Source organism: Drosophila kikkawai, chromosome 3L, assembly GCF_030179895.1.
Source record: "Drosophila kikkawai strain 14028-0561.14 chromosome 3L, DkikHiC1v2, whole genome shotgun sequence".
Lineage (NCBI taxonomy): Eukaryota > Metazoa > Arthropoda > Insecta > Diptera > Drosophilidae > Drosophila > Drosophila kikkawai.
The window spans coordinates 26,924,859-28,015,239 of record NC_091730.1 but is presented as its reverse complement, the minus strand read 5'-3'; the positions used below and the strand labels follow the sequence as shown (position 1 = coordinate 28,015,239).

Below are 1,090,381 nucleotides of genomic sequence, written 5' to 3'. Positions count from 1 at the left end.
TAGCTCTGATATTAAACATTCCTGCATCAACCCCTTTAACTCTAAAATACTGGAAATAGGCATATCAAGGCCTGTTAGAATTTTAAACGAAGAAACTTTTGTACTTCTGGGCTCAGTGATATTAATCGTCTGTTGTACCTTGTCAACCTGCATCCTGAACTCTTCTCACTCAGTTTAGATAACATTGGAACCACTATCTTGTGCATGCGCTCCACCTGTCCATTACCTCTGGGAACTCCTGTCGCAATTAGCAAGTGCTGTATTTTCTCTGTTTCGCAATACTCCTTAAACAAGTGTAAAGTGAAAGCAGCTCCTCGATCCGATACGATCCTGTACGGGTTACCAAAAATGACTGACTGACGCTCCAAGCAACTCAAAACTTCTTCAACTCCAGTACTTCGTGTAGGATATAACCATACGTACTTAGAATAGGCATTCACTATAACGAGAATGTGATTATAGCCCATTTTAGTCAACTCCATCGGGCCAACATGGTCTATATGGTACGTAACCAACGGCTTGTCACCTTTATCGATTGGTGTAAGGAACCCTTCTTGCCTACCAGCTTTGGAATTCACTAAGATACACTCGACACAGCTCTCAACGATTCGTGCTATTTTCACTTTAGCCTTCTGAATGTAATACGACTTTTCGACCAACTCCTGAGTCTTTTTTGAAGAAAAGTGACCTTGCTTATGCGCATTTCGAATTATCTCGTCTTCCATAAGCGATGGCACTACTAGCAACTCCTTATTCTGATCCTTGAATAAAATTCCGTTGGATATATAAAAATCTTCATACCGTTTTGTCTCAAAAACACTCTTCACTGCCCTTGTCCATTCATCTGTTTGCTGTGCTTTTCTTAAGCGATGTATTAAGCTATCCTCTACAACAAAACAATACACCCTGCTCAACGCATCCACATGTCTCATCTTGCTATCTGACGAAGTCAACGATTTCTTAGTCGAAGTCTTGCAAGTACATTGCCCAATGCGAAACTCTAAGCGGAATCTTTTTCTTCTTCATAGTCATGGCAAAAGCGTTGCAGTCTGTGACATTTTTGAATCTTTTCCCGATAACGTAAACTCGCCACTTCATCAAAGCTCCAATAACTGGAAGAAGTTCAAGTTCATACGTCTTTGGTCTTTGGTCTTTCGACTCATGTAGAAAATTGGGTGCCACAAACTATCTTCTCTGCCTTTCTGAAGTAATACGGCTCCAAATCCGAATTTTAAAGTGTCGGTATGAATTTCCGTTTGAAGTGAAGGGTCATACAGTTTTAGAACGGACCCACTGTTTAACGCAGCCTTTAATTTTTCAAAAGCTTCTACTTGTATTTCTTTAAACTTGTTGAATCAGTTGAGACTAAATTTGTATTTTGTAGTAGAGTGTAAGGGCGAAGGCGGGAGCATAATAAAGCTCTCTATCGCTCTTTGCGAATTCGCCCCGTCTTCGCCCCCTTCGTTTAAGCTAGGCTCTAAGCATAGAACTATGTGAAGAAGAATTATAATCGAAAATTGAAGTAAAATCGAATACACGCATCTATTTTCGTTCTCGTTGTTCGCCTAACAAATTAAAAATTATTTCTTGCCACCAAGTTCTCGGTGTTGTTAAATTCTAATAAACTAATTAGAAATTCCAAAACTCAAACTTTTTCCATACGCAACAAATCAGACAATGGCTTTGCAATACCTGCGTAGTTTTCTACGAACCTTCGAAAATACTACGTCAATCCTAAAAATCGTTGTATTCTCTTTTTATCACGAGGAATCGGAAAATCAGCCACCGCTCTAGTTTTCTCCTCACCTGGTTTGATTGTACCATTTTCTACAATCTATACAAGGAAATGTACTCTCTTCTTGAATAACTGACACTTGCTCCAATTTATACGCAAACCGTTCTCTTCTGCCACTTTCAAAACTCGCCCTAACTTCTGCACGCCCTGTTCTACATTCTTGCTAGCAATGATCACATCATCCATGTACACTACTGCATAGTCGTTTTTTATCAAATCCCGTAGGACAGCCATTATAAACCTGGTAAACACTGCTGGAGAATTTGTGATACCGAAAGGTACAAACATGAACTCGTACTGCCCACTCATGGTAACAAACCAAGTGTACTTCTGAGATTCTGGTGACACAGAAACATGAAAGAATTCATTTGTCAAATCCAGTGCTGTGAAAATCTCTCCACCTTGCAGTTTCTCATTCAATTTGCGGTAGTCGCAGCACAAACGCCTCTTACCATTCTTCTTGTCTTGTCTTCTTGTCAACTGGCGAAGCAAACTCTAACGTACTTGGTTTACTTATACCTTCCTTAAGCCATTCTTCGACCTGACCATCAACTATCTTTTGATCGCAATAGGCCAAACGCCTCGGATGTTTATATACTGGCAATTCATCTGTCAACAAAATCTTCATTTCCATTGGCGAACTTTTATTCCTCTTCGGATTGTAATTCTTCACCAACAACTCTACTTCTGCAGCGACACCTAAATGATCCAATTCCAACCCTAACCCTTAACATGCAAAGACTATCAAATTCATTCATTAACTGCATGCCGGAACTCTCTGTTATCTTGGCCTTGTCTTATTGGATGCACTGCACTCTTTTCGAAAACACAGTTCCTTTCTTCGTGACCATCATGTCGACATTCTCCAAAATTGTTGTCCCTAAAATTGCATCGCACTTAATATCTTCATCTGGAATTACGTGGAATTCAATCTACATTTCAATGCCGTCGATACTGACTGGCGCTTTGAGACTGCCGAAAGTCAGCACCTGACTTTCCCCAATTCCTGTCAAAACTCTTTGCCTGCCCATCAAACTGCCTACGCCTACGCCAAGTTTTAAAAATACACGCCTACGCATTAGGCAAATCTCTGATCCTGTATGGGTAAGCCCTTTAAATTCAATATTTGAGCAAAAAACAGATTTCAGCTCAAGATCGCAAGCAACTGGTTCACGAGCTTGCTTTGGCATTACTTTCTCTGCTTGAACCACATTTGTTCCCTCCTCAGTTTTGTCTTCAGCCTCTGCTCCGCAATGCGCTGTCCTGGCCGATTACATTTGTAACATTTCTCTTCCACTGGACAATTTTCGTATGTGACGAATCTCCACACCTGAAACATTTCCTCACAGAATCCGTTGTCTTTTTTTTAATGAATTCAATTCCTGCCTTACCGCTCTAAGAAGTGTCTGACTTATATGCGCTTCTTGCTTTTTGGGTTGCTTTAAACTGCCTGTTTCTACCCTGATACAACATTGATTTATTTGACCTTGCAGCTGGAATTCCTTCCACGAACTACTCAATCAGACTTTCATCCTCCAAACGTATAGGTTTAGCTATCTCCATTAAGGCATAGAGATACTCCTGCAAGGATTCTCCCTTATACTGACGACGTTATCTCAACCTGCGATGAATCTCGGCTGTAGGTATCTTCACTCCAAACTCCTGCAACAGCGCTGACTTTAAACTTTCCCAGTCATTAATGTCTCTCTGGGTACGCACAAACATTTTTGCTGCTCCACTCAGTAATTGTTTTGCATAAACAAACTGCTGCAGTGGAGTCCATTCTACGGTAGCCGCACAATCTTCTAACTCTTCAATCCACAAACTTATATTGGGAACACGTACGCCTGAAAACTGAGAAACACTTCCTTCGACGTCTTTCAAAGTAAACCATGATCTAGACTGACCCTGCACTTCTTGGCCATGCTGTCTACCTGCCCTGTTGGGGTTATTAATCGGTGTAGAAGATGTTGACTTAAACTCAGCGGCCTCACCCTCATCTATCAACCCATAATGAGTTAGCAATCGTTGTTGTAGTTCAGCTTTCAATCCGTTTGTATTCAACTGCAGCTCTGACAACTTCCGTCTCAATTCTTCCACTCGCAATGCCAAGATCTCGCTTTCCTCCATTTTATCAATGTAACCTGCTGAAAATTACAGTTAATATGATGACAAAGTGTTTTAACTCTAATTTCTTTTGATAAAATTGTAAACAATAGCAATAGTAAATTTGCACTGATGCACCAGACTGTATTTCAAAACCTGTGGCAACCCTGTTTCGGTCTGCGTCTCTTGCTGTCTCGCTTCTTTCTGTGTATACCGCTCTTGGTAGCGATCTTCTTCGTCTTCTGCGCACAGCAACCAGCGACTATGCTATGCCTCCAATTGGAATCTGCTTTGCCTGCTAGCAAAACCACGTGCCTTAGCTCTGGCCAACAAGGTTAGGCTCGCACGCACTGACGGTGCTCTGCTGCTCCCGTCTGTAGAGGTTTACGCCGATGGTTAAAGGCATCAGCGGCGTCGTAGAGGTCTAAATGACTCGGCGGCGGCGGCGTAGTAGTCAGAAAGAACCGGCGGCGGCGGCGTAGTGGTCAGAAAGAACCGGCGGCGGCGGCGGTAGCTGAGCCGTCAAATTTGTCGTCGGCCGGCGGTGTATAGAATTTTTTCAAAATCAGTATTTTTAGATGTATAGAGGTAACAATAAAATTAACATAAAGTGGGTAAATTTAATAAGTAGGGTAAGGTGGGGTAAAGCCGACCTAGTAAATGGTTTTGGCTATAAAATGCTTATTTTACATCGGATCAAGTCGTTATATATACCAAATTAAAGGTTAGACCTTTGCGCAACTTTCTATGCATAGCATTTTATTCATACCTTTGAAAAGTTTTGAGATACAAGCGTTTTACGAAAAAGTTCATTTTTGCTATGTTCAAAAATGATGGGGTAAACCCGACCGCCTATGTTTTTGGTTGATTTAGTACAGATATAACCTAAATATAGGTTTTGCAATGATATATCAATCAAAGTTATGTTATATAATTGTAATAAAAGATAATAGAATTAAAAAAATGAAAATAGCAAAATAATTAATCAGTATCATCTGATTCGCTGCTCAAATAGCTTGCTGGCGTTTTTTGGTTCGAGTTGAACGTCTGGTTGGCTGCGATGTTGATGGTTTTTGTGTGATTGTTGTTTTTTTGGCTTTTTTTGCGGCAGGATTTACCCCACTATTTAGAGGTCGGATTTGCCCCACGACGTAATTTTTCATAAAAACGCAATTAAAAAAGAAATTATGAAAAAAAATGAACCAAACTTATATGCACTTTGTAGGACTTTATTCAGAGAATCTAAATCCACTTACCTTTTCATGCGATAACTTTGACAAAAAGAAATATCCTGCAGTTAATTATGCACAAAAATGAAAGTCAAAATTGTGAAAACAAACTTGTCGTCGTTTGACCATCTCAATGTTGTCTAATAAAATGGTGTCATACCACCATTTTCATTGTTTTCGATGCTCTACACGACAACACTAATATTATTTTGCGTAGTGCTTCCGATTTTCGAAAACAGAGGGAGGTCGGGTTTACCCACACTGTCGGCTTTACCCCACCTTACCCTAAATGAAAAAAAAAAAAAATTAAAATTAAGTAACAAATAAAAATAAAAATATTCCTTGACTTGAAGAAGTTTCATTCAGTATGCGTAAAAACGCGTTTAATTTACAAGCTAAGGGGTGGTAAGGGTGCGCCAATCTAAGGCAAAGTCAGCAGGGCAACTGTTGATGAATATTCCTTGGCTCAAATGGAACACCAAGTCGACTCGCAGGTGAATATCGGTCTGATAGACACCACCTTCTCCTCGGAGAAGGTCCTCCGCGTGGAACCTCATGGAAACGTACTACGGTACGGCCAATGCAAGCGGCACCTCCTCCTCTGACTCCCAATCCCTACCAAGACATGGGCAAGTCTTGAAACTGCCTCCCCTCAAGACTATAAGGTTCGCAGCTGAGGGGTCCAACCAGCTGTGTTCGAACGGAACCTTCCCAGAGCCGGGCAACCCTGGGTCGGAACGAGCCTTGCCGTGGCTTAGGGGCGAAGCCACGGTCGACCTTACTTCAACGCCCCAAACCCCTCGGGCCCGCCGCGCTCGTCCTGCCGAGAAACGCGGGCGTTTATTAACATGAATTCGACCAAAAAATCCGCTTCGGACCTTGTGGGGGAGGTAAAACCCCAACAACCATCGACGGAGAGTGAATTGGGCGAGGAGGAGCTACTGCGCTCAGATGATGAGACTCTGGCTCCGTCCATTTCAGAGGGAAGTGCAAAGACCAGCACACCTCAAGCGACACAACCAACGACAAGTCAAGCCAAGTCAAGCCAAAGCGACGGGCGAACACGGGAAGACAAAACCGTGGACCAACCAGCAACGAAAGGCGCAAGCAAGCAAGGCCCATTTCATCCTCGCCGAAATAGCAAGGAATGAAAAGGAGGGCAAAGCCGATCCGCGCGACCTAGCAGACAAAGCCAGGTACCTCGCAGTGATCGAGGAATACGAGCTATACGAAAAGGAGCACCCAGAAGTGCTTTTGCCTCCCTAAACGATGCGCAACCGCTCACAAGAGGTGAGCGAGAGTGCTCCGAAGAGAGCCAAGGACACAAAGGGCGCACCGAGACCGACCACTTTTGTCAAGCCGGCGAAAAAGTTCAGTGAGGTGGCCCGAGATAGCCTCGCTATAGCACTTGTTGATGAGCTCAACGACGATTGGCGCCTTCTGATGGAGAAATGGGAGGAGGTCGAGACCCAGTTGGCAAAGATGGTAACAAAAAAGATACTGACCGAGCCATCGGTACGGTCACCCTCCTTTGACTCCTCGGCAATGGTTAGAGGTAATCAGGTGCGACGGTGAGTTCTCGTAGGACTTCCTGGCGGACTGCATTGCCAGACTAGGCAACGCATGGAAGGGGATAAGCATAAAGCTGGTCCCCTCCAGGGACATCCCAAGGAGACCCAGAGCATTTGGTTACCCAAGGGGCTGCCTAGCCATGAAAGGGTGCTCAAGACTCTGCGAGCGATGAACAAGAAAGTCGATATGAAGGACTGGGCCATCCTCAAAGCGGAAGGGGAAAAGAAGTCCAGTCAGCCATACCTGTTCCTGATAAACCAGCGCTGCCTAGAACAGCCTAAGGCAGCAGACAATAAAGTGCGGTACGGCATCAGGAAGGCTAACGTAAAGATCTTCCTAGATGAACCGGACGATATTCTGGAAGACGAAGTCGAGGACCCCAATAAGCTGCTGGACGATTTGGCAATCGACGACAGCACCCCCAACACCACTCCGATCTAATGCCAACGGTCGTTCAGATAAACCTGAAGCGCAGCTCCCACGCTTCAGCTAATCTGGCGGTCCTTATCCGGGAGAAGGACATCGACATCGGCCTTATAGAAGAGCCATGGACAAGGGACGGACGAATCTCTGGCATGGCCATAAAAGGATACACAACATTTTACACAAACTCGATAGGTAGGCCGAGGGCGGGTATAATCATTAAAAAAAAACCTTAATGCTCTTCTCTACCCCAATCTCAGCCGGTGGCCGGTGATCTCAGATTCAAGGCGGCGGATGGGACAGCCATACTAATAGCCTCTGGATATATGGCCCACGACAAACCTGCACCACCTGAAGCGTTCAATAGGGTGATGCAGTGGGCCGAGGAGACTAAGACGACGCTCATCCTCGGGTGCGATGCCAACGCAAGGCACACACTGTGGGGAAGTAAGGAGACAAACAAAACGGGTGAGTCTCTTTTCGATAGTATTATATGTCGTGACGTCACCATTTGTAACAAGGGAAACACGCCCACCTTCATCTTTCCAACTACGAAAGGATTTCAGGGCAGGGAAGAAGTCATAGATATAACCCTCCAAATGGAGCATAGCGATTATAAGGTAAGAAATTTGAGAGTCTCTACACAAGACTCGTTTTCAAACCACAGGTACATATTCTTCAAAATCGTGATGCCGATATGTGAAACGGCGCCGAAGCGAAACCCTCGATCCACCCCGGAAGGAATAGATAAGGAAGTCGAGGACTTCACAAATATTCTGAACAAAGCCTACAAAGAGTCATGCAGACTAACATACTCTAAGAAGACATACCCACCATGGTGGAACAAAAAGCTATGCGACAGAGAACGGCAACCTCTTTTGACAACTCTATTCACACTCGTCAAAATTTTGGTGCCGGTGCTTCTTACCACCGGCAAATAAAGTAAACGAGTCGCACATACATAAACTTGCAAGAGTATAACGGGTGGCATGTCTACCAAGCACCCGATTACGTTTTCAGCGATTGTTTTTATGCATTTTACACCCGGTGCTTTTCGTTGCTCGGTGCCGGTGGCACTCACACACATAACTAAACGTTCCTTAACTTAATTTTTTTACTTTGTGTCCACGACGATATGAATATTTCCGAATTTTAAGAACAGAACAAATGAAAAAGAAGAAGAAATTAAACAAAAAAATGTAATGAAATTATAAGAACTAAAATATCAAATTGAAACTGAAAGGGAATATAGACTGAACTATGTACCATATGTATGTTATTATTTTTGGTTTATTAAAAGAACAAGAAATCAGGAAATGTATACTGTATTTTTAATTTACTTTAATGTATTTTGGTTGTAGCAGGTTGCAAAAGGAATCACAAAAATGAACGAGAGCATCTAGTCACCAGGTGTTGATTTTGGCTCGAGTATTGTGTTCTCGCTCTTACTCACTTCTCTTTCGAGCATTTCTCGCTCAACTTCAACACACTAACCGAATCAAAATAAGATTCGCAGACGAACTACGCTTGTGTGCACAAATATACGAGAATTATTGTCGTTTACTCGCACCCTATTCTCGTTGCCGAAAAATAACTCGGGTGTCAAAAATACTCGGTGTTTATCCGGTGGTCCGGTTGATCCGGTGGTTTGCTGCCGCTCTCTGCTATGCGAGCTCAGAAAGAAAGTTCGAAAAGCCAAGTTACGGAACTGACAGCCGCACAGTACCGCCTCTCGAACAATTAGCGTTGCAAAAATCGAAAAAGTCATGTTCGCAAAAACGATTTTACCCATATTTATTCGACAGAAAATTTCCCAAGGATTCGGAATCTGCAAAAAAATCTATTTTAAGATTATTTTTGTAGAAGATATGAACATTCAAAGTTTAACTTTTTTTCGTTTTTTGCATCATACCAAAAAAATAGGTAAATTGGTCGACTTTCAGGTAATATTACACAAAAACCATAAAACCAATGGTCATGGTTTTTACTTTAAATGATAGATACATTCATAAACTGTTAATTAACTCAAAAAAACGGCACATTGGTTTGGGCTTGTACAGGTAAATCGCTACCTGCCAGGTGTCCATTTTTTCACCTTTTTCTGCAACGACATAAACCAAAACTACTCAGAGTTAAATATACCAAAATACCGACACAATTTCATACATTCCAAGAAATATACTAACTGTAGCGCGTGGCGGTTACACTTTAAATTAATTTTTTTTTTTTTAAGTTTTTAAATTATTTTTATTTGAGCAAATACATAAAAATAAACATAAAAAGTAAATAAAAAATATTTTTTAAAAATTGTTTTCATTGAAAAAAAAATTTTTTCACTTTGATACCCTTTAAAAAGGTGCATTTGTGGGCGTGGTACATTATGCAGTACATATATACATTTTAAAACAATTATCTGTCCAATGCCGTTTAAATTATTCGATTACCTTATTTGGTTCAAAAGATGTGATTTTAGCAACGCTAAATGAGAAAAGGCACTGTGAGCCGTACAAAGCAATACACAAAGAATACAAAAGGGCAATCTACGTAGCCAAGAAGGAATCTTGGAGTTACTGTGAATCGCTTGAAGGAATCAAAGACACGGCGAGGCTAAGCAAAACCGCAGCGAGAGGGCACACAAGCCTCACGCTCATAAACAAACGGGGCAATAAGTACGTCGGCTGAAGAGTCACTGAAAATCCTGCTGAATACGCACTTCCCAGGAAACCAAAAAGAAGAACCCAAAATACTGGAAAGCCAGGGGGCAGTCCAGCAGCTACAAGTAGAAGAGATCATCACCATGGAAAGAATCCATTGGGCGATAGATTCCTTCGACAAATACAAAAGCCCGGGTCCAGACGGAGTAATACCAGCAATGCTACAAACAACAAGAGCAAGCACGGGAAAATGGCTGCAAGCAATCTTCCAGGCATGCATTAAAACAGCACACATACCACTTCCATGGAAGGAAGCGAGGGTAGTCTTCATACCAAAACCAGGAAGAAGGGGATACATCCAAGCCAAGGATTATAGGCCGATAAGCCTTACCTCTTTTCTAATGAAAACACTGGAATGGATCATTGATATCCACATCAGAGAAAGAACGGAGAAAAAACTTTCCAATGCGCAACATGCGTACAGGAAAGGCCGATCCACTGAAACAGCACTACACGAGGTAGTGCGATACATAGAAAAGGCTCTAATTTTCAAAAACTACGCCATGGCCACCTTCCTGAACATAGAAGGAGCCTTTAATAACGTCAATGCGGATTCCATCCTGAGCTCCCTCAACGGTATAGGAGTATAAGGAGGAATCAGGGCATGGATTGGCGCAATGCTGACGAGCAGGAGGATAACAGCCGAACTGAGTGGCACTCATCACACAAGATTTGTGAAGAGGGGCACACCTCAAGGGGGAGTCCTGTCCCCACTGCTCTGGCTGATAAACATGGACGACATACTAAGAACATTAAATAGCGAAGGAGTAAAAGTGGTAGCATAAGCAGACGACGTAGTCCTGCTCACTTCAGGACCATTCCCCGACGTCATCAGCGAACTAATGACAAGGGCACTCACGAAACTCAATGCATGGGCAAAAGCCTGAGGATTGGGCATAAATCCAAGTAAAATGGAACTGGAAATGGAAATGGAATGCTCTTCACTAGGAGAACTAAAGACCCCAGCTTCACAAAGCCAAAGATAGATGGCATAGAACTAGAGATATCACAGCAGGCAAAGTATCTGGGAGTGATACTGGATGCGAAACTCTTATGGAAACAAAACATCAACGAGAGAGTCAAGAATGCAAGCATAGCATTCTATTCCTCCAGGAAGATGTTCGGAAAGAACTGGGGCATCCACCCCAGGATAATAATATGGCTTTACACAGCGGTGGTAAGACCCATACTCACATACAGAGTACTAGTATGGTGGCCAGCATTAACTAGGGCATACAACGTCTAGAAACTAACAAGGATACAGAGATCGGCATGTGCAGGAGCCACGGGAGCACTGAGATTGAGATCATGCCCCGCAGCGGCGCTGAACGCCATCCTGAACATAATACCGATAGAGCATTTCATCAGGAACACTGCAGCACAAAGTGCGGTACGACTAAAGGCTAGTCAAAGCTGGAAAGACTACCACACCGGACACTGCAGGATTCTGAACGAGATAAACTATCGGACGACAGTAGACACTGACTACATGACAACCGAACTGCGATTCGGTAACACATACACCACTATATACCCTACAAGGTAAGACTGGAAGAGAGGGAGAGTAACCGAACCGGATGAAGTATCACTCTACACCGACGGCTCAAAGATGAGCGGCGGGGTAGGGGCCGGAATCTTCGTCGAAAGCTGGAAGGTGGAAGAGTCAGCGACGGTTTTCCAGGCGGAGGTTCTCGCGATACTGAAAGCTGCCGAACTTTCGCTAGACCGAGGCCTCCGGAATACCAAGGTGAGGATATACTCACATAGCCAGGCGGCGATCGAATCCCTCGCACAAGCACGGACGACTTCAAAACTAGTGGCCAAATGTAAAGGGGCACTAAACAGACTTGCAGAAGACAACAGGGTACAAATAACCTGGGTACCCGGACACAATGACATAGAGGGAAACGAGAAAGCCGACGAGCTGGCCAGAAAAGGGTCAGAAGAACACTCAGTAACAACAGATATCCAGATCTCCCTGAACTCGGTCCAGACGGAAATTCATGACCATTTCAAACAATTAGCCAGCAAGGAATGGTCGACGAAGGCAGAGCATAGAAGATCGAAACTATGCTGGTCAAAATTCAATAGGAAGCGAACCGCAGAACTGATCTCCAAGAGCAAAAAGGACATCAAGAGGGTAACGGCAACCATCACCGGCCAATAGGCACGCAAGCCTGTACGATGGGTCTACCCTACAACCAACAATGCAGAAGCTGAAAGTAACCAAGCGAGCAGGAGACACCAAAGCATCTGTTGTGCCACTGCCCGGCACTCAACAAACAAAGAGCCCGACACTTCGGAAAACACCAACTCGAGTCACTAGGGGAAGTTTTAAGGCAGCCAGTAGCGGCCATCCTAGCTTACCTGAATGACACGGGCTGGTACAAAGAAGGGCGCAGACAACAGCAAATCGAGGGTGTGGACCAAAACGGAGCTCAGTTCTAATTGGAGGCGGCCAGGGCGGCCTCACCACTTTTACCTAGCTACCTGGATACAAGTGCTATTTTGATTTTACGATCTTGTTATCGAAATCTAATATTTTTGTTTTCGACTTGGCGAGTCCAAACTTTGAACGTGGAAACGTGACAATTGGGTGATGGCTTAAGTCATAAATGTTTAGTCTACTTGGAGGGACTGTCTGGAGTTTCAGATTGCATCCTTTGTGGAGCCTGGGCTTATTCCACTAGGGTTTATTCCACTGGCCTTGGCTTTGGGATTCATGTAGCCGTCTGGTTGCTATCTGGTGTGTACTGGATAAACTATGGGAGGTAAAGGGTGTATTGGGCAAGTGTGGTTGTGTTTACAGGGTATTACAATAATGTGTGTTTGTGTACGGACTTATGTATGTGAAATAAGTAGGCTTAGTCAGAGTCCGTGGGACTATGGGTATGTCACTCCCCAATCTTTGAATGTTGCCTGTCCTCAGGTACTTAAATTTGTTTCTTCAGGTTTAGTATATTTTACAATGAGTTTCTTAGGTATATTTTTAAACTTATAAACTAAATACAGGATTAAACAGGCTATTGTGATTACAAATGTTGTCAGGCAGATAATTTGAAGTGTAGTGTAGTATTTTACGTGGCCATTTATTAATTCTTTTGTTTCTAAGTAGACTAGCGGTTCTATCTTGGTAACGTTGTTATTTATATAAATTGTCTGCGTAAAATCTGCAAAACTATTGAAAATAATAAATTCGTCAATTCGGATAGTAGATTTTCTGATTTTAATCATGATATTGCCTGTTATTTATACCTGACTATTTGTACAATCTTGGTTTACAATGGTTTGTGGGAGATTCCATGTGATTAAAATGTTCGGTTCAATATAATTTAGTTGGAAGTTTTTCTGCGTTTTGGTATATTTGCATTCAGTTGTTTCCTGTTTAATACCTATGATGCATTTATCGAAAACGATTTGCCCTGTATGTTTATTGTGAATCTTATCCTCGTTAATATAAAACTTATCAAACATGTGTTCCGTCAGGATATACTTATGTTCATCGGGATATGGGATAATTTCGAACACAGGCACCTTCGTAATTTCATTGGGAATGTGAGAAATAATCGGAATTTCATTTGTGTCGGTTTTCAGCCAGGTTGTTGTTTTAATTTTTAGGATTTTCTCGGAATTTACTTGCTTTAAATAATTGTGTTTAAGTAATTTTGGATTAAAAATACCTAATCTCGTGGACTGCATGCCCAGTTTTGCATGTTCAATATATTCCGTGAACTGTTGAATATTGAACATTAGGATTGCTAAATGTTGATCTTTCTCTTTATCTTCCTTGAGCTTCTTAATAATGTCAATGCCGCTGTTTATAACCTTAATGATCATATTCAGATCATGATTTTGGGCCGAATTTTCTGACAAATTATTAATACGTTCTTGTAGCTCGTCCTTGTCATTCTGGTCTTATGTGCCGAATAAATACTTGTACGCCGTACCCACTATATTAAGAGACCTCGTTTGTTCCGCCTAATAATTGTTAAACCGTTAATTTCCCTCTTTAATTTTTCAATTAAATATTGTATCTTATCCTGCAGATACAATAGGAAACTCTATCGCTTCTTCTAATAGGTTATCGAATATTAGCATAGTCCTCGTCAGGTTTATACTTAAATAATGATACTCGTAATTTACCGGGATGTCCATGTTTCCTGTCTAAAAGACCAAATATCCATTTCTGGCACTTATCGGGTTTACTTCTATATTACTTCCCTGGACCATATGAATCATTGGGATCATGCATAATAGCAGAATTGGAAGTATCGGCAACCGTCTACATTTCTTTGTCGGGCCTGGAAGTATCGTATTTGCTTTTATTAAATTTCTTTTGTCTTTTAAATTTAGACTTATAATGTAATAAACGATCTTCCTGTTTCCAAGGAATATCAGCTGACCGGTATAGACAAGCGCGTTTGTTTTGCCTGAGTTTTGTTAATAGGGGGCTAATAGGATTTTGACCCGCTCTAGCGTCCAACCTAAGTACGTTAATGGGTTACTAGTTCATTACATAAATATTTGAAATTTCAATCATCTGTTTTCGGCGCAATACTGGAAATGTTCGATAAGAAGTATTGGAAAATTTGTGCATATATCAGGTGCTTTGCCCGTACCAATTTAAAGATTTTCACGTTATAACTTTTCAAAATGTTTTTGCACATATTGGCGAAATAAAGAGACGACAGTTATTAAGCATTCAGCGCAACAATCAACACTTGAGAAACAATGCTGCGATTTTGGATTTGCCAGATCGACAGTGAGTCACCATTAATCGCAATTGTAAAAAACTGAAAGCTACATTTGTAAGACTTGCAGATTTGTAGAATCCTACCGGGTAAACAAGGAACTGTTCACATTTCTTGTAGATCAAATTGGACCTTACCTAGGGAAGCCCCTCATTTCTCATGTGACACAGGTTGCGGTAGTGCTTCGCTTCCTTGCAACCGGGTCTTACCAATTGGGGGTGCAAAGGACCATGATGTCAACATAGGAAGAAGCACATTCTCTAAAATACTGCATAGAGTGATAGGATCGTTAGAAAACTTGTGCTCCGAAAACATATCAAATTAAATAAAAATATCAAAACAGTTCAAAATAATGAATCTAAGGATTACTTTTTGGAATAGTTTTTTCTTCCTAATATAATTGCATGCGTAGATGGGACACATGTTAAAATTGTAAAACCAGTTGTTTTTAAATCGGAAAGGATACTTTAGCATTAATGCAATGGTGGTAAGTCTGTACCATTATTACCTATTATTTAAATAAAATAGCAATATTTGTGGGTTTTTTTAAGGTATGCAACTATAATATGGAGATTCTTGCCATTGATGCTACACGTCCCGGAGCATGCCATGATTCTTTCATTTGGAACAATAGCAATACGAGAGAATTTTTCTCTAGGACGAATAATTCGTTTGTACTTTTCTGGTTATACGTTTCTGGTTATAATGCCTTTTAATGGCTTCCAATTTCTCCCTTTCTATGCTTAGAATAGCAGCATTATGTTCTGCCATCATTTGGTTTTGGGCTCGCATAGTCGAATTCAGCTCGCCCAGGGACTTCACGACGCGCTCCATTATTTTCATTTGGCTGGAGCAAGCCTCATCCAAAGAAAATTGTTGCGTCTTCCCAATTTTGTTTGGCGGAGATTCTTTTGTTGGACTGGAATCCACGGGACGCTTTTGCGAGCTTCTTCCGTGGCCTCCGTTTTGATCGGCTCTTCCGGTCCGAAAGACCTAGCACCGTCAATCCCATCTACCATCCGGAATAAGCCGCAGAGAACGGAAATTTTGGTTTCCATATCTGTTAGGGGCATTTGGTTAAATGGAATACCACCTGTAGCAATAGACTCTTTTTTTATTATGGGCCAGCTTCTTTTCATGGAGGTTTTCCAGTCTGCCCAAGCCTTTAAGGTAATATTGTGAGTTTCAATGTGAACTTCTCAAAAGAATCCTACCTTTTTCCATCCACCAACATGTTTTATTGGTGGACCTGCAGCGCTTAAATCACTTGCCAGTTGCACCCATTTGGCATCTACCGCCTCTCGCCACTTGGCAATATCTTTATTGATTTCCATGAAAAGGATAAAAACTTCATCCTGTGCTTGATTTTTATGCTTTCTCCTAATAGAAATTGTTAATTAAATAAAGTTTTGAGCGTTATTTGTACTTACATTGTTAAGGGCTGCTAAAGGACACGGAGCAGACCAATGACCTACTGCTATGCGAAGCGTCACACCTCAAAACGGGGAAGTTTGTCTCCAAATTAAAAAACTGCACGTTAATAAAGCACCAGGATTTGACGGAATCGATAATAGAGTTGCCAAAGCTCTACCCAAAAAGGGCATATTATTCCTTGTGCTCCTGTTCAACTCCATGTTACGTATTTACCACTTCCCCACACAATGGAAGTGCGCAGTGATATCGATGTTACCTAAGCCAGGCAAACCGGAGAACCTTGTTACGTCTTACCGGCCAATAAGCTGGCTGCCAACATTCTCTAAAATATTCGAGAGAATATTTCTTAGCAGAATGATGGCAGTAAGAAGTGTTCAGGATGCCATTCCAGATCACCAGTTTGGCTTCCGGAATCACCATGGAACGCCAGAACAGGCTCATAGAGTAACGCAGCATATCTTAGATGCTTTTGAAAACGGTCAGTACAGCTCTGCTATCTTCCTTGACGTAAAGGAAGCCTTCGATAGAGTGTGGCACAATGGTTTGCTTTTTAAGCTAAAAACACTCCTACCAACTGCTCAATATCTCCTTCTGAAATCGTACCTGCTGGAGCGAAAATTCATGGTTGATGTGAGAGGTGAAAGATCATCCATTAGAAGCAGTCGAGCTGGAGTACCGCAAGGGAGTGTTTTGGGTCCTGTGTTATACACCCTTTACACCTCTGACTTGCCCAATCCCAGAGCACCGGGGACACTTCTTGCAACGTATGCTGATGACACAGCCTTTATCGCAAACTCAGCGTGTCGAATCGAGGCTTCTAGAAAAACGCAAAGCTTTTTGGATACATATAGCGAGTGGACGAAGAGGTGGAACATATCCATAAATGGAAATAAATCGCAACACTGCAATTTTTCCCTGAGACACAAAATCCTCCCTAGGGTCAAATTTCAGGACACGCTAATTCCTCAATCTCCTCAGGCCCAATACCTGGGATTGATCTTGGATAAGCGGCTCACGTGGAGGCAACACACCACCAAAATAGCAGCAGCATGCCGTGGAAAACTCAGAAAGCTAAACTGGATGCTAAAGTCCACCAGCAAGCTGAGCCTCAGCAACAAAGTGCTGCTATACAAAGCAATAGTTGTTCCTGCTATGACGTTGACCTGCTAACGTTATGAAAGTGCAAAGGGTCCAAAACTGGGCGCTGCGCACTATCACAAATGCACCCTGGTTTGCTAGGAATGCAGACATCGCTAACGACCTCAAAATGCTACCAGTGAGGGAGCAGATCAACAGGCACTCAAGTCGTTACAATGAACGGCTTCTGGCCCACACCAGCCACCTAGCGGCATCATTGGCCATCCCCATGTCCAGACGAAGACTGAAGAGACGACATCCAGGTGACCTTTGGTTAAGAGGGAGGCAAAGAGCCCGAGTCCTACACCAATAACTGAAATGCCTTTGTAAATTATAAATTGTTGTTTACCGTTTCCATGTTATGTTTGTTGTTAGTGTTAGTCCCTACGTTTTATAATCATTGATTTGGTTGATTAACGTATAATTAAATTTGAACTTATATAAAAAAAAAAAAAATCTACTTTGGACCCATTTGTAACTGACAGCTGCAAGTCATAGTCTAATGACACAAAACAAACAACACAAAAAGAATACAAACGTTGGGCCCCAATAAGTAAAAGACACACGTATTACAAGGTATTTTGTCTCGCTCAATGCAAATTAGGGATCTATTTGGCCCCATGCATAGAATATTTAAAGGAGCTTGTGAGAAGCTATTTAAACTGAGAAAAGAAGCTTACATTTCAGTTTTGCTGCAGATTTCGATTCCGTTGTCAGTGTAGCCATATCAGATTCTCCAACCCATCTTGTTTCCTCAAAAATTCTCGATTTTATACTTAATGAATAACAAGAAAGGAAGCTAACTTCGACACGCCGAAGTTTGTATACCCTTGCAGATTGGTTTTGATGTTTATATTATAGATTTAAATACTGAATACACTCACAAAACAGTTTCATTACATTTTACCTACACTTATTATGTTTACAGTTTGACAGTTACAGTTTTACATTCCCAGCTTTACATTTTCTCTAAATTTACCGATCGTTTATATGGCAGCTGTATGATATAGTTGTCCGATTTTCATAAAATTTTTACCAAAATTCTGAAATAATAAAAAATGGCCATATCCCAAAAATTTTGAAAAACAGCCAAGTTATAATTTTTTTTCTAAAAATTTATTGAACATTTGTATGGCAGCTTTATGATATAGTCGTCCGATCCGGCCCGTTCCGACATATATAGCAGTGAGAGTATATGCAAAGTTTCATTTAGATAGCTTTAAAACTGTGGGACTAGTTTGCGTAGAAACGGACAGGGGGACAGACGGACATGGCTAGATCGACTCGGCTGTAGATGCTGATCAAGAATATATATACTTTATAGGGTCGGAAAGGTGTCCTTCACTGCGTTGCAAACTTCTGACTGAAATTATAATACCCTGCAAGCATCAATAGCCGAGTCGATCTAGCCATGTCCGTCTTTCCGTCCGTCCGTCCGTTCGTCTGTCCATTTCTACGCAAACTAGTCCCTCAGTTTTAAAGTTATCTGAATGATATTTTGCGTGTAGTCTTCTATATACTTTTACTGCTATATATATGTCGGAACGGGCCAGATCGGTAGACTATATCATATATGTAGGTGCCATACAAATGTTCGATCAATTTTAAGAAAAAAAATTATAACTTGGCTGTTTTTCAACATTTTTGAGATATGGTATTTTATATTATTTCAGACTTTCGGTTTTAATTTTATGAAAATCGGACGACTATATCTTATAGCTGTCATAGGAACGATAAAAAATTATATTTTCCTTGTTTTTCCACGTATTTTCATCTACTTTGAGATATAAGCTTTACTTATTATTGTAGAATTTTGGTATAAATTTCATAAAAATCGGACAACTATATCTTATAGCTGCCATAGAAGCGATCGGTAAATGTATAAAATATGTAAAGCTGGGAATGTAAAACTGTAACTGTCAAACTGTAAACATAATAAGTATAGGTAAAATGTAATGAAACTCTGTTTTGTGAGTGTTTTCAGCATTTAAATGTATAATATAAACATCAAAACCAATCTGCAAGGAATTACAAACTTCGGCGTGCCGAAGTTAGCTTCCTTTCTTGTTGAAAACAATATCAATCAAGTGGCCAATTTTATTGGATGTGCCCTTTTTGCTGCATTTTCATTACTTTTTCTAGCATCTCAGGTGGTATAGCGATGATTTCTGCACGAATATTAGCTATGATCTCGTCTATGGTTTGAGGCTTGCTGACGTAAACAAATATATCCATAAGAAGACGTCCGTAGGTGTAAAATCCTGCTGAATACGCACTTCCCAGGAAACCAAAAAGAAGAACCCAAAATACTGGAAAGCCAGGGGGCAGACCAGCAGTTACAAGTAGAAGAGATCATCACCATGGAATGAATCCATTGGGCGATAGATTCCTTCGACAAATACAAAAGCCCGAGTCCAGACGGAGTAATACCAGCAATGCTACAAACAACAAGAGCAAGCACGGGAAAATGGCTGCAAGCAATCTTCCAGGCATGCATTAAAACAGCACACATACCACTTCCATGGAAGGAAGCGAAAATACCAAAACCAGGAAGAAGGGGACACATCCAAGCCAAGGATTAAAGGCCGATAAGCCTTACCTCTTTTCTAATGAAAACACTGGAACGGATCATTGATATCCACATCAGAGAAAGAACGGAGAAAAACCTTTCCAATGAGCAACATGCGTACAGGAAAGGCCGATCCACTGAAACAGCACTACACGAGGTAGTGCGATACATAGAAAAGGCTCTACTTTTCAAAAACTACGCCATGGCCACCTTCCTGAACATAAAAGGAGCCTTTAATAACGTCAATGCGGATTCCATCCTGAGCTCCCTCAACGGTATAGGAGTAGAAGGAGGAATCAGGGCATGGTTTGGCGCAATGCTGACGAGCAGGAGGATAACAGCCGAACTGAATGGCACTCATCACACAAGTGGCACACCTCAGGGGGGAGTCCTGTCCCCACTGCTCTGGCTGATAAACATAGACGACATACTAAGAACACTAAATAGCGAAGGAGTAAAAGTGGTAGCATACGCAGACGACGTAGTCCTACTCACTTCAGGACCATTCCCCGACGTCATCAGCGAACTAATGACAAGGGCACTCACGAAACTCAATGCATGGGCAAAAGCCTGCGGATTGGGCATAAATCCAAGTAAAACGGAACTAATGCTCTTCACTAGGAGAACTAAGGTCCCCAGCTTCACAAAGCTTAAGATAGATGGCATAGAACTAGAGATATCACAGCAGGCAAAGTATCTGGAAGTGATACTGGATGCGAAACTGTCATGGAAACAAAACATCAACGAGAGAGTCAAGAAAGCAAGCATAGCATTCTATTCCTGCAGGAAGATGTTCGGAAAGAACTGGGGCATCCACCCCAGGATAATAAAATGGCTTTACACAGCGGTTGTTCGACCCACACCGGGCACTGCAGGATTCTGAACGAGATAAACTATCGGACGACAGTAGACATAGACTACATGACAACCGAACTGCGATTCGGTAACACATACGCCACTATATACCCTACAAGGTAAGAGTGGAAGAGAGGGAGAGTAACCGAACCGGATGAAGTATCACTCTACACCGACGGCTCAAAGATGAGCGGCGGAGTAGGGGCCGGAATCTACGCCGAGAGCTGGAAGGTGGAGAAATACTTCCACCTCCCAGAGTCAGCGACGGTTTTCCAGGCGGAGGTTCTCGCGATACTGAAAGCTGCCGAACTTTCGCTAGACCGAGGCCTCCTGAATACCAAGGTGAGGAAATACTCAGATAGCCAGGCGGCGATCAAATCCCTCGCACAAGCACGGACGACTTCAAAACTAGTGGCCAAATGTAAAGGGGCACTAAACAGACTTGCAGAAGACAACAGGGTACAAATAGCCTGGATACCCGGACACAATGACATAGACGGAAACGAGAAAGCAGACGAGCTGGCCAGAAAAGGGTCAGAAAAACACTCAGCAACAACAGACATACAGATCTCCCTGAACTCAGTCCAGACGGAAATTCATGACCATTTCAAACAATTAGCCAGCAAGGAATGGTCAACGAAGGCAGAGCACAGAAGATCGAAACTATGCTGGCCAGAATTCAATAGGAAGGGAACCGCAGAACTAATCTCCAAGAGCAAAAAGGACATCAGGACACCACTGGTCAATAGGCACGCAAGCTTGTAAGATGGGTCTACCCTACAACCCACAATGCAGAAGCTGCAAGGAACCAAGCGAGCAGGAGACACCAAAGCATCTGTTGTGCCACTGCCCGGCACTCAACAAACAAAGAGCCCGACACTTCGGAGCACACCAACTCGAGTCACTAGGGGAAGTTTGAAGGCATCCTAGCTTACCTGAATGACACTGGCTGGTACTAAGTAGGGCGGAGACAACAGCATATCTAGTGTGGACCAAAACGGAGCTCAGCTCTAATTGGAGGCGGCCAGGGCGGCCTCACCACTTTTACCTACCTTTTACCTAAAAGCTAATACTTTTCCCTAGACATTATTAAAGTTCAGTTTTCAATTCAGTTCATTTTTATTTCTTCAATTTGTAAATTTAAGTTAAACTTTCTTTGCAAGTGTCGTAATTGTCGCGGCGGCGGCGCGTCAAATAAGGCAAAAATCGGCGGCGGCGGCGCACAGTAGCGCCTTTTCTCATTTTACTTTGCAAAAATCATAACTTTTGAACAAAACAAGATACTACACAATTTAAACGCCATTTGACAGGTAATTGTTGTAAAATTTACATAGGTTCTGAAAAATGTGCCACGCCTACTTACTCGGCTTTTTATAGGGTGTCAAAGTGAAAAAATATTTTTTTTCCAATAAAGGCAATTTTTTAAAAATATTTTTTATTTAATTTTTTATCTTTGTTTTTATGGATTTGCTCAGATAAAAATAATTTGAAAACTAAAAAAAAAATTTTTTTATATCAAAGAGTAACCGCTACGCGCTGCAGTTAGTATATTTTTTGGTTAGTATGAAGCTGAGTCGATATTTTGGTATATTTAACCCTGAGTAGTTTTAGTTTATGCTGTTGCATTTCCGGGGACGCAGCTCGACGCAGCAGATGTAAGTTGATTTTGGTCCAGAATAGATCCACAAAGGTCGTAGTTATAGTGTGTATAGTGGCTCAGCCCATCCAAAAAAGATATAGACTACTTTAACCAGAAAAAAGTGAAAAAAATGGACACCTGGCAGGTAGCGATTTACCTGTGCAAGCCCTAACCCAATTCCCATTTTTTTGGATTGGGTTACAGTTCATGAATTTGTCTATTATTTAAAGCAAAAATCATGGCGATAGGTAATATAGTTTTTGTGTAATATTACCTGAAAGTCAACCAATTTTCCCTTTTTTTTCTTATGATGCAAAAATGGAAACAAAGTTCAACTTTGAATGCTCATATCTTCTAAAAAAAAAATCCGAAAATTGATTTTACAGCAGATTCTGAATCCATGGGAAATTTCCTGCCGAATAAGTATGGTTAAAATCGTTTTTGCGACAACGACTTTTTCGATTTTTGCAACGGCTTTTGTTCGAGAGGCGCTACTGTGCGGCGGCGTGGCGCGGCGGCGTATATGTCTACCTGTCTTCACCTTCTCGTCTGCTCCGCTGCTTGTCCATCTTCAGATCTTAAGCTTAATCTGTTTCTGCTCTTCGTGTTCCAGCCCTGGCAAACACATTCTTGCCTGCACGAACCGCTAACGCCACAAGCTCCAATGCCTTGTTCGTTCTCGTCCGCCTGATTTCCCTCCAGCCTGATCCGCTGCTCTTTAACTTCCCAGCCTGCTACGCTACTGCTCCGCAACTGTACCGCTGCCTCTCCGATGTTAAACTCAATTAGAATCGCCTAGCCATCCACGACTGCCTCCAATTCTATGTTCTAATCCTGGCCAACACGTTCTTGTCCGCACGAACCGCTAACGCCACCAGCTCCAATGTCTTGTTCGCTCTCCCTCGTTTACTGCCTGATCCGCTGCTCCTTAATTCGTTGAATCTCCATCCGTTGGTCATCGCTGCTTCTGTCTTATTCGCCCATGTGTGTGTGTCTTTTCGCCTCCTGATTAAATTCTTTTCCGCTTCTTTCGCTGTCTCTGCCACTGAAAACTCCAAATAAATGAGAAGTCTTCATCTGCTGAGTTTTTGTAAGAAACTGATTTTATTCCATTCAAACCCTAGCTTATATAGCTAACATGAGAATGTACATTGTAGATCTTAGTTTTAGACCCACGCATCGGACAGTTCCCGATCGTGAGAAATATTCTATGTGCGATGAGGGTGCACATGTCAACCCGATCGTACATATCTTAAACAAACCCAGACCGCTCACAGGAGGTCATATTTCGGGTTACTTGTTACATAGGCTCAAGTGGCGGTTTCAAATAGCTATGCACACAAGTGCTAGACAGTGCACTGTGGCCGGGACTTAATCGCTAACAGATGCGTTCTTATTTATAACCGTGTTCATTTTTGAACATTCTGCCAAGGGCCAGCAAGGTGTGGGTGTATATTTAAATTAGTTGCAATTAAAAATAAGTGGACTGTATTTTTTTTGTTTAACTCGATATAATTCATTTTGCAACTAATATTTTACAACGCCTCTGTATCATGGCTTAATAAACAATTACAATTTCATTTTAATTTTTAATTCATGTTCCTGTGTGAACATTCTGCTAAGGGCCAGCAAGCTGTAGAATTTTAGCTTATCAATTTCTCAAACAAATACAATACAATTCAAAACGATTTTTTACGAATTACAAATTTTAAGATTTTGTTTACGGACATCGAAAGCATCAGCTTGTAATTGCCTGCTTACGGAATTATAATAATTTTTTATTATTTTTAGCGGAGTGCCTTTAGTACTCCCAGATACCTCCAAAGTGAGGTCCTGCCGGCGGAATAGGTGGAATAAAATGCCACTCAATTCCTTCTTTTAGTGGCCTTTGCCAACTTTCTAGCTGCGCCTACAAATTTTGTTCCGCTTATCGGAATAATTAGTAGCGCATTTTCCTTTTCTTGCGACAAACCTTCTGAATGCTGCTGTAGTCAGTGTGGGATGCGTTGAGGTGCCGCCTGAATCCTCGCTGCTGCTGTCGTCACTGCTGCTGTCGTCGCTGCCGCCTGTGTCGTCGCTGCCGCCTGTGTCGTCGCTGCCGCCTGTGTCGTCGCTGCGGCTGTAGTGGTTGTTGCAGACTTATTTGTAGTTGCTGCCGTGAGTTCGCCCCTCCTTCTCCTTATTCTCCGTCAAGGGCTGGGTAACTTCCACACAAAATTTGTTTATATTTTGTCGTTTACTCGACAATAAAAAATTTTTCATTTTTATTCTCTTAAAAAACCAACTGTTTAGGAGTGGGGTGGCTGGTAAATCCTCCGCAAAAGGATCAATAAAAGTTTATCCCACGAAGCAGAAAAACGCAGAAAAAAGGTCCAGAAATTCGGGGGTCGAAAAATGACATCGGCGGAGTGCCCGTAGCATACATATATTTTCGCATTCAATTTGGAACAAAACTTAGCTTAGCCTAAGGGCCCGCTGCCGGCCGAGAAGCCCAGCTTAACGGCGCGAGAGCGGGAGAGCGGGAGAACAGTGAACTAGAGCGGCGTAGCCGTCCCTAGAAGCTAGCGATCGGGAACACGGGAGCGTGCGATCGGTAATACCGAGGAGCGGAGAGCGGGCGAGCGTTGCTAAGCTGGGAGCGCTTAAGCTTTTGGACGCTCGGTGGCCAGAGGGGGAGCAGGGGCCTCCTGGCGTAAACATTCTCCCCCCCCTTGCAATCACTCGGGTTGCAATAAACCCGTACAGGACGATGGTATGGAGGGGCGTCAGAGCGCCGCGTAGATCGTTGATGCTGGAGCGACGAGGAGCGATGAAGGACGGATGAGTGCCAAGGAGAGGCGGATGATTGCCATGGAGAGGCGGGAGCTTGTCGCAAGGAGCTTGCTGAACAAGGCGGAGGCGTCGAATGCCGTGACCAGGACGCATCACTGTGCGCTAGAAGACGTCGAACTTTCCGTAGCGGCCGAACGTTGGCAAACTCGGCAATGGTAGGACTAAGAACCTCGAGTACGTCTGCCTTCCAGAGCGATCGCGGTGTGTGGAAATGAAGCCCTCGTATGTGATCTGGATGAAAGAAGATGACATGGAGATGAGTGATGGTCAAGTAAATGCGAACTAGAAGTATGGGGGTGACCGATGCTGCGAGCGGAGTGGATGCTCTGGACGGTCATGCGGATGCAGGAGAGTGTGGTGGTGCTGATTGCACGTCTTGCATCGGTCACCGCTGCGGCAGGTTCCCTCGGAATGTTCGTGGGCCAAACAGTTGGAACAATAGCGGTGGTCGAGAACCGCTCGGAGCCTCTTCTCAGCGCAGAGGTTGAGGAACTGTTGGCACTTCCGGAGCGGATGGTTCCCTTGGCAGACTCGGCATTGGTAGGATAAAATACCTCGGGAACGCCTGCTCTTGCTGTCGTCGTACGGAACCCAGTAATTGGAGGAATCGGCAGAAGTGGTCACTCGGGTGGAGAACGAGGAAACCCTTTGGATGGGTGCAGGTCGAGGACTAGATGGAGCGGAGGGTCTTGGAACGGTAGCCGCCGGGTTGTCGCGGTGCAGCAGAGTATGATGCCGGCTGTGACACGTAAAGCAGGAATGGGCACTAGTACAGTCCCGTTGCTGGTGCCCTCGCGAAAAACAATTCAAGCAGAGTTGCTTTCTTCGGATGAAGTCTGTCCGCTCATTGACATTCATGTCTAGGAAAAGCGGACATATACGGATAGGGTGGTCTTCTCTGGAACATAGATTACACCTTCTCGGTGTTGGAGCCACCCTAGCTTCGTATGAATTGAGCCTGCGCACCGGGGGATTGGAATTTGCTGACCTTGGCGGAAAATGCCCAGAGCCGCTAGGCCTGACGTCGTCGATGGCCTCCAAAGTGCGATGGCGCTCAGTCAGAAATGCGTCCAATTCCTTCCAGGTTGGAATTTCGGCTTTATTGCGAATTGATTGCTCCCACAAGGAAAGCGTAATCTGGGGAAGCTTCGAGGAGACCATATACACAAGAAGGCAGTCCCACGCCTCGACTTCAATGGAGGACATTTGTAACGCGGTCAAACAGCTTTGAATTGTGCCTTGGAGCTCTTTTAGAGCGACTCCGGATTCTTGAGGAACAGCCTGGATGTTAAAAAGAATCTTTAACTGACTGTTGAATAACAAGCGCTTATTTTCGAAGCGGTCGGAAAGGCTGCTCCATGCTGAGACGAAACCCTCGTTGGTCAGAGGGGCCTTTGAAACGATGGCATGAGCATCGCCGCTTGTCTTCGAAAGTAGGTGGAATAACCTCTCCACAGGCGTAAGTCGGGAATTATTAATGTAAATCGCCGTGAAGAGGTCCCGGAAGGTGGGCCACCGAAGATAATCGCCTGTGAAGACCTCGGTGTCCACTGGTGGCAATCGACAACCCATGGACGGGGGTGTGGGCGCAGGGGCGGAAGCCTGAATGGACTGGGAGGCGGCCTTGTCGATAATTTCCTGCAGCTGTACAAGACATCTCGAATATACGGAGTAGCACTCACTGTACTTGGATTCAAGCTCAGTGGCAGTGGCTGTACTGTCGGAGGACACGGAAAGAAGATCGGAGCAGCTTTCATAGCTTTTCTCCACCTTGTCCCACAGGGCACGGATTTGGTCCCGATGGACTCTGCACATGGCAGGGGAAAATCTCTCCGTGTCAGGAGCGCTCGGAATGTGAATGTTAGCTTCGAATTGGCTAACACGGGCTGTCGTCGAAATGAACTTTCGCAGGGCGATGTCTAGGGCATTTTGAGCCATTTTGGAAACCGACTGAGTGAGTCTTGGCGAAGGAACGGGACCAGAATCGACGGACTTGTCGCTTTTTGCCCTTGGGTTGGCAGTGGCTTTTTGTTGTTTCCCGTAGACAAACTCAATTTGGGACTCGGCGGATCAGCGGTTGTCGACTGACCTGAGCGAAGGATGCCTGATTCGAAGTGGAAAGCAGAGTCGGGAACCAGAACGTAGACCGTACTGTCCGTGATCGTGGTGAAGTAGGAAGCAGAGATGTCTATATTGGAAAATTAATTTATTAATTATAATCCGTGATAACAAAAATTATTAATTAATTATTAATGTCGGAAATAATTAATGTGAATTATTTAAGTATTTGCACGTAATTAATACGGAGCCGGAAAGGCGGAATTAAAAATAAACCTTGGCTTTGACTTGGGAAAAACTCACTGGGCTATACCGTCGGCAAAGCAGTGCATAAGTGAGGCTCAGGAGAGAGAACAAAAACGTAACCCAAAGAACCGCGACAAAAACAACACGTCTGCTGGGCGGTTGTGCAGATTTGGAGAAATAAACACTTGCACTTGAATATTTAATCTTGGTTATTTTGTTTGTTATTGTTTGGTTGTAATTTAATTCCTGTATGGACGGGCAGCGAATATAAATACATATGTATGTATGTAGTTTGATAGGCATGCAGAATATGTATGGATGAGTTGTCTTTATTTTGGACAGTGGAAACCCGATAACCGGACTGTGGTTGGAAGGGCGTACGAAAAGTATTGGAGGCAGAAAATATATTTTGTACAGTGGAAACCCGATAACTGGACTGGAGTTGTGAGGGCGTACGAAAATATTGGAGGCCGAAAATATATTTATATATTGGCATAAGTACAGTAGAGCGTCGAGAAGTGGACTGTATTATTTGAAGTTGAAGGAATTGTGTTCAAGAAAATATCGAGGCGGCGGGAAACACACAGTGACCGAATATACATATGAGAATAAAATCTCGGGTAGGGGGCCGAATTCGGCAACACGAAATATTCACTGTAGAATTTTCACTGCCGCGGCGCTCGACTTGAATCACACGTTCACTTATTTTATTATTATAATTTTTTTTTTTATATATTGTTCGGCTGAAGGTTGAGGATGTCAATTACCACTCTAAGTAAGTGACCAACCAACTCGCGGAGTAATGCGCGCCGATTTACATACGTATGTATGTCCGTATGTCAAGACCGTTTTATTCGTTGATGTACGGCCGAATATAGGGACGTATGTGTGTATGTACGGAGAAATGTACGACGGGCCGAAGAAGTGGAGTAAAAAGCGGCGATAATTATGCCGTTGCAGAACGAAGTGCAGGCAAATGGAAGTGGAGAAAATTGGCTTTGGAAATGATTTTTAAGTTGTCTAATTGCCGTGGTGTCGGAAATCTCGGACGAGGAGTTGACAAAAAATCGTCCGCAGGTTGAGCGAAATTTAAATTTCGAACAACTGTTGACGACCGGCAATTAGAGACGGGCGGAAACTTTTTACTTATCTTTTCTGCGGCGGCACCACCAAAGCTGCTGGGAAAAAAGGATTCCAGGACGATATCCCTATCCGGCTCGAAGGACCATGTTTAGGAGTGGGGTGGCTGGTAAATCCTCCGCAAAAGGATCAATAAAAGTTTATCCCACGAAGCAGAAAAACGCAGAAAAAAGGTCCAGAAATTCGGGGGTCGAAAAATGACATCGGCGGAGTGCCCGTAGCATACATATATTTTCGCATTCAATTTGGAACAAAACTTAGCTTAGCCTAAGGGCCCGCTGCCGGCCGAGAAGCCCAGCTTAACGGCGCGAGAGCGGGAGAGCGGGAGAACAGTGAACTACAGCGGCGTAGCCGTCCCTAGAAGCTAGCGATCGGGAACACGGGAGCGTGCGATCGGTAATACCGAGGAGCGGAGAGCGGGCGAGCGTTGCTAAGCTGGGAGCGCTTAAGCTTTTGGACGCTCGGTGGCCAGAGGGGGAGCAGGGGCCTCCTGGCGTAAACACCAACCAATGGAGGTGGAACAATTTTTTGTTTTTTTTTTTTAACAAAAAGGACTCTTTTTTATCCTTTTGCTTTTGGCAATTTCAAATGCCACAAAATAATTTTATTTATTATTTTCCAATTTAATGCACTTTTCTTTCCTTAGCACATTCACTACTGATGTTTTCTTTTATTTTTTTCAAAAAAAGGCCTCAGTACGCCTCCAAACCATATATTTCAATGGTACTGATGTTTTTTTTTTTTTTCATAAAAAGGCCTCAGTACGCCTCCAAACCATATATTTCAATGGTATTACAGCAACCTTTAGCTATGTCAAGCCTAAATGGTGCTTCAATTTAAACATAAAAGACTCTTTTGTGTCTTTTTGTTTTATAATATTATTCTCTGTTCCTTACCACGGGTGGGGGGAAACAAGAGATCTTTATTTTTGCAGCCTTAATCTTTTAAGGTGCTGGTTTAAAACTCTGAACCTCTTACCACAGGGGGGAAAGTTGCAGAGCGGTCGAAGGACCAAAATGAAAGAGCTCCAAAATAAATAAGAAGTCTTCATCTGCTGAGTTTTTGTAAGAAACTGATTTTATTCCATTCAAACCCTAGCTTATATAGCTAACATGAGAATGTACATTGTAGATCTTAGTTTTAGACCAACGCATCGGACAGTTCCCGATCGTGAGAAATATTCTATGTGCGATAAGGGTGCACATGTCAACCCGATCGTACATATCTTAAACAAACCCAGACCGCTCACAGGAGGTCATATTTCGGGTTACTTGTTACATAGGCTCAAGTGGCGGTTTCAAATAGCTATGCACACAAGTGCTAGACAGTGCACTGTGGCCGGGACTTAATCGCTAACAGATGCGTTCTTATTTATAACCGTGTTCATGTTTGAACAGTCACTATATGACCAGTTTTCGTTCCTTTTCCAAAACTCTTGACCAGTTTTAAACTTGCAATTTCATCAAACCCCGTTCCAAACAATATTTAGTTAGTCATACTATACATATTTTCCTTGTGTGAAATATACGATTTAAGGTCCAAGTTGTCGAATGGTGGGCAATATCCCGGTTGAGCCCCCAAAAATGCAGTGTCCTCTTTCAGTAAAGTTGTAACACCGCCTTTAAATTAGGATATTTTTTATTTCATTCGACTTTTAACTGGTAACTTAATTTTACAAAACATATATTGGTGCTTATTCGAAATCGTGTGCGATCGAAGCGAGATTCTGGCGGCGACTGCTTAACGAATAGTTGCCAGAGCTTAACACTGCAATCGAATATTCTTTCTAGTATTTTAAAGAAGGGAACCAGAAACTAGTAGGTGAGACCGCTCCTGGTGACTCTGGCCACTCCATCAACACTACCGGATCCCACATAGATTTTTTGAATATTTAACCTTTTTGACCAAAATAAATCGATTCTTAATTGTCCAATTGCAAACTGCAAGGGTATAAAAACCTCGGTGTGCCGAAGCATCCACTTCTGTCTTAGTATATTTCTGTTTTGGGTATCGAATTACGGATTGAAACATTATAATTATTTTTTCTGTATAGTTTGTATCAATTGTGACTGTAATTTCTTCTTTATTATCGAGTATATTGATTTATTTTAATTTTGGACAAAGGCTTCGAATATCATCAGCAAGTCAATACCCTGATAGGTCAAGCCACGCATATCAGTGCACAGCATATTGATAGTGTACTCGAATATTATTGATCTACTCCCTGAACTTATTAAGGTACTTCAAATGACTCTCACTTAAACGGTGAAAGCTTGGAAGTTTAGATAAAACCTAGCGACGGCCTTCGATAGCTGCTCCAGTTGGGGTCTAGGAATAATTTAAAAGGTTTTTGTAGGTAATCAGCTGATTACATTATGTGCTTTATTTCTCGAGTTCAGAATTGAGAGTGGCATCAAGGGCTAGTGGCTCAAAGCAGCCATGTACATGACAATGTCTATGCTGATATATAAATTAGTATTTTCATATATATGTCGGGGATGGGGGGTCAATGTTGTCGGCCATTGTCGTTTCCTTAAATGTTGTACCAAGCGCAGTGAGTCGCAATGACTGAGTAGTCCGTCCGCTTTCCCTTTCTCTACTTTCCTCGTCCTTCTCTACTCGTCATTGCGCCACACTCGGTAGGGAATACTCTCTTCATCCCCACCACGCTCTTTCTTAATAAGTTCTCTTCCTATTCTCTCGTTGTTACTTATTTTACTCTTCATTTATTTCCATATTCGATACACTTGGAGACTTACAAATAGTGATTACATCTAACATTTCAGGGTAATCTCCGACATATAAAATAATGAATGTCGAACTGCCGTCGGCAAACGCAAGCTTCACCTCGCAGTTGTACATGAACACAGGGGGGGTGGACGTCAGGTCCACTGTTGGCCGCTGGCCGGCTGGCCGTAGATTTCTCAATGATGAATTAGGAAGATTATGTTGGATGGGTAACTGCCCTCCTTTACCCACTGGCCTATGGACTCAGACAGGTGTTGAATAATAAGGTTTAACGACAGATTGTCGGAGTTGAGTTTATGAGCAGTGGCTCTTTATTCAATAAATGTCAAATCAGAACTGAATATAAAGAATAAACTTATAGCTAAGAAAGCTCACAGCGGTCACGCAAATATGCAGTGTTTGCCGTCTGTGCACGAGCATCTGGCCCATTGCTGGATCAGCAGTTTGGCCGGAGCGTTATTGTAACGTTGACTATGGTCAACGACTCTGGTCTGTTGTTTGTATAGTCAGGCAATACCCTGCAGTACCAGAATTGCTTTCCTGTCCGATTTCTGGCGGCATGTTCGAAAAACCAAAATAAATTACATCGGCCTCATTTAGCAAAGTTCGAAACAAAATAGCCGGTAAAAATTCGACCTAGATTCGGCCTTTGCCGAGTGTTTCGCGAAGTTCGAACTTTAAATTTGTTATTGTATTTGATCTGCGTTAGGAGCTGCGGTTGCGCGAATTCGTAAATTAGAGAGAAATTGAGATGGAGGGAAGGGAGGAAAGAAAATTTGTGTCAAAAACAAAGGGTATTGCACCGATGCCAGAAGGCCTTTTTTAAAATACGTTGGAATATTTATAAATATTTAAGGGGGGACATCTGAGTAACTGGCAAAAAAAAAAGCCGATTTTCAAGAATTTTTTTTTGGCCAAATGAAAAAGCAAATCGAAAAATTTTTTAGTAGGTTTGATAATATTATATGTGAAGTACAAAATACATTTTTTTGGAATAAATCGAAAACAAGATGGCGGCTGTGCAGCATTTCTTCGTAGGCCCTATTTTTTTGAAAGGGGTCCATGGCCGGAAACCTAACGTCCTTAATTTTTGATCTAGAACAAAAAATCAAATTTTGTTAGATTCTATATCTCAACCGCTATCGACACACGTAGGATTTTTTCGATATTTTGATTTTTAGCAAAATGGTGAATGATTAAAAAAAATTTTCAATTTTCATGAGAAAAAAACCTCACAAAATGGTTGATAAAAAAAAAGTAAGCAAAAAAAAAAAAAAAATCCTACGTGTGTCGATAGCCATAGGTATTTTGAATATACTGTCAAAATTTCAGATCGATCGGTTAAGATTTGTTCGAGTTAGGTTTCCGGCCAACTCAAAAAAAGTGGTTTTGAGATAAACGCGTTTAAAGTTTTAAAATCGTATATGATTACATGTGAGAAATGGAAAATTTCGACACTTAGAAACTTTTGCCGGACTCTATCTTTTGATATGTTATTTTTAAGACCCTAAAGTATTTTTTAAGCAAAAAAAAAATTTTTCGATTTTTAAAAAAAGTTACTGAGATGTCCCCCCTTAAGATTATTAGTAGGTAAAAGTGGTGAGGTTACCGTACTTGGTAACCTCCAATTAGAGCTGGGCTCCGTTTTGGTCCACACCCTCATTTTGGTGGTAGTCAGAGCGTCCTCTCAGTACCATCCGTGTCATTCAGGTAGGCTAGGATGGCAGTTACTGACTGCCTTCCCTCTTCTGAGAAGAGCTGTTGATCTCCGAATTCACGCGCCCTAATATGTGTCGGACAGTGACACAGTTGGTGTTCCGGTGTCTCCTGCTCGCTCATTCCTTTACAGCTTCTGCAGTGTGAATCGCAGGGCAGACCCATCTTATAGGCGTGCGTGCCTATAGGCCAGTGGCCGGTGATGGCTCTCTTTATCCTCCTGATATCGTCTTTGCTTTTGGAATTGAGTCCTGCTCTCCGACTCTTGTTATAATCTGACCAGCTTAGTTTCGATCTCTTCTGCTCTTTCTACATTGCCCATTTTTTGCTGGCTATGCGTTTGAAATGGTCTTGAATATCCGATTGGAATGAGCTCAGCCAAACTAGAATATCTGCTGTATCTAAGCTTTCCTCTGACCCTTTCCTGGCCAGCTCGTCACCTTCTTCTTTTTCGAGGATGTTGTTGTGTCCGGGTACCCAGGCTATTTGTACTCTATTGTGTTCTGCGAGTTTGTTTAGTTCCTTTTTGCATTTGGCCACTAGTGTGATTTGATGGCCGCTTGGCTGTCTAAGTATATCTTTACCTTGGTATTCCGTAGGTCTCGCATTAGTGAGAGTTCAACTGCATTCAGTATTGCGAAAAACTCCGCCTGGAAGACCGACGCTGATACTGGGAGGGCGAAGGACTCTTCTACTTCCCAGTTCTTGTCGAAGATCCCGGTCCCTATTCCGCAGCTCATTCTTGAGCCATCGTTATAAAGATACCTCATCTGGTTCGGGTACACTCCCTCTGCTCCAATTTTCCCTTTTAGGGTGTATAGTGCTATATGCTTTGCCGAATCGCAGTTCGGTTGTCATATAATCTGTGTTTTCTGTTACCCTATAGTTTATCTCGTCTAGGATTCAACAGTGCCCAGACCATGATCTCAATGCTCCCGTCGCACCTGCCCATACCGGTCTTTGTATTCTTGTGAGTTTCTGAATGTTGTAGGCCCTAGTAAGTGTGGCCACCATGCCACTGCTCCGTATGTGGGAATGGGTCTTACAACTGCTGTATAGAGCCAAATTATTATCTTGGGGTAAGTGCCCAGTTTTTCCCGACCATCTTCCTGTAGGAGTAGAATGCTAAACTCGCTTTCTTGACTCTTTAGGGGATGCTTTGTTTCCATGACAGCTTCGCATCCAGTATCACTCCTAGATACTTTGCCTACTGTGAAGGTTCCAGCTCTATGCCATATATCTGGGGCTTTTTGAATATGGGGATCTTTTTTCTTCTTGTAAAGAGAATAAGTTCCGTTTTATCTGGGTTGATACCCAATCTGCAGACTTTGGCCCATGAATTGAGTTTGGTAACCGCCCTTGTCATTAAGTCGCTGATGACGTCGGGAAATGGATGTGTCCACCCCTTCCTGGTTTTGGTATAAAGACTACTCTACTTATTTAAGCTTGCTTGCACCCATTATTCATGCATGTTTTTGTCGTCTGCAGCATTGCTGATATGATTCTGTCCGGTCCCGGACTTTTATAATTGGCGAATGAATCTACCCGCCCAATTGATTCTTTCCATGGTGACGATATCTTTAACTTGTATCCATTGGTCCGGACCGGATGACTTAGATAGTAACTTGTCAGTTACCATCTCCGCCAGCCTGGTCTCGACCTCCTCCCATTTCTTCGACAGAAGGCGCCCAGCAAGACTGTCTCTAGGCACCTTACTGAACTTCTTCGCCAGCCTGAGGAACGATGTAGGGCTCGGGGCTCCCTTGGCTCACTCACCTCGTACGAGCGGTTGCTTCCGGATGCTTCTTCTCGTAGCGTTCGTACTCTTCAACCCCTGCCTGAAAACGCACCTTGTCTGCTAAGTCGCGCGGTTCAGCTTTGTCCTCCTTACAATTTCTCGCGATCTTTGCAAAAATAAAATGGGCCTTGCTGGGCTGCGCCTACCTTTGTAGACTGGTCAACGGCTTTGGCTTTCCGTCTTCCCTGGCAATCTTGGCGCGGCTCGCCTCGGTTTTGCTTGAGGATGTTTGTATCGCTAGGGAGTGCTCAACTTCAAATTCTCATCCGAGTTAGACGGAGGTAGTGTCTCGTCATCCGAACGCAGTAGCTCATCTTCATCCAATACGGATTGACTGGGTTTTGAGTGGGGTTTTCCCTCCGCCATGAGGTCCAAATCGGATATGTTATTGTTGGCTATGTTCATAAACGCCCGCGTTGCTGACACTCTCGAGAATTTTCGGTCTTCGGTTTTGACTTACTTATTTTTATTCTCTTTGCATTTTGAGTTGACTGCTCCTGCACTCAAAAGTGTTTTGGGTATTAGTTTAATTCGCGTAAAAATTAATACTATAATAAGGTAAGTGGAAGTTATTAGCATTAAATTAATAAATTAAATTGCAAATATGAAGTTAAACATGGATGATACTTCACCCTAGACGGTATAATTGAGATTTACGGACTTTTTTTTGCGAAGTTAATACGGATTTTCGGGGTTTTTCATTCAGTTTAAGATGGTATGTATATGTTTGTGCAAAGTACTGTAGCTTACAATTTGATTTGAAAATATATATTAATTTACAGAAAGCATTAGTTCATTGTAGGACCCAGCAGCCGGTAGAGGAGGACCATGACACGCACCTATGTATATTTAATTATGTAGAAATATATTTAATGTACTATAATGCTACAAAAAAGTTAATACCTTATAAATATAGGTTATCAATAAATAGAATAAATAACTTCAAAGTTTTACTAGGAGAAGGAGATGGGGACTAAAAAAAAACTCAGAAATTCCTGGCAAATTCTGCTCCGATTTTCTCCTGCAATTGCTGGAATTGCAATTCCGGCGGAATTCCCATATTATTCTTGGCGAAATCCTGCGAATTTTCTGCTGAATTTATTTCGAAATTCCGGTCGGCTTTCGAAACTAGGAATGTTCTGAAGGAATTCCTTAAGAATACCGACAGCACTTCCTATGGAATTCCGCCGGAACAACGTACGGAGTTCCGGTGGAACTTCGAATTCCTGATGCAACTCATGCCCTGAACAAATTCTGTCCGAAAGTTCGGGAGATTTCCTTCCTTGCGGTGGCCAGAAAATCCTCCGCAAAAGGATCAGTACAAAATTTATCCCACGAAGAAGAAAACGCAGAAATTCGGGAGTCGAAATGACAATGGCTGGAGCGCCCGTAGCAAACATATATTAATGTTCGTTTGGGTACTAATCTTAGCTTAGTCTAAGGGGCCGCTGCCGACCGAGAAACGCCGCTTAACAGCGCGAGAGCGGAAGAGCTGTAATTGGAGCGGAGTAGCCGTCTCTAAGCTCGACTATCTGCGAGCGACGATCGGGAACACGGGAGCGTGCGATTGGGAATACCGAGGAGCGGAGAGCGGGCGAGCGTGGCTAAGCTGGGAGCGCTTTAGCTTCTGGAAGCTCGGTGGGCAGAGGGGGGGACAGGGGCCCCCTGCCGTGAACATTCTCCCCCCCCCCCCCTTGCAATCACTCGGGTTGCAATAAACCCGTGCACTACTCTGGTGTAGGACGTTGATGGCGGAGCGGCGACTAGGGCGAACGCCACCGGCGTAGTAACGGCAGCGATGAGAGGCGAATGAGTGCCATGGAGAGGCGGATGATTGCCTTGGAGGGCCGGGACCCTGTCGCAGGGAGCGATAATTAGGACTGAGCGCTAGAACACGTCGAACTTTCCGTAGCGGATGAACTTCGTCAGACTCGGAAACGGTAGGACGAAATACCTCGGGTACGTCTGCTTCCAGAGCGATCTGATCTGGATGAAAGAAGATGACATGGAGAGGAGTTATAGTCAATAATGTGCGAACTAGAAGTATAGGGGTGACCGATGCTGCGAGCGGAGTGGATGCTCTGGACGGTCATGCGGATGCAGGAGAGTGTGGTGGTGCTGATTGCACGTCTTGCATCGGTCACCGCTGCGGCAGATTCCCTCGGTTCCCAAACAGTTGGAACAATAGCGGTGGTCGAGAACCGCACGGAGCCTCTTCTCAGCGCTGAGTTTGAGGAACTGTGGGCATTTCCGGAACAGGTGGATTCCGCTGCAGACTCGGCAACGGTAGGACTGCGTACCTCGGGTCCGTCTACTTTTCAGGACAGCAACACAGACACGCCGCTCGTGGCTGCTGTAGACACTGGGCCTGTGACAACCCATCCGAAGATCGTCTCTTGGGCCAGGAGAGAGCCGAAGATGTTATTTTTGAAACCGCCCAGAAGCACAGACGGTAGCATGTCAGCTCCTATTAGGACGTCGATTTCAGAGCTCTCGAAGAACAAGGGATCTGCTAAACGTAGATCAGGATACTCATTTAGGAGATCTCTCGAAACTGCGTATGAAGGAAGTTTTCCGGCTAATTGAGGAAGAACGTAAGCAGTAGATTCTAGCTGCAGCCCGGGTCTGGAAGGAGCGCGAATTGAAAATTTGCAGAGCTTTGTGGCTTGAGCGGCAACTGTCCCATTGAGACCGGAAACTTGGGTATAAGCTGGCTGGGATGGAATTTTTACGAGATTGAAAAACCTCTCATTAATAAAGGTTGCTTCGGAACCTGAATCGATTAGAGCTCGCGCTTGGAAGTTGCGGCCAAGATGGCAGATATCAATAATCGCCGTGCCGAGCAGGGCAGCTTTGGATCCGGACGCAAAACAGGCTTGCACATTTGAGTGGTCGTCGGAACTGCAGCGCTTCTTGCAATGGGTCTAGATGGACTAGAACGGTAGTCGTAGGATTGTCGCGGTGCAGCAGAGTATGATGCCGGCTGTGGCACGTAAAGCAGGAATGGGCACTAGTACAGTCCCGTTACTGATGCCCTCGCGAAAAACAATTTAAGCAGAGTTGCTTTCTTCTGACGGAATCTGTCCGCTCATTGACATTCATGTCCAGGAAAAGCGGACATATACGGATACTGTGGCCTTCTCTGGAACATAAATTACACCTTCCCGGTATTGGAGCCAACCTAGATTAATATGAATGAAGCCTACGCACCGGTGGATTGGCATTTGCTTACCTTGGCCTCCAACGTGCGATGGCGCTCGGTCAGAAATGCGTCCAACTCATTCCAGGTTGGAATTTCGGCATTGTTGTCGATGGATTGCTCCCACATGGAAGTGGTTTTGGGAAGTTTTATGGAAACCATGTATACCAGGAGACAATCCCAGGTTTCGACCTGGATGGAGGATAACGATATCTGGATGGTGCCTTGCAGCTCTTTCAGAGCGGCTCCTGACTCTTGGGGGACTGCCGGAGGGTTGAATAGAATTTTCAACTGGCTATTGACGAGCAACCGCCGATTTTCGAACCGGTCGGTGAGGCTTTGCCAGGCAGAGATGAACCCTTCCTTTGTGATGGGAGCTTTCGACACAATGGCATATGCATCGCCACTTGTTTTTGACAACAGGTGGAACAGCTTTTCCATCGGTGTGAGACGCGATATGGATATAGATCGCAGTAAAAAGGTCTCGGAACGTTGGCCACCGAAGATAGTCCCCAGTGAAGACTTCGGTGTCCACTGGTGGCAAACGAGAACCCGTAGGGGGGTGGTTGACTATTGGCGGAAGCCTGTGTGGATTGGGAGGCGGCCTTGTCAATTACGTCCTGAAGCTGGACCACACACTTCGAATACACAGAATAGCAGTAATTATACTTCGATTCTAGCACTGATGCAGTGGTCGTAGTGTCGTCTTCTTAAGGGCAATCTTGTACAATCTTGCGGAGTTGAGCGCGGAGGCGGGCGCGGAGGTGCGGATCGGGACCTGTCCAAACAGATTGACGGGAGCGGACGTGGCTTCTTGTCGTCACCTATGGGCATTCTCGGACTCACAGATGGTCTCAAAAATGCGCTCGGCACGATCTGAGTCGCTAGCAAGTTAATCGTCGCCCAAACGCACGAATTACGAAGAAACGCCAGTGGAAACAGCACCAGCCAAAAAGAGTGTCAGCGGCAAGCGAAGGTAACCAAAAACGAGTCCTCAGCGGAGAAGTTCGGCCACGAAGCACAAATGAATGAATGGGAAAAAAAACCACAGCGAATGCTGCTGCAGGCCGTAGGATGCCTTATGCGGAGATACCCTTTCCTTTTTTTGAAAGCTTGGATTGTTTATATTTTTATATGTCTTTTTCGAATTATTTGTAAATATAGGACCTGGACTCTGGACTTTAGGAACCAATTGTATACTTCTATATATATATTCCGTGGCTCGGACGTGGAGCTTGTATAAATTGGAAAATTAATTTATGATTTATATTTTGTAATAACAAAAAAATGAATTAATTATTAATGTGAATTATTTAAATATTTGCACGTAATTATTACGTAGCCGGAAAGGCGGAATTAAAAATAAGCCTTGGCTTTGTCTCGGAAAAAAACTCACTGGGTTATGCCGTCGGCAAAGCAGTGCATTAGTGAGGCGCCTATGAGAGACAAAAGGCAAAGAAAACGAAACAACAACAACAACAGCACGGCTGTTGCGACGGTTAGCGCGGGAATCCGAAAACAACCATAACCGGTAAAACACAGCATAAGTGAAGACCTCAGGGGAGAGAAGAAAACGGAAACCAAAGAACAGTAACAATAAAAACACGTCTGCTGCGGCGGTTGAGTGGATTTGGAGAAATAAACACTTGCGGTCCCACCCGTGTCAATTTTTTATCTTGGTTATTTTTATACCCTTGCAGGGTATTATAATTTCAGTCAGAAGTTTGCAACGCAGTGAAGGAGACGTTTCCGACCCTATAAAGTATATATATTCTTGATCAGCATCAACAGCCGAGTTGATCTAGCCATGTCCGTCTGTCCGTCTGTCTGTCTGTCTGTCTGTCTGTCTGTCTGTCTGTCCGTCTGTCCGTCTGTCTGTTTCTACGCAAACTAGTCCCTTAGTTTTAAAGCTATCTGAATGAAACTTTGCATATAGTCTTCTATATACTCTCACTGCTATATATGTCGGAACGGGCCGGATCGGACGACTATATCATATAGCTGCCATACAAATGTGCGATAAATTTTTAGAAAAATTATTATAACTTTGCTGTTTTTAAACATTTTTGCAAAATTTTTAAGATATGGCCATTTTATATTATTTCAAAATTTTGGTAAAAATTTTATGAAAATCGGACGACTATATGATAAAATTTTTTTCCAAAACAAACATTCACTTTTGATACATACTGAATCCAAAAATAATTTTTTTTTTGAAAAAAAAAAATTTGGGCACTAGAGGGTTAAGTGATATATATTCCTGGGGAGCTGTTTCTGGGGCTTCTCTAGCTATAGAAAAATGTAAAATACTTCATATTTGTCGTAAGCACAGATGTTCCCTCCCTGATATAGACTTGAAAAATAATAGAATAGAAAATGTAACAAATCTAACCATTTTAGGCATAACTTTTGACACCAAACTGCTCTTCAATGTACATTGTATCAAACTGAGAAAACAACTCGAGATTAGATTTAATATTATAAAATTTTTATCATCGAAATACACTACGATTCACATAAACACACTTATAGGAATAACTCGGGCACTGATGCTCTCTAAAATTGATTACGGCCTTCCAGTCTACGGTTGGTGTGCAAAATCCTACTTGGACAAGTTGCAGGCTCCATACCATGGCGCAATCCGACGAGCTATAAACGCCTTTCCCACTTCTCCCACTGCATGCATATTAGCCGAGTCTGGCTTACCGAGCATTCAGTCCCGGAGGGAAGAAATGACTATGCAGCTCATTTCCAAAATACACTCAACAGATAACCTCCTGTTATGGAAAGAGTACACAGCAATCTTCAAGCAAAAGCGAAGATACAAATGCACTTCTGCGCTAAGGCGATGTGCAAACTACACAACCCAACTTGGCTTAGCTCTGCCCAAGCCAAGTACAATGTCTAATCCACCAGCATATTGGGATTGTAATAAGCCCAATGTGAATCTTGAGATGTATAATTCCTGTAAACAGAATACCACCAGAGCTGAATTCCAGACTCGCTTTCTATCTGTACAAGAAAAACTTGGTTCAAAATCATGCCTCAGACGGATCAAAAACAGATCTCGCTACAATCTTTGCCGTTGTCGATTGCAACGGTAAAATGATCTCAGGAGGAATGCTGCCTTCTTACAACTCCATCTTTACTGCTGAAGCCTTCGCCATACTACAAGCTTGCCTCTTCGCCACCAAACAAACCGGACGCTTTGTTATCTGTACAGATAGCCTTTCATCTTTATCATCTCTACGGAACTGGGGTAACACCGATCCCACAATCCAAAAGATACGAAAGCTAACAACCACAAATTCAAACAAACCCTTTTATGGGTCCCCAGTCACCAAGGAATAAATGGCAACGAACTAGCAGATCGTGCCGCACAGGACATAAGACTCCAACCGTCTTTTCTTTTCACTCCATTTAACAACAAAGACGTAAAAAACAGTATCCATCTTCACCTTAAGGACAATCAAATTTTGGAACGCGGCAGATACGACCACCGATATTTCTCCATCAACACCACCTTCTCAAAAATTTCCTTGCCTGTCTACTTCGGTAAGCAGGCCTGTTCAACATTCATCCGCCTACGCATTGTACACACTTGTGCGACACACCAACACATTCTCACAGGAGCACCACGGCCGTCTTGCCTTTGTGGCGAACGGCTTGAAATCGACCATCTGCTTGACTCCTGCCGTCTTTTAAAGGGCGTCAGGACTTCCATTTTTGGGCAAAGGAAACCTTCAGAAACATTAAAAATAGTATCACCAGAAAACATAATGAATATTTACAAATTTATCATCAAAAACAAATTGAAAATTTAATTCCTTCTTATAAATCTCGAGTCGTAGGCCTTAGCAGCTAGTACTCATTAATTAATGCATTAGGTTTAGTATTGTATACTAGATTTAATTTTATTAAAATAAAACAAATAAATACATATGTAATTGGATAAGCATGCAAAATATATATGGATGAGTTGTCTTTATTTTGTACAGTGGAAACCCGATAACGGAACTGCTGAGGGCGTACAAAAAATATTTTGGAGGCAGAAAATACAGTGGGGAGCAAAAATGATTCCACGATCAACGTTTTCATGTTTGAGCGCACATAAAAATTAAACGAATAAAGTAAATGACAAAAACTTTTTTTTTATTGAACACCTTGTTTATTGTTTACAATTAGGCATACGTAGCAAAATTGTAGATGAAGAAATTAAATTATTATAATTAAAAAACCAAATCAAGCGGCATGTACTCAGTTTTGCACCATTGAAGAAAAAATACAAAATAAATTCATTATTAATATTTTGTTCAGAGAAACTTATTTTCTTTGACTTTTTTATACGTTTTGGCATACTCTCAACTAGTTTTTCTACAATTCCTTTCGTAATATTATTCCACTCTAAGTGTACATGCCCCCAAAGAACGTCCAAGTTGGATGGGCTTGATTGGTACTGCCCGAGCCGTCGCTTTATGATTGACAATGGGTTTTCAATCGGATTGAGGTCGGGACTTTGCGCTGGCCCCTCCATCATCCTAAAATTTTGGTTTCCGAGCCATTTTTAAACTATTTTCGCTGTGTGCTTGGGATCCCCACCTAGCTGAAAAGTGATTTCCGGCTCTGGGTTCACACACTGGTCAAGAAAATTAGGAGGATGGGTTTGCAAAATGTTCAAATAATCATCCTTTCTCATAATCCCTTCATTTTTGAGCAACTGTCCAACGTGAAACAGCCCCATGCCATTATGTTGCCGCCTCCATGTTTCACTGTTTGCTTCACATGATGCCTTTGAAACTTGTCTCCAGGTCTCCGCCAACAATATTGTTTTCCATCCGACTGAAAACGATTAAACTTAGATTCTTCCGACCAGATAATACGTTTCCAGTCTTCTGTTGTCCAGTTCTTGTGTTCCTTAGCGAATTTTACCCGAGCCTTAACCTTTTTCTCGGATAAAGCTGGTTAGTTTTTTTTCATTGCTGGCTCGTAACCAATCCTACCTAGCGCTCTTCTAGCTATCCATCGTCTTACGCCTTTACTTATTTCAGTATAAGCTTATTTTGGCGTTAAAAGTCTATTTTTTCTTATTTTAGACATCATAAGTCGAGCGTCAGCATCTGTTAAAAGGCGCGGTGACCATTCAACTTCCTTTAAGGACAAACATTGTGTCTTTTCTGCAACATATTTATTAATTTTTAGCTTCTCATCAATAGTGCGTGTCGAACACCCACTTTTAGTCAGGGAAACAATAATATTTTTTTTATCATAAGACAGCTTCTTAATTTTTCAAGAAATCGTTACCGACTAGGTTACAAATGCAACAAACAACTATAAACTTGGGGAAGAGAGTGATTTTCTGAATTCTGACAAATAATAATAAATGCAAAAGGCATTTAACAATAAATCTGCAGGTCAATTGCTGATAAAATAAGTAAGAACAGCAAAAATATGAACGAATACCGGATGGTGCAAAACTGAGTACATGCCGCTTGATTTGGTTTTTTAATTATAATAATTTAATTTCTTCATCTACAATTTTGCTACGTATGCCTAATTGTAAACAATAAATAAGGTGTTCAATAAAAAAAAAGTTTTTGTCATTTACTTTATTCGTTTAATTTTTATGTGCGCTCAAACATGAAAACGTTGATCGTGGAATCATTTTTGCTCCCCACTGTATATTTATATATGGGCATGCAGAGCGGGTTTGTGTGGGGGCATGTGTTGGATGCTTCGCTTTGTGGTACAGTGGAAACACGATAAGTGGACTGTATGTGGAATTTGGCATATACAAGTGTGGAGGCAAACGATTATCGTTATATGGGCCTGTGAACCTTGCGTGGAGAAATAAAACAAATGGCACACAAAAAAAATATATATATATTGACAACGGCGGATTTTTCGGCGAACAGGGGAACTTCCGAAACAAGTGCACACTGGTTTCCGGATATAAATTGAGCCTTTTTGTTTTATTTATTTTATTTTTCTCTAGACAATTTCACTTTTGTTCGACGGAGGTTGTTTGTTTGTTTGCGGAGACGGACTTGCACGGAATATGTATATGCATAAGTTGTCACACATATGTACATATGTGGATGCACATATGTATGCCTTGACCGTTGGCAAATGCACTATGTGGAATTTGACCCGTTTATGTGGCCAATATTAATTAATTTTTTAAATTAACAAGATTTTTCACTTCAGGTTTCTTGTCTAATGATAATTATGACTATAGGAAGGTATTTTAGAAAAGTGGGCGTGTTAACGCCGCCCTGCGCCCACAGAAGTTGGAAAAAAGCGAAAATTTAAAGCAATTAATAAAGTTATAGACTCCAATTTTGGAACACAGCATATTATAAATGTGTCCTGCAAATTTGGTCCAGATCGCATTATAAATATAGAAGTTATTCAATAAGACACATTTTTTTAGTGTTTTTGTTCTATTCGAATAACGCAAAAAATCGCAAAAAGTGCACAATGAGCTTACTAGTTCTGAGTTCAGAATTGACTACTCTACAACTTGAAATTTGTTTTTAAACTCTTTGGAAAGTTCAACTTTCTTTCCAAAAATAACAAGGGAACATCACTTGCTAAATACACAAATTGTTAAAAAACTACGAACGAAACACGCAACATATTAGTATCAACACATAGTACTAACCTGAAGAATCAATATTCATTTTGAATTTCATTATTTATTGATTTCTTGCCTGAGACATTCCAATTTGAAATTGCACCTCAAAGTTAATATTTATGACAGCACGTGTTGTTCGCTTGAAATAGCTGACTTTAAATGCTGTTATCTTAACACTAACTGTTAACTGTTAAGTTAACATTTTAGGTATGTAACATAGCATTTTGATCATTTCTTAACATGGTAGCGTTGAAAAAACAGAAATTTGCGAACTCGCGAAAAATGAGTTTTGGCCACAGAAACGTGTCAAATTCCACATAGTGAAATGGAACGGAGAAACGAAAGAAAAACGGCAAGCTATATGGCGATGCAGAACGAAGTGCAGGCAAATAGATGTGGAGAAAATCGGATTTGGAATAGATTTTTACGTTGTCTAATTGCCGTGGTGTCTGAAAACTCGGACTAGGAGTTGACAAAAATCGTACGCAGGTTTAGCGAAATATAAATTTCTGACAACTATTGACGACCGGAAAATTCGGGGGTTGAAATGTTACGATGGCTGTAGTGCCCGTTGTATATATTTGACATTCGTTTTTGTACTGACTAAGCTTAGCCTAAGGGCCCGCTGCCGACCGGGAAGCCCAGCTTAACAGCGCGAGAGCGGGAGAACCGGGAAAACCGTGAATTGGAGCGGCGTAACCGTCCCTAGAAGCGAGCGACGATCGGGAACACGGGTGCGTGAGTTATGTAGTCGAAGCTCTATCTCTCTCTTCGCCTACATTTAACAGTGAGAGCTTTTCTTCTCGATCTAGATCACTAAAGCTCTCTCGACTATTAAAAAGATAAAAAGGAGTCACAACCAAGTTGAACGTGAACTAAGCAACTACAAAGAGTTTAATAAATGAAGTTATACCAGCTAAAATCATTCAAATGTGTTCTAATTCACTTAAATGTTAACCGAAATACAGTAACAAAACTGGCGCAGTCGACGGAGTAACCAAAAACATTGAAATACCCACTTATGTGCGGTATTGAGCGAATTTGTGCTCGTATGTAATCCCATACATACATACCTACCTCGTGCAAAAGACACATCCCAGCAGACAAAAACTCCGTAAAAAATATTAAAAACTGAAGTTTTGCGGATCGCAGGCGGACAAAACGTCCGATTTTAGGCTCAAGATCGGTAGCAAAGTAAATCACTTGTCCCGGGGTTTGTGGCAGCAAAACCTCTCATTTTCGGAGCACGAACTAATAGCGTTTGCCGACGCTGTGGCGAGACCGGAAACAGTACCGATAGCAACCCCTTTACGATACCCGAAAAAGGATCGTTTGCTGACCTGTGGCAATACCGCAGGAAGTACTGTTTGCGGACCTTTTGACGATGCGTTTCAAATACATTTTTAATATCTATTTCCAACTACATTTTTTTAGAATTTCGGGTTTTTTAAATGTAAATAAAACATACATTTATTTATGTTTATCATTATTTATTATATATCATTATTTAACTTAAAAAATAAACATTTTACTTAAGATTTGTTCATTTCCTTAAAACTAATAATACTTAATACTAATACAAACCGTCCTGTGCATTCTGCTTTTGTGTCGCTCTATCGAAATCTGCGTCCTCCAACGCAAATTTGTTTATGAAAGCGGCTGTAAAAATATAAATTATTATAAGTATATAAGTATTAAAAAATATACGAAAAATATACATACCTTTGACGGATGACGTAATAATCATCTCTCGAATGGACATTTTGGACTCTGTCCCAAACCAGGACCATTGGAGCGCCACTTCGTCGGAAATTAAGTCTCGCCAGCATAAATAAATATAAATCTAGTCAATATTAGTTGATTAGTAAGAGATTGTACACATTAATCAATTTAAATTTAACACTTACCGTTGAAAACACGTGCGTCTTGTAAAAAACTGTTCACTCACGTCCGCACAACTCGCCGGTCAAAAGGAAAAGAGTCGCAACGGGAAAAATTCCGCAAACCTAAAGAGTTAAAAGATAATGCAATAATATTTGCCTCTCGCTCATTTGCAGCGAAATAACAAAAAACAGGCAAGCGACAAAAGAAGTAAGGAGAAGAACCGTTCATCGAGTTCTAGAAATTTCGTTGACGACAAGATTTTTAACGCGTGCAGTGCGTTTTAGTGTCCGTTAGCGGGACATTTGCGGCATTTGCACGGGTCCCAGTGTTCGCCCGTTTCAGTATCCGTTTTCGGCTCAGGTTTCGACAATTAGGAAAACCTATTGCGGTAAGTCCGCTATTTGGCCGCCCACTGTACGTTTCATATTCACGAGCAACGCCACACGGTTTGCTTTTCGTCCGTTTGCGCGTCCGTTTTTGAGCATTCCCCGAACCTAATGCGGAAACTCCGATTCTTTGTTCGCATTTAATATTTTTAGCGGACATTTCTCGGATCCATCCGCACCGAGACCGCTCTTTGCCTGCTGGGATACCCTCTGAAGAGACACGTTTTGTCAAAACATACCGGCTATGACAAGGAGATTCGCAAAAGTGTGTACAGAAAAACAAAAACCAACCAAGCGTTTTTGTGCATCGGATATTTGCTGCATTTCGTACAACTTCGTGTTTAACCTGGAAGCATATTGTACATTTTCTATGCAGCGTGCCGGCACCCAGCAGGCAAAGAGCGGTCTCGGTGCGGATGGATCTGAGAAATGTCCGCTAAAAATATTAAATTCGAACAAAGAATCGGAGTTTCCGCATTAGGTTCGGGGAATGCTCAAAAATGGACGCGCAAACGGACGAAAAGCAAACCGTGTGGCGTTGCTCGTGAATATGCCGAAAACGTATTTCTAACGGACACTAAAACGTACAGTGGACGGATAAATAGCGGACTTACCGCAATAGGTTTGCCTAATTGTCGAAACCTGAGCCGAAAACGGATACTGAAACGGGCGAACACTGGGACCCGTGCAAATGCCGCAAATGTCCCGCTAACGGACACTAAAACGGACTGCACGCGTTAAAAATCTTGTCGTCAACGAAATTTCTAGAACTCGATGAACGGTTCTTCTCCTTCCTTTTTTTGTCGCTTGCCTGTTTTTTGTTATTTCGCTGCAAATGAGCGAGAGGCAAATATTATTGCATCATCTTTTAACTCTTTTGGTTTGTGGAATTTTTCCCGTTGCGACTCTTTTCCTTTTGACCGGCGAGTTGTGCGAACGTGAGTGAACAGTTTTTTACAAGAAGCACGTGTTTTCAACGGTAAGTGTTAAATTGATTAATATGTACAATCTCTTACTAATGAACTAATATTGACTAGATTTATATTTATTTATGCTGGCGAGACTTAATTTCCAACGAAGTGGCGCGCCAAGGGTCCTGGTTTGGGACAGAGTCCAAAATGTCCATTCGAGAGATGCTTATTACGTCATCCGTCAAAGGTATGTATATTTTTCGTATATTTTTTAATACTTATATACTTATAATAATTTATATTTTTACAGCCGCTTTCATAAACAAATTTGCGTTGGAGGACGCAGATTTCGATAGAGCGACACAAAAGCAGAATGCACAGGACGGTTTGTATTAGTATTAAGTATTATTAGTTTTAAGGAAATGAACAAATCTTAAGTAAAATGTTTATTTTTTAAGTTAAATAATGATAAATAATAAATAATGATAAACATAAATAAATGTATGTTTTATTTACATTTAAAAAACCCGAAATTGGAATGGAAATAGATATTAAAAATGTATCTGAAACGCATCGTCAAAAGGTCCGCAAACAGTACTTCCTGCGGTATTGCCACAGGTCAGCAAACGATCCTTTTTCGGGTATCGTAAAGGGGTTGCTATCGGTACTGTTTCCGGTCTCGCCACAGCGTCCGCAAACGCTATTAGTTCGTGTTCCGAAAATGAGAGGTTTTGGTGCCACAAAACCCAGGACAGGTAATTTACTTTGCTACCGATCTTGAGCCTAAAATCGGACGTTTTGTCCGCCTGCGGTCCGCAAAACTTCAGTTTTTAATATTTTTTACGGAGTTTTTGTCTGCTGGGCACTCATCTCTGTATGTATATGTGAATGTGTGTCTAAACCAGCGATGGGCGCGCAGTGGCTCAATTTGCTCACGCTGCTCAAACCGTTATCTTTTTTCGGAGGCGCCAGCATGTCGCACAATTGCAGACGCACAAGTGCAGTGCTCGCGACCAGCGAACCGTGAAGATTTACAAAAACAACCACACTGACCTTTGGCGCAGGTAGCGAGCCCATCGCCGCGATCCCGAGTTTGCAACAACAAAACACAAGCGACCCGAACTCGCACATCGTCCCAAAAACAAGAACAATTTTAAAGGAAACTGTGCGGCTAGCGTTGACTTCTGCACTAAAGAAAAAAGTTTGGATTTCTTTTGCAGTCGTTTTTCTTAGGCGGACATTAATGCACGTAAAAATGGCTGAAGATATTGATCTACTCAAAAAGTTTTTGTCAGTGTATTTTCTCGGCTCGCACATTCTGTGTGTCGCGTGGGTGCGACGGTTCGCAACGCTGGGGGTTGTTGTTGTTTTTTTTTTTTTCAGCGAGCTGCTGCTCAAACCGTTAGATCTCGTGCCCATCGCTGGTCTAAACCAACAATTGCCCACACATACCAGCATCTCGGAGCGAACTTATTCTGTTCAGAATTGGTTCGATTACAAGTTCAGAAGAACCATTGGCATCGATTAACGACGAGAACTATCAGAACTAGTTATAAAGAACTCAACCGATAACTTTGCTTTAATAGCGATTGCAAACGAGTTTACCTCAACGTTTGGGGACATTCTTAAGGATGCCCACCAAATTCACGAGTACAAAGGAGACAACTCAAGGGCTCTATCATCATTTATTCGTGAAGTGGAGATGACTCTTGAGTTATTACCTGCCACATCTACCGCAAGAGTCTACGTCTTTCGCCGCATCATCCTCAACAAAATCCAAGGCGAAGCTCTACATGTTGTGAGAACCATCGAGAATGCAGAGCCATCTTGGGATGACGTGAAGACGATTCTTATTCGAAATTTTGGCGTAAAGGAGTCTTATAATCAACTTTGCAAAGAAGCGTTGATGCTAAGTAACAAAAACGACATTACTGAATATTTTAAATCTTTGAGAAGTATAATGTGTAAGATTAATGAAAAATATGAATATGATAATGTAAAGCATTCTGAGTTCAGTCCCAAAAATGTTGAAGAAGCTATACTAAGAACATTCTTAAAAAATATCGATGTAAATTTAGCTTCAGTCGTAATAAATAGATTTGTAAAAAGTTTAAGAGAAGCTTTCGATTTATTAGAAACCGAAGGTCTTATTAGAACTCAAAATCAAAACTATCAATATTAAAATAATAATACAAATTATCAAAGAGACCGATCTTACAAATCAAATTATAATAACCAAAATCAGAATGCAAGAAACAATAACAATTTCCAAAATGTAAAAGCTAATTCAGGAAACTTTCGATCAGGAACACAAAATTTAAATTCAAATCAGAACTGTACAAGTCAACAAAGCCATATTTCAAAAATGGAAATCTATCATGTCGAAGTAGATAAAAATAATTGTTGCCAATTTGAAAATGATAATCAAGATCAAGACTTTACTTCTGAATTAATGTCTGAGCAAAATAACTGTTCTTCCCATACAAATTTTCATATAATTGCCTCGAAAAATCACTTCCCTTGATCAAGTTAACTTTAAACAATGAAATAATCACAGCCTTGATTGATACCGGTTCAACAACTTCCATGTTAGATAAAAATAAATTGGTACAATATCCTCGAAGAACTTTGTGTCATCCAATATCATTTTCATCTTTAAATTCAAAATCGCTAATAACGCAAGAGATTATTTTATTATTATTTTTTTTTTTTATTTATTTATTTATTTATTGAAGATTTCTTCCTAATTATAACGGATTTGCCTCTTGAATTTAAAGAAGATGCCACAATGAGTTGGAAATTGACAACATTTCATAACAAATCGTTTGATGCGATAATAGGGCAAAACATTCTTAAGCCATTAAATGCAGTTATTGATTTTCACCAAAATACCATTACAATTAATAATAATAATATTCCATTTCATAATAGTTCACCATACTCTGATGAGGTAAATCAAATTGAACCAATCAATTTAGATAATAGTATACAGAAAATTGTTTTCAATGATTTAAATCAAGAGGAAAACACCAACCACTTAAGTGGCTGCTAATTAAATATAACGGAAAAGAACTTAATGAAGTACTTTATAGTTGGCTTGTCAAGCTTAGCGAATTTAATATAAATGTATCATACATTAAAGTAAAGGACAACCAGGTAGCTGAGTTTTTAAGTCGAATAAGTAACGACGAAATTTGTGCTCTAAATACAGCTGAATCTTATAGCTCTTTAGAAAACAATGTTGATGACTCTAGTACACAACATTCACAGGCCGAAGACTTTGTGGACACAACTATTTTAGGTAATTTGGAAACAGTCGTTAAAAGATTGAAAATACAAATCATTCTAACAGATAAAAAAACTATGGAGTTCGAATATAAGAATAAAAATAAGAAAATTTATTTAAATTTAAATGATCTCGAAAATGGAATGGAAGAAATTTTGAAGAATCATATCATAAAAGGCAAAGTAGGAATATTCAGTGAATATAACGATCATCAATACAATAAATTTCAAAACAAAATTATACAAATTTTCGAAGGCAATAAAAATGTAAAATTTGTAAAATGCTCATTTCACGCAAAAGACATTGAAAACGAAGAAGACGTGTATAAAGAAATTGAACGATTCCATAAATTTGATACTGGTCATTCGGGTATAAATTTAAAGAGTGGTAACACTGGGCAGCGGCAGGCACACACTTGCAGTGTGGCCAGAGTTTGTGGAACCCAAAAACACCACAACGAAAAGCGACAAGAGATAGCAGCGTCAGAAGGAAGTTGGTCACACTTGAAGTCGTCGATCGTGAGAAGTTGCAGCAGAAAGTCGTAAAATAAGTCGTCGCAGTTACTCACAATTAAACATAATTTTCTATCATTGTTAATAATAATATAACTAAACATACTTTTAATAATAAATACTCTACATAAATGAAAATTACCAAAGCTTAAAAAAAATATTTACTTCCCAAAACTTCAACACTACATTCAAAAGTATATCAACAATTGTGACATCTGTAATCGATGTAAATATGATAGGAACCCAGTAAAAGAAAAATTCAAATACACAGAAACACCAAACGATATAAAAAAATTGTTCATATGGATATCTATACAAATTCTAAATGTAATTTTCTAACGTTTATCGACAGATTTTTAAAATCTTGAGGATCGTAATAATCAAACTATAATAGAAACAAGAAAGGAAGGTAACTTCGGCACGCCGAAGTTTGTATACCCTTGCAGATTGGTTTTGATGTTTATATTATAAATTATAATGCCGAAAACAGACACTAAACGGAGTTTCATAACATTTTACCTACACTTATTATGTTTACAGTTTGACAGTTTCAGCTTTGCATTCCCAGCTTTACATATTATATACATTTACTGATCGCTTCTATGGCAGCTATATGATATAGTTGCCCGATTTTTATGAAATTTATACCAAAATTCTAGAATAATAAAAAAAAAAATTACATCTCAGAGTAAATAAAAATGCGTTGAAAAACAACGAATCTATAATTTGTTTCCTATTAATTTCCCGACTGTTCCTATGGCAGCTATATTATATAGTCGTCATAAAATTTTTACCAAAATTCTGAAATAATATAAAATGGCCATATCTAAAAAATGGTGCAAATGGTACAGCAAAGTTATAATTTTTATTCTACAAATTAATCGAACATTTGTATGGCAGCTATATGATATAGTGGTCCGTTCCGACATATATAGCAGTGAGAGTATATAGAAGACTATATGCAAAATTTCATTTAGATAGCTTCAAAACTGAGGGACTAGTTTGCGTAGAAACAGACAGACGGACAGACAGACAGACGGACAGACGGACATGGCTAGATCGACTCGGCTGTTGATGCTGATCAAGAATATATATAGTTTATAGGGTCGGAAACGTCTCCTTCACTGCGTTGCAAACTTCTGACTGAAATTATAATACCCTGCAAGGGTATAAAAATACGCTCGTACAACTCCCAAAGAGGAAACTTTGAAAAATTAATAACCGACAATGAATTTAATAGTATAAATATAAAAGAATACTTAAGAAATGAGAATATAGAAGTTCATTTTGTGAAACCGAACAGTCACACTGGCAATGCAGACGTTGAACGATTTCATAATACTCTAACCGAAAAGATAAGAATCATATACCTTGAAAACAAAGATCTATCAATAAAAGATAAAGTTAGCAAAGCTATATAATATTATAATAACAGCTATCACTCAGCAATACAAAATACGCCAATGAATGTTGAATATGGAAATTGTGACAAAAAAATTATTTATAATAATATTCTAAAATATAAGAAACATTACATTACATTTTTAAATAAAAAAAGAGAAAATTTTGAAGAAACTAGAAATGAAGGATATATAAAAAACTATAAGTCCTTAAGACACAAAAATGAACCGAAATATAGAAAATTTAATTTAAATAATGTACATAGCTCCAACATTAAAAGAAAGAAGAAATATCAGACTGCAAATGTAACATAATTTACCATAATTAATTCCCTAACACATATGTATACAAACGAATTGTAAAACCCAAGATAGTCCTAATTTAAGCGATGGGGAAGTTATGTAGTCAAAGCTCTATCTCTCTCTTTGCCTACATTCAACAGTGAGAGCTTTTCTTCTCGATCTAGATCACTAAAGCTCTCTCGACTATTAAAAAGCTAAAAAGGAGTCAGAACCAAGTTGAACGTGAGCGAAGCAACTACAAAGAGTTTAATAAATGAAGTTATACCAGCTAAAATCATTCAAATGTGTTCTAATTCAACTAAATGTTAACCGAAATGCGGTAACAAAACTCGTGCGATCGGAAATTCCGAGGAGCGGAGAGCGGGCGAGCGTTGCTAAGCTGGGAGCGCTTGAGCTTTTGGACGCTCGGTGGGCACGCCTAAGCTAAGGATTTTTATACCCTTGCAGGGTATTATAATTTCAGTCAGAAGTTTGCAACGCACTGTATATTTTGGTAAAAATTTTATGAAAATCGGACGACTATATGATATAGCTGCCATAGCAACGGTCGAGAAATAAATAGGAAAAAAATTATAGTTTCGTTGTTTTTCAACGTATGCTTATCTACTCTGAGATATAAGCTTTTTTTATTATTCTAGAATTATGGTATAAATTTCATAAAAATGGGACAACTATATCATATAGCTGCCATATAAACCGATCGGTAGATGTAGAGAAAATGTAAAACTGGGAATGTAAAACTGTAACTGTCAAACTGTAAACATAATAAGTGTAGGTAAAATGTAATGAAACTCTGTTTTGTGAGTGTTTTCAGCATTTAAATCTATAATATAAACATCAAAACCAATCTGCAAGGGTATACAAACTTCGGCGTGCCGAAGTTACCTTCCTTTCTTGTTTCTATTATAGTTTGATTATTACGATTATTACGGTAAGCCGAAAATTGGAACTCGGGCAACGGAACCTATATAGGGAGGCAGGAGACAGAAAGAGGGAAAGATTAGCGGGATGTCAGCCGGCGCGGTAACGTTGGGGCTCTAGTGATTTAAAAAAGGAAAAAAATAGAAAACGTGAGGGAAGTGGCGCGAAGAAAAAAAAAAGCTCTATCTCTCTCTTTGCCTACATTCAACAGTGAGAGCTTTTCTTCTCGATCTAGATCACTAAAGCTCTCTCGACTATTAAAAAGCTAAAAAGGAGTCAGAACCAAGTTGAACGTGAGCGAAGCAACTACAAAGAGTTTAATAAATGAAGTTATACCAGCTAAAATCATTCAAATGTGTTCTAATTCAACTAAATGTTAACCGAAATGCGGTAACAAAACTCGTGCGATCGGAAATTCCGAGGAGCGGAGAGCGGGCGAGCGTTGCTAAGCTGGGAGCGCTTGAGCTTTTGGACGCTCGGTGGGCACGCCTCCTGGCGTGAACACATATGTTAAAAGTTTTTTAAAGGTATTAAAGTTATTTTTTATAATATATATGAATTTATTTATATATTTTACAGCTAAGGATTTTTATACCCTTGCAGGGTATTATAATTTCAGTCAGAAGTTTGCAACGCACTGTATATTTTGGTAAAAATTTTATGAAAATCGGACGACTATATGATATAGCTGCTATAGGAACGATCGAGAAATAAATAGGAAAAAAAATTATAGCTTCGTTGTTTTTCAGCGTATGTTTATCTACTCTGAGATATAAGCTTTTTTTATTATTTTAGAATTATGGTATAAATTTCATAAAAATCGGACAACTATATCATATAGCTGCCATAGAAGCGATCGGTAGATGTAGAGAAAATGTAAGGCTGGGAATGTAAAACTGTAACCGTCAAACTTGTTACGGAACTGCTTCTCGCCAGGGCAATGCCGGGCTAGCTCAGAGTGGCCCAGGGCGGGTTCGACCCGATGCCCGCAGTCCGCACAATCGAATACCGACAAAATATCGGACGTCTCGACTAACACCATCACTAACAAAACTCACATCACTACGTTAAAAATGTAAACAACGATTTGGACGACAATTTGGACGAATTGGTGGCTTAGCTGTGAACGCCACGACGCACCCTCCCATCCAGTGATGCCTCCTGGTCATCTCGGGGCATCACCCATTCTCCGGCGGACCGGAGTCTATTCCAGGCGGTCTGGCGACCGACTCATCCCCCCCAGGTAATAAGGCTTATTCCATGTTCATTGTTCTTTTAATACTTTATAATGATCGTTTTAGATTTACTTGTACATGGCAGGGTACGTGCCTCCCAATCCCTCACCGTGGTCGCGACCCTAGCCAGAGATGCGCTCGCGCCAAGGCTGCCGCCAAAGGATCAAAAGAAGTGGCCAAGGAGAAATGGCCAACGACACACCGGCCAACAAATTACTTTAAGTACCCCTTTCCTACCTCGGGTCCCTACTGGAGCTCCAAAAGAAACCACAAGGGTGGGTCACTCGAAAATTCCTCCTTCTTTTCACCCTAAGAATTTTCAATCCGCAGCACTTGTGTTGCACAAACCCCGGACACAAGGCACGAATACGCGGAGAAAAAGGTACGGCGACAAGTGACACAGAATACAACAAAAACAGATAACTTAAATATTATTATTTTATTTTTTTATATATTTCCGGCGACTGAGAACGATGGCCAGAATGGGGCAGACGAAGCCCAGGATTGGTGACTAGCGGAATTCGGCCAGGACTAGCAGCAAAACATGTAGGCCCTACAAGCGGCATGAATCCTCCGACCACTTAGGTTAGGGCCGGCCGATTTTGGGATTGGAACGGACTCACCGCTGTCCTCCAGTTTCCGTCGGTTGCTCCCGATTTCGCCTGATGGCGGCTTGTGCTGGCGGCCGCTGGCGCCCAAGAGTGCGGGGACCGGATGCTCGTGCAGGTGTTCCTGGGAATGAGGGGCTCGCCCAGACCAAACTCCACCGAACGCTCGGAGACGTGAATGCACCAACACAGGGAAACAAAAAAAAAAAAACCCGTGGCCCGTGCTATTCGTCACGGCCACGCTGTAAGGAAAAACATATATCCTTTTTAATAATGACTATAGATTTTTTTTTCTTCGCGCCACTTCCCTCACGTTTTCTATTTTTTTCCTTTTTTAAATCACTAGAGCCCCAACGTTACCGCGCCGGCTGACATCCCGCTAATCTTTCCCTCTTTCTGTCTCCTGCCTCCCTATATAGGTTCCGTTGCCCGAGTTCCAATTTTCGGCTTACCGTAATAATCGTAATAATCAAACTATAATAGAAACAAGAAAGGAAGGTAACTTCGGCACGCCGAAGTTTGTATACCCTTGCAGATTGGTTTTGATGTTTATATTATAGATTTAAATGCTGAAAACACTCACAAAACAGAGTTTCATTACATTTTACCTACACTTATTATGTTTACAGTTTGACAGTTTCAGCTTTGCATTCCCAGCTTTACATATTATATACATTTACTGATCGCTTCTATGGCAGCTATATGATATAGTTGCCCGATTTTTATGAAATTTATACCAAAATTCTAGAATAATAAAAAAAAAATTACATCTCAGAGTAAATAAAAATGCGTTGAAAAACAACGAGGCTATAATTTGTTTCCTATTAATTTCCCGACTGTTCCTATGGCAGCTATATTATATAGTCGTCATAAAATTTTTACCAAAATTCTGAAATAATATAAAATGGCCATATCTAAAAAATGGTGCAAATGGTACAGCAAAGTTATAATTTTTATTCTACAAATTAATCGAACATTTGTATGGCAGCTATATGATATAGTGGTCCGATCCAGCCCGTTCCGACATATATAGCAGTGAGAGTATATAGAAGACTATATGCAAAGTTTCATTTAGATAGCTTCAAAACTGAGGGACTACTTTGCGTAGAAACAGACAGACGGACAGACAGACAGACGGACATGGCTAGATCGACTCGGCTGTTGATGCTGATCAAGAATATATATAGTTTATAGGGTCGGAAACGTCTCCTTCACTGCGTTGCAAACTTCTGACTGAAATTATAATACCCTGCAAGGGTATAAAAATACGCTCGTACAACTCCCAAAGAGGAAACTTTGAAAAATTAATAACCGACAATGAATTTAATAGTATAAATATAAAAGAATACTTAAGAAATGAGAATATAGAAGTTCATTTTGTGAAACCGAACAGTCACACTGGCAATGCAGACGTTGAACGATTTCATAATACTCTAACCGAAAAGATAAGAATCATATACCTTGAAAACAAAGATCTATCAATAAAAGATAAAGTTAGCAAAGCTATAGAATATTATAATAACAGCTATCACTCAGCAATACAAAATACGCCAATGAATGTTGAATATGGAAATTGTGACAAAAAAATTATTTATAATAATATTCTAAAATATAAGAAACATTACATTACATTTTTAAATAAAAAAAGAGAAAATTTTGAAGAAACTAGAAATGAAGGATATATAAAAAACTATAAGTCCTTAAGACACAAAAATGAACCGAAATATAGAAAATTTAATTTAAATAATGTACATAGCTCCAGCATTAAAAGAAAGAAGAAATATCAGACTGCAAATGTAACATAATTTACCATAATCAATTCCCTAACACATATGTATACAAACGAATTGTAAAACCCAAGATAGTCCTAATTTAAGCGATGGGGAAGTTATGTAGTCAAAGCTCTATCTCTCTCTTTGCCTACATTCAACAGTGAGAGCTTTTCTTCTCGATCTAGATCACTAAAGCTCTCTCGACTATTAAAAAGCTAAAAAGGAGTCAGAACCAAGTTGAACGTGAGCGAAGCAACTACAAAGAGTTTAATAAATGAAGTTATACCAGCTAAAATCATTCAAATGTGTTCTAATTCAACTAAATGTTAACCGAAATGCGGTAACAAAACTCGTGCGATCGGAAATTCCGAGGAGCGGAGAGCGGGCGAGCGTTGCTAAGCTGGGAGCGCTTGAGCTTTTGGACGCTCGGTGGGCACGCCTAAGCTAAGGATTTTTATACCCTTGCAGGGTATTATAATTTCAGTCAGAAGTTTGCAACGCACTGTATATTTTGGTAAAAATTTTATGAAAATCGGACGACTATATGATATAGCTGCTATAGGAACGATCGAGAAATAAATAGGAAAAAAAATTATAGCTTCGTTGTTTTTCAGCGTATGTTTATCTACTCTGAGATATAAGCTTTTTTTATTATTTTAGAATTATGGTATAAATTTCATAAAAATCGGACAACTATATCATATAGCTGCCATAGAAGCGATCGGTAGATGTAGAGAAAATGTAAGGCTGGGAATGTAAAACTGTAACCGTCAAACTTGTTACGGAACTGCTTCTCGCCAGGGCAATGCCGGGCTAGCTCAGAGTGGCCCAGGGCGGGTTCGACCCGATGCCCGCAGTCCGCACAATCGAATACCGACAAAATATCGGACGCCTCGACTAACACCATCACTAACAAAACTCACATCACTACGTTAAAAATGTAAACAAAGATTTGGACGACAATTTGGACGAATTGGTGGCTTAGCTGTGAACGCCACGACGCACCCTCCCATCCAGTGATGCCTCCTGGTCATCTCGGGGCATCACCCATTCTCCGGCGGACCGGAGTCTATTCCAGGCGGTCTGGCGACCGACTCATCCCCCCCAGGTAATAAGGCTTATTCCATGTTCATTGTTCTTTTAATACTTTATAATGATCGTTTTAGATTTACTTGTACATGGCAGGGTACGTGCCTCCCAATCCCTCACCGTGGTCGCGACCCTAGCCAGAGATGCGCTCGCGCCAAGGCTGCCGCCAAAGGATCAAAAGAAGTGGCCAAGGAGAAATGGCCAACGACACACCGGCCGACAAATTACTTTAAGTACCCCTTTCCTACCTCGGGTCCCTACTGGAGCTCCAAAAGAAACCACAAGGGTGGGTCACTCGAAAATTCCTCCTTCTTTTCACCCTAAGAATTTTCAATCCGCAGCACTTGTGTTGCACAAATCCCGGACACAAGGCACGAATACGCGGAGAAAAAGGTACGGCGACAAGTGACACAGAATACAACAAAAACAGATAACTTAAATATTATTATTTTATTTTTTTATATATTTCCGGCGACTGAGAACGATGGCCAGAATGGGGCAGACGAAGCCCAGGATTGGTGACTAGCGGAATTCGGCCAGGACTAGCAGCAAAAAATGTAGGCCCTACAAGCGGCATGAATCCTCCGACCACTTAGGTTAGGGCCGGCCGATTTTGGGATTGGAACGGACTCACCGCTGTCCTCCAGTTTCCGTCGGTTGCTCCCGATTTCGCCTGATGGCGGCTTGTGCTGGCGGCCGCTGGCGCCCAAGAGTGCGGGGACCGGATGCTCGTGCAGGTGTTCCTGGGAATGAGGGGCTCGCCCAGACCAAACTCCACCGAACGCTCGGAGACGTGAATGCACCAACACAGGGAAACAAAAAAAAAAAAAACCCGTGGCCCGTGCTATTCGTCACGGCCACGCTGTAAGGAAAAACATATATCCTTTTTAATAATGACTATAGATTTTTTTTTCTTCGCGCCACTTCCCTCACGTTTTCTATTTTTTTCCTTTTTTAAATCACTAGAGCCCCAACGTTACCGCGCCGGCTGACATCCCGCTAATCTTTCCCTCTTTCTGTCTCCTGCCTCCCTATATAGGTTCCGTTGCCCGAGTTCCAATTTTCGGCTTACCGTAATCTTGGGCGCTCAGTGCAACGGCCTAGTGCAAAGGGTAAAAACCCTTTCTCTTACTTTTGATATTCCCGGTTCGCTCACCAGTCCCTGCCTCCCCCTGTTCCTACCGACCCTACCTCTATCGATATATCGATAGCCCTCCAGCCCATTCCGATTGAAAATGCAACACCACCCAAGGATTTGGAGAGATGCTACTGGATTCCGGCGGCTCGACAAGATCATTGGGAGCATTTGGATCAGGATCTTGATCGCAGTTCCGTACGGTGCCCAACGCGGGACCCACGCTTTACGGGAAGTCTTAGACATCTTTTGGTTTCTTTTCGTCCTGGCATACTTTTTGTTTGTTTCTTTGTTCCCTTCCAGTTCAGATGCGAATGTCCTTGGCGTGATAGATGCCCAAACTTCGGCCCTGCAGATCCTCCAGCTCGTACGCATTGTTGCGTACGGCCTTCACCACTCTGGCCTTTAAAAACTTTTTGGCAAACTTTGCATTAAATTGCTTTCCGAAGTCGCTGAGGACAAAGTTCCGGCGATACACTTCTTGTCCCGGCTTCGCGGTGAAGACTCTGGCCCTCTGGTCGTATCGCTGGCGACTGTGGTCATATGCGGTCTCCAGACTCTTGCGCACCTTCTCCTGTACCACCCGGAGCTTGTCAGCCGTCGGCATTCCGGCCATTTCATGGTCACACATCGACTGCAGCTTCCTTGCCAGTCTGTAGCTGGACCCATGCAGGAACATGTGATGCCCGAACACTGTGAAAAACGGCGCCTCGCCTGTCGCTGCATGGACTGCATTCCTGATGGCCACCTCAATCTCCGGAAGGTATGCATCCCACTCCCGATGGTCACTCTCCAGGAACCCTCGGATCGCTGCCAGGACACTCCGGTTGACCCGTTCCGCTGCGTTGCTCTGTGGGGAGTAAATCGGGGTCTTCAGATGCCGGATCCCGAAGCTCTCCATCGCCTCCTCGAAGATCTTCGAGGTGAACTGCCGACCGTTATCAGAGTGCACCACCTCCGGCACTCCAAACTTGTAGAAGACCTCCGTAATGAGGAAATCTACTACGTTCGAAGCGGTTGCGTCTCTCATCGCCTTGAGGAATGTGTATTTGGAGAAGTGGTCAACTACGATGAAGATCCAGGCGTGTCCCTTCTTCGACCTCGGATATTTGCCAAGGAAGTCGACGTACAGCTTCTGGAACGGCCGCTCCGTCTGTACCCGCTCTCCGATCCCCACCATCATCCGGTGGTTCGGGGCCTTCGACTCCTGGCTGCTCCTGGTTGTCCTCATCCTTCTGGAACAGAACCGCTCCAACCCCGATGTGAGAAGCGTCGCACTGGATGAAGAAGTGCCGCTTGAAATCGGCGTGGACTAGTACAGGCGCTGTTGTTAGAGCCATCTTCAGGGCTTCGACCGCCAGCTGCGCCTCCGGACTCAGAGAAAACTTCGTGTTCCCGGTCTTCTTGAGCGCCTCGGTGAGCGGTGCTGCCAGCGTTGCGAAGTTCCTGACGAAGCGCCGATACCATCCAGCCGTGCCCAAAAAGGCTCGTACCTCCTTCATAGTCCTCGGCTCTGGCATCCTACGGATCGCAGCCACCCTTCCTGGATCCATTCGCAGACGACCTCCACCTACGATGAAGCCTAGGTAAGTCAACGACTTGAAACAGAATTTAGACTTGCTAAGCCCAATCGTTAATCCTGCTTCTCTTAGGCATTCGGCGACTCGTCGTAGGTAGCGGAAGTGCGTCTCGATGTCCGGTGCCAGGATGAGCAGGTCGTCCAAGTAGACGAAGACGTTGGACCGGATTTCTGCTGGGATTACTCTGTCCATGAGTCTCACCAGCCGCTGCGCCGCATTGCAGAGTCCGAACGGCATCACTCGGAACTGGTACAGGGGCCGACCAGGAACCGTGAACGCTGTCAACTCCTTGCTTTTCTCGTCCAGTTCGATCTGCCAAAACGCGAATTTTAAGTCCACGCTGGAGATGTAGTGCGTCTGATCGATTCTGGACAGGATTCCATCGATACTAGGCAAGGGGTAAGCATCCTTGACGGTCACCTCGTTCAGCTTCCTGGCATCCAAGCAGAACCTGTCCTTTCCAGGCTTCGACACCACCGTCGTCCGGTTACTCCATGGGCTCATGCTCTCCTCGATGACTCCCAGCGCCAGCATCTTGTCGACCTCGTCCTCGACCACCTTCTGCTTCGCCGGAGACATCGGATAGGGCCGATCCTTAAAAACCTTCGCGCCTTCCACCAGCTCTATGGAATGCTTCTCCAGGCTCGTGGTTCCTAAGCCATCCTTCTCAAAGGTGAGGAACATCCGCTTGATATCCTCCAGCTTCCGGGACTCCGCCTCGGATAGGGACCAGGATTCGGGATCGGCCTTCTCCTCGTCATCGTCTTCTTGGTCGGCGTAGTGTTCCATTTCCCTGGCGTGGATTTCTTCGGCCTTCATCACGCTGTTTGTCGGTACTTCTCCCACTACGGCCGGAGCCAAGCCAAACGCTCGCCAAAAGTCGACTCCGAGATATGCCGGCTGCTCAAGGTAAGGGCAAAGATAGAAAAGAATATTCTCTACCCTCCCTTTGTATTCCACAGGTAGCTTTAATCGTCCGATGATCGACCGATCCTCGCCTGCGGCCGTACGCACCATCGAGAAATATCTCTGGACCGGCACCCCCAACGCCTCCACCAGTTCCCTGCCGCCTTTGCCGAGCAGACTGACACTCGCACCGGTGTCCAATAGACCCGTCAGCTGCTGGCCTAAAATGGTTATCCCGGCGAAGGGCCTGGGATCGGAGATGCCGCCCCGCTGCACTGCTGCGACGACTTCTCTTCGCTTTTCCCTACGCTTTCGAAACCGCTCTCTGGCCTTCCGAACCGTTCGGGATACCTGGCGCATTCCGCACAGCTGGTGTTGTTTAAAAATTCTATTTCTAGCTTCTAAATACCTCCGCATGCGCTCCTCATAGGGTAAGTACCTTAATATATTTTTATTATTATGATTACTAATTATTTCCTTCCTTGCAGGCTCCCCTACATCGCGGGTTTCAGTCCTGGACGAGTTCCTCCCGCTCTCGCATCGCCCAGCCGACCGTTTCCCGCACAATTCGGGCATTTTGGGGCAACAGTATCGGCCTTTCCACATCGGAAGCAGAACACCTTTCGCAGCTCCTGCTCGCAATCGCGGAATCCATGGTCCAACGCTCCGCAGTTCCAGCATCCCGCTCGGAATGGATTCCGTGGCCTCTCCCGGACTTCCTCGACCTCAGGCGGGTGCTCCTCCTCGTCTGGTTCCGGTCCAGCCACCTCGCTAACCCTGTTCCGTTCTCCTGCCGGATAGCGCGTCGCTGGAGGAGGGAACGGTGTACGGCTCCGCCGTCCAAAGCTGCGCTCGACCTCGATGCTCTCCTGCCGCAACTCATCAACGGTGAGCAGCTCCATCGCGTAAACGAACCGCGCTATTCCCTCTCGCAGCCCCTTCTTCATCACCTTTACCAAATGCCGCTCTGGCATTGGCTTTTTCAGGCGTGCCGCAAGGGTCTGCATGGCGTGCAGGTAGTCGTCGACGGTCTCTCCTGGTTGCTGCTCCCGTTGCAACAGCAGGTGCATCCTCTGGTGCTCCGTTTCGTGGCTCTGGAACCTGTCCAGCAGCGCCCGACGCAACTGGCCCCAACTGTCCAGCCTGTGCTGCTGAACGTGGACCCAGTACCACTCCAACGCCCGGCCCGTCAGCAAGGCGTGGAAGTTACGCAGAACTTCAGTCCACGGGCAACGAGTTTGGCGTTGGAGGTACTCCAGACGAAACACGAATCCTTCGACGTGGTTCCTCTCGTCCTCGCCGCTGAACGTGATGTTCCACCGGTCCACTCGGGCGTACTGGGAACTGCCTCCCGCGTCCCAGTTGGCGTACGCCCGCTCGTCCCGGAACTCTCCGGCTCGGCGATCCTCCACGCGCCAGCTCCTGCCTCCGCCGTCATCCCGCGGCCTCTCTTCCGCCTCAGTGGACCATCCTGGGCTGCTGCTGGTCAACTCCAATGGATCCGGCGCCCTCCTTGGCGGCTTCGGTGGCACACGTGGCGGTGTCCTTGCCGCTTGCCCACTGGCCGTTTGTTGGCTTCGCGGTATGGCTCCACGAGCGCCCTGGGGTCCCTCCGTCGGTCGTCCCCTCGGAAACGGCTGCTGTGGTCGTGCTTCTGGGAACGGTTGCTGTCGTGGTGCTTCTGGAAACGGCTCCTGTTCCTGCTGGGCTGGTGTCCTCAGCGGCTCCTGTGGGTGAGTAACTGCCGGCCTCAGCACCTGATTCATTAGCTGCATCATTTCTAGGAAGCCCGCCCGCAGCTCTTCTCGCAACCCTTGACATATTCCCGCCTCTTGGGACTTGCGGTATGTCTCCGCTGCCTGTGCCAGTGCGAGGTTCACCGCCGACTGGATCGTCGAGTCTACTGGTGGATCCTGAAAATGTACCGCCTTCGGAGCGGAATCCATTTGCAACAGCTGGTCAGCTGCTGCCCCGATCGCCTCGAACTCCAGCAACTTCCCCTGGTTCGGCTCCTCTGGCTGTTCTGCTGCCCGTCGTCGCGGTGGCGTCCTCGACAACCCCACTGAAATCCGCGGCGGCGCGTACCCCACAGCACCTTCCGCGTCCGTGGACCACACTTCCTCTTCCTGGGCTGAAGGACCCTTCGACCTAAGCTAATACGTGTTTGCGTTTTCCTCTGCCATTCATTATTCCTAAACACCTAACAAATTTATGACGACACTTACACAAATATCTAAACAAACCCCAAAAAAAAACGATTCATAAACACCTAACACCGAATAAATAAATATATATGGTAAAACTAAATAAATAATTGTGCAATAAATAAATAAATAATTAATAACGATAATAATGATATAAATAAATAAATAAAACCAGATAAATAAATAAATAAATAACAAAAAAAAAATAAATAAATAAATAACCAAAAAATAAATAAATAAATAAATAACAGAAAATAAACAAATAATTCAATAAATAATCAACTACCACAATTAATATTTAAATTTCCATATATAATATGTACTCAGTTCACTGATGTTTCCTTTCTTTCTAAATTTCAGGGGGAGATGGAGCCGATCAACCGCCGGTGGACTCCGTGCCAGATTTCCTGCGTCTTACAACTGCCCAAGTCGTCCCTACTCCGGCCGCTCGTCAACTGGACTAACTTTCAGCTGAGCTGAAAGTCGCCAGTTAAGGACATCGGCCTTCGCAGCATCCCGTAGGATTTTCCTTAGCGAACGCGACCTGCGGTTCACCTTGTGGTGGTCGTGCAGCGCGCAGTAAATACTACGGGTCACGGTACCACCTCCAAGGCAATCCCACAAGCCGCCCTCACCAGGAAAACCCAAGGATCTGCACAAAAGATTACGTTAACATGAAAACAAAGGACTCTACGTTAATACATCCATACATTTATAAATAAATAACATGAACCCTATCTACTATATCACAGCTTTTATTGTATCACAGCGTATCGCGTGCTTCTTGCACGGGTCTGTGCCCAAGGGATGCAGATCCGGCGTCTTACGCCCGGATGCCACCACCTCTGCACAGCAAAACAGCTGCGAGCTGTGACTGGGAGCAATTGTCCGCTTTTCTGCGGCACAAGCCTCCCGTCCTGACCAAGAACAACAGAAAACGATAAACAAAAAAAAATGCCTCCGCCTGGACCACCAGTCTCCATGTCCCCGGTGCAATTGCAGGCCGTAATATAGGCCTCGCAAGCCACCGTTTGTGGAGGCTGGATAGTCCAGGACGTGGCTGGACAAGACGTCCTCATCCCGATGATATATATATATATTTTTTTTTTTTTTTAATTGGGCGCCATATTGTTACGGAACTGCTTCTCGCCAGGGCAATGCCGGGCTAGCTCAGAGTGGCCCAGGGCGGGTTCGACCCGATGCCCGCAGTCCGCACAATCGAATACCGACAAAATATCGGACGTCTCGACTAACACCATCACTAACAAAACTCACATCACTACGTTAAAAATGTAAACAAAGATTTGGACGACAATTTGGACGAATTGGTGGCTTAGCTGTGAACGCCACGACGCACCCTCCCATCCAGTGATGCCTCCTGGTCATCTCGGGGCATCACCCATTCTCCGGCGGACCGGAGTCTGTTCCAGGCGGTCTGGCGATCGACTCATCCCCCCCAGGTAATAAGGCTTATTCCATGTTCATTGTTCTTTTAATATTTTATAATGATCGTTTTAGATTTACTTGTACATGGCAGGGTACGTGCCTCCCAATCCCTCACCGTGGTCGCGACCCTAGCCAGAGATGCGCTCGCGCCAAGGCTGCCGCCAAAGGATCAAAAGAAGTGGCCAAGGAGAAATGGCCAACGACACACCGGCCAACAAATTACTTTAAGTACCCCTTTCCTACCTCGGGTCCCTACTGGAGCTCCAAAAGAAACCACAAGGGTGGGTCACTCGAAAATTCCTCCTTCTTTTCACCCTAAGAATTTTCAATCCGCAGCACTTGTGTTGCACAAATCCCGGACACAAGGCACGAATACGCGGAGAAAAAGGTACGGCGACAAGTGACACAGAATACAACAAAAACAGATAACTTAAATATTATTATTTTATTTTTTTATATATTTCCGGCGACTGAGAACGATGGCCAGAATGGGGCAGACGAAGCCCAGGATTGGTGACTAGCGGAATTCGGCCAGGACTAGCAGCAAAAAATGTAGGCCCTACAAGCGGCATGAATCCTCCGACCACTTAGGTTAGGGCCGGCCGATTTTGGGATTGGAACGGACTCACCGCTGTCCTCCAGTTTCCGTCGGTTGCTCCCGATTTCGCCTGATGGCGGCTTGTGCTGGCGGCCGCTGGCGCCCAAGAGTGCGGGGACCGGATGCTCGTCCAGGTGTTCCTGGGAATGAGGGGCTCGCCCAGACCAAACTCCACCGAACGCTCGGAGACGTGAATGCACCAACACAGGGAAACAAAAAAAAAAAACCCCGTGGCCCGTGCTATTCGTCACGGCCACGCTGTAAGGAAAAACATATATCCTTTTTAATAATGACTATAGATTTTTTTTTCTTCGCGCCACTTCCCTCACGTTTTCTATTTTTTTCCTTTTTTAAATCACTAGAGCCCCAACGTTACCGCGCCGGCTGACATCCCGCTAATCTTTCCCTCTTTCTGTCTCCTGCCTCCCTATATAGGTTCCGTTGCCCGAGTTCCAATTTTCGGCTTACCGTAATCTTGGGCGCTCAGTGCAACGGCCTAGTGCAAAGGGTAAAAACCCTTTCTCTTACTTTTGATATTCCCGGTTCGCTCACCAGTCCCTGCCTCTCCCTGTTCCTACCGACCCTACCTCTATCGATATATCGATAGCCCTCCAGCCCATTCCGATTGAAAATGCAACAAACTGTAAACATAATCAGGCCTGCTCCTGTAATCGAAAACGGCAAGAATTTTTCGTTTTCGTTCTTGAAAACGAGAAATTGGGGCTCCGGTAATCGAAATCGAAAGATTTTTTCGATTTGAAAAACGGGCACCTTTTTCTGGCCGGAATGAAAAGTAAATGGCTTTTTTTATATGAAATCAGATCTTATTTACAAAAGGAAAAAAATAGTTTACTCAGTGGTCTATAGATGTTTATTCAACACCACCATAAGATCATTCTGGCAGGTAGTTATTTTATAAAAAATTTATTTCTGACCCCACCTCAGATTTGACAACAAAATTTTTGCCGTGTTCAACCAGTTTTCTCGGTTTGGCGATAGGTCGATAAGTTCACCGCAAAAAGTTATCGCCAAGGTTGCCATATTGTTGGTGGAAGGAAACATTCAGTTAAAAATACTTATAAAATATAAATGAATACATTAATAACTTTAAAGGACCGCCAAAATGGTTGTTTATAAATAATGCTATTTAATTTTATTACTTAAATGGTCCAAATTAACCAAATAATTATTTGAGACCACCGGAATTAAAACTGCGAAAAGTGTGGCAGCATCTTAGGTGCCTAGATTTGCTTAACTCTACCATTTTTTTGCCTTTTTCTGGCTTAGAAAAAGGGCAATTGTAAATATAATAGGCAGTACTTTACGTTGTTTGCTTATTACGAACAACACAAGTTAGCTGCTTGAGCAGTGAGAAACGATGAGAAAACGAAACATTCCGATAGCAGAAATTTGCCGAAAACTTGAGCAGCTAAAAACGAAAACGGTTCGTTTTCGACCAAAACGAAATCGAAAAAATTTTACGATTACCGGAGCAGGCCTGAATAAGTCTAGGTAAAATGTAATGAAACTCTGTTTTGTGTGTTTTAAGCATTTAATTTTATAATATAAATATCAAAACCAATCTGCAAGGGTTTGTATTTCGGCGTGCCGAAGTTAGCTTCCTTTCTTGTTAAGTATAAAAATTGTATTTATTTAACAAATTAAGAATAACATGCAATCATGTAACTCGGTAAGTTGCTGCAGGGGCCCTTGACAAGTATAAAAATTATTATTATAATTACAAATATAAAAATTGGAAAAAAAATTTTTTTTTGTAAATCAAAACGAATTGTTATATAAATATATTTTGTTGTACCTATGTATAACCGCAGTAAATATTATAAATAAAGACTTAAATTTAACTTTTTATTTTTTATATTGAAAATGGTTTTTTAATATATATGTCGGCGAGTTGGTTGCTAAGTGCAAATTTGGAAAGCTTGTTGCTATGGCAACAGAATTATTCGGCATGCTCAGGTATTGGTAGCCTGTAGGTGTCGCTGGCGCGCAGGCGCAATGACAGTTGAGTCGGTAACAGGAAAAGGACAGTAGACTGTCTGTTACTGAGTGAGGTCTGTTCGTCTGTCGCAACAATAGGAAAGAGTGAGAGAGACAGCTAGAGATTGTCTAGGATTGACGTTTGAGTGAAAAGTAAGAAAATGTGAAAAGGCTAAAGAAAAAGTGACGTGATGACAGATACGTTTTGAGTGCGCAGGCGGACAGAACTCGCTGGCTCGACTACGGTTAAATTAAATAACGGTTATCTCCGACATATACATTTTTTTATTGTTTTTTTTTTCCTTAATTGGGACTAAATTTAAATTATAGTTGCCCTTGCAGGGTTATATAATTTTACTCACAAGTTTGCAACGCAGTGTTCTAGACATTTCCGACACTATAACGTATATACTTGTATATTCTTGAGTCCCTGTTAGAGTATTTGGATGGGCAGAGAGATTTTCCTTGTAGGGCGCTTTTTGTTTTTCTATTTCATTCTTAACTGCGAGAATGCCAATATCCTTGTGAATGTTTTCATTGCAAATATACCATGGTGCCACACTGATAGTTCTCAGGATTTTTGATTGGGCGCACTGTATGATGTATAGATGGGTACTGCTCGCGTTCCCCAAGCCTGGGAGCCATACGTCCAGATTGGCTTTAATTTAGAGTTGTTTATGGGCGTTTATGAGCCAGTGGAGGCTGCTGGCTATTGGTTTTAGATGAAGTTTCTTGCATTCAATATGTCTTAGCTATGTTAGGCGTCTGTCCAGGCGGACGCCCAGGTACGTTACCACGTTGACTTCGAGGATCTGCATGCTGTTTGGAGCGGAGGGCATGTTTGTCTGTTGAGAGTGAACGTTATGTGCTTACACTTTTGTTCATTTGCCTTTCCGGTGCTCAATGTTAAAATTGAATCCCTGGAGCTGCAGAGACCACCTAGCCAGGCGTCCCGATAGGTCCTTCATGGACATCAACCACTTCAGGCTGGCGTGATCAGTGATGCAGGTGAACGGCATCCCTTCCACATACGGACGGAACTTCCGGATCGCCAGGAGCGCTGCCAGGCACTCTTTCTCGGTGACGGTGTAATTCACCTGGTGCTTGTTCATCTTCGCCGAGAAGAAGGCTATCGGCTGCTCCTGGTTGTCCTCATCCTTCTGGAACAGAACCGCTCCAACCCCGATGTGAGAAGCGTCGCACTGGATGAAGAAGTGCCGCTTGAAATCGGCGTGGACTAGTACAGGCGCTGTTGTTAGAGCCATCTTCAGGGCTTCGACCGCCAGCTGCGCCTCCGGACTCAGAGAAAACTTCGTGTTCCCGGTCTTCTTGAGCGCCTCGGTGAGCGGTGCTGCCAGCGTTGCGAAGTTCCTGACGAAGCGCCGATACCATCCAGCCGTGCCCAAAAAGGCTCGTACCTCCTTCATAGTCCTCGGCTCTGGCATCCTACGGATCGCAGCCACCCTTCCTGGATCCATTCGCAGACGACCTCCACCTACGATGAAGCCTAGGTAAGTCAACGACTTGAAACAGAATTTAGACTTGCTAAGCCCAATCGTTAATCCTGCTTCTCTTAGGCATTCGGCGACTCGTCGTAGGTAGCGGAAGTGCGTCTCGATGTCCGGTGCCAGGATGAGCAGGTCGTCCAAGTAGACGAAGACGTTGGACCGGATTTCTGCTGGGATTACTCTGTCCATGAGTCTCACCAGCCGCTGCGCCGCATTGCAGAGTCCGAACGGCATCACTCGGAACTGGTACAGGGGCCGACCAGGAACCGTGAACGCTGTCAACTCCTTGCTTTTCTCGTCCAGTTCGATCTGCCAAAACGCGAATTTTAAGTCCACGCTGGAGATGTAGTGCGTCTGATCGATTCTGGACAGGATTCCATCGATACTAGGCAAGGGGTAAGCATCCTTGACGGTCACCTCGTTCAGCTTCCTGGCATCCAAGCAGAACCTGTCCTTTCCAGGCTTCGACACCACCGTCGTCCGGTTACTCCATGGGCTCATGCTCTCCTCGATGACTCCCAGCGCCAGCATCTTGTCGACCTCGTCCTCGACCACCTTCTGCTTCGCCGGAGACATCGGATAGGGCCGATCCTTAAAAACCTTCGCGCCTTCCACCAGCTCTATGGAATGCTTCTCCAGGCTCGTGGTTCCTAAGCCATCCTTCTCAAAGGTGAGGAACATCCGCTTGATATCCTCCAGCTTCCGGGACTCCGCCTCGAATAGGGACCAGGATTCGGGATCGGCCTTCTCCTCGTCATCGTCTTCTTGGTCGGCGTAGTGTTCCATTTCCCTGGCGTGGATTTCTTCGGCCTTCATCACGCTGTTTGTCGGTACTTCTCCCACTACGGCCGGAGCCAAGCCAAACGCTCGCCAAAAGTCGACTCCGAGATATGCCGGCTGCTCAAGGTAAGGGCAAAGATAGAAAAGAATATTCTCTACCCTCCCTTTGTATTCCACAGGTAGCTTTAATCGTCCGATGATCGACCGATCCTCGCCTGCGGCCGTACGCACCACCGAGAAATATCTCTGGACCGGCACCCCCAACGCCTCCACCAGTTCCCTGCCGCCTTTGCCGAGCAGACTGACACTCGCACCGGTGTCCAATAGACCCGTCAGCTGCTGGCCTAAAATGGTTATCCCGGCGAAGGGCCTGGGATCGGAGATGCCGCCCCGCTGCACTGCTGCGACGACTTCTCTTCGCTTTTCCCTACGCTTTCGAAACCGCTCTCTGGCCTTCCGAACCGTTCGGGATACCTGGCACATTCCGCACAGCTGGTGTTGTTTAAAAATTCTATTTCTAGCTTCTAAATACCTCCGCATGCGCTCCTCATAGGGTAAGTACCTTAATATATTTTTATTATTATGATTACTAATTATATCCTTCCTTGCAGGCTCCCCTACATCGCGGGTTTCAGTCCTGGACGAGTTCCTCCCGCTCTCGCATCGCCCAGCCGACCGTTTCCCGCACAATTCGGGCATTTTGGGGCAACAGTATCGGCCTTTCCACATCGGAAGCAGAACACCTTTCGCAGCTCCTGCTCGCAATCGCGGAATCCATGGTCCAACGCTCCGCAGTTCCAGCATCCCGCTCGGAATGGATTCCGTGGCCTCTCCCGGACTTCCTCGACCTCAGGCGGGTGCTCCTCCTCGTCAGGTTCCGGTCCAGCCACTCTCTCTCTCTCTCTCGCAGCCCCTTCTTCATCACCTTTACCAAATGCCGCTCTGGCATTGGCTTTTTCAGGCGTGCCGCAAGGGTCTGCATGGCGTGCAGGTAGTCGTCGACGGTCTCTCCTGGTTGCTGCTCCCGTTGCAACAGCAGGTGCATCCTCTGGTGCTCCGTTTCGTGGCTCTGGAACCTGTCCAGCAGCGCCCGACGCAACTGGCCCCAACTGTCCAGCCTGTGCTGCTGAACGTGGACCCAGTACCACTCCAACGCCCGGCCCGTCAGCAAGGCGTGGAAGTTACGCAGAACTTCAGTCCACGGGCAACGAGTTTGGCGTTGGAGGTACTCCAGACGAAACACGAATCCTTCGACGTGGTTCCTCTCGTCCTCGCCGCTGAACGTGATGTTCCACCGGTCCACTCGGGCGTAATGGGAACTGCCTCCCGCGTCCCAGTTGGCGTACGCCCGGTCGTCCCGGAACTCTCCGGCTCGGCGATCCTCCACGCGCCAGCTCCTGCCTCCGCCGTCATCCCGCGGCCTCTCTTCCGCCTCAGTGGACCATCCTGGGCTGCTGCTGGTCAACTCCAATGGATCCGGCGCCCTCCTTGGCGGCTTCGGTGGCACACGTGGCGGTGTCCTTGCCGCTTGCCCACTGGCCGTTTGTTGGCTTCGCGGTATGGCTCCACGAGCGCCCTGGGGTCCCTCCGTCGGTCGTCCCCTCGGAAACGGCTGCTGTGGTCGTGCTTCTGGGAACGGTTGCTGTCGTGGTGCTTCTGGAAACGGCTCCTGTTCCTGCTGGGCTGGTGTCCTCAGCGGCTCCTGTGGGTGAGTAACTGCCGGCCTCAGCACCTGATTCATTAGCTGCATCATTTCTAGGAAGCCCGCCCGCAGCTCTTCTCGCAACCCTTGACATATTCCCGCCTCTTGGGACTTGCGGTATGTCTCCGCTGCCTGTGCCAGTGCGAGGTTCACCGCCGACTGGATCGTCGAGTCTACTGGTGGATCCTGAAAATGTACCGCCTTCGGAGCGGAATCCATTTGCAACAGCTGGTCAGCTGCTGCCCCGATCGCCTCGAACTCCAGCAACTTCCCCTGGTTCGGCTCCTCTGGCTGTTCTGCTGCCCGTCGTCGCGGTGGCGTCCTCGACAACTCCACTGAAATCCGCGGCGGCGCGTACCCCACAGCACCTTCCGCGTCCGTGGACCACACTTCCTCTTCCTGGGCTGAAGGACCCTTCGACCTAAGCTAATACGTGTTTGCGTTTTCCTCTGCCATTCATTATTCCTAAACACCTAACAAATTTATGACGACACTTACACAAATATCTAAACAAACCCCAAAAAAAAAACGATTCATAAACACCTAACACCGAATAAATAAATATATATGGTAAAACTAAATAAATAATTGTGCAATAAATAAATAAATAATTAATAACGATAATAATGATATAAATAAATAAATAAAACAAGATAAATAAATAAATAAATAACAAAAAAAAAAAAAAATAAATAAATAACCAAAAAATAAATAAATAAATAAATAACAGAAAATAAACAAATAATTCAATAAATAATCAACCACAATTAATATTTAAATTTCCATATATAATATGTACTCAGTTCACTGATGTTTCCTTTCTTTCTAAATTTCAGGGGGAGATGGAGCCGATCAACCGCCGGTGGACTCCGTGCCAGATTTCCTGCGTCTTACAACTGCCCAAGTCGTCCCTACTCCGGCCGCTCGTCAACTGGACTAACTTTCAGCTGAGCTGAAAGTCGCCAGTTAAGGACATCGGCCTTCGCAGCATCCCGTAGGATTTTCCTTAGCGAACGCGACCTGCGGTTCGTGCAGCGCAGTAAATACTACGGGTCACGGTACCACCTCCAAGGCAATCCCACAAGCCGCCCTCACCAGGAAAACCCAAGGATCTGCACAAAAGATTACGTTAACATGAAAACAAAGGACTCTACGTTAATACATCCATACATTTATAAATAAATAACATGAACCCTATCTACTATATCACAGCTTTTATTGTATCACAGCGTATCGCGTGCTTCTTGCACGGGTCTGTGCCCAAGGGATGCAGATCCGGCGTCTTACGCCCGGATGCCACCACCTCTGCACAGCAAAACAGCTGCGAGCTGTGACTGGGAGCAATTGTCCGCTTTTCTGCGGCACAAGCCTCCCGTCCTGACCAAGAACAACAGAAAACGATAAACAAAAAAAATGCCTCCGCCTGGACCACCAGTCTCCATGTCCCCGGTGCAATTGCAGGCCGTAATATAGGCCTCGCAAGCCACCGTTTGTGAAGGCTGGATAGTCCAGGACGTGGCTGGACAAGACGTCCTCATCCCGATGATATATATATATATTTTTTTTTTTTTAATTGGGCGCCATATTGTTACGGAACTGCTTCTCGCCAGGGCAATGCCGGGCTAGCTCAGAGTGGCCCAGGGCGGGTTCGACCCGATGCCCGCAGTCCGCACAATCGAATACCGACAAAATATCGGACGTCTCGACTAACACCATCACTAACAAAACTCACATCACTACGTTAAAAATGTAAACAAAGATTTGGACGACAATTTGGACGAATTGGTGGCTTAGCTGTGAACGCCACGACGCACCCTCCCATCCAGTGATGCCTCCTGGTCATCTCGGGGCATCACCCATTCTCCGGCGGACCGGAGTCTATTCCAGGCGGTCTGGCGATCGACTCATCCCCCCCAGGTAATAAGGCTTATTCCATGTTCATTGTTCTTTTAATACTTTATAATGATCGTTTTAGATTTACTTGTACGTTGCAGGGTACGTGCCTCCCAATCCCTCACCGTGGTCGCGACCCTAGCCAGAGATGCGCTCGCGCCAAGGCTGCCGCCAAAGGATCAAAAGAAGTGGCCAAGGAGAAATGGCCAACGACACACCGGCCAAAAAATTACTTTAAGTACCCCTTTCCTACCTCGGGTCCCTACTGGAGCTCCAAAAGAAACCACAAGGGTGGGTCACTCGAAAATTCCTCCTTCTTTTCACCCTAAGAATTTTCAATCCGCAGCACTTGTGTTGCACAAATCCCGGACACAAGGCACGAATACGCGGAGAAAAAGGTACGGCGACAAGTGACACAGAATACAACAAAAACAGATAACTTAAATATTATTATTTTATTTTTTTATATATTTCCGGCGACTGAGAACGATGGCCAGAATGGGGCAGACGAAGCCCAGGATTGGTGACTAGCGGAATTCGGCCAGGACTAGCAGCAAAAAATGTAGGCCCTACAAGCGGCATGAATCCTCCGACCACTTAGGTTAGGGCCGACCGATTTTGGGATTGGAACGGACTCACCGCTGTCCTCCAGTTTCCGTCGGTTGCTCCCGATTTCGCCTGATGGCGGCTTGTGCTGGCGGCCGCTGGCGCCCAAGAGTGCGGGGACCGGATGCTCGTGCAGGTGTTCCTGGGAATGAGGGGCTCGCCCAGACCAAACTCCACCGAACGCTCGGAGACGTGAATGCACCAACACAGGGAAACAAAAAAAAAAAAAACCCGTGGCCCGTGCTATTCGTCACGGCCACGCTGTAAGGAAAAACATATATCGTTTTTAATAATGACTATAGATTTTTTTTTCTTCGCGCCACTTCCCTCACTATTTTCTATATTTTCCTTTTTTAAATCAATAGAGCCCCAACGTTACCGCGCCGGCTGACATCCCGCTAATCTTTCCCTCTTTCTGTCTCCTGCCTCCCTATATAGGTTCCGTTGCCCGAGTTCCAATTTTCGGCTTACCGTAATCTTGGGCGCTCAGTGCAACGGCCTAGTGCAAAGGGTAAAAACCCTTTCTCTTACTTTTGATATTCCCGGTTCGCTCACCAGTCCCTGCCTCCCCCTGTTCCTACCGACCCTACCTCTATCGATATATCGATAGCCCTCCAGCCCATTCCGATTGAAAATGCAACAAACTGTAAACATAATCAGGCCTGCTCCTGTAATCGAAAACGGCAAGAATTTTTCGTTTTCGTTCTTGAAAACGAGAAATTGGTGCTCCGGTAATCGAAATCGAAAGATTTTTGCGATTTGAAAAACGGGCACCTTTTTCTGGCCGGAATGAAAAGTAAATGGCTTTTTTTATATGAAATCAGATCTTATTTACAAAAGGAAAAAAATAGTTTACTCAGTGGTCTATAGATGTTTATTCAACACCACCATAAGATCATTCTGGCAGGTAGTTATTTTATAAAAAATTTATTTCTGACCCCACCTCAGATTTGACAACAACATTTTTGCCGTGTTCAACCAGTTTTCTCGGTTTGGCGATAGGTCGATAAGTTCACCGCAAAAAGTTATCGCCAAGGTTGCCATATTGTTGGTGGAAGGAAACATTCAGTTAAAAATACTTATAAAATATAAATGAATACATTAATAACTTTAAAGGACCGCCAAAATGGTTGTTTATAAATAATGCTATTTAATTTTATTACTTAAATGGTCCAAATTAACCAAATAATTATTTGAGACCACCGGAATTAAAACTGCGAAAAGTGTGGCAGCATCTTAGGTGCCTAGATTTGCTTAACTCTACCATTTTTTTGCCTTTTTCTGGCTTAGAAAAAGGGCAATTGTAAATATAATAGGCAGTACTTTACGTTGTTTGCTTATTACGAACAACACAAGATAGCTGCTTGAGCAGTGAGAAACGATGAGAAAACGAAACATTCCGATAGCAGAAATTTGCCGAAAACTTGAGCAGCTAAAAACGAAAACGGTTCGTTTTCGACCAAAACGAAATCGAAAAAATTTTACGATTACCGGAGCAGGCCTGAATAAGTCTAGGTAAAATGTAATGAAACTCTGTTTTGTGTGTTTTAAGCATTTAATTTTATAATATAAATATCAAAACCAATCTGCAAGGGTTTGTATTTCGGCGTGCCGAAGTTAGCTTCCTTTCTTGTTAAGTATAAAAATTGTATTTATTTAACAAATTAAGAATAACATGCAATCATGTAACTCGGTAAGTTGCTGCAGGGGCCCTTGACAAGTATAAAAATTATTATTATAATTACAAATATAAAAATTGGAAAAAAAATTTTTGTTTTGTAAATCAAAACGAATTGTTATATAAATATATTTTGTTGTACCTACACAGAAAAAAAAATCCGGGATAAAGTCGCCAAAATCAATCCCAAGTGGGCATGATTTCGAGCTAAGGTCGGATTTTCTTAATATAAGAACGAACATACTTAATTTTCTCAATCTCTAAAATTCTTGATTCAATCCCGCTAACCTTAAAAATTTCAATCCCAATTTTTCTTAATTTAATCTCAAACATTCTTAAATTTTAATTTAAAAATTTAAATTTAAATTTAATTAAAAAAAAAAAAAAAATTTTTTCCTCGACTTAGTCCCCGAAATTCTTAATTATTTTAATCCCAAAAATCCTTGATTTAATCCCTCTAAAGTTCTTAGTGAGAAGTGAAAGAGAAGTTTTTATTTAAATCTGTAATTATAAAGCTACAAATGGTTATTAAATTAATTATAGTAATGTATAAATCTTATTAAAAGCCACTTAAACTCACTTTTCCTAGTTCCCGGTCGGGATTCGAACCCATGTCTCAGAAATCACAGACCGTCCGCTTACCAACTGGGCCACTGAGTCAAATCAAAAGCTAATGTCGGGAACGCGAATACATACAGTTTCAAGGAAAGAGCAAAAATGTTATATCTCTCTCTGAGCTAAAAATAGATTTGCTGCTCTCACCAAATTTTTAAGAATATTTAGGCTTAATTCAAGAATGTTTGGGCTTATTATGCCTCTATAATCCCAAAATGAGATTAATTCAAGAATTCTTACGCTCATTTTGTCATTTTAATCCCGAAACGCGATTGATTCAAGAATTTTTAGGCTTAATTGGTAATTTTAATCCCGAAACGGGATTGATTCAAGAATTTTAAGGCTTAATTTGTCATTTAATCCCGAAACGGGATGGATTCAAGAATTTTTAGGCTTAATTTGTCATTTAATCCCGAAACGGGATTAACTCGACTGTCTAACCCCGAATCGTACTTAAAAATTTTAATCCACCACATCGAAAAAATCAAGAAAAATATTCTTGATTTTTTCGTTCTACCATTTTTTCTGTGTATGTATAACCGCAGTAAATATTATAAATAAAGACTTAAATTTAACTTTTTATTTTTTATATTGAAAATGGTTTTTTAATATATATGTCGGCGAGTTGGTTGCTAAGTGCAAATTTGGAAAGCTTGTTGCTATGGCAACAGAATTATTCGACATGCTCAGGTATTGGTAGCCTGTAGGTGTCGCTGGCGCGCAGGCGCAATGACAGTTGAGTCGGTAACAGGAAAAGGACAGTAGACTGTCTGTTACTGAGTGAGGTCTGTTCGTCTGTCGCAACAATAGGAAAGAGTGAGAGAGACAGCTAGAGATTGTCTAGGATTGACGTTTGAGTGAAAAGTAAGAAAATGTGAAAAGGCTAAAGAAAAAGTGACGTGATGACAGATACGTTTTGAGTGCGCAGGCGGACAGAACTCGCTGGCTCGACTACGGTTAAATTAAATAACGGTTATCTCCGACATATACATTTTTTTATTGTTTTTTTTTTCCTTAATTGGGACTAAATTTAAATTATAGTTCCCCTGCAGGGTTATATAATTTTACTCACAAGTTTGCAACGCAGTGTTCTAGACATTTCCGACACTATAACGTATATACTTGTATATTCTTGAGTCCCTGTTAGAGTATTTGGATGGGCAGAGAGATTTTCCTTGTAGGGCGCTTTTTGTTTTTCTATTTCATTCTTAACTGCGAGAATGCCAATATCCTTGTGAATGTTTTCATTGCAAATATACCATGGTGCCACACTGATAGTTCTCAGGATTTTTGATTGGGCGCACTGTATGATGTATAGATGGGTACTGCTCGCGTTCCCCAAACCTGGGAGCCATACGTCCATATTGGCTTTAATTTAGAGTTGTTTATGGGCGTTTATGAGCCAGTGGAGGCTGCTGGCTATTGGTTTTAGATGAAGTTTCTTGCATTCAATATGTCTTAGCTATGTTAGGCGTCTGTCCAGGCGGACGCCCAGGTACGTTACCACGTTGACTTCGAGGATCTGCATGCTGTTTGGAGCGGAGGGCATGTTTGTCTGTTGAGAGTGAACGTTATGTGCTTACACTTTTGTTCATTTATTTTGATACGCCAGTCAGATAGCCACTTCTCGACGACCTTGAGGATCGCAGTGTCGTCGGCGAAAGTGGATAATGTTAGCTGGTCGCTTGTGGGTATATCCGCTGTGTATAGGATAAATAGGGTAGGCCCAAGTGCCTACCTTTGATTGAATAGGTGCCAGATGAAGTTGCGTTGCACCTCACTGCGAAGACTCTGTTGTATAGATACGACTCCAGTAATTTATGCGTGTAATTGTGTTTTAATTTTGTGTGCTTGAAAAACATCGAGAAGTATCGGGCTGCAATATTCTCGATGCTCGAAGGCTGTGCGAATTTCTAATGTTATTCTGTTATTCTATTACTTGCTCGTTAGTTCCGTGCTTTTCTCTGAAGCCAAATTGATGAGCTGGGATAATGCTGTGATCTCCCAGATCAGGAATTATGCGCATTAGGAGGCTTGGACAAGCCTCGGGCGTTCAATTATCATTTTTTGAGTTATTAGGTCATCGCCGGGTGCCTTTTTCGGATTCAGTTTCCTGATGACCTTCGTGATCTCTTTCGGACGCAATGATGCTGGAGTAGATTACGTTTCGGATTGGATTTGCGGAATTCAAATGGATGTGCAGCAGGGTTTGGCTGGAAAACGCCCTGGAGATCTGAGCAAAAGTTGTGGCTCTGGCTTTGTCGCTGCGGGCCCAGTAACAAGATGACTTTCTTATCGGGGTGACGGTTTCAGTCGGAGAGCTTAGATTTGGGTGAGCCCTCCATAAAGGATGCTTTTTGCTGGTTGGCGAGAGTTTCTCAATATACATTAATTGTGCATTTTTGGCATCTTGCTTCAGGGCGCGGCTTAGTTTTCGTGTGGCTTCGTTTAGACGTTGAGCATGGCGATCTATTGGTTTGCCACGCCCGTCGCAGACGCCTCTTTTCTTAGATAAGCTGTTCAATTTGCTTGTTCGTGTTGAGATCCTGGTTGCTGTCACGAGTAACTCTTCCAGAGCGGAGGTGGAACAGTCGATGTCCGCTTTAGTATTGAGCTGGGGGGGCTAGCTCAATGTGGGAACTCACATACATTTTGTATTTCATCCAATTGGTTCTGTGCGTCAGCCTGTAGGGGCGATCCGTAGTTTCTAGGCTTTGAAACAGGGTTATCAACAGCGGCGAGTGATCTGAAGAAAGGTCCGGAAGGGCCATGGCGTTTATTAAGTTGCCTGGGATGTTTTTTGTCACCGCGAAGCCAATTAGATCAAGTATGTTTCTGGGGTCTGCTGGCCAATATGTGGGGCTACCAGGAAGCACGTAGTCCAGTTTATTTCTCACATTGATGAGAGCGTTATACAGTTGTCTTCCCTTGGGGGTCACGAGGCGGGATCCCCAATGCGTATGCTTGGCGTTGTAGTATCCTGCAGCTATGAAGCGATCTCCAAGAGAATTGTAAAAAGCCATGAATTGGGCTTCAGAGATTGTAAAGCGAGGTGGGCAGTAGAAAGCAGCAATGCAAAGGTTGCCGTTACCTGATTGCACTTTTATGAACGCTTGTAAGTAATTATGGTAGCTTGCAAGTAATTTGTAGCAAACCTTTGGTGGAAGTGGTGTTTGATGCGTTCTCTGATAAGGATGCCGGTCCCGCCGTGGGCTTTACCATCTGGATGATCTGTGCGGTGGAAGGTATAACCTCTTATATGAAAGTTGTATCTGTGTGTGAGGTGCGTTTCAACCAGTAGCATGGCGTCGATGTGGTTTACATTTAGAAATTGGGTTAGTTCAAGTTTATGCCGTGAGACGCCGTTGGCATTCCACGTGGATATACGTATTTTGGACATTGATTATTTCGACTGTTGTGCTACAAGCAACTGTTTCACCATATTCTGATTCTGGAGAAGCGTTTGCATGGTCGTTTTCATAAATGACATGAGTTCCATCATACTTTGTTTCATGGTCACCATCATAGATTCCAAGTTGTTTTGTGGCTGCCCTGGGGCCTGCTGAGCGTTTACTGAGTTTGAGGGTAGTGAACTTTGCATACCTGTTCGTAGAGCTTCGGCGTAGGAAATGCCCGTGGGGGCATTTAGCGGACCAAAAGAGGATCTTTGCTGCTTTGGCAAAAAATACATCTGGAGTAGTCTTTGAATTATATTTTGGTATAGCACAGGCGGCAAGATCTCATCTGACAATGTTAAGAAAACTCTACGAAAATGCCCGGACTCATACAGACATCATGATCTTAGCTAATTCTGTCAAGAAAAACGGAAACTATTGCGCACGGATAATTAAATGCCCGGATACACAGGCGGCATTGTCGGAGATAACACTGGTGGTTTAAATTATGGCAAACGCGCCCGGAGTACTCGTGGACAGTGACTTCGCATCTAATCCTGCTGAAAAACTCTACGAACATGCCCGGATACGCAAAGTCAGCACGATCGCAGCTAACAATGCAATGGCAACTACGAAAATGCCCGGAAACACACAGACTGAATAAGGACTGAAGGCCTTTTCGTAGCTGGCCTTTTCTTGTGCACTTGGGTTTTCTTGGTTTTTTCCTGTGCAAAATCTCTTTAAGCTTCGCTGGCGCGGTTTCCTTTTTAAAGTCCCGGAATTCAGTGTGACTGTCGCTCTGGTTCATTGTTGCAATTTTAGCTTATTTCAAGCTAGATTTAGCATATTTTAAAATGAAATAGCTTGAAAATGCATATATATGTCGGAGAAGGATTATTTTCGGGGTCTGCCATATTTGATAGCACAGTCAGTCCCGATCGCGCCAAGAGCCAAATTCAAAAATGTGTCCTCAATTCACAATTCCACGGCTTTTATACTCTTGCCACTCTTCGATTCTCTGTCCCTTTCTCTCTTGGGCGACCGGGCCTCACTCAACGGTTATGCCACTCTTTTAGAGAGCCGGCAATGCCGTCGCGCTACGAGAATAGCAGCAAGGAATTCCCAGAACCCCTGTCTTACCAGGAACCAATGTCGCAGCTGCGCATGCTCAGCGACAACCAAAAGTGAGCGCCAAATATATTTAGCGTTCATGGAATTCAAATTATTCTGAGATCTGCGACACGGCATTCCTGACCTGCACACGTCCTCGTGTATGCGTGGTTTTAACCCAATGTTTACGCCAGGGAGCCCCTGCTCCCCTTCTGGCCACCGAGCGTCCAAAAGCTTAAGCGCTCCCAGCTTAGCAACGCTCGCCCGCTCTCCGCTCCTCGGTATTACCGATCGCACGCTCCGTGTTCCCGATCGTCGCTCGCTTCTAGGGACGGCTACGCCGCTCTAGTTCACGGTTCTCCCGCTCTCTCGCCGTTAAGCTGGGCTTCTCGGCCGGCAGCGGGCCCTTAGGCTAAGCTAAGTTTAGTTCCAATACGACTGTCAATAAATGCATGCAAAGGGCGCTCCATGCCAACGTCATTTTTCGACCCCCTAATTTCTGGACTTTTTTCTGCGTTTCTTCTTCGTGGGACGGAGTTTTCTACTGATCCTTTTGCGGAGGATGTCCTAGCCACCCCACTCCTAAACATGGTCCTTCGAGCCGGATAAGGATATCCTTTTCTCCCAGCAGCTTTGGTGGTGCCGCCGCAGAAAAGATAAGTAAAAAGTGTCCTCCCGTCTCTAAGTGCCGGTCGTTAATAGTTGTCCGAAATTTAAATTTCGGTCAACCTACGTACGATTTTTTGTGTCAACTCCCGATCCGAGTTTTCCGACACAACGGCAGTTTGAAGGAAAAATCCATTTCTCCCTTATTCCATCGCCCAGTTTTTTCAATCCGTCTCCGTTTTGTGTGATCGCCATATTGCCTGCCGTTTTTTTGTTCTTTCGCTTCTCCGCTCCACTCGCCAACGGTCAAGGCATATGTACATCAACATACATACCTACATACGTGTGATAACTTATGCACATACATTTTCCGTGCAAGTCCGTCTCCTCCGAAATACAGTGAAATTGTGTAGTGAAATAAATAACTCAAATTAAGTAAATAAAACAAAAGGGCTCAATTAATATACGCCGGTGTCAACATATATATTTTTGTTGTGTGCCATTTGTTTATTTTTCTCCACGCAAGGTTCACAGGCCTTCACAGATTTATCTGCCAAATTCCAAAATACAGTCCACTCTTCGTGTTCCCACTGTACCATAAGGCGAAACATCCAACACATACCCCCACACAAACCCGTTCTGATTGCCCATATGTAAATATTTTCTGCCTCAAATATATATTTTTGTACGTCGCTGCAGTTCCCGATATCGGTGTTCCATTGTGCAAATAACCATACATATATTTTTGCAGGCGTATCCAACTCCATACATATGTCATTATATTTTTCTGTCCGCCCATACAGGAATTAAATTACAATAAAACCAACAAACGAAAATAACCGAAATAAGAAACTCAAGTGCAAGTGTTTATTTCTCCAAGATCCGCACAACCGCCCCAGCAGACGTGTTGTTGTTGTGTTTTTGTGTTCCGCCTTGTTCTCGCTCCTGAACTCTTCGCTTATACGGTGTTTTGCCGACGGCAAAACCAAACTGCGATTTACGGTTAGTTTCGGATTCCCGCGCTGACCGCCGCATCAGCCGTTGTTGTTTCGGTTTTCTGTGCCTTTATCTCTCGTAAGCGCCTCGCTTGCGCACTGCTTTGCCGACGGCATAATACAGTGAGGTTTCCACGTCATCGCCAAGGGTTATTTTTTTAATTCAGCCTTTTCGGCGCCGTGGTAATTACGTGTCGATAATTAAATACTTCTTATCCATTATTTCCGACACTAAAAATTAATTTTTTTTTTTCTCTTTATCACGGAATATAATTAATAAAGAAAGTTTCCAATTCATACATACAAGCTCCACGTCCGACCCACGGAATATACATATATAAATATACAATTGGCTCCTAATATCCAGAGCCCGGGTCCGACATTCAGCACTAATTCGGCCAGCAGCAGCAATCGCTGCAATCGCTTCCCATCCATCATTTGTGTTTCGTGGCCGGACTTCTCTGCTGAGGATTTGCTCCTGTTTTCTCTTCGCTTGCCGCTGACATTTTTTTTTTTGTCGCTGGTGCTGTGTCCACTGGCGTTACGCGAACCAGAGTTGAGTCGTCTTTCCTTCGCAATTCGTGTGTATTTCTTGGGCGACAAGTAACGTTGTTAGCGACCCAGATTGTGCCGAGCGCATTAATGTGACCGTCTGTGAGTCCGAGAATGCCCACAGGTGACGACAAGAAGCTCCGTGTGCTCCCGTCAATCCGTTTGGAGAGATCCCGATCCGCATCTCCGCGCCCGTCTCCGCGCTCAACTCCTCTAAGGTCGAAGGCAGCCATTGCCATTCCAAGGGCAAAAAGCGACAATTCAGTGAACCTTTGCCCCGGTCCAGCGCCAAAGGTTACTCGATCCGTGTCCAAGATGGCTCAAAAGGCGATAGATATTGCCCTCAAGAAATTTATTGCCACAACAGACCGTGTTAGCCACTTCGGGGCTAGCCTGCACACTCCGGCTGCCCCTGACACGGACAGATTGCCCCCTGGCATGTGCCAAATCCACCGGGACCAAATTCGGGCCCTGTGGGAAAAGGTGGAGAAAAGCTATGAAAGCTGCTCCGACCTCCTTGCCGAATCCGACGACCCTCCGACCGTTGCATCAGAGCTAGAATCGAAGTATAGTTACTGCTATTCTGTGTTCTCGAAGTGTGTGTTTCAGCTGCAGGACGGAATTGACAGGGCCGCCTTCCAACCCACACAGGCTTCCGCCAGTAGTCAACCACCCCCTTCTACGGGTTGTCGTTTGCCACCAGTGGACACAGAAGTCTTCACTGGGGACTATATTCGGTGGCCAACGTTCCGAGACCTTTTAGTCAACAGTCAGTTGAAGATTCTTTTTAACATCCAGGCTGTTCCTCAAGAATCCGGAGTCGCTCTAAAGGAGCTCCAAGGCACAATTCAAGGTTGTTTGACCGCGTTACAAATGTCCTCCATTGAAGTCGGGGCGTGGGACTGCCTTCTTGTGTATATGGTCTCCGCGAAGCTTCCCAAGATTACGCTTTCCTTGTGGGAGCAATCAATTCACAATAAGTCCGAAATTCCAACCTGGCGTGAGTTGAACGCGTTTCTGACCGAGCGCCATCGCACTTTGGAGGCCATCGACGACGTCAGGCCTAGCGGCTCTGGGCATTTTCCGCCAAGGTCAGCAAATGCCAATCCACCGGTGCGCAGGCTCAATTCGTACGAAGCTAGGGTGGTTCCAACACCGAGAAGGTGTAATCTATGTTCCAGAGAAGACCACCCTATCCGTATATGTCCGCGTTTCCTAGACATGAATGTCAATGAGCGGACAGACTTCATCCGAAGAAAGCAACTCTGCTTGAATTGTTTTTCGCGAGGGCACCAGCAACGGGACTGTACTTTACGTGCCACAACCGGCATCATACTCTGCTGCACCGCGACAACCCTGCGGCTACCGTTTCAAGACCCTCCGCTCCATCTAGTCCACCCGCACCCATTGCGAGAAGCGCTGCAGCCTCCGACGACCACTCTAATGTGCAAGTCTGCTTTGCGTCAGGATCAAAGGCTGTCCTGCTCGGTACGGCGATTATTGACATCTGCCATCTTGGCCGCACCTTCCAAGCGCGAGCCCTGATCGATTCAGGTTCTGAAGCGACCTTTATTACTGAGAGGCTTCTCAATATCGTAAAACTTCCATCCCAGCCAACGCAGACCCAAGTTTCCGGTCTCAACGCTCAAGCCACAAAGCTCTGCAAATTTTCAATTCGCGCTCCCTCCAGACCCGGGCTGCAGTTACAAACGACAGCTTATGTTCTTCCTCAACTCGCTGGAAAACTTCCCTCATATCCAGTTCCGAGAGATTTCCTAAAGCAGCTTCCTGATCTCCCCTTAGCGGATCCAGCGTTCTTCGAGAGTTCTGATATCGACGTCCTAATTGGAGCTGACATACTTCCGTCTGTGCTTCTGGGCGGTTCCAAAAATAACATCTTCGGCTCTCTCCTGGCCCAAGAGACGATCTTCGGGTGGGTTCTCACAGGCCCAATGTCTACAATCGCTACAGGCGGCGTGTCTGTCTTCTCGACACGAATTTCCGTTTCGTCAAAAAGTTCACCGGAAAAATTCCTTGCCGCTCGCAGTGCTGCTGGCCTGGAGAGCAGACGTACCCGAGGTACGCAGTCCTACCGTTGCCGAGTCTGCAGCGGATTCCACCCGCTCCGGAAATGCCAACAGTTCCTGAAACTCTGCGCTGAGAAGAGGCTCCGTGCGGTTCTCGACCACCGCTATTGTTCTAACTGTTTGGCCCACGAACATTCCGAGGGAACCTGCCGCAGCGGTGACCGATGCAAGACGTCCAGAGCATCCACTCCGCTCGCAGCATCGGTCACCCCCATACTTATAATTCGCATTTACTTGACCATCACTCATCTCCATGTCATTTTCTTTCATCCAGATCACATACGAAGGCTTCATTTCTATACACCGCGATCGCTCTGGAAAGCAGACGTACCCGAGGGACGTAATCCTACCGTAGCCGAGTCTGCCAGCGTTCGTCCGCTACGGAAAGTTCGACGTCTTCTAGCGCACAGTGATGCGTCCTGGTCACGGCATTCGACGCCTCCGCCTTGTTCAGCAAGCTCCTTGCGACAAGCTCCCGCCTCTCCATGGCAATCATCCGCCTCTCTTTGGCACTCATCCGTCCTTCATCGCTCCAGCATCAACGATCTACGCGGCGCTCTGACGCCTCTCCATTCCATCGTCCTGTACGGGTTTATTGCAACCCGAGTGATTGCAAGGGGGGGGAGAATGTTTACGCCAGGAGGCCCCTGCTCCCCCTCTGGCCACCGAGCGTCCAAAAGCTTAAGCGCTCCCAGCTTAGCAACGCTCGCCCGGTCTCCGCTCCTCGGTATTACCGATCGCACGCTCCGTGTTCCCGATCGTCGCTCGCTTCTAGGGACGGCTACGCCGCTCTAGTTCACGGTTCTCCCGCTCTCCCGCTCTCTCGCCGTTAAGCTGGGCTTCTCGGCCGGCAGCGGGCCCTTAGGCTAAGCTAAGTTTAGTTCCAATACGACTGTCAATAAATGCATGCAAAGGGCGCTCCATGCCAACGTCATTTTTCGACCCCCTAATTTCTGGACTTTTTTCTGCGTTTCTTCTTCGTGGGACGGAGTTTTCTACTGATCCTTTTGCGGAGGATGTCCTAGCCACCCCAATCCTAAACACCCAATATTCTTTTAACTCATTTATTGTCATAATCTTTCCATCTAAATAATCCAATTATCTCGTAAACTTGCAACCTATAAAAGATATTCTTGTTATATCTCAACAACATTTTCGTAATTTCTCTTTATTTATAATTGGACACCAACTTGTCCTTCTGACTCCCGCCATGCATTCACACAGAATCATGGTGCAGTCTTACCCAACATTTCTTGCCAGGAATCCACACAGGATTTACACATGCGCTCCCGCCATGCATTCACACAGAATCATGGTGCAGTCTTACCCAACATTTCTTGCCAGGAATCCACACAGGATTTACACATGCGCTCCCGCCATGCATTCACACAGAATCATGGTGCAGCCTTACCCAACATTTCTTCATCAATTTATACTCTCAGGCTCTCGCTGCACACATTGCAACGCTCACACGCACCTCTTGCGTCGTGGCCTCTCTGGACCCACATAGCCTTAAAATGATTCCACCTACGAGTGCCTCAGTCGGCGATCTCTCGCATTCATTCCTACGAGTGCCTCAGACGGCGATCTCTCACATTCATCTGCATCTACCTCAACAGGCATCGCACGCAACTGCTCGTGGGCATACTTATACTATCGCTTGCTTGTTAACGACTTTAGCATATATCGATCTCCCTCTAAAACTTCAGTTATTTCAAAAGGCCCCTTAAATTTTGGATCTAGTTTCGTTTTATTCTTCTTTTCATTTCTAATCAATACATAGTCACCAACCTGGTGCTCTACAATTGTTGCTTTGTTCTCATCAAATCTTGTTTTATCATATAGTGCGTTCCGATCAATATTTTCTACAACTTGCTCTCTAATCTTGTCCCTACGTATTACCTCCTCTTCTTCTGTAATAGACAACAACACAAATGGCCAACCTTCTCTGCCGATCATTAACTCCAAAGGACTTACTTTGGTGATGCGGTTAATTGTACTGTTAATGGCTAACTTAACTTCTAAAAGCGCATCCTGCCAGGGACCCTGACTCGTCTCGACCACTGTTAGCATATTTTTAAGCGTACTCAATTCGCGCTCGACTTGACTTTCCCTCGACTTGGCTTTCGCTTGGCTTGCACTGGTGAGAATCAAAAAAAGGTCAATTTTCTGGGAGGCAAAGCTCGCGGAATCCTGAACTGGCAAAAGATCTACCCTGGTCGGCAATCACAAGCATTGGCAAATCAAACAACAAGACAACAGATTTCATGACTCTCGCACAGTTTTCCGTGTTTAAGCTCAAAGTGTGGTGCAAATATGTAAACTTGGTAAAAGCATCTACTATAATACTTGATTACATACGGTTTTATCTATTCTGTGCGACAAAATGGCACCATATCCAATCAAACTTCCATCTGTATGCAACTCAACAGAGTGTTCGATTGAAGATGGTCAACACTGGAGAACTAATTAAAATTTCTATTATTTTCTGTTTTAGTTGTTCATGCTCATTTTTTCAGGCAAGTTCCTTAGATTTTTGAGAAATTAATAAAAATAATGGTTTAGTAGCTCTGAGAATTTTGGCACAAATTGCCGAAAATAAGAAGCCAATCAGATAAACTGCCTTAACTGTGACACCGTCTGTAGTGGTGGTAGTTCCACAAGTGCTTTTATTTTACGACTATTTGGTCGGATTTTTCCTGCACTAATTTTATAGCCTAAGTAAATTATTTATTAAGTATGGGATGTACTTTTGTTAAAGAAAAAAACCATCTTCCATTAAGATTTGAAGAACTAGATCTAATCTTTCCGTTGCCTGATCTTTCGTTTCTACAGCTTTCAAAACGTCATCAATGTAATCAATAACGAAGGTATGAGCTAAAGGTCCCAATGCATTAATTATTGCGCGTTGAAACACAGATAGCGCGTTCTTTAACCCAAATGGCATTGCGAGAAATTCAAACTATCCCTCGGGAGTTACAAATGCGGTACGTTCGACAGGATCCGGGTGAATGGGAATTTGATAAAAGCCACTAGCCATATCTAAGCAAGAAAAGGAACTAGCAAACGGTGAACTACTAGGGCGTATAACATTTGCGGACAATAATTCGTTAATCATTTGTCTAACATTAGCATTTTTCCCTAAGTCTATTTCACTTAATTGTATCAAACTCAATTAGATCTTTATTAAAATTAAAACGATTTTCCAGTTTTGATTCACATGATAGCACTTGTACCGTTTTGGGCTTGTAAATAACAAATTTATTTGCTTTAATTACAACTTCGAATCCTTCACTTAAAATATCTCATCCAATAAGAATATCAACCCTCATAAATGTATCCATAATAACGTGAAACGATATTTCAAGAAAATGTTCGTTTTTATTAACATTACAAATTATCTGCACTGTGCTCCATACCAGTTCGTTTCCGATACTCTTTCTTTTACAAGAGAACACTCAGCGACTGAATCAAAACAAAATGGAACAGACTCACCAAATTATTTTAAAGCTTCCTTTGGTTCTATGACCACCAAGTTAACTCGTTTGTCAATCTCGACTTCCTTGAGATTATAGCGATTCCTTGGGCATTCCGAAGCATAATGCCCAAGCTCCCCACATTTGTAGCATGTCCTGTTGTTGACTGTGCGTTGTTGTTGTCCTGAAGTAGAGGTGGTTAGATGTCTTTCGTCCGTTCGCCTTTTGTGACAATCTGCAATCTGATGGCCAAGACGCCCACAGTGATGACACTTCACTAGAGATGGCAGCTTCATTTTCTTCCTTTCGACTTCGTTTACAAAGGATTCGTTGCGTTTCGAATACGCATGCGCCTTTAATTGTTGCTGCAGATCATTTCGGTTTTTTACAGCGCCCGTAAACATTGACTTTAAAAGCCGAGCATCCAAGTTGGAAAGGTGCGTCAAAACGATGGACATTAGCGACGTCACCAGGCGGCTGCCATATTCGGGTAAATTCTCTCCTGGATTTGGATCAAAGTCGCCGCCGGAGTTTCGACACCAACAAATCGTTGTACGAACAATTCCTGGAATTGCGGCCAGGTCATGCCGCTAAAGCAGATTTGCGCCAACCACTGCGAAGCACTTCCTTGCATAGCTTTGCTGAGAGCCATAACAAGTGAACTCCCTATAAGCATGCTTTCATCAAAAATGAATGCAACTGTATTACACCACGCACTTGCATCAGCGCCCGCACTGTCAGGGTCAAATTTCGGCAATGTAATGGAGTTTGATTTCACTTCCGCTAATGGCACTCGCGGTGTATTGATTGATTTCACAAGTTCCAACAAGGCACGATTTTGTGCTTCTAATGCAGCAATAGCACTTTCACTGTCCTGTGGCAGGGCCGATCCCACTTCTGATGTCGGAGAAGGAGTATTTTCGGGGTCTGCCATATTCGATAGCACAGTCAGTCCCGATCGCGCCAAGAGCAAAATTCAAACATGTGTCCTCACTTCACAATACCACGGCTTTTATACTCTTGCCACTCATCGATTCTCTGTCCCTTTCTCTTGGGCGACCGGGCCTCACTCAACGGTTATGCCACTCTTTTAGAGAGCTGGCAATGCCGTCGCGCTACGAGTATAGCAGCAAGGAATTCCCAGAATCCCTGTCTTACTAGGAACCAATGTCGCAGCTGCGCATGCTCAGCGACCAACCAAAAGTGAGCGCCAAATATATTTAGCGTTCATGGAATTCAAATTATTCTGAGATCTGCGACATATATATATAGATATATATATGGTTAATTTGGCCCATTTAAGTAATCACATTAAATAGCATTAAATATAAACAACCATTTTGGCAGTCCTTTAAAGTTTTTAATGTATTCATTTATATTTTATAAGTATTTTTAACTGGCTGTTTCGTTCCACCAACAATATGGCAACTTTGGCGAAATTTTTTGCGGTGAACTTATCGACCTATCGCCAAACCGAGAAAACTGGTTGAACACGGCAAAAATTTTGTTGTCAAATCTGAGGTGGGGTCAGAAATAAATTTTTTTTAAAATAACTACCTGCCAGAATGACCTTGTGGTGGTGTGGAATAAACATCAATAGACCACTGAGTAAACTATTTTTTTCCTTTTGTACATAAGATCTGATTTCATATAAAAAAAGCCATTTACTTTTCATTCCGGGCAGAAAAAGGTGCCCGTTTTTCAAATCGAAAAAATGTTTCGATTTCGATTACCGGAGCACCAATTTCTCGTTTTCAAAAACGAAAACGGAAAATTCTTGCCGTTTTCGATTACCGGAGCAGGCCTGATTAATCCAGATTTTTCGTTAAAATTTTTTGAAAATCGGACCACTATATCTTATAGCTGCCATAGGAACGATAGGGAAAGTAATAGAAAGAATTATAACTTCGTTGTTTTTCAACGTATTTTCATCTACTTTGAGACATGAGCTTTTAGTATTATTTCAGAATTTTGGTAACAATATTATGAAAATCTGACAACTATATCATATAGCTGCCATAGAAGCGATCCGTAGATGTAGAGAAAATGTAAAGCTGGGAATGTATAACTGTAACTATCAAACTGTAAACATAATAAGTATAGGTAAAATGTTATGAAACTCTGTTTAGTGTCTGTTTTCGGCTTTATAATTTATAATATAAATATAAAAACCAATATGCAAGGGTATACAAACTTCGGCGTGCCGAAGTTAGCTTCCTTGTTGTTGTTTTCTTTTATATATTTATGGTGTTTATGGCCTCAAGCACGCCTTACGAATTTTTCGTTTTTTTTAATTTGTAAGCTACCTTTAGTTTTTTCTAACTACAAGGTGGTTGTTGAGAAATAGATAGGTCATTTTCATTGCTTCTTTACTTGTTCTTAATTTCATATAATTGCACCTAGTTAATTGCGCATCACTGTATTGTTTACTTTATGAAAGCTTAAAGCTCACACGCATAGCCGAAAATGCAGCTTTTGTCTATGTATTAGCGCATCACACGATCTTTGCATTTTTGTTCTTTTCTGCACGCTGTTCTTCGCCAGTTCTATTGCTTCTGTATGCTTGACTTACTTAAAACTTACAAAACTAGGAAATACATAATACAGTCCACTCATTCACCGCCATACAAATTTTGGTCCGGATGGTAACCGGATACCCGCGTTTATTTGTGAGTTTTCTTCGCGCATAAAAAGAGACACATTTTCGCCATGAATTCGATCATGCATCGGACAATTCAACAACGTGGTGCCTGTAAGGAGCAACTAACTCGCACCCTGAACAGCGCCACGGACTTTGCACAGAGATGTGATTGTGTGCAGACATTGCAACATAAACGGGAGCGTTTAGTTGCTACTTTCAACCACTTCATGGAGCTCTCCGATGTCTTAGTGGCATTCAACCTGGAGGAGGGGTACGAGGACCCTGGTTTGGATATACCGGAATACGAAGAGAAGTTCTACAGTGCCCACGCTATTTTTAGTAAAGCCATAAAAGAAATGGGAGGTCAAGATTACGGCCAAGACCAGTCTAACCTTTTGCTCTTAAGTACAGTGGAACGTTTATTTGAGGGACAGAATCAGCTTTTGGAACAAATTCATACCTCTTCGGGTGCAACTGATTTAAGGTTCGAGAAAATTCGGATTCCCACATTTTCTGGTAAATATGAAGACTGGAGCCAGTTTAGCGATTTATTTTTGAGCTCAGTGAATAACAACGAGAAGCTTTCTAAGTGCCAAAAATTCCATTACCTGAAATCTTATCTGGATGGTGAAGCTCTGTCGTTAATTAAACATATCGCCGTTTGTAACGATAATTACCAAGATGCATGGGAGAAATTGGAAAATCGTTATAATAAAAAATCGCTTATTGCTCGATCTTTTGTGCAGAATTTTCTGTCGCTGCCAACCGCTAATAATATCGCTGAGTTACGCAAAATTGTGGATTCTGCCGACGAATGTATACGAGGCCTACACGCGTTTAACTGTGACAGCCGCGATGTATGGCTAATTCATATTCTGCTATCAAAGTTAGGTTCTGAAATCAAGCAAGCTTGGGCTAACTGTAGTATGTCGTCCAAGGAAGACGTCACCATATATGATTTATTCACTTTTCTTTTCGCTCATTGTGATACTTTGGAGTTTTGTCAGGATTTACACGCATTGCAGCCGTCAAGACCAGCCCAGAGTAGACGCCGCCAAGTCGCCTATCACGCAAGTGGATCAAATCAACCTTCCCGCGAGTGTATATATTGTCAAGGACAGCACAATATATATTCATGTACTGAATTCAAAGCCTTGAATGTCGGAAGCCGCCGCACCTTTGTCAGGGATACTAAGTTATGCTTCAATTGCCTAAGTAGATCGCATCAAGTTACGGATTGTAATTCTTCAAACACTTGTCGTCTGTGCAACGCAAGACATCATACCCTAGTACATCCGGAGGAGTCAAGATCGATTCCTTTGGCTTCCGCCCAGATGCCCAGATGAAACTCCTTCCTTTGATCATGCTGCTGACATGAATACAGCCGCTATCAGCCATCATACTGTGGAGAGGGCTAACAATCAAGCCCTACTGCCAACCATTCTGACCAATGTTATTGACGCATGTGGCAACACCACCTCATGTAGGTTGTTGCTCGCTACTGGATCAACAATAACCATGGTATCCGAGTCCTTTATCCAAAGGATCGGAATTTCTCGCACGCATGTTCGCATTTCGGTAGTTGGTTTAGGTGCTAGCCCGGCTGGCGTGAGCCGAGGTCGCGCTACCTTCACCCTGCTTTCAAGGACCACTACTGCATCAGTGGAGGTCACCGGTTTAATTATGAGTTCTCTGACTTCTCTGCTTCCAGCTCAGCAGGTCAAGTCCAGCTCTTCTATATGGAACGAGATTCGCCGCCTACCGTTAGCTGACCCGACGTTTGGAGCTCCTGGAAAAATCGACGTAATCTTAGGCGCTGATCAGCTGTGGAACATATACACTGGACATCGCCGAGAGTTTTGTATCGCACTACATACTAAATTTGGTTGGGTAATTACAGGCAGTTATACTGATTGCAACGAAGCATCTACGCAAGCCCAAGTACACCACGCGTACGAAGACTTGGACTCCTTGGTCCGATCATTCATGGACATGGAACAAGTGCATCCGACCAAAGCAACTATTGATGCTAGTGATCCTGCAGAACAACATTTCCTTAAAACGCATGCATGTACAGAAGTTGGTGTCTACATTGTTCAGTACCCATTTAAGGAGCCCATCATGCCAATTGGATCTACGTTGCCACAAGCTTTAAATCGCTTCGCCGCATTAGAAAGGAAATTTCGAAAATTCCCCGCACTCAAACAACAATATGTTGATTTCATGGAGGATTACCTGAGAAGAGGACACATGGAATTGATACCTGCAGCCGCCGCTGGTGAGGATCCAGCACGCTATAATTATTTGGCACACCATGCAGTGTTTAAGCCAGATAGCACTACCACACGTTGCCGAGTCGTATTTGATGGCTCAGGAAAGGACTCCAAGGGTCATTCGCTTAACTCCCGACTGCACATAGGCCCACCTATTCAACGGGATCTGCTTGGAGTAGGCCTTCGCTTCCGTCAGCATCGTTTCGTCTTTTGCGCTGATATCGAGAAGATGTTTAGAGGGATCTTGGTAGCAGACGAACATACGCATTATCAACGAATCGTTTGGAGAAAGGAGGAAACCGCCACGCTGGATCATTATCGATTGCTGACAGTCACATATGGATTAGCTTCATCGCCGTTTATAGCTGTTCGAGTTCTGAAACAGTTCGCCACCGACTATGCCGGAATGTATCCGAACGCTGCTGTCGTTCTTAATAGAGACGCTTACGTTGATGATATTCCTACGGGATGCGACAAGGTTGAGGATCTCATTGCACTCAAAGATGAGCTGATTCTGCTTCTGAGTGAAGCTCACTTCAAACTTCGAAAATGGAGTTCAAACTTTTGCGGCTTATTAAAGTCTTTGCCAAAGGAGATTTGTGAGTATCCACCAAACGCTTTAGAGAACGACAGCCCTTTTCGATTTGTTAAAGTTCTGGGAGTATGTTAGGAACCTAAAACTGACTATATCTCTTTCAAACGCACTTTGCTATCGGAGCTAGCCAAGATTTACGATCCGCTGGGTTTGCTTCCGCTCACCACTGTTTTTCTAAAGATTCTATTTCAAGATAGTTGACTCAGCTCTGTCGAATGGAGTGAGGTATTACACCCCCATTTATGTACCCGATGGCAACAATTCGTATCTGAAATGCATTTATTGGAAACTGGTCGAGTTCCTCGCTACATTTCAACACCAAGTCAAGCAATTGAGCTGCACGGATTTGCGGATGCTTCATCTCAGGCATATGCGGCCGTCATCTATAGTCGTTTCAAAGTCAACGCTGAATACGCAGTCAACTTGATAATGGCCAAAACTCGAGTCGCACCTATTAAGCCCATATCCATTCCTCGACTTGAGTTAAACGCAGCACATTTGCTTTCTAAATTGATTTCCCTGGTCAAGCAATCATTAACTATTCCTATTTCCAGAATCAATTGTTGGTCAGACTCCGAAATAGTCCTGCATTGGCTATCATCTCCTCCTCGGACATGGAACACATATGTTTGCAATCGCACTGCTAAGATTTTAGAAGTTTGTCCAAGAAGCTGCTGGCAACATATTCAAAGTGACGATAATCCTGCAGATTGCGCTTCCCGAGGTATATTGCCAAAGGACCTCGTCGATCATCAAATCTGGTGGAATGGACCAGCTTGGCTATCTCAGTCACGTGCAGCTTGGCCACCCACTAAGGCTAAGTTTGCTTTGTCGACAGAAGAAGAGGCATGCTTGGAGGTAAAGGCCGAACGCAAAGTTAATCTACATATTTCCGACGACGGAAATTCGCTCAACTGTATGATCAACAAAATCTCCTCATGGTCTCGCTTACTGAGGATACTCAGCTACTGCTTTCGCTTCGTTCATCGTTTTCGTGGAAGGACTCCACTCCAACCGTTCCTAGCAGCGTGGGAGCTACAATATGCACGATCCAGGATATTTGCGCACGTTCAGAAAGAGTTCTTTAGCATGGAATACATTCAGTTGAGCACCGGGCAACAATTATCAAAGAAGTCCAAGTTAATCCGCTACACGCCCTTCTTAGACAAGCAGGGAATAATGCGTTTTGGTGGTCGCATAGACAATTCTCTGGCTAATTATGACGCAAAACATCCCATAATTCTGCCTAAGGAATCTCCAATAGCCGCTACACTAATTCTATATCAACACTCTGCCTTGCTACACGCTGGTGTCGAATACACCTTTCATAGTTTACGACAACGATATTGGATTCTAGGAGCTAGAAATCTCGTCCGCAAAACTGTATTTAATTGCCGAACTTGCTTGCGGGTGGATCTCGCAGGATCCGCACTGTGTGCACGTATACCCTTGATTCGGATCTCGCAGGATCACAGAGCTTTGTCAGAGAATTTTACTTTATTAGGGTAAGGTGGGGTAAAGCCGACAGTGTGGGTAAACCCGACCTCCCTCTGTTTTCGAAAATCGGAAGCACTACGCAAAATAATATTAGTGTTGTCGTGTAGAGCATCGAAAACAATGTAAATGGTGGTATGACAGCATTTTATTAGTCAACATTGAGATGGTCAAACGACAACAAGTTTGTTTTCACAATTTTGAATTTCATTTTTGTGCATAATTAACTGCAGGATATTTCTTTTTGTCAAAGTTATCGCATGAAAAGGTAAGTGGATTTAGATTCTTTGAATAAAGTCCTACAAAGTGCATATAAGTTTGGTTCATTTTTTTTCATAATTTCTTTTTTAATTGCGTTTTTATGAAAAATTACGTGGTGGGGCAAATCCGACCTCTAAATAGTGGGGTAAATCCTGCCGCAAAAAATCCAAAAAAAACAACAATCACACCAAAACCATCAACATCGCAGCCAATCAAACGTTCAACTCGAACCAAAAAACGCCAGCAAGCTATTTGAGCAGCGAATCAGATGATATTGATGAATTATTTTGCTATTTTAATTTTTTTAATTCTATTATCTTTTATTATCATTATATAACATAACATTGATTGATTTATCATTGCAAAACCTATATTTAGGTTATATCTGTACTAAATCAACCAAAAACATAGGCGGTCGGGTTTACCCCATCATTTTTGAACATAGCAAAAATGAACTTTTTCGTAAAACGCTTGTATCTCAAAACTTTTCAAAGGTATGAATAAAATGCTATGCTATAGAAAGTTGCGCAAAAGTCTAACCTTTAATTTGGTATATATAACGACTTGATCCGATGTAAAATAAGCATTTTATAGCCAAAACCATTTACTAGGTCGGCTTTACCCCACCTTACCCTATATCTTATTGGTGTTTTATTATATTTATTCCAATCTTATTGTTTATTCGTTAGTATTGATTTATCCTTATTATTTGTATTTATTATTTTAGTTATTCGATTTCGATTTATTATCTTCGGTATTTTATTCGTTTCCAGTATTTTTTTCGGCGATCGATTATTATTTATTCTTTTAGTATTTATTCTTCGATTATTATTTATTCGATTTTAAGTATTTATGTCTGCGATTATTATTTATCCGTTTATTTTATTTTATTCAAATAAAATTATTCCTGGATTTATTTTATTATTGGTTTATTATTCTGTCTGGATTTATTTAATTATTGTTATATTTGAGTTTATTTAATTTTTATTATATTTTGGCTTATTTAATTTTTATTATTTCGGGTTATGATTTGGATTATTTATTTATTTGAATCCTTATTATTTTATAATTTTTATTATGTTCTCGGCGGCAGGATTCTTTGAGGGTTCGCGGGTGTCCTCGACGTGGTTGAAGGATTTTGAAAATCTTCCCGATGTGTGAAAGGATACGACGATGAGTGTGTTGAGTTGATTTCAAAGGGTGTAAACGGCGAGCGATGTGTATTCGACGAGGTGGTTCTGCGATGTGTATTCAATGAGCTGATCTTCCGAAGTGTGTCCCGCCTAGCGAGGGTCCCCCGTATATATTAATGCTTAAGCTAGCCGACGCTGCTGCCGCGGGCAGAGCAGAACTGGAGATGTGTGTGGGCCACGTGTGTGTGTGCTTGCTCGAAGCGTCCCTCTGCCGGCGTTGACGCTGGCAGTGACGTTGACTACGATTTCTGGCGTAACTGTACCGCTTATTTTGGCGACGATGCGTATGCACCAATGGAAATTTACCATGCGTTTTTTTCTATTCCCTTTTCTCCTGTACTTTTGCAGATTTTTGCCGGCGACCGTACGTCGCGACACGCGGGACGAAAATTTCTTACACTCGCAAAAACGAATGTGCGCTGGTCGAAAAATATGTTTATAAAATATATTTCCTGACATTAAATTTTCTATATCGTCCTTTAGAAAACTAAATTTCCCTGTTTTTGCCTTCGCGAAAAATTTATATTTATATATTTTCCTACTAAAAATTTCTGTTTTCGGCCAATGGGGCTTTAATCCACTGAGAAAAATTATCCTAGCTGTCCTGACCGGTCCCTGTTCGGGCGCCATCTGTAAGGATGTGTCTTAGGCCGGGGTAAACCTCAGCGGCCCAGGATTCCTCTCCAGAAATATTTATATTTTAGAGACGGCCAGAACATGGACGCCGAATTTTTAATGAATTTTCTAGGCAAATAACAGCAGCGAAAGGGGCTCGTTTTCGAGGGGGGAAAATCTGGCTTCGGGAGAAATGGGAATCTTGGACGGTCACCCTGGCGATGGCCAGGTGCTCCTCCGTTTCCGGCGCCCGCTCGGTTGCCCAGCAGCGGCGACTCTTTCGATCGGCAAAATCTCCGCCGCCCGGGATGACCCAGCGGCGATGGCGGGCAAAATGCAGATCGAAAGGGGAAAGGGAGAGGGAAAGGGGAATTCTTAGAACGCGCGATCACCCTGGCGGTGGCCAGGTGCTCCTCCGTTTCCTGCGCTCGCCCGGTTGCCCAGCAGCGGCGACTCTTCCGATCGGCAAAATCTCCGCCGCCCGGGATGACCCAGCGGCGATGGCGGGCAAAATGCAGATCGGAAGGGAAAAGGAAGGGGAAAGGGAAAAACACGTGCCGGCGGCGATGAACTCGTAGCTCGGGAAAACCCAGCAGCCCCGATGCCCACGCCAGATCTGTGCCCGGGAGTACCCAGTGGCGACAAATCCCGCTCCCGTCCCGCTGCTCTGGCCCGGAGCTTGCCCAGCGGCCACGCGAAGTTGGTGCGGGAGAACCCAGCCACCAACTCGGCGAGTGAGTGAGCGGGAGGGGAACACTTTGGCGCGCGTCACGGAAAGGAATGACTTTTAACAACGCGGAGTTTCATGCGGGTGCGAGGGAGAAAGCGATAGGTTTTTCTGACTTCAGTTTCGGTGCTTTATTTTATTACTTAATTATTATGTCTACATTTTTATAATCTACGACTGCCGTCCCTAACCTGGCCCTACGCCACACTCCAAGAATCTACCCTGACATGGCGCTCGGCCGGCTCACCCGCTGTTATCGGTGGGCTGGGACACGTGTCCGGCAGCCGGGTATGATTTAACACTCGCGGGTCCTTTTGAACTTAGCCGTTGGCTTTGATTGTTTCGAGTCGCGGGGACTAATTTCGATCGCGTTCGCAGCTGCCAGAGAAGTGATCGCGGTCGCAGCTTGCAAAGCCCTTGTCGCCTCGTCTCTGCCAAAAATGTCCGGGCAGCGCAGCTTTCGGCCGTCGGCTTTGTTATTGTTTTTGTTTACGTTTTGATCGCGTTGTTTATGTTTTGGCCGGCATGTAAATAAACACGACCAAAACGTAAACACGCACGATCGTCAGAGGGGAAATGTCGCTGCCTCTGCCGCTGTTCGCGTCGGCAGCGGAGAGAGGAAATGTCTTCAGCGCGGTCGCTACAGTCCGTCTTGGAAAAATGTATACGCCTGTGCGTTGCGGTCTTAATCTAAATCTAATTTGGCCCTTCTTGGGCAAATTAACTTTGGGCTTCATGCCCGCTTAAATGTACAGTTGTGTGTGTGAGTGTGAGAGTGTGTGTGTTATGGCTAATCCTAACTTACTAATTGCTAAACTTAACTATAAACTTAACTAATATTTACATTATTTACAAAATAGGGTTTTGTGACTTCGTCACAGTAGTTAAACCTATTCAGATGAGCCAAAAAAAATGCATCCATTTTTGTTTTTGAAAATAATAAAAATAATATAACAACAAAACCTACAAGACACTATTTTTATTATTTCACAAAAGACAGATTTCTTTATACAAATAAATGTATTTCGATCAAATCGGAGGGCTTGTTGCAGAGATACACCGTTTCAAACTTAAAAGAAAAGTCAAACCTATTCAGTTGAGCGGCACTGTATGTGTTTTATTTGTTTTAAATGCTGGCACTACCTATTTAAGGATATATAAGAAATTCTTTGCGACAGCACCATGTACCAAGAGTGACCAAAGGAAATTACTCCAAAATCACTTTAAAGTGACAAATATCATCATGTTTTTACCGATACGGTTTCCTTAACCCCCAGTGCATTCCATTACATAATTAAAACATTTGTTTTTTTAGGATTTTGGTGCCAGATTGGTGTCGAAATAGACTAATACTTATAAATTTTCCTGTGAGCTGTGTTTCGGTTCCCAAATTAGATGCAAGATATGTGTAACAAATGTAGTGTGAATTAGGTGCGCCCTATGTTGCAGGATCACATATTAAGAGGTCAAGTAGTATCAAAATAGCTATTTATAAGCAAACATAACAGCAAGGATCGTCTAAAATATGCATAGAAGGTTATAATTCACTCAATTTTCTTTTGGAATGATTTTATACTTGCATATAAGTAAAAATTAACCAATGTAGTTTTGAATGGACTAAAATTTGTCCTGTGGTGACTGAATTCCTGCCTGTAAAACAAGCACCTCAAAGCTTTTGTAAAGCATGGTGGATTCATTCCATTGTTGGGCCTGTATGGCGTCAATTGGCGTGACGAAACAAATTTTTTTTAAATAACAAGTAAATGGCAATATGTTAACTTAAAAATTAAAGACAAATTTGCTAAAATTGGCAGAAAAACTGCGCTTACGGGATCGTTTTGGGTACTAGCAGACTAAGATCACATGTCCGAGCACATGTGAGGGCGTGGCTGGTGGAAATATATTTTAGACTAAAATAAATAATACTAATAACATTATGAATTTAAATGCTGGAAACACACACAAAACAAAGTTTCATTACATTTTACCTATACCCTTTATGTTTACAGTTTGACAGTTACAGTTTTACATTCCCAGCTTTACATTTTCTCTACATTTACCGATCGTTTATATGGCAGCTATATGTTATAGTCGTCCGATTTTCATAAAATTTTTACCAAAATTTTGGAATAATATAAAATGGCTCTATCTAAAAAATGATGCAAAAATATTGAAAGAAAGCCAAGTTATAATTTGTTTTCTAAAAATTTATCGAACATTTGTATGGCAGCTATATGATATAGTGGTCCGATCTGACATGTTCCGATATATATAGCAGAGAGAGTATATAGAAGACTATATGCAAAGTTTCATTTAGATAGCTTTAAAACTGAGGGACTAGTTTGCGTAGAAACAGACAGACGGACGGACGGAAAGACGGACATGGCTAGATCGACTCAGCTGTGCTGATCAATAATATATCGACGCATTTTCGCGAAAGTATCGTATGTCGAAAAATCCAATTTTACAAGAGAAGCTTTTTTGTGCTTTAATCTCTTAGGAAGCACTATAGAAAAGACAAAATTGAAACTTAATTTTTATCGGAACTATAGGGTTTTCAGTTATAATATTTCACAGGGTAGTGAGACATTAGGTGCCTAACAATTTTGCATTAAAATCTCAATTTCGAAAGAAAGCGACATACGATACTTTCGCAAAAATGCGTCGATATATACTTTATAGGGTCGGAAGGGTCTCCTTCACTGCGTTGCAAACTTCTGACTGAAATTATAATACCCTGCAAGGGTATAAAAAAACAAAAAAAAAAACAAACGGCAAGGAGACAAAAGGCGCGAAGCCAAAAAAATAAACCCCCAAAGGGAATTAAAAACAAGCACGGAGCTTTAAATTACGCGCACAAGAAGGGCCGAAAGAGGAAAGGTGTTTCCAATAAATAGGCAGCAGATGGAGGAACGTAAGAACAGGTTATATAGATAAAACTACCTGGAAATGGTAGTTTTACACAGATAAATTCAATACCTGTGAGATCGTCAATTTGAACCAGGTCCCACCTCGCTGGGAAAGACGGTCCAATCTATAAGTTGTGTACTTACTCGGAAAATTTTCGGAGCTGAGAATCTCCAGCTTTTACCAGGTCTCGGTAAACACAATCACCTGGGATGCAAACGAAAAACTATCAGAATACAATTTAGAGAGCTTGCTGCGTAAGCCTCTAGTATTCTGATAGGAATGTAGATGGGAGGTATTTAGTTTTTTGGCACAGCCGTTACGCCAGCGGTCGCTGTGGTTTGTGCCGGCCTTGAAGGTAGTTTTTTCTTTATTTTTACCTCGTACTCCTTGACTACAGCGTCCTCGGGCCAGAAGTCAAAAAGATCGAGGGAGACACTTATCTTAAACTATTAGATGTCTCTGGGGTATGAAAAATATAATTTTTTCCACTTTCACATTTTTTGCTTGTTTTTTGCTCAGTATATGAGCTAGTACATCTTCCGATGCGAGGTCAGGGGCAAGCCGAGAAACAAATATTGTTTTTAATGGTGGAATAGCGGTGAGGGTCTTTGGTAAGCCAGTGGTCCGGCCTTTTTTTGCCCTGTGGGATAGCTGCGATTTTTTTGAAGTCTGCGGGGTCTGAGATTGAGACACGGCAGCGGACTCAACTGATAAAACTTGTGCAGCTGCTGCCATTACTATCCCGGCACATTCGATTGCCGAATCTTTAGCCGTTCCCGATCTCAACACCATTGGAGTTGGTGTCGGGGGCTGGGCCGAGGGAGTGTGCCAAATCTTTGGTTGCTGGGGATAGCCCAGTTGCAGCCGACCAGAAGCAGATTTTTTGCGCTTTGGTGACTCACTTAACAGCTTCATCCCGTTTAATTGAGCGTCCAGCGCTGTGAACAGGTCATTCGCTTTGCGAAAATTGACCCTAAGTTCACTAAATCCACTTCTGGTTAGCCGCATAAAGGATAACATTTCCTTCTTAACCTCTCGACAGGTATGACAACAATAGCACAAGCCATTTTTGGCAGAAATTGCGTCTGCGATACGGCCCGTTAAGTCTAGACACTTAGCGTGAACAACCGCATCGCAAGGCCAGCAGTAAAGGCTGGGCTGATCTGCCAAAACCTCTTTTTGGCAGCCTTTAATTTCGCAGATAAAATTTGACACCATTTTCACAAACCTTCAACCACGGTGCACAGATAAGCGGTGCCGAAAAAAACAAGAGAGCGGGAGAGTAGGCGTGGGAGAGCGGAGAACAGACGAAAGCTTAGAACCGCGTGAGTGCAGCTATAAGCAACTAAAACGGGACAGCACAAAAGGGGACAAGAAAACGCAAAACAATCAAGTGATTAATAAAAAATATAAATATTAATTAAACACTGAAAGCCACATGCACATGCACTCGCGTAGGGAAACGGCAAAGTTACGAATTGTATTTTAACAAAATAAATCTGGACCCCGGTGGTTTTAAATGCAAAACAACACAAAAGATCGGAGCGAAAAACAAAAACACGACCGTTCGCTATGAAAGTCAAAAGCTAGGTTAAATGTAGATATACCATTTTATAATTAAAGCTATTCAAAGCATGTCAGCAATTGAACTGCCAGAAGATCGCCCCGTATCATATTTTCTAACTCCGCGACCTGCCGGTTGAGCTTACGTTCGTCCGCTCTCATTACAGTACCTATTAGCCTGCGAGCACCAGATTACTGTTTATTAAGAGCACTTAAAAAGTTATTGAGGAAAATGGGAAAAATGTAAAACAACTAAGAAGGAAATTAGAAACTAAGAAGAAATTAGAGAAAATTTAGAAATTGAAGAAGAAATAATTAAGGAAAATCGACCAAATTTAGAACAAGTTAGACAAGAAACAGAAGAAAATCAAATAAAGTCTTAGTTAAGAAACGAAACCTACTACAATTTGAAAAGAAAGCTAAATTCTGAATATAGAGAAGGTGACTATGTTATGGTAAAGAGTTTTAATAGTACCGCAGGAGTTAGTAGAAAGTTAATACCCAAAAGCAAAGGACCGTACATTATCGAAAAAGTCTTAAGAAATTATAGACTTTTGCTAAATATATCGATGGTTTTCAATTATCTCGAAATTCATACCAAAGCGTTTGGGGCACTAATATAATTCGGCATTGGATGAAAGATGATAATAAATCCATATAGATAATATAAAAAAATTAAATTAAAAAAAAAGAGAAAATTAATGATATAAATATAGAAAAATATAAAAACTGAGTTAAAAAATAAATTATAGATAATATATATATTATTAACTAATTCTAAAACATATTTTATTAGCCGAGATAGTGGGCTATCTTATGGTCAGGACGGTCGATTTTTAAGCAGACCAATTACGATAATTAAGATCTGGTCACACTATTCGCTGAGCTACGCTCTCTGAGAGAGCAGGTTACTCTCTCTCTCTCTCTCTCAGAGAGCGCCGCTGCTGGGTTTCTGGGTTGAAAAGTGAGCTGCCTTCGTGCAGCACGATCACTGTCATTCGAGCGAACGAAAAGTATAGACGTGCCGTGTAAAGAAAAACTAAAGAATAAAGAAGTTATAAAGAAAACATCCTGTCACATTATTTAATGTGTTTGCTGCCAAAAATACTCCATCTGAACCCCTTCCCGAGGGTGCCGACTGGGCAATGGGCACTGAATTAGCCGGAACACGGGTAATGCATCGCTGCTTGCCCCGTCCGCGATAGTACAGTGTCTAGCAAAGGCTACGATTCAATTCCTTCTGCCCTAAAGAGCCGAACCGTAGCCATGGCTGGAGGTGGCTGGCGGACGGCATAGAACGCAAGTGGGCGGTACCCCTGAAAAATAAACCATTCTGAAGAGTTTAAATGATGAAACCATGGCTGGGATGTCAGCCCAAACGTCGGTGGAAGGGGTGACCGCTACCACCGGCGGGCACGCGGGGGAGCAATCCTCTCTGCGTGTCGCCAGCGGTTACACCTCTGATGTGACGGGAGCAGGTCATGTCAGTTGCAACGCTACTGCCGAAAAAATTACGAAGGGGAAGTTAAGCCGCTCACGTTCCATAGTCGATACAGACTCGGACCTTGAGAGCGTGCAGCTCTCCAAATAGAAGGATGAAAGCCTTCTCCACACACCGAAACCAGGCACCAGCTCCCAGCGCAGGGACGGGCCAAAACGGTCAAGCGAGGGAATGAAGGCCAAGGCGCTGTAGAATGCTGCCCTCCGCATCCAGGATCGGCTCCAGGAAAAAGCCGCCCCAGAGAAGGTAAAGCTTGCCTGGGAGCAGCAGATCAGCAAAAGAAATATATGTTAAAGAAACAAGAACAGACCTGTAAAAAGTGTTAAACATAAGGTAAGAAAACAAGTATGAAATAATTAATAAAGATAAAGAATCAAGAAACTTCCTGTCAATATCTTATTTCAGTATTTACTTTTTAATTTACCAACCACATACAAATAAGTAGTAACAAATATTTGTCTTTTCAACTAGATGAAGCGCATGGCAATTAATATTAATTAATAAAATAAAATGTCTAAGAGTCTAACCTGATTTAGAGATCCTTGTTGTGGAGTTGCTTGATATTTCTCCCATTTAGCCATAACATCGCACACATTTTCTTCCGATAAAAGACTTCTTTCTGAATTTCCAATTACTTCGTAAATTGCATATCCCTTAGAGTTATCTTGTAGTCCAATATTTTTTTTTATAATTTCCATAACATCACTTGCTGAAGAACTCGGTTGAAATTCAATTGAATAATAACGACCATCCATAAAGTAAAATTTGGAATAACAAGGTCTCCGGTTAGTTGTACATAAAATTTCATCACTACTTGGTGTCCACTGCCGTCTTCTTGTTCCTTGGGTTCTAAAAAAACACTTTTAAGCGAAAGACATTATTATTACTTAATCACTCTTTAGAAGTTAAAAAAATATATATTTTTAAGTGTGTATTTATTTATTTTAAAAGTGCTAAAATATTGTTTTTTAACAACATTTGTGCGCAACAGAATACAAATTAAATTCACAATCCGAGCTCAAGAATGGAAGATAATTAAGGCTCCGACTTATATACTAGTGCGAGTAGTCAAAGATTTTTTGTAAAGTTTATTTAAGATAGCTCCAAAAATAGGTATAGAATAAGCCGTCTGTATTTAACCTATACATTCGAGTTTCATCACCCGCCCGTTCTCACATCACCAGCAGCTACGCACACACACACACTCACCAGAAGAGCGACGAAATATTCACCACAAAAAGTGGTCACGTGACCTTGCGCCGCGTAGGAGCGAGCGAGATAGCACACGATCGTGCATACAAGCAACTCCCGAAAATTGGCACGCGCCCAAAAGAAATAGCGAGAGGAGGCAAGGACAAAAACTTCGAGAGGCCGAAAAACGGAGCAGCGAAAACTTAGCAAAGCGCGTGACAACTTCACTTTCTGTGACGTGGTCGACTAGAAAAGAAGTGCGATTTTCGTGTGGGAGAAGGCGTTCGCCACTCCACGTGCCGGAGTGAAAAAACCTCAGACGAACACGAAGATTATTTTGGCCCAAGAATACCAAGCGAGGAGACGCGCCACAGCCCAACAGCGGCATCGAGACGCGACGCAGACCAGCAACGGAGATCGCGCCACCAAACCCCCAGCCGTCGATTGGCGCGGGACGCAGGAGGAAACCAGGAGACAAGAAGCAGAGTGTGCCGGCCCAGGACCAGCGGCGGTGCACCCCCAAAGGATTCACATGTGTGTGTGCATGAGGGTGAGACGGGTGAGTGTAAGAAGTGAAACCGCATTTTGGCCAGCGAGCGTATCACGTGCACAGGGAAATATCTCAAAGGCCTCGATGCGGTTTCACCTAGGAGTAGGCTCGAAATTGTAACTTGTAACCCTAACCTTTTTAACCATGAACACTGAAAGAAACGCCTGAAATACAAATGAAAACCAAAACAATGCAAAGTAATTAAATAAAATATTTCCTAAGAATATGAACATAAGGCTACAAACATAGTGCACGCTGAGACGAAGCTGAAAATTAAGACGAAGCTGAAGACGAATTGCTTGCGATGCGAGTAAGCTAATAGGTTGCATAGTGGAAGACGAATTTGTTGCGATTTTGTGATGTTAGTCGCTATGGATTTCTCATCAACATCCAATTCCTTTGAAATATCATTCCAATTCTGGTCCACAATATGCCTATTGTAGTATAGTTTATTCTGCTGGTCCCATAAACATTGTTTTTTAAAAACGGCTGCAATTAATTCATCATTTATTATAGACATTTATACAAAACATGTGCTTCAGGAAAATCGCAAGTCACAAGTAAATTGCAGTGTTGCCAAATGAAAATTTGGCTCTCCCCCTATCTCAAAAAGTTGAAATTTTCCCCTAAAAATTCCAGTTTTTCCCCTAAAATGTAAAAAAAAAGAAGAAGAACAACTCAAAATAGCAAGCGATCCGTCTTTAAAAACAGTACTGCTCCGTTTGAAGCTGATCGCTTGCGTTTCCTCTTCATCTTCGTCTTCGTCTCAGCGCGCACTATGTTTTCGGGCGAGCGAATTCATATGAATTGTTCTGCACTGTTTTTCGTCTTCAGCTTCGTCTTCATTTTCAGCTTCGTCTCAGCGCGCACTATGTTTGTAGCCTAAATCCTTCGCCATGTTTTCTCTGCGTATATAATTCGGGAAATATTTTTATGGAAAAATCCCACATATTGTCTTCCACTTCTAGCCCCATTAGAAAACTCGAACCCGTCTACACTGGGAGAAATAAGTCAAGTTCAGCCATAAAAATAAAAATGCTAAAATAAATACTTCTCGGCTATTTCAACGCACACATAAAAAATATCAAAGCTTGTCGCGCATAAATATATGTATTTCGAAATCCGATACTTGTTCAGGGCCAGGCTCAGCCGGCCGCATACGGCAGAACGGCAGCGAGTGCTGACGGAGGCACATCCGATGCCTCGATTTTAGCCTTAAGATTTTGCCTTAGGAAAAGGTGTCCCCATAATCGATCCACTCTCTCGGTCTCCTCGGTCAAGAGCCAGACCCAATATGCGTTACCGCTGACCCTTTTCGCTCTTCTGCAAATACCGAATCAATTACTTTTTTTTGCTCAGTATCCCGGTGGCTGACACTCTCCATCTCACATCAGCCCACCGTTTCGTCAAAAACCTTTTTGTCCCTGATCTTTATAAATTTGTAAAGAGTCGTGACTGAGTATATCCCAGCCGTCGAAACTACCTTACAGAACGGCGCCCGAACAGGTACATGGGGTTTACAAATACAAATTCTAGACGACCTAAATATGGCCTAAAGACCCATCTGGGTATATTGAGTTAGATGAAATTTCGGTTCAGCCACTTAGAAGCGAAATTTTCAAGTCGGAACGTTAGGAGAGTCATATATCGAGGAACACAAAATCTAGGGCATAGAGGATCGCAGATTTTTGGAAAAGAAAGATCGTGATTCAACGAGCACAAGAAAACAAAAAACGAAAGTTGAAGAAAGTAAAAAGCAGATAACCAGAAAGCTTGCAAATTCTAAAACAAATATAATAATGAATGTACCGAAAAGAATCTGCACACTTTCAATTGTGAAAAGCTCTCAGTGGGAGCATTCGATCATGCCATGCGGTGCACCGTTAGAAAGCTCTATTAATTCTGCGTTGTTTGCATGTTCTCTTTTCACTATTTGTTTTGCACATTTCGCAATGCCTCGTATTGAAGAACACGTCCGTCAAAAAATTGTGCACAATTACTGCACAGAAAACGGTGTTTCGTACCGAAACTTAGCCAAACGCTATAAAGTAAGCGTTAATAGTGTTAAGAATATTATTATCAAATTTGGGAAGACATGTTCTCTAAAAGATTTGCCAAAAACTGTCAGAAAAAAAGGTCCAAGGGATGCCAGCGTCGATAAGAAGGTGCTAGCTTTAATTGAGAAAAATGCCACGACGTCAGTTCGAGATTTGGCCAAAAAAGCGCGAACGAGTGTAAGTATGGTGCAGCGCATGAAACAACGGCATGGCCTAAAGACTTATAAAAAAAAAAAAGTGCCAAAAAAAAGTTTGCGCCAACAAGAAGTCGGCAAAACGAGAGTACGCAAGCTTTATGATCGCTTGCTCACTGATGCAGTGGAATGCGTCGTAATGGACGACGAAACATATGTAAAATTGGACTCAAAAACATTACCAGGCCCCCAATTTTACACAAAAGCCAAAGGTGAAACAACTAGCGACTCGGTCACCAAAATAGAATTGGACAAATTTGGGGAGAAAGTCCTGATATGGCAGGCAATTTGCACATGTGGCCTAAAAACCAGCCCATTTTTCACAAATGGCACAATAAACGCAGAGGTTTACCAAAAAGAGTGCATTAAAAAACGTTTAATACCGTTTTATAGAAAGCACAACGTGTCGACAATATTTTGGCCAGACTTAGTGTCAGCGCACTATGCCCGGTCAACATTGGCGCTCCTTGAGGCGGAGAACATCAAGTTTGTTTCAAAAGAGGAGAACCCACCAAATTGCCCAGAGCTGTGTCCCATTGAGAGATATTGGGCCATCGTTAAGCGAAATTTAATAAAAAATGGTAGTCTCTCCCAAAATAACAAAGAAATGAAAAAAAACTGGATGCGTGCAGCCGGCAAGGTCACCAAGGAGGGTGTGCAGAACCTGATGAGAGGAGTTAAGCGAAAAATTCGCTTAAAAATAAGAAGTTAATTTTTTTTAATTCTGTTTATAAAAATTGAAAGTTTAAGTTTTGCTATAAAAAGAACAAAAAGAAAAATTGAAATCGAATCAAAAACATGAAAGTTATAGTAGAAAGAAAGTGTGCAGTTTCTTTTCGGTACATTCCTTATTCAACAAGAAAGGAAGCTAACTTCGGCACGCCGAAGTTTGTATACCCTTGCAGATTGGTTTTCATATTTATATTATAAATTATAATGCCGAAAACAGACACTAAACAGAGTTTCATAACATTTTACCTATACTTATTATGTTTACAGTTTGACAGTGTGACGCCTCTATTCCTTCGGCGCACAACCTCCCATGTAAAATAAGCTCTAGATATTAAGTATATAAATAATCCCCTTATATTATAGCTATGTTGTAAGCATACATATTAAGACGGCACTGAAGCCACTGTAAATATTAAAACTTTCTTTGGCACTGGAGCCTTAAGCGACACAAACTCAAAGTATATTGATAGTAAGAATAGTTAGTTTAAAAACAATAAGCTAAGTTAGGCACCTCAGAGGTCGCCGAACCGGGTAAATTATCGACTAATCGAACTAGCCGAACCAGATCAGTTCTCGGTGAACCGGTTCGAACCACCGGTTCACTCAAAAGCTATGACAGCTCGCGTCTACCGCCATTCGATCTCTTCCGCTGAAAACTTTGTACCGAGGCAGACGTGCCCATCGCCGCGTCTCCACGATCAAGTCCGCATCCGAGTGCACCGTGTTCTTTGCCCACGAACGCGACGAACACACCCACACCGCGACATCAGCTACAAGAGCCCCCGCATCCACGTGCCGAATCCTTTGCCAGGCAACGCACGCGATCTGCCGCCGCACGCCCGCAGACACGTGGGCTAGATTTGTAAGTTGCAGGATTGATTTCTGTAAGGCAGTAGTAGGACTCACACTTACACTCAGCGTCATATCTCTGCGTACAGGGCAAATATTTTTAAACTTGTCACTTTGACAGGTAAAATCTTAGGCTAGACGTGATATAAAAACATTATGATTTTTGTTACGGATAGTCGTAGCAATTACCTTCATATTCCATATTTTAGAAAATTTTTATCTTCTTTGGTACCCCTATAATTCGTATTTCGCCAAAACCCTCTAAAATAACATGCTTTCAAAAGTTTGCGTACAGCTGAATATAGTTGCATTTATTGGTAAGTTAGTAGTCCGATTTGAATTGCATTATCAAGATAGGCAAAGATGCAACTGTCAAACGATTTGTCAATGCATTTTTAATTATGGACGGCAAAGGAAAGCAAATTCAAGACTCCGAAAGGAAAATCATCTTAAAATTGCATTTGGAAGGAAAAAGCTATAGAGATATTGGCGGAATCTTAGGTCGCGCACACTCTTCAGTGCAGAGAGTCATAAGTAATTATATTTCGACCGGTTCTATACTTCCCAAGCTCCGAGAAGGCCGCCCATGTCGATTAACAAAAAGGGAAAAAAGGAAAGTAGTTTTCATGGTCCAAAACAATCCGAAATTGACTTCCAGAGAAGTGCAGCAAGAGGTGGAAAGTCGGTTTTCTAAAACCGTTTCGTACTCGACTATCCGAAGAATTATAAAAAATTCCGGATTTATGAGCTGCGTGGCCAGAAAGAAGCCCTACATTTCCAAAACAAATCGAGAGAAACGAATTCAATTTGCAAAGGACCATATTTCCAAGCCTCCAGAGTTCTGGAAGTCTGTGATTTTTTCCGATGAAAGCAAGTTTTGCATATTTGGTATAAAAGGAAAAAAGTTAATCTGGCGCAAGAGCGGAGAAGCCCTTAAAAAGCAGAATTTACTTCCAACTGTAAAACATGGAGGAGGTGGAATAATGATATGGGGTTGTATGGCAGCTAACGGCGTTGGAAATCTGCACTTCATCGATGGTATTATGGACCAGAAGATATATATCCAACTGTTAAAGGATAATTTGGTCCAAAGTGCAACCAAACTGCGGCTCCAGAACAAGTTTATCTTTCAACAAGATAACGATCCCAAGCATACAGCTCAAAATATCAAGCTCTGGTTGCTGTATAACGTGAAAAATCAACTGAAAACACCGCCACAGTCTCCAGACCTGAACCCCATCGAGCACCTGTGGGATTTATTGGAACGCAGAATTAGGCAGCACTCAATTACATCCAAAGCAATGCTAAAAACCATATTGCAGCAGGAATGGGACCAAATAGCCGAAGCTGAGACTGAGAAGTTGGTTAATTCTATGCCAAGACGTCTCGCCGAAGTCCTAAAACGGAAAGGTTATCCAACCTCATATTAAATTGCGATAAAATGGTCAATAAATGCAACTATATTCAGCTGTACGCAAACTTTTGAAAGCATGTTATTTTAGAGGGTTTTGGCGAAACACGAATTATAGGGGTACCAAAGAAGATAAAAATTTTCTAAAATATGGAATATGAAGGTAATTGCTACGACTATTCGTAACAAAAATCATAATGTTTTTATATCACGTCTAGCCTAAGATTTTATCTGTCAAAGTGACAAGTTTAAAAATATTTGCCCTGTACGCAGAGATATGACGCTGAGTGTAGACAAAATATAAAACAATAACCCAGCAGACAAAAACTTCGTGAAAAATATTAGAAACGGAAGTTTTGCGGATCCCAGGCGGACAAAACGTCCGATTTAGGCTCAAGAACGATAAGACAGTAAATTACCTGTCCTGGGGTTTGTGGCAGCAAAAGCTATCATTTTCGGAATCCGAATAAGATTTCGATTGCGGACCTTATACTATGCAGCCGTTTGCCCGTCCGTTTTTGAGCATTTAGCGAAACTAATGCGGAAAATCAGAATCTTTGTTCGTCTTTAATATTTTTAGCGGACATTTTTCGGCTCCATCCGCACTAAGTCCGCTGTTTGTCTGCTGGGAAACTAACAGTCGAACCCACCCGTAGTAGTATTTCCCTAGTAGTATTGGTCACGGTTTTCAGGTTCCTCCGGTCTCTGTCCCGCTGGCGACCCAAATACTGCGTTTCGGAATTTCCATTCGCACGTGTTTTGCGACCATCCAGTCTCCTTTCAATCCTTTCCCGTGCCCACGGCCGCAGCGTCACGCCAGCACAGGTCCATTCCGTGCACAGCGTGCCGCCGTGACTGGAGGACACCTGCTCCTCTGCCCTCGCCAAGCTAGGAATCCTTTCCCGTGCCCACGGCCGCAGCGTCACGCCAGCACAGGTTCATTCCGTGCACAGCGAGCCGCCGTGACTGGAGGACACCTGCTCCTCTGCCCTCGCCCAGCTAGGAATCCTTCCCCGTGCCCACGGCCGCAGCGTCACGCCAGCACAGGTTCATTCCGTGCACAGCGAGCCGCCGTGACTGGAGGACACCTCCTCCTCTGCCCTCGCCCAGTTAGGAGTCCTTTCCCGTGCCCACGGCCGCAGCGTCACGCCAGCACAGGTTCATTCCGTGCACAGTGCGCCGCCGCGACTGGAGTACTCAGCTTAGGAATCCTCTGTCGTAACTGCAGTCGTAGCGTCACGCCAACACCGGCTCCTCCGTGTACAGCGCGCTTCCGCGACTGGAGTACACCTACTCCTCCGCTCACGCCCAGCTTAGGAACCCTCTGTGGTACCTACAGCCGCAGCGCCACGTCAGCACAGGCTCATTCCGTGCTCAACGTTTCGCCGCGACTGGAGGACACGTGCTCCTCTGCCCTCGCCCCGCTAGGGACGAGCCGTAGCCGCAGCGCCACACCAGCGCTGGTTTCCCACGCACCGTGCACCGCCGCGACTACGAGTGCATCCGCTCCCGTATCCACTCCTAGATTAGGAACTCTTCGACACACGCTGCCGTCACGCCCGCACTGGCCATTCCGCGCACCTTGCGTCACCACGGTGACAAGTGAAACTCTGCCTAGCCGACCCGTAGCTAGCCTCCGCGCCCAACCGGAGTTAGCTAACGTGTGACGCTGCGCGCACAAAGTAGAGATAAAAATAGTAGAATAAATAAGAATATAATATGTAAGCAAAAATGAAGTAAAGAAACCAAATGAAACATGAAGTAATAGGCAATAAGAACACAAATGTGAACAGAAAAAGGAAAAAGAAAACCAAAAGAAAATGAAGTAAAGAAACCAAAAGAAACATGAAGTGAAATGTGAACAGAAAACAAAAGAAATGAAGTGGCTGCAATAAACACAAAAAACAAGGGAACATGAGGTGTTTCAATCGAGCAAACGCGAGGAAGGAGGAAAAGGGAAGACACACGCGAATTTAAATCAAAAGCGCGCGCGCGCACGATCAGCGAACGGCCACACTGGCTATACGACGGCCGGGCACACTATCGGAGCAAAAACCGACCAGGGAGCTGGCCACACTAGGGCCTCGCCGAGCCCTATATAAAGCGGGCCACGGCACTGGAGCAGTCACTCAGCCGCTGATTGCGATCGTAATCACCCAAGCAGCCAAGTCACTTTTCGGGAACCAGGTAAATCCAGGTTCCGCCCAATACATAGTAGTTAGTCGTAGTCCTCCCCGCTAACCCCCCTCCCTCCTCCTTGCTGACTTCAGGGTCCAAATCTCTGCTGACTTTAGGGTCCACCTCTGCTGACTTTAGGGTCCAAATCGTTGCCGACTTTAGGGTCCACCTCTCTGCTGACTTTAGGGTCCAAATCTCTGCTGACTTTAGGGTCCAAATCTCTGCCGACTTTAGGGTCCACCTCTCTGCTGACTTTAGGGTCCAAATCTCTGCTGACTTTAGGGTCCAAATCTCTGCCGACTTTAGGGTCCACCTCTCTGCTGACTTTAGGGTCCAAATCTCGGCTGACTTTAGGGTCCAAATCTCTGCCGACTTTAGGGTCCACCTCTCTGCTGACTTTAGGGTCCAATTCTCCGGGCAGACTTTCGAGTCCCAAACCGCACTTCTCCGGCAGACTTTCGAGTCCCAAACCACACTTCTCCGGGCAGACTTTCGAGTCCCAAACAACACTTCTCCAGGCAGACTTTCGAGTCCCAAACAACAACTTCTCCGGCAGACTTTCGAGTCCCAAACCACACTTCTCCTGGCAGACTTTCGAGTCCCAAACCACACTTCTCCGGCAGACTTTCGAGTCCCAAACCACACTTCTCCTGGCAGACTTTCGAGTCCCAAACCACACTTCTCCGGCAGACTTTCGAGTCCCAAACCACACTTCTCCAGGCAGACTTTCGAGTCCCAAACAACAACTTCTCCGGGCAGACTTGCGAGTCCCAAACCACACTTCTCCTGGCCGACTTTCGAGTCCCAAGCCACACTTCTCCTGGCAGACTTTCGAGTCCCAAACCACACTTCTCCTGGCAGAATTCCGAGACCAAGACAACAACTTCTCCGTGCAGATTTTCTTCCACCCTCCGAGCCGACTGGCGAACCCACGCGACGGACGGCATACGGACCTGCGCGGCCAACAACCACCCGCCACCCCGAACAGAGCCAACCTCTCTCTTCTCCCTCTTCCCCAGGCACAAGCTGCAGCTGACGGTATCCAGAAGCGAGAGGACCCACCCAGACGCGAGAAGCCTACGCCCACCGTCACCCGGGGTTCACGGACACGATCTTTTCCGTCGGCCGAGCCATCCTGTGGGTCACCAGCACAGCCGAAATCCTGATCAATTTACCTCCCCTTCCGTCAATAAACCGTACTCTTACTCTTTACTGTATTTCCCTCTCGAGTTCTCCCTGGGGGGGGCAAACGGATCGGGGAAAATCTCTTACAGCAACCACGCCTGAACCAAATAAATATATCTGCACAGACCCTGGACGTCCCGCTGACTACCCGTGGACGACAGGACGTTACAGATTGGCGCCCGAACAGGTTGAAGTGGTTGTAAGTAAAATATCCGATACCGTGGGAGTAATGTCGAGCTGGGTATACCTTGCATCGAAGAGTGAGCTAACGGAGTACGCGGAAGAATTTGGGCTAAACATCGCAGGAAAGAGCGAGGATCTAAGGCGGTTACTAGCGGCTTTCGTTAAGAGAACGGATCACACGGAGACAACGGTACTGAGACTCACAGAACTTGCGGAAAAGTACAGGAAGGAGAAAAGTCCGGCTAGAAGCTCAACACCGGCGATCGTGGTGACAAACGGAGAAGAGCGGAGCACCGAGGAACAACCAACAATGAGTGCAGCGGCAAGGGTCAGAGCGGGTAAAGAAGGAGAGCAAAAGACCGACCACCGAGGAACGGTTACGGCTAAAATGGAGGAGGTCAAAGAAAGGAAAGGAGAACGGAGAATGGAGACAGATATTGTGGACCGAGTAAGAGGTTGGGGCATCCGGTACCAAGGAACAACGAACCCGCTGGAGTTCCTGAGCAAGATGGAACAATGGGCAGATGGGTACGGGATACAGAAGGACCAGCTAATACAGACCATGCCATTTATACTGGAGGGGATCGCGTACGACTGGTGGAACACCGCACCGGCCAGGATAACAACATGGCAGCAACTGACATCAGAACTGCTGGAACATTTCCTACCGCCGAGATACGGAGAACAACTGGAGATCCAGATAGTGCAACTGAAACAGCGGGAAACAGAGCCAGTAAGAGAGTACGCGATGAGTCTGAGGAAACTGATGCGGTTCACAAAACTAACGGAGGAGGAGAAACTCGACCGGGTGTACAAGAACTGCAGAAGCAAAATAAAGCTGTATACGCGGAGAACGGGGTTCAACACCCTGACAGAGTTCCTCAGGCTGGCGGAGGAAGTGGAGGAGATCGAGGCGGCAGAAAACCTCACACAACAACTCCAACAGCCATACCAGCTCAGCCCGGACATATGCATGCGCTGCGGAGGAACCGGGCACGCAGCGAGAACATGCACGAATCCGCCAAGATTGTTCTGTTGGGTCTGCGGGAGAAACGACACCCGGACAACAGAATGCTGCAGATCTGGATCGGGAAACGACAGAGGCCTGAGCAGATGAAGCTGGCGGCTCAGGCGACAAGAAATCCAGCTATAGAGGACGACCTAAGCTGTGACGGGTTTCAGATCATAGCACGAATCGGAATCGGGAGAGGAACGGCACGCGGAGTGGTCGATACGGGGGCATCAAGAAGTGCGATCAGCAAAAACATGTACCAGGATCTAAGGGACCACGGAAGATGGTGGGGTACACGAGAGGAGATCACACTCGCCAACGGAGCCCGACAAAGAGCCATAGGGAACTTCACAGCAAAGGTTAGCTTCGGAGGAAGAGCGTTCACGATAACGTTCATGATTTTGAAGAACGTGTCTGGAGGAATACTATTGGGTATGGACTTTCTGGCAGGAGCGAACAGCATGCTGAGGTGCGGCAATCTAGAGTTGGACCTGGTATCGGCCATGGACGGAACACCGACAAGGGAGGAAAAGGATACGATGGCAGAGAAGGCAGGAGAACCGTCAGAAGAGGAAGTGCAGCAGTTCCTGAACAAGAACAGGCAAGTATTCGAGGACATGAAGGGGGTAAGCAACGTGACCGAACACAAAATATACCTGAACGACGACAGACCGATCAAGCAGCGATACTACCCGCGAAATCCCAAGCAACAGGCAGTCATCGACGAACAGGTAGACGAACTGCTGGCTCTGGGGTTAATAGAACGATCGAGGAGTCCGTATAGCGCACCAGTCGTGTTGGTAAGGAAAAAGAATAACGAATGGAGGATGTGCATCGATTACAGACAGCTGAATGAGAAAACAGAGAAGGATGCATACCCGGTACCGCGAATGAACTTCATCCTGGACCAATTAAGGGAGGCAAAATTTATAAGCACCATAGACCTGAAGTCAGGATATTGGCAAATCCCGATGGAACAAGGAAGCAGGCAATACACTGCATTCACGGTTCCAGGACGATGGCTGTTCCAATCGACGGTAATGCCATTTGGGCTAACCACCGCCCCGGCAACGTTCCAGCGGGCGTTAGACACAATAATTGCGCCAGAGATGGAACCGTTCGCGTTCGCGTACCTAGATGATATTATTGTGATAGGCCGGACTAAGAGGGAGCATCTTGAAAAGCTCCAGGAAATATTCCGAAGGCTGCAACAAGCGAACTTGAGAATAAATCCGGACAAGTGCCATTTTTTCCAAAAAGAACTAAAATACTTGGGACATGTGGTAAGCGAGCACGGGATCCGGACAGACCCGGAGAAGGTAGCAGCAATTCGGGACTTACCGACACCAAAAAACACAAAGGAAGTACACAGTTTTTTGGGAATGGCGTCGTGGTACCGGAGATTTATCCCGAACTTCACGGAGCAAGCAGGAGCACTGCAGGAGCTTACAAGGAAGGGCCAAAAATTCGAATGGAACCAAAACCATCAGAACTCGTTCGAACAGCTGAAGGAAAGCCTGATGCGGCCTCCGGTACTGGCGTGCCCGGACTTCACGAAGCGGTTTAAACTGCAGACCGATGCCAGCGACTTCGGAGTGGGGGCAGTACTTACGCAAGACACAGAGGACGGCGAACATGTAATCTCCTTCGCAAGTAGGAAACTGAGCAAGGTAGAAAGAAAATATAGCGCAACGGAGAAGGAGTGTTTGGCGATCCACTGGGGCATATAGAAGTACAAGATGTATCTGGAGGGCTACCCGTTCACGGTAGTAACGGACCATATGGCACTCAAGTGGCTAAACTCAATAAAGAGCCCCTCAGGAAGGATAGCAAGATGGGCGCTAGGTCTGCAACCGTACCAGTTTGACATACAGTACAGGAAGGGGAAGCTAAACGTGGTGGCGGATACATTATCAAGAGCACCGCCGATAGAGCTGAAGACAGTAAACCAGGTGGCAAGCTGGGTGGAACGGAAGCGAGACGAGGTGGAAAAAGGGCAAGGCGACACTGACTTTTACATAGAAGGTGATCAGCTCTACAAACTCAATCAAAACCGGAGGGATCAGCAGCCATGGAAATTATGCATACCCGAAGACCAAGTACACCACATACTGACGGAAAACCACTGCACGCCAGCAGCCGGGCATCTGGGGGTGTACAAGACAAAGCGGCGAATACGTAACCGATACTTCTGGCCAGGTATGGCAAAAGATGTGGAGGAATTCATCAGTAAGTGTGATAGCTGCCAACGATACAAAGTATCGCAACAAAAAAGCGCAGGGAAAATGCTGACAAGAATAGCAGAGGCGCCATGGGAAACGATGTGCGTGGACTTCGTCGGGCCGCTACCACGGACAACCCATGGAAACACAATACTAGTGGTAATAGTGGACAAGTTCTCCAAATGGGTGGAGCTAGCAGCGATTCGGCAGGCGACAGCAGAAGCATTCTTGAAAATCTTCCGCGAGCGAGTAATAGCACGAGTCGGCGCGCCAAAAATCCTAATCTCCGACAACGGAGTGCAATTCACGGGACGCAAAACTAGAAACGCGATGGAGAAGTGGGGAATACGGCAGCAGTTTACCGCACCCTACACGCCACAGGAAAATCCGACGGAGCGAACAAACAGGACGATTAAAACAATGATAGCACAGATGACGGGATCGGAACAAACGAAGTGGGACGAACACATCCCGGAACTGATGCTACCATTCAACAGTAGCACGTCGGAATCGACGAAGTATAGCCCGGCACAGTTAGTTTTTGGAAAGGAGCTAAGGTTACCGGATATGACTTTCGATAAGGTAACGAATGGCTCAGGAATAAAGGAAGAGAGCATATCGGCAAGATGGAGGCGCATGGAGGACGCGCGGAAAGAAGCAACTGGAAGCATGGGGAAAGCGGCGAAGCAACAGAAGCGGCACTATGACTTGCGAAAGCGGGAATGGAAGGCAAGGATCGGGGAATGGGTTTGGTGTAGGACGCATCAGCTCTCAAACGCGGTGAACAAGTTCAACGCGAAACTGGCACCACGGTATGACGGACCCTGGAAAATAGTAGGGTTTATATCCCCAGTGATATTGTCACTAAGGGACCCGAAAACCCGGAAAACGAAACGGGCATATATCGGGGATGTTAAGCCTCAGAAAGGGGCAGAGACAGCGCAGGTGGCAGAGAGAAGTAAAGAGAGCGATAGGGCAGATAAGCAGAGTCAGGAACCGATAACAGGCAAAGACCACAACCTAACCCAACGACCCGAACGTAACGTTACCCAACACTATAACAACGTAGGTCGTAGCCTAACACTAGAAAACAAGCTAATCAGCTGGCCAAAAGCTAACAAGGATTCTTTCGGTATCTTTCCAGCAGAAACGATGCACCGTTTTCAAGCGAGCGCCAAAAAATTCAAGGAGAACCTCGACAAGGCGGCACGCGGGGCTCCACGAACGCAGCTGATCGAGCCGAACGTGGCACCGGGGACAGTGAGGAAGCGGACGGCACCAGCCAGGATGGGCAGCAAGAACGCGCAGGCACCGGAGAGTGGGGGCGAACCACTTGCTGGGCCGCCGACGGCACCCGTTCGCCCACAGCCCCAAGGAGCAGAACCACACGGAGGTACCTGGATGCAGCAGTGGGCAGCAACAACAACAACGACTCGCTGGATGGGCGATGGCACCCGCCAATCAGTGCCGAGTCGTACAGGCACACGCACACGAGTCGTGTGACGCTGTGCGCACAAAGTTAAGGAATAATAGTATAAGTAATAATAAAATATAAGCAAAACTGAAAAGGAAACAAAAGAAAATGAAGTAGCGGAACCAAAAAGAAAACAAAAAGAAATATGAAGTAATAATAGTCAATAAGAACACAAATGTAAACGAAACTGAAAAGAAAAGGAAAAGAAATGAAGTAGCTGCACCAACTAAAAAACAATAAACACAAAAGAACGGAAATATGAAGTATTTCAATCGAACAAACTCGAAGAAAGGGGAAAAAGAAGACACACGCGAATTTAAATCAAAAGCGCGCACGAACGACGAACGGCCACACTGGCTGTACGACAGCTGGGCACACTATCGGAGGCCAAGAACCGGCAAGGGAGCTGGCTACACTAGGACCTCGCCGAGCCCTATATAAAGCGGGCCACGGCACTGGAGAAATCACTCAGCCGCTGATTGCGATCGTAATCACCCAAGCAGCCAAGTCACTTTTTCTGGAACCAGGTAAACCCAGGTTCCAATCAATACATTGTAGTTAGTCGTAGTCTTCCCCGCTAACCCCCTCCCTCCTCATTGCCGACTTTCGAGTCCAAGAGTTGCCGACTTTCGAGTCCAATTTCTGCCGACTTTCGGGTCCAATCTCTGCCGACTTTAGGGTCCAATCTCTGCCGACTTTAGGGTCCAATCTCTGCCGACTTTAGGGTCCATCTCTGCCGACTTTCGGGTCCATCTCTGCCGACTTTCTAGTCCAACAACAACTTCTCTTTATGCCCATATGATACACTAATGCAGTTTTCATTAATTAGCTACTTCATTAGAACCTTGAAAGAGACCACTATATGTGTAATTTTGTGTAATTTGGCTTGAATTTTGCTTGGATTATTTTGGTAATACGACAACGGTCACACCGACCGTAAAAGGTAAACAAAACAAACGGCCGCCATTCGAGGCGTATTACTATGAATTTCTGAATTCCTCGTCGAAGTATTCTTGCATAAATAAATGCAGAATCCTTTAAATTTATGTTTTTAACCTATAAGGCTTAAATTTTTTTTAATTATTACCAAAAAAAATTTTTAAATTAATTTTACAGCGTAAGAACCTTGCCCTCGCAAAACATATTATTTTTCCTAATTTTCTAATATTTTTTCAGTTCAAAAAACCAGCGAAATGATATAAAAATAAAATTCTCATTGTGAGACCATACTGTCAATGAACTGGCTAATACATTTTTCAATTACAATTTTCTTCATTAAACCCGTATTTTGTTATCGAGTATCTGGTATATTTTATGTAGATCTATCGATTATCGCGGCAATGAAGTAGCTAATGCATTATTCTAATGCATTAGAGCGCCATATAGTCGTCTTGCTCGCACTTGTGTAAAGCGCTATAGCGCTGTCAAATCTTTAATGAAGTCTCTAATTAATGCGGCAGTGTCATGCCAGTATTACCGACTTCCGAGTCCAACCCAACTTCTCCGTGCCGACTTTCGAGTCCAACAACTTCTCCTAGCAGACTTTCGAGTCCCACAGCAACATCTCTGAGCTGACTTGCGAGTCCAACAGTTAGACCGCTCCGGGCCGACTGTCGAGCCCCTTTTCCATCCTCCGAGCAGACTGGCGAACCCAAGCAACGGGCGGCATACGGACCTGCGCGCCCAACAACAACCATCCGCCGCAGCCCCGATTGGAGCCAACATCTTCTCTTCTCCCTCTTCCCCAGGCACAAGCTGCAGCCGGCGACATCCAGACAAGAGAAGACCCACCCAGACGCGAGAAGCCCACACCCACCGTCACCCGGGAGTCACGGATCTGATCTTTGCCGTCGCCCCGAGCCATCAGTTGGTCACCAGCGCAGCCCAAATCCTGATCAATTTACCTGACTGTAATATTCCGTCAATAAACCGTACCCTCTCGAGTTCTCCCTGGGGGGTAAACGGATCGGGGAAAATCTTTACAGCAACCACGCCTGAACCAAATTAAGATATCTGCACAGACCCTGGACGTCCCGCGGACTACCCGTGGACGACAGGACGTTACACCGTGGAAGAACCGCACAAACGCAACGGTCCTGTGCAATGCACAAATTGCCAGCAGTATGGACATACAAGGACATACTGCACCCTTCCGTCAGTCAGCGTAGTCTGTGGAGACTTCCACAATTCCGCACACTGCCCTGCGAACAAAGAAGACCCAAAAACGAAAAAATGCGGAAACTGTGGGGGAAATCACACAGCTAACTACAGAGGCTGCGTGGTCTACAAGGAGCTGAAGAGTCGCATGCGACGAGCAACAGCTACACGCCAACAAAATACACAAAATGTGTATTATAATTCAAAAACTACTCCAGATGTATTCTTTGCCAAAGCAGCCAGATCCTCTTTTCGTCCGCTAAATGCCCCCACGGGCATCTCCTACGCTGAAGCTCTACGAGCAGGTATGCAAAATCCTCCCCCCTCAAACTCGGTAAACGCTCAGCAGGCCCCAGGGCAGTCACAAAACAACCTGGAATCCATGAAGGTGACCATGCAACAAAGTATGATGGAACTCATGTCATTTATGAAAACGACCATGCAAACGCTTGTCCAGAATCAGAATATGGTGATACAGTTGCTTGTAGCACAACAGTCGAAATAATCAATGTCTAATCTACGTATATCCACGTTGAATGCCAACGGCGTCTCACGGCATAAACTTGAACTAACACAATTCCTAAATGAAAACCACATCGACTGCTACTGGTTGAAACGCACCTCACAAGCAGATACAACTTTCATATAAGAGGTTATACCTTCCACCGCACAGATCATCCAGATGGTAAAGCCCACGGCGGGACCGGCATCCTTATCAGAGAACGTATCAAACACCATTTTCACCAAAGGTTTGCAACAAATTTCTTGCAAGCTACGTCCATAAAAGTGCAGTCAGGTAACGGCAACCTTTGCATTGCTGCTGTCTACTGCCCACCACGCTTTACAATCTCTGAAGGTCAATTCATGGATTTTTACAACTCTCTTGGAGATCGATTTATAGCTGCAGGAGGTTGCAACTCCAAGCATACGCCTCGTGACCCCCAAGGGAAGACAACTGTATAACGCTCTCATCAATGTGAGAAATAAGCTGGACTACGTTTCCCCTGGTAGCCCCACATATTGGCCAGCAGACCCCAGAAAGATATCTGATCTAATTGACTTTGCGTTGACAAAAAACATCCCATGCAATCTAATAAACGCCAAGGCCCTTCCGGACCTTTCTTCAGATCACTCGCCGCTGTTGATAACCCTCCTTCAAAGCCCAGAAACTACGGATCGCCCTCACAGGCTGACGTCGCACAGAACAAATTGGATGAAATACAAAAAGTATGTGAGTTCCCACCTAGAGCTAGCCCCCAGCTCAATACTTAAGCCAACATCGGCTCCACCACCTCCGCTCTGGAAGAGGTACTTGTGACTGCAGCCAGGATCTCACCACAACAGAAGATGTGCAAAAAATCAAATTCAAAACGAACCAGCAGATTGAACAGCTTATCCAAGAAAAGAGGCGTCTGCGACGGGCGTGGCAAACCAATAGATCGCCACACTCAAAGCAACGTCTAAATGAAGCAACACGCAAACTAAGCCGGGCCCTGAAGCAAGATGCCGAAAATGCACAATTAAGATATATTGAAAAACTCTCGCCAACCAGCACAAAGCATCCCTTATGGAGAGCTCACCCAAATTTAAGCTCACCGGCTGAAACCATCACCCCGATAAGAAAGTCATCTGGTTGCAGGGCCCGCAGCGACAAAGACAGAGCCGAAACTTTTGCCTCACATCTCCAGGGCGTTTTCCAGCCGAACCCTGCTGCAAATCCATTTGAACTACCGCAAATCCAAACTGAAACGGAATCTACTCCAGCATCATTTCGTCCGAACGAGATCGCGAAGGTCATCAGGGAACTGAAGCCGAAAAAGGCTCCCGGCGATGACTTAATAACTCAAAAAATGATAACTGAACTTCCGAATTGTGCTATTGAGGTCATCTGCAAAATCTTCAATGGGATCATAAGTCTCGGCCATTACCCAACAAAATGGAAAAAATCTATAATTATAATGATACCGAAGCCCGGAAAAGACCACACGATTCCGTCATCTTACCGACCAATAAGTTTACTATCATGCGTGTCGAAGTTATTTGAAAAATACCTACTAAAGCGCATAATTCCTTATTTGGGAGCTCACAACATCATCCCAGCTCATCAATTTGGCTTCAGAGAAAAGCATCAGAAATTCGCAAAGCCTTCGAGCATAGAAAATATTGCAGCGCAATATTTCTAGATGTTTCTCAAGCATTCGACCGCGTCTGGCTCAATGGCCTCATGCACAAAATTAAAACACTCTTGCCGGCATACACACACAAATTACTTGAGTCGTATCTCTACAACAGAGTCTTCGCAGTGAGGTGCAACGCAACAACATCCGGCACCTAATCAATCGAAGCTGGAGTCCCACAAGGAAGCGCACTTGGGCCTACCCTATTTGTCCTATATACAGCAGATATCCCCACAAGCGACCAGCTAACACTATCCACTTTCGCTGACGACACTGCGATCCTCAGCCGTTCCAGATGCCCAGTCCGGGCAACAACCCAGCTCGCCAACCACCTCAAGGTAGTCGAGAAGTGGCTATCTGATTGGCGTATTGAAATAAATGAACAAAAGTGTAAGCACATAACGTTCACTCTAAACAGACAAACATGCCCTTCGCTCTATCTGAACAGCACGCAGATCCCTGAAGTCAAACGTAACGTACCTGGGCGTCCACCTGGACAGACGCCTAACATGGCGAAGACACATTGAATGAAAGAAAATTCATCTAAAACTAAAAGCCAGCAGCCTCCACTGGCTCATAAACTCCCGATCGCCCATGTGTCTGGACTACAAGGTCCTGCTCTACAACTCCACACTGAAGCCAATATGGACGTATGGCTCCCAGCTCTGGGGGAACGCGTGCAGCACCAATCTAGACATCATACATCCTGCCCAATCAAAAATTCTGAGAACTATCACTGGGGCACCATGGTATATTCGCAACGAACACATCCACAGGGATCTCGGCAATCCTGCAGTTAAGAACGAAATAGAAAAACAAAAAGCGTCGTACAAGGAAAAACTCTCCGCTCACCCAAATCCTCTAGCAAGGGACTTGATACGAGTTTCCAGAAGAAGCCGTCTACTACGTAACCCAGCCATAATTAGTCAGGGCCATTTACCCTGTACCAGTCTCATGACTGCTAGTTAGGTAGTATTGTAAGATTTGATACACTTATTGTTAGTCTCATAAATGAGAAGATTCAATAAATAAAAGCAAAGCCCAAAAAATAATAATAAACGCATATCGAAAGGCCCAACGCATGTCTCTCAATCGAAAGTGGTATCGAGTCGTTTTTTCGGACGGAAAAAATGTTAACCTTGAGGTATAACCTCAAGGATTTAACTTTTATTTCCATGATTTGCGTAAAGAGGAACACATTCTTAAAAAAATACGCAGTCGAGAAGTTGCTGTAATGGTATGGGGAGCGATTTCCTACTACGGCACACTCCAACTGCAATTCTTAACATCAGGAATGAATGCAACAGCATATAAAGGAGCTCTAGAGAAAGCCCTTCCTAAGGTAATAAACTAATTTGGAAGCCTGGAATGGAAGTTTCAGCAAGACAATGCCCCAAAAAACACGGCTAGGATCATAAAATCTTGGCTTGGGCGAGTAAGGTGGCCTTATACTCGCCCAACTTAAATATAATCGAAAATGTTTCGGGATGGTTAGAAAGAAAGGTCCATCCAAGCGGCCTGGTCAATAATTTCCCTGGACTACCTTAAGAGTTTGTACGACCCTTTACCCAGCAGGATATTTGAAGTCATCCATAACCGTGGTGGACCCACTCATTACTAATTAAAAAACAATATGTCAAGAAAGCTTCTAATTCATTAATTACATTATAAATATAACCAAACCTTAGAACTTAAACTTCGGCTTGACTTGGATTTAGAATATCTCGGATCTAGCTTGAAGCTGAATTGGATAGAAAGCCCAATTTCAATTTGAATTTTATTTGGATCTGAATTGGGATCTGGTCTAACTGGGGCTAAATTTAACTTAGCTTAAATTTTGACTTGAACTGGGTTTGAATCTAGGTCTAGGTCGAAGTCTAAACCTGAGTGAAATTTAATCTTATTTAAATCTAGATTTGAACTCCGTTCGTATTTTGATTTAAATTGATTTAGGGTCGGTTTAAATCTAAACCTCCTATTCGATCTGAATTTTGATTGGGATCTGAATTGAATTGGGATTTGATTTAATTTATCTTGCATACCTAAATAAGGGTCTGAATTTGGGATCTTAAGTAAAATCAGACCTAGATTTAAACCTTGAGATTTTAAGTGGGTTTGATCTAGATTTAAATTGTCTTAACCTGGATTTAGATCGTATCAAAACTTGAAACAAGAATTGAGTTAGACCGATATTTGACCCGATTGTCAAGTTTGAGCTTGAGTTGGGTGTAAGTTGCGGCTAGTACCATAGACAAAAATAACGCAGAAAACAACTGGAAGCCATGCTACACGGTCCCAATTAGCATTCCGCAGTTGGCTCTAGCGGACCTGAGAGCACAAAACCGCGGATCCCGCCGTTATCCAACCCCTCCGCTGAGGCGGCGCCAGTCGAAAAGGAGCTCTGGGGTCCAAGAAGGAGCGGTATATCTTCCATCAGGCATTCGCTGGGGGAAATCCAGGTACGACGAGACCCATACACTAGCGGTAGCGAGAGCTGAGTAGGAGCTGATGCGGGACTTCCAGGGACTTAAGCAGAAAGTCCAACATTCGGTCCCGGCTAGCGCGCAGGAGACGCCCCGGTGTCAGCGCCGCCGAAGGTGCATCTGCCGGTATTCGTCTTCGTCGACATAAACGAGTAGCAGGCAACTCCGAAATAAGCTGGAACGCGGTGTACCCTGACAGGAAGGCCGAAGACCCCAATTGGCAAAAGGTCGAAGCTAATGCCCCAGCGCTAGTTGAGAAGCTAGGAGCAATGCTGGACGAAATGATCGCGAAGTTTACGGACACTAAGAGGAACAACAAGATAGTAGTAAGTCACGTCACGCAGGGGACGATCGATTTGATGCAAGCTAGGAAGAAGCTACAGCTCGAAATCATTGCCGAACTGACTGAAGGCCACAGGAAGGGATCCACCACGTGTGCAAGGCAGCAGGCCACCCCCACGCTGGCTACCATGAACCCTAGCGATGCGCCCGAAAGCAGACCGGGAAGTGCGGCATGACAGCAGGTCAAGGCAAAACCCAGACCTAAGAACATATAAGTCAAAGCTGCGAGCAGCGATAACAATGGGAGCCGTGCACCCCACCTTGCAATGCCCAGGAAGCAGCGCGCCGACGCCACCATAATCAAATGTAGTGAAGGAACATACGCAGACATGCTCAAAATTGTCAAAACTGAGCCCTCCCTACAGGGATAATGTGCAAGGATTGCGGAGGACAGGGAATGGCTGACTCCTCTTAAGGATGCAGAGGTGGTGGTTATGCAGGAGACGGTTTAAGTGGAGCTCCGTGACCTGGACGACATGACCTGCGCGGAGGAGGTCACCATGGGCCTGTTTGCGGGAGAAGAGTGCGACATCCCACGAGACGCAGCTCCTAGGATGCGAAAAGCGTTCGGCGTAACGCAAATAGCGACGGTCAACCTCAGACCCGAGAATGAGCATAGGTTGCTCGAGAAGGGTAGAGTCTGGATCGAATGCCGCATCCAGAGGAAACGGAGCCAAAACGATGCTACAAATGTATGGGCTTCGGACACACCCCGGCAAGATGCCGAGCCTCCGACGCAATAGCTAAAGCCACACAGGGGTCATGCTTCAAATGTGGTGGCACGGGCCACAAGCACAATACGTGCCAAAACAAGCCCAAGTGCAACCTATCAAAGAGTATAGAATTATATAGGGCGGACATCTCATACAAAAAAAAAGTGTCGTATGGCGGGTTCCAGCTGTAGAACCCGCATTTTCCCCGTGGAACCCGCAGGGCTCGATTCTACTTCGAATCTGGGCACCCCGAGGCCTGCTTGCCGGTTGGTCTAGTGGCTAAGGCATCCGACTTTAGGGTGGCAGTGCATGGGTTCAAATTCTGGTTAGAATTAAGGTTTTTTGTCTTTTTTTGTTTGTTTTTTTTTTTCTTTAGAAGAAACTTTTGTATTCCATTTTAGTGTTACCAGGATGTGTTTGACAAATAAAAACAAATCTAGAACACGATTTGTGGGTATTTATAGGTGTTTTTAAAATATTACATGTTGTATGAATTTGTTTTCGTTTTATGTTTTTAATTTTTTGTTTTTATTTTTAATTATTGTGTTAGATTAATGTTTTAAATTAAAAACAGTCGAATAAACTGATAATTTAATATAATTACATATATTTTAAATGTTTCTATTTTATAAGCACATAGCAAAGAAAAATTTTATTTTTTTTAAAGTTCTTAAGTTTCAAAATTTTTTTAAATAATGTAATAAGTAAAAAAAATATGAATTATTAATAACAAAAAAACACGATACTATAAAACCGTCATTGTCAGGGATTGATCCACTCATCTAAATTGCCGACCAACGCGTTAACCGGCACGACCATAGGACCGATTAAAAGTGAAAATATGAATTTCAAAAAGCCTTTTGATTCTCGCCCTACCAAAGCCAAAATGAAATTTCGTCTCAAAATGTGTTTCCGCGTTCACGCACACATACACACAAAACTCACTTACACTTATGCATTGTGTGCGTAATAAACGAAATTTAAAAATAGAACAAGCAAATCATTCGCCGTTTTCCCTCGCCGACAAGCGTAAAGCATGCAAAGCATGCCAGATGCGCTCTCTATATAGTTCTATACTCTTTGATCCTATGCACCCGAGGCAGAGCACGCTACAATAAGTAGGACCTGCCCAGAATACCAGAAGGCCTTCAAGTACATGCAGAATGGTTCAGTTTCTCCAGCTTAACCTAAACCACTGCAGAGCACCCTAAGACTGTCGCAGACGGCTATCGAGCAGAGAATTGACATCGCCATACTGAGCGAACCCTACAAGGCAAAACCAGAAGGAGTATGGCAATAAAGAGCGGCGGGGCAGCCATATGGAGTTGTGGACAGCGCCCGAGCCATCTATCGCAGAGAGCTTCGAGACCTGGCTAGGCCAGGGCCAAGTGCCAGGTGACTACCATATACAGCTGCTACCTTCCGCCAAGTATGCACATAGATGCATTCAAGGATGTAATCCAGGAGATTGCCCAGGGGACGATCCCCGGTAATAATTGCCGGGGACTTCAACGGGTGGTCCACCGCGTGGGGGAGCACGGTAACAACGCAGAGGGGAACCGCCCTACTAGATGCCCTGGCAACCCTGGATGCCTGCCTCCTCAACGATGGAGGCAAATGTACATACAGTAAGGCAGGTCAATTATCGACCTAACCTTCGCCAGCCCGGAGCTCACTCGGAACATCTACTGGGAAGTCACTGATCTGCTCTCCTACACTGCCTGGCGGGCCTACCCAACTGGCAATCTACCTACAAGGTAGGCACCCTATATGTCGAGGTGCTTTTAGCAAGCATGGATGGTAATACCATTTTTAGGTACGCAAACACCTACGCGAATGAGGTATCTGCGAGGATCACGACAGCTTACGATGCGGCAATGGAGAGCTCGACTGGAGGGCATGGAAGGCGACCAGTCCCCTGGTGGAACCAAGAGATAGCCACAGCCAGGAGAGAGTGCATCCCTGCGACGTCAACGAAGCCTTGGACGCCCCATGCAGGAGCTATTTGAGTCTCGCTACAGGGAAAGGAAAAAAGCCCTAAAGGTTGCCATTAGAGCAAGCAAGAGAGAGTGCTTTCAGCAGCTGTGCGACGAAGCGATAATCTCCACCCTCTTCCCTGCCCAGCCGCCTCTAATGACACCCAGGATGGCTGCGGGCGAAGCTATTCTCACCAGCGAGGAGGAAGTCGCGGTGCGCGGTGGCCAGTAGCAAAATATCCAAAGCCCCGGGACCAGATGGATGGCACTGCACGCTATAATCAGGGCAAACACGAGCCTATTCACCGAGCTGCAAAACAACTGCATCGGCGAACGTACCAAGAGTCTGGAAGCAGCAAAGGATCGTGCTTATCCCGAAGCCAGGTAAACAGAATGACGATCCTTCCTTATACCGGCCCCTCTGTATGCTTAACACATTGGGGAAGATTTTTGAGCGCATCATTTGCAGCAGACTGGAGAGAGAAATCGAAGAACTCGGAGCACTCTCGGGCCGCCAGCATGGGTTCCGAGAAAAGAGAAGCGCAATCGACGCAATCCGTGAAGTGACCCAACTTGCAGCAAATGCGATCGAAAGCACACGATGGCAGTGTATGCACCCTCGACGTCAAAAGCGCATTCAAGTCAGCAAACTGGAGCCTAGTCCTGCAGGCATTGCAGCGCGTCGGCATATCTGGATACCTGATTAAGCTAATAGCCGACTATTTAAAAGACCGAGTTCTTTTATATAAATCGTATGACGGCAACCAACAGCACCATGTCACAGGCTCAGTGATTAAGCCTATCTTGAGGAACGTCATGTATGACGGGGTTCTCAGGCTCCCATTTCCCTCTGGCTGCGCGGTAATGGGGTTCATGATGACATCCCCGGCCCCAAGCAGCATAGCAGGCGACTGATAGCAACAGTGGTGACCTCGACCATCCTGTATGCCGCGCCAATATGGGCTGAAGCCATGAAGACCGCAGGACTGGAAACTCAGGCAGCAGAACCCAACGAAGCGACACTATCGCACGTTGCATAACGTGTGCGGCCAGGATCATCACAAGCTGTTGCACCTTTCTGAGCAGCCACTGGATCCGCGCCAGCCGAGTCAGTATGGGCGACGGTGACGGGGTGCCCGGCCCCGGAATTCTTTAGCCGCTCCTCGGCCCTCGTTGATCAGTGCACGGAACTCTTCCCAGTTCGCCGGCTACCCTTTGGTTTGAAGAATGCTGCCAGCATCTTCCAAAGAACCATCGACGACATACTCCGGAAACAGGTTGGCAAATTTTGCTATGTCTATGTTGATGTTGTCATCGTTTTTTCAGAAGACAAAAACGCCCACATACGGCACGTGGATTGGCCTGCACGACGCCAACATGAGGGTGTCAACGCAAAAATCGTGTTTGTTTAAAAAAAGCGTTAGCTTTTTAGGCTTTATCGTTACAAACAATGGTGCCACAACAGACCCAGAAAAAATCAAGGCCATTCAGGAATTCCCCGAACCCAAAAATGTACCGATGCTTCATCAAAGATTTTGCATCAATAGCTAGGCCCATCTCTGATATTCTTAAAGGAGAGCATGGGAGTGTCAGTAGGCACAGATCCTAAAATATTCAGGTGCAATTTAGCGAGCAGCAACGGATTGCTTTCCAAAAGTTGCGTAACATTCTGGCTTCAGAGGATGTCATCCTCAGCTATCCTGATTACAAGAAGGCATTCGATCTAACGACGGATGCCTCGGCATTTGGCATTGGCGCGGTACCATCCCAGGAGGGAAGACCCATTACCATGATATCTAGGGCCCTAAAGGGCACTAGCGAAATTACGCCGTTACTTATATGCAGTAAAAGATATAAATATGCACCAACCGTTGACATTCGCAGTATCGGAATCCAATCAGAATGCGAAAATGAAACGATGAAAAGCTCGCATCGACGAGTCCGGCGCCAAAATGTTTTATAAGCCCGGTAAAGAGAATCTTGTCGCGGATGCCCTCTCCAGACAGCAACTTAACGTTGTGGAGGCGGAAAAAGCTTACTCGTGTGCGGCCACTATTCACAGCGACGTGTCGCTCACACACACCATCGAAACCACGGATAAGCCTTTGAATTGCTTTCAGAACCAGATAATTCTAGAGGAAGCACACTTTCCGTCTAAACGCAGCTTCGTGCTCTTTGGAAAAGAGAGGCGGATATTATAGTCCCCAAAGGCGTAAATGCGATCTGCACACGCTGGCGCAATGATACAGAACGAATTGGACCTACATTTCCCAGCCACCAAGTTCTGGCACTGCAAGAACCATGGCACAGATATTTTCACAGTCGCTGAGAGACGAGAAGTCCACACCACTGAGATCTGCACAGTAGAGCTGTAAAAAAATCGATTCTCAGCGAATCGATTTCTTAGAACATAAAATCGATTAAATCGAAAACAAAACCATTTTACTTCAAGGAAATTCAGGGAAAAACCAAAACATAAATTAATTTACATAAACATTCATAAAACAATAAACTAAAAATGTATTCATAATAAATCAAATAAATTTTTCTGGCCATAACCAGTGATTAATTAATTTTGATTTTTTATTTTCTGAAAATATTTTGTTTCTTATTTTATGAACCTTTATTTTAAATAAAATTATTTATTTTAAATAAAATTATTTATTTTAAATTAAATTATTTAAACCCTTTATTTTAAATAAAATAACTTATTTTAAACAAGAAAGGATGCTAACTTCGGCACGCCGAAGTTTGTATACCCTTGCAGATTGGTTTTCATATTTATATTATAAATTATAATGCCGAAACCAGACACTAAACAGAATTTCATAACATTTTACCTATACTTACTATGTTTACAGTTTGACAGTTACAGTTATACATTCCCAGCTTTACATTTTCTCTACATCTACAGATCGCTTCTATGGCAGCTATAAGATATAGTGGTCCGATTTTCATAAAATTTTTACCAAAATTCTGAAATAATATAAAATGGCTATATCTCAAAAATGATGCAAAAATATTGAAAACAGTCAAGTTATGATTTTTTTTCTAAAAATTTATAGATTTATTTATGGCAGCTATATGATATAATCGTCCGATCCGGCCCGTTCCGACATATATAGCAGTGAGAGTATATAGAAGACTATATGCAAAGTTTCATTCAGATAGCTTTAAAACTGAGGGACTAGTTTGCGTAAAAACAGACAGACGGACAGACGCACAGACGGACAGACGGACAGACAGACGGACGGACAGACGGACATGGCTAGATCGGCTCGGCTGTTGATGCTGATCAAGAATATATATACTTTATAGGGTCGGAAAGGTCTCCTTCACTGCGTTGCAAACTTCTGACTGAAACTATAATACCCTGCAAGGGTATAATAACCAAAAATAAATAAATAAATAACCAAAAATAAATAAATAAATAACAAAAAATAAATATTTAAATAAAAGGAAGCAAAATAAATAATTCAATGAATATTTAACTTTCCATATATAAATATATAACCAGTCAACTAATTTTTCTTTCCTTCTTACTTCTTAGGGGAGATGGACCGGATCACCCGCCGGTGGACTCCGCGCCAGATGTTCTGCGTCTCCAATTCCTTCTTGTCGTCTCTACTCCGGCCGCTCGTCAACTGAACTAACTTTCAGCTGTGCTGAAAGTCGCCAGTTAAGGACTTCGGCCTTCGCAGCATCCCGTAGGATTTTCCTTGGCGAACGCGGCTTGAGGTTCACCCTGTGGCGTGGTCGTGCAACGCGCAGTGAATCCTGCGGGTCACGACTCCCACCTCCAAGACGATCCCAAAAGCCACCCTCACCAGGAAAACCCAAGGATCCGCACAAAATTACGTTAACAAAACAAAAATTACCAGACTTTACGTTAATAAACAAAAAATTTAACATGTATCCCTATCAATTATATCACAGCTTTTAATTTATCACAGCGTATCGCGTGCTTCCTGCACGGGTCTGTGCCCGAGGGATGCAAATCCGTCGTCCTACGCCCGGATGCCACCACCTCTGCACAGCAAAACAGCTGCGAGCTGTGACTAGGAGCAATTGTCCGCTCTCCTGCGGCACAAGCCTCCCGTCTAGACAAAAACCAAAAGAAAACGATAAACAAAAAATGCCTCCGCCTGGACCACCAGTCTCCATGTCTCTGGTGCAATTGCAGGCCGTAATATAGGCCTCGCAAGCCACCCTTCGTGGAGGCTGGATAGCCCAGGACGTGACTGGACAAGTCGTCCTCATCCCGATGAAATTTTTTTTTTTTTTTTTTTTAGATTTGGGCGCCATATTGTTACGGAACTGCATATTCCCTGGGCAATGCCGGACTAGCTCAGTGGATGCCCAGGGGGGGGGGGGGGGGGGGGGGGGGGGGGGGGGGGGGGGGTAGGAACCTATGCCCGCAGTCCGCACAACGAAACACCGATTAATCGGACGTCTCAAAAAAAATCCTCACTAACAAATAACACATCTCTAACAAATAAAAGTAAACAAACCAAAAATGACGACTTTTGTGGAATGGTGGCATAGATGGAGTCGCCACAACGCTCCCGCCCAACCTGTGGTGCCTCCGGTGTGTCTAGGGGCACCACCCATCTCCGGTGGACCGGAGTCTAATCCAGGCGGCTTGACGGCCGGCCCATCTCCCCAGGTAACTACTTTTTACTCACTGTTCATCGTGTTTGCTTTTAATACTTTATAAATTTTAGGTACTTAAGGCTAACATTGGCAGAGTACAATTCCCGGCGAAACGTCACCCTAGCCCGGGATGCGCTCGCGCCAAGACTGCGGCAGCGGAGAAGAAGCGGTGGTCCGCTTAAGGAAAAAGCCACAAACTGGCTGGAGTGGTACTCTAGATTCCCTTATTTCCTACCTACTATCCCTGCTGGAGCTCCAAGAGAAATAAAGGGGATGGGTAAGTATGCTTTCAGTGAATATCCACATCTTCTAAGCCGTTCCTTAATTTTGCAGAACTCGTGTTGCACAAATCCCTGAACCAAGTTAAGAGACGCGGAGAAACAAGCACACGGAACCAATTAGCGTAATACAAATAAATTAGCCTAACAAAAAAACAACAGCACAATAATTAATTTATTCTATTCTAGCAACTAGAAGGCACTATCAGCGACCCGCAATGGCTTCGGTGGGATGAACGGCCAGAAATCGCGGCAATTGATGGCGACGGCAAGCCCGAGGAAAGTAGGGACCGTCGGAGCCACGGCCACGTCGTTTTGGTGAAGGGCAGAGCCAATCAATGTCCCAAGTATTGGTATCACCTGCCGGTTCCGGACGGCTCTTAACGGAACGGACTCACCGGATTCCTGTTTGGCTTGCCGGATGGCTCCGTTCCCGGCTGCTACAAGCTCGTTGGAAATGTTTTTTCGTCCCTCTCCTCCAGAAACATCCGCCCAAGAACGTTGGCGGCGGGTAAGCTGTGCAATATAATCCCGTAAATTTCCAATAAAAATGGCCGTGGCCAGCGATTCATTCACTGCCACGCTGAAATTAAACGTTTACTTAATAAAACGCTTTTAAAACTTTTCACTTTCACCCACGTTCTTCAGGTAATTCCTTGCCGCCCAGGAGATTAGCTGCTTTTACGCCGACTTTCCGTTGCTACTGCCGGCTTCCATGTTGCCTAACCCTCCCTATATAGGCTTCGGTCTGTCCCCCGAGTTCAGACCTAGTAACCGTTCTTTTTTCGGTGCAACGGCCGAGGCCAAGGGTAAAAACCCTTTCTCTTAATTCCCTTAACCTAAGCCCGTTACCTATTCCCGGTTCGCTCTTTTGAATCCCTGCCCCCCCGATCTATCGATAGTCCTCCAGCCCATTCCGATTGAAAATGCAACAGTTATTTTCGTAGTTGGTAAGTCTCTGCAGTCCTTCATTCACAAACTTTACTACATCATTTAATTTATGAAGTTGAATTGAATTTTCTGCAATTAGATCTATTTTTTTGTAAATTTTTACCCTATCATTTTCATCAAGTGTGCCAAAAAAATATTTAAAAGATGAACCTATTATGTCAAATAGCCCACGTTTCTGCCTATTTTGCCTATTTTGCTGATGAATAGTTATACCATTCAATTCTTTCAATACTTTATTGTACAAATATTTCATTCTAGGCGAATCTGTGACTTTGTTACCAAAAGATTTAGTGATGATATTGATTTCCGTTAAATTAATTCTTAGACAGTGATGTTCATACACTACCGGTATTTGGATTGGAATGCTTGAGAAGAGTAAATAGCCAATGTCGGAATCTTGGTTGGTTATTTGAATTTGTTGAGTGTGGCCCGTGGTGAATAATAGAAACAACATCATTATATGCAGGGTTCCTGTGGAAGTTTAACGGCATTAGTTTTTTTTTGTTTCTTAAATTGTGTTTTGTAGTATTGGATTTCCGTTTCGATTAGTAATTTTGTAATGGTCTTCGTCTATTTTTTCTACATTTTTATTTTCGTTTGTTTTGTAGCATCGACCTATTTTTGTTAGCATTCGTAATTGTTGTTTTTAGCTAAAGCCGAGTCTTTGATTTTTATAAAATTGAAGCCGGATATGACTACAAGTCTGCAATTACAAATGCCATTTTTATTTTCTATAAATATCTATCACATCTATATATAAATCTATCTATCTATATATAAATATCTATCACAAATTTGTCTCGACAATGTTCAGGGTTGGGTGTGATTTTAAAAGCCATTTTGGTATTTCTGTGTTCTGTTTTAGTCAAATTGCATATGTTGCATTCGTTTATTCTGAATTAATAGTTGGCTATTTGTGTAACGATTCACGAAGGCCTTGGTGGTCAATAAAGGTAAAAAGGACGCACGCGCAATTATCCGGCTGCTTCTTGTCGGGTACGTGGGGGTGGTGGTCTTGTCCTTCTACCTTAGCCTCTGTTCATTCCTTAAATAGTCACAATGAATATACTTTGCGTGCAGCGACAAAATTCACGAGATTTGGGGCGAAAATCAACTACGACACAGCAGAAAAATATAGGGTATACATCCTGTTCAACCTTTCGGGTGATCCTCAGATGACGTTGAGGTCACAGTTCGCCCTCCCTGCCATGGCCATCATTTCCCGAGCATAAAGCAAAATATTTACAGATGGCCCCTTTTGATTACTAACGGACAATCACGAGGGAGTTTCCCTAGCCATAGGCAACTCGAAGAATTTTCACCACATTATAAACGTTTATTCCTTAAAATGCTAAACAAAGTTCCGTACAGCTAAAATATAAACTAACAATATAGATATGATATTTGCCGGGCATGCGGCCGTATAAATTAAATGTGATGAACCAAAATAGATGGCATAAAAAAAATATTTATCTTTGTGGTTTGGAAGAAAAGGCCTTAATACGTACACAAACTCATGGAAATGGATCAAAACTTTTACCAATGCAAAAATAGCGAGTGTGAAGAGTACTAAAAGTTTCGACGGAGGAGATTCAGAATTAAAAGCAATATAAATCTTTTAGTTTAAACTTCGATCTTCATTTGCCAACGGCGCACAAGGGTTAAAGGGAGCGCGAAAACAAGGGAGAGGGAGCGAATTCACTTTCGATTTTATTGTTGGCCTTGAACTTGAAATATTATTTGTCGACCACCTGTTCAGTGGCCATCAAACTGCTCCTGCGAGGCAAATTGCCGTTCCAAGTCCAACTGTTTCACCATCTGCCCTTGAACTTGAAATTTAACTTTCCCTCTCACTTATCCTCTCCAATGCCTTTAAGACCCCCTACGATCACAACCGCGACGGACAGTGGGACAAATTTAGCAAACCAAGTATATTTGGCTACCTTTCAATATTTAAAAAAAAACAATTTTCACTCTCACCGGAATTCCGGGTTCCCTCGACGAAAGTGCTTCCGTGGAGTTCTGCACCTGTTGGGAGATCACAAAAAATATTTTTTTTTCACTAAAATGCGGCTCTTGGCCCACTGTACGGCTTATGCATTCCGCCGTTGCACCAAAAGAAAAATTTAAAGGAAAAACTACTAAGCCAACATGGCGGCTCTCCTTCGTCTCGCCTTTCCCACTCACTTCTCACTTTTTTTCTGATTCCTTTTGCCTTCTTTGACCCTTTTTCTTCTTTTTGTTCTGGTCCTTTCCACTCACAAGGAATCTACTCTGATTTTACCACAAACAAAAAAAACTAATAAAAAACTCTGCGCAGACGGCTTTTGGAGCGTTTTCCCGTCTCTTTCTTCCTTTGAACACGACCGGACCACCCGCAATTCCCGCGCAGATTCAGTACCGCTGCTCGCGCCCGATGATTTTCGGCGTAAGCCAGAGACTGTTCCTCTCTCCGTTCTCCGTATTCCCCTTCGCTGCGTTGAAACGTTGGAACTTGATCGACATCTGTTTAGCGGCGATTTCGATGGATTTGAGAAAGAGAGCTTTCGCCGCACTTCGCTGAGAGTTATTTTTATACCCTTGCAGGGTATTATAATTTCAGTCAGAAGTTTGCAACGCAGTGAAGGAGACCTTTCCGACCCTATAAAGTATATATATTCTTGATCAGCATCAACAGCCGAGTCGATCTAGCCATGTCCGTCTGTCCGTCTGTCCGCCTGTCCGTCTGTCTGTTTCTACGCAAACTAGTCCCTCAGTTTTAAAGCTATCTGAATGAAACTTTGCATATAGTCTTCTATATGCTCTCACTGCTATATATGTCGGAACGGGCCGGATCGGACGACTATATCATATAGCTCCCATACAAATGATCGATAAATTTTTAGAAAAAAAAATTATAACTTGGCTGTTTATCAACATTTTGGCACCATTTTTTAGATATGGCCATTTTATATTATTTCAGAATTTTGGTAAAAGAAAATCGGACGACTATATCTTATAGCTGCCATAGGAACGATCGGGAAATTAATAGAAAAAACATTATAACTTCGTTGTTTTTCAACGTATTTTCATCTACTTTAAGTTATAAGCTTTTTTTATTATTCTAGAATTTTAGTATAAGTTTTATAAAAATCGGACAACTATATCATATAGCTGCCATAGAAGCGATCGGTAAATGTATAAAATATGTAAAGCTGGGAATGTAAAACTGTAACTGTCAAACTGTAAACATAATAAGTATAGGTAAAATGTAATGAAACTCTGTTTTGTGAGTGTTTTCAGCATTTAAATCTATAATATAAACATCGAAACCAATCTGCAAGGGTATACAAACTTCGGCGTGCCGAAGTTAGCTTCCTTTCTTGTTTTTATTTAATTTCTGCCACCTAACAGCTGCTTCGAAGTGCGGAAATAAAGCGGAAATTCAAAACTCTGTCGAAAGCTGGGAAAACCAAAAGAAAACCCGAGGAGAAATTTTCAACGTTGCGGGAACTTTTCTGGTCGCCGCCACAGCCAATTGGATTTTTCTTTGCCGCCGCCGAAACTGGGCTCCACTTTCGTTGCCCACTTCTTTCGCTGGATATTAGGCGCCAAACCTAATGCAAACACAAAAATTCCATTGCACCACCGCCAGATTTTAGGGACTTTTCTTTTGTCGCTTACCCAGAAGTGGATTCAGCGCCGTTTGGTAAAATTATATTTTTTTTTGGCTTTTTCCAGCCCCTTGTTCTCTCTTTTCCTCCCCACTGTGCTGCAGTCCTCCGATGATGCTCCCGCGCTGACCGCTTTCTTTGGCTGCCAAATTGCCATTCCTTCTCTCCGGATAACCCTCGGCCCTTCTGCAAACTGTCAGATGCCTCTTTCTCTTTAAGGGCTGCACCTCAACCTCCCTCTTATACTCCTTCATTTGGCGCAAAGCCCCATATGTAGATGGCGCCACCGTCTATCTGCCTGCCGCAAGCGCTACATTTGGGAAGTATTGATTTTCTTTAAATAATTTCGTCATTTTCTGTATACCTGGATGTAAAAGCTTTTCATGTGATTTTAGTATAATTTCTTTGAATTCGGCATATGAACAAACATTTTTTAATAGGTAGAGGCTGCGAACTACTTTAGTGTAAGTGGTATTAATAATTTCTCGGTGTGCTCTTTGAATAGTTTCAAAATCTACATCGCTCTCAATACAAATAGTAATGTTTCTATGAATAAAATGATCAAGTAAAATTTGTTTGACCTTTTCGAGTGTCATTACATTATATTGAATTGTGGTAATGGAGTTATTGAATATTGTTGAATTCTCTACTTTATTTTTTTCGGATTTTCGGAAAATGATTTGTTTTTTGAAATAGTTTATTGGTTTTTCTGTCAGATGAATAAGGTTTCTATTGTCTTCTTCTGCACTATGTTGAGTAACTTCACTATGATGATTTTCTTCAATTTTAACTCTTGATAATGCATCTGCAACTGAATTTTCCTTCCCTTTAATACAGTCGATTTTGAATTGGTATTCGTTTAATTTGGCTCTCCAGCTTTGTAACTTTGCATTTGGTTCTTTTAAGGTATGCAGCCATCTAAGAGGTTGATGGTCACGAGCAATGAGAAAATGTCGTCCTTGTAAATAATGTCGAAAAGTTTTAGTGGCCCCAACTATGGCGAGTAATTCCTTTTCGATAGTACTGTAATTTCATTCATGTTCATTAAGTGTTCTGCTAATAAAGGATATTGGATGATTATTTTGAGAAAGCACGGCCCCAAGGGCTAAATTACTGGCATCTGTGGTTAAAGTGAATTTTTTTTCGAAATCGGGTAATTGGAGAATGGGTTCACTAATTATTAGAGCTTTAAGTTTTTTGAATGCTTCTATGTAATCGAGATTTTGTGTATCTATCTTTGCTCCTTTTTTTAAATATTTGGTCATTGGTTTTGCTATGTCTGCGTAGTTTGGGATAAATTTACGATAATAATCGGTTAATCCAAGGAAAGCTCTGATCTCTTTTACTTTAGTAGGAGTTGGATATGAAACTATGGCTTTAACTTTAAGGGGATTTGGTTTTATGCCGTTAGGGGTTACAATGTGGCCAAGAAAGCTGGCTTCCTTTTTTAGGAATTCACATTTGTCTAACTGCAACTTTAAATTAGCTTCCGCAAGTTTGGAAAAAACTAATTGTAAAGAATTTAAGTGCTCGGTAAGGGATGTGGAAAAAACTATGATGTCGTCTAAATAGACTAAACAGTGTTTATTGAGCAACGGTCGAAGGATATTATTCATACACCTCTGAAAAGTAGCGGGTGTATTTCTAAGGCCAAATGGCATTCGAAGGTATTCGTCATGACCACTTTTGGTGGAAAATGCAGTTTTAGATAGTGATTCAGAGTCCATTTCTATTTGATGGAATCCCTTTGCCAAATCGATGGTTGTAAAATATTGGCATTTTCCTAATTTACCTAGGATTTCGTCCATGTTTGCTATTGGATATCGGTCGGGAATAGTTATTTCATTGAGCTTCCTATAGTCAATTACTACTCTATATTTAATTTTACCAGAAGCATCTATTTTTTTGGGTACTACCCAAGTAGGACTATTGTATGGAGAATTACTTTCCCTAATTAATCCCTGATTAAGCATCTCTTGCACTTGACTTTCGGCTTCAATTTCGTGCGTTTGAGCTAGTGGGTACTGTTTTGAATAAATTGGGGAATTATGTGTTGTATTTAATACGTGTTTAATGGTATTTGTAAATGTTAGACTGTCTCCTTCTTCATACTAAAGATTTTTGAATTTGTTTAATAAACTCTTCAACCGTAAAATTTCCTCATGATTCAGGTGATTTAATCGAAACAATCCAAAATCTATTTTTTTATTTCTTGAGCTGAAGTTTTAATTTGTTCTGGTATCTTTTGGATATAAAAGTTTTGGGGTTTTCCTAATTTTGAAGTAATTAATTTGTATGTTTTATCAAAAAGAGTAACTGTGCTATTTTTGTAATTTATTATTGATTGTGCTTTTTGCAACAAATTTCTGCCAATCAGTATATCGTAATTATTAGAAAAACTGTGTGCATAAAATGGTTCATTTGTTTTAAAAATACTATTGCTGGGTAACATAATTAAGTTGTTCAATGTAATGGGACCATTTGATGTCAAAACTTCACATTTAATATTTTTAATGGGAAGAAAGAATATATTTTTATTGTTCATATTTATTGTGGATCCTGTGTCTATAAGGCATTTGTATGTGCAACCTTTGAATGCTATTTCTATGAATTGGTGTTGTCCGGGGCTGTTAACTGAAAATTTTCATTTGATTCTGAGCTATTTTGATATTGTTCATCTTTATTTTTAATAGATTGTACCTGTTGTTGCTCTTCATTAATCAACCCATGGCATTGATTGTGGTCATAGTACTGTTGTTCATAAAAATTAGGTTGTATTTCTTCGTATTCGTGCGCGTCTTGAAATCTCAATTCGTCAATAGACATTTTGGTTAGATCACTGTCCGATGGTCTTAGACGTTTGGTAACCGGGAAGCTAGTATTTTTAGATGTGGAGGGTTGTTGGACTTGAGGATATGTATTTCCCATAAAATATGCTGTTTGAGGATTTTGGGTTTTATTGGAATATTGTGGGAAAGGAGTTTTGTGAGTAGTTGGCTGTGGGTTCATGTATTGGTTGGGTCCGAAATTATTTGGAACGTACCACATAGCTTGGTTGTTAGGCATTTGTGAATGAATGCATGTGTTGGTTAAAATTAGATTGGAATGGTTGAGAATATTGTGGGTAACTTGGTCGATATTGGGTTTGGGTATTTGTATTGAACTTGTATGATTTTGAATTTTGATTAGAGTTTGCATTTTTATTACGGTTATCTGGATTTTTATTCAATTCAAATTTAATGTGTTCTTCATATATTCCCTCATTTTGTGCTATAGTTATTAGCGATCTTAAGTCTTGAATATCATGATGAACCAAAATAGTAAATAATTGTATTGGTAATTTACTGATCAGTATTTTAATGGAATCTTTAATAGCCTGAACATAGATAAGAAAATCTGGTTCGTTACCTTCCAGATGCAATTTTGAAATCACTAGTTGTCGTCGTCTCTCGGCTTCTTCGCAGAACCTAATTAATTCGCTTGTTGAACCTAATTATTTTTTATTTTATTCTTAACTGTTAGTTGCCTTTGGACTTATTGTTGTTTTATTTTATTTTTATTTCTTCCACTTTGTTGGACAACCGAATTGGAATTATAATCCAAGTTGAAGGGTTTGTAGCGTAATTTTATTCGAGAACTGAATTATAAAATTTAATTTATTTTTCACTCGAGGTTCTTTTTTCGGATACTTTTAGTATCCTACCCGACTGCGCCAGTAAAATATTTATTAATTAAGTCGAACTAATGTCCCGTCAGTTGACTAAGGACAACGCTAAGGAGAATAAATGCACACACAAGTTTAGGTTTAGGTGTCTATTGATTTGATCTCAGCTTAAGACTAATTTCTTGTTACAAAAATATTTCTTGAGGTGCTCTTTGTTTACAAAGAGATCTTGGGATATTGGTTGTACATAATGTGGGAACGAGATTGCCCGCTTGGGATGTTGAATATGTAATTTAATAGTATGAGTGTCATCCATGGAGGGCACTTAGTGATTCTAAGAATTATTGTTTTGTTATAGAAGAGCGGCATCGCTTGCTCTGGATGTAGATTGCTTGCAGGTGTTCAGCGTGGGATCGCCTACGCTGCATATTTTTATTTATTTGAACAAGGTTGAATATGTGAATATGTCACTATATACCATATATTACGGATTTATTTATGGGTAGAATCGGACTCGTAATAATTATTTTTGTGGAAAATTTTATTTTTTCCTTTGGAATTTAAAACGGAAAAATGCAATTTAATTCAATAATTCCGGTCAGCAGCGAATAATATACGGTCACTGTAATGCGGATATGGAAGCGCACTTGGATTTCTAATTCGTTAGTTGGAATTTTAACATAAAATAATTTACAAATTATTTTATTTATCTGGACTTATGTGATTGACCGGTGCTGTATTTTGGAACCAATACGAGTGTGTGCCTATTTGTGCACTTCCCGTATGCAAGTGCAAAAGAGCGGAGATAAGGAGAGGCGTAAAAATTGCCAAATATCGGAGCGTCTTCTTGCAGACGATTATATATTGTAACGAAAGCCGCTCACCAGAGCTTTCGATCCTCAAGCCAGTTAGCAAAGCGAGCAGCTGCGCGATACTGAGATTTGAACACGGATCTCAAAACGAGCTAAGCTGCGCAATCCCGAGAATCTGACAGCCAGGATGCCTGGTCTCTCTGATTCTTCTCTTGTTCTTCGCCCGACTTCCTGATAAACAACACGCCGATTTTTGGGTTTAAATAAATCAAGTACGAAATACACCCGAAATACTCGTATTATCATTGCGAGGCTTCGACGGGGCAATTGGCACAGCTGAGTTCTTGGCAGCCACACCTTCAAATAAAAGTTCCGCTCGGCTTTCCGTAGTGATCTCGGCCGGCACCCCCTATCCGCGGCCGAGATTCGTTACATTGGGGTCAGGTGTGGGGACCATAGGGTTTGCGAAAACCCTGACCTACGAAAATGCCGAAGAACTCCGCTCGCCACCGCCGTCAAACCTCCCCTGAAGGGCATAACCAGCAAGAACCGCGGGATGATGCCGCTGCGCTGGACGCCGTGGCTTCCTTCCGGCTGCTCGAGCGAAAAATGGAGGAACTGGATCAGTCGTTTAACCTAAAGCTGGAGAAGAAGTTCGAGCAGATGTGGGCGACTTTCGAGAGGACTATGCTGGGCGACCGCTCCGGAAACAACGGAGCACAGCCCGCGCGCAGTCGTGACTGAGCTGTGCAAGCAGGGAGCGACCTGCATTCCGCCAGCACCCCGCGCTTTGAGGAGGCAGCCAACGCGGACTCTGGACAGGCGCGGCCGGTGTATTCCCGAAGGATGGACTCCGGGCCTGAAGCGGCGCCAACTCCTGCGCCGCCGCCAGTATGCGACCTAACCTCACATTGGGGAATTCTCGAGGTGTCGGGCGCGGAGCTGCCACCCACCTTCGACTGCACCCGTCCCTGGCCGGAGTTTCAGCGCCTGCTGAACGACATGGCCGAGGAGTACCATTGGTCAGAAAGGAAGAAGTGCAGGAAATTGTACACGTGTCTTCGGGGGCGTGCCCAGCGTTTTCACGCCACCCTCCCCGAAGCCACCCTCCGCTCGTATGAGGCCATAGCGGCTGCTATGCGCGAGTATTTCGCGGTCAGTAAGCCTTCCACAATCGCATGCAGGGACCGCGAGAGTCGCTCGAGGACTTCGCCCTGGAGCTGGAACGCCTGGGCAGATGCGTGCTCGGCGAGTTGCCGGCTGCGACGTACAATAGCATCATAGTGCAGCGCTTCATCGACGGGATCCGAGAGACCGGATATCAAGTCCCGATCATCAGCAGTAATCCGCGCTCGCTGACAGACGCCCTCGACATGGCCTGCCGCATCGACGCCCAGTGCCGACGACGCTCAACCGCTGCCGTGGACCCAGACGATCCTGTTGGCGCACCCCGGAGAGTAAACCCCTTCCGGAATGCCGTGCCGTCCTCGGGAAACTAGCTGCCGTCAACCTCTCGGGCGGAGGTTAACAGCCAACACCGACAGCCCCAGCGAGCGTGTGCTTACGCCCGACATTCCGCGCCGGCGGCCAAACAACCGCCGCACACCTCCAGCTCGCCCTCAATTCCGGATTACTGGAGCGGGTCCCCACCCCTGCGACCCTGCGCCACCCCTCGAAGCGAAGCCGCCGCCCACCGAGCAACCTGGTGCCCGACAGAGTCTTCCTCCCAGTCGAGTCGAAGCCGTCCTGGCCCCCTTGCTCTCGCCGCCGCCGCTCGAGCAGAGTGCCCAGCAGCCACAGGACCTTGAGATCGCCGCAGCTCCGAACGCCTCGCAGCACCTCGACGAGAAGCCGCCGCCAACCGAGCAACCGGGCGCCCGACACAGTCTTCCTCCCAGTGGAGTCGAAGCCGTCCTGGCCCCCTTGTTCTCACAGCCACCGCCCTAAGACAGTGCCGATTCGTCCCAGAGTTAGAGTTTGCCGCGATCCGGGATGCCGCCACAGTGCCCCGACCGAGTCGGGCGGCCTTTCGAGCACCACCACCCAAGAAGCTGCCGGAACGGGAACCCCTGCAAGGGAAGTGCCGTTCGCCAGCGCACATCCGTTCCAGGAGCCGCCGTCCATCGAGATCGCCTCTGGACCGCCGCCCTCCGCAAATAGTGAGATCCGAACTGCCGCCGCCGCCGAGTCCTACGGGACCACACCGCCGCCGCTTGCAGAAGGAGAGGAATCGGACGTGCACCCAGTGGACTCCGCCTTGAGCCGATTATTCGCCGAATACTCATCCGGAGACCCACCGCCAATCCCCGTAACTACGGGAAAACAACGGGAGACTGGAAATCCTAAAGCTGAACGTTGCGGGATTCAGTCTCCGCCCGCCCAAGCTACGTGTACCTGTCGTACCGTGGGTGGCCCTCACTTACACTGCTTAATCTTTTTACAGAAGCAGCCTTTACGCCTGATCATCGACACCGGGGCCGCCGTCTCCCTACTAAATGCTAGGGATTTGCAAAAACGACTGCCGACCACCCCGTGCCGAGTGACACTTCAGGGACCATCAGCGGAACAATTCGCGGCCACCGCTCGAGTGAACGCCAGACTCGAAATTGCTGGAAGGCCGGTTACCCACGAGTTCTTGCTGGTGGAGGGCAGCACTCCTAGCCATCTGGGCATGGACTTTCTGCTGCGATACAAAGTAACCGTCGATCTGAAAGACCTTCAGCTGCGGTTTCCGTGGGGATATATGCCGCTATATGCCCCGAATACACAGCAGCGAAATACGTTTGATTCGGCTGCACCCACCAGTATCCTGCCATATAGCGACACCCACTTAACAGTTCGATGCACGTCTGAAGAACAGCACTCCTAGCCATCTGGGCATGGACTTTCTGCTGCGATACAAAGTAACCGTCGATCTGAAAGACCTTCAGCTGCGGTTTCTGTGGGGATATCTGCCGCTATATGCCCCGAATACACAGCAGCGAAATTCGTTTGATTCGGCTGCACCCACCAGTATCCTGCCATATAGCGACACCCACTTAACAGTTCGATGCACGTCTGAAGAACAGCTGCCGTTGACCCTGTTAGAACGTGCCTCGCAGCGCCCCGAACCGAAGCCGCCGCCCGAGGAGAGCGCGACCCGAACTGCCGCCGCCGCCGAGTCTTACGAGACCACGCCGCCGCCGCATGCAGAAGGAGAAGAATCGGACGTGCGCGATAATGAGTTTTTAACACGGATCTCAAAACGAGCTAAGCTGCGCAATCCCGAGAATCTGACAGCCAGGATGCCTGGTCTCTCTGATTCTCCTCTTGTTCTTCGCCCGACTTCCTGAAAAACAACACGCCGATTTTTGGGTTAAAATAAATCAAGTACGAAATACACCCGAAATACTCGTGTTATCATTGCGAGGCTTCGACGGGGCAATTGGCGCAGCTGAGTTCTTGGCAGCCACACCTTCAAATAAAAGTTCCGCTCGGCTTTCCGTAGTGATCTCGGCCGGCACCCCCTATCCGCGGCCGAGATTCGTTACAGTATTTATGTACATATATTATATATTTAATTAGGTGAAGCTCAGGAGAGTGAGAGTAAATAAATTAAATATACAAGCAAAGTTGGTAATTGTAATATATATGGTATGGATGTGTCTTGGGCCGGGGTGAACCTCAGCGGCCCAGGATTCCTCTCCAGAAATATTTATAATTTTTAGAGACGGCCAGAACATGGACGCCGAATATTTTTATTGATTCTCTAGGGGCAAAAATGGTAGCGGAAAGGGCTCGTTTGAAATGGGCAAACCTGACTTCGGGAAATGAGAATCTTGGACGCGGTCAGCATGGCGATGGCCAGGTGCTTCTCCGTTTTCCCGCGCCCGGTCGGTTGCCCAGCAGCAGCGACTCTTTCGACCGGCAAAATCTCCGCCGCCCGGCGTGACCCAGCGGCGATGGCGGGAAAAATGCAGATCGGAAAGGGAAAGAGTGGAGAAAGGGAACTTTGGAGCACGAGCCGGCGGCGATGAGCACGTGGCTCGGGAAAAACCCAGCAGCCCAATGCCCACGCTCAGATCTGCGCCCGGGAGAACCCAGCGGCGACAAATCCCGCTTCCGTCCCGCCGCTACTCTGGCCCGGATCTTGCCCAGCGGCCACGCGAATTTGGTGCGGGAGAGCCCAGTCACCAGCTAGGCGAGCGAGTAAGCGGGAGGGGAACGATTTTGGCGCGTGTCACAATAAGGGATGATTTTGGCTACGCGGAGTTCTATGCGGGTGCGAGGGAGAAAGACGATCGAATTTCTGGCTTCATTTGCTGCGCTTCATTTTAATTGCTACATAATTTAAACTACTACCACTGTCCCTAAACTGGCCCTACGCCACACTCCAGATTTCTGACCCCGACATTTGGCTCTTGGCCGGCTCACCCGTTTTTGCCGGCGCGCGTCAGGCCGAATCCTTTTTTTGGCGCGGCGCCTTGACGATCCTGTCCGCTGTCGGTGGGCTGAAACCCGTGTCCAGCGGCCAGGGTATTCTTGAGCACTCGCGTGTCCTTTGGGACTTGTCGACTTTGAACTTATTCCCGCGTGTCCTTTTAGACTTAGTTGCCTGCGTCGGGAGAGTTGCGTATTGATCACTTTCGAAGTTGCCAGGGAAGTGAAGTTCGTCAAGTTCGGGCAGAGCCCTCGTGGCCTAATTCTACCCAGAATTGGCGGGCAGCGCTGCTTTTGATCGTCGGCTTTTGTCTTCGTCTCTGTTTTCGTGTCGATCGTGTTTGTTTACGTCCGGGAGGGGAAATGTCGCTGCGTGTCCGCTTCGGCATCCTCTGTCGCTGTCGCGGGCTCGGCTCACATCAGCAGCAGAGAGGGGAAATGCCTTCAGCGCGACCGCGACTGTCTTGGCGCGGGCCAACTTCTCTGCCGTTGGTATAGGTCGCGGTTCCTACAGTCGTTTCCAGAAAAGCGTGTACACATACTCGTTGCTGTCTTTGTTCGTTGTAATTTGGCCCTTCATGGGCAAAGTAATTTTGGCTTCGTGCCACTAGTGTAGTATACAGTTGTGTATGTGTGGTGTGTGTGTTGTGTGTGTTTTTATATATATACGTTTATTATTTATTAACTACACTTAACAAATACTATAGAACAAACTAGGCATTGACGGGGCCAAGGGCCCGCATTGTGCGGTACGGCCGCAAAGCAATGCTTCGCACAATAGAAGGCCGCTCAGCCAGTCCGCTCGTTTCGTACTCTCTCCAGCGACCTGGGGGATTTCATCAGCTTAGCTGAGAATTCCGCCACCGCATCCCACGTCCTTTGGTTCGACAGCATCAACGGCACCAGCGTGTCTACCCTGATCGCTGACTCCGCTTCCGCCTCCAGCTCGTCCCTCTCCTCGTCGAATCGGCGGCATTCGAAGAAGACGTGTCGCGCATCCTCGATTATCCCGGATCCGCACTCCGGGCATCCATCCTCCGTGTCATGGCCAAACCTTTTCAAATAGCTGCGGAAGCAGCCATGCCCGCTCAGCACCTGGGTTAGGTAAAAGTCTACCTCCCCGTGCTTCCGCTCCATCCAGGCCTCGATGTTGGGGATGAGCCTATGCGTCCATCGTCCCTTGGGCGAGGCATCCCACCTGGCCTGCCAGCTCCCATAGCTCCTTGCCCTGGCCACGCTTTTCAGCTCGGCAGTCGTGGCTCTTTCGGGTCCTTGTTGGCTGTGCAACACAGCGCGAATGTCCGACTTCTCGCGGACCAACTCCTTCAGTGGGACTAGGCCGGCTAGCATCATCACCGCGTCGTCCGAAATCGTACGGAAGGCGCTCGCCACTCGGATGGCACAGAGTCTATATGTTGACTCGACTCCCCGCATGAAAGACTTCTTCTTCGCCGCCTCAGCCCACACCGGCGCCGCATAGAGCAGTTGGGAGGTGACGACGCTTACCAGCAGCCTTCTGGCGTTCTGTTTGGGTCCTCGTGCATTTGGCAACATCCGCGCGAGTGCTCCTGCTGTCCCACTGGCCTTCTTCTGGGCGTACTGGAGATGCTCCTTGAAGCAAAGCCTGGTGTCGAGGAGAACTCCAAGGTACTTCACAGCCCTCTGCGACTCGATCACGGCTCCGCCAACCTGGATCTCGGCCGTTTCCACCTTTTTCCGGCTCGAAATAAGGACCACCTCCGTCTTGTGCGCCGCTAGCTCCAGACCAGCGCTCGAGAGCCACGATTCGATCGCCTTGATCGCAGCATTCGCCTTAATCTCTGCAGCCGTGCGCTCCTTCGCAACTACCACCACCGCTACGTCGTCGGCGAAGCCTACGATAGTGGTGTCGCTGGGCATAGGGAGTCGTAGAACCCCATCGTACATGGTATTCCAGAGCAGGGGTCCCAACACGGAGCCCTGAGGGACTCGGGCTGAGACTTCGTATACTCTGGAACCCACATCCGTGTCCACAATGAGCACCCTCTGGCTGAAATAGCTCCTAGCTATCTCCAGTAGGTACCCTGGGATGTTCAGCGCAGCGAGGGACTCCAGCGTCCGGTTCCAGTCGGCAGTGTTGAAGGCGTTCCTTACGTCCAGCGTGACTACCAAGCAGTAATTTTTGGAGCCGCCTTTCCACTTTGTTCCTGCGATCGCCGTTTCCGATATCTCCTTCACCATCTCGATCGCGTCCAGCGTTGACCTCCCCTTTCTAAAGCCAAACTGGCCAGGAGAGAGGCCCCCTGCCCTCTCGATGGCGGCATTCAGCCTTGCTGCTATCACCTTCTCGAACACCTTGCCAGTGGTGTCGATAAGGCAGATAGGCCTGTAGGAGGGGCTCCCCTCGGGAACAGTGCCTGCACTATGGAGTCCAGGGCTTCCGGGTCCGAAGGTGCCGTGCTGCCTGCTTTCAGCCCTTTGACCACCAATCTGTAGGCACCGCCCCAGGGATCGTTTTCCGCCTCGTCGCAGAGCCGCAGAAAGCACTCTCTCTTTGCTTCCCTTATGGCTTCGCAGCACTCGACCAGTCGAGAGGAGCCACGTGCCCGGGTCATTTGCCTCCGAGCATGGAGGCACTTTGACCGGAAATCGGCTATCTCGTCGCTCCACCAGAATGTTGGCCTTTGATTCCTCCGACATGTCCCTCTCAGCCGCATGCTCTGGTCGCAGGCGTGCTCCAGGGCTGCTGCGATCTGGTTTGCAGCCTCGTTGGCTTCACCCAGCGCCTCGGCTGACATGCCGTCCAGCGCGTTGGCGAATGCCTGGGTGCGCAGCGTGTCCGGCCGGTAGGCTTTCCTGGGCCGCAGCAGTGTGCGGGTGGTCCCCTCCGGCGCACCCACGGTGCATAGGATCGCCTCGTGGTCGCTCCCGGTGTAAGCATCGCTGACCCCCCAGCTGGCGTCATGGGAAATTGCGCTGCTCACAAAGGTCAGGTCGATTATTGAGGCGACTCCTGCTGTGGCAAACGTGTGCCTCATCCCGTCGTTGAGGAGGACTACGTCCGTCGAGGCAAATGCCTCCAGCACCGCGCGTCCCCTGGCGTTAGTGGAGACGGATCCCCACTCGAGGGCCCAGGCATTGAAATCGCCTCCGACTACAACCTTGGCCCTGCCACGCATGTCGCTGCATAGGTTGTCCAGGATCCTGCTGAATGCATCCAGCGGGAGACTGGGGGCCAAGTAGCAGCTGTAAATGCAAAAGCCGCTGACTTCCGCCCGCACAAACCCATCGGCTGAAAGGATGTTGGACATCCGCCGCTGTCCGTCGCCACAGAGCCAAAGGGCCGCCTTGCCGGAGCAGGTTGCCGTTCTTGGTGCGCCGAACCTTTGAGACACAGGCGCCCAGGTCCGACAACTGCTTGTCGTCCCTCGTGGTCACCATGGCTAGTACCTCGCTGTAAGACTTGCCGTTTGCTTGCACGATGACAGCGTCGGGTCGTCCACGGCGCGCTGCCCTCTGCTTCTTGGCAACTACCCTTCATTCACCGGTGGGCTTTGCGGGGTTCTCGAGGATCCGGGTGGCGGTGTGTGCCTCCGCGGGCTCAGAGTGGGCTCCTTGAGTCTTTTTTCGGGGCTTCCTGGGCCCCTTCTCGCTTCCCTGCTGCGTTGCGCCGGCTGGTTTAGGGGCAGGCTCAGGCGCGCGTAGTTCCGGCCAGTTTGGCTGACTAAGCCTACGCCAGGGCTCTGTTTGGGCTGTAGCCTCCTTCTTCCCGACGGTTGCTGTCTGCTGCTCCTTGTCGGCGCTGCGTGTGCTCTGGGCGCATTTTGGGCACAGACTGGTCCCGACATCGCACTCCTGCCTTTCTTTGGTACCCGCGGCTGCCGCTCTGCTCGCCGCCAGAATGCTCGCATGTAGCGCCTTCATTTTGGCAAACAGCTCCCTCGTGGAGACGGTGATGTGGCGCGTCGTCTTATCCATCATCTTCGTGGAGACTTCCTGCAGCAGCTTTCCCAGCTCCTGGAGATCCTGCAGGCTGGCTGCCTCCTCTGACGCCCTGCTCTTCTTGGCCGGCGTAGTTCTTTGCGAGCTGGTCGGGCTCGCAGGATCCCGCGTCCTCTTGGGGGGCGGCGTAGAGCTTGACCCAGGGCTCCGCCCATCTTCTAGGGGTTCCAGCACTATGGGCGTTCGGGAGACCTTGCCGCTCCTCCTGAAGGCCTCTGCTTCATCCCCTTCCCTCTCTTGGCGGGGCGTCCTCGCTAGAGTCGAGCCGCACGCAAAGGGATCTTCATCATTCTCCATGGCCGGCTTGTCGGTCCGCGCAGGGCTCCCACGCTGACCAAGGATTTCCCCTTGGCTATGCGACGGGGGTTATACCGCCCCTTCTCGATCCCCGACGTCCCTTGCTCGGGACACCGCTTGCGCGGGGGATCGGATTTTGGTCGGCTCCGTGACCTTTTCCCAGCCGACTGCGCAGCCGTGCACGGCCTCAGGGAAATAAACTTTGTTTATTAAAATAAGTAAACAAACAATTTATTTATGCGCGCCAATGTTTTTTAAAAAGATAATAGGACGGGAAAGCTTAGCAACGCGCGTTTTCCAACACTGGTAATGCTTGTGCTGTTAAGCGCGGCTGTAAGAAGCTCCACCACTGGCGTTTAACAACACTGGGATCTTAGAGCGATCAGCTGTGTTTACGTTTGGAAAGAAAACGCGGGGAAAAGCGGCTTGTGGAAGGTGTGAGGAAGAAAGTAAAGTGAGAGCGGACAGGCGTTTGTGCGGAGAAGAGGCGAGAAGTCACGGGGAGGCCTTACCTCGGGTCCCTCTTGTGGGTCAAGTGGCCAGGTTGGTTTAGCAACCGGGGAAGACTGCGGGGGCCGACCCAGGAGCAGTACCAGGTACGTACCAGGGTACTAGGAGCCTCGCACTACGCTTTGGATACTTTTCAGGCTAGATACACGACGGCACCGACCGAAGAAAGGATTATCAGACGGAGCGCGGTCAGAAACACAACCTCAACGTTCACTGGTATTTGTATTACATCTGTGTTGTGTGTGTTGTGTGTGCTGTGTGTACGCGTGCTTAAGGGGGTTTCCTGAATTAGGAGGCAAAAAAAATCGATTTTTTTTATTGCTTAAATCGATAGATAAACTATCTAAGAATATACCACAAAAATTTCAGAAGCCAATTCGAAATATTTTCGAAGATACAGAGATGAAAGCAAAGGAGCGCCGAGTAGGTTTGCAGGCGCTTGGCGAACTTTGAAGCGCGTTTTCTCCACTTTTATTTTTACGATTCTTTCGAATTGGCGGGATAGATAACAAAAAAACTTATTGACCGATTGAAACGAATAAAGGCTTATTCTCTTTAGAATTAAATTCTCTTCTAAATGAACGCCAATTCGAAAGAATCGTCGGAGACGAGTTCATAGACTGCGCCCAGGGGGCTGGAAGGAGCCGTAGCCTGCGGCTCTTCTCTGGTGCGTCCCTCGTGAGACGGGTCATTCGGCATGAAGCCTTCGGGGACCTCCATGACTGCTTGGTCCAGGGTACCGAACAGGTCGCCCAGGGTGTCCTCCACCAGGTGGTCGAAGTTGAACCAGTCGTCCTGCAGGGAGGCGACTTGGTCCCATGTGTCCTCGGCGTTGGCAGCGGGTGTGTGATCTCCGGGTGGAGCCTCACGTCGTCGGGGCGGAGTTAGATTGACCCGAAGGGGTCCGAAGCGGTTGTCTGGTGGCACCTCCTCCTCGTCATTGTCATCGGGATGGACAACTTCCGGAGGGAGTGCCGGCGGCCCGATATGGCCGGTGCGCAGGGGTGCCCAGGGCGACATGCCCCTTGAAGTTGGCGGACGTAGTCTGGGATGGTCGTCCGGGTGTACTTCCTCCTTGTCATTGCCATTGGGATGGGCAACTTCCGGAGGGAGTGCCTGCGGCCCGATGTATCCGGTGCGCAGGGGTGCCAGGAGCGGCATGCCCCTTGAAGACGGTGGACAAAGTCCGGTGTGGCCGTCCGGGTGGACCTCCTCCTCGTCGTCGCCATGGTGGGCGACTTCCGGAGGGAGTCGTTGTAGCCCGATGGGGCTGGTGTGTAGGGGCGCCAAGGGCGGCATGCCCCGTGGAGATGGTGGGCGGAGCCCGATGCGGTCGTCCCGGTTCACCCCCTCCTCGTCATCGCCATTGTTGTGGGCGACTTCCAGAAAGGGGGGTCGTGGCCCAATGAGGCTGATGTGTAGGGGCGCCAAGGGCGGCATGCCCCTTGTAGAGGACTGACGGGGCCCGGAGCGGTCGTCCGGGTTCGCTTCCTCCTTGTCTTCGTCATTGATGACGATCACCTCGATGGGCGTTTGTCGCTGTCGGAGGGAGCCGATGCCTAGGGAGGCGAGGTTGCCTCTGGGGAGGGGCTGGCGTAGCCCGGCTCCGTGGAGTCCTTGCAGAAGGTTATCAGCGGCGCCGTGCATCCAGTTGGTGCCCTCTGGTGACGGGACAGCGGTCAATGGGCGGCCGTGCTCGTCCATGTTCTCGATAGGCTTGTTGATGCCTCTGGAGCGGCAGGAATCTGACGAGAACATGTCAGTCGTGTGCGTCGTCGTGCCTCTTGGTAGGCTGGCTGAGGACTGCGGCTGTAAGGACAGATGAGATTGTATTAGTGGGTTGCCCTGGGCCCTACCTAACGGAGTGGGCTAGGGTTGCCTGGCTACGGCTACGGAAGAGACACATGTTCACCCCACTAGGGGGTTCGGGACGTTGGACAGGCGCGCCTGTCAACAAGTGGCCCCTGCGAAACATGGTCATCTCCCCCTACATGGGCGCTCGTCGCTAGTGTTGGCGGCGCGGGATGGGTCAACTGTGCCGTGCGTCCTTGGCAGCTGGTTGCGCATCCAGGATGGTGGGTTCCGGCTTCGGTGTCGGCGTCATCTTCGTGGTGATACGGTGGTCTCCACGTTCTCCGGCGCAGGTTGTAGTGCCGACTCTGCTCGGCGGCCGCGCGATCAGCGTTGTTTCGGACGACGTCAAAAATGTTCCGGAGTTGCTCACTTCGCTCTGTCGGGGTGACCTCTGGGGTGCCTCGTCCTGGTGTGACCTCGTCATACAAGGTCCTCGGCAGTCGCGGTTCTCGGCAATCGCGGTTCTCGGCCTTGTACCAAGAATGCTGGGCTGAATCCGGTAGTGTCAGATACACTACTGTTTATGGCCAGCGATATCTCTGGCAGAAGTTGATCCCATTCGTTCTGCTGACCTCCATCCAAGTACTGGGCGATTATCGTCTTGATCGTCCGGTTTGCCCTTTCAGTGGGATTCTGCCTCGGAGTGTAGGGCGCCGTGTGCTGCAGTTCCATTCCCAGGGACTGGCAGAACTTCTGGAACGAGCGACCCGTAAACTGTGTACCGTTGTCGCAGACAAACTTCCGGGGAACACCGAATCGGCTCGAGATCCGCTCTCTGAAGGCTCGCTCCAGATGAGTCGCGGTAGCTTTTCGCAGTGGCACAAGCTCTACCCACTTGCTGAAGGCGTCCCAGAATACCAGAAGCCCTGTTTTGACCGCGGAAGTGGGCCGACGAAATCTGCACAGAGGATGTGAAACGGTTCCTCGACCTGTCGAGTAAACATCTGACCCGCAAGTTTATCTTGGCTCACCTTGTATCGCTGACAAGTGGGACAACGGCGAACGTACCGAGCCACTTCGCGGAACAGTCCAGGCCAGTAATAGCGCTGGGCCACGCGAGTGCTGGTTTTCCGGACTCCTAGGTGACCGGCGGTGGGGTGATCGTGGCATTCTTCTAGTACTCGCTGGCGATAGTCTGACCCGTACTGGCGTGTACTCTTCCTCCTCAGGTCAGAGTCCAATTCGACGATATAATTGACCATTCTCTTCTCGGTAATCCGGGAACTTTGCTGGTTCAGCCCGAATCCTCTGGAGCATCCTCGTGATCCGTTTACAGTTGACTTCTTGTACCTGCGCTTGCTGCACTACGGACAGCGGTTGGCGAGAAAGGGCATCGGCCACTAAGTTCCGGTAGTGGACATCATACTGATATTGTTGTAACTCCAGTTCCCAACGGGCAATCCTGCCTGTTGGATTGTCGATGGAGTTCAATCACTTTAAGGAGTGGTGATCTGTGAGGACCAGACGATGGCAAAACACTCCTTCTCAGTCACCGAGTACGCTATCACTCTCTCGTTTCCCTCGATGGTCTGCGTGAGTACGGCTCCGATTCCGTACTCGCTGGCGTCGGTCTGTAGCACAAACTTCTCCCCTTCTTCTTGGCCGTGTCCAAGGCGCGTTGAAACGTGGCGGGGGCGTAGTGAAGACCGAAAGGCATGACTCGCCAATGATACAACCCTCTACCGGGAACGGTAAATGCCGTGCACTCCCGACTGTCCGGGCCCACGGGGATTTGCCAATACCCGTTCTTGAGGTCCAACGTCGAGATGAACTTCGCGTTCCGGAGTCGTTCTAAGATCTGATAGATCCGCGGAAGCGGATATGCGTCCGGCACGGAGTTCTCATTGAGTTGGCGATAGTCCACGCACATGCGGACTACGCCATTCTTCTTGGCCGCGATTACGATAGGCGCGCTGTGCGGGCTTTTGGAGGGTTCAATGCGTCCGTCTCGGAGGAGTTCATCGATCTGCTCGTCAATGACGGCCCTCATGGCCGGATTCCTTGGAAAGTCCCGCTGTTTAAGGGGTCGATCGGTGCGCATGAAGATGCGATGCTCCGCGATGTGTTATACCCCTGAAAGAGCATCGAACTTAGCCAGTTCCTGGTCCAGGAACTGCTTCACCCAAGGTTTGAGGTAGTCCTGAGTCTCGGATTACTCTGTCTGGGATTAGACTTGATCCTTTGTGGGATGACTCACCGAATTGACAGTTCCGCATAGGGGCGGGCTCTGCTCCGGCGTTTCCTCGACGTGATCCTGGAAGCGGACACGTTTCGTGGAGACACGGAAAGGATTCCGTTGCGCGGCTGTGGTGTCTGCCACGGGGAAAGCCTGTCTCCAACAGGGTGGCTGGTTCTCCGTCGCTGGTGAAGCTGTGTCTCGAAACTGTGCTCTAGGCGAGGTACTTGGCTGTTCTTCGGGTTCGGAGCGTGGCTCCCTTGATTGCCCTCGATGGGTAGAGCATAGCTCTCCCTGGGCTGTTGTCTGTGGCTTTTCGGCGCGGGTGGAGTGTCACTCCGCTGCCGTCCTTCGCTGGTCAGAGCATGGCTCTGCATGGTGTGCCGTTGGTGGCTCCGAGTGGTTGGAGCGTGGCTCCGTTAATGTGCTTCGCTGTTCAGAGCGTGGCTCTGAGTGGTGTGCCGTTGGTGGCTCTTCGTGGTTGGAGCGTGGCTCCCTCGTCGTTCTTCGCTGGTCAGAGCGTGGCTCTCTTCGCTGGTCAGAGCGTGGCTCTGTCGTTGGTCTCCACTGGTCAGAGCGTGGCTCTGTTGTTGGTCTTCGCTGGTCAGAGCGTGGCTCTTCTGTCCTGGCCGGGGCGTTCCGTGTTCCCGCAGCCCAGGGTGGCTTGGTGTGATCGTTCGGTTGTAGTCGGAGGGTCTGCCCGCCGCATAGCAGGGTTGCTCCGATCCCGCAGAGGAAATTCATTCCTAAGAGTATGTCGTCCAGTGCGTCCGACATCACGAGGAGAATGGTATTTGCCGCTAGAGCTCTGGTCAGCTCCCGGCATTTTCCGTCGGCGAGTTTTTCCTGGGTACGGATGTCCCGTGTGTTCCTCCCGTTGTCTAGCATTTGGGCCAGACCTTCGCTAATGAAGCTATGTGTAGCTCCGGTGTCCAGGGTAGCTGTAAACCGTCGCCCCTCCATGTGGATGATAGCGCGGATGCGTCCCTGGTACTGATGGAGAGTGTCTCCTTTTGGCTTCGTGGGTACGGAGGGTTCCGCGGGTGATTTCCTGACTCCTGTGGCCTGGCGTTGAGTCGGGATCCGGTTCTCGGGCGTTCGCCCGCCTTGGCTGCGTGTCTCCTCGTAGTTGGTCACGAGGTGCGTTAACTCGGTCAGCGTACGGAAATCGTGCCTCCGTGTATAGAGTTGATATTCCGTCAGCATGTTCTCATAAATCCTCTCCAGTTCCTTGTCCGAGGAGAATCCTGCCCGGCGCATATGCAAACGAATGTCGATAAGGTTGTGACGGTTAGGTCATTCCTCGGGGCTCAAGGATGGCCAGGGTTCGTCTCAGAAATTTATTTGCTGTCTGAGGTGGTTGCTGAAAGAGATGCCGACGCGGTCCCAGAGTAGAACGCCGAGAAATATGCCGTAACTATAATTATCTGTTTATTGCCTCCAACATTACAAGTGTTAAAAAGATTGGGTTTAGTCTGCTGCCGCGGGTAGTCGCTCTGGAACGCCGCACTTCAGGGTCCGGTACATCCTTCCCGCTCGGGTCGACAGTGTCGGTGAAACGCCGATGCGCAGATGCTCCTCAGATCTCCTAGAGTGAGAATAACTGGTGGAGGCCCTCAGGTCTGCCAGTTAGTGGAATAACTTGTTAGCGGAGACCCTGAGATCTTCCAGTTAGCGAGCAGATTTGTGGAGTCCCTAAGGTCTTCCAATCTTTAGAAGTTTGAAAAGGCCCTAAGGTCTTTTAAGATGGAGAAGTTTGTAGAGGCCCTAAGGTCTTCTAATATGAGAAGTTTGTAGAGGCCCTAAGGTCTTCTAAGATAAGAAGTTTGTAGAGGCCCTAAGGTCTTCTAAGATAAGAAATTTGTAGAGGCCCTAAGGTCTTCTAAGATGAGAAGTTTGTAGAGGCCCTAAGGTCTTCTAAGTTTGTAGAGGCCCTAAGGTCTTCTAAGTTGGTAGAGGCCCTAAGGTCTTCCAAAAGAGAGAAGTTGTTAGAGGCCCTAAGGTCTTCTAAAAGAGAGAAGTTTTTAGAGGCCCTAAGGTCTTCTAAGTTTGAGACGTGCACGGAGGCCCTAAGGTCTACCGAGATATATACTTATATGGAGGCCATTAGGTCTTCCAATATTGAGACGTACAGAGAGGCCCTAAGGTCTTCCACAAGTTATAGACGTAAGATATGGTCGGGGTCCGACTATGGGTTACCGCTTACCAATATACCTTACTTAACCGTGCTCCTTGGGTGACTCCTTGCTGCTGGCTTCCCCTTAGCTCCTGGTGGAGGACTTGGCCGATCGCTGGCCGAAAACTGAATGCCTCCCAAGGGCTGGAGCTCGCCTTATATAGGGCTCCGGTGCGGCCGAGTGTGACCGACGCGCCCGGAGAAATTTGCCATTAAGAGTGTGGCCAGATCCTCATTTGGGCCAGTGTGACCCTTTGCGCCTGATCGTGGCGCGCGCGCATTTAATTCAAATCTATTCCATATATTCATAGTTTCCTATTGTATAATCCATTATCATCCTTATTTTATATTTTATATATATCTTTGTGCGCGTCTGCGCGTCACAAGGTATTCTTTGACTGGTTCGTTGGGCTTCTGGAAATGCGTCCTTATCTCATCCTCCAACCCCTGATAATATCGCGGTGGCAAAAAGAAATCGAGGAATTCTCGGCGAACCTCGACCCAACTTTCGGCACAGCCGGTCAGCAGCACCACCAGGGCTTGAGCCAGATACCTCCGGTCGATCCGGAAGGTATCGGCACGCTCCTCGATGTGCTCTATGAACCCAAGTGGATCCGTCGTTCCATCGAACGAAAGGCCCCACTTCGTCATCCTGTCGATCAGGATTGCTCCCAAGCCGGCGTCGCTAGGGTGATTCGCGGATAGCGAAGGTTCTTCCGCCTTCGGGCGTCGCCCTGCGGCTGGTGACTTACTACGTGGTAGAAAAAGCGAAGGTGGTACCAACGATGCCGACGTTGTCGGATCTGGCGATATGAGGGACGGGTCCAGCGGTATGGGCGACTTCAATTCGCCAGTGGGTGCGTTCCCGAACCGGCGTTCCAGTATATCGAATCGCTCCTGGATTTCCTCGGAATTGCTAGGCTGCCGCGAAAATGCTATAAGGCGAGCGCGTTGCTCGTCCACAGTGCTGCTTCGTTCGAGTCCGAACTCGCCGAGGATGGCTTCTAGCTCCATCTTTTTACGATAACTTATTATCATTAGATTCTTCCTTCAAAGTGAACGGACGTGTTTTTTTCTTGGGCTCCCGATTTGTGTAGAAATTGTCTAAAACCTCCGGGGTTTATTAACATTTCATATTTTGTCTTTCTAATAATTCCCGTTCACTTCGCGTGTGCATGCTACTTGTCTATTTTATGCTATTTAAATCAATTTAAATTGCATTTTAGTTTGGGCTGCTGCGGTTGCTATGCATTTTGCTCTTTTAGCATTCCCTTTTGTACCTTTAGCGTTTGTTGTTGTTTGCGTTGCCGCGACAGCTATAAACGGGTCTACTCAGTGCTTATCTCACGCTCTCCCGCTCTTTGCCCCCCCGCTTTTCTAGTGCCGCTGCATTTAATCCCTTGCGCCCTCTCTTAAATAGTGAAGGTACAGTGGTAAGTCCTTATAATGTCCCTTAATATGGTCTGCTTCGCTAAAAATTGTAAGAAAAATATTACTTACGGCGAACTCACCATCACCTGTTGGCTGTGTGACAACATAGTACATGCCAAGTGCATTGGCGTTGTTGCACGGACAGTAGATGACGTGGCCAAAAATATCGGCGTACGTTACTGCTGCGAGGCCTGCCGCGAGGTGGAAAGGGAAATGATGTCTTTTATGCGGCAAACCAAGGGTGGTTTTAAAGAGCTATTATTGAGTTTCCGCAAAACTCAAGATATGCTCTTGGCGCTGGATACTCAATTTAATAGCCTCAAGCTATTAAATGAGTCTCCTAGGCGCAAAAAAACCGCAACTGGTGTGCAGCATCTAGGCGGATCCCAGCCACCAGTCATAGGTTCTAAACAGCAGCCTCCCTCGATTCTGCCCCCGACCCCAGGACAAATTCCAAGAGTCCTGAGATCAAGTGCTAAAAAAGATTCGGTATTCGAATGTGTCGCGGGTGAGACCGTGCCCCCGGTGTTACCCATTTCCGTTTTGTCCCCTGGGGGGTCCCAACTGTTGTCCTCTCAGAGCCCTAATCCAAGTCCCTGCCAGGGTATCAGGCCCGGACTACCGGCCGAAAGTGGTATGGTGGGTCAGTCTGCCGTGCCAAAACCCATTACGGCAATTCCACCAACAAAACAGTTAATTGTTTCGCGGCTTTCCCCTGATCAGACATCGGAAGATGTCATAGCTTTTATCCAAGGCAAAGTATGGTAAAAGTCGATAGAGAAAAAATTAAGGTGGAAAATTTTAAATTTTCTTACCCTAGGAACATTTTGTCTTTCAAGATAAATGTTCCTGACGAAGTCTTTGGCACTCTATGCTCTGCCCAAAGCTGGCCACAGTATGTGGTTGTCAAAGAGTTTGAAGGTACGAAAAAGAAAAAGCGGCCTGTAGGAATTACTCTTCCTAGGCCAGATTTGCCCAATGCTCCTTCTACGTCGTTCAATTCCGTCCCAAAAAACTAACCAGTTCCCTTTGTATTTCCTATCAGAATGCAAGAGGCTTACGCAATAAGCTTCCTAAATTGTATTCCGACAGCGTCGCATTTGCTTCCCAAGTTATTGTGTTCACAGAAACCTGGTTAAAGCCGGAGATTCTGAGCTCCGAAGTTTTTCCAGCTGCGTTCACAGTATACCGGCTAGATCGGCCTATCAGACGTGGGGGAGGTGTCCTTATAGCGGTCGACTCCACTCTCATGTCCGAATTTCCATTCCATTTCTGTTACATGTTCCTACATTCCTCCATTGTCGGAACTTCCTATTTATTGGAACCATCTTTCCGCCATTCAGTTGGTCTCCAAAAGACTTTCGGATAGGGACCATTTAGTAGTTCTTGGTGATTTTAACATCCCAGGGGCTTTTTGGTCCCTAGATAATTCCACTAACACACACAAAAAAACCGCAACTGGTGTGCAGCATCTAGGCGGATTCCAGCCACCAGTCATAGGTTCTAAACAGCAGCCTCCCTCGATTCTGCCCCCGACCCCAGGACAAATTCCAAGAGTCCTGAGATCAAGTACTAAAAAAGATTCGGTATCCGAATGTGTCGCGGGTGAGACCGTGCCCCCGGTGTTACCCATTTCCGTTTTGTCCCCTGGGGGGTCCCAACTGTTGTCCTCTCAGAGCCCTAATCCAAGTCCCTGCCAGGGTATCAGGCCCGGACTACCGGCCGAAAGTGGTATGGTGGGTCAGCCTGCCGTGCCAAAACCCCTTACGGCAATTCCACCAACAAAACAGTTAATTGTTTCGCGGCTTTCCCCTGATCAGACATCGGAAGATGTCATAGCTTTTATCCAAGGCAAAGTATGGTAAAAGTCGATAGAGAAAAAATTAAGGTGGAAAATTTTAAATTTTCTTACCCTAGGAACATTTTGTCTTCCATGATAAATGTTCCTGACGAAGTCTTTGGCACTCTATACTCTGCCCAAAGCTGGCCACAGTATGTGGTTGTCAAAGAGTTTGAAGGTACGAAAAAGAAAAAGCGGCCTGTAGGAATTACTCTTCCTAGGCCAGATTTGCCCAATGCTCCTTCTACGTCGTTCAATTCCGTCCCAAAAAACTAACCAGTTCCCTTTGTATTTCCTATCAGAATGCAAGAGGCTTACGCAATACATCATGATTTTATTGCTGGCTTGTTTGACATTTCGCTGTCCCAAGTCAATCATGTTCGAAATTCCTTAGACCGCTTGCTTGATCTTTTTTTTGTCTCAGATCCGGAAAGAGTTAGTTTAGCTAGGGTGGCGCCCCTGACGCAACCCGAAGATCCCTATCATCCCACTTTTGATGTGAATATCGACATGGGGACTGTTTCACGGAATAAATCTGACAGTCCAGCCCAAGAAGTCTTCTGCTATAGCAAGACGGATTTCGTACGGCTGAATAATTTCATAATTAATTACAACTGGTCCGATCTATACACATGCACTGACATGGCGGAAGCCGTGGGTATTTTTTATCGTGTTATGAATTCATTTTTTATTGACTGTGTTCCGTTATACTGTCCGTCTACATCAAACAAGCCTCCTTGGTTTACCAAAGAGTTGACCCGCCTCAAAAATAGAAAATCAAATCTATATGCTAAATATCAACGTACCGGTTCTCCGATTGTCCTATCTAGTTATTTATCAGCTCGATCCACTTTTACTGTTTATAACGCGCAGTGCTACAATAATTATTTGACTCGTTGCAGGTCCCAGTTCTCTGAGGACCCAAAACAGTTTTATAATTTTGTTAAATCTAAACGTAAATCCATTACTCGTCCGTCCTCGCTCTCTGTTCAAACATGAACACGGTTATAGATAAGAAGCATCTGTTAGCGATTAAGTCCCAGCAGCAGAGCTCTGCCGCAGCACTGGTATGTGCATATCTATCTATTAATACAACCGCCACTTGAGCCTATGTAACAAGTAACCCGAAATATGACCTCCTGTGAGCGGTCTGGGTTTGTTTAAGATATGTACGATCGGGTTGACATGTGCACCCTTATCGTACTTAAAATATTTCTCACGATCGGGAACTGTCCGATGCGTGGGTCTAGAACTAAAATCTAAATGTACATTCTCATGTTAGCTATATAAGCTAGGGTTTGAATGAAATAAAATCAGTTTCTTACAAAAACTCAACGAATGAAGACTTCTCATTTATTTGGGGTCTTTCACTCTCTTTTGGTAATTCAATAGCAGATAATGATCAGGCAATAGCCGATCTTTTTGCTCAGTTTTTTGAAACCACTTACTCCAACTCAATAGACCCAAATCAGGCTTATCCTTACATAATCCCCAAATCGAACCAAATCTTCAGTCCTACCTTAAACGAAAGCTCTCTTCTTATAGATCTTCATCGTGTTAAGCCAGTTTTTTTACCAGGTCCCGACGGAATACCAGGCTGTGTGCTTAGGAATTGTGCCGAAGCCCTGTGCAATCCACTTCTCAAATTGTTTACCTTATCCTTAGAAACCTCCCACTTTCCCCTTATTTGGAAGGAATCATTCGTTATTCCTCTCCACAAAAAAGGTAGCAAATTGGATGCCAACAATTACAGAGGTATCTCTAAGTTGTCGGCCATCCCTAAACTGTTCGAAAATGTTATTACTCCTCATTTGCAGCACCTGTGTAGGTCAATTATTTCTCCATGTCATCATGGTTTTATTAGGCGAAGATGAATTACAACGAATCTGTTGGAGCTTACTTCCTTTATTATAAAGGGATACCGAAATAACTTTCAGACAGATGTAATCTATACTGATTTCAGTAAAGCATTTGACTCTGTTAACCATTCTCTTCTTGTTTGGAAACTCGATTTAATGGGATTTCCGACTGATCTTCTTAATTGGATCTCAGGGTATCTAAATGGCAGGACGCAAAAGGTCCTTTTCAAAAAAAAACTATCTAATGTTCTTAGGGTTACATCTGGCGTCCCGCAAGGGAGTCATTTGGGTCCCCTACTACTTACATTATCTATCAACGATCTGCCCGAAGTTTTGACCAACTCCAGAGTACTTATGTATGCTGATGACGTCAAGCTTTGTGTGCAATATAACGATGCTACTTGCCAATCAGACTTACAGACAGATCTTAACAATTTTCAAACATGGTGCCGCGTGATTTTATTAAACTTAAATGGCTCTAAGTGCAAGCTAATGACATTCTCCCGCGTCACTCCTAAGCCTGCAACTTATACGCTAAACGGCTGCTCTTTGGAAAAAATTAATATAGTTGATGATTTAGGTGTCCGTCGGAATCCTAAACTCGACATTATTGATCATATTTCGTGCATGGTGAATAAAGCCAGGGGTGTGCTTGGTTTCATTAAACGGTGGTCGAAGGAATTCAATGACCCCTACGTTACGAAAACGTTATATACTTCACTTGTTCGTCCTTTCTTAGAATATGGATCCTGCGTTTGGAGCCCTCAGTATGGCGTCCATAGTAAACGCATAGAATCGGTTCAAAAGAACTTCTTACTTTTCGCTTTACGCGGTGAAAACCCCAAAATAAATGAGAAGTCTTCATCTGCTGAGTTTTTGTAAGAAACTGATTTTATTTGATTCAAACCCTAGCTTATATAGCTAACATGAGAATGTACATTGTAGATCTTAGTTCTAGACCCACGCATCGGAAAGTTCCCGATCGCGAGAAATATTCTAAGCGCAATAAGGCTGCACATGTCAACCCGATCGTAGATATCCTAAACAAACCCAGACCGCTCGCAGGAGGTCATATTTCGGGTTACTTGTTACACAGGCTCAAGTGGCACTTGTATTAATAGATAGATATGCACATACAAGTGCTGCGGCAGGGCTCTGCTGCTGGGACTTAATCGCTAACAGATGCTTCTTATCTATAACCGTGTTCATGTTTGAACATTCTGCCAAGGGCCAGCAAGGTGTGGGTGTACATTTAAATTAGTTGCAATTAAAAATAAGTGGACTGTATTTATTTATTCGATATTATTAATTTAGCAACTAATATTTTACAACGCCTCTGTATCATGGCTTAATAAACAATTACAATTTCATTTTAATTTTTAATTCATGTTCCTGTGTGAACATTCTGCTAAGGGCCAGCAAGCTGTAGAATTTTAGGTTATCAACTTCTCAAAAAATACAATACAATTCAAAATGATTTTTTTACGAATTACAAATTTTAAGATTTTGTGTACGGACATCGAAAGCATCAGCTTGTAATTGCCTGCTTACGAAATTATAATCATTTTTTATTATTATTAGCGGAGTGCCCTTAGTACTCCCAGATACCTCCAAAGTGAGGTCCTGCCGGCGGAATAGGTGGAATAAAATGCCACTCAATTCCTTCTTTTAATGGCCTTTGCCAAGTTTCTAGCTGCGCCTACAAAATTTGTTCCGTTTATCGGAATAAATAGTAGCGCATTTTCCTGTTCTTGCGACAAACCTTCTGAATGCTGCTGTAGTCAGTGTGGGATGCGTTGAGGTGCCGCCTGAATCCTCGCTGCTGCTGTCCTCGCTGCTGCTGTCGTCGCTGCCGCCTTGTCGTCGCTGCGGCTGTAGTGGTTGTTGCAGACTTATTTGTAGTTGCTGCCGTGCGTTCGTCCCTCCTTCTCCTTATTCTCCGTCAAGGGCTGGGTAACTTCCACACAAAATTTGTTTATATTTTGTCGATTACTCGACAATAAAAAAATTTTTCATTTTTATTCTCTTAAAAAACCAACCAATGGAGGTGGAAAAAAATTTGTTGTTTTTTTTTTTTTAAAAGGACTCTTTTTTTTTCCTTTTGCTTTTGGCAATTTAAAATACCACACAATAATTTTATTTATTATTTTCCAATTTAATGCATTTTTTTTTTTTCCTAGCACATTCACTACTGATGTTTTTTTATATTTTTTTTTCATAAAAAGGCCTCAGTACGCCTCCAAACCATATATTTCAATGGTACTGATGTTTTTTTATATTTTTTTCATAAAAAGGTCTCAGTACGCCTCCAAACCATATATTTCAATGGTATTACAGCAACCTTTAGCTAAGTCAAGCCTAAATGGTGCTTCAATTTAAACATAAAAGACTCTTTTGTGCCTTTTTGTTTTATAATATTATTCTCTGTTCCTTACCACGGGTGGGGGGAAACAAGAGATCTTTATTTTTGCAGCCTTAATCTTTTAAGGTGCTGGTTTAAAACTCTGAACCTCTGAACCAGGGGGGAAAGTTGCAGAGCGGTCGAAGGACCAAAATGTCGAGAGAGGCTGTACATGAAACAAGCGTCTGACGTCTTTGATCGAGCGGCCAAAGTACCACAAAATGTCAGAGAGGCTGTAAAAAAAAGAAACACGCGTCTGACGTGGTTGAGATGATAAAACAAACTCTAAGGACCAAAACCGAGCCTCTGAACCTCTTACCACAGGGGGGAAGGTTGCAGAGCGCTCGAAGGACCAAAATGTCGAGAGAGGCTGTACATGAAACGAGCGTCTGACATTGGCTTATATAGCTAACATGAGAATGTACATTGTAGATCTTAGTTCTAGACCCACGCATCGGACAGTTCCCGATCGCGAGAAATATTCTAAGCGCAATAAGGCTGCACATGTCAACCCGATCGTAGATATCCTAAACAAACCCAGACCGCTCGCAGGAGGTCATATTTCGGGTTACTTGTTACACAGGCTCAAGTGGCATTTGTATTAATAGATAGATATGCACATACAAGTGCTGCGGCAGGGCTCTGCTGCTGGGACTTAATCGCTAACAGATGCTTCTTATCTATAACCGTGTTCATGTTTGAACACGCGGTTTAAACTGGGATGCAAACCAGAGGTTACCGTCTTATTCTAGTAGACTCTTACTAATTAACTTACCCTCCTTATCCAATCGTAGAACCATGCTAGGTATTACATTCTTTGTTGCATTCGGGCGGTAATCGATAGCCGCAGGCGAAACAAATATCGTCTGGGATGCGCACCGAGGATAGGTTGGCAGGGCCAGGAAGAGGGGAAGTGGATCGCATCTCGAGCGCCTCATGAGATCCACACCGAGAGGGGAAGTGTGGGAGGTATGTGCCGATCGCGAGAGAGGCTAGCTACACGCACACCAAGGCACCAAAGAGTACTGGCCTTGGAAGCGGTTCTCGACCCCGGGAGAGAGAGGCGAGAAAAGTGGGTGAAGGAATTGGTGGGAACCGAGCCTATATAGGGCAAGGTGACCGATGATGGCGACCAGTAGGAAAAACGGAGCCGAAATTAAACCTAAAATCTTTCAAACCGAAGAAAACCGAAGAAAACCGCAAAAACCGGGAAAACCGAAAAATAGTGACGGGAAGGTGAAGAAAATTAATATACATATATATATTTCGGACGGGAGTGCGGAAAAAAACTAAGAACTAAAAAAAAAAAAGGAGGATAAACGGAGCCGGGAAGCCACGAGGGTGACCAGGAGCCGGTCACGGGAAACCAAAAGAAGAAAAGAAGGGAAACAGCCAGGAAGAAAAAAAAGTGAGTCCGATCCAAAGGGAATCTGCATTAAAATAAACCAAGACACGTTCACAGGGTCCTGTGCCTTCTGGAGGCGAAAATTCTGGGCGGGAGTAAATAGGAAAAAAGAAAAAATCGGCCCCAACCCCAAAGTCGGACGGGTCCCGAAAACTGGACCTCCAAGGCCGAGGTGCCACCGTCCCAGCCGGGACAAAAGAGGGAATGAAGCCCAAAAAAATCCACGGCCGGATAAGATTAGTTAATTTATTTATTTACGCAAGAAAATTAGGCTAAATTATTTATTTATTCATTTCCGCCATATTTATTTATTTATTTAATTTATTCAATTCTATTTATTTATTTATTTATTAAATTTAAATCGATGTTATTTATTCTAAAGTGCCCGTGCTAATTTATTTTGTTTATTTGTTTGTCGGTGCGTAAGAAAAATTTGTATGTGAATACATTAAATACACTTATTTGGCAATATAAAACGCCATAGTTAAAAAGCACCAAAACGCCGAATACATGAAAAATGAAAAGCACGTAAAATTAAACCGAAGGCACCTAAATAACAATTATCAATTACATCCACCAACATGAACTAAAAGACATCCGTGAACATAAACAATTACAGAAAATTTAACATAAATTAAAGTTTAAACCAAGAGCAGAGAGAGAGATCTTTGATGCGGCGAAGGCCGGTTTGTAGTGTAGGGGTATAATTGTGAAGATAAACAATTTTGGAAGTCCCGTCTCAGTCCCTTCATCTATTTTGGAGCTCCAAGTAGGTAGGATGTAGCTGAAATGAACGAGGGTACATTTGAATAATTATATACATTGATATACATTTATACCTGTGCAAAAAATCGTTGTTCGCTGCTCCACTGTCTTCATCGTCGTTTGTTCAATTTCCATATTTTCTGGTATTGTTTTGCCCATGTGATGTTCTGAAAAGAAGAAATAAAAGTTTGTTAATTAGTTATATGTCAAAATCAAATATGTATGATTATCTAGGAAATTAAAAGTGTTTATAACGATGAGTTGCTAAGCGTTTCCGATTGGGGGGGAAAAAGATGACTAGACCGTAGTCAGGAGTAGGCCGGCGAAGTCCGCCTGCCAAGGGGAGATCCGCAGAAGATGAGAGTCCGGATCTCTGGAAGGGAGGGGCGTCCAGGGCGATTCCAGCCAAGCCCAAGCCTACACTCCGAGATGGGAGAAGAGAAAGATGAAGTAAGCCGGCAGTAATTGTTGTAGAGTAATGTAGTTTGTTTACCTTTCTTGTCGGTCCTTGTTTTTTTTTTTATTTGTTTTGCGGATTCCAGATCAGCTGGGATTTATGGTGCGACCTGCGGGCGAATGGGGAGAAATCCCCCTGAGAGGAGAGACTGGCTAGCCGGCCTTGCCCCATCAAAAAAACTCAGGTCGTAACATAATGGCGCCCAAACATCAAAAGGTAGCGAGGTGGCGAGCGTCCTTCCGAGAAGGACAATCGCACCTACAATGCTATTGATGAGAGAAAAAAAAAAAATCTTCCAGCCGAGGGCTGAAATCCAGGTGGTCCGGCTGTCCAGGTTGGAAAGCGATGCGATGGCTTATGTCGGCGGTTCTGAATGCCGTGCATAATAGCTCGCAGCAAGAAAACCTGAGCGGCTGGAAGAGAAAAAAACCACAAAGTAATTGTCCAAATAATAAGTTTTGTTTTTGTCGAGAAACTCACCTAAAAATGGGGATTCTTCCAGAGGAGAGGGATGGCACTAGCGGCGAAATACGTCAGCTAGGAGGCTCCTTTTCGTTGCCTTGTGGACGCGGGAGGATCTCCAAACAATGGATGAAGATGCAATAGGCTCCTGCCGGTTGCGACGCGGATGTGTGCGAGGAAATGACTGTTCTCCGGGTGGCCCATGGGGACACAGGGTTCACCATGCGATGCATCCGGAACGGCCAAAGGACTCGCAAACACATCCGCGGCACAATTGGACAGGAAGCCAACAAAGAAGTGAGCGCCCTCGATGCCCTATCTTCCGAGCAGAAGATAGTGGATCCGACGGAGCTCGCTGGAAGTAGCAATCGATCTCGGAGTAGGCAAGAGACGCGAAAAAGCAGGAGGCAGTTGGCTCCGGCATGGCATCATTTTTTTTCCCCCCTTTGTTGTCCAGATAGAGTTGTTTTTGTTGTGGTACGTCTAGAAGAAAATAAAAAAAAAAAGAGTGGCGATAGGAACAGTGTAGGTGAATGGTCCAACCATACAACTTGCGGTCTAGAGCTGGGAACATGACCACTAGAACTCCCCCGAAGGATGGTCAGCAGGGCCGAGAGGAGGAAGGCGCAGTAGGAGGCGCAGCAGGCGGTGCAGCAGGCTATGCAGCAGTCGGTGCAGCAGGCTATGCAGCAGGCGATGCAGCAGGGGACAGCTGGGAGTTGTCTCCCCCACGCCGCGGAATTCCGAGCGAGATCGCATCCTCGGTGAATGCAGCTGTGGCCCAGGCATACGAGACGCACCGGGCGGCGGCATCGGATAGCATCAGCCGGACGCTCCAGGAGGAGATTCGAAGCGGGCTCCTGGAGATGATGGCAATGATCAACCAAGTGATCCAGCCGTTAAAGGAGACGACAGCCGCAGTCCAGACGCTGCAGCAGCAGGCGGGTCGTGTTGACGTCGAAGCCGATGGCGGGTACGGAGCATCTAGACGCCAGGAGGTAGGAAGCGCCACGGGAGCGTATCCACGATCCAAGCGAGAGGAAGACGTGGCGAGCAATTCACCGCCTAAACCACCTAGGGTGCACAGCGGCCAAGCGCATTGGGACGTCGGCGCCGGATGGTTGCAAGGCGAACAGCAGCAGCAGCAGACAACCGGCGGGCAGCGATGCCGAAATCAGACGGGGGATGACGACCGAAGGTATAGCTCAGAGGGTCTCCGGGGCCCTGAAAGAAGAGAGGAGACGGTGAGAGGTGTGCGGATCGAGAAGTGAGAGATCTTCTTCGACGGCGACCCGAACAAGCTCGCCGTAGAAGACTTCGTCTTCAGGGTGGAATACCTACAACGGCAGTCTCGGTGTTCCTGGGACCAGGTGCTGGGTAACTTTTATCAGCTGATGCGAGGCCAGGCCGCCGAATGGTATTGGCAGCACGTAAAGGAAAATCCGCCGCAGACCTGGGACGACCTTAAGGAGAGCCTGGTGGCCAGATTCCGTGGCATAGGTGGCGAGTTCGAGCGGCGGCGAGCGCTCCAGGACCGACGGCAACAGCAGGGCGAATCGGTGGAAGAGTACTTCCGAGCGATGCGGCGGCTGGGTAACCGACTGATGGCACCCATACCTGAGTCAGAGATGGTCCGAATCGTCAAAAAGGGACTTACCGCAGACATTGCGAGATTCGTGTATGCCCTGAGGGTATACAGCGTGGAGCAGCTGCGCGAGGAATGCCTGGAGGTGGAAGAGGCCTTCATGAAGCGGGAGGTCAGACCCACCTATCGCGGGCCATCCAAGTTCCAGCCAAGCGGACGCCAGGTTGAAGAGGTGGCGGTCGACGGACCCGAGGTCGAAGCGGGAATTGAGGATCCGATCGTCAAGGAGGTTGCCAGGCCGAGATTGACCTGCTGGAACTGCGGCCAGACCGACCACGGTTTCCGCGATTGCCCGTCGCCAGAGCGGAAGATTTTCTGCTACCGATGCGGGAAACCGGAGGTAGTCACCCCGAACTGCCCGGTATGCGCGGGAAACGCGAGGGCGAGCGCAGGGAAGGTGGGAGACCCGCGCTCGAGATTCAGGCCCAACCGCAACTAATGAAGTCGCGGACCACAACTATAAGTTTACCTAGAAATACAGATGTAGTCGTTAGGAAAACAAATATGATAACCAATAAGTTAAGGTATTTACCAGCGGAGGAGCGGATGCAGCGGTACCTCGAGGCCCGCAACCGCATATTTAACAATCACCAGCTAGATGGGATGCGAACCGTCAGCCGGAGGCTCCTGAAGGCAGAGACACCAGACTCGACGAGCCGTGGTGGAAGCCGTGCGTCGAGGAATGGGAAGCGATCCCCGAGTTTTTGCCGAGGTCCTCATCCAGGGCAAACGAGTGACCGGTTTGCTGGACACAGGCGCGTCCGTCAACGTCCTCGGGAGAGGCAGCCGTGAGTTGCTGGAGCAGATTGGCGTGAGGATGGAGAAGTACGTGTCCATAGTGAAGACCGCTGCGGGAGAAGATAGGTCGATTATTGGACGAGTACATGTGCCGGTACAGTTTAAGGGAGTGGAGAAGGTGCTCACCTTCTACGTGTGCCCGTATTTGGAGCAGGCCATGTACCTCGGGATCGACTTTTGGAGGCGATTCGCATTGGCATCGGCCATTCTCGGAGAGATGACAGTACAAAATCCAGAGGCAAACGTTTCGGAGCTCTGGGACGCAACGAATCCGTGGCTCGACGGGAAAGCCATCAAGGAGTCGGTGATTAGGGTTGTCGAAATATTTAAAAATATCGTATCGATGATTTTTTTTTTTTTTTTTTATATATCAAAATGATATTTGATATATCAAAAAAAAAATATCGATTTATCAAATATTTTTGATATTTTTGTTTTATTATTATTTTTTTTTAAATTTCAATAACCACTAAACATTAACTCACATACGATCTTAAATTATATTTTTAGATTTTTATTTTATATTTATTACTAAATGAAAGAAAACTATATTTATTTTTACTTTCTTTTGCTTTTATTTATATTAAAATCAAATCAGAACAAAAATTTATCTTATATGAAAGATAATAAAAACATGCTTAAATAATAATAAAGCAAACGTTTTCATTATACCCTTGCAGGGTATTATAATTTCAGTCAGAAGTTTTCCAACGCAAGAAAGGAGACCTTTCCGACCCTATAAAGTATATATATTCTTGATCAGCATCAACAGCCGAGTCGATCGAGCAATGTCCGTCTGTCCGTCCGTCTGTCCGTTTCTACGCAAACTAGTCCCTCAGTTTAAAAGCTATCTGAATGAAACTCCGCATAAAGTCTTCTATATACTCGAAACGGGCCGGATCGGACGACTATATCATATAGCTGCCATACAAATGTTCGATAAATTTTTAGAAAAAAAATTCTAACCTGACTGTTTTTCAACATTTTTGCATCATTTTTTAAATATGTCCATTTTATAATATTTCAGAATTTTGGTATGTTTTATGAAAACAACTTCGTTGTTTTTCAACGTTTTTTCATCTACTCTGAGATATAGGCTTATTTTATTATTTCAGAATTTTGGTATACATTTTATGAAAATCGGACAACTGCCATATATCTGCCATAGAAACGATCAGTAGACGTAGAGAAAATGTAAAGCTGGGAATGCAAAACTGTAACTGTCAAACAGTAAACATAATAAGTGTAGGTAAAATGTAATGAACTATACAAACTTCGGCGTGCCGAAGTTAGCTTCCTTTCTTGTTTTAGGTTCAGTTTCACTTTTTCCGCCGAACTAAGGCTTTAACAGTATCTTATATGAAAGATAACAAAAACATGTTTTCTTTCCTTGTCCCGATAAAAAGTGTAACCGCCTTAAACATCAAAAAATATCTCAAAAAAATATCGATAAAATATGATAATTTTTCAAAAAAAAATATCACGATAAAAATATTTATTTTTTCGCAAAAAATATCGATATATTGATATTTTGATATATTTTCGACATCCCTATCGGTGATCGAGGAATGGGACCTGAAACAGGAAGAAAAGGAACGGTTAGAAGCGGTGAAGAAGGAGTTCCTAGCGTTTGAGGACTTGGACTGGGAAGGACATCGGTGAAGAAGCACCGAATCCAACTCATGGAAGGCGCAGAACCCTTCAAGGACCGGCATTACCCTCTGTCGCCAGCGATGCAGGAGATCGTATGGGCTGAGGTCGATAAGATGTTGGAACTAGGTGTGATCGAGGTCAGCGAAAGTCCGTGGAGTAACCGCACGACGGTGGTGCGAAGGCCGGACAAGAACCGGTTCTGTCTGGAGTAGACTTCTGCATGAGTGTACTCATTTGTAGCATAACAGATCTGTACAGTAGTGTAGAGTTCTTAAAATACTGCACCCAATCCTTTCTGTACAGTATACTCTATAGGCCAGAAGTAGATAGCACAACATTTTTAGTGTGCCCACTTTGCGTGAGTGCAGTATATGGTTGTACCCTTCGGGAGTGAGTACTATATTTGACATTTTTTTCACAGCTGTACAGCTTGTTAGTTGTCAGTGTACAACTGTGCAGATGAGTTCAGCATTTTTTAATAAAATCAAAAATGGATTGCAAAGAAAACGACGCTCGTGAAATGAACTCACAAGATAATGTAAGTTTTCGTCATAATATTTATGTTTTGTAACAATGTATATGTGTTGTTTTATATGTTTGTGATTGTCTTTTGTATGTTTATTTAGTGCCAGAGCCCCAGGCAAAAACAGTGATTGTTAAATATATGTATGTATTTGTATGTTCATTTGTAGTATAAATATCAGCTCCCGCGAGCAGTGCAGCATCGGAAAGGGCATTTTCTGTTGCCAAAAATTTAATTTGCGAAAAACGTTCAAAAATTGCCACCACTGAAGACATGGTAAATAAAATAATGTTTCTCCATTCGAATATTAATAATTTAAATGTAAATTCTTTAATAAAATAAAATTCTTTATAAGAAATACATAGTACACAAGAGAACTCTATATGTGTGCATGTACCAGTCATGAAGTTTCACTCACTGTACAATAAGTCAACTGCACACCAAAACACTGTACACTGCCTGACTACTGCACACCATTTTTGCTGTACTCATAAACAGCTGTACAACTATGGAATGAGTGAGAACACTGTCTGTCAAAACAGAGAATACTACCCTACTCACTCACATCCAAGTATACTGTGCAGTAAAAAGTGTGTTCCCGTTTCTAGAATAAGTGATTCATTTGTCGTTTTGGATGCATTCATGCAGAAGTCTAGTCTGGACGCGCGGAAGCTGAACCAGTTGACCGTGAAGGACGCGTACCCGCTGCCCAGCATCGAGGGAATCCTATCCAGAATAGAGCAGACCCACTTCATCTCGAGTGTCGACCTGAAATTCGCCTTCTGGCAGGTGGAACTGGACCCAGAGAGCCGCCCTTACACGGCATTTACGGTAGCGGGAAGGCCACTGTACCAGTTCGCGATGATGCCGTTCGGGCTGTGCAACGCGGCGCAGCGGCTTTGCCGGCTCATGGATCAGGTGATTCCCGCGCAGCTGAGGTCAAACGTGTTCGTCTAACTAGACGATCTGCTGATCATCACGCCGGACTTCGACACGCACATGAAGTACCTCAGTTTGGTGGCGGAATGTCTGAGGAAGGCAAATTTGACGATAGGGTTGAAAAAGTCAAAGTTTTGCTTCAAGACGCTAAAGTACCTGGGGTTCATTATCGGCGGAGGGACACTCCGAGATGGGAGAAGAGAAAGATGAAGTAAGCCGGCAGTAATTGTTGTAGATTAATGTAGTTTGTTTACCTTTCTTGTCGGTCCTTGTTTTTTTTTTATTTGTTTTGCGGATTCCAGATCAGCTGGGATTTATGGTGCGACCTGCGGGCGAATGGGGAGAAATCCCCCTGAGAGGAGAGACTGGCTAGCCGGCCTTGCCACATCAAAAAAACTCAGGTCGTAACATCTTATACAACTTAATCCGTGGTGACGTGGAAAGTACTGACTTGCTCGGTCAGCTAAATTTTCACGTACCAATACGAAACACTAGATCCTTTTTACCATTAGTTTTGCCCCACTGTAGAACATCCTTTGAACTGCATGAACCCTTTAGAGTCCTCTGTGCAAATTATAACGATTTGTACACAATAATATCTAACGTTGATAGCCTCCCAAAACTAAAAACTTCAATCTTAACCTACTTACGCATGCAAGCAACCAATCCGGCAGTACGCCAGTAATAGTCTCCCCGCATCCTTTTTTTTAAGTCCTTCGCGTTTACTAATTGCTAACAGAACAAGCACGTGCTTGGTGTCGCAAGTTCCACTTGATATGTACTGTACATAGTGCATCAACGTCTTGCAATGCCAATAAGGTATACTCGACCTCACAACCCTTAGACAACGGCATACCCCAAGGTTCACCCTTGTCGGTTATCCTGTTTGTTATAGCCTATAACAAGTTAAACCAAATAATAGCCAAACAAAAGAATTGTCAATTCACCGCCTATGCAGGCGACTACACTATAATATACAAGCTTATTAAACAAATAACTAATCTCAACTTAAATCCACTATTTAGGGAAATCCTTATATGGTGTGACTACTCAGGAGCCAAACTCTCAGACACCAAATGTAAACATTTGCATGTATGCAGGAAAAGAAACTGCAACTTTGCCTTCCACCCATCTAATATAACACTACAGGATGTAGACACCTTAAAAATCCTAGGAATAACAATTAATAAGAAATACAAATGATACAATCACATTGAAAACTTAACTTTACAACTATCAAAAAGACTTAACATAATAAAATGCCTAACCAGTAACAAGTTTGAATGCAATGTTACCACTATCCTTTATGTGGTAAAAGCAATATTGATGTCCAAAATCGAATTTGGAATACATTTATATGGCAATGCCCCCAAGTCCTCCCTAAACAAAATTAAAAGTTTATACCACACAGCTATCCGACATACCTTCTCAGCTTTTCGTACAACACCAATAAACAATTTATTACTTGAAGCAAACATAAGACCCTTGGAATTTAGAGCATTACACGCCACCCAAAAAAACTTTAAAATAATTTTAAATTCTAAACACTCACCTATCGAAAAAAATTTATAAAAGTCTAACTAAAACCAAGAAGATTCCAAAAATCCCCTCCTTCCTCTTTTTTACTATTAAAATCTGGAACCAACTCAACATAACATTGACCCCCATAACTACCAAGAAAGAAAAAAATACCACACTGGCTTGGCAGCCAAACAATCACTAATACCTCTTTAAATTCAACCAACAAAACAAACACAACCCCGATCGCCTATAAAACAAAATTTTAAAGAAATCGTTAATCAAATGAAAAACCGTAAATATCTTTATACCGACGTTTCAAAATCACCAAAAGGCGTATCATATAGCGTCACCACAGATTATGAAATAATTCTGCACAAACTACTCCCTGAATTCTCTTCCATTTTCACAGCGGAAATTGCAGCAATCCTTGCCGCATGCATATACGCCAAACAAGAGAGAGGAAAATACGTTATATGCACTGACTCCCTCTCCTCCTTAAAAGCAATTAACAACACCAACAACCAAAACTATTACACAAGCGAAATACGAAACATAGTAGGCAAATACAAAATTGACAAACTGACTTTGGATACCCGGACACTGCGGTATAAAAGGTAATGACCTTGCAGACACAACAGCTAAAAACACCCACAACTTCCCTCTTATCACAGAATGCAATTACAACCCATCAGATGTAAGCAAATACATCAGTCAAAACTTACAAACTCTAGACTACACAACACTTACAAAAGCATCCCCTTACTGGAAATTAATCTGCCACGAAAAGCTACCCTTGAGATAGCAAAAAACACATCACGGACAGACTTAAAACAATTCAGCAGAATCAGACTCGGACACACCAACTTAACCCACAACTACGTCCTTAACAAATTCCCACCAACCCTCTGCCCCAACTGCAACTTACCCCTTACTATTTGTCACATTTTTATAGATTGCCCTCTCTACGATAATGAAATAATCAACCACCTTGATAATACAATAGAGAAAATAACTTCCTACAAAAACTTAAATAAAACAATAGACTTCCTAAAAGCCACAAACCTGTACCACCTAATTTATTATCATACCCACCCTTAACTTCTACTCAATACCTATATTTATATAATTATACTACAACTTAAACCTTTGAATCAGAACAAAATCTTGTAAATAATCATTTTAAATCCCAACTCAAATAAGCTTAAGGCATTAGTTGCTATAGCTTTAACCATTAAGCTAAGCGCGAATTTTTAATTTTCGTTTAGCTGTTAAATAAATAAATAAAAATAAATCTACATGAAAAGGGCTGCAGGGACTACGGAGTGGTAAATTTGCCGGTTGGAGAGTAGCAAGAGAGTGGGAGCCAAGAAGAAACGAGGAGCCAGCGAGCGGGAGCGAGAGCCAGCAAGTGCTGGCCGCTTACACTGCCGCTCAGAAACTCGCGCCGTTCTGGCGTGAACATAAAGAATTACTTACAATAGTTGTGAATCAAATCTCGGAGGCACAAATAAAATCTACATTAGGTTAGGTTAGGTTAATCCGGACGGCCCTCGAGGGGCCACACATAAGCCAATATGGCCCATAGCTATCCGGGGAAATTCCTGGAAGGACCTAGAGACTATTTATGCAGGTTTCGAGATCCTTGAATATCAAGGTGTTTTTTGCAAAGGCAAGGAGTTCGCATGGCTTTCCAAGGTTTCGGTTGCCTCGGATTCATCCCATTTCCGGCATTTGGCGTTGTCGGTAATTCCCAGCTTGACTGCATATGCAGCAGACAGGCAGTGACCAGTTAGAACATTCTGCAGTTTTTCCGCGGAAGATGCAGCACGTAGTGGGTGAGTTTCTCGTTGTGCTCTTTACACATGATTTTTGATATTCTCCAGGTTGCGGAATTACTCCTCAACCTGATTTTTGCGCTTGCGTCAGCCCGTCTCTCCAGCTCGCTTTGGAGCGTTCTTAGGGTGACAGGAACGTTTTCTGCTCTTTCACTCGCCAATCCGACGCCTTCCTTTGCAAGTTCGTCCGCGGTCTCGTTACCGTGCCTTGGTGGCTGGGAACAGAGTAGATCCTCACTGACTTAGTCGTGCTTAGGCTATTTAGTGACTCCCTGCTTGCCAGTACATTTTTGGAACTGACCGCTGATTATTGCATTGATCTTATCGCCGGTTGACTGTCTACGAACAAATTTACCGACTCATGTGGACGGTTTATGCTCTGCGCAAGCTCTGCTGCTTTCCTGATGGCGAATACTTCCGCCTGGAATATACTGCAGTAGCTTGGTAGATTATACGACAGCCTCATATAAGGGTCTGAACAGTATATGCCCGCTCCAACTCCTCCATTCATCTTGGAGCCGTCGGTGTATATATTGCGGTATTGAGCATGGTCCTGGGCTGACATCCAGTTATTTGGTCCCATGAATACTGTTGTGCTTACATCCGGGCACGTTCTGGGTATCATGTAGTCAGATGTACTGCGCATGTCTCGACCAATTGAACTGTGCCCCAATCCTTGTAGCTACCAGTTTCCTGATGAAACCAGACGTCGTGCCGCCTTTCTTGATGTCAGTTGCGCTTCGATATCTAGGGGATATATACCGATTATGGTTTCGAGTGCTTTAGTGGGGGTCGCTGATATGCAGAGCAGTGCCTGCCGCTGGGTTCTCTCCATAAGCTTATTATTCGTTTTCTTCTCCGTGGCTTGCCACCAGACTAAGACTCCATACAGCAGAGTCGGACGCACCACCGATATGTAGACCCAATGCATTAGAGAGGGTGAGAGGCCCCATGAGCTGCTAAGCATCTTCTTGGATGCATATAGCGCCTTTTTGGTGGCCTTTTTTACCCTCTCTACTACATTGGCATTCCACGTCAGCTTGTTGTCAAGTACAATGCAGAGGTATTTAACTTGTGTTTTAGGGGTCAGCCTGGTTTTGTTAATTTTCGGGGGGATCCATTACGGCACCTTGTATCTCTTGGTGAAGAGAATAAGGTCCGTCTTATCCGCATTGATATTGAGTCCTACCTTCTCCGCCCACTCACATATCTCCCTGAGTGTTGTTTCCATGATCGAGCTGAGGGTCGATGGACAGACTCCCGTGATAATTATGCTTATGTCATCCGCATAAGCTGTTATCTTTGGTGCTTCCTCTCTAATCTCTTGATTAGATTGTCTACCACCAGATTCTATAAGAGGGGCGACAGAACCCCACCTTGCGGCGTGCCTCTGTGCGCTCCCCTCCCTATGGAAGTGGTGCTCCAATCTGATTGTACCCGCCGGCAACTTAGAAGATTTTTTATCCACAAGTTTATAGCGGGGGACGTTTTGGTCGCTTCTAGGCGATCCATTATTGCGTCCGTGCTAACGTTGTTGAATGCCCCGAATATGTAAATGAACACTCCAAGTGCATATTCATTATTGTTTAGGGCTCTCTCAATGGTGGCTACCAACGAATGTAGTGCCGTCTCCACTGATTTCCCCTTCGTGTAGGCTGGTTGGTCGACAGTTGTCTCCCTGCATCGTTCCTGATGTATAGGTCCAGCAGCTTTTCCAGCGTTTTAAGTAAAAATAAGGTGAGGCTTATCGGTCTGTAATCCTTGGGGCTCACGGGGCTGCACTTTCCTGCTTTGGCCAGGAGGACAATCCGAGAGGTCCTCCATTGGATAGAGATATAGCCCGTGCTTAAACAAGCTGTATATATTGCGTCGAGCCATGGGGTTATCACTTTCTTGGTCACCTGCAGCATGGCTGTGAATATTCCATCTAGTCCTGGTGCTTTTATCCTCGCAAAGGAGTCTATAGCCCAGTGGATTCTACTAGAGGATATTTGAGCTTTTGTGACATGCTCTTCTCCAGTTGGTAGGTCCTGGTGCTTATTCGCATCGCGTACCTCAGTGCATCCTGGGAAATGCGCATGCATTAGTGCTGTTAGGGCCTCTTCGCTGCCCTCAGTCCACTGTCCGTCCTCGCGTTTAAGCTGACTCTGTACGGTTGGCTGCTTCAATAGCAGCTTCCGGAGTCTAGCCGTTTCCGGGGCAGTCTCTATATTGAAGCAGAAGTTACTTCATGAGTTTCTCTGCGCCTTGCGTATTTCCTTCTTGTAGTCCCTTAGTAGGACTTTGTATTCCTCATTGATGATATCATCTTTCGCCTGCTTGGCGATTTTGAAGAATTTTTTGAGTTTGTTGCGTCGGAGTGAAAGGTCCTTATTCCACCAGGGTGGCCTTATCCTTTATCTCGTGTCCGATATAGGGCATGATGCGTGGTACGCATCCAGCAGTTCTTTGGAGAGGGTCTCTAGGGACTTTTCTTTGTCTTCCGCGGATTCTACTATGCCCGGAGAGATCGCGAGCTGTGTCGCGATAGTCACCTTGAACTTTCCCCAGTTAGTATTCCGGGGGTTCCTAAAGACTGAATGTTTTGGAGAGTGTTTGAATGCGTATTGGAACCGTATGTACTTATGATCTGAGAAGGATGGTCTCTCACCGACTCTCCATTCTGATACCAAAGTACCTTGTCCCCTTACAAGAGTAAGATCTTGCACGTTTGAGGAGGTGGGACCTACAAAGGTGTGTTCGTTTGCTATACTCAGGTTGGTTGAGAGTATAAAGTCTAAGAGTGACTTACCTCTGTCGTTTATTTCGGGGCTCCCCCATACGCAGTGGTGCGCGTTGGCGTCTGCACCCACGAGCAGTTGCTGGTCCCTCGGGGCTGGCTTCTACCAAGCTCATGAGTTCTTCTGGTGGGGCCCTCCTGTCGTGTGCCATGCAGGAGGAAGCTACCAAAAGGAGCTTTTTCCCGCTCTCTAGCATCACCACGGTCAGGTCATCAGAGCTGTAATGAGACATAAGGTTAGCGTGTAGACCCTTTCGTACAAGTACGGCGGTTCTATTCCTGCTTACCGTTGGTAGATGGAGCAAATTGTAATTTGCGGACTTCAGTCCGGCGATGGCATTGCCTGAGGCGATCCATATCTCCTGGACCAAAGCTATGTCGGCGGATCCTTGCTCCATGGCTATGAGGAGTTCCGCCGACGCGACCTTGCTCTTATGGAGGTTGAGCTGCAGCACCCTGAGTGTCATGGGTACTGGGTTTACCTCCATACGACGGGTCCGCATCCACGATGGTTTCCAGACCTAGGTCCTTCTCCACCACATCTGCCTTCAGCGTGTGAGCATCCTTATCCCCGGGGTGGCGCTTTTTGAGACGCAGGTATACGCTACCCATGCCCCACGCCATCTTCCCGTATCGGGGATAAAGGATGTCCTCTGCCGCTTGCGTCAGCCATTTTCTCGTCAGGTCATCCATGCACTTTTGGATTTTGACCCCATTTAGCCACCCAGCGCCATCGAAGGTGGGCATGGGAGCTTCTGGATCATCCTCCATCCGTGCGTACAATGACTCAACGAGCCTCGCATGCACCATCTTCCAATGCACCTAGGTCATTTTGCCGGCTTCATCGCTTCTGTCAATGGGGGCCACGATCAAGTACCGTATGGTCACCTCACTGACTTTTACGGTTTTTTTGGGCTTTTTCACCATTTGCCTCCTTAGGCCCGCGTTGCCGCTTGCTCCCCGGGGCGTCCATAGAGGCGCTGTCGGCTAAGCGTTGCCTTTTGTTGGGGATCGTATCCTCCACCTTGTTGGCGAATCCGCCAATCGATCTCATGTGGGGGAGTTCGGCGAAGTGAAGCCTCCCCTCAACGATTTTCTCCTCAGCCCAGGTAAGCTTTGCCTTCTCCTCTGGGGATAGGGCGGCTACATTGGAGTCAAACAAAATAATCAATGACAAATATGCATTCCTTTATAACAGTTTAATTAATTTCTGGAGGCAGTGTGATCACGCTACTAGGCTCCTCCCGTAAGCGCTTTCCTTTTCTCCCTCTCACACCAGACTTCCAGTCCAAAGAGCTTCCAATCGGCTCTCCCTAGCTTTAGTTTCTTTTGTATTGTTTAGTACCGATTTACTCCTCCTACGATTAAATAAACATCCCGACGCACGTCGCGCAAAAACCCGAAAGTCTACGTGTTTTCTTATCGAGTTCATTTTAGGTTAAAGCCGCCTACAAACACTAAGATTCATCATTCAATCATTCACCACACCTCTCCAGTGATGCCAATTTGTCCTTTTTCCGGACAGATCTGTCCTGTTTTTAACGCTTCATCCGGAAAAAATTGAAAATCATCCGCATACCTGAAATCTGTCCTGTTCAGTCGCTGCAATATATGTATAATTCATAATCATAACATTACATAATCTGTAATTCGTCAGTCACAGATTCTGTAGATTCTGCTGACGACGATGAAGTGGAATGGAGCAATAGCCTCATTCTGCATATACCATTACAACCTACATTATTCTTGCACATCAACATTTGTAACCAGAAGCATATTCGTTTTCCGCATGCACTAGCAACCTACATTATTCTTTATCATTAATATTCGTAAATACAAGCACATTTGTTAGCTATAAATATCGTTAAGTTTGAATCAATAAAGTCAGTAATCATCTGCAATTCAAAGAGATCTTTACTCCTCCAAGTGCAGTCCACCTAGTTCAAGTGCTGGGTGCGACACAAACAAGGCAATTAGTTTATGTGCTATTTTGCCAGGCATCAAAGCCTACTCACACTATCAAACACTCATACAAACATTTTGGTGACCCCGACAGTTCACGTCCTGCCGACAATTCACGTCCTGACGTCCTGCCGACAATTCACGTCCTGACGACAATTCACGTCCTGACGACAATTCACATCCTAACGATCAAATCCTAAGGACAATTCAGGTCCTGACGATCAAGTCCTAAGGAAAATTCAAGTCCCACGAGTCAAGTTCCCCAACTCTTGGAACAATCCTGGGCATCCATTGAAATAATCCTTCCACTAGAACTCAGAGTCTAGTGTGTTCTCCAAGTTAATTGAACAAGTGCTAATTTTTTAGACCACAAACGGTTGCGAAACGGAGCGTATCCAGCTTAAAAGCGAATAAAACACTCCCAACGGGTCAAGAATATAGCATTTTTCAACATGACTAGCATGGAGGAGCGAGCAGCCACAGAGGCGTTAGACTTGCAGGAAGAGATCAGTCAAGAGATCTCAAAACTGATCCGCAATTTCAAGAAAGATTCTGCGGAGAGGAAACAAAACCCAACATACTTTCAATCTAAGTTGGCCGCAATCGATGAAGCGTGGAATCGATTTGCGGAAAATGACCGTAATGTTCTGGAGAAATATAGAACCTCGGAATATCTAAATTTTTACAAAGTGACTCATGCGACAAGTATCGAAGCGCCATAACTGACGCAATGGCTCAAACTACGAGCCATGCCCAAGGAAACGCAGACGCTGCAAGCATACAGCAGCCTGTGGGCAAACTCATGTCGGCATGTCGCCGACAAAGAGCCATATCAGACTCTATCCATCGGGCTCTGAAAGAATTTTCAGAGACTGGAAAAACCATTACAAGTGATTTGATAAAATCACTATGGTCACAAGTTCAGGAGATCCACTTCGCTGTTCATGAAGAACACGAAGACCCGGTCAGGGGAGGATACGACATGCAGTCATTTCTCCGACTGGAAAGGGATATCCAAAAGGTGTTAGGGGCAAAAACTAATGCATCGAGCAATGAAGATGTACACTTGCCCAGAGTTAGCATCCCCAAATTCGATGGGGATCTACTCAAATGGACGCAGTTTTTTGATTTATTCAAATGCATGGTCCATGACACCAACATGCCGACAGTACGGAAAATGTGGTATCTAAAAACCACCGTAACTGGAGAGGCAGAGAGATTGATAAGACACATCGATCTAAAAGAAGAAAATTACGCAAGCGCATGGGGCATATTGGTTGATGAATACAACAATCCCCGACACGTAGCCGACACGATTCTTAATCGGCTCTTGCAACACCACACAAATAGTGACGATCCGAAATCACTGAAAGAGTTGTATATAACAACTATCGAGTCCCTGGCATCATTAAGGGGACTAGGAATCGATGTATCCAGCTGGGATACAATATTGATTGCTATCATCAAGCAAAAATTGGATATTACTAATAGAGCCTTGTACAAACAGTCGTTGGATAGTTCTCGACAACTGCAAGGTCTCGACACAATACTTAACTTCCTCGACCAGAGAATTCGCGTACTGGGAACAGGAAAAAGAAGTCAACAAGCAAAAAGGGATCAGAAGGGGCCAACATGCACTTCTGCCAGCGCTGGAAAATTACCAAGCTGCCCATTTTGCAAACGGAATCATTGGCTATACAAATGTGATGACTTCCGTAATAAACCAATACCCGAACGACTCAATTGGGTACAAAAACAACGAATGTGTGTCAACTGCTTCAGCAGCGACCACAAGGCAAAGGAATGCCGAGGCCGTTTGTGTTTTAAATGCGATAAAAAACACCATACACTGCTGCATCTTGAAACGTCATCAGGTGCAGCAACTGAACCACAATCACCTTCTGTAGGGGCAGCAAGTAACAAGAGTTACAATCTGCTGGCCACAGTCAAGGTATCAGTAAAAGCAAGCAATGGTCAGGTGGCCACTTTCAGAGCTCTGCTTGATTCAGGATCACAAATAAACTTGATCTCTGAACGAATGGCTTCAAAGCTATCATTAAGGCTCCACGGTACTTCATTACGTATCGAAGGTATTGGAGGCAATCCTAAGACTAGTCGAGCTAGAGTGAATGTGCAAATAAAATCAATGCATAACGACTTTACTCAGCAAGTCGAGGCTTTTGTGTTACCACACATTATAGCCGATCAACCGGCTCATCAGCTAGATCCAACAAATCTACGACTCCCTCAAAACATCGCTCTGGCAGATGCAAACTTTGATAAGCCAGGAAAAATTGACATGCTTATCGGAGCTGAGCACTACTATTCGTTACTACTGCCAAACCAGATGATGTTAAAACCAGGCGGCCCGGTCCAACAGAATACTAAACTTGGTTGGATTGTCGCCGGAAAAGTATCTGCAGAAAACAGCCAAGCAGCAATTTGCGCGCCTGTAACCACAGAGGACCAAATCGACACGCTTTTGGAACGTTTCTGGACTTTGGAGAACCTAGAAACGGAAGAGAAACCAAAATCACCGATAGAAGCTTATTGCGAAAGACACTTCCTAGGAAATCTCCAATTCGCAGCAAATGGAAGGTTCATAGTAAAGCTGCCCTTTTCGGAGCAATCATCAACCCTGGGGGCATCGCAGAAAACTGCAACTAACAGGTTTCTGGCACTAGAGCGCAGAACATCACCTGAAGTCTGGAAGGGTTACGTAGAGTTTATGGACGAGTATGAAAGCCTTGGACACATGAAAGAAGTGCCTCCCACAAGAATACCTACGGATCACTACTTTATTCCGCACCACTGTGTGCTAAAACCCGAAAGCAGCACTACAAAACTACGGGTAGTGTTCGATGCTTCCTGCAAGACCACCAGCAACAAGTCGTTAAATGATATTTTGTATGCTGGACCCACCGTACAGAGCGAATTGTTTGCAATTTTGCTACGTTTCCGCACTCACAAGTACGTGTTCACAGCCGATATAGAGAAAATGTATCGCCAGGTATGGATACATCCTGATAATCAATTTTATCAATTAATCGTCTGGCGAAAGAATCCATCAGACGAACTCAAGTATTATCGACTTAAAACCGTAACATACGGTACAACATCAGCTCCATTCCTAGCTACAAAATGCTTGGATTACTTGGCTGAGAAAACCAAAAAGAATTTACCGCTTGGAGCAGCCGTGCTCAAGCATGATTTTTATGTTGACGACTGTCTCACAGGAGCAAATAGCATCCCAGAAGCAGTTCAGATTCAACAAGAGCTAAACAAAATACTGCTACCATCCGGATTCAAGCTCCGAAAGTGGTGCTCCAACAATGACGAAGTTCTTGCACAAATTCCAAAGGAAGACATAGTCAACCACGTCAAATTAGACGAAACCCTTCAACACTACAGTGTGAAAACATTGGGTTTGATCTGGGTACCAAATAAGGATCAGCTATGTGGGCGATCCCAAAAAAGTGAAGCGTCAACCATCACCAAACGAGTGGTGAGCTCGGAGGCATCACAAATTTTCGATCCACTAGGACTATTCGCTCCTGTTGTGGTAAAGGCTAAGATATTCATGCAAAGCCTGTGGGAGCTGAAGATGGGCTGGGACGACGTGCTTCCTCAACTGCTGCAAACTGAGTGGAAAAATTATCGTGCTGATCTACAAGCATTGAACAATTTGCAAATTCCACGGCACATCTTTGACGGAAAGGTGCCCATTAATCAGGAAATTCACACGTTTGTCGATGTGTCAGAGCGGGCATACGGAGCAGCAATCTATGTCCGAGCCACATATAAGAACAATCAAGTGTCTGTTCGGCTACTGTGATCAAAGTCAAGAGTAGCGCCGACAGCAAAAGAGACGCTGCCTCGCCTGGAACTATGCGCCGCAGTATTGGGAGCAGAGCTAACCCACAGGGTGAGGAAGGATTTACGCATACCAAACGATAAGGTACCTGGATACTTATGGTCAGATTCGACTGTGGTGCTGTCCTGGATAAACGCATCAGCATCATCATATCACACGTTTGTGGCAAATCGAATCGCAAAAATCCAAGCTGTTTCAGACCAATCTCAGTGGCGTCACGTGTCATCAGCTAACAATCCAGCAGATGTACTATCAAGAGGAATTGCCGCCAGCAGGTTAGCAGAACACAATCTATGGCTATATGGACCTCTATTTCTACATGGCTCTCGCGACAAGTGGGCTCAGGTACCAACTACCACCCCCAGCGATCTAGAACGCAGGCTCAATCACATAAGCTTGCCAACATGTCAAAATGAAATTGGCAGTGTACTCTACAAATGCAACCACAGCAACTCCTTCAATAAGCTACAACGTATTGTAGCATATATGATGCGGTTCTGTATCAAGAAAAACAGATCACCCGCAACTACATTGTGTGTCGGTGAGTTAACCAATGCAAGGACCATCATCCTGCGGACTATCCAGCAAATTGATTTTAGTGCTGAATACAAACAACTCCGGATCCACAAAACGGTGGACAAAAAGAGCTCGATTGTCTCCCTATGTCCTATAATCGGAAACGACGGACTGATCAGAGTCGGAGGTAGATTAGAAGAATCTAGCCTTCCATATAACGCGAAGCATCAAATTTTGCTTCCATACAACGATCCACTTGTGAAAATGCTACTGCGAGAGATGCATGAAGAGAACATGCATTGCGGGGCTCAAGCTCTAAGAGCCATTGCCAGGCAACAATATTGGATTCTCAATGATAAAACAATGGCAAGAAGCATAATTCACAGCTGTGTCAGATGTACAAAGGCACGGCCCAAGTTGATGCAACAAATCATGGGCAACTTACCAGCTGACCGAGTAACACAAGCTCGGCCATTCTTTAACTCTGGTGTTGACTACTGTGGACCGATTTGGATTCATCACAAACTACGTGGAAAAAGACCTGATAAGGCATACATTGCAGTCTTCTGCTGTTTTGCGACAAAGGCAGTTCATCTGGAGTTAGTAAGTGACTTGACAACAGATGCGTTTTTAGCTGCTCTTCGACGATTTTTGGGTCGACGCGGAAAATGCCAGACTATTCACTGTGACAACGCAACAAACTTTGTCGGGGCCAACAATCAATTGAAGGCCTTAGAGGAAGCAATATTCACCGACAAGGCTCAAGAACAGATTATAAACCATTGCAATAAAAAGCAAGTGGAGTTTAAGTTCATACCGCCCCGAGCACCATCGTTTGGCGGGCTTTGGGAAGCTGCGGTGAAGTCTGCGAAGCGGCTGCTAGTATCAGTCACAGCCACAGCTTCATTAACATTTGAGGAGCTTAACACCGTAATCGTGGAAGTCGAAGCAATCCTCAATTCCCGACCACTGACACCAATGTCATCTGATCCAACAGATACATCAGCTCTGACTCCTGGCCATTTTTTGATTGGTGAACCGTTAACCGCCGCTCCCGATGCAAATCTAGTCTCACCAGGGAAAACGTTGGTGAAAAGATGGGAGTTAGTGTCCAGATTAAAGCAAATGTTCTGGGACCAATGGTCTATGGAGTATCTACAAGAGCTTCAGATGCGCAACAAGTAGAAAACCGCGTCACAAAACGTGAAGGAGGGACTACTTGTGCTAGTCAAGGAAGACAACGTGCCTGTGATGAGTTGGCCAATGGGACGAATAGTGAAGACATATCCCGGTAAGGACGACCATGTCCGAGTAGTAGATGTAAAGACTGCATCTGGGATCTTCAAACGGTCAGTAACTCGTCTCGCGCCACTGTTAAAAGAAGAAACAGCCATCAAACGTCCGCACAGTTCCATCGAGGATACAACGTCAAAGGATGAGATGCCAACACAGAGGAGAAAGGTGTCACCGCCGATCCTTCCAACACTGCTGGCAATGTTACTCATTCTGCCACTAGCGATGGGACAACAGACAAAGGTCACGCATTTCACAAATCAGCCAGGTCTATTCTATGAAAGAATCGGGACCTCTAGAATGGCAATTTCAGATTGGACCATCATCGTATACTACGACTTGCAACCCTACTGGAGTGATATGAGAATATTAGCGGCCGGGATAACTGAACTCAAACACAAGTGTTCAGAATTACAAAACGTCAATGCATGTAACTCTATACATGCACACTTTCAACACGTACATGCCGAATTACAAGCCGGAAATGAGCTTATTAACCACTCACGGCAGCGAAGATCACCGCTAGATATAGTCGGTAATGTGGCGAACTCATTATTTGGCGTGCTGGATTCCAAATATGCTGAAGATATGTCCAAGGTCATAAACGATGTCAAATCAAACGAGGACGTACTAATGATGCTATTGAAGAACCAAACATCAATCTTGGATTCCACTATAAATGTGGTAAGGAAAAGCAATTCAGCTACCAACGACCGCATACGAAACATAGAACAACAAATAGATGCTCTCACCAGAGAACGCGGAAAATATCAAGGCAACTATCTGCAACAAGCATTCATGATCCTGACAGCCCAGCTCACTCTACTGGCAAATGGAATGCAGCGAATGCAAAACGAGATAACCAACGTTCTTACCGACATTCGCCACCGAACAATTAGCCCCATGCTAGTTTCTCCCCAACAATTAAGGGATCAACTTGATCAGATTAGGGAGCACATCCCACCGGATCAACAGCTGCCAGTCTCTTCAAATGACGTAATACAACTCTATCGAATCATGCATGCCGAGGGAACAACAACCACTGACCATGTTATCTTCAAAATAACGCTGCCATTAGTATCCACAGCGCAGCAAGAAGTTTTCAGCGTCATCCCCATCCCTGCATGGAAGGCAGGAAGCTGGCATGAATTCAAGCTCAAAACAAGGATCATAACTGTCAATGCCCATAGAGATCAATTCATGGGACTAACTACTGACGAGTTTGATCAATGTCTACAATTGCCAAAGGATGAACACATATGCGTCAATCATCAAGCTACGTTTAGCGTAGATAATCGATGTGAATTTCAGTTGTTCAATAACAAGACTGAAACGGAATGTGAGACTGCTAAATCGAAGTCCGATTTAATATGGTCAGCAACACATCAACGAAACAGATGGATGTTTGCAACCCACAGTCCGATCGAACTGCAGGCGGTGTGCACGGGAGTTCCCTCCACAGTACAAATGGAAGGAACAGGCTTACTATCACTCGCCGCAGGTTGCACGGCACGCAACTCAAAAATCAGCGTTAGTACATTTAGCACAAGCCGCAGCGAGACAAAAGCAGCATATGTTCGTTTTGGCAACATCACCAAGATAAACATAGAAGAGACACCGAAACCAGGCGTAGAATCGACGACCAAGACAGCCGACGCCGAATTACGCGAATTAGATGCCCTACAACAACAACTGGCCAAACTAAAGGATGCGAAGTACGAAAATCAAGTCAGCATTGTACACCATCATCAAGTAGTCGCCTATGTGGCACTATCAATATCAATACTACTGATCGTGACCCTGAGTCTACGATATCGACGAGGCAACTGGAGAACACCACAATGCGGCCCCAATCCCCGGACAACAAGTGACCAGCCAGCACCCGAACCTACCCCACGGAGTTTTTCGTTCGACATTACTGAAGGTTGAACACCCGTTCAACGGCCGGGAGAATGTTCAGTCGCTGCAATATATGTATAATTCATAATCATAACATTACATAATCTGTAATTCGTCAGTCACAGCACTCTCATATGCAGCCAAAATAAAGTATAGATTACCAGGTCAAGCGCATATGTAGATTCTGCTGACGACGATGAAGTGGAATGGAGCAATAGCCTCATTCTGCATATACCATTACAACCTACATTATTCTTGCACATCAACATTTGTAACCAGAAGCATATTCGTTTCCGCATGCACTAGCAACCTACATTATTCTTTATCATTAATATTCGTAAATACAAGCACATTTGTTAGCTATAAATATCGTTAAGTTTGAATCAATAAAGTCAGTAATCATCTGCAATTCAAAGAGATCTTTACTCCTCCAAGTGCAGTCCACCTAGTTCAAGTGCTGGGTGCGACACAAACAAGGCAATTAGTTTATGTGCTATTTTGCCAGGCATCAAAGCCTACTCACACTATCAAACACTCATACAAACATGTCCTTTTTTTAGATTTTTCATCCGGAAATCTGTCCTTTTTTTGTAAATCTAATATTAATTCTTTTTTTTCTAAAATAGTTGCTTTCGCGCTCCAATTTTAATGTATTATTAGCTGTAAAATATGAAACAGGTGGCAGCTGCCATACTTAGATCGATAGTTTGGTAAAAAAAATCATCGAAAAACAACTCTATTTACGGTTTACTTGAAAATACTTCAACATTTTGGTCAGAAGTGAAGCGGTATCGGGATTCTGCAGGCAACCCCTATGAGGACCTGGTGAATTTTGCTCTCAGCCTGCTTTCATTGCCATGGTCAAATGCTGAAGTAGAGAGAGTTTTTAGCCAAGTAAACTTGGTGAAAACCAAAATTAGGAACCGATTAGAGGTGGATACATTAAATGCCATTTTGGCAATCAGGTAAATATATATATATTTTCAAAAATTTACCACTTATAAATTCATGTACATACATGTATTCTTTCTTCAGATTCGGATTGCGTCACCATAAGTTATGCTGTCATAATTATAACTTGCCTGAGAAGTACCTCCAATTAATTGGCTACATATGAGGACAGCAATGATGATGACGGGAAAATAATAGAAGATGCCTTAAAACTATTATCTTAATAATAAATAATAATAATAGTGAAAACAAACTTTTTGTCCTTTTTTTCTATCCTTTTTTAAATATTTTCATCCTTTTTTTCCTGTTTTTTTTCTCAATCTGTCCTTTTTTTCGAAAACATTTTCTCCGCTTAAAAAAATCATGCAGATGCTTAAGGGGGGGGTAAGGTTAATTCGGTGCAAAAAAGGCCACTTTTCAAAAAGTTATTGTGGCGGAATGGCTAACGTTAGCTTAATGAATTAAATACCATATAATAACACAACATTTGAATAATTTTTAATAAATTTTGTATTGAAAAATATTTAGAGGTAGAGAAGTTATAGGGAATCTCCCGAGTCGCCTCCAAAAAAAGTTGTTTTGCGGTGTACATCCTAACAGTCCACAGGATCATCCGATATAAAAAAAATTATACCTCATTCGTTAAAGGATAAGTGTCCCGAGGTATTCACGAAGAGTTTTTATTTTTAAAATTTTTTCCCTATTTTTTATCAAAATTTGAAGTCAAAATCCCGATTTTTGACAAAAAAATTAAGTTAATTTGTTAAATAAAAAATATAAGAAAATTAAAAATTAAAAAAACTCCACGTGAATACCTGTAGAATTATCCAAAGAAGTTATGTTCCAAATTTCAAACCGATTGGTTCAGTAGATTTTGAGTTATCGTGTACACCGATTTTCAAAATGGCATTTTTCAGGAGAGCGCTTTAAACTTTGCGATTCTCATGCATTGAACACCAACCGACCTTCGTTCAACTCCGCATAACTTTGTTAATATTCCTATGATCGATGTAAAACTTGGACATAATATTCTTAAGATGTTGAACTTTCAAAATAAAAAATAAAAAAAAATTTACGAAAAAAAAAATTAAATACCTTACCCCCCCCTTAAGGGGTTATCCGGGTTTTAAAGCACTAAAAAATGCATATTTTCGTGGATTTTTTTAAAAGATCATATGACAATTTTATAAATTTCATTTATGGTAAAATAAAATATAAGGTTTGAACTATACTGTGTAAAAATTTGAACAAAAAATATTAAAAAATGAGGCGTTGAGGCAGGCTTGAAGCACTAACCATACAACATATAGACTGGTCATTTCATACAACGAAAATGGACACAAAAATTTCCTAACATGCGGTCCCATGTTAACTGTTTGCTGTTAGCGACAGACCGTCTGTTAGATTTTAGCTGTTAGCGTCCCGTCCCATGTTAGCTGTCAGCTGTTAGCGTCAGGCCTTTACATGTATGCGTGTTCATGCATTCACGTACACGGGTGCATGTGTGCGATCGTTTCATTTCGGGCCAGCAAGAATATTTGGTCTTTTGCTACTTTTCACGCTAGGTACCCTAACAATATGGGCATATTCGCTATTGGGTTAATGATAAAAATAAGAATGTTATATGTTATAATATATTTCTTAATGTTTCAGCATTCATTTCATATTTGTTTACAATTCAAATTAGTGGCAGCAGTGAAGTGTGTTGCATATATGTACATATATATTCGAATGAATAAAATTTCATCTACTGAGATAGGAACAGGGCATATTGCAGTCGGTGTCACTGTAAACAGAGACGGGCACGAGATATAACGGTTTGGGTAGCAGCTCGGCCAAAAAAAAAAAAAACAACAACAACCCCCAGCGTCTCGACGCGTTGCAGCACACAGAATGTGCAAGCGATCGCGAGCACCGACTGCAATATGCCCTGTTCCTATCTCAGTAGATGAAATTTTATTCATTCGAATATATATGTACATATATGCAACACACTTCACTGCTGCCACTAATTTGAATTGTAAACAAATATGAAATGAATGCTGAAACATTAAGAAATATATTATAACATATAACATTCTTATTTTTATCATTAACCCAATAGCGAATATGCCCATATTGTTAGGGTACCTAGCGTGAAAAGTAGCAAAAGACCAAATATTCTTGCTGGCCCGAAATGAAACGATCGCACACATGCACCCGTGTACGTGAATGCATGAACACGCATACATGTAAAGGCCTGACGCTAACAGCTGACAGCTAACATGGGACGGGACGCTAACAGCTAAAATCTAACAGACGGTCTGTCGCTAACAGCAAACAGTTAACATGGGACCGCATGTTAGGAAATTTTTGTGTCCATTTTCGTTGTATGAAATGACCAGTCTATATGTTGTATGGTTAGTGCTTGAAGTTAACCCCACAAGAAATTATGTCCTTGCGGTAGGCAAGATATCTCTGTCAATGTTTATAGGAAATCAAAAAAACAAAGTTTTTCTGTTAGTGTATGTGTCTGGCTTGTCTTTGAACGAAGGATTTTTTTTTTTAATTAAAAATTGAATTTTTGGTAGCGCTTTTTTAAAAAAGTGTTATATTTCACGTCATTTTTGGCCATATTTTGGCTTATAAAATGAGTTGTAATTGAAGATATAAAAAGTCCTTCGTTCAACGACAACAAAAACATGTCTAGAAGAAGTGTGCAAAAGCAGAAGTCGATCGGTGCAATAGTTTTCGAGATATCGTGACTACCGACTTCAAAAAAGTGGTTTCGAGAAAAACGCCGCAAAAGTTCGAATTGCCAGTTTTGACTCATACGACGCGGTGGTCTTTAAATTTCTCCCATTCCTACATCGACTTGATCGACTTGAAATTTTGGGACAACATTCCTGACACTTTGTACTATTATATAAATAAGTTTAAAAAAAAATGCATTTATTGAAGTCTCAAAACCCGGATAACCCCTTAAGCTTTTTCGCTTCATCGTTTATTTAGTGAGTGCATAAATCTTTCGTCAGCTGCTCGTTTAGATTTTAGCAGGATTCAGTTGAATCAAGCTTACCTCGGATTTAGATTTCGAAACCATAATAACCTTTATACCGGGACTATTTTTCATTTTAGTTTGACCATGATTAGGATAGCTTAGGATAGATAGGGAATATGAATTCTTTATTCTTTTTACTTATTAATTATGACTTAAGTACCATTTTTAATGAAATATATGTAAATCCAGAGGTAACGTCTCATTGAAGTAATGCTTCTGCATATATTAGCTGTCATTTCTTTCAGCTTCCACCTACATTCCATTTTCTGTGTGGGCTTAACGCGAAAAAAGACAGGTTATACTTGTGTCAGGATAAATATTTTTATTGTTAAATAGTTGTTACACTTTATAGATTCGTGAGATAAGGGCTAAGATTATTTCATTGCTTTCGATACTGCAGAATATTCCCGTATAAGCGTTGCGATATGAAAGGCCTGCAATTGAATAAAATATTTCAAAAATATTAAAAAAAGGTAACATCAACAACACGAAGTAGTTATAACAAATTGTGTTTCTTAATATATTCCAGTGATAAGTCCAAGAGTGTTATATCTTAACTATAATTTTTAAGACCCACAGAAAAAAAACAGCCAAGCTCAGATACATAGGTAGCATTTAGATACGCACTACATGAGAGCTCTCATCTTTGGTGCTTTGCTACGATAATATAATTTAAGAACGGGAAGAAAAAACTGTACTACGATAAAAAAAATAGTGTTCTAATTTAAAAAATTGTATCTAAAAAGTTTATTAATCTCTCCTTAGAAGCCGAGTTGTCAAGCAGTTTTTACAATATATATTGCTAATTGGAAGTGCCTTGTAATTATATATTGAATGAAGATTGTAGGCGCATTATACATAGAGAACTTCATCCGAATTATAATAACTTTATGTCTTATTTCTTACAAATGTCATCAAAATTTTAGTTTTTAATCCTTTTTTTCTTGATTTTTTTTTTTATTTTCTGACTTTTTGTTTTTGATTAAATTTTTTGAATTAAAAAAATTTTTAATTTTGTAAATTTGTTTTCTGCTAAACACTCAGTCTCCCTTCCAAGAGAATGGTCGTTTTTATACCCTTGCAGGGTATTATAATTTCAGTCAGAAGTTTGCAGCGCAGTAAAGGAGACGTTTCCGACCCTATAAAGTATATATACTCTTGATCAGCATCAACAGCCGATTTGATCTAGCCATGTCCGTCTGTCCGTCCGTTCGTCCGTCCGTCTGTCCGTTTCTACGCAAACTAGTCCCTCAGTTTTAAAGCTATCTCAATGAAACTTTGCACATAGTCTTCTATATGCTCTCACTGCTATATATCAGAACGGGCCGGATCGGATGACTATATCATATAGCTCCCATACAAATGTTTGATAAATTTTTAGAAAAAAAATTATAACTTGGCTGTTTTTCAATATTTTTGCATCATTTTTGAGACATAGCCATTTTATAATATTCCAGAATTTTGGTAAAAATTTTATGAAAATCGGACGACTATATCTTATAGCTGCCATAGGAACGATCGGCAAATGAATAGAAAAAAAGGCATAGCGACATAAGTCTCCGCGCGGAGTTATGTCACTTTAAAACGACATAGCTCCGCGCGGAGATATGTCGTTTCTAGTTCGGCGGATATATGTCGTTTCTAGTTCGGCGGAGATATGTCGTTTTAAAGCGACATAACTCCGCGCAAAAATACAGCGACGAACTTAATTTTTGGCACAGTTGGCATGTCTGACTTTGGCACCCATTTTTCTCCATTAAACATAGCAATATTTATATTAAACAATTTTTATTTAAATATATTAATCAATTTCCAACTAAATGAACTTAATTTTATCCTTGTATATCATTCCAATAATTTATAAAAATTAAAAAACTAAAAAAACTGTCACATTTCCCTGAACAAAATTGTTGGCACACCGAACTAGTGATGCTGAAAACATGGATGCATCGAGCAGCAAGGTTTTTTATAGCGATGTTTCTGATGTTTTTCGATGTTTTTGTTGATATCGATGTTAACCGATGCATCGAGGTTTGACGAAACATCGGTCTCTGATTCAACAATATTTAATATTTATTTATGAGTCTATGGATAAATGGTCCTATGGATAACATCTTACAAATTTTTGCCTATTTCATAATTTCAAATAAAATGAAAGAGTCCTATGAAAGCATCAATATTGATATCATTTTTAATTATGTCATTTCATATCTAAAAAATAAGAACAAAATATATAATTACTACGGTAGCTTGTTTGCAGTTTTTACTCACAAAAAAGATAATAGAAATAAGCTCTTGTAATTTATTACAAAATTCATCGGTGCATCGAACATCGATGTTATTTTTAGCGCTATTTTCCGATGTTTTTCGATGATTTTTTTTTGATACCGATGTTAAGTTATACATCGACGCACAGTAGCGCCTCTCGAACAATTAGCGTTGCAAAAATCGAAAAAGTCATGTTCGCAAAAACGATTTTAACCATACTTATTCGACAGGAAATTTAACAAGGATTCAGAATCTGCAATAAAATCAATTTTAAGATTTTTTTTGTAGAAGTTATGAGCATTTAAAGTTGAACTTTGTTTCGTTTTTTGCATCATACAAAAAAAATGTGTAAATTGGTCGACTTTCAGGTAATATTACAAAAAAACCATAAAACCAATGGTCATGGTTTTAACTTTAAATGATAGATACATTCATAAACTATTAAAGAACCTAAAAAAACGACACTTTGGTTTGGGCTTCTACAGGTAAATCGCTACCTGCCAGGTGTCCATTTTTTTCACCTTTTTCTGCCTAAAGTAGTCTATATCTTTTGACGCCAATGCCGGCCACTGACTACACTATAACTACAAGTTCCGTGGATCTTTCCTGGATCAGAATTAACTTTCATCGGCTGCGTCGAGCTGCGTCTGCGGAAATGCAACGCAAAAAACCAAAACAACTCAGGGTAAAATATACCAAAATACCGACACAATTTCATACATTTCAAGAAATATACTAACTGTAGCGCGTGGCGGTTACACTTCAAATTAAAAAAAAAAAAAATTGTTTCAGTTTTCAAATTATTTTTATTTGAGCAAATACATAAAAATAAACATAAAAAATTAAATAAAAATTTTTGTTTAAAAATTGTTTTCATTGAAAAAAAATTATTTTTTCACTTTGATACCCTTTAAAAAGGCGTATTTGTGGGCGTGGTACTTTATGCAGTACATATATATATTTTACAACAATTACTTGTCCAATGCCGTTTAAATTATTCGATTACCTTATTTGGTTCAAAAGATATGATTTTTGCAACGCTAAATGAGAAAAGGCGCTACTGTGCGACGGTCTATTTTGAAAACATGGACGGGCATTGACATCGATGTTTTTTGTCAAACTTGCAACCGAACCGGTTTTTAGTATACATCATTTTAGTAAAATGAGCTACTTTGGCTTAAAAAATAGACACTTCGACGATTTTAAGTTAAAATTTTATCAACAAACATATTCTAAATAAAGATAACAAAGCTTTCCAGAAGTAAAAAGTTAACAGGTCGATAACATTTTTAGAAAATAATTCACTATTTGCCATGTGTGCCAATAATTTTGTTCAGGGAAATGTAGCGGTTTTTTTAAATTTAAAATTTGTATAAATTAATGGAATGATATACAAAAATAAAATTAAGTTCATTTAGTTGGAAATTTATCAAAATATTTAAATCAAATTTGATTCAAGTAAATATTTCTATGTTAAATGAAGAAAAACGGTGCCAAAAATTAAGTTCGCCACTGTATGTCGTTAGTAGTTTGACGGAGATTTGTCGCTTACAAACGACATAACTCCGCGGAGATATGACGCTTTTTTTCTGGCGGAGATATGTCGCATGAAAACGACATAACTCCGCTCGGAGAAAAGCGACATAAGTCCGCCCGAAAAATGTACCGGGCGGAGATATGTCGTCGGACTTATGTCGCTATGCCGGAAAAAACTTATAACTTCGTTGTTTTTCAACATATTCTTATCTACTTTTAAATATAAGCTTCTGTTATTATTTCAGATTTTTGTTTAAAATTTTATGAAAATCGGACAACTATATCATATAGCTGCCATATAAACGATCGGTAAATGTAGAGAAAATGTAAAGCTGGGAATGTAAAACTGTAACTTTCAAACTGTAAACATAATAAATATAGGTAAAATGTAATGCAAGGGTATACAAACTTCGGTGTGCCGAAGTTAGCTTCCTTTCTTGTTTTTCCTTCGTTTTGGGTAAAATTTTGTAATAAAACCACCGGAGTTTATTTAAACCTCCTATTTTGTATATTTAAAAGATCTCGTTTACTTCGCGTGTGCATGCAGCTTTTCTGTTTAGTATTTGAATTAATAAAAATTTCACAATTTCGTTTCTGTAGTAATATCCGCGGCCTTCCCCTGCTCAAATGTCGGAATATGTTATCGCATATATCCGATGAAAAACCAGAGCCAAATAAAAAAAAAAACTGGCCGGTTGGAAAATTTTCCCAAAGGGCAGATCAGACTACTGTGGCCACCGAAGTTTTTCCAGCTGTGTTCTCATTATATGGGTATATATGTATATGACCTATTAGATATGGGGGTAGGTCATCTTAAATCCTTTTGAAAATATCATTAGTCCGCATTTGTTGTATAGAACAGTTATTTCTCCATGTCAAGTTTTGAAACGAAGATCAATAACAACTAATCTTTTGGAGATCACTTATTAAACTTGCTTACATAATAACTTTTAAATAGATTTAATCTATACTGATTTCAGTAAAGCAATTGACACTGATAACCATTGTCTTCTTCTTAGAAAACTCGACTCAATGAGATTTCCGGTTGATCGTTTTTGTTGAATTTCATGTTATCTGAATGGCAGGATGCAAAAGGTCCTCTTAAAAAGTATATTTTCTAAAGTTCACAGGGTTACCTCTGGTATCCCGCAAGGAAGCCAATTGCGTCCCTTATCATTAAATTTTTTTTTTTTAGTTTTGACTAACTCCAGAGAACTGATAACGTCAAAATTTTCTTGCAGTGTAAATACGTTTCTTGCTAGTCGAACTTACAAACAGTTTCAGTTTTTAACAAGAAAGAAAGCTAACTTTGGCCAGCCAAAGTTTGTATACCCTTGCAGGTAACAATTAAAATATACCATAACTAAGCCAAAAATGCATTAATTTCGATTCGGAAAGCAGTTTTGTGTTAGTTTTTATTAATTTAAAAAACTGCATACCAAATTTAAAATTTTAAGAAATCAAAATTTTTGGCCATTTTTGCTTATCAAATTTCGCAAAAATGGCCAAAAAATCGATTTCTTCCGGACATGTCTAGAAAGATTCGCATGTTAATGCTGATCAAGAATATATATGGTTTATGGGGTCGAAAATGATTGATGAGTGAAGGCACTTAGAAAAATATTATTTTGTATTTTAAAATCTGATTTTTATACCCTTGCAGGTTATTACGTTTCCGACCCTATAAAGTATATATATTCTTGATCAGCATCAACAGCCGAGTCGATCTAGCCATGTCCGTCTGTCCGTCTGTCTGTCTGTCCGTCTGTCTGTTTCTACGCAAACTAGTCCCTCAGTTTTAAAGCTATCTGAATGAAACTTTACACATAGTCTTCTATATACTCTCACTGCTATATATGTCGGATCGGACGACTATATCATATAGCTGCCATGCAAATGTTTGATAAATTTTTGGAAAAAAAATTATAACTTGGAGGTTTTTCAACAGTTTTGCATCAATTTTGGGATATGGCCATTTTATAATCCTTCAGAATTTTGGTAAAAATTTTATGAGATATAAGCTTATTTTATTATTTTAGAATTTTCGTATAAATTTTATGAAAATCGGACAACTATATCATATAGCTGCCATACAAGCGATTGATAAATGTATGGAAAATGTAAAGCTGGGAATGTAAAACTGTAACTGTCAAACTGCAAACAAAATAAGTACATTTTAATTAATAATATAAATATCAAAACCATTCTGCAAGGGTATACAAACTTCGGTGTGCCGAAGTTAGCTTCCTTTCTTGTTTATATTAAAAAACTTCTTGATTGTTTTGCTAGCTCCGGCATGCCGTTGCAGATTGGTTTTGATGTTTGTATTATAGATTATAATACTGACAAGACTCACAAAACAGAGTTTCATTACTTTTTTCCTATACTTATTATGTTTACAGTTTGACAGTTACAGTTTTACATTCCCAGCTTTAAATTTTCTCTACATTTACCGATCGTTTATATGACAGCTGTATGATATAGTTGTCCGATTTTCATAAAATTGTTACCAAAATTCAGAAATAATATAAAATGGCCATATCTAAAAATTTATGCAAAAATGTTTAAAAACAGCAAAGTTATAAATTTTTTTCTAAAAATGTATCGAACATTTGTATGGCAGCTATTTGATATAATCGTCCGATCCGGCCCGTTCCGACATATATAGTAGTGAGAGTATATAGAAGACTATATGCAAAGTTTCATTCAGATAGCTTTAAAACTGAGGGACTAGTTTGCGTAGAAACAGACAGACGGACAGACGGACATGGCTAGATCGACTCGGCTGTTGATGCCGATCAAGAATATATATACTTTATAGGGTCGGAAACCTCTCCTTTACTACGTTGCAAACTTCTGACTGAAATTATAATACCCTGCTGGGGTATAAAAATGGCGCTGCGTTAACCTGATAAACTTAAACAGCTCTAAATGCAAGCTAATGACATTCTCTCGCGTCGTAACCTACCTTACTCCTTATACGCTGAGGTATTGCTTTTTCGAAATAATTACAATAGTTAATGACTTAGGCTTCCACCTGGATCCTAAACTTGTGTTTATCGATCATATTTCGTGCATGGTAAATGAATCACGGGGTGTGCATGGATTTATCAATGGGTGGTTGAAGGAAATCAATGACCCCTTAGCTACAAAATGCTGAAATACTTTCAGCCTATCTTAGAATGTTAGTTTGAAGCCCTCAGAATGGCAACCACAGTAAACACATCGAATCGGTTCAAACAAATTTTTACTTTTCGTTTTCTCTATCCCTTATCCCTTATATCTTTAGTGTTGAGCCCTCTAGAGTCTATAATGATTTGTACTGAATAACAGCAATCGTTGACGGCCATTATAAATTAAAAACCTTAGTCCCCTAACCCACTTACTACGCATGCAAATGTTTTTTGTGTATTAAGAGATTCGAATAGCACTATAACTCTTTAATTTCTTATATTATTTTTTTTTTACGTTTCCATGGCTTATCACTGTGTCTCATTAGATCAGTGTTATATTTTATTCTAATAGTGTACTGAGATACTATTATTGTTTAGGCGTTAAATAGTGGTTCACTTCAATATTGGTGTTAGATTATTCTCTGAGGGAGGTCCAAAGGATAAATCCTGACAAGTCTGCGCCATATCCAGCATTGCATTAACCTTCTTGGAACCACATCAGAGTGGGTCATTATTTTAGTAGCAATTCAGCTTCAAAAACCGGTGGAAGTCTTTAAGAATACATTTGGTTACTCGGCGCAGATGGTCAAAACTACCGTGCTTCATCTGGAATGCAAACTGGTAAGATGGGAGCGCTTATTTGACTAGAAGTGTAACCAGCCTGAAAATGTTTCAGTACTTTGCCGATGGCCGACAGGACTATTATAGGAATGTGAAATCAGAGGTTACTTTTGTGCAAAACGGGCTACTTAAAAAAAAAAAATGATGTCAAAACTATACCATATCATACCACAACATTTAAACTAAATCTTCTCAATTTTGTATTAAAAAATGTTAAGAGGTTTGCGGTGTACATCCTAACTGTCCACAAAAACATCCGATTAAAAAAACAATAACGCATTGGTTAAAAGATAAGTGTCCCAGGGTATTCACGTGGCGTTTTTATTTAAAACAATTTCCCACTTTCTTATCAAAATTTAAAGTCACAACCCCCTAGTTTTGTTAAAAGAATTAAGTTAATTTTAAAAATGCACAATATGACAAAATTTCAAGGTCGTGATTTTCCGGAGACCGCTTTCAATTTTGTGATACTCATAATTCAACACAAAACACTCTCCGTTTAAACTACCCATAACTTCGTTAATTTTGCTATAATTGATGAAAAACACAATTTTATTTAAAATATTGAACCTTTATAATAAAAAAAATTCTTGTGAACTTTTGAGGTGATGTAACATAACTTTAAAACGTTTTTTTTTCTTAATAATCTTTACGGCATATTAAAATTATGTTCTTGTACGTAAGACCTTTTACAATTTCCCGAAACCGGATTCGAGTTTAGCGCATCAGAAACCTTCGAAAAGTATATTGCGGCTCTTAGATTTGTATACCCTTGCATGGTATTATAATTTCAGTCAGAAGTTTGCAACGCAGTGAAGAAGACGTTTCCGACTCTATAAAGTATGTATATATATTCTTGATCAGCATCAACAGCCGAGTCGAGATAGCCATGTCCGTCTATCCGTCTGTCCGTCCGTCTATCTGTCCGTTTTTACGCAAACTAGTCCCTCAGTTTTAAAGCTATTTGAATGAAACTTTGCATATAGGCTTTTATTATAAATTATAAATAAAAAATATAAAATATAAATATAAAAGTTTTATATACTCTCACTGCTATAAATGTCGGAACGGGCCGGATCGGACGACTATATTATATAGGTCGATACATTTTTAGAAAAAAAATTATAACTTGGCTGTTTTTCAACATTTGCTCAATTTTTTAGATATGGCCATTTTATATTATTTCAGAATTCCGATACAAATTTTATGAAACTCGGACGACTATCCTATCTCTGATTGCTCTGCTTACTGATTCAAACTGATTTGTTGGTACCGGTATGATGATCGAAACTGATTGTGCAGAAAAAGAACGATCAAGTCCAACGATTCAAAAGAGCTCAGGCTTCACTCATGTTGCGCCTGATTTGATTGTGAATGATGCAATCAGATCGAGAATTGCCTTGCGAAATGAGTGAAATTTTTTAAAGTACATATGTACATATATAAACATTTAAGTGTTTTAAAGGAAACAAGGTGTGATGCAAAGAATTAAGTGATACAAATGACTTCATTTATTTCTTCATAATTTACTCTGTGAGGAGTCGTTTGACTCCCCACAAATAAGCACCAGACAACAACAACAGCGGCCAGCGCCAGCGGCCAAGCAACAACAACCACAGTTGCCGAGAAATGGTAGTTGGATCTGGTAGTATGTCCTCTACGTCGACGTGCTCCCCGTAAGTTGCGCCAATTTCAACAAAAAACATTACTAGTTTAACAAAACCAGAACCGCGGACTGTTGAAAATGGCCGACAGTCTTCTGTTATCCAATTTGCGCATTGTTCAATGGCCTCGATTTTGTCCAACGGAGAAACAGTTTTTAAACTTTGTGATAGTTTTATGTTTTTGCAGCAGCTGTGCCTATTTAAATTTGAGGTTTGGCTTGCGCTGTACTTCAACACGTTGCAACAAGTACGGCAGAAAACGAATTCTTTTAATTGTTGTCCGGCTTTATTATTTCTGTCAGAATGTTCCAAATAAAACTTCGTCCCTTGCGCTGGCCAGATAAGGTATAGTTTCCATTTTTTACGCTGTCAGCAACGCTCTCTGTCGATTCCATAATTATTTTATTTAGGCAACAGATTAAACTGCAAGTAGTTATGCACGTACATCCGAGACTCTGCTAAATTTCGTCAGACTTTACCGAACCACTCGGTATGAGCAAATCAAAACCGGTGTGACCGAACGGTATGATTGCGATCGGCCTGAATGCAAGCAGCAGTCTCGATCATTCTTTGTTGCTCATACAGCGCGTACGATCAAACAAAATCATTCCCAACCAAGACAAGAGTGATCGGAACTGAATGTTCGCTTCGATCATGCTCGCTAACGATCATTCAATTTTGTTGATGCAAAGTTTTGCGTCACAAAAAATCCGAGTCAATGATCGGGTGATCGAAAAAATGTTGATCGTTGCAGCTCTCTGGATTGTAAGGATGTGTCTAGGGTCGGGGCAAAACCTCAGCGGACCAGATTTCCTCTCCAGAAATATTTATAGTTTTAAAGACGGCCAAGACTTGGATGCCCGAATATTTTAACTTTATCTTGAGGCAGGAAAATGGCAGTGGAAGGGGCTTGCACGAGATTAGTGAATCTGGCTTCGCGAAAAATGGATCTTGGACAGGTAATCCAGAGTTGACCGGTTGCTTTCCCGTTCTCCACGCCCGCTCGGTTGCCCAGTAGCGGCGTCACCTTCTGGCCGGCAGAATCTCCCTCCGCCCGGCGTTACCCAGCGGCGATAAGGGAAACTGTAGGTCAAAAAGGGGGGAAGGGGGAGCTTTGGAGCGCGCTCTGACGCTGGCGGACACGTGGCTCGGGAGGCCCAGCAGCCAAATGCCCACGCCGGATCTGCGCCCGGGAAAACCCAGCGGCGGTAAATCCCCGCTCCCGTCCCGCCCCTACTCTTGCCCGGATTTTTACTTAGCGGCCACGCGGAATTGGTGTGGCTAACCCAGCCAGCACCTTGGCGAGGGAGTTAGCGGGAGTGGAGGGCTATGTGAAGCGTTCCTCGCGAGGGAGGGATGAATGATACATGCGGATTTGTGCTAGTTCGAGGGAAAGCGAAGACGTCGACTTGGCTTTTAATTGTGTTCTTTATTTCATTATTACTAGCTACGGTATAAAACAACGGAATTTGGCCCTAACTAAACCCTACGCCACACTCCAGAATCCTACCCAGACATGGCCCTTGGCTGGTTCACCCGTATCGCTGGCGCGCGTCCGGCTTAAACCGTGCCGTTGCGCAGCGCCTGGATGAGGTCGAGGTGGGCTTGGACACATGTCCGGCGGCCAGTATATGTATGTCACTTGAGGTACCACGTGTCCTTCTCGGACTTTTCTTCCGCGTCGGAAAAGATGTGTATTGATCGCGCCCGCTGTTTCCAGAGAATTAATTTTTGCCAAGTTCTGGCACTGGCAGAGCATTAGTGGCCTAGTTCTGCCCAGAATTTGGCAGCGCTGCTTTGATCCTTAGCTTCCCTCTTCGTCTTTGTCGCCGTCTCTCTTCGCCTGCAGTGTAAGCTCGTATCTGCTCGGGCTCTGCTGAGCTTAAGCGTAGCGCCCCTTCGGTAGCGCCCTCTCTATGACGGCCTCTGCCGGCGTCGATCGGTACGCTTGCATAGCGTTCATTGGCGGCCGGGAGGTCGTGCGTCGTGCGTCTCTCCCTCTCTTGCTCTGCTGAGCTTCTGGCGCTGCGCGGCCGCTTCGGCATCTTTTGTCGCTGCTTTTGGCCTGGCTTTCATCGACGGCGGAAAGGGAAAATGCGTCGAGCGTTTCTCCGTCTCCTTTTGGCCTCTGTGGGAGCGGCTGTTTTGGCGCCTGTCAAGCTTCTCTGACGTTTTGTCGTTGCGGTAGGTCGCGGTCCCTACAGTCGTCTCCCCTTCAATATATATGTACACCTAATCGTTGTTCTGTTTTTCGTATGTATATTTGTATGGCCCTTCGTGGGCAAAGTAAAATTTGGCTTCGTCCGTTAGTGTCTTTTTTTTATATTCATTTATTAGAATCTAGACTTAACGATTACTGTACAATAACCACATACATATGTACTACGTTGGCGGGGCAAAGGGCCCGCATTGTGCGGTACGGCCGCAAAGCAATGCTTCGCACAATGGAAGGCCGCTCAGTCAGTCCGCTCGTTCCTCCCTCTCTCCAGCGACCTGAGGGATTTCATCAGCTTAGCTGAGAATTCCGCCACCGCATCCCACGTCCTTTGGTTCGACAGCATCAACGGCACCAGCGTGTCAACACTGATCGCTGACCCCGCTACCGCCTCCAGCTCGTCCCTCTTCTCTTCAAATCGGCGACATTCGATGAAGGCGTGTCCCGCATCTTCGATTATCCTTGATCCGCACTCCAGGCATCCGTCTTCCGTGTCGTGGCCGAACATTTTCAGATAGCTGCGGAAGCCCACCCAGCACCTTTTTTAGGTAAAAATCTACCTCCCCATGCTTCCGTCCATCGTCCCTTAGGCGCGGCATCGCACCTGGCCTGCCAGTTCCCATTGCTCCTCTCCGTGGCCGCGCCTTTTAGCTCGGCAGTCGTGGATCTGTTGGGTCCTTGCTGGCTGTGCAACGCAGCGCGAATGTCCGCCTTTTCGCGGACCAACTCCTTCAGTGGGACTAGGCCGGCTAGCATCATCACCGCGTCGTCCGAAATCGTACGGAAGGCGCTCGCCACTCGGATGGCACAAAGTCTATATGTTGACTCAACTGCCCGCATAAAGGACTTTTTGTTTGCCACCTCAGCCCACACCGGCGCCGCATACAGCAGTTGGGAGGCGACAATGCCTACCAGCAGCCTTCTGATGTTCTGCTTGGGTCCTCGTGTGTTTAGCTGCATCCGGGCGAGTGCTCCTGCTGTCCCACTGGCCTTCTTCTGGTCGTACTGGAGGTGCTCTTTGAAGCATAGCCTGGTGTCGAGGAGAACACCAAGGTACTTCACTGCCCTCTGCGACTCGATCACGGCTCCGCCAACCTGAATCTCTGCCGTTTCCACCTTTTCTGGCTCAAAATAAGAACCGCCTCCGTCTTGAAACGCGATAGCCAGCTTCAGGGCCCTGTTGGGTACTGCGTCCGGCCAAGGCGCCTTCTTGGGGCGAACGCTCATTCCCGTCCGGATCACCTCGTCCTCGGAGACCTCACAGTCGACGTTGACACTCCGTTCGAACTTCGCCTCAAACGCCTGAATTCTCTTCAGGTGCGTTCTGGCCGCTGTGCCGTAAATCACCACTCCATATCGCTAAGTCGGAGCTAGCAGGGACTGGTAGAGGTCTTACATTTAAGACTAAGCTAACCAGCTTAGGCGTCTGGCAGTTTTGTGCAGCTTAGCCCTAGTCGCCTTGATGTGTGAGTTGAACGTCAGCCTCTTGTCCAGAACCAGTCCCAGATAGGTGTGCTCTATGTGTTGTGGCAAGAGCTGACCACATGGGCACGTGCCTCTCCTCAGGGTGTATGTGACCACCGCACACTTGTCTTTTTTTTTTTTTTTTTTTTTTTTTTTTTATTTAACAGATATAAGTATAATACATAAGTAGTAGAGTAAGAAAGAGAAATGTCCGCTCCCGCGGGACTGCCGCAAAGCTATACTTCACGGGGCGGCTGGCGGTCAGTTGCCGCTCTTCAGGGCTCCGCTCTTCCGGTTTCCTTCAGGTGTCTTCAGTGCGTCGGATCTGCTCCCGGCGTCTCATCTCTCGCATCACGGTGGCTGCCATTTCCGCAACCGCATCCCAATTGGAGGGCATCTCTAGCATACATCTGATTAGATTTTCTGGTGTAAGGCGACGATTCGTGGCTGCTTCCAGCGCAGCTCGTTCTGCCGAGAATAGAGGGCACGCGAAAAAGACATGCTCCGCATCCTCGATAACTGCGCTACCGCAGTAGTCGCAGTATGGATTGGCTTCGTGCTTGAACCTGTGCAGGTAAGCCTTAAAGCATCCATGGCCAGTTATGATCTGCGTGGTGTGAAAATCCAACTGCCCAGTGCGACGCTGGATCCAGGGTACCAGGTCAGGGATGAGCCGATGGGTCCATCGGCCTGTGCTCGCGTTGTCCCATCTCACTTGCCACCGTGCGATAGTGTCACTCCGTTGGGTTCTGCTGCCTGAGTTTCCGGTCCTTCGCTCTTCTGCCAGAAGTTCGATCGGTACGGTTCCCGATACCACTAGCGCCGCCTCTTCCGAGACCGTGCAAAAGCAACTGGAAATTCGCAGTGCACAACGTCTGTAAACAGACTTGCATTGCCGGCTGTAGCTAACGGTCTTCATGGCTTCAGCCCATATAGGCGCGGCATACAGGATGGTCGAGGTCACCACTGTCGCTATCAGTCGCCTGCTGTGCTGCTTGGGGCCACGGTTGTTGGCCATCATCCTCGAAATGGCAGCAGTAGCTTTGGATGCCTTGGCCGCAGCATATTCCAGATGGGTCTTGAAGTTCAGCCTGTGGTCGATCATTACTCCCAGGTACTTGATCACCGGGGTGGACTCAATGGTAGTCGAGCCGACCCTGAAGCTCACCTTCTCTACTATTTTTCTGCTGCTTATGAGCACTGCTTCCGTTTTGTGCTCGGCCAGCGAGAGCCCGTTGTCTGCGAGCCAGGACATCAGTATGTCGATGGCGCGGCTGCATTTTGTAGAGACTTCGGTTAGGTGCTTCTCCACCGTGACCAGTGCGATGTCGTCAGCGAACCCCACTACCGCGCAGCCAGGTAGTAATGGGAGCCTGAGAACCCCGTCATACATGACGTTCCACAGGATAGGCCCAAGAACTGAGCCTTGCGGTACGCCTCCTGTGACTTGGTGCTGTTGGTGGCTGGCATCAGATTCATATAGGAGCACTCGGTCTTTGAAATAGTCGGCTATTAACTTAATCAGGTATCCAGATATGCCAGCGCGCTGCAATGCCTGCAGGACTAGGCTCCAGTTTGCCGAATTAAATGCATTTTTGACGTCGAGGGTACATACAAGGCAGTATTGCTTAGTGCCACCCTGACATCTTTCGCCTTCGATCGCATTTGCTGCAAGCTGGGTCACTTCTCGGATCGCGTCGATTGTGCTTCTCTTCTTTCGGAACCCATGCTGGTGGCCCGAGAGTGCTCCGCGTTCCTCGATTTCTCTCTCCAGTCTGCTGCAGATGATGCGCCCAAATATCTTCCCCAATGTGTTTAGCATACAGAGGGGTCGGTATGAGGAAGGATCGTCGTTCAGTTTACCAGGCTTCGGGATAAGCACAAGTCTTTGCTGCTTCCAAACTCTCGGGAAGGTACGCTCGCCGATGCACTTGTTGTACAGCTCTGTGAATAGGCTCGTATTTGCTCTGATTACGGCGTGCAGTGCCGCGTTTGGGATGCCATCTGGTCCCGGGGCCTTGGATATTTTGCTACTGGCCACCGCGCTCATGACTTCCTCTTCGCTGATGGTGATAGCTTCGCTCGCCGCTATACTGGGTGGCATTAGGGGCGGCTGTGCAGGGAAGAGGGTGGAGATTATCGCTCCAAGCTGCTCCTAAACTGTTGGGGTCGGCTGTCTGTTGAGCTTACCCATGACGAGCTTGTAGGCAGATCCAAAAGGTTCCTGGTCCGCTTCGTCGCACAGCTGCTGGAAGCACTCCCGCTTGCTTGCTCTAATGGCCACCTTTAAGGCTTTTTTCCTTTCCCTGTAGCGAGCCTCAAATAGCTCCTGCATGGGCCGTCCACGGCTTCGTTGGCACCTGCGCCTCGCAGAGATGCACTCTTTCCTGGCTGTGGCTATCTCTTGGTTCCACCAGGGGACTGGTCGCCTTCCTTGTCCTCTAGTCGAGCTCTCCATTGCCGCATCGCAAGCTGTCTTGATCCTCGCAGATACCTCGTCTGCGCAAGTGTTTGCGTCGCCAGAAATGGTATTGCCATCCATGTTTTCTAGGAGTTCCTCGACATTTAGAGTGCCTACTTTGTAGGCAGGTTGCCGATTCGGAAGGCTCGGCAGGGAGTGACTCGTCTTTATCACTATCGCTGCGTGGTCGCTGTAGGTGAGGAGGTCAGTGACTGCCCAGTAGACGTTCCTAGTGAGCTCCGGGCTGGCGAAGGTTAGGTCGATAATTGATTCTCGGCCTGCCTTGCTGTATGTGCATTTGCCTCCGTCGTTGAGAAGGCAGACATCCAGGGTCGCCAGGGCATCTAGTAAGGCGGTTCCCCTCTGAGTTGTTGCCGTGCTCCCCCACGTGGTGGACCACGCGTTGAAGTCCCCGGCAATTATTACCGGGGATCGTCCCCGAGCGTCTTTTGCAATCTCCTGGTTTACATCCCTGAATGCATCTATGTGCATACTTGGCGGAAGGTAGCAGCTGTATATTGTAGTCGCCTGGCACTTGGCCCTGGCGTAGCCAGGTCTCGAAGCTCTCTGCGATAGGTGTTCCGGAGGCTGTCCACAGCTCCAGATGGCAGCCCCGCCATCCGCGCTTTGCTGCCATACTCCTTCTGGTTTTGCCTTGTAGGGTTCACTCAGTATGGCGATGTCGATTCTCTGCTCGATCGCCGTCTGCGACAGTAAGTCTTGCGCTGCTCTGCAGTGGTTTAGGTTAAGCTGGAGAAACTTAACCATTCTGCATATCCTTGGCGGCTCTCTGGTATTCTGGGCAGGTCCTGCTTATTGTAGCGTGCTCTGCCTCCTTCGCATGCTTGCCTCCTCGGGTGCATAGGATGCACTTGGGCTTGTTTTGGCACGTGTTGTGCTTGTGGCCCATGCCACCACATTTGAAGCATGACTCCTGTGTGGCTTTAGCTGTTGCGTCGGAGGCTCGGCATCGTGCCGAGGTGTGTCCGAAGCCCATGCATTTGTAGCATCGCTTTGGCTCAGTTTTTTCTCGGATACGGCATACGACCCATCCTATCCGGATTCTGCCCTTTTCAAGCAACCTCCGCGCATGCTCGGGTCTGAGGTTGACCGTCGCTATTTGCGTTCCGCCGAACCCTTTTCTCATCCTGGGTGAGGCGTCTCGTGGTATGTCGCGCTCTTCTCCCGCAAACAGGGCCATGGTGACCTCCTCCGCGCTGGTCATGTCGTCTAGGTCGCGGATCTCCACTTGGACCGTCTCCTGCATAACCGCCACCTCTGCTTTACCGGAGATGGAGTCTTTAGGGCTGCTTGCAGCTGCTGCGTGGATGGGTCCAGGGTTTTCTGCATTCTTAGGAGGAGTCCACCGTTCGCTGTCCTCCGCAATCCTTGCACATTGTCCTTGAGTCCCTGTAGAGAGGGCTCAGTTTTGACAATCTTGAGCATGTCTGCGTATGTTCCTGCGCTACATTTGATTATAATTGCGTCGGCGCGCTGCTTCCTGGGCATTGCAGGGTGAGTTGCACGGCTCCCATTGTTATCGCCGCTCGTAGCTTTGACTTCTGCATTCTTAGGTCTGGGTTTAGCCTTGACCTGCTGCCATACCGCATTTCGCGGTCTGTTTTCAGGCACAGCACTAAGGTTCATGGTAGCCAGCGTGGGGGTGGTCTGCTGGCTTGCACTCGTAGTGGATCCCTTGATGTGGCCGTCAGCGAGTGCGGCAATGATTTCGAGCTGCAGCTTCTTCATAGCTTGCATTGAATCGATCGTCCCCTGCGTGACGTGCCGTACTACCTTCTTGTTGTTGCTCTTAGTGTCGGTAAACTTTGCAATCATTTCGTCGAGCATTGCTCCTAGCTTCTCGACTAGCGCTGGGGCATTAGCTTCGACCTTTTGCCTCTTGTGGGCTTCGGCCTGCTTCCCGTCAGGGCTTACCGCGTCCCAGCTTCGCTTCGGGGTTGCCTGCTCTTCGATTATGTCGCCAAAGCATAAAACCGGCAGATGCACTTTCGGCGGCGCTGACACCGGGTGGATATCCGGCGCGCTGGCCGGAGGCGAGTGCTGTACCTTCTGCTTGAGTCGCTGGAAGTCCCGCATCAGCTCCTGCTCAGCTCTCATTACTGCTAATGCCTGGGTCTCGTCGTCCCGGCCTGATCGCAGCTTCTCCTCACTCATCGCACCTGCTCCTAGCGGGGTCCCCTCGGTGCGCGGGGATTTCCCCCTGCGAATGCCTGATGGGAGTTATACCGCTCCTTCTCGGTTCCCAGAGCCCCTTTTGGTTGGCGCCGCCTCAGCGGGGTCCCGGGTCCCGGGGCCTTGGATATTTTGCTACTGGCCACCGCGCTCATGACTTCCTCTTCGCTGATGGTGATAGCTTCGCTCGCCGCTATACTGGGTGGCATTAGGGGCGGCTGTGCAGGGAAGAGGGTGGAGATTATCGCTCCAAGCTGCTCCTAAACTGTTGGGGTCGGCTGTCTGTTGAGCTTACCCATGACGAGCTTGTAGGCAGATCCAAAAGGTTCCTGGTCCGCTTCGTCGCACAGCTGCTGGAAGCACTCCCGCTTGCTTGCTCTAATGGCCACCTTTAAGGCTTTTTTCCTTTCCCTGTAGCGAGCCTCAAATAGCTCCTGCATGGGCCGTCCACGGCTTCGTTGGCACCTGCGCCTCGCAGAGATGCACTCTTTCCTGGCTGTGGCTATCTCTTGGTTCCACCAGGGGACTGGTCGCCTTCCTTGTCCTCTAGTCGAGCTCTCCATTGCCGCATCGCAAGCTGTCTTGATCCTCGCAGATACCTCGTCTGCGCAAGTGTTTGCGTCGCCAGAAATGGTATTGCCATCCATGTTTTCTAGGAGTTCCTCGACATTTAGAGTGCCTACTTTGTAGGCAGGTTGCCGATTCGGAAGGCTCGGCAGGGAGTGACTCGTCTTTATCACTATCGCTGCGTGGTCGCTGTAGGTGAGGAGGTCAGTGACTGCCCAGTAGACGTTCCTAGTGAGCTCCGGGCTGGCGAAGGTTAGGTCGATAATTGATTCTCGGCCTGCCTTGCTGTATGTGCATTTGCCTCCGTCGTTGAGAAGGCAGACATCCAGGGTCGCCAGGGCATCTAGTAAGGCGGTTCCCCTCTGAGTTGTTGCCGTGCTCCCCCACGTGGTGGACCACGCGTTGAAGTCCCCGGCAATTATTACCGGGGATCGTCCCCGAGCGTCTTTTGCAATCTCCTGGTTTACATCCTTGAATGCATCTATGTGCATACTTGGCGGAAGGTAGCAGCTGTATATTGTAGTCGCCTGGCACTTGGCCCTGGCGTTATGCCTGATGGGAGTTATACCGCTCCTTCTCGGTTCCCAGAGCCCCTTTTGGTTGGCGCCGCCTCAGCGGGGGGGTTGGAAAATGGCGAGATCCTTGGCCTTGTGCTCTTAGCCCCACCGGAGCCAACTGCGGAATGTGGATGACAATTCCTAAGCCCTAATTTAAACACAAATCCGAGCTTGATTTAAACCTTGGATCCAAATCAAATCAAGTCTTAAATTTAGATTTAAATTTGAATTCAAATCCAAACCCAAACCTAAACCCAAAGTCAAACCTAAACTCAAATTCAAACTTAAAATTCAAAATTCAAAACTCGAAATTCAAAAATTCAAAATTTATAATTTAAAATTCAAAAATTCGAAATTTAAAACCCAATTTTAATTTTTAAATTTTAAATTTTAAATTTTAAATTTTAAATTTTAAATTTTAAATTTTAAATTTTAAATTTTAAATTTTAAATTTTAAATTTTAAATTTTAAATTTTAAATTTTAAATTTTAAATTTAAAATTTAAAATTTAAAATTTAAAATTTAAAATTTTAAATTTTAAATTTTTAAATTTTGAATTTTGAATTTTGGGTTTTAAATTTCGAATTTTTGAATTTTAAATTATAAATTTTGAATTTTTGAATTTCGAGTTTTGAATTTTGATTTTTAAGTTTGAATTTAAATTTAAAATTTAAAATTTAAAATTTAAAATTTAAAATTTTAAATTTTAAATTTAAAATTTAAAATTTAAAATTTAAAATTTAAAATTTAAAATTTAAAATTTAAAATTTAAAATTTAAAATTTAAAATTTAAAATTTAAAATTTAAAATTTAAAATTTAAAATTTAAAATTTAAAATTTAAAATTTAAAATTTAAAATTTAAAATTATTAAATTTTTATTAAATTTTAAATTTTAAATTTTAAATTTAAATTCAAACTTAAAAATCAAAATTCAAAACTCGAAATTCAAAAATTCAAAATTTATAATTTAAAATTCAAAGATTCGAAATTTAAAACCCAAAATTCAAAATTCAAAATTTAAAAATTTAAAATTTAAAATTTTAAATTTTAAATTTTAAATTTAAAATTTAAAATTTAAAATTTAAAATTTAGCCTCCGGAACACCTATCGCAGAGAGCTTCGAGACCTGGCTACGCCAGGGCCAAGTGCCAGGCGACTACAATATACAGCTGCTACCTTCCGCCAAGTATGCACATAGATGCATTCAGGGATGTAAACCAGGAGATTGCAAAAGACGCTCGGGGACGATCCCCGGTAATAATTGCCTTAAAATTTAAAATTTAAAATTTAAAATTGCAGTTCCTACTGCATCGAAGAATCACCGTGGAAGAACCTCACAAACGCAACGGTCCTGTGCAATGCACAAATTGCCAGGAGTATGGTCATACAAGGACATACTGCACCCTTCGGTCAGTCTGCGTAGTCTGTGGAGACTTCCACAACTCCGCACACTGCCCTGCGAACAAAGAAGACCCCAACACGAAAAAATGTGGAAACTGCGGAGGAAACCATACAGCTAACTACAGAGGCTGTGAGGTCTACAAGGAGCTGAAGAGTCGCATGCGAAGGGCGACAGCTACACGCCAACAAAATACACAAAATGTGTATTTTAATTCAAAAACTACTCCAGATGTATTTTTTGCCAAAGCAGCCAGATCTTCTTTTGGTCCGCTAAATGCCCCCACGGGCATCTCCTACGCCGAAGCTCTACGGACAGGTATGCAAAATCCACTCCCCTCAAACTCAGTAAATGCTCAGCAGGCCCCAGAGCAGCCACGAAACAACATGGAATCCATGATGGTGACCATGCAACAAAGCATGATGGAACTCATGTCATTTATGAAAACGACCATGCAAACGCTCGTCCAGAATCAGAATATGGTGATACAGCTGCTCGTAGCACAACAGTCAAAATAATCAATGTCCAATCTACGTATATCCACGTGGAATGCCAATGGCGTCTCACGGCATAAACTTGAACTAGCACAATTTCTAAACGAAAACCACATCGACGCCATGCTACTGGTTGAAACGCACCTCACAAGCAGATACAACTTTCATATAAGAGGTTATACCTTCTACCGCACAGATCATCCAGATGGTAAAGCCCACGGCGGGACCGGCATCCTTATCAGAGAACGCATCAAACACCACTTCCACCAAAGGTTTGCAACAAATTACTTGCAAGCTACGTCCATTAAAGTGCAGTCAGGTAACGGCAACCTTTGCATTGCTGCTGTCTACTGCCCACCTCGCTTTACAATCTCTGAAGGCCAATTTATGGACTTTTACAACTCTCTTGGAGATCGTTTCATAGCTGCAGGATACTACAACGCCAAGCACACGCATTGGGGATCCCGCCTCGTGACCCCCAAGGGAAGACAACTGTATAACGCTCTCATCAATGTGAGAAATAAACTGGACTACGTTTCCCCTGGTAGCCCCACCTATTGGCCAGCAGACCCCAGAAAGATACCTGATCTAATTGACTTTGCGGTGACAAAAAACATCCCACGCAATCTAATAAACGCCAAGGCCCTTCCGGACCTTTCTTCAGATCACTCACCGCTATTGATAACCCTCCTTCAAAGCCCAGAAACTACGGATCGCTCTCACAGGTTGACGTCGCACAGAACAAATTGGATGAAATACAAAAAGTATGTGAGTTCCCACATAGAGCTAGCCCCCCAGCTCAATACTGAAGCCGACATCGACTCCACCACCTCCGCTCTGGAAGAGGTACTTGTGACTGCAGCCAGGATCTCAACACCACAACAGAAGGATGTGCAAAAAATCAAATTTAAAACGAACCTGCAGATTGAACAGCTTATCCAAGAAAAGAGGCGTCTGCGACGGGCGTGGCAAACCAATAGATCGCCATGCTCAAAGCAACGTCTAAATGAAGCCACACGCAAACTAAGCCGGGCCCTGAAGCAAGATGCCGAAAAAGCACAATTAAGATATATTGAAAAACTCTCGCCAACCAGCACAAAGCATCCCTTATGGAGAGCTCACCCAAACTTAAGCTCTCCGACTGAAACCATTACCCCGATTAGAAAATCATCTGGTTGTTGGGCCCGCAGCGACAAAGACAGAGCCGAAACTTTTGCCTCACACCTCCAGGGCGTTTTCCAGCCGAACCCTGCAGCACATCCATTTGAACTACCGCAAAACCAAACTGAAACGGAATCTACTCCAACATCATTTCGTCCGAACGAGATCACGAAGGTCATCAGGGAACTGAAGCCGAAAAAGGCTCCCGGCGATGACCAAATAACTCAAAAAATGATAATTGAACTTCCGAATTGTGCTATTGAGGTCATCTGTAAAATCTTCAATGGGATCATAAGTCTCGGCCACTACCCAACTAAATGGAAAAAATCTATAATTATAATGATACCGAAGCCCGGAAAAGACCACACGATTCCATCATCCTACCGACCAATAAGTCTACTATCTTGCTTGTCCAAGTTATTTGAAAAATGCCTACTAAAGCGCATAATTCCTTATCTGGGAGCTCACAACATCATCCCAGCTCATCAATTTGGCTTCAGAGAAAAACATGGAACTATAGAGCAAGTTAACAGAATAACATCAGAAATTCGCACAGCCTTCGAGCATCGAGAATATTGCAGTGCAATATTTCTAGACGTTTCTCAAGCATTCGACCGCGTCTGGCTCAATGGCCTCATGCACAAAATTAAAACACTCTTACCGGCATACACACACAAATTACTTGAGTCGTATCTCTACAACAGAGTCTTCGCAGTGAGGTGCAACGCAACAACATCCGGCACCTATTCAATCGAAGCTGGAGTCCCACAAGGAAGTGCACTTGGGCCTACCCTATTTGTTCAATACACAGCGGATATCCCCACAAGCGACCAGCTAACATTATCCACTTTCGCTGATGACACTGCGATCCTCAGCCGTTCCAGATGCCCAGTCCGTGCAACAGCCCAGCTCGCCAACCACCTCAAGGTAGTCGAGAAGTGGCTATCTGATTGGCGTATTAAAATAAATGAACAAAAGTGTAAGCACATAACGTTCACCCTCAACAGACAAACATGCCCCCCGCTCTACCTGAACAGCACACTGATCCCCGAAGTCAACGTGGTAACGTACCTGGGCGTCCACCTGGACAGACGCCTAACATGGCGAAGACATATTGAATGCAAGAAACTTCATCTAAAACTAAAAGCCAGCAGCCTCCACTGGCTCATAAACTCCCGATCGCCCCTGTGTCTGGACTACAAGGTCCTGCTCTACAACTCCACACTAAAGCCAATATGGACGTATGGCTCCCAGCTCTGGGGGAACGCGTGCAGTACCAATCTAGACATCATACAGCGCGCCCAATCAAAAATCCTGAGAACTATCACTGGGGCACCATGGTATATTCGCAACGAAAACATCCACAGGGATCTCGGCATTCCTGCAGTTAAGAACGAAATAGAAAAACAAAAAGCGTCCTACAAGGAAAAACTCTCCACCCATCCAAATCCTTTAGCAAGGGACTTGATAAAAGTTTCCAGAAGAAGCCGCCTACTACGTAACGACCATCCAACCCAGCCATAATTATTCAGGGCCATTTACTCTGTACCAGTCTCATGACTGCTAGTTAGGTAGTATTGTAAGATTTGATACACTTATTGTTAGTCTCATAAATGAGAAGATTCAATAAATAAAAGCAAAGCCTAAAAAAAAAAAAAAAAAAAAAAAAGGCTTACTTGCACCGGTTTAAGCATGAGGTCTTTACTGAGGACTCGGAGCATGCCTTTTTTGTATGCCCACTATTCTCGGCGAAACGAGCTACGCTGGAAGCAGCCATGAACCGCCGCCTGACACCCGACAACTTAGTCGGCTGCATGATGGAGACCCCCTCCAAATAGGATGCGGTTGCTGAAATGGCACAGTGCCACAGACAGACTTGAGATACTCCTGAAGAAGTATGAGAACTGGGCCTGTAGATGGAACGTGACCATCAACACAGACAAGTGTGCGAGCAGACAAATTCCCGCCATAGCCAGAACTTAAATTTAGATTTGGATTTGGATTTGAATTTGGATCTGAATTTGAACTTGAATTTGAATTTGGATTTTAAATTTTGAATTCTGAATTTTGAGTTTTGAATTTGGATTTTGAATTTTAAATTTTATATTTCAAATTTTGAATTTTAGATTTTAAATTTTGAATTTTGAATTTTGAATTTTGAATTTTGAATTTTGAATTTTGAATTTTAAATTTTAAATTTTGAATTTTGAATTTTAGGTTTTAAACTTTGAAAATTTAAAATTTAAAATTTAAAATTTAAAATTTAAAATTTAAAATTTAAAATTTAAAATTTAAAATTTAAAATTTAAAATTTAAAATTTAAAATTCAAAATTCAAAATTAAAAATTAAAAATTAAATTAAATTTTAAATTTTAAATTTTAAATTTTAAATTTTAAATTTTAAATTTTAAATTTTGAATTTTAAATTTTAAATTTTAAATTTTAAATTTTAAATTNTAAATTTTAAATTTTAAATTTTAAATTTTAAATTTTAAATTTTAAATTTTAAATTTTAAATTTTAGATTTTGAATTTTGAATTTTAAATTTTAAATTTTAAATTTTAAATTTTAAATTTTAAATTTTAAATTTTAAATTTTAAATTTTAAATTTAAATTTTCAAAGTTTAAAACCTAAAATTCAAAATTCAAAATTTAAAATTTAAAATTCAAAATTCAAAATTCAAAATTCAAAATTCAAAATTCAAAATTCAAAATTCAAAATTCAAAATTCAAAATTTAAAATCTAAAATTCAAAATTTGAAATATAAAATTTAAAATTCAAAATCCAAATTCAAAACTCAAAATTCAGAATTCAAAATTTAAAATCCAAATTCAAATTCAAGTTCAAATTCAGATCCAAATTCAAATCCAAATCCAAATCTAAATTTAAGTTCTGGCTATGGCGGGAATTTGTCTGCTCGCACACTTGTCTGTGTTGATGGTCACGTTCCATCTACAGGCCCAGTTCTCATACTTCTTCAGGAGTATCTCAAGTCTGTCTGTGGCACTGTGCCATTTCAGCAACCGCATCCTATTTGGAGGGGGTCTCCATCATGCAGCCGACTAAGTTGTCGGGTGTCAGGCGGCGGTTCATGGCTGCTTCCAGCGTAGCTCGTTTCGCCGAGAATAGTGGGCATACAAAAAAGGCATGCTCCGAGTCCTCAGTAAAGACCTCATGCTTAAACCGGTGCAAGTAAGCCTTTTTTTTTTTTTTTTTTTTTAGGCTTTGCTTTTATTTATTGAATCTTCTCATTTATGAGACTAACAATAAGTGTATCAAATCTTACAATACTACCTAACTAGCAGTCATGAGACTGGTACAGAGTAAATGGCCCTGAATAATTATGGCTGGGTTGGATGGTCGTTACGTAGTAGGCGGCTTCTTCTGGAAACTTTTATCAAGTCCCTTGCTAAAGGATTTGGATGGGTGGAGAGTTTTTCCTTGTAGGACGCTTTTTGTTTTTCTATTTCGTTCTTAACTGCAGGAATGCCGAGATCCCTGTGGATGTTTTCGTTGCGAATATACCATGGTGCCCCAGTGATAGTTCTCAGGATTTTTGATTGGGCGCGCTGTATGATGTCTAGATTGGTACTGCACGCGTTCCCCCAGAGCTGGGAGCCATACGTCCATATTGGCTTTAGTGTGGAGTTGTAGAGCAGGACCTTGTAGTCCAGACACAGGGGCGATCGGGAGTTTATGAGCCAGTGGAGGCTGCTGGCTTTTAGTTTTAGATGAAGTTTCTTGCATTCAATATGTCTTCGCCATGTTAGGCGTCTGTCCAGGTGGACGCCCAGGTACGTTACCACGTTGACTTCGGGGATCAGTGTGCTGTTCAGGTAGAGCGGGGGGCATGTTTGTCTGTTGAGGGTGAACGTTATGTGCTTACACTTTTGTTCATTTATTTTAATACGCCAATCAGATAGCCACTTCTCGACTACCTTGAGGTGGTTGGCGAGCTGGGCTGTTGCACGGACTGGGCATCTGGAACGGCTGAGGATCGCAGTGTCATCAGCGAAAGTGGATAATGTTAGCTGGTCGCTTGTGGGGATATCCGCTGTGTATAGAACAAATAGGGTAGGCCCAAGTGCACTTCCTTGTGGGACTCCAGCTTCGATTGAATAGGTGCCGGATGTTGTTGCGTTGCACCTCACTGCGAAGACTCTGTTGTAGAGATACGACTCAAGTAATTTGTGTGTGTATGCCGGTAAGAGTGTTTTAATTTTGTGCATGAGGCCATTGAGCCAGACGCGGTCGAATGCTTGAGAAACGTCTAGAAATATTGCACTGCAATATTCTCGATGCTCGAAGGCTGTGCGAATTTCTGATGTTATTCTGTTAACTTGCTCTATAGTTCCATGTTTTTCTCTGAAGCCAAATTGATGAGCTGGGATGATGTTGTGAGCTCCCAGATAAGGAATTATGCGCTTTAGTAGGCATTTTTCAAATAACTTGGACAAGCAAGATAGTAGACTTATTGGTCGGTAGGATGATGGAATCGTGTGGTCTTTTCCGGGCTTCGGTATCATTATAATTATAGATTTTTTCCATTTAGTTGGGTAGTGGCCGAGACTTATGATCCCATTGAAGATTTTACAGATGACCTCAATAGCACAATTCGGAAGTTCAATTATCATTTTTTGAGTTATTTGGTCATCGCCGGGAGCCTTTTTCGGCTTCAGTTCCCTGATGACCTTCGTGATCTCGTTCGGACGAAATGATGTTGGAGTAGATTCCGTTTCAGTTTGGTTTTGCGGTAGTTCAAATGGATGTGCTGCAGGGTTCGGCTGGAAAACGCCCTGGAGGTGTGAGGCAAAAGTTTCGGCTCTGTCTTTGTCGCTGCGGGCCCAACAACCAGATGATTTTCTAATCGGGGTAATGGTTTCAGTCGGAGAGCTTAAGTTTGGGTGAGCTCTCCATAAGGGATGCTTTGTGCTGGTTGGCGAGAGTTTTTCAATATATCTTAATTGTGCTTTTTCGGCATCTTGCTTCAGGGCCCGGCTTAGTTTGCGTGTGGCTTCATTTAGACGTTGCTTTGAGCATGGCGATCTATTGGTTTGCCACGCCCGTCGCAGACGCCTCTTTTCTTGGATAAGCTGTTCAATCTGCAGGTTCGTTTTAAATTTGATTTTTTGCACATCCTTCTGTTGTGGTGTTGAGATCCTGGCTGCAGTCACAAGTACCTCTTCCAGAGCGGAGGTGGTGGAGTCGATGTCGGCTTCAGTATTGAGCTGGGGGGCTAGCTCTATGTGGGAACTCACATACTTTTTGTATTTCATCCAATTTGTTCTGTGCGACGTCAACCTGTGAGAGCGATCCGTAGTTTCTGGGCTTTGAAGGAGGGTTATCAATAGCGGTGAGTGATCTGAAGAAAGGTCCGGAAGGGCCTTGGCGTTTATTAGATTGCGTGGGATGTTTTTTGTCACCGCAAAGTCAATTAGATCAGGTATCTTTCTGGGGTCTGCTGGCCAATAGGTGGGGCTACCAGGGGAAACGTAGTCCAGTTTATTTCTCACATTGATGAGAGCGTTATACAGTTGTCTTCCCTTGGGGGTCACGAGGCGGGATCCCCAATGCGTGTGCTTGGCGTTGTAGTATCCTGCAGCTATGAAACGATCTCCAAGAGAGTTGTAAAAGTCCATAAATTGGCCTTCAGAGATTGTAAAGCGAGGTGGGCAGTAGACAGCAGCAATGCAAAGGTTGCCGTTACCTGACTGCACTTTAATGGACGTAGCTTGCAAGTAATTTGTTGCAAACCTTTGGTGGAAGTGGTGTTTGATGCGTTCTCTGATAAGGATGCCGGTCCCGCCGTGGGCTTTACCATCTGGATGATCTGTGCGGTAGAAGGTATAACCTCTTATATGAAAGTTGTATCTGCTTGTGAGGTGCGTTTCAACCAGTAGCATGGCGTCGATGTGGTTTTCGTTTAGAAATTGTGCTAGTTCAAGTTTATGCCGTGAGACGCCATTGGCATTCCACGTGGATATACGTAGATTGGACATTGATTATTTTGACTGTTGTGCTACGAGCAGCTGTATCACCATATTCTGATTCTGGACGAGCGTTTGCATGGTCGTTTTCATAAATGACATGAGTTCCATCATGCTTTGTTGCATGGTCACCATCATGGATTCCATGTTGTTTCGTGGCTGCTCTGGGGCCTGCTGAGCATTTACTGAGTTTGAGGGGAGTGGATTTTGCATACCTGTCCGTAGAGCTTCGGCGTAGGAGATGCCCGTGGGGGCATTTAGCGGACCAAAAGAAGATCTGGCTGCTTTGGCAAAAAATACATCTGGAGTAGTTTTTGAATTAAAATACACATTTTGTGTATTTTGTTGGCGTGTAGCTGTCGCCCTTCGCATGCGACTCTTCAGCTCCTTGTAGACCTCACAGCCTCTGTAGTTAGCTGTATGGTTTCCTCCGCAGTTTCCACATTTTTTCGTGTTGGGGTCTTCTTTGTTCGCAGGGCAGTGTGCGGAGTTGTGGAAGTCTCCACAGACTACGCAGACTGACCGAAGGGTGCAGTATGTCCTTGTATGACCATACTCCTGGCAATTTGTGCATTGCACAGGACCGTTGCGTTTGTGAGGTTCTTCCACGGTGATTCTTCGATGCAGTAGGAACTGCAACTTGTAGATCGGGTGAACTTCATTCTTCTTTAGGGCTTTACTGTCTGGCTCAAGTTCGACTTTGAAAAGAGGTTGCGGCTTTTTGTTTTTGTTGATAATGTTGCTAACATTCTTGGCAAAGAAACCCTTGCCTTTTAGGGCTTCTAGTATCTCGGAGGGGGCGACATCTGGTTCAATTCCTTTCAGCACTACTTGCAGTCCCTTGCTGCTTTTTAGTTGGTAGGTGTAAAAGCTCTTTTTTGCTTCCTGCAGGTAGTTAGACACAGCTCGAAAGTGTTCTTCTGTTTTGGTTTGAACTTTGGTTTCGCAGATGTTCCCTTTAATAATTGGAACAACATGAAAGTTTCCGTCCCCGACCACCGCAACAATTTTGTTGACCAGGGCGTTTGAACTTTTCTCCCTTATATATATAGGTGGGGGCTTTGGCTGTTTTTGAGTCTCCTGCTCCAGCTCTGCATCATTATTCTCACCAGCTGCTAGCGGAGAAAATTTGTTGGTGTTGTTTGGGTCGTAGCTTTTGGTGACACGGTTGATCTTAGGCTTGTTACCAACCGTGTTATGGGGGCTAAGCTTACGCTTGATTTGGATGTAGCGATCCATGCCAGTCTGTATGGCCGGAACCGCTTGTTGCTTATCGGAGCTCACGGTTTTTGTTACCATTGTATTTTGCGCTGCGGCCGTTGGCACCGATTTCGCAATATTGGTATTTGGTTTAGTTGTTGCTGTTGCTTTTGATGCGTTTGCAGAAATTGCAGCTCTGCTTGTTGTTGGTGCGTCTTCCATAGAAGCCGCTGGTGGTGGGGTTTGGCATTGGGAGCTCCAAGATGTAGGAGCTGGAATAAGTAGGGCGGGAGAGCAAGAGCGCGCTCTCGTGCCGTCGGCGGTCAGTAGAGCCGGGTTGGGCTTGGTAGACGTTTTTTCTGCTTCGATATCGCGAGTTGAGAAGTAAGAGAAAACACCGTTTCTTTGGTTTACAGAGGTTCTACGCTCATTCTTTTGATCGCCGCTCATTATTTTGAGCTTGTTACGCGTGGCACCATATAAATGAACTTTGCAGCTCAAAAACACGTCTCACGCACTAGTGTCCGTATGTCATACGCACTGTAGGGCTTGGCCTAGCTGACAGTACGTAGTTTAGAGTTCCGAATTTACTTTTTCACCATGAAAAAACACTTCGAGAATAAACCCCGCGTAGCGGTCGTCCGTAAGCACGTCTGCACTCGATGAAGGTCGAATGCGAATGGAAGCCTTGAAGCCTTGATGATCTGCGTAGTGTAGAAATCCAACTGACCATGTCGTCTCTGAGCCTGTAAGCCCACCGGCCTGTCCTCGTGCTGTTCCATCTATACTGCCACCGAGCCATGTTGCTGCTTCTCTGAATTCTGCTACCCGAATTCCCAGTCCTGCGCTCGTCTGCCAGTAGGCCTATTGGGATTGCTCCAGATACCACCAATGCAGCTTCTTCTGACACCGTGCAGAAGCAGCTCGAGATGCGTAAATCACAGCGTCTGTAGATACCCTTACACTGCCGGCTGTAGCTAGCAGTTCTCATAGCTTCCGCTCAAATCGAGGTCACCACTGTAGCTATTGGTCGTCTGCTGTGCTGCTTGGGGCCACGAGTGTTGGCCATCATTCTCGAGATAGCAGCGGTGGACTTGGATGCCTTGGCCGCTGCGTACTCCAGGTGGCTCTACAAATTTAGCCTATGATCGATCATGACTCCAAGGTACTTATTCGCCGAACTGGACTCGACGTTTGTCGAGCCGACCCGGAAAATGACCTTCTCTACGGTCTTTCTGCTGCTTATGAGCACTTCTTCCGTTTTGTGTTCGGCGAGCGAGAGACCGTTGTCTTTCAGCCAAGACATCATTATGTCGATCCCGAGGCTGCATATAACGGAGACATCGGACAGGTGCTTCTCCACCGTGACCAGCGCTATATCGTCGGCGAACCCTACTACGGCGCAGCCATCAGGTGGTGGAAGTCTCAGGATCCCGTCATACATGACATTCCACAGTATTGGCCCAAGAACAGAGCTCTGGGGTACACCTCCTGTCACGTGGTGTGCCTGGTTGCCGTCATCGGATGTGTACAGAAGGACGCGATCCTTAAAGTAGTCCGCTATCAGGAGGGTGAGGTTCCCTGATATGCCGCCGCGTTGGAGTGCCTGCAGAACTAAGCTCCAGTTTGCTGAGTTAAAGGCGTTTTTGACGTCTAGGGTGCAGACCAGGCAGTATTGCTTGGTGCCTCCCTGCCATCATTCTACTTCAATCGCGTTTGCTGTTATTAGCGTTACCTCGCGTATCGCGTCGATCGTGCTCCGCTTCTTTCTGAAACCGTGCTGCTGGTTCGATAGGGCTCCGCGCTCTTCAATTTCTCTCTCCAACTTGTTGCAGATGATGCGTTGAGTTGAGTGTTGAGCATGTAAAGGGGCGATATGAGGACAGGTCGTCGTTTATCTTGCCTGGCTAAGGGATGAACACTAGTCTCTGCTGTTTCCACGCTCTTGGAAAAGTGCGCTTAGCAATGTATCTGTTGTATGCATATGCAAATAGGCTTGGGTAAGCCTTCTTATGGCATGCAGTGCAGCGTTGGGAATGTCAAATTTAAAATTTAAAATTTAAAATTTAAAATTTAAAATTTAAAATTTAAAATTTAAAATTTAAAATTTAAAATTTAAAATTTAAAATTTAAAATTTAAAATTTAAAATTTAAAATTTAAAATTTAAAATTTAAAATTTAAAATTTAAAATTTAAAATTTAAAATTTAAAATTTAAAATTTAAAATTTAAAATTTAAAATTTAAAATTTAAAATTTAAAATTTAAAATTTAAAATTTAAAATTTAAAATTTAAAATTTAAAATTTAAAATTTAAAATTTAAAATTTAAAATTTAAAATTTAAAATTTAAAATTTAAAATTTAAAATTTAAAATTTAAAATTTAAAATTTAAAATTTAAAATTTAAAATTTAAAATTTAAAATTTAAAATTTAAAATTTAAAATTTAAAATTCAAAATTCAAAATTTTAAATTTAAAATTTAAAATCCAAAATTTAAAATTTTAAATCTAAAATTTAAAATTCAAAATTCAAAATCTAAAATTTAAAATTCGTAATTCAAAACCTAGAATTCAAAATTTATAATTTAAAATTCAAAGTTTAAAACCTAAAATTCAAAATTCAAAATTTAAAATTTAAAATTTAAAATTCAAAATTCAAAATTCAAAATTCAAAATTCAAAATCTAAAATTCAAAATTTAAAATATAAAATTTAAAATTCAAAATCCAAATTCAAAACTCAAAATTCAGAATTCAAAATTTAAAATCCAAATTCAAATTCAAGTTCAAATTCAGATCCAAATTCAAATCCAAATCCAAATCTAAATTTAAGTTCTGGCTATGGCGGGAATTTGTCTGCTCGCACACTTGTCTGTGTTGATGGTCACGTTCCATCTACAGGCCCAGTTCTCATACTTCTTCAGGAGTATCTGAAGTCTGTCTGTGGCACTGTGCCATTTCAGCAACCGCATCCTATTTGGAGGGGGTCTCCATCATGCAGCCGACTAAGTTGTCGGGTGTCAGGCGGCGGTTCATGGCTGCTTCCAGCGTAGCTCGTTTCGCCGAGAATAGTGGGCATACAAAAAAGGCATGCTCCGAGTCCTCAGTAAAGACCTCATGCTTAAACCGGTGCAAGTAAGCCTTGAAGCCTTGATGATCTGCGTAGTGTAGAAATCCAACTGACCATGTCGTCTCTGAGCCTGTAAGCCCACCGGCCTGTCCTCGTGCTGTTCCATCTATACTGCCACCGAGCCATGTTGCTGCTTCTCTGAATTCTGCTACCCGAATTCCCAGTCCTGCGCTCGTCTGCCAGTAGGCCTATTGGGATTGCTCCAGATACCACCAATGCAGCTTCTTCTGACACCGTGCAGAAGCAGCTCGAGATGCGTAAATCACAGCGTCTGTAGATACCCTTACACTGCCGGCTGTAGCTAGCAGTTCTCATAGCTTCCGCTCAAATCGAGGTCACCACTGTAGCTATTGGTCGTCTGCTGTGCTGCTTGGGGCCACGAGTGTTGGCCATCATTCTCGAGATAGCAGCGGTGGACTTGGATGCCTTGGCCGCTGCGTACTCCAGGTGGCTCTACAAATTTAGCCTATGATCGATCATGACTCCAAGGTACTTATTCGCCGGACTGGACTCGACGTTTGTCGAGCCGACCCGGAAAATGACCTTCTCTACGGTCTTTCTGCTGCTTATGAGCACTTCTTCCGTTTTGTGTTCGGCGAGCGAGAGACCGTTGTCTTTCAGCCAAGACATCATTATGTCGATCCCGAGGCTGCATATAACGGAGACATCGGACAGGTGCTTCTCCACCGTGACCAGCGCTATATCGTCGGCGAACCCTACTACGGCGCAGCCATCAGGTGGTGGAAGTCTCAGGATCCCGTCATACATGACATTCCACAGTATTGGCCCAAGAACAGAGCTCTGGGGTACACCTCCTGTCACGTGGTGTGCCTGGTTGCCGTCATCGGATGTGTACAGAAGGACGCGATCCTTAAAGTAGTCCGCTATCAGGAGGGTGAGGTTCCCTGATATGCCGCCGCGTTGGAGTGCCTGCAGAACTAAGCTCCAGTTTGCTGAGTTAAAGGCGTTTTTGACGTCTAGGGTGCAGACCAGGCAGTATTGCTTGGTGCCTCCCTGCCATCATTCTACTTCAATCGCGTTTGCTGTTATTAGCGTTACCTCGCGTATCGCGTCGATCGTGCTCCGCTTCTTTCTGAAACCGTGCTGCTGGTTCGATAGGGCTCCGCGCTCTTCAATTTCTCTCTCCAACTTGTTGCAGATGATGCGTTGAGTTGAGTGTTGAGCATGTAAAGGGGCGATATGAGGACAGGTCGTCGTTTATCTTGCCTGGCTAAGGGATGAACACTAGTCTCTGCTGTTTCCACGCTCTTGGAAAAGTGCGCTTAGCAATGTATCTGTTGTATGCATATGCAAATAGGCTTGGGTAAGCCTTCTTATGGCATGCAGTGCAGCGTTGGGAATGTCAAATTTAAAATTTAAAATTTAAAATTTAAAATTTAAAATTTAAAATTTAAAATTTAAAATTTAAAATTTAAAATTTAAAATTTAAAATTAATTTTTAATTTTAATTTAATTTAATTTTTAAAATTTAAAATTTAAAATTTAAAATTTAATATTTAAAATTTAAAATTTAAAATTTAAAATTTAAAATTTAAAATTTAAAATTCAAAATTCAAAATTTTAAATTTAAAATTTAAAATCCAAAATTTAAAATTTTAAATCTAAAATTTAAAATTCAAAATTCAAAATCTAAAATTTAAAATTCGTAATTCAAAACCTAGAATTCAAAATTTATAATTTAAAATTCAAAGTTTAAAACCTAAAATTCAAAATTCAAAATTTAAAATTTAAAATTTAAAATTCAAAATTCAAAATTCAAAATTCAAAATTCAAAATTTAAAATCTAAAATTCAAAATTTAAAATATAAAATTTAAAATTCAAAATCCAAATTCAAAACTCAAAATTCAGAATTCAAAATTTAAAATCCAAATTCAAATTCAAGTTCAAATTCAGATCCAAATTCAAATCCAAATCCAAATCTAAATTTAAGTTCTGGCTATGGCGGGAATTTGTCTGCTCGCACACTTGTCTGTGTTGATGGTCACGTTCCATCTACAGGCCCAGTTCTCATACTTCTTCAGGAGTATCTGAAGTCTGTCTGTGGCACTGTGCCATTTCAGCAACCGCATCCTATTTGGAGGGGGTCTCCATCATGCAGCCGACTAAGTTGTCGGGTGTCAGGCGGCGGTTCATGGCTGCTTCCAGCGTAGCTCGTTTCGCCGAGAATAGTGGGCATACAAAAAAGGCATGCTCCGAGTCCTCAGTAAAGACCTCATGCTTAAACCGGTGCAAGTAAGCCTTGAAGCCTTGATGATCTGCGTAGTGTAGAAATCCAACTGACCATGTCGTCTCTGAGCCTGTAAGCCCACCGGCCTGTCCTCGTGCTGTTCCATCTATACTGCCACCGAGCCATGTTGCTGCTTCTCTGAATTCTGCTACCCGAATTCCCAGTCCTGCGCTCGTCTGCCAGTAGGCCTATTGGGATTGCTCCAGATACCACCAATGCAGCTTCTTCTGACACCGTGCAGAAGCAGCTCGAGATGCGTAAATCACAGCGTCTGTAGATACCCTTACACTGCCGGCTGTAGCTAGCAGTTCTCATAGCTTCCGCTCAAATCGAGGTCACCACTGTAGCTATTGGTCGTCTGCTGTGCTGCTTGGGGCCACGAGTGTTGGCCATCATTCTCGAGATAGCAGCGGTGGACTTGGATGCCTTGGCCGCTGCGTACTCCAGGTGGCTCTACAAATTTAGCCTATGATCGATCATGACTCCAACGTACTTATTCGCCGGACTGGACTCGACGTTTGTCGAGCCGACCCGGAAAATGACCTTCTCTACGGTCTTTCTGCTGCTTATGAGCACTTCTTCCGTTTTGTGTTCGGCGAGCGAGAGACCGTTGTCTTTCAGCCAAGACATCATTATGTCGATCCCGAGGCTGCATATAACGGAGACATCGGACAGGTGCTTCTCCACCGTGACCAGCGCTATATCGTCGGCGAACCCTACTACGGCGCAGCCATCAGGTGGTGGAAGTCTCAGGATCCCGTCATACATGACATTCCACAGTATTGGCCCAAGAACAGAGCTCTGGGGTACACCTCCTGTCACGTGGTGTGCCTGGTTGCCGTCATCGGATGTGTACAGAAGGACGCGATCCTTAAAGTAGTCCGCTATCAGGAGGGTGAGGTTCCCTGATATGCCGCCGCGTTGGAGTGCCTGCAGAACTAAGCTCCAGTTTGCTGAGTTAAAGGCGTTTTTGACGTCTAGGGTGCAGACCAGGCAGTATTGCTTGGTGCCTCCCTGCCATCATTCTACTTCAATCGCGTTTGCTGTTATTAGCGTTACCTCGCGTATCGCGTCGATCGTGCTCCGCTTCTTTCTGAAACCGTGCTGCTGGTTCGATAGGGCTCCGCGCTCTTCAATTTCTCTCTCCAACTTGTTGCAGATGATGCGTTGAGTTGAGTGTTGAGCATGTAAAGGGGCGATATGAGGACAGGTCGTCGTTTATCTTGCCTGGCTAAGGGATGATCACTAGTCTCTGCTGTTTCCACGCTCTTGGAAAAGTGCGCTTAGCAATGTATCTGTTGTATGCATATGCAAATAGGCTTGGGTAAGCCTTCTTATGGCATGCAGTGCAGCGTTGGGAATGTCATCTGATCCCGGGGCTGGCCTTGCTGCTGGCCAATGCGCACAGTATTTCCTCCTCGCCAATGAAGGTCGCTTCGCTCGCAGCTATGCTAGGCAGCACGAGAGGCGGGTGCGTCAGGAACAGCGTGGAGATTATAGCTCCAAGTTGTTCCAGAGAGGTTGGAGTCGGTGGCCTGTAGAGTTTGCCCATAACTAGCTCGTAGGCCGAGCCGAATGGCTCCTGGTCTGCTGCATCGCACAGCTCTTGGAAACACTTGCTCTTACTCGTCTTAATAACGATCTTGAGGGCTTATTTCTTCTCCTTATAGCGCTCCTGGCGACGGCTATCTCATGGTTCCACCAAGGGACTGGTCTCCTTCCATTTCCTTCAGTGGAGCTCGCCATGGCGGCATCACAAACAGCCTTGATTCTCGCAGATATTCTGTCGGCGCAAGTGTTGGCGTCACCTGTGATGGCGTTGCCATCCATACTACTTAGGAGTGTCTCTGCGTTAAGGGTGTGTACTCTGTACGCAGGTTGCCGGTTAGATGGGCCCTGCTTACTGTGCGTCGTCTGGGTGATTATAGCTGCGTGGTCGCTGTATGTGAGCAAGTCCGTGACCTTTCAGTGGCTAATCCGGCAGAGCTCCAGGCTGGCGAACGTCAGGTCAATGAATCACTCTCTGCGTGCCTTGCTGTAGATGCATCTTATTCCATCGTTGAGAAGACAAACGTCCAATGTGGCCAGGGCATCCAGAAGGATGGTTCCCCGATGAGTCGTTCTCGAGCTCCCCCAGGCGGTGGATCTTCCACGGGCATCTCGGAAGATCTCCTGCACAATGTCTCTGAAGGCATCTATATGCAAGCTCGGGGCTAGGTAGCAGATGTAAATAGTGGTTGCTTGGACCTTGGCCCTTGCATAGCCAGGTCTCGACGCCCTCTGCGATAGGTGTCCGGGGGACTGCCCGCAGCTCCATATGGCTGCACCGCTATCCGCACTCTGTTGCCATAATCCATCTGCTTTTGACTTGTACGGTTCGCTCAGTACAGCAATGTCAATTTTCTCCTCGAAAACCGTCTGTGACAGCAGATCTTGGGCAGCTCTGCTATGGTTTAAGTTAAGTTGTAGAAACTTAACCGATATGCATGTTAGAGGTGGCCTTTGGGTACTCAGGGCAGATCCTGCTCAGAGTGGCATTAGCAGCTTCACCCGCGGGTTTGCCACCTCTGGGGCATAGGATACAACTGGGCTCGGCTTGGCACGTGTAATGCTTGTGGGCTGCTTCCCCGCATCTAAAGCAGGAATTTTGTGTGGCTTTGGCTACTGAGTCTGAGGCCCTGCATATCGTCGAAGTATGCCCAAAGCCCATGCATTTCAGCTTGGTCTTCTGTCTGATGCGACAGACGACCCATCCGATTCGGATTTTGCCCTTCTCGAGCAGCCTCCGCGCATGGTCAGGTCTGAGGCTGACTGTTGCTGCTTGCGTCGCAATCCTTTTCGGCGAACAGAGCCATGGTGACTTCTTCGCCGCTTGTCATCTCGTCCAGGTCAAGGATCTCCACTTGGACAGTTTCCTGTATAACCGCCACCTCTGCATTGTCAGGTATGGCCGTCCTGAGTGCTGCCTGTAGCTGCTGTGTGGACAGGTCCTGAGGCTTCTGCATTCTCAGGAGGAGTCCAACATTAGCAGTTCTTCGCAGGCCTTGAACATTATCTTTGAGTCCCTGGAGGGCTCAGTTTTGACCAGCTTCAGCATATCCGCGTATGAACCTTCGCTGCATTTCATTAAGATAGGGTCGGTGCTCTGCTTCCTGGGCATAACAGCGTTTGGTCCGCGAATCCCTTTGAGTTCGCTGCTCTCCGGTCTCGGTTGGAGATTCAAGGGTTTAGGTTTGGTCCTGACCTGTTGCCATGCCGAATTTCCAGACCCAGTGGTGCAAACTGCTTTGGGGATCGTGGCTGTCAGCGTGGGAGTGGTCTGCTGGCCAACGCTCGAGGTAGAGCCCTTGATGTGGCCATCGGCCAGCGCGGCACTGAAGTCGACCTGCAGCTTTTTCATCGCCAGCATGGAATTAATTGTCCCCAAGCATCTTCCCAAACTTTTCAGCTAGTGCTGGTGCGCTAGTGTTCACACTCTGCTACTTGTGCGCTCCTGACTAGTTCATTTTAGGGCTCAGAGCATTCCAGCTTCTTTTTGGAGTAGCTGTTTCCTCCTTAGTCTCGCCGAAAACAAACATGGGTCCCTGCACTTTTGGGGGTGCCGACACCGGGTGCTTGTCTGCCATGTTCGCTGGAGGCGAGCGTTGCACGTTCTGCTTGTTGCGCTGGAAGTTTCGCAGCAATTCCTCCTCTGCTCTGATAAAGTCGAGTTCCTTGGCCTTCTGCTCTTTTCCCCACTGGAGCCATCTGCGGAATATTAACTGGGGCAGCATGGGTTGGCTTTCCAGTTATTTGGAGGTTTTTTTTATTTTTTAAATTAGGTTTTAAGCCTCGCTACCACCCAGAAACCGAACTCTGGATCAGGCTCCAAATTTAAGTTGAACTTGACTGAATTCAACTTAAATCTTGATTCAGATTGAAATTCAAATTCAAACTCAGGCCTTTAAGCTCAAGTTTAATCAAATTAAAAGTTTAGAGTGAGTAATCTAAGCCAATATTCAATCCTAGAATCAAACCCAGATACCAATTAACTAACTCTGAATTCAAGTTTTGAATTTAAAAACTAAATCTAAACCACTCTTCAAAGCTAAACTCAAGCTTAACTTTAAGCCCAATTTAAATTAGTTTATCTAAGACCCCTGTTTAAAAACTAGCCCAAATCTGACCAGGGTTCAAAATTTAAAAATTTAAACTACCTTAAATTCAAATTCTAGATTAACTTTATAAATTCAATGAGTTTAGGTTAAAGTTTAAATTTTAATTTCGAGAGTCAGATCAAGGCTATGCCCAAAACTTAGACTCAGACCTAGCTTAAGCCCAAGGTTAAGAAAAAAAAATTTTAAAGTTTAAAAATAGAAAATTTTAAAAAACTAACTAAAAAGTATAAAAAGTATGAAATTAAAAAAATTTAACTAACTACTAAGACTTTCTGTAAAAATAAGAATAAAAATTATAAAATAAAACCTTCAGTTGGTTCCAGAATCTAAATTTAAATTTTAATCTAAAAAAACCAGAGCTTTGATCCAGATTCAAATTAATGCTTAGGTGGGAAAACTTTACAACTGGCGTTTTCCAGCACTGAACGAGTGCGAAAGCTCGCTGCGCCTGCGTTGCCCAACACTGTGATCAGCTGATCTTGTTGTGTTTCCCCGTGAGGAAAAATGCGAGGGAAAAATGTGGCTTGTGGAAACTAAACTATTCCAGTGCATGAGAGTGTGCGGCGTTCGCGAGAAATAGAGACTCTCGCTGGACGGGAGAGAGTCCCCCCCTCGCCCTCGAGTTCCTGTGGTGATCCCAAGTGACCTAGATTCGGGGAGCCCGGATAGCCTGTCGGGACCGATTCTGGTACGTACCTCACACAAGGTGTCTCACTATGCCGTAATGCCACTTTACAGGGCCTTTCTGGCTGATTGCACTGATTTTATTCTTGAGCTCGGAAAAACACGACTAGTCACTGTGAGTAAGCACACAGGTGCGTTCCGATCTCAAGTGCAGCGGGCGTCGTGCGTAAAGATATTGTAGAGCGTGGAGCCAAGCACGCTTCCTTGCGGGACACCGGCGAGTATCCTCCTGGTTGTAGACTCTTTTGCCAGACTCTGGTGCCAGACTCTGTTAAAAGACTCTGTTGACAAGCAATCCCTGAAAATTGGCACGCGCCCAAAGGAAAGAACGAGAGGAAGCGAGGACAGAAGCTTCCAGAAGCCAAAATGAAAACCACGAGAAACTTCGCAAAGAGAAGTTTAAATCAGTTTTCGAGGAGAGTTTCTAAGACGAGGAGTTTCTGAGACGTGATTGGCTTGCGCAAAAGGAGATTTTTGTGTGGAAGAAGGCGTTTGCCAGTCCACGTGCAGTAGTAAAATAAAAACCGGAGAAGCACGCGGACTTTTGCCAAGAGACACCACCTAGGAGACTCGCCGCAACAACAAGGCGAAACGAGAGCCACCACGCCACCGAAGAGCCAGCCGTCGATTGACGCTGGAAGCCAGGAGACCAGGAGGAGGGTTTTTCCACTCCGGCACGTGGAGTGGCAAACGCCTTCTCCCGCACCAGAACTTGCACTTCTTCTCTAGTCGGCCACGTCACAGAAAGTGAATTTGCACGCGCTTTCAGAAGTTTTCTCGACTTTTCTGAAGTTGCTTTTCTGCACGATCGTGTGCTCTCTCGCTCGCTCTTACGCGGCGCTCGGTCACGTGACCACATTTCGTGGTGAATATTTCGTTGCTGCGCTGGTGTGTGTGTGTCCGTGTTGTCGCTGGTGATGTGAGAACGGGCGGGTGATGGGAAAATAACTATCGTAAGGCTGGCTTAAATATCTACTGGCTTATTCATATTTATATTTTAATATTTATTTGTGGGGAGTCGGTTGACTCGTCACAACCCACCATATCCACCTCATGCTCTTTTAAAACCTAAGGTCTTGGATTTGGTGAGGTCGAAAAGAGCCTTGCATCGCAGATTCATGCGGTCGCAAAATCCGGCCGACAAAAGAGCATATCGTCGCGCTGAGGACGATCTAAAGGAGTTGCTGCATAAGACGAAAAACGATTATTTCTCAGATCTACTATGCAATGCAGACCCCACAAAACCGTATGGATTTAACCTCTGGAAAGCAGCAAGGCAGCCCCCACGCAGAATCCCTATAAAGCGTGCTGACAACAATTGGTGCAGATCGGATGCAGAAATTTCTCTGACTTTTGCCGACGAACTGGAAGGTCGATTTCAGGCATTTGACCATGTTAAGAGTGAGGACGTGGAAGCAACTCTGGTTTTTCTTAATACTTCCTGCCCAGATGTAGAGCCCATTCGTCATGTAAGTCCGGAAGGAGTTTGTCTCCAAGGGATTTGACGGAATCGATGATAGAGTTGCGAAGGCTCTGCCCAAAAAGGGAATATTATTCCTTGTGCTCCTGTTCAACTCCATGTTACGTATCTACCACTTCCCCACATAATGGAAGTGCGCAGTGATATCGATGATACCAAAGCCAGGCAAACCGGAGAACCTTGTTGCGTCTAACCGGCCAATAAGCTTGCTGCCAACATTCCCTAAAATTTTTGAAAGAATATTTCTTAGCAGAATGATGGCAGTAAGAAGTGTTCAGGATGCCATTCCAGATCACCAGTTTGCCTTTCGGAATCACCATGGAACCCCAGAACTCAACGAGTAACGCAGCATATCTTATATGCTTTCGAAAACGGTCAGTACAGCTCTGCTAACTTGCTTTTTAAGCTAGAAACACTCCTACCAGCTGCTCAATATCTCCTTCTGAAATCGTACCTGTTGGAGCGAAAATTCATGGTTGATGTGAGAGGTGAAAGATCATCCATTAGAAGCAGTCGAGCTGGAGTACCGCAAGGTACTGTTTTGGGTCCAGTGTTATACACCCTTTACACCTCTGACTTGCCTAATCCCAGAGAACCGGGGACACTCCTTGCAACGTATGCTGATGACACAGCCTTTATCGCAAACTCAGCGTGTCGAATCGAGGCTTTTGGGACAAATATAGCGAGTGGAAAAAGAGATGGAACATATCCATAATTGAAAATAAGTCGCAACACTACAATTTTTCCTTCAGACACAAATTCTCCCTAGGGTTAAACTTCAGGACACGCTAATTCCTCAATCCCCTCAGGCCCAATACATGGGATTCGTCCTGGATAAGCGGCTCACGTGGAGGCAACACACCACCAAAATAGCAGCAGCATGCCGTGGAAAACTCAGAAAGCTAAACTAGATGCTAAAGCCCACAAGCAAGCTGAGCCTCAGCAAACAAAGTGCTGCTCTACAAATCAATAGTTGTCCCTGCTATGATCTATTGCATCCAGATATGGGGTACTGCGTCCGACTCTAACGTCATGAAAGTGCAAAGGGTTCAAAACAGGGCGCTGCGCACGGTCACAAATGCACCCTGGTTTGCTAGGACTGCTGACATCGCTAACGACCTTCAAATGCCAACATTGAGGGAGCAGATCAACAGGCACTCAAGTCGATACACCAACCAACTAGCGGCATCATTGGCCATCCCCATGACCAGACGAAGACTGAAGAGACGCCATCCAGGTGACCTTTGGTTAAGAGGGAGGCAAAGAACGCGAGTCCTACACCAATATCTAAAATGTCTTTGTAAATTATAAATTGTTGTTTATCGTTTGCTGTTAAGTATCCTTGATATGTTTGTAGCTAGTGTTAGTCCCTACGTTTTATAATCATTGATTTGGTTGATTATACGTTAATCAATAAATATGAACTTATATATATAAAAAAAAGCTTATATGAAATCATTATTAAAGATGATAAACATGGTATATTCAAATATAAATAGTATCAAATGTTCTTACCTGAGAAGTACTTAATATCACTTTCGATTGTTTCTTTTCCGTTCCAGTGAAAATCATTAAGGAATTTAAATTGGGCGAAAATGATATTATGGATTCGTAGTCGTGAGTACACAAAATATTTCTTGAACGATGCTCTAGTAGATGAATACCTTTTTGATCGATTGCTAACCACAGCAGCCGGGGCCAGTTTGAAGTAAAACTTTGCTGTAATTAAAAAAAATTGTTTTTCCTTTTTCAATAAAACTAGAGTTATACATATTTAAAAACTAATTAGGCACAAAGGCTTTAGAAGTTAAAAACACCTGAGAATAGGAGATGAGAATGAGAATATGGATTATGGGTATCACGCCGTGCGGAATCGCCGCTAGGCATTGCTTTCCCGGCGAGGGGACCCATACTCCGTCTGCTCCTTCTGCCTACGCTGCCGGGCCCTAAGTGCCTTCATCACACTCACGCCACCAGGTTTCTCCGCTGATCGATAACCAGTGAGGCAGTGGCAGCTCCAGTTCCTGCCTCTCGAAGCCGAATCGTGGCACTTATAAGGGATGTGGAGCGCGTCCTCCACGATGCCAGATGCCGATGCCGGGCACCAGTCCTTCATCTCATGTCTAAAGCGCTTCGACAAGGGCGCAAGGGCCAACAACAAGGTATAAGGCTGAGGGCAAGAGACGCTGCCGACAAAGCCAAATTCGACGTGTAGATCGCGTGAAGTGAGAGCGCACCCAAAAGGGCTAGGGACATCCAAGGAAAGATCAGAGCGACACAATTCGACAGCAGGCGAAAAAGTTTAGTAAGTTAGCCAGAGACAGTCCTGCTATGGAGCTGGTTGATGAGCTCAATGACGACGGGCGCCTGCTGACAGAGAAGTGGGAGGAGACAGAGGCAAAGTTAACAGGTTGGTTGCTTTGCCGGCAGACCTATCCCCTCTTTCAACTTTTTGGATATGGTCAGGGGGCACCAGAAAATTAGGTACAACGACAGATTTTCAAAGAAGAATGTGTTGCTAAGATTCGCAACACGTGGGATGGCCATACGATAAGGTTGGTCCCCGCCAGGGAGATTTCGAGATGACTTAGAGCTCGCATCTGGTTACCAACGAGTCAATCGAACCATGAAAGAGTTTTCAAAAGTCTATGGGAGAAAAATAAAGCCACTCATGCAGGGGACTCCTCCTAATAAATAACAACTGGTTGTGGCAACTGGAGAATACTGGCTAAAGAAGTCGGTATGATTCAGGAAGGCCGAGATCTGTGTAGCCGAACAAGATGAGATCATAGATGAGGTGGAGTCGGCTCGAAGAAGTTGACGCCTGATTCATCCAAACTTACCTTGAAGACGACGTTTTAATTTAGAATACAGCCAATTTTTATACCCTGGCAGGGTATTATAATTTCAGTCAGAAGTTTGCAACGCAGTGAAGGAGACCTTTCCGACCCTATAAAGTATATATATTCTTGATCAGCATCAACAGCCGAGTCGATCTAGCCATGTCCGTCTGTCCGTCTGTCTGTCTGTCCGTCTGTCCGTCTGTGCGTCTGTCCGTCTGTCTGTTTTTACGCAAACTAGTCCCTCAGTTTTAAAGCTATCTGAATGAAACTTTGCATATAGTCTTCTATATACTCTCACTGCTATATATGTCGGAACGGGCCGGATCGGACGATTATATCATATAGCTGCCATAAATAAATCTATAAATTTTTAGAAAAAAAATCATAACTTGACTGTTTTCAATATTTTTGCATCATTTTTGAGATATAGCCATTTTATATTATTTCAGAATTTTGGTAAAAATTTTATGAAAATCGGACCACTATATCTTATAGCTGCCATAGAAGCGATCTGTAGATGTAGAGAAAATGTAAAGCTGGGAATGAATAACTGTAACTGTCAAACTGTAAACATAGTAAGTATAGGTAAAATGTTATGAAATTCTGTTTAGTGTCTGGTTTCGGCATTATAATTTATAATATAAATATGAAAACCAATCTGCAAGGGTATACAAACTTCGGCGTGCCGAAGTTAGCATCCTTTCTTGTTTAAAATAAGTTATTTTATTTAAAATAAAGGGTTTAAATAATTTAATTTAAAATAAATAATTTTATTTAAAATAAATAATTTTATTTAAAATAAAGGTTCATAAAATAAGAAACAAAATATTTTCAGAAAATAAAAAATCAAAATTAATTAATCACTGGTTATGGCCAGAAAAATTTATTTGATTTATTATGAATACATTTTTAGTTTATTGTTTTATGAATGTTTATGTAAATTAATTTATGTTTTGGTTTTTCCCTGAATTTCCTTGAAGTAAAATGGTTTTGTTTTCGATTTAATCGATTTTATGTTCTAAGAAATCGATTCGCTGAGAATCGATTTTTTTACAGCTCTACTGTGCAGATCTCAGTGGTGTGGACTTCTCGTCTCTCAGCGACTGTGAAAATATCTGTGCCATGGTTCTTGCAGTGCCAGAACTTGGTGGCTGGGAAATGTAGGTCCAATTCGTTCTGTATCATTGCGCCAGCGTGTGCAGATCGCATTTACGCCTTTGGGGACTATAATATCCGCCTCTCTTTTCCAAAGAGCACGAAGCTGCGTTTAGACGGAAAGTGTGCTTCCTCTAGAATTATCTGGTTCTGAAAGCAATTCAAAGGCTTATCCGTGGTTTCGATGGTGTGTGTGAGCGACACGTCGCTGTGAATAGTGGCCGCACACGAGTAAGCTTTTTCCGCCTCCACAACGTTAAGTTGCTGTCTGGAGAGGGCATCCGCGACAAGATTCTCTTTACCGGGCTTATAAAACATTTTGGCGCCGGACTCGTCGATGCGAGCTTTTCATCGTTTCATTTTCGCATTCTGATTGGATTCCGATACTGCGAATGTCAACGGTTGGTGCATATTTATATCTTTTACTGCATATAAGTAACGGCGTAATTTCGCTAGTGCCCTTTAGGGCCCTAGATATCATGGTAATGGGTCTTCCCTCCTGGGATGGTACCGCGCCAATGCCAAATGCCGAGGCATATGTCGTTAGATCGAATGCCTTCTTGTAATCAGGATAGCTGAGGATGACATCCTCTGAAGCCAGAATGTTACGCAACTTTTGGAAAGCAATCCGTTGCTGCTCGCTAAATTGCACCTGAATATTTTAGGATCTGTGCCTACTGACACTCCCATGCTCTCCTTTAAGAATATCAGAGATGGGCCTAGCTATTGATGCAAAATCTTTGATGAAGCATCGGTACATTTTTGGGTTCGGGGAATTCCTGAATGGCCTTGATTTTTTCTGGGTCTGTTGTGGCACCATTGTTTGTAACGATAAAGCCTAAAAAGCTAACGCTTTTTTTAAACAAACACGATTTTTGCGTTGACACCCTCATGTTGGCGTCGTGCAGGCCAATCCACGTGCCGTATGTGGGCGTTTTTGTCTTCTGAAAAAACGATGACAACATCAACATAGACATAGCAAAATTTGCCAACCTGTTTCCGGAGTATGTCGTCGATGGTTCTTTGGAAGATGCTGGCAGCATTCTTCAAACCAAAGGGTAGCCGGCGAACTGGGAAGAGTTCCGTGCACTGATCAACGAGGGCCGAGGAGCGGCTAAAGAATTCCGGGGCCGGGCACCCCGTCACCGTCGCCCATACTGACTCGGCTGGCGCGGATCCAGTGGCTGCTCAGAAAGGTGCAACAGCTTGTGATGATCCTGGCCGCACACGTTATGCAACGTGCGATAGTGTCGCTTCGTTGGGTTCTGCTGCCTGAGTTTCCAGTCCTGCGGTCTTCATGGCTTCAGCCCATATTGGCGCGGCATACAGGATGGTCGAGGTCACCACTGTTGCTATCAGTCGCCTGCTATGCTGCTTGGGGCCGGGGATGTCATCATGAACCCCATTACCGCGCAGCCAGAGGGAAATGGGAGCCTGAGAACCCCGTCATACATGACGTTCCTCAAGATAGGCTTAATCACTGAGCCTGTGACATGGTGCTGTTGGTTGCCGTCATACGATTTATATAAAAGAACTCGGTCTTTTAAATAGTCGGCTATTAGCTTAATCAGGTATCCAGATATGCCGACGCGCTGCAATGCCTGCAGGACTAGGCTCCAGTTTGCTGACTTGAATGCGCTTTTGACGTCGAGGGTGCATACACTGCCATCGTGTGCTTTCGATCGCATTTGCTGCAAGTTGGGTCACTTCACGGATTGCGTCGATTGCGCTTCTCTTTTCTCGGAACCCATGCTGGCGGCCCGAGAGTGCTCCGAGTTCTTCGATTTCTCTCTCCAGTCTGCTGCAAATGATGCGCTCAAAAATCTTCCCCAATGTGTTAAGCATACAGAGGGGCCGGTATAAGGAAGGATCGTCATTCTGTTTACCTGGCTTCGGGATAAGCACGATCCTTTGCTGCTTCCAGACTCTTGGGAAGGTACGTTCGCCGATGCAGTTGTTTTGCAGCTCGGTGAATAGGCTCGTGTTTGCCCTGATTATAGCGTGCAGTGCCATCCATCTGGTTCCGGGGCTTTGGATATTTTGCTACTGGCCACCGCGCACCGCGACTTCCTCCTCGCTGGTGAGAATAGCTTCGCCCGCAGCCATCCTGGGTGTCATTAGAGGCGGCTGGGCAGGGAAGAGGGTGGAGATTATCGCTTCGTCGCACAGCTGCTGAAAGCACTCTCTCTTGCTTGCTCTAATGGCAACCTTTAGGGCTTTTTTCCTTTCCCTGTAGCGAGACTCAAATAGCTCCTGCATGGGGCGTCCAAGGCTTCGTTGACGTCGCAGGGATGCACTCTCTCCTGGCTGTGGCTATCTCTTGGTTCCACCAGGGGACTGGTCGCCTTCCATGCCCTCCAGTCGAGCTCTCCATTGCCGCATCGTAAGCTGTCGTGATCCTCGCAGATACCTCATTCGCGTAGGTGTTTGCGTACCTAAAAATGGTATTACCATCCATGCTTGCTAAAAGCACCTCGACATATAGGGTGCCTACCTTGTAGGTAGATTGCCAGTTGGGTAGGCCCGCCAGGCAGTGTAGGAGAGCAGATCAGTGACTTCCCAGTAGATGTTCCGAGTGAGCTCCGGGCTGGCGAAGGTTAGGTCGATAATTGACCTGCCTTACTGTATGTACATTTGCCTCCATCGTTGAGGAGGCAGGCATCCAGGGTTGCCAGGGCATCTAGTAGGGCGGTTCCCCTCTGCGTTGTTACCGTGCTCCCCCACGCGGTGGACCACCCGTTGAAGTCCCCGGCAATTATTACCGGGGATCGTCCCCGAGCGTCTTGGGCAATCTCCTGGATTACATCCTTGAATGCATCTATGTGCATACTTGGCGGAAGGTAGCAGCTGTATATGGTAGTCACCTGGCACTTGGCCCTGGCCTAGCCAGGTCTCGAAGCTCTCTGCGATAGATGGCTCGGGCGCTGTCCACAACTCCATATGGCTGCCCCGCCGCTCTTTATTGCCATACTCCTTCTGGTTTTGCCTTGTAGGGTTCGCTCAGTATGGCGATGTCAATTCTCTGCTCGATAGCCGTCTGCGACAGTCTTAGGGTGCTCTGCAGTGGTTTAGGTTAAGCTGGAGAAACTGAACCATTCTGCATGTACTTGAAGGCCTTCTGGTATTCTGGGCAGGTCCTACTTATTGTAGCGTGCTCTGCCTCGGGTGCATAGGATCAAAGAGTATAGAACTATATAGAGAGCGCATCTGGCATGCTTTGCATGCTTTACGCTTGTCGGCGAGGGAAAACGGCGAATGATTTGCTTGTTCTATTTTTAAATTTCGTTTATTACGCACACAATGCATAAGTGTAAGTGAGTTTTGTGTGTATGTGTGCGTGAACGCGGAAACACATTTTGAGACGAAATTTCATTTTGGCTTTGGTAGGGCGAGAATCAAAAGGCTTTTTGAAATTCATATTTTCACTTTTAATCGGTCCTATGGTCGTGCCGGTTAACGCGTTGGTCGGCAATTTAGATGAGTGGATCAATCCCTGACAATGACGGTTTTATAGTATCGTGTTTTTTTGTTATTAATAATTCATATTTTTTTTACTTATTACATTATTTAAAAAAATGTTGAAACTTAAGAACTTTAAAAAAAATAAAATTTTTCTTTGCTATGTGCTTATAAAATAGAAACATTTAAAATATATGTAATTATATTAAATTATCAGTTTATTCGACTGTTTTTAATTTAAAACATTAATCTAACACAATAATTAAAAATAAAAACAAAAAATTAAAAACATAAAACGAAAACAAATTCATACAACATGTAATATTTTAAAAACACCTATAAATACCCACAAATCGTGTTCTAGATTTGTTTTTATTTGTCAAACACATCCTGGTAACACTAAAATGGAATACAAAAGTTTCTTCTAAAGAAAAAAAAACAAACAAAAAAAAGACAAAAAACCTTAATTCTAACCAGAATTTGAACCCATGCACTGCCACCCTAAAGTCGGATGCCTTAGCCACTAGACCAACCGGCAAGCAGGCCTCGGGGTGCCCAGATTCGAAGTAGAATCGAGCCCTGCGGGTTCCACGGGGAAAATGCGGGTTCTACAGCTGGAACCCGCCATACGACACTTTTTTTTGTATGAGATGTCCGCCCTATATAATTCTATACTCTTTGATAGGTTGCACTTGGGCTTGTTTTGGCACGTATTGTGCTTGTGGCCCGTGCCACCACATTTGAAGCATGACCCCTGTGTGGCTTTAGCTATTGCGTCGGAGGCTCGGCATCTTGCCGGGGTGTGTCCGAAGCCCATACATTTGTAGCATCGTTTTGGCTCCGTTTCCTCTGGATGCGGCATTCGATCCAGACTCTACCCTTCTCGAGCAACCTATGCTCATTCTCGGGTCTGAGGTTGACCGTCGCTATTTGCGTTACGCCGAACGCTTTTCGCATCCTAGGAGCTGCGTCTCGTGGGATGTCGCACTCTTCTCCCGCAAACAGGCCCATGGTGACCTCCTCCGCGCAGGTCATGTCGTCCAGGTCACGGAGCTCCACTTAAACCGTCTCCTGCATAACCACCACCTCTGCATCCTTAAGAGGAGTCAGCCATTCCCTGTCCTCCGCAATCCTTGCACATTATCCCTGTAGGGAGGGCTCAGTTTTGACAATTTTGAGCATGTCTGCGTATGTTCCTTCACTACATTTGATTATGGTGGCGTCGGCGCGCTGCTTCCTGGGCATTGCAAGGTGGGGTGCACGGCTCCCATTGTTATCGCTGCTCGCAGCTTTGACTTATATGTTCTTAGGTCTGGGTTTTGCCTTGACCTGCTGTCATGCCGCACTTCCCGGTCTGCTTTCGGGCGCATCGCTAGGGTTCATGGTAGCCAGCGTGGGGGTGGCCTGCTGCCTTGCACACGTGGTGGATCCCTTCCTGTGGCCTTCAGTCAGTTCGGCAATGATTTCGAGCTGTAGCTTCTTCCTAGCTTGCATCAAATCGATCGTCCCCTGCGTGACGTGACTTACTACTATCTTGTTGTTCCTCTTAGTGTCCGTAAACTTCGCGATCATTTCGTCCAGCATTGCTCCTAGCTTCTCAACTAGCGCTGGGGCATTAGCTTCGACCTTTTGCCAATTGGGGTCTTCGGCCTTCCTGTCAGGGTACACCGCGTTCCAGCTTATTTCGGAGTTGCCTGCTACTCGTTTATGTCGACGAAGACGAATACCGGCAGATGCACCTTCGGCGGCGCTGACACCGGGGCGTCTCCTGCGCGCTAGCCGGGACCGAATGTTGGACTTTCTGCTTAAGTCCCTGGAAGTCCCGCATCAGCTCCTACTCAGCTCTCGCTACCGCTAGTGTATGGGTCTCGTCGTACCTGGATTTCCCCCAGCGAATGCCTGATGGAAGATATACCGCTCCTTCTTGGACCCCAGAGCTCCTTTTCGACTGGCGCCGCCTCAGCGGAGGGGTTGGATAACGGCGGGATCCGCGGTTTTGTGCTCTCAGGTCCGCTAGAGCCAACTGCGGAATGCTAATTGGGACCGTGTAGCATGGCTTCCAGTTGTTTTCTGCGTTATTTTTGTCTATGGTACTAGCCGCAACTTACACCCAACTCAAGCTCAAACTTGACAATCGGGTCAAATATCGGTCTAACTCAATTCTTGTTTCAAGTTTTGATACGATCTAAATCCAGGTTAAGACAATTTAAATCTAGATCAAACCCACTTAAAATCTCAAGGTTTAAATCTAGGTCTGATTTTACTTAAGATCCCAAATTCAGACCCTTATTTAGGTATGCAAGATAAATTAAATCAAATCCCAATTCAATTCAGATCCCAATCAAAATTCAGATCGAATAGGAGGTTTAGATTTAAACCGACCCTAAATCAATTTAAATCAAAATACGAACGGAGTTCAAATCTAGATTTAAATAAGATTAAATTTCACTCAGGTTTAGACTTCGACCTAGACCTAGATTCAAACCCAGTTCAAGTCAAAATTTAAGCTAAGTTAAATTTAGCCCCAGTTAGACCAGATCCCAATTCAGATCCAAATAAAATTCAAATTGAAATTGGGCTTTCTATCCAATTCAGCTTCAAGCTAGATCCGAGATATTCTAAATCCAAGTCAAGCCGAAGTTTAAGTTCTAAGGTTTGGTTATATTTATAATGTAATTAATGAATTAGAAGCTTTCTTGACATATTGTTTTTTAATTAGTAATGAGTGGGTCCACCACGGTTATGGATGACTTCAAATATCCTGCTGGGTAAAGGGTCGTACAAACTCTTAAGGTAGTCCAGGGAAATTATTGACCAGGCCGCTTGGATGGACCTTTCTTTCTAACCATCCCGAAACATTTTCGATTATATTTAAGTTGGGCGAGTATAAGGCCACCTTACTCGCCCAAGCCAAGATTTTATGATCCTAGCCGTGTTTTTTGGGGCATTGTCTTGCTGAAACTTCCATTCCAGGCTTCCAAATTAGTTTATTACCTCAGGAAGGGCTTTCTCTAGAGCTCCTTTATATGCTGTTGCATTCATTCCTGATGTTAAGAATTGCAGTTGGAGTGTGCCGTAGTAGGAAATCGCTCCCCATACCATTACAGCAACTTCTCGACTGCGTATTTTTTTAAGAATGTGTTCCTCTTTACGCAAATCATGGAAATAAAAGTTAAATCCTTGAGGTTATACCTCAAGGTTAACATTTTTTCCGTCCGAAAAAACGACTCGATACCACTTTCGATTGAGAGACATGCGTTGGGCCTTTCGATATGCGTTTATTATTATTTTTTGGGCTTTGCTTTTATTTATTGAATCTTCTCATTTATGAGACTAACAATAAGTGTATCAAATCTTACAATACTACCTAACTAGCAGTCATGAGACTGGTACAGGGTAAATGGCCCTGACTAATTATGGCTGGGTTACGTAGTAGACGGCTTCTTCTGGAAACTCGTATCAAGTCCCTTGCTAGAGGATTTGGGTGAGCGGAGAGTTTTTCCTTGTACGACGCTTTTTGTTTTTCTATTTCGTTCTTAACTGCAGGATTGCCGAGATCCCTGTGGATGTGTTCGTTGCGAATATACCATGGTGCCCCAGTGATAGTTCTCAGAATTTTTGATTGGGCAGGATGTATGATGTCTAGATTGGTGCTGCACGCGTTCCCCCAGAGCTGGGAGCCATACGTCCATATTGGCTTCAGTGTGGAGTTGTAGAGCAGGACCTTGTAGTCCAGACACATGGGCGATCGGGAGCTTATGAGCCAGTGGAGGCTGCTGGCTTTTAGTTTTAGATGAATTTTCTTTCATTCAATGTGTCTTCGCCATGTTAGGCGTCTGTCCAGGTGGACGCCCAGGTACGTTACCACGTTGACTTCAGGGATCTGCGTGCTGTTCAGATAGAGCGAAGGGCATGTTTGTCTGTTTAGAGTGAACGTTATGTGCTTACACTTTTGTTCATTTATTTCAATACGCCAATCAGATAGCCACTTCTCGACTACCTTGAGGTGGTTGGCGAGCTGGGTTGTTGCCCGGACTGGGCATCTGGAACGGCTGAGGATCGCAGTGTCGTCAGCGAAAGTGGATAGTGTTAGCTGGTCGCTTGTGGGGATATCTGCTGTATATAGGACAAATAGGGTAGGCCCAAGTGCGCTTCCTTGTGGGACTCCAGCTTCGATTGATTAGGTGCCGGATGTTGTTGCGTTGCACCTCACTGCGAAGACTCTGTTGTAGAGATACGACTCAAGTAATTTGTGTGTGTATGCCGGCAAGAGTGTTTTAATTTTGTGCATGAGGCCATTGAGCCAGACGCGGTCGAATGCTTGAGAAACATCTAGAAATATTGCGCTGCAATATTTTCTATGCTCGAAGGCTTTGCGAATTTCTGATGCTTTTCTCTGAAGCCAAATTGATGAGCTGGGATGATGTTGTGAGCTCCCAAATAAGGAATTATGCGCTTTAGTAGGTATTTTTCAAATAACTTCAACACGCATGATAGTAAACTTATTGGTCGGTAAGATGACGGAATCGTGTGGTCTTTTCCGGGCTTCGGTATCATTATAATTATAGATTTTTTCCATTTTGTTGGGTAATGGCCGAGACTTATGATCCCATTGAAGATTTTGCAGATGACCTCAATAGCACAATTCGGAAGTTCAGTTATCATTTTTTGAGTTATTAAGTCATCGCCGGGAGCCTTTTTCGGCTTCAGTTCCCTGATGACCTTCGCGATCTCGTTCGGACGAAATGATGCTGGAGTAGATTCCGTTTCAGTTTGGATTTGCGGTAGTTCAAATGGATTTGCAGCAGGGTTCGGCTGGAAAACGCCCTGGAGATGTGAGGCAAAAGTTTCGGCTCTGTCTTTGTCGCTGCGGGCCCAGCAACCAGATGACTTTCTTATCGGGTGACGGTTTCAGTCGGTGAGCTTAAATTTGGGTGAGCTCTCCATAAGGGATGCTTTGTGCTGGTTGGCGAGAGTTTCTCAATATATCAATATATCTTAATTGTGCATTTTCGGCATCTTGCTTTAGGGCCCACGCCCGTCGCAGACGCCACTTTTCTTGGATAAGCTGTTCAGTCTGCTGGTTCGTTTTGAATTTGATTTTTTGCACATCCTTCTGTTGTGGTGTTGAGATCCTGGCTGCAGTCACAAGTACCTCTTCCAGAGTGGAGGTGGAGGAGTCGATGTCGGCTTCAGTATTGAGCTGGGGGCTAGCTCAATGTGGGAACTCACATACTTTTTGTATCCAATTTGTTCTGTGCGACGTCAGCCTGTAGGGGCGATCCGTAATTTCTGGGCTTTGAAGGAGGGTTATCAACACAGGCGAGTGATCTGAAGAAAGGTCCGGAAGTTATTAAATTGCGTGGGATGATTTTTGTCGCCGCAAAGTCAATTAGATCAGGTATCTTTCTGGGGTCTGCTGCCCAATAGGTGGGGCTACAAGGGGAAACGTAGTCCAGTTTATTTCTCACATTGATGAGAGCGTTATACAGTTGCCTTCCCTTGGGGGTCACGAGGCGGGATCCCCAATGCGTGTGCTTGGCGTTGTAATCTCCTGCAGCTATGAAATGATCTCCAAGAGAGTTGTAAAAGTCCATGAATTGGCCTTCAGAGATTGTAAAGCGAGGTGGGCAGTAGACAGCAGCAATGCAAAGGTTGCCGTTACCTGACTGCACTTTAATGGACGTAGCTTGCAAGTAATTTGTTGCAAACCTTTGGTGAAAGTGGTGTTTGAAGCGTTCTCTGATGAGGATGCCAGTCCCGCCGTGGGCTTTACCATCTGGATGATCTGTGCGGTGGAAGGTATAACCTCTTATATGAAAGTTGCATCTGCTTGTGAGGTGCGTTTCAACCAGTAGCATGGCGTCGATGTGGTTTACATTTAGAAATTGGGTTAGTTCAAGTTTATGCCGTGAGACGCCGTTGGCATTCCACGTGGATATACGTAGATTGGACATTGATTATTTTGACTGTTGTGCTACAAGCAGCTGTATCACCATATTCTGATTCTGAACAAGCGTTTGCATGGTCGTTTTCATAAATGACATGAGTTCCATCATACTTTGTTGCATGGTCACCATCATGGATTCCAGGTTGTTTTGTGGCTGCCCTGGGGCCTGCTGAGCATTTACTGAGTTTGAGGGGAGTGGATTTTGCATACCTGTCCGTAGAGCTTCGGCGTAGGAGATGCCCGTGGGGGCATTTAGCGGACCAAAAGAGGATCTGGCTGCTTTGGCAAAAAATACTTCTGGAGTAGTTTTTGAATTATAATACACATTTTGTGTATTTTGTTGGCGTGTAGCTGTTGCTCGTCGCATGCGACTCTTCAGCTCCTTGTGGACCACGCAGCCTCTGTAGTTAGCTGTGTGATTTCCTCCACAGTTTCCGCATTTTTTCCTTTTTGGGTCTTCTTTGTTCGCAGGGCAGTGTGCGGAATTGTGGAAGTCTCCACAGACTGCACAGACTGACCGAAGGGTGCAGTATGTCCTTGTATGGCAATTTGTGCATTGCACAGGACCGTTGCGTTTGTGCGGTTCTTCCACGGTGATTCTTCGATGCAATAGGAACTGCAACTTGTAGATCGGGTGAACTTCATTCTTCTTCAGGGTTTTACGTTCTGGCTCCAGTTCGACTTTGAAAAGTGGTTGCGGCTTTTTGTTTTTATTTATAATGTTGCTGACATTCTTGGCAAGGAAACCCTTGCCTTTCAGGGCTTCCACTATCTCAGAGGGGGCGACGTCTGGTTCAATTCCTTTTAACACGACTTACAGTCCCATGCTGCTTTTTAGTTGGTAGGTGTAAAATTTCTTTTTGGATTCTTCCAGGTATTTAGACACAGCCCGGAAGTGTTCTTCTGTTTTGGTTTGAATCTTTGTTTCGCAAATTCCGTCCCCGACCAGCGCAACAATTTTGTTGACCAGGGCGTTTGAGCTTTTCTCCCTAATATAAATGGGTGGGGGCTTTGGCTGTTTTTGAGTCTCCTGCTCCGGCTCTGCTTGGTTATTATCACCAGCTGCTAGCGGAGAAAATCTGTTGGAGTTGTTTGGGTCGTAGCTTTTTTTACACGGTTGATCTTAGGTTTGTTACCAACCGTGTTATGTGTGCTAAGCTTACGCTTAATTTGGATGTAGAGATCCATGCCAGTCTGTATGGCCGGAACCGCTTGTTGCTTATCGGAGCTCACGGATTTTGCTACCATTAAATTTGGCGCTGCGGCCGTTGGCACCGATTTTGCAATATTGGTCGTTGGTTTAGTTCTTTTTGTTGCTTTTGCTGCGTTTGCAAGAATTGCAGCTCTACTTGTTGTTGGTGCGTCTTCCATCGAAGCTGGTGGTGGTGGGGTTTGGCATTGATAGCTCCAAGATGTAGGAGTTGGAGTGAGTAGGGCGGGTGAGCAAGAGCGCGCTCTCTTGCCATCGGCGGTCAGTAGAGCCGGGTTGGGCTTTGTAGACGTTTTTTCTGCTTCGATATCGCGAGTTGAGAAGTAAGAGAAACAAACGTTTCTTTGGTTTACAGAGGTTCTACGCTCATTCTTCTGATGGCTGCTCATTATTTTGAGCTTGACGCGTGGCACCATATAAATGAACTTTGCAGCTCAAAAACACGTCTCACGCACTAGTGTCCGTATGTCATACGCACTGTAGGGCTTGGCCTAACTATCAGTACGTAGTTTGGAGTTCCGAATTTACTTTTTTACCATGAAAAACACTACAAGAGTAAACCCCGCGTAGCGGTCGTCCGTAGGCAAGTCTGCACCGGTTCGAACCACCGGTTCACTCAAAAGCTATGACAGCTCGCGTCTTCCGGAATTCGCTCTCTTCCGTGGAAAACTTTGTACCGAGCAGACGTGCCCATCGCCGCGTCTCCGCGACCAAGTCGGAAATCAAAGTGCATCGTGTCCTCGTTGACGACCGCGACGTACGCGACCACGCAGGGACATCGGCTACAAGAGCCCACGCATTCGCGCAGATAAATCTTTGCCAGACAACGACCGCGATCGGCAGCCCCACGCCCGCAGACACGTGGGCTAGATTCGTAAGTTGCAGGAGTCAATTCTGTAAGGCAGTAGTAGGACTCACCCTTAGATAAAAAAACATAAAACAATAAACTAACAATTGAACCTACCCGTAGTAGTATTTCCTTGGTAGTATTGGTCACGGTTTTCAGGTTCCCCGATCTCTGTCCCGCTGACGACCCCAAAAATACTGCGTTTCGGCATTTCCATTCGCACGTGTTTTACGGCCATCCAACCTCCCACCGATCCTCTCCCGTGCCGACAGCCGCAGCGTCACGTCAGCACAGGCTCTTTCCGTGCCCGGCGTGCCGCCGCGACTGGAGGACACCTGCTCCTCCGCCCCCGCGCCGCTAGGAATCCTCTCCCGTGCTCCCAGCCGCAGCGCCACGTCAGCACAGGCTCTTTCCGTGACCAGCGTGCCGCCGCGACTGGAGGACACCTGCTCCTTCGCCCCGCGCCGCTAGGAATCCTCTCCCGTGCCCACAGCCGCAGCGTCACGTCAGCACAGGCTCTTTACGTGCCCAGCGTGCCGCCGCGACTGGAGGACACCTGCTCCTCTGCCCCACGCCGCTAGGAATCCTCTCCCGTGCTCCCAGCCGCAGCGTCACGTCAGCACAGGCTCTTTCCGTGCCCAGCGTGCCGCCGCGACTGGAGGACACCTGCTCCTCTGCCCCGCGCCGCTAGGAATACTCTCCCGTGCTCCCAGCCGCAGCGTCACGTCAGCACAGGCTCTTTCCGTGCCCAGCGTGCCGCCGCGACTGGAGGACACCTGCTCCTCTGCCCCACGCCACGCTAGGAATCCTCTCCCGTGCTCCCAGCCGCAGCGTCACGTCAGCACAGGCTCTTTCCGTGCCCAGCGTGCCGCCGCGACTGGAGGACACCTGCTTCTCTGCCCCGCGCCGCTTGGAATCCTCTCCCGTGCTCCCCGCCGCAGCGTCACGCTAGCGCAGGTCCATTCCGTGCATAGCGTGCCGCTGCGACAGGAGGACACCTGCTCCTCCACCCACGCCCAGCGTAGGAATCCTCTGCCGTGACTACAGTCGTAGCGTCACGCCAGCACCGGCTCTTCCGTGCACAGCGCGCCGCCGCGACTGGAGTACACATACTCCTCCGTCCACGCCCAGCGTAGGAACCCTCTGTCAACCTGCAGCCGCAGCGTCACGCCAGCACCGGCTCCTTCCGTGCTCAGCGTGCCGTCGCGACTGAAGGACACGTGCTCCTCTGCCCTCGCCCCACTAGGGACCCCTTCTGGTGCCCGTAGCCGCAGCGCCACACCCCAGCGCTGGTTTCCCACGCACCGTGCACCGCCGCGACTACGAGTGCATCCGCACCCATATCCACTCCTAGATTAGGGACACTCCGACACACGCTGCCGCCAGGCCTGCCTTGGCCATCCCACGCACCGTGCATCACCACGGTGACCAGTGAAACTCTGCCTGGTCGACCCGTAGCTAGCCTCCGTGCCCAACCGGAGTTAGTTAACGCCTCTCTGACGCCCTGGCCATTTCCCCGACCCACGTCGCCTGAATTCTGGGCGAGATCAAGCTAATTCCGCCAGGAGTCCGCCGGAGTTGCCACTCCGCGCACCGGCAAAAGCAGTATAAACAAGCAGTAGGCGCAAGCAGTGCCTAAAGCAGTTCGCGACGAGCAGCTTTCTGTCAGGGACCGACCGATCAAGCAGATCGACGAGTCGATAAAAGCAGCGCGGCGACCGGCCATTGACAAGCAGCGCGTGTGCCCCGCCTGCTCCTGGGGCATCTAGTGACCACATCGTCCGGCATCCACCTTGCCGACCCTCGCTGATCGGAATTTAGTGCGCGCAAATTCGCAACCCGGGTCCCATACGCTGTTATAATAATTTCCTACAAATATTTCCGTCCCCTCTAAATAAATTTCTTGAAGAGGATCCCTGGTCACGACTGGGATCTATCCCGGCCGGAGAGATTCGTTACAAGTGGCGCCCGAACAGGGACGGGATTGGGTTAAAAACGAGGAAAAATAACACCTATATAACAGCCGTGTGGCCCCGGGCCGAAGCCGGAAAATAACTTCCATCGAATTCCGCGAGTGAAAATCCACCGAAAAGTGCCCGTGACCGCGAAATTAAAACCGCCTCGCCCAGTAACCGCGACAAGCGACAACCGTGTCCACCAGTAGCCGCGTCCAGGAGCCCACGAGCTCATCCGCGCCTCCGCCAAGTCAACGCGAACGAGTGTTTGTGCCAACAGACGTGCCCCAGCGGCCTAGACTACCTGATCCAACAAACACACGAGAAGACAGCCAAACGGGAGCAATGGAAACCATAGATACGGACCAGAAACCTGCCGGTGAGTTCGTTCCACGTTTACTTAAAAACCCTGGGGTCTCCTCGCGGTGGATCTATTCCCGCCCGAAGGCCGAGTTATTAGCAATCGCGGAAGAATTTGGGTTCTCTGCCGACGGGGTCGTCGATGACCTACGGCGGAGCTTCGTCACATTAATCAAAGAATCCGAGCAACCACAGGAAGTGTGGACTCGACTCGCCGACTTGGAGCGTCGATATACCACTCGGGGCCCGAGCCCTGGGCCTCAGGGAGAAGAGCGGCCGGGACCCAGTGGCCTCTCCACGAGTAAAAATGTAAATTCTGGACGCCCACGTAGCGCCCCTGGTTCCACTACTCCCGTTCCTCTAACTAGCTTCGTTGCTACCACTCCCAGCTTCACTGTCACCGCCCCAAGCCTCGCCGTCGCCGACCCTCCTACTTTCACTACCCCTCGAGAAACCTACTCTGAGCCGAGCTACGACCGGCCTCGTCGCGACTTTGTGTGCGTCCCAGAGCAGATCCGCAAATAGGGTCTACAATTTGATGGGTACTCCGACCCATTGGCCTTCATCGAACAGGTCGAAAGTCGGGCCTTGTCCTATGGAATCGACCTAGGACTCCTTCCTCGAGCCATGGCGGAACTGCTGACGAGCAGGGCCGACAAGTGGTTTCAAACCAGCCGCCTCCAAGAGGCTGATTGGGTTACATTCCGACGGGAATTCCTCGAGTTTTTCCTCCCGCCCAGGTACCTCCAGCTCTTGGACGACCGAATCCGGAGTCGCGAGCAGCTAGGAGAAGAAACTTTTAAAGATTACATGCTCGACCTTCGCGTTCTCATGCGCCACGCGGGCTATAACGAGACTCAGGAGCTCGACCGCCTGTACGAGAATATCGCACCCGACTATCAGATGTACATTCGGCGCAGCGAGTTCCAAACAATTGGGGATCTGGCCCAACTGGCAACCGAATTCGAAGCCGTCAGGCGACGCAGCCTAGGGCGATCCCAAGCAATGTCAACGCCTCCGAGTAGCCCCTCCTTCCGTCCGCCTCCCCACAGTGGGGGTCAAACATTTTCTCCCGGGTGCACCAGATCAAACGACGTTCCGCGGACGCCAGGCCAGGTACGGTCGCCCGCGCCCGTGCGAGTAAACCGGGTAGCGACACCAGATCGCCGCATCAACGTGCAGGATGCGTGCCGAAATTGCGGGGATTCCGGGCATTTCAGCCGCGAATGCCGGAACCCTCGGCTATACTTTTGCTGGGACTGCGGACGACGCGATGTTCGCACCGTCGAGTGCTGCCGCCGACCCCAGCCGGGAAACGGAGCGGGTCCCCACGACCGGCGGAGTCCGTTGGGGACCAATCCCGCAACGAACACCTTGTAAACGCGCCGCTAAGAATCGAGAGAGGGAGGATCGCCGCAGAAGTCGAGATCGGTGGCCATCTACGCCTGGCAACCATCGACACTGGCGCTTCGAAGAGCTTCATCAGCCAGGAAGTCGCCAACCTAGTTGGCCAACGACACCAGTTTCAGGAGATCCGCACCCAAATTAACTTGGCCGATACCTCGCGAGTCAAGGTTCGACAACTCCTGCGCGCCGATATCACCCTCGCTCGGAAGACCATCCAGGTGCCCCTCTTCGTCATGCCGGCCATGTTGGAACCCCTGATCCTGGGCATGGATTTCCTGGCCACGATCGGCACCACCATCCAGTGTGGGACGGCCAAACTCATCCTGTCGAGACGACAGCCGGAAGAGCGGGACATGAGGCCACCCAGAGAAGCGAGACGCAGCATACATACAACGGACGCCACGGACTCTCGAACCACCGAACCACCCAGCCCACGGGGCCCAGCCGGATCCGAGCTGAGCGAGGAAGCACCGCCTGCTCGCCAGGAAGAGCACCGCCTGGGCATCGCCGACCATTTCACGGAGATACACGGGAATACTAACGCCGGAGAACAACACGAGATACACGGGAATACTAACCCCGGAGAACAACACGAGATACACGGGAATACTAACGCCGGAGAACAACACGAGATACACGGGAATGCTAACGACGGAGAGCACCACGAGATACACGGGAATACTAACGCCGGAGAGCAATACAACAAACACACAGAGACACACGGGAGCCCCAACGTGGGCACACAAGGAAGACACACAGAGACACACGACAGCCCCAACGCGGGCACACATGGAAGACACACAGAGACACACGAGAGCCCCAACGCGGGCACGCAAGGAAAACATACAGAGACACACGGGCGCCCGAGCACAGGAGCCGCTGAGAGTAATCTTATGAATCAACACGAGAGTGTAAACACCGAGGACGAGCACACAGAGGCACACATTGACATACACCCCGAGACGCCTGAGGAGAATCTTGAGGGCCCCGAGGGGACCAACGCGGGAACACCCGAGCGTTACCGCCTCGAGACTCAGGAGCCCACCAACGAGGAACAAGACCCTCGTATCCAAGCGTTCTTACGCGAGCAGCTGGTCCAGTTCGAGGGAATGACCGGAGTGGCCAATATCGCCGAGCATAGGATTACCATGCGAGACGATCGGCCCATCAAGCAGCGGTATTTCCCGAAGAACCAAGCTATGCAGAAGATCATCGACGAGCAGGTGGACGCCCTCCTTGACCAGCATTGCATCGAGCCATCGCGCAGTCCGCACAGCGCTCCCTTGGTCCTGGTCAGGAAAAAGACTGGACAATGGCGCATGTGCGTAGATTATCGCCAGCTAAATGCCAAGTCGATCCCCGATGCGTATCCACTACCTCGTATCAACCATATCCTTGAGCGGCTTCGAAATGCAAGGTATATTTCCACCCTGGATTTACGCAATGGTTATTGGCAGATTCCAATGGAAGCAGGCAGTCGGGCGTGTACCGCCTTCACGGTCCCTGGCCGCGGCCTTTTCCAGTGGCGGGTCATGCCTTTTGGGCTCCATTCGGCTCCAGCCACCTTCCAGCGAGCGCTCGACAGCGTGATTGGGCCAGATTTGGACCCCCATGCCTTCGCCTATCTCGACGACATAATTGTCATCGGCGCCAGCCTCGAAGAGCACATGGAAAATCTGCGGAGAGTCTTCAAGCGCCTCAGGAGGGCGAACTTGCGGATAAACCAAGACAAATGCTCTTTCTTCAAACGAAAGCTGGTTTATCTCGGCCACGTCATTAGCAACCATGGCATTCACACGGACCCTGAAAAGGTAGCCGCCGTGCGGAACCTAAGTCCACCCACGAGCCTGCGAGAATTACGCCGATGCCTAGGCATGGCCTCATGGTATAGGAGGTTCGTATCGAACTTCGAGTCTGTCGTTCAGCCCATGACGAACTTGCTGCGCAAAAACCAGCGGTGGAAGTGGGAACAAGAACAACAGAAAGCCTTCGAGCTCCTCAAAAGTCTACTAACGGATGCTCCGGTGCTGGCATGTCCAGACTTTTCCGTCAAGATGACGCTCCAGACCGACGCGAGTAACTATGGACTCGGAGGCGTGCTGACGCAGGAAATAGAAGGACAAGAACGGGTCATCGCATACGTGAGTCGGAAGCTAGACGCTGCCGAACTCAACTACTCTCCTACGGAAAAGGAATGCCTAGCCATCGTCTGGGGAATTCGCAAGCTCCGATGCTATCTCGAGGGCTATCGCTTCGACGTGATCACAGACAACTTGGCCCTGAAATGGCTAGATCAAATTGAGAAACCGACTGGAAGGATCGCCCGGTGGGCCTTAGAACTTCAACAGTACCAGTACGATGTCCACTATCGCCGCGGGAAATATAACGTGGTCGCCGATGCATTATCCCGGCATCCACTGGAGCACCTACAACGACTAGTGCCAGACGAACGCTTGTGCAAATGGCTAAAAAGGAAACTGGCGGATGTTCAGGATGATCCCCAGAGATTTCCCGACTATCGAAAACGGAGAGCTGTACCGACACCTCGGACACCGCCCAGACGACCAGGATTATATCCCCTGGAAGCTCTGCGTTGCAACTGAGCATCGAGCGCGGATTCTCCAGGAATGCCACGACGCGCCCACGGCAGGCCACCTGGGCACACGGAAGACGATTCTGCGGATCTCACAAAAATATTACTGGCCCGGAATGTTCCGCGACGTGAAACAATACGTCCGTCAATGCGTCCTCTGCCAGAAATATAAAGCAGAGCAAAAGGCACAAGCAGGAAGGATGCTGACGAGACAGGTCGATGAACACTTTGGCATCGTATGTGCAGATTTCGTGGGACCACTACCGCGCTCCAAGGCAGGAAACACAATGCTGCTGGTCTTCTTCGATAGTTTCACCAAGTGGGTGGAACTAGTCCCATTACGAAAAGCCACCACCACCACGCTGATACAGGCGTTCCGCGAAAGGATCATTGGGAGGTTTGGAGCTCCAAAGAAACTGGTGTGCGACAATGGCACCGAATTCACCAGCAAGGCCTTCAGAGGATTCCTTAAGGAGATGGGCGTAGAACTCCAATACACGGCCCCCTATTGTCCACGCGAGAACCCCACGGAGCGAGCGAACCGCACAGTCAAGACCATGATCTCTCAGTACGTCGGCAGCGATCAGAATACGTGGGATCAGCTGATACCTGAGCTGAGCCTCGCCATCAATACCAGCGTTTCGGAGACCACAGGGTTCAGCCCCGCCTTCCTGCTACAGGCGCGTGAGCCGCGGTTACCAGGCTCATGGAATGATCAAGTGACACCGGGGACAGGCGTCGCTCCGGAGACCCCTGCCGACCGAGCTGGACGACTGAAGGAAATTTTCCAGATCGTCCAAACAAACATCCAGAAGGACAGCCGCGACCAAGGACGGCAGTACGACCTCAGGCGTCGAGCACCCACCATCGGTTCCCTGGTCGTCGTGCGCCAACATCACCTATCCAAAGCAGTGGACGGGTTCGCTGCCAAACTCGCGCCCAAGTTCGACGGGCCATACAAAGTGGTCGCCCTTCCGCCCCCAAACATAGCCCGAATCCGCTTGCCCGGGAAACGAAAGGGCCGCCTTGTCAATATCGCCGACTTAAAAGAGTTCCATTCTTCTCTTCCCACAGGTGGTGCAGACACTGACGACGACGCCATGTCGGAGGACAACGCCGGCGTTCAACCCGGGTCCGACAAGCCACGGTCACCCGACCACGATATCAGCGAGGGGTGAATTTAAGTAACCAACTAGGTTCCCTTTAACCCTAAGACCATTGTTAGCAATTAGATTAACATTAGAACGTTTGCCTACTACTGCCCGTTAGGACATTAACATTTAAGTATCAGTTAGCTTAAGTTTGGATAGTTCTCTTTCTCCCATAGACGTATCTACGTGCGTGCCACTGACCAACCAGGATGGAGCCCATCATAATAGACACCAGCGACGAGGAGACCACGGCTCCCAATGGAGCCTACGACAGGCCTGCGACCCCCCGAGATCCCCGGATGCGCCCTGGCACATATTACGCCGGCAGACCCACAAGAGCCTGCCCAACCGGGATCCGACAGACTCGAGGCCCTACCCGAGCCCCGTCGCCCCCGATGCGGCCAACTACGTCCAGAGCGCCACCGCGCCGGGCCACGCCGCGCCTGATGTCCGAGTCTTCGGACGAGTCTCCCCCAACATCGCCACCACGGCGCGCCGCGCCACCAACGCCTCCACGACCCTCGGGCCGCTCGATCTCCCCGTTCTACACGGACAGGACTGGGCGCAGGATCCCATGCTCCGAGGCTCTGCCGACGGGACCCTATCACGGTTCTCACAACCCGGACGCGCCGGGTCACTCCCGATGGTTCTACAACCCAGGCCCGCCAAATCCGGACGCGCCGGGTCACTCCCGATGGTTCTACAACCCAGGCCCGCCAAATCCGGACGCGCCGGGTCACACCCGATGGTTCCACAACCCGCACCCCGCTCCAGGATACCCAGACCCGACCGCTGCTGCCCCACCACCTGAAGGGCGTTACAGTCCGTGCAGCCCTCGCCAGCAGGACCCTGAGCCAGACGAGGACGACGAGGAGGAAGGCTCTCGAACCCCCAGTCCGGCTGCCTCGGCACGCGACGAGGACTACGTGCTGGAAGATGTCACTGACAGCGATGCCACACCTCCGTACCCCGGATACCACGGGGAGGAAGCCAGTGAGCAGGACGATGACGACGCTCAAACGATCAGCAGCGACAGCGAGCCCGACGATGGTGCCCCCTCGGCGGCACACTACCAATGACAGGAGAGGAACGGTGCGGCTTCTGGCGGGGATCGTGGATCCAGCTGATCCACACCCGCTATACCTCCATCCTCATCGAGGCCCCCTTCCGGCCGACTCCCGACCCGATCGTCACCTTTCCCCCGTCACCGAAGAGGCTATGTATAATGGCCCCGGACGAGAACTGGGAAGTGGACATGGAGAACACACCCGAGGTCCGCCCGCCGTCCCCAGCACTGGGGGAGGATGCGGCCCCACCCATCTTCCCCGGCGACCGGGCAGGTGACAACGCCCCACTGGCGTCAACGAGCAAACAAGCGCTCCACCAGACATATGACAACGCCCCACTGGCGTCAACGAGCAAACAAGCGCTCCACACCACCAACCAAACATACGACGACGCACCACTGGCGTCCACAAGCCAACAAGCGCTCCGCATCATCAGCGACCAGATCTACGACGACGCACCACTAGCATCCTCAAGCCAAGGCTCGATCCCCACCGCCAACGAGACCACCGATCAGGGATACCAGCCCACAGGAAGGCTATGCAGTGGGAGTCTGAGTCCAGTGATAGCGAAACAGAGACGGGACAGAAGTTCCGCCGCAAGGAGACGCAACCCCGACCTCCGCCGGATGTCGCCGCGCCAAGCCGCCGATCCTCGACTCATCGCCGTGTGATATCCACCGAGGAGAATATGCCGCCCAATGCTGGTGAGACCAACCGCCGAACATCAACCCACAGCAGCGCCACGATCAACGAGGAGGTCACTCCACCGGCCACCCCACGTGTAGGCCCCGGAGATCGCGGGTTCGACCTCTCTCCAGGCACGCTGGACGTGCTGATGGAGGAGCTCGAGCCGGGAGTAGAAGGTCTTCTACAGGACTTCATCCCAGACTGGGACCCGAGTGCACTTCCGACAGCGCCACGCTTCGCTTGCCCAGCCCCGGCCACCACCGCCGACGAGGTCCCACCTCCAGCGCCGCGCTTCGCTTGCCCAGTCCCTGCGGCCACCACCGCCGACGAGGTCCCACCTCCAGCGCCACGCTTCGCTCGCCCAGCCCCGGCCACCACCGCCGACGAGGTCCCACCTTCAGCGCCGCGCTTCGCTTGCCCAGTCCCTGCGGCCACCACCGCCGACGAGGTCCCACCTCCAGCGCCGCGCTTCGCTCGCCCAGCCCCGGCCACCACCGCCGACGAGGTCCCACCTCCAGCGCCGCGCTTCCCTCGCCAAGTCCCTGCGGATGACTTTACCACCGACGACCCAGTGCCTGAGCGAGTCGCCATACCAGCCGCGTGGTGGACCAATACTCACGACCAACGAGTCCCACTGGCGGTCTGGCAGGAGATAGAGCGCCGGAGCTATGCCGCACGTTACTGCCGTCAGCGCTTCCGCGTCCGCACGCCGGAAGGCCCCTACCAAATTACGATGAAGACGTCAGGAGAGGTCCAAATCCGTTTCGGCCCGGCGGAGTAAGTAGGGAGTGTGACGCCTCTATTCCTCGGCGCACAACCTCTCATATAAACTAAGTTATAGACATTAAGTATATATAAATACTTCCCCCCATATTATAGCTATATTATAAGCATACATCTTAAGACGGCACTGAAGCCACGTTCAATCATTAAATCTTTTAGTTGGCACTGGAGCCGGCAGCCCCACGCCCGCAGACACGTGGGCTAGATTCGTAAGTTGCAGGAGTCAATTCTGTAAGGCAGTAGTAGGACTCACCCTTAGATAAAAAACATAAAACAATAAACTAACAATTGAACCTACCCGTAGTAGTATTTCCTTGGTAGTATTGGTCACGGTTTTCAGGTTCCCCGATCTCTGTCCCGCTGACGGCCCCAAAAATACTGCGTTTCGGCATTTCCATTCGCACGTGTTTTACGGCCATCCAACCTCCCATCGATCCTCTCCCGTGCCGACAGCCGCAGCGTCACGTCAGCACAGGCTCCTTCCGTGCCCAGCGTGCCGCCGCGACTGGAGGACACCTGCTCCTCCGCCCCCGCCACGCTAGGAATCTTTTCACCGACACTGTCGACCCGAGCGGGAAGGATGTACCTGACCCTGAAGTGCGGCGTTCCAGAGCGACTACCCGCGGCAGCAGACTAAATCCAATCTTTTTAACAGATTTAATATTCGAGGCAATAAACATATAATTATAGTAATGGCATATTCCTTGGCGTTCTACCCTGGGACCGGGTCGGCCTCTCTTTCAGCAACCACCTCAGACCACAAATAAATTTCTGAGACGAACCCTGGCCATCCTTGAGCCACCGGAATGATCAACCGTCACAGGGTCTACACGCTAACCTTATGTCTCATTACAGCTCTGATGATCTGACCGTGGTGATGCTAGAGAGCGGGAAAAAGCGCCTTTTGGTAGCTTCCTGCTACATGGCACACGACAGGACGGCCCCACCAGAAGAACATGAGCTTGGTAGAAGTCAGCCCGAAGGACCAGCAACTGCGTATGGGGGGAGCCCCGAAATAAACGACAGAGGTAAGTCACTCATAGACTTTATACTCTCAACCAACCTGAGTATAGCAAACGTGGGGAGGAGCACACCTTTGTAGGTCCCACTTCCTCAAACGTGCAAGATCTTACTCTTGTAAGGGGACAAGGTACTTTGGTATCAGAATGGAGAGTCCTTGAGAGACCATCCTTCTCAGATCATAAGTACATACGGTTCCAATACGCATTCGAACACTCTCCAAAACAATCAGTCTTCAAAAACCCCCGGAATACTAACTGGGGAAAGTTCAAGGAGACTATCGCGACACGGCTCGCGATCTCTCCGGGCATAGTAGAATCCGCGGAAGACATAGAAAAGTCCCTAGAGACCCTCTCCAAAGAACTGCTGAATGCGTACCACGCATCATGCCCTATATCGGCCTCACCTCATTCCTACTTAAAACGCTGGAAAAGCTGCTGGACCTATACATCAGGAACGATTTAGGGAGACAACTGTCGACCAACCAGCACGCCTACACGAAGGGGAAATCAGTGGAGACGGCACTACATTCGTTGGTAGCCACCATTGAGAGAGCCCTAAACAATAAGGAAAATGCACTTGGAGTGTTCGTGGACATATCCGGGGCATTCAACAACGTTAGCACGGACGCAATAATGGATCACCAAGAAGCGACCAAAACGTCCCCCGCTATCAACTTGTGGATAAGAAATCTTCTAAGTTACCGGCGGGTACAATCAGATTGGGGCACCGCTTCCATAGTGAGAAGAGCGCAGAGAGGCACGCTGCAAGGTGGGGTTCTGTCGCCCCTCCTATAGAATCTGGTGGTAGACGATCTAATCAAGAGATTCGAGAGGAAGCACCAAAGATAACAGCTTATGCGGATGACATAAGCATAATTATCACGGGAGTCTGTCCATCGACCCTCAGCTCGATCATGGAAACAACACTCAGGGAGATATGTGAATGGACGGAGAAGGTAGGACTCAATATCAATGCGGATAAGACGGACCTTATTCTCTTCACCAAGAGATACAAGGTGCCGCAATGGATCCCCCCGAAAATTAACAAAACCAGGCTGACCCCGAAAACACAAGTCAAATACCTCGGCATTGTACTTGACAACAAGCTGACGTGGAAGGCCAATGTAGTAGAGAGGGTAAAAAAGGCCACCATAGCGCTATATGCATCCAAGATGTTCAGACCCTGAAATGAGGCTCTCGTATAATCTTGCGCAGAGCATAAACCGTCCACATGAGTCTGTAAATTTGTTCGTAGACAGTCAAGCGGCGATAAGATCCATACAATCATCAGCGGTCAGTTCCAAAAATGCACAGGCTATCTAGTGACTCCCTGCTTGCCAGTATATTTTTGGAACTGACCGCTGATGATTGCATGGATCTTATCGCCGATTGACAGTCTAGGAACAAATTGACCGGCTCATGTAGACGGCTTATGATCTGCGCAAGCTCTACTGCTTTCCTGATGGCGAATATTTCCTCCTGGAATCTTCTGGCTTGGTAGCTTATACGACAGTCTTATTTCAGGTCTGAACAGTATATGCCTGCTCCTACTCCTCCATCCATCTTGGAGCCGTCGGTGTATTGAGGTATTGAGCATGGTCCTGGTTGACCTCAGCGGCCCTGATATACAGAGCAGTACCTGAAGCTGGGTTCTCTCCATAAGCTTATAATACGTTTTCTCTCCATGGCTTGCCACCACACTAAGACTCCATACAGCAGAATCGGACGCACCACCGATATATAGACCCAATGCATTAGAGTCAGTGAGAGGCCCCATGTGCTGCTAATCATCTTCTTTGATTCATATAGCGGTGTGGCGGCCTTTTTCACCCTCTCTACTACATTTCACGTCAGCTTGTTGTCAAGTACAATGCCGAGGTATTTGACTTGTGTTTTCGGGGCCTGGTTTTGTTAATTTTTGGGGAGGAGATCCATTGCAGCACCCTGTATCATCCGCATAAGCTGTTATCTTTGGTGCATTCCTCTCGAATCTCTTGATTAGGTCGTCTACCACCAGATTCCATAGGAGGGGCGACAGAACTCCATCTTGCGGCGTGCCTCTGTTCGCTCCTCTCACCATGGAAGCGGTGCCCCAATCTGATTGTACCCGCCAGCAACTTAGAAGATTCTTTATCCACAAGTTGATAGCGGGGGATGAGTTGGTCGCTTCTAGGCGATTCATTATTGCGTCCGTGCTAACGTTGTTGAATGCCCCGGATATGTCCACGAACACTCCAAGTGCATTTTCCTTATTGTTTAGGGCTCTCTCAATGGTGGCTACCAACGAATGTAGTGCCGTCTCCACTGATTTCCCCTTCGTGTAGGCGTGCTGGTTGGTCGACAGTTGTCTCCCTAAATCGTTCCTGATGTATAGGTCCAGCAGCTTTTCCAGCGTTTTAAGTAGGAATGAGGTGAGGCCGATATAGGGCATGATGCGTGGTACGCATTCAGCAGTTCTTTGGAGAGGGTCTCTAGGGACTTTTCTATGTCTTCCGCGGATTCTACTATGCCCGGAGAGATCGCGACCCGTGTCGCGATAGTCTCCTTGAACTTTCCCCAGTTAGTATTCCGGGGGTTCTTGAAGACTGATTGTTTTGGAGAGTGTTCGAATGCGTATTGGAACCGTATGTACTTATGATCTGAGAAGGATGGTCTCTCAAGGACTCTCCATTCTGATACCAAAGTACCTTGTCCCCTTACAAGAGTAAGATCTTGCACGTTTGAGGAAGTGGGACCTACAAAGGTGTGTTCCTCCCCACGTTTGCTATACTCAGGCTGGTTGAGAGTATAAAGTCTATGAGTGACTTACCTCTGTCGTTTATTTCGGGGCTCCCCCCATACGCAGTTGCTGGTCCTTCGGGCTGGCTTCTACCAAGCTCATGTTCTTCTGGTGGGGCCGTCCTGTCGTGTGCCATGTAGCAGGAAGCTACCAAAAGGCGCTTTTTCCCGCTCTCTAGCATCACCACGATCAGATCATCAGAGCTGTAATGAGACATAAGGTTAGCGTGTAGACCCTGTGACGGTTGATCATTCCGGTGGCTCAAGGATGGCCAGGGTTCGTCTCAGAAATTTATTTGTGGTCTGAGGTGGTTGCTGAAAGAGAGGCCGACACGGTCCCAGGGTAGAACGCCAAGGAATATGCCATTACTATAATTATATGTTTATTGCCTCGAATATTAAATCTGTTAAAAAGATTGGATTTAGTCTGCTGCCGCGGGTAGTCGCTCTGGAACGCCGCACTTCAGGGTCAGGTACATCCTTCCCGCTCGGGTCGACAGTGTCGGTGAAACGCCGATGCGCGGATGCCCCTCAGATCTCCTAGAGTGAGAATAACTGGGGGAGGCCCTCAGCTCTACCAGTTAGTGGAATAACTTGTTAGCGGTGACCCTGAGATCTTCCAGTTAGCGAGCAGATTTGTGGAGTCCCTAAGGTATTCCAATCTTGAGAAGTTTGTGGAGACCCTGAGGTCTTCCAAAAATAGAGAGGCCCTAAGGTCTTCTAAGATTGAGAATTTTGTAGAGGCCCTGAGGTCTTCTAAGATTGAGAAGTATGGGGAGGCCCTAAGGTCTTCCAAGTTCGAGAAGTTTGGGGAGGCCCTAAGGTCTTCCAAGTTCGGGAAGTTTGTAGAGGCCCTAAGGTCTTCTAAAAGAGAGAAGTTTGTAGAGGTCCTAAGGTCTTCTAACAATAGAGAAGTGTGTAGAGGCCCTAAGGTCTTCTAGGATGGAAAAGTTTTGTAGAGGCTCTAGTGTCTTCTAAGATTGAGAAGTTTTTAGAGGCCCTAAGGTCTTCTAAGATTGAGAAGTTTGTAGAGGCCCTAACGTCTTCTAAAAGAGAGAAGTTTTTAGAGGCCCTATGGTCTTCTAAGATTGAGACGTGCACGGCGGCACTAAGGTCTACCGAGGTATAGAGAGACTTATAAAGAGGCCCTGAGGTCATCCAATATTGAGACGTGCACGGAGGCCCTAAGGTCTACCTAGATATTGTAACGAATCTCTCCGGCCGGGATAGATCCCAGTAGTGACCAGGGATCCTCTTCAAAAAATTTATTTAGAGGGGACGGAAATATTTGTAGGAAATTATTATAACAGCGTATGGGACCCGGGTTGCGAATTTGCGCGCACTAAATTCCGATCATCGAGGGTCGGCAAGGTGGATGCCGGACGATGTGGTCACTAGATGCCCCAGGAGCAGGCGGGGCACACGCGCTGCTTGTCAATGGCCGGTCGCCGCGCTGCTTTTATCGACTCGTTGATCTGCTTGATCGGTCGGTCCCTGACAGAAAGCTGCTCGTCGCGAACTGCTTTAGACACTGCTTGCGCCTACTGCTTGTTTATACTGCTTTTGCCGGTGCGCGGAGTGGCAACTACGGCGGACTCCTGGCGGAATTAGCTTGATCTCGCCCAGAATTCAGGCGACGTGGGTCGGGGAAATGGCCAGGGCGTCAGAGAGGCGTTAACTAACTCCGGTTGGGCACGGAGGCTAGCTACGGGTCGACCAGGCAGAGTTTCACTGGTCACCGTGGTGATGCACGGTGCGTGGGATGGCCAAGGCAAGCCTGGCGGCAGCGTGTGTCGGAGTGTCCCTAATCTAGGAGTGGATATGGGTGCGGATGCACTCGTAGTCGCGGCGGTGCACGGTGCGTGGGAAACCAGCGCTGGGGTGTGGCGCTGCGGCTACGGGCACCAGAAGGGGTCAGTGAGGATCTACTGGGTTCCCAGCCACGAAGGCATAGACGGTAACGAAACCGCGGACGAACTTTCAAAGGAAGGCGTCGGACTGGCAAGTGAAAGAGCAGAAAACGTCCCTATCTCCCTAAGAACGCTCCAAAGCGAGCTAGAGTGACGGGCTGACGCAAGCGCAAAAAGCAGGTGAAGGAGTAATTCTGCAACCTGCATAATATCAAAAATCATGTGCAAAGAGCACAACGAGAAACTCACCCACTACGTGCTGCATCTTCCGCGGAAGGACTGCAGAATGTTAGTGGGTATTCTTACAGGTCACTGCCTGTCTGCTGCACATACAGTCAAGCTGGGTATTACCGACAACGCCAAATGCCGGAAATGTGATGAATCCGAGGCAATCGAAACCTTGGAGCATCTCATTTGCAAATGTGCGGCCCTAACGAGGGCAAGAATGAGATACCTAGGCTCTCCAGTTCTGTCATCGCTAGAAGATGCCTCCAGGAGGAAGCCAGACGAACTCCTTGCCTTTGCGAAAAACACCTTGATATTCAAGGATCTCGAAACCCGCATAAACAGTCTCTATGTCCAACCAGGAGATTCCCCGGATAGCTATGGGCCATATTGGCCTATGTGTGGCCCTTCGAGGGCCGTCCGGTCTAACCTAACCTAACCTAACCTTTGTGTGGGCTTGTACAGGTAAATTGCTACCTGCCAGGTGTCCAATATTTTCCCTTTTTTCTGGCTAAAGTAGTCTATAACTTCTGAAGCTGCCCAGAGCCAGCAACTACACTATGACTACGCACTGCGTGTATCTTTTCTGAATCAGAATTCGTTTAGATCGGCTGCGTCCAGCTGCGACTCTGGCATTGCGAAGCCAAAAACCGAAACAACTGAGGGTAAAATATAAAAAAATACCGACACAATTTCATACAAACTAAAGAAAAAATACTAACTGTAGCACTCACGGATTTGTGGCGGTTACATTTAGAATTAAAAAAAAATTTAATTTTTTTCTTTTCAGTTTTCAAATTTTTTTTATTTAAGCAAATACATTAATATAAAGATATTAAATTAAATAAAATATATTTTTTTTAAATTGTCTTCATTGAAAAAAATATTTTTTCACTTTGATACCCTTTAAAAAGGCGAATGAGTGGGCGTGGCAAATTTTCCAATACATTTGTAAATTTTACAACAATTGGCTGTCAAATGGCGTTTAAATTATTTTTTATCTTTTTTGGTTCAAAAGTTATTATTTTTGCAACGTAAAATGAGAAAAGACGCTACTGTGCGACGATGCTAAAAGTTTTTATTAAATTTTTGTCTTGCGCTAAGTGATTCTTTCAGTCTTAGTATAATTATAGTATATAAAAAAAATATTTTACTTACCATAACATCAAAAATAGTAGCACGATGAAGAGGCCAACTATGTATTAAATTGAGAAAGGCTTTCTTCGCTTCAGCTGGTAACATCCCTTTAAGACTCTGATGATGCATAGCCACAGCATCATGTGGAATATTTGGTACAAATCTGGGTGGTAAGCAATGGCTTGCTACCGCCCTGTAATCATTTAGGATTTCACTACAGTCGCCAAGCTCTAATTGGCCTTGTAGAGCAGTTAACATAATTGCTTCCATTTCAGTTATTGGATACCTTTCACTACGCAAATTATGTAAAACTTGATGATATAAAAGTTCCTTTTCAACTATATCATCCATATTCATATAATTGTCAACAAATAAATGTTTCTTAAATAGGAAAACATATTGATTCTGACGAGCATTTCCGGTATTATTGTGCTGAAAAAAATGAATTATATTGGTTTCAGTTAGTGTTCCTTAATTTAACTTGTTTTCTCGATATGATAGATAATAGATAAATACTAAATTAGCTGATCGTAAAGCAGACAGTTTGTACTGTGATATAAAGCGCATAACAGCTGTTTTCTGCTGAGCCAGATTTTACAGGGTATTTGTCAATATTTTCTTTGACATTAGCCTGTACTAAATGTACCCACGAAATTTTAACAGGAAGGATAGAAACCACACGTTAAAAAATAATGGAAATAGTTTATGCTTTCGTAATTGGTTATAATAATAATAATAAAACAAGAAAGGAAGCTATCTTCGGCACGCCGAAGTTTGTATACCCTTGCAATTTGAAATTGAATCATTAATAATCAATCCATTTTGGTTAAATTAATAGAAAATTATAAAAGTTGTATATATATACATAGCAAATAATAATTTGGTTTTGATAAAAATGAAAAAAGAACGTTTAATCGCATAAATACAGTGGCACCAAGCTTATTTCATTAAAATAAATTAAAAAATTAAATAAATAGAAAAAATGTGAAAATTCTCACTTTCAAGCTTATTTCGTGCAAATATTTTAAAAACGAAAAACAGCAATTTTAGACTTTAAAATCGAAATTTTTGTTCTATATTCCTTTTGTTAAGTAAGAGTCAATACATACAGTGCCGCTCAACTGAATAGGTTTGAAAAATAGTTCTCACATTTTTCACTCTCCCTTTATTCCAACTGAATGGTTTGCTATTATTTCTTTTTATTTTGAACCTTTATTTGTTTACGCACTGTATGCAAGAAAAAATTAACGGGACAAATGCAACGGATATTCAGAATTTTACTTTTAACGTAAAATTCGCAAAATGCGTGCTCTATTCTTGGCTCATCTGAATAGGTTTAACTCTTTAGACTTTGCATTTTGTTTGATTGCGTGACAGAAAAGAAGTAAACTTTTTTGTATTGCAAAATTTAAGTCATTTTTCATCAGTTTTTTGTAAAATGGGCTGCAGAAAACCTTTAACCGATTTTGAAAAGGGTCGCATAAAAGGTTATATTGAATCTGGCTTAAAACACCATGAAATACCCTAAAAAATAGGTCGAAGTCAAAACGTTTTGAGTAATTTTCTTCGTAATGAAGCAGACTATGGAAAAAAATAAAAGAAGGAAAAAAATATGCAACCACAGCATCGGAGAGGCGACTTATCCTGCGAACTGCCTCAAATTCCCACCTTTCGGCTGGTAAAATAAGGGAAGAATGCGGTGTAAGTGCTAGTGTGGCTACGGTAAAACGAATTATTTGAAGAGCAGAACACCTGAAGAGATTGAAAATAAAAAAAAAAACACCTCTCAATGATGCTCGTAAGGAAGCACGCCTTCAGTTTGCTCGGGAACACATGACGTGGAAGAAGGAGTGGAAGACTGTAGTCTTCTCCGACGAAAAGAAGGTAATCCTCGATGAATCAGACGACTATAACTACTATTTTCACGATATTAGAAAAGAAGAGTGTTTTTTAAGTCGTCATGACACATGTGCAGGTGGAGTAATGGTATGGGGAGCCCTATCTTTTTATAGAACATGCTATCTCCAGTTTGTCACCTCGCAAATGAACGCAAATCTTTACATAACTGTGCTCCAAACGGCTTTTCCCCAGTTTTTAGAGACGTTTGGTCATATTCCATGGACGTATCACCATGAAAACGCTCCCATCCATACCGCTCGGGTTGTAAAGCAGTGGATTAAGGACCAAAATGTCAAATTGCTCGAGTGGACACCTTACTCTCCTGACATTAACATCATGGATAACATTTGGGGACTTTTGTCTCGGGGAGTATACGAAGGAGGAAGACAATTTAGTGACTCTGGAGCCCTAGTTGATGCAATTAAAAAAGCATGGTCAACAATTTTACTAAATAAAATCGAAAAATACTACGATTCTTTACCAAGCCGTATGTTTGAAATAATTAAGAACAAGGGTGGGCAGACTAAATATTAAATATTGCTAAAACAGTGTCTTTTATTACTTCAATTACCTAGTGCCTTCAAATTTTGTTTAATACATGTAAATTTAATAAATTTAGTAGTGTAAGGATGTGTCTTAGGCCGGGGTAAACCTCAGCGGCCCAGGATTCCTCTCCAGAAATATTTATATTTTAGAGACGGCCAGAACATGGACGCCGAATTTTTAATGAATTTTCTAGGCAAATAACAGCAGCGAAAGGGGCTCGTTTTCGAGGGGGGAAAATCTGGCTTCGGGAGAAATGGGAATCTTGGACGGTCACCCTGGCGATGGCCAGGTGCTCCTCCGTTTCCGGCGCCCGCTCGGTTGCCCAGCAGCGGCGACTCTTTCGATCGGCAAAATCTCCGCCGCCCGGGATGACCCAGCGGCGATGGCGGGCAAAATGCAGATCAAAAGGGGAAAGGGAGAGGGAAAGGGAAAAACACGTGCCGGCGGCGATGAACTCGTAGCTCGGGAAAACCCAGCAGCCCCGATGCCCACGCCAGATCTGTGCCCGGGAGTACCCAGCGGCGACAAATCCCGCTCCCGTCCCGCTGCTCTGGCCCGGAGCTTGCCCAGCGGCCACGCGAAGTTGGTGCGGGAGAACCCAGCCACCAACTCGGCGAGTGAGTGAGCGGGAGGGGAACACTTTGGCGCGCGTCACGGAAAGGAATGACTTTTAACAACGCGGAGTTTCATGCGGGTGCGAGGGAGAAAGCGATAGGTTTTTCTGACTTCAGTTTCGGTGCTTTATTTTATTACTTAATTATTATGTCTACATTTTTATAATCTACGACTGCCGTCCCTAACCTGGCCCTACGCCACACTCCAAGAATCTACCCTGACATGGCGCTCGGCCGGCTCACCCGCTGTTATCGGTGGGCTGGGACACGTGTCCGGCAGCCGGGTATGATTTAACACTCGCGGGTCCTTTTGGACTTAGCCGTTGGCTTTGATTGTTTCGAGTCGCGGGGACTAATTTCGATCGCGTTCGCAGCTGCCAGAGAAGTGATCGCGGTCGCAGCTTGCAAAGCCCTTGTCGCCTCGTCTCTGCCAAAAATGTCCGGGCAGCGCAGCTTTCGGCCGTCGGCTTTGTTATTGTTTTTGTTTACGTTTTGATCGCGTTGTTTATGTTTTGGTCGGCATGTAAATAAACACGACCAAAACGTAAACACGCACGATCGTCGGAGGGGAAATGTCGCTGCCTCTGCCGCTGTTCGCGTCGGCAGCGGAGAGGGGAAATGTCTTCAACGCGGTCGCTACAGTCCGTCTTGGAAAAATGTATACGCCTGTGCGTTGCGGTCTTAATCTAAATCTAATTTGGCCCTTCTTGGGCAAATTAACTTTGGGCTTCATGCCCGCTTAAATGTACAGTTGTGTGTGTGAGTGTGTGAGTGTGTGTTATGGCTAATCCTAACTTACTAATTGCTAAACTTAACTATAAACTTAACTAATATTTACATTATTTACAAAATAGGGTTTTGTGACTTCGTCACACTCCACCCTATCTTCGGGAGGGATGGAGTTTGACGATTACCTTCCCACTTCGGTTTATCTGGACGCGGAAGCGTTGACTCGCCTCCTCCTCCAGGATCCGGGTCGTCCGTCGCCTTGGTATCGCCAGCCGCCCGTGTATCCGGCGAAGCAGGGCTGCCGGCAGCGTGTCGTTTGGTGTGGTCCACTCCGCCGGGGCAGGTACCCAGCGGGGAGGATTGAGGGCTCCCTCGTCGGTGTCCAACGACTCATCGGACGAGCTGGACGGACTGTCCGCCCAGGGCGCGCTCCGACGTCGTGCTCGGCGGCGTGGCGTCGCTGGTGGTGGATTGTCGGCTGGTCGTGGGTTGTTGGCTGGTGGTGTGTTGTCGGCTGGTGACTGGGCCATCTGCGGGATGCCGAGCTCCTCGCTGAGGTCCTCCGCTCTTCGGCGCGCCTCTTCTGCGGCCAGCTCCGCAATGGTGGGCAGGCGGGGTCGCGGATCGCGGCTGGAGGTCACCGCGGCGCATCGGGCGGTGATGTGAGGACCGGCGTAGAGACCTGGGCCAAATATCTCCTCGTACGAGGGCGGAGGAGGTCGGCTGCGACTGGTAGTGGCTGGGGCCCAGCTTTGTAGCGGCGAAGGTCCAGCGTGCGTGGTGTTGGGTGGAGTCCAGCATGGGGGCGGCGATCACGGGGCGTTGGACCAGCCACTGTCCTGGCTAGTCTCGTCCTCGTCGGCCGAGATGGTTGACGCTGTGTTGTTGCCGCTTCCCCAGTCGAATACGTCCACCGGTATCTCCCCGAAGCATTCGATCAGGGCGGCTTCTACTTCGCCCATGTACGGCGGGGCCCGGTTGTCGCTTGGGACCGGCCGTGGGCGGCGTCTCCTGCGGATATCGCTGCTTTCTTCCGCGGTGGGATCATAAATAATGGTCGCGTCGCTGTCGTCGCCGTCATCGCCAGTTGGGTCGTAGTGACGAGGTGTGTGGTTGTCGCGGCCCTCGTCGTCGGAGACCAGATCGTACGCCGCGCCCAGAGGTCCGGAAGCAGCGACCGGCTGCGGCTCTTCTCTGGGGGCTTCCCTGTGGGATGGGCCACATTGGTTGAGGCCCATGACTGCCTCGTCCAGGGTGTCGAAGGCGTCGAACAGGTCGCCCAGGGTGTCCTCCACCAGGTGGCCAAAATTGAACCAGTCGTCTGGCAGGGAGACGGCTTGATTCTGGGCGTCCTCGGCGTCGGCGGAGGGTGCACGATCTCCGGGTGGAGCATCGCGTCGTCGGGGCGGAGTCAGATTGACCCGAAGGGGTCCGAAGCGATCGTCGCGTGGCACCTCCTCCCCGTCATTGCCGTTGAGAGGGGCAACTTCCGGAGGGGGCGCCGGCGGCCCGATGTGGCCGGTGCGCAGGGGTGCCAGGAGCGGCATGCCCCTTGAGAGTGGGAGACGAAGTCCTGTGTGGTCGTCCAGGTGGGCGCCTCCTCTTCGTCATCGCCGCAGAGGGCGACTTCTGGAGGGAGTCGTTGGGGCCCAATGGGGCCGATGTGCCTGAGCACTAGGGGCGGCATTCCCCTCGCAGATGATGGCCGTAGTTCGGCGTGGTCATCCGCGTTCACCCCCTCCTCGTCATCGCCACGGTGGTGGGCGACTTCCAGAGGGAGTGGTCGTGGCCCGCTGGGGCTGGTGTGCAGAGGCGCCAAAGATGGCATACCCCTGGTAGAGGGTTGACGAGGCCCAGAGCGGTCGCTCGGGTCAGCTTCCTCTGCATCATCGTCGTCGGCGAGGATCACCGCCATGGGCATCTGTCGCTGCCGGAGGGAGCCGATGCCGAGGGAGGTGAGATTTCCCCCGGGGAGGGGCTGGCGAGATCTGGGCCCGGGGAGCGCCTGTAGAAGGCCCTCGATTGCGCCGTGCATCCAATGGGAGGCATCTGGTGGCGGAGCAGGGGTCATTGGGCGCCCAAGTTCGTCCATGCTTTTGGCTGGCGTCGGTGTTTGCGGAAATCTGGGGAGCGCGTGGCTCGTCGTGCCTTGTGGTAGGCGGGCTGAAGGCGGTTGCTGTAAGGACAGATGAGATGTGTATGTCGGAGATAACCGTTATTTAATTTAACCGTAGTCGAGCAGCGAGTTCTGTCCGCCTGCGCACTCAAAACGTATCTGTCCTCACGTCACTTTTTCTTTAGCCTTTTCACATTTTCTTACTTTTCACTCAAACGTCAATCCTAGACAATCTCTAGCTGTCTCTCTCACTCTTTCCTATTGTTGCGACAGACGAACAGACCTCACTCAGTAACCTTTTCCTGTTACCGACTCAACTGTCATTGCGCCTGCGCGCCAGCGACACCTACAGGCTACCAATACCTGAGCATGCCGAATAATTCTGTTGCCATAGCAACAAGCTTTCCAAATTTGCACTTAGCAACCAACTCGCCGACATGTATTAGTGTGTTGCCCTGGGCCCTACCTAATGGAGTGGGCTAGGACTGGCTACGGCTACGGCTTTTTGGGAAGAGACGCATGTTCACCCCACTAGGGGGTTCGGGACGTTGGACAGGCGCGCCTGTCAACAAGTGGCCCCTGTGAAACATGGTCGCCTTCCCTACATGGGTGCTCGTCGCTAGTGTTGGCGGTGCGGGATGGGTCCCCTGCGCCGTGCGGTCTTGGCTGCTGGCCGTGTGTCCAGAGTGGTGTCAATGGCATCTTCGATCGTGGTGTCTTCGGCGTCGGTGTCTTCCCGGTGGGTTCCGGCTTCGGTGTCTGCCTCATCCTCGTGGTGGTACGGCTTCAGTTGGTTCAGGCTGGCGGTCCGCCGGCGTCGACTTCCTGGCATGTGCAGTTGCACGATGTTCGGCGATGGGAACTTCGCTACCCTGAAGGGTCCTTCGCAGCAAGCTTTGCGGCAAAGCCCTCGGCCGCGTTGGATAAGGCGTGTCGACGTACCAGTACCATGGATCCAACTGGTGGTCTCCATGTCCTCCGGCGTAGGTTGTAGTGACGGCTCTGCTCGGCGGCGGCGCGGTCAGCGTTGTTTCGGACGACGTCGAAAATGTTCCGGAGTTGTTCGCTTCGCTCTGTCGGGGAAACCTCTGGGGTGCCTCGTCCGGGGGTAACTTCGTCGTACAACGTCTTCGGGAGTCGCGGTTCTCGGCCTTGTACCAAGAATGCTGGGCTGAATCCGGTAGTGTCCGAGACACTACTATTTATGGCCAAAGATATCTCCGGTAGGAGTTGATCCCACTCGTTCTGCTGGCCTCCATCCAAGTATTGGGCGATAATCGTCTTGATCGTTCGATTTCCTCTTTCCGTGGGATTCTGCCTCGGAGTGTAGGGCGCCGTGTGCTGCAGCTCCATTCCGAGGGACTGGCAGAACTTCTGGAATGAGCGGCCGGTGAACTGCGTACCGTTGTCGCAGACAAAGGTTCGGGGAACACCGAATCGGCTCAATATCCGCTCTCTGAAGGCTCGTTCCAGATGTGTGGCGGTAGCTTTGCGGAGTGGTACCAGTTCCACCCACTTGCTGAAGACGTCCAGAAATACTAGCAGCATCGTGTTGCCCTGTTTCGACCGCGGGAGTGGGCCGACGAAATCTGCGCAAAGGATGTGGAACGGTTCCTTGACCTGTCGAGTATACATTTGACCTGCAGGTTTTTCTTGGCTCACCTTATATCGCTGACAAGTGGGACAACGGCGAACGTACCGAGCCACCTCGCGGAACAATCCAGGCCAGTAATAGCGCTGGGCCACGCGAGTGCTGGTTTTCCGGACTCCTAGATGACCGGCAGTGGGGTGATCGTGGCACTCTTCTAGTACTCGCTGGCGATAGTCTGACCCTACGCACAGCTTCCAGGGCGTGTACTCCTCCTCCTCAGGTCGGAGTCCAAGGCGACGATATAGCTGGCCATTCTCCTCTCGGTAATCCGGAAACTTCGCTGGTTCGGTCCGAATCCTCTGGAGCATCCTCGTGATCCACTTACAGTTGACTCCTTGTACCTCCGCTTGCTGCACTATGGGCAGCGGTTGGCGAGAAAGGGCATCGGCCACTAAGTTCTGGGCCCCCTTCCGGTAATGGACGTCATACTGGTATTGTTGCAACTCCAATGCCCAACGGGCAATCCTGCCTGTTGGATTGTCGATGGAGTTCAACCACTTCAAGGAGTGGTGATCTGTGAGGACTTCGAAGCGGTATCCCTCGATGTAACACCGCATCTTCCGAATCGCCCAGACGATGGCGAGACACTCCTTCTCAGTCACTGAGTAGTTCCTCTCAGCAGTGTTGAGCCGGCGGCTGGCGTACGCTATCACCCTCTCGTTTCCCTCGATGGTCTGTGTGAGTACGGCTCCGATTCCGTAATCGCTGGCGTCAGTTTGTAGCACAAACTTCTCTGCAAAATCTGGGCAAGCTAGAATAGGGGCTTCGGTCAGCAGCGTCTTCAGCTCCTGGAAGGCCTTGTCCTGTCTTTGGGTCCATTCCCACTTGTGGCCCTTCTTCAGCAGCGATGTCATGGGTGCCACAACATCGGCGAAGTTCGGCACGAAGCGGCGGTACCAGGAAGCGATTCCCAGGCAACTGCGTAGCTCCTTTAAGTTCGTCGGCGGCGCGAGTCCACGGATCGCAGCGACCTTGTCCGGATCCGTGTGGATTCCGGCTTCGCTAATTACATGGCCCAAGTACACGATGCGGCACTGGAAGAAGTGGCACTTCCCTCTGTTGAGGCGCAGGTTTGCGCAGCGGAGACGTCTGAAAACTTCTCCAAGATTGGCGACATGCTCCTCTAGTGTGGAGCCGATGACAATAATGTCATCCAGATATGCAAACGCATGGGGTTCCATATCCGGACCGATGACCGTCTGTAAGGCGCGTTGAAACGTGGCGGGAGCGGAGTGAAGTCCGAAGGGCATGACTCTCCAATGAAACAACCCTCTTCCGGGAACGGTAAACGCCGTGCACTCCCGGCTGTCCGGGGCCACTGGGATTTGCCAATACCCATTTTTGAGGTCCAACGTCGAGATGAATTTCGCGTTCCGGAGTCGCTCCAAGATTTGATGGATCCTCGGAAGCGGATACGCGTCCGGCACGGAGTTCTCGTTGAGTTGGCGATAGTCAACGCACATGCGGACTTCGCCATTCTTCTTGGCCGCGATTACGATAGGCGCGCTATGCGGGCTTTTGGAAGGTTCAATGCGTCCGTCTCGCAGGAGTTCATTGATTTGCTTGTCAATGACGGCCCTCATGGCTGGATTCCTTGGAAAGTACCGCTGTTTAAGGGGTCGATCGGTGCGCATGAAGATGCGATGCTCTGCGATGTGTGATACCCCTGAAAGAGTATCAAATTTGGCCAGTTCCTGGCCCAGGAACTCCTTCACCCAAGGCTCGGGGTAATCCTGCGTCTCGGGCTCCTCTGTCTGGAAAGAGACCTGATCCTCTGTGGAATGACTCACCGAATTGACGGTTCCGCATAGGGGCGGGCTCGGCTCCGGCGTTTCCTCGACGTGATCCTGGAAGCGGACACGTTTGGTGGAGGTACGGAAAGGTTTCCGTTGCGCGGCTGTGGCATCTGCCACGGGCAAAGCCTGTCTCCAACAGGGCGGCTGGTTCTCCGTCGCTGGTGATGCTGTGTCTCGAAACTGTGCTCGAGGTGAGGTGCTTGGCTGGTCGTCGAGTTCGGAGCATGGCTCCCTTGGCTGCCCTCGATGGGTAGAGCGTGGCTCTCTTTGGGCTGTCGTCGGTGGCTTCTCGGCGTGGGTGGAGTGTGACTCCGGTGCCGTGCTTCGCTGATCAGAGTGTGACTCTGCATGATGTGCCCTTGGTGGCTCTTCGGATGTGGAGCGTGGTTCCGTCGATATGCTTCGCTGTTCAGAGCGTGGCTCTGAGTGGTGGGCCGTTGGCGGCTCTTCGTGGTTGGAGTGTGACTCCGTTGATGTACTTCGCTGGGCAGAGCGTGGCTCTGCGGGCTGGTCCCGTGGGTTGGAGCGTGGCTCCCTTCGCTGGTCAGAGCATGGCTCTGTTATTGGTCTTCGCTGGTCAGAGCGTGGCTCTGTTTTTGGTCTTCGCTGGTCAGAGCGTGGCTCTGTTGTTGGTCTTCGCTGGTCAGAGCGTGGCTCTGTTGTTGGTCTTCGCTGGTCAGAGCGTGGCTCTGTTGTCCTGGCCGGGGCGTTCTGTGTTACCGCAGCCCAGGGTGGCTTGCTGTGGTCGTTCGGTTGGAGGCGGAGGGTCTGCTATTGGCTTCGGGGATACGAAGGGTTCCTCGGGTGATTCCCGGTCACACGAGGCCCTTGCCCGTTTCCCGACGGTGGCTGTCGGCAACAGTCAATCGTCCTGCGTCCTCGTTGGCCGCAATCCCAGCAGAATAGGATCCGTGGATTCCTGCATTCGGCTTCGAAGTGCCCGGATTGGCCACAATTCCGGCAGGCGTCGCGAACGTTGACGGCTTCTGGTCGTGGTGCCACCGCGCTCTGGCTGGTGCAAGCGTTCCGGCTAAGGGAACCGTTGAGGGCGTTGCCTGAAGAGGGCGCCTGTTGAGCTCGTCGAGTGGGCATCCTGTCTCCGTCTGCTGCGTAGCTGGCTCCTGTGGCCTGGCGTTGAGTCGGGATCCGGTTCTCGAGCGTTCTTCCGCCTCGGCTGCGTGTCTCCTCGTAGTTGGTCACGAGGTGCGTTAGCTCGGTCAGCGTACGGAAATCCTGCCTCCGGGTATAGAGTTGATACTCCGGCAGCATATTTTCGTAGATCCTCTCCAGCTCCTTGTCCGATGAGAATCCGGCCCGGCGCATCTGCAAGCGAATGTCGATAAGGTAGTCCTTGAATGGCTCGTTGGGCTTCTGAAAGTGCATCCTTATCTCATCCTCCAGCCGCTGATAGTATCGCGGTGGCAGGAAGAAGTCAAGGAACTCTCGGCGGACCTCGGTCCAGCTGGCTTGTTGGAGTCCGCTCGTGCGGAACCAACTTTCGGCTCGGCCGGCCAGCAGCACCACCAGGGCTTGGGCCAGATATCTCCGGTCGATCCGGCAGGTATCGGCACGCTCCTCGATGTGCTCTATAAATCCAAGAGGATCCGTCGTTCCCTCGAACGAAAGGCCCCACTTGGTCATCCTGTCGATCAGGATTGCTCCCAAGCCGGCTTCACTCGGGGAATGCGCAAATCGCGCAGGCTTCTCCGCCTTCGGGCGTCGCCCGGTGGCTGGTGACGTACTGGGTGGTAAGAAAAGCGAAGGTGGTATCAATGATGCCGACGTGGCCGGTTCCGGCGAGATGAGAGACGGGTCCAGCGGTATGGGCGACTTCAATTCGCCAGTGGGTGCGTTCCCGAACCGGCGTTCCAGTTCGTCGAGTCGATCCTGGATTTCCTCGGAATTGTTAGGCTGCCGCGAGAATGCTATGAGCCGCGCACGTTGCTCATCTACCGTGCCGCTTCGGTCGAGTCCGAACTCGCCGAGGATGGTTTCTAATTCCATCTTTTTGCGGTAGCTTATCCACGTGACGCCCATGGTTCGCAGGATTCGCGGGGAACAAGGATCAGAAATAACAATGGGTCTCGAGAGAGTGAAAGACGGCAGGATACCGGTGGCAACGACTGGATTCTATATCGCCGGACTTGACGTCGCCGGTGGGTGCGTTCCCGAACCGGCGTTCCAGTTCCTCGAGTCGATCCTGGATTTCCTTGGAATTGCTTGGCTGCCGCGCAAATGCTATGAGCCGCGCGCGTTGCTCGTCCACCGTGCCGCTTCGGTCGAGTTCGAACTCGCCTAGGATGGTTTCTAGCTCCATCTTTTTGCGATAACTTATCCAAGTGACGCCCATGGTTCACAGGATACGCGGAGAGAAAAGGATCAGAGATAACGGGTCTCGAGAGAGTGGAAACGGCGGGATACGACTGGATTCTTTATTGCTGGACACGAGTTTGCGGGTGGATCTCGCAGGATCCGCACTGTGTGCACGTATACCCTTGATTCGGATCTCGCAGGATCACAGAGCTTTGTCAGAGAATTTTACTTTATTAGGGTAAGGTGGGGTAAAGCCGACAGTGTGGGTAAACCCGACCTCCCTCTGTTTTCGAAAATCGGAAGCACTACGCAAAATAATATTAGTGTTGTCGTGTAGAGCATCGAAAACAATGTAAATGGTGGTATGACAGCATTTTATTAGTCAACATTGAGATGGTCAAACGACAACAAGTTTGTTTTCACAATTTTGAATTTCATTTTTGTGCATAATTAACTGCAGGATATTTCTTTTTGTCAAAGTTATCGCATGAAAAGGTAAGTGGATTTAGATTCTTTGAATAAAGTCCTACAAAGTGCATATAAGTTTGGTTCATTTTTTTTCATAATTTCTTTTTTAATTGCGTTTTTATGAAAAATTACGTGGTGGGGCAAATCCGACCTCTAAATAGTGGGGTAAATCCTGCCGCAAAAAATCCAAAAAAAACAACAATCACACCAAAACCATCAACATCGCAGCCAATCAAACGTTCAACTCGAACCAAAAAACGCCAGCAAGCTATTTGAGCAGCGAATCAGATGATATTGATGAATTATTTTGCTATTTTAATTTTTTTAATTCTATTATCTTTTATTATCATTATATAACATAACATTGATTGATTTATCATTGCAAAACCTATATTTAGGTTATATCTGTACTAAATCAACCAAAAACATAGGCGGTCGGGTTTACCCCATCATTTTTGAACATAGCAAAAATGAACTTTTTCGTAAAACGCTTGTATCTCAAAACTTTTCAAAGGTATGAATAAAATGCTATGCTATAGAAAGTTGCGCAAAAGTCTAACCTTTAATTTGGTATATATAACGACTTGATCCGATGTAAAATAAGCATTTTATAGCCAAAACCATTTACTAGGTCGGCTTTACCCCACCTTACCCTATATCTTATTGGTGTTTTATTATATTTATTCCAATCTTATTGTTTATTCGTTAGTATTGATTTATCCTTATTATTTGTATTTATTATTTTAGTTATTCGATTTCGATTTATTATCTTCGGTATTTTATTCGTTTCCAGTATTTTTTTCGGCGATCGATTATTATTTATTCTTTTAGTATTTATTCTTCGATTATTATTTATTCGATTTTAAGTATTTATGTCTGCGATTATTATTTATCCGTTTATTTTATTTTATTCAAATAAAATTATTCCTGGATTTATTTTATTATTGGTTTATTATTCTGTCTGGATTTATTTAATTATTGTTATATTTGAGTTTATTTAATTTTTATTATATTTTGGCTTATTTAATTTTTATTATTTCGGGTTATGATTTGGATTATTTATTTATTTGAATCCTTATTATTTTATAATTTTTATTATGTTCTCGGCGGCAGGATTCTTTGAGGGTTCGCGGGTGTCCTCGACGTGGTTGAAGGATTTTGAAAATCTTCCCGATGTGTGAAAGGATACGACGATGAGTGTGTTGAGTTGATTTCAAAGGGTGTAAACGGCGAGCGATGTGTATTCGACGAGGTGGTTCTGCGATGTGTATTCAATGAGCTGATCTTCCGAAGTGTGTCCCGCCTAGCGAGGGTCCCCCGTATATATTAATGCTTAAGCTAGCCGACGCTGCTGCCGCGGGCAGAGCAGAACTGGAGATGTGTGTGGGCCACGTGTGTGTGTGCTTGCTCGAAGCGTCCCTCTGCCGGCGTTGACGCTGGCAGTGACGTTGACTACGATTTCTGGCGTAACTGTACCGCTTATTTTGGCGACGATGCGTATGCACCAATGGAAATTTACCATGCGTTTTTTTCTATTCCCTTTTCTCCTGTACTTTTGCAGATTTTTGCCGGCGACCGTACGTCGCGACACGCGGGACGAAAATTTCTTACACTCGCAAAAACGAATGTGCGCTGGTCGAAAAATATGTTTATAAAATATATTTCCTGACATTAAATTTTCTATATCGTCCTTTAGAAAACTAAATTTCCCTGTTTTTGCCTTCGCGAAAAATGTATATTTATATATTTTCCTACTAAAAATTTCTGTTTTCGGCCAATGGGGCTTTAATCCACTGAGAAAAATTATCCTAGCTGTCCTGACCGGTCCCTGTTCGGGCGCCATCTGTAAGGATGTGTCTTAGGCCGGGGTAAACCTCAGCGGCCCAGGATTCCTCTCCAGAAATATTTATATTTTAGAGACGGCCAGAACATGGACGCCGAATTTTTAATGAATTTTCTAGGCAAATAACAGCAGCGAAAGGGGCTCGTTTTCGAGGGGGGAAAATCTGGCTTCGGGAGAAATGGGAATCTTGGACGGTCACCCTGGCGATGGCCAGGTGCTCCTCCGTTTCCGGCGCCCGCTCGGTTGCCCAGCAGCGGCGACTCTTTCGATCGGCAAAATCTCCGCCGCCCGGGATGACCCAGCGGCGATGGCGGGCAAAATGCAGATCGAAAGGGGAAAGGGAGAGGGAAAGGGGAATTCTTAGAACGCGCGATCACCCTGGCGGTGGCCAGGTGCTCCTCCGTTTCCTGCGCTCGCCCGGTTGCCCAGCAGCGGCGACTCTTCCGATCGGCAAAATCTCCGCCGCCCGGGATGACCCAGCGGCGATGGCGGGCAAAATGCAGATCGGAAGGGAAAAGGAAGGGGAAAGGGAAAAACACGTGCCGGCGGCGATGAACTCGTAGCTCGGGAAAACCCAGCAGCCCCGATGCCCACGCCAGATCTGTGCCCGGGAGTACCCAGCGGCGACAAATCCCGCTCCCGTCCCGCTGCTCTGGCCCGGAGCTTGCCCAGCGGCCACGCGAAGTTGGTGCGGGAGAACCCAGCCACCAACTCGGCGAGTGAGTGAGCGGGAGGGGAACACTTTGGCGCGCGTCACGGAAAGGAATGACTTTTAACAACGCGGAGTTTCATGCGGGTGCGAGGGAGAAAGCGATAGGTTTTTCTGACTTCAGTTTCGGTGCTTTATTTTATTACTTAATTATTATGTCTACATTTTTATAATCTACGACTGCCGTCCCTAACCTGGCCCTACGCCACACTCCAAGAATCTACCCTGACATGGCGCTCGGCCGGCTCACCCGCTGTTATCGGTGGGCTGGGACACGTGTCCGGCAGCCGGGTATGATTTAACACTCGCGGGTCCTTTTGAACTTAGCCGTTGGCTTTGATTGTTTCGAGTCGCGGGGACTAATTTCGATCGCGTTCGCAGCTGCCAGAGAAGTGATCGCGGTCGCAGCTTGCAAAGCCCTTGTCGCCTCGTCTCTGCCAAAAATGTCCGGGCAGCGCAGCTTTCGGCCGTCGGCTTTGTTATTGTTTTTGTTTACGTTTTGATCGCGTTGTTTATGTTTTGGCCGGCATGTAAATAAACACGACCAAAACGTAAACACGCACGATCGTCGGAGGGGAAATGTCGCTGCCTCTGCCGCTGTTCGCGTCGGCAGCGGAGAGAGGAAATGTCTTCAGCGCGGTCGCTACAGTCCGTCTTGGAAAAATGTATACGCCTGTGCGTTGCGGTCTTAATCTAAATCTAATTTGGCCCTTCTTGGGCAAATTAACTTTGGGCTTCATGCCCGCTTAAATGTACAGTTGTGTGTGTGAGTGTGAGAGTGTGTGTGTTATGGCTAATCCTAACTTACTAATTGCTAAACTTAACTATAAACTTAACTAATATTTACATTATTTACAAAATAGGGTTTTGTGACTTCGTCACAGTAGTTAAACCTATTCAGATGAGCCAAAAAAAATGCATCCATTTTTGTTTTTGAAAATAATAAAAATAATATAACAACAAAACCTACAAGACACTATTTTTATTATTTCACAAAAGACAGATTTCTTTATACAAATAAATGTATTTCGATCAAATCGGAGGGCTTGTTGCAGAGATACACCGTTTCAAACTTAAAAGAAAAGTCAAACCTATTCAGTTGAGCGGCACTGTATGTGTTTTATTTGTTTTAAATGCTGGCACTACCTATTTAAGGATATATAAGAAATTCTTTGCGACAGCACCATGTACCAAGAGTGACCAAAGGAAATTACTCCAAAATCACTTTAAAGTGACAAATATCATCATGTTTTTACCGATACGGTTTCCTTAACCCCCAGTGCATTCCATTACATAATTAAAACATTTGTTTTTTTAGGATTTTGGTGCCAGATTGGTGTCGAAATAGACTAATACTTATAAATTTTCCTGTGAGCTGTGTTTCGGTTCCCAAATTAGATGCAAGATATGTGTAACAAATGTAGTGTGAATTAGGTGCGCCCTATGTTGCAGGATCACATATTAAGAGGTCAAGTGGTATCAAAATAGCTATTTATAAGCAAACATAACAGCAAGGATCGTCTAAAATATGCATAGAAGGTTATAATTCACTCAATTTTCTTTTGGAATGATTTTATACTTGCATATAAGTAAAAATTAACCAATGTAGTTTTGAATGGACTAAAATTTGTCCTGTGGTGACTGAATTCCTGCCTGTAAAACAAGCACCTCAAAGCTTTTGTAAAGCATGGTGGATTCATTCCATTGTTGGGCCTGTATGGCGTCAATTGGCGTGACGAAACAAATTTTTTTTAAATAACAAGTAAATGGCAATATGTTAACTTAAAAATTAAAGACAAATTTGCTAAAATTGGCAGAAAAACTGCGCTTACGGGATCGTTTTGGGTACTAGCAGACTAAGATCACATGTCCGAGCACATGTGAGGGCGTGGCTGGTGGAAATATATTTTAGACTAAAATAAATAATACTAATAACATTATGAATTTAAATGCTGGAAACACACACAAAACAAAGTTTCATTACATTTTACCTATACCCTTTATGTTTACAGTTTGACAGTTACAGTTTTACATTCCCAGCTTTACATTTTCTCTACATTTACCGATCGTTTATATGGCAGCTATATGTTATAGTCGTCCGATTTTCATAAAATTTTTACCAAAATTTTGGAATAATATAAAATGGCTCTATCTAAAAAATGATGCAAAAATATTGAAAGAAAGCCAAGTTATAATTTGTTTTCTAAAAATTTATCGAACATTTGTATGGCAGCTATATGATATAGTGGTCCGATCTGACATGTTCCGATATATATAGCAGAGAGAGTATATAGAAGACTATATGCAAAGTTTCATTTAGATAGCTTTAAAACTGAGGGACTAGTTTGCGTAGAAACAGACAGACGGACGGACGGAAAGACGGACATGGCTAGATCGACTCAGCTGTGCTGATCAATAATATATCGACGCATTTTCGCGAAAGTATCGTATGTCGAAAAATCCAATTTTACAGGAGAAGCTTTTTTGTGCTTTAATCTCTTAGGAAGCACTATAGAAAAGACAAAATTGAAACTTAATTTTTATCGGAACTATAGGGTTTTCAGTTATAATATTTCACAGGGTAGTGAGACATTAGGTGCCTAACAATTTTGCATTAAAATCTCAATTTCGAAAGAAAGCGACATACGATACTTTCGCAAAAATGCGTCGATATATACTTTATAGGGTCGGAAGGGTCTCCTTCACTGCGTTGCAAACTTCTGACTGAAATTATAATACCCTGCAAGGGTATAAAAAAACAAAAAAAAAAACAAACGGCAAGGAGACAAAAGGCGCGAAGCCAAAAAAATAAACCCCCAAAGGGAATTAAAAACAAGCACGGAGCTTTAAATTACGCGCACAAGAAGGGCCGAAGGAGGAAAGGTGTTTCCAATAAATAGGCAGCAGATGGAGGAACGTAAGAACAGGTTATATAGATAAAACTACCTGGAAATGGTAGTTTTACACAGATAAATTCAATACCTGTGAGATCGTCAATTTGAACCAGGTCCCACCTCGCTGGGAAAGACGGTCCAATCTATAAGTTGTGTACTTACTCGGAAAATTTTCGGAGCTGAGAATCTCCAGCTTTTACCAGGTCTCGGTAAACACAATCACCTGGGATGCAAACGAAAAACTATCAGAATACAATTTAGAGAGCTTGCTGCGTAAGCCTCTAGTATTCTGATAGGAAAGTAGATGGGAGGTATTTAGTTTTTTGGCACAGCCGTTACGCCAGCGGTCGCTGTGGTTTGTGCCGGCCTTGAAGGTAGTTTTTTCTTTATTTTTACCTCGTACTCCTTGACTACAGCGTCCTCGGGCCAGAAGTCAAAAAGATCGAGGGAGACACTTATCTTAAACTATTAGATGTCTCTGGGGTATGAAAAATATAATTTTTTCCACTTTCACATTTTTTGCTTGTTTTTTGCTCAGTATATGAGCTAGTACATCTTCCGATGCGAGGTCAGGGGCAAGCCGAGAAACAAATATTGTTTTTAATGGTGGAATAGCGGTGAGGGTCTTTGGTAAGCCAGTGGTCCGGCCTTTTTTTGCCCTGTGGGATAGCTGCGATTTTTTTGAAGTCTGCGGGGTCTGAGATTGAGACACGGCAGCGGACTCAACTGATAAAACTTGTGCAGCTGCTGCCATTACTATCCCGGCACATTCGATTGCCGAATCTTTAGCCGTTCCCGATCTCAACACCATTGGAGTTGGTGTCGGGGGCTGGGCCGAGGGAGTGTGCCAAATCTTTGGTTGCTGGGGATAGCCCAGTTGCAGCCGACCAGAAGCAGATTTTTTGCGCTTTGGTGACTCACTTAACAGCTTCATCCCGTTTAATTGAGCGTCCAGCGCTGTGAACAGGTCATTCGCTTTGCGAAAATTGACCCTAAGTTCACTAAATCCACTTCTGGTTAGCCGCATAAAGGATAACATTTCCTTCTTAACCTCTCGACAGGTATGACAACAATAGCACAAGCCATTTTTGGCAGAAATTGCGTCTCCGATACGGCCCGTTAAGTCTAGACACTTAGCGTGAACAACCGCATCGCAAGGCCAGCAGTAAAGGCTGGGCTGATCTGCCAAAACCTCTTTTTGGCAGCCTTTAATTTCGCAGATAAAATTTGACACCATTTTCACAAACCTTCAACCACGGTGCACAGATAAGCGGTGCCGAAAAAAACAAGAGAGCGGGAGAGTAGGCGTGGGAGAGCGGAGAACAGACGAAAGCTTAGAACCGCGTGAGTGCAGCTATAAGCAACTAAAACGGGACAGCACAAAAGGGGACAAGAAAACGCAAAACAATCAAGTGATTAATAAAAAATATAAATATTAATTAAACACTGAAAGCCACATGCACATGCACTCGCGTAGGGAAACGGCAAAGTTACGAATTGTATTTTAACAAAATAAATCTGGACCCCGGTGGTTTTAAATGCAAAACAACACAAAAGATCGGAGCGAAAAACAAAAACACGACCGTTCGCTATGAAAGTCAAAAGCTAGGTTAAATGTAGATATACCATTTTATAATTAAAGCTATTCAAAGCATGTCAGCAATTGAACTGCCAGAAGATCGCCCCGTATCATATTTTCTAACTCCGCGACCTGCCGGTTGAGCTTACGTTCGTCCGCTCTCATTACAGTACCTATTAGCCTGCGAGCACCAGATTACTGTTTATTAAGAGCACTTAAAAAGTTATTGAGGAAAATGGGAAAAATGTAAAACAACTAAGAAGGAAATTAGAAACTAAGAAGAAATTAGAGAAAATTTAGAAATTGAAGAAGAAATAATTAAGGAAAATCGACCAAATTTAGAACAAGTTAGACAAGAAACAGAAGAAAATCAAATAAAGTCTTAGTTAAGAAACGAAACCTACTACAATTTGAAAAGAAAGCTAAATTCTGAATATAGAGAAGGTGACTATGTTATGGTAAAGAGTTTTAATAGTACCGCAGGAGTTAGTAGAAAGTTAATACCCAAAAGCAAAGGACCGTACATTATCGAAAAAGTCTTAAGAAATTATAGACTTTTGCTAAATATATCGATGGTTTTCAATTATCTCGAAATTCATACCAAAGCGTTTGGGGCACTAATATAATTCGGCATTGGATGAAAGATGATAATAAATCCATATAGATAATATAAAAAAATTAAATTAAAAAAAAAGAGAAAATTAATGATATAAATATAGAAAAATATAAAAACTGAGTTAAAAAATAAATTATAGATAATATATATATTATTAACTAATTCTAAAACATATTTTATTAGCCGAGATAGTGGGCTATCTTATGGTCAGGACGGTCGATTTTTAAGCAGACCAATTACGATAATTAAGATCTGGTCACACTATTCGCTGAGCTACGCTCTCTGAGAGAGCAGGTTACTCTCTCTCTCTCTCTCTCAGAGAGCGCCGCTGCTGGGTTTCTGGGTTGAAAAGTGAGCTGCCTTCGTGCAGCACGATCACTGTCATTCGAGCGAACGAAAAGTATAGACGTGCCGTGTAAAGAAAAACTAAAGAATAAAGAAGTTATAAAGAAAACATCCTGTCACATTATTTAATGTGTTTGCTGCCAAAAATACTCCATCTGAACCCCTTCCCGAGGGTGCCGACTGGGCAATGGGCACTGAATTAGCCGGAACACGGGTAATGCATCGCTGCTTGCCCCGTCCGCGATAGTACAGTGTCTAGCAAAGGCTACGATTCAATTCCTTCTGCCCTAAAGAGCCGAACCGTAGCCATGGCTGGAGGTGGCTGGCGGACGGCATAGAACGCAAGTGGGCGGTACCCCTGAAAAATAAACCATTCTGAAGAGTTTAAATGATGAAACCATGGCTGGGATGTCAGCCCAAACGTCGGTGGAAGGGGTGACCGCTACCACCGGCGGGCACGCGGGGGAGCAATCCTCTCTGCGTGTCGCCAGCGGTTACACCTCTGATGTGACGGGAGCAGGTCATGTCAGTTGCAACGCTACTGCCGAAAAAATTACGAAGGGGAAGTTAAGCCGCTCACGTTCCATAGTCGATACAGACTCGGACCTTGAGAGCGTGCAGCTCTCCAAATAGAAGGATGAAAGCCTTCTCCACACACCGAAACCAGGCACCAGCTCCCAGCGCAGGGACGGGCCAAAACGGTCAAGCGAGGGAATGAAGGCCAAGGCGCTGTAGAATGCTGCCCTCCGCATCCAGGATCGGCTCCAGGAAAAAGCCGCCCCAGAGAAGGTAAAGCTTGCCTGGGAGCAGCAGATCAGCAAAAGAAATATATGTTAAAGAAACAAGAACAGACCTGTAAAAAGTGTTAAACATAAGGTAAGAAAACAAGTATGAAATAATTAATAAAGATAAAGAATCAAGAAACTTCCTGTCAATATCTTATTTCAGTATTTACTTTTTAATTTACCAACCACATACAAATAAGTAGTAACAAATATTTGTCTTTTCAACTAGATGAAGCGCATGGCAATTAATATTAATTAATAAAATAAAATGTCTAAGAGTCTAACCTGATTTAGAGATCCTTGTTGTGGAGTTGCTTGATATTTCTCCCATTTAGCCATAACATCGCACACATTTTCTTCCGATAAAAGACTTCTTTCTGAATTTCCAATTACTTCGTAAATTGCATATCCCTTAGAGTTATCTTGTAGTCCAATATTTTTTTTTATAATTTCCATAACATCACTTGCTGAAGAACTCGGTTGAAATTCAATTGAATAATAACGACCATCCATAAAGTAAAATTTGGAATAACAAGGTCTCCGGTTAGTTGTACATAAAATTTCATCACTACTTGGTGTCCACTGCCGTCTTCTTGTTCCTTGGGTTCTAAAAAAACACTTTTAAGCGAAAGACATTATTATTACTTAATCACTCTTTAGAAGTTAAAAAAATATATATTTTTAAGTGTGTATTTATTTATTTTAAAAGTGCTAAAATATTGTTTTTTAACAACATTTGTGCGCAACAGAATACAAATTAAATTCACAATCCGAGCTCAAGAATGGAAGATAATTAAGGCTCCGACTTATATACTAGTGCGAGTAGTCAAAGATTTTTTGTAAAGTTTATTTAAGATAGCTCCAAAAATAGGTATAGAATAAGCCGTCTGTATTTAACCTATACATTCGAGTTTCATCACCCGCCCGTTCTCACATCACCAGCAGCTACGCACACACACACACTCACCAGAAGAGCGACGAAATATTCACCACAAAAAGTGGTCACGTGACCTTGCGCCGCGTAGGAGCGAGCGAGATAGCACACGATCGTGCATACAAGCAACTCCCGAAAATTGGCACGCGCCCAAAAGAAATAGCGAGAGGAGGCAAGGACAAAAACTTCGAGAGGCCGAAAAACGGAGCAGCGAAAACTTAGCAAAGCGCGTGACAACTTCACTTTCTGTGACGTGGTCGACTAGAAAAGAAGTGCGATTTTCGTGTGGGAGAAGGCGTTCGCCACTCCACGTGCCGGAGTGAAAAAACCTCAGACGAACACGAAGATTATTTTGGCCCAAGAATACCAAGCGAGGAGACGCGCCACAGCCCAACAGCGGCATCGAGACGCGACGCAGACCAGCAACGGAGATCGCGCCACCAAACCCCCAGCCGTCGATTGGCGCGGGACGCAGGAGGAAACCAGGAGACAAGAAGCAGAGTGTGCCGGCCCAGGACCAGCGGCGGTGCACCCCCAAAGGATTCACATGTGTGTGTGCATGAGGGTGAGACGGGTGAGTGTAAGAAGTGAAACCGCATTTTGGCCAGCGAGCGTATCACGTGCACAGGGAAATATCTCAAAGGCCTCGATGCGGTTTCACCTAGGAGTAGGCTCGAAATTGTAACTTGTAACCCTAACCTTTTTAACCATGAACACTGAAAGAAACGCCTGAAATACAAATGAAAACCAAAACAATGCAAAGTAATTAAATAAAATATTTCCTAAGAATATGAACATAAGGCTACAAACATAGTGCACGCTGAGACGAAGCTGAAAATTAAGACGAAGCTGAAGACGAATTGCTTGCGATGCGAGTAAGCTAATAGGTTGCATAGTGGAAGACGAATTTGTTGCGATTTTGTGATGTTAGTCGCTATGGATTTCTCATCAACATCCAATTCCTTTGAAATATCATTCCAATTCTGGTCCACAATATGCCTATTGTAGTATAGTTTATTCTGCTGGTCCCATAAACATTGTTTTTTAAAAACGGCTGCAATTAATTCATCATTTATTATAGACATTTATACAAAACATGTGCTTCAGGAAAATCGCAAGTCACAAGTAAATTGCAGTGTTGCCAAATGAAAATTTGGCTCTCCCCCTATCTCAAAAAGTTGAAATTTTCCCCTAAAAATTCCAGTTTTTCCCCTAAAATGTAAAAAAAAAGAAGAAGAACAACTCAAAATAGCAAGCGATCCGTCTTTAAAAACAGTACTGCTCCGTTTGAAGCTGATCGCTTGCGTTTCCTCTTCATCTTCGTCTTCGTCTCAGCGCGCACTATGTTTTCGGGCGAGCGAATTCATATGAATTGTTCTGCACTGTTTTTCGTCTTCAGCTTCGTCTTCATTTTCAGCTTCGTCTCAGCGCGCACTATGTTTGTAGCCTAAATCCTTCGCCATGTTTTCTCTGCGTATATAATTCGGGAAATATTTTTATGGAAAAATCCCACATATTGTCTTCCACTTCTAGCCCCATTAGAAAACTCGAACCCGTCTACACTGGGAGAAATAAGTCAAGTTCAGCCATAAAAATAAAAATGCTAAAATAAATACTTCTCGGCTATTTCAACGCACACATAAAAAATATCAAAGCTTGTCGCGCATAAATATATGTATTTCGAAATCCGATACTTGTTCAGGGCCAGGCTCAGCCGGCCGCATACGGCAGAACGGCAGCGAGTGCTGACGGAGGCACATCCGATGCCTCGATTTTAGCCTTAAGATTTTGCCTTAGGAAAAGGTGTCCCCATAATCGATCCACTCTCTCGGTCTCCTCGGTCAAGAGCCAGACCCAATATGCGTTACCGCTGACCCTTTTCGCTCTTCTGCAAATACCGAATCAATTACTTTTTTTTGCTCAGTATCCCGGTGGCTGACACTCTCCATCTCACATCAGCCCACCGTTTCGTCAAAAACCTTTTTGTCCCTGATCTTTATAAATTTGTAAAGAGTCGTGACTGAGTATATCCCAGCCGTCGAAACTACCTTACAGAACGGCGCCCGAACAGGTACATGGGGTTTACAAATACAAATTCTAGACGACCTAAATATGGCCTAAAGACCCATCTGGGTATATTGAGTTAGATGAAATTTCGGTTCAGCCACTTAGAAGCGAAATTTTCAAGTCGGAACGTTAGGAGAGTCATATATCGAGGAACACAAAATCTAGGGCATAGAGGATCGCAGATTTTTGGAAAAGAAAGATCGTGATTCAACGAGCACAAGAAAACAAAAAACGAAAGTTGAAGAAAGTAAAAAGCAGATAACCAGAAAGCTTGCAAATTCTAAAACAAATATAATAATGAATGTACCGAAAAGAATCTGCACACTTTCAATTGTGAAAAGCTCTCAGTGGGAGCATTCGATCATGCCATGCGGTGCACCGTTAGAAAGCTCTATTAATTCTGCGTTGTTTGCATGTTCTCTTTTCACTATTTGTTTTGCACATTTCGCAATGCCTCGTATTGAAGAACACGTCCGTCAAAAAATTGTGCACAATTACTGCACAGAAAACGGTGTTTCGTACCGAAACTTAGCCAAACGCTATAAAGTAAGCGTTAATAGTGTTAAGAATATTATTATCAAATTTGGGAAGACATGTTCTCTAAAAGATTTGCCAAAAACTGTCAGAAAAAAAGGTCCAAGGGATGCCAGCGTCGATAAGAAGGTGCTAGCTTTAATTGAGAAAAATGCCACGACGTCAGTTCGAGATTTGGCCAAAAAAGCGCGAACGAGTGTAAGTATGGTGCAGCGCATGAAACAACGGCATGGCCTAAAGACTTATAAAAAAAAAAAAGTGCCAAAAAAAAGTTTGCGCCAACAAGAAGTCGGCAAAACGAGAGTACGCAAGCTTTATGATCGCTTGCTCACTGATGCAGTGGAATGCGTCGTAATGGACGACGAAACATATGTAAAATTGGACTCAAAAACATTACCAGGCCCCCAATTTTACACAAAAGCCAAAGGTGAAACAACTAGCGACTCGGTCACCAAAATAGAATTGGACAAATTTGGGGAGAAAGTCCTGATATGGCAGGCAATTTGCACATGTGGCCTAAAAACCAGCCCATTTTTCACAAATGGCACAATAAACGCAGAGGTTTACCAAAAAGAGTGCATTAAAAAACGTTTAATACCGTTTTATAGAAAGCACAACGTGTCGACAATATTTTGGCCAGACTTAGTGTCAGCGCACTATGCCCGGTCAACATTGGCGCTCCTTGAGGCGGAGAACATCAAGTTTGTTTCAAAAGAGGAGAACCCACCAAATTGCCCAGAGCTGCGTCCCATTGAGAGATATTGGGCCATCGTTAAGCGAAATTTAATAAAAAATGGTAGTCTCTCCCAAAATAACAAAGAAATGAAAAAAAACTGGATGCGTGCAGCCGGCAAGGTCACCAAGGAGGGTGTGCAGAACCTGATGAGAGGAGTTAAGCGAAAAATTCGCTTAAAAATAAGAAGTTAATTTTTTTTTAATTCTGTTTATAAAAATTGAAAGTTTAAGTTTTGCTATAAAAAGAACAAAAAGAAAAATTGAAATCGAATCAAAAACATGAAAGTTATAGTAGAAAGAAAGTGTGCAGTTTCTTTTCGGTACATTCCTTATTCAACAAGAAAGGAAGCTAACTTCGGCACGCCGAAGTTTGTATACCCTTGCAGATTGGTTTTCATATTTATATTATAAATTATAATGCCGAAAACAGACACTAAACAGAGTTTCATAACATTTTACCTATACTTATTATGTTTACAGTTTGACAGTGTGACGCCTCTATTCCTTCGGCGCACAACCTCCCATGTAAAATAAGCTCTAGATATTAAGTATATAAATAATCCCCTTATATTATAGCTATGTTGTAAGCATACATATTAAGACGGCACTGAAGCCACTGTAAATATTAAAGCTTTCTTTGGCACTGGAGCCTTAAGCGACACAAACTCAAAGTATATTGATAGTAAGAATAGTTAGTTTAAAAACAATAAGCTAAGTTAGGCACCTCAGAGGTCGCCGAACCGGGTAAATTATCGACTAATCGAACTAGCCGAACCAGATCAGTTCTCGGTGAACCGGTTCGAACCACCGGTTCACTCAAAAGCTATGACAGCTCGCGTCTACCGCCATTCGATCTCTTCCGCTGAAAACTTTGTACCGAGGCAGACGTGCCCATCGCCGCGTCTCCACGATCAAGTCCGCATCCGAGTGCACCGTGTTCTTTGCCCACGAACGCGACGAACACACCCACACCGCGACATCAGCTACAAGAGCCCCCGCATCCACGTGCCGAATCCTTTGCCAGGCAACGCACGCGATCTGCCGCCGCACGCCCGCAGACACGTGGGCTAGATTTGTAAGTTGCAGGATTGATTTCTGTAAGGCAGTAGTAGGACTCACACTTACACTCAGCGTCATATCTCTGCGTACAGGGCAAATATTTTTAAACTTGTCACTTTGACAGGTAAAATCTTAGGCTAGACGTGATATAAAAACATTATGATTTTTGTTACGGATAGTCGTAGCAATTACCTTCATATTCCATATTTTAGAAAATTTTTATCTTCTTTGGTACCCCTATAATTCGTATTTCGCCAAAACCCTCTAAAATAACATGCTTTCAAAAGTTTGCGTACAGCTGAATATAGTTGCATTTATTGGTAAGTTAGTAGTCCGATTTGAATTGCATTATCAAGATAGGCAAAGATGCAACTGTCAAACGATTTGTCAATGCATTTTTAATTATGGACGGCAAAGGAAAGCAAATTCAAGACTCCGAAAGGAAAATCATCTTAAAATTGCATTTGGAAGGAAAAAGCTATAGAGATATTGGCGGAATCTTAGGTCGCGCACACTCTTCAGTGCAGAGAGTCATAAGTAATTATATTTCGACCGGTTCTATACTTCCCAAGCTCCGAGAAGGCCGCCCATGTCGATTAACAAAAAGGGAAAAAAGGAAAGTAGTTTTCATGGTCCAAAACAATCCGAAATTGACTTCCAGAGAAGTGCAGCAAGAGGTGGAAAGTCGGTTTTCTAAAACCGTTTCGTACTCGACTATCCGAAGAATTATAAAAAATTCCGGATTTATGAGCTGCGTGGCCAGAAAGAAGCCCTACATTTCCAAAACAAATCGAGAGAAACGAATTCAATTTGCAAAGGACCATATTTCCAAGCCTCCAGAGTTCTGGAAGTCTGTGATTTTTTCCGATGAAAGCAAGTTTTGCATATTTGGTATAAAAGGAAAAAAGTTAATCTGGCGCAAGAGCGGAGAAGCCCTTAAAAAGCAGAATTTACTTCCAACTGTAAAACATGGAGGAGGTGGAATAATGATATGGGGTTGTATGGCAGCTAACGGCGTTGGAAATCTGCACTTCATCGATGGTATTATGGACCATAAGATATATATCCAACTGTTAAAGGATAATTTGGTCCAAAGTGCAACCAAACTGCGGCTCCAGAACAAGTTTATCTTTCAACAAGATAACGATCCCAAGCATACAGCTCAAAATATCAAGCTCTGGTTGCTGTATAACGTGAAAAATCAACTGAAAACACCGCCACAGTCTCCAGACCTGAACCCCATCGAGCACCTGTGGGATTTATTGGAACGCAGAATTAGGCAGCACTCAATTACATCCAAAGCAATGCTAAAAACCATATTGCAGCAGGAATGGGACCAAATAGCCGAAGCTGAGACTGAGAAGTTGGTTAATTCTATGCCAAGACGTCTCGCCGAAGTCCTAAAACGGAAAGGTTATCCAACCTCATATTAAATTGCGATAAAATGGTCAATAAATGCAACTATATTCAGCTGTACGCAAACTTTTGAAAGCATGTTATTTTAGAGGGTTTTGGCGAAACACGAATTATAGGGGTACCAAAGAAGATAAAAATTTTCTAAAATATGGAATATGAAGGTAATTGCTACGACTATTCGTAACAAAAATCATAATGTTTTTATATCACGTCTAGCCTAAGATTTTATCTGTCAAAGTGACAAGTTTAAAAATATTTGCCCTGTACGCAGAGATATGACGCTGAGTGTAGACAAAATATAAAACAATAACCCAGCAGACAAAAACTTCGTGAAAAATATTAGAAACGGAAGTTTTGCGGATCCCAGGCGGACAAAACGTCCGATTTAGGCTCAAGAACGATAAGACAGTAAATTACCTGTCCTGGGGTTTGTGGCAGCAAAAGCTATCATTTTCGGAATCCGAATAAGATTTCGATTGCGGATCTTATACTATGCAGCCGTTTGCCCGTCCGTTTTTGAGCATTTAGCGAAACTAATGCGGAAAATCAGAATCTTTGTTCGTCTTTAATATTTTTAGCGGACATTTTTCGGCTCCATCCGCACTAAGTCCGCTGTTTGTCTGCTGGGAAACTAACAGTCGAACCCACCCGTAGTAGTATTTCCCTAGTAGTATTGGTCACGGTTTTCAGGTTCCTCCGGTCTCTGTCCCGCTGGCGACCCAAATACTGCGTTTCGGAATTTCCATTCGCACGTGTTTTGCGACCATCCAGTCTCCTTTCAATCCTTTCCCGTGCCCACGGCCGCAGCGTCACGCCAGCACAGGTCCATTCCGTGCACAGCGTGCCGCCGTGACTGGAGGACACCTGCTCCTCTGCCCTCGCCAAGCTAGGAATCCTTTCCCGTGCCCACGGCCGCAGCGTCACGCCAGCACAGGTTCATTCCGTGCACAGCGTGCCGCCGTGACTGGAGGACACCTGCTCCTCTGCCCTCGCCCAGCTAGGAATCCTTCCCCGTGCCCACGGCCGCAGCGTCACGCCAGCACAGGTTCATTCCGTGCACAGCGAGCCGCCGTGACTGGAGGACACCTCCTCCTCTGCCCTCGCCCAGTTAGGAGTCCTTTCCCGTGCCCACGGCCGCAGCGTCACGCCAGCACAGGTTCATTCCGTGCACAGTGCGCCGCCGCGACTGGAGTACTCAGCTTAGGAATCCTCTGTCGTAACTGCAGTCGTAGCGTCACGCCAACACCGGCTCCTCCGTGTACAGCGCGCTTCCGCGACTGGAGTACACCTACTCCTCCGCTCACGCCCAGCTTAGGAACCCTCTGTGGTACCTACAGCCGCAGCGCCACGTCAGCACAGGCTCATTCCGTGCTCAACGTTTCGCCGCGACTGGAGGACACGTGCTCCTCTGCCCTCGCCCCGCTAGGGACGAGCCGTAGCCGCAGCGCCACACCAGCGCTGGTTTCCCACGCACCGTGCACCGCCGCGACTACGAGTGCATCCGCTCCCGTATCCACTCCTAGATTAGGAACTCTTCGACACACGCTGCCGTCACGCCCGCACTGGCCATTCCGCGCACCTTGCGTCACCACGGTGACAAGTGAAACTCTGCTTAGCCGACCCGTAGCTAGCCTCCGCGCCCAACCGGAGTTAGCTAACGTGTGACGCTGCGCGCACAAAGTAGAGATAAAAATAGTAGAATAAATAAGAATATAATATGTAAGCAAAAATGAAGTAAAGAAACCAAATGAAACATGAAGTAATAGGCAATAAGAACACAAATGTGAACAGAAAAAGGAAAAAGAAAACCAAAAGAAAATGAAGTAAAGAAACCAAAAGAAACATGAAGTGAAATGTGAACAGAAAACAAAAGAAATGAAGTGGCTGCAATAAACACAAAAAACAAGGGAACATGAGGTGTTTCAATCGAGCAAACGCGAGGAAGGAGGAAAAGGGAAGACACACGCGAATTTAAATCAAAAGCGCGCGCGCGCACGATCAGCGAACGGCCACACTGGCTATACGACGGCCGGGCACACTATCGGAGGCAAAAACCGACCAGGGAGCTGGCCACACTAGGGCCTCGCCGAGCCCTATATAAAGCGGGCCACGGCACTGGAGCAGTCACTCAGCCGCTGATTGCGATCGTAATCACCCAAGCAGCCAAGTCACTTTTCGGGAACCAGGTAAATCCAGGTTCCGCCCAATACATAGTAGTTAGTCGTAGTCCTCCCCGCTAACCCCCCTCCCTCCTCCTTGCTGACTTCAGGGTCCAAATCTCTGCTGACTTTAGGGTCCAAATCTCTGCTGACTTTAGGGTCCAAATCTCTGCCGACTTTAGGGTCCACCTCTCTGCTGACTTTAGGGTCCAAATCTCTGCTGACTTTAGGGTCCAAATCTCTGCCGACTTTAGGGTCCACCTCTCTGCTGACTTTAGGGTCCAAATCTCGGCTGACTTTAGGGTCCAAATCTCTGCCGACTTTAGGGTCCACCTCTCTGCTGACTTTAGGGTCCAATTCTCCGGGCAGACTTTCGAGTCCCAAACCGCACTTCTCCGGCAGACTTTCGAGTCCCAAACCACACTTCTCCGGGCAGACTTTCGAGTCCCAAACAACACTTCTCCAGGCAGACTTTCGAGTCCCAAACAACAACTTCTCCGGCAGACTTTCGAGTCCCAAACCACACTTCTCCTGGCAGACTTTCGAGTCCCAAACCACACTTCTCCGGCAGACTTTCGAGTCCCAAACCACACTTCTCCTGGCAGACTTTCGAGTCCCAAACCACACTTCTCCGGCAGACTTTCGAGTCCCAAACCACACTTCTCCAGGCAGACTTTCGAGTCCCAAACAACAACTTCTCCGGGCAGACTTGCGAGTCCCAAACCACACTTCTCCTGGCCGACTTTCGAGTCCCAAACCACACTTCTCCTGGCAGACTTTCGAGTCCCAAACCACACTTCTCCTGGCAGAATTCCGAGGCCAAGACAACAACTTCTCCGTGCAGATTTTCTTCCACCCTCCGAGCCGACTGGCGAACCAACGCGACGGACGGCATACGGACCTGCGCGGCCAACAACCACCCGCCACCCCGAACAGAGCCAACCTCTCTCTTCTCCCTCTTCCCCAGGCACAAGCTGCAGCTGACGGCATCCAGAAGCGAGAGGACCCACCCAGACGCGTGAAGCCTACGCCCACCGTCACCCGGGGTTCACGGACACGATCTTTTCCGTCGGCCGAGCCATCCTGTGGGTCACCAGCACAGCCGAAATCCTGATCAATTTACCTCCCTGTAACATTCCGTCAATAAACCGTACTCTTACTCTTTACTGTATTTCCCTCTCGAGTTCTCCCTGGGGGGGCAAACGGATCGGGGAAAATCTCTTACAGCAACCACGCCTGAACCAAATAAATATATCTGCACAGACCCTGGACGTCCCGCTGACTACCCGTGGACGACAGGACGTTACAAACGCCTCTCTGACCCCCTGGCCATTCCCCCCGACCCACGTCGCCCGAATTCTGGGCGAGATCAAGCAAATTCCGCCAGGAGTCCGCCGGAGTTGCCACTCCGCGCATCCGCGAAAGCAGTACACACAAGCAGTGGGCGCAAGCAGTGCCTAAAAGCAGTTTGCGACGAGCAGCTTTTGTCAGGGACTGACCGATCAAGCAGATCGACGAGTCGATAAAAGCAGCGCGGCGGCCAGCCATTGACCAGCAGCGCGTATGCCCCGCCTGCTCCTGGGGCATCTAGTGACCACATCGTCCGGCATCCACCTTGCCGACCCTCGACAATCGGAATTTAGTGCGCGTAAGTTCGCAACCCGGGTCCCATACGCTGTTATAATAATTTCCTACAAATATTTCCGTCCCCTCAAAACAAATTTCTTGAAGAGGATCCCTGGTCACGACTGGGATCTATCCCGGCCGGAGAGATTCGTTACAACAGTTACAGTTATACATTCCCAGCTTAACATTTTCTCTACATCTACGGATCGCTTCTATGGCAGCTATATGATATAGTTGTCCGATTTTCATAAAATGTATACCAAAATTCTATAATAATAAGCAAAGCTCATGTCTCAGAGTAGATGAAAATACGTTGAAAAACAACGAAGTTATAATTTTTTCTATTACTTTCCCTATCGTTCCTATGGCAGCTGTAAGATATAGTCGTCCGATTTTCATCAAAATTTATACCAAAATTTTGAAATAATACCAGAAGCTCAAGTGTCAAAGTAGATTAAAATACGTTGAAAAACAACGAAGTTATAATTTTTTTCGATTAATTTCCCGATCGCTCCTATGGCAGCTATAAGATATAGTGGTCTGATTTTCATAAAATTTTTACCAAAATTCTGGAATAATATAAAATGGCTATATCTCAAAAATGATGGAATAATATTGAAAAACAGCCAAGTTATAATTTTTTTCCAAAAATTTATCGAACATTTGTATGGCAGCTATATGATATAGTCGTCCGATCCGGCCCGTTCCGACATATATAGCAGTGAGAGTATATAGAAGACTATATGCAAAGTTTCATTCAGATAGCTTTAAAACTGAGGGACTAGTTTGCGTAGAAACGGACAGACGGACAGACTGACGGACAGACGGGCAGACGGACATGGCTAGATCGACTCGGCTTTTGATGCTGATCGAGAATATTTATACTTAATAGGGTCGGAAACGTCTCCTTCACTGCGTTGCAAACGTCTGACTGAAATTATAATACCCTGCAAGGGTATAAAAAATACTATAATAAAGATTAACGTAAGAGGGTTATCAACCCATCTCACATTTAGCAGGGGACTTTAACTCAAGAGCTCAAGAATGGGGTATGCCATCAACTGACTCTCGAGGCTGTAGAGTCCTAAATATGGCCTCAAGAATCGGGATGCTAACAGCAAAGGTAGGTGCAATGCAAACATTCAATCGAGTAGGGAACGTGGGCACAATCCCCGACATAAGACAAGTGACAGAAAACTGCGCGCACAAAATCGCCGACTGGAAAGTTCTCGATAACTACAACGGAAGTGACCATAGCTATATTACGTTTAACGTCAATCGACTGGACAAAGCAAGGCTGATAAAAGAAATTGACGCAAGGCTGAACCAACAGAGAGGCGGTAATATAGCCAGCAACAATATGACAACCATAAGGCAGGCTTGCAACGCCGCAATGCCTAAAATGGGCAGACAAGGACAAGAGCGTACTGGTGGACCCAAGAGATAAAAGCTCTCAGAGAAACGTGTATAAAAAACAGACGCCGCCTTACGAGAGCTAGACGGATAGGGATCTTTACAGAAGAAGAATTCAAGAAATCCAAGAAGGATTTAAATATTGCCATCCGAAAAAGCAAAACGGAGAAATGGAAACGCCTCTGCAACGATATCAATAGTGACCCATGGGGGCTCGGATATAAAATCGTGATGAAGAAGCTCAGAACAAGAAATCCAACACCGGAACTAGAAGAAGAGCAAATGGACCAAATAGTCAAAACACTATTTCCCGCCCATACAAATAGCATAGCCAATAGCCGAACACCAGATCGAGCTCTTCACTGAGGACGAGCTACTAAAAGCGGCAAAAACCTTAAAAAGGAAGAAGGCCCCAGGGCCCGAAAACATTCCAGCAGAAGTCCTAACAGCGATCGCGGAGAACCGACCCCATATCCTATTGGATATGTATAACGAGTGCATTACCCGCGGGAAATTCCTAGATATTTTGAAGGTGCAATGGTTGGTCCTGATAAGCAAGAGCAAGGGAGACCCCCTAACCCCGTCAGCTTATCGACCATTATGCATGCTTAACACAACCGGGAAGCTACTAGAAAAATTGGTCAAGCCACGACTAGCAGCAGCGATCGAAAGAGGAGGGGGTCTTTCCCCAAGGCAGTATGGGTTTATACCAGGAAGATCGACAATTGGAGCAATCGAAGAAGTCGTGAACCAAGCTCTCAGCAGCCAACAGGGCAACAACTTCTTCTGGACGTTAAAAACGCCTTCAACAGCGTTAGGTGGGACAACATAATTGATGCTCTGAAAAGACGATTCCAAATCCCAGGATACCTGATGCGTATAATACAGGACTATCTCTACCGACGACTACTGTATCAAACAAAAGCAGGGGAGAAATGCATACAGATAACTTCAGGAGCCGCACAAGGATCAATACTTGGACCAGAGCTATGGAACATCAGCTATCACGAAATTTTCCACCTAGACATCCCAGAGGACACGACTATCGTGGGATAAGCAGACGACATAGTCGCAGTCATTACAGCGCGCAATACCGAGTATGCACAACGCAAGCTGACGCAAGTAATGATACGTGTAAAAAGATGGCTGAACTCACACGATCTAAAACTTGCGGATGAAAAAACGGAGCTATTATTAGCTACCAGGAGAAGGATCCCCCTAGAAATAGATATGAGAGTAGGGGAAAACGTTATAAGGACGCAGAAGGTCATAAAGTACCTAGGAGTAAAACTCAAAACTAACATTTAGTGCACACATACAAGGGGCGAAGAAAATAGCGACCGAGACTACAAAGGCGCTTAGCTGACTCATGGCCAACGTGGGCGGCCCATTACCATCAATAGGAAAGCTTCTAATGGAGATAAACCACGCAATCATGCTGTACGGATGCGAGATCTGGGCAGGAACCCTTGAGACAGCCTGCAGGACAAAACCTCTACAGGAGGTGCAAAGAACGATGGCTCTATGAATCGCGAGCGCGTATCGAACGGTATCCGGCCCTGCTGCGCTAGTAGTCGCAGGCTCGATACCAATCGACCTTTTAGCCAAAGCGCGAAGAAAGATATACGAAAGACGACAAGATGGAGACACGACAAAGGCACTAATCCAGCGGACCAGAGAGGAAACCCTCCGACAATGGCAGGAAAGATGGACAGCAGAAGGGAGAGGCAAACCCCACATACTCTTTTTTGCGACGGCAAATGGGAAGATGCGTGAGGCATTCCCCCTCCTCAACCCCAAAAAAAAAAATAATATTATTATTATTAGTGAATCGATCCCTTCTGTTTAGTATCCAGCACCGTTTGATTTACGAAAACGCAATAATAGCTCTTTAAATCCGAAAGAGAGAAAGGAGGAGAGAGAGCAGGAGAGGAGTAAGCAAGCTAAGAAACTCTTAGCAAACGTCGCGACGGCTCAAACAGAGGCAAAGCACACAAAGCTCAAAAAGAAGTACAAAACCAACAAAGGCTGCACAAACCATGATACAATTATAATTCTATCATGGCACAAACTATGTTGTCAAATTTATATACAATTAATAGCAAAACAGATATCCTGTACATATGTAATATAAAACATGGCCTTATAAAAGTTTAAAGCGGAATCAAACAGCTCTACTGGCTCAGTACTTACGTGTTCAGCAAACCTTGCGTATTTACCCTCCTCGGATAAATAATCACTAGCGCATCGTTTTAAATGAGCAATTAGGTACTTTCGGATAGATTTCATGGATGGCAGAATAATACTGCATACAACAGATAAAAGTGCCCAATTTTTTAAATTTATTCTTGAATTAACATCTGGATGATCCGTTGTCTGCTTGATTAACTGAAGATAAAGTTCATTTAACAAAGACTCTTTTTTCATACATTTCTCCAATATGGATTGTACTATTGGAATATGTTCATCCTCAGCCCGTTTTATTGTTTCGCCTGTAAATAAAACGAAAATTGGGGGTTAATAAGGTGAAACGACATCCTGAAATTTAAAAAAACATATTAATTCTTTTTATTATTTAAATTAAATGTTTTAATTTGGTAATCTGTCGGTTTCGATACAAATTAAATGCTTTGTTTAGGTGCCCATTAGGATCAATATAAAAACGGTATCAAAAGTATGCATATTTCTTGTTTGCGGGGACACCTCCCGCCCAAGGAGAACGCGGGAAAAATAAAAAACAACAACAAAATTAGATTAGAGCACTAGGAGCTAATTTTGAACGTATTTAATTATTTAAAGTTCTAGATGTTAGTCAAGGAACGTGGAAATTGAGCCGCCCTACCAGGTAGGGGCTCTCAACATCATTGATAATTAGGTTATCAAGAAATACGACACCAAGCATCCTTCTACGGTTAGCTAGGGAGGGTAAGTTATTTAATAGAAGTCTATTAGAATAAGACTGAAGTCTCAAGTCAGAATCTCAGGGTAGGCCACGGAGGGCGAAAAGTAAAAAGTTATTTTCAACAGATTCAATTCAAGGTAATATGGACCCCAAAGGACTCCAGATTCATGAACCATACTCCAATATATGGCGAACTAATGAATTTGTTTTCCGAACTTCGACAAAATACGTAATATCCCTAATTAATCATGGCAGCTTAAACTGGCCATTGGGCGATCACACGAAATTAAAATGTAGTTGCCATATAGCATCAGCTGTAGAAGGTGCAAGGAACCAGTGGAACAGTTGACGCCAGAGCAGATGCTAGGTCACTACGCAGCATTAAACAATAGCAGAAGCGTCTTTTCGGGGCTGACCATCTAGAATCACTGGGACAAGTAGAAAAGCTCAATATTGCAGCTATCTTTATTTATCTTAATGCTTCAGGATGGTACTGAAAAAGACACAGTCATAAACAAAAGAAAACAACACACAAAAAGAAAGAAGAAAAAACAAGGCTGTGGACCAATATGGAGCCTATCTCTAATTAGAGACTGAAAAAAGAGCTCCACCACTTTAACCTACATGGTTGCGTTATCAGAATAACATGATCACTCATTAGTGATGGGTCAGTAATCAAGTGGGTCCTGATGAACACTTAAGATACATTACGCCGTCGTATAAATGATCGGATGGGACCCCATAAGAGTCTAATATAGTTGTGTCTTGTCTCCCTTCTTTAAAGGTGGTAAGGCTTAAATTAGAGCCTAAAAGTAGAGCTGAGCAAAACCAGTTTAGGCAGAAATTATGTAAGGTTAGGTTTTGACGTTCGGCAGCTTCAAGGCGCAGGTAAATATGGACGGCATAGAAATGTGGACTGAAATTCACGTGATTCCAGACGAGAACATGAAATTGTATGCAATTTGACACAATAATTAAATAAAAAGTGATGGTCAAAACTGGAACTGGATAGGCGTTTAGCCTATTGTGGTAAAAAAGAAGTGAATGATCGGGTGCAGAAATGGCTTAAGGAAGGAATAATCAAGCCAATTACCCCGGAGTCTGCTTCTCCAGTTGTTTTGGTGGACAAACAGAATGGGAAGAAGCGTTTGGGCTGCGATTACAGTAAGATTAATGAAAAAATAGTCAAAAGTAATTTCCCAACAAGTTCCCATGGAAAAACTTTAACCCTCTCATGGCCGAATTAAAATGGGCGTGGTTACATTTCGGAGCGGTGGATTCAAATTACGCAACATCATCTGGTTATGTGGTTATCATGCCGTATCATGCCAGAGAGTTTAAAAGCTCCTTTGGATAATTTACTACATCATCGGGATTTGTTATGGAATCAACGGATTTGTTTGATACGAAATCGCCAGTAATTTTTGATTGAATGGTGACATTCAGGGCGTGAACGTCATTATTCTTTGCGGCAAGAATTGCTCGTTGATTTACCCAAACATAATTCTGATCTCACTTATATTGGGAAAACATTTTCAATAAGAGCTAATTTCTCAATTAGCTCTACAAATCGGCAAAAGTCCTTGGTAAGAGTAATTAATCCAGATGTAACAATTCTTTGGGAAATTGTGCAGCACTTTGATCATTTTGAAGTTAAACTGTCATTTTAGTAGTAAGCGATAATGTTTTTATGTTATTCTATAAAGGTGGTGCCTTCAGGCAAGCATTCAAATCATCTGCAGGCGTTCCACGGGGAATTACTGGCAACGTCTGCCTGAAATCACCTGACAACAGCCGCTTCCGTTGCATAAACAATTTTCCCATTGCACTGGATCGGGGAATATTGCATATTGGATAATCAATTGTGTTTAAATTAAGTGGCAACTTAAACCCAACCTTAAACCTAAGAATTTACGATATTTACGTTACGAAACCATTAAATTAAGTTTGTTTATTTTTACATATTTCCAAGGTTAAGATACTCTCTCATAAACTCGTGAAATATGTCTTTTAACTCGAGATTATTTGCAAGTCTGCGCTCCAACGAAAGAAATCTGAGTCTTGCCGTTTCGAAGGATAAGCCTAGAACACTTGGATTTGTCTTAAATGACAGCTTCACCTCAAAACGACCTGACGAAAGCCTTTCTACTGTGTTGTCTGCTGTATAAACAGCCTTCGATCTCTCTGGGACTTAATCCAGTTCCCAAAATCGTTCCACCAGTCAGTCGAGAGAACTTATACTTTCACTGACAGTAACGCTGCCTCGATGAGCGTTGAGTGTACTTCCCCGACACACTCCATCCTAATAATGTTTTCTGAATGGAAGGATGTTCGGAACTCAACTTTATTTGGCCTACGCTTAGAATTTCGAAAAAGGATTCTGCGCCAATCAGCAAGTCCACTTTTGCGGGCACTTTTCTGAAAACGAGGGTCTGCCAATTAAAAGTTTGCTGTAATTTTCCATTGGGCATAATTGACTTCATAATCGGGCTGATTAGATGAAATTGACCTTAACACCCAAAAATTGGTCGCGAAACTATGAGCATTGACGCGAGAGTGAATTGACGTGTGAACCTTGAGCCGCACTACCGAATCGTTCTTCCCGACCGTAGTGATATTCAAATATGACTCCTCCCTATGTAACCGCAAGAGTTTTGCTAAATCTTCGGCCATAGAGTTTATTTGCGACCCCGAATCTAAAAGAGCTCATGCTAATTGAATCTGTCCGAATCTATCCCGCACCTTAACGACGGCAGTGGCAAGAATCACTTGGTCGCTAATTCCGACATGAGATGAGTGGGCTTGATTTGAATGATCAAACGCTACAGGTAACAACTGTGATTGCACTTGAGGACCTGATCCCAAAGCTACTGGTTGCTGCTCTACCCCATATCTGTGAAGAAGTGTGTTATGAGGCTTTGAGCAAACGAGACACTTTGTTGCTTTGCATTTTTTAACTGGATGAACTGGGTCTAGCCAATTTATGCCGATTGTGTTTAGTGAAATCAAAACGTTGAATCACGGATAGAGCCATGAAGGCTTAACAACTACCTAAATTATGATTCGTCGCTGAGCAATACTGATAATTTGAATCAGGTTTGTGATCTGTTTTTGTGCATGAGAATGACGATTTTGAGTATTCCTTATTCGAACCTTGGCTAGGCTTCCCTTTACTTTTGGTTGATTCATCAGCAGCTAAATGCTGGTATCACTGATTCAACTGAAACGCACAATCAGACCATGTTGGCAACTTATTATAATCTAGCTGCTCCTAAAATCGGAATTCTGTCGTGTGATCTACCTTGGACATAGCTGTAAGAATAAAAATTGCGTTTTTGATCTCCTGTTCACTACCCAACGACTGCAATTATGCATACAGAGCCGATATTTCATCAACAAGAGACCTCAAGCCTGATGCAGAGGGTCTCGATACCTGTCGTAGACGTTTTTCAAACTAGCTAATGCTTCCTCAAAATTTAACTCCAAAACTTGAAACGCCTTTACAGTTCCTAATACATCACCTGTTAGACATGTAAGCAAATGGTTGAACTTTTCTATATTTGTTAGAGATGGGTGGTTATGAACTAAACTCTCAAAAAGACATACATTTTTTGTAGTCGAATGTTTTTCACTAAGCTTGGGCAGATTCATTTTTTATAGTTGAGATGAATGACGATACCCACTGAAATCCCCTTGACTAAGTCTCCGAGGTTCGACTTCTCCCATTGCAGAGCGATACAATGCCTTTGTAATAATACACGCATCCTCAACCGACGCTGTCAAATATCCATTAGTTTTTTATACCCTTGCAGGGTATTATAATTTCAGTCAGAAGTGTGCAACGCAGTGAAGCAGACCTTTCCGACCCTATAAAGTATATATATTCTTGATCAGCATCAACAGCCGAGTCGATCTAGCCATGTCCGTCTGCCCGTCTGTCCGTCAGTCTGTCCGTCTGTCCGTTTCTACGCAAACTAGTCCCTCAGTTTTAAAGCTATCTGAATGAAACTTTGCATATAGTCTTCTATATACTCTCACTGCTATATATGTCGGAACGGGCCGGATCGGACGACTATATCATATAGCTCCCATACAAATGATCGATAAATTTTTAGAAAAAAATTATAACTTGGCTGTTTATCTACATTTATGCACCATTTTTTAGATATCGCCATTTTATATTATTTCAGAAAAATAATGAAAATCATGAAAATCGGACGACTATATCTTATAGCTGCCATAGGAACGATCGGGAAATTAATAGGAAAAAAACTATAACTTCGTTGTTTTTCAACGTTTTTTCATCTACTGCGGGATATAAGCTTATTTTATTATACTAGAATTTTGGTATAAATTTCATAAAAATCAGACAACTATATCATATAGCTGCCATATAAACGATCGGTATATGTAGAGAAAATGTAAAGCTGGGAATGCAAAACTGTAACTGTCAAACTGTACATATAATAAGTATTGGTAAAATGTAATGAAATAATATCTGCAAGGGTATACAAACTTCGGTGTGCAGAAGTTAGCTTCCTTTCTTGTTATTTTGTTTATTTGGATGTTTTATATGTGGGTTTTATGGTAATTGGTTTTCCAATACACAAAGTGTCAAGAATTATAACCAGATAATTGCACAAATACACACGTAAAGTGGAGTGCTTCCAAGTTTTAATTTTTGGCATTGAATACTGTTCGTTGGGCATGATTTCCAGCACTTTCCTTTTTCCAATTTTGTTCCACTCCGAATCCAAGGTTCGCCGAGTTCCGCCAGCTAGGTTTTTTTGCATAATATAAAAAAAAAAAACGGAACAAGTGCCGAGACGACAAAAATTCACTACAAGAATTCGGGCACAGTTCAAATCGTCGTGACATGAGCAGAACATCTGACTACATAATACGCAGAACATGACCGGATGTAAACACAACAGTATTCATGGGACCAAAAGAGTGGAAGTTGGGCCAGGACCATGCTCAATACCTCAATATATACACCGACGGCTCCAAGATGAATGGAGGAGTTGGAGCGGGCATACACTGTTCAGATCCTGAAATGAGGCTGTCGTGTAAGTATTCCAGGCGGAAGTATTCGCCATCAGGAAAGCAGCAGAGCTTGCGCAGATCATAAACCGTCTACATGAGGCGGGCAATTTGTTCGTAGACAGTCAAGCGGCGATAAGATCCATGCAATCATCAGCGGTCAGTTCCAAAAATATACTTGCAAGCAGGGAGTCACTAGATAGCCTGAGCAATACAAAGTCAGTGAGGATTTACTGGGTTCCCAGCCACCAAGGCATAGGCGGTAACAAGTCTGACTGGCGAGTGAACGAGCAAAAAACTTTCCTGTCTCCCTAAGAACGCTCTAAAGCGAGCTGGAGAGACGGGGCTGACGCACGGTCATTCCGCAACCTGCAGTATATCGAAAACCATGTGCAAAGAGCACAACGAGAAACTCACTCACTACGTGCTGCATCTTCCGCGGAAGGAAAGCGTGGTCCCACGAGGGCCGTCCGGATTAATCTAACCTAACCTAACCTAACCATGTCTGATAGGTCGATCTAGCCGGTATATTTGGAACATAGCTGGAACAACTTCGGAGCTCAGAATCTCCGGCTTTAGCCAGGTTTCTGTGATAAGCAAATGAGACACTATCAGAATAGAATTTAGGAAGCTTACTCGTAAGCCCAGCTGATTCTGATTACTTTAAAGGATGAAGTATCTCTAGCATAGGTAAATTTTAATTTTTCCGCCTTACTTTTTATTTTCGAGTTCATCGAATGTTAAAAGGGGAGTAGTAATTTTTTTGTAACGGGATTCGGTCATGTTTGTGGCTTTTTGAAATATTTCTGGATTGTATTTTTGGGAGTTGTTTTGGGTAGTTATTAGGAAGGAAAAAGGTTTTTCAGAAGTCGATGATTCTGTCTGTCGTGGAAGGGTATCTGTATTGTTTGTCTATGGAGAGTCATGGGAGAGGATTAGTTTTGTTGCAAGCTTCTTTTTCTTAGATTTTATATGTGGGTGTTTTAGTTGTAACGTCGGTTTATTGTAAGGCCGATAATTTTTTATCTGTGATTGTGATGTTGATGGAGCCTGTAATTTTATTTGCTCTGCAACCTATTTTCCGACATATGTTGAGAAGGAGCACCATTACCTGATTTAATTAAAAATGGTTATAAGGTTGAGTTGGAGGTTGTAATTTTAGTTAAGTTGTATCAATTTAATTTCTATTGGAAGGAAGGTTTTGTTGGTTAAAGAGTTGACTAATAGAAGACCCTTGAGAGATGTGGTTACCGAAAAATAGATGTTTGAGAGTGAGTTCCGTTTTTTTAATCATTACTTTTTTTTTGTTTTAAGATTAGGTAACATACTTATTTTATCACCACTCTTTCTGTTGGTGTCAGTTGTCAGAAACCCCTGCACAGTCGATTGAAATTATCGATATATGCTTTTTTAGAGACAACGAACCAGTTGACTGTTGACTGCCTTGAAGAGACTTCAATCATTTGCAACCGAATTGGTTTTTATAAAGGAGTTTGTTGGTTCTAAGAAGCCTTTGCGCTACAACTTTGTATGGGACTTTAGCTATGCAAAATTGAAGGTAGGAGTTGGGGTTGGTTTGGTGTTTATTGGGTTTGAGGATACGTAGCACCAGGCTAACTATATATATGTATGTTAACGATGTGATTAAATTAAGATTAAGATTAATCTTTAATTTAATCCCAAAAGCTCTGGTTTACGCATGGTAGTCTCACGGTTACTCTACCTTTGAGGATTATTAAGGCACGAAAGTGTATTTATCGTGTGAGGCTCGCACTGGAATACGATTGCTCACAGTAGAGTAAGAATAAAAAACAATTGTGACGATTTGCCTTCAGATCTCCTAGAGTGAGAACAGCTTGTGGAGACCTTAAGGTCTACCAGTTAGCAGAGACCCTGAGATCTTCCAGTTAGTGGAGACCCTGAGATCTTCCAGTTACCGGGGAGGGTTAGAAGAGGCCCTGAGGTCTTCCAAGTAATAAGAAGTGGGTAGAGGCCCTAAGATCTTCCAACAAATGGAGAAATGTGTAGAGGCCCTAAGGTCTTCCAACAAATAGAGAAATGTGTAGAGGCCCTAAAGTCATTCAAGATCGAGAAGTTTGTGGAGGCCACAAGGTCTTCAAAGATCGAGACGTATACAGAAGCCCTAAGGTCTACTAATATATCGACACTTATACGGAGGCGCTAAGGTCTACCGAGATATAGAGACGTACGTAGAGGCCCTAAGTTCTTTCAAGAAACATAGACGTAAGATATGGTCGGGGTCCGACTATTATCATCCTTATTCTATATCTTACGTATATATTTGTGCGCGTCTGCGCGTCACACAATGTTAAAATAAAAATCATCTTACCACAATCTGAGAAGTGGGATAAATTAAAAAAAAAAATACGGATTTAAACGGATATACAGTCGCTCAATTAAAGAAGTGGCTTGCTATGTTGGATATGCCTACTCAAGAGTGTAATGCCGAAGATTATCATCGCATGACATAGTTGGCGGTAGCCAGCAAGACGACGCTACAAACGTGGAAATCATATTTGCGTCACGTATTCCAATCAGAGTGGTGAGACAGTTCCAACACTCTTAATGTCAGCAATGGAGACGAGTATTGAAAATTTTGAAACATATGCCAGGATCTGGATAACTCAGATCTAAAATGTTGCAAAGATGTCCAAGCTAGCTGTGCATTGATAAGCTAAATGGTAAAGCACAACTCTGACTAGCAGAGAAGCTGCTCAAGCAATTCGAATTGGTATTTGGCAAGCAGAAGCACGAAGCCAATTTTAAGAACGTCAGTGACAAGTCGCCGAGAAATTCGCCAGCTATTTCGAAGATAAGATGATGGTTGCAAAAGCAGCTATGTAACCCATAGGCAGACTGCCCCATAGAGAAAGAGTGCAGGCGAAAACAACTACGTAAGGCGAATAAAATTTTTTTTTTTTCTGATATAGATCTCCAATCATTACAGCGTCACTCATAGACCTTGGAAGTCCGACTTCATTTATGTAGAAATATTTAATACCAAATTTACCACTCTTGAACCGGTAATTAATTGCTATTTTGGGATAAATTAAAAACAAATTGTATTTTTTGCAGGGACCGTAAATAATGAATATTGTCGCTATTTTTAAATGAATAAATCAATCACTTCCAATCAATATAGAACAAGCTTGACTAGCACATTTTTATCCTTTAAGGATACACTATGAATATCCTTGATGATTTTTAATTTTAATTGTTATATTTATTCTTCTATTGTTAAACATTATTTTTGAGCAAAAAAAAATAAAAATCACAAATAATCATTATGCTTGAGCAAAAAAAATAAAACTCAAAAATAATGATTATTCGTGATTTTTATTTTTTTTGTTCAAAATAAAACTCACCTAATATTAAATAATTGCAACAAACACAGGTAAAATACATTTTGTTGTTGTTGTTGTCAATTGTTGCTCTAGGGTCCCTTTATAAGGACATAGGACAATATTGGAAATATCCTTAAAGGATTAAAAGTTCTTGCTTGGTGAGTTTTATTTTGAACAAAATAAATAAAAATCACGAATAATCATTATTTTTGAGTTATATTTTTTTTGTTCAAGCTTAATGATTATTTGTGATTTTTACTTTTTTTGCTCAAAAATAATTATTAGTCTTGATTTAAAAAATTAAAAATCGATAGGTAATCATTACAAAGTAATTTTTAAAATAGTCCTTATAATGATTACGGTCCCTGATTTTTTGTATTAAAAGGATCAATAAAATCTTATTTCTAGTTTAAATAAGTCATGAGTCATATTATATATTTTATATACAAGGTGCGTTCCAAAGTAAACAGGACTTTTAAAAATTAGACAGAACAAATAGTTTTTTCGGCAAAATAAATTTATTTTATTCAAAATAGTCTCCTTCTGCTTTAATACAGAGTTTTGCACGGTCCAAAAGCATGTCGAACGAGTGTTTTAGCTCGTTGCCCGGTATGGCCGCCAGTATGCCGGTGCAAGCCCTTTGAATGGCCTGTACGTCTGCATAACGCTTTCCTTTCACCGGCAAATGCATTTTTCCGAAAAGGTAGAAGTCGCACGGTGCCATATCAGGTGAATACGGGGAGTGGTTGATGGTTAAAATGTGATTTTTCGTCAAATAGTCGGACACAAGCGGAGCAATTTTTGGACGTTAGTCAATTTATGCGGAACAAACCGTGCACACACCTTTTGTAAGGCCAAATGTTCGGTCAAAATGCGATAAATCGATGTTTTGGAGATGTTCAATTCTATTTCCATATATTTCAATGATGATTTCGGCTGATTTTTTATGAATTCTCGCACAATTTCGATGGATTTTTCGGTGATCACGGATTTTGGTTGGTCCACATGTTCATCGTCATTTATGTCCTCATTACCACTTTGAAAACGTTGAAACCCCTCGTGCACTCTGCCACGGGATAGGCAATCGTCGCCATAAATTTGTTTTATCAATTGAAACGTTTCGGGAAAAGTTTTACCAATTTTAAAACATTAAGGCTCTTTGTTCGAAGCTCATTTTCGCACCGATGACAAAAACATACTGACACTTAAAACGCAATAACCTCACTTCCAATAGATGAAATGTCATGAAATTTGTACTGGAAGTCGATAAAGGATAGCAGATTCTAACGCACCAGTTGACACATAGATGGCGCCACTAGAGGGTGCTAGATTAAAAAAGTCCTGTTTACTTTGGAACGCACCTTGTATATATAGAGCTTATAATCGGTTACTACGAATAAATTGAAAACTGATGGAAGTAAAAATTAAATAATTAAATCAAAATTAAGTGGTTGTGGTAGTATTGCTATAACCACAACAAATGCAGAATTAGACAAATTTAGTAGAAAGGAAGATGAAACACTTAGGTTCTTAGTAGGCCGGAAGATAAAACAGTTAGTAGACACGAAGATGAAACAATTCGTAAATAGAGGATGTTTTTCAGTGGAGCAAAATTAAGGGTATAAGGGATCTAGTATTTCTAGTCGGTAAGAGAATATTAAGCTGACCCAGCAAGTCAGCACTTTCCACGTCACCGCGAATTAGGTTATAAATGAATGCATGCTTCTACGATTATATAAATAGGGTAAGTTAATTGGTAGAAGTCTACTAGATACTTCAGTAACCTCTGGTATGCATCCCAGTTTAAACCGCGTTAAGCGAAAAGTAAAAAGTTCTATGTACTATGTACTAAGTACTATGAACGCCATACTGAGGGCTCCAAAAGCAAGATCCATATTCTAAGATAGGACGAACAAGTGAAGTGTATAGGTATTTGTAACATAGCGGTCATTAGCAGGTATAATTAGCAGGTTTCTGAACGACACTGACCGGCAACAGCGTCCTTATATTGCATGCTTTTCTTTAAATCATATAAAATCTTGAATATAAATTAAAAAAAAATAATAATAAATAAATAATAATAAAAGTAAATCAATAAATCAAACAAGGGTAGGTGTGAGACTTACGACTTACCAGAAGTTCCAAGTCCAGAATATGTTAATATAGAATAAAAAATTTGTACCATAACGGCCTCATCTTGGTCACAAAGTGTACTTAAACAGAATGGTATTTGCAGTTTACTAAACGCCCAAAATGAATGGGAAAACCCCTTATATGTTTCACCATGGTCTTGAAGGTTAGCACCCTGTTCTGTTCTCAATTTTTCTACACGGTGTTTGGATAGACGTCTAAGAGTATTTTTCAAAAATCCACCTAACTCTTGGGGCTTTTTAACTATATTCATATCCACTAATTGGCGTCTGCAGGTAACAACATTTTGATACAATCTTAATCTGTCTTCATTGGTTGTTCTTTTAATTTTTTTTGAACACTCCGCAATGTTTAATATCCAATTTGATAAAGCGGGGTAATACGAGATAATTAAAGATCCAATTTCATTTTTTTGTGATGTTTCAAAAACAAAACATTTTTGTGTATCAATCAGAGGTGTCCTTTCAGAGTAATGCTTGTTGAGCTGATGCATATTTCGATTTAGTGATATAGTAATAAAACTGTCGCTGGGGTCTAGCATAATGGATTCAATATCTATGTACTTAAATTGGTGAATAATAAATTTATCTTCTGGTTGAATAAACATTATTCCATCACAATGAACTGCCAGAATTATGTTATTAACGAAATTCCAATAGCCTTTGTATGTTACTGCATACATCGTTGTGCCATAAAGAGGATACTGCATTACACAACTTAAATATAAAACTTTAGCTGTTAATTCTTTTCTGGATGATCCGTATTGTCGGTGGGCTTGTGCTAAAATTGGTATCCAAAATTGTTGCTCTCTTGTTTTTGATATTCTACTTGGTAAGAAGCTATTGATATCCGAATAATATTCTGGTTTTGGCTGATTAGATGGATCTCCTAATGCTACTTGAGCTTGCAAGCCTGCTAGTTGAAGAGCTACTTTCTCACTGACCGGGAATTCGTCTTTCTAAAAAAAACAGATACAGAATACTTTTAAGTATGCATGATAACTTTAACTTTTTTGCATTATTATTTAAAACAAGAAAGTAGCTAGCTTTCGGCACGCCGAATTTTGTATACCTTTGCGAATTGGAATTGAAAAAATAGAATGACCAAAAGGATATATAATAAAAGATATAAAATAATTTGTTTTGATAAATTTTCAAAAATATTATTTTTATATCGTATAAAATAACTATATTCTGGATTTAAAATTTGTAATTTAAAATATATTTTTTTTAATTTCATTTTCGCAACCAAATCATTAGACCCCTTGCTAACTATTGCTAATTTTCTTTGTATTATAATTTACCTTTAATCTAAGCTAGGACCCGTTGGGAATCCTAAGCGTCGATGCGAAGGCAAAAGCAAACCTCGAAAATCGGCAATAATTTGTTTTTTTTTTTTTTGAACCAGTTCTTTGGCCAAAAACAACAAAAAGAACTGGATCATTTCATTGGCGCCAGTATAACAAAAAGAGCTTCTAAATACACAAATAACACCACGATCACAAATGCACCCTGGTTTGCTAGAAATGCAGACATCGCTAATGAACTCAAAATGCTAACAGTTGTGACGGTCTGTCTGTCCTCGGGAAGCTTAGCGGGACGTTCAAGTTCCATTTCAGGAATTATTTGGTTCAGGCGTGGTTGCTGTAAGAGATTCCGACCCAGTCCCAGAGTAGAACGCTTGACAATTATGTCGTAAAAATGTATCTTAATGTTTATTGATCTAAAAGGTACAATTCTCAATAATTTCATGCCGGGTCTCAATTCTGGGGTACGCCGTGGTTCCGATTCGTTCTCCTTGTCCCGATTGCGGCTGTCCGGTAGGCCGATAGTTCCGCCAGAAGATGGGTTATTTGGACTCGAAAGTCACCCACAAGCTAATGCGTTCGGACTCGAAAGTCATCCACGAGAGAATGCGTTCGGACTCGAACAGAACAGAACCAAGTTGTTGTCCGACTCGAAAGTCAGCTCAGTGAGTTGTTATCGGACTCGGGGAGGTTAACTCGACCCAATCGCAGTCGGCTGCTAAGTAGTTTCTCCAGCGCCGAGGCCTGCTTTATATAGGCCCTGGCTGGGCTTCAGTGTGGCCAGAGTCTTGTGCGGGAGTTGCCCGAACGGTGTTGCCAGCCTCCGTTCGGTCCAGTGTGACCCTCGCGATCGCGATCATTGGCGCGCGCGTCTTCAATTCAAAGTTATTCATAATGTTGCCAATCCATTTTCCTATATCGCTAGTTGTTTCTATTAGTTCTTAATATATATTTGTGCGCGTATACGCGTCACACAGTGAGGAAGCAGATCAACAGGCACTGAAGTCGAAACAATGAAAGTCTCAAATGAATGAATGTCTTAGATGTCTTGGCAAATTAAAAATTGTTATTTTTTATTGCTGTTTTGTATGCTTGTTACGTTTGTTGCTAGTGTTAGTCCCTACGTTTTGAATTCATTGATTTGGTTGATTAACGTATAAATAAATATCGAAATATATTTTAAAAAAAGGCTGCTGCGGTTGCTTTGCATTTTTTGGCATTTCCTTTTGTGCTTTCACCGTTTGTTGTTGTTTGCGCTGTCGCGACAGCAAGAAATGGTTATAGTTATTTGCTTAAGGGGTTATATACAGTTGTACCGCGCAAAAATATGAAGTTTTGTCGATTTTTTTTTTGACACCATAAAGAATATTTATTAAAAATGTTTTACCGGCGTTGTTCAGTACATCTTTCTGGGTAATTATTAAAATTTTTTTTATTAATTTATTTTTTTTTTTAAATATTAACTATGTTATGACCCTACAAGGTCCTGCGTGTGCAGCCATCGGCTTGGGCCATGCCTCGGCAAGCTCCCTCTCAGGCATCGGTTCTTGGCCCGGCCCACTGACACACGTAACAGATATAATTTAATTTTGAACATCCCGCCCTAGACGAAGACGAGACATTGCACAACACTAACACTTGCACAAGTTCGAAACTGGACGAAACATTTCTTAACGACACATACCTTCTAAACGGTCAGACTCCTTTGAGACTCCTGGATGTTGTGGAGCTCATCTGCCTTGCCCTCCCATCCTTTGCAGGCTGCTGGCAGAAATTATATATGCAGCTGCCCCTATTATGCTTCACACAATCACCTCACGCCATGGATCCCCTCCTCCTTCCCAGAAAAAAAGGACTACTCCATATTCATATTTTAGACCTTACTTTTAATTACAATAATTAATTTTACAAAAAAAAGTACAATTGGTCTCTGTTGAACCGCCAAACTATTTTTTTTCCGGTATGTATCCTTTTTTTTTGCAATACGAATAAAACGTTATAATTTTCCTCGACATCAACAAAAATTCTCGACCTACCCGTTTGAGCGCTCAGAAGGGGAACGAACTTTCGAGGGGAAGCCGGTACAGAAACCACTGAACAGAAAATTAGAAATTCACACAAAAAAAAATAAGTTGGGGCACAACCAGAAAATTTAACCAAAAAATATGAATAAAATATGTATATACAATAAATGAGGAACAACTATGACCAAACAAATAAATAAATAAATAAATAACTAAATAAATAAATAACTAACTAAATAAACAAATGAATAAATAACTAAATAAATAAATAATAAAAATTAAAACGATAAATATATAAATAAGGAGATTAAATAGAATAACAAAAAAAATAAATATAAAACAAAATAAAAAAAAATCGTACTAAAGCCTTTGGTGGCTCCCGTTGCCGCCTCGTTGCAGGCGTGTCGGTCTTCAAGTAGGCGGTACTGTGCCGGCGAGGTTACGACCAGAGTCGCGGGAAAAATTACGCCCTTATGTGCAGTTCGGGTGGCCAGCAATGACCCAAGGGATCGACAATTTGGCGCAGTCCAAAAAAAATTATGCGGCACCAGGATGTTATGTGGCCATACCGCAATAGGTACCGCTAGTTCCAAAAATACTCGGCCACCAAGACCACTATTCCCGCCAGTATATGCATAAAAATATGCGGGGATCAAAAAATTAGGCTCCCGTACAAAAAAAAAAATTTCGCCAGTCCCGGATCTTGGCCTGGCGCTCTTTCTTTGTAACCTGGTCCTGGTCGGCTTCTATATTTAAAAAAAGATTTTCTTTATCCTCTTCTATTTGTCCTGCCTGGTCCCTGACCACTCACCTCGAGGGTTCGCCGATCCAGCTTCCCAGGTTGTTGTTGTCTCCAAAAAAATTAGCACTGCTCCACTTAATTATTATTCTTCAATTGGTCTTAACATATATAGTTTTTTTTTTTTTTTTTTATATTTTTCTCTAAGGCCACTTCACAACTTCTAAAATCTTTGCACCGCCGAACTGTCCCGCGCTCGATCGAATTTCTTTCTCTCCGGATTCCAAAACCAACGGAGGCAGCGACAGCCGACAACACGCCATTCGAACTCGAACTCCGTTAGGTTTCTTTTTTTCGAGTTCTCTTTCATCGAGTGAATGAACCCACTACCCTAAATGGCCTCAGTTGGCAGTCCTATTCCCAGTGCTACCCATTCCCACCTATCGATACCAGTGACCTCCGATCACCGATATGTCCGTCGGACACAACACCACACTGACAATGGTCGACATAAACAAAAACAAAGAAACATTGGCAGTGAAAAATGTCCGAATTCCGGCTATTGCCAAAGAACAGGAAACCTGACGAGCCAGATTAGCGCAGGACCTTGGGATTTACAAGCGCCCAACGCGGGAGACCTCCCACGACCCTGAATCCACGATCCGATGCCCTCATCGCTTTGGCCAACATTACCTCCACGTTACCATTCCGAGCAAGTGATTCCGTGCGTTTAAGATGCCAGATTTATTCTCTTCTTCTCTTCCAGGTCCTCATCGTTGGTCGTAGACCCCATTCCGTGTAGGGAACAATTCACCTTCCGCGTGTCCTTTATTGCTTTAGGTCCTTCACATGGAACACCCCTGCCAACTTGCCATTCATGTCCTCCACCTCATACATGTGGTTGCCTATGGGTCTTCGAATCCGGCATTTCAGGAATTTCCTGGCAAATTTCGCGTTAAAACACTTCCCGAAATCACTCAATACGTGATTTCGCCTAAACGCTTCTTGTCCGGGGCGGAAAGCTACCTCACGTGTCCGGCGATTGAAAAACCTTGCACTATTCTCGTGTGCCTCATGCAAGTTATTCCTTATCGTGTCCCTTATCAGCGCCATCCTCTCTCCTGCCCCCAGGCCCTCCAGCTCGTTGTCCCCCAACGCCTGTAACCTCCGAGCCAGCTGATAATCAGCTCCGTTGGTGAACATATTCTGCCCAAACAAGGCGAAGTACGGCGTTACTCCTGTCGCTTGGTGCACTGAGCTTCTCAAGGCCGCCTCGATCTCCGGAAGATACAAATCCCGATGATCCTCCTCCAAGTACGCCCGGATTGCATTGAGCACCGACTGGTTCACCCGTTCGGCTGCATTCGACTGAGGAGAGTATACCGCCGTTCTCAAGTGCTTAATCCTTTACTGCTCGACCATCTCCCGGAACCGCTTCGCTACGAACTGCTTTCCGTTGTCGGAATGTATAATCTCCGGCACTCCAAACGTGTGGAATATTGTTTTGGTCAAGAACTTGACGACTTCCACCGTGGTCGCCTCCTTCATTGCCTTGAGGAACACAAACTTCGAGAAGTGGTCTACCACAATAAAAATGTAGGCGTGACCCTTCCTAGACCGAGGATATTTTCCCAGAAAGTCGATGTAAATCTTTTGGAACGGCCGATACGTTACCGTTTCTGTTCCTAGCCCCGGCTTTGGCCCTCCATACAACGGTTTGGACTCCTTGCATACCTGGCAGTCGCGAACGAATCCCCGTACCTGAGACACCATGCCCGGCCAATGGAACCATTGCCGCAGGCGATGTAGCGTTTTGGCCATCCCTCCATGAGCCTTTGTCAGCGGCGCGTGTGCTTGTTCTATCAATGTGCTGGTCAGCGACGCTGGGATCCACAGCTTCCAGCGGTTCTCCTCCAGCTCAGGTTCGCTGTTGGACATGGTCCGTTTAAATACGAAACCATCCACCACTTTGATATCTGGCCGTTTCTCCTTTTCCGCTTCGACCACGTCACGTAGCTCGCGATATTCCTCCGACTCAAGCTCCACGGTCTGGAATCCCAGCATCCAGTCGTCACTTAGGTCTTCCACCGATTCCACCATCCTAGATAGGGTGTCCGCCACTACGTTCTCTGACCCTTTCCGATGCTGTATACAAAAGTCGTAGGCCTGTAATTTCAACGACCATCTCGCAAGTCTCCCACTTAAATCCTTCAGCGACATTAACCACTTTAAGCTCGAGTGATCCGTAATCATCGTAAATGGCATGAGCTCTATGTACGGTCGGAATCGCTGTATAGCTAATACGGCCGCCAAGCATTCCTTTCCGTCACGCTGTAGTTACGCTGACACTGATTCAGCTTCTGAGACATAAATGCTATAGGTCGTTCGCTGCCGTCATCTTCCTCCTGGAACAACACTGCTCCGACTCCGGAATCCGATGCATCGCACTGCACATAAAATCTCTTGGAGAAGTCCGGATGGGCTAATACCGGCGCAGCCATTAATGCACTCTTTAGGGCTTTGATCGCTTCCTCCGCCTCCGCTGTCATCTTGAATTTCTGGCCCTTTTTCAAAGTATCCGTCAGCGGCGCTGCGAGGTCTGCAAAGTTCCGGATAAACCTCCGGTACCAACCCGCCGTGCCTAAGAAGCTCCTCACTTCCCTCGTGCTCTTGGGAAATCCTAGATTCTGAATGGCTTCGACCTTCTTGGGATCAGTTCGAAGAACTCCGCCGCCTATAATAAAACCCAGATATCTAAGCTCTTTAAAGCAGAAGTGAGACTTCTTTAACCCGATGGTCAATCCCGCTTCCCTCAAGAGTCCTGCCACTTCCTGGAGTGTCTCTATGTGTTCCTCAAACGTTGGGAACACCACCAGCAAGTCGTCCAGGTACATAAATACCTTTTCTCGCAACCTCTGGGGAATCACCTTATCCATGAGGCGGCACAGGCGTTGAGCAGCATTTGTCAACCCGAATGGCATGGTGACGAAATGATACAACGGCGTCCTGGAACCGTAAACGCCGTATACCTTCTGCTCTTTTCCTCTAGCTCTATCTGCCAGAACGCGTGTTTCAGGTCTACGCTCGATATGTACCTTGTAGTATTTACCCGGCTCAGGATTCCTTCGATACTTTGTTGAGGATAAGCGTCTTTTATCGTCACTTGGTTTAGCTTCCTAGCGTCTAGACAAAGGCGATTCTTCCCCGGCTTCCTCACAAGCGTTATGGTATTACTCCATGAGCTGTCGCTTTCTTCAATCACACCTAAGCGAAGCATTTCGTCTACTTCCTCATAGATAAGAGATTGTACTGCTGGTGATACCGGGTAGTGGCGATCTTTCACTGGGACTGCTCCTTCAACCAGATCTATCGTGTGCTTCATCCTAGTAGTTCTTCCCAGGCCATTGGCTTCAAAGGTAAAGAAGGAGTCACGGATCTCTTGTAACTTCTGCTGTTGGTCTTCGGTCAGTTCGTGTGGCTCTGGTTCCCCTTTAGCTTCCATTTGCAGGTCTGTATTGGCTTGGATCGATTCTATCCCAAACACCTCGGGTGCTATCCGGAAACTCTTCCAAAAATCTACGCCCAGATATAGTTCCTGCTCGAGGGATGGGCACAAAAACAGGTTCTTTTTGTACTCTACCGGCACCGACACTTTTCCCAGGATCTGCTGTGTTGCCCCATTGGCTGTTCGAACACTGGCGAAGTACGGCTTCCAGGTGATGTCCAGCGTTTCCAAAAGCTCTCTACAACCTTTGCCAAGTAAGCTGACCGATGCTCCTGAGTCTAAAAGACCACGTACCGTCTTTCCAAGGATGCTCACGACCGCATACGGGCGTGGATCTATATTCTTCCTCTGGTCTCGAACAGAATTCACCGACTGCTGTACCCTGCCTCGTTCCTGTTTCCTTTTCTTGAATCGATCCCTGGCTTTTTGTATCCTTTTTGTTGTCATGGTCATACCTGCAAGCTGATTTTCACCGAATATTCGTTGACGAGCCTCTTTATACCTTCGAACTCGCTCACTCAGGGTCAGGAACATCCGATCTGGTCCCCGCACCATCGGCTTCGCGCTCTCTTCCCTATTGCTGCTTAATTGGTCCGGGATCTCCTCTCTGGGTCTCTCACGGAACGCGGCTCGCCCGTCCCCACTACGTTCCGCAAGGCGTTTCCCTGCCTACAGTTAGGGCATTTGGGCGTAACGGTATTTGCCAATCCGCATTTATAGCAGAAAAGCTTCCGCTGCACCGCCTCACATTCCATATAAACATGCCCACTTTGTTGACAATTCCAGCATATCAGCAACTTTTTAGGTGCTCCGCTTGATATCGCCTCTACCGATCCTTCTGTCCCCTCAGTAGATTCCTGGATTTCCTGATCGCAGCCTCGGATTTCCTCCACTCTGCTCGTATCGGGTAGATCCACTGTCTCATCGGGCTGTGAAATATTCCTCCAGAGATTCTCCCGAGCGCTGCTTCCTCTCGGCGATATCCTGGATCCGGTCATAATTGCTTCTATTGTCACAATAGCGCCGTTGCAATGCCGCCTTAAGGTCTTCCCAGGTCCTCGGAGGTTTGGTTCTGATTTGCAGCCAGTACCACTCAGATGCTTCCTCGGTGAGCAATCGGTGAAAATCCCGTAATAGGTCTGGCCATTGCACTCCATAGTGCTCCTGTAGATGTTCCACCCTGAACAAGAAGTCCTCAGCGCTCATGGAGCCGTGGCTGCCGGCAAACTGAAACCCCCACTTGTCCAGTGGAACATAATGCCTTGGCCGAGTCCATTGCCTGTGCTCTCCCGAAAATCTGGTTCCCGGTCCTCTCCCGGACAGACTGCCGTTTGGATTTGCCGAGGCGCGATATTCGTCTCGTTGCTGCCCTTCAAATCTCACTCTCGGGTGTTACGGAGTTCCCGAGGCTCTCTTATCAAAAGAGCGGTGATCCCAGCGATCTCTCATAGACCCGTTCTGGACCCCAAATGGGTTGCCTCCTGTCACCTGTGGGTTCACCCAACGGTTTCCTTGTCCGGTCCACGTTTGGCTTTCACCTCTTCCATTTGCCACTCGAGGTGGCAGTACATCCGTTGTCGGTTGACCGGGGTGGTGATCCCTTCTGGCTCCCTCACTCTGTCCTTCGGAATGGGGTTGTCTTCCTGCTGCTTCGCCTCCTGGACCCTCTTCCATATTCGGTGCCTTGCTACCAGCCTCTTTACTCCCAGTTGTTCCAACCGGTCGCTGTGTTGCCGTCGATGAACCAGAGGACTTGGATGTTTCTGAACTTCCGTCCCTTAGATCCAATCGCTTCATTATTTCGGCGAATCCCGTCTGCATGCATTGGTCGATCCTCACGTCGATGAGGCGTTTGCAAATCCACCCTCATCTGCTCCTGCGATGTCTGGATCACCGATTGCAATTCCCTCCTATTGAACGAGCCATATGCTTCGGCGTTTTCCTGACTGTATTGTTCCTGTATTGGGTCTAGGATAATGTGGGAATGTACGTTGTACGGAGTGGAGGCCTGATCGAGATTCAGAGTTCTTGGGATTGCGCCCCTTCGCTGTGCCCCCGATAGATCCCTGCCCCTTGCACCTTCCAACATTTGTGACTCCTCCTCTTCACCTCTATGCCGTTCTTCTTCGCCCTGCATTGTGGACATTATTGGTCCACCTATATACCCTCGACGTGAAATGTCTGGAACCAATCAAATGCTACGCTAACTGCTTGGCTAAGGAACGATAATTTGGTGACAACAAACAAACACAAACACTACAAAAAAAATGTTTTAAAACTCGTCTACAATGACAATTTGGCGAGAATCCACCCAAATGTTTTGTTGTATTCAATATATATGCATCTGGAAGGAAGAAGTTCACCCGGCGTTTGGTGTTGTGTGTTCGATATTTATTTCTGACCATTTAACAACAAGTATGTATATATACGGACAACAAAAAACACTTATTTGGCACAGTCGACTATACGAAACCTCACTAGCAATGACGTTTGATAGTCAAGTTGCCAAATACAAAAACCAAAACATAACTAATCATCCTCTCTTCTTCCCACAGGTGCAAATGGACACGTACAAATTGGAGCAGATGCAACTCTCTCACACATCGGAGCAGAGGTCACCGTCCTTCGCCTGGACGCAGCGCAAGGTCACCGAATATTGCGCCCTGGGTCGCCGGACATTGTCGTGTCTCACCACCCGGGAAAAAGGAGGAACCAGTTACATTTTTTTAAGTTAATATTTTACCCCTTTGTATTACTTTGATCTACATTAAACCCCCTTTTTAATTCTAATTTTCCTGCTTTCACTTCTTTAGTCTTAGTCCGTTATTTGAGTCCGATGTCTATGCCAACTTTTCGCAAACAGATCCTTCTATCTGGTCAGTGTCGAACTTGGCCTTCTCCTTCTCCGGTCGCTATATGTCCTTGCATCTTAGCTAGCCATAGTCGCCGGATTTCCTTTTCCTCGTTTCTGTCCGATATTTATCCTAATTTTAATTACTAACTAACTAAAGGCTATATCACAGATTAATATCACAATTTTGGGACTTTTGTCAGTCAGCTTGCGCAAATCAATTTATTTGGCTCAACCGCATAATTGATGACTTCAAGTCTGCTTCTAGAAGCCCCGTTTTAGGACATTAATCCGCCACCTTTCTTTGCTCTCTAACTTTGTTGTTTATAGAATCAGATATTCAGTCTAGCCACCCTGCTAGAATTCTCTGATCCTACAAACCACGAAGTTTTGCATGTCCTTTTGTGGAGGACTTAGTGCTGCTTTCTATTGGGCGCCATTTCTGTTATGACCCTACAAGGTCCTGCGTGTGCAGCCATCGGCTTGGGCCATGCCTCGGCTAGCTCCCTCTCAGGCATCGGTTCTTGGCCCGGCCCACTGACACACGTAACAGATATAATTTAATTTTGAACATCCCGCCCTAGACGAAGACGAGACATTGCACAACACTAACACTTGCACAAGTTCGAAACTGGACGAAACATTTCTTAACGACACATACCTTCTAAACGGTCAGACTCCTTTGAGACTCCTGGATGTTGTGGAGCTCATCTGCCTTGCCCTCCCATCCTTTGCAGGCTGCTGGCAGAAATTATATATGCAGCTGCCCCTATTATGCTTCACACAATCACCTCACGCCATGGATCCCCTCCTCCTTCCCAGAAAAAAAGGACTACTCCATATTCATATTTTAGACCTTACTTTTAATTACAATAATTAATTTTACAAAAAAAAGTACAATTGGTCTCTGTTGAACCGCCAAACTATTTTTTTTCCGGTATGTATCCTTTTTTTTGCAATACGAATAAAACGTTATAATTTTCCTCGACATCAACAAAAATTCTCGACCTACCCGTTTGAGCGCTCAGAAGGGGGACGAACTTTCGAGGGGAAGCCGGTACAGAAACCACTGAACAGAAAATTAGAAATTCACACAAAAAAAAAATAAGTTGGGGCACAACCAGAAAATTTAACCAAAAAATATGAATAAAATATGTATATACAATAAATGAGGAACAACTATGACCAAACAAATAAATAAATAAATAAATAAATAAATAAATAAATAAATAAATAACTAAATAAATAAATAACTAACTAAATAAACAAATGAATAAATAAATAAATAACTAAATAAATAAATAAATAAATAATAAAAATTAAAACGATAAATATTTAAATAAGGAGATTAAATAGAATAACAAAAAAAATAAATATAAAACAAAATAAAAAAAAATCGGACTGAAGCCTTTGGTGGCTCCCGTTGCCGCCTCGTTGCAGGCGTGTCGGTCTTCAAGTAGGCGGTACTGTGCCGGCGAGGTTACGACCAGAGTCGCGGGAAAAATTACGCCCTTATGTGCAGTTCGGGTGGCCAGCAAAGGCCCAAGGGATCGACAATTTGGCGCAGTCCAAAAAAAATTATGCGGCACCAGGATGTTATGTGGCCATACCGCAATAGGTACCGCCAGTTCCAAAAATACTCGGCCACCAAGACCACTATTCCCGCCAGTATATGCATAAAAATATGCGGGGATCAAAAAATTAGGCTCCCGTACAAAAAAAAATTTAGCCAGTCCCGGATCTTGGCCTGGCGCTCTTTCTTTATAACCTGGTCCTGGTCGGCTTCTATATTTAAAAAAAAATTTTCTTTATCCTCTTCTATTTGTCCTGCCTGGTCCCTGACCACTCACCTCGAGGGTTCGCCGATCCAGCTTCCCAGGTTGTTGTTGTCTCCAAAAAAATTAGCACTGCTCCACTTAATTGTTATTCTTCAATTGGTCTTAACATATATAGTTTTTTTTTTTTTTTTTATATATTTCTCTAAGGCCACTTCACAACTTTTAAAATCTTTGCACCGCCGAACTGTCCCGCGCTCGATCGAATTTCTTTCTCTCCGAATTCCAAAACCAACGGAGGCAGCGACAGCCGACAACACGCCATTCGAACTCGAACTCCGTTAGGTTTCTTTTTTTCGAGTTCTCTTTCATCGGGTGAATGAACCCACTACCCTAAATGGCCTCAGTTGGCAGTCCTATTCCCAGTGCTACCCATTCCCACCTATCGATACCAGTGACCTCCGATCACCGATATGTCCGTCGGACACAACAACTAATAAAAAAGTTATGGCCGAATTCAAATACCCTCTTTTTCCGATAGTGACTTGCGGTGGACATCATATCCCGAGAACGGTTCATCAGAAATCAAAAATTCAAAAAAATTTCGTTAGTATATTGTATTGTCTAGTCCGTGAACGAAGGATTTGTAAAAATTTTGATTAAAAAAAAAATGGCGACGATTTTAACAAAAATTGTCCTTTTTAAGGGGTAAAATTTTCCGTTTTTATGCTCTAAAAAAGGAAGTTTTCAAAAAAATTGAAAATCCTTTGTTCACGGACTAGTTTTTGTGTTAATAAATAAGTGGTCAAAATTTGGTGTCGATCGGATTAATAGTTTGTTAGTAATCGTGTCCACCGCAAAGGTACTTTCGAAAAAAACGAGATAATCGCGTTTAAAGTTTCAAGTTTGTTCCGGCCGACGTGCAGGTCGTGCGCTATAAATAGCTACAACTTCGGTTCTAATGGTCCGATCGTTATGAATTTTTGTGAGAGTATTCTCAACATTATATACTTTAAGAATATGCAATAAAAAAAATAAAAAAAATCGATTTTTTCGACTATCACAACTCTGTTATCAAAAGAGCGGTGATCCCAGCGATCTCTCATAGACCCGTTCTGGACCCCAAATGGGTTGCCTCCTGTCACCTGTGGGTTCACCCAACGGTTTCCTTGTCCGGTCCACGTTTGGCTTTCACCTCTTCCATTTGCCACTCGAGGTGGCAGTACATCCGTTGTCGGCTGACCGGGGTGGTGATCCCTTCTGGCTCCCTCACTCTGTCCTTCGGAATGGGGTTATCTTCCTGCTGCTTCGCCTCCTGGACCCTCTTCCATATTCGGTGCCTTGCTACCAGCCTCTTTACTCCCAGTTGTTCCAACCGCTCGCTGTGTTGCCGTCGATGAACCAGAGGACTTGGATGTTTCTGAACTTCCGTCCCTTAGATCCAATCGCTTCATTATTTCGGCGAATCCCGTCTGCATGCATTGGTCGATCCTCACGTCGATGAGGCGTTGCAAATCCACCCTCATCTGCTCCTGCGATGTCTGGATCACCGATTGCAGTTCCCTCCTATTGAACGAGCCATATGCTTCGGCGTTTTCCTGACTGTATTGTTCCTGTATTGGGTCTAGGATAATGTGGGAATGTACGTTGTACGGAGTGGAGGCCTGATCGAGATTCAGAGTTCTTGGGATTGCGCCCCTTCGCTGTGCCCCCGATAGATCCCTGCCCCTTGCACCTTCCAACATTTGTGACTCCTCCTCTTCACCTCTATGCCGTTCTTCTTCGCCCTGCATTGTGGACATTATTGGTCCACCCATATACCCTCGACGTGAAATGTCTGGAACCAATCAAATGCTACGCTAACTGCTTGGCTAAGGAACGATCATTTGGTGAAAACAAACAAACACAAACACTACAAAAAAAATGTTTTAAAACTCGTCTACAATGACAATTTGGCGAGAATCCACCCAAATGTTTTGTTGTATTCAATATATATGCATCTGGAAGGAAGAAGTTCACCCGGCGTTTGGTGTTGTGTGTTCGATATTTATTTCTGACCATTTAACAACAAGTATGTATATATACGGACAACAAAAAACACTTATTTGGCACAGTCGACTATACGAAACCTCACTAGCAATGACGTTTGATAGTCAAGTTGCCAAATACAAAAACCAAAACATAACTAATCATCCTCTCTTCTTCCCACAGGTGCAAATGGACACGTACAAATTGGAGCAGATGCAACTCTCTCACACATCGGAGCAGAGGTCACCGTCCTTCGCCTGGACGCAGCGCAAGGTCACCGAATATTGCGCCCTGGGTCGCCGGACGTTGTCGTGTCTCACCACCCGGGAAAAAGGAGGAACCAGTTACATTTTTTTAAGTTAATATTTTGCCCCTTTGTATTACTTTGATCTACATTAAACCCCCTTTTTAATTCTAATTTTCCTGCTTTCACTTCTTTAGTCTTAGTCCGTTATTTGTGTCCGATGTCTATGCCAACTTTTCGCAAACTGATCCTTCTATCTGGTCAGTGTCGAACTTGGCCTTCTCCTTCTCCGGTCGCTATATGTCCTTGCATCTTAGCTAGCCATAGTCGCCGGATTTCCTTTTCCTCGTTTCTGTCCGATATTTATCCTAATTTTAATTACTAACTAACTAAAGGCTATATCACAGATTAATATCACAATTTTGGGACTTTTGTCAGTCAGCTTGCGCAAATCAATTTATTTGGCTCAACCGCATAATTGATGACTTCAAGTCTGCTTCTAGAAGCCCCGTTTTAGGACATTAATCCGCCACCTTTCTTTGCTCTCTAACTTTGTTGTTTATAGAATCAAGTATTCAGTCTAGCCACCCTGCTAGAATTCTCTGATTCTACAAACCACGAAGTTTTGCATGTCCTTTTGTGGAGGACTTAGTGCTGCTTTCTATTGGGCGCCATTTCTGTTATGACCCTACAAGGTCCTGCGTGTGCAGCCATCGGCTTGGGCCATGCCTCGGCTAGCTCCCTCTCAGGCATCGGTTCTTGGCCCGGCCCACTGACACACGTAACAGATATAATTTAATTTTGAACATCCCGCCCTAGACGAAGACGAGACATTGCACAACACTAACACTTGCACAAGTTCGAAACTGGACGAAACATTTCTTAACGACACATACCTTCTAAACGGTCAGACTCCTTTGAGACTCCTGGATGTTGTGGAGCTCATCTGCCTTGCCCTCCCATCCTTTGCAGGCTGCTGGCAGAAATTATATATGCAGCTGCCCCTATTATGCTTCACACAATCACCTCACGCCATGGATCCCCTCCTCCTTCCCAGAAAAAAAGGACTACTCCATATTCATATTTTAGACCTTACTTTTAATTACAATCATTAATTTTACAAAAAAAAGTACAATTGGTCTCTGTTGAACCGCCAAACTATTTTTTTTCCGGTATGTATCCTTTTTTTTTGCAATACGAATAAAACGTTATAATTTTCCTCGACATCAACAAAAATTCTCGACCTACCCGTTTGAGCGCTCAGAAGGGGGACGAACTTTCGAGGGGAAGCCCGTACAGAAACCACGGAACAGAAAATTAGAAATTCACACAAAAAAAAATAAGTTGGGGCACAACCAGAAAATTTAACCAAAAAATATGAATAAAATATGTATATACAATAAATGAGGAACAACTATGACCAAACAAATAAATAAATAAATAAATAAATAAATAACTAAATAAATAAATAACTAACTAAATAAACAAATGAATAAATAAATAAATAACTAAATAAATAAATAAATAAATAATAAAAATTAAAACGATAAATATATAAATAAGGAGATTAAATAGAATAACAAAAAAAATAAATATAGGTAAAACAAAATAAAAAAAAATCGGACTGAAGCCTTTGGTGGCTCCCGTTGCCGCCTCGTTGCAGGCGTGTCGGTCTTCAAGTAGGCGGTACTGTGCCGGCGAGGTTACGACCAGAGTCGCGGGAAAAATTACGCCCTTATGTGCAGTTCGGGTGGCCAGCAAAGGCCCAAGGGATCGACAATTTGGCGCAGTCCAAAAAAAATTATGCGGCACCAGGATGTTATGTGGCCATACCGCAATAGGTACCGCCAGTTCCAAAAATACTCGGCCACCAAGACCACTATTCCCGCCAGTATATGCATAAAAATATGCGGGGATCAAAAAATTAGGCTCCCGTACAAAAAAAAAATTTCGCCAGTCCCGGATCTTGGCCTGGCGCTCTTTCTTTATAACCTGGTCCTGGTCGGCTTCTATATTTAAAAAAAGATTTTCTTTATCCTCTTCTATTTGTCCTGCCTGGTCTCTGACCACTCACCTCGAGGGTTCGCCGATCCAGCTTCCCAGGTTGTTGTTGTCTCCAAAAAAATTAGCACTGCTCCACTTAATTATTATTCTTCAATTGGTCTTAACATATATAGTTTTTTTTTTTTTTTTATATTTTTCTCTAAGGCCACTTCACAACTTTTAAAATCTTTGCACCGCCGAACTGTCCCGCGCTCGATCGAATTTCTTTCTCTCCGGATTCCAAAACCAACGGAGGCAGCGACAGCCGACAACACGCCATTCGAACTCGAACTCCGTTAGGTTTCTTTTTTTCGAGTTCTCTTTCATCGGGTGAATGAACCCACTACCCTAAATGGCCTTAGTTGGCAGTCCTATTCCCAGTGCTACCCATTCCCACCTATCGATACCAGTGACCTCCGATCACCGATATGTCCGTCGGACACAACAACTAATAAAAAAGTTATGGCCGAATTCAAATACCCTCTTTTTCCGATAGTGACTTGCGGTGGACATCATATCCCGAGAACGGTTCATCAGAAATCAAAAATTCAAAAAAATTTCGTTAGTATATTGTATTGTCTAGTCCGTGAACGAAGGATTTGTAAAAATTTTGATTTAAAAAAAAAATGGCGACGATTTTAACAAAAAATGTCCTTTTTAAGGGGTAAAATTTTCCGTTTTTATGCTCTAAAAAGTTTTCAAAAAAATTGAAAATCCTTTGTTCACGGACTAGTTTTTGTGTTAATAAATAAGTGGTCAAAATTTGGTGTCGATCGGATTAATAGTTTGTTAGTAATCGTGTCCACCGCAAAGGTACTTTCGAAAAAAAACGAGATAATCGCGTTTAAAGTTTCAAGTTTGTTCCGGCCGACGTGCAGGTCGTGCGCTATAAATAGCTACAACTTCGGTTCTAATGGTCCGATCGTTATGAACTTTTGTGAGAGTATTCTCAACATTATATACTTTAAGAATATGCAATAAAAAAATAAAAAAAATCGATTTTTTCGACTATCACAACTGTATATAACCCCTTAAACGGTCTTAAAGAGCTGTAATTGAGTTTAAAAAAAAACTGAAGATATGATCTTGGCGCTGGACACTCAATTTAATAGCCTCAAGCTCAATCCTGAGATCGAGTGCTAGAAAAGATCCGGTATCCAAATGTGTCGTGGGTGAGGCCGTGCCCCCGGAGTTGCCCATATCCGTTTTGTCCCCAAGTGCCAACAGTTGTCTTCGTAGAGCCCCATTCCAGTTCCCTGCCAGGGTGTCAGGCCCGGACTACCGGCCGAAATTGGTATTGCGAATAATCAGCCTGCCTTTCCAAAACTCCTTATGGCAATACCACCAACGAGACAGTTAGTTGTTTCGCTGCTTTCCCCTGATCAAACATCGGAAGATGTTATAGCTTTTATCCTAAGCACAACAAAAGCCGAAAAAAAAATTAATGTGGAAAAACATCCTAATTAATAACTTTCGAGGAGTGCAACGATGTTGAATTCCTTTGCGTGAAGCTACTAGTTAATGGTAGTTCCATTTTTATTACATGTTCCTACATTCCTCCATTGTCGGAACTTCCTATTTATTGGAACCATATTGCAGACCATCTTTTCAGATGGTCTCTAAAATATTTTCAGATAGGAACCACTTAGTAGCTCTTGGTGATTTTAATATCCCAGGGGCTATTTGGTCTCTAGATAATTCCACTAATACACTTCTTGCCACAACACATCACAAAAAATGTGGTTTACCAAAGAGCCCTTCAATGAAACGGGTAATTTGCTGAAGGTGGCGAAACGGAGTTCCCTGGACTTACTAGTAGTTTATAAATAGTTGAAAAAAAATATCTTAGTTGTCTTTCGTTTTTTTGTTACTTTAATCTTTGACTTGCTTCCTTTAGCATTCTGTCTTTGGTACATTTAGTGGCGATTTTGTGCTAGTATAAATCGACGGTAGCCATTTTAAAATCAGGGCGGTAATATTCCCCCAACAAAAACGGAGTTTATGAGTTTATTTTGGGTCTGATGCTATGTTCAGCACGACTATATTTTTTTTAAGAAAGGACCATAATGTCGGTTTTTTTTTTTTTTGTTACAAACCTACCATCTATGTATCTGCTTTTGACCACGAAAGCTATTTCGTTGCGAATAGTGTGAAGAATAGAACAGGTACAAATTTCGGCTAGGTACATTTTTCCTGTTGGGTATTTCGAAAAAGCAAGTTCTTCGCCAATATGAATTTAGATTACAGTACTTTAAATACTCGTTTATTATATAAGTAGAAGCTTCGAATCTGAAAAGGATTTAAATATCTAACTCGACCGTCTTTGCCACAGCATTTCTTGTCACCGTGCCGACTTTTCGTATCTAAGGCCGCGAGCACACTGGCGGCGGAAAGCGGAGCTGACGGCTGATTTGATAAGCGAGCGTATTCGCGAAGAGCTTATCAGCGAGGTGAGCTTTTTGTAGCCACGCACAGAAAGCTTAAGCTGACCCTGAATTGTTATGAGAAAATTAGAGTTTTTCAAGTAATATGCCGTAAAAAAAACTTCAACATCTTAAAATATTAGCTCATGCGATGTTCCTATTTATCCAGATCATAATGGCATTTCAATTTTCGAAATCAGACCAACCAGTTCGCGAAATTGTTGTTGACATTGTACCTTTTTTTTAGTGTACTGGGGCAACCTGTATCTCGGAAAGTTGACAAAATGTTTACTTTAAAAATATAAAAAAAAAAACAATTAGTTCACTTAATAACTGGTAAAATATTTAAATTTCAAAGAACAGTCCAAAAAATCAGCTCGCGTCAGCTGCTAAGAAAATCAAACATGTTTGGTTGATCAAACAGAGCGGAGCGAAGCTGAAGGCTGATAAGCTCAGCTCCGTTTTCAGTGTTGCCGCTTTCATACAACCAGTGCGTTTGTTTCAGAGAGCGGAAAATATTGCTTATCAAATCAGCCGTTAGCTCCTGTTTCAGCCGCCAGTGTGCTCACGGCCCGTTCACTATTTCATCGAGGTTTGGTTTTATAATAAACTTCGTAGCCACCTCTGCACGGCACATTTCCGGCATTTGGCGTTGTCGGTATTACCACTAACTATACAACATATAGTCTAGTCATTTCATACAACGAAAATGGACTCAAAAATTTCTTAGCGACAGGCCCCCCCTAAACTGTTTGCTGTTAGCGACAGGCCCCCTGTTAGATTTTAGCTATTAGCGACGGGCCTCCTGTTAGCTGTTAGCGACAGGCCTTTACATGTATGCGTATTCATGCATACACGTCCACGGGTGCATGTATGCGATCGTTTTATTTCGGCTCAGCAAGAATATTTGGTCTTTTGCGATTTTTTATACTAGGTACCCTAACAATATGGGCATATTCACTATTGGGTTAATGGTAAAAATAAGAATGTTATATGTTATGATATATTTCTTAATGTTTCAGCATACATTTCATATTTGTTTACAAATTCAAATCACTGGCAGCAGTGATTTGCATATATATTTAAATAAAATAAATAAAAATAAATAAATAAATAAAAAATGAAGATTTGTATATTGTTCCATTTACCTTTACAAAAAAAAAAAAACAAGAAAGGAAGCTAACTTCGGCACGCCGAAGTTTGTATACCCTTGCAGATTGGTTTTGATATTTATATTATAAATTTAAATGCTTAAAACACACACAAAACAGAGTTTCATTACATTTTACCTAGACTTATTATGTTTACAGTTTGACGGTTACAGTTTTACATTCCCAGCCTTACATTTTCTCTACATCTACCGATCGCTTCTATGGCAGCTATATGATATAGTTGTCCGATTTTTATGAAATTTATACCATAATTCTAGAATAATAAAAAAAAGCTTATATCTCAGAGTAGATAAACATACGTTGAAAAACAACGAAGCTATAATTTTTTTCCTATTTATTTCTCGATCGTTCCTTGGCAGCTATATCATATAGTCGTCCGATTTTCATAAAATTTTTACCAAAATTCTATAATAATATAAAATGGCCATATCTAAAAAATTGTGCAAAAATATTGAAAAACAGCTAATTTATAATTTTTTTTCTAAAAATGTATCGAACATTTGTATGGCAGCTATATGATATAGTCGCCCGATCCGGCCCGTTCCGATATATATAGCAGTGAGAGTATATAGAAGACTATATGCAAAGTTTTATTCAGATAGCTTTAAAACTGAGGGAATAGTTTGCGTAGAAGCAGACAGACAGACAGACGGACAGACGGACAGACAGACAGACAGACAGACAGACAGACAGACAGACAGACAGACGGACATGGCTAGACTCGGCTGTTGATGCTGATCAAGAATATATATACTTTATAGGGTCGGAAACGTCTCCTTCACTGCGTTGCAAACTTCTGACTGAAATTATAATACCCTGCAAGGGTATAAATATATATATATATATATATATATATATATATATATATATATATATATATTCGAATACATACAAATGAATGGTGATGGTGCCTGCATACCCATTAGTCGGTAGGGTATGCAGGCACTATCCGCTCGCAGAACAACAATAACCGTGTACGTGAATGCATGAACACGAATACTGTGACGCCTCTACCCAAAGAGGCGCACAAACATTGAATTAGAACTAAGAAATAAAACATAAGTCGGCACTGGAGCCATACTACTAGAAAACTAAGCACCATTATCATATTCCCATTGCATTATAGGCTAAGAGTTAGAGTAGGTCGGCACTGGAGCCGTGTAGATGTTTTGATAAATTAAAATTATGTCGGCACTGAAGCCTCACCCGTATCAGATTAGTGGCATCCATAATTTAAAAATAGACAAATCGAAACCAAAAGCTAAGTTCGGCACCCGAGAACCCGCCGAACCGGTAGAATAATAATAATAATAATAATAGTTCGGATCGCGGCGAACTGGTTCGAACCGAAAGTTCACGAAAGCTATGACAGCTCGTTTTTTCCGGGACTCAATTTCCTCCGCTTGCGACTTTCATCTCGGTCAGACGTGCCTAACACCGCGCTCCGTGATTAACCTTGACAACACACCAGTGATCGCGCCGCTTGTACGAGGACTTGAGCTAACGACGACAAACTTTGACTGAGAGTACATCCACTCCTCTGCCCATGCCCAGATTAGGAATCCCTTCCGTGCCCGCAGCCTTAGCGTCACGCCAGCACTGGCTTTTGCGTGCACAGCGCGCCGCCGCGACTGTGAGTGCGCCCACTCCACTGTCCACGCCCGGCGTAGGAATCCTTCTGCACCAGCCGCCGCAGCGACCCGCCCGCACTGGCTTTCCGTGCACGGCGCGCCGCAGTATGCCAGAGTAGTCGGCGGCAGTTAGATAGCGGCAAGCAGAGAGCGAGCGGCGCCAGAATCCTGATCACGCGGTCGACCAGGCCGACTACCGTAAGCTATCCGGCTCTCAACCACAACGGTAGGGGTGCGCAAAATCGCGTCCCGGGACCCCATACGCCTTTTATAATAACTTCCTACTAGTATTCCCGTCCCCTCTATATAAATTTCCTGGTCACGACTGGGAACTATCCCGGCCGGAGAGATTCGTTACAGGTGGTGCCCGAACAGGGACGGGATAGGGTTAAAAACCAGGAAAAAATAAAACCTATATAACAGACGTTTGGCCCCGGGCCGAAGCCAGAAATTAACTTCAACCGAATTCAGCGAACGAAAATCCGCCGAAAAGTGCCCGCGATCGCGAAATTTAATCGCACCGCCCAGTAACCGCGACAAGCGACAAACGTGTCCAACAGTTGCCGCGTCCGAGAGCCCACATTAGTGCAAGAAGAACAATTGACTCACACAAAGTGCACCAGCGGCCACGCCATCCAGATACAACGACCATTCAAGAGGACAACCATGCAGTACTAAAAGAAGCCATGAATCCCGACCAGAAAAATGCAGGTGAGTTCGTTCCACGTTTAATTAAGGATCCTGGGGTCTCCTCGCGGTGGAATTCGGTGGCCGAATTACAAGCCTTCGCTGAGGAATTTTGTTTCTCTCCCGACGAGGTCGTTGACGACCTACGGCGGAACTTTGTCGCCCTGATCAAGGTTTCGGTTGCCTCGGACTTTCGGTAATACCCAGCTTGACTGCAGGTGCAGCAGAGAGGCAGTGACCTGTTAAAATACCCACTAACATTCTAATCCGTCCGCGGTCTCGTTACCATCTATGCCTTAGTGGCTGGGAAACCTGTAGATCCTCACTGACTTAGTCGTGCTGAGGCTATCTAGTGACTAACTGCTTGCCAGTATATTTTTGGAACTGACCGCTGATGATTGCATGGATCTTATCGCCGATTGACAGTCTAGGAACAAATTGACCGGCTCATGTAGACGGCTTATGATCTGCGCAAGCTCTACTGCTTTCCTGATGGCGAATATTTCCTCCTGGAATCTTCTGGCTTGGTAGCTTATACGACAGTCTTATTTCAGGTCTGAACAGTATATGCCTGCTCCTACTCCTCCATCCATCTTGGAGCCGTCGGTGTATTGAGGTATTGAGCATGGTCCTGGTTGACCTCAGCGGCCCTGATATACAGAGCAGTACCTGAAGCTGGGTTCTCTCCATAAGCTTATAATACGTTTTCTCTCCATGGCTTGCCACCACACTAAGACTCCATACAGCAGAATCGGACGCACCACCGATATATAGACCCAATGCATTAGAGTCAGTGAGAGGCCCCATGTGCTGCTAATCATCTTCTTTGATTCATATAGCGGTGTGGCGGCCTTTTTCACCCTCTCTACTACATTTCACGTCAGCTTGTTGTCAAGTACAATGCCGAGGTATTTGACTTGTGTTTTCGGGGCCTGGTTTTGTTAATTTTTGGGGAGGAGATCCATTGCAGCACCCTGTATCATCCGCATAAGCTGTTATCTTTGGTGCATTCCGCTCGAATCTCTTGATTAGGTCGTCTACCACCAGATTCCATAGGAGGGGCGACAGAACTCCATCTTGCGGCGTGCCTTCGCTCCTCTCACCATGGAAGCGGTGCCCCAATCTGATTGTACCCGCCAGCAACTTAGAAGATTCTTTATCCACAAGTTGATAGCGGGGGATGAGTTGGTCGCTTCTAGGCGATCCATTATTGCGTCCGTGCTAACGTTGTTGAATGCCCCGGATATGTCCACGAACACTCCAAGTGCATATTCCTTATTGTTTAGGGCTCTCTCAATGGTGGCTACCAACGAATGTAGTGCCGTCTCCACTGATTTCCCCTTCGTGTAGGCGTGCTGGTTGGTCGACAGTTGTCTCCCTACATCGTTCCTGATGTATAGGTCCAGCAGCTTTTCCAGCGTTTTAAGTAGGAATGAGGTGAGGCTTATCGGTCTGTAATCCTTGGGGCTCATGTGGCTGCACCTTCCTGCTTTGGGCAGGAAGACAATCCGAAAGGTCTTCCATTGGATAGGGATATAGCCCGTGCTTAAACAAGCTGTATATATTGCGTCGAGCCATGGGGTTATCACTTTCTTGGTCACCTGCAGCATGGCTGTGAATATTCCATCTAGTCCTGGTACTTTTATCCTCGCAAAGGAGTCTATAGCCCAGTGGTTTGAGGTGACTTTGTATGGTTGGCTGCTTCGATAGCAGCTTCCGGAGTCTAGCCGTTTCCGGGGCAGTCTCTATATTGGAGCAGAAGTTTCTCCACGAGTTTCTCTGCGCCTTGCGTATTTCCTTCTTGTAGTCCCTAAGTAGAACTATGTATTGCTCGTTGATGATATCATCTTTCGCCTGCTTGGCGATTTTGAAGAATTCTTTGACTTTGTTGCGTCGGAGTGAAAGGTCCTTATTCCACCAGGGTGGCCTGGTCCTCTTTCACGTGTCCGATATAGGGCATGATGCGTGGTACGCATCCATCAGTTCTTTGGATAGGCTCTCTAGGGACTTTTCTATGTCTTCCGCGGATTATACTATGCCCGGAGAGATCGCGAGCCGTGTCGCGATAGTCTCCTTGAACTTTCCCCAGTTAGTATTCCGGGGGTTTCTGAAGATTGATTGTTTCGGAGAGTGTTCGAATGCGTATTGGAACCGTATGTACTTATGATCTGAGAAGGATGGTCTCTCAAGGACTCTCCATTCTGATACCAAAGTACCTTTTCCCCTTACAAGAGTAAGAGCTTTTGAAATGAAAAAAAAAACGGGGTTATAATCAGTATAGATGTTATTCTCGTGTGACAGTCGGCAATAATTTTGTAATTTTTTTTGACAAAATAGCGGCCATTCAAGAAAAAAAATTCAATTTCGGGTTTTTTTTTGTAGTTTAGTGTAAAAAAAAAAAGTATAAATTTTTTTAAAATTATAATCTCCTGTCACCTGAAAATAGTGACAATTCTGCGTCGATTCCACTTTGTTTTATGAAAATCGGTTCAGTTGAACTGGAGATATCATGGCCGCCAGTTTGAAAAACGTGGTTTCGAGATTAACGCGTTTGAAGTTTGAAAATAACTAATTTTGCGAAGACCTTACTTCACAAAAAAGGCTGTATCTCATCTTCTAAAGTATTTTGAATTTCTAAAAATCCATATTCTCAACTGCACAATCTATAAATAAATGCAAAAAAAAAAAAAAGTTGCTCAATGAGAAGACCCCCTTAACCCTAGACGGTCATGCTTCGTCGATTCGACGACGCAAAATCACAAAAGTTCGAAAAATGAAAAAAAGGTCGTTTTTTATTCTTAGTTTTTAAGTATATTCTTAATATAAGAATTAATTATTATTTCTAATTTTGAACAGTTAAAATGATGAATTAAACGATGTTAAATTTTTTTTTACAATATTTATTTGTTTTTTAACAATTATACTTATTTTAAAATTGGCGTCGTCGATTCGACGAAGCATAACCTTAACGTAGGAAAAATAAGCATGACCGTCTAGGGTTAAACTTATAATCTATTATAATATTATTACTAACATTCTTTGATAGAAAGGGGGTATATTTAATATTTGTTTATTTTATATATGCCGGGTGGGCAGCTCCCGGATAGTGACCCTCCGGAGTCTTCTTCTTCCTCTTGAGTTGACTTTCGAGTCCAACAATAACTTCTCTGAGCACACTTTCGAGTCCAAACGCATTCTCCCGTGGATGACTTTCAAGTTCGAACGCATTCTCTCGTGAATGACTTTCGAGTCCGATCGCATTCGCTTTTGGGTCCAAATAACCCATCTTTTGTCGGAACTATCGGCATATTCCCTATTGAGAATCGACTGGGTCGGAATCACTTACAGCAACCACACCTGAACCAAATTAATTCCTGAAACGGACCCTGGACGACCCGCGAGCTACCCGAGAACAGACAGACCGTCACAATCTCATACTTTATGTACGTCGACAATGTGCTCGCAGGGGCTCACACTCAGCAGTTGGCAGTTTTAGCCATTAAAGAGCTTCGGCGGGCTCTCGAGAGTGCCGGCTTTCCACTGCGCAAGTGGACCTTAAACAAAATGAGACTCCTACTAGAGATACCAAAGGAATACTTGGTTAGTGCAGACTTCCTTGAGCTGGAATATGTCAGCACCGCAAAAACTCTTGGGATCCGTTGGCAAGCTACATATGATAGTTTTATTTTTTATTCCGATGGGGAATCCCCTGCAAACTGCCTACACCCAACGAGAGGTTTTATCTCAGATAGCCAAGCTTTTCGACCCGGCAGGATGGTTATCGCTTTTCGTAATCGAAGCCAAGATTTTCATGCGGGAAATTTGGCTACGCAAGCTGGCCTGGGATCAGCCACTCCCCACCGACCTCGTAACCAAGTGGCAAGAGTTCTTAAACGGGTATCCAACCCTGAGGGAAATTCGGATTCCGAGATAGGTGCCTGTTCATCCAACAGCCAAATTGGGCCAAATTGTATGGGACTGCCATTTTCGTCCGAGTCGAAACGACTGACGGCTGTTGTGCCCATTTGCTGTCAGACCAGTCAGGTCCATATCCATACCCCGCTTGGAATTGCGGTGCTGCTCACTGAACTAGCAGCATCAGTAATTTCCGAATTGCCTCCTAATGTTTATGAGATTTTTACTGGACCGACTCTGCGATAGTTTTGCATGGCTAGGTATGCCAGCATGCACCTGGACGACATTCGTGGCCAACAAGGTCGCAAAGATCGAACAACGGACCAAGAAAAGCAAATAGGGACATGTACAATCCAGCTAATCTGGGGCGTCTCACCCCAAGAGCTTAAGGACAGCACACTTTGGTGGAACGGACCGGCTTGGTTGCCACTCAAGCAGGAGCAGAATCTGAGAGAATTATTGTTTCGTCCGGAAACCGAGCAGTTGATATCCTGGAGCGTTTTTCAACCTTCGACAGGGCTTTGCGGGTTCTAACTTACGTTTTTCGTCGAATATAAGGCCTTTAACAACAAGCTGAAAATTCCACAATTTCGGAACTATATCCCTTTCTCGACAGAAAGGGGTCTTGAGGGCAAGCGACCTCCTATCATCATCCCAGTGCGGTGTAGGTTCGCGAAACTACATGTCCTGTTTACCCATCGTATATTCTTGCATGGGGGGAATCAGTTAATGGTGCGACTAATCCGTTGGAAATTCTGGATTCGTAAGCTTCAAAGGTTGGTGAAACAAGCAATTCACTCGTGACGAGTTTGGATCATCCACAAGAAGAACCTGCAGAAGTAGTTGATTGGGAATTTGCACCGTCCGAGATCCACTTTCTCCAGGCCATTCATTCATACGGACATGGATTTCGCGGGACCATTTGAAATCAAGAGTTATGTCGCTTTCTCCCGTTTTTCCGCTCGCCGTGGGTGTCCACAACACGTCTACTCTGACAACGGGAAAACGTTTGTCAGAACCTTAACGTCCTTATCCAGATTCTTCATGGAATCGACAAGGACAATGATTCTCTCCAAACATAGTCTTCAGATCTTGGCCTGACATTTCAACCCTCCTGGCGCACCTCATATTGGAGGGCTATGGGAGGCGGGTGTGAGAAGCTTTAAGTCTCATCTCTACAAGCATACAGCCGCAGGAAAGTTTACCTTCGAAGAACTTGCTACCCTCCCTGCGAAAATTGAGGCCTGTTTAAACTCCAGACCTATTTCGCCAATGTCCGAAGATCCCACTGACCTTGTGGCTCTTAGCCCCGGGTATTTTCTAATCGGTGGGCCACTTCTTGCGGTATCTGAGCCTGTGATTGAAAAAAATCCTATTTCCGTAATCAATTGGTGGCACAGATTAAAGGCCCTGCATCAACAGTTCTGTGTGCGTTGGAAGGAGGAATATCTGAAAGAGCTCCACAAAAGGAGAAAATGGAAATTACCATCGCGAAATCTCCAGGCGGGATACGTGGTTGTGATCAAAGAAAAGAGCTTGCCATCCAAAGAATGGCGGCTTGGGCGTATCAAATTGGGCTGTCCTGGCGTAGACGGCAAGGTCAGAGTAGCAGACGCTCTCACATCACGAGGCGTCATCCAACGACCAGTGGCGAAGATGGTTCTTCTCCCAATGGACGGCCCCAGTGACCGTAGTCTTTCCAAGTGTAATTTACTAGTCCTAAGTCCTTGTGTCATCCAACGTCGTTTTTCCGTCCACGTGTCTTGATCATCCATAATACTTCATTTTCATATTCCGCATATACAATGTCTCCAACGACCCATCAAAATGCTCGTCGCTCATCAGGAAGCCATGTGTACAGATGTCGAGTCTGCAGGGGAGTCCACGCACTGGGGAGTTGCCAGCGTTTTCTTTAACTGCCTGCTGTGAAGCGGCTCCGCGCAGTGCTGATCAACAAGTACTGCGCAAACTGTCTGGCCCACGAGCATTCCCTCATGTCGCAGTACAGCCAGGTGTCACATCTGCAAGGAGCCTCACCACACGCTTCTGCACATCCACACTGGGCAGCCGCGCTCTTCGCGACCTCGCCAAAGCGCTAGCCACTTTCGGCTCCTCGGCCTCAGAGTCAGCCACAGCAGGCGTCTTCATCCGATCTGTATCGCCATCCCGCAGCACATCTACGGGCCCGTCGTGCACGCCTATCCTGGCTCGCACGAATGTTAGCATCTGCCCGACCGCGTCCGTGCTAATCGGATCCGACTATAAGCGTTTTGATGTCCGAGCCTTGATGGATCCGTGCTGTCCTGTGAGTCGCATCCACATATCCTATGTTAAGGCCATCACGGGATTTGGCAACCAATCAGAATGTAACTTTGGCGGATGACCGATGGTTCTACCCATCTCTAGTGTCGGTTGTGCTTGAGGCCGATGTATATGCTAACCTGATGCTACGGAGTATCCTCGCGGGTCAGGACGGTTTGCCGATGGCACAGAACACGACGCTGGGATGGATCCTTTCCGGACGTTGCTCCCTCTCGTAGATTAAAAGTATTCCTCTTGCGAGGGGGGAGAATTTTCATGCTGAACAAAGGGGGGTCAGCAATATCACTATATACGAAATGTAGCTCTTACACGGTTCCGAGGCGGGCACGAAGTCGCCATAATTTTTATAGCCTTGCAGGGTATTATAATTTCAGTCAGAAGTTTGCAACGCAGTGAAGGAGACGTTTCCGACCCTATAAAGTATATATATTCTTGATCAGCATCAACAGCCGAGTCGATCTAGCCATGTCCGTCTGTCCGTCTGTCTGTTTCTACGCAAACTAGTCCCTCAGTTTTGAAGCTATCTGAATGAAACTTTGCATATTGTCTTCTATATTCTCTCACTGCTATATATGTCGGAACGGGCCGGATCGGACGACTATATCATATAGCTGCCATACAAATGCTCGATATATTTTTAGAAAAAAAATTATAACTTTGCTGTTTTTCAACATTTTTGCACCATTTTTTAGATATGGCCATTTTATATAATTTCAGAATTTTGGTAAAAATTTTATGAAAATCGGACGACAATATGATATAGCTGCCATAGGAACGATCGGGAAATTAATAGAAATAAAATTATAGCTTTATTGTTTTTCAACGCATTTTTATTAACTCTAAGATATAAGCTTTTTTTATTTTTCTAGAATTTTGGTATAAATTTATTAAAATCGAACAGCTATATCTTATAGCTGCCATAGAAGCGATCGGTAAATGTATAAAATATATAAAGCTGGGAATGTAAAACTGTAACTGTCAAACTGTAAACATAATAAGTATTGGTAAAATGTAATGAAACTCTGTTTTGTGATTGTTTTCAGCATTTAAATCTATAATATAAACATCAAAACCAATCTGCAAGGGTATACAAACTTCGGCGTGCCGAAGTTGGCTTCCTTTCTTGTTGTGTAATAACTTTACTCCAAATAAAACCCCGAAACAAGAAGACGAATCGAGCTCCATCTCCAAGTCAACCAATTATTTATCTACTTTTCTTTTATGGGAAATTGGGACACCAGCTGACCAGGCCCCGACATCGATTGTTACATTTTTTATATTATTATGACATATATATATACAAATTTGTATATTATTTATATATTGTTGTTTGGGAACGAGACACCCTGTATTGGGTTTCGCGCTCTTTGTTTTGATCGCCGCTGCCGGCGGCCTTATCAGCGGTCGCTAAGCGAGCAGCGCATCGCTGCACATGCGCGCGAGCTTCTGCCCAGTAATTTTCCATTCATTTCTAACTCCTAACTGTAACTTGTTTACGTCTTCGACTAGCATAATCGAATGACGTGCATAGCCAAAGCTTAGTCAGTCACATTTTTGCTCTCAATGCAATCTAACGCAGCGCGGTCGACAATATTAAATGTAATTGTTCGGAAATAAATAAAATTATATTAAACAGTATACACTAGGGCGGATTCATTTATAAACATTCTAAAAAACTGGTCCTTCGAGCCGGATCCACCAATACTGTTTATTTTCGGCCAATTAATTTAATAATTGAGGTTTTTGTCAACGGTGATCTATAGATTCCAAAATCGTATAGAGTCGTTATCTTTTCGCGATCGCCATGCGGGGTGTGATTCAACAACGGGGCTTTTGTAAAAGCCAAATCACACGCGCGCATAATAATGCCCTCAAATTTGTGGATGACATTCAATCAGTGGACACAATTGTGGTGCGCCTGACGCAAATTCAAGACAATTATTTGCGGTTTGTGCGACATTCGGAAGAGCTGTACGCCTTCCAATCGGAGTCGGATTGGGAGAATCCGGACGAAGATTTTGATGCCTATGAGGAGAAACATTACGCTACACACGCCATTCTAAGCAACACTCTGGAGGAGTTACGGCGTGATCAGACGTCGAACAATATTTTGGCCACTGTGCAACCAGCAGATGCGCTCCAGAGGAGCCATGTGGATTTCCAGTTCGAGCGAATCAAACTCCCAACCTTTGCCGGGAATTTTGAGGACTGGAAACATTTTTCGGATATGTTTACGGACTCGATTGCTTCCAATTCGAGCCTAACGGATTGTCAACGATTTCATTATCTCAAATCGTATCTATCCGGAGACGCGCTCAATTTAGTCAAACATATTCCTGTGACTAATGAGAACTATCGGGAAGCATGGGATCGGCTTGAGCAGCGATATAACAAACAATCGCTAATTATCCGATCATTCCTCAACAGTTTCATGACCCTTCCCAGTGCTACGTCTACAAATCTCAGCACAGTGCGGAAACTGGCCGATGGCGCAGACGAAGTTATTCGTGGTTTGCGAGCCCTTGACTGCGAAGAGAGGGATCCTTGGCTAATCTTCATCCTATTGTCAAAATTGGATACCGATACTTGCCAAGCTTGGGCGCAGTGCGTAGACTCCGAGGGAAAAGGTGTGACCATCAACCAATTTCTTAAATTTCTCACCTCTTGCTGCGATACTTTGGAGGCTTTTCACTTAGTTCGACCAACCCAAGCTCGACGCGCAGCCACAACGCACCACGCAGATACGCATCCTAGACGAGAAGAACCCAAATGCACATCGTGCCAGCAAACTCATCAACTGTTCAAGTGTCCTCAGTTCAACGGACTCGACATCGCAGCTCGCCGGGAGTTTCTCAAGACGAAAAAGCTATGTTTCAATTGCCTCAGCCCAAGTCACATGGCGGGTAACTGTACATCGAGACATACTTGTCGGATTTGTCGCCGCAAGCATCACACCCTGGTTCACCCTGGCTCGGCGCAGCCAACTCAAAATGGTAACTACTTGGAGAGAGCCCGTACGGACAGCCGCGATCATCCATCAACTTCACAAGCGGCATCTACGATCGGCCAGAATCAACCGCCTGGTCAAGAGATTCATCTATCAGGGAGTTTACCTCCCACGGAAAATAACTTCACGCATCATACGCTGGAGAATATTTCAGCTGCAGGTTCGCAGACTCTGTTGCCAACCATCCTTGCAGACGTCGTCGACGCCTGGGGAAATGCTACAACCTGCAGGCTGCTCTTGGACACTGGGTCCACAATCACCTTGGCGTCGGAATCATTTGTCCAGCGAATAGGCGTACGTCGAACGCACGCCCGGATTTCTGTACTCGGTCTCGCAGCCAACAGCGCTGGCGTTACCCGAGGACGCGCACATATCAAGCTGCGCTCTCGTCATTCGGACCAAACTGTCGAACTGGTCTCGTTTATTCTCAATTCGCTGACATCATCACTCCTGGCCCAGGCTATTGACACCTCATCTTCTACGTGGAAGCAAATCTGCGAGCTTCCTTTGGCAGATCCCACATTCTGCACGCCAGGATCCATCGATGTCATCGTTGGATCAGATCAACTCTGGTCTCTTTATACTGGAGAACAGAAATGCTTTGGTAACGACTCTCCTATCGCTCTGAATACTGTTTTTGGTTGGATTATTGCAGGCTCTTACAATGCATGCGATGATCACCTGACTTCAGCCGTTACTCATCACACGGACCTCGACACGATGGTTCGCTCTTTCATGGAGATGGATAATATACATCCTAGCCAGGCTCTTTTGGACGCCAACGATCCAAGAGAGCGTCATTTTGCTGCCACCCACACGCGCTTGGAGAACGGGGTTTACCCCTTCAAGGAGCATGCGCCGCCTGTTGATTCAACTTTACCGCAGGCCATCAATCGCTTCCACTCGCTGGAACGCAAGTTTCGTCGATCTCCAGACTTGAAGCAGCAGTACGAAGCATTTCTGGACGACTACTTGCGACGTGGTCATATGGAACAGCTGACATCGGCTCAAATGGATGAGTCCCCAGAAACCTGCTTCTATCTGCCGCACCACGCTGTCATCAAACTGGACAGTCTGACTACGAAATGTCGCGTAGTTTTCGATGGATCGGGAAAGGACAGCTCTGGAGTGTCTCTCAATGATCGACTTCAAATTGGCCCACCCATTCAACGAGATCTTCTCGGCGTTTGTTTACGTTTCCGGCAGCACCCATATGTTTTCTGCGCGGATATCGAGAAGATGTTCCGAGGAATTCAAGTCTTCAAGCCGCACACCAATTATCAGCGCATTGTTTGGCGCAAGAACGAGAATGAACCACTGCTTCATTTTCGCCTGTTGACGGTCACCTACGGATTGGCGCCGTCACCATTTCTGGCTGTTCGAGTTCTTAAGCAACTAGCTGAGGATCACCGCCACGAGTTCCTCGCAGCAGCCCACGCGCTTCTACACGACGCTTATGTAGATGACATCCCAACGGGGTGCAACTCATTCGAAGAGCTCATGATTCTTAAAAACGAGCTGATTCAACTGTTGGATAAGGCGCAATTCAAACTACGAAAATGGAGTTCCAACAGTTGGCGTCTTCTAAAATCATTGCCAGAAGAGGACCGATGCTATGAGCCTATCCAGCTCCTCGACAAATCAGCTGCGGATTCACCAATCAAAATTCTTGGCATCCAATGGAATCCCGGAAAGGACGTCATGTACCTCAATATCAAGGAGTGCGATCCGACCATTTCTCCGACGAAAAGGGAACTCTTGTCGCAGCTATCAAGAATCTATGACCCGCTTGGATTGGTAGCGCCAGTCACAGTTCTACTCAAGCTCATCTTCCAAGAAAGCTGGACAAGTGTTCTGCAATGGGATGACCCGATTCCTGAAACTCTACGCTCGCGCTGGAAGGCCTTGGTGGAGGACTTGCCGACACTTACGCAATGTCAAGTACCACGATACATTGCGTCACCATTCCAAGACGTTCAACTACACGGATTCGCCGACGCATCCGCGCAAGCCTACGGTGCGGTTGTATACGCTCGAGTAGCATATGGAGGCAGTTTTCAAATCACCCTAGTTGCTGCCAAAACCCGTGTAGCCCCGATCAAGCCTGTTTCGATCCCACGTCTGGAACTGAATGCTGCTTTACTTCTTTCTCGATTGCTCTCGATTGTCAAAGCCTCACTAACGATTCCTATTTTCAGCACGAGCTGCTGGACAGATTCAGAAATTGTGCTACACTGGCTTTCAGCTCCCCCACGAAACTGGAACACATACGTCTGCAACCGAACGGCTGAGATCCTGAACGACTTTCCTCGCAGCTGCTGGAATCATGTTCGCACAGAGGACAACCCTGCCGACTGTGCTTCTCGAGGACTTCATCCGTCCAAGCTTCTGGAGCATCGACTGTGGTGGAAGGGTCCATCATGGCTGGCCACACCGCCCTCTGATTGGCCACCGTCTACAAGCAAGTTCAGCGTATCTTCAAATCTCGATGTCAACACCGAAGAGGGATCTGTCAAGCCCACAACTCTACATAACTTTCCATATGAAAATATCTACGAGTTACTCATCCACAAATTCTCAACCTGGACGCGTCTGCTAAGGGTATCTAGCTACTGTTATCGCTTTATTCACACTCTTCGATCTCGTCATAGGAATCCGGCACCATTCCTTACATCCGAAGAGTTGCAGGCCGCACGATGCCGACTCATCCGACACGTGCAAAAAATTTCTTTGCCAGAGAATATGCGCAGCTAGAGAATCGACGCCCGCTTAATGCTAAATCGCATTTAATTCGGTTCTCCCCATTTCTGGACGATCATGGAATTATGCGAGTCGGTGGAAGAATCGACAACTCTACACTCAACTTCAACGCCAAGCATCCAATCCTAATACCAAAGGATTCACCACTAGCTGGACTCCTAGTTCGACATTTTCACGTTTCACCCGTTTATCCCGAAAAATGAAATATTGACTTTAACATGCTGTAAAAAATATAAAAAGCGGTTTTCAACAACCGTTTTAGTTCAAATAGAAGAGAATTTAATTCTAAAGAGAATAAGCCTTTATTCGTTTCAATCGGTCAATAAGTTTTTTTGTTATCTTTCCCGCCAATTCGAAAGAATCGTAAAAATTAAAAGTGAGAAAACGGGCCTCAAAGTTCGCCAAGCGCCTGCAAACCTACCCGGCGCTCCTTTGCTTTCATCTCTGTATCTTCGAAAATACTTCGAATTGGCTTCTGAAATTTTTGTGGTATATTCTTAGATAGTTTATCTATCGATTTAAGTAATAAAAAAAAAATCGATTTTTTTTGCCTCCTAATTCAGGAAACCCCCTTAAATGTAATTGTTCGGAAATAAATAAAATTATATTAAACAGTATACACTAGGGCGGATTCATTTATAAACAATTGTATTACATAAAAAATGAAATATGAAGGCATTCAAACAATAGAAAATGTAAGCAAACTGAAATCAAAACAAACAAGCGCCATTGATATGCACTTTTATACAAATAAAATCTATATTTGAGATCAGCAGCACAAAATATAAAAATTAAATATTTACGCACACATACGCGCTTGCGTGTTCTTGGTTTACTCATACAATCAAGCGCATTCTATTTTTGGATTTTTACGCTCTCAACTTTGTGAGAGCGGTAAAGCGTGATTGTCGTTGCCATCAAAAATGAAGTTTCATATTGCAAAACGAATGGGCGTTACGTATCTTTAAGAATTGGAATGTCTTTGGTTTGGGTGTTATTTTTAAACGCGTTTCTGATGAAACCAACAAACTCGAGGAGATTTGTAGACGTTGATCTCAGTTTTATAAAGCCGTGCTGGGAGGGGCACATTATTGAGGTACATTGGTGCTGAAGCTGAGTAGTAATTAAAAATTTGAATAATTCTATTCTATAGTGTTCAATATTAGATTAACTGCCTTTTTTGTGAAAGGGACAAACGAATGCTGAAGTGATGACTGAAATTTGAATATGAACGAGCGCCTAAATATCTCAAATGGTCGACTTAGAAACCAGTTTTACTTTACTTCTTAAAAAGTCGGAATTTCTAATCCTAATTCTCCAAGGGAGGAGCTTATGGGCAACATTTGGTATTGGGATTACGCACTCTAATGCAGTTTTCATTAATCAGATACTTTATTAGGACCTTGATAGAGACAACTATGTATGTATATGTGTTATTTTGTTTTCTAGGATTGCTTGGGTAACACGACTACGGTCACACCGATCGAAAAAAGGTAAACAATAAAAACGGCTGCCATTAGCGGAGTATAACTTTGAATTTCTGAATTCCTTGTCGAAGTTTTCATGCATAAATGAATTCGAAAACCTTACAATTTTAGCTTTTTTACCTATAATGACTAAAACTTAGCTTAATTATTACCACAAAAATTTATTTAAATTCCACCGAAAACCTTTTTTTTCTAATCTTCTTATATTTTTTTCAGTTCAGAAACCAGCAGTTCCCAGCTTTACATTTTCTTTACATCTATCGATCGCCTCTATGGTTTTCCGATTTCCATAAAATGTATACAAAAACTCTAAAATAATAACAAAAACTCATATCTCAGAGTAGATAAAAATACGTTGAAAAACAACGAAGTTAAAAATTTTTTTCTATTAATTTCTCGATCTGTTCTATGGCAGCATTAAGTTATTGTCGTCCGATTTTCATAAAATTAAATCCGAAATTCTGAAATATTATAAAATGGCCTTATCTCAAAAATGATGCAAAAATGTTGAAAAACAGCCAAGTTATAATTTTTTTCTAAAAATTTATCGAACATTTGTATGGCAGCTCTATGATATAGTCGTTCGATCCGGCCCGTTCCGACATATATAGCAGTGAGAGTATATAGAAGACTATATGCAAAGTTTCATTCGGATAGCTTTAAAACTGAGGGACTAGTTTGCGTAGAAACAGACAGACGGACGGACGGAAAGACGGACATGGCTAGATTGACTCGGCTGTTGTAGGGTCGGAAAGGTCTCCTTTACTGCGTTGCAAACTTCTGCCTGAAATTATAATACCCTGCAAGGGTATAATAAAATTGTCATTTCAAGACTGCTTTGAGTCTCGCCCTCTAATGACTGGCTAATACACTTTTCAATTTTCAATCGGTCCAAATCTGGTTATAGTGTATTTTATGTAGATCTATCGATTTTCGCGGCAATTAATTAGCTAATGAATTATTCTAATGCATTAAAGTGCCATATAGTCATCTTGCTCGCACTTGTGTCAAATCTTTACTGAACTCTCTAGTTAATGCGCTAATGTCATAATAGTATTAGGGAAATGAAGGGACATACATGTTAAAAGCATAGTGTCATAGAAACGCTTAACGATGTTTAAGAGATCATCTGTTGAGTTGAAGTCAGACGTAGGCTTTGCAAAGTCAGAGACAAAGATGAGATGACGTTTGTTGAGGTGGGAATAAAAACATTAGAACTAGGTAAGGGTATCCAAAAAATGGAGGGAATTATGAATATCTTGAATAAAGGATAAATGCTGTATATATATCAGTGTCGGACCTGGATGGAATATACGATCATGAAACATAGATATAAAAATCGTTAACCTGGATACGAACCGCCACAAACTTTAAAGTGCAATTAGTGTCCATTTTTAAGAACACCACTTTAGAGCATAAACTGCAGTAAGCATCTCATCCGCTCCAATATTTATGGCTTGCTCTAAACAATATCTTTTCGCGTTCTGCTGAAATACATCTATATGTTTCTTCTTCTCTATTCTACTTCTTCTACACAGTCTAACATTTATAGGTATATATAGTATTTTTACTTTGCGAGACAATAAGTGTATCAAATCTTACAATAATTACTAACTAGCAGTCATATGGTACAGAGTAAATGACCCTGACTAATTGTCATTACGTATTAGACGGTTTCTGCTGGAAACCCGAATCAAGTCCCGTTCTATAGGCAGAGGGTTTTTCCCTGTAGGACACTTTTTTTTATTTCATTCTTTACTGCAAGAATGCCAAGATCCCTGTGCATGTTTTGATTGCGAATATACAATGGCAGGGGGTAAGAAGCCAGGTTAATTGCCTAATATTTGAAATTTGCACGGCTTTCAAAAACAGGCAGTATTTCAATATCCTATTTCTATACGTAGCGCTAGTATTTAACCGCGCCTGAATTGTCGGTCTGGTATATGAAATCAAAACCATCTTAATGGAGTACACCCCCAAGTTTTTAAGTTGTACCTCAGACACAGAATCTTCACCGTGATATGTAAAAAAATTTTTCATATTAATTTCTGGACCTATAAAACAATAATAATCGGTAAAAATTAAAATCAAAATTATAGAACAATAGGAAGTAAACGTGTGTCGAAGTAGAAAAAGGTAAGTTTTTATACCCTGTGAAGACACATTTTTTTTGCACTCACATTTTCACATTCTCTTATAATTATGTACATAGTTAGGATTAAGTAAATAGTTTAAGTTCACAATCAATAGTTTTTAAGTCTATATACTGCTGTAGTTTTTAAGAGACAAAAACCTGAAGTTAAATAATTTAAGTTAGCCCTAAGTGGCAACCCAAAACTATCGAATAAGTCAGGAGAATAGTTGAATTTCCCGCCGAAGCCATGACACCAACCACGATCACGCCATGGAAAATACCAAGAAGAAATCCCCGATAAAATCCCACAGGGGAGGTTTCTTGGGAACGAGACCAACAGCCACACTGACTTCCGGGACTTGAATTTTTGTGCGCGGCGAGAGAAGTTCGGAGTTTTGGAAAAGCGGAGAAAACGACGGAGAAAAGAAACCAAGTCCAAGATTCAACCGACGCGTGGCCAGGAAGTGGAAGCAACCAACCGACGAGACACAGAAACACTGGCTTCGGCAAGCAGGGTGAGCATAAAGAGTGCGACAGAGACAGATAGGGATTAGAAAGGAAAAGTCCAGAAAATAAAAGTAACTCGGAATCAAAGTGTTAGAATTATTTGTGCAAGTGACAAGCCTCGATCGTGCCGTCTATGAGTATTCCGGGCAGTTGCGCAGTAGTTAGGGCTGGCCGTAAGAAATCCGATTTTGCCGTCTGCGAGTATTCCGGGCATTTTCGTAGTAGGAGTTGCTTGCCAGAAATAGCCGCGACAGTGCCGTCTGCGAGTATTCCGGGCATTTGCGCAGTAGTTAGGGCTGGCCGTAATACCTCCGATTTTGCTGTCTGCGAGTATTCCGGGCATTTTCGTAGTAGGAGTTGCTTGCCAGAAATAGCCGCGACAGTGCCGTCTGCGAGTATTCCGGGCATTTGCGCATTAGTTAGGGCTGGCAGTATTACCTCCGATTTTGCTATCTGTGAGTATTCCGGGCATTTTCGAAGTAGGTTTTGCTTGCCAGAATTAGCCGCGACTGTGCCGTCTGCGAGAATTTCGGGCATTTGCACATTAGTTAGGGCTGCCAGTGTTACCTCCGATTTTGCTGTCCGTGAGTATTCCGGGCATTTTCGTAGTAGGTTTCGCTGGTCAGAACTAGCTGCGACAGTGCCGTCAGCGAGTATTCCGGGCCTGTGACAATATTTGTGACCACCAGTATTACCTCCGTTAATGCCGACCGTGAGTACTACGGGCATTTTCGTAGAAGGATTTCTGGACAGGAATGGCAGCGACAGCGCCGGCCGTGAGTATTTCGGGCACTCGCGTAAAGTTTGTACCACCAGGGCTAGCTACGATGGTGTCAGAGCGTAGCCATACATAGGCGTTATAGATTCTCATTTTCATATGTATATATTTTCTTCCATAAGCGTCCGTCGCGGCATAGCCAACGGTACGCGACTCGGTCGCCCTAGTAAGAGTTTTCCCCAAATGTAATATTATGAAACCCCTCCTCAAAGATAAACAAATTTATCTGATGAGGCGGACTGAGACGCCGACCCCAGCAAAACGCATCATTACAGATTGGCGCCCGAGCAGGGACTAGTTGAGGAAATTGAGGGGAAAAATTCCAACCATCGTGGCCTGAAGAACCACTAGATCATTTTATTCTCCACCACTGGGATGGAATTTCTGTCAAGGGGAAAATACACTGAGAAAAATTCTGGGAGAAATTTTGTTGAAAGTTTCGAGAATACACTGAGAGAAAATTTCGAATGCATTGAGAGAAACGTTAAATTGGAAAGTTCGGAATCAACAAGAGAAATATTTTATTTCTCTTTATTTCCGAAAACACGAAAAGAATTTTTAATGGGGAAAATACTAACAAAAGTAGTAGTAATAGTAGTAACAGTAGTGGCAAACAGGGCTCTACCTAACCTCTGAGATCGCACGCTCGTAATACCCATAGTAAGCAGAGAACCACGAGCGGGAATCGGACCCGAACAAAAACCGACGAGAAGCAACGTGATCGCGCCGCCATCGGGTATATAACAACGAGAACCCATCGCAATCGGGACAGTCGTTCGTGAGAGCTCAAGCAGTCAACATCGGTCAAGACCAGCAAACAACAAGAACAAATTTTTTTATCGTGAGCATCGTGCAAAACAAGTACAGTCGTTCGTCGCCGAAGAATAAAACCGCGTGCATTGTGCAATTAAAAATCGTGAACCACGTGCACCATACAGATAAAAAGTAATTAATTAAACATTCGCGGCTGGCATTTCAAACGAAAAACAACACAGTAGTCCGTGGTCATCGAAACAATATTTGAGAAAATTTTTTTTTGTGCCATCGTCGAGAATCTAAACGTCACGTGATCCGAACCGCGTGTATACCCTCAAGTAATGGGTGTCAAGTGGATCTCATATCGTCGGAAACAGGAACTCGAGACCCTGACCGCCGCGTTCCGTTTAAGTAGCGTTGGAACCGTCGAAGAATTACGCCAACGACTCGTCGAATTTTCGAAGCGGGAGGATCTGTCGCCAGAAACGCAAGAACAATTGGCGAAAATGGAAGCGGCATACGGGAATGCCGTTACTCCCGACCAAAAATCGCCGCTTGCCGTCATGGTTGAACCCACGAGCGAAAAAGTATCGGGCGACTGCAGGAGTCACACCCTCCAGCTACCACGGACCAATTCGGCTCCTAATTTGGTGTCGCTGCTACAAGCAGACCTACTCCGATTTATGGAACACATTGAAGAAAGAGCAGCCACGTATCAGGTCGATCTAAGGGCCCTACCCCAGGCAATGCCAGTGCTCCTAGCCGGAAGGGCAGAGAGCTGGTTCCGAACGAGCAGACTGCAGGGCACGACATGGAAAACTTTTAAGAAGGAGTTTCTGGAATTTTTCTTATCACCACGGTACTTCCAAAGGCTGGAAGATCAGATACGGACGCATACACAGAGACCAGATGAGCTGTTCAAATTCTACTTGATCGATCTCCGCATACTCATGCAACGAGCGGGATACACCATGGCGCAAGAACTGGAGCGCGTGTACGAAAATATGTTGCCTGAGTACCAATTGTACACACGGCGTCAGGATTTTCACACGCTAGCCGAGCTGACACAGCTAGTAGTAAACTTCGAGATCATAAGAAGTCAAGGAAACCAAATGGGTAGTCAGGAGCGCGAAGGATTTAATGCACTCCACCGAGGAACTACAGTTGGTCCGATAGGTGTACGAACACCCTCAAACCCGGAGGGGCCGAACGGACCAGGTGCCGAGATACAGCATGGGACCATAATGCCGGAATCAGAGGCCCCGATCAACGCGCTCAACGCCTGCAGGAACTGTGGGAAGAGTGGCCATTTCCAAAGGGAATGCCGACAGCCGCAAGTTTTATTCGGCTGGGACTGCGGCAGACGTGGTCTCCGCACAGTGGAATGCTGCCGCAGATCGGGAAACGGCTACGGGCCTCGAGCAGCTTCCCCAAGCCAGTAAGCCAAGTTTTAAGACTAAAGCAGGGCAGGATCCAGGCGCAGGTCCGCATCAAAGGAAACACGTTTAAGGCCACCCTGGATACAGGAGCCACCCGAAGTTTCATTAGCGAACAGCGGGCGGCGCAGATCGGACGTGGGAGAGATTGGCGAGAGATTCGCACCCGGATCCGATTGGCGGATGGATCCCATCGAGACCTCACCAGGGCCCTTGTAGTAACCATTCACCTGGGCCAACAGCAAGTAAAACTGTTCTTACTAGTGATGCCCACGGTGCTAGATGACATACTACTGGGAATCGACAAGGCCATCATTAGCTGCGGAGGAGAACACTTGCAATTGGATTCGAGGGCGGAATTAACCTGCGAGGAACAAAACAATCCGGAGATTTCAGCGAGGAACGACGCACCGAACGAGGAGTGCGTGGCTGCTCCTTCTGGAATCCTGCGAAGCAACGAGGAAAATCCGGAAATTTCAGCGAGGAACGACGCACCGAACGAGGAGTGCGTGGCTGCTCCTTCTGGAATCCAGCGAAGCAACGAGGAAAACCCGGAAATTTCAGCGAGAAACGAAGCACCGAACGAGGAGTGCGTGGCTGCTCCTTCTGGAATCCTGCGAAGCCACGAGAAAAATCCGGAAATTTCAGCGAGGAACGACGCACCGAACGAGGAGTGCGTGGCTGCTCCTTCTGGAATCCAGCGAAGCAACGAGGAAAACTGTTCTTACTAGTGATGCCCACGGTGCTAGATGAATCGACAAGGCCATCATTAGCTGCGGAGGAGAACACTTGCAATTGGATTCGAAGGCGGAATTAACCTGTGAGGAACAAAACAATCCGGAAATTTCAGCGAGGAACGACGCACCGAACGAGGAGTGCGCGGCTGCTCCTTCTGGAATCCTGCGAAGCATCGAGGAAAACCCGGAGATGTCGGCGAGGAACGACGCACCGAACGAGGAGTGCGTGGCTGATTCCCCCGAAATATCCAGGAGCAACGAGGACACAAAGGAGACCCCCACAGTCAAACACAGACGACCGAATCGTGCCAGACGGAACCGAAACCGACACGGAGACCCGATGGTAAGGGAGGCCCAACTTAGCTGGACTTCGGCCTTGCCTACCAGCAGCCAGACCGCTCGGCAACACAATCCTTTCCGACAAGGACCAGAGGCACCTCTACCAACCAGGAAAGTCCGGTTCCGAGAACCAAATGTGGAAAGCGAAGACGGCGTTAGGCCTGACGAATCAACATCAACGGACCTCCGAAGGGAGGAAAGCCTAGCCAGCATCGACACCAACACGAGTTTGACAGCGGCACCGGACACCATGGATCCGAGGGTGAGTGCTTTTCTGCAGACCGAATTAGATAAATTTGACCATCTGGCGGGCACTTCTAATATCGCGGAACATCAATCGTTATGAGGGATGATAAGCCCATTAAGCAGCGATATTACCCGAAAAATCCAGCAATGCAAACGGTAGATGAACTTTTGCGGGATGGACGGATCGAGCCATCAAAAAGCCCTCATAGTGCACCAATAATACTAGTCGGGAAAAAGACAGGCGATATCCGAATGTGCGTGGATTATCGGCAACTGAACGCGCGATCAGTCCCCGACGCGTACCCCCTACCCAGAATTCATCACATTCTGGAATGCTTACGGAACGCGCGGTTCATTTCCACTCTCGACCTTAAGAGTGGATACTGGCAAATTCCGGTCGCGCCTGCCAGTCGGGAATACACCGCTTTTACCGTCCCGGGACGAGGCCTCTTCCATTGGAAAGTGATGCCATTCGGGTTACATTCAGCCCCCGCGACGTTTCAAAGAGCTCCCGATAGCGTCATAGGTCCGGAGTTAGAACCTTCAGCCTTCGCGTACTTAGATGACATCATTGTTATCGGCACGACTCTCGACGAACACATCGAAAACCTGCGCGAAGTATTTAGGCGACTCCGGCAAGCTAATCTGAAGCTCAACCGAGACAAATGTAGTTTCTTTCAGCGGAGTCTAAAATACCTGGGTCACGTGATAAGCGAGTCAGGGATCCACACTGACCCTGAAAAGATCGCCGCGATTCGCGAACTACAACCGCCTACGAATTTCCGTGAATTACGACGCTGCCTCGGTGTCGCGTCGTGGTACCGCCGTTTCGTCCCGAACTTTGCAGCCATCGTAGAGCCGATATCCACACTCCTCCGGAAAGGTAGGAAATGGAGTTGGGACACGGAACAGGAGCTTTCGAGACTCTGAAAACCCGACTCACCGAAGCCCCAGTACTTGCGTGCCCCGACTTTACGCAGAAATTTTCCCTGCAAACCGTCGCTAGCGATCACGGGTTAGGAGCAGTCCTACTACAAAGCATCGACGGGGTAGAACGAGTCATAGCTTATGCCAGTCGACGATTAACCCGAGCCGAGGAAAATTACTCAGTAACAGAAAAGGAGTGCCTCGCGATCGTATGGGCCATTCGCAAAATGCGTTGCTTCCTGGAAGGGTATCGGTTCGAAGTCGTGACGGACCACCTGGCTCTAAAATGGCAAAACTCAATCGATAACCCAACCGGACGAATCGCCAGATGGGCACTCGAACTACAACAATATCAGTTCGACGTTCAATATCGACGAGGGAAATTCAACATAGTAGCCGACGCCCTTTCTCGTCAGCCCTTAGACACAGTACAACAAGCCAAAGTAGAGTCATCCCAATGCAAATGGGTGCGCAAGATGATACTTCAAGTGACTCAGGAACCGGGAAATTTCCCAGACTACCGGATCGAAGGAGGCCAGCTGTACCGGATGACGGGGAATACACCCCAGGAGGAAGACCAGGTTCCGTGGAAGCTATGCGTTGGCCAGGAGTACCGCCAAGGAGTCCTACAGGAGTGCCACGATCATCCGACAGCTGGACATCTCGGGACACGGAAAACCGGCAAGCGCGTAGCGCAAAAGTATTACTGGCCAGGACTTTTCAGGGAAGTCACAAAGTACGTACGACGGTGCCCCACCTGCCAAAAATACAAGGTAAGCCAACTTAAACCCGCCGGCCAGATGTTAACACGCCAAGTCGAAGAACCATTCAGCGTAGTATGTGCGGACTTCATGGGCCCATTTCCACGTTCTCGTCATGGAAATACCATGTTACTGGTATTTTTGGACGCATTCACCAAATGGGTAGAATTAGTCCCACTCCGGAAAGCGACAACACCTCATCTGGAACGATCGTTCCGGAATCGGATTCTGAGTCGCTTTGGCGTTCCACATACATTCGTATGTGACAACGGTACCCAGTTCACCAGCCGGTCGTTTAAAACGTTCTGCAAAAACCTTGGGATGGAACTTCAGCACACAGCTCCCCAAAGTGGCAACCCAAAACTATCAGGAGAATAGTTGAATTTCCCGCCGAAGTCAGGACACCAACCACGATCACGCCATGGAAAATACCAAGAAGAAATCCCCGATAAAATCCCACAGAGAAGTTTGGAGTTTTGGAAAAGCGGAGAAAACGACGGAGAAAAGAAACCAAGTCCAAGATTCAACCGACGCGTGGCCAGGAAGTGGAAGCAACCAACCGACGAGACACAGAAACACTGGCTTCGGCAAGCAGGGTGAGCATAAAGAGTACGATAGGGACAGATAGGGATTAGAAAGGAAAAGTCCAGAAAATAAAAGTAAAAGTAACTCGGAATCAAAGTGCTAGAATTATTTGTGCAAGTGCCAAGCCTCGATCGTGCCGTCTGTGAGTATTCCGGGCATGTGCGCAGTAGTTTTCTCGACAGGATCAGTCGCGCCGGTGCCGTCTGCGAGTATTCCGGGCACATGCGCAGTAGTTTTCTCGACAAAATTAGCCGCGACAGTGCCGTCTGCGATTATTCCGGGCATTTGCGTAGTAGTTAGGGCTGGCCGTAATACCTCCGATTTTGCTGTCTGTGAGTATTCCGGGCATTTTCGTAGTAGGATTTGCGTGCCAGAAATAGCCGCGACAGTGCCGTCTGCGAGTATTCCGGGCACATGCGCAGTAGTTTTGTCGACAAAATTAGCCGCGACAGTGCCGTCTGCGAGTATTCCGGGCATTTGCGCAGTAGTTAGGGCTGGCCGTAATACCTCCGATTTTGCTGTCTATGAGTATTCCGGGCATTTTCGTAGTAGGTTTCGCTTGCCAGAATTAGCCGCGACTGTGCCGTCTGCGAGAATTTCGGGCATTTGCACATTAGTTAGGGCTGCCAGTGTTACCTCCGATTTTGCTGTCCGTGAGTATTCCGGGCATTTTCGTAGTAGGTCTCGCTGGTCAGAACTAGCTGCGACAGTGCCGTCAGCGAGTATTCCGGGCCTGTGACAATATTTGTGACCACCAGTATTACCTCCGTTAATGCCGACCGTGAGTACTCCGGGCATTTTCGTAGAAGGATTTCTGGGCAGGATTGGCCGCGACAGCGCCGGCCGTGAGTATTTCGGGCACACGCCTAAAGTTTGTACCACCAGGGCTAGCTACGATAGTGTCAGAGCGTAGCCATACATAGGCGTTATAGATTCTCATATTCATATATATTTTCTTCCATAAGCGTCCGTCGCGGCAGAGTCAACGGTACGCGACTCGGTCGCCCTAGTAAGAGTTTTCCCCAAATATAATATTATGAAACCCCTCCTCAACTGTCTCAAAGATAAACAAATTTATCTGATGAGGACTCTGGGTGGACTGAGACGCCGACCCCAGCAAAACACATCCTTACAACCCTTTAAGGATATTATAATTTCAATCAGAAGTTTGCAACGCAGTGAAGGAGACATTTCCGACCCTATAAAGTATATATATTCTTCAGCAGCATCAACAGCCGAGTCTATCTAGACATGTCCGTCTGTCCACCTGTCCCGTGTCTACGCAGACTAGTCTCTCAGTTTTAAAGCTATCTGAATGAAACTTTGCATATAATCTGCTGAATACTCTTAATCTATTATATAAAAATAAGTCGAGTTTTCTGCGGGGATCAATTAACTCCAGAACGCACGAACCGGTTTTGCATTCGTTGGAAAGGTCTCGGAATTTGTGATTTTATGCAGTAAAGAAAATTCAGGAAAAATTGCAACAGAAAGCGGGAAAATCATTTTTGCATAAAGCGCCAACACTGACACATAGCATGTCATAATTCTTTACTCAGTTGATTTTATGACAAATCGAAATTGTGTTTCATTTGGAGTAAAATAAGTTATTCGTTTCATATCAGTGCAATTGGAAACCAGCATTTGTATTTAGGGTGGTAAGTTGAACTGTGTCAATTATGTGGATTAGAGGTTAAATTAACCGCTCTGCCTATAGTCGAAAATGCCTATAGCACGACGTGCGAACATCGGTCTCCGCGCAAGGCATGCAATCCAGCAACAAGTGCATTCACAGAACTTAAGCGAGGAAAGACGAAATGCAAGAAGAGAATATGACCGATTAAGACGACGCGTGAGCACACGAAGATCATTGGCATCATACAATCGCTTGGCATTTCAATATGATCCCTCTGCAAACTACAGAGATGATAGAAAATTAGATATTGGACCTATGACGACTATATGCCGATATTGCAATGCGTTAAAGTTTAAAAGAGAAACTGCTGGATTGTGCTGCGCAAGTGGAAAAGTCAAACTGGATCCATTACTTACACCACCACAGCCACTAAAAGCATTGTTCGATGGAAGTGATCCAGATTCCAGCCATTTTCTTCAACACATCCTTGAATATAATAACTGCTTTCGCATGACTTCCTTTGGAGCTAATATCATTCGAGAAGGCGGCTTCATGCCGACTTGCAAGGTAAAAGTTACCATCACTTAGACAAACAAAAAGAATTGCAACATAATAACAACATATACTCTACGGACTACACCATCACACGATTCTTCAACAAATGATTGTTTGCAATTACAGATACAAGGGCAAATATATCATTTGCATGGTTCATTGGTGCCAACAACAGAGGAACCGCATCAATTTCTGCAAATATATTTCATTTCGTCGATGGTGGATCAGCTGAATGTGCGTTGCAACATTCAGGGAACAGGACACTTAAAGAGACGAATTATTGAACAGTTGCAAGCATTTTTTCACGCTAATAATGCTGTGGTATATGTTCAAATCGGCATTGGAACGAATGCCATCTGATACGCACAAATTTATCATAAGAGCGGATTGCACCCCAGCAGGTGAACATGTGCGAAGATTCAATGCACCCACCGTTAATGATGTTGCTGCAATTATTGTTGGCGATCCAACTAAATCGCGAGACATTGTGGTTCAGCGAAGAAGCAATATCATGCATCGAGTAAACGAGACACACCGTTTGTACGATGCGTTACAATATCCATTCATTTATTGGCAAGGGCAAGAAGGATACGACATCACGTTGAAGATGGTCGATCCAATTACAGGTACAATATTCTACTAATTATTTAAATTATTGTTATTGGTTTCAATTAACAATTCATTTAATTGTGCATTTTCAGGCGTATCAATGAATAAAAAAATAAGCGCAATGAGTTACTATGCGTATCGTATGATGATTCGTACAAATGAGGAGAATGTCATTCTAAAGTGCCGTCGGCTGTTTCAGCAATTCGCTGTCGACATGTATGTCAAAGTCGAGACCGAACGTTTAGCGTTCATCCGATTCAATCAGGCAAAGTTACGATCTCAGGACTATATACACTTGCGTGATGCTATTCATTCAGATGGTGATGTTCAGAATATTGGACGTCTGACGATTCTTCCATCATCTTATATCGGAAGCCCACGTCACATGCATGAATACGCTCAAGACGCTATGACGTACGTGCGAAATTATGGAACTCCAGATTTATTTATTACGTTTACATGCAATCCGAAGTGGACGGAAATTGAACGTGAGTTGGAATCGGGCCAAAAACCGCAGGATCGCCATGACATAATCGCCAGAGTATTTCACCAAAAACTCAAGGTTATGATGGATGTGCTTACTAAGTATCGAGTTTTTGGTGACACACGTTGTTATATGTACTCGGTGGAATGGCAGAAGCGTGGACTACCGCATGCTCATATCCTAATTTGGTTGCTTAACAAATTACATTCAAATGAAGTGGATGACAAAATATCAGCTGAAATTCCTGATCCAGTCACTGATCCCCATCTATACGACATTGTGACGACACAGATGGTGCATGGACCCTGCGGTGCATTAAATCCATTATCACCTTGCATGGCTGATGGAAAATGCACAAAAACGATATCCGCGACCGTTAGTTACTGCAACAGTCACAGGGAACGATGGATATCCAGTTTATCGTCGGCGTTCAAAAGAGGAAAATGGTCGAACTATTATAGTTAAAGTTCAAAATCAAGAGATTGAGATCGGAAATGAATTTATTGTACCATATTGCCCGCTGCTATCACGAATTTTCGAAACACATGCAAATGTTGAGAGTTGTCATTCGGCCAAATCAATCAAATATTTGTGCAAGTACGTCACAAAAGGCAGCGACATGGCTGTGTTTGGTATCGCGTCGGAAAATGCGAATGACGAAATCAGCAACTTCCAAATGGGCAGATACGTCAGTACTAATGAAGCACTGTGGCGATTATTGTCATTTCAAATTCATGAAAGATATCCCACAGTTGTACATTTAGAAGTGCATTTGGAAAATGGCCAAAGAGTTTACTTCACTGAGGCTAATGCGGCACAACGAGCTGAGAGACCACCATCGACCACATTGACTAGCTTCTTTGAAATGTGTGAAACAGATCCATTCGCAGCGACGCTGATGTACATTGAAATGCCCAAGTATTTCACTTGGAATCAATCATCAAAGAAATTCCAACGTCGAAAACAAGGAACCCCAGTTCCAGATTGGCCACAGGTGTTTTCCACTGATGCACTAGGTCGCATTTATACTGTGCATCCAAGAAATGATGAATGTTTTTATTTGCGAATGCTGTTGATAAATATACGTGGACCACTCGAGGTTCCCAACAGTTGTCCTCTCAGAGCCCCAGATCCCTACCAGGGTATCAGGCCCGGACTACCGGCCGAAATTGGTAAGGCGGATAATCAGCCTGCCTTGAAAAAACCCCTTATGGCAATACCACCAACGAGACAGTTTCATCTTTCAAAATATATGTTCCTGAGGAATTCTTTGACAAACTATGCTCTGACCAAAACTGACCAAATCATGTGATTGTCAATGAATTCGAAGCAAAGAAAGAGAAAAAAAGGACAGTTGGAATTACTCTTCCTAGGCCCGATTTGACCAATGCGCCTTCTACGTCTTCCAATTGAGTCCCAAAAAACTAACAAACTTCCTTGGTATCTCCTATCAAAATGCTAGACTTTCGCAGTAAGCTTCCTAAATTGTATTATAATAGTGTCACATTTGCTTCCCAAGTGTTGTGTTTACAGAAACCTGGTTAAAGCCGGAGATTCTGAGCTCCGAAGTTTTTAAAGCTCTGTTCACAGTATACCGGCTAGATCGGACTATATTCCTCCATTGTCGGAACTTCCTATTTGTTGAAACCATATTTCCGCTATTCAGTTGGTTTTTAAAAGAAGTTCGGGTAGGGACAACTTAATTAGTAGTTATTGGTGATTTTAGCATCCCAGGGGCTATTTGGTCTCTAGATAATTCCATTAACAAAAAATATGGTTTACCAAAGAGCACCTCAATTAAACGGATAATTTGCCGAAGGTGGCGTAACGGAGTTCGCCGGGCTTACTAGTGCTATATACATATGTATGTCGGACGAATATATCATATAGCTGCCATATAAACCCGATTAAACTTTCATTTTTTAAATGTATCAGAACCAAATTATTATATGATATGTATAAATATACAACTTTTATAAATTTCCTTTTTTTTGGTTTTATTAATTTGACCAGAATGGATCGATTCTTTATTTATTTATTTATTTTTTTTATCCAATTGCAAACTGAAAGGGTATACACACTTCGGCGTGCCGAAGTTAGCTTCCCTTCTTGTTTTCTATTAATTTAACCAGAATGGATCAATTCCCATTGCAATTTGCAAAAGTATACAAATGTCGGTTTGCAGAAGTTAGCTTCCTTTCTTGTCCTTTTTAATTGCACATATTCCGATCTTTTTTTGACAGTTTGTTATATCATTGTCGTCCGATTAGACTAGTGAGAATAGTCAAGAGACTATCTGCAAAATGTTTTATTCAGAAAGCTCCAAAACTGAGCGACTGGTTTGCTTAGAACGGGCGAAGAGACAGACAGATGGATATGACCAGATTGACTCACGATAAACAAACGATACAGTTACAACTGCAACACAACCTCCCTCATACAAATTGTAAACTCTATCCTCATCTCAAAAATTGATTACTGCCTACCTATATACGGGAAAGCTCCCACCACCATCTTAAACTGCCTTAAATCGACCCAAAACTCTGCTATAAGAGCAGCCCTCGGGGCCTTTAGAACAACTCCAATTTATAACCTGCTAATTGAAGCTAAAATTAATACACTAGAAAACAAATGTAAACTTTTAACAAGCAAGCTCGGAACAAAACTTATTCTCTCTCATAACTCCCCAATAGGCAAACTATCCAAATCCATAGCCAAAACAAAAAAAAACTACAGATACCCTAGCACATTAGACAGAACCATCGACTCCTGCAAATCATTTTCCCTTCCATTCTCTCCCGCCAAATTCTACACGTCAAAAAAATACAATCCGGGAATAATTCTTAAAGCCACAAACACCTCCCTTTCCCTATACAACAAAAACACAACTTCACCTATAACATACCACCAGCTCTTCCACTCTATTAAAAACTCCCTACACGATCACAAATTCATTTACACAGACGGCTCAAAAACAAATGACACTGTAAGCTACAGTGTAACCAACAATACTGACATAATCAAATATGGCCTCCTTCCCCAGTACTCCTCTGTAATCTCTAGTGAGTTAATTGCAATCCATGAAGCTATAAAAATTTGCTCTGGTTCACCCGGCAAATATGCTATATGTTCGGACTCCCTTTCCTCAATCAAATCCATTTCAAACATAAACAATTACTCTTACTACCCTAATACAATAAGATCACTTATTACCAAACTCTTTCCCAAAATCAGACTAATTTGGATCCCTAGCCACATAGGTATACAAGGCAATGAGAGAGCAGACACAGCAGCTAAAGAAACACACAAATACCCTCTAATATTTACAGACAACTTCAACACCAAAGACATCACACAACTCCTTAAAAAACACTATACCGATAAACTGAACAGTCTTCAAGCACAAACTACCCAATGGTACAAACAGATCTTACTAAACACCCCAGCAAACTTCTCTTTCAAAACCACAAACCTCAACCGACAACAACAAATTATAATAAATAGACTACGACTAGGACACACACAACTCACAAACGCCCATTATATGAATAGATCCCTAACAAGTATCTGTCCCTTTTGCAACACCTCAGCGATAGACATCCAACACATTTTAATAGACTGCACTGCACTTTCACATGTTAGAACAATTTGCTTTTCCAATGATAACCCAATCCATCTCCTTGCGAATCCAACAGCAGCAAACTCAAATAAAATTATATACTTTCTACACAAAATGAATCTCATACATAAAATTTAATTATAACATATTCCACACACATATCTTTGTTAATACACTGTAGAGCGGAAGGCCTCGGTAGCCATTGCTCATTAACCTTTGTTAACTTTTAGTTTATAACTATTAGTTAGCATTAAATAAATAAATAAAAATAAAATATTTTGTATTTGTACAACAAAATTTGAATAAAAGTTGAAGAACCAGGAGCCGGAATGTACATACTTTGCCAAAGATTTTTAAAGCACATTTTGGGTACTGTAACTTCAAAAAAATTTTTTAAAGATTGGTACGGCATCTCCAATTAATTTTCTTGCCCTTTAAAGTCAGTTTTTAAAATTTTGAATCATAATTGGTTTCTAAGATATCATCTGTTGAGTATATATCGATATTTTTTAAATTTGCTAAACTCACAAAATACAAACGCTCGACATATCAGACGATATCAAAAGAACCAAGAACAAACTAAGAATACAAGAAATAATGTTGTTTCAAATTAAATGTATAAAGTATTTTTTAGCACTTACCTTAACAACACTGTACACTGCTTGCGAATATAGCATGCTTATTTCAACAGGATCTTGGGATAGTTCACGAGTTGATTTAAACAATCTTTTTTTAAAAACAAATCGATTTTCTCCAGGTGTTGATCCATTGGAAAATCTTTTTAAGGCGTCACTTGTCGCTTGTTTGAGTTCCCACGCGGAAATTATATCATACAAATAATCAAAACTCTTTATGTGTTCTTCTCCATCGGGACGAGACTGATAAATTGCCCATCCATCAGTGTTACTTAAGTTTAGTTTGGCGGCCAGTTTCTGTACGGCATCCGCTGCAGTATCAGTCGGATGAACATCTATTGCTTTTGTACGTGCATCCAAAAAGAAAAACCTACATACAATAGTTCCAAGACGTCGCATAGCCTGAAAAATAAAATGCATAAAAAATTTTATAATAATAAGTCTATATATATAAAAGAAAGTCGTGTCAGTTACACGACTCATAACTCAAGAACGGCAGAACAGATTGGAACAGGAGACGGATATACAATTTTTTTTTCAGGAAAAATTGCAACAGAAAAGCGGAAAAATCGCATACAGCGCCATCCCTGATACATAGCATGCTCAGTTTTTTTCATTTGACAGATCCAAATTGTGTTCAATTGTGTGTAATTTTGAAAAAAGTAAAAAAAAAAAAGTTATTCGTTTTCTTACAGTTCAATTGGAAACCAGCATTTGTTTTTAAGGTGGTAAGTTGAACTGTGTAAATGAGGTGGATTTGAGGTTTAATTAACCGCTCTGCCTATAGTCCAAAAAGCCTAGAGCACGGCCTTCGAAAATTGGCCGCCGCACAAGGCATGCAAGCCAGTGTATAATGAAACTGTTATGGTACGGCTGTGGAGTGTCTTCGGGTTCAGCCTCGGCTGGAAAGGGAATCGGGTTTTCGTGCACTATACTGCGCTCTGCGCTCAGCTCGCCGGTATTGGGGTTGGGGTCCTTCCTATCCCTATAATTTCCTTTTGCTCACCAGTCATATATAAAAAGATAAGTGCACTTGACTGAAACTACGCTAAAATGACTATAAACAAATAAAAGAATTGTGTAAGACTGTATCCCCAAACGGTGTAAACGATGACCGAGAACTTGGTGAACGTTGTCCTTTGGGAGTGATCGAGATGTTATGATCACTCGTTCCTCTATACAAGTTATAAACTCACGGGTATTTTAAAAAATATATTATTTCGGACACTTGGTCCGGTTTTATTGAACAAAATAATCGAACTAAATTATGTTTACAATTTATGGTGTATTTATACCCCTAACTTAGTCGCTGCCTCTGCCGACGTCGGTGCTTTGCACTTGTCTTTGCTGCACTGGGAAGTGGGGCAGACGCTGCGGTCAGCACTTACTGGGGGCTATCGACCTAAGCCGGGAAGTTGCCCTTGCACTTTTATTGGCTTGTGCAAGGCCGGATGCGCGTGTCAACTTCATTTGTGAATTCGTTTGCGAATTCGTTTGTAGTTAACTTACACTCCCTACCTTTGGAAATGTGTGGAACCTGATTTACATTTCGAGAGCCCTTTCGGTGTTCTATACGGAAATCAAAACCTTGTTATTGGATAGCCCATCGGGCAAGTCTTCCTGACAAATCTTTTTGTCTCATGAGCCACTGAAGTGCGGCATGGTCCGTAATTACCAAGAAGTCGACCCTCGATGTACGCACGAAACTTTTTGATTCCCTTTATAACAGCCAAACATTCTATTTCTGTAACGGAATAATTCCTTTGTGCTTTGGATAACTTGCATGACATGTATCCAATTGGCAATTCGACTCCTTCCTCATTTCGCTGTGTGAGAACGCAACCCAAGCCGAATGAACTAGCATCACACAACAAAACGAATGGCTTCGAGAAATTTGGTATTACCAAGATGGGAGCGGTTGTCAATCTCCGTTTCAATTCCTCAAAGGCGGTTTTTGCAGCGTTATCCCAAACTAAAGAAGTCTTATTCTTCTTAATCATCTCCGTCAGCGGATAACTAACCGTGGCATAATTATCTACAAATCTCCTATACCAACCGGATAAGCCTAAGAATCGACGTAGTTGTTTCACTGTTGTTGAGAGCGGAGACTCATTGATAGCCTGAATCTTAGACGGATCGGTCTTGATCTGTCCGACAGAAATCAAAAATCCAAGATATTTAATTTCTCTCATGCAGAACTTAGATTTTTATACCCTTGCAGGGTATTATAATTTCAGTCAGAAGTTTGCAACGCAGTGAAGGAGACGTTTCCGACCCTATAAAGTATATATATTCTTGATCAGCATCAACAGCCGAGTCGATCTAGCCATGTCCGTCTGTCCGTCTGTCCGTCTGTCCGTCCGTCTGTCCGTCCGTCTGTCCGTTTCTACGCAAACTAGTCCCTCAGTTTTAAAGCTATCTGAATGAAACTTTGCATGTAGTCTTCTATATACTCTCACTGCTATATATGTCGGAACGGGCCGGATCGGACGACTATATCATATAGCTGCCATACAAATGTTCGATAAATTTAAAAAAAAAAAATTTTAACTTGGCTGTTTTTCAATATTATTCCATCATTTTTGAGATATAGCCTTTTTATATTATTCCAGAATTTTGGTAAAAATTTTATGAAAATCGGACCACTATATCTTATAGCTGCCATAGGAACGATCGGGAAATTAATCAAAAAAATTATAACTTCGTTGTTTTTCAACGTATTTTAATCTACTTTGAAACATGAGCTTCTGGTATTATTTCAAAATTTTGGTAAAAATTTTATGAAAATCGGACGACTATATCTTATAGCTGCCATAGGAACGATAGGGAAAGTAATAGAAAAAAATTATAACTTCGTTGTTTTTCAACGTATTTTCATCTACTCTGAGATATGAGCTTTACTTATTATTATAGAATTGTGGTATACATTTTATGAAAGTCGGACAACTATATCATATAGCAGCCATAGAAGCGATCCGCAGATGTAGAGAAAATGTAAAGCTGGGAATGTATAACTGTAACTGTCAAACTGTAAACATAATAAGTATAGGTAAAATGGTATGTAACTCAGTTTAGTGTCTGTTTTCGGCATTATAATTTATGACATAAATATTAAAACCAATCTGCAAGGGTATACAAACTTCGGCGTGCCGAAGTTAGCTTCCTTTCTTGTTCTAGATTAATTGTGATATTGGCCTTCCTTAAACAGAGTGCTATTTCTTGCAGGAGTACCAAGTGCGAATCAAAATCGTCTGATAAGACTAATAAGTCATCGAGATCACATTTTCTTTTGACTTTCATAGCGAACGGTCGTGTTTTTGTTTTGCGCTCCGAATTTTTTGTGTTTCTTAGACATTTAAAACCACCGGGGCTCTGTTTATATTGTTAAACTAAAATTTTTTAACTTTGCCGTTCTGCTACGCGAGTGCATGTGCATGTGTCTTTAAGTGTTTAATTAATATATATATCTAATTAATTCACTTTTAGTTTTTGCGTTTTCTTATCCCCTCTTTGTGTTGTCCCGTTTATTTGCTCCTAGCGGCACTTAGGCGGCTCAAACTTTCGTGTTTCTCTTCTCACCCACGCTTACGCTCCCGCTCTCTTGTTTTTTTTTCGGTACTGCTTATCAGCGCACAGTGGTTAAAGGTTTGTGAAAATGGTTTCAAATTTTATTTGCGATATTAAAGGCTGCCAAAAAGAGGTTTTGGCAGATCAGCCCAGCCTTCACTGCTGGCTTTGCGATGCGGTCGTTCACGCCAAGTGTCTAAGCTTAACGGGCCGTATCGCTGACGCAATTTCTGCCAAAAATGGCTTGCGCTTTTGTTGCCATGCCTGTCGTGAGGTGGAGAAGGATATGTTATCCTTCATGCGGCAAACCAAAAGTGGATTTAGTGAACTTAGGGTCAATTTTCGTAAAACAAACGACCTGTTCACAGAGCTGGACGCTCAATTTAGCGGCATGAAGCTGTTAAGCGAGTCGCCAAAGCGAAAAAAATCTGCTGCTGGTCGGCTGCAATTGGGGGAACCCCAACCACCAAAGATTTGGCACACTCCCTCGGCACAGCCCCCGACACCGACACCAACTCCAATGGTGTTAAGATCGGGAACGGCTAAAGATTCGGCATTCGAAGGTGCCGGGGCAGAAATGGCAGCAGCTCCGCCAGTGTTAACAGTTGAGTCCGCTGCGGGGTCTCAATCTCTGACTCCGCAGACTTAAAAAAAAATCTCAGCTATCCCAAAGGGCAAAAATAGGGCTGAACCACTAGCAGAAGTCGGTAGTGCTGCGTTACCAAAGACCCTTACCGCTATTCCACCATTAAAAACAATATTTGTTTCCCGGCTTGCCCCTGATCTCGCATCGGAAGATGTACTAGCTCATATACTGAGCAAAAAACAAGCAAAAAATGTGAAAGTGGAAAAAATTATATTTTTCATACCCCAGAGACATCTAATAGTTTAAGATAAGTGTCTCCCTCGATCTTTTTGACTTCTGGCCCGAGGACGCTGTAGTCAAGGAGTACGAGGTAAAAATAAAGAAAAAACTACCTTCAAGGCCGGCACAAACCACAGCGACCGCTGGCGTAACGGCTGTGCCAAAAAACTAAATACCTCCCTCCTACTTTCCTATCAGAATACTAGAGGCTTACGCAGCAAGCCAAAAATGATATCTCATCTTTCAAGATAAGTGTCTCCCTCGATCTTTTTGTCACAATTTGTTCTGGTGACTTCTGGCCCGAGCACGCTGTAGTCAAGGAGTACGAGGTAAAGATAAAGAAAAAACGGCCTTCACGGCCGGCACAAACCACAGTGACTGCGGGCGTCACGGCAGTGCCAAAAAAAATAAATAAATACCTCCCTCCTACTTTCCTATCAGAATACTAGAGGCTTTCGCAGCAAGCTCTCTAAATTATATTCTGATAGTTTTTCGTTTGCATCCCAGGTGATTGTGTTTACCGAAACCTGGTTAAAGCCGGAGATTCTCAGCTCCGAAATTTTTCCGGGTAAGTACACAACTTATAGATTGGACCGTCTTTCCCAGCGAGGTGGTGGAATTTTAATTGCCGTTGACTCCACCCTTATTTCCGAACTGGTTCAAATTGCCGATCTCACAGGTATTGAATTCATCTGTCTAAAACTATAATTTCCAGGTAGTTTTATCTATATAACTTGTTCTTACGTTCCTTCATCTGCTGAAGAGCCTATTTATTGGAAACACCTTTCGGCGATTCAGGCTGTTTCCAACATGCTTACAGATAGAGACCAACTAATAACTCTAGGAGACTTCAATATACCTGGAGCTTGTTGGTCATCAGATGGTACGCATAATGTCCTCCAAACTGCGGCACAGCATGACCTCATAGATCGTTTGCTTGACATTTCGTTGTCCCAAGTTAACCATGTCTTAAATTCTTTAAATCGCCTACTAGATCTGTATTTCGTCTCTGATCCTGTAGGTGTAAACTTAACAAGAGTCGATCCATTGACGCTTCCCGAAGACCCTTACCATCCTACTTTCGAAGTGACCATCGATTTGGGGACTGTCGTAAAGATCAAACCTGATTTGAGTTGCTCAGCGACTAAAGTTCGCTGCTTTCGTAAAGCAAATTTTCAAAGGCTAGATATCTTGATTTCTCAATTTAATTGGTCTGAACTTTACAGGTGTACTGACATGGCGTCCGCCGTGGATATTTTTTACAGTGCCATGAATTCGTTCTTTGCATTGTGTGTTCCTTTAGGCTATCCGTCGGTTTCTAGTAAACCACCTTGGTTCACCAAAGAGCTGACACGCCTAAAAAACGTTAAGTCTAGGCTTTATAATCGCTATAAACGCACCGGATCTCCTACTGTTCATTTAAGATATCTTAGTGCTGGGTCGAATTTCACCGTGCTTACCGCGCAATGTTATAAAAGTTATTTAACTCGTTGTGGGGTTCAGTTCACGCAGGACCCGAAACAGTTTTATAACTTTGTTAACACTAAGCGAAAACCCAATTTACATCCTTCATCGCTTTCGTTCAAGAACGCTACAGCAAACTCTGATCAGGCCATCGCCGATCTCTTTGCCGAGTTTTTCAAAACTACGTATTGTTCCTCAAATAGCTTAGATCAGACTTACTCTTTTGATTTGCCCAAGTCGAACCTAATTTTCAGTCCTATTTTAACCGAAAGCTCCCTTAGTTCGGATCTTCATCGTGTAAAACCAGTTAACTCACCGGGTCCCGATGGAATACCAGGCTGCGTGCTCAGGTATTGTGCAGGAGCTCTGTGCAATCCCCTTCTGAAATTGTTTACCTTATCTTTAGAAACCTCAGAATTTCCCCTTATTTGGAAGGAATCATTTATCATTCCTCTCCACAAAAAAGGTAGCAAATCGGACGCCAGCAACTATAGAGGAATCTCTAAGTTGTCGGCAATTCCAAAGCTTTTCGAGAATGTAATTACTCCCCACTTGCAGCATTTATGCAGATCCGTAATTTCACCATGTCAGCATGGTTTTATGAGGCGAAGATCGACCACTACAAATCTCCTGGAACTCACCTCTTTCGTTATAAGAGGTTTCCAACGTAACTTTCAAACCGACGTGATTTACACAGACTTCAGTAAAGCTTTTGACTCGGTTAATCACTCTCTTCTTGTAAGGAAGCTTGACTTAATCGGGTTTTCTGTCGGTCTTCTTAAATGGATTCTGAGCTATTTGAGTGACAGAACTCAAAAGGTTCTGTTTAAAAATGCTCTATCCAAATTCCTCAGAGTCACTTCTGGCGTCCCACAGGGTAGCCACCTCGGCCCGCTGCTATTTACATTGTTTATCAATGACCTCCCGCTGGTTCAAACGAATTCTAGAGTACTTATGTACGCTGATGACGTTAAGCTATGCTTGCCAATCAGATCTGCAATCGGATCTAAATAACTTTCAAGCATGGTGTCGTGCTAATTTATTACATCTCAATAGCTCTAAATGCAAGCTGATGACATTTTCACGTGTCACTCCCCAGTTTGCCACTTATATGCTAAATGATTGCGCTCTTGAAAGAATATCTCTTGTTGATGATTTAGGCGTTCGCTTAGACCCTAAACTTTCGTTCTCTGAACATATTTCGCGCATGGTTAATAAAGCCAAGAGCATGCTCGGTTTTATTAAGAGGTGGTCGAAGGAATTCGATTCCCCTTATATAACGAAGACCCTTTTTACTTCGTTAGTTCGCCCTATATTGGAGTATGGTTCATGCGTCTGGAGTCCTCAATTCGGAATCCATATTAACCGTATCTGTACAAAAGAACTTTTTACTTTTCGCCCTCCGTGGCGTACCTTGGGATGCTGATGAGAGGCTACCGTCCTATTCAAGTAGACTCCTATTAATTAACTTACCCTCCCTAGCTAACCGTAGAACGATGCTTGGTGTCGTATTCCTTCATAACCTAAGAAACGGTGTTGTTGAGAGGCCCTTTCTTTTAGGGGAGCTTAACTTCCACGTTCCCCGACTAACATCTAGAACCCTTATCCCTTTAGTAGTAAGCGGGAGTTTGAAGTACATGAACCCTTTAGGGTTTTATGTATGGATTACAACCGCCTCTCTGACATTATAATTCGTAGCGATAACCCTTCTATATTAAAAACTTTAATACTTGTAGAGTTAGCTCGTAGTGTAGCACCGTAGTCTAATTTTGCATGCGTTTTTACTTTTTATTTTACCTATTTATTTATTTTTGCATGACTTGTAGTAGATATCTCGTAGAGTAGCACTAATTTTGCATGCGTTTTTATTTTTTATATTTTGTTTATTTATTTATTTATATGGTTATTTATTTTTATTATAATTTCATTATTTTGCATGCGTTTTTATTTATTTATATATTTATAGTTTATTATATTTATATTATATTATATTTTGTACTCTCCTTAAGTTTCCTCGTTCATTTCGTCTTTCCTTCTAACGCGTCTATCTAGTTCGCGATTCGTGCCGTACGTCACACGGCTCCGCCCCTCGGTCGGTTGGGCGGGAGGTGGAAGCGGGACCCCGCGCGAAAAAAAAAGAGTCCGAATGGCATGACCTTATATTGGTAAAGAGGACGGTTAGGGACAGTAAATGCTGTATACTGACGCGACTTCTCATCTAATGTTATTTGCCAAAAAGCATGTTTCATGTCAAGATCAGTTATAAAACGTGCAGGAGGTAACCGACTCAGGATACCGTCAATTTGAGGTAATGGTTACGCATCCTTCCTGGTATGTTTATTGACTTCGCGGGAATCCAAACATAATCGGACCTTACTTCCCTTTTGAACAATAACACAATTACTGCTCCAAGGACTACTAGAAGGTTCTATTATCTCGGCGAACATAACTTTCTCCCGTGCAGGTGAGATCGGCCAGTGCCTTTGCTTAACTGCTTTAGCGTCACTGACGTCTATCGAGTGAGAAATGAGATTAGTTCGCCCCAGGCCTTCCTTTTTCATAAGAGGGAAAAATATCAATTACGCTTTTCAACTTACATAGCTCACTACTGGAAAGTTTGTACAATTTTGGTGATTCTATATCTTCCTCAGCAGGTCCAACGTCTAGTTCAGCAATGTTTTCCTCAAGCTTGTCTGCTAGTTTGAATTTCCTAAAGAAATCTATTCCCAGATAAACTTCTTGATTCAAGTCGGGTATAATGAAAAAGTCTATGTTTTCGGTAATGTTCCGATATGTCAGGGTACATGTTAAGATTCCTTTTACAGGACAAAGGTTGCCGCTAGCGGTTTTAACTTTCCCTGAACACTTACGAGTTTGTGGGTGGCTACCTACACAACTAAAAGTGGCTCCTGAGTCTAACAAAGCATTGTACATTGATGACCACGGAGGTGTAAAACCGATCATCCCTTTTCCCCTGTACTGATGAAATCAATAGTCTACGAGTAGAAACTATATTCTTCCAAAAGTTCCTTAGGCGAAGAGTAGATCTTCTAGGCTTAACAGCTTTAATCATATTGCTTAAATCTCCGAATATTCTATTTCTAATTTTCATGTAACTTGACATCCTTTCATGAAAAGGTACAAACGAAGTTTTGACGTTTTTGGATTCGGGATGAAGTGTCTTAGTCTGGTGGTTTTCTTTGTCTGTTTGGTGTTCGGATGTACCTACTGTGGACTGGTTGACACATCCTTGGATCGGTTTTCCGAAGGATTGCATTTCGAGCAATTCGGTTTATACCTATATAATTTTTGGTGCCACACCCATAGCAAAATATGGTCTTAATATCCAAGCAATCGTCCCAACGGTGACCTACTTTATCACAATTCCAACAAGTCATTTTGCCACGATAGATGCGAGTCTCCGACACAATCCAATTTCAGAAATATTACGTCGATATGCGAATGGAGTCTTAGCTGAATTCTGGCGAACTTCGTTATAGAATTTTTCGTGCTTCTTTACTTCGGCTAACAATTTCTTAACCGAGACAATGATTAACTGAAGTAACTCTAGTCGAAGGGAACTTTTTGAATTGTCTATCAACAGCTTAACCAAGTCCGGTTCGGGTAGAGACCTCACTAGTCTATTTACTAGTTCTTCCATACTAACTTGATATGAATCGAAAGATTCATTCTCTCCTTGCTTACGTTTAGACATTCTTCTCCATAAGTCAACATCATCTTCTGCATCATCATATTTGTCCCAATCACTTGTCCTTCCAGATAACAGTAAGTGCAAATGATCGCATACTAACTGAAAATTGTTACCTAAAGTTCGAGCAGTCAATGACCGAACTCGATAGATAAACTCAGCAGCCGATGGACTTTCCTTACTACCATCGAACATAAGTTTCCAATCATGAATAACTTGTCCAACCTTATTTGAAGAAATATTAACTGACGACCTCTGTATCGAGTTTCTCAATTCATTATCCGGTAAGGCTGTGATAGCCTGATCATTAGGTGCGGAACGAAGCCTTGCACCGCTCTCTTCGCTACTAGCTTGCCTCCCCAATTGACTTTGCTGGATATGCAAGGTCGCATTGATGTGTTCTGTAAGCTTCTCCAACAGAGATCTTTGTTGAGACCCTACGACTGATTTAATTACGTTAATAATTTCCTGTTTATCCATACTATTGGATGGTTCTTGAATTCGTCTAGATGTCTCTAACGGTTCGATCCCGTTTCTTTGCATGGATCTAGTAGTTACGCCCTGTATTGCATTAATACCTCGGCCTCGGCCTCTGCCTCTTCTGGATTCGGTTCCTTCTACTGAGAGTCATTCTCCGTTTGAATCTCCCGCCTCTGAAGGTAATTTTCCTACAGCTGCGCGTTCAGACTGCTCTGCATCCAACGATTCGGTCTGTAGATCTACATTATCGATCGTAAGTAGTTCTGTAGTACAGAGAGCGCGACAAGTAGGACAAGCAGGAGAGCTTCTAAGCCAATTTGTCAAGCAAGCATGGTGGAAGGAATGTTTACATGGGGTTGTTGCAACCAACTGGCTTACACCAAGTCACTTTCCTCGCTACAAAAAAAACTATAAATCGCTATGATTTATTGGGTTATACTAGTCGAATCTCAAAGATTAACTCTACGATCGTATCCAGGTATAAAGCAATAACTCTAATTGGTTACTTGTTAACTGTCCTGATCTGGCGAGGTCAATCAATCCAAATTATTGAATTGCAATTGCTCTTTCCTTCACTCAGATGCCTGAACTACCTAACAAAAACGTTTGAAGGAGTGTGTGAGGTCTTCCGGGGTAGTTCTCACCATGTTTATTTTAACCCTCTAGTGCCCAAATTTTTTTTTTCAAAAAAAAAAATTATTTTTGGATTCAGTTTACTTTTGCTCGGATCGAGTTTTATACGACTAAAACCTTGGACCGCATGAAGGCAGTTCTGGGAAGATAGGCCAACAAAAAATTAGGCAAACAATTTTTTTTTTTTTAAATGTTTATTATAAATGTCATTGAGACTGTCAGCAACACAGTACAATTTTTTGTTCTAATTTTTTTCGAATTTTAAAAAAAAGTTTTTACATGTTGTATTTCCTAGAAAATAATTATTTTGTCCGATTTGCGCAAATTTTCAACTTCAAATGAATACAGCAGCTTGCGCTAGCTCTAGTATGTATTCCAAACGCAACGAACTTAATTTTTGGACTTTCCTGAATTAGAAAAAACGGAAAACCGCGTGAAAAGGAATGAAAATAATAAAATAACGGTGTTTTTAACATTGCCCGTCTAGAGGCGGTCTTGGGCACTAGAGGGTTAAGTGAAGACTCCTATTCCTCCAGCTGACTTTCACTTATCCTCTCATACTGCCAAACTACAATTGAAAAGGGTTATTAACAGAGCTAATACGTAGAGTATTAGGACGAGTCCTTCGTCCTTGACAGATCCTCGTCGTGGCCTCACACGTTGGGCGCCATTTTTATAATGAAACTGTTCTGGTACGGCTGTGGAGTGTCTTCGGGTTCAGCCTCAGCTGGAATCGGGGTTTCGTGCACTATACTGCGCTCTGCGCTCAGCTCGCCGGTATTAGGGTCGGGGTCCTTTCTATCCCTATAATTTCCTTTTGCTCACCAGTCATATATAAAAAGATAAGTGCACTTGACTGAAACTACGCTAAAATGACTATAAACAAACAAAAGAATTGCGTAAGACTGTATCCCCAAACGGTGTAAACGATGACCGAGAACTTGGTGAACGTTGTCCTTTGGGAGTAATCGAGATGTTATGATCACTCGTTCCTCTATACCCTCCCTACCTTTGAAAATGTGTGGAACCTGATTTACATTCCCCCTAAAATAAAGCAATTAACGCATTACTCTTGATATTTCAATGGCATTATGTACTAGGACAGTTCTTATTTATTTACAAAATCATATCGTCTTATTCATATCAATATATATCAAACAAAATTACTAAAGTCTCCATATCGGTCGCTATTAAATTCTATATCATGATTTTTAAACTGATAAGCTCTTTTTAAACGCGATCGTCTCTTAATATATACATTGGTTTACAATTTAGGGTTTATTTAATCGCTAACAAAAATTAATATCAATCATTTTATTCAGAAATACGAAATCAAACGATTACTCTCGAAATACTCTCTTTCTTTCACGTTCTTCATCTGAGGCACCCTGTATCCGCGACCTAGCTGTACTCACGCGATTGTCGTAGGTCAGTTTTCCTTTTCTTCTATTACCCAGCGTGTTCTTCCTTCTCTGTATGTTTCTCTTCCCGATGGATATACACGTTTGTGCGCCGGTACACTGAATAAAACTCGTGGCGAAGTGCAGTTAGCGGTCCCAATCGCATTGCCTATGCATACGTATATGCATATGTATGCACGTAGCGAAATGCCTATGCCGCGGGTGTGTGTGTATGTAGGTGTACACACCGCGTGGCGTGACTGTACTTAGGCGAGCGAAGGGAACCAATAGTACCTTGAATATGGGGAAAAACTAGAGGTCAGTTGCTGCCTAAACAAGCACTTTTCTGGGTTTTAGTTACCTTGTTCTGAATATTGTTCAAATTAATATATATTTTTTCCGACGATCCCAGAGCTGCGGTTTTCGCACTCTCTCGCTCCTTCGACGCACTCTCAACACGCTCAGCCACTGACCTATCTCAACCCTCGTATTCGATTAATGTTTGTTCTAGAATACACTTTTTGTTGGTCTGAGAAGGTTTTATAATTGTTTAAACACTGCACGTGGGTTTTTAGTGCACGTTCTCGCTGGATTTAGAGCAATTACGTCTGTCGCCTCGGAGTGGAAAAATTTGAATGATCGCGTGGTCGCTGAAAATTTTGCCAAGGCGCACGTCGAGCAAGCTTTAACGGGACCTTTCCAGGCAAAGAATGCGAAAGGGACCACTAGATTTGTACGAGCTTTCTGTTAACCGCAGTATGCCGAAGAGTGGTTTTGTTTGTGTTCGAACAGAATTTAATAATTTGTATAAATGTTAACTTCTGTTCCCTTTCTGGTACACTGGCCACTACAAGTGTTAGTGTATTTAGAGAACTTAAGCAAGGCAAGACAAAATATAGTAAGGAAATATGACCGATTGAGACAACGCGTGAGTACATCATTGGCATCATATAATCGCTTGGCTTTCCTATATGATCGCACTGCGAACTACAGTGATACTGAAAATCTAGATATTGGACCTATGACGACTATATGCCGATATTGCAATGCGTTAAAGTTCAAAAGAGAAACGGTTGGATTGTGCTGCGCAAATGAAAAAGTCAAATTGGATCCATTGGATCCACCACAGTCACTGAATCCATTGTTCGATAGAAATGATACAGACTCCAGCCATTTTATTCAACACATCCTTGAATACAATAACTGCCTTCGCATGACTTCCTTTGGAGCTAATACCATTTGAGAAGGCGGCTTCATGCCGACATGCAAGGTAAAAGATACTACAGACATAACCAATCACTTACACAAACACAATGAACTGGAACACATAACAACAACATATATACCACACACTACACCATCACACGATTCTTTAACAAATGATTGTTTGCAATTAGAGATACAAGGACAAATATATCATTTGCATGGTTCAAAGGTGCCAACTAGGGTTGTTGATAATATATCAAAATATCAATATATCGATATTTTTTGTCTGAAAATGATATATTTATATCGTGAAATTTTTTTGCCCTAATATCGAAATCACGATATTTTCTTTTGATATTTTTATACCCTTGCAGGGTATTATAATTTCAGTCAGAAGTTTGCAACGCAGTGAAGGAGACCTTTCCGACCCTATAAAGTATATATATTCTTGATCAGCATCAACAGCCGAGTCGATCTAGCCATGTCCGTCTGTCCGTCTGTCCATCTGTCCGTCTGTCTGTTTCTACGCAAACTTGTCCCTCAGTTTTAAAGCTATCTGAATGAAACTTTGCATATAGTCTTCTATATGCTCTCACTGCTATATATGTCGGAACGGGCCGGATCGGACGACTATATCATATAGCTGCAATACAAATGTTCGATATATTTTTAGAAAAAAAATTATTACTTTGCTGTTTTTCAACATTTTTGCACCACTTTTTAGATATGGCCACTCTATATTATTTCAGAATTTTGGTAAAAATTTTATGAAAATCGGACGACTATATCTTATAGCTGCCATAGGAACGATCGGGAAATTAATCGAAAAAAAATTATAACTTCGTTGTTTTTCAACGTATTTTCATCTACTTTAAGTTATAAGCTTTTTTTATTATTCTAGAATTTTGGTATAAATTTTATAAAAATCGGACAACTATATCATATAGCTGCCATAGAAGCGATCGGTAAATGTATAAAATATGTAAAGCTGGGAATGTAAAACTGTAACTGTCAAACTGTAAACATAATAAGTATAGGTAAAATGTAATGAAACTCTGTTTTGTGAGTGTTTTCAGCATTTAAATCTATAATATAAACATCGAAACCAATCTGCAAGGGTATAAAAACTTCGGCGTACCGAAGTTAGCTTCCTTTCTTGTTTGATATTTTTTCTTTCGATGGAAAAAGGAAACTTCTTTAAAAAAAAAAGAATATGAATGTAAAATCTAATTACATAAACATAACAAACGGCACAGCGAAGTGGAAGCTTTGCGAAAAAGTGATTAGGACGAGTGGAAATTGGTCAAACTTGTCGTCGCACTTGCGAAATAAACATGCAGAAACTTGCCGGTTTTTTTATTTAGAGTATTCCCTTAACTGTTGAATCCCAGAATCTTTGAAAATTCAAGAAAAATTGTCAACAGTTAAAGGAATCCCCCAATTGTGCAGAAAAACCATGTTTTTTTATTTAACAAAAAAATATCAAAAATATCAAATATATCGATTTTTTTTTTGATATTTTAAATATTATTATCATCTCTTCCCAAAAAAAAAAATATCATCGATACGATATTTTTTTCAAATTTCGACAACCCTAGTGCCAACACCAGATAAACCGCATCAATCTCTGGATATATATTTCATTTCGTCGATGGTGGATCAGCTGAATGTGCGGTGCACGACGAGTTATTTAACATTTACAAGAATTTAAGAGCGAATGCCATCGGATACGGACAAATCTATATAGAGCAATTGTTATGTTACTAGAAATTTTCTTTAAAGATCAGAATAAACTAATTCGATTGATTAAAACTATCAAATCGTCATAAAAGCCAATAAAGTACCATTAGGTGAACATGCTGGTAGATTCAACGCAATGCATTAAACTGCCAGACAATTTTTACCCTGTTCATCAGGATAAAAATAAATTGATTCAGAGTCAATTTCTGGACATACAGAATAATAAGTTGAATTATAACTGGCTTAGTCATCGGGCGGTTTTGGCAGCCAAAAATGTTGATGATGACGAAATTAACTTCCAGATACAACAGTTGTTACCATGCAATTTGATTTCTTTTAAATCAACCGATACTGTTGTTAAGAAAAATGAATGTGTACATTTTCCAACTAAATTTTTAAAATTTACTAGATATACCTGGAATGCCACCACATAATCTTCGATAATTAGAACAAAATTAAAAAAAAAAATTTTAACAAAATGGCGGCCATTCAAAAAAAATTTAGATTTCGGGCTTTTTTTTTGTAGTTTAGAGTAAAAAAAAAATAGTATATGTCGGCGAGTTGGTTGCTAAGTGCAAATTTGGAAAGCTTGTTGCTATGGCAACAGAATTATTCGGCATGCTCAGGTATTGGTAGCCTGTAGGTGTCGCTGGCGCGCAGGCGCAATGACAGTTGAGTCGGTAACAGGAAAAGGTTACTGAGTGAGGTCTGTTCGTCTGTCGCAACAATAGGAAAGAGTGAGAGAGACAGCAAGAGATTGTCTAGGATTGACGTTTGAGTGAAAATTGAGAAAATGTGAAAAGGCTAAAGGAAAAGTGACGTGAGGACAGATACGTTTGGAGTGCGCAGGCGGACAGAACTCGCTGCTCGACTACGGTTAAATTAAATAACGGGTATCTCCGACATCAGAAGTTGGATTCACCATAGCCTCGCGGGCATTCTGATAAAGTGATTTTCGGTCGATATTAAATTCAGTAGCGCATCGAAAGCTTGGTGCGAGACACCGGAGTCGTGATAGGCAGTCAAATGCACTGGTTGCGTGTTGAGCCGGACGGTTGCAAGTGTCATCATTGTCGGCCAGAAAATTTGGGGAAGAATGGAAGACAACAACAACAGCACACTGGCGGAACTGCGGCTGAAGTGCGGAGAGCTGGAGTGACGCACTTCAGGCGTGATAACGGTGGTCACATTGCATCTGTGTGCACGAGATGGGTATCAGCGGCTGCGAGCGGCAGCGGCAGCTGCATGTAGAAGCGAGTTGATTTGTGTGATTCAACAGTGACAGTATCGGGTGAGCCCTTTCCAATTATTCTTTGATTTGGGAGCTGAATTGGCTAAAAGATGGGAATAGAGATGTGTTTGATTGCAGTGTTGTTTGCCCATCTGCCTTCCCATTGGCGAGCCCTGTGCTACGATAGGTTGTGCTTAGACTATCGGAAGCAATATTCGAAAATGGTTTCGGACAGTGGCCTTTGCCGCTTATGTCAGACCCTGTGAAGGAAAAATGTTTCTGTTGAAAAATAATTAATTAAAAAAATTACAAGTTGCCGTCTGTTTGGTCTGCCGTGCCGTTTGGTTTGTAGAGTGCATCTTCTACCTTCATCATGCAATTGTTAAGGCGTTTGGAATTTATCATGATTATTTGCGATAGTTTACATAGATGGCGTGTTAATCATGGCAAACTCGGAAGAAAAGGCTTTCCGAAGGCTGAAGGTTGTATTAAATGTGTTGACTTTACCAGGGTTGCCATTTAACGATACCAAATGTGGGTTTCTTGAACCTACTACGCAGTATCTGAGCTATGAGGTGTGCGGTGGAGAAATCAGACCCAATTCCTAGAAAATCCTTACGTTAAAGGTCCGTCCTTTTAATCGGTGCAATTAAGAGACCGTCGTAAGACCATTTATTGAATTGGTGTCGTATTTTCCAAAAAGTTTGCCTCGATTTTCTCAGATCATGAGACATATTCTTCGGCTTCAAGTATCTTTAAGTGAAATGACGATATTCAGAAATTGGAACGAACGTTTTTAATATTATTACAAGTGAGCCTGTAATCGTTATTTGTTCGTTCGCAGCATCCGATAAAATTTGAAACAGATATAAGCTCTTGTGGATATATTGGTAGAATTATGTGTCTTGATATCTATCTCTATATGAATTGGAAATATTGGTTGGCGTGCAATTATTCTGATATTTTTGGCATTATTTCATTCAGATGAGAGTTTTTAGTCTATACTTATTGCAAATGTAATCATTTCAAAAAAAATTATCTGAACATTGATGGACATACTTGAAATCGTATGATTTTAAAATAGAGTAGAGGAAGAGAAAGCGCAAGGCAAATGTAGAATTCTTTTTATGTGCAGAATTCACGTGATTGATTTCAACTCCGATAAATAAAAATAAAGTGACGGAAAAACGTGTGAACTTGGAATAGAAATCTCAAATGAATGACTGATCAACATCAGGATTCAGAATTTATTGATATAGTTTATAAACAACTGAAGATAATTGAAATTAAATTGAGTTACGAAGAGGAGTATTGAAGTATACAGAGAGGTGTGAGGCAATGTTATCTGCCAGTAGTGTCCCTTAAATTTGGTTGATTATTAATCAAGGTTATAAATCCGTTATGTATTTTGGTGGAAAAAAAATAGACTCAGCGAGATTTATCAATATTGTTGGAAATGACTATGTTTAAAGATTGTTGAAGGTTGTATCATGTGTAAAGTTTTAAAGTAGTCATCTGGCTGGATACCAGGACCGCAGAGGTGATGGCAAGATGCTCTTGGCGGGGTGCAACTTGCGCCGAACTGCACAGTTAGTAGTGCAACCAATGCAAGCCCTTAAGAGATGCCAATCGGACCCACCCTTTGGGCTTGATACCACCATATGACACAGAGAACAGTATAAAGAAAGATAAATTTAAAGTTACGTTATGCTGGTTCGGAAGAGCACTAATTTTGATAAGGCAAGATTAATTTAAAATGAAAATGGAAAATATGTTAAGAATGAGAAAGAAAAGAGAAAGAAATGAAGATGGAAAATGAAAATGAAGATCGGCACCAAACAGAGTTTATAGAAAAGCTTGATGGTGGCTGATATGTTTTGAGATATCTGTCAAGTAAGCGAACTTTTATAAGTATGCGCATGAGTTTTTGAGGGCATAGCCAAATAGACAAAATAAGCAATGACGTTGATTGATTAAAGATTAAAGTTGATTAAAGATTTAGACGACTCAAGTGGAGATGCGTCTGATTCCCATGTGGGGAATGATGATATGGATGGCACGGTTGATGCCTTGGAATCCCAAGAGGGGATATAAAGACCCCACCATAACAGAAGGAATTGTTATGGCGGGGGTCAGTGGAGACCGCACCATAACAGAAGGAATTGTTATGGCGGGGGTCAGTGGAGACCGCACCATAACAGAAGGAATTGTCATGACGGGGGTCAGTATGTGGGTGTAAAAGCAAATACACCAGTTGATAAAGCTATGTAATTAGAGAAGTCTGAATTGTAAATTATGATTAAAAAGAAGATGTAATTTGTTATGTTATCATGAAACCAAGATGCTTATTTTGTCTAAATGCCTCAATACTTATGTTTAGAAAATTAATAAAATGATGAAATGTTTGTTGACAATAACATGTAACGAGTACCGAAATTTGAGAATACTGTGATTTAAAGTTAACACACGAGGACGTGTGATTTGTCAGGAAGGCCGTGTCGGATCACATGAAACAGGGCCTACTTTATTCCTATGGTCAGAATATGTGAAGCGGAGCCTTTTGAAATATGAAGAGAGCTTGTACTCTATAGGTTCGAAAGATTATCCTGCAAAACTAACATTTGAAGATGTTGGGTTTGTGCGGAAGAGAGCTTGTACTCTATGGTTTCGAAAGGTTATCCCGCCAAACTAACATTTGAAGACACTAGAAGTGTAAGCGAGAGATCGCCGACTGAGGCACTCGTTGGTGGAATCAAATTGTTGGCTATGAGGGTCCAGAGAGACCGTGGCGCAAGAGGTGCGTGTAAGCGTTGCAAAGTGTGCAGCAAGAGCCTGTATAAATTGATGAAGAGATGTTGAGTAAGAGTTGTGGTACGAGTAGAGAAAGAAGATACAGATTGGGTACGAGAAGAGAATGAAGTGGCGAGAAGAAATAAAAGTAAAGCTTATTTGACATGAATAAAACAGATAAAATGAAATGTTAAGTTGAGACCAAAGAGAGAAACAAGAGAGAATGATAAATGAAAATGACAGTTATGTTTAGAGCTATTAGAAGACACGTCACGCGAGGACGCGTGAAATGTCAGGATGGCCGTGTCGGCGAGTTGGTTGCTAAGTGCAAATTTGGAAAGCTTGTTGCTATGGCAACAGAATTATTCGGCATGCTCAGGTATTGGTAGCCTGTAGGTGTCGCTGGCGCGCAGGCGCAATGACAGTTGAGTCGGTAACAGGAAAAGGTTACTGAGTGAGGTCTGTTCGTCTGTCGCAACAATAGGAAAGAGTGAGAGAGACAGCTAGAGATTGTCTGGGATTGACGTTTGAGTGAAAAGTAAGAAAATGTGAAAAGGCTAAAGGAAAAGTGACGTGAGGACAGATACGTTTTGAGTGCGCAGGCGGACAGAACTCGCTGCTCGACTACGGTTAAATTAAATAACGGTTATCTCCGACATCAGAAGTGGGATTCACCATAGCCTCGCGGGCATTCTGATAAAGTGATTTTCGGTCGATATTAAATTCAGTAGCGCATCGAAAGCTTGGTGCGAGACACCGGAGTCGTGATAGGCAGTCAAATGCACTGGTTGCGTGTTGAGCCGGACGGTTGCAAGTGTCATCATTGTCGGCCAGAAAATTTGGGGAAGAATGGAAGACAACAACAACAGCACACTGGCGGAACTGCGGCTGAAGTGCGGAGAGCTGGAGTGACGCACTTCAGGCGTGATAACGGTGGTCACATTGCATCTGTGTGCACGAGATGGGTATCAGCGGCTGCGAGCGGCAGCGGCAGCTGCATGTAGAAGCGAGTTGATTTGTGTGATTCAACAGTGACAGTATCGGGTGAGCCCTTTCCAAATATTCTTTGATTTGGGAGCTGAATTGGCTAAAAGATGGGAATAGAGATGTGTTTGATTGCAGTGTTGTTTGCCCATCTGCCTTCCCATTGGCGAGCCCTGTGCTACGATAGGTTGTGCTTAGACTATCGGAAGCAATATTCGAAAATGGTTTCGGACAGTGGCCTTTGCCGCTTATGTCAGACCCTGTGAAGGAAAAATGTTTCTGTTGAAAAATAATTAATTAAAAAAATTACGAGTTGCCGTCTGTTTGGTCTGCCGTGCCGTTTGGTTTGTAGAGTGCATCTTCTACCTTCATCATGCAATTGTTAAGGCGTTTGGAATTTATCATGATTATTTGCGATAGTTTACATAGATGACGTGTTAATCATGGCAAACTCGGAAGAAAAGGCTTTCCGAAGGCTGAAGGTTGTATTAAATGTGTTGACTTTACCAGGGTTGCCATTTAACGATACCAAATGTGGGTTTCTTGAACCTACTACGCAGTATCTGAGCTATGAGGTGTGCGGTGGAGAAATCAGACCCAATTCCTAGAAAATCCTTACGTTAAAGGTCCGTCCTTTTAATCGGTGCAATTAAGAGACCGCCGTAAGACCATTTATTGAATTGGTGTCTTATTTTCCAAAAAGGTTTGCCTCGATTTTTTCAGATCATGAGACATATTCTTCGGCTTCAAGTATCTTTAAGTGAAATGACGATATTCAGAAATTGGAACGAACGTTTTTAATATTATTACAAGTGAGCCTGTAATCGTTATTTGTTCGTTCGCAGCATCCGATAAAATTTGAAACAGATATAAGCTCTTGTGGATATATTGGTAGAATTATGTGTCTTGATATCTATCTCTATATGAATTGGAAATATTGGTTGGCGTGCAATTATTCTGATATTTTTGGCATTATTTCATTCAGATGAGAGTTTTTAGTCTATACTTATTGCAAATGTAATCATTTCAAAAAAAATTATCTGAACATTGATGGACATACTTGAAATCGTATGATTTTAAAATAGAGTAGAGGAAGAGAAAGCGCAAGGCAAATGTAGAATTCTTTTTATGTGCAGAATTCACGTGATTGATTTCAACTCCGATAAATAAAAATAAAGTGACGGAAAAACGTGTGAACTTGGAATAGAAATCTCAAATGAATGACTGATCAACATCAGGATTCAGAATTTATTGATATAGTTTATAAACAACTGAAGATAATTGAAATTAAATTGAGTTACGAAGAGGAGTATTGAAGTATACAGAGAGGTGTGAGGCAATGTTATCTGCCAGTAGTGTCCCTTAAATTTGGTTGATTATTAATCAAGGTTATAAATCCGTTATGTATTTGGGTGGAAAAAAATAGACTCAGCAAGATTTATCAATATTGTTGGAAATGACTATGTTTAAAGATTGTTGAAGGTTGTATCATGTGTAAAGTTTTAAAGTAGTCATCTGGCTGGATACCAGGACCGCAGAGGTGATGGCAAGATGCTCTTGGCGGGGTGCAACTTGCGCCGAACTGCACAGTTAGTAGTGCAACCAATGCAAGCCCTTAAGAGATGCCAATCGGACCCACCCTTTGGGCTTGATACCACCATATGACACAGAGAACAGTATAAAGAAAGATAAATTTAAAGTTACGTTATGCTGGTTCGGAAGAGCACTAATTTTGATAAGGCAAGATTAATTTAAAATGAAAATGGAAAATATGTTAAGAATGAGAAAGAAAAGAGAAAGAAATGAAGATGGAAAATGAAAATGAAGATCGGCACCAAACAGAGTTTATAGAAAAGCTTGATGGTGGCTGATATGTTTTGAGATATCTGTCAAGTAAGCGAACTTTTATAAGTATGCGCATGAGTTTTTGAGGGCATAGCCAAATAGACAAAATAAGCAATGACGTTGATTGATTAAAGATTAAAGTTGATTAAAGATTTAGACGACTCAAGTGGAGATGCGTCTGATTCCCATGTGGGGAATGATGATATGGATGGCACGGTTGATGCCTTGGAATCCCAAGAGGGGATATAAAGACCCCACCATAACAGAAGGAATTGTTATGGCGGGGGTCAGTGGAGACCGCACCATAACAGAAGGAATTGTTATGGCGGGGGTCAGTGGAGACCGCACCATAACAGAAGGAATTGTCATGACGGGGGTCAGTATGTGGGTGTAAAAGGAAATACACCAGTTGATAAAGCTATGTAATTAGAGAAGTCTGAATTGTAAATTATGATTAAAAAGAAAGTAATTTGTTATGTTATCATGAAACCAAGATGCTTATTTTGTCTAAATGCCTCAATACTTATGTTTAGAAAATTAATAAAATGATGAAATGTTTGTTGACAATAACATGTAACGAGTATTTGAGAATACTGTGATTTAAAGTTAACACACGAGGACGTGTGATTTGTCAGGAAGGCCGTGTCGGATCACATGAAACAGGGCCTACTTTATTCCTATGGTCAGAATATGTGAAGCGGAGCCTTTTGAAATATGAAGAGAGCTTGTACTCTATAGGTTCGAAAGATTATCCTGCAAAACTAACATTTGAAGATGTTGGGTTTGTGCGGAAGAGAGCTTGTACTCTATGGTTTCGAAAGGTTATCCCGCCAAACTAACATTTGAAGACACAGAAGTGTAAGCGAGAGATCGCCGACTGAGGCACTCGTTGGTGGAATCATTTATAAGGCTATGAGGGTCCAGAGAGACCGTGACGCAAGAGGTGCGTGTAAGCGTTGCAAAGTGTGCAGCAAGAGCCTGTATAAATTGATGAAGAGATGTTGAGTAAGAGTTGTGGTACGAGTAGAGAAAGAAGATACAGATTGGGTACGAGAAGTGAAGGAAGTGGCGAGAAGAAATAAAAGTAAAGCTTATTTGACATGAATAAAACAGATAAAATGAAATGTTAAGTTGAGACCAAAGAGAGAAACAAGAGAGAATGATAAATGAAAATGACAGTTATGTTTAGAGCTATTAGAAGACACGTCACGCGAGGACGCGTGAAATGTCAGGATGGCCGTGTCGGCGAGTTGGTTGCTAAGTGCAAATTTGGAAAGCTTGTTGCTATGGCAACATAATTATTCGGCATGCTCAGGTATTGGTAGCCTGTAGGTGTCGCTGGCGCGCAGGCGCAATGACAGTTGAGTCGGTAACAGGAAAAGGTTACTGAGTGAGGTCTGTTCGTCTGTCGCAACAATAGGAAAGAGTGAGAGAGACAGCTAGAGATTGTCTAGGATTGACGTTTGAGTGAAAAGTAAGAAAATGTGAAAAGGCTAAAGGAAAAGTGACGTGAGGACAGATACGTTTTGAGTGCGCAGGCGGACAGAACTCGCTGCTCGACTACGGTTAAATTAAATAACGGTTATCTCCGACATATACATTTTTTTTAAATTATAATCTCCTGTCACCTGAGAATGATTCCACTTTGTCTCATGAAAATCGGTTCAGTTGAACTGGAGATATCATGGCCGCCAGTTCGAAAAACGTGGTTTCGAGATAAACGCGTTTGAAGTTTGAAAATAGCTCATTTTGGGAAGACCTTGCTTCACAAAAAAGGCTGTATCTTCTAAAGTATTTCGAATTTCTAAAAATCCTAGTGGGGACATATACACAACATCCCAAGCTATAAATAAATGCAAAAAAAAATCGAAAAAAAAATGCCCAATGAGAAGACCCCCTTAAACAATTTGACAACGGGATTACATAGTGTTTCGGCACAATACCTGAGCACACAACCAGGGACTCCGTCGGGACCTGGTAAAACAAACTGGCTTAACATGATGAAGACTGAAAATTTGGTTCGATTTGGGGATGATGTAAGAATAAGTCTGATTTGAGTCTATTAAGTTGGAGTAAGTAGTTTGAAAAAACTGGGCAAATAGATCATTATCTGCTGTTGTATTTTCAAAAGAGAGCGAGGAAGGAATAATAATGGGTTTACGTTTAGTCTTAGCAAAATTATAAAACTGTTTTGGGTCCTCAGAAAACTGGGACCTGCAACGAGTCAAATAATTATTGTAACGCTACGCGTTATGCACGGTAAAAGTTGACCAAGCTGATAAATAGCTTGATAGGAGGACAGTTAGAGAACCGGTGCGTTTAAATTTAGCATATAGATTTGATTTTTTATTTTTGAGGCGGGTCAACTCATTGGTAAACGAAGGAGGCTTATATGATGTTGACGGATAGTATAACAGAACACATTCAGTAAAAACTGAATTCATAGCACTGTAAAAAATATCCACGGCTTTCTCCATGTCGCGAGTGCATGTGCATGTGGCTTTCAGTGTTTAATTAATATATATGTAGAGTTTGTATTAAGTAGTTTATTTAAATATATTAAGTAAGGCTGAGATGGGTTATAATAAGTGTGGAATAACATAAACTTATAGCAACTTCTGTGATTTAACAACTGTAGGCGACTTTAGCAACTTCGACAACTGATATTTAACTTCATACGACTTTAGTAGCTTTCTTAACAATTTAATGAAATAACTCCGGAAACACGACTGCTCCTTACGACTTCTCTCAGCGACTGACTCTCTTCTCCTCTCGTCACTCTGCAACTCTCCCTCTTGGACTCGCTGCTCTCATGATCGGCTGATTGCCATTCGCAACGACGCAAAATGTGTACTCGCTGCCAGACTGTACCTCAACACCTTACACTCGGCCCTCCTGCTCATCTTCATCTGACCCAGATGAAGCCAACTCGTCGTCGTTATCGGCTATAAACCTCCATAGCTTCATGTTATCGCAGCTGGTACTTGTTAAGTTTGGCCCTTCGACTTGGGCTGCTTTTCGAACGTCGTACCGGCCATTTCGCTTTATTTGGACGACTTCGTACGGTCCTAAATACGGACTAGCCAGCTTTCTTCCTGCGACAAATTGAGTCCTCTTGATTGCGACGAGATCACCCAACCTGTAGATATGAGCACGCTTGCGCTTTTTGTCGTAGTTTCGCTTATATACCTGCTGGGCCTCTTCGATGTTCTTTTTGGCTTCGTCTCGCATTTGTTGTCGCTCGAGATTAAACTGAGAAACAAACTCTTCATTCAGAATCTCTTGTAGACGCTCTTCTGCCTGGCTGTACATTTTTGTGCCAAACAATAGCTCAAATGGCGACAGTTTTGTTGAGGAGTTTACATGTGAGTTAATGGCCTTTTGCACCTGAGGCACATATTTGAACCACTTGCTAGGTTCTTCTGCGGATATTTTGGCAATGACAGCAAGAATCGATCTGTTAATACGCTCGACTTGGCCGTTTCCACGAGCTACTCCTGTAGTAGAGCAAATGTGTTCCACTTTGTTGGTATTCAGCCACTCATCAAACGCTTCCGATGTAAAGGCCGAACCACGATCGCTGACAACTCGCTTTGGAAATCCAAAAACATTCGACCATTCATTGAATCTCCTGATGACCTCTTCCTGCCCTGTCGTTTTCGTCGGGTAGAGCCACACAAACTTGGCGAAGCCATCCACAATTGCCAGTATATATTTGTACTGCTTCGATGTGGCGTCCATTGGTCCCAAGTGGTCGATATGTACGGTGTGCAACGGCATATCTCCTTTGGCAATGCAGTGTAAGAGCCCTTCTTGCTTTCCCAGCTTCTTACTGTAAATAATGCATTTAATACAGTTGGCTATAAACTCTGTTACCTTCCGCTCCAGGTGGGGGATCCAAAACTGCTGCTTTACGGAATGAACCGTTTTTTGAACTGCAAAGTGGCCGGCTTCGTGCGATTCTCGAATGACATCTCTTTCCATTGATTTCGGCACAACTATTAGATCGTTGCCTTCAACTGTTCGGTATAGAATATCGCCTTTCATCTTGAAGTTTTGGTATGGACGATCCTGGAGAATGACCAGAATTGCTTTGATGAAGTCATCATTCTGCTGTGCGTTCTTGATGCGTGCTGCAACTTCCGATGCTACGATCCAAACCGACTCAGGATGGCGGCTCAGGTGATCCACGTGCTTCATCTTGTCTCCTGGCTTGTGGACGACATCGCAGCTGAAATCCTGTAGATACATAACGTAAGCTGCAACTTCCCTCGGAATATCGTCTTTTCTGGTCGTGTCCTTGAACGCTGAGCAATCCGTGACAAGCTTGAAGTGAATTCCCATGAGGTAATGCCGAAATTTTTTGAGCGCCAAATAAATCGCCTTCGCCTCTAAAATGTAGCTATGTCTTTCGGCCTCTGAAGGTGACGTCTTCTTACTCCAGAAATAGACTGGGTGCAGTTGACCATCAAATATCTGCAGAAGAACTGCCCCAAATCCGTCCTTACATGCATCCGTGTGCAGCTCAGTGTATGCCGTTCTCGAGTATATGTGTAGGACCGGTTCGCTGGTCAAAATTCTCTTGAGCTCCTGAAGTGATTCCAATTCTGCATTTCCGATTTGGAATTCGACGTCCTTCCTGAGGAGATTAGTCAATGGTCGGGCAATATTTGCGTAACCTGGAATGAATTTTCTGAAGAAACCAGTTAAACCGAGAAATGACTGCACCGCTCGTATATTTTTCGGCGTTTTAAATCTGTTTACTGCTGATGTTTTTTCTTCGCCTGGCCATATCTTTCCATTTTCCACAGTATGTCCCAGAAAATTTATACGGGATTGCATAAAGCTACATTTCTTCCATTTGATCTTCAGTCCAAACTGCATGGCTGTCTCTAGTACGCGTCTGGTTTTCCCCATGCATTCGTCAGCTGTGGATGCATATACAATAATATCATCCATATACAACTGCATCACATCATCGTTGATCAGATCTTGAAATATGTGGTTGACAAATCTGATAAATGCAGCCGGCGAATTCTTAAAACCGAATGGAGTTCTGTTAAATTCATAGAGCCCTTCTTTTGTTACAAACGCAGTTAGCGGCTTGCTAGTCTCTTCCACAGCCACGTGGAAAAACCCATTCTCCAGATCCAGAGTTGAAAAAAATGCTGCCTCTTGTAGCTTTTCCAATACCTCCTCTATAAGAGGTACAGGAAAACGATCCGCCAATACCATGCTGTTAAGTTTCCTGTAGTCAATGCAGACTCGAAGGGTACCGTCTTTCTTCTTCACTACCACCACTCTGCTGGCTACGTTTGATGCTGACTTTCGTATTATTCCTTGGGCCAACCATTCATCGATTTGTTTCTTAACGGCCTCTGCTTCGTTCGCACCCAGACGAGATGGTGACTGGTGAAATGGTTTTATTACGCCATCCGGGGTTATCTTCAGTTCGATTGGACACTGCTTTGAAGGTTTTGATGGCATCCGCTGTACTTCTTCGATAAGTTTTGTCACAGCTTCTTCATGCTGGCTGGAAACAGTAAACAAATTAGATGCTTCTACAATATTGTAAACATCGGAGCCAAACCCATCTGCTTCCTTTTGATCAGCTCTCAAACCTGTCAACTTAAAGCCATTGTCGTCGCAGCAAAATTTAAACTTTTTAGTAAAGTCATGTCCTAGCAGAGCTCCACAATCCATCACGTCATCGGGCACAACCAAAAACTTTTGTTGTGTGAGTAACTGGTCTGCAACAACGTCAGCGGTAAAAAACCCAATTGGCTTGGTTTTCTTCTGGCCCAGACCACTTAACAAAGACGCACTTTTATAAATCTCAATGTTTTCAATTTTTTCAGCAATATTCTTGGTGACAAGCGATACGTCCGATCCTGTATCGATCAAGCAATCAATTTCGATTCCATTTACAGAGATCAACTTAAAACGACTTTGGTCGACAACCTTACGAACACTTGGCTCTACAACCGGACAATTTTTGGCAATATGACCGTTTTCATTGCATTTGAAGCACTTCGTTGGAGACGGACAATCTTTGATTTTATGCTCTGCTGAACCACACTTGAAACAAAATTCCTTTCTCTTCTGTTGTTCAAAAGGTGATGCACTCCGCTTGCTCCATGAATTGCGCGGCTTATCGTCCAGCTGCATTATAATATCATACTGCTCTCTGAGTGATTTGTACGTCTTGCACGAATAAAGTATAGCCTTATACTCGTTTTTAACATCAACCAGCCCGTTGACAATGTACTGTAGCACCGCTGCTTCCTCTACATTTCCTGCCGCTGCCATCTGACGTAATTCTAGTATGTACTCATGGAAGGTCTCGCTCTTCCTTTTCTTCCTGCTTTGCAACTGGCGATGTACGTCGGCACTGTTGGTGCTGCAAGCGAACTCGTCGATCAGTACTCTCTTTAGCTCTTGATAATCGCTCACACACACTGACTGCAAAAACAATTTGGCCGCGCCCGTCATTTTGCCTCTGGCTTGTACATACATTTGTTTCAGCGTGAGATCGTATGCATCTGCATTTTTTTCAAATATATCAAACCACTGCTGCACTAATTGACCGTCAAAATCGTTGACCACTTTCTCAAAATTATCAATTTGAGGCTTAGCGCGATTATTTTGTTGTTCGTCAACTTGAATTTTTAATGACAGCAACTGCAATATGTTGTCGATTTTATTCTGCATGTCTGAAACTTCCAGTACGTTCTTTTCTTCTTTCTCTACCACTGTATTGTTCTGTTCATCTTCGACGTCTTCTAATTCCTGTGTTCCTTTTCTATTTCTTGCCGGGGTTCGACGCGTCATTTTGGGACAGTTCTGTGTCTATATCCGCGTCCAAATACCGAATACCGAACACCAAATTTAACTGCGCAGTTTCTTTGTTTTTGTTCGATCGTGTCTCTTCACCAATCTCTTTAATGCGCAGTTTCTTTATTCTTGTTCAATCTTGTCTGTTCACCTATAACTTTAATGCGCAGTTTCTTTGTGTTAAATGAATTTCACAACTCCTGTTCTTCTTTCTTTAAGGCATTCACTTAATTAGTTTAACTCTGTTCATTACGTTTTCCGACACTTAATTGGTTATCTCAGACCCGGCACGAGCCCCCAAATGTAGAGTTTGTATTAAGTAGTTTATTTAAATATATTAAGTAAGGCTGAGATGGGTTATAATAAGTGTGGAATAACATAAACTTATAGCAACTTCTGTGATTTAACAACTGTAGGCGACTTTAGCAACTTCGACAACTGATATTTAACTTCATACGACTTTAGTAGCTTTCTTAACAATTTAATGAAATAACTCCGGAAACACGACTGCTCCTTACGACTTCTCTCAGCGACTGACTCTCTTCTCCTCTCGTCACTCTGCAACTCTCCCTCTTGGACTCGCTGCTCTCATGATCGGCTGATTGCCATTCGCAACGACGCAAAATGTGTACTCGCTGCCAGACTGTACCTCAACACCTTACATATATATTATTAATCACCTTTAGTTTTTGTGTTTTTGCGTTTTCTTATCCCCTCTTTGTGTTGTCCCGTTTATTTGCTTCTAGCAGCAGCACTTCACCGGCTCCAAAGCGTTCGTGTTTCTCTTCTCTCCCACGCTTACGCTCCCGCTCTCTTGTTTTTTTTTTCGGTACTGCTTATTTGCGCACCGTCGTTAAAGGTTAGTGAAAATGGTTTCAAATATCATTTGTGATATTAAAGGCTACCAAAAGGAGGTTTTGGCAGATCAGCCCGGCCTTTACTGCTGGCTTTGCGATGCGGTCGTTCACGCTAAATGTCTAGGCTTAACGGGCCGTATCGCTGACGCAATTTCTGCCAAAAATGGCTTGCGCTTTTGTTGCCATGCCTGTCGTGAGGTGGAGAAGGATATGTTATCCTTCATGCGGCAAACCAAAAGTGGATTTAGTGAACTTAGGGTCAATTTTCGTAAAACAAACGACCTGTTCACAGAGCTGGACGCTCAATTTAGCGGCATGAAGCTATTAAGCGAGTCGCCAAAGCGAAAAAAATCTGCTGCTGGTCGGCTGCAATTGGGCGAACCCCAGCCACCAAAGATTTGGCACACTCCCTCGGCACAGCCCCCGACTCTGACACCAACTCCAATGGTGTTGAGATCGGGAACGGCTAAAGATTCGGCATTCGAAGGAGCCGGGGCAGTAATGGCAGCAGATCCGCCAGTGTTATTAGTTGAGTCCGCTGCGGGGTCTCAATCTCTGACACCGCAGACTTTAAAAAAAATCTCAGCTATCCCAAAGGGCAAAAATAGGGCTGAACCACTTGCAGAAGTCGGTAATGCTGCGTTACCAAAGACCATCACCGCTATTCCACCACTAAAAACAATATTTGTTTCTCGGCTTGCCCCTGATCTCGCATCGGAAGATGTACTAGCTCATATACTAAGCAAAATACAAGCCAAAAATGTTAAAGTGGAAAAATTCAAATTCTCATACCCCACATTTTCGGTGGGTTTATATGAGAGACTAGTAAGCCCGGCGAATTCCGTTACGCCACCTTCGGCAAATTATCCGTTTAATTGAAGTGCTCTTTGGTAAACCACATTTTTTGTGATGTGTTGTGGTTAATGGAATTATCTAGGGACCAAATAGCCCCCGGGATGTTGAAATCATCAAGTGGTCCCTATCCGGAAGTCTTTTAGATACCAACTGAATAGCGGAAAGATGGTTTCATTAAATAGAAAGTTCCGACAATGCACACTGGTCCCAAAGTCCAAAATTTGTGCAAGAATCCAATTTTTTTTTTTAAGAGTTGGGCGAAAACAATATTTTATTGCGATAGAGTAATATTCAGGGCAATTGAAAATAATAGAGTTTCAATTGAAATTGCATCCCTGCGATCGCTGGCAGCCCTGGAAATCAGCTAATCGTTTACCGCAAACTTTGGCATTGCTTTCTCGCGAAATTAATGCAAAGTTTGAAAACAAATTGTGTAAAATCTAATATCTCGATTGCTATAATTCAAAATGGATGATAATTGTGCAGGTATGTGAAATATTATGTAATATTGCAATATTTGTTATATGTGTAATTTCTTTATTAATATGTGTTTTTGTGATGTTATGTGTTTTAACAATTCTAACCTAACTTTTGTCGTGTTCCGTGGAATAAAGGTATATAGTATTTAATCGTATTTAAGAAACTATTGATACAGATGTTATCTTTAACATATACATTTTTTTATTAAACTAATTTTTTTTGCCCGTTTTTGCCCGATTCCATGAAATATTGTTTTTTGACAGACAACATCGATTTGAGCTATGCTGAAATGGTAGAGGTTTGGCTGGCAAATGGTCGTGAAAATAAAAGTATTTATGATTTTGTGCTGCAGCATATTATTAAAACAGTAAAGGAACATATAAAGAACCCCATAGACAATAAAATAGCAAACTTTGTTGCTGCATTAAAAACACGGTTAAACAATTGTAAGCGGGATGTTTAAAGACTTAAGAAGAAGCATGAAAATTGGCTCGCATTCCGTTTCAAAATCAAATTATTACCATCTGATTTTATGGAAGTGGCCCCCAAAAATGCAGGACGCCCACGACTAAACTATGATGCAGGAAGTTGCCGATTAAAGCAAAGATTAGCTGCCGATCTTTCATCTAAAAATAATAACGACGTTAATCTTCTTGCTCATGCAGCAAACTTGGCTGCAAAAAAGGCGCGATTGACCGTTGAGGAAGTATCTTCCAAAGCAGAGCCTGTACCTTTCACTCCAGAAGAAGCCTTAGACTTTTTAATTGAAAACGGCTTTACAAAAAAACAGTATATGAGCATAAGGCTGCAAAGTAAATGCTGGAATTGCGACATTTATCCGAGCTACAAAAAAATTATCGCTGCAAAAGATAAGTGCAGGCCTAAAGGAATAAATATTACGGAGTCTGTCGCTTCTGTTTCACTACAAAACATGCTTAATCACACTGTCGAACGTATATTACAATTACAAAAAGACATATTTGACGTTTATCCAAATATTTGTAATATGAAATTAATTGCCAGTTATGGATTTGACGGTTCAACTGGCCAAAGTTTGTACAAACAATATTTTGAAGATTGTATACCAGATACATTTGATGATTTGATGATGCACATGATGATGGAGATGACTTGGACACAACTGAATTTACTAATGACTATTCTTTTGATTTAGATGTAGAAAATGATTAATTTAATAAATATATGTGATAAAAAAATAAATAAAATTAGCCGAAAACTTTCCTCATTTTCTATTTTAGTTATTTTTTCATTTTAAATATTTATTTTCTGATAAGAAACTAAAATCTAAGCCATGTAAAACTGAAAGCAATATCAATTGACAAACGGACGTATGAGTAATTTTGTTGTTTATAAGGGGAGGTAAGGAAGGCGTGGCCCGATCGCAAACAATTTTTGCACAGGCTTTTTATATCCAACAACCATTAACTGTACCAAGTTTCAAGCGTATATCTCCATTTTTCTAATTACTGCACAAATTTTGGACTTTAGGACCAGTGTGCAATGGAGGAATGTAGGAACATGTCTGATATGCCGATCTAGCCGGTATACTGTGAACACAGCTTGAAAAACTTCGGAGCACAGAATCTCCGCCTTTAACCAGGTTTCTGTAAACACAATACTTGGGAAGCAAATGTGACACTCTTAGAGTGCAATTTAGGAAGCTTACTGCGTAAGCCTCTAGCATTCTGATAGGAGATACCAAGGAAGACGTAGAGGGCGCATTGGTCAAATCGGGCCTAGGAAGAGTAATTCCAACTGTCCTTTTTTTCGCTTTCTTTGCTTCGAATTCCTTGACAATCACATGCTTTGGTTAGATTTGGACAGAGCATAGTTTGTCAAAGAATTCCTCAGGAACATTTATTTTGAAAGATGAAACTGTCTCGTTGGTGGTATTGCCAGAAGGGATTTTTTCAAGGCAGGCTGATTATCCGCCTTATTTCGGCCGGTAGTCCGGGCCTTACACCCTGGTAGGGAACTGGGGCTCTGAGAGGACAACTTTTTGGGACCCCTCTCCCGAGACACATTCGGATACGGATCTATAGGCAGAGTGGTTAATTTAATCTCAAGTCCACATAATTTACACAGTTCAACTTACCACCTTTTCTGTTGCAATTTTTCTTGAAAAAACCGCTGAAATATATGAGGTTAATTCCGTAAAAGCTTAGTGTCCTAAGCTTGCCTCAAATGTTAAAAATTCCCTATTTCAGATGCACCATTTCTTTAATTTAACCTCAAGTACACATAATTTACACAGTTCAACTTACCACCTTAAAGACAAAAGCTGGTTTCCAATTGCACTGATAGGAAACGAATAACTTATATTTCACAAAATTGAACTGTTCGGAGCAGACCGCCAGCACCCAGTCACGCGCGCATAGGTGTACCACTGCACCTGCAGCGCTCTTTTGTTTTCTCTTTCTACTCTTTTTTATCTAGCTAAAGCTGTCGCGTTTTCTATCAGCCAAACTACATTTGTTATCTCATAAACATGTATATATTTTGAAGCCAAGCTTTTACATACACAGTCTGCAGCTCCGAGTAAAGAGACACGGAAATTAAAACACGGCTTATACTAAAATCCTATCGTGCGTTTTCATTATAAACTAAAGGGTGGCAAATTCGTTGTCTTCCCCACAAACAGAACACAATTTGGATTTGTTTCATAAAATAAACTGAGTAGAGAATTATGGCATGCTATGTATCAGTGATGGCGTTTTATGCAAAAATGACTCCCGCTTTTCTGTTGCAATTTTTCCTAAATTTTTTCTTTACTGTAAAAATCACAAATTCCGAGACCTTTCCAACGAAACCGTGGAAATCGGTTCGTGCGTTCTGGAGTAATAGGATCCGGGCAGAAAACCCGACCTCTTTTTATATAATAGATTAACATCATTTTATCTGCAAAAATCGGGGGTTAGACTTCCAATATTGATAACAAATTGTGAAAAAAAATTTTAACAAAAAAACGGCACATGAGTACCTTGGGCCACTTATCCTTTAACGAATGCAATACTTTTTTTGATATCGGATGTTTTTGTGTGAACTGAGGAGATTCGCTGTTACTCGTAGGCCTCAGTTTTAAAGCTGTCTGAATAAAACTTTGCATATAGTCAACATTTTTGCACCATTTTTGACATATGGCATTTTTATTATTATTTGAGATTTTCTTTTTTTTTTTTTTAAATTTTATGAAAATCGGACGACTATATCTTATAGCTGCCATACGAACAATCGGAAAATTAATACAAAAAAATTCTAATTTCGTTGTTTTTCTCGAGCAAGCTCAGCCTTGGCAACAAAATGTTGCTATTTAAGTCAATTGTTGTGCCTTCGATGACTTACTGCATCCAATTGTGGGGCATGGCTTCTGACTCGAACGTCATGAAGGTGCAAAGAGTCCAAAACCGGGCGCTGCGCTTGATTGCTAATGCCCCCTGGTACGTTAGAAATAAAGCCTTGGCAAGTGACCTCCACATTCCCTCTATCAGGGAGCAGATCAACCGGCATTCAAGTCGGTATAACGAACGTCTCACTGCTCACACCAATCGCCTAGCGGCTTCATTGGCCAACACGTCAGTCAGAAGAAGGCTCAAACGTAGACATCCCGCCGATCTCTGGACAAGAGGAAGACATACCTCGCGAGTATTAAAGCAGTAACTAGCTTTTTCCACTTGTCATTAAAAATTTGTTAATTTGTTTCCGTTTCTGTTAAGTGCCATGTTATTGTTTTGTTCATATTTATAACCAACGTTTTATAGCCATTAGGTTGGTTGATCAACGTTAATAAAATCTTGTTTAATGTTATGCCAAAAAAAAAAAAAAAAAAAAAAAAAAAAAAAAAAACGTTGTTTTTCAACGTATTTTCTTCTACTCTGAGATATAAGCTTGATTTATTATTTCAGAATTTTGGTATACATTTTACAAACAAATCGGACAACTATATCATATAGCTGCCATAGAAACGATCGATAGATGTAAAGAAAATGTAAAACTGGGAATGTAACAGACAAACTCTAAACATAATAATAATAGGTCAAATTTTATCAAACTCTGTTTTGTTTGTGTTGTCAGCATTTAAATCTATAATATAAACATCAAAACCAATCTGCAGGGGTATACAAACTATCGCTTGCCTGACTGACGAGACAAGCCGCCATCGTCGCAAGCAACTGAGACCCGCCTGGTCCAAAGTGCTGGTGTTGCGTCGAGGGGCCCTTTTGTCAGCAGTTGTCCGAGAGTCAGCTCCTCTCCGTAGCTTGGGTATTGGCTAAGAGCTCCTAGAGGCCGCAAATCCTCGATCCCGACAAGGACTGTCCCCAGCTCTTTCGCGTTTTGGAGCCCTGCCCTTCGCTCGTAGGAGTAGGTGCTTGGCAATTTTGATACCTGCCTCCCATAGTTCGCCCATGTGCGGAGCCCGAGGAGGTGTGAACGCAAACTGGCATCCGCTTCATGAAGCGAATTCGCGAATCACATCTGCCTGCTCCTCGATCCGTTCGCGAAGTGCCTGGAAGTGACGACTCGGGTCTATCAGCAGGCAGACGTGATTCGCGGATTCGCATCAAGAAGCGGATGCTAATTCGCGTTCACCCGGGGCGCCATGAATTTTAAAATGAACTTATAAGACTAAAAAGCCCAGAACTTGGTGGCAAGAAGTATTTTTTTTTTTTTACATATGCGATCACGAAGTCGGAAGACAAATGAAACCCTCCATATGATCTCAATTTTTCGACAAAGTTCAATTTTAAACGATAGTACTTAAAGACTAGATTAACGAGTATTGGCGTAGGCAGGGAGAATTCGCAAAGAGCGAGAGAGATCTTTATAATACTCATCCCTTCGCCCTAAACTAACTTAGACTAGACTTCATATAAATTGACACAAAAAACAATAAAAACCTATATTTAACCAACACAGGAAACAATATGTTGAAAATTCTGTGAGGTTAAAAAAACGCATTCCCTCGACCAACCGAAACTGTCAGATTAAAAAGCCGTATAAATTAAAAATAGGGATGGATTTGACCATGATGGAATTATACAAGGTAGTTGGGGCCAAATGGTTCGGGTTTTAGGGCTTATTTTGACAGCTCGTGCCTATTCATAGAGTCATTCAAACTTTCAGGCAATACCCGTCTCACACACACTTTGATAGCCGAACTAGGGCTTATTTTTTCCGACGAGACTACCTTGTATAATTCTATCGTGGATTTGACATATGCTATTAAAAACGAACAAATACAAAATATTACTTTTGTTCGAATTAAAACTTACCGCCACTTCGACACTAGAAGGTGGATATATCCGAGTTGAAACCTTGGTACTTTTGCAATTATCAAAACACCATTGTGCATATTGTTTCAATTTTCCGTCTAAATTATTCATATTACTTTTTAGAAATGAAACAAAGTATCTGAAATAAGAACAATTTATGTAATCAATTAAAATATTTTATTTCATGTATAAAGTAATGTTTCAGGTAGTTATCGACAACACAAGAAGATTTTAAATATGGAGATTTTTATAAGTCGCAACTCCCAAAATAATATAAATTTTTAGCAGGGACCGTAATCATGATAAGTAATATTATCGATTTTTAATTTTTTAAATCAAGACTAATAATTATTTTTGAGCAAAAAAAGTAAAAATCACAAATAATTATTAAGCTTGAGCAAAAAAAATAAAACTCAAAAATAATGATTATTCGTGATTTTTATTTTTTTGTTCAAAATAAAACTCACCAAGCAAGAACTTTTGATCCTTTAAGGATATTTCCAATATTGTCCTTATATGTCCTTATAAAAGGACCCTAGAGCAACAATTGACAACAACAACAAGAAAATGTATTTTACCTGTGTTTGTTGCAATTATTTAATATAAGGTGAGTTTTATTTTGAACAAAAAAAAATAAAAATCACGAATAATCATTATTTTTGAGTTTTATTTATTTTGCTCAAGCATAATGATTATTTGTGATTTTTACTTTTTTTGCTCAAAAATAATGTTTAACAATAGAAGAATAAATATAACAATTAACAATTAAAAATCATCAAGGATATTCATAGTGTATCCTTAAAGGATAAAAACGCGCTAGTCATGCTTGTTCTATGTTGATTGGAAGTGATTGATTTATTCATTTAAAAATAGCGACAATAATCATTATTTACGGTCCCTGATTTTTATACCCTTGCAGAGTATCATAATTTCAGTCAGAAGTTTGCAACGCAGTGAAGGAGACGTTTCCGACCCTATAAAGTATATATATTCTTGATCAGCATCAATAGCCGAGTCGATCTAGCCATGTCCGTCTGTCCGTCCGTCTGTCCGTCCGTCTGTCCGTTTCTACGCAAACTAGTCCCTCAGTTTTAAAGCTATCTGAACGAAACTTTGCATATAGTCTTCTATATGCTCTCACTGCTATATATGTCGGAACGGGCCGGATCGGACGACTATATCATATAGCTGCCATACAAATGTTCGATAAATTTTTAGAACTTTATAATAACTTTTCAATATTATTCATTTTTGAGATATAGCCATTTTATATTATTCCAGAATTTTGGTAAAAATTTTATGAAAATCGCACCACTATATTTTATAGCTGCCATAAGAACGATCGGGAAATTAATCGAAAAAATTATAACTTCGTTTTTTTCAACGTATTTTAATGTACTTTGACACATGAGCTTTTGGTATTATTTCAAAATTTTGGTTTAAATTTTGTGAAAATCGGACGACTATATCTTATAGCTGCCATAGGAACGATAGGAAAAGTAATAGAAAAAATTATAACTTCGTTGTTTTTCAACGTATTTTTATTTACTCTGAGATAAAAGCTTTTTTTTATTATTCTATAATTTTTGTATAAATTTCATAAAAATCGGACAACTATATCTTATAGCTGCCATAGAAGCGATCGGTAAAGCCTAGTACTCTGACGAGAAAAACCCGATGTCTAAATTAGACAGCGGAATCGCTGTTTATTTCGCTACCGAGGTAGTGTGACCAAAAAAAGTTAAGGAAAAGCCTGAAACGCCATGAAAATGTACTTTTTATGGCGTTTAAGGATTTCCTTGGGTCACACTGGACAGCTGTTTGTAAACAAATATTCAAAAAAAATATTAAAAATATTAATAAATATGGCATTAAAATGTCCTTTGTGGGTTAAATTCCATATTATGGGCTTCCCCTTGACAGCCCCTATCAATGCTACTTTTTTCCTCCAACTTTCCCTCCATTAGGGGTGTCTAAATAAATCAAATGAATTATTTAGACAGCGCGATATCAGCTGTTTACTATCTTGATCTGGCAGCGCCATTCAATTTTCGCAGGGTTCATTTTCGTCGTCAGAGTACCAAAAAAAACGACGTGTCTAAAAGTTCTTCTTCTTTTTTTTTCGACACCGTTTTTTTTTATATGGAGTTTGGCCGCTGTCTAAATTTATACAGCGGTTTTTTCTCGTCAGAGTACTAGGCTTAAATGTATAAAATATGTAAAGCTGGGAATGTAAAACTGTAACTGTCAAACTGTAAACATAATCAGGCCTGCTCCGGTAATCGTAAAATTTTTTCGATTTCGTTTTGGGCGAAAACGAACCGTTTTCGTTTTTAGCTGCTCCGGTTTTCGGCAAATTTCTGCTATCGGAGTGTTTCGTTTTCTAATCGTTTCTCACTGCTCAAGCAGCTAACTTGTGTTGTTCGTAATAAGCAAACAACGTAAAGTACTGCCTATTATATTTACAATTGCCCTTTTTCTAAGCCAGAAAAAGGCAAAAAATGGTCGATTTAAGCAAATCTAGGCACCTCAGGTGCTGCCACACTTTTCACAGTTTTAATTCCGGTGATCTCAAATAATTATTTGGTTAATTTGAACTATTTAAGTAGTAAAATTAAATAGCATTATTTATAAACAACCATTTTGGCGGTCCTTTAAAGTTATTACTGTATTCATTTATATTTTATAAGTATTTTTAACTGAATGTTTCGTTCCACCAACAATATGGCAACCTTGGCGATATCTTTTTGCGGTGTACTTATCGACCTATCGCCAAACCGAGAAAACTGGTTGAACACGGCAAAAATTTTGTTGTCAAATCTGAGGTGGGATCAGAAATAAATTTTTTAAAAAATAACTACGTGCCAGAATGATCTTGTGGTGGTGTGGAATAAACATCAATAGACCACTGAGTAAACTATTTTTTTCTTTTTGTAAATAATATCTGATTTCATATATAAAAATGCATTTACTTTTCATTCCGGCCAGAAAAAGGTGCCCGTTTTTCAAATCGAAAAAATCTTTCGATTTCGATTACCGGAGCACCAATTTCTCGTTTTCAAAAACGAAAACGAAAAATTCTTGCCGTTTTCGATTACCGGAGCAGGCCTGAATAAGTATAGATAAAATGTAATGAAACTTTGTTTTGTGAGTGTTTTCAGCATTTAAATCTATAATATAAACCAATCTGCAAGGGTATACAAACTTTGGCGTGCCGAAGTTAGCTTCCTTTCTTGTTAGGACTTGGATTTGTAAAATCCTAAGTATTGGTTCTCTCTTAAAAGCGATGCTATAATATTAGCGAGTATGTCGAGTGTACCCCGGCTGCGCAAGAGAGTGTGAAGAGAATGGGAGTTTGGAAAAGTATGAACGTTCTCGTTGAACGGACGGTCGCCATTAAAAATGAAAACCGCTGAAAATACTAACTCACCTATAGTACCCATGACACTCAGGGTGCTGCAGCTCAACCTCCATAAGTGCAAGGTCGCGTCGGCGGAACTCCTCATAGCCATGGAGCAAGGATCCGCCGACATAGCTTTCGTCCAGGAGCCTTGGATCGCCTCAGGCAATGCCATCGCCGGACTGAAGTCCGCAAATTACAATAGAACCGCCGTACTTGTACGGAAGGGTCTACACGCTAACCTTATGTCTCATTACAGCTCTGATGACCTGACCGTGGTGATGCTAGAGAGCGGGAAAAAGCTCCTTTTGGTAGCTTCCTCCTGCATGGCACACGACAGGAGGGCCCCACCAGAAGAACTCATGAGCTTGGTAGAAGCCAGCCCGAAGGACCAGCAACTGCTCGTGGGTGCAGACGCCAACGCGCACCACTGCGTATGGGGGAGCCCCGATATAAACGACAGAGGTGAGTCCCTCTTAGACTTTATACTCTCAACCAACCTGAGTATAGCAAACGTGGGGGAGGAACACACCTATGTAGGTCCCACCTCCTCAAACGTGCTAGATCTTACTCTTGTAAGGGGACAAGGTACTTTGGTATCAGAATGGAGAGTCCTTGAGAGACCATCCTTCTCAGATCATAAGTACATACGGTTCCAATACGCATTCGAACACTCTCCAAAACAATCAGTCTTCAGGAACCCCCGGAATACTAACTGGGGAAAATTCAAGGAGACTATCGCGACACGGCTCGCGATCTCTCCGGGCATAGTAGAATCCGCGGAAGACATAGAAAAATCCCTAGAGACCCTTACCAAAGAACTGCTGGATGCGTACCACGCATCATCATCCTATATCGGACACGAGAAAGAGGACCAGGCCACCCTGGTGGAATAAGGACCTTTCACTCCAACGCAACAAACTCAAAGAATTCTTCAAAATCGCCAACCAGGCGAAAGATGACATCATCAATGAGGAATACAAAGTCCTACTAAGGGACTACAAGAAGGAAATACGCAAGGCGCAGAGAAACTCATGGAGAAACTTCTGCCCCGGAAACGGCTAGACTCCGGAAGCTGCTATCGAAGCAGCCAACCATACAGAGTCAGCTCAAACGCGACGACGGACAGTGGACTGAGGGCAGCGAAGAGGCCCTAACAGCACTAATGCACGCGCATTTCCCAGGATGCACTGAGGTACCCGATGCAAATAAGCACCAGGACCTAGCAACTGGAGTAGAGCATCTCCCAAAAGATCTAATATCCCCTGGTAGAATCCACTGGGCTATAGACTCCTTTGCGAGGATTAAAGCACCAGGACTAGGTGGAATATTCCCAGCCATGCTGCAGTTGACCAAGGAGGTGATCACTCCATGGCTCTACGCAATATATACAGCTTGTTTAAGCACGGGCTATATCCCTATCCAATGGAGGACCTCTCGGATTGCCTTCCTGCCCAAAGCAGGAAAGTGCAGCCACGTGAGCCCCAAGGATTACAGACCGATAAGCCTCACCTCATTCCTACTTAAAACTCTGGAAAAGCTGCTGGACCTATACATCAGGAACGACGTCGGGAGACAACTGTCGACCAACCAGCACGCCTACACCATGGGGAAATCAGTGGAGACGGCACTACATTCGTTGGTAGCCACCATTGAGAGAGCCCTAAACAATAAGGAGTATGCACTTGGAGTGCTCGTGGACATATCCGGGGCATTCAACAACGTTAGCACGGACGCAATAATGGATCGCCTAGAAGCGACCAACTCGTCCCCCGCTATCAACTTGTGGATAAGAAATCTTCTAAGTTGCCGGCGGATACAATCAGATTGGGGCACCGCTTCCATGGTGAGAGGAGCGCACAGAGGCACGCCGCAAGGTGGGGTTCTGTCGCCCCTATGGAATCTGATGGTAGACGACCTAATCGAGAGATTCGAGAGGAAAGCACCAAAGATAACAGCTTATGCGGATGACATAAGCATAATTACCACGGGAGTCTGTCCATCGACCCTCAGCTCGATCATGGAAACAACACTCAGGGAGATAAGTGAGTGGGCGGAGAAGGTAGGACTCAATATCAATGCGGATAAGACGGACCTTATTCTCTTCACCAAGAGATACAAGGTGCCGCAATGGATCCCCCCGAAAATTAACAAAACCAGGCTGACCCCGAAAACACAAGTCAAATACCTCGGCATTGTACTTGACAGCAAGCTGACGTGGAAGGCCAATGTAGTAGAGAGGGTAAAAAAGGCCACCATAGCGCTATATGCATCCAAGATGATGCTTAGCACCACATGGGGCCTCTCACCCGCTCTAATGCATTGGGTCTACATATCGGTGGTGCGTCCGACTCTGCTGTATGGAGTCTTAGTGTGGTGGCAAGCCATGGAGAAGAAAACGTATAATAAGCTTACGGTGAGAACCCAGCCGCAGGCACTGCTCTGCATATCAGGGGCGCTGAGGTATATATCCCCTAGATATCGAAGCGCAACTGACAGCAGGAAAGGCGGCACAACGTCTGGTTACATCAGGAAACTGGTCGCTACAAGGTTTCGGGCACAGTTCAATTGGTCGAGACATGCGCAGTACATCTGACTACATGATACCCAGAAAGTGCCCGGATGTAAACACAACAGTATTCATGGGACCAAATGACTGGAAGTCAAGCCAGGACCATGCTCAATACCGCAATATATACACCGACGGCTTCAAGATGGAAGGAAGAGTTGGAGCGGGCATATACTGTTCAGACCCTTAAATGAGGCTGTCGTATAAGCTACCAAGCTACTGCAGTATATTCCAGGCGGAAGTATTCGCCATCAGGAAAGCAGCAGAGTTTGCGCAGAGCATAAACCGTCCACATGAGGCTGTCAATTTGTTCGTAGACAGTCAAGCGGCGATAAGATCCATGCAATCATCAGCGGTCAGTTCCAAAAATGTACTGGCAAGCAGGGAGTCACTAGATAGCCTAAGCACGACTAAGTCAGTGAGGATCTACGGTTTCCCAGCCACCAAGGCATAGACGGTAACGCAACCGCGGACGAACTTGCAAAGGAAGGCGTTGGACTGGCGAGTGAAAGAACAGAAAACGTCCCTATCTCCCTAAGAACGCTCCAAAGAGAGCTAGAGAGACGGACTGACGCAAGCGCAAAAAGCAGGTGGAGGAGTAATTCCGCAACCTGCAGAATATCAAAAACATGTGCAAAGAGCACAACGAGAAACTCACTTACTACGTGCTGCATCTTCCTCGGAAGGACTGCAGAATGTTAGTGGGTATTCTTACAGTCACTGCCTGTCTGCTGCACATGCAGTCAAGCTGAGTATTACCGACAACGCCAAATGCCGGAAATGTGATGAATCCGAGGCAATCGAAACCTTGGAGCATCTCATTTGCAAATGCCCGGTCCTAACGAGGGAAAGAATGAGATATCTAGGCTCTCCAGTTCTGGCATCGCTAGAAGATGCCTCCAGGCAGAAGCCAGGCGAACTCCTTGCCTTTGCGAAAAACACCCTGATATTCAAGGATCTCGAAGCCCGCATAAACAGTCTCTAGGTCCATCCAGGAGTTTCCCCTGATAGCTATGGGCCATATTGGCCTATGTGTGGCCCCTCGAGGGCCGTCCGGTCTTTATTTTATATTATAAATATATTTTAATATTTCCTGACCTACCATCATAGCTATAGATATAACTTTTCGGAAGATACATACAGAACAAATTGTAAACAGTTGAGAAGTTGAGTTTTAGAGCCTAGTACTCTGACGACGAAAATCCGGTGTAACATGTGTTACAGCGACCGAACTCCATATAAAAAAAAACGGTGTGAAAAAAGGAAGAAGAAGAAATTTGTGCCTCCAAGATTTTGCCGGTACTCTAACGACGAAATTATGGCTATCAAATTGAATGGCGTTGCCAGATCAAAATAGTAAACAGTTGATCTCGGGGTGTAAAAATAATTCATTTGATTTATTTTTACACCCCAAACATGGAGCGAAAATTGAAAGAGAAATATAATTGTCGGACCGAAAAATTTTCGGGCCGCAAGGATAAAGTGAAGTTAATAAGTGCGGTCAGGGCGAAGCTCATAATATGGGATTTGACCCACAAGGGGCATTTTAATGCCATATTCCTAAATAATGCCTGGGAGGCTGTTGCCGCGGAGTTACAGAAAGACGGTAAGTAATTAATATTAAATCAAATTGTTACTAAAATCTAAGTCTAAATCGTTGCGGGCCAGCATGCGCTACCACCAGAAGATCTCCAGAGAAAAAAACCAAGTGGAAGTGCTGGAGGGTCTGTTGTTCCCGGTCCGAAGGCGAATGACGATTATGATTGGGACTTTGCGTCAGAAATGACTTTTTTGCCGAACCTCTCGGACAAAAGGCGGTAAGTTTGGGTCAAGCTTCCAAATTTGTAATAATTTTAAATGCATAAATACACAGAACGACCACGCTACCAAAACCACCAGAGGCGTCAACGTCTTCCGAAATTTTCGACGACCGAGAACTAATGTTTGCTGAGTACCTCGACGAAAGTCAACCGAGCAGCTCATTCGACCAGAGCGTGTTCGAGGAGCAAGAGCTACAGCTGCAGAATGGAATAGAGGACATGGAGAAGGAGAGTTCCAGCTCATATTCCTATGTGAGTAGGGAATCCGACTAATTTTAAATTATAATAATTAATTGTAACTATTTTTGATAGAAGCCATAAACTAATAAGCGCAAGACTGCGGCGGCTGAGAGCTGTGTCCTAACACAGAAATTTACGGAGTACGATGACTTGCAGAAGACCACAGTATCGCAGACGACAAACGATCGGTCGTTGGTTACCTACTGGGCCGAAATAATGAAAGAGCTGCCACAAGAACTGAAAGATGAAGCGTGTAACCAAATTGCTGTGGAATTTGAAAAAAAAAAAAGAGCAAAAAACTATGAATAAATTTACTACATATTTATTTATTTTCTTTTTTTTAATTATTTAAAATGCCTGCATAATCGTCTTGCCATTGAACAGATCCCATATCTGAATTAACATATTTTTTTGTTTTTTGACAGCTGTTCAGTATTACCCTTTTCATGGCGTTTCAGGCTTTTCCTTAATATTTTTGGTCACACTAGCTCGGTAGCCAAATAAAGAGCGATTTTGCTATCACACGTGTTACACCGGATTTTCGTCGTCAGAGTACTAGGCTTAGGCCTATAACAAATATAGAATTTTTGATAAATACTACAGTGTGCCATATAACAGTCTAAGGCAGTTTTAATTATTTAGAGGCTTTAGTAGAACTTTGAACCTTGTGTCGTTTTGGTTGATTTTGTTTTTGTATTACGGTAACCTCGGGTAAAAAAAAAGAAGTGACATTCTGTTTTTATTTTATGTAATGCGAACGTTCGGTTTTAGATTCTGTGACCCGCGACACATACGCTCTCTGATTAGCAAACTAGCGCATACGTATGTTAGTGAAATAAAAAGAAGAGCAAGCTTCTAATTGTAAAATTCGCCATTTCTTAACAATGTACAGTCACGGACAAAAGTCTACGTACGACCCTTTTTTTTTGGTTTTACCCACTCCTATAGATTTGACAAGAAAAGTAATGATGCCGTCTTCTTTTAAATGCTATTACTTTACAACAACTAAAATTTTATTCAGTCACCGACTATCTCTCTTCGAGTGCGGACGTCAGTGCCTATTCTACGATCAGTGGTCTCTATTCCCAATTCCTTTTTCTAGCCATTCTTTTTTATACCCTTGCAGGGTATTATAATTTCAGTCAGAAGTTTGCAACGCAGTGAAGGAGACGTTTCCGACCCTATAAAGTATATATATTCTTGATCAGCATCAACAGCCGAGTCGATCTAGCCATGTCCGTCTGTCCGTCTGTCCGTCTGTCCGTCTGTCCGTCTGTCCGTCTGTCCACCTGTCCGTTTCTACGCAAACTAGTCCCTCAGTTTTAAAGCTATCTGAATGAAACTTTGCACATAGTCTTCTATATACTCTCACTGCTATATATGTCGGAACGGGCCGGATCGGACGACTATATCATATAGCTGCCATACAAATGATCGATAAATTTTTAGAAAAAAACTTATAACTTGGATGTTTTTTAACATTTTTGCACCATTTTTGAGATATCGCCATTTTATATTATTTCTGAATTTTGGTAAAAATTTCACGAAAATCGGACGACTATATCTTATAGCTGCCATAGGAACGATCGGGAAATTAATAGGAAAAAAAATGATAACTTCGTTGTTTTTCAACGTATTTTCATCTACTCTGAGATATAAGCTTATTTTATTATTTTAGAATTTTGGTATAAATTTCATAAAAAACGGACAACTATATCATATAGCTGCCATAGAAACGATCGGTAGATGTAGAGAAAATGTAAGGCTGGGAATGTAAAACTGTAACTGTCAAACTGTAAACATAATAAGTATAGGTAAAATGTAATGAAATGATATCTGCAAGGGTATACAAACTTCGGCGTGCCGAAGTTAGCTTCCTTTCTTGTTTTTTATTCATTCGCGCCAGTGTTGCCAGTTTAGCTTAATGTAAGCTAGTTCTAGCATATTTGAAACAGGAAAAGCTTGTAAAATTTGCATTTAAGCCTAGTACTCTGACGAGAAAAAACCGCTGTATAAATTTAGACAGCGGCCAAACTCCATATAAAAAAAACGGTGTCGAAAAAAAAAGAAGAAGAACTTTTAGACACGTCGTTTTTTTTCGGTACTCTGACGACGAAAATGAAGCCTGCGAAAATTGAATGGCGTTGCCAGATCAAGATAGTAAACAGCTGATATCGCGCTGTCTAAATAATTCATTTGATTTATTTAGACACCCCTAATGGAGGGAAAGTTGAAGGAAAAAGGTGGCATTGATAGGGGCTGTCAAGGGGAAGCCCATAATATGGAATTTAACCCACAAAGGACATTTTAATGCCATATTTATTAATATTTTTAATATTTTTTTTGAATATTTGTTTACAAACAGCTGTCCAGTGTGACCAAGGAAAATCCTTAAACGCCATAAAAAGTACATTTTCATGGAATTTCCTTAATTTTTATGGTCACACTAGCTCGGTAGCGAAATAAACAGCGATTCTGCTGTCTAATTTAGACAGCGGGTTTTTCTCGTCAGAGTACTACGCTTTAGCTTATAGCTTTAAATATAGCTTATTTTAAAATTCATCTAGCATATTCTAGCTTTAAATATATTTACGACATCAAAGGTTTGTTTTGTAAGAAAAAAATACTTTATGGCATGAAAATACCGGAGCTTGTTCATATAATTTCGTATGATCGTGAATTAATTTCTAATTGATAGTGTCATCGAAGATCTATATGTTGTCTGAAGTGTTACCACCAATCATGTGGAGTGAGAAATGTTGCCATAAGTACACCTTGCCTGAAAAATACTTTATGCTTATAGTAATATATATTTTCAATATTTCAATTTTTGAGATATGGCCAAATTATATTATTTCAGATTTTCGGGCTTTTACGAGCTTATTTAATTATTTCAGAATTTTGGTATACATTTTATGAAAATCAGAAAACTATATCATATAGCTGCAATAGAAGCGATCGGTAGATGTAGAGAAAATGTTAAGCTGGGAATGTAAAACTGTAACTGTCAAACTGTAAACATAATAAGTATAAGTAAAATGTTATGAAACTTTGTTTTGTGTGTGTTTTCAGCATTTCTTTATTCTATATATAAATATACAACTTTTAAATATTTTATTTTTTTGTTAATTATTTAACGCGAATGGCTCGATTCTTAATGATCCAATTGCAATCTGCAAGGGTATACAAACTTCGGTGTGCCGAAGTTAGCTTCCTTTCTTGTTTTTTTTTAATTTTAGCTTATTCTAGCTTATTTTTTTCAAAAAACTAGCTTATATGGGCGCTATATCAGCTATATGATATAGTTGTCTGATTTTCATAAAATGTATACCAAAATTCTGAAATAATTAAATAAGCTCGTATCTGAGAGTAGATGAAAATACGTTGAAAAACAACAAAATTATATATTTTTTTTATTAATTTCCCGATCATTCCTATGGCAGCTATAAGTAATAGTCGTCCGATTTTCATAAAATTAAAACCGAAAATCTGAAATAATATAATTTGGCCATATCTCAAAAATTGAAATATTGAAAATATATATTACTGTTGTAAAAGGCCTCCCAGGTATTATCTCAAATTAATAATAAAACAGTAGGGGTTGGTTTAAATGTCTTTTAATATACTTTCTTTTAACCACACAACTTGTCCGTTCTATGTTCGAAACAAAAAGGGAAGAAGCAAGAGAGAATCGATACAGATCGGCACACTTTTAGTGTTACCAGAATTCGTTTTGTTATGAATCTTTTGCATATAAAAATACAAAGTTAGTATTTTATTCCTATAATTACTATAAGCATAAAGTATTTTTCAGGCAAGGTGTACGTATGGCAACATTTCTCACTCCAAATGATTGGTGGTAACACTTCAGACAACATATAGATCTTCGATGACACTATCAATCAGAAATTAATTCACGATCATACGAAATTATATGAACAAGCTCCGGTATTTTCATGCCGTAAAGTATTTTTTTCTTACAAAACAAACCTTTGATGTCTTAAATATATTTAAAGCTAGAATATGCTAGATGAATTTTAAAATAAGCTATATTTCAAGCTATAAGCTAAATGCAAATTTTACAAGCTTTTCCAGTTTCAAATATGCTAGAACTAGCTTACATTAAGCTAAACTGGCAACACTACCAGCGGTAGAACCCGCATTTTCCCCGTGGAACCCGCAAGGCTCGATTCTAGTTCGAACCTGGGCACCCCGAGGCCTGCTTGCCGGTTGGTCTACTGGCTAAGGCATCCGACTGCCACCCTGAAGTGCATGGGTTCAAATCCTTGTTAGACTTAGAATGAAAAAATTTTTGTTTGTTTTTTTTTTCCTTTAGAAGAAAGAAGAAACTTTTGTATTCCATTTTAGTGTTACCTGGTTGTGTTTGACAAATAAAACCAAATCTAGACAACGATTTGTGGGTATTTGGAGGTGTTTTTAAAATATTACATAATTTGTTTTCGTTTTATGTTTTGAATTATTGTGTTAGATTAATGTTTTAAATTAAATACAGTCGAATAAACTGATAATAAAACATTTTTATAAATATTTTAAATGTTTTGATTTTATAAGCCCATAGGCGAAGAAATATTTTTCTTTAATATAAGTTCTTAAGATTGAAAAATTTTTTAAATAATGTTATACATAAAATAATACAAAAAAATATGAATTATTAATAACGGAATAACACATTACTACAAACACCGTCATTGCCAGGGGTCGATCCACTCACTAATATTGCCGACCAACCTTTTAACCAGCACGACCACAGGACCGATCAAATCTGTGGTGCACAAACACCAATATGAATTTGAAAGCCTTTTGATTCTCGTCCCAGCAAAGCCAAATATGAAATTTCGTCTCAAAATGTGTTGCCGCCCTGCAGTACCACATTTCATCAATAGGCCTTTTCATCAACAATTCATCAACGCGCCGACTGCGACGCCGACAGAATCGACGCTCTGCCGACTGCTACTTGAACCCGAACTCCCTTCGGGTCCGATTCGTCGGTGCACGTCAACAGAAAAACAAAAACAATTTGCATGGGCTTCGTTTCTATTGATGATTCATCAACAATTCATCAACAATTCATCGATGATCCATCAACAATTCATCGATGAATCATCAACAATTCATCAACATTTCATCAGCCTTTCATCAGTAATTCATCAACAATTCATCGATGAAATGATGATGAATTGTTGATGAATTGTTGTTGATGAATGCCTATGACATGCCCATGTTAAATTCATCAACAGTTTGTATGGCAATTCATCGATGAATCAGCAACAACACGCTTCGGCTATTGATGAAACGTTGATGAAGGGTACTGCAGGGATGCCAGATGCGCTCTCTATATAGTTCTATACTCTTTGGTATAGGTCCCCTTCAGTTCCATTCCTCCCGGATTCCCCAAGGATTCCTCCGGGCACCGGGATATGTTCACACGGAATCCCGCGGGACCGCCCATACAACGCGGCGAGGAACTTTCATACATAGGGTACTCCCAGCGAGGATCTCGAAAATCCCTCAGGAATCCGCACCAATCCCCCGGGACAGTCCCCGGGAATTTCGAACTCGAGGCGGGCATCGTCAAGGAAACCTGCGGGAATCTTGGAGGAATCCCGCGGGATTCGCTAGCGGAATACGCCAGGAATCCCAGATGAAAACCTATAGAAAATTCCTGAAAAATCCCCCCCTTCCTAGTAAAAATCCGATGTAATTATTCCTTATTTATTTGGATTGTAAATTTTTATTTATGTTCACTTTTTCTGGTAGCATTACATATTTCTGCATAATTTTACAAGCCTTTTGCAGTAGCCGAGCGTAGGTACAATTTGTTTCGGTTCTTTTTTTATTTATTTATTTATTCGCCAACGGATAGACTCCTTATCTGGCTACGTAAGTCTTAAATTTAAATTAATCCTAAGTTACATTTCGAGCTAAGTATAAATATAATTGACTTTTGACCAAGTCTCTGGGGGAGGTTGGGTCCAACCGCATGTTGGGTGGGTAACTTGTTAAAATATAATAAAAATATAATAAAGCCCTAGTTATTGGCTCATTAAGGGCAAAATTGGTTCTACAAAACGGAGTAGAAAAAGGTTCCAGTGATCTTAACTGCCTACCGGGAACACAAAAGTTTACAAGGCTTATGCCCATATGATACACTAATGCAGTTTTCATTAATTAGCTACTTCATTAGAACCTTGAAAGAGACCACTATATGTGTAATTTTCTGTAATTTGGCTTGAATTTTGCTTGGATTATTTTGGTAATACGACTACGGTCACACCGACCGTAAAAGGTAAACAAAAAAAAACGGCCGCCATTCGAGGCGTATTACTATGAATTTCTGAATTCCTCGTCGAAGTATTCTTGCATAAATAAATGCAGAATCCTTTAAATTTATGTTTTTAACGTATAATACTTAAATTTTTTTTAATTATTACCAAAATGTTTAAATTAATTTTACAGCGTAAGAACCTTGCCCTCGCAAAACATATTATTTTTCCTAATTTTCTAATATTTTTTCAGTTCAAAAAACCAGCGAAATGATATAAAAATAAAATTCTCATTGTGAGACCATACTGTCAATGAGCTGGCTAATACATTTTTCAATTACAATTTTCTTCATTAAACCCGTATTTTGTTATCGAGTATCTAGTATATAATATGTAGATCTATCGATTATCGCGTCAATGAAGTAGCTAATGCATTATTCTAATGCATTAGAGCGCAATATAGTCGTCTTGCTCGCACTTGTGTAAAACGCTATAGCGCTGTCAAATCTTTAATGAAGTCTCTAATTAATGCGGCAGTGTCATGCCAGTATTAGTAAAGCGGGGCAATCAATTTTTCCAGAAATAAGATCAAAAATTATTATAATTGCTGACACTGCTCTTCTATCTTCTAATGAAGCTAAATGCACTAGTCGGCATTTAGCGGAATAAAAAGGAGCGGGATCGTGGAAATGATGGGAGCAAAGGGCGAAGGATAGAAATTTTTTCTGTATGCGCTCCAGTCGGTTTGTGTGTATGGCTCCCGAAGGGTTCCATATAAAGGAGGCATACTCCACCTTGGACCTAACAAAAGTAAAAAATAGGCTGAGTTTGGTGTAAGGGTCTGAAAATTGAACCGCATTTCGCCGTATAAAGCCATACATTGCATATGCTTTGGGAATAATATAATTAATATGCTCAATAAAAAGAAATTTGGCATCAAACATTAAGCCTAGTACTCTGACGAGAAAAATCCGCTGTATAAATTTAGACAGCGGCCAAACTCCATATAAAAAAAACGGTGTCGAAAAAAGAAGAAGAAGAACTTTTAGCCTCGTCGTTTTTTTCGGTACTCTGACGACGAAAATGAAGCCTGCGAAAATTGAATGGCGTTGCCAGATCAAGATAGTAAACAGCTGATATCGCGCTGTCTAAATAATTCATTTGATTTATTTAGACACCCCTAATGGAGGGAAAGTTGAAGGGAAAAGGTGGCATTGATAGGGGCTGTCAAGGGGAAGCCCATAATATGGAATTTAACCCACAAAGGACATTTTAATGCCTTATTTATTAATATTTTTAATATTTTTTTTGAATATTTGTTTACAAACAGCTGTCCAGTGTGACCAAGGAAAATCCTTAAACGCCATAAAAAGTACATTTTCATGGAATTTCCTTAATTTTTTTGGTCACACTAGCTCGGTAGCGAAATAAACAGCGATTCTGCTGTCTAATTTAGACAGCGGGTTTTTCTCGTCAGAGTACTACGCTTTAGCTTATAGCTTTAAATATAGCTTATTTTAAAATTCATCTAGCATAATCTAGCTTTAAATATATTTACGACATCAAAGGTTTGTTTTGTAAGAAAAAAATACTTTATGGCATGAAAATACCGGAGCTTGTTCATATAATTTCGTATGATCGTGAATTAATTTCTAATTGATAGTGTCATCGAAGATCTATATGTTGTCTGAAGTGTTACCACCAATCATTTGGAGTGAGAAATGTTGCCATAAGTACACCTTGCCTGAAAAATACTTTATGCTTATAGTAATATATATTTTCAATATTTCAATTTTTGAGATATGGCCAAATTATATTATTTCAGATTTTCGGGCTTTTACGAGCTTATTTAATTATTTCAGAATTTTGGTATACATTTTATGAAAATCAGACAACTATATCATATAGCTGCAATAGAAGCGATCGGTAGATGTAGAGAAAATGTTAAGCTGGGAATGTAAAACTGTAACTGTCAAACTGTAAACATAATAAGTATAAGTAAAATGTTATGAAACTTTGTTTTGTGTGTGTTTTCAGCATTTCTTTATTCTATATATAAATATACAACTTTTAAATATTTTATTTTTTTGTTAATTATTTAACGCGAATATCTCGATTCTTAAGCCTAGTACTCTGACGAGAAAAACCCGCTGTATAAATTTAGACAGCGGCCAAACTCCATATAAAAAAAACGGTGTCGAAAAAAAAGAAGAACTTTTAGACACGTCGTTTTTTTCGGTACTCTGACGACGAAAATGAAGCCTGCGAAAATTGAATGGCGTTGCCAGATCAAGATAGTAAACAGCTGATATCGCGCTGTCTAAATAATTCATTTGATTTATTTAGACACCCCTAATGGAGGGAAAGTTGAAGGGAAAAGGTGGCATTGATAGGGGCTGTCAAGGGGAAGCCCATAATATGGAATTTAACCCACAAAGGACATTTTAGTGCCATATTTTTTACTATTTGTAATATTTTTTTGAATATTTTTTTACAAGCAGCTGTCCAGTGTGACCTAAGAAAATCCTTAAACGCCATAGAAAGTAAATTTTCATGGCATTTCAGGATTTTCCTTAATTTGTTTTGGTCACACTAGCTCGGTAGCAAAATAAACAGCGATTCCGCTGTCTATTTTAGACAGCAGGTTTTTCTCGTCAGAGTACTAGGCTTTAAACCCAAATCTAAGGCTTCAGTTCTGCAGGGCAGCACACTCGATTATATTGAATAGGAAAACATAGAGTTATTAAGGGGGTCTTCTCATTCAAAAGCCGTTTTTTGGACCCTTTTTAAAAAAATTCTTACTTGAAAACGCAAAGAATAATTGAAAACTTTTTTTATTTATTGTATTCAAAAATGTTCAAAGTAACTAAAAAAGTTGTTCTTGCCTCGATACGAGGGTTGTTCAAGGAGTAATGAGACTTCAAACTTGGTGGTCGAAAAAAAAGGTGTCGTCCTGGCGGCCACGATTCAGGGTCTCCAAAGCGTCCGAAATGAAAAATAAGAACGGGGTTATATTCATAGATGTCATATTCGGGTGACGGAACAGATTTTTTAAAAAATTTTTTTAAACAAAATGGCGGCTATTTAAAAAAAATTTCGATTTCGGGCTTTTTTTTTGTAGTTTAGTGTAAAAAAAAAAATATTAAAAAAAATTTTTTAAAAATCTGTTCCGTCACCCGAGAATGGTGACAATTCTGTGTCGATTCCACTTTGTTTCATAAAAATCGGTTCAGTTGAACTGGAGATATCATGGCCGCCAGTTCGAAAAACGTGGTTTCGAGATAAACGCGTTTGAAGTTTGAAAAAAGCTCATTTTGCGAAGACCTTGCTTCACAAAAAAGGCTGTATCTTCTAAAGTATTTCGAATTTCTAAAAATCCTCTTGGGGACATATACAGACCATCCCAAGCTATGAATAAATGCAAAAAAAAAATCGAAAAAAAAGTTGCCCAATGAGAAGACCCCCTTAAGCCGTTTGCTGTAAGTAACAGTGAAGCATTTAGCAAGGTTCAAAGGCAGCTTATTACAAGAACATCAATTCCCAACTCTATACAAATTCTCCTGCAGCTTAGCACAATCAAGAGCTGAATTCACTGATTTGAATATTTTTAAATCATCAGCAAACATAAGAAATTCAGCATTTTTAAAGCATGACCCTATATCGTTAATGAACAGGATGAAAAGAAATGGGCCCAAGGCACTCCCCTGAGGAAGGCCAGAAGTCGCAATATACGGATCCGAGGAATGACCATTACATGCCACTCTATACCTGCGGCCATTAAGATAGGAACTTAACCAGGTCAACATAGATGAGTTAAAGCCCATTTTTTTTTAGCTTAGCTAATAGCACCTTATGGCTCACTTTATCAAACGCTTTAGCAAAATCCGTGTATATAACATCCACTTGGTTGTGACTCAAGAAGGCATTAGTGCAGAAATGGTGGAATACAGCAAGGTTTGTGGTAGTCGACCTTCCAGGCATAAAACCATGCTGATTGGGGCTAATGGTATTACCAACAAGAAAGGCGAGCTGTTTAGCCACAATTCGCTCAAACATCTTGGAGACATTGCTATGCTTTGAAATTGGCCTGTAGTTTGAGACTATAGTTTTAGCACCCGACTTAAGGATGGGGGTAACTAGTGCCAGCTTCCATCTCTGAATAAATACTCCACTAATGAGAGATTTATTAAAAATAATTTGAAGAGGCTCATCCAGAGCGCCAATACAATTTTTTTAAATAAAAGGTGAGAGGCCATCACAATCGAATTTTTCCGAGTCATTGAAGGTTGCCGCTGCGAGGTGACAGTCAGATTCGGAGACCTGCAGGCACCCAATGTTTGAGCTCGAAGCAATGGAACGCAGCATTGCATCATCGCTCCATAGAGAAATTGGCTCAAAGTTTGAGGCAAAGTATTTGGCAAAAAGATTTGCCCCTTCAAGATCAGACGATGCAATTGAGCCATTGTAAAACATACGAGAAGGAATAGAGGAAGTTGCTTTTTTTGAATTAAGTGCCAAAATGATTTCGGGTTATTAATTAAATTTCGTTCCACATCTGCTATATATTGATTATATAGGAATTTATTTAGGAATTCAAATTCGCGCTTGTGCTGCCTGTATCTTTCAAAATCTGAAGAGTTACCATTTTCAATAAAACGTTTATAAAATGTATTCCCAAGGTTCTTGTATTTTTTTAGACCTGGCGTATACCAGGGCAGTTTATAAGAACTGTGGAACCTTTTTCTCGCATGTCTATTAATGATGATTGAAATATATGAGAGAAAGTTATCATAGCAAGTGTCCAAATTAACATGCGAAAGGACCTCCACCCAATTAATATTTGCGATATCATTCCGAAGTAAATTTAAATTGCTAGCATTAATATACATGGAATATGTTGGTGAATTACTTGGAGAGAATATATACGTAGATATTGATAATAATAAAGGCTGGTGGTGAACATCACAATCCGAAAGAGGATTATTACTAGACGCTAAGTTCAAGTGTAAGTCCTGACTCACGAAAACTAAGTCTAGAAGCCTATTTAATTTGTTAAATACATGATTAATTTGGACCAATCCCATACTGAAGAGATCGTCAATCACCAAAATTTCATGCGGCAGATGCAGGTTACTGGGAACCATTACTTGAGAGTCCACATCATGCACCCACACCAACGAAGAGAGGTTGAAGTCGCCAAAGACACAGATGAACTGCGAATCCTCCAGATCATTGCTAATGCGGGTGATATTATCCACATGGGCCTTATAAAGTTCGAATGCGCTGCATGGCGGTATATATGAAACCACCAGAAAAATAGTTTCCAAAGGTCCAGCAAGAGACACGCAAAGTTGATCCAGAATAGAGTCCTCATTCCAAAGCCGGATAGATGTGCAACACAGACTTCGCCGAACCGCTATAAGGACGCCTCCACCTCTAGAGCACAGTGTTTTCGAAGCATCTCGATCCTTTCGGAATACTTGGTATAAATTGGGGTCGAAGAATTCATTGTCGAAGAAATCCATATTAAGCCAAGTTTCAACTAATAGGAACTAGCGGCCTAGCTGGGGAATTTCCACTCGAATGCAAAGAAAAGAAGACGAAAAGAACTGCAGTCGCACGAAAGTTTTATTGCGCTGGCGCAGCCAGCAGTTCCAAAGGTTAATCGACTACTCTCTTTACACAAGCAGCGTCCGAATTGCCTCGCTATGAAAGCTATGCGTTTCGGCTATTCAGCTCGGCTGAGTGCAAAACGATAAGCTTTTTGTTTTACATTGTTTACGTTTTAGTTCTATTTTTTCTTCATGTAAATTTCAACAACAATATAATAATAATCTACTGCTCCAACATTCCGGCCCCGTTGAAGGCCTCCGGCGCTTTAACCTCCTCGTTAGGAGCGCTGTTTATTGGCAGCAATGCCAACTTATGGATGGCGCGCTCCTGACGTCTGGATTTGTGCTACACGCACTTTACCGTCCGCGCCGACTGTTGTTGCCACCACGCGCCCTGTGAGCCACCGTTGTGGGGGCGAGTTGTCCTCGAGTACGAGCACCAAGCGTCCGACCTCCAAATCGCTGCATCCGGTGCTCCACTTGTTGCGCTGCTGCAGGCTGACGAGGTAGTCCTTGGACCAACCGTCCCAAAACTGCTGCTTGAGAGCGGACAGCATTCGCCACCGCCTCAAGTACTCGCATCCGGCCTTGCTGGAGGTTACGACTGTGTCGGACTCTTGCGGCAGCGAAAGAAGAGCCTGACCGATCAGCAGGTGTCCTGGTGTCAGCGCCTCTCCATCGTTGGGATCGTTGCCAGGCGATGCGATTGGTCGAGAATTGAGCAGCGCCTCTACCTCGACCAGGTGGGTGCTCAACTCGTCGGCCGTTAGCTTGGCGATGCCGAACCCTCTCAGCAGTCGATGTTTGGCGGACTTGACGGCTGCCTCCCACAGTCCTCCGAAGTGTGGTGACCTCGGCGGTATGAAATACCACTCGACGCCTCTCTGAGCCGCGTACCCTCTCAGCTGATCCTCGCTGTGGTAAACGCTGCGTTCAGCTCCTGCAGCACGTTGCTCGCTCCTACGAAATTCGTGGCGTTGTCGCTGTACACCTTCTTCGGCAGCCCTCTCTTCCCGACGAACCTTTTGAAAACAGATAAAAAATTGTCAGTGGATAGGTCTATCACAAGCTCAAGGTGAACAGCATTTGACGAGAAACACACGAAGATGGCCACATAAGTCTTAATCGGGGGTTTACCGCGGATCTTCAATGATACATAAAATGGACCGCAGAAGTCTACCCCACAAACCAAAAAGGGGCGAGCCATTTTGACCCTATCAGCGGGTAAATTACCCATTATCTGGTCCATTAGCACTGGTTTGTACCTAAAACAGTGTACGCAGCTACGGACAATTTTAGTGCATGCTCCTCGAGCATTGATAAGCCATATCTGCTGTCTCAAGAGCGATACCAAAACCTTGACACCAGCATGGTAATGAGTCCGATGTAAGTTGCGAATATACAACGAAACAAACTCTGACTTCGATGGCAGTAACAACGGAAATTTGGCATCATACGGAATTGGCGCGTTTAATACTCATCCCCCAACCCAAATTAGTTGAAACTTCACACCATCTATTTCGCTGGAGTGTATGAACGGATGTGGACTCAAACTTTCAGATTTCTCTATCTTAACATATTCTGACTCGAATTCAACTCTTTGCAGGACTTGGACCATCCTAAGAAACGACAGCTTCAGTTCGTTGGCCGAAATAACAACATCGCGTTGACTTTTCTTCCCTTGATTTACGTATGCCATGATCCGCATTAATTTATTAAATGACGAACATCGTCCAACAAGTTCCATAAAGACATTTGGTTGGTTTTTTGTGACGGAACATACTGCTACGCTTTTTTTATTCTCGGTCAACTGTAACTCCTGTGATACGTCAACCTGATGAGAACTAGGCCACTCGTCTGGATTTCGCAGTAAGAATTCAGGTCCATTTTCCCATAGAGTGCGCTTCAAACCCTCTATATCTGTTCCACGTGACACTAAGTCAGCCGGATTCTCTTCTGTAGGCACATGACGCCAGACTATATTCTCTGAGAGTTCTTGGATTTCAGCAACTCTATTCGCGACAAATGTTGTTAAAGTAGACGGATCCCTCTTTAACCAGTATAGAGTGACTTGGGTGTCCGACCAAAAATTAACGCTCTCCAACTCTATCTTGTGTAGCAACGGAGATACTTGAGTCCATAGCTTGGCCAGCAAATGCGCTGCACATAATTCGAGCCTTGGAATTGATTTGGTTTTTAGCGGGGACACTCGTGTTTTAGCGGTTAGCAGTCTCGATAACCTATTTGTCCCAGCCACCGTGCGAACATAAATGCAACAGCCGTAGGCGTCGCTCGATGCGTCAGCAAATCCGTGGATTTGAACAGCGTCATAGGCCGACAGACAGATATATCGAGGAATGGATATCTTGTCAATTTCTGATAAATTCTGCTTAAATTCGTTCCAACTTGTATGCAATTTCAAAGGAACTGATTCATCCCAATCTAGTTTTTGTCGCCAAAGCTCCTGAAGCTAGATTTTTGCTCTTGTGATCAACGGACACAATAGCCCCAAGGGGTCAAACAAACGAGCTGTGACGGACAAAATGTTGCGTTTCGTGGGAGGTAAGGATTGAAACGAATCCTCCAAACTATAATGAAATGCGTCATTCTGAGGGTTCCACCTCATTCCAAGCGTCTTAACGGACTCAGAGGTGTTAAATATAAGTGATTTTTCTGGTCCCTGGTTAGTCATTAAACTTGGATGATTTGTTGCCTATTTGGCTAGATGGAAACCCCCTAACTCCAAAACCTCAGTGACTTCCTTGCGAATCACTTCCAACTCGTCCAAACTGTTCGCTCCTGTGAGCATACAACGAATGGCTAAGAATGGAGCTGAGGCTGTCCCATAAGTGACAGTGTTTAGGCGAAAGGTTTGGAGAGCTTGAGTCGATTTTTTCCTCCACAAAATGAGTTGGAAATTTCGGTCATCGTTGGCAACGTTAACTTGCCTATACATCTTTGAAATATCTGCTGTCAAGGCATATTCGTTCAATCTAAATCATGCCAAAGTAGCGTAAAGCTTCCTCTGAATAGTTGCACCCACCATTAGAGTTTCATTTAATGAGATCGAGGTTGACGTTTTACTTGACGCATCAAAAACAACTCGCAACTTTGTGGTGCTACTATCAGGTCTCAGGACACATTGATGTGGAATATAGTAGTGTTGTCCTGGAGGAGGCGTTGGAAGCCGTGACATATGCCCAAGGTTAAGATACTCTCTCATAAACTCGTGATACATGTCTTGCAACTCGCAGTTATTCGCAAGTCTTCGCTCCAACGAAAGAAATCTGCGTATTGCCGTTTCGAAGGATAAGCCTAGAACACTTGGATTTGTCTTAAATGGCAGACTCACCTCAAAACGACCTGAGGAAAGTATTTTTACTGTGTGCTCGAAATGCTTCTCACAAGCAACTTGTTCAGCTGTGTAAACAGCCTTCGATCTCTCAGGGACTTGTTCCAACTCCCAAAATCGTTCCACCAGAGAGTCGAGAGAACTTATATTGTCACTGACAGTGACGCTGGAACCCAATTTTATTTGGCCTACGCTTAGAAGTTCAAAAAAGGATTCTGCGCCAATCAGTAAGTCCACTTTTGCGGGCTTGTGAAAACGAGGGTCTGCCAATTCAATGTTTGCTGGAATTTTCCATTGGGCATAATTGACCTCATAGCCAGGTTGATATGATGAAATTGACCTTAACACCCAAAAATCGGTTGCGAAACTATGAGCATTGACGCGAGAGTGAATTGACGTGTGAACCTTGAGCCGCACTACCGAATCGTTCTTCCCGACCGTAGTGATATTCAAATATGACTCCTCCCTATGTAACCGCAAGAGTTTTGCTAAATCTTCGGCCATAAAGTTTATTTGCGACCCCGAATCTAAAAGAGCTCGTGCTAATTGAAACTGTCCGAATCTATCCCGCACCTTAACGACGGCAGTGGCAAGAATCACTTGGTCGCTAATTCCGACATGACATGAGTGGGCTTGATTTGAATGATCAAACGCTACAGGTAACAACTGTGATTGCACTTGAGGACCTGATCCCGAAGCTACAGGTTGCTGCTCTACCCCCTATCTGTGAAGAAGTGTGTTATGAGGCTTAGAGCAGACGCGACACTTTGTTGATTTGCATTTTTTAACTGGATGACCAGGATTTAAACAATTTATGCACAGCCGATTATGTTTCGTAAAATCAAAACGCTGAATCACGGACAGAGCCATAAAGGCTTGGCAACTACCTAAATTATGATTCGTCGCTGAGCAATATTGACATTTCGAATCTGGTTTGTGATCTGCTTTTGTGCATGAGAATGACGATTTTGAGTATTCCTTATTCGAACCTTAGCTAGGCTTCCCTTTACTTTTTGTTGATTCCTCAGCAGCTAAATGCTGGTATCGCCGATTCAACTGAAACGCACAATCACACCATGTGGGCAACTTATTGTAGCTAGATCCTAGATCCTAGATCCTCAAATCGGGATTTTGTCGTGTGATCTACCTTGGACATAGCTATGTGAGAAAAAATTGCATTATTGATCTCCGGTGCACTACCCAACGACTGCAATGGTGCATACAGAGCCGATATTTCATCAACAAGAGACCTCAAGCCTGATGCAGGGGGTTTCGATACCTGGGGAAGGTCAAACAACTGAGAAATCGTGTCGAAGAAAATCAAACATTTATTGTCGTACACGTTTTTCAAGCTTGCCAATGCTTTCTCATAATTTAACTCGGAAATTTGAAACGCCTTTACTGTTCCTAATGCATCACCTGTTAGACATGTAAGCAAATGGTTGAACTTTTCTACCTTTGTAAGGGATGGATCGTTCTGAACTAAACTCTCGAATAGACTTATAAAATTTTTGTAGTCTAAATGTTTTCCACTAAACTTCGGCAGATTCATTTTTGGTAATTTTTGGTAATGACGATAACCACTGAAATCCCCTTGACTAATTCTCTGAGGTTCAACTTCCTACCATTGCGGAGCGATACAATGCCTTTGTAATAATACATGCATCCTCAACCGACGCTGTCAGATAATTTTCTGGGTATAGTATATCAATGTCTGCCTGGATATCCATTAGTTTTTTACAGTACGATTCGAGAAGTTGCATTCGATATTCCATTTGAATTTTGTCGAATGAAATAGTTCTTTCCTCAAATGCCCTTTTCATTCGCACGATGTCACTCAGAACCATATCGTGTTTCTGCATAGCCATCAAAAGTTTTGCATTTGGCTTTGCAGCTGAATCTCTTTCAGCCATTTTGAAATTGATTGGGAATTAATAAAAATGCTCCAAATGTAAATTATTGGCACTAAGTTTTAATAAATCACTTTCTCAAATGATTCCGTAATTATTATTCACTTGATAAAATTTCGCCGATACCCCAATATTAAATTTTATTAATATAAATTCACAAGCACACCAAATTTTATTTGGGTTATATAAGGGTTAATAATGCCAAAAACCAACGCCGAAATTAAACACCAAGTTGAATTTTATTTGACAAACTGTCCGAAAATATTTAAGTGGATCCCATACGGGTTAAAGATGCCCACAAGCACCGCCAAAGCCAGAAACTGTATCACAATTAATGTCGCACGTAAATACATACATATGTACATATAATATTATTTTATTATTTTATTATATTATTATCCTAGCACAGCAAGTTTACACTTATAATTGTAGCGCTAGTCACATGATAATATAATAATACATAATATAATAATATGTGCAGAATTTAATTTCACTGCCGAGTTTTGCAGGAATTTTACTTTGAATACGGTTTGAAAACCACTGACGGAGTATATGCTGTCGAAATTAACCGATATGCCACTATGTACGGTTTGAAAGCCACTGACCAGAGTATATAGCTCAAAAATAACTGCTCTGCCACTGCACAAAAGGGAATTGAACTTGGCGGCAAAACGCTGGTATATAAGTATGTAGATATGTATGTATTTAACTGTACCGCACGCACATCAATTTTCTCACAATTTAATTCCAAAAAATTATTAAAGGTTGTTCACTTTTTATTTGTTTATTTGGAGGTTTTAAATGTGGGTTTTAATTGGTTTTCCAATATACAAAGTGCCAAGAATTACAGCCAGATAATTGCACACAAACACACGTAACGTAAAGTGCTTCCAAGTTTTAATTTTTGGCACTGAATACCTGATCGTTGGGCATGATTTCCAGAACTTTCTTTTTTCCAAAATTTGATCCAATCCGAATCCAAGATTGGCCGAGTTCCGCCAGCTAGGTTTTTTCGCCAAATATAAAAAAAACGGAACAAGTGCCGAGACGACGAAAATTCACTATTTTTGTTCGTTTTTCTGACGCGAAATCGAAAAGCTAGTCGTAGTCCCTGTCTCGGGCGCCAAAATGTAAATCCGTGAGGGTTTTCCGGACAAAAAATTCGAATAAAAAAGGCGACTAGCAACTAGCGGCCTAGCTGGGGAATTTCCACTCGAATGCAAAGAAAAGAAGACGAAAAGAACTGCAGTCGCACGAAAGTTTTATTGCGCTGGCGCAGCCAGCAGTTCCAAAGGTTAATCGACTACTCTCTTGACACAAGCAGCGTCCGAATTGCCTCGCTATGAAAGCTATGCGTTTCGGTTATTCAGCTCGGCTGAGTGCACGCGATAAGCTTTTTGTTTTACATTGTTTACGTTTTAGTTCTATTTTTTCTTCATGTAAACTTCAACAACAATATAATAATAATCTACTGCTCCAACAATAGTCACACTGCGACGATGCCAAATAAACAGCGTCCGTCTTCGTTCGCATGCCGGATATATTTTGGAAAAATACTTTCCGGCTGGAGCTGTCGCAGTACGAAGAAGAGAGGGGCGGCGCAGGTTCATGATGAGCAGGCAGCGCAGCCAAAACAACAAGAGGTGTAGGATTAGATTATGCGGGGCGCAGATCACAAGTAACCAATCCAGTGGCAGCCTTGAGCAACGATATGGATCGAACTTTGACTGAGTTGTCTGTAGCATCCAACAAGCCCGCAATAGGTAGATAAGGTTGTGTACTATCCAAACCATAAACATCGACGTCAGACGGCCACAGCTGTTGTTGTTGGTACCATAAGCTGCGCTCAGCCAGCAAAGATGGGAATGCAAATCCAAGAAGAGCCTTAAGGGAGCAATCCAAAGTCGTAAACAACTTAAGAGTATCAGTACCGCCAGCACACAGCATAACCCGAAGATCCAACGGCGAACCCGAGCACTGCGCAGCATACAGCCGCACAGCAGACGATGAAGACAACAACATCGGCAAGAGTTGTTGTAGCAGCGGGAGCGAAAGCATATCTGCCAAGAGCCCACATGAGCGGGCGTCAACCAAACCAAGCCGTTGGAGAATATCGCACAAAAGGGACAGCGCAAGCCCCATCTGTTGTTATTGTTGTTGCAATGGGAGCCGGGCAGTGGATGACGAGTGCAGGTGAAGAGGGCGATGAAGCTGCTGTGGGGTCTTTGGCCTAAGCCAGAGCGCCTGGTTATAGCGGGGTAGGGAATGCGGAAGAAGATCCAAGAGAACATCGACGCCAGCGGCGCCGATCACTGGGGGTTTTTTGCCGAAAGAGTTGGGGTTGAAGATCTTGAAGGTCCAGCCAGCTCGATAATGGTGTCTTCCTTATTAATCCTCTCTCTGCGGAGAAATCTTTTGACCTTAACTGAGCGCGGCCAAAATTCATTGTTAAATACTTCGTCATAGTTTTGTTCCGGGACGCCAATCTTAAAGTGGACGAATTTTAAGGTAGCAATGTCAACGTCTTTTTTTTACCAATTTAACACAAGAAACTGCCTTAGCATCCAAGTTTAATTTGGAGGAGACATAATTGGAAATAGCATCAGGTTCCGTGGCGACATTAAACTTGCCAACATGCAAATATTTAATGCTCTGCAAAACTTGGAGATTATCCGACGCAGCCGCAACTCCAACGACGGTTTTATTATTATTGTTGTTGATCTTCTTCCTTTTCTTTTTGTTTTGAACTGTGATAAAGTTATCTCTCACATCATTCGTGGGTCGCAGGGCATGTCCCTGGACCAAGGATAAGGTGGTAGCAGCAGCATATGATTGAGGAGCTACCGTTACCTCAGCAGATAGCGGCTGGCGAGACCTAACAGTGACGTTGCTTGTTTGTTGTTGTACATCACAATTGGTAGGAAATGCCTCAGAGAACTTGGAATTTAGATTCTGGTACAAGCACTCCAGAGTCTTAATTTTGGAATCGAGTTCGTCAATTTTAGAGTGGGAATCGTTGGCAACAACACAGCCATCGCACTGCCACAAGATATTGGGGTTTAGCAAAAGTTTGATTGCCTCGCTGGGCAGGTCAACGCAGGCACTATGATAGACCCGACGACAGAGAGAAGCGCAGCGAACAGCCTCAGAGAGGCGAAGCTGGGATGCCGAGATTTCGGTTTTACATTCGGCGCACAACATAGCGAGAGTAGCACGTCCGAACGCTTTGAAGTCAACTGATCAACTTTTTTTTTATTTTTGATATTGTTTCGAACTTCGCTGAACGAGGCCCATGTAATTTGTTTTTGTTTTTCGAACATACCGCGAGGAATCGGACGGGCAAGGAATTTTGGAACTGAAGGGTCAGCGCTCGGCACGCTCACAATCGCAAGTCAAAAGCGCATTTGTGTGAGTGAGCAACGGAGCAAGAACGACGTCGTGAGTTCCGTTATCCGAATAAATGTCCAGATATAAGAAAATATATAGCTAGCATTTGGTTTTCTATACAAAACCAATAGCTATTACTATTTAAAAAATTGGCTGATTTAGTCAGAGCAATATCATTTGACACCACTGATGCTTTGAGCAGCTGAGGCGAATACATTTGCCGAGGCCACACGAAGTCTTTACACTACACAGCAGCGCTGCCGGCAGAGCTTTTGCCAACCCCATGGGGTTGGGACGTGCCGATTGTTGGTATAGGTTAATTAGCAAATCGGGCAAACTCCGTTTCGTCACCTGCGGCACATTATCAGTTTCATTGAAGTGCTCTTTGGTAAACCACTTTTTTTTTTTGTTAACACAAGCGAAGCGGATGGCTTTCCAACTCGTGAGCACGCAACGTATACCTGTCCATGTGAAAAACAATGATTTTCTAAATTTATCCCGCAAACACTAGGCGATTGGCCTTGCGACTTGTTAATTGTCATTGCGAACGCAAGGCGAACTGGAACAATCATTTGAAGCCAAACGGAAGATCAGTCGGAATGATTAGTATTCGAGGAATACATACATTTTCACCCTTCTACGTTTCTTTAATAATGGTTGCTTCAATCAAAATCAGTATAAGTCTTTTTACAGAAAGTTGAGTACCGTTGCAAAGTCGCGGTGGATTCAAATCACGCCATATCATAATAACTGTACCAACTTTGAGTTGCAGTTATGTGCAGTTATGTGGTTGAAAACCTGGTAACTCCAGAGATTTGTTATGGAATCAACGGGCATACAATGTCACCAAATCGCCAGCAATTTTTGATTGAATGTTGAAATTCAGTGCGTGTACATCATTATTCTTTGCGGCAAGAATTGCTCGTTGACCTAGCATAATTCTGATAATTCTCACTTATATTGGGAAAACATTTTCAATAAGAGTTAATTGAGAGTCTACAAATCGGCAAAAGTCATTGGTAGGAGTAATTAATCCAAATATCCCATCAATTTGGACTTTTCCATTTCCAAAAGCTAACAATTGTTTGGAAAATTGTGCAGCACTTTGATCATTTTGAAGTTGAACTTTTATATTAGTGGTTAGCGTTATTCGTTATTCCATAAAGGTGATGCCTTAAGGCAAGCATTCAATTCATCTGCAGGCGTTTCACGGGGAACCTGCAGGGATACAATCCGGTCTTATGAAAAATTTGTGCGTATCCGATGGCATTCGTTTCAATGCTGTTTTGAACATATTAACTACAGCATTATTGGTGTAAAAAAAATGCTTGCAACTGTTAAATAATTCGTTTCTTTAACAGTTGTGTTCCATGAAAATTGCACCGCACATTCAGCTGGTCCACCATCGACGAAATGAAATATATGTTTTTGCAGGAATTGATGCGGTTAATCTGGTGTTGGCACCATTGAACCATGCAAATTATATATTTATCCGTGTATCTGTAATTGCAAACAATTATCTGTTGAAGAATACCGTGTAACTTCTGGTTGTATGATGGTGTAGATGTTGCAATTAATTTTGTTTGTGTAAGTGTATCTTTTACCTTGCAAGTCGGCATGAAGCCGCCTTCTCGAATGATATTAGTTCAGGATGATATTATCAGGATGTATTGAAAACAAGAAAGGAAGCTAACTTCGGCACGCCGAAGTTTGTATACCCTTGCAGATATTATTTCATTAAATTTTACCTATACTTATTGTTTAGAGTTTGACAGTTACAGTTTTACATTCCCAGTTTTACATTTTCTCTACATCTACCGATCGGTTTATATGGCAGCTATATCATATAGTTGTCCGATTTTAAAAAAAATTTATACCAAAGTTCTGAACTAATAATATAAGCTTATATCTCAGAGTAGATAAAAATAGGTTGAAAAACAACGAAGTTATAATGTTTTTTCTATTAATTTCCCGATCGTTCCTATGGCAGCTATAAGATATAGTCGTCCGATTTTCATGAAATTTATACCAAAATTCTGAACTAATAAAATAAGCTTATAACTCAGAGTAGATAAAAATTGGTTGAAAAACAACGAAGTTATAATGTTTTTTCTATTAATTTCCCGATCGTTTCTATGGCAGCTATAAGATATAGTCGTCCGATTTTCATGAAATTTTTGTCGAAATTCTGAAATAATATACAATGGCCATATCTAAAAAATGGTGCAAAAATGTTGAAAAACAGCCAAGTTATAATTTTTTTTCTAAAAATTTATCGAACATTTGTATGGCAGCTATATGATATAGTTGTCTGATCCGGCCCGTTCCGACATATATAGCAGTGAGAGTATATAGAAGACTATATGCAAAGTTTCATTCAGATAGCTTTAAAACTGAGAGACTAGTTTGCGAAGAAACGGACAGACGGACAGACGGACAGACGGACGGACAGACGGACAGACGGACAGACGGACATGGCTAGATCGACTCGGCTGTTGATGCTGATCAAGAATATATATACTTTATAGGGTCGGAAAGGTCTCCTTCACTGCGTTGCAAACTTCTGACTGAAATTATAATACCCTGCAGGGGTATAAAAATGGCTGGAATCTGAATTACTTCCATTGAACACTGGTTTGTGGCTGTAGTGATGTGAGTCATGGATCCAGGTTGACTTTTTCGCTTACGCAGCACAATACAGCCGTTTGTCTTTTGAATTTTAACGAATTGCAATATCGGCATATAGTCGTCATTGCTCCATTGTTGCTGGCTTGCATGTCTTGTACGGCGGCCGATGTTCGCACGTCGTCGACTATAGATTTAATTAAATTTAACCTCAAATGCACGATCCACATAATTTACACCGTTCAACTTACCACCTTACAGACAAATGCCTGCTGTTGAAATGAAAAACAAGAAAGGAAGCTAACTTCGGCACGCCGAAGTTTGTATACCCTTGCAGATTGGTTTTGATGTTTATATTATAGATTTAAATTCTGAAAACACTCACAAAACAGAGTTTCATTACATTTTACCTGTACTTATTATGTTTACAGTTTGACAGTTACAGTTTTACATTCCCAGTTTTACATATTGTATACATTTACAGATCGCTTCTATGGCAGCTATATGATATAGTTGTCCGATTTTTTAATAAAATTTTTACCAAAATTCTAGAATAATAAAAAAGCTTATATCTCAGAGTAAATAAAACAACGAAGATATAACTTTTTTTCTATTAATTTCCCGATCGTTCCTATGGCAGCTATATCATATAGTCGTCCGATTTTCATAAAATTTTTACAAAAATTCTGAAATAATAAAAAATGGCCATATCTAAAAAATGGTACAAAAATGTTGAAAAACAGCAAAGTTATAATATTTTTTCTAAAAATATATCGAACATTTGTATGGCAGCTATATGATATAGTCGTCCGATCCGTCCCGTTTCGACATATATAGCAGTGAGAGTATATAGAAGACTATATGCAAAGTTTCATTCAGATAACTTTAAAACTGAGGGACTAGTTTGCGTAGAAACAGACAGACGGACAGACGGACAGATGGACAGACGGACAGACGGACATGGCTATATCGACTTGGCTGTTGATGCTGATCAAGAATATATATACTTTATAGGGTCGGAAACGTCTCCTTCACTGCGTCGCAAACTTCTGACTGAAATTTTAATACCCTGCAAGGGTATAAAAAGTACAGGTTAAATGTATTGAAGCTTTGTTTTGTTTGTTTTTTCAACATTTAAATTTATAATGTATATTATATTAGAAATTTCAAGTCTAAAATATATATAGGGTAAGGTGGGGTAAAGCCGACCTAGTAAATGGTTTTGGCTATAAAATGCTTATTTTACATCGGATCAAGTCGTTATATATACCAAATTCGGTTCGACTTTTGCGCAACTTTCTATGCATAGCATTTTATTCATACCTTTGAAAATTTTTGAGATACAAGCGTTTTACGAAAAAGTTCATTTTTGCTATGTTCAAAAATGATGGGGTAAACCCGACCGCCTATGTTTTTGGTTGATTTAGTACAGATATAACCTAAATATAGGTTTTGCAATGATAAATCAATCAATGTTATGTTATATAATGGTAATAAAAGACAATATAATTAAAAAAATGAAAATAGCAAAATAATTAATCAGTATCATCTGATTCGCTGCTCAAATAGCTTGCTGGCGTTTTTTGGTTCGAGTTGAACGTCTGGTTGGCTGCGATGTTGATGGTTTTGGTGTGATTGTTGTTTTTTTTACTTTTTTTGCGGCAGGATTTACCCCACTATTTGGAGGTCGGATTTGCCCCACCACGTAATTTTTCATAAAAACGCAATTAAAAAAGAAATTATGAAAAAAAATGAACCAAACTTATATGCACTTTGTAGGACTTTATTCAAAGAATCTAAATCCACTTACCTTTTCATGCGATAACTTTGACAAAAAGAAATATCCTGCAGTTAATTATGCACAAAAATTAAAGTCAAAATTGTGAAAACAAACTTGTTGTCGTTTGACCATCTCAATGTTGACTAATAAAATGGTGTCATACCACCATTTTCATTGTTTTCGATGCTCTACACGACAACACTAATATTAGCTTGCGTAGTGCTTCCGATTTTCGAAAACAGAGGGAGGTCGGGTTTACCCACACTGTCGGCTTTACCCCACCTTACCCTATATTTTTTATTGATCTAAACGTTGTTTTTTTTATATCATTTACCTGAATAACAGTTTGCTTGGTTGGAAAGCGACAATTATGAGGCACATCATGAGCCATATTCGGTCGTTCCAGTCAGCACTTGGATTATTTGTAGTTTGGCGTATGCATTGGATAAATATTTCATCCCTTAACTCTTCCCGTTCAATACCTAACCCGATTATATATTGAATAATCTGCAACTCTCGCTCCGGGTTAAGTTCACCTCGCATATATTTCCAAAGTTCCTGAAAATACAATTTTTTTTAATAAAGAATGGAAAGAAAAAAGAATAAGATTAAAAAATTTTTTATTATTCATGTTTATACCCTTGCAGGGTATTATAATTTCAGTCAGAAGTTTGCAACGCAGTGAAGGAGACCTTTCCGACTCTATAAAGTATATATATTCATGATCAGCGTCAACAGCCCAGTCGATCTAGCCATGTCCGCCTGTCCGTCCGTCTCTCCGTCCGTCCGTCCGTCCGTCCGTCCGTCCGTCCGTCCGTCTGTCCGTTTCTACGCAAACTAGTCCCTCAGTTTTAAAGCTATCTGTATGAAACTTTTCATATAGTTTTCTATATACTCTCACTGCTATATATGTCGGAACGGGCCGGATCGGACGACTATATCATATAGCTGCCATACAAGAGTTCGATAAATTTTTAGAAAACAAATTATATCTTGGCTGTTTTTCAAAATTTTTGCATAATTTTTTATATTATTTCAGAATTTTTGTAAAAATTTTATGAAAATCGGACGACTATATCATATAGCTGCCAGATCTGTTATATAGCAGCTATATGAAATAGTGTCCCAAATCATTTGAAACTTGGTATGTCTTCTTGGGAGCTTAAAAAATGTATTCAAACGAAATTTCAATACAATAGGTCCAAAATTGGAGTTTATAGCAAAAGAAAAACGGAAAAAAACCATACTGATATGGTACTAGAAAAATTTGATTTTATCGAAAACGTGTGGATTCGGACAAAAAGGATTAGTTACTCATTAATCTGCACACTTTGCTTAATAGTTAATAATAACTTTTTGCAACGCTTTGTCATGCAAAAGTACTGATCCATGAAACACAACTACACTTTTTAAGATCGTTCCAAAAATACACATAAAAAAACACGGTACAATTGGTCATAAACAAATCTTAACGACACCAACATTGGGAAACTTTAGTTTTATATACCTGGACAATCATTTTCCATATTTTTTTCTTTTCACTTTTGTGTAAGCTTTCGCCAAAACAAACAATTAAAGTCGCAACATTTTTGCCCCAATTTAATACAAAACATGTGGTTTATCTCTGACTTTAACAGCGCGAAAGCAGAACAGTATTGCTCCACATGTTAATGTTAAATATTTTTTTTATCTGTCTAGGGTGTTTAAAAATTAAAAAAAAAAAAAAATGTGCAATATTAACAAAAAAAAAAAAAGACTTTATGCCAAAAAAACGGGGAAAAAACCATAGTGCGTCGCGCAAAAACCCGAAAGTCGACGTGTTTTTATTTCGAGTGCATTTCAGGTTAAAGCCACCCCCCTCCAAACAATATCAATTAATTTACCCGAGTTGTAAATAAAATTGCGCTAGCAGAGGTACTTGGCCCACTGTGCATTGCACTATGGGGCGCACGACCACTTTTTGTGGCATTAATTAATAACTTTAAGACGCGTTAATATTTTTAAGTTCTGTTTTTTGAATTAAGTTTAATCTGAAAAAGAAAAAAAATGTTTAATTGAAAATGGGCGTGGTCTCGCTCTTTTAAGGTTTAAACCTTTTTCATTTTTCAGTGTTAAAAAATTTTTTTTTGCTATTTTGTATGTAAAATAAGTACTGCATACTAAAACAAATATGTAAAGTTTCTCTTAATACAAGTAAAGATCAGTAAGTAACAAAAATTGCACATAAAGGAAAATTATGACTTCACGTGTACATACAGGTATGCAGAAAGTTCAAAAAATCTCCGAGTAAATATATATATATAGAAAAATATATGCAGTGTCCTCTTTTAGTAAAGTTGTAACACCGACTATAAATTAGGATATACACTTGGCCCTCGCTTAACACGAACTCTTTTAGCACGAACTCGGTCTTACACGGTTTCAAATTTGCTTCCATCCCCCTTTTAACACGCTAAAAACCTCGTTCTTAAACGATTGCAAAATATCGAAACAATCAAAAATTACTGATTTTTACAAGGAGCCACCAAAAAAGAAACCATGTTAAAACAAACAGGCTTTAACTATAAATGCCACCAAATGCATTTCATATTATGAATTATGAATTTTTAGTTATCAACTATGAATTAAAATTATGAATTGAAATTATGAATTAAAATTATGAATTATGAATTAAAATTATGAATTATGAATTAAAATTATGAACTATGAATTCAAATTATGAATTATGATATGAATAAAACATATGATATCCTTACTTTTTAACATTTTTAAGTTTCTATAAAATTTAACCTATTAATTAATTATAAAAAGCTACTTTTTTAATAAAATACCAACTTTTAAGTTTGAAAATATGAATAGTATGCTTTTATTAAAGGCATATACATAATAACTTTTGGTTAATTTTGAACAAATGTTTCATATATTTTACTTTAATAAAAACATACCAAATTTGAACAATAAAAAATTTTTTTTTGCTGCCAATTTTGAATTTTTAGAACGTAACCCCTTATTTTGTACTGAATCCATGTTTCGCTTAACACGATTTCGCTTAACACGAGGTTTTCTAGGAACGTAACCCCCGTGTTAAGCGAGGGCCAGGTGTAGTTTATTTCAGTCGACTTTTAACTTGTAACTTAATTTTACAAAACATAGATTATATATTTGTGCTTATCCAAACGTGTGCGATCAAAGCGAGATTCTGGCGGCGATTGCCTTACGAAAAGTTGCCAGAGCTTAACACTGCAATCAGTATTCATTGTAGTATTTAAAAGAAGGGAGCCAGAAACTAGTAGGTGAGACCGCTCCTGGTGACTCTGGCCACTCCATCAACACTACCGGATCCCACATAGATATCACACACGCACACTGTTCAGGGCTGGCACAGAAAAGGCTATGGATTCCAAATCGAGTTCCTTTTGAAATCCACTGGGATTTATGTGTCGCCACCTCTGTGTATAGTAGATAGACTAACACACACATATATTCGTTTTGCTTAAGTTTATGCCTTTATCTTGCGGCCCATCTTTTGATCCATCAACTTGTGGCCATCGCGACCAGAGGAGCCGCCACTGCCACCACTGCTTCCTCCGTTGTGATTGTTCGACCTATGCTTTCCCAGTCTTCCATTGGACTCTGTGCGTGTCTCGAACAGGAAATCCGTCTCCGATTCGGTCAGGGAAGTGTTGCGCGAATAACTGGCTGCCTCTTCTTCCTGGTTGCCTATCAAGGCTTTTTTTTGCACTTTCTAGTGAAGACGCGGCTTCTTTGACTGCCTGCAAGCGCAGGCAATGCCCCAAAATACTCCTGACATGAGCAGACAGCCCACAATTACGCCCACACGTACAAAATGGACCAATCACAATTGGCCTCTTGATTGCTAAAGAAGTAACCTGCCGAAGGCATCCAAAATGCTTCACAAATACATGCTCTCGTTGTGGGATTGCAGCTGCCATGCCAGGAGCAATCGTTCTGCCAAACTGTGGTGCGAATATCCACAAATAGGGCTCCCAGTATGGAGGCATCCTTCTGGAGTTGAGCCCTCAACTGTCGCTCCACATGGATGCCATTCAAAGGCTTTCTCTGGCCATCGTTCACATAAAAGACCAGAACAGCCGCATTCGTGTGCTAATCATAGTTGAGCTCTCTGACCTGGATTTTGTTCTCATCGCCCAACAAAAGTTGCAGTTTTTGAACCACCGAATCCAGCTCGGATTGAGAGAGCACAAAGACGCCCATGGGCAGGGTCATTTGCACCAGGTGGTTCAGCAAGGGATGGGGGTGGACATTTACGCTCACAGTATCCGAGCTGGTTAGGCCCTGATCATCGCTCACTGTGAGCTTGAAAACATAGCGTCCTTGGACTAGGTTTGTTTGAATCATCACGGGCTGCTTGTCTGTGTCTGCCACCACGACACCAGCTGCCAAGCAGTTGTCCTCGCGTGTCCAAATGTACTTGACCACTGCCAGGTCATCCCAGGACTTGAAGCCATTGAAAGAGATGGCTGTGGCGGGCAAGGTGATGCTATGATCTCCGCCAGCATTGGCCACAGGAGGGGCATTGCGTTCCTGCACAATCTTCACCCAAGTGGTGTCTGCGACCGTGTTGTTATTCTCATCAGCTACACTCAACTCGAACTTATAGAGACCCAACGTCAAGGAGGTGGCATTGGCAATCGATGAATTGAACATCAGTATGGCTGCATTATTAGGCCCGCTTAGCTGCCTATATTGATAGCTCATGATACCAATGTCATCCTTAGACTCAGAGCTATTGAGCAGCACCCAATTGATGGGCAAACTGGTGGTTATGTTTGTGCCAGCCTCGGCAATTGGCTGCGAATTTGTTAGCGGCTTCACAAAAACATGCACCTTGGCCGTGCTGGACTGCCCACTGCCATCGGTGACCTTTAGCACAAAGACAAAATGGACAGTTGAACGTAAGGGGTTCTTGTGTTGGCCTCATCGCTGGCATCTTTGGTCCATTCCCAGGCAACAATCTCGTGATCATCCGAACTGGCAGTTCCATTCAAGGTGACATTATTGTTTGCCAGATATAAGATCACCGCATCCCCGGCATAGGCCACTGGGGCATAGTCGATTTCCTTGAGGACTGCTATGGTGGCAGTGTGGAGTTGGTGATGTTATTCGAGTGGTCACAGTGAGTTTGAAGGTGTAGTTGCCCGGCGAGGTGAGGTTTGAGATTGACTTGATAGCCAATCGGACCCGAGATCACCTCCCTTCAAAAAAACTTAAATGAAACTATCTAGTTTTCTCTAATATGACGAATGTATACAGATTTAGTATAAAATAAATAAAAATTTCAATATCTGTACCAATTTTGGTCGTTTTAACGTTCCAAAGGCAAAAACTCGCTATTTTGCAGATGTAAGATTAGCACCTTTAATTTTGATACTCACAGAATGTAACAAGAATTACCAGCTCTACAATATATATCCAGTTTTAGAGGTGGAGAGAGCTGGATTCACTTAGTAACTCAATTTTTATATTAGACTACACTTAAATTTTATATAATTTATAGGGGTTACAAATTATACAAGATTATGGGTACGAATGCTAACAAATATAGGTCGATGCTAACAAAAACAAAACTAAACCCCAAAAAAAACCCACGCCACCATACGTAGAAGCTTTAAAGCTTGGCTTATCGCAAGTCTGTCAGACTTGCATGCCAAACAACTGGTTAAAAACAACAAAAAGAACTATTGCCGATTTTCGGGGTTTGCTTCTGCCTTTACATCGAAGCTTACGATTCCCAACGGGTCTAAGCTTTGATTGAAGGTAAAGTACCAAGAAAATTAGCAATAGTTAGCAAGTGGTCTGATGAGTTGGGTAGCGCCAACGAAACGATCGTAACCACAGCTGCTACTTGTCTATTAAAAAGGTCTTTTTGTTGTTTTTAGCTACAGTCGCGCCCTTGATTTTTATAAAATCGAAGCCGACTGAGACCTCAAATTATTTTAAGAACTTTTAAAAAATGGGTTTATGCCCGAAAAGGTGGTTGTTCGCCCCATAGCGCGTGGTGGAGACAATTTGAATTTTTGATTTTGATCTGCTAGGATGGATGCCACCCCACATATTGAACTTAAAAATTTGTGTTCCAATAATTATGCTCCGGAATATTAATCAACCCAAACTCTGCAACGACGAGCGACTTGCGGTAAAGAAGTTGATGAATAACGAAGTGGAAGCAACGATCTTAACAGGACCTTTCAAAGATGGAGATGTCTTCATTCCTAGGATACCCCTGATCCCGACTGATACACCGCTCTAATTTAAGAGAGCAGTTTCCCATTCTATTGGCATTGGTAATTTTGTGGTTTTGATTTTGATGCGTATTGCTTTTCACACGTTGTGTGTTTCCGTTTAGACAACCCAGATAGCTTTTTATTTACGTGGAGAATGGACACACGAAATATATTGTATACCCACAAGTATTACATTGTGTACTTCATTTCTTGAGGGAAGTGTGGTAGGGTACAGCCAGTATACTATAATAAACCAAATCAGATGGTTGTTTTTACGATGACATAATGTACATGAACGTTCCACATAACACACTTGATCACTGATAACTGATACATCACTGATACATCATTGATCATGCTATTCTGATAAACGCAGCCAATACTGTAGATACACTGAATAAGTACTTACTCTGAATATATTACACGCCAATAAAACATTCTCTGGGTCATACATGTGAATATGGGAGGTTGCAATTTTATCAGACTTAGTAAATACAGTCATCTCGTGTTTTGACATCATGTTATGTTTTTTCTCCTTTCGAGTTAATGTAGCTATTAAAGTACTGTCATTCCAACTATCGTGTGTGTTGAAATAATTCTCCGCAAATTCATGAATATTGTAAAAGGATTCATCGATGATAGTTTCTTTTTGATTCTCCTCATAACAGTTTAGCTGATGAATTTTTTTCTCTACTCTTTGTTTACGTCTTTGCTCACGTTCGTCGTCTAGGTCATATTTAACCAACAAAGGAGAAGATGTTCTGAATGACTTCTTCCCGTTTTCCGTTAAGATTTGACTTTCATGTATCGCATTTCCTTCATTTCGAAGACTTTTTTCATCAATTAGTTTATTTGAGCTTATTGCTTCATATATAGGCTCAGGTTCTAAATTTACTTTTAAAGTATTGCTAGAAATAGGTGGTGGTGGAGGAGGCATTGTTGGCTCTGGAAGTGATGAAACGCATTTAATACCAACATTTTTGGCTGCTTCTCGGGTATCAACAGTTGAAGTGTTTTGCACGCAAAGATTTATCTAAAAAAATGATTAAAATTAAAAGAACATTTGCAACTTCTTATTTGTAATCGACTTACTTCATCATTAAGGTCGTGTACTAAGTTATTCATTTTAAGATTAATTTCGTCAATGAGAGGGTTAGTTGATGAACCCTCGGATGCATCGCCTAAAAAGGCAAATATATGATCTAAGTCAATGGTGTCTTGGTTAATTGTAGCTCCGACTGTTTCAATTGTTTGTTTGCCAGAATCGTCGTTGTCTAGAAATAGCTTTGACGGTATGTTGATACTTTCTGAAATATGCGTGAGGGCGTATATTTCTTCTTGAACTAGCCTGAAATTAAATGAATTAATATAAAAATATTAAGTGTTTTAATTATTAAAACTTGTGTTATTTAAGTCGCTATTATACAATTTGTGGTAGAATTCGGCTTTAGGAAGACTTCGTACATTTTAGGGTATTTTTAAAAAGTCTTCGATCTTGTCCAAAAAGTAAAATTAAAGCCATGCATAGGAAGAAGTAAAAAAATGTGATTTTGGACAGATTCGTTTTGGGTACTATGGATAAAGAGCAGTAGATTAGCACGTCACGAAGTCTGCATAAATATATTTATTGTTCAGTCGACATTTGGAACCTTATCAGGGCGACCCTATTTCGAAGTATGAGAGTAGCTTTAAACAGTCAATGTAGCCATAAAAAAAAAAAAAAAAAAAACAAATTAAAATCCTTTTCGTAATTTTAAAGATTTTGGTATATGTCGGAGAAATGAATATTCTTTTCAGCCAATGTCGAGCTAGTCAGTTATGTTTGCCTGCGCAGTCTCAAATTGAATGCCGCGTTACGCCACTTTTCCTTCTTCCCTTTAATTTTTCACTCAAACGACAATCCTAGACACTGTCTAGCTGTCCATCTCTCTCTTTCGTATTGTTGCGACAGACGAACAGACATCACTCGTTGTTTTTTTTTTTTTGCTCATTGTCTCAGTCGGCTTTGATTTTATAAAAATCAAAGGCGCGAGAGACCTCAAGTCTGCAATTACGAATGTTTTTTTTTTTTGTACAATATTTAAAAAAAAATTTTGCATTTGGATGTTTATTTGAATATGGATATTTGGATATTTTGTTAAATATATATGTATGTAACAAATATAATTTGTGTGCGTGCTTTCATACCCTTGCAGGGTATTATAATTTCAGTCAGAAGTTTGCAACGCAGTGAAGGAGACCTTTCCGACCCTATAAAGTATATATATTCTTGATCAGCATCAACAGCCGAGTCGATCCAGCCATGTCCGTCAATCCGTTTCTACGCCAACTAGTCCCTTAGTTTTAAAGCTGATTACAAATTACAATACCCTGCAAGGGTATAATGAATACATTCATGCAAAAGTCTAATAAAAAAAAAATTTTGTAAAAAAAAATAATTAAAATTTTCGTGATCGCTGCACAATTCATTTAAATTAGAAATGGAATGTGCTATCCAAACCTAACGACCCAAATTACTTTTAATGACACTTAACACTGACATCGGATTACAGCAGATCGATCAGCTGTGCCCCTTCCAAAACGTAAACAAAGATGGCTAATACGGCCGAAGTGGGAGTAAAATGATAACCACAGATTGCGTTAGAATTTATCCGCAGTAACCTAAAATGGATTAGATGACGAGGAATTTACGTTTTTTTTAATGATTTTTCCTTAACCAAAAGCTAATGCCCCGAAGATAGTCTGTATGTTGTATAGGTTGCCAAATTGTATACAATAAAGGAGAAGTAGACGATTTATATTAAATAGTAGCAATTGGGGACATTTTGGGGGAAGAATATACAGGAAAGCAGCTTTGCGCAATTTAAAATTCATATTTCAAGTGTTCCGCTCCATCATTGTTTACTTTTCCGTAGTGAATGTTCAAATTTTCACTGTAAAGGAGAAATCAGAGTTGAACCGCAAAGCTATCGGCAAATTATCGCCAACAACAAAAGCGTTAAATTTAGATGCCCAACGGATGCGGACACAATGAGAAAGAAAGAACCTTATGAGCAGTTTGTTCAGGGACGGAGGATGCAGATGCAAGCTTTGTGGGAAGATCCTATTATGAACAACATTAATAACTCCCTTACCTCTCGCAATCTGATAAAGCAATTGTATCGACATCAGTTGATTGATCAAAAACGTTATCTCGCTTTTTCATTTCCTCATCTACTCGCCTCATTTCCCGTAGGGCTGCCGCAACCTATAAATGTAAGACACATAATGTATTATTATTATTATTAATAATAATTTATTAACAAAGAACAAGAGGCTGATATGGGAGGCCAACCTTTCTGATGACGCACGTTTTTTATATACAAATATATTTTAAATTTGGATTATGAGAAACTGAAATATCTTATATAAAAAGTTGAAATGAAAGAGTAAGTAGTATATATTCAGTAATTTGACTTGCCAAAAAATTTTAGATTTACCTTATATTTTTGTAATTATTCAAGCTTGCAACTTGAACCACTAAGCCGTAAAACGGAGCATAACACGCTGGTAGCAACCCCAAATAAATTTATATATAAGCGCTTTATATAATTTGTATATAAGCGCTTTAGACGAGAGCGCTGTAGTTCTGTGAAGATTTGTAAGTATTACTTAATAAAGCCAAGTATAGAACTTATCAAGACCTTATCTTTGAAACGCTTATATAATTTGGTAAAATCCAGCAGTGGTAAGACCAATAAGGACATACGGGGCATTCAATAAGGACATACTGCACTCACTAGAACTCGTGCGTACAACATCACAAAACGTTCGGTATGCGTGGGGCTTTGCGCTCATGCCCGGCGGCCGCTATGAGCGTAGTTCTAGACGTTATAGCGATTGACTTTTTCATCAAATATACGGCGGAGCGGAGATACCCAAAGCAAGCAACTGCTGGAAAGAGCACCACATAGGGCACCGCACGATTCTAAAATGGGTAGCGAGCATACGCAAACACAACGATTAGGGATGATGCTGAAGTCGCAGTCAGAAACAGAGGTGTGGACCAAAACGGAGCCCAGATCTATTTGTAGACTCAAAAGAGGGCCTCACCATATTAACCTAACCATAGATGTAAACAACCCAAACTTGAAGGCAAAAATAGTAGATCAAGTTTGAAGATGCGACTTAAATATACTTTAAATTCACTAGTTTCTAGGCACATGGTGAAAGAAAGGTTCATGGCTGCAAGTTAGATTAAAACTCAAAAAGCTTAGTCTGTGGAGACTTCCACATTTCCGCACACTGCCCTGCGAACAAAGACCCCAATACGTTAGCCATACGGCTAACTACAGAGGCTGCGTAGTCTACAAGGAACTGAAGAATCGCATACGACGAGCGACAGCTACACGCCAGCAAAATGCACAAAATGTGTATTATAAGTCAAAAACTTCTCCAGTAGTATTTTTGCTCTTTTGGTCCGCTAAATGCCCACACGGGCATCCCCTACGCCGAAGCTCTACGAACAGGTATGCAAAATCCACTCCCCTCAAACTCAGTAAACGCTCAGCAGGCCACAGGGCAGCCTTAAAGCAACTTGGAATCTATGATGGTGACCATGCAACAAAGTATGATGGAAATTGTGTCATTTATGAAAACGACCATTCAAACGCTTGTCCAGAATCAGAATATGGTGATACAGTTGCTTGTAGCACAACAGTCCAAATAATCAATGTCCAATCTACGTATATCCACGTGGATTCCACGTCGTGGAATGTCAACGGCGCACAGTAGCGCCTTTTCCCATTTTACGTTGCAAAAATCATAACTTTTGAACCAAATAAGATAATAAAATACTTTATACGTCATTTAACAGCCAATTGTTGTAAAATGTACATATTTATTGGAAAATGTGCCACGCCCACTCATTCCCTTTTTTATAGGGTATCAAAATGAAAAATTCGGTTTTTTCATTGAAAATAATATTTTAAAAATATTTTTTATTTAAGTTTTTATCTTTATTTTTATGTATTTACTCAAATAAAAATAATTTGAAAACTAAAAAAAAATGTTTTTCTTTTTAATTCTAAGTGTAACCGCCACGCGCTACAGTTAGTCTCGGCCACTACCCAATTAAATTGAAAAAATCTATAATTATAGTGATACCGAAGCCAGGAAAAGACCACACGATTCCGTCATCTTACCGCCCAATAAGTTTACTATCATGCTTGTCCAAGTTATTTGAAAAATGTCTACTAAAGCGTATAATTCCTTATCTGGGAGCTCACAACATCATCCCAGCTCATCAATTTGGCTTCAGAGAAAAACATGGAACTATCGAGCAAGTTAACAGAACATCAGAAATTCGCAAAGCCTTCGAGCATAGAGAATATTGCAGCGCAATATTTCTAGATGTTTCTCAAGCATTCGACCGCGTCTGGCTCAATGGCCTCATGCACAAAATTATAACACTCTTGCCGGCATACACACACAAATTGCTTGAGTCGTATCTCTACAACAGAGTCTTCGCAGTGAGGTGCAACGCAACAACATCCGGCACCTATTCAATCGAAGCTGGAGTTCCACAAGGAAGCGCACTTGGGCCTACCCTATTTGTCCTATACACAGCGGATATCCCCACAAGCGACCAGCTAACATTATCCACTTTCGCTGATGACACTGCGATCCTCAGCCGTTCCAGATGGCCAGTCCGGGCAACAACCCAGCTCGCCAACCACCTCAAGGTAGTCGAGAAGTGGCTATCTGACTCGCGTATTAAAATAAATGAACAAAAGTGTAAGCACATAACGTTCACTCTCAACAGACAAACATGACCTCCGCTCTACCTGAACAGCACGCAGATCCACGAATTCAACGTGGTAACGTACCTGGGCGTCCACCTGGACAGACACCTAACATGGCGAAGACAAATTGAATGCAAGAAAATTCATCTAAAACTAAAAGCCAGGAGCCTCCACTGGAGAGAGAAGTGGAAAATTAAGGTGGTCGACATGGTTGGTTACCATTCCAGCCAAGACCATCCTTGTTGATGCTTCGATGGGTTTTCTAGAAGCTTAGTTAAACAATACATAGGCTGGACTTTCGATATGGGTAGTTCACGCCAGGAATTTTTCGGGGAGACCCAGGGCCCGCATCTGTTTGCCAAAGGGGCAAGATAATCACGAATGACTTCTTTAATGTCTAAGAACACAAAACCAGCGCACGTGCTTGGTGTCGCAAGTTGCACTTGATATGTACTGTACATAGTGCATCAACTTCTTGCAATTGGCGGAACGATGACATTGATGATGACTCTCTGATAATTTGTGCTACCCAGACTAATTTTATTATGCTATAATAACGTTTTGCATTACTGTAGATGCAATGCAATTAAATTATTAAAATAGTTAGTGATTTCTGAAGTTAAAGGGAATAAAAACTCTGTTAGAGGCGTGTTATGTTGTGCTAAGTATTATAGGAATTACACAAAAATAAAAAAGTGTTAGGGGAACTACACTAGGAAAAGTTTTGGAAACAATAAAAAGTGTTATTTTTACTAGAGTCTTACTAAAAAAAAAACTAAGCACATGAGGACGTGTGAATTGTCGGGAAGGCCGTGTCGGCGAGTTTTGTGATAATTGCAAATTCCAGAAGAGCTCGATGAAAATTATAAAGAACAAACAGAATAGTGTTCGGCAAGTCATGTAATTGGCGATGGACTAGGATTCTTTAAAAATGTGGTTGATGAATTCGTGAAGCCATGTGTTGGGCGATGCACGAACAGGAAACTTAATATAATGTGTAAAGCCAATGTGTTTGGCAAAAGATTAAAAAAATTACTAATTCAAGTTTAGTTTTTCTTAATGTACAATTTGAAAATGTTTAAATGATCTCTTGCTTGGATATGTAAATAAAACAAGAAAGGAAGCTAACTTCGGCACGCTGAAGTTTCTATACCCTTAGAATGGTTTTGATGTTTATATTATAGATTATAATACTGAAAACAATCACAAGTTTCATTACATTTTACCTATACTTATTATGTTTACAGTTTGACAGTTACAGTTTTACATTCCCAGCTTTACATTTTCTCTACATCTACTGATCGCTCCTATGGCAGCTATAATATATAGTCGTCCGATTTTCATAAAATCTTTACCAAAATTCTGGAATAATATAAAATGTCCATATCCCAAAAATGATGCAAAAATTTTGAAAAACAGCCAAGTTATAATTTATTTTATAAAAATTTATCGAACATTTGTATGGCAGCTATATGATATAGTCGTCTGATCCGGCCCGTTCCGACATATATAGCAGTGAGAGTATATAAAAGACTATATGTATGCAAATTTTTATTCAGATAGCTTTCAAACGGAGGGACTAGTTTGCGTAGAAACGGACAGACAGACGGACAGACGGACATGGCTAGATCGACTCGGCTGTTGATGCTGATCAAGAATATATATACTTTATAGGGTCGGAAACGTCTCCTTCGTTGCGTTGCAAACTTCTTACTGAAATTATAATACCCTGTAAGGGTATAAAAATCGAGTTAACGAAGCTTTCCCAAAGTGAGCTTAAACAATTGGAAATAATACCTGATGTTAGACGATCAAGACTTGGACGGCGTTTACGCAATGCAATAAGTAGTCAGAATTTCCGTAATACGCAAGAGGAACGTACAGAAATAAATGCATCGACACGTGCCCAAATGGCACAGCTTTGCGCTGCACAAAGACCACTTCAAGCCCGACATAATAGAGGAAGACGAACCGCAAATGAAAACTTGAATCGCTCTGCATTCGCATACAATTCTGAAACTCCCTACAAGGATCTTACCTGCGTTGTTATTGGTTCATTGTCTGTCGTATGTCAGCATTGCAATGCACTGAAGTTTCAATTGGAAACCCCCGGCTTATACTGTGCAGGTGGCAAAATTAAATTTTGGCTCATCCACCAGAGCCATTGTATTCGTTACTATATGGTATGGAAATTCAACCCAATCAAACAGTTTCCTAAAGCTTGCACAAAAATATAACGGATGCTTTCAAATGACGTCATTTGGAGCCGAGGTTGTTCATCAATCAGGCTACACTCCAAGTTATAAGGTAATGGCGTCTCTTTATTATTAAAATGAACAACTCCCATTTTTTCGAAATTGCATCCCAACATTCAGATTCAAAGGCAAATTCACCAACGAGCGGGCGCTTTGTTACCACCACAAAACAAAGATCATAAATTCCTTCAGTTCTATTTCATTGGTGATTCGGCAGTTGATCTAAATCACCGCTGTGCAATTTTTACTGCAACTAAACGTGAAATTACCGAACAATTGCAAAATCTTCTTCATGAGCATGAACCGCATTGGATATAATGCATTATGACGAACACAAAATCATTATCAGCGCTGACAAAAAAGACCCACTGGTAGCCATGCAAGACAATTTAATGTTCCCACTATCAATGAAGTCGCAGTGGTAATTGTTAGCGAAAATGTGGAATCACGCGATATTGTTCATAAGCGTTGGGATAATGGCCAATTGCAGCGAGTTTTGAGACTCATCGGTCATATAATACTCTTCAATACCCGTTGATGTTCTGTCGTGGAGAAGATGGGTATCACTTCAACATAAAGATGGTCAATCCAACGACAGGTTTGTTTACAAGTCATCACTTCTTTTTGATTCCACAACTAAGTTTGAATTCAAATTTTAGGAGAAGTAAGGAATAAGACGGTTAGCTCTATGAATTTTAATGCGTATCAATTGATGATGTTTCAACAGTACTGTTTCGAAATGTACGTCAAAGTAGAAACGGAACGTCTCAATTTCATTTGTTTTAATCAGTCGAAGTTGGGGCGAGACCCGGCGAACCTTAGGGTCCGCTAGTAAGTGTATAAACTAAAGGAATGTGATGAAATTAAATGCAATTAAATTAAAACAAGAAAGGAAGCTAACTTCGGCACGCCGAAGTATGTATACCCTTGCAGATATTATTTCATTACATTTTACCTATATTATTATGTTTACAGTTTGACAGTTACAGTTTTGCATTCCCAGCTTTACATTTTCTCTACATCTACCGATCGTTTCTATGGCAGCTATATAATATAGTTGTCCGATTTTTATGAAATTTGTACCAAAATTCTAGAATAATAAAGTAAGCTTATAACCCGGAGTAGATGAAAAAACGTTGAAAAACAACGAAGTTATAGTTTTTTCCTATTAATTTCCCGATCGTTCCTATGGCAGCTATATGATATAGTCGTCCGTTCTTTATAAAATTTTTACCAAAATTCTGTAATAATAAAAAATGGCTATATCTCAAAAATGATGCACAAATTTTGACAAACAGCCAAGTTATAATTTTTTTTCTAAAAATTTATCGAACATTTGTATGGCAGCTATATGATATAGTCGTCCGATCCGGCCCGTTCCGACATATATAGCAGAGAGAACATATAGAAGACTATATGCAAAGTTTCATTCAGATAGCTTTAAAACAGGGATCGTAACAGTTATAATTTCTATAATACAAATTATGAAATAAGAGTTATTTTACAATTATATAGAAAAAATAGGAAATGAATTCTTATTATTCAACTTGAATATAAAAAAGTTGTAGAATAATTATTATTTTTCAATTTGTATATAAAAGTTGAGTTATAACAGTTATTTTCAATTTTTAAAATAATAATTGAAAATTAAAATTATTTTCCAATTTTTATTTTAAAAATTGAAAATAATAATTATTCTCCAATTTTTATTTTAAAAATTGAAAATAAAAATTGAATCGCAATAACTTTCCAACGGAGCGGTATATCTTAAAGATTGGCATATATAATGATTCTACGCTTCAATACCTTTCGTTTGATGTATGTATATATTGTGGTTATTGCATGTACACAAATATGTACATGAACATAAGTGCATATAATAAAAAATTCATCGTTTCACAAACAAACATGAATACTGAGATAATTACCCAGCTACAGGTAATAATATTTAAATATAAAGGTGACAATTTATTATATATATTTTTGTTATCTGCATTTTGGGCTTGCCATTTGTAAAAGGTATTTTAGTACCCTTGTTTGTTTGGGGAATGTAATAAGCATTACGTATACGCATATTTTTATGCATAAGCAATAACCACAATATATACATCAAACGAAAGGTATTGAAGCGTAGATTAATTACATATATAAATCTTAAAGATATACCGCTCTGTTGGAAAGTTATTGCGAAATTATTGAAATTATAATACCCTGCAAGGGTATAAAAATATAATATAATAAAATATATATATAAGTAAAAACGCATGCAAAATAAATATAAAAAAATATAATATGATGTAACTAACTAATAACTACGATAAATAAAAACGCATGCAAAATAAATATTAAAAAAATAATATAATGTAACTAAATAATAACTACGATAAATAAATAAGAACGCATGCAAAATTAGACTACGGTGATACATTACGAGCTAAGTCAACAAGTATTAAAGTTTTTAGTACAGAAGGGCTATCACTACGAATAATAATGTCAGAGAGGCGGTTGTAATCCGTACATAAAACCCTAAAGGGTTCATGTACTTCAAACTCCCGCCTACAATGATTTACTACTAAAGGGATAAGGGTTCTAGATGGTAGTCGAGGAACGTGGAAATTAAGCTGCCCTAAGAGATAGGGGCTTTCAACATCACCGTTTATTAAGTTGTTAAGAAATACGACACCAAGCATCGTTCTACGGTTAGCTAGGGAGGGTAAGTCACCCACGGAGGGTGAAAAGTAAAAAGTTCTTTTGTACAGATTCAATACGGTTAATATGGATTCCGAATTGAGGACTCCAGACGCATGAACCATACTCCAATATAGGGCGAACTAACGAAGTAAAAAGGGTCTTCGTTATATAAGGGGAATCAAATTCCTTTGACCACCTCTTAATAAAACCGAGCATGCCTTTGGCTTTATTAACCATGCACGAAATATGTTCAGAGAACGAAAGTTTAGGGTCTAAGCGAACGCCTAAATCATCAACAAGAGATATTCTTTCAAGAGCGCAATCATTTAGCATATAAGTGGCAAACTGGGGAGTGACACTTGAAAATGTCATCAGCTTGCATTTAGAGCTATTGAGATGTAATAAATTAGCACGACACCATGCTTGAAAGTTATTAAGATCCGATTGCAGGTCTGACTGGCAAGAGCTGTCCTTATAATGCAAGCATAGCTTAACGTCATCAGCGTACATAAGTACTCTAGAATTCGTTAGAACCAGCGGGAGGTCATTGATAAACAATGTAAATAGCAGCGGGCCGAGGTGGCTACCCTGTGGGACGCCAGAAGTGACTCTGAGGAATTTGGATAGAGCATTTTTAAACAGAACCTTTTGAGTTCTGTCACTCAAATAGCTCAAAATCCATTTAAGAAGATCGACAGGAAACCCGATTAAGTCTAGCTTCCTTACAAGAAGAGAGCGATTAGCCGAGTCAAAAAACTTTACTGAAGTCTGTGTAAGTCACTTCGGTTTGAAAGTTACGTTGGAAACTCCTAATAACGAAAGAGGTGAGTTCCAGGAGATTTGTAGTGGTCGATCGTCGCCTCATAAATCCATGCTGACATGGAGAAATTACGGATCTGCATAAATGCTGCAAGTGAGGAGTAATTACATTCTCGAAAAGTTTTGGAATTGCCGACAACTTAGATATTCCTCTATAGTTGCTGGCGTCCGATTTGCTACCTTTATTGTGGAGAGGAATGATAAATAATTCCTTCCAACTTAGGGGAAATTCTGAGGTTACTAAAGATAAGTGTTTACGCCAGGAGGCCCCTGCTCCCCCTCTGCCCACCGAGCGTCCAAAAGCTCAAGCGCTCCCAGCTTGGCAACGCTCGCCCGCTCTCCGCTCCTCTGTATTCCCGATCGCCCGCTCTCATGTTCCCGATCGTCGCTCGCTTCTAGAAGAGCTTAGGGACGGCTACGCCGCTCAAATTCACGGTTCTCCCGCTCTCGCGCTGTTAAGCTGGGCTTCTCGGCCGGCAGCGGGCCCTTAGGCTAAGCTAAGTTTTTTCACAGGGCGCTCTATGCCAACGTCATTTTTCGACCCCCGAATTTCTGAACCTTTTTTCTGTGTTTCTTCTTCGTGGGACGGATTTTTCCACTGATCCTTTTGCGGAGGATATCCTAGCCACCCCACTCCTAAACATGGTCCTTCGAGCCGGATAAGGATATCGTCCTGGAATCCTTTTTTCCCAGCAGCTTTGGTGGTGCCGCCGCAGAAAAGATAAGTAAAAAGTTTCCTCCCGTCTCTAATTGCCGGTCGTCAACAGTTGTCCGAAATTTAAATTTCGCTCAACCTGCGGACGATTTTTTTGTCAACTCCTAGTCCGAGTTTTCCGACACCACGGCAATTAGACAACTTAAAAATCATTTCCAAAGCCAATTTTCGCCACTTCCATTTGCCTGCACTTCGTTCTGCAACGGCATAATTATCGCCGTTTTTTTCTTCCACTTCTTCGGACCCGTTGTACATTTCTCCGTACATACATACATACATACGTATGTAAATCGGCGCGCATTACTCCGCGAGTTTGTTGGTCAGTTACTTAGAGTGGTAATTGACATCCTCAACCTTCAGCCGAACAATATATTTAAAAAAAATATATAATAATCAAACCACTAAAAGTGTGGTTCATGTCGAACGCCGTCACAGTGAAAAGTGTACAGTGAACAGTTCGTGTTGCCGCATTCGGCCCCCTACCCGAGATCTTCTTCTCATATTTTCGTTTACTGTATTTTTCCCGCGGCCTCGATAAGCTTCTGTGAAACAATTCCTTCAACTTCAAGAAAATACAGTCCACTCCTCTACGCTCTACTGTACGTATTATACATGCCAATATATGAATATATTTTCGGCCTCTAATATTTTTTTGTACGCCCTCACTACTCCAGTCCAGTTATCGGGTTTCCACTGTACAAAATATATTTTCTGCCTCCAATACTTTTCGTACGCCCTTACAACCACAGTCCGGTTATCGGGTTTCCACTGTCCAAAATAAAGACAACTCATCCATACATATTTTGCATGCTTATCCAACTACATACATATTTATTTATATTCGCTGCCCGTCCATACAGGAATTAAATTACAACCAAACAATAACAAACAAAATAACCAAGATTAAATATTCAAGTGCGAGTGTTTATTTCTCCAAATCTGCACAACCGCCGCAGCAGACGTGTTGTTTTTGTCGCAGTTCCTTGGGTTACGCTTTGTTCTCTCTCCTGAGCTCTTCACTTATGCACTGCTTTACCGACGGTATAGCCCAGTGAGTTTTTCCCAAGTCAAAGCCAAGGTTTATTTTTAATTCCGCCTTTCCGGCTCCATATTAATTACGTGCAATACTTAAATAATTCACATTAATTATTTCCGACATTAATAATTAATTAATATTTTTTGTTATCACGGCTTATAATTAATAAATTAATTTTCCAATTTAGACAAGCTCCACTTCCGAGCCACGGAATATATATAGACATCTCTGCTTCCTACTCCACCACGATCACGGACAGTACGGTCTACGTTCTGGTTCCCGACTCTGCTTTCCACTTCGAATCAGGCATCCTTCGCTCAGGTCAGTCGACAACCGCTGATCCGCCGAGTCCCAAATTGAGTTTGTCTACGGGAAACAACAAAAAGCCACTGCCAACCCAAGGGCAAAAAGCGACAAGTCCGTCGATTCTGGTCCCGTTCCTTCGCCAAGACTCACTCAGTCGGTTTCCAAAATGGCTCAAAATGCCCTAGACATCGCCCTGCGAAAGTTCATTTCGACGACAGCCCGTGTTAGCCAATTCGAAGCTAACATCCACATTCCGAGCGCTCCTGACACGGAGAGGTTTTCCCCCGCCATGTGCCGGGTCCATCGGGACCAAATTCGGGCCCTGTGGGAAAAGGTGGAGAAGAGCTATGAAAGCTGCTCCGATCTTCTTTCCGTGTCCTCCGACAGTACAGCCACCGCCACTGAGCTTGAATCCAAGTACAGTGAGTGCTACTCCGTATATTCGAGGTGTCTTGTACAGCTGCAGGAAATTATCGACAAGGCCGCCTCCCAGTCCATTCAGGCTTCCGCCCCTGCGCCCACACCCCCGTCCATGGGTTGTCGATTGCCACCAGTGGACACCGAGGTCTTCACAGGCGATTATCTTCGGTGGCCCACCTTCCGGGACCTCTTCACGGCGATTTACATTAATAATTCCCGACTTACGCCTGTGGAGAGGTTATTCCACCTACTTTCGAAGACAAGCGGCGATGCTCATGCCATCGTTTCAAAGGCCCCTCTGACCAACGATGGTTTCGTCTCAGCATGGAGCAGCCTTTCCGACCGCTTCGAAAATAAGCGCTTGTTAGTCAACAGTCAGTTAAAGATTCTTTTTAACATCCAGGCTGTTCCTCAAGAATCCGGAGTCGCTCTAAAAGAGCTCCAAGGCACAATTCAAAGCTGTTTGACCGCGTTACAAATGTCCTCCATTGAAGTCGAGGCGTGGGACTGCCTTCTTGTGTATATGGTCTCCTCGAAGCTTCCCAAGATTACGCTCTCCTTGTGGGAGCAATCAATTCACAATAAGGCCGAAATTCAAACCTGGCGTGAGTTGGACGCGTTTCTGACCGAGCGCCATCGCACTTTGGAGGCCATCGACGACGTCAGGCCTAGCGGCTCTGGGCATCTTCCGCCAAAGTCAACAAATGCGAAGGTGCGCAGGCTCAATTCATACGAAGCTAGGGTGGCTCCAACACCGAGAAGGTGTAATCTATGTTCCAGAGAGGACCACCCTATCCGTATATGTCCGCTTTTCCTAGACATGAATGTCAATGAGCGGACAGACTTCATCCGAAGAAAGCAACTCTGCTTGAATTGTTTTTCGCGAGGGCACCAGCAACGGGACTGTACTAGTGCCCATTCCTGCTTTACGTGTCACAGCCGGCATCATACTCTGCTGCACCGCACCTCCGCTCCATCTAGTCCTCGACCTGCACCCATCCAAAGGGTTTCCTCGTTCTCCACACGAGTGACCACTTCTGCCGATTCCTCCAATTACTGGGTTCCGTACGACGACAGCAAGGGCAGACGTTTCCGAGGTATTTTATCCTACCAATGCCGAGTCTGCCAAGGGAACCATCCGCTCCGGAAATGCCAACAGTTCCTCAAACTCTGCGCTGAGAAGAGGCTCCGAGCGGTTCTCGACCACCGGTACTGTTCCAACTGTTTGGCCCACGAACATTCCGAGGGAACCTGCCGCAGCGGTGACCGATGCAAGACGTGCAATCAGCACCACCACACTCTCCTGCATCCGCACGACCGTCCAGAGCATTCACTCCGCTCGCAGCATCAGTCACCCCCATACTTCTAGTTCGCATTTACTTGACCATTACTTATCTCCATGTCATCTTCTTTCATCCAGATCACATACGAGGGCTTCATTTCCATACACCGCGATCGCTCTGGAAAGCAGACGTACCCGAGGTACTTAGTCCTACCGTAGCCGAGTCTGCCAACGTTCATCCGCTACGGAAAGTTCGACGTCTTCTAGCGCACAGTGATGCGTCCTGTTCACGGCATTCGACGCCTCCGTCTTGTTCAGCAAGCTCCTTACGAGAAGCTTTCGCCTCTCCATGGCAATCATCCGCCTCTCCTTGGCACTCATCCGTCCTTCATCGCTACTCGTCGCTCCAGCATCAACGATCTACGCAGCGCTCTGACGCCCCTCCATACCATCGTCCTGTACGGGTTTATTGCAACCCGAGTGATTGCAAGGGGGGGGAGAATGTTTACGCCAGGAGGCCCCTGCTCCCCCTCTGCCCACCGAGCGTCCAAAAGCTCAAGCGTTCCCAGCTTGGCAACGCTCGCCCGCTCTCCGCTCCTCTGTATTCCCGATCGCCCGCTCTCATGTTCCCGATCGTCGCTCGCTTCTAGACGAGCTTAGGGACGGCTACGCCGCTCAAATTCACGGTTCTCCCGCTCTCGCGCTGTTAAGCTGGGCTTCTCGGCCGGCAGCGGGCCCTTAGGCTAAGCTAAGTTTTTTCATAGGGCGCTCCATGCCAACGTCATTTTTCGACCCCCGAATTTCTGGACCTTTTTTCTGTGTTTCTTCTTCGTGGGACGAATTTTTCCACTGATCCCTTTGCGGAGGATATCCTAGACACCCCACTCCTAAACAAGGTAAACAATTTCAGAAGGGGATTACACAGAGCTCCGGCACAATACCTGAGCACGCAGCCTGGTATTCCATCGGGACCCGGTGAGTTAACTGGTTTTACACGATGAAGATCCGATCGATCCGAGCTTTCGGTTAAAATAGGACTGAAAATTAGGTTCGACTTGGGCAAATCAAAAGAGTAAGTCTGATCTAAGCTATTTGAGGAGCAATACGTAGTTTTGAAAAAGTCGGCAAAGAGATCGGCGATGGCCTGATCAGAGTTTGCTGTAGCGTTCTTGAACGAAAGCGATGAAGGATGTAGATTGGGTTTTCGCTTAATGTTAACAATGTTATAAAACTGTTAGGGTCCTGCGTGAACTGAACCCTACAGCGAGTTAAATAACGGTGAAATTCGACCGAGCAATGAGATAACTTGAATGAACAGTAGGAGAACCGGTACGTTTATAACGATTATAAAGCCTAGACTTAACGTTCTTTAGGCGTGTCAGCTCTTTAGTGAACCAAGGTGGTTTACTAGACACCGACGGATAGGTCAATGAAACACACGATGGAAAGAACGCATTCATGGCACTGTAAAAAATATCCACGGCGGACGCCATGTCCGTGCATCTGTAAAGTTCAGACCAATTAAATTCAGAAATCAAGATATCTAGCCTATGAAAGTTTGCTTTACGAAGCAGCAAACTTTAGTGGCTGAGCGACTCAAATCAGGTTTGGTTTTTACGACAATTCCCAAATTGATGGTCATTTCGAAAGTAGGGTGGTAAGGATAAGCGTCAATGGATCGACTCTTGTTAAGTTTACACCTACAGGATCAGAGACGAAATACAGATCTAGTAGGCGATTTAAAGAATTTAAGACATGATTGACTTGGGACAACGAAATGTCAAGCAAGCCATCTATGAGGTCATGCTGTGCCGCAGTTTGGAGGACATTGGACGTACCATCTGATGACCAACGAGCTCCAGGTATATTGAAGTCACCTAGAGTTACTAGTTGGTCTCTATCCGAAAGCATGTTGGAAACGGCCTGAATTGCCGAAAGGTATTTCCAATAAATAGGCTCTTCAGCAGATGGAGGAACGTAAGAACAGGTTATATAGATAAAACTACCTGGAAATTTACACAGATAAATTCAATACCTGTGAGATCGTCAATTTGAACCAGTTCGGAAATAAGGGTGGAGTCAACGGCAATTAAAACTCCACCACCTTGCTGGGAAAGACGGTCCAATGTATAAGTTGTGTACTTACCCGGAAAAATTTCGGAGCTGAGAATCTCCGGCTTTAACCAGGTTTCGGTAAACACAATCACCTGGGATGCAAATGAAAAACTATCAGAATACAATGTAGAGAGCTTGCTGCGTAGGCCTCTAGTATTCTGATAGGAAAGTAGGAGGGAGGTATTTAGTTTTTTGGCACTGCCGTGACGCCCGCTGTCGCTGTGGTTTGTGCCGGCCGTGGAGGCCGTTTTTTCTTTATTTTTACCTCGTACTCCTTGACTACAGCGTGCTCGGGCCAGAAGTCACCAGAACAAATTGTGTCAAAAAGATCAAGGGAGACACTTATCTTGAAAGATGAGATATCTCTGGGGTATGATAAATTGATTTTTCCACTTTCACATTTTTGGCTTGTATTTTGCTCAGTATATGAGCTATTACATCTTCCGATGCGAGATCAGGGGCAAGCCGAGAAACAAATATTGTTTTTAGTGGTGGAATAGCGGTGATGGTCTTTGGTAACGCAGCATTACCGACTTCTGCTAGTGGTTCAGCCCTATTTTTGCCCTTTGGGATAGCTGAGATTTTTTTTGAAGTCTGCGGTGTCAGAGATTGAGACCCCGCAGCGGACTCAACTAATAACACTGGCGGATCTGCTGTCATTACTGCCCCGGCTCCTTCGAATGCCGAATCTTCAGCCGTTCCCGATCTCAACACCATTGGAGTTGGTGTCAGAGTCGGGGGCTGTGCCGAGGGAGTGTGCCAAATCTTTGGTGGCTGCGGTTCGCCCAACTGCAGCCGACCAGTAGCCGATTTTTTGAGCTTTGGTGACTCGCTTAACAGCTTCATGCCGCTTAATTGAGCGTCCAGCGCTGTGAACAGGTCATTTGTTTTGCGAAAATTGACCCTAAGTTCACTAAATCCACTTTTGGTTTGCCGCATGAAGGATAACATATCCTTCTCAACCTCACGACAGGCATGGCAACAAAAGCGCAAGCCATTTTTGGCAGAAATTGCGTCAGCGATACGGCCCGTTAAGCCTAGACACTTAGCGTGAACGACCGCATCGCAAAGCCAGCAGTAAAGGCCGGGCTGATCTGCCAAAACCTCCTTTTGGCAGCCTTTAATATCACAAATGATATTTGAAACCATTTTCACTAACCTTTAACCACGGTGCGCAGATAAGCAGTACCGAAAAAAAAACAAGAGAGCGGGAGCGTAAGCGTGGGTGAGAAGAGAAACACGAAAGCTTTGGAGCCAGTTAAGTGCTGCTGCTAGAAGCAAATAAACGGGACAACACAAAGAGGGGATAAGAAAACGCAAAAACACAAAAACTAAAGGTGATTAATAATATATATATTAATTAAACACTGAAAGCCACATGCACTCGCGTAGCGAAACTCAAAATTACGAATTGTATTTTAACAATTTAAAATTTGAACCCCGGTGGTTTAAATGCAAAACAACACAAAAGTTCGGAGCGCAAAACAAAAACACGACCGTTCGCTATGAAAGTCAAAAGGTGTATCTTTAAACGGAACCTTTTGAGTTCTGTCACTCAAATAACTCAAAATCCATTTAAGAAGATCGACAGTAAACCCGATTAAGTCTAGCTTCCTTACAAGAAGAGAGTGATTAATCGAGTCAAAAGCTTTACTGAAGTCTGTGTAAATCACGTCGGTTTGAAAGTTACGTTGGAAACCTCTTATAACGAAAGAGGTGAGTTCCAGGAGATTTGTAGTGGTCGATCTTCGCCTCATAAAACCATGCTGACATGGTGAAATTACGGATCTGCATAAATGCTGCAAGTGAGGAGTAATTACATTCTCGAAAAGCTTTGGAATTGCCGACAACTTAGAGATTCCTCTATAGTTGCTGACGTCCAATTTGCTACCTTTTTTGTGGAGAGGAATGATAAATGATTCCTTCCAAATTAGGGGAAATTCTGAGGTTTCTAAAGATAAGGTAAACAATTTCAGAAGGGGATTGCACAGAGCTCCGGCACAATACCTGAGCACGCAGTCTGGTATTCCATCGGGACCCGGTGAGTAAACTGGTTTTACACGATGAAGATCCGAACTAAGGGAGCTTTCGGTTACAATAGGACTGAAAATTAGGTTCGACCTGGGCAAATCAAAGTATATATATTCTTGATCAGCATCAACAGCCGAGTCGATCTAGCCATGTCCGTCTGTCCGTCTGTCCGTCCGTCTGTCCGTTTCTACGCAAACTAGTCCCTCAGTTTTAAAGCTATCTGAATAAAACTTTGCGTATAGTCTTCTATATACTCTCACTGCTATATATGTCGGAACGGGCCGGATCGGACGACTATATCATATAGTTGCCATACAAATGTTCGATAAATTTTTAGAAAAAAAATTATAACTTGGCTGTTTTTCAACATTTTTGCACAATTTTTAATATATATTTATTTAATATTATTTCAACATTTCGATAAAAATTTCATGAAAATCGGACGACTATATCTTATAGCTGTCATAGGAACGATTAAGAAATTAATAGGAAAAAAAAATTAGAACTTCGTTTTTTTTCAACGTATTTTCATCTACTTTGAGATATAAGCTTATTTTGTTATTTCAGAACTTTGGTATAAATTTTATGAAAATCGGAAACCTATATCATATAGCTGCCATAGAAACGATCGGTAGATGTATAGAAAATGTAAAGCTGGGAATGTAAAACTGTAACTGTCAAACTGTAAACAAAATAAGTATAGGTGAAACTCTGTTTTGTGTGTGTTTTCAGCATTTAAGTCTATAATATAAACATCAAAACCAATCTGCAAGGGTATATAAACTTCGGCGTGCCGAAGTTAGCTTCTTTTCTTGTTTTTTTTTGTTATAACAATTTGTCGTTAATTTGTATGGCAGCTTATGATATAGTCGTCTAATCCGGCCCGTTCAGACTTATATAGCAGTGCTATATATTTTTAATCTATTTTTTGAGCTAATTATTATATAATGGACCTTATCATTACGACATTTATTATATTAAACTTTTCCTGCCGGCTAGAAAGCGATCCATGCAAGCAAAGTTTATATTTTTTAAATTTTCTTTCATATTGCTATTAAATCATCTGTGTTCTTTTTTCGCTTGCAACAGTTTTCTTACGTTATAACTTTCATTTTGTTCAATAGACTTTTGCCGCTAGAAGAATTTTACAGCGGATTCATCTTCTCTTAGAGGTAGACTTAAAAAGGTGATAAAGATTTAAGTAAACATATTTATATTTATTTATTTATAAAAAATGAATTTAAATTTACAAATTGTTAGTCTAAACTTACCTCTCTAGCAAAAACTCCACGAAGTCGACTTTGAATGACAATAGCACTTCGCCGCATTCTCATAAAACAAATTCTTAATTTCCAGCCCCTATACGCATGCTGGATTTTTAAAACGGCCGCTTTTATGCGTATAAAAGACTTACGGCAATAACATTTTTTCCAGTTTTTTTGAATAATAACTGCATTATTATAAATCGTGTATTTTCTTTTGTTCTCTAGTGGTTCATACGCTTTACTTCGTAAAAATATTTTTGATTTTCCAACTTGATATTCTGTTTCAGACGTTTCAATTGATTCTAATATATTTGCTATATATTTTTTGGTACATTGAAAAGATTTATTTTTCATTAAACATTTATATTTTATAATAAAATCTTCATGACTCAGATGTATTGGAAATCCTTCCCTTCTTATTCGAATAATATCCACTATACCAAGATATTTCAATTGATCAAGAACCAATGAGCTGTCATAGTCATTCGGACGTTTCTGTAAATTTGGTTTTATGCAGCGAACGTACCTATAAAGAAAAAAACAACAAAGGTTTATTACATTCATTGATTTCGTATAATTTAGCTTTTATAGCAGTGGTATTTAAATATATATGTAAGATGAGTTGATAACTCCACTTAGCTTGTTCTTTATTATAGTATTATATTACATTATATTTATTCTGATTTTTGCAAGTTTTCGTCTTTTCGTCTTTTCAGCTTTTTTCCTTTTTTTTGCTTTCGTCTTGTTCTTTCTTCTTTCGGCTGCCTCTGCTGACTGACTTTTCTCCCATCGCCTCCTGCTTCTTCCCTGTGCCCCTTTTCACCCTCCCTGCTGTTAGCCTGCTGTGTTCCATTTCCCTTTTTTACACTCGGCCATTCCTGACTAATCATCTGTCCCAGATAACCAAACATCTTCGTTGTCCTGCACATACCGCCACAGCTTCATGGAATCACAACTGGTTGTAGTGTTAGATGGGTCTTCGAAGTCTCATGTACTCTCCAGCCAACTTCTTTCCAGCTACAAACTGTGTCCGGCGTATAGCGACTAAGTCTCAAACTTTATAATCGACTTCCGGTTTTCGTTTTATGTGAAAGATCTTTTTATACGATTCCTGTGCGCGTTGAACCTCGATCTTTGCGTCTTTCCTGCTTTTTTTTTCAAAATTCTGTGATCCTCTATGGCCGACTTTTGGGACTCACGCATCTTCATGGCGGCTGGCGAAGATCTCATCGTGGGTGGACTTCATCTGCAGCAGCTGGCGTTCCTTTTTAGCCAGTGACATCTCCTTCTTGGTGCCATCAATCTGGGCATTGCGCAACTCACGCAGATTATGGTTGCTGGCCAGATCTGATTTAAGACTTGCTCTTCGCGGCGTCTCCGCCAATCACTTCTGGGTTATCCCAGCATCGCAGCGGGTCAGCTTCTTGGTCACTCCCATAGCAAATATATTTCCATCCGTTGGCGGCTTCTTCAGCACGTTCTCGCAACTCTGCACATATGGAATATTGTCATCATCCGGTACCATCCGCATCTTGATCAGGACTTCTGCGACTGTATTCACGGCCTTGTAGTTCTTGATCAGCTGTGACACTTCTTTAGCATACTGAGTTGGCTTCTCACAAGCCTTCTCCCCCAGCGGGAAAGAAAACTTGTATCCGTCGGCCGACAGTGAAAAGTTAAACTTCGAGACGAAATTGAAATCCGGCAGAGCGTCATACTCAATGTCCGCATCCTCCACTGCAACAAAGTTGTGTGTCGTCATCTCCTGATCTATTGCAACCGCAGCCAAAAACTAGCCAACGGCACGTCATCCTCTTTCCAAACCCACGGAGCATCGACGCACATCTTCAAGATGACTGTGCGGATTCAACTTAAAATCCTAATGCTGAAAATGGTTTTCGTTGCGTGCCTCAAGTACAGTACCAGTGGCAATAGTCGCCGCAATAAGTTCAGTACATATTGGGCTGCGGAGAAGTGTAGAAGAATACGTCAAGAAATCTTTTCGTACTGATTTTATTGAATATGGCATGGGGTTTATATACATGTTCTTGGGTCATAGGATATTTACTTACCTTTTATTTCACATTTATATACTATAATTGAATTTAATTTATTGGTAAATATATTCCTAACGCTACAAATTAAAAACTTATAAATTAGAGCGATAGTCACAACGTGTTAATTTAATTAAATTTAACTACACAAGCTTGTACATACATATATTTCTTATTCTAACAATTTGCATGTCCGTATGTTAACATTGAACATTTATTTTATTATGTCTAGTGTATGTTTTCATTTCTATAAATCTTTATTAAATTGTTCTTAAATTGCAGTGTGCTACTTATTGCTTTTAAATTTTGAGGAAGTTCATTCCACAAGACGAAAGCTTATGACGAAAATTAATTAGATTATTGGTTCTTGCTGATGTTCCAAATTTTAATTTTTCAAAGAGATAACTGGGTTCTCTGGTATTTATTACCTTATGCCAAAGAATAAGATTTCTGGTATTGCTCCAAATTTTAAAGTTAAATACGTTTATGCTATTGGCCATGGCCGTAATGGGTTTACATCGTTTAATATTGAATATTTATCTTGCAATGTTGTAAAATGCAACGTTTAATTTGTGCTGGGAGGCAGCATCACAGTTCCCGAAAATTTCTATCCCATAACTTAGGAAAGGTATATCAGTCGATAGTTATTTTTGCTTCATATAGAGCTGCCTAAGTAGGCCGTATATTTTCCCAGATGCCCTTATAACATGAGCGCTCCAATAATAATAATAAAAAGAATATATATATATTACAATTACTGTCCGCAGCTACTACGATTATAACGCCAACTTTGCTTGTATATTTAATTTATTTACTCTCATTTGCTCTATCCTGAGCTTCACCTTGTGACGGTTTGGTCATTCCGGTGGCTCAAGGATGGCCAGGGTTCGTCTCAGAATTATTTGTTGTCTGAGGTGGTTGCTGAAAGAGATGCCTACCCGGTCCCAGAGTAGAACGCCGAGAAATATGCCGTAACTATAATTATATGTTTATTTCCTCAGCTATTACAACTGTTAAAAAGATTGGATTTAGTCTGCTGCCGTGGGTAGTCGCTCTGGAACGCCGCACTTCAGAGTCAGGTACATCCTTCCCGCTCGGGTCGACAGTGTCGGTGAAACGCCGATGCGCGGATGCCCCTCAGATCTCCTAGAGTGAGAATAACTGGTGGAGGCCCTCAGGTCTACCAATTAGTGGAATACCCTGTTAGCTGAGACCCTGAGATCTTCCAGTTAGCGAGTCCCTAAGGTCTTCCAATCTAGGCTATGGTTAGTGAAGGCCCTAAAGTCTTTCAAGTTAGTGAAATATGCGGAGGCCCTAAGGTCTTCCAACAATAGAGAAGTTTGTGGAGGCTCTGAGGTCTTCCTAAAATAGAGAAGTGTGTAGAGGCCCTAAGGTCTTCTAGGATTGAGAAGTTTGGGGAGGCCCTAAGGTCTTCCAAGTTCGAGAAGTTTGTAGAGACCCTAAGGTCTTCTAAAAGAGAGAAGTTTGTAGAGGCCCTAAGGTCTTCTAGGATTGAGAAGTTTTGTAGAGGCCCTAAGGTCTTCTAAGATTGAGAAGTTTGTAGAGGCCCTAAGGTCTTCTAAAAGAGAGAAGTTTTTAGAGGCCCTAAGGTCTTTTAAGATTGAGAAGTTGTTAGAGGCCCTAAGGTCTTCTAAGATTGAGAAGTTTTTAGAGGACCTAAGGTATTCCAATCTTGAGAAGTTTGTGGAGGCCCTGAGGTCTTCCAAAAATAGAGAAGTTTTTAGAGGCCCTAAGGTCTTCTAAGATCGAGACGTGCACGGAGGCCCTAAGGTCTACCGAGATATATATAGAGACGTATAGGGAGGCCCTGAGGTCTTTCAATATTGAGACGTGCACGGAGGCCCTAAGGTCTACCGAGATATATATAGAGTCTTATAGGGAGGCCCTGAGGTCTTCCAATATTGAGACGTACAGAGAGGCCCTAAGGTCTTCAACAAGTTATAGACATAAGATATGGTCGGGGTCCGACTATGTGTTACCGCTTACCAATATACCTTACTTAACCGTGCTCCTTAGGTGGCTCCTTCCTGCTGGCTTACCCTTGTTCCTGTAGAGGACTAGGCCCGGAGAAATTTGCCATTAAGAGTGTGGCCAGATCCTCATTTGGGCCAGTGTGACCCTTTGCGCCTGATCATGGCGCGCGCGCTCATTTAATTCAAATTTATTCCATCTTCCATATTCATAGTTTTCTATTGTCTATAGTATAATCCCTATTCTATATTATCTATTTGTGCGCGTTTGCGCGTCACAACCTAATTAAATATATATATGTACATACATACATAATCGTCTACAAGAAGACGCTCCGATATTTGGCAATTTTTCCGCCTTTCCTTATCTCCGCTATTTTGCACTTGCATACGGCAAGTGCACAAATAGACACACACACGTATTGGTTCCAAAATACAGCACCGGTCAATCACATAAGTCCAGACAAATAAAATAATTTGTAAATTATTTTATATTAAAATTCCAACTAACGAATTAAGTTAGAAATCCAAGTGTGCTTCCATATCCGCATTTGTGTGATCGTATATTATTTGCTTCTGACCGGAATTATTGAATTAAATTGCATATTTCCGTTTTAAATTCCAAAGGAAAAAATAAAATAAAATAAAAAATAATTATTATGAGTCCGATTGGTTCCCAAATTCCCAATCCAGCTTCTACCCATAAATAAATCCGTAATATACAATATTTATAATACATTTTTGTAAAAAGAAAATATCCAAAATGACTTCTACTATTTTGAACAAATTTACTTTGATTTCTGACCGTCTGAGGCACTTCGACTCTAGAGTCTGCAATCCAGCAGCACCCACTCCTTCAAGTACACTTGCCAAATGGGATAAGGTCGAGACAGAGTACGAAGCTTGTTCAGAGCTTTTAGTTGGCTTCGAGGGCGCTGCAGACACCCTGCCTACTCTTAAGGCAAAATACGACGACACCTATTTCATTTATGAACGGTGTGCCGCCAAGTTCATGGAACAGATCGATACGATCTCTGCTAAAGCAGCTCCAGTCCAACCTCCTGCGCCCCAACATTCCTTTTCGTCTGGATGTCTGCTTCCTCTTCGCTGGCCGAATTTCCGAGACCTTTTCACAGCGGTCTATATCGACAATCTTACGCTGACCCCTGTTGAAAAGTTGTTCTACTTAAATGCCAAGACTAGTGGTGAAGCTCATTCCATAGTTTCCAATTCGCCGCTTACCAACGACGGTTCCCGCTCAGCATTTTTTTTTTTTTTTTTTTTTTTTAATTCATTTATTGAAACAGAGAATATACAAAAAGTGGGGGGGGGGTAGAGGGGTTGGGTCACACAGATATCGGGACGGTTTGCTCGCGCGGTACGGCCGCGAAGCAATGCTTCGCGCGGGCGCTGGTCCCGACCTATGTTGCCTCTTGCTTCCTGCGTCGCTCCTCTGCTCGGAGCTCCGTCATCGCCTTCGTTGCGAAGTCCGACACGGCCTGCCAGTTCGCTTCGGACAACAACATCAGCGGAACTAGGTTTTCCGCTGTGATGGTGTTGCCCAGTACGGCCTCCAGCGATGCTCGCTCACCGGCAAACCTCGCACAGTTAAACACCGTGTGCTCTGCCGACTCCTCCAGCTGTCCTTGGCAGTGCGTGCAGGAGTCGTCTTCCTCGTGGCCGAATCTCCGCAGGTAGCTCCGAAAGCAGCCGTGGCCGCTGAGGATCTGGGTCAGGTGGAAGTTTAACTGACCGTGCTTTCTCTTCAGCCAGCAATCCAACTGGGGAATCATCCGATACGTCCATCCCTTGGACGCTGACTCCCACCGCAATTGCCACGCTGCCAAAGTGGCGTCTTTCGCCGCTAAGCGTAGCACCCTCTTGTCACGAGGTGTCAGCGTTCTGCCAATCGTCTGGCCGTGGATACTGGCCCTCTCTGGTGCGAGCAGATCCAGTGACGGAGTCCCGGCTAGGACAAGCGCGGCCTGGTCGGACACCGTCCTAAAAGCGCTGCTTATGCGTAGTGCCGCGAGGCGATGGGCCGAGCACAGTCCGCGACTATAGGCCGGGGTCGCCAGTGCATGTCCCCAGACTGGTGCCGCATAAAGCATGCTGGCTCGTGCTACGCTGGACAGTAGCAACCTGCTCGCCTGCTTCGGGCCCCTATGGTTCAGCATTATTCTGCTGACTGCTCTCACCGCTGTGGTGGCCTTTGAGCTCGCATACCCTAGGTGCTCGCGGAAGGAAAGCCTCGTGTCGATCATCACGCCCAGGTACTTTATGGCTCTGGACGATCTGATCGAGGCCCGGCACACTCGGATGGTTGCGACCTCCACCTTCTTCCGGCTGCTTACCAGCACGGCTTCCGTTTTCTGCGGCGCTAGTTGTAGGCCGGCACTGGACAGCCACGAGTTTATGCGGCTGATGCTCCTGTCGCACAGCTCTTCTGCTCCTGCGAGTTCCTTGTCGACTACGACTACGGCTATGTCGTCGGCGAATCCCACCAGCTCGGTCCGACCTGGTAGCGGGAGCCGCAGAACACCGTCGTACATAGCGTTCCACAGCAACGGTACCAGGACCGACCCTTGCGGCACTCCGCAGGAAAGCTCGGCCGATCTGACACAGCCATCAGAATCGTACACCAGAGTCCTGCCTCTGAAGTAACTCTTCAACAGCTCCAAGAGGTACGGGGGTACCCCGAAGCTGGATAGTGCGTCTAGGATACAATCCCATCTCGCCGTATTAAAGGCGTTGCGGACGTCTAGCGTGACTATCAGGCAGTATTCCTTCTCGCCTTCTTTCCACCGTTGTCCCGCGATGGCGGCTTTAGCGATGCCCACCACTTTTGAGATGGTATCAACCGTCGACGTAGCCTTCCTGAATCCAAATTGGGAGTCGGATAGATCGCCAGCCGCAGCAATTGCCGTCTCAAGCCTCGTCCGGATAAGCTGCTCTAGCACCTTGCCCGCCCCGTCAATCAGGCAGATCGGTCGGTGAGCGGAAGGGTCTTCTGGCGGTTTTCCTGGTTTCGGAAGCAGGACCAGCCTCTGAACCTTCCATCTCCTTGGAAATGTTCCTTCTCTGAGACACTTTCCGTAGAGCTCCGCGAATAGGTCCGGGTGAATCGAAAGAGCAAGTCTCAGGACTCTGTTGGGGACGAGGTCGGGGCCTGGGGCTTTCACCTCTCTGATTTTCGTCGCCGCTGCCAGGATTTCCGCCTCCAGGACTGGCTCGAATCCTTCCAGTGAGTGTGTAGCCGTCTCCAGCGTGGCTCTGGGGCTATCCGCCCTCGGGAATAGGTGCTCGACAATCCTGTCGATGCTCTCCGCGTCGTGGGGGGCGCCCTGTTTTGCCCCGTGGATCTTCTTGACGATGATCCTATAGGCGTTCCCCAAGGGATCGCGGTCCGCGGTGTCGCACAGGTCCAGGAAGCATTTGGTTTTACTTTCCCGGATTGCCGCCTTAAGAGCCTTGCGGCACCGATGGTACTCGGACCGCCTCTCCAGGTGGGAGCTCGAGCGGTAGGAGCGCTGGTAGCGGCGCCTCGCCTTGATGCACTCCGTTCTGGCCGCGGCAATAGCATGGTTCCACCAGTACACCAAGTCCCTGTGACGAGAGTGGGCGCGCTTGGCAGTCATGCAGTTATCGCATGCGGCTTGCAGCTGGTTCATAGCAGACTCCGCCATCTGCTCTGCTTCCAGTCTCTGCATGTGTTCCGCAAAGGATTGGATGTCCAGAGTGTCGGCCTTGTAACCCCTTCGTGCTGGAGGAGGCAGCGGTGTTGGGTGCGCACGCCGAGTGTCCAGCGCGGTGAGGATCGCTGCGTGATCGCTCCCCGTGTAGGCGTCGCTCAGGACCCAGGTGCACTGGCTAGCCCTGGAGCAGCTCACAAACGTGAGGTCAATCACCGAACTCGCCCCGGCTCTGCTAAAGGTGGGCAGCGCCCCAGTGTTGGGGAGGGTGACGTCTAAAGCGGAGAAGGCCTCGAGGAGGGTCCTGCCTCTGGCATTAGTGAGGGAGCTACCCCACTCCTCCGCCCACGCGTTAAAGTCACCGGCTATAAGTGACGGAGTGTGGCCTCTCGCGTCTGTGACTAGCCGATCCACGGCGTCCCCAAATTCCGCAAGTGACATGCTCGGTGCCAGGTAGACACTATACATCCACCAGCCTGCCATCTTAGCACGCACGAAGCCTCTCTCTGAGCGAACGTCAGCCATTCGCTTGGGTGTGTTGCCGCATGACCAAAGGACCGCTTTGCCAGAGCTGTCCACCGCCCAGTGAGGGCCAGGGCCTACCCTGTACGGCTCGCTGATAGCGGCGACATCGACACCGCGTTCTCGGATCGATTGCGACAGCAAGTCGTGTGCTGCCGCGCAGTGGTTCAGATTCAGCTGAACCACTATCATGCCTTTTTTGTTTTGTCTGCTCTACGCGACGTCACCAGGGGGCAGTGGCGGCTACCCGCCTGGTGGTTCGTGTCGCTACGGTTCGACTCGGCGCAACTAAAGCAGTGCGGACTGTTCTTGCAGGCGGCTATCTTGTGGCCCTCCTGGCCACACCTGAAACAGGAGCTGCTCCTGTCGGAGGTGCTGGTGCATCTGGCCGCTATGTGCCCTGTCTCCATGCAGCGGAAGCATCTGGGGCGAGATTCTATCACCTTGATTCGACATCTCGTCCAGCCGACTTTCACCCTCCCCAGACTCTCAATGGATCCAGCCACGGTCTCTGGGACGTTGCCACCTGACCTCCACTTGCGAGGGAGCATATGCTCTTGATGGTCACGGAACCAGGTGGGAAGTTAGCCTGTGAGGCGAGCTCTGTCGTAAGTTCCTCCCTGGTTACCAGCTCGTCCAGGTCCCGGATAAGGAATGTGGTCTGGGGTGACACCGTGCGGATCGGCACTCCTCCGCCTAGCACACTTCCAATCTGCTCCTTCAGCGCGGTGAGGGAAGGTCCAGGTGACTTTTTCAGCTCGATTGGGAGCTCGCCCTTCGCCGTTTTCCTGACTCTGTTCACCTTCTCCCCGACTCCTGCCATCCTGGAGTCATGGGTGCGCGTGACCATATTCAGAACATCGCTATACGACATCTCCGCCGCGGGGGTTATGATGATAGCATCATTTTTCCCCCTCTTTCGGCCCTCTCGGCGCACGGTTGAGGCCCGCGCCTTCGGTCCGGATTCGCTGTCCGCGCGCTTCTGCGCTCTGCCGGCGTTTAGAGTGGGAGCCCTGGGTGGGGGGCGCGAGCTCGTGCTTGTGCGTCCAGCGGGGTCCGCACCAGGGTTACCGCTTGTGAGACGAGGACGACCCTTGGGAGACGTCTGCACTGACTTCTCTGCCGAGGGCCTAGCTTGGGTCGTCGGTGGAGCAGTCTGGCTTCCCTGGTCCACAACTCGGATGGCATCACCATCAGCCCTGTCCTTGCCCTCGAGCAGCGAAAGCTCTTCCTGGAGCTCCTTAAGCCGCGCAAAGGCATTCTTCATCGACTGATTGATGCTTCGGACTTTCTGCTCGTTAACCTTGGCTAACAAATCGACCAGTATCAATCCCATCTCCTTGATCTGTGGCTTGGGCGCCTTGATCTTTTTGCGTGGGTGGGCCGCTATGGGAACCAGGACTCTCTCCGAGTCTTGGCCAGTTGCCGTGGAGCCGCCGCTAGGTGGGGTCCGCTGCAACTTTGACCGCTTTTGGAAGGCTCCCAAGTCATTGGTATCATCACTTGTCGCTGTTAAAGGAGCGCCGGCCAAGTGGGCCGCCGGAGCTACAGTGTGGGTTGGAATGTGGGTTAGGGCCTCCAGAATCCGTGCCCTTGCCGCGGGGTCAACCGCGGGTGGATTTCCACATTTGTGGCTGCCACCTGGAGTAATATTGTTATTACTCGACATTCCTGGTTTTTGCATTTGCGGGGCTGCATTTTATACCTCCTGCCAGGTGGGTTAAAGACTGCCGGCCACTATGGCTCAGACGCAGACCAAGTAGCCGCCCAATGTGGGTCAGACGCTACCTGGGCTTAAAGTAGTGTGCAGCTGGTACCTGCTGCCAGGTTGGTTCCACTGCCGGCCACTATGGCGCAGACGCAGATCGCGCAGCCGCCCAGTATGAGCAGACGCTGCGTGGATTCAATCGTTGTGTGTGGTGATCGCTTCCACCAGATCGGGACGACACGCGGCCTCCCTCGCTCAGCATGGAACAACCTATCTGAGCGTTTCGAAAATAAACGCGCGTTGGTAAACAGCCAAATGAAAAAATTATTAACATGCAGTCCATTGAACGCGAATCCTCGGCAGCCTTGAAGGAGCTGCAAAATACAATTCAAAATTGCCTCACATCCCTAGCTCAGTCCGGACTTCCTACGGATAATTGGGATTATCTATTGGTTTATTTGTGTTCCTCGAAGCTTCCAAAGCTAACGAACTCCTTATGGGAGCAATCCCTACCGAATAAAACCGAAATTCCGACGTGGCTAGAACTTGATTATTTTCTTACTGAGCGGTATAGAACTCTGGAAGCTATAAATTCTATTCAACCTCCTACGTTTGTGGTGGCCAGTCGCAAACCGAAAATAAAATATATGAGAAATAAGGAAATTAAGTTGTAAACATTGCGAAAATACAAAACACATTTGAATTCGCATATGCTCACAAGCAAAACGTAGCAGAGAGCGTCGATAGAAGCTTTCTCGTATGCACCGAATGCGTGTGAAGACGGAAAAGGCGAAGAGCGACTGGAAGCACTCCGTTAGGTGAAGTTTGGCAACGCTGCAATTGCGTACAGCTAACTTCTCGAGACAGAGTTCTCGCTCATTTCATTTTTGGCACTGATAACGTTCGCATGCAAACCGCTGCTGATCGTAGTAATAATAGTGGAAAATTTTCAACCGCGTGGCCGAAAATTGTAAAGTGTTTTCTGGCAAAGGAAAAGGAAATACTAATGATTCATCAACTTTTCGTAAACATTTCATCAACATTTCATCAGTATTTAATCAACATTTCATCAGTATTTCATCAACATTTCATCAACATTTCATCAGTATTGAATTGTGGTTGATTTTTTTTTTTATATATAAAATTAAATTCTTGAAATTTTATTAATATTATTTATTCTTACTAATTCTAAACCAACACTAAGACACAAATATAAACAATTAACATTAAATCCATATATTGAAAGGCATCAAGGTCTGTTTGCTCCTCGGTTTTCCGCTTTTTATTGACGTAGACCAAATGTGTTGCGCAGTATCTTCTCTGGAGGCTCAGGTTCTATCCACTTGGACAATTGCATCTACAAAAAAATAATAATTAATCAAGGGAACACATAATAATTCAATTAAATAGAATTTACCCAAAAGATCCTCATTTCAATATGTTGGCCATTACAGCAGTCCGAAATAAAATAATACACATAGGCTTTTATTAATTTAAAAACAATCACTTTACTCACCTTTTTATATATACCAATAAGGCCCGGAACGAATTTATTTAATAATTTATTTATTAATTAATGAAACACACGACACTTCTGCAGTGCAGAGCACTTCAACTTCTAATGCAAAGGGAATAAGAAGAAGCAAGACGAAACCGAAAACCGCTGCTCCGAAAATATGGAGTCGAAGTTTCGAGAATCTATTTTAATTGCGTCTTCTACTTTGTTTCGGACTTCAAAAAACGAAGTCCATGCAAATTGTTTTTGTTTTTTTTTCATGAACCGACAAATCGGACTCGAAGGGAGTTCGGGTACACGAAGGGAGTTCGGCGTCGCAGTCGGCGCGTTGATGATTTGTTGATGAAAAGGCCTATTGATGAAATGTGGTACTGCAGGGTACATATAAGCATAGTAGAATTATACAAGGTAGTCTAGTCTGGTCCCAAATGTTCGAGTTTTAGGGCTTATTTTGACAGTTCGTGTTTATTCATTGAGATAAACTCAATGGGTTGAGTAGATTGTGTGTACAAATTTTACTCCTGTCAATCTGAGTTAATAAAAAAACAAGAAAGGAAGCTAACTTCGGCACGCCGAAGTTTGTATACCCTTGCAGATTGGTTTTGATGTTTATATTATAGATTATAATACTGAAAACACTCACAAAACAGAGTTTCATTACATTTTACCTATACTTATTATGTTTGCAGTTTGACAGTTACAGATTTACATTCCCAGCTTTACATTTTCTCTACATCTACGGATCGCTTCTATGGCAGCTATATGATATAGTTGTCCGATTTTTATAAAATTTATACCAAAATTCTGAAATAATAAAAAAAGCTCATTTCTAAAAGTATATAAGAATATGTTGAAAAACAACGAAGTTATATTTTTTTCCTATTCATTTTCCGATCGTTCCTATGGCAGCTATAAGATATAGTCGTCCGATTTTCATAAAATTTTTACCAAAATACTGGAATAACATAAAATGGCCATATCCCAAAAATGATGCAAAAATTTCGAAAAACAGTCAAGTTATAATTTTTTTTCTAAAAATTTATCGAACATTTGTATGGCAGCTATATGATATAGTCGTCCGATCCGGCCCGTTCAGACATATATAGCAGTGAGAGTATATAGAAGACTATATGCAAAGTTTCATTCAGATAACTTTAAAACTGAGGGACTAGTTTGCGTAGAAACGGACAGACGGACGGACATGGCTAGATCGACTCGGCTGTTGATGCTGATCAAGAATATATATACTTTATAGGGTCGGAAACGTCTCCTTCACTGCGTTGCAAACTTCTGACTGAAATTATAATACCCTGCAAGGGTAGAATAAAATAAAATGTCTTACTGCAATTTTTGTGGCACAAACGTTTAAAAAAAATTGCCCTGGAGACGGTTGCCGATGATAGAAAAACCAAAATAAAATTGACGAGCTGCCTCAACAACAACTTTAAAGAGATTGAACAATTTAAGCCCCAATGTACAATCTTTTAAACATAGTGTGTTTAACACACATACTATTGACATTTCACTCAAACTTTGAGACTATACCCGTCTCATGCACACTTTGATGAGCCGAACTAGGGCTTATTTTTTCCAAGTGGACTACCTTGTATAATTCTACTATGCATATAAGTACCTATACATATATAAAAATTATACAGATACACATATACCTAAATTAAAAAAAAAAATAGATATATAATTTCCAAGTCAAAAAACGCGGAAAAAAATATTGAGTTGGCAGGCACTTCGAACGCGTCCAGAATAGAGCAGACATTTTGAAGTCAAGTAGGCAAATTAAATGAATTTGCTCGTGAAACATGGATTCAATTTCCAAATCCTCTTCCGTGGATGCAATCGACTTAGTTTCAGTTTTTAATGCTGCGAGATTATTGTTGAATATATTTTTGTACTCAATCACTACATTTTTTATTTCAATAAAATAATTATTTATAAAATAATTATGGTTGATTGCTTTTCCTTTGATGATGATCTGTATTTTTGCATCTCTGCTGGCAAAATTTGACCAGAGTCCCTCCAGATTAGCCAACCGCTCAGTATAGTATGCAGGTTTGGTTTTCCTGCCGTCAGAATCCTTTTTGATATTCCTAATAAGGGATTGAATGCTCTCGGCCAGCGGCTGTTCATCCAATAGGGATTTGATATTTGAAGACGCCATTTAACTTTATTAAATAAACCTTAAGAGGTACACTCATAAAAATATTTTTCTAGATTTAAGAAAAATAGCCATAAAAAAATCGCCCTTAAACTAAGAAATTAAGAAAAGGTTTCCATGAATTTAAGGCAAGGAACCGTAAAATCAAGAAAAGCCGTCATAAATACACTTTTTTAGGGTTAATTTACATATTTTCCTCAAATTTTAGGGCAAAATTTTCATATTTGCTTCGTTTAATTTCTTTCTTTAATTACGGGCGAATTTTCTTAAATTACGGGAGAATTTTCTTTGTTGTGCTGGTCAACTTTTCGTAAAACTATGGCGGATTCTTTTGGCAAATTCCGAACGCGTGCGCATACAATTCCCAACTGGTTCAAACGTCTCTGGCATGATGGGACGGTGGCCGGCCAACACTTAGTAAGAGCAAGTCTCTTTTGCAATACCAAAAGTGTTAGCATTTGGCCGCCTTTGTTAATAAACAATAATAGTATTGTTTTTGTTGTAATACAACAACAAAAAATATTATTATTAATATTTATTAACAATATTTTTTACAACAAAAATAATATTATTGCTTATTTATTAACAATATTTTTTACAAAAAAAAAAATATTATTGCTTATTTACAAATACAGCAGCAGCAACAACAAACAATTGCAACTTACATTCAATTTTTCTACATTCAAGAAAAATCTTTCTAAATGTAAGAAAAAATTCACCTTCAATTTGAGGAAAATTTTTCCCATATTTAGGACAAATCTCCTTATTAACAAGAAAATGTTTCTTCATTTAAGAAAAATCGAAAGATTCTTTCCTCAAATTTAGGGCAAATTTCTATGGCGAATTTCTAAATACACGGGCGAAAAGCGGCTTTTAAAGGGCGATTTTAGGCAAACATTTTTATGAGTGTAGTTTGTTCTGATGTGCCTCGACTCACACCGTGGTTTATTAAGAGGTATCCTAATCAAGTGTACAATATAGATTAGTTCGCCGAGTTGACCAAATCTGTGCTCTGAGTTTTGACCTCAAGTTGATCGTACTCTTATGTTTTTTATACTCTTGCAGGGTATTATAATATCAGTCAGAAGTTTGCAATACCTTTCCGACCCTATAAAGTATATATATTGTTGATCAGCATTAACAGCCGAGTCGATCTAGCCATGTCCGTTTGTCCGTCCGTCTGTCCGTCCGTCCGTCCGTCCGTCTGTCCGTTTTTTCAGAAAAAAAATTTTTACTTGGCTGTTTTCCAACATTTTTGCACCATTTTTGAGATATGGCCAATATATATTATTCTAGATTTTTGGTTTTTAATTTTATGAGAATCGGACGACTATATCTTATAGCTGCTATAGGAACGATCAGGAAATTAATGGCAAAAAAAAATTTAACTTCGTTGTTTTTCAACATATTTTTTATCAACTCTGAGATATGAGCTTTTTTTATTATTTTAGAATTTTGGTATAAATTTCATAAAAATCGGACAACTATATCATATAGCTGCCATAGAAGCGATCGATAGAAGTATAGAAAATGTCAAACTATAAATATAATAAGTATAGGTAAAATGTAATAAAACTCTGTTTTGTGTGTTTTCATCATTATAATTTATAATAAAAATATCAAAACCAATCTGCAAGGGTATACAAACTTCGGTGTGCCGAAGTTAGCTTCTTTTCTTGTTCTTTTAATAAAAAAAGATGGAAAGCTAACTTCGGCACGCCAAAGTTTGTGTACCGTTGCAGCTTGAAATCGGATTATTAAGAATGTAAATAAAAATGTAGTCAGAAGTTTGCAACGCAATGAATGGTAAATTATTTATATAAAGTATATATATTCTTGATCAGCAGCACCAACCGACTCGATTTAGCCATGTCTAACCGTTTCCACGCAAACTAGTCAGTTTTTAAGCTATCTGAATAAAATTGTGATGGTCAAAGCTTATGTTTTCTAACTCTCTTATAAAAAACTGAAAAGCTCAAAAGATAAACCCGCGCTTGTAACCTTATCTTGTCAGCAAAACCGTAATATTGGACCATAAGCTTACGCTAATGCATACTCGAGAGTAATTGCGAAAAGTTTAAGGCCTGGCGATTTAGTTGAATAAAGCCTCTGAGATTAATAAGATCGTTTCTGCTGCCAGATATAAAGTGAAGTGGTTACATCACCTTTTTCACCGAACACGTGTTTTTTGCACTTGCCAAATTTGCATGGCAGATAAAATTTTAATTGAGTGCTACACGTATTATACCACCTAATGGCAGGAAGGATATTTGTCTAACAATCATATTTGATAATACAAAAAAAAAAAAGAGGAAATCATTTCTTTGAAATCCGTCAGGTAAAGCTTGTATTTTTAAAGAAATATTTTGTTTGATTAATTGAAATAATCCGTACAGGATTCTGGATATATATTATTAGAAATATATATACTCGATTTGGAAATTTGTCCCAAGGCAGTGGAAAACTTGATAGAGCCCACCATATAAATATGTTTTATGGCTTGATCAATTACGTCACAACATGTGCCTTACAACACGGGAGCTGCTAATTATTTGAAGACGAAAAGGAATCGAGATCCAGACGGCCAGTTCCAACATTTTTTTTTGAGGAGCACATTTCTTAACCTAATTATTATTTTATATAACATCTATTCTACTTAACCTAACCCTGATAAAAAGTTACACCCACACAGCTACAGGCCTGCATGCATACGTGGAATTAAAAGGTAACAAGTTAAAATTAAAATATCTATCAGGAAATATATATAAATACAAAAAAAAAAACTAATAATATTAATAATGGAGAAGCACATAAATCTGAATTAATTTTTTTTTGTCACTCAAATACTTGAAATTTAAATGAATTAATTAATCAAATTATTTACTACTATTCTTTGTTTCATTAATATTAAAATAATTTAAGCATTAGACTAAGCCTATAGTATAATCCAATTATTATTGTCTTGTTGACTTCGCGAATTAGAAATGACATTGAAATGAGCTTGAAATTTGTAAAGATAAGGGAGTTAATTAAAGCTATGAATTGTATACGAATTTAAAATGAAGAATATTGATTAAAAGATGAATAAGGGGTTCTAAAAAGAAAAGACACACATTAATTCAACTATGGGTTAACAAATTATGCCTTAATGAAAATTGTTAACAAGGTAGGGCGGGTAGTAAAGGGCACTAACATCTCCCCTTAACAAATACTCAATACGCATATATTAACTAAACAAATTTAACACCTGGCTAGGTTAGCACATTTCTCTTGTCTGTGTCGATAACTAGAGTTGATAAAGAACCCCCTCCAATCCGACGAAGTCCTAGCCGAAAACGTCCCAGTGCTAACCGACACTCAATCACACTCTAGAAAAAGGGAAGACTCCTGTCAACCAAAGACTCAGTACAAAAGTGGCGCCCTCCGTCGAGGCAACGAATGATCAAAGAAGGCGACAGATATTTTAAATTTGAATTTAAAATTAACACCAACACCCTTTAAGCCTTATTCGTTCCAATTTTTTTGTCTGTGCGAACTACAATTGTTGTTTGAGAATTTCTGGAATACAGTTTATGTAAAGTATTCATATCTTAACATGGCAGTCCGAATATTATCTAAACAATAATTTATGAGCAAAGAAATAAGTATTTTGTAAAAGGAATAACATTGCCTGTGGATTTCTTCAAGGTTATTATGCAAGCCATTAACTTTGCTGCCCGGAACAATTTTTTCTTTTGCATTGACTTACAGTCACAACTTATTAAAGACAACATAATCTAAATAAAAGAGGGAATAGTTAAACTTGCGTATTGATAAAATTGAAAATGACGTGTCTTAACTTTTGGAACCCCTGTATATATAAAACAAATTTTGTTAGTCGGAAAATCTAAATCTAAACTTTGTGGTTAATATATTATATTAGAGCAAAATGCCTGTGAGACACAGTTTAGATCGGCCAAGTCTGCCTAATAATGAAAGTAATTGTGAGATATGCATAGGCAGTGTATACTAAGTTGGCTGGAGAGTTCTTCTACATGCCCAGTTTGCTGCCAAAGTGTTACACGGAATAGTCTGCTAGAAGTTGTATCAAGGGAAGATATAGACATAAATAACGGGACCGATTCCGATGGAAGATTGTTGTTAACCAGTGGTCAAAAGAAGAAAAAGAAAAGAGTACCAGAATCAGCGTTCAGAGCAACTGATAGCGAGCCAGTTACACCCATAGATAACAATCAGAATCCAGAAGGCAATAGAAATCAAGCGTCAGAGGAACAAAGATTAGTAGATCGAATGGAAAGTCGATTTAATTCACAACTAAATTAAATGAATTTAACGATTGCAGAACTTACACGACAAATTTCTAGATTGACCGCAAACTCAACAAATCATAGATCAACTGAAGCTGGAGAAAATATTGAACCAGAGTGGGGAAGAAGTATAACTCCTTCATTCGGTTTGAATGGAGATGCTCCTCCTTTCGTCCCAAATGAGTCCCGAGGTCGAAATAGTCAAGAGCGAAGTCGTAGTAGTAATATTAGTTCAGATGTTGGAAAAGTGGCAAACCTTATAAGTGGTTGGAAAGTGCAGTATACAGGAGGTAGAAATGGCATGCCTGTTGGGAAATTTATTTATATGGTGACTGCATTGACCAATGATTGTCTTGCTAATAATTTTGATATTTTGTGTGATCATATTCACATTCTTTTCGGTGGTAGAGCCAGTGAATGGTTTTGGAGATATAGAAGAACGGTCGACAAAGAGGAGTGGAATAGTCTTTGCAGCTCACTTAGATCTTACTTTCACGATCCATTGTCAGACGACGATGTGAGAGAATTAATAAGAGATAGGAAGCAGCAATCCAACGAAAACTTTGACGAATTTCATAATGCCATTATGTTGCTAGTAGATCGTTTACAGTATCCCATAAGCGAAAGTCAAAGTAGTAACAATACTTAAGAGAAACCTAAGGCCTTTTCTTAGAAAGGAACTGTTCTATTTAGAAATAAACTCGTTAGGAAACTTACGAAATTTGGTAACGTGAAGAGAAGCTTTTAGCGACGAAGTTAGTAATACGTTTACTATAAAGAATAATCGGAAAGTGAATGAAATAAGTATAGGCGAACAAAGCGTAAATGAATACTTAAAAGAAGAAGTTTGTGAAATACAAGGAGAAAAAGTAGAAAACGAAAATAAGCTGTTGTGTTGGAACTGTAGGAGATATGGTCATAAATATTTTGATTGCCAAGCTGAAAAGAAAATATTTTGTATGGGATGTGGCGCAGAAAATGTGAAGAAACCAAATTGCGAATTCTGCCAGGAAAACCGCAGAGTGAACGGCTATAACAACAACAACAATTATGGTTTCAATTCAAAAAACTGAGTAATGGGGAAGGAAACTTAGCTCATCCTTCGCCAAAGTACATTACATCTACACAATTGGGCCAATACAGCATAAAAGGCAAGTTGTACCCTATAATACCATACCATGTCCGATTGAGAAACTATAATAATGTCAGAAACAAAATCTTTAACCAGAGTAAAGAAATTGTTCATGAAGTGGAAAACAAAGCTAAGCGAAACTCTTTACGGTTGCGTAACTTTTACAAAAAAGTTAAGGATCAAACGCAAAGATTGACGGTTAGTTTGGATGCCATACTGCATGTAGGGAAAGATATTAGACCATTCGTAGAAGTAAAAATATTTAATAAGGTTTATGGCGGATTATTGGATTCAGGAGCTACTGTTTCGTGTTTAAGTGGGCAAGCAGCCAGGGAATATTTAAATGATAATATGGATTTCAAATTCACAAACTCGGAAGTAGAAACAGCAGGAGGTCAGAAATATAAAATTCTAGGAACTATAAAAACTGAAGTAACATTCCTAAATAAGACAAAAATGCTAACTCTGTACATAATCCCCGATCTGAGACAAGATTTATACTTAGGGATAGATTTTTGGTGCACATTTGGATTGATGAATAAACTAAACAAATCCATATATGTTAGCGAACTGACCTTGCCAGAATCATTAAATGCTGAGCAGCAAACACTGATGTCAGAAGTGATATCATTGTTTCCAGATTTTAATAGGGATGGATTAGGGAAAACATCTATCTTAGATCACGCAGTAGAAATTAGCCCAGGAACTAAACCAATCAAGCAAAGATATTTTTCTGTATCACCTGCAGTCGAGAAACGAATACACACTGAGGTCGACAATATGCTTAATTTAGGAGTGATAGAAAAGGCACCTCCTACTTGCTCATGGAGTAGTCCAGTGGCAGTGGTACAAAAGGGTGATAAATTTCGAATATGCCTAGACTCTCGTAAGGTAAACGCAGTAACAATTAAAGATGCGTATCCGCAGCCGAAAATTAACGGAATTCTATCACGATTACCCAAAGCTAAATTCATCACTTCTTTAGATCTAAAGCATGCATTTTGGCAAATAAATTTAAGGGAATCCAGTAGAGACTTAACTGCATTCACGGCGCCAAACAGACCGTTATACAGATTCAAGGTAATGCCTTTTGGCTTAACCAATGCTGCCAAAACAATGTGTCGTCTTATGGACATAATTATTCCACCTGAGGTTAAGAATCGTGTTTTTGTTTATCTGGACGATTTATTGTTGGTCAGTGAAACTTTTGATACACATATAAGTCTTCTTAAGAGTATGGCAGATGTCTTGCGAAAGGCAGGCTTAACTTTGAATTTAGAAAAATGTAAATGGTGTGTGCCAGAAGTTAGATACCTGGGTTATGTTATTGGCAATGGTTGTATAAAGGTAGATTCAAAGAGGGTATCAGCAATCAGAGACATACTACCACCCAAATCCGTTAAAGAGCTGCGTAAATTTCTAGGCTGTGCGGGTTGGTATCGCAGATTTCTGGAGAATTATGCAACGATAACAACACCTCTTACAGATCTAACCAAAAAGTCTAAGAACTTTAAATGGACGGACGAAGCCAATCAAGCATTTGAAGAAGTGAAACTGAGGTTAACTACAGCACCATTACTGGTAACACCTAATTTTGAGAAGCCTTTTATTATTCAATGTGATGCTTCGAAAACCGGTGTTGGGGGAGTGCTTGCTCAACTTGATGAAGATGGTTTGGAGATACCTATTGCATTTTTTTCCCATAAATTAAGCCAGACGCAACAAAAATATTGTGTCACTGAATTAGAGTGTCTAGCAGCAGTCTTAAGCATAGAAAAATTTAGAGAGTATGTGGAGGACCTAGAGTTTAAAGTTATCACAGACCATGCCAGTTTACGATGGCTAATGCGTCAAACTGATCTCAACGGTCGCTTAGCTAGATGGGCGCTTAAACTACAGCAGTACACCTTTGAAATAGAACACAGAAAAGGAAGTTTAAATGTAGTTCCGGACGCGCTTTCGCGATTGCCTATAAAGGAAGTCAGTGCACTAGATTTTGTATTACCAGAAATCGATTTGGATTCACCGCAGTTTTGGTCTAATGATTACGTTAAGCTTAAAAACTCAATATTGGAGAATCAAAATCGTTTACCAGATCTGAAAGTTGTCGATCAGTACGTTTATCACAGAAATCGGTTTTATGCAGAAGGAGTGTCCGAGTCAAACTGTTGGAAGCTATGGGTACCCTCTGAACTGACAAACTCTGTAGTAGAAAATGGTCATTCACCACCACATAATGCACATGGAGGAATAGGAAAAACGTTAGAAAGACTTCGCCTAAACTTCTATTGGCCAAACATGGCAAAACAAGTGAAGGACTTTGTTGTGCTGTGTAATATTTGTAAACAATCCAAAGCACCAAACATCACACTTAAACCACCTATGGGAAGCCCTGCAATAAGTGAAAGGCCATTTCAACGCCTTTATATGGATTTTATTGGACCTTATCCTAGATCAAAGAAAGGAAATATAGGAGTTTTCATTGTATTAGATCACCTTACTAAGTTTCATTTCCTTGAGCCTCTGCGTAAATTTACCTCTGATCGCGTAATAGAGTTTTTAAGAACCAATATCTTTCATGTATTTGGTGTACCAGAATGCATCGTGACAGATAATGGGAGTCAATTTAAATCTTCACTCTTTAAGTCATTTATTGAGAAGCATGGAATAAAGCACCTATTCACAGCTATTTATAGTCCACAATCAAACGCATCTGAACGCCTCAACAGATCAATAATATCAGGCATTAGATCATATCTCGGAGCAGATCAACGATTATGGGACGACAAACTAAGTGATATATCAGCAGCGCTACGCTCTGCTTATCATTCAGCAATTGGATGCTCACCATATTTTGCACTCTTTGGTAGCAATATGATTTCGCATGCAAAAGATTATGATTTGTTGAGGAAGTTAGAAAGTCTAAAAGTGGGAGAGAGAATTTTGGATTCTGACAAGCTGCAAATTATAAGGGAAACCATAATGAACAACATTAGCAAAGCATATAAAGCAAATAAAAGGGTATACGATCTTCGCACTAGGTATGTAACTTATCAGCTAGGAGAATACGTGTATAGGCGGAATTTTGCTCTGAGTAATAAACTTAACCAATTTAATGCAAAGCTTGCTCCAAAATTTTTAAAGGCAAAAGTAGTACGCAAGTATGGTAACCATTGCTACGAATTAGAAGAGAATGGAAAGGTAATTGGCAAATTTCACGCGAAAGACCTGCAAAAGTGTTTAGCTTAAATATGATGACCATTTTCCAGCTTCTTTTATTACTGTAAAAGCTAATAAAATAACCTGTGCTGTGATGGTCAAAGCTTATGTTTTCTAACTCTCTTATAAAAAACTGAAAAGCTCAAAAGATAAACCCGCGCTTGTAACCTTATCTTGTCAGCAAAACCGTAATATTGGACCATAAGCTTACGCTAATGCATACTCGAGAGTAATTGCGAAAAGTTTAAGGCCTGGCGATTTAGTTGAATAAAGCCTCTGAGATTAATAAGATCGTTTCTGCTGCCAGATATAAAGTGAAGTGGTTACATCACCTTTTTCACCGAACACGTGTTTTTTGCACTTGCCAAATTTGCATGGCAGATAAAATTTTAATTGAGTGCTACACGTATTATACCACCTAATGGCAGGAAGGATATTTGTCTAACAATCATATTTGATAATACAAAAAAAAAAAAGAGGAAATCATTTCTTTGAAATCCGTCAGGTAAAGCTTGTATTTTTAAAGAAATATTTTGTTTGATTAATTGAAATAATCCGTACAGGATTCTGGATATATATTATTAGAAATATATATACTCGATTTGGAAATTTGTCCCAAGGCAGTGGAAAACTTGATAGAGCCCACCATATAAATATGTTTTATGGCTTGATCAATTACGTCACAATATGTGCCTTACAACACGGGAGCTGCTAATTATTTGAAGACGAAAAGGAATCGAGATCCAGACGGCCAGTTCCAACATTTTTTTTTGAGGAGCACATTTCTTAACCTAATTATTATTTTATATAACATCTATTCTACTTAACCTAACCCTGATAAAAAGTTACACCCACACAGCTACAGGCCTGCATGCATACGTGGAATTAAAAGGTAACAAGTTAAAATTAAAATATCTATCAGGAAATATATATAAATACAAAAAAAAAACTAATAATATTAATAATGGAGAAGCACATAAATCTGAATTAATTTTTTTTTGTCACTCAAATACTTGAAATTTAAATGAATTAATTAATCAAATTATTTACTACTATTCTTTGTTTCATTAATATTAAAATAATTTAAGCATTAGACTAAGCCTATAGTATAATCCAATTATTATTGTCTTGTTGACTTCGCGAATTAGAAATGACATTGAAATGAGCTTGAAATTTGTAAAGATAAGGGAGTTAATTAAAGCTATGAATTGTATACGAATTTAAAATGAAGAATATTGATTAAAAGATGAATAAGGGGTTCTAAAAAGAATAGACACACATTAATTCAACTATGGGTTAACAAATTATGCCTTAATGAAAATTGTTAACAAGGTAGGGCGGGTAGTAAAGGGCACTAACATCTCCCCTTAACAAATACTCAATACGCATATATTAACTAAACAAATTTAACACCTGGCTAGGTTAGCACATTTCTCTTGTCTGTGTCGATAACTAGAGTTGATAAAGAACCCCCTTCAATCCGACGAAGTCCTAGCCGAAAACGTCCCAGTTAGTGCTGGAAAAACATCGATGTTTGCTTACATCGATGTTTGTGAGTACTTTCATAAAAAACATCGATTAATAATCGATGTTTACTAAAAAAGGAAATCTATTTTGTTCTGCCTAATTTTATTTGATATTATTTAGGAAATGGTGTTGGCTGCTCATCGCTGAAGTGTTTGGATAAATAAATACTAATAAAGCTTGAACTCCAAAGCAATTGCTGCCTGCTCGGCATTCCGGCTTGAAAAAAAATCCAGTTTTTTGATCTAGTATGCCAATTTTGCCTTCTTGCTCGGTTTTCAAGTGACAGTTAAAACTAATCGATGTTTAACAAGTAAACATCGATGTTGGACGATTTTTTAGAAACATCGATTGTATCGAATAAACATCGATGTTTGTTCCAGCACTAGTCCCAGTGCTAACCGACACTCAATCACACTCTAGAAAAAGGGAAGACTCCTGTCAACCAAAGACTCAGTACAAAATGTTTCAAAGTGTCTTCTGACTTTGCGCTTTATATATGTCGGAACTGTCCAGATAGGACAACTAAATCATATAGGTGCAATCGAAAAAATTGTAGGAAAAATTATAACTTCGCTGTCTTTCAACATATTGTCATCTTCTCTGCGACATGGCCATTTTGTATTATTCTAGAATTTCTATTTTAATTTTATGAAAATTTGGACAACTATATATATTGTAACGAATCTCTCCGGCCGGGATAGATCCCAGTCGTGACCAGGGATCCTCTTCAAGAAATTTGTATAGAGGGGACGAGAATATCTGTAGGAAATTATTAAAACAGCGTATGGGGCCCGGGTTGCGAACTTACGCGCACTAAATTTGGTCGCCGAGGGTCGGCTGGCTTGTGCTGGTCGACATGGTCAACTGGATGCACCAGGATCTGACGGGGCACACGCGCTGCTTGTCGCTGTCTGGCTGCCGCGCTGCTTTGACCGACTCGTCGATCTGCTTGATCAGTCGGTCTCTGACAAAAGCTGCTTGTCGCACACTGCTTCTAGGTACTGCTTGCGCACACTGCTTGCTCAGACTAGCAGAGTGGCAACTCTGTCGGACTCCTGGTGGAATTGGCCCGATCTTGCCCAAAATTCGTCGGCGGGACGGAGTGGGGTTACCAGGGGATCAGGGAGGCTTTATCAAGCTAATGGTAGTTCCTCTGCTTGAAAGTTGACCAGGAGATGTGGGATGGCCCGTGTAGGCGGGGTGCGGCGGCGATTCGTGCCGAAGTGTCCCTAACCTCGAAGTGGGCAATGAAGCGGATGCACTCGTAGTCGCGGCGACACACTGTGCATGGAAGGAAGCCAGTGCTGGCGTGGCGCTGCGGCTGCGGGCACTAGAAGGATCCCTAATCTGAGCGTGGACAGAGGAGTAGGTGTACTCCAGTCGCGGCAGCGCGCTGTGCACGGAAGAGCCTGTGCTGGCGTGACGCTGCGGCTGTGGGCACGAACGAGGATTCCCAAGCTGAGCGGGGCAGAGGAGTAGGTGTACTCCAGTCGCGGCGGCGCGCTGTGCACGGAAAAGCCGGTGCTGGCGTGACGCTACGACTGCGGGTACGACAGAGGATTCCTAAGCTGGGCGTGGGCGGAGGAGTAGGTGTACTCCAGTCGCGGCGGCGCGCTGTGCACGGGAAAGCCGGTGCTGGCGTGACGCTACGACTGCGGGTACGACAGAGGATTCCTAAGCTGGGCGTGGGCGGAGGAGTAGGTGTACTCCAGTCGCGGCGACGCGCTGTGCACGGAAGAGCCGGTGCTGGCGTGACGCTACGACTGCGGGTACGACAGAGGATTCCTAAGCTGGGCGTAGGCGGAGGAGTAGGTGTACTCCAGTCGCGGCGACGCGCTGTGCACGGAAGAGCCAGTGCTGGCGTGACGCTACGACTGTGGGGCACGGAAAGGGATTCCTAAGCTGAGCGGGGCAGAGGAGTAGGTGTCCTCCAGTCGCCTGTGCTTGCGTGACGCTGCGGCTGTGGGCACGGGAAAGGATTCCTAACTGGGCGTGGGCAGAGGAGTAGGTGTCCTCCAGTCGCGGCGGCGCGCTGTGCACAGAAGGAGCCTGTGCTTGCGTGACGCTGCGGCTGTGGGCACGGGAAAGAGCGAATGGAGACTGGCCGGCAGCAAACACGTGCGAATGGAAGCTCCGAAAACGCAGTGTTTGTGTCGTCAGCGGAAACAGAGACCAGAGAAACCTGAAAACCGGGGCCAAACACTACTTTGAGAAATACGACTACGGGTGGGCTTTGGTTGTTAGTTTATTGTTTGGTTTGTCTAGGTGTAAGTCCTACTACTGCCTTACAGAAAAAGCCTACAACTTTCGTCTCTAGCCCACGTGTTGAAGGGGGCGTGGATCTGCGTATTGCGTTTTGTTATTCCCGGAATCGAGAACTCTTGCCGTTCGTTTCGCGGTTCGAAGGAGCACGCGGTCGTTAGCGTGGACGCGTGGGTAGAACTTGGTCGCGGAGCGCGGTGATAGGTACGTCTGTTCAGGTCAAAAGCTGCCAACCGAAGAGGACGAATCCCGGAAGACGCGAGCTGTCATAGCTTTTGGGAACTGGTGGTTCAAACCAGTTCGACGCGATCTGATCTAGTTCGACTAGTCGATAATTTTCCCGTTTAGGCGACTTCTAAGGTGCCGAACTTAGCTTACTATTTTAAATTAGCTATTCTTACTTTAAATATACTTCAAGTCTGTGTCGGTTAAGGCTTCAGTGCCAACTTAAACGTTTAATTAATGAGATTTTCATGTAGCTCGAGTGCCGTCTTAATCCTAATGATTATATAATAGGGGGGAATATCGATATACTTATTATCTAATTCTTAATTTATAGCTAAATGTTGTGCGCCTGTAGAATAGAGGCGTCACAATATATACCTGACAGAGGAACGATTCCGAAATTTATTTAAATAAATATATAACTTAAAGCTGGGAATGTAAAACTGTAATTGTAAAACTGTAAATATAATATATCTGGTAAAGGTAATGAAAGCTGTTATTACTTTGTTTTTGTTCAGCATGTTTATAATTTTATATATATATATGTCGGAGAAACCGTCATTTCGTTCAACCGTAGTTAAGCTAGCAAGTTCTGCTCGCCTGCGCAGTCTCAAATTGAATGTCACATCACGCCATCCTTTGGCCCTTTCACCTTTTCTCACTTTTCACTCAGACGACAATCCTAGACAATACCTAGCTGTCTCTCTCACTCTTTCCTATTGTTGCGACAGACAAACAGACCTCACTCAGTAACAGACAGTCTTCTGTCCTTGTCCTGTTACCTGCTCAACTGTCATTGCGCCTGCGCGCCAAATTATAACGATTTTTGTGGGTACACACTTGTTTAATTTATTATTGCTTCTCTGTTCTTTCGTGCGAGGCATACACTGTTTTGCCAACGTAGCCTGGGCGTGGGTATGAAAGAGACGGATATTGTTTTCCGAGAACTCACCACACCTGCGTGTGTGTTGCAAGGTAAAAAGGAGTTGAAAATGAATGACACAGCGTTTTTGAGTGGCAAGCAGATTGGTTGAATAATTGAGGAATCATGCCACGCGCCAGGAAACGTTTCGCCGAAAGTCCAGTTGAGGACTCCGATGCTGGATCCTCGTCATCAGAAGTGGGATTACCTCCGCGTCCAGCCAATGATGCAAATCTTCTAACAATTCTTGATCTGCAAAACCGTAATTTCGTCGAGTTAATAAAACAAGTACAGTGCTCTCGAAATGAACCAAAAGACGGAAAAACCATTGTGCTGCCAAAGTTCAACCCTGATTGTGCAGGATCAGACGCGCTGTCCTGGTGTTCAACAGTCGACTACATATTGTCTGAAAACCAGCTCGTGGGCAGCGCTCTTGTAATGGCCCTCAGCAAATCATTGGAGGGCACCGCATCTCACTGGCTCTCGCAGACATGTTTTCCCGGCATTACATGGACGCAGTTTCGAGAATTATTTTTGCGATATTTTTCCGGAACTGAGACTTTGGCCGCGACTGTTATGAATTTGCTAAACGCACGTCCAACTGAAGGAGAGTGCTTGTCGTTATATGGGAGCAGAATGGTCACCTCGCTAATGGCCCGCTGGAAGTCGCTCAGCGTTGAGCAGATTGCAGTATCCGTCACGTTGGCACATGCAGCTGGCATAGATACACGGTTGCGCCGTTTGGTTTTTACGACGGACATCAAAAGACGAAATGAGCTGCATCAGGCACTCAAAGCCTTTTCGTTTGACGCCGGACAGAGACAGCATTCGAGTGACAACGTATCGGCACCAGAAGGAAAAAGAGACAGAGCTATGCCTCACATCACGTGTTACAACTGTGGCAAACCCGGCCACAAGAAGGCGGAAAGTCGCTTTAACAAAGAGACAACTCATTTGGAGCAGCCCCGTAATCAACAATCTGGATATAGAGGAGCAAAAGATCTGTCATCCGTGATCTGTTATAAATGTGGAAAATCTGGACATGTTTCTACGGTATGCCCGGATCGCCAGGAGCGTCCACCGGGCACGAGCAATACAATCAAAGATGTGAACATATGCACCGTACTTGACCCATAGAAACGTTGCTGCAGTTTGGTGAGTCGTTCCAATTTTACTTCGACTCCGGGTGTCCGCTCATCGAAGAGACTGTACCCACGAGATTACTAAAGAATAAACTACTGTTATATGTTCTGATTTTTGAGCGTTCTTTTGAAGTCTTATTTTACGTAGTTCTACGTAGTTCATATCAAATCGGACGCTCCGATTGGTTGCGAAATTTTGGGTAGGGCATCGGCGTAACAATTACATCAGGGGGAAGAGGACCATTTTAAGTGACCGAAATATGAGGAGATTGGTATAGACTTGAGGAATTAAATAATAATTATTGAGACGTATGCCTGAGAAGAGGATTACCACGGAATTTGGATGATGAAGGTGGTGATGAAGAGACCACGGAATTTGGATGATGAAGGTGGTGATGAAGAGACCACGGAATTTGGATGATGAAGGTGGTGATGAAGAGACCACGGAATTGGGTGATGAAGGTGGTGATGGAGAGACCACGGAATTGAATGATGAAGGTGGTGATGAAGAGACCACGGAATTGAATGATGAAGGTGGTGGTAAAGGTGCCACAGATCAAGCCGGTGAGGGCTGTGATTTTGAAGTAGAATGAAGACGTGTCATGATACGCCCGAATAAGTTCCAGGTTTCAGAACTTTCTGTGTAGGTGGGTGCCCGAGTTATGTGGAAGGCTGAAATTTTGGTAACGTTCGAAGGATTGTTATTTGGCCGGCCTGTGAATCAAATTGCAAGCTATTTAAGATGGCCGGTTTGTCTGGAAATGAGCTGTGGGCTAAACTAACTCAATTATTGACTGGCCAGTATATCTTGTGGATGACTGTGTGCTAGTGGTTGGCATGATGTTTGAAAACGAATGAATTGTTTGGACTTAAGTTGGTGGTAAGCCGGATCTCATGGCAAAAGTTGTTTAAAAGTAAGAAAAAGAAGTCTAGGAGAAAACTTTGAAATAATTTTGTTCGATTCTGATTCAGAAATGATCTAAGAAAATGTAATGAAGAAAGAAGGTATTATGCGAAACCCGCTTGAACTTGAATGAAGATAAGAGAATGAATTTGTAAAACCGTTATGTTATAGACTCACGAGGACGTGAGATATGTCAGGAAGGCCGTGTCGCAGATTATTTTGTTAATTCAAATTATAACGATTTTTGTGGGTACACACTTGTTTAATTTATTATTGCTTCTCTGTTCTTTCGTGCGAGGCATACACTGTTTTGCCAACGTAGCCTGGGCGTGGGTATGAAAGAGACGGATATTGTATTCTGAGAACTCACCACACCTGCGTGTGTGTTGCAAGGTAAAAAGGAGTTGAAAATGAATGACACAGCGTTTTTGAGTGGCAAGCAGATTGGTTGAATAATTGAGGAATCATGCCACGCGCCAGGAAACGTTTCGCCAAAAGTCCAGTTGAGGACTCCGATGCTGGATCCTCGTCATATATATGTCGGCGAGTTGGTTGCTAAGTGCAAATTTGGAATGTTTGTTGCCATGGCAACAGAATTATTCGGCATGCTCAGGTATTGGTAGCCCTGTAGGTGTCGCTGGCGCGCAGGCGCAATGACAGTTGAGTCGGTAACAGGAGAAGGACAGAAGACTGTCTGTTACTGAGTGAGGTCTGTTTGTCTGTCGCAACAATAGGAAACGACATCAGAAGTGGGATTCACCACAGCCTCGCGGACAATTGTGATTAAGTGATTTACGGTCGATATTAAATGCAGTGGCGCATCGAAAGCTTGCGCAGCCGCGTGGTGCAGGACACCGGAGCCGTGATAGGCAGGCGAATGCACTGGTCGCGTGTTGACCCGGACGGTTGCAAGTGTCATCATTGTCGGCCAGAAAAGTTGGGAAAAATAGAGGAAAGCAACAGCCGCACACTGGCGGAGCTACGGCTGAAGTACAGAGAGCTAACGCGCTTCAAGCGTGATAACAGTGGTCACATTGCATCTCTGTGCACGAGATGGGTATCGGCGGCTGCGAGCGGCAACAACAACTACAAAGAGAAGCGAGTTGATTTGTGTGCGATGATTCAATCTAGGGGCATACAGTAACAGTATCGGGTGAGCCCTTTCCAATTATTCTTTGATTTGGGAGCTGAATGCGGTTAAGAGTAATTTGGAAAATTTGGCAAAAATACAGACTTCTAAATTCAGCCTGAGGATTCTATTTCATGTAATAATTGAAGATTGCCTACGAGTAGTAGTTGGTTATGATTCAAGCAAGAGCTTTGCTCTCTGAGGGGCCGAAGTAGTTAATAAAATACGAAATGCTGTACGCACACTTTTGAGACTGCTATTTTTAAAGGGGTTTGGGTAAAATGGTCATTATAAGAAAACCGCTAGGCTCATAATTCTGCAAAAATAAAGAGGCGACGTCAATTGAATGACTAATAGATTGAACCAATTTTTGATTCGCAGTGCAGAATATTTGCAGAGTTATTTGACATTAAAGTCAATGTTATGATTTTTTATTGTCCTGTACGCAGAGATATGAGAGCAAGTGTATGTGTCTTGTGGAGTCCAAGTAGCCTTTATATGAATTGGAAATACTGGTTGGCGTGCAATTATTATGACATTTTTGGCATTGTTTGCTCAGATGAAAGTTTGTAGTCTATACTTATTGCAGATGTAATCATTTCAAAAGAAAATTATAGAGTAGAGGATGAGAAAGCGCAAGGCAAATGTGGAATTCTTTTTGTGTCCAGAATTCACGTGACTGATTTCAACTCCGATAATTTTTGGTCAGAAGATGTGGTAGGTTGTGCATTAAAAAAAATATATAGGAAAATTAATTAAAAAATTAAAAAAAAAAATGGGAGTCTTAAGCTGAATATACACTTACCATGGTTTTGTAATCTGAAGTACATCAATTAAAGACTGGAGCTGGTAACGAAAATGATCACTCACGGTTGATTTTGATTTAGTTGATCCTCTAGGATAAGTTGAATTTAAGCATTGGGGATCCTAGAAAAATATGTACCATTTATATTAATGTTACTAATTTTTGTATAATTAAAATATATATACAACTGATTCAGGCTAGGTTTAAGCTGGGCCTACATAACCCTTAAAACGGCATTCGTCAAATTGAGAATTGATCCGATTGAATACATTTAACCTGCTGGTTGCTTTACACGGGTCACTAATGTGTTATGCAGTAATTATATTCTAGCAATTTTAACCATGATACTTACGAAGTCCACCCTCGTCTTCTCTTTAAAGTGCTTGTGCAAGAACAACATAGTGACATTTTCAAATTCTATATTTTTAATTATTATAAATTTTAACCTTTAAGATGATTGCGAACTTTAAAAAGATTACCCATCTAATTATTATTATTTAGCATCCATTGCTTTTTGAATTCAGAAACAATCTAGGATTATTTATTCATAAGATTTTAGCTTACCAAGATCTTTCAAATACCTATACGATCGAGACTGAGCGCCCGCACATTTTCGTTTCCTTTGCGATGTTCTATTTCGAATAAGTATCTTTGAAGTTTGATAGCCAATCTACTGCTTCGATCTAATTCGAAGACTTCAGTGGTTCGTGACTACCTTGAAACTATCATTGTCAACTACTGCTATGTATTCGAGTTCAGTAACTGTATAGGGCTTTATTACGCTTCTTAGTCATGACGTTATGACGTGAACAACCGGAATCATCACATTGGGCTAGAACTGCACCTACACCACTGCGTAATAAATAGTTGGTCATAATTAGGGTGATCGAGACAGGGAGCCGAGGATAATTTTGCTTTGTATTATCGTAAGTTTCTTGAGTCCGATTGTTCCAATTTAGGGGTTTGCAAAGTAATAATTCAGTGAAATGGAAAATTACTTTGCAATAATTATATATGAATCGCTGGTACCAACCAGTGATACCAAGTACATAATATTCTCAAATGTTTTTGGGTCTTCGGAACCGGAAATTCAGTCACAGCGCTCATTTTGTTTGGATTTGCGTGAAGTGTGCCGTCCCCTACCAGGTAACAAACTGTTTCCAAGCAGAACAGACTTTTCTGGAAATTTAGTGTCAATCTAGATTTGCGCAATTGCATGGCTTCTTCAGAAAGATGCAAAATATGATTTTCGAAATTGTTTGACAAAACAAGCAAATCGTCGAGGTAGACTAACACATTCAGTTGATAGGGTATGACCACGTGGCAAAAGGCATTCTTTTTAATTGGTGAAGCGGGCGATATGGAACGGTAAAAGCATTCTTATATTTGATCTAAACAGATCTACCAGAAAGCGTCTTAGAGATCTATTTTAAAAATGGAGTGCATGGGTGAAGGGCAGTCCATAAAAGTCCATAATAAGAATGGGGTATGCGTCCTTTACAGTGACGGCATTTAACAATATTGAATAGCGCCCAAATAAGAACACGTCTTCATTTGCTGAGTTAATATTTCAAACTGAATTTTATTTATTTAAATCGTAGCTTAAATAGCTAACATGAGAATGTACATTTTTGAACTTAGTTTTAGACCCACGCATCGGACAGTTCCCGATCGTGGGAAATACTCTAAGTGCGATAAGGGTGCACACAGTCAACCCGATAGCACATATCTTAAACAAACCCAGACCGCTCACAGGAGGTCATATTTCGGGTTGCTTGTATTACACAGGCCCAAGTGGCGGTTTTACGTAAAGTTATACAAGTACAGTGCACTGCTGCAGAGATTTAATGCGTAACAGATGCATCTTATCTATTTACATGTTCATGTGTGAACAAATATATTTAATTAATAAAATCCAAAGCCCGATTCAAACCAACACACGTATGCGCTAGTGTTTATTTATCCGAATTCCGACTTTTTTTTTCTTTTACATTGCCGACGGCATATCCCAGTGAACTTTTAATTTAGTAAATTGATAGTTACATAATTTTTTTTTTTTATCACTGGTCAAAATCAACAATACTTGACCCTGTCTCAACGACGTCAGGCCTAGCTCCTCTCAGCATTTTTCGCCAAGGCATCAAATGTCAGGTGGGCAGGCTCAATTCTTACGAAGTCAGGGTGACTCCAGCATCGTATGTTTTAGGGAAAATTACCGTGTTTGTATAAGTCCAAACATCTACAGTGGCTCGCGTCAAATTTAAAAATTGGTGTAATGGAAAAGGACGTGAGCCATGATAAACCTGGTCGAAAATTCTTGACGTATGCTGAGGCAGGACCAAGACTGAAACGAAAATTAGTATCTAAATTGGCCAAAGAAAACGAAATTATTGTTGCAAGCCGTTTTAGTTTCGGCAAAAAAGCCAAACAAATCGATGATCGTGAACTTTCGCTACGAAACGTGTGACGCCTCTATTCCTCGGCGCACAACCTCTCATATAAACTAAGTTCTAGACATTAAGTATATATAAATACTCCCCCCCCCCCATATTATAGCTATATTATAAGCATACATCTTAAGACGGCACTGAAGCCACGTTCAATCATTAAATCTTTTAGTTGGCACTGGAGCCGTAAGCAAGACAACCTTGGAGTATATTTAAATAGGGATAATTAAGCTAACGAATAAGCTAAGTTCAGCACCTCAGAGGTCGCTAAATCGGGCACACTATCGACTAGTCGAACCAGATCCGTTCTCGGTGAACCGGTTCGAACCACCGGTTCACTCAAAAGCTATGACAGGTCGCGTCTTCCGGGGATTCGCTCTCTTCCGTGGAAAACTTTGTACCGAGCAGACGTGCCCATCGCCGCGTCTCCGCGACCAAGTTCACTCTCTTCGGTTGAAAACTCTGCACCGAGGCAGACGTGCCCATCGCCGCGTCTCCGCGACCAAGTCGGAAATCAAAGTGGATCGTGTCCTCGTTGACGACCGCGACGTACGCGACCACGCAGGGACATCGGCTACAAGAGCCCACGCATTCGCGCATATAAATCTTTGCCAGACAACGACCGCGATCGGCAGCCACACGCCCGCAGACACGTGGGCTAGATTCGTAAGTTACAGGAGTCAATTCTGTAAGGCAGTAGTAGGACTCACCCTTAAATAAAACATAAAACAATAAACTAACAATTGAACCTACCCGTAGTAGTATTTCCTTGGTAGTATTGGTCACGGTTTTGAGGTTCCCCCGATCTCTGTTCCGCTGGCGGCCCCAAAAATACTGCGTTTCGGCATTTCCATTCGCACGTGTTTTACGGCCATCCAGCCTCCCACCGATCCGCTCCCGGGCCCACAGCCGCAACGTCACGTCAACACAGGCTCCTTCCGTGCCCAGCGTGCCGCCGCGACTGGAGGACACCTGCTCCTCCGCCCCCGCCACGCTAGGAATCTTTTCCCGTGCCCACAGCCGCAGCGTCACGCCAGCACAGGCTCTTTCCGTGCCCAGCGTGCCGCCGCGACTGGAGGACACCTGCTCCTCTGCCCCGCGCCGCTAGGAATCCTCTCCCGTGCTCCCAGCCGCAGCGTCACGCCAGCACAGGCTCTTTCCGTGCCCAACGTGCCGCCGCGACTGGAGGACACCTGCTCCTCTGCCCCGCGCCGCTAGGAATCCTCTCCCGTGCTCCCCGCCGCAGCGTCACGTCAGCACAGGCTCTTTCCGTGCCCAGCGTGCCGCCGCGACTGGAGGACACCTGCCCCTCTGCCCCACGCCGCTAGGAATCCTCTCCCGTGCTCCCAGCCGCAGCGTCACGTCAGCACAGGCTCTTTCCGTGCCCAGCGTGCCGCCGCGACTGGAGGACACCTGCTCCTCTGCCCTCGCCCCACTAGGGACCCCCTTCTTGTGCCCGTAGCCGCCGCGCCACACCAACGCTGGTTTCCCGCGCACCGTGTACCGCCACGACTACGAGTGCATTCGCGCCCGTATCCACTCCTAGATTAGGGACACTCCGACACACGCTGCCGCCACGCCTGCATTGGCCATTCCGCACACCGTGCATCACCACGGTGACACGAGAAACTCTGCCTGACCGACCCGTAGCCAGCCTCCGTGCCCAGCCGGAGTTGACTAACACCTCTCTGACGCCCTGGCCATTCCCCCGACCCACGTCGCCCGAATTCTGGGCGAAATCAAGCACATCCCGCCAGGAGCCCACCGGAGTTCCCACTCCGCGCACCGGCGAAAGCAGTACAAACAAGCAGTAGGCGCAAGCAGTGTCTAAAGCAGTTCGCGACGAGCAGCTTTCTGTCAGGGACCGACCGATCAAGCAGATCGACGAGTCGATAAAAGCAGCGCGGCGACCGGCCATTGACAAGCAGCGCGTGTGCCCCGCCTGCTCCTAGAGCATCTCGTGACCACATCGTCTGGCAGCCACGTTGTCGACCCTCGGTGATCAGAACTTAGTGCGCGCAAATTCGTAACCCGGGTCCCATACGCTGTTATACTAATTTCCTACAAATATTTCCGTCCCCTCTAAATAAATTTCTTGAAGAGGATCCCTGGTCACGACTGGGATCTATCCCGGCCGGAGAGATTCGTTACAAACGAAAATATTAACGGAAATGTATAGAATACTAAGCAGCATGCTGTTATTAAAATAAGTCCTGATAAGGCCTTATCCTTTTTAATAATGGGGGGGGGGGGGGGGGGTTCTAAAAAAACAGCAATACATTAACATAAAAGCCATATCTAATCAGCACGGATGCGATATCTATCCACCGTATTGTGCGCTTACTCAAATAAAGTTAAAATGTAGACCCAAGCGAATTATTTATTCTGAAGCAAAGGCAAAAGTATCGCTTTAAGATTTATTAAATCATACTGCTGACCGCAAATTGGAAATTCAAGAAGAAGTAATTTGTCAATTACACGTTACGCATAGTAAACTAATTGCCAGCTATGGCTTTGATGGTTAAAACGGGCAAAGTGTACAGTGGCGAGCACAACTGAGTGCATGTTTACGATTCTGACTTTGGCCATCAATAAAAACCAAACCACACAAGCAAATCCAACAATTCTTTTGTATTATTATTCTTAATTAATTTTCACTTATTTTAGTAAAGAAAGAACAACTTATAAATTCAAATACTTAGAATAAAAAAAAGCAAATAAACTCACATAAACTCAGTTTTGCACGTTTTATGTATTGTACCTTTTTTCGACTTCCACATCTCTTATAAACTAAATTTTATGTTTTTTGTAACAGATCTACCTATATATATGTTCAGTTCTATTTTTGGTGGTTGTATATCATAGTAAAACGTATTTTTGAAGAACGAAGCTGGTATACGCAGACTATACGCAAAGTTTCATTCAGATAGCTTTATAACTGAGGGACTAGTTTGCGTAGAAACGGACAGATGGACGGACGAACGGACGGACTGCAAAGTATATATATTCTTCATCAGCATCAACAGCCGAGTCGATCTAGCCATGTCCGTCTGTCCACCTGTCCCTCAGTTTTAAAGCTATCTGAATGAAACTTTTCATATAGTCTTCTATATACTCTTACTGCTATATATGTTGTGACGACACGACCGGTCGCCACAACATTATAAATATATATATATATGTAAATACAATCTATGCTTATAATTACTTATATTCATACGATACCTAAAATTAAGCACACACACACACACACACCACCCGGCACGAAGCCATACACACGCACACACACACACACACACACACACACACACCAACGGCATGAAGCCAAATAAACCCCGCGAAGGGAAATTCAAAACAAGCACTAATAGGGTCTTCCCACACACCGTCAAAGCGCATCTGGCATCCGTTGAACAAACGGTCCATAAGGTTTTGCCGTTCCGAATTTTCTCAATTGGCCCTGCATCAAAGCGCATCTAAATGTAACGACCGTTTGTTTGGCGATAGTTCTTCGGTGCAACTCTGAAAATTTGACCATCACTACGAAAGTGTATACACACTTGGCGAGAAACAAATGAGATATGGAATTTAAAACGTGGCGCCAAAGCTACAAGCATGCCCAAAATAGATGTTGGCGTTTTTTTCGGTATATTCTTGCCCCAATATGTCCCCAATTGTTACTATTTAATATAAACCGCCTACCTCTACCTTATTTTAAAGATTTTGGATGCCTATACCACCTATAGACACTTTTCGGTGAATTTGCTCTTTGTTAGAGAAAAATCATTAGAAAAACTAAAATTCCTTGTCATTTAAGTCATTTAAATTTATTGCGGATAAATTCTGACGCAATCTGTGCCTTTTGCTGTTGTACAACAGCCAAAATAGTTGGTAAATGCTCCATTTCAAATTTGCAACTGCCAATTCGACCGCCTTTGTTTACGTTTTCATGAGCCACAGCTGATCGATCAGCTGTTCGGATGCAGATGCACTTTGATGCAGCTCTGTGGGAACACGAGTTTCGCATCTGCGAAAAATCCCAAACGTTCCTCACAGATGCGCTGTGTGGGAAGACAGTATAAGCTTTAAAGTTACGCGCGCAAGTGGCAACGCTGTCGGCGATAGTGGCAGAGCCTGGCAACGCCAAGATCGATCGCGGCAGCCCTGCCGGCAGAAACTAGGTCACGGCCACACTCAGAAATTAGGTCAGTTTAATCCTCGCAGAATTCTTAACCGCGCAAGTCGTGTCGCTCCGCAGTGAAGAAGTTCAAGTGCCAAACCGCGTGTCCGCGTCGAGAGTAATTTTTCCGGAAGGACCTCGAAGGACATCCATCCCGGGTGAGCATGGCCGCCGGCCTTTAAATATATTGGGGATCTATCACACACCCGCCGCCAAGTTATTTCATCAATAAAATACCGAATTAGAAAACCATGTGCTTGAATCGAATTGTGCGTTTTCCCTGCCTTCGTTTGCGGGCCGGCGCCCCTCGCCGGCAGTGACCAATTCCCCTCCTGCTTTCCCCGTAGCACCGGAGTAATTCCGGGTGCGGGCGAAAGCCGGACGGGAACAGGAGCCCGTGGCTGCTGGATCTTTCCGAGCCCGGACTTGCCGCGAGGCCGCCGGTCCCCCTTTCCCCTTGCCCCTCAGAGAGCCATCCCGCTGCTGGATTTTTCCGGGCGAGGATCTGGGGTTGGTCGCTGGATTTTTTCCGAACCAACTGTCCCGCTGCTGGATTCTTCCGAGCGTGGACGCAGGCATCGGCTGCTGGATCTCTCCGAGCCTTTGTCCTGCCCCAACGGACGCCGCGCTGCTGGATCCTTCCGAGCGTGGGCGTGGGCGTGGCTGCTGGATCATTCCGAGCCCTCTGAGCAATCCTGCCGCTGGATTTTTCCGGGCGAGGATTCGGGGCTGACTGCTGGATTTTCTCCGAGTCAGTGGTCCCGCTGCTGGATTCCTCCGAGCGTGGACACAGGCCTTGGCTGCTGGATTCCTCCGAGCCTTTGTCCTGCCCCGAAGGCGCCCCGCTGCTGGATCACTCCGAGCGTGGGCGTGGGCGTGGCCGCTGGATACTTCCGGGCCGCTCGTCTCGCCGCTGGATAATTCAGGGCGCTGACGCGGGCTTGACCGCTGGATTATTCCGGGTCGCCCGGTTTTCCCTGGCCAAATAATCCCGTACAAATATTTACTTCCCCATTTTCCCCGCTAGCTGGCCAGAAAATTATCGGCGCTTCTCCGTTCTGGGTGTCTCACAAATTATAAATTTTGTGAGGGGACTCTGGGCCGCTGAGGATCACCCCGGCCGCCCAGACGCTTCCTTACAATGTATGTCAGAACGGGCCGGATCGGACGACTATATCATATAGCTGCCATACAAATGTTCGATAAATTCTTAGGAACAAAATTATAACTTGGGTGTTTTTCAATATTTTTGCATCATTTTTGAGATATACAGGCCTGCTCCGGTAATCGAAAACGGCAAGATTTTTTCGTTTTCGTTTTTGAAAACGAGAAATTGGTGCTCCGGTAATCGAAATCGAAAGATTTTTCGATTTGAAAAACGGGCACCTTTTTCTGGCCGGAATGAAAAGTAAATGGCTTTTTCTATATGAAATCAGACCTTATTTACAAAAGGAAAAAAATAGTTTACTCAGTGGTCTATTGATGTTTATTCCACACCACCATAAGATCATTCTGGCAGGTAGTTATTTTATAAAAAATTTATTTCTGACCCCACCTCAGATTTGACAACAAAATTTTTGCCGTGTTCAACCAGTTTTCTCGTTTTGGCGATAGGTCGATAAGTTCACCGCAAAAAGTTATCGCCAAGGTTGCCATACTGTTGGTGAAACGGAACAGCCAGTTAAAAATACTTAGAAATTTATAAATGAAATCATTAATAACTTTAAAGGACCGCCAAAATGGTTGTTTATAATTAATGCTATTTCATGTGATTACTTAAATGGTCCAAATTAACCAAATAAATATTTGAGACCACCGGAATTAAAACTGTGAAAAGTGTGGCAGCATCTTAGGTGCATAGATTTGCTTAATTCTACCATTTCTTGCCTTTTTCTGGCTTAGATAAAGGGCAATTGTAAATATAATAGGCAGTACTTTACGTTGTTTGCTTTTTACCAAAAACACAAGTTAGCTGCTTGAGCAGTAAGAAACGATGAGAAATTGAAACATTCCGATAGCAGAAATTTGCCGAAAACCGGAGCAGCTAAAAACGAAAACGGTTCGTTTTCGCCCAAAACGAAATCGAAAAAATTTTACGATTACCGGAGCAGGCCTGATAGCCATTTTATATTATTTCAGAATTTTGGTAGAAATTTTTAGAAAATCGGACGACTATATCTTATAGCTGCCATAAAAACGATCAGGAAATTAATAGAAAAAAATGATAACTTCGTTAATTGTCAAAACTATATCATATAGCTGCCATAGAAGCGATCAGTAGAAGTAGAGAAAATGTAAAGCTGGGAATGTATAACTGTAACTGTCAAACTGTAAACATAATAAGTATAGTTAAAATGTTATGAAACTCTGTTTAGTGTCTGTTTTCGGCATTATAATTTATAATATAAATATCGGCGTGCCGAAGTTAGCTTCCTTTCTTGTTTTTTTTTTAATTTTTTGAGAAGCAGACCATATTAACAGACATTTTGAAGTCTTACCACTGTACTTTCGCTATTTAAGGGGGGACATCTGAGTAACTTTTTTTAAAAATCGAGAAATTTTTTTTTGCTTAAAATTCTTTAGTGTCTTAAAAATAACATACCAAAAGATAGAGTCCGGCAAATGTGTCTAAGTGTCGAAATTTTTCATTCTGCGGCGATGCCTCTCATGTAAATATATACGATCTTAAAACTTTAAACGCGTTTTTCTCAAAACCACTTTTTTTGAGTTGGCCGAAAACATAACTCGAACAAATCTTAACCGATCGATCTAAAATTTTGACACACGAAGGATTTTTTTACTTGCTTACTTTTTTTTATAAACAATTTTGTGACGTTTTTTTTTCATGAAAATTTAAAATTTTTTTTAATCACTCACCATTTTGCAAAAAATCAAAATATCGAAAAAATCTTTTTTTTTTGTTCTAGATCAAAAATTAAGGACGTTAAAAAAAAGGGCCTACGAAGAAATGCTGCACAGCCGGCATTTTGTTTTCGATTTCTTCCAAAAAAATGTATTTTGTACTTCAAATATAACATTATAAAGGTCTCTTTCGCAGATGTTCTCGCTTCTTTGCTTTGTTTGCGATTCCGGTTAACTGTAACGGGAGATCGTAAAGACAAAGCTTTCTGGAAGCGAAGCGACATCGAACCTACTCGCTCGCTTCTGAGTCGAAAAGAGAGCATGAGAGAGAGAGAGAGAGAGAGAGAGAGATGAATTTGAATTCATGCGTACGAAAAATTAAAAATTTAAACACAAATTAATAAAGAAATAAACTCAAGTTTGTGTTAAATGTTTTTTCTTTTTGTTTCATTTGTTATTTATTTTAATCATTTAATTTAATTTAATTTAATCATTTAATCATTGACATTTTTAAATGTTTGTTGTAAAAATTGAAGAAATTGTGCAAACAATCAACTGACGCTACGCGAAATGTGCAAATTAACAGAGAAAACTTTCCGCGAAGAGACCGGTCACACTTAAGACCGCGAGCCGGCTCTCGCCGCTTCAACCGAGAGAGAATAGAAAAATGGCCCCTGGCAGATGTCTCGTTGAGTCTATTCGCGGCCAACCGGTTACGTAACCTTAATGTTGAGACCTTTTTGGAAATCGGGACTCAACCCTGCGAGCTCTGGTTTTATGTTATGAATTATTGTGTTAGATTAATGTTTAAAATTAAATACAGTCGAATACACTGATAACTAGCAGACCCGACCCGCTTTGCTGGGCCCGAACTAATTATCGTTGACCAGGCAAACACTGTTTTGTCATGTATATTATTTGTAGGAAACAATACGGAAACAATGAGCATATTACAGAGTTGTCAGTAAATAAAATATTAAACCTTCAACAGAAGTCTTAATATATAAAAATCTCCTGTCACTATGTTTGTTCGCTATAGACTCCTAAACCGCTTCCTCTGCTTGTTCAATAAAATTATACTGGCATCGAGTCGTTAATCGCTCTTCACAATTGCCCATAAAATAAATTTGAAGAAATTTCGGATTATCATCAGGCATTGGCATCAATAATCCAATTTTGTGGTACACCTGGCCTTGTATTTTGAATGTAGTTTCAAAGTTACGTCCATCGGATGCAAGATCACAAATTTTAGTGGCCCCAAATGACGTCATTTGGAAGCAAGAATTAAATTTGCGTATTTTACGCAAAAATAATTTTGAGTCATTTGAATTTCCAGCAAGAAGGGATAATAAAGGTTCTGGCGGAGCAGGTAGAGAGCACGACTTTTCCTGCTGCGCAGCACATACCGGCAGTTTCATTCCGAAATTTTAACGCCTGACAATATTGACATACTTTGTCCTTTCCACCGATAGCAATTTTTGAATGCGCAGAGTAGTTAATATCTGGTGCATATTCAAAAGCAAGACGAACGAATGATGTACGAACTAATGAGCGACTGTTCCGCTGCCTTTGTCGTACTTATGCTCGTACTATACATATCTATGTTTCTATCTCGAGCCGCCCTGATTCTCGTAATATTCTGCTGCAGACGTTCGCTACGCTGTTCCTGGGATTCCTGTGCACGACCTTCTGCTGTCCTAATTCTTTGAGCTCTATTTCTTGTATTGACTTGTTCTGGGAACTGATGAGCTCTTTCGAAACGTCTGCGTCGTGCCACTCTGCTGCTTACGTTGTTGAGATTCGATCTTTTCGGTGGCATTTTGCTGAAAATAATATCTTACCTTCTTAATGTATTTCAAATGAGAATTTAGAGACTCACCACTTATAAACACAAAACAATAATTATGAATGACAAATGACAATAAAAGAAAAGACAATCTGACAAAATGCGATTTATTGAAATAATTTATTACAAAATATGTAATACGTGATGAACCGCTCAACCAATTTGGTGCAAACTCATCAACAAAATAGCCCGAGCAAAGCATAAAGATTTGGTAAATAAGCACACTAAATTCCATAAGAATCGGTAAAGCCGTTTCGGAGGAGTGCATAAAAAAAGAAGATTCCTCCTTGTTCTACCGAAACTGCCATGATGTAAAAGATCTTAGCTATCCTATCTATCAAATTGAACCAAACTGCATAAGCACACTAAATTTCATGAGAATCTGTAAAGCCGTTTCGGAGGAGTGCATAAAAAAAGAAGATTCCTCCTTGTCCTGCCGAAACTGCCATGATGTAAAAGATCTTAGCTATCATATCTTTCAAGTTGAACCAAACTGCATATTGCCTGCAAATTTGAACGAAATCTGTTAACCGGTTTAGGAGTCTATAGCGACCAAACATAGTGACAGGAGATTTTTATATATTAAGATATAATTATGTGTCGTAGACCTAAGTGGTGGTGTTGGAGACATCGGTTCATCCTCCATGATTCTGCAGTTTTTCTGAGTTTCGCACAGCAAGTCGCCTGGGTGTGTTCCTTGTCCGTTCTCAAGTGAATAGCCGTTCACCTCCATTGCCATTCACCTGTCATAGGTATCTTTTCCTATCTCACCACATCAGTCAATTATCTCACCATGCTTTCACAGCACACTACTCAGCTGAACACCCCATGCGCCATGCTCACTTGAGTTACACTCAAATGATGCTCACTCAACTCATCAGAATATTACACACTTCTTTATTCTACATGGGGCTCATTATTTTGGTTACATTCGAATTTAGTGTAGTTAGATTTACGAATCTACGACATATATATATTTTTAATGTTTTGATAACATTCGCCCATAGCGAAGAAACATTTTTGTTTAATAAAAGTTTTTAATTTGTTTTGTAACATCGACCTGTTTTTGTTTAGCATTCGTAATTGCGGGACTTGAGGTCATAGCCGGCTTCGATTTTATAAAAATCAAAGACTCGGCTTTTGTTAAAAACAACAAAAAGAACTTGTCAAAAGACAAGCAGCAGCTGTGGTGACGATCGTTTCGTTGGAGCTACCCAAACTCATCAGACCACTTGCTGACTATTGCTAATTTTCTTGGTACTTTACCTTCAATCTTCGCTTAGACTCGTTGGGAATCGTAAGTTTCGATGTAAAGGCAAAAGCAAACCCTGAAAATCGGCAATAGTTCCTTTTGTTGTTTTTAACCAGTTGTTTGGCATGCAAGTCTATCAGACTTGCCATAAGCCAAGCTTTAAAGCTTTTACGTATGGAAACGTGGGCTTTTTTGGGGCGAATCTCCCCTTTGGTTTAGTTTGTTTTGTAACATCGACCTGTTTTTGTTTAGCATTCGTAATTGCGGGACTTGAGGTCATAGCCGGCTCCAATTTTATAAAAATCAAAGACTCGACTTTTGCTAAAAACAACAAAAGGAACTTGTCAATAGACAAGCAGCAGCTGTGGTGACGATCGTTTCGTTGGAGCTACCCAACTCATCAGACCACTTGCTGACTATTGCTAATTTTCTTGGTACTTTACCTTCAATCTTAGCTTAGACTCGTTGGGAATCGTAAGTTTCGATGTAAAGGCAAAAGCAAACCCTGAAAATGCAAGACTTGCATGCCAAACATCTGGTTAAAAACAACAAAAGGAACTATTTCGCCGCTTGACTGTCTACGAACAAATACTGCAGTAGCTTGGTAGCTTATACGACAGCCTCATTTCAGGGTCCGCTCCAACTCCTCCTTCCATCTTGGAGGCGTCGGTGTATATTGAGGTATTGAGCATGGTCCTGGCCTGGCTTCCAGTCATTTGGTCCCATGAATACTGTTGTGTTTACATCCGGGCACGTTCTGGGTATCATGTAGTCAGATGTACTGCTCATGTCTCGACCAATTGAACTGTGCTCGAAATCTTGTAGCGCCCAGTTTCCTGATGTAACCAGACGTTGTGCCGCCTTTCCTGCTGTCAGTTCCGCTTGGATATCTAGGGGATATATACCGATTATGGTTTCGAGTGCTTTGGTGGGGGTTGACCTCAGCGCCCCTGATATGCAGAGCAGTAGACCCAATGCATTAGAGCGGATGAGAGGCCCCATGTGCTGCTAAGCATCTTCTTGGATGCATATAGCGCTATGGTGGCCTTTTTTACCCTCTGTACTACATTGGCCTTAATGTAATAAATAATATAATATAAAAAAATATGAATTATTAATACCAAAAAACACATTACTACAAACACCGCCATTGCCAGAGATCGATCCACTCATTAATATTGCCGACCAACGCTTTAACCAGCACGACCACAGGACCGATTAAATGTGTGATGCACAAACACAAATTTGAATTTGAAAGCCTTTTGATTCTCGTCCTAGCAAAGCCAAATATGAAATTTCGTCTCAAAATGTGCTGCCGCACACATACACATAAAACCCACTTACACTTATGCATTGTGTGAGTAATAATCGAAATCTAAAAATATAACAAGCAAATCATTCCCCGTTTCCCCTCGCCGACAAGCGAGGGGAAACGGCAAAGCATGCCAGATGCGTTCTCTATATAGTTCTATACTCTTTGCTCATATGATATTGCTGCGACTGACGAATTACAAATTATTTATTATTATTATTGTCGCGACTGAACATTCTCTCGGCCGTTAAACGGGTGTTCAACGATGATGTCGAACGCGAAACTCCGTGGAGCTTCGTTTTTGTTATTTCCAATTGATGCGTTGCTGTCATGTAACGATCAGTATAACTGATATTGCTTGTGCCACATAGCATGCCCATTTGGGATCCTTCAGTTTGGCCTAATTCCCGTAGTTCGGCTTCGGCTACCTTAGTTGTAGATTCTCCAACTGGTTTTAATAACTCTTTTATGTTTGTGACGCGGAGCGCGCAGAGAGATTAAATAGATATAAGGTAGAGCAACGAAACCAGAGAAACGTGAAGTATAGCAATAAGAGACTAGAAATAAGGAGTATATGTAAGTTAGAGCAACACAAAACTAGAGAATCAAAATGAAGTAAACAAAAAGTAAACAACACAAAACCAGAAAACCATGAGTAATAGAATTAAAAGAGATGAAGGAAATAAAAGTTAAAACAAAGGAACCCGATTCAGAAAGGGCGCGCGCGCCATGATCAGGCTCAAAGGGTCACATTGGCCCACGGGGATCTGGCCACACCACAAATGGCAAATTCCGCCCACACGTCGGTCACACCGAACCTCGCCGAATCCATATATAAAACGGGCCACAGCCCTCGGAAGGCATTCAGTTTTCGGCCGGCGATCGGTAAAGTCCTCCAACGGAGCAGGGGTAAGAAAGCAGCAAGGAGTCATCATCCGAGGAGCGCCGAGAGAAGTAAGATTTTCTGGTAACGTGGTAATACATAGTCGGATCTCGACCATATCTTACGTCTCTATCTTAGTAGACCTTAGGGCCTCCGTATACGTCTATATAGATATATATATTGGTATATATCAGAGAGCTGCATTGAGTATGATCGGTCCGGATCGATCAACAACGATCAAGCCGATCACAACTCAACACAGAAGATCGCCACAACATGCTCGATCGATCTTCGCGAACAAAACGAACGATCTCGTTCAGTTGGCTTGATTGCTCTGCTTCCTGATTCAAACTGATTTTTTGGTACCGGTATGATGATCGGAACTGATTGTGCAGAAAAAGAACGATCAAGTCCAAGGATTCAAAAGAGCTCAGGCTTCACTCATGTTGCGCCTGATTTGATTGTGAATGATGCAATCAGATCGAGAATTACCTTGCGAAATGTGTTAAATTTTTTTTTGTTTAACATATCTACATATATAAATATTTAAATGTTTTAAAGGAAACAAGTTGCGTTTCAACTAACTGATACAAATGACTTCAGTTATTTCTTCATAATTTACTCGTATAACTAAAATTTATGTAATGCAGAAAAAACTTAATATTTAATGCTTATAATTAATAAACAAACAGTCTGCGTCCGAGATTCTGCTAAATTTCGTCAGACTGAACCGAACCACTCGGTATGAGCAAATCAAAACCGGTGGGACCGAACGGTATGATTGCGATCGGCCTGAATGGAAGCAGCAGTCACGATCATTCTTTGTTGCTCATACAACGCGTACGATCAAAAAAATCATTCCGAACCAAGTCAAGGGTGATCGGAACTGAATGTTCGCTTCGATCACGCTTGCTAACGATCATTCAATTTTGTTGATGCAAAGTTTTGGCTCACAAAAAATCCGAGTCAATGATCGGGTATGATCGAAAAAATGTTGATCGTTGCAGCTCTCTGGTATATATACTGGTAGACCTTAGGGCCTTCGAATACGTCTCTATATTTGTAGACCTTAGGGCCTCCACAAACTTCTTGATATTGCAGACCTTAAGGCCTGCACAAACTTCTCGATCTTGGAAGACCTTAGGGCCTCCATACACTTCTCACTATTTAAAGACCTTAGGGCCTCCACAAACTTCTCTATATTTGGAAGACCTCAGGGCCTCCGCCAACTCTCTCCGCTACCTGGGAGATCTCAGGGTCTCTGCACAGAGGGTCTCCGATAACTGGAAGATCTCAGGGTCTCCGCTAACTGGAAGATCTCAGGGTCTCCGCTAACTCGAAGATCTCAGGGTATCCGCGAGCTGGTAGACTTCCACTTTCTTCTTGCTATAGGGATCTCTGGACATCCGGAACACGACGCGAACATGATGCTGAAGACTTATTGCTGCTCCGTGGACACTAACAGTAGTGTTATTTTAAAGATAACATTATCAGTAGTGGCATGAATGATTCCATAGATTCTAAGCTCTAAGCTGTTGAGCCGGCGGGATGTGTTCCCTAATCTGATCTAGTTGATCCCTTAGTTCTTTAGGAACCATTAGGAAGTGAATTGAATTTGATAACATTTACGGATTTTCCTTTAATATAAACAAATTTCCCTTGTTGATTTAAGGGAGAATATACATGTAATCGGTCGAAACTTAGGCATTTTTCGTGAATTTCGTGAAATAGTCCAGCAGCAATCATTGTGAAACTTTGGAGATAGTTGAAAAGAGAATCGGAGATAATTCAAAAAAATTGTCATAAAAATTTTCAAAATAATAACTTCTATTGAACCTAAAAACCCAAAAGAAATTTTTACCAAAAAAATTTAATTCAGTTCTGAAGAAAAAAATTCCATTTTCAAGAAATTAGATTTTTTTTGCCCACCCTCTTAAAAATTGGCAATACTCAGTTTACTTATCCCCATTTCGGTTCAAATAGAAGATAATTTCTTGTTAATAATAATAATTTTGGATTCAGTTCAATATCTTACATAGTTTTTTGTGAATCGTGTCCCTAGCATAGGTATAAATGCAAAAAATAAATGTTGATGTTCGGAGCAGACCGTCAGCACCTAGTCACGCGCGCATAGGTGTACCACTGCACCTGCAGCGCTCTTTTGGTTTTTCTTTCTACTCTTCCTTATCTCGCCTAAGCTGTCGCGTTATCGATGCAGCCAAACTACAATTGTACTCTCATAAACATATATATATTCTGAAGCCAAGCTTACATACACACAGTCTGCAGCTCCGAGTAAAGAAACACGAAAATTAAACACGGCTTATACTAAATTCCTATCGTGCGTGAGGGCCACGGTTTCGTCCGCGAGAGAGAATGATATAACATCTATCTATAAAATTACTATAGTATATTTGTTATTTTTAGTTGTACATAATAAATAAAAACGGAATACAAAAAAATAACATACATACAGTGCGCAGCCGGCCGTTTGATTTTTTTGTACATTTCGCGCTGTGAAAATCAAAGCTGTGTTGTGCAAATAATTCGACATAAAAGTGAATCGAATTTAATCGTTTTTTAATAGCGCATAGGGCATATATACATATGTACATATAGCCACCGCCATACATACATACATTAGTTTGCGGTTGCTAAGCAGGCAATTTACCAGCAAAAACAACAACAACAAGTTTAAGGTTCCGTTGCATTTCGGCGACGCTTGTAACCTCTACATTTTCGCGGTAGAAAGCATAGGGTGTTTCGTGCCTCTGACGCGGTCAGACATTTTAATTGATTTTTTTTTTTTCTCGTGATCGAATAAAAAAAAAATCGGTTCGGGCACCAAATGAATCCCCAAGTGACGTTGACTTCTACCGAGCCAAAGCCGACTCTATTTTATGGCAAATAAGCTCGATGAAATTTTATTTAAGGGGGTCTTCTCATTGCGCAACTTTTTTTTTCGATTTTTTTTTTTTTTTTGCATTTATTTATAGCTTGGGATGTTGTGTATATGTCCCCAAAAGGATTTTTAGAAATTCGAAATACTTTAGAAGATACAGCCATTTTTGGGAAGCAAGGTCTTCGCAAAATAGGCTTTTTTCAAACTTTAAACGCGTTTATCTCGTAACCACGTTTTTCGAACTGGCGGCCATGATATCTCCAGTTCAACTAAACCGATTTTCCTGAAACAAAGCAGAATTGTCACCATTCTCGGGTGACGGAACAGATTTTTTTTAAAATTTTTTTTCTATTTTTTTTTTTACACTAAACTACAAAAAAAAAACAAGAAAGGAAGCTAACTTCGGCACGCCGAAGTTTGTATACCCTTGCAGATATTATTTCATTGCATTTTACCTAAACTTATTATGTTGAGAGTTTGACAGTTACAGTTTTACATTCCCAGTTTTACATTTTCCCTACACCTACCGATCGGTTTATATGGCAGCTATATGATATAGTTGTCCGATTTTCATATACCAAAATTCTGAACTAATAAAATAAGCTTATATCTCAGAGTAGATAAAAATAGTTTAAAAAACAAGAAAAGAAAGCTAACTTCGGCACGCCGAAGTTTGTATACCCTTGCAGATTGGTTTTGATGTTTATTTTATAGATTTAAATGCTGAAAACACTCACAAAACAGAGTTTCATTACATTATGTTTACAGTTTGACAGTTACAGTTTTACATTCCCAGCTTTATATATTTTATACATTTACCGATCGCTTCTATGGCAGCTATATGATATAGTTGTCCGATTTTTATGAAATTTATACCAAAATTCTAGAATAATAAAAAAAATTTATATCTCAGAGTAAATAAAAATGCGTTGAAAAAAAACGAACCTATAATTTTATTTCTATTAATTTCCCGATCGTTCCTATGGCAGCTATATCATATAGTCGTCCGATTTTCATAAAATTTTTACCAAAATTCTGGAATAATATAAAATGGCCATATCTAAAAAATGGTGCAAAAATGTTGAAAAACAGCAAAGTTATAATTTTTTTTCCAAAAATATATCGAACATTTGTATGGCAGCTATATGATATAGTCGTCCGATCCGGCCCGTTCCGACATATATAGCAGTGAGAGCATATAGAAGACTATATGCAAAGTTTCATTCAGATAGCTTTAAAACTGAGAGACTAGTTTGCGTAGAAACAGACAGACAGACAGACGGACAGACGGACATGGCTAGATCATGTATATACTTTATAGGGTCGGAAACGTCTGCTTCACTGCGTTGCAAACTTCTGACTGAAATTATAATACCCTGCAAGGGTATAAAAAGCCCGAAATCGAAATTTTTTTTTTGAATGGCTGCCATTTTGTTCAACTAAATTTAAAAAAAAATCTGTTCCGTCACCCGAAAATGACATCTATTCTGATTATAACTCCGTTTTTTTTTTTATTTCTGACGCTCTGGAAACCCTGAATCGTGGCCGCCAAGATGACACCTTTTTTTTCCACCACCAAGTTTGAAGTCTCATAACTCTTTTAACAACCCTCGTATCGAGGCAAAAACTATTTTTTTCTTTACTTTGAACATTTTTTAATACAATAAATAAAAAAGTTTTCAATTATTCTTTGCGTTTTCAAATAAGAATTTTTTTAAAAAGGGTCCAAAAAACGGGTTTTGAATGAGAAGACTTCCTTAAATGCTGATTCGGTCAATCAGTTTGATGAAGCTGATTTACTCGCGTGAATGGATTGGATCAACTCCTTAAACGAGGCATTTGATGCTGCGCAGACATCGTTGGAGCGACTGGATTTTACGGAGATCTCGAGCGACCATCGGATTGAATTTCCCGGAGTTTTCATGGATGTAAAGGCGAAACTAAGCCGAGGCTTAGCTGATCATCGCAAGTCGCAATTGCCGGCTTCAACCGCTGCCAATCCAACATCTATTGAAATGAGTAACCACCCGGATCTTTCTTTTAGATCTTGGAAGCCTCGGTTGCCAAATCTGGAAATTGCTCGTTTTCATGGATCCTATGCTGAGTGGCCGGATTTTCTGGCGACGTTCAGGACGGTCATCGGAAATGATGATGAGCTAAGTGATATTGAGAAATTACAATATTTACGGTCGAGTTTAGGCGGCGTGGCTCTGGAGACCATACGCTCGCTCGAACCCTCAAATGCCAATTATCATAAGGCTATGAATTTGCTGATAAATCGATTCGATAACAAAGTTTTACATTTTCAGGCACACGTACAGGCAATAATTGGTTTAAAGGGTGTCGAGAAGGGATCGTCAAAGGGTCTTCGGGAGCTCAGAGATTACATGAATTCACGTTTGAGAGCAATTCGAACCCTGGCCACTACGCAACACATTTTGGATGGGCTTCTGATACACATCGTCACTCGAAAGCTGGACCATAGGACGCGGGAAAAATGGGAAGACGATTTATCGATCACAGAGCTGTCTACCTTGGATGCTATGGAGTCGTTTTTGGAGAAGAGGTGCAGGATGATGGAAAACTTGGATCAAGCCTGGGTAACTCAAACACCAGGCCAGCAGGTGGGAAAAAACTTGCACACATATAATCCAAGTGCACTTCTGCCACTAACTTAAGTCAGCCGATATGTTTATTTTGCGATGCAAGGGATCATTATTTGCCAAAATGCTCTCGATTTTTGAATTTGAGTCCGAATCTTCGGTATAGAGAAGCAAAGAAGTTGCACTTTTGCTTAAACTGTTTGCGCAAGGGGCATAGTTTGCAGCAATGCAAGTCGACTCACTGCAGATATTGTCGCATGAAGCACCATTTATTATTACACATGAATCATGACCCATCCGCACCATCCATCTCATTTTCATCTGCATCATGCGATCCATCCTCGAGCTCTCAGCCATTGCCATCTACTTCATCATCAGCATTAGTATCATGTTCTCAAGCATCATTTCATCCTGATCATAACTTATCAAGTCCTCCACCCAAAGCCTCAAATATTATGCCGAAGCAACACGTAGTCAGTTGCTTCCGACTGCTATTATATACCTGAGAAATAGAAGTGGAGCATTTATGCCTTAGATTATTTTAGATTCTGCCTCTCAGCTGAACTTTATAACCTCTCGCTTAGCTACTCAACTAAATTTGAGTCATAGAAAATCGCAAATCTCGATTGCTGGGATAGGAGAATCTTCCATGATTTCGGATAGGGCAGTCGATATTGTTGCGCAATCACGGGATGCCAGCTATCGTGCGTCATTCGCAGCTGTTGTGACTCACAGTATCACGGATTATCAGACCCATTTCAATATTAATGCAACGTCATGGAGAATTCCGCAGAACATTTCGCTCGCTGATCCTTATTTTAATCAATCGCAACGAATTGACCTTTTGCTTGGCGCTGATTTGTTTTTCGAAATAATTTTCACAGGAAAAATTCATTTGGACAGGACTTTGCCAACTCCTCAGAACACCAAACTTGGTTGGATAGTCTCTGGAGGGTTATCGAGTAAATCGGTTTTAGCAGCCATCGTCAAGGACCCTGCTGATCACCCAGATGCAAGAACACTTCCGGAAAAAATGGAGCAGCGAGTATTTGTGCCTTCTTCAAGAAAGGAGCAAGTGGCGCGTCGAAACGTGCAACATCAAGGTTGGAAGCATAGTGGTGCTGAAGGAGGACAGCATTCCACCGTTGAAATGGCAGCTTGGGTGCATCGAGGAAGTCATACCCGGCGGAGACGGCGTCATCAGAGTAGGTATGGTCCGTACAGCTACGGGTCTAATCAAGAGAGCCGACGCCAAACTAGCCGCTCTGCCCATCGGTTCCGAGATAGTTGGAACCGTACCTCTTCCAACGGGGGGAGTATGTTCGGAGCAGACCGCCAGCACCTAGTCACGCTCGCATAGGTATACCACTGCACCTGCAGCGCTCTTTTGGTTTCTCTTTCTACTCTTCCTTATCTCACCTAAGCTGTCGCGTTATCTATGCAGCCAAACTACAATTGTACTCTCATAAACATATATATATTCTAAAGCCAAGCTTACATACACACAGTCTGCAGCTCCGAGTAAAGAAACACGAAAATAAAACATGGCTTAGACTAAAATCCTATTGTGCGTTTTTATTATAAACTAAAGGGTGGCATATTCGTTGTCTTCCCCACAAACAGAAAAAGAGTTTTGGATCCACGTTAATACTTGTATACCTTGGGTGTATACTTGATTTGAGGCACTTCGAGTTGGAATTCAATAATGAAACTTACGCAGTACATTCTTTAAGTAATAAACTATTTTTTAAACCAAAAGAAAAATTTTGATGATCAAATTTTGGTCCGCTGTATTCTCCAACTCGTGGATAGTACTTGTAGTGTACGTAGTTTAAAAGGTTTTTCCTATGTGGCCTTTTTATAGAGGTGGTGGTTACTACAAAAGAGGGCCTTGTACTTCCTTAGCTGGGGATGCGCACTCTTGTTAGGATCGGGTCTAGCTCGCCGTATGTCGGGGTTCTTTTCAGCTAGGGATAGTACGGCGCTCCTACTTTTAATTATTGCGGCGTATTCAAAACAATAAATAATAATCAAAGCTGAACTAGAGAAATAATAAGATATATAAGAGATCCTAACGGGTTTCAGGCAGCATCCACTGCACTTGCGATAAGATAATATCAATAGCTTAAGCCTTCGCCGGCCAGATGGTGGAAGAGGGGGGTTCCCCTACAGCTTGGCGAGGGTGATAACCATGAGATAAGCGCCTTATCCGGTCGAATAAAAACTACGCACAGCGAAATTGGTTGGCTGTGCTCTGGTCTTCCACTAGTGTTAATACAGCCCGCATCCAAAACGTGGCAGGTTACGTAACAGAGGAGGCTAGGTCCGTCCGGGCAGCTGACTATGAAGCGAAATCGGGAGTCATTTGAGATCTACTGCAGGCGGTTGGTGGAATTGACTAAAGACGGCCGTAGAGCAGGGAAATCGAACTTTTCGAGGCCTAGGCCTCCGTCACGCTTTCGAAGTCGGATCCCTATGAACAATGAATTAGCATTGAGACTGACAAAATAGGCACTTATTTACCTTTTCCCACGCACAAAATCAAACAAGGAAGTTATGGCTGTATAAACCACTCTGGGGTTCACTTTAATCAATCAATTAGTAAATCTTATTACCACGTGTAATTTTGACTTAAATTTGGCAGCGCCGAGAAACACATACGTTTGCCAAGGGTTTTTATCAGGGAATGAATTGAGTTTTGGGAAGGTGACTGCAGGTAATCGCGGTTCTGAGCTTCCCTTCGACTAACTGTGCAATTGTACGATCATTATCAATCGCGATTGGTCTTAGCCATTCTCTAGCTATTTCCCTACATAATGGAGACCTAATTTAATTCATAAAATCTATAAAAGACACATTTGCGGTGGCAAAATAAGCATGGCGAAATATTTTTAATTGCAGTTTTTGCTGTTGTTTGCTGTTTTTGTTGCAAAATGCTGGATAATAGAGTTACCGATGTAAAAGGAAAAGTTCCCTTCGCATAATATTTAGTTCAGTTTGTAGATTAATTTGGCGGGTATTTTAAATAAGAACGGATATTAGCCGATCTTTTAATTGTGAAACAAACTAAAAAGTAATTGTTTGAAATTAATCTTAGAAATATGTCGTTCTATTTTGGTACGCTGACAACTTTTAAATAGTCCCTTTTCCGTTCGGAATCTAAAACCGGGGCGGCGGATTTTCAATAATGTTTTAAAATCAAACCGATTCAAAGGTGCACCAACAAAAAAATGGACGGCCTAAACATGAGGAGTGACTTCAGTTACTCTCTACTGTTGCAAAACGTATAAAGTGCTACAGGAGCAGTATGAGGTACGAGGCACGAGTTCAACGACAGTAAGAGTTACTGCTTTAATTGTGGATCCGCAGACAATCTTCGCAAATATTGCAAGGCTGCCGTGAAATGCTTCAGCTGTAACGAGGTGGGCCACATTTCAAGGGATTGCCCCGAATCAACTCCAGGTGTTCAATTTGTAAGCAGTCCAAATAGCATGAAAAAGGTTGCCATCAACGTAGATACGGTAGATACGGGAGCCGACGCACAGTAGCGCCTTTTCTCATTTAGCGTTGCAAAAATCATATCTTTTGAACCAAATAAGGTAATCGAATAATTTAAACGGCATTGGACAAGTAATTGTTGTAAAATATATATATGTGCTGCATAAAGTACCACGCCCACAAATACGCCTTTTTAAAGGGTATCAAAGTGAAAAAATAATTTTTTTTCAATGAAAACAATTTTTAAACAAAAATTTTTATTTAATTTTTTATGTTTATTTATATGTATTTGCTCAAATAAAAATAATTTGAAAACTGAAAAAAAAATTTTTTTTTTAATTTGAAGTGTAACCGCCACGCGCTACAGTTAGTATATTTCTTGAAATGTATGAAATTGTGTCGGTATTTTGGTATATTTTACCCTGAGTTGTTTTGGTTTTTTGCGTCGCATTTCCGCAGACGCAGCTCGACGCAGCCGATGAAAGTTAATTCTGGTCCAGGAAAGATCCACGTAACTTGTAGACATAGTGTAGTCAGTGGCTTTCATTGGCGTCAGAAGATATAGACTACTTTAGGCAGAAAAAGGTGAAAAAAATGGACACCTGGCAGGTAGCGATTTACCTGTAGAAGCCCAAATAAAAGTGTCGTTTTTTTAGGTTCTTTAATAGTTTATGAATGTATCTATCATTTAAAGTAAAAACCATGACCATTGGTTTTATGGTTTTTGTGTAATATTACCTGAAAGTCGACCAATTTACACATTTTTTTTTGTATGATGCAAAAAACGAAACAAAGTTCAACTTTAAATGCTCATAACTTCTACAAAAAAAATCTTAAAATTGATTTTATTGCAGATTCTGAATCCTTGTTAAATTTCCTGTCGAATAAGTATGGTTAAAATCGTTTTTGCGAACATGACTTTTTTGATTTTTGCAACGCTAATTGTTCGAGAGGCGCTACTGTGCGACGTAACTATTTTCCTCAAGTATGTCTTCGAAAAAGTACCCAATATGGTTGTGCGGATTCTACTGAAATCCGCCCATTTTGTTTGAAATCTGATTTAAATTAATTTAAATCAACTGCAGCATTCACGGTAGTGATTAATTGGTTAACAAGGCGACCAAACACCGCATTCATTTGGCGAACTCTGTTTCTAACTGCTATCAACTTGGCGATAAACAGTGCAAAAAAAGAATCAATAAAGGTCAACAAGGCGACCAAAATTCTATAAAAACAAGAAAGGAAGCTAACTTCGGCACACCGAAGTTTGTATACCCTTGCAGATTGGTTTTGATGTTTATTTCATAGATTTAAATGCTGAAAACACACACAAAACAGAGTTTCATTACATTTTACCTATACTTATTATGATCTTTTAATGGCAGCTATATGATATAGTTGTCCGATTTTCATAAAATTTGATACTTGCCAAGATTTAAGGTAAGCCAACCCAATCGTCCAATCCGGCCCGTTCTGACCTATACAACAGAGAGAGTATTCAAAAGACAAATTGCAAAGATTTATTCAGATACTTTTAAAACTGAGGGACTAGTTTGCATAGAAACGGACAGACGGACATGACAAGATCGACTCGGCTTTTGATGCTGATCAATAATAGGGTTGGAATTGTCTCCTTCACTGCTTTGGAAACTTCTATATATAATACCATCCAAGGGTATAAACATGTTTATTTGCGTTATTTGGTTAAAATCAGTTAGCTAATATCGAATTAATTTCTTATCGACAATTGCACCTTTCATCTTTAAAAAATTGTTCTAAAGACATTATTTCAGAAAATATGAAATGTTCCTTACGTACCTGGTATTTGCATAAATCCTTTATAAACAAGTCGTCGCTGCAACTCATATAATCAAACAAAACATCTTGTTGTACATCTCGATTTTTTTCCACAAATCCATCAACAGAATAAATTACACTTCCTGCATAGTGTCTAACCCCAAATTCTGTTTCCCAATGTCGCCGATCAGAGCCCTTAATATATTGTGGATGAAATTCGAATTCAGAATGCAGATTATTTAAATATGCCAAATCGGATCCTTTAGGCATATGACATTGCTCTGTCAATAACTTAAAAACACATCGTGGGGGCTTTTCAATCATTTCCAAGCAATAAGAATTGTCTGTAAATTCCACGTGATGAAAAATTATTTGCTCTTCAATGTACTAGAAATAAAGTAAAAAATAGAAAACCAGTTACTTTAATTGTTGTTTAAGAAAGTATGTTAACTTCGGGATGCCGGTCGAGTAGGTCGACCGGCACCGAAAGCCTTGTGTGTTAAACAAAATACACATATCTCTTTGATTTGCCAATTTCAACAAGAGAGCATTTTTAATGAAACAAAAGTATGAAAGCTATAGTCGACTATTCTTGACTGTGAGATACCAAAAGCAAGAAAGTATTTATATATTATAATAAGAACATGCTTTTAAATTTACGCACTTTATAGTATGGAAAACTCCACAAGAGCTACAGTTAGAGAATGCAATTAGTTACTCATGCAAAATCGTGCTGAATTCCCACAAATTCAAAAATAAATTCTCTATTAGATTTCCGACCCTATTAAGTACATATATTCTTTATCAGCATCAACAGCCGAGAGGGATAGGGGGGGAGGATTTGCAAATTGGGTAAAGGGGGGAACGTATAGTTAATAAGAAGCAGAAACTAACGTCGTACGGCCGCAAAGCAATGCTTCACGTTTGCTTGCAACCCCTTTAGCCAGGAGCGCAATTCCTACGGCTCCACTGGTGTCCAGCATTACGCTCAGGAATTTGATGGCTCTGGACGAGCTGAGAACCCAGTAGATCCTCACTGACTTAGTTGTGCTTAGGCTATCTAGTGACTCCCTGCTTGCCAGTACATTTTTGGAACTGACCGCTGATGATTGCATGGATCTTATCGCCGCTTGACTGTCTACGAACAAATTGACCGCCTCATGTGGACGGTTTATGCTCTGCGCAAGCTCTGCTGCTTTCTGATGGCGAATACTTCCGCCTGGAATATACTGCAGTAGCTTGGTAGCTAATACGACAGCCTCATTTCAGGGTCTGTACAGTATATGCCCGCTCGAACTCCTCCTTCCATCTTGGAGCCGTCGGTGTATATATTGAGGTATTGAGCATGGTCCTGGCCTGACTTCCAGTCATTTGGTCTGATTAACGCTGTGGTGTTTACATCCGGGCACGTTCTGGGTATCATGTAGTCAGATGTACTGCCCCTGTCTCGACCAATTGAACTGTGCTCAAAACCTTGTAGCGACCAGTTTCCTGATGTAACCAGACGTTGTGCCGCCTTTCCTGCTGTCAGTTGCGCTTGAATATCTATGGGATATATACCGATTATGGTTTCGAGTGCTTTGGTGGGGGTTGACCTCAGCGCCCCTGATATGCAGAGCAGTGCCTGCCGCTGGGTTCTCTCCATAAACTTATACGTTTTTTTCTTCATGGCTTGCCACCACACTAAGACTCATTACAGCAGAGTCAGACGCACCACCGATATGTAGACCAAATACATTAGAGAGGGTGAGAGGCCCCATGTGCGGCTAAGCATCTTCTTGGATGCATATAGCGCTATGGTGTCCTTTTCACTACTCTACTCTACTACATTGGCCTTCCACGTCAGCTTGCTGTCAAGTGCAATGCCGAGGTATTTGACTTGTGTTGGTTGACCCCGGCCTGGTTTTGTTAATTTTTGGGGGGATCCATTGCGGCACCTTGTATCTCTTGGTGAAGAAAATAATGTCCGTCTTATCCGCATTGATATTGAGTCCTACCTCCTCCGCCCACTCACATATCTCCCTGAGTGTTGTTTCCGTGATCGAGCTGAGGGTCGATGGACAGACCCCCGTGATAATTATGCTGTTATCTTTGGTGCTTTCCTCCCGAATCTCTTGATTAGGTCGTCTACCACTAGATTCCATAGGAGGGGCGACAGAACCCCACCTTGCGGCGTGCCTCTGTGCGCTCCTCTCACCATGAAAGCGGTGCCCCAATCTGATTGTACCCGCCGGCAACTTAGAAGATTTTTTATCTACAAGTTGATAGCGGCGGACGAGTTGGTCGCTTCTAGGCGATCCATTATTGCGTCCGTGCTATTGTTGTTGAATGCCCCGGATATGTCCACGAACACTCCAAGTGCATATTCCTTATTGTTTAGGGCTCTCTCAATGGTGGCTTCCAACGAATGTAGTGCCGTCTCCAATGATTTCCCCTTCGTGTAGGCGTGCTGGTTGGTCGACAGTTGTCTCCCTACATCGTTCCTGATGTATAGGTCCAGCAGCTTTTCCAGCGTTTTAAGTAGGAATGAGGTGAGGCTTATCGGTCTGTAATCCTTGGAGCTCATGTGACTGCACTTTCCTGCTTTGGGCAGGAAGACAATCCGAGAGGTCCTCCATGGGATAAGGATATAGCCCGTGCTTAAACAAGCTGTAGAGCCATGGGGTGATCATTTCCTTGGTCGCCTGCAGCATGGCTGGGAATATTCCATATAGTCCTGGTGCTTTTATCCTCGCAAAGGAGCCTATAGCCCAGTGGATTCTACTAGAGGATATTAGATCTTTTGGTTGCTAGGTCCTGGTGCTTATTTGCATCGGGTACCTCAGTGCATCCTGGGAAATGCGCATGCATTAGTGCTGTTAGGGCCTCTTCGCTGCCCTCAGTCCACTGTCCGTCGTCGCGTTGGACTGACTCTGTATGGTTGGCTGCTTCGAAAGCAGCTTCCGGAGTCTAGCCGTTTCTGGGGCAGTCTTTATTTTGGAGCAGAAGTTTCTCCATGAGTTTCTCTGCGCCTTGCGTATTTCTTTCTTGTAGTCCTTAATTAGGTCTTTGTATTCTTCATTGATAATGTCATCTTTCGCCTGCTTGGCGATTTTGAAGAATTCTTTGAGTTTGTTGCGTTGGAGTGAAAGGTCCTTATTCCACAAGGGTGGCCTGGTCCTCTTTCTCGTGTCCGATATAGGGCATGATGCGTGGTACGAATCCAGAAGTTCTTTGGAGAGAGTCTCTAGGGACTTTTCTATGTCTTCCGCGGATTCTACCATGCCCGGAGAGATCGCGAGCCGTGTCGCGATAGTCTCCTTGAACTTTCCCCAGTTAGTATTCCGGGGGTTCCTGAAGACTGATTGTTTTGGAGAGTGTTCGAATGCGTATTGGAACTTATGATCTGAGAAGGATGTTCTCTCAAGGACTCTCCATTCTGATACCAAAGTACCTTGTCCCCTTACAAGAGTAAGATCTAGCACGTTTGAGGAGGTGGGACTTACATAGGTGTGTTCCTCCCCCACGTTTGCTATACTCAGGTTGGTTGAGAGTATAAAGTTTAAGAGGGACTCACCTCTGTCGTTTATATCGGGGCTCCCCCATACGCAGTGGTGCGCGTTGGCGTCTGCACCCAGTTGCTGGTCCTGCTGCTTTTCTTAAGGGGGTCTTCTCATTGGGCAACTTTTTTTTTTCGATTTTTTTTTTTTGCATTTATTTATAGCTTGATAGTGTGTATATGTCCCCAAAAGGATTTTTAGAAATTCGAAATACTTTAGAAGATACAGCTCTTTTTGTGAAGCAAGATCTATGCAAAATGAGCTTTTTTCAAACTTCAAACGCGTTTATCTCGAAACCACGTTTTTCGAACTGGCGGCCATGATATCTCCAGTTCAACTGAACCGATTTTCATGAAACAAAGTGGAATCGACGCAGAATTGTCACCATTTTCGGCTGACGGAACAGATTTTTTTTAAATTTTTTTTTTCTATTTTTTTTTTACACTAAACTACAAAAAAAACGCCCGAAATCGAATTTTTTTTTTGAATGGCCGCCATTTTGTTTTAAAATTTTTTTTAAAAAATCTGTTCCGTCAGCCGAAAATGACATCAATTCTGATTATAACCCCGTTTTTATTTTTCATTTTGGACGCTCTGGAGACCCTGAATCGTGGCCGCCAGGACGACACCTTCTTTTTCGACCACCAAGTTTGAAGTCTCATTACTCTTTGAACAACCCTCGTATCGAGACAAGAACAACTTTTTTAGTTACTTTGAACATTTTTGAATACAATAAATAAAAAAAGTTTTCAATTATTCTTTGCGTTTTCAAATACGAATTTTTTTAAAAAGGGTCCAAAAAACGGCTTTTGAATGAGAAGACCCCCTTAATAAATAAATAAATAAACATTCGTCGTTCATTGCAATGATTGATCAAGAGCCTTCAGCGCTTTTTTGTGTGTCATGGTACATTTATCCCAAACAATGAGTTTACATGTTTGCAGTATTTTTCCAATACCTGATACTCTGGAAATATTGCATGTGAGAGTCTTGATGATTTGCATGTTCAATTGCAACATCAACGCGGAATGTGCAGTCTTTCCACGAGGTAAAAATGTCGCAGCTATTCCGAACGAAGAGAGAGCTAAAGCTATGTACTTTTTTGCTCGAACCGTGGCAGAATTAATCTGAGGAGAATTATTTTTTCAGTTCCTCCTGGAGCATCCAAGAAGATGTTCCTTTCTTCCCAACTCTGCTATCAATAATTTGCATAACGATCATAAACGGGTTGTTGTTGATGGGTTTATTTTTTACGCGTGTACGGGCACAATATATCTTATTAAGAAGAACTACAATAAAATAGAAACAAATAGCGATATAGGATTGGCGACATAATGGAAAAATTTGAATTGAATGCGCGCGCGCCACTGATCGCGAGCGGAGGGTCACACTGGACCGAACAGAGGCTGGCCACACTATTTGGGCAAATCCCGCACAGGACTCTGGCCACACGGAAGCCTCGCCAGGGCCTATATAAAGCGGACCGCGGCCCTGGAGTAATCACTTAGCAGCCGACTGCGATTGGGTCGAGTTAACCTCCCCAGTAGTTAGCAGCGAAGTTACTTTTTGGGAACTCAGGTTCCTGTTTATAAATCGTAGTTAGGATCTCTGCTGACTTTCGAGTCCGATTCTCTTTGCTGACTTTTGAGTCGGAACCTCTGCTGACTTTCGAGTCCGAATCTCTCTGCTAATCCTCGAGTCCGAACTAGGCTGACTTTCGAGTCCGATTCGTTGAGTTGACTTTCGAGTCCGAATCTTTGCTGACTTTCGAATCCGACAATAACGTCTCTCTGCTGACTTTCGAGTCCGAATCTTTGCTGACTTTCGAATCCGACAATAACGTCTCTCTGATGACTTTCGTTCTACTCTGGGACTGGGTCGGAATCTCTTACAGCAAACACGCCTGAACCAAATTAATTCCTGAAACGGACCCTGGACGTCCCGCTAAGCTACCCGAGGAAAGACAGACCGTTAAAAATTTAGTAATGTTTAATTGGATATATGACTGAAGATCACCGCTGTTGTACGTCTCCTAACGGCGTAAATCCACATCAAATAAAGTAGCCGCAGTCCGGGTGGGTACTGGCATACCCAATCAACTTAGCGCTTCATTTGCATTCAATGTTTCTCAAAGTTTTAATTTAATAGTCATGTCGGAATTTTCTAGGCGTACTCTGTGCAAAATATTCTCAGCCATATGCGAACGATATCTTTCCCATAACTCTGTTGGAGATGATGGAAAGCAACGGTCAATATAATTGCAAACAACTCTCGAATTTGGTTTGGATGTGCAATTAATGCAGATATCCCATTGTTGGTCTTTTTCCAATAAATTTAGAGCTTGACACGCATTGCGGAAAGTAGCATGTGTGACGCCGTTGACACCTAGGACCATTAGCATGTGAAGGAATAAACATTTATCTTGATTAATTTGCTCTGTATAGAGTCTACCAATTGTATTTTCGTTAAAAATGGCAGGTTCTCCTTTGACGGTCTCCCCACGTTTGCGTCGTATGAATACTTTTTAGTAGTTGAATAAAGCACTGTAATGGCGAAAACGTCATGTAACTTGTATTTTTTTTTTGCGATTGTAGCAGCTCAATCACGTGGCGATCACTTAAACGTCTTTTACCGAATTGGGATTTTATTGATGCAATTTTGTCTGCCACAACAAGAGGAAGCTAGGCGAACTCCTTGCCTTTGCGAAAAACACCTTGATATTCAAGGATCTCGAAACCCGCATAAATAGTCCCTAGGTCCATTCAGGAATTTCCCCGGATAGCTATGGGCCATATTGGCCTATGTGTGGCCCAACGAGGGCCGTCCGAATTAAGCTAACCTAACCTTTCTGTCATTCGGCTCACATCTGACTGCGGTTGCTGTTGCCGCTTCCAGCAGGTGGCGCTTCGCTTATAAAAACAATTTTATTCGCGATCGCGAATCAAACGACTCTATAGTGTGTCAAAATTTGAGTTGAAATAGTCTGAAGGTCATTAACTTTTAAACGCAAATAGGATGCGCCATCTTTTATTTCGGTAACCAAGTTTAACCAGGTTTCTGTGAACACAATAACTTGTGAAGGGAATGTGACACTATCAGAATACAATTTAGGAAGCTTACTGCGGAAGCCTCTTGCATTCCGATAGGAGATACCAAGGGAGTTGGTTAGGTTTTTGGGACGGATTTGGAAGGATTGTCGCATCATCGTCATCATCTCCCTTTTTACCTCGCAGCAATATCGTACGCCGATATTTTTGGCCACGTCACCAACTGTCCGGACAGCGACACCAATGCACTTGGCGTGCACTATGTTTTCACACATAACAGCTGATATTCTTGCATGTTTTTGAGAAGCGGACCATATTAGGAGACATTTTCCGGAATTACCCTCTACATTCGTTGTTTAATAGAGAGCTCAAGGGATTAAGTGCAGCGTCTCTGGAAGAGCGGGAGAGAAATAGAGCAGGAAAGCGTGATATTAAGCATTAAATAGAACCATTTATAGCCGTCGCGACGGCACAAACAACAACAAACGCAAAGGGCACAAAAGGGAATGCAAAAAACACACAAACTAAAATGTAATTTAAATTTAATTAAAAAACACTAATAGAAAAGTTGCATGCCCACGTGAAATGAACGGGAACTATTAGAAACACCAACTATGAAATTTAAATAAACCCCTGCGGTATTAAGGCAAATTCTACACAAATTGAGAGCGCAAGAAAAGAAAAACGTCCGTTCACTTTGAAGGAAGAATATATGTATTGGTAGACCTTAGGGCCTAAACAAACCTTCTCATTACTTGAAAGACCTTAGGGCCTCCTCAACCCATCTCACTAACTGGCAGCCCTTAGTTCCTCAACAAGCCGTTCTCACTCTAGAAAATCTGAGGGGTATCCGCGCAGCGTCGTTTCACCGACACTGTCGACCCGAGCACGAAGGACGTACCTGACCCTGACCTGAATACAAATTTCTGAGGCGAACCCTGGCCATCCCTGAGCCACCGGAATCGACAAACCGTCACAGTGGCGCCCGAGACAGGTTGAAGTGGTTGCAACAGACTGACCGACACTGTTAGAGTTATGTCGAGCTGGGTATATCTGGCATCGAAGAACGCTACTGTGTTGCATTGAGTCGGGATCAGAGCCGACGGATCCGAAGATGGAGAGAAAAATAAACGTGGGGATCCTGGACCGGATACGAAGCTGGGGAATCCGGTACGATAGGATAACTAACACACTAGAGTTCATAAAGAAAATGGAGGATTGGGCTACGGGATACGGCATCCAGCACGGTCAATTGGTGCAAACGATGCCAATTATTTTGGAAGACGCAGGGATAGATTGGTGAACCTGCTCCCCTGTAAAAATAGATGTAGATGATCCGTTTGAATACTTTTCTTGTATATAACAGGATATTTCGATATAATACGGATCAGACCATTTTTTCTTACTCAAGGTCAATGTTAAATCTATAATATAAAAATAAGTCGGGGATCCCTCCATGATCATATAACTTTAGAACGCACGAACCGATTTCTGTTAGTTTTATAATAAAGAAAATTTATGAAAAATTTCAACAGAAAAGCGGAAAAATCATTTTTCGCATACAGCATAATCTCTGATTCATAGCACGTAATTGTTTTCTGCTCAGTTAATTTCATGTGATAAACGGATATTGTGAAAAAAAATAAGATATTTGTTTCCTAATATTTCAATTGGAAACCATCAAATCAATCCCGTGTATTGTGCAAATTTTTATTAAATTTCAATATCATTTGTCTTTAAGGTGGTAAGTTGAACTGTGTAAATTATGTGGATTTGAGGTTAAATTAACCGCTCTGCCTATAGTCCAAAATGCCTAGAGCACGACGTTCGAAAATCGGCCGCCACACAAGCATGCAAGCCAGCAACAAGTGTATTTACAGAACTTAAGCGAGGAAAGACTAAATATAGTAAGGATATATGATCGATTAAGACAACGCGTGAGCACACGAAGATCATTGGCATCATACAATCGCTCGGCTTTCCCACAACAAACTACAGTGATGATGAAAATGTAGATATTGGATATATGATGACTTTATCCCGATACTGCAATGCGTTAAAGTTCAAAAGAGAAACGGCTGGATTGTGCTGCGCACGTGGAAAAGTCAAATTGGATTCATTACTTACACCATTACAGTCACTGAAACAATTGTTCGATGGAAGTGATCCAGATCCCAGCCATTTTCTTCAACAAATCCTTCTATACATAAACTGCTTTTGCATGACTTCCTTTGGAGCTAATATAATTCGAGGCAAGGTAAAAGATACCACAGACATAACCAATCACTCACACAAACACAATGAATTGCAACACTTAAAAATTACATATACACCACACACTGCACTATCACACGATCAGAAGTTATACCGTATTCTTCAACAAATTATTGTTTGCAATTACAGATACAAGGAAAAAGATATAATGCGTATGGTTCAATGGTGCCAACACCAGATGATCCGCATCAATTTCTTCAAGTATATTTTATTTCGTCTATCAGCTGAATGTGCAGTGCAATGCTCAGTAAACACAACAGTTAAAGAGGCGAATTATTGAACAGTTGCAAACATTTTTTCATGCTAATTATGCTTCATATCTTCAAAACATATTATTGTTGTACGCAACTAAATCGCGAGTCATTGTCGTTCAGCGAAGAACGTAATGAATTAGTAATAAATACATGCATCGTGTAAACGAGACACATCGTTTGTACGATGCGTTACAATTTCCAATTATATATTGGCACACACTAATTATTGCAATTATTGCTTTTGTAGGCTTCCATAAACAATTCACTTAATTTTGCATTGGCAGGCGTATCAACGAATAAAAATCCATTATCGCCTTGCATAGCTGATGGAAAATGCACAAAACGATATCCGCGAATCTTAGTTGCATAAACAGTCACAGGGCATAATGGATATCCAGTTTATGGTGGAACCAGATAATGGTCGAACTATCAAAGTTAAAGTTTAAAATCAAGAGATTGAGATCGAAAATGAATTCATCGTACCATATTGCCGGCTGCTATCACGAATTTTCAAAACACATGCAAACGTTGATAGATTTCATTCGGCCAAATCAATCAAATATTTGTGCAAGTACGTCACAAACGTCAGCGACATAGCTATGTTTGGTATTGCGTCGGAAAATGCGAGTAACGAAATAAGCAAATTCTAAATAAGCAGATAAGTCAGTACTGATGAAGCACCGTTGCGACTATTGTAATTTCAAATTCATGAAAGATATTCCACAGTTGTACATTTAGCAGTGCATTTGGAAAATGGCCAAAGAGTTTACTTTACTGGGAGCTTATTTTACTTGGAGCTAGCAAAAATCCTCGATCTGATCCCTCCCCGAGGGCACGGGCTGGGCAATGGGCACTGTATTAACCCGGATACGGGTAATGCATCGCTGCTTGCTCCGTCCGCTATAATAAAGTGTCCAGCAAAGGCTACGGTTCAATTCCTTCTGCCCAAAAAGCCTGAGGAAGTGAACTATTCGCCATGGCTGGAGGTGACTGGCGGCAAGCATACAACGCACATGAGAAGCAATCCTTTTTGCGTGTCGCCAGCAGCTATACCTCTGATGTGACGGGAGAAGGTCATTTCAGTTACAACGGTACTGCCGAAAAAACTACGCAGGGGAAGTTAAGCCGCTTACGTGCCGTAATCGATACAGACTCGGGCCTTGAGAGCGTGCAGCTCTCCAAAGAGAAGGAAGAAAGCCATCACTCGCCGAAATCAGGCACCCGCTCCCAGCGCAGAGAAGCGCCAAAGCGGTCAGGCGATAGGATGAAGGCAAAGGCGCAGTACTGCCCTCCGCATCCAGAATCGGCTCCAGGAAAAAGCCGCCCTATCCCAAGAGGAAAAGGTAAAGCTTACCTGGGCCGGGGAAAAGATTGCTGAGGGGAGGCTTCACTTCGCCAACCTCCCTGAGGTCGATGGGCGAATTCGCCAAGAAGGTGGAGGAGGCGCTTGCAAACAAAAGGCAACGCTCAGCCGAGAGCACATGTATGGACGCACCGGGGAACAAGCGGCAACGCTTCCTCCCCCGCTTGCCTGCGCGGCTCGTTGAGTCATTGTATGCACGGATGGAGGAAGATGCCGAAGCTCCATCCACTCCAAAAGCGAAGGTATTCTTCCTCATCGCAATCCAAGCGGATCGGGCGCTGAAGCTGCTGCAGCGTCAGAATCCGGATATACTAACCGCGGACTGGAAGGTTCTGCACGTTGCGACCCCATCACCCAAAGAGGGGGGGGGGGGCAAAGTGCAGTCCTCCAGATAAATAAAGAGGCAGAGGACATCCTCTATCCCAGATACGGGAAGATGGCGGGGGGCATGGGTAGCGTATACCTGCGCCTCAAAAAGCGCCATCCCGGGGATAAGGATGCTCACATCCTGCAGGCAGATGTGGTGGAGAAGGACCTAGGTCTGGAAACCATCGTGGATGCCGACCGGGAAATGACGCTGGATGAGTCCGACGAAGGAGAGGACGGTGACCTGACCGTAGTAGTCAACCCGTCGTATGGAGGTGAGCCCAGTACCCATGACACTCAGGGTGGTGCAGCTCAACCTCCATAACCATCACCATCACCTGTTGGCTGTGTGATAACATAGTGCGTGCCAAGTGCAATGCTGTTGTTGCACGGACAGTAGATGACAGTGAAGGTGGAGAGGGAAATGATGTCTTTCATGCGGCAAAACAAGGGCGGTTTTAAAGAGCGGTTATTGAGTTTTCGCAAAACTTAAGATATGCTCTTGGCGCTGGATACTCAGTTTAATGGTCTCAAGCTATTAAATGAGTCTCTTAGGTGCAAAAACACCGCAACTGGTGTGCAGCATCCAGGCGGATCCCAAACACCAGTGACAGGATCTCAACAGCAGCCTCCCTCGACACAGCACCCTCAGGACAAATTCCAAGAATCCTGAGATCGAGTGCTAGAAAAGACTCGGTATCCGAATGTGTCGCGTGCCCCCTGTGTTACCCATTTCCATGTTGTCCCCTGGGGGTTCCAACAGTTGTCTTCTTAGAGCCCTGCCAGGGTTTCAGGCCCAGACTACCGGCCTAAATTGATTAGGTGGATAATAAGCCTGCCTTGAAAAAACCCCTTTTGGCAATACCACCAACGAGACAGTTAGTTATTTCGCGGATTTCCTCTGATCAAACATCGAAAGATGTTATAGCTTTTATCCAAAGCAAAATAAAAGCCGAAAAAGAAAAATTTAAGGTGGACAAATTTTAATTAGCTTATGATAAAAACATTTCATCTTTCAAAATAAATGTTCCTGGGGAATTCTTTGACAAACTATGCTCTGTCCAAATCTGACCAAAGCATGTGATTAACAAGGAATTCGAAGCAAAGAAAGAGAAAAAGAGGACAGTTGGAGTTACTCTGCCTAGGCCCGATTTGACCAATGCGCCTTCAACGTCTTCCAATTCCGTTCCAAAAAACTAACAAACTTCCTTGGTATCTCCAATTAGAATGCTAGAGGCTTACGCAGTAAACTTCCTAAAGTGTACTATAATAGTGTCACATTTGCTTCCCAAGTATTGTGTTTACAGAAACCTGGTTAAAGCCGGAGATTCTGAGCTCCGAAGTTTTTCAAGCTGTGTTCACAGTATACCGGCTAGATCGACCTATCAGACATGTTCCTACATTCCTCCATTGCACATTGGGATGAAATGCCTTTATTTTGGCCAAAACCTAAAAAATTCGTGTTAATATATCAATATTGTTACAATTATTTTAAGCTAAGAAATGTCCCTAGACATCAAAAATATTTAATTGGTATTTTATTGTGCAGCCCTTGTCTTCCACCAGTCCTTGAAAGTGAGCTGTTCTTGCCACGTAGTGCGTGCAAGCTTGCTGATTAGACAAGTTTCTTAACTTTGACGTTCTCGTATTTTTAAACAGTTTGACCAACTAAAATACCTTAAAATGGAAAATGTTTCACATGGTATGTAGAAAATATCTGTATAAGTGTTTAATTATGTGTGCTTTTGTTTTGTCATGTTTTTAATGAAAGACGTAAACACTAGTTTTGTTGATTCTAACCTTAAAATATTTGTGTTTCGTGGAGCATATCTAGCAAGATACAACAGGATTCAAATAACAACTTATGTGGTAGTATGTGTTATTATGTGTATATTCAGATAGCATTTAAATAATTTGCGGGAATTTGCGGGGGAGTTAGATATTTCAACAGATGCGAGCAAGATTGCAATTCTTCGAGGTGACTTACTGGAAGTTTGGCTGGATAATAATCGCAATGTCATCGCTACTTTTGACTGGGTTTGCGTCGAAGTAGTTCCAAATGATTTTCCGGAAAACGATTTGGAGATGATTAAGAACAAAGTAAAAAAAAATTTATTGTTTAAATAAAAAGACTGCTAAATAAATCACACAGAAATATTTCTCGCTTCAAAGAAAAAAATGCTAGCTGGCTTGCATCGGAGCTAATATTATATTCAAAAGATGATTGTAATCGTAATCTTGGTGGTCGACCTCTGGTCTCTTATAACGAAGGAAGTTTACGGGTTAAAAGAAGATTTGCTTCCGAACTTGCAAAGGAAAATTCAACACATCTACTTATTAAAGCAGCGTCTATGTCTGCTAAGAAGGAAAAAAATAAATATATTTCTCACATTTTAAATACGACAATAAATAGTCCTGACAGGTCAAAATTAAGCCAAAAACTTTCATTGAAAGAGCCTGCGGCGACCCACGTCGCAACAACAAATATAATCCATAAGTAGAACTAAGCTTTCGAATAAGATTAAGAATAGTAGTGGCAACGCCGGCCAAGGAATAGCGCGTCCAGCCCTGAACAGCTGACGATAATCGAATGGATACGATCGATCTGGCAACGCCCTGCCTATCGGCCATCGGGGAATTATCGATTATCGATCGGGGGAGAACAGCTGTCGACCGGCTATATAAAGCGACGCACCGGCCAGTGCAACTTCACTTTTGCAGAGCAGCCGAGCAGTCAACTGGTGAGTTAACAAGTACTACTAATCCTAGATCTAGCAGTAGAATAAGGTTTGGCCCTGGCGGCGGACCTTAATAGCAAAGAAGGTAGGACAGGTGAAGGTAGCGTTAGGTCTAGATCTGGCCCCCTGCAGGCGGATCTAACAAAGTAGCTGGGAGGAGCGGAGTTTGGCCCTAGTCGGCGGACTCGCACAGATAGTCAGGTGTGGGACGAGATCAGGCCCTTGGCTGGCGGATCTCGCGGAAACAGGGTATCGAGTGCGGTCCGTATGACCACGCCGTACAGGTAGTATAGACTTGGGTTCTGATTTGGCCCTTGGATGGCGGATCAGGAATAGGGGAGGGCGTCGAATGAGGTTCGCCACATTCGCCAAGCAAGCATAGGAGGGGAGAAGATCTGGCCCTTGCCGGCGGATCTTGATAGCTACAGGGTAGCAGAAAGGCGTTAGGGACGGTGCGAGCTTAGGCACAACGATCGCTCACCTCGAGTGACGTCACCCGGACCCACCTACCGTGACCACGACTGCGGCCAGCCGCAACGGTCACGCACCCTAATCGCATCGCCCGAACAGGGTATTCACAAGCCGATTACGAGACAGTCGCATCGCCCGAACAGGGTATTCACAAGCCGACTACGAGACAGTCGCATCGCCCGAACAGGGTATTCACAAGCCGACTACGAGACAGTCGCACCGCCCGAACAGGGTATTCACAAGCCGACTACGAGACAGTCGCATCACCCGAACAGGGTATTCACAAGCCGACTACGAGACAGTCGCATCACCCGAACAGGGTATTCACAAGCCGACTACGAGACAGTCGCATCGCCCGAACAGGGTATTCACAAGCCGACTACGAGACAGTCGCATCACGCGAACAGGGTACTCACAAGCCGATCACCGACGATCGCATCACCGATACAGGGTATCGCCACGACGACTATCAGCAGTCGCATCGCCCGAGCAGGGTAACAACAAGTCGACCCACTGGACCCTAGTCGCAGTGTCGCATCACCCACCACCGGGTATCATCGTCAGCCAGCCGGCTGATCACCATCGAAGACCGGGACACGGATCTACCCGCAACCAGGGTATCAACAAGAACCACACTGTATTCTTTCCACAGGTTTCACTATATCTTGATCAATAAAGATTGTATTAAATTACCTCTCTCCTCTTGCCTATTTACTGATTATTGGGACACGAGGGACTTGGACATTAAAAATTTTCTGTACGAACCCCGACTCCGGCGAGCTAGGCCGAGCACCCCAAAAGAGGGTCGTTACAAGCCTATACCATTATCAGCTGGTGAGGCCATAGCATTTATTATAGAAAGCTTTGGATTCTTATGATCCTTACTTATCAAGCATCGCTCAAAAAAAGAGTTTAAAATCACACTCATTGCCAAGTGAAGTTATTGCACTTTTAGCTTCTCCAAAACCAGAAGATGCAGCCCAAGTACACCTGGCCCTCGCTTAACACGGGGGTTACGTTCCTAGAAAACCTCGTGTTAAGCGAAATCGTGTTAAGCGAAACATGGATTCAGTACAAAATAAGGGGTTACGTTCTAAAAATTCAAAATTGGCAGCAAAAAAAATTTTTTATTGTTCAAATTTGGTATGTTTTTATTAAAGTTTCATACATTTGTTCAAAATTAACCAAAAGTTTTTATGTATATGCCTTTAATAAAAGCATACTATTCATATTTTCAAACTTACAAGTTGGTATTTTATTAAAAAAGTAGCTTCTTATAATTAATTAATAGGTTAAATTTTATAGAAACTAAAAAATGTTAAAAAGTAAGGAGATCATACTTTTTATTCATATCATAATTCATAATTTGAATTCATAGTTCATAATTTTAATTCATAATTCATAATTTTAATTCATAATTCATAATTTTAATTCATAATTTAGAATTTTAATTCATAATTCATAAATTTAATTCATAATTTCAATTCATAATATAAATTCATAATTCATAATATGAAATGCATTTGGTGGCATTTATAGTTAAAGCCAGTTTGTTTTAACATGGTTTCTTTTTTGGTGGCTCCTTGTAAAAATCAGTAATTTTTGATTGTTTCGATATTTTGAAATCGTTTAAGAACGAGGTTTTTAGCGTGTTAAAAGGGGGATGGGAGCAAATTTGAAACCGTGTAAGACCGAGTTCGTGCTAAAAGAGTTCGTGTTAAGCGAGGGCCAAGTGTATATAGTGTTGAAGACGACCTTACAAGTTTACCATATTTAGATTTATTTAGAAAAGAACGTTTATATTAATACAAGTTTATCTTCTTATTATACCCTTGCAGGGTATTATAATTTCAGTCAGAAGTTTGCAACGCAGTGAAGGAGACGTTTCCGACCCTATAAAGTATATATATTCTTGATCAGCATCAACAGCCGAGTCGATCTAGCCATGTCCGTCTGTCCGTCTGTCCGTCCGTCTGTCCGTCTGTCCGTTTCTACGCAAACTAGTCCCTCAGTTTTAAAGCTATCTATTTAAAGCTATCGGACGACTATATGATATAGCTGCCATAGGAACGATCGGGAAATGATTAGGAAAATAATTATAGCTTCTTTGTTTTTCAACGTATTTTCATCTACTCTGAGATATAAGCTTATTTTATTATTTCAGAATTTTGGTATAAATTTCATATAAATTGGACGACTATATCATATAGCTGCCATAGAAGCGATCGGTAGATGTAGAGAAAATGTAAAGCTGGGAATGTAAAACTGTAACTGTCAAACCGTAAACATAATAAGTATTGTAACGAATCTCTCCGGCCGGGATAAACCTCAGTCGTGACCAGGGATCCTCTTCAAGAAATTTATTTAGAGGGGACGGAAATATTTATAGGTTAAATTTTATAGAAACTAAAAAATGTTAAAAAGTAAGGAGATCATACGTTTTATTCATATCATAATTCATAATTTGAATTCATAGTTCATAATTTTAATTCATAATTCATAATTTTAATTCATAATTCATAATTTTAATTCATAATTTAGAATTTTAATTCATAATTCATAAATTTAATTCATAATTTCAATTCATAATATAAATTCATAATTCATAATATGAAATGCATTTGGTGGCATTTATAGTTAAAGCCAGTTTGTTTTAACATGGTTTCTTTTTTGGTGGCTCCTTGTAAAAATCAGTAATTTTTGATTGTTTCGATATTTTGAAATCGTTTAAGAACGAGGTTTTTAGCGTGTTAAAAGGGGGATGGGAGCAAATTTGAAACCGTGTAAGACCGAGTTCGTGCTAAAAGAGTTCGTGTTAAGCGAGGGCCAAGTGTATATAGTGTTGAAGACGACCTTACAAGTTTACCATATTTAGATTTATTTAGAAAAGAACGTTTATATTAATACAAGTTTATCTTCTTATTATACCCTTGCAGGGTATTATAATTTCAGTCAGAAGTTTGCAACGCAGTGAAGGAGACGTTTCCGACCCTATAAAGTATATATATTCTTGATCAGCATCAACAGCCGAGTCGATCTAGCCATGTCCGTCTGTCCGTCTGTCCGTCCGTCTGTCCGTCTGTCCGTTTCTACGCAAACTAGTCCCTCAGTTTTAAAGCTATCTATTTAAAGCTATCGGACGACTATATGATATAGCTGCCATAGGAACGATCGGGAAATGATTAGGAAAATAATTATAGCTTCTTTGTTTTTCAACGTATTTTCATCTACTCTGAGATATAAGCTTATTTTATTATTTCAGAATTTTGGTATAAATTTCATATAAATTGGACGACTATATCATATAGCTGCCATAGAAGCGATCGGTAGATGTAGAGAAAATGTAAAGCTGGGAATGTAAAACTGTAACTGTCAAACCGTAAACATAATAAGTATTGTAACGAATCTCTCCGGCCGGGATAAACCTCAGTCGTGACCAGGGATCCTCTTCAAGAAATTTATTTAGAGGGGACGGAAATATTTATAGGAATTTATTATAACAGCGTGCGGGACCCGGGTTGCGAATTTACGCGCACCTAGTTCTGATCCCCGAGGGTCGGCAACGTGACTGCCAGACGAGGTGGTCACGAGATGCTCCAGGAGCAGGCGGGGCACACGCGCTGCTTGTCAATGGCCGGTCGCCGCGCTGCTTTTACCGACTCGTCGATCTGCTTGATCGGTCGGTCCCTGACAGAAAGCTGCTCGTCGCGAACTGCTTTAGACACTGCTTGCGCCTACTGCTTGTTTGTACTGCTTTCGCCGGTGCGCGGAGTGGCAACTCCGGTGGACTCCCGGCGGGATTTGGTTGATCTCGCCCAGAATTCGGGCGACGTGGGTCGAGGGAATGGCCAGGGGCGTCAGAGAGGTGTTAGTCAACTCCGGCTGGGCACGGAGGCTGGCTACGGGTCGGTCAGGCAGAGATTCTCGAGTCACCGTGGTGTGCGGAATGGCCACTGCAGGCGTGGCGGCAGCGTGTGTCGGAGTGTCCCTACTCTAGGAGTGGATACGGACGCGGATGCACTCGTAGTCGTGGCGGTACACAGTACGCGGGAAACCAGCGTTAGTGGCGCGACGGCTACGGGCACAAGAAGGGGGTCCCTAGTGGGGCGAAGGCAGAGGAGCACGTGTCCTCCAGTCGCGGCGGCACGTGGAGCACGGAAGGAGCCTGTGCTGGCGTGGCGCGGCGGCTGCAGGTATGACCGAGGGTCCTAAACTGTGCGTGGACGGAGGAGGATGTGTACTCCAGTCGCGGCGGCGCGCTGTGCACGGAAGAGCCAGTGCTGGCGTAACGCTACGACTGCAGTTGCGGCAGAGGATTCCTAAGCTGGACGTGGGTGGAGGAGTAGGTATCCTCCAGTCGCGGCGGCACGCTGTGCACGGAATGAGCCTGTGCTGGCGTGACGCTGCGGCTGTGGGCACGAGAAAGGATCCCTAACTGAACGAGGGCAGAGGAGCAGGTGTCCTCCAGTCGCGGCGGCACGCTGTGCACGGAATGAGCCTGTGCTGGCGTGACGCTGCGGCTGTGGGCACGGGAAAGGATTCCTAACTGAACGAGGGCAGAGGAGCAGGTGTCCTCCAGTCGCGGCGACACGCTGTGCACGGAAAGAGCCTGTGCTGGCGTGACGCTGCGATGGGAGCACGGGAGAGGATTCCTAGCGGCGCGGGGCAGAGGAGCAGGTGGTCTCCAGTCGCGGCGGCACGCTGGGCACGGAAAGAGCCTGTGCTGGCGTGACGCTGCGGCGGGGAGCACGGGAGAGGATTCCTAACGGCGTGGGGCAGAGGAGTAGGTGTCCTCCAGTCGGGGCGGTACGTTATGCACGGAATGGACCTGCGCTGGCGTGACGCTGCGGCTGTGGACGCGGGAGAGGATCGATGGGAGGCTGGATGGCCGTAAAACACGTGCGAGTGGAAATGCCGAAACGCAGTGTTTTGGGGCCGCCAGCGGGACAGAGATCGGGGAACCTGAAACCGTGACCAATACTACCAAGGAAATACTACTACGGGTAGGTTCAATTGTTAGTTTATTGGTTATGGGGTTATCTAAGTGTGTAGCCTACTACTGCCTTACAGAATTGACTCCTGTAACTTACGAATCTAGCCCCCTTTGTCTGCGGGCGTGTGGCTGCCGATCGCGGTCGTTGGCTGGCACAATTTATCTCCGCGAATGTGTGGGCTCTGGTAGCCGATGGCTCTGCGCGGTCACGTACGTCGCGGTTGCTACTCAGGACTCGATGCACTGTGTTTTCCTGACTCGGTCGCGGAGGCGCGGAGATGGGCACGTCTGCCTCGGTGCGAAGTTTCGACGGAAGAGAGCGAATGCCGGAAGACGCGAGCTGTCATATATTGAGAACTGGTGGTTCGAACCAGTTCGACGCGATTTGATTTAGTTCGACTAGTCGATCATTTTCCCGGTTCGGCGACTTCTAAGGTGCCGAACTTAGCTTAATATTTTTAAATTAACTATTTTTACTTTTAGTATACTTCAAGTCTGCGTCTGTTAAGGCTTCAATGCCAACTTAAACGTTTAATGAATGAGATTGCGTGGCTCCAGTGCCGTCTTAAACCTAATGATTATATAATAGGGGGAGAATATCTATATACTTATTAGCTAATTCTTAAATTATAGCAAGATGTTGTGCGCCTGTAGAATAGAGGCGTCACACTCCCTCCTTACTCCGCCCGGCCGAAACGGATCTGCACTTCTCCTGTTGTCTTCATTGTTATTTGGTATGGTCCTTCCTGCGTGCGGACGCGGAAGCGCTGACGGGAGTACTGTGCGGCATGGCTCCGGCGCGCTATCTCCTGCCAAACCGCCAGTGGAACTCGCTGGTCGTGCGTGTTAGTCCACCAGGCGGCTGGTATGGCGACTCGCTCGGGCGCTGGGTCGTCGGTGGTGAAATCATCCGCCGGAGGGGCTCGACGAGCAAAGCGTGGCGCCGGAGGTGGATCCTCGTCGGTGGTGGTGGCCGCAGGAACTGGGCGCGGGAAGCGCGGTGCCGGAGGTGGGACCTCGTCGGCGGTGGTGGTCGCAGGGACTGGGCGCGGGAAATGCGGCGCTGGAGGGGCACTTGGGTCCCAGTCTGGGATTAATTCTTGTACAAGACCCTCTACTCCCGGCTCGAGCTCCTCCATGAGTATGTCCATCGTGCCCGGAGAGAGATCGAACCCGCGATCTCCGAAGCCGACACGTGGGGTGGCTGGGGGAGTGACCTCCTCGTGGGTAGTGGAGCGGTTATGGTTTGCTGCCCGGCGGTTGGTCTCGGCAGCGTTGTGTAGCGCGTTCATTGCAGTGGCTATCTCGCGGCGGTGGGCCGAGGATCGCTGGTCAGGCATAGCAAGGTTCGGCTGTGGCCGTGGTTGTGTCTCCTTGCGGCGGAATTTTTGCCCCGTCTCTGTCTCGCTGTCGCTGCTCTCCGATTCCCATAGCATTGCCTTCCCGGTGGGCTGGTAGCCATGCTCGGTGGTCTCGTCGGCGGTGGGGATCGAGCCTTGGCTTGATGATGCTAGCGGTGCGTCGTCATCGATCTGGTCGCTGATGCGGAGCGCGGGTTGGCTCGTGGGCGCCCGTGGGGCGTTGTTGTAAGTCTGGTCGCTGATGTTGTGGAGCGCTTGTCGGCTCGTGGATGCCCGTGGGGCGTTATCGTAGGCTTTGTCGGTGATGTGGCGAAGCGCTTGTTGGCTCGTGGATGCCAGTGGTGCGTTGTCGTCGGCCCGGTCGCCGGGGAAGATGGGTAGGACCGCATCCTCCCCCAGTGCTGGCGACGGCGGGTGGACCTCGGGGGTGTTTCCCAAGTCCATCTCCCAGCCCTCGTCCGGGGCCATTATACACAGCCTCTCCGGTGACGGGGGAAAGGTGACAATCGGGTCAGGAGTTGGCCGGAAGGGTGCCTCAATGAGGATGGAGGTGTAGCGGGCGTGGATTAACTGAATCCACGATCCCCGCCAGAACCCGTACCGCTCCTCTCCTTCCCATTGATAGTGGGCTGCCGAGGGGGCACCATCGTCTGGCTCGCTGTCGCTACTAATGGTTTGAGCGTCGTCGTTGCTCTGTTCGCCGGCTTCCTCCCCGTGGTGTCCGGGGTACAGAGGGGTGGCGTCGCTGTCGGTGGCATCCTCCAGTACATAGTCCTCGTCGCGTGTCGGGGCAGCTGGACTGGAGGATCGGGAGTCTCCCTCCTCGTCGTCGTCCTCGTCCGACTCCGGGTCCTGCTGGCGAGGGCTGCATGGACTGTAGTGCCCTGCAGGTGGTGGAGCAGCAGCGGTCGGGTCAGGGTGTCCTGGAGCGGGGCGCGGGTTGTGGAACCAACGCGAGTGGCCCGGCGCGTCCGGATTTGGCGGGCCCGGGTTGTAGGAACCTTGGTAGGGTCCCGACGGCGGAGCTTGGGAGCAGGGGATCCTGCGTCCCGTTCTGTCCGTGTAAAACGGAGAGATTGAGCGGCCCGAGGGTCGTGGAGGCGTTGGTGGCGCGGCGCGCCGTGGTGGCGAGGTTGACGGAGACTCGTCCGACGACTCGGACATTGGGTGCGGCGTGGCCCGGCGCGGTGGCGCTCTGGACATACTTGGGCGCATCGGGGGCGACGGGGCTCGGGAGCGGCCCGAGGGTCGTGGCGGCGTTGGTGGCGCGGCGCGCCGTGTTGGCGAGGCTGAAGGCGACTCGTCCGACGACTCGAACGTTGGGTGCGGCGTGGCTCGGCGCGGTGGCGCTCTGGGCATGGTTGGCTGCATCGGGGGCGACGGGGCTCGGGTAGGGCCTCGAGCCTGTCGGATCCCGGTTGGGCAGGCTCTCGTGGGTCTGCCGGCGTAGTATGCGCCAGGGCGTAGCCGGGGGTCGCGGCCGTTCGTTGGCCTGTCGTATGCTCCATTGGGAGCCGTGTTCTCCTCGTCGCTGGAGTCGATTGTGATGGGCTCCATCCTGATTCGCTCGTGGCACGGGCGTAGATACGTGAATGAGTGAATCTATGGGAGAAAGAGAACTATCCAAACTTAAACTAACCAGTACTTAAATGTTAATGTCCTAACGGGCAGTAGTAGGCAAAAGTTCTAATGTTAATCTAATTGCTAACAATGGTCTTAGGGTTAGAAAACTTAGTGGGCTGCTTAAATTCACCCCTCGCTGGTATCGTGGTCAGGTGGCCGTGGCTTGTCGGACCCGGGTTGAACGCCGGTGTTGTCCTCCGACATGGCGTCGTCGTCACTGTCTGCATCACCTGCGGGAAGAGAAGAATGGAATTCTTTTAAGTCGGCGATATTGGCAAGGCGGCCCTTTCTTTTCCCAGGCAAGCGGATTCGGGCTATGTTTGGGGACGGAAGGGCGACCACTTTATATGGCCCGTCGAACTTGGGCGCGAGTTTGGCAGCGAACCCATCCACGGCCTTGGATAGGTGATGCTGGCGCACGAGGACCAGTGAGCCGATGGTGGGCCTCCATGCCCGACGCCTGAGGTCATACTGTCGTCCTTGGTCGCGGCTGGCCTTCTGGATGTTTGTCTGGACGATCTGGAAAATTTCCTTCAGTCGTCCAGCTCGGTCGGCAGGGGTCTCCGGAGCGACGCCTGCTCCCGGTGTCACTTGATCGTACCATGAGCCTGGTAACCGCGGCTCTCGTGCCTGTAGTAGGAAAGCCGGGCTGTACCCTGTGGTCTCCGAAATGCTGGTATTGATGGCGAGGCTCAGCTCAGGTATTAGCTGATCCCACGTACTCTGATCGCTGCCGACGTACTGAGAGATCATGGTCTTGACTGTGCGGTTCGCTCGCTCCGTGGGGTTCTCGCGTGGGCAATAGGGGGCCGTGTATTGAAGTTCTACGCCCATCTCCTTAAGGAATCCTCGGAAGGCCTTGCTGGTGAATTGGGTGCCATTGTCGCACACCAGTTTCTTTGGGGCTCCGAACCTCCCGATGATTCTTTCGCGGAACGCCTGTATCAACGTGGTGGTGGTGGCTTTTCGCAATGGGACCAGTTCCACCCACTTGGTGAAACTATCGAAGAAGACCAGCAGCATTGTGTTACCTGCCTTGGAGCGCGGTAATGGTCCCACGAAATCTGCACATACGATGCCAAAGGGTTCATCGACCTGCCTCGTCAACATCCTTCCTGCTTGTGCCTTTTGCTCTGCTTTATATTTCTGGCAGAGGACGCATTGACGGACGTATTGTTTCACGTCGCGGAACATTCCGGGCCAGTAATATTTTTGTGAGATCCGCAGAATCGTCTTCCGGGTGCCAAAGTGGCCAGCCGTGGGCGCCTCGTGGCATTCTTGGAGGATCCGTGCTCGTTGCTCAGCCGCAACGCAGAGCTTCCAAGGAATATAATCTTGGTCGTCTGGGCGGTGTCCGAGGTGTCGATACAGCTCTCCGTTTTCGATGACATAATCGGGAAATCGCTGGGGGTCGTCCTGAACTTCCGTGAGTTTTCGTTTCAGCCATTTGCACAAGCGTTCGTCTGGCATTAGTCGTTGGAGGTGCTCCAGTGGTTGCCGGGATAGGGCATCGGCGACCACGTTATATTTCCCGCGGCGATAGTGGACATCGTATTGGTACTGTTGAAGTTCTAAGGCCCACCTGGCGATCCTTCCAGTCGGGTTCTCAATTTGATCTAACCATTTCAGGGCCAAGTGGTCTGTGATCACGTCGAAGCGATAGCCCTCGAGATAGCATCGGAGCTTACGAATTCCCCAGACGATGGCTAGGCATTCCTTTTCCGTAGGAGAATAATTGAGTTCGGCAGCGTCTAGCTTCCGACTCACGTATGCGATGACCCGTTCTTGCCCCTCTATTTCTTGTGTCAGCACACCTCCGAGTCCATAGTTACTCGCGTCGGTCTGGAGCGTCATCTTGACGGAAAAGTCTGGACATGCCAGTACCGGAGCATCCGTTAGCAGACTTTTGAGGAGCTCGAAGGCTTTCTGTTGTTCTTGCTCCCACTTCCACCGCTGGTTTTTGCGCAGCAAGTTCGTCATGGGCTGAACAACAGACGCGAAGTTCGGTACGAACCTCCTGTACCATGAGGCCATGCCTAGGCATCTGCGTAACTCTCGAAGACTCGTGGGTGGGCTGAGGTTCCGCACGGCGGCTACCTTTTCAGGGTCCGTGTGAATGCCCTGGTCGCTAATGACGTGGCCGAGATAAACCAACTTCCGTTTGAAGAAGGAACATTTGTCTTGATTTATCCGTAAGTTCGCCTTCCTGAGCCGCTTGAAGACTCTCCGCAAATTTTCCATGTGCTCTTCGAGACTGGCACCGATGACGATTATGTCGTCTAGATAAGCGAAGGCATATGGGTCCATGTCTGGCCCGATCACGCTGTCGAGCGCTCGCTGGAAGGTGGCTGGAGCCGAATGGAGCCCAAAAGGCATGACCCGCCACTGGAAAAGGCCGCGGCCAGGGACCGTAAAGGCGGTACACGCCCGACTGCCTGCTTCCATTGGAATCTGCCAATAGCCATTGCGCAAATCCAGGGTGGAAATATATTTTGCATTTCGGAGCCGCTCAAGGATATGGTTGATACGCGGCAGTGGATACGCGTCGGGGATCGACTTGGCATTTAGCTGACGATAATCTACGCACATGCGCCATTGTCCAGTCTTTTTCCTGACCAGGACCAAGGGAGCGCTGTGCGGACTGCGCGATGGCTCGATGCAATGCTGATCAAGGAGGGCGTCCACCTGCTCGTCGATGATCTTCTGCATAGCCGGGTTCTTTGGGAAATACCGCTGCTTGATGGGCCGATCGTCTCGCATGGTAATCCTATGCTCGGCGATATTGGCCACTCCGGTCATTCCCTCGAACTGGGCCAGCTGCTCGTATAAAAACTCCTGGATACGAGGGTCTTGTTCCTCGTTGATGGCCTCGGGGGCGCCCTCAAGATTCTCCTCGGGTGTCTCGGGGTGTGTGTCGATGTGTGTCTCTGTGTGCTTGTCCTCGGTATTTACCATCTCATGTAGGTTCATGAGATTACTCTCAGAGGTTCCTGTGCTTGGGTTCCTGTGTGCCTCTGTGTATTTCCCTTGTATGCCCGCGCTGGGGCTCTCGTGTGTCTCTGCGTGTCTACCTTGTGTGCCCGCGTCAGGGCTCCCGTGTGTCTCTGTGTGTCTACCTTGTGTGCCCGCGTCGGGGCTCCTGTGTGTCTTCCTTGTGTGCCCGCGTCGGGGCTTCCGTGTGTCTCTGCGTGTCTTCCTTGTATGCCCGCGTCGGGGCTCCTGTGTGTCTCTGTGTGTCTTCCTTGTATGCCCGCGTCGGGGCTCCTGTGTGTCTCTGTGAAATGGTCGGCGATGCCCAGGCGGGGGTCTTTCTGGCGAGTAGGCGGTGCTTCCTTGCTCAGCTCGGATCCGGCTGGGCCCCGTGGGCTGGGTGGTTCGGTGGTTCGAGAGTCCGTTGTATGTATGCTGCGTCTCGCGTCTCTGGGTGGCCTCATGTCCCGCTCTTCCGGCTGTCGTCTCGACAGGATGAGTTTGGCCGTCCCACACTGGATGGTGGTGCCGATCGTGGCCAGGAAATCCATGCCCAGGATCAGGGGTTCCAGTATGGCCGGCATAACGAAGAGGGGCACCTGGATAGTCTTCCGAGCGAGGGTGATATCGGCGCGCAGGAGTTGTCGAACATCGACTCGCGAGGTGTCGGCCAAGTTAATTTGGGTGCGGATCTCCTGAAACTGGTGTCGTTGGCCAACTAGGTTGGCGACTTCCTGGCTGATGAAGCTCTTCGATGCGCCAGTGTCGATGGCGGCCAGACGTCGATGGCCACCGATCTCGACTTCTGCGGCGATCCTCCCTCTCTCGATTCTTAGCGGCGCGTTTACAAGGTGTTCGTTGCGGGATTGGTCCCCAACGGACTCCGCCGGTCGTGGGGACCCGCTCCGTTTCCCGGCTGGGGTCGGCGGCAGCACTCGACGGTGCGAACATCGCGTCGTCCGCAGTCCCAGGAAAAGTATAGCCGAGGGTTCCGGCATTCGCGGCTGAAATGCCCGGAATCCCCGCAATTTCGGCACGCATCCTGCACGTTGATGCGGCGATCTGGTGCCGCTACCCGGTTTACTCGCACGGGCGCGGGCGGCCGTACCTGGCCTGGCGTCCGCGGAACGTCGTTTGATCTGGTGCACCCGGGAGAAAATGTTTGACCCCCACTGTGGGGAGGCGGACGGAAGGAGGGGCTACTCGGAGGCGTTGACATGGCTTGGGGTCGCCCTAGGCTGCGTCGCCTGACGGCTTCGAATTCGGTCGCCAGTTGAGCCAGCTCCCCAATTGTTTGGAACTCGCTGCGCCGAATGTACATCTGATAGTCGGGTGCGATATTCTCGTACAGGCGGTCGAGCTCCTGAGTCTCGTTATAGCCCGCGTGGCGCATGAGAACGCGAAGGTCGAGCATGTAATCTTTAAAAGTTTCTTCTCCTAGCTGCTCGCGACTCCGGATTCGGTCGTCCAAGCGCTGGAGGTATCTGGGCGGGAGGAAAAACTCGAGGAATTCCCGTCGGAATGTAGCCCAATCAGCCTCTTGGAGGCGGCTGGTTTGAAACCACTTGTCGGCCCTGCTCGTCAGCAGTTCCGCCATGGCTCGAGGGAGGAGTCCTAGGTTGATTCCATAAGACAAGGCCCGACTTTCGACCTTTTCGATGAAGGCCAATGGGTCGGAGTACCCATCAAATTGCAAACCCCATTTGCGGATCCGCTCTGGGACGCACACAAAGTCGCGACGAGGCCGGTCGTAGCTTGGCTCAGCGTAGGTTTCTCGAGCGGTAGTGAAAGTTGGAGGGGCGGCGACGGCGAGGCTTGGGGCGGTAACAGTGAAGCTGGGAGTGCTAACAACGAAGCTAGTTAGAGGAACTGGGGTAGTGGAACCGGGGGCGCTACGTGGGCGTCCAGAATTGGCATTTTTGCCTGCGGAGAGACCACTGGGTCCCGGCCGCTCTTCTCCCTGAGGCACAGGGCTCGGGCCCCGAGTGGTATATCGACGCTCCAGGTCGGCGAGTCGAGTCCACACTTCCTGTGGTTGCTCGGATTCCTTGATCAGGGTGACGAAGCTCCGTCGTAGGTCATCGACGACCCCGTCGGGAGAGAACCCAAATTCTTCCGCGAATGCTAATAATTCGGCCTTCGGGCGGGAATAGATCCACCGCGAGGAGACCCCAGGGTTTTTAAGTAAACGTGGAACGAACTCACCGGCAGGTTTCTGGTCCGAATCCATGGCTTCTGTTGCTCGGCTGTCTTCTCGTGTGTCTGTGTCTGTGATATCAGGAAGCCTTGGCCGCTGGGGCACTTTGCGTGAATTAACAGTCTGGTGGCACTAACACTCGTTCGCGTTGACTTGGCGGAGACGCGGATGAGCTCGTGGGCTCCTGGACGCGGCTACTGGTGGACACGGTTGTCGCTTGTCGCGGTTACTGAGCGAGGCGGTTTTAATTTCGCGGTCACGGGCACTTTTCGGTGGATTTTCACTCGCGGAATCCGGTGGAAGTTATTTTCCGGCTTCGGCCCGGGGCCACACGGCTGTTATATAGGTGTTATTTTTCCTGGTTTTTAACCCAATCCCGTCCCTGTTCGGGCGCCACTTGTAACGAATCTCTCCGGCCGGGATAAACCTCAGTCGTGACCAGGGATCCTCTTCAAGAAATTTATTTAGAGGGGACGGAAATATTTATAGGAATTTATTATAACAGCGTGCGGGACCCGGGTTGCGAATTTACGCGCACCTAGTTCTGATCCCCGAGGGTCGGCAACGTGACTGCCAGACGAGGTGGTCACGAGATGCTCCAGGAGCAGGCGGGGCACACGCGCTGCTTGTCAATGGCCGGTCGCCGCGCTGCTTTTACCGACTCGTCGATCTGCTTGATCGGTCGGTCCCTGACAGAAAGCTGCTCGTCGCGAACTGCTTTAGACACTGCTTGCGCCTACTGCTTGATTGGACTGCTTTCGCCGGTGCGCGGAGTGGCAACTCCGGTGGACTCCCGGCGGGATTTGGTTGATCTCGCCCAGAATTCGGGCGACGTGGGTCGAGGGAATGGCCAGGGGCGTCAGAGAGGTGTTAGTCAACTCCGGCTGGGCACGGAGGCTGGCTACGGGTCGGTCAGGCAGAGATTCTCGAGTCACCGTGGTGTGCGGAATGGCCACTGCAGGCGTGGCGGCAGCGTGTGTCGGAGTGTCCCTACTCTAGGAGTGGATACGGACGCGGATGCACTCGTAGTCGTGGCGGTACACAGTACGCGGGAAACCAGCGTTAGTGGCGCGACGGCTACGGGCACAAGAAGGGGGTCCCTTGTGGGGCGAAGGCAGAGGAGCACGTGTCCTCCAGTCGCGGCGGCACGTGGAGCACGGAAGGAGCCTGTGCTGGCGTGGCGCGGCGGCTGCAGGTATGACCGAGGGTCCTAAACTGTGCGTGGACGGAGGAGGATGTGTACTCCAGTCGCGGCGGCGCGCTGTGCACGGAAGAGCCAGTGCTGGCGTGACGCTACGACTGCAGTTGCGGCAGAGGATTCCTAAGCTGGGCGTGGGTGGAGGAGTAGGTATCCTCCAGTCGCGGCGGCACGCTGTGCACGGAATGAGCCTGTGCTGGCGTGACGCTGCGGCTGTGGGCACGGGAAAGGATCCCTAACTGAACGAGGGCAGAGGAGCAGGTGTCCTCCAGTCGCGGCGGCACGCTGTGCACGGAATGAGCCTGTGCTGGCGTGACGCTGCGGCTGTGGGCACGGGAACGGATTCCTAACTGAACGAGGGCAGAGGAGCAGGTGTCCTCCAGTCGCGGCGACACGCTGTGCACGGAAAGAGCCTGTGCTGGCGTGACGCTGCGATGGGAGCACGGGAGAGGATTCCTAGCGGCGCGGGGCAGAGGAGCAGGTGGTCTCCAGTCGCGGCGGCACGCTGGGCACGGAAAGAGCCTGTGCTGGCGTGACGCTGCGGCGGGGAGCACGGGAGAGGATTCCTAACGGCGTGGGGCAGAGGAGTAGGTGTCCTCCAGTCGGGGCGGTACGTTATGCACGGAATGGACCTGCGCTGGCGTGACGCTGCGGCTGTGGACGCGGGAGAGGATCGATGGGAGGCTGGATGGCCGTAAAACACGTGCGAGTGGAAATGCCGAAACGCAGTGTTTTGGGGCCGCCAGCGGGACAGAGATCGGGGAACCTGAAACCGTGACCAATACTACCAAGGAAATACTACTACGGGTAGGTTCAATTGTTAGTTTATTGGTTATGGGGTTATCTAAGTGTGTAGCCTACTACTGCCTTACAGAATTGACTCCTGTAACTTACGAATCTAGCCCCCTTTGTCTGCGGGCGTGTGGCTGCCGATCGCGGTCGTTGGCTGGCACAATTTATCTCCGCGAATGTGTGGGCTCTGGTAGCCGATGGCTCTGCGCGGTCACGTACGTCGCGGTTGCTACTCAGGACTCGATGCACTGTGTTTTCCTGACTCGGTCGCGGAGGCGCGGAGATGGGCACGTCTGCCTCGGTGCGAAGTTTCGACGGAAGAGAGCGAATGCCGGAAGACGCGAGCTGTCATATATTGAGAACTGGTGGTTCGAACCAGTTCGACGCGATTTGATTTAGTTCGACTAGTCGATCATTTTCCCGGTTCGGCGACTTCTAAGGTGCCGAACTTAGCTTAATATTTTTAAATTAACTATTTTTACTTTTAGTATACTTCAAGTCTGCGTCTGTTAAGGCTTCAATGCCAACTTAAACGTTTAATGAATGAGATTGCGTGGCTCCAGTGCCGTCTTAAACCTAATGATTATATAATAGGGGGAGAATATCTATATACTTATTAGCTAATTCTTAAATTATAGCAAGATGTTGTGCGCCTGTAGAATAGAGGCGTCACAGTATAGGTAAAATGTAATGAAATAATATCTGCAAGGGTATTCAAACTTCGGCGTGCCAAAGTTAGCTTCTTGTTTTTAAGTTTTCGTTTATTAATATGTTATAATATGCAAAAATATTAAAATAAAAAAAATTTTCTAACAATTGTGGATAAAAAAAATGAAGAAAAGAATAGAACAACATTAATATGAATTTTATATGAATATACTGCAGTTCTATTATGTGGGCGGCAGACAAGGAAAAGTGGCAGTGTAAAAAAAAAACCGAAATTCACAAATAATATAAGCAGCAAATTCTACAAGTTTCAACTTTCTAGCTTTAAAATTACGGTTGTGGCCAAAATAAAGGCATTTCATCCCAATGTGCATTGTCGGAACTTCCTATTTAATGAAACCATCTTTCCGCTATTCAGTTGGTCTCTAAAAGATTTTCGGATAGGGACCACTTAGTTAGTAGTTCTTGGTGATTTTAACATTTTTTGGTCCCTAGATAATTCCATTAACCGCAACACATCACAAAAAATGTGGTTTACCAAAGAACACTTCAATTAAACGGTAATTTGCCGAAGGTAGCGTAACGGCGTTCGCCGGGTTTACTAGTTCCTCATATATTCTTTATTTATTCCTCATATATTTCTTATACATTTCTCATATATTCCTCATCTCATAAAAAAGCTATTCTTCTTAAATTATAATTTGGAAAAAATAGCAAGCCCTTTTAACGTGTTATGAATATGCGAAGAAAATAATAAAATGTGTGTAAATTTGTAAGTTGGCAAATAAAATATGAAAATGAAGGCATTGAATGATAAAAATAGGTTCGACAGGAACAAATTCAAATTAAATAGTTTTAACATTGATCCCCATGTATGATGGCAAAGGTGCCGGGGTGGATTCCAATGAGAGCGAAGACGTTGAAAGAGACGTCATAGAACCATTTGGGGATTCAAGCGAATAATTCACATTGTTGGAATTTAATGTGGAAGTTGGGACAGTATACTCTTAGGCGAGCCACAAGCCGCGTTACCAGTGCTAATGTGCACAAGTTAATGTGTTGACTTATTTGATGTCCGGTGGTTGGCGTTGCGGCTGAGCTTTTCAGGTGTAATGTAAATCTGTCTTTGGAATTCGCTGTATGGGTTGTACATTGATTCTGAGTACCCTTCGTACATCTATTGAGTAGAGTGTGAAAAAAATTTACATGTTATTTATTTAAAAAGTCGTCGGGTAGGTAGCTCCCCCATGTTGACACTCTGTAGTCGTCGTCTTGTTCCTCTTGTGGTCAGTCTTCTGGACTTAACAGTCGGCTATGATGCCTGGCAGAGAGTGTATTTATATCATCTCCAACCGCATGGACTCGGAGTACTGTACGGATGTCTTTGCTCCTAATATACCACTCCGCAGGTGAATTCTCTTTAAGGGCGTCCTTGCCGCTGTGCCGTAAATCGCCACTTCATATCGCCAAATCGGAGCTATCAGGGACTGGTAGAGGCGAGTCTTGCATTTGAGACTCAGCTTGGTCGTACCAGCTTAGACGTCTAGCGGTGTTTTGCAGCAAAGCCCTTGTCTGCTTGCCGTGAGAGCTAAACGTCAGCCTCTTGTCCAGGACCAGACCCATATATGTGATCTCCACGTGTTGTGGCAAGAGCTGACGGTGAAGAAAGACCCCTGGACAAGTGCCTCTGTGTTGATGGCCACATTCCATCTGCAGGCCCAGTTCTCATACTTCTTCAAGGAAATGACTACTGACGTGCTGTCAGATAAGTTTAGGGAGACTCTCTACGTTTGAGGTTCTTACGAACAAATTGTTATAATTTGCTCATTCATGCAATTTAAGGGGGTCTTCTCATTCAAAACCCGTTTTTTTGACCCTTTTTAAAAAAATTCTTATTTGAAAACGCAAAGAATAATTGAAAACTTTTTTTATTTATTGTATTAAAAAATGCCTCGATACGAGGGTTGTTCAAAGAGTAATGAGACTTCAAACTTGGTGGTGGAAAAAAAAAGGTGTCGTCCTGGCGGCCACGATTCAGGGTCTCCAGAGCGTCCGAAATGAAAAAAAAAACAAGAAAGGAAGCTAACTTCGACACACCGAAGTTTGTATACCCTTGCAGATTGGTTTTGATGTTTATATTATAAATTTAAATGCTGAAAACACTCACAAAGCAGAGTTTCATTACATTTTACCTATACTTATTATGTTTACAGTTTTACAGTTACAGTTTTACATTCCCAGCTTTACATTTTCTCTACATTTACCGATCGTTTATATGGCAGCTATATGATATAGTTGTCCGATTTTCATAAAATGTATACCAAAATTCTGAAATAATAAAAAAAGCTTATATCTAAAAGAAGATAAGAATATGTTGAAAAACAACGAAGTTATAATTTTTTTCCTATTCATTTTCCGATCGTTCCTATGGCAGCTATAAGATATAGTCGTTCGATTTTCATTAAATTTTTACCAAAATTCTGGAATAATATAAAATGGCTATATCTCAATAATGATGCAAAAATATTGAAAAACAGCCAAGTTATAATTTTTTTTCTTAAAATTTAACGAACATTTGTATGGGAGCTATATGATATAGTCGTCCGATCCGGCCCGTTCTGACATATATAGCAGTGAGAATATATAGAAGACTATATGGAAAGTTTCATTCAGTTAGTTTTAAAACTGAGGGACTAGTTTGCGTAGAAACGGACAGACGGACGGACGGACAGACGGACAGACGGACATGGCTAGATCGACTCGGCTGTTGATGCTGATCAAGAATATATATACTTTATAGGGTCGGAAACGTCTCCTTCACTGCGTTGCAAACTTCTGACTGAAATTATAATACCCTACAAGGGTATAAAAACGGGGTTATAATCAGAATAGATGTCATTTTCGGGTGACGGAACAGATTTTTTAAAAAATTTTTTTAAACAAAATGGCGGCCATTCAAAAAAAATTTCGATTTCGCGCTTTTTTTTGTAGTTTAGTTTAAAAAAAAAAAATAGAAAAAAAAATTAAAAAAAAAATCTGTTCACTCGAGAATGGTGACAATTCTGCGTCGATTCCACTTTGTTTCATGAAAAACGGTTCAGTTGAACTGGAGATATCATGGCCGCCAGTTCGAAAAACATGGTTTCGAAATAACGCGTTTGAAATTTGAAAAAAGCTCATTTTGCGAAGACCTTCCTTCACAAAAAAGGCTGTATCTTCCAAAGTATTTCGAATTTCTAAAAATCCTTTTGGGAACATATACACAACATCCCAAGCTATAAATAAATGCAAAAAAAAAAAATCGAAAAAAAAAGTTGCCCAATGAGAAGACCCCCTTAAAGAATGTTCTAAAGTGCCGCAACGCTAATAAAATACAGGACTAGTATTTCTATTACGTAAAATTAGGCTGACCCAATAAGTCAGTTTTTCAACGTTACCACGTTGTATATAAAGGTGATACCTAGCATAGTGCATAGATAAGGAGGGTAGGTTAATTAGGAGTAGTCTACTAGAATAGGACAGGAACCTTCGGTCTGCATCACAGTTTAAACTGCCTAAAGAGAAATGTAAAAATTTCTTTTAAACCGATTCGATGCGTTTACTTGACTATGGACGGTTAAGGATTCCCAAGGCCTGATTCATATTCTAATATAGGACGAACTAGAGAAGTATGTAAGTTTTAATAAAATAATAAAATAATATCTTAAATTTTGGATAGCGAATTTATATTAAATATTAATTAGTACTTACAATTGATTGCTCTAAGTCAAAGACGTAGTGATTAAAAAATTTATGCAACTTTTCATTGGTATAATTTATGCATAGTTGCTCAAATGAGTTCCGAGTAAAATTTTCAAATCCGAATATATCTAGCACTCCAAAGAATGTGGCTCCATCTTTTCCAGGATTTGTGCAGTTATTAATTTTCGTTACCAGCCAAGCAAAGGTTTTTGAGTACAATGCTTTTGCCATTGCATGCCGATTTTCAATAGCCTAAAATAGAAAGAAACTTTTTTAAGTCTTACGAAATTAAATTAAATATATTTTATTATTAATTTGTCAAATCCCAATTAAAATAATGAAATGCATCTGAGCTCGTTGTTACGTTAGCTTGAAAATCATAGCATAGTGTTATGGCAAGAGCCAAACGCAATAACAAATATGTTATTAAATTTGAATTGTTTTTAATGACAATTTCTTTTTCCTTCATAAGAATATTTATATCTTTTCTTCGCGATTCTCTCTTATCTCTTTTCCGATTCCAATTTAAACAAGCGTACATTTAATCACATCTCTACCATGGGATACAACTTTGTGCGAGGATGGCAGCAGGTCATACAAATCATACAACTTCTTGGAAATGTCGAGCATATTTTCAATATTTATTATATATTATATTATATATTATTTATATAATATTAATTATTATTATTTTTATTCGGCATAACGATGTTTAAATAGTCTAAACAAATATAGTCTAAAACAAGAAAGGAAGCTAACTTCGGCACGCCGACGTTTGAATACCCTTGCAGATATTATTTTATTACATTTTACCTATACTTATTATGTTAACAGTTAGACAAATGATATAGTTGTCCGATTTTTATGAATTTTATACCAAAATTCTGGAATAATAAAAGAAGCTCATTTCTAAAAGTAGATAAGAATATGTTGAAAAACAACGAAGCTATAATTTTTTTCCTATTTATTTCTCGATCGTTCCTATGGCAGCTATATGATATAGTCGTCCGATATTCATAAAATTTCTTAAAAAATTCTGAAATAATATAAAATGGTCATATCTAAAAAATGGTGCAAAAATGTTGAAAAACAGCAAAGTTATAATATTTTTTCTAAAAATATATCGAACATTTGTATGGCAGCTATATGATATAGTCGTCCGATCCGGCCCGTTCCGACATATATAGCAGTGAGAGTATATAGAAGACTATATGCAAAGTTTCATTCAGATAGCTTTAAAACTGAGGGACTAGTTTGCGTAGAAACAGACAGACAGACGGACGGACGGACGGACGGAGAGACGGACGGACGGACGGACGGAGAGACGGACGGACAGACGGACATGGCTAGATCGACTCGGCTGTTGATGCTGATCAAGAATATATATACTTTATAGGGTCGGAAACGTCCCCTTCACTGCGTTGCAAACTTCTGACTGAAATTATAATACCCTGCAAGGGTATACAAAACTTCAAGAATAAACACCGCGTAGCGATCATCCGTAGGCATAATAACTCCAAATCTAGTCGACCAATCGATTGGAAATGTGGCACATAACTTATTCAATTAATTTTACAGTTACTCCGTTGGCCTTTTTATATTTTATTTCATTTTATTAGAATTTTGTCATGTAACAAGGTATTTTTTTTTAGTAAAAATAAGGGTATTGACTTCAAATTTTGATAAAATTCGGGACAAAATTACAAAAACACACACGTGAGTGTGTGCTAAATACAGAGAAATCAATATGTATACTTACCTCTTGCATTTTTAAAGGTATTTCAGTAATATTTCCTCTAACATTTATTTGGCGAATTGATAGGACCTTTTGTAGATCACAAATTTTAAGTCCAAGAAGTTGAGAGACATTCGAAATAGCTTCCAGGTCAGGCTTCGAAAAATCGCAACGCTCTCCGTCAATATCCATAAACTCAATATTACCTAACCAAAGTATCGCGCTTAATACTTTAAAAACACCATCTATTACATACTGGGGAATTTGCAAAACAGTAAACGCCATTGTAAGGGCATTAAACTTCGTTGATTCTAAATTCACGTCTATTTTTTCAGTCTTCGAAGTATTAAGATATTTATAAAATTCAGGTGGTTTTAAATATAGTGATTGAGCCACGTCAACATTTTTCTGACCTTGAGCCACCAATTGATACATAACATGATAGTTTCGCTCTCCTTCACTTTGAAATGTTATCCGAGATTGTTCAAGCAAGTAATCTTGAATAATGCATCCTTTTATACAATTATTATCATCGAAACATACTTGCATAAATTTACCAAACCGTGAACTGTTATCGTTCCTAATTGTCTTCGCATTTCCTAAAAAGAAAAAAATGTTGTGTTCGTTAAACAGGTTACAAAGCACAATAGTAATAAAGTAAAGCATATTTGAGCCAACACACAAGTAATAAAAAATTATTTTTCCAATGCAGTAAAATAATCATTATCGACATCCTAAAGTATATATATTTTTAGTTAGGCGCGTCGCACAGTAGCGCCCCTCGAACAATTACCTTTGCAAAAATCGAAAAAGTCATGTTCGCAAAAACGATTTTAACCATACTTATTGGACAGGAAATTTAAAATTTGTTTGTAGAAGATATTGAGCGGAAAAGCAAACTTTTTGGCACTAAGTAAAATATTTTTGTATTAGGCTTCATCCAGTTTCCACTCGGAAGTGAATTTGAAAACATTTGCGGATTTCCATTTTGAAAAAAGCGAATTTCCCTTGCTGATTTAAGGAAATTTTGTTAAATTTGTGACTCTCCGCGCACAAAAAATAAAATAATAATAATAAATATGTTGTTGTGAGTAAAAGATCCGATACCGAGGGAGTAATGTCGAGCTGGGTATACCTTGCATCAAAGAGTGAGCTAGGAGTTCGGGCTAGACGCCACAGGAAGAAGCGAAGATTTAAGGCGGTTACTAGCGGCTTTCGCGAAAAGAACGGATCACACAGAGGCAATAGGACTAAGACTCATAGAACTCACGGAAAAGTATAAGAAAGAGAAGGGTCCGACAAGAAGCCCAGCACCGGCGATCTTTGTGACAAGCGAAGAAAAGCAGCACACCGACGAACGGCCGACAACAAGTGCGGCAGAAAGGGTTATAGCTGCTAAGGAGGAAGAGCAAAGGAACGAGCACCGAAGAACGGTCACGACAAAAATGGAGGAGGTCAAAGAAAGAAAAGTGGAGCGGAGAATGGATACAGAAATTGTGGATCGGGTACGAAATTGGGGCATTCGGTACCAAGGAACAACAAACCCTTTAGAATTCCTGAGCAAGATGGAACAATGGGCGGATGGGTACGGAATACAGAAGGGCCAACTGATACAGACCATGCCATTTATACTGGAAGGGATCGCATACGATTGGTGGAACACCGCACCAACCAGGATAGCGACATGGCGACAGCTAACGACGGAATTGCTGGAACATTTCTTACCGCCAAGATACGGGGAACAACTGGAGACCCAGATCGTACAGCTAAAACAGCGGGAGTCGGTCACAAAACTAACGGAGGAAGAGAAACTCGACCGAGTGTTGTGAGGAGTCGTTTGACTCCCCACAAATACGCGCCCGACAACAACAACAGCGGCCAGCGCCGGCGGACAAGCAACAACAACCACAGTTGCCAACGCTCATGGAGAGCCACAACAACCACAGCAGCAGCCAAAGAACAACAACAGCAGCAGAAAACACAAAACCCAAAACAAACCGGCAGCGGCCAAGGGCCGAAACCAAAACAAAACCCTCGCGAATAACTTTGTAAAAAACTTCGTATATATTTTTGAATATCTCCTTCATATGTAAACCTAAGCAATAATTGTACGATTTTTCATACTATTTCTAAATAATAATTGTATTAATCTAAGCTTAAGCGATAATCGGTAGTTATCTTTAATAACCCCGAGTTAACCTAACCTAACCTTACACTGAGAGAAACCATTGGCAGAGGAAATAAAATGAATCGAAGCTATATTAAATAAAGAATATTTACTTGCATACATGAACACCAATTTATTGCCGCATTGTTTTCTTTAAATTCTCTGATTTTTCCCGCCGAGCCTAACCACACTGAGAGAAAGTGGGTGGACCAAATTTTAGGAAACCTGTTGTAATATTTTTAAATAAATATTTCCCGCACATTGAAAATACGGCGCTCGCCATGATTATCCCCAAATAAATTCTGGGAATATTTTAAAGGGAAAACTTAGATCTTTTCTCGCCACTGTCGGTCGTATTGAGCCCACCCTTGCCTGACTACACTGGGAAAAATAAAGTAAAACTCGGGTTCCAAATCACTGAAATATATTTTATTTTTATGGAATCCCAGACACTTGCGGCCACTTTTAGAGCATTCGAACCGACCACACTGAGAGAAATAAATGTAATAAAATGCATCAATAAATATTTCTCGACTATTTTTCTTGCTCTCCTAGGGGAAATATACCAAGAGCTGCCCGCGCATAAAATACATGCACTTCGAAAACCGGCCAGGCTTAGCCGGCCGAAATATTTCAAGCGGCAGCGAGTACTCACGTCGGCCGCCGATTTTTCCATTCCGATGCCTAGCTTGTAGGCCGTAAATTCTGCCCCTAGAAAAATGTGTCCCCATAATCGGTCCCCTCTCTCGGCCTCCTTGTAGCGACTGCTCTTCCGCAAACGCCGAAGCAACCATTTCTCTTACTATGTATCCCGGTGACTGACACATTACATCTTTCGTCAGTCTACCGATTTTCGTCAAACACCTTTTTGTCCCATGTCTTTACAATTTTTTCAGTAAAGAGACTCTGGACGTGACTGAGCCTATTCCCAGCCGTCGAGACTTCTTTACAGAATGGCGCCCGAACAGGGACATGGGGTTTACGAATTTTAGAGGACGAAAATATGGCCTAAAGACCCATATGGGTACATAAAGTTTGAAAAATTTTCGGTTCCACCACTTAGAGGCGAAATTTTAAGTCGGAACGTAAGGAGAGTCGGATGTCGAGGGACACAGAAATTTCTAGGGCAGAAAAACAGGGAAATATATATATCTATATTTTAATAAAAATATATCAGAGCATCGTACATAACCTCAAATTCGAAAACTTAGTATTTTTAAGCAAGGCACATGGCACCTTCGGGAGAACTTTAGCAAAAAGTATACCCACACACTCGAGAAAAATTCTAGCACACGTACATTCCAGAGCAGAGCAAAGAACATAACCTAGAAACAAGAGGTTATTAGGTACAAGATCACGTGGCCAGCAAAACACGTGAGGAAAAGAAACACACACAGACAAATAAGCAAAGAAAAGAGAGAGCGAGAGCCCTCTAGGTAGCCAAGTCAGGTCGCGAGAGTTTCAAAAGCACGAGGTAGGGAGAGCTAACATACACTCCCCACAGCGCAACCATTTTGTTTTCACATTTCACTCTAATCTTCGTCTCCCGCACACAAGCAAGAGTCAATCGAGTACAGTCAACGGGATCACATCGTTTTTGCCTCTCATCCAACCGGCGTCGAGTCAACACGTACAGTCGCAGTTTTCAACAAAACCCCATCGTCGTGGAAAAATTTGACAAGTTTCAACCAGCGTCGAATAAATTTTAAATCGCCGTTGAATAAATTAAATCATCGTCGTGAAAATTTACAAGCTTGAATCGCCGTCGAATATATTTAAATCGCCGTCGAACAAAGTTAATCATCGTCGAGGAGAACTGAAGAATTTAAATCGCCGTTTTACATCGAGTTTGTGGTCAACCTAGTTGCACGTGGGCATTGAGTGAATTTTCGTGGCAAACAAAATCAAATATTTCACTAAAGTTTTTTTTAACCAGTTCAAACGTCGCTTGACCCTCGCCTAAAAATTTCTCTCGTCCTATCGAAATTTTTTCTGTCGTTTGCCAGTTGATTAATTATTTCACAGCTCGATGGGCGCGCGTTGGATTTCATATCTGCGGAAGCGGGAAATGGAGGCGATTCTAATGGAGTTTTCTTTGGAAGCCACCGGAACCGTTGAGGAAATGAGGAGCCGGCTGGCTGCCTTTAACAATCGAGACGATCGCGTGCTGGAGATAACCGAGCGGCTACAGGAATGCGAGGCGGAGATCACAGCCGCGTTAACGGAGTGAAAACAACGCACACCGAGTCCGAGTCCACACCCTCCGGGTTCAGCACAGCTACAGGTACCAATCCTTGAGACCAGAAGTATCGCCGATGCCATCGGAGACTTGCAGATCCCTCCAACAAGACGGGATATTTTCCCCAAGAAGTCGGAGATGTCCGCAGCCACACTGGCGGAGAAGCTGAAGAACTGGGGAATCACTTTTGACGGAACCACGGATCCCATTACATTCATCCAGCGCTTCGAGGAACGAGCCACCGCATATGAAGTCGACGTGGAGAAGATGCCGCAGGCCATCCCTGGTCTTTTGACGGACACGGCTGAGCACTGGTTCCGGATGAGCCAGCTGCTAGGGGAATCGTGGACGAATTTCAAGAAGGCGTTTTTGGACTTCTTCCTGCCACCAAGGTATTTCCAGCGACTCGAGGATGAGATTCACGCCAGAGATCAGCCACGAGGAGAAACTTTCAAGCAATACCTCGTCAACATCAGACTACTAATGCACCGAGCGGGCTATAACGTGGACCAGGAGTTGGACCGAATCTATGAGAATCTCCAATCTCCAATCTACGCCAGGAGGCACGATTTCACAACGTTGGATCAACTTACCAATTTAGCGGTAAACTACGAGGTCACCCGGGATCGGAGCACTGGAACCCATGCCATCCCCGGAATTAGGAGAAATCTTACAGGTTCAGTCGAGCAGGATTATCGCGCAGGTACAAATCGAGGGTCAGGGGTTTACAGCTACTATAGACACTGGAGCTAGCAGAAGCTTCGTGAGCGAACGAGTTGTTCAACAAGTTGGGACACCACAGAACGTACGGTCGGTACGCACACATGTCAGCCTGGCAGAAGGCTCACGCAGGGAAATAAACAAGTCACTGATAGCCAAAGTCCAGTTGGACCAACGAGGGGTCACCTTTCCACTTTTAGTTTTACCTTCGATAGTGGAAGACGTGCTGTTGGGCATGGACTTCCTCTGTGGCGTGTCTGCCACTCTTCAATGCGGTCGCGTTGCTCTGCAACTAACCCCTTCTAGTACCCAATCCCAAGAACGATTCAGTTCTACCTGCTGTTTTAACAAATGCGTTTTCTCCAGAACCAACAGACAACAGCGAAGCCACAGTACCAGAATCAGCCAGCAACGATCCAAAAAACGGGATGCAAGCCACCCCGACCAGCAGTATTTTAGGGCCACGAGACGAGATCGCCGTGCGGCACAATCCGTTTCGACGGAACCAGGCTACTGTTTCAACGGAACCAGTAGAGAAAGTGCGAGTGCCTCCCCCAGCCAGAGCAGAGTATACACCTGACGCTGGAGGAATTTTAGCCGTAATCAAGGAGACCACAGGGCAGAAAGACCGCACCAAGGCGGCATCAGAAAGCAGAGAAACCCGTAGCAGAGAAGCATGAGCAGCAGCGAGCCTGTACCGAGACAGGAGCAGAATCCAGAGATACCCGCACCAAGGCGGAAGGAGCAGAGGAGCATCACACGGAGATACCCGCATCAAAGCGGAAGCAGCAGCAGCAGAGATACAGAGGCCAAGGATACCCGCACCAAGGCGGAAGTAACTGGGGAACCAGCACGAGGGGATACCCGCGGACCGCGGAAGCATACACGAAGACAGCAGCGCTGGAGCAGCATCCAGAAGTCCGTACGACGACGGCACATTAGCAAGGAACAAGCTACAAACAAGACGTCAAGTGACACTCGATCCTGGAAAAGGCGAGAGCCAACAAGGAACTCTGCGACAGGAGCCAAAGCTTGAGTCAGTGGGGGCCACTTGCTGGAGGGTGCGCCTTCCCAACGTTCCCACTGCCCTAAACTCAACGCTTCCAGTGATGCAGCAGCAAACCTGTTCCCCTCTCTACTAACTAACCCAAAACTAAAACGATCGTTAGTCTTAGACTCAAACAAAAGACTCTGGACTCAAAGAAATCCGTCCCATGAGGACCACGAATCGCCAGCCACGTCGCCGGACGAGGATTGGGTTCTGCCACCCCAGCACTGGCAGATCCTGGTCGAGGGGGGACGCATTCCCCGCTCCCTCTTCGAGCATATGCGGCCCCAGGAGGGCACGAACCGGCGGAGAAACCGGAAGTTTCTCTTCCACGCCGGAGAGGAGGAATTCCGTATTCACATCACAAAGCGCGACGGGATCATCGTCTCAAAACGCCCCCCGAAGAAAGAGGGGGATGTGAGGAGTCGTTTGACTCCCCACAAATACGCGCCCGACAACAACAACAGCGTCCAGCGCCGGCGGCCAAGCAACAACAACCACAGTTGCCAACGCTCATGGAGAGCCACAACAACCACAGCAGCAGCCGAAGAACAACAACAGCAGCAGAAAACACAAAACCTAAAACAAACCGGCAGCGGCCAAGGGCCGAAACCAAAACAAAACCCTCGCGAATAACTTTGTAAATAACTTCGTATATATTTTTGAATATCTCCTTCATATGTAAACCTAAGCAATAATTGTACGATTTCTCATACTATTTCTAAATAATAATTGTATTAATCTAAGCTTAAGCGATAATCGGTAGTTATCTTTTCCCCCCCGTTCTCACACCACTAGCACACACACACACACACACACACCCGGAGAGCAGAGAGATATTCACCACGAACAAGTGGCCACGGAGCCAGCGCCGTACAAGAGCAAGAGAGAGAAAGGACCCCCGAAAATTGGCACGCGCTCAAGAAAGAGCGAGAGCAAAGGAATGCACCGAAACTTCGAGAAGTGGAAAAATACCGGAGCTGCAGAAACTTGCAAAACGCATGGCAATTTTTCACTCTTGCGGAGGTGGCGAACTCGATTAGAAGTGCGAGCAGAAAAATATGTAAAACTTCGAGCCAGAGTTTGCGATTGCTATGTGCGGTTGACAGTGAGCATCGAGTGACGACGAGGGAGACCCAAGTGACCAAGGAGACCACCAGGAGGGATGCGCTGCAGCCAGTGGCCAGCGAGAGCCAGCTTCGACGCGCGAGGCCAATAGCGGCGGCGATCAGGAGCGCCCAATTTCAGCCACCGGCTGCCAACCTAGGAGGAGATCCAGGCGATCTCGGCGAGCGGGTGCCCGGCCAAGGACCAGCGGCGGAGCACCAGGAGACCATGCGAGTGTGTGTGTGCGTGAGAGCGAGACGGGTGTGTGATTAGAGTGAACCGCATTTTGGCCAGCGAGAATCACGTGCAAGAAGAAATTTCTCGAAGGCCTCGATGCGGTGTCACCCAGAGTAGGCTAGATCTAAGAAAATTTAATAACCCCGAGTTAACCTAACCTAACCTCACACTGAGAGAAACCATTGACAGAGAAAATAAAATGAATCGAAGCTATATTAAATAAAGAATATTTACTTGCATACATGAACACCAATTTATTGACGCCATTTTTTCTTTAAATTCTCTGATTTTTCCCGCCGAGCGGGAAGCGAGTACTCACGTCGGCCGCCGATTTTTCCATTCCGATGCCTAGCTTGTAGGCCGTAAATTCTGCCCCTAGAAAAATGTGTCCCCATAATCGGTCCCCTCTCTCGGCCTCCTTGTAGCGACTGCTATGAGCCAGGCCCAAAACGCGTCTCCGCCGGTTCTTTTGCCCTTCCGCAAACGCCGAAGCAACCATTTCTCTTACTATGTATCCCGGTGACTGACACATTACATCTTTCGTCAGTCTACCGATTTTCGTCAAAGACCTTTTTGTCCCATGTCTTTACAAATTTTTCAGTAAAGAGACTGGACGTGACTGAGCCTATTCTGAGCCGTCGAGACTTCTTTACAGTGTATAAGAACTGCAGAAGCAAAATCAAGCTGTATACACGGAGGACGGGGTTCAACACCCTGACAGAGGAACCGTACACGCAGCGAGAACGTGCACGAATCCGCCGAGACTGTTCTGCTGGGTCTGTGGGAGAAACGGCACCCGGACAATAGAATGTTGCAGATCGGGGCCGGGAAACGACAGAGGCCTGAGCAAATGAAGCTGGCGGCTTAGGCGACAAAGAATCCAGCTATAGAGGGCGACCTTAGCTGCGACGGATTCCAGATCATCGCACGGAATCGGGGAGAGAACGGCACGAGGAGTGGTTGATACGGGGGCATCAAGGAGGGCGATCAGCAAAAACATGTACCAGGATCTGAGGGATCACGGAAAATGGTGGGGGACACGTGCGGAGATAACACTCGCTAATGGAGCCCGACAAAGAGCAATAGGGAACTTCACAGCGGAAAATAGGTTCGGAGAAAGATCGTTCATGATAAGGAACGTTCATGATACTAAGGAACGTGTCTGGAGGGATACTGTTGGGGATGGACTTTCTGGCGGGAGCAAACAGCATGTTGAGATGTGGCGACCTAGAGCTGGATCTGGTATCAGCCGTGGACGAAACAACGGCAAGGGAAGGAAAATGCACGATAGCAGAGAAGGCACAGGATCCATCAGATAAGGAAGTGCGGCAGTTCCTGTTAAAAAAAACAGGCAAGTATTCGAAGACATGAAGGGGGTAAGCAACGTCACAGAACACAAAATATACCTGTACGATGACAGACCGATCAAGCAACGGTACTACCCGCGAAATCCGAAGCAACAGGCAATCATCAACGAACAGGTAGACGAACTGCTGACTCTGGGACTGATAGAACGATCACGGAGCCCGTCGTACTGGTAAGGAAAAAGAACAACGAATGGAGAATGTGCATCGACTACAGGTAGTTGAATGAAAAAACGGAGAAAGATGCATATCCGGTGCCCCGAATGAACTTCATCCCGGACCAATTAAGGGAGGCAAAATTTATAAGCACCATAGACCTAGTCAGGCTATTGGCAAATCCCAATGGAGCAGGGAAGTAGACAGTACACGGCATTCACGGTACCAGGACGAGGATAGGCCGGAATAAGAGGGAGCATCTGGAGAAACTCCAGGAAGTATTCCAAAGGCTGCAACAGGCAAACCTGAGAATAAACCCGGACAAGTGCCATTTTTTCCAAAAGGAGCTAAAGTACTTGGGACATGTGGTGAGCGAGCAAGGGATCCAGACAGACCCGGAGAAGGTGGCCGCGATTCGGGACTTACCGACACCCAAGAACACGAGAGAAGTGCACAGCTTTTTGGGAATGGCCTCGTGGTACCGGAGATTTATCCCAAACTTCACGGAGCAGGCAGGGGCACTACAGGAGCTTACGAGGAAGGGCCAAAAGTTCGAATGGAACCAACGCCACCAGAACTCGTTCGAGCAGCTAAAAGAAAGCCTGATGCGAGCCCCAGTACTGATATGTCCGGACTTCACGAAGCGTTTTAAGTTTCAAACCGACGCCAGCGACTTCGGGGTGGGGGCAGTACTCACCCAGGACACCGAGGACGGAGAGCACGTAATCTCCTTCGCAAGCAGGAAGCTGAGCAAGGTGGAATAGAAGTACAGCGCAACGGAGAAGGAATGTTTGGCGATCCACTGGGGCATCGAGAAGTATAAGATGTACCTGGAGGGCTACCTATTCACGGTGGTAACGGACCATATGGCGCTCAAGTGGCTGAACTCGATAAAGAGTCCAGAGAAGGATAGCAAGATGGGCATTAGGATTGCAACTGTACCAATTCGAAATACAGTACAGGAAGGGAAAGCTGAATGTAGTAGCGGATACGTTATCAAAGGCACCGCCTATCGAGTTAAAAACAGTGAGCAAGGCAGCAAGCTGGGTGGAGCAGAAACGAGAAGAAATGGAAAGAGGACAACAAGACGCAGGGCTTCACATAGAAGGCGATCAACTGTACAAGCTGAACCAGAACCGGAGGGATCAACAGCCATGGCAGTTGTACATACCGGAGGACAAAGTACACCAGATATTGGCAGAAAACCACTATGCCCCGGTGGCAGGTCATCTGGGAATGTAAAAAACAAAGAAACGGATAAGGAATAGGTACTTCTAGCCAATGCTAGCAAGAGATGTGGAGGAATTCGTTAATAACTGTGAGAGTTGCCAACGATATAAGGTATCACAACAGCGGGGAAAATGCTAACAAGGATAGCAGAAGCGCCATGGGAAACAATATGTGTGGACTTCGTCGGGCCGCTACCGCGAACAACCCATGGAAACACGATGCTAGTAGTAATAGTGGACAAATTTTCCAAGTGGGTAGAGCTAGCGGCAATCCGGCAGGCAACGGCAGATGCGTTCTTAAAAATCTTCCGAGAGCGAGTGATAGCACGAATCGGCGCGCCAAAGATCCTGATATCCGATAACGGGGTACAGTTCACAGGACGCAAGACCAGGAGCGCGATGGAAAGATGGGGAATACGGCAACAATTTACCGCACCCTACACACCACAGGAAAATCCGACAGAGCGAACGAACAGGACGATAAAAACAATGATAGCTCAGATGACAGGATCAGAACAAAGAAAGTGGGACGAACACATCCCGTAACTGATGCTAGCATTCAACAGCAGCACGTCAGAATCAACCAAGTACAGCCCAGCGCAGTTGATTTTCAGCAAGGAGTTAAGGCAGCAAGGAGTAAAGGAGAAGAGTATAGCAGTGAGATGGAAGGAAGCGGCAGAAAACATGGAGAAATCAGCGGAACAACAAAGACGGCATGATGACTTGCTGAAGCGGGAATGGAAACCAAGGATCGGGGAATGGGTTTGGTGTAAGACACATCACCTCTCGAACGCGGTGAACAAATTCAACGCAAAATTGGCGCCACGATACGACGGGCCATGGAAAGTAATAGGGTTTATATCCCCAGTAATAGTGACAATAAGGTCGATAACAAGCGGAGATCAGAACCTAACCCGACAACCCGAACGAAACGTTACACAACACTATAACACTGTAGGAAGTAGTCTAACACTAAATAAAAAACTAATCAGCTGGCCGAAAACTAACTTGGAGTCATTCGACATCTTTCCAGCGAACAAGATGCACCGGTTCCAAGAGCGAGAAGAAGTTCAAGAAGAACCACGACAGGGCGGCACGTGGTGTCACGCGGGCTCAACTGATCGAACCGCACTCAGCACCGGGAACGATCAGGAAGCGGACGTCACCGGCCACGATGGCCAGCAGAAGCACCCAGGACGCAAGCAGGGGGAGTGTATAAATAGGTTAAAACTAAAATATGAAAATAAAACCAAAAAAGAAACTGAAGTATAAACAGGAGCGAAAATAAAAAGAAAAACTAAAGTATGTAAAACAAAAGAATTTGAAGTCATGGAATAAAACAAAGTAAAAGCTCAAAAAGAGTGAAAAGGAAGAAAACACTTTAATTTGATTCAAAAGGGCGCGCGCGCGCACCATCCGCGAACGGCCACACTGGCCACGCAAAGGCTGGGTACACTGGATAAGGGCAAAATCCGGCAAGGGAGCTGGCCACACTAGGGCCTCGCCGAGAGCTATATAAAGTGGGGCCCGACGGTGGAGAAATCACTCAGCCGCCGATTGCGATTGTAATCACTACAGCAGGCAAGTCATTTTTTAGGGACCAGGTAAACCCAGGTTCCGCCACAATACATTGTAGTTAGTAGCCGTAGTTCTTCCCCGCTAACCTTTCCCCCTCTCTGCTGACTTTCGAGTCCAATCCCTGCTGACTTTCGAGTTCAATCCTTGCTGACTTTCGAGTCCGATCTCTGCTGACTTTCGAGTCCAATCTCTGCTGACTTTCGAGTCCAATCTCTGCTGACTTTCGAGTCCAACCCCTGCTGACTTTCGAGTCCATTCTCTGAGCCGACTTTCGAGTCCAACAATAACTTCTCCGAGCAGACTTTCGAGTCCAGAACAACAATTCTCTGAGCAGACTTTCGAGTCCAACAACAACACTTCTCCAAGCAGACTTTCGAGTCCAACAACAACCTCTCTGAGCAGACTTTCGAGTCCACAACAACAACTCTCTGAGCAGACTTTCGAGTCCAACACCAACACTTCTCTAAGCAGACTTTCGAGTCCCTCCATAATTCTCCGAGCAGACTTGCGAGCCCCACGAGCAGTCGCGGCACACAGACCGGCGCACCCAACAACAACCCGCCGCAACCCCGACCGAAGCCGACAACCACTCTTCTCTCTCTTTCCCAGGCACGAGCGCCAACCGGCGAACTACAGTCGCAAGAAGACCCACCTGGACGCGGGAGGCCATCACACACCGCTGCACCCAGGTCCACGGAGCCGATCTCCCTCTGCAACACGAGCCGACAATTGTCCTCTAACGCAGCCCGAATCTTACTCGAATCTCCTCGCTGTAACATTTCGTCAATAAACCGTACTCTTACTCTTTACTGTACCTACCTCTCGAGTTCTCCTTGGGGGAAAAAACGGATCGGGGAAATCTTTACAGCAACCACGCCTGAATCAAACAAATATTCCTGCACGAACCCTGGACATCCCGCTGAACTACCCGCGGACGACTGGACGTCACAAATTTACTAATAAAAATTTTGGACGCTGTAATCTCCATCTCATAGAAATAATGCTCAATTCATAAGATCTTAGGAAGAAACAATTGCGGCTACAAAACTGAATTTTCAAATATTTTTAATTGGTCTAGTGGTAAAATGCCGACGTTGCGGAAAAAATTTCGTAAGGTTATGGTTTTTATAAAACTGGAACCGAAATTCAGGAATACTACAAAATTACCAAGTCTCAGAGTATATGAAACTATGTTAAAACAGGAAATAAAGATAACTTCGGCAGGCCTACATTTGTATACCCTTGCAGTTTGCAATTGAATCATTAAGAATCGATCCATTCTGGTCAAATTAATAGAACAAAACAGAAATAAATATATAAAAAATGTGACGCCCACAAATATATAAATGTAAGAACTAGAATAGAATAGGAATAATTAGCGACATAGGAAAATGGAGTAGCGACATCGTGCAAAGATTTGAATTGCGAGCGGAGGGTCACACTGGACCGAACGGAGGCTGGCCACACTATTAGGGCAAATCCAGCATAGGCGTTGGTCACACTGGAGCACGACAGGGCCTATATAAAGCGGACACTGAAGATTCTTCCGTGAAGAAACCCTGACTGCGATTGTATCGAGAGAAGCTCCCCAGTAGTTAGCAGAGAAGTCACTTTTTGAGAACCAGGTTCCTCTAATAAATCGTAGTTAGAATCTCTCTCTCTGCTGACTTTCGAGTCCAACTGCCGACTTTCGAATCCAATTGCCGACTTTCGAGTCCAACTGCTGATTTTCGAGTCAACCAACAACTTCTATGTGCTGACTTTTAAGTCCAACAACAAAAACTTCTCCGTGCAGACTTCCGAGATCAACAACAACGTCACTCAGCGAGATTTGGCGTGAAATTATTGAAAATTGTACCTTTTAAGTCAATAAACATTAAGATACATTTTACGCAATAATCCTCTAGCGTTCTACTCTGGGACTGGGTTGGGATCTTTTACAGCAACCATGCCTGAATTAATTCCTGAACGGACGCAGGCCGTTCCGTGAGCTATCTGAGGACCAACAGACCGTCACAAAGTTGTACATTTATACATTGCATATAAAAATTTGGTTTTGATAAATAAAATAAAAAAAATATAAAGTATAAAAAAAACTATATTTTAGATTTGAAATATCTAATATAATAAACATTATAAATTTAAATGCTAAACAAAAAAGGAAGCTAACTTCGGCACGCCGAAGTTTGTATACCCGTGCAGATTGGTTTCGATGTTTATATTATAGATTTAAATGCTGAAAACACTCACAAAACAGAGTTTTATTACATTTTACCTATACTTATTATGTTTACAGTTTGACAGTTACAGTTTTACATTCCCAGCTTTATATATTTTATACATTTACCGATCGCTTCTATGGCAGCTATATGCCTTCGATGCCTGGCAAAATAGCACATAAACTAATTGCCTTGTTTGTGTCGCACCCAGCACTTGAACTAGGTGGACTGCAGTTGGAGGAGTAAAGATCTCTTTGAATTGAAGATGATTACTGACTTTATTGATTCAAACTTAACGATATTTATAGCTAACAAATGTGCTTGCATTTACGAATATTAATGATAAAGAATAATGTAGGTTGCTAGTGCATGCGGAAACAAATATGCTTCTGGTTACAAATGTTGATGTGCAAGAATAATGTAGGTTGTAATGGTATATGCAGAATGAGGCTATTGCTCCATCCAACTTCATCGCGTCAGCAGAATCTACATATACGCTTGACCTGGTAATCTATACTTTATTTTGGCCGCATATGAGAGTGCTGCGACTGACGAATTACAGATTATGTAATGTTATGATTATAAATTATATATATATTGAAGCGACTGAACATTCTCCCGGCCGTTGAACGGGTGTTCAACCTTCAGTAATGTCGAACGAAAAACTCCGTGGGGTAGGTTCAGGGTCACGATCAGTAGTATTGATATTGATAGTGCCACATAGGCGGCTACTTGATGATGGTGTACAACGCTGACTTGATTTTCGTACTTCGCATCTTTTAGTTTGGCCAGTTGTTGTTGTAGGGCATCTAATTCGCCTAATTCGGCGTCGGTTATCTTGGTTGTCGATTCTCCGCCTGGCTTCGGTGTCTCTTCTATGTTAATGTTGGTGATGTTGCCAAAACGAACATATGCTGCTTTTGTCTCGCTGCGGCTTGTGCTAAATGTACTAACACTGATTTTTGAGTTGCGCGCCGTGCAACCTGCGGCGAGTGATAGTAAGCCTGTTTCTTCCATTTGTACTGTGGAGGGAACTCCCTTGCATACCGCCTGCAGTTCGATCGGACTGTGGGTTGCAAACATCCATCTGTTTCGTTGATGTGTTGCTGACCATATTAAATCGGACTTCGATTTAGCAGTCTCACATTCCGTTTCAGTCTTGTTATTGAACAACTGAAATTCACATCGATTATCTACGCTAAACGTAGCTTGATGATTGACGCATATGTTTTCATCCTTTGGCAATTGTAGACATTGATCAAACTCGTCAGTAGTTAGTCCCATGAATTGATCTCTATGGGCATTGACAGTTATGATCCTTGTTTTGAGCTTGAATTCATGCCAGCTTCCTGCCTTCCATACTGGGATGGGGATGACGCTAAAAACTTCTTGCTGCGCTGTGGATACTAATGGCAGCGTCATTTTCAAGATAACATGGTCAGTGGTTGTTGTTCCCTCGGCATGCATGATTCGATAGAGTTGTATTACGTCATTTGAAGAGACTGGCAGCTGTTGATCCGGTGGGATGTGTTCCCTAATCTGATCAAGTTGTTGGGAAGAAACTAGCATGGGGCTTATTGTTCGGTGGCGAATGTCGGTAAGAACGTTGGTTATCTAATTTTGCATTCGCTGCATTCCATTTGCCAGGAGAGTGAGCTGGGCTGTCAGGATCATGAACGCTTGTTGCAGATAGTTGCCTTGATATTTTCCTCGTTCTCCTTTTAATTCGTTTAATAAAGCAAAGAAATATACAAAAGAGTGGGGGGATAGAGGGGTTTGGGTCACACAGAACTCGGGACGGTTTGCTCGCGCGGTACGGCCGCGAAGCAATGCTTCGCGCGGGCGCTGATCCCGATCTAGGCTGCCTCCTGGTTCCTGCGACGCTCCTCTGCTCGGAGCTCCGTCATCGCCTTCGTTGCGAAGTCCGACACGGCCTGCCAGTTCGCTTCGGACAACAACATCAGCGGAACTAGGTTTTCCGCTGTGATGGTGTTGCCCAGTACGGCCTCCAGCGATGCTCGCTCACCGGCAAACCTCGCACAGTTAAACACCGTGTGCTCTGCCGACTCCTCCAGCTGTCCTTGGCAGTGCGTGCAGGAGTCGTCTTCCTCGTGGCCGAATCTCCGCAGGTAGCTCCGAAAGCAGCCGTGGCCGCTGAGGATCTGGGTCAGGTGGAAGTTTATCTGACCGTGCTTCCTCCTCAGCCAGCACTCCAGCTGGGGAATCATCCGAAACGTCCATCTTCCCTTGGACGCTGACTCCCACCGCAATTGCCACGCTGCCAAGGTGGCGTCTTTCGCCGCTACGCGTATCACCTGCTTGTCGCGAGGTGACGGCGTTCTACCATTCGTCTGGCCATGGATGCTGGCCCTCTCTACTGCGAGTAGATCTAGAGGTGGAGTCCCGGCTAGGGCAAACGCGGCCTGGTCGGACACCGTCCTGAAGGCGCTGCATATACGTAGTGCCGCGAGGCGGTGGGCCGAGCGCAGTCCGCGACTATAGGCCGGGGTCGCCAGTGCGTGTCCCCAGACTGGTGCCGCATAGAGCATGCTGGCTCTGGCTACGCTGGACACTCTCGCGGAAGGAGAGCCTCGTATCGATCATCACGCCCAGGTACTTAATGGCTCTGGACGATCTGATCGAGGCCCCGCACACTCGGATGGTTGCGACCTCCACCTTCTTCCGGCTGCTTACCAGCACGGCTTCCGTTTTTTGCGGCGCTAGTTGTAGGCCAACACTGGACAGCCACAAGTTTATGCGGCTGATGCTCCTGTCGCACAGCTCTTCTGCTCCTGCGAGTTCCTTGTCTACTACGACTACGGCTATACCGCAGAACACCGTCGTACATAGCGTTCCACAGCAACGGAGCCAAGACCGACCCTTGCGGCACTCCGCAGGAAAGCTCAGCCGATCTAGCACCGCCATCGGAGTCGTACACCAGAGTCCTGCCTCTGAAGTAACTCTTCAACAGCTCCAAGAGGTACGGGGGTACTCCGGAAAGTGCGTCTAGGATACAATCCCATCTCGCCGTATTAAAGGCGTTGCGGACGTCTAGTGTGACTATCAGGCAGTACTCCTTCGCGCCTCCTTTCCACCGTTGTCCCGCAATGGCGGCTTTCGCGATGCCCACCACTTTGGAGATGGCATCTACTGTCGACTTAGCCTTCCTGAAACCGAACTGGGAGTCGGACAGGTCGCCGGCTGTGGCAATGGCCTTCTCGAGCCTCGTCCGGATCAATTGCTCCAGAACCTTGCCCGCCCCATCAATCAGGCAGATTGGTCTGTAGGCGGATGGGTCCTCTGGTGGCTTTCCCGGTTTCGGGAGCAGGACCAGCCTCTGGACCTTCCATCTCCCAGGGAATTTACCTTCTCTGAGGCATCTTCCATAGAGCTCCACGAATAAGTCCGGGCGGAGCGAGAGAGCAAGTCTCAGGGCTCTGTTGGGAACCAGGTCAGGGCCCGGGGCTTTCGCCTCCCTGATTCTCATCGCCACCGCCAGGATTTCCGTGTCCATTACTGGCTCGAACCCTTCCAGCGAGTGCGTCGCTATCTCCAGCGTGTCTCTAGGGTTATCCGTCCTCGGGAACAGGTGTTCGACTATCCTGTCGATGCTCTTCGCGTCATGCGGGGCGCCCTGTTTTGCCCCATGGATCTTCTTTACGATGATCCTGTAGGCGTTTGCCCAGGGATCGTGGTCCGCGGTGTCGCAAAGGTCAAGGAAGCATTGGGTTTTGCTAGCCCGGATTGCCGCCTTGAGAGCCTTGCGGCATCTATGGAACTCTGACCGCCTCTCCAGGTGGGAGCTCGAGCGGTAGGAGCGCTGATACCGACGCCTTGCCTTGATGCATTCCGATCTGGCCGCGGCGATCGTCTCGTTCCACCAGTACACAGAGTCCCTGTGACGAGTGTGGGCGCGCTTGGCAGACATGCAGTCGTCGCATGCGGTCTGCAGTTGGATCATGGCAGACTCCGCCATCTGCTCTGCAGAGCCATTTACTTCCAACCTCTGCAAATGCTCTGCGAAGGCTTGGATGTCCAGTGTATCGGCCTTGTATCCCCTACGAGCTTGGGGAAGCCGCGGTGTGGGTTGCGCTCGCTCTATATCCAACGCGGTGATGATCGCCGCGTGGTCGCTACCCGTATAGACATCGCTCAGGACCCAGGTGCACTGGCTAGCCCTGGAGCAGCTCACAAACGTGAGGTCGACCACCGAACTCGCCCCGGCTCTGCTGAAGGTGGGCTGTGCCCCGGTGTTGAGGAGTGTGACGTCTAGCGTGGAGAACGCCTCGAGGAGGGTCCTGCCTCTGGCATTGGTGAGGGAGCTGCCCCAGTCCACCGCCCAGGCGTTGAAGTCTCCGGCTATAAGGCACGGAGTGTGGCACCTTGCGTCTGCGGCTAGCCGATCCACGGCGTCACCAAAATCCTCGAATGACATGCTCGGCGCCAGATAGACACTGAACATCCACCAGCCTGCCATCTTGGCACGCACGAAGCCTCTCTCCGAGCGAACGTCAGCCATTCTCTTGGGAGTAATGCCGCATGACAACAGAGCAGCTTTGCCACAGCTGTCCACCGCCCAGTGAGGGCCAGGGCCTACCCTGTACGGCTCACTGATAGCGGCAACATCGACACCGCGTTCTCGGATCGATTGCGACAGCAAATCGTGTGCTGCCGCGCAGTGGTTCAGATTTAGTTGAACCACTATCATGCCCTTATTGTTTTGGCTGCTCTACGCGACGTCACCAAGGGGCAGTGGCGGCTACCCGCCTGGTGGTTCGTGTCGCTACGGCCAGGAGTCAGAGCTGATGTATCTGTTGGATCAGATGATATCGGTGTCGGCGGTCGGGAATTGTGGATTGCTTCGATTTCCACGATTACGGTGTTAAGCTCCTCAAATGTTAATGAAGCTGTGGCTGTGACTGATACTAGCAGCCGCTTCGCAGATTTCACCGCAGCTTCCCAAAGCCCGCCAAACGATGGTGCTCGGGGCGGTATGAACTAAAACTCCTCTTGCTTTTTGTTGCAATGGTTTATAATCTGTTCTTGAGCCTTGTCGGTGAATATAGCTTCCTCTAAGGCCTTCAATTGATTGTTGGCACCGACAAAGTTTGTTGCGTTGTCACAGTGAATAGTCTGACATTTTCCGCGTCTACCCAAAAATCGTCGAAGCGCAGCTAAAAATGCATCTGTTGTCAAGTCACTTACTAACTCCAGATGAACTGCTTTGTTGCAAAACAGCAGAAGACTGCAATGTAAGCTTTATCAGATCTTTTTCCACGTAGTTTGTGATGAATCCAAATCGGTCCACAGTAGTCAACACCAGCATCATCTTGGGCCGTGCCTTTGTACATCTGACACAGCTGTGAATTATGCTTCTTGCCATTGTTTTATCATTGAGAATCCAATATTGTTGTCTGGCAATGGCTCTTAGAGCTTGAGCCCCGCAATGCATGTTCTCTTCATGCATCTCTCGCAGTAGCATTTTCACAAGTGGATCGTTGTATGGAAGCAAAATTTGATGCTTCGCGCTATATGGAAGGCTAGATTCTTCTAATCTACCTCCGACTCTGATCAGTCCGTCGTTTCCGATTATCGGACACAGGGAGACAATCGAGCTCTTTTTGTCCACCGTTTTGTGGATTCGGAGTTGTTTGCATTCAGCACTAAAATCTATTTGCTGGATAGTCCGCAGGATGATGGTCCTTGCATTGGTTAACTCACCGACATACAATGTAGTTGTGGGTGATCTGTTTTTCTTTTTACAGAACCGCATCATATATGCTACAATACGTTGTAGCTTATTGAAGGAGTTGCTGTGGTTGCACTTGTAGAGAACACTGCCAATTTCATTTTGACATGTTGGCAAGCTTATGTGATTGAGCCTGCGTTCTAGAGCGCTGGGGGTGGTAGTTGGTACCTGAGCCCACTTGTCGCGAGAACCATGTAGAATTAGAGGTCCATATAGCCATAGATTGTGTTCTGCTAACTTGCTGGCGGCAATTCCTCTTGATAGTACATCTGCGGGATTGTTAGCTGATGACACGTGACGCCACTGAGATTGGTCTGAAACAGCTTGGATTTTTGCGATTCGATTTGCCAGAAACGTGTGATATGATGATGCTGATGCGTTTATCCAGGACAGCACCACAGTCGAATCTGACCATAAGTATCCCGGTACCTTATCGTTTGGTATACGTAAATCCTTCCTCACCCTGTGGGTTAGCTCTGCTCCCAAGACTGCGGCGCATAGTTCCAGGCGAGGCAGCGTCTCTTTTGCTGTCGGCGCTACTCTTGACTTTGAGCACAGTAACCTAACAGACACTTGATTGTTCTTATATGTGGCTCGGACATAGATTGCTGCTCCATATGCCCGCTCTGACGCATCGACAAACGTGTGAATTTCCTGATTAATGGGCACCTTTCCGTCAAAGATGTGCCGTGGAATTTGTAGATTGTTCAATGCTTGTAGATCAGCACGATAATTTTTCCACTCAGTTTGCAGAAGTTGAGGAAGCTCGTCGTCCCAGCCCATCTTCAGCTCCCACAGGCTTTGCATGAATATCTTAGCCTTTACCACAACAGGAGCGAATAGTCCTAGTGGATCGAAAATTTGTGACGCCTCTGAGCTCACCACTCGTTTGGTGATGGTTGACGCTTCACTTTTTTGGGATCGCCCACATAGCTGATCCTTATGTGGTACCCAGATCAAACCCAATGTTTTCACACTGTAGTGTTGAAGGGTTTCGTCTAATTTGACGTGGTTGACTATGTCTTCCTTTGGAATTTGTGTGAGAACTTCGTCATTGTTGGAGCACCACTTTCGGAGCTTGAATCCGGCTGGTAGTAGTATTTTGTTTAGCTCTTGTTGAATCTGAACTGCTTCTGGGATGCTATTTGCTCCTGTTAGACAGTCGTCTACATAAAAATCATGCTTAAGCACGGCTGCTCCAAGCGGTAAATTCTTTTTGGTTTTCTCAGCCAAGTAATCCAAGCATTTTGTAGCTAGGAATGGAGCTGATGTTGTACCGTATGTTACGGTTTTAAGTCGATAATACTTGAGATCGTCTGATGGGTTCTTTCGCCAGACGATTAATTGATGAAATTGATGATCCGGATGTATCCATACCTGGCGATACATTTTCTCTATATCGGCTGTAAACACGTACTTGTGAGTGCGGAAACGTAGCAAAATTGCAAACAGTTCGCTCTGTACGGTGGGTCCAGCATACAAAATATCATTTAACGACTTGTTGCTGGTGGTCTTGCAGGAAGCATCGAACACTACCCGTAGTTTTGTAGTGCTGCTTTCGGGTTTTAGCACACAGTGGTGCGGGATAAAGTAGTGATCCGTAGGTATCCTTGTGGGAGGCACTTCTTTCATGTGTCCAAGGCTTTCATACTCGTCCATAAAATCTACGTAACCTTTTCAGACTTCAGGTGATGTTCTGCGCTCTAGTGCCAGGAACCTGTTAGTTGCAGTTTTCTGCGATACCCCCAGGGCTGATGATTGTTCAGAAAAAGGAAGTTTTAGTATGAACCTTCCATCTGCTGCGAATTGGAGATTTTCTAGGAAGTGTCTTTCGCAATGAGCCTCTATCGGTGATTTTGGTTTCTCTTCCGTTTCTAGGTTATCCAAAGTCCAGAAACGTTCCAAAAGCGTGGCGATTTGGTCCTCTGTTGTTACAGGCGCGCAAATTGCTGCTTGATTGTTTTCTGCAGAAACTTTTCCGGCGACAATCCAACCAAGTTTAGTAGTTTGTAGGACAGGGCCTCCTGGTTTTAACATCATCTGGTTTGGCAGTAGTAACGAATAGTAGTGCTCAGCTCCGATAAGCATGTCAATCTTTCCTGGCTTATCAAAGTTTGCATCTGCCAGAGCGATGTTTTGAGGGAGTAATAGATTTGTTGGATCTAACTGATGAGCCGGTTGATCAGCTATAATGTGTGGTAACACAAAAGCCTCGACTTGCTGAGTAAAGTCGTTATGCATTGATTTCATTTGCACATTCACTCTAGCTTGACTAGTCTTAGGATTGCCTCCAATACCTTCGATACGTAATGAAGTATCGTGGAGCCCTAATGATAGCTTTGAAGCCATTCGTTCAGACATCAAGTTTATTTGTGATCCTGAATCAAGCAGAGCTCTAAAAGTGGCCACCTGACCATTGCTTGCTTTTACTGATACCTTGACTGTGGCCAGCAGATTGTAACTCTTGTTACTTGCTGCCCCTACAGAAGGTGATTGTGGTTCAGTTGCTGCACCTGATGACGTTTCAAGATGCAGCAATGTATGGTGTTTTTTATCGCATTTAAAACACAAACGGCCTCGGCAATCCTTTGCCTTGTGGTCGCTGCTGAAGCAGTTGACACACATTCGTTGTTTTTGTACCCAATTAAGTCGTTCGGGTATTGGCTTATTACGGAAGTCATCACATTTGTATAGCCAATGATTCCGTTTGCAAAATGGACAGCTTGGTAATTTTCCAGCGCTGGCAGAAGTGCATGTTGGTCCCTTCTGATCCCTTTTTGCTTGTTGACTTCTTTTTCCTGTTCCTAGTACGCGAATTCTTTGGTCGAGGAAGTTAAGTATTGTGTCGAGACCTTGCAGTTGTCGAGAACCATCCAACGACTGTTCGTACAAGGCTCTATTAGCAATATCCAATTTTTGCTTGATGATAGCAATCAATATTGTATCCCAGCTGGATACATCGATTCCTAGTCCCCTTAGTGATGCCAGGGACTCGATAGTTGTTATATACAACTCTTTCAGTGATTTCGGATCGTCACTATTTGTGTGGTGTTGCAAGAGACGATTAAGAATCGTGTCGGCTACGTGTCGGGGATTGTTGTATTCGTCAACCAATATGCCCCATGCGCTTGTGTAATTTTCTTCTTTTAGATCGATGTGTCTTATCAATCTCTCTGCCTCTCCAGTTACGCTGGTTTTTAGATACCACATTTTTCGAACTGTCGGCATGTTGGTGTCATGGACCATGCATTTGAATAAATCAAAAAACTGCGGCCATTTGAGTAGATCTCCATCGAATTTGGGGATGCTAACTCTGGGCAAGTGTTCATCTTCATTGCTCGATACATTAGTTTTTGCCCCTAACACCTTTTGGATGTCCCTTTCCAGTCGGAGAAATGACTGCATGTCGTATCCTCCCTTGACCGGGCCTTCGTGTTCTTCATGAACAGCGAACTGGATCTCTTGAACTTGTGACCATAGTGATTTTATCAAATCACTTGTTATGGTTTTTCCAGTCTCGGAAATTCTTTCAGAGCCCGATGGATAGAGTCTGATATGGCTCTTTGTCGGCGACATGCCGACATGAGTTTGCCCACAGGCTGCTGTATGCTTGCAGCGTCTGCGTTTCCTTGGGCATGGCTCGTAGTTTGAGCCATTGCGTCAGTTATGGCGCTTCGATACTTGTCGTATGAGTCACGACAGTCTTTGTAAAACCTTACATATTCCGAGGTTCTATATTTCTCCAGAACATTACGGTCATTTTCCGCAAATCTGTGCCATACCAAAATTCTAGAATAATAAAAAAAGCGTATATCTCAGAGTAGATAAACATACGTTGAATAACAACGAAGCTATAATTTTTTTCCTATTTATTTCTCTATCGTTCCTATGGCAGCTATATCATATAGTTGTCAGATTTTCATAAAATTTTTACCGAAATTCTGAAATAATATAAAATGGCCATATCTAAAATTATGCAAAAATGTTGAAAAACAGCAAAGTTATAATTTTTTTTTCTAAAAATATATCGAGCATTTGTATGGCAGCTATATGATATAGTCGTCCGATCCGGCCCGTTCCGACATATATAGCAGTGAGAGTATATAGAAGACTATATGCAAAGTTTCATTCAGATAGCTTTAAAACTGAGAGACTAGTTTGCGTAGAAACAGACAGACGGACAGACGGACAGACAGACGGACGGACATGGCTAGATCGACTCGGCTGTTGATGCTGATCAAGAATATATATACTTCTGACTGAAATTATAATACCCTGCAAGGTTATAAAAAACTAAGTTATAATTCAAGCCTTGCAGGGTCTTAAAAGTTTGCAACGCAGAGAAGTAGGTTTCTACCTTATAAGGTAGAGGGACTAGTTTGCGTAGAAACGGACGGACGGATAGACGGACATGGCTAGGTCCACTCGGCTGTTGATGCTGGTCAAGATATACATACTTAATAGGAGACGAAATAACTCCTTCACCGTATTGCAAACTTCTGACTAAAGTTACCATGCATTTGGAAAATATTTATGGATCTCCGAGATTTAGTCATTAAAATATATGTAAAATATATGTCAAAATCTATCTATATATATATAAATGGAGATAAAAAATTTTCGCATTCGCATCACAAGAGAACGGCTGGGCCGATTTGGCTTAAATTTTTTTCAGTTGTTTGTTATTTGCAGAAGAAGGTTATTACATAAGAAAGTGTACGATTCGATAATGAAGGTTGTTGGCGATAAAACGGGAGGCTTATACTTTATCGATGCTTCTGGTGGGACAGGCAACGATTCGGTCAAGATCTCAAATTGCGTTGGCTGTTGCATTATCTGGCATTGGAGCTACATTGTTGGAAGGCGGTCAAACTGCACATTCCGCTTTGGTATCTTACCCATGAATCTTCTTACTGTTGACCAGCCAACGTGCACGATGGGCAAGAATTCAGCGACAGCGAAATTGAGGCGAGAATGCAAAATGGCGCATAAACGAGCTTTGGAGGCAGTTGACCAAACGATGAAGGATTAACGAGGTGATTCGAAACTATTTGGTGGGGCTTTGATATTCTTGTCCGGAGATTTTCGTCAAACGCTTCCCGTCATCCCGAAATCTACGGCTGCCGATTAAGTTAATGCATGCCTAAAATCGTCCTCTTTGTGGTGATTAGTCAAGAAGTTTAAATTGACATCGAACATGAGAGTCGCATTGCAGAATGACCCATCCGCTGCTGAATTCTGGAGACAACTGCTGGCGCTCGGCAATGGTGAAATTCCTGTTGATGTTTCGACTGGACTAATATCGTTCCCAGCAAATTTTTGCGAGTTCACATCATCGAAAGAGGAACTCATCACAAAAGTATTTCCCGACATTGCACAAAATTATAAAAATCTCGATTGGATTAGTGAACGGGCAATACTACCAGCGAAGAATAAGACGTAGATAGTTTGAATTTCGTTATTCAAAGTCAAATCGCTGGAGAACTGCATTCATACAGATCCGTTAGCAGCGTAACCGACGAGGATGAAGCCACCAACTATCCGACAGACTTTTTGAACTCACTGGATGTGCCAGGAACTCCGTCGCATAATTTGCAGTCCGTCCGTCCGTCTATCTGTCCGTTTCTAAGTCCCTCAGTTTTAAAGCTATCTGAATGAAACTTTGCATATAGTCTTCTATATACTCTCACTGCTATATATGTCGGAACGGGCCGGATCGGACGACTATATCCCATTAAAATGTTCGATACATTTTTTTTTTTAATTATAACTTGTCTGTTTTTCAAAATTTTTACACCATTTTAAAGATATGGCCAATTTTTATTATTTCAGACTTTCGCTTTTTATTTTATGAAAATCGGACGACTATATCTTATAGCTGCATAGCAACGATCGGGAAATTAATAGAAAAAAATTATTTTCCTTTCCTTTCTTGTAAAATATTAAACAAGAAAGATCAAGTTTTCAGGGGTATTCTCATTGAGCAACTTTTTTTTTCGATTTTTGCATTTATTTAAAGCTTGGGATGTTGTGTATATGTCCCCACAAGGATTTTTAGAAATTCGAAATACTTTAGAAGATACAGCCTTTTTTGTGAAGCAAGGTCTTCCCAAAATGAGCTATTTTCAAACTTCAAACGCGTTTATCTCGAAACCACGTTTTTCGAACTGGCGGCCATGATATCTCCAGTTCAACTGAACCGATTTTCATGAAACAAAGTGGAATCGACGCAGAATTGTCACCATTCTCGGGTGACGGAAAGGGATTGATTAAAAAAAATTTTTTTTTCAATTTTTTTAACACTAAACTACAAAAAAAAACCCGAAATCGAAATTTTTTTGAATGGCCGCCATTTTGTTTAAAAAAATTTTAAAATTTTTTCCCTCCGTCACCCGAGAATGACATCTATACTGATTATAACCCCGTTTTTTTTTCAGACGCTCTGGTAACCCTGAATCGTGGCCGCCATGACGACACCTTTTTTTTCCACCACCAAGTTTGAAGTCTCATTACTTTTCAAACTGCCCTCGTATCGAGGTATCGAGTTTGTTGTACTTCGACCGCCATTTTGTCAAAATTGGTCCGTTATGGAGACTTTTGATTGGAATTAGCAATGTACAGACGAAGACTTTTCGAAATATGCCGCGTTTTGTCTCCGTACAAAAAAAGTTCGAATTTTGTCGACCTGTGTAATCAATAATGTTAACATTTTATTTAACGGAAAAACGAAATAAAACAAACTTTCTAGATATAAATGGTAAATTAATATACCCAAAAAACTATACGTGTGTCATCGGGATAGCTTTCGATCACCACTGTTATGAGAAAGTCAAAATCTCAGCTTCACTAATAAAATTAAATTATCAATAATTTTGGATTTTCTAATTAGTTTATTAGAAGCAAAAAAAATGAGAACTTGGTGGCAAGAAATAATTTTTTATATTTTAGGCAAACGGCGAAAACGAGAGGCTAAGGCGTGATTTCGGTTTAAATTCAATTTCGATTATATTATTACTTCACACAGTTCTATGCTTAGAGCGAAGGGGGCGAAGACGGGGCGAATTCGCAAAGAGAGAGAGAGAGCTTTATTATGCTCCCGCCTTCGTCCTTACACTCTACTGCAAAATTCAACTAGGTCTCAACTGAGCCAACACCGGCCCCGTTGTACGCCTGCACGCCTTCAACACACTGGCAGCGGCGACAGCTTATGGAATACCCTCCGGAACACTGCTCCAACGCTCCTCCTAAGACCGACGAGCCTGACAATGCAGTCCTCTCCTGATCCTTCCTAGGAGCCATTGTTGAGGCGAGAGGTTGTCCTCTGCAACGATCACCAGCTCGACGTTGTCCTGCTGGTGGTGCCACTTGCCCCGGATATGAAGGCCCAGGACATACTCCCGGGACCATCGCCGCCAGAACGTTTGCCTGACTGACGAGACATGCCGCCATCGCCGCAAGCAACTGAGACCCGCCTGGTCCGGGGTTCGGAGTGCTGGAGCTGCGACTAGGGGCTCGCCTGTCATCAGGTGTCCTGGCGTGAGCGCCTCTCCGTCGCTTGGGTCCTGGCTAAGAGCTCCGAGAGGTCGCGAGTTCATCAGGGCCTCGATCCCGACGAGGACTGCCCCCAGCTCTTCTGCGTTTAGGAGCGCGCTGCCCACCGCTCGTAAAAGTAGGTGCTTGGCAGTTTGACACCTGCCTCCCATAGTCCGCCCATGTGTGGAGCCCGAGGCGGTGTGAACGCAAATTCGCATCCGCTTTTTGATGCGAATCGCGTTTGCTTGCTCCTCGATCCGTTCGCGAAGAGCCTGGAAGTGGCGACTCGCTCCGACGAAGTTCGTCGCATTGTTGCAGGGAATTGTATGGGGACATCCTCGTCGACCAATGAACTTTTGAAGAGCCAATAAAAAAGAATCAATCTGAAACAATCTCTAAGTGAACCGCCTTGGACGCAAAACAAACAAGTAAGGCGACCTAGGACTTATTAGGTGGCCTTCCTCTAATCTTCAATGTCGTATAGACAGGGCCACAAAAATCGACGCCACATATAGCAAATGGGCGGAGAGCACTGAGCCTATCTGCGGGTAAATCTCCCATAGTTTGTGTCATCAGTCGGGGCTTGCATTTGAAGCAGCGCACACATAACCGAACTGTCTGACTGCAGAGTTCCTGAGCTTTACAGTCCAAATACGCTGTCGTAGGATGCTCACAAGTGCTCGAGGGCCAACATGAAAGTTTAAATGGTGCAGATGCCGGATGTAGCTCTGCACAAATTGGGAGCGTTTCGTCATCAGCAAGGAAAACTTGCCATCATAGGATATAGGAGCATTAGCTAGACGCCTCCCCACTCGCAACAACGAAAAATTACACCAGGTGCCCGTATCCTCATGAATGAATGGGTTCAATCGTTGAAGACTTGGGCCAACCTTGGAGCCTTTACGAATTTTTCCTATTTCGATTTAATACTCGTGTTTTTGGATTATTTCGACAATCTTATGAAAAGCTTCATTATATTCAGTCGGTGACAGAGTCTTTTCGAAAACTATACTCTTGTCTTTGCATTTTCTTATAAAGCGGAACATATAAGCAAACACTCTAAGCAGCTTGAGGTGTGACGAAAATCCCTCGATGACCTCTAGCAAATCGGAAGTTTGCACCGCAGCGGTCAGTCCGACCGCAGTTTTTCTTGTTTCCTGAAGCAAGACTTTCTCATCCAGCTCGAAATGCGCATTTTTGGGCCAGTTTCCCTCTTCGTCCTTCAAAAACGGTGGTCCAGTGAACCAGATTGACTGCCCAATTTCGTCGACGCACAGTAGCGCCTCTCGAACAAAAGCCGTTGCAAAAATAGAAAAATTCATAATCGCAAAATCGTTTTAAACCATACAAATTCGACAGAGAATTTCCCAGGGATTCCAAATCTGTAACTAAAAAATGTTCAGTTTTTTTTTTGTGGAAGATATGAGCATTCAAAGTCGAAATTGTTTTCCGTGTATGCGTCATATAACAAAAAATAGGTAAATTAGTCGACATTCAGGTAAAATTACACAAAAACTACATAGCCAATGGTCATGATTTTTTTTTTGTAATGACAGGTCCATTCATTAACTCTTATCCAAATTAAAAAAAAAGTATAGTTTTGTGTGGGCTTGTACAGATAAATTGCTACCTGCCAGGTGTCCAATATTTTCACCTTTTTCTGGGTAAAGTAGTCTATAACTTCTGAAGCTGCCCAGAGCCGGCAACTACACTATGACTACGCACTGCGTGTATCTTTCCTGAATCAGAATCCGTTTAGATTGGCTGCGTTTTGGTCTTGAGCGGCGCTACTTTAGACTTTGAAGTCAACAACTATAATTTAGAACCTTCGGCACTTTTGCTACGAATATAGACGCAAGCTCCATAAGCTCTCATGGATGCGTCAGCAAAGGCATGTAACTGACATCGGGTCAGTATGCACGAACCAGGGAATAGATATCTCATCAATTTGAGACAGGGTGCTTTTTAGCATATTCCATGCTGTTTCCCAATGCAATGGAATCAACTCATCCCTTCGCTCAAGCGACAAAAACCGCCGTTTTGCAACCTCAAAGGAGTTGCCCAACCCATTTGGATCAGATTTAAATGGACGCCTCACTTCAAACCGACCGGATGGCAATACCTGAGTGGTCTTCCGGTAATGGTCTTACAAAGTTTCTTTGGGGATGGCATTTCCTCTAGTGACCAAAACTTTTGTAGTGTGCTGTCAATCGATACTAACAGTTCTTCACTACAACACAACTTGTTTCGGGACACATGATTTGTATCTGCCCGAGACAACACAACCAAGAAGGGTTGTCTTTGTCTAATTTGACCAACAGCTAGCAATTCGAAAAATGATTCTGCTCCTATTAACATATCAATTTTTTGGGACTTGTAGAAATAGCGGTCTGCTAATGTAGGTTCTTTGGAATCTTCCAATCACTAACGTTCACCGTTTGATCAGGATGATAACCGGAGATCGATTTCAAGATCTAGAAATCGAACGAGAGCTCATTACCATTAATTTGCGACTTCACCACTGTGTGTAGCTTTTTCTTGACTTGAGAATTGGATTCTCCAATACCAAGTAAGTTGATACACGACCCAGAGTCCAGCAGTGCTCGGGCTAAAATACTTCTTTTTTGACGCCTCAGCCCACACTGGCGCCGCATACAGCAGTTGGGAGGTGACACCGCATGTCAGCAGTCTTCTGGTGTTCTGCTTGGGTCCTCTGGTATTTAGCAGCAGCCGGGCGAGTGCTCCTGCTGGATAGCCTGGTGTCGGGGAGAACACCAAGGTATTTTACTGCACTCTGCGAATGGATCACAGCTCCGCCAAACTGCATCTCAGCTATTTCCACCTTTTTCCGGCTCGAAATAAAAAACCCACGTCCGTGTCCACGATAAGCACCCTCTCACTGAAGTAGCTCCTCGTTATATCCAGTAGGTTCCCTGGAATGTTCAGGGCATCAAAGGACTCTAGCGTCCGGTTCCAGTCGGCAGTCTTGAAGGCGTTTCTTACGTCCAGCGTTACCACTAGGCAGTGGGTTTTGGAGCCGCCTTTCCACCTCGTTCCCTCGATCGCTGTTCCCGCTATATTCTTCACTATCTCGATAGCGTCCAGCGTTGACCTCCCCAAACTGGCTAGGAGAGAGGCCCCCGGGCCTCTCCATGGCGGAATTTTGCCTTGCTGCTAGTACCGTCTCGAACACCTTGCCAGTGGTGTCGGTAAGGCAGATAGACGTGTAGGAGGATGGCTCCCCAAGTGGTTTTCCCGGCTTGGCCAGCAGCAAAAGCTTTTGCCTCTTCCATCTCTCCGGAAAGGTACCCTTCTGGAGGCATCTGGTGTATAGGATGGCGATAGCCAGTTTCAGAGCTCCGTTGGGTACTGCGACCGGCCCAGGCACCTTCTTGGGGCGTACGCTACTTCCCGTCTGGATCACCTCGTCCTCGGAGACCTCTAAGTCGACGTTGGGATAGCGCTCCACACTAGGCTGCGTGATCACCGGGCCTCCTCTCGGAAACAGCGCCTTTAATATGGCATCCAGGGCTTCCGGGTTCGAAGGAGCCGTACTGCCTGCATTGCTCTGCTCGTCGCAGAGCCCCAGAAAACAGCCTTTCTTCGCCACCCTTATGACCAATTTGAAAGACTTCCTAGGCGATTTGTAGGCTTCGCTACAAGTCGAGAGGAGCATGAAGGCACTTGGACCGGAGATCGGATGTCTCGTCGCTCCACCAGAACGTTGGACAGCTGTTGCTGTCCCCCTAGGCCGGCTCCTCTAACAGGGAGCCCACTGGCTCCTTTCTGCAGACGGCTGCTTTGTGCCCTGATTCGCCACACCTGAGGCAGCAGCCGCTCCTGTCGACCAGGCTCTTGCACCTTACGGCAATGTGCCCGAGCTGCAGACATCTACAGCAACGAGAAGGACCCTCGCACTCCCGCACTCTGCATTTGGTCCATCCTATTCGGACCTCACCTAGCTTTCTTCCCTCGGTCGCCATTGGGCACGGTAGGCATATTACCGTCGTTTTAGACTCCCCGTACCAGAGGCAGAGGCTCCCAATGCTAGCCGCATTTTATACCTTATGCCAGGTGCTGCAGCTGCCGGTCACAATGGCTCAGACGCAGACCACGCAGCCGCCCAATGAGAGCAGATGCTGCGTGGATTTGTTCGTTCTTTCCCGCTTTGGAAGCAAGATTGCAACCAACTGGGGTAAGCCAGGTCGATGTCGATCGCCTCGGCCGGATCCAGCCATCCTCGCTGGTCGTATATTTCTCTCCGACTTTGTTATGTTGGGCGTTATTCCGTCCCGCCTCTGTCGCCAGAGCCCTCTTTTGGGCTACCGCTAAGGCTGTGTGGATGGCAGTCGGTCCGGTTCATGACCTTTTCCACCGTTTGGGCACGCGTGCGTACCATTATTTCGACGGAACATGTTCAAATTCCTTGCCAAGGACTTCGAGAAGCAGACGGGGAATGTATGCTACGACATTCGCAGCGATCGTTTGCTGAAACTAGTAGCAAGCAGCTTTAGTCACATATAAGGGGTTTACCCCCGCTCCTCGTCGTAACAAACAACAACAACATGAAATATTCGATTTTTGTTCAACATGAAGTATTCCATTTTTGTTCCTTATTACTATTATTATTAGTTTAAGTAGAATTAAGATTAAAATTAAAAAACACAACAATAGAATTATTTGGAATTAGGTTTAGGAATAAAACAGGGAGAAAACGTGAATAGGAAATTTGAATAAAATAAGAGGAAAGTCACAAACCCTGAAATACAAACAGCTGAGATTAATCGAGTAAATCTGAACTATCTGGCAACACCCTGAAATATCGATTATCGAGAACTATCGGATATCGATCATAGGGGAACAAATCGAGAAATATGTAGCAGTAGGACAAGGTTTGGCCCTAGAAGGCGGATCATGTTCTTGTTAGCCAAACTCGCATAAGAAAGGATAGGTGCGGGAAGAGGTTTGGCTCTAGCAGGCGGATCTCGCGGAAACAGGCGACCCGAGTGCGGTTCTTATGACCAAACTCGTATGCAGGTAGTATAGACGTGGGTCAAGGTATGGAGTTAGCATAGGATGGGACTAGGCTTGCCTCTAGTTGGCGGATCTAGGCAGGTATAGAGTATAAGTGACGCACTAGGGAACGGTGCGAGCATAGGCCACGACGATCACTGTCCTCGAGGGACGTCACTAGCACCACATCCGCGGCGAGCCCCACAATCGGTCACGCGCCCCACGCCAGTCGCATCACCCACGGACTAACCGGACTGACCGAAGTGTGCAATATTCCTGGTGTGCCTATACTTCTGATAATTTGTGCATTCTACAGGACCGTTGAGTTTTTGTTTATTCACGGTGATCCTTTAATGCAATAAGAACTTCAACTTGTAGATCGCGTACACTTAATTTTTCTTTTAAGCTTTACTGTGAAGAGTGGTTATGGCTTTTTGTTTGTGTTGATAATGTTGCTAACATTCTTGTCAAAGAAACCCTTGTCTTTAAGGGCTTCTAGTATTTCAGAGGTGCGACGTCAGGTTCGATTTGGTTTGAAATGTGGTTTCATGGATGTTCTCTTTAATACACGGAGCAACAAAGAAATTCGTCCCTAACCCGCGAAACAATATTGTTAACTAGGGCGTTATAGATTTTCTCCCTAACTGCTTAGTTGCTCTCGGCATCTACTAGGAGAGAAAATCTGTTGTGGTTGGAACCCTTGGCTTGTTCGTTGCTTTTAATAAAAAAAAGTTTTTTAGGATTTGCAGCTTAAAAAAACGTTGCACGCATTTCCGTCCGTATATCGATTTTTAATGTTCAGAGTTAACTTTTTCACCATGAAAAACACGAAAATAAACAACCCGTTTCTGTAGAAACAATTTACTATAAATATATATGAATTCAATGCAACCTACAGATTCAGTTTCCACTAAGACTGTTTATTCCAACGTCATGTGAAAATTTCATTACAGCACCATCTTCATGTCAACATGAATTTATTAAGCGAAGATCAACAAAAATTAATAATTTCTTCTTAGATGGATTTCAAGTTAACTGATTGGCAAGAACAATAAATCCTTTAAAAGAAATACGGTGTAATGTGCTCCGGGGTACTTTTGACGTCCCGCAAGAAAGCCATTTGGGTTCGTCATTTTTATACCCTTGCAGGGTTTTATAATTTTAGTCAGAAGTTTTCAACGCAGTGAAGGAGACATTTCCGACCCTATAAAGTATATATATTCTTGATCAGCATCAACAGCCGAGTCGATCTAGCCATGTTCGTCTGTCCGTCCGTTCGTCCGTCCGTCTGTCTGTTTCTACGCAAACTTGTCCCTCAGATTTAAAACTATCTGAATGAAACTTTGCATATAGTCTTCTACATACTCTCACTGCTATATATGTCGGAACGGATCGGACGACTATATCATATAGATGCCATACAAAAGTTCGATAAATTTTTAGAAAAAAAATTACAACTTGGCTGTTTTTTAACATTTTTGCATCATTTTTGAGATATGGCGCAATTATATTATTTCATTTTTTTTTTAATTTTATGAAAACCGGACGACTATATCTTATAGCTGCCATTGGAACGATCGGGAAATTTTTTCGTTCGTTTTTTTTTTCAATGTATTTTCATCTACTCTGTGATACAAGCTTATTTTATTAGTTCAGAATGTTGGTATAAATTTTATAAAAATCGGACAACTATATCATATAGCTGTCATAGAAGCGATCTGTAGATGGAGAGAAAATGTAAAGCTCGGAATATAAAACTGTAACTGTCAAACTGTAAACATATAAGTAAAGGTAAAATGTAATGAAATAATATCTGCAACACACTTTGGCGTGCCGAAATTAGCTTCCTTTCTTGTTTACATTATTTATTGATGACCTGCCCAAAATTCGGCTCTTAATGTAAGCTAATGACATTCTCTCGTGTCGTTCCCAAGCTTGCGATATATACGGTAACTGTAGCGTTTTGAAAATAATTACTTTAGTAGATGACTTAGGCGTCCGCCTGGATTCTAAACTTGACTTCATCTATAATAACACAGGTACACAGCCAAAAATTTCCACGAACCATTTCAAGTTTTCCATGATATTTGGGTGCTCCTGAGTAAAAGTCCCATACAAGGCAACCTATAAAATGGTAGTAAATATGTATCTTTTTGTATATAATATACATTTTTTCTTTTTGATTAAACTTAAATATGTAAGGATTAGCGCTGGCTACTAAGCTGTCTTAAAAATGCTTTGTTCGGAAGACCTTTTTATTTAATATAAATCTAAATTTATATTATACTAGCAGACCCGACCCGCTTTGCTGGGCCCGAACTAATTATCGTTGACCAGGCAAACACTGTTTTGTCATGTATATTATTTGTAGTAAACAATACGGAAACAATGAGCATATTACAGAGTTGTCAGTAAATAAAATATTAAACCTTCAACAGTAATCTTAATATATAAAAATCTCCTGTCACTATGTTTGTTCGCTATAGACTCTTAAACCGCTTCCTCTGCTTGTTCAATAAAATTATACTGGCATCGAGTCGTTACGCGCTCTTAACAATTGCCCATAAAATAAATTTGAAGAAATTTCGGATTATCATCAGGCATTGACATCAATAATCCAATTTTGTGGTACACCTGGCCTTGTATTTTGAATGTACTTTCAAAATTACGTCCATCGGATGCAAGAGCACAAATTTTAGTGGCCCCAAATGACGTCATTTGGAAGCAAGAATTAAATTTGCGTATTTTACGCAAAAATAATTTTGAGTCATTTGAATTTCCAGCAAGAAGGGATAATAAAGGTTCTGGCGGAGCAGGTAGAGAGCACGACTTTTCCTGCTGCGCAGCACATACCGGCAGTTTCATTCCGAAATTTTAACGCCTGACAATATTGACATACTTTGTCCTTTCCACCGATAGCAATTTTTGAATGCGCAGAGTAGTTAATATCTGGTGCATATTCAAAAGCAAGACGAACGAATGATGTACGAACTAATGAGCGACTGTTCCGCTGCCTTTGTCGTACTTATGCTCGTACTATACATATCTATGTTTCTATCTCGAGCCGCCCTGATTCTCGTAATATTCTGCTGAGACGTTCGCTACGCTGTTCCTGGGATTCTTGTGCACGACCTTCTGCTGTCCTAATTCTTTGAGCTCTATTTCTTGTATTGACTTGTTCTGGCAACTGATGAGCTCTTTCGAAACGTCTGCGTCGTGCCACTCTGCTGCTTACGTTGTTGAGATTCGATCTTTTCGGTGGCATTTTACTGAAAATAATATCTTACCTTCTTAACGTATTTAAAATGAGAATTTAGAGACTCACCACTTATAAACGCAAAACAATAATTATGAATGACAAATGACAATAATAGAAAAGACAATCTGACGAAATGCGATTTATTGAAATAATTTCTTAAAAAATATGTAATACGTGAAGAACCGCTCAACCAACTTGGTGCAAACTCATCAACAAAATAGCCCGAGCAAAGCATAAAGATTTGGTAAATAAGCACACTAAATTCCATAAGAATCGGTAAAGCCGTTTCGGAGGAGTGCATAAAAAAAGAAGATTCCTCCTTGTTCTACCGAAACTGCCATGATGTAAAAGATCTTAGCTATCCTATCTCTCAAGTTGAACCAAACTGCATAAGCACACTAAATTTCATGAGAATCGGTAAAGCCGTTTCGGAGGAGTGCATAAAAAAAGAAGATTCCTCCTTGTCCTGCCGAAACTGCCATGATGTAAAAGATCTTAGCTATCCTATCTCTCAAGTTGAACCGAACTGCATAAGCACACTAAATTTCATGAGAATCGGTGAAGCCGTTTCGGAGGAGTCATTAAAAAAATAAGATTCCTCCTTGTCCTGCCGAAACTGCCATGATGTAAAAGATCTAAGCTATCCTATCTCTCAAGTTAAACCAAACTGCATATTGCCTGCAAATTTGATAGAAATCTGTTAAGGGGGGACATCTGAGTAACTGGCAAAAAAAAAGCCCATTATCTAGAATTTTTTTTGCCAAATGAAAAAGCCAATCGAAAAATTTTAAAGTAGTTTTGATAATGTTAGATGTGAACTACAAAATAATTTTTTTTTTATATAAATCGAAAACAAAATGGCGGCTGTGCAGCATGTCTTCGTAGACCCTATTTTTTTGAAATGGGTCCATGGCCGAAAACCTAACGTCCTTAATTTTTGATCTAGAACAAAAAATCAAATTTTGTTAGTTTCTGTATCTCAACCGCTATCGACACACGTAGGATTTTTTCGATATTTTGATTTTTAGCAAAATGGTGAGTGATTAAAAAAAATGTTCAACTTTCATGCGAAAAAAACGTCACAAAATTGTTGATAAAAAAAAAGTAAGCAAAAATAAAAAAAAATCCTACGTGTGTCGATAGCCATAGGTATTTTAGATATACTTTCAAAATTTCAGATCGATCGGTTAAGATTAGTTCGAGTTATGTTTTCGGCCAACTCAAAAAAAGTGGTTTTGAGAAAAACGCGTTTAAAGTTTAAAAATCGTATATGATTACATGTGAGGCATCGCCGCTTTAAACCGAAATTAAGGAATACAATGAACAATAGATTCAATGAATATTTAAAATTAGTTCCATATAAGATTTAATTCTCAGAATTGTTTTTTTATCACAGAAATTTTGAAAATTTTGGGAGTTTCAACTGTGGCGTCGAATTCCAAAGACATGGGCAATGGTTCACGATTGGGACTATTTTTTAGTAGTGCCGTGATGTATTGAGAGTAGGTCCTACCGAAAATAATAAAGGTAAGTCCAATTATATAGGCCACTTAATTCAAAATGTCGGCAAACATCGGTTTTTTGTATTCTTAGGTATACCGCGGAACCTGTAGGTGATGGAAAATAATTTTGTATGGGACTTTTACTCAGGAGCACCCAAATATCAGGGAAAACTTGAAATGGTTCGTGGAAATTTCACAAAGTTTAATTTTGTGTTCCTGTGTAATTTGGTGTATGGTGAATAAAACCCGGGGTGTGCTTGGATTTATCAAACGGTGGTTATTTAATTCGTCTATCTTAGAATATGGAAATTGCATTTGAAGACATCAGTATGACATCCACTGTAAACACATGGAACCGGTTCAAAAAACTTTTATTCAAAATAAATATAGTCGCGACTGAACAAATACTTCAACGAGAAATTCCTAACTAATTCCCAACTTTACATCAAACTTACCGAAGGCTTCTAAAACAGTGTTGGCCTCCAAAATTTGCTGTTGCATCCATGAAGAAACGTTTGTGGTAATTGTACATAAGTATTGTAATATAAACTTGGTGGTTTCCGTTTTTCCAGCTCCGGATTCTCCAGATATTACGCATGACTAAAAATGTATAAAAACGGATATAATTTTATAGGATAATTGAGTATCTAAAAAAAATTGTTTTTTAATAAATTTAAATTCAATTAATTTTTATGCCCTTCGAGGGTATTAATGTTTTGACAAGAAGTAGTGAAGAAATATTTTTCGAGCCTATTGATAACCATTAACAGATGAGCCCGCTGTGCGGCTGTCTATTGGTCCCGTTGCTCTTTTGTCCTTTACTATGAGAATTAGTCCGTAACTTTTTGAGCTAACTAAAAAAAACTTTGCAGATGGTCTTCTTATTCTTTCAGGTCTGTATGGGCCAGATCGTAGAGTAAATCATATGTCATTGGAACGAATAACAATGTGTGAAGTAGTCGCGGTGAACGGACGCCCGCGCGGGTGCGTAAACTAGTGGTGTGGCAGTGCCCCTGGGGTTAAAAGGTGATAGCCGTATTTAGGATGCAGTGTGAGTGTAGTCTAATGTCTTCTCCGTCGAGGCACGGCTCCTGCGGTCCGGGCTGCTGCTCGATGTCCTTGGCAGGGAGTCGGAATTTGGTCATGTTCCGTCGAAATATAAGTAAGCGCCACCTACAGGGTAATAATCCCGATTTGTGACAGATGCTGCTTGCTACAAGCTTCAGCAAACAATCGCTTTGAAAGTCGTAGAATACATTCCCGGGCAGCTGCTCGAAGTCCTTGGCAAGGAGTCGGACTTTGGATATAGAGGTCCCGTGGATATAGAGGTACGCACGAGTGCCCAAATGGTGAAAAGGGTCATGGAACGGACCGACTGCCATCCACACCGCCCTGGCGGTACATCCAAAAAGGGGCTCTGGCGACCGGGGCGGGATGGTATAATCCCCAACATAACGAAGTCGTGATTCGGCAAAGGTAATCGACAATGACTTGGGTTACGCCAGTCGGTTGCAATCTTGCTTCCAAGCGGGAAATAACGAGCAAATCCACGCAGCGTCTGCTCACCTTGGACGGCTGCGTGGTCTGCGTTTGAAGCGACTCCTCGGTCAAGAGGGGACGAGATCCGGCCAGCCCGGCAAGCGTTCTTAGGGGCACGCTTCCGAAAAGAAGCAAAACTGTCCAAGAGGAGTCCAACTCCGAGACCAAGGAGGAGGAGGAGGAGCAGGAACAAACGCTCTCGCGGGCCGAGAGCATCAAGAGGCATTCTGCTGGGCAAGCGGTACAGAAGCAGGTGCGCCATACCAACAATGATATGTGGGCGACGATCTCAGAGTTGCGGGGCTTAAGTCCTGCATCGAGCAGCCGGCCGAGAGGGCAGAGGAGTCCGAAAAACATGGCGCTCTAGTGGGCGGATGCAGCAAATGTGCTCATAGAGCACCAGGTGTATGCAAGGAGCAGCAAACGGCGGCAGTCTCCCGTGACGTAGATTCTATCAGCCAGGCGGCCCCGCCCCCAGCGTCGCACCGGTAGAGGAATCTTGCAGGTACTGGACCCTCAAGGACGTTCTGCAGTTGATTCAGCTTATTATGAATCACTGCAGACCGGCGAAGGACTTGCCGATGCAGGCGGTCCGCGAGGTAGCGGACTATACTTAGCGAACCCTACAAGGTGAGAGAGGGAAGAGCATGAGCGAAGATCCGCTCTGGCAAGGCGGCCTTTTGGCTATGTGGCGACGGACAGCGGCGGATGTCCAACATCTTGGCAGCCGATGGATTCGCGTGGGCGGAATTCAGCGGTTACTGCATGTTGGAAGGGGCCGGCTTTAACCTGAAATGCACTTGAAATAAGGATACGTAGAACTTTCGGGTTTTTGCGCGACGTGCGTCGGATGTCTTTATTGAATAAGGAGTAAATCGATACTAAACACAAAGTAGAAACTAAAGCTAGGGAGAGCGGATTAGAAGCTCTAGGGACTGGAAGTCCGGAGGAAGAGGGAAAGAAAAGGAGAGCGTACGGGATCACACTGCCTCCCGAAATTAAACGCCCTTCTGGCGTGAACATTCTCCCCCCCCCCCCTTGCGAGGATACGCAGCAAAAGTACCAGGAAGGATTAGCTCTGGAAAGCGTAGCATAACGCTGAGCGTTATGTGGTGACTCTGTCCACACGACTGGCATCGGTCGTTACTTCGACAAGATCCTCCGGAATGGTGGTGGGCCAGGCAGTTGACACAGAATTGCTTTTCGATGACTGCCTGTAGCCGTTTCTTCGCATCAAGCCGGAGAAAACGGTGGCACTTCCGAAGAGGATGGTTCCCTTGGCAGACTCGGCATTGGTAGGATAAAATACCTCGGGAACGTCTGCTCTTGCTGTCGTCCTACGGAACCCAGTAATTGGAGGAATCGGCAGAAGTGGTCACTCGTGTGGAGAACGAGGAAATCCTTTGGACTGGTGGAGGAAATTGTGGTGCGTCATCACGAGGATTCGGAACATTGGAAGAAGTGTTGCTTGGATGAAAAAATGTATGATGCCGACCGTGTCAAGTAAGACAGCTGTGGGCGCTTGTGCAATTACGGAGTGGATGACCGCTTGCAAAGCAATTTAAGCACAACTGCTTTTTCTGGATGTAAGATGATCGATCGATTATCGTCATCTGAAGGAAGCGTGGACACAACCGCACTGGATGGTTCTCTGCAGCACACAAATCGCATCTTTTGGTTATGGGAATTTCGGTTTATTCGGTAGGGCTTGCTCCTAGCTTTGAAAGCTTCGAGGAACACAAATAAACCAATAGACAACCAAACCAGACCAAACCAGACCAATTATCCGTAGGAAGGCCGGACAGAGTTAGGGATGTGAGGCAATTTTGAATTGTATTCTGCAGCTATTTCAAGGCTGCCGAGGATTCGCGTTCGATGGATTGTATGTTCAGTAATTTCTTCAGTTGGCTGTTCACCAATGCGCGTTTATTTTCGAAACGCTCAGTTAGGTTTTCCCATGCTGAGCGGTGTGAGTGGCGAATTGGAAACTATGGAATGAGCTTCACCACTAGTCTTGGCATTTAAGTAGAACAACTTTTCTACAGGGGTCAGCGTAGGATTGTCGATATAGACCGCTGTGAAAAGGTCTCGGAAAGTCGGCCAGCGAAGATAATCGCCCGAGAAAACTTCCGTTTCGCACGGAGGAAGCCGACAGCCATACAAAAAGGAATTTTGGGGCGCAGGGCATTGGACTTGAGCGGCTTTAGCAGAGATCGTATCGATCTGCTCCATGAACTTGGCGGAACACCGTTCATAAATGAAATAGGTGTCGTCGTATTTTGCCTTAAGAGTAGGCAAGGTGTCTGCAGCGCCCTCGAAGCCAACTGAAATTAGCTCTGAACAAGCTTCGTACTTTGTCTCGACCTTATCCCATAGCGCTCGGACTTGGTCGAGATGGATTTGGCAAGAGTACTTGGAAGGAGAAGGTGCTGCTGGATTGCAGACTCTGGAGTCGAAGTGACTCAGACGGTCACAAATCAAAGTAAATTTGTCCAAAATAGTAGAAGTCATTTTATATATTTTTTACGACAATTTAATGTAAATATATATTACGAAATAGTAATGGGTCGATGCTGGATTGGGAATTTAGGAACCAATCGGATTCGTAATAATTATTTTTGATATAATAATTACTTTGTGGAAAATTGTATTTGCAAACCGGATCGCAGCAGCTTTGGAGCATGCCTGAGGCCAGAGCATGCCGCTGAGAGGGATATGTTGGAGGAACCAAAGGACATCGTTCTGGTGGAGCGACGAGATAGCCGATCTCCGGTCCAAGTGCCTTCATGCATCTCTCGACTTGTAGCGAAGCCTACAAATCACCTAGGAAGTCTTTCAAATTGGTCATAAGGGAGGCGAAGAGAGGCTGTTTTCTGGGGCTCTGCGACGAGCAGAGCAAAGCAGGCAGTACGGCTCCTTCGAACCCGGAAGCCCTGGATGCCCTGGATGAAGCTGGCTATCACCATCCTATACACCAGAGGCTTCCAGAAGGGTACCTTTCCGGAGAGATGGAAGAGGCAAAAGCAGTCTTTCATTGTGCATTGTTTTACGGCCGTACCGCACAATGCGGGCCCTTTGCCCTGTCAATGTCGTACAATGTGTAAAATAAAAAATGAATTTAAAACAAGGAAGGAAGCTAACTTCGGCATGCCGAAGTTTGTATACCCTTGCAGATTGGTTTTGATATTTATATTATAAATTATAATGCTGAAAACACAAAACAGAGTTTCATTATATTTTACCCATACTTATTATGTTTACAGTTTGACAGTTACCGTTTTACATTCACAGCCTTACATATTCATATACATTTACCGATCGCTTCTATGGCAGCTATATGATATAGTTGTCCGATTATTATGAAATTTATACCAAAATTCTAAAATAATAAAAAAAAAGCTTATATCTCAGAGTAGATAAAAATACGTTAAAAAACAACGAAATTTCCCGATCGTTCCTATGGCAGCTATATCATATAGTCGTCCGATTTTCATAAAATTTTTACCAAAATTCTGAAATAATATAAAATGGCCATATATCAAAAATGATGCAAGAATGTGGAAAAAACAGCAAAGTTATAATTTTTTTTCTAAAAATTTATCGAACATTTGTATGGCAGCTATAAGATATAGTCGTCCGATCCGGCCCGTTCCGACATATATAATGGTGAGTGTATATAGAAGACTATATGCAAATTTTCATTCAGATAGCTTTAAAACTGAGGGACTAGTTTGCATAGAAACGGACAGACGGACAGACGGACGGACAGACGGACGGACGGACAGACGAACATGGCTGGATCGACTCGGTTGTTGATGCTGATCAAAAATATATATACTTTATAGGGTTGGAAACTTCTCCTTCACTGCGTTGCAAACTTCTGACTGAAATTATAATACCCTGAAAGGGTATAAAAACCCCCTCTACCTCAGCTCAAAAAAAGTAAAACGTTAGCTTACAACAACAATATCTATTAAAAGTTTATTTTTTAAAAACGTACAAAAATATACAATAATGCAAGAAAACCATTTGAAAATTACATTAGCACGTTGCTTTCACATTTTTGTGTGTATGCGGTGGCCGCTTACATGAGTAAAACGTCTACCAACCAACAAGTCAACTACTACTGCCCAATTTTAAAATGTTGCTCTGTGAACCGTTTCTGATCTCTAAAATCTAAATTGCACTTTTCCGCACATTATTATTCATGGAAGATCCGTATTTTTAAATATGTATGTCAAGATACTGCAAGACGGGGCGAGACGCGAATAGTCAAGAACAGCATATTTTATTACATTTTTTTATTTATTCTTGGGCTCAGGAAATACTTAAAATGTGCCCACGTATAATCCTAGCGCCATGATTTTTTTAATGTTTTAATTTCGCTTTTCAATACAGGCATTTAAAACTGCGCTCACGAACAGCCGTTAGAAACTACTTGCGTCTCGCTTTCTCTCACTTACTTCTCTATGCCGTGCTCAATTAATAAAAACTGCATTACTGCATCATAAAGCCCTAAATAAGAGGGCATTAACTTAGAAGGCATCACAGACCCCAAAAGATATGTATATATTTTATCAAATTTATTAAAAAACAAGAAAGGAAGCTAAATTCGGCACGCCGAAGTTTGTATACCCTTGCAGATTGGTTTTGATATTTGTATTATAAATTATAATGCCGAAAACAGACACTAAACAGAGTTTCATAACATTTTACCTATACTTAGCTATATGATATAGTTGTCCGATTTTCATAATATTGTTACCAAAATTTTGAAACAATACCAGAAGCTCATGTCTCAAAGTAGATGAAAATACGTTGAAAAATAACGAAGTTATAATTTTTTTCGATTAATTTCCCGATCGTTCCTATGGCATCTATAAGGTATAGTGGTCCGATTTTCATAAAATTTAAACCAAAAAAACCAAAAATATAAATTGGCTATATCTCAAAAATGATGCAAAAATGTTGAAAATGATTAGAAAATGATATTTAAATGCGAACAACTGCAACGACTTAATTCTCAACTTTCTGCCGCAACTTCTCACGATTGACGACTTAGAGGTTGACCAATTTCCTTTTTACGCTGCCATATCATCTCGCTCTTCGTTTTGTGTCGTTTTATGGTTCCGCAAACTCTGGCCACACTGCAAGTGTATGCTTGCCGCTGTTACCCGTCTTTATAGTCTGCCCTCCTGATCTTCATCATCTGACCGTCGTTCTCGGCAATATACCTCCATAGTTTCATATTGTCTGAAGTGGGACATGTTTTATCAGGTCCTTCGGTGTCTGTAGCTTTGCGTACATCGTAACGGCCGTTTCTTTTTGCTTTAGTTAGTTCGTAAGGACCCAAGTAGCAGGATGCAAGTTTTCGCCCGGCAACAAACTGTGTCCTCTTAATAGCAACAAGATCTCCTATTTTGTAATCAAAATCGGGCTTTCGTTTCTTGTCGTGGTTTCGTTTATAGGCCATCTGAGCTTTTTAAATGTTCTTTTTGGCTGTGTCACGCATCTCGGCGTGTTCAACGTTGAACTGTTGGACAATCTCTTCGTTGATTACTAGCAGGAGTCGATTCTCAGCTTTACTTGTGGGACTTATTGAATGGGCATCTCAATTTTCACGGTACTCGACTCTAACGTTTTTCCAGCTGTGTTCGCAGTATACCGGCTAGATCGGCCTAACAGACGTGGGGGAGGCGTACTTATGGCATTTGACTCCACTTTCACGTACGAATTAATAACTTTCAAGGAGTGCAACTATGTTGAATTCCTTTGCTTGAAGCTATAACTCAATGGTAGTTATATTTTTATTTAATTTTCCAACATTCCTCTATTGTCGAAACTTCCTATTTATTTTACCCATCCTTCCGCTATCTAGGTGGTTTCCAACTGAGTTCGGCTAGGGACCATTTAATAATTCTTGGTGGTTTTAACATCCCAGGGCCTTTTTGTCCTTAAATAATTCCACACATACAATTCTTACCACAACACATTATGATTTTATTGCTGGCTTGTTTGACATTTCGCTGTCTTAAGTCAACTTTGTACGAATTTCTTGTAGCGCTTGCTTGATATTTGTTATTGGTGCAATTATAAAGGCGATAAAAACAACATCTGTTTCTTTTTGGAAAGAGAAACTGATTATCTACCGTGCCAATTTAGGTGCAATGCTGCTTACTTCTGGTTTAAAAAAACTGTTTTGACGGGGATAACAGTAAAAAACAAGAAAGGAAGCTAATTTCGGCACGCCGAAATTTGTATAACCTTCCAGTTTGCTATTGGACTATCGACTAGCATAATCAAATGATGGACATCGCCAAAGCTTAGTCAGTCACATTCTTGCTCTCAATGCAATCAAACGCATATTAAACAGTATACACTAGGGCGGATTCATTTATAAACATTCCAAAAACTGGTTCTTCGGGCCGGATTCGCCAAAACTGTTTATTTTCGGCCATTTAATTTGATTATTGAGGTTTTTGATAACGGTGATCTATAGATTCCAACATCGCATAGAATCGTTATCTTTTCGCGACCGCCATGCGGAGTGTGATTCAACAACGGAACTTCTGCAAAAGCCAAATCACTCGTGCGCATAATAATGCCTTAAAAATTGTTGACATACGCCTGTCGCAAATTCAAGACAATTCTTTGCCGTTTGTGCGGCACTCGGAAGAGCTGTATGCCTTACTATCGGAGTCGGATTGGGAACATTCGGACGACGATTTTTATGCCTATGAGGAAAAATTTTACGCTACACACGCCATTCTAAGCAAAACTCACTCAATATTTCGGTCACTGTTCAAGCAGCAGATGCGCCCCAGAGAAGCCATGTGGATTTCCAGTTCAAGCGAATTAAACTCCCTAACTTTTCCGCTGGAAACATTTTTCAGATATGTTTACGGACTCGATTACTTCCAATCCGAGCCTGACGGATTGCCAACCATTTCATTATCTCAAATCGTACCTGTCCGGAGACGCGCTCAACTTAGTTAAACATATTCCGGTGACTAATGAAAACTGTCGTGAAGCATGGGATCGGCTGGAGCAGCGATTATTCGATTATTCCTAAACAGTTTCATGACACTTCCCAGTGCTACGACTTCTTATATAAGAGTAGTATTTATTCGTGGTTTGCGAGCCCTTAACTTACTTCATCTTATTGTCAAAATTGGATACCGATACCTGCCAAGCTTGGGCGCAGTGCGCAGACTCCGAGGAAAAAGGTGTGGCCATCAACCAATTTCTTAAATTTCTCACCTCTCGCTGCGATACTTTGGAGGCTTTTCACTTAGCTCGGCCAACCCAAGCTCGGCGTGCAGCCACAACGCACCACGCAGATACGCATCCTACACGAGAAGAACCCAAATGTGTATCGTGCCAGCAAAATCATCAACTGTTTAAGTGCCCTCAGTTCAACGGACTCGACATCAAAGCGCGCCGGGAGGGTCTCAAGACGAGAATGCTATGTTTCCATTGCCTTAGCCCCAGTCATATGGCGGGTCACTGTACATCGAGACATACTTGTCAGATTTGTCGCCACAAGCATCACACCCTAGTTCGTGACTCGGCGCAGCCAATTAAAAATAGTAACTACGTGGAGAAAGACATTACGGACAGCGATCGTCCATCAACCTCACAAGCGGCATCTACAATCGGCCAGAATAAATGGTCGAGACATTCATCAATCAGGGAGTTTACCTCCCGCGGAAAATAACTTCACGCATTACACCCTGGAGAATATTTCAGCTGCAGGTTCGCAGACTCTGCTGCCAACCATCCTTGCAGACGTCGTCGACGCCTCGGGAAATACAACAACCTATTGGACACTGGGTCCATAATCACCTTGGCGTCGGAATCATTTGTTCAGTACTTCGAACGCAAGCCCGGATTTCTGTTCTCGGTCTCACAGCCAACAGCGCGGGCGTTACCCGAGGACGCGCAAATATCAAGCTACGCTGTCGTCATACGGGCCAAACTATCGAACTGGTATCGTTTCTCGGATCAGATCAACTCTGGTCTCTATATACTGGAGAACAAAAATGCTTTGGTAACGACTTTCCTATCGCTCTGATAGGAACAGGCGCCGCCTGTTGATTCAACTCTACCACAGGCCATCAATCGCTTTCTCTCGCTGGAACGCAAATTTCGTCGATCTCCAAATTTCTGGACGACTGCTTGGGACGTGGTCATATGGGACAGCTGACATCTGCTCAAACTGATGAGTGCCCAGATACCTGCTTCTATCTGCCGCACCGCGCTGTCATCAAACTGGACAGTTTGACTACGAAATGTCGCGTAGTTTGCGATGGATTGGGAAAGGACAGCTCTGGAGTATCCCTCAATGATCGTCTTCAAATTGGCCCACCTATTCAACGCGATCTTCTCGGCGTTTGTTTACGTTTCCGGTAGCACCAATATGTAATCTGCGAGGATATCGAAAAGATGTTCCGAGGAATTCAAGTCTTCAAGCCGCACACCAATTATCATCGCATTGTTTGGCGCAAAAACGAGAATGAACCACTGCTTCATTTTCGCCTGTTGACGGTCACCTATGGATGGCACCGTCACCATTTCTGGCTGTTCGAGTTCTCAAACAACTAGCCAAGGATCACCGCCACGAGTTCCCCGCAGCAGCCCACGCGCTTCTTCTCGATGCTTATGTAGAAGATTTTCCAACGGTGTGCAGCTCATGATTCTCAAAAATGAGCTGATTAAACATTTGGATAAGGCGCAATTCAGTTGGCGTCTTTTAAAATTATTGCCAAAAGAGGACAGATGTTATGAGCCTACCTAGCTTTTCAACAAATCACCCGCGGATTCACCAATCAAAATTCTGGGCATCCAATGGAATCCCGGAAAGGACCTCAGTTACCTCAATCTCAAGGAATGCGATTCGGCCATTTCTCCGACAAAAAGAAAACTTTGGTCGCAGCTCTCAAGATTCTATGACCCGCTTGTACTGGTAGCGCCAGTCACAGTTCTACTCAAGCTCATCTTCCAAGAAAGCTGGGGTGACCCGATTCCTGAAACTCTACGCTTGCGCTGGAAGGCCTTTGTGGAGGATTTGCCAACACTTACGCGATGTCAAATGCCACGATACACGACACAAATTCTCTCTCTCTACTAAGGGTGTCTAGCTCCTGTTATCGCTTTATTCAATCTCTTCGATCTTATCATAGGAATCCGGCACCATTACTTACATCTTAAGAGTTGCAGGCCACACGATGCCAACGCATTCGACATGTGCAACAAAATTTCTTTGCCAGAGAATATGCGCAGCAAGAGAATCGATGCTCGCTTAAACGCATTTATTCGGTGCTCCCCATTTTTGGACGATCGTGGAATTATGCGAGTCGGTTGACGAATCGAAAAATCTACACTTAACGCCAAGCATCCAATCCTAACACCAAAGGATTCACCACTAGCCGGACTCCTGGTTCGACATTTCCACGTTTCAAATCTACAAACTGGAGTTGATGCTACGTTCACCAATCTTCGTCAGCAGTACTGGATTCTGGGTGCTCGCAATCTCGTCAGAAATGCAGTTCTTCAATGCAAACCAGTAACCAGATCATAGTAGAGCTGCCAATCCCTCGAGTTCAAGCAAGCCGCTGTTTTCAACATACAGGGCTGGATTACGCTGAACCGATCGCCATCAAGGAATCAACCGGACGAACTCCACGGATCGTAAAGGCATGGTTTTCTATTTTTGTCTGCCTAATTACAAAGGCAATCTATATCGAGGTTGTCAGTGATCTGACTGCAAAGACCTTCTTCGCAGCCTTTCAACGATTTATTGCCCGACGAACGAAGCCCTTCGATCTGTACTCGAACAACGGAATCACATTTCATGGCGGGAAGCAAACTTTGGATGACATGCGACGACTAGCCATCGAACAAGCTAAAGATAAGGAATTGAAATTGGATTCTTCGCCAACAAAGGGATTTCTTGGCACTTTATACCCTTATCTGCCACTCATTTTGGCGGAATGTGGGCAGCCGTTCTTTCAATAAAACTTCATATGCGACGGATTCTTGGATCCAAGGCTCTAACGTTTAAAAAACTATCGACTGTTTTGACCCAACTCTCGCCCACTGACTCCCGCTCATTTTCTGAGCGCCCTCTCTGAACCCTACCGTCTGGAAATTAATCGACTGGAGAGGTGGAATCAACTGCAAGCTATGATCCAAGGTTTTTGGAAACGGTGGCATATAAAATACCTGACATCGCTTCACGAACGCACAAAATGGCATATAGAAACTGAGAATGTGAAGATCGACACACTGGTACTCCCTCTAAATGGATTCTCGGACGCATCAGCGAGGTGCAAGCAGGATCAGGATGGATCATACAAGCGCCCCATTACCAAAATTGCTGTCTTGCCTCTTTGCTGAACGACCGTTCAGGGGGGCCTGTATGTCTGGGAACGAGACACCCTGTATTGGGTTTCGTTCCTTTTGTTTTGATCGCCGTTGCCGTCAGCCTTATCAGCGGTCGCTACGCGAGCATCACATCGCTGCACCTGCGCGTGAGCTTTTGCCCAGTACTTTTCCATACATTTCTAGCTCCTAAGTGTAACTTGTTTACGTCTTCGACTAGCATAATCAAATGATGTGCATGGCCAAAGCTTAATCAGTCACAGTCTTGCTTTCAAAGCAATCAAATGCATCGCCGTCCTCAATGTTAAACTTAAATGTTCGAAAAAAAATAAAAAACATATTAAACGGTATACACTAGGGCAGAATTATTTATAAACAATTATATTTCATGTAATAATTTAAGACTACCTACGAGTAGTAACTAGTTGTGATTCAAGCAGGCAATTTATTCCCTATAAAACAAAACCCAAGTAGTAGCTGCGATAAGCTGGAAAATGAGATTGAAAATAGCATAATAAATAACTAAGTAATATTAATGAGTTCCCTGGAGGGAATATTGAAAAATTTTGTGAACAACTTCATATGATATATAATATCAAGTGCCAAATTTGGCATGTTTATGCTGGTGCTTTAGAAATTCGTATAGTCGACATAAACAAAACAGTGCAGAGTTATTGGTTAAAGATAAAATAAAGATATGTTGGATTCCAATGTTATTCGCCCATCTGCCTTCCCATTTGCGAACCCTATGCTACGATAGATTGTGCCTAGACTATCCAGAATCATGGTACGGTTCGGATCACTTATGGGCGAGGGGGGTAAGGTATTAAATATTTTTTTTCGTAAATTTTGTTTATTTTTTTATTTAAAGGTTCAATATCTTAAGAATATTATGCCCAAGTTTTACATCGATCATAGGAAAATTGACGAAGTTATGCACAGTTGAACGATGGTCGGTTGGTGTTCACTGCATGAGCATCACAAAGTTCCTGAAAAATGCCATTTCGAAAATCGGTGTACACGATAATTCAAAAACTACTTAACCAATTGGTTTTAAATTTCGAAAATAACATCTTTATTTAATTCTAACGATACTCACGTCAAGCTTTTTTTAATTTTTAATTTTATTATATTTTTTTTTAACAAATTAACTTATTTTTCCTTCAAAAAACGGATGGTTGACTATATATTAATAAAAACACCACTTGAGTACCTCGGGGCACCTCTCCTTTAACAAAGGCAATACATTTTTTTTGATATCGAATGTTTTTGTGGACAGTTAAGATGTACACCGAAATTCCGTCTGTCCGTTTCTACGCAAACTACTCCGTCAGTTTTAAAGCTTTCTGAATGAAACTTTGCATAAAGTCTTCTATAAACTTTAAGGTAAGGGTAAGGTTAATTCGGTGCAAAAAAGGCCACAAATTATTGTGGCGGAACGGCTAAAGTTAGCTTAATGAATTAAATACCATATAATAACACAACATTTGAATAATTTTTAATACATTTTGTATTGAAAAATATTTAGAGGTAGAGAAGTTATAGGGAATCTCCCGAGTCGCCTCGAAAAAAAGTTGTTTTGCGGTGTACATCCTAACAGTCCACAGGATCATCCGATTTAAAATTTAAAATTATACCTCATTCGTTAAAGGATAAGTGTCCCGAGGTATTCAGGAAACGTTTTTTTTTTTAGATTTTTTGTGATTTTTTAGGAAATTTGAAAGTCAAAAACCCGATTTTTGACTAAAAAAAAACGTTATTTCTTAATTTAAAAATATATAAAAATTAAAAATTTACAAAAGGCCGACGTGAATACCTGAGGAATTAGTTAAAGAATGTGTGTGCCAAATTTCAAATCGATCGGTCCAGTAGTTTTTCTGTAATCGTGTACACCGATTTGAAAAATTGAATTTTTGTGATTCTCATGCATTGAACACCAACCGACCTTCGTTCAACTCAGCATAACTTCGTCAATTTTACTCTGATCGATGTAAAACTTGGACACAATATTAAAAATATTATAAAAAAAAATTTACGAAAAAAAAAAATTAAATATAAAGGATTTGGATGGGTGGAGAGTTTTTCCTTGTATGACGCTTTTTGTTTTTCTATTTCGTTCTTAACTGCAGGAATGCCGAGATCCCTGTGGATGTGTTCGTTGCGAATATACCATGGTGCCCCAGTGATAGTTCTCAGGATTTTTGATTGGGCGCGCTGTATGATGTCTAGATTGGTACTGCACGCGTTCCCCCAGAGCTGGGAGCCATACGTCCATATTGGCTTCAATGTGGAGTTGTAGAGCAGGACCTTGTAGTCGAGACACAGGGGCGATCGGGAGTTTATGAGCCAGTGGAGGCTGCTGGCTTTTAGTTTTAGATGAATTTTCTTGCATTCAATGTGTTTTCGCCATGTTAGGCGTCTGTCCAGGTGGACGCTTAGGTACGTTACCACGTTGACTTCGGGGATCTGCGTGCTGTTCAGGTAGAGCGGAGGGCATGTTTGTCTGTTGAGAGTGAACGTTATGTGCTTACACTTTTGTTCATTTATTTTAATACGCCAATCAGATAGCCACTTCTCGACTACCTTGAGGTGGTTGGCGAGCTGGGTTGTTGCCCGGACTGGACATCTGGAGCGGCTGACGATCGCAGTGTCGTCAGCGAAAGTGGATAGTGTTAGCTGGTCGCTTGTGGGGATATCTGCTGTATATAGGACAAATAGGGTAGGCCCAAGTGCGCTTCCTTGTGGAACTCCAGCTTCGATTGGATATGTGCCGGATGTTGTTGCGTTGCACCTCACTGCGAAGACTCTGTTGTAGAGATACGACTCAAGTAATTTGTGTGTGTATACCGGCAAGAGTGTTTTAATTTTGTGCATGAGGCCATTGAGCCAGACGCGGTCGAATGCTTGAGAGACGTCTAGGAATATTGCGCTGCAATATTCTCGATGTTCGAAGGCTGTGCGAATTTCTGATGTTATTCTGTTAACTTGCTCTATAGTTCCATGCTTTTCTCTGAAGCCAAATTGATGAGCTGGGATGATGTTGTGAGCTCCCAGATAAGGAATTATGCGCTTTAGTGGGCATTTTTCAAATAACTCGGACAAGCATGATAATAGACTTATTGGTCGGTAAGATGATGGAATCGTGTGGTCTTTTCCGGGCTTCGGTATCATTATAATTATAGATTTTTTCCATTTAGTTGGGTAATGGCCGAGACTTATCATCCCATTAAAGATTTTACAGATGACCTCAATAGCACAATTCGGAAGTTCAATTATCATTTTTTGAGTTATTAGGTCATCGCCGGGAGCCTTTTTCGGCTTCAGTTCCCTGATGACCTTCGTGATCTCGTTCGGACGAAATGATGCTGGAGTAGATTCCGTTTCAGTTTGGTTTTGCGGTAGTTCAAATGGATGTGCAGCAGGATTCGGCTGGAAAACGCCCCAGAGATGTGAGGCAAAAGTTTCGGCTCTGTCTTTGTCGCTGCGGGCCCAACAACCAGATGATTTTCTAATCGGGGTAATGGTTTCAGTCGGAGAGCTTAAGCTTGGGTGAGCTCTCCATAAGGGATGCTTTGTGCTGGTTGGCGAGAGTTTCTCAATATATCTTAATTGTGCATTTTCGGCATCTTGCTTCAGGGCCCGGCTTAGTTTGCGTGTGGCTTCATTTAGACGTTGCTTTGAGCATGGCGATCTATTGTTTTGCCACGCCCGTCGCAGACGCCTCTTTTCTTGGATAAGCTGTTCAATCTGCTGGTTCGTTTTGAATTTGATTTTTTGCACATCCGTCTGTTGTGGTGTTGAGATTCTGGCTGCAGTCACAAGTACCTCTTCCAGTGCGGAGGTGGAGGAGTCGATGTCGGTTTCAGTATTGAGCTGAGGGGCAAGCTCAATGTGGGAACTCACATACTTTTTGTATTTCGTCCAATTGGTTCTGTGCGACGTCAGCCTATAGGGGCGATCCGTAATTTCTGGGCTTTGAAGGAGGGTTATCAGCAGCGGCGAGTGATCTGAAGAAAGGTCTGGAAGGGCCTTGGCGTTTATTAAATTTCGTGGGATGTTTTTTGTCACCGCGAAGTCAATTAGATCGGGTATCTTTCTGGGGTCTGCTGGCCAATATGTGGGGCTACCAGGGGAAACGTAGTCCAGCTTATTTCTCACATTGATGAGAGCGTTGTACAGTTGTCTTCCCTTGGGGGTCACGAGGCGGGATCCCCAATGCGTATGCTTGGCGTTGTAATCTCCTGCAGCTATAAATCGATCTCCAAGTGAGTTGTAAAAATCCATGAATTGACCTTCAGAGATTGTAAAGCGAGGTGGGCAGTAGACAGCAGCAATGCAAAGGTTGCCGTTTCCTGACTGCACTTTAATGGACGTAGCTTGCAAGTAATTTGTTGAAAACCTTTGGTGGAAGTGGTGTTTGATGCGTTCTCTGATAAGGATGCCGGTCCCGCCGTGGGCTTTACCATCTGGATGATCTGTGCGGTGGAAGGTATAACCTCTTATATGGAAGTTGTATCTGCTTGTGATGTGCGTTTCAACCAGTAGCATGGCGTCGATGTGGTTTTCATTTAGGAATTGTGTTAGTTCAAGTTTATGCCGTGAGACGCCGTTGGCATTCCACGTGGATATACGCAGATTAGACATTGATTATTTCGACTGTTGTGCTACAAGCAACTGTATCACCATATTCTGATTCTGGACAAGCGTTTGCATGGTCGTTTTCATAAATGACATGAGTTCCATCATACTTTGTTGCATGGTCACCATCATGGATTCCAGGTTGCTTTGTGGCTGCCCTGGGGCCTGCTGAGAGTTTACCGAGTTTGAGGGGGGAGGATTTTGCATACCTGTTCGTAGAGCTTCAGCGTAGGAGATGCCCGTGGGGGCATTTAGCGGACCAAAAGAGGATCTGGCTGCTTTGGCAAAGAATACATCTGGAGTAGTTTTTGAATTATAATACACATTTTGTGTATTTTGCGTGTAGCTGTTGCTCGTCGCATGCGACTCTTCAGCTCCTTGTAGACCACGCAGCCTCTGTAGTTAGCTGTGTGATTTTCTCCACAGTTTCCGCATTTTTTCGTTTTTGGGTCTTCTTTGTTCGCAGGGCAGTGTGCGGAATTGTGGAAGTCTCCACAGACTACGCAGACTGACCGAAGGGTGCAGTATGTCCTTGTATGTCCATACTCCTGGCAATTTGTGCATTGCACAGGACCGTTGCGTTTGTGCGGTTCTTCCACGGTGATTCTTCGATGCAATAGAAACTGCAACTTGTAGATCGGGTGAACTTCATTCTTCTTCAGGGTTTTACGTTCTGGCTCCAGTTCGACTTTGAAAAGTGGTTGCGGCTTTTTGTTTTTATTTATAATGTCGCTAACATTCTTGGCAAGGAAACCCTTGCCTTTCAGGGCTTCCACTATCTCAGAGGGGGCGACGTCTGCTGCTTTTTAGTTGGTAGGTGTAAAAAATCTTGTTGGATTCTTCCAGGTATTTAGACACAGCCCGGAAGTGTTCTTCTGTTTTGGTTTGAATTTTTGTTTCGCAAATGTTCCCTTTAATAAGCGGAACAACATGAAAGTTTCCGTCCCCGACCAGCGCAACAATTTTGTTGACCAGGGCGTTTGAGCTTTTTTCCCTAATATAAATGGGTGGGGGCTTTGGCTGTTTTTGAGTCTCCTGCTCCGGCTCTGCTTGGTTATTCTCATCAGCTGCCAGCGGAGAAAATTTGTAGGAGTTGTTTGGGTCGTAGCTTTTGGTGACACGGTTGATCTTAGGCTTGTTACCAACCGTGGAATGAGTAGGGCGGGTGAGCAAGAGCGCGCTCTCGTGTCGTCGGCGGTCAGTAGAGCCGGGTTGGGCTTGGTAGACGTTTTTTCTGCTTCGTTATCGCGAGTTGAGAAATAAGAGAAAACACCGTTTCTTTGGTTTACAGAGGTTCTACGCTCATTCTTTTGATCGCCGCTCATTATTTTGAGCTTGTTACGTGTGGCACCATATAAATGAACTTTGCAGCTCAAAAACACGTCTCACGCACTAGTGTCCGTATGTCATACGCACTGTAGGGCTTGGCCTAGCTAACAGTACGTAGTTTAGAGTTCCGAATTTACTTTTTCACCATGAAAAAACACTTCGAGAATAAACCCCGCGTAGCGGTCGTCCGTAAGCACGTCTGCACTCGATGAAGGTCGAATGCTACTTGAGACAACTATATGAGTTATTTTTTTTGGATTATTTGGGTAACACGACTATGGTCACACCGATCGAAAGAGATAAACAAAAAAACCGCCGCTATTCGCGGCGTATTACTATGAATTTCTGAATTCCACGTCGAAGTATTCAGTGCATTCAAGAAGAAAGGGAAGCGGTCCCAACCCCAAATCCCAATTCCATTGAATTCCGAATTCCGGACCTCCAAGGCCGAGGTGCCACCGTCTCAGCCGAGACGAGGAGACGAAGCCCAAGAATATCCACGGCCAGAACTAGCATTTATTTATTTAATTATAGCTAGGTTAAATTATTTATTTATTTATTTACATCTAAGTTATTTATTTATTTAATTTATTAATCACTTAAACATGCATATTCCGTATTTATTTATTTATTGAAGTCATATTCCTATTATTTATTCTAAAGTGCCAGTGCTAATTTATATCGTTGTTTTTTTTGTCGGTGCGTGAACTATTTATGCAGAGGCTTGGTAGCTTATACGACAGCCTTATTAATGTTAGCAGCACTATCAAAAGAAAAAAAGCCGCAACCATTTTTCTAGGTTGAGCTCGAACCAGCTAGTAAAGCCTTAAAGAAAAATTAAGTGCACCCGATTACAACCTGCAGTTCTTATTGCATCGAAGGATCCCCGTGACAGAAACACACAAACCAACGGTCATGTACAATGCATGAAGCAGCGCTCCGATGTTATCCTGATTAAGTGCAGCGAACGATCCTACGCTGACATGCTGAGTATTGTTAAGACGGAGCCCTCACTCCAAGGACTTAAGGAAGGCGTGCAAGGCCTGCGAAGGACTGCCAATGGCGGACTCCTTGTACGGATGCAGAAGTCCCTCGACCCATCCACGCAGGAACTGCAAGCGGCCTTAAAAACGGCCATCTCCGGCAAGGCGGAGGTGACCGTCATGCAGAAGACGGTCCAGGTGGAGATCCGTGATCTTGACGACTTGACCAGCGGGTAGGAGGTCACAATGGCACTATTTGCGGGAGAGGACTGCGACATCCCAAGCGACGCTGCGCCCAGAATGCGGAAAGCGTTTGGATGAACGCAAATTGCGACGGTAAGCCTGAGACCCGAGCACGCGCGGAGACTGCTCAAGAAGGCAAAATCCGAATTGGATGAGTAGTATGCCGCATCCGGGAGAAAGTGGAGCCGAGGCGCTGCTACGAATGCATGGGCTTCGGACACACCTCGGCAAGATGCCGCGCTTCTGAAGCTACGGCCAAAGCCACACAGGAAACACCTGCACAAGCACAATACGTGCCAAGACAAGCCCAGATGCATTCTAGGCACGCGAACCGTTTCGCTCAGCCTACAAAATGGTTACGGGTAAGCTAACCAGACAGCCGACTCCAACCTCCCAGCAGCATCTGGGAACAATAGTCGATACGCTGTTCCCGCCACAGCCGCCTCTAAGACTACCCAGCGTGGTTGCGGGCGAACTTATCTCAACCTGCGAAGAGGAAGTCCTTAGCGCGCTGGCAAGCTGCAAAGCATCCAAGGCCCCCGGACCAGATGGCATTCCCAATGCAGCTCTCCATGCCAACGTGAAGGCCTACCCGAAACTATTTGTGCAGCTGTACAACATATGCATCGCTGAGCAAACCTTCCCAAGAGCTTGGAAACAGCAGAGACGTGTGCTCATCTCGAAGCCTGGCAAGCTCAACGGCGACCCGTCCTCATTTCGGCCCCTATGAATGCTGAATACGATTGGCAAAATATTCGAGCGCATCATAGGCAATAAACTAGAAAGGGAAATCGAGGAGCGCGGAGCCCTATCGACCCACCAGCACGGCTTCCGCAAGAAGCGAAGCACTATTGATGCGATCCGCGAGGTAACACAGCTTGCAGAAAATGCCATTAAAGGCGAAAGATGGTGGGGAGGCTCCATGAAGTACTACCTCGTATGCACCTTGGACGTCAAAAACGCATTCAACTCTGCAAACTGCAGTCTAATCCTGCAGGCACTCCAGCGTTTTTCCCCTCATTGTGAAAACACTGGTTGCTACATTAACCCCCCGCTGCTTTGGAAGAGGAACTTGTTACGTTAGTCAGGATCTTAACACCAAAGCAGCTTGTTCTAGAAAAGAGCCGGCTGCGACGGGGGTGACAAACCAGCAGATCGCCAGGTTCACTAAGAAGCCACCTAAGATATATTGAAGCTCTCCGATTGACACCGTCAACCCGAAAAAAAAAAATTAATCAGGATCCTGGGCCCGCAACGACAAAAGACAGAGTCGAAAAATTTGCCTTACAACGGCAAACTTACTTACGGGGTGTCCAGTTCTACAGCAAAACCAATCTGAGTCTATGACATCGTTTAAGGGGGGATATACATGTAAGCGGTCAAAATTTTGGCATTCTTTGTGAATCGTGTCCATAGCATAGGTAAAAATGCAAAAATTAAAAGCTGAGAAAAAGACGTATTAGGTTTTTGTTGCGCCCACGTTAACACTTGTATACCTTGTGTGCATACTTGATTTGAGGCACTTAAAGTTGGAATTCGATATTGAAACTTACACAGTATATTCTTTAAGTAATAAACTATTTTTTAAACCAAAAAAAAATTTGTCCAAAAAAATTTTGTTTACATGTATATCCCCCCTTAATCTGAAAAAGATCAGTGAGCATAAACCGAAAAAGGCTTTACATTTTTTAGTATCATGCCTGTTTAAATTGTTCGAAAAATGTTCAGTGGTTAAAGGAATTTTGATTTTTTACATTATGAAAAAAAAATGTTTTTTCGATTTCTGTTATTGAACCCTTATTTTATTTATTTAATTCATAGAAATGTATTCTGTTTTTTCTATTAGATCTCATTAAATTTAAAAATAAATAAATGTGTTATCAACTTAAACGACTCAATTGATTTTCTGAAAGATATTTTAACGTTTGACAATAAAATAAATAACGATTACCTGATTCGTGTGATCATCAACCAGATTTGCGTATGCTGCTTCAGCTAACGCGAACACATGGGGCGATAAACTTCCAAGCTTACACGTATGGTATTTGTAAACATGTTCCTGAAACAATTAAAATGTTTATACTTTTAAATTTACTTTCATATGTACATACTTTTACACTCAGTACATGAGCACAAAGGTGTTATAAATAAGCGTTAAAAATTGATTGAACAAAAATAGGGAAGCACATTTCCCATTCTTTATGGATACAATTTTGTTTTTCAAAAATATATATTCTTAATTTAACAAATATATGGCGATACTTTTTGAACACAAAATTATTATCTTTTATTTTAGCATTTTTGGCTTTTAATATTCCCAAATGGAGATACCTTTTCGAAAAGTTTGGAATATTATTATAATATAATATTGTAATAAACATTCGAAATTATTTTCTAGCTTTTGAGAAGAAATTTATATTTAGAAAGGTATTTTATTTTAATTTAATTAAAATTTTTTAACTTTCATATACAATAAGTAAATGTGAAAAGTAAGATTATTGCACTATTGAGGGTTGGTAAGCAATAAACTGTGATCAAAAATCTGTCTCATCAGCGGAATGTAAGTACAATTGTTTTTAATTATTCGGAGAAAACAATTGATCACTTTATGGAAGAGTGCCCCGCGGAACAATGACAGTGCACAGTAGCGCCTCTAGAACAATTAGCGTTGCAAAAATCAAAAAAGTAATGTTCGCAAAAACGATGTTAACCATACTTATTCGAAAGAAAATTTTCCAAGGATTCAGAATCTCCAATTTAGGATTTTTTGTAGATGATGTGAGCATTCAAAGTTGAACTTTCTTTCGTTTTTTGCATCATATCGGTATCGGCTGTGACGCGTATACGCGCACAAATATATAATATTTTAAGGGGTTATCCGGGTTTTAAAACATCAAAAAATACACTTTTTTCAAACTTTTTTTTATCATAATACAAAGTGTCAGGAATGTTGTCCGAAAATTTCAAGTCAATCGAAGCAAAACCGTAGGAATGGGAGAAATTTAAAGCCCAGCGCGTCGTATGAGTCACAACTGGCAATTAAAACTTTAAATGCGTTTTTCTCAAAACCACTTTTGCACACTTTTTTAGACATGTTTTTGTTGTCGTTGAACGAAGGATTTTTTATATCTTCAATTACAACTGATTTTATAACCCAAAATATGGCCAATATTTACGTAAAAAGTGACACTTTTCATGTAAAAAGCTACCAAATATTTAATTTTTAATTTAAAAAAAAATCCTTCGTTCAAAGACAAGCCAGACACCTAAGCTAACAGAAAAATTTTGGTTTTTTGAATTCCTATAAACATTGACGGAGATATCTTGCCTACCGCAAGGATATAATTTTTTTTGGGGTTAAGTTCAACCCTCCCTCAACGGCTCATTTGTCAATATTTCTTGTTTAAATTTTTACACAATTTAGTTCAAACTTTATACATTAACGTAGAATAAATGATATTTGCCAGTTTCACTCCGAGCTTCAAAGAGTAAAGACGTGCGACCGATCAAATCCCCAAGCGACAGCTTATCAGCAAATAAATCTATATTTAGATCAATCAATTCGTGACTTATTCGCGCAAAAGCGGTAAAAAACAACAAACACAAAGACTAAGTGAACCGAACCAATACTCTATAGGGCCCGAGCCCAACCATACCACGATGTCTCGACCACCCGACCGCCCTCTGACAACGAACAACACGATAACAAATGAAGCAAAATACATAATAATTAGTAGAACTGACAAAAAAACATTCGAGAACATTAACCCATTTATAATAAAAAAAGTGGTAGACTTCACCTGTAATGGAACAGTCGAAACGTGCAAAAGGACAAGAGCAGGAACCCTCCTTATCAAAACAAAAAACATTCTACAAGCCCAGAAATTACTTAAATTAAAAATTTTCCATGACTTCCCAGTTAATGTCGAAGAACATAAAACACTTAATACCTCTAAAGGTGTCATCTACTCCAACGACCTGCGGAACATTGACGAAAAAGAAATATTAGAAGAAATGAAGCCACAAAATGTGATAGAAGTCCGTAAAATTCTAAAAAAAAACAACAACGAAACAACAGAAACTGGCTTAATTATTCTGACATTCTCCACAATTAACTTACCGGAAAAGATATGGATAGGTTATGAAGTCGTCCAAGTACGCCCATACATTCCCCCACCAATGAGATGCTACAACTGTTTAAGATTTGGACACCCCACGACCTTTTGTAAAAGCGAACAAATTTGCGCCAACTGCTCCGAAAAAAAACACACGGACGAAAACAATATATGCACCAAAATAACAACATGCATCAATTGCAAATACGAAGATGAAGAAATTAAACACCATAACGCAATGGACAAATCCTGCCCTGCCTTCATCAAGCAAACGGAGCTTACTGCCATAAAAACACTCCAAAAAGTCGATCACAAAACAGCCCGCTACATCTACAACACTCGCCACATCCACCCACCGATCCCCTTCTCTCTGAAAGCCGCACTGCCATCACAAAAACCATCTACAAAAGAAACAACAACACATACTACTAAAGCTTCAACTACTAGCTCATCAACACCGATCAACACTACCAGACAAATCATTAACTACGACAGCTCCCCAGAAGAAGCCATGGACACTACTGCATCAACATCTTTATACTCCACTCGCTCCGAAATCTCTGACGAACTAAAACTAAAGATATACACAGCTAAGTCCAATAAACTAGGTATTCCCCTGAAATCAAAAGAAAAAAACACCCAAAAGACGAAAACCGAGAAAAAAAAATAATAATAAAAAAATAGCAGAACTAATGAGTACCGACGAGGAACTCGACCTATAATAATATTAAATAATAAATCTAACTTTAAGTAAACTCTCCTTATGCTAAATACACTACAACTTAATATTAATGGTTACCTAAATAATTACAATTACCTACAAATACTTATAAAAAACAAATACCCCAAAATCATATCTATTCAAGATACCCACCTCCAATCTACCAACAATATCCCGATCCCAATTAACTTCACTCTATATCACACAAATAACTCTAACAACCCCTACGGCGGAGTAGCACTTTTACTTCACAACTCTTTAGAACAACAACAAACTCAAATTAGCAACATTAGTTTTGATTCAATAGCCGTAACTGTAAACTCTAAGATTAAATTCACCATAATTTCTAGCTACATACCACCAAACAAAAAATTTACTTTACAAGATTTGCATGACACTTACAACTTTATCGACACTCCACTCTTAATAACAGGCGACTTCAACAGCTGGCACAAAAGCTGGGGCTCGCAAAACAATAACCCACGAGGCAACATACTATTCAAATTCATAAACCAGTCTGTATTAAACACACTTAATGACGGCTCACCCACCCACTTCACTACACACCACACATTCACCCACATCGACCTCTCGATCGCTTCTCCGGAAATAAAACTTCACTCCAAATGGTCAATTGACAGTCACCTCTCAGGAAGCGACCACTTCCCGATCTCGATTGTACTTTTTGAAAACGAAACAATTGACTCTTCCATAACCAAGCCAAAATTTAACATAGAAAAAGCTGATTGGCCTCTATACCAATCAGTAGTCAAACAATTTTCCGACAACAGACCACCCAGCTTACAAATAAACAAAGAAGCAGCCAACCTCTGCTCTATAATACGGCACAGCGCGCACCTTTCTATTCCGCAATACCACCTAAAAACATCCAAGCAGGTCCCTTGGTGGGACAATGAGCTTAAAACATTAAAAAACAACAAAAGAAAAGCCTGGCAAACCATGTGCCAAAATATAAACACAGCAAATATTATTACATATAAAAGAGCGAATGCCAAACTAAAACGTGAAATAAAAATAAAAAAACGAAAAGCTTTTTTTTGAATTTACCTCCGACATAAATTCACAAACCCCAATACCAATATTATGGAAAAAAATCAATCGATTCTGTGGCCTCAAAACCCACTTACAAATTCACTGTCTTGCCAACCCCTGCAACCCATCTCAAACCTATACAAAACCAAAAGATATCTCTAAAGCATTATGCGAACAGTGGTCAAACGCTTCACTTAATAATAATTTTCATACCGAATTTAGGTCACACAAAGAAAACATAAACTTTAATATTACTCACGAAACAACCCCCCTTACCCTACCATTGGAATCTGAAATATCTATCATTGAACTAAGAGCCGCCATTATTCAGCTTAAAGGTAAAACTCCCGGTAGAGACCGTATAAGCTATCAAATGATAAAGAATCTACCAGATATAGCCATGCATAGACTACTAAAATTCTATAACAACATCTTTAACACATACATTCCACAACAGTTCAAAGTAAGCATCATAATACCCATATTAAAACCCGCCTCAGACAAAACAGCAATATCATCTTATCGACCCATATCCCTGAATAGCTGCTTATCCAAAGTTATGGACAAAATAATTTCCAAAAGACTATGGTGGCTAGTCAACAACAGCCAGCTACTCGATAGTCTTCAAATGGGCTTTAGGAAGGGAAAGTCGGTATCAGATACCCTAGCCTCGCTAGACTACCTGACTACCGCAACCCTATCGAGAAAAAACCACCTATCCTTAATCTCGCTCGATTTCTTAAAAGCATTTGACAGAATTGGAATTCACACCATAATAGATGAACTTACAACCTGGAAATTAGGACAGAAAATGATGAACTACATAACAAACTTTTTAACAAATAGAAAAATTTCCGTTCAGGTCCAAAATATTCAGTCACAACCTCTACCACTGGAAAATGGAATCCCACAAGGATCTCCACTCTCCGTTATCCTATTTGCAATCGCTTACAACAAACTAAATAAAATAATAGGCCTTCACAAATCTTTCGAATTCACCGCATACGCCGACGACTATACAATATTAAAAAAACTAAAAAAAACAGAAAACACTTTAGATATAAACCCTCTGCTCACTGACATACAAGAATGGTGCAATTACTCCGGAGCAACTCTCTCTATACCGAAAACAAAACATTTACACATTTGTCGTAAAAAAAGGTGCAATTTTGAAATTATTAACAACCTTGACATAAAGACCGTAAAATCCTTAAAAATACTTGGTATTACCTTAACTAATAATTATAAATGGGACAAGCACATAGAACAACTAGTAATCCAAATAGCCAAAAGGCTAAATGTTATTAAATGTCTCTCTAGCAACAGTTTTAATTGTAATATTAATACTATTATTTATGTTATCAACACAATCATAATGTCAAAAATTGACTACGGTCTGTTTCTATATGGAAGAGCACCAAAATCAAAACTGAACAAAATAAAAACCATATACCACTCAGCTGTCAGAATAGCCTTCGGAGCCTTTCGCTCAACACCAATCAACAACCTACTCTATGAATCCAACATTAAGCCAATAGAACACAGAACTAAACAAGCCTTATTAAAAAACTTTAAACTTATATTTTCAGCAAAAAAAACTCCGTTAGAACATATAATAAAAAAAATCTTGAAAGCAAAACGTACCCCTAAACTATTATCTTCTCTACAAGAAACCATAAATAGCTGCAAAACGATTCACCTAGATCCAACCCCCATTAAAATTAATAAACAAACAAAACCCACATGGCCCTATAACTACAACCCCAAAATAAATAAATCATTACAAACCTCAGTCAAATCTGACACACCACCAATTGTTTACTACCAAAAATTTCAAGAAATAAAACATAGCCTCAAATACCACACCTTTCTGTACACAGACGGCTCTAAATCCGACCACGGGGTAACCTACAGTGTAACCTCCACACATTCCATCATAACCCAGCAAATGCTCCCACCTTACTCGTCGATTTTTACTGCCGAGATAGCAGCTATCCTCTGCGCATGTAGATACGCAGAAAAACAAAAGGGAAAATTCGCTATATGCACCGACTCTCTGTCTGTCCTTACAGCACTAGAGAATCCCAATAACTACAACTACTACACTCTTGAAATTAAAAAAATAATCTCTAAATATAAAAACAAATTTTCTTTGATATGGGTACCAGGACATTGCGGTATTAACGGAAATGAATTTGCAGACAAAGCGGCTAAGGAAGCAACGAAATTGCCATTAATATCCGAAAAAAAATCATAACACACCTGACACTCTGAAATATATCAGTGAACATATGAGATCCCAATACGACCAAATCTGGAACCACACATCCCAGCACTACAAACTCATTAACCCAAAAAAACTAAACAATATTGAACTTCTAAGCAAAACATTCTCTCGATTAGACACTATCAAATTTATGAGACTTCGCCTCGGACACACTAAATTGACACACAGCTGCCTCTTTGACAAAACTTCACCGCCTACATGCCAACATTGTAACCAAACCTTAACCCTAATCCACATATTCCTAGAATGTCCTATTCACGATGAACCTAGAAAAAAATTCCTCCAAAATAACATAGAACAAATTCTAAACCCAATAAATGCTGTAACGACCATTAAATTCCTTAAATCAATCAACATCTACAACAATATATAATCCTAACATTATCAAAACACAATACACATTGTGACGACACGATCGGTCGCCACCAAAACTATATATATGTATATACGTAAAATCTAAGCTTCTAATTACTTATTCATACGATTCCTAAAATTAAGACTAAAATTAAGACTAAAAATAAGACTAAAAATTAAGCACACGCACACACACACACCACCCGGCACGAAGCCAAACACACACACACCACCCGGCACGAAGCCAAACACACACACACACACACACACCCCACCCGGCACGAAGCCAACGGCATGAAGCCGAATAAACCCCGCGAAGGGAAATTCAAAACAAGCATTAAGCCTTAACATTACGCGCGCAAGTGGCAACGCTGTCGGCGATAGTGGCAGAACCTGGCAACGCCAAGATCGATCGCGGCAGCGCTGCCGGCAGAAACTAGGTCACGGCCACACTCAAGAATTAGGTCAATTTTAATCCTCGCCTAATTCTTAACCGCGCAAGTCGTGCCGCTCCAGAGTGAAAAGTCTAAGTGCAAAACCGCGTGTTCGTGAAACATCCTGCAGGACCTTCGAAGGCATCCGCTTCGAATCGTGGGTGAGCATGGCCGCCGGCCATTAAATATATTGGGGATCTACCCCGCCCCTTGCCACAGTAACTTTAATTGAGAAATAAAACCATGTGCTTGCATCAAATTGTGCGTTTTCCCTGCCTTCGTTTGCGGGCCGGCGCCCCTCGCCGGTAGTGACCAATTCCCCTCCCGCTTTTCCCGTAGCATCGGAGTAATTCCGGGTGCGGGCAAAAGCCGGACGGGAACAGGAGCCCGTGGCTGCTGGATCTTTCCGAGCCCGGATTTGCCGCGAGGCCGCCGGTCCCCTTTTTCCCCTGCCCCTCAGAGAGCCATCCCGCCGCTGGATTTCTCCGGGCGAGGATCTGGGGTTGGTCGCTGGATTTTTCCGAACCAACTGTCCCGCTGCTGGATCCCTCCGAGCGTGGACGCAGGCATCGGCTGCTGGATCTCTCCGAGCTTTTGTCCTGCCCCAACGGACGCCGCGCTGCTGGATCACTCCGAGCGTGGGCGTGGGCGTGGCTGCTGGATTACTCCGAGCCCTCTGAGCCATCCTGCCGCTGGATTCTTCCGGGCGAGGATTCGGGGTGACTGCTGGATTTTTCTCCGAGTCAGTGGTCCCGCTGCTGGATTCCTCCGAGCGTGGACACAGGCCTTGGCTGCTGGATCCCTCCGAGCCTTTGTCCTGCCCCGAAGGCACCCCGCTGCTGGATCACTCCGAGCGTGGGCGTGGGCGTGGCCGCTGGATAACTCCGGGCCACTCGTCTCGCTGCTGGATCCCTCCGAGCGCTGACGCGGGCTTGACCGCTGGATTATTCCGGGTCGCCCAGCCTTCCCTGGTCAGATAATCCCATACCATATTTCTTCCCCCATTTTCTCCGTTAGCTGGCCAGAAATTATCGGCGCTTCTCCGTTCTGGGTGTCTCACAAATTATAAATTTTGTGAGGGGACTCTGGGCCGCTGAGGATCACCCCGGCCGCCCAGACGCTTCCTTACATGGCGCCCGAACAGGGATAGCCCAGGACGGAAAAGTTGGTCATCTTGGCGGATTAAAGCCCCGCCAGCCGATACTTTTTGGTCAGGAAAATATATATACATAGAAAAAAATAATAAAATATATAGGGAGAAAATATAATAATAATATATATACCTGGAAAAAAAAAATAATAATATATATGGGGGAAAAAAATATATAAATTTTCTATGGGGGAATATTTGGCAACGGCCACGTTTTTTTTCGCAGTGCAAATAGGTCGCGCCAATTCGGCGACAGACGGCAGCGGCGAAGCATAATTCAAAGAGAAAGAGACAACAAAATTTTCCACCCGCCACGCGGGATATTCGCGCCAAAAATTAGCTTCGCTGCACCGCTCGAAATTTGACGTCGCTGCCCGCGCTTACGCCGGCAGAGGAACGCTCTCTGCCGCTATCACTCTGTCGCTTTGCATGCATTCGCCCGAGAAATATTCCCGCCATAACTTAGCTTCGCTGCATCTCCGCCCGCGTCAACGCCGGCAGAGGGACGCCCTCTGCCGCTATCGATCTGTCACTCGGCTGCGCCGCTGCTACCGTGGGCAGTAATAAATAAAGCTACACTGGGCAACATAAAATCAATCTCCGACGAACTATCATTAGACACACATCGCTCAAGTTTTCCGCGGTCGCAAAAATATTTCTTCTCGCAAACGCCGGTGACTAAGATCCTTCCGCCGTGGTCAAGAACATCCTTCGAGGACACTTAAATATTTTTTTTCGAAATTAGTAACATCCTTCAAGGACAGTGCCGAGAAAAATTCTTTCGCCGTCGCTTTCAAAGAGCTCAACGGGAAGATCCTTTCATACAAAAAAAAATATACCACGGGTACCCAGAGGATCCTGCGTGATCCTGTCGCCGATACAAAACAAAGCGGATCCTGCGCGATCTCAAAAACGCAGGAATAAAATCGAAAAAATAATATAAAATAATTAAACAAAATAAAATAAAATAATCAAATCAAATAAATAATACAATAAAATAATAAATAATAATAAAGTTCGATAAAACAAAATAAAATAAAATAAAATAATTGAATAATTAAATAAAAATAATTAAAATAATTAAAGGAAAAAATAAATAATAAAAGAATTAAATAAAATAATAAATCAGATAAAACAGAATAATTAAATTTCGATTGTATACTCGATTCCGTGACCCGTGCCATAGCAAGTTAACTCTCGGTCGCCGTATCCCTGATCATCTTCTTCGCAACGATGGGCGTCACATGGATTAGCTATCGTAAAAAGATGGAGCTAGAAACCATCCTAGGCGATTTCGGACTCGACCGAAGCGGCACGGTGGACGAGCAACGCGCGCGGCTCATAGCATTTGCGCGGCAGCCTGGCAATTCCGAGGAAATCCAGGATCGACTCGAGGAACTGGAACGCCGGTTCGGGAACGCACCCACCGGCGACGTCAAGTCACCTATACCGCTAGATCCCTCTCTCATCTCTCCGGAACCGACCACGTCGGCATCGTTGATACCACCCTCGCTTTTCCTACCGCGTAGCACTTCACCGGCCACAGGGCGACGCCCGAAGGCGGAAGAACCTCCGAGATCCGGGAATCACCCTAGCGACGCCGGCTTGGGAGCCATCCTGATCGACAGGATGACGAAGTGGGGTCTCTCGTTCGACGGAACGACGGATCCACTCGGGTTTATAGAGCACATCGAGGAGCGGGCCGATACTTGCCGGATCGACCGGAGATATCTGGCTCAAGCCTTGGTGGTGCTGCTATCCGGTCGCGCCGAGAGCTGGTTCCGCACGAGCGGACTCCAGCAAGCCAGCTGGGTCGAGGTTCGCCGCGAATTCTTAGATTTTTTCCTGCCACCGCGGTACTATCAGCGACTGGAGGACGAGATCCGGACACACCTGCAGCGACCCAACGAGCCGTTCAAGGAATACTTAGTGGATCTTCGCTTGCAGATGCGCCGAGCTGGATTCTCTCCGGACCGGGAGTTGGAGCGCGTCTACGACAACATGCTGCCGGAGTACCAGCTGTTCACCCGAAGACAGGACTTCCGCACCCTGGCGGAGCTTACCCACCTGGTAGTGGACTACGAGGTGACGCGCAGCCGAAATAGAGGCCAGGATCATCGCTCTCCGAGCCCTCGACCGGAAGCTAGGCGCAACTATGGGACGGAAGCCGGGCAGACGCCGCGCCGTGCCCCACCAGCAGCCCCAGTGGGCAACCCTTTCAACGGAGGTACCAGCCGGAACGCGAACACGAGCCAGAGCACAGCCTCTCCTGTCACATCGGAGCCAGTCAACATTCGCGACGCCTGCCGCAACTGCGGCCAACCGGGACACTTCTCGGCCGAGTGCCGGAACCCCCGCATCATTTTCTGCTGGGACTGCGGACGCAGAGGAACCCGGACTATCGATTGCTGTCGGCGTGCAGCATCGGGAAACGGGAACGGGCCTCGAGTGACCGGGAATCACCCGGGGAACCCGTCCAACCCACGCAGCCAGTAGGAGGAACCCTCCACCAACACCAGGGACGGATTCGCGCCACCATCACCATGGAAGGACGAGAATTCGTGGCCACCCTGGACACCGGAGCTACGCATAGCTTCATCAGCGAAGACCTAGCCCGAGAGTTAGGCAACGCGGACAACTCGCGAGACATTCGCACACAAGTCAAGTTGGCCGACGGGACATGCCGGGACCTGACCCGGGCCCTCGCCGCCAATATACACCTGGGGAGCAAACGCGCTCCAACCGTCCTGCTAGTGATGAGCGAAGTCCTTGACGACGTTCTCCTAGGCATGGACTTTCTTTGCAGGATCGGAGCTACCATGCAGTGCGGGGGACAGACCCTCAGCCTGATGCCAGACCAGTACACGGAGCCACCATGGGCTCAAGAACGAGCCAACGCAAGACGCCGGAGGGAAGAGCCACGCTCTGTCCACTTTGAGGAGCCACACTCCAACCCCCACGAAGGGCCACGCCCTACGCCGCAGCCGAGAGAGCCACGCTCTCAACCACGAAGCCCGCCGGCCGAGCCACACTCTGCCCGCCGGGAACCAGCGACGACGGAGCCATGCTCCAGCAACACGGAACCAGCAACGGCCAGAGAACCCCCGCAACCGGCGCCACGCGCCCGCCCTCGGGGCACAGCCCCCGAAACCAACCGGGAGACCGCCAGCACCACGCCTGCCGGAGAGGGGAGCGCATCCTCCCGGAGGTCGGCAGTCATCTCGGGCACAGACCCGTCCACGACGGGAAACCAGCCGCCAAGTTGGAGCCATGTCTTGCCTGTGGCGGATGCCACCGCCGCGCAGCGAAATTCATTTCGCACCTCCAAGAAGCGTGTCCGTTTCCAGGACCACGTCGAGGAAACGCCGGCGCAAGACTCGCCTCTCTGCGGAAACATTAACTCGGTGAGTCACCCCGCTGGGGATCCAGATTCAACCGAGGCGGAAGAGCTCGAGACCCACAGCTACCCAGAGCCCTGGGTAGAGGAATTCCTGGAGAAGGAGTTGGCCTTGTTCGAGAATCTTTCAGGGGTGTCCCACATAGCGGAACACCACATCATCATGCGCAGCGATCGGCCACTGAAGCAAAGATACTTCCCGAGGAACCCGGCCATGAGGGCCATCATCGACAAACAGATCGACGAGCTTCTTCGAGACGGGCGGATCGAGCCCTCGAAGAGTCCGCACAGCGCGCCCATTGTGATTGCGGCGAAGAAAAACGGAGACGTACGCATGTGTGTTGACTACCGTCAACTCAACGAAAACTCGGTTCCCGATGCCTACCCGCTCCCGAGGATCCACCAGATTCTGGAACGCCTCCGGAACGCCAAGTTCATCTCGACGCTGGACTTAAAGAATGGGTACTGGCAGATACCAGTAGCCCCGGGCAGCCGAGAGTGTACGGCTTTCACCGTTCCCGGCAGAGGATTATTCCACTGGCGGGTGATGCCGTTCGGTCTGCATTCCGCCCCTGCAACGTTCCAGCGCGCTTTGGATACAGTCATCGGGCCTGACATGGAGCCGCACGCATTCGCCTACCTGGACGATATCATCGTCATAGGCTCAACGCTGGAGGAACACGTCGCCAACCTTCAAGAGGTCTTCCGACGCCTGCGCAATGCGAACTTGCGCCTGAATCGAGGGAAGTGCCACTTCTTCCAACGCCACATCGTCTACCTGGGACATGTGATCAGCGAGGCGGGCATCCATACAGATCCGGACAAAGTTGCCGCGATCCGCGAGCTGAAGCCACCAACTTGCCTAAAGGAGCTCCGGAGGTGCCTTGGGATTTCATCCTGGTATCGCCGCTTTGTTCCAAACTTCGCCGACGTGGTCGAACCCATGACCGCGTTGCTGAAGAAAGGCCAAAAGTGGGAGTGGACATCGAGGCAGGATCACGCTTTTCAGGAGCTGAAGGCGCTACTAACGAAGGCACCGGTCTTGGCCTGTCCGGATTTCGGCCAGAAATTTGTTCTTCAGACGGACGCCAGCGAATACGGAATAGGAGCCGTATTGACGCAGACCATCGAGGGACAGGAAAGAGTTGTCGCTTACGCCAGCCGCCGGCTCAACCCGGCCGAAAGGAACTACTCCGTTACGGAGAAGGAGTGCCTCGCCATCGTCTGGGCAATCAGGAAGATGCGATGCTACCTCGAGGGGTACCGTTTCGACGTGGTGACGGATCATCACTCGCTGAAATGGCTGAATTCGATCGATAACCCGACGGGCAGGATTGCACGCTGGGCTCTCGAGTTGCAGCAGTACCAGTATGACGTCCATTACCGGAAAGGGGCCCAAAATCTTGTGGCCGACGCCCTTTCTCGCCAACCGCTGCCTACCGCGCAGCAAGCACAGGTACAAGGAGTCAACTGCCGCTGGATCCAGAAGATGCTCCAGAAGATGCGGACAGAACCCGCCAAGTTCCCCGACTACAGGGAGGAGAACGGACAACTCTATCGCCGCATTGGTCTTCAGCCAGAAGAGGAAGAGTACACGCCATGGAAGCTGTGCGTTGGGTCGGATTACCGCCAACGCGTCCTCGAGGAATGCCATGACCACCCAACCGCCGGACACTTGGGAATCCGGAAAACTAGCAATCGCGTGGCTCAGCGATACTATTGGCCGGGTTTGTTTCGCGACGTCGCGCGCTATGTTCGTCACTGTACGAGTTGCCAGAAGTTCAAGGTAAGCCAGGAGAAACCTGCGGGGATGATGTTCACCCGCCAGGTCGACGAGCCATTCCAGGTTCTCTGCGCGGACTTCGTTGGACCGCTTCCACGATCGAAGCAAGGCAACACCATGCTGTTGGTGTTTCTAGATGCCTTCAGCAAGTGGGTGGAGTTGGTGCCACTGCGGAAAGCCACTGGAGCACAGCTTGAACGCGCCTTCCGGGAACGGATCCTGAGCAGATTCGGAGTGCCGAGGACCTTCGTCTGCGACAACGGCACGCAGTTCACAGGGCGATCTTTTCAGAACTTCTGCAAATCGCTGGGCATGGAGCTGCAGCACACGGCGCCGTATACGCCAAGGCAGAACCCGACGGAGAGAGCCAACAGGACGATCAAGACGATGATCGCCCAGTACCTGGATGGAGGCCCGCAGAATACATGGGACCAGCTGTTGCCGGAAATCTCCCTGGCCATCAACAGCAGTGTCTCCGACACAACAGGATTTAGCCCAGCTTTCCTGACGCAGGGACGAGAACCGAGGCTGCCACGGACTCTCTACGACGAGCTCACACCAGGACGAGGCACCCCAGAGGTGGCCCCAACGGACCGAAGCCAGCAGCTGAAGGACATCTTCCGAGTGGTGCGAGACAACGCTGAACGCGCTACGGCGGATCAGGGCCGACACTATAATCTGCGCCGGCGGATTTGGAAGCCGCCTGTAGGATCTCTAGTGCTGGTGAGACGCCACGCACTCTCCAACGCTGCTGAAGGATTCGCCGCCAAACTGGCCGCGAGATACGAGGGACCCTTTCGAGTGGCGAAGTTCCCTTCACCAAACATCGTCCAGCTACACGTACCCGGCAGCCGCCGACGTCGTACTGCGAGTTTGGGACATCTGAAACCCTACCGACAGGGAGAAGCAGATGACCACGCCGAAGGCGCGATCGATGACAGCAACTACGAGGAAGACCACGCCGAGGACACGCAGAACCCAAAGCAGTCAGACGCCGCCGCCACTATGCCACGCCCAGAACGAAAGATGGCCATGTTCAGAGGGGCCACTTGCTGACAGGCGCGCCTGTCCAACGCTCCTACCCCCTTAGGGGGGAAACATGCGCCCTCTCTTTCGCAAAACTTAGAAATCGAGCAACTCTCGGTTGGGTAGGGTCCTTCGAAAGCGCCCCCCTAACAACGCCGTCTCTTTTGCTCTTTTCTCTCCACAGACACATCGACCATCACGCAGCACGAACGCACACGGTGCAAACAGCGAACAAGCAACAGGGACGCGACCCACCGGCCACAGGCAACCGCCAACAAAGACACGCCCGCATCCTCGAGGATCCAGCGCACGGCAGCGCTGATCACACGCGCTTTGCATACCGCCCACGATCCCGAGCACGGCCACATCACCACCAACCCAGACCAAGATCTCGTCACGATGTCGTCACCCAGGGACGACGCCTGGATGGGGCTCGCCCTTGAAGAACTGCTAGGTGGCCTCCAGATGGGGCATCGGCCCCAAGCATCAGTCCTCGCGCCACTCAGCGTGGCCGGAATCCGCAGGCGAATCCCGTCCGCGGAGCAGGTGGACATCCCGCCGGATCACAGCTTCGGCCCAATACGGGTGGACACCACCCCGCCACGACCACGGCCAGCCGAGGCCGCCCGCGCGCCTGCCGACCAGGGCAAGCAGCCAGACGTGGACCAGGGGCCGCCGCCGTTGGTCCCGATACACCCCACCCGGAAGCAGACCACAGAAGGGAGACCATCACCACGGGCAGTGCCTCAAGCAGCCGCCCCGTCGACGCGCCCGCACACCGGCCGGGCCACCACGACAACCGCGTCACCACAGGCAGTGCCTCAAGCAGCCGCCCCGTCGACGCGCCCGCACACCGGCCGGGCCACCACGACAACCTCATCACCACGGGCGACGCCGCGAGTTGCCCTCACCGCGACACGCGCACGCACCGGCCCGACCTCTACAGCGCCTGAGACACACACAGTCCAGGCCATAGCACCGCTGGTCCCGTCACGGGCTGCAGCGGCGCCGGATCCAGACGACGAGGTGGAAGCGGCGCTACGAGAGTGCCTAGGCGACCTTCCACCCGACGTGCTGGAGGAGATGGCCCAGGGGGCAGAGGGATTGGAGCTGGAGGACCTCTTCGGAGAGTCTCCCGACGAGGACGGGGTAGAGCTCCCGATGCGCCCCGTCTCCAACCAATCCGCCGACGAGCCAAGGACCCCGTCACCGCAATTCCTGCCGGAGTATGAGGAGATCTCCAGCGACGAGGGAGTGGAGCCCGAGATCATCCAGATCTCGGACTCCGACGACGCCGAGCCAGGCTTCAGACCGCCGGGCACCCCGCCGCCGGCGTACGAGGATATTTTCGGGCCGGGCCCGTATGCCACCAACTGCCCGATACCCACTTGCGCGGCCTCAACGGCGAGCCAGTCACCGCCGACCACGTCGCGCGGGTACCACGCCGCCGCCGCTCCTCGCCGGACAGAGGTCCCAGCGACAAGCCGACTCGTCGACCTGACGACCGACGAGGACTCCGCCAACGAAGACTCCACCAACGAGAGACCAGCCGTGGCCGTCCCGGCTCGCCCCCCGCTACCCACACCCGACGAATACGCCGCGGCAGTGGCCCGACGCAGGGCCGAGGAGCTGAGTGACGAGCTGGGCTCGTCTTCCGCCGGGCCAGTTCAGCCAACAGACCCAGAGCCACGTTCGACCAGGGATCGGCCACCCACACCAGCACCAGCACGCCGAGGCCGCAGACGGAGCGCGCCCTGGGCAGATAGTCCCAGCGGGTCCTCGTCCGAGGAGGACTTACCACCCGATCGCCAGGGTCACGCCCGCTGGCTACCAGTTCCCGAAGGCTGGAGCACGCCCAACGGCACGCTACCCGCCGGGCTCATCCGGAGAATCCAGCAGCGACTCCTGATCGCCAGACGGAGGGCCCGACGCTACCTAGAGGAGGAGCAGGGCCAACGATTCCGGGTGCAATTGAACCGAGACGACCACGTACGGGTCTTCCTGTACCCCACCCGGAAGTGAGGAGGGGGTGTGACGACACGATCGGTCGCCACCAAAACTATATATATGTATATACGTAAAATCTAAGCTTATTCATACGATTCCTAAAATTAAGACTAAAATTAAGACTAAAAATAAGACTAAAAATTAAGCACACGCACACACACACACCACCCGGCACGAAGCCAAACACACACACACCACCCGGCACGAAGCCAAACACACACACACACACACACACCCCACCCGGCACGAAGCCAACGGCATGAAGCCGAATAAACCCCGCGAAGGGAAATTCAAAACAAGCATTAAGCCTTAACATTACGCGCGCAAGTGGCAACGCTGTCGGCGATAGTGGCAGAACCTGGCAACGCCAAGATCGATCGCGGCAGCGCTGCCGGCAGAAACTAGGTCACGGCCACACTCAAGAATTAGGTCAATTTTAATCCTCGCCTAATTCTTAACCGCGCAAGTCGTGCCGCTCCAGAGTGAAAAGTCTAAGTGCAAAACCGCGTGTTCGTGAAACATCCTGCAGGACCTTCGAAGGCATCCGCTTCGAATCGTGGGTGAGCATGGCCGCCGGCCATTAAATATATTGGGGATCTACCCCGCCCCTTGCCACAGTAACTTTAACTTTGCTTGCATCAAATTGTGCGTTTTCCCTGCCTTCGTTTGCGGGCCGGCGCCCCTCGCCGGTAGTGACCAATTCCCCTCCCGCTTTTCCCGTAGCATCGGAGTAATTCCGGGTGCGGGCAAAAGCCGGACGGGAACAGGAGCCCGTGGCTGCTGGATCTTTCCGAGCCCGGATTTGCCGCGAGGCCGCCGGTCCCCTTTTTCCCCTGCCCCTCAGAGAGCCATCCCGCCGCTGGATTTCTCCGGGCGAGGATCTGGGGTTGGTCGCTGGATTTTTCCGAACCAACTGTCCCGCTGCTGGATCCCTCCGAGCGTGGACGCAGGCATCGGCTGCTGGATCTCTCCGAGCTTTTGTCCTGCCCCAACGGACGCCGCGCTGCTGGATCACTCCGAGCGTGGGCGTGGGCGTGGCTGCTGGATTACTCCGAGCCCTCTGAGCCATCCTGCCGCTGGATTCTTCCGGGCGAGGATTCGGGGCTGACTGCTGGATTTTTCTCCGAGTCAGTGGTCCCGCTGCTGGATTCCTCCGAGCGTGGACACAGGCCTTGGCTGCTGGATCCCTCCGAGCCTTTGTCCTGCCCCGAAGGCGCCCCGCTGCTGGATCACTCCGAGCGTGGGCGTGGGCGTGGCCGCTGGATAACTCCGGGCCACTCGTCTCGCTGCTGGATCCCTCCGAGCGCTGACGCGGGCTTGACCGCTGGATTATTCCGGGTCGCCCAGCCTTCCCTGGTCAGATAATCCCATACCATATTTCTTCCCCCATTTTCTCCGTTAGCTGGCCAGAAATTATCGGCGCTTCTCCGTTCTGGGTGTCTCACAAATTATAAATTTTGTGAGGGGACTCTGGGCCGCTGAGGATCACCCCGGCCGCCCAGACGCTTCCTTACAACATATATTTAATTTTATCAACATATTATGTACATACTAGCATACATACACAATCATACATACCCTTAGTATATAAAAATTATTAGTGTAAATACCTTATTCATTTAATCACTCAACTAATATTGTTAATTATAGCAAATGTATAACTTAAGCAGAAGGCCATTGTAGCTATTGCTTGACAAAAAAAACAAAATTATCCACACTTTGTAATTGCGGATAATTTCTTTATAATAATAATAAAAATGATATTTGCAAAATTTTCATAGGATCTGTTAAAAAAATTCTGGAAAATAGGCCTTTTTTTTGTGGTTCAAAACCCGGATAACCCCTTAAGGGGTTATATACAGTTGTACCGCGCCAAATAATGTAATTTTGTCGCTTTTTTTTTGACATCATAAAAAATATTTATTAAAAATGTTTTGCCGACGTTGTTTAGTACATGTTTCTGGGTACTTTATAAAATTTTTTCATAAAAAAATATTAAATATTAAAAGTGTTATGGCCGAATTCCAAGATCGTCTTTTTTTCGATGGACATCATATCCCGAGAACGGTTCATCCGAAATCAAAAATTAAAAAAAATTTCGTTAGTATATTGTATTGCCTAGTCCTCTAGACCATGGATTTGTAAAACTTTTGATTAAAAAAAAAATGGCGACAGTTTTAACAAAAAATTTACTTTTTCAAGGTATAAGATTTTCGATTTTTATGCTCTAAAAAAAAAAGTTTTAAAAAAAATTACAAATTCTTCGTTAGAGGACTATTATTATAATAAATAAGTGGTCAAAATTTGGTGTTGATCGGATTAACAGTTTTTTAGTAATCGTGTCCACCGCAAAGGTAACTTCGAAAAAAAACGATTCTGAGATAATCGCGTTTTAAGTTTCAAGTTTGTTCAAGCCGATGTGCAGGTCGTGCAATATAAATAGCTACAACTTCTGTTCTAATGCTCCGATCGTTATGAATTTTTGTGAGAATATTCTCAACAGTATATACTTGAAGAATATGAAATAAAAAAAGTCGATTTTTTTATCATCACAACTGTATATAACCCCTTAAGAAGAACTAGAATAAAATAGAAACGATTAGCGATATAGGAAAATGGATTGGCAACATTATGGATAACTTTGAATTGAATGCGCTCGCGCGCCACTGATCACAAGCGGAGGGTCACACTGGACCGAACGGCTGGGCACACTATTCTGGCAACTCCCGCAACTCTGGCCACACTGAAGCCTCGCCAGAGCCAATATAAAGCGGGCCACGGCCCGAAACTACTTAGCAGCCGACTGCGATTGGGTCGAGTTAACCTCCCCTGTAGTTAGCAGCGAAGTCACTTTTTGGGAACTCAGGTTCCTCTTTATAAGTTGTAGGTAGAACCTCTCTGCTGACTTTCGAGTCCGAACTCTGCTGACTTTCGAGTCCGAGCTCTGCTGACTTTCGAGCCCGATCTCTGCTGACTTTCGCGTCCGACAACAACTCTCTGAGCTGACTTTCGAGTCCGACAATAACGTCACTCTGCTGACTTTCGAGTCCGAAATTCTCCGAGCTGACTTTCGAGTCCAACAAACGTCTCTGTGTTGACTGTCGAGTCCGACAACCACTTGGTTCGGTTGACTTTCGAGTCCGAACGCATTCTCTCGTGGATAACTTTCGAGTCTGAACGCATTCGCTTGTGGATGGCTTTTGAGGCCAAATAACCCATATCCTGGCGGAACTATCGGCATCTCCCTACCGGAAAGCCGCAATCGGGACGAGGAGGACGAATCGGAACCACGCCGTACCCCAGAATCGAGTCCCGGCATAAAATTATTCAGAATTGTACCTGTAAGTCAATAAACGTTAAGATACATTTTTACGGCATAATCTAGCGTTCTACAAAAAGAAACTACAGATACCCCAGCACATTAGACAGAATCATCGACTCCTGCAAATCATTTTCCATTCCATTCTCTCCCGCCAAATTCTACACATCAAAAAAATACAATCCGGGAATAATTCTTAAAGCCACAAACACATCCCTTTCCCTATACAACAAAAACACAACTTCACCTATAACATACCACCAGCTGTTTCACTCTATTAAAAACTCCCTACACGATCACAAATTCATTTACACAGACGGCTCAAAAACAAATGACACTGTAAGCTACAGTGTAACCAACAATACTGACATAATCAAATACGGCCTCCTTCCCCAGTACTCCTCCGTAATCTCTAGTGAGTTAATTGCAATCCATGAAGCTATAAAAATTTGCTCTGGATCACCTGGCAAATATGCTAATGCTCGGACTCCCTTTCCTCGATCAAATCCATTTCAAACATAAACAATTACTCTTACTACCCCAACACAATAAGATCACTTATTACCAAATTCTTTCCCAAAATTAGACTAATTAGGATCCCTAGCCACATAGGTATACAAGGCAATGAGAGAGCAGACACAGCAGCTAAAGAAACACACAAATACCCTCTAATATTTACAGACAACTTCAACACCAAAGACATCACACAACTCCTTAAAAAACACTATACCGACAAACTGAACAGTCTTCAAGCACAAACTACCCAATGGTACAAACAGATCTTACTAAACACCCCAACAAACTTCTCTTTCAAAACCACAAACCTCAACCGACAACATCAAATTATAATAAATAGACTACGACTAGGACACACACATCTCACAAACGCCCATTATATGAATAGTTCCCTAACAAGTATCTGTCCCTTTTGCAACACCTCAGCGATAGACATCCAACACATTTTAATAGACTGCACTGCACTTTCACATGTTAGAACAATTTGCTTTTCCAATGATAACCCAATCCATCTCCTTGCGAATCCAACAGCAGCAAACTCTAATAAAATCATATACTTTCTACACAAAACGAATCTCATACATAAAATTTAATTATAACATATTCCACACACATATCTTTGTTAATACACTATAGAGCGGAAGGCCTTGGTAGCCATTGCTCATTAATCTTTTGTTAACTATTAGTTTATAACTAATAATTAGCATTAAATAAATAAATAAATAAATACTCTGGGATTGGGTCGGAATCTCTTACTGCAACCACGCCTGAACCAAATTAATTCCTGAAACGGACCCTGGACGTCCCGCTAAGCTACCCGAGGACAGACAGACCGTCACAAACTATAGAGAATAGTTTCAGGACAACTAAACATTCTTCGTTCCGATTTGCTGGAAGTGTAGGTAGGGTAGGGGACACAGTATTGACGCCAATTTTGATTGGCTCAGCGAGAAAATAAACAAAAATAGTTTATTCCGCTACTGTTCACAAGCCTTTACACAGTTCACGGCGCGGATATGATTGTATCTTCTGTGCTTCTGAGGCGCGTAATAAGCATTATAAGATTGATCGACTATTTCATACTAGAAAAAACAGCAGACTAAATAATTTGACAGACGTCTTCCACAGAGCTCTGGATTCTTCCGATCCGTATCTATCCGGAATCTCTTTACACAAGAACTCCAGGGTACAACCTCCACCGAAAAAAGTTATTGAGCTCTTGGAGTCACCGACATTTGACGAAGGAGGCAATATGGTATCCGATTTTGGATCTAAAAATATGTTTGATTTCGATTTGGATGTCGAATTAAAAAAAAAATAATAAATAAAAAAAATTTGTCCTTAAAAATTTTAAACATTTAAAAAAAAAATTAATAGCTAATGAAACCATGTTTAGTAAGAGTTATAGTTCTTTTTATTAAAAACTTTAGTTTATGTAAAAAATAATTTAAAATGGAAATACTGCCCATTGCTGATGTGGGCGGCGTGCAAAGGCGTGGTCAAATTTTAAAAACAACAAAAATCCAAATTCGAGAAAAATAGTTTAAGCATATATTCAAGATTACAGGCCAGTATCTCTAAAATTTATGCCAAACAAAACGATATTTCCGCCCAATGTGAACTGTGAGCAATCTCCCACTGAAGTAGCTCCTTACTATCCTCATTAGGTACCCTGGGATATTTTGGTTCGGTTCCAGTTCGCGGTTTTAAAAGCGTTCCGTATGTCTAGCGTTACCAGCGTTAACTTTTGGAACCGCCTTTTCACCTATTACCGGCGATAGCCAATTCGGCAATTCTCTTTACCGTCTCGATGGCGTCAAGCGATGACATCCCTTTCCTGAATCCAAACTGGTTTGGAGAGAAACCTCCGGTCTTCTCAATGGCAGCGGTCAGTCTGAATGATACGATCCGCTCAAAGACCTTAGACTTATAAGAGGATGGCTCCCCCGAGCCTTTCCGAAAAGGTCCCCTCCTCCAGGCACTTGGAGTATAGGGTGGCGAACTCCCTCGGGTGTAAAGCGATGGAAATTTTCAGTGCCTTGTTGGCCACAGCGTGGCATTGGGCTCTATAGTCACCGGAGATCCTGTCGGGAATAGCGTCGGCACGATGGCTTCTAAAGCTTCGGGGTCCGATGGAGCTGTACTGCCGGCTTTCAGCCTTTTGACCACCATCCTATACGCTCCGTCCCAGGGGTTGTCCTCCACCTCTACTTGAGGGCCTTCCTCGCCGTCTTGTAGGCCTCACTGCACTCTGCGTAAGGTGTTGCGCTGCCTACGGTTTTGAAGGTAGGTGGTCCTGAGGTCGGCGATCACATTACTCCACCAGAACACTGGCCTGTGGTTCCTTCGAAACGAGCCTCTCTGCCGCATACTCTCGCAGAATTGCTCCATGGTTGCTGCGTTGCGGTTTGCCATCTCGTTGACTCCACCCGCCGCTTCGGTCGCCATGCCGTTCATCGCGTTTGCAAAAGCCGTGCACAGCGTGTCCGGCCGGTTGGCTCTGCTGGGCCGCGATAATGAGCGGGTATTCAGGTTGAGCTGAATCAACTGCATACGGTCCTTGGAATACCGGTACCACCATTTCCGGCCTGTCTGCTTTTAGTGCCGGGTGGAAAGTTGGTCGCTCCGGAACTCACTGGAGGGTTCACCGGCTCCTTCCTGCAGGCAGCTGCCTTGTGCCCTGCTTCGTCGCAGATTAGATAATTAAAATTTAATACTAGCTTTTAATATTATTATAACTTAACATGGTTCAATTAATTATTATATTCCACCTCTAGTTTATGTTTGATTATTATCGTTGTCAGTACATACATATATGCTAATTTTCTCTTCTTGTTCTACTTGTTATTAAGTCTAACAACCTCATTAAAATGTACATGAAGGAAGTCATGGAGTTATCCAAAAGGGATCACCCAAACTAAGCTCGCAGATAGTGAACACAGATTGGGCGGGTTCAAAATAACATAACAACACCTACGTCTCATTACTGAATTTCCACCATCATTTATTCTTCTAATTTTTCCCACTATCTCTTCTGGAATTATTTTACTTGCGTCTACCCCAATTCCGATATCTTTTCGTATGACGTCGCAAGCACATTCAATTTCTGGATTAATAATTATATGTCAATGGCTGATCTGAACAAGCAAGATTCCACCCCCAAAGCCGACTGGCTAGAGCCAGACTCTATAGCGTGCCCCCACGAATTAGATCTCGATCAATACTGTGCTTTAGAACGTTGCACGTTATAGTTATCATTATTAAAAGAGTAGATTACATCTCTGAATGCATATATGTGCAGACTCGGTGGTAGGTAGCAACTTTTTATGGTAGTCGCCTGGTACTTAGCCCTGGCGTAGCCAGGTCTCGAAGCTCTTTGCGATCGCTGCCCCGCCGTGCGCGGTTTGTTGTCTTACTACTTCTTGTTTTGCCTTGTAGAGTTTGCTCAGTATGGTAGTAAGTCATGGGCTCAGTAAGTCTTGGGTGGTTGCAGTGGTTGCAGGTTAAGCTGGAGAAACTTAACCATTCTGCATGTACTTGACGGCCTTTTGGTATTCTGGGCAGGTCCTGCTTACGGTAGCGTGCTCTGCTTCCTTCGCGTGCTAACTTCCTCGGGTGCATAGGTTGCACTTGGGCTTGTTTTGTGGTGTGTGTCGCTCTGCCGTGTGTCTCTGCCGGGGGTGTATCGTTGTTGTTGTGTGCGTATGTATGTGCCCTTCATGGGTCTTTGTTTCGTCTCTTACACCTATGGCAATATTTCTAGGTCTGACATACTAGTAGTTAGTTAAAAACTATATGTACTTATCCTATAAATAAATGTGCTTACTAACTACCCGAAATCCCAAAGCTGTGTACACAGATATTTACATTGGTAAACTCGATTTAATTGGCTTTTTAGTACTCCACAATTTCGGCGATGTACTTTAAAATTACTTTTGAGGAAAAAAAATCATAAGACATGTCTTCTATAAAAGGCAAAAATATCATTATTGGCATGCCAAATTTTATTACTTTAAAAAATGCAAACAATACATATTACACAATAATAAATATTGAACCATTTTTTAATTTGACTGACTGTTTGAACCGCAATTTATAAATAATTCAAGCCCATAAAATAAAGTTGGGATCAGGCAAGATTTAACGAGCAACAGAGGTATCTCATTAGCTTGCACTTAGACCCATTTAAGTTTAATAAGTTCACGCGGCACCATGTTTGAAAATTGTTAAGATCTGTCTGTAAGTCTGATTGGCAAGTAGCGTCGTTATATTGCACAAAAAGCTTAACGTCATCAGCGTACATAAGTACTCTGGAGTTGGTCAAAACTTCGGGCAGATCGTTGATAAATAATGTAAACAATAGGGGACCCAAATGACTCCCTTGCGGGACGCCAGACGCCACCCTAAGAACATTAGAACCTTTATTTTTAAAAAGGACCTTTTACGTCCTACCATTTAGATAACATGAGATCCAATTAAGAAGATCAAGCGGAAATCCCATTAAATCGAGTTTCCGAACAAGAAGAGAATGGTTAACAGAGTCAAATGCTTTACTGAAATCAGTATAGATTACATCTGCCTGAAAGTTATTTCGGTAGCCCTTTATAATAAAGGAAGTGAGCTCCAAAAGATTGGTAGTAATTGATCTTCGCTTAATAAAACCATGTTGACATGAGGAAATAATTGACCTACACAGGTGCTGCAGATGAGGAGTAATAACATTTTCGAACAAGTTTAGGGATGGCCGACAACTTAGAGATTCCTCTGTAATTGTTGGCCTCCAATTTGCTACCTTTTTTGTGGAGAGAAATAGCGAATGATTCCTTCCAAATAAGGGGAATGTGTGAGGTTTCTAAGGATAAGGTAAACAATTTGAGAAGTGGATTGCACAGGGCTTCGGCACAATTCCTAAGCACACAGCCTGGTATTCCGTCGGGACCTGGTAAAAAAACTGGCTTAACACGATGAAGATCTATAAGAAGAGAGCTTTCGTTTAAGGTAGGACTGAAGATTTGGTTCGATTTGGGGATAATGTAAGGATAAGCCTGATTTGGGTATATTAAGTTGGAGTAAGTGGTTTCAAAAAACTGAGCAAAAAGATCGTCTATTGCTTGATCATTATCTGCTGTTGAATTATCAAAAGAGAGCGAGGACGGATAAGTAATGGGTTTACGCTTAGATTTAACAAAATTATAAAACTGTTTTGGGTCCTCAGAAAACTGGGACCTGCAACAAGTCAAATAATTATTGTAGCACTGCGCGTTATACACAGTAAAAGTGGATCGAGCTGATAAATAACTAGATAGGACAATCGGAGAACCGGTACAGATTTGATTTTCTATTTTTGAGGCGGGTCAACTCTTTGGTAAACCAAGGAGGCTTGTTTGATGTAGACGGACAGTAGACGGACGAAGCAGACCATATTATGTGACATTATAAGGACTTACCACTGTACTTCCACTATTTAAGAGAGGGCGCAAGGGATTAAATGCAGCGGCACTTGAAGAGCGAGGGGGCTAAGAGCGGGAGAGCGTGAGGTAAGCACTGAGTAGAACCGTTTATAGCTGTCGCGGTAACGCAAACAACATCAAACGCTAAAGGCACAAAAGGGAATGCAAAAAGAGCAAAATGCTAATCAACCGCAGCAGCCCAAACTAAAATGAAATTTAAATTGATTTAAATAGCACAACATAGACAAGTAGCATGCACACGCGAAGTAAACGGGAATTATTAGAAACACCAAATATGAAATGCTAATGAACCCCGGAGGTTTTTGGACAAATTCTACACAAATCGGCGCAAGAAAAAACATGTCCGTTCACTTTGAAGGAAGAATATGTAATTTGTAGGTAAAAAAATTTAAACCAAATATAGTGGTCTTATCAAACCATATGTTTGGCAAACAGTTTTTTTTATCGCTCGACCTCAACGTACTATAAAAAACCCAAATTGAGAGCTTTTTCTACCTATTCAACGAAAAGCAGTTTAGAAATAGAGGCTAAATGTTAATTTTAAGAATCTTTCTATAAACTATAAGGCACTACAAACCAAGAAAAGAACCTTGAGGCACATCACGTTTTATAAATTCAAAAGAAGACGATAAATTTGACATAACAACAGATTGATGACGATTTTGTAAATATGATGACATAAGTTGGGCAGCAGGTTTTAAAATCTGGTTAAGTAAGCTAGGAAAAAACGGCAACAACAGGTCGAAGAAACTTTGCACTTACTGTGCTTCTAGGCTTTCTGGAGGTATTCTGCAATTGGGAAGAACTCATATATACTGCGATAACTGGCCCTAAGCATGTCTATAGTCGAGATCGGAGACGTAATGTACTTGGTAGTCCCAGGCGCAATAGTCCACGTTCCGTCGTTAATAGTAAGGTACTTCAACTCATGGCCGGTTTATTGGGGCAGCAGCCTCGTTATGCCAGAGCCAGAGCGCATTTCGAGGCTTTCTCTTCTCTAAGCTTGACGTTCTACTCAACCCTGGGGATCAACACACCTAGTCCTAACCTCGTCCATAATAGAGCCCTTAATTATGTCTTTCCGCTTCGCCAAGACTCCCTTGCAGAGCTTTTCGGGAGGAGCCCTATGGAACGAGGTATGAAGCTCAGAGGATAGTGCTAAAACGGTACAGCCTTTTGAAGTCAAGAAAAAATGCAATTGAAGCATCAGCCTAATCAGCTCGAAGGACTGCAGCTACCACCAAAAAAGACCGAAGGTGTCTTAATAAGCCTCAGGTAGAAGTCGTCACAATCCGGGTGTGCGACGCTTTGATCAGATCGTTCAGGGCCATTAAGTATTTGAGTATGATGATCGACACAATATTCTCCTTCAGGTTGCATTGGGGGACTGGACAAAGAGGAAGAAAGGCGATTTTCCATCTGATCCATGTTCTCCGTGACATGGATTGCAAGGTTAGCTAACAGAAGTAGATCTCTGAAGGTTCGGCTGAATTCAACTACTTTAGTGGGAGTCTGGTTTTGAAGGTGCATAAACCTGAAGCAAACCTAGAGACGATGACAGACCTCGATCATGACCAAGCTAAAGGCGGAGTTGGGCAACATGAACTGGAAGGTTACATAGGGCGGGAAAAATGTCGCTCGAAGAAATAATAAAAAAAATAAGTTAAGAACACAAAGGTTAACAGCAATAAAAATAAAGCAGCGGCCGACGGCACACAAAGGCTTACGGTAGAAGCTGGTGGGCGGCCGTGATCTGTGCAAACTAGGGTTACGGTTAAGTTCTTTCTGTAAATTTAGTTTTAAACTGGCTGCCAAAAAAAAAGGCACTTCCTCTTAATCGAGCGTCATTATATAATCAACTAAAGCTATAACACAGCTCTCAGCTTATTCCGATCAAGAGGATTACAAAGTGACTGGTCGTTGTGGGCAGCAACTTGCCGCAAAACATATCTCAGAACCAACAACTCCACGTGACACGGTGCCAACCTCCTGCAAGAACTGAGCAGGCGAAGGAACTGCCTGGCCGCATTATCCTAATCCTTAGCTTGTATTCTTTAGTTTGCAACGCAGTGAAGGAGTCATGTCCGACCCTAGAAAGCATACAAACTTTTAATCAGCTTCAATGAAACTCCTAATTTAAAAACCGATCAAGTAGAAGCAATTAAGTCAGGGAACCTAATGCCTAAAAGGAGAAATGAACGGCTCAAGGTGCAGACTAGCATAGCGAGGCTTTTAAGGCAGGTGTCGAGAGAGGCTGTAAATGAAACGAGCGTCTGACATTTTGAGTTGTTATTTCAAACTGAATTTTATTCGTTCAAATCCTAGCTTAAATAGCTAACATGAGAATGTACATTATTGATCTTAGTTCTAGACCCACGCATCGGACAGTTCCCGATCGTGGGAAATACTCTAAGGGCGATAAGGGAGCACACAGTCACCCCGATAGCACATATGGTATCTTAAACAAACCCAGACCGCTTGCAGGAGGTCATATTTCGGGTTGTTTGTATTTACGTAGGCCCAAGTGGCGGCTGTACTTATAGATAGACAAATGCAGTACATTTCTGCAAAGATTTAGTACCTAACATATGCATCTTATCTATGTATATACGTTTTCGTGTGTTCTTTCTGAACAGCAGGCGAGGAAGAAATATGTAATTTTTAAAGGAATATCCCTAACCAAGGATCCACGAAATGCTATTTTAAATATCTGCAGAAACCAGCTTAAAATTAACTATTCTTACATACAGGCAGCTAGAACAATGTCGACTCTGCTGGTAGGATGAAATGTTATTGCGAAAATTGTACCAGTGGAGGCAGCAAACGAAATCCTTAAAAATGCTCGGAATCTAAGAGGCACTTGCATTAATGACGAAAAATATCTTTGCGAAAATAGAAAGCGTAACAAGGCAGCTCTACAAAAACTTAAACGGGTCCTTTAATCGTTAGATCCGTGTCGAAAAGTGTAATTGCAAATGACTATATGCGTATATTGAGTGTCACTGGATGTATGGGTTGGTTTATATTATAATAAGTTTAACATTATCATTCTTTTCGAGACTATCATCATGCACAGTGTTCAATTTTAAAAGGCGCTTAGTTTCAATCTATAAGGTTCCAGTTTGCTCCCTCTCTCTTCCTCTTCCTCAGGACTTCCAATCCATTGAGCTTCCAATTCGCTCTCCATAGTTCTAGTTATGTTTTATGTAGTTAGTATCGATTTACATTCGGTCAAATAAACATCCCGACATACTTCGCGCAAAACCTTGAAAGTATTATTTTGTCTAATTTCTTGCGGCCAGCGTCTACGGTTGCGGGAAATTTTTGTAATGGAAAAACGGCGGTGATTGGCGGGTTTGCTTCAAAGAACGGCACTTAGAGTGTGATCGGCACTCTTAAATAAGGTTTGTTGCCTTGCACTTATATTTTCGGACATGCACTCATACGCACACTCGCAAAACGATTTCGTGCTCTTTTCTGCATGTATACATGAGCCCAGCAGGCAAAGAGCGGTCTCGGTGCGGATGGATCCGAGAAATGTCCGCTAAAATTATTAAATGCGAACAAAGAATCGGAGTTTCCGCATTAGGTTCGGGGAATGCTCAAAAACGGACGCGCAAACGGACGAAAAGCAAACCGTGTGGCGTTGCTCGTGAATATGCCGAAAACGTATTGCTAACGGACACTGAAACGTACAGTGGGCGGCCAAATAGCGGACTTACCGCAATAGGTTTGCCTAATTGTCGAAACCTGAGCCGAAAACGGATACTGAAACGGGCGAACACTGGGACCCATGCAAATGCCGCAAATGTCCCGCTAACGGACACTAAAAAGCACTGCACGCGTTAAAAATCTTGTCGTCAACGAAATTTCTAGAACTCGATGAACGGTTCTTCTCCTTCCTTCTTTTGTCGCTTGCCTGTTTTTTGTTATTTCGCTGTAAATGAGCGAGAGGCAAATATTATTGCATCATCTTTTAACTCTTTTGGTTTGTGGAATTTTTCCCGTTGCGACTCTTTTCCTTTTGACCGGCGAGTTGTGCGGACGTGAGTGAACAGTTTTTTACAAGACGCACGTGTTTTCAACGGTAAGTGTTAAATTTAAATTGATTAATATGTACAATCTCATACTAATGAACTAATATTGACTAGATTTACATTTATTTATGCTGGCGAGACTTAATTTCCGACGAAGTGGCGCGCCAATGGTCCTGTTTTGGGGCAGAGTCCAAAATGTCCATTCGAGAGATGCTTATTACGTCATCCGTCAAAGGTATGTATATTTTTCGTATATTTTTTAATACTTATATACTTATAATAATTTATATTTTTACAGCCGCTTTTATAAACAAATTTGCATTGGAGGATGCAGATTTCGATAGAGCGACACAAAAGCAGAACCCAGCAGACAAAAACTTCGTAAAAAATATTAAAAACTGAAGTTTTGCGGACCGCAGGCGGACAAAACATCCGATTTTAGGCTCAAGATCGGTAGCAAAGTAAATTACTTGTCCTGGGGTTTGTGGCAGCAAAACCTCTCATTTTCGGAGAACGAACTAATAGCGTTTGCGGACGCTGTGGCGAGACCGGAAACAGTACCGATAGCAACCCCTTTACGATACCCGAAAAAGGATCGTTTGCTGACTTGTGGCAATACCGCAGGAAGTACTGTTTGCGGACCTTTTGACGATGCGTTTCAGATACATTTTTAATATCTATTTCCAACTAAATTTTTTTAGAATTTCGGGTTTTTTAAATGTAAATAAAACATACATTTATTTATGTTTATCATTATTTATTATTTATCATTATTTAACTTAAAAAATAAACATTTTACTTAAGATTTGTTCATTTCCTTAAAACTAATAATACTTAATACTAATACAAACCGTCCTGTGCATTCTGCTTTTGTGTCGCTCTATCGAAATCTGCGTCCTCCAACGCAAATTTGTTTATAAAAGCGGCTGTAAAAATATAAATTATTATAAGTATATAAGTATTAAAAAATATACGAAAAATATACATACCTTTGACGGATGACGTAATAAGCATCTCTCGAATGCATATTTTGGACTCTGTCCCAAACCAGGACCATTGGCGCGTCACTTCGTCGGAAATTAAGTCTCGCCAGCATAAATAAATATAAATCTAGTCAATATTAGTTGATGAGTAAGAGATTGTACACATTAATCAATTTAAATTTAACACTTACCGTTGAAAACACGTGCGTCTTGTAAAAAACTGTTCACTCACGTCCGCACAACTCGCCGGTCAAAAGGAAAAGAGTCGCAACGGGAAAAATTCCACAAACCAAAAGAGTTAAAAGATGATGCAATAATATTTGCCTCTCGCTCATTTGCAGCGAAATAACTAAAAACAGGCAAGCGACAAAAGAAGTAAGGAGAAGAACCGTTCATTGAGTTCTAGAAATTTCGTTGACGACAAGATTTTTAACGCGTGCAGTGCGTTTTAGTGTCCGTTAGCGGGACATTTGCGGCATTTGCACGGGTTCCAATGTTCGCCCGTTTCAGTATCCGTTTTCGGCTCAGGTTTCGACAATTAGGCAAACCTATTGCGGTAAGTCCGCTATTTGGGCGCCCACTGTACGTTTCAGTGTCCGTTAGCAATACGTTTTCGGTATATTCACGAGCAACGCCACACGGTTTGCTTTTCGTCCGTTTTTGAGCATTCCCCGAACCTAATGCGGAAACTCCGATTCTTTGTTCGCATTTAATATTTTTAGCGGACATTTTTCGGATCCATCCGCACCGAGACCGCTCTTTGTCTGCTGGGCGAGCATCAAAGTAATAGACAAACACCCACAAAAAACATCTGTGTGTTGCAAGTACTCTGTGAGCTGAGCACCCGATCATTGCGGTCAGCGTTTGAAAAACTACGCTACTCCCGTAGTATTTCGTTTTGCTATTGCTACCGCTCTCGCTTTGACGAGAGCCGTAGCAGAGCCGTAGCAGAAGATCGGCAAAGCCTATGCTCTGCTATGCTCGTAGTTTTTTCGCTTCAAAAACTACGCTATAGCTATAGCAAAAAAATTCAAAAGCAGGCTCTGCGCAGCCGTAGCAAAAAATTGAGAGCGAGATGAGAGCAGAGCAAAGAGAATTTCGTCATATGCTACGGCTCTCGCTGCAGCAGAAAACAAAAACAAAACACAGGAGGACAGAAAGAGAGGGAAACAGGGGCACGCGACAGCCGTAGCCTACGGCTCGTAGCATATGACGAAATTCCTTCTGCTCTGCTCTCGCTCTCATCTCGCTCTCAATTTTTTGCTACGGCTACGGCTACGCAGAGCAACTGTTTTGAATTTTTTGCTATAGCTATAGCTGTAGTTTTGAAGCGGCAAAACTACGAGCAGAGCAGAGCATAGGCTTTGCCGTTTTTCTGCTACGGCTCTGCTACGGCTCTCGTCAGAGTGAGAGCGGTAGCAATAGCATAGCACTATTTTTATGAATTTTGCTGCTATGGAGCAGTAAATGCAAACCCTGATTGCGGTACTTTTCGTCAGCGGGTGCCGATCACACTCGCACTCAAAAAGGAAACGAGAAAAACAACTATGCAAAAAGAGTGGCAAGAAAAAGACACACTTATGACCTGGGTGCCGGGACGACACACATGAAGAAAACAACTATGCAAAAAGAGTTGCAAGAAAGAAACGCATTTATGACCTGGGTGTCTTGAAAACACCCGGGTGTTTGGTACGACACCCGGGTATTTGTGACATGATCGCCTTCTTTGTTTTGAACACTTGTTAGCGATCGGATTCATTTTAGTTTGGATGTCTGTAGACAGACTCCTTTTCTGCATTCTTTTTATAAAAATTGTAAAAGAACGAAATAATTATAATTTTTTGAGTAATTTTTATTATTATTATTTTACTTTTAAATTTGTATTTCTCTTTTCATAACTTTCTTAATTTATAACATTTAATTAATAAAAAAATAAAAAACCAAAAACCAAAAAAGTAACAAAATATAATATATAATCAGGCCTGTTCTAGTTTCCACTCGGAAGTGAATTTGATAACATTTGCGGATTTCCCTTTAACATAAGCGAATTTCCCTTGGTGAATTAAGGAATTTTTTGTAAATTTCCTTAAATTACCAAACAAAATCAGCACCCACAAAATAATTATTTATAAATCAAGTATGTTAGTATTAATTAATTCAATTATGCAATAATGTTCCCAAAACTTCAAGGAATAAAATACAATTAAAATTTGTAATTTTCATAATCGCATTGTATTTTAAAATAATTAATTTCAGATTTTGCGTATTTGAATCCGCCGGCCAAATGGCACACGGAAAGTTTCCGAACATTTCTCCTGCAAATTAACAGAGACTTAACAGAGGGAAATACGAATCCGTAAGAATTTTTCGGAAGTGAATACTAGAACAGGTCAGGGAAATCCGAATCCGAATAAATTTTGCGGAAGTGGAAACTAGAACAGGCCTGAATAAGTATAACCACCTATTTCTGTCCATGGCGAACGAGTTCGGTAGTCGGAAGTTGGATACAAGAGAGTCCTTTGAAAATTGGCTCTTCGAGATTTTTGCCAATAGGGAAGCGAGCTTCTATAAGAGGGGCATTATGATTTTGGCATCTCGTTGGGAACGAGAACAACGAACTCGAACAAAACGGCGCATATTTGACTTAAATCGCACTATTATAACCAATTTTATGAACAATTGAAAATTCAATAAAAATACCGCAAGACTTTTTTGACAACCTTATATTTTTCAATACAAAATGTATCAAAAACTATTCAAATATTGTGTTATTATATGGTATTTCATTCGTTAAGCTAACTTAAGCCGTTTCGCCCCAACATTTTTTTGAAAAGTGTGCATTTTTGCACCGAATTAACCTTGGGGGTCACGAGGCGGGATCCCCAATGCGTATGCTTGGCGTTGTAATCTCCTACAGCTATGAAGCGATCTCCTACAGAGTTGTAGAAATCCATGAATTGGCCTTCAGAGATTGTAAAGCGCGGTGGGCAGTAGACTGCACTTTCATGGACGTAGCCATCAAGTAATTTGTTGCAAACCTTTGGTGAAAGTGGTGTTTGATTCGTTCTCTGATAAGAATGCCGGTCCCGCCGTGGGCTTTACCATCTGGTTGATCTGTGCGGTGGAAGGTATAACCTCTTATATGAAAGTTGTATCAGCTTGTGAGGTGCGTTTCAACCAGTAGCATGGCGTCGATTTATTTATTTATTGGTAAATATTTTCCTAACGCTACAAGTTAAAAACGTATAATTTAGTGCGATAGTTACAACGGGTTAATTTAGAATTTTCATATTTATCTTAAAACTACACAAGCTTATAATACATATATTTCTTATTCTAACAATTTGCATATCATTATGTTAACATTGAACATTTATTTTATTATGTCTCGATTATGTTTTCATTTCTATAAGACTTTTTTAAATTATTGTGGTTTATATTTAGAATTTGTGTTAATTCAAATTTATGCCGTGAGACGCCGTTAGCATTCCACGTAGAGCAAGCAACAAGCACCGTATTCTGATTCTGGATAAGCGTTTGCATGGTCGTTTTCATAAATGGCATGATTTCTATCATACTTTTTTGCATGGAAAACATCATGGATTCCAAATTGTTTTGTGGCTGCCCTGGGGCCTGCTGAGCGCTTGATAAGTTTGAGGGGAGTGGATTTTCCTACCTGTTCGTAGAGCTTTTGCGTAGGAGATGGCCTTTGGGGGCATTTAGCGGACCAAAAAAGGATCTGGCTGCTATCTTTTAAAAAAAATCGTAAAATTTGTTTTATGGGAGATTCTTTTGCAACGCTTATTGTTGGAGAAGCGCTACTGTGCGACGTCAGGTTTAATTCCTTTTAGCACTGCTTGCAGTCCCTTGCTGCTTTTTGTTGATAGGTGTTATTTAGACACAGCCCAGAAGTGTTCTTCTGATTTAGTTTGAACTTTGGTTCCCTAATGAACTAATGTTCCCTTTAATAAGCGGAACAACATGAAAATTTTCGTTCCCGACCAGCGCAATAATTTTGTTGACCAGGGCGTTTGAACTTTTCTCCGTAATATAAATAGGTGGGGTCTTTGGCTGTTTTTGAGTCTCCTGCTCCGGCTCTGCTTGGTTATTCTCATCAGCTGCTAACGGAGAAAATCTGTTGGATTGGGTCTTAGCTTTTGATGATACGGTTAATCTTGGGTTTGTTACCAACCGTGTTCTGAGGGCTTAACCTGGATGTAGCGATCCATACCAGTTTGTACGGCCGGAAGCTTACGGTTTTTGTTACCATTGAGTTTGACGCTGGGGCCGTTGTCACCGACTTCGCAATATTAGTCGTTGTTTTAGTTGTTGCTGTTGCTTTTGATGAGATTGCAGAAATTGTAACACTACTTGTTGTTGATGCGTCTTCCGTCGAAGGCTGTGGTGGTGGGGTTTGGCATTGATAGCTTTATGATGTAGGAGTTGGAGCGAGTAGGGCGGGTGAGCGCGCTCTCTTGCTGTCGGTGGTCAGTAGAGCCGGGTTGGGCTTGGCAGACTGTCATCTGTCCTTGTCCTGTTACCTGCTCAAACACAATTCATTTTATGCACTTAGCAACCAATTCACCGACAAATACGTGGTGTGGAAAATTTTTCGCAATATCAGGCTCGTTAGAAGCCGACTCTTTATTGAGATGAAGGCAATATGGGAAAATATGAGATTTTCGTTTAGAATTAACAAACGCATAAAATTTTTTGTGATTGGCCATAATCTCATTTGTACACTGATTTAGGTGGTTTTTGTAACACTCCGTATTGTGAGACAGAGCGAACTATTAAATATGTAGCATGGACGACTTGCAGCCCAGCTCAGAGGGAAACGATGGAACAAATGTCAAAACCAGAGTATAGTGTCCCATAGAAGAGCTCAAGCGTGCAAGGGATCGTCAGTAGAGTCCAGAAAGGTCCAATCGACTGATAAATAAGCGCTCATATCAGTGAAATTAGCCTTGCGGAAGCGGTGAAAGGTTGCTGGCTCAGCTACAGTAATGCAAGGCAGTAATGGAGTCAAAGCTTCTAGAATTATCTCCTGTGAGGTGATAAGCGTTTTCAGGGCTGGAGAGAGGTTCAATTCTAAATACATAGGCATTGGCAAACTCCTACACAAAAATAAGGTCTAAGACTTTATCTCCAGAGTTCCTTATTTTATTTAATTGTCCCAAATAATGGACGATAGCAGTAGGAACAAGAACATTTAAGTCATGCGAGGGCATCTATGATATGGAAGGCAGGTTGAAATCGCCTATAACAATGAGGTAGTCATTAACACCAAGGGTCGAGTGAATATTGTGAAATAGCGATAAAAGCAGTAAATATATGTTAGTGTCAGTTCGGGGTAAAGTACGATCATGAGACATAAACAAAATAATCATTAACATGAATACGAACCGCAACAAAGTCTAAATTTCAGAGGCGCCTGGATTGAGGCGGGAAACAAAAATCTGCATTTTTGGAGCAACGCCAGCTAAAGGCACTGGTCAACGTTGGGCATCTCCAGAACTTCGGAACGCCGAAGTTTGTATACCCTTGTAGTTAACAATTAAATCATGAAGAATCGATCCATCCTAGTCAAATGAATCGAAAAATATAACAGGAAATATATAAAAGTTGTATATTTATACAAAGCATATAATAATTTAGTTTTCATAAAATTTAAAAAAAAGAATAAAGTTTAATCGAATAAAAAAACTATATTTTAGATTTAAAATATCTAATATAATAAACATTCAGGCCTGCTCCGGTAATCAAAGAGGACAAATTTTTCGTTTTCGATTTGTAAAACGGGCACCTTTGTCTGGTCGGAATAAAAAGTAAATATATTTTTAGTCGATCTAGCCATGTCCGTCTGTCCGTCTGTCTGTCTATCCGTCTGTCTGTTTCTACGCAAACTAGTCCCTCAGTTTTAAAGCTATCTGAATGAAACTTTGCATATAGTCTTCTATAAACTCTCACTGCTATATATGTCGGAACGGGTCGGATCGGACGACTATATAATATAGCTGCCATACAAATGTTCGATAAATTTTTAGAAAAATAATTATAACTTTGTTGTTTTTCAACATTTTTGCATAATTTTAGATATGAACATTTTATATTATTTCAGAATTTTGGTAAAAATTTTATGAAATTCGGACGACTATATGATATAGCTGCCATAGGAACGATCGGGAAATTATTAGGAACAAAATTATTGCTTCCTTGTTTTTCAATGTTTTTTCGTCTACTCCGGGATATAAGCTTATATTATTATTCTAGAATTTTGGTATAAATTTCGTAAAAATCGGACAAATATATCAAAAAATTATTGCTTCCTTGTTTTTCAATGTTTTTTCATCTACTCCGGGATATAAGCTTATATTATTATTCTAGAATTTTGGTATAAATTTCATAAAAATCGGACAAATATATCATAAAGCTGCCATATAAACGATCAGTAGATATAGAGAAAATGTAAAGCTGGGAATGCAAAACTGTAACTTTCAAACTATAAACATAATAAGTATAGGTAAAATGTAATGAAATAATATCTGCAAGGGTATACAAACTTCGGCGTGCCGAAGTTAGCTTTCTTTCTTGTTTTTATATGAAATCACATCTTATTTACTAAAGGAAAAAATTTGATTAATTGAGATCAAGATCATTTTGGCACGTAGTTATTTTATAAAAGATGGATTTCTGACACCAACTCAGATTTTACCATTTTTATTTTTCACGTGCTCAACAAAAAATTTCGATTTGGCGAGGGGTCGATAATTCCATCGAGAACAGTTATCGCCAAAGCTGCCATACTGTTGGCGAAACGAAATGTCCAGGTAAAAATACATAAAATATAAAAAAATATATTAATAACTTTAAAGGAGGGCCAAAAATGTTGTTGCTATTTAATTTAATTACTTAAATGGTCAAAATTGACCAAAAATGTAATTGAGACCACCGGAATTAAAACTGTGAACCATATGTGAGCATCTTAGATGTCTAGGTTTTCTTAACTCTAGCATTTTTGTCTTTTCCTGACTTCGAAATAAGCAATTGCAAATATATAAGGCATTTCTTTACATCGTTTGCTTTTTACCAAAAAACAAGTCAGCTGTTTGTCTTTAATTAGTAGGGCTACATAGCAAATATATAGCATATATAGTTGTACATTGCTGTATCATATTAATAATTAGATACAAATATATAATCGTATCCTGCTATATTTTGGGTATTAAGTCCTAATGATTAAAAAAAAGTTAAGTCTTGGCTTTTGTTTGAAAGCCTCATATTTACTTTTCACAGTAAATAAAAATCTCTTGATGTAAAGAAGAATCAAAACAAACACTTACCTTATTAAATATATTAACGGTTTTATATGGGTTAACAGCTATAAGTATCGAACCAGTATAAGTCTGTGATCTCGTTTCATTAAAAGCCAAACAAATTATTTAAAACTTATTTTTTCTTAATACTAAAAATATTAAAATTTAAAAGACATAAAATTAAACGCCGCAGTCATTAAGCGCAATAGTATCATGCACAAGCCCTATTTTGCATATTTTTTAAAGCCCAGATTCCACTTCGAAAATATTTTTGTTTACTGATACTAACAGGAAAGACAGGATAGGACGTACGTTATTTTTCGAATTCTGATTTATGACACTGGTAGTGGTAGTTGGCAGCATCCCGTCAGGACACCTCCTGTAAGTCAAATCCATTTAAGTCTTGAGGGGTTACTGTAAATGTTTATTGTTTTAGTAATCCTAAAAATTTATTTTTTTTTAGATATATTACTCCCCAGCGTCCATACGACACACTCCTAAACTGCTATTCCCGAACCTGGCCCTCGATTAGCTGAACTTCGCTGAAGCACGTTTTGCACTTTTTCCAGAACTTTCTGCATTGCCGTGATGCTCCTTTGCAGCGCAGTCGCAGCGACGAATCGTAGGGCGCTAGCGGTCTTTATTTGCTGCGAAGGTCTTCCAGCCGGTGCTCAGTTGCTCTCCTCTGCCGCGAGGATCAAGTCGTCATGCCAACTATTACAAAGAGACGAGTGTTCTTGAACGTATCCATTCAGTAATGGATCTTGGAGTTCTATTTACACACAACTTGAGCTCCACCGATCACTTCGGAATAATTGTTTATTAAGCTAAAGACGTTTTTGCCTTTGTTAAACGGTGGTGTAAGGAATTTGATGAAACCTTCACCACACCTATACCTTTTCTCGAATATTGTTCCCTCAATATGCAAAGTATAAACCTTTATAGAATCGGTACTGAAACAATTCCTTTTGGTTGCTCTTCGGGGCCTAGACCGGAACCCCCTTTGTCTCACCATTTAGGTCGATAGACTACGCTTTTTGGACCTGCCCTCTTTTAAAGATCGTCTGACTCGTCAAAGCGTGATGATTATTCTCAAACTACAGTACTACTTTTGTTATTAAAAGAACAACCAAAACCTCAATTAAAACTATCTCACCTTTCATCATCGAAAAATCCGTGGATTTTGCCTGCGGAAGAAGAGTTGATTCCGTGAAAAAAACTTAGAGACGGCAGACTTTTGATACAAATAAAAAACAGACATGGATATAACAGTAACCGAACACAAGACACTAAATTTTTCAAAAGGCGTTATCTACTGACCTTGAAAATATAGACGAAGAAACAATTCTCCGAGAATTAAACCCGCAGAAAGTAATTGAAGTCCAAAAATTATGAAGAGAGAAAACACCAACAACCACAGCAACACCAACAACAACAACCCCAAAACAAAAAACCGGACTTATAATAAATACATTTGAAACTCATTAAATCCCTGAAATACTGCGAGTTGGCTACGAAACTGTTCGCGTACGCAACTACATCCCTCTCTCAATGCGTTGTAGAAAGTGCCTCCGTTTCAGACACCCGGCACATATATGCAAGAGCACAGAGAAATGTTTAAATTGCTCAGAGGAAAAACAACACACCAACGAAGGAGAACTCTGCAAAAACGAAAAAAAAAGTCTAAATTGCGTTAACAATCCCGAACTTGAGTCTCAACACAGCCGTTTGGACCGCAAATACCTCATTTTCCGTAAACAACTACTTACTGCCATAAAGACCAACGAAAAGGTCGACCATAAAACTGCTCTGGCGAACGTATTCAAAACAAGCACCCGATCTCCAAATACTCATACATCAACATCTTTAAATGCACAAACTACACCCATATCCTGCGATCACAACGAATCAAACAGAGCTACAACCTTAACTGCACCAATCAAAAGAACACTGGCATCGAAAGAAATTCTGCAAAACCCCAACCAAGACGACACAATACGAATCACAACTCACACAGGACCTTAAACTAAAAATGTTCCCTAAAGATAACTCAAACCCTCTCTCTACTAACTTCAAACGAGAAAAAAAGCGAAATCTTCCAAAAAAAACAAACGTACCAATAAAAGAACATTCAAGGATATACAAATAATTATAATAAACTCCTAATCCTGATTAAAAAATAATCTCCATATATCAGTATACTACACATAACACATATGCAATACACTAACAATATACCAACTCCATACTACTAACAAACAGCCACCAACAGATTTCGCTATTAGTACACAAGTCAATTCAATATTCCATAGTTAACATTACATTGCTCCAAACAGATCTGTCACAAACCAAAAGCTTGAAGACATTTTGCACAAAAATGGGGTGTTTGATAACACTCTCACTAATAGTAGGAGACTTTAACGGGTGGCACCCTGCCTGGGGTTCCCCGAAAACAAATTTTCGAGGAAAAACAATACACCAATTCATTAACAATACACAGCTAATCTTACTAAACGACAAATCTTCCACACACTTTTCAGCACACAATACACACATACATATCGACCTTTTACTTTGCTCAGCAACACTAGCCCCACACGCCAAATGGGAAATTTAAAAAACAACAACAGATACTCTCGAAATAGCCAACTCCTTTTCCCAACACATCTCAGAGCTGTCAAACGATTCAAACTTCTCAGACGAATTCCGAAATAACAAATATAAAATTAACATAGCCAATTACACACCCTCCTCAACAGCCAAAACTATCGAGGAAAACATAACTCACCTTGAACTGATTGCAGCACTACAAACTCTTAAAGGATCTACTCCAGGATTAAATAGAATCTCTTACGAAACAGCTTCCTTGCCACGAAGAACAGAATAAAAAACCTCTTCAACCAAATTTTCGACAGCCACATAACTCAAGCCTACAAAATAAGCCTAGTTATACTGATTCTCAAGCCAAAAACTGACAAAACAAATATCTCATCATACAGACCCATTTCCCTCAACTGCTGTTTAGCAAAAACATTAGACAAAATCATAGCAAAAAGACTGGTGGTTTTGACCCACAACAAACTTCTAAATGCAAACCAATTCGGCTTTAAAAAAGGCAAATCGACTTCGGATAGTCTACTATACGTAGACCATCTTATAACGAAGTCGAAAAGACACACCTCCCTCGTCACTCTTGACTTTTCAAGAGCCTTTGATCGAGTAGGTGTGCACACCATAATCGATCAACTCCAGGAATAGAAAAGAGGCCCAAAAAACATAAATTACGTCAAAACATTTCATGCTCAAAAGGAAAATAATTGTCCGAGTAGGTCCGCACATGTCCAATTCACTTCCATTATCCTACTGGATAACTTCCCACAAGGATCTCTCTCAGTAATTGACGACATAACAAACACTAACAACAACAACAACTTTTATTCTAACAAAATCAGATCACTTCTAACAAAACTCGCCCCAAAAATCAAAATATTGTGGATCCCTGGTCATGTAGGCATAACAGACAACGAGCTAGCCGACCACACCGCAAAATCAACGAGCAATATGCCCCTTTTTTACACCCCAAACAATAATTTAAAAGACATTAACAGACACTTAAAACTAGAATTTCTCACAAAAAACATACTAAACATAAAACTTTGTAATCAATGGTATAAAACCATTAACAAAGACAGTTCAAACATCAACAAATATTGTAGATCCTTTCATCTCATATCAAGCAGACGATCAAATTAAAAAAAACATTCAAACGAGCACTACTTTAATCAAAACCAAATCTCACTTTGCCCTATTAAGCTCATGCCCATCACTCCTCCCCACAAAACTATCCATTTACAAAAACACAAACTGAATAAACCTCCTCAGCGAACTCAACCCAGATAATTTGGAAAAAAACTTAATGTTCTTAAGCGCTTTAAATCTATACCACAAAATATAAAACATATCCAAAATGTACATACATAAAAATTACCGAATAACCCAGCAGACTAAGAGCGGTCTCAGTGCGGATGGATCCGAAACCCAAAAACGGACGCGCAAACGGATAAAAAGCAAAACTGTGGCGTTCCTCGTGAATGTGCCGAAAACGTATTTCTAACGGACACTGAAACGTACTGTGGGCGGCCAAATAGCGGACTTAAGGGGGATATACATGTAAACCAAAATGTTTTTTTGGCAAATTTTTTTTTTGTTTAAAAAATAGTTTATTACTTAAAGAATATACTGTGTAAGTTTCATCATCGAATTCCAACTTTAAGTGCATCAAATTAAGTATGCAAGCAAAGTATACAAGTGTTAATGTGGGCGCATCAAAAACTTTAAACGTCTTTTTCACAGCTTTAAATTTGTGCATTTTTACCTATGCTATGGACACGATTCACAAAAAACTACTTAACATATCAGAGTGAATCAAATTTTATTATGATCAGTATGAAATTATCTTCTATTTGAACCTAAATGGTTGTTATAAAACTGAGTATTACTATTTTTAAGAGGGTGGGAAGTGAAAACTGATCACCTGAAAATGGCATTTTTTCCTTAAAATCTAAATTTAATTTTTTTGTCTTGATTTCTTTTTGGTTTTTTAGGTTCAAATAGAAGATACAGGTGTAATAAATACAAAAAAATTTAGTTTACGGATTTTGGACAGGAATTACGAGCTCTATCGTGTCCATAGCACGGCAACTCAAAGCTCGAGGCCATTTTGTAAAATATTGTTTATAACTATATTTTTTTATCATCTCTGATTCTACTTTTAACTATATCCAAAGTTTCACGACGATTGCTTGACTATTTCTTATAAAAAAAAAATTCACGAAAAATGACCAAATTTTGACCACTTACATGTATATCCCCCCTTAACGCAATAATTGTCGAAACCTGGTCCGAAAACGGATACTGAAACGCGAGAACACTGGGACTCGTGCAAATGTCGCAAATGTCCCGCTAACGGACACTAAAACGCACCGCACGCGTTAAAAATCTTGTCGTCAGCGAAATTTCTAGAAATCGGTGAACGGTTCTTCTCCTTCCTTCTATTGTCGCTTTTCTGTTTTTTTTCTATTGCGCTGCAAATGAGCGAGAGGCAAATACTAAATGGAGGGAGAGAAGTTATTATTGCATCATCTTTCAACTCTTTTCCTTTTGACCGGCGAGTTGTGCGGACGTGAATGAACAGTTTTTTACAAGACGCATGTGCTTTCAACGGTTAAATTGATTAATATGTACTATTCTTACAAATATTGACTAAATTTATATTTATTTATTTAAATTTATTCGGCAATGCTGGCGAGACTTAATTTCCAACGAAGTGGCGCGCCAATGCTCCTGGCGTGGGACAGAGTCCAAAATGTGCATTAGAGAGATGCTTATAACGTCATCCGTCAAAGGTATGTATATTTTTCGTATATTTATTTTACTTATAATAATTTATATTTTTACAGCCGCTTTTATGAACAAATTTGCGTTGGAGGACGCAGATTTCGATAGAGTGACACAAAAATCCGTATGCGCAGGACGGTCTATATTAGTACTAAGTATTATTAGTTTTAAAGGGTTATATACAGTTGTGATAGTCGAAAAAATCGATTTTTTTTATTGCATATTCTTAAAGTATATACTGTTGAGAATACTCTGTAAAAATTTTGATAAAAAAAAAAATGGCGACGATTTTAACAAAAAATGTCCTTTTAAAGGGGTAAAATTTTCCGTTTTAATGCTCTAAAAAAGGAAGTTTTCAAAAAAATTAAAAATCCTTCGTTCACGGACTAGTTTTTGAGATAATAAATAAGTGGTCAAAATTTGGTGTTGATCGGATTAATAGTTTTTTAGTAATCGTGTCCACCGCAAAGGTAATTTCGAAAAAAACGATTCTGAGATAATCGCGTTTAAAGTTTCAAGTTTGTTCTGGCCGACGTGCAGGTCGTGCGCTATAAATAGCTACAACTTCGGTTCTAATGCTCCGATCGTTATGAATTTTTGTGAGAGTATTCTCAACAGTATATACTTTAAGAATATGCAATAAACAAAAATCGATTTTTTCGACTATCACAACTGTATATAACCCCTTAAGAAAAAAACAAAAAAAGAAATCTTAAGTAAAATGTTTATTTTTTACGTTAAGTAATGATAAACATATTTACATTAAAAAAAAAAAACGAAATTCTAAAACAAAAATTGGATTTGGAAGTAGATATTAAAAATGTATCTGAAACGTATCGTCAAAAGACCGCAAACGGTACTTGTTCGGGTATCGTCAAGGGTCTTCAAACAGTTCTTTTTCAGGCATCGCCACAGGTCCGCAAGCGGTAATTTTTCAAGTTCCGAAAATGATAGCTTTTGCTGCCACAAACCGCAGGACAGGTAATTTACTGTCTTATCGTTCTTGAGCCTAAAATCGGACGTTTTGTCCGCCTGAGATCCGCAAAACTTCAGTTTTTAATATTTTTTACGAAGTTTTTGTCTGCTGGGCAGTTCCTTCAAGGCCATAAGCTGTGGATTTTTGTACAACAAATTTTAAAGCACATGATTCTTTACGCGTTTTATGTTGGCTTTACAAAGACCTTTACTTTTTGTTGTATGTTGAAATATCCTTAGACTTTAATGTACAAAATATCTTAAGATACCTATCCTTGCCTCTGCCCATCTGATGTGAGTCGGAGCCTATATTAAAAAACACTCCTTATCCGATCAAAAGTAAGGGTATGATTTTACAATGGCAGATATTTTCTATTTGGTAATTAAAATGTTTTATATTATTGCCTATCTTTAGAAAACTTGGGTCCGTGCCGAGGATCGAAAATGTGACCTTCCGTCAAATCAATACTAACTAACCCAACATGATATACATAAAAGATATATATGTATACATAGAATACAATAATTCAAAAACAATATTTTTTGATCGTCTAAAACAAGATAGGAGGCAAACTTCGGCACGAAGAATTTTGTATACCCTTGCATTTTCGAATTGGATCATTAAGAATCGATCCATTCTATATAAAAGTTTTATATTTATACATAAGATAATAATATAGTTTTGATAAAATTAAAAAAAAAAAGTTAATTCCTTCTCATAACTATATTTTAGATTTGAACAAGAAAGGAACATAATTTCGGCACGCCGAAGTTCGTATACCCTTATAGATTGGTTTTGATATTTATATTATAAATTATAATGCTGAAAACACACACAAAACAGAGTTTCATTACATTTTATCTATACTTATTTTGTTTACAGTTTTACATTTCCAGCTTTAAATCGATCGTTTCTAATAGAAACTTTCTATGGGCTATATGGAAGAGAGCGGTCGTGTTTTACAGTGCTCCAAACTTATTTGTAGCAGCGAATTAGTATAAAAATAAATAATTTTAATGTGCTAATCGTGACATAAACTATTCCGGCTTAAAATTTAATCTGCAACTGCATTCCAAAACAAAAGTGTGCTTTATTGCCAAATAAAATAACGGCAGTAAGCAACGTTGTGCCTGTGTTTTTATTTTTTTTTTTTTGGGGTAAAAAAAAGTAATGAAGTTTTTATGAAGTTTTTTTTAAAATGCTTTTCATGTTTTGTCTGATATGTTATGTCAAGACCCGGTCAGGGAGGTCTTGAGGGTGGTGACGTTTGAGTCTTCTTCTAACTCGTGTTCTATCTTCAGAGGTGTCTAAGCTTCTTGCCAGACTATTAGGGTGATTGTTTAGTTTTTCCATGTACTTAGTTGAAATAGTGTGAAGTTTGTCGCCAAGTTTGGGCACCTTCATGTCTCGTTCTATGTATCTAGTTCGCATGTACCAAGGAGCCCCAGAGATCCTCCTTAACGTTTTTGCTTGAAGAATTCGAATCTTGTTCAAATGACAAATGAATGCAGCAATTCCGTAGACTTGAAGGCCGTAAAACAGGGAGGGGGCTAGAATTGACTTATATATCATGACCTTGGAGTAAAGCGATAGTTTGTTGCAGGGTGCAAGGAGCCATGCCAGCCGGGAAACCTTAGACTTAAAAGCATGCTGAATATTCGAAGCATGCCTGCCGAATGTAAGTTTTCGGTCCAGGGTAACGCCAAGGTATTTTAGGCTCTATGGTGGCCAATGACTCTACCATTAAGACTGACCCCAGGACAGCTAGCTGCACGGTTGGGGAAAGTCACATTCGCGCATTTGTCAGCATTGATGCGCACATTCCAATTCTCAGCCCATTCCTGAAAAGCTTCCAGATATTCTTGCAAATCTGTATGTGTGTGCAAGTCTCCAACAGCAAAGTAGCTGCAAAGTCTTTTATTGTTTGCTGCCCTCACTACTATACACTAAACACACTACTCCAATACACCAAAAACCTAACACTGCAAAAACTTCAGACACTTACAAAAATATGTCGTCAACGTCCAACAAACCCCTGCGGAAAGACACTGGAGCCGCTGAGCGTCTCTCCGATCCCCCCTCACCGCAGTTGCAGGAGCTCATCAAGATACGAAGCAGACCGAAGCAATTGCTGGTCTAGTGACTGAAGCTGATTTGCGCATCCTCAGTACCCTCTCGGAACGTTTGGATTCCATAGCGGGTGAGGTAAAGAACGGGCGTGCGGGTCTCCAACCTGGAGCGGGAGGTAGCTGATCTACGCTCGCAACGGGAACAGCTGTGTGCGCGTGTAGAACACCTTCACCGGGAGATCACGGATATGCGTGCAATGAGAGAGAGAGTGTGCACTGTAGAGGCTAAGCTGGCTGCTCAAAATTTATCCAACAATGTGTTTGATTTACGCATGCATGGCGTGACCTACTCCTCCGCCTCGAGTTCGGGACATTTTCCGGGCCCGTAAGTCGCAGAAAACTAATGTGGACATCATCCGGTCATCATCATAAAAATGGAAAACGCGCGTGTGAAAGTCATGCTGCTATCACAACTTAGCTTAAAGTTTGTGGGTCTTGATTCTGATGAGCCAATTTACATAAACGAGCAACTTCAGAGAGGCAATGAGGCCAAAACAGCACAAGGTCTTAAATGCCGTATTTACTCTCCGTGGACTTGTCCATGTCAAGTCCAAGTCCATGCAAAGGGAGTGAGAGTGTACATTGCATTGAACATATGGATGAGCTTTTGAGATTAGCTGATAATGACAATGGATCTCTTTCTGCTCTTACTCTCTCCTCTTCGTCCGCTCTTCAGCCGAATGGGTGCCTTGATGACCAGTCTGCTGTTTCGGAGATCTTTCGCTCTTAAATTTAGCTACTTATGTTATGTCAGCTTAGTTTCTAACATTTATTTAAAAATAGGTAATTGTCTTCATAATTTATGTCTTTATTGTTAATTTTTCTATGTATTTTTTAAAACGATTTGCGATTCTATAATTTTATTACTATATCAGTGACGGATAATATGGGGGTCTCTACGACGGGTAGCATGATTTGAGTTTTATCTAATTATAAAAGGGGTATAAAAGTCGTTCATATAAATGCACAGTTCAGGTTTCTTTTTGTCCAGTCTAATGTTGATGTTATCTGTGTATCTGATTGATTGATTGATTGTGAGGGTTTTATTTTGTTTCGTTCAGACCGTGTTGGTCATGCTGGTGGCGTCGCTATATATGTTAAGCGTACCTTTAACTGTAGGGTCAAATGTAGGCAACCAACTGACAGCAAAATTGAATATATTTTTTTAGAAGTAGCCAATAAATTTCTCTGCAATAAAGTGCTAATTGGGTGCATACATCTTCCAAATCGCACAATAGACTTTGATCCCCTTATGAACACTATTAGCGAATTATAAGCTTCATATGATGACGTTATCCTAGCTGGAGACTTGAATAGTAACATTGTAAGCGAAAGTCACTTATTAGATAGCTTTGAAGTGTTGGAGCTGTATGCCAATAAAATTACGCCTACACATTTTAGCAACAACTGTGCTCTTCTTGACCTTTTTTTCATTACTGACCCTAGAAAGATATTACTATATGACCAGGTCTCCGTACCAGTTTTCTCCAGACATGACCTAATTTTTATAACTTGTGATATAGCTTTGGACGATACTGAAGAATCTTTTAGCTATAGAGACTTTAAGAATATTAATTATATAGACCTTCATCTTCAATGTGATTGGTGTCCCATATATCAATGTCTCAATTGAATTTTTTAAACAATAATTTAGGCTATATATTTAATAATTGCGTACCATTCAAGACTAGGGTGACTAAATCGGGGCAAAATCCTTGGTTTAACAACGAAATAAAAAAAAAACGTATTAATCAGAGGTATGTCGCCTATTTTAAGTGGAAGCGATACAACCCCCATAATTTTAGTATGCAGTACAAAGAAGGAAGATCGCTTGTCACCAAAAATATTAGGGCTGCTAAATGTAAGCACTTCAGGTCCAATTTCAACACTCAGCTTACTGGTAAACAAAATTGGCGAGAATTAAGTAAAGTAGGAATAGGGAGAGTTAAGCAGAGCGTTGATCGCAACGACGATGTTGAAGAATTGTGTCGATCTTTCTCACAAATTGATGTGCCTGAAGCTACATCTAACCAGTACTTTAATAATATAATTCACTGTGATAATAGTTTTAGCTTTGTGTGTGTTGATCAATGAGATGTCTTGGAGAGCATCCTCAAGAAAAAGTCAAATGCGGAAGGCTTGGACAATGTCAATCCTAAATTTATCAAAATAATGTTGCCCTTACTTCTCCCACATATTACACATATTTACAATTCTGCAATTACTACCTCCACATTCCCATCATCTTGGAAAATAGCTAAAATAATCCCATTGCTAAAACCGAATGAAGATTATACGCCAATTTCAATCCTTCCGTTTCTAGCCAAAGTGCTTGAAGACTTAATGTCCCAACAAATTCAGAAGTTCCTTGAAAGAAATGCGTTACTTTCACCAAAGCAGTCGGGTTTTCGGAAAAAGATAAGTTGCGTAAGTGCCATAACAAATATCGTGGACACTCGACAAAAACTTTACAATAACTGTGTGACTTTTTTGACCCTTCTTGACGATAGTAAAGCATTTGACTCTGTCAATCACCATATTTTAAGTGCCAAACTAAAAAACCACTTTAATTTTTCATGTACTGCAGTTCGATTTATAGAATCCCATCTTTGTGAAAGGCTTCAAGCAGTGGTTGTAGGTGCTAGGACTTTCAACTTCTGCCAACTCACACGTGGTGTTCCTCAAGGATCAGTCTTGGGTCCATTGTGGTTTTCTATGTATGCAATAGTTTGCCTAGTCTTTTGTCTGATTGTGAAGTTCATTTGTATGCAGACGATGTGCAAATATATGTTAGCAGTCCCATTATGCAGTTAAATGTTTGTGTTAGTGTAAGTAATAATATGCTTAATGTAATTCATAAGTGAGCAAGAGGTAATGGCTTGTGTATAAATCCTAGTAAATCAAAGTGCATAGTAATTGCCAAAAAACCGATCGATACAACGAACATTCCAAATCTAGCTATCAATGGCACGCTGATTCAATTTGAGCAGAGTGCAGTAAACTTAGGATTTACATTAAGTAACACACTTAGCTGGAGCAAACATATATCCAAAGCTACAGGGCGAACATACGGTATGCTGAGGCATCTGTCATATTCCAAGACAATCCTCCCGATACAAATAAGGCTTTTAGTAGCCAAGGTAATTCTAGTACCAACTATGTTCTATGGAGTGGAAGTATTTGGACACTGCGACACACGCGATATGCACAAGCTGGCTGTAGCCTTGAACTCAATTGTCCGTTATGTGTTTAATCTAAAACGACTTGACCATGTATCACACTTGACTAATAAAATTCTTGACCTAAACTTGACTTCGTGGATTTGCTATAGGACTCTATTATATTTCCACAAAATTGTGATATCCCAAGAACCAACATACTTGTTTGACAAACTCATATCTGCTACCTCAACTAGAACGAATAATTATATATGCCCAAATATTTTTTTTTTATTTTTTTTATTTTTATACTCTTGCAGGGTATTATAATTTCAGTCAGAAGTTTGCAACGCAGTGAAGGAGACGTTTCCGACCCCATAAAGTATATATATTCTTGATCAGCATCAACAGCCGAGTCGATCTAGCCATGTCCGTCTGTCCGTCTGTCCGTCTGTCCGTCCGTCTGTCCGTCTATCTGTCTGTCCGTCCGTCTGTCCGTTTCTACGCAAACTAGTCCCTCAGTTTTAAAGCTATCTGAATGAAACTTTGCATATAGTCTTCTATATACTCTCACTGCTATATATGTCGGAACGGGCCGGATCGGACGACTATATCATATAGCTGCCATACAAATGTTCGATAAATTTTCAGAAAAAAAATTATAACTTAGGTGTTTTTCAATATTTTTGCATCCTTTTTGAGATTTAGCCATTTTATATTATTCCAGAATTTTGGTAAAAATTTTATGAAAATCGGACCACTATATTTTATAGCTGCCATAGGAACGATCAGGAAATGGGAAAAAAGTATAACTTCGTTGTTTTTCAACGTATTTTCATATACTCTGAGATATAAGCTTTTTTTATTATTTCAGAATTTTGGTAAAAATTTTATGAAAATCGGACGACTATATCTTATAGCTGCTATAGGAACGATAGGGAAAGTAATAGAAAAAATTATAACTTCATTGTTTTTCAATGTATTTTCATCTTCTTTGAGACATGAGCTTTTGGTATTATTTTAGAATTTTGGTAACAATATTATGGAAATCGGACAACTATATCATATAGCTGCCATAGAAGCGATCCGTAGATGTAGACAAAATCTAAGGCTGAGAATGTAAAACTGTAACTGTCAAACTGTAAACATAATAAATATAGAAAAAATGTTATGAAACTCCGTTTAGTGTCTGTTTTCGGCATTATAATTTATAATATAAATATCAAAACCAATCTGCAAGGGTATACAAACTTCGGCGTGCCGAAGTTAGCTTCCTTTCTTGTTTTTTTTTTATTTTATTTTTTTTTATTATTTTTTTTTTTTTTTATTGTCCATATAATTCGATGTGCTTGAATAGGTAATTTTTTACTATCGCTATCCGTCTGTGGAACAATCTGCAATCAGATTTAAATCCCAAATCAAAGAAATTTTAAAGTAAAATGCAAAGTAAAATAAAATAAAACAATTCATAACCAGAAGAAATGTAGTAATACGTAATACTTGTATATGTCGGAGATATCCGTTATTTAATTTAACCGTAGTCGAGCCAGCGAGTTCTGTTCGCCTGCGCAGTCAAATCGAATCTGTCATCACGCCACTTTTCCTGTGGCCCTTTCACCTTTTCTTACTTTTCACTCAGATGTCATTCCTAGACAATCTCAAGCTGTCTCTCTCATTCTCTCCTATTGTTGCGACAGACGAACAGACCTCACTCAGTAACACTCCTGTTACCGACTCAACTGTCATTGCGCCTGCGCGCCAGCGACACCTACAGGCTACCAATACCTGAGCATGCCGAATAGTTCTGTTGCCATAGCAACAAGCTTTCCAAATTTGCACTTAGCAACCAACTCGCCGACACGGCCATCCTGACAATTCACGCGTCCTCGCGTGACGTGTCTTCTAATAGCTCTAAACATAACTGTCATTTTCATTTATCATTCTCTCTTTTTTCTCTCTTTGGTCTCAACTTAACATTTCATTTTATCTGTTTTATTCATGTCAAATAAGCTTTACTTTTATTTCTTCTCGCCACTTCATTCTCTTCTCGTACCAAATCTGTATCTTCTTTCTCTGCTCGTACCACAACTCTTACTCAACATCTCTTCATCAATTTATACAGGCTCTTGCTGCACACTTTGCAACGCTCACACGCACCTCTTGCGTCACGGTCTCTCTGGACCCTCACAGCCTTATAAATGATTCCACCAACGAGTGCCTCAGTCGGCGATCTCTCGCTTACACTTCTAGTGTCTTCAAATGTTAGTTTGGCAGGATAACCTTTCGAAACCATAGAGTACAAGCTCTTTTCGTATTTCAAAAGGCTCCGCTTCACATATTCTGACCATAGGAATAAAGTAGGCCCCGTTTCATGTGATCCGACACGGCCTTCCTGACAAATCACACGTCCTCGTGTGTTAACTTTAAATCACAGTATTCTAAAATTTCGGTACTCGTTACATTTTATTGTCAACAAACATTTCATTAATTTTCTAAACATAAGTATTGAGGCATTTAGACAAAATAAGCATCTTGGTTTCATGATAACATAACAAATTACATCTTCATTTTAATCATAATTTACAATTCAGACTTCTCTAATTACATAGCTTTATCAACTGGTGTATTTCCTTTTACACCCACATACTGACCCCCGCCATAACAATTCCTTCTGTTATGGTGCGGTCTCCACTGACCCCCGCCATAACAATTCCTTCTGTTATGGTGCGGTCTCCACTGACCCCCGCCATAACAATTCCTTCTGTTATGGTGCGGTCTTTATATCCCCTCTTGGGATTCCAAGGCATCAACCGTGCCATCCATATCATCATTCCCCACATGGGAATCAGACGCATCTCCACTTGAGTCGTCTAAATCTTTAATCAACTTTAATCTTTAATCAATCAACGTCATTGCTTATTTGTCTATTTGGCAATGCCCTCAAAAACTCATGCGCATACTTATAAGTTCTTTTGCTTGTTAAGGATTTTAAAATGTACCGATTTCCATCTTCATTTCTTTATCTCTTTCTTTCTCCTCTCTCTCATTCGTAACAATTTCAATTTCCAATTTATCCATTTTAAGTTAATCTTGCCTTAACAAAATTGTGCTCTTACTTCCATAATTTTACCGAACCGGCATAACGTAACTTTAAATTTCTCTTTCTTTATACTTTTCTCTGTGTCATGTGGTGGTATCAAGCCCAAAGGGTGGGTCCGATTGGCATCTCTTAAGGGCTTGCATTGGTTGCACTACTAACTGTGCAGTTCGCCGCAAGTTGCACCCCGCCAAGAGCATCTTCCCATCACCTCTGCGGTCCTGGTATCCAGCCAGATGACTACTTTACAACTTTACACATGATACAATTTTCAACAATCTTTAAACTTAGTCATTTCCAACAATTCTGATAAATATTGCTGAGTCTATTTTTTCCAACCCAAACACATAACGGATTTATAACCTTGATTAATAACTATCCAACAAAATTTAGGGGACACTACTGGCAGATAACATTGCCTCACACCTCTCTGTATTCTTTAAAATCCCTCTTCGTAACTCAAGTTGATTTCAATTATTTTTAGTTGTTTATAAACTATACCAATAAATCCTGAATCCTGAAGTTGATCAGTCGGTCATTTGAGATTTCATTCTAAGTTCAGACGTTTTTCTGTCAATTTATTTTTATTTATCGGAGTTAAATCAGTCATGTGAATTCTGGACACAAAAAGAATTCCACAATTGCCTTGCGCTTTCTCTTCCTCTACTCTATGATGCACTTCAGTTAATTTTTTTTTTTAGAAATGATTACATCTGCAATAAGTATAGACTACAAACTCTCATCTGAGCAAACAATGCCAAAAATGTCAGAATAATTGCACGCCAACCAATATTTCCAATTCATACAAAGGCTACTTGGACTCCACAAGACACATAGTTCTACCAATATATCCACCAACATAAGGGTCTCCATTAATTAGGTGTATTAGCATTGGACCATATCCACAAGAGCTTATATCTGTTTCAAATTTGATCAGATGTTTCGAACCCACAAATAACGATTACAGGCTCATTTGTAATAATATTAAAAACGTTCGTTCCAATTTCTGAATATCGTCATTTCACTTAAAGATACTTGAAGCCGAAGAATCTGTCTCATGATCTGAGAAAATCGAGGCACACGTTTTTGAAAATAAGGCACCAATTCAATAAATGGTCTTACGACGGTCTCTTAATTGCACCGATTAAAAGGACGGACCTTTAACGTAAGGATTTTCTAGGAATTGGGTCTGATTTCTCCACCGCACACCTCATAGCTCAGATACTGCGTAGTAGGTTCAAGAAACCCACATTTGGTAACGTTAAATGGCAACTCTGGTACAGTCAACACATTTAATACAACCTTCAGCCTTCGGAAAGCCTTTTCTTCCGAGTTTGCCATGATTAACATGCATCTATGTAAACTATCGCAAATAATCATGATAAATTCCAAACGCCTTAACAATTGCATGATGAAGGTAGAAGATGCACTCTTCAAACCAAACGGCACGGCAGACCAAACAGACGGCAACTCGTAATTTTTTTAAATTAATTATTTTTCAACAGAAACATTTTTCCTTCACAGGGTCTGACATAAGCGGCAAAGGCCACTGTCCGAAACCATTTTCGAATATTGCTTCCGATAGTCTAAGCACAACCTATCGTAGCACAGGGCTCGCCAATGGGAAGGCAGATGTGCAAACAACACTGCAATCAAACACATCTCTATTCCCATCTTTTAGCCAATTCAGCTCCCAAATCAAAGAATAATTGGAAAGGGCTCACCCGATACTGTCACTGTTGAATCACACAAATCAACTCGCTTCTACATGCAGCTGATGCTGCCGCTCGCAGCCGCTGATACCCATCTCGTGCACACAGATGCAATGTGACCACCGTTATCACGCCTGAAGTGCGTCACTCCAGCTCTCCGCACTTCAGCCGCAGTTCCGCCAGTGTGCTGTTGTTGTTGTCTTCCATTCTTCCCCAAATTTTCTGGCCGACACTGATGACACTTGCAACCGTCCGGCTCAACACGCGACCAGTGCATTTGACTGCCTATCACGACTCCGGTGTCTCGCACCACGCGGCTGCGCAAGCCTTCGATGCGCCACTGAATTTAATATCGACCGAAAATCACTTTATCAGAATGCCCGCGAGGCTATGGTGAATCCCACTTCTGATGTCGGAGATATCCGTTATTTAATTTAACCGTAGTCGAGCCAGCGAGTTCTGTTCGCCTGCGCAGTCAAATCGAATCTGTCATCACGCCACTTTTCCTGTGGCCCTTTCACCTTTTCTTACTTTTCACTCAGATGTCATTCCTAGACAATCTCAAGCTGTCTCTCTCATTCTCTCCTATTGTTGCGACAGACGAACAGACCTCACTCAGTAACACTCCTGTTACCGACTCAACTGTCATTGCGCCTGCGCGCCAGCGACACCTACAGGCTACCAATACCTGAGCATGCCGAATAGTTCTGTTGCCATAGCAACAAGCTTTCCAAATTTGCACTTAGCAACCAACTCGCCGACATATATATAAGATTATATGTGTTAAAATTAAGTATATCAGGCCAATTCTAGTTGGCACTTCCGTAAAATTGATTCGGATTCGGATTTCCCTGACCTGTTCTAGTGTTCACTTCCAAAAAATTCTTACGGATTCGTATTTCCCTCTGTTAAGTCTCCGTTAATTTGCGAGCGAAAAGCTCGGAAACTTTTTGACTGCAATTGGGCCGGCGGATTCAAATCCGCAAAATCAGAAATTAATTATTTTAAAATACAATGCGACTTTGTAAATTACAAATGTTAATTGTATTTCATTCCTTGAAGTTTTGGGAATATTACTGCATAATTGAATTAGCTAATACTGAAGTACTTGATTCATAAATAATTATTTTGTGGGTGGTCCTTAAAATCGATTCGATTCTGTTCACGCCAGAAAGGCGCTCAATTTCGGGAGGCAGTGTGATCCCGAACGCTCTCTTTTTCTCTCCCTCTTCCTCCGGACTTCCAGTCCTAGAGCTTCCAATCCGCTCTCCCTAGCTTTAGTTTCTTTTGTATTGAACAGTACCAATTACTCCTTCTACTAATAAACATCGACGCACGTCGCGTAAAACCCCGTCAAGTCTCCGTGTTCTTATTTCGAGTGCATTTCAGCTTAAAGCCGCCCCCCTCCAACATTTGGTCCTTCGAGCCGGATTTCATCCACCAGCAGCTCCGGTGGCTTTAACACCGCACCAGATAAGTCCATTACATTATTGCTGCCGGTCATACAGTTAGGTTTTGCGAAACTCAATTCGTCTTAACTTCTCTGTATGATTATTGTCTAAATCCAAGTCCGATTAATCCGACACTACGGCAGCATAATACCTTCCAAAAATCCAAAATAATTCGGTATTCATTTTCTACATTTGTGCCAAAATCCAAAAGTGTGTGTTTAAATAAATAAATAAATGCAATAGCCACAGTGAGAATTTAATTCCAATAGTTCTCAATTCCTCTTCGTTAACTGTGTTCCCGCTAGCAAATGTTGGAGGGGGGCGGCTTTAAGCTGAAATGCACTCGAAATAAGAACACGGAGACTTGACGGGGTTTTACGCGACGTGCGTCGATGTTTATTAGTAGAAGGAGTAATTGGTACTGTTCAATACAAAAGAAACTAAAGCTAGGGAGAGCGGATTGGAAGCTCTAGGACTGGAAGTCCGGAGGAAGAGGGAGAGAAAAAGAGAGCGTTCGGGATCTCACTGCCTCCCGAAATTGAGCGCCTTTCTGGCGTGAACATTCTCCCCCCCCTTGCGAGGATACGCAGCAAAAGTACCAGGAAGTATTAGCTCTGGAAAGCGTAGGATAACGCTGAGCGTTCGTCGGCATGTAGAAGGGTGTGGTGATCCTGTCCACACGACTGGCATCGATCGCTACTTCGACAGGATCCTCCGGAATGGTGGTGGGCCAGGCAGTTGACGCAGTACTTCCTGTCGATGACTGTCTGGAGCCGTTTCTTCGCATCAAGCCGGAGAAAACGGTGGCACTTCCGAAGAGGATGGTTCCCTTGGCAGACTCGGCATTGGTAGGATAAAATACCTCGGGAACGTCTGCTCTTGCTGTCGTCGTACGGAACCCAGTAATTGGAATCGGCAGAAGTGGTCACTCGTGTGGAGAACGAGGAAACTCTTTGGATGGGTGCGGGAATTTGTGGTGCGTCATCACGAGGATTCGGAACACTGGATGAAGTGTTGCTTGGATGCAACAATGTGTGATTCCGACCGTGACACGTAAGACAGCTGTGGGCGCTTGTGCAATTACGGAGTGGATGACCGCTTGCAAAGCAATTTAAGCACAACTGCTTTTTCTCAATGTACGAAGTTCGATTTTCTATCGTCATCTGGAGGAAGCGTGGACATTTACGCACTGGATGGTTCTCTGCAGAACACAAATCGCATCTTTTGGATATGGGAACAATCCGCGTACTAAAGGATTTTAGTACTCGCGGTGCCACGATGGATTTTGTCGGGTTGGACGGACTGAGGCGTAACGTAGGAGGCTGGAGAGAATCGATGGTTTCCAGAGTTCTGTGGCGCTCAGTAAGGAACGAATCAAGTTCTAGCCACGACGGAATATCGGTTTTATTTGTTAAGGATTGCTCCCATAAGGAAAGCGTCAGCTTTGGAAGCTTCGTGGAGCACAAATAAACCAGGAGGCAGTCCCAATTATCCGTAGGAAGGCCGGACAGAGCTAGGGATGTGAGGCAATTTTGAATTGTATTCTGCAGCTCCTTCAAGGCTGCCGAGGACTCACGTTCAATGGACTGAATGTTCAACAATTTCTTCAGTTGGCTGTTTACCAACGCGCGTTTATTTTCGAAACGCTCAGTTAGGTCATTGGTGAGTGGCGAATTGGAAACTATAGAATGAGCTTCACCACTAGTCTTGGCATTTAAATAGAACAACTTTTCTACAGGGGTCAGCGTAGGATTGTCGATATAGACCGCTGTGAAAAGGTCTCGGAAAGTCGGCCAGCGAAGATAATCGCCCGAGAACACTTCCGTTTCGCACGGAGGAAGCCGACAGCCAGACGGAAAGGAATTTTGGGGCGCAGGAGGTTGGACTGGAGCTGCTTTAGCAGAGATCGTATCGATCTGTTCCATGAACTTGGCGGCACACCGTTCATAAATGGAATAGGTGTCGTCGTATTTTGCCTTAAGAGTAGGCAAGGTGTCTGCAGCGCCCTCTAAACCAACTGAAATTAGCTCTGAACAAGCTTCGTACTCTGTCTCGACCTTGTCCCATAGCGCTCGGACTTGGTCGAGATGGATTTGGCAAGTGTACTTGGATGGAGTGGGTGCTGCTGGATTGCAGACTCTGGAGTCGAAGTGCCTCAGACGGTCACAAATCAAAGTAAATTTGTTCAAAATAGTAGAAGTCATTTTATATATTTTTTACGACAATTTACTGTAAATATATATTACGAAATAGTAATGTGTCGAAGTTTGATTGGGAATTTAGGAACCAATCGGACTCGTAATAATTATTTTTGAAATAATTATTATATTTGTGGAAAATTGTATTTTCTCCCTTGGACTTTAAAACGGAAATATGCAATTTAATTTAATAATTCCGGTCAGCAGCGAATAATATACGGTCACACTAGTGCGGATACGGAAGCGCACTTGGATTTCTAACTTAATTAGTTAGTTGGAATTTTAATATAAAATAATTTACAAATTATTTTATTTATCTGGACTTATGTGATTGACCGGTGCTGTATTTCGGAACCAATACGTGTGTGTGTCTATTTGTGCACTTGTCGTATGCAAGTGCAAAATAGCGGAGATAAGGAGAGGCGGAAAAAATTGCCAAATATTGGAGCGTCGACTTGCAGACGATTATGTATGTATGTACATATGTAACTGCAGCTCAGGATAGAGCAAGGGAGTAAATAAACAAATATATGTACGAATTCAATCAATTTATAATTGTAGTACCTGCGGACAGTTATTGTTGTATGTATGTAGTTATATTGTTGTACATTTGTAAATATAAGTTTCAGAGTGAAGTGGACTGTATTTGTAGTATGTATGTAATGTAAATAAATGCTAGCGGGAACACAGTAAACGAGATGGAATTAAGAATAATTCGAAATTGGAAAGTTTTACTGTGGCTTAGGCATTTATTTAAACAAACACTTTATGAATTTCGGAACCCGTAGATCTTGTATAGAAATTATTTGGATATAATTTCTCGAATTGGGGAAATGTCAATGTTGACAGCGATCGTAGTCTTATGGAGTGGACTGTATTGAATATGTATGTAAATGTAAATAAATGCTAGCGGGAACACAGTTAACGAAGAGGAATTGAAAACTATTGGAATTAAATTCTCACTGTGGCTATTGCATTTATTTATTTATTTTGGCACAAATGTAGAAAATGAAATTTGGATTTGGAATTGGAACTTATTATGCTGCCGTAGTGTCTGATCAATCGGACTTAGGATTTAGACAAATCATACAGAGAGATTAAGACGAATTGAGCTTCGCAAAACCTAACTGTATGACCGGCAGCAATAATATATTTGAACTTATCTTGTGCGGTGTTAAAGCCACCGGAGCTGCTGGTGGATGAAATCCGGCTCTGATGGACCAAATGTTGGAGGGGGGCGGCTTTAAGCTGAAATGCACTCGAAATAAGAACACGGAGACTTGACGGGGTTTTACGCGACGTGCGTCGATGTTTATTAGTAGAAGGAGTAATTGGTACTGTTCAATACAAAAGAAACTAAAGCTAGGGAGAGCGGATTGGAAGCTCTAGGACTGGAAGTCCGGAGGAAGAGGGAGAGAAAAAGAGAGCGTTCGGGATCACACTGCCTCCCGAAATTGAGCGCCTTTCTGGCGTGAACAGATTCTAACCTTCAACATTATTGCAAATACGCCGCCGCTGAGTCGTATTAAGAGAAAAAAATTATAATTTCGTTGTTTTTCAACGTATTTTCATCTACTTTAAGATATAAGCTATCAACTTGTGGATAAGAATGTTAAGTTTCCTGCGGGTACAATCAGATTGGGGCACCGCTTCCATGGTGAAAGGAGCGCCCAGAGGCACGCCGCAAGGTGGGGTTCTGTCTGGAATCTGGTGGTAGATGACCTAAAAAGCACCAAAGATAACAGCTTATGCGGATGACATAAGCATAATTATAACGGGAGTCTGTCCATCGACCCTCAGCTCGATCATCGAAACAACGCTCAGGGAGATATGTGAGTGGGCGGAGAAGGTAGGACTCAATATCAATGCGGATAAGACGGACCTTCTTCTCTTCTTCTCTTCTGACGTGGAAGGCCAATGTAGTAGAGTAGAGTAGTGAAAAGGACACCATAGCGCTATATGCATCCAAGAAGATGCTTAGCCGCACATGGGGCCTCTCACCCTCTCTAATGTATTTGGTCTACATATCGGTGGTGCGTATGACTCTGCTGTATGTAGTCTTAGTGTGGTGGCAAGTCATGGAGAAGAAAACGTATAACACGCTTATGGAGAGAACGCAGCGGCAGGCACTGCTCTGCATATCAGGGGCGCAGAGATCAACCCCCACCAAAGCACTCGAAACCATAATCGGTATATATCCCCTAGATATCCAAGCGCAACTGACAGCAGGAAAGGCGGCACAACGTCTGGTTGTATCAGGAAACTGGTCGCTACATGGATTCGGGCACAGTTCAATTGGCCCAGACATGAGCAGTACATCTGACTACATGATACCCAGAACGTGCCCGGATGTAAACACAACAGTATTCATGGGACCAAATGACTGGAAGTTAGGCCAGGACCATGCTCAATACCTCAATATATACACCGACGGCTCCAAGATGGAAGGAGGAGTTGGGGCATATACTGTTCAGACCTTGAAATGAGGCTGTCGTATTAGCTACCAAGCTACTGCAGGATATTCCAGGCGGAAGTATTCGCCATCAGGGAAGCAGCAGACCTTGCGCAGAGCATAAACCGTCCACATGAGGCGGTCAATTTGTTCGTAGACAGTCAAGCAGCAATAAGATCCATGCAATCATCAGCGGTCAGTTCCAAAAATGTACTGGCAAGCAGAGAATCACTAGATAGCCTAAGCACGACTAAGTCAGTGAGGATCTACTGGGTTCCCAGCCACCAACGCATAGACGGTAACGAAACCGCGGACGAACTGGCAAAGAAAGGCGTTGGACTAGCGATTGAGAGAATAGGAAACGTCCCTATCTCCCTAAGAACGCTCCAAAGCGAGCTAGAGAGAAGGGCTGACGCAAGCGCAAAAAGCAGGTGGAGGAGTAATTCCGCAACCTGCAGAATATCAAAAATCATGTGCAAAGAGCACAACGAGAAACTCACCCACTACGTGCTGCATCTTCCGCGGAAGGCCTGCAGAATGTTAGTGGGTATCCTAACTGGTCACTGCCTGTCTGCTGTACATGCAGTCAAGCTGGGTATTACCGACAACGCCAAATGCCGGAAATGTGATGAATCAGAGGCAATCGAATCCTTGGAGCAACTCATTGGCAAATGTCCGGCCCTAACGAGGGATGAGATACCTAGGCTCTCCGGTTCGCTAGAGAAGATGCCTCCAGGAGGAATCCAGGCAAACACCTTCGTCTTGGAGCAGCTCGAAACCAGAATAAATAGTCTATATTTTATTTAAACCAAATTATTATATAGTATGTATAAATATACAACTTTTATAAAATTTCCTTTTATTTTTATACCCTTGCAGGGTTTTACAATTTTAGTCAGAAGTTTGCAACTCAGTAAAGGAGACCTTTCCGACCCTATAAAATATATATTTTCTTGATCAGCATCAACAGCCAAGTCAATCTAGCCATGTCCGTCTGTCCGTCCGTTTCTACGCAAAGTAGTCCCTCAGTTTTAAAGCTATCTGAATGAAACTTTGCATATTGTCTTCTGAATACTCTCACTGCTATACATGTCGGTCTAAACCATATAGCTGCCAAATAAGTGTTCGAAAAGTTTTTAGAAAAAATTATATCTTGTTTTGCATAATTTTAGAGATATAGCCATTTTTTATATTTCAGAATTTCGGTTTTAATTTTATAAAAATCGGACCACTATATCTTATAGTTAATAGAAAAAAATAATAATAACATAGTTGTTTTGCAAAGTATTTTCATCTACTTTGAGATATGAGCTTTTTTATTATATCAAAATATTCATATACATTTTTTGAAAATCGGACAACTATAGCTTATAGCTGCCACAAGAACGATCGGTTAATTAATGGAACAAAATTATACCTTAGTGGATTTTCTACGTTGTTAATCTTTTTTTCAAAATTTTAATTTTAATTTTATGAAAAGTGGACGACTTCATCATATAGCTATCAGTGGTTGTACAGAAAAATGTAAAGCTGTAACTGTCAAATTTTAAATATAAATGAATAGGAAAATAATTATAGCTTCTTTGTTTTTCAACGTATTTTCATCTACTCTGAGATACAAGCTTATTTTATTATTTCAGAACTTAAATTTTATGAAAATCCGAGAACTATATCATATAGCTGCCATAGAAGCGATCAGTAGATGTAGAGAAAATGTAAAGCTGGGAATGTAAAACTGTAACAGTCAAACTGTAAACAGATAAGTACAGGTAAAATGTAATGAAACTTTGTTTTGTGTTTTTTCAGCATTTAAATTTATAATTTTTATTAAATTAGATATTTCAAATCTAAAAATATAGTTTTTTTCGTCTTTTTTTAAATTTTATCAAAACAAAATTATTATATATAAATTTCCTTTAATATTTTCTATTTTACCAGAATGAATCGATTCTTAATGATGCCTTACAAACTGCAAGGGCACGCCGAAGTTAGCTTCCTTTCTTGTTTATTAAATATTACATTTTAAGTAAGATAGAACACCGAAGCTAACATTAATTTTTAAATAAATAAGTAAGATACGTATACGCAATTAAAATTTCTCAGATACCAACAAGTTTTAAATTGTAAAGGATACATAAATAATATCACTGCAATACCGAATGTGCAGATTTTGATTTATGCCGATTTCATCAATTTCAGACATAGTTGTCATATCTGCATATCCAACTTTTTGTTCGCCCGACATCATATCTGTAATAAAAAAAGTTAAATATTTAAAATCATTTTTATGTATATTTCTCATTCAGCTAGAGTATCCGGAGACTTTCGGTTCTTAGACCGGTTCATAGAGATATACAATAGGGATAATAGGAAGCATCTTTGATAAATATATTTTTTTTAATCATCAGCAAATTAAGTTAAGGGGGGACATCTGAGTAACTTTTTTAAAAATTGAAAAATTTTTTTTTTGCTTAAAAAATACTTTAGGGTCTTAAAAATAACATATCGAAAGATAGAGTCCGGCAAAAGTTTCTAAGTGTCGAAATTTTCCATTCTGCGGCGTACCTCACATGTAATCATATACGATTTTAAAACTTTAAACGCGTTTTTCTCAAAACAAATTTTTTTGAGGTGGCCGAAAACATAACTCAAACAAATCTTAACCGATCGATCTGAAATTTTGACAGTATATTCAAAATACCTATGGCTATCGACACACGTAGGATTTTTTTTTTGCTTTCTTTTTTTTTATCAACAATTTTGTGACGTTTTTTTTTCATGAAAATTGAAAATTTTATTTAATCACTCACCATTTTGCAAAAAATCAAAATATCGAAAAAATCCTACGTGTGTGGTGAAATTTAAAATTTCTGAAGTTTTTTATACCCTTGCAGGGTATTATAATTGTAGTTAGTGCTCGGTCGAATTTCACCGTGCTTAACGCGCAATGTTATAAAAGTTATTTAACTCGTTGTAGGCTTCAGTTCACGCAGGACCCGAAACAGTTTTATAACTTTGTTAACACTATGCGAAAACCCAATTTACATCCTTCATCGCTTTCGTTCAAGAACGCTACAGCAAACTCTGATCAGGCCATCGCCGATCTCGTTGCCGAGTTTACTACGTATTGCTCCTCAAATAGCTTAGATCAGGCTTACTCTTTTGATTTGCCCAAGTCGAACCTAATTTTCAGTCCTATTTTAACCGAAAGCTCCCTTAGTTCGGATCTTCATCGTGTAAAACCAGTTTACTCACCGGGTCCCGATGGAATACCAGGCTGCGTGCTCAGGTATTGTGCCGGAGCTCTGTGCAATCCCCTTCTGAAACTGTTTACCTTATCTTTAGAAACCTCAGAATTTCCCCTTATTTGGAAGGAATCATTTATCATTCCTCTCCACAAAAAAGGTAGCAAATCGGACGCCAGCAACTATAGAGGAATCTCTAAGTTGTCGGCAATTCCAAAACTTTTCGAGAATATAATTACTCCCCACTTGCAGCATTTATGCAGATCCGTAATTTCTCCATGTCAGCATGGTTTTATGAGGCGAAGATCGACCACTACAAATCTCCTGGAACTCACCTCCTTCGTTATTAGAGGTTTCCAACGTAACTTTCAAACCGACGTGATTTACACAGACTTCAGTAAAGCTTTTGACTCGGTTAATCACTCTCTTCTTGTAAGGAAGCTTGACTTAATCGGGTTTCCTGTCGATCTTCCTAAATGGATTTTGAGCTATTTGAGTGACAGAACTCAAAAGGTTCTGTTTAAAAATGCTCTATCCAAATTCCTCAGAGTCACTTCTGGCGTCCCACAGGGTAGCCACCTAGGCCCGCTGCTATTTACATTGCTTATCAATGACCTCCCGCTGGTTCTAACGAATTCTAGAGTACTTATGTACGCTGATGACGTTAAGCTATGCTTGCAGTATAAGGACAGCTCTTGCCAGTCAGACCTGCAATCGTATCTTAATAACTTTCAAGCTTGGTGTCGTGCTAATTTATTACATCTCAATAGCTCTAAATGCAAGCTGATGACATTTTCACGTGTCACTCCCCAGTTTGCCACTTATACGCTAAATGATAGCGCTCTTGAAAGAATATCTCTTGTTGATGATTTAGGCGTTCGCTTAGACCCTAAACTTTTGTTCTCTGAACATATTTCGTGCATGAACATATTTCGTGCAAGCCAAAGGCGTGCTCGGTTTTATTAAGAGGTGGTCGAAGGAATTCGATTCCCCTTATATAACGAAGACCCTTTTTACTTCGTTAGTTCACCCTATATTGGAGTATGGTATGCGTCTGGAGTCCTCAATTCGGAATCCATATTAACCGTAATGAATCTGTACAAAAGAACTTTTTACTTTTCGCCCTCCGTGGCCTACCTTGGGATGCTGATGAGAGGCTACCGTCCTATTCAAGTAGACTCCTATTAATTAACTTACCCTCCCTAGCTAACCGTAGAACGATGCTTGGTGTCGTATTCCTTCATAACCTAATAAACGGTGTTGTTGAGAGCCCCTTTCTTTTAGGGCAGCTTAACTTCCACGTTCCCCGACTAACATCTAGAACCCTTATCCCTTTAGTAGTAAATCACTGTAGGCGGGAGTTTGAAGTACATGAACCCTTTAGGGTTTTATGTATGGATTACAACCGCCTCTCTGACATTATAATTCGTAGCGATAACCCTTCTATATTAAAAACTTTAATACTTGTAGAGTTAGCTCGTAGTGTAGCACCGTAGTCTAATGTTGCATGCGTTCTTATTTATTTATCGTAGTTATTATTTAGTTACATTATATTATTTTTTTTTATATTTATTTTGCACGCGTTTTTATTTATTTATCGTAGTTATTATTTATTTACATTATTTTATATTTTTTATATTTATTTTGCATGCGTTTTTACTTAATTATTACTATTTTTATTATATTATATTTTTTTTTCCCTTATTAAATTTTATTTTTGTTCTCTTGTAACGTTTCCTCGTTCTTTTCTTCCTTCATTCACCGCGTCTATCTAGTTCGCGATTCGTGCCGTACGTCACACGGCTGCGCCCCTCGGTCGGTTGGGCGGGAGGTGGAAGCAGAAACCCGGCAAAAAAAAAAAAAAAAAAAAAAAAAAGTTAGAAACGCAGAGAAGGAGACGGTTCCCACCCTATAAAGTATATATATTCTTGATCAGCAGCAACAGCCAAGTCGATATAGCCATGTCCGTCTGTCTGTTTCCCTCAATGAATGAAACTTTCCAGATAGTTCCTAACTATTTTCACTACTATACATGTCGGAACGGGCCGGATCGGCCGACGATATCATATAACCGCGATATATAGGATCAGGAAATAGAAATAAAAAATTAGAACTTTGCTGTTTTTCAACATATTTTTTCCTTTTTCAGATATGGGCGTTTTGTATTATTTCAGAATTTCGGTTTCAATATTATAAAAATCGGACGACTATATCACATAGTTAGCATAGGAACGGTCAGGAGGTGTAGAGAACCTGTAACCTAGCCGACCTTTTCAAAGTAGAGCACTCTCTCGCTAGCGCTTCGTGCAAAGCTTCTCCCAGCAGCTCTCCCGCTGCCCAAATATTCTGCTGCTTCAAAACGGCAGGCAGTTAAGAAAATACCTCCAACGATCACAGAAGCAGCAAAAAAACCCACGGCCAACCATAAATCAATATGTATAAATACAAACAAATATAATAAACTGAAAATATAATCGAAACTTATTTCTATAAATGGCTGGAAAAAATCCTCCACTTGAACCTTACCCGAGGTTGCCGGCTGGGGAATGGGCATTGTATTAACCCGGATACGGGTAATGCATCGCTGCCTGCCCCGTCCGTACGGTTCAATTCCTTCTGCTTTAAAAAGCCGAAAGAAGTGAACCATTAGCCATGGCTGGAGGTGCCTGGCGGCAGGCATAAAACGCAAGTAGGTGGTACCCCTGAAAAAGAAACCATTCTGGAGGGTTTAAAGAAAGAAAGCTGGGCTGGGATGTCAGCCAAAACGTCGGTGGAAGGCGTGACCACTACCACCGGCGAGCACGGTGGGAGCAATCCTCTCTGCGTGTCGCCAGCGATTACACCTCTGATTAGACGGGAGCAGGTCATGTCAGCCGAAAAAACGACGCAGGGGAAGTTAAGCCGCTCACGTGCCATAGTCGATACAGACTCGGACCTTGAGAGCGTGCAGCTCTTCAAATAGAAGGAAGAAAGCCTTCTACACTCGCCGAAACCAGGCACCAGCTCCCAGCGCAGGGACGGGCCAAAGCGGTCAAGCCAGGGAATGAAGGCCAAGGCGCTGTACAAGGCTGCCCTCCATATTTAGAATCGGTTCCAGAAAAAAACCCCCTATCCCCAGAGGAGAAGGTGAAGCTTACCTGGGCCGAGGATAGGGAGGGGAGGCTTCACTTCGCCAAACTCCCCCACATGAGATCGACAGGTGGATTCGCCAACAAGGTGGAGGAGACGATTGCCAACAAAAGGCAACGCTCAGCCGAGAGCGACTGTGTGGACGAACCGCAAAAGTCAGTGAGGTGACCAAACGACACCTGATCGAGGCCCTCATTGACAGAAGCGATGAAGCCGGCAAAATGACCGAGGCGCAGTGGAAGATGGTGCATGAGCGGCTCGTTGAGTCATTGTACGCACGGATGGAGGATGAAGCTCCCATGCCCACCTTCGATGGCGCTGGGTGGCTAAATGGGATCAAAATCCTAAAGTGCATGGATGACCCGACGAGAAAGTGGCTGACGGAAGCGGTCTGCCAGTTGGAGGCGCTGTGGGAGGGAGCCAAGCTAGAGATGGTGGATCGGGAGCTAATCCCATCCATTCCAAAGGCGAAAGTACTTTTCCCCATCGCAATCCAAGCGGACCGGGCGCTGAAGCTACTGCAGCGTCAGAATCCGGATATCCCAACCGCGGACTGGAAGGTTCAGCACGTTGCGGCGCCATCACCCAAGGAGGGGGGCAAAGTGCAGTCCTCCAAATAAACAAGGAGGCAGAGGACATCCTTTATCCCAGATACGGGAAGATGACGTGGGGCATGGGTAGCGTATACCTGCGCCTCAAAAAGCGCCACCCCGGGGATAAGGATGCTCACAACCTGAAGGCAGATGTGGTGGAGAAGGACCTAGGTCTGGAAAGGAGAGGACGGTGACTTGACCGTAGTAGTCAACCCGTCGTATGGAGGTGAGCCCAGTACCCATTACACTCAGGGTGCTGCAGCTCAACCTCCATAAGGGCAAGGTCGCGTCGGTGGAAATCCTCATAGCCATGGAGCAAGGATCCACCGACATAGCTTTGGTCCAGGAGCCATGGGTCGCCTCAGGCAATGCCATCGCCGTACTGAAGTCCGCAAATTACAAATTGCTCCATCCACCAACGGTAAGCAGGAATAGAACCGCCGTACTTGTACGGAATGGTCTACACGCTAACCTTATGTCTCATTACACCTCTGATGGTAGCTTCCCGCTACATGGCACACGACAGGACGGCCCCACCAGAAGAACTCAAGAGCCTGCTAGAAGCCAGCCCGAAGGACCAGCAACTGCTCATGGGTGCAGACGCCAGCGCGCACCACTGCGTATGGGGGAGACCATACATAAACGACAGTGCCCTAACAGCACTAATGCAAGCTCATTTCCCAGGATGCACTGCGGTATCCCATTCCAATAAGCACCAGAATCGAGCAACTGGAGAAGAGCAACTCCCAAAAGATCTTAAATCCTCTAGAAGAATTCACTGGGCTATATGTAGACTCCTTTAAGGGGATAAAAGCAACGGGACTAGATGGAATATTCCCAGCCATGCTACAGTTGACCAATGAAGTGATCACCCAAGGCTACAACAACCTAATATTGTTTATTTATAATAATTAATATAATTAATTAATTAAGGAGTGTTTTTCAATGATATGCTCCGACTCACATCAGGTGACCAGAGGCAGAATGGATACGTTCAAGAACACATGTCCCTATTGTATGGAAAAAGTTTCTACGGTAAAAAGATATGTATTTACATTTAGAGGGAAACAACAATTTATGAGTGCACCACGACAACATGTTGTTCAAATCAGCTTGCGAAAGCTTAGGAGAGTCACGGTTCGCAAGAGGTTCCAATTGAGGACCTCTCAGATTGTTTTCTTGCCAGAAGTAAGAAAGCGCACCCATGTGAGCCCCAAGGACTACAGACTGAAAGCCTCACCTCATTCTAGCTCAAAACGCCAGAAAAGCTGCTGGACTTATATCAACCTCTGAATAAGTAACCTTCTAAGTTGTAGGCGGGTACAATTCGATTGGAGCACCACCTCCATGATGAAAGAAGTGCACAGCGGCATGCCACAAGGCGGGTCATGTGTAATCTGGCAGTAAACCTGATCAAGAGTTTTGAGAGCCGCAAATATAACAGCCTATGCTTACCATCGACCTTCGATTATGGAATCAACACTCAGAAAAACATATGAGTGGGAGGAAACGGTAGGACTCAGTATCAACGCGGGCAAGACAGACCTCATTCTATTCACCAAGAAATCAAGGTACCGCTATGGATCCCCCCAAAAATTGACAAAAAATTGACCGCAACAACATAAGTCAAATACCTCGCCATTGTTCTAGACAGCAAGCTGGCATGGAAATGCAATGTATTGGAGAGGGCGAAAAAGGGTCATAGCGCTATACGCATCTAAGAAGATGCTTAGTTGCACTTGGGGCCTCTTACATCTAGGTGGTGCGCCAATTTTGCTGTATGGGGTCTTAGTGTGGTGGCATACCTGTCATAGGAACAGTCGAAAAATTAAAAATAAAGAAATTCTATTTTTCACGATTTTCAATATATTCTTATAAATATGTATATTTAATTATATCGCTAAGAGCGATTGGTCAATTTTTAAAAGAGAAGATGTTTATATATACACGTGTTTTTTTTTCACCGAAATTAATCAAATCTCACTCATCCAATAGCAAACTGCAAGGGTATACAAACTTCTAGCATACCTTCATGTTATTATTATTCTTGGAAAGTATTATAATTTAAGTCAGAAATTTGCAACGCAGTGAAGGAGTCATATCCGACCCCATAAACTCAATATTTTCTTGATCAGCATGTTCTTTGACATATTTTCATATACATGGTCAAATCAAAATAATTATAGCTTTGTATAAATATATATCTATTACATATCTACCTTTTGGATCGATTGTTATTGATCCAACTGAAAACTGCAAGGGTACACAAACTTCGGGGTGCCGAAGCTAGCTTTCTTTATTTGTATTTTTTTTTATCGAAAGGAAATGAGCATGGATATATTCAGTCGGACTTTGCGGGAGGACGCGAACAGAGTAGGATATTTTACAATTCTACAAAGCGGTAAACGAAAAATTCTCGAAAGAATCGAACGAAATTCCTTTTGGGATTTTTATGTTTAATGCGATAAATATTACTAAATAAGCAAAATATACATTAATAACTAAATGACGTATAAAATGGTGCTGGGGTGCATACCTATTACAAAAATTATATTACTGTGTTCCAAACAATCACCTGTGTGTGATTTTGAATAGATAGGGCATGGCCGTCTAGCCAGGTCTTTCTGGCGAAATTTTTCCCCAGTTGCCCACAGGTCGCACCATACTCTCCAGCTGATCTCGAAGATCAAATCCTTTTTATTTATGAATATATAAATTATAAATTTTCCAAAACAATAGTTGGTCACACCAAATGACATCGCATGCCCTACTATTTCTGCGGCATCATTGTCAGTGAGATCTTGTGAAAATAATATGGTATGTATAAGTATAACTATAATTATTTATTATTATTAATTACTATATCAGGCCTTTTCTAGTTTCCACTCGGAAGTGTATTTGATAACATTTGCGGATTCCCCTTTAACATTTCCCTTGTTGATTTAGGGTTTTTCTTAAATTTTCCCGTGGTCCCTTTTGTTCCCAAGGAATATCAGCTGGCCGGTATAGACAAACGCGTTTGTTTTACCTGAGTTTTGTTAATAGGGGGCTAATTAGATTTTGGTCCGCTCCAGCGTCCAACCTAAGTACGTTCATGGGTTACTAGTTCATTACATAAAATTTAAGGGAAAAGTATTCTTGGCCGTAAGTTAAGTTAGGTTAATCCGGACGGCCGTCGTGGGGCCATACATAGGCCAATATGGCCCATAGCTATCCGGCGAAACTCCTGGATGGACCTATAGACTATTTATGCGGGTTTCGAGATCCTTGAATATCAAGGTGTTTTTCGCAAAGGCAAGGAGTTCGCCTGGCTTTCTCCTGGAGGCATCTTCTAGCGATGCCAGAACTGGAGAGCCTAGGTATCTCATTCTTGCCCTCGTTAGGGCCGGACATTTACAAAGATGCTCCAAGGTTTCGGTTGCCTCGGACTCATCACATTTCAGGCATTTGGCGTTGTCTGTAATACATAGCTTGATAGCGTGTGCAGAAGACAGGCGGTGACCTGTTAGAATACCCACTAACATTCTGCAGTCCTCCGCGGAAGATGCAGAACGTAGTGAATGAGTTTCTCGTTGTGCTCTTTGCACATGATTTTTGATATTCTGCAGGTTGCGGAATTACTCCTCCACCTGCTTTTTGCGTTTGCGTCAGCCCGTCTCTTTAGCTCGCTTTGGAGCGTTCTTAGGAAGATAGGGACGTTTTCTGCTCTTTCACTAGTCAGTCCGACGCCTTCCTTTGCAAGTTCGTCTGCGGTTTCGTTACCGTCTATGCCTTGGTGGCTGGGAACCCAGTAGATCCTCACTGACTTAGTCGTGCTTAGGCTATCTAGTGACTCCCTGCTTGCCAGTACATTTTTGGAACTGACCGCTGATGATTGCATGGATCTTATCGACTGCCTACGAACATATTGACCGCCTCATGTGAACAGTTTATGCTCCGCGCAAGCTCTGCTGCTATCCTGATGGCGAATAATTCCGCTTGGAATATACTGCAGTAGCTTGGTAGCTTATACAAAAGCCTCATTTCAGGGTCCCGCTCCAACTCCTCCTTCCACCTTGGAGCCGTCGGTATATATATTGAGGTATTGAGCATGGTCCTGGCCTGACTTCCAGTCATTTTGTCCCATGAATACTGTTGTTTTTACATCCGGGCACGTTCTGGGTATCATCACTAACCATACAACATATAGACTGGTCATTTCATACAACGAAATTGGACACAAAAATTTCTTAGCGTACGGTCCCATGTTAACTGTTTGCTGTTAGCGACAGACCGTCTGTTAGATTTTAGCTGTTAGCGACCCGTCCCATGTTAGCTGTCAGCTGTTAGCGTCAGGCCTTTACATGTATGCGTGTTCATGCATTCACGTACACGGGTGCATGTGTGCGATCGTTTCATTTCGGCCCAGCAAGAATATTTGGTCTTTTGCTACTTTTCGTGCTAGGTACCCTAACAATATGGGCATATTCGCTATTGGGTTAATGATAAAAATAAGAATGTTATATGTTATAATACATTTCTTAATGTTTCAGCATACATTTCATATTTGTTTCCAATTCAAATCAGTGGCAGCAGTGAAATGTGTTGCATATATGTACATACATATGTATTCGAATGAATAACAATCCATCTACTGAGATAGGAACAGGGCATATTGCAGTCGGTGCTCGCGATCGCTTGCACATTCTGTGTGCGGCAACGCGTCGAGACGCTGGGGGTTGTTTTTGTTGTTTTTTTGGCCGAGCTGCTACCCAAACCGTTAGATCTCGTGCCCGTCTCTGTTTTAAGTGACACCGACTGCAATATGCCCTGTTCCTATCTCAGTAGATGGATTGTTATTCATTCGAATACATATGTATGTACATATTGCAACATATTTGAATGATTTGAATTGGAAACAAATATGAAAAGTATGCTGAAACATTAAGAAATGTATTATAACATATAACATTCTTCTTTTTATCATTAACCCAATAGCGAATATGCCCATATTGTTAGGGTACCTAGCGCGAAAAGTAGCAAAAGACCAAATATTCTTGCTGGGCCGAAATGAAACGATCGCACACATGCACCCGTGTACGTGAATGCATGAACACGCATACATGTAAAGGCCTGACGCTAACAGCTGACAGCTAACATGGGACGGGTCGCTAACAGCTAAAATCTAACAGACAGTCTGTCGCTAACAGCAAACAGTTAACATGGGACCGTACGCTAAGAAATTTTTGTGTCCATTTTCGTTGTATGAAATGACCAGTCTATATGTTGTATGGTTAGTGGTATCATGTAGTCAGATGTACTGCTCATGTCTCGACCAATTGAACTGTGCCCGAAACCTTGTAGCGACCAGTTGCCTGATGCAACCAGACGTTGTGCCGCCTTTCCTGCTGTCAGTTGCGCTTGGATATCTATCTATATACCGATTATGGTTTCGATTGCTTTGGTGGGGGTTGACCTCAGCGCCCCTGATATGCAGAGCAGTGCCTGCCGCTGGGTTCTCTCCATAAACTTATTATACGTTTTCTTCTCCATGGCTTGCCACCACACTAAGACTCCATACAGCAGAGTCGGACACACCACCGATATGTAGACCCAATGCATTAGAGCGCGTGAGAGCATCTTTTTGATGCATATAGCGCTATGGTGGCCTTTTTTACCCTCTCTACTACATTGGCCTTCCACGTCAGGTTGCTGTCAAGTACAATGCCGAGGTATTTGACTTGTGTTTTAGGGGTCAGCCTGGTTTTGTTAATTTTGGGGGGGATCCATTGCGGCACCTTGTATCTCTTGGTGAAGAGATATAGGAGAATAAGGTCCATCATATCCGCATTGATATTGAGTCCTACCTTCTCCGCTCACTCACATATCTCCCTGAGTGTTGTTTCCATGATCGAGCTGAGGGTCGATGGACAGACTCCCGTGATAATTATGATGTCATCCGCATAAGCTGTTATCTTTGGTGCTTTCCTCTCGAATCTCTTGATTAGGTCGTCTACCACCAGATTCCATAGGAGGGGCGACAGAACCCCACCTTGCGGCGTGCCTCTGTGCGCTCCTCTCACCATGGAAGCCCAATCTGATTGTACCCGCCGGCAACTTAGAACATTTTTTATCCACAAGTAGATAGCGGGGGACGAGTTGGTCGCTTCTAGGCGATCCATTATTGCGTCCGTGCTAACGTTGTTGAATGCCCCGGATATGTCCACGAACACTCCAAGTGCATACTCCTTATTGTTTAGGTATCTCTCAATGATGGCTACCAACGAATGTAGTGCCGTCTCCACTGATTTTCCCTTCGTGTAGGCGTGCTGGTTGGTCGACAGTTGTCTCCCTACATAGTTCCTGATGTATAGGTCCAGCAGCTTTTCCAGAGTTTTAAGTAGGAATTAGGTGAGGCTTATCGGTCTGTAATCCTTGGGGCTCATGTGGCTGCACTTTCCTGCTTTGGGCAGGAAGACAATCCGAGAGGTCCTCCATTGGATAGAGATATATTTTTATTTTTTTATTTTTTTTTCAATGAAAACAATTTTTTTAAAATATTTTTTTGTTAAGTTTTTATGTTTATTTTTATGTATTTGCTTAAATAAAAATAATTTGAAAACTGAAAAAAATTTTTTTTTCAAAGTGTAACCGCCACGCGCTACAGTTAGTATATTTCTTGGAATGTATGAAATTGTGTCGGTATTTTGGTATATTTAACCCTGAGTAGTTTTGGTTTATGTCGTTGCATTTTCGCAGACGCAGCCGATGAAAGTTAATTCTGGTCCAGGAAAAATCCACGTAACTTGTAGACATAGTGTAGTCGGTGGCTTTCATCGGCTTCAGAAGTTATAGATTACTTTAGGCAGAAAAAAGTGAAAAAAATGGACACCTGGCAGGTAGCGATTTACCTGTACAAGCCCAAACCAAAGTGCCGTTTTTTTTTGGGTTCTTTAATAGTTTATGAATGTATCTATCATTTAAAGTAAAAACCATGACCATTGGTTTTATGGTTTTTGTGTAATATTACCTGAAAGTCGACCAATTTACCCATTTTTTTTTGGTATGATGCAAAAAACGAAAGAAAGTTAAACTTTGAATGCTCATATCTTCAACAAAAAAATCTTAAAATAGATTTTATTGCAGATTCTGAATCCTTGGGAAATTTACTGTCGAATAAGTATGGTTAAAATCGTTTTTGCGAACATGACTTTTTCGATTTTTGCAACGCTAATTGTTCGAGAGGCGCTACTGTGCGACGGACAGTGGACGGAGGGCAGCAAAGAGGCCCTAACAGCACTAATGCATGCGCATTTCCCAGGATGCACTGGGGTACCTGATGCAAATAAGCACCAGGACCTAGCAACTGGAGTAGAGCATCTCCCAAAAGATTTAATATCCTCTGGTAGAATCCACTGGGCTATAGACTCCTTTGCGAGGATAAAAGCACCAGGACTAGATGGAATATTCCGAGCCATGCTGCAGGTGACCAAGAAAGTGATCACCCCTTGGCTCTACGCAATATATACAGCTTGTTTAAGCACGGGCTATATCTCTATCCAATGGAGGACCTCTCGGATTGTCTTCCTGCCCAAAGCAGGAAAGTGCAGCCACATGAGCCCCAAGGATTACAGACCGATAAGCCTCACCTAATTCCTACTTAAAACTCTGGAAAAGCTGCTGGACCCATACATCAGGAACTATGTAGGGAGACAACTGTCGACCAACCAGCACGCCTACACGAAGGGAAAATCAGTGGAGAGGGCACTACATTCGTTGGTAGCCATCATTGAGAGATACCTAAACAATAAGGAGTATGCACTTGGAGTGTTCGTGGACATATCCGGGGCATTCAACAACGTTAGCACGGACGCAATAATGGATCGCCTAGAAGCGACCAACTCGTCCCCCGCTATCTACTTGTGGATAAAAAATGTTCTAAGTTGCCGGCGGGTACAATCAGATTGGGCTTCCATGGTGAGAGAAGCGCACAGAGGCACGCCGCAAGGTGGGGTTCTGTCGCCCCTCCTATGGAATCTGGTGGTAGATGACCTAATCAAGAGATTCGAGAGGAAAGCACCAAAGATAACAGCTTATGCGGATGACATAATTATCACGGGAGTCTGTCCATCGACCCTCAGCTCGATCATGGAAACAACACTCAGGGAGATATGTGAGTGGGCGGAGAAGGTAGGACTCAATATCAATGCGGATAAGACGGACCTTATTCTCCTATATCTCTTCACCTATATCTCTTCACCAAGAGATACAAGGTGCCGCAATGGATCCCCCCCAAAATTAACAAAACCAGGCTGACCCCTAAAACACAAGTCAAATACCTCGGCATTGTACTTGACAGCAACCTGACGTGGAAGGCCAATGTAGTAGAGAGGGTAAAAAAGGCCACCATAGCGCTATATGCATCAAAAAGATGCTCTCACGCGCTCTAATGCATTGGGTCTACATATCGGTGGTGTGTCCGACTCTGCTGTATGGAGTCTTAGTGTGGTGGCAAGCCATGGAGAAGAAAACGTATAATAAGTTTATGGAGAGAACCCAGCGGCAGGCACTGCTCTGCATATCAGGGGCGAAAAAAAATATTTTTTTATTTTGATACCCTTTAAAAAGGCGTATTTGTGGGCGTGGTACTTTATGCAGTACATATATACATTTTGCAACAATTACGTGTCCAATGCAGTTTAAATTATTCGATTGCCTTATTTGGTTCAAAAGATATGAATTTTGCAATGCTAAATGAGAAAAGGCGCTACTGTGCGTCGTCGCGTTTGAGCTGACTCTGTATGGTTGGCTGCTTCGATAGCAGTTTCCGGAGTCTAACCGTTTCTGGGGCAGTCTTTATTTTGGAGCAGAAGTTTCTCCACGAGTTTCGCTATTTTAAAGTCTTTATATGAGACTATGAATTATATTAATATATAAATGGTGTTTTTTTTTTTGCCGATTTTAGAAGCTGCTGGCACGAGTACACTAGGCCAAGTCGAAGGATATAAATATATATAATAGCATTATTATAATTAATAATAAAATACAAAATTATTAAAAATAAATGTCCCATTTTTTATACTCTCTAAAGATCAAGAATTTCATAAATAATCCTATTTTTGTATACTCCCCGGCTTAGTCCAATTTTGGCATTCTCTTTTCAACATTTTCTGACGGCGATGGAGGGGTCATGGTGCTAAGATATACTCCCCCTTGAATTAAGGGGGGACATCTGAGTAACTGGCAAAAAAAAAGCCGATTTTCAAAAATTTTTTTTGGCCAAATGAAAAAGCAGGTTTTATAATGTTATATGTGAAGTACAAAATACATTTTTTTTTTAATAAATCGAAAACAAAATGGCGCCTGTGCAGCATTTCTAAGTAGGCCCTATTTTTTTGAAAGGGGTCCATGGCCGGAAACCTAACGTCCTTAATTTTTGATCTAGAACAAAAAATCAAATTTTGTTAGTTTCTGTATCTCAACCGCTATCGACACACCTAGGATTTTTTCAATACTTTGATTTTAGGCAAAATGGTGAGTGATTAAATAAAATGTTCAATTTTCATGAAAAAAAAACCTCACAAAATTGTTGATAAAAAAAAAGTAAGCAAAAAAAAATCCTACGTGTGTCGATAGCCATAGGTATTTTGAATATACTGTCAAAATTTCAGATCGATCGGTTAAGATTTGTTCGAGTTAAGTTTCCGGCCAACTCAAAAAAACTGGCCAACTGAGAAAAACGCGTTTAAAGCCTAGTACTCTGACGAGAAAAACCCGCTGTCTAAATTATACTGTCTTCCCACACAGCGCATTTGTGAGGAACGTTTGGGATTTTTCACAAATGTGAAACTCGTGTTCCCACACAACATTAAAGCGCATTTAGCATCCGAACAGCTGATCGATCAGCTGTGGCTCATGAAAACGTAAACAAAGGCTGTCGAATTGGCAGTTGCAAATTTGAAATGGAGCATTTACCAACTATTTTGGCTGTTGTACAACAGCAAAAGGCACAGATTGCGTCAGAATTTATCCGCAATAAATTTAAATGAATTAAATGACAAGGAATTTTAGTTTTTCTTATGATTTTCTTCTAACAAAGGGCAAATTCCCCGAAGAGTGTCTATTGGTGGTATAGGCATCCAAAATCTTTAAAATAAGGTAGAGGTAGGCGGTTTATATTAAATAGTAACAATTGGGGACATATTGGGGCAAGAATATACAGAAAAAACGCCAACAACTATTTTGGACATGCTTGTAGCTTTGGCGCCACGTTTTAAATTCCATATCTCATTTGTTTCTCGCCAAGTGTGTATACACTTTCGTAGTGTTGGTCAAATTAAGAAGAAGAATCAGAGTTGCACCGAAGAACTATCGCCTAACTATCGCCAAACAAACCGTGGTTAGATTTTAATGCTGAACTAACGCCGGGCCATTTGGGAAAATTCGGAACGGCAAAACCTTATGGAGCATTTGTTCAACGGATGCTAAATGCGCTTTAATGCTGTGTGGGAAGACCCTATTAGACAGCGGAATCGCTGTTTATTTCGCTACCGAGCTAGTGTGACCAAAAAAAATTAAGGAAACTCCTGAAATGCCATGAAAATTTACTTTTTATGGCGTTTAAGGATTTTCTTTGGTCACACTGGACAGCTGTTTGTAAACAAATATTCAAAAAAAATATTAATAAATATGGCATTAAAATGTCCTTTGTGGGTTAAATTCCATATTATGGGCTTCCCCTTGACAGCCCCTATCAATGCCACCTTTTTCCTTCAACTTTCCCTCCATTAGGGGTGTCTAAATAAATCAAATGAATTATTTAGACAGCGCGATATCAGCTGTTTACTATCTTGATCTGGCAACGCCATTCAATTTTCGCAGGCTTCATTTTCGTCGTCAGAGTACCGAAAAAAACGACGTGTCTAAAAGTTCTTCTTCTTTTTTTTTCGACACCGTTTTTTTTATATGGAGTTTGGCCGCTGCAGCGGTTTTTTCTCGTCAGAGTACTAGGCTTAAAGTTTTAAAATCGTATATATTTACATGAGAGGCATCGCCGCAGAATGAAAAATTTCGACACTTAGACACATTTGCCGGACTCTATCTTTTGGTATGTTATTTTTAAAACCCTAAAGAAATTTTTAAGCAAAAAAAACTGTTTTCGATTTTTAAAAAAAGTTACTCAGATGTCCCCCCTTAAAAAATCTTTATAACAATATCCCTTTAATCAAGAAAAACACGAAAGAACGCTGAATACCCTTGCAATAAAACATTATGTATATAAACACAAAGCTTATGCTGATTTTACCAGGCTCTTGTATAAATTGACTGATCGGACTGATTTAGAACTTGAGATTTTTATTATTTACCCTATTGTTTCAATGGTTACTATATGGTATTACTATATCGTTCTGGTTTATTTCGACTTATAAATTATCAAAGAAGAAGACTCTCTTCAAAACGTTGATAAAATGGTTCAAAAACGAAGAGGCTAGTTTGTATAATTACAGACGCTCGATCACTTGTTCAAGAATATATATGGTTTTTATACCTTACAAACTTTAGATTTTCTGTCTTGATTTTTAGGGTGATTGTCGTAAATGTTGGTGTACACGCCAGAAAGCCTCCAATGATCCCGTAAGCACTCTCTTTCTCTCCCTCTCCCTCCGGATTTCCTATCGAGTGCATTTCACCTTGAACCCACCCCCCTGCAAAACAGTGGGAATATCCTCTCTAGAATAAAAATAAAACGCCTTAGTTTGAGAACAAATTATATGTATTTTGAATACGTTTTTATTTGGTATTATTTAGATTAGATTTAGATTTAGAAAGGAATCTAGTAACGAATCTAATTTCGGTATGTATCATTGAAAATCAATCTGTTTTAGTCGAACGAATGAGGAGAGTTACTAATCATTTATATGTAAATCATCGAAAATGTTTTTATTTTCTCATATAAATTGATCGTCTGATGTCAGCTATACAATTTATAAATTTAATTTTAATTCAGACATTACTTTAAAATCGTATGAAATCATCCGCAGAATCATCCGATATAAAAAATGATATTGCATTCGTTTGGCCGAGGTATCACATGGCGTTTTTATTTTTAAAATTGTCCAGTTATTTGTAATCAAAATTGAAAATCAAAATCGCGAATTTTGACTAAAAAAGTAAATTATTTAGTTTAAAAATATAATAAAACTAAAAAATAAGTAAGAAAACAGACGTGAATACCTGTAGAATAAGTTAAACAAGTTAATATTAAATATTAAATCAAATATTCTTAAGATATTGGACAATTATAATAAAAAAACACTAAAAAAAGTGTAAAAAATATATCCCCCATAAGGAATGGGATAAAATGAACCCAGCAACTCAACAAATTTTGGGAATCTCAATCATCAGCTGGAAAAATGAATTATTATAATTATCAATTTTTATTAATTACAAAAATTGAAAGCATTAAAAACGTAAGTAAATAATATTTGCAAATGTTTTAAATTATATTTTCATTTTTTTTTCTATGCACAGATTCTTATTTCCTAGCAAATTAAAGTTGTTTAATAAATTTTTAGGTGCCGATGTATTCTTTTATATACCGTTGATATTCTGTTTTCAAACCCTTTCTTTAATTTTTTTTTTCTAAGAAGTGTTTTGTTTCCATGAGATATCTGTACGAAAAAATATATGCAACTAGTAAGCCCGGCGAACTCCGTTACGTCACCTTCGGCAAATTATCCGTTTAATTGAAGTGCTCTTTGGTAAACCACATTTTTTGTGATGTGTTGTGGTTAATGGAATTATCTAGGGACCAAATAGCCCCCGGGATGTTGAAATCATCAAGAACTACTAACTAAGTGGTCCCTATCCGAAAGTCTTTTAGATACCAACTGAATAGCGGAAAGATGGTTTCAATAAATAGAAAGTTCCGACGATGGAGGAATGTAGGAACGTGTCTGATAGGCCGATCTAGCCGGTATACTGTGAACACGGAGCTCAGAATCTCCGGCTTCAGCCAGGTTTCTGTAAACACAATACTTGGGAAGCAAATGTGACACTATTATAGTACACTTTAGGAAGTTTACTGCGTAAGCCTCTAGCATTCTAATAGGAGATACCAAGAAAGTTTGTTAGTTTTTTGGGACGGGATTGGAAGACGTAGAAGGCGCATTGGTTAAATCGGGCCTAGGAAGAGTAATTCCAACTGTCCTTTTTTTCTCTTTCTCTGCTTCGAATTCCTTGACAATCACATGCTTTGGTGAGATTTGAACAGAGCATAGTTTGTCAAAGAATTTCTCAGGAACATTTATTTTGAAAGATGAAACTGTCTCGTTGGTGGTATTGCCATAGGGGGTTTTTTCAAGGTAGGCTGATTATCCGCCTTACCAATTTCGGCCGGTAGTCCGGGCCTGACACCCTGGTATGGAACTCTAAGAGGACAACTGTTGGGATCCTCCAGTGGACAAAACGGATATGGGCAACACCGGGGGCACGGTCTCACCCGCGACGCCTTCGGATAACAAATCTTTTGTAGCACTCTATCTCAGGATTCTTGAAATTTATCCTGAGGTCGATGGCTATGTCGAGGAAGGCTACTGTTAGGAGCCTGCTACGCTGGTTGGGATCCTCTGAGATGCTGCACACCAGTTGATCTTCTACATTTCGTCTCTCCTCGCTTAAGTTCTGTGAACACACTTGTTGCTGGCATGCATGCCTTGTGCGGAGACCGATGTTCAACGTGATGTCGTATCCTTCTTGCCCTTTGCATGATATTGCTTCTTCGCTGAATTACAATGTCTCGCGATTTAGTTGGATCGCCAACAATAATTGCAGCAACATCATTAACGGTGGGTGCATTGAATCTTCGCACATGTTCACCTGCTGGGGTACAATCCGCTCTTATGATAAATTTGTGCGTATCCGATGGCATTCGTTCCAATGCCGATTTGAACATATTAACCACAGCATTATTAGCGTGAAAAAATGCTTGCAACTGTTCAATAATTCGTCTCTTTAACTGTCCTGTTCCCTGAATGTTGCAACGCACATTCAGCTGATCCACCATCGACGAAATGTTGTTGGCACCAATGAACCATGCAAATGATATATTTGCCCTTGTATCTGTAATTGCAAACAATCATTTGTTGAAGAATCGTGTGATGGTGTAGTCCGTAGAGTATATGATGTTATTATGTTGCAATTCTTTTTGTTTGTCTAAGTGATTGTAACTTTTACCTTGCAAGTCGGCATGAAGCCGCCTTCTCGAATGATATTAGCTCCAAAGGAAGTCATGCGAAAGCAGTTATTATATTCAAGGATGTGTTGAAGAAAATGGCTGGAATCTGGATCACTTCCATCGAACAATGCTTTCAGTGGCTGTGGTGGTGTAAGTAATGGATCCAGTTTGACTTTTCCACTTGCGCAGCACAATCCAGCAGTTTCTGTTTTAAACTTTAACGCATTGCAATATCGGCATATAGTCGTCATAGGTCCAATATCTAATTTTCTATCATCTCTGTAGTTCGCAGAGGGATCATATTGAAATGCCAAGCGATTGTATGATGCCAATGATCTTCTTCGCTTCGTCTTAATCGGTCATATTCTCTTCTTTCATTTCGTCTTTCCCCCCTTAAGTTCTGTGAATACACTTGTTGCTGGCTTTCATGCCTTGTGCGTAGACCGATGTTCAAACGTCGTGCTCTTCAACTTACCACCTTAAAGACAAAAGCTGGTTTCCAATTGCAATGTTAGGAAATGAATAACTTATTTTTTTTACTTTTTCCACAAAATTGAACACAATTTCCGTTTGTTTCATAAAATAAACTGAGTATCAGTGATGGCGCTTTATGCAAAAATGACTTTCCCGCTTTTCTATTGCAATTTTTCCTGAATTTTCTTTACTGCTTATATCACGAATTTCGAGACCTTTCCAACGAATGCAAAACCGTGGAAATCGGGTTGTGCGTTCTGGAGTAGTAGGATCATATAGGAAAACCCAACTTATTTTTAGCTAATAGATATGCATTTTTGATACGTTGTGCAGACACTAGTTGGTTTACTTTTCAGCTGTCTTCGATTCCTCTGGGTTGCTTTTGGTTGTGTTTGTTGTTGCACAAAACAAAATGATGTTAATATTTTTAAAGACTAATAAATATTGCCCTTTTATTTAACTTGTAACCTGTTGTTATTTTGAATAGCAACCTATGGTACGAAACGAACAATAATAAAGAGAGCTTTGCTAAGTTCCTTGGGTATATTCTCTGCAGCCTTATTCTAGTACAGAAAAAAAGTAACAGGAGATACATTAAACCTGTTGCGCATTTCCGAAATCGCGCACGGGATATACGTACTCATTCAAATAAATAAAAAAGGAAACAATTTGTTATAACCCTGCATGGTATTAAAAATGTAGTCAGAAGTTTGCACCCCAGTGGAGACATTTCCGACCCTATAAAATATATATATTCTTGATCAGCATCAACAGCCGAGTCTATCTAGCCATGTCCTTCTGTCCATGAATGAAACTTTGCATATAGTCTTCTGAATACTCTTACTGCTATATATGTCGGAAAAGGCCGGATCGGACGATTACATAATAAAGTTACCATAGAAATTATCGACAAACTTTAAAAAAAAAAATTATACCTTCTCTTATTTTTTAAATATTTTAATCTTTTTTGAGATATGGAAATTTTTTATTATTTCAGAATTTTGGGAACGATCGGGAAATTATTAGGAACAAATTATAACTTCGTTGTTTTTCAACGTATTTTTATCTGCTCTGAGATTTTTTATTATTTCAGAATTTTGGTATAAATTTTATGAAAATCGGACAACTCTGTCATTTAGCTACCATAGAAACGATCGGTAGAGAAAATGTAAAACTGTAACTGTCAAAATGAAAAAAAAGTTTAGGTGAAATGTAACGAAACTCTGTTTTGGTGGAGTTTTCAGCATTTAAATTTGTAATATAATCAAATTATTATATGCTATATAGAAATATACAACTTTTATATATTTCCAATTTTTTTTCTATTAATTCTGGATTCTTAATGATTCAATTGCAAACTGCAAGGGTATACAAACTTCGGAGTGCCATAGTTAGCTTCCTTTCTTGTTTCATGATGTCTTTAATCAAAATAATGATAATAATAAAATATTAGTTATAGTAATAGTTTATTTATTTAAGAAGGGCATAGCCCGCAAAAATTTTTATTATATTAAAAAAATTATGTTTTACAATAATAATTACGTACAAACCATAAAAAGACAAAAGTTTTTAGTTACAATTTAAAGGTCGGTTGAGGTACGCTTAGAAAGGCTCCCTATTGCCGCTAGAAATGAGTACGTTCTAATGAAGTGCGCAACATCTTCTATTGCATGACAGTTGCAGAGGCTGTACTCAGTGTTTGGTGTATACCAGTGACGTCTGATATTAAGCGGCAATATTTCACAGCAGATCAGGAGATAGAATTTGCGTCAAGTCGTTCAAGGAAGTAGGTACTGGGAAGTAGGTTGTGCAAGAGGTGTCTTTAGGTGTGTCGGGTTTCGCTATGGCTGGTTTTCCTTATTTTTTTTGTAGAATGAAATTTTTGCATCAGGGTCGAATTCCTGAGTGTATATATATATATATATATATTTAAATATATAATATATATTGGCTGAATATTTGAAATTTACTAGTTAGCATCGACATGAAAACAATCTTTCGAATCCTATTACACAGGAACACAAAATAAACTTTGTGAAATTTCCACGAACCATTTCAAGTTTTCCATGATATTTGGGTGCTCCTGAGTAAAAGTCCCATACAAAATTATTTTCCATCACCTACAGGTTCCGCGGTATACCTAAAAATACAAAAAACCGATGTTTGCCGACATTTTGAATTACGTGGCCTATATAATTGGACTTACCTTTATTATTTTCGGTAGGACCTACTCTCAATACATCAGAAAATAGTAGTAGATAATCAAACCAAAAAAGCGGTTTTATTCGTTTAATAAATCCAATAAAATGTCCTCATGAAAACGCTTTAAACCGAAATTAAAGAATACAATGAACAATAGATTCAATGAATATTTAAAATTAGTTCCATATAAGATTTAATTCTCAGGATTGTTTTTACATCACAGAAATGTTGAAAATTTTGGGAGTTTCAACTTTGGCGTCGAATTCCAAAGACATGGGCAATGGTCCACGATTGGGACTATTTTTTAGTAGTGCCGTGATGTATTGAGAGTAGGTCCTACCGAAAATAATAAAGGTAAGTCCAATTATATAGGCCACGTAATTCAAAATGTCGGCAAACATCGGTTTTTTGTATTTTTAGGTATACCGCGGAACCTGTAGGTGATGGAAAATAATTTTGTATGGGACTTTTACTCAGGAGCACCCAAATATCATAGAAAACTTGAAATGGTTCGTGGAAATTTTTGGCTGTGTACCTGTGTTATCGGACATACATAGCACCTTTTCTACGTATTTAAAATGATTTCCCAGAAAATAGATGAACAAGGAAGGGACTCTGGTGTTCAAGTGAATTGCCTCGTTAGGTGTATTGCGAGGCTGTTTAAAGATTCGCTGACGCGTACTACATTATTGATTTTTTGTCGCATCAAAGAGTCTTAACTTAATACTCGGGAATATACTGCGTTTTTCCAAGAATCCTTTCCATGTACTATTGACCGCAGTTCTTGCACCCATGAGATTGTCCTTTAAATGTGATGTAAAGATATTTTACAGGGCAGAGTAACTCCCAGGTAATTGAACTTTGTAACCTGTTCCAGCTGTAAACTGTTTAAAGTCCATTTATTTGGTTGCAACCGACGTCACCTGCCGTCTCTTACTGACATAATCTTCGTTTTGTCAAGATCTATCTGCAAGCTCCATAATGAGCAAAACTCTGCCGCCAGCTTGTTAAGCATTGTTTGAAGCATTTCCAGAGTCTCTGCTAATAGAGATATGTCGTCCGCATACATCAGGGTTCTTCATTACTGTTATTTCTTCCAAGTGAACGGTGGTGTTTTTTTTCTTTCACTCTCGATTTGTGTAGAAAATGCCTGAAAAACCATTGAGGTTTATTAAGGGTGGGTATGATATTTAATTATCTTTTAATTTTTTAATATAAATGTCCAATTTGGTGATCAATGTATGAGTATCGAAAAGTTTTAAGCGCTCTCCTAAGAAGCTGTGAAAACCTAGGCGGACTCCAGCCACCAGCGACGGCCTCTCAACAGCAGCCTTCCTCGGCACAACCCCCGACCTAAAGACAAATTCAAAGAATCCTGAGACCAAGTGCTAAAAAAGATTCGGTATCCGAATTTGTCGTGGGAGGAACCATACCATTGCTGATTTCCGTTTCGACCCCTGGGTGCCCCAAATAGTGAACATCAAAAATTATGTTGGAAAACTTTAAGTTCTCTTATGTCAGAAACATTTCATCTTTCAAAATAAATGTTCCTGACGAATTCTTTGACAAACTATGCTCTGTCCAAATCTGCACAGAATATTTGGTTGTCAACGAGTTCGAAGCTAAGAAAAAGCGCCAGAACGAATTAGTCTTCCTAGGCCCGATCTGACCACTGCGCCTTCTACGTCTTCCAATTCCGTCCCAAAAAACTAACCAACTCCCTTGGTATCTCCTATCAGAATGCAAGAGGCTTATGTAGTAAGCTTCCTAAATTGTATTCTGATAGTGTCACATTTACTTCCCAAGTTATTGTGTTCACAGAAACCTGGTTAAAGCCGGAGATTCTGAGATCCGAAGTTTTTCCAGCTGTGTTCACAGTATACCGGCTAGATCGGCCTATCAGACATGGGGGAGGTGTCCTTATAGCGGTCGACTCCACTCTCACGTCGGAATTAATAACTTTTGACGAGTGCAACGATGTTGAATTCCTTTACGTGAAGCTATCAGTTAACTTCCTATTTATTGGAACCATCCTTCCGCTATCCAGTTGGTTTCCAAAAGTCTTTCGGATAGAGACCATATCGAAGTTCTTGGTGATTTTAACATCCCTGGGGCTATTTGGTCCTTAGATAACTCCACTAATACGCTTACCACAACACAACATGGTTTTATTGCTGGCTTGTTTGACATTTCGCTGTCCCAATTCCTTTGAGCGCTTGCTTGATCTTTGTTTTGTCTCTGATCCGGAAATTAGTGGAACTAGGGTGGCGTCCATGACGCAACCGGAAGATCCTTATCATCGTACTTTTGATGGTCTATCAATATTGTGACTGATTTAAAGAATAGCTATAGGTTTGATAGTCTCACCCAAAAGGTCCTCTTCTTTCGCAAGACGGACTTTGAACGGCCGTTCCGTTATACTATCCTTCAACATCGAATAAGCCTCCTTGGTTTACAAAAAAATTGAAAGGCCTCCAAAAAATAAAAAATTGAATCTGTATGCAAAATATAAACGCACCGGTTCTTAAACTGCCATATCTGTCAACTTTTATCGTGCAGAACGCGCAGCGTTACAATAATTATTTGACTCGTTGCAGAGCGTAATTTTCTGAGGACCTAAAAAAGGTTTAATAGTTTGGTTAAAACTAAACGTAAACTCATTACTCATCCTTCCTCGCTCTCTTTTTCAAAATACAACAAATACAAAATAATGACCAGGCAATAGTCGATATATTTGCTTAGGTTTTTCATACCACTTACTCCAACTGAATAGACTCAAATCCGACTTATTCTTACATCATCCCCAAATCGAACCAAATCTTCTGTCCTACCTTAAACGAAAGCTCTCTTCTTCTAGATCTTCATCGTGTTAAGCCAGTTTGTTTTGCCAGGTCCCGACGGAATACCTGGCTGTAGCTTAGGTATTGTGTCGATGCCCTGTGCAATCCCCTCCTGAAATTGTTTACCTTCTCCTTAGAAAACCCCACTTCCCCCATACTTGGAAAAAATCAATGATTTTTCCTCTCTACAAAAACGGTAGCAAATTGGAGGCCAATAACTATACAGGAATCTCAATGTTTTCGGCCATCCCAGAACCTTTCGAAAATGTCATAACTCTAAGTTTCCAGCACCTGTGTAGATCAGTTTATTCTCCATGTCAACATGGTTTTATTAAGTGAAGAATAATAATCTTTTGAAGCTCACTTTCCTTATTATATAGGGCTTCCGTAATAACTTTCAGATAGATCTATACTGATTTCAGTAAAGCATTTGACTCTTGTTCGTAAACTGGATTTTATAGGATTTCCGGTTAATCTCAAGTTATCTGAATAGCAAGACGCAAAGGTCCACTTCTTACTAACTTTATAATGCTCTCGGGGTTACTTCTGGCGTGCCACAACGGAGTCATTTAGGTTTCCTATTGTTTACATTATTTATCAATGACCTGCCCAAAGTTTTTACTCCGATGTACCTCCGATGACCTCTGGCTGGGAGAGAGCGAATCAAGATGACTCTCATTAACATTCTGTTGTGACTCTTATTAACATTCTGTTGTGACTCTTATTGTAATGTTATGTCGGCCTTATTCGGCGAGCCAGAGTGTACAAAACAATGCGAGAAAATACATTTATAAAACGACCATATTTCGCGCATTGTTTATAAAGCCAGGAGTGTGTTTGGTTTCATTAAACGGTGGTCAATGGAATTTAATGACCCTTATGTTACAAAATCCTTATACATATATTTCATTGGTTCGTCCTATCTTATAATAATTATCTTGCGTTTGGAGCCCTCCGGCCACAGTAAACGCATAGAATCGGTTCAAAAGAACTTTTTACTTTTCGCTTTACGCGGTTTAAACTAAGATGCAAACCATTAGTGGATGACTTACTCTTCACGTACCGAGTAGAAACCCTAGTTCGTTTATACCATTAGTTTTGCCCAACTGTAGAACTTCCTTTAAACTGCACGAACCCTTTAGAGTCCTTTGTGCAACCTACAATGAGTTGTACTCCATAACATCTAATGTAGATTACCTTCCTAAACTAAAAACTTTAATCCTAACCCACTTTGTATGCATGTAGTAGTAATTTCCTCGCATTGTTTGTTTTATTTTCTTCGCGCCTACTAACACCGAACACGAAAAAGGAAGTGCTCGGTTTCGTAAGGGCCTCTTGTATGTACTGTCTTGTATGCATGTCTACACGAATGGGAAATCAGTGGAGACGGCACAAAATTCCTTGGTACCCACCATTGAGAGAGCCCTACACAATACGGAATATACACTCAGAGTGTTCGTGGACACATCCGGGGCATTATACAACATTAGCACGGACGCAATAATGGTGAGAGGAGCGCCCAGAGGCACGCCGCAAGGTGGGGTTCTTTCGCCCCTCCTATGGAATCTGGTGGTAGACGACCTAATCAAGAGATTCGAAAGGAAAGCACCAAAGATAACAGCTTATGCGGATGATTTAAGCATAATTATCACGGGAATCTGTCCATCGACAGATCATGGAAACAACGCTCAGAAAGATATGTGAGTGGGCGAAGAAGGTAGGACTCAATATCAATGCGGATAAGACGGACACCAAGAGATAGAAGGTGCCGCAATGGATACCCCCAAAAAATAACAAAACCATGCTAACCCCAAATACACAAGTCAAATAACTCGACATTGTACTTGAGAGCACGCTGACGTGGAAGGCCAATGTAGTAGAGAGGGTGAAAAAGGCCACCATAGCGCTATATGCATCCAAGAAGATGCTTAGCAGCACATCGGGCCTCTCACCCACTATAATGCATTGGGTCTACATATGGGTGGTGCGTCCGACTCTGGTGTATGGAGTCTTAGTGTGGCGGCAAGCCATGGAGAAGAAAACGTATAATAAGTTTATGGAGAGAACGCAGCGGCAGGCACTGCTCTGCATATCAGGAGCGCTGAGGTCAACCCCTACCAAAGCAGGCTCTCAGGTACTCTGACATCGAAAATCCGCTGTAACACGTGTTACAGTGGCCAAACTCCATATAAAACAAGAAAGGAAGCTAACTTCGGTACGCCGAAGTTTGTATACCCTTGCAGATATTATTTCATTACATTTTACCTATATTATTATGTTTACAGTTTGACAGTTACAGTTTTGCATTCCCAGCTTTATGTTTTCTCTACATCTATCGATCGCTTATATGCGAGCTATATGATATAGTTGTCCGATTTTTATGAAATTTATACCAAAATTCTAGAATAATAAAAAAAGCTTATATTTCAAAGTAGATAAAAATACGTTGAAAAACAACAAAGCAATAATTTTTTTCCTAATAATTTCCCGATCGTTCCTATGGCAGCTATATCATATAGTCGTCCGATTTTCATAAAATTTTTACCAAAATTCAGGAATAATATAAAATGACCATATCTAAAAAATGACCATATCAAAAATGTTGAAAAATAGCCAAGTTATAATTTTTTTCTACAAATTTATCGAACATTTGTATGGCAGCTATATGATATAGTCGTCCGATCCGGCCCGTTCCGACATATATAGCAGTGAGAGTATATAGAAGACTATATGCAAAGTTTCATTTAGATAGCTTTAAAACTGAGGGACTAGTTTCCGTAGAAACGGACAGACGGACGGACAGACGGACATGGCTAGATCGACTCGGCTGTTGATGCTGATCAAGAATATATATACTTTATAGGGTCGGAAACGTCTCCTTCACTGCGTTGCAAATTTCTGACTGAAATTATAATACCCTGCAAGGGTATAAAAACGGTGTGAAAAAAGGAAGAAGAAGAAATTTGTGCCTCGTCGATTTTGCCGGTACTCTGACGACGAAAAGGAAGCCTGCGAAAATTGAATGGCATTGCCAGATCAAGAGAAACAGCTGTACATTTTCATGGTGTTTCATGGCTTTTTATTAATTTTTTTGGTCACACTGGTTACCGAGCCAAATAAAGAGCGATTCCGCTATAACACGTGTTACAGCGGATTTTCGACGTCAGAGTACTAGGGTTTATGATAATCGGACGACTATATCTTATAGCTGCCAAAGGAACGATCGGGTAATTAATAGAAATAAATTTTAACTTAGTTGTTTTTGAGTAATTTCATCTACTTTGAGATATGAGCTTTTTTCCTATTGTTTACATTATTTATCAATGACCTGCCCAAAGTTTTTACTCCGATGTACCTCCGATGACCTCTGGCTGGGAGAGAGCGAATCAAGATGACTCTCATTAACATTCTGTTGTGACTCTTATTAACATTCTGTTGTGACTCTTATTGTAATGTTATGTCGGCCTTATTCGGCGAGCCAGAGTGTACAAAACAATGCGAGAAAATACATTTATAAAACGACCATATTTCGCGCATTGTTTATAAAGCCAGGAGTGTGTTTGGTTTCATTAAACGGTGGTCAATGGAATTTAATGACCCTTATGTTACAAAATCCTTATACATATATTTCATTGGTTCGTCCTATCTTATAATAATTATCTTGCGTTTGGAGCCCTCCGGCCACAGTAAACGCATAGAATCGGTTCAAAAGAACTTTTTACTTTTCGCTTTACGCGGTTTAAACTAAGATGCAAACCATTAGTGGATGACTTACTCTTCACGTACCGAGTAGAAACCCTAGTTCGTTTATACCATTAGTTTTGCCCAACTGTAGAACTTCCTTTAAACTGCACGAACCCTTTAGAGTCCTTTGTGCAACCTACAATGAGTTGTACTCCATAACATCTAATGTAGATTACCTTCCTAAACTAAAAACTTTAATCCTAACCCACTTTGTATGCATGTAGTAGTAATTTCCTCGCATTGTTTGTTTTATTTTCTTCGCGCCTACTAACACCGAACACGAAAAAGGAAGTGCTCGGTTTCGTAAGGGCCTCTTGTATGTACTGTCTTGTATGCATGTCTACACGAATGGGAAATCAGTGGAGACGGCACAAAATTCCTTGGTAGCCACCATTGAGAGAGCCCTACACAATACGGAATATACACTCAGAGTGTTCGTGGACACATCCGGGGCATTATACAACATTAGCACGGACGCAATAATGGTGAGAGGAGCGCCCAGAGGCACGCCGCAAGGTGGGGTTCTTTCGCCCCTCCTATGGAATCTGGTGGTAGACGACCTAATCAAGAGATCCGAAAGGAAAGCACCAAAGATAACAGCTTATGCGGATGATTTAAGCATAATTATCACGGGAATCTGTCCATCGACAGATCATGGAAACAACGCTCAGAAAGATATGTGAGTGGGCGAAGAAGGTAGGACTCAATATCAATGCGGATAAGACGGACACCAAGAGATAGAAGGTGCCGCAATGGATACCCCCAAAAAATAACAAAACCATGCTAACCCCAAATACACAAGTCAAATAACTCGACATTGTACTTGAGAGCACGCTGACGTGGAAGGCCAATGTAGTAGAGAGGGTGAAAAAGGCCACCATAGCGCTATATGCATCCAAGAAGATGCTTAGCAGCACATCGGGCCTCTCACCCACTATAATGCATTGGGTCTACATATGGGTGGTGCGTCCGACTCTGGTGTATGGAGTCTTAGTGTGGCGGCAAGCCATGGAGAAGAAAACGTATAATAAGTTTATGGAGAGAACGCAGCGGCAGGCACTGCTCTGCATATCAGGAGCGCTGAGGTCAACCCCTACCAAAGCAGGCTCTCAGGTACTCTGACATCGAAAATCCGCTGTAACACGTGTTACAGTGGCCAAACTCCATATAAAACAAGAAAGGAAGCTAACTTCGGTACGCCGAAGTTTGTATACCCTTGCAGATATTATTTCATTACATTTTACCTATATTATTATGTTTACAGTTTGACAGTTACAGTTTTGCATTCCCAGCTTTATGTTTTCTCTACATCTATCGATCGCTTATATGCGAGCTATATGATATAGTTGTCCGATTTTTATGAAATTTATACCAAAATTCTAGAATAATAAAAAAAGCTTATATTTCAAAGTAGATAAAAATACGTTGAAAAACAACAAAGCAATAATTTTTTTCCTAATAATTTCCCGATCGTTCCTATGGCAGCTATATCATATAGTCGTCCGATTTTCATAAAATTTTTACCAAAATTCAGGAATAATATAAAATGACCATATCTAAAAAATGACCATATCAAAAATGTTGAAAAATAGCCAAGTTATAATTTTTTTCTACAAATTTATCGAACATTTGTATGGCAGCTATATGATATAGTCGTCCGATCCGGCCCGTTCCGACATATATAGCAGTGAGAGTATATAGAAGACTATATGCAAAGTTTCATTTAGATAGCTTTAAAACTGAGGGACTAGTTTGCGTAGAAACGGACAGACGGACGGACAGACGGACATGGCTAGATCGACTCGGCTGTTGATGCTGATCAAGAATATATATACTTTATAGGGTCGGAAACGTCTCCTTCACTGCGTTGCAAATTTCTGACTGAAATTATAATACCCTGCAAGGGTATAAAAACGGTGTGAAAAAAGGAAGAAGAAGAAATTTGTGCCTCGTCGATTTTGCCGGTACTCTGACGACGAAAAGGAAGCCTGCGAAAATTGAATGGCATTGCCAGATCAAGAGAAACAGCTGTACATTTTCATGGTGTTTCATGGCTTTTTATTAATTTTTTTGGTCACACTGGTTACCGAGCCAAATAAAGAGCGATTCCGCTATAACACGTGTTACAGCGGATTTTCGACGTCAGAGTACTAGGGTTTATGATAATCGGACGACTATATCTTATAGCTGCCAAAGGAACGATCGGGTAATTAATAGAAATAAATTTTAACTTAGTTGTTTTTGAGTAATTTCATCTACTTTGAGATATGAGCTTTTTTCCTATTGTTTACATTATTTATCAATGACCTGCCCAAAGTTTTTACTCCGATGTACCTCCGATGACCTCTGGCTGGGAGAGAGCGAATCAAGATGACTCTCATTAACATTCTGTTGTGACTCTTATTGTAATGTTATGTCGGCCTTATTCGGCGAGCCAGAGTGTACAAAACAATGCGAGAAAATACATTTATAAAACGACCATATTTCGCGCATTGTTTATAAAGCCAGGAGTGTGTTTGGTTTCATTAAACGGTGGTCAATGGAATTTAATGACCCTTATGTTACAAAATCCTTATACATATATTTCATTGGTTCGTCCTATCTTATAATAATTATCTTGCGTTTGGAGCCCTCCGGCCACAGTAAACGCATAGAATCGGTTCAAAAGAACTTTTTACTTTTCGCTTTACGCGGTTTAAACTAAGATGCAAACCATTAGTGGATGACTTACTCTTCACGTACCGAGTAGAAACCCTAGTTCGTTTATACCATTAGTTTTGCCCAACTGTAGAACTTCCTTTAAACTGCACGAACCCTTTAGAGTCCTTTGTGCAACCTACAATGAGTTGTACTCCATAACATCTAATGTAGATTACCTTCCTAAACTAAAAACTTTAATCCTAACCCACTTTGTATGCATGTAGTAGTAATTTCCTCGCATTGTTTGTTTTATTTTCTTCGCGCCTACTAACACCGAACACGAAAAAGGAAGTGCTCGGTTTCGTAAGGGCCTCTTGTATGTACTGTCTTGTATGCATGTCTACACGAATGGGAAATCAGTGGAGACGGCACAAAATTCCTTGGTACCCACCATTGAGAGAGCCCTACACAATACGGAATATACACTCAGAGTGTTCGTGGACACATCCGGGGCATTATACAACATTAGCACGGACGCAATAATGGTGAGAGGAGCGCCCAGAGGCACGCCGCAAGGTGGGGTTCTTTCGCCCCTCCTATGGAATCTGGTGGTAGACGACCTAATCAAGAGATTCGAAAGGAAAGCACCAAAGATAACAGCTTATGCGGATGATTTAAGCATAATTATCACGGGAATCTGTCCATCGACAGATCATGGAAACAACGCTCAGAAAGATATGTGAGTGGGCGAAGAAGGTAGGACTCAATATCAATGCGGATAAGATAAGGTCTACATATGGGTGGTGCGTCCGACTCTGGTGTATGGAGTCTTAGTGTGGCGGCAAGCCATGGAGAAGAAAACGTATAATAAGTTTATGGAGAGAACGCAGCGGCAGGCACTGCTCTGCATATCAGGAGCGCTGAGGTCAACCCCTACCAAAGCAGGCTCTCAGGTACTCTGACATCGAAAATCCGCTGTAACACGTGTTACAGTGGCCAAACTCCATATAAAACAAGAAAGGAAGCTAACTTCGGTACGCCGAAGTTTGTATACCCTTGCAGATATTATTTCATTACATTTTACCTATATTATTATGTTTACAGTTTGACAGTTACAGTTTTGCATTCCCAGCTTTATGTTTTCTCTACATCTATCGATCGCTTATATGCGAGCTATATGATATAGTTGTCCGATTTTTATGAAATTTATACCAAAATTCTAGAATAATAAAAAAAGCTTATATTTCAAAGTAGATAAAAATACGTTGAAAAACAACAAAGCAATAATTTTTTTCCTAATAATTTCCCGATCGTTCCTATGGCAGCTATATCATATAGTCGTCCGATTTTCATAAAATTTTTACCAAAATTCAGGAATAATATAAAATGACCATATCTAAAAAATGACCATATCAAAAATGTTGAAAAATAGCCAAGTTATAATTTTTTTCTACAAATTTATCGAACATTTGTATGGCAGCTATATGATATAGTCGTCCGATCCGGCCCGTTCCGACATATATAGCAGTGAGAGTATATAGAAGACTATATGCAAAGTTTCATTTAGATAGCTTTAAAACTGAGGGACTAGTTTGCGTAGAAACGGACAGACGGACGGACAGACGGACATGGCTAGATCGACTCGGCTGTTGATGCTGATCAAGAATATATATACTTTATAGGGTCGGAAACGTCTCCTTCACTGCGTTGCAAATTTCTGACTGAAATTATAATACCCTGCAAGGGTATAAAAACGGTGTGAAAAAGGAAGAAGAAGAAATTTGTGCCTCGTCGATTTTGCCGGTACTCTGACGACGAAAAGGAAGCCTGCGAAAATTGAATGGCATTGCCAGATCAAGAGAAACAGCTGTACATTTTCATGGTGTTTCATGGCTTTTTATTAATTTTTTTGGTCACACTGGTTACCGAGCCAAATAAAGAGCGATTCCGCTATAACACGTGTTACAGCGGATTTTCGACGTCAGAGTACTAGGGTTTATGATAATCGGACGACTATATCTTATAGCTGCCAAAGGAACGATCGGGTAATTAATAGAAATAAATTATAACTTAGTTGTTTTTGAGTAATTTCATCTACTTTGAGATATGAGCTTTTTTACTATATAAGAAATTTAGATATACATTGTTTGAAAATCTATCTAATACTGTCTTCCCACACAGCGCATTTGTGAGGAACGGTGGGGATTTTTAAAAAAAGTGAAACTCGTGTTTCCACAGAGCTGCGTTAAAGCGGATTCGCATCCGAACAGCTGATCAATCAGCTGTGGCTCATGAAAACGTAAACAAAGACTGTCGAATTGGCAGTTGCAAATTTGAAATGGAGCATTTACCAACTATTTTGGCTGTTGTACAACCGCAAAAGCGCAGATTGCGTCAGAATTTATCCGCACTAAATTTAAATGAATTAAATGACAATGATTTTTAGCTTTTCTAATGATTTTTCTCTAACAAAGAGCAAATTCCCCGAAGAGTGTCTATAGGTGGTATAGGCATCCAAAATCTTTAAAATAAGGTAGAGGTAGGCGGTTTATATTAAATAGTAACAATTGGGGACATATTGGGGCAAGAATATACAGAAAAAACGCCAACAACTATTTTGGGCATGCTTGTAGCTTTGGCGCCACATTTTAAATTCCAAATCTCATTTGTTTCTCGCCAAGTGTGTATACACTTTCGTAGTGATGGTCAAATTTTCAGAGTTGCATCGAAGAACTATGGCCTAACTATCGCCAAACAAACCGTGGTTAGATTTTAATGCTGAACTAACGCCGGCCCATTTGGGAAAATTCGGAACGGCAAAACCTTATGGAGCATTTGTTCAACGGATGCTAAATGCGCTTTAATGTTGTGTGGGAAGACCCTATTAGATGCGTTCTAACCGCGGTCCATTTGAGAAAATTCGGAACTGCAAAACCTTACGGGCGGTTAGTTCAACGGACGGTGAATGCGCTTTGACGGTGTGTGGGAAGACCCTATAAAGCACTATAATAATGCATTAGCTACTTCATTGCCGAGAAAAGCGATAGATCTACATAAAAAATACTAGATACTAGATTTGGACCGATAACAACATACGGTTTTAATGAAGAAAATTGTAATTAAAAAGTGTATTAGCCAGGTCATTAGAGGGCGAAACTCAAAGTGGCCTTGGAATGAGAAATTTATTTTTATTTAACTTGGCTGGTTTCAGAACTGAAATAAATATTAGAAGATTAGCAAAAATAATATGTTTTCGCTGTAAAATTAATTTAAATAATTTGTTTTGGTAATAATAAAAAAAATAGTAGGCATTATAGGTTAAAAACATAAATTTAAGGTTTCAGCATTCATTTATTCGTGAATACTTAGACGAGAAATTCAGAAATTCATAGTAATACGTAACAAATGGCGGCCGCAATCTCAGAAAGATCGAAGTGCCTAGTATTTGGTAGTGTTCGCATACTCAAAATAAATGGAGCAGATAATATCAGTACCATTTGGATAATATGAACATTTGTGTGTGTAGTTTTTACATTAAACATGAAATTTAAATTTAGAATGATCAAGTCAAAACCATTACTGAGCGCTCTACAAGTGAATCTCGCTTAGCGGATTTCACTCATTTTATAATAAATGGTATTTGGGCAAAATATGACCAAGATTTCACTTTTTGGTACTTAAAAAAAAATGGTTGTTTAAATGTTTGAATTGGGCAAAAAAATATTATTTTTGAAAATAAATTCAAAACTATTCAATTATTATCATACAACTAATTTTTGGCTGCTTCCACTGGTCACACGATCCAATTGAAAAGACTAAGCTTTGTCATTTGATGCTCGCTGACCAATGAAAGTTTGAAAGATTTCCAATCGCAAACTTTAAAATTCTCTATCTTCAAAGCAACTATTTTTCGCTTTGTTTTATGGGTGGCAAAATCTCACATTGTACAATGGTTTACAAATGTTTAAATGTTAGTCCCACGTATTACGTTTTCCAACATTTATACAGAATTCATGTTATTAATTGTTTATATTATATATTAACAAATAGTGCATTTACCTCCAAAACTGTTTACAAACTCATTCACTATTCGTAACACACTAAAGAAATAAAAAAGTATGGATAGTATGCCGGCATCCTTACACTAGCAAAGGTATCTCTAAGATTTTAGAAACTAACATACAATTATATATTTTAAATTAAACAAAAAATGCATTCTCACACCGAACCTTATCTTGTGCAAATATTTTAAAAACCGAAAATCAATCGATTTTTTAGTACATTTTTTTTATAATTCTTTTCTAATTACTAACCCATTGCTGAATCACTTTAAAAGTAAAAAAAAAATCCTGCACGCATCAGTACGGTCTTTTATATAGTCCTAACATTTTTATATTTGTCTGGTTGCGTTCGAGATGAACAGATGAGATGATCGGTTCCCAAATTAGATGTATAGGTTCGGCACGGAATGTACAACAAGTGCAGTGTGGGTTCAGTGTTGCATGATTACACATGATGAAGAAGAATGAACTCATCCAAATTTAAGTAAAATAAACAGGAAGGATCGACTAAAATCGAATGTTTCTTGGAAGGCATGAGCAAGTTGTCCGAAGCGATCTTCGTTTTACAAAAACAATGCCACTAAATGTCCGCGTCAGAGGGTCATCGAAAATTCTTAAACACCGCGATCTTGAGTTTGCAACAACTAATAACATGGTTTTGGCGACGCATTCCTGCAAAAGGTGTTTTTTTTTTTTTTTAGATTTGTAGTACTTTTTCTTTATATTCCAATGCCAAAAAAAGGAACCCCTCTGGCGACCGTCCTGCAGGACGTAAAAATCGACTGAAACAAAAAATTCAAAGATGTTCTTGGTAAGTATGAATGTGGTTATGAAATAGACTAGAATTATAAAAATTAAAAAAAAATAAAATAAAAAAAAATGGCGGCCATTCAAAATTATTTTTTCGTGAAAATTTTTTTCACTTTTTTGTTGATTAAAAATCGAATGTATAACTTATCAATGTAATTCTAGTCTATTCCATGGACACCTTCATTACGAGTATTTAAAAAAAAACATTAGGATTCGTTAAAAATTGACTGATATAGGACGGTCGCCAGCTCGAAAAATGTAGTTTTCAAGAAAACGCCTTTAAAGTTTTATGTTTGCTCATAACTTTTAAACTATTACGTATTTCGATTTGGCGTTTTAGTATTGTCGACGGCCAAACATTGTAATCGATAGGTAGAATAAGTGTTGGAAGGAAATTCTAGTATTTTGTAAGTTATCCGATGTTGTATGGATTTCTTGGCCCATGAAGTAGGGGCCTACTAATATCGGCACTGTGAATGCCGCCTAAATTGTGCCTTTTCATTGTCTTGTGAATTGTAGGAGGGCACACTGCGGTAAGCTTAAGTTAGTTTAAAAATTTATTAGGCTAATTTAGTGTATTCACAGAATAAAACCGCACCCTTGAAGTTATCCCTCTCTTCGGACCTACTTGTGTGGGGGAGCCGTTTAAGGCAACTCCGCATGAAGCAAGACAACTCCTTTTATTCGCAGTCCTAGGGAGACTGCAAGGGCAACTTGCGCTGGATGGTCTGATGCCCAGCTAGAGAGTTGCCAGGAGCGCATTCCCTTCCCAGTAGCAGAGTCGCAGTCAGCGATATAGTGGAGCGCAGCCAGCGCCGAACGCTGGGTACGGACGGTGCCGCAGGAGCGCCAGGCGCACATTCCCGTACCAGTAGAGGAGTCGCAGTCAGCGACATTGAGGAGCGCAGCCAGCGCCGAACACTGGGTACGGACGGAGACGCAGTCAGCGTCAATTGAGGTATCCGCAGCAAGCGGACAGAAGGCGCAAGGAGCGTCAAGCGTCGGTGTGACGCAGGCAGCGGCACAAGGGTCGCGATTTTGAAGCGCGCTGAGGCAGCGCCATATTGAACCTGGGATGCAGCATTCCCCCAGGAGGAGTTCCCGGCTGAACGGAGGGGAAGCCACCCCTACAACAACGCGAGCGGATCAGCAGCCAGCGAGTAGTGGAGCGGGAAACCGGCCGCAAGTGAACATAACCACGGCGGCGGCCATTTCTCGCCCAGCCACTACGGTGACTACAGTAGCGTCCCAACCGAGGAGTACTGCTGTCACAGCTGCGAGTTCAGTGCCGGAGGAAGGCCCGCCACTCACGTCGTACCTTATGGAGAGGATTACGGCGTTGGAGAATGAGCTGAGGCAGGTTAAAGTCCTGAACAGTGAGAGCACCGCCAATCGCGCGCCAATCGCAGTTGGCCCAAGCGCAAATGGCGCCAACAGTGGAGCGTCGGGGCGGCCGCCATCTTGGGGCGGGCCGCCAGTAGCCACATCTAACGGTGAGGCCCAAACAAACGGGGTCGGGCCTGTCCCACATAGCTGTGTCGGTGCGAGCAGTACGGCCTGCACGCAGCCGCCATATTGGAGTGGACCGCCATTGCTAACGACTAGCAATCATCTTGTGGAGCCACTGTGTGCTACGAGTGTTGCGCAGACGGCGCATGGATTCGTGCTACCGGGCGGGAGCATCCACAACATGGCAACAGCATCGCCATTTGTTGGATCCTACGCCTCGATGAAGCCGAATGGAGCCCAAGGAGCGAATGGGCCAAGAAGGTTTCCGGACCTGCCTGTATTTGGAGGGCAGCCCGAGGAGTGGCCTATATTTAACTGTGCGTTTGTGGAGACGACCCAAGCATACAACTGCACAGACCTGGAGAACAACCAGAGGCTGTTGAAGGCGCTGAAGGATGAAGCACGCGAGACAGTGAAGTCGCTACTGATTCACCCTGGGAACGTCAGCGCCGTGATGGAGCAGCTGCGCTTTAGGTTTGGCCGACCGGAGCAGCTTATACGCAGCCAGCTGAACAGCGTGCGAGAGGTGCCGCCGATTTCGGAGCAGCACCTGGCGAGGATCGTTCCCTTCGCAACCCGAGTGAGTAACCTCACGGCCTTCTTGCAGTCAGCGAAGGCGGAGCAGCACCTGGGGAACCCCACCCTCATGGAGGAGCTAGTGGCAAAGCTTCCTACGAGCAAGCGAGTGGATTGGGCCAGGCACGCTGCATCGATCGAGCCCTTTCACACTGTAGCGCACTTCAGCACGTGGCTACAGGAGTACGCAAACATCGTGTGTACGATTTTGGACGTCGAGGGAAAGGAGCCGAGGCGTCGAGTCCTGCACGCGAGCGTCGACCAGAACGGATGCGATCAGCGGGATGATCGGCATGGAGGTTGTCCCATTTGTGGAGGGCAACACGCTACGACGAGCTGTAGAGAGTTCATCGGAGCTTCGCCATCGAGAAGGTGGAGCATGGTGAAGAGGCATCGGCTCTGCTTCACATGCTTACGGATTGGTCATACAGCTAGAACCTGCAATGGGCACGGCGAGTGCCGAATCAACGGATGCCGCCAGATGCATCACCGTCTGCTACATGGAGCGGACGAGGGGCGAAGATGGCCGGAGCAGCAAAGTGGCTTCAGGCGCCACGACGGTGGGAACCAGCAGTCAGCAGTTTCCAGACGCAGCCCGAAGAAGGTCTTCGCCACGAGGTGGTTACAGGGACCACGAGAGGAGCCAGCAGCCGGCGGTTCTCAGAAATAGCCTGGAGAGAAGAGCCCCGCAGCCAGCGGAGGCACCTGTGCAAAGGAACTTAAGCTGCATTGACGCCGAGGGAGGCTACTATAGTTCCGTATACTGCCAGTAACGCTGTACGGAGCTGGTCGCCAGGTAGATACCTACGCGCTTCTGGATAAAGGATCCTCCGTCACGATGATCGATGACGAGTTGCGGAGGGATCTGGGAGTGCGAGGCGAACATCGACAGCTTAACATTCAATGGTTTGGAGGAAGGGCCAGTAGAGAGCCCACCAACGTGGTGAGTCTAGAGATAAGTAGAGCTGGGAAGCCCACTCGCCACGCGTTGAGGAACGTGTACGCCGTTTCGAGTTTGAGTCTGCCGATGCAGATGTTATGTCGGCGAGATGTCCAGGGCGTGCATAAGGATGCGCGTCTGCCGATGAAGCCCTACAGCAACGTGGTGCCGAAGTTGCTCATCGGACTGGACCATGGACATTTGGGATTGCCACTTAGGACGAGGCGGTTTGCCAGAGAGGGACCGTATGCGGCCGCAACCGAGCTTGGATGGGTTGTGTTTGGGCCGGTAAGTGGACAATCGACTACGCCGTCACCGAGGTCCTGCCTTCTAGCCGTGTCAATGGAAGATGCGATGGAAAAGATGGTAGAGGACTACTTCGAGATGGAAAGCTTTGGTGTGAAGCTCGCGCCACAGGTCGCAGCCAGCGATAACGCGCGGGCACAAAGGATCCTCGAAGACACCACGGTGAAAGTGGGGCGTCGCGACCAGACGGGACTACTCTGGAAGGACAACCACGCTGTGCTGCCACGGAGCTACGAGATGGCGCACAGACGGCTGATCAACGTAGAGAAGAAGTTGAAGCGCAACGGGCAGTTGGCGCTGGAATACGATCGTATCATCAAGGATTACGTGTCCAAAGGGTATGCGAGGAAGCTGCAGCCGGATGAGGTCGCCGTGAAGAGCGACAAGCTATGGTATTTGCCACATTTTGGTGTCGAAAACCCGAACAAGCCCGGTAAGGTCCGGCTTGTGTTTGATGCTGCAGCCAAGGTTGGAGGAACCTCTCTAAATTCGGCGCTGGACAAGGGGCCTCAGCACTATAAGCCCTTGCCAGCCGTGCTCTTCCATTTCAGGGAAGGAGCAGTCGGAGTCTGCGGTGACATCAAGGAGATGTTCCACCAAGTGCTGATCCGACCCGAGGATCGATGTTCCCAACGGTTCCTTTGGAGAGATGGCAACGACGATCGAGACCCGGATGTGTACGAGATGAACGTAATGACATTTGGAGCAGCCTGCTCGCCGAGCACTGCGCATTACGTGAAGACGCTGAATGCCCTGAAGTTTCGGGATTCAGATCCGAGGGCAGTCAAGGCCATCATCGACCACCATTATGTTGATGACTATGTGGACAGTTTCGCTACAGAGAGCGAGGCTATTGACGTATCTACCCGAGTGAAGGAGATACATGCGGAGGCTGGTTTCGAACTATGCCAGTTTTCATCCAGCTCACCCATCGTGAAAGCGGCGTTGGGACCACCTGGACGAGTCAAGAGCGGCGGATGGGGTGAGGCTGAGCAGAAGATCCTTGGAATGCGCTGGCAGGTAGCAACGGATGACTTCAGATTCAACGTGGAGTATCATCGAGTGCCAGAAAGCGTTCCAAGTGGAGATCGAGTCCCTACAAAGAGGGAGTATTTGAGCCTGCTGATGTCAACATTCGACCCATTGGGATTCCTGTGCTGCCTGATGATTACAGCGAAGCTGTTGCTGCGAGAGATATGGAGGCAGAAGATCCAGTGGGACGAACCACTACCGGAGGAGATAGGCAGAGCCTTTGCTGCCTGGCGCAGGCAGATGGACGCCGTGGGACAGTTCCGATGTCCTCGGCACTATTTTGGGCATGGAGCAGTTCGGACCATCGAGTTGCACGTGTTCGTGGATGCAAGTCAATCTGCATTCGCGGCGGTGGCCTATTGGAGGGTCATGTACGAGGATGGCAAGGTGCTGGCTAGTTTCGTGTGCGCAAAGACGAAGTGCGCGCCGATGAGAACGATGTCAATCCCACGGCTGGAGCTGCAGGCAGCGGTTCTTGGAACCAGATTGATGAACACTGTCAAGGAGGAGCACAGTGTGGACATCAGCGAGACGGTATTATGGACGGACTCAAAAACGGTGCTGAGATGGATCGGCAGCACCCACCGCCGGTATAAGCAATTTGTTGGCAACCGAGTGGCGGAGATTTTGGAGTCGTCGGAGGTTTCCCAGTGGAGATGGGTACCTACAGCTGACAACGCAGCGGATGATGCGACGCGGTCGCAGAACAAGGCGGACATTAGCCCGGAATCCCGGTGGCTAAGCGGTCCCGCATTTTTGAGGCAGCCAGCGAGCGGCTGGCCAGTGCCTGAGGAGGGAACTGAGCGTGTTCCGGATGCATCTGATGACGAGGAGATGCCGAGTGAGTTTGCATTGGTGGCCACGAATGAATTTGTCATTCCGTTCCAGAGATTCTCGAGCTTCAGCCGCCTGGTGAGGACCACAGCCTGGGTCTTGAGGTTTGCGCGTTGGTGCCGCAGACAGAGAAGCGAGCTCGAGGAATACGGACTCACTGCAAAGGAGTGTGAGGCCGCGGAGAACCTGCTGGTCAGGCAGGCCCAATTGGAATCGTTTCCCGACGAGATGAGGTCGGCGAAACGCGGAAAGGAAGTCGCCAGCTCGAGCGAGATTCGAGGTCTGGCGCCGTACATGGATGAACATGGAGTTCTGCGAGTTTATGGCAGAGTTGATGCCGCGCTGTGCATGCCGTACAGTGCGAGGAGGCCTGTGATACTGTCACACAGGCACAGTCTTACTGAGATGATTGTGAGACACTTCCACGCCCAGATGAAGCATCAAAACGTGGATGCGACGATTGCTCAGATCCGGACGAGATTCTGGGTCACGAAGATGAGGCGCGTGCTGAAGGAGGTGATCTCGTCGTGCAACGAGTGCAAGTTGCAGCGAACGCGGCCGATGCCGCCGATAATGGCACCCCTTCCAGAGGATCGATTGGGAGCGGGTGGATGGCCATTCAAATATACTGGATTGGACTACTTTGGACCACTGCTGGTGACTGTTGCCCGTCACCGAGAGAAGCGTTGGGTCGCCTTGTTCACGTGTTTGACGACAAGGGCGATTCATCTGGAGCTGGCGCATGACCTGTCGACGGATTCCTGCATAATTGCGATCAGGAACTTTGTCTGCCGTAGAGGACCGGTACATAGACTGCGGAGTGACAACGGCAAGAACTTCGTGGGAGCTGACAGGGAGGCCAGACGATTTGGAGACGTGTTCGAGACGGAGAGAATACAGAGTGAGTTATTTGAATGGGTCTTTAATTGCCCATCGAACCCGTCCGAGGGTGGAGTATGGGAGCGGATGGTGCAGTGCGTCAAGCGAGTGCTGCGCCATACATTGAAGGAAGTCGCGCCGAGGGATCACGTTTTGGAAAGTCTACTGATCGAGGCGGAGAATGTGGTCAATGCCGGTGGATGCGGACCAGGAGGCGCCGTTGACGCCAAACGACCTGCTCAAGGGAGCAGCTAACCTGCCGAATACGCCTGGTTTGGATGCGGAGCTGCCCAAGGAGGGTTCTACGCGAAAGCAGTGGAGGATTGCTCGCATGCTGCGAGACCGTTTCTGGAGGAGGTGGGTCCTGGAGTACCTGCCTACACTTGTGCGCCGCGAGAAGTGGTGCCGGAGAACGGAGCCCATCCGCCAGGGCGATATGGTCTTCGTCTGCGATCCTACCTTGCCCAGACGAGAGTGGCGCAAGGGCATCGTGGAGGAGGTCTACAGCGGAGCTGATGGAGTCGTCAGACGCGCCAGTGTGCGCGTGAGCGACAACGGACTATCTCGGACAATGTTGCGGCCTGTCTCGAAACTTGCAGTTTTGGATTTGAGTGAAGCGGTTCTTCACGGGGTCGGGGATGTCGACGGCCAAACATTGTAATCGATAGGTAGAATAAGTGTTGGAAGGAAATTCTAGTATTTTGTAAGTTATCCGATGTTGTATGGATTTCTTGGCCCATGAAGTAGGGGCCTACTAATATCGGCACTGTGAATGCCGCCTAAATTGTGCCTTTTCATTGTCTTGTGAATTGTAGGAGGGCACACTGCGGTAAGCTTAAGTTTAAAATGTATTAGTTTAAAAATGTATTAGGCTAATTTAGTGTATTCACAGAATAAAACCGCACCCTTGAAGTTATCCCTCTCTTCGGACCTACTTGTGTGGGGGAGCCGTTTAAGGCAACTCCGCATAAAGCAAGACAAGTATGATATTCTAGACACTTATAACTATCAAAAAATGCAAAAAAAAAATCAATTTTTTTTTAACTAACCAGAATGGACCCTAAATTAGATAATGGGTGTGAATAAGGTTCCTTTCAATATTAAATTAAAACAAGAAAGGAAGCTAACTTCGGCACGCCGAATTTTGTATACCCTTGCAGATTGCAATTGGATCATTAAGAAATGCGCCATTCTGGTTGCATAATTAAAAAAAAAAAAATATATATATACATATATATAACAGTTGTATATTTATAGATCGCATAAATAAAATGCTGAAAAATACTTATTATTATGTTTACAGTTTGACAGTTACAGTTTTACATTCCCAGCTTTACATTTTCTCTTCATTTAACGATCGCTTCTATGGCAGCTATATGATATAGTTGTCCGACTTTCATAATATGTATACCACAATTTTGAAATAATAACAGCTCATATTTCAGAGTAGATGAAAATACGTTGAAAAACTACGAAGTTATAATTTTTTTCTATTATTTTCCGATCGTTCCTATGGCAGCTATAAGATATATTCGTCCGATTTTCATAAAATTAGTACCAAAATTCTGAAATGTTATAAAATTATGCAAAATTGTTGAAAAATAGCCAAGTTATAATTTTTTTCTAAAAATGATATAGTCGTCCGATTTGATAGCTTTAAAACTGAGGGACTAGTTTGCGTAGAAACAGACAGATGGACAGACGGACAGATTATAACCGTTTTACAATCACAGCTATAGAATTTTAATTTTAATGAATGAGATTGCGTGGCTCCAGTGCCGTCTTAAACCTAATGATTATATAATAGGGGGAGAATATCTATATACTTATTAGCTAATTCTTAAATTATAGCAAGATGTTGTGCGCCTGTAGAATAGAGGCGTCACACAACATAAAATTAAAAACGAAATAATACAAAATGGCCTTGTCTCAAAGTAGATAAAAATACATTGAAAAAAAAGCGAAGTCATAATATTTTCTTGAAAAAATGTTTCGATCGTTATGATATAGTTCGGATCTGGACTGTTTCAACACACATGTATACATATATACTATATACATCGCGAGGAGCTTCTTCAGTGAGAGGGTGCTTATCGTGAACAAGGACGTGGGCTCCAGAGTATACGAAGTCTCAGCCGAAGTCTCTCAGGGCTCCATGCTGTGACCGCTGCTCTGGAACACCATGTAAAACGGGGTTCTACGTACGACTCCCGATGCCCAGCGACACCACTATCGATGGCTTCGCCGACGATGTAGCAGTGGTGGTAGTTGCGAAGAAGCGCACGGCTGCAGAAAAGAAGGCAAATACTGCGATTGAATCGTGGCTCTCAAGCGCTGGTCTGGAGCTAGCGTCACATAAGACTGAGGCGGTCTTTATTACGATCCGGAAAAAGGTGGAAACGGCTGAGATGCAGGTTGGCGGAGCTGTGATCCAGTCACAGAGGGCAGTAAAATACCTGGGTGTTCCCCCCACACCAGGTTATCCTTTAAGGAGCACTCGCCCGGTTACTGCTAAACACCAGAGGACCCAAGCAGAACACCAGAGGGTGCTAACAAGCGTTGTCACCTTCCAAATGCTGTATGCGGTGCCAGTGTGGGCTGAGGCGGCAAAAAAAAGTCCACCTATAGACTTTGTGCCATTCGAGGGGTGAGCGCCTTCGGAAAGATTTCATACGACGCGGTGCTGCTAGCCGGCTTAGTCCCTCTGAAGGAGCTGGTCCGCGAGAAGGCCGATATTCGTACCGCGCATTGCGGTGGGCAAGAAACCGATAGAGCCGTGACCGCCGAGCTGAAAAGCGCGGCCAGGGTAAGGAACTACGGGATCTGGCAGGCCAGGTGGAACGATGGACGCATAGGCTGATCTCCAACATCCAGGACTGGATGGAGCGGAAGCATGGGCAGGTAGATTTTTACCTAACCAATGTTCTGAGCGGGCATGGCTGCTTCCGCAGCTACTTGAAGAGGCTCTGTGACGACACGGAGGACGGCTGCCCGGAGTGCGGATTCAGGATAATCGAAGAGGCGGGACACGCCATCTTCGAATGTCGCCGATTCAACGAGCGATGGGACGAGCTGGATGCGGTGGCGGGGTCAGCGATCAGGGTTGACACGCTGGTGCCGCTGATGCTGGCGGACCCAAGGAGATGGGCGGAGTTCTCAGTCAAGCTGATGAGATCCCTCAGATCGCTAGAGAGAGGGAGGAACGAGCGGACTGACTGAGCAGCCTTCCATTCTGCGAAACATTGCTTTGCGGTTACTGTGGTATGTGGTTACTGTTATTGTTAAGGGGGGACATCTGAGAAACTGGCAAAAAAAAGCCCATTTTCCAGAATTTTTTTTGGCCAAATGAAAAAGCCAATCGAAAAATTTTAAAGTAGGTTTGATAATGTTAGATGTGAACTACAAAATAAATTTTTTTGTTAATAAATCGAAAAATGGCGGCTGTGCAGCATGTCTTCGTAGGCCCTATTTTTTTGAAAGGGGTCCATGGCCGAAAACCTAACGTCCTTAGTTTTTGATCTAGAACAAAAAATCAATTTATTTTTAGTTTCTATATCTCAACCGCTATCGACGTACGTAGGATTTTTTCGATATTTTGATATTTTGCAAAATGGTGAGTGATTAAATAAAATTTTCAATTTTCATGAAAAAAAAACGTCACAAAATTGTTGATAAAAAAAAAGTAAGCAAAAAAAAAAAAAATCCTACGTACGTCGATAGCCATAGGTATTTTGGATATACTGTCAAAATTTCAGATCGATCGGTTAAGATTTGTTCGAGTTATGTTTTCGGCCAACTCAAAAAAAGTGGTTTTGAGAAAAACGCGTTTAAAGTTTTAAAATCGTATATGATTACATGTGAGGCATCGCCGCAGAATGAAAAATTTCGACACTTAGAAACTTTTGCCGGACTCTATCTTTTGATATGTTATTTTTAAGACCCTAAAGTATTCTTTAAGCAAAAAAAAATTTTTTCGATTTTTAAAAAAAGTTACTCAGATGTCCCCCCTTAAGTGTAAAATAATAATAATAATCAGTCAAAAGAGTGCAACGTTTTATTTAGATAGCTTTAAAACTGAGGGACAGGCGGCAATGGCAAGATCTACTAAGCTGTTGATGCTGATCAGGAATATATAGGGGCGGAAATGACTCCTTTAGTCCGCTCCAAGCTTCTGACTATAATTAGAATACCCTGCAATGGTATAAAAAGGTGCCCTAAAGCCTTATATGCCGACTTCTTCACCATTATCTATGCCATTGATCAAAAGCAATTGTTGCTCACTTACAATGCAGCTAATGTGCTGCAATACCTATCACAGTCACCTGACCTTAATCTGATCAAAACTCTGTGGGAGGAATTGAATTAACGCTTTAAAATACATATTTCATCAACAAAATAATAATAAATAAGTAAATTTAAATTTAAAATTTGTCACGTTTTTTACCTCTTTTTAATTCGCCATTGTACATACACTTGTCCGCACAAAATGGCTTCATTAAAAATTCCGATTTATTTCTTACTTTTTATGCCCTTGCAGGGTATTATAATTTTAGTCAAAAGTTTGCAACGCAGTGAAGGAGACCTTTATATATATATTCTTGATCGGCATCAACAGCCGAGTCGATCTCGCTATGTCCGTCTGTCCGGATGGGACGACTATACGAGGGTGGGCTGATAAAAAGTCGGCCTAACAAAGAAAAAAATTTTTTAAAAATTCATAAATATTTTATTCGATTAGTGTTTTCTATCAGCGGATTACTGTGAAAGTTTCATGCGGTTTTATCAACACTGGTAATTTTGGCGGGACTTTTAGCGCATTCACTTTTGCATTGTCGTCAACATGAACAAAATCGAATATCGTGCTGTCATAAGATTTCTGTTTTTAAAAGAGAAATCCAACGAAGATATTAAAAATGAGTTGGACAAAGTTTATAAGGATTCAGCTCCATCGTTTTCAACAATAAAATATTGGACTGCTGAATTTAAACGCGGGCGGACAAGCATTTTTGACGATGACCGCCCGGGTCGTCCCAGAGAGGTGACAACACCAGAAATTGTGGATAAAGTCCATGGAATGATACTGGATGATCGCCGAATCAAGCTGCGAGAGATTGCAAATGCTCTAAACATTTCTCGGGAACGCGTTGGACACATTTTACACGAATTTTTACACATGAGTCAGCTTTCGTCAAGGTGGGTGCCGCGATTGCTCACAATGGAAAATAAACGCAACCGCTTGCACATTGCGAAGGAGAGTTTGGCATTGCTTAACGCAAACAAAAACGAATTTTTTCGCCGTTTTGTGACTGTTGACGAAACCTGGATTCATCACCATACACCAGAGAGTAAGGAACAGTCAAAGCAATGGATTTCAACTGGAGAAACGGCACCGAAAAAGGCAAAGATCGGTTTGTCGGCCAACAAGGTGATGGCAACGGTTTTCTGGGATGCCCGAGGTGTAATTCATGTGGATTATCTGGAAAAAGGCAGAACAATTACGGGAGAATACTATTCCAATGTCTTGGGACGATTTGATTCGGAGCTGAAGAAAAAAAGGCCTCACATGGCGAAGAAAAAAGTTTTGTTTCACCAGGACAATGCTCCCGCTCACAAGAGCGTTGTCGCCATGTCGAAATTGTGTGAATTGCACTACGAAATTCTACCCCATCCACCCTATTCTCCAGATTTAGCACCGTGTGACTATTATTTATTTCCAAACTTAAAAAAATGGCTTGGGGGTAAGAAATTTCAGTCAAATGAACAGGTAATATGTGAAACAAACGCCTATTTTGAGGACCTGGACAAATCCTATTTTATGGAAGGTATTAAGAAACTGGAGGATCGGTGGTCCAAGTGCATACGTCTGAAAGGAGATTATGTTGAGAAATAAAAAAGAAAAAATTAAAAAAAAACGTATTTTCTTTGTAAGGCCGACTTTTTATCAGCCCACCCTCGTATATATCATAAAGCTGTCATACGAATTATTCAAAAGTTTTTAGAAAATAAAAACAATTTTTAGAAAATTGAACATTTTTTCATTTCATTTTTAAAATATGGCATATTTTTATTATTTAAGAATTTCGGTTTTAATTTTATGAAAATCGGACAACTATATTATATAGCTGCCATAGAAACGATCGGTTGATGTAGAGAAAATGTAAAGCTGGCGATTTAAAACAGTAACTGTAAAAAATAAGGATAGATAAAATGTAATGAATGTAAAGCAGTAGAATATGTATCCTCCATTGGCTTCAAAAAAATTTTAAAGGCGTCTCGACACTAAGTTTACATTTTAATAATTTTTAAGAATATATTTTTCAAAAGGTAAATACCCTCAGAAATATATATATTTTCTTTATTTCTGTGTTTTAAATGAGGCCAGACGATCTTGAACATATTTAAGTCTGGACCTTGGAGCGGCCAGTTCAAGACGGTACCGAAAACATCATTTAAACAATTGGGAACAGGCCGTTTTTTTTAATGGGGCATTATCCTGCTGCAGAATAAATTACTTAAAAATTGGCCTAACGGTCATGACCTCCAAATATTGTTCTTGGTTTATGAAAACGGTTATGGCAACGCATATCCACAGCCTGGCAGAGCTTCCTCCATGGCTCACTTTTTGACGAACGGGCCTGATTCTTTCCATTGGTACATATAAAATTATAAGAAATACTTTTTGTTTTTTTTTTTACGAGTTGTACATAAGAGATGTCATCTGTCCATTTGTCATGACTTCATTCAGAATTGACTTGTCCAGCTTTATAAGCTTGTTTGCCTTTTCTCTTAGAGCGCTCACATACTGTTTTAAGCACACCTTAACGATTATTTGCGGTGAGATTCCACCTAAGACAAACATTTTTCTTTGATTACGGTAGAGCGGTTCTGTCTTCATTGTTGTTTTGCGATAGGGTCTGTTTTTTAAAATTATTTTGTTTTCTCATCTTGTTAATCTGATAAACAGTTCGACGCAACACATTGAACTCATTCGCTGTTTTTTCTTCTTCAACTTTGTTACCGTTGCAAACCAGACAACCAAACTTATTTCAGCATTTTAACCATAATTTTAAATAAATTTTAAGAACTCTTTTTTTAATATTAAATGCTTAAATTTATAAATGTAAGAGTTGTTTGATTTGGGCGTTCCTATCAGCATAAGGTGAATGCAAGCAGTAAATATAAAATTTGGCATGCATACAGAGCTTCTTTGTTTTGCGCATAATTTTATCATCGTTATCTGAAGGATTTTATCATACATACATACATATGTACATAGCGCCCGGTGCATACATACATACATACATATGCATGTAAATATTATTATTTATTTATATTATAAGATTCAAAAAATTAAAATATGCAGGAATAAAAATGCATGGCGGATTTTAAATATTTACTCCTATTGATTAACTCCTATTGACTGTTACGTTTAGAATCTCTTGGTACATAATATGTATATAATAAAATACAACTGCACCTGTGGTAGATGTTTTTCGTTTTTGCGAAAGTACTGTATAATAATGGCAGTAATAATGTTTTTATGAGTGCACAATGTAATCTACATATATCGCTTATTCTGAAATTCACATGGGTGGGCATATAAATATACAAGACCATAAATAATAATTCGGTGTTTTAAAAAGATATACATTCCATCATTTAATGTAATCAAACACTTAGGATTCTTCGATATTTATATTTTTAAATATATCGATACTTTTTAAAATGTTCGCATACTTTTTTCACTTGGTAATGCCCATATGATACTGTAATGCAGTTTTCATTAATTAGCTACTTCATTAGAACCTTGAAAGAGTCAACTATATGTGTAATTTTGCTTGAATTTTGCTTGGATTATTTTGGTAATACGACTACGGTCACACCGACCGTAAAAGGTAAACAAAAAAAACGGCCGCCATTCGCGGCGTATTATTATGAATTTCTGAATTCCTCGTCGAAGTATTATTGCATAAATAAATGCAGAATCCTTTAAATTTATGTTTTTACCCCTATTATGCTTAAAATTTTTTTAATTATTACAAAAAAAATAATTTTAATTAATTTTACAGCGCAAGAACCTTGCTACCGCACAACATATTATTTTTGCTAATTTTCTAATATATTTTCAGTTCAAAAAACAAGCGAAATGATATAAAAATAAAATTCTCATTGTGAGACCATACTGTCAATGAACTGGCTAATACATTTTTCAATTACAATTTTCTTCATTAAACCCGTATTTTGTTATCGAGTATCTAGTATATAATATGTAGATCTATCGATTATCGCGGCAATGAAGTAGCTAATGCATTATTCTAATGCATTAGAGCGCACTATAGTCATCTTCCTCGCACTTGTGTAAAACGTTTTAGCGCTGTCAAATCTTTAATGAAGTCTCTAATTAATGCGGCAGTGTCATGCCAGTATAAATACATTTCATCTTATACTCTGTTTCCACATACCTCATCGGTGTAAATAAATGGAGGTTTTTGACGTCTGCCATCCGAAAAATTTTTTGGAATCAAAATAAAAAATTCCATAACATTTTGAATGGGAATTTCGTTAAGGGTATCGGGAGGGTAAAACATCATTTCAAAGCAGTGAGAGAGAGCGAGAGGCAAATAGTTTCAAACAGCTGCTCGCTCCGTTCAAAAGGAGACGCAAAACAGCTGATATCGGGGTGTAACAATAATTCATTTGATTTATTCTTACACCCCTATTGGAGAGAAAGTTGAAGGGAATAAGTGGGGTTGATAGGGGCTGTCAAGGCGAAGCCCATAGTATGGAATTTAACCCACAAAGGACTTTTTAATGTCATATTTATTAATATTTTCAATATTTTGTTTGAATATTTGTTTACAAACAGCTGTCCAGTGTGACCAATGAAAAGCCTTAAACGCCATAAAAGAAACATTTTCATGGCGTTTCATGGATTTTCCTTAATTTTTTGGTCACACTGGTTACGGAGCCAAATAAACAGAGATTCCGCTGTATTAATTTATACAGCGGATTTTCGTCGTCAGAGTGTCAGGCCTAAAAGACAAAAAAAAGATGACCGAAGCCTTTGGTGGCTTCCGTTGCCCCCCTTGGTAGCGTTTCGTTCCCTACGAGGCTGCACCGTGGCATCGGAACAGATTATTGTGCCAGAAGTCTTCCTTCGGTGTCCAATAAATAATAACGTCAACCAATAAGATGGTTGAAAAAAATTGGTGCCAACAAAAAAAAGGCTCTAAGGCCGGAACTTGGCCTCCTAACTGTTCCTGCTTTGTCCCTGACCACTCACCTTTCGGGTTCGCCGATCCGGCTTCCCAGGTCCTAACTTCCAGGTTTTTTAATATTTACTTCACTTTCACTTGACTTTTTTTCACCCCCTTATATTATATTTTTTATATTTACTTTGCATGCGTTTTTATATATTTATCGTAGTTATTATTTAGTTACATTATATTATATTTTTTATATTTATTTTGCATGCGTTTTTACTTAATTATTACTATTTTTATTATATTATATTTTTTTTCCCCTTATTAAATATTATTTTTGTTCTCTTGTAACGTTTCCTCGTTCTTTTCTTCCTTCATTCACCGCGTCTATCTAGTTCGCGATTCGTGCCGTACGTCACACGGCTGCGCCCCTCGGTCGGTTGGGCGGGAGGTGGAAGCGGGACCCCGAAAGAAAAAAAAAAAAAATAGAGTCTTCCCACACACCGACGAAGCGCATTCACCGTCCGTTGAACTAACTGCCCATAATGTTTTGCCGTTCCGAATTTTCTCAAATGGACCGCGGTTAGAACGCATTAAAATCTAACCACGGTTTGTTTGGCGATACTTATAGGGTCTTCCCACACAACGTCAATGCACATTCACCGTCCGTTGAACAAACGGTCCATAAGGTTTTGCCGTTCCGAATTTTCCCAAATGGATCGCCGTTAGAACACATTAAAATTTAATACTGTCTTCCCACACAGCGCATCTGTGAGGAACGTTTGGGATTTTTCGCAGATGCGAAACTCGTGTTCCCACAGAGCTGCATCAAAGTGCATCTGCATCCGAACAGCTGATCGATCAGCTGTGGTTCATGAAAACGTAAACAAAGGCTGTCGAATTGGCAGTTGCAAATTTGAAATGGAGCATTTACCAACTATTTTGGCTGTTGTACAACAGCAAAAGGCACAGATTGCGTCAGAATTTATCCGCAATAAATTTAAATGAATTAAATGACAAGGAATTTTAGTTTTTCTAATGATTTTTCTCTAACAAAGAGCAAATTCCCCGAAGAGTGTCTATAGGTGGTATAGGCATCCAAAATAAGGTAGAGGTAGGCGGTTTATATTAAATAGTAACAATTGGGGACATATTGGGGCAAGAATATACAGAAAAAACGCCAACATCTATTTTGGGCATGCTTGTAGCTTTGGCGCCACGTTTTAAATTCCATATCTCATTTGTTTCTCGCCAAGTGTGTATACACTTTCGTAGTGATGGTCAAATTTTCAGAGTTGCACCGAAAAACTATCGCCTAAATATCGCCAAACAAACGGTCGTTACATTTAGATGCGCTTTGATGCAGGGCCAATTGAGAAAATTCGGAACGGCAAAACCTTATGGACCGTTTGTTCAACGGATGCCAGATGCGCTTTGACGGTGTGTGGGAAGACCCTATAACCACGGTTTGTTTGGCGATAGTTAGGCTATAGTTTTTCGGTGCAACTCTGATTCTTCTTCTTAATTTGATCATTCACCACGAAAATGTAAACAAACTTCGCGAGGAACAAATGAAAAATGGAAGGCGCCAAAGCAACAGGTTGTATATCAACAGGTTGTTTACATTTTAATATTAGTAATTGTTTTTAATTTTGCAGATACTAGAACCGCCGTTGGGAAGCTCAGGTGAACCCAGTATATGGAGTGCCTGCTCATCGACGTATGGCAGGAGAACATAGAGCAGTTGCGAGGATCTCGCAAGAACTGCCATGTATACATGGAGATGGCCCAGACCTTGATGGAGGCTGGGCATGATGTATCATGAAAGGACGTCAAGACGAAGCTGGAGAACATGACGAAGAAGTACAAGTAAGTATGAGTACCAGAACACATTACATTAATTGTGTTATTCCTCGAAATTTTTCTTATTTGCAGGCAGGAAAAAAACAAAATGGGGGCAAGCGGTGGGGCCCCATCTGGGTGGCAGCATTTTGAGACGCTGCACGCGTTTCTCGGGTCGTTCCGTGTCCACAATATGGAGCAGGATACGAAAGTATGCTCCCTCCCAGATAGTTTTTGTGTACACTCAATAATTAACATGTTTTTATTGCAGATACGACAGAGTATTTTTCAGAGGACGTTCTGGAGGACCCGGAGGAATCAAATCTGAGCGGAAGTCGACGTTACGGCAGTTTGCCTCCAGCCAAAAGAGCAAGAGTAGACAAAAAAAAGAGCTGGTTGAAATTGCTCGAGGGAGGCTGGAGGAGCAGAAAGCGAAGACTGAAATTCTGCAAAGAAAGTTCCAGTCGGAACTTCTTCAATTTCTGAGGGAGTCCAAGAACTGAAAACCTTTAAATAGAAAAATTAATTAAAAAACTAAAAAAATAATAATAAATAATAAAACCCTTATTTATTTAAAAATTTGTGTTTCCATTAAGACAATATTGAGCAATTGCTGCTCTAATTTTTTCAGTAGGCTGGCTAAAATCTGCACACATGTTGGTTCGATTGGGTTGTTCACGAAGGTCACGGGCAGCCAGTTGCCAATTATCATTAATAGCGCTGTTGTGCTCATTTAAAATGTTATGCAAAATACAACAGGTTAGAACAATTGCATTATTGTTTTTGTAGTGGCTGTCAAGTCCCTTTCCAACAAATCGAAACCTGGCCTTTAAATGCCGTAAAGCTTTTTCTACAACTCGCCTAGCTTTTGACAAATTGTAGTTAAATGTGCGCTCCTCTACGCTCGCGGTCGTCGAAAATGGGTATGGTTTCATCAACGTTTGGGAAAATCGGAAAGCCGAGTCTAAGCAGCAGCGAAACTTGTACGCCACAGATTTCCTTTGATTTTTCCCAAATTAAAGTAGACGACCCCAATTTCCTTGCAAGGCTAGACTTTTGAAAAATAGTCGAGTCGTTGCAAAGCCCTGCAGAGCCGATGTTTACATAGGTAAATTTGTACCTATAGTTAATATACTATTTAATACAATTAGCAGATTATAAAAGATCTAAAGAGCAGGTAACTTGCCTGTAATCCACAAGAGCGAATAGTACGATTGAGTACCAACATTTGTAGTTGTGATGATCGACTGCATCTGCTGCCGATGGTTTTATTTCGAAATGACAACCATCTAGAATATATATATATATATTTTATATATGTACGTGATTAATGAATTGATTTATTACCAATTGCTCCTAGACATTGGGGAAATCCAATTTGTTCAAAGCCCCTGACACACTCCTCAACTTTTTCGAGAGTTAAATAGTCAGGGGACATGAATTCACCGGCAAACTCGGTAATGACAGCCCGGCAAAATTCATGGAGTATTTTGCACCCAGAGTTTTGTGTGCCACATCGAATAGCCTTCCAATGGAACGATACTCCGAGGATGATCCCAAGGTGTACAAGGCGATAGCAATCCTCTTCTCCAAAGAAATTGCAGTTCGCCAGTTAGTATCCTTCTTTCGGAGAACTTCTGGGCGATTCACCAAAAAGGAAAAGGTACGCTTCTCCATCCGAAAGCTCTCTTTAAAGAACTCATCGTTGTTTTCCGGTATATCCTTCTCCCAAAATGTTCCGAATCGCTTCTATTTAATATATCATATTTAATAAAATTTTGGTAGCACCTACCACCATCCACACTCTTCGTGGCATTTGCTCTTTGGTAAAGTAAAGTTCAAGGAGAGCTTCCAAGTCGTTGTCGTAATTTACATTTAGCGACACTTTTTTTTTTTTTTTTTTTTTTTTTTGTTTTGGCTTCGTGTAAGCTGTCAAAGGCATTGGACGTGTTTTCGGCTATTAAAAAAGAAAAAGGGAAAATTACAAAAAATAAATAAATTTCTCATGTTTTCGTGAAGTGCAAACGCATTTTTGCTTCGCTGCGAACTTCATTGTGAAGAATCTATGGACAAGTCCACCTCTGTGGCAAAAGCTATTTCTTTTCCAAATCCGACCTCTAAGGTCGTGGTGTCAGTGCCCTTACTTTCCGTTGTTTGTTCCAATCGCGAAAACCAAGTGAAACCAAAAGACAGTCGCATTTATTCTGGGTGCCGCCCGATTGCGGGGCTTGCGTCTTATCCACTTGGCTACGCTCTTCTTTTTGGAGGTCGGATAAAGGACCTATTTATACAACAAGTCAGTAAAGCAGTGCATAATGTCTAATCTTTCGGACACTGAAGAAGATCTAAACATCAGCGAGATCGTGGCTCGGCAGCAACGACAAATGAGTGAGGCACTTAATTGCTCATTAGCCGAATTCAGCCGGCGACTTGCCGCCTCCTCCTCCGTCAACACCGCACCAATATCAAACATTGATGTAGCAGTCATAAATGGCGACGATGAAGACTGGTGGACCCCTAGATCGGCGAACAACAAACGCCGTCTCGTCTCCGGATCACCGAGCTCAGCCACCAAAATTCTGAAAAATTCCAATGCCCTAATACTTCTACCAACCAATTCGATGAACTGTCAGACATGGACACAGACATCGAAGGTCCTCAAGCAGTTAGCCCCGAAGACCCAGCAATAGCTAGTACTTCAACCGGCTTAAGGCAGGTTAACACCAACAGTAACAATACTATTAACAACGGCAGTAGTCTTACCAGCAGCTCTACCAACAATGCCGGAAGCAACAACAACAATCTCAGCCGGCCTGGAAGTCAGGAACATTTATCCACCCACAAACCACCTCCGATTGTGGTTGATAACTGTGAGAATCTGAACGGACTTATCAGATCCACAGACAAAATCGTTGACCCGACCAAATACTCCCTAAAATGTCATTCCAACAACTCTGTTTCCATCTTAGCTGCTGATTCTGATACATATGGAGCTATAACAAAGTCCCTGACTCTTAAAAAAGTTCCTTTCCATTCTTGGCAGTTGAAAGAAGAAAGGTCTTATCGAGGTGTCATCCGTGGTGTCCATCATTCTGTCCCGGATGAAAACATAAGGGAAAGCCTTACATCGGCTGGTCACACGGTTCGATTTGTTAACAGGCCCAGAAGCCGCTTCGACAAAACCAAGTTCGTTAACTTAGTTTTTGTTGAACTGGAACCTGCGACAAATAACAAAGAAATCCATGATATTAAAACGCTTTGTAGGCAACGGGTTCAAGTTGAACTCCCTTACAAAAAGGATGATGTTCAATGCCACCGGTGTCAAGCTTTTGGACATACAAAAAATCATTGCCAAAAGCTTTTCAACTGCGTCAGATGCGGCCTGCAACACGGTGTGGAGGCCTGCTTAAAGGATCTTCACCCAGTGAAGTGTGTTAACTGTGGCGGAGACCATACAGCTAGCTATAAAGGCTGCCTAGTTTATCAGCAAGTTGCCAATCGACGGAAAAGTGTCACAACTCATCGCAGCACCGTTCCCCAACAGCCAGCTCATCCAATAGTTCGGTCTAACCTTGTTACTTCAAGCTCCTACGCTAACGCAGTTCGAGGGCAAGTTAGTCGCCCCCAGCACCATGCTCCTATGAATGTCCTGCATAGTCAACAATTTCCCCCATTGGGCAGCAACAATACTAAGAAAAGTCAGCTACGCCACCAAAAGGAACCCCCTCGACAGCAACACCAGCAGCAGCAGCGCCAGCAGCAGCAGCAGCAGCAGCAGCAGCAGCAGCACCACCAGCAGCCGCAGCAGCAACAGCAGCAGCACCAACAGCAGCAACAGCAGCAGCACCAACAGCAGCAACAGCACCAGCCGCAGCATTCACAACAACAACAACAGCAGCAGTCTTTCCCTCAACAACAGCGACGCAGCTCGCAGCAATCTTTCAACGACCATCAGTGGCAGCGCCAAGAGCAAATGTTCTTGCAATCGAACGAAAGAATTTCGGTCCTTGTCGCCCAGTTTGACAAATTATTCCAAATGATGGTGTCGATGATGGGTCTTGTCTCTAGACTCCTACCACAAACTTCTCCAGGAACTGCACAAGCAGTTGCTGGATTTTTCCCAGCTAATATAGTCCAACAATGAGTCAAATTGGACTCAAAATTGGTGTGTGGAACGCCGACGGGCTGGCCAACAAAGCACAGGAGCTAGAGCTTTTTGTTCATATACATCACATAGATATTATGTTGGTCAGCGAAACACACTTCTGCTCTCGATCATATTACAAACTACACGGATATGACGTTCACATCCCGCCGATCGCCACCGTGGGGGCTCTGCAGTCATCATAAAGTCCTGTCTCAAACACTACCAATTTTTAACAATGGAACATCAAAGTGCTCAATGTGTCGCAGTCAAAGTCAATACGGATCAAGGTGATATTGCTATTGCCTCTATTTATTGTCCTCCAAACTTCCAGCGCACCTATGAGGACTTTAGAACACTGTTTGAGGAACTAGGACCCAAATTTCTAATTGCCGGTGATTGGAATGCACACCATCGACTGTGGGGTTGTCGAAATTCCTCTGTTAGTGGAAGAGTATTAGCAAACTATATCCTCAGCTCTCACATTCAAGTCCTTGCAACCGGAGGTCCTACCCACTACCCGTACAGCCAGCGTACGCCTACTGCAATTGATTTTGCCATATATGGGGGGATTCGCTCTGAGCTCCTATTCATCTCAGGGAGCTTGGAACTTTGTTCTGATCACATCCCCTTATTAATTGAGCAAAGAAGTGCAGCTTTCAAGGTCTCCCAAAAAACACATATTCTCCCTCGAAACGCGAACATTCCACGGTTTCAGGCAGCAATTAACCAGCTAGTAAACCTCAACATGGTCCTGAGCTCCCCTGAAGACATTGATGATGCCACTGAGATATTTTTGCGTAACATTCACATTGCTGCCGAATCTTCAACCTGTGAACAAGGTTCAATAAACCCATCAGATCCACCTCATGCTCTTTTAAAACCTGAGGTCCTGGATTTGGTGAGGTCGAAAAGAGCCTTGCGTCGCAGATTCATGCGGTCGCAAAATCCGGCCGACAAAAGAGCATATCGTCGCGCTGAGAACGATCTAAAGAAGTTGCTGCATAAGACAAAAAATGACTATTTCTCAGATCTACTACGCAATGCAGACCCCACAAAACCGTATGGATTTAACCTCTGGAAAGCAGCAAAGTCAGTTAAACGGCAGCCCCCACGCAGAATCCCTATAAAGCGTGCTGACAATACTTGGTGCAGATCGGATGCAGATATTTCTCTGGCTTTTGCTGACGAACTAGAAGGTCGATTTCAGCCGTTTGACCTTGCTAGGAGTGAGGACGTGGAAGCAACACTGGCTTTTCTTAATACTTCTTGCCCAGATGTAGAGCCCATTCGTCATGTAAGTCCGGAAGAAGTTTGTCTCCAAATTAAAAAACTGCACGTTAGTAAAGCACCAGGATTTGACGGAATCGATAATAGAGTTGCCAAAGCTCTGCCCAAAAAGGGCATATTATTCCTTGTGCTCCTGTTCAACTCCATGTTACGTATCTACCACTTCCCCACACAATGGAAGTGCGCAGTGATATCGATGATACCTAAGCCAGGCAAACCGGAGAACCTTGTTGCTTCTTACCGGCCAATAAGCTTGCTGCCAACATTCTCTAAAATATTCGAGAGAATATTTCTTAGCAGAATGATGGCAGTAAGAAGTGTTCAGGATGCCATTCCAGATCACCAGTTTGGCTTCCGAAATCACCATGGAACGCCAGAACAGGCTCATCGAGTAACGCAGCATATCTTAGATGCTTTTGAAAACGGTCAGTACAGCTCTGCTATCTTCCTTGACGTAAAGGAAGCCTTCGATAGAGTGTGGCACAATGGATTGCTTTTTAAGCTAAAAACACTTCCGCCAGCTGCTCAATATCTCCTTCTGAAATCGTACCTACTAGAGCGAAAATTTATGGTTGATGTGAGAGGTGAAAGATCATCCATTAGAAGCAGTCGAGCTGGAGTACCGCAAGGGAGTGTTTTGGGTCCTGTGTTATACACCCTTTACACCTCTGACTTGCCCAATCCCAGAGAACCGGGGACACTTCTTGCAACGTATGCTGATGACACAGCCTTTATCGCAAACTCAGCGTGTCGAATTGAGGCTTCTAGAAAAACGCAAAGCTTTTTGGATACCTATAGCGAGTGGACGAAGAGGTGGAACATATCCATAAATGGAAATAAATCGCAACACTGCAATTTTTCCCTGAGACACAAAATCCTCCCTAGGGTCAAATTTCAGGACACGCTAATTCCTCAATCTCCTCAGGCCCAATACCTGGGATTGATCCTGGATAAGCGGTTCACGTGGAGGCAACACACCACCAAAGTAGCAGCAGCATGCCGTGGAAAACTCACCCACTAGCAAGCTGAGCCTCAGCAACAAAGTGCTGTTATACAAAGCAATAGTTGTTCCTGCTATGACCTATTGCATCCAGATTTGGGGTACTGCGTCCGACTCTAACGTAATGAAAGTGCAAAGGGTCCAAAACCGGGCGCTGCGCACAATCACAAATGCACCCTGGTTTGCTAGAAATGCAGACATCGCTAACGACCTCCAAATGCCAACAGTGAGGGAGCAGATCAACAGGCACTCAAGTCGATACAATGAACAATTCTGGCCCACACCAACCACCTAGCGGCATCATTGGCCATCCCCATGTCCAGACGAAGACTGAAGAGACGACATCCAGGTGATCTTTGGTTAAGAGGGAGGCAAAGAACCCGAGTCCTACACCAATAACTGAAATGCCTTTGTAAATTATAAATTGTTGTTTATCGTTTACTGTTATGTTTCCATGTTATGTTTGTTATTAGTGTTAGTCCCTACGTTTTATAATCATTAATTTGGTTGATTAACGTATAAATAAATATAAACTTATAAAAAAAAAAAAAAAAAAAAAAAAAGCGACACTTTTTGTTATTTTCTTAGTAACTTAAAAACGCGGAGCCGTTGTTTTCTCTGAGGCAGCGGATATCGTCAAAATCTGAAGTGCATCGGTTGGCGATAGTTAGGCGATGGTTTTTCGTTGCAACTTTGATTTCTTCAGAGCTACAAGGATGCTCAATAAACTCGTTGGTGTTTTCCTGAAAAATCTCGCCCCAAAATGTCAAAAACTATGTATTGAATACAAAAGGTCTTCTTCTTCTTTTTTGTTTAGCCTTTGGGAGTGCACACTCTACGGAGCATTTGCTGTTGGTTTTACTGTCTTCCCACTCAGTACATCTGAGTGAAACAGTTGGGATTTATCGCAGATGTGAAATGAGCGAACCGGGAATTTCAAGCTAAGAGAAAGAGATTTTACCATTTGGCTCGGCCGTCGCGCTGAGTGCAAAACAACGGTTAGCCGAAGTTGGAACTCGGGCAACGGACCGAGCCTATATAGTCAGGCAGAAGGCAGAAAAAGGAAAAAGATTAGCAGGAAGTCAGGCGGTTAGCAGCAGTAACAATAGCTGTGGAAAAAAATTAAACGTGAGAAAAGTGTAGAGAAACTTAAACCCAAATGTTTTAAAAAAAGGAGGTTTCCTTCCAGCGTGGCCGTTACAGGCTGCACGGGCCACGGGATTTTTTGTTTTTGTGTGGTGCACTGCACCAGGTGTAGTGTCTCCAAGCCGCCATCAGGCCTAGCCGGAAGCCACCTGCACGTCACCAGCCGTCAACGGACCGAAAGCCTATCTGGAGGACTACGGAGACCGGTCAGTCCGTCCCGGTAAGCCGCCGCGTTATAAAACCGGTCGGCCTTAACCTTAGAGGCAGTGGGTATTTCATTACCAGTCGCCGCCGCCTGGTGGGCACAAAGGCCTTAATTTTTCCTCCAACTTCTTGCGATTTTCAGTGGCAGCCTTGGCGCGAGCACATCCCTGGCTAGGGTCACGGTCTCGTTGGGGATTTAGAATCCACTTAATATAATCTGCCATGCTAGGAGTTAGTATAGAATTTTGTGAAATATATAAAAGGTGGAAATGAGTCGTTCGTTGACCAGGAGGCATCACTGGATGGGTGGGTGCATCGTGGCGGATCCATCTAAGCCACAAATTCCGTCCCAAATTGTTGTCCAAATTTTCTGGTTTGTTTATGTTTTGATGTTAGTGCAGTGTTGCCAGATAAAAACTTGGCTCTCCCCAAAAAAACTCAAAAAGTTCCCTAAAAAATCCAGTTTTCTACCTAAATTAAAAAAAAAAAAATCTGTTAATTTCAAAAATATAAAGACGAAACATCTTTTTGTTACTTTATTTTAATGTTTTTTATACATATGCATCGAGAAGTTGTTGCAATTGTTGGGTAAATCATTAGGGGTGTACTGTAAGGTAGTTCTAAGGCTGGGGTGAGGCTCAGTCACGCCAGGATCTCTTTACAGAAAATGTATAAAGATTGGGACAAGGGTCTTCGACGAACCGTGGGCTGACGTGAGATGGAGAGTGTCAGCCACCGGGATACTGAGTAAGAAACGGCTTTATTCGTGTATTTGAAAAAGAGCGAAGAGGATCACCGGTAACGCGTATTGGTCTGGCTTACGGCCCTTGCCACGAGGAGAGCGAGAGGGATCGATTATGGGGACACTTTTCTAAGGTAGAATCTTAAACGTAGGCATCCGCCAGATGAGATCGCAGCCGGCACTCGCCGAATGGGTCACCACCATGTGTCGGATGTGCATCCGTCAGCACTCGCTGCTGTTCTAAATTATGCCGCCGTCTGAGCCTGGCCCAGGACAAGTATCAGATTTCGAAATACATATATTTTTCGTGGGCCAGCTTTTGGGATCACGTGTGCATTGGGAAATAATAGAGAAGTATTTATTTGTAGCATTTATTTTCGTTTCAGTTGGGTTGGCTGTTTCGTAAGTTTCAGGCTAGAGCGACTATATGTTGTAGAATAATATTCAGGATGATTTCATAAAGATATTTTCAGATTTACATGCGTATAGAAAATAACAGCGAAACATTTATGTAACATTGTTTTCGTGAGGGAGGTTTTTTATTTATTTCAGTGTCGGACCTTCAAGGTTAGTGCGATTTAGGTTAGGTTAGGTTAGACCGGACGGCCGTCGAGGGGCCATACATAGGCCAATATGGCCCATAGCTATCCGGGGAAACTCCTGGATGGACCTAGAGACTATTTATGCTGGTTTCGAGATCTTTGAATATCAAGGTGTTTTTCGCAAAGGCAAGGAGTTCGCCTGGCTTCCTCCTGGAAGCATCTTCTAGCGATACCAGAACTGGAGAGCCTAGGTACACTTGCTCTCATATCTCTGCGTACAGGACAATAAAAAATCATAAGATTGACTTTAATGTCAAATAACTCTGCAAATATTTTGCACTGCGAATCAAAAATTGGTTCAATCTATTAGTCATTCAATTGACGTCGCCTCTTTATTTTTGCAGAATTATGAGCCTAGCGGTTTTCTTATAATGACCATTTTACCCAAACCCCTTTAAAAATAGCATTCTCAAAAGTGTGCGTACAGCAAAGAAGATCGTAATTTAATGTCCAATGCAATTTTATTTTTGTTTTAAGTTCGCTTTGATTCTTTGATTAATCAATTTTTAATGGGTAATATATGCATTTGTCACTATGGTGTCTAAGGGAAAGAAGATATGCGCTTACGAAAGAAAAATCAAACTTAAACTGCATCTTAAAGGCAAAATCTACAGGAAGATTGGAAAATCCATTGGCAGATCGCACTCATCTGTTCAAAGAGTTATTACCAATTACGCAAAGTCGGGATCTATCTTATCAGCGCCCAGATCTGGCTGTCCAAGCAAGTTAATGAAAAGAGAAAAATCAAAAATTCTCCAACTAGTCCAGAACAATCCAAAATTAACAGCGCACAAGCTTAAACTGGAAGGTGAGGAATGGTTTTCCAAAACCGTATCAGATAATACCATACGAATGGTTTTCCAAAACCGTATCAGATAATACCATACGACGGGCAATAAAAAAAGGTGGATACAAAAGCCGCGTGGCCAGAAGGAAACCTTTTATTTCCGAAACTAATAAGAAAAAGCTATTGGATTTTGCAAATGACCACATAACGAAGCCATCGCCATTAAGGGGAAAAAATATGTGTGGCGGAAGAGTGGTACTGCCTTGGAAAAGCAAACTTTAAAGCCTACCGTAAAATATGGAGGAGGCAAAGTTATGATATGGGGATGTATGGCGGCCAACGGCGTGGAAAATCTTTCCTTTATAGACTCAATTATGGACCATAGGGCCTATATTGACATACTGAAGGTAAATTTGGTTGAAAGTGATAGACGGTTAGGTCTGGAAGGGGACTTTATTTTTCAACAAGATTATGACCCGAAATACACTGCCCACAATGTCAAGCTTTGACTTCTGTATAATACAAAAAAACAGTTGCGAACTCCTCCATAATCACCAGACTTGAATCCAATCGAACATTTGTGGGATATTTTGGAGCGTCTTATACGGAAACGCATCATTACATCCAAACCTATGCTAAAGGCTGTAATCTTAGAGGAATGGCAGAAAATAACAGCAGAGGATACAAGAAAACTAGTGGAATCGATGCCTAAACGTCTGAGGGAAGTTTTGAAGACTAAGGGCTACCCGACAAGTTACTAATCAGTAAATAAAAGACAATCTTCTTTGCTGTACGCACACTTTTGAGAATGCTATTTTTAAAGGGGTTTGGGTAAAATGTTCATTATAAGAAAACCGCTAGGCTCATAATTCTGCAAAAATAAAGAGGCGACGTCAATTGAATGACTAATAGATTGAACCAATTTTTGATTCGCAGTACAAAATATTTGCAGAGTTATTTGACATTAAAGTCAATGTTATGATTTTTTATTGTCCTGTACGCAGAGATATGAGAGCAAGTGTATCTCATTCTTGCCCTCGTTAGGGCCGGACATTTGCAAATGAGATGCTCCAAGGTTTCGATTGCCTCGGGTACATCACATTTCCGGCATTTGGTGTTGTCGGTAATACCCAGCTTGACTGCAAGTTCAACAAGTTCGTCCGCGGTCTCTTCACCGTCTATGCCTCGGTGGCTGGGTACCCTGTAGATCCTCACTGCCTTAGTCGTGTTTAGGCTATCTAGTGACTTCCTGACTGCCAGTACATTTTTGGAACTGACCGCTGATAATTGCATGGATCTTATCGCCGCTTGACTGTCTACGAACAAATTGACCGCCTCATGTGGACGGTTTATGCTCTGCGCAAACTCTGCTGCATTCCTGATGGCGAATACTTCCGCCTTGAATATACTGCAGTAGCTGGGTAGCTTATACGACAGCCTCATTTCAGGGTCTGAACAGTATATGCCCGCTCCAACTCCTCCATCCATCTTGGAGCCGTCGGTGTATATATTGAGGTATTGAGCATGGTCCTGGCCTGACTTCCAGTCATTTGGTCCCATGAATACTGTTCTGTTTACATCCGGGCACGTTTTGGGTGTCATCTAGTCAGATGTACTGCTCATGTGTCGACCAATTGAACTGTGCCCGAATCCTTGTAGCGACCAGTTTCCTGATGCAACCAGACGTTGTGACGCCTATTCTGCTGTTAGTTGCGATTATGGTTTCGAGTGCTTTGGTAGGTGTCGACCTCAGCGCTCCTGATATGCAGATCAGTGCCAGCCGCTGGGTTCTCTCCATAAGCTTATTAAACGTTTTCTTCTCCCACCACACGTTTTCTTGCCACCACACTAAGACTCGATACAGCAGAGTCTGACGCACCACCGGTAGACCCAATGCATTAGAGAGGGTGAGAGGTCCCATGTGCTGCTAAGCATCTTTTTGGATGCATATAGCGCTATGGTGACCTTTTTCGCCCTCTCTACCACATTGGCCTTCCACGTCATCTTGCTGTCAAGTACAATGCCGAGGTATTCGACTTGTGTTTTCGGGGTCAGCCTGGTTTTGTTAATTTTGGGGGGGATCCATTGCGGCACCTTGTATCTCTTGGTGTCCGTCTTATCCGCATGGATATTAAGTCCTACCTTCTCCGCCCACTCACATATATTTCTGAGCGTTGTTTCCATGATCTGTCGATGGACAGATTCCCGTGATAATTATGCTGAAATCATCCGCATAAGCTGTTATCTTTGGTGCTTTCTCGAATCTCTTGATTAGGTCGTCTACCACCAGATTCCATAGGAGGGGCGACAGAACCCCACCTTGCGGTGTGCCTCTGTGCGCTCCTCTCAACATGAAAGCGGTGCCCCAATCTGATTGTACCACAAATTGATAGCGGGGGACAAGTTGGTCGCTTCTAGGCGATTCATTATTGCGTCCGTGCTAACGTTGTTGAATGCCCCGGATATGTCCACGAACACTCCGAGTGCATATTCCGTATTGTGTAGGGCTCTCTCAATGGTGGCTACCAACGAATGTAGTGTCGTCTCCACTGATTTCTCCTTCGTGTAGGCGTGCTGGTTGGTCAACAGTTGTCTCCCTACATCGTTCCTGATGTATAGGTCTAGCAGCTTTTCCAGAGTTTTAAGGTGAGGCTTATCGATCTGTAATCCTTGGGGCTCATGTGGCTGCACTTTCCTGCTTCGGGCAGGAAGACAATCCGAGAGGTCCTCCATTGGATAGGGATATAGCCCGTGCTTTAACAAGCTGTGTATATTGCGTAGAGCCATGGGGTGATCACTTTCTTGGTCGCCTGCAGCATGGCTGGGAATATTCCATCTAGTCCTTGTGCTTTTATCCTCGCAAAGGAGTCTATAGCCCAGTGGATTCTACTAGAGGATATTAGATCTTTTGGAAGATGCTCTACTCCAGTTGTTAGGTCCTGGTGCTTATTTGCATCGGGCACCTCAGTGCATCCTGGGAAATGCGCGTGCATTAGTGCTGTTGGGGCCTCTTCGCTGCCGTCAACCCACTGTCCATCGTCGCGTTTGAGCTGATTCTGTATGGTTGGCTGCTTCGAAAGCAGCTTCCGGAGTCTAGCCGTTTCCGGGGCAGTCTCTATATTGGAGCAGAAGTTTCTCCATGAGTTTCTCTGCGCCTTGAGTATTTCTTTCTTGTAGCCCCTAAGTAGGACTTTGTATCCTCATTGATGATGTCATCTTTCGCCTGCTTGGCGACTTTGAAGAATTCTTTGAGTTTTTTGCGTCGGAGTGAAAGGTCCTTATTCCACCAGGGTGGCCTGGTCCTCTTTCTCGTGTCCGATATAGGGCATGATGCGTGGTACGCATCCAGCAGTTCTTTGGAGAGGGTCTCTAGGGACTTTTCTATGTCTTCCGCGGATTCTACTATGCCCGGAGAGATCGCGAGCCGTGTCACGATAGTCTCCTTGAACTTTCCCCAGTTAGTATTCCGGGGGTTCCTGAAGACTGATTGTTTTGGAGAGTGTTCGAATGCGTATTGGAACCGTATGTACTTATGATCTGAGACGGATAGTCTCTCAAGGACTCTCCATTCTGATACCAAAGTACCTTGTCCCCTTACAAGAGTAAAATCTAGCACGTTTGCTATACTAAGGTTGGTTGAGAGTATGAAGTCTAAGAGGGACTCACCTCTGTCGTTTATGTCGGGGCTCCCCCATACGCAGTGGTGCGTATCTGCACCCACGAGCAGTTGCTGGTCCTTCGGGCTGGCTTCTACCAAGCTCATGAGTTCTTCTGGTGGGGCCGTCATGTCGTGTGCCATGTAGCAGGAAGCTACCAAAAGGCGCTTTTTTCCGCTCTCTAGCATCACCATGGTCAAGTCATCAGAACTGTAGTGAGACATAAGGTTAGCGTGTAGACCCTTCCGTACAAGTACTGCGGTTCTATTCCTGCTTACCGTTGGTGGATGGAGAAAATTGTAACTTGCGGATTTCAGTCCGGCGATGGCATTGCCTGAGGCGATCCTGGACCAAAGCTATGTCGGCGGATCCTTGCTCCATGGCTATGAGGAGTTCCGCCGACGCGACCTTGCTCTAATGGAGGTTGAGCTGCAGCACCCTGAGTGTCATGGGTACTGGCCTCACCTCCATACGACGGGTTGACTACTACGGCTCCTTCGTCGGACTCATCCAGCGTCATTTCCCGGTCGGCATCCACGATGGTTTCCAGATCTAGGTCCTTCTCCACCACATCTGCCTTCAGGGTGTGAGCATCCTTATCCCCGGGGTGACGCTTTTTAAGGCGCAGGTATACGCTACCCATGCCCCACGCCATCTTCCCGTATCTGGGATAAAGGATGTCCTCTGCCTCCTTGTTTATCTTGAGGACTGCACTTTGCCCCCCCTCCTTGGGTGATGGGGCCGCAACGTGCAGAACCTTCCAGTCCGCGGTTGGGATATCCGGGTTCTGACGCTGCAGCAGCTTCAGCGCCCGGTCCGCTTGGATTGCGATGGGGAAGAGTACCTTCGCTTTTGGAGTGGATGGGATTAGCTCCCGGTCCACCACCTCTAGCTTGGCTCCCTCCCACAGCGCCTCAAACTGGCAGACCGCTTGCGTCAGCCACTTTCTCGTCGGGTCATCCATGCACTTTAGGATTTTGACTCCATTTAGTCACCCAGCGCCATCGAAGGTGGGCATGGGAGCTTCGGGATCATCCTCCATCCGTGCGTACAATGACTCAACGAGCCGCGCATGCACCATCTTCCACTGCGCCTCGGTAATTTTGCCGGCTTCATCGCTTCTGTCACCTCACTGACTTTTGCGGTTTTTTTTGGGCTTTTTCGCCATTTGGGGATGGCCTGCATCCTCCTTAGGCCCGCGTTGCCGCTTGCTCCCCGGTGCGTCCATAGAGGCTCTTTCGGTTGAGCGTTGCCTTTTGTTGGGAAGCGTCTCCTCCACCTTGTTGGCGAATCCGCCAGTCGATCTCATGTGGGGGAGTTTGGCGAAGTGAAGCCTCCCCTGAGCGATTTTCTCCTCAGCCCAGGTAAGCTTTGACTTCTGCTCTGGGGATAGGGCGGCCTTTTCCTGGAGCCGATCCTGGATGCGGAGGGCAGCCTTGTACAGCGCCTTGGCCTTCATTCCCTCGCTTGACCGCTTTGGCCAGTCCCTGCGCTGGGAGCTGGTGCCTGGTTTCGGTGAGTGGAGAAGCTGCACGCTCTCAAGGTCCGAGTCTGTATCGACTATGGCACGTGAGCGGCTCAACTTCCCCTGCGTAGTTTTTTCGGCAGTAGCGTTGCATCTGACATGACCTGCTCCCGTCACATCAGAGGTGTAAACGCTGGCGACACGCAGAGAGGATTGCTCCCCCCCGTGCCCGCCGGTGGTAGCGGTCACGCCTTCCACGTTTGAGCTGACATCCCAGCCCTGGTTTCTTCCTTTAAACACTCCAGAATGGTTTCTTTTCCAGGGGTACCACCCACTTGCGTTTTATGCCTTCCGTCCGGCACCTCCACCCATGGCTAACGGCTCACTTCCTTAGGCTTTTTAGGATAGACGGAGTTGAACCGTGGCCTTTGCTAGACACTGTATTATCGCGGACGGGGCAAGCAGCAATGCATTACCCGTGTCCATATCTATCGATTATTGTCAGCTGTTCAGGGCTGGACGCGCTGTTTTCACTGGCGTTGCCACCCGGTGACAGTGTGCCCGTACTTCCTATCTTTCCCGCGCCCGCCATAATTTGAAATAGAGATCTTCTCCATTGTTATTTTGTTAGTTTTATGTCGCATTCCCAAAATTAATTGAACAATAACAGTTTAGTTTTCCACCATTGCGGGTCTACATATTCTGCCGGTATACATATTCTTAAAGAAAAAATCCTTACGTTAGACCTCTGTTGTTTACCCCACACCACCCAATAATCGTTAATCGTTAAACACATATTCTTTTATCGCAACAATTTGTGTTTGTTTATTTATTTATTTTGTTCATCACTTCAAAACATTTATATCCTTCTCACAAGTCCTGTACGCAACACCGATGCCAAACCCAGCGCCAAGCCATGCAGGCCACGCACGTCGCTTAAAAAATAATAGAGACATCGCAGATCCAATAAGAAGCCCTCCACCTGAAAAAGTAAAAAGAATTTATTTGTTCTTTGAATTTATAATATTTAGTAAGACTAAAATATTTGACATAATTTTAAATATTTTACGCCCAGGTAGTGGCAACTACTATACTTATGCATATGTACTAGCAAAAATCACCTTCATAGGGTCTTCCCACACACCGTCAAAGCGCATCCACCGTTCGTTGAGCAAACGGTCCATAAGGTTTTGCCGTGCCAAATTTAAAACGCATCTAAATCTAACCACGGATTCCTAGACGATAGTTAGGCGATAGTTTTTCAGTGCAACTCTGATTTCTTCTTCTTAACAGTGAAAATTTGACCAACACTACGAAGATGTAAACAAAGTTGGCGAGGAACAATTGAAAAATGAAATTTAAAATGGGGCGGCAAAGATACAAACATGCACAAAATAATTGTTGGTGTTTTTTTGTATATTCTTGCCCCAAAATTTCCCACATCTGCCGCTTCAGCCATCATTGATTGCGTTTTCATGAGCCACAGCTGATCGATCAGCTATTATTGGATGCGCAATAAAGCAGCTTAAGGGGGGATATACTTGTAAACGGTCAAAATTTAGACATTTTTCGTGAATTTTTTAATGTAGGAAATAGTCAAGGAATCTTCGTGAAACTTTGGCGACCCTATGGAACATATGCCGTAGCGCCTCGAGCTTTGAGTTGTAAACTAATTTTTGTTGTATTCATTACAACTGTATCTTCTATTTGAACCTAAAAAACCAAAAAGAAATCAAGACAAATGCCATTTAAAAGGGATCAGTTTTCTTTTCCCACCCTCTTATAAAATAGTAATACTATTAATTTAGACAGCGGAATTTCGTCGTCAGAGTACTAGGCTTAAGGATTTTCTTTGCTCACACTGGACATCTGTTTGTAAACAACAAAATTTGAAAATATTAATAAATATGACATTAAAAAGTCCTTTGTGGGTTAAATTCCATACTATGGGCTTCGCCTTGACAGCCCCTATCAATGGCACTTTTTCCTTCAACTTTCCCTCCATTAGGGGTGTATGAATAAATCAAATAAACTCTTTATACAGCACGATATCAGCCGTCTTGATCTGGTAACGCCATTTAATTTTAGCAGGTATCATTTTCGCCGTCAGAGTGCTGGCATATAGTCTTCTATATACTCTCACTGCTATATATGTCGGAACCGGGCCGGATAGGACGACTATATCATATAGCTGCCATACAAATGTTCGATAAATTTTTAGAAAAAAAATTATAACTTGGCTGTTTTTCAATATTATTCCATCATTTTTGAGATGTAGCCATTTTATATTATTCCAGAATTTTGTTAAAAATTTTATGATTTAAATTTATATCTTATAGCTGCCATAGAAACGATCGCGAAATTAATCGAAAAAAAAATTATAACTTCATTGTTTTTCAACGTATTTTAATCTCAATTGGTACATGAGCTTCTGGTACTATTTCAGAATTTTGGTATAAATTTTATGAAAATCGGACGACTATATCTTATAGCTGCCATAGGAACGATAGGGAAAGTAATAGAAAAAATTATAACTTCGTTGTTTTTCAACGTATTTTCATCTACTTTGAGACATGAGCTTTTAGTATTATTTCAGAATTTTGGTAACAATATTATAAAAATCGGACAACTATGGCAGCTATATGATGCCATAGAAGCGATCCGCAGATGTAGAGAAAATGTAAAGCTGGAAATGCAAAACTGTAACTGTTAAACTGTAAACATAATAAGCATAGGTAAAATGTTATGATACTCTGTTTAGATCTGTTTTCGGCATTATTATTTATAATATAAATATGAAAACCAATCTGCAAGGGTATACAAACTTCGGCGTGCCGAAGTTAGCTTCCTTTTTTGTTTAACTATGAACTGTTCCAATAGTTTAAGTGGATACATTTGTTCCTAAGGATGTGTTAATGGCGGTGTTAATTTTTGCAGCCTATAAATGTATTTTTTCCTGTTTGTTTTTTTTTAATTTCCCTATCTTCCCCGATAGTCAATTACTGTATACGGGATCAACCATGGGATCAATCCTCATTGGGTGGCTGTAAAATAATTTTCTTCTGGAAAATGTTTTGACTCCGTAACTTTCGGCATTTGGTAATTGATTATCACCCACAATGACGCTTTAGTGTTGTGTTTTTCTATGAATTAAATTTTAAAATGTTATCTCAACCAGCATCCTTAAAAAATTGGACTAACCCATGAAAAAATAAATAAATAAAAAAAATTTGTCAGAAACGAATTCTTTTGTGAGCATAAAAATCGATTTGGTTTTATATATAATATTTGACTTTAGCTTGTTATTAAAAATGTTTTCTGCACGTTTTTTTTTGTCATATGTGTTGAAATTTGTGGCAATGTTTCCATTTGTTATCAAGATTTTAAAGTGAGCATTGTTTCGTAAAAGTCAACATAAACTGTTAAGGGGGATTGTACATTTAAACCAAAATTTTATGGGAAAATTCTTTTTTATGTTAAAAAAATAATTTATTTATTAAGTACCTCAGATAAAGTAAGTACGCAAAGTATACAAGTGATAACGCAAGCATCAAAAACGTAAAAAAAACTGCATTTCCACATCAGAGTGAATCAAAAACTTGTTCCATCAGTATGAAATAAACATTTTTTTGAGCCCGAATGTGGGTAAAAAAATGAGTTATTTAGGCCTGCTCCGGTAATCGTAACATTTTCGTTTTCGTTTTGGGCGAAATCGTACGATTTCGTTTTTAGCTGCTCCGTTTTTCGAAAAATGTTTGCTATCGAAATGTTTCGTTTTCTCATTGTTTCTTATTGCTCAAGAAGCTGACTTGATTTTTCAGTAAAAATCAAACAACGCGAAGAACTGCCTTTTATATTTACTATTGCTTATTTTGAAGCCGGGAAAAGGCAAAAAATTATGGAGTTAAGCAAATCTAGGCATTTAAGATGCTGCCACATTTTTCACAGTTTTAATGCCGGTGGTCTCAATTAATTATTTGGTCAACTTTGACCATTTAAGCCATCAAATTAAATAGCATTATTTATAAACAATTTTGACTATCCTTTAAAGTCATTAATGTATTCAATTATATTTTATAAGTATTTTTAACTGGCTGTTTCGATCCACAAACAATATGGCAACCTTGGCGATAACTTTTTGCTATGGACTTATCGACCTATCGCCAAAACGAGAGAACTTGTTGAACAGGGCAAAAATTTTGTTGTCAAATCTGAGATGGGGTCAGAAATAAATTTTTTATAAAATAACTACCTGCCAGAATGATATTGTGGTGGTGTGGAATAAACATCAACAGACCACTGACTAAAATATTTTTTTCATTTTGTAAATAAGATCTGATTTCATATAAAAAAAAAAAGCCATTTACTTTTCATTTCGGCCAGAAAAAGATGCCCGTTTTTCAAATCGAAAAAATCTTTCGTTTTCGAAAACAGTTTTTAAAAACGAAAAAATCTTGTCGTTTTCGATTACCGGAGCAGGCCTGATTATTTTTAATAGGGGTTGGAAGTGAACTCATAATTTTCTGATTTTTTTTTTTTAAATTTCTTTTGGGTTCAAATCGGATTTTTGATACGAATTATGAGCCGTATCTGTTTACAGAGGGAAAACTCAAAGATCGAGGGGCTGGGGCATATATTCCATAGGTCGGCCTTTTGTAAAATATTGTTTAAAACACATTTTTTATCATCTCCGATTCCCCTTTTAACTATCTCTAAAGTTTCACGACAATTGCTTGACTATTTTCTACAAATCTCAATGTATATTACAGAAAAAATTTAAGTCTTGCAGGCGTACCTTAAGGGTCCATTTTGGTTAGTTGGGCCAAAAAATAGGCCATTTTCAGAAATTTTTTGTGGACAAAGGAAAAGAGATAGAGAGTTCAAACTTGTCACACATATTTATCATAGTTTAAAGATTATTTAGCAAAATTTTCAAACATTTTTAGAGCATGTCCTGAAGCAGGACACAGGGCGACGTAAACCCATGCCCAAAAAAGGCACCCCTCTGGCGACCATTCTGCAGGACGTAAAAATCGAATGAAACAAAAAATTTTAAAAAGTTCTTGTTTAGAATGAATGTGGTTATGGAATAGGCTACTTTTTTTTAAAATTGAATAAAAAATAAAAAAATGGCGGCGCCTCAAAAAATTGTTTTCGAAAAATTTCTTCACTTTTTTGTTGATTAAAAATCAAATGTTTAAGGGGGGGGGGGGGGGGTAAGGTATTTAATTTTTTTTTTCGTAAATTTTTTTTTTTATATTTTATTTTGAAAGTTCAACATCTTAAGAATATTGTGTCCAAGTTTTACATCGATCATAGGAATATTGACGAAGTTATGCGGAGTTGAACGAAGGTCGGTTGGTGTTCAATGCATGAGCATCGCAAAGTTTAAAGCGCTCTCCTGAAAAATGCCATTTTGAAAATCGGTGTACACGATAACTCAAAATCTACTGAACCAATCGGTTTGAAATTTGGAACATAACTTCTTTAGATAATTCTACAGGTATTCACGTAGAGCTTTTTTTAATTTTCTTATATTTTTTATTTAACAAATTAACTTAATTTTTTAGTCAAAATTGGGGGTTTTGACTTCAAATTTTGATAAAAATTGGGGAAAAAATTTTAAAAATAAAAACGCTTCGTGAATACCTCGGGACACTTATCCTTTAACGAATGAGGCATAATTTTTGTAGATCTGATGATTCTGAGGACAGTTAGGATGTACACCGCAAACCAACTTTTTTTGGAGGCGACTCGGGAGATAACTCCTCTACCTCTAAATATTTTTCAATACAAAATTTATTAAAAACTGTTCAAGTGTTGTGTTATTATATGGTTTTTAATTTGTTAAGCTAACTTTAGCCGTTTCGCCACAACATTTTATTGAAAAGGGGGCATTTTTGCACCGAATTAACCTTAGCTGTAGCTGCTTTGAGTCGGCCTGTTCGGAGGCTCATAACTCTTAAACTATTACGTATTTCGATTTGCCCTTTCAGTATGATATTTTACACACTTAAAGCTATCGAAAAATGCAACAAAAAAAAAAAAAAAAAGGATTTTTTTTCCAACTAACCAGAATGGACCCTTAATAAAGAACAACAAATTCCCACTCTTAATGTAACTAATTGGCTGACCTCCACGTATTGGTAAAACTAAAACTACTCAAACTAGCCAGTAATAACGCTTATATTGATTTAATTGATTTGCAGCTTTAGCTGAATTGTGTAAAAAGTAACAACTTATTTTAATGTTTTTTATTGGAGTTTTTATTAGATGCTCGAAAAAGACAGCTATACCTGTTATTTTTCTGATTATTTTTTTTAATAACGGTCACACCGAAATAAAGAGGTAAACAATAACTATGCATTTCTAGAGTCATCGTCGAAGTATTTCGGCACCTATGTTTCTGGAAGCCTCTAAATTTATTTTGTAACCTTGTAATGCATACTGCATCTTCCACAGAAGGATTGCAGAATGTTAGTGGGAATTCTAACAGGTCACTGCCTGTCTGCTGCACATGCAGTCAAGCTGGATATCACCAACGCCAAATGCCGGAAATGTGACGAATCCGAGGCAACCGAAACCTTGCCCTAACGAGGGCAAGGATGAGATACCTAGGCTCTCCGGTTCTGGCATCGTTAGAATATGCCTCCAGGAAGCCAGGCAAACTACTTTCCCTTGCGAAAAACACCTTAAAATTCAAGGACCTTGTTACACCGTTGCAGGGTATTACAATTTTAGTCAGAAAGTTGCAACGAAGTGAAAGAGTTCGGACCCTATAAAGTATATATATTCTCGATCAGCATCAACAGCCGATTAGATCTAGCCATGTCCCTTCGTTTTTACGCATGTCCTTACAGTTTTTAAGATTTCTGAATAAAACTTTGCAGATAGTCTTCGGAAGGGCCGGATCTGATAACTATTTCATATAGCTGCCATAAGAACAATCGTAAAATTAAAAAAAAAAAAAAATGCACTGTTTTTCAACTCATTTGCATCTTTGCATACAACTAGTCAAAAAACAAAGTCTTCATATTTTTAAAGTACAAAAGCCATAAGTGTCAAAAGTGACAAAAAGTGAACCATGGAGAAGGTTTTTGTCTCGCTGTTTATATGCGTTGCATATAGTGGGCATCTATACCACTGGTTTTTACTTTCCACAACCGTTTTGATGAACCAAGGAAAATATTTGCAGGCTCTGAATGCTTAAGCCTATCCTTTGCTATCTCTGGAAAGAAAGGCAAAACAATTATCATCATTTATTCTGCAACAGGATAATGCTCCATGCCACAAAACCCATATTGTTATCAGTTGTTTAAAAAATGTTGGCGTTACCATCTTGAACTGGCTGCTCCAAAGTCCAGACTCAAATATTATTAAGATCAAGTGGCCCCTTTTAAAACTCAAAATAAAAGAATTCGTTGAAAAAAACCCAAAAAGAGACCATATCTAAGGTAATTTCCCTTCGGGAAGAGATATCCTTAAAGATCCTTCAAAATTTGGTAAATCTGAGGCCGAGATGACTTAAAAAGTTGTAGAAGCAAATTGTAATGAAAAATTCAGAGGTTAATTTATAAAATAATTGTGCCGACTAGTGTAGTTCGTCAACTATACAGTTTTAGTTTCAAGTTTACATCTGCACGAAATAAGGTGTGAGCCACTGTATTTTAGAATGTACAACTTATGTACATACATAAATGGATTAAAAATCTCATATGAATGAATATATTTTAAGTTTTCAGGCTATTTCACTAAACAGAATGATTACAAATATTTTTTCTAAAACCTAATATGCAACGACTGCCGCTTACATAATTCGATTTACTTACATCCTTTAATTAACGTATCTGAAATACAGGAATCCAAACGTTTTCCAATCTTTTCTTCAATAAACTTCTCCTCAGACTTCATTTTTTTAAATTGCCTTTTTAGAAACAGTCAAACTAAATTACTTTCGTTAGACACTAATAAGAGTCAAATGTTTATCTTTTTGTTCACTGGAATCGATGATAAGAAGAGCATTGTATTCTAAACTTATAATGCACCGTCCCCACTGGAGTAGAGCTGTAAAAACTAAAAATATCCATGGTATCGATGGAAAAAGTTATACTACGTACGTACTACGTATGTAAATTCAGCAAAAGTTAAGTGCAAAGTAAAAGATTTTTGATTTATTATTTTTATTTATAATTTGTGCTTGTAAAGGAATCCCGAAAATCCAAAATTTAGTATTCTGAAATAAAATAGATGATCAAGTAAATAATCAATGAAATATAATTTAATATAATTTATAAACTAATTCATATGTATATTATGTTCGGAGCAGACCGCCAGCACATAGTCACGCGCGCATAGGTGTACCACTGCACCTGCAGCGCTTTTATGTTTTCTCTTTCTGCTCTTTCTTATCTCGCCTAAGCTGTCGCGTTATCTATCAGCCAAACTACATTTGCACGCTCATAAAACATTTATATATTTTGAAGCCAAGCTTTTACATACACAGTCTGCAGCTCCGTTGTCTTCCCCACAAACATATATCATATAATAAGTGAAGAACATAGGAAAAGTTCGTATTTAAATATAAATATCGATGTATTATAATATACAAAAATTGTATATATCCATTATGTAAATTCATATATAATTTAAATTATTTCCGTTTTCGATTTAACTCGATTATAATCAATGTTCTTGAGGAGTTTAAAAAAAATTGATTCAAAGTGTCTTCCCACACACCGTCAAAGCGCATTCACCGTCCGTTGAACAAACGGTCCATAAGGCTTTGCCGTTCCGAATTTTCCCAAATGGACCGCCGTTAGAACACATTAAAATCTAACCACGGTTTGTTTGGAGATAGTTAGGCGATAGTTTTTTGGTGCAACTCTGAAAATTTGACCATCACTATGAAAGTGTATACACAATTGGCGAGGAACAAATGAGAAATGGAATTTGAAATGTGGCGCCAAAGCTACAAGCATGCCCAAAATAGTTGTTGGCGTTTTTTCTGTATATTCTTGCCCCAATATGTCCCCAATTGTTACTATTTAATATAAACCGCCTACCTCTACCTTATTTTAAAGATTTTGGATGCCTATACCACCTATAGACACTCTTCGGGGAATTTGCTCTTTGTTAGAGAAAAATCATTAGAAAAGCTAAAAATCATTGTCATTTAATTCATTTAAATTTAGTGCGGATAAATTCTGACGCAATCTGCGCTTTTGCGGTTGTACAACAGCCAAAATAGTTGGTAAATGCTCCATTTCAAAATTGCAACTGCCAATTTGAAAGTCTTTGTCTACGTTTTCATGAGCCACAGCTGATCGATCAGCTGTTCGGATGGTGAATGCGCTTTGACGGTGTGTGGGAACACGAGTTTCACTTTTTTTTTTTAAATCCCAAGCGTTCCTCACAAATGCGCTGTGTGGGAAGACAGTATCACAGAAAATCGTTATACTTCCAGCTATACTGTGCAGCACAATACCTCGATTTTTTTTATTCACCATCGATTTATGGCGTTGTAAGTTTATAATTAATAATATTATTAAAATATATTTCCCAAGGAACTCAATATCTTACAACATTTTTTGTTTAATGTTTCATCTTCAAATTAATTAAAAAACATGTTCAAAATGTGATAGGTTTTCGACAAATTTATGCTATCGGAATGTTTTATTTTCTCATCGTTTCGTTCCGCTCAAGCAGCTTATACGGTCTTCCCACACAGCGCATCTGTAAGGAACGTTTGGGATTTTTCGCAGATGCGAAACTCGTGTTCCCACACACCGTCAAAGCGCATCTGGCATCCGAACAGCTGATCGATCAGCTGTGGCTCATGAAAATGTAAACAAAGACTGTTGAATTGGCAGTTGCAAATTTGAAATGGAGCATTTACCAACTATATTGGCTATTGTACAACAGGAAAAGGCACAGATTGCGTCAGAATTTATCCGCACTAAATTTAAATGAATTAAATGACAAGGAATTTTAGTTTTTCTAATGATTTTTCTCTAACAAAGAGCAAATTCCCCGAAGAGTGTCTATAGGTGGTATAGGCATCCAAAATCTTCAAAATAAGGTAGAGGCAGGCGGTTTATATTAAATAGTAACAATTGGGGACATATTGGGGCGAGAATATACAGAAAAAACGCCAACAACTATTTTGGGCATGCTTGTAGCTTTGGCGCCACATTTTAAATTACAAATCTCATTTGTTTCTCGCCAAGTGTGTATACACTTTCGTAGTGTTGGTCAAATTTTCAGAGTTGCACCTAAAAACTATCGCCTAACTATCGCCAAACAAACGGTCGTTACATTTAGATGCGCTTTGATGCAGGGCCAGTTGAGAAAATTCGGAACGGCAAAACCTTATGGACCGTTTGTTCAACGGACGGTAGATGCGCTTTGACGGTGTGTGGGAAGACCCTGTAACTGTAGCTTTTTTTTTCCATATTTTTTGCTTAGAAAATATAAAAGGCAGTAATTTACGTTGTTTGCTTATTACCAAAAAAAAAAGTCAACTGTTTGACCAGTAAGAAACGATGAGAAAATGAAACATTCCGATAACAGAAATTTGCCGAAAACCGGAGCAGCTAAAATCGAAAACGGTTCGTTTTCGCCCAAAATGAAACCGAAAAAATTTTACGATTACCGGAGCAGACCTGAATATTTTTCATTACAGGAAATTAAATGTCGGCTGGTAGAAGGCAGATGGAGTCTTTGTGGCATAACCGTATTATAGGGTCTTCCCACCGAGTGTGCATCTGCATCCACCGTTCATTCAACAGATGGTCCCTAAGGATTTCCCGTTCCGAAATTTCCCTTTTTTTACCGCATCCGTTGTCCATCTAAATTTGCAGCGCCAAACAAATGGTCATTAGATTTAGATGCATTCTAATGCCGGTCCAAAATGAGAAAATTCGGAACGGCAAAATCTTATTAACAGTTTGTTCAACGGACGGTGGATGCGCTTTGACGGTTATGTCACAGGAAAAATTGTTGATATCCCCCACTTCAACCATATTTGATCAATTAGCTGACATGGTATGGTGCGAGGTGGATTGAGCTCTGTAGGAAGAGTATTTTCACATCGAAACTGTTTTACACAGATAGACTGTGTGGTAGAGATGCAAATACATAATTCGATTGTCAGTGAATCGTTTTTTTTTTTTTTTAATTTTAAATTATATTAAACTTAGAAAGGGGGCATTTACTAATTTCGCAATTCGTATATATATTATTATTTGAGTTAAACGGATAAGCGAGTTTGTTTATAAAAAAACAACACTCCACACTGATTACTGATCCATCTCTGATCAGTGATGGCTGAAGTGGCCGATGTGGGAGTAAAATTAATAGTTTTTCAACTATTTCGGCTTTTTAACAACAGCAAAACCAGATTGCGTCAGATATCATCCGCACTAAAATAAAATTAAATATAATAGTTTGTACAGGTAGTATAGGCTTCCAACATCTATAAAAAAAGTAGAGGTAGTTATATAATATAATAGCAATTTGCGATATTTTGGGGCAAGAATACACCGAAAAACACCAACAACTATTTTAGGCATGCTTGTCAAATTTGCACTGTTAAGAAGAAGAAACTATCGCCTAACTATCGCCAACATATGGTGGTTAAATTTTAGAAATAAATTTAAATGAATGACAAGGAATTTTAGTTTTTCTAATGATTTTTCTCTAACAAAGAGCAAATTCCCCGAAGAGTGTCTATAGGTGGTATAGGCATCCAAAAGAGGTAGGCGATTTATATTAAATAGTTACAATTGGGGACATAGTGGGGCAAGAATATACAGAAAAAACGCCAACATCTATTTTGGGCATGCTTGTAGCTTTGGCGCCACGTTTTAAATTCCATTTCTCATTTGTTCCTCGCCAAGTTTGTTTACATTTTCGTGGTGAATGGTCAATTTAAGAAGAAGAATCAGAGTTGCACCGAAAAACTATCGCCTAACTATCGCCAAACAAACCGTGTTTAGATTTTAATGTTGATCTAACGGCGGTCCATTTGGGAAAATTCGGAACGGCAAAACCTTACGGACCGTTTGTTCAACGGATGTTGAATGTGCTTCAATGTTGTGTGGGAAGACCCTATAAACATGGGCTAATTTAATTTCTCATATTCAAGAATTTATACAATTCATCGCAATAATATCGTTTAGGATGTGATTAAAGTGCGAACGTGGTATTTTAAATTTACTGCCGTATTTTCTATATTTGACAGCACGTCCGATAACGATTTACAGAGCACCTCTGAATGATATCGACACATCAGTTAAACAATTTTCACTTCCTTTTGGATTTTACCGTCTCGTAAGTTGGTTGTGTTTTTTGGCAAAGCTGAAAAATCTGTAAAATTTGACTGAATCAGTGTCTGAACTCTTAAATTGTTTACGAATATTTGTGTAACATTGTTAATCTTAATGGTTTTAAATAGTATCGTATTGAATAAACTTGGATACGACCACGAGTTTAAAAACAATTTTAACATTTTAACGTCTACATTGTAGAATCAATAAACATTCGTGGAAACAACAAAATGAATAATCAATTCGGTCGAATAAGTTGATGGACCAATGATGTGACTGTTATTAAATAACTGAATTTGTTACTAGGTCTATCAATTTTCAAAGATGGGGGCCTACCGCTATATGCAGGAACTGTATAGGAAGAAACAAAGCGATGTTATGCGATATCTGTTGCGCATCCGCGTTTGGCAATACCGTCAATTGACTAAACTACATCGTTCGCCCAGACCTACTCGCCCGGATAAGGCAAGACGTCTAGGATACCGCGCCAAGCAAGGGTTCGTTATTTATAGAATCCGTGTGCGCCGTGGTGGCCGAAAACGCCCAGTGCCCAAGGGCTGCACTTACGGAAAGCCCAAGAGTCATGGCGTTAACCAACTGAAGCCCTATCGTGGACTGCAGTCGATCGCAGAGGTAAGAATACCAACTAATTTAGTTAAAAAAAAGAAAAGAAGAAAAATGATGACAACAATTTCGAACATAATAATTATGCTGACTTTAAACTTCCTTAGATGTCTGACTTTATAAACATACATACTATACATATGTATTTTTTCTTTTATATAAACACTTCATTATATGTTGATTTTATCTATTTTTTAGGAACGTGTTGGTCGTCGACTGGGTGGCTTGCGAGTTTTAAATTCGTATTGGATTGCGCAAGATGCTTCATATAAATATTTTGAGGTAATCCTGATTGACACTCATCACAGTGCCATTCGACGTGATCCAAAAATTAATTGGATCTGCAAACATGTCCATAAGCATCGTGAATTGCGCGGTCTTACATCAGCCGGCAAGAGTTCCCGTGGTATTGGCAAGGGATATAGATACTCGCAGACTATTGGCGGATCTAGGCGAGCTGCCTGGAAGCGCAAGAACCGCGAGCACATGCACAGGAAGCGATAATGTGTAAAATCCTTTTAAAAGCCATTTGACAAAATTTGTGGCTAATAAACCTGCTAAATCTGCACACCAATAAACCAATTTGTATTTTATTTATATTTTATGTATACAGAATAGTAGTTAAAATGGACGATAAACTTGATTTATTTAATTACTTCACAAGTCATTATATACATAAGTATACTGTCAAACAATTACTGTACTGACCCAAAACTGTTCTCTACGAAATCTATCTAACTACATTTGTAACACTTTCGGCGACCTTATGGTCCATATAAGGTGGCAGTGCAGTTTCTATAGAACTTTTGCCGACATCTTTAGTAATTTTACCGTTAGGATACACCCTAATTAATTTTGTTTTCTTAATGGAATATTTTCTAATAAGATTAAAAATAAAGTTTAAATTAAAGATTTAACTGTACAAATATGTAGATGATGATTGTTGATGTTTTAAATGTTTATGTTCCGGTGATATTGTTCCAATTTACAAAAAGTTCTTTACCCTATGATTATTAAAGAGATTTATTTATAAAAGTAATATTTTACCCAAACAGTAGATAGTATTGCTTTCTCATTTTATACGTTTTTTTTTTGTTCAACCAACTGTTTTGTAGCCTTGTGACCGCTCTTTACGATAAATTGATCAATTTCTAAGCTCATTTAGCCCACTTTTTGCATTTCTTTTATTTGATCTACATTTATTTATACAAAGTCAAACTTTTCCGTTTTTCAAACCAAAAAAAATTGTATTTTGCCTAATTGGTTTGCCCCGTTAAAGTGCGTACATACATACATACATACGCATATACATATTTGATTTGATTTTATTTGCCTCCCTAACGATATAAGTTTAGAAAACTTATAAATTGATGCGCTAGTCCCAATGAGTTACCCTAAATTCGGTCATCAAGCTTAAACTTAAGGGGGGACATCTGAGTAACATTTTTTAAAAATCGAAAAATTTTTTTTTTGCTTAAAAAATTCTTTAGGGTCTTATAAAAATTTTCCATTCTGCGGCGATGCCTCTCATGTAAATATATACGATTTTAAAACTTTAAACGCGTTTTTCTCAAAACCACTTTTTTTGAGTTGGCCGGAAACATAACTCGAACAAATCTTAACTGATCGATCTGAAATTTAGACAGTATATTCCTGGCGATGAATGAGTGGACTGTATTATTTATTTTCTTAGTTTTGTAAGTTTTATTGATGATTTAGCGGGTTTACAAAATTATAAGCGGGTTGCGGGCGGTGAGCGGTTGCGTTACTGTACAAAGTTTTATAAGCGATTTTGCGTGCGGTTGCGGTCAAATATACAGAAGCAATAGAACTAGCGGCGAACAGCGTGCAGAAAGAACAAAAAATGCAAAGATCGCGTGATGCGCTAATACATAGACAAAAGCTGCATTTTCGGCTATGCGTGTGAGCTTTAAGCTTTCATAAAGTAAACAATACAGTGATGCGCAATTAACTAGGTGCAATTATATGAAATTAGGAACAAGTAAAGAAGTAATGAAAATGACCTATCTATTTCTCAACATACCGGCCCCCCTGAACGACTGTTCAGTTCAAAGGAAGCACAGCAATTTTCGTAATAGGTCGCTTGTAGGTTCCTCTAGCGGTTTTCACTGTGACGACACGGACCCTCTGATCCTGGCCAGGATGCACTTCTACGACTCGTCCCAACAACCACTTGCTTGGCGGTTGATTTGGCTCCTTCAGCACAACCAGGGTGTCCATGGCAATGTCCTGAGCTGCTTGTTGCCATTTCGTGCGAGCTTGAAGTGTGTTGAGATACTCTAAATTCCAGCGTTTCCAGAACCCTTGGACCTTGGCCTGCAATTGCCTCCATCGCTGCAGTCTGTTGATGTTTACATCCAGGAGAGATGGCTCTGGTACCGAAGTGAGAGGCTGACCTGTTAGAAAATGAGAAGGGGTTAGCGGATTAAGGCTGTGGTCGCTGGGTGCGCACAAAGGACGAGAATTCAGAAGTCCTTCAATCTGTATGAGCAGGGTCGAATATTCCTCGAATGTGAATGCGCTGCTGCCAACAACTCGTTTCAGGTGCAGTTTAATAGATCGCACACCAGTCTCCCAAATGCCTCCGAAATGGGGTGCAGAGGGCGGGATGAAGTGCCAATTAACTTCGTGAGTCGGCAAGAAACTCGAAATTTCTTCGTTTTGACTTTGGGAAATTGCAATCTGTTGCATTTCCGCTAACTCTTTTTTAGCTCCATGAAAAGTTGTGCCATTGTCTGAGTACAAGTCTGAGATGGGCCCACGGCGGGACCAAAAGCGTTGAAAAGCGGCAATAAATGCAGATGTTGTCAGATCACTGAACAGCTCAATGTGTATTGCCTTTGTAGATAGACAAACGAAGATAGCAAACCAAGCCTTTCCAAACTTTGGCGTCCGACCTGTAGATATTTTGATCGATACAGGTCCAGCATAATCCAAACCAGTGTGAAGAAAACAGCGGGCAGGTTGAACTCGAAACTCTGGTAAATCTGCCATCAGTTGAGAGGCCGTGTGTCTTCGCTGCAAGAAGCAAGTTCGGCAATTGAATACAGTTTTGCGGACGAGATTTCTAGCTCCTAGAATCCAATATCGTTGTCGTAAACTATGAAAGGTGTATTCGACACCAGCGTGTAGCAAGGCAGAGTGTTGATATAGAATTAAAGTAGCGGCGATTGGCGATTCCTTAGGCAGAATTATGGGATGTTTTGCGTCATAATTAGCCAGCGAATTGTCTATGCGACCACCAACACGCATTATTCCTTGCTCGTCTAAGAAGGGCGTGTAGCGGATTAGCTTGGACTTCTTTGATAATTGTTGTCCGGTGCTCAGCTGAATATATTCCATGCTAAAGAACTCTTTCTGAACGTGCGCGAATATCCTGGATCGTGCATATTGTAGCTCCCACGCTGCTAGGAACGGTTGGAGTGGAGTCCTTCCACGAAAACGATGGACGAAGCGAAAGCAGTAGCTGAGTATCCTCATTAAGCGAGACCATGAGGAGATTTTGTTGATCATACAGTTGAGCGAATTTCCGTCGTCGGAAATGTGTAGATTAACTTTGGGTTCGGCCTTTACCTCCAAGCATGCCTCTTCTTCTGTCGACAAAGCAAACTTAGCCTTAGCGGGTGGCCAAGCTGAACGTGACTGAGATAGCCAAGCGGGTCCATTCCACCAGATTTGATGATCGACGAGGTCCTTTGGTAATATACCTCGGGAAGCGCAATCTGCAGGATTGTCGTCACTTCGAATATGTTGCCAGCAGCTTCTTGGACAAACTTCTAAAATCTCAGCAGTGCGATTGCAAACATATGTGTTCCATGTCCGAGGAGGAGATGATAGCCAATGCAGAACTATTTCGGAGTCTGACCAACAATTGATTCTGGAAATAGGAATAGTTAATGATTGCTTGACCAGGGAAATCAGTTTAGAAAGCAAATGTGCTGCGTTTAACTCAAGTCGAGGAATGGATATGGGCTTAATAGGTGCGACTCGAGTTTTGGCCATTATCAAGTTGACTGCGTATCCAGCGTTGACTTTGAAACGACTATAGATGACGGCCGCATATGCCTGAGATGAAGCATCCGCAAATCCGTGCAGCTCAATTGCTTGACTTGGTGTTGAAATGTAGCGAGGAACTCGACAAGTTTCCAATAAATGCATTTCAGATACAAATTGTTGCCATCGGATACATAAATGGGGGTGTAATACCTCACTCCATTCGACAGAGCTGAGCCAACTATCTTGAAATAGAATCTTTAGAAAAACAGTGGTGGGCGCTCTGATAGCAAAGTGCGTTTCGTAAGAGCAGTTGTAATTCCAGGAGGTGACAGCTTGAAGAAGATGTAATCAGCTTTAGGTTCCCAACATACTCCCAGAACTTTAACAAATCGAAAAGGGCTGTCGTTCTCTAAAGGGTTTGGTGGATACTCACAAATCTCCTTTGGCAAAGACTTTAATAAGCCGCAACAGTTTGAACTCCACTTTCGAAGGTTGAAGTGAGCTTCACTCAGAAGCAGAATCAGCTCATCTTTGAGTGCGATGAGATCCTCAACTTTGTCGCATCCAGTAGGAATATCATCAACGTAAGCGTCTCTATTAAGAACGACAGCAGCGTTCGGATACATTTCGGCATAGTCGGTGGCGAGCTGCTTCAGGACTCGAACAGCTATAAACGGCGATGAAGCTAATCCATATGTGACTGTCAGCAATCGATAATGATCCAGCGTGGCGGTTTCCTCCTTTCTCCAAACGATTCGTTGATAATGCGTATGTTCGTCTGCTACCAAGATCCCTCTAAACATCTTCTCGATATCAGCGCAAAAGACGTAACGATGCTGACGGAAGCGAAGGCATACTCCAAGCAGATCCCGTTGAATAGGTGGGCCTATGTGCAGTCGGGAGTTAAGCGAATGACCCTTGGAGTCCTTTCCTGAGCCATCAAATACGACTCGGCAACGTGTGGTAGTGCTATCTGGCTTAAACACTGCGTGGTGTGCCAAATAATTATAGCGTGCTGGATCCTCACCAGCGGTGGCTGCAGGTATCAATTCCATGTGTCCTCTTCTCAGGTAATCCTCCATGAAATCAACATATTGTTGTTTGAGTGCGGGGAATTTTCGAAATTTCCTTTCTAATGCGGCGAAGCGATTTAAAGCTTGTGGCAACGTAGATCCAATTGGCATGATGGGCTCCTTAAATGGTTACTGAACAATGTAGACACCATCTTCTGTACGAGCATGCGTTTTAAGAATATGTTGTTCTGCAGGATCACTAGCATCAATAGTCGCTTTGGTCGGATGCACTTGTTCCATATCCATGAATGATCGGACCAAGGAGTCCAAGTCTTCGTACGCGTGGTGAACTTGGGCTTGCGTAGATGCTTCGTTGCAATCAGAATAACTGCCTGTAATTACCCAACCCAAATTAGTATGTAGTGCGATGGGGTATTCGATACCAAACTCTCGGCGATGTCCAGTGTATATGTTCCACAGCTGATCAGCGCCTAAGATTACGTCGATTTTTCCCGGAGCTCCAAACGTCGGGTCAGCTAGCGGTAAGCGGCGAATCTTGTTCCATATAGAAGAGCTGGACTTGACCTGCTGAGCTGGAAGCAGAGAAGTCAGAGAACTCATAATTAAACCGGTGACCTCCACTGATGCAGTAGTGGTCCTTGAAAGCAGGGTGAAGGTAGCGCGACCTCGGCTCACGCCTGCCGGGCTAGCACCTAAACCAACTACCGAAATGCGAGCATGCGAGCGAGAAATTCCGATCCTTTGGATAAAGGACTCGGATACCATGGTTATTGTTGATCCAGTATCGAGCAACAACCTACATGAGGTGGTGTTGCCACATGCGTCAATAACATTGGCCAGAATGGTTGGCAGTAGGGCTTGATTGTTAGCCCTCTCCACAGTATGATGGCTGATAGCGGCAGTATTCATGTCAGCAGCATGATCAAAGGAAGAAGTTGCATTTAATTCAGCGGCAGACATCTGGGCGGAAGCCGAAGGAATTGATCTTGACTCCTCCGGATGTACTAGAGTATGATGTCTCGCGTTGCACTGACGGCAAGTGTTTAAAGAATTACAAGCCGACACTTGATGCGACCTACTTAGGCAATTGAAGCATAACTTAGTATCCCTGACAAAGGTGCGGCGGCTTCCGACATCCAAGGCTTTGAATTCAGTACATGAATATATATTGTGCTGTCCTTGACAATATATACACTCGCGGGGCGGTTGATTTGATCCACTTGCATGATAGGTGACTTGGCGGCGTCTACTCTGGGCTGGTCTTGACGGCTGCAATGCGTGTAAATCCTGACAAGACTCCAAAGTATCACAATGAGCGAAGAGAAAAGTGAATAAATCATATATGGTGACGTCTTCCTTGGACGACATACTACAATTGGCCCAAGCTTGCTTGACTTCAGAACCTAACTTTGATAGCAGAATATGAATTAGCCATACATCGCGGCTGTCACAGTTAAGCGCGTGTAGGCCTCGTATACATTCGTCGGCAGAATCCACAATTTTGCGTAACTCAGCGATATTCAAATTATTAGCGGTTGGCAGCGACAGAAAATTCTGCACAAAAGATCGAGCAATAAGCGATTTTTTATTATAACGATTTTCCAATTTTTCCCATACATCTTGGTAATTATCGTTACAAACGGCGATATGTTTAATTAACGACAGAGCTTCACCATCCAGATAAGATTTCAGGTAATGGAATTTTTGGCACTTAGAAAGCTTCTCGTTGTTATTCACTGAGCTCAAAAACAAATCACTAAACTGGCTCCAGTCTTCATATTTACCAGAAAAGGTGGGAATCCGAATTTTCTCGAACCTTAAATCAGTTGCACTCGAAGAGGTATGGATTTGTTCCAAAAGCTGATTCTGTCCCTCAAATAGACGTTCCACTGTACTTGAGATCAAAAGGTTAGACTGGTCTTGGCCGTAATCTTGACCTCCCATTCTTTTATAGCGTGGGCACTGTAGAACTTCTCTTCGTATTCCGGTATATCCAAACCAGGGTCCTCGTACCCATCCTACAGGTTGAATTCCACTAAGTCATCGGAGAGCTCCATGAAGTGGTTGAAAGTGGCAACCAAACGCTCCAGTTTATGTTGCAATGTCTGCACACAATCACATCTCTGTGCAAAGTCCGTGGCGCTGTTCAGGGTGCGCGTTAGTTGCCCCTTACAGGCACCACGTTGTTGAATTGTCCGATGCATTATCGAATTCATGGCGAAAATTTGTCTCTTTGTATGCGCGAAGAAAACTCACAAATAAACGCGGGTATCCGGCTACTCGAACGGACCAAAATTTGTATGGCGATGAATGAGTGGACTGTATTATTTATTTTCTTAGTTTTGTAAGTTTTATTGATGATTTAGCGGGTTTACAAAATTATAAGCGGGTTGCGGGCGGTGAGCGGTTGCGTTACTGTACAAAGTTTTATAAGCGATTTTGCGTGCGGTTGCGGTCAAATATACAGAAGCAATAGAACTAGCGGCGAACAGCGTGCAGAAAGAACAAAAAATGCAAAGATCGCGTGATGCGCTAATACATAGACAAAAGCTGCATTTTCGGCTATGCGTGTGAGCTTTAAGCTTTCATAAAGTAAACAATACAGTGATGCGCAATTAACTAGGTGCAATTATATGAAATTAGGAACAAGTAAAGAAGTAATGAAAATGACCTATCTATTTCTCAACAATTCCAAATACCTATGGCTATCGACACACGTAGGATTTTTTTTTTTTTTTTGCTTACTTTTTTTTTATCAACAATTTTGTGACGTTTTTTTTCCATGAAAATTGAACATTTTATTTAATCACTCACCATTTTGCTAAAAATCAAAATATCGAAAAAATCCTACGTGTGTCGATAGCGGTTGAGATACAGAAACTAACAAAATTTAATTTGTTGTTCTAGATTAAAAATTACGGACGTTAGGTTTCCGGCCATGGACCCCTTTCAAAAAAATAGGGCCTATGAAGAAATGCTGCACAGCCGCCATTTTGTTTTCGATTAATTAAAAAAAAAACTTATTTTGTAGTTCACATCTAACATTATAAAACCTACTTTAAAATTTTTCGATTTGCTTTTTCATTTGGCCAAAAAAAAATTCTTGAAAATCGGCTTTTTTTTTGCCAGTTACTCAGATGTCCCCCCTTAAACAAAATTTGTGCATAAGATATTCCTAATCAATTTAAATTTTATTATTTGTATATTTATGTAATTAATTTAACTTAGTCCTAATCCTAAGTCGCTGTAATTTAATTTAATTTATGGGGCTATTTTAAATTGTGAGAGTAGTTTTTCTTTAAATTGCGTAGCATTGCTAATATTTTTAATGTTGTTGGGTAGCCGATTCCATCATCTAATAGCATTAATGAAAAATTGTCCTTCGGATGTCAGCGATCTGGGCCTTATACAAATAAGATTGTTTGGTCTTCTAGACGAAGTATATGTTAATTTTTCAAATAGGTATGCTGGTTCTTTCTTATATATTAATTTGTGAAGAAATGTCAATATTATCATCTTTATCCATCCACTAAGTTCTACGTCCAAAATTTTATAGGCATAACCCGATCTTGCGATGCTTTTATAGTCTATCTTTATTTTATTTTGGCTGATCGAATCACAATTTCAATCACAACTTCTAATCCATAAAATAAACACTGAACTAAACATCTTTTTGCTACTAACATACGCACATTTATAGGCAGACATTCCTTAGTCTCAAACTAATACTCTCAGCATTCCAAATATTTTTATACCCTTGCAGGGTATTATAATTTCAGTCAGAAGTTTGCAACGCAGTAAAGGAGACGTTTCCGACCCTATAAAGTATATATATTCTTGATCAGCATCAACAGTCGAGTCGATCTAGCCATGTCCGTCTGTCCGTCTGTCTGTCTGTCCGTCTGTCTGTCCGTCTGTTTCTACGCAAACTAGTCCCTCAGTTTTAAAGCTATCTGAATGAAACTTTGCATATAGTCTTCTATGTACTCTCACTGCTATATATGTCGGAACGAGCCGGATCGGACGACTATATCATATAGCTGCCATACAAATGTTCGATGAATTTTTAGAAAAAAAATTATAACTTTGCTGTTTTTAAAATTTTTGTACCATTATATATGGCCTATTTATATTATTTCTGAATTTTGGTAAAAATTTTATGAAAATCGGACGACTATATCTTATAGCTGCCATAGGAACGATCCGGAAATTAATAGGAAACAAATTATAACTTCGTTGTTTTTCAACGTATTTTCATCTACTCTGAGATATAAGCTTATTTTATTATTCTAGAATTTTGGTATAAATTTATAAATATAAATGAAAATCGGACAACTATATCATATAGCTGCCATTGGAGCGATCGGTAGATGTAGAGAAAATGTAGAGGTGTGAATGTAAAACTGTAACTGTCAAACTGTAAACATAATATGTAAGTATAGGTAAAATGTAATGAAATAATATCTGCAAGGGTATACAAACTTCGGCGTGCCGAAGTTAGCTTCCTTTCTTGTTCCTATTGCCTTTGAAATGTGATCGTTCCATGTAAGAGCCCTTTTGAATGTAAATCCAAGATTTGCGGCTTTTTCGACATACTCTAATGGACTGTTATTAATATGAAGAGGTTCGATATTGTCTATCTTGATTTTCCTTCTGCTTATTATTATTAGCACTTTGATTTGTTTGGGTTAATGTATAGTCCCATTCATTTACTCGCACAAATTCACGGATACATTCAGTTATTCTGTTTAAAGGACGACTCACATACATTTAGACATGAACATTACAAGCCGACAACACAGATGGAAGGTCATTAGCATCCAGTGTAAACACGGGAATAGTAGCTTCTTTTAGCAATGTCAATGAGCTTAGTCACAGATTATCTCAACAAAATAAATTTTCTATATTCATGTGATGTCCTATACCTCTTCCACTTTTTGTAAGCTTTGTTGCGTTCATTGATTGCAGTCCGAATGCCATTATGAAACCATGGTTTCTCCAGTGCACGGATTATTTTACTACGAACCGGAACGCAGCTGTTATACAAGTTACATATATTATCCTGAAAGTACTTTACTTGATCGTCGACTTCTGTGAGTAAATATAGTCCATCCCAATTACAGCAGTTAAATGCTACATTTTAATGCTCATAATTTATATTTCTAAAGTCCATAAAAACTATGGTATTGTCATGATATAGGTCAATTGCGTATGTCAGAAATGTTTCATGTTTCGAAAAAGCCAATTAGCTGGTCATATAAAACATCTCTGTCAGTATTAGGTCACAAAGAACACATCTAGTAATGAGCTGCGAGTGTTGCAAAAATGCGTAGGGGAAGAACTTTTCACTACATTTAAGCCAAGCGAATCCATATTATTTGTAAGATGCGATTCTCTTAATAAATCACTGTGATTAGGAGAGGGGGTGGCCAGTAAATCCTCCGCAAAAGAATCAGAAGAAAAATTCGTCCCACGAAAAAGAAACCAGAAAAATTCGGGGGTCGAAATTGACATCGGCGGAGTGCCCGTAGCATACATATATTTTCGCATTCGATTTGGTACTAATCTTAGCTTAGCGTAAGGGCCCGCTGCCGACCGAGAAGCGCCGCTTAACAGCGCGAGAGCGGAAGAGCTGTAATTGGAGCGGAGTAGCCGTCTCTAAGCTCGACTATCCGCGAGCGACGATCGGGAACACCGAGGAGCGGAGAGCGGGCGAGCGTTGCCCAGCTGGGAGCGCTTGAGCTTTTGGAAGCTCGGTGGACAGAGGGGGAACAGGGGCCTCCTGGCGTGAACACACTGTTTATGTCTCCTGAAAGAATAACATCTGCATACTTTGTGGATAAATCAGCTAGGATACATAAAATATTATCGTAGTTGGTCCGACAGTTAGGCCGATAGGCGCATCCAATCAGCATTTTTGCAGTCCGTTGCTTATATTTAATTTCTACAAATATTCCACAAAACTACAAGCAGGATGTTTATGTACAAAGTTTGACTTCAAATTGTTCTTCACATTGTACATCGCAACTCCTTCACCATGACTTTCACGATTAGAGCGATACCATACAAGTTAAAGCCGTCACATTCAACTAAGACATCACAGATATTCGGGACAAACCATCCCAGCCGACAAAGAGCGGTCTCAGTGCGGATGGATCCGAGAAATGTCCGCTAAAAATATTAAATGCGAACAAAGAATCGGAGTTTCCGCATTAGGTTCGGGGAATGCTCAAAAACGGACGCTCAAACGGACGAAAAGAAAAACTGTGGCGTTCCTCGTGAATGTACCGAAAACTTATTGCTAACGGACACTAAAACGTACAGTGGGCGGCCAAAAAGCGGACTTACAGCAATAGGTTTGCCTAATTGTCGAAACCTGAGCCGAAAACGGATACTGAAACGGGCGAACACTGGGACCCGTGCAAATGCCGCAAATGTCCCGCTAACGGACACTAAAACGCACTGCACGCGTTAAAAATCTTGTCGTCAACGAAATTTCTAGAACTCGATGAACGGTTCTTCTCCTTCCTTCTTTTGTCGCTTGCCTGTTTTTTCGCTGCAAATGAGCGAGAGGCAAATATTATTGCATCATCTTTGGTTTGAGGAATTTATACCGTCGCGACTCTTTTCCTTTTGACCGGCGAGTTGTGCGGACGTGAGTGAACAGTTTTTTACAAGACGCACGTGTTTTCAACGGTAAGTGTTAATTTTAAATTGATTAATATGTCCAATCTCGTACTAATCAATTAATATTGACTAGATTTATATTTATTTATGCTGGCGAGACTTAATTTCCGACGAAGTGGCGCGCCAATGGTCCTGGTTTGGGACAGAGTCCAAAATGTCCATTCGAGAGATGCTTATTACGTCATCCGTCAAAGGTATGTATATTTTTCGTATATTTTTTAATACTTATATACTTATAATAATTTATATTTTTACAGCCGCTTTTATAAACAAATTTGCGTTGGAGGACGCAGATTTAGATAGAGCGACACAAAAGCAGAATGTACAGGACTGTTTGTATTAGTATTAGGTATTATTAGTTTTAAGGAAATGAACAAATCTTAAGGAAAATGTTTATTTTTTAAGTTAAATAATGATAAATAATAAATAATGATAAACATAAATAAATGTATGTTTTATTTACATTTAAAAAACCCGAAATTCTAAAAAAATTGAGTTGGAAATAGATATTAACAAGAAAGGAAGCTAACTTCGGCACGCCGAAGTTTGTATACCCTTGCAGATATTATTTCATTACATTTTACCTATACTTATTATGTTTACAGTTTGACAGTTACAGTTTTACATTCCCAGTCTTACATATTGTATACATTTACCGATCGCTTCTATGGCAGCTATATGATATAGTTGTCCGATTTTTATGAAATTTATACCATAATTCTAGAATAATAAAAAAAGCTTATATCTCAGAGTAGATAAACATACGTTCAAAAACAACGAAGCAATAATTTTTTTCCTATTTTTTTCTCGATCGTTCCTATGGCAGCTATATGATATAGTCGTCCGATTTTCATAAAATTTTTACCAACATTCTTTTTCCGGTCTCGCCACAGCGTCCGCAAGCGCTATTATTTCGTGTTCCGAAAATGAGAGGTTTTGCTGCCACAAACCCCAGAACATGTAATTTACTTTGTTATCGTTCTTGAGCCTAAAATCGGTCGTTTTGTCCGCCTGCGGTCCGCAGTTCAGTTTTTAATATTTTAGGATTTAGGCTTTGCTTTTATTCATTGAATCTTCTCATTTATGAGACTAACAATAAGTGTATCAAATCTTACAATACTACCCTACTAGCAGTCATGTAGACTGGTATAGAGTAAATGGCCCTAACTAATTATGGCTGGGTTGGATGGTCGTTACGTAGTAGACGGCTACTGCTGAAAACCCGAATCAAGTCCCTTGCTAGAGGATTTGGATGGGCAGGGAGTTTTTCCTTGTAGGACGCTTTTTGTTTTTCTATTTCGTTCTCAACTGCAAGAATGCCGAGATCCCTGTGGATATTTTCATTGCGAATATACCATTGTGCCCCAGTGATAGTTCTCAGGATTTTTGATTGGGCGCGCTGTATGATGTCTAGATTGGTGCTGCACGCGTTCCCCCAAAGCTGGGAGCCATACATCCATATTGACTTTACTGTGGAGTTGTAGAGCAGGACCTTGTAGTCCAGACATAGGGGTGATCGGGAGTTTATGAGCCAGTGGGGGCTGCTGGCTTTTAGTTTTAGATGAAGTTTCTTGCATTCAATATGTCTTCGGCATGTTAGGCGTCTGTCCATGTGGACGCCCAGGTACTTTACCACGTTGACTTCGGGGATCTGCGTGCTGTTCAGGTAGAGCGGAGGGCATTTTTGTCTGTTGAGAGTGAACGCTTTTGTTTATTTATTTTAATACGCCAATCAGATAGCCACTTCTCGACTACCTTGAGGTGGTTCGCGAGATGGGTTGATGCACGGACTGGGCATCTGGAACGGCTGAGGATCGCAGTGTCGTCGGTGAAAATGGATAATGTTTACTGGTCGCTTGTTGGGATATCCGCTGTGTATAGGACAAATAGGGTAAGCTCAAGTACGCTTCTATGTGGAACTCCAGCATCGATTGAATATGTGCCGGATGTTGTTGCGTTGCACGTCAATGCGAAGACTCAGTTGTAGAGATACGAATCAAGTAATTTATGCATGTATTCCGGGAAAAGTGCTTTTATTTTGTGCATGAGGCCATTTAGCGAGACGCGGTCGAATGCTTGAGAAACATCGAGAAATATCGCGCTGCAATATTCTCGATGCTCGAAGGCTGCGCGAATTTCTGATGTTATTCTGTTAACTTGCTCGATAGTTCCAGGCTTTTCTCTGAAGCGAAATTTATGAGCTGGAATGATGTTGTGAGCTCCCAGATAAGGAATTATGCGCATTAGTAGTCATTTTTCAAATAACACAACTTGGACTTGGATAACTTGGTCGGTAAGATGATGGGATCGTGTGGTCTTTTTCGGGTTTCTGTATCATTATAATTACAGATTTTTTCCATTTTGTTGGGTCCTGGCCGAGACTTATGATCCCATTGAAGATTTTACAGATGACCTCAATAGCACAATTCGGAAGTTCAATTATCATTTTTTGAGTTATTAGGTCATCGCCGGAAGCCTTTTTCGGCTTTAGTTCCATTTTGACCTTCGTGATCTCATTCGGACGAAATGATGCTGGAGTAGATTCCGTTTCAGTTTGGTTTGCGGTAGTTCAAATGGATTTGCAGTAGGGTTCGGCTGGAAAACGCTCTGGAGATGTGAGGCTCTGTCTTTGTCGTTGCGGGCCCAGCAACCAGATGACTTTATTATTGGGGTGACGGTTTCAGTCGGAGAGCTTAGATTTGGATGAGCACTCCATAAGGAATGTTTTTTGCTGGTTGGCGAGATTTACTCAATATATTTTAATTGTCCATTTTCGGCATCTTGCTTCAGGGCCCGGCTTAATTCGAGTGTGGCTTCGTATAGACGATGCAAGCCCGTCGCAGACTCCTCTTATCTTGGATAAGCTGTTTAATTGGCTGGTTCGTTTTGAATTTGTTTTTTTGCACATCCGTCTGTTGTGGTGTTGAGATCCTGGCTGCTGTCACAAATACCTCTTCTAGAGCGGAGGTGGAGCAGTCGATGTCGGCTTCAGTATTGAACTGGGGAGCTAGCTCAATGTGGGAACTCACGTACTTTTTGTATTTCATCCAATTGGATCTGTGCGACGTCAGCCTGTAGGAGCGATCCATAGTTTCTGGGCTTTGAAGTACGGTTATCAACAGCGGCGGTTATCAACAGTGATCTGAAGAAAGGCCCGGAAGGGCCTTGGCGGTCCGGAAGCTGCAGTCAATGACGGACCACGAAGTAACCATCTGAAACTGCCAAGCGGAATATCATACGCGAACGAATAAAGCAACACCTGCATCAAGCGTACGAGCGGAGCAGCCGGCAATATAACAAGCGCGCACGGGAGTTCCACGCGAAGTCTTCCGTCGGAATTTCACCCTGAGCGATTTCGGGAAGAACTACAACGCAAAGTTCGCCCGGAAATTCGTAAGGTGCCAAGTCGTGAGGCCCGTGGGGAACAACATGTTCGAGCTGGAGGACCTGGCGGGGAAGCCTATTGGCATCTACCATGCGAAAGATTTCCGGCTGTAAGGGAAGAACGACACTTTGATAGGTAGGTGTAGGTAGTGAGCAGGATACTGATCGTGGGTGTGGCCTACGTTGGGGCAGCCCGAAAGTCATGGGGCAAGGACCCGCCGCACAGTAGCGCCTTTTCTCATTTAGCGTTGCAAAAATCATATCTTTTGAACCAAATAAGGTAATCGAATTATTGAAACGACATTGGACAGGTAATTATTGTAAGATATATGTATATATTCTAAATCCTTGGGAAATGTTCTGTCGAATAAGTATGGTTAAAATCGTTTTTGCGAACATGCCTTTTTAAATTTTGCAATGCTAATTGTTCGAGAGGCGCTACTTTGCGCCGTTGGGAAACCGCTGAACGGGTCTAAGGATTGTTGTCGCTTTTTGTGTTTGTTTTCTTTGTGTCGTGAGTGTTGGAATGCTCGCGAATATTAGCGTCCTCTGCGATTGGCAAATTTAGGCGCAGGCGAAACAAATATCGCCTGGGATGCGCACCGAGGATGGGTTGGCAGGTCCAGGAAGAGGGGAAGTGGATCATATCTAGAGCGTCTCCTACGACCCACACCGAAGGGGAAGTGTGGAAGGTATGTGCCGATCGCGAGAGAAGCTACATCCACACCAAGGCACCGAAAGAGCACTGGCCTTGAAAGCGGTTCTCGACCCCGCGTGAGAGAGGCAAGAAATTGGGAAAAAGAATTGGGAACCGAGCCTATATAGGGCAAGTAGACCGCTAATGGCGGGCAGTAGAAAAAGAAAACGGAGTCGGACCCTAGCTGCCTCCTGGAGGCGAGACTTCGGGGGGAAAAGAAGAGAAAAAAACGCGCCCAACCCCAAATCTTAATCCTATTGAATTCCGAATTCCGGACCTCCAAGGCCGAGGTGCCAACGTCTAAGCCGAGACGAGGAGACGAAAGCCCAAGAATATCCACGGCCAGAACTAGCATTTATTTATTTAATTATAGCTAGATTAAATTATTTATTTATTTATTTACATCTTATTTATTTATTTATTTAATAATTAATCCCTTAAACATGCATATTCCCTATTTATTTATTGATTGATGTTATATTCCTATTTGTTTACGCCAGGAGGCCCCTGTTCCCCCTCTGCCCACCGAGCGTTCAAAAGCTTAAGCGCTCCCAGCTTAGCAACGCTCTCCCGCTCTCCGCTCCTCGGTATTACCGATCGCACGCTCCCGTGTTCCCGATCGTCGCTCGCTTCTAGGGACGGCTACGCCGCTCTAGTTCACTGTTCTCCCGCTCTCCCGCTCTCGCGCCGTTAAGCTGGGCTTCTCGGCCGGCAGCGGGCCCTTAGGCTAAGCTAAGTTTAGTACCGAATCGAATGCGAAAATATATGTATGCTACGGGCACTCCGCCGATGTCATTTTTCGACCCCCGAATTTTCTGCGTTTTTCTACTTCGTGGGATAAACTTTTATTGATCCTTTTGCGGAGGATTTACCAGCCACCCCACTCCTAAACATGGTCCTTCGAGCCGGATAAGGATATCGTCCTGGAATCCTTTTTTTCCAGCAGCTTTGGTGGTGCCGCCGCAGAAAAGATAAGTAAAAAGTTTCCTCCCGTCTCTAATTGCCGGTCGTTAATAGTTGTCCGAAATTTAAATTTCGGTCAACCTACATACGATTTTTTTGTCAACTCCTCGTCCGAGTTTTCCGACACCACGGCAATTAGACAACTTAAAAATCTTTTCCAAAGCCAATTTTCTCCACTTCCATTTGCCTGCACTTCGTTCTGCAACGGCATAATTATCGCCGTTTTTTCTTCCACTTCTTCGGACCCGTTGTACATTTCTCCGTACATACATATGTTACATACATCCCAATACTCGGCCGTACATTAACGGATAAAACGGCGCATTACTCCGCGAGTTGGTTGGTCACTTACTTAGAGTGGTAATTGACATCCTCAACCTTCAGCCGAACAATATATAAAAAAAAATTATAATAATAAAATAAGTGAAAGTGTGTCGAGCGCCGCGGCAGTGAAAATTCTACAGTGAATATTTCGTGTTGCCGAATTCGGCCCTCTACCCGAGATTTTATTCTCATATGTATATTCGGTCACTGTGTGTTTCCCGCCGCCTCGATATTTTCTTGAACACAATTCCTTCAACTTCAAATAATACAGTCCACTTCTCGACGCTCTACTGTACTTATGCCAATATATAAATATATTTTCGGCCTCCAATATTTTTGTACGCCCTCACAACTCCAGTCCAGTTCTCGGGCTTCCACTGTACAAAATATATTTTCTGCCTTCAATATTTCGTACGCCCTTACAACCACAGTCCGGTTATCGGGTTTCCACTGTCCAAAATAAAGACAACTCATCCATACATATTTTGCATGCTTATCCAACTACATACATACATATGTATTTATATTCGCTGCCCGTCCATACAGGAATTAAATTACAACCAAACAATAACAAACAAAATAACCAAGATTGAATATTCAAGTGCAAGTGTTTATTTCTCCAAATCTGCGCAACCGCCGCAGCAGACGTGTTGTTTTTGTTGCGGTTCTTTGGGTTACGTTTTGTTCTCTCTCCTGAGCCTCACTTATGCACTGCTTTGCCGACGGTATAGCCCAGTGAGTTTTTCCCAAGTCAAAGCCAAGGTTTATTTTTAATTCCGCCTTTCCGGCTCCGTATTAATTACGTGCAAATACTTAAATAATTCACATTAATTATTTCCGACATTAATAATTAATTAATATTTTTTGTTATCACGGCTTATAAGTAATAAATTAATTTTCCAATTTAGACAAGCTCCACTTCCGAGCCACGGAATATATATAGACATCTCTGCTTCCTACTCCACCACGATCACGGACAGTACGGTCTACGTTCTGGTTCCCGACTCTGCTTTCCACGTCGAATCAGGCATCCTTCGCTCAGGTCAGTCGACAACCGCTGATCCGCCGAGTCCCAAATTGAGTTTGTCTACGGGAGACAACAAAAAGCCACTGCCAACCCAAGGGCAAAAAGCGACAAGTCCGTCGATTCTGGTCCCGTTCCTTCGCCAAGACTCACTCAGTCGGTTTCCAAAATGGCTCAAAATGCCCTAGACATCGCCCTGCGAAAGTTCATTTCGACGACAGCCCGTGTTAGCCAATTCGAAGCTAACATCCACATTCCGATCGCTCCTGACGCTGAGAGATTTTCCCCTGGCATGTGCAGAGTCCATCGGGACCAAATCCGTGCCCTGTGGGACAAGGTGGAGAAAAGCTATGAAAGCTGCTCCGATCTTCTTTCCGTGTCCTCCGACAGTACAGCCACCGCCACTGAGCTTGAATCCAAGTACAGTGAGTGCTACTCCGTATATTCGAGGTGTCTTGTACAGCTGCAGGAAATTATCGACAAGGCCGCCTCCCAGTCCATTCAGGCTTCCGCCCCTGCGCCCACCCCCCGCATTATTCTAAAGTGCCAGTGCTAAATTAATTTTGTCGTTTATTTATTTTCATATAATAATATACACTCCTGCCCACAATTATACGACACCCCCAAAACTTTAGTTTCGACCCTCGTAGGAATGTCGGTAAGCTTATTACAACAAAATCAAGTATGCAGAATTGAAGCTCAATGAATTCTGCCTAAAATGTGATTTTCTTATCACTGATTAGAGCTTGCGTTTTCAAGTAGCGGTAAAAAGAACAGAAAAGCCCGATTTTTGCCATGCCTGAAACTGTATCAAAGCTATACGACACATGCGAATTTCTTTGATTTAGTTAATATTTTATTCTTATAAAAATATACAAACAATATTTAATAACTAATAGAGCCACCTTGAGCCTTTCCTACCTCAAAAAGTCTTTTAGGCATTGAGTTACAGTGGATCCCTTTAATATTCGGTTTTTTGTTTTTACAACTTCAAATCCGAATACAACGTATATCATTAGGAAAAAATAACATTTAAAAAATTGTATCTTAAAGCTTGTAATATTACCTTTCCATAGATATATAAATGTTCAAACTTTTATTTTGAATTTAAGAAAAAAAAATCTAAAACAAAAGAAGGCTCAAAATTTACCTAACTTTAATATTCGGTATTATTTGGATTTCGTATTACAAAACCCCGTAGCCACTCTAAAAAGCCAAAATTCGCGTAGAAAATGGGTTTCGCAGAAAACCCAACATCGACAAGCATTTACTGAGAGCAAAATAAATTAAAAACATTGAGTTTTATCCCCAAATTTTAAAATGGGCCGCAAAGGCAAAAATTCATCCTTGAAGCAACGAAAACTTGTCCTCCAGTTACATTTAGAGGGCAAGACATATAAGGAAACTGCCCAAATCCTAGAAATGAAGCCGAATACGGTCGGTGACATCGTCCGAAGATTCAAAAATGAGGGAAGAGTGGCTTCAATTAAGCAAACGGGACAACCCAAAAAATTAATCGATCGCGAAGAAACCGAAATAGTCCGCAAAGTTAACGAGAATCCTCGACTAAGTGCTCGGGAATTGAAGGTGGAACTCTTTGCTGACCACGGGAAGACCGTTTCCGCGTAAACCATTCGCCGTACCATAAAAAGACAAGGGTACAACGGCAAAGTGGTTAGGAAAAAGCCGTTACTGTCTGAGCGCAACCGGAAGATAAGGAAGAATTTCGCCCAGGAGTACTCCATGAAGGACCAAAGCTGGTGGGAAGATATCCTTTTCTTGGATGAAAGCAAATTCAACTTTTTTGGCAGTGACGGCAAGACCATGGTTTGGCGGAAGCCAAATACTGAGCTGCATAGAGAGCATCTTAGGCAAACCGTGAAACACGGCGGTGGAAGCGTGATGATCTGGGGCTGTATTTCCACCAAAGGAGTCGGTAATCTCGTTTATATTGATGGGATAATGAACCAGGATCAATACCTGAAAAATTTGAAGGAAAATTTAAAGCAATCAGCTGAGATAATGGGCATTGGCAACACCTTTAAGCTGTATCAGGAAAATGACCCGAAGCACAAGGCTCATAAAGTCAAGTCCTGGTTGCTCTACAACTGCTCCAATGTTTTGGAAACGCCGCCCCAACCCCTGACATCAATCCCATTGAGAATTTGTGGAGTGAGTTGGACCGCCGTGTCCACAAAACGCCGATTTCGTCCATATCGGACTTAAAAAAACGGCTTCAGGAGGACTGGGCCAAAATAGGAGAAGAATATAGCAAAAAAATAATAGAAAATATGCCAAAAAGGTTAAACGATAATCTTAAAAATAATGGTTAACATACCAAATATTAAATTGCTTTAATTTTCATGAAAAACTATGTTCTTTTTAGTTATATAGGTTAAAACCGAATATTAATGTTACTCAGATTTTGAAGTTGTTTTTGTTTTTTTATGTTTTTAGTTTTAATTTGAATTAAAACCTTAGATATATGCACCTCTACGAATAGGTAATGAAACAAGCTTATATTTTCCATTTTTTAAATTGGGTTTTTTGTAAATCTTATACATTTTAATCGGGTTTAAAGTTGAAAAAACAAAAAACCGAATATTAAAGGGATCCACTGTAACTAAATTTTTAAGCAAATTTTGGTCTAAAAAAGACCATTGAGACAAAATTTCGCTTTGGAGGCTAAGATACCCCAAATGTTCTCAATTGGGTTTAGGTCCGGGGAGCACGCTGGCCAATCCAAAACATTTATGTTGTTACCACTTAAGAAGCGCTGGGTCTCTCTGCTCTTGTGGATAGGTGCATTGCCTTGCATAAAAACCAGATTTTCTCCAATGTTTTCTTCATAAAACGGCAGAAGACGGTCTTCTAATATACTCTCCACTGTTCATCCTGGAGCTTGTGAATCGCAAATCAAGCGTTCCAGATGCATAAAAGGCTCCCCAAACCATTGTGGAACCGCCACCAAAATTGCGTTTGGAAAAAAGAAGTGAATCCTTTCGCAAATCTCTCCAGTAGTGCTGATATCCATCTGGGCCGTCAAGATTAAACTTTTTTTCATCATAAAAAATTACCTAAATCCAAAAAATTTTTCAATTTTTACCAGTTTATTTAAAATAAAGTTAAAATGTCATACCGAGGCCCAGTTTCTCTGCAAGTTTTTCTCTACAAATTGAAGTCGTGCTGTTTTGTGGCGCGGCTTTAAGGACGGAGCCTTCTTTAATAGTGCTCTGACAATGCACTCAGATGATCGCAGCGTACGCCAAACAGTCATTCCTGACACAGGCTTGCTGCAACTTGCGGCAAGTGTGGAGCACGATGCAAACGAATTGCTGGCGTTTCGAATTATGAGGCGTTTATCTGGGGTTTCGTCCAGAGCTATTGTTATGTCCCTTGAAGGACCTGTGTGACATTTGGGCTAGATTCGGCTAGCTCTGTCCTCGGGCCGTAGGTTCCCTAACCCTTGCCCGTCACACACAACAATAAACATCGAGAGTCGACGTTTGACAACACTATAACACGCGCGGTATACATTTAAACACACAAAACCAATTCCATGGCCTCTCACACACACTGACCTAAATACTCCTCCTGCTGGACTGGAGGCCACATGCTCATCCCTTCCCTACCGTGCAGTCTGTTCGCATGTTCTTTAATGTTTTTCTTTTACAGCTGCCCCTTGACAAACACACACACACAAACTTACCCCCTCATTCCCCCGGTTCACCCTCTTCCTCCCAAATTAAATTCTATTCCATGTTCATGTTTTCTATTTCAGCTTATATTTAACAATCATAATCTTAAATTTTTATATTCTTGATGCCAAGTGTGGTTTGCTTTTGAATTTATATGTTGATTTCTTGTGTATATATATATTTAATTGTTCATTTTATAATACGCACTTGGTAAAGTAATCAAATTCCCACTGTAAAGATATGCCGACCTACCCGTAAGAGCTCTCAAGGGGGGTTCGCGGGGAAAAATATACGAAATATAGAAGACGAGAAATAAATATGCCACACAAAATTTCACCAACCAAAAATTATACAATGGTTGTTACCAATTAAATAAATAAATAACTCTGGCAAGAATATAAATTAACATAAATAAATAAATAAATAAGAACAAAACAAAAATATAAATAAATAAATAAATATGGACAAATAAAAAAATAAATAAATAAATAAATAAAAGTTGATAAATAAATACGCAACTAAATCTACAATGAATAATGGAATAAAATATTAATTAAAAATTGTTGCGAATAAATATATCTATAAAAAATATTTGATGAAAAAATACACAGAAAAAAAATATCTACACACTAAAACTGGATCTAAAACAAAAAAAAATTCTGAAGCCTTCTGGCTCCCGGTGTCGCCACTTGGGAGGCGTGTCGGCCTTCCACGACGAAAACAACGAATAAAGGAATACCCTCTTGCAACATGAAAGTTACTGGCGACCGCTCTAGGGGCATCTATGCCTCCAAAGTATATTGTCGGTTTCGCCGCCGTTGGGGTTAGGGCGAGCCTATATCTTGGAGTCACTCCAATCCTGAAGAATCCTCAAAAATCCTCAAAAACTGGGCCAGGTCCGTTTAATGACCTGGCCAATCTCGTCCTGCGAGGACTGGGTCTGGTCGAGTCTTTCGGTTTCCTCGATCCGGCTTCCCGTCCTCGCTTCCTTTCTTGTCCCTGGGTTGGTGGTTGGAGTTAGGTTTAGAACTGCACTAATCTCGTTTTATTTAAAACAAATTGTTTTATTTAATATACGATATTAAATTTTCCGCGCACCCGCGAAAATTTTCAAATTTTCGGCCGTACGCACTGCGCCTATTCGCTCCCGCTGAATCGATTTAAAAATGTACTATCACCCTTCTTCCTTTCTCCCTCTTTCTTTTAGTACGAACCCCGATGTTCCAGCTTCAAACCATTCCGGGTCAAGAACCTTGGTGGAGCTCAGATATTCCCCTCTCTTCGGAACGGGGTGGCATCCCTGTCCGATATTGCTTACGTTGTTACACGATATATCGGCAGGCACCGCTTAGCTCTACTTCGATTATCCTAAGTGGCCATAACACTATGCTTTACACCATAGTCTTCCGGGTTTTGCAAAAATTTGGTGATAACACAACGTGTCCGACCAATTTTTCGCGATATTTCGCTTACATTAAAGCCAGCATCGTTGTAGGCTTTAATTCTTCCCTTTTCTTCGTCGGTTTGCAAACGTCCACGCGGCATTTTATTACAAATAAATTAAATTGTTAATATAAATAAAAAAAAATTATTTGAAACCAAACTTTTCTCTGTAGCCGCAATAATTGAAATTAAATTCACAATGATGTAGAAATTTACATTCATGAGCCCAAGCAATTACAGAGAAATAACCTAATTTAAATCTAAACAAAAAAAGGATATACGTATGTGGCTGCGCTGCAAAGGCCGGTTGTGTTTGTAGGGTTATAACCTGTTGGTTTAAAAATCGAACGTCTCGTCTCAGCCCCTTCCCCTGATTGGAGCTCCAAGTAGGTAGGATGTTGTGCTGAAGGAAATGACGGTCCGTTAGTATAATTATTTACAATTTATGTACTCTTATCCCCGTTCGAAATAATCGTTGTCCTCACAGTTGTTCGCCGTTCTTCTTTTTTCGTCGTCGCTTGATTGGTGTATAGCAGGCGAAGTCCGCCTGCCAAGGGGAGATCCGCCGAGGATGAGGTTCCGGATCTCTGGAAGGAAGGGGCGTCCGGGGCGACTACAAGTCTATATCTGAGAGAGAGAGAGAGAGAGAGGTGTAGTAGTGTTGCCGTTAGGTGTTGTTTAAATATAAATTTTGTTTACCTTTTTTTTGTCGTTTGTTATTTGTGTTTACGGATTCCAGATCAGCTGGAATTATATGGTGCGACCTGTGGGCAGATGGGGAAAAATCCCACTTGAGAGAAAACTGGCTAGCCGGCCTTGCCCCATCGGGAAATTGCAGCTCGTAACAACCTTTCGACCTTGTCTAAAGCACATTTTTTACGGTGCTTATATTGTACCACACGATTTAATTCGTAAAAATTAATTAAATATAATCTTAAATATTTATACATAATCCAAGTTATTTTAAAAAGGGCATTCTGAAGGCGCACAGTAGCGCTTGTTCTCATTTAAGCCTAGTACTCTGACGAGAAAAACCCGCTGTCTAAATTAGACAGCGGAATCGCTGTTTATTTCGCTACCGAGCTAGTTTGACCAAAAAAAATAAGGAAAATGCTGAAATGCCATGAAAATGTACTTTTTATGGCGTTTAAGGATTTTCTTTGGTCACACTGGACAGCTGTTTGTAAACAAATATTCAAAAAAAATATTAAAAATATTAATAAATATGGCATTAAAATGTCCTTTGTGGGTTAAATTCCATATTATGGGCTTCCCCTTGACAGCCCCTATCAGTGCCACCGTTTTCCTTCAACTTTCCCTCCATTAGGGGTGTCTAAATAAATCAAATGAATTATTTAGACAGCGCGATATCAGCTGCTTACTATCTTGATCTGGCAACGCCATTCAATTTTCGCAGGCTTCATTTTCGTCGTCAGAGTACCGGAAAAAACGACGTGGCTAAAAGTTCTTCTTCTTCTTTTTTCGACACCGTTTTTTTTATATGGAGTTTGGCCGCTGTCTAAATTTATACAGGGGTTTTTTTCTCGTCAGAGTACTAGGCTTTAGCGTTGTAAAAATCTCATCTTTTGAACCAAATAAGGTAATCGAATAATTTAAACGGCATTAGGCAGGTAACTGTTGTAAAATAATATAAAAATGCATAATGTACCACGCTTATAAATTCGCCTAATTTACCCTTTTTTTTTGTGATGCAAAAAAAGGAAAAAAAGTTCAACGTTTGATACGGAACTGCATATTCCCTGGGCAATGCCCAGGGGGGGTAGGAACCTATGCCCGCAGTCCGCACAACAAAATACCGATTAATCGGACGTCTCACAAAACTCCTCACTAACAAATAACACATCTCTAACAAATAAATGTAAACAAACCAAAAAAATGACGACTTTTGCGGAATGGTGGCATAGATGGAGTCGCCACGACGCTCCCGCCCAACCTGTGGTGCCTCCGGTGTGTCTAGGGGCACCACCCATCTCCGGTTACTCCACGGGCTCTTGCTCTCCTCGATGACTCCCAGCGCCAGCATCTTGTCGACCTCGTCCTCGACCACCTTCTGCTTCGCCTTTTCAAAGGTGAGGAACATTAGCTTGATCTCCTCCAGCTTCCGGGACTCCGCCTCGGATAGAGACCAGGATTCGTCTTCTTGGTCGGCGTAGTGTTCCATTTCCCTGGCGTGGAAGTCTTCGGCCTTCATCACGCTGTTTGTCGGTACTTCTCCCACTACGGCCGGAGCCAAGCCAAACGCTCGCCAAAAGTCGACTCCGAAATATGCCGGCTGCTCAAGGTAAGGGCAAAGATAGAAAAGAATATTCTCTACCCTCCCTTTGTATTCCCCAGGTAGCTTCAATCGCCCGATGATCGAACGATCCTCGCCTGCGGCCGTACGCACCACCGAGAAATATCTTTGTACAGGCACACCCAACGCCTCCACCAGTTCCCTACCGCCTTTGCCGAGCAGACTGACACTCGCTCCGGTGTCTAACAGACCCGTCAGCTGCTGGCCTAAAATGGTTATCCCGGCGAAGGGCCTGGAATCGGAGATGCTGCCCCGCTGCACTGCTGCGACGACTTCCCTTCGCTTTTCCCGACGCTTTCGAAACCGCTCTCTGGCCTTCCGAACCGTTCGGGATACCTGGCGCATTCCGCACAGCTGGTGTTGTTTAAAAATTCTATTTCTAGCTTCTAAATACCTCCGCATGCGCTCCTCGTAGGGTAAGTACCTTAATATATTTTTATTAATAATCTTAACGCCTATTTGTCTCCCTTCAGGCTCTCCTACATCGCGGGTTTCCGTCCTGGGCGAGTTCCTCCCGCTCTCGCATCGCCCAGCCGACCGTTTCCCGCGCAATTCGGACATTTTGGGGCAACAGTATCGGCCTTTCCACATCGGAAGCAGAACACTTTTCGCAGCTCCTGCTCGCAATCGCGGAATCCATGGTCTAACGCTCCGCAGTTCCAGCATCCAGCTCGGAACGGATTCCGTGGCCTCTTCCGGACTTCCTCGACTTCCGGCGGGTGCACCTCCTCGTCTGGCTCCGGTCCAGCCACCTCGCTGACCCTGCTCCGCTCTCCTGCCGGATGGCGCGTCGCTGGAGGAAGGAACGGGGTGCGGCTCCTGCGTCCAAAACTGCGCTCGACCTCGACGGCCTCCTGCCGCAACTCATCAACGGTGAGCAGCTCCATCGCGTAGATAAAACGCGCGATTCCCTCTCGCAAACCCTTCTTCATCACTTTCACCAAGTGCCGCTCTGGCATTGGCCTTTTCAGGCGAGAAGCAAGGGTCTGCATGGCGTGCAGGTAATCGTCTACGCCCTCTCCTGGCTGCTGCTCCCGTTGCAAGAGCAGGTGCATCCTTTGGTGCTCCGTCTCGTGGCTCTGGAACCTGTCAAGCAGCGCTCGACGCAACTGGCTCCAATGGTCCAGTCTATGCTGCTGAACGTGGATCCAATACCACTCCAACGCCCGTCCCGACAGCAACGTGTGGAAGTTTCGCAGAACTTCAGCCCACGGACAACGAGTTTGGCGTTGGAGGTACTCCAGACGGAAAAGGAATCCCTCGACGTGGTTCCTCTCATCCTCGCCACTAAACGAGATGTTCCAGCGCTCCACCCTGGTGTACTGCGCACTGCCTCCCGCTACGTCCCAGTTGGAGTACGTCCGCTCATCTTGGAACTCGCCCGCGCGGCGATCTTCCACTCGCCAATTCCGACGTCCGCCCTCGTCCCGACGGATCTCCTCGACTTCAGTGGACCACCCTGGGCTGCTGCAGACTGTCTCTTCCTGGTACGCGGTTCTCTTGGGTGGCTTCGGTGGAACACGCGGAGGTGTCCTTGCCGCTTGCCCACTGACCGTCTGGTGGCTCCGCGGTATGGCTCCACGAGCGCCCTGGGGTCCCTCCGTCGGTCGTCCCATAGGAAAAGGCTGCTGTGGCCGTCCCTCTGGCAGAGGCTGCTGTTGCTGTTGGGCTGACGTCCGCTGCGGCTCCTGCTGGTGAGTACCTGCCGGTCTCAACACCTGATTCATCAGATGCATCATCTCCAGGAAGCCAGCCCGCAGCTCGTCCCGCAAACCTTGGCCGATTCCCGCCTCCTGGGACTTGCGGTACGTCTCCGCTGCCTGCGCCAGGGCGAGGTTCACCGCCGACGTGATCGTTGAGTCCACAGGAGGACTCTGGAAGCGTACCTCCTTCGGGGGGGATTCCGCCTCCAACAGCTTGTCAGCTGCTGCCCCGATCGCTTCAAACTCCAGCGACTTGAGCTGCTTCGGCTCCTCTGGCTGCTCCTCTGCCCGTCGTCGCGGTGGAGTCCTCACCAACCCGGTTGAGAACCGCGGCGGCGCGTACCCAGCAGCACCTTCCGCGTCCGTGGACCACATTTCTTCTTCCTGGGCTGAAGGACCCTTCGATCTAAGGTCGTACCTGTCCTGCCTTTCCTCTGCCATTTTTTTATTAACTCCTAAATTCTGAAACACCTAACAAATTTATAACAACAACTACCCAAATCTCTAAACAAACACCTAACACTGAATAAATAAATATATATGGTAATAATTAAATAAATAATAATAATAATGATATAAATAAATAAATAAAGCAAGATAAATAAATAAATAAATAACAACAAATAAATAAATAAATAACCAAAAATAAATAAATAAATAAAAGGAAGCAAAATAAATAATTCAATGAATATTTAACTTTCCATATATAAATATATAACCAGTCAACTAATTTTTCTTTCCTTCTTACTTCTTAGGGGAGATGGACCGGATCACCCGCCGGTGGACTCCGCGCCAGATGTTCTGCGTCTCCAATTCCTTCCTGTCGTCCCTACTCCGGCCGCTCGTCAACTGGACTAACTTTCAGCTGTGCTGAAAGTCGCCAGTTAAGGACTTCGGCCTTCGCAGCATCCCGTAGGATTATCCTGGGCGAACGCGGCTTAAGGTTCACCTTGTGGCGTGGTCGTGCAACGCGCAGTGAATCCTGCGGGTCACGACTCCCACCTCCAAGACGATCCCAAAAGCCACCCTCACCAGGAAAACCCAAGGATCCGCACAAAATTACGTTAACAAAACAAAAATTACCAGACTTTACGTTAATAAACAAAAAATTTAACATGTATCCCTATCAATTATATCACAGCTTTTAATTTATCACAGCGTATCGCGTGCTTCCTGCACGGGTCTGTGCCCGAGGGATGCAAATCCGTCGTCCTACGCCCGGATGCCACCACCTCTGCACAGCAAAACAGCTGCGAGCTGTGACTAGGAGCAATTGTCCGCTCTCCTGCGGCACAAGCCTCCCGTCTAGACAAAAACCAAAAGAAAACGATAAACAAAAAATGCCTCCGCCTGGACCACCAGTCTCCATGTCTCTGGTGCAATTGCAGGCCGTAATATAGGCCTCGCAAGCCACCCTTCGTGGAGGCTGGATAGCCCAGGACGTGACTGGACAAGACGTCCTCATCCCGATGAAATTTTTTTTTTTTTTTTAAATTGGGCGCCATATTGTTGTCTTTGTCGGCGTACAATATTTTCTTTTGTGGCCGTATAAGTTTTATCTTGGCGCGGTACATTTTTATTTGGACCCCCTAATATGTTGATGCCGCAAATTGGTTTGTGCCGCTAAATTTTATGCCACCACCAATTTCTATGGGCCTATTCGCTGGCCGAAACATTTAATCTAAAATTCTGGGAGGGAACCAAACAGCACGTGTGCCCATATTTTGTCCAGCGACTGTGGTCGTAACCTCGCCGGCACAGTACCGCCTACTTGAGGACCGACACGCCTACAAAGGGGCGGCAACGGGAGCCACCCCAAGGCTTCAATAAGAGTTTTTTTTTTTTTGTTTAGAGTTAGTGGTCGTTTAGTTTTTTTTAAATTATTTATAACATTGTTTTATATATTTATTTCGTTATTCAAAATAATCCCGTTATTTGTTTATTTATTATTATTTTTTTTTAATTATTTATTTATTTATCTATTTATTTTGATGTATTCATTTTCTTTTTTTATTATTTATAATTCAGGTGTAATTTTTTTTTATTTGTGTTTGCCTAGCGATTGTTTTTGTATCTATTTGGTTTGTGTATCCACTTCCCCTCGGATATTCTTTTCCCCCCCGTTTTGAGCGCTCAGACAGGTAGGCAAAGGATTCTGTTTTTTTGTTTTTGGGAACTTAAGATCCGATCATTCTTACTTGAATGGAACAATACAAAAAGAAAAGTTAGGCGAACGCTAATTATAAATACAACAACACATGTAATTTCCTTTTGTTGAACAGTTGTGATTAAAGTTAGGAAGTTATGAATATGGAGTAGTTTTCTTCATGGGAAGGGAGAAGGGAGCGATGGCGTAAGTGGTGTAAGTACGAAGATGATAGGGGCAGCTGCATAAACAGTTCCTGCCAGCAGCCTGCAAAGTATGGGAGGGGAAGGCAGGGGAGCTCCAACGGACATCCAGGAGTCTCCCAGATGACGGATCGTTTCTGAATATGTATGTGTCGTTTAGGTGAATGTTTCGTTCAGTTCGAAGTTGTGCAAGTATTAGTGCTGTGTAACGTCTCGTCTAGGGCGGGATGTTTAAAAAAAAAATAAATTTTATCTGTTACGTGTGTCAGTGGGCCGGGCCAAGAACCAATGCCTGAGAAAGAGCTAGCCGAGGCATGGCCCAAGCCGATGGCTGCACATGCAGGACCTTGTAGGGTCATAACAAAAATGGCGCCCAATGGTAAGCAACACTATGTCCTCCACAAAAAGGACACTAATAGTTTCTTGGTTTGTAGGATCAGGGATTTCTCGCGAAGTCTGTAGACTAAATCTCTGATTCTTTAAACAACGAAATTAGAAAGCAAATAGAGGTGACGGATTAATGTCCTAAAACGGGGCTTCTAGAAGCAGACTTGAAGTCATCAAGTATGCGGCTAAACCAAATAAATTGATTTGCGCAAGCTGACTGACAAAAGTCACAAAATTGTGATATTAATCTGTGGTATAGCCTTAATTTAATCAGTAATTTGAATTAGGATAAATATCGGACAGAAACGAAGAAAAGGTAAACCCGGTGACTATGTCTAGCAATGATGCAAGGGCATATAGCGACCGGGGAAGGAGAAGGCCAAGTTCGACACTGACCAGATAGAAAGGATCAGTTTGCGAAACGTTGGCATTGACATCGGACACAAACAACGGACTAAGACCAAAGAAGTGATAGCAGGAAAGTTAGAATTAAAAGGGGGTTTTATGTAGGGCAGAATAGTACAAAGGGATAAAATAATAGCTTAAAAAGAATGTAACTGGTTCCTCCTTTTTCCCGGGTGGTGAGACACGACAACGTCCGGCGACCCAGGGCCCAATATTCGGTGACCTTGCGCTGCGTCCCGGCGAAGGACGGTGGCCTCTGCTCCGATGTGTGAGAGAGTTGCATCTGTTCCAATTTGTACTTGTCCATTTGCACCTGAGGGAAGAAGAGAGGATGGTTGGTTATGTTTTTGTTTTGTATTTGGCAACTTGACTATCAAACGTCATTGCTAGTGAGGTTTTGTATAGTCGACTGTGCCAAATAAGTGTTTTGTGTGGTTAGTATTGTTGCCTTACGTGTCCACACACATATATAGGAAGCGATCAGATTGTATATAAGTCACACACAGTACTTCGCGCCGGGTAACCCTTCCCCATTCCACCTGTAAGAGAAGGGATAGACAAATGAATGAATGAGTGGATTTCCGTCAGTATTTGTTTTGTTTATCTCGTTGGTTGTTTTAGTTTGCTTATTTATTTATTTATTTTAGTATATAGGTATTTGTGATGTTAGATAATATTCGTTAATTTATTACTAGTGATGTTCTTTTTTGTTAGGTGTTGCGTTTAGGTACTTAGCTGAAGCGGTCCGGATTTGTAGGTAGGCTCGCGGAGAGGCAGAGGCGTTGACGAGGACGGAATGTACTCAGTCGGAACTGCCGGTTGAACGAAATGTCTCAGGGTCGTGGGCGGTCTCCCGCGTTGGGCGCTGAACGAAGTAAGGTCCTGCGCTAATCCTGTACTTCATTGCTTTCCTTTATTGGCATCTGAAATACGGACATTTTTCACTGCCATTGTTTCTTTGTTTACGTCGACCAATGTCAGTGTGTTGTTGTGTCCGCCTTATCGGTAATCGCGAAGATATCGATAGGTTGGTGAGAGGACTGCCAACTTAGGCCGTTTAGGGAAAGGGGTTCATTAACCCGATAAAGGGGAACTCGAAAAACCTAACGGAGTTCGAATGGCGTGTTGTCGGTTGTCGCTGCCTCCGTTGGTTTGAATCCGGAGTGTAGAAGCAATTCGAGCGCGAGACCGCGGTGTGACGACGGCTCGGCGTTATGTAGTATTCAAACCCAAAAATAAATGAAAATCGGCCGCCGAAATATTGTTTCAAGAAAATGAAAAGTGAAAATAGAAAAAGAGAAAAGCAAAATGTGAGACAGCAAGAAGATATGGACCTGGGAAGCTGGATCGGCGAACCATAGAGGTGAGTGGTCAGGGACCAGGCAGGCAGCTAGGAGAGAATAAATATTGTGTTCTTAAATATAGAAGCCGACCAGGACCAGGTTCCAAAGGAGGAACGCCAGGCCAGGATCCGGGCCTGGCGAAATTTTTTTTTTCCGCCTATTGTTGTCTTTGTTGGCGTACAATATTTTCTTTTGTGGCCGTATAAGTTTTATCTTGGCGCGGTACATTTTTATTTGGACCCCCTAATATGTTGATGCCGCAAATTGGTTTGTGCCGCTAAATTTTATGCCACCACCAATTTCTATGGGCCTATTCGCTGGCCGAAACATTTAATCTAAAATTCTGGGAGGGAACCAAACAGCACGTGTGCCCATATTTTGTCCAGCGACTGTGGTCGTAACCTCGCCGGCACAGTACTCGCCAATTCCGACGTCCGCCCTCGTCCCGACGGATCTCCTCGACTTCAGTGGACCACCCTGGGCTGCTGCAGACTGTCTCTTCCTGGTACGCGGTTCTCTTGGGTGGCTTCGGTGGAACACGCGGAGGTGTCCTTGCCGCTTGCCCACTGACCGTCTGGTGGCTCCGCGGTATGGCTCCACGAGCGCCCTGGGGTCCCTCCGTCGGTCGTCCCATAGGAAAAGGCTGCTGTGGCCGTCCCTCTGGCAGAGGCTGCTGTTGCTGTTGGGCTGACGTCCGCTGCGGCTCCTGCTGGTGAGTACCTGCCGGTCTCAACACCTGATTCATCAGATGCATCATCTCCAGGAAGCCAGCCCGCAGCTCGTCCCGCAAACCTTGGCCGATTCCCGCCTCCTGGGACTTGCGGTACGTCTCCGCTGCCTGCGCCAGGGCGAGGTTCACCGCCGACGTGATCGTTGAGTCCACAGGAGGACTCTGGAAGCGTACCTCCTTCGGGGGGGATTCCGCCTCCAACAGCTTGTCAGCTGCTGCCCCGATCGCTTCAAACTCCAGCGACTTGAGCTGCTTCGGCTCCTCTGGCTGCTCCTCTGCCCGTCGTCGCGGTGGAGTCCTCACCAACCCGGTTGAGAACCGCGGCGGCGCGTACCCAGCAGCACCTTCCGCGTCCGTGGACCACATTTCTTCTTCCTGGGCTGAAGGACCCTTCGATCTAAGGTCGTACCTGTCCTGCCTTTCCTCTGCCATTTTTTTATTAACTCCTAAATTCTGAAACACCTAACAAATTTATAACAACAACTACCCAAATCTCTAAACAAACACCTAACACTGAATAAATAAATATATATGGTAATAATTAAATAAATAATAATAATAATGATATAAATAAATAAATAAAGCAAGATAAATAAATAAATAAATAACAACAAATAAATAAATAAATAACCAAAAATAAATAAATAAATAAAAGGAAGCAAAATAAATAATTCAATGAATATTTAACTTTCCATATATAAATATATAACCAGTCAACTAATTTTTCTTTCCTTCTTACTTCTTAGGGGAGTTGGACCGGATCACCCGCCGGTGGACTCCGCGCCAGATGTTCTGCGTCTCCAATTCCTTCCTGTCGTCCCTACTCCGGCCGCTCGTCAACTGGACTAACTTTCAGCTGTGCTGAAAGTCGCCAGTTAAGGACTTCGGCCTTCGCAGCATCCCGTAGGATTATCCTGGGCGAACGCGGCTTAAGGTTCACCTTGTGGCGTGGTCGTGCAACGCGCAGTGAATCCTGCGGGTCACGACTCCCACCTCCAAGACGATCCCAAAAGCCACCCTCACCAGGAAAACCCAAGGATCCGCACAAAATTACGTTAACAAAACAAAAATTACCAGACTTTACGTTAATAAACAAAAAATTTAACATGTATCCCTATCAATTATATCACAGCTTTTAATTTATCACAGCGTATCGCGTGCTTCCTGCACGGGTCTGTGCCCGAGGGATGCAAATCCGTCGTCCTACGCCCGGATGCCACCACCTCTGCACAGCAAAACAGCTGCGAGCTGTGACTAGGAGCAATTGTCCGCTCTCCTGCGGCACAAGCCTCCCGTCTAGACAAAAACCAAAAGAAAACGATAAACAAAAAATGCCTCCGCCTGGACCACCAGTCTCCATGTCTCTGGTGCAATTGCAGGCCGTAATATAGGCCTCGCAAGCCACCCTTCGTGGAGGCTGGATAGCCCAGGACGTGACTGGACAAGACGTCCTCATCCCGATGAAATTTTTTTTTTTTTTTTTTAAATTGGGCGCCATATTGTTGTCTTTGTCGGCGTACAATATTTTCTTTTGTGGCCGTATAAGTTTTATCTTGGCGCGGTACATTTTTATTTGGACCCCCTAATATGTTGATGCCGCAAATTGGTTTGTGCCGCTAAATTTTATGCCACCACCAATTTCTATGGGCCTATTCGCTGGCCGAAACATTTAATCTAAAATTCTGGGAGGGAACCAAACAGCACGTGTGCCCATATTTTGTCCAGCGACTGTGGTCGTAACCTCGCCGGCACAGTACCGCCTACTTGAGGACCGACACGCCTACAAAGGGGCGGCAACGGGAGCCACCCCAAGGCTTCAATAAGAGTTTTTTTTTTTTTGTTTAGAGTTAGTGGTCGTTTAGTTTTTTTTAAATTATTTATAACATTGTTTTATATATTTATTTCGTTATTCAAAATAATCCCGTTATTTGTTTATTTATTATTATTTTTTTTAAATTATTTATTTATTTATCTATTTATTTTGATGTATTCATTTTCTTTTTTTATTATTTATAATTCAGGTGTAATTTTTTTTTATTTGTGTTTGCCTAGCGATTGTTTTTGTATCTATTTGGTTTGTGTATCCACTTCCCCTCGGATATTCTTTTCCCCCCCGTTTTGAGCGCTCAGACAGGTAGGCAAAGGATTCTGTTTTTTTGTTTTTGGGAACTTAAGATCCGATCATTCTTACTTGAATGGAACAATACAAAAAGAAAAGTTAGGCGAACGCTAATTATAAATACAACAACACATGTAATTTCCTTTTGTTGAACAGTTGTGATTAAAGTTAGGAAGTTATGAATATGGAGTAGTTTTCTTCATGGGAAGGGAGAAGGGAGCGATGGCGTAAGTGGTGTAAGTACGAAGATGATAGGGGCAGCTGCATAAACAGTTCCTGCCAGCAGCCTGCAAAGTATGGGAGGGGAAGGCAGGGGAGCTCCAACGGACATCCAGGAGTCTCCCAGATGACGGATCGTTTCTGAATATGTATGTGTCGTTTAGGTGAATGTTTCGTTCAGTTCGAAGTTGTGCAAGTATTAGTGCTGTGTAACGTCTCGTCTAGGGCGGGATGTTTAAAAAAAAAATAAATTTTATCTGTTACGTGTGTCAGTGGGCCGGGCCAAGAACCAATGCCTGAGAAAGAGCTAGCCGAGGCATGGCCCAAGCCGATGGCTGCACATGCAGGACCTTGTAGGGTCATAACAAAAATGGCGCCCAATGGTAAGCAACACTATGTCCTCCACAAAAAGGACACTAATAGTTTCTTGGTTTGTAGGATCAGGGATTTCTCGCGAAGTCTGTAGACTAAATCTCTGATTCTTTAAACAACGAAATTAGAAAGCAAATAGAGGTGACGGATTAATGTCCTAAAACGGGGCTTCTAGAAGCAGACTTGAAGTCATCAAGTATGCGGCTAAACCAAATAAATTGATTTGCGCAAGCTGACTGACAAAAGTCACAAAATTGTGATATTAATCTGTGGTATAGCCTTAATTTAATCAGTAATTTGAATTAGGATAAATATCGGACAGAAACGAAGAAAAGGTAAACCCGGTGACTATGTCTAGCAATGATGCAAGGGCATATAGCGACCGGGGAAGGAGAAGGCCAAGTTCGACACTGACCAGATAGAAAGGATCAGTTTGCGAAACGTTGGCATTGACATCGGACACAAACAACGGACTAAGACCAAAGAAGTGATAGCAGGAAAGTTAGAATTAAAAGGGGGTTTTATGTAGGGCAGAATAGTACAAAGGGATAAAATAATAGCTTAAAAAGAATGTAACTGGTTCCTCCTTTTTCCCGGGTGGTGAGACACGACAACGTCCGGCGACCCAGGGCCCAATATTCGGTGACCTTGCGCTGCGTCCCGGCGAAGGACGGTGGCCTCTGCTCCGATGTGTGAGAGAGTTGCATCTGTTCCAATTTGTACTTGTCCATTTGCACCTGAGGGAAGAAGAGAGGATGGTTGGTTATGTTTTTGTTTTGTATTTGGCAACTTGACTATCAAACGTCATTGCTAGTGAGGTTTTGTATAGTCGACTGTGCCAAATAAGTGTTTTGTGTGGTTAGTATTGTTGCCTTACGTGTCCACACACATATATAGGAAGCGATCAGATTGTATATAAGTCACACACAGTACTTCGCGCCGGGTAACCCTTCCCCATTCCACCTGTAAGAGAAGGGATAGACAAATGAATGAATGAGTGGATTTCCGTCAGTATTTGTTTTGTTTATCTCGTTGGTTGTTTTAGTTTGCTTATTTATTTATTTATTTTAGTATATAGGTATTTGTGATGTTAGATAATATTCGTTAATTTATTACTAGTGATGTTCTTTTTTGTTAGGTGTTGCGTTTAGGTACTTAGCTGAAGCGGTCCGGATTTGTAGGTAGGCTCGCGGAGAGGCAGAGGCGTTGACGAGGACGGAATGTACTCAGTCGGAACTGCCGGTTGAACGAAATGTCTCAGGGTCGTGGGCGGTCTCCCGCGTTGGGCGCTGAACGAAGTAAGGTCCTGCGCTAATCCTGTACTTCATTGCTTTCCTTTATTGGCATCTGAAATACGGACATTTTTCACTGCCATTGTTTCTTTGTTTACGTCGACCAATGTCAGTGTGTTGTTGTGTCCGCCTTATCGGTAATCGCGAAGATATCGATAGGTTGGTGAGAGGACTGCCAACTTAGGCCGTTTAGGGAAAGGGGTTCATTAACCCGATAAAGGGGAACTCGAAAAACCTAACGGAGTTCGAATGGCGTGTTGTCGGTTGTCGCTGCCTCCGTTGGTTTGAATCCGGAGTGTAGAAGCAATTCGAGCGCGAGACCGCGGTGTGACGACGGCTCGGCGTTATGTAGTATTCAAACCCAAAAATAAATGAAAATCGGCCGCCGAAATATTGTTTCAAGAAAATGAAAAGTGAAAATAGAAAAAGAGAAAAGCAAAATGTGAGACAGCAAGAAGATATGGACCTGGGAAGCTGGATCGGCGAACCATAGAGGTGAGTGGTCAGGGACCAGGCAGGCAGCTAGGAGAGAATAAATATTGTGTTCTTAAATATAGAAGCCGACCAGGACCAGGTTCCAAAGGAGGAACGCCAGGCCAGGATCCGGGCCTGGCGAAATTTTTTTTTTCCGCCTATTGTTGTCTTTGTTGGCGTACAATATTTTCTTTTGTGGCCGTATAAGTTTTATCTTGGCGCGGTACATTTTTATTTGGACCCCCTAATATGTTGATGCCGCAAATTGGTTTGTGCCGCTAAATTTTATGCCACCACCAATTTCTATGGGCCTATTCGCTGGCCGAAACATTTAATCTAAAATTCTGGGAGGGAACCAAACAGCACGTGTGCCCATATTTTGTCCAGCGACTGTGGTCGTAACCTCGCCGGCACAGTACCGCCTACTTGAGGACCGACACGCCTACAAAGGGGCGGAACCGGAGGCACCCCAAGGCTTCAATAAGAGTTTTTTTTTTTTTTGTTTAGAGTTAGTGGTCGTTTAGTTTTTTTTAAATTATTTATGGCATTGTTTTATATATTTATTTCGTTATTCAAAATAATCCCGTTATTTGTTTATTTATTATTATTATTTTTTTTTAATTATTTATTTATTTATCTATTTATTTTGATGTATTCATTTTCTTTTTTTATTATTTATAATTCAGGTGTTTGCCTAGCGATTGTTTTTGTATCTATTTGGTTTGTGTATCCACTTCCCCTCGGATATTCTTTTCCCCCCGTTTTGAGCGCTCAGACAGGTAGGCAAAGGATTCTGTTTTTTTGTTTTTGGGAACTTAAGATCCGATCATTCTTACTTGAATGGAACAATACAAAAAGAAAAGTTAGGCGAACGCTAATTATAAATACAACAACACATGTAATTTCCTTTTGTTGAACAATTGTGATTAAAGTTAGGAAGTTATGAATATGGAGTAGTTTTCTTCATGGGAAGGGAGAAGGGAGCGATGGCGTAAGTGGTGTAAGTACGAAGATGATAGGGGCAGCTGCATAAACAGTTCCTGCCAGCAGCCTGCAAAGGATGGGAGGGGAAGGCAGGGGAGCTCCAAAGGACATCCAGGAGTCTCCCAGATGATTGATCGTTTCTGAATATGTATGTGTCGTTTAGGTGAATGTTTCGTTCAGTTCGAAGTTGTGCAAGTATTAGTGCTGTGTAACGTCTCGTCTAGGGCGGGATGTTTAAAAAAAAATAAATTTTATCTGTTACGTGTGTCAGTGGGCCGGGCCAAGAACCAATGCCTGAGAAAGAGCTAGCCGAGGCATGGCCCAAGCCGATGGCTGCACATGCAGGACCTTATTTGGGTCTTAACACGTTGAATGCTCATATATTCTAAAAAAAATCTTAAAATTTATTGTATTGCAAATTCTGAATATTTGGGAAATTTTCTGTCGAATAAGTATGATTTAAAACGAGAAAGGAAGCTAACTTCGGCACGCCGAAGTTTGTATACCCTTGCAGATTGGTTTTCATATTTATATTATAAATTATAATGCCGAAAACAGACACTAAACTTTTCAATCGGAATGGGCTGGAGGACTATCGATAGATCGATAGAGGCAGGATCTTTAGGACCAGGGGGGCAGGGATTTGAAAGAGCGAACCGGGAATAAGTAACGGGCTTTGGTTAAGGGAATTAAGAGAAAGGGTTTTTACCCTTGGCCTCGGCCGTTGCACCGAAGAAAGAACGGTTCCTAGGTCAGAACTCGGGTGACAGGCCGAAGCCTATATAGGGAGGGATAGGCAACATGGAAGCCGGCAGTAGCAACGAAAAGTCAATGCGAAAAGCAGCTAATCTCCTGGGCGGCTAGGAATTACCTGAAGAACGTGGGTGAAAGTGGAAAGATTTAAAAGCGTGGTATTAAATAAACGTTTAATTTCAGCGTGGTAGTGAATCAATCGCTGGCCACGGCGATTTTTATTGGGAAATTGTGAAATTATAATTATATAATTATAATTATCCAACGAGCCTCGTAGCAGCCGGGAATTGAGCCATCCGTCAAGCCAACCGGTGAGTCCGTTCCATTAAGCGCCGTCTGGAACCGGCAGGTTTTGGTACCCATATTTGGGACTTTGATCGGCTCTGTCCCTTCTCCGAAACGACGTGGCCGTGGCTCCGAGGGTCTCTGCTTTCCTCGGGCTTGCCGTCGCCATCAGTTGCCGCGATTTCTGGCCACTCACGCCACTGAAGCATTTGCGGGTCGCCGAGTGACTTCTAGTTGCTGAAATAGAATTAATTATTGTGCTGTTGTTCATGTTAGGTTAATTTATTTGTCTTACTCGAATCGGTTCCGTGTGCTTGTTTCTCCGCGTCTCTTAACTTGAGTCAGGGATTTGTGCAACACTAGTTCTGCAGAATTGAGGAACGGCTTAGAAGAAGAGGATATTCACTGAAGATATACTTACCCATCCCCTTTATTTCTCTTGGAGCTCCAGCAGGGATAATAGGTAGAAAAGAAAAGGGAATGTAGAGTACTTCTCCAGCCAGTTTGTGGCTTTTTCCTTAAGCGGACCGCCACTTCTTCTCCGCTGCCGCAGTCTTGGCGCGAGCGCATCCCGGGCTAGGGTGACGTTTCGCCGGGAATGAGTCCATTAGGAACTCAAGTGTACTCTGCCAATGTTAGCCTTAAGTACCTAAAATGTATAATGTATTAAAAGCAACCGCCATGAACTTTGAGTAAAAAGTATTTACCTGGGGAGATGGGCTGGCCGTCAAGCCGCCTGGATTAGACTCCGGTCCGCCGGAGATGGGTGGTGCCATGAGACACACCGGAGGCACCACAGGTTGGGCGGGAGCGTCGTGGCGACTCCATCTATGCCACCATTCCGCAAAAGTCGTCATTTTTTTTGTTTGTTTACATTTATTTGTTAGAGATGTGTTATTTGTTAGTGAGGAGTTTTGTTGAGACGTCCGATTAATCGGTATTTGTTGTGCGGACTGCGGGCATAGGTTCCTACCCCCCCCCTGGGCATCCACTGAGCTAGTCCGGCATTGCCCAGGGAATATGCAGTTCCGTAACAACTTATTATGTTTATGACAGTGTGACGACGCTAAATTGTCGTCACAAAATAACATTAAGTTTAGAATTAATTGTACAATTAGGATATCCCATGAAGGGAATTATTTGAATTACGCGCGCTCATCGGCGATAGTGGCAGCGTCTGGCAACGCTGCGATCGATCGCGGCAGCGCTGCCGGCAGAAGTGGGTCACGGCCACACTACAGAATTAGGTCAGTTTTTAATTCCCGGAAAATTCTTGAGCTTACAAGTCGCGTCGCTCCGCAAAGGTCCTAAACGTGCACGTGTGAATACTGCGTGTCCGCGTCGAGAAAACATCCTGCAGGTCCTTCGAGGACATCCGCGTCCAGTCGTAGGTGAGCATGACCGCCGGCCATTAACCATTGTCGGGATCCACCCCGCCCCCGTGCCGCAGTAACTTTAATTGAGAATAAAATATAATTAGAAATGCGCCACCAAATTGTGACTGTGCTTTTATCCCCCCGTCTTCGTTTGCGGGCCGGTGATCCTCGTCGGCAGTAACCATTCCCCTCCTGCTTTCCCCGTAGCACCGGAGCAATTCCGGGTGCGGGCGAAAGCCGGACGGGACCAGGAGCCCGTGGCTGCTGGATTCTTCCGAACCCGGACTTGCTGCGCGAGGCCGCCGGTCCCCTTCTTCTTGCCCGGCAGAGAGCCATCCCGCCGCTCGATTTTTCCGGGCGCGGATCTGGGGTTGGTCGCTGGATTCTTCCGAGCCAACTGTCCCGCTGCTGGATTCTTCCGAGCGTGGACACATGCCTTGGCTGCTGGACTCCTCCGAGCCTTTTTCCTGCCCCGAAGGCGCCCCGCTGCTGGATCATTCCGAGCGTGGGCGAGGGCGTGGCCGCTGGAATATACCGAGCCACTCGTCCCGCCGCTGGATAACTCCGAGCGCGGACGCGGGCTTGACCGCTGGAACCTTCCGAGTCGCCCACTCTCGAGGCAGAACCGCCGCGGCTGGACAGATTCCGCGTGGCCAACATTAATTCAAGCATATATTTTTCCCCTTACCCTAATTAATTATTTGGCGCTTTATGTTCTGGGCGTCTCACAATTATAAATTTTGTGAGGGGACTCTGGGCCGCTGAGGTTTACCCCGGCCGCCCAGACGCTTCCTTACAACAGTTACAGTTATACATTCCCAGCTTTACATTTTCTCTACATCTACGGATTGCTTTTATGGCAGCTATAAGATATAGTCGTCCAATTTTCATAAAATGTATACCAAAATTCTGAAATAATACCAGAAGATCATGTCTCAAAGTTGATGAAAATACGTTGAAAAACAACGAAGTTATAATTTTTTCTATTACTTTCCCTATCGTTCCTATGACAGCTATAAGATATAGTTGTCCGATTTTCATAAATTTATACAAAAATTCTGAAATAATACCAGAAGCTCATGTCTCAAAGTAGATTAAAATGGAATAATATTGAAAAACAGCCAAGTTATATATATTTTTTTTTCTAAAAATTTATTGAACATTTGTATGGCAGCTATATGATATAGTCGTCCGATCCGGCCCGTTCCAAAATATATAGCAGTGAGAGGATTCAGAATCTGCAATAAAATCTATTTTAAGATTTTTTTTGTATAAGATATGAGCATTCAAAGTTGAACTTTCTTTTGTTTTTTGCATCATACCAAAAAAAAAGTAGGTAAAATGGTCGACTTTCAGGTAATATTACACAAAAACCATAAAACCAATGGTCATGGTTTTTACTTTAAATTATAGATACATTCATAAACTGTTAATTAACCCAAAAAAACCCAACTTTGGTTTGGGCTTGTACAGGTAAATCGCTACCTGCCAGGTGTCAATTTTTTTCACCCTTTTCTGCCTAAAGTAGTCTATAACTTCTGAAGCCGATGAAAGCCACCGACTACACTATGTCTTCAAGTTACGTGGATCTTTCCTGGACCAGAATTAACTTTCATCGGCTGCATCGAGCTGCATTCCAAGAAATATACTAACTGTAGCGCGTGGCGGTTACACTTTGAATTAAAGAAAATATTTTTTTTCAGTTTTCAAATTATTTTTATTTGAGCAAATACATAAAAATAAACACAAAAAATTAAATAAAAAATATTTTTAAAAAATTGTTTTCATTGAAAAAAAAAAAAATATTTTTGCACTTTGATCCCCTTTAAAAAGGCGTATTTGTGGGCGTGGTACTTTATGCAGTGCATATATACATTTTACAACAATTACCTGTCCAATGCCGTTTAAATTATTCGATTACCTTATTTGGTTCAAAAGATATGATTTTTGCAACGCTAAATGAGAAAAGGCGCTACTGTGGCGCCGTGAAGGAGACGTTTCCGACCCTATAAAGTATATACATATAATCTTGATCAGCATCAACAGCCGAGTCGATTTAGCCATGTCCGTCTGTCTGTGCGTTTCTACGCAACTACTCCCTCAGTTTTAAAGCTATCTGAATAAAACTTTGCTATAGTCTCTATACTCTCACTGCTATATATGTCGGAACGGGCCGGATCGGACGACTATATCATATAGCTGCCATACAAATGTTCGATAAATTTTTAGAAAAAATTACAACTTTGTTGTTTTTCAATATTTTTGCACCATTTTATAGATATGGCCATTTTATAGTATTTCAGAATTTTGATAAAAATTTATGAAAATCGGACGACTATATGATATAGCTGCCATAGGAATGATCGGGAAATTAATAGGAAAAAATTATAACTTCGTTGTTTTTCAAAGTATTTTTATCTACTCTGAGATATACAGGCCTGTTCTAGTTTCCACTTCCGCAAAATTTATTCGGATTCGGATTTCCCTGACCTGTTCTAGTGTTCACTTCCGAAAAATTCTTACGGATTCGTATTTCCCTCTGTTAAGTCTCTGTTAATTTGCAGACGAAATGCACGGAAACTTTCCGTGTGCCATTTGGCCGACGGATTCAAATCCGCAAAATCAGAAATTAATTATTTTAAAATACAATGCGATTATGTATATTACAAATGTTAATTGTAATCTATTCCTAGAGGTTTTGGGAACATTATTGCATAATTGAATTAGCTAATACTAAAGTACTTGATTTAAAAATAATTATTTTGTTGTTGCACCTTAAAATCGGTTCGATTCTAACCTTCAACATTATTGCAAATCCGCTGCCGCTGTGTCGTATTTGAGAGGGACCATTTAAGGGTTGTCAGTGTTTAAAAAAAAAAAACGGCATATATTTAAGATTAATTTCGAACAATTACTTTTTATGTTGTTTTACAATTAAAATATCTGCTATTAGGTAAAGTATATGAAAAGTGTTTTTGTTTAAAATACCAGCCAATTTAATCTACAAACTGACTAAATGTTATGCGAAGGAAATTTTTTCTAAACCCTCGGCAACTCTACTCTCAAGCATTTTGCCACCAGAACAGCTGATTGCAATTACAAATATTTCAAAATGTTTATTTCCTGTCTTAATGCTTATTCCTTAGATTTTATTATTTAAATAAGTACTTCATTACTATCTATGAGTAGCTTTGCGTTAGCTGTCAAAGGCTTCGGACGTGTTTTCGGCTATTAAAAAGAAAAAAGGGGAAAATACAAATTTTTCTTATGCTTTCGTGGAGTGCAGACGCGTTTTTGCATTGTAAAGAGTCTATGGACAAGTCCACCTTTGTGGCAAAAGCGACTGTGTTTTTTCTAAATCCGACTTCTAAGGACGTGGTGTCAGTGCCCCCACGTTCCGCTATTTCTGTCAATTGCGAAAACAAAGTGAAACGAAAGACAAGCCTAATAGCTGTAATAGTTCCGGGTGCCGCCCGGTTGCGGGTCGCGCGTATTCGCCACTCGGTCTCAATCGCCTTTGTGAAGCCTTCCCAAAAGGTCCCGTAGTCGGTAAAGCAAGTTCACTATGTCTGCTGAATCGGATCTTGACATCGAAAAGATTGCGGCTGAGGCCCAGAAAAAAATGAGAGAGGCGTTAAATTCCTCGATAAACCAATTTAACGCCATTTATGCCTCGACCTCTAATAATGCTCGGCCAGTAGCAACTCAAGACTCTGAGCAAGATGCTATGGCTGATGACGACGATTGGTGGACCCCACGTCCCAATAATAAACGCCGTTTAAGATCAAGCCCTTACAACTCAAGCTCGAAAATTATTAGGAATTCAAATAGCCCAAAACCAGCAGCATCTGACAATCGGTTCTCGGATCTGTCAGATATGGACACGGACGATGAAATTATGAAATCACCACAAACAGTCGGTCAAAATAGATCCAACCAAGCCAGTATCAGCACCAGCAACACCAGCAACACCACCAACACCAGCAACACCACCAACACCACCAACGCCAGCAACCAAGTCAGCAACACTCTAACCAACAATTTAAGCAACAGCGGCAACACCTGTAGCAGCAATAATAGCAATACGACTAGCTGCAATGGTAGTCCAAACCAGCCCTCAGACAACAACGAAACCTCACCGTCTCACAAACCACCACCAATTGTGGTCAAAAATTGTGAAAACTTAAACGGACTTATCAGATCCACAGATAAGGTCGTTCACCCAACCAAATATTCCATTAAATGCCACCCAGATAATTCCGTTTCGATCTTGGCTTCAGATTCAGATGCGTACAGAGCCATTACTAAATCGCTTACCTCAAAAAAGGTGCCATTTCATACCTGGCAACTTAAAGAGGAAAGGTCTTACCGCATTGTCATCCGAGGTGTGCATCACTCCATTCCGGATGAAGATATTAAGGAAAGCCTTACTTCACTTGGCCATACTATCCGCTTCATCAATAGACCCAGAAGCCGGTTCGATAAAACAAAGCTCGTCAACCTTGTCTTTGTTGAATTAGAACCAGCCGCCAACAACAAAGAAATACATGAGCTTAAAACGCTTTGTCGTCAACGGATACAAGTTGAGCTTCCTTTCAAAAAGGACGTTGTCGTGCAATGCTATCGGTGCCAATCTTACAATCACACAAAAAATAACTGTCATAAGGAAGTTAACTGTGTAAGATGTGGTCAGCAACACTCCATTGAAGACTGCCAACGAGATGTACATCCAGTTAAATGCTACAACTGCGGCGGTAATCATACTGCAAGCTATAAGGGCTGTATCGTATACCAGCAGACAGTAAGTCGACGCAAAACTGCTACATCCCATCGTAACCCCCATCAACAACAACAAGTTACGGCTCCAACTGCACGAAGAGGCATTGAGCCCTCGCTATCTTACGGGTACGTCGCCGGGGGATCTCGCCAAACACAACAGGCTAGCCCTCAGCAATTTACAAGCCAACAGCAGCTGCAACAATTCCCACCACTAGGAAGTAGGTACCGGAAGCAGAACCTACAAAGTCAACGTAGGGAAAACAACCGGCAACCCCAACAACCAATGCTGGACACAATCCCAAGGCCAGAGCAACATCCAGGAACCCAGCAACAGCAACAACCGCAACAGCAAAATCTATCCCAGCAACTGCGTAATATCCAGAATAATCAGCAATGGCAGCGGCAAGAAGAAATGTTCATGCGATCTGATGAAAAAATGTCAGTTCTCGTAACACAACTAGAAAAGATGTTCCAGATGATGATGTCAATGATGACTCTCGTCACTAGCCTTTTATCACAAAACGCGCCAGGATCTACTCAACCAAGTTCTGGACGTCTCCCAGTTTATCCAATCCAACCATGAGTCAAATTGGACTCAAAATTGGTGTGTGGAACGCCGACGGGCTGGCCAACAAAGCACTGGAGCTAGAGCTTTTTGTTCATAAACATCACATAGATATTATGTTGGTCAGCGAAACACACTTCTGCTCTCGTTCATACTACAAACTACACGGATATGACGTTCACCTATCTAACCATCCCGCCGATCGCCACCGTGGGGGCTCTGCAGTCATCATAAAGTCCTGTCTCAAACACTACCAATTTTTAACAATGGAACATCAAAGTGCTCAATGTGTCGCAGTCAAAGTCAATACGGATCAAGGTGAAATTGCTATTGCCTCTATTTATTGTCCTCCAAACTTCCAGCGCTCCTATGATGACATTAGAACACTGTTTGAGGAACTAGGACCCAAATTTCTAATTGCCGGTGATTGGAATGCACACCATCGACTTTGGGGTTGTCGAAATTCCTCTGTCAGTGGAAGAGTATTGGCAAACTATATCCTCAGCTCTCACATTCAAGTCCTTGCAACCGGAGGTCCTACCCACTACCCGTACAGCCAGCGTACGCCAACTGCAATTGATTTTGCCATATATGGGGGGATTCGCTCTGAGCTCCTATCCATCTCAGGGAGCTTGGAACTTTGTTCTGATCACATCCCATTGTTAATTGAGCTAAGAAGTGCTGCTTTCAAGGTCTCCCAAAAAACACATATTCTCCCTCGAAACGCAAATATTCCACGGTTTCAGGCAGCAATTAACCAGCTAGTAAACCTCAACATGGTCCTGAGATCCCCTGAAGACATTGATGATGCCACTGAGGTCTTTGTGCGAAACATTCACATTGCTGCCGAATCTTCAACCAGTGGACAAGGCGCAATAAACCCATCAGATCCACCTCATGCTCTTTTAAAACCTGAGGTCCTGGATTTGGTGAGGTCGAAAAGAGCCTTGCGTCGCAGATTCATGCGGTCGCAAAATCCGGCCGACAAAAGAGCATATCGTCGCGCTGAGAACGATCTAAAGAAGTTGCTGCATAAGACGAAAAATGATTATTTCTCAGATCTACTACGCAATGCAGACCCCACAAAACCGTATGGATTTAACATCTGGAAAGCAGCAAAGTCAGTTAAACGGCAGCCCCCACGCAGAATCCCTATAAAGCGTGCTGACAACACTTGGTGCAGATCGGATGCAGATATTTCTCTGGCTTTTGCTGACGAACTAGAAGGTCGATTTCAGCCGTTTGATCTTGCTAGGAGTGAGGACGTGGAAGCAACACTGGCATTTCTTAATACTTCCTGCCCAGATGTAGAGCCCATTCGTCATGTAAGTCCGGAAGAAGTTTGTCTCCAAATTAAAAAACTGCACGTTAGTAAAGCACCAGGATTTGACGGAATCGATAATAGAGTTGCCAAAGCTCTGCCCAAAAAGGGCATATTATTCCTTGTGCTCCTGTTCAACTCCATGTTACGTATTTACCACTTCCCCACACAATGGAAGTGCGCAGTGATATCGATGATACCTAAGCCAGGCAAACCGGAGAACCTTGTTGCGTCTTACCGGCCAATAAGCTTGCTGCCAACATTCTCTAAAATATTCGAGAGAATATTTCTTAGCAGAATGATGGCAGTAAGAAGTGTTCAGGATGCCATTCCAGATCACCAGTTTGGCTTCCGGAATCACCATGGAACGCCAGAACAGGCTCATAGAGTAACGCAGCATATCTTAGATGCTTTTGAAAACGGTCAGTACAGCTCTGCTATCTTCCTTGACGTAAAGGAAGCCTTCGATAGAGTGTGGCACAATGGATTGCTTTTTAAGCTAAAAACACTCCTACCAACTGCTCAATATCTCCTTCTGAAATCGTACCTGCTGGAGCGAAAATTCATGGTTGATGTGAGAGGTGAAAGATCATCCATTAGAAGCAGTCGAGCTGGAGTACCGCAAGGGAGTGTTTTGGGTCCTGTGTTATACACCCTTTACACCTCTGACTTGCCCAATCCCAGAGAACCGGGGACACTTCTTGCAACGTATGCTGATGACACAGCCTTTATCGCAAACTCAGCGTGTCGAATCGAGGCTTCTAGAAAAACGCAAAGCTTTTTGGATACATATAGCGAGTGGACGAAGAGGTGGAACATATCCATAAATGGAAATAAATCGCAACACTGCAATTTTTCCCTGAGACACAAAATCCTCCCTAGGGTCAAATTTCAGGACACGCTAATTCCTCAATCTCCTCAGGCCCAATACCTGGGATTGATCTTGGATAAGCGGCTCACGTGGAGGCAACACACCACCAAAATAGCAGCAGCATGCCGTGGAAAACTCAGAAAGCTAAACTGGATGCTAAAGTCCACCAGCAAGCTGAGCCTCAGCAACAAAGTGCTGCTATACAAAGCAATAGTTGTTCCTGCTATGACCTATTGCATCCAGATATGGGGTACTGCGTCCGACTCTAACGTTATGAAAGTGCAAAGGGTCCAAAGCCGGGCGCTGCGCACAATCACAAATGCACCCTGGTTTGCTAGGAATGCAGACATCGCTAACGACCTCAAAATGCTACCAGTGAGGGAGCAGATCAACAGGCACTCAAGTCGGTACAATGAACGGCTTCTGGCCCACACCAACCACCTAGCGGCATCATTGGCAATCCCCATGTCCAGACGAAGACTGAAGAGACGACATCCAGGTGACCTTTGGTTAAGAGGGAGGCAAAGAACCCGAGTCCTACACCAATAACTGAAATGCCTTTGTAAATTATAAATTGTTGTTTACCGTTTACTGTTATGTTTCCATGTTATGTTTGTTGTTAGTGTTAGTCCCTACGTTTTATAATCATTGATTTGGTTGATTAACGTATAATTAAATTTGAACTTATATAAAAAAAAAAAAAACTATCTATGAGTCGGAGACTACAGCAGGCCAAAATTTGATCAGCCCCTTTTAGCAAATCTTAGACAAGGGAATCTCTTTTGTTGAAAGCGGCCAGCTGATTTTGTTTGGGAATTTAAGGGAAATTAAAAAAAATTCCTTAAATCACCAAGGGAAATTCGCTTATGTTAAAGGGAAATCCGCAAATGTTATCAAATTCACTTCCGAGTGGAAACTGGAACAGGCCTGATAAGCTTTTTTTTTATTATTTTAGAATTTTTGTATATTATTTCATAAAAATCGGACAACTATATCATATAGCTGCCATAGAAGCGATCGGTAAATGTACGGAATATGTAAAGCTGGAGTGTAAAACTGTAACTGTCAAACTGTAGGGTAAGGTGGGGTAAAGCCGACCTAGTAAATGGTTTTGGCTATAAAATGCTTATTTTACATCGGATCAAGTCGCTATATATACCAAATTAAAGGTAAGACTTTTGCGCATGGCATTTTATTCATACCTTTGAAAAGTTTTGAGATACAAGCGTTTTACGAAAAAGTTCATTTTTGCTATTTTCAAAAATTATGGGGTAAACCCGACCGCCTATGTTTTTGGTTGATTTAGTACAGATACAACGTAAATATAGGTTTTGCAATGATAAATCAATCTATGTGATATATTTTATAATGGTAATAAAAAATAATAAAATTTAAAAAATGAAAATAGCACAATAATTAATCAGTATCATCTGATTCGCTGCTCAAATAGCTTGCTGGCGTTTTTTGGTTCGAGTTGAACGTCTGGTTGGCTGCGATGTTGATGGTTTTGGTGTGATTGTTGTTTTTTTTGGCTTTTTTTTTGTGGCAGGATTTACCCCACTATTTAGAGGTCGGATTTGCCCAACCACGTAATTTTTCATAAAAACGCAATTAAAAAAGAAATTATGAAAAAAATGAACCAAACTTATATGCACCTTGTAGGACTTTATTCAAAGAATCTAAATCCACGTACCTTTTAATGCGATAACGTTGACAAAAATAAATATCCTGCAGTTAATTTTGCACAAAAATGAAAGTCAAAATTGTGAAAACAATCTTGTTGTCGTTTGACCATCTCAATGTTGACTAATAAAATGCTGTCATACCACCGTTTTTATTGTTTTTGTAAGAATATCCCTATTAAATGAGAAATGCAAAATAAACATAGCTTGTGCGATAAATAATCGCATGGTTGCACTCTCTCATATTTGAGTTCCGATATGTCTACATGAGCTTACCATCTCTAGTTTTTCTGCCCTTTTTGATTTGAGAACGAAACAGATAAGTCGAGCTATAAAAGCTATATTAAATTAACAATATAAAAACCATAAAATCAAACGTGTCGTGTTTTGCATTGGGATGGATTTCAACAGGTTATGGGCCCAGTCACCAATACAAAATTAAACTACTGAAATTTAATACAACGATTGTTTTAAAAACTAATTCATGTGAAATAGCGATATAACTCTATACACACTTACTGTTATTGTGCGTGAAGAACGTTCTAGGAACTGTGTGTCTGTGCATGAAATACAACCGGGACTTCCAAAAGTGTGTGTGTGTTTCAACCCAAAAAGTGAATCGAATTTCCAAGGAATTACGTGTTTCTAGGAACTGTGTTGAATTTTAAGTTGGTTTATTTGAATACAGTTTGATTTGATTTCGCATTTTGGCATAACGCTATTGTTTCAATTTAATATTAAAATGGACAAAACAAAAAGAAATATAAAGCCTTTTGATGGCAAAAACTATGCAATTTGGAAATTTCGGGTCAAAGCTTTATTGGCGGAAAATGATGTTCTTTGTGTAATTGAAAATGAAAAACCAACTACGGAGACAGATCAGTGGGAGAAAGCAGAAAGAGTTGCCAAGTGTTTAATTATAGAATTTTTGGGCGATTTTTTTCTTAGTTTTGCCACAACAGGGTGCACCGCAAAAGAAATTCTTGGAAATTTGGACAACATATATGAGCGCAAAAGTTTGGCGTCTCAGCTTTCAATTAGAAAGCAACTTTTTTCATTGAAGTTTAAACCTAATTCATTTCTAATGAACCATTTTAAAATATTTGATGATCTAATTACTGATCTTGTTTCATCGGGTGCCAAAATTGATGAAATGGGCAAAGTTTCCCATCTTGTATTAACTCTCCCTTCTTCCTACGACGGAATTATAACTGCAGTGGAGACTTTGTCTCAAGAGAACCTAACGTTAGTATTTGTAAAGAATCGACTATTAGACCAGGAAATAAAATTAAGAAGTGCAAGCAAAGAGACAAGTTTTAAAGTGTTACATGCTGTGAGAAATGATAAAATAAATTCAAACAACTATAAAAATAAAAATAATATCAATAAAAGAGCCAATATAAAATGTCATCACTGTAATAAAATTGGTCATATGAAAAAAGATTGTTTCATGTTTAAAAGGCTTCAAAACAAAAATAATTATAATAGTAATAACAATAACAATTCTAATAAGAACAAAGAAAATGGAAAATAAGCACAGTCAGCTAATGTACAATTTAATAATGGTCATGAAAATAATGGTTTTGCATTTATGCTGAAAAGAAAAATTAACAAATCATATGCAAGTTCGGTCGGTACTTCCTTTATTTTGGATTCTGGTGCTTCTGATCATAGGGTTAATGATAGAAACCTCTTAATTAATTGCACCGAGTTGAACCCACCAATCGAAATCGCCATTGCCAAATGTGATGAATACATACATGCAACAGCTAAGGGTATCATAGAAGTCCAGAGTGACTATCAATCAAAGATAACCCTTGAGAATGTATTGTTCTGCGAGCATATACCTCATAATTTACTTTCTGTTAAGAAAATGCAAGATGCTGGCATGGAAATTGTATTTTCGGCAGGAGGTGTTAAAGTTTCTAAAAATGGTGAAACTGTTTTTAAAGGTATGTACTCTTATAATGTTCCTTTGATACATTTTAAATTAAGTCAACGGGCTTACAGTACTAATCAAAATAATGGTAATATGTTTAAATTGTGGCATGAGAGATTGGGACATATTAGCAAAGGAAAACTAGAGGACTAAAGAGACATACTATGTTTGAGGACATAAATTTATTAAATAATATTACTTTTGATAATAACGTGTGTGAAGCTTGTGTCAATGGAAAACCAACTAGATTACAATTTTCGAAATTTAAAAGTAAAGATTATATTAAAAGACCTTTGTTTATAATACACTCTGACGTTTGTGGTCCAATTACACCATCAACAATAGATGGTAAAAACTATTATGTTGTATTTATTGATCAGTTTACTCATTATTCTGTTACATATTTAATGTCACATAAATCTGATGTGTTTTATTTTTTTAAGGATTTTGTTGCAAAAAGTGAAAATCATTTCAACCTTAAAATCGTAAATTTATATATTGATAATGGTAGGGAATATCTTTCAAATGAAATGCGTCTTGCGTATTGTGTAGAAAAGGGAATTAGTTATCATTTAACCGTTCCGCATACGCCACAGTTAAATGGTGTGGCCGAACGTGTGATCAGGACTATAACAGAAAAGGCTCGATCCATGATAAGTGGATCAAAATTGGAAAAATATTTTTGGGGTGAAGCTGTACTAACGGCTACTTACCTAATTAATAGAAGTCCAACTAATGCGTTGGCTGACAAGACAAAAACCCCTTACGAATTGTGGCATAATAGAAAACCAATTTTAAAGTATTTAAAAGTGTTCGGCTCTACAGTATACATCCATAACAAAACAAGAAAAAGGAAATTTGATGAAAAATCAATTAAAAGTATTCTGGTCGGCTATGAACCGAATGGGTTGAAGTTGTGGTCTCTGAGAGACAGAAAATTTGTTGTTGCTAGAGATGTGGTTGTGGATGAAGTGAATATGATAGAGTCTAGGGCTGATGGTTCAGTTATCTAGAATGATAGTATGGATAATGAATATTGTATCCAGAATGAGAGTATGGATAATGAATATTGTATCCAGAATAAGAGTATGGATAATGAATGTTGTATCCAGAATGAGAGTATGGATAATGAATGTTGTATCCAGAATGAGAGTATGGATAATAAAAGTTCTTTCCAGAACAAAAGTATAGATAATGAAAGTACTTTTCAGAAGAAAAGTATTGTTAACGAAAAGTCTTTCCAAAATAAAATTACGGAAAGTGTTTGTTGGAGGGGGGCGGCTTTAAGCTGAAATGCACTCGAAATAAGAACACGGAGACTTGACGGGGTTTTACGCGACGTGCGTCGATGTTTATTAGTAGAAGGAGTAATTGGTACTAAATATACAAAGGAAACTAATGCTAGGGAGAGCGGATTGGAAGCTCTAGGACTGGAAGTCCGGAGGAAGAGGGAGAGAAAAGGAGAGCGTTCGGGATCACACTGCCTCCCGAAATTGAGCGCCTTTCTGGCGTGAACATTCTCCCCCCCCCCCTTGCGAGGATACGCAGCAAAAGTACCAGGAAGTATTAGCTCTGGAAAGCGTAGGATAACGCTGAGCGTTCGTCGGCATGTAGAAGGGTGTGGTGATCCTGTCCACACGACTGGCATCGGTCGCTACTTCGACAGGATCCTCCGGAATGGTGGTGGGCCAGGCAGTTGACGCAGTACTTCCTGTCGATGACTGTCTGGAGCCGTTTCTTCGCATCAAGCCGGAGAAAACGGTGACACTTCCGAAGAGGATGGTTCCCTTGGCAGACTCGACATTGGTGGAGTGCAGACGCTTTCGTGGAGTGCAGACGCGTTTTTGCATTGTAAAGAGTCTATGGACAAGTCCACCTTTGTGGCAAAAGCGACTGTGTTTTTTCTAAATCCGACTTCTAAGGACGTGGTGTCAGTGCCCCCACGTTCCGCTATTTCTGTCAATTGCGAAAACAAAGTGAAACGAAAGACAAGCCTAATAGCTGTAATAGTTCCGGGTGCCGCCCGGTTGCGGGTCGCGCGTATTCGCCACTCGGTCTCAATCGCCTTTGTGAAGCCTTCCCAAAAGGTCCCGTAGTCGGTAAAGCAAGTTCACTATGTCTGCTGAATCGGATCTTGACATCGAAAAGATTGCGGCTGAGGCCCAGAAAAAAATGAGAGAGGCGTTAAATTCCTCGATAAACCAATTTAACGCCATTTATGCCTCGACCTCTAATAATGCTCGGCCAGTAGCAACTCAAGACTCTGAGCAAGATGCTATGGCTGATGACGACGATTGGTGGACCCCACGTCCCAATAATAAACGCCGTTTAAGATCAAGCCCTTACAACCCAAGCTCGAAAATTATTAGGAATTCAAATAGCCCAAAACCAGCAGCATCTGACAATCGGTTCTCGGATCTGTCAGATATGGACACGGACGATGAAATTATGAAATCACCACAAACAGTCGGTCAAAATAGATCCAACCAAGCCAGTATCAGCACCAGCAACACCAGCAACACCAGCAACACCACCAACACCAGCAACACCACCAACACCACCAACGCCAGCAACCAAGTCAGCAACACTCTAACCAACAATTTAAGCAACATCGGCAACACCTGTAGCAGCAATAATAGCAATACGACTAGCTGCAATGGTAGTCCAAACCAGCCCTCAGACAACAACGAAACCTCACCGTCTCACAAACCACCACCAATTGTGGTCAAAAATTGTGAAAACTTAAACGGACTTATCAGATCCACAGATAAGGTCGTTCACCCAACCAAATATTCCATTAAATGCCACCCAGATAATTCCGTTTCGATCTTGGCTTCAGATTCAGATGCGTACAGAGCCATTACTAAATCGCTTACCTCAAAAAAGGTGCCATTTCATACCTGGCAACTTAAAGAGGAAAGGTCTTACCGCATTGTCATCCGAGGTGTGCATCACTCCATTCCGGATGAAGATATTAAGGAAAGCCTTACTTCACTTGGCCATACTATCCGCTTCATCAATAGACCCAGAAGCCGGTTCGATAAAACAAAGCTCGTCAACCTTGTCTTTGTTGAATTAGAACCAGCCGCCAACAACAAAGAAATACATGAGCTTAAAACGCTTTGTCGTCAACGGATACAAGTTGAGCTTCCTTTCAAAAAGGACGTTGTCGTGCAATGCTATCGGTGCCAATCTTACAATCACACAAAAAATAACTGTCATAAGGAAGTTAACTGTGTAAGATGTGGTCAGCAACACTCCATTGAAGACTGCCAACGAGATGTACATCCAGTTAAATGCTACAACTGCGGCGGTAATCATACTGCAAGCTATAAGGGCTGTATCGTATACCAGCAGACAGTAAGTCGACGCAAAACTGCTACATCCCATCGTAGCCCCCATCAACAACAACAAGTTACGGCTCCAACTGCACGAAGAGGCATTGAGCCCTCGCTATCTTACGGGTACGTCGCCGGGGGATCTCGCCAAACACAACAGGCTAGCCCTCAGCAATTTACAAGCCAACAGCAGCTGCAACAATTCCCACCACTAGGAAGTAGGTACCGGAAGCAGAACCAACAAAGTCAACGTAGGGAAAACAACCGGCAACCCCAACAACCAATGCTGGACACAATCCCAAGGCCAGAGCAACATCCAGGAACCCAGCAACAGCAACAACCGCAACAGCAAAATCTATCCCAGCAACTGCGTAATATCCAGAATAATCAGCAATGGCAGCGGCAAGAAGAAATGTTCATGCGATCTGATGAAAAAATGTCAGTTCTCGTAACACAACTAGAAAAGATGTTCCAGATGATGATGTCAATGATGACTCTCGTCACTAGCCTTTTATCACAAAACGCGCCAGGATCTACTCAACCAAGTTCTGGACGTCTCCCAGTTTATCCAATCCAACCATGAGTCAAATTGGACTCAAAATTGGTGTGTGGAACGCCGACGGGCTGGCCAACAAAGCACTGGAGCTAGAGCTTTTTGTTCATAAACATCACATAGATATTATGTTGGTCAGCGAAACACACTTCTGCTCTCGTTCATACTACAAACTACACGGATATGACGTTCACCTATCTAACCATCCCGCCGATCGCCACCGTGGGGGCTCTGCAGTCATCATAAAGTCCTGTCTCAAACACTACCAATTTTTAACAATGGAACATCAAAGTGCTCAATGTGTCGCAGTCAAAGTCAATACGGATCAAGGTGAAATTGCTATTGCCTCTATTTATTGTCCTCCAAACTTCCAGCGCTCCTATGATGACATTAGAACACTGTTTAAGGAACTAGGACCCAAATTTCTAATTGCCGGTGATTGGAATGCACACCATCGACTTTGGGGTTGTCGAAATTCCTCTGTCAGTGGAAGAGTATTGGCAAACTATATCCTCAGCTCTCACATTCAAGTCCTTGCAACCGGAGGTCCTACCCACTACCCGTACAGCCAGCGTACGCCAACTGCAATTGATTTTGCCATATATGGGGGGATTCGCTCTGAGCTCCTATCCATCTCAGGGAGCTTGGAACTTTGTTCTGATCACATCCCATTGTTAATTGAGCTAAGAAGTGCTGCTTTCAAGGTCTCCCAAAAAACACATATTCTCCCTCGAAACGCAAATATTCCACGGTTTCAGGCAGCAATTAACCAGCTAGTAAACCTCAACATGGTCCTGAGATCCCCTGAAGACATTGATGATGCCACTGAGGTCTTTGTGCGAAACATTCACATTGCTGCCGAATCTTCAACCAGTGGACAAGGCGCAATAAACCCATCAGATCCACCTCATGCTCTTTTAAAACCTGAGGTCCTGGATTTGGTGAGGTCGAAAAGAGCCTTGCGTCGCAGATTCATGCGGTCGCAAAATCCGGCCGACAAAAGAGCATATCGTCGCGCTGAGAACGATCTAAAGAAGTTGCTGCATAAGACGAAAAATGATTATTTCTCAGATCTACTACGCAATGCAGACCCCACAAAACCGTATGGATTTAACATCTGGAAAGCAGCAAAGTCAGTTAAACGGCAGCCCCCACGCAGAATCCCTATAAAGCGTGCTGACAACACTTGGTGCAGATCGGATGCAGATATTTCTCTGGCTTTTGCTGACGAACTAGAAGGTCGATTTCAGCCGTTTGATCTTGCTAGGAGTGAGGACGTGGAAGCAACACTGGCATTTCTTAATACTTCCTGCCCAGATGTAGAGCCCATTCGTCATGTAAGTCCGGAAGAAGTTTGTCTCCAAATTAAAAAACTGCACGTTAGTAAAGCACCAGGATTTGACGGAATCGATAATAGAGTTGCCAAAGCTCTGCCCAAAAAGGGCATATTATTCCTTGTGCTCCTGTTCAACTCCATGTTACGTATTTACCACTTCCCCACACAATGGAAGTGCGCAGTGATATCGATGATACCTAAGCCAGGCAAACCGGAGAACCTTGTTGCGTCTTACCGGCCAATAAGCTTGCTGCCAACATTCTCTAAAATATTCGAGAGAATATTTCTTAGCAGAATGATGGCAGTAAGAAGTGTTCAGGATGCCATTCCAGATCACCAGTTTGGCTTCCGGAATCACCATGGAACGCCAGAACAGGCTCATAGAGTAACGCAGCATATCTTAGATGCTTTTGAAAACGGTCAGTACAGCTCTGCTATCTTCCTTGACGTAAAGGAAGCCTTCGATAGAGTGTGGCACAATGGATTGCTTTTTAAGCTAAAAACACTCCTACCAACTGCTCAATATCTCCTTCTGAAATCGTACCTGCTGGAGCGAAAATTCATGGTTGATGTGAGAGGTGAAAGATCATCCATTAGAAGCAGTCGAGCTGGAGTACCGCAAGGGAGTGTTTTGGGTCCTGTGTTATACACCCTTTACACCTCTGACTTGCCCAATCCCAGAGAACCGGGGACACTTCTTGCAACGTATGCTGATGACACAGCCTTTATCGCAAACTCAGCGTGTCGAATCGAGGCTTCTAGAAAAACGCAAAGCTTTTTGGATACATATAGCGAGTGGACGAAGAGGTGGAACATATCCATAAATGGAAATAAATCGCAACACTGCAATTTTTCCCTGAGACACAAAATCCTCCCTAGGGTCAAATTTCAGGACACGCTAATTCCTCAATCTCCTCAGGCCCAATACCTGGGATTGATCTTGGATAAGCGGCTCACGTGGAGGCAACACACCACCAAAATAGCAGCAGCATGCCGTGGAAAACTCAGAAAGCTAAACTGGATGCTAAAGTCCACCAGCAAGCTGAGCCTCAGCAACAAAGTGCTGCTATACAAAGCAATAGTTGTTCCTGCTATGACCTATTGCATCCAGATATGGGGTACTGCGTCCGACTCTAACGTTATGAAAGTGCAAAGGGTCCAAAGCCGGGCGCTGCGCACAATCACAAATGCACCCTGGTTTGCTAGGAATGCAGACATCGCTAACGACCTCAAAATGCTACCAGTGAGGGAGCAGATCAACAGGCACTCAAGTCGGTACAATGAACGGCTTCTGGCCCACACCAACCACCTAGCGGCATCATTGGCCATCCCCATGTCCAGACGAAGACTGAAGAGACGACATCCAGGTGACCTTTGGTTAAGAGGGAGGCAAAGAACCCGAGTCCTACACCAATAACTGAAATGCCTTTGTAAATTATAAATTGTTGTTTACCGTTTACTGTTATGTTTCCATGTTATGTTTGTTGTTAGTGTTAGTCCCTACGTTTTATAATCATTGATTTGGTTGATTAACGTATAATTAAATTTGAACTTATATAAAAAAAAAAAAAACTATCTATGAGTCGGAGACTACAGCAGGCCAAAATTTGATCAGCCCCTTTTAGCAAATCTTAGACAAGGGAATCTCTTTTGTTGAAAGCGGCCAGCTGATTTTGTTTGGGAATTTAAGGGAAATTAAAAAAAATTCCTTAAATCACCAAGGGAAATTCGCTTATGTTAAAGGGAAATCCGCAAATGTTATCAAATTCACTTCCGAGTGGAAACTGGAACAGGCCTGATAAGCTTTTTTTTATTATTTTAGAATTTTTGTATATTATTTCATAAAAATCGGACAACTATATCATATAGCTGCCATAGAAGCGATCGGTAAATGTATAGAATATGTAAAGCTGGAGTGTAAAACTGTAACTGTCAAACTGTAGGGTAAGGTGGGGTAAAGCCGACCTAGTAAATGGTTTTGGCTATAAAATGCTTATTTTACATCGGATCAAGTCGCTATATATACCAAATTAAAGGTAAGACTTTTGCGCATGGCATTTTATTCATACCTTTGAAAAGTTTTGAGATACAAGCGTTTTACGAAAAAGTTCATTTTTGCTATTTTCAAAAATTATGGGGTAAACCCGACCGCCTATGTTTTTGGTTGATTTAGTACAGATACAACGTAAATATAGGTTTTGCAATGATAAATCAATCTATGTGATATATTTTATAATGGTAATAAAAAATAATAAAATTTAAAAAATGAAAATAGCACAATAATTAATCAGTATCATCTGATTCGCTGCTCAAATAGCTTGCTGGCGTTTTTTGGTTCGAGTTGAACGTCTGGTTGGCTGCGATGTTGATGGTTTTGGTGTGATTGTTGTTTTTTTTGGCTTTTTTTTTTGTGGCAGGATTTACCCCACTATTTAGAGGTCGGATTTGCCCAACCACGTAATTTTTCATAAAAACGCAATTAAAAAAGAAATTATGAAAAAAATGAACCAAACTTATATGCACCTTGTAGGACTTTATTCAAAGAATCTAAATCCACGTACCTTTTAATGCGATAACGTTGACAAAAATAAATATCCTGCAGTTAATTTTGCACAAAAATGAAAGTCAAAATTGTGAAAACAATCTTGTTGTCGTTTGACCATCTCAATGTTGACTAATAAAATGCTGTCATACCACCGTTTTTATTGTTTTTGTAAGAATATCCCTATTAAATGAGAAATGCAAAATAAACATAGCTTGTGCGATAAATAATCGCATGGTTGCACTCTCTCATATTTGAATTCCGATATGTCTACATGAGCTTACCATCTCTAGTTTTTCTGCCCTTTTTGATTTGAGAACGAAACAGATAAGTCGAGCTATAAAAGCTATATTAAATTAACAATATAAAAACCATAAAATCAAACGTGTCGTGTTTTGCATTGGGATGGATTTCAACAGGTTATGGGCCCAGTCACCAATACAAAATTAAACTACTGAAATTTAATACAACGATTGTTTTAAAAACTAATTCATGTGAAATAGCGATATAACTCTATACACACTTACTGTTATTGTGCGTGAAGAACGTTCTAGGAACTGTGTGTCTGTGCATGAAATACAACCGGGACTTCCAAAAGTGTGTGTGTGTTTCAACCCAAAAAGTGAATCGAATTTCCAAGGAATTACGTGTTTCTAGGAACTGTGTTGAATTTTAAGTTGGTTTATTTGAATACAGTTTGATTTGATTTCGCATTTTGGCATAACGCTATTGTTTCAATTTAATATTAAAATGGACAAAACAAAAAGAAATATAAAGCCTTTTGATGGCAAAAACTATGCAATTTGGAAATTTCGGGTCAAAGCTTTATTGGCGGAAAATGATGTTCTTTGTGTAATTGAAAATGAAAAACCAACTACGGAGACAGATCAGTGGGAGAAAGCAGAAAGAGTTGCCAAGTGTTTAATTATAGAATTTTTGGGCGATTCTTTTCTTAGTTTTGCCACAACAGGGTGCACCGCAAAAGAAATTCTTGGAAATTTGGACAACATATATGAGCGCAAAAGTTTGGCGTCTCAGCTTTCAATTAGAAAGCAACTTTTTTCATTGAAGTTTAAACCTAATTCATTTCTAATGAACCATTTTAAAATATTTGATGATCTAATTACTGATCTTGTTTCATCGGGTGCCAAAATTGATGAAATGGGCAAAGTTTCCCATCTTGTATTAACTCTCCCTTCTTCCTACGACGGAATTATAACTGCAGTGGAGACTTTGTCTCAAGAGAACCTAACGTTAGTATTTGTAAAGAATCGACTATTAGACCAGGAAATAAAATTAAGAAGTGCAAGCAAAGAGACAAGTTTTAAAGTGTTACATGCTGTGAGAAATGATAAAATAAATTCAAACAACTATAAAAATAAAAATAATATCAATAAAAGAGCCAATATAAAATGTCATCACTGTAATAAAATTGGTCATATGAAAAAAGATTGTTTCATGTTTAAAAGGCTTCAAAACAAAAATAATTATAATAGTAATAACAATAACAATTCTAATAAGAACAAAGAAAATGGAAAATAAGCACAGTCAGCTAATGTACAATTTAATAATGGTCATGAAAATAATGGTTTTGCATTTATGCTGAAAAGAAAAATTAACAAATCATATGCAAGTTCGGTCGGTACTTCCTTTATTTTGGATTCTGGTGCTTCTGATCATAGGGTTAATGATAGAAACCTCTTAATTAATTGCACCGAGTTGAACCCACCAATCGAAATCGCCATTGCCAAATGTGATGAATACATACATGCAACAGCTAAGGGTATCATGGAAGTCCAGAGTGACTATCAATCAAAGATAACCCTTGAGAATGTATTGTTCTGCGAGCATATACCTCAGAATTTACTTTCTGTTAAGAAAATGCAAGATGCTGGCATGGAAATTGTATTTTCGGCAGGAGGTGTTAAAGTTTCTAAAAATGGTGAAACTGTTTTTAAAGGTATGTACTCTTATAATGTTCCTTTGATACATTTTAAATTAAGTCAACGGGCTTACAGTACTAATCAAAATAATGGTAATATGTTTAAATTGTGGCATGAGAGATTGGGACATATTAGCAAAGGAAAACTAGAGGACTAAAGAGACATACTATGTTTGAGGACATAAATTTATTAAATAATATTACTTTTGATAATAACGTGTGTGAAGCTTGTGTCAATGGAAAACCAACTAGATTACAATTTTCGAAATTTAAAAGTAAAGATTATATTAAAAGACCTTTGTTTATAATACACTCTGACGTTTGTGGTCCAATTACACCATCAACAATAGATGGTAAAAACTATTATGTTGTATTTATTGATCAGTTTACTCATTATTCTGTTACATATTTAATGTCACATAAATCTGATGTGTTTTATTTTTTTAAGGATTTTGTTGCAAAAAGTGAAAATCATTTCAACCTTAAAATCGTAAATTTATATATTGATAATGGTAGGGAATATCTTTCAAATGAAATGCGTAGTTATTGTGTAGAAAAGGGAATTAGTTATCATTTAACCGTTCCGCATACGCCACAGTTAAATGGTGTGGCCGAACGTGTGATCAGGACTATAACAGAAAAGGCTCGATCCATGATAAGTGGATCAAAATTGGAAAAATATTTTTGGGGTGAAGCTGTACTAACGGCTACTTACCTAATTAATAGAAGTCCAACTAATGCGTTGGCTGACAAGACAAAAACCCCTTACGAATTGTGGCATAATAGAAAACCAATTTTAAAGTATTTAAAAGTGTTCGGCTCTACAGTATACATCCATAACAAAACAAGAAAAAGGAAATTTGATGAAAAATCAATTAAAAGTATTCTGGTCGGCTATGAACCGAATGGGTTGAAGTTGTGGTCTCTGAGAGACAGAAAATTTGTTGTTGCTAGAGATGTGGTTGTGGATGAAGTGAATATGATAGAGTCTAGGGCTGATGGTTCAGTTATCTAGAATGATAGTATGGATAATGAATATTGTATCCAGAATGAGAGTATGGATAATGAATATTGTATCCAGAATAAGAGTATGGATAATGAATGTTGTATCCAGAATGAGAGTATGGATAATGAATGTTGTATCCAGAATGAGAGTATGGATAATAAAAGTTCTTTCCAGAACAAAAGTATAGATAATGAAAGTACTTTTCAGAAGAAAAGTATTGTTAACGAAAAGTCTTTCCAAAATAAAATTACGGAAAGTGTTTGTTGGAGGGGGGCGGCTTTAAGCTGAAATGCACTCGAAATAAGAACACGGAGACTTGACGGGGTTTTACGCGACGTGCGTCGATGTTTATTAGTAGAAGGAGTAATTGGTACTAAATATACAAAGGAAACTAATGCTAGGGAGAGCGGATTGGAAGCTCTAGGACTGGAAGTCCGGAGGAAGAGGGAGAGAAAAGGAGAGCGTTCGGGATCACACTGCCTCCCGAAATTGAGCGCCTTTCTGGCGTGAACATTCTCCCCCCCCCCCCCTTGCGAGGATACGCAGCAAAAGTACCAGGAAGTATTAGCTCTGGAAAGCGTAGGATAACGCTGAGCGTTCGTCGGCATGTAGAAGGGTGTGGTGATCCTGTCCACACGACTGGCATCGGTCGCTACTTCGACAGGATCCTCCGGAATGGTGGTGGGCCAGGCAGTTGACGCAGTACTTCCTGTCGATGACTGTCTGGAGCCGTTTCTTCGCATCAAGCCGGAGAAAACGGTGACACTTCCGAAGAGGATGGTTCCCTTGGCAGACTCGGCATTGGTGGAGTGCAGACGCTTTCGTGGAGTGCAGACGCGTTTTTGCATTGTAAAGAGTCTATGGACAAGTCCACCTTTGTGGCAAAAGCGACTGTGTTTTTTCTAAATCCGACTTCTAAGGACGTGGTGTCAGTGCCCCCACGTTCCGCTATTTCTGTCAATTGCGAAAACAAAGTGAAACGAAAGACAAGCCTAATAGCTGTAATAGTTCCGGGTGCCGCCCGGTTGCGGGTCGCGCGTATTCGCCACTCGGTCTCAATCGCCTTTGTGAAGCCTTCCCAAAAGGTCCCGTAGTCGGTAAAGCAAGTTCACTATGTCTGCTGAATCGGATCTTGACATCGAAAAGATTGCGGCTGAGGCCCAGAAAAAAATGAGAGAGGCGTTAAATTCCTCGATAAACCAATTTAACGCCATTTATGCCTCGACCTCTAATAATGCTCGGCCAGTAGCAACTCAAGACTCTGAGCAAGATGCTATGGCTGATGACGACGATTGGTGGACCCCACGTCCCAATAATAAACGCCGTTTAAGATCAAGCCCTTACAACTCAAGCTCGAAAATTATTAGGAATTCAAATAGCCCAAAACCAGCAGCATCTGACAATCGGTTCTCGGATCTGTCAGATATGGACACGGACGATGAAATTATGAAATCACCACAAACAGTCGGTCAAAATAGATCCAACCAAGCCAGTATCAGCACCAGCAACACCAGCAACACCACCAACACCAGCAACACCACCAACACCACCAACGCCAGCAACCAAGTCAGCAACACTCTAACCAACAATTTAAGCAACAGCGGCAACACCTGTAGCAGCAATAATAGCAATACGACTAGCTGCAATGGTAGTCCAAACCAGCCCTCAGACAACAACGAAACCTCACCGTCTCACAAACCACCACCAATTGTGGTCAAAAATTGTGAAAACTTAAACGGACTTATCAGATCCACAGATAAGGTCGTTCACCCAACCAAATATTCCATTAAATGCCACCCAGATAATTCCGTTTCGATCTTGGCTTCAGATTCAGATGCGTACAGAGCCATTACTAAATCGCTTACCTCAAAAAAGGTGCCATTTCATACCTGGCAACTTAAAGAGGAAAGGTCTTACCGCATTGTCATCCGAGGTGTGCATCACTCCATTCCGGATGAAGATATTAAGGAAAGCCTTACTTCACTTGGCCATACTATCCGCTTCATCAATAGACCCAGAAGCCGGTTCGATAAAACAAAGCTCGTCAACCTTGTCTTTGTTGAATTAGAACCAGCCGCCAACAACAAAGAAATACATGAGCTTAAAACGCTTTGTCGTCAACGGATACAAGTTGAGCTTCCTTTCAAAAAGGACGTTGTCGTGCAATGCTATCGGTGCCAATCTTACAATCACACAAAAAATAACTGTCATAAGGAAGTTAACTGTGTAAGATGTGGTCAGCAACACTCCATTGAAGACTGCCAACGAGATGTACATCCAGTTAAATGCTACAACTGCGGCGGTAATCATACTGCAAGCTATAAGGGCTGTATCTTATACCAGCAGACAGTAAGTCGACGCAAAACTGCTACATCCCATCGTAGCCCCCATCAACAACAACAAGTTACGGCTCCAACTGCACGAAGAGGCATTGAGCCCTCGCTATCTTACGGGTACGTCGCCGGGGGATCTCGCCAAACACAACAGGCTAGCCCTCAGCAATTTACAAGCCAACAGCAGCTGCAACAATTCCCACCACTAGGAAGTAGGTACCGGAAGCAGAACCAACAAAGTCAACGTAGGGAAAACAACCGGCAACCCCAACAACCAATGCTGGACACAATCCCAAGGCCAGAGCAACATCCAGGAACCCAGCAACAGCAACAACCGCAACAGCAAAATCTATCCCAGCAACTGCGTAATATCCAGAATAATCAGCAATGGCAGCGGCAAGAAGAAATGTTCATGCGATCTGATGAAAAAATGTCAGTTCTCGTAACACAACTAGAAAAGATGTTCCAGATGATGATGTCAATGATGACTCTCGTCACTAGCCTTTTATCACAAAACGCGCCAGGATCTACTCAACCAAGTTCTGGACGTCTCCCAGTTTATCCAATCCAACCATGAGTCAAATTGGACTCAAAATTGGTGTGTGGAACGCCGACGGGCTGGCCAACAAAGCACTGGAGCTAGAGCTTTTTGTTCATAAACATCACATAGATATTATGTTGGTCAGCGAAACACACTTCTGCTCTCGTTCATACTACAAACTACACGGATATGACGTTCACCTATCTAACCATCCCGCCGATCGCCACCGTGGGGGCTCTGCAGTCATCATAAAGTCCTGTCTCAAACACTACCAATTTTTAACAATGGAACATCAAAGTGCTCAATGTGTCGCAGTCAAAGTCAATACGGATCAAGGTGAAATTGCTATTGCCTCTATTTATTGTCCTCCAAACTTCCAGCGCTCCTATGATGACATTAGAACACTGTTTGAGGAACTAGGACCCAAATTTCTAATTGCCGGTGATTGGAATGCACACCATCGACTTTGGGGTTGTCGAAATTCCTCTGTCAGTGGAAGAGTATTGGCAAACTATATCCTCAGCTCTCACATTCAAGTCCTTGCAACCGGAGGTCCTACCCACTACCCGTACAGCCAGCGTACGCCAACTGCAATTGATTTTGCCATATATGGGGGGATTCGCTCTGAGCTCCTATCCATCTCAGGGAGCTTGGAACTTTGTTCTGATCACATCCCATTGTTAATTGAGCTAAGAAGTGCTGCTTTCAAGGTCTCCCAAAAAACACATATTCTCCCTCGAAACGCAAATATTCCACGGTTTCAGGCAGCAATTAACCAGCTAGTAAACCTCAACATGGTCCTGAGATCCCCTGAAGACATTGATGATGCCACTGAGGTCTTTGTGCGAAACATTCACATTGCTGCCGAATCTTCAACCAGTGGACAAGGCGCAATAAACCCATCAGATCCACCTCATGCTCTTTTAAAACCTGAGGTCCTGGATTTGGTGAGGTCGAAAAGAGCCTTGCGTCGCAGATTCATGCGGTCGCAAAATCCGGCCGACAAAAGAGCATATCGTCGCGCTGAGAACGATCTAAAGAAGTTGCTGCATAAGACGAAAAATGATTATTTCTCAGATCTACTACGCAATGCAGACCCCACCAAACCGTATGGATTTAACATCTGGAAAGCAGCAAAGTCAGTTAAACGGCAGCCCCCACGCAGAATCCCTATAAAGCGTGCTGACAACACTTGGTGCAGATCGGATGCAGATATTTCTCTGGCTTTTGCTGACGAACTAGAAGGTCGATTTCAGCCGTTTGATCTTGCTAGGAGTGAGGACGTGGAAGCAACACTGGCATTTCTTAATACTTCCTGCCCAGATGTAGAGCCCATTCGTCATGTAAGTCCGGAAGAAGTTTGTCTCCAAATTAAAAAACTGCACGTTAGTAAAGCACCAGGATTTGACGGAATCGATAATAGAGTTGCCAAAGCTCTGCCCAAAAAGGGCATATTATTCCTTGTGCTCCTGTTCAACTCCATGTTACGTATTTACCACTTCCCCACACAATGGAAGTGCGCAGTGATATCGATGATACCTAAGCCAGGCAAACCGGAGAACCTTGTTGCGTCTTACCGGCCAATAAGCTTGCTGCCAACATTCTCTAAAATATTCGAGAGAATATTTCTTAGCAGAATGATGGCAGTAAGAAGTGTTCAGGATGCCATTCCAGATCACCAGTTTGGCTTCCGGAATCACCATGGAACGCCAGAACAGGCTCATAGAGTAACGCAGCATATCTTAGATGCTTTTGAAAACGGTCAGTACAGCTCTGCTATCTTCCTTGACGTAAAGGAAGCCTTCGATAGAGTGTGGCACAATGGATTGCTTTTTAAGCTAAAAACACTTCTACCAACTGCTCAATATCTCCTTCTGAAATCGTACCTGCTGGAGCGAAAATTCATGGTTGATGTGAGAGGTGAAAGATCATCCATTAGAAGCAGTCGAGCTGGAGTACCGCAAGGGAGTGTTTTGGGTCCTGTGTTATACACCCTTTACACCTCTGACTTGCCCAATCCCAGAGAACCGGGGACACTTCTTGCAACGTATGCTGATGACACAGCCTTTATCGCAAACTCAGCGTGTCGAATCGAGGCTTCTAGAAAAACGCAAAGCTTTTTGGATACATATAGCGAGTGGACGAAGAGGTGGAACATATCCATAAATGGAAATAAATCGCAACACTGCAATTTTTCCCTGAGACACAAAATCCTCCCTAGGGTCAAATTTCAGGACACGCTAATTCCTCAATCTCCTCAGGCCCAATACCTGGGATTGATCTTGGATAAGCGGCTCACGTGGAGGCAACACACCACCAAAATAGCAGCAGCATGCCGTGGAAAACTCAGAAAGCTAAACTGGATGCTAAAGTCCACCAGCAAGCTGAGCCTCAGCAACAAAGTGCTGCTATACAAAGCAATAGTTGTTCCTGCTATGACCTATTGCATCCAGATATGGGGTACTGCGTCCGACTCTAACGTTATGAAAGTGCAAAGGGTCCAAAGCCGGGCGCTGCGCACAATCACAAATGCACCCTGGTTTGCTAGGAATGCAGACATCGCTAACGACCTCAAAATGCTACCAGTGAGGGAGCAGATCAACAGGCACTCAAGTCGGTACAATGAACGGCTTCTGGCCCACACCAACCACCTAGCGGCATCATTGGCCATCCCCATGTCCAGACGAAGACTGAAGAGACGACATCCAGGTGACCTTTGGTTAAGAGGGAGGCAAAGAACCCGAGTCCTACACCAATAACTGAAATGCCTTTGTAAATTATAAATTGTTGTTTACCGTTTACTGTTATGTTTCCATGTTATGTTTGTTGTTAGTGTTAGTCCCTACGTTTTATAATCATTGATTTGGTTGATTAACGTATAATTAAATTTGAACTTATATAAAAAAAAAAAAAACTATCTATAAGTCGGAGACTACAGCAGGCCAAAATTTGATCAGCCCCTTTTAGCAAATCTTAGACAAGGGAATCTCTTTTGTTGAAAGCGGCCAGCTGATTTTGTTTGGGAATTTAAGGGAAATTAAAAAAAATTCCTTAAATCACCAAGGGAAATTCGCTTATGTTAAAGGGAAATCCGCAAATGTTATCAAATTCACTTCCGAGTGGAAACTGGAACAGGCCTGATAAGCTTTTTTTTATTATTTTAGAATTTTTGTATATTATTTCATAAAAATCGGACAACTATATCATATAGCTGCCATAGAAGCGATCGGTAAATGTATAGAATATGTAAAGCTGGAGTGTAAAACTGTAACTGTCAAACTGTAGGGTAAGGTGGGGTAAAGCCGACCTAGTAAATGGTTTTGGCTATAAAATGCTTATTTTACATCGGATCAAGTCGCTATATATACCAAATTAAAGGTAAGACTTTTGCGCATGGCATTTTATTCATACCTTTGAAAAGTTTTGAGATACAAGCGTTTTACGAAAAAGTTCATTTTTGCTATTTTCAAAAATTATGGGGTAAACCCGACCGCCTATGTTTTTGGTTGATTTAGTACAGATACAACGTAAATATAGGTTTTGCAATGATAAATCAATCTATGTGATATATTTTATAATGGTAATAAAAAATAATAAAATTTAAAAAATGAAAATAGCACAATAATTAATCAGTATCATCTGATTCGCTGCTCAAATAGCTTGCTGGCGTTTTTTGGTTCGAGTTGAACGTCTGGTTGGCTGCGATGTTGATGGTTTTGGTGTGATTGTTGTTTTTTTTGGCTTTTTTTTTTGTGGCAGGATTTACCCCACTATTTAGAGGTCGGATTTGCCCAACCACGTAATTTTTCATAAAAACGCAATTAAAAAAGAAATTATGAAAAAAATGAACCAAACTTATATGCACCTTGTAGGACTTTATTCAAAGAATCTAAATCCACGTACCTTTTAATGCGATAACGTTGACAAAAATAAATATCCTGCAGTTAATTTTGCACAAAAATGAAAGTCAAAATTGTGAAAACAATCTTGTTGTCGTTTGACCATCTCAATGTTGACTAATAAAATGCTGTCATACCACCGTTTTTATTGTTTTTGTAAGAATATCCCTATTAAATGAGAAATGCAAAATAAACATAGCTTGTGCGATAAATAATCGCATGGTTGCACTCTCTCATATTTGAGTTCCGATATGTCTACATGAGCTTACCATCTCTAGTTTTTCTGCCCTTTTTGATTTGAGAACGAAACAGATAAGTCGAGCTATAAAAGCTATATTAAATTAACAATATAAAAACCATAAAATCAAACGTGTCGTGTTTTGCATTGGGATGGATTTCAACAGGTTATGGGCCCAGTCACCAATACAAAATTAAACTACTGAAATTTAATACAACGATTGTTTTAAAAACTAATTCATGTGAAATAGCGATATAACTCTATACACACTTACTGTTATTGTGCGTGAAGAACGTTCTAGGAACTGTGTGTCTGTGCATGAAATACAACCGGGACTTCCAAAAGTGTGTGTGTGTTTCAACCCAAAAAGTGAATCGAATTTCCAAGGAATTACGTGTTTCTAGGAACTGTGTTGAATTTTAAGTTGGTTTATTTGAATACAGTTTGATTTGATTTCGCATTTTGGCATAACGCTATTGTTTCAATTTAATATTAAAATGGACAAAACAAAAAGAAATATAAAGCCTTTTGATGGCAAAAACTATGCAATTTGGAAATTTCGGGTCAAAGCTTTATTGGCGGAAAATGATGTTCTTTGTGTAATTGAAAATGAAAAACCAACTACGGAGACAGATCAGTGGGAGAAAGCAGAAAGAGTTGCCAAGTGTTTAATTATAGAATTTTTGGGCGATTCTTTTCTTAGTTTTGCCACAACAGGGTGCACCGCAAAAGAAATTCTTGGAAATTTGGACAACATATATGAGCGCAAAAGTTTGGCGTCTCAGCTTTCAATTAGAAAGCAACTTTTTTCATTGAAGTTTAAACCTAATTCATTTCTAATGAACCATTTTAAAATATTTGATGATCTAATTACTGATCTTGTTTCATCGGGTGCCAAAATTGATGAAATGGGCAAAGTTTCCCATCTTGTATTAACTCTCCCTTCTTCCTACGACGGAATTATAACTGCAGTGGAGACTTTGTCTCAAGAGAACCTAACGTTAGTATTTGTAAAGAATCGACTATTAGACCAGGAAATAAAATTAAGAAGTGCAAGCAAAGAGACAAGTTTTAAAGTGTTACATGCTGTGAGAAATGATAAAATAAATTCAAACAACTATAAAAATAAAAATAATATCAATAAAAGAGCCAATATAAAATGTCATCACTGTAATAAAATTGGTCATATGAAAAAAGATTGTTTCATGTTTAAAAGGCTTCAAAACAAAAATAATTATAATAGTAATAACAATAACAATTCTAATAAGAACAAAGAAAATGGAAAATAAGCACAGTCAGCTAATGTACAATTTAATAATGGTCATGAAAATAATGGTTTTGCATTTATGCTGAAAAGAAAAATTAACAAATCATATGCAAGTTCGGTCGGTACTTCCTTTATTTTGGATTCTGGTGCTTCTGATCATAGGGTTAATGATAGAAACCTCTTAATTAATTGCACCGAGTTGAACCCACCAATCGAAATCGCCATTGCCAAATGTGATGAATACATACATGCAACAGCTAAGGGTATCATGGAAGTCCAGAGTGACTATCAATCAAAGATAACCCTTGAGAATGTATTGTTCTGCGAGCATATACCTCAGAATTTACTTTCTGTTAAGAAAATGCAAGATGCTGGCATGGAAATTGTATTTTCGGCAGGAGGTGTTAAAGTTTCTAAAAATGGTGAAACTGTTTTTAAAGGTATGTACTCTTATAATGTTCCTTTGATACATTTTAAATTAAGTCAACGGGCTTACAGTACTAATCAAAATAATGGTAATATGTTTAAATTGTGGCATGAGAGATTGGGACATATTAGCAAAGGAAAACTAGAGGACTAAAGAGACATACTATGTTTGAGGACATAAATTTATTAAATAATATTACTTTTGATAATAACGTGTGTGAAGCTTGTGTCAATGGAAAACCAACTAGATTACAATTTTCGAAATTTAAAAGTAAAGATTATATTAAAAGACCTTTGTTTATAATACACTCTGACGTTTGTGGTCCAATTACACCATCAACAATAGATGGTAAAAACTATTATGTTGTATTTATTGATCAGTTTACTCATTATTCTGTTACATATTTAATGTCACATAAATCTGATGTGTTTTATTTTTTTAAGGATTTTGTTGCAAAAAGTGAAAATCATTTCAACCTTAAAATCGTAAATTTATATATTGATAATGGTAGGGAATATCTTTCAAATGAAATGCGTAGTTATTGTGTAGAAAAGGGAATTAGTTATCATTTAACCGTTCCGCATACGCCACAGTTAAATGGTGTGGCCGAACGTGTGATCAGGACTATAACAGAAAAGGCTCGATCCATGATAAGTGGATCAAAATTGGAAAAATATTTTTGGGGTGAAGCTGTACTAACGGCTACTTACCTAATTAATAGAAGTCCAACTAATGCGTTGGCTGACAAGACAAAAACCCCTTACGAATTGTGGCATAATAGAAAACCAATTTTAAAGTATTTAAAAGTGTTCGGCTCTACAGTATACATCCATAACAAAACAAGAAAAAGGAAATTTGATGAAAAATCAATTAAAAGTATTCTGGTCGGCTATGAACCGAATGGGTTGAAGTTGTGGTCTCTGAGAGACAGAAAATTTGTTGTTGCTAGAGATGTGGTTGTGGATGAAGTGAATATGATAGAGTCTAGGGCTGATGGTTCAGTTATCTAGAATGATAGTATGGATAATGAATATTGTATCCAGAATGAGAGTATGGATAATGAATATTGTATCCAGAATAAGAGTATGGATAATGAATGTTGTATCCAGAATGAGAGTATGGATAATGAATGTTGTATCCAGAATGAGAGTATGGATAATAAAAGTTCTTTCCAGAACAAAAGTATAGATAATGAAAGTACTTTTCAGAAGAAAAGTATTGTTAACGAAAAGTCTTTCCAAAATAAAATTACGGAAAGTGTTTGTTGGAGGGGGGCGGCTTTAAGCTGAAATGCACTCGAAATAAGAACACGGAGACTTGACGGGGTTTTACGCGACGTGCGTCGATGTTTATTAGTAGAAGGAGTAATTGGTACTAAATATACAAAGGAAACTAATGCTAGGGAGAGCGGATTGGAAGCTCTAGGACTGGAAGTCCGGAGGAAGAGGGAGAGAAAAGGAGAGCGTTCGGGATCACACTGCCTCCCGAAATTGAGCACCTTTCTGGCGTGAACATTCTCCCCCCCCCCCCCTTGCGAGGATACGCAGCAAAAGTACCAGGAAGTATTAGCTCTGGAAAGCGTAGGATAACGCTGAGCGTTCGTCGGCATGTAGAAGGGTGTGGTGATCCTGTCCACACGACTGGCATCGGTCGCTACTTCGACAGGATCCTCCGGAATGGTGGTGGGCCAGGCAGTTGACGCAGTACTTCCTGTCGATGACTGTCTGGAGCCGTTTCTTCGCATCAAGCCGGAGAAAACGGTGACACTTCCGAAGAGGATGGTTCCCTTGGCAGACTCGGCATTGGTAGGATAAAATACCTCGGGAACGTCTGCTCTTGCTATCGTCGTATGGAACCCAGTAATTGGAGGAATCGGCAGAAGTGGTCACTCGTGTGGAGAACGAGGAAATCCTTTGGATGGGTGCAGGAATTTGTGGTGCGTTATCACGAGGATTCGGAACACTGGATGAAGTGTTGCTTGGATGCAACAATGTGTGATGCCGACCGTGACAAGTCAGACAGTTGTGGGCGCTTGTACAATTACGGAGTGGATGACCGCTTGCAAAGCAATTTAAGCACAACTGCTTTTTCTCAATGTATGAAGTACGATCTTCTATCGTCATTTGGAGGAAGCGTGGACATTTACGCACTGGATGGTTCTCTGCAGAACACAAATCGCATCTTTTGGATACGCGTACTAAAGGATTGTAGTACTCGTGGCGACTGGTTGGAGATTGTCGGTTTAGACGAACGGAGGCATATCGTAGGAGGCTGGAGAGAATCGATGGTTTCCAGAGTTCTATGGCGCTCAGTAAGGAAAGAATCGAGTTCTAGCCACGACGGAATATCGGTTTTATTTGTTAAGGATTGCTCCCATAAGGAAAGCGTCAGCTTTGGAAGCTTCGTGGAGCACAAATAAACCAGGAGGCAGTCCCAATTATCCGTAGGAAGGCCGGACAGAGTTAGGGATGTGAGGCAATTTTGAATTGTATTTTGCAGCTCCTTCAAGGCTGCCGATGACTCACGTTCAATGGACTGAATGTTCAGTAATTTCTTCAGTTGGCTGTTCACCAACGCGCGTTTATTTTCGAAACGCTCAGTTAGGTTTCCCCATGCTGAGCGGAAACCGTCATTGGTGAGTGGCGAATTGGAAACTATAGAATGAGCTTCACCACTAGTCTTGGCATTTAAATGGAACAACTTTTCTACAGGGGTCAGCGTAGGATTGTCGATATAGACCGCTGTGAAAAGGTCCCGGAAAGTCGGCCAGCGAAGATAATCGCCCGAGAAAACTTCCGTTTCGCACGGAGGAAGCCGACAGCCAGACGGAAAGGAATTTTGGGGCGCAGGAGGTTGGACTGGAGCTGCTTTAGCAGAGATCGTATCGATTTGTTCCATGAACTTGGCGGCACACCGTTCATAAATGGAATAGGTGTCGTCGTATTTTGCCTTAAGGGTAGGCAAGGTGTCTGCAGCGCCCTCGAAGCCAACTGAAATTAGCTCTGAACAAGCTTCGTACTCTGTCTCGACCTTATCCCATAGCGCTCGGACTTGGTCGAGATGAATTTGGCAGGTGTATTTGGATGAAGTGGGTGCTGCTGGATTGCAGACTCTAGAGTCGAAGTGCCTCAGACGGTCAGAAATCAAAGTAAATTTGTTCAAAATAGTTGAAGTCATTTTATATATTTTTTTTTTACAAAAATGTAATGTAAATATATATTAAAATGTATGGGTCGAAGTTTGATTGGGAATTTAGGAACCAATCGGACTCGGAATAATTATTTTTGCTATAATAATTATATTTGTGGAAAATTGTATTTTCTCCCTTGGAATTTAAAACGGAAATATGCAATTTAATTTAATAATTCCGGTCAGCAGCGAATAATATACGGTCACACTAGTGCGGATACGGAAGCGCACTTGGATTTCTAACTTAATTCGTTAGTTGGAATTTTAATATAAAATAATTTACAAATTATTTTATTGATCTGGACTTATGTGATTGACCGGTGCTGTATTTTGGAACCAATACGTGTGTATGTCTATTTGTGCACTTTTCGTATGCAAGTGCAAAATAGCGGAGATAAGGAGAGGCGGAAAATATTGCCAAATATCGGAGCGTCGTATGCAGACGATTATGTATGTATGTAAATACGTATTGCAGCTCAGGATAGAGCGAGGAAGTAAAAAACAACAAATATATGTACGAATTAAATAAATTTGTAATTTTAGTAGCTGCGGACAGTTATTGTTGTAAATTTGTAAATATAAGTTTCGGAGTGAAGTGGACTGTATCTGTAGTATGTATGTAAATGTAAGTAAATGCTAGCAGGAACACAGTTAACGAAGAGGAATTGAGAACTATTGGAATTAAATTCTCACTGTGGCTATTGCATTTATTTAAACACACTTTTGGATTTCGGCACAGAAATTTGACACAAATTTAGAAAATTTGGAAACCGAATTATTTTGAATTTGGAATTGGAAGTTATTATGCTGCCGTGTGTCGGATTAATCGGACTTGGATTTAGACAATAATCATACAGAGAAGTTAAGACGAATTGAGTTTCGCAAAACCTAACTGTATGACCGGCAGCAATAATATATTTGAACTTATCTTGTGCGGTTTTAAAGCCACCGGAGCTGCTGGTAGATGCGACGAAAAATCCGGCTCTGATGGACCAAATGTCCAAATGTCCATTTCAGCTTTAACCTGAAATGCACTCGAAATAAGAACACGGAGACTTGCCGGGGTTTTACGCGACGTGCGTCGATGTTTATTAGTAGAAGGAGTAATTGGTACTAAATATAAAAAGGAAACTAATGCTAGGGAGAGCGGATTGGAAGCTCTAGGACTGGAAGTCCGGAGGAAGAGGGAGAGAAAAGGAGAGCGTTCGGGATCACACTGCCTCCCGAAATTGAGCGCCTTTCTGGCGTGAACAGTGTTAACCGATATATCCCGAATGAGAATTTTGAAATTCGCAGAAGCGAAAGAATAAAAGATAAGCCACTAGTACCTTATAAGCTTTTGAATAATTGTTTGCTATATTCTCAAACTATTTTTAATGACATACCCAATACTTACAATGACTTAAAAGATAGAGACGACAGGCTAAAATGGGAACAAGCGATTAAAGAAGAGTTAGATGCTCATTTTATTAATGAAACTTGGACTCTTGTTGAGAAACCTAATAATAAAAACATTATAAACTGTAGATGGGTTTTTACAATAAAGAAAGATGAGTCGCATAACCCTATCAAATATAAAGCTAGACTTGTTGCTTGTGGTTACTCACAACAATATTTGATTGATTATGACGAAACCTTTGCACCAGTAGCAAAGATAACTAGTTTCCGCTTTATTTTAGCCTTATCAAATCAATACGACCTTAAGATACACCAAATGGATGTAAAGACAGCGTTTTTGAATGGACATTTAGAAGATGAAATTTATATGTCCCTTCTCCAAGGCCTAGATTGTAAAAACAACAAAGTCTGTAAATTAAATAAATCAATTTACGGTCTTAAACAAGCTGCCAGATGTTGGTATAATACGTTTGAGAAAATAGTAACAGCAGCTGGGTTTGTTAGTTGTGCTGTAGACCATTGCATTTATTTTCTTGATAAAGGAGACATAAATAAAAATATATATCTGTTATTATTTGTGGTTGATCTGGTCATAGCCACCTCACATTTAGATACGATGTCCAGATTTAAGGACTATTTAAAAGGTAAACTTAGAATGACTGACTTGGGGGAAATCAAATATTTTATTGGGATAAAAATAAATAGATGTGAAGGTAAACTTGAATTAAGTCAAACTGCTTACATTAATAACGTCTTAAATAAATTTGGTATGAATGAATGTAATCCATAAGCATTGCTAATAATCCCACATGCCACAAGAGAACGAAACATATTGATATTAAATACCATTTTTCTAGGGAACAAGTTGAACAAAAACTAATAACTATTGAGCATCTTCCTATAGAAAACCAACTGGCAGATATTTTGACGAAGCCCTTGCCTGGACCCCGTTTCATCGCACTAAGAGATCAAATGGGTCTTTACTGATGTGAAGTTGGATTTCTATATTACAAATCTCCTTGCTTTGAATATATATAATATTCATACATTCAAAAATTAATAATAATAATAAATATTTTTTTTGTTTTCTTATTTCTTTTATATACAGCTTATTTCACTTTATTCACATATGAGAAATTAATAGTTAATATTTTGTATTTTCCTAATTTAATTACTACGTTAATATTGTAATACATTCAATTTAAGTTATATTGGTCTGGTTGGGTTTTTTTTCTGGGTTTCCCCAACCCCTTGCAACAAATGTTGGACTTATTTTTGTAATACTCCCCAGAGTGCTCGACTTATCAAAATAGAAGTTTAATCATTGTATTTAGTTTATATTAAAGTATAATCTATGTTTATTTTGAGGAGGTGTGTAAGAATATCCCTATTAAATGAGAAATGCAAAATAAACATAGCTTGTGCGATAAATAATCGCATGGTTGCACTCTCATATTTTAGTTCCGATATGTCTACATGAGCTTACCATCTCTAGTTTTTCTGCCCTTTTTGATTTGAGAACGAAACAGATAAGTCGAGCTATAAAAGCTATATTAAATTAACAATATAAAAACCATAAAATCAAACGTGTCGTGTTTTGCATTGGGCTGGATTTCAACAGTTTTCGATGCTCTACACGACAACACTAATATAGTTTGCGTAGTGCTTCTGATTTTCGAAAACAGAGGGTCGGGTTTACCCACACTGTCGGCTTTACCCCACCTTACCCTAAACCAGCGATGGGCACGAGATCTAACGGTTTGAGCAGCAGCTCGCTGAAAAAAAAAAAAAAAACATCAACCCCCAGCGTTGCGAACCGTCGCACCCACGCGACACACAGAATGTGCGAGCCGAGAAAATACACTGACAAAAACTTTTTGAGTAGATCAATATCTTCAGCCATTTTTACGTGCATTTATGTCCGCCTAAGAAAAACGACTGCAAAAGAAATCCAAACTTTTTTCTTTAGTGCAGAAGTCAACGCTAGCCGCACAGTTCCCTTTAAAATTGTTCTTGTTTTTGGGACGATGTGCGAGTTCGGGTCGCTTGTGTTTTGTTGTTGCAAACTCGGGATCGCGGCGATGGGCTCGCTACCTGCGCCAAAGGTCAGTGTGGTTGTTTTTGTAAATCTTCACGGTTCGCTGGTCGCGAGCACTGCACTTGTGTAGCGCTTGCTCGGGTTAAAGATACTTTTGTAGCGCCACCTATGGGATGATCGCACCGCGTTGCCACTCAAGCAGCGTTTGAAAAACTACGCTACTCCCGTAGTATTTCATTTTGCTATTGCTACCGCTCTCACTCTGACGAGAGCCGTAGCAGAGCCGTAGCAGAAAAACGGCAAAGCCTATGCTCTGCTCTGCTCGTAGTTTTGCCGCTTCAAAACTACAGCTAAAGCTATAGCAAAAAATTCAAAACAGTTGCTCTGCGTAGCCGTAGCAAAAAATTGAGAGCGAGATGAGAGCGAGAGCAGAGCAGAAGGAATTTCGTCATATGCTACGAGCCGTAGCTACGGCTGTCGCGTGCCCCTGTTTCCCTCTCTTTCTGTCCTCCTGCGTTTTGTTTTGGTTTTCTGCTGCATACCTGCTCGAAGAAGTCGTTAAAAGAAAATATTAGAAAAATTTAAATAAACAACATTATTTAATTCGAAAACATAAAGATTAGATTTAGATTTTTTATTCATATATTAAAGCAAAAATTAAAATAAAGACAAATGACAAAGAAAGAATATTTTGCATCTTTCTTACATATGCACCGTTTCTTTACGTTTGTAGCTTTAAAAGCGTGTAAAGAAAATATATATATTTTTTTTTGCATCTTTCTAATGCACCGTTTCTTTACGTTTGTAGCTTTAAAAGCGTGTAAAGAAAATATTTTTTTTTTTTGCATCTTTGAAATGCACCGTTTCTTTACGTTTGTAGCTTTCAAAGAATGCCTGTAAAGAAAATATTTTTGGCACTTTTGAGTTTTGATTCAACGCGGAAACATGACACCGGCAAAGAATACGATTAACATTTTTAAATATTACGAGGAAATTGATTCCGAACATGTTAAATGTAAGACTTGTTTTAAAAATCTTAAAAACGACCGTGTGTTTAATTTAAAAAAACATTTGCAACTACATAATATCCAACCTGAGCAAAAAGAACATGATTCTGGTGGCGTGACAAAAAAAAACATAAAACATCAACTTATTAAAGTTAAAATTAATAAAAAGAATTTAATCCGGTCATACATCGGTCTGGTCACCGAAGATAATATTCCATTTAATGTGCTAAATTCAAGGAATATGCGGAATATAATTGACCCCATATGTCAAGGTCTTAACGCAAAAAATGGTAAAAACATTACATTAAATGGAAGCAAATGTAAATCTGTTCTGAACCAAGTCGCAACAAATGTAAGAATTGAAATACAAGCAGAGTGTAAAAATCGACTGCTGTCTCTAAAAATTGACAGTGCAACGCGTCTTGATCGAAATATATTCGGGATCAGTGCTCAGTTCATCAGAAAAAACGAAATTAAATCGCGAATTCTTGGAATGGTGGAACTTAATGGAGCCGGTTCAAGTTCATCTAAGAATCTCGCCAAAGAAATTATTTCTGTGTTGGACAAATACGAAATAGCACTAAGCCAAATTGTTTCGATTACATCAGATAACGGAGCTAATATGTTAAAAACATCTAAGATTTTATCTGAAATGCATTTGACCGATGATGATATTGACGATGGTTGTATCGAAGAAAACATTGATTACACAAGGCAAATCGATCTTTTTGACACTGCAGAATATATTCAAGTGGGCGAGATACAAGTATGTCGCTGTGCAGCACACACTGGACAGCTTTGTGCACTTGATGTGACAAAAAAGGCAAATATCAAAGAGTATTTGTTAACCTGCCGTAACCTTACCAAATACATTCGAAAGTCGTCAAACGGCTACCGGGATTTATTTGAACTAAGAAATTTTAAATTACCGCAATTGGATTGTCCGACTAGATGGGAACAACATATAATATGATTGACCAACTGAATAAAGCGAAAAATGTATTGAGCCTTATTGACACCATTGAGAATAAATCAAAAGACGATTATTTTGAAGTTAACGAACAACTATGGGATTTCATGGACTCTTACATTACCATTATGGCTCCACTACAAAAAACTATAGTGGAGTTTCAGCAAGAAAAATTACACTACGGAAATTTTTATGCTCTTTGGCTGGTTTGTAAACTATCTACAAACCAGATTTTAAAAACAAGCGGTTTAAATAAAGACTCGTTTACGTATATAATTGGAGAGGCGCTAATTGAAAGTATGGAGGCACGAACAAAAAAATTAATTGATAATGTTGGTTTCGACGCCTGTTTATATTTGGACCCGAGATTCCACCATATATTAGACAGCTCACAAAAAGGAAGAGCCATACATTTTTTAAAGACATTGTGGGCGCAAGTTAAAATGCATAGTCCCCTCCCAAATTCGGAATCATCCACTTTTTCCATGGGCTTGGAAAAAGAACAAAAAGAAAATAATTTCGATCTTTTGGACGACTTTTTAAGTACTAACGTTGTTCCAAACGAGTCGACAGATGTCCATGGCAAAATTGAAACGCTAAAATTGCCCTATATGAAATCTAGCACTAATGTTCTAAATTTCTGGAAAGAAAGAAAGTGCAGCGATCCAGAGCTTTATGTTCTCAGCAAAATATGTTTTGCTATACCGCCAACTCAAGTAAGATATTTTACTCTATATAAAACAAAACAAGTGTTTAATTTTCCTATATTTGTAGGTGACAATAGAGCGTGCTTTTTCATCCCTCAAACAGGTGATGTCGGATAATCGAAATCGGCTAAGTCACGAGACTTTGGAAAATATTCTTCTTGTCCGGCTTAACTCAACGCATTTAGATAGTGCGATCGACAATTTAAATTTGTTTGAAGACGACAGTTTTTTTGAAGAGGATTAGTTTTAGTTTTATGTGCAAAAGTATTTGTTCCTTACTTTTTATTCAATATGAAGACTGTACTTAATTTTTAATTAATTTTTGTTTTAATGTAAAAATTCTGAATGAAAAGAATACTTTATATTTTCGAATATGTTTTTCGAAATAATGTTGTTTATTTAAATTTTTCTAATATTTTCTTTTAACGACTTCTTCGAGCAGGTATGCAGCAGAAAACCAAAACAAAACGCAGGAGGACAGAAAGAGAGGGAAACAGGGGCACGCGACAGCCGTAGCTACGGCTCGTAGCATATGACGAAATTCCTTCTGCTCTGCTCTCGCTCTCATCTCGCTCTCAATTTTTTGCTACGGCTACGGCTACGCAGAGCAACTGTTTTGAATTTTTTGCTATAGCTTTAGCTGTAGTTTTGAAGCGGCAAAACTACGAGCAGAGCAGAGCATAGGCTTTGCCGTTTTTCTGCTACGGCTCTGCTACGGCTCTCGTCAGAGTGAGAGCGGTAGCAATAGCATAGCACTATTTTTATGAATTTTGCTGCTATGGAGCAGTAAATGAAAACCCTGCACTCAAGCAGAGGACGGAATGGAAGATAAGATGAAAACAGAATTTTATCCGTGAGAGGAGCGATGACATAGGCTCGGGTGCAATGTCAGGTTTCGGTTGCGACCCGAAGTGGGTTCAAAAGAAGGGAGAGGGTTCCCGCTCGAAGCGCGGCGTCTCTAATGACATTGCGAAATCTGCACTGAAACGGAGAGGTTCCAAAAATCGGTCCGGCTGAAGTTCTACCTATAACCCGAAAAGCTAACGGCAGTGTTTAATATTTTGTGACCAGTGGTTTCATTCTGCGGCTAGGCCAGCTTTCCCTCAGTGTCCACGAAGAAATAGGGCGAAAAGCCTGGAGTCCCCTGGGTAAGCGAGTGCGGGAAGAGTGACGAAAAGTGTGCAGAATATTAACAGTGAAATTTTGGCTTAGGCTTGGGGCTCGAAAAAAGGGGTCAAGAGTTCCGACGTCTCCGTCTGGGAGGGCGCATCGACCTGGCCCGATCGGAAGTTGGATCGAGAAGCAGCAGCGAGACCGACCGTCAGCAGCAAGATAAGGAAACTTCCAGCCTCGGCCCTCAGCTAAGCGCAGAAGCGACGGAAGCAGCGGAAGCAGAAACGGCGGCGAGAGAAGTGCCAGAAATCCAATAAAACCTCCTCATAAATAGCAGCAGAGGCAGAAAAATTTAACCACCGCGCATACGCGCTAATTTTCGACCCATTTCTATTCTCCTCGTAGCATGAAAAAGAATATGTGAAAGGGCAAAGTCCAGAGGTTTAAGTAGCGGCTTTCTTCGTCTCTTTTATGTCCCATTTTTTTTTGTCTCGAGCTGGAACCCAAAAGGGATCAAATGGGAAGTAACGCTTCGATTTCAAGCCAAGCCAGCGAAGAAGGCTAAAAGACTCTGAGATTTCTTTATTAGTTCCGGATGACTGCTGAGATTTATTTTTATTTAAATATATAGGTTAAATTTTAATTTTTTTCCGTATTTTTCATCAGAGCTTAAGGGCGGTAAAAGAGAGAGTAGAAAGCCAAGATGGCGACATAGAGAAAGAAACTAAGCATAATTATCCGTTTTTCCTAATTTTTATGTTGCATGAAATATTTAACTAAAACGACAGTAATTGTTTTGCATTCAATGCACAGTGGGAAGATTCGGGTTTTTGTCGCTGAGAAGTGTGAGGCCTTTTATTTCTTTTCCCTCCACAGCTAGCACCGAGGAAAGCGCTTTCGTCGATGGATGTTAGTAATGAGTGAGTGATATGCCCATATTTTCCTATCTCTGGCCCCTGATCGAAATATAAAAAAAATATAATGAAGTAATGACAATTGAGAATGCCATAATTTAAAGGTTAATTTTGTCGGATCATCCCACAGTTCGGCTTTGCGTTTTTCTTTCTCTTTTGCTCGCGCCCCTGCTGATATAAATCCATTTTAATTGTGTATGATTATGTTTTAAATTGTTTTACCTTTTATGTATTTTTAAAATTTAGTTTATGTTCGAAATTTATTTATTTATGTACCAGCATGTTAAGAAATATTATTTTTAATTTGTTAGAATAAAAATTATAATGTTTTAAAGGAATTTGAAAGTGACCGCGGCTAGCGTATGCTTGTGATGTAGGGTAGCACGACAAAGGGGTCGCTCAGGCTATTATGCTCTGAGGCAGGAGCGACTGTAGGTAGGGAGGGCGAGCCAGATCCTCCAGGTCAGCAAAGGAGGTAAGAGGCGGTAGACAGCAGAAGGGGATCAATATATTCTGGGGCATTATTTCGACTGTTTGTGTGTTATCTCTATCCGGTTTTAATTGGCTTGTTTTAGCACGCGAGTATCGTAGTTATTATTAAAGGCAATCCGAGAGTCGAGCAAGACCACCACTCCTATAGCCGACGAGCCGCAGCCGGACACTATTTCCGCGTGCGCTCGAATCTCGAGGATCCATCCAGCCGAATATATAGTTAAGTGTAGCCGCTCGTTACATTTATAAATTATATAGATAAAGTAATAATAATAAAGATTGGCGCCCAAGCGTGTGGCCTCATATATATTTTTATGTGACTCACACACACCCAAACACAGAAGTATTTGCCAAAAATTTTCTTTCAGTCAAGGGGTGGGCTAAAAACTAGGTTGTGTTGACAGGTAGTCACTAAGCCACGGTTGCTCCAGCTGTTAGGAAATCATAGTCTATTTCCACTCATAGTTGTTCGCATTGTTGTTATTGCCAAACAGCGATAAGCAACGCTCGTCAATTTTTCTAAATTCTCTTTTGTGCTGTTCGAAACCTTTTGGTTGTAAATAAGTGCATTTTAATTGCAAGCATTGCTATGCTTGCTGGCCGACTTATATTATTGATTTTTGATTTTGATTCTGATTTTTGATTTTTGATTTATGACTTTTGATTTTTGATTTTTTGATTTTTGGATTTTTGATTTTTTGATTTGTGATTTTGATTTTGTATTTGGGACAAAGTTTTGTTTATATTTTTCATATTATTTTGTATTATCGTTAGTTATCTGCGTTTAAATAATTTTTTTGTATATTTTATTATTAAAAACATTTATTAAAAGAACCTAAAAGTCCTAGTTCTGAGGAAAGCCGGAGTTTATTTGTGGAACTTGGTAGAACGAAATAGATTCCATAGCGATCTTGGGGTTCGGAACTTGGATAAATTCTATAGTTATTTATTTTAAACTTTTAATTTTTTTTATTTCTTAATTTCCTTATAATTTTATCGTTAATTTTAGTTTTAAATAATTGTATTTTGTCGTTTTTATTTATTTTATCACTTTATTGTGGGTGTCTCGTAGGCGTCTCAAACTCATTATTCCGTTTTGCCAGAGAAATTTTCTTTTGAGAGATCATGGATCCAGAGGCTTCGGGGTCACCGAAATGCATGCTCTGCGACAAGACCTTGTCGCCAGACCAAGTGACACGGGGAAATTGTGGACATTCATTCCACAAGGAATGCGCGGAAGCATTGGTCAGAAAGCAGGGTAATTGTCCTGGTTGCGAGGCCAAGGGAACTGCCAGCAAAACGGCAAGGACCCCAGTTGCTAAAAAGGCAGCCACAAGCAGCATTGACGCAGAAGCGATCAGTAGGATAGTGGCGTTCAAGATAGGCCCACCTCCGCCTTTTCCTCGGATTTGGGTAGTCGTCCTGATAAAGTCGGACAAATAATCAGCAGCTGGAAGTTGCGATTCAATGGGGCTCAAGATGGGTTAAACGTAGATAAATTCTTATACCGAGTTGAGGCTTTAACACGGCAGACACTTAATTCGCGGTTCGATTTGGTTTGCGGCAACGCCAGTGTACTGTTTGATGGGAAGGCGCGGGAATTCTATTGGCGTTTTCACAAAGAGTCAGATAGCTCAAGGTGGGATCTGCTTACAGAAGCTTTACGCAAGCAGTTCCGAGATACGAGAACGGATGTGGATCTGAGAGAGTCAATTCGAGATAGGAAACAGAGAGAAAAGGAAAGCTTTGACTCTTTTTACGATGCCATCGTGCAGATAACGGACTGTCTTGAAGTTCCAATGCCAGAAAAAGATCTAATTGAAACACTTCGCAGGAACTTACGGCCGGAAATACGGCATGAGCTTTTAAACGTAAGAATAGACTCCGTTCAAAAGCTTCGCGATATTTGTCGGCGTAGAGAAGGGTTCTTTGAGGACGTTAAGCGTACTTATGGATATCAAAAGCCAGCTCCTTATCGGAAGCAGGTATCTGAGCTATTGCAGGACTATTTCTCGGATGACGCTTCGGAGTTTTCCGACGCGGATCAGGTAGCGGAGGTAGACGCACTTGCACTTATATGTTGGAATTGTAGAAAAGAGGGGCATCGTTATCATGATTGTGAAGAAAAAAGAAAGATATTTTGCTACGGCTGTGGCGCCCCGAATTCTTATAAACCATCCTGTCGCAAGTGTCAAAAAAACTCGAAGCTGAACACACGACCCCGACAACAGCCGTGTGTTCCTCGGGAAAAGCCAGCGAATCCAGATGTCAACTAGCTGAGTATTTCGAGAAATTAGAGGCAGATACTGTCGGCAATCCGCCGCTTTTCTGGCCTCAGGCTTTGAAAAACAAGCTAATACCGAATATATCAACAAAAATAGCTAAAACGTGCTCGCGAAATGCAAAGAGGATTAGGAACAAGTGGCAAGTGGCAAAAACGATCGACGCCATCAGATATAAAAGCCAGGATAGACGCCCATATGCTGAAGTTCGCCTGTTAGACAGAGTGGTACTTGGCCTTTTAGATACTGGTGCATCCATGAGTGTTGTGGGCGGGAATCTGGCCGAACAAATCATCAAACAAAGAATACCTTTTAAGAGGGTGGCAACCATAGTAAATACAGCCGATGGTCAACAGCAAAGAGTGATAGGTCGATTTAAAACTCCGATTCAGTATGAGGAAAAGAAACAAGAGCTTGATTTATATATCATTCCTTCGCTGAGTCAGGATTTATATTTGGGTATCGATTTTTGGACCGCTTTCGACCTGTTGCCTCCTGAGATGAGTATAGAGGAATTGTGTAGTGACGCGCATGTTCTGTCTGATATCCAGCAAGCCAAATTGCAGGCAGTCATTGAGCAGTTTCCATCTTTTGCGGTTTTGGGTTTGGGAAAAACGAGTTGCTCTATGAGGAAGTCAATCGCATGATTCAGCTCGGTGTAATCGAGGAATCAGATAGCCCTTGGTCTTCGCCCGTGGTATTGGTGCAGAAACCAGGGAAGGTGCGACTTTGCCTCGACAGCAGGAAGGTGAACGCTGTGACAAAGAAAGATGCATATCCTTTGCCACAAATAGATGCCATACTCAGTCGATTACCCAAAGCAAATTTTATTTCTAGCCTCGATCTTAAAGATGCGTACTGGCAAATTCCATTAGATCCGCAGTCGCGCGATAAAACCGCATTCACGATCCCGGGCAAGCCATTGTACCAATACAAGGTAATGCCTTTCGGTTTAACGAATGCATCGCAGACAATGACTAGGCTGATGGATAAGGTAATACCAGCGGAACTCAGAAACGAAGTTTTCGTGTATCTAGATGATCTCTTGATTGTCTCAGACAGCTTTGAGGGTCACTTAGGGGTGTTGAAGACAGTTGCTAGCCACATAAAAGCCGCTGGTTTGACACTCAATGTGGAGAAGAGTAAATTTTGCATGAGGAACGTTAAATATTTGGGCCATATAGTGGGCGAAGGAGTAGTGCGAACGGATCCAGATAAAATATCTGCAATGACGGATTTTCCGTTACCAAGATCTTTGAAGGCATTAAGAAGATTTCTTGGAATGGTCGGTTGGCACTGGAAATTCATAAGCAATTTTGCAGCGGTATCAGCTCCCTTGACTGATCTCTTAAAGCCCAGGCAAAAATTTGTTATGACTCCGGAAGGAGAAGAAGCATTCACAAAATTAAAAGAGATGCTTTGTTCTGCCCCAGTTCTTCGTAGTCCGGACTTCAGTAAGCCATTTTATATCCATTGCGATGCTAGCAACTCCGGAGTTGGAGGAGTGTTAGTGCAGAAATCGGAAAGTGGCGAAGAATGTCCGATAGCTTTTGTCTCGAAAAAGTTGAACAAGGCTCAGAAGTCGTACACTGTTAGCGAGAAGGAGTGTTTGGCGGCAATTATTTGCATAAAGCGATTTCGAGCTTACGTGGAGGGCCATGATTTCACTGTCATCACTGATCATGCGTCCCTCAAGTGGCTTATGTCCCAAACGGATTTAAACTCTAGGCTTGCTCGGTGGGCGTTGAAACTTCAAGGCTTCACTTTCAAAATTGAGCATCGGAGTGGTAAGCTGAATGTGGTCCCTGATGCGTTATCCCGAGTCAATGAGGAAGAGATAGCGGCCGTAGATGCAAGTCATGGGCTATTAGTTGATCTTGAATCTTCCCATTTTCGCGATCCTGACTATGTAGAGTTAGTCGAAAAGGTTGAGGCTAATGCAAGTAACATCCCAGATTTAAAAGTAGCTGACGGATTTCTCTATAAAAAGACAGAGCATTTAACAGGAGACCTGATGCATGATAAATTTTGTTGGAAGCTATGGATTCCTATGGGCTTGGTGCCCGAAGTTCTCAGGAAGGCTCACGATGATCCCTTAGCCTCTCATGGAGGGGTCCATAAAACTCTAGAGAGGATAAGGAGATATTATTACTGGCCTAGATTAGTGAAGGACGTGAAGGAATACATTCAGGCGTGCGACACCTGCAAGATGACTAAGGCTCCCAATAGCACATTGAGACCACCCATGGGAGTAGCTCCAGAGTCCGCGAGGCCTTTCCAAAAGCTATATGTGGATTTTTTGGGTCCGTATCCTAGGTCTAGAAGTGGGAATGTGGCCATATTTATCGTCCTAGATCACTACAGCAAGTTCGTTTTCCTTAAGGCGGTGAAGAAACTGACAGCGGATGTTGTTGTAAAGTATATGCAGCAGGATCTATTCCACACCTTTGGTGTCCCTGAGACTATTATCTCAGACAATGGATCTCAGTTTAAATCGGAAGTATTCCAAAAGCTGTTAAGGGAATACAAGATTTCGCATACTTGTACTGCAGTTTACTCGCCCCAAGCTAATGCGTCCGAGCGAGTGAATCGATCCGTCATAGCTGCCATACGATCGTATGTACGCAGCGACCAGAAAGATTGGGACGAGCAGTTAAGTAGCATCTGCTGTGCTCTCAGATCAGCGGTCCACTCAAGTCTAGGCACGTCACCTTACTACATGATCTTTGGGCAGCATTTCATCTCATCAGGTGCAACTTATAAATTGCTGAGAGCTCTCAATCTGCTCGAAGATAGGTCTCTGGCGTTCACGAAGGAGGATTCTCTAGAACTTGTTCGCAGTAAAGCCTTGGAGGTGATGAAAAATCAATTCGAAAAGAATGAAAAGAGATACAATTTGCGGTCAAAGGAAGTATCTTTTAGTGAAGGCCAAGAAGTCTACCGAAGAAATTTTAAGCAGAGCAATTTTGCAGCAGGGTATAACGCGAAATTAGGTCCGTCCTTTATAAAAGCAAGGGTAAAGAAAAAGATTGGACAAGCTTATTATGATCTCGAGGACTTGCAAGGGCGTTATGTTGGTAGGTTCCATGCCAAGGACATAAAACAATAGCCTCGCAAGCTGTTTTATCAGTCTTGGAGTGTTGACCCCCAAGTCTGATCTTGGTGGGGGGGTAGCGCTTGCTCGGGTTAAAGATACTTTTGTAGCGCCACCTATGGGATGATCGCACCGAGTTGCCACTCAAGCAGAGGACGGAATGGAAGATAAGATGAAAACAGAATTTTATCCGTGAGAGGAGCGATGACATAGGCTCGGGTGCAATGTCAGGTTTCGGTTGCGACCCGAAGTGGGTTCAAAAGAAGGGAGAGGGTTCCCGCTCGAAGCGCGGCGTCTCTAATGACATTGCGAAATCTGCACTGAAACGGAGAGGTTCCAAAAATCGGTCCGGCTGAAGTTCTACCTATAACCCGAAAAGCTAACGGCAGTGTTTAATATTTTGTGACCAGTGGTTTCATTCTGCGGCTAGGCCAGCTTTCCCTCAGTGTCCACGAAGAAATAGGGCGAAAAGCCTGGAGTCCCCTGGGTAAGCGAGTGCGGGAAGAGTGACGAAAAGTGTGCAGAATATTAACAGTGAAATTTTGGCTTAGGCTTGGGGCTCGAAAAAAGGGGTCAAGAGTTCCGACGTCTCCGTCTGGGAGGGCGCATCGACCTGGCCCGATCGGAAGTTGGATCGAGAAGCAGCAGCGAGACCGACCGTCAGCAGCAAGATAAGGAAACTTCCAGCCTCGGCCCTCAGCTAAGCGCAGAAGCGACGGAAGCAGCGGAAGCAGAAACGGCGGCGAGAGAAGTGCCAGAAATCCAATAAAACCTCCTCATAAATAGCAGCAGAGGCAGAAAAATTTAACCACCGCGCATACGCGCTAATTTTCGACCCATTTCTATTCTCCTCGTAGCATGAAAAAGAATATGTGAAAGGGCAAAGTCCAGAGGTTTAAGTAGCGGCTTTCTTCGTCTCTTTTATGTCCCATTTTTTTTTGTCTCGAGCTGGAACCCAAAAGGGATCAAATGGGAAGTAACGCTTCGATTTCAAGCCAAGCCAGCGAAGAAGGCTAAAAGACTCTGAGATTTCTTTATTAGTTCCGGATGACTGCTGAGATTTATTTTTATTTAAATATATAGGTTAAATTTTAATTTTTTTTCCGTATTTTTCATCAGAGCTTAAGGGCGGTAAAAGAGAGAGTAGAAAGCCAAGATGGCGACATAGAGAAAGAAACTAAGCATAATTATCCGTTTTTCCTAATTTTTATGTTGCATGAAATATTTAACTAAAACGACAGTAATTGTTTTGCATTCAATGGCACAGTGGGAAGATTCGGGTTTTTGTCGCTGAGAAGTGTGAGGCCTTTTATTTCTTTTCCCTCCACAGCTAGCACCGAGGAAAGCGCTTTCGTCGATGGATGTTAGTAATGAGTGAGTGATATGCCCATATTTTCCTATCTCTGGCCCCTGATCGAAATATAAAAAAAAATATAATGAAGTAATGACAATTGAGAATGCCATAATTTAAAGGTTAATTTTGTCGGATCATCCCACAGTTCGGCTTTGCGTTTTTCTTTCTCTTTTGCTCGCGCCCCTGCTGATATAAATCCATTTTAATTGTGTATGATTATGTTTTAAATTGTTTTACCTTTTATGTATTTTTAAAATTTAGTTTATGTTCGAAATTTATTTATTTATGTACCAGCATGTTAAGAAATATTATTTTTAATTTGTTAGAATAAAAATTATAATGTTTTAAAGGAATTTGAAAGTGACCGCGGCTAGCGTATGCTTGTGATGTAGGGTAGCACGACAAAGGGGTCGCTCAGGCTATTATGCTCTGAGGCAGGAGCGACTGTAGGTAGGGAGGGCGAGCCAGATCCTCCAGGTCAGCAAAGGAGGTAAGAGGCGGTAGACAGCAGAAGGGGATCAATATATTCTGGGGCATTATTTCGACTGTTTGTGTGTTATCTCTATCCGGTTTTAATTGGCTTGTTTTAGCACGCGAGTATCGTAGTTATTATTAAAGGCAATCCGAGAGTCGAGCAAGACCACCACTCCTATAGCCGACGAGCCGCAGCCGGACACTATTTCCGCGTGCGCTCGAATCTCGAGGATCCATCCAGCCGAATATATAGTTAAGTGTAGCCGCTCGTTACACTTGTGCGTCTGCAATTGTGCGACATGCTGGCGCCTCCGAAAAAAGATAACGGTTTGAGCAGCGTGAGCAAATTGAGCCACTGCGTGCCCATCGCTGCCCTAAACATAATAAGTATAGGTAAAATGTAATGAAACTCTGTTTTGTGAGTGTTTTCAGCATTTAAATCTAAAATATAAACATCAAAACCATTCTAAGGGTATACAAACTTCTATTTGCTCAAATAAAAATAATTTGAAACCTAAAAAAAAAAAAGTACAATTACTTTTTTTTTTTGTGAAAACTGAAAAAAATTGTAATTTTTTTGGTTTTAAGGTTTTTGTGTAATTTAACCTGAAAGTCGACAAATTTACCCTTTTTTTGTGATGCAAAAAACGAAAGAAAGTTCAACTTTGAATGCTCATATATTCTAAAAAAATCTTAAATTTTATTTTATTGCAAATTCTGAATATTTGGGAATTTTTCTGTCGAATAAGTATGATTTAAAACAAGAAAGGAAGCTAACTTCGGACGCCGAAGTTTGTATACCCTTGCAGATTGGTTTTCATATTTATATTATAAATTATAATGCCGAAAACAGACACTAAACAGAGTTTCATAACATTTTACCTATACTTATTATGTTTATGACAGTGTGACTACGCTAAATTGTCGTCACAAAATAACATTAAGTTTAGAATTAATTGTACAATTAGGATATCCCATGAAGGGAATTATTTGAATTACGCGCGCTCATCGGCGATAGTGGCAGCGTCTGGCAACGCTGCGATCGATCGCGGCAGCGCTGCCGGCAGAAGTGGGTCACGGCCACACTACAGAATTAGGTCAGTTTTTAATTCCCGGAAAATTCTTGAGCTTACAAGTCGCGTCGCTTCGCAAAGGTCCTAAAAGTGCACGTGTAAATACTGCGTGTCCGCGTCGAGAAAACATCCTGCAGGTCCTTCGAGGACATCCGCGTCCAGTCGTAGGTGAGCATGACCGCCGGCCATTAACCATAGTCGGGATCCACCCCGCCCCCGTGCCGCAGTAACTTTAATTGAGAATAAAATATAATTAGAAATGCGCCACCAAATTGTGACTGTGCTTTTATCCCCCCGTCTTCGTTCGCGGGCCGGTGATCCTCGTCGGCAGTAACCATTCCCCTCCTGCTTTCCCCGTAGCACCGGAGCAATTCCGGGTGCGGGCGAAAGCCGGACGGGACCAGGAGCCCGTGGCTGCTGGATTCTTCCGAACCCGGACTTGCTGCGCGAGGCCGCCGGTCCCCTTCTTCTTGCCCGGCAGAGAGCCATCCCGCCGCTCGATTTTTCCGGGCGCGGATCTGGGGTTGGTCGCTGGATTCTTCCGAGCCAACTGTCCCGCTGCTGGATTCTTCCGAGCGTGGACGCAGGCATCGGCTGCTGGATTCTTCCGAGCCGTTGTCCCGCCCCAACGGACGCCGCGCCGCTGGATTTTTCCGAGCGTGGGCGTAGGTGTGGCTGCTGGATTATTCCGAGCCCTCTGAACAATCCTGCCGCTGGATTCTTCCGGGCGAGGATTCGGGGCTGGCTGCTGGATTTTTCCGAGCCAGTGGTCCCGCTGCTGGATTCTTCCGAGCGTGGACACAGGCCTTGGCTGCTGGACTCCTCCGAGCCTTTGTCCTGCCCCGAAGGCGCCCCGCTGCTGGATCATTCCGAGCGTGGGCGAGGGCGTGGCCGCTGGATTATACCGAGCCACTCGTCCCGCCGCTGGATAATTCCGAGCGCGGCCGCGGGCTTGACCGCTGGATCCTTCCGAGTCGCCCACTCTCGAGGCAGAACCGCCGCGGCTGGACAGATTCCGCGTGGCCAACATTAATTCAAGTATATATTTTTCACCTTACCCTAATTAATTATTTGGCGCTTTATGTTCTGGGCGTCTCACAATTATAAATTTTGTGAGGGGAGTCTGGGCCGCTGAGGTTTACCCCGGCCGCCCAGACGCTTCCTTACAACAGTTACAGTTATACATTCCCATTTTTACATTTTCTCTACATCAACGGATTGCTTTTATGGCAGCTATAAGATATAGTCGTCCGATTTTCATAAAATTTATACAAATATTCTGAAATAATACCAGAAGCTCATGTCTCAAAGTAGATTAAAATGGAATAATATTGAAAAACAGCCATGTTATATATTTTTTTTTTTTCTAAAAATTTATTGAACATTTGTATGGCAGCTATATGATATAGTCGTCCGACCCGGCCCGTTCCGACATATATAGCAGTGAGAGTATATAGAAGACTATATGCAAAGTTTCATTCAGATAGCTTTGAAACATAGGGACTAGTTTGCGTAGAAACGGACAGACGGACATGGCTAGATCGACTCGGCTGTTGATGCTGATCAAGAATATATATACTTTATAGGGTCGGAAACATCTCCTTTACTGCGTTGCAAACTTCTGACTGAAATTATAATACCCTGCAAGGGTATAAAAATGTGCGACGGCTTTTGTTCGAGAGGCGCTACTGTGCGTCGGTGAAATAGTCTTTGTTTTTGACACCAAACGAACTCTCGCAACCGCTGCTCCGAACACAGATCGAAAACAAGAACAAATATAAAGATCGAACTTCGTGAAGCCCTCGGGAGTAGCCGAACGTAGGTAGAATTTGTTTCGGCTATTTTGTTTCGCTGAAGTTTCATGTCATTTGTTTTTGTTCTTCGAACATGCCGCCAGGAATCGGACGGGAAAGGAATTTTGGAACTGAAGGAAAGGGATCTGCGACATCAGACAAGACGATTAGTAATATCACACATTGCATGCAGAGTACCCGCCAATTTCTAAGAAAACTGCTAAACGGCACAGGTTTCCTTTATTTTTGAGTTATATACTTAGTCTACTTCTAACCTAAGTTATTTAATATTAGTTAAATTACAGTTCTCTGTATATATATATATATATACATATAAGTCACATAACACTCATATGGGTTTTTACAGCTTAAAATTCTGAATCTATTTTGAATCAAATAAAATGTTGCTTTCGCAAAAACAATTATTTCTGCGAATTATTTAATTTAAATCTAAAATCACTTATACATTTTTAAAAATCATATTTTAACAAATTTCGTATATTTAGAATTTATAAAAAATGCACTGCAGAAGCTACAAACAATTTGCCAGTATTTCATTTAAGTTCACTTAACGCTCCTGTTTTTTTATTTTTTTTGACTTGGGCATATAGTGAAGCTGCTTTGTAGTTTATCGGTCCGTAATGTTGACTCTCAAGATCAGCATAAATAAATTCATCTTCAAAATTTTCGGCGTTCAAAGGCTGTTATGGATAGTTTAAGAAGATATTTTTCGATTAGAGTAAGGAGTTAAATATTTGGTTACTTATGCTCGGTAATCTTGGTATGCTCTGCTCTTCTCATGCAAATTATTAACATCGTTTTATAGTACTTTGATATCTAATTAAAAGTGTTAAACAATGGAAATGAAATTTCAGATATAGCGATAGTATTTTACATATTTAAGTCAATTTTAATACATTATTTTTGGCAAAGGAAGATAGCATGAACGATAGTTAATGATCTTATATTTAATAAATAAATATCCAATTTACCTTTTTTTCTAGTAGAACATTAAACACAAATCTCAATTTCATGGGAAATTCAAGCAAATAAAAACTTAGAATATATAGGTATTGCTGCTTTTGTAAGGATCCTCAAAGTCGGACAGATTCTAAAAAATTACAATTGATTTAAATTAGGATCACAATGCAATAACTTTCGTAAAATACCTGTTATTTGTTTCTTTAATGACAGTTTGAATTTTGAGCTTGCAAAATATTTTAGGTTTGCTTAACTGCCTTCTTTGAAATTTGTTTGTCTTATCTTTAATATTAAAATCAATTGTCTACTAATAATATATTACTTTTCAATATATATTATTTAATAATTCGACATGAAGGTTTAAATAGTCAATGAATGGTACAAGAAGTATAATTTAAAACTAACTGATTTTCTTAATACCTTATGAGTTATGAGAATGTCCGGTTTTCAAATGCCTCCCTCCTAAAAAGCATTTCTTCATTGTTTAATTAAGTGGTCGTTAAATAATATCTTTTTTATTTTGGTATAAACTGTGAAGAACAAATACTGTAAATTTAAGTATATGTCGGAAAGTTAGTTGCTAATTGCAAATTTGGAATGCTTGTTGCCTTGGCAACAGAATTATTCGGCATGCTCAGGTATTGGTAGCCCTGTAGGTGTCGCTGGCGCGCAGGCGCAATGACAGTTGAATCGGTAACAGGACAAGGACAGAAGACTGTCTGTTACTGAGTGAGGTCTGTTCGTCTTGAGATTGTCTAGGATTGACGTCTGAGTGAAAAGAAAGAAAAGGTGAAAGGGCCACAGGAAAAGTGGCGTGAGAACAGATACGATTTGACTGCGCAGGCGAACAGAATTCGCTGGCTCGACTTCGGTGAAATTAAATAACGGTTATCTCCGACATATATATAAAAAAAATGAAATATTCGGTGCCTATTAAGTCAGGTATTTTGTCAAGTAAAATCTCTTCAGGCGACACGAAAAGGTGTCATCGAAGTAGTCTTTTTGTTAATCACTTCGACTTTTTGTTACTTATTGTGACAGACCACCGGTATATTATTTAAAGCTAGATTAGCCAGAAGCTGCTCATAACAGAGCAAATCAATAATGCTAGATACCAAGATTAATACCCTAACCTAGAAAATGAGTCCGGTAAGCCTAAAAAACCGCGGTCGGTGCAAAGCATTCGGGTAGATATTAAAAACATTTATCCTTCTCAGCAGCAGACGGTTCCAGCACACCCCTCAACATCAGGATTGACCGCAATGATTCTGCCATCTGGTGCGTTATGTCCGCGCTTAGATACTTAGATAATATGAAGATACAATCAATGAATGAGAAAGGGAGAAGAGCTCTAGTCCCCAAATGTTTTTCTACGCTCGAGTGTAATTGCAGTCTCTTTTCTACACACTTTGTTCGTGAGCATTTTTTACTCGAAGTGAATGCTTGAATTTTCACTGTGAAGATGCACCTAAAAACTATACCATTACTATCGCCAGGGAAGGTCATTACATTTAGATCCACAACGGATGGAGAACAAAATGGGGAATGTCGGAACGGCAAAACCTTAAGGCCCATCCGTTTAACGGATGGAGAAAGGCAGATAGATATCTTTAGCATCTTTAGTATTTTGCAGTCAAAATCAGGGCAAACAGTTAGAAATAGTCGCAGCTTTATATGTAATTACCCTTCAGTACTAAAGGTGACTATTAGCCATGCCTGAACTAGATACCCACCTATTTCGTGTACTTAACTCACCTTATGGTAAGCAAACGTTGAACAAACTAAGACATGGGTACTCCCTTGATTGACCCTTTAGTAATTGAATGTTGAGCCACCTAAAATATGGGTATGTATAGTATGGGTAAATGAACGAACCCCTTAGAATACTTACGCCAAGCCACATACCACATGGGTAATCCTTTGACTAACCCTAAGGTAAGGGAACGTTGAAACGCTCCTCACCCTCTAGTAATAGAACGCCGATACACTGACCCAAAACTAATCAAACGTCAAACACCTCGTACATGGGTACTTCCTTAACTGATCTTATGATGTGTGAACGCCGCAGTAATCTTTTCAAAACAATTTTAAAAATTTTGAGACAGAATACAATTATTGCAACTAAAGTTATCTGTATCTCATCAGCAGCCCTAGTATGGGTAATTGTATCATCATTTCGTGAAATTTTTAAATACGATTCGGATTAATTGGTTTAATTAATACTGTTTGCGATTAAAACAACAAAATAATTGAAAACATTCTTAATTCAATTAAATCAAAGTGGTGGTCAACTTACACCCACGAAGAATGTTAACATCAACTTTAAATCGGGCATCGACTCTCTGCTCTGTCAGCTGTACTCGTTGCATCAGCCTGTATCTCAACATCATAAATTACTTGGGTTGTATTCATAAAATATAACCTTCACAGTGAGGTGCAAAGCAACCACATCCGACGACTACATTATCGAAGTTGGAGATCCACATTCCAGCAGGAGAAACTGCTGCAGTGTTTTTCAGAGTATATTATCAAATAAACAAACAAAAGGAAAAACACTAACTCTTAACTCTGAACATATAAATCGGGGGCATCTATCGATATACACCTCAAGAGAAGCGTGATCGCAGTGTATCCGTTTTCATCTGTAGTTTTCCTACTTTGGTTCCGGGTGTCTCACAGTGAAACAAACAGACTTACTTATTTTTGGTTGTGTCAATACAACTGCTGAAACACGGTTTCAAAAAGAACCAATATTTAAGAACTAAAAGAAATGACAATTCGACTGCGTTTTGTACTAAGTTGACAAGTTCGCTCGCAGCATACCTTGCGGAGATAAAATTTTACACTTTCGGTAGTAGATCGTTTACATCAACACATTTCTAAGCTTACAAGCAAGCACTCTGTTATGATTTTAAAATAAATTTATTAAACAAAAAAATATTAAAACCTCTGAGGGACAAAAGTTGCCATTAAAATGGGACAATGGCATACAATTTCGCGGACTAGCATACAAATATACGGACTTACTAAGAACGAATGCATTCGTCACATGTACCAGAGCAATGGTGAAAACAAAAAAAATATATGAGATATAGAAAAAGCTCGCATTGTAGGTTGGCTATTGGTTTGGTTTTTTTTTTTTTTAATCTGGTGATTTGCATTGAAAAACTATGGGCTATTATATAGTAACATAACATACATAGGAAATGATTTTTGTACTTAAGATAAAATAATTCTCAAAGTTTATTCTTATATATATTCTTATTTTGACGTAGGCTATATACCGGGATGCTAGCTTATTTTTCTGACAGTTGACAAGAACTTTTCAAACTTTCATACTAACCAAAATTTTAATAAATATGCTATATGTATTTAACTTGTAATGTATTGAGAGGAAAAAGAAAATGAAGCTTTACAAAGGTCAGAATTTATGTAGGAAATGTCCACTTTTTATAATATTAAAATTCTTTGATGCAAAAAAAAAAAAAAAAATAAAACCTTTTTATTCCTCTTTCCATATTTATAACTTTATTTGAAATTTGGAAATATTTTTTTTAGTGTTAATATTATACATTTAAACTATTATATATATTTTATATACATACACATAACATATATTATACATAATACCTTGTATGCTTCGCTTAGGCTTGATTAATAAAAACTTTGGGCGGTAAAAAATGTAAAAAGATCATGCTGTGGCATTGTTATTTTTCAAATATTTCCCATTGTTAGGGGTGGAGCTTAGGAATATGATTTAAGATTGTCCAAGGTGGGATAGTTATCGTTGTCCACAATACTTTCTTCCTCACAAAAACTGTAACCAGGATCTTCATCGTCATCCGCTTCTTTGGAATAGTGGTCATATTCTTGTTCAGAAGAAGACAATTCACCTTTCTTTTTAGTCTTGAACTCCTCAATAGAAGCTGTCACAGATGGTATTGGGGAAATTGGTTTGAAGACGTGCTGCAGCGGGCAATATGAAAAACCGTTTTCCTGTTCAAACTTGATTCTGTCTCGAAGGTGATGCTGTAGTTGCTGCCGTAATTGATGTAGCTTACCGTTTGCTGTTTGACTGTTTTGAAAATGAAAGGTGTGATGTTTTCGCAACGGCAAGCGAATTGGCCGACTTGAAACTAAATAGTCGTAGTGCACCCCTTCAAGCGGTTCTTTCAGGACCTCTGGAAGAATCTGGGCCGGAAAGTCTTCCTTGTGTGGCACGTAATTTAATCGTGGTTTCTCAACAAGCCATTTTCTGGGCTCTAGCAACCGTTCATTATTTTCTTCATTGGATCTGGCCGCGATCTTACTAGTGGCATTACTCGTGGTGTTCTTGATTTGCCATTCCTCTGACAATCTTGTCGGATTATCTGGGGCAAGTGCCCCATATGGCTGTCGTTTAATATGAAAGTATGGGTCACTGATAGTTTGTCTTCGGAGATTGCCTTTGTTGTTATTTCCGCTGTCATTACTTTTCCCATTTTTTGCTAGAAATGGATTATTAGCTAGCCATTTGATTTGCTACCGTTATTTGAATAATTAAGTGCATGCAGTATAATGATGAAGTGTTGATTTTTTGCGCCGTGTATATCCCAACATAAAATGCATGTAAGTAAATAGGGAACCAAATTAAATATATTCTTTTAAAGAAAAAGAAGTTTACGAAATTTGTTTTCCAACAATCTTCCTTCCTACAGGAGACCAAGCGATTTTAATAAAGAAAATAAACAAATTGCCTATGTTGGAAAGGAGAACGAATCATATGATGAAAATCTAAATTATATGGTACAAAATTGTTTCAATTTAAACAAATATCATATACAGCTGTGTTCACGGAAATAGCAGTGCCCCAAGACCTGCACGTTTAAGATTGGAAAATACTATTACAAACACTATTTTCATAAAATTTTTTTTCATAAAGGCTTAGTGTATTTAATTATTAACAATACCACAATCATTTAATTTAGGTAACATAAACCTAATAGAAGATATAGCTAATAACAATAAAAAAGGTCTATATTATGCCGATCATTGAAATAGCAGTGAAAAACTAAAATTCCTCATAAATTTAAAAATATCGTATAAGACACCTATTTCTTCTCAAATTTTAATTGACTATGATCTAATATTTTGTTAAATAGCATTTAGAAGCTATCATAGCCTCATACCTGGGTGGCAAGGAGTCCACCAAGTCTTAGCAACGCTTGAGGGGAATATGGCCTCATTCCTCCTGCACAAATTGCCAAAGCTGTGGCTTAGAAGTCGGGAACTTCTTTAATACGTAGCCCTTGATGTCCCCCATAAGTTTTCGATCGGATTTATATCCGGGGACTGTGCAGGCCATGGCATTGCATCCACTTTTTCATTAAAAACCCACTCCTTGGCCACCTTGATGGTATGATTAGGGTCACTGTACTGCTGAAATGTCCAAATTAATGGCATATTTTCCTCAGTATACGGCTGCAAGACAGTTTTTAATATTTGGACATAAACATAATGGTCTTTGATCCCACAGATCATATACGGGACCTACAACGTTGTATGAAAAGTATACCCATACCATGATTTTTGGGCCACCGTGTTTTACTGTCTTCAGCGTATGGTTTGGAGGGTACTATGTATTTGGAGGTCGACGGACATATTGTCTTGTCCTATTCCACCAAATAAAACCAGTTTGGAGTCATTTGTCCAAAGGACATTACGCCATTTGAATAGTGCCAGTTCAAGGGGCTATTGGCGAACTCCAAACTGGCCTTGATATGCCTTTAACCAAGCAGTGACATTTTCCATGGACTTCGCGAATCTAAAATTTATTCAATAAGTCCCCGGCGAATGGTCCCATGGCTGATTCCCATGCCAATTCCCGCTCATATATCCCCAGAGGATGCCAAAGGACGAGCTTTGCTGAAGCGAAGTACGCGTCCAGCCTGTACAATTGTGGTTTTGCGAATCGTACCTCGGTTTTTTTGGGTTCGGTTCATATTTTATGACTTATAAACTATTTTAAAAGAACAATTTGAAAGATTTAGAGACTCTTTACATGTTTTGCCCTTCTTTCTAGGCTAAATTATCTGATATCTTTCTCTCATGGAGCAGTGAGGTCCTGCGCCCACTAAAATAATTTTTTTTGCGTTGTAAAGGTGTATTATAGTATAAACTATAATAACGACCTTAATTTAACTCATTTTTTACAAAATTAAAAGAAATTTCGGCATTTTTTGCGAAAGAAAATAAAAAACTGCTATTTCAGTGATCGGCCAAAACGAGCTGCATATGTGAAAAATATCAATAAAACTTTAAAATAGAGCAAATCTAACGGAATTTTTTCTCGATTCTTATCTTTATGTTCCATTTTACAAAAACAATGTGCAATAGATCAGCTAGCAAAAAGGAATATGTACAAAAAAACGTTTTGAAGTTGTTCCTCTGTCGCACTGCTATTTCAGTGAACACAGCTGTATATATATTTTGCTTCTTACAGCTACAGCTGTGTTCACTGAAATAGCAGTGCGACAGAGGAACAACTTCAAAACGTTTTTTTGTACATATTCCTTTTTGCTAGCTGATCTATTGCACATTGTTTTTGTAAAATGGAACATAAAGATAAGAATCGAGAAAAAATTCCGTTAGATTTGCTCTATTTTAAAGTTTTATTGATATTTTTCACATATGCAGCTCGTTTTGGCCGATCACTGAAATAGCAGTTTTTTATTTTCTTTCGCAAAAAATGCCGAAATTTCTTTTAATTTTGTAAAAAATGAGTTAAATTAAGGTCGTTATTATAGTTTATACTATAATACACCTTTACAACGCAAAAAAAATTATTTTAGTGGGCGCAGGACCTCACTGCTCCATGAGAGAAAGATATCAGATAATTTAGCCTAGAAAGAAGGGCAAAACATGTAAAGAGTCTCTAAATCTTTCAAATTGTTCTTTTAAAATAGTTTATAAGTCATAAAATATGAACCGAACCCAAAAAAACCGAGGTACGATTCGCAAAACCACAATTGTACAGGCTGGACGCGTACTTCGCTTCAGCAAAGCTCGTCCTTTGGCATCCTCTGGGGATATATGAGCGGGAATTGGCATGGGAATCAGCCATGGGACCATTCGCCGGGGACTTATTGAATAAATTTTAGATTCGCGAAGTCCATGGAAAATGTCACTGCTTGGTTAAAGGCATATCAAGGCCAGTTTGGAGTTCGCCAATAGCCCCTTGAACTGGCACTATTCAAATGGCGTAATGTCCTTTGGACAAATGACTCCAAACTGGTTTTATTTGGTGGAATAGGACAAGACAATATGTCCGTCGACCTCCAAATACATAGTACCCTCCAAACCATACGCTGAAGACAGTAAAACACGGTGGCCCAAAAATCATGGTATGGGTATACTTTTCATACAACGTTGTAGGTCCCGTATATGATCTGTGGGATCAAAGACCATTATGTTTATGTCCAAATATTAAAAACTGTCTTGCAGCCGTATACTGAGGAAAATATGCCATTAATTTGGACATTTCAGCAGTACAGTGACCCTAATCATACCATCAAGGTGGCCAAGGAGTGGGTTTTTAATGAAAAAGTGGATGCAATGCCATGGCCTGCACAGTCCCCGGATATAAATCCGATCGAAAACTTATGGGGGACATCAAGGGCTACGTATTAAAGAAGTTCCCGACTTCTAAGCCACAGCTTTGGCAATTTGTGCAGGAGGAATGAGGCCATATTCCCCTCAAGCGTTGCTAAGACTTGGTGGACTCCTTGCCACCCAGGTATGAGGCTATGATAGCTTCTAAATGCTATTTAACAAAATATTAGATCATAGTCAATTAGAATTTGAGAAGAAATAGGTGTCTTATACGATATTTTTAAATTTATGAGGAATTTTAGTTTTTCACTGCTATTTCAATGATCGGCATAATATAGACCTTTTTTATTGTTATTAGCTATATCTTCTATTAGGTTTATGTTACCTAAATTAAATGATTGTGGTATTGTTAATAATTAAATACACTAAGCCTTTATGAAAAAAAATTTTATGAAAATAGTGTTTGTAATAGTATTTTCCAATCTTAAACGTGCAGGTCTTGGGGCACTGCTATTTCCGTGAACACAGCTGTATATATACATATATATACTTTTTTTTGTCTTTGACAGCTATATGATATTTGTTTAAATTCTAGAATCATAACCAATCATATCTCAAAGCGTATTAAACTATGTTCAAGAACGCTGAAGTTATGATTTTATGGTTTTAATACGGAGATATGGACAAACACACCCACATTTCTTGGGGTCGGAAATGATTTTCCGTGTGTCAAAATTAAAAAAAAAAATGTCAAATTTATCTGAAAGGCTAAAGAACCAACAAAATAAGGACCTTCGCGGTGCGCAACATAACTGATCAGTCTTTAAGCTCAATGAAACGAATAAAATTCACAATCTATTTTTGAAAATATGCCATAATTGGCAGAAATATTTGGGTCTCATACAGGAAATGCAATTGTTGTTTTTAATTAATTTGTTGATTAATTTTATAAAAGTCATTCCCCTCAATCTAGGCAAAATAATCATTAAAATGATTAAATAAACTTTTGATGTATTATTTTTGCTTATACCAACCTTATCATGATTAGATATTTCACTGCATTTTGCTGGTGTTGTCATTTCAAGTGCACTTTTTGCGCTAACAGAAGAGGGGGTTTCAGAATGTTTAAGTTGGTGGCCAAGTTGATATTGATCCGAAGCTTTTGGGGTACTCATGTCTGCTTCAACGGATTCTTTTTTTTCTAAGACAGTCACGTCGCTTCTAATACTGTTGTAACTTGTGGCACTGCGGGGGACCGATGCCGGCTCATAAGCAAGTATTTCGCCGACATCCTTAAGTTGGCTTTTGGTTAAGGCAGGTTCTTTGGGCCATTTGATTTCCTGGTCCAAGTCACCATGAGGAAATATACCAGTTTGAGCCTCCATATTTCTTTTAATTGGTTTTCGACATAGTGAGCCAGAGGATGAGTTTTTAGTTATTTTAGATTGTGGATGTTGTGACAAAGCCGTAGGCAATTGGGACTCATAGGAGCTGTTGGATATTCCGGAATCGCTTCTATAAATACTGATGCACTCGGGCTCCATCAATGGAAATTCCGCACAGCTTTCCGCACTTAGAGCATCATTTTTCTGGTGATAGCGATGGTGGTGTTTTTTTTTTTTTTGGACGACGGCAGTATTGTCCTTATCATAAGGATGCGCATGCAGTTCCACAGTTGCAAGGTTCGAAATGGAATGTAGTTTGCTCCTCCCTCCGTCCATATGTACTACATTCTGACTTGAGGTAGTTTTATTTGCCACATTCTCGTAATCATAATGACGCATGGGTTGGCTAGTTGTTTCCATAAGACAATGTTTATTGCCAGCAAGAGAATGCTTCTTTTTGCACTTAGTTAAAGAGCTGGGAGATGTGGTTAATCCCATGGAGCAGTTTACATTGCAAGCCTTTTTCTTAATCTTGGTTGCGCTTGATAACTTCAACGAGTAAAATTGGTTGTCCCTAGCTAACGTAGTTTTGCTAAATTTTCCGCGGGCTGTGCCTTCTAACTCATCTTCTCCAACTGTGTTGTAATTATTACTCTTACTTGAAGTCAAAAAAGGATTAGTGCTGAGTAGCAACGTATTCGGAACGTTAGGTGGTAGCGAAGTCCGCTCCACTGTAGCATACGTTGACTGGTAATCCTGGTCTCTATCATTTAATAATTGAACATCCGACAAAGAGTTGGTGTTGATTTTTTGTGTGGCATCATCTGATATTTGTGTGTTCTTATTTTTATGTTGGTCACGTTGGAAATGTTCAGGGTTATTCTTTGAGAACACATTGCTTACATTTTGTAGTTCATTATGTGCAGAAACTGGCTCATTAAAGCTTCGGTTATCTTGGTAAGTAGTAGGTAGGCGGTGCATGATGTACTGCGAGCTATAATTTTTTTCAACTTCATGGTCAGAGAAAGCATGAGCGTATGTGAAGTGGTGCTGAGGTGTCTGTTGAGGTTGCTGATGGAGGACAGATAGCTTACTAATATCTCCATGGAGTCTCTCGGATCGTGGAACGAAGTGCTCCATATTTGTGTTGTTATTAAAACTTGTAGGGGTAGCGGAGAACTGTCATTTTAATCCATTGCGTTAGTTGCATTTGTTAGTTAGAAGGAACACAGGAAACATGCAAAAAAAGTATAAGAACAATTGCTCGGATTATTAATTGTGTAGTTTTAGCTGTCATTACAAAATACTAAGACTATAGCGTTTTCAATCGAGTTTTCAAACTTGGACATAATTCTGGTTACGTACTTTTCATGTGCTTAGGCAAAATTGCGCTAGTTAATGACTATGCCAAAATCTAAAAAGCTCGTTGAAGTATGTATATTGTACACAAGTGGACATCTCATGAGTGGGGTAAGATCTAAGATAATGCTGCTTAAAAGTTAGACTAATAACATCTTAAACAGCTTTTATTGGTTTTGGAGATGCATCCTTCTGTCTGTTCAATACATTTTTAGTTGACCCTAAGTTATGTGGCATTGGTTTCCACTCGGTGTAAATCAAAGCATAAAAGATAATCAATTTAGGAAGAATGGATAGCATCAACTAAAGGAGGCAGATCATCTACGTCAAATGGAGTAGTATTATAATTAAACTAATAACAGTAGCATTTAAAAATATAGCCAGAAAAACGTGTATAATACACGGCTCTGAACAGTGACTCAAAACTGTGACTTGATCATTGACCATTGAATTTGTATTAAAATAATAAAAGCATTTGTATTATTTATTTTAGGATAAAAGGTCAATTTCCAATATTCAAATATTTAAGAGGTTATAATAGTATACAAATAAAAAGTATTTTTATTTTAAATTCGGTGTCTCTCCATTCATACCAATGCTTCTTTGACATTCTTTTTATTATTCAAGATCCCTGAATGCTAAAGAAACATATGTATATGTACATATGTATATATGCACTGAACTAGCATTTGCCTATAAATACTAATTAAAATATCTTCATATGTCATTGGTTTGTTTCTCTAAAAAAAATATGTAACTTCCAATTGTAAGCCATTATATATTTAACACTTGTTGCATTATTGACTATTTAAACATTTGATTTTATATTTATACTTTTATTATAACATTATTTTATTAATTAAAATAAATTTTCCTTTTGTATCATGGTTTAGTACTTTTGGATGTAACTTATGTAAATAAAGTTTAAAAAAAATTAAATTTGGTAATCTATAATATAATCTAAAGCGAAAATAGATTAAGATTTGGGCGGTTGGCTTTTAGTCTAAGTGCAGGTAAGCCCCTTTTCAAGCATACATAAATTAGATGACTTATGTATATTTATTTATGGGGAACTTTACGTTATTTGATGGTTAAATTAACATATGGAATGCATAACGAAAAAAAATAAAACTTACATATAGGAAATATATGCAAAATTAGGTGATAAAATGGTTTATAAAAATGAGACTTTTATTAACTTAATATACCTAATAAACAATGATTTATGAAGTGCAAGTGAGCCGATATATAATAACTGTACCTTGTTAGGTGCCGTTTGCAGACCATGAAACGGCAGATTCTCATACTCTCCAGGTTCCGTCAATGGTTCCCCCAGTGAAGACGACTTGTCGTGTACTATATAACCATACACGTTACGGATCGGCAGATTATTCCGGTGACATATCGATCATGGAGATATTTCAAATCCCACAAGTTTTCGTATTTTATATTGGAAGCAAATGAGAAAAAAGTAAAAATAAAATAAGTTTTACAAATTTTAAAAATAAATTAGAAAGTATTCTCATATATTAGATTACAAAAATTATATACCTATTTCGTTTTAATGTATATGTATACAGTCGTAAAATATTAAATATTACAAACGTTGTGAATAATGTTATACCTTAAATAGGTAAAAACTTACTTAATGCTGATACATAATAAACTGCTTGCTAGTTTCTGGTTGAATTTAGTTTTAGTAAAATATTGCATAAACAAAACATATACATTTATGTATTCATCATATGCACGGGCACATCTCACTGGCGCAACAGTTTCCCAAACGAAGCAAACTTAGCATATTTTTGTACTTACACTAATTCAACTCTGGCTTGTCTGTATTGGTGCCGACAATGATGTCATTAAAAAGAAAATGGCGAACTACAAAAAGACTAAGAACGGAAGCTAACCTTGGAAAGTCAAACTTATTCGACGCTTTTAATTTGACCTTTGACCCAATCATTCAGCTATAAGAAGAAGCACTAACAAAGGTTATTTGGAGATTTACGCATATAAATTTAAAATAAAATAAAAAAAGAAACATTTATAGCAACCGATCCCATTATACCTTTATGATTATGTCCTGCCTTACTAAAGCATGTATTATATAAGTAATTCGAGACGGGCCAAACTGGAATGCCAACATTAAACTTTGCTGTTTTAATACATTTATATAACGCGAATTGCGATTATAGACGGTTTATCCAAGTTAGCTTCCTTTCTTGTTAATTAAACAACATGTTAGGTTATATTAAAATCATCTAAAATGTAATGTAAAAATATACAAGTATTAGCAAAACGGTTACTTTTGGAATATTAATTGAAATGCAGTATAATAACAAAACATTAAAATTGATTTTTTTTTTAATTTGTTGGTAAAAAATATGTAGAGGTGGGCGAATAATAGGCAAATCTCTTGCGAACCCTTTGGATTGACGTAAGTATACATTATCAGGCCTGCTCCGGTAATCGTAAAATTTTTTCGATTTCGTTTTGGGCGAAAACGAACTGTTTTCGTTTTTAGCTGCTCCGGTTTTCGGCAAATTTCTGCTATCGGATGTTTCGTTTTCTCATCGTTTCTCATTGCTCAAGCAGCTAACTTGTGTTGTTGGTAATAAGCAAACAACGTAAAGTACTGCCTTTTATATGTACAATTGTTCTTTTTCTAAGCCAGAAAAAGGCAAAAAATGGTAGAGTTAAGCAAATATAGGCACCTAAGATGCTGCCACACTGTTCACAGTTCTAATTCCGGTGGTCTCAAATAATTATTTGGTTAATTTGGACCATTTAAGTAATCACATTAAATAGCATTATTTTTAAACAACCATTTTGGCGTTCCTTTAAAGTTATTAATGGAATCATTTATATTTTATAAGTATTTTTAACTGGATGTTTCGTTCCACCAACAATATGGCAACCTTGGCGATAACTTTTTGCGGTGAACTTATCGACCTATCGCCAAACCGAGAAAACCGGTTGAACACGGCAAAAATTTTGTTGTCAAATCTGAGGTGGGGTCAGAAATAAATTTTTTATAAAATAAAATAAATAAATAAATAAATAAAATAAAATAATTACCTGCCAGAATGATCTTGTGGTGGTGTGGAATAAACATCAATAGACCACCGAGTAAACAATTTTTTTCCTTTTGTAAATAAGATCTGATTTCATATAGAAAAAGCCATTTACTTTTCATTCCGGCCAGAAAAAGGTGCCCGTTTTTCAAATCGAAAAAATCTTTCGATTTCGATTACCGGAGCACCAATTTCTCGTTTTTAAAAACGAAAACGAAAAATTCTTGCCGTTTTCGATTACCGGAGCAGGCCTGTATATCTTTCAAAAACATCAATCAATTTGAAACAATGGAAAGGTCGAGCTCGTTGATTTTTTTTTTTTAATTTTTAACAGAAGTTTGGCACCATTTTTTATAAAATTATGGTTTTTTTGTGGCTACCTATTAAAAATGTAATATATTTTTTAATTTTAGTTAAGCATTTTCTTTTGAAATATTATCAAAAATCTTTTATACGTATGTACTCATTATTTTTTTTGCGAACTTATGTTGTTTGCTATTTTATGTCGTTAATGCGTAATAACCCGAAACCCTTAAAAAAAAAAAACTGCATTACTTCCAGTTAGCGAATTTTGAAACGGCAGTACACATACAAAAAATGTTTTTGAATGATATTGGTATTGCTATTCATAAAAAGTAATAAAACAAAGTACAAAATGAAAATAAAGTATATATGTAAGCGTGCTGAAGTTATTACTTTTCATTTCAATTCTTACATTGTACATCTTTAAGGATGATGGGTGGGATCGACTTTGAACTAGTAGAACAATTTAAGCAGCTGGCATTAACAGTTTCAGGCAAATTGCTAATGGGAGGATGTCCTTTCAACGGAGTCAATTGTTTCGCATTCCTTAATGAAGTTAAATAAGTTGACTGATTAAACTGCATGGCGCTAGCATTAATATCACACGCATCAATATTGGGGGTTCTTTCCGTTACTTCCTTGTAAAGAGTTTCCCTTCTGTCAGCTTCGTGATCTCCTTCTTTCGGCTGATTGCATGATGAAGCGACTTGAAATTTTGATCGAGCATGTTCTTGAATATTGCTTGTATTGATCGCTACATGGGCTTCTGCTACAAGCTCTGCTTTTGCGATGCGTTGATTACAAGCCTCTTTCTCTGGGTCCTTTTTGTATGTTACTATATGAGTGGGTATGATATGTGGCAAGGCATAAAACATAAAAAACAAGAATGAATGTAAAAACAAAATTAAAATCAAATACAACAATGTTTTTAATAAATAATGGAGACTGAAAATACTATACCACTTCCACTGCACCGTATCCCCTTTAGACGATGGTGAGCTCCAGCGGGCAACGGATTTTTTTCATATGCACGACTACGCCAAATCGACTGCAAGAGTCCCACATGGCTGCGCTGACTATCCCGAGTACAATCTTTAGATCGTTTTCGCGCCCTCTTGAAAACCAATGCCAAAATACGTTCCACTTTATTATAGGTGGAAGGCTCAGCGGCTTTGGACGATAAATGCGCCAAAAGAACTGGTGCATTTGGTACAGATTCTGATTCATTTGTTAGAGGCAAGCTTGCAAGCTGTTGATGGGGGACCGCAGGTGGAGTTAATCCAGCCTGTCTGCTTTCAGATACTACTAAAAGACTACTATTCGAAGCATTTTTGGTCTCGTTCAGCCCGGCACCCCATTGAGCCGGCAACTGGTCTCCTCTTCCTTCATTTCCGAGGGAATTCGGTTTTATTGCCATACGATTAACAGTCAGATTCTCCTTCGTATCGTTGCTCACGTGCAGCATTACACCAGGTCGAATCGGCCAGCGCGGTGGCGATTTAGGCACGCTGCCAGGAAGGCGATTCGCATTGGGACGTGTTAAAGAAGTATCATATTTCTGATTGCCTCTTGACCATTTTCTTTGTTCCTCCGTTCCTTGGTTCTGCGGCAGAGGTTCGGCCGTAGACGCTGCAGATGTATCTAGAACAGGTTGGGCCCCACCCATTTGAGGCGATACCGGCTCATAAGATAGCACACTGGTGGTGAAGAATGAGTGTGGCAGATAATAAAGCGATTAAGTGAGTATGAAAAAATAGCGATATGGAACACATGATTCAGATAAGGCATGTACATGCTTAGTTACCTTTTTCTTAAAAAAGCTCTAATATTATAATATTATATTACTAATATTATATTATATTACTAATATTATATTATATTGATATATACTTATAAGAGCCTTGATACAACACCGTTATTTACCAATTTACTTAAATAATTATCAGAGACCGTTACATTTGTTGCCATTTAGTTGAAAGACAAAAACTTTATTATTTCCTTCTAAAATGAATATTCAAAATCCCAAGAATAATTATGAAGTCCGCTATTTGGATACGGGCTTATCTACACAAATGTTGACCTCACCCAAAAATGAAAAAATTAAAACTGATTTTGATTCAGAAAAGAAGTTGCCGGCTCTGTCCATCTTCAGAAGTTATAGACTACATTAGCCAGAAAAAGGTGAAAATAATGGACACCTGTCAAGTAGCGATTTACCTGTACAAACAAAGAAAACTACCCTTTTTTCATTTGAATAAGAGCTAATAAATGTATCTATCATTAAAAAAAAAAAATTCAAATTCAAAAATTATGTAGTTTTTGTGTTATAATACCTGAATGGCATACACCGAAAATCATTTCAACTTTGAATGCTCACATCTTCCACAACAAATATCTGAAAATTGTTGATTAAAGATTCGGAATCCTTGGGAAATTCTCTGTCGGATTTGTATGGTTTTGCGATTATGAATTTTCCTACTTTTGCAACGGCTTTTGTTCGAGAGGCGCTACTGTGCGACGTCAAGATAACCTGGGTGCAAGGGCACAACGACATACCAGGGAACGATAATGCGGTAGAGGCTTGACTATAAATCGATGTTTTACCGATGTATCGATGTTTAGAAAATAATACCCGATATCGATACATAATGTCAAACATCGATATGTGGGAATACCCTATAAATCAGTATGTTTGCTATCGATCTTTCGATTTTTTTTCTTGATTTCTTAGCTAATGCATTACCAATTTATTCGAAGTTTCATTGAAAGAAGCCCATGGCACTCGGCTTAAATCTCTAGTTAATGCAGTAATGTCATAAAAGCATAATCACATAGGCTTCAAATACTAGAATCTAGATTACATTTTTTAAAATAGGTTTTCGGCGCGCTCACATTTGGCACTGCATAGAAATGCTTTGAGACACGAGATTAGGAAATGCAATGTGTGTGCGCGATGCACTTGTAATTGCAGTGCACCAACGCAGATCTCTGATCTGTACTGTATGTGTCGCTTTTCAACTACAGAATTGTAGTTTGATTTACTGTAGCAGTCATATCACTTAATGTGTCACGTTTTATTGCTGCAACTCAAAAGGTACTGAACCCAAGATTTTGATTGTTGCATTTTGACCGACAGAATGGTAGGATTTACTGCAGGAATTTTTTCAACTGATCAACTGGGATGTTTGTCAACAGATCATAAATACTACTACGGCGAAGGTGCATCAACCGCATATGTTATGGCAGTTGGCTTTAAAATATTGAACCCTTTATAAATGGGTACGATATAAAATAAAATGCTCGGTCTCTGGTAATTTTTCCTTATTCGTACTGTAAATACTAATAAATTCGAGTTTTTTGGACTTACCTTTGCGTAGCACTTATTGAAATTTCCGTAAAATCTGTATATATTTTGGTGTAGTTGTGTGCATGCATGAAGGATGTTCGTGGAATTATAGTTGAAGCCCACAATGTTAAGAGTTACATGCGTTAGCCGTTTAGACATCGGAAAATGTTGTTGAACCAAGCATTTGTGAATATAAGCGGTGCATATAAATATATTAAGAAGTCAAGCAAAAAGTTTACATTTACTGGTACGTAAGTTATTGCTAGCCTGAATATTAGGATGTAGATTTACAATAAAGCGGGTATTTTTTTTGTTCCTTACATTTAAATAAACTCTCTTATCTTAACTTAAATATATAATTGTAAATCGGAAATGTGAGCATTTTTGGGTATCTGTCGGTTTAACAATTATAGTAGCTTACTTCGGGTAGCTAAAGCTTTTACACTTTCCATATGTATTATGGACATAAATTGACCGATCGCTTTTACAGGAGATATGTATATAAAATAGTTGCCTGCTTATAATAAAATTTAATAAAAAATTTGCTTTGGTTTTCGCATTCACAAAATCGCACTTTTTTTAAAAGCGAAAACCGCTACTCCCATTTTTAGTAATTTATATATTAATTTATATATTAATTTATATATTAATTTATATATTCATTTTCTTTTGGTTGCTAAGATTGCCAGAAAGTTGGTGGAACGAATAACTAAGAAACACTCAGCTTAAAATACCTATAGACTCAAATTTCTAAACAGCTCACAAATCACCTACTAAATTTGAATGTACCACTATCTTTGTAAATGCAACTTAAGCATTTATCTCTTGTAAATATCAAAACAATTGTCAATTAATAGCTAATTCCAAATCTAAAACCAACACATGCCGCGAGCTGCAGTTTAAAAACACAAAAACTAACTGCAGATACACGCAGGAAACCAAACCCAGCCGTAAAACATACAAAATCATATTTCTGAAAGATCAAAACTGAGCTCCACGTTGTCACAAAATACACTAATATGTTACATACATACATATAAGAAAGTACGGAATTCTACCCCTATACTTGTCAGAACTTTCTACTCCGCTGCCAAGTCAAAAGCACAAGGTTATGGTCTGTTCTGACTTTCCCTTAGATATTGACGCAATAGCAAACAAAATAATAACAAATTTTTTCAAAGAAACTCAAAAATACTAATATAAACCAGAACCACAAAAATGTACATAAATTAAAAATACTACCAACTATAAAAAATGAAGAAAATGCTATACACCAACAAATATTATTAAGTCAAAAATCCAAACGCCTTGTACCCAGTGCTATACCCACTAAGCTAATTTAGTCTTGTAAATTTCTTTATTTGTAATAATAAAAAAACAACATATTTTTACACTCAGTTTACCAAGGCAGATTGCTAAAAGTAGGTAAAACCAGGCAAGCTGGATGTCAGCCAATTGGGTTTGCTACTGCTTTACATTAACTACATGTATGAAGCATATTGGATCAATTTTTAATATAGTTATTTAGTTATTTATATTTATATAAAATTATGCAATAAAATGTGAAGTTACTAATAATAACAATAGTAATAAAAAATATATATATAAAGGAGTCCGCGTCAGGGCTCTAACCGCCAACCGATAGGATAACACCTGACAACTTTATTGACTAACGACTCACAAAACGACTAAAAAGCTCTAATTACATGATATCAATTTACTTTAAAACTTTCTATGATTTGTGAATACGGTCTTATCTTGAAGCAACCATCTGCGTTCCATATTTTTTATATTTTGATGCCAGGTAGTTATATCGATTAGCTGACTTAGTAATCACAGACATAATGAACTTTTTATATATTCTTGAACAGCATCAACAGCCGAGTCGATCTAGCCATGTCCGTCTGTCCGTTTCTACGCAAACTAGTCCGTCAGTCTTCTGAATACTCTCACTGCAATATATGTCAGAATGGCCCGGATCGGACGACTAAATCATAAAGCATAAATAGTTAGTGCTACATTGCATTCATATATTTCGATATCTGTTTAATTGTATGCCAGATTCTGTCAAATTTGATCAATTGAATCCTTTAATGTAACTATATTCAAAAAAAAAGATGAAAAGTGATTTTGTTATTTAAATTAATACATTGTTTTTCTTTTTCAATTTGAAATCACAGGACTTAATCTCATACATAGTTGTCATAAGAGCGATCGGGCAATTTATATTAAGTTCTCAAAAAATGGTCTTATTGTTTATATAATTTTTTGATACATCTATAGAGATAATAGCTTGGGTTAGGTCAACTTTCAAACTGCTAGGGTACACAAACGTCGGCTTCTTAAAGTTGCCTTCCCTGCTTATTATACTTTGCTTGATATTTTTATATATTTAATTTTAATTATATTTATCCTTAATTTGTATTAGCTTTATGTTGCCTTAATTTATAAATTTAACTATTTTAAATATTGTTAAATTTGTACTTATTCTGATGTACAAGTACTCACATTTATCCTGGCGCCGGCGGCGACGACACACGCATATAATAATGCAACAAATGATAATGACGATCAGCAACAATCCAAGTATAGCCGCAACTAGTACGATGAGTGTAGTCTTTTCCCATATTTGCCACCAAGCCAGTTGCTCTATTTAAAAAACACAAGAATGTGATCAGTAAAGTTATTCTATTTGGGCAGAATTTAACATACATTTTGTTGATAAAGACATGCAAGGGAGTCGGAATACGGGATGACTTAACATGAAAACCTTTTCAACAAATGTGTAGTTCGTCGAATGTATGTATACATATAAAAAAGTCTTGTCTCACTCGAGTATATACATATATGTACATACATAGTTATAATTGTACTCAAATTTTACAGTCAATTCAATCCCTTAAATATTTTTGATTCACAGTTGCGTACAAAATATATACAACTACATAAATATGCCAAAATAGGTCATTCAAATACAACAAAAATAACTATTGTCGATTTTCGGGGTTTGTTTTTGATCTCGCAAAGCAACTTAGTATCTCTACTGGATTCTAGTTCAAATGTGGGGTGAGATATGTAGGTGCCATGAAAACTAGCGATAATTAGCAACGTGGTCTGGTTATTTATAGCGCCATCGAAACAATCATAGCCACAGCTGCTTCTTAACTTTCAGTCTGTTAAAATGTATTATTAAGCCTTAAAATTTGTAGGAATTATTACATTTGGAAAGTAACTACAACTTCATTTATTATTTTTAAAAATGTAAAAATATTGCTAGTGTCGCTATCGATGTTTTCTATATTTTCGGGTCTACGGTCGATTCTGTCACGATACTATATGTCAATAGTAGGGGTTTTCTTAAAAAGACAAAACTGTAATCTTGGTGGACCCCTTTAAGAACCCTAATGTATTATTTATTTTTTGAGTAATAATTATGTTAATCGAAACAATATTCGTAAAATAATATTTGTAAAAACTTCCTCCTGATTCAACGCAATATCTACACTCATAGAATTTTTTTTCTAGATTTTAGAAAAATCAGCTTAAAAAATCCCCCTAGAACTTTAGCTGTTTCTAAATAACTTTTAAATGCGTTAATATCTGTGTAATGATCCTAGTTAAATCAAAGCTTTCCAATTAATTTATATTTCATGTTTCTAACTTTATACATATTTATCTGCGCAGCTTATTAGGAAGTACCAATGTCTTATTGAGAATGTTATTGGAACAGGTCAATGTTATTACTCATAGATTTTGTATTATTATAATAACTCTCCTGTTAGAATTTGTTCCGAAATGAATCGATTCTGTAATTCAAATTGTAATGATAACATCCTTGGGCTATGAACTTGTTTACTTTACTAAGTTGAGGCTTTATTTATTTTAATGTTTTCCTTTTATAGCCTTTCCTTTCAACAGCCGAGTCTGTCCGTCCGTCTGTCCACCCTTCTGTCCGGCCATCTGTCCGTCCGTCCGTTTCTACGCAAACTAGTCCCTCAGTTTTAAAGCCATCTGAATGATACATATAGTCTTCTAAATACTCTTACTGCTATATATGTCGGAACGGGACGGATCGGAAGAGTATATCTTAAAGTTGCCATAGAAACGATCGGGAAATTAATAGAAAAAAATTATACCGTTGTTGTGTTTCAACATATTTTCATTATTATTTTCATTATTATTAGTGTTAGTTACTTACTTCTTGGACGCACTTTGTAATAGGATAATCGCACGAAAGCATGAAAGTAATAAAACATGTACATATGTATGTATGTAAGTATGAATAAATTATGTTAAGGGTACTGTCCTACCATTGTTATTCAAGGGGTATACAGTAAGTGTGCTATCATTATATTAGTATAATTAGTAATTAGTATAATTAGTAATTAGTATAATTAGTAAAAATGTTATTGACAAGTTACGTTTTTTCTCAGAACTTTCGAACAAAATTTTGGTTTAAAATAGTAGTTAATAAAGTGAATTTGTTTATGATTGGCGTTTACCTTGCCACCAAATTAAAAGCGCACTATTAGCTGTTAAATAAATTAAAAAATAAATACATTGATTTATAATATAATATACCGAACCTGCAGTAAATAATTAATCAATCAATAATTCTATAGACCAATTTAAACGTCTCTTGCTCCATTAGTAGTTTTATTGGAGAAACGAAGAAATCATAACTATTGTGAATATGGAGAAAAATCCCTTGCCCCACAAATGTAACACGTAGAAGGAACATGAAAATAAATACTCCCAAATCGACTACGAAATTGTACTCAGTCCTTAATGAAACAAATACTTCTTACATAATACATACATACATGTATGTATTATAGACCGTTGGACAGGCGGCAGCCGTTTGTATGTCAAAAATGTCCTTAGACTTAAATGTACAAATCTTAAAAAACCTGTCCTTTTCTCTTTCCACCTAATGTCAGAGGTAAGGGTATTTCTTTAGAATGGCGTATATTTGCTATTTGGTAATAATAAATACATAAAAAAATTAAAAAAAAAAATTATTTAAGATTAAAAAACTACCATAAGAGCAATAAGGAAAGCTAAGTAACAAAAGCTAAATATATCCTCCTCAAGAGCAATAGATTGTACCTGCCAAAAGTGAAATAACGGTTTAATTTTTTTTTAACAAATTCCAGTTATCCCGTCAATATTTGTTGTAAAACAATACATATAAATGAAAAACAGTGGAATTATATTGAAAATTAAGGAATTTTAGAACAAAATACTAAACCAACAGAACAAAAAAAGTTTCGGCTAGGACGAATCATTGATGAATTTTTGGTCCAAAATGTTGATGAATCAACAAATTAATTGATGATGGAATTGTCACTGATGACAGCGTAGGACATCCCAATGCTAATTTCATCAGTAATTTTGTATGGAACGTCTTCGATGATTCATTCAATACACCGACCTGTATGTTGATGAATTACTAATGACAGATACTGCAATGGATTGAGCATAAATTGGAATAAATCAAAATGTATAGACATTTCTAAGAGACCATTAGATACAATATATCGTCTAAATTTGGTCATCAATAATTTGACAATAAAATACGCCGACAATGCATTAGGCATTACTGTTAGTATAGCACTTTCTTGAAGTGTCAAAATCCTTCCTTCTAAAACAAACTAAGATTTTAGTATCAAAAGGAAAACTTATGCCAACGCTATAGTACGAAGTAGAGCTGTTTAGACATTGTGACTTGCGGAATTTACATAAGTTAACAGTATCGCTTAAATCAATTATTAGGTGATCGAAATTATCTGTACAACTAACTAGTTTTCGCTACCCCGAATAGTATAAATCAAAACCTTATGTTCGAACTTCGAACCTACAATTCTGCATACATGACTGACAATAAAAACGACTGGTGTGGTATTTGGTATTAGTTCGGGAATCACAGAAAAAACAACCCTCAAGGGCACACGGCCGTCAATATCGGTGCGACAGCAGTAGGCGGGCAGAGAAACTTGGAGACCCACCCATCCGATTTTGCGGGAGGATCCTTCGCGTCGACGCGAACAGCGGAGGATAAAATTTTGTGGAACCGGGAGGGCTTTCAAGAATACTTTCCAATTCTACAAAGCGGTAAACGAGAAATTCTCGAACGAATCAAACGAAAATTTCTTTAGGGGATTTTTATGGTATTTTTAGTGCGACGTTCGGTGATAAAACAGCATTTTCGCAATTATCTTAGGATTCGCTTTTTAAACTATGTAGAAAGCCTGAATAATCCCAATATATTTGTTTTGTATAAAAACAATTAAAACTATTACTTAACATTATTATTAAAATATAAATAAATAAGTAAAATATACATAAATAACTAAATGACGTATAAAATGGTGTTAAGGGTGCGCACCGATTGAAAAAATTATATTGCTGTGTTCCAAACAGTCGCGTGTGTTATTTTTATAACAATTTAACATAAAAAAAATTCATTTACTCGAATATGATTGTCGGGATAATGCAAATTTGCCAAAACAATAGTTGGTCACACCAAATTGCAACGCATGCAGCCGTACTATTTCTGTGGCGTCATGTTTATGAGATCTTGTTAAAGGATATGTATTGAACTAAAGTTATATATTATCATTTTTAATAATATGGCTTACAGCATAACTACTGTACACCTTAAACTTTAATAATCAGGCATAGTAATTGAATTATTGCATTTAGTTTTTAATGTGTTTTTGTCCCCAAGGAGCTAATACGGAAGATGAACTACGCAAGAAGTCCCGATAAAATTGGGTTAGAGGGATTTTCGTTTATAAACAACGCGATGTTTGGTACGTACTACGTATTTAATTTATTTATATGAGATTATGAATTATATTTATATATTAATGGTGTTTTTTTGCAGACTTTAGAAGCAGCTGGCACTGAGGGACGGAACCTTCGCGACTACATTCAATACAAAAAGACCACGAATTACCCCGGCCACGCATGTATAAAAGCGAATTAGACGTTTACATGAGAGGTGAGGACTTCCGTCTCACCGTTTCTACGAGAAAATAGTACTATTTTCTTAGCAAAAAGTCAGACTGGGGTGTTATAGCGACGACGATGCAACAATTTGATTATCTAACAACTCACAGGATTATCATCTGATTGTACTCAAATTGATAATTTTATGCGGTAAACTTGAATCCGGAAAATTTAATGTAACAAAACAATCGTTAAGTTAAAATAAAAAACTGTCCTTAACTTCAAAATCAGTTTCTATATTGTCTTTTGAATTGAATATCGATATTTTTCCATATAAATTGTCAAATTCGTCACAATTAGAACTATATCTCGGAGACCAAAAAAAGTTTTTATAAATTAAAAATGAAATATTTTTAAGGTAGCGATCGTTTTGGAAATTATCGTATTGAAGTTATAACAAAAAAAAAAAAAGATATATCATCAAAAGTACAACAGTACAAAAGTTACATCATCAAAAGTACCCAAAAACCATATTTTTTGAACTTTTAAATTGGAGTATCTCAAAAACCTGCAGTATAGGAAATTTTATGAAACTCCTGCTGCAGACGAGTTAAAAAAAAAATAAACGATAAGGACGATTCCCTAATTGTAGTCGAGATATGTACATATATTGTGCACGAAAACACATTACTGATTTTATTTCTTATTTACAAAAAAATACAGAACTATTACTGTTTATCATAAAAGCCCAAAAAATAAAAATAAACAAATATATAAATAAACCAAACACGTGTACACTCCAAGCTTTACAAGTCATAAGGGTTAAATAAATGTATAGAAGATGGATAGGTATGAAATGTAAAATCAACGAGTCTCATGTACCCCAATAAATATTTAAAGAAGATACTTATATAAATGTATACGTACCAGCTACTTCAAATTCACAGAATGATCCTGAACCAACCGTGTTGTTGGCTACACATCTGTATGTTCTGGCAATTGCATAGCCCTCTTGTAATATGTAATAACTCTTATCCAAAGAATCCTTTTTATCGCCACTTCCCAAGAGTTCAACTGTTTCGTTCTCAGCTTTTATTGACCATGAAAAGTCAGCCTGATAAATAAATGTCATACATATGTATCAAATATAAAGATTCTGAAGATTTTTTATTAAAAGCATTAGTGATTTAAACCATTGGCAATCCAGTTTTAATTCTTTAAAGAGCAATCATTCTTGCACTAAGTGATTCTACTCACTTAGTATCAAATTGATACGAGACGAGTTATTGCAATCAGACCGGAAATTTGCTCCATTAAGTTTGGGTGGAATTCTGAACGAGCACAAGAAAAGAACGGTCCATCCTTACTAAGATTTCAAGAAATAAAACTGTCCATTTTTCATGATCCATTTGCAAACTGCGAGGGTCTGCAACTTTGAAGTTACAAAGTTGGCTTCATTCTTGTTGTACAATAAAGTTATTTTTATTTAAGCATTTACATCTGCTGATCGTTCCAAATGCAGCTATATGATATAGTCGTCCGGTTTTCATAAAATTAAAAGTTTGAACTAAATAAGCGGGCATATATCAAAGATGATGAAAATATGTTGAAAAACTTCAAAGTTATTTTTTTTAGTCAGAAGACTATCTGCAAAGATTCATTCAGATAGCTTAAAAATTGAGGGCTTAGCACTGACGGACTGACTGATGGCTTGAGCGAATCGGCTGTTGACGCTGATCAGGAATATATATACTTTATAGGGTCGAAAATGTCTCGTTCACTGCGTTGCAAACTTCTGACTTTAATTATAATATCCTGAAAGGGTATTTGCAAGACGTTGATGCACTTTGTACAGTACATATCAAGTGGAACTTGCGACGGTATAAAAAGGTATGTAAAAAGTTATGATTTTCTTAAAAGTCCTTCCAAAAATACGGTATTCCAATGTTTTTCATCTCCTTCATTTCGTAAATACCATGCAAAATGTTTGATGAAAAAATAAAAATCCATTTACCTCCTCCGGGTTTCCAAAGGCAGTGCAAATCAAAGTGTCCTGCCCATCAATTTCTCGTCTCTCGATTTCGCAGTTCGGCGTAACTTTAAAATAAATGTGTATATATAAATATCTCATTGTTTTACTTTAATGTTTCACTTACATTGCACTATTATCACGGTTTCTGCTCTGCTACTCCCATGCTTGTTATAAGCTAAACAAGTGTAAGTGCCATTATCACTTCGCTTCATGGCTGTGTTGATAATTAATGCATTTCCATTGCCTATTGTTTCGTTTTTAAAAAACCACTTATACGATGGCTCTGTGGGCAAGATACGTATGTACGGAAAAACAATAGAAATACGGTATAAAAGACGCACCTGGATTAGCCCGTGATTTGCATATGAGTCGTCCTGGGACGGTGTCTTCCTGCACAAAGGTAATGTTTTCTGAGACGGTCGTATTATCTGGTGAATCTGTTGAATTTTGTAGGTAGGTATAAAAAGCTACAATAAGGCAAAAGAGTTTACATTTACTCACATTCAATACTGAAATAGGTCGCACTCTTGATACCGGCTCCCACTGTGTTTGGGGTTGAGGTACATGAGTAGTTCGCATTGTCGGCGTCGATATCAAATTTGTTACGTGGCCAATTTGGCATATTGAAGTGCTAGAGTTGTTTAACGTTAAACGAAATGTATGTTTTTAAATGTACAATTAAAACTGAATGAAACATTTACAAATGTTATTGTTTTATCCCAAGCAGTTAAATACCATTTTGGTCCGAAGTTGTCAATACAATTTTGGAGTTATTTGCGCACTATTAGCATATTAAGCATGATAGAATTATACAAGGTAGTCCCGTCGGGGCCAAATTGTTCGGGTTTTAGGGCTTATTTTGACAGCTCGTGCTTATTCATTGGATATTTCATTCAAACTTTCAGGCTATACCCGTCTCACACACACTTTGATAGCCGAACTATCGCTTATTTTTCCGGGACTACCTTGTATAATTCTATCATGGTATTAAGTAAATTTATGTATTCTTAACTGTCAGTGTGTCTGCCCGTTTCTAGAAAACTTGTCTATACATATGTATATGTTTATGTATTTTTAAATATTTGGCTGGTAGCTTTGTTTTGGTCAAAAATTTGCAACGCTGTGAAGGAGAAATTTCTTAAAGGATATTCATATATTCCTAATCAGCATAACTTTCATTTTTCAAGCTATGTGGATACAACTTTTTAAATAGACTAGGTTTCATTACAATTAGTATATAAGTCGGATTAAGTTAGATTGGACGACTCAATCATAAAGCTGTCATAAGGAACGATTGAAGAATTAGCAGTAAAAAATTAAAAACAAATTTAGACATTTTTTGATACACATATGTATGTATGTATATAGGGCAGTAATGACTTTAAAATGTGGACTCATTAAATTAAAATCGGAGGACTATATAGTATGCTTGTCATAATTATCAGAATATAAAAAATTCAGCAAGAGTTCGGTGATTTTATATAAATAATACCTTTACACCCTATATACATGTGTAAACGACAATGATGGAGGTTGTCAACGATATTGGTAGCTCTTAGAGCTAAACTCTACCTCTATGCGCTTGGTTAGTTCTTGCGGCAGACAGACGAGACGGAATAATGATGGATCGGATCCTCCTTCTTTTACTAATGTCCTTCAGCCTCCTACTTACATTGCTAACTCTATTTATGAAAGGAAACGACGCGGAGATGTCAGTTAGATTAGTTTAGTTAGTTATGGAGAAGTTTGCTAGATTTTGGACTGTTATGGGAGCTGTTCGATGGCTTAAAAAATAACGCATCTTAATGTAATAATAATAATTCCGAAAATTGCCCTTGCCATACTTACCAAAACTGATAAAATGCTTTCAAAATCGCCTGTAGCGGGAGATGCCTCCATATACTTTTCTTTAACGAAGTACCGGCTATTATTCCTCTCAATTAGCACACCATCTTTTTGCCAGTGTATGTCACAACGTGGAACGCACTCAATGCGACACGTTAAAGTGGCATTAGACGAGGTGTGCAGAATGCCAGTGTATGGTGCGAGGTTCTTTATGAAAAATGGCGGTGCGTGTACCTCCAAATTGACCGTGGCCATTAAGCCCTTGCCCCCCTCGTTGTATGCGTAGCATGAATAATTGGTCCGACTGTCTAGACCAACTGGCTCCACTGTCCAGTCCTTGGTTACTACGTCCTGCAGAGGACCCCGACCTCCACGAAGCCAACGATATCTGTTCGGTTTTGAAACCAGTTGAGCAACAAAGGAAAATTTTCCCATTTTGCGGTATAATGAATATGACAGGGCAGAGGCATTTGAAATTGAGTTTTTATGTTCGTCAGAGTAAAGGGTTAAAATTTGCAATTGTGACGTGTAGGTTGTGAGCGTGAGTAGTGTACAAAGGGATTGATTTAAACTAAAATCAATTAGAGCATGTGTTTCTTTGAGTTGGTGAACTTGGTGGGAAGCGCTAGCTGTTTCATTTTTTGAATATGAATGTGAAGGAGCATTAGAGCGGAGCCTTTCTTGTTGCTTTTGCAGCATGAATGCTTCCAAAGCAATGTCGGCTTCCTGTGGTTGCAATGCTTGGACGGTATGAAAATCAATTAGTGGTGGATATTGTGTTTTGGTGATTTTTTGAATGTGTTTGGCTTGTTGCGCTACAAACCTGTTCGAGTCTGGATATCCGGGATCATCGACTGAACATGAAAATATCACACTTTTCTTTTTAACAGCGATTAAAGGAAAATGAGTTAGGGTAGCGGGCCCAGGCTCATAGTGTACCTAAAAATAATATATTGTAAGGGTTAGGAAAGCAAATGATAATTAATTGGCTTCATTCAAATTATAACTTACAATAAGCTCTTTGTCTTCACTGCGGGGACCCCAACCAGCTGCATTAAATCCTTCACAAGAATAGTTATAGAAAAAACCACGTCCAATACTTTCCAATAATAGTTTACTTGGATCTATATGACAAAGATCCTCCTAAAAAATAGAGTAAAGAAATTAAAATGTAAATGTAAATAGATAGATTCATTCGAATATCTTACCCTGGTTTCTTCACAGTCTGGAAGCTCCTTAAGTAACGTTGAGTTAGCGTACCACCTCACTTTGGTAAGGACTGACGGATTAGCATCCAAAATATTGCAGTAAAGTGTGACATTTGATTCATCGCTTTCTTTAACAGGGCCAGCTGGTATCATTTGCACTTCTACACTCGGAACAACTAAATTAAGTGCGGGGTAACCCAAAGTTAGATTCGCTTGAAATGGCTTAATAGGTGTTGAATTGACTCACACTGCACGTCAAGATTAATTTTCTCTTCAGAAATTCCTTTTCCAATAGTATTCGATAATTGACAAGAATAATTTCCAATGTCGTCTTTATCTGTAGATTTAATGACTAGAGCTACGTTTTCTGAATTGCCACCTTGATAATGATCCGTGTCGTTAACATTGAGAAGTTCATCATTGCGATACCTAAATGTAAAAGAATACAGATAAGATAAACCATTACTTTCTTCATACAAAAAAAAACTACTAAATAGTCGCCAATTGGACTAAGAAAAGATAAGTATCCTACGGACTGTTTACTATACGTTGATGCTCTGGTCAGCAGAGCACTCTCTGAAGAGACACATTTATCAATTATATCTTTGGATTCCATTCTACAAAGTTTATAAAACGGTATCCCACAAGAATTACTGCTATCAGTAATTCTGTTCCTAATAACATTTAACAACGTAGCGGACGTAATGGAAAAAGAAAAAAGGTGAAGTTCACAGCCTATGCAGATGACTTCAACATACTTATAGACCTAAAAATAAGTAAACAAGTAAGGCACAATCTAGACTCTCTGTTTATAGAGATCAGCAATTAGTGCGCACGATCTGGAGCTTCCTTATCCCTAAGCAAATGTAATCATCAGCATACATACATATATCTAGGAAAAGGAACTGCCAATGCAAAGTAGGTACATATAAGCTCATGCGCGATCTAAACAACAAAACTAATCAAAGTATTGGGATTAACCATAACCTCAAGATAGAAATAAAACTCTCACATCACAAAATTAACAAATGCATTGTTCAAGTCATTAAACGGCATTCATTCTGTCAAGCTTAAGTACAACTGTCACCCATTCACTATAGTCCAAATTCTGAAAAAACTCTTTGTATAGCCAAAAAAGATTAGTTATTAAATTATTTATTTATTTATATATATAATAATTGTTTTTATTTATTTATTTACTTATTTATTTATTTATTTATTTATTTATTTATTTATTTATCTGACCAAATACCAAAAATCGACAACTATCGACAAACAAAACAAATAAAACACAGCCTTAACAGCTAGGATTTGCATGACCACTGAGTGCTCAGTAATAAGATTGGGAGTTCTCCCAGAATATTCTTCGGTGTACGCAGCCAAAGCAAACGGGAAAATATGCATCTGCATAAACTCACTGTCGGCTATCGAAGTCTTAAAAAACATTGAAAATTCGGAGCACTTGACCTTAAAAATTCGTGGGATGATAAAAAAACACTTTCCAAAAATAAAAATCCTATTGGTTCCAAGCCATGTAGGTACCCCAGGTAACGAAATCGCAGATGATGCGCTAAAGCACTCACAAATTTCCCACTGCTCACATCGCCAAGCACATACCGACCAGACATAAACCAATCTTTGAAGTCCTAATTAAGACGCACAACCCAACTACTTCCTTAACTTCCAACATTAATAATTCTTTTTATTTTAAGCTAACTTCAGATTGAATCAGGAATTTTAGGGATTGAGTTTAAATTTGGCAACAATATCCCGTATTTTTTTATCGTGTAACGGGCTGGTTGTTGTCCAGGAACAACCTTAACGATAGTAATATACGATATGAGACGATACTATACGATACCGATAGCGACAGTACGAGAGAGGAAGAGCAACAAAAGAACGAAGCGGACGCGGTCCAGAATTATTAACGCAGAATATTAGTTCTTAAGTTTCATCCTGTAAAACCCCTTAACATATCCAATAAACATTACTCCACCACTCGGAAAAGCCATCCCTTCACAGTTCAGAAGTGGGATAATTCGAGTTGGCTATGGTTAAGAGGCAGTAACAGTGAGTGAGACACGGAAAAGCAGCAGCAGCAGAGTCGTCGGCGTGGGAAGTTTGTAATGGGATAGGTGTTCCCAAAGGTCTAGAGGACAAGAAGTTACAAATAACGGATAGCGATCCTTTCCTACGTTGCTGATGGATTCAAAACGGAGTACTCAGGAGTCTTGGTGAACCTGAAGAGAGACATGCAAAAAGCTTGTGTGTGTGTATGCGGAGCGTCGTTGTGAAATCATACAAAGGGCTTGTATGTGTGTTTAGCGTCGTTGTGAAATTCAAAGGAGGTGAATTTCACGAGTGGTGAAATACCGATCTCGCTTGCAGACGGGCAAAAAGAGTTGCTCGTGGGTGCAAGATTGTGCGTGCAAACGATTGTGGTTGTGCGTGCAAGGAAAACAGACAAACTTTGACTAAAGTTGCGATCATTTTTTGGAAAAAATGGTCAAGATAGCAGAGCTCAAGGCAGACCAGTTGCGGTACCTGTTGAGAGAGAGGAACTTAGGAGTTGCGGGCTCCAGAGCAGAACTAGTGCAGAGACTAGTGGAACACGAAGATTCCGAAGACGTGGATATGCCACAAGCAGCTGGAAACATGAACCAGCATGAAGAAACACTCGAAGCACAGGGAGCTGCGATTTCACAAATACAAGAACAGATGAAGACACTGACAACCATGATGACGCAGTTGGTCAACAATATGCCAACAGCTAATCAGCAACAGCAGCAGCGGCAACGCGTGCAAGAAGTCAACGTAGATGAGAGGAGCGATTCTAACCCTGGAGAGCAGGCAGCGAACAATTTTAGACAAGCGTCGGTGAAGGAGATTGCAAATACCTTACCAGAATATGACCCCGGAGATGAGAATTCGATCTCAGTAAACCAGTTCATCGATCGTGTCAACAAGGTGGTTGGTGCGTATCAATGGGACGAGAAATTTGTGCTATTAGCTATCTACACCAAGCTGAAGGGTCCCGCCAAAATGTGGCTCGATTCTTCACAGGTTCTACACACAACATGGAATAGTTTTGCAGCAGCTATCCGAGAAGAGCAGAACCAGACGAGGCAGAAATCCATTTCAACATGGCAAATGCAACCAGAAAATCGAAGGAAACCGTAAAGGAGTATTGTTTCCGGATGTCAGCACTTGGAGTACGGTTCAAGCTTAGTGAAGCAGCAGTGATTCGATATGTTCGAGCAGGTCTACAGCACAGAGAGTTGCAAAACAGTATTGCAGCCATTCATTTTTCGTCGATGAAGGAGTTTCGAGATGCGGCTGAGTCATATTTTCTAAACAGAGGTCGACCGATTGCAAATAAGAAAGAGTACGTATCCAAATCCAATAACTTTGAGTTAAAGCTGGAGAACGAGATGAAGCAACCGAAGCCAAAGGAAGCTAAAGCATGCTATAATTGCGGAGATCTTGGGCATTTTGCTAATTCGTGCCCAAAGGAGAGAAAGAAGACGCGCTGTTCCAAATGTAACACATTTCATGCCACCAATGAAAGCTGCAGCGTCGCACAGGTGATGCGTTTGGGTGCATCAAATCATAACAAGCTGTTCACAAGAAAAGTATATATCAACGAGCAAGGGTATAACGCATTCATTGACACTGGAAGCCAAGCGAGTATCATTCGCCAATCAGTTGCTGACGAGATCGACGCAGATCGCCAGACTTGTGCTATGAAAATTGTGGGCATTTGTGGAGGCTCACGAATCCTTACTGTAGCCGTTGTTGTGGACATCGACATCGCTGGAAAAGTCGTAACAGCCAAAGTTTACATCGCAGAAGACAATCTACTACAGGAAGACTTATTATTGGGACAAGATGTGATCACCTGCGCTGAATTATTGTTTAAGTTCGAGCCAGGCGAATCAGAAGTCAAGAGAGCAGTTCATCAGCCGTTAACACTTTCAACCGAGAGTATTTTTCACAAGCTTCTTGTTAATTTCCAGATCGATTCAGAAAGAGAGCAAGCTGACGTTTTCTCCACAGGATTGCAAGGCATTGGCAAGACAAACATCGTCCAGGCAAAGATCGTTGTTGAGGGTAATCAAGTGGTTTCCCAAGCGCCATATCGAGTTTCCGAGCCGAAGAAGAATGTTGTCGGCAAAGTGGTCGACGAACTTTTGAAACTAGACATTATCACTCCATCCACATCAGAGTACGCTAGCCCGGTGGTGCTCATCAAGAAACCGAACGGAAGTGATCGACTTTGCATCGATTACCGTCGTCTGAACAAGCTAATCAGAAAGGAGAACTTTCCAGTTCCAAACATTGAGGAGAGGCTGCAGGAAGCGAAGCGCTTCAGATACTTTTCGTCGTTAGATTTGAATAGCGGCTATTATCAGATCGAAATGGAACCTGAGAGCAGAAAATTCACTGCGTTTATCACCACGGATGGAATGTACGAGTTCAAACGTCTTCCGTTTGGGCTAAAGAATGCACCTGCTGTATTCAATAGACTCATGGCAGAGTTGCAGTGGCGTGTGCAGAAAGGCGACATGATGCACTACATGGATGACATCCTAATTGGCAGCCAAACATTTGACGAGATGTACGAGAAGCTAGAGAGAGTTCTAAGAGTATTGCGAGAATGCGGATTAACTTTGAACGTCGACAAATGTGAGTTATATAAGCAGTCAATCACATTTTTAGGTCATCAAATACACACTGATGGAATCAGCCCTGGAGAAGTCAAGACAAACGCCATTGCAGAGTTTGAAAAGCCAAATAATGTAACCGAAGTGCGACAGTTTTTGGGTCTTACTGGTTATTTCCGGAAATTTGTTGCCGGATATGCGATAATATCAGAGCCACTGCACAGAGCACACAATTCAAATGGGAAAAGTCACAAGAAGATGCTTTTCAAGAACTAAAGAGATGCCTCACGTCGAAACCTGTTGTAACTAGCTACCGCTTAGATGCTGAACACGAAGTTCATACAGATGCCAGCGCCGTTGGATTAGCAGGAGTTTTGATGCAGAAAGACGAGGATCAATTGAAGCCAATCGCATACTATAGCAGAGCCATTTCCAAACCAGAGAAAAACTATCACAGCTACGAAATAGAAGCCTTAGCCGTTGTCGAATCCTTGGAGCGATTCAAATACTATATTTATGGCAAAATGATAAAGGTTGTCACCGATTGCAACGCTTTGAAGACGTCTATGGAAAAACGCGAGCTGATACCTCGAATTGCAAGATGGTGGTTACGAATCCAAGAGTTTGACATCGACATCGTTCATCGAGCAGGAACACAGATGGGTCACGTTGACGCGCTGAGTAGAGCACCATTTGAAGACGCACATGAGATGGATACAGCATCCCTGAAGATCTCAAAAACAATTATTGACGAAGCTGACAGGTTGTTTGCTATACAACTTCAAGACGAAAAGATACAGAAAATTGTTGCTGATATGAAAACCGAAAATAAATCGGAAAACGACGAGTATGTGATCGAGCAGGCTCGCCTGTTTCGCAAATATGACAACAAATTGCTATGGGTTGTGCCGAAGCAGCTGAGATTCCATATTCTACATGAGTGCCACGATAAAGCCGGACACATGAGCACAGATAAAACCATCCTCAGAATCATGAATTTGTTTTGGTTTCCCCGAATGCGTAACTTCGTTAAAAGCTACATAAAGTCCTGTGTAGGCTGCGCGCTGTATAAAATACCAGGTGGACGACACGAAGGTCAGTACCACTACGATGACATCAAGCCGATTCCCTTTTCGACCGTACACATGGATCATCTGGGAACTTTTCCGAAGAGTTCGAAGCGAAATGAACATATCCTCGTACTTGTCGACGCTTTCACCAAGTTCACCATAGTTCGAGCAGTAAAAAGTACAGCAACTAAACACGTCATAGATGCCCTGCAAGAAGTCACCAGCTACGTGGGAATGCCAGAGAGAATCGTCACCGATCGAGGTACCGCTTTTACCTCAAAAGATTTTGAGAAATACTGCAAATCAAACAATGTGAAGCACATCCTTAACGCTGTTAGAACACCAAGAGCCAATGGTCATGCAGAACGGACAAACCGAATTATTTTGTCAATGCTATTGCCTTCAAACGAGAACGAAAAACGCTGGGACGAGAAGATGCGATCAATCCAGTGGAGCATCAACACCATGGTAAACAGCACTACTAAATGTTCCCCATTTCAGCTACTATATGGTTACGAGCCCCGAGATGTCCTCAAGAACACGCTGACGAGCGTGATCCAAAATCAAGACACGAGCATGATGACAGACGCCGAGCTGGAGAAGCTCCGAGCTGACGCTGCGACCACAGTTAACGACTACAGAGCCGCTGCCAAGAGACGATATGATGCCAGCCATTCCAAGCCAACTGTCTATAGCACCGGAGACATTGTCTTGGTGGAGAACGAGCCGTTTAGCACGGGCACATCCCGCAAATTAGAGCCGCGCTACAAAGGTCCTTTCATCATATCCAAGGTGCTGCCCAACGACCGATATCTTGTTGAAGATATCCCACATGCACAACGAAAGCAGAGACACTACAAGTCAGTGTATTCATCTGATAAGATGAAGCGCTGGTGCGAACTTCCAACCGATGAGCCAGATGAAGATGACGGCGAAGACGACGAATCAGACCAATAATTCCTTCCACTCCTAAGCAACCCAACACCCACCAACATAACTTCAGTTCTTTCCTTCCTTAAAAAAGCCAATCTAATTCATAGACAATAATAAACTCTAGCACAACTACATATCATTTCAAAAAGTATTTTAGGCTAAAAATGTTAAAATCTACATGAAATCTATGATTTCAGTCAAATGACTGCAACGCAATAAAGGACACATATGCGACCCTATAATGAACATGTTGTCCTGCTGAACGCAATCAATATATATATAATTATATCTTTATATATTACTTACCAATCAACTTGGATTAGAGATGCAGGATTGGCAACATATTCACAATTTAATAGAACTATTTCACTTGTATTTGTAACCATATCGGGTGGACTAACCTTCACAACAGGGGGATCTGTGATAAATAAAATTAATGATAGAGTAGTTAATAATGTAATGGAAAACGCAACTATGTGTATGTGTTACGTAGCATCAAAATAACACTAGTTTATCTATTTTTATACCCTTGCAGGGTATTATAATTTCAGTCAGAAGTTTGCAACGCAGTGAAAGAGACGTTTCCGACCCTTGATCAGCATCAACAGCCGAGTCGATCTAGCCATGTCTGTCTGTCCGTCTGTCTGTCTGTCTGTTTCTACGCAAACTAGTCCCTCAGTTTTAAAGCTATCTGAATGAAACTTTGCATATAGTCTTCTTTCAATATGCTCTCACTGCTATATATGTCGGAACGGGCCGGATCGGACGACTATATCATATAGCTGCCATACAAATGTTCGATATATTTTTCGAAAAAAATTATAACTTTTCTGTTTTTCAATATTTTTGCACCATTTTATTATTATATATTATTTCTGAATTTTGGTAAAAATGTTATGAAAATCGGACGACTATATGATATAGCTGCCATAGGAACGATCGGGAAATTAATAGGAAAAAATTATAGCCTCGTTGTTTTTCAACGTATGTTTATCTACTCTAAGATATAAGCTTTTTTTATTATTCTAGAATTTTGGTATAAATTTCTTAAAAATCGGACAACTATATCTTATAGCTGCCATAGAAGCGATCGGTAAATGTATAAAATATGTAAAGCTGGGAATGTAAAACTGTAACTGTCAAACTGTAAACATAATAAGTATAGGTAAAATGTAATGAAACTCTGTTTTGTGAGTCTTTTCAGCATTTAAATCTATAATATAAACATCGAAACCAATCTGCAAGGGTATACAAACTTCGGCGTGCCGAAGTTAGCTTCCTTTCTTGTTTTTTAGTAACATTATTGCATAACTTGACTTTGCTACTTGAGTTGGCGAAAGATAAAATATTCAAATGCCATAATTTTGTCACAACAAAAGCACAACAAATTGTTTTTCTTTCAATTAGAAACAATAGACTATATTTAAAAATTACAAAAAAAAAAAAATAAATAAATAAATAAAGAAAATGTATTTGCAACCTACGTATATGCATATGTATTTAATAGATACTATTTATCTTTAGCATATATTGTTAAAAGATTCCTAATACATTTTATCTATCTAAAATATATACTTACATAAGACTTCTAAAGTCAGGGCGGATGAGATTGGTTTCTCTCTATTGATTTGCAATACAATATTTTCTGCTTCGCAGCGAAAAACACGATCATTTTCAAAGCGCGTAGCATTAAAAATTAATTCGGATTGGGTGTGATAGGTTCCATCAATCTTTTCAAACTATTGAACAAACAATTTAAACGTCATATTAAATCGATAAGAAGCCAAAGTTTAAGGTACTCACCGCTTTTATTCTAATCTCTGTTAGGTCGTTTTCATCAGCACTTATGATTGATGTTGAGTTATACCAAGTAAGGTTAACAGCTGGGCGAGCCCCGTGAATCTTAAAAGAAAGTGGTAAAGCATAGTAGAAATTTAAGGATCAGCAAATAGAAATTTGTGCATTCGAAATACACATTTATGTAAAACAACAAATTTACTGTAAAATTGTAACCTAGTGAGATTTTTCTTTTTTACATTAACATTTTTCGTTTGGAGTTCTTAATATGACATTCACATTAGAATTTCGCGGCTTAAACTGTGACGAAAACCAAAGGTTTACTTCCTAGTCAAGTCGACTCCTCCTAATTAACGTATCTTCCTTATCCAACCGTAGATCTAATCAAAGAAAGACCCTTATCAGGTCTGTTTTAGTTTTCACTTCAGCACAATCTACACGGATTCGGATTTCCCTGACCTGTTCTAACTTTTACCTCTCTATTACCTTCCTGCTTAAAGTCCGCAAGTCCAGAAATGAAATGAGTTAAACATATTTACAATGCGAATATGTAATTGCAAATGTTAATTTTATTTATTTTTCTGATGCTTTAGGTACACTAGTGCAAAACTGATTTCGCAAAAGGTAAACATCTTGATTTATAAATAATAATTTTGTGGGTGCACATCAGAATTGGTTCAATTATAATTCAGCATTATTGCTAATCCACCGCCCCTGTTGTAGTTTCCGAAAGGAAAAAACGAAACTGAGAGGAATCACCGTACCAAAAAATAACGTCATATTCTGTCACATGATTAATTTTAAATATTTGTTTTTAAGTTTGTTTTACAAGTAAAGGGTGATTTTTTAAGAGCTATAGGAAAATAGTTCAAAAATTATTAATGTTTAAAGATTATTTCATCCAAATTCGCCTCAAATGGTCCATCAATTTAATCCAATTTTGGCATACTTTTTCTAACATTTCGGCCGGTATCTCACAAATAAATGCTTTAATGTTGTCTTTTAATGCGTCAACTGTCTGTATAGATATAAGCTTTAAAATCGCACGATCTAGGCCCCGAACGCAAAATAAAATGTTCAGCGAACTCGCTTCTGCCACTTCAGTGGCTCGATTATGTTTGTTGTCTTAAATACCAGCTAATTCGTTTTTAGACCAACTGCACAAATCGTTTTAGGGTTCTTTTCCCCCGACCTTGGCAACTATTTGCATTTGTAAAGATTTTACAACACTCCCACCAGAACAGCTGAATGCAATTGTAAATATTTTTTTACGAATGCTTCTTCCTTCGATTTTATGCATTAAATTATATTGAAAGGTTGGAGACTACAGCGGACCAAAATTTGGTCAGCCGCTAATTAGCAAGACTTGGACTAAGCAAACCCATTTGTTGAGAGCGGATAGCTTAAAATATTTGGGAATTTAAGGGAAATTTAAAAACAAATTATAGGTAAATTCGCTTATGTCGAAGGGAAAAGCTTTCGGCTAGCCATCTGTCCGCCCGTCTGTCCGTCTGTAAATAAATGATTGAAGGACAGATGGACGGACGGACATGTCTTTGTATTTAATTTATTTAGTTTATATTACTTTATAGAATTGGAACCATTTCTGCTTTCCAAACTACTGACAAAAATTAGAATACCCTGTAAGGGTATAAAAATAGAGCCCAGCTGCTCAAACGTAACTCCATGGACTTGGAGCGCAATCTTCTTATAATGATAAAAATAGTTGAATTTGGGATCGGTACTCGCTGTACCCGTTTTAAGGGATAAGGATTGGTAGATTTGGTACTCTGTGAACTAATACTTACATCACATGTCAAAACAACTTTGCTGCCCTGCACGGTATGATGTTCAACGCCATTGATCTCAATACTCGTTGGACGTACTGTGGATTATTAAGAAAATGCAACTATTAATAATATTCTCATTTCATCATTTAATTTACTTTATTTAATATAATTTTGATGTATCTCAAAATGACCTTCTCAATAAACGTACTAGAATAACGCACAGGATTCATAATATAATTCATATATTTTCTGAATCCATTATAATTTTAGATACATTGACTTAATTTGAATCTCTATTAGACTTAATTAGTATGTATTATTATACCTTGCAAATCCACGCCAAAAGTTGAAACAATCGAATTTAATATGGCTGCAGAATTTACGCGGCATTCAATATCTTGAGCAAGATCGTCTCGCGAAAGTGTCCAATCCAACTCGAGTGTGGAGGTATAAAGTCCGTCATTTAAATTATGGGTCGGTGAATCTGTTGGAGTTATAAAAAACAATTAAAACCAGTTTATTTGAGATAATATTACATTACAAATAAAATGGTGGTATTAAGAGAAACTTTATCCATCGTAAGTTTTCTTCCCTATGCGAATTTTGGAATCAAATTGTTGGGAAAGGCAGAGCTCGCAGGGTTGAGTCCCGATTTCCAAAAAGCTCTCAACATTAAGGTTACGTAACCGGTTAGCGGCGAAAAGACTCAACGAGACATCTGCCATGGGCCCTTTTTCTATTCTCTCTCGGTTGAAGCGGAGAGAGCGGGCTCGTTGTCTGAAGTGTGACCGGTTTCTTCGCGGAAAGTTCCCGCTGTTAATTTGTACATTTCGCGTAGCGTCAGTTGATTGTTTGCACAATTTCTTCATTTTTGACAACAAACATTTAAAAATGTAAATGATTAAATTAAATTAAATGATTAAAATAAATAACAAATGAAACAAAAAGAAAAAAAACCTTTAACACAAACTTGAGTTTATTTCTTCATTAATTTGTGTTTAAATTGTTTGTAGAATGTATTTTTAATTTTTCGTAAAAATACGAGTGCTTCATCCCTCCCTCTCTCTCAGGCACTCTTTTCGACTCAGAAGCGAGCGAGTAGTTTCTTTGCCGCTTCGTTTCCCGAAAGCTTTGTCTTTGCGATCTCCCGTTACAGTTAACCGGAATCGCAAACAAAGCAAAGAAGCGAGAACATCTGCGAGAGAGACCCTTTTCAGGCTATTTGGTTGTTTCTCTCTCCGAAAGAATTAGAATGATCAAAACGGTTGACCGTTTTGTGCGAGCTCTGGGGAAAGGCAACTCTATATGCCATGTGAGCGACTTTTAAGATAAATGCCCATAACTTGAAATCTAAAGGACTATGTAGTTCTATCATCACATATAACTTTTTTCAAAATAGGGTTACAATTTTGAGTAGCTTTCATATTTAATATATATAAACTATGATATCCAGGCCTGATTTTTCTTTTGATTTCATGGGATGTACAATAAAAAGGCAAGAAAATAACATGCCAGTTAATTCGGTGCTCACAAGTGGGTTTAAACATTGAAAGTGAAAATGAAAAATTACGGCCTGGAGTGTTTTGAGATAATTTATCATCATTCGTATCAATTAGAAAAAACAAAGTCCCCATTTTTAAAACGCCAAAGATATCTTTATAGCTTAATCTGATAGGGTTTACATGCCTGTTAAACATTATTTTGCTAACAATTTGATCATACCCAGAAGCATGATACTATTATAATTGTACCATATCATGCCCAGAAGTACCCAGTAGAGCTAACAAAAAATATTTATTGATTTCGGCATGTAAACCCATTGGCAATTTCTAAGTTTTCCACCTTCTAATAGCGGGTACAACATTTGTAGTAATGGTCACGCCAATATCATACTCACACGTTGTCAGTCGCTTCGTTCCGCGGAACCATCCTACTTCCGGCTGAGGCCGTGTGTTTTTTACAGTGCATGTTGCCTTTAATGACTGTCGTTCCTGCATCGGTCCCACTGTGGTGCCGTTCTCAATGCGATCGCCTTTTGCATCCAAAATAAAAACCTCAGAGGGTGGCACTGTTACGTATGTGTATTAAATTCCGATATAAAGCAAACGTTTATGTCGTTTTATGTGTGTTTGTGAGTGTGTTGTCCGGTAAATTTTTAAGAAGGTAAAAAATTTGTTGTTTAAAATAAATTATGAAAAATAATTTTGCTTCATCATTTTTTTAATATTATAATGTTCAATGGGTTAAATTATTAAAAAACGATTAAACTATGAAAAGGTTATATCAAATTAGTTACTTCTTTAATTTAATATCTTTTTGCAGGTAATATTGTTCTCAAAGTTTGGAGATTACAAAATCTCCAAATATTGTTAATTAGATTTCAATTAATTCATTTACCAAGGTTTTCTAAGTTGTTATACATAACATAAAGATACAGTAATTTGTAAAGTCCACCATTAAATAAGGAAATAAAATCATTTTTAAGATTATTTGTGTGTGAAATGTAACATAGAAAAATTAAAAATGCGTTTTAGAGTTTTGTGGGAAGTAATTTATAGTTTTATAGGGTGATTTTAAGCGGTATTTTAGGTAACAATCGTAATAACAAGTACGTCGGTGTCGGTGTTTACGATCGATTTCATATTATTTGTGGAATATATTTTTTAAAAAGCAATTATTCATGAGCATTTATTTTTATGAGTTTTGAGGCATGTTGATGTTAAAAGAAAGATAGAGAAAAACATGGTTAAAGGGAAAGATGTCAACATATATAAACAGCTCAATGGGAAACACTCTAATTTGTTTTAAGTCTGGTTTACGACATTAATACAGAAACCACTTTGCAGCTTAATACAAACTTTTCCCTGCTTTTTGTTATTCCAACCATAATTTTGTTCTTATATATTTTAGTGTATTATTAATATCTAAGCTGTTTTAATAACAAAATTCGTAACGACGTTGTGTAAACTTTAAGGCTGGGAAAACTAGTGGGAACAACATTTAACATGTTCATATAGAGACGAGTCATTTTTTTAATTTACAGTTATCTTGCTTTTTCTTTTATAAGGTCAAAATAATTCAAGACACTTAAACGGCCCTCATAAAAATTTGTTACTTCTAAAATTCATCTAGGTCTTTGAAAAACCCTAAGTCTAGTGGGAAACCATTGATCTGGGAACACTAAACAACTTTGTGTACTTCTTTATAGACTGATTCTGTATAACTCTCTCTCTCTCTTTCCAAAGGCAAATAATCAATTGGAGTTACTTATCTTGTTGTTATATTGCAGATTAATTTCATTTTTTAATAATTTTCGATTGCGTAAACAGAAAGATGTTAATATTTTTTAAAAAGAAAAAAAGAAAACCATCCAAATAACAGGTGACTATTTCTGTCATAAATATTTTTCAAGTCACACTCCCCATAGTATATTGGAAGCGTTTGTCTGCTCGAGTTTAATTATGAGTTGGCAATTTAAAATGGTTTCTGCTTTATGTTTGACTGGTTAAAGTCCCAGCGGGCTAGAAATATTATTTTACAGTGCAAACTAGATTATAATAATTAATTTTATTATTATATATATTATATATTAAAAACAGTGCATGCAAGTTATCTACGTTATTTACCTAAGACTCTTAAGTCAACTCGATATCCATTGAAGTTATCACATGTTTCTTCTGGTATGAAGAATGTCGTATCACATAGATAAGTACCTTCATCACTTATTTTCAAGTCTTTAATAACTAGTCTGTATGGACTTGTATCGACAGTCACCCTGCAACGAGAACAATATAAATTCTTGAGCAAATATTAAACTTACTGACACCTACCTTTCTTCAAAATCTTTATTAACACTTGTCGCATTATTTTCTCCCAGAAGCATTGCAGCAATGCGATCATCGCCCTTAAACCAATTTAGTGAATGAAGTTTACCACATTTGTCTTCATTAACGGGACATTGTAAGACAACTGACTTGCTTTCTTGTTCACTAATAATTTGATCTGAAATTAAGAAAAAAAAATTATATATAAATATATAATATTACATTAGAATACCAAAATAAATTTTGCGGACACACTCGTAGAGATACTGTGACCCGGATCTGTTCACTTCTTAACAATGTGAAATAAAATTGCCATTAAAACTTCAATTCAAAAAAAAAAACTTCAAAAATAGAAAATAATTTTTTTTAGCTTAGTTTAATCTTTTAATTCGGTACCCTGGTAAAGGCTAGGTACTTTGCAACTTAGTACCGAAAAGGAAATACTTGGGGTACCCGATTACTCCACACAATTTAATATCAGAAATAGTCACTTTTATCTAAATTTGTTAAGAGAATTTATTATTTGATATCAAAAGTTTTTGTTTCTAACTCACATTGTCCGAATGAAAAACAAGTAAGTTTATTGTACTTGTGCATATGGGTCTACATAACTCTACATGTATTTTTAAAAGTGTATGTAATATATTATTTTATTAGTACGCCCTATATCGGAGTATGGTTCATGAGTCTGGATTCCTCCATTTGGAGTCCATGTTAACCGTATTGAATATGTACGTGACCTGCCCTGGGATGCTGACTAGAGTCTACCGTCTTCGGACTTCAGACAGCAGACTTCTATTAATTAACTTACCCTCCCTAGCTAACCGTAGAACGATGGTTAGTGTCGTATTTCTTAATAACCTAATTAACGGTGTTATTGAGAGCCGATATTTTCTAGGCCAGCTCAATTTCCACGTTCCTCGACTAACATCTAACATCATTAACCCTTTAGGGTTACAACCAATGATTTACCAAATTGTGTAATGTGCCCCAGAATGATCGCCTTATGATCGCCTTTAAATATTGGATTTAGTTTATATTAAATGTCTATTTTGAGGAGGTGTATAAGAATATTAAATCAGGAATGCAAAATAACCACAGCATATGAGGAGAATAAAAACTCATACTTGCGCTCTCCCTTGTATTTGCGCTTACCCTCTTCGAGTTTCTTTCCGTTCTTTCAAAGATCTTTAAGCAGATAAGTTGAGTTACGTTATGTAACGATAATAAAACTACGATAATAAATCAAATGTGTTTTTTTTTTATATTGTGGTGGAACTTAACAATTTCATTGTGAATTTTCTGTACTTCATTTGAGATGAAAAAGCGACTGGAGAAAGGTTAAAGGGCCATATATACTAGTGCACCACTCACAATACCATTCAGGTTTAAGATGTAGTTCCCTTCTCAGCTCTTTTCCATGGGAAATGATTTTGTGGAATTTCTTTTAAAGCGAACATTTTCCCATAATTGCTTATATATACTTTAGAATACCTTGGCTCTACCCTGAGAAAGAAAAATGTTCGTCGGGTAAGACTGCAATTGCAAATAGCTAAGCGGCCTTTCCTACTACATCTTGGTTTTTAATGCATGGAAAACACTTAAACTCAAGGGGTTTCAATAAATTGGATTGTCTTTTTAATAGCCATCTGCATAAACTAGCCTCATTTCTAAAGCTGGAAATACGGACATCTCAATCAAAAAGCTCCCCTTAAATTATTAAACAAATGTATATATATATATATATGTCATTATACAATATGATTCGTTACACATTTTTTTATCCAAAAGTTTTATCTCACCTACACTCGTAAAATTTTAGTTCTAGATTTTAGAAAAATCGCCTTGAAAAAAATCGCCCGAAAGCTAAGAAAATTTTTTTTTTAAATTCGAAATAAGTGTAACTGAGTTTAAAGCAGGCACCATAAAATGAAGAAAAGTCACCATAAATACAATTTTTTTAAGGTTAATTTTTCTAAACTTTTTCATTTTTGTATCTAAATTTAGGGCAAGGTTTGCTGATTTGTTTTGTTTAGTTTCTTTCTTAGATTTAAATATCTAATACAATAAACATTATAAATTTAAATGCAGGAAAACACAAAAAAAGTACCTATACTTATTATGTTTACACTTTTACAGTTACAGTTTTATAATCCCAGCTTTACATTTCCTCTACTTCTCATAAAATGTATACAAAAATTCTGAAAAAAACTGAAATCTCAGAATAGATTCAAATACGTTGAAAAATAACAAAGTAATAGAAAAAATTATAACTTCGTTGTTTTTCAACGTATTTTCATCTACTCTGAGATATGAGCTTTACTTATTATTATAGAATTTTGGTATAAATTTTATATAAATCGGACAACTTATCATATAGCTGCAATGGAAGCGATCCGTAGATGTAGAGAAAATGTAAAGCTGGGAATGTATAACTGTAACTGTCAAACTGTAAACATAATAAGTATAGGTAAAATGTTATAAAACTCTGTGTCTGTTTTCGGCATTATAATTTATAATATAAATATGAAAACCAATCTGCAAGGGTATACAAACTTCGGCGTGCCGAAGTTAGCTTCCTTTCTTGTTTTCTATTAATTTCCCGGTCGTTCCTATGACAGCTATAAGATATAGTCGTCCGATTTCCATAAAATTAAAACTGAAATTCTAAAATATTTAAAAATGCCCATATCTCATATTCCGACATATATAGCAGAGAGAAAATATAGAAGACTATATGGAAAGTTTCATTCAGATAGCTTTAAAACTGTGGGACTAGTTTGCGTAGAAACGGACAGATGGACAGATGGACAGACGGACATGGCTAGATCGACTCTGCTGTTGATGCTGATCAAGAATATATGTATATACTTTATAGGGTCAGAAACGTCACCTTCATTGCGTTGTAAATTTCAGAGAGTATTCAGAAGACTATTTCCAAAGTTTCATTCAGATAGCTTTAAAACTAACTATTTATCAATGTTAAAAAAAAAAAAAATTTTGTTGTCTGCCTTATTTTATTTGATATCATTCAGGCAAAGGTATTGGCTCATCGCTGGAGTGTTTGAACAAATAAATACTCATAAAGCGTGAACTCCAAAGCAATTGCTGCCTGATCGGCATTCCGGCTCGACAAAAAAGCCATTTTTTTTAACTTTGCATTTAGTATGCCACCAATTCTCCTTATTCTGTAGCCAACACAACCAATTAAAATTTAAAATGGAAGGAAATTTATATAAATACTTAATTGTTTATATTAACACGTTTTAAAATAGAAACTTGCCAATTCTGCCTTGTTGCTTGGTTTTTAAGTGACAGTTGAAAATAATCGATGTTTGACAAGTGACCATCGATGGTCTCCGATTTTTTAGAAACATCGATTGTATCGAATAAACATCGATGTTTGTTCCAGCACTAGTATAAATATAAAAACTAAATGATTATATGCTTTGTATTAACCCTCTAGTGCCCAAATTTAAAAAAAAAAAAAAAAAAATTTTTTTGTATTCAGAATGTATTAAAAGTGAATGTTTGTTTTGGAAAAAATTTTACTTTTGCTCGGATCGAGTTTTATATGACTAAAACCTTGGACCGCATGAAGGCGGTTCTGGGAAGATAGGCCAACAAAAAATTAGGCAAAAAACTTTTTTTGTTTAAATGTTTATTATAAATGTCATTGAGACTGTCAGCAACACAGTACAATTTTTTTTTCTAATTTTTTTTTCAATTTTTAAAAAAAGTATTTATATGTTGCATTTCCTACAAAATAATTATTTTGTCCGAGTTGCACAAATTTTCAACTTCAAATGAATACAGCAGCTTTCGCTAACTCTAGATTGTATTCCAAACGCAACGAACTTAATTTTTGGACTTTCCTGAATTAGAAAAAACGGAAAACCGTATGAAAAGGAATGAAAATAATAAAATAACGGTGTTTTTAACATTGCCCGTCTAGAGGCGGTCTTGGGCACTAGAGGGTTAATATACAACTTTTAAATATTTTCTTTTATTTTTTTTTTTTTAATTATTCAACCAGAATGGCTGGATTCTTAATGATCCAATTGTAATCTGCACGGGTATACAAACATAGGTGTGCCGAAGTTAGCTTCCATTCTTGTTATACCCTTGCAGGTTATTATAATTTCAGTCAGAAGTTTACAACCCAGTGAAGGAGACGTTTCCGACCCTATAAAGTATATATATTCTTGATCAGCATCAACAGCCGAGTCGATCTAGCCATGTCCGTCTGTCCGTCTGTCCGTCCGTTTGTCCGTCTGTCCGTCTGTCCGTCCGTCTGTCCGTTTCTACGCAAACTAGTCTCTCAGTTTTAAAGCTATCTGAATGAAGTTTTTAAGCTATCTTCTATATACTCTCACTGCTATATATGTCGGAACGGGCCGGATCGGACGACTATATCATATAGCTGCCATACAAATGTTCGATCAATTTTTAGAAAAAAAAAGAAGAAAAAAAAAACCATTTTTTAGATATGGCCATTTTATTTTATTTCAGAATTTCGGTGAAAAATTCATGAAAATCGGACGACTTTATCTAATAGCTGCCATAGGAACGATCGGGAAATTAATAGAAAAAACATTATAACTTCGTTGTTTTTCAACCTATTTTTATCTACTCTGAGATATAAGCTTATTTTATTAGTTCAGAATTTTGGTATAAATTTTATGAAAATCGGACAACTATATCATATAGCTGCCATATAAACCGATCGGTAGATGTAGAGAAAATGTAAAACTGGGAATGTAAAACTGTAACTGTCAAACTCTAAACAATAAGTATAGGTAAAATTTAATGAAATAATATCTGCAAGGGTATACAAACTTCGGCGTGCCGAAGATAGCTTCCTTTCTTGTTGTATCTAAATTTAGGGCAAGGTTTTCTGATTTGTTTTGTTTAGTTTCTTTCTTAGATTTAAATATCTAATACAATAAACATTATAAATTTAAATGCAGGAAAACACAAAAAAAGTACCTATACTTATTATGTTTACACTTTGACAGTTACAGTTTTATATTCCCAGCTTTACATTTCCTCTACTTCTCATAAAATGTATACAAAAATTCTGAAAAAAAACTGAAATCTCAGAATAGATTCAAATACGTTGAAAAATAACAAAGTTATAATTTTTATACCCTTGCAGGGTATTATAATTTCAGTCAGAAGTTTGCAACGCAGTGAAGGAGACGTTTCCGACCCAATAAAGGATATATATTCTTGATCAGCACCAACAGCCGAGTCGATCTAGCCATGTCCGTCCGTCTATCCGTCCGTCTGTCCGTTTCTACGCAAAGTAGTCCCTCAGTTTTAAAGCTATCTGAATGAAACTTTGCATATAGTCTTCTATATACACTCACTGCTATATATGTCGGAACGGGCCGGATCGGACGACTATATCATATATCTGCCATACAAATGTTCGATAAATTTTTAGAAAAAAAATTATAACTTGGCTGTTTTTCCATATTATTGCATCAACCAGAATGGCTGGATTCTTAATGATCCAATTGTAATCTGCACGGGTATACAAACATAGGTGTGCCGAAGTTAGCTTCCATTCTTGTTATACCCTTGCAGGTTATTATAATTTCAGTCAGAAGTTTACAACGCAGTGAAGGAGACGTTTCCGACCCTATAAAGTATATATATTCTTGATCAGCATCAACAGCCGAGTCGATCTAGCCATGTCCGTCTGTCCGTCTGTCCGTTTCTACGCCAACTAGTCCCTCAGTTTTAAAGCTATCTGAATGAAACTTTGCATATAGTCTTCTATATACTCTCACTGCTATATATGTCGGAACGGGCCGGATCGGACGACTATATCATATAGCTGCCATAAAAATGTTCGATAAATGTATAGAAAAAAAATTATAACTTGGCTGTTTTTCAATATTATTCCATCATTTTTTAGATATAGCCATTTCATATTATTCCAAAATTTTGTTAAAAATTTTATGAATATCGAACTACTATATCTTATAGTTGCCATAGGAACGATCGGGAAATTAATCGAAAAAAAATTATAACTTCGTTGTTTTTCAACGTATTTTAATCTACTTTGAGACATGAGCTTCTGGTATTATTTCAGAATTTTGGTATAAATTTTATGAAAATCGGACGACTATATCTTATAGCTACCATAGGAATGATAGGGAAAGTAAAGAAAAAATTATAACTTCGTTGTTTTTCAACGTATTTTCATCTACTTTGACACATGAGCTTTTAGTATTATTTCAGAATTTTGATAACAGTATTATGAAAATCAGACAAATATATCATATAGCTGCCATAGAAGCGATCCGTAGATGTAGAGAAAATGAAAAGCTGGGAATGTATAACGGTAACTGCCAAACTGTAAACATAATAATATAGGTAAAATGTAATGAAATAATATCTGCAAGGGTATACAAACTTCGGCCGAAGCTAGCTTCCTTCCTTGTTTTTATTTAATTATATTTTTTCGGTTTTGCATGTGTTGAAGATGGGTAGTTACTACTTTGTTATACAATTTATTGCAATACGGTTTTGAAGATTAATTTAAAATATCGTCTGTGTGGGTTTATATGGTATAATCATCACCTTCAATGCGAGTCTAGATACATATATAGATGCACACAGGGTAAAGCCCCATTTACAGAAAGGTTTCGTTTCTACGGCATTGTCACTTTTATCCCACATCGCCCTAGAACGTCCTTGTGCATGTTTAATAAATATTGTTTTTCCGTGTTTTTTATGAATTTATATGAGACTTACCTATCTGAGCACTGGTTTGATGAATAAGCGCCAAATATAATAACGCTGTAAATCCCAATTTGATTAGGGATGGATCAGCTTTCGACGGTTTCCGCTTCGTGTTAAAGACACGATTTTTTAAAATTCTCTGAGCCATGATTTAAAACTGTAGAGCCAGTTTGACCAATGCAGTATAACAAGAATAGAGAAAATGGCCGCACGCTGTTAAGTTGAGATATTAAAGCCTCTTTCGATATTAAGTAAATATTTAACACTTATAAGAAAAGTGTATTTATTTGTTTCTTTATTTTAAATTCTTTACGTTGTTTGTGCGTTATCACTTGAGCTGAAAAAATAAAAAAGACGGAAGCACGTATATAAAAACTGTTAAAAAATATGTAAATTAATTTAATTTTGACGGAGGAGATTTAAAATATATTAAGAAAATTAACATTATGTTTGCCCATATTATTTTTTATTAAAGAATATGCCCACAAAATATCGATGCCTAATTCTTTTACGGATATTGGCTGATACAAATAAATATAGCTAGATATGGTAGATATAACTTTAAAAGGTCACTTGGGTTGCAAGAAATATTTAAAATTAAATTTAACAGCAAATGGAGAAATCAATCATCTGATTACAAAATTTGTAAGACCACAGTTAACAAAACATTAACTCTGGAGCAAATGAACCTTCATCAAGCACTAGAGTGGGTAAGTTTTAATTTTTGCACTCAATGTGTAGAAAACCAATGATATTTTTTCTATTAAAAACTCCCTTCACAATCACAGTAGAGCCCTTTCTCATTTTACGTTGCAAAAATCCTAGCTTTTGGACCAAATAAGATAATAAAATAATTTAAACGTTATTTGACAGCTAATTGTTGTAAAATTTACACATGTATTGGAAAATGTGCCACTCATTCCGCTTTTTATAGAGATCAGAGTGAATAAATTGTTTTTTTTTTTATGAAAACAATTTTTTTTTAATATTTTCAAATTCAACTTTGAATGCTCATATCTTCTTAAAATTGTTTTTTTTTTTTTTGCAGATTCTGAATCCTTGGGAAATTTTGTTTTTGCGAACATGACTTTTTCGATTTTTGGAACGGTAATTGTTCGAGAAGCGCTACTTTGAGTCGGCTCAAGAGCCAACGACACAAGAGGGTAGATTCTAATCAATAATACTGACAGTCAAATCTGAACTCCTTCCCCAGTACTACTCCGTCTTCTCTAGAGAATTGATAGTCATTCTAAAAGCCGTCAATCGTTCTCATATTTAGGGGGAAAAGTTGTTTATTTTTAGGGCGATTTTAGGTAAAAAATTGTATGAGTGTGGTGGTACTGAGCAGATTCAGTACCACCACACTCATACAATTTTTTACCTAAAATCGCCCTAAAAATAAACAACTTTTCCCCCTAAATATGAGAACGATTTGCCCTAAAATTAAGAAAGAAACTTTCTAGGTCGATTTTTCTTAAATGTAGAAAAAATTTCTTGTTTATAAGGCGATTTGTCCTAAATATGGGACAAATTTTCCTAAAAGATGAATTCTTTCTTACATTTAGTAAAAAGAAAAAAATCTTCTTTTAAGGGCGATTTGCACCAAATATGGGGAAAACTTCTTTAAAACAAAAGGTGAATTTTTCTTTCATTAAGGGTAATTTTTCTTGAATTGAAGCTAAGTGATGGAAATTAAAAATTTTTTTTTTGTTGCTGCTGCATTTGTAAATGAGCAAAATATTATTTTGGTTATAAAAAATAACTGTTAAGAAATATGCCACCTCATGCCAGAGATGTTTGATCCAGTTGGGTCAACTTTTCGTAAAACTACGGCGGATTCTCTCTAAAATTTAGGACGGCAAATTCCCAACTGCTTTAACCTCTCTGGCATGAGGTGACGGTGGCCAGTCAACACTCAGTAAGTTCAATTCTCTTTTGAAACACCAAAAGTGTAAGCATTTTGGCCGCCTTTGTTAATAAACAATAATAATATTGTTTTTGTTGTAATACAACGACAAAAAATAATATTATTATTAATATTTATTAACAATTATTTTTTACAACAAAAATAATATTTAATATTTCCCTTGCAAATCTGGAATTCAAGAAAAAATTACCCTAAATGAAAGAAAAATTAACCTTTCGTTTTAAAAAAGTTTTCCTCATATTTAGGGCAAATCGCCCTTAGAAGAATAAATTTTTTCTACATTTCTAAATGAAAGAAAGAATTCACCTTCAATTTTGGGAAAATTAGTCCCATATTTAGGACAACGATTTAAAAACAAAAAAATTTTTCTACATTTAAGAAAAATCGCCTTGATTTAAGGTGAAATTTTAGGTAAAATTTTTCTGAAATTTAGGCCGACTTACCTTTGAAGCCATTTTAATGGCGAATTTCTAAATCTACGGGCGAAAAGCTGATTTTTTTACGGCGACTTTAGGTAACCAATTTTATGAGTGCACAAACTTCAACAGACAACAACAAATAATAATTAATAGGCTTCAACTAGGACACACAAGCCACAAACGCCCATTACATGAATAGGTCCCTAACAAGAATCTGCCCCTTTTGCGACACCTCGGCCATAGACATCCAGTACATTCTAACAAACTGCAATGCACTTTCCCAAATTAGAACCTTTTGCTTTTCCCACGAATCCAATTCATTTCCTAGCGAATCCAACAGCAGCAAACTCTAACAAAACCCTCTCCTTTCTACACAAAACCAATCTTATACACAACAAATTATTTATAATTTTAACATGTAAATACCTCAAAAACTTGTTAATACACAGACAAGCAGTAGGTCACAGCAGCTAATACTCTTGTAAATAAGTTTACTTTACTAATATTCGGCAGGACTTGAGGTCTCAGTCGGCTTCGATTTTATAAAAATCAAAGGCGCGACAAGTAGCGGCTATGGTTACGTTACAATCGCTTCATTGGCGCTAAAGTCGCGGCTTTGATTTTTATTAAATAAAGTCCTGCAGAATATTCCAAGTTCCAAACAAATACAGGTAGATGCTAATAAAAAAAATTAAACCGACGCACAGTAGCGCCTCTCGAACAAAAGCCGTTGAAAAAATAGGAAAATTCATAATTCAAATCCAACAGAGAATTTCCAAAGGATTCCGAAACTGTAATCAAAAAAATTTTAAGATTTTTTTTTGTGGAAGATATGAGCATTCCAAGTTGAAATTGTTTTCGGTGTATGCGTCATGCAACAAAAAATAAGTTAATTAATCGGCTTTCAGGTAATATTACACGAAAACTGAATAAGCAATGGTCATGATTTTTTTGTTTTAATGACACTTACATTCATTAAGTCTTATTCAAATTAAAACAAGAAAGGAAGCTAACTTCGGCACGCCGAAGTTTGTATACCCTTGCAGATATTATTTCATTACATTTTACCTATACTTATTACGTTTACAGTTTGACAGTTACAGTTTTACATTCACACCTTTACATTTTCTCTACATCTACCGATCGCTCCTATGGCGCTATATGATATAGTTGTCCGATTTTCATGAAATTTATACCAAAATTCTAGAATAATAAAATAAGCTTATATCTCAGAGTAGATGAAAATACGTTGAAAAACAACGAAGTTATACTTTGTTTTCTATTAATTTCCCGATCGTTTCTATGGCAGCTATACGATATAGTCGTCCGATTTTCATAAAATTTTTACCAAAATTCAGAAATAATATAAAATGGCCATATCTAAAAAATGTAAAAAAACAGCAAAGTTATAATTTTTTTTCTAAAAATTGATCGAACATTTGTATGGCAGCTATATGATATAGTCGTCCGATCCGGCCCGTTCCGACATATATAGCAGTGAGAGTATATAGAAGACTATATGCAAAGTTTCATTCAAATAGCTTTAAAACTGAGAGACTAGTTTGCGTAGAAACAGACAGACGGACAGACGGACATGGCTAGATCGACTCGGCTGTTGATGCTGATCAAGAATATATATATATATATATATTCGTCGTCTCCTTCACTGCGTTGGAAAGTTCTGACTGAAATTATAATACCCTGCAAGGGTATAAAAAGGTAGTTTTGTTTAGTTTCATAACATTTGAACCAAGTAAGATAATAAAATAATTTTAACGCCAATTGACAGCCACTTGTTGTAAAATTTGTATTGGAAAATGTGCCACACCCACTCATTCCATTTTTTATAGGGTATCAAAGTGAAATAAATAGGTTTCTTTCAATGGAAACAATTTTTTAAAAGTATTTTTTATTAATGTGTTTATCTTCTTCATTTTTATGTATTTGCTCAAATTACATATATATATTTTTACATTTGTTTTCGTAGTATGGTATAAATAACATTACTTCGTTGTTTTTCCACGTATATGTTTTTAATATATATATATCATATTAGATATATTAACCCCAAGATACAGTTATATTGAACGATTTTAAAATATTCCTGAAATTTAATAAAAGCCAAAGTATTGCCATGTATAATGTATACATTAAATATATCTACTGTTGGATTTTCGTTTCATTTGTTCAAAATGGATTAAATATCCAATTACAAACTGCAAGGTTTCTTTAATCAAGTCAGCTTGACGTGTTCAAACGATTTTTTTTACACAATTACAAAATAAACAAAGCCCAATATTTATAAATATATCATGGGTGGGAAAAGAAGTTATGTTAAACATTCAAACTATTTTCCTATCAATTTTTCGATCTAAAACCAAAATATCCAAAGCATTGTGGGTAAAATTAAAAGAAAAATTAAAATGGTTTAGTTTACTTTGTCTAAGTATGCTCAAATTAAAAAAAAAAAAAAAAAAACAAGAAAGGAAGCCAACTTCGGCACGCCGAAGATTGTATACCCTTGCAGTTTGCAGTTCGATCATTAAGAATCGATTTATTCTGGTCAAACAAAGCATATAATAATTTGGTGTGAATAAAATAAAAAAAATAAAGTTTAATCGAATAAAGAAAAAACGGCCTTCACGGCCGGCACAAACCACAGCGACCGCGGGCGTCACGGCAGTGCCAAAAAACTAAATACCTCCCTCCTACTTTCCTATCAGAATACTAGAGGCTTACGCAGCAAGCTCTCTAAATTGTATTCTGATAGTCTTTCGTTTGCATCCCAGGTGATTGTGTTTACCGAAACCTGGTTAAAGCCGGAGATTTTCAGCTCCGAAATTTTCCCAGGTAAGAACACAACTTATAGAGTAGACCGTCTTTCCCAGCGAGGAGGTGGAGTTTTGATCGCCGTTGACTCCACCCTTAGTTCCGAACTGGTTCAAATAGATGATCTCACAGGTATTGAATTTATCTGTGTAAAACTATCATTTCCAGGTAGTTTTATCTATATAACCTGTTCTTACGTTCCTCCATCTGCTGAAGAGCCCATTTATTGGAAACACCTTTCGGCAATTCAGGCTGTTGCCAACAGGCTTTCAGATAGAGACCAACTAATAACTCTAGGAGACTTCAATATACCTGGAGCTCGTTGGTCATCAGATGGTACGTCAAATGTCCTCCAAACTGCGGTACAGCATGACCTCATAGATGGTTTGCTTGACATTTCGTTGTCCCAAGTTAACCATGTCGTAAATTCTTTAAATCGCCTACTAGATCTGTGTTTCGTCTCTGATCCTGTAGGTGTAAACTTAACAAGAGTCGATCCATTGACGCTTCCCGAAGACCCTTACCATCCTACTTTCGAAGTGACCATCGATTTGGGGACTGTCGTAAAGACTAAACCTGATTTGAGTTGCTCAGCAACTAAAGTTCGCTGCTTCCGTAAAGCAAATTTTCAAAGGCTAGATATCTTGATTTCCCAATTTAATTGGTCTGAACTTTACAGATGTACTGACATGGCGTCCGCCGTGGATATTTTTTACAGTGCCATGAATTCGTTCTTTGCATTGTGTGTTCCTTTAGCCTATCCGTCGGTTTCTAGTAAACCACCTTGGTTCACCAAAGAGCTGACACGCCTAAAAAACGTTAAGTCTAGGCTTTATAATCGCTATAAACGCACCGGATCTCCCACTGTTCATTCAAGATATCTTAGTGCTCGGTCGAATTTCACCGTGCTAAATGCGCAATGTTATAAAAGTTATTTAACTCGCTGTAGGGTTCAGTTCACGCAGGACCCGAAACAGTTTTATAACTTTGTTAACACTAAGCGAAAACCCAATTTACATCCTTCATCGCTTTCGTTCAGAAACGCTACAGCAAACTCTGATCAGGCCATCGCCGATCTCTTTGCCGAGTTTTTCAAAACTACGTATTGTTCCTCGAATAGCTCAGATCAGACTTACTCTTTTGATTTGCCCAAGTCGAACCTAATTTTCAGTCCCATTTTAACCGAAAGCTCCCTTAGTTCGGATCTTCATCGTGTAAAACCAGTTTACTCACCGGGTCCCGATGGAATACCAGGCTGCGTGCTCAAGTATTGTGCCGGAGCTCTGTGCAATCCCCTTTTGAAATTGTTTACCTTATCTTTAGAAACCTCAGAATTTCCCCTTATTTGGAAGGAATCATTTATCATTCCTCTCCACAAAAAAGGTAGCAAATCGGACGCCAGCAACTATAGAGGAATCTCTAAGTTGTCGGCAATTCCAAAACTTTTCGAAAATGTAATTACTCCCCACTTGCAGCATTTATGCAGATCCGTAATTTCACCATGTCAGCATGGTTTTATGAGGCGAAGATCGACCACTACAAATCTTCTGGAACTCACCTCTTTCGTTATTAGAGGTTTCCAACGTAACTTTCAAACCGACGTGATTTACACAGACTTCAGTAAAGCCTTTGACTCGGTTAATCACTTTCTTCTTGTAAGGAAGCTTGACTTAATCGGGTTTCCTGTCGATCTACTTAAATGGATTTTGAGCTATTTGAGTGACAGAACTCAAAAGGTTCTGTTTAAAAATGCTCTATCCAAATTCCTCAGAGTCACTTCTGGCGTCCCGCAGGGTAGCCACCTCGGCCCGCTGCTATTTACATTGTTTATCAATGACCTCCCGCTGGTTCTAACGAATTCTAGAGTACTTATGTACGCTGATGACGTTAAGCTATGCTTGCAGTATAAGGACAGCTCTTGCCAGTCAGACCTGCAATCGGATCTTAATAACTTTCAAGCATGGTGTCGTGCTAATTTATTACATCTCAACAGCTCTAAATGCAAGCTGATGACATTTTCACGTGTCACTCCCCAGTTTGCCACTTATATGCTAAATGATTGTGCTCTTGAAAGAATATCTCTTGTTGATGATTTAGGCGTTCGCTTAGACCCTAAACTTTCGTTCTCTGAACATATTTCGTGCACGGTTAATAAGGCCAGAGGCATGCTAGGTTTTATTAAGAGGTGGTCGAAGGAATTCGATTCCCCTTATATAACGAAGACCCTTTTTACTTCATTAGTTCGCCCTATATTGGAGTATGGTTCATGCGTCTGGAGTCCTCAATTCGGAATCCATATTAACCGTATTGAATCTGCACAAAAGAACTTTTTACTTTTCGCCCTCCGTGGCCTACCTTGGGATGCTGATGAGAGGCTACCGTCCTATACAAGTAGACTCCTATTAATTAACTTACCCTCCCTAGCTAACCGTAGAACAATGCTTGGTGTCGTATTCCTTCATAACCTTATAAATGGTGTGGTTGAGAGCCCCTTTCTTTTAGGGCAGCTTAACTTCCACGTTCCCCGACTAACATCTAGAACCCTTATCCCGTTAGTAGTAAATCACTGTAGGCGGGAGTTTGAAGTACATGAACCCTTTAGGGTTTTATGTACGGATTACAACCGCCTCTCTGATATTATAATTCGTAGCGATAACCCTTCTATATTAAAAACCTTAATACTTGTAGAGTTAGCTCGTAGTGTAGCACCGTAGTCTAATTTTGCATGCGTTTCTTTTTATTTTACCTATTTATTTATTCTTGCATGACTTGTAGTAGTTATCTCGTAGAGTAGCACTTATTTTGCATGCGTTTTTCTTTTTATTTTTTTTTTTTTTTTATTTTTTATATTTTGTTCATTTATTAAATTATGGTTATGGTTATATATTTTTATTATTAGATCATTATTTTGCATGTGTTTTTATTTATTTATATATTTATAGTTTATTATATTATCTCCTAATGTTTCCTCGTACATTTCGTCTGTCCTTCTAACGCGTCTATCTAGTTCGCGATTCGTGCCGTACGTCACACGGCTGCGCCCCTCGGTCGGTTGGGCGGGAGGTGGAAGCGGGACCCCGCGCGAAAAGACAAAAAAAAAAAAAATAATAATAATAATAATATTTTAGATTTGAAATATCTAATAAAATAAACAATATAAATTTTAATGCTGAAAACCTACACAATACAACGTTTCATTACATTTTACCTTTACTTATTATATTTTCAGTTTGACAGTTACAGTTACCGATCGTTTCTATGGTAGCTATATTATATAGTCGACCGATTTTCATAAAATTAAATTTAAAATTCTGAAATAATAAAAAAAAATCTTTAAAATGATCTAAATATGTTGAAAAACAGCCAAGTTATCATATTTTCTACAAATTTGTCGATCATTTGTATAGCAGCTATATGATATAGTCATCCTATCCGGCCCGTTCCGATATATATAGAAGTGAGAGTATTCAGAAGACTATTTGCAAGTTTCATTCAGATAGCTTTTAAACTGAAGGACTAGTTTGCGGACGGTGGAGAGACGGACAAAAGGATATGGCTAGATCGACTCGGCTGTTGATGCTGATCAAGAATATATTTACTTTATAGGGTCGGAAATGTCTCCTTCACTGCGTTGCAAACTTCTGACTGATATTATAATACCCTGCAAGGGTATAAAGATATTTAATAAACTAGATTTGGGCGACCTTCTTGATAATGACATCTTATTCTTGTTTGTCTAAAACTAAACTTTATTTAAATTAAACAGCACAAATTATTCTACCACTTTCTGTTCTATTGTAAAATTTTGTGGCAATAACCAAAAATAAAAATAAATAAACTAGTTTCCAATTCGGCTCCTTTGTAGAATTATTTAGTTTCAGTAATACCTACTGCCACTAGAGTGGTAAAAAGTAAACTAGTAAAATTATTCAACATTAGTATACCGTTATAAGTCGCGCTAAAACAACTTTTGGCCAAGATCAAGATATGAATAGTTCCCATCGGACCAGATTTTCAATTATATGGTTCTAAAAAGTAGTCCTACATTCTCACTGATCACTGATCGTAGTCAATAAGTAGACTGCCGTCCACAGTGAAATCTGACAAAAAAGTAATCTAGAAATTAATTAATTGAATATAAAATGAATAGTTACTTTGTTTTTGGTTAACACATATATTTTTAATAAATATTATATTAGACTTTTCAAATCTTAAACAAAAACAAAGTAACTGTAACAAAGTAACTATTCATTTTTATACCATTTAAAAATCAGGTTTTGAAATTTTATCCACTGCAGGGGTATACAAACTTCGGCGAGCAGAAGTTAGCTTCCTTTCTTGCTCATAATTAAATTATGTTTTAATATTGGTGTAAATAGACACACATATGTACTTTCATCAGCCGTGCCTTAACTGCTTTACAAACTATTGGCCAACCCTGTAAGTCTCTGTACATGAGAATAAATGAGCGCCCACCAGAAGTGTACTATACAAATGTTCAAATTGGAAATACATACGTACATATTATGTATTTTTGTTTTAATATTCAGGCAGTAAGTTAAACTCACCATATGCACAAAATTGGCCTCTAGCAATAGCATGAGCAACGGAAATACATAAATAAATTTACTTGGACATATGTATAGACAGAATGGAAGAACTTTGTGACGATCACCAAATATTATATGTATGCAAATAGTGAGCTAAAATGATATCCAATTAAAACTTGAAAGTGATTTTTTAACTGCATTTACATTTGTAAATATGCCTTATTAAACAAGATTTTTTTTTATATATACGGAATATAAATATAAATATTTTGGCCAAAGCTGTTGCATGAATTAAATATTGTCGATAAATAAATAAACAAATATAAGCTACAATATATTTATTTCGGTAGTTTCGAATATTCCGACACTTCAAATTAAGCTTTGCCGAAAGCTGAACTAGTTATTAGTTTGGTTTCTGATAAACAAACCACAGCCAAAAAGACAGAGTACCACGGCTGTGATAGTAAGGATATATATTTTATAATGTTGTAATTAGCACTACAGTTACAGATCCCTAAGCGTATTCAAAATTTATGCGTGGGATTTTTACCCTCTCTCTACATGGTTCGATGGTCTTTGCCATCTCTACCCCCATGTTCCCAAGTCAACTTTAGTGGTATTCTCGTATTGGTCAACGAACCATGAATTACTTCAAGCATGTTTCTCGTTTTTTCTACCTATTTTATCGTCCAATGCAGGAAGGATGGGGTGGTTATTGACAAAGAAATAATATAATGAAGAATATGTAAGATAGTTGCACATGTTTTTATAACACTGAGCAGGTATATGCCCATATATAGGGAAACATATTATGAGTAAATAAAATGGTAAGTAACTTTGTCTTTTTTTGACCACAAGAAATATTCAAATCCTTTGTAATTATTTGAATTCAAGGACTTCAATATGTTTTATCAGATTAATGATGACATTCGTCTTAAACATTTATATGTACATACATACATATGTATGTTAAAGCATTAATGTTTTCCATAATAAGACTATTTTAAAAAGCATATTTCCATTCCATTTTTTTTTATTGATTTTCTTACATTTTACATATGTACATATATATGCATGTTTAGTGCGAAATTAAACCAGAAAAAAGCATTGCGCGCTATTTCTAAAAGTAGATTCGTCAGTGATATAATTTCGGCTGGCCCGACCTCTGTTTAGCCGATGATGGTGTGGATCCATGTGTACATACATACATATTTAAACCGTCCCATATGCTAAATTTAAGTAATACATTCATACGTGTTTGCATGTGTATACCTCTGCATGTGTATGTTCGTAGGTATAAAAAGACTTTCGCTTTAAGGAAACATATATAAAATATTCCATCATTTTTTAAATTTGGCCTTTTTAATGGTATTCAATGAAGTTCGTGAATTTCACAATTCCTGATGTTTTCAAATACTTTGCTTACTTTCTTCACTCCGAATCAGAATTACTTTCGCGTTACATTTTCAGAATATATTTGTGTTTTTTTTTAACATATTTATAATCGTTTTCAAGGTTAGACTTTTTTGCTTGGGCGATTTTAGATTTTTAGATTTTAAAATTCAGAAATTCACCCAATTCAATGGGAATTTTCTTTGAATTAATTAATATTAAGCTTTTGGGCTCACTTTTACTTGTGTTTTCTTTTACACATACATATAGTATACTAATGTAGCATTTCCTCTCTTTTTTCACTGAGGTTATTATAGCAATTTTATAGTAATCATGACGGCGCTTTTCGTTACTATCTTAATTCTCCCACACTCCCGTTGCTGGCGTTGCTTCCCACTTACAGCAAAAACTCTCAAGCCATGAATATTTGGTCGGGTTTTACGTTCACACGCATTTCAATGGCTTCTACTTGTCGTAGGTTCGCGGACAGAGGCACCGAAGGCAACCGTATTTTCACGTTCTCAGAGTGCGACGTTCGAACTGAAACTGAAACACAAAGGCTGCAAGTTAGCCAAAGAGCAAAGCGCCAACGCTAGCAGCGACGTCAGCACAGCGGCAGCAGTACGCCGGCTAGCGATTGCGAGGCGAGCCGAAAGAAATCAACCCCTAAAGTCGCCGTTTTCTGGCGCAGCTGCTGGTGTTTCGGTCAAGTGTTTGGGCCAAATACGTCAGCCACATGTTAGCCGGTTCTTGTCGACTTTTTAGCGGGTGTTGCTCTTGGTTCGCTTTACCAATCGAAAGGTTGTATGTGAGTTTATATTCATACCTATTTCTATTTGTTTTCAAGCAAGAACCGCTTGTTTCTTCCTGTGTATTGTAAAGAAACATACATACATATGTATATTCTTTGAAACTAAAATGAGTTCTTCATCTAAGGCAATTAAAAGTCGTAGTAAACGCAAAGCAAACTTCCCGAAACTGCTAAACCTCTCGCTTCTGTTAAATTTAAGATAAGTTAAGTCAAATAATTTAATAAAATGACAGAACTAAAAAAAAAAAAAAATTATTTTTTTGTATTTTTGCACTTTTAAATTTTGTTGTTTAAGAATAAAGAAAGATAAAAAAAATTGTTTTATATTATTAAGCAACTGACAATATTTATTTGTATTTGTAATGTTTTATTATGTATTAAAACAAGAAATACAACAATCGAAACTAATTCAAAAAATATCTACTTTTTAAATGCCAGAATTTAAGTAACATTTTTATGGAAATTCGGTTATATTTTTAGATGTTTTATGTCAGTCATAGTTTAAATTTTACAAATATTTTTGCAATCTGTTTTCTGGCATTTAATTAGATTGACGAAATCTTGAATCAATAAAACCCTTTTTAACTTTGAGCAAACTTTTAAATTTAAAATTAATTTTTTATGTACAATACAAATAACAATTTAATTTATTGTTTTACCCCAACAAACGGATGGACCGGTGAAGAGACAGACGGAACGCCGACTACTAATGCTGATCAAGAATACATGCATTTACTTTTGAAATCTCTACCCCACTCTAGAAGCGATATCTTTATGAAGTGCTGCTGGCATATAAGAATCGAAAAACACTAGCAATATTCAACTAATACTTCATTTATTATTTCTCTCCTGATTATCCAACGTATGGTCTCGAAATAAAACAAGACATTTGGCAGGTGCTAAGACATTAGTTGGTCTTGATTACCACCTGTTCTTTTTTTCAAAAGGATAATAGATAGAAACAGGTGCCTGCTATTACCATTACCTACAGTTTTATGGTTTTGTTCCGGATCTTTTATAAATGTTGGTATCTCGTCCTTTACCAGAACCCGTGGGGTCAGGAGGCTTTTGGATTTGAGTGATTCGGGTCCAAGTATGATATTTGTTCTTAAATCTGAGAAAGTCTCGAAAATAACTATTCTTCTGTTTATAACCGATTTCCCATTTAATGTACCGGTAGTAATTTAATTAAGAAATAAAATTCAAATTGAAAAACTTAGAAAGGGCTAAAAATTTAAGTTGAAAGGTACCTTGGTTCAAATATTTAAAAAATGATTGATAATCTATGGCGTTAGACACCTTTTTAAAAGTGCTCAAATTCACTTACCTACCTTAAAATACCGTAAAAACTAAATAAGATTGAAAGTGGTAATGGTAAATCATAGAAAATCAAAAACACACGTAGGGAGGTTGCAGAGGATATTGGCATATCAATCGGTGCATGCCATGCAATTTTGAGACATATTGACATATGAAGCTATTTAATATAATAATAATGGTTCCGAGAACCAAGAAAAGTAGTTTTTACAGGCAAACCAGAACATTTTGTTCATTTGGAAAGGCCGACAAAATTTTTAAAATATCTATTTTTGCAATTTAGCCCCCATATCAATTGTCTGTGCTCACTACGTCACTACGTAGACGGCCGTCCACGGTGATCATCGTATTCTTTCAAAACGCGTTCACTGCTTAAACTGGACCCTTGCTTACACTGCTTTATCTGCTTTACTTTTTACTCTGTGTGCGCTGCTTCAACTGCTTACACTAGTGATCTCCTGCTTTTACTGCTTAATCTGGTTCGCCTGGGATCCTCTGTTTGCACTGCTTCGGCGGCTTCGCTTATTTATTATGACACTGCCGCATTAATTATGGGGCAATGATACCATACCACTGTTTTTATATATTAGCTACTTCATTGAAATCGCAGCGTATAAATATGCCTTTCTGGGTTCTGTAGCGCTAGTAAACAAAATAAGAACCAAGCTGATTAAGCGCCATCTGTGGGTCGGATACCGAACTTGATTTGTCAGAAATTCAAAGAAGTCAACACGGCGAAATGTCGGTCGGCTGTCAAGCCCGCTAATTACGATATAGATCGGATCTCCAGCAGCGGAGCGCACAAGAAGTTCGCATTGAAGCGCTTATTGATATAGAGAGGCGGCCAGTGCCTACGCGACTTACGATCGACGAAGAACGACTGAAGCCGGAGAGAGATTCGATGATAATCTTCTTTTGAGCTACAACCCCTGTTCCTCTCCCTGACCTGATTTACGGACGATGAGAAATATCTCAGAGCTCCGGTAAAATAGTGCCCGTAAAAAAGGGAAAATTAAAGGCTGAAAAGGGAGTGAAAAGAAAAGTGCGAATAAAGTGGCAGCTTAGAGAAAAAAATGTAACCTCACGAATTGAGGAATAGGCATAAAGAGGAAAAGAGAGAAACATAGAGGAAAAGACCCAAAAATTAAAAATTAAAAAAAAAAATTTTGTCATTTGGTGTGAGTCGGCTGCTTAAAAAAAGGGAATTAAAATCTGGCCAAATTAATTTTTTTGTCAACATAATTGGCATAGCAGAATATGGCAAGGCAAAGGCAACTAATAGATTGAGGCCATACCGTAGTTTTGGAGACGGCCGAAAGAACGAAAGAAACCACCCGGTAGGCGAATATCGTAAATGTTTTTTTTTTACCTTTTTACAATCAATAATTTTGATTAAAAGAAAACTCGAAGCAATGTTAGGTTAGGTTAATCCGGACGGCCCTCGTGGGGCCACGCATAGGCCAATATGGCCCATAGCTATCCGGGGAAATTTCCGGATGGACCTAGAGACTATTTATGCGGGTTTCGAGATCCTTGAATATCAAGGTGTTTTTCGCAAAGTCAAGGACTTCGCCTGGCTTCCTCCTGAAGGCATCTTCTAGCGATGCCAGAACTGGAGAGCCTAGGTATCTCATTCTTGCCCTCGTTAGGGCCGGACATTTGCAAATGAGATGCTCCAAGGTTTCGGTTGCCTCGGATTCATCACATTTCCGGCATTCGAAGCAATGTAAAAACTAACAAAAATTCCAAAGGCCAGGACTTCAAGCTAAAAGATATCGGTTAAGCAAAAATAAAGTAAGATTCAAAGAAAATTGAAATGCCGTATTTTATTAAAAAACCTTATATATAATCTATTTAATTACACATATCAATTTTTTATAAGCTATTCATACTCTTCATTATATTTACTGTATATCGCTTTCATACCGTATTGTCATCTTCAATGGTAATTTTAATCTGTGTCTTGTTCGATAATTCGATTCTTGCCAGTCAGACTTACTGACAGATCTTAACAATTTTCGTTCCTGAGCCTGCAAATTATATGCTAAACTGCTGCTCTTTGGAAAGAATTAAAATAGTTGATGATTTCGGTGTCCGTCTGGATCCTAAACTTGACTTTATCGATCATATTTCATGTATGGTGAATAAAGGGGCGTGCTTGATTTTATTAAACGATGGTTGAAGGAATTCAATGATCCCTATATAAAATAATCCCTATACACTTCACTTGTTCTGCTTATCTTAGAATATGGATCTTCTGTTTGGAGCCCTCAGTATGGCGTCCATAGTACACGCATAGAATTGGTTCAAAAGAACTTTCTACTTTTCGTTTTTCGCGGTTCAAACTGGAATGCAAACCAGGGGTTACCGACGTATACGAGTAGACTCCTTCTATCTTTATCTAATCGTAGAACTATGCTAGTTATTATTACATTCATCTATAACCTAATCTGCGAGATGCGAAAAGTGCTGACTTTATACCATTAGTTTTGCCCCACTGTAGAACATCCTTTGAACGGCATGAGCCCTTTAGAGTCCTCTGTGCAAATAACAATGATAAGCACGCTAGTAGTAGTTTTCTTGCATCCTTTTCCATTTATTCTCTTCGCGGATATTAGCTGATAGCATAAACAAGCATGTACCTGGAGTCGCAAGGTCCACATGTATACCCTTGCAGGGTATTATAATTTCAGTCAGAAGTTTGCAACGCAGTGAAGGAGACGTTTCCGACCCTATAAAGTATATATTCTTGATCAGCATCAACAGCCGAGTCGATCTAGCCATGTCCGTCAGTCCGTCTGTCTGTTTCTACGGAAACTAGTCCCTCAGTTTTAAAGCTATCTGAATGAAACTTTGCATATAGTCTTCTATATACTCTCACTGCTATATATGTCGGAACGGGCCGGATCGGACGACTATGTTATATAGCTGCCATACAAGTGATCGACAAATTTTTAGAAAAAAAATTTTACCGTCACTGATACGATATACGTATAGCCATTTTATATTATTTCAGAATTTCAGATTTTATTTTACGTAAATCGAAAGGTAAACTAATAAACATTAACGTATTTGCATCTACTTTGAGATATAAGCCTTTTTTAATATTACAGAATTTTGGTATACATTTTATGAAAATCGGACAACTATATCATATAATATATCTGCCATAGAAACGATCGGTAGATGTAGGGAAAATGTGAAGCTGCGAATGTAAAACTGTAACTTTCAAATGTAAAATGTAAAACGTAATGAAACCCTGGTTTGTGTGTGTTTTCAGCCTTTAAATTTATAATATAAATATCAAAACCAAATGATTATATGCTATGTATAAATATACAACTTTTAAATATTTCCATTTTGACTTGATTCTTAATGATCCAATTGCAAACTGCAAGGGTATATAAACTTTGGCGTGCCAAAGTTGGTTTCCTTTCTTGTTTTGTACTGTCCTTAGTGCAACAACGTCTTGCAAAAAAAAAAAATAAATTCGCAAGGATTTTAACTTGTTAGTTGGTAAATAAAATGTTTATAACGTCGTAAATAAGGTGTTTTTCCTCCGTGAACATGAAACCTCCGTGATAACCGTTAAAGGGTCGTTCAAAAGAAACAGGAAGAGGAAATTGTTGTAGAAAGGCCGATGGATGCGTAGGCTGAACGCTCGTCAAGATCGGAGGTGGAACAGCGATAGACCCGATCCCAGGTGTAGGGGGCTCTAAGCCCGATAATAACCCCCCCAGTGTAGGAATGTGTTTTCTGCCCAATTAGAGTTATCTTTTGGTTTGTCGTAGCACGCAATCCGAGTTTTTGATAATAATCAAAGAGGCATTGGTGGACTAGAGCAAAGATCCACACCATTAGCTGACAAGCCAAAGCGGGGGAACATTTTTGCGTGCGCTCTTAATCCATCCTTATCATCAGGCCTTATTCATATTTATAGATGCCCGTTACAATTCCTCGCAGGAATATATGCAGAAACACAAAAATTAATTTTTTTTATCTGCTAATGCAGACAAATTTAATTATTATTTGAGCAACAAAAATTTAATTAATTTGCATCGCATGTTCTTAGTTATACATTTGTAAATAAATGAATGTATATATGTATTTTACCAAAGTGAATCGATTTTAAACGATCCAACACAAACTTTAAGGTATACAGACTTTGGAATCGGAGTAATTGTTTCGAAGATTAATAGAAAAATGCAAGTTTAAACCTGCTTGGGCTAAACATTATGTTAATAATAATTTGAACAAGAAAGGAAGCTAACTTCGGCACGCCGAAGTTTGTATACCCTTGCAGATTGGTTTTGATGTTTATATTATTGATTTAAATTCTGAAAACACTCACAAAACAGAGTTTCATTACTTATTATGTTTACAGTTTGACAGTTACAGTTTCACATTCCCAGCTATACATATTTTATACATTTACCGATCGCTTCTATGGCAGCTATAAGATATAGTTGTCCGATTTTTATGAAATGTATATCAAAATTCTAGAATAATAAAAAAAGCTTATATCCCAGAGTAGATAAAAATACGTTGAAAAACAACGAAGTTATCATTTTTTTTTTGTTAATTGCCCGATTGTTCCTATAGCAGCTATAAGATATAGTCATCCGATTTTCATAAAATTAATATAGAAATTCTGAAATAAAATAAATTGGCCATATCTCAAAAATGGTGCAAAAATGTTAAAAAACAGCCAAGTTATATTTTTTTTCCTATTAATTTACTGATCGTTCCTATGGCAGCTATATGATATAGTCATCCTTTTCATAAAATTTTTTCCAAAATTCTAGAATAATATAAAATGACCATATCTAAAAAATGGTGCAAAAATGTTGAAAAACAGCAAAGTTACAAAAATTTTTTTCTAAAAATTTATCGAACATTTGTATGGCAGCTATATGATATAGTCGTCCGATCCGGCCCGTTCCGACATATATAGCAGTGAGAGTATATAGAAGACTATATGCAAAGTTTCATTCAGATAGCTTTAAAACTGCGGGACTAGTTTGCGTAGAAACGGACAGACGGACGGACGGATAGACGGACAGACGGACATGGCCAGATCGACTCGGCTGTTGATTCTGATCAAGAATATATATACTTTATAGGGTCGGAAAGGTCTCCTTCACTGCGTTGCAAACTTCTGACTGAAATTATAATACCCTGCAAGGGTATAAAACTAGTAAGTAGAAAATGAGATCGAACTTATAGTTTTCTAAAAGAATGTAGCAATAATCCTAGTTTCGAGATAACCACTTCTTAGCTATAAATACTTTAAAAAATGTTCATTGAGCATTCCTGAAAGAAAAAAAATACAGTCAACCATATTTCCATCCGGTAGGGTAAAGGATCTCTTCAATCAAAACTAAAGCTCTTTAAGTTGGAAAAGAAACATTTAAAAAACAGGCAAAACAAAAATTTAACAAGGACTAGATATGCAAAGGCACACCTTGTATTTTTAAAACACCTGCATATATTTGTGTCGGTGGGTACTTAATTATGCACATGCACGACTAATGACGTCGGCTTGGCCCATTTCCTGATTCCTTCGACTGAAAGACCCCAACACCTGAAACGTAATTTATTTCAAGTGACTACCCAAGTATGTAGGCGGAACTAGTAAGAAAGCAACAGTCGAGTGTGCTCGACGTTTAATTACCCAATTTTATTAATTAATAGAAAGATGAAATGAACTCATTTCAAAGACTCTATCTTTAAACATATTACTCCGTTTGACATAAAAGAGAAAGGAGAAGAGCACATTGTGTAAAAATGTAGAACAGCACTTTGGGCCTACATAGTTGCCGTCTTAGTTTTGTCCTGCAGTTCCATATGTCATCAATAGACAACTATTCTCAACGTCTCAGCCACGTGGCAACTGCGACTTTTACCGAGTCTTTCATTTGAGAATCGTGTCAAAATTCGTTCTCTCATTTTCTCTCTTCAAAAAAAAGTTGATGAATTGGTGATGAAATTTTGCTGAAAAAAGGCCGACTCTCTCAGACTCTTTCTCTCTATCTCGTGATCGTTTTTCATTAAACTGTTTAATAAAATTAAAAGTTTAAACTAAATTAATCAGTTAGCAGCAAACTATATATTTCAAGTGCAAAAAAAAAAAAACAACTAACAGCCTAGGACATGCCCATGTTAATTTCATCCGTCATTTGTATGGACCTTTATGGTGATGAATTACTTATGACTCTTACTGCACGTTTGAGAGTGACGCTACGTAACAAATTACAACGTTCGGCCTGGGTGATGTTAAGATGAGAGGAGTCGCACGCGGCTCGTCGGCTGGTGGCCTTGCACTCCTGCATCTGACCTTTTGCCATTCTTTGGATACCGAGTTGCGTAATGCAACAAGAATTTGGGGGTGAAGGAAAACCCTCACAACACTAATACAGACGGGCAGAACTATGCTCAGACTGTCATAGTCATCAGATGTATTTGAGAAATTGAATCACCGCCCTACCTTGGCCATTTGGAATCTACAATAAGTCTCTTTCTTAATGACTTCTATATCTGTCTGTGTCCCTACAGGGAAGGCATCTTAAAAGACGGCATAAATAAGACGTTTTTAAACATTATAAAATATACTTTAAAAACTAGAAAAAGGGCCTTAATGGTATTAGAAAATCATCTGGTTGTTGGGCCCGCAGCGACAAAGACAGAGCCGAAACTTTTGCCTCACATCTCCAGGGCGTTTTCCAGCTGAACCCTGCAGCACATCCATTTGAACTACCGCAAAACCAAACTGAAATGGAATCTACTTCGACATCATTTCGTCCGAACGAGATCACGAAGGTCATCAGGGAACTGAAGCCGAAAAAGGCTCCCGGCGATGACCTAATAACTCAAAAAATGATAATTGAACTTCCGAACTGTGCTATTGAGGTCATCTGTAAAATCTTCAATGGGATCATAAGTCTCGGCCATTACCCAACTAAATGGAAAAAATCTATAATTATAATGATACCGAAGCCCGGAAAAGATGTAGCGCTTGCGGCAGGCAGATAGACGGTGGCGCCATCTACACATGGGGCCTTGCGCCAAAAGAAAGAGTATAAGAGGGAGGTTGAGGTTGCAGCCCTTAAAGAGAAAGAGGTATCTGACAGTTTGCAGAAGGGCGAGGGTTATCCGGAGAGAAGGAATGGACTTCCCAACCAGATCGAGGGGGCACCATCTTTCTTTCCCAATTTGGCAGCCAAAGAAAGCGGTCAGCGCATGAGCAGCATCGGAGGACGGCAGCACAGTGGGGAGGAAAAGAGAGAACAAGGGGCTGGAAATAAAAAAGCCAATAAAAGATAATTTTACCAAACGGCGCTGAATCCACTTCTGGGTAAGCGGCAAAATAAAAGTCCCTAAAATCTGGCGGTGGTGCAATGGAATTTTTGTGTTTGCATTAGGTTTGGCGCTTAATATCCAGCGAAAGAAGTGGGCAGCGAAAGTGGAGCCCAGTTTCGGCGGCGGCGACCAGAAAAGTTCCCGCAACGTTGATAAATTCTCCTCGGGTTTTCTTTTGGTTTTCCCAGTTTCGACAGAGTTTGAATTTCCGCTTTATTTCCGCTGTATTTCCGCACTCCAAAAGCAGCTGTTAGGTGGCAGAAATTAAATCAAAAAAATAACTCTCGGCGAAGTGCGGCGAAAGCTCTCTTTCTCAAATCGCCGCTAAACAGATGTCGATCAAGTTCCAACGTTTCAACGCAGCGAAGGGGAATACGGAGAACGGAGAGAGGAATAGTCTCTGGCTTACGCCGAAAATCAACGGGCGCGAGCAGCGGGGCTGAAGCTGCGCGGGAATTGCGGGAAGTCCGGTCGGGTGCAAAGGAGGAAAGAGACGGGAAAACGCTCCGAAAGCCGTCTGCGCAGAGTTTTTTTTTTGTTTTTCGCTTGTGGTAAAATCAGTGTAGATTCCTTGTGAGTGGAAAGGACCAGAACAAAAAGAAGGAAAAGAGTCCAAGAAGGAAAAAGGAATCAGAAAAAGTGAGAAGTGAGTGGAAAAGGCGAGACGAAGGAGAGCCGCCATGTTGGCTGAGTAGTTGTTGTTTTTTTCTTTAAATTTTTCTTTTGGTGCAACGGCGGAATGCAGAAGCCGTACGGTGGGCCAAGAGCCGCATTTTAGTGGAAAAAAATATTTTTGTGATCTCCCAACAGGTGCAGAACTCCACGGAAGCGCTTTCGTCGAGGGAACCCGGAATTCTGGTGAGAGTGAAAATTGGTTTTTTTAAATATTGAAAGGTAGCCAAACATACTTGGTTGGCTAAATCTGTCCCACTGTTCGTCGCGGTTGAGACCGTAGAGGGTCTTAAAGGCATTGGAGAGGATAAGTGAGAGGGAATGTTAGTTTTCAAGTTCAAGGGCAGACAGTGAAACAGTTGGACTTGGAACGGCCATTTGCCTTGCAGGAGCAGTTTGATAGCCACTGAACAGGTGGACGACAAATAATATTTCAAGTTCAAGGCCAACAATGAAATCGAAAGTGGATTCGCTCCCTCTCTCTTGTTTTCGCGCTGCCTTAACCCTTGTGCGCCGTTGGCAAATGAAGATCAAAATTTAAACTAGAAGATTTATATTGCTTTTAATTCTGAATCTCCTCCGTCGAAACTTTTAGTACTCTTCACACTCGCTATTTTTCGCATTGGTAGAAGTTCTGATCTATTTCCATGAGTTTATGTACGTATTAAGGCTTTTTCGTCCAAACCACAAAGATAAATATTTTTTTATGCCATCTATTTTGGTTCATTACATTTAATTTATACGGCCGCATGCCCGGCAAATACCTTATTTATATTATTAGTCTATCGTTTAGCTGTATGAAATTTTGTTTAGAATTTTAAGGAATAAATGTTTATAATGTGGTGAAAATTCTTCGAGTTGCCTATGGCTAGGGAAACTCCCTCGTGATTGTCAGTTAGCAAACAAAAGGGGCCATCTGTAAATATTTTGCTTTATGCTCGGGAAATGATGGCCATGGCAGGAAGGACGAATCGTGACCTCAACGTCATCTGAGGATCACCCGGAAGGTTGAACAGGATGTACACCCTATATTTTTCTGCTGTGTCGTAGTTGATTTTCGCCCCCAAATCTCGTGAATTTTGTCGCTGCACGCAAAATATATTCATTGTGACTATTTAGGAAATGAACAGAGGCTAAGGTAGAAGGACAAGACCACCACCCCCACGTAGCCGACAAGAAGCAGCCGGAGAATTGCGCGTGCGTCCTTTTTACCTTTATTGACCACCAAAGCCTTCGCGAATCGTTACAGAAATAATTATAATCATTTCTAAATAATCTGGCGCCCAACAATGGGGCAGAAAATCGTTTTTTTTGAGAAAACAAATATTAATTAACACCGAGACATCAACACACGCAGAAAATACTCTTAGCTATCTTTATTCGTTAATTTCTGGAGGAACATAGCATCACGGTGGGCTGAAAATTTGTGTTAACAGTTCAGCCAACGGTTGCCGCGACGCTCACCTCAAATCTATTTCTCAGCCTCTTTTTAGCTACTAAATCAGTTGAATAGGATCTATAGCCTGATGACTCGCCCGCGAGCTCAGAGGTAGCCACAGCTGAATAGTAGGAAGGAACGAGAAAAACCTTTCTCATTACTTTGTTTCCGGGATTAATAACAAGATTGATTAGACGCTTTGGAGCTACAGGTAGTAGAGTTATTAGTAGCTCAACTCCTGGCCACGAATGATCAATCTAGGTTACGGATTCCGATTTTCTATCGAACGAGAGACATCGCGTTTGTGAGGGGCATAGGAATTACAGATGATTTTTCTTTTACAAGAAGTCTTCTGGCCACTCCTCACAGCGGAACTGATGTACCGACTCGGAAAAATGGGGAAATAGTTGCTTATTGAATCTGAGTTCATCTATCAAGAGAGGTAACTCTGCATAAGCAGCCAGTCTCTGATTTCTTTTAATTTTCTACTGACATCCAATCTTCCGAAAGTTGCTGACGAGATATTTCGCAGGGAGGAAACCTATGCCAAAAGGCAAATTCTATTTATGATTTTTTGGTATTTTTTTTAAATATTTTTGAATTGATTTTTTTTGGTTTATACTCTGGTTAGTTATACCTGATATTGGCACATTTATTTTTATTTTTTATTTTATCTTTTAAATCCTTTTAATCTATTAGTAATCCCTAATTTAGGAAAATATCCAGATTAAGTAATAGTTTGTAGAAAAATAATTGTTGGAGGCCCAATCAAAACATTTTTTAGCAATGGCAGATGCTGAGGGAGCAGCTGCAGCGGCACCAAGGTGTGCCCTGTGTGAAGCTGGTTTAAATGTTCCATCAATCCTGCATAGTAACTTATTCCCAAAATAGAAATACCTGTCCCACCTGCAACACGGTGTGTTTTGAGAGAGCGACAACACCAGCTCAGAACACCAGAAGCCAGAAGACATCAGCATTAGCAGCTAGTGAGCAAACTCCAAGCGGCTCGTCTAATTCAGCAGGATTGGGAAGGGCCCAAACCGAGCTTATCCAATATGCAGTGACAAACGCTGTCCAATCGATGCAAAACAATCTACTCGCGCAATTATCGGTGAAAATGTCCGAGTTAATTCAGACGAATCTGTCTGCCCATTTTCAGGCTCTTTCTGGGGGAAGCCACGAAAGAGAACAGGGAAACAATTCGTTTGGGGACTTAGTTTTGGATCAGTTGGATGGCCAAGCAGGCACAAGCCGTGAAACTCCCAGAAGCAATCAATCGGACCTCAGCCAAAGGCCAGATAAGGTTGGCCATATTATAAATAGTTGGAAGCTGCGGTTTAATGGAAATCCAGATGGAATCAGCGTCAACAATTTTATATATAGGGTAGAAGCTTTGACTGGCCAAACCTTGGAAGGGAATTTTTCGGTTCTGAGCAGCAACGCTAGCCTTTTGTTCGAGGGAAAAGCGCGCGATTTTTATTGGAGGTGCCACAAGCAAACCCAAAATCTGAGCTGGGATGCTTTATGTGCAGCCTTGCGAAGGCAATTCCGCGACGCCCGCACCGATCTCGATATCCGAGAAGCCATTCGGGATCGGAAGCAGCGGGATAAGGAAGGCTTTGACGCGTTCTATAATGCCATAGAGGAGTTGGTCGATAGTTTGGAGATGCCGTTGACCGAAATGGAGATGGTCGAGGTATTAAGGAGAAATTTAAGGCCGGAAATTCGTCACGAAATTCTCAATTTTCCGATCCGCACAGTAGAAAAACTTAGGGAAATTTGCCGGCGTAGAGAAAGTTTCTTAGATGACGTACGGAAGTCCCAAGGTTATCAGAAGAGTGTCCCATATCGAAAGCAGGTTTGTGAACTGTTAGAGGAACAGCTGTCCGACAATGCGTCCGAGTTTTCCGAAACGGAAGGCGAAGCGGAAATTGGGGCTATGGCCTTACTTTGCTGGAATTGCCACAAAGAAGGTCATCGTTACCAAGACTGCGAAGGCAAGCGTAGAATATTTTGTTATGGTTGCGGCAAGCCGAACACATACAAGCCTTCTTGTGCTAAATGCCAAAAAAACGCGAGAGGGAACACACAAGTGAGGCCAGCGTTGTGTGTTCAACGTCAACGCTCGGCAAGCCCAAAACCAAAAATATAGATTCTCCAAATTCAGCATCACAAACCAGTTCGAGGTATGTGTTGCCAAGTCTCATAGATGTAAGTTTAAATTCGCCAAATATTCAGCCTTATCTAGAGCGTCAAAAATCTCATTCGAGGAATGCTCAGCGTATGAGAAGTTATTGGGCAGCCCTCAGAACCATAAACACAATCCGATTCAAGGGAAAAGACAAGCGTCCGTATGCCGAAGTGCGAATTTTAGATCGCATTGTGACAGGGTTGTTAGATACAGGGGCCGCGGTGAGTGTTATAGGTGGAAGCCTGGCACAACAGATAATTCGCAACCGAGTACCGTTTAAGCGCGGAATATTTTCTATAAGTACCGCAGATGGAAAAAAACAGGAAGTGCAGTATAAGGATCAGGAAAAAAACCTGGAGCTCCACGTAATACCATCTCTTAGTCAGGATTTATACTTAGGCATTGACTTTTGGACAAAATTCGACTTATTGCCACCAGAAATGCAAATTAGTGTCTGCATCACACGATCTCACCGCTACGCAGCACGAAAGCTTACAAAGAGTTATAGGAAAATTTCCTTCATTTGCTGAGTCTGGCCTGGGAAAAACTTCCATTCTGTCACATACGATTGACGTAGGGGAGGCAAAACCAGTGAAACAGCGGCATTTTCCGGTATCATCGGCAATAGAAAAACTCTTGTACGCAGAAATGGATCGTATGCTTAAACTTGGAGTCATTGAGGAATCTGACAGTGCTTGGTCATCCCCAGTTGTATTGGTGCAGAAGCCAGGAAAAGTTCGGCTCTGCTTAGACAGCCGGAAGGTCAACGCAGTCACCAAAAAGGATGCTTATCCGCTTCCACAGATAGACGGGATATTAGGGCGGCTTCCGAAAGCTGTATATATATCTAGCTTAGACCTCAAGGACGCCTACTGGCAGGTACCGCTCGACCCAGAATCTCGCGATAAAACGGCATTTACAATCCCTGGAAAGCCGTTATATCAGTACAAGGTAATGCCGTTCGGATTATCCAATGCGTCACAAACAATGACACGACTGATGGATAAAGTCGTTCCAGCAGAATTGCGGAATGAGGTTTTTGTCTATCTGGACGACCTTTTGATTGTGTCAGATTGCTTCGAGGCACATTTAAAGGTGTTAGAGGTTGTTGCGGGGCATATAAAGGCGGCAGGGCTCACCTTGAACATAGAAAAGAGCAAGTTTTGTATGCGTTCCGTCAGATATCTTGGCCATATTGTTGGGGAAGGTGTTATTAAAACCGATCCGGAAAAGGTATCTGCCATGACCGATTTTCCTCTGCCTAATTCTCTCAAGAGTCTTCGAAGATTCTTAGGCATGGTCGGCTGGTACCGAAAATTCATACAAAATTTTGCGACAGTCGCCTCGCCTCTGACCGATCTTTTAAAGCCCAGACAGAAGTTTAGTATGACTGCGGAAGGAAAGCAGGCGTTCGAGCAGTTGAAAACATTGTTGTGTTCAGCTCCTGTTCTGCGCAGTCCAGATTTCGAGAAACCATTTTTTGTACAATGCGACGCAAGCAAGACGGGTGTCGGCGGAGTCCTGGTGCAAAAGACTTCCGATGGCGACGAATATCCTATTGCATTCGTATCGAAGAAATTAAATAAAGCTCAACGAAATTACTCAGTCACGGAGCAGGAGTGTCTGGCGGCCATAGTTTGTATTAACAGATTTAGAGCTTATGTGGAAGGCCATGAGTTTACAGTTATAACAGATCATGCCTCCCTCAAATGGCTGATGTCGCAGCCAGATTTGCACTCGCGGTTGGCTCGTTGGGCTCTAAAATTGCAGCGATTTAATTTCAAAATTGAACATCGCAGCGGCAAACTAAATGTCGTGCCAGATGCACTGTCTAGGGTAAACGAGAGCGTCGAGGTATTGGAAGTAAGTAGAGATTCACTAGTTGAGTTGGATTCAGAAGCATTCAAGACGGCAGATTATGCAGATTTTGTAGAACGGCTCAAAGCAAATGGTGATAGGTTACCGGACATGAAAGTAGTCGATGGCTTGGCGTACAAAAGAACATGAGCACGCTACAGGTGAATTTCTGAACGATCAGTTCATCTGGAAGTTGTGGATTCCGAAGGATTTGATCCAGGAAGTTCTGAAGAAGGCCCACGATCATCCCATGGCATCGCACGGGGGAATCCATAAAACATTAGAGCGAGTGAGACGGCATTGTTATTGGCCTGGGTTAGTAAAAGATGTCAAATCATATGTTCTAGCCTGTGATACCTGTAAGATGACAAAAGCTTCTAATACAGTTCAAAGACCGCCGATAGGGGTTCCTCCGGAGTCAGACAGATTTTTCCAAAGACTATATATCGATTTCTTGGGACCCTATCCGCGCTCTAGGAGTGGGAACATTGGGATTTTCATTGTTTTGGACCATTATTCGAAATTCGTCTTTTTGAAGGGCGTCAAAAAGCTATCAGCTGAGGTGGTCGTCAAATATCTGCAACAGGAACTCTTCCATACATACGGAGTGCCTGAGACAATTATTTCAGATAATGGGTCCCAGTTCAGGTCAGACCAATTTCAGAAAGTTGTTAGAGAATATAAGATCAATCATGTGCGCTCAGCGGTGTACTCGCCTCAGTCAAATGCGTCTGAACGAGTAAATAGGTCTGTGATAGCAGCCATGAGATCGTACGTTCGACCAGATCAAAAGAATTGGGACGAGGAGTTAAGCAGCATTTGTTGCGCTTTGCGTTCGGCGGTACACTCTAGCTTAGGTACTTCGCCCTATTACATGGTGTTCGGACAACATTTTATTGGGTCTGGATCCACTTATAAATTGTTAAAGGCTTTAAGTTTGTTGCAAGACCGTTCCGCAGTATTCTCAAAGGAAGATTCATTGAAGTTAGTGCGCAGCAAGGCTATCGAGTTGATGAGGAAGCAAAATGAGAAAAACGAGCGAAATTACAACCTAAGGTCCAGAGAAATTTCTTACAAGGTTGGCCAGGAAGTGTTCTACAAAAATCATAAACAGAGCAACTTCCAAGCCGGATATAATGCTAAGTTAGGCCCAAGCTATCTCAAGGCCAGAGTGCGGAAAAAATTCGGGAACGCGTATTATGACTTAGAGAATCTGCTGGGACAATTCGTTGGACGTTACCATGCCAAAGACATGAAACAATAGCCAACTGCCTCAAGCTTGTGGTTATCAGTCTTGGGAGTCTCACCCCCAAGTCCGATCTTGTGGAGGGGGCAGTTTGTAGCGCTTGCGGCAGGCAGATAGACGGTGGCGCCATCTACACATGGGGCCTTGCGCCAAAAGAAAGAGTATAAGAAGGAGGTTGAGGTTGCAGCCCTTAAAGAGAAAGAGGCATCTGACAGTTTGCAGAAGGGCGAGGGTTATCCGGAGAGAAGGAATGGACTTCCCAACCAGATCGAGGGGGCACCATCTTTCTTTCCCAATTTGGCAGCCAAAGAAAGCGGTCAGCGCATGAGCAGCATCGGAGGACGGCAGCACAGTGGGGAGGAAAAGAGAGAACAAGGGGCTGGAAATAAAAAAGCCAATAAAAGATAATTTTACCAAACGGCGCTGAATCCACTTCTGGGTAAGCGGCAAAAGAAAAGTCCCTAAAATCTGGCGGTGGTGCAATGGAATTTTTGTGTTTGCATTAGGTTTGGCGCTTAATATCCAGCGAAAGAAGTGGGCAGCGAAAGTGGAGCCCAGTTTCGGCGGCGGCAAAGAAAAATCCAATCGACTGAGGCGGCGACCAGAAAAGTTCCCGCAACGTTGATAAATTCTCCTCGGGTTTTCTTTTGGTTTTCTCAGTTTCGACAGAGTTTGAATTTCCGCTTTATTTCCGCTGTATTTCCGCACTCCAAAAGCAGCTGTTAGGTGGCAGAAATTAAATCAAAAAAATAACTCTCGGCGAAGTGCGGCGAAAGCTCTCTTTCTCAAATCCATCGAAATCGCCGCTAAACAGATGTCGATCAAGTTCCAACGTTTCAACGCAGCGAAGGGGAATACGGAGAACGGAGAGAGGAATAGTCTCTGGCTTACGCCGAAAATCAACGGGCGCGAGCAGCGGGGCTGAAGCTGCGCGGGAATTGCGGGAAGTCCGGTCGGGTGCAAAGGAGGAAAGAGACGGGAAAACGCTCCGAAAGCCGTCTGCGCAGAGTTTTTTTTTTGTTTTTCGCTTGTGGGAAAATCAGTGTAGATTCCTTGTGAGTGGAAAGGACCAGAACAAAAAGAAGGAAAAGAGTCCAAGAAGGAAAAAGGAATCAGAAAAAGTGAGAAGTGAGTGGAAAAGGCGAGACGAAGGAGAGCCGCCATGTTGGCTGAGTAGTTGTTTTTTTCTTTAAATTTTTCTTTTGGTGCAACGGCGGAATGCAGAAGCCGTACGGTGGGCCAAGAGCCGCATTTTAGTGGAAAAAAATATTTTTGTGATCTCCCAACAGGTGCAGAACTCCACGGAAGCGCTTTCGTCGAGGGAACCCGGAATTCTGGTGAGAGTGAAAATTGGTTTTTTTAAATATTGAAAGGTAGCCAAACATACTTGGTTGGCTAAATCTGTCCCACTGTTCGTCGCGGTTGAGACCGTAGAGGGTCTTAAAGGCATTGGAGAGGATAAGTGAGAGGGAATGTTAGTTTTCAAGTTCAAGGGCAGACAGTGAAACAGTTGGACTTGGATCGGCCATTTGCCTTGCAGGAGCAGTTTGATAGCCACTGAACAGGTGGACGACAAATAATATTTCAAGTTCAAGGCCAACAATGAAATCGAAAGTGGATTCGCTCCCTCTCTCTTGTTTTCGCGCTGCCTTAACCCTTGTGCGCCGTTGGCAAATGAAGATCGAAATTTAAACTAGAAGATTTATATTGCTTTTAATTCTGAATCTCCTCCGTCGAAACTTTTAGTACTCTTCACACTCGCTATTTTTCGCATTGGTAGAAGTTCTGATCTATTTCCATGAGTTTATGTACGTATTAAGGCTTTTTCGTCCAAACCACAAAGATAAATATTTTTTTATGCCATCTATTTTGGTTCATTACATTTAATTTATACGGCCGCATGCCCGGCAAATACCTTATTTATATTATTAGTCTATCGTTTAGCTGTATGAAATTTTGTTTAGAATTTTAAGGAATAAATGTTTATAATGTGGTGAAAATTCTTCGAGTTGCCTATGGCTAGGGAAACTCCCTCGTGATTGTCCGTTAGCAAACAAAAGGGGCCATCTGTAAATATTTTGCTTTATGCTCGGGAAATGATGGCCATGGCAGGGAGGGCGAATCGTGACCTCAACGTCATCTGAGGATCACCCGGAAGGTTGAACAGGATGTACACCCTATATTTTTCTGCTGTGTCGTAGTTGATTTTCGCCCCCAAATCTCGTGAATTTTGTCGCTGCACGCAAAATATATTCATTGTGACTATTTAGGAAATGAACAGAGGCTAAGGTAGAAGGACAAGACCACCACCCCCACGTAGCCGACAAGAAGCAGCCGGAGAATTGCGCGTGCGTCCTTTTTACCTTTATTGACCACCAAAGCCTTCGCGAATCGTTACAAAGACCACACGATTCCATCATCCTACCGACCAATAAGTCTACTATCATGCTTGTCCAAGTTATTTGAAAAATGCCTACTAAAGCACATAATTCCTTATCTGGGAGCTCACAACATCATCCCAGCTCATCAATTTGGCTTCAGAGAAAAGCATGGAACTATAGAGCAAGTTAACAGAATAACATGAGAAATTCGCACAGCCTTCGAACATCGAGAATATTGCAGCGCAATATTTCTAGACGTTTCTCAAGCATTCGACCGCGTCTGGCTCAATGGTCTCATGCACAAAATTAAAACACTCTTGCCGGCATACACACACAAATTACTTGAGTCGTATCTCTACAACAGAGTCTTCGCAGTGAGGTGCAACGCAACAACATCCGGCACCTATTCAATCGAAGCTGGAGTTCCACAAGGAAGCGCACTTGGGCCTACCCTATTTTTCCTATACACAGCGGATATCCCCACAAGCGACCAGCTAACACTATCCACTTTCGCTGACGACACTGCGATCCTCAACCGTTCCAGATGTCCAGTCCGGGCAACAACCCAGCTCGCCAATCACCTCAAGGTAGTCGAGAAGTGGCTATCTGATTGGCGTATTAAAATAAATGAACAAAAGTGTAAGCACATAACGTTCACTCTCAACAGACAAACATGCCCTCCGCTCTACCTGAACAGCACGCAGATCCCCGAAGTCAACGTGGTAACGTACCTGGGCTTCCACCTGGACAGACGCCTAACATGGCGAAGGCACATTGAATGCAAGAAAATTCATCTAAAACTAAAAGCCAGCAGCCTCCACTGGCTCATAAACTCCCGATCGTCCCTGTGTCTGGACTACAAGGTCCTGCTCTACAACTCCACACTGAAGCCAATATGGACGTATGGCTCCCAGCTCTGGGGGAACGCGTGCAGTACCAATCTAGACATCATACAGCGCGCCCAATCAAAAATCATGAGAACTATCACTGGGGCACCATGGAATATTCGCAACGAACACATCCACAGGGATCTCGGCATTCCTGCAGTTGAGAACGAAATAGACAAACAAAAAGCATCCTACAAGGAAAAACTCTCCACCCATCCAAATCCTTTAGCAAGGGACTTGATACGAGTTTCCAGAAGAAGCCGCCTACTACGTAACGACCATCCAACCCAGCCATAATTAGTCAGGGCCATTTACTCTGTACCAGTCTCATGACTGCTAGTTAGGTAGTATTGTAAGATTTGATACACTTATTGTTAGTCACAGAAATGAGAAGATTAAAAAAAAAAAAGGGAAAATGACATAAAAAGAGACACGTACAAATAAGTATTCTTTACCATTAAACAATTAGTTTAAAGCGTTAATTCTGCTAGTAAAACAAGAAAGAAAGCTAACTTCGGCACGTCGAAGTTTGTGTACCCTTACAGATTGCAATTGGATCATTAAGATCATTAATAAAATGCTGAAAACACACACAAAACAGAGTTTTATAACATTTTACCTATACTTATTATGTGTACAGTTTGACAGTTCCAGTTTTACATTCCCAACTTTACATTATCTCTGCATTTACCGATCGCTTCTATGGCAGCTATATGATATAGTTGTCCGATTTTCATAATATTTATATCAAAATTTTGAAATAATAGCAAAAGTTAGATGAAAATACTTTAAAAAACAACGAAGTAATAATTTTTTTCTATTCATTTCACGATTGTTCCTATCGCAGCTATAAGATATAGTCGTCCGATTTTCATAAAATTAAAACAGAAATTTTGAAAAAATATATATCTCAAAAATTATGCAAAAAGTTAACTAACAGCCAACCTATAATTTTTTTTCTAAAAATTTATGGCAGCTATATGATATAGTCGTCCGATCCGGCCCGTTCCGACATATATAGCAGTGAGAGTATTCAGAAGACTATACGGAAAGTTTCATTCAGAAAGCTTTAAAACTGAGGGACTAGTTTGCGTAGAAACGGACAGATGGACGGACAGACGGACGGACATGGACAATCGATTAAATCGATTACACAGGAACACAAAATTAAACTTTGTGAAATTTCCACGAACCATTTCAAGTTTTCCATAATATTTGGGTGCTCCTGAGTAAAAGTCCCATACAAAATTATTTTCCATCACCTACAGGTTCCGCGGTATACCTAAGAATACAAAAAACCGATGTTTGCCGACATTTTGAATTACGTGGCCTATATAATTGGACCGACCTTAATTATTTTCGGTGGGACCTACTCTCAATACATCACGGCACTACTAAAAAATAGTCCCAATCGTGAACCATTGCCCATGTCTTTGGAATTCGACGCCAAAGTTGAAACTCCCAAAATTTTCAAAATTTCTGTGATGAAAAAACAATTCTGAGAATTAAATCTTAAATGGAACTAATTTTAAATATTCATTGAATCTATTGTTCATTGTATTCTTTAATTTCGGTTTAAAGCGTTTTCATGAGGACATTTTATTGGATTTATTAAACGAATAAAACCGCTTTTTTGGTTTTATTATCTACTCCTATTTGCTGTCAAATTTCAAATAAGTCAAGGCAACCTAGAATGCGAGTAAATATGTATCTTTTTATATAAAATATAAATTTAGATTTATATTAAATAAAAAGGTCTTCCAAACATAACATTTTTAAGACAGCTTAGTAGCCAGCGAAGTTAAACTTAACAATTGTGCCAACTGTTTAGTGCGTCACTTTATGTATGTATGTACATACATATCCAGATAGTTACTCTTAGAATGCAACTGTTTCGTAGCACGCCCCTCCGAAGAATCTGCGTGTGTTGCATAGAGCATGCTTTGTTTACTCAGGGTTTAAGGCTTAAAATGGATTTGTTTAACTGGCAGCCAGCCGACTTGAGCACGAGTACAAACAAACGCTTGCCTACCACGCTTCTCCTTCTGCCACCAAAGCGTCATCTGGATCTCGAACACGTGTCCTACACGTTCAACGCAATTTAAACAATTTAACTGCTTTCTCGCTTTTCCTGGCTGAAATCTACTTTGATACTCTGAAGGATATTATAATTTTAGTCGGAAGCTTGCAACGCAGTAAGGAAGCCATTTCAGACCCTATAAGGTACATATATGTATACATATGTATGTTTTCCAGTTGGAGTATGCTTTCCGTTGCGGGATAGGAAAATATCTATTAAGAAAGGCTTACAACACACTTCTTGTTATCTACACTTATAAAATTTTTTTTCCAAAATCGGCAAAATCGCAATTTTTCGCCCGGAGATTAAGAAATTCGTCATTAAAATGACTTTAAAGGTAAGTCGAACTAAATTTGAGAAAAATTTTCCCTAAAATTAGGAAAGAAACTTTCTCAAATCTAGAGCGATTTTTCTTAAATGTAGAATATATTATAATTGTTTATTAACAAAGGCGGCCAAAATTCTAACCGTTTTGGTGTTGCAAAAAAGACTTAATATTACTAAGAGTTGGCCGGCCACCGTCACCTCATGCCTGGGATGTTTGAACTAATTGGGAATTATATGCGCAAGCGTGCAAAATTTGCCGCCCCTAATTTTAGAGGAAATCCACCGTGATTTACAAAAAGTTTAACATCAAAATAAGGAAATTCAGCCATATTTTAAGAAGGAGACTAAACGAAGCGTCTGTCCGTCCGTCTGTCCGTCTGTCCGTTTCTACGCAAACTAGTCCCTCAGTCTTAAAGTTATCTGAATGAAACTTTTCATATAGTCTTCTATATACTCTCACTGCTATATATGTCGGAACGGGCCGGATCGGACGACTATATCATATAGCTGCCATACAAATGTTCGATAAATTTTTGGAAAAAAAATTATCACTTGGCTGTTTTTCAATATTATTCCATCATTTTTGAGATATAGCCTTTTTATATTATTCCAGAGTTTTGGTAAACATTTTATGAAAATCGGACCACTATATCTTATAGCTGCCATAGGAACGATCGGAAAATGTATAAAATATATAAAGCTGGGAATGTAAAACTGTAACTGTCAAACTGTAAACATAAAAAGTATAGGTAAAATGTTATGAAACTCTATTTAGTGTCTGTTTACGGCATTATAATTTATAATATAAATATGAAAACCAATCTGCAAGGGTATACAAACTTCGGCGTGCCGAAGTTAGTTTCCTTTCTTGTTTTATTAATTATTTACTTATATTAATTTATATATTTATAGCCGGTTTCAAGAACAAATTCTCGTTGGAGGACGCTTTGATAGAATAACACAGAAGTACTTTCAATATGCGCAGGACCGAGTTACTTAGTCGAATAATAAAAAATTAAAACTACAGTCTAAATATAAATAATAAGCATTCATATTATAACTAAGAAAAAAAACTCAAGTATGTTTGTTTTTTAAGTTTATAAATCTGAAGTTAAATTTTATTTTGAAGTTAAATAATAATAAATAATGATAAACATAAATAAATGTATGTTTCATTCACATTTAAATAAAAAAGTTTTGTCTGCTATATAGCACACATGAAATTTTTGATAAGTGTGCGTTTTTGCTTTGCTTAGCCGGGTGTGAGTGGCAACGGGACACACATTTTATTGGGTGTGAGTAAGGTGGCAAAAAGTGACACCCTTGCAGTTCTCTGGCTCATACCCTTCGCATGCGGGATTTGTGCCATTAATTCAGATGTCTAGTGTGAAGCAATGCTCTGGAAGAAACCTAAAGTGTTTGAGCGCAATGACAGTCGCATAATACTTATGTAGATCTAGAAATTATTTTTGGGAAAAAAATAAAAACGCTTCGTGAATACCTCGGGACACTTATCCTTTAACGAATGAGGTATAATTTTTGCTTAATTGATTTTGTTGTAATAAGCTTTTCATTTTCCTACAAGGGTCAAAAATAAAATGTTCGAGGTGTGGTATAATTGAGGGCAGAAGTGTATTTGTAAAGGTAACAATGAACAGTAGCCGTAAATTTAGAGATGTGCAAAAAAAATATAATTTTGCGACCGTTTAAATTACATATAAGGTTTTTATGTTCTGCCCTAAAAGACGTGCAGTGTAACCGTTGTGTTTGATACATTTATTTTCTCTTACAATATTAACGATAGCCCCAAGGGTATAGGGTTTTAATTTTTTGAGTTAAGTTTGCTTTATTGAATTTTCCCGAACTTCCAACAGATCGCCCGAAGTTCTTGTACATGTGGGCAATAAATTCTCTTAAGGTTAATCTGAAAAAAGTCAGGTTACCCACCCAACCGGATCACTTTGGGGCTAAAATATCCTGGCAGGACATGCGGCTGTGTCTTGTAGCTAGGCAGAATATGTAAGTGGGTGTCCCTCTAGGCGAATGCAGTATAAGTCAATTACGCAAAAGTGAATAAAGTGAGTGGAGTTACTTTATTAGGTGTGGCTCATACAGAGGACAGAAGCCAGCACTTTTTGTCTCCAAATGTTAACTGTTTAAACTCTTTGAGTGACTTTCAGCCATTTGCAAATAAATTTGACTAAAAAAAGTCCTAGGGAAACACCTGGAGATTCTAGCCCCCCTGCAGTGCAGCCAGCGTGCCGCTGCTGTACAAAATCCCATAATTAAATGTAAATTATAAAATATTTCAACACAACTGTGCACGAAGTAGGACTGTTAAAAGGAGGTGCATGGGGTGCTGGTAAAATGGCGTTGTCATCCCACGTTGAAAACTTTAATTTGCGTTCTTATTGTAATATTCATGCGAGCTTAGCATCTGCAGTCTGGCATTCGACTCTTCGCCGCCTCTTTCTGCGTCCACTTTCTTGTAGTTGAATTGTTTTCTTATCATTAGTGCTGATGAAATGTAAGCCAGGCCAGTTGTGAAGGTTTCGCTCTAGATGAGACCAATTGCCATTTCCATTTTGCCGAGACAACAGAAACAAACCGTGCCACAGAAGGGAATTTTCTCATTTTACGTTGCAAAAATCAACATCAATACTTTTAAACCAATTAATATAATCAAATAATTTAAACTGCATTTGACAGGTAAGTGTTGTAAAACTTATATGATATATGTATTGCACAATGTGACACGCCCATTGATTCGCCATTTTATAGGATATCAAAGAGAAAAAAATTTTTTGTTTTTCTATAAAACAATTTATTAAAAATAGTTTAATAATTTTTAGCTTTATTTTTGTTAATTTAATTAAATACGGTATATAAACATTGAATATCTTTAAAAATAAACTACCTATTTTCAAGTATGAGATATTTTTATTTAATTTGATTCTTTAGAATTTCTACAGACTAATTTTTGAAAACAATATCAATCAATTGGCCGATTTTATTAGACACACAAAATGTGCCCTTTTTGCTGCATTTCCATTACTTTTTCTAGCATCTCCGGTGGTATAGCGATTAAAGAAAAGGCGGCCAGTAGGAATTACTCTTTCTAGGCCCGATCTGACCACTGCGCCTTCTACGTCTTCCAATTCCGTCCCAAAAAACTAACCAACTCCCTTAGTATCTCTATCTTAGTACTATCTATCAGAATTCAAGAGGCTTACGTAGTAAGCTTCCTAAATTGTAATCTGATAGTGTCGCATTTACTTCCCAAGCGTCCCTAGACAATTCCACTAATACACTTCTTACCAAAACACATCATAATTTTATAGCTGGCTTGTTTGACATTTCGATTTCCCAAGTCAACCATGAACGAAATTCCTTAAAGAGATTGCTTGATCTTTGTTTTGTTTCTGATCCGGCAAGAGTTAGTTTAGCCTGGGTGGCGCCCCTGACGCAACCCGAAGATCCCTATCATCCTACTTTCGATGTCACTACCGATATTGGGACTGTTTCTTGGAATAAATCTAATGGTCCAGCCCAAAAAGTCTTCTGCTTTAGGAAGACGGACTTCGTACGGCTGAATAATTTTTTAATTGATTATAATTGGTCCGATCTATACATATGCACTTTTTATTATTTATTATTTTTACAGTGCTATGAATTCATTTTTTATTGCATGTGTTCCGTTACACTGTCCGTCAACATCAAATAAGCCTCCTTGGTTTACCAAGGAGTTGGCTGTGTGCTTAGGTTTTGTGCCGAAGCCCTGTGTAATCCCCTTCTCAAATTGTTTACCTTATCCTTAGAACCTTCACACTTTCCCCTTATTTGGAAGGAATCTTTTGTTATTCTTCTCCACAAATAGGTAGCAAATTGGAGGCCAATAACTATATAGGAATCTCTAAGTTGTCGGTCATCCCAAAACTGTTTGAAAATGTAATTACTCCTAAGGTGCAGCATCTGTGTAGGTCAATTACTTCTCCAAGTCAACATGGTTTTATTAAGCAAAGATCAATAGGAAAATAGAATAAAGGAGGATGAGTACAAATGACGTCATCTATATAAAAGATGTTGATGCATTGATTCAGTGTTTTTCCGGAGATGATGGTTATCCGATACTTTTTTGATACTATTTTGAATACATAATGAACACCTATGGCGTACCGGATCACCGTCAATGTACATATGTATGTATGTTACCGCATGCTAACTGGTTTAGCCAAAAACCCAAATGATCCATGTTGATCCTGTCACCTGGATTACCCTGCGTAGGAGCTATTTTAGCAGTTTTAATTTTTTTTGAGATGACATTTCCGATATTTTATGTTTGGTAACTCTTAAGCCAGAAAGTGAAAAAGATGGATGTGCATAAATAGAGTTCTATACAGAGATAAAAACAACTTTAGCAAAATGCACATTGTACCTGTGATGAAAGCTTGATCCTCGTTTCAAAAAAATTTACTTCGATATGCCTCTTCACGTAAAATCATTAAGCAGATGGTTGAAAGCAAACAAACAAAAACACTGCCTTCGTCTGAATTAATAATGGATTGCCGAGAAGAGGACATGGTCGCAGCTAGACATAGATCTGCACAACAGGACAGAGCTCCGAGACTCTGTAGTCAAGAGTTCCGAAGGAAAGGAAATGCAGCTCTTCTTTAGTATGCCATTTTGAAGGTGGGTGACAAATCCTATGGAAGTCTGGATCTCACAAATGTGAACTGTGCCCATGCTAGCGAATGTGGCGTTAAGTTGCCTGATCAAGGTGGCATTTGCTAGCGAAGGTGGCATTAAGTTTCCTGATCAAGCCTGGTAGTTCGGTTTCATCTGAACGGTTGGCTTCTGCCATAAAGTGAGTTGTTTGTGACTCCCATAGTCGTATGACAGACCAGCATGTAACCGAACGAGTTTTTCTAAAATCATTAAATACTGATTTGTTTACCAATTAATAATTGAAAAGAAAAATTTATTACATGTATTAATTTATTAATTATCCTTCATTATTTTATTATTATTTTTCTTTACCAAGGATCGTAAATAAAAGTTGCTTGAGAGTGGGTATAATATTTGTTTTTTTAAGTTCGATGATTTCTATTCACTTTTTAAATAAAAAAAGTATATTATGTCTCAAATAGCTCATTTGCTGTTCATGGTAGATAAAATCCAATATTATAACGTTTTTTTTTTTAATATACTACATATTCTTAGGCTCAAAAGTCACCAAAATTTTTAGAAACAGAAAACAATTGGCTACACATAAAAAATGGATATATCGATATTTTTTAATATCATCGTATATTTTTTTAACAGCAAATATCATCAATACGATATACGATACGACAACCTGTATGTTTAGCAGATTCTAATGTTATTAGAGCAATTGTAAGTGGGCTTCGAGACAAGAAGGGAGCTGCCACTGCCTTGGCCTATTGCGAGTCCTTGGATGAGTTACGTTAAAAAAACACCATTTATGAGTAATTCAAAACATCCGACCAGTCGTTAATTCGTGGAAATACAAATGACGTTAACAAATCGACGCCAAAGTTTGGGATCGTAAAAGTTTTTATAATAAAAATCATAAAATAATAGTTATTTTTATATATATATAAGTTCAAGAATAATTATTTTTTTGAGTTGAGTTATATCTGTTATTTTCTATTTTCTAAATAATATTGGCAAATAAAAATTGTTCTCCAATTTTTATTTAAAAAATTTGAATCGCATACATAAATTTACGCCCCAATACCTTTTGTTTGATGTAGATTCATTATATGTATATGCCTTTCATTTTTAAAATAAAAATTGACAAATAACTGTTATATTCAAAATCTTTTTAAAAATTTAAAACTTTTATAAAAAAATTGAAAAATAATAATTATTCTACAACTTTTTTAAAAAATTTAAAAATAAGAGTTAAAGCTTATTTAAAAAATAAAAATTGGTTATGAAAACTTCGCCAAAAATTATGGTATACCTAAATTTTTCATCTTTTCAGCTCAATTTTTTGGAAGTAACTTTTATTTTACTCATAACTATTGCTATTTGCGATGCCTTCAAAAAACAATTCGACAAACCCTCAGCAGGGACCAATGCACAGTGGTTGGGCTTGTATGGAGACGCGGCCAAAAATAGTTCTAGTTGATGTATCGTTACGAAATTAATACCAAAAATCAAGAAAAATGTTTTAAGTATATGTCCAAAAATTTGACCATGTAGCACGTCTATATCATATAGTTGCCATAGGAACAATCTGTTAAAAATCAACATTTAGTATGAAAAACTTTTTTGTTTTTCAAAATATCTTAACCAATTTCACAGATAATATGTTTGGAACAGGTTTATGCATTCTTACCAAATTTGGTTAAAATCGGATGTCTATATCTTATAGCTCCCATACAAAATTTTTATAAAATTATTTTTTTCCAAGAGCTAAAATTAATTTTTTTTTCTTAAAGAGAATGTTGGTGAAATATAAGTGTCCAAAAGTAAAAAAAATTATTAACTTATATATTGTGTATTTTATTTGTTTAGCAACAAATGCACACAGCTTAAGGGGGGTAAGGCTAATTCGGTACAAAACTGCCCACTGTTCAAAAAAATGTTTTGGCGAAACGGCTAAAGTTAGCTTAATGAATTAAATACCATAAATTAAAAAAACATTTGAGCCATTTTTTTTTTAATTTTTGTATTAAAAAATATTTACAGGCCTACGCTATATTGCTAATCTCCTGAGTCCCCACAAATAAAAGTTGGTTTTCGGTGTACATCCTAACTGTCCACAAAAACGTCCGATATCAAAAAAAATGTATTGCATTCCTTAAAGAATTAGTGCCCCAAGGTACTTAAGAGACGTTTTTATTTTTAAAAATTTTTCCCGATTTTTCATCAAAATTGGAAGTCAAAACCCCGATTTTCGACTAAAAAATTAAGTTAATTTAAAAAAAATATATATTAACATTAAAAATTTAAAAAAGCTTTACTTGAGTACCTGTACAATTAAATTTCAAAGTTATGTTCAAAATTTCAAACCGATTGGTTAAGTAGTTTTTGAGTTATAGAGTACACCGATTTTCAAAATGGCATTTTTCAGGAGAACGCTTTAAACTTTGTGATTTTCATACATCGAACACCAAACGACTTCCGTTCAACTACCCATAACTTCGTCAATGTTGTAATAATCGATGTAAAACTTTTACACAATATTTTAAGGATATTAAACCTTTATTTAAAAAAAAAAAAAAAAAAAAAAAAAAAATATTTAAAAAATTACCCTAACCTGTGTTAGTATTTTTAAGATTATAGGCACATAGGCAAATTTCGGCAAAATTTTTTTTACGATTTGTCATCTTAAAAGCGCGACAAACACATTGGCATACATATGAACTGTAGATTATTGTGGGGTCACAACTATAACTTTAGCTAAACATAAAAAATACGTTTAAAATATAGGCCAGAAACATGATTATTTCACATGAATATAATGAAAACAATAATTATTTTTAATATATTAAATTATATCTCATTCTATAGAAAATACCTTGAACTTCAAAATCCATTACAAAAAATATTAATTTGGACACGTAATTAATAATCGGACCACTTCAAAGTTCGGTTTGGTTGTGAAACACTCGCGATGCGCGTAGCTACGCTTTGCAAATTAATACATCTTCACATCTTTAATTTAATTTTTTGAAAGTCCTGTTAGATTTAAAAAAAAATCTGGTATGCCACAAAGAAGTTTGGATATTTAAGAGACGATCTGTTTACTTTTCGTACATTTTTGTTGTAATACATTTTTTTATTTTTGGCCTATGTGCGCAACCACTGTGCAATGGCGGTTGCTTCAATTGCAGAAAGTTGGGGCATCTGATGACCGAGTTCAGAAGCCCAAAAAGACCTGAAGGCGCCTGCTTTAATTGTTACAGTCAGGACCACAATTATTAGGAGTGCCCTAAAAAGAGAGGTGATATAACTGTAGCTGCCGTACAAGATAAAAAGCTGGCGGACACTGAAGACCTAGCCGCCGTTAAATCTGTTAAATTATGATTCTTTGAGTAAAATTAAAGCCAAAATTCTGAAATAATAAAAAGTACAAATAAATAAAAATATGTTAAACAAGAAAGGAAGCTAACTTCGGCACGCCGAAGTTTGTATATCCTTGCAGATTGGTTTTGATGTTTATATTATAGATTTAAATGCTGAAAACACTCACAAAACAGAGTTTCATTACAGTTTACCTATACTTATTATGTTTACAGTTTGACAGTTACAGTTTTACATTCCCAGCTTTACATATTTTCTACATTTACCGATCGCTTCTATGGCAGCTATATGATATATTTGTCCGGTTTTTATAAAATGTATACCAAAATTCTAGAACAATAAAAAAAGCTTATATCTTAGAGTAGATAAAAATACGTTGAGAAACAACGAAGCTATAATTTTTTTCCTATTCATTTCCCGATCGCTTCTATGGCAGCTATATCATATAGTCGTCCGATTTTCATAAAATTTTTACCAAAATTCTGAAATAATATATAATAGCCATATCTAAAAAATGGTGCAAAAATATTAAAAAACAGAAAAGTTATAATTTTTTTCTTTTTTTCAGCTATACGATATAGTCGTCCGATCCGGCCCGTTCCGACATATATAGCAGTGAGAGTATATAGAAGACTATGTGGAAAGTTTCATTCAGATAGCTTTAAAACTGAGGGACTAGTTTGCGTAGAAACGGACAGACGGACAGATAGCTTCAAAACTGAGGGACTAGTTTGCGAAACGGACAGACACACATAGGCTTGGGCATTAGAGGGTTAAGCTATGTTCCTATTCATTTTGGTTTTAAATGTTCTATTAGTTTGAAAATAGGTTCCTACAAAATTGAAATCTAGTTTAAACAGAAAAAAAAGTTTTCCGAGCCTGAATGGCTATCTAATGGATTATTTAATTTAAATTTATTTATTTATTTATTTAACAAGGGCGTGGTAATGCACGGACTGATTTTTATATGTTTGATATTGTCCTTGTGTCTGCAAAAATTCCTGGTAATCCAAACGCTGTTTTAATCTGAGATTCAATGAGCTGTATCACAACCTTTAATGTTAACGAGAGCTAAATGTGGCGTCTTCTTTTTGTGAATTTCATCATTGCTGTATGTTAGTTAGTATAATATTTTTAAAACACAATTTTTAATCGTTTTTGAGCAGAATTCTGCGAAAAATTATGTTCAGGTTAGTAATCGAAAGATAGTTTTGCATAAAAACATGACTTAATCGAATCTACTATAACATAATTTATTTTTTGATTAGTTCTTTTATATACAAAATTCCGATTCTTACTGAACAGATCGATTATGTATCGCGACAGTTACACCTCATATTTTCAGCCATCAAGGGAACGACCTAAAAAAGTCGGCTGCCAAATTTTTAACCAAAACTCATTCGCAAGACATTAATATATGGTACCTTTGGTATTATCCCATATAATCTTAAATTATTTTAAACTAAGCAATTTGTTTGGGAACAGCTGTTTTCAGTTACTGATATCTTCAGTAATTCAGTCGTTAAGGAAATACCCTAAATCTTAAGAAATAAAAAAAAAAATTATAATTTTTGTCCGAAATTTCCAACGCAGATAATTATATATTATTTTCATCAACAGCAGAGTCGATCTAGCCAAGTCCTTCTGTCCGTCTGCCAGTTTCTACCCAAACAAGTCTCTCAGTCAGTGCTGTAGCAATCCTGTTTTGCGTGGGGTGGGGGCAAATTGCTTGGATTGCATTCATACATTACGTATACGTACCTTATATGAGAAAAATGCGTGGTGCCGCAAAAAACGTGTGGTGGAGCAAAGCCCCACTTGCCACCTAGGTTGCTACGGCACTGCTCTCAGTTTTATAGCTATGTAAATAAAACATTGCAGATAGTCTTCTAATAATTCTCACTAGTATATACATAAGTCGGAAAATTATTAGAAAAAAATTATAACTTCGCCATTTCTTAACATATTTTATGTACATCGGAATCAAGTTTCAGTTTTATGAAAATCGGTCGCCTATATCTTATATGTAACTACCAAATAATGTAAATCTGTAAATCTATAAGTGTAACTGCAAATATAAAATGTACATATAGGTTTGTTAATTATACGGTAATTTTTTTTGTAAAATAGTTACATTAAGAAGAGTTCCTATTGATCAAATGGCAGAATCTTTCATAGTTTAAAATAGATATCAAAATATTCGAATAGAATGTGTCGTAAGCTCGGTCGCCCGTAGTAAACTAGTTTAAAGGGTCCAGTTCCCCAATTATTGCTAACGCTTACGCCTGGTAATCAATTTACGAATTTTTTTGTGTTTCCACCCAGAGTGTTTCAAACAACCACCCATCTTCATTTAAAATCATCGAAATTGAACAAAAAAATCTTAGAATAAAACTTGATTGCTTTTGACCCTCCATTGTATTGCTTCCTTGTATTCAACTGCTAGCTCCTGCTTTTGACCACGCCAACTACTTATTGTTAGAAGGGCCCTTTCTTTTTGATGTGCCAGCATTTTCATTGATTATACCTAATACAAAAAGGGAATAAAGGAAAATCCGTTTTTCGACCGCATAAACTGTTAATATTCCTTATCAGCAGCACAGGGCGAATCTATTTACTAACAAGTTGTCTGTATTTCATTCAATATAATTCATTCATTACTCATGCATTTGCCATTACCCCGAAAAGTTTTTAGTATTATGTCAAAAATACGAAAAAGTATCGATTCTTCTCTAGCCCAGCCGTTTCCCTTTTCGTTTTTGCATAAAGCACGACATCGAGAGAGTAATACTGTCTTCCCACACAGCGCATCTGTGAGGAACGTTTGGGATTTTTCGCAGATGCGAAACTCGTGTTCCCACAGAGCGTCAAAGTGCATCTGGCATCCGAACAGCTGATCGATCAGCTGTGGGCTCATGAAAACGTAAACAAAGACTGTCGAATTGGCAGTTGCAAATTTGAAATGGAGCATTTACCAACTATTTTGGCTGTTGTACAACAGGAAAAGGCACAGATTGCGTCAGAATTTATCCGCAATAAATTTAAATGAATTAAATGACAAGGAAATTTAGTTTTTCTAATGATTTTTCTCTAACAAAGAGCAAATTCCCCGAAGTGTGTCTATAGGTAGTATAGGCATCCAAAATCTTAAAAATAAGGTAGAGGCAGGCGGTTTATATTAAATAGTAACAATTGGGGACATATTGGGGCAAGTATATACAGAAAAAACGCCAACAACTATTTTGGGCATGCTTGTAGCTTTGGCGCCACATTTTAAATTCCAAATCTCATTTGTTTCTCGCCAAGTGTGTATACACTTTCGTAGTGATGGTCAAATTTTCAGAGTTGCACCGAAAAACTATCGCCTAACTATCGCCAAACAAACGGTTGTTACATTTAGATGCGCTTTGATGCAGGTCCAATTGAGAAAATTCGGAACGGCAAAACCTTATGGACCTTTTGTTCAACGGATGCCAGATGCGCTTTGACGGTGTGTGGGAAGACCCTATAATACAGTCTTCCCACACAGCGCATCTGTGAGGAACGTTTAGGATTTTTAAAAAAGTGAAAATTATGTTCCCACAGAGCTGCGTCAGAGTGCATCTGCATCCGAACAGCTGATCTATCAGCTGTGGCTCATGAAAACGTAAATAAAGCCTGTCGAATTGGCTGTTGCAAAATTGAAATGGAGCATTTACCAACTATTTTGGCTGTTGTACAACAGCAAAAGCACAGATTGCAACAGATTTTATCCGCACTAACTTAAAATTAATTAGATGACGAGGAATTTGAGTTTCTCTAATGATTTTTCTCTAACAAAGAGCAAATTGCGCGATGTGTGTGTATAGGTGGTAATGGCTTCCCAAATCTATGAAATAAAATCGAAGTAGGCGTTTTTTATTAAATATAAGTAATTGGGGACACTTTGGGGCAAGAATATACAAAAAAAAAAAAACACCAAAGAGTTATTTAGATATGCTTGCAGCTTTGGCGCCACATTTTAAATTTCATATTTCATTTGTTCCTCGCCAAGTTTGTTTACATTTTCGTAGTGTTGGTCAAATTTTCACTGTTAAGAAGAAGAAATCAGAGTTGCACTGAAAAACTATTGCCTTACTATCGCTTAACAAACCGTGGTTAGATTTAGATGCGTTCTAACCGCGGTCCATTTGAGAAAATTCGGAACGGCAAAACCTTATGGACCGTTATTTTAATGAAACAAATTTTTAAATGTTATGCGATAATGTCAGTTTAATGTATTTACAATCAGAAATATAGCGTAGTTTATTTTTTTTTTAATTTTAATCAGATTCGCATGCGACATGTCACACGCGACAGTTGGTTCCATCATTTTTTTTACACATATTTTTTATTTTATATTTTATAAGAATGCATAACGTGATATATAACAGATTTTTTTTAAATTATAAATATTTATTTTCATAACTAAAATTAGCAATCATGCGCAGCGCTCGGTTTTGGACTCTTTGGACCTTCATGGCATTCGAGTCAGAAACCATGCCCCACAATTGGATGCTTTAAGTCATCGAAGGCACAATAATTGACTTAAAAAGCAACATTTTGTTGCCAAGGCTGAGCTTGCTCGTTGGTCTAAGCAACCAGTCGAGCTTATTAAGCTTAGCACGACAGCAAGCTGCTACCTTAAGTTTTACAAAATATAAAACTTGAAGCATTTGATTGGCACTATAATTGATGCTAAGATCGATTTGGGACAATTGTTCGTTTTCCAAATAAGTAGAAAAATGTAAGGCATACGCAGACGACACAGACAGAAGTTACTTTTTAAACTATGTAGTTCAAGCGCTGATTTTAGCGAAACGTGATGAAGGATTTTAATGCAATTAATTGAGCTTAATAATGTGTTTGGTTTGACTTAAAAATATTAAGTACTTTTTTTAGTGCTGCAGTTTTACAAGTTGTTATTAAAACAAATCATGCTCTTTTTATACAGGGTATTATAGTTTTAGTTAGAAGAGTGACAAAGACATTTCCGACCCTATAAAGTATATATATTCTTGATCAGCGTCCACAGAAGAGTTGTTCTAGTTATGTTCGTCGGTCCATCTGTCTGTCTGTCCTTTTCAACGACACTAGTCTTTTAGTTTTGAAGCTATCTGAGTGTAACTTTGCGATTGTCTTCCTACTATTCTCACTGCTACTAATACTCTTATGTGCTATGGTTTGTCCCAAGCCTATTGGGGTCAGAGCCTATAACGGTGTGCAATAACAGGAATCAGCCAGAGATCTGAGAGATCGCGGAGCAAAGGACAACATCAAAGTCCAACTTAGTGACGGAATTGATGAATTTTTGGGGCCTGAATTCGGTTTCTCATAAAGGTTTATATTTATGCATAATAAACAATGCTACTTTTAGGACTGGACTCCGACACTTTAAGTTTTGCAAATTGCATTAATTTCAGCTAAGAATATATATTCTATTTTTTGTTTGGATAAAAATTGAATAACCCAAATCCTCATGCATGATTACCGATCGAAGCATAATGTTTGAAAAATAAATGGTAAACACTTTAAAAATGCAATCGTTATTCCAGTACTCGTACAATAAGGCGGCACGCTCTTCGTATAACAACCTCCCCACAGTCAAACCAATGTGTTTTTTTTTTCTTTTTTTTTGTCTGCCTTGCGTGCTGAACGCCATCAATCGGTTTGCTTAAACAAAAATGAGAAAAATTACAACGAATAAAAAAGAACGGGGGAAGCCTCTTTCGATTTGTACCAATTATAGGTCGTTGCAAAGCGTAAATTTACTGCTTCCTATGCCATTTTGTCTTCGAACCTGCTTCACTTATTGGTATTGGGTATTCTGATCTTCGAACTTTCATTTCATTTCGCACGAAAATGCCCAAATGTGCCCTTCTAATTTCCCTTGATTAATACCTTTCAAATAATAAATTGTATTGGCATGCAAAGCAGCTCCAAGATGTCAGGATACAATGGATATAATTTAGGAAAAAAATTATAACTTCCCTGTTATTTAACGTATTTTCATCTTATTTAAAATTTGAGCATATTGTGTTATTTAAAAATTTCGGTTTATAGTTTGTAAAAATAAGACTACCATATATACACAGAAAAAATGGTAGAACGAAAAAATCAAGAATATTTTTCTTGATTTTTTCGATGTGGTGGATTAAAATTTTTAAGTACGATTCGGGGTTAGACAGTCGAGTTAATCCCGTTTCGGGATTAAATGACAAATTAAGCCTAAAAATTCTTGAATCAATCCCGTTTCGGGATTAAAATTACCAATTAAGCCTAAAAATTCTTGAATCAATCGCGTTTCGGGATTAAACTGACAAAATGAGCGTAAGAATTCTTGAATTAATCTCATTTTGGGATTATAGAGGCATAATAAGCCCAAACATTCTTGAATTAAGCCTAAATATTCTTAAAAAATTTGGTGAGAGCAGCAAATCTATTTTTAGCTCAGAGAGAGAGATAACATTTTTGCTCTTTCCTTGAAACTGTATGTATTCGCGTTCCCGACATTAGCTTTTGATTTGACTCAGTGGCCCAGTTGGTAAGCGGACGGTCTGTGATTTCTGAGACATGGGTTCGAATCCCGACCGGGAGAACTAGGAAAAGTAAGTTTAAGTGGCTTTTAATAAGATTTATACATTAATATAATTAATTTAATAACCATTTGTAGCTTTATACAGGCCTGCTCCGGTAATCGAAAACGGCAAGATTTTTTCGTTTTCATTTTTGAAAACGAGAAATTGGTGCTCCGGTAATCGAAAACGAAAGATTTTTTCGATTTGAAAAACGGGCACCTTTTTCTGGCCGGAATGAAAAGTAAATGGCTTTTTTTTATATGAAATCAGATCTTATTTACAAAAGGAAAAAAATAGTTTACTCAGTGGTATATTGATGTTTATTCCACAACACCATAAGATCATTCTGGCAGGTAGTTATTTTATAAAAAATTTATTTCTGACCCCTCCTCAGATTTTACAGCAAAATTTTTGCCGTGTTCACCCAGTTTTCTCGTTTTGGCGATAGGTCGATAAGTTCACCGCAAAAAGTTATCGCTAAGGTTGCCATACTGTTGGTGGAACGAAACAGCCAGTTAAAAATACTTATAAAATATAAATGAATACATTAATAACTTTAAAGGACCGCCAAAATGGTTGTTTATAATTAATACTTTTTAATGTGATTACTTAAATGGTCCAAATTAACCAAATAATTATTTGAGACCACCGGAATTAAAACTGTGAAAAGTGTGGCAGCATCTTAGGTGCCTGGATTTGCTTAATTCTACCATTTTTTGCCTTTTTCTGGCTTAGAAAAAGGGCAATTGTAAATATAATAGGCAGTACTTTACGTTGTTTGCTTATTACCAACAACACAAGTTAGCTGCTTGAGCAGTGAGAAACGATGAGAAAACGAAACATCCGATAGCAGAAATTTGCCGAAAACCGGAGCAGCTAAAAACGAAAACGGTTCGTTTTCGCCCAAAACGAAATCGAAAAAATTTTACGATTACCGGAGCAGGCCTGATAATTACAGATTTAAATAAAAACTTCTCTTTCACTTCTCACTAAGAACTTTAGAGGGATTAAATCAAGGATTTTTGGGATTAAAATAATTAAGAATTTCGGGGACTAAATCGAGAAAAAAAATTTTTTTTTTTTAATTAAATTTAAATTTAAATTTTTAAATTAAAATTTAAGAATGTTTGAGATTAAATTAAGAAAAATTGGGATTGAAATTTTTAAGGTTAGCGGGATTGAATCAAGAATTTTCGAGATTGAAAAAATTAAGTATGTTCGTTCTTATATTAAGAAAATCCGACCTTAGCTCGAAATCATGCCCACTTGGGATTGATTTTGGCGACTTTATCCCGGATTTTTTTTTCTGTGTAGATGCCACAGGAACAATCCTAAAATTTGTAGAAAATAAATATAACTTCGCTGTTTTCAATTTATTATCAGTTTCTTTGAGGTATGACCATTTCGGTTTCAAATTTATAAAAATCGGACGACTATATCATATAGCTGGCATAGTAGCAATCGGTAGATAAAGGCAAAAATTTAAAGCTGAGAATGTAAAACTCGTGACTCGTACCAGCTACCAGCTTCCTTGTTATGTTTTGCTAAAAGCCAAAAAGACGATTTATCCCAAGGACATATAATACAAATATCGGAAACCGGCGGAAGTCAGATTGCATTCTTTGGTTGGCCACACTAATAGTGTCGTATAATTGAAGGATATGAAGCAGCTTTTAAAGTAATGGAATCTTCTAAAATCAGTGTTTCATTTAAAGCCATATATAAATGGTGTTGCAATGGCAGTAGTGGCCATTTAACATACCGTCAGCGCTTTAGTGATCCTGAAATTAGAATGGAAAGAAATAGTTGCGCAAAGAAAAGCAGAAACACAAAATGCACTCCGAAAACAAATGGGTATTTGAGTCGATACTTCCATGGTTGGTTCGAGGAACACGAATAATGGAAACAAAGCAAGAAAATTATTCGAAGATCCTGATTTGGCGTCTACAATTATAGGTGTAAACATTGACCATATAAAAAGATATAACGTCATTTTACGCACAATGGCATATGGGTACAATGTGGAAGCTTTTCGCCAATACGCTTGGGAAGCAGCTTCTATATTTGTGAAGGAATACCTCGTCAATTCACAAAATATTGATTCTGAGAGCAGACATAATAAGAAATGTTTCCCTTGCAATCGCCATGACGTCCGAGGAAGCGCTTGAAGCGCGAAATAAAAATATGCGCAACTATCGCTTGAATTGCACTCGAAAACCTTTTGCACTCACTTTTACTGACATCAGACCCATAAATATCATCGTTGTCAAAATGTACTTCCGCGTTCTCAAAAAAGTATATTGCTTTTAAAGCTGTTGGAAATTTGATTTTTCAATTTTATTATACTAAAATGCAAGATAAACCCTTATTTCTAAAAAATGAAAACAAAAAATGTTTGTTTAATATTTTTATAAATTTTAAACTTTTAAAAATAGCTTTAAATATTTTATTACTTATACACGAAATAATAAAAATTATCTTAAAAACATAACTTGTTTATATAGCTTGATCTCAATTATCGACCACTAAATGTACCATGTAGAAAAATGTATTACAAAATCTGGGTAAAAAGTGGCAACAGCGGGAGTTGAACCCAACAAATGCCTTCATTGATATTATTTTGATCTGCCATTTAACCCACTTAACCTTAACGGAGGTGAAGGTGCATTTGAGTTATGCACGTATACATACATATGTACATATATGAACTTACGTTCCGTACGCGTTTAATTGTTTTTTAGATTTTTGTATAGCGGTTTTGATTTAAGTGCGAGTATGAGAGTACGACTTTTCCAATTGTAATCCAATGTGTTTTCTTATACATCCTTTTTTAGACATAAAAGATTAATAAATGGATTCTATACCAGAAGAGTAAAAACATTATTTTCCATTGCAAAAACAAAAATTTGTAAAATAATTTGAGACAATATTTCAATCGTTGCATCAGCGAGTCTCAAAAAAATCTTTTGATGTTCAAAAAAAACTATTGATTTGCCAAAAGCTTCGTAGTCGCCGAAATGGTTACCTTAGTTAACGACATAGAAATTTATTTTGTTAAAAATAAAAATGTATTTGTCTTTTATAAATTTATAATAATATATTATATAAAGCCAAAGAATTCAGGAATATTAATTTACACAGTGTTGGAGGGGGGCGGCTTTAAGTCTGAAATGCACTCGGATAAATAATAACACGTAGAACTTGTCGGGGTTTTACGCGACGTGCGTCGGGATGTTTATTTAGTCGTAGGTAAATTGGTACTGGTCAATACAAAAGAAACTAAAGCTAGGGAGAGCGGATTGGAAGCTCTAGGACTGGAAGTCCGGAGGAAGAGGGAGAGAAAAGGAGAGCGTTCGGGATCACACTGCCTCCCGAAATTAAACGCCTTTCTGGCGTGAACATTCTCCCCCCCCTTGCGAGGATACGCAGCAAAAGTAACAGGAAGGATTAGCTCTGGAAAACGTAGGATAACGCTGAGCACTCGTTGGTATGGAGAAGAGTGTGGTGATCCTGTCCACACGACTGGCATCGGTCGCTACTTCGACAGGATCCTCCGGAATGGTGGTGGGCCAGGCAGTTGACGCAGTACTTCCTGTCGATGACTGTCTGGAGCCGTTTCTTCGCATCAAGCCGGAGAAAACGGTGGCACTTCCGAAGAGGATGGTTCCCTTGGCAGACTCGGCATTGGTAGGATAAAATACCTCGGGAACGTCTGCTCTTGCTATCGTCGTATGGAACCCAGTAATTGGAGGAATCGGCAGAAGTGGTCACTCGTGTGGAGAACGAGGAAATCCTTTGGATGGGTGCAGGAATTTGTGGTGCGTCATCACGAGGATTCGGAACACTGGATGAAGTGTTGCTTGGATGCAACAATGTGTGATGCCGACCGTGACAAGTAAGACAGCTGTGGGCGCTTGTGCAATTACGGAGCGGATGACCGCTTGCAAAGCAATTTAAGCACAACTGCTTTTTCTCAATGTATGAAGTACGATCTTCTATCGTCATTTGGAGGAAGCGTGGACATTTACGCACTGGATGGTTCTCTGCAGAACACAAATCGCATCTTTTGGATAAGTGAACAATCCGCGTACTAAAGGATTGTAGTACTCGTGGCGACTGGTTGGAGATTGTCGGTTTAGACGAACGGAGGCATATCGTAGGAGGCTGGAGAGAATCGATGGTTTCCAGAGTTCTATGGCGCTCAGTAAGGAAAGAATCGAGTTCTAGCCACGACGGAATATCGGTTTTATTTGTTAAGGATTGCTCCCATAAGGAAAGCGTCAGTTTTGGAAGCTTCGTGGAGCACAAATAAACCAGGAGGCAGTCCCAATTATCCGTAGGAAGGCCGGACAGAGCTAGGGATGTGAGACAATTTTGAATTGTATTCTGCAGCTCCTTCAAGGCTGCCGAGGACTCACGTTCAATGGACTGAATGTTCAACAATTTCTTCAGTTGGCTGTTTACCAACGCGCGTTTATTTTCGAAACGCTCAGATAGGTTTTTCCATGCTGAGCGGAAACCGTCGTTGGTCAGTGGCGAATTTGAAACTATGGAATGAGCTTCACCACTCGTCTTGGCATTTAAATAGAACAACTTTTCTACAGGGGTCAGCGTAGGATTGTCGATATAGACCGCTGTGAAAAGGTCCCGGAAAGTCGGCCAGCGAAGATAATCGCCCGAGAAAACTTCCGTTTCGCACGGAGGAAGCCGACAGCCAGACGGAAAGGAATTTTGGGGCGCAGGAGGTTGGACTGGAGCTGCTTTAGCAGAGATCGTATTGATCTGTTCCATGAACTTAGCGGCACACCGTTCATAAATGGAATAGGTGTCGTCGTATTTTGCCTTAAGGATAGGCAAGGTGTCTGCAGCGCCCTCGAAGCCAACTGAAATTAGCTCTGAACAAGCTTCGTACTCTGTCTCGACCTTGTCCCATAGCGCTCGGACTTGGTCGAGATGGATTTGATAAGAGTACTTGGATGGAGTGGGTGCTGCTGGATTGCAGACTCTGGACTCGAAGTGACTCAAACGGTCACAGATCAAAGTAAATTTGTTTAAAATAGTAGAAGTCATTTTGGATTTTTTTTTTTTTACAAAAAATTTAATATAAATATATGTATGTTACGGATTTATTTATGGGTAGAAGCTGGATTGGGAATTTAGGAACCAATCGGACTCGTAATAATTATATTTGAAAAATTTAATTTTTTCCGTTGGAATTTAAAACGGAAATATGCAAATTAATACAATAATTCCGGTCAGCAGCGAATAATATACGGTCACACAAATGCGGATACGGAAACGCACTTGGATTTCTAACTTAATTCGTTAGTTGGAATTTTAATATAAAATAATTTTATTTATCTGGACTTATGTGATTGACCGGTGCTGTATTTCGGAACCAATACGTGTGTGTGTCTATTTGTGCACTTGCCGTATGCAAGTGCAAAATAGCGGAGATAAGGAGAGGCCGAAAAATTGACAAATATCGGAGCGTCGTATGCAGACGATTATGTATGTATGTAAATACTTGGGTGAAGCTCAGCTCAGGATAGAGCGAGGGAGTAAATAAATAAATATACAAATGAAGTTGGCGTTGCGGTGAATATATTTATTTATAGGAGCTGTGGACTGTAATTATATATTATCTTTTTTAGATTTATTATACATATACTCAGAAGTAGAAGTCGTTGAAGATCAGTAGTGTGGACTGTATTGCAAAATATATGTACGTACGTATGTACATATATAAATGTAAATAAATGCAAGCGGAACACAGCGAACATAAATGAATTTAGAACAATTCGGAACTGAAAGTTTCACTGTGGCTTAGGCATTTATTGAAACAAACACTTTATGAATTTTGGAACCCGTAGATCTAGTATAGAAATTATTTGGATATAATTTCTCGAATTGGGGAAATGTCAATGTTGACAGCGATTGTAGTCTTGTGGAGTGGACTGTATTGAATATGTATGTAAATGTAAATAAATGCTAGCGGGAACACAGTTAACGAAGAGGAATTGAGAACTATTGGAATTAAATTCTCACTGTGGCTATTGCATTTATTTATTTATTTAAACACACACTTTTGGATTTTGGCACAAATGTAGAAAATGAATGCCGAATTATTTTGGATTTTTGGAAGGTATTATGCTGCCGTAGTGTCGGATTAATCGGACTTGGATTTAGACAATAATCATACAGAGAAGTTAAGACGAATTGAGTTTCGCAAAACCTAACTGTATGACCGTCAGCAATAATGTAATGGACTTATCTGGTGCGGTGTTAAAGCCACCGGAGCTGCTGGTGGATGAAATCCGGCTCTGATGGACCAAATGTTGGAGGGGGGCGGCTTTAAGTCTGAAATGCACTCGGATAAATAATAACACGTAGAACTTGTCGGGGTTTTACGCGACGTGCGTCGGGATGTTTATTTAGTCGTAGGTAAATTGGTACTGGTCAATACAAAAGAAACTAAAGCTAGGGAGAGCGGATTGGAAGCTCTAGGACTGGAAGTCCGGAGGAAGAGGGAGAGAAAAGGAGAGCGTTCGGGATCACACTGCCTCCCGAAATTAAACGCCTTTCTGGCGTGAACACACAGTAAGATGTTTTTTATTAGCTGTAATAATTACGAATAAAAAAATAAATGTTCAAAGAAATTTTAAAATTATTGTTTTAGATATATACTAAAAATTTACAAACTATATTTTTTGTTTTGAATAGCTTAATCAATTCCTAAGGAAATTCTATGAAGTGTTGCAATGCATTTCGTTTACAACAAATCACTGTTGGCCGTCCACGTAGTGACAATGAGCACTTAAGTAGGTTGTTTGGAAAACGACAAATATATGTAGTCAAAGTTATTAATATATATATATGTATATAAATCGAAAGACTGAATCAGGAAAAGATTGCACATTTTGATAAAACCAGTTGGTTCAAAAGAAATGCGTGGAAAACGACTAATGGACATTTTTCCAAAATTGCAGTTCTTGTGACCGGTTGTACCGAAGTTGTCTTTTTGGTTGTATTCTAAAAACATCTAACAATTCATTAAATATTTAATTCCATCTTTCCTTTCAAAAGATATTAAATATTCTGCCTTTTTCAAAAGAAAACCTTTTTTGTTTGTCTATTTGATATTTTAAAATAAATCGATGTACTTAACTCGTGGATTTATTTATATTAAACAGAGCGGAAAAACTTTTGCTATATTACTTGTTCGTTTTTCTGCTAGCGAAAAGAATGTATGTTATAATACTAATTAATTGTCCTTATCATAAGCAAAATAATCAAAGGTCACACCTTAATTTAATATAATTTAAAATTAAATGCATAATTTTAGCTAATAGCTAATCGTAGTTTTTATATTAAGCTTGCATCATGAATTTTATTAGATATAATTTTCAATGCCATACTTGTACTTTCCACTTGATTTGCTAGGTGCTGCTCATCCCACGAGACTGAGAAAAAAGCTTTTTGATTTCGCTGCCGTTGTGCTGCTCGTTGTGCTGTTTCATTTCTCCTCCCCAAACCTTCCCTCCCAGCCGCTTTTCCACTTGAGCTGCGAGCTATTCTTTGGCAGCACTCCAACGACGCCTCAATTCGCACTTCACCTGAAGAGGGAGCACTTGCTTCGCCCAACTCCTGCCAGCGACTTAGCCCGCATCCAAATGACAATCGATAGCTCCTGCATCATGCCCAAAAATTACAATCCTGCGCTACTGGTAGGGTTAGTCACTGGTTCTGCCCTCGACTCTACCCCCACCTTTTTTTATGTGTGTTTAATTAAAACTAGATTCTTTATTTTTGTACGTTGCGTCCTGTTTGTTGTTTTTTGTGAGTTTGTATTGTCCCTGGCTATTTGATAGATTGAATGGCTTCCGACGACGAGTCGCATTTTGTCCCTGTTTGAGGTATTTTGCTTATTTTCCTCGTTGTTGAATTTTAATATGCATATTTTAGACACAGAGCGTGAACTCCCAAATCAGATCTCCCTCGAAAAGGATTCCACCCCACATCCCCAAGGGGAATGGCATGCATTGACAAATTGAATTCAGTGTTGCTACTAGGATAATAAATACATAACTGTAATTATGACTTACCCAGTTTCAAGCGTGCCGAACCTTTTTGGAGCTTATCATATTGGATCTTATCATATCGCAATTAAATTGCAATATTCCACGTTTGATTCAGTGGCCAAAGCAAAGTGGCTGTGTTAATATTTTGGGTCGGAACGCGATGGTTGTAGTCGGGAGTCTGTATACTCCGATTGAGTTCGGGGTTCTCCCACGATTATAAACCCATTACCATCAATCAAAACTGTTATTAGTGCACCTGGAACTGTCAAAGTTCAGGCACGTGCCAAAACTTCAGCGCTATTTAAACAAAAAATTCCTATAAAATTGATACCTCCTTAATGCCCGCTGCTGGCAATTAAATCAAACGTGAAGCGCATCTGCGAGCTTAGGAATCCTTTGGAACCGTATGTTCGGAGCACTTCCACTAATTGCCTCCTTTTTAAACCTGGCTGTTATATTTCAGCTTCGCACTTGCTTTCGAGGACACAAATGCACGTTTTCCGGGCCAACTTCGCATCAGAAGCTACTGGCAGGCACTGGTGCGGCGGAAAACCGGATGCGGATACGGAATCTTTTGAGCTGTCCGCGAGTGTTTCACTAGCTGCGGTACTTATACGAATCCATTTATTTAAACTGCACTTTTCGGCCTTGTTTGGTTCGCGAGAAAGACTCGGACTCTGTGCCTGAATCGTCCGTTTGCAACTGAAAGCGGCCGCCGAAGGATGTAAAGTGCACGGCTCCTCTGCATCGGCCGTCGGGAATCAGCACTCTTCCAGTGGGATCAGAGAGCATAGGGCCCAGGGAAGGGGCGATGTTGGAGGCATTCCGGGCTGTCCTGCAACTCACAGCCAAGCTGATTCATTCGGCTTGAATATGAAGTGTTAAGGACACAAATGTTTACCCGGAGACGGAAAGGCGCACCAACGGGAATTGAGCAACACGAGTTGAGAGCTTTAAGAGAGCGCAAGCTGCACTTGCATTGTATTCGGACTGCGCCCTGCGCTCTGCACCCGTCAGCATGCTTAGGCTAATTTTATTGGATTATTTGAAATGCCGACGGCCGGGTACATAAATAGCGACCCGGATTTGGCTTGGTTGGAGGTTCTCCGAGGAGGATGTGACGTACCAAAGCAACGAACAAGTGTCAAAAATAGATTGGTATAGTCTCTGCGCTCTTAACTAAGCAAAGTGTTCTCTTAAATTGCTCTGCTATAAGTGAAGAGTGCACGTTTCCAGTGTTCCCGAGCTTGCCATAAAATTTCCAGCGGTCACAGTCGCGACGGCAGCCATGCTATTGCTCTGTGTGCTCTGTGCCTGTCGGGTGCGCTCTCTCGTTCCACCTCCAAGGCCCAAGCTGCTGAATGGCGACGGTACTATAACGGAGAGCAGTGCGCTTTACAGCCGCACCTACTGCGAACGGGGAGGGAACGCCAGGCGGTGGCGCTGAAGCGTCAATGACAGGACTCACTCGGGTCACGACAAAGAACTGCTTAAGTAATACTGTTATCTGATTGTCCAAACACTTCGCCAATCCCTCCCAAGCCAACGCGGTGCGGCGAAACAGGTCGAGAGCAGCTGCTTTAGCTCTTTGCCATCGCGTTTTTTCTGCCCCACCCCCCCTGCACATAATCTGATTTGATTTAAAGCCCGCTGCACGCACAATAGCAACGCTATTACGAGCATACCGCCGCCTAAACATCATTACACAATTTACCACGCGGCTGGCGCTCTCGGCTCTCGGATTCCACCATTCGGCATTCCCTCACGGAGTTGCACCAGCTCCCTCTGCATTCATGTCCATGTCTCTTTCTGGATCCGGGCCCTCGCCCAGGAAGTGCCGCGCAAATCAATTGCTTGTAACAAGGCGAAATCTTTCGGATACATGAAATTTGGTTAGTGTGTTTTGCTCTGGCACCCTCCAGCACGAGAGTACAAAAAGCGTAGGAAGGCTACAGCCGAGCGTGACCGATTGTGAGATAGCCGGTACCCAAGGCAGTGTGGGTGAAATCAAATAGCACATGAACATGGCTAATTATTATGCCTAAATGTTTGCAAAAAAATAAAATATTGACAAAAGAGGACAAAATTAGGAACGTGTTCCGCACCACGCAAATAAAAAGAAATATTCCCAGGGACATATTAATCAACATCAATTTCAGAAATTTAAACTTTATTGCCTGATAATTCCCATCTTATTTTCCGTATTTACACAAATTAAAAAAAAACGGTACTTTCTACTTTATGCCAAAATTCACTAGTATAGCTCAGTTATGTTGTTGCATGTTTTGTGAGGGCGGAATTATTGAATTACGTATCATAAACCATATATTAAAGAATAAAAAACATAGCTATACAAAATTATTGTCTTTAAACATATACCTAGTTAATGACGTTGTGGTTTTTAATAATATGGAGTTATGTGGAAATTGAATTAGCGAAAAAGGGATACATTTTTCGATAAATGCAGTTTGATGAAAAAATTTAAAATGAAGGCGTAATAGGGCCCCTCCGGTTTTGCCTTTATAAAAAAAAAAAAATATATATATATATATATATATATATATTATTACATTACATTAAGTAATACGCAAATTTAAAGAATATATTAAATTGTCGGCGTACTTTTATTTTTGTTTTGGAATTTTTGAAACAAAACTAAGAAGTATGTTTTTACCTCTGTTTTGTTGAATTTAAAAGCGTTGGCTTTGCTATTTGTTCTTATCTTTTATATATGGGCATTTGGCGGATAATGGTAAACCACGGCCGAAAAAAACTCCGTAATCATGGTTTTTAAAATTGTATTTTCATAAATAAATGTCCAAATTTTCATAACATATCATATCTCATTTGTTTTCTGGAAAAAAATAGCCAGAAAACTGAGAAAAATTTAATTTTTCATTTTTAGCTACTTTTAAATTTAATTATTTCGCAAGGAAAACTTATAGGTTTGCACTTTTTTTTACCAAGATCTATATAGTAATCTAATAAGAAGATAAAAATTCAAAAAGAGCTAAAACAGTGTTTATTTATCTGTTAATTTTAATGTTTCTTCTTACCTATGATCTAATCGTACGTTCGCGACCGAAAACATAATATTATTGTAATTGCTTCGCATTAAGTGCAAGCAGAGGGATGAAACTTCTTGTGTTAATTTATTTTGCTGTTACTATTCAAAAAATACAAAAATTTGGATATTACTCCTAACCAATCTTTTTAAATTGATTTTTAAAGTAGCGTACGTTCGCAACCGTAAGTATTTGTTTTTTTTTTTACTTTTACTTTTTTTTTTTTTTTTGTTTAACAAACATATTGTAACGAATTTCGGCCGGGAGTAGAGGTGCCGGCCGAGTTCGCTACGGAAAGCCGAGCGGAACTTTTAATTAAAGGTGTGGCTGCCAAGAACTCAGCTGTGCCAATTGCCCCGTCGAAGCCACCCAGTGATCACACGAGGATTTCGGGATTATTTCCTTGACTTTATTTTGCACCCAATCGGCGTGTTGTTTTTCAGGAAGTCGGAAGAAGAACAAGAGGAGAATCAGAAAGACCAGGCATCCTGGCTGTCAGATTCTCGGGATTGCGCAGCTTAGCTCGTTTTGAGTTCTGTGCCTCATTGCGAAGCTGCTCGCGTTGCCAACTGACTTGAGGATCGAAAGCTCTATTTGGGCAGCTTTCGTTACAATATAAATATTCTTAGGTGGCTAAAACAAGTAACAAAAATGTAAATGTTAAATTAAACACAGTTTGGACGGCCCATTTTATTTATGAAAATATGAAGTTATTCATAAAGAATTAGTATTCAACAAGAAAGGAAGCTAACTTCGGCACACCGAAGTTTTTATACCCTTGCAGATTGGTTTTGATATTTATATTATAAATTTAAATGTTGAAAACACACAGAAAACAGAGTTTCATTACATTTTACCTATACTTATTATGTTTACAGTTTGACAGTTACAGTTTTACATTCCCAGCTTTACATTTTCTCTACATCTACCGATCGGTTTTATGGCAGCTATATGATATAGTTGTCCGATTTTCATTAAATCTTTACCGAAATTCTGGAATAATATAGAATGGCTATATAAAACAGCCAAGTTATAATTTTTTTTTCTAAAACCTTTCGAACATTTGTATAGCAGCTATATGATATAGTCGTTTCATTCAGATAGCTTTAAAACTGAGGGACTAGTTTGCTTAGAAGCGGACAGACGGAAGGACGGACGGACAGACGGACATGGCTAGATCGACTCGGCTGTTGATGCTGATCCAGAATATATATACTTTATAGGGTCGGAAAGGTCTCCTTCACGGCGTTGCAAACTTCTGACTGAAATTATAATACACTGCAAGGGTATAAAAAGGAAATTGAGATATTTCTTTTGGAAAGGACTCAATAGAAAGCTACATGAATCCTTTTCAAAAGTTAAATTATTGCTTCAGAATAGGCCGTCCCAATTCGCAGATTTTTTCATGTTACTAGATTAAGCCAAAGTCGAAAAGTCAACAAAAGCCATCATTTACACTAAGCAACGAGCTAACACAAAATACTATCGAATGGCAAAAAAAATTTTTTTTTATATACAGCTGTGTTCACTGAAATAGCAGTGCGACAGAGGAACAACTTCAAAACGTTTTTTTGTACATATTCCTTTTTGCAAGCTGATCTATTGCACATTGTTTTTGTAAAATGGAACATAAAGATAAGAATCGAGAAAAAATTCCGTTAGATTTGCTCTATTTTTATGTTTTATTGATATTTTTTCACATATGCAGCTCGTTTTGGCCGATCACTGAAATAGCAGTTTTTAATTTTCTTTCGCAAAAAGTGCCCAAATTTCTTTTAATTTTGTAAAAAATGAGTTTAATTACGGTCGTTATTATAGTTTATACTATAATACACCTTTACAACGCAAAAAAAATTATTTTAGTGGGCGCAGGACCTCACTGCTCCATGATAGAAAGGTATCAGATTACTTAGCCTAGAAAGAAGAGCAAAACATGTAAAGAGTCTCTAAATCTTTCAAATTGTTCTTTTAAAATAGTTTATAAGTCATAAAATATGAACCGAACCCAAAAAAACCGAGGTACGATTCGCAAAACCACAATTGTACTGGCTCGACGCGTACTTCCCTTCAGCAAAGCTCGTCCTTTTGCATCCTCTAGGGATATATGAGCGGGAATTGGCATGGGAATCAGTCATGGGACCATTCGCCGGGGACATGTTGAATAAATTTTAGATTCGCGAAGTCCATGGAAAATGCCACTGCTTGGTTAAAGGCATATCAAGGCAAGATCCGAGTTCGCCAATAGCCACTTGAACTGCCACTATTCAAATGGCGTAATATCCTTTGGACAAATGACTCCAAACTGGTTTTATTTGGTGGAATAGGACAAGACAATATGTCCGTCGACCTCCAAATACATAGTACCCCCAAAACCATACGCTGAAGACAGTAAAACACGGTGGCCTAAAAGTCATGGTATGGGTATACTTTTCATACAACGTTATAGGTTCCGTATATATGATCTGTGGGATCAAAGACCATTATGTTTATGTCCAAATATTAAAAACTGTTTTGCAGCCGTATCCTGAGGAAAATATGCCATTAATTTGGACATTTCAGCAGTACAGCGACCCTAATCATACCATCAAGGTGGCCAAGGAGTGGGTTCTTAATGAAAAAGTGGATGCAATGCCATGGCCTGCACAGTCACCGGATATAAATCCGATCGAAAACTTATGGGGGACATCAAGGGCTACGTATTAAAGAAGTTTCCGACTTCTAAGCCGCAGCTTTGTCGATTTGTGCAGGAGGAATGAGACCATAATCCCCTCAAGCGTTGCTAAGACTTGGTGGACTCCTTGCCACCCAGGTATGAGGCTATGATAGCTTCTAAAGGCTGTTTAACAAAATATTAGATCATAGTCAATTAGAATTTAAGAAGAAATAGGTTTCTTATACGATATTTTTAAATTTATGAAGAATTTTAGTTTTTTACTGCTATTTTAATGATCGGCATAATATAGACCTTTTTTGTTGTTATTAGCTATATCTTCTATAAGGTTTATGTTACCTAAATTAAATGATTGTGGTATTGTTAATAATTAAATACACTAAGCCTTTATGAAAAAATTTTTTATGAAAATAGCGTTTGTAACAGTATTTTCCAATCTTGAACGTGCAGGTCCGTGGGCACTGCTATTTCAGTGAACACAGCTGTATATTTTTTTTGTACTAAAAGTGTACGAATGTACGTTCGCGACCCGTAGACATGTCCATATTGTTTTTTTTTTTTTTTTGTTTACATTCTTGTCTTAAGGAGGGGTAAGGCATTTAATTTTCTAAAAAATGTTAAGTGTTTAAAAAATTTTATTTTAAAGGCTCAAACGGCTCCAAGCTCTACATCGATCATAGCAAAATTGATGAAGTTATACAGAGCTGAATGGAGGTCGTTTGTGTTTAATGTATGAGTATAACAAAGTTTAAAGCGCTCTCCTGAAAAATGCCATTTTGAAAATCCGTATACACGATAACTCAAAATCTGCTGAACGAAATCGGTTTAAAATTTGGAACAAACCTTCTTTAACTAACAGGTACTCACGTCGAGCTTTTTTTAATTTTAAATTTTATTATATTTTTTATTCAACAAATTAACTTAAATTTTTAGTCAAAAATCGGTGCTTTAGTATCCATTTTTGATCAAAAGTCGGGAAGAAATATTACAAATAAAACGTTACGTAAGTACCTCAGAACAGTTTTTGATGTTTTTGTTTACAGTTAGGATGTACACCTCAGAAGATTCCCTATTACTATTTTAATTAATACAAAAATTATGTTGTGTTATTATGTGATATTTAATTCATTAAGCTAACTTTAGCCGTTTCGCCACAAAATTTTGTTTTGCACCGAAATAACCTTTAAAAAAACGTCAGGCTGCGGCTCGTCTGCTAGAGATGTGATGATTTTGCCCGACTCTCGGATTACTTATTAATTATAATTCAGATACTCGCGTGATAAGACAAGCTATAACCGGATAGAGAACACACACACCAAAAATACATTGCTCTGGAAAGGGTCATTACTTCTGCCAATCTCCACCCTTCACCTCCTTAGACTTTTGAAGGTCATGGTCTCACCCACCCAACCTAGTATGTACATATGTACATATGTATAGTCGCTCGTGCCCTTAGCGCTTAATAGACTGGGCGACCCCCTTAGGCGTGCTATCCTACATCACAAATAATATAATGACTCCGGCCACATTTCAGTGTACTAAAACATTATAATTTACTCTTTAATAGCTATTAATTTAAAATGTCGGCAAACATCGGTTTTTTTGTATTCTTAGGTATACCGCGGTACCTTTAGGTGATGGAAAATAAGTTTGTATGGGACTTTTACTCAGGAGCACCCAAATATCATGGAAAACTTGAAATGGTTCGTGGAAATTTCACAAAGTTTAATTTTGTGTTCCTGTGTAGTTAAACGAAAGATTCTTAACCTTACTGACATTTTTTAATTAAAAAATAATAATAATAATAATAATAGTAATAAATGCGATGAAGTATGATTAAATAGAAAAATAAAATATTGGACAAATTCTAATTAAAACAATTGAGCTTACAAATTAAAACGTTCAAGCTTAGGAATTACAACATTTTGGCAAAAGTTAGAAGAAAAAGGAGAGAAAAATGATTCTGGGATTTGTTGTTGTTGTATGTATGTATGTGTATGTATATGGAATCAAACTATTTTCGGTTTCTTTTATCAAGAGAGATGAGTCGATCAATGGCTCCTCTTTCCTATCCTCAGATCTCAGCTTCTATGAAATTACACTTGATCGGCAATAGAACATGAAGCGAACAGTGGGATTTATCGGACAAATAACATGACAATTAATTGTTTTATTAAATATTTTTCGTCCTATGTCAATGGTTATATACAAATACGGGGGAATTTACTCATCAGCTGGCAACTAATCTGCTTTTGCAAAAGCGCCTTTCCCAGTGCACAGTGGCTGATTTAGTATGGGAAAGGCGGCCATATTCAGTTGGAATAGAGAGCTAAAATTTTCTGCACTGCTATATAAACCCAATAACATGAAGAAAATTATAAAGCTAAGGCAAAAACCAAAAGCCCGAAAACAACAGAAAATAATATTTTATAACAAAAATTCAACTGCATACTTTTAGGGTAACGAAATCCAATATTAATAAAAGATAAGTTATGCCAATTTTATTATTTATGTATATGCAAAATAAAAAAAAAAAAAATAGGTTGATCATATACATAGTAGATTTAATAATTTATTAAACTAAATTAAATAAAACAATGAAAAAAGTGTATTATGCCAAAAATTATTTTAACAAATCAAAAAGTGGTTTCGAAAGAATCGTTTTGCATTTATTTGGTAAATTTGGTAAGGATCTGAAGTTAATAGCAAACGATTTATAAGGTCTTGATTGGCGGCTAAACGGGACATTTTACGTGTATGATTAAGTCGGTAATTCTTAACGTCCTTGTTTCTTGACTCCGCAGCCTCTTCTGGATACTAAAGCATATTGGATAACATCTGGGCCATGAATTAATATTTTATGCACTGGGGAAGGCAAATAATACTAGGAATAGTTTGATGTTAATTCTTTTGCCATAATTCGTTTGTCATAAGAGCTACAACTTCACATTCCTTTCTGGAAAAATCGAAGGATTCGGTTGCCTGTAAGCCCAACGTATGTCATCCAAAGCTGACTTGTCGAGCTCTGCTAGCTCTAAGAGCCAGCTCAGAGCACTCTGCTAGACTTATTCTTGGACGTCCTAGATCAGATGAAGCACTGAAATGACTAAGAGATGCATATTCAAATTGTACCAAATTAAAATATGCAATTTAAAAATTCAGAATTCAGAATGAGCAAATGAGACTTCAAGGCACAAGCGAATATGATGAACACAACAATACACAAAATAGGCACGAACACAAAAACGCGCAGTCGGAAAGTTGCCAAAAGTTGCAGCTCAAATTTAAAACATATACTAAGAAAACATACACAATTATTAACAAAAAGGTTTTATTAAGGGGTGAGACGGGCAATACAACTATGCTCGAGAGTAGAGTTGCCGAGAGTTTGGAAAAAATTCCCTTCGCATAACATTTAGTTCAGTTTGTAGATTAAATTGGCTGGTATTTTAAACCAAAATACTTTTTCATATACTTTACCCTAATAGCAGATCTTTTAATTGTAAAACAACATAAAACGTAATTGTTCAAAATTAATCTTAAATATATGCCTTTTTTTTGAAACGCTGACAACCCTTAAATGGTCCCTCTTAAATACGACACAGCGGCGGTTTGCAATTATATTGAAGGTTAGAATCGAACCGATTTTAAGGTGCACCAACAAAATAATTATTTTTAAATCAAGTATGTTAGTATTAATTAATTCAATTATGCAATAATGTTCCCAAAACTTCAAGGAATAAAATACAATTAAAATTTGTAATTTTCATAATCGCATTGTATTTTAAAATAATTAATTTCTGATTTTGCGGATTACGGATGTATACAAAAAAATACACCACATGGCAGTGCACTGATGATATATTAAATTTAAGGGGGGGGTAAGGTATTTAATTTTTTTTTATTTTTTATTTTTAAAGTTTAACATCTTAAGAATATTGTGTCCAAGTTTTAAATCGATCAGAGTGAAATTGACGAAGTTATGCGGAGTTGAACGAAGGTCGGTTGGTGTTCAATGCATGGGAATCACAAAGTTTAAAGCGCTCTCCTGAAAAATTCAATTTTTCAAATCGGTGTACACGATTACAGAAAAACTTCTGGACCGATCGATTTGAAATTTGGCACACACATTCTTTAACTAATTCCTCAGGTATTCACGTCGGCCTTTTTTTAATTTTTAATTTTTATATATTTTTAAATTAAGAAATAACGTTTTTATTTTAGTCAAAAATCGGGTTTTTGACTTTCAAATTTCCTAAAAAATCACAAAAAAACTAAAAAAAAAAAAAAAAACGCTTCGTGAATACCTCGGGACACTTATCCTTTAACGAATGAGGTATAATTTTTTTAGATCGGATGATCTTGTGAAAAGTTTTTTGCACCGAATTAACCTTACCCCCCCCTTAAAACAAAAACACGACATATTATGACATAAAAATTATTCACTCTTATCGTAAATACCTTCATTTTCAAAATTTATTTTATTTGATAAAGATTGGACGCGATTTTATATAGAAATTTTATTTGTCTATGCAGGCTAATTTTTAAGCTGCATTCACTGCTACGACCGCTTGTTTCCTTTGTCTCTCTTTTCTCGCTATTCGTAGTGGGTACGAATGGGAGAGAGCAGATTTGAAAATACAGTTCGTTTTATTGCTCTGTTAAGAACTTAATTTAACATAAAATGTGACCAATTTCAGAATTTTTATTTTTTATTTTTATACCCTTGCAGGGTATTATAATTTCAGTCAGTTTGCAACGCAGTGAAGGAGACGTTTCCGACCCTATAAAGTATATATATTCTTGATCAGCATCAACAGCCGAGTCGATCTAGCCATGTCCGTCTGTCCGTCTGTCTGTCTGTCCGTCTGTCTGTCTGTCCGTCTGTCCGTCTGTCTGTTTCTACGCAAACTAGTCCCTCAGTTTTAAAGCTATCTGAATGAAACTTTGCATTTAGTCTTCTATATGCTCTCACTGCTATACAGCTGTGTTCACGGAAATAGCAGTGCGACAGAGGAACAACTTCAAAACGTTTTTTTGTACATATTCCTTTTTGCAAGCTGATCTATTGCACATTGTTTTTGTAAAATGGAACATAAAGATAAAAATCGAGAAAAAATTCCGTTAGATTTGCTCTATTTTTATGTTTTATTGATATTTTTCACAAATGCAGCTCGTTTTGGCCGATCACTGAAATAGCAGTTTTTAATTTTCTTTCGCAAAAAGTGCTGAAATTTCTTTTAATTTTGTAAAAAATGACTTTAATTAAGGTCGTTATTATAGTTTATACTATAATACACCTTTACAACGCAAAAAAAATTATTTTAGTGGGCGCAGGACCTCACTGCTCCATGATAGAAAGGTATCAGATTACTTAGCCTAGAAAGAAGAGCAAAACATGTAAAGAGTCTCTAAATCTTTCAAATTGTTCTTTTAAAATAGTTTATAAGTCATAAAATATGAACCGAACCCAAAAAAACCGAGGTACGATTCGCAAAACCACAATTATACAGGCTTTACGCGTACTTCGCTTCAGCAAAGCTCGTCCTTTTGCATCCTCTAGGGATATATGAGCGGGAATTGGCATGGGAATCAGTCATGGGACCATTCGCCGGGGACTTATTGAATAAATTTTAGATTCGCGAAGTCCATGGAAAATGTTACTGCTTGGTTAAAGGCATATCAAGGCCAGCTCCGAGTTCGCCAATAGCCACTTGAACTGCCACTATTCAAATGGCGTAATATCCTTTGGACAAATGACTCCAAACTGGTTTTATTTGGTGGAATAGGACAAGACAAGACCTCCAAATAGATAGTGCCCCCCAAACCATACGCTGAAGACAGTAAAACACGGTGGCCTAAAAATCATGGTTTGGGTATACTTTTCATACAACGTTTTAGGTCCCGTATATATGATCTGTCGGATCAAAGACCATTATGTTTATGTCCAAATATTAAAAACTGTCTTGCAGCCGTATCCTGAGGAAAATATTCCATTAATTTGCGCATTTCAGCAGTACAGTGACCCTAATCATACCGGTAAGGTGGCCAAGGAGTGGGTTCTTAATGGAAAAGTGGATGCAATGCCATGGCCTGCACAGTCCCCGGATATAAATTCGATCGAAAACTTATGGGGGACATCAAGGGCTACGTATTAGAGAAGTTTCCGACTTCTTTGGCGATTTGTGCAGGAGGAATGAGACCATAATCCCCTCAAGCGTTGCTAAGACTTGGTGGACATCTTGCCACCAAGGTATGAGGCTATGATAGCTTCTAAAGGCTATTTAACAAAATATTAGATCATAGTCAATTAGAATTTAAGAAGAAATAGGTTTCTTATACGATATTTTTAAATTTATGAAGAATTTTAGTTTTTCACTGCTATTTCAATGATCGGCATAATATAGACCTTTTTTGTTGTTATTAGCTATATCTTCTAAAGGGTTTATGTTACCTAAATTAAATGATTGTGGTATTGTTAATAATTAAATATACTAAGCTTTTATGAAAAAAAAATTTATGAAAATAGTGTTTGTAACAGGATTTTCCGATCTTAAACGTGCAGGTCGTTGGGCACTGCTATTTCCGTGAACACAGCTGTATATGTCGGAACGGGCCGGATCGGACGACTATATAATATAGCTGCCATACAAATGTTCGATAAATTTTTAGAAAAAAAATTATAACTTAGCTGTTTTCCAACATATGTGCACTATTTTTTACATATGACCATTTTATATTATTTCTGAATTTTGGTAAAAATTTTATGAAAATCAGACGACTATATCATATAGCTGCCATAGGAACGAGCAGGAAATTAATAGAAAAAAAATTATAACTTCGTTGTTTGTCAAACTATTTTTATCTACTCTGAGATATAAGCTTATTTTATTAGTTCAGAATTTTGGTATAAATTTTATGAAAATCGGACAACTTTATCATATAGCTGCCATATAAACCGATCGGTAGATATGGGGGAAAATGTAAAACTGGGAATGTAAAACTGTAACTGTCAAACTCTCAACATAATAAGTATACATAGGTAGAATGCAATGAAATATTATCTGCAAGGGTATACAAACTTCGGCGTGCCGAAGTTAGCTTCCTTTCTTGTTGGCCTATGTAATCAACCACTGTGCAGTGGCTAGCTGTGAACAGAGAAAAAATTAAGAGTTCACATATTTTCCTTTGTCAGAAGCATAAGTTATTTCACTGCTCCACAAGTCAAGAGTATATACAGTGGATCCCATTAATATTCGGTTTTTTGTTTTTTCAACTTCAAACCCGAATGAAATGTATAACATTAGGAAAATAAAACATTTAAAAAATGGTATCTTAAAGCTTGTTATATTACCTTTCCATAAATATATATAAGTTCAATCTTTTAATTTGAATTTAAAGAAAAAAAATACTAAAACAAAAAAAAAGCTCATAATTTACGTAACTTAATATTCGGTAAAAATTTGCGCAAAAAATGGGTTTCCCAGAAAAGCCAACATCGACAAGCATTTACTGAGAGCAAAATAAACGAAAATCATTGAGTTTTATCCCCAAATTTTAAAATGGGCCGCAAAAGCAAAAATTCATCCTTGGAGCAGCGAAAACTTGTCCTCCAGTTACATTTAGAGAGCAAGACATATGTATAAGGAAACTGCAGAAATCCTAGAGATGAAGCCGAATACGGTCGGTGACATCGTCCGAAGATTCAAAAATGAGGGAAGAGTGGCTTCAATAAAGCAAACGGGACAACCCAAAAAATTAACTGATCGCGAAGAAGCCGAAAGAGTGGGACAAAATAGGAGCAGAGTACACAAAAAAAATAATCCAAAATATGCCAAAAAGGCTAAACGATACCCTAACAAATAATGGGTATCATACCAAATATTAAAATATCTTAATTTCCAAGAAAAATTATGTTTTTTTTTTAGTTTTATGAGTGAAAACCGAATATTAATGATACTCACATTTTGATTTTTTTTTGTTTTTGTATGTTTTTCGTTTATTTTAAATTAAAACCTTATATATATGCACCTTTACGAATAGGTAATAAAAAAAGCTTTAATTTTCCATTTTTTAAATTGTGTTTTTTCTAAGTCTTATACATTTTATTTGGGTTTAAAGTTGAAAAAACAAAAAACCGAATATTAATGGGATCCACTGTACATAAAAAAAATAGTTTTAGAAGTCTTCGCTTTCCCTTCTAATTTTTTCCCCCGCCCTTTTCTATAAATAAAAACAGTTAATCTCGATTGGCTCTGAAGGTTTTGCTGCTCAAGGCAATCAATACGCCAACCTGGAAGTATGCGATCGAAATATGGGGTACTGCATAGAGCTGGAAAACAATCGATGTTTGGGACCATCGATGTTTTCGATGTTTTTGAAGAAACCATCGATGAAACATCGATGCTTTCAAATAAAACATAAAAATATCAATTAAGTAGTTTTTTTATTTGAGATCATAATTCTTATTTAAAAACATTAACTGATCAACAATGTTTGATTTTAATGCGCATCTCCTGTCAGATATAATTTGTCCAGCTTTGCTGAACGCTCGCTCTGAAGCGCAGGAAGATGCTGGCACGCATAAGACCTTTTTAGACAGCATTGCTAAGGCTGTTGTATCGTTTGTATGCGTCTAAAAAAACATAGAAAACATTTTTGGTTATACGAAAACATTACATATTACATTGATTATTACCGTCCAATACTCAAGTTGATTCACTCCTTCTCCTTTATGTGCTACTTCAATACAATAAAAACAATCGATAGCGGCCCAAGAACCATCGATGTTTACAAAATTTAAGAAACATCGATGGTATCGATAGTGCCATCGATTGTTTTCCAGCTCTAGTACTGCATCCAAGCACCAGCTAAACAGGCTGAGGGTAGTGCAGTCACGTGCTGCTCGACGAGCATCCGGGCTTCCCTGGTACGTCACAAACCAGGCCATCCAGAACGACCTACGCCTTGTTCCAGTGGGCGACCTCCTAAACAGCGTGACCGAATATGGTATTTTATATACTTTTTGGTATATAATCAGCTCAGATTTTGCACATTTGTATATAATTGGTATATCGGTATATAATGATATATTTGCTCGATTTTATGGTATTCCATGGAATTTTCTTTTCAGCCACACTGAAGACGAAAACATGGGATTTGACCCACAAAGGGCATTTTAATGTCATATTCCTTAACAATGCCTGGGAGGCCGCGGAGTTACGAAAAGTTAAAAAAGTTCCTCCTAAGCAGGTAATCGTTTGATTGGGGGGAAATAACCAGTTTTTTTTCTCCTTCAGCTCTTTAGCGGCGAAATACATTAAGAAAACACCAAAATCGGTTTGAATTCATCTTTATTGTTTCCAAACAACAAACAGCTGTTCAGTATTACCCTTTTTATGGCGTTTTATGGCTTTTTCTTAATTTTTTTGGTCACACTGGTTACCGAGCCAAATAAACAGCGATTCCGCTATAACACGTGTTACAGCGGATTTTCGTCGTCAGAGTACTAGGCTTAAAGGTGCGCAAATAAAAGTAAAATGTTTGCGCGGCTTGCCGTGCGCTTAAAAATTGCAGCTTAGGTTGCTGACGCTCGTCTCTTTCCTTGTCTGGTTGGAGTCCTTTAGGAATACGGTCAAGCCGGGATCGAAGTGATTCGGGGTTTTTTAACCGTAAGGTCTAAGTAAATTTCCTGTCATTAATTCCTTGTCTAACTCGATTTCGATAGCAAAAATTTGTCAAAAACCGGAGAAGCTAAAGACGAAAACAAACGATTTCGCCCAAAACGAATTAATTTCAGTCAGAAGTTTGCAACGCAGTGAAGGAGCCTTTTCCAACCCTATAAAGTATATATATTCTTGATCAGCATCAACAGCCGAGTCGATCTAGCCATGTCCGTCTGTTCGTCTGTCCGTTTCTAAAGCTATCTGAATGAATCTTTGTAGATAGTCTTCTGAATACTCTCACTGCTATATCTGTCGTAACGCTATATTTGTCGTTCTCGACAAATTTTTAGAAAAAAAAAATATTTTAAATTGACTGTTTTTCAACGTATTTTTATTATTTTGGTTGTTTTTTAATATTTCATAATTTCGGTTTTAGTTCCATGAAAATCGGACGACTATACTCTACAGGCCGTAAAAATAAGTACAAGCGTATGAGGTTTGTTTCTAGTTCTATAAAATTTGTTTAATAAACTTAATGAAAAAATCCGCTTTAATCTTGGTTTTTGTACTTATTCTAGATAATAAAAATAACTGTCAAAAGGATTTTACATTTTAAATTTAAAGACAGGGAACAATTTTCTCCAAAAAGCATGAAAATGGGTTAGCCAAAATAATAAGTACAGAAATTCTTCTAAGCCTACAACTCGGAACGTATTAGATATTTTTCACTTTTTTCTTCTTATTAGTAAACTTAGATTAGTATCCAATTTATGGTGCAATATATGGTCATCTCGGATACATAGCCATGCCATTGTTCTCTGCTCAGATAATTTCATGTGACAAACCGAAATTGTGTTCACTGTGAAGTTGTGAAAAAAAAGTAAAAAAAATATTGACATAACTTAAGCGAAGAAAGACAAGATAAAGTCACTGAAACCTTTGTTCGATGGAAGTGATCCAAATCCCAGCCGTTTTCTTCCACAAATCCTTGAATACAATAACTGCTTTAGCATGACTTCCTTTGGAGCTTATATCATTCGAGAAGGCGGCTTCATGCCGACAATTCCTCAACAAATTATTGTTTGCAATTACAGATACAAAGACAAATATATCATTTGCATGGTTCAATTGTGCCAACACCAGATAAACCGCATCAATTTCTGCAAATATATTTCATTTCGTCGATGGTGGATCAGCTGAATGTGCGGTGCAATATTCAGAGAACACAACAGTTAAAGATACGAATTACTGATCAGTTGCAAGCATTTTTTCACGCTAATAATGCTGTGGTTAATATGTTCAAAACATCATTGAAACGAATACCATCGGATACGCAGAAATTTGTCATAAGAGCGATTTGTACCCCAGCAGGTGATCATGTGCGAAGATTCAATGCATCCACCGTTAACCTTCTAGTGCCCAAGACCGCCTCTGGACGGGTATTGTTAAAAACACCGATATTTTTTTCTTTTCATTCCTTTTTACTCGGTTTCGCGTTTTTTCTAATTCGGGGAAGTCCAAAAATTAAGTTCGTTGCGTTTGGAATACACACTAGAGCTTGCGCAAGCTGCTGTATTCATTTGAAGCTGAAAAATCGTGCAATTCGGACGAAAAAATTATTTTGTAAGAAGTGCAAAACATAAATTTTTTTTTTAATATTATAAAAAGTTTGCTGCTGGAAAAAAAATTGTACCGTGTTGCTGATAGTCTCAAGGACGCAAAATACGAAACCCACACTAAAAATAAGTTTTGTTAGCTTTTTATTGCTTTTATAAAGTATCCCGTCTAGAGGCGGTCTTGGGACAATTCGGGAAAAACAATGTTATAAGGTAAGATTGAAAGTGAAACAATTTATGACTTACAGTGAATCACAAAAGTATTCGTTGCAAAGGAGGTCTTGAGGAAAATGTCTATTTTCACTAGCTAAAAGCTTCAAAATGTGAAAAAATGGATTACTATCTCAAAGATGTATATTTTGTTTAGTATATAACAAAAAAAAAACTTAGAGAAAACCTTTTCAATAACAAGCTACAGACAAATATATAAAACTAAATCGATTTTTATGCTCACAAAAGTATTCGTTTCTGAGATTTTTTTTATATTTTTTTTCCTTTTTTCATGGGTTAGTGCAATTTTTTTCAGTATTCTGGTTGGGAATACATTTTAAAATTTAATTCATGGAAAAACACAATATTTAAGCGTCATTGTGGGTCGTAATCAATTACAAAATTGAGAATAGTACGGAGTCAAAACATTTTCCAGAAGAAAATTACTTTACACCTACACAATGAGGGTTGATCCTTTAAATATATTTCTGGTATGTTTGATAATAGTCCTCTTACCATAATAAGCGTGGTTTTTCTACTGAAATCAAGAAATTTCCTGGAAAATAAGCCGCGTTTTGGCCGAATATAGTAATTGAAAATCAGAGAAGATAGAACAATTCTTTAAAAAATCAGGAAAGGCATACATTTATAGGCTGCAAAAATTAACACCGCCATGACCACATCCTAAGGAACAAATGTATCCACTTAAACTATTGGAACAGTTCCTAGAAGCCATGATGAGGATGGTAGAAGCCCTAAAATAAAATCCTTGTTTTCACCTATTAATATGCCGAAGCTATTTTCTTAGATATAGCGTTTTTGAACCAAATTTTGGAGTATTCAGGGCAAGTAATATTAAGTAAAAAAGGTTTTCAATGTTTAGGGATCGGATGGAGAAGGGATTGTTTGCCGCAAGCCCGGAAAAGCCCTCAAGTTAAAAAATTATACAGCAACAGTAAAGCACGTCAGAGGTTCTGTTCTAGTTTAGGGTGTCTGTCTGCCCCAGGAGTTGGAAATATGTTTTTTTTTTAGACAGGATAATAATTGCTGATATATATTTAAATATATTAAGGTGTATTTTACTCTCTAGTGGCACCCTAATGTGTCCAGAACCCGACAAGTTCAATTTCCACCAGTACAATAGCGCCGAACAAACGACTTTTAAAGTCAAGATGTGGGTGTTGTACTATTGAAACCAGACTAAAACTTCTTCACAGAGCCCAGACGTTAGTCCTACTGAAAATCTATGACACCATCTTAAGCTAAAATTCCAGGAACAGCGGATTTCTGCCTAAAAAGGAACTTAATGATATAATGCGGAAGAAATGGTCAAATATATCCTGAAAGAGGTCCCCAAAATGGGTAGAGCCAATGCAAGGACGATTATAAGCTATTAAATAAAACAAAGGATTGCATATAATATATAACACAATAAAAAAATAATAAATATTTAATGGCGAAACAAAAAAACGAATACTTTTGTGACATGAAATTTTGTAGTTCAAATGAATTTCTTAGAAAACAAGAAAGGAAGCTAACTTCGGCACGCCGAAGTTTGTATACCCTTGCAGATTGGTTTCGATGTTTATATTATAGATTTAAATGCTGAAAAGACTCACAAAACAGTGTTTCATTACATTTTACCTATACTTATTATGTTTACAGTTTGACAGTTACAGTTTTACATTCCCAGCTTTACATATTTTATACATTTACCGATCGCTTCTATGGCAGCTATATGATATAATTGTCCGATTTTTATAAAATTTATACCAAAATTCTAGAATAATAAAAAAAGCTTATATCTCAGAGTAGATAAACATACGTTGAAAAACAACGAAGCTATAATTTTTTTCCTATTAATTTGCGGATCGTTCCTATGGCAGCTATATCATATAGTCGTCCGATTTTCATAAAATTTTTACCAAAATTCTGGAATAATATAAAATGGCTATATCTCAAAAATGATGCAAACATTTTGAAAAAAAGGAAAGTTATAATTTTTTTTCGAAAAATATATCGAACATTTGTATGGCAGCTATATGATATAGTCGTCCGATCCGGCCCGTTCCGACATATATAGCAGTGAGAGCATATAGAAGACTATATGCAAAGTTTCATTCAGATAGCTTTAAAACTGAGGGACTAGTTTGCGTAGAAACAGACAGACGGACAGATGGACAGACGGACATGGCTAGATCGACTCGGCTGTTGATACTGATCAAGAATATATATACTTTATAGGGTCGGAAACGTCTCCTTCCTTGCGTTGCAAACTTCTGACTGAAATTATAATACCCTGCAAGGGTATAAAAACAGCAATGAAGCTAGTTTATTAACAACTTTCTGTTGTTTTCCTATTGTTTAATATCTGAGTAACATAAAATAAAAACTAAAGTGATCAATTTGATACTTAATCATTAAAAAAATAACATAATTATTCGTCGGGAACCTTGCAACGAATACTTTTGTGACTCACTGTATATAAGTACAAATAATTGCTTCTGTAGACAAGGAACGACGACAAGAGAATGAGCTATCAGCTCTTTCCGACGTGGAGATTGAAAAAATGTTAAATTCTATTGAATTTGATATTGATACGGGTGGAGAAGAAGTATTGGAGGACGATTTGACTAATGACGTCTCCGAGGCAGTGCTTTCTGCCTATGAGGAAGATGAAGGGGCTATTGAAAAAGTGCTACATACATATGTCGGATTCTATGTTGGCTAGAGAGATTTGTGTAACTTCAAGCGGAAGTCCTACTCATTTTGCAAAATTGTTGTCTCCCTCAAGTTCGATTCCGTCCAATTCACCTCAAGCACAAAAACGCAAACGTAAAGCGCCTGCTGAGCATAATACTGTAGCAGCAACAATAACGAATAACGACTGTTCTGCTTCGGATCACTCGCAAGACTGTTCTTTTATTTTTCTCTTCCCTTTTTCGTGTATCCAGTATATCACAGATTATCTTAGTGTGTGTGTACATTCGCTTAGGGCTACCGTAAAAGTGTATGTACAAACATGCTTAGGGCTACTACAATACTGCTGATGTTAAAGAAAGATCAATAGCTGAATGTGTTTGGACTATCGACCCAAAAGCACCGCTTTTCAAAAAGATGTTGTGGCGGCAAACGAACCTAGTCATGGATAAATCTGCAATATCCTTTAATGAGCCTGACCTTGGAGAACTTCAAAATTTGAATACGCCATTCAAGTGTTTTCAATTTTTTTTTGAATGATACTATTATTGAACATATCAATCACCCAGCAAACAAATTTATATGCTGCCCAAATGTTCGTTTATATTGGGGGGAGTACGCATTTGGAGCAATACAAAACACAATGACAAGAAAAAATACGAGGTAATTTGCATTTTAATGTAAACAGTAAGTTGCCCTCCAGGGATTCTGCCGACCACGATTCCTTATTCAAAATACGAACAAGTTTCAATAGTTCCGATGCACCAACGCTTATCTGTGGATGAACAAATTTGTGCAACGAAGATGACGACCTTTCTTAGACATATGTACTTACCAGACAAACCACACAAATGGGGAGTGAAATTCTTCAATTTGTGTGACTCTTCTTGCTTTTGCTATAATTTCGATTATCACGCAATGTTCCGGACTTCAAAAATCAAATTATCTACTTTGACAATTATTATACTTCGTTGCCGCTTCTTGTATATCTCAAGTCCCGGGGAATATTTTCTTTGGGAACTATTCGCTCGAATCGCATTCCAAATTGTAAGCTGCCAACTGACAGCGACCTCAAAAAACAAGTGCGTGGATATTCTACAGAATTTTGTGGATCTGTATCAGGAGTCGAATTGTCTTTGACGATTTGGAAGGACAATAAGGCAGTACGACTTGCTTCGACTTACGCGGGCACTAAGCCTTTCCTGAATGAAACGAATCCAAAAGGTCAGGTTTCACGTTTTGTTCGTTCCGAAAAAAAGTACGTTGACATAAATTGCCAAAATGTTATCCACGAATATAACAGCCACATGGGCGGTGTCGATTTAATGGACGGACTTATTGGTCGATATAAAATTCCCATAAAGAGCAACAAGTATACAAATCGACTATTTACGCATATGCTTGATTTGGCAATGCTAATAACACAAAATACCAATTGCCAAACTTCCGATCAGAGGTCGCATATGTGCTGTGCAAGCTACAAACTCCTAATTTGCCAAAAGGACCCGGCCGCCCGCGGCAAGCTATTGGAAAGGAAAATAAATGCACAGGGAGGAAAACTTCCCTACCGTTTAATGATGTACGTTATGATACCGTCGAGCATTTTCCAATGTTTTTATCACGCGCTGACAAAAAAACCTGTAAGCTTCCTGGTTGTACTTCCGAAACTCAAATTGTCTGCCGTAAATGTAACATAAACCTGTGCTTCTCCCAGACAAAAGACTGTTTCTATGATTTTCATCACAAATAAGTAAACGAACTTTTTGTACACAAATATTTGAAGCTTTGTGAATTTAAGTAACTTTAGTTTTAATTGTTATTTTATTTGCTTTTGGTGTTCATCTTTATAATATATATAATAAAACATGTAAACAAAATTATTGATTACCTCATTTTTTGTTGGCCCATCTGCCCAAAGCCGCCTCTAGGTCCAAGGTTATAGTCATATAAAACTCGATCCGAGCAAAAGTAAAAATTTTTGTAAAACAAACGTTCACTTTGATACATACTGAATCCAAAAATAATTTTTTTCTTGGAAAAAAAATTTGGGCAATAGAGGGTTAATAATGTTGCTGCAATAATTGTTGGCGATCCAACTAAATCGCGAGATATGTATGGTCGTCTTTGGCGGCTTGATGATATTGTTGACAGGCGATTTTAGGCAGACGTTGCCAGGAATTCCCCGTGGAACACCTGCAGATGATTTTAATGTTTGCCTAAAAGCATTACCTTTATGGAATAACGTAAAAACATTATCGCTAACCACAAATATGAGAGTTCAACTACAAAATGATCAAAGTGCTGCACAATTTTCCAAACAATTGTTAGCTGTTGGAAATGGAAAAGTCCCAGTTGATGCGACATCTGGATTAAATACTCTTACCAACGACTTTTGCCGATTTGTAGGCTCTCAATTAGCTGTTATTGAAAACGTTTTCCCAAACATAAGTGAGAATTGTCAGAATTATGCTTGGTTAAGTCAACGAGCAATTCTTACAGCAAAGAATAATGATGTACACGCACTGAATTTCACCATTCAATTAAAAATTGCTGGCGATTCGGTGACATACAAATCCGTTGAATTCATGACAAATCCTGATTATGTAGTAAGTTCTAAAATGGAGGGTTTGAACTCTCTGGACTTACCAGGATTTCCACTACATAACGTGGAACTTAACGTTGGTACTGTTATTATGATATGGCGTGATTTGAATCCACCGCGACTTTGCAACGGTACTCGACTTTCTCTAAAAAGACATGACGATTTTGATTGAATACCAATGATTCCGACTGATCTTCAAACGATTGCAATTTCTAGTTCACCTCGCGTTCGCAATGACAATTAACAAGTCGCAAAGCCAATCGCTTAGGCTGCAAACATAGTGCGCGCAGAGACAAAGATGAAGACGAATTGCTTGCGGTGCGAGTAAGCTAATAGGTTGCATTGTGCAAGACGAGTTTGTTGCGATTTTTTGATGTTAGTCGCATTGGATTTCTCATCAGATGATAACCTGCTGGTAGAGGAAAGTTTATTTTTATACCCTTGCAGGGTATTATAATTTCAGTCAGAAGTTTGGAACGCAGTGAAGGAGACGTTTCCGACCCTAAAAAGTATATATATTCTTGATCAGCATCAACAGCCGAGTCGATCTAGCCATGTCCGTCTGTCCGTCCGTCTGTCCGTTTCTACGCAAACTAGTCCCTCAGTCTTAAAGCTATCTGAATGAAACTTTGCATATAGTCTTCTATATACTCTCACTGCTATATATGTCGGAACGGGCCGGATCGGACGACTATATCATATAGCTGCCATACAAATGTTCGATATATTTTTCGAAAAAAAATTATAACTTTGCTGTTTTTCAACATTTTAGCACCATTTTTTAGATATGACCATTTTATTATTATTTTAGAATTTTGGTAAAAATTTTATGAAAATCGGACGACTATGTGATATAGCTGCCATAGGAACGATCGAGAAATAAATAGGAAAAAAATTATAGCTTCGTTGTTTTTCAATGTATGTTTATCTACTCTGAGATATAAGCTTTTTTTATTATTCTAGAATTTTGGTATAAATTTCATAAAAATCGGACAACTATATCTTATAGCTGCCATAGAAGCGATCGGTAAATGTATAAAATATATCAAGTTGGGTATGTAAAACTGTAACTGTCAAACTGTAAACATAATAAGTATAGGTAAAATGTAATGAAACTCTGTTTTGTGAGCGTTTTCAGCATTTAAATCTATAATATAAACATCGAAACCAATCTGCAAGGGTATACAAACTTCGGCGTGGCGAAGTTAGCTTCCTTTCTTGTTTAAATTAAAACGGAACAAAAAAGCGAGCGGAAGAATTCACCCAATTAAGGGGGTTTCCTGAATTACAAGGTCAAAAAAATCGATTTTTTTTATTGCTTAAATCGATAGATAAACTATCTAAGAATATACCACAAAAATTTCAGAAGCCAATTCGAAGTATTTTCGAAGATACAGAGATGAAAGCAAAGGAGCGCCGAGCAGGTTTGCAAGCGCTTGAAAACTTTGAAGCGCGTTTTCTCCACTTTTCATTTTTACGATTTTTTTGAATTGGCGGGAAAGATAACAAAAAACTTATTGACCGATTGAAACGAATAAAGGCTTATTGTCTTTAGAATTAAATTCTCTTCTAGTTAAACTAAAACGGTTGTTGAAAACCACTTTTTTATATTTTTTACAGCATGTTAAAGTCAATATTTTATCCCGAAAAATGCATTTTTTTTAAACTTGAATAAAAGTTCCGATTTCACGATTTTCTCCGGTTTTTTCTTAGTTCAACTATAAAATGCACTTATAAAAATTTAAAATTTTTTTGGATTTTTTGTTTTAGACAAGAATTACGAGCTGCACATTTCCCGCCAATTAGGGACTGCTGTGACGAGGCGCTTCAGTGAACTTATAAGTCCGCCATTTTGAAATATTTTTTTTTTAAATTTATTTAAGCACTTTAAATATGTATAAAAATATACCAATAATTGCAAGAAGCTTGGTCGTTTCTTTTTCTTCAAAAAAAAATCGCGAAAAACAACTAATTGTTGGCCTCCTAATTCAGGAAACCCCCTTAATTTGGGCGCATTCGGCGAATTTCATCATTTATTCATTGAGCTGCGACAAGATGAAAAAAAAAATTGTGGACTATACCAGAATGAAAATAAGCACATTCGATTAAATTCTGTTAAAAATTGAACCGCTAATTATTAAAAATTGGACAAATTTTAATAAAACCCCAATTATACCTGCAGAAATGATAATTGTATCGTTAAGGTAAAAAATTATTCAAATTTCTGTTGTTTTCATTCATTTTAGTCATTTTAAATTTTCACTTATTATTTTTTTATTTTTCTTAATTTAAAAATGTCATAATCTTTCCTAATGAAACGTTTTGGCTCGGCTCCTGTGGGGATAAAGCATTATCAGAATATTGGGTTGACGAAGGTTCAAATCCAGTTGCTGATGGTACAGAAAAGAGCTTCCAACATTGTTTGCATAGTTATAAGTAGATTTCTGCTTGTCCATTCGGCTTAAAAGTTTAGTTTGCGGATCCAGTTTTTGAACATATTTATTGCCATATGTTCAAAAACTGGATCCGCAAGCTCATAAAAAAGCCATATCCTCGTCGCTGGCTGAAATCCTATTTTTATTTTTCTGCTCCAACAGCACCAACTTCTTTTTTTCAATATTAAGAAAATTACCCTCAATGTTGTTATGGCGCCGGTTAAGATTCCTTTTAGTATAATATTTTGGGGTAAACGTTTTAACTTTAAAAGTACTCAAGTAAATATCTTCATCATAATGCGGCGCCTCTTTATCTGCACTATGCTGCGTCTGTATATCTAGACTATGCATCGCCTCTCTATCTGTACTAATCGAATCTTCGCAGTCTTGGGTTTTCGGGTGACTCAAATTTCCAGAAGACTGGCGGCACTTTATCTGATCCTTTATAAAACTCATGGACTCAAAGTGAATCCATTGAGAACACATTGCGTTGAGCGAATCAGGTCCAGCGTCGCCAGAACGTTCCGGTGGAAATTTTCTTAATTCTGCTCGAAACGTGTCCCTCAATTGTTTCCATTTTTTCTTCAAAGACATGGCTGAAAAAACATACATATACGAGTATTAATAATTAATTATTATTATTGTTTTAATTTGCTTTCTTGTTTTAGATATCTCGCAACTGGCACATCATTTAGATCTCTATCTTTTAACTTTCGAATGGATGCTTCAACGGTTCGTTCTATAGTGATAGAAACATGTGAAGCTTTGTGGAAAGTTTTGCAACCTCTACATATGGGTGTTCCCACAGAACAAAATTTAACAAAAGTTCCTAATGGTAATTTCCAAATTGTGTTGGATCTATTGATGGAAAGCACATATGTCTAAAATGTCCAGCACATTCAGGATCAATGTTTTATAATTATAAGAAATTTTTCTAAATAGTGCTGCAGGCAGTAGCAGACGCAAAGTGTAATTAACTCCAAATGGGGAATATTATGGAAGCCAATTGAAACGACACCACCTAACGCAGAAATTATTGTTAAAGCAATTTGCATCTGGACAGACACATGCAAGAGGGAGAACAATTTACAAACAACTATTCAAAATACATTTTGAAAAGTTCGAAAAAAAGAGGCCGAATAATCAAAGACACGTTTCGAAGTTATGTTTGCAGCCATAGAATTGCTGATAGTTTTTGAGAATTTCATTTTATAAGTATCTTTCTTTGTATCAATAATAATTAAATTACTTACCATCCCCATTCAATTCCTTTAAAATATCATTCCAATTGTAGTATAGTTTATTCTGCTGTTCCCAAAAACACCATTTTTAAAAACTACTGCAATTAATTCTTCATTTATTATAGACATTTTTTAGAAAACATGTGCGTCAAGCAAATACGTTGGGTGCTCACGAGTTGGGAAGCATCCGCTTTGGTTGTGTTAACGTCAGACCAAAAAACAAAAAATGTGGTTTGTCAAAGAGCATTTCAATGAAACGGAGCTGCGTCCCTGGAAATGCAACAGCATAAACCAAAACTACTCAGGGTTAAATATACCAAAATATCGACTCAGCTTCATACTAACAAAAAAAAAAATACTAACTGTTGCGCGCACGGTTATGTGGCGGTTACACTTTGAAATAAAAAAAAAATTTTGTAAAATTTTGTAAAATTTTTTTTTTAGTTTTCAAATTATTCTTATTTTGTTCAAAAGTTATGATTTTTGCAACGTAAATTGAGAAAAGGCGCCTGGAATTCCGCAAGGAAGTGTTCTTGTTCAGTCTTGCCTCGGGCATGCCTAGTCACTTACCAGTCGACTATGGGTAAAAAACCCGATTTTGATGCATAAACCTATTAATTTTCTCAATTAATTTATATGAATGGCCCATACTTATCGGATCTAGATATCTTCATTTGAAAAAAACAGCCTTCCAAAATTTTTTGATGGCAACTCAGTAGTGTTGCCACTCCAACAAAGTCAGCTGTTTGAGAGACTTTGCAATGCACACTGGTCCCAAAGTCCAAAATTTGTGCAGTAATTAGAAAAATGGAGATATACGCTTGAAACTTGGTACAGTTAATGGTTGTTGGATATAAAAAGCCTGTGCAAAAATTGTTTGCGATCGGGCCACGCCTTCCTTACCTCCCCTTATAAACAACAAAATTACTCATACGTCCGTTTGTCAATTGATATTGCTTTCAGTTTTACATGGCTTAGATTTTAGTTTCTTATCAGAAAATAAATATTTTAAATGAAACAAGAAAGGAAGCTAACTTCGGCACGCCGAAGTTTGTATACCCTTGCAGATAATATTTCATTGCATTCTACCTATGTATACTTATTATGTTGAGAGTTTGACAGTTACAGTTTTACATTCGCAGTTTTACATTTTCCCCCATATCTACCGATCGGTTTATATGGCAGCTATATGATATAGTTGTCCGATTTTCATAAAATTTATACAAAAATTCTGAACTAATAAAATAAGCTTATATCTCAGAGTAGATAAAAATAGTTTGAAAAACAACGAAGTTATAATTTTTATACCCTTGCAGGGTATTATAATTTCAGTCAGAAGTTTGCAACGCAGTGAAGGAGACCTTTCCGACCCTATAAAGTATATATATTCTTGATCAGTATCAACAGCCGAGTCGATCTAGCCATGTCCGTCTGTCCGTCTGTCCGTCTGTCCGTCCGTCCGTCCGTCCGTCCGTCCGTCCGTCTGTCCGTTTCTACGCAAACTAGTCCCTCAGTTTTAAAGCTATCTGAATGAAACTTTGCATATAGTCTTCTATATGCTCTCACTGCTATATATGTCGGAACGGGCCGGATCGGACGACTATATCATATAGCTGCCATACAAATGTTCGATATATTTCTAGAAAAAAATTTATAACTTTGCTGTTTTTCAACATTTTTGCACCATTTTTTAGATATGGCCATTCTATATTATTTCAGAATTTTGGTAAAAATTTTATCAAAATCGGACGACTATATGATATAGCTGCCATAGGAACGGTCGAGAAATAAATAGGAAAAAAAATTATAGTTTCGTTGTTTTTCAACGTATGTTTATCTACTCTGAGATATAATATTTTTTTATTATTCTAGAATTATGGTATAAATTTCATAAAAATCGGACAACTATATCATATAGCTGCCATATAAACCGATCGGTAGATGTAGAGAAAATGTAAAACTGGGAATGTAAAACTGTAACTGTCAAACTGTAAACATAATAAGTATAGGTAAAATGTAATGAAACTCTGTTTTGTGAGTGTTTTCAGCATTTAAATCTATAATATAAACATCGAAACCAATCTGCAAGGGTATACAAACTTCGGCGTGCCGAAGTTAGCTTCCTTTCTTGTTTTTCTATTAATTTCCTGCTCGTTCCTATGGCAGCTATATGATATAGTCGTCCGATTTTCATAAAATTTTTACCAAAATTCAGAAATAATATAAAATGGTCATATGTAAAAAATAGTGCACATATGTTGGAAAACAGCTAAGTTATAATTTTTTTTCTAAAAATTTATCGAACATTTGTATGGCAGCTATATGATATAGTCGTCCGATCCGGCCCGTTCCGACATATATAGCAGTAAGAGCATATAGAAGACTAAATGCAAAGTTTCATTCAGATAGCTTTAAAACTGAGGGACTAGTTTGCGTAGAAACAGACAGACGGACAGACAAACAGACGGACAGACAGACAGACGGACAGACAGACAGACGGACAGACAGACAGACGGACAGACGGACATGGCTAGATCGACTCGGCTGTTGATGCTGATCAAGAATATATATACTTTATAGGGTCGGAAACGTCTCCTTCACTGCGTTGCAAACTTCTGACTGAAATTATAATACCCTGCAAGGGTATAAAAATAACTAAAATAGAAAATGAGGAAAGTTTTCGGCTAATTTTATTTATTTTTTTTATCACATATATATTTATTAAATTAATCATTTTCTACATCTAAGCATGTTTTGTAGTGAAACAGAAGCGACAGACTCCGTAATATTTATTCCTTTAGGCCTGCACTTATCTTTTGCAGCGATAATTTTTTTGTAGCTCGGATAAATGTCGCAATTCCTGCATTTACTTTGCAGCCTTATGCTCATATACTGTTTTTTTGTAAAGCCGTTTTCAATTAAAAAGTCTAAGGCTTCTTCTGGAGTGAAAGGTACAGGCTCTGCTTTGGAAGATACTTCGCGCCTTTTTTGCAGCCAAGTTTGCTGCATGAGCAAGAAGATTAACGTCGTTATTATTTTTAGATGAAAGATCGGCAGCTAATCTTTGCTTTAATCGGCAACTTCCTGCATCATAGTTTAGTCGTGGGCGTCCTGCATTTTTGGGGGCCTCTTCCATAAAATCAGATGGTAATAATTTGATTTTGAACCGTAATGCGAGCCAATTTTCATGCTTCTTCTTAAGTCTTGAAACATCCCGGTTACAATTGTTTAACCGTGTTTTTAATGCAGCAACAAAGTTTGCTATTTTCTTGTCTATTGAGTTCTTTATATGTTTCTTTAATGTTTTAATAATATGCTGCAGCACAAAATCATAAATACTTTTATTTTCACGACCATTTGCCAGCCAAACCTCTACCATTTCAGCATAGCTCAAATCGATGTTGTCTGTCAAAAAACAATATTTCATGGAATCGGGCAAAAACGGGCAAAAAAATTAGTGTAATCAAAAAATATATATGTTAAAGAAAACATCTGTATCAATAGTTTCTTAAATACGATTAAATACTATATACCTTTATTCCACGGAACACGACAAAAGTTAGGTTAGAATTGTTAAAACACATAACATCACAAAAACACATATTAATAAAGAAATTACACATATAACAAATATTGCAATATTACATAATATTTCACATACCTGCACAATTATCATCCATTTTGAATTATTGCAATCGAGATATTAGATTTTACACAATTTGTTTTCAAACTGTGCATTAATTTCACGAGAAAGCAATGCCAAAGTTTGCGGTAAACGATCAGCTGATTTCCAGGGCTGCCAGCGATCGCAGGGATGCAATTTCAATTGAAATTCTATTATTTTCAATTGCCCTGAATATGGCTCTTTCGCAATAAAATATTGTTTTTGCCCAACTCTTAAAAAAAAATTGGATTCTTGCACAAATTTTGGGCTTTGGGACCAGTGTGCAATGTCGTAAAATTGGCGCGAAAAATTGTCAACTTTGCGTGCTTGTTATTTTGTGTGAAAAAAAGTTCAATTCGTCAATAAATACTAAATCGAAATTTAACAAATAACGCCATGAAGGAGAAAAACCTAATTCCGACTGTTAAGCATGGTGGCGGGAATGTAATGGTTTGGGGTGTGTAGCTGCAGGTGGAGTTTACCGAAAGGTCTTCATTGACGACAAAATGGACAAGATAATATGTATAAAAACATTTTGAGCGAGTGTGATAAAACTGGGTTTAGATACGAAGACATTCTTGTTTCAACAAGATAATGACCCGAAACATACAAGCTGCTAAAAACACCTCCCCAGTCACCTGACTTAAATCCGATTGAACACGTATGGGATATTCTGGAGAAAAAGATTCGGAAGCACGCCATTTCGTCCAAGGAGTCCTTGAAAACAGCGTTAATGGCAGAATGAGATCAAAAAAGCGCTAACGAGACCAGCAACTTGGTAAAAAGCATGGGTCGACGTTTACAAGCTGTCACCAATGCTAAGGGAGGACCCACCAAATATTAAAAATATTGGATCAAGAAATAGGTTTTTTTTTTAATATTCTTTGATGTGTACGAATAATTTCTGTGCGTAAAATTATGACTTTTTTCGTTTGTTTAAGAAAATATTTAATATTTATGTTGAAAGTTCCTTATTTTTTTGTTAAAATATATATAAATTAATCGTCACTATGAAATATAAGTTATTAATGACTCAAGTTGGAAATCAAGGGTGTCCGAATAAATTGTGTTTTGACTGTATTTGCGTACCCCTGCTGGAATAGCCTGGACCGAAAATGAAGCCAAAGTTTCCTTGCAAAGCTTATTGAACCATACCGCTTCACGAATATTACTGATGCAAAAGGAAGTTTGTGAAATACTTTCAGATGTTACTCAGCGTACTCTTATTTTTAGCTATGGTTTTGATGGGTCTACTGGTCACAGTTTATACAAACAAAAATTTGGCACCGCAGAGTCTACATCTTTAGATGATTCTCTCTTTGTTACGTCAATGATTCCTATAAAAATGATAGATCAGAAACAAAGGGTCATTTGGTTAAATAAATCGCCTCAGTCCATACGATTTTGCCGCCCTCTAAAAATAGCTTACGTAAAAGAAACAACGTGTCTTTTTATTAAAAGAAAACGAAAACTAGGACAATCAGATTTTAAACGTGCATCCTTATCAATCGAACGAAATTTTTATAAAATTGTATGGGTACCTAACAAGGTGTTAAATATAATAACAGGAACGAAATCCTGCCAGTTGTGTCCAATGTGTGGGGCAAAGCCAGCCAGTTTCTTACTATTAGTGATTTTTATTCCAAACCGTTAGATGTGAAGCCACATAGGAATCAATATGGATTAAGTTCCCTTCATGCGTGGATCCGTTTTTTTTTTTAATTCTTGCTCAAAATATCTTACAGAATTGAGCTTAAAAAGTGGCATGTCAAGGGAAATGACAAAATCGAATCGGAGGCACGTAAATATAAAGTTCAAGCATCGTTTTGGAATGATATGAGGCTTCATGTGGACAAGCCGAGACAAAACGGCAGAGTCCAAAATTATTGTCTTCTATATTAGGAATAGATGATAATTTAATTCGGCGTCTTCATGTAATTCTCTCACTGCTATATATGTCGGAACGGGCCGAATCGGACGACTACAAACTTTCGATACATTTTTAGAAAAAAAATGTAACTTGGCTGTTTTTCAACAATTTTGCATAATTTTTGAGATATGGCCAAACTATATTATTTCAGATTTTCGGTTTTAATTTTTTTATGAAAATAGGACGACTAAATTGTATAGCTGCCATAGGAATGATGGGGAAATTAATATAAAAATATTATAATTTCGTTGTTTTTTAACGTATTTTCATTTACTCTTGCGAGAAGTAAATGTATCTTGGCTTCTTCCTTTGGTTTGCAGGAATATCTGGATGCCTTTCATGAATGGGCTGCGAATTGGAATGTACGCATTAATGCTGATAAATGAGCGAATAAGACATTTACCAATTGAGCCCCAAGCTGTCCTAGTATCAGTCTTAATGGAAGAGAGATTGGCCACAATCGAGCTTATAAATACCTCGGCGTAACCCCCGATTCAAAACTTACATTCGGCAAGAATGTTACGAACATTCAGCATGCTTTTAAGGGGGTCTTCTCATTGGGCAACTTCTTTTTTTAGATTTTTTGTTGTTGCATTTATTTATAGCTTGGGATGTTGTGTATATGTCCCCAAAGGAATATTTAGAAATTCGAAATACTTTAGAAGATACAGCCTTTTTTGTGAAGCAAGGTCTTCGCAAAATGGGCTTTTTTCAAACTTCAAACGCGTTTATCTCGAAACCACGTTTTTCGAACTGGCGGCCATGATATCTCCAGTTCAACTGAACCGATTTTCATGAAACAAAGTGGAATGGACGCAGAATTGTCACCATTCCATTTAAAAAAAATTTTTTTTTATATTTTTTTTTACTCTAAACTACAAAAAATAAGCCCGAAATCGAAAATTTTTTTTAATAGCCGCCATTTTGTTTAAAAAAATTAAAAAAAAATCTGTTCCGTCACCCGAGAATGACATCTATTCTGATTATAACCCCGTTTTTTTTTTTTGATTTCGGACGCTCTGGAGACCCTGAATCGTGGCCGCCAGGACGACACCTTTTTTTTCCACCACCAAGTTTGAAGTCTCATTACTCTTTGAACAACCCTCGTATCGAGGCAAAAACAATTTTTTTTATTTACTTTGATCATTTTTTAATACAATAAATAAAAAAAGTTTTCAATTATTCTTTGCGTTTTCAAATAAGAATTTTTTTAAAAAGGGTCCAAAAAACGGGGTTTGAATGAGAAGACCCCCTTAAAATATCGGCTATTTATCACGATAGTTGGCGGATATTTTAAACTGAAAACATTCATTACTGAAAATACATCTTCGATACTTTTAATAATTTATTCAGGGTGCTCGCTTCACGACTGAATGATTGAAAATATTGGCAACTGAAAACTGTTGTTCCCATACAAACCGCTTTTACGATATTTTCTTTCATTTAGCGACTTAAAAGTCGCTCACAATATCGACTGAATGACTAAAAAGCCAATGAAGTGTTCGAATAAATAAGTTTTTAACTGCTTAATGAAAGGTCCAGTAGTTTAAAAAAATCAGGATCATGATACAATCATAGTACAGTGGCGAGCACAACTGAGTGTATGTTCATGGTTCTGACTTTGGCCATCAATAAAAACCAAACCACACAAGCAAATCCAACAATTTTTTTTGTATAATGTTTCTTAATTAATTTTTAGTTATTTTAAGAAAGAAACAGCAACATATCAAATAAATTCAAATACTTAGAATAAAAAAACGAAATAAACTCACATAAACTCAATTTTGCACGTTTTACCTACTTGTACCTTTTTCGCTTTCCATATCTTTTATAAACTAAATTTTATGTTTTGTGTAAAAGATCTAACTCTATAATTGTTCAGTTCTATTTATGGTGGTTGTAGATCAGTTTAAAACTTGTTTTTGAAGACCGAAGCTGTATTTGGAAAAATTTTATACAAATAAATTCATAAAAGCCCAAAAGTATTTACATTTTTTGGAGAAATTTAAAATAAAGTGAATCTGACAAAAAGTAGCGTTATACTTGTAAAATTGACAAAAGGACTTGGTATTTTCCAATTTCCGTACAGAAAAGTCAAAAGCTGACCCTCTAGCCTCAAGTCGTTGGCCGGAAAAAATTATTAAAGGACTCATGTGCTCGTCTAATATAGTCTAAAATGCAAATAAACAAGCTTTTAATGCCAAAGGGTGCTTGTCTGACTATAAACAAAAATGTGTGTACATGTAAATTTCCAATATTCCACCATGCAAACCATTATATTTCCTTTATATGGCTTTACATGGTTTCTTTGAGTTCGATCGCCAGGTCGAGTCAAACAATACTGTTTTTCATTACTGTGAAAACGGCATTAACTCATCAGACTAGTCAACTTGTTTTCAATCGTCAATGATCCAATTTAGGTGATTTTTAGTTAATTTTAAATGATCTTTGGCATTCTTATTGGAAAACGTAGGCTTATTATTTTTTACGCTCGATATGTATCCGATGTCCTGCAATGCTCTTCTAGCAGTTCATTTGCTGACATTTTTGTTTATGGTCAGACAAGCACCCTTTGGTATTAAAAGCTTGTTATTTAGCATTTGGGACAATATTAGACGAGCACCTGAGTACTTTAATAATTATTTCCGGCCAACGACTTGAGGCTTGGGGGTCAGTTTTCGACTTTTTTGAATGGAAATTGGAAAATACCAAGTCCTTTGGCGATTTTATGAGTAGAACTGCCACTTTTTGTCAGGTTTACAACATTATTTTCAATTTATCACGAAAATTTTGAAATTTTTGAGCTTTTATCAATATATTTGTATAATTTTTTACCAAAAACAGCTTCGTTCTTCAAAAACACGTTTTAAACTGATCTACAACCACCATAAATAGAACTGAACAATTATAGAGTTAGATCTTTTACAAAAAACATAAAATTTAGTTTATAAAAGATATGGAAAGCGAAAAAAGGTACAAGTAGGTAAAACGTGCAAAATTGAGTTTATGTGAGTTTATTTCGTTTTTTTATTCTAAGTATTTGAATTTATTTGATATGTTGCTGTTTCTTTCTTAAAATAACTAAAAATTAATTAAGAAACATTATACAAAAAAAAATTGTTGGATTTGCTTGTGTGGTTTGGTTTTTATTGATGGCCAAAGTCAGAATCGTGAACATACACTCAGTTGTGCTCGCCACTGTAGGTTGTCTAGTCGGAAAATGTTGGTCCCTGTACAAACAGCAATGACTGCGGTTAGAGGGTCTCAATCTAGTAAGTGCGACATTAGGATATGTTGATTAACCCGTATGTGGTGTATGGGACTTTAAGTTTTCTTTTATATTCAGGCCTGCTCCGGTAATCGAAAAATTTGTCGTTTTCGTTTTTTGCTGCTATCGGAATGTTTCGTTTTCTTATTGTTTCTTACGCTCAAACAGCTGATTTGTGGTTTTGGTCAAAAGTAAACAAATTAAAAAAATTTCTTTTATATGCTCAATTGCGTGTTTTGAAGCCAGGGTTCTGCAATTAAGAAAATCAGGCCTGCTCCGGTAATCGAAAACGGCAAGATATTTTCGTTTTTGAAAACGAGAAATTGGTGCTCCGGTAATCGAAAACGAAAGATTTTTTCAATTTGAAAAACGGGCACCTTTTTCTGGCCGGAATGAAAAGTAAATGGCTTTTTATATATGAAATCAGATCTTATTTACAAAAGGAAAAAAATAGTTTACTCAGTGGTCTATTGATGTTTATTCCACAACACCATAAGATCATTCTGGCAGGTTGTTATTTTATAAAAAATTTATTTCTGACCCCACCTCAGATTTGACAACAAAATTGTTGCCGTGTTCAACCAGTTTTCTCGTTTTGGCGATAGGTCGATAAGTTCACCGCAAAAAGTTATCGCCAAGGTTGCCATTTTGTTGGTGGAACGAAACATCCAGTTAAAAATACTTATAAAATATAAATGAATACATTAATAACTTTAAAGGACCACCAAAATGGTTGTTTATAAATAATGCTATTTAACCCTCTAAGCCCCAACCGAAGAAAAATTAAAAAAAAAACGAAGTTAAATATTTTTTTTTTGGGTAAATGGTAGCTTCTAATTTCAAAAATGACCTCAAAAAGTGTGTACTAATTGTAGTTTACCTGTAAATCGACCAAAGGTAAATAAGTGCCTCAAGGCACTCTTGGGGCTTTAAGTCAATTTTTACATATATGAGTTTATTTTTATTTTTGATTATGATACTCAAAAAAACAATTTTTATTTGCCGTACAGCACAAGTGCAGGTTACATTTTGTGCACATACATTGTGTTTGGGATTTCTTGCAGTGCTTGCACCATCTTTTGCCACTGTCTCGACTCATCCAAACAGGAAAATGATTGACTTCATCAAACCGTATATCTGAAATTGGATGCCTTGATTTTTCACCAACTGTTAGCGAAGATTTTGGCGTGGATGGAGACTGCATTGTCCAACCTGGTTGTGCAGTTTGCTGGGATGATGGTGACGGAAATTTCCGATCATTATCACGAAATGGGCGACCGCGTTTATTCTTGCTTTGATATGCAACTAAACCAGCAGCAATTGATTCTCGAAACTCAGGAAGCTGCAACAATTTGTCTGTGCTCTTGTTTTCCTTGTTGATGCGTCTGTATAAAACATACGCATTTGTCGCTGCCATATCAACCAAATGGTAAAAAATTCGTGTCATGGCATCTTGTGGTTTTGCTCGAATATGATAACGACCCATAAGTCCATCCATGAGATCAACACCGCCCATGTGGGCATTATATTCCCGAATAATTTGGGGACAATCAACCTCAATTTGTCTTTTAGATTTCCTGTCATAACGAGCTATCTTTGCTATTTCTTCATTTGCATTTAATTTCAAAAATGGCTTAACACCAACATAAGTAGATAGCAAGCAAAAGGCTTTATTGTCTTTCCACAATACATTTGTTATATCGATGCCATATGACGAACCGACATACTCAGTCGAAAAGCCCCTCGGCTGTTTCCTGATCATAATGTCATTCGGTAGCTTGCAATTTGGAATGCGATTAACACGCACTGTTCCTAGGCTATATATCCCTTTAGCACGCAGGTAAACCATTAAAGGTATAGACGTATAAAAGTTGTCGAAATAAACTATGTGGTTTTTGAAACTTTCTACCGTTTTTGTCAGGCGTACAACAATGTTGGCCGCAGCTCCAAGATCTGAGCAGGCAAGATAACCTGCACCACTATAGATTTCAAATCGGTAAGCATAACCAAAAGAATCGCACAACACAAACAGCTTTATACCCCACTTATGAGGCTTATTGGGCATATACTGCCGAAGGTGGTGTCTCATTTTTGTGCTGCACATTTGTTCATCTACACATAGTCGTGCTTGCTTTGGCACAGAATCAAACCTATGGTTCAGGTGATCTAAAAACGTGCGCGTGCGATACAGTGAATCGTATCCTGGCTCGCCTTTCTTGACTCGCTGACTCTCATCCCGCAGTGAGAAGTATTTTTTGATTTCTTCAAACCTGTTTCGCGGCATGGAGTGTTTTACAGGTCCTAATGCATTTATACCCCAGTAGCTTTTTATATTCGGGTACCGATAAATTGACATGTAGATCAAAATTCCAACGTAGTGATGGATATCGTCAATGCTGAGTTTCAACTTATTAGCGATGTTTTCTGTTAGTGCTGACCGAATGGTTTCTTCAACAATCATATTCATAATCTCTGAATCGAAGAAAATCTGCATCGGTGTTTTAAGGTCCTTTATACAATCTGGGAGTGAAGAATCTCCCCGAAAAGCTATGTCGCTTACATGCAACTGCATCGATTGCTGCCGCCATGTTATCTTTGTCGGCACCTTGTTTATTGATTCAACATCTGTTGATAAATTAATTAGTTATTTGAGTACCATTATATAATTTAGTTTTCCTACCGGCACAATTGAAACCACCAGAAGAAGGCTCAGATGTACACACTGAATATTCCTGTATCGGCAGTGGTGAACGAGGTCTCTTTGCTGGATTTTTGGTAATTTCCAGCTCCTGTACAATATTTTTGGCATTATCAGCGGTATTGTCGATAAATGAAATAGTTTCGGCGTCCTCCAATGCCGCGTTGAGTGATTCTACCAAATCCAAGCTGTCTTCATCGTCATCACTAGAGTTATTCAAGACTTCCTCGTCCGTCTCAACATCATTGAACAAGTCAAGCAATTGTTCATCGGTCAACTCGGAAAATTTAAAACGTCTACGCATTTGCCCTGCCATTTCGATCGAAAGTCTTAAAACAAAACCATATAATAAACAGAAATAAACACAACAATTGTATGCAGCTGTGAAAAAGTTGCTGCTTGTAAAAGTTTGCGTGGAGTCCCAACAGTTCCTCAAGGCACTTATCACAATTTCACCGCTGCAACGCACTATTTGTATAAAGTTGCAAATATGCAACTTGATTTGGATTATATAATATCTTACCTTCAAGAACAATAATTTTTATTTGGCTGATTTTGAAGTTATTTAACTTTTATTGATGAACAAAAACACAATACGAAGCACCCCAAAATTTTTGCGCGCGAATGCATGATGCATGTAAACAACACGAAAAAAGTCCCGTTATAAAGCTCAAGAGACCTTTGAAAGCTTCCACTCATAAGTTCACATGTTTATTGCGAATTGACAAGTATAATTCAAATAATAAAAATGTTTCCCGTTTTTTAGATAATACAAATTATTTAATAAGTGCCTTGAGGCACTTTTGGGTATTAGAGGGTTAATGTGATTACTTAAATGGTCCAAATTAACCAAATAATTATTTGAGACCACCGGAATTAAAACTGTGAAAAGTGTGGCAGCATCTTAGATGCCTAGATTTCCTTGACTCTAGCATTTTTTGCCTTTTTCTGGCTTAGAAAAATGGGGCAATTGTAAATATAATAGGCAGTACATTTTTTTTTTTGGTTTTCTTCGCTTGAAGCGAAAAAAATGGTCTCAAGCTAAGACTTGAAGTGACCAGGCACTGCAGTGTGAAACCAGAAAAGCGCAAGGCAAAAACTGGTGTGATGCTTCCTGATGTGTTGGTAAGACCTTGGTCCTTGGATGGCTCCTTGAAGTTTTGATTACGATGAAAGGAAAAAATTTCCCCTTTTGAGAAATGAGATTCAGCTTATGAGATTTTTTGATTTGGTTTTTCTTTTTTTTTTTAATTATTTTTATTTCTTTTTTTTTAATAGAGATCTTGTTTTGTTTTGTCTGTTTTAAGTCATTCTTTCCTCTTTGGTTTTTTTTTTTTTGTATTTTATCTCTTTTTTTGGTACTTATTATTTTTTCAACAACAAATTAGTTAGCATAGATAGTTTATTAAGTATTTAATTATATAAACATAAAGAGTTAGTCAATAAATATGATATGTGCAGATGGCACTATCAAAAGAAGAGTGGCAGGAAGGGCAGAAGGCCAATCCTCTAGTCGACTTCCCATAGCCCTCGTGAGTGCAATTTGTATTTTTAATTTTTTTTTTTTTTTTTAAGTCTAATTTGGCTTCATCAATGAAAAAGATTTGTTCCTTGGTGATGAATAAATTTCTTATATTTTGAAATCGCTTAAATATTTTATATTTTTTTGTTCAGCATCATCTAAAGTGTTGCAGGTTTCGCATATGTTGGAATCCCTAGCCTTGATTGCGCACAAGAAAACATTGTCAGTCTTATCTATGAGTAATCTGTTTATTACTTTGATTCTTTTAGCGCTCCAATCTAAGCCCCAGTACCAAGGTTTGGCTGGTAATTCATTGAAAATCGAAGCGAAAAAGTAACCTCTGTTTTGAGAGATTAGATTAAATTCATTATGCCACTCCATTTTAACTCTGTTTTTCACATTTCTGACAGCTTCATCAAAACTAAAGCTAGAACTAATTAGCCTACCCTGCCGCGTAGCCTGTTTGGCTATGGCATCAGTCTTTTCATTTATCGATATGTTTTTATGCCCTGGAATCCAGTGGATCATAAAGGAACTACATTCAGACTTGTCAATGTTGTTATGTATTTCGTCTATCATGTACGTAGAAGGTTTCGTAGATTTGAGTGCTTTCAAAGCACTTTGGCAATCACATAGAATAATTACTTTGTCAAACTTTTTTTTCGCATCAATTTTAACAGCTAAAAGTATTCCCGTAAGTTCAGCAGACATGGAAGACAAATTCTTATTCATTTTGAATTGAAAAGTCAAGACGCTAGGGTATTCAAGTATCCCTACACCAGTCAGACCGTTTGCTATAGACGCATCCGTTGATAAAATGCTCCACCCATCATCTATCCAGGCTTCAAGCTTAGATAAGTAAATGGTGTTGCATTCTTCATGCGAGACCTCAAGTTTTTTCCTCAGAACAGAGTCGACAATGGTGAGTTTGGGACTGACTTTGTGTCTAACATTTTCTCTGTACTCTTCAAAGATGTCTTGAAACTCCTTGAAGACTGCAGTGTACGCAGTTTTGCCTTAGACCGCGACACCATGTTTTAACCTTGAGCAGCTCTTTAAACGTGAGTACCTTGGGAGGTAAGACTCCAGCAAGAGCAAAAATGAGGTAAGGCAATGTACGCGGTGGAACACCGACACACCTACGCAAACAGTTGGCTTGAGCAGTATTTAGAGATTTGTTATTGCCAATGTTGAGATTTGCAAAGCTGGTGATAGCGTGTTCCTGCTGCGATCTGATGAAGGATTTGAAAATGTTGGTTGCAATTCTAGGTCTAAGCCCCGACTTGATATTTGTAGCCATCTCTAAAAGGCGTCCACTTCTTGCAGTTTTTTCTCTGATGCTGACAATATGTAGCTTGTCTGACATAGAGCTAATTACTCTTCCTAGAAAGGTAATGGAGCCTTTTAGAGGAACTACGATGTTGTTGCAACAGATTGTGGGTGTTTCCTTTTTCTTTCCTATAGCCATGAGCGCAGACTTGCTCGGATTAAAATTTAGACAGAGATCTTGGCATAATAATGAAAAATTGTCAATCTGCGTTTGAAGGTTTTCTGATGCCTCGGACAAATTTTTTCCTGTCGACATAATCGCACAGTCATCTTCAAATTGTAGCACTGACGTGTTGCTACAATTGATTTGGTGAAATCTCTTGGTATACAGGTTGAAAAGTAACGGGGACAGACAAGAGCCCTGTGGCAATCCACCCCTTACATCTGCAATTGCTCCGTTTAGATGCAGGTGACGCAGAGAGAAAAGGTTGGCTATATGTCTATGTATTGAGTTGGTATTTTGTCAAGTTTCATCAAAAGTCTAAGAGTATCAAGATTTACACAATTATAAGCGTTTTCAATGTCAACAACTAACAGAAGTACAGTTTTACCTGCCTCCTTGCTAATAGCTATACAATTTAAGAGATGATTGATACACATTGCTGCAGACTTGCCCTTTTGATAAGCATATGATCCAATTTACACTGAGATTTGTGGTTTTGGCAATCAGAACGTCATGTTCAGATACATAATCTAATTTTTTGAGCTTTATTCCTTTTTTAAAAACTATTGCTACCCCACCATACTCATCATCCCTGTGCTTCTCAAGAAACTCAAAGTTAATGGATAGGCCATGTGAAAAGACTTCCGAGAGTATAGCAAGGCTATATCCTCCGTTGTTGAAGATGAATTCTAAGTCGTTCATATTTTTTTTAAAGATTGAATATTAAACTGCAAGATTTTGACGTTCATGACTATCAGTATAGGAGAGATTCTGCATGTAACATATTTGTGGGATTGGAGTAAGTAGGAGTATTAGGGACAGCCTAAATAAACATAGAGTGTACACACTGCGTCCTATTTCACCATAACCGCCACTATTTCATCAGCAGAGGAGTATAGTATTGTTGTCCCACTCCAAACTCTGATCTGCCATCACTCTTTCTTTCATAATGTCCATAACCCTAAATTCGTAGAGTCGAAGTCAGTCGCTGTAGAAAACTGAACGAGGCAAGTCGAGTGCGTCCATAGTGCGAAAGAAGAATTTTCCGTAAATAATCTAACTTTAATAAACTTGTGAACTTTACCCTAAAATAAAATAAACTTAATTTGTATTATCCCTACAAATTATTCGGGGCTCAACCGGGATAAGTCCAAGAATAATTAAAGAAAAGTGCGTTAACACAAACAGCAAATAAAAACTAGCTAAAACGACGGAAAATTGATCAAGACGGAGCCAGCAAAATTTTGAAGCATTGAAGAAGCATTGAAGAAGCAAAACTACTAAAAAGTGTACTCGAAGAAGCATTTTTTAACTGAAAAGGTGTATTCCTGCATGTATTGGTAGACAGCGAAGTCACGTACGCACAAACGCTCACAACACAGACGAAAACCTCATTGTAGTGTGCGTGTGAATTCTCGAGAGCGACGAAACAGAAGAACTGGAGTACAGCAGAAACCAAATTCGACGAAACAAAACTGGACGAAATGCTGTACCTCATTGTAGTGTGTGTGTGAATTCTCGAGAGCGACGAAACAGAAGAACTGGAGTACTGCTGCAAATATTTTTGGACGAAGTGATGGCAGATGACAAATAGACCCAGTGAATAGAAACCTATTGCAACGACGGCGTACTTGTGAAAATTTTTGGACACTTTGAAGACGTGTCTGAACAGGAATTTTCCGTGTTGGAAAACGAATGGATGAGCAGATGAAGAGCTGGTGAAATAGACGACGAATTTCACAGCAACAACAAATCGAGGAGAGCAACGACGAACAAAGAAGAGCAGCGACGAGTACGAGCTAGAGAGCAGCGACGAGTACGAGCTAGAGAGAAGCAGCGACGAGGTGCAGAAAAGTATACTATATAAAAGCAGAAAAGTATACTATATAAAAGCAGAAGAGACAACGGCTACGTGAGCAGCAGATCGACAACGTTAGACAAGCAGTAGCAACAACTACAGAAAGCAGACAACGTAAAGGCGAGAGAGGTGCAGTTGATGACGTGATCCATAACGTAAAGCTAATTGAGGTTGCGGAAAAGACGAATTTCGCAACGAAAGAGATCTTTACTACGACAACATTGAAGAGACGAGAAGAGCGGCGGAAGAGAGTCGTAAGCACTGGCTCTGGGTGAGCTGGAAACGGAGTGTTCAACAAATTTGTTTTCTTGAAATTGGTTAACATAATTGCATTGCTTGTTTACAATTATTGAATTCTATAATTTAACATTTAAAAGTATTTGTAATCGGCTTACGTACTAACATGGATGCTAGAACAATCCTCGATTTGACAGTGCCTCTATTAAGAGCAAAATTATCGGAATTGGGTTTGGATACAAGTGGAAGAAAGAGTGCTTTGCAGGATAGATTGTTTGATCACTTTGGCTTAGATGTGGGCGGAGAGGGCGGATGAGGATGCAGTGAGTGTTTCAGGTTCATCAAATTATCAGGAGGCTAGTTTGAACGTAAGCTCGAGATTTACTCTACGCGATGTCCAAGACAGCATTTCATCTTTCTCTGGCTCCGAGCAGGAAAATGTCAATCATTGGTTGTCCGAGTTCGAAGATGTTGCAGTAACTGTAGGGTGGGACCATTTGCAAAGATTTATTTACGCCAAACAACTTTTGATTGGAGCCGCCAAGCTTTATACAAACGGAATTAGGGATTGGGAAGAGTTAAAGAAAGCTTTGAAGGAAGAGTTCGGTAAAAAACTATTCTCAGCTGAGATTCATAAGATTCTTCGGCAGAAGCAAAAACAACCAAAAGAGACATGTATTGAATATTTGTACAGCATGATGGAGATCAGCAAATCGATTAATCTTGATGAGGAAAGTTTGGTTTCGTATGTTGTTGAGGGCATACCAGATGGCAAGATAAAGAAAGCTGGATTATATCGCGCTAAAACTGTCAGAGAGCTGAAGGACGAAATTTCTATTTACGAAAAGATTAAAGGAAAGGGAAATAGTAAGGAAATTTTTAAGAAAGAGGTAACAGTTAACAAAGCACATGGTAACACTCACAGAAAATGTTTCAAGTGCAACAATGAAGGTCACATTGCCAGAGAGTATAAAGAAGAGATAGTTTGTTATCATTGCAACCAGAAAGGGCACATCTCAAAGAACTGCACGCAGGAGAAAAACGATGTTGTCGTAAAGAGCGAACAGGCGAATGTTGTTGGAGTTAATACCGAAAAAGGGTCAATTTATAAAACAGTAGTAGCGGAAGGTTTGACATTTGTAGCTATGATAGATTCGGGGTGCGACTTATGCTTGATGAGGGAGGATATTTTCAGAAGTTTTGAAGATTTGAAACTCAAGCCTGTAGTTAAACATCTTAGAGGTATCGGAAAAGGCGAGCTTAAAACAATTGGATGCTTCGACCTTAACCTTCAGGCGGATGGCGTATGCTTCACGACAACTTTTCATGTAGTCAAACAGAATGAGTTGGAGTACGCAGCCATTGTAGGAAATGACGTGCTACAATCTATTGATGTAATGTTTAGCTCGAAAGGAGTTGTATTTAAGGCAAAAGAAAAAGAGTTCGCTTCGGCATTCAATGGAATGCGTGTCACAGAGATAATCGATGAAACCTCAGTCCTCGATAAAATTGATTTATCTCACCTGGGAAATAGTCAGAAGCTAAAAGTATAAAGTCTCGTTAAAAATTACAAGCCAGCAAAGTCTTTAGTGTCTCCGGTTAATATGAAGATCATATTGGAATCAACGCCCGCGACGCACTTCGTACGAGAACAAATGTTTCATAGAAAATCAGGTGCAGGAATGGCTTTCGGAGGGAATAATTTTACCAAGTTGCTCAGAGTACGCATCACCTGTAGTACTGGTCTCAAAAAAGGATGGATCGAAGAGATTTTGTTACGACTATCGAAAACTCAACCAAAAAATCAAGAAAGACAACTTTCCAATGAGCCTGATTGACGATATCATGGATAGACTGCAAGGGTCGAAAATCTTTACCACCCTCGACATGATGAACGGTTTTTTCCATGTCCCAATTGACAAAGATTCGAGAAAATATACAGCTTTTGTGACTCATAACGGACAGTATGAATTTACGCATGTTCGATTTGGTATCTCAAATTCTCCGGCTGTGTTTTGTCGTTATGTTTCAGCAGTCTTGCGAGAACTTATTCAAAATCAGACGATCGTTGTATACATGGACGATATAATCGTGCCCAGCAAGGACGAAACAGATGGAATAAAGGCTTTGGAGATCGTATTAAACGCAGCATCGAAGGCAGGTTTACGAATTAAGTGGGAAAAAGCACAGATTTTGAAAGGCAGGATCAACTTTTTAGGTTATTCGATTGAAAATGGAACCATATCCCCAACTGACGAGAAAATCAAAGCGGTCGTTAACTTTCCAGTTCCTCAAAGTAGGCAAGCTCTGCAGAGATACTTAGGTTTAACGTCATATATGAGGCGCTTTATCAAAGACTATGCCTTGGTAGCAAAGCCTTTGAGCGACATGCTTCGGACAGAAACAAATCAAAAAAACGATAGGACCATCTTGATGACTGAGCAGGGTGTCGTTTCCTTCAACCACTTAAAACAACTATTGGTATCAGCACCAGTACTCAAACTGTTTGATCTGTAACAGAAGTGCATACAGATGCGAGTAAATACGGCTTTGGCGGCGTTTTGATGCAAAAGGACCCAGATGATCAGCAATTTCACCCGATCGAATTTATAAGCCGCAAAACAAATGCTTGTGAAGAGAAGTACAGTTCGTATGAGCTTGAGGTTTTAGCCATTGTGAACGCAATGAAAAAGTGGAGAGTGTACTTGTTAGGGAAACCCTTTACAGTAGTAACAGATTGCAACGCTTTTGCAATGACCATCAAAAAAGACGATCTGCCCCCTAGAGTTGCAAGGTGGGCCATGTCTTTGCAGAAATTTGAGTTCAAAGTAGAACACCGAGCCGGAACGAAGATGAGGCATGTTGATGCGCTCAGCCATTTGTCTTGCTTTCTTATTATGGATTCCACAAAATCACGTTTAATTGAAGCACAGAACAGAGACAATTCGATAAAAGCCGTTAAAGTCATATTGGTCAGCAACAAGGAGCATGAAGATTTCTATTTACAAAATAATATCCTTTACAAGGACCCAGTAAATGATCTGCTTGTCGATCCCGAATCGATGGAAGATGAAATTATTTCCATAGCACACAAGGAGGGTCACTTCGGAGTTAAAAAAACCATAGACGTACTAGAGAAGTCCTACTACATTCCAGGAATTCAAAATAAAGTAGAAAGAGTTGTTAGAGGATGTGTAGAGTGCTTGATTATAGACTCTAAACGCGGAAAAGAAGGGATTACTATCGCCGATCGACAAAGCTCAGGAACCACTCGGAATCTACCACATCGACCACGTCGGTCCACTTACCGACACGAAGAAGAAGTATAACCACATACTGGCGGTTGTGGATGGATTTTCAAAATTTGTCTGGCTTTATCCGACAAAATCAACAGGAACAGAAGAAGTTATAGAAAAACTTCAGAAGCAAGCAGCAGTTTTTGGGAATCCTCGCAGGATAGTCACAGACAGGGGAACAGCATTCACTTCAGGATCTTTCACAGAGTACTGCAATCGCGAAGGCATTCAGCTACTTCACATCACAACAGGTTTACCCAGAGGCAATGGACAAGTCGAACGAATTCATAAGATCGTAATTCCGATGTTAGGGAAAATGTGTCAGGAAAACACTGTAAACTGGTATCGCCACGTAGAAAGAGTCCAACAAATAATAAACAATACTCCTCCTCGAACAACTAAGTATAGTCCGTTTACAATTTTGACAGGATTGAAGATGAGAATTAAAATAGATGATATAAAGGAGCTGCTAGAAGAATTAGAAATAGAAGAACAAAAAGATGAGAGGGTTGAAATTCGAAAGAAAGCACAGGAAAACATAGAAAAGGTGCAGCAGGAGAACAGGAGAAACTTTAATGAGAAAAGAAAGGTCGAAACTGAGTATGAAGTAGGAGACTTGGTTGCTATAAAGAGAACTCAGTATGGAACAGGTATGAAACTTCGACCAAAATTTTTCGGCCCGTATAAAATAACAAAAAAACTAAACCACGGTCGTTATGAAGTTGAGAAAGAAGGGAACCAGGAAGGACCTAAAGTTACCACAACTGCAGCAGAATATGTTAAAAAATGGAGTTCATTCAGGGGCGAATGAATATTCAGGATGGCCGATTGTGGGATTGGAGTAAGTAGAAGTATTAGGGACAGCCTAAATAAACATGGAGTGTACACACTGCGTCCTATTTCACCATAACCGCCACTATTTCATCAGCAGGGGAGTATAGTATTGTTGTCCCACTCCAAACTCTGATCTGCCATCACTCTTTCTTTCATAATGTCTATAACCCTAAATTCGTAGAGTCGAAGTCAGTCGCTGTAGAAAACTGAACGAGGCAAGTCGAGTCCGTCCATAGTAGGAAAGAAGAATTTTCCGTAAATAATCTAACTTTAATAAACTTGTGAACTTTACCCTAAAATAAAATAAACTTAATTTGTATTATCCCTACATATTATTTTGTTTGCTTAAATACGGTTCTTGAGGAAGAATGTTTTGGACCTGTTGGAGGGCATTGGTTCCATCTGCTGAATTTAGCAATAATGAAGAAATTATTTGCAAGACCTTTTGAACTGCCATATTAAAATAATACTGGTCATCCCACACAGGTAATTGACATTTCAGGCTACTATAGTCGTGAGTATAAGGCTCAAGACTGAAGTGTGGTCTAGCTGGAGGGGGCGGAGCCTTACGCTGTACAAGCCTGCTGGCGTATGAATGTTCTTTCAGTACTTGATTAGCCAGTTCATTAGCATTAGCACCATGGCTGACGCGACCCCAGTGGGTTCCTTTTAGTTTGACCAGACTGCCACAGACTCACCTCAATTTCAGCACCAAAAAGTCACAGAAAAAAGAAAATATAGTCTTAATAAAGACCAGGAATAAATTTGGGGTGTTTTGAGCACTACCCTATGTCAAAAAGGAACATAATTGCTTGCCAAGACAAAGATTTTAAAATTTTCACCAGCAAACCAAACGCAACTCACGAGAGCCAAAACGGAAGTGATAGGCAGTACTTTACGTTGTTTGCTTATTACCAAAAACACAAGTTAGCTGCTTGAGCAGTGAGAAACGATGAGAAAACGAAACATCCGATAGCAGAAATTTGCCGATAACCGGAGCAGCTAAAAACGAAAACGGTTCGATTTCGCTCAAAACGAAAACGAAAAAATTGTACGATTACCGGAGCAGGCCTGAATATAGGCATCTAAAATGCAACATCTTTGGTCGGTGGGCCAATGGCATTCAACGCGCTGCACAGTGGTTGATATGCACAGTGGAATGGATTTGGCCAAAAATAAAAAAACGAATTTCTGAATATGGTCACTTTTCTTTCTGTTAAATGTAGTACTTAACAGAGCAATAAAACGAGCTGTAATTTTATTTTGGCATGCCGAAGTTTGTATACCCTTGCAGATATTATTTCATTAAATTTTACCTATACTTATTATGTTTACAGTTTGACTGTTACATTTTTGCATTCCCAGCTTTACATTTTCTCAACATCTACCGATCGGTTTATATAGCAGCTATATGATATAGTTGTCCGATTTGCATAAAATGTATACCAAAATTCTGAAATAATAAAATAAGCATATATCTCACAGTAGATGAAAATACTCTGAAAAACAACGAAGTTATAATTTTATTCCTATTAATTTCCCGATCGTTCCTATGGCAGCTATAAGATATAGTCGTCAGATTTTAATGAATTTTTTAATGAAATTTTGAAATAATATAAAATGGCCATTTGTAAAAAATGGTGCAAAAATGTTGAAGAACAGCAAAGTTATAATTTTTTTTTTAAAAATTTATCGAACATTTGTATGGCAGCTATATGATATAGTCGTCCGATCCGGCCCGTTCCGACAAATATAGCAGTGAGAGTATATAGAACACTATATGCAAAGTTTCATTCAGATAGCTTCAAAACTGAGGGACTAGTTTGCGTAGAAACGGACAGACGGACGGACAGACGCACATGGCTAGATCTACTCGGCTGTTGATGCTGATCAAGAATATATATACTTTATAGGGTCGGAAACGTCTCCTTCACTGCGTTGCAAACTTCTGACTGAAATTATAATACCCTGCAAGGGTATAAAAAGAAAATCCAACAGCTGACTCCCTCTGAATTTTAAAGCCCTACCAACCGGAAATTCTATATTGATCATATGCTCCAACTTACTATGGTGGATGGCAAAGTGTGCAATGCCTTGAGTGAAACACCATCTTCAAATTGCTACATATGTCAAGCCAAACCTACTGAAATGAAAGACATTGAAAAATGCCTACAAAAAGAAGTAAGAAAAGATCGTTACGAATTTGGACTTTCTCCCTTACATGCGTATATTCGTTTCTTTTAATATTTCCTTCACGTTTCATATAAACTTGAAATCAGACAATGACAAATAAGAGGTGAAGAAAATAAAGAACTTTTTCGGAGAAGAAAACAAAATATTCAGTCTGAATTTCGTGAAAAAATGGGTCTAATTGTCGATAAACCAAAAACAGGTGGCAGAGGAAACTCAAATGATGGAAACACCGCAAGAAAATTTTTCAATGTTCAATAGAACAACACGTAATTGAAAATTGTGCAACATTACTACAAGCCTTGTCCTCTGGATATAAAATTAACATAGAAAAATTTCGTAAATTAGCGCTGGATACTGCAAAAGAATTAACAACAAAGTATTCCTGGTATTATTTGCCTTCCTCAGTGCATAAAATATTAATTCATGCACCAGATGTTATCCCATATGCACTAGTATCCATTGGAGAGCTCTCAGAAGAAGCTGCGGAGTCAAAAAACAAGGACGTTAAGAACTACCGATTAAATCAGCCACCAATCAAGACCTGATAAATCGTTTGCTGTTAACTTCAGATCCTTTTATAACCGGGCAGCGAAATTTACCAAATAAATGTAAGACGAGTCTTCCGAACGCTGTTTTTGAGTTGTTAGAATAATTTGTAATAATTTATAAAAATATGTAATAATTTGAAATAATGTTATATTAAATCTACTATGTATAATAGATCATATAATTGAAATAACTTATATTTTCGTTACCCTAAAAGTATGCAATTGAATTTTTGTTAAAAATTATTTTTTGATGTTTTTGGGGTTTTACGAATGGTTTTTGCCTTAGATTTTTAATTTTCTACATGTTATTGGGTCTATTTAGCAGTACAGAAAATTTTAGCTTTTTATTCTTACTGGAAGTATTTTTGGCCGCCTTTCCCATACTAGATCAACCACTGTGCGCTGCACAGTGGCCCCTATGCACTGTTGGCAGAGTCGCTTTTTTCCCGTCAAATCTGGATTTTTCTGAATGCCATTTGCTAGAAAAATTTACAATTCGGACATCGGGAATTCTGGCTTTTTATATTATTTCAATGATTTTTTCAGATTTTTTTTGTGTATGATCGTTACATTGGTTGCGTTCAGCAACGAATACTGATCGATCAATGCAACGATTGCTACTTTTAAGAATATTCTTAAGAATACTTTTAAAAATACTTTTAAGAATACCTATAGGGATAGCATTAGAAGAAATACCTCGTTTCTGACTTTGGTCACATTGAAACGAATTTCAAGAAACGGGAATTACAAGAACGACGACGAGTTTCAAGCTGAAAAGATGCCGAAAGAATATAATTTTTTCTTAATTTAAGCCTAGTACTCTGACGAGCAAAAACCGCTGTATAAATTTAGACAGCGGCCAAACTCCATATAAAAAAAACGGTGTCGAAAAAAAAGAAGAAGAACTTTTAGACACGTCGTTTTTTTCGGTACTCTGACGACGAAAATGAAGCCTGCGAAAATGGAATGGCGTTGCCAGATCAAGATAGTAAAAAGCTGATATCGCGCTGTCTAAATAATTCATTTGATTTATTTAGACACCCCTAATGGAGGGAAAGTTGAAGGAAAAAGGTGGCATTGATAGGGGCTGTCAAGGGGAAGCCTATAATATGGAATTTAACCCACAAAGGACATTTTAATGCCATATTTATTAATATTTTTAATATTTTTTTTGAATATTTGTTTACAAACAGCTGTCCAGTGTGACCAAAGAAAATCCTTAAACGCCATAAAAAGTAAATTTTTTATGGCATTTTAGGATTTTCCTTAATTTTTTTGGTCACACTAGCTCGGTAGCGAAATAAACAGCGATTCCGCTGTCTAATTTAGACAGCGGGTTTTTCTCGTCAGAGTACTAGGCTTTAATCTCAAACATTCTTAATTATTTTAATCCCAAAAATTCTTGATTCAATCCTGACTATTCCCAAATATTTTAATCCTAAATATTATTGATTTAATCCCCAAAATGATTAGTGTTTCATCCCAAATACGATTAAATTTCGATTTGTTGTGCTTAAATTTTCTGTTAAAATTATTTTTTTTTAATTTTCTTATACGATTAACATGATATTTATTTATATTAATTACAATGTATACATTAATATTAAACTTATTTACAGATTTTTATTCTTATATATTTTTTTTATTGTTTAATGGATATAGATGCAACGGGGGTGTATTAAAAATATCTATATCTTTTAAAAGGTTTTTGTCAACTAAACAACCAATTTCGTACGCCCTAAGATGACTGTCAAAGCCTTTAACACAAATTTGCTTACAAATAATAAAAACTTTTTCATTTTTCCAAACAACCATGTACATTATTTTATATATCGTGAATGAATCTGAGTTAATAGCAACGTTATAGTTAGATTTATATCGCGTTCCCTTATAATTTAAATCATCACATATTTTGGAGTCTTCGAAGTTCAAATCCTTTCATTAACCATTTCATTAAATTTTTTATCAATATAATTGCATAAAAATATTGGGCTTAATTCATTTTTGTTCTTAACTAAAAAATTAGCAAATTTTAAAGCGTTTTTTAAAGCTATCGAAACAGGCGGATTTTTCCTACTTGTTATGCTATTAAAATATATTTTGGCCTCCTTATGCTTTGCTTCAAATCGCATACTCCATAAATATTTCAAAGGACCACATTTTTTTATTGCCGTAAGTAACATAATAAACAAGAAAGTGGTGCTTTGGCTTCAATGCACCAAATAGTTAATAAGAGCCGTGACATTTGCATTTTTACGATCATATTTGGTTGTTTTTGAATGAAAAACCAGATTTGCTCACAAGCTTTTGGGTACTCAAAGTTAAGGACTTGAAAAATTTTAAAGGATATATCAAGGCTTTGATTAAAAGAATCCAATTTAAGCAAATTTTGGTCATAATATACAAAAAATGCTTTTACATCATAGTTCCGGCCTTCTATTATAAGAAATGGCTGCAAAGTTTACCTTTTTAAGTTCAGCTTTTTCAGCTCTAATAGCCATATGATACTCTAATGCAGTTTTCATTAATTAGCTACATACTTCATTAGAACCTTGAAAGAGTCCACTATATGTGTCATTTAGCTTGGATTATTTTGGTGATACGACTACGGTCACACCGACCGTAAAAGGTAAACAAAAAAAACGGCGTCCACTCGCGGCGTTATACTATGAATTTCTGCATTCCTCGTCGAAGTATTCTTGCATAAATCCTCTATCGCATTTTGAAATAGTGTCGATATGTTGCATATGTCCTCTAAAATAATAATTTCATTGGAAGTAAATGGCGGAGGTGCATTTGCTGTGGCCAGTAAAACTTTTGATATCGCTTGGTTTGTTTTAATTATTCGCTCTAACATAAAGTAGAAGCTGCTCCACCTAGTTGGCATTTCCTCTAACAAGCTAAGCGGTGTTTCGGATTCTTGGGCTTTTTTAAATTTTACGTTTGCAATAGTGCTTTGCTTAAATAATTGGACGGTGGTCTTACATTTCGCAAATAAGTTTTTTAAACACAAATTGTTGTTTTCAATTTTTAAACCGTCTTGGACAACAATATTCAAGCTGTGTTCGAAACATGGCAACTTATAAATGCTTTTTCCTTTCAAAGTTTCAGCAATATTTTTCTTTTTTCCTCCTCTTCAAATACACCCTTCACCAGCACATCTCTTAGATATGTAGGATTTGCTGGAGATTTGAGAGCACCCGATAAAACCTTAATTTTCAACTATAGGCTTTACTTAGCTTTTCCCTCTTTCGTCTAGAGTTGGTATCGTAAGAAATGGCTCGTTGCATGCTCGATCTTATGCTGCTGCTTGATTATGCAGGTAAATTTAAGTCCTTGGACTCAATTGCCTCTGCAGGTTTGGAAACAGAGTCATCGAATACCGGATCAAATCGTTTTAGGTGATCTCTCAAATTTGACGTGTTGCCACTCGCCACTTTCTTATCGTTAGATCGCTTGAAGTACTTCCACACCTTCGAAATGCCTTTCTTACGTTTGAGGGCTTCTTGCTGTGTGCTGTTTGCGTTCGAGTCAGGAGTAGTTGAGCTGCATCGTTTTGCTTTAATTTACCTTTTTTGGAACTTTTCCATGCTATAAGTTTATTTCTTTCATTTGCTTTACACTTTCAAATATATGATGTTTATTTTGTGATGTGCAAGCGTAGAGCTGGGAATCTATCGATGACACTATCGAGGTATCAAATTTTTACCTTTTCTAAGCCACCATCGATAGTTTTTTGTCACTGTCGATGGTGCTGGGCATTTTTGACATCACAGACATTGCGAACACGAGGCTTGGTTGACGGAAAATTGTGTAAGAAATTGCAATTCATTTAATATTACATATTTTCTTATCAAAATTGATTCTAGAATACCTTAAATTGAGTGGTGGTGGCTTAAGCATGGACAAATACTTACGGAACCTTAAAAGAATAGGTAATTATAATATTTTTATCAACAATGGCAAACATATCTGTAATCCTTATTTGTATATGTATGTGTAAATAGATTACAACACATCATAAAGAAACAGTTATGACGAGGAAAATGGAGGAGCAAGAGTTGGCAAATCGAAAGTTTGGAATATTATTGTTAGATCTAATGATGGTAAGTCGGCGAAATGTATCTTGTGCAAAAATGTGTACCGTACATGCGAAAACATATAGAATCGTTAAAGATTAATTCTTTTGTAAATACATGTTATGATACGAATTCTCATCAAAAAGCCGAACTAGACAATGTGGTCATGCAATATATAGCCACAGACATGCGACCGTTTTCAGTTGTAGAAGAAACTGAACTTGGCGACAAGCTAAATAATTTTGATCCGCGCTAAAAATTACCAAGACGAAAAACATTGCAAAATGTGTTAATGGTAGAGCAATACGACAAAAAACAACTAAATTGAAGAAAATTGTAATAAAAAATTCACTTTTGCGCTATTACCACAGATATCTTGTCGTCGGTAGATAATGAAGCATTTATAACTGTCACATGCACCTTCGTCACAGATGATTTTGTTCTGCAAATTGCTGTGTTGTCAACAAACAAATTACCATGTGAAACAAACCATGCATCACAAAATATTAAAGAAACAGTTTTATTAAAGAAGCAGTTTTCTTTAAGTGGGACATTTCTTCCAAAATTGTTAGTATATTATCGGTTAATGCTAGCTCTATGGTCAAAGCTTGTGATTTACTTCAAAAGAGAAATATTCCCTTTGCTCATACTGTTAATTTAGTAGTGCAGGACTGTCTCAAACTAGATTGTTTGGCCCCTTAACACTAAATGGAAAAGCACTGTGACTTATTTTAAATCCAGTACTACCTATTATATAAAAATAAGTCGAATTTTCTGCGGGGACCAAATAACTCCAGAACGCACAATCCGATTTCCACGGTTTTGCATTCGTTGGAAAGGTCTCGGAATTTGTGATTTTATGCAGTAAAGAAAATTCAGGAAAAATTGCAACAGAAAGCAGGAAAATCATTTTTGCATAAAGCGCCAACACTGACACATAGCATGCCATAATTCTCTACTCAGTTTATTTTATGACAAATCGAAATTGTGTTTCATTTGGAGTAAAATATGTTATTCGTTTCATATCAGTGCAATTGGAAACCAGCATTTGTATTTAGGGTGGTAAGTTGAACTGTGTAAATTATTTGGATTAGAGGTTAAATTAACCGCTCTGCCTATAGTCGAAAATGCCTATAGCACGACGTGCGAACATCGGTCTCCGCACAAGGCATGCAATCCAGCAACAAGTGTATTCACAGAACTTAAGCGAGGAAAGACGAAATGAAAGAAGAGAATATGACCGATTAAGACGAAGCGTGAGCACACAAAGATCATTGGCATCGATTGTATGATGCTTGGCATTTCAATATGATCCCTCTGCGAACTACAGAGATGATAGAAAATTAGATATTGGACCTATGACGACTATATGCCGATATTGCAATGCCTTAAAGTTTAAAAGAGAAACTGCTGGATTGTGCTGCGCAAGTGGAAAAGTCAAACTGGATCCATTACTTACACCACCACAGCCACTGAAAGCATTGTTCGATGGAAGTGATCCAGATTCCAGCCATTTTCTTCAACACATCCTTGAATATAATAACTGCTTTCGCATGACTTCCTTTGGAGCTAATATCATTCGAGAAGGCGGCTTCATGCCGACTTGCAAGGTAAAAGTTACAATCACTTAGACAAACAAAAAGAATTGCAACATAATAACAACATATACTCCACGGACTACACCATCACACGATTCTTCAACAAATGATTGTTTGCAATTACAGATACAAGGGCAAATATATCATTTGCATGGTCCATTGGTGCCAACAACAGAGGAACCGCATCAATTTCTGCAAATATATTTCATTTCGTCGATGGTGGATCAGCTGAATGTGCGGTGCAACATTCAGGGAACAGGACACTTAAAGAGACGAATTATTGAACAGTTGCAAGCATTTTTTCACGCTAATATTGCTGTGGTTAATATGTTCAAATCGGCATTGGAACGAATGCCATCGGATACGCACAAATTTATCATAAGAGCAGATTGTACCCCAGCAGGTGAACATGTGCGAAGATTCAATGCACCCACCGTTAATGATGTTGCTGCAATTATTGTTGGCGATCCACCTAAATCGCTAGACATTGTGGTTAAGCGAAGAAGCAATATTATGCATCGAGTAAACGAGACACACCGTTTGTACGATGCGTTACAATATCCAATCATTTATTGGCAAGGGCAAGAAGGATACGACATCACGTTGAAGATGGTCGATCCAATTACATTAACAATTCATTTAATTGTGCATTTTCAGGCGTATCAACGAATAAAAAAATAAGCGCAATGAATTACTATGCGTATCGTATGATGATTCGTACAAATGAGGAAGGAGAATGTCATTCTAAAGTGCCGTCGGCTGTTTCAGCAATTCGCTGTCGACATGTATGTCAAAGACCAGACCGAACGTTTAGTGTTCATCCGATTCAATCAGGCAAAGTTACGATCTGAGGACTATATAAACTTGCGTGATGCTATTCATTCAGATGGTGATGTTCAGAATATTGGACGTCTGACGATTCTTCCATCATCTTATATCGGAAGCCCACGCCACATGCATGAATACGCTCAAGACGCTATGACGTACTTGCGAAATTATGGAACTCCAGATTTATTTATTACGTTTACATGCAATCCGAAGTGGGCGGAAATTGAACGTGAGTTGGAACCGGGCCAAAAACCGCAGGATCGCCATGACATAATCGCCAGAGTATTTCACCAAAAACTCAAGGTTATGATGGATGTGCTTACTAAGTATCGAGTTTTTGGTGACACACGTCGGCTGTTTTTGGTGACACCCGTCGGCTGTTTCAGCAATTCGCTGTCGACATGTATGTCAAAGTCGAGACCGAACGTTTAGTGTTCATCCGATTCAATCAGGCAAAGTTACGATCTGAGGACTATATAAACTTGCGTGATGCTATTCATTCAGATGGTGATGTTCAGAATATTGGACGTCTGACGATTCTTCCATCATCTTATATCGGAAGCCCACGCCACATGCATGAATACGCTCAAGATGCTATGACGTACTTGCGAAATTATGGAACTCCAGATTTATTTATTACGTTTACATGCAATCCGAAGTGGACGGAAATTGAACGTGAGATGGAACCGGGCCAAAAACCGCAGGATCGCCATGACATAATCGCCAGAGTATTTCACCAAAAACTCAAGGTTATGATGGATGTGCTTACTAAGTATCGAGTTTTTGGTGACACACGTCGGCTGTTTTTGGTGACACCCGTCGGCTGTTTCAGCAATTCGCTGTCGACATGTATGTCAAAGTCGAGACCGAACGTTTAGTGTTCATCCGATTCAATCAGGCAAAGTTACGATCTGAGGACTATATAAACTTGCGTGATGCTATTCATTCAGATGGTGATGTTCAGAATATTGGACGTCTGACGATTCTTCCATCATCTTATATCGGAAGCCCACGCCACATGCATGAATACGCTCAAGACGCTATGACGTACTTGCGAAATTATGGAACTCCAGATTTATTTATTAAGTTTACATGCAATCCGAAGTGGACGGAAATTGAACGTGAGTTGGAACCGGGCCAAAAACCGCAGGATCGCCATGACATAATCGCCAGAGTATTTCACCAAAAACTCAAGGTTATGATGGATGTGCTTACTAAGTATCGAGTTTTTGGTGACACACGTCGGCTGTTTTTGGTGACACCCGTCGGCTGTTTCAGCAATTCGCTGTCGACATGTATGTCAAAGTCGAGACCGAACGTTTAGTGTTCATCCGATTCCATCAGGCAAAGTTACGATCTGAGGACTATATAAACTTGCGTGATGCTATTCATTCAGATGGTGATGTTCAGAATATTGGACGTCTGACGATTCTTCCATCATCTTATATCGGAAGCCCACGCCACATGCATGAATACGCTCAAGACGCTATGACGTACTTGCGAAATTATGGAACTCCAGATTTATTTATTACGTTTACATGCAATCCGAAGTGGACGGAAATTGAAGGTGAGTTGGAACCGGGCCAAAAACCGCAGGATCGCCATGACATAATCGCCAGAGTATTTCACCAAAAACTCAAGGTTATGATGGATGTGCTTACTAAGTATCGAGTTTTTGGTGACACACGTTGTTATATGTACTCGGTGGAATGGCAGAAGCGTGGACTACTGCATGCTCATATCCTAATTTGGTTGCTTAACAAATTACATTCAAATGAAGTGGATGACATAATATCAGCTGAAATTCCTGATCCAGTCACTGATCCCCATTTATACGACATTGTGACGACACAGATGGTGCATGGACCCTGCGGTGTGCATTAAATCCATTATCGCCTTGCATGGCTGATGGAAAATGCACAAAACGATATCCGCGACTGTTAGTTACTGCAACAGTCACAGGGAACGATGGATATCCAGTTTATCGTCGGCGTTCAAAAGAGGAAAATGGTCGAACTATTATAGTTAAAGTTCAAAATCAAGAGATTGAGATCGGAAAGGAATTTATTGTACCATATTGCCCGCTGCTATCACGATTTTTCGAAACACATGCAAATGTTGAGAGTTGTCATTCGGCCAAATCAATCAAATATTTGTGCAAGTACGTCACAAAAGGCAGCGACATGGCTGTGTTTGGTATCGCGTCGGAAAATGCGAATGACGAAATCAGCAACTTCCAAATGGGCAGATACGTCAGTACTAATGAAGCACTGTGGCGATTATAGTCATTTCAAATTCATGAAAGATATCCCACAGTTGTACATTTAGCAGTGCATTTGGAAAATGGCCAACGAGCTGAGAGACCACCATCGACCACATTGACTAGCTTCTTTGAAATGTGTGAAACAGATCCATTCGCAGCGACGCTGATGTACATTGAAATGCCCAAGTATTTCACTTGAAATCAACCATCAAAGAAATTCCAACGTCGAAAACAAGGAACCCCAGTTCCAGATTGGCCACAGGTGTTTTCCACTGATGCACTATGTCGCATTTATACTGTGCATCCAAGAAATGATGAATGTTTTTATTTGCGAATGCTGTTGATAAATATACGTGGACCAAAATCATTTGCACAGTTGAAAACGGTCAATGGCCACCAATGCCAGACATATCGTGAAGCATGCCAATTATTGGGTTTGCTGGAAAAGATTCTCATTGGGATTTAACACTTGCAGATTCAGTTGTGTCATCAAACGCGTACCAAATACGAACGCTGTTTGCAATAATTATTACCACATGTTTTCCTTATGGGAAAAATACAAAGACGACATATGTATGTGAAGATATCTTACATCGCTTGCGCATTCAATCGCATAATCCTGACCTACAAATAACTGATGAAATCTACAACGAAGGATTGATTCTGATTGAGGATCAATGCTTGACTATTTCGAACAAGCTACTTATTGAAGTAGGAATGATTGCGCCAAATCGATCGATGCACGATGCATTCAACCAAGAACTAAATCGAGAACTGCAATACAATGTTGATACATTGCAGGGAATTGTTCGAAATAATGTGCCGTTGCTGAATGAACAGCAAAAACAAGTATACGAAGCATTAATGCAAGCGGTGGACAATAATACTGGTGGTATATTCTTCCTAGACGCTCCTGGAGGAACAGGGAAAACATTTGTCATTTCATTGATTTTGGCCACTATTCGATCAAGATGTGACATAGCTTTGGCGTTGGCATCTTCTGGAATTGCGGCGACTCTTCTAGATGGCGGTCGTACTGCACATTCTGCGCTTAAGTTGCCACTCAATTTAAACACAATTGATACTCCAACATGCAATATTTCCCGATCCAGTGCAATGGGAAAATTGTTGATGCAATGCAAGCTTATTGTTTGGGATGAGTGCACAATGGCACATAAGAAATCACTTAACTTAACACTGAAGGATCTTCGTCGAAATAACAACATCTTTGGCGGCTTAATGATATTGTTGGCAGGCGATTTCAGGCAGACGTTGCCAGTAATTCCCCGTGGAACGCCTGCAGATGAATTGAATGCTTGCCTGAAGGCATCACCTTTATGGAATTACGTGAAAACATTATCGCTTACAACTAATATGAGAGTTCAACTTGAAAATAATCAAAGTGCTGCACAATTTTCTAACCAATTGTTAGCTGTTGGAAATGGAAAAGTCCCAGTTGATGCATCATCTGGATTAATTACACTTACCAACGACTTTTGTCAATTTGTAGACTCTCAATTAGATCTTATTGAAAATGTTTTCCCAAACATAAGTCAGAAGTATCAGAATTATGCTTGGTTAAGTCAACGAGCAATTCTTGCCGCAAAGAATAATGATGTAGAGGCACTGAATTTCACCATTCAATCAAAAATTGCTGGCGATTTGGTGACATACAAATCCGTTGATTCCATAACAAATCCCGATGATGTAGTAAATTATCCAACGGAGTTTTTAAACTCTCTGGAGCTACCAGGATTTCCACCACATAACTTGCAACTTAAAATTGGTACAGTTATTATGATATTGCGTAATTTGAATCCACCGCGGCTTTGTAATGGTACTCGACTGTCAGTAAAAAGACTTATGCCGAATTCGATTGAGGCAACCATAATTAACGGAATGTATGCAGGTGAAAATGTATGTATTCCTCGAATACCAATGATTCCAACGGATCTTCCGTTTGACTTCAAACGATTGCAATTTCCAGTTCGCCTTGCGTTCGAAATGACAATTAATAAGTCGCAAGGCCAATCGCTTAGTGTTTGCGGAATAAATTTAGAAAATCATTGTTTTTCTCATGGCCAATTATACGTTGCGTGCTCAAGAGTTGGAAACCCATCCGCTTTGTTTGTTTTAACGTCGGACCAAAAAACAAAAAATGTAGTTTACCAAAAAGCACTGCAATAAAAGGTTCGTTGGAAAGGTCTCGGGCTCCGTGAGGAAAAAGGAAAAATTGCGACAGAAAAACAGGAGTCGTTCTTCAGTAAAGCGCCATCACTGATACATAGCATGTCATTATTCTGAGTTCAGTTTAATTCATGAGACAAACCGAAATAGTGTTTAATTTTTTGAAATTAAAAACCAGCTTTTGTCTTTATGGTGGTAAGTTAAACTGTAAATTATGTGGATTAGAGGTTAAATTAACAACTCTGCCTATAGACCCTGATTACAACTCCAGAACGCACAAACCGATTTCCTCGGTTTTGCAAAGAAATAAGTCATTTTCCTAACATTTCAATTGAAAACCAGAATTTTTCTTTATGGTGGTAAGTTGAACTGTGTAAATTATGTGGATTAGAGGTTAAATTAACCGCTCTGCCTATTGTCCATAATGCCTAGAGCACGACGTTCGAACATCGGCTGCCAAAGGTGGCGTAACGGAGATCGCCGGGCTTTGTATTTGTCCCATAACTCAATCGCAGCAAACCCAATAATTGACATGCTTCTCGATACATAACCGATTTCCACGGTTTTGCAACGAAATAAGTCATTTCCTAAAATTTCAATTGGAAACCAGGTTATGTCCTTAAGGTGGTAAGTTGAAATCTAAATTATGTTGATTAGAGGTTAAAATAACAACTCTGCCTATAGACCCTGATCATATACATAACTCCATAACGCACGAACCGATTTCCACGATTTTGCCCAAAAATAAGTAATTTCCCTAACATTTCAATTGGAAACCAGGTTAGGTCCTTAAGGTGGTAAGTTGAAATGTAAATTATGTTGATTAGAGGTTAAAATAACAATTCTGCCTATAGACCATGATCATATACATAACTCCAGAACGCACGAACCGATTTCCACGGTTTTGCAAAGAAATAAGTCATTTTCCTAACATTTCAATTGGAAACCAGCATTTGTCTTTATTGTGGTAAGTTGAACTGTGTAAATTATGTGGGTTAGAGGTTAAATTAACCGATCTGCCTATTGTCCATAATGCCTAGAGCATGACGGTTGAACATCAGCTGCGGAGTTCGCCGGGCTTACTAGTATCATATAAAAAGTTGAAGGACTACAATCAATGTTAATCTTTATTCAAATTCATAAAAAAAAATATTGAAGAATTGCCTAAGACAAAGATGGTAAACGAAATTGTTGACCTTCGACAATATTTTAAGTTAAAGCATTTTGATGAAAATGTAGATCCACTACAATACTGGAAGGTAACTATACCAATATGCACTAACCGTAAGAAAAAATATTTAATAAAATTTCCTTTATTTCAGCATAATGATTCAAACATGAAACAATTGGTACCAAAATAAATTTGTATGTGTTCCCGCAAATTTCACTGAGTCTGAGCGAATAATGAGCAAACGCAGTTTTTGTTTTTGTTAGCATCGACCTATATCTTAGTACAATTTGTAATGGTTTGCAGGACGAAGTCTCCAGGCGGCTTAGATTTTATACAAATCAAATTGGACAAAATTATGACACTGATTTAGATCTCAAGTCTGCAATTACGAATGCTAACAAATATAGGTCGGTGATGACAAAAACAAAACTATTTTTGTTATCTGCATTTTTGGCTTCCCATTTGTAAAGCCGGTCTTCCCCAGCCGGTAGTCGATGTTCCAACTAGATGGAACTCTACCTATGCCATGCTAAAGTCTTTGCAGCTTAAAATTCTTTATGAATGAACACTTCACATCAAGATCCACGTTGCCTGAATCGGAATGGGAAGATATAGAACTGCTTCTGTGCGTACTGAAGCCCCCAGTCTGACTTTTCCCTAAGAAAGGAGTACTATTTTCTCATAGAAACGGGAAGAGGGAGTCCTACCGTTTTCTGTAAAAGTCTAATTCGCTTTTATACATGGGTGGCCGGGGTAATTCGTGTATTTTGGCATCCGCCGTCGCTGCTCGGGTGAGGAAGAAATTCTGGCCTTTTGAAGAATTTCTTCTTCCCCAGGAGCGTATAAAAATCGGATCTTTTACGGAATTTCCCCTCCCAAGAGAGTATAAAAAATTGGATGTACGAAGAATCCGTCGCTGCTCGGGTGAAGAAGAAATTCTGGCCTTTTGAAGAAATTCTTCCTCCCCAGAAAGTATAAAAAATTTGATTTTGGAAGAATTTCTTCCTCCCCAGAGAGTATAAAAATTTATAAAATAAATCATTAAAACTTTTTTATTTTTTTATTTGTTAATTTTTAATTATAATTTGTTCAAACGGTAATTACTTATATTAATGTATAAATCTTATTAAAAGCCACTTAAACTTACTTTTCTTAGTTCCCGATCGGGATTTGAACCCATGTCTCAGAAATCACAGACCGTCCGCTTACCAACTGGGCCACTGAGTCAAATCAAAAGCTAATGTCGGGAACGCGAATTCATACAGTTTCAAGGAAAGAGCAAAAATATATGTATCCCTTTATCTCTCTCTCTCTCTCTCTCACTCTCGCATTAAAAATAAAAATCCCCAAAGGGAACTTTCGGTCGAATTTTTCGGGAGTTTCTTCCTTACCGCTCTGTAGAATTGGGAGGTACTCAAAAAAGCCCTCCCATTTCCACAATAATTTTATCCTCCCCTTTTCGCGTCGTCCCGAAAAGTCCGACTGGGCCTCTTTATGAAGCTGCGCTAAAGCTTCAAAACGAACAGCTTTTCACAGTACAAGTTATGTCAGATAATGTGCATAGTAAAGATTTGAAGTGCATAGAATGTCGCGAGAAAGCGGAGCCTCGACTCCGCAGGATCTTAATAAAGAAGCCAAACCAACAAATGTTGGCTAGAAGCCACTTATTATCATTAATGAGACAAATGCTTCTTAAAAATAAAAAGGTAATCAAAAAACTTTTAATTTGAAAAATATCTCAAAAGGATTTATCTTCTTTACAGGTACTCCATACATTTATGCAACCAGTTTCGCCGCAAAGCCGGCATTCATCAAAAACTCAGGTTGAGGTACATACACCCTCTCAGAGTGAGGGTGAGGGAGGCTCTCTGATTAGCAAATACCTTAATTCATTCGACAAGTGCTCAGAAAATGAAGAATCCGAAGAAGAGCCTGAACTGAAATTGACGGAAATGGAAATTAATGGATACTCTCCCAAGTCACTAGACCCAAATGCGAACATAATGGAGTATAGGGAGAGTAAAAAATACACTTATCCATGCCTTTATGCACTGGCTGAGGTTGTTCATTGTGTTCCTGATACGGAGGTTTCTGTAGAAAGAGCCTTTTCGGCACTGAAGCTAGTGGTATCTGACTTAAGGTGCAAGCTTTCCTCACATTCGATTAAAAACTGATGTTTTTAAATTTAATGGGGAATTAAAAAAATATATACTTCGTTTTTTTATATATGCAGTGTCTTCTTTCAGTAAAGTTGAAACACCGACTTTAAATTAGGATATTGTTGATTTCATTCGACTTTTAACTTAATTTCACTAAATATATGTTGATTGATTATCCAAAAAAACGTGTGCAAAAACGTGCCTAACGAAGAGTTGCCAGAGCTTAACACTGCAATCAAGTATTCTTTGTAGTATTTTAAGTTAAGATGACCGGTGCTGTTGCCAACGTATTTTAGTTTGCGGAATGTAATAAGCATTACGTATGCGCAGATTTTTATGCATGTGCAATAACCACAATATATACACCAAACGAAAGGTATTAAAGCGTAGATTCATTATATGTACATATATGCCAATTTTTGATTGAGTTGAGTTATTGCGATTTAATTTTTATTTTTAATTTATTCAATTCAAATAAAATAAAAATTGACAGGTAACTGTTATTTTCAATTTTGTGAAATAAAAAATGGAGAATAATTTTATTTTTCAATTATTCATTTAAAAATTGAATATAACTGTTACAACTCAACTTCTAAATAAAAAACTAAAAATAATAATTATTCTACAACTTTTTTATTAAAATTTAAAAATAAGAGTGAAAGCACAATTAAAAAATAAAAATTGGTTATAAAAGTTTATTTTACTTTTGAAAACTCTTTCAAAAATGATGGTATACCTAAATATTTCATCTTTCCAGCTCAATTTTTTTGGAAGGAACTTTTATTTTACTCATAACTCTTATTTGCAGGGCTCGCACAAAACGGTCAACCGTTTAGATCATTCGAATTCTTTCGGAGAGAGAAACAACCAAATAGTCTGAAAAGGGTCTCTCTCGCAGATGTTTTCGCTTCTTTGCTTTGTTTGCGATTCCGGTTAACTGTAACGGGAGATCGCAAATACAAAGCTTTCGGGAAACGAAGCGGCATAGAAACTACTCGCTCGCTTCTGAATCGAAAAGAGTGCCTGAGAGAGAGAGAGAGAGGGATGAAGCACTCGTTTGAATTCATGCGTACGAAAATTTTAAAATAAATTCTGAAAACAATTTAAACACAAAATAATAAAGAAATAAATTCAAGTTTGAGTTAAATTGTTATTTATTTTATTTTTTATTTATTTTAATCAATAGCGTACACTTAAATTACGAATTAGGTTTTACAACTAACAATGAATTTATATTTTCTTTGCTGAGTGAAGAGCGCTTGTCGCTTAAAATAAAATTTAAGGCCGAGAACGCCCTCTCAACCGACACCTGGGTAGCTGGTGTGGCTAATACCACCTTCGCAAGTTCTGCGAGTTGGGGCGCCTTAAATTTTAATTCACGCAGAAATTCTTTTATCGGATTTAGAGGCAATCGGCCATAAGTTATTAGATAATTGTCTATTTCTGTGTATATTTTTATACCCTTGCAGGGTATTATAATTTCAGTCAGAAGTTTGCAACGCAGTGAAGGAGACGTTTCCGACCCTATAAAGTATATATATTCTTGATCAGCATCAACAGCCGAGTCGATCTAGCCATGTCCGTCTGTCCGTCCGTCTGTCCGTCTGTCCATTTCTACGCAAACTAGTCCCTCAGTTTTAAAGCTATCTGAATGAAACTTTACATATAGTCTTCTATATACTCTCACTGCTATATATGTCGGAACGGGCCGGATCGGACGACTATATCATATAGCTCCCATACAAATGTTCGATAAATTTTTAGAAAAATACTTATAACTTTGCTGTTTTTAAACATTTTTGCATAATTTTTTAGATATGGCCATTTTATATTATTATAGAATTTTGGTAAAAATTTTATGAAAATCGGACAACTATATCTTATAGCTGCCATAGGAACAATCGGAAAATTAATCGAAAAAAAATTATAACTTCGTTGTTTTTCAACGTATTTTAATCTACTTTGCCACATGGGCTTCTGGTATTATTTCAAAATTTTGGTATAAATATTATGTAAATCGGACGACTATATCTTATAGCTGCCATAGGAACGATAGGGAAAGTAATAGAAAAATTATAACTTCGTTGTTTTTCAACGTATTTTCATCTTCTCTGAGATATAAGCTTATTTTATTATTCTAGAATTTTGGTATAAATTTCATAAAAATCGGACAACTATATCTTATAGCTGCCATAGAAGCGATCGGTAAATGTATAAAATATATAAAGCTGGGAATGTATAACTGTAACTGTCAAACTGTAAACATAATAGGTATAGGTAAAATGTTATCAAACTCTGTTTAGTGTCTGTTTTCGGCATTATAATTTATGATATAAATATGAAAACCAATCTGCAAGGGTATACAAACTTCGGCGTGCCGAAGTTAGCTTCCTTTCTTGTTTTTCTGGTTTATCATTGTTATTTTCTTTTTGTTTTGGTGGTATACTCTGAATGTCATCTAAGAGATCGTCCAATAGTGATATCTCCTCTGAAGGCTCCAAACTAGATGCTGGGGAAACTTCAACTGCTTCAGAAATTATAGTAAGATTTGGCTTAATGCATATAAATGCATATATTATTACGGGTATACTATGTGCACTTCGTGCATTAATTAGTAATTAAGAAATATTTTTTTTAGTTAAACATAATTTTTTTTTAGTTAAACTAATTTTTTTAGTTAAACATAATTTTTTTTTATTAAACATACATAACTACACTTATTAATCTATTGGACGACACTTCTGTAAAATTTGGTTATAATAGTAATTATGAAAGTATCTTACTTGATTTAAATTTAAAATACGAAATGCAATTTTTTTTTAATTTTGCTTAGCTATCGACTTTTGCGGCTCTGTCAGAATCAAATTAATTCTGGGGTCCATATAGATCGCTGCTAACAATGCTTCATTGTCTAACAACTTACTTTCACGAATCTTCAGTTGAGCCAATAATAATTTTGTTAGGTAGTTTTCGCTTTTTTCACATTTCAATTTAAGCTGCAACCACAATATGTAAAAGTCGCTATAAGCTAGTTGCTCCTGTTGCAGTTTTAGGGTGGCTTCATATGTATCTTTAAACGCTGATATATACTGCTCAACCCAGATCCAGTCAACGTCTATGTCGATAGTTGTTTGAGTTTCAATAAATTCTTTCAACTCGAATAATTTTGACAGCATCATGTAAGTGGAGTTCCACCTGGTGGTAACATCAAGAGTAGGAATTGGTTTGTTGCTGTCCATTAAGGTACGCCTGCAACAATTAAAATTCGTTTTGCCATATGATATAAATTTACATATATAAAAGAACAAAATTAATACCTGTACTTTCCGGTGCACAAGACTTTACTCATTTGGCGGCAAACACCAACTTTTTCGGCAATCTCGCTTTGCTTGTTGACGTCATACACGCACAATTGCAGTGTATGTGCTGCACATCGGACAAGTTGCACATTTGGAAACGTCATAGACTCAAGCAATTCCATATAATGTTCGCTGTTATCATCATGGGGAAAATAATCCTCCTCAATGGATTCATCGTTAAGCAGCTCAATGGCTTTAACCATATTTTTGCCGTTGTCTGATGTAATGCTAAAATATGTACATACATAAATACATATTTAATTATTTACGCGGAGACTGATGACACAACGCTTACCTAAAAATCTCATCAACTTCGATACCATATTCCTAAATAGTCTCAAGAATTTTATTTTTTATATATAGTCCAGTGTGCGCCTCAGACAATTGTAGCATTGCGAGGGTTTTCACGACGATATCCGTTGTTGTTGAGGTCGAATGAATAAATTGTAAATGTATTCCCAATATGGATTTTTCCAATCTTGTTGCCACATCTATTTTTAGGGATATAAGTTTACGTTTTACACAAGACCTTATGTTTTCTTTAATGGCTAGCTGTTTCGCAAACGTGTTCCATTATATTTCTCGATGTGATTGGAGACATTTTCAGCGAATCATATATGGGGTTTAAAATTCTGCGGAACCCCTTGTCATCCAAAAGTAAAAACGGCCTGCCGCCATCGGTAACTATATTTACAATAGACGAAATAATTTCGTTTTCAGATGTCTCAATCGTTATTTTTTTCTTTTTCGCATTCCTTTGCACACCGATGTATTCATGTTCTTCAGTTAACGAGTCAAATGCTTCCCGATGTTTTGTTTGTAAATGTCTTTTCATATTTGTTGCATGGCGTCCAAATAGTTTTAATTCACACACATTGCATTTTGAAATATTTGTTGCTTTATCAAACGAAAAGAACTCGTGCACTTTGTCCACTATTGTTCGCACCATATCGTTACCGATGCAACACGCGCTCTACCAAACAAAGATGTGACGCTACGCGAAATGTGCAAATTAACAACAAGAGCTTTCCGCGAAGAGACCGGTCACACTTAAGACCGCGAAGAGACCGGTCACACTTAAGACCGCGAGCCCGCTCTCGCCGCTTCAACCGAGAGAGAATAGAAAAAGGGCCCATGGCAGATGTCTCGTTGAGTCTTTTCGCGGCTAACCGGTAACGTAACCTTAATGTTGAGACCTTTTTGGGAATCGGGACTCAACCCTGCTAGCTCTGCTTATTTGCGATCCCTGGTCGATGCTAACAAAAACCAATGAAAAGCGTTTAATTTAAGATTGTACTAGAAAAGATACTATCGATAGTATCGAGTTTATGCTCTGCAAACATTTTATAGTGTCAGGGCTGCCATCGATTGCGGCTCGATAGCACCAAACCATCGATAGCTCTCCACCTCTAGTGCAAAATCCATTATATAAAGGAGGAAGTTTTAGTTTAGTTTGTAATTTTGATTGGATTATTTTGGTAACACGACTACTGTCCACCGATCGATAAAGGTAAAGCCTAGTACTCTGAAGACGAAAATGCGCTGTAACACGTGTTATAGCGAAATCGCTCTTTATTTGGCTCGGTAACCAGTGTGACCAAAAAAATGAGGGAAAGCATTGAAACGCCAAGAAAATGAGTTTAAAGCTTTTCTTTGGTCACACTGGACAGCTGTTTGTAAACAAATATTCCAAAAAAAAATTTTAAATTTTAAACTATGGCATTAAAATGTCCTTTGTGCGTTAAATTCCATATTATGGGCTTCGCCTTGACAGCCCTTATCAATGCCACTTTTTTCCTTCAACTTTCCCTTCATTAGGGGTGTAAGAATAAATCAAATGAATTATTGTTACACCCCGAGATCAGCTGTTTACTATCTTGATCTGGCAACGCCATTCAATTTTCGCAGGCATCATTTTCGTCGTCAGAGTACCGGAAAAATCGACGAGGCACAAATTTCTTCTTCTTCCTTTTTTCACACCACTTTTTTTTATATGGAGTTTGGCCGCTGTAACACGTGCGGAATCCTTTCAATTTATGTTTTTAACCAATAATGATTAAAATTTATTTAATTATTACAAAAAAATATATTTAAATTAATTTTACAGCGTGGCCCTAACGAGGGCAAGAATGAGGAGCCTAGGCTCTCCAGTTCTGGCATCGCTAGAAGATGCCTTCAGGAGGAAGCCAGGCGAACTCCTTTCTTTTGCAAAAAACACCTTGATATTCAAGGATCTCGAAACCCGCATAAATACAGGCCTGTTCTAGTTTCCACTTCCGCAAAATTTATTCGGATTCGGATTTCCCTGACCTGTTCTAGTGTTCACTTCCGAAAAATTTTTACGGATTCGTATTTCCCTCTGTTAAGTCTCTGTTAATTTGCAGACGAAACGCACGGAAACTTTCCGTGTGCCATTTGGCCGGCGGATTCAAATCCGCAAAATCAGAAATTAATTATTTTAAAATACAATGCGATTATGTATATTACAAATGTTAATTGTAATCTATTCCTAGAGGTTTTGGGAACATTATTGCATAATTGAATTAGCTAATACTAAAGTACTTGATTTATAAATAATTATTTTGTGGGTGCACCTAAAAATCGGTTCGATTCTAACCTTCAACATTATTGCAAATCCGCTGCCGCTGTGTCGTATTTGAGAGGGACCATTTAAGGGTTGTCAGCGTTTCGAAAAAAACGGCATATATTTAAGATTAATTTCGAACAATTACTTTTTGTGTTGTTTTACAATTAAAATATCTGCTATTAGGTAAAGTATATGAAAAAGTGTTTTTCTTTAAAATACCAGCCAATTCAATCCACAAACTGAACTAAATTTTATGCGAAGGGAATTTTTTCAAAACCCTCGGCAACTCTACTTTCGATCATTTTGCCACCAGAACAGCTGATTGCAATTACAAATATTTCAAAATGTTTATTTCCTGTATTAATGCTTATTCCTTAGATTTTATTATTTAAATTAGTGCTTCATTACTATCTATGAGTTGGAGACTACAGCGGGCCAAAATTTTATCAGCCCCTTTTAGCAAATCTTAGACAAGGGAATCTCCTTTTGTTGAAAGCGACCAGCTGATTTTGTTTGGGAATTTAAGGGAAATTTAAAAAATTTCCTTAAATCACCAAGGGAAATTCGCTTATGTTAAAGGGAAATCCGCAAATGTTATCAAATTCACTTCCGAGTGGAAACTAGAACAGGCCTGATAGTCTCTAGAGTTTCCCCGAATAGCTATGGGCCATATTGGCCTATGTGTGACCCCTCGAGGGCCGTCCGGTCTAACCTAATGCTGATATGACACAGCCGCATTAATTAGAGACTTCATTAAAGATTTGACAGCGCTATAGCGTTTTACACAAGTGCGAGCAAGACGACTATATGGCGCTCTAATGCATTAGAATAATGCATTAGCTACTTCATTGGAGCGATAATCGATAGATCTACATATTATATACTAGATACTCGATAACAAAATACGGGTTTAATGAAGAAAATTGTAATTGAAAAATGTATTTGCCAGCTCATTGACAGTATGGTCTCACAATGAGAAATTTATTTTTATATAATTTCGCTGGTTTTTTTAACTGAAAAAATATTAGAAAATTAGGAAAAATAATATGTTTTGCGGTGGCAAGGTTCTTGCGCTGTAAATTTAATTTAAAATTTTTTTTTGGTAATAATTAAAATAATTTTAAGCATCATAGGTTAAAAACATAAATTTAAAGGATTCTGCATTTATTTATGCAAGAATACTTCGACGAGGAATTCAGAAATTCATAGTAATACGCCGCGAATGGCGGCCGTTTTTTTGTTTACCTTTTACGGACGATGTGACCGTAGTCGTATTACCAAAATAATCCAAGCAAAATTTAAGCCAAATTACACAAAATTACACATATAGTGGTCTCTTTCAAGGTTCTAATGAAGTAGCTAATTAATGAAAACTGCATTAGTGTATCATATGGGCATAACCTAACCTACAACGTAAGAACCTTGCCATCAAAAACATTATTTTTCCAAATTTTCTTAAATTTTTTCAGTTCAAAAACCCATGAAATGATATACAAATAAAATACTCATTGCAAGACCACTTTGAGTTTCGAGCTCTAATAAACTGGCTAATACATTTTTCAATTACAATTTTCTTCATTAAACCCGTATTTTGTTATCGAGTATGTGGTATATTTTATGTAGATCTATCGATTATCGCGGCAATGATGTAGCTAATGCATTAGAGCGCCATATAGTCGTCTTGCTCGCACTTGTGTAAAATGCTATAGCGCTGTCAAATATTTAATGAAGTCTCTAATTAATGCGCCTGTGTCATATGGCTATAATGCCCATATGATACTGTAATGCAGTTTTCATTAATTAGCTACTTCATTAGAACCTTGAAAGAGTCCACTATATGTATCATTTTCTTGGATTATTTTGGTAATACGACTACGGTCACACCGACCGTAAAAGGTAAACAAAAAAAAACGGCCGCCATTTGCGGCGTATTACTATGAATTTCTGAATTCGTCGTCGAAGTATTCTTGCATAAATAAATGCAGAATTCTTTAAATTTATGTTTTTAGCTTATAATGCTTAAAATTTTTTTAATTATTACAAAAAAAAAATGTAATTAATTTTACAGCGCAAGAACCTTGCCACCGCAAAACATATAATTTTTGCTAATTTTCTAATATATTTTGAGTTCAAAAACCAGCGAAATGATATAAAAATAAACTTCTCATTGTGAGACCATACTGTCAATGAGCTGGCTAATACATTTTTCAATTACAATTTTCTTCATTAAACCCGTAATTTGTTATCGAGTATCTAGTATTTTTATGTAGATCTATCGATTATCGCGCCAATGAAGTAGCTAATGCATTATTCTAATGCATTAGAGCGCGATATAGTCGTCTTGCTCGCACTTGTGTAAAACTCTATAGCGCTGTCAAATCTTTAATGAAGTCTCTAATTAATGCGGCAGTGTCATGCCCGTATAAGCGTCGCAAAACGAATGTTTTCTTCCACTTGTCGCAAACGTCGCACAGTAGCGCCTCTCGAACAAAAGCCGTTTGCAAAAATAGGAAAATTTATAATCGCAAAATCGTTTTAAACCATACAAATTCGACAGAGAATTTCCCAAGGATTCCGAATCTGCAACCAGATATATGGAAGATATGAGCATTCATTTCGGAATTATTTTCTGTGTATGCATCATACAAAAAAAAAAGGGTAAATTAAATTAGTCGACTTTCAGGTATTATTACACAAAAACTACATTACCAATGGTCATGATTTTTTTTTAAATGACAGGTACATTCATTTCCACTTATCCAATTGAAAAAAAAAGAAAAGTTTTGTGTGGGCTTGTACAGGTAAATTGCTATCTACCAGGTGTCAATTATTTTCACTTTTTTCTGGCTGAAGTAGTCTATAACTTCTGAAGCTGCCCAGAGCCGGCAACTACACTATAACTACGCACTGCGTGTATCTTTCCTGAAAAAGAATCCGTTTAGATCGGCTGCGTCCAGATGCGACTCTGGCATTGCGAAGCAAAAAACCGAAACAACTCAGGTTAAAATATACCAACACAATTTCATACATTCCAAGAAATATACTAACAGTAGCGCGATGCGGTTACACTTTAAATTAAAAATTTTTTTTTTTTTAGTTTTCAAATTATTTTTATTTGAGCAAATACATAAAAATAAACATAAAAAATTAAATAAAAAAACATTTTTTAAAAATTGTTTTCATTGAAAAAAAAAATATTTTTTCACTTTGATACCCTTTAAAAAGGCGTATTTGTGGGCGTGGTACATTATGCAGTACATATATACATTTTACAACAACTACCTGTCCAATGCCGTTTAAATTATTCGATTACCTTATTTGGTTCAAAAGATATGATTTTTGCAACGCTAAATGAGAAAAGGCTGTGCGTCGGCCCAATCTGAGCAGTCCCTATTCAGAAAAGCCTTGAGTGAAGCAGCAGCGGATTCATCTCAGTTTTAAGTATCTTTGACCTTAAGACGCTTAGCCCGATAATTTTTATATTTATTGTATAGTTTTCCACTTGGATTGCCTTTCTTCGAACGTGGAATGAAATAATAATCCTATATAATTACAAAAAACATATAATAATTTGGAACAACAAAGACACTAATTTAGTTTCATATAAAAAAAGGCCTAATACAAATTAAAAACCAGCTACCTTACCTGCATTGGCTCTTCTGGTGGAAATAAATACAACACTTCATTTAACAAAAGTGTAAATTCTTACATTTTAAGTTCTACATCTATTGTGTTAATAACCCAATCTCTCTCCTGCGGGGTCAAACAATTGTTTTTTGAAGCTGACTTTAAGAGCGACCTACCGGTCTCGGTTTGAGAAAAAGTACTATGCAGGGTCTTAAAAACTATAAAATTAACAACTAAAGAAAAAGAGGCTAATAAATTCTGCAGGAAGTGCTTTCATATTCGCTTCATAAGGTTTGTTGAAGAAATAACAGCATCTATCTGCCTTATACAATTTGTTCCGAGCTATCGACGCTTCTTCGCCAAAATAGCCGACGGGAAGTACAGCATTTCCCATAATCTGTCTCGAATGGGCAATTATTTTGTGAACAGTGGCTGTCATCGGAAGCCATGGATAACAATGCACAATTAATTCGTCAGTTTTCAAATTTTTCAAAATCTGTTGGCAGTTGGCATGACAAGCATATTAATATGGCTCTCAAGCTTAGAATTATTTGTTGATCTATCCCTTTAATTTCCGAAAAAAAATTTCGAAGTTGGTAAATGCTCGCCGTGCCGTGTTTCTATTGTTTGAATTGCCTGATCCATTTAATTTGGCCTATCAACCTTTAAACCTAGCCTCTCCCAAAACATGTGCTGAATTTCTTTCTTTCGGGCAGCTATAGTTTTTTTGTCCACCGATGTTGTCACTCGCCATTTTTTTAAAGTTAATTTATAACTGGCATGCAAGACAAATTCAAAACATCTTATCCAGCTATGAAGGGGACTAATTCCGTGTTTTAAATTATTCAAGAGTGGTACAAACTCGAGCCACTTAAAGTTTTTGTTTGCAAGGAAGTTTTTAGGCGTTGCATTACATATGGGACACGCTTGGAACGATTTTGTGTTTGTTAGTGCATTAAGAACCTTTCCATCTATGACAGTCAAATGTAGCTGGAACCTTATATAAATATACTGTCTATTGTTTAATATTATTTTGCATGGTACAAGCTGATTAATTCTTCCTTAATATCAAGGTCCTCTTTTAAGATGGCTTCTGTTGTTTCTTTTAAAAACTCCAATTTCAACGGGCGGCAAAATCTTGTTGACTGCGGTGTTCGATTATTTCATAGTACATATCCCGAAGCATCAATTAATCGAAGAGGCATTACGGTTGTGGCAAATAGGCATGCATCTGAACCAAAAGGTCTTTTATCAGTATATGCCTGGTTGTAGTTGAACCGACCAGTACTACCATCAAATCCATATCTAAATATTAATTCAACTGATAAAAAATCGGTCTCCTACTTTTCCATTGTATTAATTATGACGTCCTCTTGAAGCGCAACAATTCGAGTAGCTGTATGATTTATAAGATCTTGCAGAGGCACCTTCGCTACAGTTTCGCTAATAAAGATATTGGGAGGTTTGCAACGCCTTTTTTTGTTCGACTACATCTTTATACAGAGGGTAAATGTCGGCAGTTCTGTTTTTTTGCACCCTCCCTAATAGCGCAATACTGCTCCTTTGTTAAGCCTTGATCTAATAATATGGCTAATGCCTCGTCCTTTGATGCTTGAATAGGCCTTATATCTTTTGCCTTTTCGGGTCTATTCGCAAGAATATTAAGGACTACGGCAAGATCAAAGAGCCCCTGAGTTTGGGCAGCTTTATTCGCTGTTTGAATTAGCAAGGGTACGTTGCTTCTATGTGACTTAGATAGAGCTGCTGCCTCTTTTCTTTGCGCTTCTTCTCCTTTAGCAGAATAAGTCAATTTTGGGCGTCTAATATGTTGTTTCTCAACTTCATTTGAATCGCCAATATAGAGCTACATTCCGCTTTGCAGCCAATTTTTATTCTATTTTTCAAAATAGTTCTTGTTTCCATTGCATATTTTCCATTTGGCACCGATATTAATCCAAAAAAAATTGTGCGGATTTGTGCACATTGAAACAAATTGCCTTTTATTTAGAATGAATGCCTCTACAACATACAGTGAGTCACAAAAGTATTCGTTGCAAGGTTCCCGACGAATAATTATGTTATTTTTTTAATGATTAAGTATCAAATTTATCACTTTAGTTTTTTTTTATGTTACTCAGATATTAAACAATAGGAAAACAACAAAAAGTTGTTAAAAAACTAGCTTCATTGCTGTTTTTTTCTAAGAAATTCATTTGAACTACAAAATTTCATGTCACAAAAGTATTCGTTTTTTTTTTTGTTTCGCCATTAAATATTTATTATTTTTTTATTGTGTTATATATTATGTGCAATCCTTTGTTTTATTTAATAGCTTATAATCGTCCTTGCATTGGCTCTACCCATTTTGGGCACCTCTTTCAGGATATATTCGACCATTTCCTCCGCATTATATCATTAAGTTCCTTTTTCGGCAGAAATCCGCTGTTCCTGGAATTTTAGCTTAAGATGGTGTCATAGATTTTCAGTAGGGCTAACGTCTGGGCTCTGTGAAGGAGTTTTAGTCTGGTTTCATAGTACAACACCCACATCTTGACTTTAAAAGTCGTTTGTTCGGCGCTATTGTACTGGTGGAAATTGAACTTGTCGGGTTCTGGACACATTAGGGTGCCACTAGAGAGTAAAATACACCATAATATATTTAAATATATATCAGCAATTATTATCCTGTCTAAAAAAAAACATATTTCCAACTCCTGGGGCAGACAGACACCCTAAACTAGAACAGAAACTCTGCCGTGCTTTACTGTTGCTGTATAATTTTTTAACTTAAGGGCTTTTCCGGGCTTGCGGCAAACTATCCCTTCGCAATCCGATCCCTAAACATTGAAAACCTTTTTTACTTAATATTACTTGCCCTGAATACTCTAAAATTTGGTTCAAATACGCTTTATCAAAGAAAATAGCTTCGGCATATTGATAGGTGAAAACAAGGATTTTATTTTAGGGCTTCTACCATCCTCATCATGGCTTCTAGGAACTGTTCCGATAGTTTAAGTGGATACATTTGTTCCTTAGGATGTGGTCATGGCGGTGTTAATTTTTGCAGCCTATAAATGTATGTCTTTCCTGTTTTTTTTTAAGAATTGTTCTATCTTCTCTGATTTTCAATTACTATATTCGGCCAAAACGCGGCTTATTTTCCAGGAAATTTCTTGATTTCAGTAGAAAAACCACGCTTATTATGGTTAGAGGACTATTATCAAACATACCAGAAATATATTTTAAGGATCAACCCTCATTGTGTAGGTGTAAAGTAATTTTCTTCTGGAAAATGTTTTGACTCCGTACTATTCGGCATTTTGTAATTGATTACGACCCACAATGACGCTTAAATGTTGTGTTTTCCATGAATTAAATTTTAAAATGTATTCCCAACCAGAATACTGAAAAAAATTGCACTAACCCATGAAAAAAAGAAAAAATAATTAAAAAAAAATCTCAGAAACGAATACTTTTGTGAGCATAAAAATCGATTTAGTTTTATATATTTGTCTGTAGCTTGTTTTTGAAAAAGTTTTCTCTAAGTTTTTTTTTGTCATATGCTAAACAAAATATACATCTTTGGGATAGTAATCCATTTTTTCACATTTTGAAGCTTTTAGCTAGTGAAAGTTGACATTTTCCTCAAGACCTCCTTTGCAACGAATACTTTTGTGACTCACTGTATATCGGACGTATAGCAAAACAAACATACATAAGCACAAGACCCTCTACAGGGTCCACATAATATGTTTTTATTTGTTTATATACTTACCGATTAGATATTCGTAGTACGAATAGTAATAATTTCGTACACATGTTCCATATGAAAGTGTTTTAATAAATTTAGCAACCGAGCTGGTTGGCTAATTTCACTCATTTTCTTTTTATTACTTCACGCACGTCTTTACTTCTTGTAATTTTTGCTAGAGTGGAAACATCAATGTCAGTGTTGCCAGATGAAAATTTGGCTCTCCCCCTAAGAAATCTCGAAAAATTGAAATTTCATCCTACAAAAACCAAAAATCCGCTGTCTAAATTAAGACAGCGGAATCGCTGTTTAATTGGTTACCGAACCAGTGTGTCCAAAAAAAATAAGGAAAAGCCATGCAACGCCATGAAAGTGTACCTTTTATGGCGATTAAGGATTTTCTTCGGTCACACTGGACAGCTGTTTGTAAACAAATATTTGACAGCCCCTATCAATGCCACTTTTTTCCTTTAAGTTTCCCTCCATTAAGGGTGTATGAATAAATGAAATGAATTCTTTATACAGCACGATATCAGCTGTTTACTCTCTTGATCTGGCAACGCCATTCAATTTTCGCAGGTATCATTTTCGTCGTCAGAGTACCAGCAAAAACGACAAAAAGTTCTTCTTCCTTTTTCGACACCGTATTTTTATATGGAGTTTGGACGCTGTCTTAATTTAGACAGCGGATTTTCGTCGTCAGAGTACTAAGCTTAAGGCTTGAATTTAGGCTTATTATGCCTCTATAATCCCGAAATGAGATTAATTCAATAATTTGTACGCTCATTTTGTCATTTTAATCCCGTAACGGGATTGATTCAAGAATTTGTAGGCTTAATTTGACATTTAATCCCGAAACGGGATTAACTTGACCGTCTAACCCCGAATCGTACTTAAAAATTTTAGGTCACCGCGGTGAATATATTATATATATTTTTCTTGATTTTTTCGTTCTACTTTTTTATCTGTGTGCCTATGCTATGGACAAGATTCACAATAAACTATGTAACATATCGGAGTGAATCACAAACAAGAAAGGAAAATGATATAGCTGTCCGATTTTTATGAAATTTATACCAAAATTCTAGAATAATAAAAAAAGCTTATATCTCAGAGTTAATAAAAATGCGTTGAAAAACAACGAACCTATAATTTTATTTCTATTTATTTCTCGATCGTTCCTATGGCAGCTATATCATATAGTCGTCCGATTTTCATTAAATTTTTACCAAAATTCTGAAATAATATAAAATGGCCATATCTAAAAAATGGTGCAAAAATGTTGAAAAACAGCAAAGTGCGGAATATTTCCCATTGGTCCGCCATTTTGTAAAATATTGTTCATAACAACATTTTTTTATCATCCCCGGTGCTACTTTTAACTATTCCAAAAGTTTCACGAAGATTGCTTTACTATTTCCTACAATAAAAAATTCACGAAAAATGCCTACGTTTTGACCGTTTACATGTACATATATCCCCCCTAACCAAAAAGCACAAAAGTGCTGCAGGAGGACATCAGCAAACAAACAAATTGGATTTTGTTACGCTTCCAGTTAAAACAATGGAGCAAGAAGCAGAGCCCTGTTTGTTTATCGCGGAGCATTAATCGTTTGCCCAAGTAGATCACTTGGGCAACTTATGCACTAAATATTTCGACAGTGACAGTGCGAGTCAAATAAGACTGCATAGAACCAAATGCACAAACATCATAAAAAATGTGTTGGGAGTGCATTTCTCGGAAGAGTTGAGAGCCGATATTGGGGACTCAAAGTTTAGTCTCCAAATAGATGAGTCAACTGACGTTGGGTTTACCAAAATTTTAGGTCTGTATGACTCATTTGTATATGTATATTTTTTTACGTTTCATATAACATAGTTTAAATGGTTTTTATGTAATTCTATATGTACTTGTCGGCGAATGGATATACAATTCGTATACCAGCGTATGCAGAATGCTAGTTCCTGGAACGTTTGTCATTCGCGGAACTTTGGCATTCTTGGTTCTCTTCTTTGATTGGTCCTCTTCGTTCGTTGTGGCGCGACACAGCTGCGCTGTTAGTTCCCTTTTTCACAGGAATCGTTATAGCGAGGCGGCAGCGTCGCTGTCGCCGTGTGTGGTTCGAAGCAGTTCTTAGGCGGAACGATCGGGCAGTCTTCAGCGATCGTCAGCCAAGAAAGTCGAAACTCACTCCGCTCGAAAATGGATCGCGGCCAAGAATCGACATAAGAAGTGGGATCGGGTCCTCAACCTAATGGACCTTGGCGTGCTATCATGGAACTTCAAAATCAAAATTTAATCGAACTTGTGCGAGCAATTAAAACAACAAATCCTGATGCAGAACAAAGAAAATCGGTGCAACTACCAAAATTCAATCCAGACAAAGCAGGCGCCATCGCCTCATCGTGGTGTTCAACTGTGGAAATAATTTTAAAAGAAAATACCTTAAAAGGCAGTGCGTTGGTCGTGGCTTTAAGCTCATCATTGGAGGGTAGCGCTTCGCAATGGCTATCCCAAGTGTGCTATGCTGATATAACCTGGCTCGAGTTCAAGGAATTGTTCATACAACGTTTTGATACAATAGAAACACCAGCCGCTATGTTCCTAAATATTTTAACAAAGCGTCCGACTGATGGCGAGTGTCTCGCAGTGCACGCCAGCCGCATGATAACCGAGTTAACGACGAATTGGCGCGAAATGGAAAAAGAAGAAATTGCCGTATCCGTGACTCTTGCTGTGCTGGCAAGTTTTGATAATCGCTTGCAGCGTTTGAGTTTCACATCAAATGTTCGAACCCGAGGCGATCTACAGTCAGAATTAAAAGCGTTCACATTCAATAAAAGAAAAAGTGGATTTGTTGAGCAGCAATCTGAAGGCTATCCAAAAAGGCAAAAGCAATCCTCGATAGAGTGCCATTTTTGTGGAAAATTAGGCCACAAAATGTTTGAATGCAAACTGAAGAAGCAACAGCAAAATCACCAGGCGAATGACAAGGAGCGACATGGCAGACACGATGAACATCGACGTGACAAAGCAAATGTTACTTGCTACAAGTGCGGAGACTTGGGTCACATATCCACCCAGTGTACAAAGAAGGAAGCTGAGAAGAACAAGACATTCAACCGGGAAAAGCGAGTGGAGCAGTGCAGCGTTGCAGTACCTAAAGGGAGCATGAACCATAGAGGCCACATTTTTGAAGTCACTTTTGATTCCGGATCGGAATGCTCACTGATAAAAGAAAAGCTAAGTACAAAGTTTTCTGGTAAAAGATTGAATAATATTGTTATGTTAAGAGGCATTGGAAGTAATGGAATATGTAGTACTGTACAAGTTCTAAGTAACGTAAAAATTGATAATAATTACATTGAGATTTGGTTTTATGTAATAGGCGACGATCACATGCAAAACGATATCGTCATTGGACGCGAAATACTAAAACAGGGTTTTGATATTGTCATTTCATTAGACAAATTTACGATTTCAAGAGCCAAAATAATTAATTTGTGTACTGGTAGTGAGCCAACAGAACTTGATGGAGAAAATAAAATAAAACTAAATTCATTGTTGGCAAAGTACTCAAATTGTTGAATGTTGTATCTACTGCAGTGTATGATAAAGAACGGTTTGATAAAAGTAAGGCGAAAGTACGTAGACACAATGTTGGAGATTTTGTTTTACTAAAAAACGAGGAAAGGCATCAAACTAAGTTGAGTCCAAAATTCAAGGGGCCCTTCGAAATAACAGAGGTATTAGAGGGTGATAGGTACGTTTTAAAGTCATTAACCAGTAAACGAACTTATAAGTATGCGCATGAAGACTTAAGAAAGTTACCAGAAGGGGAAGTACCCGAAGAGCTGAATGTGTTTGATGACTATGATAATGAAAATAATGAGAATATTGAGAATGTTGAAAATGTTGAAGTTACTGATGAAAGAGAAGTGCCCCAATAAGGGTGGCAAAGATATGTTGTACTGCTGGACAAAGGAAATGGCAGAGTATTTGGATGTAAGCACAAAAACGAAATGTTTGAAAAGAGAATGTAAAGAGACAGTATCGTGGCCTGAGTGGACGATAATGAGATAATGTAATATTAATGTAAGCACAAGTGCAAAATAAGCTGATGTTTGTTTTGATCATGGCGTGTGGTGCATTAGATATTTGGAATATCGAATTGAGTTAGAGAATTGGATTAAAAAAAAAGAAAAAAAGAAATCTGTATGTGTGAACATGAAACATAATTTTTGAAGACCTGATGTATTAAAGAAACCCAAACAGAATGGTAATGTTTATGCTAAAGTTTTATTTTAAGAAAGTGTGATAAGTTGACATTAGTTAGTAAAGGTAAATATGAATAAGTTACTCGAAATATTTGTTTAAGTTAATAAATAAAAGAATAAATAAATAAATGAATGAAAAGGGGGCAAAAGAGAAACGTTCAGTTAATTATACACGAGGTCGTGTTAGAGTCAGTATGGCCGTGTCGGCGAATGGATATACAATTCGTATACCAGCGTATGCAGAATGCTAGTTCCTGGAACGTTTGTCATTCGCGGAACTTTGGCATTCTTGGTTCTCTTCTTTGATTGGTCCTCTTCGTTCGTTGTGGCGCGACACAGCTGCGCTGTTAGTTCCCTTTTTCACAGGAATCGTTATAGCGAGGCGGCAGCGTCGCTGTCGCCGTGTGTGGTTCGAAGCAGTTCTTAGGCGGAACGATCGGGCAGTCTTCAGCGATCGTCAGCCAAGAAAGTCGAAACTCACTCCGCTCGAAAATGGATCGCGGCCAAGAATCGACATACTTATGTAGGGGTTGCCATCAATTACTTTTCGCGTCAACATGAAAAGTTTCTTTTGACATTTTTAAACCCTTTTTCCTAGAGCATGGAAACGCATCCAGCATTGTTGCGGCCTTAAGGGGGGATATACATGTAAGCGGTCAAAATTTGGTCATTTTTCGTGAATTTTTTTTTATAAGAAATAGTCAAGCAATCGTCGTGAAACTTTGGATATAGTTAAAAGTAGAATCAGAGATGATAAAAAAAATTAGTTATAAGCAATATTTTACAAAATGGCGGATTTATGGAACATAGGCCGTAGCGCCTCGAGCTTTGAGTTGCCGTGCTATGGACACGATAGAGCTCGTAATTCCTGTCCAAAATCCGTAAACTAAATTTTTTTGTATTCATTACACCTGTATCTTCTATTTGAACCTAAAAACTAAAAAGAAATCAAGACAAAAAAATTAAATTTTGATTTGAAGGAAAAAAGGCCATTTTCAGGTGATCAGTTTTCACTTCCCACCCTCTTAAAAAATAGTAATACTCAGTTTTATAACAACCATGTAGGTTCAAATAGAAGATAATTTCAATCTGATCATAATACTTTTTGATTCACTGCGATATGTTACGTAGTTTTTTCTGAATCGTGTCCATAGCATAGGTAGAAATGCCAAAATTAGAAGTTGAGAAAAAGACGATTAAAGTTTTTGATGCGCCCACGTTAACACTTGTGAACCTTGCGTGCATACTTGATTTGAGGCACTTTAAGTTGGAATTCGATATTGAAACTTACACAGTATATTCTTTAAGTAATAAACTATTTTTTAAACCAAAAAAAAAATTTGCCCAAAAAAATTTGGTTTACATGTATATCCCCCCTTAAAAACTGAAATAAAGGATCGCAAGCTTGATATAAAACAAGAAAGGAAGCTAACTTCGGCACGCCGAAGTTTGTATACCCTTGCAGATTGGTTTTGATGTTTATTTTATAGATTTAAATGCTGAAAACACTCACAAAACAGAGTTTCATTACATTTTACCTATACTTATTATGTTTACAGTTTGACAGTTACAGTTTTACATTCTCAGCTTTATATATTTTATACATTTACCGATCGCTTCTATGGCAGCTATAAGATATAGTTGTCCGATTTTTATGAAATTTATACCAAAATTCTAGAATAATAAAAAAAACGTATATCTCAGAGTAAATAAAAATGCGTTGAAAAACAACGAAGCTATAATTTTATTTCTATTAATTTCTCGATCGTTCCTATGGCAGCTATATCATATAGTCGTCCGATTTTCATAAAATTTTTACCAAAATTCTGGAATAATATAAAATGGCTATATCTCAAAAATGATGCAAAAATATTGAAAAACAGCCAAGTTATAATTTTTTTTCTACAAATATATCGAACATTTGTATGGCAGCTATATGATATAGTCGTCCGATCCGGCCCGTTCCGACATATATAGCAGTGAGAGCATATAGAAGACTATATGCAAAGTTTCATTCAGATAGCTTTAAAACTGAGGGACTAGTTTGCGTAGAAACAGACAGACAGACAGACGGACAGACGGACAGACAGACAGACGGACAGACGGACAGACAGACAGACGGACAGACGGACATGGCTAGATCGACTCGGCTGTTGATGCTGATCAAGAATATATATACTTTATAGGGTCGGAAAGGTCTCCTTCACTGCGTTGCAAACTTCTGACTGAAATTATAATACCCTGCAAGGGTATAAAAATTAATAGGCAGTGGCACTGACAACGCAAATGTGATGATAGGCACAAATAAGAGTGTTTATACCGAGCTAAAACGGGAAGCACCATCCTTAATTTTAATAAAGTGCGTCTGCCACTCGATACAACTGTCGGTAAGTCACGCTTGCAAAGAAAATACAAGAAAATTCATCTGGTAAAATGGGAAAATATAGAAAACACTTTCAAATTCTGGACTGAGGTAAATACCTATAAGGACTCCGGAGGCAACAACACATTTGCAGAGCTGGCCAACGTTGCGTTGGATATACTGTCATTGCCTTGGTCTAACGCCGAAGTGGAGCGCGTATTTAGCCAAGTTAATCTTGTAAAGTCAAAATTGCGAAACAAATTACTGTTACTTTAAATATAAATATCATATTTTATTGCGAACTTACAGATATGGCTTGCGCAGACTGCAGAAGTGCTGCTACACCTATGTATACCGTGGATTGGAACAGGATTATGCTATGAAAGCCAGGACCAGACTGCAGAAATTGATGACATTATTGATTTAACACAATAATCAAACTAGTTAGTTGAACTAAAACCAACAAATAAGTGTTTTCAAAAACAGATTTTTTTCACTTTTTCCAATTTTTTTTGCTTTTTTTAATCGCTATTTCAGTCAAAGTTGGCAACACTACCACTATGAGTCATCTAGCGGAATAAAAGTTAAAATAAAATTGTTCAATATTTGGTTAATTTTTTTTATTTCAATGTTAAGCCTAGTACTCTAAGTCGTTGTTTTTCTTTCCTTAAATATATTCTAATCTTAAAATAAAATGATTTTATAGGTAAACTAATTACATTTTCGGCTGCTTTTATACATGTTTCTTTCCCATTTTTGTTATTTTAAGTGTCATTGGCCAAACTTAAAAATATGACTTCAAAACTTTTAATTTGTTCTTCGAACAGTACAGAAGGTTTCATAAGCCCTCCGTGAGATACTTCATCCACATAAGAGAATGTCCCACTTTCGGCTAACTCATTTGATAGGTGCAATTTTTTTATTATATAGCCCGCTATATACTCCAACTCATCCTCTGTTAACTCGTCTAAATTGTGAGCTCCCTTTGCGCTATTTGGAATATCAATTATAAAATCGTCAGGTTAGTTTTCTTTGTCATTTTCGTCCCTTTTAGTATCCGTATCCGTATCATTTTCTTCTACGTTTCCATTTCCGGATAACAATTCAGTATTCTTAGAAATACGAAATATAAGTAAATAATAATGCTACCAAAAAAAAAAAATAATCGTGTTCCGCAATGAGATCCATCTATTCTAAGGAATTTTGGTCTGATGAAATTAATTAAGGCTGTGTCTCATATGGGAAGCCAATTTTTTTTTGTATGGCTGCGTAATTAAAGGGAACAACAAACACGATAAGCATTGCTAAAACATACACTCATAAAATTATTTTTCTGGATTTTAGGAAAATCACCTTAAAAAAAATTGTTTTGCTGGTCCACTTTTCGTGAAATTCGCCCTAGAATTTGGAGCGCACGAGTGCGCATATAATTCCCAACTGGTTCAAACATCTCTGGATTGAGGTGGCGGTGGCCGGCCAACACTTAGCAAGAGCAAGTCTCTTTCGCAATACCAAAAGTGTTAGCATTTTGGCCGCCTTTGTTAATAAACAATAATATTATTTTTGTGGAAATACAACAACCCAAAATATTATTATTTTTAATAGTTATTAACAATTATTTTTTACAGCAAAAAGAATATTATTATTGCTTATGTACAAATGCAGCAGCAACAACATAAAATTGCACTTTCCCTCACTTATGCCCATATAATACTGTAATGCAGTTTTCATTAATTAGCTACTTCATTAGAACCTTGAAAGAGTCAACTATATGTGTAATTTTGCTTGAATTTTGCTTGGATTATTTTGGTAATACGACTACGGTCACACCGACCGGAAAAGGTAAACAAAAAAAAAACGGCCGCCATTCGCGGCGTATTACTATGAATTTCTGAATTCCTCGTCGAAGTATTCTTGCATAAATAAATGCAGAATCCTTTAAATTTGTGTTTTTAACATATGATGCTTAAAATTTTTTTAATTATTACCAAAAAAAATTTTAATTAATTTTACACCGCAAGAACCTTGCCACCGCAAAACATATTATGTTTCCTAATTTTCTAATATTTTTTTCAGTTCAAAAAACCAGCGAAATTATATAAAAATAAAATTCTCATTGTGAGACCATACTGTCAATGAACTGGCTAATACATTTTTCAATTACAATTTTCTTCATTAAACCCGTATTTTGTTATCGAGTATCTAGTATTTTTATGTAGATCTATCGATTATCGCGCCAATGAAGTAGCTAATGCATTATTCTAATGCATTAGAGCGCCATATAGTCGTCTTGCTCGCACTTGGATAAAACGCTATAGCGCTGTCAAATCTTTAATGAAGTCTCTAATTAATGCGACAGTGTCATGCCAGTATTACCTTCAATTTTTCTACATTCAAGAAATATCTTTCTAAATGTAAGAAAAAATTCACCTTCAATTTGAGGAAAATTTGTCCCATATTTAGGACATATCGCCTTATAAACAAGAAAATGTTTCTTCATTTAGGAAAAATCGCCCTAGATTTAAGAAAATATCTTTCCTAATTTTAGGGCAACATTTTCTCAAATTCAGGGCGACTTACCTTTTAAAGACATTTTAATGGCGAATTTCTAAATCTACGGGCTTTTTAAGGCGATTTTAAGTAAAAAATTGTATGAGTGTAGAGCAAAACATTTCACTGCATTAGTGAAATATAATTCTTGGTTATAGCTTTAATTTCGTTACAGGTATAATGTATTTTCTTAGTCTATACTTAAATTGAAGTATCATACTGTCCGCCCCTTGCCCGCATTGCACCAAAGAAATTTTCGACAATGTCTTGGTTAAGACGACTTGCAAGGATATAATTCATCTTGTGCTTTGCCGTCAAATTTGCAAGTAGAGCATCAAGAGAAGCGTTGTTAACTAAAATTTCTTTTTGAAAGGGCAGTCACATATGTTTGTACGCATTATTTAGGACATTTTAGCTAAAACTCCTCTTTGTATGTCTATTTGTTTTCCATAGGGGTGTGTTGTTTCGATGGTGTTTGATGTTGATAATTTCGAATTGAAAACATCGAACCAACTATTGAGAACTTTAAAGAGGTCCGCGGTATCGCTTGCGTTCTCTATATCGTATCCCAACGCGTAGCATCGTCTTATGGAACTCGCTGTGGTGTTGGAAATCAATTGAGTGGTCAATTTTACCTTTTGTTTTCCGAGGGAGCTGACATTAAGATGGTTTTCCGTAATTTTAAACATCACCGACACAACGGACTGTGAGCAGTGGCCAATTGCTTGCTGGACTGTCGCCTTGGCCAATCTTATTCGGTGTCGATATAGTGGTTACGAACCGACTTTATAAAGTGGGGTATATCCGCAAACACTTATATGTTTAGGTTAGCATTGGGCTGGATGGCTAAACCAGGTTTTTGTTTAAAAAAAGATTATTTTTCAATTGTATTATTTGTACTTGTAATTTTACTTACTTTCTGATATGCCGAACTATCGCCATAGCTTTTGATTTCCAGGGCCCATATCAGAGACGATGGATAACCCTTTTTGTAGAGCTTATTTATGATGTTGTTAAGGATATCCACATTCATTTGGGTGTCAAAATCAAAGAAGACTGACTGTGTTCATGATTTCTTAAACCCACGAATCATGGCCAATTGGACGTAGTTACTTGGCTGGTATACCACATCAACAGTATTTTCGTATTAATAGCCAACAGTCACCTTCATATCGTCGATAGACAAAACACATAGCTTGTCCACCTCAAGCATGTCGTCGTTTTCCATGAGATCTATTACAACATCCAGAGAACCTGTGCTGACTGGAACTTGTGCTAGCCACCTATACAATGTGTGTACACAACAAAGGGGTCCGGAAGTCCGGGAGGCAGATCACAACAGAAATGTCCGTCGAATTGAATCGGGCTCGCTTTACAGTTTTTGAAATTTGAATTTGGGTCTCAGTAAAAATATTGGTTAGAGACATCTCCACAATGCTGCCAGATGCTGAGAGATAAAAAAAGCTGGATTGAAGTAAAAAATAAGCTAGAATAATCTAAAAATTAAAAAAAAAGCTAAAAATAAGCTAACCAAGGAAAACAATAAAATAGATTCCATATATTTGGCGGATGATTGAACTAAATCGAGGTATTTCGTTGGAAGTTGGTAGTTATGGCAACATTTGCCATGACGTCGCAGTCCATATCTATAACATTAAAAGAATATTCTTAGTATATTTTAAGTAATTTAAAATTTAAAAAACAAACCTTATTCTTAATATTGCGCTCAAGCTTTTTAAACACATTTTGTTGCGCAACTTTGTTTTTACGATGTTCACTTGGCCCTATCAACCGCAGCATTCGACCATGGCAGTGAAAGTATGTATATGCAAAGAAAATAACGTCAGTTGCTCGAAAGCTTTGTTTTGGCCAGCATCCTTGTACATCAAAACTTTTGACAAAAACTCTATAGTCTGTTCCTTTTTTCCCCAATTAATTAGGTGGATTTTGCCAAATTGGGATACGATATACGAAATATTTTCATATTTGAAATGTTCCAACAACGAAATAATTTTATCTAGCGTTTTATTTGCATGTAGCACATTGCCAACGGCAAAAATATCCATTTTTTTAGAACTTCAATGTTATGAGGAAGTCTGAAATAACGCTGCAGATTAATACATATCATTTTATTAAAATCCAATTAAAGGTTACCCCTCCCCTAGTTGAATAATTAAAGCCTTGATGAAGTTTTTACAATCTTCTGTGATTTTATATTTTTCACTAAAATATTTTTCGTCTTTGATTTCCTTCTCAAAGGCATACCCCATATATACATAAGTCGTTAACTGCACAATCTTCCAAATCATCTTTCAAAATATCAATATTAGCATCGGGAGGAATTATGAGGTTTCCTAGCGCATTGATTGCCAATATAATTTTATTAAGATTTGTGAGAGTATTCTCAACAGTATATACTTGAAGAATATGCAATAAAAAAAAGTCGATTTTTTTATCATCACAACTGTAGAAACCCCTTAAGTATTTTTCAGGCTATTTCATTTTAAAATATGCTAAATCTAGCTTGAAATAAGCTAAAATGGCAACAATCCATCTCCAACTCAGTTGTTTACCTAACTCACGATTTTCCTTTTCCGTTTCCCGAAGCCTTTTTCAAAGGCTCTGCTTCTCTGTATATACATATTTTTCTATTACTTTTCTTTATACATAGACTTATGATAATACTACTCTGTTTGGGCGCTGGAATTGGTATAGCCCAAGTTTAGAAAGAAATTTCCTTAAAATGCGTTTTACAAATTTTGGAGTAGTCTCCTAGTTTGTCAGTCATGTCGCACAAGGTTAATTTGTAAAAAAAAAATCGTCCGTAGCCAACCTTTTAACACAAAAGCCGAACAAGCACTGAAGAAAAACCCGAGTGGTTTGACTGCCGAATAGACTACCTACTATAATTGTATCATGATCAGGGCATGATAGAATTATACAAGGTAGTCCCGTCGCACAGTGGCCGATTTGGCTGTTCTAGAGGCAGAAATGGAATTTCATAAAAAGTAACGATAAATTTACCAAGTTTGAAATTTTTATCAAATCTTTACCTAAAAAGAAATTAAACTTTACACCTTTAATTTAATTTAATTTTTTATTTTTTATTTAAAAATTTTTTTTTTAACTTTTAATTTTTTTTTTTAATTTTTATTTTTTTTTTAACATTGAATGAGTTTGTATTTTGTTTTTAAAAATGTTATTTAAAAAAAAGCCACAAACAAATATATTTCAATTTTCCGAGTCTGAATCGGAATTTTCTTCTTGCATATGTAGTCTACAAGTAGATTTTGACCTTTAATATCAAATGAAACTGCTTTGCTCGAACTATTAGCCGCACTTTTGTTTAAACTTGTTATTAGTGGATCCGACGATACCAACAATAAGTGCAAAATGTCCTTCATTGTGTTAGACCGAGAGTTTTTGCGAGTACGAGGGTGGGCTGATAAATAGTCGGCCTAACAGAGAAAAAAATTGTTTTTTAATTCATAAATATTTTATTCGATTAGTGTTTTCTATTAGCTGATTACTGTGAAAGTTTCATGCGGTTTTATCAACACAGGTAATTTTGGCGAGACTTTTAACGCATTCACTTTTGCATTTCGTCAATATGAATAAAAACCTAGATGAAACCTAGATTCATTACCATACACCAGAGAGTAAGGAACAGTCAAAGCAATGGATTTCAACTGGAGAAACGGCACCGAAAAAGGCAAGAATCGGTTTGTCGGCCAATAAGGTGATGGCAACGGTTTTCTGGGATTCCCGAGGTGTAATTCATGTGGATTATCTGGAAAAAGGCAGAACAATTACGGGAGAATACTATTCCAATATCTTGGGACGATTTGATTTGGAGCTGAAGAAATAAAAGGCCGCACATGGCGAAGAAGAAAGTTTTGTTTCACCAGGACAATGCTCCCGCTCACAAGAGCTTTGTCGCCATGTCGAAATTGTGTGAATTGCACTAAGAAATTCTATCCCATTCACCCTATTCTCAAGATTTAGCACCCTGTGACTATTATTTATTTCCAAACTTAAAAAAATGGCTTGGGGGTAAGAAATTTCAGTAAAATGAACTGGTAGTCTGTGAAACAAACCCCTATTTTGAGGACCTGGACAAATCCTATTTTATAGAAGGTATTGGGAAACTGGAGGATCGGTGGTCCAAGTGCACACGTCTAAAAGGAGATTATGTTGAAATATAAAAAAGAAAAATTAAAAAAAAAACGTATTTTCTTTGTAAGGCCGACTTTTTATCAGCCTACCCTCGTATGGTTCAAGCGAAAATTTCTTAAGTAATGTTTGCTGAAAATATCCTAAACTTTAGCAGGGGCACGTAAGGGCAGCTGATCTTGGTTAATTTACACACTAGACGAACCATAGTTTAGCACAGTTACACAGTTTTTGCGGGCCGGGATGAGCTTCACAAAGATTTAGTCTACAGAAGCTGAAACATGCTTTTAAAAAGGGGGCTACAAACATTGATGGTTTTAAACATAAACTACAAATACAACATCTACTCACAGGTCACAAAACATTAATTTTCTTATTCTACATACCTTAAGCTTTAAGAAAATGGAGAACTTGTTTCAAAAAAGGTGAAATCTAAAAAAATGTCGCAAATATAAAGCAACCGAGGTATAAGCTCTGAAAAATAGTGTACTACCATATGTTGACTTTGATTGTTAACATCTGATCTAGTTAATCGCTATGATCGGTTTTAGTATTTTTTTTTTTATATATGATTATATTACTATCGATAGAAAATAAAACTTTTATTAATTTTAACAGTTGAAAATATTCTTAATCTGCCGCTAGAACTGCCAAATCGGCCACTGTGCGTCGGGTCCCAAATGTTCGGGTTTTAGGGCTTATTTTGCTCGTGTTTATTCATTGAGTTCATGATTGAGTTGATTGTGTGTACACATTTTATTCTTGTCATGAACAATCTGAGTTAATAAAAAAATAAAATAAAATGTCTTACTGCTATTTTTGTGGCAAAAACGTTAGTGCAAATTTGATAAGAATACCTAAATGTGAATTTCGGCGAAAGACGTCGGAGCAAATTCTTAAATGCAGGATTGAAGGAAATACTAGAATTTGTGATACGCATTTTAATTCTTCACAATGCACTATGGGCGATTTGTCGATTTTGGCGCCATAAAGTCTAAAAATAAAGCTAGAGACATAATTTTTTCGTTCGTTATATTTAACTCTAATTTCGGATTTTTTTTTCGACAATTGGGTCACTCCTTTTTTTCCGCATATGTGTAGGCCGCCAATAATAAGTGCATTTATTTAAGAAAAAATTAAAAATGTTCAACTAAAATTGAAACAAAATAAAAAGCTTAATTTTATTATACTTAGACATAATATTAAATAAAAAAAGATTACAAATTTTTATTCATATATGTAGTTATATTATTAAAAACTTTACAAATAAGCAGTTAAAAATCTTCCTCATCTAAAACGAACGAATATTCATTGATGTTATCATAATCTTCTTCGTCATCTGTTTCACTATCCATGTTATTATTATTATTAAAATTAAAATTTGCATTATTATTTTCTTCAGATATATAGCATGAACTTATATTTAAGGTTGGAGTTTCCAAAAACGCAATAACTTCTGCAGGAAGTGATTTTTTTAAAGCAGTTTTGGAGTATTATGTATATTCAAGCTTGAAATTAGAGGGTCGGATGAGTCAATAGATCTATAAAAAAGCGTCAGTTATATTATTTAGCCTGCAATTTTTTCTAGCATGGGAACGTCGGTCCATTTTATAGAGTTTGTTGCGTGCCTCTGATGTATTTTCGCCCAGGCACCCAACAGGAACTACAAACTGATCTATAATATCTGATCCGTGAACTATAATCTTGTGAACTGTTGGGGACATTGGGTACCATGGATACGCCTGCATATACAATAAAAATGTATCGTTGCAAAAACTTCGAAATTTGTTTGTGTTTATGGCAAATTCACACGAAATTGCTATTAATAAATGGTGGAATTTATTTAATAGGACCTCGTCAAACAATGTAATTTCTGAAAAATTTGGTATTTGCAAAGATTCGCCTCGCCGTATCGTTGCTGTTACCAGATCCATTCTGTTTTGGTATGCTAATATGTAATCCCATTTCCTTCCATATTCTTTGTTGGATTTCCTTCTTCCGCGATATCATTTTGTTTTTATTCTCTCCTTTTACGTGCCAAGTTTTAATATCGATTCGATATGATATGTTTAAAACGAATTCCATAAACCTGATCCAGGCGTGTAACGGACTAGCGCCGTATTTCAAAGAGTCAGGTTTAGGTTTAAAAATTTTAGAACTGAAATCATTAATGTGCATAAGCGCTTTTGGATTTATAGCACATATAGGACAACATTGCGTAGATTTCGTATTTGTTAAAACATTAAGTACCTTGCCGTCAATCAATGTCATATATGTTTTAAAATTAACCGAAATGTTTGCGCTATGTGATTTAAAATTTTGCAAGTTTTCTACTTGCATATCTAAATTATGCTTTTCTTCTTGGATTTTGGCAATGCTTTCTTTGGCGTATTCAATTTTAATCGGCTTGCAGAAGCGTACAGACTGGGGGCTTTTGTTTACCCAAATTAAACGATTTAAAGAATCCACTAATCTTATTGGAATCATAGTTGCCACGAATAGAGAACTGTCGGAAGAATCGGGTTCATCAAAATCGAATTTCGGTTTATAGGAACTTTGACCGGTCTACCCATCAAATCCATAACATGCAATAGGTGTGCACTCTGTAACATTTTCCATTTGTTCCAAAACTTCCTTTTGTAAAATTAAAATTCGTTCAGCCGTATGGCTTAGCAAATCCTGCAAAGAAACCTTTGCAACAGATTCTGTAATTTGTACTCCTGTTGGTCTGCACTGCATCTTCGTTTGTTTTATTGCATCATAACCAGGATATATGTCGTTCCCGTACGCCTTATTTAGTTTCTTAGTATTAATATATTGTTGTTTTGTTAGCCCATTTTCCAATATATAGGCTAAGGCTACATTATTTGACATTTTTAAAGGCTCTTTGTTTGACACATTCTTAATTTATATTGACTTCCTGCTGCACGCCGACTGCTTCATTATTTTTTCTTTTTCGCGCAGATGTTGAGGCTGCATGCAGAAGTAAAGGAGTTGACAAGTCATTTTCTATGGCAACTTCTAGAGCCATTTCCTTCTAAGCCTTGACCCGGCCTCTGTATACCCTAATTTTGGGCGTCCTATTTTGGAAGGTGATGAATTTTTGGTATCCTCCATATCGATTCGTATTTCAAAACTTTTTGAAAACCATTTTGAGTAAATCGACTTAATTTTATCCAGATCTGCGTGATGTTTGCGTAAATACCGTTTAATATGTTTTACAAAAATTGATACTTTGGCTTCTATTGCATTCATGTGCGATATGCTCAAATCATCTTTATTTATTTTTGTTAAAATAAACGACGTTACAGCGCTTGCGTTACGATTGTTGCCGTTCCAAATATCGGCAAGCTCGCTGTTGGTAATCGCAACAACAACTACAAGTGCGTTTTTTGTATAAACGGGGGAAAACGGGGAAATGAGTTTTTTACCAAATTGAAATAGACATTTAAGTTAGTAACTTGCCATTATTAGTTGCCTGCTTTGGCTTGCTCTTGATATAGAAATACTTCACGGAACACGATTACAATTGTTAAAATTTTAGTTCAAATACAACCAACAACAACACTGGACAAAAACAGCAACACAAATATTTATGTACTTTTGCCATAACATACAGATTACATATACCTTGATCTTTGTTTTCCATACTAAATATATATATTAAACTGCAAAAAAACATACGCACACTGATCAATTGCAGAAGTAAAATTTTCGCGGTAACTTTTACAATCGAAAGCTGCTTGCCATCAGCTGACTTTAAGAGGCTGCCACATAAAGAGAGTTGCCACCCAGCAAAAAACAAAAAATTTTTTAAGCTTCCTGAAGTGTTTACTATTAATAAATAACAAGGTTTTTTTAATATTCTATCATACATTTTTTGACTTTATGCCACTTTTTTGGGAAAATCGCCCAATGTGCAATGGAAGATACCTAGTGAAGAAAGTCCTGCTAAAAGAAGGCGACTGATCCGTGATGCTGTTCCGGAGAAGCCTGAACCAGTGGAAAAATTGGGCTACGCCAATGCAAGCTCGCAGACAGAGTAAGTTTCCCGTGATCTTAGTAAATAACACAGGAACTCAAAATTAAACTTTGTGAAATTTCCACGAACCATTTCAAGTTTTCCATGATATTTGGGTGCTCCTGAGTAAAAGTCACATACAAAATTATTTTCCATCACCTAGAGGTTCCGCGGTATACCTAAGGATACAAAAAACCGATGTTTACCGACATTTTGAATTACGTGGCGTATATAATTGGACTTAACTTTATTATTTTCGGTAGAACCTACTCTCAAAAAATAGTCCCACTCGTGAACCATTGCCCATGTTTTTGGAATTCGAAACCAAAGTTGAAACTCCCAAAATTTTCAAAATTTCTGTGATGAAAAAACAATTCTGAGAATTAAATCTTAAATGGAACTAATTTTAAATATTCATTGAATCTATTGTTCATTGTATTCTTTAATTTCGGTTTAAAGCGTTTTCATGAGGACATTTTATTGGATTTAATAAACGAATAAAACCGCTTTTTTCGTTTTATTATCTACTGCTATTTGCTGTCAAACTTCAAATAAATCAAGGCAACCTATAGAATGCGAGTAAACTTATTGATCAACAGGCGCTTAATGATCTAATAAGGGATCTGGATTTATCATTCACTTCCCTCATCCTGTTTCTACATTTCTATATTCGATGGAAAATAAAATAAGATATATTAGTAAACTGAAAAAAATAATTAATTGTTCTTACTATTGACTTCAAAATATGAGGTTTTACATTTCCTTTTTTTCTGAGCCCTGAACTTGAAGATTCCCTTAATAATCACAAGCAGTAATCATCCAACATTGATGGACTTTACTTTCCTTCGTACCTCTTTTCTATGGTAGCGATATCCTGGTGAAACCTCTCACCGTGCTCGTCGCTGACGTCTCCCATATTTTCCGGAAAGAAGTTCAAATGCGAATCGAGGAAGTGCATTTTTAGCGACATGTTTACTTCGAGTGCTTTACATGCGACTATCATTTTTCTGACCATGTCTTCATAGTTCATAATTCTCGAAAATGTGTATCTACTTGCAATTTACGTATGTCTGGTCCGATGAAAACTCACTATATCGACCGTGGACTGGTCATCAATGAAAAAAAATTGATTAAGACGACTGTCCAACAGGCAATGAGCCACTGCTCTAAGTTGGATGTGTCGATTTTGTAAAAAGTTACACAAAAACACCTACATACATGTTGGTCCGATCGCTAGACAAAAGGTCAAATTGGCAACGTAGATGTTTTCAAATACCACTGCCAGCTCCATTAGGCGATGCTATGCTATGTTGGGATATGAAGTAGAAAATGCTTGCGAAACTGCCGATTTTTTTTTAACTTTTAAATGATTTGTTTGATGTTTTTAATTCTAAACTTTCAACGTCCAACTCCATTCTCTCTATGCAGCCATATGAAAAAAAACATTAAAATTCAAAAAGACGTGTTGACCGAAATGTGTAAGATCATGACCACGGATGTAGTGCGAAACTCCCGTAGGCTACCCTTCCAAAAAGAGATTTTAATCAACAACGCCTACCTTAATAGTCTACACAGTTATTTGTTAGAAAAGTACGAGATGCATTACGTTCTGACAAGTCGTCTTAACCAGGACATGGTAGGTAGGTATAAGTGGTGAGGCAGCCCTGGCCGCCTCCAATTAGAGCTGAGCTCCGTTTTGATCCACACCCTCGATTTGTTGTTGTCTGCGCCCTACTTAGTACCAGCCCGTGTCATTCAGGTAAGCTAGGATGGCCGCTACTGGCTGCCTTCCAATTTCCCCTAGTGACTCGAGTTGGTGTGCTCCGAAGTGTCGGGCTCTTTGTTTGTTGAGTGCCGGGCAGTGGCACAGCAGATGCTCTGGTGTCTCCTGCTCGCTTGGTTCCTTGCAGCTTCTGCATTGTGGGTTGTAGGGTAGACCCATCTTACAGGCTTGCGTGCCTATAGGCCAGTGGCCGGTGATGGTTGCCGCTATCCTCCTGATGTCCTTTTTGCTCTTGGAGATCAGTTCTGCGGTTCTCTTCCTATTGAATTCTGGCCAGCATAGTTTCGATCTTCTGTGCTCTGCCTTCGTCGACCATTCCTTGCTGGCTAGTTTTTTGAAATAGTCATGAATTTCCGTCTGGACTGAGTTCAGGGAGATCTGTATGTCTGAGATCTGTATGTCTGCTGAGTGTTCTTCTGACCCTTTTCTGGCCAGCTCGTCTGCTTTCTCGTTTCCGTCTATGTCATTGTGTCCGGGTACCCAGGCTATTTGTACCCTGTTGTCTTCTGCTAGTCTGTTTAGTGCCCCTTTACATTTGGCCACTAGTTTTGAATTCGTCCGTGCTTGTGCGAGGGATTTGATCGCCGCCTGGCTGTCTGAGTATATCCTCACCTTGGTATTCCGGAGGCCTCGGTCTAGCGAAAGTTCGGCAGCTTTCAGTATCGCGAGAACCTCCGCCTGGAAAACCGTCGCTGACTCTGGGAGGTGGAAATATTCCTCCACCTTCCAGCTCTCGGCGTAGATTCCGGCCCCTACTCCGTCGCTCATCTTTGAGCCGTCGGTGTAGAGTGATACTTCGTCCGGTTCGGTTACTCTCCCTCTCTTCCAGTCTTCCCTTGTAGGGTATATAGTGGCGTATGTGTTACCGAATCGCAGTTCGGTTGTCTTGTAGTCAGTGTCTACTGTCGTCCGATAGTTTATCTCGTTCAGAATCCTGCAGTGCCCGGTGTGGTAGTCTTTCCAGCTTTGGCTAGCCTTTAGTCGTACCGCACCTTGTGCTGCAGTGTTCCTGATGAAATGCTCTATTGGTATTATGTTTAGGATGGCGTTCAGCGCCGCCGCGGGGCATGATCTCAGTGCTCCTGTGGCTCCTGCGCATGCCGATCTCTGTATCCTTGTTAGTTTCTGTACGTTGTATGCCCTAGTTAATGCTGGCCACCATACTAGTGCTCCGTATGTGAGTATGGGTCTTACCACCGCTGTGTAAAGCCATATTATTATCCTGGGGTGGATGCCCCAGTTCTTTCCGAACATCTTCCTGCAGGAATAGAATGCTATGCTTGCTTTCTTGACTCTCTCGTTGATGTTTTGTTTCCATGACAGTTTCGCATCCAGTATCACTCCCAGATACTTTGCCTGTTGTGATATCTCTAGTTCTATGCCATCTATCTTTGGCTTTGTGAAGCTAGGGACCTTAGTTCTTCTAGTGAAGAGCTTTAGTTCCGTTTTACTAGGATTTATGCCCAATCCGCAGGCTTTTGCCCATGCATTGAGTTTAGTAAGTGCCCTTGTCATTAGTTCGCTGATGACGTCGGGGAATGGTCCTGAAGTGAGTAGGACTACGTCGTCTGCGTATGCTACCACTTTTACTCCTTCGCTATTTAGTGTTCTTAGTACGTCGTCCATGTTTATCAGCCAGAGCAGTCGGGACAGGACTCCCGCCTGAGGTGTGCCCCTCTTCACAAATCTTGTGTGATGAGTGCCACTCAGTTCGGCTGTTATCCTCCTGCTCGTCAGCATTGCGCCAATCCATGCCCTGATGCCTCCCTCTACTCCTATACCGTTGAGGGAACTCAGGATGGAATCCGCATTGACGTTGTTAAAGGCTCCTTCTATGTCCAGAAAGGTGGCCATGGCGTAGTTTTTGAAAAGTAGAGCCTTTTCTATGTATCGCACTACCTCGTGTAATGCTGTTCCCGTGGATCGGCCATTCCTGTACGCATGTTGCGCATTGGAAAGGTTTTTCTCCGTTCTTTCTCTGATGTGGATATCAATGATCCGTTCCAGTTTTTTCATTAGGAAGGAGGTAAGGCTTATCGGCCTATAATCCTTGGCTTGGATGTGTCCCCTTCTTCCTGGTTTTGGTATGAAGACTACCCTCGCTTCCTTCCATGGAAGTGGTATGTGTGCTGTTTTAATGCATGCCTGGAAGATTGCTTGCAGCCATTTTCCCGTGCTTGCTTTTGTTGTTTGTAGCATTGCCGGTATTACTCCGTCTGGGCCCGGGCTTTTGTATTTGTCGAAGGAATCTATCGCCCAATGGATTCTTTCCATGGTGATGATCTCTTCTACTTGTAGCTGCTGGTCTGCCCCCTGGCTTTCCATTATTCTAGGTTCTTCTTTTTGGTTTCCTGGGAAATGCGTATTCAGCAGGATTTCCAGTGACTCTTCAGCCGACGTACTTCCTGTCCCATCAGGTTTGTTTATGAGCGTGGGGCTTTTGTGTCCTCTCGATAGGATTTTACTTAGCCTCGCCGTGTCTTTGACTCCTTCAAGCGATTCACAGTAGCTGCTCCAAGATTCCTTCTTGGCTACGTAGACTGCCTTTTTGTATTCTTTGTGTATTGCTTTGTACGGCTGCCAGTCTTTGGTTCCGTAACTTGTGTTGAAGGCTTTTCGAACTTTCTTTCTGAGCTCGCATAGCTCTTTGTTCCACCATGGTGGGTATGTCTTCTTAGAGTATGTTAGTCTGCATGACTCTTTGTAGGCTTTGTTCAGAATATTTGTGAAGTCCTCGACTTCCTTATCTATTCTCTCCGGAGTGGATCGGGTCTTGATCCTTCTGTCTTTGACCTTTGACTGTACAATCTTTCCGTATTTGTCCCAGTCAGTGTTTCGGGGGTTTCGCTTCGGCGCCGTTTCACATACCGGCATCACGATTTCGAAGAATATGTACCTGTGGTCTGAAAACGAGTCTTGTGTAGAGACTCTCCAATTTCTTACCTTGTAATCACTATGCTCCATTTGAAGGGTTATGTCTAGTACTTCCTCCCAGCCCTGAAATCCTTCCGTGCTTGGAAAGATGAAGGTGGGCGTGTTTCCCTTGTTACATATATTGACGTCACGACATATAATACTATCGAAGAGAGACTCACCCCTTTCGTTTGTCTCCTTACTTCCCCACAGTGTGTGCCTTGCGTTGGCATCGCACCCGAGGATGAGCGTCGTCTTAGTCTCCTCGGCCCATTGCATCACTTTATTAACCGCTTCAGGTGGTGCAGGTTCGTCGTGGGCCATGTAACCGGAGGCTATTAGTATGGCTGTCCCATCCGCCGCCTTGAATCTTGCCACTGCTAGATCTAAGTTGCTGAGATTGGAGTAGAGAAGAGCATTAAGGTTGTTTTTAATGATTATACCCGCCCTCGGCCTACCTGTCGAGTTTGTGTACAATGTTGTGTATCCCTTTATGGCCATGCCAGAGATTTGTCCGTCCCTCGTCCATGGCTCTTGTATAAGGCCGATGTCGATGTCCTTCTCCCGGAGAAGGACCCCCAGATTAGCTGAAGCGTGGGAGCTGCGCTTCAGGTTTATCTGAACGACCGTCGGCATTAGATCGGGGTGGTGTTGGGGGTGCTGTCGTCGATCGCCAAATCGTCCAGCAGCTTATTGGCGTCCTCGACTTCATCTTCCAGGATGTCGTCCGGTTCGTCTAGAAAGACCTTCACCTTGGCTTTCCTGATGCCGTACCGGACCTTGTTGTCTGCTGCCTTCAGCTGTTCTAGGCAGCGCTGGTTGATTAAGAACAGATATGGCTGGCTGGACTTCATTTCTCTCTCAGCTCTGAGAATGGCCCAGTCCTCCATGTCGACTCCCTCATTGCTCGCAGAGTCTTGAGCACCCTTTCATGGCTAGACAGCCCCTTGGGCAACCAGATGCGAGCTCTGGGTCTCCTTGGGATGTCCTTGGCGGGGACTAGCTTTATGCTAATCCCTTTCCATGCCTTGCTTAGACTGGCAACGCAATCCGCCAGGAAATCCCGCGAAAACTCGTCGTCGCACCTGATTACCCGGTGCCCCCTAACCATGTCTGAGGAGTCAAAGGAGGGTGACTGGCCCGTTGGCTCGGACAGTAATTTGTCGGTTACCATCTCCGCCAACTGGGTCTCGACCTCCTCCCATTTCTCCATCAGCAGGCGCCCATCGTCGTTGAGCTCGTCTATAAGTGCCATTGCGAGGCTGTCTCTGGCCACCTCGCTGAACTTTTTCGCCGGTTTGACGAACGTGGTCGGCCTCGGTGCTCCCTTAGCGTCCTTGGCCATCTTTGGAGCGGTCTCACTCACCTCTTGTGAGCGGTTGCGCTTTGCTTGAGGAGGCAAAGACGTCTCTGGGTGCTCCTTCTCGTAGCGCTCGTATTCCTCGATCACTGCTAGAAATCTGGCTTTGTCTGCAGCGTCGCGCGGGTCGGCTTTGCCCTCCTTTTCATTCCTCGCTATTTTGGCGAGGATGAAATGGGCCTTGCTTGCCTGCGCCTTTCGTTGTTGGTGGGTCCACGGTTTTGTCTACCCGTGTTCACCGGTCGCTTTGGCTTGGCTTGCCGCCGCTTTAGTGTGCTTTGGTTGTGTCGTTTGAGGTGTGCTTGTCTTTACACCTCCCTCTGCATTGGACGGAGCTAGCGTCTCGTCGTCTGAGCGCAGTAGCTCCTCCTCGTCGAGTTCGCTTTCCGTCGATTTGTGGTGGGGTTTTACCTCCCCCACGAGGTCCGAAGCGGATTTTTTAGTTGTATTCATTTTCATAAACGCCCGCGTTGCTCGACAGGGCGAGCGCGGCGGGCCCGAGGGGTTCGGGGCATTGAAGGAAGGTCGACCGTGGCTTCGCCCCTAAGCCACGGCAAGGCTCGTTCCGACCCAGGGTTGCCCGGCCCTGGGAAGGCTCCGTTCGAACACAGCTGGTTTAACCCCTCAGCTGCGAACCTTATAGTCAGTGGGCACGGGTCGCTTTACACGCCTGACTTGAGGGGAGGTAGTTTTAAGACTTGCCCATGTCTCGGTAGGGATTGGGAGGCAGAGGATTATTAGGTGAGGGATTCACTGGAGGTGCCGCTCGCATTGGCCGTACCGCAGTAGTTTCCAGGAGGTACCACGCGGAGGACCTTCTCCCAAGAGAAGGTGGTGTCTATCAAACCGATATTCACCTACGAGTCGACTTGGTGTACCATTAGAGCCAAGGAATATTCATCAACAGTTGCCCTGTTGACTTTGCCTTGGATTGGTACACCCATACCACCCAACCAGGACATACTGGAAAACTTTTTTGGTGCCATGCGGGCAATGGGTGGACAATTCGACCACCAGACTCCTCTTCAATTTCAGTACAGAAAGATGAAACTGTCTCGTTGGTGGTATTGCCATAAGGGGTTTTTTCAAGGTAAGCTGATTATCCGCCTTACCAATTTCGGACGGTAGTCCGGGTAGTCCTGACACCCTGGTAGGGAACTGGGGCTCTGAGAGGACAACTGTTGGGACCCTCCAGTGGACAAAACGGATATGGGCAACACCGGGGGCACGGTCTCACCCGCGACACCTTCGGATAACGAATATTTTCTAGCACTTTATCTCAGGATTCTTGAAATTTGTCCTGAGGTCGATGGCTATGTCGAGGAAGGCTGCTGTTAGGAGCCTGCCACGCTGGTTGGGATCCGCTTAGATGCTGCACACCAGTTGATTTTCGTTACTACATTTCGTCTTTCCTCGCTTAAGTTCTGTGAATACACTTGTTGCTGGCATGCATGTATTGTGCGGAGAAACGTCGTGCTCTTGGCATTTTGAACTATAGGCAAAGTGGTTAATTTAACCTCAATTTCACATAATTTACACAGTCCAACTTACCACCTTAAAGACAAAAGCTGGTTTCCAATTGAAATGTTAGGAAACGAATAACTTTTTTTTTTTGCAAAACCGTGAAAATCGGTTGGAGCATTCTGGAGTTATGCATATGATCTGGGTCTATAGGCAGAGTGGTTAATTTAAGTTCAAATCCGCATAATTTACACAGTTCAACTAACCACCTTTTCTGTTGCAATTATTCTTGAAAAAGCCGCGGAAATATATGAGGTTAAGTCCGAAGAAGAGGACACTAAGCTTGCCTCAAATTCTACAATTTCCCAATTTCAGATGCACCATTTGTTTTACTAAACCATTCGAAAGTGCCCAATATTAAATTAGTTAAAATCGGGGACGAAGACAGACTGGCAATAGCTGAGAATATTCCCACCGCTGGTCCCGATTGGATAGTAATTCTGCAGCGATTCGATGGTAGTGTCGACTTACTTCAGAAATACTTGGATCAAAGCGTTGGTGAACTATCCGGGGAATTCTGGATTGGTCTTGATCAAGGACTATGGGCAGAGTGGTTAATTTAACCTCAAGTCCACAAAATTTACACAGTTCAACTTACCACCTTAAAGACAAAAGCTGGTTTCCAATTGCACTGCTAGGAAACGAATACCTTATTTTTCTCAAAATTGAACACAATTTCGGTTTGTCTCATAAAATAAACTGAGTAGAGAATTATGGCATGCTATGTGTCAGTGTTGGCGCTTTATGCAAAAATGACATTCCCGCTTTTCTGTTGCAATTTTTCCTGAAATTTCGTTACTGCAAAAATCACAAATTCCGAGACCTTTCCAACGAATGCAAAACCGTGGAAATCGGTTCGTGCGTTCTGGAGTTATAGGATCTCCGCAGAAAACTCGACTTATTTTTATATAATATATATAAAGATGCTCTAGAATACTTAGCGGGATATATATATAATTAAAAACTGCGCACCTCGGATCAGGTGGAAGATGGGACATTCAGCTAGTACGTTTCCCACGGAGGGCTTATTAAACCCTCTGCCCAGTTCTTGGGACAAATAAAAGAGCTGGAGAACATATTTTTATACCCTTGCAGGATATTATAATTTCAGTCAGAAGTTTGCAACGCAGTGAAGGAGACGTTTCCGACCCTATAAAGTATATATATTTTTGATCAGCATCAATAGCCGAGTCGATCTAGCCATGTCCGTCTGTCCGTTTCTACGCAAACTAGTCTCTCAGTTTTAAAGCTATCTGAATGAAACTTTGCATTTAGTTTTCTATATACTCTCACTGCTATATATGTCGGAACGGGCCGGATCGGACGACTATATCATATAGCTGCCATACAAATGTTCGATATATTTTTAGAAAAAAAAATTATAACTTGGCTCAATATTATTCCATCTTTTTTGAGATATAGCCATTTTATATTATTCCGGAATTTCCGTAAAAATTTTATGAAAATCGGACGACTATGTCTTATAGCTGCCATAGGAACGATCGGGAAATTAATCGAAAAAAAATTATAACATCGTTGTTTTTCAACGTATTTTAATTTACTTTAACCCTCTAATGCCCAAATTTTTTTTTCCAAGAAAAAAATTATTTTTGGATTCAGTATGTATCAAAAGTGAATGTTTGTTCTGGAAAAATTTTTACTTTTGCTCGGATCGAGTTTTATATGACTATAACCTTCGACCGCCTAGAGGCGGCTTTGGGCAGATGATGGGCCAAAAAAAAATGAGGTAATCAATAATTTTGTTTACATGTTTTATTATATATATTATAAAGATGAACACCAAAAGCAAATAAAATAACAATTAAAACTAAAGTTACTTAAATTCACAAAGCTTCAAATATTTGTGTACAAAAAGTTCGTTTACTTATTTGTGATGAAAATCATAGAAACAGTCTTTTTTCTGGGAGAAGCACAGGTTTATGTTACATTTACGGCAGACAATTTGAGTTTCGGAAGTACAACCAGGAAGCTTACAGGTTTTTTTGTCAGCGCGTGATAAAAACATTGGAAAATGCTCGACGGTATCATAACGTACATCATTAAACGGTAGGGAAGTTTTCCTCCCTGTGCATTTATTTTCCTTTCCAATAGCTTGCCGCGGGCGGCCGGGTCCTTTTGGCAAATTAGGAGTTTGTAGCTTGCACAGCACATATGCGACCTCTGATCGGAAGTTTGGCAATTGGTATTTTGTGTTATTAGCGTCGGGCTGGTTTATTCGGTGGAACAAAATATAAGCATTTACCATTGCCAAATCAAGCATATGCGTAAATAGTCGATTTGTATACTTGTTGCTCTTTATGGGAATTTTATATCGACCAATAAGTCCGTCCATAAAATCGACACCGCCCATGTGGCTGTTATATTCGTGGATAACATTTGGGCAATTTATGTAAACTAACTTTTTTTCGGAACGAACAAAACGTGAAACCTGACCTTTTGGATTCGTTTCATTCAGGAAAGGCTTAGTGCCCGCGTAAGTCGAAGCAAGTCGTACTGCCTTATTGTCCTTCCAAATCGTCAAAGACAATTGGACTCCCGATACAGATCCACAAAATTCTGTAGAATATCCACGCACTTGTTTTTTGAGGTCGCTGTCAGTTGGCAGCTTACAATTTGGAATGCGATTCGAGCGAATAGTTCCCAAAGAAAATATTCCCCGGGACTTGAGATATACAAGAAGCGGCAACGAAGTATAATAATTGTCAAAGTAGATAATCTGATTTTTAAAATCCGGAACATTGCGTGACAATCGAACAACTACATTTGCTGCCGCACCAAGATCTGGTGAGCCAGTTTGAACAACGTTGTCACCTGCTCCACAATATATCTCGAAATTATAGCAAAAGCCAGAAGAGTCACACAAATTGAAGAATTTCACTCCCCATTTGTGTGGTTTGTCTGGTAAGTATTGTCTAAGAAAGGTCTTCATCTTCGTTGCACACATTTGTTCATCCACAGATAAGCGTTGGCGCATCGGAACTAATTGAAACTTATCATTGAAATGATTCACGAGCGGCCGTATTTTGTATAAAGGATCGTGGTCGGCAGAATCCTTTGAGGGCAACTTACTGTTATCATTAAAATGCAAATTACTTCGTATTTTTTCAAAGCGATTTCTAGCCATTGTGTTTTGTATTGCTCCGAATGCGCACTCCCCCCAATATGAACGAATATTTGGGTAGCGAAAAACTGACATCAAAAATAGAATGCCAATAAATTGTCGAATTTCTAAGTTTGTTGTGGAAAACGAAGTATTGACGTCCTTTTGGGCAGCATACAAATTTGTTTGCTGGGTGATATGTTCAATAATAGTATCATTAAAAAAAAAATTGAAAACACTTGAATGGCGTATCCAAATTTTTAAGTTCTCCGAGGTCAGGCTCATTAATGGATATTGCAGATTTATCCATGACAAGGTTCGTTTGGCGCCACAACATCTTTTTAAAAAGCGGTGCTTTTGGGTCGATAGTCCAAACAGATCCACATTCAGCTATTGAGCTTTCTTTAACATCAGCAGTATTATGCTCAGCAGGCGCTTTACGTTTGCGTTTTTGTGCTTGAGGTGAATTGGACGGAATCGAACTTGAGGGAGACAACAATTTTGCAAAAGGAGTAGGACTTCCGCTTGAAGTTACACAAATCTCACTAGCCAACATAGAATCCGACATATGTAGCACTTGTTCAATAGGCCCTTCATCTTCCTCAGAGTCAGGAAGCGCTGCCTCGGAAACATCATCAGTCAAATCGTCTTCCAATTCTTCTTCTCCATCCGTATCAATATCAAAATAGAATTTAACAATTTTTCAATCTCCACGTCGGAAAGAGCTGATAGCTTATTCCCTTGTCGTCGTTCCATGTCTACAGAAGCAATTATATGTACTTAAATATGTTATAGGTTGTTTCACTTTTAATCTTACCTTATAAATTTTTTCCCGAATTGTCCCAAGACCGCCTCTAGACGGGATACTTTATAAAAGCAATAAAAAGCTAACGAAAACTTTTTTTTAGTGTGGGTTTCGTATTTTGCGTCCTTAAGACTATAAGCAACACGGTATTAATTTTTTTTCCAGCAGCAAACTTTTTATAATATTTTTAAAAAATATTTATGTTTTGCACTTCGTACAAAATAATTTTTTCGTCCGACTTGCACGAATTTTCAGCTTCAAATGAATACAGCAGCTTGCGCAAGCTCTAGTGTGTATTCCAAACGCAACGAACCTAATTTTTGGACTTCCCCGAATTAGAAAAAACGCGAAACCGAGTAAAACGGAATGAAAAGAATAAAATATCGGTGTTTTTAACAATACCCGTCTAGAGGCGGTCTTGGACACTAGAGGGTTAACACATAAGAGCCTGGTATTATTTCAAAATTTTGGTATACATTTTATGAAAATCGGACGACTATATCATATATTTGCCATACAAATGTTCGATACATTTTTAGAAAAAAACTATAACTTGGCTGTTTTTCCATATTATTGCATCATTTTTGAGATATAGCCATTTTATATTATTCCAGAATTTTGGTAAAAATTTTATGAAAATCGGACCACTATATCTTATACCTGCCATAGGAACGATCGGAAAATTAATCGAAAAAAATTATAACTTCGTTGTTTTTCAACGTATTTTAATTTACTTTGAGACATGAGCTACTGGTATTATTTCAAAATTTTGGTATAAATTTTATGAAAATCGGACGACTATATCTTATAGCTGCCATAGGAACAATAGGGAAAGTAATAGAAAAAATTATAACTTCGTTGTTTTTCAACGTATTTTCATCTACTCTGAGATATGAGCTTTACTTATTATTATAGAATTTTGGTATAAATTTCATAAAAATCGGACAACTATATCTTATAGCTGCCATAGAAGCGATCCGTAGATGTAGAGAAAATGTAAAGCTGGGAATGTATAACTGTAACTGTCAAACTGTAAACATAATAAGTAAAGGTAAAATGTTATGAAACTCTGTTTAGTGTCTGTTTTCGGCATTATAATTTATAATATAAATATGAAAACCAATCTGCAAGGGTATACAAAACTTCGGCGTGCCGAAGTTAGCTTCCTTTCTTGTTAAATGTAGTTTGTGACCAATTCAAAATTACAAAAAATGTTAAACAAACCTTACTAACAGTAGCTAAACACTTCAATATTGATGAAGACAAACAAGCATTTTTCTTCAAGGCAAGAATATATTTTAGAATTAAGAAGTTAAACAAAAGACTAGCCATACAGAAACAAAAACAACGCATAATGTCAAACACAAAATTATTAAAATTTAAGTTATAAAAAAGGCAACTGGTTTAATGAAATGGAAAACGTTTAATTTGGGACCTTTATTTTTTTATAAAACTCCACTTCAGACGGTGCGGACGTTTAAAAAAAAATTGCCCTGGAGACGATGAGCACCCGAAACACCCGAAACCATAATAAAATTGACGAGCTGCCTCAACAACAACTTTAAAGAGATTGAACAATTTAAGCCCCAATGTACAATCTTATAAACATAGTGTGTTTAACACACATACTATTGTCATTTCACTCAAACTTTGAGACTATACCTGTCCCACTCACACTTTGATAAGCCGAACTAGGGCTTATTTTTCCGACGAGACTACCTTGTATAATTCTATCATGGATCAGGGCATTCCCTTGATGACTGAGTTGATATGTTCAGCTGTTTGTATTATGATATCATGGTTTGTATGGGAACAGCTCTTTTCAGATGAAAATAATGGACAACTATAGCTATTCATCGCCGATATTTTCAGTAATTCAGTCATTCGTCAAGAGAATACCCAGAATATTAGACTATGTAGGATAATATAAAAGATACAAACATGTCTTGCGACTGAGTTTTGGTTGAAAATTTAGCGACTACATTTTTTGGTCATTCCCTTGACGGCTGAAACTCGCAAATATTTTAAGTAATTCAGTCGTCAAGGGAATACCCTGACTGTCATTCCACACAGACCACCAGCGTGAAACAGTTGGAATTTTAGCAGATATGAAACTCCGTTTCTCACAGAGCTTCGATCAGCCGCGGCACATCCAAAACGCAAGCAAAGATTTTTTAACGAATTTGAATAAAGATTAACATTGATTGTTTTGAAGTGGTGGTGATGACTCTACTGCATGGAGTACGGAATTGTTTGAAAGATTTTTCAAGAGTATCATCTTATTCTCAAAAAGTTTTTTGGCCTGTCCAGAGTTGAAAGAAGATCGTAAGCCTTGCTTTTTAAATATTGGGACAATTAATGTTGCAATTCGCGTAATCAAACGTTCTTCATATTTGGAAAGTCTAGTTATAATGTTATCCATTAAAAATGTACAGGCTGCAAGGACTCCCACGTATGCAAAAGACCTCAAGCTATTGGAATGCATATTGATATTGTTACTGATGTATGAAGATACTTGTCTCGTAGCAGTATTAAATAACTTTGTTAGATCTAAAAAGATCCAATTCGTCCACAGTAAAAGGTTGTGGTGCTTTTGACGTATTTAGAAAAACTTTTCAAAATCCTGTCTATCATATAATATGCGCTTTTCCATCTAGTAGGAACTTCCTGTTTTTGACTATATTTTGTTTCTCCATCTGGATAGTCCTTCAACTTTTTATATTATATAGTACTGGATTTAAAATAAGTCACAGTGCTTTTCCATTTAGCAAGTAAAAGGGCCAAACAATCTAGTTTGAGACAGTCCTGCACTACTAAATTAACAGTATGGGCAAAGGATATATTTCTCTTTTGAAGTAAATCACAAGCTTTGACCATAGAGCTAGCATTATTGGTTACTATACCAACAATTTTGGAAGAAATGTCCCATTTAAAGAAAACTGCTTCTTTAATAAAACTGTTTCTTTAATATTTTGTGATGTATGGTTTGTTTCACATAGTAATTTGTTTGTTGACAACACAGCAATTTGCAGAACAAAATCATCTGTGACGAAGGTGCATGTGACAGTTATAAATGCTTCATTATCTACCGACGACAAGATATCTGTGGTAATAGCGCAAAAGTGATTTTTTTTTTTACAATTTTCTTCAATTTAATTATTTTTCGTCATACTGCTCTACCATTAACACATTTTGCAATGTTTTTCGTCTTGGTAATTTTTAGCGCGGATCAAAATTATTTAGCTTGTCGCCAAATTCAGTCTCTTCCACAACTGAAAACGGTCGCATGTCTGTGGCTATATATTGCATGACCACATTGTCTAGTTCGGCTTTTCGACGAGAATGCGTATCATAGCATGTATTTACAAAAGAATTAATCATTACCGAAGAAGACAGCTTCAGATCTTCAACCTTTAAGTCACCACCATTCAATTTAAGGTAATCTGGAATCAATGTTGATTAGAAAATATGTAATATTTAAAAAATTGTAATTTCTTTTCGAAATTTCCGTCAACCTAGCTCGTGTTCGCAATGTCTGTGATGTCAAAAATGCCCAGCACAATCGACAGTGACAAAAAACTATCGATGGTGGCTTAGAAAAGGTAAAAATTTGATACCTCGATAGTGTCATCGATAGATTCCCAGCTCTACGCTTGCACATCACAAAATAAACATCATATATTTGAAAGTGTAAAGCAAATGAAAGAAATAAACTTATAGCATGGAAAAGTTCCAAAAAAGGTAAATTAAAGCAAAACGATGCAGCTCAACTACTCCTGACTCGAACGCAAACAGCACACAGCAAGAAGCCCTCAAACGTAATAAAGGCATTTCGAAGGTGTGGAAGTACTTCAAGCGATCTAACGATAAGAAAGTGGCGAGTGGCAACACGTCAAATTTGAGAGATCACCTAAAACGATTTGATCCGGTATTCGATGACTCTGTTGCCAAACCTGCAGAGGCAATTGAGTCCAAGGACTCAAATTTACCTGCATCATCAAGCAGTAGCACAAGATCGAGCATGCACTCGATCTCTTTATGCCATACTTCAAACGAGCCATTTCTTACGATACCAACTCTAGATAAAGGAGGGAAAAGCTAAGTAAACCCTTCAATATAGTTGAAAATTAAGGTTTAATCGGGTGCTCTCAAATCTCCAGCAAAACTTACATATCTAAGAGATTTGCTGGTGAAGGGTGTATTTGAAGAGGAGGAGAAAAGATTCGACGAATCTTTCGGCACAAAATATTGCTGAAACTTTGAAAGGATAAAAGATCTATAAGTTGCCATGTTTCGAACACAGCTTGAATATTGTTGTCCAAGACGGTTTAAAAATTGAAAACAACAATTTGTGTTTGAAAAACTTATTTGCGAAATGTAAGACCACCGTCCAATTATTTAAGCAAAGCACTTTTGCAAACGTAAAATTTAAAAAAGCCCAAGAATCTGAAACACCGCTTAGCTTGTTACAGGAAATGCCAGCTAGGTGGAGCAGCTTCTACTTTATGATAGAGCGAATAATTAAAACAAACAAAGCGATATCAAAAGTTTTATTGGCCACAGCAAATGCACCTCTGCCATTTACTTCCAATGAAATTATTATTTTAGATGACATATGCAACATATCGACACTATTTCAAAATGCGATAGAGGAAATTTCCGGCGGCAAGTACATCCCCGGTTTCTCTAATAATACCAATAGTTTACGGATTATACCGCAAAGTTGACCAACTGACGCCACCGTAAAATACGGCCGAAGGGAAAATGCTGCAAGAATGTTTATTGCAGTCCATAAAAAAAGGTTTTTTAAATATGAAGAAAGAAGCATTACCAGAATTAGAACTATTTTGGATCCGCGGTTCAAAAAAAAATCTATTAAAAAAAACCTTAAGGGGGTCTTCTCATTGAGCAACTTTTTTTTTCGATTTTTTTTTTTTGCATTTATTTATAGCTTGGGATATTGTGTATATGTCCACAAAAGGATTTTTAGAAATTCGAAATACTTTAGAAGATACAGCCATTTGTGGGAAGCAAGGTCTTCGCAAAATGGGCTTTTTTCAAACTTTAAACGCGTTTATCTCGAAACCACGTTTTTCGAACTGGCGGCAATGATATCTCCAGTTCAACTGAACCGATTTTCATGAAACAAAGTGGAATCGACGCAGAATTGTCACCATTTTCGGGTGACGGAACAGATTTTTTTTTAATTTTTTTTTTCTATTTTTTTTTTTGCACTAAACTACAAAAAAAAAGCCCGAAATCGAAAATGTTTTTTTGAATGGCCGCCATTTTGTTTAAAAAAAATTTTTTAAAAAAAATCTGTTCCGTCACCCGAAAATGACATCTATTCTGATTATAAACCCGTTTTTATTTTTCATTTCGGACGCTCTGGAGACCCTGAATCGTGGCCGCCAGGACGACACATTTTTTTTCCACCACCAAGTTTGAAGTCTCATAACTCTTTGAACAACCCACGTATCGAGGCAAAGACAATTTTTTGATTTACTTTGAACATTTTTTAAAATAATAAATAAAAAAAATTGTCAAGTTTTCAAATAAGAATTTTTTTAAAAAGGGTCCAAAAAACGGGTTTTGAATGAGAAGACCCCCTTAAATGAAATGTTTTATTAATTTTATAGGATTCTCACATATAATAAAGTTTTGGTTATATTTCATTTTATAGCGTTTTTTTACATTTAACAGTAAAAACATCACACTATAATAATATAATAATAGCACTATCGACACTATCGATGGTTTGACTAAAACAATCGCTCGCTATCGATGGCGCCGACTATGGATAGTTCTTCACCTCTATTGTACACGACATACATATGTATATGTTTCTTGATTTCGGTCTTAATTGAACCAAACTGTGACGCATATGTTAAAAATATTTCTGGATATTGTTGTTTGGTGTGGTAGTAACAGTGTTGCCAGTTTAGCATTTTATAAGCTATCGATGCTTTATGGCGTGAAAAAGCCAGAGCTTGTTCTTTTTTATTTCGTATGATCGTGAATTTATTTCTAATCGATAGAGTCATCGAAGATCTATATGTTGGCTAAAGTGTTAACACCAATAATTTCGAGTGGAAAATGTTGCAAAACGTACGTACACCATAAGAAAAAAATTGAACAATATTTAAATGACAAAATCGATGAATTATAAACTAATTTAATTTAAGAGCAAACTTTAGGAACATATTTTTAAGTAAAGGCTTAATAATAAGATATTTAATAAGATTATTGTTCACACATACAAAAGAAAAATACTCAGGCCTGTTCTAGTTTCCACTCGGAAGTGAATTTGATAACATTTGCGGATTTCCCTTTGACATAAGCGAATTTCCATTGTTAATTTAGGGACGTTTTGTAAAATTTCCCCCTGGTGCCTTTTGTTCCCAAGGAATATCAGCTGACCGGTATAGACAAGCCCGTTTATTTTGCCTGAGTTTTGTCAATACGGGGCTAATAAGATTTTGGCCCGCACTGGCGTCCAACCCATAGTAGAATTATACAAGGTAGTCCAGTCGGAAAAAATAAGCCCTAGTTCGACTCATCAAAGTGTGCGTGAGACGGGTATAGTCTCAAAGTTTGAGTGAAATGTCAATAGTATGTGTGTTAAACACACTATATTTATAAGATTGTACATTGGGGCTTAAATTGTTCAATCTCTTTAAAGTTGTTGCTGAAGTGGAGTTTTATAAATAATGGTCCCAAATTAAACGTTTTCCATTTCATTAAACCAGTTGTCTTTTTTATAACTTAAATTTTAATAATTTTGTGTTTGACATTATGCGTTGTTTTTGTTTATGTATGGCTAGTCTTTTGTTTAAGTTCTTAATTCTAAAATATATTCTTGTCTTAAAGAAAAATGCTTGTATGGCTGTATCAATTTTTAAGTGTTCAGCTACTGTTAGAAGGGTAAGACATTTTATTTTATTTTTTTATTAGCTCAGATTGACAGGAATAAAATTTGTGCACACAATCTACTCAACCCATTGAGTTTATCTCAATGAATAAACATGAGCTGTCAAAATAAGCCCTAAAATTCAAACATTTGGGACCAGACTGGACTACCTTGTATAATTCTACTATGGTCCAACCTAAGTACGTTACTAGTTACTAGTTCATTACATAAAATTAAAGGTACAAGCATTTTTGGCCGTAAAATTTTAATTTGAAATATTTAAAACTTCAGTCATCTGTTTTCAACGTAGTACTGGAAAAGTTCGGTAAGAAGTATTGGAAAACTTATGCGGATGTCAGCTGTTTTGCCCGTCCCAATTCAGCCTTTATGTTGCCTCTGGCAATATCATTTTTTCCATAAATAAGATGAAAATCTCAACCTGCGCTTGATTTTTATGCTTCCTCCTAATAGAAATTGTCAATTAAATAAACTTTTGAGCGTTACTTTTACTTAAATGGTTGAAATTAAATTGTGGGTGTTAGTCAGTTGTTCTAAGGCAGTGTTGTGAAATTTTTTTTCAGATAGTGCTGTAAAATGTAGCTCATAAAAGAGTTGCTGAGGTCAAGGAAAAAATACCCTTCACATCATGCACAGTTTGCACAATAATTTTGGAGATATTTTGAACAAAACAATTTTTTTAATATAGGTTAATAATAGTTCTTATAATAAAAGACCAATTAGTACAACGATTGTTTAAAATTAACGTGAAATATATTCCATCGCTTATTTTTTTGTACGCTGACAACCCTTAAATAGTACCTCTTAAATACGACACAGCGGCGGCGGATTTGCAATAATGTTGAAGGTTACAATCGAACCGATTTAAGTATGTTAGTATTAATTAATTCAATTATGCAATAATGTTCTCAAAACTTCAAGGAATAAAATACAATTAACATTTGTAATTTTCATAATCGCATTGTATTTTAAAATAATTAATTTCTGATTTTGCGGATTTGAATCCGCCGACAAAATGGCACACGGAAAGTTTCCGATCGTTTCGCCTGCAAATTAACAGAGACTTAACAGAGGGAAATACGAATCCGTAAAAACTTTTCGGAAGTAAATACTAGAACAGGTCAGGGAAATCCGAATCCGAATAAATTTTGCGGAAGTGGAAACTAAAACAGGCCTGAATAAGTATAGGTAAATTAAAATAATATCGGCCGAAGGGAAAATGCTGCATGAATGTTTAGGTTTTTTAAATATAAAAAAAGAAGCATTGCCAGAATTGGAACTATTTTGGAACCGCGGCCGCGGTTCAAAAAATCTGTTTTTATCAAAAAAAAAAAAAACCTTAAATGAAATGTTTTATTAATTTATATAACTCCAATAATGCGGCTATGACATTGGCGAATTAATTAGAGACTTCATTCAAGATTTGACAGCGCTATTGCGTTTTACACAAGACGACTATGTTGCGTTCTAATGCACTAGAATAATGCATTAGATACTACATTGCCGCGAAAATCGATAGATCTACATATAATATACTAGATACTCTATAACAAAATACGGCATTCCAGGTATATCTAATGAATTCAAAAATTCAGTTGGAAAATTTACACTTTCATTTTCATTAACAACAGTATCAATTGACTTAAAAGACATCAGATCGCCTGGTAACAACTGTACCTGGAAGTTAATTTCGTCAACATCCATATTTTTGGCTGCCAAAATCGCCCGATGACTGACCCAGTTATGATTCAAGTAATTACTCTGTATATCCGGAAAAATAATCTGAATCAATTCATTATTATCTTGAAGAACAGTACAAAAATTGTCTGGCAGTTCTAGTTCACCGTTCCCAATATCTAGTAATTGCTCGGAAAATATTTGTGGTGATGGATCATTTGGCAACTGTACCCGCATGTTTATGGTCAATGGAAGTGTTTCAACACTTTGCCATAAGAATGATTTTTTCAAACATGCATTAATCTCATCCGCGAAAGTTGAGCCAGGTATAACCGGTAAGGTATGACGGAAATCGCCAGACAAAAGTAAGATAGTTCCACCAAAAAGTTTATTATTACTGTTTAAATCCTGTATAGTTCTATGCAATGCTTCAAGTGAATATTTGTGCGCCATTGTGCACTCATCCCAAATTATTATAGAACTCCTCCGCAAGACTGCAGCCATTCCACTATTCTTTTTGATGTTACACATTGCATCTGGGTTATGATGAATATCCAAAGGCAGCTTGAATGTTGAATGTGCCGTTCGCCGACCATCCAGTACAGTAGCAGCAATACCTGACGATGCAACTGCCGATGCGATTTTCTGTTGCGACCGTATTTTGGCAAGAATTAACGATATTAAAAATGTCTTTCCGGTTCCACCTGGTGCGTCCAAGAAATAAAAACCACCTTGTTCGGCAGCAACAGCCAGCATAATCCGATCATAAATAATTTTTTGTTCTGCTGTCAGTAATGGCTCACTGTTCGTTATAATCGTGCCTAAATTTCCATGGTCATATTGTTGTTCTCGTTGTAAATCGGTATTGACTAAGTCAGTAGCTGGGCGATTAGGTGAAGGCATACCATAATGATTAAGTGGTGTAAGGAAGCGTCTGGGCGGCCGGGGTGATCCTCAGCGGCCCAGAGTCCCCTCACAAAATTTATAATTTGTGAGACACCCAGAACGGAGAAGCGCCGATAATTTTATGGCCAGCTAGCGGGGAAAATGGGGAAGAAAATATTCGTACGGGATTATTTGGCCAGGGAAAACCAGGCGACCCGGAATAATCCAGCGGTCAAGCCCGCGTCAGCGCCCGGAATTATCCAGCGGCGAGACGAGCGGCCCGGAGTTATCCAGCGGCCACGCCCACGCCCACGCTCGGAGTGATCCAGCAGCGGGGCGCCTTCGGGGCAGGACAAAGGCTCGGAGGGATCCAGCAGCCAAGGCCTGTGTCCACGCTCGGAGGAATCCAGCAGCGGGACCACTGACTCGGAGGAAAATCCAGCAGTCAGCCCCGAATCCTCGCCCGGAAGAATCCAGCGGCAGGATTGCTCAGAGGGCTCGGAGTAATCCAGCAGCCACGCCCACGCCCAGCAACGCGGCGTCCGTTGGGACAGGACAAAGGCTCGGAGAGATCCAGCAGCCGATGCCTGCGTCCACGCTCGGAGGAATCCAGCAGCGGGACAGTTGGTTCGGAAAAATCCAACGACCAACCCCAGATCCTCGCCCGGAAAAATCCAGCAGCGGGGTGGCTCTCTGAGGGGCAAGGGGAAAGGGGGAACCGGCGGCCTCGCGGCAAGTCCGGGCTCGGAAAGATCCAGCAGCCACGGGCTCCTGTTCCCGTCCGGCTTTCGCCCGCACCCGGAATTACTCCGATGCTACGGGGAAAGCGGGAGGGGAATTGGTCACTGCCGGCGAGGGGCGCCGGCCCGCGAACGAAGGCAGGGAAAACGCACAATTTGGTTGAAGCACATGTTTTCTAATTAGGTATTTTTTTATTGGGAAAAATAACTCCTGGCGGCGGGAGGGATAAATTCCCCAATATATATGTAGACTTAATGGCCGGCGGCCATGCTCACCCTGGCTGGATGTCCTTCAAGATCCTTCAGGAAGATTCGTCTCGACACGGACACGCGGTTTTGGCACTTATACTACTTTGCACTGGCGGAGCGACACGACTTTCGCGATCAAGAATTTTGCGAGGATTAAAATTGACCTAATTCCTGAGTGTGGCCGTGACCTAGTTTCTGCCGGCAGCGCTGCCGCGATCGATCTTGGCGTTGCCAGGCTCTGCCACTATCGCCGACAGCGTTGCCACTTGCGCGCGTAACGTTAAGACTAGTGCTTGTTTTGAATTTCCCTCCGCGGGGTTTATTTGGCTTCATGCCGTTGGCTTCGTGCCGGGTGATGTGTGTGTGTGTGTGTGTGCGTGTGTGCGTGTGTATGGCTTCGTGCCGGGTGGTGTGTGTGTGTGCGTGTGTATGGCTTCGTGCCGGGTGGTGTGTGTGTGTGTGCGTGTGCTTAATTTTTAGTCTTAATTTTAGTCTTAATTTTAGGTATCGTAGGAATAAGTAATTATAAGCTTAGATTTTACATACAGTGGATCGCAGCTTATTTCGTGCAGTCAAGAAACTAAAGTATAAATCATCACTGCTGCTCTACCATAAGAGATATCGAAACAATTTAAATGCAGTGTTTTGAATCAGATATCCTACATTTTAAATTAAAAAAAAATATCTTCCCAATTAATAAGAACAAACAATAATATTAAAAAAACAAATTTATGACCTTTTTTCACGCCGCAGCTTACTTCGTGCAGCTAGTTAAAATGTAAGAAACAATGAATTTTTGGCTTAATTTTTAATTTTTTTTTTTATTTTGGCTTTGGTATTGGTAGCTTATGTATATTTTAAAAGTTTCTTGGCCTGATCACACTAAAATATGAAGTTATGGGGAAATAAGTAAAATAGGATCGCGAATTTCTATTAAAATACGATAATTAGTTCTCTTTCAATTTAAGACAGAAAAAAAATCACCGTGGTACTACGAAAATGTTATTCTTAAATCGCACATATATAAAAACATAAATTAATCGTTTGTCCGTGAAGATTGGGCCAAACATAAGGGCCGAAATGCACCGAATACATTTTTCAGTGAACATTAAGTTCATTACATGGACCAAAAAAAAAGTGAAATCATTAACAAACGTCTGCCAAATTTGTTATATAGATAGAGCACGAAATAAGAAACAAGTGTAGTGCCGATTTAATACGCCTCTTGTTGCAAAAATACATCTATAAGGCTCTAGTAGTATGAAAAGAGCCATTTATAAGGAAACCAGCACAGGAGCAACATCAAAACTTTTCATAGGAGCTTATAATTCGTCCGATTTTCTTTTGGAACGTTTTTATCTTTACCAATAAGTAAAAGTTTAACTAATTTAATCCTGATGACAGTATAAATTATTGGCGGAGACCCAATATTGAGCTAGAAACCAAACACTTGCAAGCTACTCTGAAGCAAGGCGGCGATCGTGTCTTATTTGGGCCTAAATGGCTTCCTGTAGAGTAGGAAACCAAATTTTTTTTGGCAGGATCTTGGATACCAATATGTTCCCTTCAATATAAAATGTTAACTTCTTTCAAAATGTAGAAAACGTGGTCACACGGGATAGTTTGCAAAACTATTAGTACAGCGGTCTCTACTACTTATCGGACTTTCGGAAGCTTTAGCTCACACAAAACGGTCCTAATGACAAAAAAACAACATCAATGTCACCCAGACATAATCATTATTTAAAATTTTTAGCAAATATTGGACTAGCCATCCCAAAAATTAAAAGTTTTGACCAAAATTATCAAAAAAGTAGTGCCTTAGAGGAATTGATTAAAATTAATCTAGAAACATTAAAAAAACTAGTTAATTCAATTGAAACATCATCTGAAAGGTATTCAGAATAAAATAAGAGGTCACATAAAATTGTTTATATTAAATTAATAAAAATAAGTTGAATCAAACGAAGTGCACGAAATAAGCTGCGGCATGAAAAAAGCCCTCAAATTAGTTTTTATTAAAATACAAAATCGTTTTTATAATTAGGAAGATTGTCTTTGTTCAGTATAAATGTTAGTACAAGTACTAAAAGTACTGCGTTTAAATATTTGGATTATCTTCAATCGTTTAGCCACAGGGACGTTTTAAATTTTCGTTTCTTGACTGCACGAAATAAGCTGCGATCCACTGTATATACATATATATAGTTTTGTGGCGACCGATCGTGTCGTCACAGTGGTAAATTTGAAATTAACACACATAAATCCTCGATCAACAATAATGCTTCATTATACATCTCTGGCGTATACATCTCTGGCGTATAATCTATGTTTTGGCATTGATCTGCTTGTCTAATTCGGTGTAATATGTCTTCTGTCATGCAATTTTTATATTTTTTATATTTTTTATATGGAAATGTTATTGGGCATTAATGTCAACGCAGCATCAGCAAGGGCTAAGTCCCAATGGTTAACGTCTTCAAGCAATTGCAGTTCACGACATGCTTCTTGGTACATATGTATTGAATACCTGACCATTAACTGTTCGCAGAAATTCAAAAGACGTTGGTCCAAGCACATTCACCAATAGCAAACGTAAATAGAAGCACTCATGTTGCTTGCTTAGCTTTGAATATGCCGGGAATGGAAGGATGTCGTTTTCCTTGTTTTCGTGGCTCCCATTTTTTGCTGGATTTGTTCCATGTGAAATAACGCGCAACAGCACCATATAGCAATGTCTTTGCGAATCGGCCAAAAATATCAGATCTTTGACACATTGTAAAAAATTCAGTTAGAGTAGTTTTTGGGGCCTCGGACGGTCTTTGTAGAAGATTTTCTATAGTGAAGTATACACGTTGACCGTTTTCAAGATGTATTGCTAGATGCTGGACAGAAGGATCTCTTTCGTGTGCTGAGAATATGCCTAATAGCTTCCTTGCTGTTATGTATCTGCCCATTTGGTAACGTGCTATTTCGTCATTTTGATTTATATTTTGTACTTCAAATATGGCCAAATCACTGCCTTTGTTTACATATTTACAAATGTACTTAATTGATTTTACAGAACTGCAAAGCTCCACGTTGATATGAGCTTTATACGTTTTTGAAAGTAATGGTGAATATGGTACCACCCACTGATTGTCAATTTCAACTTGATTTGGATAATTTGCCAGTCGCATTGTAAATGTGTGGCCACCATTCTCAGTATTTCTGCGGCGATATATAGGATAACCATCAATATCCGTGATAGTGTCATTCGTATGCGCTTTGGGAAATTTTTCTTACATTTTCCATTTTCCATGCATGGTGACGTGATATTGAAAGCACCGCATGGCCCATGGATCATTTGTTTAGTGACAACATCAAATAATTCTGGATCAATAAATGGGTCTGGAATTTCGGCTGAAATTATTTGATCAATTTCTTCTGGACGGATTCTTTCTTTAAGCCAAATCAAAATGTGGGCATGAGGCAAACCACGCTTTTGCCATTCAATCGTATACAGCCAACAACGTGTGATACCGAAAATTGAATAAAATCAATAAGGGATTAAAATTTTTTTTTTAAACACGCGTGCAGTTATATCATGACGATGAATTGCTTGTTGTCCTGATAATAATAAAGTTTGTATCTCTTCCCAATTTGGATTACATGTAAATGTAATAAACAAATCCGGTCGGCCGTAATGACGAACGTAAGTCATCGCGTCTTGTATGTATTCCTGCATGTTCCGTGGACTGCCGATGTAGGTTGAAGGTAAAATGAAAGCATTACCGATGTTATTAGGATTTAAATTTCCAGCAACAGCATCTCGTAAGTGAATATATTCTTCCGATCGTAATTTAGCCCGGTTGAATCGAATGAATCGCAAGCGTTCGCTTTCAACCTTAGCATACATATCAACAATGTATTGATGGAATAGCTGACGATATCGAAGGATATAGTTGTCCTGATTTAATCTAATCATTATTCGGTGTGCGTAGTAGTTGAGTAGTTGAGCTCACTTTTTTATTTCCATAATTACCTAAAAATAAAAAATAAAATGCAATATAAAATTAACATTTATACATACAGTAAGAAAATAAATAGGTTATTGTCAAATTTACCGGTATTAGGATCACACTGTTTGATGTTAAGGTGATATTCATCCTGTCCTTGCCAAAATATCAATGGATATTGTAGTGCATCATATGAACGGTGAAGATCCGAAATCGTACTGATAGTATTGTCTCGCTGTGTAATTTTTATAGATCTTTTGTCAACTGGATCACCAACCATGATAACAGCAACCTCATCAACAGTTGGAGCGTTGAATCTCCCAGCATGTTCACCTAATGGTACTTTATCGGCTTTTATGACTATTTGATAGTTGTCATTTTGCAATCGTGGCGAAACTCGTTTTATTAATTGAATTAGTTGATTCCGATATTCCAAAATATTTTCTAGTAACATCACTATCGCTCTTTCCTCTGCTTGTTCAATAAAATTATACTGGCACCGAGTCGTTACGCGCTCTTCACAATTGCCCATAAAATAAATTTGAAGAAATTTCGGATTATCATCAGGCATTGGCATCAATGATCCAATTTTGTGGTACACCTGGCCTTGTATTTTGAATGTAGTTTCAAAATTACGTCCATCGGATGCAAGATCACAAATTTTAGTGGCCCCAAATGAAGTCATTTGGAAGCAAGAATTAAATTTGCGTATTTTACGCAAAAATAATTTTGAGTCATTTGAATTTCCAGCAAGAAGGGATAATAAAGGTTCTGGCGGAGCAGGTAGAGGTTGCAGCACGACTTTTCCTGCTGCGCAGCACATACCGGCAGTTTCATTCCGAAATTTAAACGCCTGACAATATTGACATACTTTGTCCATTCCACCGATAGCAATTTTTGAATGCGCAGAGTAGTTAATATCTGGTGCATATTCAAAAGCAAGACGAACGAATGATGTACGAACTAATGAGCGACTGTTCCGCTGCCTTTGTCGTTCTTGTGCTCGTACTATATCTATGTTTCGAGCTCGAGCCGCCCTGATTCTCGTAATATTCTGCTGTAGACGTTCGCTACGCTGTTCCTGGGATTCTTGTGCACGACCTTCTGCTGTCCTAATTCTTTGAGCTCTATTTCTTGTATTGACTTGTTCTGGCAACTCATGAGCTCTTTCGAAATGTATGCGTCGTGCCGCTCTGCTGCTTACATTGTTGAGATTCGATCTTTTCGGTGGCATTTTACTGAAAATAATATCTTACCTTCTTAATGTATTTAAAATGAGAATTTAGAGACTCACCACTTATAAACGCAAAACAATAATTATGAATGACAAATGACAATAATAGAAGAGACAATCTGGCGAAATGCGATTTATTGAAATAATTTATTACAAAATATGTAATACGTGAAGAACCGCTCGATCAATTTTGTGCAAATTCATCGACAAAATAGCCCGAGCAATGCATAAAGATTTGGTTAAATAAGCACACCAAATTTCATGAGAATCGGTAAAGCCGTTTCGGAGGAGTGCATAAAAAAATAAGATTCCTCCTTATTCTGCCGAAACTGCCATGATGAAAAAGATCTAAGCTATCCTTTCTCTCAAGTTGAACCAAACTGCGTATTGCCTGCAAATTTGAACGAAATCTGTTAAGCGGTTTAGGAGTCTATAGCGAACAAACTGTCACTATGTATGTATTATGGAGATTTTTATATATTAAGATATACATAGACTTATGATAATACGGTCAACTTACTCTGTTTGGGTGCTGGAATTGGCATAGCCCAATTTTGGAAAGTCGAGTTCAAGAATTATCTGTGGAACAGCATCTTCGTTCAAACGCCTTTTTTAAATTGATGGACAATTTCTAGTGCATTTCTCTAAAATGCGTTTCACAAATTTCAGAGTAATCTCCTAGTTTGCACCACAGCGATTCCTCCCATAACGCTAGTTTTTCTAGACATTTTTGGTAAATTTCACGCCATTGACGTGTTTACGGAACACCAGTGATGTCATTTTTTTTTTTTTTTTTGAGCATAAAAAGCTGGATTAACAAAAAAAAAAAAAAGCTGAAAAAAACGGAATTCCATAGGGAAAAGCTTAAAAAAAAACATATTTTTTAAAAACTTTTCGTTTGTTTAATTTATATTAACAAAAGGAAAATCAATTAACAAAAATAATATGAACTTCATTGACATTATATATAAAGAAATTATATTTAAATTATATTTAATATATCATCCCAATGCTCATCATCTTCGGACCGATAATAATCCCGTTGATAAGTCTCTCAATGCAGCTACTTGGTAGCTGGTAGTCAAAACAGCATTTATTGCTTCGGCGTAGTCCATACCTAAAATATTAAGTAAATTAATTTCGAATTTAAAAATATATCTAATAGGGTCTTTCCACACACCGTCAAAGCGTTTCACCGTCCGTTGAACTAACTGCCCATAAGGTTTTGCCAAAGACAATAGAGCTATAAGATAAGTAACGCCATACGATTTTTTTGCACACGATTTTTTTGTGCTGGCTTTTGAACTGGCTCCAGGCTCTCTTAGATTTTGTTCAAAAGCCAGCGAAGAGAGCGCTCTAGAGCCAGCCGTTCTCTTATACGCATTCAGCGACGCCGCCGGGTGTTTGTGTGCAAACGGGCCTCAGAAGGCCAATTTCGCTAATAAATTTATTTTTTATTTAAACATCTCTTTAATTTTATATACTTATTGATTTATAAATGAATTTTTTATAATGTATGAATCATAATAATATATTGTTAATTTATTAGTCAATTGAATTAGATAATTGTAAATACATATGTAATTATGTATGCATTTAAATCAATTATTTGTATTATTTTGCATATTTATTTAATAATAAAATTATAAAATATACAGACAGATGAAAATAAAATTTAGTTAACTGATTTTCTGGATTGAACTTGTATACGAATACAATCCATATTCGAGATCAGCTGTTTTTGCTGCCGCTACTATCGCACAGTGGCGCCTTTTCTCAATTAGCGTTTCGAAAATCATATATTTTGAACCAAATAAGATAACCTAATAATTTGAACGGATAGATAATTGTTGTAAAATATATATATGTACTGCATAATAATAAAAAAAAGATATGCTAACTGTAGCGCTCACGGTTTTGTGGCGGTTACACTTAGCATAAAAAAAAAAATTTTAATTGATTTTATTACAGATTCTCAATCCTTGAGAAATGTTCTGTCGAATAAGTATGGTTAAAATCGTTTTTGCGAACATGACTTTTTTGATTTTTGCAACGCTAATTGTTCGAGAGGCGCTACTGTGCATCGCCTCCTAACAAGCGGTCGCTAGCACTAAGCACATTTTTACATTTTTTGGTGCTTGCGCGCTGGCGCACACATATTCTCGCACACATACGCGCTTGCGTGTTCTTGTGTTTACTCATACAAGCAAACGCATTCTATTTTTAGAACGCGATTGTCGTTGCCCTTCAGTTCCAGAATTCCTCGCCCGTCCAATTCCTCGCGGTATGTTCGAAAAACAAAAACAAATTACATGGGCCTCGTTCAGCGAAGTTCGAAACAAAATAGCCGAAACAAATTCTACCTACGCTCGGCTACTGCCGAGGGCTTCACGAAGTTCGTTCTTCATATTTGTTATTGTTTTCGATCTACGTTCGGAGTAGCGGTTGCGAGAATTCGTAAATTAGAGAGAGATGGAGATGGAAGGAAGGGAGGAAAGAAAATTGGTGTCAAAAACAAAGAGTATTGCACCGACGTGAGAATGACCTTTTTAAAATAAGTAGAGTTATTTAAAAATATTTAAGATTATATTTAATTAATTTTTACGTATAAAATCGTGTGGGATATAAGCTCGTAAGAAAATGTGCTTTAGACATGGCCGAAATGTTCATGTTTGATTATTGGCCCTTTGTGAATCTAATTGCAAGGCATTGCCTTGTCGGCTATACCCTGACACGCGCGAGAATTTTCGGTCTTCCGTTTTGTCTTCTAATTCTCTTTGCATTTTGAGTTGACTGCTGTTGCATTCAGATGTGTTTTGCGTATAGTTGCGTAAAAATGAAATATTATAAGGTAAGTGGAACTTATTTGCATTCAATTATTAATGTTAATTGCAGAATTGACGATTAAAATGGATGCGACTTCAACCTAGACGGTGTGAATGGGATTCAGTACGGATTTACAAAGTTTTTTTATCCAGTTTAAGTTGGTATGTACTGCAATTTACAATTTGATTAAAAACAAGAAAGAAAGCTAACTTCGGCACGCCGAAGTTTGTATACCCTTGCAGATTGGTTTTCATATTTATGTCATAAATTATAATGCCGAAAACAGACACTAAACTGAGTTACATACCATTTTACCTATACTTATTATGTTTGCAGTTTGACAGTTACAGTTATACATTCCCAGCTTTACATTTTCTCTACATCTGATCGCTTCTATGGCTGCTATATGATATAGTTGTCCGACTTTCATAAAATGTATACCAAAATTCTATAATAATAAGTAAAGCTCATATCTCAGAGTAGATGAAAATACATTGAAAAACAACGAAGTTATAATTTTTTCTATTACTTTCCCTATCGTTCCTATGGCAGCTATAAGATATAGTCGTCCGATTGTCATAAAATTTTTACCAAAATTTTGAAATAATACCAGAAGCTCATGTGTCAAAGTAGATTAAAATACGTTGAAAAACAACGAAGTTATAATTTTTTTGATTAATTTCCCGATCGTTCCTATGGCAGCTATAAGATATAGTGGTCCGATTTTCATAAAATTTTCACCAAAATTCTGGAATAATACAAAAAGGCTATATCTCAAAAATGATGGAATAATATTGAAAAACAGCCAAGTTAAAATTATTTTTCTAAAAATTTATTGAACATTTGTATGGCAGCTATATGATATAGTCGTCCGATCCGGCCCGTTCCGACATATATAGCAGTGAGAGTATATAGAAGACTATATGCAAAGTTTCATTCAGATAGCTTTAAAACTGAGGGACTAGTTTGCGTAGAAACGGACAGACGGACGGACAGACGGACAGACGGACAGACGGACGGACAGACGGACAGACGGACATGGCTAGATCGACTCGGCTGTTGATGCTGATCAAGAATATATATACTTTATAGGGTCGGAAACGTCTCCTTCACTGCGTTGCAAACTTCTGACTGAAATTATAATACCCTGCAAGGGTATAAATATGTATGTACTTATGTATTTAATTTACAGATAAAACAAGTTTCTTAAAGGACCCAGCAGCCGGCAAAGGAGACTCGTGACACGCACTTATGTACATACATATATGTACATGTTTAATTTTGCAGAAAAATGTAATGCTACCAAAAAAGTGAAGATAAATAAAAAAATGCAATCCATAAATAAATAAGGAATAAATTACATCGGATTTTTACTAGGAAGGGGGGGATTTTTCAGGAATTTTCTATAGATTTTCATCTGGGATTCCTGGCGGATTCCGCTAGCGAATCCCGCGGGATTCCGCAACGATTTTCTCGGGATTCCTCGACGATTCCCGCCAGCCATTACCGCGGGATTCCTCGACGATTCCTGGAGGATTCGAGTTCGAAATTCCCGTGGACCTTCCCGTGCGATTCGTGATGGATTCTTGGGCGAATTTCGAATTACAGGCTGGGACCACCCGTTGTATGGAAATTCCTAGCCGAGTTGTATGAACGTTCCATGGCGAATCCTCATGGAATTATTTCGGTTCCATGGCGAATCGTAGGGGAATCGTTGACGAATGGAACTGAAGGGTGCCATCAAAAATGAAGCCCCATATTGCAAAACGAATGTATGTATGGGCGTGAGGCATCTTATCTTGTTAATTGTATTGCCTTTGGTTTTGCCGTTCCAAATTTTCTCAAACGCATTAAAATCTAACTATCTTATGCGATAGTTTTTCGGTGCAACTGTGATTTCTTCTTCTTAACAGTGAAAATTTGACCAACACTTCGAAAAATGTAAACAAAGTTGGCGAGGAACAATTGAAAAATGAAATTTAAAATGTGGCGCCAAAGTTACAAACATGCCCAAAATAGTTGTTGGTGTTTTTCTCTTTATTATTTCCCCAATATGTCCCCAATTGTTACTATTCAATATAAACCGCATACCTCAACCATATTTTAAAGATTTTGGATGCCTAAACCACCTATAGACACCCTTCGGGGAATTTGCTCTTTGTTAAAGAAAAATCATTACAAAAACTAAAATTCCTTGTCATTTAATTCATTTAAATTTAGTGCGGATAAATTCTGACGCAATCTATGCTTTTGCGGTTGTACAACAGCCAAAACAGTTGGTTACAGTATAAATATGGACCTTATGGTTAGAATAGCGTTTAACGTTTCGACGCTTAGTCTATATCGTATTTTTGTTTTTACCAAGTTAACTTGGCTGAACACCCGCTTAACCTCGGCATTTGACCAGGGAAGGGTCAGAATTTCTAATGCAACTAATGCCAGTTCCCTAAAACGGCAGTTTCCGCCACTGTCCTTGTATGTTAGCACTTCGATTCAGAAGCTAACAGTGTCGTCGACATTTTGCCATTGGACTATTTTAATACCATTTTACTGCCGTTCTATTTGGTCAATATTGGGTGTACCAATATACTCCAGGATACTCTGTTTTAAGATATTGAAATTGTCTGGCAACCTAAAATTAAAAAATAAAAAATTGTTTCGCAAGCTCTACCACAAAGCCTGTACAGCATTCTCTAATTTCCTTTTCTTCTAAGGATTTCATTTTCATGGCTTTGATTTCTTTCTTAAAGTCATACCCGAGATAAAAAGTCGCTTTTGACATGTCTTTTAAAATCGTCGTCATTAATAATATCTACCGCACTACCAGGAATAATTAGTTGTTTTAATGAGCTGATAGCGAATATAAATGATTTAAAGGCTTCGTCGCATTTGCCGAATCGCTCTGGAAACATTTGTTTATTTTTTGCATATCCTGCAATATGGGCTTCAAAAATAGCAGGTACACATGTTTTTTTTTTTTGTCACAGAACGAATCATAGAGAATGTTAGCTGTTTTGCATTTTTCTTTCCGAGCAGCAATTCGAAAGTGAGTTTTAAGCTTAACCCACTGATCTAAAATTCGTGTGACTGCTATTTCGATGGACAACCACCTAGTGTCACATACCCTTCGAATTTTAAGGGGAGCCTTATGGTAAAAAATAAGCTAATTAATGATTTTAACATACATTAAACACTTGCTGCAGGTTAATATTAGCTTGGCATTAGTAGAATCTAAAGTTTTTGGAAATTAAAAATATTAATACATAAATGGCTATACACATATAAAACAGATATTTGTACTCAATATACCTTTTCGTGCCGAATAGAGCTTTTTGAAAACAAATTATAGGTTTCGTAAATTAAAAACTCCAAATCGTCTGGAAAGAGTGCTTACAAGCGTAATTTTCAGCACTGAATGACAAACGCATTTGATAAGTATAAGAGATGGTGCATCCTTCTTCAAATGGGTGTAAACGCTGTTTTTGCACCCAATCATCACACTTGTGTTATCTGTTCCAATGCCGATTAGTTTGTTTATATCGAGTTTCAGACGTTTTAATTCTTGTCTAAGACCGTCTGCGATGGACAATGCGTCCCCACCTTCTAATTTTACTTAACTTAACAAAGTAGAAACTACTACTCCACGTTCTACAGAAAAGTATTTAATGACAACACCTAAACATACATTTTGAATAAATGAACATATATAAAAATTATTGTAAATAATATATGAAAATCTGTAGGGTAAGGTGGGGTAAAGCCGACAGTGTGGGTAAACCCGACCTCCCTCTGTTTTCGAAAATCGGAAGCACTACGCAAAATAATATTAGTGTTGTCGTGTAGAGCATCGAAAACAATGAAAATGGTGGTATGACACCACTTTATTAGTCAACATTGAGATGGTCAAACGACAACAAGTTTGTTTTCACAATTTTGACTTTCATTTTTGTGCATAATTAACTGCAGGATATTTCTTTTTGTCAAAGTTATCGCATGAAAAGGTAAGTGGATTTAGATTCTTTGAAAAAAGTCCTACAAAGTGCATATAAGTTTGGTTCATTTTTTTTCATAATTTCTTTTTTAATTGCGTTTTTATGAAAAATTACGTGGTGGGGCAAATCCGACCTCTAAATAGTGGGGTAAATCCGGCCGCAAAAAATTAAAAAAAAAACAACAATCACACCAAAACCATCAACATCGGAGCCAACCAGACGTTCAACTCGAACCAAAAAACGCCAGCAAGCTATTTGAGCAGCGAATCAGATGATACTGATTAATTATTTTGCTATTTTCATTTTTTAAATTCTTTTATCTTTTATTACCATTATATAACATAACATTGATTGATTTATCATTGCAAAACCTATATTTAGGTTATATCAGTACTAAATCAAGCAAAAACATAGGCGGTCGGGTTTACCCCATCATTTTTGAACATAGCAAATATGAACTTTTTCGTAAAACGCTTGTATCTCAAAACTTTCCAAAGGTATGAATAAAATGCTATGCATAGAAAGTTGCGCAAAGGTCTAACCTTTAATTTGGTATATATAAAGACTTGATCCGATGTAAAATAAGCATTTTATAGCCAAAACCATTTACTAGGTCGGCTTTACCCCACCTTACCCTATATTATTATCTTACCCAGTAATTTTTTGACGCTTACGTCTGTAGATTCGTCCAAAAGTAAGCTACATTTTGAGCCGCCAATCAATAGCTCCTCGTTAAAATGGGGAGCCAAGGCATTTTTAATAATGTAGGTGCATTTTGTACGGTGCAGCTTTGTTTTCGACGCGTTGTTGCTGTCGTCAAACTTTTTTTGACAAAGGTCACTTAAATGACAGAAACGATTGCGCTATGCTACGCTACAAATAAGCAAAGCGCTGCCTTCTGTTCAAATATTTTATTTTTTTTTTTATTTTATTGAATGTTAGAATAGTTTATAAAACTAAGACTAACATGTAAATATATAGTGCGAGCTGCCAGGGCCATCGACTATGCCTGTTCAAATATGTTAGTAGACAATTGAACAAAATTTATTTTATTTTTTTGTACAAAGCCCGCCATTGCACTGGTATGCTTTTTTGTAGCACCATGTGCACGTTCATCGCTAAGTTTAGCAGTTATACTGCATTTGCAATAACTGCAAAACACTGGTCAAGTCGGCGGGATCCTTCCTAATCCAATCCTTAAATTCGGTGTTTTGAAGCCAGGCATCTCGGACCTTTTGCTTATAACTTTCTTTTGGCATCGTTAATTTATGTGATTTCATTGAACTTAAAGCCTAGTACTCTGACGACGAAAATCCGCTGTAACACGTGTGATAGCGGAATCGCTCTTTATTTGGCTACCGAGCTAGTGTGACCAACAAAATTAAGGAAAAGCCATAAAACGCTATGAAAATGTACCTTTTATGGCGTTTAAGGCTTTTCTTTGGTCACACTGGACAGCTGTTTGTAAGCAAATTTTCAAAAAAAAAGTATTTAAAATATTAATAAGTATGGAATTATGTTAAAATGTCCTTTGTGGGTTAAATTCCATATTCTGGGCTTCGCCTTGACAGCCCCTATCAAAGCCACTTTTTTTTCTTCAACTTTCCCTCCATTAGGGGTGTAAGAATAAATCAAATGAATTATTGTTTACTATCTTGATCTGGCAACGCCATTCAATTTTCGCAGGCATCATTTTCGTCGTCAGAGTACAGAAAAAATCGACGAGGTACAAATTTCTTCTTCTTCCTTTTTTCACACCGTTTTTATACCCTTGCAGGGTATTATAATTTCAGTCAGAAGTTTGCAACGCTGTGAAGGAGACCTTTCCGACCCTATAAAGTATATATATTCTTGATTAGCATCAACAGCCGAGTCGATCTAGCCATGTCCGTCTGTCCGTTTCTACGCAAACTAGTCCCTCAGTTTTAAAGCTATCTGAATGAAACTTTGCATATAGTCTTCTACATATATGCTCTCACTGCTATATATGTCGGAACGGGACGCCATACAAATGTTCGATATATTTTTAGAAAAAAAAATTATAACTTTGCTGTTTTTCAACATTTTTGCACCATTTTTTAGATATGGCCATTTTATATTATTTTTAGAGTTATGGTAAAAATTTTATGAAAATTGGACGCCTATATGATATAGCTGCCATAGGAACGATCGAGAAATAAATAGGAAAAAAATTATAGCTTTGTTGGTTTTCAACGTATGTTTATCTACTCTTTTATTATTCTAGAATTTTGGTAAAAATTTCATAAAAATCGGACAACTATATCTTATAGCTGCCATAGAAGCGATCGGTAAATGTATAAAATATAAAGCTGGGAATGTAAAACTGTAACTGTCAAACTGTAAACATAATAAGTATAGGTAAAATGTAATGAAACTCTGTTTTGTGAGTGTTTTCAGCATTTAAATCTATAATTAAAACCGATCTGCAAGGGTATACAAACTTCGGCGTGCCGAAGTTAGCTTCCTTTGTCTTTGTTTGGCCGCTGTCTCACGTGTTACAGCGGATTTTCGTCGTCAGAGTACTAGGCTTAACATTTAATTTATAACATATTCCATATACATCTCTTTTGTTAATACACTGTAGAGCGGTAGGCCATAGCAGCCAATGCTCAATAATTTTTGTTAACTCTTAGTTTTTAACTAAATAAATAAATATTATATAACATACTTTACGAAGTTTCGATTGGCTTTTTCGTTTGGCCAAAAAAAATTAAAGAAAATCTATTTTTTTCAGTTACTCAGATGTCCCTCCTTAAATTAAAGCAAAACGACGCAGCTCAACTACTAGCAGTGACGCCGGAGTAGCATGTGAATGCAGCAGCGCTGACTCGGACGCAAACAGCACACAGCAAGAAGACCTCAAAAGTAACAAAGCCATATCGAAGATGTGGAAGTACTTCAAGCGATCTAACGATAAGAAAATGGCGAGTGGCAACACATCAAATTTGAGATCCGGGATTGGATGACGCTGTTGCCAAACCTGCAGGGGCAACTGAGTCCAACGACTCAAATTTACCTGCATAATCAAGCAGCAGCATACTTCAAACGAGCCATTTCTTACGATACCAACTCTAGACGAAAGAGGGAAATGCAAAGTAAATCCTTCAATATAGTTGAAAACTAAGGGGTTATCAGGTGCTCTCAAATCTCCAGCAAAACCTACATATCTAAGAGA

General features: G+C 41.6%; 11 protein-coding genes, 4 long non-coding RNA genes and 2 pseudogenes across 31 annotated transcripts; 10 read left to right on the top strand and 7 right to left on the bottom strand.

Annotated features, from left to right (window-relative positions):
• Window positions 1-6,399: 6,399 nt before the first annotated feature.
• On the top strand, window positions 6,400-7,143 carry LOC121502783 (uncharacterized). Its single transcript, XM_041776499.1, has 2 exons — window positions 6,400-6,693; window positions 6,790-7,143. Exons 1-2 carry the CDS (start codon window positions 6,400-6,402, stop codon window positions 7,141-7,143), a joined length of 648 nt encoding a protein of 215 aa, XP_041632433.1.
• Window positions 7,144-62,158: 55,015 nt separating this feature from the next.
• LOC138928623 (uncharacterized) lies at window positions 62,159-64,724 on the top strand. The gene is made up of 4 exons (XM_070285960.1): window positions 62,159-62,526; window positions 62,580-62,954; window positions 63,012-64,256; window positions 64,308-64,724. The coding sequence occupies exons 3-4, from the start codon at window positions 63,177-63,179 to the stop codon at window positions 64,587-64,589; spliced, it is 1,362 nt and encodes a 453-aa protein (XP_070142061.1). The 5' UTR covers window positions 62,159-62,526; window positions 62,580-62,954; window positions 63,012-63,176; the 3' UTR covers window positions 64,590-64,724.
• A 6,299-nt stretch (window positions 64,725-71,023) lies between these two features.
• LOC138928394 (uncharacterized) lies at window positions 71,024-71,610 on the top strand. The gene is made up of 2 exons (XM_070285465.1): window positions 71,024-71,183; window positions 71,237-71,610. The coding sequence occupies exons 1-2, from the start codon at window positions 71,168-71,170 to the stop codon at window positions 71,608-71,610; spliced, it is 390 nt and encodes a 129-aa protein (XP_070141566.1). The 5' UTR covers window positions 71,024-71,167.
• A 63,513-nt stretch (window positions 71,611-135,123) lies between these two features.
• LOC138928574 (uncharacterized) lies at window positions 135,124-136,106 on the top strand. Its single transcript, XR_011444985.1, has 4 exons — window positions 135,124-135,297; window positions 135,356-135,561; window positions 135,618-135,687; window positions 135,752-136,106. It is a non-coding gene; the product is annotated as an uncharacterized lncRNA (long non-coding RNA).
• Window positions 136,107-196,205: 60,099 nt separating this feature from the next.
• Myo81F (Myosin 81F) lies at window positions 196,206-726,844 on the bottom strand. Of its 2 annotated transcripts, XM_070285196.1 has the most exons (22): window positions 726,683-726,844; window positions 677,311-677,426; window positions 652,634-652,696; window positions 614,589-614,696; window positions 593,978-594,122; window positions 556,427-557,001; window positions 554,677-554,919; window positions 521,096-521,461; window positions 495,496-495,617; window positions 464,272-464,791; window positions 446,682-446,794; window positions 444,640-444,895; window positions 443,957-444,580; window positions 437,616-437,839; window positions 404,303-404,441; window positions 368,078-368,473; window positions 315,391-316,366; window positions 304,141-304,439; window positions 290,290-290,622; window positions 269,123-269,533; window positions 238,078-238,281; window positions 196,206-196,337 (listed from the first exon to the last, which is right to left on the bottom strand). In XM_070285196.1, exons 2-22 carry the CDS (start codon window positions 677,422-677,424, stop codon window positions 196,278-196,280), a joined length of 6,291 nt encoding a protein of 2,096 aa, XP_070141297.1. In that variant the 5' UTR covers window positions 677,425-677,426; window positions 726,683-726,844; the 3' UTR covers window positions 196,206-196,277. The 2 variants fall into 2 exon arrangements, with proteins under 2 accessions (XP_070141297.1, XP_070141298.1); XM_070285197.1 differs by lacking the exons at window positions 290,290-290,622; window positions 304,141-304,439; window positions 315,391-316,366; ... (14 more) ...; window positions 677,311-677,426; window positions 726,683-726,844 and adding an exon at window positions 288,306-288,433.
• Window positions 361,986-363,263, top strand: LOC138928362 (uncharacterized). The gene is made up of 3 exons (XR_011444886.1): window positions 361,986-362,191; window positions 362,251-362,736; window positions 362,851-363,263. It is a non-coding gene; the product is annotated as an uncharacterized lncRNA (long non-coding RNA).
• On the bottom strand, window positions 440,781-443,904 carry LOC108074960 (dyslexia-associated protein KIAA0319-like; annotated as a pseudogene).
• LOC138927862 (uncharacterized) lies at window positions 716,053-721,077 on the top strand. Its single transcript, XM_070285464.1, has 3 exons — window positions 716,053-719,401; window positions 719,457-719,749; window positions 721,057-721,077. The coding sequence occupies exons 1-3, from the start codon at window positions 716,053-716,055 to the stop codon at window positions 721,075-721,077; spliced, it is 3,663 nt and encodes a 1,220-aa protein (XP_070141565.1).
• Window positions 726,845-746,083: 19,239 nt separating the features above from the next.
• Window positions 746,084-753,303, bottom strand: LOC108084501 (MICOS complex subunit Mic10). Its single transcript, XM_017180739.3, has 2 exons — window positions 753,116-753,303; window positions 746,084-746,268 (listed from the first exon to the last, which is right to left on the bottom strand). Exons 1-2 carry the CDS (start codon window positions 753,195-753,197, stop codon window positions 746,132-746,134), a joined length of 219 nt encoding a protein of 72 aa, XP_017036228.1. The 5' UTR covers window positions 753,198-753,303; the 3' UTR covers window positions 746,084-746,131.
• Window positions 753,304-757,597: 4,294 nt separating this feature from the next.
• RpL15 (ribosomal protein L15) lies at window positions 757,598-758,814 on the top strand. The gene is made up of 3 exons (XM_017180738.2): window positions 757,598-757,616; window positions 757,919-758,245; window positions 758,435-758,814. Exons 2-3 carry the CDS (start codon window positions 757,937-757,939, stop codon window positions 758,738-758,740), a joined length of 615 nt encoding a protein of 204 aa, XP_017036227.1. The 5' UTR covers window positions 757,598-757,616; window positions 757,919-757,936; the 3' UTR covers window positions 758,741-758,814.
• A 24,508-nt stretch (window positions 758,815-783,322) lies between these two features.
• Window positions 783,323-786,655, top strand: LOC138928525 (uncharacterized). 5 transcript variants are annotated; one of them, XM_070285712.1, is made up of 6 exons: window positions 783,323-783,809; window positions 783,863-784,237; window positions 784,295-784,694; window positions 784,793-785,515; window positions 785,567-785,935; window positions 786,280-786,655. In XM_070285712.1, exons 4-6 carry the CDS (start codon window positions 785,118-785,120, stop codon window positions 786,380-786,382), a joined length of 870 nt encoding a protein of 289 aa, XP_070141813.1. In that variant the 5' UTR covers window positions 783,323-783,809; window positions 783,863-784,237; window positions 784,295-784,694; window positions 784,793-785,117; the 3' UTR covers window positions 786,383-786,655. The 5 variants fall into 5 exon arrangements, with proteins under 5 accessions (XP_070141813.1, XP_070141812.1, XP_070141811.1 ...); XM_070285711.1 differs by having other exon boundaries at window positions 783,324-783,809; window positions 784,295-785,515; XM_070285710.1 differs by lacking the exon at window positions 785,567-785,935 and having other exon boundaries at window positions 783,324-783,809; window positions 784,295-785,515; window positions 786,280-786,303.
• Window positions 786,656-788,743: 2,088 nt separating this feature from the next.
• On the bottom strand, window positions 788,744-789,669 carry LOC138928586 (uncharacterized). 2 transcript variants are annotated; one of them, XR_011444992.1, is made up of 3 exons: window positions 789,397-789,669; window positions 789,119-789,204; window positions 788,744-788,978 (listed from the first exon to the last, which is right to left on the bottom strand). It is a non-coding gene; the product is annotated as an uncharacterized lncRNA (long non-coding RNA). The 2 variants fall into 2 exon arrangements; XR_011444991.1 differs by having other exon boundaries at window positions 789,119-789,669.
• A 165-nt stretch (window positions 789,670-789,834) lies between these two features.
• On the top strand, window positions 789,835-791,860 carry LOC138928341 (uncharacterized). The gene is made up of 3 exons (XM_070285350.1): window positions 789,835-790,028; window positions 790,091-790,720; window positions 790,772-791,860. Exons 2-3 carry the CDS (start codon window positions 790,599-790,601, stop codon window positions 791,193-791,195), a joined length of 546 nt encoding a protein of 181 aa, XP_070141451.1. The 5' UTR covers window positions 789,835-790,028; window positions 790,091-790,598; the 3' UTR covers window positions 791,196-791,860.
• Window positions 791,861-793,950: 2,090 nt separating this feature from the next.
• On the bottom strand, window positions 793,951-794,876 carry LOC121502645 (uncharacterized). Of its 2 annotated transcripts, XR_011444990.1 has the most exons (3): window positions 794,604-794,876; window positions 794,326-794,411; window positions 793,951-794,185 (listed from the first exon to the last, which is right to left on the bottom strand). It is a non-coding gene; the product is annotated as an uncharacterized lncRNA (long non-coding RNA). The 2 variants fall into 2 exon arrangements; XR_005991054.2 differs by having other exon boundaries at window positions 794,326-794,876.
• Window positions 794,877-802,489: 7,613 nt separating this feature from the next.
• On the top strand, window positions 802,490-803,843 carry LOC138928393 (putative uncharacterized protein DDB_G0285119). The gene is made up of 2 exons (XM_070285463.1): window positions 802,490-802,787; window positions 803,695-803,843. The coding sequence occupies exons 1-2, from the start codon at window positions 802,490-802,492 to the stop codon at window positions 803,841-803,843; spliced, it is 447 nt and encodes a 148-aa protein (XP_070141564.1).
• A 47,467-nt stretch (window positions 803,844-851,310) lies between these two features.
• Window positions 851,311-913,651, bottom strand: nrm (neuromusculin). Of its 10 annotated transcripts, XM_070285126.1 has the most exons (24): window positions 913,519-913,651; window positions 902,013-902,337; window positions 895,251-895,422; window positions 895,047-895,195; window positions 893,318-893,488; window positions 891,746-891,904; window positions 891,439-891,515; window positions 889,637-889,735; window positions 889,413-889,572; window positions 888,140-888,251; window positions 881,414-881,595; window positions 881,167-881,342; window positions 880,970-881,101; window positions 880,782-880,897; window positions 879,962-880,346; window positions 878,615-878,744; window positions 878,455-878,550; window positions 878,238-878,396; window positions 878,096-878,178; window positions 877,009-877,195; window positions 871,636-871,776; window positions 863,666-863,760; window positions 860,695-862,224; window positions 855,593-856,591 (listed from the first exon to the last, which is right to left on the bottom strand). In XM_070285126.1, the coding sequence occupies exons 2-24, from the start codon at window positions 902,146-902,148 to the stop codon at window positions 855,815-855,817; spliced, it is 5,424 nt and encodes a 1,807-aa protein (XP_070141227.1). In that variant the 5' UTR covers window positions 902,149-902,337; window positions 913,519-913,651; the 3' UTR covers window positions 855,593-855,814. The 10 variants fall into 10 exon arrangements, 9 of the variants coding, with proteins under 9 accessions (XP_070141232.1, XP_070141230.1, XP_070141231.1 ...); XM_070285131.1 differs by lacking the exons at window positions 855,593-856,591; window positions 860,695-862,224 and adding an exon at window positions 851,311-851,790; XR_011444819.1 differs by lacking the exons at window positions 855,593-856,591; window positions 860,695-862,224 and adding exons at window positions 851,669-851,790; window positions 852,082-852,200 and having other exon boundaries at window positions 879,962-880,897.
• Window positions 913,652-1,058,484: 144,833 nt separating this feature from the next.
• Window positions 1,058,485-1,059,662, bottom strand: LOC121502660 (uncharacterized; annotated as a pseudogene).
• Window positions 1,059,663-1,090,381: the final 30,719 nt, after the last annotated feature.

Bases quoted from the DNA above. Each gene is read 5' to 3' on its own strand.
- Myo81F (XM_070285196.1), bottom strand. From the start codon at position 677,424: ATGATGTCGGGCGAACAAAAAGTTGGATATGCAGATATGACAACTATG. The intron at 464,792-495,495 runs GTAAGTGTATAT...TTTTCTTTATAG, and splicing joins CTTCAGATTACAAAACCATG to GTACGTTCGCTGCATAAAAC. The intron at 444,896-446,681 runs GTAAGGGAGTTA...ATTTAATTTCAG, and splicing joins GCTTTATCAGATTGCGAGAG to GCTAGTTCAAGAAGAAATAT.
- LOC121502783 (XM_041776499.1), top strand. From the start codon at position 6,400: ATGCGCAACCGCTCACAAGAGGTGAGCGAGAGTGCTCCGAAGAGAGCC. The intron at 6,694-6,789 runs GTGCGACGGTGA...GGTCCCCTCCAG, and splicing joins CAATGGTTAGAGGTAATCAG to GGACATCCCAAGGAGACCCA.
- LOC138928525 (XM_070285710.1), top strand. From the start codon at position 784,604: ATGGCGCGTCGCTGGAGGAAGGAACGGGGTGCGGCTCCTGCGTCCAAA.
- LOC138928623 (XM_070285960.1), top strand. From the start codon at position 63,177: ATGGTCCAACGCTCCGCAGTTCCAGCATCCCGCTCGGAATGGATTCCG. The intron at 64,257-64,307 runs GTGAGTAACTGC...CATCATTTCTAG, and splicing joins GTCCTCAGCGGCTCCTGTGG to GAAGCCCGCCCGCAGCTCTT.
- LOC138927862 (XM_070285464.1), top strand. From the start codon at position 716,053: ATGATCGATGACGAGTTGCGGAGGGATCTGGGAGTGCGAGGCGAACAT. The intron at 719,402-719,456 runs GTGGATGCGGAC...TCAAGGGAGCAG, and splicing joins GGAGAATGTGGTCAATGCCG to CTAACCTGCCGAATACGCCT. The intron at 719,750-721,056 runs GTGAGCGACAAC...CTTAAATTATAG, and splicing joins TCAGACGCGCCAGTGTGCGC to CAAGATGTTGTGCGCCTGTA.
- LOC138928393 (XM_070285463.1), top strand. From the start codon at position 802,490: ATGGACACGGACGATGAAATTATGAAATCACCACAAACAGTCGGTCAA. The intron at 802,788-803,694 runs GTGAAAACTTAA...CACAATCCCAAG, and splicing joins ACCAATTGTGGTCAAAAATT to GCCAGAGCAACATCCAGGAA.
- RpL15 (XM_017180738.2), top strand. From the start codon at position 757,937: ATGGGGGCCTACCGCTATATGCAGGAACTGTATAGGAAGAAACAAAGC. The intron at 758,246-758,434 runs GTAAGAATACCA...TCTATTTTTTAG, and splicing joins GACTGCAGTCGATCGCAGAG to GAACGTGTTGGTCGTCGACT.
- LOC108084501 (XM_017180739.3), bottom strand. From the start codon at position 753,197: ATGAAGTCTGAGGAGAAGTTTATTGAAGAAAAGATTGGAAAACGTTTG. The intron at 746,269-753,115 runs GTAAGTAAATCG...TTACTTTTTCAG, and splicing joins AGATACGTTAATTAAAGGAT to GTGGAGGGCTTCTTATTGGA.
- nrm (XM_070285124.1), bottom strand. From the start codon at position 902,148: ATGGCTCAGAGAATTTTAAAAAATCGTGTCTTTAACACGAAGCGGAAA. The intron at 895,423-902,012 runs GTAAGTCTCATA...TCTTAATTTCAG, and splicing joins TCAAACCAGTGCTCAGATAG to ATCAAATTATTAGTGAACAA. The intron at 878,745-879,961 runs GTAAGTATGGCA...AAACAACTCTAG, and splicing joins AAAGCATTTTATCAGTTTTG to CACTTCAATATGCCAAATTG.
- LOC138928341 (XM_070285350.1), top strand. From the start codon at position 790,599: ATGGCTCCACGAGCGCCCTGGGGTCCCTCCGTCGGTCGTCCCATAGGA. The intron at 790,721-790,771 runs GTGAGTACCTGC...CATCATCTCCAG, and splicing joins GTCCGCTGCGGCTCCTGCTG to GAAGCCAGCCCGCAGCTCGT.